Raw genomic sequence first — 1,081,275 nt, 5'->3', positions numbered from 1 at the left:
TTGTGTTGATGGAAGGAGGTTAGTTCAGGATCTTCTTATGTCGTTTCAGGCTTTCTAAACTGTTAAGTACTTTGCCTGTAACTAGTTAATGACCAGAGCTGGAGACCCCCTCCCACTCTTTCCCAATAGCTGGAAATGCATTAAACAATAGAAAATGGAAACCCTGAGTCTTGTATTGAATTTTCTTTGATACAGGATTAGCAGTCAAGAAGCCCTGAGTGAAACAAGTGAAAACCACACAGGCAACGACTGCGGGAGTTTTAGAAGGCAGTGAGGAAGTGGCTCTCCTGGTGCTAAGTGCTCGTATGATACATTAACCAGGGATAAACGCCCTGGCTGTCATCTGAGTCAGATAAGAACTGAACATTCAAGGCAATTGGTTGAGTACAAAGGAAATCTTTGGGTTGTCTGCCCAGTATACTGCCCTGATTTCACTTAGAAGTATCCAGCTGGCACAGCCCTGGCGGAAAGGAAGCAAGGCGTCTCCTTCTACCACGGAGTGACCGGAGCAGGAGATTTTTCTCTTTGAGGAATTTCTCATGAGGACACAGAGTCTAGATGAGACCCGAACAAAGGAACCAGTGAATCATGCTAATCTTGAGCTATTTTAACTCACTACATACTAACACAGAAGAATCCGGAAAGGGCAAGGAAGGCAGCGTGGCTCAGAGGGTGAGAGAGCTGTGACCACATGGTCCCTGAAACAGAGAAAAGGTAGCTGCTTTGCCCCGACCTGTTCCTTGTGATTTTACTCCAGCTGCACTTCACAGCTCCAGGTTCTCCGAGATTCCTTCTGTTCTCACAGCGAACTAACTTTTTGCTCAGGCTCCTGTGAGGGGTCCTCTCTTTCTTTACCATCTGAGACACTAGGGAAACCCAATGGAGCCTCTCTTTCTTAAAATTGAGATTTCTCACCCTGGACATTGACCCAATATGTCCCATGACAACATATTGATACTATTTAAACAAACAAGCAAACAAAACAAACTCCTTGAAAGCAACATTGTAGTTTAAGTTCATTGACCAAATGACTGGGTGATATTAGGCAAAATGTCCCTAATTCCGTAAAATTCCATTATGATGCCTGGAATAATGGGTCAGAAGTTAGGACAATGCTAAAGTGGCTTGAGAAAAGAGCAAACTGTGCATGATTCAAGGATGTTACTAAGCAGATCCTGGCTTGGAGGCATTGAGACGGTGCTGGCACCTTTAAATAGCTCACACAGCTTCTGAGGCCGGCTACTGACACAGCAGGGTTTATCCACTGGGAGGCTGTGACTCACTTATTCTCCCGATTCCCCTATGTAATCTGACACAGTGTATCCCCAAGACACTTCCTGCTGCTAATGCTTCTATTTCTATCTCGGAGTCTTTTAATTTGTATTTTCCCCAAATGGCTTATGTCTGCTTGTCAAGTGGGATTCTCACCTCACTTGGAACTCTGGCTCTTTGATAAGGAAGAGCAGGCTGGCAAGAAGAGCTGGCGTGCCACAGAAACCGTGTAAGCAATCAACAGCTTCTTTACGGCCAAGTGTGATTTTTCTGCAGCGCCAGCTGAAAGCAGCTCAGCATAGCTGTCTCCTGTTCCTATTGGATTCTCATACACAAAGTTTCTATTAGCGCCTTACCACCGTGTGGAAAGGTAGGAGTTTGGGTGCAACTAGCTGTTCTAACATAACTTCAGTGGATGCATTTCTTGAATCCTGTGTGTCTGATCCCTTAATGGGCACTTAAAACTCAAAACCATTGTAGGTCCTATTCACCTGCACCTAGATGAACAGTGATTATGAATCATGGTCTTGGAATCAAGAAGGATCTGAGTTTGAATCCCAATTTTGTCACAGATTTACTATGAGATATTGGAAAACTTATTTAACCACTCCAGACTTCAGATGATATGTTTAAAAAATGAAGAAAATGTTAGAACCCGCTTTTGGGTTAGATTTTCATATTTTGAAGAAGCAAATATTGTCCATAAGGAGCAGAAAAGTGCCAGGTGCATCACACATGCTCAAAATCGATTAGCTGTTATCCTCATCATCAAGTAAAGACTGCTTATTATTTAAAGCATGTATCCTGTTTTCTCCCATTTCTCTTAAGCACAACTAAATGTTGTTCAGTTCGTTAGGGGAAGTAAGATCATCCTCCTTCATCGCTTGAGGGAGAAAGAAAACACTTTGGGGAAGGTAAATTCTCACCATTGACATGAGGAACTCTGATCGTCATTGTGGACAAAGCACCGCTCTGAACTTCAAGACTTCTATTTGTGTGTGACTTTGGGCAAGTCGTTCACAGTTCTGAGCCTAAGTTTTCTCAACTGTGAAGGGAAAGCTCTGGCCCGGCTGTTACCTGGGGCTCTCTTGACTTGCTGTGCTCTGGGAGTTTCCTCTCCCCAGTGTGAACACTGAGTGAGCGCACCTTCACCGTGGGAGCGGTGCCGTGAGCCCCCAGCTGCGCCGTGAGCGGGGCTCGAGCCTGAGCGCTCAGTGTGCCCCAGACAGACTCGCGTTTTCATCAGTCGCTCAGTCATGTCTGACTCTTTGCAGCCCCATGGACTGCAGCATGCCACGTTTCCCCTTCTTTCACTATCTCCTAGAGTTTGTGCAGACTCATGATCATTGAGTCAGTGATGCCATCCAACCATTTCATCCTCTGTCCCCCCGCCCCGCTTCTCCTCCTCCCCTCAATCTTTCCCAGTATCAGAGTCTTTTCCAATGAGTTGGCTCTTTGCATCAGGTGGCCAAAGTATTGAAGTTTCAGCATCAGTCAATGTACTCAATTTAGGGACTTGTAAATAATAAAGAATTATGAAGATTTAGAACCATTGCATTGCACAGAAACAAAGGTCTATATTAGATCATTTTTATTTCATGCTTTGTTGGGAGGGGAGCTATATTAATCAGGATTAGGTAGGCTTTGCTATAATAACCAGGAATATTAGTTGCTTAATACAGTAAAGTTTTATATCTCTCTCCCATCAAGTCTGGTGCCTGTTGCCTGCTTTGCTTCTCATTTTTCTTTGTTACATTGGCTTTGCTTAAATTTTCGTCGGCTAGAGAGACATCTAGATAGTTCCTGATTAAATTAAATTTATAAGCATCAATTAAATATTGACTGAGAGCTATTCATTTCTGGCTATTTCCTGAGCAAAAAATTAATGAAGAGACATTAAGAGGGATTTAGGTCCTCAGTGAATAATAGCATTAGATGTGCCTTGAAGAAAGGACCACCCCTATGAATCCTACTCTATTTTATCCTTTATGTAGCTGTACTTATTATGTCTTTATCTTATACTTGTACACAGCTCTCTATAGCAACTGCCTGTCCCTTTTGTTCAACATTATTAGCAATAGGACAAATTTGTCCTTGTATACTTTTGATGCTCCTTTTATTTCACTGCCATCAACCACTTGGTGGAGGCTTTTATTTTCCTGCTATTTTTCTCCCTGTGGAGTACAGATGAGGTTAAGAGGATTATTCAGCAGCTGTGTCCAACCACCTGCTCTCAAATCCTTGGATTCTTGGTTTTCGAGCTCTTAAGAACACTGCTGGGGATACCTTAGGTCTTGTCATCACCAACACAGTTAATTCTGCATGTCCGTAAGATTTGGCATCCACCTAACTTTGAAGGCAGCTGTAATTATGGTTTGCCTTTAAAAGTTTCATTCTTCCAGCAAGGATCCAGTTAGCTTTCATCTCATCTCTAATCTCTTACTTCAAAGGTGGATTAAAAGGTATTATAGCTGCAGCCACATCTGTAGAGCACATTTAGTCATTGACCTTTGAGACAAGTGCCTGTCTCACTTCAAAACAGATCTCAATGGGGACAGTAGATTGCCCTGACTCTTCCATGCCCTGCCCTCAACAGACTCACTGGAGATATGTTAACATTCTCCTGTTGTGTGATATTTCATCCTATTCAGATAAAGTTGGTTATGTTTCCTTTCAATTTCCCTCCACTGATACTCCAAGTTTAAGCTTCTCAAATTTCTCTGGCTTGTTTCTGGTTGTTTGTTTCAATGTACTCAGTTCAGGATATTGGTCCATCAGCACTCCATCTGAGATATTCTTTCACTTTGTATTTGAATTTCTCCACTGGGATAATATTATCCAAGTCCATGTGCTTGCAAAGTCTGAAAACTATGCTAATAGTTTGCATGTAGTCCATCAATCCCCTGAAGTCTGGATTTTCTAATCGGTTCTCTGTACAATCTTTAGACAGACATAACTTTTTCCCTTCAAATTTATGTGCTTAAGCCAGAACTGACAGCAAATCTTTAGCTTTTGGGTAGTGTCTGTAAGTATATCTTTGACTTTGATGTCCAAATCCTAGGAGTGATTTGGACATGACTTTTACAGTAATTCAAAACAAAAAAAAAACCACAAAAAATGAAACAAATTTAACTCATTTTAGTGTGATTGTAAGGGAAATTACACTATGTTTTGGGTGATCTATGAAGTTTAAATTATTTTACTACACATGTAATTAGAAGGGTAATTCTGCACTAAATATACTAAATTCGAGACTTTGTTTTGAAATTTTGACAAGCTACCATATGTCTTATTTTAAACGTGACAAGCTAAAAATGTGCCATCATTCCTTTTTTCTATTTGATGAAATAGTAATGTATGCCACTTTGGAGGGCTCTTGAAAAAATATCTTACAGCAATAAACAAATATTTTATGTTAATGTTATCTCTTGAGACCTTTATGATAGTAAACCTAATTTTATTCAACCCATAGGCTTAAAAGGTCATGATGGTTCTTCACACAGTTACAAAATACCACAAACAAAGTGGACTTAAGATGTGATTTTTTTCCAGTAATATAGTTTAAAAATTTCACTAGAAGTAATTGAATAATTAAATGGTAGCATATTGAGAATGAAGTAGAGTCTTTTCAAAAAACTTGTCCCTGTTCTAAAATTGCTTATTATAGAGAAAAGAATCCATTTACTTAAGGGATTAAGTCCCAACTTCTTATCTTATAGATTGGGAAACTTAAATCCAACAATACTGAAAGATTTCTCTAACATCACCCTTTCTAACAGATGAGAGGTGATGCTAGAAAACATGGTAGACCTGGCTACTGCAAACCAGTGCCTACCTACAAATGCAAAGAAATAATGAATAAAATCATATGCATGGAGTAAACGGGACCAACCTACTACTTTTTGAAGCATCTGCCAGCACTGAAAGTGAAAGTGAAAGTCACTCAGTTGTGCCCAACTCTTTGTGACCCATGGACTATACAATCCATGGAATTCTCCAGGCCAGAATACTGGAGTGGGTAGCTTTTCCCTTCTCCAGGGGATCTTCCCAACCCAGGGGTTGAACCCAGGTCTCCCACATTGCAGGTGGATTCTTTACCAGCTGAGCCACAAGGGAAGCCCAAGAATACTGGAGTGGGTAGCCTATCCCTTCTCCAGGGGATCTTCCCAACCCAGGAATCAAACCAGTTCTCCTGCATTGCAGGTGGATCCATTACCAACTGAGCTATCACGGAAGCCCTGTGAGCCCTGGTAGTGGCATTTTGGAAAAAAATGAAATTGGCATATCAACAGTAATGAGAATGGACTAAAGTAATTAAAATTAGAGAGGAAGGGAGAAGTTCAAATTGTTACTACAGAAACATGAAAACTGATAAGAGACTACTCTGAATATTTATACACAAACAAACTGGACAGCTTAGAAGAGATGTATGAATTCCTTGAAATATGAAGTCTTCCAAGACAGAGTCATGAAAAAATAGAAAACGTGAGTGGACTGATTACTAGCAATGAGACTGAAACAGTAATAAAAGTTGCCCCAAAATAAAATCCTAGTCCCAGACAACTTTATTAGCAAATTCTACAAAACATTCAAGAAAGATTTAATATCTGTCCTCAAACTCTTCCAAAAAATTAAAGAGGGGAAAACCTTCCAAATGCATTTTATGAAGCCAGAGTTATGCTGATACCAAAACCAGACAAGGACACCATGAAAAAAGAGAAAATTACAGGTCAGTATTCTTGGTGAACATAAATGCAGAAATCCTCAATGAAGTATTATTATTAGGAGGCAAACACATTAAAAGCATGCTACAGCATGATCAAGTGTGATTTATTCCAGGGATGCAAGGATGACCTCCTTGAATCAATAAATGTGATATCACATAAATTAACAAGAAAGGATAAAAATCATATGATCATCTCAGTAGCTGTAGGAAAAGCATTTGACACAATTCAACAGCCATCTATCATAAAGATGCACAACAAGTGGGTATAGAGACAGTGTTCCTCAACATAGAAAAGTTGTATATGAAAAACCTACAGCCAACATCATTCTCAGTGGTGAAAAACTGAAAGTCTGCCTCTGTCATCAGACACAAAACAAGGATGCCCACTCTAATGCATTTATTCAATAAAGTATTGGAAATCTTAGCCATAGGGGAGGATGGAAATGTTGTCCTTTGGCTGAGAGGTATTTTTTGTGATGTCTAGCTCTTAAAATCAGAAGAGTTAATTTTTACAAGAGTTATTTTAATCCCTTAAAAACTTTTCGTAGTTTTACTAAAAATTCCAAGACTGTCAACACAATTAGATTTATGCAGACTATTTATTATTATTTATTATTACCACTTGATGTCTAGAGCAGTACTTTTGAATCTTAAAAAGTACATACAGATCACTCTGGAATTTTGTTAAAAATGCAATTTCTTTTCCAGTAAGCCAGGTTAGAGCCTGAAACTTCCATTTCTACCAAAATGCCTGGTTGATCTAGCCACGCTTTAAGTAACAAAGACATTAGGATATATACATTTTTACATTCACAGTTGGGGAATTTTTCAGAACATAAGAGAACATTATTTTAGACCTGAAAATAAGGACTTCCCTGGTAGCTCAGTTGGTAAAGAATCTGTCTGCAATGCAGGAGACCCTGGTTTGATTCCTGGGTTGGGAAGATCCGCTGGAGAAGGGAACAGCTGCCCACTCCAGTATTCTGGGCTGGAGAATTCCATGGACAGGGGAGCCTGGTAGGTCCATGAGGTCGCAAAATAACAAAATAAACCTCAGTGAAGTGAGATGACTTGCATAAGAATGCTCTGGCTTGTAGCAGTGCTATAATTAAAAACTAAATTCTATTGCTTCTAACACTTACAGTTTCAGGGATTCTCATTTATTATGTTGATTCCATGCTCTTTTGTTCACTTAGTAAAAGTGCTGCATTCATAGCCCTAATTCATTGTCACTGTCTGGCTTTCAGCTCAAACAGGTACTGGAAGCATAAACATATACACAGGAAGACAGATTTATCTGTTTATCAGCCAAGCTTTTTCAAAGCAAAGCCCAGGATGCAGAGAGACTGTTGATTGATACTAAAATTTTGACAGCTGGGAGTATATTTTCAGCAACAAGATGAGTAACTTGGGCTAAAGGGGACCAATGAGAATAAAGCTCAGATTTATTAAGGACCTTTCCAGTGTTGTGTCCTTTCTCAATGCAAAAATAAATAGTCTATAATTCCAATTATATGATTCTGTAGCATGTAGTTTGCCTTTGATTCACAGCTGTAAATAGCTATCATAATCTTAATCCTCTATGTATTTGGTATCATGCTTTAATTTCTGTAAATTAAAAATGCTGTGATACTCAATATATTTCTGAAAGAATGCAGTACAGAATATATCATATTTTACTTAGAGTTTTTAAAATAACTCCAGCGACTGTCTTTTGTGTAATAAAATGCATGATTTCTACACTTCACATTTGATTTATAAACCTACTGTGTAGCAGAATCAGTGGTTGGAAACATCTGTTTACCCCCTGCGAAGGTCTTTATTTAGTGGGGACGAGAGGAAGTCTGCTGTGGCAAATCTTTTCTTTATGTTTTTAAGAGTTTCTACTAGCTTTATCTTTGGATGAAAAAGATACACAAAAGGGTGCAGTATTTGTATCTGTTCAAAGTGGATATCACAGTCCACTTAGCAGTTTGAGTAATAATGTGATTTGGTTGATGTGTGACCTTGGGCAAGCTTACCATTTTGAACCTCAGTTTTTGCGTTTATGACATAAAGATAGTATTAATATCTACCTTCCAGGGTAATGTGGATAAAATGACAGCATGTTTAAAAGCACTTAAACAGCACTTGGCATATTAAGCTCTGAGGAAATATTCTTTCCTTATTTGCTGAAGCATTTGATATCTCTAGGAACAAGCTGTAGCAAAATGATGATTCTCTTTATTTACCTCATGCACCTAGAATGCTCTCAGGTAAGTGAAGTAAGTTTTAACTGTAATCATTGCTGGAGAGTTAAAGTGTAAACTTTAACTATGGGAAAAGTAAAGGAAGCGTGCTTTTCAGAACCAGTTAAAAATGATTTTTCATTATCTTTTTTATATGTCCCAAACCTTGCTTTACGTATTAGCATGTATAAATGAGAGTTAATGGTAAATAATAGCAGATCAAATCAGCACTAAAGTGCATGGTCTTTCCTCATCATGTATCTGTAATGATATTAGTAGTATCAGTTTCTTGGTTATATATAATGAACTGTTGTATTAGATTTTTTTTTAATTTTGTAAAAGTTATATTTTTATCCCTGTAGCATTACTTGATCAGTAAGAGTAGAAGTTCTTTTGAAACAAGAACATATGGTGAGTGAACAAATATGACCGGTGCAGACATGGGGTGTGTTCCAAAAGTGTGCATTTTTCTCTTTAACAATTCTACGAGCTTCTAAATTGAAGTATTTCTCCCCTTCTGCTTGTTGTTGTTAGATATTACTGGTGGGTTTATTTATGAATATGTCATATTTGCATCAATTCATTTAATTATTCTAGATCTTTTCACCCCATCCAAGTAAAATCATCATTTTCTCTGACTGAATTGTGATAAATATTTATTTCCAGGTGTTATTCAAATGACAGCCCTGTGACATAATGAAACAGTGACTTTATATGATTTGATACTACAGAGATACATCAGTCAGGTCTGCACCGTTTAATTAGCTGGATGTGAATTAACAGAGTGGACTCAGGTTTTTGATAGTTAGACTGATTGGTTGGAGTGGAGTGAATACAATGATCTAACTATTATGATGTATGCTGTACATTGTAATGCATTATGATGTATAATACCCCCATGTTCACCTCACAGCCCCTCTCTGGGATTGCTGAAATGTCTGTTTTTGTAAGAGCTTAGGTGCTACATTTCCCAAAAGAAGTTACACAAGCATCAAGGGAATTTTAATCACTGTGATACAAATTATCATCTGCTTAAGTCTGAGGCAAACCCAAACTATCATGTGCTTAACATAAATCATGTATAGTTCATTGCTCATTGACTCATCATTTGCTTGTTACACTGATATTTTGGAGACCCTCCCAAATTCTAAGTGCTGTGCAGTATAGCGATATATGCATGTCTTCTCTGAAGGGGTTTAACAGAGCAGAGTGATAACCAGGTGAGCAGATACAAACTCTACAGTGTGATAGACTTGTCTTTGGAGCACAGAGTTTGTGGAAAGCTTCACGGGAGAGTTGACGTTAGAACAAAACAGTGAAGAGCTGTACAAGATAAGACACAGGACCCTTCAAAGAGAGGGTCGTTTTGAGCAAGAATTCATGATTACTTTGTATTGCAGTTTTTAAAAAGATGTTTTACTCTTCAGGTCACTAATGTTTCTAGAGTAGATAGAAGCTTCTTTGTCTCCTCCTATCCTTCACTGATCTGAAAAGTCTGAAAAAATACAATTTCCAAGGATTTCAGTCTTTTATGGTTTCCAGGTGAATTATGAACACAGTCTTGCATAATGCTGGAAGTTGGTAATGCTGGACACTTAACTCTCCTAAAAGATCAGTGTGGAGTTTAGTTTTCCTTCTGGCATAATCGTAATCAGTCACAGCGCTGTGGTTGAGCATGTTCCCTGGGGCTCTGTGGTAGGTGTTGTTCAAGGTATTACTGCTTTTACTAAGCAATTCATAATGTTGATTAAGAAGTAACATGGCCGGGGCCCGGGTAAATTAGTGTGAGACAATACATAATGAAATGCCAAGTTCTTGGAAAACTAGAGACTCTTTTTTAAGCCTAACAGCATTTTGTGTGTGTGTGTGTGTGGTTTGTTCTTATATACCTGTATTGACACCACCAACCTAGTTTTGCACCTCATCAGAACAATTACTGTGTTTTAATACAGTTGCACTCTATCAGTGGTACTCAACCAGGGATAATTTTGTTCTCAGGGAAATAATTGGCCATGTCTAGAGATATTTTTAGTTGTTAACAACTGAGAAGTAGGTGCTATTGGAATCTGGTAGGTAGAGACCGGGAGGACTGCTAAATATCCTGCGTTGTACAAGATGGTCTCCTCAACCAAAAATCAGGTGGCCTAAATACCAGGACTATCATGACAGAGAAGCCCTGCTCTACACTGCTGTCTAAGGTGATTCTGTGACTTAGATGTTAGCTTCTATGTTTATGCCTCAGTATAAAAGGGAGATTAATTAACCAGTGAAGTGAGTGAAGTGAAAGTCACTCAGTCGTGTCCAACTCTTTGCGACCCCATGGACTATACTCTACAGTCCATGGAATTCTCCAGGCCAAAATACTGGAGTGGGTAGCCTTTCCCTTCTCCAGGGGAATCTTCCCAACCCAGGTCCCCCACATTGCAAGTGGGTTCTTTACCAGCTGAGCCGCCAGGGAAGCAATTAACCAGTGCGTGTCTGCAACTATATTGGAATAAGAGCTGAAAAATTAGCCTGGAAATTACATGCTCTGCTATGAAACAGAACTAAATATTTTCTTTTTTATCCTATTTTTTATAGAGTAAAAATATTTTCACATAAAACAGCTAAAGAAATAACTCCTTTATGCACATTGTGTGACTGCAGCATTAGTGACTTTGTGAGTGCACGCTGAAACCGGTGTTAACAGATTAGTGACTTTGTGAGTGCACACTGAAACCGGTGTTAACAGAGCAGGCATTGCTCTCATGAGGTCTGTGGTTGCATGGGCTCAAGCGAGATGCTAAACAAATAATTACAGAAATGCATATTGAATTAAAAATGTAGATGTATTTTATAATGTACAGGGTTATTTGAGAACTTCAGGAGAACCTGAGTTAGAAAGGTCTAAAAAAAGTTTCCTTTTAAGTAGAAAAAAGGAAGAGTGAGGGTTGACCAGGCCAAGGATGAACCCCAGACAGAGGTACCAGTACAGGCAGAGGAAGGTAGGAAAGATCTCAGTGCATTCAGTGACCTGTCAGGAGTCAAGGAGGACTAAGTCTGGCAGTTAAGCAGAGGGGCTTGAAAAGTAGGCAAGATTCAAATCGACCTAGATGCTGTGAGGGCATGTAAAGAATTTTTAACTTTATTCTAAAAATAAGATTCAACTTTTAAGACTTTCAAACAAGAGAGTGACTATGATAAGGTTCGCATTTAACACCTAATTAAGACACTTAGAGAACATTATTCTAAGTTTCTACAGGAGCTTATCTTATAATACTCTCGTGATGGAATGGCCGGGGGCGTCTGTATCTGAACCAGTCAGACTGGCTGTCTCTCTCATATACAGATGTCCAAGTCTCCCCAGTTCCATGCCTCTCCTTTAGTGAATCTGGTTTTCAACCTCTTCGTGGTAAAGCATGACTTATGTGATACCAAAAGAAGGAAGCGAGCATCTTTTAGATGCCTCCTATGTAACAGGGGAGGAAACTAACACTTGCTGGTTATTTACCAAGTGCCAGGACTCGGCTAAGCATGTCACAGCTATCCTTCCTCTAAAGCAAGTTCCATTTTATGGATAAAAACCAGAAAATCAGGTCTCAGATGTTAAAGGATCCGACTAGCTTGAGACCCTACAGCCAGTAACTGGCAAAGACGTACTCAGAGTTTCTCCCTCTGATTCCCAAAACTCTATTTTTTCCCCATACAGACTACAGGAGATAGATAATTGATGTCTTCTTTTTGAGCTTCACAATAACCACATGAGGTAGATATGATTTTACCTTTTTTTTTCCTTTTTGGAAGGGATAACTCTGTCCAGGGTGACTTCGTTAATAATTCCTTGGAGATGCAGTTCAGATCCACATTGGTCTGACTCCCAAACCCTATTTTCTTTTCACTGCATCTTTATGCTGTCACCAAAAATTACCAGAGTCTAACATCTTCCCTCTATCGACTTGTGTGGAGATGGAGAAAACTGGTCAGCATTCTCTTCAGAGTGGCTCTCTGTGTAATTTAAAGTCCTCCTCAAGGTGGTATTGACAGCAAGCTTCATAAAGCATGGAATATAATAATTCTGCCAAAGACTGAAACAATAAATAGTAAGGGAACACATAATCCATAGCCTTAATGTAGGTGATTTCCTACAAATAGAAAATAAATAATGTGTGGCATACTTCCAGTTATCCTTCTTAATGATCACTGAACAATGGAATATTTATAAAAGCCTCGGCAACTTTATGTTCCAGCCATCTCGGGACCAGAGCTTTGCTTGGATGGGGTGCTAATGCTGTTTCAGTGCCACTGCTTAACCTTATATGGTGTGAGCAACATGAAGGACTTCTGCTAAATTAAGTTAGGAATTCGGATAGTCCTGGTTTGCACTCTATTACTGCAACTACCTGGCAGTACAACTTTGAACTTGTTGATCCTCTGAGCTGTCTTCTGCAACATGATAATACTTCTCTCAAAGGAACTGTCAGGATATTTTTAAGGTGCCTAGTACAGTGTTGGATAGGAACCCAATAAACTGTCATCATATTCTATACTTAGACTGTCTTTATTCTCTTTTGTTGCTCTTCTTTCTGTTTCTAAGGACCACTTAGTGTTGGAATGTCAAAGGAGGAAGTGGTGTTACTACAATCTTTGAAAGTGATGAAAATAAAACATCTATTTTCCAAACTGTCAAATTTTAGCCTGAGTTATTAATAGATAGTTACAGTCATTCTGGATCTCTTAATCTAATTGAATCCCCAAATGATAGTTAGTTATATTATACAAGCCTTGCTTAAGAAGCAAATGATGTCAATGGAAAATGTATTGCATTTTGATTTGGAAGTTGCTAGGAAAAATTATACAAAAACAGTTTATGAATCTTGGTTTCCTGGTGATTGAAAGGACCTATTTAATGATTCCAACAAAGTTAAAAAAAAAATTGCTGCTATTTTGAAGACAGACAACTCCATGGTGAATCTAGGCCATTGCCATGACAATACAAAGCCCTACAATTTCTTTCTTCCTTTTTTTTCCCCCCTGTGTGTGTGTTTATGTGTGTGTGTGTGTTTTATTCTGCTTCAAATATACTATTTCATAGTCCACGAAATACTCTTAATAATGGTGCAATTTAACTTTGTATTGGAGACATTTTTCAAACCATTTATTTATCCACTGGAGATAAGGAGGTTACGGTAGCTTATATATTGTGTGTATTTCACCTGGTGACTTAAGCACATTTCTAAGCATCTGATATTGAGAGATTGCATAGTAGTTATTTGGTTCAATAATATCATGTTATGATGGAAGAAAAGGCTACAAAGGAATTTGGAACAGTTGTAATATGTCAGGTAATTATTTATCCAGCATTTCTTTTCTCCTCCTCAGGGCAGAGTGACCATATTGGGTTTAGTCTGACATCTTCTTTGGTCTGTACTTTCTGGTTTATTTCTAAAGATTCATCTTCCTGTGGGTCCTCATGTAGATAAAAATTCTCCCCTTTGTCTGTGCAATAGAGTCTCATCTTGGTGTTCACTGTTCCCCATGCTCTGTCCTAAATATACGGTTCTCATCGTGTTTTCCACTATGTCTCCAGCCTAATCACATTAATCTTAACCATATATAATTATGCTTAAACATGAGTTAGCCTTTTCAAATTCTACTGGTTAATAATGATGGAGCAAGAAAAGGAGGGGCTGGAAGGAGAGAAAAAGTGAAAAAGAGAGAGGTGGAAAGGTGTGGGCATTTCTTCCTTACCTTCCACTAGTGAAGATTTTTACCAAAGTGAGACTGAGATGAGATGCGATGAGATTCGGTTCTTCCCGTCCCCAGGCCCAGTGTGATTCTGCAGTGTAAATATTAATCATAGTTAGGCAGCATGCCCCCTACATGTCAGTCGGAAGTCAACTAGGTGTAGTGCTCTGTGAAGAGACAGTGATCTGTTCCAGTACCAGGGTAACATAAGCAAAAGAACAAAAATCAGTCCATGTTGGACCTATTGAGAGAAGGAAAATTACGTCCATCCCCAACAAGGCAATATAATGAATGAGGATAGTTTTGATCATATATTTTCAACCAATTCTTTGAACTTTTAACCCTCAACTCCACTTCATTGCTTTCTGTACCAAAGTCTCTCTATCTTTGCGAGGCCTCTTTCTTGTATCCTTTCCTGAGAAATGAATCTGTTTCCTCCAGGGAATCTTCCCAGCCCTGGGATAGAGCCCATGTCTCCTGCATTGCTGGTGGATTCTTTTACTGCTGAGTCACCAGCGAAGCTGCAAGTGAATCTATACATTTTCACATTTTGTAATTAAGTGAACATGCAGGAAATTATATTCATCAAGTTAAATTTGTCAGTTTGCATCTACATTAAGTTTATTTTTTTTAATAAGGGATCCGTAAGAGATTAAACTTTAGTACCTAAATTCTGGCCTTCTGACTTAAAATCCATACCTCTTTTCATTCTTGATATACTTATTTATATTGTAATTTCCCTCTGTAAAAAAATGAAAGGAAAGGGACAAAATCTACCTTGGTACAATTTGTGTACCTTTTTAAACCTTAAGAGCCATATTTTCCAGACTTTTATTGTCAGCAGCACCTTGTTTACTGTGTTTGCATAAATTCTTTAATGGCTAAAGAATGTAATAAGTTGTATCCAAACATGTTAAATTTAAAATACTCATGCTAAGCTGTAGTTTTTGGAAACCCCAAATAACAAGGATACATGCACTTTGTGTGATTGTCATTCAAATTTAATGTATATGACATCTTGGAACTGGCTATATGTAACTTTCTTTTTAAATAATGTTTAATTGACATCTTTGTATGTGTGTTTATGTAGGGGTATCCTGATGGAAAACCAAATAGTATTTAAGAAAAGAGTAATTTCTCTGCTGTTCTCGCCTTCTGAGACTGCCCACACTCTGTCTGTGGAGTGTTTCTCTCTAAATAAGTCTACTTTTTACCTAAAAAAAAATGTAATTTCTAGGAAAAAAAACCAAGAAATTAAAAAAAAATCATAGAAAATACACAGATCTGTAGAAGGAAAAAATATTGGGTTTCTAGATGTCATATAATATTATTCTTGGAGATAACCTCTTAGATGGCACATGTGAAATATACAAGTTGCTTTTCAGGATTTTATCATTAAAATAAGCAAAGGCACATTAAGCTATATTTGAAAGCTTAAGTTATCCTCTTGTCATATTTTTAAGATTATTTTCAAGGAGATAAAAACACAAATTATCCTTGAAAATTGTAACAGTCTTAATTATAGTTACAGTATATTGTGGTTAAGTGGGAATAGAATATCTTTCCACTGGTGGAAGAATCTCAGTTGGTTGGCTGAGTCTTTCCCTTTTTTAACATAGGCGTAAAACCCATTGAAACTTTTATCTCAAACTCCTAAAATTTGAGCCTTTCACCCTGTTGATTGTAATAAGCATCGTTAAATTCACCTCAGGATTCCTAAGTACTGTTATTTTTCTATAGAACCTATGTCCAGATTTATTTAAACAAGAACCTACTCAGTGATTCACTGGGGCTTTACATAATTCATTGTTTTAACAGTATGCTAATATATATAGTCACATCACCTCTCTCTTCCTTGTCTCTTATGTTGAGACTTCTTTCATCTATGTTTTCAGTTGGTCTGTAAACATTTGAGTTCATATGATCTGAACTCAAAGCCAGTTCTTCACCTGAACCACCCTTTCTCAAGTTAACTTCATCTCCAAGTTCCCCTATCATGTATTTTGACATACCACAAATTTATAGGTGCGAATGGGCAATTTGTTATTTCTAAGGCATTTTTGGACCTGTATGTTATCAAGCCTGTTCCCTAGCATGTATGAATTCTACTTATTATTGATAGTTGTTGTAGATATAAAATATGAATGGACTGGATTCTTCACATTTTCTTAAAAAGAGAAATAACTAATCAAACTAAAGTGCAAGACTTTACTATCTCTTAAAGGAAATCACTATTAACAGTATTGAAGTATAAGATTATGACTACGAGATAAAGGAACAGATTTTCTTCTCTGGTTAACTCACAGTCATACCTCAAATGTTATAAACATGTGAATAGGAAGATGCTGCTGTAAAAATGGTTGGTGAATTAAACTTTCCTCTGTGTGTTGAGCTAAACATCAGGGCAAAGTGTGGAAGTGTGTCGGTAAAAGCATTGATTCATAGATTTTAAAACTAGATGGTATGCCATTTCTTCTGAGTTTTGGAAAGCTAGCATTTTAAACCTCTATTCACAAAGCAGGTAAGAAGAAATTGACTTGCTCCTCTTGTTCTTCTAAGCATGCCATTGCTCTTTTTCTTGAGTTAATTTAAAAGAAAAACCAAAGCCATTATTATTTAGTGGTCTGTTTTCCCCTCTGAGTACCAAGTGGCAGATTCTGGCATGCAGAACAAGAAGTTCTGCACAGAACAAGAAGTTCAAAGTCCCTTTGAACAGGGACTAACACAAGATTGCAGCAATTAGAAAAGTTACCAGAAATCACAAAAGTTCTTAATTTTAGAGTATTATAATGACCTGTTTACACATAATGGCTTTATCATCACTCATACAGCAGAATTTAGAAACTGATGCTTCTTTTTTTCTTTCTTGGAAATTAGAAATATATTTACATTTTCAGAAAAGCACAGGTTCCTTTTATGAGGCAGAACCCTGTCTAGCATCTAATGGTGGAAACTACAATACTTGTCACAGAATTTTTTAAAAAGATAGAAAAAAATTACATTGATTTGGAGCTCACTTCCTTGCTTTTAACTACCATAATAGAGTAGTGGTTTAATAATTTCTTCTAAGTAAAATGTTTCCCTCTAGAGAACGTCTGGGTCTATTTATTCTGTGACCACTCCTTTGACGCAGAGTGCAGTTGTCCATTTTGGTAGTCTCTTTTCACACTTACATTTCCCATGGAGATGTGAATTCATTGAGACGGTAGCCACCTAGCACCAATATGCAGCCTTACTGGCAAAGTGCCCAGCCCTGTTTATAGACACTACCTTCAGTTCTAGAACCTAGGAATGAGATTTGGGGGCTTTTTTGTTTGTCTGTGGGTTTATTATATCTTTGCATTCTCTCTGTAATACACATAACTGAATTTACAGCCTGAAGCTAGTAAAGAGGTTAGTTACCCACAGCTAAGGACCTGTATGTTAGAAAATACATTTGTGATACTTAATATCTTTAAAAGCACTTAATACAGGACCAGTAGTATTCTGTGGTATGCTTAAATCCATTAAATTTTTTTTAAAAGCTCACTGATAATAGTATGTTGGTGAGAACTGTTTCATAACTCTGATGCTTTGTTTTGCCTGAAAGCATAAAATAGTCATGAAAAGGACTTACAGAAAACACTGGGTTAGAGTGAACCAGAGTCAAGTTTAATGACGTCCAAAAGAATGAAATGAGCACAGATAGAGGAGGGTGAGGTGACTGAGTGATGAAATGCCCCCTACTGCCTCTGTTCCTGTTTGATCTGACAACATTGGAAGGATAACTGGTTAATGAGACTATTTGATTCAAACCCATTTGCATATTTTTCATCAGAGAAAGTGGTTCTGTAGTTTACGGAATAGTTGTTTTATTTTGAGTATGGTGGTGATCTCAAAGACAGCTATCCTCTGACATTTTTTGTAAGTGAATGGATTGTCTGATCTATTGCTCATCAGTCGGTGTGCTTTTATCATAGATTCAAGGGGTTTAGCATCCTTAAGGTTTATCCCAGTGTTTCTTAACTGGGAGGTGGGAGTAGAGCCATTTTTCAGATTACATTCTGGGTGCCACATCCACCTCTTCCTGTTTGGAAGAAGATCAGGCAGACATTTGTGAAGACCCCATATCGCCAGTAGGAGTGATAAGCTTCACTCTCCTGAAAAGTGTGATTTGAAAGCAGCAGACCAAGGTATAGCAAAAGTTACTGCGTTTCTTGGGGATTTCAGGATTTCATATTTATATTGAGTGAGAATTCAAATCTAACTTCCCTATTTGTGTTTGCAAGAGATGGGAGTGGGAACCTTTGTAGAGTGGTTTCTCATCCCTTCCCTATTCTGGATGCCACAGTTGTAGACAGAATGACTGGCAACTGAGCATGTTCCTTAACTTCTTCCTCCTTTTGTTGCTCAGCAAATAATCTCACCATTCATTTTATCAAATGAGATGAAAATTTGAGCCATCCTTCATAACTCAAAATTTTCCATGTAGTTTACTTCCCACTGCACTTACTGTAACCACCACACACTTTTCATGTCTCACATATCTCTGCCTGTCTTTCCAGCCTCTGTTTTGTAGTATTCTTTCAAGGCACTTACTGCATTTTTAAGCCTCCTTATAGGTCACATCTCAATAATACTCATCTTCAACATGCTTTCTTTTCATACTTTTCATACTGTTCATGGTGATGGAATTCAAATTGAGCTATATTCAAAGCCTAAAAGATGGTGCTATGAAAGTGCTGCTCTCAATATGCCAGCAAATTTGGAACACTCAGCAGTGGCCACAGAACTGGAAAAGGTCAGTTTTCATTCCAATCCCTAAGAAAGGCAATGCCAAAGAATGCTCAAACTACTGCACAATTGCACTCACCTCACACGCTAGTAAAGTAATGCTCAAAATTCTCCAAGCCAGTCTTTAGCAGTATGTGAACCATGAACTTCCAAAAGGCAGAGGAACCAGAGATCAAATTGCCAATATCCGCTGGATCATCGAAAAAGTAAGAGAGTTCCAGAAAAACATCTATTTCTGCTTTATTGACTATGCCAAAGCCTTTGACTGTATGGATCACAATAAACTGTGGAAAATTCTGAAAGAGATGGAAATTCCAGACCACCTGACCTGCCTCTTGAAATACCTGTATGCAGGTGAGGAAGCAACAGTTAGAACTGGACATGGAACAACAGACTGGCTCCAAATAGGAAAAGGAGTACATCAAGGCTGCATATTGTCACCCTGCTTATCTCACTTACATGCAGAGTACATCATGAGAAACGCTGGGCTGGAAGAAGCACAAGCTGGAATCAAGATTGTGGGGAGAAATATCAATAACCTCAGGTATGCAGATGACACCACCCTTATGGCAGAAAGTGAAGAGGAACTGAAAAGCCTCTTGATGAAAGTTCAAGAGGAGAGTGAAAAAGTTGGCTTGAAACTCAACATTCAGAACACAAAGATCATGGTATCTGGTCCCATCACTTCATGGCAAATAGGTGGAGAAAGAGTGGAAACAGTGTCACAGTTTATTTTTTTGGGCTCCAAAATCACTGCAGATGGTGATTGCAGCCATGAAATTAAAAGACACTTACTCCTTGTGAGAAAAGTTATGACCAACCTAGACAGCATGTTAAAAAGCAGAGACATTACTTTGCCAACAAAGGTCCATCTAATCAAAACTATGGTTTTTCCAGTAGTCATGCATGGACATGAGAATTGGGCTATAAACAAAGCTGAGCGCCAAAGAATTGAACTGTGCTGTTGGAGAAGACTCTTGAGAGTCCCTTGGACTACAAGGATATCCAACCAGTCCATCCTAAAGGAGATCAGTCCTCAGTGTTCATTGGAAGGACTGATGCTGAAGCTGAAACTCCAATACTTTGGCCACCTCATGTGAAGAGCTGACTCATTGGAAAAGACCCTGATGTTGGGAGGGATTGGGGGCAGGAGGAGAAGGGGACGACAGAGGATGAGATGGCTGGATGGCATCACCAACTTGATGGACATGAGTTTGGGCAAACTCTGGGAGTTGGTGATGGACAGGGAGGCCTGGCGTGCTGCAGTTCATAGGGTCGCAAAGAGTTGGACACGACTGAGCAACTGAACTGACTGACTGAACATGTTTTCTCATGTTACAACCCTCAACTCCAATGGTTTGAATTCTCTTCACTCTTCTCCACTTTGATAGCATCTGTCTCTGCATCCTGGAAGATGCCTACAAAGAAGGCGTTAATTTTTGTCTGATCACTGATGTCACCCAAATATCTAGAATACTACCCTTCACATTGTAGGCTCTCATAAATACTTGTTGAATAAATGAATGAAGATTTTTGTTGGGTTTTGTCACATTATATTTTATGCTCCCCGAGTAGGCTAAGATGCATGAAAATAGGGAACACATTTATGTAGTTTGGTTTTGTGCTAAGGATTGTATTCTTAGTGCATTGCACATGGTAGTCATGTAATGTGTACTTTTAAATGAATGAATGAATTAACCAAAAAAAAAAAATTGGAAGAATTTTAATGCTCACATCTGTTAAATTTTCCCCTGAAGTCCTTAGAATGCTCAAAGCAAATACAATTCTGATTTCCATTAAATAATTTCCTTTGACAGGTGATGATTGGGAAACAGATTAAATAATCTAGTGTTTGTAGTTGTATATTTATAATACAGCAGTTGGCCAAATCCTCTAAGTATGCAAACATGTTTTGGTGGTGGAATTAAAACCAGGATAAATGCAGCGTCTGATTAGCTTGTGCCGTTTGGTTTAGAGAAGAACAATTTCATCTCACTAAAATAAACAGTCATGTTCTTTGCATAAACAATGATACAGTAATAAAAGTTTGTGTTTTCATCTAGAGTATGAAAGGTGCATAACATGACCACTCTCATTATAATCTTTGGTTAAACCCTTGGTCATATAATGACAAGTACTTGAAGCCTTATCTGTTTACCTTTATTGAGGACATATGCTTTAGAGGCTTAAAACTTACAAGACTGAAGCATAAATTATTTTTAATTCCTGCAGAGTGCACAAAAATATGATCCTTGTATGATGAGTTTTAAAAATAACGGTTTTGTGTGATTAATAAGATTAATAAGTTTGATTGATACGCCTTGTGCCTGGAAATATGCGGTTGGATACAGAACCTAGAGGACAGTAACAGGATAGCTAACTTGGACAGTCTTGCTTATTCATAAAAAATGTGACATATGCTGTGCTGATGGGTCCATGAAGGAAGTGTATCCGTCCTTCAAAAACTCGAAATGAGAGACATAGCTGAAATTGAACATCAGGTTCCAATCATTAATATCTTCTAAAAAAATGTATTTAGAAAGAAAAAAAAAAGTTTCTAAAGACAGTTCCGTTGTCTTTCAGGACTAGCTTGCTGGCATTTAGACTCCGACCAGAAAGTTTTTAGCTATTCATTTCTTGAAAAGGGCCATACAGGCAGAAGATGAAAGGAAGAACAGTTGGATGGGAGTCGAAAGATCTGGGGTCCAGTGTCGGGTAGGCTCTAATACATCCTTTGACCTTGGAAAAATCACTTTATTTCTAATCCTTCCCAACCCCCAATTTCTTAAGATAGGAAAGCACTGAGGTTAGAGGACTTAATCTCAAAGGTTCATCCAGTGATTACAGACACGGAAGCGATGTTGATCTTTAGGGAACAACAGACGAGCTGTGACTTAGGCCCTATATGGCTCAGGCAGAGTCTTATACCTTGAGGATATTTGCTGATGAAATAAAGACTTAGAGATGAACCAAATTTCTCTACATGAACCTATGTCCTCATCCCTAAAACAGAAGACTATTTTGTTCTTCCCAGGAATGCTGTAATTTCCAAGTGGATTAAAGTATGTAGACGTGTTTTATTAACACTGAAAACCAAAGTAAGAATTAGACAAGTGTATATGCCATATCTGCTAAACACTTCCAAAGAGATATACTGCTTAATATTTGCTTGGTATCTTGAAGCAAGTTCTGTATTTTGTTTACTCCACCCTTACTCCAAGAGCACAATTTTTAGCAGTTAGGCTAATTCTAAACTAGTATGAGCATGTATGAAAAATTTACATCTTTTAATTGGCATCTAAAACAAATATTAAGTTGTGATTTTAAAGCTTTTATATTTGGGCAGATAGCATGTGAATATAGTATATGCAGAAGTATTTTAAAGGATTTCAGTTCTAGAAAAGCTCTTTAAAGGTCACCCTAATTAAGGCAATGTTTTTGAACCACTATAAAGCAGATAGTATTATTGGAAATTCATTGCAATAGCCCAGAATGGCATTTTACTTACAGTTTAAAGTTTTTATGTTTAATTTGGAAAGCAAAAAATGATTTTTGGGGGGTTCCTGATCTCTGAATGAAATGACATTTTAATCAATAATAATGATTTCTTTGCTATGATTAGGAAGACTTTTGTTCTCTGGGCTGTGTGGCACGCATAATTAAGCAGCTCTATTTTAGAGCCCCTGAGGGAAAGGATACTTGTGTAGGGTAAATGTCTAATTCAGCAAAGGAAGATGGATTCCTGAGGTCGAAGGTGATACTCAGAGACTGTCATTTACAGCCTTCAGTCTATAGGTCACGAGGTAGATTGGCCTGGGAGGGACATCCAGGATTCCCATCCCTGGCTTCTAGACAGGGCTCGGCTGTGCAGAGAATGTCCCTCAGCGCCCTTAAAATCCTTATGCATGTAGCAAGGTTGGCTTCCATGCTTCTTGAGGCAGTTTAGCTCTAGAATTTAGAAAGGACTGCCCTGGTGACTCAGTGGTGAAGAAGCCGCCTGCCAATGCAGGAGACGTGGGTTCGATCACTGGGTTGAGAAGATCTGGAAAAGGAAATGGCAACACTCCAGCATTCTTGCCTGGGAAATCCCATAGACCGAGGAGCCTGGTGGGATATAGTCCGTGGGGTTGCAAAGAGTCGAACATGATGGAGCAACTGAACAACAACAATCTGGAAAGAAGAGTTGTTCTTTTCTCTTTTGATGTCATGTCAGTTATTGAGGTTAAAGAGTTTAACTCAAAAACGTTGCTAGTGAATAGTTAATTACCCAGTATTCCTTACAGAGTAGGTCCTGTGAAGCCTGTTGCACTGCCACATAACAAGAAGTCTCGTGCACTTGTCTCATATCTCTGTGTAAAGAAGGACATCACATATTCCTGATGGACCATTCTAAAGTGCCAAGGTTTCTTTGCAAAAAAAAAAAAAAAAAAAGCCTATGTTCCTAATGAGAGGTAATTACTAGAAGCAATAAAATATTTATGCTTTAATCATTAAACATGATTGACCATGAGGAAATTAAAAAGTCTGAATGCCCAAACTCTCATAAATACAGAAAATATAAATGAATGTTTCAATTTTTATCTAATGATGAAATAAAAGATCATATTCTTTGTGCTCCGATACTAATCAAGTGTCACCAGTTGAAATATTAATAAAATAAATGAGAAGACAAATAACTTGTCTAAAATACTAGACCTGTATATAAACATAGGGTAACACTTTATGCCAAGGCCTGTTGCTTATTTGAGCAAATTAAAAATATAGTGATTATGGTTAATGAAGTGATACATTTTAAAAAACGAAAATCCATCTGACAGTATACATAGAATGTGTTATCTTAAACAGTCATGGTGCAAATCTGTTCCAGTTATAAGAGGTTTAATGTGTCTGCATATTGTTTGAAACTAATCAACAAGCTGATGACAGTAGACAGTTTCTACTATTTCTAAATATATGGCATATTGTTGCCACAAAATAGAAATTGCTACCTGGAGGCATTATTTTTCTTACAGGGAATGCCTGTTAGACAAATGATTTATAAACAAGCTTAATCTTTGACTAACTGTCATGCTGTTTTTATTTTCCTTGGTATGTCAAAAAGCCGTCCTACCTTCCCTGTCTTCACGTCTTTGTTTTAGCTTTCTTTTTTCTTTCTTTACTATTTTTTTCTTTTTTGTCAAAACTGAATTAGATGGGTCATTTTGTAGATAAAATGTTTATCTCAGAGGCCTTATTTTCTTTACGGCTTTTCAGTACTCAGTAATATTACTGCTCAGGTTCTCTAGTGCAAAAGGCCACAGCAGTACATCAGTTAAGCCACAGATCCTTTTCCACTTTTTCTGGAGATAGAAAAAGCCCATGATTGGTAAAACACAAAAACTCCTGTCCAGGGCTGAAATGCGCTGTGGCTAGAGCAGAATTCAACTCATCTCCCCAGGGGCCTTCTCTGTTTGTAACATGTCCAAACAAAAACGATTCTTCTTTTTTTTTTCTTCTCCTTTATCAGTCTTCAATCACTGTTTTTATGTCATGAAGTGTCTCCAGGTTTATGTGCCTGTCCACATTTCATAAAGTTGAGAGGACACATGATAAAAATCTCAGAAGAGCCTCATAAATCATCCATGCCTGTGAATTGCTTGAAAATGTTAAACGCCCTGGTTTTGGTCCAGATGTTCAACTCGCCCCTTTTATACCAGCCTGACATACATCAATTGAAAAAGAAAGAAAAAGAACAGCTGGTTTTGCAAAACCTCTGCTGTTCACTTTCAGGTTAATACTGGGTGTCTTTTCCTTTTTCTTCTTACTTTGCTGTTTATTGAAGCATATAAGGGTACCCCACTTTCTACAAAAGCTATGTTCTACAACTCATGAAAGCTAAGAAAATGTGAGATAACCACTTGTTCTTCTGTTCCAGGGTGACAGGAAGTCTTGGACTCCCAGGACTGTGTTGAGGGGCTCCATTCTTAAGTTTGAAGATACTAATAATCCACGCATCAGATGGAAATTGATATCCTGTTTCACAGTATTCTTCTAACGGTTCCTATTGAACTATTTAATTCAAATAGAATAATTCTAATTGCACATTCTCTAGTCCAGATCAGAACATTTGCCTATTTTATGTTCCTAGTAATTATCCATTTCATGTTAATGATGATGATGAACACTTATGATTTATATTTTGATGAGAACCTAGAATTATAGGAGCACATGAAAGGCAGATTACCTTTCTTTTTTGGACAGGGAAAGACAGGAGCAAGTCAGGAAAGACTTCAAAGAGGTGGTGATATTTGAAGTGGGCTTTTAAGTGTAGGTACTTGTGTATCACTAGGCATTCTTTGAGATAAATAGGTCTTTGGGATGGATGAAGCACAGTCCACTCTGTGTCAACACAGAGTTGACACTGTTTTTAGGTCTTTTTACCTTGAGAATGGTAAAGAATCCTGGGGGCTCTGTGGTAAAGAATCAGCCTGCAATACAGGCAATGTGGGTTCGATCCCTGGGTTAGTCAGATTCCCTGGAAAAGGAAATGGGAACCAACTCCAATATTCTTGATGGGGAAGGCACATGGAGAGAGGACCCTGGTGGGCTATATAGTCCATGGGGTCACAAAGAATCGGACACAACTTAGTCACTAAACAGTAACAGCAACTTTGAGAATCCTTATTGCTCAGTTTTGTGTTTTCTAAGTTTGTATAAAGTTTTGTGGAAGGAGGCATTTGTATGTAAAAAAAAAAAAGATATATGGCTAACATTTATGTACTGTAACATTTCAGCTGCTAGTGTCTGCTTTCTGCTTCCACTTTGGTTGTATGCTGACCACGTGTTGACTTATTATCAGTCTATGGGTCTGAGATGGTGTTAAGGCACCTGCTGTATTAACACGGAAAAGGACCAACAACTCTTCTCATGTCAGTTTCAATATATAATATCCAATCTTCCTGTATTTTTTTTTTAACAGTAAGGCATTATTAGTGTTTCTGATACCTCCACTATCAGAGAGGATGCAAATGGCATGCCTGGCACACTGACTTGAATATAAACGCCACCTTGAACCGTGTTTTATTATACAGAGTATTAATAGAATGATGGGTCGTACCTGCAAGGCACACTCTTTCTCTTTATCTCCTTCACCCACACACAGGTTGTAAGTCACCGAGAGATGTGTTGTCCCTGTGCCCTGGTAAAGCTCTCCTCTCTGGAACGTAATACTTTCACAGGAAAGGTCAGGAAGGTTTCACTGTCTTTGTACACCAACACACCAATTTTAGGTTTGAGTTTATCTTTTTGAAGAAAGAGCTCCATTACAGCTAAGAGGAGCTTAAAACAGAAGCTCCCCAGAATTTTTATAATACATATATCTGCATAAAAATTAAAAAAAATTTTAATAAGCAAACAAAATGCCAACACAAAGGTCTTTTTCTAAAGGAAAGTATTAGTAGAAAAATGAGCTCCCACCAGCTATTGTGTTTCCCAGGTACCTCAGCAGTAAAGAATCTGCCTGCTAGTGCAAGAGATGCAAGTTCTATCCTTCAGTCAGGAAACCTGGAGAAGGAAATGGCAACCCACCATGGACAGAGGAGCCTGGTGCTCTACAGTCTATAGGGTCTCAAAGAGTCAGACTTGACTTGGCGATCAGACAGCAGCAACACAGCTTTTTGTGTCCCCTGTGCAAAAGGGAGCAGGTGCGAGCTCTTTTGTTATTTGTGTTTTGTTGTTGCAAACGTACACTGTGAAACCTAGATACCGCCCTGTGATATGGGGCCTGAATTCTGTGACTATACATTGCATTTCTTTAAACAGAATAAAGAGGTGCAACAAATGGACTCAAAATGCATTGACTCAATAACAGAGTTTTAGTTCTCAAGTTCATAGAAATCCAGGGTGGTTCCATGTCCAGTACTTGGAGAGATTGGTGGTCATCCTATCTACATAGTTGTTCAGGGATCGAGGCAGATGAGGACGCGGCCTCTTCCATATGTGCCTGCCTTTAGGATATTGCTGGGCCTCACATTTCCCGTCAGCAAGGTGAGGGAAAGGGCATCGAAAGCTAGCGAGAGGCTTTATGGTTCCATTCGTTCACCTTGTTTGGACTTCAGTCACATGGCCTTCTTTGGCTGTGTGTGGGAAGCTGAGAAATAGCATCTATTATAGTATCCTGGAAAAAAAGTTAAATGGATCTTGGTAGACAAGCAGCAATCTTTGCTACACTCATTTATTCTCACATTCAGAATGTTTTGGGAGCAACCTGTTTGCTAGGCATTGGGCAAGAGAGTACGCTTATCAGTTCATCTGCCCATTGGCCTTCTGCATGGTGCATCAGAGAAAACAGCTAATTTACGTCTTGTATAAGAGAAATGAGGCTAAAAATTCAGATAAGGAGGTGGAGACTTAAGAGTTGAGGCTCAGCCTCTTTTTCCTTTTTGGAAGTGAAGAATTACAAATAATTTTGGTAGTGGCATTATTTTTTCTTTTCCTGCCTCTTGTATCTATCTTAGTAAGAGGAGAATTTGCATTATTTTTATTGGTTTTCTGTAAGAATGCCACCCTTTGTTATTGATAGTAGGGGAAAGGAAATGTTACACTACAGTTCCATCAACTTTTCAATATAAGACACTTTATTCAATGACCATCACTCTGCACACATGAACAGTTTTTCTTTCCATTGGCATTATTAAATGAGGGCAGATGAATTGCTTGAGCTTCTTGTACTCACCCTCCATATGGGGCCAAGCATATTTTCTTATACAATAGAAGTATGATATATGATCATACAAATGGAATAATAATAATAATAGCCAAAGCAACATAAAAGATTCAGGCAGTTTTTTCTAATAATCAGATTATATAGCCCATTTTTGCCTTTTACTTCCCTTTCTTTCTTTCCTTTCCTTCTTTTCTACCCTCCTTTCTTCCCTCCTTCCCTCCCTCCCTTCCTTCCTTCTCTCCAAATGTTTTTTATTATAGGTTAAATTCTTCAAGAAACGGGCAGCTCTGCCTACTGTAGGGGGAAACATAGTAAGTTTACAAGCTCTGGGTTCTGTTGCCACTCTTGCTACTAACTTCTGATAGCACTTTGGATAGTTGAATTTTATTAATGTGGTTGACCTCAGCATCCTTATCTGAAAAAGGAGAGCACTGTAGCCAGAATGTGACAGGCCTCTTTTAGTTTTGTTACCTAATTACTGTGTTGGTGTAAATTGTTGGTTAAGGCCATGAGGCAGATGTTTATAAAGAGAAATATTGTGCAGGGTGTTGAGGCAGTCCAGGCACAGGTTGGGAAAGAATTTCCAAACACAGATTTTCAGAAGGCATTGAATTTACTAAGAAGCAAGAGCAGAGACAATGTGGACACTGTGAATGCAGTGAACTGACCTCCTAACAGACAAGGGAGAGTCGATGCTTTTTGTGGGTTAGTAGCAAATTTTTAGAGCCTGAAAAGAAAGCAGAATCCTGCTAGAAGGTTGTTTAGGTGTTTGGTTAGCATGCTATAGGGTGACTGCCAGGGGGAACACTTTTGCCTCATTTGGGGTCAGGAAGCCTGATCAGTGATGATCAAGGGGACTTTTGGCAATGATTTCAAAGGCACTTAGTCATCCTTAGGCGTGACCTTGGTTCTAAGCTCTGTTTCTGTAGTCTTGGTGCAAGGCCTTACACCTATGGCCTTGGGGTAGGTCTCAGCAGAGCTTGCATTTATTATTGCTTAAAATCTTACCTTTGAAATTAGACTGCTGGGATTTGAGTCTTTTGCCACCACTTGATTTAGCTTTATTGATTATGCCAAAGCCTTTGACTGTGTAGATCACAACAAACTGCGGTATGGGAATACCATACCACCTTACCTGCTTCCTGAGAAACCTGTATGCAGGTCAAGAAGCAATAGTTAGAACCGGACATGGAACAACAGACTGGTTCCAAATCAGGAAAGGAGTACATCAAGGCTGTATATTGTCACCCTACTTATTTAACTTCTATGCAGGGTACATCATGTGAAATTCCAGGCTGGATGAAGTACAAGGTGGAATCAGGATTGCCTGGAGAAATATCAACCATCTCAGATATGCAGATGACACCACCCTTATGGCAGAAAGCAAAGAACTGAAGAGCCTCTTGATGAAAATGAATGAGGAGAGTGATAAAGTTGGCTTAAAGCTCAACATTCAGAACACCAAGATCATGGCATCTGGTCCCATCACTTCATGGCAAATAGATGGAATGGAATGGAATAGCAATGAAAACAGTATCAGACTTTATTTTTTGGGGCTCCAAAATCACTGCAGATGGTGATTGCAGCCATGAAATTAAAAGATGCTTGCTCCTTGGAAGAAAATTTATGACCAACCTAGACAGCATATTAAAAAGCAAAGACATTACTTTGCCAACAAAGGTCCATCTAGTCAAAACTATGGTTTTTCCAGTGGTCATGTATGGATATGAGAGTTGGACTATAAAGAAAGCTGAGCACCGAAGAATTGGTGCTTTTGAACTGTGGTGTTGGAGAAGACTCTTGAGAGTCCCTTGGACTGCAAGGAGATCCAACCAGTCCATCCTAAGGGAGACCAGTCCTGGGTTTTCATTGGAAGGACTGGTGCTGAAGCTGAAACTCCCAACACTTAGGCCACCTGATGCAAAGAACTGACTTCTTGGTAAAGACCCTGATGCTGGGAAAGATTGAAGGCAGGAGGAGAAGGGGACAACAGAGGATGAGATGGTTGGATGGCGTCACCAACTTGATGGACATGAGTTTGAGCAAGCTCTGGGAGTTGGTGATGGACAGGGAAACCTGGCATGCTGCAGTCCATGAGGTCGCAGAGTCAGACTCAGCTGAGCAACTGAACTGAGCAGAACTTATTTAGCTACATGACCTTGGGAATAATGTATAACCTCTCTGAGGTAACGATTTTCTCGTTGGCTGGTAAATTATAAGAGTATCAGCTTCATGGGGTATAGTGAGGATTTAATGGCATTATCTGTCTCATAACATCAATTTAAATAAAAATATCATTCCCTTTCTTCAGTCTGTTGTGTTTTTATAGAAGCACGGAGTGAAGTAATTTGGACAGAGAAAGAGGAATATATCACTTATATGCAGAATGTAAAAAAAAAAGGTACAAATGAACTTTTCTCTAAAACAAAAACAGAGTTATAGATGTATCAATAGAAAACAAAATTTATGGTTACCAGCAGGTGAAGGTATAAATTGGGAGATTGGGGTTGACATATACATGTGACATTATATATATATAAAGTAGACAACAAATAAGGACCTGCTGTATGGTACAGGGAACTCTACTCAATATTCTGTAGTAGCCTATATGGGTAAAGATTCTAAAAAAGAGTGCATATATGTTTATGTATAAGTGTTTCACCTGCTGTATGGCAGAAACTGATACAACATTATAAATCAACTATACTCCAACAATTTTTTTTTTTTTTAAAGAATTAGATGAAAGAGGCAAAAAAATGTTAGGGAAAATAGAGTCAAATTATTCCAAAGCACCCCTTCACTTTTTTATGCGAAATTTGGATATTGCCTTATCTCAGCCTTGGTGATGACGTTAGGGGTTGCATTGGTGTTTGTCCCCTTCGGGGATCTATTTTTTCTCCTTTGATTCTTTAAGACATTTGGATAAAATATTAAAAAGCCCTAGGATCAGATGTTGAAGATTGGAGGTAGAAAACAGATAAAGAAAATGAAATGAGTCTATTTTACATTTATATAGCTTTGTGAACGGGTGAGATTTGATATTAATTTGAATAGTAATGATACTTACCTCTCTTGGAGCATCCGACATTTCAGAACAGTTTGCAAACTTTAATTAGTTTATTTGGGTATCACTTCTGTGAGCTAAGTAAATATTCTCACTTCACACCCGTGGACATCTAGTGAAATGTCCAGTCTGAGTCATTCCGTAATAGCATTGACTATTACCAAATTAAGCATACCCTGATTTCAGTACTGATCATGTGTGCTCTATGATTTCTTTTTTTTTTTTTTTCTTTTTATCCTATTCACGTTAGACTAAATAAATTACTCTGTAGAATGTAATAGCTCTATCTGAAAAATGGGAAAACCTGAAAGACAGAAGGCAGACTAGATAGACATTTCTTTGTAGCTTCAAATAATGTTAGCAATTTTGTCATTCTGGATCACTGATTTATAATGGACCTGGTTCCATGTCTTTTGTATGTGTCCCCTCTTTTTTCAATTCAATGCTGTTGTGTTCTAGTGTCATGTGTCACAGTTATTTCAGAATTTGTAAACTGTGGTCTTCTTTTTCCTTTTTAGGGAAAGAGGGTCCACAATATTTGACTTAGTATAGTATGTTTTTAGGCTCGACTTGGGATATCAGATCTGGTTGACAGTTTTCATTTAAGTCTCTTATGTAGGTCAGGGAAAATTGGGGTAACAACATAAACAATGTAAACATTTTGAAATTGCAAGAAAGGAATATGTTATGTAGCATTTCCCAGACTGATATGATCACAGATTGTAACTCACAGGATAATGGTTATCTTACCCAATTACCTATCCAGGCTGTGAATCCTTTTTTATAATACCCTGCTGTGTATTTGTTCAGCTCTGATTTAAGTATCTAGAGTAATGAGTAACCACTTAGAATGCTGATGATGAAATTGAAGAAAATGGTAAAGACAGTAGCTCCATAGTGCCTTCTCCCTGCTTTTTGTGCACTGTTTCCTATGGTAACTCTTAGTCCTTCCATCTCCATTCAAAGCAGATACTACTTATTTTCTCCACTTTGCACTCTGAGGTCTTTTGCTGTTGTTTAGTCACTAAGTCATATCTGACTCTTTTGTGACCCCATGGACTGTAGACTTCCAGGCTCCTCTGTCCATGGGATTTTCCCAGGCAAGAATACTGGAGTGGGTTGCCATTTCCTCCTCCAGGAGATCGTCCTGATTCAAGGATCAAACCCACATCTCCTGCATTAGCAGACAGAATCTTGACCACTCAACCATCAGGGAAACCCTGAAGTCAATAGAGATTAGGTAAATTGTCCCAGGTAGCACAGCAGAGAAGGAGCTGAATTTGAATTTTGCTCCTGCAAAATCTTGTCCCAAGCCCATTAATTTATTTTCTCTTTCTCTCCTTCCTCACTTCTCCCCCCTTCTCTTTCTCTCCCCTACTGCACACACACACACACACACACACATATGTATATACATACATACATATATTTATAGACATTTGGTACCTATGATTGACTGTAATAGCTTAATAATTAAAAATACATTGAAATCCTCATCTTACCACTTGGAAAAATTGTTTATCTTTCCTGAGGTATGATTTCTTTATCAGTAGAATAAGTTTATAGCCTACTTATTGGTTTCCTGAGTAGATCAAATAAGATAATGCATTGAGTTCATAGCATGGATCCTGGCATATGATAAGGGCTCAATATTCATTAGCCATTATCATTATTGTTAGCATTATTGTTGAACAAGATGGGCTTGAGCGTAGCTCTCAACCTCCATGTACTGATTGACTGTTAAGTAAGATCAGTTATTCTGACCAAGGGGAGGGTAAGCACTGTGAACCCAGAATTCAGTTGCTGTAGTCCAGTGGAAGTTTGCTTCCATCAAAGTTCTTTTCTTGCTTCTTCCAAGGTCATGTGCACATAAATCCATCCATCTATTAGATTACATAGCTGGAAAAGGGAATGGCTACCCACTTCAGTATTCTTGCCTGGAGAATTCCATGGACAAAGGAGCCTGTAGGCTACAATCCATGGGGTCGCAAAGAGTTGCGCATGACTGAGAGACTAACACTCACTTTTCAGATTATGTAGGGAGCATAAAGCAAGAGGAATTTTCCTACTGTTTATATATAATGTGAGAAAATGCCAAGGAGAGATTTATTGCTTATGCCTATTTTAATGTTTTGTTTTTTTTTTTTAAAACACAATAGCTTTGGAGATTGTAAGTTTGTTAAAACCAAACCGTAAATCAGAGTGAACTGAAAATGCCCAGATGAATCAGGATTTAAGGACAGTCCCTTTGTGAAGTCTTCCTTTCTGCTTTGAGACTCACATAGGATGCTGACATCTGCCAGGTTCTCAGCCCAGCATTTCAAGCAGCAGATTTGTCTTTGACTCCCACACTGAGAGGGACCCAACATGTTTATGTATGTGTGTGTCTGTCATCTCTACATTATTCATTTCTAAATGAAAGGACTATATTTTACTTAACATTTTATCTATTTTGAGGATGTTGTTTTTTTATTAACACATTGCCTTAAACAATATTTGAGAAGATAATAAAGATGAGCTCCCCACAACCTCTTCTATATTGCTCTAAGTCTGAAATCAATTTGACTTGAAACTCCTTGTTATGACCACCACTGAGATCCTCATTTTCTCTCTTTCCTGGCCTGTTCCTGTAGCTTCCAAACTGGTCTCTCTCCTCTGTTATTGCCCAGAGCAAATAGATTACCTTGCCATCAGAGAGACCTACTTAAAGTGTAAGCACATCACTATTTCCCTAACTTAAACTGTACTGTTGTTAAAAAAAAAAAAAAAGATTAACCCCAAACTCTTCATAAATACATAGAAGAGTTTTTATGGTCTGGTCCTGCTTTTCTCACCAGCCTCATCACCCCACTTTTTTCTATGCTAAGATCAAATCATTTCCAATGCTCCCAGCCAACAACACTCCTTCATAAGTTGTGTTTGCTTCATATTATTCTCATTGCCCATGACAACCTACCAGCTTCTTGAGTCTTTGTGATTTTCACTACTATTTCCTGAGTGATATTCTTTTTTGACATTCTTTTTTAAAAAAATATTGTTTTCCATTATGGTTTATCACAGTATATTGGATAGAGCTGCCTGTGCTGTACCTTAGGACCTTGTTGTTTATCCATTCTAAAGGTAATAATTTGCATCTACCCACCCCAAACTCCCAGTCCATCCCTCTCTTCCCACACCCCCTTGGCAACCATAGGTCTATTCTCTATGAATCTGTTTCTCTTCTGTAGGTAGGTTCATTTGTGCCCTATTTTAGGTTCTACATGTAAATGACATCATATGGTGTTTGTTTTTCTCTTTCTGACTTACTTTTCCTTACTGTGATAATCTCTAGTTGCATCTCCTGAGTAATATTCTTCATGTGTTGTCTGTAGTAGATGCTTGTATTTGTTTCCTAGAGCTGTTATAATAACCCCCTACACCCTGAGTTGAGTGCTTAAACAACAGAAATCTACTCTCTCACAGTTTGGAGGCTAGAATGCCAAAGTCAAGATGTCGACTGGACCAGGTCCCTTTTCAGACCTCTGGTAGGTGATCCATCCTTGGCTGTTGTGGTTTCTGGTGGCTCCAGGCATTCAATGACTTATGGGAGCAGAACTCCAATCAATCTCTGTATCCACTAGACCATATTCCCTCTGTATGTATGTCCTAATTTTCCTTTTCTCACAGTGGATTATGACTCACAATAATGACCTCATCTTAACCTGATTGTGTCTGTAAAGATCTTATTTCTAAATAGGTCAATCCATAGATACCAGAAGTTCAGACATTAACATCTCTTTGGGGAACACAGATTAAACCATGACAGTGCTCCATGAGTATTTGATTAAAGGATGAATAAATTCCCATGTGCTCAGCCACCACTTCTGAGAAACTTTCTCTTACATTCAAAAGAGAGGTAATCACCCCACTTCCATAACAGTAATTATGTATTGCTATACTTTGCACATGTTATTTCTTAATTGGCCTGTCACACTACATTTGTTCTTATATTTTTGCAATTATATGACCATGAATTACTCAAGGAAGGGCCTATGTACTATTCATATTCATATCTCACTTCCTAGCATGGTACCTGAAAGGAAAGAGCAAATGTTTATATAAATTTTTGCTTACATTCTAAGTGGATTATTTCCCTTATTTCCCCCCAAATTACTATGCTGTCTGCGTAATCTTTGTGTGGTAGCAGCGGAGTGGCCAGACGGTAACGCTGAGACATACAATCCAGTCTTTCTGTGTGGCTATCGTACTGTCATCACTTCAGACAGCAAAGAATGCTTTGACCATCGGTGGCCAGCTCACATGCCCAGTAATATCCCTGTAGGATACTCTGGTTTGTTGATATTAGATTAAATCATTGTTTGTGAAGTACATTTATGATGCATTTAAAATATTTATTGGAAAAGCTGTTTGCATTCTGGGCAATAATTTTTGGAAAACTTTATGTAAGAACATAAACATTTCACATGCTCGGAGCTGGAATGTTTCTAAGGAGATATATGAAAATTGCAAATATAGTTCTATTTATAACTTTTAGCTAGAAAAAGCCTGATAGCAAAGGGCTTGTTTTCCTCTTTAGAAACAAAATGGGAGCTTATCTTATTATTTGCAGTGGGATAGAATTAAGAACGTGAATAGGATAAAGATAAATTGATAATTTAAAAATGACTTTGAGCCTAGGTATTCTTGCCTGGAGCATTCCATGGACATGGGAGCCTGGTGGGCTATAGTCCATGGGGTTGTAAAGAGTTGGACATGGCAGAGCAACTAACACTTTCAGTTTCACTTTTGAGCATAGGCGTCATTACCACAAGAAACTGAGGTAAGCCACACCTACAGCTGAGCATTTAACTTAAGATTACTTATTTATAGGTGATTGGTAAAGGAGGAGGTTAAAATTTATAGAAGCCATAAATGTAGCAAATCCATAAATTTGCCTTTTGCTTTTATCTCCATCTCCTGGCTTTGGATCTTTATTTCAGGAAAGCTGTGTACAAGGGAGTGAATAGCATTTAGTTTTGAACTTGCTGACCCTATGTTATGAAGTGACTTCCACTGTCAGTTATTACATTCTGCTATGGTAACAAATAAATGTTCATTTTACATGTCATCTTGATTTATTCAAAGTTATAAAACCTGTCCTTATGTTAAATTAACATGAAGTGAACTAAATACTTAATAGGAATTATAATAAAAACTACTTAGTTGTGACCCAGTCCATTCTTTTGTTGTCTATTTAAAATGCTCTTGTTAATTCAAGGACTGTGGTTCTACCATTCAGTGAAAAAAATGTCTTTATACAACTTTTTGCAAATCATGTTTATAATGTGTTAACCTGATGAGTTATTTCTACTAGACAAATATTTATTAATAGTGAAAAAGAACGTTTAAAAATAAAGTTATCTAAGAGTTATGATGCTGCTGTGAACTTATTTTTTATTAAAGGAAATATAATTTTTGTGTTTTATTTTGACTACAATGTAAATAAAAATAAATAAATAAATAATAAAGTTACCCTCTTCCATTTTAAGTAGTTGCTTTATATTGAATAAAGGGCGCATTTCATGCAAAAATGGGCTCAATAAAGGACAGAAATGGTATGGACCTAACAGAAGCAGAAGATATTAAGAAGAGGTGGCAAGAATACACAGAAATTGTACAAAAAAGATCTTCACGACCCAGATAATCACAATGGTGTGATCATTCACCTAGAGCCAGACATCCTGGAACGTGAAGTCAAGTGGGCCTTAGAAAGCATCACTACAAACAAAGCTAGTGGATGTGATGGAATTCCAGTTGAGCTATTTCAAATCCTGAAAGATGATGCTGTGAAAGTGCTGCACTCAATATGCCAGCAAATTTGGAAAACTCAGCAGTGGCCACAGGACTGGAAAAGGTCCATTTTCATTCCAATCCCTAAGAAAGGCAATGCCAAAGAATGCTCAAACTACCGCATGATTGCACTCATCTCACACATTAGTAAAGTAATGCTCAAAATTCTCCAAGCTAGGCTTCAGCAATATGTGAACTGAGAACTTCCAGATGTTCAAGCTGGTTTTAGAAAAGGCAGAGGAGCCAGAGATCAAATTGCCAACATCCGCTGGATCATCGAAAAAGCAAGAGAGTTCCAGAAAAACATCTATTTCTGCTTTATTGACTACACCAAAGCTTTCGACTGTATGGATCACAATAAACTGTGGAAAATTCTGAAAGAGATGGGAATACCAGACCACCTGACCTGCCTCTTGAGATACCTGTATGCAGGTCAGGAAGCAATAGTTAGAACTGGACGTGGAACAAGAGACTGGCTCCAAATAGGAAAAGGAGTACATCAAGGCTGCATATTGTCACCCTGCTTGTTTAACTTATATGCAGAGTACATCATGAGAAATGCTGGGCTGGAAGAAGCACAAGCTGAAATCAAGATTGCGGGGAGAAATATCAATAACCTCAGGTATGCAGATGACATCACCCTTATGGCAGAAAGTGAAGAGGAACTGAAAAGCCTCTTGATGAAAGTTCAAGAGGAGAGTGAAAAAGTTGGCTTAAAGCTCAACATTCAGAAAACTAAGATCATGGTATCTGGTCCCATCACCTCATGGGAAATAGAGGGGGAGACAGTGGAAACAGTGTCAGACTTTTTTTTTTTAGGGGCTCCAAAATCACTGCAGATGGTGATTGCAGCCCTGAAATTAAAAGATGCTTGTTCCTTGGAAGGAAAGTGATGACCAACCTAGACAGCATATTAAAAAGCAGAGACATTACTTTGCCAACAAAGGTCCGTCTGGTCAAGGCTATGGTTTTTCCAGTGATCATGTATGGATGCGAGAGTTGGATTGTGAAGAAAGCTGAGCACCGAAGAACTGATGCTTTTGAACTGTGGTGTTGGAGAAGACACTTGAGCATCCCTTGGACTGCAAGGAGATCCAACCAGTCCATCCTAAAGGAGATCCGTCCTGGGTGTTCACTGGAAGGACTGAGGCTGAAGCTGAAACTCCATTACTTTGGCCACCTCATGTGAAGAGTTGACTCATTGGAAAAGACGCTGATGCTGGGAGGGATTGGGGGCAGGAGGAGACGGGGACAACAGAGGATCAGATGCCTGGATGGCATCACCAACTCAATGGGCATGAGTTTGAGTCAACTCTGGGTGTTTGTGATGGACAGGGAGGCTGGGCGTGCTGCGATTCATGGGGTCACAAAGAGTCAGACACGACTGAGCGAGTGAACTGAACTGAACTGATATTGAATGAGAATTTTAATTACATTATTATTTGATTAATAATGTGAAAGACTATTTAGAAGAAGAAACTGAAAATTATAAAAATTATAAGAAATTTAATTATTGTAAACCTAAATTAGCTACCTGAATGAATTTCACTTTTATTTTTATCTCTAAGCTCTTACCCAAAGAGCCAGTTTGCAGAACTTTTTCTTGTTTTGTTGTCTTTTCTGTAAGATATTAAGATATTCCTGAGATATTAATTTTAAGGGCTACTCATTACTTCTTATGTTCTACTCATTATACCTGAACTATGAGTATAATCAGAAGATGGAAAACAAAGAGCTCATCTTTCCAAGAACAGAGTGTGAACCAAATTGATTTCATGTTCTTTTTAATTTATTTATTTTTATTGAAGGACAATTGCTTTACAGAAGCAATTGTGGTGTTTTCTGTAAAACCTCAACATGAATCAGCCATGGGTGTACATATATCCCCTCCCTTTTGATCCTCCCTCCCATCTCCTGCTCCATCCACCCCTCTAGATTGATACAGAGCTCCTGTTTGAGTTTCCTGCACCATACAGCAAATTCCTGTTGGCCATCTGTTTTACATATGGCAATATAAGTTTCCATGTTACTCTTTCCATACACCTCACCCTGTCCTCCCATCTCCCCATGTCCAAAAGTCTGTTCTCTATGTCTGTTTCTCCATTGCTGCCCGTAAATAAGTTCTTCAGTACCATTTTTCTAGATTTTTTATATATGCATTAGAACTCAATGCTTATGTTTCTCTTTTTAACTCACTTCACTCTGTATAATAAGTTCTAGGTTCATCCACCTGATCAGAATTGACTCAAATGTAGTCCTTTTTGATGGCTGAGTAATATTCCATTGTGTATATTTACCACAATTTCTTTATCCATTCATTTGTCGATGGATATCTAGGTTGCTTCCATGTTCTAGCTATTGTAAATAGTGCTGCAGTGAACAATGGGATACATGTATCTCTTTCCAGTTTGGTTTCCTCAGGGTATATGCCTAGGAGTGGGATTGCTGGGTCATATGGTGGTTTTATTCTTAGTTTTTAAAAAAGTCTCCATACCATCTTCCATAGTGGCTGTATCAATTTACATTACCAGCAAGAGTGCAAAAGCATTCCCTTTTCTCCACATTCTCTCCAGCATTTATTGTTTGTAGACTTTTTGATGATGGCCATTCTGACCAGTGGCAGGTGATATTTCATTGTAGTTTTGATTTTCATTTCTCTAATAATGAGCGATATTGAGCATCTTTTCATGTTTGTTACCCATCTGTATGTCTTCTTTGGAGAAATGTCTGTTAGACCTTTTTCCTACTTTTTCTTTGGGTTGTTTATTTTTCTGACATTGAGTTGTATAAGCTGCTAGTATATTTTGGAAATTAATTCTTTGTCAGTTGTTTCATTTGCTATTATTTTTTCCTATTCTGAGAGTTGTCTTTTCACCTTGCTTATAGTTTCCTTTGCTGTACAAAAGTTTTAAGTCTAATCAGGTCCCACTTGTTTACTTTTGTTTTTATTTCCATTACTCTAGGAGGTGGGTCATAGAGGATCTTGCTTTGACTTATGTCATTGAGTGATCTGCCTATGTTATTCTCTAAGAGTTTTATAGTTTCTGGTCTTACATTTCGGTCTTTAATCCATTTTGAATCTATCTTTATGTATAGTGTTAGGAAGTGTTCTAATTTCATTCTTTTACATGTAACTGTCCAGTTTTCCCAGTACCATTTATTGAAGAGGCTATCTTTGCCCCATTGTATATTCTTGCCTCCTTTGTCAAAAATAAGGTACCCACAGGTACCTTTGCTGAGAGAGTTGCTAAACTCAAGCTTTTATTTGAATGCCTTTTAAACAGTACAGACTCTGAAACGGGATTTCCTTCTTCTAGAATATAGATTGTTCTTTAACTACATTTTTTAGGTTATAAAATAAAAGATGCAAAACAGAATTCATAATGGTTATTATCTGGCGTATAATTCTAATAGCAGGTGTTTCATACATATTCTGAATGGCAGGGCAATAACAGAGAAGCCAGGTTTATTTTGTAACGGCCTCAATATTGACCTTGCCCGCTGCACAACCTGTGGGCATCACGCTAACCTGACAAAATGGCTAGCATCCAAGGAGCACCTTTGTCGATGGGGTTGGATACCTTCCATATCTTCACATATAATAACCAGCATCCAATCCAAAACTACTGGAGCAGAAAAGTGAAACAGAGTACATAATAAGAGTATGTTAGAGTCATTTAGTGTGTGCTTATTTTAAGCTCATTTGACTCCTTGTTTCCTGATTAAATCCATGCTAGCTTCTTTTATGACCATTTTTACAATTGCGTTATCTCAGCCCTACATGGCTGAGAGTCATTATTAAATTCAATAGATGAAGCCATGACAAACTCTTTAAGAAAAGTGGAAAAGCTGTGGTGTTAGCTGAAGGATACAATGAAGTAACTGGACAGCATGAGAGAATAAGAGGAAAGCAAAAACAAGATAAACTCAATTTTCTAACCTCTGTTCCTTTTCTACACCTCAGAAATTACCAACAAGACCCCTCCAAAAATATGCATTTCAGAGAACATTGAGTCTTATTTTGGATACTATCATGCATAAATGAAGGTTGGAGCAGAGGACATTTGCATGTGATGCCTTCATATATTGATAAAGATAACTGGCCACACAACACTGTACGTGTTGGTCATCTGCATGACCTCAGCAAGGATTTTGAGCTTGGAACTGCTTCTCCCATAAACCAATAGTTGGAATCAAATATCAGTTCTGACCATACTTTACTGACCAGCTTTACTGGTTGCTTTTTTTATTGAGTTTGTGACCCATGAGAGCTTATTGTAAGAACTGGAATGACCCAACAGTTTTGGGAAAGTGGAGTAAAGCCTCTTAATGTAGGTGTTCTCAGTCTACTGGTTCAATGGATCAAGTAAAGACAACAGCATTAAGTAGTTGGAGTGAAGTTTTATTCAGCTTGTTTCAGTCAAGATGTTAGAGTCATTGTGGCTTTCTAATGGAGCTCAGAACAGAACTGAACCTCCTCCAAACTGCCAGGCTCAGCCAAGAAAAACACTGCTTCATGACCCTAGATCAGAATGCTAAATTGAATTTTACCGGACTGTTTCTCAGCCTTCCCAAATACATTTGGCTACCTTGTCAAAGGACAAGTTAGTGTCAAGGAAATAAAAACAGTTGTCACTTTGTCCCAGTGTGAGGATTTCTCTTCAGGAAATCCATGACCAGCTGTATCCTGGTAGAGATTTGGTGATTTCACATGGCTTAGCTCCTCCTCCTCCTTTTTTATAGCCTCCAACAACTCCTTTGGAAACCCTACTCTGCACCTTCATGTCCATCAGGTCCTAATCAGGAAGTATCTCTTGTTGATTTTCTAGTTAATGTGCCTATTATCATCAGATGATAAATAATATGCGAAGAATTCCTGACCTAGGAGACATGAGATGGATTCTCCCATAGGTTTTCATTCTGCAACTCTTAACTCGCCCATTGCATTCGTGTGCCAGCGCTGCTGTAACAAAGTGCTGCAAGCTGGGTGGCTTAAAACACAGAAATGTATTATCTCCTGCTTCTCAGGCCTAGAAAGCTTAGATCACGGTGCTGGCAGGGCTGGTCCTTCCTGAGGGCTGTGAGTGAACCTCTTTAGCATCATATTTCTGGTGATTGGCTGGTAGTCTGTGGAACTGTTGGGTGCAGATCTCTGCCTTTATTTTCACAATGACTTTCTTCATGTTTGTCTGTCTCTAAATATCCCCTTTTCACCAATCATATTAGATTAAGGCTCAGCCTAAAGAAATTATCTTTTTTTTTCCATTTATTTTATTAGTTGGAGGCTAATTACTTTACAATATTGTAGTGGGTTTTGTCATACATTGACATGAATCAGCCATGGATTTACATGTATTCCCCATCCCCATCCCCCCTCCCACCTCCCTCTCTACCAGCTCCCTCTGGGTCTTCCCAGTGCACCAGGCCCGAGCACTTTTCTCATGCATCCAACCTGGGCTGGTGATCTGTTTCACCTCAGAAATTACCAACAAGGCCCCCAACGTGTTTCGATGCTGTTCTCTCGAAACATCCCACCCTCGCCTTCTCCAACAGAGTCCTAAAGTCTGTTCTGTACATCTGTGTCTCTTTTTCTGTTTTGCATATAGGGTTATCATTACCATCTTTCTAAATTCCATATATATGCATTAGTACACTGTATTGGTCTTTATCCTTCTGGCTTACTTCACTCTGTATAATGGGCTCCAGTTTCATCCATCTCATTAGAACTGATTCAAATGAATTCTTTTTAATGGCTGAGTAATATTCCATGGTGTATATGTACCACAGCTTCCTTATCCATTCGTCTCCTGATGGGCATCTAGGTTGCTTCCATGTCCTGGCTATTATAAATAGTGCTGCGATGAACACTGGGGTGCATGTGTTTCTTTCAGATCTGGTTTCCTCGGTGTGTATGCCTAGAAGTGGGATTGCTGGGTCATATGGCAGTTCTATTTCCAGTTTTTAAAGAAATCTCCACACTGTTCTCCATAGTGGCTGTACTAGTTTGCATTCCCACCAACAGTGTAAGAGGGTTCCCTTTTCTCCACCCCCTCTCCAGCATTTATTGCCTGTAGACTTTTGGATAGCAGCCATCCTGACTGGTGTGTAATGGTACCTCACTGTGGTTTTGATTTGCATTTCTCTGATAATGAGTGATGTTGAGCATCTTTTCATGTTTGTTAGCCATCTGTATGTCTTCTTTGGAGAAATGTCTGTTTAGTTCTTTGGCCCATTTTTTGATTGGGTCATTTATTTTTCTGGAATTGAGCTGCAGGAGTTGCTTGTATATTTTTGAGATTAATCCTTTGTCTGTTGCTTCATTTGCTATTATTTTCTCCCAATCTGAGGGCTGTCTTTTCACCTTACTTATAGTTTCCTTTGTTGTGCAAAAGCTTTTAAGTTTCATTAGGTCCCATTTGTTTAGTTTTGCTTTTATTTCCAATATTCTGGGAGGTGGGTCATAGAGGATCCTGCTGTGATTTATGTCGGAGAGTGTTTTGCCTATGTTCTCCTCTGGGAGTTTTATAGTTTCTGGTCTTACATTTAGATCTTTAATCCATTTTGAGTTTATTTTTGTGTATGGTGTTAGAAAGTGTTCTAGTTTCATTCTTTTACAAGTGGTTGACCAGTTTTCCCAGCACCACTTGTTAAAGAGGTTGTCTTTTTTCCATTGTATATCCTTGCCTCCTTTGTCAAAGATAAGGTGTCCATAGGTTCGTCAAGTAATTACCTCTGAAACAACTTTGTATTCAAATAAGGCACATTTTGAGATTCTGAGAGTTAGGACTTCTGTAGATTAATTGGTGGAGGGTGGGCGGAGTTTGAGGGCACAATTCAACCCTATAACCTGTGTCATTTTCCCATAAACTGTTGAGGTTCTCTTTCATCTGGTGATAGTGTATGAAAAAATATGAATCAATCATTCATTTTGGCATACTTTTTTTCATAGAATTATATGGATTATACTTCTTTTTGTCTACTTCATTATACTTATATATGATATGATAGATAAATATAGTTATCTTCACTCTGTCTGCAAATATGCACCTAATAAAATAACAAGGACTTTTGTATATGGGTCTGACTTACTCTGTGAGATTATATCAGATGCAATAATATTGAACATTTCAAACTGCATTACCTTCTTTTTCTGTTATCTTTATAAATTGTAAATAATTGTTAAGTGTTATCATCATCATCTCTGAAACTTGTGGATAATAAATTATATGCTTGAAGAGATCAAGTAAAATATAGGGAAGAATCGCCATAAATCCACTTACTTACTTGAAAGAATTATCGGTGTGAATTGAGATTCCCTGTAGGTTGGGTAGTAGGTACCATAACTGCTGTTACTTCCTCAACACTGCTGCAATCAAAGGGTCCTGATACGTCATGTACCAATTGTTTATTTTAATCCTTATGATTCCCCTAAGAGAAAGCTATTATTTTCATTTTACAAATAAGAAAGAAAATCAAGATGTGAGGTTTGGTCATAGTTACCTTTGTCTGCATGCATGCTCAGTTTTGTCTGACTCTTTATGACACTGTGGGCTGTAATCTGCCAGGCTCCTCTGTCCATGAGATTTTTTTTTTTTCTAGGTAAGAATGCTGCAGTGGGTTGTCACTTCCTTCTCCAGGGGGTCTTTCTGACACAGGGATCCAACCCACAACTGAGCCACCCGGGGACCCTCGTAGTTGCCATTATGTTCAAATAATGGTCTTAGTTCAACCTCCATCAATGGAAGCTAAACTTATAGATATGTAAATGGGCAGAAGTTAAAAGGAGTGTCACTTTATAAACAAAGGAACTTATTTTTAAATATTGAGAATGAAAGAAATGACCAAAAGGCATAGCATCATCAAATTAGAATAAAAGGAGCACTATATAATTAGTATGTAGAGTTTAGGGTTTCCATGTTAACAGGAATAGTATCTTCTCACAGGGTCAGGGACTAGTTCTAGATAAATGAAAAGATGCATTTCATTAGATGCACTTTTCAGAGACAATTGAGACTTAGGCCTATGTGGAAAATCTCTTGTTGATCTATCACTAACTGGAAACCCAGTTTGTTCACAATTAGTGAAGATTGAACCTATTGCCAGTAAGCACATGAAAAAAAGTGCTCAACATCATAAATTGTTAGAAAAATGAGACCATATGGCCACCAAATACTCAATTAAATGGCTAAAATGAAGGAAATTGACAGCCACAAATATCAGTGAGGGTGAGGAACAACTAACACTTTGCTACATTCTAGATGAAAATGTGACATGAGGCAGCTATCTTGGGTATTTTGAACAGTTTCATAGAAAGTTAAAAGGAATATACTCTATGACCTAACAATTACATTTATATGGAAAGAAATGTAGTCAAGAGAAATGAAAACATGTCTACAAAGAGCCTAATATTAGAATGTTCATAGCAACTTTATTCATAATCATAAAAATAAACTGAGGACAGTCTAGGTGTCTGTCAATAGAAGAAGAAGTAGTATATTCAGAGAGTGGAGTACTACAGAGCAATAACATGTAGTAACATGAATGCCTCTGAAAACATGATGAGTGAAAGATTCCAGATACAACAAAATATTAATATATAGTGTACATTTCCATTTATGTAGAACATTTGAATAGGAAACATCTCTCGTGAAAGAAGTCAGTTCCTTTTGGGGCAGGATATTGACTGGAGAAAATATAAAGGAACTTCTGAAGTGATGAGAATATTCTGTATCTTCATAGGACTATGGATTGAACTGTACACTTCCAATTGATATAGTTTAATATATGTAAATTATACCTCTCTCTATATATTCTTTCAAATTATTAAGCCATACAGATTATGGGCTTCCCTGATAGCTCAGTTGGTAGAGAATCCACCTGCAATGCAGGAGACCCCAGGTTGATTCCTGGGTCAGGAAGATCTGCTGGAGAGGGATAGGCTACCCACTCCAGTATTCTTGGGCTTCCCTGGTGGTTCAGCTGGTAAAGAATGTGCTTACAATGCGGGAGACCTGAGTTCAATCCCTGGGTTAGGAAAGGCTGCCCAGTCCAGTTTTCTGGCCTGAAAACTTCCATGGACTATATGTATAGTCCATTGGGTGACAGTCAGACACAACTGAGCGCCTTTCACTTTCACAGATTATGGGTAACCCAGTCCAGGGTCAGTTTTCGGGTCTGAGGGATAATGAGAAAGAGGGTACATTTGAACCTGAAGTGTCTCCTCAGAAATCCTACTAAAGGTTACTTTTTAGGAATAACGAGTGAACTCCTCTCCTTTTTGGTCCAAAATGCCTCTCAAATTTAATTTACTACTTGCCCCCTCAACCCCCTGTGTCGCTTACTTTCCCCTGGACATTCTCACTAGACAGATGCTCATTTAAAATGATACTGTTATCCCCTTGAATTAATTGGCTGTGCTCAGAGAGGTAGAACTCCCATGATGCTATAACAAACTCAGCTTGTGCAAAGGCAGGAGTAGTTTTAAAAACTCAAGTGTTATGTCTGGGATTTTTTTTTTTTTTATTATTATTAACCTCTCCTAGAACTCTTCTCTGCTGTCATACATAAATCAGAGGATTATGAAAGAACTAGTCAAAGAGGCTGTTTCCTTCTAAGGCTGTAATTTGGCTCCATGAATTATTAATTATTAAACCGGTATGGCATCAGCTCCTCAGAACCTAATATAAATGTAAAAGGCTCACCTTATCAGTTATAATCTAAGGAGCTGCAGTAATGTAATTCTTTCCATTTAGTGCTCTGTGGTATGTTAAAGGGAGTTGGAATATTCAATCCACGAAACTTTCTGAAATAAAATACAAGGAAGCAAGGAAGAGGATTTTTTTTTTTTCTTTGCAAATAGATTTGAAATTCAGTATAAGGAAGCAGATGTGGATTGCTTCAAGGGTTTTGATTATCATGAAGGATGGAGTTGTTTCATAGATGCTGAAGCAAATAACAGGACATGTAAAAGACTGTGGTTGAAGAAAACTGTCTGAAAGCAAAGCTTTGGAACATCTTGCATCTCTGCTGCTGCTAAGGAGGAAATAAATAATGCACCAAGGATTGAAGTTGTGCTAAAGATAAGTTCAGTATTTGTTGAAAGCAGACATCTGATCTAGTAAGTACGTTGTTTTTCATATACGAATTATAGCTCTTCAAAGAAGCAAGAACTAAGAATGCGTGATCCTTTTTGTTTTTTTCTGGGATACTTAGCTTTAATACTTGATGAAGCCTCCCAGACTTCTTTGGTTATCTCTTTAATATGTAATGTTGTTTTATTTTTAAAAACCTCCTGAAGAAAAATATATGAGCTTAAGTCTGTTCTTTTTTTGCAAACATAAGATTAGTCTCATGTGCAGAGTTGTCTTTTTATCAGCAATTTCTGAATATTTCAGAACTGTGCTTTCCAAGTATACATACAACTGATTCTGTCAGATTCAGATGACAGCATTCTTACCTGATTTTACAAATGCCACAACTGTTCAACACCAAAATTTAAAGAAGGAAATTATACCAGTGCTCTGACCTAGCCAATGATTATAAGTTGGTGGCTTTATTAATATTTTAATAAGGTAGAAGTACATGTTATGGCTAGCTATCCTAAAATAAATGTGTTATGTTTCTGTAGCTTAGCCAGTCTAAGATAGTGTTTTAGAAATAATTGAATTAAATCTGTGCAAACTTTCATACTATTAATAGGAAATTTAGTAGCTTTAATATTTTGAGTACACTGCAGTGATGCTAGTCCTGTTTGACTTACATTAAAACAGATTACAGTTTTTAAAAATAATTTTATGAGGTTAAAGTTGGTACAGGAAAATAGAGAGTAAACTAATTCTATAAAAACAGCTAAATGTGAAGATGACCTATGAGATAAAAGCACCTTGATTGCACTGTTACTTTTGTATAGTCAATTTTTAACATAATGACAAGTTAACATTTTGTGTGGACCTCTATGACGTTAAAAGTATTAAAAATAGCGATGATTTTTCCTGGTTAGGCCAGAGAGGCCAGGCTGTGACATGTAGTACTTCAAAGATAAATAACAGTTCATTAAAAATTATGCAAATGCCTGTAATTTTAAGTATCCTTGAACAATAGCATACATTTCCACAGAGTTTTCTGAATGAAGGAAATGCCACGTAATTGTAGGACTCATTAAGATAATAACAAAAAATGACATTTCTCCTTTCAGGTGAAATAATCATTTTTTGTTTTAAATAAACTGTTTTGTGGATGCAAAATTAGGGGTAAATATGCGTCGGAATGACAATTACATGAAATCGTTTCATTAATAATACGGTACTACTAATATTGTACACAGTTTATACCCATTTCCACTACTAGCCAACAGGTAACATTTTTTTTTAGGTAATATTTTCCTGACTGTATTTTCTGTATGAGATGTTGCCCCATTAAATATATATTAGGGGAAAAATGATTAGATTTAAGTTTACTACTGGCAGTTTAGTATGATTCTACTGAGTAGACTGTGCTTTGGTTCAATATTAAAATAAGTCTCTTTATAACCAAAGCATTTCCAAGATCCAGTTTCTGGCTCATCACTGTTGGACAGCATATTTAGAGTTCCCTGAAACTCTTGGAAATGAAATTTGATCACTAATGATAGGTTCATTCTCCATTCCATTTTGCTAATCCAATTTGGTTCCCTACTTTTCATTGCCCAGAGATTTGGATTGTGTATTTGAGTTTTAATGAAACCATAGAGTATAAGATTCAGGCTGTTTCAGAGGTTGATTTGTTGGCTTAAGGTTAAATTGTAAAAATGCCCAGTGAAAGATGCTAAGTTAAAAATCCATAAGGACTTAGGAGTTAGGAAGCATTTGGGAAAAAAAAAAAATAATAATAATAAGCAAAGAGCACCCTCAGGCTTGAGCAGGTGTTATGCTAAGAAAGCCACTGAAGGTGGAAAGAAAGGTAAAACTTTGATGGGAGGCCCTTCTGTTTTTGCTCCATATCTGTGATCTCTTTCTGTTTTGAATTGCTTTTACCCTGGGTTAGTCTCTAGGCTTAGTCCTGATATTTCTCATTGCTGACCATGTTAACAAGCCAGGATAAGTATTAAAGCTTGTAACTCACTTGCTACACTCTGTCTGGTGTCTTCTTTTAATCTTTTATATACTCAGGTAAGGTTTGAGCCATGGTCACTTCTGTGACCGCAGTTTCAAGATTGTGTTCATATAGTGGACTTTTTTCATGATGTCTTAGGATCCAGCTTTGATTTCAGACAGGATTAGACTAGAGTTGTTTTTGAAAATGAGTGATGCTGCTTTCTAGCCTTTGCACACAGTATGATCTCTCTGAGGCTCTGTTTTCCCTATTGTAAATGAAGATAATAAAATTAATCTCACTCATTAGTTGATTGAGAGAATCCAATGAGAGAATGCATGTAAAAATACTTAGTTTTTGTCTTGCTTATGTTAAATGTTCAGTAAATCTATTACTACATTCACCTGTTATATCAGGTGAATGTTATATCAGGCTTTTGCTTTTCAAAAAAAAAAAAGAATCTCTACAATTAATTCTAGTTTTGGGTGGTAATGGGTTTGATCTGGTATATGGATTCTGAGTAGAGTAGCCATGAATCTTATTTAAATCTAAATTTATTTTTAATGAGAGTAAAAAATCAAATGGTTTCTGTCATTACCAACTCACCACATAATCATGCTGTGGTTGGAATCTTGAATCTTGTAAAGACTAACCTCCCCATTTTTCTTCAAATAGAATCAATATATGTGAGTGATTTTATTAGTTATGAAATATATCAAGGAGAAATGTAACTGTGTACATCAGTAATATAATTTAATGTGGTAGACAAACTGAGACTAATTATGGGGTTACTTTATTTATATAAGTGACTTCTATAGGTTGAAAATCAATCCTGTTATGATTTCCAGGTTTTCTGCCTTTGGTAAAGTGGAACCTTTTCTCCTTTAAGACCTATTTTCTTCATAGAACTTTCCTGATAAACACCACCATGAATTAATACTTTTCTTATTTTAAACACTTATACTGTAACAAAACCAGAAACCTCTCCCTGTATTATTTTTAAATTTTCTCTGCTTTCCCCCCATAATATCTTTTTTCCCCCTGAAATTTTATTCCAAAGTTTTGGAGTCATGTGCTTACATCAACCTTTTCTCTACCAGAAACACTGTGTTTCTGTGGATAAGTTGAGAAGTAGGTAATAGAGTTCAGCTTCTAAACACTAATTCAGCAAATCAATGAGATATAAAATGTAGGTTTATTAACAAATAGATATTTCACTGAAAAATTGATGCTTTTGAACTATGGTGTTGGAGAAGACTCTTGAGAGTCCCTTGGACTGCAAGGAGATCCAACCAGTCCATCCTAAAGGAGATCAGTCCTTGGTGTTCATTGGAAGGACTGATGCTGAAGCTGAAACTCCAGTACTTTGGCCACCTCATGCGAAGAGCTGACTCCTTGGAAAAGACCCTGATCCTGGTAGGGGTTGGGGCCAGGAGGAGAAGGGGACAGCAGAGGATGAGATGGCTGGATGGCATCACCGACTCGATGGATATGAGTTTGGATATAAGTTTGGAGATGGATATGAGTAATGGAAAGTTGGTGATGGGCAGGGAGGCCTGGCGTGCTGCGATCCATGGGGTCGCAAAAGTCGGACACGACTGAGTGACTGAACTGAAAATATCAGTAAAATATTAATATTTTTTATGTGAATATATAAATGATGGTACAAAAAAATCACACCTATTATATTTCTTAAAATAAAATATTTGGTGACATTTTCTGCCCATAAGCAAAGAAAATAACTTTCTGATGGCTTTTATTTCAGGTTTTCCAGCAACTACTTTGCATTAGTTTGGATTATGCTCTTCATAATAGGAGAAACACTACTTGATGCTCCAGTTCTCAGGTTCTGACTGAATAGATATACCACCTTTCCTTTTTCCTTCCCTGATTTAAAATTACCCCCTTGGGGGAGCAAACTTATAGTTCACTTATGGGATTCATAAAACACAGAGGTTAATGTATAGAGAAACTAGTATAGAACATGTAAGTGTGTTTGCTTAGCCTCTCAGTCGTGCCTGGCTTCTTGCGACCACATGGACTGTAGCCTGCAGGCTCCATAGTACATGCTAAATAATCATTTCATTGTAAGTTGTGCTACTCTTTCCTGCTTTAGAATATGTACCAAATAGTGAGATAAAGATGATCTTGCTATTCCCATGTTGATTGCCATTCCCATGTTGATAATTTAGAGTTATTCTCCAAATAGGCTAAAATCACAATCAAGAGTTACTTTTTAATAGGTTTTGGGGAGTTAGTTACATTATTTGGACCTCATAATGTTAGATTAGGACCTCGGAGATCATACAGCTCATTACTCAAATGGTAGCTTAGATCCCAAATGGCCTCTCAAGGTCGTAGAGCCTGTTAGTAGTGGAGTTACAGAGCCAGATAAAGAAATTGGGTCTCCTGACTTATTGTGTGATATCCGCTTTAGTGCACCTTATTTCCTCTGAGTCAGATCGATAAACTGTTCCCTGGTGACATTCAGACATCTCTCAGATATTTGTGGATAATGTAACACTGTGGCTATTTTGGAGTATCAATCCAGAAGTTAAGATAATACAAGATAGTTTGCACTTCAATATGCTTTCATGTGTAAATTATTTCACAACTTAGATCTTTTTTTCCTGTAAAATAGTAGCTTTCTGATATATTTTTTTAGTTTGGTTTCTCAAATGGGATGAGGGATAGAGATAATTCATGTAATTCAAGGGAAGGGAAGCAAACAAGAAAAAGAATTATTTCATTCTTATTCAGAAGGAACAGTACACCTATTTGATGTTTTCTTCAGAGATCCCAAATCCATTGTTTCTGTAGCTGGTAATAGTTTGCTCTTCAGAAAGGCCGCACACTTTGCAGAGGTTAAAGCTTGCACCACACAAGTGTAGCTGTTTGTTCACCACACTGAATTGCCAGGTGAACTTTAACTAAGAGCTCAAAAATTGAATAGTTTAATCCTACAGAAGCAATTTTGTTCACTGGCAAAAGGGTACCTCGATTTTGAGTATTTCTCAGAGGAGCTTGGCTGGGAATTTAAAATACCTTAGAGTTCCTCTTGGGACAAAGAACAGCTCCTGGATGGTAATCTAATAAAACAGAATCGAACAAAGATGCGGTCTGTGACATAAGCTCTGCTGAACTCCTCTCCAACAGCTCAAGCATTTTTGCGTTGACAGACTGATCAAGACAATGGACCTGTGGAGGTGGCCTCACCAGGGCAGCTAGAACCTTCCTGCAGCCTTCTGCCTACCACTCCTCTTGCATCCAAGTTTAATGGTATTTTATGGTGTCCTAAACATACAGTCAAAATGCTGAGCTTCTTGACCATTTTTGTCTGATAGTTTCTTCCATTTGAATTTAGGAGTAGGTATGAGCAATTGAGCCAAGTGAAAATTAAGTAAATGGCATAGAAAAAGGAGCTCTGGATTCAAACTTGAAAGTTTCTGATGCAAGCGTTTCCTCCATCATCTCTGATTTTAAGCAAGCTTCTCAAACTATCTTGCATTACATCCACTGGTTTCTTGTAAAGTATAATATGGTTTCCATCTTCTTTACGGCTCAAGATTTATTTTTTAAAAAGAATTAAATGGACTTAAGCTATTTGAAAGGGTTTTTTTTTTTTTTTTAAGTGACTCATACCCTTTGTTGGATCATTATAATTACAGTAATTCCTTTTGTATTTTCTCTTGAATAGAGGAGTGCATTCGATTACTCAGGCTTTCATAGTGAAATACTATGAACTGGGTAGCTTCAACAGCAGTAAAATTTGTTTCTCAGACCTGACGGTTAGAAGTCAGACCAAGGTTTGCAGGTTGGTTCCCTCTGAGTGCTATGAGGGAGAAGCCCTCTAGGCTTTCCTCTAATTGCTGGTGGTTTGCTACCAGTCTTCACTGTTCCTTGACATATAGAGGCGTCACCCTGATTTTAACTTTAATCTTCACATGGGGTTCTATTTATGTAGCTGTCTGTGTCCAAAGTTTTCTTTTAAAAAGATATTACTCATAAAGGATTAGGGGTCCAGCTGATTACGAACTCATCTTAACTAATTATATTTACAATGCCCATCTTTCCATATATGTCGTATCTTGAAGCACTGGGAGATAGTTGAACCTAACAATTGGGGGATGGGTCACAATTGAAACCCATAACAAGGAACATGGGCAATTTAAAAACTTCCTTAGCATTCTTTCTGTTGATTGCAGACTTTAGAATTACCATAATGTCATTTTGCATCCTGCTATTCGTTCCTCCATTCCTATTCTTTATTAACTATTAACAATAAACCACATCCTAACATATTAAACTTATAATCTCAAAGTAAAAGAATATTCAAAGAGAAGCATTATAGTAAGTAATTGTGAATCAATCTTAGTAAATTAACAGTCTGGACTAATCTGACCACTAACAATTATTTTAGTCAGTTTCTGGGAATCAGCAAATAGTGTACCCAACCCAATGAGAATTTATGTATTTTCAATTTTCAGAGAATTTTAATTTGTGTTATATAACCTAAGCCAATGTTAACTGATGCTGAAGCTGAAACTCCAATACTTTGGCCACCTGATGTGAAGAACTAACTCATTGGAAAAGACACTGATGCTGGGAAAGATTGAAGGCAGAAGGATAAGGGGACGACAGAGGATGAGATGGTTGGATGGCATCACTGACTCAATGGACATGAGTTTGAATAGGTTCCGGGAGTTGGTGATGGACATGGAAGCCTGACGTGCTGCAGTCTATGGGGTCACAAAGTGTTGGACATGACTGAGCGACTGAACTGATCTTAAGCCAATATAGCACAATATATACCCACATTAAAGACGAGAAAATTCAGTTTAAGAGATGATGAAATGTCAGAAGTTCCTTGACTAATGATTGAGTTAGACATGGCCTGGATTATATTTGATTTCCAGTCCAAATCTTGAATTCTTTCTGCTCTCATTATCGTGTTACTCTTTAGAAAATGATGAAGGTAGGTTTGTGACTCATATGGGTCTCAAATAGAGACTGATTGAATTATACAGTGGACCTTGTAAGTATAGATTGTCCTTATAATGCTTTCTCAGTTTCCTTAAATCAGATCTTTCTTATTCCCATTATCAGTCAACAGTAGTCATTATGTTTGAGGCTCTATAGATTGATATAGATTGAAAAGAATCATTTTATTGCTCCAAATCATTTTTTCCTCCTGAAACATGATATGTTTATTTCTATTGTTGTGCTAACAATTATCACACATTCAGTGACTTAAAATAATACCCATTCATTAGCTCACAGTTTTTCTGTGTCAGAAGTATCAGCACAGCATGAATCTCTGCGAAGGGTCTTGCAAGGTTGAAAGCAAGGAATCAAAATGTTTTTTTTAAATTTTGTTTTTCTTGAACTGTAGGGGAAAATGTTTTTCCAGGATCATTCAAACTGTTGGCAGGATTCAATTCCATGTGATTATAGACTTGCTCCCTGTTTCTTTGCTGTCTATTTGTCCTAGAGTCTTTCTGAGCTCCTAGAATCCACCTATTGATACGTACCCTGACTCACGGCCATGTTCAAAGCCAGAAATGGTGGGTCAAGTTCTTCTCACACCTTTCTTGACCCTCCCCTTCATCCTCATTTCTCAGCCCTCACTTTCTTATTCAGGCACATCAGATAGACTTTTCTGTCTCCTCCTTCTGCTCTGAGCTAATATTTATTACATTGGACCTAGGATAACCTCCCTATGTTAAAGTCAACTGTTAGGTAACCATGATTCCATTAGCAAAGTACCTTCAAAGCAGTACCTGGATTCATCTTTGATGGAATGACTAAGAAATGGAAATCTTGGAGGAACATACATAGATTTCTACCTATCATATCCTAGTAATTTTTTGTATTAAACATTTTTATATTGAGCAGCAATATGCCCACAAATCATGTGCTTTTGAGTATAAAAAGTACCTTCACATTTATTGTAATAGAATGTATTTTTGTAAAATCTGTAGGGGAGAGAGATATTCATCCTCATTTCATAGGTAAGGAAACACAAACACCGAACTTCATAGATTTTCTCAGATGCAGGACACCTGTAGTTTACAGTATATTAGAATTCTTCTCGATAAAGAGTATCTACTAGTCCTTAACTTAATAAAGAGAACCAACCCTTTATTGTATTCCTTCTGTTTTAATTTATTATTTATATAGTTGAGAGTATTATTTCCTTATCCCTTCCTGAAATGTGAATCCTACCAAATTAAAAACTAATTTCAAGACAGGGGAGATTATTAAGAGAGTGAAAACTCCTGGATTAAGTGCCCGACTCTTTGTCAGTACAATACATATGTTTTCAAGCTTTGTTTACTGAGAGAGTTTGGAAGCAATAACACTCTAGTAGCTATGAGCACACATAGAACTAAGATCTTGGTATTTAAATCCCATTGTCTACAGGCTCCTTGAAGAAGTGGCTGATTGTAGGGCTGGAGAGTATAAGAGAGAGTATGAGATGAGCTTGGAGTATCTTTAGCACCAAAAGCAAGAGAGTCCTCTATAAGGATGGGGTCATATCAAAAGACACAGGTCTTAACCTGAAAGGGCTCCCATTTACCAAAGCTGGAGAATTAGAACAACCCAATAAATAACTCTAAGGTTGAGTTTTAACCCATAGGATAAAATAAATAATTATAAGCCCATACTGAAATAGAGAGAAAGGAGGAGGGTGAGAGCAGATAGCAGAGAAGACACAGTTTCTCCTTATGGAAGAATTTCAGTTAGTAAATATAGAAGGAATAAAGAAGATGGAACAAAAAAGATGGAACATCATCATTAGAAAACCTCGGTAATAACTGTTTTAGGCAAGAACCTCTGATGGATGCTAAAACCAGTGGATAAAAGTTTGAGGAAAAGAAACTTTTTTATTTTTCTCAAAGTTCTTCTGAAAAATACATAACTACCATCTAATCATGAGAAAATACCAGACAAACCTAAATTGAGGCACACTGTACAAAACATTTTGACAGTATTATTTGCTGCATCATTAGATCATGGAAAAAGAAAAACACATTAGTGATAATGCTAGTAAAATCTGAGTAAAGTTTGTAGTTTGTTTCTTGTTTTGGTCATGGCACTATGTTTATGTAGGTAAGCAGTGGGGAGGATGGATGAAGAGTATATGGGAATTCTCTGTTCTGTTTTGGCCATTTTGTGGTCTAAAATATTTTTTTAAGTCTAGTTCTTCCATAGACTAGCTTTGTAGTGTTGAATTAACTCATGTAACCTCATTGAGCTTCACTTTACTTTTCTGTGAGATAGACTTACTAAGGAATGTTGTGGCTTTAAAGAGGTGTGTGTCCTAAACACACGTGTGAATGCTCAGTCATGTCTCACTCTTTGCAACCACTTGGACTGTAGCCTGCCAGGCTTCTCTGTCCATGGAATCTTCCAGGCAAAAAATACTGGAGCACATTGCTATTTCCTGCTCCAAGGAATCTTCCCTACCCAGAGATTGAAACTGTGTCCCTTTTATTGACAAACAGATTCTTTACCACTGCACCACCTGGGAAGCCCCTGATGCCAAGAGCCAACTCATTGGAAAAGACCCTGATGCTCGGGAAGATGGAAGGCAAAAGGAGGAAGGAGTGGCGGAGGATAGGATGTTTAGATAACATCACCAACTCAACGTGAATTTGAGCAAACCCTGGGGGATAGTAGAGGACAGAGGATCCTGGAGTGCTGGAGCCCATGGACTTAGTGACTGAACAGTAACAACAACAGAATAGGCTTAACAGTTCAGAGGCTGTCACAGATGAAGCATGAGAGATATAATTTAGACAGCATAATAATTAAAAGCAATGGCTTTGAAGTCATATAAATGTGGTATAAGTCTGATTCTGGTGAGACTGTGCACAACTACCTAAGTTCATTAAGACTTGGTTTCCCTGTTGTTAGTAATGCTAGACTTATTGTGGGTATTAAATAAGATACAGTCACTTATCAGAGACTTTGACATAGTATATACTCAAATTATATTTAACCTTTCAGTGATTGGATAGATTTTAATTATTATATATCTACTTCAATGAAACTAGGAAATGTGGTAAAATATATTCAACATAAAATTTGTCATCTTAACCATTCTTCTAGCGTCAATTACGTTCCTAGTGTTATAGAGCAGTCTCCAGTATTTATTTTCAAATGTCTTCCTTACCTCCCAAGGAAATCCCTAAAACCAGTAAGCAACAACTTTTTATTCCTTCTCATCCCCATCTCCTGGTAACCTGTGGTCTGTTTTGTATCTCTATGAATTACCCAATCCAGATATTTTTTATAAGTAGAATCATATAATATTTGTCCTTTTGCCTATTGTTTCTATTCACTGAAGCTTTTTACTTGAATCTCAGTTCAGCATCTATTTCTCCAAATGCTATTTTCTATACATGTATAAGCTGAATGGTCAGGTAAATATTTTCTTAATGTGCTAATAGAAAAGCAGAGGGACAAATATTTGTCAATCTTATTTAACAACTTAAAGAACTAAAGATTCTGCCAAGAAATTATGTGTGAAAATGTTCACCACAGTGTCATTAATTATAGCGAAAGAGTTACCTAAACATCCAATAACAGGCGAACAATTGAATGAAAAATGGTAGGGATTGTGAAAAAAAAAAGCTCCCTGGTGATTTCTGGATAGTGGAATAACAGATAAATTTTATTTTTTGTTTTATTTTGCATATTCATTGTTTTAAACATTTACTATTTTTATAAGAGAAATTTATATATAGTTTATGACAGTATTTAATATAAATGTTCATATTCCTACCCAGATTATTACTGGTGACACTTTGTGTCCATAATTTACTTATGAATGGCCAAATAAAGCTGTGAATGCTCATGCCAGGAGGTAAACCAAGAATGAGACAAGAGAAACAAGACATAGAGAACAGACTTATGGACATGGGGAGAGGGGAGGAGAGGGTGAGATGTGTGGAAAGAGTAACATGGAAACTTACATTACCGTATGTGAGATAGATAGCCAGCAGGAATTTGCTGTGTGGCTCCGGGAACTCAAACAGGGACTCTGTATCAGTCTAGAGGGGTGGGATGGGGCTTGAGATGGGAGGGGTGTTCAATAAGGAGGGGGTATGTGTATACCTATGGCTGATTCATGTTGAGTTTTGACAGAAAACAACAAAATTCTGTAAGTAATTATCCTTCAGTAAAAAAAAAAATTAAAAAAAAAGAATGAGGGAAAAAAATTGAATCCAGTGCTCTGGATTCCAATATATCACATTAGATGTTTTGCATAAACAGATACTAACAGCTAAGCATCTAAAATAATTTGTTTAGTTTGTAATAAATAGGTTTGAAGCTAAGAGTAATAAATAGGTTTGATTTATACAAGAACAGTCATAGTTTAATCTGGAGAGAAGGTCCATGAAAAAGGGAGTTATTTTTACTTGTAACTTGTTTAGTTTGAAACAAAGAGGAAAACATGAGATGAATCAGTTGTCAAGAAATACAAATATATCTAAAGAATCATGGTGAGATTTGACATACTTTTGGCATTTTCTTTATTATTTCTTTGCAAATCCATTTTACACAACATTTGATCTATGAATCAACCAAGATCTGATAGCTTTTCCAACATAACTGCCATGAATCTATCTTGCTATATGGAAGGATTCCTTTAAACAAACAAAAGGCATAAAATAAAATGAATATGAAGAACACTATAGTGGATTTTGGTGGTGCATCTGTATTTCAGGAGCTTCCCAGATGGCTCAGGGGTAAAGAATCCACCTGCCAATGCAGGATGCACAGGAGATGTGGGTTCAGTCCCTGGGTTGGGAAGATCTCCTGGAGGAGGAAATGGCAACCCGTACCAGTATTCTTGCCTGAAAAATCCCATGGACAGAGGAGCCTGCAGGGCTGCAGTCCATGGCTTTGCAGAGCTGGACATGGCTGAGCAGCTGAGCGTGCGCACACAGACACACAGACACACACACACACACACACAGTTTTTCTGTAATCTTAGCTTCATGTTCTATTTAGCCACATTTATTGGACCTACTTCATCTCTCATATGGGATGACACTCACCCTTTGGGTCATGAGAAGGTAAAAATAGGTGATATGCTGAAAATGATCATCGAAATCAGTCAAAACATCAAATTTGAGGTCTGATAAGGAAGGCAATGCCAAAGAATGCTTAAACTACCGCACAATTGCACTCATCTCACACGCTAGTAAAGTAATGCTCAAAATTCTCCAACCCAGGCTTTAACAATATGTGAACCATGAAGTTCCGGTTATTCAAGCTGGTTTTAGAAAAGACAGAGGAACCAGAGATCAAATTGCCAACATCCGCTGGATCATCGAAAAAGCAAGAGAGTCCCAGAAATACATCTATTTCTGCTTTATTGACTACGCCAAAGCCTTTGATTGTGTGGACCACAATAAACTGTGGAAAATTCTGAAGGAGATGGGAATTCCAGACCACCTGACCTGCCTCTTGAGAAACCTGTATGCAGGTCAGAAAGCAACAGTTAGAACTGGACATGGAACAACAGACTGGTTCCAAATAGGAAAAGGAGTACATCAAGACTGTATATTGTCACCCTGCTTATTTAACTTATATGCAGAGTACATCATGAGAAGGGCTGGGCTGGAAGAAGCACAAGCTGAAATCAAGATTGCCGGGAGAAATATCAGTAACCTCAATATGCAGATGACACCACCCTTATGGCAGAAAGTGAAGAGGAACTAAAAAGCCTCTTGATGAAAGTGAAAGAGGAGAGTGAAAAAGTTGGCTTAAAACTCAACATTCAGAAAACTAAGATCATGGCATCTGGTCCTATCACTTCATGGGAGATAGATGGGGAAAGAGTGGAAACAGTGTCAGACTTTAATTTTGGGGCTCCAAATCACTGCAGATGGTGATTGCAGTCATGAAATGAAAAGACACTTAATCTTTGGAAGGAAAGTTATGACCAACCTAGATAGCATATTAAAAGCAGAGACATTACTTTGCCAACAAAGGTCCATCTAGTCAAGGCTATGGTTTTTCCCGTGGTCATTTATGGATGTGGGAGTTGGACTGTGAAGAAAGCTGAGCACTGATGAATTGATGCTTTTGAACTGTGGTGTTGGAGAAGACTCTTGAGAATCCCTTGGACTGCAAGGAGATCCAACCAGTCCATCCTGAAGGAGATCAGTCCTGGGTGTTCATTGGAAGGACTAATGTTGAAGCTGTAACTCCAATACTTTGGCCACCCCATGCGAAGACCTGACTCATTGGAAAAGACCCTGATGCTGGGAGGGATTGGGGGCAGGAGGAGAAGGGGACGACAGAGGATGAGATGGCTGGATGGCATCACCGACTCGATGGACATGAGTTTGGGCAAACTCTGGGAGTTGGTGATGGACAGGGAGGCCTGGCGTGCTCTGATTCATGGGGTCGCAAAGACACGACTGAGTGACTGAACGGAACTGAACTGAAATATGTAGATAATAAATGCAGTCATGAAAAGTTGTTCCCATCTTTACAAAAGAATGTCTTGCTTCAGGAAAACCCAGTAGTTCAAAAATTGGTAATTTAAAGGATTAACCTTAACAAAATAATCCATTTGGGACGTGCCTAATTTTTTAACATCTAAATTGTTGACTACTCTGTTGACCATACCACTTAAAAATGTGTATATGTTATGTATATAATGTACACACACACACACACACATATATATATATCCCTGCACTTATATGTATGTGATAAACATCTGTGACATATTTGTTCAAAATTACTTTGTATATGAGCAGCATGGCAATTAAAGAAAAGGATTAGTTTGGTCATTTTCTTAAAATATGCTTTAAGGAGAAAATATCTGAAATCATGGAGCACTTATTTTTTGCTTTCTTCTCACTTTGATCATAAGCAGATGTCTTACACAAACTTTTTATCAGCAAATAAGTATTTTTTGTGCAACCTAAGAGGGAGTTTGGACTAGGGCATTTCCTTATTGATGTCCTCAGAGTTACGTGTCCCTTGAGACCAATTACAAAGGTTCAGAAGGTTGTTTTTATTTTGCTTTCTCTTGATGCCTTTTTAATGAGGCCTCCAAGTAAACAGCAAGCATGATACTTTCTTATTGGAGACCTGTCTGCCGCCTACAACCATTTATTACTGATACATCTGGGAAATGATTTATAAATTAAATATTAGGAAAGTGTGTTTTAGGGGAAAAAAAAGTAGTAAGAGGTACAGTTTATAATTCTCATTTAGGGAGTCAGGCCAGCTATTTGCTAATGGAAGGGCACTGTGAGAGCCACTCTTGGAAGCATGGTTGTGGTCTATGTATTAATATATGATAAATAGAGAGAGTGGGTGAAGAGAGTCTTGTGTGTGTTTTTGGATATGTGGTTCATTTTAATAAACTGTGAAAAGAGAAGATCCCAGTGCTTCCTTAAAAAGATCACTTGGAAAGTGGGAAATAATAAATTATAAAATTGACATACCATTTGTATTATAATTCCTCTGTAGGACAAAAATATGCTTATCAATAGTAAGTGAATATAACTTCATCACAGAATAGAGTGTGATAGTCAAAGTCTTCATGGAATTGAAGTGGAACGTATACTAGAGCTATTTTATTTTTAAACTTTTTAGTTGAAGTATAGTTGATTTACAGTGTTGTATTAGTTTCTGGTGTACAGAAAAGTAATTCAGTTAAATATGTATATATTTATGTGTGTGTGTATGTTTATATGTGTAGATATATATTTATATATATATATATACATATATATATATATACTTTGCAGATTCTTTTCCATTATAGTTTTTTACACAATATTGAATGCAGTTCCCTGTTCTATAGTGTAAGACTTTGTTGTTTATCTATTTTATATATAGTAGTCTGCATCTGCTAATCCCATACTCCAGACATCCCCCCTGCCCTTTCCCCTTTGGTAAATGTAAGTTTGCTTTCTCTGTCTGTAAGTCTGTTTCTGTTGTGTAAATAAGTTTATTTGTATCATTTTTTTTATATTCCACGTATAAGGAATGTTGTATGATATTTGTGTAGATGGCTTGCTTCACTTAGTATGATGATCTCTAGGTTCATCCATGTTGCTGCAAGTGACATTATTTAATTTTTTTATGGGTGAATAATATTCATACACGCACAAATCTTTATCCACTCCTCTGCTGATGAACATTTAGGTTGCTTTCATGTCTTGGCTGTTGTCAATAGCACTGCTTTTAACATTGGGGTAATTATATCTTTTGGGGTTAGAGTTTTCTCTACATGTATGTCTAGAAGTGAGATTGCTGGATCCTGTGATAGTTCTGTTTTTAACTTTTCTAAGGAATTGTTTTCCATAATGACTGCACCAATTTACATTCCCACCAACAGAGTAGAAGACTTGTGTTTTCTCCACACCCTCTAAAAGAGGCTATTTTAGAGCAATCTCGTCATTGCAGAGGGGGTGAAATTGAAGACACACCTACTGATGACTTACCCAAGGTCACATAACTTTTAAAATATTAAGCTTTGGAGGTTACTTGCAGGGCTTTGCAGTTTATTTTTGTACATATACAGTTGATTTTGTGTGGCAGAATTCTGCTCTTCATCTAATCAGTCAGATTAAGTCTGCATGTCAATAAGAATATCTTTCACATCTGTATCATTAAAAGAAAATGAACCATAGTTTTGTTTATATACCCAATACTTAAGAGGAACAAAATTACAGGTTTTGGATCATCTTCTAACATGTCATGAATCCTAGGGAATTAAAGCATGCTCATCTTAGAGGTTTTATTTAATAGAAACATTTGTACCTTTTATAACGTTCTTTTCAGTATTGCTCCAATGGCTGCATATAATAATGTCAAATATCTAAGAATCAATAATAATTGTATAGTCGTTTCTTTCCAGATCCCATTTCAATGTCTTTTGTTTCATTTCTATCAAAATGATTAGGCCCTATTTAATATGTGTTTCAAAAATACAATCAAGCATGTATGATGATATCTAGTCTCTATTTGAAAGAAACATGCACATAGATTATCTGTATATATATTATACATTGTACGTTTATACAGTTGACTCCTGAGCAGCATGGGGTAGAGGGCACCAGTACCCTCCCAACTGCTGTTGAAAATCATAGAACTTTTGATCCCCTTAAAACTTAACTACTAATAGAATGCTGTTGACTGGAAGCCTTACCAATAGCATAAACAGTTGATCAGCATATATATGCATGTTACAGTATATGTGTATCTATATCTGCTCTATGCTTTCCTGCCATACCTTTTTCTTAATCTTTTCAATATTTCTGGGCTACATGGTTTGTCAGTAATATTTTTCTGAGTATTGAAAATCTCAGAAATGTTTTCGGTATCTCTACTGAAAAATGGCATGTAATTCACACCCATGTTCAAGGTTCAACTGTATATTTAATAGAATTATATATATTTATGTTTATAGTATGTATTTTAAATTACTATTTTATAGTTTTACTTATTTTTGAAATATTTTAATCTAATTTTATATATATATATATATATTCATACATTCCTGTAGAGACATTATCTTTTTGCTGTTGTGACATCTGAACTGATAGTTTCTGCAGAAAGGAACTTACTAGTGTGGCTTTGTTGGTACGTAGTTGTCACCACACCATGAAGTGAATCCACTGGATCATTGATAAAGATTTAGTTATTTGGGAAGGTTAACTTTTCATAGTTTGGTCATTTTTAGCTCTATTTACTGCCATTCCTCTAACCCATGTTGGCTTATTAGGAAAAAATTCAGAAATCAATGATATACATTTAAACATTTCTCCTTCATCTAATTTAAAACAAGTTATTTAAAAACATATTTAGGTATAGGTACTTCCCTGGCAGTCCAGTGGCTAAGACTCCATGCTTGTAATGCAGGGGAATGGATTTGTTCCCTGTTCCAGGAAATAAGATCCCATGTGTCATGATACACAGCCAAAAAAAAGAAGTATAATTGACATGAATTGCATGTATGTGCTGTTGTGTCCGAATCTTTGCAGCCCCATGAACTGTAGCCCAGCAGGCTCCTCTGTCCGTGGAATTTCCCAGGCAAGAGTATTGGAGTAGGTTGCCATTTCCTTCCCAACCCAGGGATCTAATCTGCATCTCTTGTCTCTTGCACTGGCAGGAGGATTCTTTACCACTGTGTCACCTGAGAAGCCACAAAATTGACATGTAATGTTTTATTAGTTTCAGGCATACAGCATAATGATCTGGTATTTGTATATACTGAGAAATGATCACAATCAAGTTCTTTTGATAAGATGGTATCTTGGCAAGTATAAGAAGACAAAAAAACCTCAAATGAACTTTGTGAGGCAGACACGGAAAATCTGTGTTGACTACTTCTCTCTAATTCATCCTTCTGACAACATTTACAGTTAGAAGAGAACAGAGTATTCTCTAAGAGTCATAGTTTTTAGATAAAGACTGTTACAAAGGCATAATCATTCCAAAAGATTTCCATCTTCCAACAATCTCTTGAAATTAATGAATAAAGACAATGGCCTTTTATTCATCCAACTTTACCACATCAGGCAGTGGAAATAGAAAATGATTTAAAAATTAATCCTTTCTCTTGACAGTTGTACAATGGTAATCCTCCATTTTTATCCTCTCAAAAGATATTTGAAGATAACTTTTTTATTCTTCTATTTTTATATTCTGTCTCATCACCTCATGTATTATATAGTCAGTTTCATTGCTGGTGGCCAAAATAGAACCGCTCTTGAAAGTCAGGGCTAGGTTACTAGGGTTGTGAAGAATGTATTAGCAGTGAAAATCAAGACCAGGTATATTTTTAGTGTTACTGCATTAGAATATGAATCCTTTACTGAGATATCAGAAATGAAAGACTAGATTAGCTTTAATGTGAATAAGCTTAGGGATAAATCAGCTCCCTCTAACTTTTGTATTTTGGCTTCCCTGGTGTCTCAGCGCTAAAAAATCTGACTACCAATGCAGGAGATGCGGTTTTGATCCCTGAGTTGGGAAGTTCCCCTGGAGGAGGAAGTGGCAACCCACTGCAGTATTCTCACCTGGAAAAGCCCCTGTACAGAGGAGCCTGGCAGTGCAGTCCGTCGGGGTGTGAGTCTGACAGGACTGAGCACCTGAGCACAACCGCAGCAGTAGCGCGCAGTCAGCCTGACTCTGGTAACCTGGGCAAGCAAAGATGAGATAAATGTTATTTTTACTCATGTGTGATATTAGCAAAGTGTAAGAACTATTCCTTAAGCCCTTTGTTAGTTTTGCAGTGCTTTGGGATCCCACTTGTTCAGAGTGAGCACCAGCCCACCATAGTGCAATGTCTGTATTTCAACTGGACTTTCCATTTAAAATGACAATATTAGTGCAATGAATCTCTTCCTTGGTTTTACTCAGTCATCTTGAAAACTGGCATGCGTGCATGACACGTACTTGTTTCCTCGGAAGTATTGAGCTATTTATTCAGTAGAAACTGTAAAAGTGTTAAAAATCTGATAAATAGAATTCTAATTAAATACATTTGTTGAGGAGAAGGTAAACCCTTAACATGAAAAATTTGGAAATTGCGGCCTTAAATGATTGCCCTGTTTGGTTTTATGGAATGGCTTTTCAAAAGGAAGTTTTATTTTTCAAACTGGAAGTTCATTCACTGGACTATTACTCTCTTTCCTTTTTTCTTTATTCTCCTTCCCTGTCTCCCTCCTTTCCATCTGTCTCCTTCCTTTTTATTATGGAAAAATTAGTCCCTAGGAAAAGATACTGAATTCCTTATTCTTTATATGTCATATAAATTTCATTGTTTTATGCCTCTTTGCCTTTGATTCCATGGTTGTTGCATTTTGAAACATATTTTCCCCTTTTAAATTTAGATATGCTTCATTTAATGTAAGAATCTTAAATTTTAAGTGTACAGATCAATATAGATACCTGTAACCCTCACTCCTATCAAGACAGAGGATATTTTCATTACCTCGGAAGAATTCTCTCTTACCTCTTTACAGTCAGTGTCTCCCTACCTTGAAACAATTGGTCTTCTGACTTCTGTCACTATAGGCTAGGTTTGCCTGTTCTTGGACTTCATATACAGAGAATCAAGCTCTGTAACCTCTGAAAAAGGCGAGTACCTTGGCTTACGTTCATAAACTGTAAGTTTTAAGACACTGTTCATAGTGAACTGAGATGGGGGAGGTAGTGTTTCTCTGGCCTTTAACTTGAACTTTGACGTCAAAATAGTTCATCTGTTCAAGTACAGATGACATCTTGAAGTTTTTCCTGTATTCAAGTTTAGAGAGAGCATGAGCATTTACCAAATACTCGGTGCAGTTAATCAGAGACCCTTCGTAGACAGTCAGTGCTTTTATAACATCTGTGTTCATTTCCATACCTTAAAACACAGATAATCTTTTCATTATGTGCACGCATTGTTTCAACTTTAGATCTTTCTGTTCTCAGTCTTCTCTTTCGCATATTAATTTATGCATTTACCCTTATTTTAAATTTTCATATTACTATTTGCTTATTATATTTTTACTATTATACATTTTATTTATTTTATTGTAGGTAGGTTACTCATTTTTTTCTCTCTATGTATATGTGTATATACGTGTGTGTGTGTATGTATACTTGTGTGTGTGTGTGCATATATATATTTTTTTTCTTTCTTTTTTTAAGTGCCAAGAAATGAGACTCCAGTACTCCACTGTCTTGGGTCATAGGCCTTTTGTGTTTTAATGAGAACATTGGACTCTCTCATAGTATATAGCAATAGTTGATACAGTTTAACTGAGTTATTAAATAATTGATGATGCTTTTGATAATATGTTTTATTACATTTATGCATCATATGTATATACTCCTGTAACTTAAAACAAGGCAGAATTGCTGTTAAGATAGAAAGCTTTAAATTAAACTGCCTGAATTTGAGTCATAGATATACTGCTTGCTATTGTGTGACTTGAAGCAATTTACTTAAACTTATTGGATCTTTATTCATTTGTAAAAGCAATGGTGTTGGAACTTACCTCATAAAGTTGTTATGATGATTGAGCTAGACTATACCTTCAGAGTAGATAATAAGCACTTCCCATATGTTAGCTATTATTTCTACTATTCCAAGTAGGTAGGTCATTTTTATTTAAAAATATATATAGGATTCCATATGCTCTTATACACCTTCACATAGTATAAGTGTAGTATGTGAATTAACCTGTCAGCTATTTTCTGTAGCCAAAATTGGCAAAAGCTAAATATTTGAGTTCAGTTTTGTTCTTGTATCTCTACTTTAGGTGAATCAAAGTGAATGATAACAACCATAGAGAAATTGCTTCTTGACTACAAATAATGAGACACTCCAGTTTAAATTACTTCAACAATGCTCTTGATTGAATCATTCTCAACTGCATACTTTGAGAATCCAGACATTAGTTCTAAGAATAACAAAAGAAAATTCAAACCTCCCTTTTTGAATCACTAAGCCTTTTGATACTGGGAGACTGTTTTAGGTGTGTGGAAAAAAGATAAACATCAAACTTGTTGAACATAAAAGTATGTCATCCTAAATCATTTACCTTTGAAAATTAAATTTTAATGTTTCTCAATCTTTATGATTTCTGTGTAAAGCCTTGAGTATATAATATATGTTAAATGTCTTTGAGTACCTACTACTGGCGACTACAGTTGTGGATTTTTTCATCAAACATGTCACATTTTTGGTGCTAACAACTCGGTGCTTAGCCTAGTCTTGGCATTGACATCCAGAATCTGTATTGGTGGTTCTGATTGGGCAGCGAAGATGACAGAGACTTAAATCTCCCCCTCACTGTGGACAAAGGGGCTGGTGCCTCCAGCGTATGAATGATAGATGATAGCATACACATATGACTGAAAGATGGCAGAGGTTAGACTTTCCTGACCTGTGGAGTTTCAAATTTTTCTAATATTGTAAGATGGCTGGTGGCTTCCAAAGGTCCATGCCTTTGAGGTACCATAAATGCTTCTTATTTATGTAGTCATTTCATCCCACCAGTGTAGGGCTTTCCTGGTAGCTCAACTGGTAAAGGATCTGCCTGCAATTCAGGAGACCCTGGTTCAATTCCTGGGTCAGAAAGTTCCCCTGGAGAAGGGTTAGGCAACCCACTCCAGTATTCTTGGGCTTCTTTGGTGCCTCAGATGATAAAGAATCCACCTGCAATGTTGGAGACCTGGGTTTGATCCCTGAGTTGAGTAGATCCCCTGGAGGAGGGCATGTCAACCCACTCCAGTGTTCTTGCCTGGAGAATCCCCATGGACAGAGGAGCCTGGCAGGCTAGAGTCCATCGAGTTGCAGAATCAGACTGAGTGACTAAGCACAACACAGCACATGAGGATGTACCATCTTTGGGGAGCACATTGTAGGTGTTAATTTGTTTCTTTCTGTATCCCTTAGCATAAGGGCTTGCACTTATCCCTCACATAAATATTTCTAAGTAAATGAAACAAGCTTGTAAGATTTTCAAAGGACAGTGAAATACAAAGACTGCTTTAAAAGAATATGACAGCAAAAATGCATATATGTGTAAAATTATATAAAATAATTCTCACTGAAATATTAATGGGCAGTTATCTTTAGCTGGAAATTCAAGTGGTTAAAACATTTATTTATAATTATTTCATTTTTATAGTGATTATACTTTATTTATATAATCAGAAATAAAAGCATATACACATAGTAGATTCTAAAGAAAAGGGAACCCTCTTACACTGTTGGTGGGAATGCAAACTAGTACAGCCACTATGGAAAACAGTGTGGAGATTTCTTAAAAAACTGGAAATAGAACTGCCATACGACCCAGCAGTACCACTTCTGGGCATACACACTGAGGAAACCAGATCTGAAAGAGACACGTGCACCCCAGTGTTCATCGCAGCACTGTTTATAATAGCCAGGACATGGAAGCAACCTAGATGCCCATCAGCAGATGAATGGATAAGGAAGCTGCGCTACATATACACCATGGAATATTACTTAGCTGTTAAAAAGAATTCATTTGAATCAGTTCTAATGAGATGGATGAAGCTGGAGCCCATTATACAGAGTGAAGTAAGCCAGAAAGATAAAGAACATTACAGCATACTAACACATATATATGGAATTTAGAAAGATGGTAACGATAACCCTATATGCAAAACAGAAAAAGAGACACAGAAGTACAGAACAGACTTTTGAACTCTGTGGGAGAAGGTGAGGGTGGGATGTTTCAAAAGAACAGCATGTATACTATCTATGGTGAAACAGATCACCAGCCCAGGTGGGATGCATGAGACAAGTGCTCGGGCCTGGTGCACTGGGAAGACCCAGAGGAATCGGGTGGAGAGGGAGGTGGGAGGGGGGATCGGGATGGGGAATACGTGTAAATCTATGGCTGATTCATGTCAGTGTATGACAAAACCCACTGAAATGTTGTGAAGTAATTAGCCTCCAACTAATAATAAAAAAAAAAAATTAAAAAAAAAAAATAGAGAGGGGAGTTGTGAAAAAAAAAAAAAAAGAAAGAAAACCTGAGCGAACTATTAACTATAGAAGAAATCAGTGACATTTTCAACTACTTCTCAAGAAATTATCCTGCCTGCTCCTTCACAGGGCATATTTTTTAAATTTAATTTCTGTAAGCATATGGAGAAAGAAATTTTAAGAATTATTTTTACCAAGTCATTACATGAATGCAGACACCTGACAAAATTAACTCAACAAAAGAACACTTCAGATCAGGTAGACTTAGTAATATGAGTTCAACCATTGTATTTTTTTTTAATTTTTATTGTGGCAAAATATACATAACATAAAACTAACCATTGTAACCATTTTTGACTGTATAGTTCAATGTCATGAATTCCTTTCACATTGCTATGTAGACTTTAATTAACATCAGTTTTTTTTTAAGTGCATTAAGATGTAGTAAGGTGCATAAAGATGCATTTTATTGTTATTGCTATTGCTAGTAATATATTGATATAATGTAATAATATAGTAGTATACAAGTTAGAGAGAGGGTCTAAGCCTATTTTGCAAATGTTGTCAGTTGGAAATTGATAATATTTTTTATTATTTTAAATAATTAACTTTTTATTGAAACATAATTGCTTTGTAATGTGGTGGTCTCTTGTGCACATCACCATGAATCAGTCATAATTATATATATATATTCGCTCCCCGTGGAGCCTCCCTGCTGCCTCCCATCCCACTCCTAAGGTCTTCACAGAGCACTAGGCTGGGCTCCTGTACCATACAGCATCTTCCCACTAGTTATCTATTTTACCCCTGATAGTATATGTATGTCAATGCTACTTTCTAACAATTCTGTTTTAAAAGCAGCAGTAATTTTTTCATACATTAAAAGAAAAGCACATCAAGAGAGGAAGATAACAAATGCTGAGTGAATTTTGTTGGAAAACTCTTCCAGTATCTCAAAATCAGGAAGCAGTTTTCTCTTTATCTAAATCTTTGTGTCTAATATAGTAAATATAATGCAAGTGTAGGTTTAATTACTTTCTATGTTGATGACTCATTTAAAGGCATTTCTATTTTTATCTGGTGGATGAGGTATTCTAACTTCTCTTTTGACTTGAGTGCCACCTAGTCAACACCACAGTGTTAAATGCATTCATCCTAAGAGACTCTACTATCGTGTAGCCCTTATCTTTTCCCTTCTCAGCATGAATGACCATTCCAGCAGCAAGTGTATTTTGTAAAGTTATTGATGGTGTAGACTTGTAAAAGCCTCATCATGTTTTGCTTACATCAAACCTGCACTTTCTGAATGAGAGAACCATAATAGCCCAAGTCTCCTGGTAATCTATATGAATTTTATAGAATTGCAGTTTATGGGTCAGCTTTGTAATAGTACAGTGTTTCATTGGGCTTAACCAGGTGTGGGAAATTGTTTGGTGCTTTTATAAAGTTGTAACATTTTCAAGGACAGAAATGTGAGGGATCATTTCATAAGAGAGAAGAAATGAATTAAACACATCACATTATTTTTAGACCAATGTTAAGTGTAAGAAGGGAGGTTTGTTTTACTTACTATACTTTTCCATCTAATCAGCATTTTGCTTTGATGATCCGTACACTAAATTCCTTTGCATTTTACTTTTTCCATCATATTTTTTCTTTTATCCTGTGTTAATAGCATAATAAATTTATAAAACTCTTAAAACTCTGATACTTCATTCATTTGTTGCTGCTATTGCTGTTAGCCTTGCTTATTTTTACCTCTTCTTTAAATATTTTAAAAATTGATGTTGGTCTTGTCTCATTAGACCTCTAGATTTCACCACATTCTCCTCCTTCACTCCCAACTCTGGAAGCTTAACAACCCAACTTATAAGTTATGTTCATAATACTGTAATTTCCTTAACTACTGAGTGAATTTCAAATACAAGGTGATTTGGAAGTGAGAATTATTTAGTCAATCAACAGCTTTGTATAAGCATTAAGTTACATGTATAGTATCCTGTCCTTACAAAACGAATCTAGTGGATAGAGAAATTAAAAACTTATTTAGCAGATACTTATTTTATATAACAAAAGAGAGCTTTTCTGTAAGTTAGAATCTGATTCCCTCATAAGGTTATTCCATATCATGGACCACATGTATCCTCCAAAAAGAATAAAATCAGTAAGTTTCAGACTTTATAGGTGATGTTGCTTTATATTCTGACTCTGCTATGTACTGACTTCGTGACCCTAGAGAAATTTACTTCATTTAGCTTTGCCATCAGAGTTTGCATCTTTGAAATGATCATAGTAGGAATACAAGCCTTATATGGTATTTGTGAAATTACCTTTGTGCATAAATATACTTAATGATAGTTGGTAGCTAGTCCAGCCATCTCGTGTGCCCACAGTGGGGTTGGACTGCTCTCTGATACTCTTTACATTGGTGAAGCCTTTCATGCTTCCTTATTTGAGTTTCCAGTTACCACTGTTAATTCTGAAAAGTCCGTGTAACTTGTGTTATAAAAGAATCAAGGGTCTGTCTGGTGTCCTGACTTACTCCTGCATCAGATTTGCTTCTTTTTTCAGAAGCCTCACAGTTTGATGACCACCCTTCTCAACTGCGGGCTGGCAGACAGGTTATAATGGTTCCAGCTGCCTCCTAGGCACTCTGTTATGTTACCTCCTTCCCTGGGGTCTTTATCTGATCTGGAGCAGGCACAGGTCCATTTGGTTTCCATAAAACTGGCTCTCTATTTCTCCTCTTATCCTGTGTCATTTGTAGAGATGTGGATGGACTTAGAGTCTGTCATATGTAGTGAAATGAGTCAGGAGAAAAACAAGTACAGTATATTAATGCAAATATGTGGAATCTAAAAAAATGGTATAGATGAACCTATTTCCAGGGCAGGAATAGAGACACATGTAGAGAATGGACTTGTGGACTCTACGGGGGGTGATGGTGAGATGAATGGGAGATTGGGATTGACGTAGATGCACTATCATGTATAAAATAGATGGCTAGTGGGAAGCTGCTTTAAGGCACAGGGAGCTTAACTCGGTGCTTTGTGGTGACTTAGAGGGATGGGGTGGGGGGCGGTGGGAGGGCCACTCAGGGGTGAGAGGATGATGTATAGCTGATTCACTGCATTGTACAGCAGACACTAATACAGCATCGTAAAATAATTGCATTGCAGTTTTTTTTTTTTTTTTTTTAAGTGTACCAAATAAGCATGTTGTGGGTAAATAAAGCACAGATAAGTCTGTGCTTGGATGAGGATAAGCTCACTGGAAGGAATAGTGCATATGGGTGATCTTGTCAGAGCTGTTTCAGTCCATGAGTTATTTGGTCCCTGGTCAAGTAGACTAGGGACAGGGAGACCTGGTGTGCTGCAGTCCATGGGGTCCCCAAGAATCGGACACAACTGGATGACTGAACAACAAGTAGACAGTTGATGGCAACTTCAGAAGCAGAATCCAGTTTCTTCAGTAGAGTCCGCTGTCTACTGTATCGTGAAGCAACCAAGGACATTGACTATCACATTTTGAGCTGATTTCAAAAGCAGTAAGCTCAGTCCATGATCTGAATCAAGCTTCAAATTCAGAACTACTGAGTCTGCCGTGAACTATTTGATGCTCTACTGCGGGATTTTGAGCACAGCTCCTTTCCCATTCCTCATATTAATAACTTGCCAACAGACCCCTTGGGGAATGATTGTAAAAAAGAAAACTAACTAATAAAATGAGATTAGAGGAACCTCTTGAAAATAATATATAGAGGGCACTTACAAATGCAAACTAAGACAAGCAGTTTGCAACACAATACTGCTTATGACCCAGATACTAAAATTACTGCTAAACCATTAGCTACAATAGTATTACCTCCGGTAGCAAACGTTTACTTCCTGTCCTGTTATATGCTATTTAACATGATCCAGTGTCAGCATAAAGCTGTAATTTGGCAATTGCATTTGTGTGTTTAGTAATGTTGATAAAGCAGAAAATACAGACTGGGTGAAATGATTCCACTTTTGTAATACACATCCAGGGCTTAAGCGAGATGAAGTCATTCAGCATTTCTGATAAATAGAGGGCAGGATGTGCTTACTATATTAAGAAGAAATAGCACATAAAATGATGTCTGGGACACTGAATTGAGAAAAGTAATCAATGTCATTTTTAATCAGTGTTGGCTTGCATTGTGAAAGAAGGGAATGATTTACGGAGCATGATGTTTGTATCAGAGTTTAGAGGATCCCCAAAAATGAAAGAAGCCTTAGATCCATAGGGTGAAAAAAAGATGAACCTTACTGTAGGACAAGGACACTGAGGTTCGAAAAATATAGGGCTTTCTTAAGATTTTGTTTTGAAAGTAAATTTGTTTGCTCTAGGATTCAGGACTAGGATTAACAGGTAGAGGGTAAATTGACACATGGTTCAAGTTTCTAAAAGGATTTCTAAAACTGGATCTTCCCAACAATGGGGAAAAGAAGCTGCTTTGAATAGTAGTAAATAGTCCATTATTGCAGGTAGTTAATCATGTAATAAATAACCTTCTAACTTGAATTAGGTACCCCAGATTCCCATTGGCTGAAAAGGTTGATGTAAGTTATCATCTACATTTCAGTGTAATACAACTTTCTATACCTTAAGATTTTCAATTTTATTAAGATTTTATAAATTTTAGGGTGGTAGTGAAGTATATCCAGTGGCCATCATGTGCTCAGGGTGTGTCCAACGTTTATTTGTCCATATGTAGGAGACACAATGAACTGACCTCCGTAAGTCCCTGTCAGTTCAATGATTTCAAAAATGCTGGCATTTTAGTGAAATGTTCTGTGGATTACACAATATAACACAGTAAATAGAAAAATCTGCAACTAAAAGATAAAGCACTTATATGTCACATAACATTGTGTGAATAAATTTAAAATGATTTTGAACCAATTTTTAAAACTTCTACTAACAAGCATAATCAATTGTCATGCAGAAGATGATGAGGGGCAAAGGGTATGTTAAGGAAGTTTACAGATAACTAAATGCCGTCTTGTATTAAGTGCATTTCCCCATCTTTAAAGGAGTAATTGTGTGTATCCAAATGTGAGTAGTTCCTGGGATCTATCTGGTCCTCTGTCCCTCACACATATATACACAAATATAAGCATATACATCAGCTTAAATATTTATTTCCCTTACGGTCTCAGAACATTAAATGTTTGTCATCACTGCACTGCATGACTATAATTTTTAGTTACAGATTGATGTTGATTTTGCTGAAAATTGTGGTCACTGGGCATTGTGGTTTCTGGATGACACTCTCGCATGTAGAGTCTCAGGGCATTTGGGGGAGTCTGTTCCTGATTGCACCTGTGTGCGGTGGCGTAGTACAAGTAAATATTATTATTTCCTGTATCTGGTGCGGTCAGCATCCTGCTTGGATGCCTCAGACCTTTAACTGTGTTCCTGAAGACCTCCAGTCCCTATTACCTACAGCCCTTTTTCCTAAATTCTCTTTTCCTGAAACTGTGGGAAATTGCACTGCTCATAAGGTATGACTGAGCTGTAAATGCTGAGAATTACCATCCCTTGGAAGTGGCCCTCCACTGGTGACTGTTAATGCAGATGCAGTTTAAATACCCTTGCTCCCCTGCCCCTTACGCAGGACCACCCTGCAAGATGTGTTTTACACCACTTGGCCGAGTTTCTCTGGAGATTGCCCACTGTGTTAGTGGCTTTAGTAAAAATATTACTTGTTGGATTGTTTTCTCACTTTCTTCCTAGCATCACCTGTATTTCCTAAATAAACTCATTTTATCCTAATCCTTGTCTTACAGACAGCTTTTGGAAAAACACAGACTAAGACACATATTGTCCCCAGTTGACAAGAGCAGGCCATCTTGAAAGGGCTTATAGAACCCAGCCCTTATTTCACCATGCATTTCATATTCCAGTCTCAGCTCAGCCATCTCTCATGTTGACTTAAAAAAAAAAAAAATCATGACATGAGAGTTGTAGTCATGTTTTATTTGGGGCAAAATGAGGACTATAGCCTGGGAGACACAATCTTAGATCACTCTGAGAAACTGTTCCAAAGAGATAGGGAAGAAGGTCAGTATATATGTGATTTTGGTGAAGGGAGAGTATATATACATATATATACACACAGTCAAGCAAATATATTTTCCAAAAGATTTCTCCTAGTCATGAGGAGCAGTTGTCACCAGGAAGGATTTTAGTGCTTTTCTATATATGAGGATATTCAAGAACTGAACTCATAAAATCACCTCCTAAAAATATCTACCTATCTGAAGACCTGCTCTGCCAGTTTTTCCCAGAGCACAGGGTACCTCATTTCTGTTCTCAGCCCTGCACTCCTTTCAGGGGGTGTTGATAATTAGCAGCTACAGCAGCACCTAGTTTGATCCTTATAGATGGCAAGTGCCCATGGCAAGTGTCAATTTGTAGTTGACACCCATCACCCTAATAAATCAACATCCTATAATAATCAATGCCTTGTTATCTAGAAGCAGTAGGGAGTGAACTTTAGGGTGTGCGTAAGAGAGTTTCATATGCTGATCTTGATTTCCTTTCTCTGCTCTTCTGTAATGGGAAACATTAGACAGTCAGTGCTTGAAGCCCCTCTTCACATACTCATTCAGTATTCTCTTGAATGATGTGTGTCCTCACTGAAATTTAACATTTGTACATCAAAGATGGGACTGAAGCCAAACTCATTTACAATATAACTACTTAGTATGGAACTCGTACCTTAATAGGCAGAATGCTAAGCACTTTATAATCATTATTGACATTACAGTCATGGCCACCTTTTGAGATAGAACTCTTGTTCCCGTTTTACCAATAGAAACCTTAGTCACAGAGAGGAGATTATGTAATTTGCTTAACACACTAACAAGGGAGTCTGGCTAATTCCTAGCAAGGAACTTGCTAGGAAGGAACTTAAAGTTTCTAGCAAGGAAGAGACTGGAAGAGCATTTGTATTTTTAGACATTATTTATAATATTGGCATCTGTACACTGGTGTACTTGCCTGATTTTGTGTTATCTAGTCTGACATCTGTAACTAACTTGTGGATAACTTTGTTTCTGTTCTCTGACAATGCAATGAAAAAGCAGTCACTAGGAGGTTCTCACCTCAGATAAACAGTACACAGACTTGGGGAGGGGTGTTGCAGAGGAGGAAAGCTTTCTAGTGGAACAAAAAAGAAGGGAATACAGACCAGATTTTCATGCTAATTTGAGTTAGCCCTTGGCCTGGTTGCCCTTGATCCTGAGTGCCTAACCCTGTTCTATTTAGACACTTCCTTTTCCAAACTTCTCCATAGAAGAAAGTGATAACCCAGGGCCCTTGGTTTTAGTTCTGCTCATTCTGCAGCTTTTTACATAATGGGAGGGCGTCTGGATTTGATAGCAGCCAAGTTCCCTCTGTCACCCACACAGATGTGGTGTTCTTCAGTGTCCCTCAAAAAAAGACATCTTTTCAACAGCAAATTCTAAATGTATTGTGATAGTGATCACTATTTCGATTCCTGAGAGTCGGAAAAATAATCAAAGATTTGCATCAAGTGCTTGTAATATAAAGCCATTGTTCTTCAAGCTAGTTTCCACTACAAGGTCTTCCCTATAGATTGTTGATACTTCTGGTCTAAAATGGGGTACAGGAATTTATTTTAGCATTTTAGAAGCTTCTGTATAGCCTCAAAATAATTCACAACTTTGGAGGAATGACTTCATCTCATTGTCACAGTGTGGAGAGCTTTTGATGTCAAGGGATATCCATTAACATCCTGTTTTTTCTAGTGTCTGAAAGTGACATGGCTTCAAAGGGATTCTGTATCATTTGTAGAGATGGAAGGACCATCAGGTCATGAGATAGGAGGTTTCCTACGCTTCAGTGAGCGTTGTGTTGTCCAGGAGCTAACTTTGTTTTACCCCTTTCTGTTGCCTGTCCTGAATTTCTAGTTCTGAATCTGAATTTCCATGCCAAACTGGAAAAGTAGTGTTGCCCTCTTTTGCACATCAATTTTGGATTTCAGTATGGAAGGTGATGCCATTATTTTTAGTGAAATGAACTTTGAATGAACTCCAAAAGTAATAAACCAATAGCCAATACAACAAATAAGTGATTCATCTCAGAGCAGTCTGACTTCTAGAAGTGGTGTTCCTGGGAAGCTTGTGCGTAACTGCCCTCTAGAAAGCCTCACAACTTTTTGCCTTTCTTTATTTTTTTTTTTCCAAATGGACGATTTTTGACAAACAGACTCCAAAGGGCAGTCAAGTGTCAAATACAAAGTTATGGCTGGTGCAGCTGCCTTTGGGATCACACGCTCCATTTATTCATTATAGAAAGCTCAGATGCACAATCATGTGGTGCCATTTTGTGTACCTGTCAGTTTAGTTCATTTAATGAACATTGATCATGCTCATTCAGACAAATTTCTCCATGCTGCAGACAAGTCAGTCATTTCTAAAAGGTGTGGTAGGAACTTTGGTTTTTTTGCAGCCTGCCTCTGTGAAGTGCTTCTTGCCAAAAATAAACAAATTTGACTAAAATGTACCTTTAATTTTGCTACAAAAGAGAAAATATATTAATTAAAATTTACTCTGGTTTTGCTGATATAAATCCAGTATTTGTCTACTTAAAAATTGAAATTTTAATGATTTTGTCATTAGATTCCTCTATGAATGGTTCAAGTTTTGCAGTTTTATTTGTACCACATGTCACTTTTTTTCTTCTTTTTAAAACATTCTGTTATAAAATTTGCTACTGGGTAGTTCTATCACTCTTTGACTTGCATTGAGTACACTGTTCAATTGGTGCTAGATTTTATTGTCCTACATTAGCATGAGAAAAGTACATTATTTTTCTTACCATTTGATTTTTGCATCGTGTCAAAAGTCTCACAAAAGTAATAGTTTAGGTTCGTATGATTGGAATACATCATTTTTATGAATGATATTTTGTTATCCAGTTGTTATTGGACACAGATTTTTAAAATATGTTCAGTTAGTTTGCCTCATTTTGGGGTACACTGTATTTAGAAATGATTTACTCATAACTCCTGTGTCAGGAGATGATCCTAATCAGGTTTTGGAAAGAGCTAAGTACATTTACATTATTCTACATGTGTTGTTATTTCAACATGTGCATTTTGTTTGGCTGAGCTTTCTTCCATCACCCTGGGGTACAAAATAGCTGAACAAGACAGATGTGCTCAAATTATAATACAGACTCATCTAAGCAACTAGTGGGGTTTCCAAGTTGCTGATGAAAAGTAGAATTGAATCATGATACCAAGCACTTCATATATCCAACTTTTAGATTTTGATAATCCTGTGAAATAAATGGAGCATCCCATCCAGAATGTAGTATAACTTTAGAATAAATTTATTAACCTGACAACTTTTTTTTTTTTTGGTCTAAGACTCTATCATCCAAAAATGCTAAACAAGTGTATAATGAAATATATTATGGAGCATTCATTACAGCTTTGTCATATACGAAAATTGTAAATGATCTAAGTATCTATGAAAAGGGGAAGAGTCCTGAAAGTTATGGTCCACACCTACAGTGCAACAGTATAAACCTATAAAAATTATAGAGCAGGTCTGTATGGTATGAAGGAAAATGAAGGTCTATGAGAAAAGCAACATTAGAATAATATGCACATGAGGATGCTCTTTATTTAGCAAATAAAAAGAAAAGCGTGTCCATCTATGTGTATATGTATGTAGATGCAAAGAATAAGTTTTGAAAGAGAATTCTTTTCTTCTCTTTAGGAGAACAGGATGTGGAGAGTTAAAAAGGGAATTTTGGTACATGCATCTCTACTTTTCATTATTCTACAAAAATCATGCATGAGACCAATTTTTCTGTTATTGTCTATAATTGAGTTTTTAAAAGAAGAAAATCCATGAAACAAGTATGTGGAGTCATAATTATCCAGTTAATCTATGCAACAAATGTTAATGGTACTCATTCTATGTACAAGTTTCTACAGTTGCCAATAGTAATACAATGGAAAACAATGAGACACACTGATCCTGAGCTAAGGGATAGAGAAATTGATAAAAGAAATACAATAATGTACACATTTATTATTATCTAGGTAAAGTACAGGGAGTTAGAAAAGTGTATGATTATATGCTCAATGAAAGTTTCCTGAGAAAGGGATTTTTGCATCAATATCTGAAGCTTGAATCAGGCCTGACAAAGCAAGGAGGCTATTTATGACGTCAAAGCAGTATAAACAATAAAAGTCAGGTGAATAAAAAGGTATAGAATAAGTTATGTCTTAAGAAATAAGCCAGATAATCCAGTCTATCTGGTTGGCTGTGGTTAATCTGTAATACTTTGCAAATGGCAAACCATCCAGAAAAATCAAGTAAGTCTCACTGCACAAGCAATGAGCCAGGTTTTACTGAAGTTAGTACATCTTCATGTATTCATTTTTTATGTACTCAGGAGTCATAGTCCAATTGATCTTGAGCTCATTTTTTGGATGTTATTTGTATAACTGAATATCTATCATTGCCCAGGCAATACCCAGATGTCACTTAACTCTGTTTTCCTCTCTCCGTCTATATGCTCTTGCATTCTTGTATCCAATAAATATATATGGAGCAACCTGTATGTGCTGGATATCAGGGAAAACAAATATGATCCTTCCTCTATAAATTCCAATTATGTTGGAAGAAACAAACAAATTCTTAATCATAAGTCACAAATAGAGACTGATGTTGCGGATGAAATTAGTGGAGTAGACAGTGTCTACTTGATACATTCAGAGAAAGGCTTTCTGAAGAAGTGGCACTAAAATGAGACCCCAGTGTGAAGAGTCAGTTATGGAAGAGTAATGGGAGAGGCGTGTTTAAAAGTCTAAGCTAGGTAAAAATTTGGAGTGTTCCAGGGACTGAAACAACATGAAACTGAACAGATCTGAGCCCCAGGTGTGTGCATAACTTGGGAGAAAATACTACGCAGAAGTACTGAGAGCCCAGCCCTTCCTGAGACTGAAAGATAATGGTCTGTTTTGTAATTTCTAAGAATGGCATTCTTTATCTTGCAATCATTGAATCTTAGGGTGTGGCAGAAACTCTAAAGGTGACCTAATCAAATTATTTCCTAGCTGAATGCTATTTGTACTGGAGGTCTGAACAGCTCAAGGTGTCCATCAATAGCACAGGTTTATTTTTTCCTCTGAGCCAGTTTTGTGATTGACTCAATCCCTGTTACTGTTTTCTTCCAGAAAGGCGATCCTGAATTCATTTGCAGCACCATCCATCTTTCCACCTATATACTTCTGTATACTTTTAGTTTGTGCCATGGGTCTCCTGATAGAAAGTCCTCTCTACAGCCATGAAATCTCATTAGTTGGAAACATGAAAGCAGTCATTATTTTATGTGGAACTCTCTTAAATCCTGAACCAAAGGAGAATGACCCTCTCTTAAACCATCTCAAGGAAGGAGCTTTTCCAACAGTTAATTTTTCCTGGAATCTGTTATAGTGATGTCCAAAACACATGATGTGGAGAGTTAAGCCAATTATCTAAATGATTCAAATCAAAGAACTTAAGAGCAGAGTGAATCTCCTGAATTATCCCCATGGTTGTGTAGACTGCTAGACACCATTAATTTCATCAAGTAATTACCAATTCAGTGAAGTAAGTTATGAAAAATTATAGACAGATACACATCTACATGCTATCTGTAATAGAGACTGTCAGACTGCCTTTACTAGGGTTAGGTGCAACTGCAAAACACAGGAAATTATTCAAGTGACTATTTTCTCATTTCTCCCAAGAAGTATTGGTGCTTCCACTATTCTAGTTGTGTAGGAGAAAAGATCCTTTACTACTTGCAATAGATCTTTCTCTTTCAAGACCACCTAAGAAAAACTGGTAGGTTATTGAAAAGACTTATACATAAATATATGCTTATGTATAGTATATACATAATTTTAAAGGATGCATTTTATATCTGTTTACTCTTGTTTTCTTCCCACAAAACTTGGAGTTCTACTGTGATGTTCACCCCCTTTGCCATTAATTTCTGGTTGTAAAGCTAAACTGTGCCTTTATAGGCAAAGGAAAGCATTACGACAATTGAAGAGATAATGCAGGTCAAAAGACCATTTATATCTCTATTACAGGCAAAGGCTAGACCCTTCCTAAATGCCTGTTGAGTGAAGTTGAATTAAATTAGTTCGAATTGAATTGAATTGCCTTGAGAGAGCTGTAGCTGGAGCCAATTATTACTTCATCCTTTGGCCAGTGTTTTCAGTTGAATATTTCAACAATTATTCATTTGACCAATATTTTATTGAATGCTACCTATTATGAGGCAGGCTGAAATTCAGTTCAGGGCTGTGGATTCACAGGTTTAAAATAAACATGGTCTTTAGTTTGTAATTTCTCACAGTGTACAGAGGAAGAAATTGTGAAAAGTGCCCTCTGTGGTACAAGTAGAGAGATCCAGGAAGCTCTCACAGGGACAGGTAAATAAGATGGGAAGATTGGTGGGTGGGCTTGCAGGTGGCAACCTGGAGGAGATGACATCCTGCAAGTGCTTAACTATGATGGCATTTCTCATCAGACAAGACTGCCGGCAGCATTTCTGTGCAGCGGGCAACATGTCAGTTTAGTATTTACTCTTAAGCATTTTCTGAGCTTTTTATTACCTTATTGAATTTTTCTAGACTCATTTTCTATTGGCCTCCGGTGGTTGAATTTGGGCACATGGTATTGAAAAAGAATCAGACCTCAGAGCTCGGTGGTACTGATAACTGCAAACTACAGTGCCTTCAACTCCTGTGACGGAGCTGGGTATATAGCTCACACACATATGCTCAGTGTTGCTTTTCATATCCACTGTATAGTTTGGTGTATCATATGTGTATATATATATATATATATTTTAAACAGCTTCATGTATGTTTTCCATTTGGTTAACAGATATGGCTATAAATTGGCATTTTGTAAATAAACTGTGTTCATTAAACTGAGAGAGTTCTTTAGAACTATACTTTCTCACTGGAACTGGCTAAGTGATTTTTAAGATTGATATCTTTGAAGTATAAAATGATAGAGTTTACAGGTCTTGATGTTAAATTACATTTTCATCAAGAAAGAGAATAAAGTGTTGCTCAGTTTAATTTTCACCAACTTTAAACCTTAAATGGAAGAAAGTGATTCTATGTGAACCTTCGAATTGGGTTACGTAGAATGTTTACTTCTTGTGTAGATCTCTTGAGACACACGATGTTAAATATTTCTTCATCTTTAACTTTTTCTCTGATTTCTACCTCTTGTCATATGAATGGAACCTGTTAATTAGCAAAGTCCTCAGACATATTTAAGAGTGTTGCATTCCCCAGTCACAATTCTAGTGAGGAAAAGAGACTCTGATAATTAAATCTGTTTAATTGACAATTTCAAAGTTTTCTTCCTTTTGGAACTCATTTGAGTTTAAGAAAAACTGGATACAAATAAATAAATGCTGTACATTTTAGAAGGAAAAAATACTCTGTTAATGTTCCTGAAAATAAAATGCCATAAAATTAAATAATATCTATTAAAGATCTAATTACTTGAATTATTTTTTCACAACTTGGTGAATTAGTTTTTTGCTGCCTTCAGTGTATATTTTATGTAACACTCTTTGTATTGTAAAATTTAATACATATCATTGCTGACAATCACACCCCAAATTTCTGAATCCACTTACCCTTTTATTCTAGAGGTCTATCCACTTTAAAGCAATAAAAGAAAAGAAAGAAGGTCCTAACAGAGGAAGTTCTAAAAACAATATGTGTATGATCCTCTGTATTGGTTAAAAAGTAGATATTCTGGTTCACTCCCAAACATTCTGATTCTAAAACCCTGCCTTGCAATCTGAAACAATTTTTGAAAGATGGAAATCTGGAATGATTATGATGCAGGTGGCTTCTAGTACACACTTGGAGGAACTTTGAAGCATAAAGTTTAATCACTTCTATCTTTCAGATCTGGTTTCCTTGGTGTATATGCCCAGGAGTGGGATTGCTGGGTCATATGGCTGATTCATGTCAATGTATGGCAAAAACCACTACAATATTGTAAAGTAAATATTGTAAAGTAATTAGCCTCCAACTAATAAAAATAATTGGGAAAAAAGTAAAAAATTTAAAAAAAATTTAAAAAAATCACTTCTATCTTTGAAGATTTGTGAAAAATCTATTAGCCATGGAGAAGGTGATGGGGCGGGTTAGAGTCTAGTTAGTGTAAATATCTGGTGTTAATGGCATGCTTAATCTACTGGTGGCGCTCTGCATCCTGGTAATAAATCATCATACAATGAACTCTCTGAAGTCCTTATAGTCTCTTAAGTATTCAGAGTCCATTCCGAACATGAAAATTTCATGGGAAAATTCAGTGCAGTGGTTCTTCTTCTTCTTTATTTTTTAACTGGCTTACAATGTTTTGTTAATTTCTGCTGTACCGTGAAGTGAGTCAGCTATATGTGTGTGTGCGCACTTTCTTTTCTGGATTTCCTTCCCATTTAGGTCCCCACAGAGCATAACGTACAGTTCTCTGTGCTATACAGAAAGTTCTCACTAGTTATCTATTTTATACATATTAGTGTATATATGTCAAGTGGGGGTAGGATGAACTGGGAGTTCAAAGGTTCTTGAGCTGTGACCCCCCCATACCAGCATCACCCTCACCGTCTGACAACTTGTGAGAAGTGCAGCTCCCCAGACCCTACCATAGGCCTACTGAATGGGACACTGGGGAGGGGAGCAGTCAGTCTGTTTTGTAACCATCTGACTTTCCTTTGTTGAACGTTTTGGAGTATTAGTATGTGTGTGTGATATTCTAAAATGGGGGAAGATGACAAGTTTGAATTGCAGACCTAATGAAAAGGAGTGGATGAGATTATGCATAAGAGAAGAACAGTAAATCAGGGACTCATAGGGAAGCATGGTTCCTCTCAGAGGGCTTGGTTGTTTGGCTCCATCGCCAGTGCCTCAGGCACTCAACTCTGACGCAGGCACTGAGACCCTCAAGTTTACCTGCTCTTTAGCACAAGTCTGACTATTTTAAAAGAAGTTGCTTTTGAAGAAAATTCTTTAGAAGTAAATTTTTCAGCTTTAGCTTTCAGTAGTGTCAAAACTAGTGTTAGCAAAAGCCTCTGGCAATAAATAAATGAGATTAATAAACCAAACCTAAGAGCGCACAGAAATTTTCCAAATCAGAAAAGCAATCTTCTTTTCTTACCGCAAATGTTATATTTGCAGAGGCATACTTGGCATTGTCATATTTGTTGATGGTATGGCTCATTTTTTTAGTTTCCTCTTGGCAAATGTACTTGCTGCAGAATTAAGTCACACAGATCTCAGATACAGTAACTTATGCTACTTGCAATTGACTTAGGGGTCTTCAAATTCCAGTGCATGAGATTTTATGCCTTTGTGTACCATTGTTTAATTAAATACAATTTTGGTAAATACTGTGGATAGATCATTTGTGGATCACCATAATTCTCAAGAATTGTATATCCTGAGTTTACTTTTAATATGTCCAAGTAAGTCAGAGCCAGTGATGCTAAAGGAACCAAGTGATGCATGTATATGATTGTATTTGAATATGGAGTGTATCTTTGAATAATTAGGTATCAGTGTATGACAAAGCCAAACATTGTGAAATCTTTTCTTTTACTTCCTTTTTCCAATGAACAGATACAGCATGTGGTTAAGCAACTAGTTCAAAATCCTGTACTTGATTTAAGATTAATTCAGGATTGGAGCCAGTACCTTGTGCTATAGTGGGTCTTTTGTATATTCCAAGCAGCATTCACTTGTATGGTCTTCAATGCATTTATAAAGTGTTATTATTGAAGTCCAAATGAATTTTTATCCATTCAATAACTTAATAAATAATACATTTGAATAAATACAAGGAGTCCCACAAGAAGCCCATTATTGAGTAGAATATGATATCCACTAATAAGCATGTATGAATATAAGTGATTCAGAGGTAACACTTTCAGGAAGGAAAGGTGTCTTATTTAGTGTGTGATCTGATTGGCTTAGCATTGCTTACAGTAGGGCCCACGAGAAATAAAGCTCTGTTTCTAAATGAGTGTCCCTAATGGCACTCTTATTCCCAGAGAAATATTCTAACAAATTGAAGATAAAATATTATCTTTGGAGGCCTCTTCTTCCACGTATGCTATTCCTATGAGTAGCAGGTATTAAATAAAGTATTAGATTTTCAGTTTAAATTTATTTGAGTCCTGCAGTAGATTCAACTGTGGCATTCAAACATCGCTTTTGGAGGTATAGAGATAGTGAGTTATTTAGCAATGCTGCATGACTAATTGCTAGTAATTGCCTACAGGAAAGGAGTTGGAGAAGCTTATCTCTAGAACCTCCCCATCATATTTTGTGCAAGGGCCTTTGCAGCCCAGGACAGCAGCAGGGCGCAGGAGAGCCACTGGGAAATTATCAGCAAGCATGCAATATATAAAACATGTGGTTTCAGTTTTTAAAATAAGCTTTGTGTAAAGCGAACCTTTATACAAATAGAAAACTGTGAAAACACACTCTTTTAAATAATGCATTATTTTCATTCCTGATTAACCTTTATGTGCAATTGGCTCTTACAAATACAGTACTTTTGCATTTCAACTCTAGCTTCCTGCCACTTTCCAGTGATGAATGTGCTATGAACTAGTATTAAATATGACTTCTAAAGAAATATTAGGTGATTTGCCTACATATGAAAAGAAAAGTATGTTTACAGGGAAATTACATGTTGGAATAAGTTTTAAAAGATAGAAATTTGGTATATAGTTAAATCAGATCTTTCTGCAATCTTGTAAAAGTGTAGAGTTCATTTGTCATTTTTTTAAATTTACGGTTTTTATTGAAGGATAATTGTTTTAGAGAATTTTGTTTTCTGTCAAACCTCAACATGAATAAGCCATAGGTGTACATATATTCCCTCCATTTTGAACCTCCCTCCCATAACCCTCCCCATCCCACCCCTTTAGGATGATACAAAGCCCCTGTTTGAGTTTATTGAGCCATGTGGCAAATTCCCATTGGCTACATATTTTTCATATGGTAATAGAAGTTTTCATGTTACTCTTTCCATACATCTTACCCTGTCCTCCCCCCTCCCCAAGTCCATAAGTCCATTCTCTATGTCTGTTTCTCCATTGCTGCCCTGTAAATAAATTCTTCAGTACCATTTTTCTGTATTCTGTATATGTGCATTAGAATATAATATTTATGTTTCTCTTTCTGACTCACTTCACTCTGTATAATAGGTTCTAGGTTCATCCACCTCATCAGAACTGACTCAAATGCATTCCTTTTTATGGCTGAGTAATATTCCACTGTGTATATGTACCACAACTTCTTTATCCATTCATTTGTTGATGGACATCTAGGTTGCTTTCATGTTCTAGCTATTGTAAATAGTGCTGCAATGAACAATGGGATACATGTGTCTTTTTCAATTTTTGTTTCCTCAGGGTATATGCCTAGGAATGGGATTTTAAGGAATCTCCATACTGTCTTCCATAGTGGCTATATCAATTTACATTCCTACCAAGAGTGCAAGAGCATTCCCTTTTCTCCACACCCTCTCCAGCATTTGTTGTTTGTAGACTTTTTGATGATGGCCATTCTGACCGGTGTGACTGTGGTTTTGATTTTCATTTCTCTAATAATGTGTGATTTGAACATCTTTTCATATCTTTGTTAACCATCTGTAGGTCTTTGAAGAAATGTCTGTTTAGGTTTTTTTCCCACTTTTTGATTGGGTTGTTTGTTTTTCTGGCATTAAGTTGTATGAGCTGCTTGTATATTTTGGAAATTAATCCTGTATCAGTTGTTTCATTTGCTATTGTTTTCTTCCATTCTGAGGATTGTCTTTTCACCTTGCTTATAGTTTCCTTTGCTGTACAAAAGCTTTTAAGTCTAATCAGGTGCCACTTGTTTACTTTTGTTTTTATTTCTGATACTCTAGGAGGTGGGTCATAGAGGATCTTGCTTTGATTTATGTCATTGACTGTTCTGCCTGTGTTTTCCTCTAAGAGTTTTATAGTTTCTGGTCTTACATTTAGGTCTTTAATCCATTTTATTTTTGTGTATGGTGTTAGGAAGTGTTTAATTTCATTCTTTTACATGCAGCTGTCCAGTTTTCCCAATACCATTTACTCAGAGGCTGTTTTTGCCCCCATTGTATATTCTTGCCTCCTTTGTCAAAAATAAGGTACCCATAGGCGCATGGGTTTTTTCTGGGCTTTCTATCTTGTTCCATTGGTCTATATTTCTGTTTTTCTGCCAGTACCATACTGTCTTGATGACTGTAGCTTTGTAGTATAATCTGAAGTCAGGAAGGTTGATTCCTCCAACTCCATGCTTCTTTCTTAAGGCTGCTTTGACTATTCAGGCTCTTTTGTGTTTCCATCTGAATTGTGAAATTTTCTGTTCCAGTTCTGTGGAAAATGCCCTTGGTAATTTTTTAGGGATTGCATTGAATCCGTAAATTGCATTTGGTAGGATAGTCATTTTCACAGTATTGATTCTTCCTCCCCAGGGACATGGAATAGCTATCCATCTGTTTATGTTGTCTTTGATTTCTTTCATTAGTGTCTTACAATTTTCTGTGTACAGTTCTTTTATCATCTTAGGTAAGTTTATTCCTAGATATTTAATTCTTTTTGTTGCAGTGGTGAATGGGGGTGATTCCTTCATTTCTCTTTCTGATTTTTCATTGTTAGCATATAGAAATGTAAGTGATTTCTGTGTATCGATTTTGCATCCTGCAACTTTGCTTAATTCACTGATTAGCTCTAGTAATTTTCTGATACTATCTTTATGGTTTTCTATATATAGTATCATGTCATCTGCAAACAGGGAGAGCTTTACTTCTTCTTTTCCAGTCTGCATTCCTTTTATATCTTTTTCTTCTCTGATTGCTATAGCTAGGATTTCCAGAAATATGTTGAATAATAGTGGTGAAAGTGGACACCCTTGTCTTGTTCCTGATCTCAGGGGGAATGCTTTCCATTTTTCACCATTGAGAATAATGTTTGCTGTAAGCTTATCATATATGGCCTTTACTATGTTGAGGTAGGTTCCTTCTATGCCCATTTTTTGAAGAGCTTTAATCATAAAAGGGTATTGTTTTGTCAAAGGCTTTTTCTGCATCTATTGAGATTATCATATGGTTTTTATCTTTCAGTTTGTTAATATGATGTATCACATTGATTGATTTCCATATATTGAAGAATCCTTGCATCCCTGGAATAAACCGAACTTGATCATGGTGTATGAGCTTTTTGATGTATTGCTGAAGCCTGTTTGTTAAAATTTTGTTGAGGATTTTTGCATCTATGTTCATCAGTGCTATTGGCCTGTAGTTTTCTTTTATGTGTTATCTTTGGTTTTGGTTTCAGGGTGATGGTGGCCTCATTGGAAGGGTTCCTTCCTTTGCAATTTTTGGAAGGATTTTTGGAAGGATAGGCACTAGCTCTTCTCTAAATGTTTGATGAATTCTCCTGTGAAGCCATCTGTTCTTGGGCTTTTGTTTTTTGGAAGATTTTTGATCACAGCTTCAATTTCAGTGCTTGTAATTGGTTTGTTTATACTTTCTATTTCTTCCTGGTTCAGTCTTGGAGGATTGAACTTTTCTAAGAATCTGTCCATTTCATCCAGGTTATCCATTTTATTGCTATATCATTGTTTGTAATAATCTCTTATGATCATTTGTATTTCAGCTTTGTCTGTTGTAAACTCACCTTTTTCATTTCTAATTTTGTTGATGTGATTCCTTTCTCTTTTTTGCTTGATGCATCTGTTTAAAGGCTTGTCAATTTTGTTTATCTTCTCAAAGAACCAGCTTTTGATTTTGTTAATGTTTCCTATTGTTTCTTTCATTTCTTTTTCATTTATTTCTTCTCAGATTTTCATGATTTCTTTGCTTCTACTAATTTTGTTTTGTTTTGTTTTTTCTTTTTCCAGCTGTTTTAGGTGTAAAGTTAGGTTATCTATTCGATGTTTTTCTTATTTCCTGAGGTGGGATTGTATTGCTATAAACTTCCCTCTTAGGACTGCTTTTGCTTCATCCCATAGGTTTGGAGTTGTATTTTCATTGTCATTTGTTTCTGGAAATTTTTTGATTTCCCTTTTGATCTCTTCAGTAACCTGTTGGTTGTTTAGAAATGTGTTGTTTAATCTCCAGATGTCTGTGTTTCTTACAGATTTTTCTCATAATTGATATCTAGTCTAATAGCATTGTAGTCAGAGAAGATGCTTTTTCAATTGTCTTAAATTTAGTGATGTTTGATTATTGACCCAAAATGTGGTCTATCCTGGAGAATGTTCCATGTGCACTTGAGAAGAAGGGTGTATTCTTCTGCATTTGGATGGAATGTCCTGAAGATATCACTGAGGTCTATCTCATCTAATGTATCATTTAAGACTTGTGTTTCCTTATTAATATTCATCTGTCCATTGGTGTGAGTGGGGTGTTAAAGTCTCCTACTATTATTGTGCTACTGGCAATTTCTCCTTTTATGTCTGTTACTGTTTGTGTTATGTACTGAGCTGCTCCTGTGTTGGGTGCACAGATATTTACAATTGGTATGCCTTCCTCTTGGATTGATCCCTTGATCATTACGTAGTGTCCTTCCTTATCTCTTGTAATCTTCTTTATTGTAAGGTCTATTTTGTCTGATATGAGGATTGCTACTCCAGCTTTCTTTTACTTCCCCTTTGCAAGGAATATATTTTTTCATCCTCTCACTTGCAGTCTGTATGTGTCTTTAGATCTGAAGTGGGTTTCTTGTAGATAGTTTATATATGGGTCTTGTTTTTGTATCCATTCAGCCATTCTGTGTCTTTTGGTTGAAGCATTTAATCCATTTACATTTAAAGTAATTATTGATATATACGTTCCTATTGCCATTTTCTTAATTGTTTGGGGTTGATATTGTAGATCTTTTTCTTCTGTTTTATTTCTTGACTATGTAAGTACATTTAACATTTGTTGTTAAGCTGGTTTGGTGGCACTGAATTCTCTTTACTTTTGCTTGTCTGCCTGCGATGTGGGAGACCAGGGTTCGATCCCTGGTTCGGGAAGATCCCCTGGAAAAGGAAATGGCAACCCACTCCAGTATTCTTGCCTGGAGAATCCCATGGATAGAGGAGCCTAGTAGGCTATAGTCCACAGGGTCGCAAAGAGTCGGACACGACTGAGCGATTTCGCTTTCTTTCACTTTGCTTGTCTGAAGAGTTTTTTATTTCTCCATCAATTTTGAATGAGCTCCTTGCAAGGCACAGTAATCTTGGTTGTAAATTTTTCCTTTTCAGTACTTTAAATATATTCTGCCATTCCCTTCTGGCCTTCAGAGTTTCTGCTGAAAGATCCGCTGTCAAGCATATGGGGTTTCCGTTGTATATTACTTGGTGCTTCTTCCTTACTACTTTTAATATTCTTTCTTTGTGTTTAGCCTTTGTTAGTTTGATTAGTATGTGTCTTGGTGTGTTTCTCCTTGGGTTTATCCTGTGTGGGACTCTGTGCCTCTTGGACTTGATTGACAATTTCCTTTTCCATGTTGGGGAAATTTTCAACTATAATCTCTTCAAAAATTTTCTCATACCCTTTCTTTTTCTCTTCTTCTTCTGGGACCCCTATAATTTGAATGTTGGTGCATTTGATATTGTCCTAGAGGTCTCTGAGACTATCCTCAGTTCTTTTCATTTTTTTTTACTTCATTCTGCTTTTCCGAAGTTATTCCCACCATTTTATCTTCCAGCTCACTGATTCATTCTTCTGCTTCAGATATTCTGCTGTTGATTCCTTCCAGAGTATTTTTAACTTCAGTAATTGTCTTGTTTGTCTCTGTGTGTTTATTCTTTAATTCTTCTGAATTCTTTTCCAGGTAGTTTGCCTATTTCCTCTTCACTTATTTGTACTTCTGTGTTTCTAGTTTGTTCCTTCATTTGTGTAGTATTTCTCTGCCTTTTCTTTTCTTTCTTTCTTTTGTTTATTACTTACTGTGTTTGAGTTCTTCTCTTCCCAGGCTTGACAGTTGAATTCTTTCTTCCTTTTGGTTTCTGCCCTCCTGAGGTTGGTCCAGTGGTTTGTGTAAGCTTCGTATAGAGTGAGGTTTGTACTGAGTTTTTGTTTGTTTGTTTTTCCTCTGATGGGCAAGGCTGAGTGAGGTGGTAATCCTGTCTGCTCACGATTGGGTTTGTATTTTTGTTATGTTTGTTGTTTAGATGAGGTGTCCTGCACAGGTTGCTACTGGTGGTTGGGTGATGCCGGGTCTTGTATTCAAGTGGTTTTCTTTGTGTGAGTTTTCACTGTTTGATGCTCTCTAGTTAGTTCTCTGATTCTCTGATAGTCTAGGGTCTTGGAGTCAGTGTTCCCACTCCAAAGGCTCAGGGCTTGATCTCTGGTCAGGAGTGAAGATTCCACAAGTGGTTTGTTATGGCATTAAGTGAGATTAAACAAATATCCCAAAATGAGAGGCCAAAGATGAACCCCAGACAAACGGCAGTTACAAAACCAGGCAAATAATAATTAAGATAATGGAATATACACATGTATGTATATACCCGTAAGCAAAGTCAAAACAGCCCTACAAATATAAAGTACAGCAGCTTTACCCAGCAGTCAAAGGAAATAAAAAAATTATATTTACCAGTTAAGAACAAAACTACCTCAAGCACAAACTGGAAATCAAAAATAAAACAAGGTGCCAAGTGGGGAATAAAGCAATGAAAACAAAACTAACAAATATGTTGAGAGGAAAGGAAAGAAAACAAAGAAAGAAAGAAAAGGTATGCAAAGTTAAATAGAGGTAGATGAAGAACATTAAAGATTAACTCCAAAGGGTTAAGAGCAGTAGGAAAGGCAAACAAAGGAATAAATGTAGAAAATATATAATAGGTTTAAAAAAGTTAAAAGTATAAAAAAAGAAAAGAAAAAAAAAAGGAGAAAGAAAAATGAGAAAAAAAGGAAAACTTCAGAACTGCAAAAGCCCAACATACATGTGGAAGTTTATAACAACACTAAAAAGTGTGACTGAATATACAGATATACATATACACCAGATATACATATAAGCAAAATCATAACAGTCCATTAAAAATAAAGTATAATAGATTGACCCAATGAACAAAGGAAACCAAAAATTATGTCTACCAGAACAAAACTAACTAAAGCACAAACTGGAAAATAAAACTAAAGCAAGGTGCCAATTGGGGAATAAAGCAATTAATATAAAGGTAACATATATGTTGAAAGGAAAGGAAAGAATAGATAGGAAAAGTTAAATAGAGGTAGATGAAGATATACATATATTAAAGATTAACTGCAAGGGGAAAGGGACTGTAGAAAAAGCAGACAAAGGAATAAATGTAGAAAAAATAATGATAGGTTTAAAATATTAAAAATTAAAATTAAAAAAAAGAATAGAAAAAAAAGAAAAAGGGAAAGCTCCCCAGAACTGCAAAAGCCCAACATAGAGGCAGAGGTTTATAACAACAATGAAAAATGTGACTGAGAAAGAAAAGAAAAACTCAAAATCTTAATTAGATTTCATAGTGCCAATAAAATCAACAACTACAACAGAGGCGGGGGAAAGGAAAAAAGAAAGAAAAAAAATCCAAACGAATCTACAGAACAAATCAAAACTTAAGAATAATAAATGTCTTTGTTGAGTCACTGCTGTCAGAGTCCTTTCCCTCGCTGGGAGCCACAGTCCCCCTCACCTCCCAAGGATGCCCTCTGACACTGTGCTGATCTCTGGACCTGCTGTGGGGGCAGCTCAGATTCCCATCTGGCCCTCTTCCTGTGTGTTCTTGCCTCCAGTGTCCACAGCTATCAGAACTAGCGCGTTTTCTTTTGTGGGAGCTCTCAGTGATCTTCTATATATTCCATAGACACAGAGTCTGCCTAGTTGATCGTGTGGATTTAATCTGCAGCTTGTACAGCTGGTGGGAGGATTTGGGGTCTTCTTCCTTAGCCACACTGCCCTTGGGTTTCAGCTGTGGTTTTATTTCCACCTCTGCACGGGGGTCGTCCACTGGGGTTTGCCCCCGAGGCTGCCCTGGAGGACTTGGGTTTGCCCCTGCGAGGACCAAGGGTAGAGGTGGTACAGCTGCTTGGGACGCAGGGGTTCTGGCAGCACCAGGTTCTCAGGGGAGTTGGCAGCTAGTGCAGCAGGAAATATAGTGCTCTAGAAGGGTAACCAGTATTGGCCAATATGCTCCAGTATTCTTGCCTAGAGAACCCCTCTCCCTGACAGAGAAGCCTGGCAGGTCACAGTCCACAGGGTGCAAACATTTCCCACCACAGACATTTCCCACCACATTCTCCTCCCTCACATCCCCTCGATTTGTCTTTCTGCAGTCAACAAAGCGTTGACTGAGTCCAGCAAAGCGTTGGATACCACTGAAGTGACCCCGCGCGCATAGACACACGACCTTCATTACCTGTGGCAGCTCTGGCCCAGTGAGAGGTGAGCATGAAGGTGGCGCAGTTGCTTGGCTTGCGGGGACCCTGGCGGTGCCAAGTGTGCAAGGACACGGACTGCCTCCGCCGCAGGAGTTCTGGCCCTGTCAGTCTTTTTCCGAGCGTCTTGTAGCTGGCGATCAGAAGGCTTCTTTGGTCGGTCTTGCTCTGTAGCTCCGCCCGTTCGGACACTTAGAGGGCTCCCTTCCTGCGGCCCTTCTCTGTTGCTCAGCACATCAGGCACATAGAGGGGGCTCCCCTGGCTGGGGCCCTACACTGTAGATTGGCGAGTCAAGCACTTAAAGGGGCACCCTGGGCGGGGTCTTAGTCTGTAGTTTGGTGCATCAGTCACTAAAAAGAGCACCCTAGGTAGGGTCCTACTCTGTAGTACAGCACATCAGGCGCTTTTGATGGGCCAGCCTTTCTGTTGTTCAGCTGCCAATAATGGTGTGTGGGGGGAGAGAGGCTATGTTGATGGCTCCACCCCCCAACGCGTGACTCCGCAGTATTGCCTTGCTTCCATGGCTGCCCGGCTTTCCTCCCCAGGCATTTCCCACCACATTCTCCTCCCTCACATCGCCTCGATTTGCCTTTCTGCAGTCAACAGCAGCCCTTGCCCAGGGGTTGCGCCACAATCCCTGAACTCCAGCTCCCAGCTGCTGCATCATTGGGGGTCTGTGTGGCTGCGGCAAGGACTGTCTGATTCTCATTCCACTTAGGCAGCCACAGATCAGCTGTTTCACTCTCGGCCTTAAATGTTTCTCCTTTGACTCAGACAATTGCCCTGATGTGGGGATCGGACCTCTGCTTCAGTTTCCCCACCCGCCGAGGGCAGGTCCAGTCCTACTAACACTCCTGTTTCCCCCCCTAGTTCTTTCATCCTACCGAGTTTTGCGTGGGCCTATATATTCTTTTCCTCTGGTCAGGTACTCCTGTCTGCTCTCAACAGGTGTTCTGTAGACACTTCTGTGTCTGAAGGTGTCTTCCTGATGTATCCGTGGAGAGATATGTACCCCACATCCACCTACTCCTCCACCATCTTGTTTTTCCCCCTGTGTCATTTTTGATTATTATTAATTTGTTGATAATATTTGAATAATCAAATATTAAATATTTGATTATTATCATTGTTTTTGCCTTCTCTGTTATACTTTTGTTAAATCTAACTCAAGATCCACAATGGAATTCATCAAGTTCTTGCCTTTTTACAATCATCTGGAACTGAACCCTAACAACAATAACAAAAACAAAAATAGACAGTAGCTTATGGACCATAAAGATTTAAATAGATAAAACCCCAAAGCTAAAATGGATTGTTTCTGAGTATAAGATGAAGAAAATCCAAGTCTTACTCAAAACTGAGGATTGTCTTTCTATCTACAAAGTAACTTGCTCAATTTCAAGACATTTTTTGAACAGTAGCAGAATTTTAACCCTTATTTTTCTCTATTTCTTTTATCTCCTATCTCTTAAATATTGACGTACCATAAACTTGTCATTTAACTCCACTCAACACATATAGATAGTTTATTTTGGAAGCTTTGTGAATTAGACCCAAAAGAAAAGGCAGTTTAATTTAGGACCTTGATAATATCCAGCTTGGTTAGTTTTATTCTATTACGTGGACCTTAAACTAGTTGGGTGCTTTAAATAGTGCCATTTAAATAATGATTCATCCACTACTCCTATTTCTCTGATAGGTAAGATTTAGAAGCTTACTTCTAGTTGTATGTGTTAGGAGAAACAAAACCTGTAAGAAAAAAAAATATATATATATATACACACACACACTCACACACACGTACATACATACACACATACAGGGAGAGAGAGATTGATTCTGAAGGCTGAGAAGTCCCATGTTCTGTTCTCTGGAACCTGGGCTTGCAGGAAAGCCAGTGGTATTCTGCAGTTCAAGTTGGAAAGCCTGAGGACCAGAGGAGCTGATGGTTTAAATGTCAGTCCAAGGGCTGGAGGAGATGAGATGAAACAACCTCACTAAAGCGGTGAGACCAGGAGGAACCAAGAGTGTTGTCTTCCTCATTTTTCTTCCTTTTTTGTTCTATCCAGGCCTTTGAGAGAATGGATGAAGCTCACCCACAATGGTGAGGGAGATCTTCATTACTCAGTCTACCAGTTCAAATGTTAGTGTCTTCCACGAACACCCTCACAGACATACCGAGAAATAATGTTTTACCATCTACCTGGGCATGCTTTTTTCCAGTCAAATTTGTACCTCAAATTAACCATCACAGTGTGACTGACAAGATTCTTAAATTACCTTTTTTGAAATGGTTAGGGAGGGTGCCCTGTTTCTTTTTTTTTCAAGTTTAGTTCCCAACGAGATTTCTGCACTTTGAAGAAATGTACCCTAGAGGGGAGGAAACACTTCTGAGTCTTTTTAATAATATACTTAGGAGAAGTAATTTATACACTAGTAGGAGCTTACCTTTGGAAGAATAATTTACTTAGAATTCTCTAAGAGTGGAATGGTTTTAAAGGAAGATATTTCATCAGAAAGATGCTTCTGACAAGTATCTCTTCAGTAGAATTGATGAGTTGGTTCTTTTTGGTTCCTGGTGACACATGCAACGCCCCCTGCTGAATAGGAAGTATTGCAGAAAATGAATGGTTTGGACGCATTTGTCAGGCAGGGCCTCGAGTTTCTTGCAGGACACCTGAGTTTCTTTCCCTTCTTTTCTCATACTTCCCCATTCATCCTTTTCTCTGTTAGTGGTTTTCTTTCCCATTACATCACTTGGGTGACTGCCCTTCTGGTAGCATCTTGGCCTTCATTCTTAAAGGTTGGCAACCTCTTTTAAAACTTGTATTGGCCTTCTATAGCAAAGAAGACAAGTCATCAAAAATCACACTATTTCAGTGAGAGAGTAGTCCCATTATTCTGAGGTCATTCTGAAGGAATCTCGGACGTGTATCACTGAGCTCAGTTTTAAATCTGTGTTAAAGTGAAAGTGTTAGTCGCTCATTCATGTCCGACTCTTTGTGACCCCGTGGACTATAGCCCACCAGGCTCCTCTGTCCGTGGGATTCTCCAGGCAAGAATACTGGAGTGGGTAGCCATGCCCTTTTCCAGGGATCTTCCCGACCCAGGGGTAGGACCCGGGTCTCCTGCATCACAGGTGGTTTCTTTACCATCTAAGCCACCATGTTTACCTATTCAGCTCACTGAAACTGGATCTCTGATTTGCTGGAGGACCTGTGTTCTACTTAGAGACCAGCTTTCCAGACCAGTTCTGTAGAAGCGACAAAAAGCAGTGATCCTGGGTTGTGGTTTCATGTTGGTGGTGGTGTTTTTTTTTTTTTCCCTTCATTTAGTTAAGCAGTCAGTTTCATTTTCACTAACCAGTTTAATTTATGTATAAGTTGATTCATTTGTAGTTTATCTTATTTCCTTCTAGGTTTTCTGCAATGAAGGACCAAATCGATTTACATAATTTATCTGACAAACGTGTGATTAAGTTTGAGTATCGTTTCCTCAGGAAACTCTTTTTAGTCTCTTCCAGGATATCTCTAATCACCTTATTATATACTCCAGTAGAACCATTTATCTTTCCTACATGGCGTCGTAGTTTTATATGTATTTGTGTGTTCTTTTTTTAATCAAGTATTTTTCAAATGATTACAACAGGTACTGTTAAGTAAATATCCTCTGCGAATTAAATGGATAAAAATCAGTGCCTTATGAAGCTCATTTCTAGTAAGAAAGGCACAGACTTAATCAACATGTATTATTACGTTCAGTAATGAAAAATGCTATGAAGATAACATAAAGCAGGATAAAAATGGAGCATTACCTGGGAGGAGAGGTGGTGGCAAGATTGGGTTCTCTGATTAGGAAAGGCCTCTCTGAGCAGATGAGGCCAAGCCAAAGACTGACTAACAAGGAGCTGCCCATCCTGTGGAGGTCCAGGGAGGAGTTCTCCAGTCAGAAGGGGGAACCCTGAAGGGGGCTCAGCTGTTTTCCTGGAGAAAGAGAAAGAAGAGCAGTGACATTGAGTTTGGTGAATGAGGGAAAGTGGTAAAAATGGAGACCACAGAGCCTGGCAGGGAACAGATCACTTCCGTCTTGTTGGCTGACTGATGTTCATGTTTTGTTTTTTAAGTTCAGTGAAAAATCATGGTGGGTTTTTTACATCATATCTCATTTGATAGAACATGCCCTGCCATATGAGCACGGGATCTGCAATTACAATTTGAGCCCCTCCACCTAGCACTTAGTAAATATTGGGTGGATCCATGCATGCACGGTGAGACAAATGGATTGGTGGCCCTGCAGCCCTGCTGCTTGCTTGTGGGTTTTGCTCTGCCTTTCTGATCTCAGAGCTGTGCATGTGGGTAGTTGGTATTACTTTTGTTTTGTTTTACAGCTAGGTGAGTAGGACTCCCCATGCCGCATGCCTTGACAGTTATACCCATCTTCCTCTTCCTCTCCTTGGGTTAAGAAAACTGATTGGCTTGACATCTTGAATGTGACTGTCTACATTAACTTACTTGTACTTCCATCCAATAACTAATCCTGAAGGATAGTGTTAAGCCAGATTCCTCAGCTCAAAAGTCAGAGGATCAGACATGAACTCTCCTAAAACAATGGGATGGGACAGACAGAATGATCATAAGCTGGTTAATCCCCCTTCAGCAGGGCCCTGGAGTCCAGTAGGTACTTGTGGGCTTGGTGATAGCCTCTTTGCTGGACAGAGGAGACCTGTGCATCCTTGCAGATCCTCTCTAACACAGGGTCCCATCAAATCCAGGTGCTCCTACTTGGAAGTGTAAATATGACAGCCATTTGTGGTTTTTGATCAGTCTGGAAAAGAGTAAAATGAAGGACATATAAGAGTATAACTGTAAAAATCTTTGCTATGGTTGTCTATACCTGGAAAACTGAGATTTTAAAAAAGCGAAAAGTGTAGCTTCTAAGTTCCCAGAAATGTTGAATTAGTAACATTGACGTATCTTGAAAATATATGTGATTTAAAGACACTAAATTTAGATTTAAGAAATATGAGTTATGACCAAATTCTGTAATGGGTCCATATATATGCTAATATGCTGAAGCATAAAATAATATAGTTGTAAAACATAGCGCATTTTATTTAAATAACCCTTCTTTGAAGATTATTTTTTGTCAGAAGAAATCAGTGTTTTGATGCCTGAAGTGTTTCCTTTTATTATCTCAGTAGGAGGTGTATTCTTAAGTTTTATAACTGCCCTTACTCTTCTTGAATTACCTCTAAAAATCATCATAGGGTTTTCAAATGTAAGCTCAAAGAAAGGCTTGGAGATTGTGGATAGATTCTTCATGAATAATAGTAGTAGTAATAATAATAGACTAATTTTTATTTGCATTTATTTTTGAATGATTCAACACTTAAAATGATTCGACACTTAACTTCTGTTGCTTGATCCTTTTCATCTTAAAGCCAGCCCCCTTTTCCTGGTATTTTCTAGGCATGTATTTGAGTAGAGTTCTGAAATTCCATCGCTTTACCACTTCTTCTGTATTCACACTAAGGTCATGTTCCAGATAAATTTAAGGCTTTGCACAGAACTCAGGGTTACCCACATTGTTTGTGTGTCTCTCCCTTATCTGCTTGTGCAGTTCTTGAAGAAAGGGACTATATCTAGGTCCTTTTACTCTCTCCTTTAGAACCCAGCAGAGACCCTACTAGGACCTCCCAGGGACCCACTGATAAAGAATCTGCCTGTCAATGCTTGAGATGTGGGGTCAATCCCTGGGTCAGGAAGATCTCCTGGAATAGGAAATAAGAACACCTTCCAGTAATCTTGGCTGGAAAATTCCATGTACAGAGGAGCCTGGTGGGCTACAGTCCATGGGATCTCAAAGAGTCAGATATGATTGGGCACACACACACACACCCACACACCCTACTATGTAGAACATACTGAACTAGTAGCTCACTGACTAGACTGCCTAGATAGATAAATGAATGAAAATTCTACTCTCATTTTTATTTTGGTTGAGTTCTTAGATTGTATAATTCTCTAATTTTCCTGGAGATCTGGAGATTCAAATCTCAAAATGCCCTGTCACCTTGAAGAGACCATAGGGAAGGGTAGCGTAAGCCAGAGAAGAGGGAGATATTTTTTTCAGTAGACTCTTTTTTCCTGTGCATTTTCACCCCTTATGGGAAGAATAAGCCCCCTTTTCTGCTGCACACACTCCTGCTTTTATTAGCACACCAAGTTAGACTGCTCTATATTTGCTGCAGTGAGCCATGGCACACTGGTGTGAAGAGAAACGAATGTGATGTTAATATGACTTGAATGCAGAATCTGTTTTTCTCTCCCATAGCCTCCAGAGCTTTAGAGAATTTTTTGTCACCATCGCATTTAACTGGCATCTTTCTTAAAGGGCTGGCTTTATGCGTCCCAATTATTTTCTCATTCTCTCCCTGATTCCTTTCACTCAAATTCAATAAACTCTCCTTTTCCAGTACATCATTCTGCAGCTCATTCATACCTTCACCCTTGCTCCTTGAACTGAATCCAGAATCTGATTTGGGGCTTGTTTCTCTGAGTGTAAAACACCTCAGCTATAAATAAACACACTGAGTTTACTTAGGGTTGATACTTAGATGAGTCACATCAGCATATGTTTTGCTTCATGCTATCAGCATCTTATAGGTTCAGCTCTCATCATTTTTTGCTCTCAAATTGACAGTGCTAAATATGTCTTGAGGGGCTAAGGCAGGTTGAAGAAACTCATTGCAATGATGGGAGAGAGCTAAGTATAATGTAGCCCAGTGGTCTAATGGAAGAAGCATCATCTTTCTTTCATTATAATTTCCTTTACTTTTAAGGGTCGTAGATTAGTAAAGTGTTGCATCATAAGTAAGCAGAGAATAATCAAAGGGAGAACAGCATCACCAACAAAAGTGGTTGCATCCTCTTTTACAGATATGCAGCTGAACCTCAGAAAAGTGAATGACTTAACTGTCCTCACAAAGCAGACAAGGAATAGAATTGGGATTAGGATTCAGGCTCTCAGTCTCTGAGTCTAGAGCATCAGCCCTAGTGAGTCTCCATCATTTGACTTAAGATGGTCTAAGCTCTCCATTTACCCATAGTTTAGGCATGGATTGGATTCTCCAGGAATAAATCTGAAGAAAAGCCATTCTTAGCAATTTTGCTAACATTTGCAGATCCTTTCCTGGGGTGGGGGGAGAGCAAGTGGGCTTCATTCTTTGCAAGGTTTTCAAAAGTGATCTATCAACTAAATTTAAAATGTAAGATTTCTTTCTGTTGTTTCAAATCTGTTTCTGTTTTGTAAATAGGTTCTTTTGTATCATTTTTTTTTAAGATTCTACACCTAAGTGATATTGTATGTTATTTGTCTTTCTCTGACTCACTTCACTTAGAATGATTATTTCTCGATCTGTCCATGTTGCTGCAAATGATGTACATCCAATGCACATGGAAGCACCGTTTATAATAGCCAAGACATACAAGCAAGCTAAATTTCCATCAATAGATAAATGGATAAAGATGTGAGAAATATATGTGCCTTCATAGGCACATGCGCTCTCTCTCTCTCTCTCTCTCTCTCTCTCACACTGGAATACTACTCAGATGTATAAAAGAACAAAATACTATGTAGTTCTTATTAGAGGAATTTGTCTTTTCTCTTCTAACTGTATGTCTCTGGAAAGCAGAGACTTGGTCATATCAGAGATTGTTTTGATAGCCCTTACATCTCTAATTATTTTCAATGCTGTATCACCAAGCCTTTGTCAAGTACCCTGGAGAAAACTCTGTCATGAAAGAGACTCACCCCAAACCTAAAATCTTGACATGTTTCTTGCAAATAACAGGTTATCATATTATCTTCAACTTGCCTAAAATCACACAGGAAGCTATAATAGCAGCAGCAGCAGTAGTAATAACAAAGAAAATAGTAACATAATTATTTAGTGCTTAAATTATAATAAGAATTATTCTAAGATTTTATATATTCTCCTTCTCTCTTAATATATATGTATATTGTATATTTTAACATATTTATATGCACACTCAACATATAATTATCATATGTATACTATAAATACTTATAAACACTTATTTACTTTGATGAAAGAGAAAATTTAACAAGAAGTTTTGTTAACTTTCCCAGGATGACTCACTTCAGTAGGAGATGGAACTAGAATTCAAATTGAAGTTGTCTGGCTCAAGTCACCTAGAATCCTAGTGTATTTTTTTGCTACAGGAGCACTTACACATAATATGAGCAAGTTACTACTAGTATTTTCATTTGTAAGTACATGCATAAGATACCAAAAATTATGGCCAGTGTAGTTAAATGATTGCATGTGTTGATTAATCATGACCAGCTTCTACTGTAGCCAGAATGTTATTTTTACTTGCGAGGGCCAGTAACACTAAAAGAACACACGGCAGCTTTATTAAAATACATATGGGAATCTGGTAATCTATGAAAGAGTCATATGGCTTCCCTGATGTGCTCAATTCATAAAGAATCCACCTGCAATGCAGGAGACGCTGGTTCCATTCCTGGGTCAGGAAGATCCACTGGAGAAGGGATAGGCTATCCACTCTAGTATTCTGGCCTAGAGAATTCCATGGACTGTAGAGTCCATGGGGCCACAAAGTGTTGGACACGACTGAGCAACTTTCACTTTCATAAATAGTCAAACTACTGAAGAAGTACCACTGTCTTTCTGTGTATATTATGTGTCTGTTAGTCAGTGAGCAGGAGAAAATAACTACTGCTCTGAGAATCACGTATCTTTCTAAGTCAGGGCACAGGGCAATAATGTTTGAAAAACGGTGATTAGAACCATGCTACCTATTTGATGTATAGAAATATTTGTGTGTGTGTGTGTATTTTACCTGGGTATGTTTAAATACATTTGTGTGGTTATACACATTTATTTAAGGACATTAGGTACTTATACCTCTCAAAATAATTGTTTTATGTCATTTTATATTTCAATTTGTTACAGTGATGTATTTTTTAAAAATAAAAGCACTCTTTGTTGTTCACGTAAACCAACAATGTGAAAATCTTGTAAGCTTAAATTTGCAAAAATATTGTCCCTTGATTTTATTTTTCTGTATCACTACAATCACTGAGTTTCAGACTCTTGTCATTTATCTCCAGGATTTTTGTTGTCACCGCCTAATTATTCTTCCTGCCTTTAATCTCTTGCTTGTAAAGTTTATTTCCCATATCAAATCCTTTTTGTAACACAGACTGATTTTGTCCATAATTCTGGTTCATCGTGAAGCCCCAGTTTTGTACTTTTGATTATACAGTATAAAACAGGTCATAATTTAAGAAAATATTGGTGAGGGTTTGTATTCTTGTTGTGATTCTTTCCTTAATGGAAAGATTTCTATAAAAACGACTCTTCTCTTTTTCCCCAGTCATTATATTGCATGTTCCTCTACTTAACATTTATTTCCTTATTAGCTGTTCTTAGGTGTAACTTGCCTTTACAGTGCTTCCTCCCCATCCAAAGAGCCTGAGCAAATTGCCCTGAATATGCTAGATTCTAATCACATGCCTAGTGGGTTGAAATGTTGCTCACTAATCATAAAATTTGTCATTCTAATCATCTAGTCTCCTTAAGAGTTAGTGTTGTAATAAAAATATAATAATTATTTTTCTATCAATGATTTAGTCCAAATCAGTAGAGCGGAAGTTGTAACTCCTCAAATAGCCTAAAAATCAGTGTCTATGATTAACTTTTCATATTTAAATTTGTTGTATTTATATTAAGACATCCTTTTGTGTGCTTATTTATCTGTCTGTACTGTTATAGTGTCCACAATAACATTTTTGTTCTGTTTGTCTGTATCTCAAGACTCAGCAAAATATAGGAGATATACTTCACTGTCATATATATGGTAATTATATATATATGCATATGTATGTATATAGATGTCTCAAAATATAGATATATAGATATAGATATCTCAAAATATACACATCTATATCTGTATATCTATATCTTGAAATATATAAGATCTCTATCTTGAGATATATAATCATACACATATGATTATCATGTATACATAGTTTGTATACTCAATAAATACCTTTAAATTATTAAGCCTTATTATGTGTTTGGATTTATAATATGTACTTAAGATGATTTTTTTTTTTCAATCCCTCGAAATCCAAATTAAGGGTAGATAGTGCAGCAGCAGTATTATTATCTTAATTTTAAGAATGAAGAAATATAGGTTTGGTATAGGTAAGTGACTTATTGTTGGGTATTTAGCTCATAAAGGATAGAATCAATACCTAGGTCCAGGCCTATTTGAAACAAAAGCAAATGTGCTTCACCCCTGAAATATACTTCCTCTAAAATAATTGCCTGAAATAAAGCTTTGCATGAAAATGCAGGAAAAATTATGGGGCATGGGATCATGGGTACTAATAGTAAGATCATCAAGTGGACATATGGTCCTCTAGGAGGATGAGAGGATAGCCAAGCTCAGAGCAGCCAGCAGAGACTGCTGGTGAGAGAATAGTTCAGGGGCACGCAAGAGGAATTAGTTACAAGTGCAGTGCAGGTAATGTGGGGAACAACAGAAACATCACTAATCAAAGTTCAAATAACCAGAGAACCCTGAACCAGAGCATTGGGTAAATATATTCCTCTCTCAGGAGCAGGGAACAAATGAGTTGACAGGTAGAAGGGAAAATAACTCAGATCTTTAGGACATCATTCTTTCCCATTTGGAGTGATGAAGAGATGTGTGCAACAATAGGACTTTGCAGTTGCAGGTTATAGAAACACAGCTTGAATGCATTTGAGGATTACCCTTTTTCCCCTCCAGTATCTAAATTAAAGAACAAAAGATATCTGAAATTCTGAACAGGACATGGAGTGCTAGCAACTCTGGATCATATGCCAGAACTTGCACATTGATAATCTCTCCTCTCCCAGAGTCACTCTGAGATAGAAGAGAGAGCTCTCTGAGTGGACCTCAGGCAAACAGCATGCACAATTGTCTATTTACCGTAGTGATGGCAGCTGTATCACACCCACTTAGCAAATATTTCTCAGCACCAACTCTGACAGGATATAGAATATATTACCTCCTCTGTTAAGTCTGCTTTGGCTGTCCAACAGCCCAGATGTCCTCATCTGTTAAGTGACGATGATCAAATCTAATTTGTGTTGGTATGCAGATTAGATGAGCATGTATATGAGGGCATTATGTGAATGATGAAGTACCATGTAGCTATGAGCTGCTGTTTTATTAACACTTGCCTTTGTATTGCAAGATGATTTAAATTTTTGATCTAACTCAAATTAATGAGTTTTTTTTTTTTTCCCCAATTATCACTCTTATTTTCACTTCCAAACAAAAGATCACAGTTTTGAGAGAGCACATATTACCTATATAACTCTGGTCAAAGGGTCATGCTGAGAGCTAAGGAAAACCTTAAAGCTTTGCATGTTTTCCCAAGCTAGGGTGATATTTGGGACATGTTGGATTCAAAGATGGAAAAAATATGGAGCAAAACATTGTCACTTTCAGGATCATTATTTGAAAACGATTTTATTGGACAAGAAGACGCAAATCAGTCTATAGTGGGCAGCAGTCAGGGAATGAGCCTATGGGAATGGCTTGAGAGACCCCATCAGTAAGCCCAGAGACCAAGCAGATGGAAGAAAAATGTACCCTAAGACCTGTGATAAGTGATAAATTTATGATAATGATAAATAATAGGATATCAGAGAGAGAATAGATATGTTTGGGTGTTTTAAAGTTATGAAGGCAATGTTGATTCTTGTTATATGCATTATGGTGGTATTTTTCTGGCGAATGGAATATGGTAATTTCACAGTGAGATTTCTTGGAGGGGTGAAGGTCTTGTTAACCATGTCCTGCCTCCCGTCCCAGCTCTTCCCAGTTGAAAGAGAACCTAAGAGGCCAAGTACCCATCAAGGTTACAGTAATGGAGACTGAATCACTCCCAGTGTGCAGGCTCTTTGCTAAAATGGAATGAATGAATTTGGCCTGGACTGACGTCCTCCCTTTCCCAGCTTCGAATGAAAGATAACCTGTCCCAGGAAGAGTCTACCTCGACTCAGCTGAAACAGTCGCAGACACTGATATGGAAGCATAGAGAAGACCAAACTGAGTTCACATGTGGGAGACTGCCGTCTCTGCTAGTGGAAGGAGGCTGAAACCAAGCAGGGCCCGGCTTGTTCTCAGGTTGTTAGGGAACACAAGACAGAGATGACAGAGCCCTTGCTTTCTTGGGAGCAGCAAGTCAGGAAAGGTAGAGAGGAGCCAAGGTGGGGATTGTGTTCCCCAAAGTGAGAAGGATGTTCAGTCCCTTACAAGTGACCTAACAGAAGAATGTGAAGATAGATGAGAAGGGATTTGGTTTTCACATTCATGATTAATCAATTTTATTTATGAGACTAGAGAAGAAATGTCCTTAAATAAGGAAATAAGAATGACCTTGAAACCAAGTATATTGTTATTCATGTAGGAATATAGTCTGAATTTAATTTTTATTCATGTAGATAGTAGCTTACATGGGCCTTATTGCGACATTACTAGCACTGTAAAATTTAGTTAGATTTTTAGAGCTGTGTTAATGTCTTTTCTAGGATTATACAATCTGGGGCATCACCAGTAATCTTCATATGCTTTATTTTCATTATGATTTGAAGTAAGCAGAAATGAGGTATTTTGCATACTAAAACAGTTTGATTTTAGTATCTTTATTAAAAATTAAACCCCGAGGGTTAAAATCAGTATTTTTTAAATCCCAGGTTATTTATATTTATTATCAATCATATATATATATATATATATATGTATTATATACTAATTCCTGTTGTCCTTACTTTTACAATGTTAATTTCATCATAATTATTATTTGACTAAAACCATAATTGTATATATTCTGTAATGATTTTAAAGTAAGAATTTTATGCATACATTCTTTAGTGTACATATTTTCCTGAGCGTTTTTGTTAACGAAAGTTTCCATTTCTGGTCCTTTAATTATTGTATTCTGATTTTATATGTAGCATGCCTTCCCAGCTCCAGTAAATCCTTTAAATTAATAGAAAAATCTGTTCAGCATTTTTTACTGTCACCACGGCAATGTGCCAGATACTTTTGTGAATTTTAATCAGTTTATCTCCTTCTTTTACAGGCACGAAACAGGAATTCTGGACAAAAACTACAACTTTGTTTTATGTAAGACTTGCTTATAAAGGAAGAGACATACTATTGATTCTTAGCTGAGTTAACTTAGTTATCACGAGTCAGTTTCTTTATTTTAGGGCCCGCAAATCTGATACATTATTAGGAGACATGTATGAGATTGGGAAAGAACAACCTATCCAGCATTGACATGGAGCAGCAGGTTGTGGAGAGAGCAGAGAATGGGAGCCAGAAGCTTCTGTATAGGCTCTGCTGTGTGTTAGCTGTTCGCGCAGGACGAGTCATTTCACTTGCCCTGGCCTGAGTGTTCTTCTGTGTGAAATGAGCTGGTTGTGCAGATGTTCTCGGGGTCCCATTGATCTCTGGCATTGTACAAAGTGAACTGTTGTCGGAGAGCTCCTTACCCTGTGCGTGTGTCTTGTGAATTCACCAGGCTCTGAGCACCCACCTTCTGCTGGAATAGTTTTGTCCATGTGTGGCTTCTGGTGGCTTTCCATGGAGATTCTGTTTGGGAAAGGACTTTGTCTGGCATGGTTTAGCCTAGAAGTTACAAAGTACCAATGTGCCCTCATCTATAATTGCAGTGTGAGCTTATGATTCATTTTCCTCTAGCCCATAACATTTTTTTTTTTTTTAGGCAAAAAGGGGTTTAGACAGAGATCTTTAAACCTTCAAAGTATCAGTATTTCCATCTTATTTTGTTACCGAATTGGTATTTATCTTTTGTGAATGTCAGGCTTCTGTTCTTTCAGAATCAATCATGTGTGTTTATGCACTTGATGGAGTTGGGAGGGGGAAATGGTCCCGCATTGAGGAGTATATAAAAAGCGGTCTCGAATCAGTTTATTTCTTCCTCCTGTGAAACCCCAGCCTGTAAAAGGGGCATAACCCCGAATAAGTCTGTTTCCCTCTTTTCTAGGAGTTCTAAAACATTACCGTTGTGGTGGTGGTGTTATTCTTATACTGGCCTTGAGCACTGCAGATATTCATGATTGCACCATACAATAAATTTTAATTTTTTTCCTGATTACATCTTTGCAATTATTCACAATATTCATTTAAGGGATATAAAATGATATACACTGAAGTTAACAGATTGTAAGATTTGATATGTTTTGAAAAGAAATGGTAATGATAAATGACAGTGACCTAATTTGTGGAATCTTCTTGCATAAAATAATCTGCTAGTTTGTAATTATGTGATTAACTTGCCAAGAAAAGGAAAATGATTCAAGTTAGAAGTATCAAGTTATAGAATAAAAAAGATGTCTGGAACTTTCCAAATTAATTTGTTACCTATAGTGAACTTTGGTGTCAACTCTGAATACCTTTCAATTTAAAACTATATTGGGGAAAAGGTGTTCATTTATTTGCCACTAAAATTCAAAAGACTAATAAAAAATAGCAGAAATTTCAGTTTAAGTATTGATAGCTGCTTTTTGTTGGTTTTGGCGTTTATAAAGCACTTTCACATGTAAAGCCTCATTATAAAAGAAATAAATGAAGTAGTGAGGCAAAGTACAATCAATTACATTTTAAAGATGAGGAAATTGAGGTCCATTTTAAAGACCATTTCATGATCACATAGTTTTTTAGAGGCAGAGATAGGAAAAATTTTGTACATTTCATGTTCTTATCATTCTACTAATAAGAAAATAAGTGTAAAAAATCTAAGGCATGTGAATGGATTTTAGGACATTTGGTGGATTATGATTTGAACAAAGAAATAAATTCCGACTCATAATGCCTGAGAGAAATAGATAAGTATGTGTGACTTGAAGGTTAGTGTTGTGAAATAGCCAAACCTACAACAAAGGTGAATTGTAGTTTGGTTAATATGCAAAATCATTAGGATGATTTGACTTGGCAAGAAAATTATATGATAATATATTTATAAACCTAATTGAAATCTACAAGTTACTTGGAAAAAATCATATTTAATAGGCATGAATATATAAAATACAGAAAACATTTAAGTTATTTATGTGCATGCATTACTATATCCTATAACGTTGTGAGAAAGTCAATATCATAGCTCTTTTTGATAAACCTGAGGCTCAAAGAAGTTAATTTCTCTATTGTCACATGTCAAGTAAATAGCAGGAGCAGAGTTCAAATCTAGGTATTTTTGGTTTTTTTTGTTTTTTACCACAGTAAAAAAAAAAAAAAAAAAGCCTTCTCCCCTAAGTAAAAATAAAACTAACTACCCAAAGAGAAATAATCAAGTTGAGAATATTGTAACTGGACAGAAGGATCAACCTCTGATATCTTTGAAGTCACAAGGAAGTTTGGGAGATAATAGAGGCATGTGTATGTATGGCTAAATCCTTCACCGTTCACCTGAAAATACCACAACATTGTTAATCAGCTATACACCAATACAAAATAAAAAGTTTAAAAGAAGAAAGGTATGTCCTCAAAAGAATTGGCTTGTGATTTGACTACAGTTTTTTAAATTGAAATACAATTGCTTTGCAATGTTGTGTTACTTTCTGTTTTACAATGAAGAATCAGCTATATGTGTGTATACATTTAAAAGACATCACATATATATCCCCTCCCTTCCGCCCCACCCCACATCCCACCCCTCTAGGTCGTCACAGAGCGCTGAGCTGACCTCCCTGGGCTGTGCGGCAAGTTCCCACTAGATAGCTATTTTACACATGCTGGTGTATTTATGTCAAACCTAATCTCCCAGTTTTCCCCACCCCCACATCCGTACATCTCTTCTCTACATCTGTGTCTCTATTCCTGTCCTAGAAATAGATTCATCCGTACTATGTTTCTGGGTTCCACATAGGTGTTAATATATGATACTTGTTTTTCTCTTTCTAACATGCTTCACTTTATATGACAGACTCTAGGTCCATCCACGTCTCTACAAATGACCTAATTCCATTGCTTTTTATGGTTGAGTAATATTCCATTGTATGCATGTATCATGTCTTCTTTATCCATTCTTCTGTCAGTGGACATTAGGTTGCTTCCATGACCTGGCTATTGTAAACAGTGCTGCAATGAAATCGTTTTTTTTTTTTTTTTTTTAACATAGTCATTTCTAATTCCAAAGTCAATATATTTGTTTTCTACTCCTTTAATAATATTATCTCTACTCCATGTTAAATTTGATATTAATGTGTTATTCAGTAAGCATTTCATTGTTGAATGTGTGAACATTTTAAAAAAGTTTTTGGATCACCTTTATGCTAGAGTGAGTTCAAAATACAGCTCTTACTCTCAGGAGTGTGAGTGGTAGGCCAGTCATTAAGGGATGTCCTAAACTTTTCAAAAATAGAGAATAGAGGAGAGTCTTAAGTGTATTTAATGATGAATAACTAGAAGCAATGACTAACTCACTAAATACAAGTGTAATTTATCTTAGAAACAAAAATGAAACCAGTCAGTGTGGTGTGGCAGTAATTAATCGTGTCTGATTTGCTCAGAAGAGGATATACATGAGACCCACATAAAGATCAGGTGGATATGTAAGTTCGAGGAAAGGGGTGGAGTCGAATGCAGCAGGGGCTATGGCAGATGACTCTTCAGGAAGCAATAAGCAAGTGTAACATCAGTAAGGAAGTTTCATCAACCGTTATTCTTTATTTGGAGCTATTGATTGTTCTCTAGGCTAGGACAACAAGCGTAATGAACTGTTACAGCCACTCGGGGTCAATGTCAGCCCTGCAAGATGATCGCTATCCAAAGAAGGCAGTATAGATAGTTGGAATGCTGAAAGGACGTGCAAAGAAGAGAGGCAGAACAGTGAGCAATGGGACCATGATTCCTTCCTTGGTCTGTTTTTTAAGGAGAGAGACTCTTGCTTCCATTCTGTACTTTCCATAACCAGAAATCTCTTCAGTAATATTTAACTGCTCTGATAGTAGGAAACGAGAGGAGGGTGTTTTTACTGTTAAGGCTCTACTGTTTTGTCAGTGATGGAAGGAGGACACCTCCAAAAAGTATGGAAAATTAAGTTCAGTGATTTAATAAATTGTGTGCCTAGCCAGGTGTGTCTGTGTTTCTTGTCTCTTCAAATAGTCATTGTTGAAGGGTGTCCTTTCGGGTAAGTTTTGTATTACTGTGTGCCCCAGAGGGAGGACTGGAATCAAGTTTTGGGAAAGGGCCATTTGTGCGCAGGTCAGCGGGACTAACTGTTAACAGTGAATAGTTAATTAGTGACAACTTAGCCACTAGAGACTTCAGAGCTTCTAAACATGCCTCTCTTCTTTCTCTCCTACAATACACCTCACTCCAAATTCATTGTCAACTCAAATCTATGAAGTGCAGATTCCATTTGTCACTGGTAAGCACTTACTACATGCTGGCCATTCTACTGGACACAGTGTAGGTTACTTGAATGCACCCTGTGCACTGATCCCTTGAACACTTGCTTTCCTATTTTACAAAAAAGACCAAGTACCTTGTTGACTCTGTACAGCTGGTAGCAGATAGAGTTGAGAAATGAGCTTAAGTCCAGTAAGCCCATAGATCTTTGACTACATCAGACCTCCCTGAAATGGAATTGGTTACCTTATGAGAGAATGAGTTATCCATCCATAGAGGAAGAAGGGGAGGAGGAGGGGGAGAAGAAGTAATATATCAGCAGTTTACCTTGTTATTATTATGAATGTTATCTAAATATTTACCAAGGCAAAATTCACGTGACTTAGTATTACCATTTTTAATTGAACAATTTGCAGCATTTAATACATTTACAGTGTTGTATAATGGTTACCTCTAAATCATTCTAAAATATGTTCAAAATAAAGTACCCATTAAACAATTAATCCCCATTCTTTCCTCTTACCCACCCCTGCCCCTATCAATCTGTTTTCTGTCTCTTTGGATTTACCTGTTATGCATAAGCTATCTCACATATATGGAATCATACAATATATGATCATTTGTGTATGACTTCTTTCACTCAATGTCATGTTTTTGAGATTCATCCCTATTGTAGCTTGTAGTGGCACTTCATTCCTTTTTATGACTGAATAATATCCTGTTGACGACGACTTATTTGTCCATTCACCAGGTGATAGACATTTGGGATATTTCTACTTTTTGGCCACTGTGAATACTGCTGCTATGACTGCTCATGTACAAGTGTTTGAGTCACTGTTTTTGATTCTTTGTGAGCTTCATTCTTTGGAGCCTTTACTCTGTGCTAGTTGCTGATCTGAGTGTCTTGTATATAGATTTTCTCTGAATTCTCAGAACATTATGAGGTGAATACTATTATGATACCTGGCTTGTAGTTGAGGAAACTAAGTTACAGAGAGGTTAACGTGCCTTGCATTGATTACTAGTGCTGAAACTATACACTGTGTTTTTCTCTCTTGTTTCTTATCACCTTTAGACTTAACACCTACAACTGCTACAGGTGTTCCTTTCCCTAATACCACCCTTTCCTGTCTCCCCTGGTAATATCCCCTGGTTTGCCAAGTTTCCTCTTAAAATGAAAAATCCAATATTGGATAATAATATTACAGGGGTAATTTATTTTTACTGTTATCATCATCACTGTCGTTGTCTAGTTGCTAGGTCATGTCCAACTCTTTGCAACCCCATGGACTATAGCCCACCAGGCTTATCTGTCCATCTTGCCTGTCTTCTCAGGCAAGAATACTGGAGTGGGTTGCCATTTTCTTCTCCAGGGTATCTTCCTGACCTAGGGATCAAATTTGGGTTTCCTATATTGCAGCCAGATTCTTTACCACCGAACCACCCAGACAACTCATCATCATCACTGCCATTATTGATATTTTGGTTGTATTTGAAAGATTACTAGATGTTAGTCTTTAAACATCATTTTTATTAATTTTGTTCATTAATAATAAACATTGTATAATAAATAACATATTAAGAAACAAGCCCCAAGCTTCGTAGCACAGAATCACTCTTGCCATTAAGCAGTAAAGTCACAGTACATATGCATGTTGAAAATCCAAATAGTAAAGAAATATAAAATTTTTTATTATGACCTCTGTTCTGGATAAACATTGTATAAATTTCCAAATACTCATTCCAGGTATGTTCTGACAGTGTCAATTTCCAGAGTCTCATTATTTCCTCAGGGTTCTCTTATAGCTCATTTAGAGATGTATGCAAGAAACTACTCCTGAGTTTGGAGTGGACTAAACTCTGGGGCACTTTTCTTAGGATCTGTTGCCAAGTTAGAGCTTCCTTCTGCTGTGATGGTTTATGCAGTTGATTTTCTTAACCTAACAATAGAACTTTCCATATCTCTGTGTAATTAATTGAGCATGTTCTGGCCCGATGCCATTTTCTTAAGATAACTTTACAGTCCAAGTCTAATAACCAGTTTTTCGTACTCACTCTCAGTTTGGAAAATGAAAAAAAAAAAAAACTCAGCCACTTGCCTATCCTGAGAATTTTTCATTTATTTTATTGGCTGTATTTAACACTGTCAACTGGGAGATTTTCACCACCTAAGCTACAGAAGTACATCTGCTTTGCAGTTATTTCTGAAAGATTCCTACTCAAGCATCTCCCACTAGCCATAGTGTTATACAGGGTAACAAGGTTCCACTTGTAAAACCAGAGCTTCATTTGCAAAGATGCAACATGGAAAGGTGGAAAGACATTTATCAAATTTAATGGTAGCATTTGAAACCAGAGGTCCTATGCAATTCTCAGTTTGAGTATCGAATTGCACAGTCTCTTGCTCAGTATAATTTATTATCTGAGGGATGTGCCTACATTAATAGCATTTGACCACATTTTAATCTCACTAAGCTGCTATGAATTAAACCAAATGGTAAAGGTATAATGGATGGCTTCATTTTTATAACAGTATAAGTTAATATTATGAGATAAAAATTAAATGCTTTTAAAAAATGAAACATGTTTTGTCTAGCTCTGAGACATATGTCTTTCTTATGTATAACAGACCTATAGTGTAAGTCAAACTAAGCTTTATCTTTTTCAATAAACTTTGTATTAGAATAGAAATCCCTTATTATCAGGTGTATATACTTGAGTTTTGATGTCCTAAGACTAAAAGTACTAATTTAGGCATCATCTATTTATTCCCTCTTAGATGTTGATAGCAATCATTCTGTGGGTGGACATGATTTTTAAAACTATTAAAAAAAAAAACAACTATTCAATTTACTAATGAGCCTTTTTTTTTTTTTTTTATTAGTTGGAGGCTAATTACTTCACAACATTGCAGTGGGTTTTGTCATACATTGATATGAATCAGCCATAGATTTACACGTCTTCCCCATCCCGATCCCCCCTCCCACCTCCCTCTCCACCCGATTCCTCTGGGTCTTCCCAGTGCACCAGGCCCGAGCACTTGTCTCATGCATCCCACCTGGGCTGGTGATCTGTTTCACCATAGATAGTATACATGCTGTTCTTTTGAAATATCCCACCCTCACATTCTCCCACAGAGTTCAAAAGTCTGTTCTGTATTTCTGTGTCTCTTTTTCTGTTTTGCATATAGGGTTATCATTACCATCTTTCTAAATTCCATATATATGTGTTAGTATGCTGTAATGTTCCTTATCTTTCTGGCTTACTTCACTCTGTATAATGGGCTCCAGTTTCATCCATCTCATTAGGACTGGTTCAAATGAATTCTTTTTAATGGCTGAGTAATATTCCATGGTGTATATGTACCACAGCCTCCATTCATCTGCTGATGGGCATCTAGGTTGCTTCCATGTCCTGGCTATTATAAACAGTGCTGCGATGAACATTGGGGTGCACGTGTCTCTTTCAGATCTGGTTTCCTCAGTGTGTATGCCCAGAAGTGGGATTGCTGGGTCATATGGCAGTTCTATTTCCAGTTTTTTAAGAAATCTCCACACTGTTTTCCATAGCGGCTGTACTAGTTTTCATTCCCACCAGCAGTGTAAGAGGGTTCCCTTTTCTCCACACCCTCTCCAGCATTTATTGCTTGTAGACTTTTGGATAGCAGCCATCCTGACTGGCGTGTATCAATCAAAAAATGGGCCAAAGAACTAATGAGCTTTTAAAGAATGTTTTTTTGTTTCCCCCACTAAGTCACAGCCCATAAATATCTGTGATTTCTTTATATAGGGATAAAGGCAAGCCGAGTGAATGGTCTTCTTATTTTTATTATGATTATTTCATATAGGTAGGTACTCTTTTTGACTTCCTTTTTAAATGGACTTTGTGGTAGGAGGAAAATGCAAATGAAGTAACAGTAATCCTCATAAATTTCTGGTCTCGTGACTATAATGCAGGGTATTGGCCTTACTGTCAGACATTCCTAAGCACGTTTTCATTGTGTTACTGAGTTAGGTATATTATTGGATCTCTCATTCCATACTTTAGACTGTTTAACTCTTCCTTTCTACTTAGTGTGCCTCACATACAACCTTAAACATGCGTATGTATTAATATGTTTGTGTGTATACATGGCATTCATTCTCGGCTCAAGCTGAGAAGCATCAGCAGTCAGATTCCCTCTATACGTTTCAAATCTGATAAATGGATACCCTGTGGTTATGAAAATTACATATACTTAATACCTGTATTAATCTTGTAGTCTCAGCAAATGCCTAAATGATGATCTGCCACTTTGTTGATACCAAAAGCAGTGTTAACACTTTCCTAGGAGCAGTCATAGATGGACTGTTCCCTTGTATATTCGAATGTACTACTGTACTTTTCAACCTTTTTTTCCCCCACTAATTTTATGTTATATCCATTTTTAAAAAGAAACATTAATTTAGGATTATCCAGCTCTAGATATATGCCATGAGACCTCTGAAGATTTCAAAAGAACCAGAAACCAGGAAAAATGCACAGATGATATGGGAATTGCTTAAAGTTGCCTCTACTCTTTACACTGTGTTTGCCCTCCTGTCAGTATTCCATCTGCAATGCATCTCCAAAGCAAGATATATTTTGAGCAATTTTTCAGTGGTAGTTCAAATTAGACAATAAAATCTGCCAGATGCAGAGCTCCTCTCAAGGTTTGGCCAATCAGGCTTTTCATCCTGGTCTTGCCCTTTAAGATTACTTTGTGGATGCGGTGGCAGGGTGGCACGCAGAGAGAAAAGGAGTTGCCTTCCAGAGATGGTACTAAAAACAGCTCAGAGCTCTAAAAGCATAAGTCTTTGATTAGACCACTTTGGCTGCTAAAAAAGGCTAGCTGGGTTCCTGTCCTTTCTGGCTGAATAGCCCTAAATGTTAGGTTCAGAGGGCAACAGATGACTGTAAGGAGGTGATCGGATTTTTTTTTTTTTTTTTTTTTTTTTTAAGCTTGCTTCACTATCTGAGGCAAAAAAAAAAAAAAAAAAAGGTAGTTTTTTTTTATCACCTCTCTGCCCTGTATTTCTAGCAGTCATTGCTAATTTGCTATGGCATTCTGTCCTGCTAAACCCAGATATGGCTTCGTAACGTTTCTCAACATAGTCCATTAGAAAGCAGCTGTTACAGGTTTAGAGTTGTCCCGTGAGATGTAACTGGTCTGGCCATCCAGATCTATGCTGAGTATGGCCACATTTTTCTCTAATAGATTTTTAATAGGTCAAGTGCAGAGTCAAAGGTCTCTCACTGTTCCTAGTAGGTCAGTTACCCTGACAGTAGAAGTACCCTGGACTTCTTATCCACTGTAGAGCTTATTGCCAGTCACTCAGTAAGATCTTTTCCCAGCTCAACATTAACTCTCTCATTATTCCTCAAGTTTAATATCATCTTCTAAGAGATACTGTTCCAAAAATCATTTCCTGTGCTATTCTGTTAGTTGCCACTTTGAAAATCTCCCATCACTTCATGAGAGATGAATGCATGTGTTCTGAAACTCCTGGGCAGTGATATTTGGTTTGGTACCACTATCAGTAGAGTGAAATCTGCAACTTAGCTACGAATGCAACCCCTTTGTGACTCAACTATTAAGGAAGATCTTTGTTGCATGTGACCACTGAATTGTCTTCATTTTCTTGATGTTCCTTGGCATTGTCATTGGTGAAAATGATGGTTTTGCCCATTGTAAGTGAGGAAGAATCCATGGTTAGCTATGGGCTCTGAGATCAGATAGAGTTAACTAGCCTCTAGAGATTACAGATAAGGATAGTCCCCCTAAATAGGGGGACTTTTTCCCCCTAAATATGGGAAACCTTTTCCTATAGATTAGATTGCTCCACATGCTTAGTGTCTCTACCAGAGATTAAGGCAGGAGTGGGAACACTGGTTCTGAAATTGTTAATGCAAGTTTTTGTATCCAACATAGAATGAGGCCAAACGAACATTGGAGTTTGGAGCAGAGGAAGGTTTATGGCAAGGCCATACAAGGACACGGGTGGCTCATGCCCTAAAAAAGTCTCAAGCTCCCTGAAGTTTTGAAAAGCATTTTTTAAAAGAGAGATGAGGGTCTCAGGGTATGTGATCAGATGGTGCTCAGTTCTCTGATGGGCTGATGATGAGGGAACTGGGTGGTGTCACAGGGTTTAACTTTAATTAGCCCTTAGGCTCCGGGAGGCCTGTGACTATGTGCTCATGGTCATCAAGTAGTTAAACATCTTCCATTTGGTGGGGGGGGCGGGGGTTCATATCTACAAAACAACTCAGGAAATTTGCATCAAGCACTATTATTGAGGTATTCCAGAGAGGAGCAAAAGCAGAGGTATGGGGGAAGACCTGTCCCAGGGAAGGCCCCACAGAGTCTTGTGTGGTTACAAAATCATCGGTCAGTAAATATTACAGTGTGCATACTCTGTGTCTGACACGGTGCTAGTTACAGTGGTGGGAGAGAGGAAGAGAGCCTCTTTGTAACTTCCAGTTGTACAATAGGTAGGCATTAGGCTGATAATTCCCCTTCCTGGTTGTTATGGTCAGAGAATATCCTTGTCTAATTTAGTGAGCTGTGCCCTTCTAGGTGATGAGTGGAATTCATCTGTATGGTCTTGTGATGGTCTGTCCTAAAAGGATAGTAACCTACCTTAGACGTATACTGAGGACTCTCCCTATTCAAAGGTCATTATCACCTTAGACGTATTCTGAGGACTCTCCCTATTCAAAGGTCATTATCCCTTGCCTTTTGAAGTTTCCAGGTTAAATAGCTTCTGTCTTTATCCTAGGGCACTCTAGACACAGTAGAAACCAAAGTTATGTAAATACAGGTGAATTGGTCTCATTTTTCCTTTCTGAATACTCCAGGGAGACCACTCTTCCAAATTACTTCCCCTCACTTTTATAGTTACATGTACTTCAAAAACCAGAAAGACTAATAAGTGTAACCAGTAAGTGAAGTCTCTCAGTTGTGTCCGACTCTTTGCGACCCCATGGACTGTAGCCTACCAGGCTCCTCCATCCATGGGATTTTCCAGGCAAGGGTACTGGAGTGGGGTGCCATTTCCTTCTCCAGGGGATCTTCCCAAGATCCTGGATTGAACCCAGGTAATAAGTGTAACAGTCATTACCATATATTGAAGGTTTGTAGTATTATTGAATACTCTGCTAAGATTTGTTATCTACATCATCTCAGGTAATTCTCACCTGAATGCTGTGGGATTGGGGTTTTATTATCCAAGTTTCATGGACTGAGAGCACATTTAGGCATATTCAGTGGTCTTTCCCTGGTTGTGAGTCCAGGGCTCCTGTGCAGTCTGATTCTAGATCCTGAACTCTCAGCCACTGTACAGCTCTGTGCCACTAACCGCACTTGGCCTATCCTCTAGTTTATTCACAAGAACATTGAAACCCAGGTTGTTAAGTGACTTGTCAATGGACATACAATTTAGTGCAGATTTAAGACTGAATCTTGTGGCTTCATTTAAACATACTAATAATAACAACAACACAGCAACAGCAGCAACTAAATCTTTCTTCGGGCTTATTACGACATTGTAGGCACTCTCCTAATGCTTTATTTAGGCTCATTTGGGTAATTACCACAACTGCCTTGAGGAAAGTACTATTATTATCCTCATTTTACTCATCAGGAAACATGCATTCTGAGACTCACTTGATTGCTTAAGGTCACACTGCTGCAAAGGTAAGGAGCTGGGATTCTAACCCAGCTTGTCTGGTGCTGGAGTTCGTGGTGTAACCCAGTGGTTCTTGATGAAGAGAGGGTTCCCCTCCCTCTCTAGAGAGGCGTGCAGTGCCTGCGAGGTTGTCATAACCTGGAGGATGCTACTGGAATCTTGTGGGTAGAGGCCAGGGATGCTGGTGCACAAGACAGCCCCTCCCAACAGAGAATTATTATTTGCTCTGAAATATTGATAGTGTTATAATTGCTATTCTAGCTTCTAGACTAGACTGTCTCTTTGCCACCCACATGGTCTGCAAAGAAGCATACAATATAATGCCGCTGTTTATTCAGTCAGTTGTGTCCAGCTCTTTGCAACCCTGTGGATTGTAGCCTGCCAGGCACCTCTGCCCATGGGATTTCCCAGGCAAGAATTAAAGAGGGTTTTCACATTTCCTTCTTCTGGGGATCTTCCCTAACCTGTGTCTAAACCTCATCTCCTGCTTGACAGGTAGATTCTTTACCACTGAGGCACTTGGCAAGCCCATACAATATATAATATACCCTCCCAAATTAGGAAGGCAGGACATAGCTTGCAGTGTGCATGCTTAGGATGATGTGTCTGTTATCATGACCGAAATTATTGCAGTAGATTGGGTAACTCATAAGGATACAAAACGGCCTTGTGTTTAGTCAGGCTAATACAATTATTAACCTGTGGGGCAGGCTATCAATTATTACAATGGAAACACAAGTTGGTGTGTTTATTAAAGAATGGCAAAGCACTTGGAGAAGATGGTTAAAAAGCACTGTGATGACTAGTGGTGATTTTGGCTTTAGTAAAAATAGTAGCCACATTGTTACTCAATGTGTTATTTTGGAAAGGAAAAAAATATGATGTTTCAGACATTTTCCTTTCATTAAAACAGACCTATTTTTCAGATTTAGTATGCCTTTATTTAGTACTGCAGCTCAATTACAGTTTAGGTAACAAGTTTGGACAAAAATAAAAAGGAATAAAAATATTTTTATACCCACATTGTATATTTTTTAGAAGAGTTTCCAAGTGTAATTACCCATGAATTTAATCCAAAATCTTGAACTGTGCAAATTGTATATTTTGATGCTGGCTAATCAGGATTGGGCATAAGTCCAGTGTATAAGTTGTTTAAAGGGGCTGGGACATGCATTCCAAGCAAAAGGAAATTTCCTTATTATTCCTACTAAGGTTTTATTTTTTATTATCATCCAAGTAATCAAGCATAGAACTTCCTGCCTAACTTACCTGCCTCTCCACCCTCCCTCCTACCCACAACTCCTTTCATGTGTTTTCCTTCAACAGCTACTTTGGTCTATTTGCTATCTGCTAGCTTTTGTGGAAACTGCAAAAGAAATGAAACACAGTCTCTGCCTTCATGAAACTAAGTCAGATAGAATTAACATACCTGACACAAATGAAAATCCATGAACCCTTAGCCTGGTGTTACTGATTATAGAAATTTCAGAGAATGGTAGACTTCTGTGAACAAGAGCTGCATCTTTACAGATAAGGTAGATGCGTGCACACTAAGTTGCTTTAGTTGTGTCTGACTCTTTGCAACCCCATGGACTGTAGCCCGCCAGGCTCCTCTGTCCATGGGATTGTCCAAGCAAGAATACTGGAATGGATTGCTATGGCCTCCTCCCGACCCAGAAATCGAACTTCCATCTCTATGTCTCCTGCATTGGCAAGTGGGTTCTTTACCACTAGCGTCACCTGGGAAGCCCAAAATTATCTGTTAGATGGAGAGAACAGTATGCTCGAACCCAAAGGCATTATGTAGCAATAGCAGAAGTAGGCTTTGTTGATTGAGATTTTATTTTATAAGTAAGAGCCCAGGTACTAGAGTCAGACAGAACTGCATTTGACTCCTGGTTGTACCATATACAGCTGTTACTTAAGGGATATTATTTCATTTCTCAGCTTTCTCATTTGTAAAATGAGGATAATAGACTTGTTCTGATTATCAAATGGAAAATACTTAGCACATTTAGATATCAGCTGTTACCGCTGCTGTTGTCTCACAGTTTTGAGGCAATGCAGTATAGTTCTAAATTCACCCATGTGCATCTGTACTTAGCCAGACCCATGTTCTCTTACACATCTTTATTACTGTCTATAGCAGTGCTGGCCAATAGAGTTATAATACCACATATATAACATACCCAATTTTAAATACTGTAGTGACCACATTAGAAAACAAAAATAAGCAAGTGAAATTAATTTTAGTAATCTATTTTAACCTGTATATCCAAAAAGTATCATTTCAATTTGGAATCAGTGTAAAAATTATTAATGAGATATTTTACACTTTTCTCCCAGATTTAGTCTTTGAAATCTGGTTTGCACATAATTTGGCCACGTGATGTGAAGAGGCAACTCATTGGAAAAGACACTGATGCTGGGAAAGATTGAAGGCAAAAGGTGAAAGGGATGGCAGAGGACGAGATGGTTAGATAACATCACTGACTCAATAGACATGAGTTTGAACAAACTCCGGGAGATAGTGGAGGACAGGGGAGCCTAGTGTGCTGCAGTCCATGGACTCGCAAACAGTCAGATGTGACTTAGTGATTGAACAACATGCATCTTACACTTTATAGAACATCTCAGTTTGGATTAGCCACATCGTTGTTCTGAGACTCAGCTATGTTTGGAAAGCATTTCCTTACTGTCTACTCTTAAGAAATACAGTCGCTAGCCCCACTTGGTTTTGTAATCTTAATTGTAGTCAGAGATGATGATGAATAAAGCATTCTGTCCAAATATAAATGTGCATAGGCAGAAGACAAAGATAGAACTGGAGGAATAAAAGGTTATGTCTGTTAAACAGGATGACAGTTTTTTAGTAATGCTTGACTTTAAGGCAACTGATAAAACTTTAAAGTAAGACTGCAGGTGTGAAATGAAAACACATCATAGAAAATAAAACCCAGCTTCAGTTCTTGTGTGCTTTAGCTGAAATAAAAACTTGTGTAAGGACCTCCCAGTTTATATTATTAAAGTTAGAGGAATACAAACCATCCTTAGGGTACAGGATAATCTTTTAGCAGGTGGAACTACTTTTCTTTATATAAAATTATACTACTTGATTTATATGAAAGATACTTGTGAAATAGCAATTAACTGCTCTTTGATTAACCCTGCTTCTGGGTGTCTATACTAAGGTATGAGATGCTCTGCCCATGGGTAGGAGAGCAGACTTCCTTTACGTGTGAAGCTGACTTTTATAACCTAGAACAGGAGAAACACCTGTTAGGCTTCATTTTCCAAGCCTAATAATGGAATGTCTTGAGCTGCTCATTCTCCCATCCCATGTTCTATAAAACTGTGTTTGCACCCGTAACTGTAGGCTGTTGTTTTGTGTTTCTCAGACCGTTACACCAAGTTTGATTTCTACATGAAGTTAACCGTCTCTAGTTTATACTGTACCACTTATGACAGTTTCATCAGTGCTTTGCCCTAACCAGCCTATTGTGGTGTACTCACACTGTGGGTATGTCAGTTTCATATTGTCCTTTAGATCGTAAACTTGTTAACTGCCCCACTATATTGCTGTTTTTAAGAAATACCCTGTTATTTTTTAGAGCTCACATTCAGGAACCAACCCCCTGCTGTACACTCAGTGTAAATTTCCAAATGGTAAGCTGGACTGAGGACTCGGATAACCCATCTTCTGTAACTGGAAAAGGCACATATACTCTTTCTTGGCATTTAATAAATAGTGGGTTCTATTATATAGTCATAAATGAAATGGAAACCATCATTTTTTTCTTGCTTACCCAAAAGGTTAACCATCCAAGAAATAATACATTCAAGTTATAACCTTCTACAGGTGACCACATAAACTACTTTGCTGCTTCTGAAAGGGAAGCTCTTAGTTATTCCTGAAATAGCTTCTATAATTAAGTAACTTGTCTAATATGAGAAAGAAAATGAAAGATCTCCAGTGAGGGTCAAAACTAAAGGACGTGTTGTTCTATATGTTTTGTTTAGTTTTACTAACTTCAAACATTTTTATTAAATAAAGGCATTTTGTAATTGGAACTTTTATCTATTAATAAGATGCACATGCAAACACACACACACACACATATATATATAAATATATTGAAAAAATGAATTTGTGCAATATTTTTATCCATTCTTCCTCCTATAAGAGGCAGTTGTATACTACTAACATTCTTTTATAATATCCTTCAACTTTAAATGAAGTCAACATAGAAATAAAGCTTTAAAATTCCAAAGAAAAATATACATCTTTTATTAAAAATAAGAAATAAAGCAATTGAGTAAGCACTGTTTCTCTGGATTTGGGAAAATGAGCAGGTTTAGAATCAAGTGTGGCTGCTAACAGTAATGACTTGGTATTTGTGATTTTACAGTGGTTTCTGCCTTATTTTATCTTATGGCTGAGTTGGTTAAAGTGTGGTTCAAGTTATGGGCTTGAGTACCATTTAACAAGAAGTCTTGTCACAGATCTTAGTGCTTTTCTTTTTTCATCATCAAGTGTGATTTTTTTCCCCAAAGACTGCAAAAGATACATAGCACACAGCCTCCTGATAGCTTATAAGGAAAATGCAACATGAATTTTAGCAAGATCACAGGCAAAGGAGATTCTGATTGTGCATAAAAACATATATGGGATATTATAATATTCTGGAGGTACATTTCCTAATGAAAACTCTAAGGTTTCCAACCCATAGATTATTGGGACAATATAGCATAGTCATGAAGTTCTATACTTGATAATTTCAAAGTTTACTTTGAAATCAAAATCAAAAATCTTACTTCTCTGTGAACCTCATTCAGTTGATTATATATGAATTATACTAAACAGAACGCACCACTGGAGAAAACTGTTTAATATACATGCCATATTCTTTTCTGGTCAGGATTGTCAGCCTGGCAAGGAAGAGAATGCATAGCTACTTCTTTCTTTGATAAATTATTTCTAAATGTTATTGTGGGGACTTTTGCTGAGGAACTAGTCTTTTGGGTTTGTATTAAGACTGAAACTTTCTAGTAATTCCCCTTATTTGAACCACCGCCTCTCTCAGGAGAAAGGGACCTAAAGGAATGCTTGGGAATAAAGAGAAGACACAAAAAGGTATTGTGTGTGAGTGGAGGTAGTTGGAGGGAAGGGCAGAGGGAGAAAGAAAGGCTGATTAGAGAGAGAGTTACAGGCAGACAAGCAGAGTGTATCAAACTGTTCTGTGGATTGCAGTCTCCTGAGGACCAAGGAAAATAATAGTCTCTCGGGATTCTACATACATACATCACAAGGATGCTTTGAGTCACTGGGTCTCAAGTTGAAACTGGGAAACTGCATTTTATCGAGGCTCCCAGAACTGTGGTCTATCTTGAGAAACTCTTTTCTAGAGAAGAAGGAAGTATCCTGTGTTCCATTTGTGATTCCTTCTCAAGACAACAGAGAATCCCAAGACAGATGGCTGTTTTGTGGCAACTGCACTTACTCATTCTCTTTCCCTGGCATCTAAACCTCCTAGAAATGACTTCCCCATTGAAGTCCATGATAACCCATTGATAGTCCCCACTGATAACCATGTAAATCCTGTAATTTAGATTCTGGAGCAGATAAGGATGAAAGAATTTTTTTCTTACCTGTGTTCCTTAAAATATATATATATATACACTATATAATGGGCACAGAGTTTCTGTTTGGGATAATGAAAAATTCCCAGAAGTGAATCGTGGTGATGTTTGCACAAGAATGTGACTTACATGGCTCTGAATTTTCTGTTTAAGTTGGTTGAAAGGTACGTTTTATGTTACATATATTTTACCGCTATACCTATATATTACCACAAAAAGTTCATTTACTTACCAACTGCTACTCTGGGGATTATTTTAGTAATCTGTTGGCATGATTCTTAATGAGAACTTCAGTGCAAAGACATCCACAAAGATTCACTGTTCATTAGTTTAGAAAAAAAATAACTTTTTTGCAGTTTCTTTCCTTTCATTTTAGTGTGAGCAAAGAGGTGAAAAATATAAATGATGTTTGCTTTCGTTTCATAAAAATTAATAGGATAGCTGTGCAGGTTTTAAACTTCAGATGTCTTATTTCTTGAAACCTGAAGACTCAGTTTCTGGAATGGACCAGCGAGTGTCTGGGTTCTTCTCTGATGTAAAGTTCCATAAGTCTACAGTTTACTTACGTAATTTATTTAGCATTCTGTTATCAAGTATTTCACCTAAAATACTGAGTATGCAATTCGTAACGGGTAAGTTTGTGGAGGAGGACGTCATTGCTATTATTTGAAAGTGACTTGGTGCATGCGTTCAGACTGTGTTATGAGCAAGGTCAAAAGTATCAAGTGTGCAAGTACTTTGTAAAAGGCTGTCTGTGGGATATATACCAGGGAGTTCAATCTATTATGTGTGCTTCAGTGCACTAAACCCACACCATGTGAAGCCATCAGAGTATAGGACGGCCTCACTCATCTCACTGCGGTAATTACTGCAGGTGTATCCTGATCATTTAAGATGAACATCTATATTAGGACACATCATTCTGTAGAGATGTTAAGGCCATTAGAGAGAATTATAAGGGAATTTCACTTTGAATACTTGTAACAAAAGATAAAATGCTTGTGAAACACATAGATTCTGAAAATCACAAACACCTAAGGCTGTTTTCTTGGAACCAAAGTATGTACATGTGAAACCAAGCCTACAGGTTCTGTGCTGCTCTCTTGTATTTTTAGCTTTTACCGAGATCTGTGCATCTTATGTACCATGAAGAACCCTTCAAGGTGTTAAGTAATGAAATTGAGAATTCAAAATGAATGATGAAATTTCCGTGGAAGGGAGAGGATGGCAGTACTTTTTAAAGTAAAATTTTCGAATATCTACAATGATTCTTTCTTTCACCTAGTGATTCTGAGTCCTCTGCTATAGCAGAAAGGCTCTTGTTGCTATGGTATCTCTGAACACCACTTTTGACATTGCTGGTCACAACTGTAAATGATCGTTTTACACAGGCATTATACGTGCATTTTGCTTATTGTTTCCACATGAAAACTGGCTTGATTTGACATGCACTCTGTCTCAAAATTTATTATTTACTTAATGCAAGACTCTACCAAAAATAAGCGTATTATTTGAACAAAATGGTGCTTATATATTAATTGTTTTAATGGCAGGCAGGGTTAACTATTTTCATTCTAGCTATTATCTTCATCATGGGAGGAAGTAGAGGTCTCTGTTCTTTTCCCAAGGCCCTGACTCTTCACTTCTTGCTTAAAAAGTTCTTATTCCATTTCCAGCTGCCAAAGCTCTCAGTCACTAATCTAATTTTAATATTCACATATGGGTATATGCCAAGTTTACCTCATTTAAACAGTCTTAGAATATTACTAATACATATTTTCCATTGGATAGCTATTTTTTGAGCAAAAAAAATAGTGGTCAGACCCTGACTACCAGAAATATCAAGAGTATGAATACTGATAAAATGCTTAAATTGGCACTGTTTTAGTAATACATTTACCTCTGAATCCTAAATTTTGTTTCAGACTAACATCTACATGGGCCCAGCCCTTGCTTTAGCTTAGTCTGTCAGTGTGAGGCCTGGGAAACTGTGAATGTTAATTGTGTTTTCCACTGGACAATTACAACTTCACTCTCCAGACATCACCAGCATACTTTTTAGCTAGGTCCTAGTAAAACTGAGTTCTATTTGCAAGATGAATTTTCAGATTATATCAAGAGAATGATTTCCATTGTAGGACTGGGTTGTGTTTGAGATGTTGAGACATTGTCTCTGAGCCACTGTTTCCTCAGATGTGGGTTGTGATATATGATTGGTAATATATAATAATATATATAATAATATCTGTAAAGTTCTGGGTAGAATACCTGACAGTGAAGGTATTGCACCCTGGTCTATCTTTATTGTGATGACTTTCCACAAATCTTGATAAGTTAACCCAAGTTTTACCTTTTTTAAATCAAATAGAGAAATGCCTTGTCCTTCTTAAAACTCTTCCAGTGTGTAAAGTAATAACCATTTACTTAGCATCTTACTTATAGCAATTATTTCCAATATTCCACTTTTAAAGTTTGAACTAGTCTAATCAAGAAAACAGTGAGTGATTTTATGAAGTATTTATTGTTGTTCAGTTTCTCAGTCATGTGTCCGACTCTTTGTGACTCCATGGACTGCAGCATGCCTGTCCTTCACCGTCTCCCAGAGCTTGCTCAAACTCATGTTCATCAAGTCGGTGATGCCATCCAACCATCTCGTCCTCTGTTGTCCCCTTTTCCTCCTGCCCTCAATTTTTCCCAGCAACAGGGTCTTATTCTAATGAGTTGGCTATCCGCATCAGGTGGCCAAACTATCAGAGCTTCAACTTCAGCCTCAATCCTTCCAATGAATATTCAGGGTTGATTTCCTTTAAGATTGACTGGTTTGATCTCCTTGCAGTCCAAGGGACTCTCAAGACTCTTCTCCAACACCACAGTTCAAAAGCATCAGTTCTTTGGTGCTCAGGCTTCTTTATGGTCCAACTCTCAGACTCATACATGACTATTGGAGAAACCATAGCTTTGAGTATAAGGACCTTTGTCAGCAAAGTAATGTCTCTGCTTTTGCATATGCTGCCTAGGTTTGTCATAGCTTATCTTCCAAGGAACAAGTGTCTTTTAATTTCATGACTGCAGTGATTTTGGAGCCCAAGAGAATAAAGTCTGACACTGCTCCCATTGTTTCCCCATCTATTTGCCATGAAGTGATGGGACTGGATACCATGATCTTAGTTTTTTTAATGTTCACTTTTAAGCCAGCCTTTTCACTCTACTCTTTCACCTTTATCAAGAAGTATTGAGCATTTATTTATTTATTAACTGACATAGTCAGGGAAAGCCTGCAAGTGATTGTCTGATTTTCTGGCAGGTCCTCATTCTGTCCCATCTTAATTCTAATAGTGGTCATAACCAAACATGGTTTTAATTCTTATTCTTATCTAATCTACTCCCAATTGTATGGACTATGCATCTTTTATTTGCTGCTTCCCTGGTGCTTCATCAGTTTGCTTGTTGGCTCAGATGGTAAAGAATCTGCCAGCAATGCATGAGACCTGGGTTTGATCCCTGAGTTGGGAAGATCCCCTGGAGAAGGGAACAGTTACCCACTTCAGTATTCTGACCTGGAGAATTCCATGGACTGTATGGTCCATGGGGTCACAAGGGGTCGGACATGACTGAATGAGTTTCACTCACTCATGTTTTTTTTACAGTCTAACATTTTTTGAATAACTTTCCCTCGGTGGCTCAGACATTAAAGAATCTCCCTGCAATGCAGGTGACCCAGATTCTATCCCTGGTTTGGGAGGATCCCCTGGAGTAGGAAATGGCAACCCACTCCAGTAGTCTTGCCTGGAAAATTCCATGGACAGAGCAGCCTGGCCGGCTACAGTCCATGGGGTCACAAAGAGCCAGACATGACTAAGCAACTAACCCTTGAACAGGAAAAATACAGCAGATAATTCAAGTCTTTTGTTTTCTCATAGAGATCTGTCATACAGTTAGAGGGATCTTCTAACACTGGGTCAGGTTGAAACCTCGTTTGGGTAGAATTGTGTATTGTAATCAGAACATGCAATCTGTTGTTTGGATGTGATGCCTATTTTTCAACCAGTTAGTCAGTTGGTTTGTAGAACTTAGATATTTGCTTTGAGTAAATGCAGAAATAGACCTTTATTCTCCTGATCCATTGTTTCATATCTGTTGGCTTACCAAACCAGTGGAAAAGTCAAATGTTTAAATTCCTGGCCCATGGGAAAATCTTCATGTTTATGTCTTAGTGGAAAAATTAAATATGTTTTCAGTGTCTGAGTTTCTCTTCTTAAGCATGCTCACCCACCTAGTGGAACGAAATACAAGATGTATTTGTGTTTATATGTGACAAGACATTTTTGACTGAAAATTTTGAGAGCAATATTTCTATATAACTATTTACTAGCATGAATGTATTGCATGGGAGTGGCATTACTTTTCAAAGTACTTTGTAATTCCCTTTATGTTTAGTTATATATTGCTTATGTTTAAGAAATCATGATTATTGGGTAGTTTTTCACTTTCCAACATTGTATTTTGTCCATAAATAAAATTATACAGCTTATCGTTTTTTTGCTTCTTACTTCTTCTCTGAACTCTTGTTCATTCTGGAGTGGGCTGTAAATACCACTCTTAGCTTCACATCTCCTCTCATTTCTGATCCTGTCTTAATTTAATATTATGACTTCTTCCCAGCACACTTGTTCTGCTACAATGAAAGGCCAACAGACTTTGAAGCCCCATAACTTACTTCTCCTTGTCATGTTCTTTTGAAGGACTCTACACTAACAACTTTACCCATGGAGAAAAAAAAAGTGACTTATTGCCCACTTGATATTGGGTTATAAACAAACCTGTTATGGCTCTCTTCTTAGGAGTGTAGCACATTTAGAGTCCTGTCTGTTTATTTGTTCAGCCTCCCAAGTAAAACTGAAGAAAGTTTGGTGATAACCCATAAGCAAATCAATGCACAGGTATGTAGCAAGCATCTGATAAATGTAAGGTTTAGAGTTAGATGCTTTGCAAAAATGCATGGAAGATAAAATACAGTCTTTGCCCTTAAGGCACTGCCACTTTTGCGAGGGAAAGGATATATATGTTAGTTGCTCAGTTATGCCCGACTCTTTGTGACTCCATGGACGGTAGCCCACCAGGCTCCTCTGTCCATGGAATTCTCCAGGCAGGAATACTGAAGTAGGATGCTATGCCCTCCTCCTGGGTTTGGGATCTTCCCCACCCAGGGATCAAACCTGAGTCTCCTGCATAGCAGGCAGCTTCTTTACTGTCTGAGGCCCCAGGGATGCCCAGGGAAAGGGTAGCATGTGTACTTGAAAGTTAACTTGCCCTGTAGGACTCTCTGTGGAGTATTGGATGAATTATGTTTTGTTGTTGTTGTTTGTTTGTGTTTAATGAATGTGGCACCAGTATCTAGAGCAGTAAGTATTCATAAGAGGTGCAGACCATTGAATGCCAAAGACAAAAAAGACAAGGAATATTGAGGAGATTATCCAATCCCCTCATCTTATAAATAAATGAGGGAAATCTCCAACTCAGTCCCAGAGAGTGATCCTGGTTTTCAAAGAGCTACACTCTTGTTATTGACAGAACCAGGACTTGTTCCTAGAAACTACCCAGACTAGATGTATTCAGAAAGAAATGAAAGACAGTCCTAAATTGAGTCAGTGGGGCATGCGGAACATGAATGTGTTGATTAGCCAGATAATATTTGGAGAAAAATGCACATCAATCTATCATGAGAAAGGGAAGATGGCAAGTGGCTAGCTTTATGCTTCCCACTTCTCACTTTATATTCCCTAAAAGGATGGCATGCTCTAGAGCTATAGTAACTTTTCTTTTCATGGAAGTGGGTGGCATCTGTGTTCTCTCTTTTTAATGAGGAAAAATTAGCATTTCCCTTCTGAAATAGTTAATTCTAGGGATAATGCTCACTTCATCTTGTGATTGTCCTTCATAAATGCTCAACTTGTAAATCATCAGGCATTGTTGAATTAGAAGCCATCTGTCCCTCCAGAGGTGTGTTGGTTCACAGTATTCCAGAATGAGGTGATGATGGCATGTGCTAACATGACAAATTAAGAAATCTCTCATCTGAGTGTTCTAAGTATTAGCAGGACACAGTGTCAGAATTGTCTGCCAGTGAACTTTTCATTAACCTTACCTGCATCTTGTATTAGATGTTTGGAGTTTACCTTCTGAGAACATTTATAATGCCTCATTTTAGGCAAAACTGGATGCAATCAATTCATATTTGAAAGTCTACTTTAAAAGCTCAGATGTGGGACAGAATTTTGTTGAGTAATTTTGGTATGTTACAGATGTGAAGTATTTTTTTCAGTTTTTAAAATTTGAATAAGGAAAAGGAACCTGAATTTAAAATTTTATCCTCAGTATTCCAGCAGATAAATTAAGGGCAAGTTTTACTTTAATGGTAAACAAAATTATTTTGTAAATGGTAGAATGAAGAAAAGGTGGTTGTGATTAAAACTAAATTACCACTGAGAAAATGTTGAAAAAGAAAGGAAGTCAAAGACAATATAGGGCTTTGGCAGTGAAAGCAAATATAGAATTTGAAATGCAGATTAAAATGAATTTCTCCTATTGCAGAAGAAATGTTAAGATTTACCCAGAAATGCATTTGACATTAGAATCCTGTATTTCTAATATGAGCTTCCCTGATAGCTCAGATGGTAAAAAATCTGCCTGCAATGTTGGAGACCCCGGTTTAATTCCTGGGTCAGGAAGATCCACTGGAGAAGGGATAGTCTACCCACTCCAGTATTCTTGGGATTCCCTTGTGGATCAGCTGGTAAAGAATTCACTTGCAATGAGGGAGACTTGGGTTTGATCCCTGGATTTGGAAGATCCCCTGGAGAAGGGAAAGGCTACCCACTACAGTATTCTGACCTGGAGAATTCCATGGACTACTATATAGTCCATGGGGTTGCAAAGAGTTGAACATGGCTGAGCGACTTTGACTTTAAGTTTCGATTCTAATATAAGGAAGATAGTATGGAAAGAACTAAAGAATGGTTTAGGTTCAGTAAAAGTTGCCTCTTTTAATCTTTCCATGTTCCTTTCCGTGTTACCTTACAATATAGTTATTATGTTGTGCTTGTTAACAGTATTTATATTCTTCATACCAGCCGAAACATTTGTATGTGGGGTGAGGGATGGGCACCCAAAGTAAGTCCTCAGTAAGTGACTAAACTAAATTGAATTGAAAATTGCTTTGCTAAGGTTCTTGAGACAGAAATTTTTGTAATAGCGTGACAAATAAAAATAAGTAACTTTTTTTGAAAAATGTATTATATACTATTTAATTCATTCAAAAATGTTTAATGAGAACATCTTTAGGTACCTTGGATTCATCAGTGAACAAAGTAAATGAATATCCCTGACCTCTAGAAACATGAAAAATGACCCAGGCCTCTTGCTAAACCAGAAAACAAGGCAGCCATCAAAGGCAAATGGGATAATAACAGAGGACACAGGGTCAACTTGCAGGGCTCCCCAGTGGCCTAAAATGGGATAATTTGAGTATTAATAAGTAATGACTGTGATTGATTGAAAAAATATTAAATATGTAACAAAATATATTAGTCCATAAGTAGCATTGTAGATAGATCCTTGGATAGATAGTGTTCACAGTAATGTGATATGATGGATTCTGCTCATTCCCACTTACAGATGAGAAGGATGAGACTTTAAAAAGGTAGGCAGTTGGCCCAAGAGTGACCATCAATAAATGGTATAGTTGGGAATTCTAATTCTGGAGGGCTTCATTGAGAGAACTGTGATAGTTCTATTGTATATCCGTGTGCTTAATCAGTCATCTGGCTTGATATCCTGATGGTGGGGGCAGGGGGAAGGCATGGATTCCTTCATAGTTGCAGTGTCTATTACTGAAGGACTCATACTGAACAACTCCACTGAAGAGTTGTACGCCTTGGGAGGTCAAGTTAGAAAGATTCTATAAACAAAAAGTATTAACTATGCCACAGTCATTCTCACCTACATAGCTTTAAGAGCAGATCAATACTTCCTTGCGCACATCCGTGTGTGTGTATTTCCTACTTCCACAATTTCATTCCTAAAACTTGCTCTTTCAAGATAAATGATGAAGGATATGGATCAGATTGTATCTGAAAGTAGCCATCTCCTGAATACCTGGGACTCACAAGTGTCTGTGTAAAGATTGATTTGAGACAATTCTGTTTGATTTGAAATATGTTCTAATCAAAGTGGAAACTTTTATCACTACTTAAAGAAAACCAAGAAAGAATAAATACGGAATTTGATAAAAACATTGTCAGCAAAGGGAGACTTTGACAATAAAGTGTGCTTTGTAATTTCTCATTTCTGACTCTCTTTAAGATTTATTGTAGAACATGATGTTATTTATTGCTGCACATAAAAATGTCCTCTAGGACATATGTGTGTGTCTGTAGCTTAAGTGTATAATTCAGCATATCAGATTACCAACAAATGGAATACATAGAGCCCCATCCACAGTCAAAATGGAGATCAAGGGAAGAGACATGGCACATAATATTATTTTTTATTGACTGGTATTTTTGAAAACAAGTTGTCTTTGATACAAGTGTTTCATAAAAGGAAAAGTATCTTTAGAAATATAAACCTAAAATCAGGTAAAACAGATCTCATCAGCCATCTCCTGTGACCTTATCAAGGAATGAGCCCTAAGAAGTTAAGTGACTTGATGTGTAAGTCACTCACTTAGGAAGTAGCAAACTCAGGGTGCACTAATGGTAGAATTATGTCTTAACCTAGTGCATTTCCTAAATTCTACATCTCCACCAGTGGTACCACCATCTCCTCTGGTCAGGCTGGAACACAGTATCACTGTTGAGTGTTCCCTGTACCTTTCGGCTCACATGCAGTCAGTCTCAAGTCTGTCTGTCACATCTCCTGTCAAATTGTTGACTGTAGGTGTCTGGTTCATCCCTTTCATGATGCCTCCTTGGTATTTGTGGTTTATTGGTTCCAAGACCTGTCACAGGTACCAAATCCACAAATGCTCAAGTCCAGTTGTCAGACCTCAATATCTGCAGTCTGCATCAGCACATTGAACCAACAACAGGTTTTAAACACAGTATTGATACATCATCCATGGCTGGTTGAATTTGAGGATGCCAGACCCGCAAATACAGAGGGTCTATAGTGTATTGCTACCTTGTTAAAACTTCAGTATTTCTCTCCTAATTTACTATGATAGCATACTAATTGATCTCCTTGCCTTTAATCTGGCTTTTTCATTTTCAACGAACATGGTTCTGAAGTGCTGACTTGATTATGAAATCACTGCATTATTCTTGATCATAGGTTGCCATTACATAACAGAAATGATCCAGGAGACCAGACCTTTCAAAGCAGTGATGGGTTTTGGACATTGGTAGAAGAGAAATGAAAAATCCCAGCTGCGTATAATTCTAGGTAATACATAAACCCAAAAAACAAACAAAAAAACCATAAATAAAATGCCCTTCTTTCCCTCCCTTCCAGGTCCCACCATGAATCCCCACACTTTTGTGTGTTAAGTAGGTCAGCTTTGCTTGTGTCAGTATGCAGAATTCAGGGTGTTTGTTAATGGGAGGAGGGGAGCTGGGTATCTCTGTCTGTAAGTGTCTTGTCTGGGATCCATGGATGACTGCTTACACTCATGTATGTAGTTTCCCCTTACAGCATGGTTGTGATGGCACACCCCACAGAACACAGCACACACATCCCCACCTAGTCTAGACTCCGCCTGCCTTGCCTCCTTTCACCTCCCTCCCTCTTTCCTATCCTGTACCATTTGCCCTGGCCGTAGTGAACATATTTTAGTTACCTGAAAGCTATGCTCTCCAATAATATAGCTGCTGGCTACCTGTTACTATTCAAGTTAATTAAAAATCAAGTGAAATGAAAATTTCAGTGCCTGAATCACCCTACCCTTATTTCAGATGCCCGTTGGTCACCTGTGGCTGATAGCTACCATTCTGGACAGCACAGATTTTAAAACATTTACATCATCAGAAAAAGTTTAGTTGGATACCAGTGCTACAGAGATAAGTACCCTTCCTTGCCTTTGGTCTTTGTCACCAGCCTGCAGGTTACTGGCTAACCGAGCTTTCATTTTCTAAGCCCCACTTGGTTACTTAACTCCTCCTCCTGGTTTCATATGCTGAGGTTCCTTTCTCTGCGGCTTCAGTGCAGGGTATCTTCTCTCCCTTCCCAACTTGCCAGTATTGGTTAGGTTCCTTGTCTGTGTTGTACTCCATATCTAGGGCTTCCCTTAGCGTAATGCTTAATCACAGATACTGTAATTGTATGTGTGCTTGTCTCTACCCTTATCAGATTCTAAATCCATGGTTCTGGCTCAGTCTCACGTTCGGGCATGCCGTTGATGCCTAGCACTTTGCAAGAACTCCATCAACTTTTGATTTATAATGGATTCATTTGAATGTTTATTTTATTTGAAATAGGCACACTTATTAGAATAAATATATTTATGATTTTCCATGAATTGAAGCTTTTTAAATTTGACTGTTAATAAAAGTAGAAATTAATTTCCTTAGAGATTGGTCTCAAGAAACTTATCCTTAAGAATCTGTTACTTAATGTTAAACCCATTTAACCCTAAGCTGTGCAGTAATGATGCTGATGCTGATGTGGTTTTCATTATCATCATCATCATCATCATAGCGGCATATCTGAGGAAACATAACCATGAGCCTCACATCCACTGAAGGAGAAATAAACTACATTTAACACAAGTCTGCTTGTGCCAGCCCATGTGAGAAGCCCAGTATCTAATATAATTAGAACAAATCAACTATTTTCATTTTTCTGTGTTGCCTTCTAACACTTGACTACATGAATGCATAATTTGACAATTGCTTCCCTAGCTCAGATAGTTTCTGTTTTTAGCTTCAACATTAATATTTCACCATAGATATCCACCATGGACAGTATAATTATTTTTAATGGCTGCACTATACTCTATCCAATAATGACAACATAATTTACTTCCAAATTCACCCATTACTTTCTGGGTATTAGGTGGTTTTCAGTGTTTCCTATTTTACATAGCACTGAATATTTTTATGCAAGCAGATTTTCTTATTCAGAGAGATATTTTACCTTAGGCTAAATTGCTTAAGTGTAAAAATCTATAAAGTTAATGGGATTTGAAAGCTTTTGCCAAATATTTTCCTATGAGTTTGGGGATATTGTCATCATGTTTAATTCTTTTTTCTTTTTTTTTTAGTGTAGTAGGACAAAACGGATCAAAAAAGATTTTTTTAAAAAATGAATATATATGGGAAATAATTACTTTGTATTGAAAACTGTAGTGTTATTTTCTATCACCACCATTGTGTTGACAAAGAGGAAATTTCAGGAAAAACAAAAAAAGATGCCATTCATTTTAATCTGTTGTTTAAACTAAATCACTATTCTTTTGTACACTGTGGTTAATATCCCCTTTATAAATTTGAAGTATTCCTACTCAAGGGGTTAAATATATGACATTAATGTCCTGTCACTCCATGTGCAGTAGGATCTAGTGAGCTCAAGAACACAAGTGAAGTATGTAGTCACAGTTTAGCTTTGATGGAAGCAATTTACTTTTTTTTCCCCTCTCTTGGGACATTTTTACATTTCGTTTTACTTCAAAACATGACAAAGATATCCCACAGATGTGTATTAATACTATCTTTTGTATATACTTCCTTCCCCCAGTCTCCCATATCAGCTCTTTTTATATTAATACCTATTTTTGTTTATTTAACTGTCATGGTTACAGCTTTTTGTGGTTTAGGATATACTTCTCTGCTTCATAATAACAACAATAATATGAAATTAGCAAAAGTAAATAGTAAAAAGACCTAAATTTATTGACTATGTATTATGTGCTAAGTACCACTCTAAGTGCTTTGCAGGTATTAATGTATTTACTTCTCAAAGCAACACTATGATGTAGGTACTCCATTGCAAAGATTGGAAGACTGAGTCAAAACAGAGGTTAAGTAACATATCCAAACTTGTGCTAACATTTAAATCTACAGTCTGTTTATCTGGGTTTCCTGTCTTTAACTTGCTTGCTATGCAAAATGGAGTAAGTCTAGTTTTTAAAATGTTTCAAGTAGTTACCTGTGAAATTCTGAAACATTGACTGTTAAATGTCTTAAAGGTACTCTTTAAAACTGATTTGAGCTTTTGTCATTTGCAGCAACATGGACAAACTTGGAGGGCATTATGCCAAGTGAAATGAGTCAGAGGAAAACAAACACTGTATGATATCACTTACATGTGAAATCTGAAAAATGAAATGAACTAGTGAATGTAACAAAAAAGACTCACATGTATAGAGAACAAATGAGTAGTTACCAGTGGGGAGAGGGAAGAGGAGAGGGACAAGATAGGGTTAAGGGATTAAGATGTACTAACTATCATGTGTAAAATAAATAAACTATAAAGATACAGTGTACACCACAGGGAAGGTAGCCAATAGTTTATAAGAACTATAGATGGATTATAACCTTTAAATATTTCAAATAACCATGTTGCACACCTGAAACTGGTATAGTATTGCACATCAATTATACCTCAATAAAAAATAAGTAATTTATGATTGAATTTTTAGAATACTCCCCAAATCCTTTCAAAATCTCTGTTCAGAATGCACAGGTATTAAATGGCTTGAGAATCAGTCTGGATTTATTCCAAGTAAGACACACAAAATCAATCTCCCTTCTATTCATGACTGGTGTACTAAAGGACAGCTCTTGGTTGGGTCACCTGTCATTCAGATATGGGGCGTATCCTTGGGGAAAATGTGGATGATTATTTCTAGCTGATACTGCGAGCATGTGCTTTCTCAAATGCTTGATAATTCTCATGAAACTGGAGGCAGAGTAGTTTAAGTATATTGGAGTGGAGCCTGCCTGTCTGGCTTCAGATTTTGGCTTTTCCACAGCACACTTAGTCTTTGAGTAAATTTCTTAGTTTCTCCAAGCCTCAGGTAAGGATGCCGGTGTGTGGCATCTACCTCCTACAATTGCTGTAAGTGTTAAAATGGATTACTGTGTACAGTGTTCGCATGGTATATCCCTAAGATGGTATACTATTCAGCAATAAAAAGTTGCAGATTACTAATACATCCTACAACATGGACGAACCTCAAAAATATTATGCTAAGTGAAAGGATTCAGATGTATTTTGATTCAATTTAAATGGTCTGTGCAATAAAGGCCAATATAGGGAGATGGGAATTATACTGTTTGTTGCCTGGGACTGAAGGTGGACATGGACATAAAGGATGTCTTTGGGGTGATGGAAATTTTCTAAAAGTAACTTGTTGGTAATCATGCAGTTCTGTAAGTGTGCTAAAAATGGTTGAATTGTACACTTAAAGCAGGTAAATTTTATGTTTAAATTGTACTTCAATACATTGTTTTAAAAACCCTAAAAATAGCATTTAGCATAGCCAATGATTGTCAATGCCTTTTCATTATTAAATTGTTTTTTAATACTCTTTATTTTCCATCTTACCTAAAGTGAAAGATTCTGGGAATATTCCATAGGACCCTTTACTTGGCTGGGCTCCATCTATATTTTATCAACTGTTTTGGATGAAGACATGCTTTCACATTTGTGAATGACACAGCTAGGAGGGATAACTAATAGAATAGAAGCCAGAACCAAGATTTGGAATTGTTTTGACAGCCTGAAAAGCTGGGCTAGTACCAGTAAGATGAAATTTAACAAAAATAAATGTAAAGTCTGGCACAAGCTAGCTTCCTCAGGCAGTCAAAGAGATATAAGCAACTGGCTTCTAAAGTAGCTATTAGCCTTATAAAAATGTGTTTGCCTGTTAAGAGTCTCAGAAAATCTAGGAGAAGATTCAGGCCAAAAGGGAGACTTCAGATATAAATGGAACATTAGGTTTGTAGCAGAGTCCCATCTGGAGAATCCATGCTTTTTGTTCACATGATGATAATAATAATGATTATAGTAATGATTATATTTATAATGATATTATACAAAATGATAAAATCCAGTGCGTACAATGTCAGTAGCTTGTGTAAGGTGCTCTGTATGTATTATTCCGTTTAATACTTGTAACAACCCTACAGAGTATTTTTATCCCATTTGTATGTGCAGACCTGAGTCTCAGTGAGCCTAAGTTAGATTGTAAGTTATGAAGCAGTCCTAATTCAAGGCCCATGCTTTCAGCATTAAACTCTGCATGATCTGCCATTAGAATTCCTTATAAACAGAATATAGTTCTTGAACCCTATAAAGTAAAATGCAGAAGCAAAGAGATCCATAGCTTATGCCTTTTGGGAGGAATCACTGATGTTTTGTCCAGTAGTAGGACTGGTTTATTTTAGTTCTAATCCTTCGGGAGGGACTTATTTCCATCACTGTGTTCTGAACAGTGTTCCAGCTAATGAACTGTGTGAAAGGGCTGAGGTGTCACGGGCGATGGCCATTTCCAGAAAGAAGACAGTAAACTCAGTAGGAACAGCTGCTTAATAAAAAGCTATTAGCAGGCTAGAAAACAAACAGGAGATGTTGCTGAAACATAGACTCTATTTTTAAATTAGTTTAAAATCATTGCTTGGGCATGGATAGAGAAGAGGATGTTTTAATAGAAAGTACACTAACTGGCAAGTTTGCTTTCAGATATTGCTTCCTGGTTTATATTCAGTAATCTGAAGAGAGGGGGGAAGGAAGTCACTGTGTGTTTATGAAAAATATAAAAGATGAAGTGCTGACTTGAAACCCTTCTGTTATAAAGAAGAAGGAAATTGCATTGGCACAAAGCCAGAAAGGTACATACTTGGTGTTTTTTTTTTTATTTCAGAGTGAGATACACACAGGAGATCTCAGTCTGAGATGCCACATAGATCTGGAGATCAGAGGGTTAGAAGTCCGCCTTTCAGTTCTGTCACAGATGGTACACATGTGTTGCCAATGACTCTCAAATTGTTTTATTTTTTAAAAACTAATGAATTAAAAATTGAAGTTCACTGATATGCAGATGTCTCTTCTTATTTAGCACTTAATTCCACTTAATCATTCATTTTTACTAAATAAAATCATGATCACAGATTTTTCAAGGGGCTGTAATTTTTTCCCCTCCATACCACTAACAGAGAGTGGAAAATGAAAGTGAGCAGCACTCAGTCGTGTCCGACCCTGCCATCCCATGGACTATACAGTCCATGGAATTCTCCAGGCCAGCTCTTCCCTTCTCCAGGGGATCTTCCCAACCCAGGGATCAATCCCAGGTCTCCTGCATTGCAGACGGATTCCTTACCAGCTGAGCTACCAGGGAAGCCCCGCCAACAGAAGGTCACATTAACTATATAAGTTCTCCTTCAGTTTCCCTGACTTCCCAGCAAGAACTGAGTCCTTGGTCATTTTTCCATCTTCCTGTCAGTTTGGCAACAGACTGAGTAGAAAGTCCCAGCCATTTCAGCATATTTATTTTGTCTCTCCCTTTAAATGTCCAAAAGAGCATACATATCTATTTTTGTCTTGAAAAGGTTAAAGTTAGTATTCCAGTACTGTTGCCTATCATTGCCATTTCCTTTGCTTTGAAACAAGCTAGGTTTAAGCCTTCCCCACTTAATTTGATAAATTAACACTTTTAAAATTTCACATTGGCTGGTTCCTATTAACAGAGACTAAGTGTGGGTAAAACCCACCGTGAGCTTGCACACCAGATTTTAGCTTGCAGCACATGCTTGTAAAAATCCATTACTGTAAGAGTGTCTGCAGTTCTTTTTGAGTAACAAGCAACTAGTAATTTATATCTGCAATAATCTATCTCGTAATGGTTTGGGATAATTTGGATTTCGGAAAGTTTTCTTATTGTGTAATGGACATTAATAGAATGGGGAAATGGAATTTCTAAAAATCTCTCTTTTGTAGTATAACATTTGATGATGGCAGCTGTCCACATTCAGGTTCCTGCCTCTAAATTCTTAACCTATAAGAAGAGCATATTTGAAGTGACTGCTATCAAGACACTCGTATGACTATATAAAAAAATCCTTTTCCCTTTGACATTTTAATTTCATCTTCCATTACTCTAGCTCTGTTAACCTGCTAACCTGATATGATAATAAATACAAATACAAATAAATACTTCTATCACTAGATAGAAGTCTTTTGAGTACAAATAAGTTGTAGTTTATAAATTATGTCTGCATTAAGAGGAACTGTAAATGGCCTCTGGTACTAGATCGGCATGTAAATCTTTGTGTTCTCCTAGAATGCAGTGACTCTTGTTACAAGTTATCCCTTGTGGGGAGCCTGGGATCTATTCCCAGGGAATTGTTGAAAGAGATGCTGGCTCCAAGGGCTCACCCTCTAACTCAGTCGGTAAAGAATCTGCCTGCAACGCAGGAGACCTGGGTTCGATTCCTGGGTTGGGAAGATCCTCTGGAGAAGGAAATGGCAACCCACTCCAGTATTCTTACCTAGAGAATCCCATAAACTGTAGTGTAGGGTCACAAGAGTCGGACACAGCTTAGCGACTTAACCACCAACACCATGCTGGCTCCCAGGTGCCCCTAGTGTTGAAGAACCCCTCTTGCCAATGCAGGAGACATAAGAGATGCTGGTTCAATCCCTGGGTTGGGAAGAGGAGGAAATGGTAACCCACTCCAGTATTCTTGCCTGGAGAATCCTATGGACAGAGGAGCCTTGTGGGCTACAGTCCATAGGGTCACACAGAGTCAGACACTGAAGCACTTAGCGTGCACTCATGTGGTGCTTCTAGATCAGGACTACACATCCCTTGCTCAGTGTGATTCTTGCTTCCTTCAACTTAAAGCCATCTCTAGAGGACAGACAGCTCCCAGAAGCAACATGCGAACCACTGCAAGGGTGTTCACAGAAGGAAACTCTGCTGGCAGGCTGTGCTATGTGCAAGAAACTGGATGTAGCCTGTGATAGTCTGATGAGTCTTATGTTTAGTTGACTCTAGGAGGAACCTCTGGCAGATGTTAAACACCTGATGAGAACATTATTACCAAGTTAGGGAAATGTTTGGATTTTTTATTGATTTGATGCAATGGTAAAAAGCAGTTGCGTACTTCACTAATCAGAATCATTAATACATTAAGCATAGCACCTAATTTAATTCTTGTAGACAAATAAGATATATATTTAGGTCTCCAGTTTCACCCCCAGATCAATGTCAGATACTTAAAAAAAAAAATTATAAAGCACCAGAAACTCAACTTAAAAAAATGAAAATTTATATCTGTTAAATATTTGCTTTGTCTGAGTGCTAGTTTGCTTGATAGTTTTGTTGATGTTGTCCCAAGGTTTTTTTTTTTATTTTATTTTATATCATTCAGATACATCTATAAAGGAATGAATTAACTTTGATTTCTGATCATTGGTGAATTTTTGATCATTTAACCATCTTACCAGAATGGATAAAATTGGCCATTTGAAGGGTGGCTGAACCTAAAGTTAGGGCCCTTGTTTTTTCCAAACTATTCTCCAAGATTTTATAAAATAAAATTTTTAGATTGTTGTTTTTTCAATCAGGTTATGAGATCATTTCTTCTTATAAATTAGATAAAAATTTGTAGCCTTTTTGAAATGGTGGCTACCAAATATCTGCTATCTTCTTCCCACTTTCTTCTTTTTGGAAGTCCACCTGGTGATTTTTTTGTTGGTGAAGTTTCTATTTCTAAAAACAGTTTTAGTTTATATAAGCATATCATGTTTGAACTTAACTCCTTTCTCAGCTTGCTTGGAAGGATGTTTATCTGTACTCCAATGCACTGACTTTCAATGTACTGCCACTGTTTGGTGAGGTTCAGGGTAGGGTATTGTTTAAAGTTAACCTGAAAAAGTAACAAGGCAAGGCAACTTTTGTAAAGAAACTAACTTACTTCTTCTCCTCTTTCCATTATCCAACCAACCTACAAGAACCCATGCCTGCATCCACCCAACCATCCATCTACTCTACAACTATTTGTTGCCAGGGAATTTAGAGATGAAGATACAGAATCCTTGTCTTTAAGGAGCTCACAATCAAAATTATTGCCTCGGATATATCAGCATTTTCAGGTACTCTTTAGATGACTTCCTTCAAACTAAAATAAAATGTGTATCTGTGTGTAATTACAATGCAAATGCATATAATCACTCAAAAACTTTGCTAGCATTTGAGGAAAGGTTTCCCTCTTTTTTCATACAATGGATTCTGTGACTTCAAGAAAGTTTAAAAGCCTTTGGCTAGATGTTTCATTGATATTGATCTCTTTTCTCCTTTGTCTTTGTAATTTAAGAATATATGAGAAACTGGCTTTTATTCTTTCTTTTCAGTTTCTAATATGCTATGGGATTAACCACATACAGAGAGGTGGGAAGAAACAATATCAGCATTTGGCAGTAAATTAATTTTTGCAAAAGCAAATGTACCAGTAGCTTATATTTGTTCATGAACATAAATTTGTAAAGTTAAATTTTGACTCAGTACATTTTAAGACTGCACATTGAGAGAAGGTTTAGCATACCTGTGGGTCAGCATAGATAAAAGACACCTATGGTTTCTTTTTCCCTCCTTGTCTGTAGCTTACCAATTAACACCCCAAAGCAATTAAAATATCTATAATTATCCCTAATACAGATTTATTTTCTTGGGCATTAGCCAAACTGCACATTTTACAATCACTTACCCTCCAAGCACAACTATTGGTAATTATCTAAGATGTTTAGATGCAAACGCTTAGCAATTAACAATCTAAGTTCATATATGCTAGGAAAATGTGCAAAACAAGTCTGAACTTTCAGAGCTTGTGTAGACTTCTCCTTGCATTAGTGCATTGCCATTCCCTTTAGTTGAAATGGATGCTTACAAGTGAGAAAAGCAACTAACATAATGTTATTTAAATTGAATGTAGGCTCCATTTTTAATAATAGATAGTCTGGAATCATAGATAAAAAGGAATGATAAATAATACAATAGAATCCAAATCATTCATCTTTGCATAGCTCTGCAGAGACATGCTGATTTCCATCAAATATATTCCTGGCATCCAGCCTTGCTTTGTTTTTGCAGGTTTTTTTTCCAGTGAGTTTTTATTTTGAAATATTTTCCACATTAGCATGTATTGACTTATTTTCCTTTTTGGTGAAATACTGAAATATCTCAGTTTAACAGATCAGCTTGGAGCTTTTGCTAATCTTGGGAGGATAAGAAACTTGTTAGAAAATTATTTTTGCCCTCTCAACAAAAAGCATTAGATGTTTTGGCATTCTAGAATTAATACATTGAATCTAATGGAAGTCGTTGTAGAGATTACAGCTGTTCTCAAGCCCTACCAACAAAAGAGTGAAGTTGCATCATTTAGCTAGTTTCCTCACTTGGATGAAGTAGAGAAGGAGAGGACGTCTGAAGGAAGGAAGCCCCTCAGTTCAGTTCAGTTCAGTTCAGTCGCTCAGTCGTGTCCGACGCTTTGCAACCCCATGAACCACAGCACGCCAGGCCTCCCTATCCATCACCAACTCCCAGAGTTTACTCAGACTCATGCCTATCGAGTCGGTGATGCCATCCAGCCATCTCATCCTCTGTCGTCCCCTTCTCCTCCTGCCCCCAATCCCTCCCAGCATCAGGGTCTTTTCCAGTGAGTCAACTCTTCGCATCAGGTGACCAAAGTATTGGAGTTTCAGCTTCAGCATCAGTCCTTCCAATGAACAGCCAGGACTGATCTCCTTTAGGATGGACTGGTTGGATCTCCTTGCAGTCCAAGGGACTCTCAAGAGTCTTCTCCAACACCACAGTTCAAAAGCATCAATTCTTCAGCACTCAGCTTTCTTCACAGTCCAACTCTCACATCCATACATGACCACTGGAAAAACCATAGCCTTGACTAGATGAACCTTTACTCCCTGTTTATTTTCCCATCCTGGTAAGCTAAACCTTGTTTTGCCTGCCAGATGAAATTTCCCATTTCCCAGATGAGGAAACAATGGAAACAGTGACAGACTTTATTTTCTTGGGCTCCAAAATCACTGTGAATGGTGACTGCAGCCATGAAATTAAAAGATGCCTGCTCCTTGGAAAAAAAGCCATGACAAACCTGGGCAGTGTGTTCAAAAGCAGAGACATCACTTTGCTTACAAAGGTCCATATGGTCAAAGATATGGTTTTTCCAGTAATCATGTACGGATGCAAGAGTTGGACCATAGAGAAGGCTGAGTGCCGAAGAATTGATGCTTTCAGATTGTGGTGCTGGGAGAAGACTCTTGACAGTTCCATGGACAACAAGGAGATCAAACTAGTCATTTGGAAAGAAAATCAACCCTGAATAGTCTGGAAGGACTGATGCTGAAATTGAAGCTCCAGTACTTTGGCCACGAGATGCAAAGGGCGGACTCACTGGGAAAGACCTTGATGCTGGGAAAGATTGAGGGCGAGAGGAGAAGGGAACAACAGAGGATGAGATGGTTGGATGGCTTCATTGACTCAATGGACATGAATTTGAGCGAACTCTGAGAGATGGTGAAGGACAGGGAAGCCTGGTGTGTTGCAGTCTATGGGGCTGCAGAATTGGACAGGACTTAAGAGACTGAACAACAACAGCTGAAATGTACAGAAACAGAGAAGTTACTTTGTAGTTTCCAAAGTACCCTGTTCTGAGGAATCAAAGGAGTTTGAAGAGTAATTTCATATGTCCATTCTGTACTGATTTTAGAACCTCCACACTCTAAAATAATACTGGTTATATCAGTTACTCTGAAGAAGACCTTTTCTACATGTTGCTAAGTTTTAAAGCTATTTATATGGAGTATAATGTTTTTGCCTGGAATAAGCCACATACTCAGCTGTTTAGAAAATGATGAAATTTCATCTTTATTCCCCCCCCCCCTTTCTTTTCCTTTCTTCCAGCCTTCTACATTTGTTTTCTTCATTTTCTCTAAGAAATACTAGGAAAAGTTCTCTAAGGATCAAGGAATACTCTGAACAATATTGGTCCCACCCACCTTGCTCATTTGACCTTTGTTGTAAATAGAACACACACATGTGTGTATGTCTGTTAACTGCACAGACTGTCCTGCCATGTTGCTTGTGTCTCTAAATAGGAATAGGGAAAAAGTAATTAGGGGAACATGGAAGTCATAACTGATCATATAATATTTTCCTAGGCAAAGGTTGCTGAAGTAGCAGAGTTATTATTTCTTCACCAGGAGAGGAAAAAAAAAAAAATCCTTCAGCTAACAGCTGCTTAGACAAGAGCATTCTCCACAGAAAGGAAAGGCGGGGGTGGGGGGTAGGGGGGCGGGGGAGCCTTAACCGTCTGTACTAAGGACTTTTTCACTAGAAAGGTACAAATGCACCAGAGGGGGACTTTGTTCTTGGGGCACGATGGACTTCCTCCCCTGCACTTAACTGGTTGCAGGGCTGCTCACCCTAAGCCTTTTGCTTTCTGCTTTGTCTCAGCACAAGAAACCCTGATGCCCTATCTTATGGTTTCGTGTATTTTTCATTATCATCTAGGCAGTCTCTGATCATGCTCAGCTGCCTGCCTAGGTTGTTTAGGGTGGTTTCTGAGGGAGGTGCCATTAATCATCTTTGTTAATGTGTTGCTTATATACTTGCATAGGATTTCAGTGGTCTACATAAAATTCATTTTTCCCATAAGCCTTATTTTTAGTGCGTAATTTTACAAAGAGTGAGGTCTTTCCAAAACACCTCTGTTGTGGAGTGTGGAAATGCCTGCTTTATCTTCCTTCACCCTAACTCAGAACTTGTTTACAGTTTTGTATTTGTGTACCAGCAATATTGCTTACACAAATGTATAGAAAATAGCTTAAAACCTGGAATATGTTGCAGTTACAAGTCATTGTATCTAATTTGTGTGTATCTACTTTGTGTGTTTCGTTAGTGAAAATGGTATTTAGAAGGAAAAATCTCACATTAAAACATGGGCATGAATTAAGGATAGAATCAGCTTTCACCCCACTGATCTAGATACCAGGACATTACAACTTCCTTACTATATACACACTTCCTATTAAATGTTAATGACAAAAATGCAGTGCTTCTGGAAGAGTAGTATTTTACACATGAAAGTGAAAGTATTCGTTGTTCAGTCATGTCTGACTCTTTGCGGCCCCGTGGACTGTAACCTGCCAGGCTCCTCTGTCTATGGAATTCTCCAGGCAAGAATACGAGAGTGTGTTGCCATACCCCCTCCCTGAGGGAATCTTCCCGATCCAGGGATCGAACCCAGGTCTCCTGCACTGCAGGCAGATTCTTACACATGAAGCAAGATATAAGCTTTTTCAGAGCCTTGATCGATCGATTGCTAGTCAGTCAGTTGTTTCTGGAGAATCAATAAAGGAAGACAGGTAAGGATAGTGACTGTGTCCAGTACATCTCTTCTACCCTCAGTGCCTCCTGGTAAATGGCAGATAATCAGAAAAGATCCACAGGAAACAACTTACTGTGATAACAACAAATATATATCACGTGTGTCCATTACCATTACCAATAAAAATAAAGCTCGCTCTAAAAATTGAAGAACTCAATTAGAAAAGAAGTATCAGATTCCAAAATCTGAGGATTCCAAAATCCTCTGCCGGGTGCCTTACTGCCCAATGGGTCACCAGAAGAAAAGAAAGAAAAATATATGTGTGCACACACATGTGGTAAAATGCTAACTGTTGTTGGATCTAGATAGTGAGTATATTGGCAATTACTGTCCTTTTTAAAAATTTTGTCAATTTTGTAAGCACTTTCACAATAAAATATTGGGAGAAAGTGGATGCTGCTGCCTATATGTAGTAAGTGACAGACTATTATCTCATATTGTCATGGGCTTTCATAACCTATAACAATTTTTAAACTTTGCATCAAACATCATCTAGTTTGAAGTATCTCATACAACCTATCTTTTCCTGTGTGTTTAAAATCCCTCTGATTACAGTTTTAATATTTATGGCCTCTGATGTGGTGTGATGGAAATCCCTCAAAACACATACGTATTCCCCCGAATCCCAATCCTCTTGGTAGGACTGGAAATGTGCTCTGTCTTAAAGAATGAGGAGGTGACTCTTCCTACATGGAGCAGCCTGCCTGTCGTGGTTTTATTGCACTCCAGTGCTTTACACTGACTTCCTTTCTGTGATTATCTGCGAGCCTTTCCTGTGTTTTTGTTTGTCTCACAAATCTATGCTGTAAGCTTCTCAGACAGGGAGTGTTTTTGAGTTTGCAGTGCCCTGTTTCCTATCTGTGAATCAGAAAATTGTGGCAGTTTAGACTCTTTAACAGGTTGCTTTGGTTTTTATTGATTTAAACATAAATCGTTAGGCGTTCTTGTAATTTTACTCAACAACAACTTGATTGAAAGTTCCCTGAAGTCAGGGAATGTTGCCTTCTGGGTTTCTAGGATGGTGCCTTGTGTATAATAGATGCTTAATAAATGCTGTTTGACTCTGATGCAAGGCATGACCCATAAGCTTTGCATGTATTTTACACACTTTTGCAATTATAGTACCTCTTTTATAGTATCTTTGAGTCCTTTTGAATGCATCCCAAATCTCAGAGGTTGTAGGCTGAGATCGTGGGCCTGGTGGCTGTACTTGGATTCGAGTCTTATCTCCTGTGTTCAGAAGCAATCTGAAGACACAAGTGAGATGCCACACCCAGTTGAGAACAAGGAATCTTGTTCAGTGCTCCAACGTGGCAGAATTTGAGAGCAGTTACTTCTTCCAGGTATATTTGTTTCAAAGATTGTGGTGATGGGATTAGCCGTTCTCTTCTTTTCTACTTTGCCATATTTTATAGCTACATAGGTGACCATATTGCCCTTAATAGATATTTTCCCTCTTTGGTAATATAGTTAAAAGGAAGAATCTTATTCATTTAGCTTATTATTACATTTTCTATTTAGTTTTCTATTTAATTCATTTTCATGACACTCTGGGTTCTTCCATTTAAGAAACTGCAATAAATGAAGGAGAGGAATAAGGCAAATAAACTTGGATTAGCTGGCTTCCTTGATAAAGCTTAGAAAGAACCTCATGCTGGTACCCTAATTAACAAATCTGAAGTGTGGTGGCAGCTTGTAGTTCAAACAGTATTGTCTATACTCTTTTCAATCTATCATATTTTATAGGAAGATTGTACAAAGACTTGATGGTTATATTGTTACACAAGTTTAATTCTATCCACATAAAAAATAATTATCCTAGAGGCATTAAGAATTGTTTTTACTGATTGAATATTTTGCTTGCATAAATGGTAGTTCTTATAAACAGCTGCACATTTTGCTTAGTATCTTACAGTTCTTAAATTGTAAGCGTGAATGTTTCGTTTTAATTGTGAATTTCCAAGATCATATACAGGGTATTCTCTTGGTACCAAGATGATACATTTGCCATTCATGCTCAACGTCAAAGAAAACTTCCCTTGTTCTCTTCTCTTTCTTTTTCCTCCTTCTTTAAAAAAAAAAAAAAGATCACTGTAAAATAGTTGAGTGGGGCTAATAATTCAGTGGGACTATTCTAATAGCCTTATTTTGCTACTCTAATAGAATGTAAGCTGGACTATTCACAGATGTGCAAATAGTTTCCATATTAGAAACCACCATTCCTTTGGTAGTAAGGTAATGAGGTAACATTTTAGGTCTCCTAAAACCTCAGAACTGGAGGATATCTGAGAGAGATGCTAGTCTCTAGCCTGCCTCATTTTGTATATCAGGAGACGCAGACCACACAGGGATCTAACTGATGTCTTCTCATCACCAGGAAATCCCGTCTTCAGAAGCCTCATTCGTTGATTTCTGGCACTAAAGTTTTATTGTTGGTTCAAGTGTTTGGTGTTGGGACTTCCCCAGGGGTTCAGTGGTAAAGAATCCAACTGCAGTGTTTGAAACACGGGTCCAATCCCTGGGTCAGGAAGATCCTCTGGAATAGGAAATGGCAACCCACTCCAGTATTCTTGCCTGGAAAATCCCATGGACCGAGGAGCCTGGTCGGCTACAGTCGATGGGTTGCAAAAGAGCTGGACATGGCTTACCGTAACAACAATTATGGAAGAGATCTCTGATTGCCAGCCAATATCCATTCTTCCTTTGTTCTTTAGTAACAGAACAGCAATATTATTTAGAACATCAGTGTGCCCAGATGAAATATTGTAGTTTTTATTGCATGTTCCAAAATGTTGTCCAGTTATATACAAGCAGAAATATTTGGTAGGACTTCTGAGAGGTCTCTTTGAGAGGAAAGGTTTTAGCTTGAAATTCAGATTTCTTGTCCTGTATCCCACTTCTTTCATTCTAATGCTTGGAAAGCAAACTTGATGGTTAGAGCTCTAGTGGTTACCATGGACCAACTGGTGATCTTGACTAAAGTAATAAGCAAGAGTAGTGAAGGAAAATTAGAGAAGAAGCCTGTGTCCTTAGTTGATGACTTTGAGTGAGAAATTCCCTTCCATGAGAGCTATTATTATTTTGATTTTCCTCCCACGTGTAATTGCACCAATTTGGCTAGAGTGAAGTTTCAAATGAATGATGCTTAGAGAAGTGGAATTCCACAGAGTAGGGAGGTGTTTTAGTAAACACTGGCATAATCTCAGTAACTCCCAAAGAAATTCATAATATTGAAAGAGTTGCTTAATTTCTTCATGTTTTATTTTTCTTCTATGAAAAATAGAGGCAATGATAATAGTCCTTATTACTTCTTCATATTGTGGTAATGTAAAAGTTCTTGGGAAAGTGTAAAACGCTATTTATATGCATTCCATGAATAATATTCTCTCGACCTAAAGTAAGATTTCTTAACTGAAAGTCTGTGAATTCCTTGACGTTTTTATGGAAAATTGTAATTGTGGATGCATTTTTTTCTAGGGAGAAAGTACTTTAAATTCTCAACAGAGTCTAGATATCAGAGACAGCATCCAAAATGGGAAGATAATATTAATATTTATCTAGAGAAAGAGCAGTTTAAAAAGATCATTTGAAATTCTGCCTTCAGCATCATAGTCACCACTAAGTAATCATCTCCAAATGGCTAAAATTGACAGGTTCTTCAAGTTTTCATTTCTAACACCACTTCCTCCCCAAAGCATTTTGGAAATAAACTTTCTCTTTTCTAAAATCCTGTAGAACTGTAATAAACACTCTCTTAAAATGTGTATCTGTGGGTTTTATACTTCTCTACCGGGCTTCAAATTCCTGGAAAGCAACTTTTTTTTTTGAAAGCAACTATTAAGTGCAGTTGTTGTTGATGTTTAGTTTCTGAGTTGTTCCAACTCTTTGAGACCCCATGGACTGTAACCAGGCTCCTCTGTCCATGGGATTTCCCAGGCATCTGATGTGTTTATAGGAAATTTTGGTTTAAATCTACTCAGGTGGTTTTAATCATCTTACTTGATTTTTCCTGGGGTACTGGACATTCTTAGACATTCTAGGAAGAAAAGACCTGTTTTGTTTTGTTTTGAGGATTTTCGTAGGCTTAAGAATAATTCACTTTTCTTTATTTTTTTTTTTTAATTTGGCCACACCACGTGGCATTTGAGATCTTAGTTCCCAGGTGATAATGATGATTTAGTCGCTAAGTCATGTGTAACTCTTTTGCGACCCCTTGGACTGTAGTCCGCAAGGCTCCTCTGTCCATGGAATTTCCCAGGCAACAATACTGGAGTGGGTTGCCATTTCCTTCTCCAGAAATATTTCATTGTGTTCCTCTAATAGTGTTTCACATCATCATTTTCTTCCAACTAATTTTCAAAAAAACTTTAATAAACACTTGTCCCTGATTAAATCACATGTGAAATCCTTAACTTGACATACATAATCCCTGCGAACTGGACTCACAGTATCTAAAATCTGTACCCTAGTTTCCATCCCCCTAACGATTCAACTTCCAAATGACTTCGTTCCTTAGCTTATCTTTGGAAAATCCAGAAATTGATACATGTCATGTCCACGGTCAGTGATTTTGCCAGTGACACATGCAATGAACACTGTAATGCTCTTCGTCCATGAGTGCACACATGTAGGAACCTATGTCATTTTATTAAGAAGAGATTTGGGAGGTCGAGTGTAGTTATTCTCTCAAAACCTGGGTAAAGTTAGGCCAGCATTGTGGAATATAAAAATTTCATACATTCTCTATTAATGTTCCTTCTTAGTGATTACTGATCTTTTAAAATCTGATGAATACTGAAGAGCCAAAATTTGCTACTCTCTATCTTAGGACTCTTTTAAAAATTTTTTGCAGTGTTGTTAACAGAATCTCGTATTATTTAATTTACTTATTGATTGCTATGTGCTATCAGTCTTGCTCCCCAGGACATAAAAGTCCATAATTGTTACCATTCATTTGTGTGGCTCAGAGATAACCATTACATTGCTTGGCACCCAATGGATAATAAGTTGAGTGAATCATCTCACTTACTCACTTACTAAGTTACTTGTTCTCTCTCCCTCTCTTTATCCCACCAAAACACTTATTCTTTGAATCAGAAACAGACAAAATCATTTTGAATGTCCTGTTGGAATATAATAAGTTAATATTAGTAAAAAAAAAAATTTTATCATGAGATCCTAATATGTGGCCAGTTCACTGAATATTTACATCTTAATGTGTGTGCTCGGTTGCTTGGTCAAGTCTGGCTCTTTGTGGTCCCATGGACTGTAGCCCACAAGACTCCTCTCTCCATGGAATTTTTCCAGGCAAGAATATTGGAGTAGGTTGCCATTTCCTACTCCAGGGGATCTTCCCAACCCTGGGATTGAACCTTCACATCCTGTGTCTCCTACACTAGCGGGTGTATTCTTTACTGCTATGCCACTTGGGATGCCTGATTTCCATGTTATTTCTTTATATATATATATATATATATATAATCACAAATGCTTGTGAAGACTTATATCTATATCTATATTATCACAAATGCTTGTGAAGACCTATCCATGGAATTCTGTAGGTGCTTAAGTACATACTGATTGTATGGTTTTTGCAATGAAGTTTCAGTTTTATGCTTCTCCTGTCCCTGTCAGGCATTCAGCTTATTCTCTAGCCCCCAGAGATGCTTTCTTGCACAGTTTCAGGAAGTTCATTCACTTGAGAGCCTATGTGAACCACACCTGCAGATATGTAGCTGGACTCCCCAGCCAGCCCTTAGTGTTCATAGGCCCTCATTCATCAGCTTAACTGTCTATCTTGACATTTTATTTCTCTCAAGTTCAGCTATACTTCTACATGTGCATGCATGTAATTTTGTTACATTTCTTTTATTCTTTTAACTAGCATTTTTATGACTTTTAAAGGAAATGTTTTAGCTCACTGTGATTTTAGAACTTCACTTTAATTTTATATATTAAAAAAACAAACAAAAAAAACTTCCCAAAAAGTATCCTCAAGGCTTACTTGAAGATACTTGACTACTAAATTACCAAGTGAAGATAGAACCTTAGTGCCTGAATCAAATGCGAAGATTCTTTCATGAAGTTTAATAACCATGGTTTTGTTATTATTAATCCTGTCATTTTAGTACTCAAAACTGAATTGTCAAATTATACAAGTACCTGATGAAAACCAGATTGTTGCATGGCTTTGTAACTATACACATGTCCAAAAGTCATTCATTAATTCTTTAAGCTTTATTGAGTTACACCACTGAGCTAGATGTTAGGGTAGCAAAATTGACCAGGATGTCATAGCTGTTTTGAGGAGGTCCTATTCTAGTAGACAAATAGTTGCATAGCCAGGTAATTACAAGGCAGTGTGCCTGAGGATCATGTGAACTCAAAGACATCGGTGATGCTATCCTGGGGGTATGGAGATGATTGGTGTTGGAGAAGAAAGAATGTGTTTGAAATGCTTAATCTTAAAATAGTCCTTTTTGGATTAATGGAAGCATATTTTAGAGGGGTAAATAGATGTATAGTAATGTGATGAAGAAAATTGCTATAATTATCACCATTTTATAGAAAGTGAAGCACAGAGAAGTTAAGTAACTTGTTCAAGGTCACACAGTAAGATGGAGAACCTAGGCTACCAGGCTGCCCAACTCCAGAGTATGCTCCTTTGTACTTTGACAGTGAGAGCTACCTCTAAAATGTTGGACATATCTCCTGATGGATGGGTTTTGGGTTAAGAAGCATTATAAAGATAGGATATAGTTGCAATGGAGGGGAAGGGTAGCATGAAGTTTTCAAGGAAGGAAGAGGAAAAAATCCTGGTTGATAAATGGGATAGAAAGTACAAATCAGTGAGGGAGGGAGGTCCTTGGGGTGGTGACTGGATTTGAATTGGTGTTTAGATTTGATGTTTAGATTTGATAGGAACCTTTGAAGGATTATAAGCAGGAGGATAATGTTTAAATTTCTCTTTTGGAAATAGCATTCTGACTTCACTGTGGAGAATGGATTTCAACCAGGGCTTTTCATTTCTTATTCATTTCCAGGTGAAAAACGCTACAGCAAAACAGAACAGTTTAGAGATCAATAAATGGCACAATTTAAAACGTCTGAAAGGAGCTCTTTGGCTTCTTAATATAGAGTGCCTTCTGCAGAAGCTGAAAGTGACCCTAATCTGATAAGAGTAACATTGATATTTTTAGCATTTATAGATATGAAGAGGAATATCTCATTATTCAATTTAAGACATCACTTTGAGGAATTATAATAGGTTTATCCTGAAAAGTTCCCTCTTCCCCTGAAAAAAAATTGGTTAGTTTTATTTTTTAAATCTTTATTTTTTATTTGGCTGGGCCTGGTCATAGTTGCAGCATGCAGAATCTTTGATCTCTGTTGTGGCATGTGGGATCTTTCAGTTGCAGCACGTGGGATCTCATTCTCTGACAAGGGGCCAAACTTGGGCCCCTGCATTGGGAGTGCAGCGTCTTAGATATTGGACCACCAGTGAAGTCCCCCCAAATGGTTAATTTTATATTTTTCTTCCAAACTTTATATGTTCTGGGGCTGCTAACAAATTTTCATGAGGAGCTTGATGAGTTATCATTGGCCTCTGTTTCTGAGAAAACCGCAGAAACTTGGTGCTTCTGAATGGCATCCTTTGCCACCACTCTGACGTATGTGAGAGCATAGACTGAGTAGGTTTCGATCCTCTAAGACAAGAGATTGGCAAATTATTGAGATTGGAGAATCCAAATCTTCTGTAAGCATTATTACAAAAATTGATTCAGTGACAATTCTTCAAGGTTTGCCAAAATGAGTAGGTGAAAAACTTTTAGAGAAAATGACATAAAGTCTCAAAGTATTTTCCAAATGTTACTTACTAATTACAAAAGTAAAATGATACCTTTACATTTATAATAGAGGAATCTGGTGATCAAGCTTAACACCACCAGTAACAGGGTAAACTGACAATACCTCCCTCCAAATGCAGTGCACTGAGAAATCAGTATCACCTAGTTTCCCAGGTGGCTCAGTGGTAAAGGGTCTGCCTGCCAATGCAGGAGATGCAGGTTCGATCCCTGGGTTGGGAAGATCTCCTGGAGAAGAAGATGGCAGCCCACTCTGGTATTCTTACCTGGAAAATCCCCATGGACAGAGGAGCCTAGCATGGTACAGTCCAGGGGTCACAAAGAGTCAGACACAACTTAGCAACTGAACAACATGATATTATAAAAACATGATATTATATACATTAAATATTTTACATTTTTAAAGTTAACGATAATTCAGTAAAACTTAAAAAAATATTTGGTGATTTCTTAAAGTGGCATAAGGGCTAAGTTTTAGGATGTCTGCTACTTTCAAATGACTCAGAGAAAAATGAATATAACAGAGAGAAGGAAGAAGGGAAGGAGAGAGAAGAAAGAGTAAAAGCAGAAAGCAGTCATGAAAATGTTCACCTTAGTTCTAAGTCAAAAATATATGGGTATTCAATGTATCATTCTTTAAACTTTCTTCTAAGTCTGAAATTATTCAAAAAAAGGGGGAGGAGGAGAAGGAAGTCCAGATGATCAAGTTGAAATTAGTGCTCTATTATCTTATCAAAAGTTATTACAGGTTATGTGTTATTTTAGATCAACCCTACCCATCAATTTTAAGATTTAATACATTTCCTTTATTTTGTATAACTTGTTTTAAAATTTCAAACTTTAGAAACACTGGTTTATTGTAGGCAAACAAACTTAAGAACATTTTCCATTATGAACATGATTGGAAAAGGAAAAGAAATTGTCAACAGTGAAAAATAAATGTTCCGCAAAATAAAGTTTAAGAAAAACCCGTATCTGCCACTTGTGAGCCAGGGCTCTTGGACAGCTTACTCATGTCTCTGGTTCTCAGTGTCTTGATCTATGAAACAGGAATGGTAAAGACATCTAACTCATAGAGTTGTGATGAAGAGTAAACAATCCATGTAAATTGCATAGCAGTTTCTGACAAACACTCAAAATTATGATGGTCCATGGCAGAAAAATTAAAGTGTCTCTGGACAGAAGTCATCCTTCTACTATATTATTCAGTGCTCCAAATAAATCTCCCCTAAAAATATAAATTATAAACTGTCTTAAATTTGAAAAGTCTCAAATATACCACTTAGAACAGATGTGTACTTTAGAGTTATATATGATTATGTGACTATGTCATATAGATATATAAACTTTAGATTTCTAGAATTAAAGGTTGATTTCCCTACATTTGTCATTTGCTAGTAGTGTTTCTACATCATATAGATGCAGAGCGTAGGAGGGTATGAATTTAGACAGAAGTTTCTCTGAAAAGAGCTTTTAAAATTGCTCAAGAGAATCTTGATCTCTGCCTTAATCTTTGATCTACATGTATTCTAAAATTATCTGTTCCTCTCTATCTGGAATCAGTCCATTTTGGAAAAACAAATAAAAATTTAAATCCATCTTCTCAACACAGGTAGGAAGGAAACCAGGCATCGTATTCCTCTTTTTTGATCCATAAAATATAAGAAAATTTTAGCCCATTCTAAGCAGACACTCACTTCTTTCCTAAAGTAACACTGGTAATCTAACCATGTATAGGCTTTTCTGGATTTTGTTCTGTTTCTCTCAGTTTCCAACCTCTGGGTACCCTTTTCTCATCTTGTTCCATCTGCATCAGATCTAGGGGGAGACAGTTTCTGTTTAAGAAACAAAGGTGAGCTGTGACTCCCCTCATGTGAAAGCCTGAACAAGGCTTTTTGCAGTTGATAGAAGGGATGCCAAAGAGTGAAATGAAAAGCTCCTGCCATCTCCCTAGCGCCTACTCTCCCTGGAGCCGACCAAAGAGCTCAGCAGTAGATCTGGAGCCCACAGGGCACTACATTAGTGATAAAGCTGATTATAAATAATAATGACCTTAGTGGATGATGAGAAGTGCAATAAACTTTTTCTGAGCCAGCTGGGATGATGTAGGATACACACTATAAATACATGGAGTTTGTAAGGAAAGCAGATGCTGAGAGATACGATTTCTCTCTCCCATAATTCAAATGTACAGCGGATTTAATAGGTGCATAGTAAAGTGTTGTTGAATGAGTAAACAAAAGAGGTCTAACAACTGAATTCCTAAGGGAAGTCCATGCGTTGAAGCATATCTGCATTTAGTCCCAAATGAAATAATGTTTGTCGCTCAGTCGTGTCCAACTCTTGGCAACCCCCTTGGACTGTAGCCTGCGAGGCTTCTCTGTCCATGGGTTTTCCCAGGCAAGAATACTGGAGTGGATTGCATTTCCTCCTCTAGGGGATCTTCCCGACCCAGGGATCGAACCCAGGTCTTCTCACATTACAGGCAGATTCTTTACTGTCTGAGCCACCAGGGAAGACTTTTAATGCCAGCTGTCTTCTAAAACTGTATCTATCTCAGGAGTAAGACCACATTCTTGAAATGAGAACATACGAAAGGATATCCGTTTAGGGAGAGTTATAAAGATAAAATTATAAAGAAAAAGATACACATGGGGTTACATGGCCATCCACTTGCCTTTGACATGTGTTCATTGGTTTCCATGCTGGTGAACTGGGAGAAGGTACAGAGCTGGGCTGAGGTTCATTCTTCTCAGTTCTGTTTGGTTTTGAGAGAAGCAGGAGGAGGGAGCAGAGGGCCAGATTGGGTACTTGTTCTGACTTGACTTTTTTACTTAGTCATTCTGCCACCAGCCATTTGTTCTAAGGCCCACATTTGTTTGCACTAACAGGCTTGGAATTACAGTATTTTCTCAGCTTTTGGACTTACTTGGTGGACTGAATGTTGTAATTTTTGTGAAAGCATAATATAAAGTCTAAAGTAACTTTCAAGGCAAAACAGTCCATTTGCTACTGCAGCTATATTTAGACCACCACCAGTTAAACTTCGTCAGTTTTTAATCTTAGCTCTCAATTCCTAACTATGAGGACTTCATCAAGATTCCTTTGGGTCAGCATTTCACAGATGTGGCACTGTTGACAGATGGGGACGGAGAATTTTGAAGGAGGGACCGTCCTGTGCATTGCAGCCGAGTTAGCAGTATCCCTGGCCTCTGTCTGTCAGATCCCACTTGCACCTCACCGCACCCCCACCCCAAGGTGTGACGATCAAAAACTAATCTTTTAAAACTTCCTGTTTTTATTGGAAGAAAAATAGGAATCTTCTGAGGAAAAGAATTTTTGTTCTCGGATGGTAAGAAAATTGATATGTGTTCTTTGGCCAGTGTGATAAAGTCTGCCCTTAAATGAGAAATACCATTGGCAAAACCATTTGGATAAGAAACACCACTTGCAAAACCATTTGTCTACAATTTGTCTCTCTTCTTTTCCTTCTCTCTCTCTTCTCACACATGCAGACACACTGCACATGCATGCACACTTTAAATGATAGCTCCAAATTTCTGAGCAGTTAGTGGTAGATAAATATTGAGGCATACTGCTTTATATTTATCTAACTTGTAAGTGAACTTAATGTCATTGTGGCACAGTTTTAAAAATGGGCCATTTTTTCTGCAGATTGAAGTTTGTGATCCCAGTCTTGGCGTGTCCTTATTACAACAGTCTGATGACTTTCTGAAAAAATGAATATGGCCACACACTTTCCTGTGTGGATCCATACTTGGGGCTTGTTTCTTGATTAATTTCTTACTGGCTCCTTCACTTTCAGTTAGAAAAGAAAGTCCAGTCAAGCTGCTTAGATTGTCACTGCAGTGGGTGCCCTGGGCAGTGATTTCTGAACCATCCATTCCTTTGAAATTTTGTTCTCAGCTAGAGAAATGTTACAGTTATCTCAGCTTTTGGCTCTTACTTTTAGTGAAAGAGGCAAGGAAAAGAAGGTATGAATACTTTCTAAAAGAAGTGGCGAGTAGCTATATGCACATCAAGTGACTTACTGCTGAAGATTCCAAAGCATTACAAAATATTGATTAACCCTCAACTTGTTGGAAAATTACTGCCATAACTTTCATTTTTCCCCTAGATTTGCTGAAGCTCAGAACTGTATTTAACTAGCTGAATCTTGTGTTGAGGCCAGAAAGAGACCTCAGGAGCCCCATTCCCCAGATTCTCACTAGCCTTGCCAAGAGTGTTTAAAAAATGTAGATTGTTCATGGTTCCAAAAAGATGCACTTTTTAAATAGTTTCCACATAAATTGTAAAACCATCATCATATGTTTTTGGCTTCCAAAATATATTCTGAGTTAATATATCAGGTCCTACTGTATTTATGAAGACAGTCTCTTCTTTGGTCTCTCTTGGTCTTTTTCTCCTTCTATTGTTATATTTATTTTGCCATTAATGTTGGATTTGACCTTAAAAGAAAAAAAAAAAAGACATTACCCAGATTTAGGCTTTTACTATAAATCACTTCATATTTTGAATGATATGTCTCAGGGGAGAAATGTATGAAGAATTGATGGAAGTTAGAAATTTTTAGTTAGTAATTATCACCTACCATTAGAAACAAGTGCAAATCACATGATGTCAAAGTGAATCTATTGCATAACATAATCAAAGATGAATCAAAGTAATTACCAGGCAAAGAGGGACTGAATAGAACTTAAAACCAATTAAACTATTTATTTCGGCTGTACCACTGAATAAACATGTTTGTATTTTAATTTGCTCATCTTTTCATTTGCTTCAGCAATATGTTTGTTAATATAACTGAGATGCACAATTGCTATTTAATTAACCTACTTTTGTCAGCAGCTCACATGAGCTGCGTGAAGTAGATGTGCTAAAGTCTCAATAATAATGAGCCAGATAAAAATAACAAACATGAGATTTGTGCCAGTCATTTTACAAGTTATGCCAAATCGGCAAAAATACCCACGGAAATGTTTAAAAAAATAGTTATTTTAAAGAAACTGGATTGACAATAGTCACAAAAACAAACATATTGAACCAATATAAAACTACTCAAAAGTTTAGTGAACTTTCTTAAGTTTAATACTGTTTCATCATCCCTCACTGTGTATATTGTTACTATTAATTATTGATAGTATGTCTACTTGAGGCCTTGTATCTACTTTGGAATAAGTGAGTTGGAAACGGATATAGAAATATCTGGTAGATGCACCTTTTGCAAAATCATGTATTCTTTGGGTGAATTGCATGCGTGAGTACTCACTCAGTTGTATACAACTCTCTGCAATCCCATGGACTGTAGCCCACCAGGATCCTCTGTCCGTGGAATTCTCCAGGCAAGAATGCTGGAGTGGGTTGCCATTTCTTCCTCCAGGGAATCTTCCTGACCCAGGGATCAAACCGACTGCTCCTGTACCTCCTGCATTGGCAGGTGGATTCTTTCACCACTGAACCAGCTAGGAAACTCCTTAGGTGAGTTATTTTTCTAGTTATTCAGTAAAGCATCATGAAAGTGTAGATACATTTTTCTGTGGTTCCCTGATGCCAATATAAAAAACCCTAGGGCAGTTTGCATTGTCTTGACCTTGATGATACACATTTTTCCACATAGATGACATGACTGGCAACATGAAGAGAAGCTCTTTCTTTATTTACTTTGGATAGTAAGAATGTAAAAAAATAAGATGGCATAATCTCGTTTAAATCGAAGAAGTCGCTTTCCCCACAAATCAAAGTATCTAGTGATGAAAGAACATTTTGACCAGACTTTTGGCTCTTCCTCCAGATGTTTTACTCTCAGAAAGACAGAGTTTGTATAGAAATAGCCAAAACCATCTTCTGGACAACCTTTTATTTTTCCTTTTATACATTTATAATTTACTCACATTTACTGGTCAGTGATGCTGCCTCCAGTTCTTTAAACAGCTGCATATTAGCCATTTTCTCATGGAACCCTCAAAGGTAACAGAGACCTCCCAATTTAGGAGAGCTTTTAAAAAAAAAAAGCATAGCTGGGACTTCCCTGGGCATCCAGTGGTTTAGACTTCACACTTTCAATGAAGGGGGCATGGGTTCGATTCGTGGTGGGGGAACTAGGATCCCACTGAAGTGTAATGTGACCAAAAAAAAAAAAAGGGCATCGTACTTTTACATTCTTTTCCCATAACTCAGGTCGCTGCTATGAATTGTAAGCACTCTTCTAACAGAGACCTACTTTCTAGCTCTTAGGACAATAGTAGATTGTCTTATCTGTGAGAGTCGTCAGAGATCTGGACCAAGGCCTGTTGTAAACATAAGAAAAACAGGGCTCAGAGATGTATAGTAATATTGTAGATCATCTCATTTTTGTAGCACGGTGAGCATTAGAATTCAGATTTTCTTTCTGCCTAATTTCTGCCCTGCCTTTTATCACATAGGCTAATTTGTGTGTGTGTTGGAATTTTAAATTATAACATAGGTGCCTTAATCACAGCCTGTGATGAGTGACACAAGAACCAAGTCTCCTTTCTCTAAAAGAGAATATTTTACATCCCTAACCCACGCTTGCTTAAGTAAGGTCAAATTTACATAAGCAAATGTCTCCGGGGCCTGGCAGGTAGCGTATGTGAGCAAAAGCAGGAGCTGGCATCCTCTTGGTAAAGTGCAGAACACATGTTCTGTTTAAAAATGTTCACATTCAAATTCTAAAATCTCTCTCTTTCCAAACCAAGCATGTCCATAGGCTACTAGTTCGCAACTCCGAACTGCATCACCATGCAGAGAGAGTGAAGAAGCCTATTATTCCAGATACACAAGTGGAATCAGCATCACCACTTCCTTTTCGATTATTTGAGGTCCCAAGTTCTATGCCAGACCCTCTGCTTTGAATGCCCTGGACTTCCAGGCTTGAGAAGAAGCATGGATTTGCAGACAGAAAATGCCCTCAGACTATCTTTAGTCCAGTCAGTCTCCCCAAAGTCTAGATCTGCAAAGAACATACGCACACGTGTCCCATTAGATCCAGAGGGGAAATGCTGCGGTTTCCTGAGAATTGCAAAAAAGAAAACAAAACCCAAACAGACAAACTACATCACAGGGCAAACCCACCATATGTACCGAACAACCGGTGTCATTATATTCTATAGTTGAGGAATTACATAAATTGCCCATTGGGAAGGAAGCCTTAATCTCTGCTGCCCCTCCCTTGAAATCTATAAACAGCTGTGTGAGTCTCTGTGTATCTTCGAAAGGTTGAACACATTTGATCGGAGAACCAAGTTGATTTCCTAATCAGGTTCGATGTGAGCAGAGCCAGCTAGAGATGTGCGTGATTCTCCCAGTGTGCGTCTTTGATTCATGCGCTAATTATGTCGATCCTTTGGGGAACACAGCCACGAAGCTGGGTCCTCCTTGATTAATGCTGGCCGAGAGCCATGCAGCGCGCAGCGGAGAGCGGTTCAGCGTCTCTAGTCCCAGCTGAGAATATGGTCCCATTATCTCCCAGCTGCCTAAGCAATCCATAAGGCCCTGTTCTGCGTGGATGATCAGTGCAGTGGAAGCAGGGACTTGCTGAGAGCTGAAATCTCTGTTTGATTTGCTGTAACGTGTAAAGCGAAACTGGGACATTTTACTTTGCAGTCTGTAAGTACCAAGGTTTCCCCCCCCCTTCCTCCCTATAGCTCCATGTGAATGTGACTTTGCAAGCTGCATTTGATTTTCTGTTCCATTGCTCTTTGTTGAATCAAGCTGGTGAGGCAGAGTGTAATCTGTTTAGAGCTTGCTGTTTCTGTCAGATCTCTTTTGTAATTGATTCATACGAGGAAATAAGAGACCTTTCAGAATGCTTTCATAGAAGTTAAAAATTATTGGCTTTGTTTGGAATTAGGAAGCATGGGTATATTTTCTGTGGTGCTCAGGATGCTTCGAGCATATATTTATCTTCTTCTGTATCTCTGGCCATTGTGAGAAAAATGTAAGTAGAAGTCTTGTCTATATGTAAAGAGATCATCTTGCTTGGGTGTCTGTGTAAAAGAAGCATGTGTCTGTATTTCCAGAATTTATGTGAGATAGTTTATTTTCTGGCTCTCTGCTGCCACTAAGAAATGCAGAAACAGGAAAGTTTCTCTTGTTTTTCAGTTGCATGCTTTTTAGAAACTTTGCCAGAGATGGGAGTGATGAGTAGGAATATTTGCAAATATGAGCTATGTATCTCCATTTTTCATTCTAAGGGAAGGTATTTAAAAATAAGTCTGTCTAGCCCATTTTTGCTTCTAAATACACTACTTTTTATGAAGAGACGTGAATTTTAAAAAGCAAAAAGTACCAGTTCAGCTCCAGGTTTATTTATCCTTCATATGTCTCCAGATGCAGTCTATCAGATTAGTACTGCAAGATTGAATTGATCATAAAAATGATATTAGAAATTAATATTGTTAATAATATTTGCATGATGTCTTTCAGATGATCAATGGCTTAGTGAAATTAAAGATTGTTATCACTATGGAAAAGGATATATGGATTTCTTGTCTGGATTTCCCCTAACCTAAATATAAACCACATTCTTTTTCCTGGGTTCAAGGTAGAACAATCGAGCTGATTTAAGAATAGAATTTGAATATAAGAGGCTTTAACCACTTGAACCAATTGTCAGAGCTGAGGTGGACCAAAGTGAACTTCAAATCATTCCTACCTGCAAAGGGGAGTCGAAATGCCCTCATTGAGCTTGAGTCCACGCAGCCAGAGGTTCCCGCAGTTTCCGGAGCGCAAACACACTTTTTCTGAATAGGCAGTAAGTCTCAAAGTAGAGAGAAACCACAGGCTGTGAAGTATGAAAGTGTCTCACTGGTGAGGACAGAGGATGTTCTCATTAGATTTGGTTGAGGGGAATGATGCAAGGGGAGAGAAGACTCAACATAGCTGGTTGTGTACGTGAGCGCAGGCATTTTCAGAGCCTGAGGTTTGGAGAGGAAAAGGTAATAAACCAGTACTGAATACTTACCTTCTGGCAAGATGAAGCAGGAAGAGGAAAGCCTTGGTGCCTCTGGGTAGCCAGCAGTCCCAGGGTTGTGCTCAAGGAGAAGTCTGTTCTCTGGGAAGGGTCTGAAATACGGAAATCTGAAATAAAGGCAGTTGAATTTGATGGTTATATTTCTGCTAAACAAAAGATCAGCCTCATGCCTTCTTCCCAAACTGAACTGATGACTTCTGCAAGTGATGGTTGCTGAGGAAGCCTCAGCTATATTTTTAATAATAGTTTGTGTTACTCTAACTGGTGCAAGTACATGATCTTTTGAAGGTATGTACTTATTTAAAATGATGAAAGGCACAGAAATAGAGATAGTTAAAGTCCAGTGATTTTTATACAGTTGCTTGTTTAGCCTAAATAATTTAGTACATGTTTTCCTTTGAATTTTGGTTTTGTGTGTGTGACTCTTGAATTCTTATATGTGTATGTGTGTGTGTGAGCATGTGTGGTGTGTGTGTGTATACATACATATTAATATGTATGTATGTACATATGTATGGAACTTTTACCCTTGGTAGAGAAGTACTTTTCTGAAGTAGTGAAGTTTGACTTCTATTTTTCTACTCAAACATTTAGAAATTTCAACTCTTGTGATGTTAATTTTTTTTTTGGAGTCTGGTCACCTCAAAGAGCCAAGAGACATTTGCTAGATCTACAGTGTGCTCCTAATACTTTAGAAATATTTTTTACTATTTACTAAAAATCAGGACACCCCCAAGTTGTGCTTAATCTGTAGAAAAGGTGATTGGATGCTTCAGGGGTTAGTTGAGGGTCTGGTCATTTGACAGATGGGAAGACCAGATAGGTGTTACATATACGTTGTAAGAGGAACTTCTAAAGTCATGGTGATTTGATTGGCCTTCAATATAAATTTTAAGTGCTATAAAAGATAAATGTCTTGCATTTTGTACGTAAAAATAACATCTGTCTCTATGTGTTGCAAGCATGCATCCAGATCCAGCCAGTAAGCCCTGTAGACGGTTTCTGTGCTGCTCCCAGTTCAGTGCTCCCTCAGCCTCCAGAAGGTGCTGGGGTTGAACAAAGTAAAGAAGCCTGTGGGAAGGGGCACAGCATCAGGGAGAGAAGCCCCCTGGCATCTGTGCCTGGGGCCCTTGGCTCACTGTCATGTCTGTCCGGAGGCTGCTGGACTTAGCACACAGCATCCTCAGTAGCATTTGTCAGTAGGTCCTTTTGCACACAAGCTGCAGCCCAGCCCTGCTTGATGGATTGTGCCCAGAAATGTGAATTGGAGCAGGAAGTTCTATAAACTTTTCCCCTAGACTTTGAAAAGTGAATATGGTTGAATGGAAAAACTATGAATTTAAAAACCTAAAAATTTTGGTTCTGGAATTTGGGGTTTTGGATTTTTAATGTTAACCCTCAACTCTGCATTATCAGAGTGTCCGCTCTTTAGCGTATCACCTGGGCCAGTGGAAGCTTCTGTGAACCCTTTTTAAGTTGCTGTGCAAACTCTTTAACAAGCCACTTCACCTCTCTGTGACTCAGTATCCCCTGTAAAGTGGTCTGATTTTTTAGATACTTTCTAGATGAGAAAAATCTGTGATCTCATGACATCTCATCCTAGCCTCTTACTGACTCCTGATAGCTGTTCAGATTGCCTCAGGACCGGGCAAAATGCAATATAATTGTCATCCGAAACAAGTTGGATTCTTTTTTTCTTCTTCCTTTTCTCCCCTTCCTCTTCCTTTCTTCTTTTGTTCTTCCCTCCCTTCCTTCTTTCTTCCCTTCCTTCCTTCCTTCTTTTTACTATCTCTCTTTCTGCCCTATCCCTGGTTCCCTTTTTCCCTGCTTCCCTTTTTCCCTGCCTCCCTCCATTTTTTCATTAGTGAGTTATTCTAAAGTCAAATAGAAACAGAGTTAGGGTTGTCTGTTTTTTGTATAACCTGTTTGTCTGTCACCTTTTCTTATGAGAAGTCATTTAGATATAAATGATACACTGATACAGTTCTCTGTTGTATGTTGTGTTTATTTAGTCGTAGGCATGTGTGTGGAGAAAGCAAAGTGAAAGTTATGAGTATTCATATATGTGTGTGTAGATTGTCCTTGTTAAATTTTAAAGTGAGAGAATAGTTTATCTTACTTTCTAAATTGAAGGTAACTAAGCAGTATTCACCCTGATGTATTTAGCTGACAACATTTAATTTAAAAATAAAAACAAAATGTCACAACAGAGAATCAGCTTCAGGTTTGGAGGATATTAAAGAACTTGACTTTTTAAGAAGGAGAAGAAGTTCACCCAAGGATTTTCTTTTTCCATGGGACATGATAGTCTTGTTAAATAGTGCAGGAAATGAAAACCAGAAATGATTTTATTAAGAAATACATACTTGACAGCATCATCATGCAGGCAACTTTGTGACACCCAAGAGAGTTAAAAGAAAAAAACAGCATGGAAAAATTTTATTCATTCTATGTTTATTGTAATCTTAGACTATTCATTACTAGATAAGACTCTAAGTTAAAACTGACAAATGATGAATTTATTGAACCCACTACTAATGACTCTGGGACTGCTCGATGTACTCAAACCAAATTGTGAGTGAATTGTGTTTTAAGTATCTTCACTACATGTGCTGGAAGAAACAAAATTAATTTCAGAATTGATATTTATAATACAAGAATGGTAGTGCTTTTTGTTTCTGTCACTTTTAAGTGAAATAAGAATGCACATTGACTTATTAGCTGGAATGGCACAAAATAATTGGAGGCTAATATTCTACTTAACAGTTGACAGCATTTATATATATATTTAACATCCAGTGTGTATACTCTGAGATGGATGATAAGTGTCCATTTGATGACATTAATAGCCTAGATGGGCTTTGCTGCTTATGCCTGAGCAGGGTAGTGTTATGACAGCTTTGAAATGCAAGTTGGAATGTTAACTTTTAGGAAATCTGTCTATGTGGCTTACTTTGAATATTAATATTATTCCTTATTGAACTTGTAGACTGTGTTTGATGTGATCCATGCAGAATATAAAATTAATTTTCTAAATCTCATAAAATTGGATAGATATCCTGACTTTTTAAGCAGCAGGCCCTATAGTCAGTAGAATCAGTAATGTGGAATAATTCCTCAGTTTTATAGTTGCATCCTTCCATGATCAAAATGATTCTGTACTTCAGTACTATTTCTATGCAAAAACTATTATGGTGACAAATATGTCTGATAATTTGTGGCTCTGAAACCGTGATTATAAAGTTACCAGGCAGCTTCAGGGACACCACTTTGGGTTTTAAACCAGTGGATCTGATGACTTGAGATGTTCAATTCAATATCACTTAGTAGTAGCTCCAGTAGTTTATCAGACTGCTTTATGTAGTGTAGTTAAAAAGGTAAAGCTGTAAATCAGTCTCAGACGTGGTGGAATGTTTTTTTCATGGTTTCCCATATTTGTCTGTATCTCAGTATAGAAATGAGAGTCCTTCTGCATATTAGCATGAAATTTCTCAGTTGTTTCAAGGAAGGACCAGGATGATTTAATACTGAAAGGAGCTCATCAGAAGGAGCTGCACGGGAATAAAGTATTTCTATGGTTAGATATAAAATGCAGAGCTACAGATTCTGAGGTTATGACAGATTTTAAAGAAGAGGACTATGCCAGGCAATTGGCAAAAGGGACTCGAGGAGGCAGATTTAAGGTTCACCAGAAGGAAACTCTATATCAAAGGATAGAAATTTGAGTGCCCTGAAAAAAGAATAAAAGTAGACAAGTAAGTAGAGGAACAAAGGTATTGTGGTTGAAAGTGGTACAGCTTCATGCTACAAAAGGGAAACTGTATGAGTGAATGAAAAATACCAATTGTCCAGGGCACTGGAACTAATTCCAATAATTGTCACAGGTATTGCTTAGGAACTGTGAAAACAATGAAGAATTTAAATTAAGGAGGAGATACAGATAAAAAGGAATGCCTTTGGCTCTTCACTGCTCAAACAAATTATAAAAATGTAATTTTCTTAAATGAAGTGTGTATCTTCGCATCAGTGGTGGATTGTCTTATTTAGTGAGGACTTCTGGAATAGTGTATACGTGTATTATGTTTCCTGTGGTAGGTTTTGGTAGACGGGTGTTCATAAAAATTGTGTAACTGTCCATAAAGGCTACTAGTGGATTGTCTTCATACTTCTATTAATTTTTGAGTTTCTGATCCCCCAACACACATCCACATACCATTTGTCTATATTACTCCAGATAGTCCCAGGAGAGGCAACTAGGAGGGTCTCAGGATTTTTATTTTATTAAATCACTTCCATTCCTGAGAAGTAAATTTAAAGTTCTTATTGTGGGGTATGATGCACAAAGATTGAAGGCAGAAGGAGAAGGGGACAACAGAGGATGAGATGGTTGGATGGCGTCACCGACTCAATGGACATGAGTCTGAGTAAACTCTGGGAGTTTGTGATGGAGAGGGAGGCCTGGTGTGCTGCAGTTCATGGGGTCGCAAGGAGTTGGACACGACAGAGAGACTGAACTGAATCGATGCAAGGACTTCTAGAAATTATTTCACTTCACATTTTCTCTATGAAGCATCATATCCAGAGCAGTATGGTTAGGTCTCTGAAACAGTCAGATGAATGCCCTTGTCTATAGGACAGGAGCCTCTAAACGAGTTACGTCAGTAATTATACATGGTCACTTGCGAGAACTTTGCCTCCAAGCTGCTTAGAATTCAGTGCATTCGTGCACCTCTCAGGTTGGTAGAACTGCTCATACACAGTCATGATGCTCGACCCCAGGGTGGGGAACAAGCACCATCTCCCTGAAGAGAATAAATCATGTGTTCACACATGGTCTCTGGCATCTTTATGATGTGTGTGTTAACTGTGAATCAGGTAATTTAAGGTCGATTACTTTTCCTTCCATCCAACTGTCTGGTATGTGCTGAGAGCAAATAAAAAATAGCACATTTAGACTGACATAATCCTTCCCTGGTGTTCCCCCTCAGCTTTACCTTCAGGAATCCACCAGGGTATTCAGTTGATTGCTGTTGTTAACCTCCCTTGTAATATTATTTTTCTTATTGAAAGTACCTTTTTTGTGACATGCAAGTACATCTAAGAGATGTGAGAGCTTTAAAGATGACTTTTAACATCCTTATGTAAACTAATAGGAGAAAAACAGTTTCTCAGCTAAGTGATGTGTATGAATATGCCTGTGTGTGTACATGTATGTATATATATATATATAAGCTAAATATTTGCAAATCTTTTATGTTCAATAATGCTCATGACTGAATGATACATTGGTTACAGTGGCATTTTTATGAAATTGTTTTCATAACATGTGAATAATATTCAAGATATTCATGTAAAGTGGTGGACTAAAATATTTCCCTTGGAAAACATTCTTGAGTTTGTATTTGATGTTTTTTGATATCAAAATTATATGAAAGACAGTTAGTAACCTGTTTGAAAGTCTGGATAAAGCTCTGGTAATTCCTTTAAAATACCTATTTTAGAAAATTTTTGCTCCACAAGGGAATTTTTCCTAGAGTGTGAAGCAAGTACCACTAATGGAATGTTTGATAACTTTTAGGGTGCAGATAGATATCTCTGATGATTTGTTAAAGGAAAAAAAATAAGTGGTAAGTAAAATACATTATTTTACAGATATAACTGCTTAGGACAACACTACAGTGATAAACTGCTTTTCTAAAAAATATTTTTGATTAACAGTTATAGTGGAATTTGTTGTGGAGACATGCAGGTGACCCTATCATAGGTTATTTCCTATGATTTCAAGGATGGCCACCCTAGTAAATGGACAAACAGTCACATGAAATAAGGGAATATTAAGTTTGGAAATTATCTATATATTGTCTCATCTGACTTTCCTCCACTAGGGCTGGAGGCTTATTGAAAATTATAAGTAGTGTGATTTGGAATTGAGAATGGAATTTCCAGAACCCCGTGGTGCTCTTTCTCTGGTGAGAGAGTCACTCTTGAATTGCTCTCTAGATTCTGTGCTCATACCACAATACTAGAATACTACTGAGAGCCTGAAAACCCAACGAAAAGGTCTGTAGATACCAGCCTGAAAACATAAATGAGTGAGGTAGACCAGATGTCCCAAAATAGAGAATCCGCATAATTGATAGTAAGCAGAGTGTTGCTACATGTCACAAATATTAAATCTCTGTTTATTCACTGTTTCAAAGCTAGAGATGGATGTCAAATACATCAGTTCAATTCAGTGGCTCAGTTGTGTCCTACTCTTTCCAACTCCATGAACTGCAGCATGCCAGGCTTCACTACCATCGCCAACTCCCAGAGCTTACTCAAACTCATGACCATTGAGTTGGTGATGCCCTTCAACTGTCTCATCCTCTCCTCCTGCCTTTAATCTTCCCCTTCATCAGAATCTTTTCCAATGAGTCAGTTCTTTGCATCAGGTGGCCAAAGTATTGGAGTTTCAGCTTCAGCATCAGTCTTTCCAATGAATATTCAGGACTGATTTCCTTTAGAATGGACTGGTTTGATCTCCTTGCAATCCAAGGGACTCTCAAGAGTCTTCTCCAACACCACAGTTCCAAAGCATCAATTCTTTGGCCCTTTCTTTATAGTCCAACTCTCACATCCATACATGACTACTGGATAAACGAAAGCTTTGACTAGACGGACCTTTGTTGGCAAACTAATGGCTCTGCTTTTTAATATGCTGTCTAGGTTGGTCATAACTTTCCTTCCAAGGAGCAAGTGTCTTTTGCAGTCACCATCTGCACTTATTTTGGAGCCCCGAAAAATAAAGTCAGCCACTGTTTCCATTCTTTCCCGATCTATTTGCCATGAAGTGATGGGACCAGATGCCATGATCTTAAGTTTTCTGAATGCTGAGTTTTAAGCCAACATTTTCACTCTCCTCCCATTTTCATCAAGAGGCTCTTTAGTTCTTCTTCGTTTTCTGCCATAAGGGGGTATTGTCATCTGCATATCTGAGGTTATTGATACTTCTCCTGGCAATCTTGATTCCAGCCTGTGCTTCATCCAGTCCAGCATTTCTCATGATGTATTCTTCATGTAAGTTAAATAAGCAGGGTGACAATACACAGCCTTGACGTACTCCTTTCCTGATTTGGAACCAGTCTGTTGTTCCATGTCCAGTTCTAACTGTTGCTTCTTGACCTGCATACAGATTTCTCAGGAGGCAGATCAGGTGGTCTGATACTCCCGTATCTTGAAGAATTTCCCACAGTTTGTTGTGATCCACACAGTCAAAAACTTTGGCATAGTCAATAAAGCAGAAGTAGATATTTTTTAGGAGCTCTCTCGCTTTTTTGATGATCCAGTGGATGTTGGCAATTTGATCTCTGGTTCCTGTGCCTTTTCTAAATTCAGGTTGAACATCTGGAATTTCATGGTTCATGTACTGTTGAAGCCTCGCTTGTAGAATTTTGAGCATTACTTTGCTAGTGTGTGAGATGGGTGCAATTGTGCCGTAGTTTAAGCATTCTTTGCCATTGCCTTTCTTTGGCATTGGTTTGAAAATTGACCTTTTCCAGTCCTGTGACCACTGCTGAGCTTTCCAAATTTGCTGGCATATTTAGTGCAGCACTTTCACAGCATCATTTTTAGAATTTGAAATAGCTCAACTGGAATTCCATCACCTCCACTAGCTTTGTTCATAGTGATGCTTCCTAAGGCCCGCTTGATTTTGCATTCCAGGATGTCTGGCTCTAGGTGAGTGATCACACCATCGTGATTCTCTGGGTGATGAAGATCTTTTTTGTATATTTCTTCTGTGTATTCTTGCCACTTCCTAATATCTTCTGCTTCTGTTAGATCCATACCATTTCTGTCCTTTATTGTGCCCATCTTTGCATGAAATGTTCCCTTGGCGTCTCTGATTTTCTTGAAGGGATCTCTAGTCTTTCCCATTCTATTGTTTTCCTCTATTTCTTTGCACTGATCCCTGAGGAAGGCTTTCTTATCTCTCCTTGCTGTTCTTTGGAACTCTGTGTTCAAATTGATATATCTTTCCTTTTCTCCTTTGCTGTTTGTTTCTCTTCTTTTCTCAGCTATTTATAAGGCCTCCTCAGACAATCATTTTGCCTTTTTGCATTTCTTTTTCTTGAGGATGGTCTTGATCACTGCCTCCTGTACAATGTCACGATCCTCCATCCAATCTTCTTCAGGCATTCTATTAGATCTAATCCCTTGAATCTATTTGTCACTTCCACTGTATAATTGTAAGGGATTTGATTAGGTCATACCTGAATGGTCTCATGGTTTTCCCTACTTTATTCAATTTAAGCTGAATTTGGCAGTGAGTTCATGATCTGAGAACCCTATGAACAGTATGTAAAGGTCAGATAGATACTCATATAGTTCACATCCTCTGCTGGTGTTGCTACTTAGTTGCTCAGTCATGTCCGACTCTTTGTGACCTCATGGACTATATAGCTCACCAGGGTCCTCTGTCCATGGGATTTCCAGGCAGGAATACTGCAGTGTGGTTGACATTTCCTCCTCCAGGGGATCTTCCTGACCCAGGGACTGAACTCTTTACATCCTCAAGTATGTTATTTGAAGGACCTCTCACAGCTAGGAGAGAAAACATGGGTTTTCCACAATGAGTTGGCATATTTGTACCTAATGTTTGTGAAATGTACACAAACAATCTGTTGTATAGATTGTAGACAGGAGCTTAAGGGGAGACTAGAACAAAGCACATTTGGATTCCTGCAAAGCTTGTTGAGATCCTAATATGTCTCCAAATTGTTGTTTTGTAGGGGTTATATTTAAATACTCTTTGTTTTACAGATGCAACTATGATGTTATTAGTCACAGAGAATTCAATAAATAAATATGTCTGCTAGGGCTTCCCAGGTGGCTCAGATGACAAAGAATCTGCCCGCAGTTCAGAAGTCCCAGGCTTAACCTCTGGGTCGGGAAGATCCCCTAGAGAGGAGCATGGCATCCCACTCCAGTATTTTTGCCTGGAGAATCCCATGGTCAGAGGAGCCTGGTGGGCTATGGAACATGGGGTCACAAAGATTTGGATTCAACTGAGCAACCAGCACACACACGTATCTGAGCTATTCAGTTTTATGGACTAAAATTGTAGTTACTGGTTTTCCTAACATGTAACCTTTGCATTTAAACTTGGCAGTAAATTTGCTAAGTATGATTTATACAACTATTGAAAGGGATGCGTTGATTATTTCTTTTTTTAAAAATTTAACTTTCCTTAGACAGTCACAGAGGATGTATCTAGTCAGGCAGGTAGAGAACACCTGCAGATGCTTCTCTCACATCTGTAGGCGTGCCATATCACATCAGAAAAGATGGCCTAATTTCCAGTTGTTTTTCACCTCAAGGACATAGCCTATATGCTATTTAGTCTTACAGCAGACGTTTTACAAGTTGTATCTGATAAAGGAACACAGGGCTTTGATGTTTAGGCATTCACATTTTTCTTGCATGCCGTGCAGCTGACAGAATCAGCAGGTGGGCTCATCTTCGGGATTGCCAGCCTGTGTTCATTTATTCATTTTAAAATTATTTATTAAACATCTACTATTTACCTCATGCTGTTGTAGGGTGTAGGGATATGATGATGAATAAAACACGCAGAAAATCTCTGCTCTTACCAAATAATGCCCATTCTTATTGGGCAACATTTGTGAAGAAGGGGGAATCATAGGTTCCATAGGCTGTGCTGGGGACCTTGGTGGGTTTTCTGGAATCTTCACTGCCTCCTTTTGCTCTGTTGGCTCATTTCTCCAGCTAATAATACTTCTGTGGTTTTTAAATTGTTCCTATGCATGCCATATCAAATAAAGGAGCAATAGTTTCCCAGATGTTTTTGTGAACTCGAAATTATGTTGGCCTCAAATAGCTGAATCACTGAAGCAGACTTCTTGTTTGAGAGTAGCTTTTTGTAATTAGGCCACCTAATTACCAAAGGCAAGCCTCCACCTCTTTTCACTTATGGGAGGAGAGCTGGACTTCTGTCAGCCCAACTCATTTCTTAGGTGTTTTCCTTTCCACCTGCCTTAAACAATTGAGTTGATCAAATTGACTAGTTTTGAAACCTATTTTAATTGTATTTATACCCTTGGTACAGCCATCCCTCCCTGACATATGGTCTTAAGCAGAGTTGAATTGATATGTAGGGAAACATTTTGAGCTTTTTGGATCAAGATGGTTTTATAACTGTAAAGTGCTGTTAGTATTAAAGATAACAATTTGGAAGTAAATATTATACCAGCTAAGTGAACAGGGGCTCTTGGTGCACTATTCCATTTCAGTGCGTAAAATGAAAATAAGTACTAGAATGTATAGTGCCTGACTGCCTTATCAATTCTTTCCCCAAGGCTATTGACTTTTCTCTCCCTTATAACTTCCCTTTGGTAATCTGGGAGCTTACCTAAGTTTTGAAGTATCCAGTTAGAGGGGTTTACTGAGTAGGTGACAGCTTTGTCTTTAATTCTGAGGGCTGAGTACTCTGAAGTGATTAATTGTACTGGCATCCAATGTCATTTTTTTTCAGAGGCACAGAAGTACTGGTGCTTAAGTCACCTAGAAAGTTGGCTTTGAGCTTTGATAGAGTGGTCCTGACCTGTGTGACCCTAGAAAGTGATAAGAAGGGTGCCTGTTAGTGTTTAGAACCTACAGGCTCAATGGTTTTCCAACTCTGCTTCCTTAATTAAACACAGAGCACTCAAGGGTGTATTTCACCGTTACCAGGCAGGTAAATCCTCTGCTGACATAACAGAATTGGGTATGCACGTGGCCTGCCTAAGCAGTTATTATAAACGTGAAATCCATCACTGGCCAGTTCAAAGTGAATTACATTACCTGCCCTTCCTTTTCATCATCTAGAAATACCACCTTCTAAGGCAAAGATATTTGCATATGCATCAGCCTCAATTTGCCTCAGCATCAAACTGATGTCCTAAAGTTCTATACTCAGTTTTAGCAAGCTTGTTTCATTTTCACAGAGACTAACAAATGATTTAGTCTTAATTATCAGTTCCTTTGAATACCTCTTAACCTTCCATCAATATTGAGGCTTTAGTATGGCAATCACATGACAAATCTGCTGTTTTGAATTAATTTAACAATATGGTATGTATTGTATTACATTGTATTTCGTTTCTCACATTAGTATTACTTAATAGCTGTTACTAATGAGAAACAAATTATTTCAGTGGCTTGAGAGTCCAAACATTGGACAGTGACACTAGTGGAAAAGTGATATGGACAATGCTTATCAAACATTGTGTGAAAATGCAGATTCTGATTTAGCAGGACTGGAGTGAGACTTGAAATTCTGGATTTATAGATAGTTCCCGGCTAATGTCTTTGTTGTTGTGGGAGGGAGGTCTGCATTGCATTTGAGTAATAACAGTAAAGGCCAGTTTGAACTCCTTCTTCTGTCCACACTGAATTTTATATGTAAGGTATTCTTTCTTGGGCATCTTTTTCTCACTGTATTATTACTTGAAATCAGAAAAGAAAGTGTGTTAGATCAACAAGTCTATCAGCCTGTTGAGTTAAAAGCTTTTGCCTCATTCTATGTTACACTGCTTTACACCCTATATCTTTTCCTTCTGTCCTAAATTGATCTGGTACATCTTTCCCTGACACTCGAGTCTTGTGGTTAGTTATTTAAAGACATGTGAAGTGAAATATTTTGAATGTTTTGGCTAGGATAGATACTCTCTCCAGAATCACAGGAGTTGAGATATATATACTAGAGACAGTACAGATAGACTCCATATGGAATATTCTGAACTATTATAAATGGTACTATTGTTTGTTTCTCTTTAATCCTACAATTTAAGAAAGTGGAATGTGGGCTTTTCCAATATAGGCCTTCTCTAGATTCTTACACAGTGTTTATTTCCCCTTGGTAACATTGTATATTATGTTGCTGCTAGTGGTGACAACTGCTGGGGAAGCAAGAGGCCTTTCTTTTTTAAACTATTCTCCATTTGTGACATGGTGACAGCTGTCATGGGAATGGGGAAAGATAGAACAATTTTTCAGAGTCCGTCAAAGGAAGGGACGTTCATTGCTGCAACATAATGAAAGTTGTTTCACTGTGACATGTGTCAGAGTGTTTGTGATGCAAGTGTGGAAGGATCTTTTCTGAAAGATTTATGCCTCAGGACTGGATTTGAGCTGAAGGGACATGACCTTGGCTTTGAACTTACAAAAGGTTACCCCTGTAATAAAATCTAGAGTCATATGAAGAGGTTTTCAGATCAGGAAGGCAACAGAGTAAATAACAGCATGGGGATTGTTTCCAAGAGGTGCAAATGTCATGGCCAGTGTAGGTCTTCTAAGCCTTGTTTTACCCAGAATTTTCAGGAAGTAGGTGGATATTTAGGTAGTCATCTGAGTGCATAGATATCAATGTGAATAACTGACTTTTCAATTTTCATCAAAACTATTCTTGTTTTATAAATTTAAGAAAAAACCCAGTGAGTGTATGGCTTTGTTGAAAAGATTGTAAAACTTAAGAAAGGATAAATTCTTAGCCAGATATTTATTAAAGAGCTTTACTAAGTTATTAGATTATGATCCATATAATTAACACATTTTAGAAATATAATTCAGTGTTTCCTGTATATTCAAAGAGTTGTTCAGTGATCACCAGAATCTATGTTAGAATACAGTTGACCCATGGACAATGTGAGGGTCGGGATGCTAACTGTCCTGCAGGTCAAAATTTACCTATAACTTGTAGTTGGTTCTTTGCATACAAGAATGGATATCCGTGGGTTCAACCAGCAACATATGGTATAGCATTGTAGTATTACCATTGAAAAAAATCCAAGTGTAAGTGGACCCACACAGTTCAAACCCATCTTGCTTAAGGGTCAACTGTATATTCATCATTCCGTAAAGAAACTGCATACCTATTAGCAGTCATGCCTCATTTCTCCTAAACCCTCTCCAAGCCCTTGGAAAATACTTTATCTACTTTCTGTCTTTATGGATTTGCTTATCCTAGATATTTCATATGTAAGGAGTTACACAGTATGTAAATTTTTGGTGACCAACTTCTTTTACTTCTTTCACTTTGCATCATGATTTAAAGATTTATCCATGTTTTACCAATGTCAGCACTTCATTCTTTTTATTATCCAATGATATTCCATTGTGTAGATATACCATATCTTATTTATCCATGAAAGTGTCATTTTGGGGTTCAAACACAAGGTTTTTAACTAATGTGTTTAAGCTTCATCAAATCTGAAATATAGTGAATTTTTAAGGTAATATGTTAAAAGCTACATAGTAAAAATGTTTCTTAATGGATCGTTTTACTCATTAAAGTACATCTTCAATTTTTTACTCTCTAAAATATAAGTATCTCCTAAGCCTTCAGTCTTTCTCCACACTGAATAATGATGCCCCATCCAGTGGTGAAGGATTTGAATATAGGACAAGAAGTTAAATTGTCTGTAAAAAGCGAAACAAAGAGTGTGTCCTTTCCACTTATGAAGAGCAAAACACATGCAATTTGGGTATGAGATATTTACAAACAAGTTTAGTTAGTCTATCAGGGGACAAAAATCTTAACTGAATCCCAGATAAGCCTTTTGGAAACTTAAGATATTTGTATTGCAATGAAGAAAATTGTGGGTGGGTTTTGTCAACCAGTCTGTAAAATCCAAAAGCTGTAGATGCAAATGGGGTGTCAAGTTTGTATTTTCTCATCCCAGGAAGCTCCAGTCAAGACCGTAAAGCACGCACATGTGAAAGAGATCTCTCCTGTCTGTCATTGAAAATGACGAGCAGTATCTGAAAGGAGGCTGAATGAATGCACTGGGGAGAGTGATGTTGTTCATGCAGTGTGCACCTTGGAAGGCTGTTTGGATTGCATTTGATTACTACTCCTGTGTATTTGATGTTTTGCAAGTATTCTACTGGGACTGCTTTTGCTTTTTCCAATTGAAAATAGGTTAGAGGAAGGATATAAACATGCTAGCATTCTGAAAGGAAAAAAGAAAGATAAGATACTTCTACTGCCACAAAAATTGTCTTTGTTGACCTGAATCATGAAAAATGGCACCAAAAAAAAAAAAAAACTAAACACTGACTAAATAGTATTTAGTATCTTGAACATTCTCAGTAAATGTTTAATCAAAGACATTTTGAAATTTATATATGTCTGTAAAAGACATGGATGTGTGTCTTCATTCAATGTGGTCCAAAATCAAACATGTGAGTATTTTACTTAAAATACAAGTTACTTAAAATACAAGTATCTTTATTGTACATTATTTATTTAATGTTGTTTAACAGCAAGAACAAATATACAATGATTTGTATTTTGCCACTCTTGTCACTGATGTTTTATTTGCTTTTTATTGGGGGAGGTCAAGGTTTTCCATTTAGTAAGTATCATTACTAAGATGGACAGGAACGCCTGGCGTGCTGCAGTCCATGTGGTCGCAGAGTCAGACGTGACTGAGCGATTGAACTGAACTGAACTGAACTGAATCTTGGAACAGTATCAGCATAGAGTATCTACTTTTTAAAAGGATTGAAAAATATGTATTTAAAGTTCAGTATTATAGATATACTGAGTAAAGGAAATGATTTAGTGATATCATCCAGTTCTATTTTTAGCAGTGATAGAATATATGTAAATGTCCTGTGGAAATATAAATTAACATTATATCCCACCCAACATGGGATGTTGTTTTGCTACTCCAAGTAGTGGTCTTAAAACAGGTTTCTTATAATGTAACTTGCAAGTAAATTAAGCACATTAGTTAAGAATCAGAGCCAGCACAAGACAAAACTGTGCAGTATACATTGTTTATTTTAGTGAATTTTTCATTTATACTCTCACCCACACCTTTGACAATGTGGTTCTCTCTATTACTCAGCAGTCACGCCCTTTTCCCCTCCCAACACTCTCCTTTCTCTCCAACTTCTTCATTCTCTGTCAAAACACACTCTTAGACAGACTGAGAATACTCTGTTCCAGCAGTTCTTATCATTCTTAGAGTTTGGAGGAGTAAAAGAAGCTGGTATTTCTATAAGATGTCAAATAGTTTCTCGTGGGTCTTTTGGCAAGTTTAAAGGACACATCCTTTATATGGCTAAAATTTTCATACTTGGAAACATTATATCAAAGTCAAAGCCATTCCTAGTATCTTTATCCCTTAAAATTCAAAGTTGTCCCAAGTTTAGAAATTGACTATGAGAGGAAATATAGTTTTATTAAAGCAACTTATTTTAAAACTTCATGCCCTATCCATAGGTAACTGGGAAAAAAAGGAGTTCAAGCATAAGTGTGTTTCTTTCTTTAATAAATTTGATTTTCCAAAACCTAAGTGGAAGTCAGCATAATTTTTTATTACAAAACAATATGTGTTCACTTTACTAAAATAATAACAACAATGTACATATTCTTTCTGCATTATACTTATCAATTATACCTTTCTATTTTGATAGAGATAATTCATATCCTCCTGAAGTTTTTCTTCATAACTATCTACATAAACATGCATGTCCTCATAAGCAGGGAGGAGGACTATAGATAGAAAAAGTGACCATATTGCTCTGATAAAAAGGTGGGAGTTAGGATGTTAGAACCGTACTGAAGATACTAACAGGGCAGAATCTCTAAAGTCAGTGCAGTACTAAAGATCAATTGGTACAATTAATGATCAGTTTGTATAATCACTGTAACAAACCTTTTCCGCTGTTGACTTCCCTTGTAACTCAGGTCATGTGACATTAACTCTTCTGGACCTTGATTTCTTTCTCAGAAAACAGAGAAGTTTGAAAGACTTGAGAGCTGTGGCATTTCTTTGGAATGAGGTTGCTTGCAGCTCGTGGGTATACTAGGGTATGGTGCTTTTTCTAAGAAACTGTTGAACAGAGATCTTAGCATTGCTGATGTGAACTCTGGATTTCTTGTGGTCATTATAAGTCCCTTGGCACTGTTGTACAGCTGAGGGCCTTGACCTGAGAGCTTCAGCCTCATTTCAACATTTTTATCTAAATGTTCTCTAAAGTTTTAATTGGTTACAGTGGACTTCTTTTTCTCCTTGTCCTGTTACCTTGGAAATGTTTGTAAAGAGCTGCAGTTTGACTCTTTGGAACTGATACGAAGTGAGGAAAAATTTTGTTTTAATTATTTTGTTTGTTTCTTTTTTTTTGGTCTCCTTTTAGAAACTCATTTAAAGTTAATGGAAGTCAGATTAGATCATCATGTGGACAAGTGTATAAATAAAGTTTCAGGTATCTGAAATGAAAAGCAGTGTTGAGGACATAGGGATTCATACTTGACCTTATTCTATCTTTGCAAGTAATGTGAACTCCCTTTGCCCTATCTGTAAAATACCTTGTCTATATAAATAAAAAAGATTTGGGTTTTTCTTCTATCCTCTATGGCTCTTTCTGATACTTTTTTTTTTTTCCAAATAGGAATAACTGTCAAATTTACAAAAGTAGATTTTATTGATGCATCTTCTTAAGAACCGGTTGCCCAAAAGATGCTTTTACTTTTTGAAATTTAACACAAAAGAAGAGCTTTGCTAGAATTCCTAACGGCATATCTTCCCTTACAGTTGTACCCTGTGTCTTCCCCTTTGTATTCTGCCTCCAGTTCCTTATACAGCTCCTTCTCATGCAAGAAGCCTTGCTTTCCCTCTTCTTTGAAATGTGTCTCTTCCTGGTGTTTCCCCAGCTCCAAGTTTTCAGTTTTAACTTCTATTTGAATACAGACTTTTTTTGTGCTCTTTCTAATCAGTATATGCACTTTCAAGCCTCTCTTTTCTGTTTTCACTTATCATCTGTCAGGCCCACCTGCAAAAACCAGCTTGTCATCCATATTACGCTACATCGGTGGCCGCTTGCTCTGTGTGGGAGTTGCTCAGTCGTGATTGACTCTCTGCAACCCCGTGGGCTGTGGCCCGCCAGCTTCTCTGTCCTTGGATTTTCCAGGCAGAATACTGGAATACTTGCCATTTCCTCCTCCGGGAGATCTTTCCAACCCAGGGATCGAACTCACATCTCCTCATCGTCTTTACCACTGTACCTCCTGGCAAGCCCCCACTTGCTCCATCACCTATAAAACAAACTTACTGTACATTAAAGATCAAATCACTCCCATTAAAGCAAACATACAGACAGCCCTGATATCAATATAACAAGGCTATGACATGAGTATAATTCAGCCTCAGGAACCAAAACTGATTTGTGTGAATTTGTCATATCTTACTAACTTATTTCAAACATAATTTTCCCAAAACACTTCTTTGAGGACAGTAGTCTGGTGGATTATTGAAAAATCTAAGTGGTGGTGAAGTGACTGTGATACTTGGGTAAATATTGTCACCTCTCTGGTAGAGTTAAATATTGAATATTTAATATTGCAGTATTAACCTTTAAGAAAAAGTCTGAATCTATAGTTAACCTATAGTAAGTTATTCCTACCTTGAGTATAATAAGTTATTTATTGATTTGATATTTACAGAGAGCAGAAAATACATAATATAACTAGATTTTGTACTATAATAGATAGATTGCCTACTACATACAGTCAACAAGTACCATAAAATGACATAACCTTTCTTGCAAGTAATTAAAATGACAGGAGATATTTTAAACATTGGGTGGCTTAGATTGAGTGTGATTAGAACAGGGCATATCAGCTCAGTTTTTTGGTTTTCAAAACTTTGACTTGTAATAAAAAAAGTTTCATATGCTATTTTAATTTTCAATAGCAAACAAATGTGTGTCTTGAAGATCTTATTAAAATTAAGATTCATTAAAACAAAACAAAAAACAAAACACTTCCCAGGGTACACAGTGATAAAACATCACAGGTATATTAAGTACATAGAAAGACAGGAAAAAAGTCCCAGGGGCTGCAGTCATGGACCCTCTGTGCGGCAGGTTGCCAATCCCTCCCTCTAAGCTATTGTTTTCTCAGATATTCACCTCTCCCAGGCTATAAAAGACCTTAAGGGGACGTGCCCTCTTGCACGGGGTATGTTGATCATTGCATGAGCTAAACTGGTTGTACCCTACTGAACTGGATCAATTGTCTTGACTCTTGTTAGAGTAATTTGATGATGGTGACCACCCCATGAATGTCATGCCATGGGTCACCATGATGGATCATTGGCAAAATGCCATACCAAAATATCTTGATAGCCTAGTCTTTTAACAGCTCCTATTTTTATTTCAGTTAGGATGCTTCTTTCTTGGCCATATTACGGTGGAAGACCAGAAGACGAATTTACAGTTGGTAGATTTCCATCCGTGAACAGTGGAAAGTGGAGATGCTGTGCTTCAGATTTCCATTATGTCCTTCTCTGGCTGTGTCATGACGCTTCTTCCCTGCCAATGGAATCATTACCTTCTGCTACTACCAGGGTAGATTTTTAGAAAGCTTGTAGTAAATCCACTGGGAGAAGAGCAGCAGGGGTCTTTTAATCCAAGTTTGTTGCTGCTTCACCAACATTTTCATCACAATATGCATTGGCTTAGAATTCATCCAAAATAAGTAAATAAAATCCTATTCCATCACAGCCTGCCAAGTGTAATCCATTGTCAACGTACTTCGTCATTTCATTGACATATTCGGTTTCCTTTTTAAAACCACACTGATTGGGCCTGGGCTTCATTCTCATGATTTAGTTCTTATATATTGGCATTATCGTGTAGGTGCTATTTACATTTTTCTTTTGTTATTTAGAGATGAATATTTACGCAGACTTTTTCCCTTGAGAAAATATTCTTAAAATATTATATCCTGTGATCTGAGAAATGTGGTCTAGTCAAGGAGTTACTCCATACTTTACCTTCTGAAATAATTTGGGAATAATCCTGTATAAAATTTAGGAATAAGAGGAAATAAGCCATCCTGATGTTTTTAGTTGTATAGACCATGTGTTAGAGATTCCCTTGTTTTTTAAGCAGTGTTTTAGGTTATTTTAATATGGCAATTTACAAAACTGTATAATCCCCATGGATGACTCATATGGTGAAGGATTATCTTTACTAACAGAAGTGATCGGAGACATAGAGAAATGACTCATAAATCTAGGAAAATGAATTTTCCAAGGAGTGAAGATATGGTTAATAACATTAAACTGAAGGCTTTCATCTTTTAGTATCGGTACTTGTCAGCTGGGGACACCAGCAGGCTGGAGAATCTAGCCCTTCCTTTGTTGAAGTAAAGGGGGAAGATTGTTGCCCCCAATGTGTCCTCCAGTCACCTTGGGTCTTTCTGCACGACCAGAGTCAGAAAGCAAGAGGAAGAGCTCAAATGAGGAAGGGGGCATGAGCAACAGGCATGGTTTGCTAAGTTTTGCCTAGGAATAGTCAGGGATTCATTAGCAGCAACGTAGTCTAGAGGGGTGGAGGAACAAATGGGGCACATTCTCCACCTCCATTGTATCTCCATCCCTCCAATGTGGGAAGCAGTAAGTCCTTAGGGATCCAAGCTGTTACCCATAGTTTGTTTTCAGTTAACTATCACAATACCTAAATAATGTGATACCCTTTCTCTGTTTGCAGTCCCAAATGTGAGGGTAGAATAATGACTTACTGTTGAATGTGAGTCATTCAACATTCATTTATCCTTTCAGCCTCTAATGCGCTTATTCAATTAAAAAGAAAAAATTGACTCTTCCCTGACTCTTCTCCTGAGGTTTCTGACCTTATTTTATCCCTTTTGTATTATCTCTAGAAGTGAGAGTTCAATCTGATGAGTAGAATTATCTCCCCCATTATTAGTGGTCAGGAATGCCCTTGCAGGGATAGTACACACGATTTTACAAATTCAGACTCAAGTAAAAATCCGTCTTGATATTCCTAATGAGATTCATGTGATTTTCCTGACGTCTACCAGAAATAACCCATGGCAGTGTTTGCTCCCACACTTGATTTTGTAAGAGACAATCTCAGCTTTATGCAAGTTGAGGAATTAAAACTGAGCTAGCATTACAGTGCTAAGGATTGAAATTTTTTCAGTGCCCTGTTTCTGTATGCGCCAGAAGCCATGTTTTGAGAGTAATTGACTTGTTAACTCCCAGTGGACTTCTTTATATCTTCAGCTTCAACACCCTATGTTCTTGGTGCCAGTTTGATTACCCATACTGTGAATCACCCTACTGTTGGAAGATTGTATATTTATCATTAAGAGAAGTAAAAGAGGCTGCTGTCTCTCCATTTTGTCAGATAGTTTCACCTAGGTATTCTGTCAAGGTAAAGGAACAAGTTCTTTCATTTGTCCAAAATGTTCATACTAAGTAAAAATATAAGGTAGGAGACATTTTAGCCTCTGTATTTTTAAAATCAAAGCCATGAATTAGAAGTTGACTTATGGGGACGTCATTTCTGGTACAGTGGTTGAAACTCCATCTCCTGGTACAGAGGATATAGGTTCAATCCCTGGTCGGGGAACTGAGATCCCATATGCTGCAGGGTATGGCCAGAAACATAAAAGAATCTTGGCTGATGAAGGAAATGCAGTTTTATAAAAGTAACTACGATTGACCGTTGAGCAACACATACAAGGGTTTGGACACTGACCCTACATAGTTGAAAATCCATAACTATAACTTAGAGTCAGCCCTTCTGAGTTGGTTTCTCCATATTCACAGGTCTCTGCATTGTATCTGTAGATTCAAACAACCATGGATTATGTAGTGCTGTAGTATTTACTTTTGAGAAAAAAATCCATATATAAGTGGACCTGCCAAGTTCACACCAGTGTGATTCAAGGGTCAGCTGTAATTTTAAAACTTCTTGCTTTGTACTTAGGTAACTGGGAGAAAAGGAATCCAAGCATAAATATGGTTCACTTACATTATTTGGTTTACCTTAATGTGAGTAGAAATCAGAGCTATTATTCATTGTAGAATGGTTTGTTTACTTCTTTGAAAGAGTGGCTATGGTGGTCTTCAAACTCTCCTATTTTGCTATTTCTTTATATTTTGATAGAAAAAGTTTTATTTCACCATGAAGTTTGTTTTCTTTAATACTTGCATAACTATACATATGCACATCATCAGTTTGGGAGGACTATGGGAAAGGAGACGATATTGTTCTGAAAAGGAAGATGGATCTCAGTGACGCTGAAGGTACTAACTGGGCAGTATTTGTGAAATCAGTCCTGTAGTTGTACCAGTGATCATTTGGTCTGTATAATCACCATGACAGACCTGTGGGTTTTGAGACCTGTTTTCATTGTTGACTTCCTTGGTGACTTGAGCCATATGACAGTAACTCTTTTGGACAGGGCTTTGTTCTCAGAACATAAAGAATTTAGGATGACTGAAGATTGCCCGAGCTCTAGCATTCCTTTAGACTGAGATTGTTTCCAGCTGCAGGGTGGGTATACTAGAGATTGGTGATTTTTCTAAGAAACTGTTGAACAGAGATCTGGGCTGTGCATTGTTGGTGTGAACTCTGAATTCCTTGTGGTCATTACAAGTTGCTTCACACTGTTCTACAGCTGAGGGCCATGACCTGAAAGCCTCAGTCTCGTTTCAAATTTTTATCTAAATTTACTCTGAAATTTAGTTGGTTACAGTGGCCTCCTTTTTTGCTTCATGTCCTGTCACCTTAGAAATGTTTGTTTAAAGCTTCAATTTGACTCTTTGGGACTGATAGCAAATGAGGAAAAACTTCCGTTTTGTTTTCATTTGTTGTTGTTGTCTCCTTTGAGGAATAGGTTTAGAGTTGATGAGTGTAGGATTGGGTCATGGTGTAGATATGTGCAAGAATAAGGATTTAGGTATCTGAAATGAAAATCAGTGTTGGGGCATGGGAATCCATGCTTGAACCTGTTCTATCTTTGCAAGTAATGCAAATTCACCAGTCTTGCCTTGTCTGTAAAAATACCCTGTCTATATAGTGATAAGAATTTGATCTGGGTATTTCTTATGTCTTTTCCCACTCTTTACTTGAGGACTGCTTTAAATAAAAATACCTGCCCAGTTTTTTTAAAGATAACTGTGCGTTCCTAAGAGCCAGTTGATGCCTTTTCATTTGACTTCAATAAAAAAAAAAGAACTTTATTGATTTTCCTGATGGCATGTCTTCCTTTACAGTTGAATACTTTGTCTTCCCCTTTTGTATCTGTCTCCAGTGTTTTCCCAAACTATTAATATCTCTTTTTGATGGAAGGATTCCTGCTTTTCCTCTCTTCCAAATAGGTGTGTCTTTCTGTTAGCTCCTCTTATTTTTAGGTTTCGCGTTTGAACAATCTTTTATTTGATCTTAGGCTTTTTCTCTGCTCTTTCTAAAACCAGCTGTACACTTTCAAGTTTTCATTCTTCTCACCCATTTCTAAGAACACTTTCATGTAAAGTCAGGAACATCCCCTTGTCTCTCCAGATAGTTGCTTGCTACTTGTCCACAGTACTTAGTAATTAATCACATTTCAGTTCAGATGTTGATTAGACTGCCCCCTTTCACTCTAGGGACTACTATGTTCTCATCTGCCACTCAGTGCTATTATTAAGAAGAGTCCTAATTCTTTATTTTAGAATTAGAAAAAAGCCTCTAAGGTTTGATTATTTTATATTTTGATGTTATTTCTTCTTTTATGTTTCCAAACATTTAAATGAGACATGAAAATGTGTGTATGTCCATGTGTGGTCAAGAGACTCTTAAAATAGGTTGAATTAAAAATATGCCCTTTATTAACATATTTTAGCATTTACGATACTGATCTAAGAAAGGGCTAATCTAACCACTGCTGGACAGCCCAGTGACACAGATAGAAACCTTCCACTTTCTTGAAGCTGTATTTTTGAAGACTCTTCTTCAGAGAGCAAGCTCACTGTTCTACTCTTAGTGGCAAACAAGAACAATGAATAGACTTTCTGTGTCACAAGGGAAGGCCGGGGACGGAAGATGTGAGTGCCAGCAATTTGCACTTGAAACTTCATTTCCTTTAGAGAACTGTCTGGAGGACTCTCACATAGGCAGGGATTTAAGGGTGAAACAGATCAGACCTGCATCTACCACCGTATCACTCAAAGGTGACATTTATATATATCAGGGAATCTTTCAGAAACCATCTAGATCTATGGGTAAATTTCAAATCTACAAAAATATGACTGGTTGAAAGTTTACTCAGCTGTACTCCGTCATGCCTGCTTTTAAGCCTAATCCTATTGCTTTTAGGCTGACAGATTCGTAGAGCTAAAATCATTACTGTTCTTATCCGACGACTGGTCATGATATTTGATTTCATAAGCTGAGACCAATTTTTATTTAATTCACTGTTTTTAAAGAGCTTGACCTGAAAATCAATGTCCTATGCTGAAAATATTAAATTAGTGTTCTCAAATACATATCATGAAAGCAGTTGACCTCATAGAGGCAAGGCCACATCAAGGTGATACACTGAGTTTGATCATAGAAAAATTTTAAATGAATATATTTTTAAGATATAAAAGCCCAGCAATTTTTCTAGATCAGTGGAAATAGTTCTTTTCTTTCTCTATATCAGAAATGAAACATTTGATATCATGTAAGTAGATATTATAGAATATCATGTTGAAGAGCCAGGATTCTAGAATCCTACTACAAACTTCAAATCTTGGCTTCAGTGTGTGGACAATGTGACTGTGAGAAAGTTACTTAATCTGTCTCCCTTTGTGCATGCATGCATGCTAAGTCACTTCAGTCGTGTCTGACTCTTTGCGACCCTGTGAGCTCTAGCTCACCAGGCTCCTCTGTCCATGGCATTCTCCAGGGAAGAATACTGGAGTGGGTTGCCATGTCCTCCTCCAGGGGTCTTCCTGACCCAGGGATCAATCCCATGTCCCTCACATTCGCCTGCATTGGCAGGTGAGTTCTGTACCACTGGCACCACCTGGGAAGCCCATCTCCTGCTCAGTTGTCTCCTGTATAGAAATAAGTAAAAAGCAATGTTTACCATGTGGGAATTTTGTGTATATTAAGTAGAACAAAATGAAATCCCATCAGCCAACTGGAATCTGTAGTACATGCTACTCTCGTGTTTGTAAAGATGCCATGGATTTTTCAATTTGGGGGGAGAATTGTGTTTTACACACATGCATTCTGTAGGGGAAATTTAGGAAATGGTTCACTGTATATTTCCATGTAGTATGTTGGTAGTGATATCGAGGCTACATAGACAACAAGAATACTGTCAAAAAGACATATAATTGCTTGAGTCAGAGAGGTTTTGTGAATGCATTAGGATAAGAGATAATGACTAGAGTTGGTAGATCTGAGATACTAGGTAGGAAATCTAGAGAGCAATATCAGGATATAGAACTCAGAGTCCTCACACTTGTCTGTAATTAGACATTGATTGACCTATGTCTATACTTTCCCCATTGATGACTAGCATGCACATTTTTTTTTACTGCTTTTTAAATGGTAATTATTCAGATCTGCTTGTTCACCTCCATCTTGCCTCATATTTCTGTCTGAATATAAATGTTAGATCTGATGAGAAGTGTTTTCTGTACAAATTATTCAGCAAGGATGTTGGTTTGAAGCAGACTAAGACATGTTTCTAGGGTACTGTGATTTCTCATGACCCAAAATATTAGATTCATCCTTAACATTAGCCACCCCCTAAAAGTCCCTAGGTGTCAAGAACTAAGATCTTGAGAATGTTTAGAAAGATGAATTGTAATTACCTTCCATCCATCCACCTATTTATTTTTTAATCCATATATCCACCCATCATAAATACTATTGCATATAAATCACTTACAGAACTGGGTGGCACACGTTAAATATTCAGTAGCTATTAGCTATAATTACTGCCTATGGTACACATATATGTATGGTACATACATGTGTATGGTACACATATATATGTGTACCTATGGTACACATATCTTGCTTTCTAATTTAAAATTGTACAAATAATAAAAATAAAAATGTATAATCACAGGGATTACTACCACCCATATTAAACATAGTTAATATTTTGGCATTTATTTTACTACTTGGGATTTTTTTGCCTATTTGTTTCCATTCATTCATTCATTTATTCGTGTCATATTTTTACCTCTGAAGGAAAAACCCGAAGGACTTGAAAACAGGCAAATTGACAGAAGGAGTTTAAAACGGTGAGCTTAATGTTCTCTTCCTGAGTTCACTTTTTAGCTAAGGTATATCTCTTCCTACAGATGTGAAAAAGCAGAGAAAAAGGTCTTCCCATGGCAGCAGGATGGAAGTCCCTTTCTCCCCTTCCTTCTCAAGTGAAGGTTGCTCAGCCCCATCTGACTCTCTATGGACTATATAGTCTGTGGAATTCTCCAGACCAGAATACTGGAGTGGGTAGGCTTTCTCCAGAGGATCTTCCCAATCCAGGGATCGAAACCTGGTCTCTCCTACATGGCAGGCAGATTCTTTACCCGCTGAGCTAGAAGCCCCCTTCCTTCTCACTCCAGTAGTAAATGCTCAGGCTGATTTATGTCCCGTCAAAATTCGTATGTGGAACTTGTAACCCTGGATACATCAGGACGTGACTTTGTTTGAAAATAGGACTGTTGAGTCTGTAATTACTTAAGATGATGTCACACTGGAGTAGACTGGACCTGTATTCAAAGGGGAAATTTGGATGCAAATAGGCACACAAGGAGAATGCCATGTGAAATGGGGAGGGATCCTGCCACAGCCGAGGAAGCACCAGAAGCTCCAGGGGAGGCCTGAGCAGACCCTCCCTAGTGCCTTCAGAAGGCTTGTGGCCCTTTGATCGCAGACTTCTGGCATCTAGAGCTATGAGCCCACACTTTTTCTTTTCTTTTTTCTTAAGCAACTCAGTGTGATACTTTTTAAGGCAGTCCTAGCAAAGTATTACAGTAATGTATGAAATTAATCTCTCTCTCCGACATTGCATGTTTCTATTCTACATCTACTTGGCAATACATTTTAGATGTTTTTCTATGTCTGTAAGTATGTGTCTTTGTTATTTCTGATAGTTACAGTATATTAATACATATATTATTATATGTATTATATAATTTTATATATTATATAATGTATATGCTGTATTGCATTACAGTGTTAAATATAAAATATTTTAAAAATATTAATCAGTTCACAAAAATATAGTTTAGTGTAATAAGTTGTCTCTAGCTTACGTCAAAGTTTGAATTTTGCAGACTGACTTTATAACCTGGTTTAGGTTCGAGGCTAACTGTAACTTGTTAATTTTCATAACACCAGCTTATGTTATACTTAAATTCTCAACTAAGCTAGCTTTTAAAAACATGACTGAAAAATTTAACAAAAATTTAAATACAACCCCTAATGGCAGTTCTAATTTGTGTATTCATATCTAGTTTTTACCTATGTGCATATTTATTTTATATATTTCTAATTCTGGCATACATATATACAGTGTTCTATAATTTATTATTTAATGTGTTAAAACATATCCTATTTTCATATTACCTTCATGAAATATTTGAACTACCATATAATAATATATAAAATAAAATTTGTATATTCTAAGTATTATTGATAAACAATTCTCCATTACTGAACATATCTTTATAGCTTTAGGCTTTTGGAAGTAATGTTGCAGTACCCTTGACTATTCTGAATAAAGAAAAATATGTATTTGAAGAATAGATTAAAGGTTATGACATTTTGTTGATTTCCAGTAATTGTTTCCTTAAGGACTATTTATAAGCAAAATAGCAGTGAAATTGACTAATTTCGTATGGCAATTTAGTCTTAAAATTAGCATAAATCAGTAGGATAGAAAATAGAAATATAGGGATAAGATTCAATTCTATGCTAAATTTTAATCATAAGAGTTCTAATTTTCAGAATATATTGTGTACTTTGTCATTTGAATGCTTTAGCTGTTCATATGAGCCTCAGCTTGCCTTATGTCATTTGTCTGAATCCTTGTCAATTGGCACTAACTTCTTTTCAGATATGTGTCTTGAAAAAAAAGTACATTTTCCCTAGTTCAACAGCTTCATTATTTTTTACCTTAATCTCCACCTGAGATAATAATCTTAATAACAAAAATATTTGGATATGCCCTAGGTATAAATCCCAAAAGAAATTCAATATAAGAAGCCCATATTATTTACACTTAAAAAACAAACTTTGACTTTAGTCTTTTACCACATAAACCTAATGCAAAAATCAATAAAACGCCCTAGTTTCACAAATGTGATTTCTTTTTATCTTTGCAATAAAGAAAAACATGTTGAAATTAATGTTACAAGTAAACAGATTCCCAAGCTTTTCTCTCTGATGTTGAGCCTCTACATCAAAGATGATGTAGAATCTTTGAGATAAAGTAGTGTGGATTTTTTTTTCTTTCTGATAGCTGATAAGAGTGAATGGAAGCAGTTTGCATCAAGAAATGCTACTTTTGCATATATAAATTGCCACTGATCACTCATCACTTGCAGCTTAAAGCTAGGAGGGAACTTGGAGTTATTCTAAATTTTTTCCTTGTAGATCCAATAACTTTACTGAAGAAATGTCATTAAACAAACAGATCATCTACTACAATTAAAGTGGTAGAGGAAGAGATAATATGCCATAATCTGCATCATCAGCATGTGTATCAGTGAGTAAGTTTTGAGCTAACTAAGAGATGATTAGAAAAATTGAGAGCTGTAAGAGACATCCAAAGAAGCCAACGTAAATTATCAGCCAGTTTGTTGCCTCCTTTTGGAAATTTATTTTATGACTAGTAATAAACTAAGGGTAAAGGCAGGTATTTTTATTTAAAAAAATTATTGACATGTAGTTGCTTTAGGATGGTGTGTTAGTTTCTACTATACAGCAAAATGAATCAGCTCTGTGTATACATATAGCCCCTCTTTTTTGCATCTCTTTCCCATTTAGGGCACCCCAGAGCCCTGAGTAGAGTTCCCCGTACTGTACAGCAAGCTCGCGTTTATCTATTTTATACCTAGTATTAGCACTGTGTATCTGTCAATCCCGGTCTCCCAATTCATCCTCTCCCCCTCTCTTCCCCTTAAGATATCCATAGCTTTGTTCTCTACTTCCGTGTCTCTATTTCTGCTTTGTAAGTCGGTTGCATTTTAAAATGTGCCGTACGGAAGGCGGATTACCTGGAGTTGCATCATGTTGTTTGGTACCACTCATTCGGGTTACCAGTTAGCTTAGAAACACGTGTCTCATGGGTACTGAGTCTCAGTTCCTCTTGTAACAAAATAGAAAGCAGTCAACTGAGAGAGCAGAGGTGTGTGGTTGTAGAGAGAGAGGAGGACAGGATGCGAGGGGTAAAGCTGTATTTGTTGGGCTTCTGCTCCAGGTACTGGATGTCACAGGATCCTACTTACTGCTGTAAATGGTTTCACTGGTCTTGTTAAAATATGGCAGATGTTTCCGTATGATATGCCCACCGTCTGTAGAAATTCTAAATGGGAATATTTTTCAGACAAAATATAATAATATATTTACTACAGTAGCCAATTCTGTGAACATTATTGTTCAGTAAGGGATAGCAGGTCAAAAAATAGTCAAGGCCAATTATAAGAAAAAATAGAATTTTTTAACAATGTAGTTTATTGTTCTTAATCCAAGCTTTATATAAGTAATACAGACGCTATCGTTGTTGTTCAGTCACCCAGTCGTGTCCAACTCTTTGCAACTCCATGGACTGCAGCACACCAGTCCTTCTGTCCCTCACCATCTCCCGAATTTTGCCCAAGTTCATCTTTATTGCATTGGTGATGCCATCTAGTCATCTCATACTCTGATGCCCTCTATCCTTCTGCCCTCAATCTTTCCCAGCATCAGAGTCTATTCCAATGAGTCAGCTCTTTATATCAGGTGGCCAAAGTATTGGAGTTTCAGCTTCAACATCAGTCCTTCCAATGAACACCCAGGACGGATCTCCTTTAGGATGGACTGGTTGGATCTCCTTGCAGTCCAAGGGATTCTCAAGAGTCTTCTCCAACACCACATTTCAAAAGCATCAATTCTTCGGCACTCAGCTTTCTTTATAGTCCGACTGTCACATCCATACGTGACTACAGGAAAAACCATAGCCTTGACTAGATGGACTTTTGTTGGCAAAGTAATGTCTCTGCTTTTTAATATGCTGTCTAGGTTGGTCACAGTTTTTCTTCCAAGGAGTAAGCGTCTTTTAATTTCATGGCTGCAGTCACCATCTGCAGTGATTTTGGAGCCCAAAAAATAAAGTCAGCCACTGTTTCCACTGTTTCCCCATCTATTTGCCTTGAAATGATGGGACCGCATGCCATGATCTTAGTTTTCTGAATGTTGAGCTTTAAGCCAACTTTTTTACTCTCCTCTTTCACTTTCATCAAGAGGCTCTGTAATTCTTCTTCACTTTCTGCCATAAGGGTGGTGTCATCTGCATATCTGAGGTTATTGATTTTCTCCCGGCAATCTTGATTCCAGCTTGTGCTTCTTCCAGCCCTGTGTTTCTCCTGATGTACTCTGCATGTAAGTTAAATAAGCAGGGTGATAATATACAGCCTTGACGTACTCCTTTTCCTATTTGGAATCAGTCTGTTGTTCCATGTCCAGTTCTAACTGTTGCTTCCTGACCTACATACAGGTTTGTCAAGAGGCAGGTCAGCTGGTCTGGTATTCCCATCTCTTTCAGAATTTTCCATAGTTTATTGTGATCCACACAGTCGAAGGCTTTGGCATAGTCAATAAGCAGAAGTAGATGTTTTTCTGGAACTTTGTTGCTTTTTTGATAATCCAGCGGATGTTGGCAATTTGACCTCTGATTTCTCTGTCTTTTCTAAAACCAGCTTGAACATCTGGGAGTTCACAGTCACATATTGCTGAAGCCTGGCTTGGAGAATTTTGAGCATTACTTTACTAGCGTGTGAGATGAGTGCAATTGTGTGGTAGTTTGAGCATTCTTTGGCATTGCCTTTCTTTGGTATTGGAATGAAAACTGACCTTTCCAGTCCTGTGGCCACTGCTGAGTTTTCCAAATTTGCTGGCATATTGAGTACAGCACTTTCACAGCATCATCTTTTAGGATTTGAAATGGCTCAACTGAAATTCCATCACCTCCACTAGCTTTATTCGTAGTGATGCTTCCTAAGGCCCACTTGACTACACATTCCGGCATGTCTGGCTCTAGGTGAGTGGTCATACCATAGTGATTATCTGGGTTGTGAGGATCTTTTTATACATTAGCAGCTTGGATATAGATAAAAGGATAAAATGGAAAGAAGGGTTATAGATATCTTGTCAGTTAATGATTGTACTCATAATTTATTTGGGAGTTCAAAAGTATTCAAACCATAAATTAAGATTATGAAGCATCTAACATGCAAATGAGCAAATTGAGGCAAGATTTTTTTTTAAACTTGATCTCACATCTTTGTATTATCATATACTAGCCTTAGCTTTCTACAGCTATTTTCTGGGACTTTGCACCAGAGTCAAGGTGTTTGGCAAATTATTTGTATACTTAATTTTCTGCAGTGAAATTAGGGTATATCCTGTTAAACCACCCTGTCACTTATGTATGTATCACTTTTCTATGGCAACAAAACTTGTCAATGTAATATCATTATCCTCTTTTTGCAAACAAGTCAAAATAATTGCTTTCTTTCTATAAGAAGTAATTGGACACAGTAAGCAGGGTTGATATAGAATCCCCAAAGCACTTAGCATCACTTTCCTCTCCCTGAAAGAAGTCCAATAGAAGGTAAACTTTGGAAGTTTAAGACTAGTCAGTGTTCATGACGCTATTTATCCTACATATGTCACATGTAATTTTCTCGGGATACCTGATATTACTTCTCCCAGCCATTTGGTTTAAAATTAATTGGCAGTCAATGACAGAGGGTAGACTCGCTTAAACTTGCTGAAGCCAGCACACTAGCGTCTACCAGAGTACAGGGCAGGCTGTTCTCAGAATGCCAAGGGCAAAAATCTGGGCTGAGGGAGGCCGTGCGACTGCCACTGTGTTGCTGGCCTCCTTCAACTCTTAATTAGCCTGCAGTGAGCGGAGACATCCTCTTGATTGGCTGTCCACGATGCCATTAGGCAGGGTCTCTGACCTTGGCAACTCTAATATTTATCTCTGTAGAATTGAGTTGTTGACACAAAAGGGCACGGCACAGGTGTTTCCAAGTTTAAAAAAAAAAAAAAAAACAGAAATGTGGAGACCATAGGTATGCCATTAAAACTAACTATCAGTGTATATGGTGACCAGGGCAGGACACATTCCTTGTAGGGAGTAACCTACTTTGGGGTCAGTTGCACCATGCTCCCTGCCATCTACTACCACTTGAGCGACATCATTTGTTATTTTTAGCCTGCATATACCAGCAGGTTAAATGATGTGAGGAGTAGTTCTTTTTGATAAGATCAGCAAGGATGCTAGAAGTAGGCTGGGGAGAAATAGCAGCAGCTAACTGGCTTCTTGACCACCAGCCTTATCTCCTGGATGAGTAAGAAGCCTGCAATTACATTTAGAACCTCTAACAGTCAGATAAGCAAAACAGGCCTTTGCAGACCCAGGTTAAAAGATTTGGTTGTGAGATATGATTTAATAGTAAAGGCAGAGAGGTAGCAAAGGGAGACTAGTTCAGGAAGGGAGACAAAATCTCTGTAATGAATGAGCAACAGAAAATCTTCTGCAGAGGGAGAACGTAAACAAGAAATAATCTTCCAAGCACAGGACTTAAGCTTCTGCATTTTCTTTTTATTCCTAGCAATGTGCACAGTGACAGCTGATAGAGTACAAATTTCAGTGTACGTCAGATTGAGAGCTCCAGAAGGTTTATTTCTGCAGGAGATTAAGGTACAAATATTTCCAGATTAGTTTCAGGGTGGCAAGATCAACTCCCAGCATGAGGTCTCTGCCATCATAGAGATGCTTCATGACACTTTTTCTTCTCTCATAAATGAAGTGGCAAAATTGCTTCTTGAGGCAAATGGGAGAAGTCAAAAAAGCAGTCTTGTTAGATGTCCTGGGGAGTGAGCGGCATGTTTTCTGCACTGGATGGTCAGGATGCAAAGAGGATTCAGTGTTCTCTGTGAAACTGGACAATCAGAAAACAGCTGACTACACCCGGGTTCTACCAAGGATGGCCTCGGAAAGAAACATTCCCACCAGTCCTGTTATCACTGTAGTGAGTGTGCATTAAGAGAGCTGGAATGGAGATCGTTGTTACTAACACAGGTTGATTTTATGAAAGGTCACAGCCAGATTGTACATGTGAACATACTGTTGGACATGCCACGGTAAATCCGTACAATTCATTTTAGTCTCAATTGCTCTGGGAAACCTATTTTTGCCAGTTACAAAAAATATATGGTTCACTGACTACCATTAGTTTGAAAAATAAGGGAGGATATATTTTGACCTGAAAGAGGTAGAAGTTTGATCCTATTGAAGCTGTAAGGAGCTAAGTACCTAACCTGTTGTTGGGAAAGGGGCATGGTCTGAAGACAGCGAGCATTGTTCTCATAAAGTACACATATTCAGAAGCAACCTTTTAAAATAAAACCCAGTAGAGAACTATTTAATAAGCAAATAATAAGGGAGGCAGTCTGTGTGCAATCAAGTGTTTTCTTCTTAGTATTGGATTCCATTTAGTGGGGCCCTAGGTCACCTGGGATTTGGTTTCTGAGCGGGGATAACAAGAAGGGTTCAGCTTTGCACTTTACTATGTGGAGATATTAGAGGCCACTTGGCACTGATTGACTTAAGAGTTTTTATCGATTTGGCTATGGAAGGGATACTAGGAAGGCCGCATAATACAGTTCCATTGGTTAAACTGCATCTGTCTCTGTGAATTTAGGTATGTAGAAAGCTAACGGGGCAGACTAGGAGAAATCCTTTGCTGTGGTCACTCATGGTTTAGGTTGCTTTAAGAAACAGAATGGTGCTCTGTCCATTAATTAAAACTTCCTTTTTCTATAGAGAGGAAACTTTATGCAATGTTTTTATTTTTTAATTAATACATGTTGCTTTACCTGTGACATTAAGAAAGAAACATCTTATTGGTATATACACTGTGGACTTGTGTTTTTCTATTTTGATGAAAAGTCAGCTCGATATGGAGGTGGGAAAGGGACAAGCCTCTCTCTGCTAAGCATCCAGCCTTGCATATTTCTCATGCATATGTCCTGTTTTTCCTCTGAGGACACATAATAGAACTCTTATAGCTAATGTATTAAATTATAAATGCAGAATATTTTCTTCATATAGCAGTTATACATTTTTAACAAGTAAGATTCACGATTCATAAGCATAATATTATAATCCTAATATTAATGAATCAAATTAAATATAATCCTGAGACTCTGCATGCTGGGTTCATGAGTGCCCCATGGTCCTCTTTTTTAGAAGTATTTATACAGTGGACATGGGCTTCACAGGTGACACAGTGATATAGGATTTGCCTGCCAATGCAGGAGACACAAGAGATTCATTTTTGAACCCTGGGTTGGAAAGATCTCCTGGAGTAGGAAATGACAACCCACTCCAGTTTCTTGCCCAGAAAATCCCATGTGGACAGAGGAGCCTGGTGGACTACAGTCTATGGGGTTGAAAAGAGTTGGACATAACTGAGCACACACACAAAGAGTGGACTTAAGTATATTTGGTAAAAGGTGGGAACATATTATATTTTTCAGTGCCTTACTCTTCATTGGAGAGGTTGGAAAAAAGATTATTCTCATGCAGTCGTAAGTGGACTGATCATGGAAACATATTTTTATACAAGGTTGATCCCACCAAAAACAGTTGAACAGGATATTACCAGTCATCAAGGAATCAACAAAAGATTTTAAACATTTTTTAAAATATATGTTGCTAAACATTTGAGTGGGATACACAAAATATGAGCATATAGACCATCCCTCATGAAATCACAATATAACTGGGAAAAGAAAATAAATATGAGTGTGAGCAAAGCACCAATATAAGAGATGAATAACCATTCAGTTAAGTAGAGATGATGTCATGAAGCAACACTTGACTGAATGAATCATGAAAATAGTAAATAATCTTAGGAGACTAGAAGAAAGGAATGTGGCCATGTACCATCCTTGACCCCCAAAGTAAATAGAAGAAAATGAATTTGAGTAAAATTATAAAGTATTGTTAGGACTTAAACATTTAGTCCAAATTGCAAAAGGTATTATAAAGCGCATGAATGTGAAAGCAGGATTATTTTAATGATAATAGAAGTCAGCTTTTTATTGAATATTTAACAGCTTCCATATAATATTGATTAATCTTCATTACAACATATAAGATAAATTTAAGTCATGCAAATCAAAGGATTTAGTCATTGATTAGTTGTAGGTAATAGAGGTATAAGGAATGTGGAAGAAAAACATTGGGAGAAATCACAAAGAATGTGTAGCTTTAACTGAAATTGGTGTTTCTTGAAAGAGCTGGTTCATGGGAAAGAAAACACAAGTTGTTTACAAGGTGATTTTTAGTGAATTGAAATAAGATATTCCGAGGAGGATAATCCTCTAAGCAGTTAGAATTCCAGGAGACTGAATTAAAGAAACAGAATTAAGTGTTGTCTGCCCAGATGAGTAGCTGAAGTCACCAGAGTGGGATGACCACCACAGCCTAGGGCTGCAGACTTTCCTTAGAAATGTTTTACATCTGGAGGGCAGTGAAACAAAGTGGGATTTCATTCTTCTCAGGTAAAGATAACTTATTAGAAAACAAGTTTCTCATGCCACTGCTCAAAGGTCTGTAGATCCACCTGGTAGAAATTAATTTTCAACAGGGACATGCAGATTAAGGACACCTAGAAAAGACACACACAAAAAGTGAGTGTAAAAAGAGAGTGGTAGGTATAGAGCAAGCAAAATCGGAGAGCTTCGTTTTTATTCCACTGGACCACAGAGCATGTTATCAGGTTTTGTGTTGATGCCTTACAAAGCAGAGAAAGGCATCGCTTAATGGAGAGCTGTTAATCAAGTAATGTGGTTTTTGACCTCTGATATTGTATTTTTGTTAGAGAAGGACTTCAGCTGGAGAATACAAAATGTTTGTGGATGCCAAGAGAAGGAAAGTGTTTGACTCTATGTATATGTGTGTATGTGCTTGAGTGTGAAGACTCACACACACACAAACACACCCTGCAGTCTTCTTATTATCACACCAACATGGTAATGGAAAAGGAAAAGGAAAGCTTGTAATGGCCAAAAGTATATAAACCAATAGGTAACTTATGTTTGAACAAAAGTGGGAAAAAAGTATCTACATCACCAATATTACTTTGAGATAATCACAGTAACATTTAAAATGGAAAAGAACTAGTCATACTCTTCATTAGTAACATCAGGATGCATTCCATAGAATATGAACATGAGTTTATGAGGAACACGAGGGTTTCAAATAATGCAGGAAAGGAAATAAACTTCTTTCCTAGTAGAGATGTACAGATGTACTTGTTGATCATCAACTCTTCTGTAAACTAGCTCTCAGTTTCTCTTAGAGGGTTTTGTACAAGTATTGTAAGTAGCCAAGTTTAGCTGGAATCACTGGCACTTTAAATTTATTTTCTTCAATTATTAATAGAATACCATGTTTGCATCCTAAATATTGTCTTTGTTTTATTTAGAGAAACAGGAAAGCATCAAAGAGGAAATGAAAATGGGATAAAATGGATCATCAGAATTTTTTGCTACTTGATTCAGTACTTAAAACAAGATACCCTTCCCTCTGACTGAGAAGACAAAACTGTCTTTGCTGTCCACTCAGTGGACCAAGCCCCACTTAAGTGAATTCATGTATCTAAAGCCAGTGGATTAAAACTCATGAAACTGTTACAAACATAAAACAGGAAGTAAGCACTTTAAGGTGTTTTTGTGGAAACCACTTAGAATAGTATTTTAGGAAAGTTGACTCTCAGGGAGAATTCCAGAGTACTGATAGAACAATTCCAGTTGCCCTGACTTTTAAAAATATTTTAAGAATAAATTCTAGAAAATAAAGATGTCAGGTTTTGTTATTTTTGTTTTGTTTTATTTATTTGCTGTTGATGAGACAGGTTTATCTTCTCTTGTAAATTATTGAGCCTAAGTTCAGTACCTCAGGGTTCTGAGCCTGTGAAATCTTACCAAATTCTGGACTCTGTAACCTCAATGAACTTTCCATCCTAATAAAGGAATTAACATGCAATTATAATACCAGTTTGGATTTAATAAGCAGCACAGTAAAGATACAGAAAAGGTGCTTCAGTATTCAAAACAGAAATGATGACTTTGACCTGTGGGAATTTGGATGACTTACCTGTTTGGAAGGTGATAGTTGAAGGAATTTTATTTTACAGTGTGGAGGAATGGAGGAAACAGTGAAAGTATACAGCCTGTATAAGATGCAGCAAGCTCGTGCATGGAAAACCCGATTTGACTGAAGCACAGGTGTATGCCAGGGAGGTTAAGGCATATGGTTGAAAAAGCCAGTTTGACTTTGACTGGAGGTGGTCTTATAAGGAAGGGAACGTACTGTGATGCACCGGAGGAGCAGCGGGTGGGAGTCTGGGGACTAGCATTCCCGTCTATCTCTGCGACTCTCTTCACCAGTGTTCTTGTGAATCGTTTGACCTCCCAAGGGTGGGTGCTTCAGCCTGGCACTTATGGCACCTAGTTGGAAAGCAGCGTGTCATCTCACAGTGACTGTATACGGAGCAGTTTTACGGTAGGTTTGGGGTAGATGACTAAGTTAATGGTTGAATGCCAGATGAGACAGTTGGCTTGTGTTCAGGAACCATTTTTATAACGCTTTTGGATCCATAAATGGAAGAATTGTACTCACTCTGATGGAAGGCTCACAATATGAGAGAGAATTGTGAACTGAAAACTCCCATGACAATAGTGAATTGCATTGTAAATCCCAGTGAACACTCATGCTGGAATGTGTGCTGCTTACAATATTGTATCTCCGTACGTATGTTGTGTGGCTTTGCTTTTCTTCTTTTTCACAGCACATTTAGTTGAATTTATTTGTTATGTGTGATCAGCTTGGGCCTCTATCCCAAGAAGAATAGAAACATGGAAGCCAAAGTTCTTTACTTTGGAATCTAGTCAAAGGGCTGCCTTGAAATAACTATCAACACCTGTATATGTTAAGTGTTCTTGCCACAAGGGAAAAAAAAATGCCAACTTTGGCTTCTAAAATAAGCCTAAAGGCATTTAACAGTTTCTCCAGGGGAATCAGTTTCCAAATGTGATGGTTTTCAGCACTCAGGGAGAAAGAGAGAAGAGCCAAAACCCAGTGCAGTATCTGTCAGATGTTTTGGTAGAGATGGAGGTTGAGAGATAAGGAGAAAAGCAAATGAAAAATACAATTTCAGACTAATTCTGCTCAATTATAAAAATAGAGAAAACTTGTATTTCTGCAAATGTTTTTCTTTTAAGCTAATGACCAAACAGGTTGATTCTAACAATTTATAAACTAATGTTGAATGTGTTCTTAACCAGCTCAATATTTGACTTTAATCGTATGGATTAACAATGGAAGAAAAAAGAATCCTCATTACTATAAGAATTAAAGCTATGCATTTTCTTTAACTGCTAAATTGGAATTAAAAAATCAAATCATCTGAATATTCCATGTACTGCACATGAATTGATATTTCATTTAGATAAACTGTAGATCACAAACGTTGTTGAATTCTAGTCTTATGTGACCAAAATAAATCATTATAATGTATTTTAGGATTTGAGTGTGACTTCTTCAAATTATCAAATAAATGTTTAGCTGTCATTGGTAAAATTCCCAGTTTGTGTTTTAATAAATTATGTATCCATAAGATATTTTAGTGTATTTGTTTCAAACTTTTTTATGACAAATGTGTCTATATTTGTAAACGTTAATATGGTAGTTTAAGAATATGTATTGATTAGTTTCTAATTAAAATTTAAAGCAGAGAAACCAAAGATACTTTCCTTAGTTCGCCTTTCAATTTAGAAAATACTGCTGGTCAGTTCAGTGTTCAGGGAAAACGTGATGCTCTCCAGTTTTGTGGGTCATTTCATCCTGCATTTGCGCAACAGTTTTGTGTAACACATCAGCCGTGGATCCAGCTGATTGTAGTAAGTGCTAATTACACCCAGAGGATACTTTTATAGTGAAGCTTAAGAAAGAGCAAAATATTACTATAAATTCGGAATTAGCAAGCACTTTCTATAAATAACTAGGTATCAAGTACTTTTATTTTTTTAATTTCAAGGTCAAATGATTGTTGTCACAACTATACAGCCCTGCTATTATATCACAAAAACAACCTTATACATTTATGAGCAAGTCTGGCTTTGTTCCAATAAAAATATGTTTATAGAAACAAGAATTGGACTGGTAGCAACCTTAGATTATCAGTCATTGCTATAGATGACAGGCATATCCCAAAGTGAGTTCTGAGGAACTTTTGACCCATGAGATGTTCATAGATGAAAAGGAACTTCTGGTCAAGTAACTCTGGGCAGTGCCACTTGGAATGCCTCTTCCTTCTTTTATATAAATTCCATGTCGTCTTATTGAGGGTTATGAGATGTTGTGCAATAAAATGAGCTGTCCACTTTGATTAACTCACTTCTCTTAAACAGAACCTTGGAATTATCTTTATTGTATTAACTCTTAAACATATTTTAGAATCTATTATTTAGAAGCAAGTTTATAACCCTATAATTTAACTAATTATGCAGGTTATCATACACATATCTTTATTCAATTTTTTTTTTTTTAGATTCCCTGTCAACTCATAAACTCTTCTCCACAAAAGTATCCAGGCTAAAGTCCCATCTTAACTAGTTCTGAGTACTTTTCTGATTATTCTGTTTTTAGGCATATTACTTCCTGCTGGCAATTTGAGCTATTAGACTTATTCTGCCTTTTCCTACATAGTCAAATGCATTACAGTTTAAGTGGATTCAAGATATAGTTTCTTTGTGTTCACTTTCTCAATAAATGGATGCATGAGACAAACTTTGTCTCTCCCTTCTGGGTATTTATAATACCAAAGAAGTATAATGATGAAAGTTATAATACTATATGATAACAGCTCTAGTAAGAGAAATTCTGAATGTTGTCAAATCACAGATGAGAGGTCAGTTCAGTTCAGTTCAGTCACTCAGTTATGTCCAACTCCTTGCGACCCCATGGACTGCAGCAAGCCAGGCTTCACTGTCCATCACCAACTCCCGGAGCTTACTCAAACTCATATCTATCAAGTCAGTGATGCCATCCAACCATCACATCCTCTGTTGTCCCTTCTCCTCCCACCTTCAGTCTTTCCCAGCATCAGGGTCTTTTCAAATGAGTCAGCTCTTCGCATCAGGTGGCCAACGTATTGGAGTTTCATCTTGAACATCTGCCCCTGCACTGAATATTCAGGGCTGATTTCCTTTAGGATCAACTGGTTTGCTCTTGCAGTCAAGGGACTCTCAAGAGTCTTCTCCAACACCACAGTTCAAAAGCATCAATTTTTCGGTGCTCAGCTTTCTTTATAGTCCAACTCTCACATCTGTACATGACTACTGGAAAAATCATAGCTTTGACTATATGTACCTTTGTTGGCAAAGTAATGTCTCTGCTTTTTAACATGCTGTCTGGGTTGGTGATAGTTTTTCTTCCAAGGAGCAAGCATCTTTTAATTTCATGGTTGCAGTCACCATCTGCAGTGATTTTGGAGCACCCCAAAATAAATTCAGCCACTGTTTCCATTGTTTCCCAACTGTTTGCCATGAAGTGATGGGACCAGATGCCATGATTTTAGTTTTCTGAATGTTGAGCTTTAAGCCAACTTTTTCACTCTCCACTTTCACTTTCATCAAGAGGCTTTTCAGTTCCTCTTCACTCTCTGCCATAAGGGTGGTGTCATCTGCATATCTGGGGTTGCTGATATTTCTCCTGGCAATCTTGATTCCAGCCTGTGCTTCATCCATCCCAGCATTTCTCCTGATGTACTCTGCATGTAAGTTAAATAAGCAGGGTGACAATACACAGCCTTGACGTACTCCTTTCCCAATTTGGAATCAGTCTGTTGTTCCATGTCCGGTTCTAACTGTTGCTTCTTGACCTGCATACAGATTTCTCAGGAGGCAGGTCAAGTGGTCTGGTATTCCTGTCTCTTTAAGAATTTTTCAGTTTGTTGTGATCCACACAGTCAAAGGCTTTGATGTAGTCAATAAGCAGAAGTAGATGTTTTTTCTGGAACTCTCTTGCTTTTTCTGTGCTCCATCAGATGTTGGCAGTTTGATCTCTGGTTCCTCTGCCAGAGATGTCTAAATCCAGCTTGAACATCTAAAAGTTCACAGTTCACGTACTATTGAAGTGTGTCTTGGAAAATTTTGAGCATTACCTTGGTAGCTTGTGAGATGAATGCACTTGTGCAGTAGTTTGAACATGTTTTTGGCATTGTCTCTCTTTGTGATTGACTTGAAAACGGACCTTTTCCAGTCCTGTGGCCACTGCTGAGTTTTCCAAATTTGCTGGCATATTGAGTGCAGCACTTTCACAGCATCATCTTTAAGGATTTGAAATAGCTCAACTGGAATTCCATCACCTCTACTAGCTTTGTTCGTAATGCTGCTTGCTAAGGTCCACTTGACACTGCATTTCAGGATGTCTGGCTCTAGGTGAGTGATCACACCACTGTGATTATCTGGGTCGTGAAGATCTTTTTTGTACAGTTTTTCTGTGTATCCTTGCCACCTCTTCCTAATATCTTCTGCTTCTGTTAGGTTCATACCATTTCTGTCCTTTATTGTGCCCATCTTTGCATGAAATACTCTGTTGGTATCTCTAATTTTCTTGACGAGATCTCTTGTCTTTCCCATTCTGTTGTTTTCCTCTGTTTCTTTGCATTGATCCCTGAGGAAGGCTTTCTTATCTCTCCTAGCTACTCTTTGGAACTCTGCATTCAAATGAATATATCTTTCCTTTTCTCCTTTGCCTTTAGCTTCTCTTCTTTTCTCAGCTATATTTAAGGCCTCCTCAGACAGCCATTTTGCATATGAGAAGTACTAAATCATAATGAAGAGGTCAGAAAAGATGGAGAAGAAGCAGGAACAGAGATAAGGAAGCAAGATTGCCAGACCTATGGAGCTGACATTCAGTTTTAGATGTCTGCCTCAGAGATGTGTGGGGGTTTGAATTAAGCAGGTCTTTCCTGATTTTCTAGAGTTAGTGAAGATAAGTGGAAAGTTGGAGAGAGAGGCTTGATCATATTTGTACTCTAGTCATGTAGCTGTAGCTGAAATGAGGAGGATGGATCAGAGGGTGCTGGGCTGCTTAGTAATGGGACTCTTCTTCAGTTGCTCTATAATTTTCTCAGGGCATCTTCCATTGATGACCCATTACTCAGATTGTTCCTTGAGACAAGTAATAACATGCTCCCCAGCCTCTTATGTTCTGTTGAGAAACCAGGAATCAGGTAATATTTTTTTTCCCCTAAGACCATCTGCTTTAACGTTAAACTCTATTTGGAGATATTGAAAAATTCAAAAGAGTGAAAAATAAATATTTTTAGAAAATTCAAAGGAGACTTTACTACATATTTGCCTTTAAATGAAAGTTGACACCCTGAGGCCAGCCTGACTGCTGCACCCGAAGGAAATCATGGACTGTGAAGGCAAACCTGGGTTGTTTCCTCAGCAACAGCAATTAACCTGGAAGAGCCTTCCCTTAGGTCTGTTTTAAGACAACAGAACTGGTGGGCATATAAATATACACAGGTGTAATTACAGACCCTTCGTGTCCTTGTTCACCTGCACTGTTCATTTCCAAATGCGTGAGTTATTTCTGGAATATCCTTAATTAGAATGTAGCGTAATGTTGTATTTGCTGAATAACAGTGTATGAAATATGTATACTTAGCACAGTGAAGCACTTACAAAGATGTGAAGGGTTTTTTTAAATTCTTTTCTTCTATAGTACAAATTACTCTCTGTTGGCAGCTGGGCCCTGGAATATCATGTGTGTGTCTGTGTGTGTGTGTGAATATATATACACACATATGTGTATATATGTTTGTGTGTAGACATACATGTGTATATCACAATCTTATATACTCACAAAAATATGTATACACATTTATATGTATACATGTGATGGTTGATGGTGGTTTAATCTCTAAGTCATATCCGACTCTTTGTGACCCCGTGGACTGTAGCCCTCCAGGCACCTCTGTCCATGAGCTTTCCCAGGCAAGAATACTGGAGTGGGTTGCCATTTCCTCCTCCAGGGGATCTTCCCAACCCAGGGATCAAACCCGGGTCTCTTGCACTGCAGTCAGATTCTTTAATGGACTGAGCCACGGGGAAGCCATATATAATGCATATGATTTACATACTGTTTCTGTAATTTATTCTGACTAGTTAACATGCTGAGACATGTAACTTCTCATGTCAAAACTGAAGGGTATGTGGACTTCTGTGGTTGTGATAGAGGATCAGGTGTTAAAAGGCAGTGGGAACAAAGCCATGGGTTAAGCTTTTGGGGAATTGGATCAAAGAGGAGCTTCCTTGGAGCCCCTGTTAATATCAACAAAGCAGAAGCAATACCTTGCTTCTCTGAGCGTTTTCCTGGTTTCTCTGACCATGCTCATCATGGCTACCAGACACATTCCTCAGTTGTGTGAGTTCAGGAGAAAGCAGCATCTCTTGGAGGAATTGGTGCCAGAGCTTTGAAGTAGCACAAGTCTGTCACTAGAGTCTTAAGCATTTCTACTACCAATGTGACTGCCCCACTTGAAGGCTTATTATGAGCTAGAAATACAGTTAAAGAACATTAAAAAAAAATATTTCTGATGATGAGAAATCTGCCTTCATGCATTCAGCTAGGAATGAGGAAAACTATTTGGAATGATATTTCACTGTATTTATGCAGGTTATTCTTTTTTAAATTTATTTTTTAATTGGAGTAAAATTACTTTATGATGTTGTGTTAGTGTCTGCTGCACAAAAGTGAATCAGTTGTGTGTATACTTGTGTCCCTTAACTCTATGCAGGTTATTCTTTATCATCCATCAAGATTAGTGGTTCCCAAGTAGCTTTGGTTTTCCTCTAGTAGAGCTTCCATAAGGTAACTTGAGATACAGTCTGAGCCTAAAATGTGATGCTAGCAAGAGTCAGATGAGATCTTATGTATATTTACAGCTATATAAACATAGGCAGCAGGGGGACATATTTCATCATTTTTTTCCTACACTTGAAAATACTTTCCTGAAACTTGGAGCCAAGGTGTAGTAAGTGAGGGCTGTGAGGCAATAAAATAAAAACTTAAACTGTGAGTAGAAATATACTTTAACAGAAATCATGGAATTAAATCTTTTTGAAATAACTACAACTATTTAGATCTTTGTTCGGTTGGTTGCTGCATCTCTGAAGTAGCTTCAAAGTTTGTTATCACTTATTAGAGTTCTTTTATCAAAAATATTTCTGTAGGTAATTCAACTATTTCCTAGTTTCCTTAGATAGCTAGGCTTTCTACATTTTATTTTACCAATAGCAGGCCCAGACTGCTAATTTAGGGAGGAAATTTGATGTCATGAGAAAATATGATTATATAGTATTACATCTATTCCCACGTTCGTATTTTTCTGCTGTCTTACATAAGTCTCACTTTTTTTTTTTTTTTTTTGCAGAGAGCTCATGGTGATAATAAATGAGAAATTTAGGGAAAACCTGGGTGCTATATTTTTAGCATACAAGAAGTACAGAATTCTGGCTTTTTTTTTTCTTCATTAAGAAAAGCAGGCTAAACTTTTTTTTTTTTTTTCCCTATACCTTAACTTGTCTATTCAGCAATCTAATTTTAGTTAAGTTGGAGGAAAATAACTACACTGTCAATGTGGATTGCAGTCTGGACATCCAGACTGCATATACCTTTTTTTTTTTTCTTCATAATTTTTTCTCTGACCAGTGTGTCTCCTCAGAGCACACTTTCATGATCATTGAACTTTCCTGGAAACACTGTGGCATACCATAAATGTACATCTGCACTGGTATTACATGTGCACATATCTTTCAAGGAAGATAAACCCACTGTTGTTAAAACCAGAATAGGATTGTTTTTCAGTCTTACTCTCAGAATAGGAAGTAATTGATGCAGCATCAGCTTTATTTTGAAATAATTAAAGACTTACAGGAAGGTTACAAAAAAGGGTACAGAGTTCCCCTTCATGCCAGTTCTCCTAATGCTAACATCTTGTTGTTGTTGTTGCCTAGTCACTAAGTCGTATCTGACTCTTTGCTACCCCATGAACTGTAGCCCCAGGCTCCTCTATCCGTGGGATTTCCCAGGCAAGAGAACTTGAGTGAGTTGCCATTTCTTACTCCAGGGGATCTTCACTACCCAAGGATCAAACTCACGTCTCCTGCATTGGCAGGTGGCTTCTTTACCTCCGAACCACCAGGTAATCTATAGTGCATAGCCATAGTATAGTGATCAAAAGCAGGATGGTGATATTGGTGCCATTCAGTTAACTAAACAACAGGCCTGATTTAAAGTTCACCAGTATTCTGTTTTGTTTCGTTTTAAGCAAATGTCCTTTTTCTCTTGTAAGAGCTAATCCAGAAATCTCACCTTGTTTGTAATATTCATTTGTGCACACTATTCTTTAATTCATGATAGTCCCTTAGTCTTTCCTTGCCACTGATGATCTTAACATTTTTGAAGACTTCTGGTCAGTTATATTGCAGCATCTTACTCAACTGGTGGTTTCTCATGATCATCCTGAGCTTCGACATCACTGTCAAGTTGTCAGTTAGACCATACATGAATACTGTGTCCCCTCAGTGCTGCATGGCTGAGGGGGCTCCAGGCCAACATGACCTGCTGATGATGTCAGCCTTGACCACTTGGTTAAGAGGGGGTTGGCTAATTTTCCTCATGTAAAATTATTCTTTTCTCTACAGTCTTAGCTTTAGACAAAGACACATGTATTTCTTTTACATTTACTAAATATTGTATATTCACTATACTCTTTTATGACTCATTTTTTCTGCCTGAGAATTATAATACTGGAACCTTACCCTTATCCCAGTGTAAAGTTAATAACACTGTCCTTTGGAGGTTCGCAGATAAAGGACACTTTATAACTGGAAATGATCACTCTATTGCATTTTAAATAAGAACATAAATAGAATGGTTAAAAGTAGATTGGCAGCATGTGCTCATTCCACACCCAGAACTAGAGGGACATCTGTTATATATGTGACAGGCCAGGCCTGAAATCTGGTTCTCTGAGAACCAACTAGTGTTTGTTCAATTTGGCCTAAGTCAGCCTGATGAAACAAAGAGCAGGTCGGTCACATTCTGTCTATTTTGGCCATAGAACTAACCCATGAATAACCACCCATTGATCAGGGTAATAAAATACTTTTTAAAAACTGTCATATTTGAAATTTCTGCTGTTCTTGTAAGGGAGGAAAGCGTACCTTGGCATGCCAACGATTCTGAATCCTTATGCAATAATTCAGTTTCATCAGTTTGTATCTGATGATGAAGAATCCCCACCAATGCAGAGAAAGGCAACCTTTGCACAGAGGTTTATCAGCTTTCTCCTCTGTTTTCCTTTTGGAATGTCACTACTGTTGGGCCTGACACAATATGCTGAGGGGAAATTGGGCACTTACAGGTCTAGTAGGAAGCAGTGGAAGGAATACCAAAGAAGTATCTGACTTACTTGCCTCCCGAAGCTTCACTTTCTTGTTTGGCAAGTGAGAATAATCATATACTTATCTCCTTAAGTTATTGTGAGGATTAGATAGTTCATGTAACACCTTTGGATAGTAACAGACATAGGAAGTACTCAAGGAAAAAGAACAACAACAAAAAAATAACCTCGTTGTTTTCTTTGTCTACCTTTCTCTACCATCTTGCATACTGATTGATAGTACTCTGCTTAGTCACTCAGTCATGTCTGACTCTTTGTGACCCTATGAACTATAGCCTACCCAGGCTCCTATGTCCATGGGGATCTTCCAGGCAAGAATACTGGAATGGGTTACCATGCCCTTCTCCAGGAGATCTTCCCAACCCAGTGATAGAACCCAGTTCTCCCACATTGCAGGCTGATTCTTTACCATCTGAACCACCAGGGAAGCCCAAAATACAGATAGATCTGAGTGCAAAAAAAAAAAAAAAAAAAAAAAGTTTTTTTTAAGGAGGTGAGTACTTGCCTAAATAGTTTTATATAATATGCAGTGCATTTCTGGAAAACTCTTCTATGCCAAAGAAGAATTCAAAAGAGTTTGTCAAATCATCTGTAAATCTCCTATCATCTGCTTGCAGATCTGGTCTAAAAGACAATGATACTAAAGTATGTTTACAGGAATTTAGCTTTTTCTTCAAAAAAATGATCTCCATGGGCAAATAAACTGGAAAGTGGACTAGAAGGCACACTCCATGATGACAGGGTCTACTTTACTATGACATCCAGTGCCTAGCACACTGCCTGACATACTGTATTTATTCAACAAAGATTATTCAGATGAATATTGCTATATATTTCTATAAATTAATAGCACAGAATCTGGAATGTACAGTCTGTTTACCATTATATGAGATTGCAAGCGATGAATATAAATCCTGTTTTACCATTTCACTGAAACGTAGTTTCATGTCCCCACACTCTACTATAAGAAAGGAGACTTCTAAGATGGCACTTCTAAGTGAGGCAAAGTCCATGCTAAGATTTTATGGTGCTAACCATTTTAAGTGCATTAGTCCACATACTTCCCTATGGACTTCTAATATAGGCAGCAGTGTCTCTGTCATATAGATGAAAAAATTGGAACATCCCAATAGCTTTAACAAAACATTTTGTGCATTTGATACAGAAAACCAGTATTTGAACCTAGTCTGTTTGCAAAGGTCATATACAGTCCTGGTTCACACTAGCCCACTTTGCTGGCTGTCCACTGTTCCGAAACTCTAGAGCCCTTTACACAGCCAGTAGAATAAAACAAGCTCCATGAGGGCAGACTATACCTGTCTTATTCATTTCTGTATTATGTGGCATGTCAATTAGTAGAAATTTAGTTAATGACTTGGGAGTGAAGGACAGTGTGTAAATGATTTCAGCCTGTTTGTTTGCATAGCCTGTCATAATGTGTGCATGTGTGTTTGCCCTCTTATTTCTACTTCTGATTAAGTAGATACAGGCTCTCTTTTAGGCTCCCAGTTATCTGATTTGGCTGTCCAAGCAATTGGCAAGCTGTGCATAATGATGAATATACTGGTAGCTTTACTTCCCCACTAAGTGCATCCAAGTAAAAGCACTGAAAGTCGTACGATTCTTGCCACTTAAAATCTGACACCTAATGTATTAGGTATTAGAGTGTTTTGTGCTTACCTTTAGCTCTTCTTCGGTTTAGGTGATTAAAAAATGCCTGTTGCTGTCTGTATGTGCAACATGCTTCATTAACAGTGATTTATTTGGGAGTTTAAGCAGAATTGGCACTCTGCAGCACACCAGTGGGCAGAAGGAAAACAAACGTGAGATGGTTGCTAAAAACCCTTCTTTCCTGCTCTGTTGGTAGGAGCCTTAAGAAAGTTTGCAAAGTTTACTACCCAATACCCAGAAAGCAAAACTAAAACTGTAGTCTCTGGGCAATATCAGCTCCCCCAAGCCAATCAAGTTCCTCCATGCACTCTCCTCTGACGCTCAGGAGGGAATCTTACGGGTTACGAGTTGTTCCTCTTTGGCACAGTGAGCTGCCTGCATCCATGTCTCTCCTAAAGCCAGATTCCTCCACTGCTTGTCCATCTTCGTTTCCCAAAACGTTTGCCTCCTCAAAGTTATGCTCAGCTTTTTTAGTAGAATCCGGCTAGAGAGATTTTCTCTTACATTGCTTTCAATAACCCGGAATCATCACTGTTACTTTGCCGAGGAGAGTGTTTCAGTCGTTCAGTCATGTCTGGCTCTTTGTGACCCTGTGGACTGTGGCTCGCCAGGCTCCTCTGTCCATGGGATTTCCCAGGCAAGAATACTAGAGGGAGTAGTCATTCTCTTTTCCAGGGGATCTTTCCGAACCAGGGATCGAACCCCGGCCTCCTGCATTGGCAGGAGGATTCTTCTACTGAGTCACCAGGGAAGCCCACCGAGGAGAAAAGTAAGGCTAACCGAGGTTAAATGACTTGCCCAGGGTCAACAGCTAAATGGTAGATGTGGGATTTAAAACCTGGTTTGTGTAATTCTAAAGCTGATATTTTCAACCACCATAGGGAAAGCTAAGACATTTTTATATAATTTGCAAACCATGTTGATTTTGTCGTGTCTATTTGAAATGCTATCTGGGAACGATTCTGAGACTGCCCCTGGGCTAAGCTGGAGAAAGTGCCATGCTCATTTAGCATTGTCTTCCCCGGGACTGGGAGGTGAATCATGGTGGTGTCATGTCTTTTTCTGTCTTCTGTTATGATCTACTTCTGTTGCAGTTTTGTTGTACTGAGAGTATACATTCCAAAGCAGAAATGAAGTAACTGAGAAGCAGACTAAAGAAGAGGAAAGTGCCGTGCACCTTTTACATTGCAATTGCCTGTTTTTCTAATAAGCCTGTGTTATAACTTCAGTATTTAGGAGAATTTCAGTAGTGTGGATAAACATCCATATTATGAAGTTCAATTTTCAGGGTTGCTTTCTAGTATGATGCAAATATCCTATATCTTGTTGGTGGTAGGGGTGCTATGACTGCATCATTTTTTAAATATTTTTTAAAACCTTTGTTTATTTATTTGTCTGCACTGGGTCTTGACTGTAGCATGCAGAGTCTTTCATTGCAGCATGTGAAGGCTTAGTTCCCTGACCAGGGACTAAACCTGGGCCCCTGCATTAGGAGCATGGAGTCTTAACCGCTAACCACCAGGGAAGTTCCCATGACTGCATAAATTTTGGAAATCTCATTAACCTTTATGCTAAGATGAATACATACTAGTATATGTGAAATATACTTCAGTAAACTTGTGGGGAAAATACTCAGAGTTTATGTCCTGTCTCCATTACTTATCAGCTCTAACTAAGGACAGTGTACTTACCCCTTAAGTATAATATTGTTGTATCACTTAAAGGGTTGTTTTAAAGATTATATGAGTTAATACTTAGGAAGCAACTACTACATAGTATGTGCTTTGTGATGTCTATTTATCATTTCCTTAGTTATTTCATATTGCATTCTACCATGGCATTGCCTCCAGCATTAATAGCTTAATCACACATTCTTTTATGCTGCTTATTAATTACATATATTAAGCTGGAAACTTTTACAAATAGATCTTTCATATATGGATAATTGCATAGTATACATAATATATGTAATTGTATCTTTGAATACAAGGCTTTTCTATTTTCATCTAAATGATGCTAGAATACCACAAAGTATATTTGTTCGTTTTTCAGTTGAATTTTAAAAGTGTTCAGTATCTACATGTTTCTAAATAAATATTTATTCAAACCGAGGGATTGCAATGTGTGTTTGAACATAATCCAAACATTAGACATGGTAAGATGTTTAGGGTGAATATGAGATATATACTTAGAAAACTAAGCAAATAAATAGAAATTTCTGAAGTCTTTAAAAATTTAACTATTACAAAAAGGAAAATATTAGCATACTCTCTCTGGGCCTTAGTTGAAAAATCATTAACCAAATTAAGTTATGTAACTAAATTTGGACGAAAGTGGAACCAGGTATTTGTGTGCATGTTTATGTATGTGCAGCTCTCATTGAGAGTGATTATAAAAGGAAATTGGATTGTCATCATTTATAAAAGAAACTAATATATATATATAATATCCCCAAATTGAGAAATAGTGGTCTAAGCATTTTTATGATGATTGAGATACTTACCAGAAAGGCAACTTGTTTTCCTTGGGAAGAAGTTCTGTCAGGGAGTAGAAGTATTTAAGCTATGTTTATGAATTACTTTAATAAAAGTAAAATGTAAATACAACTTTGGAAAGTTGTATATTAAGTGATTACCTGGTGGAGACTATGAATAGTAGATATGTATTTATGGCTGGGGATTAAATTGCAGTAATGGAACCATACACAGAACCTAAAAGCAGTGTATCAGTATCTGAAACAGCTTTGACGTGTGAGAAGATGGGGTCATCTGAGAAATTGTGAGATGTCTAATTGGTTATGGCAAAGACATGGTGACCACTATTCATTTGACAGATTAAATCCTTTGAATGCACACCCTTTCTCTGATATATGATGCATCAGGGCTTCAGTGATTCTTAGAAGCAACCTGATCTAGATCTTTCTTTTATAGGTAAAGAAACTTGCCCAACAAGTAAATAACAGGACTGACCTAGGAACCAAGTTGTTCTGAATCTCAATCCTGTGATCTTTTGAAATGGCACTGTGATTATTGGAATTACTTTCATTTTTTTTGAGATGATCTCCTGAGGAGCAAAGTGTAAAGGTCTAAAATCAATGTAGAGTAAGGTTTTACAAGGAGAAAGTCAGAAATACAGAACAGACTTTTGAACTTTGTGGGAGAATGTGAGGGTGGGATATTTCAAAAGAACAGCATGTATACTATCTATGGTGAAACAGATCACCAGCCCAGGTGGGATGCACGAGACAAGTGCTCCGGCCTGGTGCACTGGGAAGACCCAGAGGAATCGGGTGGAGAGGGAGGTGGGAGGGGGGAATCGGGATTGGGAATACATGTAAATCCATGGCTGATTCATATCAATGTATGACAAAACCCACTGGAAAAAAAAAATAATAATAAAAAAAATAATAATAAAAAATAAAATAAAATAAAATATCAGGCTTATAAAAAAAAATAAATAAAACACATCCACAAATTCTTTAAAAAAAAAAAAAAAGCAATAGTGCATATATACTCTAAGAAACTTTAATACGAGATTTTTCAAAATCAGTGTGTAGAAATCTTTTGGCTCTCAAAATGTATAAAAGATGTTCTTTGATGACTGAATTGATAAGATGTTGACTCTCTGCTTTTATGCTGGAGTGAATATTAATATAATCATTATATTTCTGGTTAGAATTGCCATAAGTGGCAGACACCACACAGTCTAGAAAGCCTTTAAAAATAGGGGTAATTGTCTACCTTAGCTGACCCTCTGTAGTTCCTAAAAGTCCTCTGTAATATGATCTTATGATGGAAATAGAGTCCAAATCAGCTATTGAGTAGGTAAGTATCATCTATATAAGATGGTGCATCTCATGTGTGCCAACCTGTTGGTTAATTGATGCAGTTTTCCAAATGTCTTATCCAAACATTTTATATCTTCTTTACACTATTCTCTTCATATATTAAGATGCTTGGGACAAGCTATTCAAAGAGAAACCAAGCAAGACACATTTTCTCACCTTCCTGGCAGACTGCTTATTGCACTGTCCACTGAAGCAGGGACGATCTCAAAGAAATAGTTGTGGAAATATGTTTCCTGTAGAATATAGAGTAAAAATCTGTGCAAGGAGACAATGTATTAAGCTAATTTGATTGATATTAATTTTCATTGTCCAAGAAGAACCTGTAGACCAGATACCATAGGATACAAAGTATAGATTATCTGTACCACTAAGTTGGTATATAAACTAAGTTATATAATCAGTGATCTTTTCTACCCAACTGAGTTGTCATGCCCTTATGGACAGAGACCTTGACCTTGACTCTGCATTCTGCATATAGCCATGTGAATAATGAGCACTCAAATATATGTTGACTGATTGAATATTAAGATTTGACTACATACCATCTTTCCTTGAAATGATTGACAGCTGGCTTTCCGAGGAAGCTGAATTTCTCTCTTGCTTTTAGTTCTGCTCTCTGCTTTCTTGCCATTATGATTGACTGCACCCCTTATTAGTAATTTTAGAATTAGAAAATGCTCAGTTATACACGAAACTGTGGATGATCATTTTTAACAATCTTGCCTTAAGAATGACTGCATTCTAAATAGTAATTAGCCAGAAAATAATCACTCCTGTTGTTTTTACACTTAAAGGGAGAAAACCTTCATAGTTGTGCTCTTGACAAGAAGAATTCTGAGTTGACTCTAGTGAAATACAGTCTTCTAACAAAGTCTCAGCTCTGAAACCCATGCTCCACTTTATAATATGAATATTACACAGATCGCGTACCTCTCATCAGTGGTGCTGGCTTCTGTTTCTGCAGGACAGCATGAAAAGCAGAGTTAGAAAAGAGGCAGCACCAGAACTTTATGTCGTCATGTAAAAGACACATCACTTAACTTACATTTCTGTCGATGTGTTAGAAAAGAGAAGTATGCAGTAGGAAGACATAGATTTGAACACTGGCTCTGTTGATTTAGAGATGTTTGACCTTGAACAAGTTCCGTAGACTCTCATAGTCTAATTTCCAATATTATAGTTTTATAGAAGATAGTGACATCTGACCCTCCAGTGTTGCTATGAAGGTTAAATGAAAAGGGAATATCAAAGCTCGTGGTAGACACTTGAAAGATGTTAGCTAAGTTTATTCTTTCACTGACACTGTTTATTGATTGTCTGCTCTGTGCCATGAGCCTCTAAAATACTATCCCATGAGCCTCTTAAATACCAATGATTAAGACAAATATTCCTACCTTTATGAAGTTTACAATCTGAGAGGAGATTTGAACTTAATCTAAATAATAATAATAATGGAGATTTACTTTTAAAACATAGATTGGTTAAAGTTTACAACACGTGTGTGCAAAAGACAGGGTTCATGGTTTGAGTCCCAAACTGTAGACAAGCAAGTATGTTTACAAAGATTAAGTGACTTTCCCAAAATTGATAACTAGTGGCAAAACCTGGAAGAAAGGACTTAATTCCAATCTAGTGTTTTTATACATGAGGTTGTGAAAAATAACATACTTAGTATTTAGAGATGCAGATCCCGTGTTGACCAGAGGAGACAGGCAAAGGGCAGGACTAGATATTCTGTGCTTCTGGGAGTTGCATGTAAAGCAGATTCCCATACAGGGAAACCAGATAGATTCAGAACTTTCCCCTGTTTAAAAGCATCCCCATCCTCCTCCAAATCTTCAGATTCAACTCTTTTTTTTTTTTTTTTTTTTGGCCAGGGAGGGTGAGGGTGGGGAACTGCATAGGGTCTTAATTGTGGCACATGATCTGCTTGCAGGCGCCTGCTTGTCTGCCCAATTCTCCATAATCGTGGCATGTGGGCTCCAGAGCTCATGGGCTCAGTAGTTGTAGCGCATGTGCTTGTTTGCCCCATAGCATATGGAATCTTAGTTCCCCAACTAGGGATCAGACCTACCTCGCCTGCATTGAAAGGCAGATTCTTAACCAGTGGACCACTAGAGAATTCTCCAAACTCTTTAATATATAGTCAAGGTCCTTTGGGGATCAAGCCCGTGGCTTAGGTGGTGGTGTACTCTCTTTAACAAGGGTGATTGCTAAGTGTCAAGGTCCTGTCCTCGGTCCCTTCCACACTTTCTCTTTAGACTGCACAATAAGCCTGCATTAACCCACTCCAGTACTCTTGCCTGGAAAATCCCATGGATGGAGGAGCCTGGTGGGCTACAGTCCATGGGGTCGCAAAGAGTCGGACACGACTGAGCGACTTCACTTTCACTTTTCATGGGTATTTTGGACATGAACTTAAGCAAGCTCCAGGAGATAGTGGAGGACAGGGAGGCTTGCTGTGCTGCAGTCCATGGGTTTACAAAGAGTCGGACACCATTTAGCAACTGCACAGCCACATGGGTATTATTGTCATTACAGATGAGCTACCCTGCTGGGGAATGTAGATTCAAGCGTAGCGTCAGATGTGAGTCTGTCTACTTTGCTCCTTCCATTATCTTGCTTTGCAGTAACTTGAACACTTTCTAAATTTTCCCTTTCCTTGTCCATGTCACTTGACTTGGCATTTCCTTCCTCTCTCTTATTTATTCTTTAAGACTCAGTTCAAACTGTTAGCCCCTTTGGAGAGTTTTTTATTTTTTTGGTATTTGTTTGTTGTTTATTTGGCTGTGTTGGTTCTTAGTTGCATCATGCAGGAGCTTTCATTGCAGTGCGGGGACTCTAGTTGTGGCTCTGAAGCCTGTGGGTTTAGTTGCCCCAAGGTATGTAGGATCTTAGTTCCCCAACCAGGGATCGAACCCATGTCCTCTGCATTGCAAGGTGAATTTTTAACCACTAGTCCACCAGGGAAGTCCCTGGAGAGCATTCTTGAAGCCCCTGCCCTACCCCACCCCTTGGCTCAGTTAAATGATGTTCCTTTTCATCCTTAGCACCTTGTCCTTCATAGGTGTATTATGTGAATTGCACTGAAATACAATGATTGGTTTAAACGCCTTTCTTGCCAAGTTAACAGTGAGCTCCTCGAGGGCAGGGCTCTTACCTCTCTGCACATCCAACCCCTAGCCCTGCCTCTGTCCCCATTAGCACATCTGCTTATTCATTGAGCTGAAATAGAGCTATTTGGATAACGACAGATTTTTAATTTAGTACAGTGCTAAAACTAATCTTTATGTGATTAAGCCCTATATGTAGAACCAGGACATGTAAGGAAGAACTGAATCATGCTGTGTCTTGAACACTATATACTGAGTTCTTCAGCATGACTGTTGGAATAAGAATTGTTTGAAGAGTTGGAGGCTAGAGGAGTTTTGCTCTGTGGAGCTCTATGTACAGATACACTGTGGAATTCTCAATTATTCATCTCCTTCTGGCTCTGCCAGCGAAAGCTGTCCAGTCCTGTTTCACTGTGTGGTCTCCTCCCAAGGATTTACGAGTCTAATTCTTGGTCAAGGTCCCACCGTTAGTGCTGAGTACACTGCCTTTTGCTACAACCACCTTAGGATAAACCAGAGAGACTCTCAGCTGCAGGGGAGATCTATGACCGCCATAACTCTCGCCTCATCCCACAGCTTGCTTTCTGGTTCTGGCAGAAAACCGAAATTATAAAACTTTGTATCCTGCGCCATAGCCCCACATGAGGTTCATGAATCTTCACCTCCCTTCAGAAAACCCAGTTCTCTAGTTAAGACTGCCCACCAGACAAATTACTGTCAACTGGCCCATTATTTCTGATTAGTGAAGGTGAGCCTTACCTACTGAGAGGTAAATAAATGCCAATCAGGTTCTTGAAATCCTTCATCTCTAAAAATCTACAGCTCTTAACAGAACGTGCACTGTAAACAGCATCCTATCATGAATCAAATCTTTATGGTATAATTGGATACATTTTCTAAATTAATTTTAATTGCTTCAAGAAACTGCTTAACATTGTAGATCAATCCCCAGGTCTGAGATGACATTTCCCTCACAAAATTAATTATTAATACCCTGATCATTTGCTAAAAACATTAATAGTTTTCATTGATCAGCACATCCTGTTTATCTAAAATGGCCTAATCACCATGCATGTCAGAAGAGTATTTCAACATATCCAATTAGAGACACAGCCCGCTTTTCAGCCGCATCAGCAGATCAGAAGTTAAGAGTCCCTTTTGTCTTTACAACATATCTAGTCTGGTTTTATCAGAAACTGAGGTATTTAAGGGCACAAAGGACAGGAGAGTTCTCTAATGATGGTTCTTCACTTTCTATAAGCTTTCTGGTAAACATAAAGGCTTCTAAGTGATCACATGGTATCAATTAATGCTAAGAGCCCTTGATTAACGAGCTTGTGTCGGTCCGTGTTCTCATGTAAACCTGTGTTCCCTCAGTGTTTTTCCTGGTAAGTGGTAGTGAGATGAGAAGCCTCAGGTTATCATCAGCTTAAAAAAAAAAAAAAAATCTCAGGGCTACAATAGTAATCATATCTAGCATTTGTATGGTGCTGTGTGGTTTTCAATGAGGTTTCATTTACTTAACTAAGAAGAGTCTTTTGAAACAAGCTTGGGAGGGAGGCTGAGTGGAATATATACCCAGGACCCTGTAACTTGTTATAACCCAAGCTGTAAAGAGAATGTGTCTTATGGTGCCTTAAATTTCTCATTTATTTGATTAAATGATGAATAGGAAGAAGGATTCTGCTCATCTTTCAAATCCCAGTGGGAGCTCATCTCCTTTGTGAAGTCCAGAAGTGTCCCTCCTTCCTTCACAGTGGCATGACGTGTTGCGGTTTTATGAAAGTGTAGGCAGCTTGTACCCCGTTGGAGGAGGAGACCCCTAGAGCTAGAGCTGGGATCTCCGTTTTGGCAGGTCCCCTGCCTCACTAGTGTCTGGCACGCAAAAGGCACTCCACAGATGCATGAATCCGTGACTGGCTAGCAGGATGGACGGGAGAAGGGATGAGTGAAGGAGAACAAGCCAAGCGCAGTGTGAGTTCTGTTTTATTGAGGTCATGTTGCAAACCTTTCACACCTAAAGGCAGTTCAGCTTTGTTTGATCCCCCCGGCATTTTAAAAAATACTGTGAATTGATTTCCCACATTTAAAACTTGGGAGATTTTCAAAATAAATACCAGTTTTTTTCAACTGTTCTTTGATAAGTTGTAAATGCCCCTGCAACCGTGGGTCGGTACCCCTCATGTTAGCCATCAGCACGAGCTGAGGGGTCCCTGCCCCTTCAAAGAGAAGAAGCCTGTGCCCATCTGATGGCCCATGAGTGCCGCTTGCTTCACCCATCCACTTTCCTGCTATGTAGATTGTACACAGAACAAGTAGCCTCTCTTCACCATGGAGTTTTTCTGTTATGCCTGGCTAACAGAAGAATCACTGTTCTCATTCATGCCCTGGATTTGTCCAAAAGAACCTAGTAATTTGTCTGGAGGCACTGGAGCTGCACATTTCTGTTGCATTTTAGGGATGAAACATAGAGCATTGGGGGGGGGGGATATTTGAATTCATGGGGCGGTTATCATTTTTCACACATTTAACTCCATTCTAAAACTTCAAAATTTCTCCTTAAGGTCCATCAGGTCCTATTTTGTTCAGTGACATTTCTTCTGTATTCACTATTTTGGGTATATTATTAATTGGAAAATAAAAATAATAGCACCTGGAGATTAAGGGACTGGAAAAGAACTTATAAAACATAATTTAGTCCCCTGCCTTCGGGTTGGTTCTCATCTAATCAGAAGCTGTTCTTACCTTCACTCAGTAGCCACAGGGATCTGTCAGCTCCAGTCTCTACCCCAGTATCATTGGGAAGAAGAAAAAGAGGTTTATTTGCTTCATATTCAAAATTTAACATGCTTTCTCTTTTTCGGTAGTAGTTTTCCAAAAGTCACTTTTATTCATATTAAGTAAATTTGCAGAGACCACAAGGAGAAGTATTCCCAGATCTCATTGTCATGTCTCTTCTCCTTCACAGATTAAAGGTTGAACACAACTTAAAAGAAGCAGCTATTCTGTTCACTTGTTATTGGACTTGAAACTCCTTTGACCTCGGAAACTGAAGATGAGGTTGCCATGGGAACTGCTGGTACTGCAATCCTTCATGTTGTGCCTTGCAGGTAGAGTGTCATTTGAAAACTTTTTGATTTAAAAATGCCACTGTATTTCACACTAATTCAAAAGTGGGCCTTCACTTTAGATGGCAATGATAAAATAGTAAGAGTATGCACTACTATGACATAGCGTTCGCTGACACCACTGGATATACTCTCCTGATGGTCTTTTAGCGCCTCTTTTCATGGTGTTGTATCCAGAGCTAGACACTGATGTTTCGCCTGTCTGTCTAGTCCTTTTAGAGTTGTATGAGCTACTATTTGGTTTGAAAGTTGTGATTTTTGCTCATTCTAGCACTCAATTGCACAGAGATATTGGACAATAAAGCTGATTAGTCTCAAGTATTACCTACTTTGAGATCAGTGGATGGAACTTTATCTGGATGACTCTTTCAGTGTCTTTGTTGATATAACACCATCCTTTGATTCCTTTGTTTTCATTTGAATACACCTATAGGTTAGCAGGAGCCATAAGCATAGACATGAGGCTTTTACCATACTTTCATGGTCAGCTGCTAAACAAGGGCTTTGAAAAGTTCAAACATGCTGTTTATTCCTTTCTGGGCTTTCTGGAAGATGGGGGCCTACGAGCTGACATACACCACTCAGTGTTGATGTGGCCTGCGTCCAGTATGCACTGAGAGTTGGTTTCCAGGTTGAGATGGTGGGAGTCTTTCCATGTCTTTTTGAAATAAAACTAGTTGATCTGTTTTGTTATTCAGAGTGTCAAGTCCAAGACAGATACCTGGAATATATTTCTCTTTTTATACCATAAAACAAAAGTGACTTTTTTAGTCATCACTTAACTTGATTCATGCATTCATTCAGATAATGTTACTGAGTACCTTACAGGGAACCAGAACTGTGTTAACATCTGTGGATATGCTCCTATGCAAGAAAGACACAGAAGTCTATTAGCTGAGTTCTCGAGCCATACTGACTTGCAGCTAGGTACAGTAAATTACTGTGATTACTGCGTAATTAAAGGTAGTAATGGTAGTACTCCCGATATGGATCCCTTATGCATGCCAGACACTGCACGAAGCACTCAGTGTACTTCATTTCATTATCTCATGATCACTAAGAAGTGTTTACTCTTTATTTTTGTCACTGTTATTATTAATATTATTACTAAAGCATTAAGAATTTAAGAAACTCACCCAAGGTCACCATGCTAGGAGGTGGTAGAGCAAATAAGGTTCAGACTCAGAGCTGACTAACTCCAGATTCCATAGTTTTGACCAACATGTTATACAGTCTTGTAGCTTTCTCATTGATTTCTTCAGTGTATGATTGTAAATTACTCTTTAAATTTTGGCTTTCATTCTTCCTAGGTTTTTCTAAATGTGAACCGCCATCCACTTAGAAACTTTAGAAAACCCTAGCTTCAAAGCCTGCGCTTCTTGCCTTAGTTAGGTTTACAGCATCCTCACCATTCCCTGCTTAGGGTCCTGTTGGCATCTAGCTGTCTCTTTTAGAAATATTACTTCTCACCCTCATCTGGTCAGACGCTAAATGTCCGCAACTCAGCAGATGCCTCAGGCTCTGTGCCTCACATCCTTTCTCCAGTCTTTTCATGGGCCTTGACCCTCCTGAAAGTCCTCAGCTGGGACAATCTGTGTCTAATTTCTCCTGACTCTAAGATAAACATCTACTTTAAAGTACAAGATCATGAATCAATGTCTCAGTATTTGATCATAGCAATCTGTGGTCAAATTAACCCACTGTGCACAGTAGATATCAAGAAATCAAAGGGTTAAAAATCAGTGAAGCCATTAATCTCCTCAGTGGTGTTTTAGAAAAACTCAAAATTCTCACCCAAGATGTGTACCTATATCTTTTTTATGCAGTTAACCTTTTGCAGGAAATCATTATATTGATTTTTTGGGGTGAGTCTTTTTTGTGAACTGGTTTACATGGCATTAATATTCCGTTACCATATGCCTTTTTCAGTGTAGGTAAAGTCAAGCGTTAATTAATGTTTTTGTTTTCTTGCTATTTGTCTTGATTTCATTAATTTACATAGTACTCGACACTGAATTCTGAACAGATTTCTTTAACTGCTCTTTCTTTTCCTTTTCTATACTTTCTTAGTTGTGTATTTCTTGATTAGTTTTTGGCAAGGAAAATAGTTTGTCAATTATGTTTATCACAATTAGTGAATCTCAAATATGCTTTTTTTTTTTCCTGATCTTTTTTCCTAAACAAGATAGAAGATTCAAATAAATACACAGGTTTCTCTTACACGAGATGCGTCTTAAAAGGTCTGCTAATTATTTAAGGAATCGATTAGTAATTTATGGTACAATGACAGTGTTCTCTCTTACAAAACTAGACTCAGTCTCTCACAACAATTTAAAACAAAATGTGACTACTGATGCTAGTAGTCTGAAAATTCAGTCTCTACAAAATTGAGTTTTATTTTTCTCCCTCTTAATTTAAACAGGGAGCTCATAACCCTACTACTGAGAAGAACAAGGAAGCTAGTAAATGAATGAAGCATTCTTAAGGTCATACTGACTGCTGACAACAGGCAGTACAAGTGACTGTGGAAAACTGGACAAAACATGTCCTATTAACGTGCCAACTGGTGCCCCACTCTGCTCCTATATGCCAGGTCTCCCAGTTTTTAGCTTTTATGAATAAATCTCCTAATTATTGTTGCCAATCAACTCAAATTAATTTTAAAATAAAAATTAAAAGACTGTATGAGGACCGTCCTGGTGGTTCAGTGGTTAAGACTTCATCTTCCAATGAAGTGGGGTGCAGGTTCCATCCCTGGTTGGGGAGCTAAGATCCCACATGCCTTGTGGCCAAATACCAAAAAACGTAAAACAGAACCAAGATTGTAATAAATTCAATAAAGACTTTTAAGAAATTATCCACATTAAAAAAAAATCTTTAAATAAATAAAAGGCTCTATGAAGCAAATCAAAACGGACTTCCGGCAAGATGCTGTTTCTAGTTTATCAGGTTGCAAAGTCTGTTTCAAGCATTTAGTTTCTATTTGTTATGAGACACAGTACCAAATAAGTAGACCTTAGGGTCTTTATACTAATTCTTCCTTTACCCAGTAGTGCTCTTTGCTTGAATGTCCCCATCAGTTGCCCTCTGGCCTTCTTTGGATCTGTGCTCAAATGCCACCTAATCAGTAAGACTTTTCTTGACCACAGCAAATAAATAAAATTAAATTGAAATAGCAATAATTCCTTTCACCAGTATTTTATACCCCTCTTCTTTAGTTTTCTTCAGAGGTCTTATCACTATATGAATAGCTATGTGTTTTATTTGTCTTTATGCTAAATACCTTTCCCTACCAGATTGAAGCTGTGTTAAGGCAGGCATTTTGCATCTTTTTAGGTCATGGCTTTACGCCCAGCATCTTCAAACTGCATAGTACATAGTGCCAGTCACTGAATAAATAAGCATATGTCAAATGAACAAATCCTGCACACTGACCAGACATGAGCAAGAGAAAGCTGATCTCCAATTTCCAGCCGTGCACTGGATCCAAGGCGTGCCATCTTCTTCATGTTAAGGCAGTGAACCAGCCACCTCTAAGGCTGATTCATATAAATGTGTTTTTCTTTTTTTTCTTTTTCTTTTTTTTTTTTGGTGCACCGTTCCTGGAAGTACTGCAATACCAGGTCGATGAATGGAGTGGACGGAGCAAGCTCCTATTCCAACTCCCAGCTCCAAAAATCCATTTAATATATTGTCCTCGGATAGAGGACGTATCAGATATTAAACTGATAAGAACAGATACTACACTTGATCTTAGCCAAAAGGCCGAGAAGTGATAATAAATGTGTTTTTAAAATTACATTTAACATATGCAGTATTAAAATTTGTTGGTGGGCCTTGAACTCTATCTCTTGGTGTAGCAACCCCTTGTCAATTTCTGCTTTTAACCATAGCTGGGTGGACTGTTCCCACTCTGTATTTTTCTGCTTTGAGTCTTCCTCTAAAGTCACAAGCAAGAGGCACTTCAAGAAATTAACTCACTTCTTCAGCGTGGTCCACAAACCGTGGGGCATGAGAATCAGCAGATAAAAGCCTCAGGGCCTGTCATTCGGAAAGAGAAGCCTAGGCATGTTCCTCACAGTTCCTTTGAGGTCCCCAGCAAGACTGAAGCCCTGTTGCCCATAATACACTCCCTGTCTTCTCCTTTCACTGGACTTCCTGGAATCATCTTCCAAATAAACTGTTTTCAGGTCCTTCTTTCAGGCTCTGCTTCTGGGGGAATCCAGACCAAAAACACGCACACACCAATTAGTAGCAGACGAGAAGCCCATTATTGGTCACATCAGTAATTAGGACAAAACCATACAGAAAACATGATTTTGGCAGAGGTTATTGAAGTGTTGACTGTGATGTGGGTCTGTTTGCCTGTATGCATGTGAGTACCTGCATGCATCACCAACTCAATGGACGTTAAATTTGAGCAAACTCTGGGAGATAGTGGAGGACAGGGGAGCCTAGTGTGCTGCAGTCCATGGGGTCGCCAAGAGTTGGACTTGACTTAGGGACTGAATGACAACGATAACCTGCACGCATGCCTCTACATAGATATGCCTGGAAGTATTATCCAGGTCCTGCAAACAGGTAGTTTTAATTTTTTGTTTTACTATTTGCTAGTTTTATTATTAGCCAACTGATGGACAAGTCATTTTTGCCTCTCTGTGATTCAGTTTACACCTCTGTATGATGAGGATATTGAACAGATGCTCCCCTAGAGTCCTTTCTAACTCTAAGAATATTGTCTGCTGCCTGCTAAGTTGCTTCAATCATGTCTGACTCTTTGTGACCCCATGGACTATAGTCTACCAGGCTCTTCTGTCCATGGGATTTTCCAGGTAAGAATTCTGAAGTGGGTTGCCATGCCCTTCTCCAGGAGATCTTCCTGATTCAGGGATGAAACCCTCATCTCTTATGTCTCCTGCATTGGCAGGCAGGTTTTTTTTTTTGTTTTTGTTTTTTCCACTAGCACCATAGTTCTAACTAAACACATGATTTGAAAGGCAGATATATATGCTGAAGGGTCAGAGCTAAGCTTGAAACTTTTTTCATCTAATATGAAAATTTCACATAGGTCCTATGTGTTGTTGCTATGTGTTACTGATTCTGTTCACATTGGCAGATTTGATAAAAAGAGTAAAATGACTGCTTCATATGTTCATATGTAGGAAGAGGCATGAAGACATTTAAAAGTCCTCTGTAAATGGGTGAAAAAAAAAAATGTATGTTTGATGTATTCTCAGTTGGCCTTGGTTTGAGAGAGGCTAAATATATCCCCACCTCTATAATGTAGTTGACCAACTTCAGCAATGATTTCTTTTTGAGAAAGTGCATCCTCTGCAAATGCGAGTATTTTGTTGTCTGCTCACAAGCTGTCTGCTGCTGTTACCGCTGCATCTGGGACAGGCAGTGGAGAAAGGGTCCTGTTTATTTCAAGAGAGGCATAGTCTGGGATTAGCAAGCATTCTCGTAATTGGAGCAAGGAGGAGGCCCTGACTGAATACTTAATCACAGGGGTGTGGCTTGAATCTATGACAGAAAGAAATGCAAAAGTAAAGTCTCTCAGTCATGTCTGATGACTCTTTGCAACCCCACAGACTGTAGCCTGCTAGGCTCCTCCATCCATGGAATTTTCCAAGCTTGAATACTAGAGTGGGTTGCTATTTCCTTATCCAGGGGATCTTCCCAACCCAGGAATCGAACCCAGATTGCAGGCAGACTCTTTACCCTCTGAGCCACCAGGGAAACCCAAGAAACACAAACCAGGATGCAATCAGAGTATATGGAGACAATGTCCAGTGGTCCTCAGGAGGCATTTTAGGCTCAAGATGTGTCCTATATGTTAAAATGAAGTATACTATGGGTGTGTGTGTGTGTGTGTGTGTGTGTGTGTGTGTGTGTGTGTGTGTTAGTCACTAAGTCGTTTCCTACTCTTTGTGACCCATGAACTGTAGCCCTCCAGGCTCCTCTATCCATGGGATTTTCCAGGCAAGAATACTGGAGCTGGTAGCCATTCCCTTCTCCAGGGGATTCTGAACCAGGGACTGAACTTGGGTCTCCTGCATTGCAGGCAGATTCTTTACCATCTGAGCCACCACGGAAGCTCCTAGACTATGGATGCTTTTCTATTCTTCTAGGGTCTGAGAACATGTATGCACAGTAGGAACCCCCAGTATTTGTTGATGTTGGCAGTAGAACTCGGTAAGCACAATCTTATCAAGTTTTCCCTCAATCACACATTCCTGCAAAGCTCAGGATCAGCCCTGAAGATCCCGGCACCCCATCACTATCATGCCCATATAGCCCCACTAGGATGCAGAGTACACAGAAGTGAGTTTCAAAGTTGGCCTCACAACATAGCCAGCAGCAGTATTTCAGTTCTCAAACTCTTGTATTTTCCCCAGAGTAAACAGAAGAACAGACAACTTTCAAATAATTCCCAATTCTAGACAGATATTAAACCCAGTACTGCCTCTGTTTTTGCAAAAGTAAGAAGCGTTCAATTAAGATCAAAACAGAGTAAGTAAATGTCAGTTTTCATACAGCTACTGCAAAGCCTAGTTTTGCACTGAACTCTTAATTTATTGTTTCTCTTTCTAAGAAACTATCTGGCCAGTATAGCCAGCCATGCTGACTGCAGCCAAAGAATGGATTTCCTATTTCCTCTGTGCTGTCTCAGAACCATGGCCATGAAATGGAGCCAAGGTAGTAGAAAGATTTAGCAAGAAGAAAGTTAATAGCTAGATTAAAAAGCAGTGGCTCCAGTGAAGAAAATTTAGGAAAAGAATAGGGAGACGTATACTCAGAAAATAATAAACAGCAAACAGAAAACTCTTTTTGAATATCAATTTAAGTCCTTAAAAACATTCAATCAGTAATGAAGATGTTGAGGTAAATAGAGAAACTGGCAGCAATTTTATGTCCCCACCAGCATGGACAGATAGTAGCAGTGATACAAACCAAATATTATTAGAAATATTCAATTTAAGACCTCTCCTGAAGCAAAATCATTAATGGCTTCATTAGATATGCTCAGCTAGCCTGGATGACTTAACTATACATAAAACTCTCTTACTGATAGAGTCTAGGACATGTTGTATCTTAAAAAAAAAAAAGATCTGATGAATGAAACACATTAGGAAGAAGGGAGAAAAATAGACGGATGAAAAATCCAAATATTGCATGCATTTAATATCAGCTTGTGTGATGGTGCCTGGTTAAAATGTAGGATTCATGGTACTTTCTCAGAACTTGAGGACAGGTGAAGGAACAGCCGTGGAGTTTCCTATCGTGCCAGGAACACCACCCGAAAGCATGGGCTTTGAAATGAAAGAGATAGACCTGTCACTTGTCAGCTGTGTGGTCAAGCTATTTTATCTCCCCAAGACTTGGGTTGCTTTTTATTTTTTATAAAATAAAATAGACAGAATACATGTTTATTGGGTTGTCTGTGAGAGTTGAGGTCATGTATATGTTCTTTATACTTAGTGCAGTGTCTGATACAAGCAAGCACCAGTGAGTGTGAGCTGTCATTCACTGAGTCATTTAGCCTGTCTTTGAGGACCCACCAGTGCTAGGATTGTGGTGCTCTCTGAGAGTGTCGTTTAGCTCTAAGTGAAAGATTGGCCCTGTCCTCTTTACCCTGCTGCTGCTGCTGATGCCACCAGTACCAGCTTCTTAGCACACAAGTATCCCGCCCTTCTTCAGTGATTGAAGTTTGGATAGCAGAGTTTATAGGACATTTGTTGCCTCTCCCCCACCTTTTTGCAGTTTGACCTCATCTATAAAGTAGAAATATGATAAGCTTCTCTGAAAAATAAATACCTAGTTGATTAAACTCATATGTGTAGAGCACTTAGGAAGACATTTTGGCTTAGTAACATGTGTTAGGTGCTATTAACATCACTGTCATTATCATTACCAGCAGCAGCAAACCAGTGGGCATCCATATACGTGTTTAGCAGCCACACCTTTGAGGATCTGCCTCCTGGCAGCAAGGCCCCTGACAGCTGGAGCCATCTATCTGGGGTCTGGCACTGTGAATGCGCTGTGGAGATATCAATGACAGAACTCCTAGCAAGTTGCAGATAAAGGGTTCTAAAACAAGAAGGATCTGGTGGTTCAAAATGACAGAAAAAAAAATTTTTTTAATGAGTTTTAAAAACTAAGATAAATCAAGGAGCACATAGAAGTCCCTAATGCATGTGGTGAAATGGACTGGAATGGACTCCCTAGTGGACCACATCCTTCCATTCTTCTTTCCTCTGAAAAGCTCCCATTGGTGATGTCAACCAGGTATTTCACCTGTACAAAGAACAGAGTTTGTTAACAATGTAGCCCCATACCACCATAATAATCCCATTAATTTGTTTAGCACTTGTTAGTCTATAAAATATTTGCTAAACGATCTGTTTCACAAACTCATTGGAGGCTAGAGACCACTACAATGATAATGTCAGGAGTAAGTGTTTATTGAGCATTTCTGTGCCAGATGTAGTATGGCATTCTTGAGTACAGGATACCATTGAACCTCAGAACAACCTGTTCCTAGATGAGGGGCTATGTGCCATGCCCAAGCAATCAGAGCTCATACAGGTCCAAGGCAGTATTTGGGTCCATCAAGTTCAAAAGCCAGGACCTCTAACTGTTTTGCTGTAATATCCATTGACACATAGTACCTATTATCATGGGGCTTACCATCTTGTAAAGTATTATAAGCCAGTGGGCCTCAAAAATGTACTCTGTGGATGAGCAGCATCGGCAACTCCTGATAACTTATCAGAAATGCTGTTTCCTGGGCTCCAGGCCAGACCTATAGAATCATAACATCTGGAGGTGAGTTCATGTTCCTCCTCCAGGCAACTGTGATGCTCACAAAAGCCTGAGAGTCATAGTAAATGCTCTTGAGAGGCAAGTAGAGCAGCAATTGTCATTATTCCAGTTTTACATATGAGAATCTGAGTGGTCAGGGACCCGCTCAAGGTTATATGCCTGACATCAATGGCACAGCTGAAATCTAGACTTTCTGATTCATAATCTAGTGGTTTATTTCCCCCCCCTAGTGTATACGCTGCCTTTTTACTCAGGTCAGCCTAGCTTTCAGGGCAACTTATTGAATACTTGATGATACAAAGGAAGGGCTTTTTATGTTGAAGAGGTGTCCTGAGTATTGAGATCACTTAATTTTTCTGCTGGGCCTTTTTTCCTGGCCAGTGAACCACTAACAGTGTGGTATTGGTCTCTACTCTTTCTCTGTTATTTGATGTAATAAATGCAAAAAAAGATATTATTCCATAATCTTAAAGAAAGATAGAACTATGTTACACAACCTTTGGAGAGTAGAAAACAAAGGAGAATGTCTCCTGAGCCTACAGCTAGAGTACGATTACTGATCATTTTGGTAAACAATAAGGTACATGTTGTTAGGTGTGAGTTCTGTGCTTGGAGAGATAAAAGAAAAATAGCTTTCATATTTCGCAAAACCCCTAGTGGATTGCTGGGATGTTTTGTCTTCTCAGAGTAATCAAGGATTCTTTCCCTTAAGAAAAGTAACAGATTATTTTGTTAAGGAAAGAAATGATTCTAAGGCAGAGGGCCCACCCCCTCGGTTCTCAATTAAGACCTGTCTCAAAGGTTCTCATTTCTAAAGCAAAGTTTTGGAAAATGACCGCGGAGGACTTTTCCTCTAAAGGCTTTAAAATTACGTTCAAATTAGCCACATGTGGCTGTTACACACTTGAAATGTGACCAGTCCAAACTGAATTACCAGAATCTGTAATACTTTCCTAGGGCTGTTGTAACAGATTACTGCTAGCTCAAGTGGGTTAAAACAACAGAAATGTATTCTCTCACAATTCTTGGGCTAAAAGTCTGAAATCAAGATGTTGGCAGGGTTGTTCTCCCATAGAAGGCTCTAAGGAAGAATCATTCCTTGCTCCGTTCTACCTTCAGGCTGTGGCAGCAATCCTTGGTGACAGTTGTCTTGTAGACATATCAGTCTCATCTCTATGTCCATCTTCACGTCATCTTTTCTGCATCTGCAGGGCAGCCCTTGGATGTGGGAAATCTCCTGCAAAAAAAGGAAAATAGGGAATTCCCAGTAATGACATACTTGACATACTTGGCACTTGACATACTTTCCCTGACGTACTTGACACGTTCACTGCCAGAGCCCAGGTTCGATCTCCAGTCTGGGAGCTAACATCCTGCAAGCTGTGTGACACAGTAAAAACAAAAAGAATGAGTGTAAAATACCTCATTGGTTATTTTTATGTCAATTCTGTTGAAATGAATATATTGGGTTAGTTAAAACATATTCATTTTACCAGTTTGTTTTTACTTTCTCTTAATGTGGGTACTGGGCTTCCCAGGTGGCGCTAATGGTAAAGAATCCACCTGCCAATGCAGGAGACACAAGAGATGTGTGTTCAGTTCCTGGGGCAGGAAGATTCCCTGAAGAAGGAATTGTCAACCCACTCCAGTATTCTTGCCTGGGAAGTCCCATGGACAGAAGTGACTGGCAGCTATGGTCCGTAGGGTCACAAAAGAGTCAGACATGACTGAGCGCCCACCCACCCACCCACACACACACACACACACACACACACAGTGTAGGTACTAGAAAATTTTAATTACGTATGTGCCTCGTGTTATATTTCTATTAGAAAGCAGTGTCATAATAGATAAAGCAACTCACCTGCTAATTCTTAACCTATAAATGTAGCTGACAATAATCGCCTCCTTTTCTTTTCTTTGTAGCATTAGAAACTCTGGTTGGTAGACCTGAAGGGGAGTTGGTTCAGGAAAAGTGTAGATGGGAAAGGTACAAAATGTAAATTTGCAAAGTCCCCAACTCAAAGAATAGGGTGATTGAGTCCCCTTGAAGATTTTAAACTTTGTAAAGTTAGGGATAGTTGTTTTATTCACTAGTTTTAAGAGGCACATGGGATAGTACATGACACAGAGCAAGCAGTCAATAAATAGTAAGTAAATGAAAGAATAAATATGACATCTTTTGTGGCTCTGTTATATGCTTCTACATTCCCTTCTTCTTTAACCTTCTTAAAAACCCCAGGCATCACTAATCCTCTATGAAATTATAGTCTTGGAAATTAGACTATAATAGGCTATGGAATTCATTTAGAGTGAAATATCTAGTGATCAACAGAGCTAACATTGGCATCTACATCTTCATACTCCAAGTACTGTGCTCTTTTCTATCATAGGCCCTCTAAGATGCCTTCATAGACGAAACAGTTCATAATCTTACATCCAGCAAAAACAGTGAAACAGGGAAGACCAGGGGATTTTTTTTTTAAGTATTTCTGGAGAACTTTCAAATTGTATCATCCAAAACAGAAGTAATTTATACACATATATTCATAGCCTCAGCCTTTCTCGGTGTCTCAGTGGTTAAGAATCCACCTGACAATGTAAGAGACACAGGTAGGGATATTTGTTTTGATCCCTGATCCAGGAAGATCCCCTGGAGAAGGAAATGGCAACCCACTCCAGTAGTCTTGCCTTGAAACCTCCCATGGACAGAGGAGCCTGGCATGCTACAGTCTTGGAGTTGCAAAGAGTCAGACATGACTTAACGACTGAACAACAACAATATTCATAGCATTATTAGTCACAATAGCCAGAAATTGGGACAACCCAGATTCCCATGAATTGATGAAGAAGCAAACAAAATGCCTTGTGTGCATGTAGTAGAATACTATTCAGCCATAGAAAGGAATACTGATATCATAACATGGATAAATCTTGAAAACTTTGTATGAAGCTGCTCACAAAAAGCCACATACTAGATGAATCTATTTACACAAAATGTTCAAAATAGGTAAATCCATAGAGATAGAAAGTTTATTAGTGAACCATAACAGCACTTAGGAGGGTACAGGATGTGATTGCTCTTGGATGTGTGGTTTCTCTTAAAAATGATATTCTATAATTAATCTAATGATGGTTGGACAACCTTATGGATATATAATACTAAAACCCACTTATCTTAGTTTGTTCAGGCTGCTATAACAAAATATCATAGACTGGGTGGCTAATAAACAATAGAAATTTGTTGTTCACAGTTCTGGAGGCTGGAAGTTCAAGATCAAGATATCATGTCAGTGAGGTTCTGATCAGAGACCTCTCCCAAATGACAGACTGCACACTTCTCTCTGTGTCCTTATATGGAGGAAGAGGCAAGGGTCTCTGCAGTCTGTTCTGTGAAGGTGCTAATCCCATTCACGTGGGCTTGGCCCTCAGGACCGAATCACCTCCCAAAGACCCCACCTCCTGATACCAGCGCATCTTATCACACAGGGCATGCATTCTCAACACAGGAATTTAGAGGGACATGATCATTCAGACCAGTGCCTGCGTGCGTATGCAGTCATGTCCGACTCTTTATGACCTCATGGACTGTAGCCTGCCAGTCTCCTATGTCCATGGAATTCTCCATTCAGACCAGACCAACACTTCATGTTAAGAGGATGAGTTACATGCTGTATGAATTACATCTCAGCAAAAAATAAACCTTCTGAGAAGCAAAACTAAGACAGGCATTACTCCCTCCAGAGAGAGTCTGTCTTGCTGTCAGGAAGCCACGGGTACTAGAGCCAACTGCCCTCAGATGTGATTCACAGGATTGTAATCCTATCTGGGTGCTTTTATCAAGTTGACTGGGTTGACCAGTGACACTCAGAAAAATTGGTGGCATAATCTGAGTATAAGTTTCTCAGTGCACTCACTGCAGTCCCAGAATGTCTTCCACTTCAAAGGGCAGCTACTGTAATAAGTGGAAAAGAATGAGAGACAAACCTCCCTGGGAGCATGAACTCTCTGAGTTTAACTCACCCAAGGTGTCATACTGGATCCCTGGGGAAGTGAGAGAGGTGGAGGGAGAGCTCCGTGCTATGAGAGTGGTCCTGAGGAGTCAGGAAGTGCATTGACTTCACCAGTTTTCAGTTCTGTCTCAGGTGGATATCTGTAGGGAACAGACATCTTTTCATGATCTGTCTGTCTATACCAAACCCCTTGGTGGCCAGAACTAAGAACACACATTGGGACTTCCCTGGTAGTCCAGTGGCTACGGATCCACTTTGCAATGCAGGGAATGTGGGTTTGATCCCTGTTTGGGGAACTGAGACTCCCACATGCTGTAGAGTCCCTGAGCCTGTGCTCCCGAGCCCACACCACAACCAGAGTCCGTGTGCCACAACGGAAGTTCCCACGTAACAGCAAAGATCCAGTGTGCTGCGTCTGAGACCCAATGGAGTCAAAATGAATACATAAATATTTTAAAGATACGAATTGAATCTGTGATTAAACCCCACCTCCCCCCACATCAGAGGGTTATGTCCCAGTCTTAAAAGTCTTAAAAATACTTTTGATGCAAAGAGAAGGTGATGTCCTGGATAAAGAGTGCCTGAGGGAAGTGTGATGCCATGTGTATTATTGAAAAGATGTGAAAGCAGCAATGCATATGTTGCTTGAACTACTTAAGGAAAAGGAAGCAAAAATCAATATAAACTCCCTCATTTCAGCTATAGTGCTTCCTCATAGGTGACATCTACACCAGAAAGAAATTAATGCAGTTTGAGGCACAGTCTGCTTGTTGATGTAGAAACAAGCGTCCAGACAAGCAACTCGAGAAAGGAAAGAAAGTGTTACTCTCTTCTGAGGAACCTTGAAGACTAGGCCAGTGGTTAACGTATCAGTTCCGTGCAGGACGTAGTTACTTCCACAGTCAGAGAGTCACAGCTGTCAAAGCTGTGCTCTCATCCCGTCTCTCTCTCTTTGGGCAGATTTGAAAACCAATGAGCAAAAGGATGGGTTTGTTTGCCCGAGCTCCCATGGCTAGAGGCTTTCTGAGGAAGGATTAAATTGGGAAGGTTTCATTTCCTTTTCTCTCCGTAATAATAACCCTTCCTGATTTGGACTTCATAGTTGTTTTCTTATTACATGACAGCATGTCTTAGCTCTATTCATGTAAATGGATATTGAATTTTATTATTACGAGTGTTGAGGACAAAAGTTTTGATTGCCTTTGTCATCTGTTTTCCCACTGGAGATGAGTTTTAGTAAGTTGTAATAATCCCCTATAGACTTTTTATACAGTAGCAAAGCACTTAGGAGAGGAGATTACCTTTGTAAAGTTAGAACTTTTTTATTTCTTTGAAAATACTTAGCACACTTTTTATTAATTTATTCACTTATTTAGTTATTTACTAAGCATCTATTACATTCTACGTAGTGATAGATGTTGGGTATACATAGTTATTTGTCGTTTAGTCCAGGGATTTAAGAAATTTGTAATCTTGATTTTAGATCTTGAACTTAAATCCAGATTTAAGTGAGAAATATAGGCAAAATACAGTATTCTTCTCAATGAACCATAATGTTAAAATATCAAAAGCTATTTCCTTGGTACAGCCTACAGTGGAGAAGACCATGATCCTGGGGTGAGATAAGTTTGGGTTGAAAACCTTTCTCTCAGTGTACCTACTAAGTGTATGAATTTGAAGAAATTGCCTAATTCTCTGAGAAATTAGATATGAAATACTTAGCACAGTGACTGGCCTATAATTAGGATATAATAACAATGTCTATTGCATTTATTTATTGATAATAAAGATCATAACCTTCTCCGCATTTACCAGGGAGTCCCAGTGCAAGCAATATCCTTCCATCTACTTCATTGATGTCAGTGGCTTCTGAATGACATAGTAGGAATAAAGAGGGAAGAAAACAGTGAAAGAGAGAGAGAGGATAACATGCCCAAATCTGGTCTGTCGTGAACACTTCTGTGGAGGAAAGGTCAAAAACGATGATGTTTGAGTCCGTTGTGAAGTTGACTAAGAAGGGAGCAGGTCTTAACCTCCTTCATAGGTAGGAAAGGAAAAGAAGGCAAGATTGATGACTGTTTCTCTTATGTAATTTTATTAATCTGAGGACAACTTGTATCTTATCCATAGCTCAGTTGGCAAAGAATCCACCTACAATGCAGAAGATCCCAGTTCAATTCCTGGGTCAGGAAGATCTGCTGTAGAAGGGATAGGTTACCCACTCCAGTATTCTTGGGCTTCTCTAGTGGCTTAGCTGGTGAAGAATCCACCTGCAGTGCAGGGAGACCTGGGTTCAATCCCTGGGTTGAGATAATCCCCTGGAGAAGGGAACGGCTACCCACTTTAGTATTCTGGCCTGGAGAATTTCTTCATGGACTCTATCATCTATGGGGTCGCAAAGAGTCAGACATGACTGAGGGGCTTTCACTTTCACTCTATAGCTGTATAGATACAAATGTTTATAAGCATTTTATTACTGTATATTTACCCTGTATCTTGAGCCATATGCTAATATTTGAATTAGAGAATATTCAAAATAGGAACACTTTGTCATCCATCTAATATTTTATTACTGTTAATTACTATTTTACCTGATTTTTCACTTTTCTTACCATTGAAACATTACAGTCTTGGCCAAGGTATTCATTATTGATAATGATGATGATAATAACAATACTAATAACAATAACAATACAGCAGTAATTACTGTCTACCTCCATCTCATCTAAATGCTTAAATACATTATATAAATTATATCGGGTTCAGAGCAGCCTTAAGATGGCTAATATCATCACATCTGCATCATACGGGAAGGCAACTACATCACGGTGGGTGAAAGTCATGCCGGAATGGCTTCACCAACACCAGGTTCATTCTGCCTCTCTCACCTGGTTCACACCAGCCTCCGACTTTACCAGGGACCTTCCTGAGCAGCACTCTTATTTTTGTAGATCATCTCCTGAGCAGGACCTCAACCTTTCTGCCCTTCCCCAGTGCCTGTCAGCTTTACCCTTCATCATCTTCCTCCTTAGTTACTGGTTAACCCATTACTCTGGAGAAAATAAAATTAAACTGTGTAGATGTTATGTCCCAAAATAGCTTTGTTTTTTTTTTGTATGCAGTCACAGTGTAATGATCCTGCTTTCTCTCCAAGAGGATATCTTTCCCCTACTCCCAACATTTCATATCCCTTTGAATTGTCACTGTTTTCTTTCCACCCCCTGGGGTAATAGTCATTATCTCTTTCTCTGGCTTACTCCTGGTATGTTTTCTCCCTCCCTCCTGTTTTCCTTTGCTTTCTCAGTCTAATTATATCTTAGCTTAGAATACAGATGTAAAGCTAATGAAATTGTCTTTAAACACTCCTTCAAACTCCAACTGTTCACCTCCCTCTGAGTTAAAATGAGTCAAGTTTTAATTTATTTATTTAAAACTTACTGGGCTAATGTATTCATATATTCAAATACAGCATACACTTTGAGTGGGCTTCCCAGGTGGTGCACTTGGTAAAGAATCCACCTGCCAACACAGGAGACAGAAGAGACACCATTCCATCCCTGGGTCAGGAAGATCCCCTAGAAGAGGGTGTGGCAACACACTTCACTATTCTTGCCTGAAAAACACCGTGGACAGAGGAGCCTGGCCAGCTACAGTTCATAGGGTCGCAAAGAGTTGGACACAATTTACGGACTAAAACAACAATACACTTTGTACAAGATATCTTCTATGCTTCCTTTAAAGGAAAAGGTGAAATTCTCTAACAAAGTCTTGTCCATAGACTAAACTACTGCCTCCACTGTAGGAATTATGCTAATTCAAAGAACAAAGCAAAACCTAAATAAATTCCCATCTTTGAGCAGAAGAATAAATAATAAAAGCGCAGCAGTGTTTGTCTGGGTCAACATATTTTGCCAGAACTTGGTATGATACTCTCTGTAGGATTTCTTTGAAAAGTTATGAACTTCTGATAAGACTGGAAAGTAGGGGGTTACACACATGTGATCTTTGTAAACTAAAAATTGTCAAGTGAAAATGAATTTTCCCCTCTCCTATTTTTTCTCTTAGGCAGAGTTCTTGGATGCCCTCTTTGGGAATATTTGTCTCCCCAGTGGTGTGATATTTGCACAAAAACTTGGTTTTAATATAATATTTATCTGACTGGAAATAGAGTCAAGTTTGAAGTTGCTCTGGATTCCTTGTATGTCCCTTATGATTTCTTAGACTTGTTCTGTTCAGCTGCATTCAAGATGAGAAAAGGGAAAAAGAGATTATCAATCAGTTGCACTTCATAATTGTTTATGATTTCATATTATCTAAACAAATCCTCAATTTATTAAATAAATGTTTGGTTCAGTGATTTGGAATCACTTTTGAAAAAAAAATGCAACTATGTGTAGTAATGAATGAAAGTAATGACCACTTATTATGATAGTCATTTCATGGTATATACTTATATTAAATCATTATGTTTGATACCTTAAACTATGAATAATCCATGTTGTAGGTCAGCTATACTGCAGCAGACTGAGGGGAAAGCAAGCACTATTACTAACATCAAAAACTTGAAAAAAAAAAATAGACACTCACAGAAGAAATTACTCTTGAATTTTGTTCTTTACCTTTTTATTATGTTAATGTATTAGAAACCCGAGGAGTCTAGAACAATTTTTGCTACTTCGTAGTTTTGTAACTTTAAGTCAATCACTTGACCACTTAAGACCTGAGATACTGCATACGTGGATAATGGAATGGAACCAAAATGAGCTTTCTAGGCCAGTGTTACCCACAATTCAGTGATCATCTACTTCTGCTCAGTCTGTATACTCCTCATCTACAGAAGTATTATTATTTACTCCAAAATTTTTTAGCTGGCATTCTTTTTATTTATTTATTAACTTATTTATTTAAATTGAAGTATAGTTCATTGGCAATGTTGTGTTAGTTTCAGATGTACAGCAAAGAGATGTATATATATGTGTGTGTGTGTGTATATATATGTGTATGTATTCATATACATGCTTTCAGATTCTTTTCTATTATAGATCATTATAAAATATTTACTTCAGTTTTTATTAGCTCTATTTTTAGCAAAAGAACTTCATCATAGGAGTATCAAGTAAAAGCAAAATAGTCATAAAAGTAAATATTACAGCAACAAATGTATGAAATCCTGGCTTTCCTTACATAACTCTGATTCTGACTCCTGTTATTTCTCCACAAAACTAAAACTGTCAAATGTTAGGTTTTTATGACATCAGCTCAGACTTTCTTCTTAATCAGAACTCAAAGAGAATTAATTGAAGAAGGTATGAGTTTATTCTTGAGTGAATAATATTATTTAGTGCTGTGTCTCTGTACAATCTAAAAGTTATCTGTCATACCAGTGCTTGTGCAGCCCACAGTTTGGGAGATGCTAATATAGAAAGTTGATATTTTCTGGTCCCCAAATAGATGTAATATCTGAACATGATGTATCAGATACACTCTGGCAGAACTGATTCAGGTAAATCATATTTTTGTGTGAGATCCTGTTCTTATTATGAATTATTTTTCACATACGAAAGTAATTGTATTTTTGACCCCGTATACTATGCAAAAGTTAATATAAACCAATTATGATTAAGATAAGTAACAGTATTATTGTACTGGCTTTATAATTCTATTTCATGATATCCAAAGGCTTTGTAAATAAGAATAGAGCCCATCTTCTTACTTAACCTCTGCCTATGCAGAATATCAAACAATGAGTGACGAAGTGGAAGTCAAAGTCACTCAGTCCTGTCTGACTCTTTGCGACCCCGTGGACTATACAGTCCCTAAAATTCTCCAGGCCAGAATACTGGAGTGGGTAGCCTTTCCCTTCTCCAAAGGATCTTCCCGACCCATGAATCGAATTGGGGTCTCCTGCATTGCATGCAGATTCTTCACCAACTAAGCAATCAGGGAAGCCCGAGTGACATAACGGGGCCAGACTAACCTCTGATGGAGCCCTCCAACAGGCTACCTGGCACATGACAGTGTTATGACCAGAGGCCCTTTAAGCGCATGGTGTTCTTTTTTTTTTTTTTTTTTAAGATCTTAGTCTTTATTATTTTTTTTTATTATTATTATTTTTTTTCCAGTGGGTTTTGTCATACATTGATATGAATCACTTTCACAAATCATTGAACTGAAAGGCCCTTCAAAGAATGTTAAAAATAAGGCACTGAAACCAAAGAAACTCACAAGGCCTGTTTTTGAGAAGCAACTAGACTCCCTAAAACTTTTAAGAATGGTTTCCGTGTTAAATCTTGCACAACTGATGCCACAGCTACTCAGCACTCTGTCAGAACACCATGCGCCATACTCTGTCAGAACACCATGCGCCATACTCTGTCAGAACACCATGCGCCATACTCTGTCAGAACACCATGCGCCATACTGGCGCCATACTCTGTCAGAACACCATGCGCCATACTCTGTCAGAACACCATGCGCCATACTCTGTCAGAACACCATGCGCCATACTGGCGCCATACTCTGTCAGAACACCATGCGCCATACTCTGTCAGAACACCATGCGCCATACTCTGTCAGAACACCATGCGCCATACTGGCGCATGGTGTTCTGACAGAGTGCTGAGTAGTTGTGGCATCAGTTGTGCAAGATTTAACACGGAAACCATTCTTAAAAGTTTTAGGGAGTCTAGTTGCTTCTCAAAAACAGGCCTTGTGAGTTTCTTTGGTTTCAGTGCCTTACTTTTAACATTCTTTGAAGGGCCTTTCAGTTCAATGATCTGTGAAAGTGCAATCTTGTTTCCATTTTTAGCCATCCACTGCTGTTCTCATAATAGGCCCAATGTTTTAAACCTGTGTCTTCTGGTATAATTTCTCCCTAGGCAGGACTATCTAAGCCATTCATTCCCCCTGCCCCATTCCCACTAAGATAATAACTGTATAATGGATGCATTAGAAGAATGCTGGGCTCATTCTCAACTTACCTCTCTCACTTTTTAAAATGGCAATGAATAGTTACTGTCTCAAGCAAGTTTTCTTTTGATTTTGTTCCTGTCAGGAGTTGGGGAGCAGCTTAGCTGGGGGCTTCTGACTCGGGGTCCCTCGGGAAGTGGCAGTCAGATGTCACCTGGGGCTTCAGTTTCTAGATGCTTCACTGGGACTCGAGTTTCCACTTCCAGGTTGGCTCAGTCACATAGAGGCCTGGCGAGTTCATCCTGGCAGGTGGAGGGAGGCCTCCGTCCCTCCACTCAGAGCTCCTCCGTGGCTGCTATGCAGCCTCGTGGCGTAGCCCTTGGTATCCTCCAAGAGCAAACGGTGCAGAGAGAAAACAGAAGGAAGCCACAGTGCCTTGGTGTAGGACATTGTGGTAGAGGGCCTTTTCCTCCACATTCTGTATGTTCAAGTGAGTCGGTGTGTTCTGCCCAGACTAGAGGACAAGGCACTAGGCTCTCTTTCAGAAGGAAGAATGTCAAAGGATTTAAAACCACCACAATCCACTTTTCTTCATTTCTTGTGCCCCCATAACAACCCAGACTATTATCACTTCTTATTGAGGTGACACACACAATTCTAACTGGTCTTCTTATGCTCACTCTTTTTCAGCCCTTCTCCATTTCTAGTCTGTTATCCGTGTAGCAGCCATAGTGATCATTTAAAAACATAAATCTATCATCTCACAGTCCTTAACTTTGAGTGGCTTATTATTGCACCTGGAATAAAATACAGAACCCTTTTCACACTCTGTGATGAGCACAGGTCATAGCAAACACCCTCTTCCAACAACACAAGAGAAGACTACACAGGAACATCACCAGGTGGTCAATATGGAAATCAGATTGATTATATTCTTTGCAGCCAAAGATGGAGAAGCTCTATACAGTCAGCAGAAACAAGACTGGGAGCTGACTGTGGCTCAGATCATGAATTCCTTATTGCCAAATTCAGACTGGAATTTTTAAAAGTAGGGAAAACCACTAGACCATTCAGGTATGACCTAAATCAAATCCCTTATGATTACACAGTAGAAGTGAGAAATAGATTCACGCGGTTTAGATCTGATAGACAGACTGCCTGAAGAAGTATGGATGGAAGTTCATAACATTATACAGAAGGCAGTGATCAAGACCATACCCAAGAAAAAGAAATGCAAAAGTCAAAATGGTTGTCTGAGGAGGCCTTAGATATAGCTGAGAAAAGAAAAGACGTGAAAGGCAAAGGAGAAAAGGAAAGATATACCCATTTGAATGCAGAGTTCCAAAGAATAGCAAGGAGAGATATGAAGGCCTTCCTCAGTGATCAATGCAAAGAAATAGAGGAAAACAATGCAATGGGAAAGACTAGAGATCTCGTCAAGAAAATTAGAGATACCAAGGCAACATTTCATGCAAAGATGGGCACAATAAAGGACAGAAATGGTGTGGACCTATAGAAGCAGAAGATATTAAGAACAGGTGGCAGAAATACACAAAGGAGCTATACAAAAAGATCTTCATGACCCAGATAACCACGATGGTGTGATCACTCACCCAGAGCCAGACATCCTGGAATGTGAAGTCAGGTGTACCTTAGGAAGCAGCACTATGAACAAAGCTAGTGGAGGTGACGGAATTCCAGTTGAGCTATTTCAAATCCTAAAAGATGATGCTGTGAAAGTGCTGCACTCAATATGCCAGCAAATTTGGAAAACTCAGCAGTGGCCACAGGACTCGAAAAGGTCAGTTTTCACTCCAGTCCCAAAGAAAAGCAATGCCAAAGAATGCTCAAACTACTGCTCAAGAGCCCTCATCTCACGTGCTAGCAAAGTAATGCTCAAAATTCTCCAAGCCACACTTCAACAGTACATGAACCGTGAACTTCCAGATGTTCAAGCTGGGTTTAGAAAAGGCAGAGGAACCAAAGATCAAATTGCCAACATCTGTTGGGTCATGGCAAAAAGTTCCAGAGAACATCTACTTCTGCTTTATTGACTATGCCAAAGCCTTTGATTGTGTGGATCACAATAAACTGTGGAAAATTCTTCAAGAGATGGGAATACCAGACCACCTGATCTGCCTCCTGAGAAATTTGTATGCAGGTCAAGAAGCAACAGTTAGAACTGGACATGGAACAACACACTGGTTCCAAATTGGGAAAGGAGTATGTCAAAGCTATATATTGTCCCCCTGCTTTTTTAACTTATATGAAGAGTACATAAATGCTGGACTGGATGAAGCACAAGCTGTAATCAAGATTGCTGGGAGAAATATCAATAACATCAGATATGCAGATGACACCACCCTTATGGCAGAAAGCGAAGAAGACCTAAAGAGTCTCTTGATAAAAGTGAAAGAGGAGAGTGAAAAAACAACAAAAAAAGAGGAGAGTGAAAAAGTTGGCTTAAAACTCAACATTCAGAAAACTAAGATCATGGCATCTGGTCCCATCACTTCATGGCAAATAGATGGGGAGACAGTGGAAACAGTGTCAGACTTTATTTTTTTTGGGCTCCAAAATCACTGCAGATGGTGATTGCAGCCATGAAATTAAAAGACACTTACTCCTTGGAAGGCAAGTTATGACCAACCTAGACAGCATATTAAAAAGCAGAGACATTACTTTGCCAACAAAGGTCTGTCTAGTCAAAGCTATGGGTTTTCCGATGGTCATGTATGGATGTGAGAGTTGGACTATAAAGAAAGCTGAATGCCGAAGAATTGATACTTTTGAACTATGGTGTTGGAGAAGACTCTTGAGAGTCCCTTGGACAGCAAGGAGATCCACCCAGTCCATCCTAAAGAAGATCAGTCCTGAATATTCTTTGGAAGGACTGATGCTGAAGTTGAAACCAATACTTTGGCCACCTGATGCAAAGAGCTGACTCATTTGAAAAGACCCTGATGCTGGGAAAGATTGAAGGTGGGAGGAGAAGGGGATGACAGAGGATGAGATGGCTGGATGGCATCACTGACTCGATGGACATGAGTTTGAGTAAGCTCCAGGAGTTGGTGATGGACAGGGAAGCCTGGCGTGCTGCAGTCCATGGGGTCGCAAAGAGTCGGACACAACAAAGTGATTGAACTGAACTGAACTGATGTCCTACATATCCCCTCTTTTCATGCAGCTCTTCCCTGGTCTCGTGAGGAATTCTAACCTCCCCATGACTCAAACAAGTCAGTCTCTTCCTGATTCAGGGCCTTCACATTGGCTGCTCACTCTGTCTTGTTCTTTCCCCTTGATTTTCTGTGACTAGCTTTAGCCTTTGACTTTCCACTTAAATCATTCTCCACCTGAGAAACTTTCCCCTTTGAAACTAAAGAGATTTCCAGGATGAAATTTTCCTTAAAAAGAAAAGAAAAACTTTATTGAAGTATAATTGACATTTTACAAACTCACCATTTCAAAAATGTACAACTTCATACATTTTGACATGTGAACACAGCTGTAAAAGTATCATCACAAGTAAAATAATCAATATGTCTCCCCCAAATTTTCCTCATGACTTGTCATAAAGAGCACTTTTCACTGGGTCTTGAGTTAAAATGCTGGTTAATCATTCCAGTATGTATTGCCGTTTGCAATCAGTTTTGCCTTTATTTCAGTCTATAGTCACTTTGTCTCTACAATTACAAATCTTGAAAAAACTCAAATCTACAAAAAGGTGTAAGTTTCACATAAAGAGAAAATATATCTGTAGAGTTCAGTGCTGTATCTCCATGATCATATTGCCTTATACTTTGTAGACGTTGCATTTTTTTTCTTTTTTTAAAATTTATTTTTTAATTGAAGTATAATTGCTTTACAGCATTTTGTTGTTTTCTGTCAAACCTCGACATGAATCAGCCTTAGGTATACATGTATCCTCTCCCTTTTGGGTAATTTTTTGAATAAATGTTGGATTGTGCGTACTATTAACTGCCTTTTAAGAGACAGAGTTAAGTGTTCTGGTGCTAAGTCAGACAGCTGATAGTGTCATGGAGATGAAGATTCACTTAGGAATGTAGGAGTTAATGCTGTTATAGCTGCTCTTTGCATATGAGTAGTTTTGTGAGTTATAATAAATTAGGTGAAAGCCTTCTAAATATGAAAAAGAGAATGAGATGCTGCATATGCATTAAGAATAAACAACGAAAAACAAGACCCTGTTGGGCTGGCATGGAGGGTAAGTTAAGAAAAGTGAGCATTGAATGCCATCTGTTATTTCAGTACAGAAAGAGAAGGAATCATTGAAGTTTTTTAGCCTGACCCCAACTTTTCATCATCTTGGCTTTATTTAAGTGTAATTATAATGGCACCAGTAGATGAGAAAACACATGTGATTTTCTTTAAAATCTTTGCTTTATCTGTCTATACATGTTTTCCATCATTCTTAAGGAAGTGAAGTTAGGAAAATACAAATATCACTCAAAATATGTTTGAATTTCTCTTAAAGGGAAAATTGGTTTAACCATTTTCTGGAGTGGCCCATTCTGGGTTGGTAGCAAATTGTTTATTTTCAAGGTTTTTGAAGACTTAGAAATCTTTACACAGATGTTAGGAAATATATTTGTACATGACAAAATAGATGGTTTGTTCACATTTATTTTGGTACTCATTATATTATAGTGAGTTGTAATGAGGCCACTGTATATTAGGGAGAGAAGCAATGTCAGAATGAGGGGGTCTGAATTTGAATTTGGATATATTTAAGCAGATTTCTTTCCTCTACAATTCCTAATTTAAACATATATGGCAGTCATTCAGCATTTTCTGAACTCACACATTCCTACACAATTTTAACATGCACAGTAAGAAAAACAACAAATCTATGGGTTGTATTCTTTTTAAATACATTAAACATCAATTTGATAAACCAAGCACAACAGAATCTACAACTCTCTTTGGTTTAATTTTATGTTTTTGTGGTTGTTGACTAATAGCATAGAAAATTACGGCCGATAAATATGACAGTGCAATGCCATACACATTCAAATAGTTCTTGACTATATAACTTTCAGTAATCTATACTGTGAATTCATTCAGCACATACAGTATGACAAAACTTCAACTGAATGTATCTATCTGCATTGATCTTCATAGTTGCCCTGGTAGGTAGATATTCTGAGATCAACCCTACTTAACAAATAAGAAAACTGTGGCTTAGGTAGAACTTGCCCATAATACCATAGTTTGTAAGTTGTAGAATCGAATTGAAACTTGAATTTGTAGCCTCTGAAATCATCAGGCAATGGTTATTGATTTTTAAGTCTGTGTGATGACATATTTTATTTTACCCTAGAATCTAGATTGGTTATTTTTGATAGGAAAAAAATAAGTTATATTTTAGAAGGACAGATAAAGATTCCATAAGAATGTTCTGCCTTGGCTAAGATCTAGATGTGTTGAAGGTATCAAGACAACCTGTATGTGAATTGATGGATTTCTTTCATCTGCCTCTAAACTGAATGATTAAATCCAGTTTTGCCTTGTAGCTAACTGGTATATGATAAAAACTGAACCAGTTGCCATTAGGAAGAAAATACGTCAGCAGCAGCAGCAGCATCGCCCTCCGAGGTAGTCACTTATATTGATTATCTGTGATTTCCCAGTCAGTTCTGAATGGTTATGCTTGTATTTAAATAAAACCATATATTTAAATATATCCTGCAGTCTGGCAAGAATCACATTATTTTTACACAAATGGGTGTTTTCAGGCAATCTCATTATTTTTGTATTTCAGGAGTACTGTGCCTCAAAGACCTTGACTTATTTGGGAATGACATGCAAATTGGGCTGCCTGAAAATCTATTGGCACATATTCAAGATAAATTTTCAAAAGTGGGAGATGACTTTGGGAACATAATGCATCACTTTGCTTGCCTAGTGAATGGCTCTCAGTCAGGTATTTTATTGGAGAGCTACATTCTGTTGGAGTAATGTTGAATAGGACTCCTGAGAGTCTGTTTTCTTTTGAAAATCTGAAACATTACTGATCAAGATCTCTTAGGCCCATTCTGTGCACAAGATATTTACTTATCCATTGATTCCATGAAATATGCAAATTCTTTGCTCTTCTTAAGTAGATAATCTGGTAAAGGATGACTTCCCTGGTTGATCCTGCAATATAATAGGATAGAGCTTGGTGAGTTTGCTATTATAAATATCAGATCAAAAGAAAAGTGTGTGCGTAAGGGTCTATGTGTCTTTCTGTATAATTGTATATGTGTATTACATGTGTAGTTAGTTTTTTTCTTACTCTTTTTCAAAGATAAATGTGATGAATTTTGCATATTTCTTGCCTCTGATTTCAGCCTATTAGTGGAAACACCTCAAGATCTGACTATATTTGGAAAAATTGTAAACTTCTTGAAGAAGTAATATTTATCATACTAGACACAGTTTTGTATCATATTGTGTATGTGACCAATTTTTAACCAAGTAAACTACAGACTCTGACATATGATTTAAGTTCTACTTTAGAGAGAATAGTACATCCTTTGATAGTACTATACTTTGAAAGACTATACTTTCTTTGTTTGTCTTACAATTTCATGGCATATTTTTGTTAACTCCTTCAAAACACTGGCCAATATCACATCATTTACTAAGTATTTCTGTGATGCATTCTTTCTATTACTATCAAATGGCAATAAGTTTTATAGTAAAAAGATTTTTTTAGGACATTTTAAAGATGATATTGTTCATGTTTGCGACGGCAGGTCCCATTTAAGTCTACATCTCTAGAATAGATTTTAGGACATATTCCACAATGTCACACATCATGGACAAGAGAATGGGATTTATTAGGAAACACATAGGTCAGGAGTTAGCACAGAGAGAAGCCAGAAATCCCCTAATCCTCTATAGCCAACCAAAAGATAAGTCAGAACCTGACTTCCTTGAGCCTGCAGTGTGGGTCTGTGTTGCTGTCAAGAGCCTCTTTGCTCCAGTCATCTACCTTGTCAGTAAAGGATCAGGCTGCTTGGGCCCCCAGGCAGATGATTTGTAGGAGTTCTACCTGGGTCTGAGTTCTCAGAGACCTTCAAGCCCTGTGGATAGTGTAGTTTTCCCTTGCATGGAGCATGAGCTTGGGTGCAGCCTCTTCTGCTGGGAGAGAGCAGGGCATCCCCATCCTATTTGTCATGTTGCCTGTGAGCACCGAGTGAGCTTCTGTGTTTATTTTCAGACAGTCCTGCTCTTTCTAACCATATCAGTAGATTTACATGATCTTTAAGCACACAGGTATAACATTTTGTCAAGGCAGGTCACCTCCTAGAGTGTCATTCTTTAGTGGACGTTTCACTATAATAGCCATGAGAATTATTTATCATCCTCTGTCCTAGGTGGGTGGAATTGCACTAATACTGGCTAAAACAAATGAAGTTCTAATGTTTTTTCTCTTTTATGAGTTTATGAAATGACATCATTCTTAGAGTCTGAACTTTTAAAATAAAAATAGCACTAAAGTCTATGCCTTCACATGGAGTTTAATTAAAAACAATAAATGAACACCTATGTAGATATGTTAAACTTATTGATTATGTTTTAAAGGTCCTGTGATTTGAGTGTAGATAGTATTAAATGTTTATAATAGATTTCATAACCACCCTGATTTACCTATTTCTTTGGGGAGCAGCAGGTGAGAAGCATATTGAATTATGCACAATCCCTACATTGATTTACATGCAAATTAATTTACTAAACAAATTATAGTCTATCCATTGAGCATATTTATTTCATTTTAAGAGACTAATAAAATGGACATTTCTTGTCTTCCAAATTCTTCCTGTATTTTAATTTGGGTAAAAATGGTAATGTTGACAATGATAATCCTGATTTGATCCATAGTAAGAGCAATAAGCTGTGGGGTGTTTACTCTGGCAGTAATAAAGAACTGAGCCAAATATGTATTTACACACACATGTGTATATAGTTAATCTATGCACCAACCCTGGGAGGTATATTCTTTTATTAGGTCTATTTTTCAGATAGGGAGACATAATTAGACAAGTCCCATCATTTGCCTTTGATCTCTCTGCAAGCAGAAGCAGGATTTGAATCGAGGTGGTTTGACTTTAAGACCCCATGCTTGTTACCACTATTCAATGCTGCCTCCTGTCCACAAGTTGTAAGACCATCCTATAGATATAATTTTGATTCATGAATGTTATCTGCTGAGGTGTTTTTTTTTTTCTTTTAAGATTGGATATTGAATTTATTGAATTGGATAGTGAATTGGTTTCATATCTCATTACCGATCATACCTTTTTTGGTACTGTGTACAGGACATAGTTAAATATTAAAAGAAACATTCCTGATAATATCTTCTTTGAGGTTATCTGACTTTCACACATATTAATAGTAAATATGAACTCAGAAACTGATCATTTGGGGAGATCACTGAACAAAATGGCTTGAACTTTGAAGTAGGAAAGGGATAAGAGACCAGGTCACCAACAAGCATAGTTTGCAAATGCCTTGGCAATCACACTTGGCAGACACTATTTCCAAGGCATTTATAAAGCAACCTACATTCATTTGCAGCTACTGCTACTCTCCTCATCCCTTTTGCAGAGACTGTCATGAAAATTATAGCAAGGTCAGTCCTTTGTTGTAAATTTAATAAAGACCACAACATTGGACTGCAAAGGAAGGGACAGTGTGTGTGTATCAGTCACTCTGTTGTGTCCGACTCTGAGACCCCATGGACTGTAGACCACCAGGCTCCTCTGCCCATGGAATTGTCCAGGCAAGAATACTGGACTGGGTTGCCGTTTCCTTTCTCCAGGGGCTCTTCCTGACCCAGGGATCGAACTCAGGTCTCTCACATTGCAGCCAGATTCTTTACTGTCCAGGCCGCCAGGGAAGCCCCACAGGTACAGTGCCTCTTCTGAACTTGGTGTGTCTCTTCCAACTTCAGCATTAACATGTTAAATGAAGTTTTAAGAGCTTTCAAAGGTCTTTGGCAGGGGGTACCTTATACTTGAATGAGAGAGCCTGCACGAAAGTTCACGGAAATGCCAAGGCATGTCTGTCCTGACTTAGGGCCCTTGAATCTTAATTCTGAGCAACTTCGGCACAGAGCTGTAGCCACATGGTACATCTGGTGACTGACAGCACCCCAGCTGTTCCCCACAAACGTGCAAAAGAAATAACTGGCAGCCTGAAGCCATGAAAGGCAGCATCTGAGAAGCACTGCTGTGTCTGTGACAGCGCCAATGCAGAGGCGCGCAGGCTCCATCCAGACTTCCCCCACCCCCACCCCCACCTGCCACAGTGTAAAGATGCTCGTGCTTCAGGAGTCCACAGATGGGGAAATCAGACTATCAAGTCTGAGTTGTCAGAGATGATGTAATATTATTCACCAGTCCCTTAAAACAGTGTTTATCCCCCAACTAGTCCTGTGACTTGAAAGTACAAGAAAAGTACTGTGGAAGGTAAACACATTTGAACAACCTACCTGTAGGAAGAGGAGTTACACTTTGTCCGTTTTCTTCTCCCCCTCCCTATTGAACTATTTTGCATCCATCTATTCTAACCAGGCAGCTGCTCAAATTTTTGTTCATGCTTTGGTTGCCTCAGGAATTGATTTTTATAATTCTCTTTTATGACCTTCCCTTACCAGGCTATTTTGAGGTTGCAACATGTTCTGCATTCAGCAGGTGCTTCAAGCCTGGCAGCATCTTATTGCCTCTCTTCCGGCTCCCTTTAGTGACTCCCAGTATCAAACGTGATTGCTCCTTTGATTTTAATTTTTCCTTGCTGTGTCACCAAACAACCTTGTTAGTGCTATCACTGAGCCCAGTTGGCAGTGTGAGGAGGTCTGAGTGGTTCCACACTCTGTAAACTGCAGTGGTATTAGCAAGTACAGTTGCACCTTCTGAACCACCCAAACCGTATTGTGCAGGAAATCTTCGAGCTTATTTTGTGGGAGAAAATGCTTTAGAGAGAAAAGAGAGAAAAAAAAAAATCAAACTAAACCCGGTCTGCCTCTCAACATTCTAATCACCGATGATTGGAATTTTCAGGAACCAATTTCCATTTTATTCTAGTTAACAATGAATTTAGGGTGTGTGTGCATGCGTGTGTATGTATATTAATATATATATACACACACCTAAGTATTTTATTATGGTATTTGAGCTACAGTGAAACCAGCACTCTTTCCTTGATTTTGTATGTGTATCCCTTTAACTCTATAATTCAAAAATATCAAGAAACATATGTAGCTTTAATAGACATTCAGTGAAGTTAGACACTAAAGGAAAATAAATATAAATAGCTCCCAGCAGCTAAGGCCCTACAAATCAATTCAATTAGCTGATGTATTTATTTGTACATGTACAGCCATGACATTTGTAGAAATGTTGTCCCAACATATATACATAAATGGGGAGATAAAGATACAGTTCCTTGGCTTTGTAGCTGAACAAATTTCCTCAAGCTGTTACTAATGGTAATCACTTTTCCCATTTAAAGGGCATCTTCAAATGGGACCGCAAGGTTATTTTTTATCTCCTTGGCTTTCAAAGTAATTTTTAATCTAAAAATAATATACTTAGAAGCATACAACAGAATACATTATTAACAATAACAGCTGGTCTTTATTGAACATTTGCTGTGTATCCAGCATTATATTAAGGGTTTCACGTACAGTGTCCCATTTTCATTTTTAGTGGATTTGTCAGTGGCAATTGCAGATGTTCTCTTTGCTAAGGAATCAGTGATGGTAATCTAGATTAGTAATAGACTGAATTGTAGACTTATCTTGAGGATGAGTATCCATTTTAAGCACTTTATTTTACTTGGTGTATATATTTTGGATCAACATGAATTAACTTAAAGGTACCTTTAGTCACACTGCACATAAGACTAGGAAAATGTCTATCATTCGTTTCAGAGATTAAGAGGTATCCACATGTCGGGGTCATGGTTGTGGAGTCTTGGCCGAAGCCCTTCTACACCACTCCTTGGCATTGCTACCAGTTGTTATTGCTGTTGTTTACTTGTTAAGTCCTCTCCAACTCTTTGCCACCCCATGGACGGTAGCCCATCAGGCTCCTCTGTCCATGGGATTTGCCAGGCAAGAATACTGGAGTATTCAAGAATACTGAAGTAGGTTGTTATTTCCTTCTTCAGGTTATCTTCCTGAACCAGGAATCAAACCGTGTCTCCTGGTTTGGCAAGGGGATTCTTTACCACTGAGCCACCAGGGAAGCCCCTGATATAACTGCAGGTTCCACTTTATCCCAATTTTACAGCTGATGAAGCCAAGACATAAAGAATGTACATGCTTTTTCAGGATAGTAGTGCTGATCAGTGGTGGAGAACTAACTCAAAACTAGTCTTTCTGAACCCAGATCTCTGAGTAGTTAACCACTGTGCACTCTTGCCATGTTTAGTCCTCTGGTAATCTGCTTTCCTTAGGTCCTAGATTTGTGGACTTATTCTGATGCTATTTTCTCCATCCTTTTGGTTACTTTAAAATAAACTCTGTTTGTAACTGTGATGATGATGGTGAGTCACTAGCCCAATCGGGTCAGAAGACACTCAGAAACCCCATCTAATGACTCAACAGATTTGTTTGCAGCACTTTCTGTATTACTGCCATCTTCTGTAGCATGGTTCATAGCATTCATCAGACTTCTGTTGGTTAACAGTTTGTATCACCAGAGAATCCTTGACTCATCAGTCACAGAAAAATAATTCCTTGGAGGGAGTTACATCAGCATTATACATGATTGCATTAGAAAGTGTGGCCTGTCTCACTTCTCTAGCAGAGATCCTATTCCTGAGGGATTGAATGGAGAAAGAAGCATCAGGTATGAGTTGGATGAGGTTCTCATCGCCTGAGGCCCGAGTCGTTAGTAAGAGTCTAAAATATCTTCTTCAGTGAAATTTGGAGCACTTGTTTCTCAATTGCTAAAAAATTCAGAACCTTGATTTGGAGACTCTACCTATCCCTGTTTTAGTTATGGAATTAGTAATAGATAGCATGTCACCCACAGATTACAAGTGTTACGTGGCAGGAATATAACAGACAAGAGAAAAGACTACTGTACTTGTTACTTTCTTTATGAAGCACAAATTTGCCCTCTGAATGTGCTGTCCCACACTTTGGCTTTGAGGGAAAAGAAAGCTTAAGTAAATGGGGTTTCCGCTAGCACACATGGAAGTATGTCCTGTCGTATTAAGGCAACCTACTAAACTGAAAGTTTAAATCCTAGGGTGGTTTAGGTGACTGAGTGAATATGAGTGAATATGAGTATGGGGAAAAATTGTTTCTTCACTTCAGCCAATCAGTCAGTTCAGTCGCTCAGTCGTGTCCGACTCTTTGAGACCCCATGATTCGCAGCACGCCAGGCCTCCCTGTCCATCACCAACTCCCGGAGTTTACTCAAACCCATGCCCATCGAGTCAGTGATGCCATCCAGCCATCTCATCCTCTGTCGTCCCTTTTTCCTCCTGCCCCCAATGCCTCCCAGCATCAGGGTCTTTTCCAATGAGTCAGCTCTTCACATCAGGTGGCCAAAGTATTGGAGTTTCAGCTTCAGCATCAATCCTTGCAAGGAACACCCAGGACTGATCTCCTTCAGGATTGACTGGGTGGATCTCCTTGCAGTCCAAGAGTCTGCAAGGACTCTCAAGAGTCTTCTCCAACACCACAGTTCAAAAGCATCAGTTCTTTGATGCTCGGCTTTCTTTATAGTCCAACTCTCACATCCATACCTGACAACTGGAAAAATCATAGCCTTGACTAGATGGACCTTTGACGGCAAAGTAATGTCTCTGCTTTTCAATATGCTATCTAGGTTGGTCATAACTTTCCTTCCAAGAGGTAAGCGTCTTTTAATTCCTGACTCTAATTTGCTGTTTAAAATGCCTGCTAGAATTCTTGAGTCCCTTTCCACGATTTTATACCTCTCACTTCTCTACCCAATTATAATTGCCAGGAATTGTATTTTTCATTCACGATGGAACAAACTTTTTACTCCACATGACTAGGGAATAATATTTAGGGTTAATTAAATAGTAATTTACCTTTCCCTATATGCCAAACATTGGAGACTAATCAAATTATAAGCCTGGTGTCTTTTTTATGTGGAAAATATACAACATAAATGTCTATCTTTGATTGAGAAGGTACTTTGTTATCTTCTAAGGTGGAGAAATCTTTAGAAATTGTTGGTCTCTTATAATGTTATGCACGTGCCAGTTCATAGAGATTTTTCTGTGGTGCAAGAAGCAGATAATCAAATCTCTAAAGAAACAAAATCCTATGGAAAATAATTCTGGTGTTCTGCTGATATAAGTGTCTGAATAAAATGGATTAGGTAAACAGAAAAAATAAACATGTAAATAGTAGAGATAGTAGTTTCTAAATATTGAATTCAGAAACTTTTGATTAATGACTTATATTTCATGTCATATGGATAAAGACTTTTTTCTTTATTTCCTGTGCTTGAAAGCAAAATAAGTTGCATATGAGAGCTCCAGTCAAATAAAAATAGCTCTTTATGGGCACATGTATTATTCCTTCTTTAACAAAGCTCTACCTCTTATCACAGAGCAGTTTAGGAAGATAGTAACAAGATATGAATATGTATCCTACCTCTTTCATTTAGGAGTTGTGTGCATCATTTGAGATCAGCGACACAGTCTAGCTTGTGCCACAATAAAAAGATTTCACTGACACAGCACTGCAAATATGTGTATTTCACTCACACTATGTCTTCCACGGTGTTCCTCACCAAGGGGCCTCTACTATTAGTTTATTCAAGGACCTCGGCTGTTGGAGCATTCCTCTTAACACCTGTTTTAAAACGCCATCAGCAGGAGAAAGGGGAATGTAAATAATTGAGATTACTCACATTTCTACCTGGAAGTGACGCATAACTCTGTCACATTTCGTCTGCCAGTGCGCTTCACGTGGTCGAGGGCAAAGAAAATAGAATCCTACCATGTGCCCCGCAAGCTGTTACTCACGGCAACTATGCCATGTGATTCTGTATAAATCTTGGTACCTCTGAGCTTCATTGGTATGTTTTTAAAAAGTGTAGAGGATTTGCCTGATTTGACCACTGCTTCTGTGACCATCCTCTGACCTTGTATAACCTGGAGACCAGAATAAATCTTTTTTCCCCATCCATTTAGCTTTTTTTTTTTTTAATTCTTATGTGTCAGACAGTGGCTAAACTTTGGAGAAATCACAGAAAGCAGAAACAGACAAAATATTTGACCTCAGGGATCTTATATTCCAACAGAATTTATGTTACACAAGTAATGGTGTGGTACTTCAAGAGGTAGAAAGTTCTAGTAAGAAGAATAAAGCAGGGTTGATTTTTTCAAGGTAAACTTCTCTAATAGGAATAAACATGCAGACTCCAGAAACAGTCTCTGATTATCAGTAGGAGAAGCCTTCTGAAAAATGCGAAAAGTGAATACAGAGCCCTAAGACTGGATGCTCCTGTGGAAATTGGAGGACCAGACAGATCCTCGAGCATCTGGAGGGCAGTAAGGACCCTGGGAGGAAGTGGGAGACTTAATCAGAGACACAGCAGGGTGTCAGGTCTTGAAGGGCCCTGTACTCATAGTAAGAAATTTGAGCTTTATTCTGAGAGAAGATGAGGGATTGGAGCAGAGGGGTGTCATGGCATGACTTGACTTTCTCTGGCTTCTCTGTGGAGAAAATCCCATGGGGTAGCAATAAGGAAGCAAGGAGCATCACTGGGTACCCCCTGTAGTCATCCCTGTTAGATGATGTTGTCTTGTACCGGAATGGGAGTGATAGCATTGTTTTACCAACGGATTCTGGATGCGTTCGAATATGGAGCCTTCAAATTTGTTAATGGATTGTGTGGGGGGATGTGAGATGACTATGGTAGTTATTACTATGTAGATGCTGCAGATGTAGCTATGAAACTACTAGACAACCTGTGCAAGCTAGTACAGTTCCAAGATATGGGATTGCAGAGATTTAATTTTCATAGGGATTAATTCTAATCCAGGGACCCAAACAGTGAAGAAATTTGGAAGATTATTAGTGAGAAAACAGACAATAGTTAGTAGTAGAAGGAAAATTTGAAGATGAAACTTGAGTGACTTAAATAACTATGTTGGACACATGTCAGGCAAGCCTGGGAGAACTGAAACCTAAGCAAAGGGAAGGCAGACATCACAAGATTGGAGGAACAGGAGGGGAGCCCTCAAGCAGACATGTGGTGCGAGGATCCGTAGGCTTAGCCGGTGGTGGCAAGGTTATGGTCTCTGTAGTTTAAAGCTAAGGATGGGAAGAGGAAATGAAAAGAGAGAAGAAAACTGGACCAATGAAATTCTTTTAGTAGGATTTTTTTCTTTTAATTTTAAGAATAAAGGATGCTTTACACTTTAAAAAAGCACAAAGCTCAAGTGTGATCTCGAGTGGCCTCAGACTGCAATGGTTTGAGGAAGAGTTTTGGTTCCCAGCCAGGGGTTGAGGTCCTGCCGCGCTGGTGACAATGCCAGATCCGAGTCACTAGACCAGCGGCCAGTGACAAGGCCCTGCCCTTCACTTCGCAAAGAAGTATTCCCTCTGCTGTGCTTAGTCATGTCCAGTTTTCTGCAATTCCATGGACTGTAGCCTGCCAGGCTACTCTGTCCGTGGGGATTCTCCAGGCAAGAATACTGGAGTGGGTTGCCATGCCCTCCTCCAGGGGATGTTCCCAACCCAGGGATCGAATCCAGGTCTCCCGCGTTGCAGGCAGATTCTTTACCACCTGAGCCACCGGGAAAGCCCATGAGGACTGGAGTGGGTAGCCTGTCCCTTTTCCAAGGGATCTTCCCGACCCAGGAATTAAACCAGGGTCTCTTGCATTGCAGTTGGATTCTTTACCATCTGAGCTATGAGAGAAGCCCTCTATCCACATATACTGTACTCTTTTCCTCCTAATAAACATTTCACTTATTTCACTACTTTCCATCTTTGTGAGCTGGTAAAGAATCTGCCTGCAATGCAGGAGACCCTGCTTCGATTTCTGGGTTGGGAAGATCCCCTGATAAGGGATGGGCGGGACAGACAAACGGGCTCTGAGTGTTGCACCCTTGTGGCAGTTTAAACCACTTATATGGGGCACTTCTTCCAGGTTTCCTTTGGCCAGTCATTTTGATTTTCCTGGTTCTGAGTCTGTATTTAGTCTATCTCAGGATCCTCCCATGGTTGTATATGCATCTCTCAGCCAAGGTGGATTCCAGCAAAGAGGACTATGGGTAGCCTTGGCATCACTCCTCATTTCACCTCCAAGGAGTTTTCTAATCGGGAAGGTTTCCTTGATTCTGAGAATGAGAACTATGAGGTCTCTTATCTTTTATCTGGACAGGTCCCAGTCTCCTCTCACAGTTGTCCTGCTTTTTCTTCTTGGAATATCAGTATCCATAGGCAGGTAACAAACTCCAGGTATTTCTCCGGGGAGCGTGGAGGGCCATCTATCTCCTGCCTCAACTGAAGGGAGAGGGTGTTTCAGCATTGATAGGAAGCCCACAGAGGCCAGGTCACATCGGCTCTTATGCCAGGGTAAGAAGTCAGTCAGGTTTTCTCGATGGCTCAGTGGTAAATAATCTGCCTGCCATGCAGGAGACACAAGAGACATAGGTTAGATCCCTGGGTCGGGAAGATCCCCTAGAGGAGGAAATGGCAACCCACTCCAGTTTTCTTGCCTGGGAAACCCCATGGACAGAAGATCCTGGCAGGCTATATATAGTCCATGGGTCACAAAGAGTCAGATGTGACAAGCACACAAGCATGTCACGTCAAGGAATTTAGATTATCGTGATTCTGTAGCCATAAAAAGTCACTTTAAGCTTTCAAACTGAGTTTATGGCCCAATTTACCCTTTAAGTAAAAATTTACCCTGATTGCTGAAGAATGGACTTTAGACTTGAGACCATTTTAGAGCCTGTTGTTCTATGACCAATTTCACATTCTTTTCTTATCTTTGCACAACCAATTGCTGTACATTTTGTTTTTAAAGTGAAATAAATATTTGCCCCTCTAAGCGCATACCATTCAGCATTCTTAACAAATGAAATGATCCTTAGAAAGAGACTTCCTAAACAGCTATGGGTTGCCCTTTCTTTTTAAGCTGTGCATCTTTAACACATTGTGTTCCTTTTAAATGAAAGTTTTCCTGAATACTTTAACACTTATTTACCATTTTAAATGGAGGAGAGCAATACTCCACATCTTTTCCTCTGCCTCACCTGTGTTAATAGATGGATGAAAAGTGATGACCTCAGAGACTCTTCAGATCTCCAGACCAGGGAGTTGTATAGCTGTGTCCTCTGCTTTGTCCAGGGCTGCTGGCTGTTACTTATTGTGCTTCAGTTTTTTCGGCCCTCCTCAAGCTCCCTTAGCAAGCTTTTGTCAGTGATTTTAAGCTCCTCTCCGACTGCATGCTGCCTCTCTTGCTGAGGAAAGCATATGGACTTCGTTGAGTAAATTATATACCCTTCTAAGGACTGGTATTCATCTAAGAACTTGGTATCTGGCTCAACCTATTGCTTTTTTGCTAAAAACTGCCATGTGAGTGAGGAATAGAATACAAGTTGCTACATGTCTCTTGTAGAGGAATGTCCACTGAAGTTGGTTGTGGACATATGTACAATCCAGCAATGATGATTCTAGGTTTCTGCTTGGGAGGAACATGGACATGTACGTAAGAACACATGTATCCAGCGTTCATCATAGTGCTGTTTCAATAGTAAAGAGACAGAAGCAACCTAACTGTCCATCAGAAGGGGAATGAATAAATAATTTCTTAATTCACATAACAGATACTACATAGTAAATAACTAAATTAGAACTGATTATATCAATGAGAATACCTGCAAAAATGTAATATTGGGTGAAAATAGAAAATTTCAAAATAACAGAAATGCAGTGCTGTTTATAAACATTTAGAAATATAAAATTTTATTGTTGTCATTGTTCAGTCACTCGGTTGCGTCCAACTCTTTGAGACCAATGGACTGCAGCACGCCAGGCTTCTCTGTCCTTCACCATCTCCTGGAGCTTGCTCAAACTCATGTCGGTTGAGTCAGTGATGCCATTCAACCATCTTGTCCTCTGTTGTCCCCTTTTCCTCCTGCCTTCAATCTTTCCCGGCATCAGGCTCTTTTCCAGTGAGTCAGCTCTTCTCATCAGGTGGCTGAACCACTGGAGCTTCAGCTTTAGCATCAGTCCTTCCAATGAATATTCAGGGTTGATTTTCCTTAGGATTGACTGGTTTGATCTCCTTGTAGACCAAGGGACTCTCAAGAGTCTTCTCCAATAACACAGTTCAAAAGCATGAATTTATATGTGTGTATGTATGTAATTTTATATGTGTGTATATAAACAAATTTATACACATATCAATACATGACTAATAGAAGTATAAAAACATACATGGTAATGATTCAAACACATCTCAGAAAACTTCTGGGAATAAAAGCAGTTAGGGGAGATAAAAAAGGCCTTAGCTGAACCTGTCATTTTAAAAAGCCATGTTAAAAAAGAGGTGGATATATTTTAAACTAATCTATAAATGTTATCATGTCTTAAACCTAACTTTTGAGTTTATTGGTGTCAAAATAATTTGTGGCCATTACTATGAAATAGAAATCTTTAATAATTGAACATACTAAATCATAAAAAATTATCTTTTTAAAGTTACTTTTCTCACAAGCCATATCTTGATCACTTCGATATTTTTTTTTTTCTGTACTTTATACCATCCAAACACATAATAGAATCTTTTTTTGTGTGAGTGACTAAATCATTTTTAGATCGGAGGCTCTACTTTTAATGTTGAGGTTGATTCTTCAATACAATCACAGAGTTTATTGTAAAATCTAACCAGTTCAGTTCAGTTCAGTTCAGTCGCTCAGTCGTATCCAACTCTGTGACCCCATGGACTGCAGCACGCCAGGTTTCCTGTCCATCACCAATTCCTGGAGTTTACTCAAACTCATGTCCATTCGGTCAATGATGCCATACAACCGTCTCATCCTCTGTCATCCCCTTCTCCTCCTGCCTTCAGTCTTTCCCAGCATCAGGGTCTTTTCAGATGAGTCAGTTCTTCACGTCAGGTGGCCAAAATATTGGAGTTTCAGCTTCAGCATCAGTCCTTCCAATGAATATTCAGGACTGATTTCCTATAGGATGGACTGGTTGGATCTCCTTGCAGTCCAGGAGACTCTCAAGAGTCTTCTCCAACACCACAGTTCAAAAGCATCAATTCTTCAGTGCTCAGCTTTCTTTATAATCCAACTCTCACATCCATACATGACTACTGGAAAAACCATAGCCTTGACTAGATGGACCTTTGTTGGCAAAGTCATGTCTCTGCTTTTTAATATGCTGTCTAGGTTGGTTATACTTTCCTTCCAAGGAGTAAGTGTCTTTTAATTTTCATGGCTGCAGTCACCATCTGCAGTGATTTTGGAGGCCCCAAAAATAAAGTCAGCCACTTTTTCCGCTGTTTCTCCTTCTAACCAAGGGTTTGAAATAACTTGACTGTAGCAAAATGTTAGGTGTTGTTTCAGCTATTTAATAGCTACATGAGATGATGATGTAATTTTGATGTCAACATCAGGTGAGCATTTGTGCTGTGAGCTGGAGGAATTTCAGGCAGAGAAAAGGAGTTGAAGCATTTGCCCTAGCCCACCACATAAACCATATGGTTTGAGCCTTATTAATAATAGACTTTTAAAAAGACTCACTTGTTTGAGTGCGATGATTGACATGGAAGTAGTGGCTGGAACTCTCTGATTCCCCGTGGTTCCACCTTTGGGAAAATCTCTCTAGGCATGGGAGTGCCTGGGGATGCTGACATCCTATAAACAGTCTGGTCTTCCTTCCCTTTCATCATCTTCTGAGGTAAAATAATCAACAAGACAGGTTTAAGAAACCCTCTAATAACTTTGCTGCTGCTGCTGCTGCTAAGTCACTTCATTTAGCCAAGTCATATTGAACCATTCTATGGAAATCCTGATCCTTCTACTAGGCTTTCTTGGAAAATAAATATGTATGCTTCATGTGCTGACAGGTTAATACAGAATTCAAAACAATGAAACAGCTATTTGTATTTATAAAGTAGAGGTAGTTCTCAAGAGCAGTAAATTCAGTCGGATAACTCTCTAACTTATCTCTAAATAAGTTAATTAAAAATTAAGGATTACCAGACTTGTGGTTGCCACGGGGTTTAGGAGAAAGAAATGGACTGGGAATTTGGAGTAGGTAGATGCAAACTATTCCATTTAGAATGGATAAACAAGATCCTACTGTATAGCACAGGGAGCTATATTTAATCTCCTGTGAGAAACCCTAACGGAAAAGAATATAAAAAAGGAATGTATATGTGTGTATAACTGAGTCACTTTGCTGCATGGCACAGATTGGCCCAACATTATAAATCAACCGTACTTCAGTAAAAAAAAAAAAGAGGATGTGGAAAAAAATTAAGGATTACAATTGAGTTTCTTTACATTGTACTTTCTAAAGAAAGTAAATCTTTGGGGCTTGAAAATTAAATGCCAAATGTATTTCTTATATGCATATTTCTATATTATATACATGTTTGCATAACTGCCAAGGTGCATCAGTTGTGTCCAACTCTTTGTGACCCTACGGACTTAGTCCTCCAGGCTCCTCTGTCCATAGGATTCTCCAGGCAAGAATACTGGAGTGGGTTGTCATTTCCTCCTCCAGGGGATCTTTCTCACCCGGAGATCAAACCTGCATCTTCAGCATTGGTACACGGAATCTTTACTACTGCGCCACCTGGGAAGCCCCATATTATATAGTAGGTTTATATTGAAATAATATATTTTCTCTTTTAAAAACTCTTCTATTTTTTTCAGTTTTTAAATGCATTCTCTCCCTTACTAGAAATAAAATGGTATTTTTAGATTTGCATAGCCTTACATTTAGCATCATTTTGTTTCATTAAACAAATGTCAGCACTGGTTTCATATACCCCAAATTTATTTTCTTCACCTGAATTTTGAACATGTTCACCCAACCAAAAATATGTGCTTATCTTTGTCCTTTTTTATTTATAATTGATTTCTCTATCCCTAGACCTGCCCAGTGCCTGGCACATGTTAGATACTGAAGTGTCTAATTGACTGGGTAAAGCGACATCCATAGTATTAATATAAGTAAATATAGAAGACTCTGTCTGCCAAGTTACACTTGCTATATTGAGTGCCACTCCTATTCTCCGTTTTCTCTGTAGTCCTCACTAATATGTCTACGCCTTTACGTGTTGGCTTCTGTCTGTCTCTCTCCGTAGAAACATTCCATGTACGCCCTCCGAGAAGATGGGGATTTTATTGTCCCGACTGCTGTGCTCTTTACCTGTGTCACACAACAAATGTATTACAAATTGTTTATCAGAGAATAAATACTGGTTTGCAGTAACTCTAAAGTAGATTGTTAAAGGAAATGCAAAGAATATGAGTCCTCCTTTAATTTTCTTCTTCCAGGATTTTAATATGGAATTAAGCTTTTTGAGCATTTCCTATAAGAAAATTATGGATTCCCTTCATCTCTTCTTGTCAGGGATGCCATTTCCAAATGTAAAAGTGCATCATTTTGCTTCTACCAGACCTTTAGGAAATTGACTGCCTTTTGCATAATAACCTGGTGTCTAGCCCAGTTTTCTCGCTTCTACTCTTGTGATTGGAATCTTCTGTTCCTAAAGAAAAATATCTACAATGTTAAAGAGCATCTCTGGTACCTTAGTCCTTATTTGCATAATGAGATAATTTTATTTCTTGGGTTGCCATCCTAAAGGCATTTTTTTTCTAAGTCTTCAGAAACCTGTGACTATTTTTAAATTACTGTTGCTATACATGATAAAGTTTAAGACTGTGGCCTTCAGAGATGATTCAGTTAATTCATTCTAACATCTCTTTTCAGCAGCACAGCTTTTTATGCTTGTGTGTTTGCTCTCCTCACCTTTTTTGGCAACTGTTTCTACTGAGTCATGTTTCAACACTTGCAGAAACTCATGACAACTTGTCATCTAGCAAAACCTTCTACTTTGTGCATTGTGTTATTATGGGGGTGGGTCAATGTGCTGTAAGTGTACAAAATCTTGATGTAACGCAAACCCTAGGTGGAGAAGAAAACACAAAAGATATTTTTATTAGTTTGTTTTTCTAAGAAATTTAATGGTATAAGACTAATATCAGAGCATTTAAAAATCATAAACATGCAGCCAAGTGGAAGAACAACAGTTATGAACATTGTAGAGTGTTTTATCTGAGAATATGCTTGTGTTTTCCATTGCCAAAAATAAATTGACATTGTGTTCTGTTAATATCTTGGGGAAAATACATTTTCAAGTATATGATGCACGAAGTCATTTGACCTGGAATGGGTGGTTAAATTTGTTTTGGTTGTGTAAACATAACTGGATACTTTTTTTTCTCCAAATGGAGTTGTTCTCACCAAATTTGTTTATCTCTAACATTCTCTATATGTATTATCTCATTTATTCCATGTGATAATCTTTTTAGATATTGTTGTTATCCCTTTTTTACAGATCCTGTCAGCAAAGGTTAGAAATGTGTAGATGGGTCATTTTGATGGAATGTGATAGTTCATATGCTTAACCTCTTTTTACATCACTTATTGCACAATCCTATTCCACGCACTCTGTGTGCAGCTTTGCAGCTCATGCAGGAGAGGTTTAGAAGCAAAAGTCCTCCCAGCACCTAAGGTAAAGAATGGAACTTGTTAAAAATATGTCTATTACAGATAAGACCCTTTCAAGAATGGGGATAGCTGTGAGACAGAGGTGAATACAGGTAAAAGAGAGCAGCAGCCCATGAGCTTGGCAACACCTCCCCAGCTTCATCTCCAAGAGCTCAGAGAAGAGCCAGGTATCTGGGTTGTTGGCTTTTGCAGAAAAATGGGGCTCCTCTGAGAGGCATGGATGGATCTGACCCTACCCAGGTCCAGTAGTAAGAGGACCCCACGAGCACAATAGGAGACCCAAGTTTAGAGAGAGCCATGGTACAGTCTGTTTTTTCCTGTGCCCCTTCAATCATCACTATCCCTGATTCAGTATGTATTGCTGTGAATGTAATGTTACGAATGGAAATGTAACTAGCAAGGTAACTAGTTGTGAGCCTAAGGGACTGTTCTGAGTCTGGATTTTCCCATCTGCATGTGGGACAGCTGTTCATGAGTCCACTCTGTGGGTCCAAATAGGAAGATGACGTAGATACTTGCACAGTGCCTCAGTCTCATCTTTCCTGGGCCACCTGGTGCCCACCTGGCTTGGACTTCATTTTTAACACCCAATGAATGGATGGAATATAGAAGGAAAAGGATCCTAGAAACATTAAATTGACTTATATTTTTAAATGGAAAGAAGGTTCTCATGAAAGAAAGAATCTAGAGGCAGAAGGGAAGGGCAGATAGGGATGGGACAGAGGATGGAGGTGGGAGAACACATTTTTAAGAGGCCTTTTAAACACTTAGGACATACATCTGGGAGGGAGACTGGCTATGATGTTGGCTGTCTGTAGTGTAACAGACTGCTCCTGTGGCATCACTTATACAGATGACTCTAAAAATTTTAATAATATTTCTAATGTCAGGTGAGCTTTGCTTTTAAATGCACCAAACCTATAGTGATGGGTACTACTAGGTGGCCTGGTTTTATTCTGGATGCATAGGGACTGGATTATTCTAAAGCTGTGTCCACAAAGATTCTATTACATATGCCTATGCCTAGATAATAACATATTAATGGCTAGAAACACTGTAATGTTTTCCACTGGAAGTCTACTGTTCAACTTAATGTAACCAAAGCATATGTATGCTTTTGAAATTGGAGCACATGCAGGTGCTTTTGCAACAGTTTTGAAGTCAAGATATGACATATATTAATACTAGTTTCACACAGTAGAGAACGTTATTAGTGCAAAGAGAATATAGTTAGAAAGATGTGGCTTTCAGCCAGTGAGAGAATGCAGATAAAAGATATTTTCTGGGTTATTTGAATTGGGAAATTCATGTGATAAATTGCATTTCTTCTTTTAACTCTTTAAAGAAATCAACATGTACTTTATGATACCTGTATTACAGATAGAAACAGAAATATCTCAATATACAGGCATTTAATTTAGTCACATTCATCTATGCAAACTTAAAATGAAAGAAATATGGACGAAATAATTTAAATAGCACCAGCAGTTTTCACACTGTTTGATCCAAAGGGTACCAACCTGAGTGACCTTGAGATGGGAGAAGTGAATCTGCTTGTGACTCTGTAGATCTTATTTCATTTCATGAGGGACAACAGGAAGCATCTTAGGTTGCTGTCCATGAGCATGTCTTTACAGATACAGATTTAGGACAGGAGGAGAAGGGGGCAACAGAGGATGAGATGGTTGGATGGCATCACTGACTCAATGGACATGAGTTTGAGCAAACTCTGGGAAATAGTGAAGGACAGGGAAGCCTGGTGTGCTACAGTCCATGGGGTCACAGAGTTGGACAAGACTTAGTGACAACAAAAGTGTATTTTGCATATTACAACAGAAGCCAGAACCTGCAAATTGCTAGTGCAATGGCATAATGTGTTGTTTTTCTCCCCTGTTAATTTGCTCTATCATTCTGAGAATCACCACTTAGGTGCTCTTAAGGTTACTGCCATAGTTTGAAACTCTGTTAGAGATGCCAAGTCCAGTGGAAACAGTTCTGCTCTTCTCATATATTTTGTCAGTGATGACTCCTTTCCCCAGACACTCTCCCAGCCTGTTTCTCTTCATTTCTTGGCCAAAATTGTATCACACACCCAAACCTGGCAAGAAAAATGGTGCCAAAATGACTCATTAGATCAGCCATAATTCAACCTTAGGCCTGGGAATGGGCCTTATTCACTGATGCCTAGGCCCGGGCCAATCATAGGAAAATATTAGATTCTATTAGACAAGAGGAAAGGGAGTAATCAGCGGTCAGGTAGGCAGATAGGTTATACAATGTATTTATTCACTAATGTGTTGTAAAACACTGGTTCTAATTTGCATTTTTACATTCATAGTACTTTATAAGTGATATACCCAAGAATCCACTCCAGTATTCTTGCCTGGGAAATCCCATGGACAGAGGAGCCAGGCAGGCTACAGTCTATGGGGTTGCAAAAGAGTTGGACACAACTAAACAACAACAAAAATACCTAAGAATATGTATAGCATACTTCAGGGCAATAAAGAGGCATTTTGTGGGGATAATTGTGACTCAGATTTTTGCCTTAAGGTTGATGTTAATCTCATACATAAGGTGAGATTCGGTTTTAATATCAAAATCTGCTTAAGTTTCCCATTTATCCTTCCTGAGTATGTCATAAGTGTTCTCCTTAAAGGTAAATACAGAACCAAGTTTGCTGTTTGAAAAAAAATTAAAAAACGAAAAAAAAAAAAAAGTTTGGCCATCAGCTTAGGTGTTGGTTTGTCTTTCTGGAAAGAAAACCAGTGTAGAGTCACTCTGTATTGAATAAACCTCATCAAATCTATCCAGACATCTAGGTGTTCAGCAACAAGAAGGAAAGAATACTATACCATCTATATGCTTGCCACCATTCTAAGTATTGTGAGTAGAATACAGAACGAGACAGTTAAGGTTTCTGTTCATATAGAGTGTGCATTCAATTGTGGAAAACTAGAAAAAAAAGAAAAACAACATTAAGAAGTAAAATACTGAAAAGTACTCTGAAAACAAACAAATAGGAGGCTCTTCTAGGGTGTCAGGGAAGTCCTCTCTGAGGAAGTAACACTTAAGCTGAAATCTGATTGAAAATAAAATAAAAGTAAGGAGCCTGTGTGTGAAAGTCTGAGGATGTGCTGGCTAAATATTAGGAATAGCTCGTGCCGAGACCTCGCGGTGAAAATGCAGGGACCAAAAGGAAAGAGAGAGAGGAGGTCAGAGAGGTCCACAGGGACAAGATCACGGGGGATTGTGTAATCAAGTGTAAAAGGATAGGTATTTATTCCAGGCACTTTGAGAAGCCATTGCAAAGGTTCATGTTGAGAAGTGACAAGACTGCATACTGGACGGTATGGCATAGTATCATAGAGAGGCAAAGTACAGTTCGAGGATTAAAAGGTACAGACTATTATATATAAAATAAGCTAAAGGATATATTGTATAACACAGATAATATAGCCAATATTTTATAATAACTGTAAATGGAATAGAACCTTAATTGTGAATCACTATAGTGTTCATGTGTAACTTATATGATACTATACATCAACTACACTTGAACTTTGTAATGTTCAGTTGTTGCCCAGGTGATAGATGAGAGATGACAGTGGATAAGACCAACGTGTGTTGTGTTAGTCACTCACTGGTGTCTGATTCTTTGCGAACCCACAGGCTTCTCTGTCCTTGGAATTCTCTGGGCAAGAATACTGGAGTGGATTGCCATTCCCTTCTCCAAAGGAACTTCCCAACCCAGGGATTGAACCTTACAGGCAGATTCTTTACTATTTGAGCTACAGGGAAGTCTAAGACCAAGGTAGTAGTAGTGAAATGTGCAAAATATGTATAGGTTTCGGGTGTCATGGGACGTAGGGAAATGAGAGAAAGGATAACTCTCTAGATGTTTTGCTTAAGCTACAGAGTGGAGAGAGGAATTGTTTTCTACTGAGATGGGTAGGAAGTGGAATCTTTGGGGAAAGATGATGGTCAGAATCCAGCATTCTCTTTTGGGCCTGTTAAGTCAGAGGTGCCTGTTGCAATTCCCGGTAGAGATACCAAGTAAGCAGTTGGGTGCAATAGCCTGGAGTTCCAGGAAGAAACTAGGTCTGGAGATAGAGATTTGGGAGTCATCTGCATATAGAAAAGCAGAGAAGTGCCCACACAGTTATTTTAATTAATTCCACAATGCATTCCAAACTATAATTTGGACAACTAAAAATTGACGGGTACTTATTTATTGAAACACTTGTCTTGAAAATTTGTTGACAACACGATTTCTGAGAAATTAATTGATTGCTCATGACAAGCATTGATGGCTCATTTCGTCAAACTTTCCCAAAAAAGACAAAGGAAGTTTTATAGTATCAGCTTTCACTTGCTTTGAAAATGTTTTTTTTGTTTGTCACTGGAGTTAGCAATAAAATTCTCTGCTTTTGCTTCATAAATCAAACAAGGACACAATTGTTAAATAGTCTATATTGTATTAATTAAGCTCTGAAACAAGGCAAGCATTACAGCCATTTATAACAGGGTATTGCATAAGTTGCTAATCAATGAGAAAAGCAACTAATTAACAAGCCACTAGTCAGCGTTTTGAGCAGAAATTGGTGACTTTCAGCTTAATTAAACCTTGCAGGTGTCAGTGATGATATGAAAGAATCTGTAATCTGTTTGTGTCTAAATTCCCCCAGATCATTTTCACATCTGTACATCTTTAAGTCCTCTATCTATTTTGAAGGAGGTAAAGGGATTTGTGTCTTAAGTCACTTTGCATTTTTAAAAGCCTCTTTTAAAGCCAAATTATTGAGGTTTCTCTTGGATTAAGACAGCAGAATGAAGTTCCTGAACAACTTCACCCCAAACATAATATACTTAGAATTTGACTAAATTCCACTTACAAAAAATAATTTTTAAAAAAATCTGCTGAAAAAAATAAGTGAATCTGTAAAGTACCCTTTTTGAAGTGTGATTTACATACCATTAAATGCACTTTTTTAAGTGTAAATTTTATTTGCTAGTAAATGTACAGGGTGATGCAGTCATCACCAAAATACATTTAGAATAAATGAAATTTTAAACTTTGGACAAGTGTATCCATAGTGTGTTGAGTTTAGCTTGCAGGGAAAGCTGGGACACACCTAATCTTTAGGACTGACCTATTAGTATGCCTTTTTTTCTCATCTTAAAGTATTTCCATAAATTGGCTAAAACTAGCATTGGAAACAGGATTGTAGACAGAATGCATCAAGGATTGAGGTTAATTATTCCTTACATAGTATTTAAGTAACACAGATTTTTCTGTGATTACATTTTTTTGGCAAAAATTAAAATTCTTAGTTTTTCATGATGCCCTTATTTCTTTTTAGGCATCATTCTCTCATAGTTAATCCAAGTAATGCAAATGTTCTTTCATAATGATAATGTTCTTCTTTCTTCTCAGTTATAATCTCTTTGCTTAGATGATGTCATTTTCGAAGAGCTGCTTAGGAAACCTATGAACATCTATAATAAGAATTTAGATAAGTGTGCATATCAAAAATGTGTCATATAACACATTTACATGAAATTATTTGAAATTTTCAAGATATTGGTTGTGGTTTGCCAAATAATAGTAGCAAGTAAAAATCATGTTCCCAGCCATCACTTCCTGTGCTTCAGAAACTTTTTAAAGCTATAGATAGGTTTTTCTTCATCTAATATTTACAACAGCCTATGGAATAGGCCCTCATATTGGCCCCATTCCACAAACTAGGAAACTAAGGCACAGAGAAATTGAATCGTTTGCTCATTTGCTACTGGAAATTTCTATTATCACCATTGCTCATATATTATGGTTTCAATGGTTTGACACCAGTAAGACCTAACGAGGTTTCATCTGATAGTCCCAATCTAATAATAATTATTAGAGTTTTCTCTGGAACAGTTCTTTTAAAATTGGGAGATATTTTCAGACACTTTGGCCACCTAGTGTTGTATAAAGAATAGTAAACTTGAAATCTGTAGATGTGAGTTACAAATGATAATTCCTCTAACAGAATTGTGTGAACTTGGGAAATTATTTAGGTTCTTTGAGCTTATTGTCAGTAATATAGAGAAGGTGTTCCCTGGCTGTCCTGGTGCCTCTCTTTTAGGTCTTCATGATAGCCAAATGGTAGCCTCATCACATTGCCTGGGAGTGTCTATCCAGTTCACTGTCTTTCTGTAATGACAGCGACCTTAATGATAGGGACCACATCTTTTTATCTTTGTATCATCAGTAGCACTGAGGATATTGTCTGTCACCTCAGAAGTGCATATTCAATACGTGTAAAGTATAAAGAAAGAAATAATATTATATTTCCCCCAAAGAGCTGTCATCAAGATCAACTGTGATAATATAAGTGACATGCTATTCTTAGGCTCTTGCTCCCAGCTGTAGTTGACTAAAAAATACCAATATGGGGCTTCCCCTAGTAGCAATATAGATGGATTCATAGGTACAGATGCAACATAGGGACCACATGGGGTGCAAATATTTTTCAAACAAATATCTTGAAGAATAGAGAGAGAACATTCCACTCCGTACCTAGGGGAAAACTTGTGTGGCATCTGTGTCTACCTTAATTTTCTGTTTCTGTTCTCTCTTAACGTCTTTCAAACTGTTTGTCAGACACCAAGTGTGGTCATTGGGTCACAGCTGTAAAGTGACTGACGTTGGAAGAACCATTTGGTTTAGCAATGAGAAAGGGCAAGTCCCCCTGAATCTAGTTCTAAGGATCACACAGCTCATTTCAGGACTGTTTTTATATCCTTACAGAGAAGGCTTTTATGTGCTGATGAATAATATGAGGAAACAAGCACTTTTTCCTTGAAATGTGTTTTGTATTGATCAGACATGTTAATAACATAACATAGACAATCTACCAGGGCTGTGACTGCTTACAGCTTTTCTGGCCACAAGACGTACAGAGCATTTGTTATGCTTTCATTTTCTCAGAAGTACTCAGAGCTGATGGCTTTAACCCTTTCAGTTTTATAATCTCTTGTTCTTTGGTAGAAAATATGCTCCTGTCTCTGTACCTTGTGTTTTTGTTTTTTCTCTCTAGTATGAATGAGTATCTCCCCCCTAGTTTAAGAGCATCACTTCACTCCATTTGTGTTCTCAGGCAGTGACCTGGTTTTTTATTGTGGTAAAAGTCATATAATATAAAGCATATCATTTTAACCATAATTTATTGTATAGTTCAGTGGCACCCAGTACCTTTACATTATTATGCAATTCTCACCATCATCTGTCTCTCGTATTTTTCACCTTCCTAAATCAAAACTCTGCCCCCATTAAATACCAACTCCCATTGCCCCTCCCTTCGCCCCACAGCCCCTATCATCCACTGGTGTATTTTTTGACTCTATGAATTTGACTATTCTAGATACATCATATAAGTGGAATCAAACAGTATTTGTCTATACCTAATGTATTTGGAATGCATTTTTAAGGTTAACTTGATATATGTCCTAAAAATATATTTTCATCTACCCCCCTCCTTGTGCTATGCAGTAGGTTCTCGTTGGTTGTCTATTTTATGCATAGTAGAGCCCAGTCAGTGCTTCCCAGGTGGTGCAGTGGTAAAGAACCCTCCTACAATGCAGGAGACACAAATGATGGAGGTTTGATCCCTGAATCAAGACCCTCTAGAGTAGGATATGGCATCCAACTCTTGCCTTAAAAACTTCATGGACAGAGGAGCCTGGTGGGCTGCAGTCCATGGAGGGATGAAGACTGAGCAGGACTGAGCACTCATGCCCCCCACCAAAAAAATATAGAATCCAATCAGAAAATGGTCAGAAGACCTAAATAGACATTTTTCCAAAGAAGACAGACAGATGGGCAGTAAGCGCATGAAAAGATGTTCAACATCACTAATCACTAGAGAAATGCAAATCAAATTTACAATGAGGTGCCACCTCATACTGGTCAGAATGGCCGTCATCAAACAACCTACAAACCATAAATGCTGGAGAGGGTGTGGAGAAAAGGGAACACGTTTACACTGTTGATAGGAATGTAAACTGATATAGCCACTATGAAGAACAGTATGGAGGTTCCTTGAACAACTAAAAATAGAACTACCATATGACCCAGAAATCCCACTCCTGGGCATATACTTGGAGAAAGCATAATTTAAAACATATATATATATATATATATACATACATATATATATATATGTATGTATATATATGCATTCCAGTGTTCACTGCAACACTATTTACAGTAGCCAGGACTTGGAAGCAATGATTTATCATCCCCAGTCCCTGGAGAGCTTTGAGAATTGTCAGCTGGCCATTCATTTGGTTGTACTAAGACTGAGTAATTGAAAGCAGGGCAACACTGTACTATATAAAATCATATTTACTTTTTGCTTAATGCAGTTCTATCTGAGCTAATCTGGTGATGCAGAAAGTGGTTTTGAATTTAAGATATGTATTAATTTATCAAGAGTACATGAAAATCTAAGTTTATAGGACTTGTGGGATAAAATAATGACCCTATACCTTTATTTTCATAAAACAGTGAATGTCGCTACAAGTTGGATTTAATACTTTATAATTGCTTGGATTTAAGTGGAAAATCTGTTTAAAGAAGAATGTCCTTGTGCATAGGATTAATAAAATTTTAGGAAATCTGAAATGCTCACTTATGGACAAAATAGACATAACACTAGACTCTATAATAACATCCCTCCTTTGAATCAAGACACTCAAACTCTAAAACACCTCTGTGCATCGAAACATGTATATTATCTAGGGTGAAACAGATCACCAGCCCAGGTTGGATGCATGAGACAAATGCTCGGGCCTGGTGCACTGGGAAGACCCAGAGGAATCGGGTGGAGAGGGAGGTGGGAGGGGGGATCAGGATGGGGAATACATGTAAATCCATGGCTGATTCATGTCAATGTATGACAAAAACCACTACAGTATTGTAAAGTAATTAGCCTCCAACTAATAAAAATAAATGAAAAAAAAAAAAAAAGAAAAACAGCAACAAAAAAAAAGAATTGCTTGATTGAGCATGATTTTATCTTTTGGACCTCTTTCCTGGATGTTTAACAAAAGAAATCTCTATGTGTTATGAGAAATGAACCTAAACATAAAATAAGAAAGACTTAATATCTGGCTCTAGAAAGTATATATTTGAACTTTGGTCAGTACTGGACCTCTCTGAATCATAATTTCAGTCTTTACAAAATGAAATAATAAAAATTGTGTCTGCCATGAAAGAACTATAAGGGGGTGACAGAGGCTGAGATGGCTGGATGGTATCACTGACTCAATGGACATGAGTTTGAGCAAACTCTGGGAGATAATGAAGGACAGAGGATACTCATGTGCTACAGTCAATGGGGCCGCAGAGTCGGGCACAACTTAGCAACTGAGCAACAACAACATATAAGGTTGTTGGAAAGATTACATGAGAAAACTGTAAAAATCTTGGCATCTTATTGGACACATAGAACATTATCAGTAAATGTCAGCAGTGCCTATCTCTTCTACTCCTGCTCATCATCTTCAATGTATATAAAAGTACAACGTAAGGAATAGGGACTGGAGTGAGTCAGTCTAAGAACATTCTGGAAGGGAATATTATGTGCTGAATTTTGACCAGAATTTTGGTTGTAATTCTCAAATGTCTGTTAGTTACCCTATTTCAGTAATTATCTATGAAAGAATCTGGATTCTTCTTAACTTGTATTTTATTATAACACACAAAAAATTAAGTGGAAAAAGACTTAGTGAACCTCGTGGAATGAAAGCCAAACACAGTTTACATACATTTAGCTTGTATAGTTATAAGGAATTTTTTCACTGCATTATGATCCGTTTTCTTTCACAAAAATATCAGTGACAACCTTAAGCAGGTAAGGTCACAAAAATGAGCCCTGTTCCACTTCATTTTAGACTTCTCCAGAAGGGCAATGTCCTCTCTGGCTCCCTTTCTGTGCCCTGCATGGGACTTGTCCAGACCATTGCGTGCTGTCATGTCACATCTGAATTTCCAGGCTCCTGTCGTGTATAAAAATCACAGCCTCACTTGGCTGTTTAAGTGCATGGAATTAACATTAAGGGATCCTTTGTCAAAGAGAATGCTGAGGTGCTTTGTTTCATTTCTATAGTAAATGTTAAAAAATAGCCCCTTTCTCTGAGTCTGATCTTGCTCTGCATAGGTGCGTTTTGCTTTGCTGTTTTAACTTGCTGCCTTTTACCCTGTTTTCAGTTCTCACTGTGGCAAGAGGAAGGGATCTTGTATTTATAACCTTTTGATTAAAAAAAAGAGTAACTTCTAGGTAGGAACCTGAGCTGCTAATGTAGCCCTCATTAGACAGACGATAAGGACTTCACTTTGCCAGGGTGATACCAGGAGATGCTCAGCTGCAGTTAATGTGACGTTACCCTTTTAAAAATGTCACGCAAGTTACCAAACTAGCAGCACGTAAAGTATTAATAGTTGCTCAGTAAAGATTTGTTGAGGTGAATTCCCGAAACTAAGAGTCTTTGTGCAGATGTTGAGTGACCTGTCATGGGTATCACAGTGGGGTAATACTTTCAAAGACTTATCTTTTTTTGAAAAATGTTCAGTTAGTATAATTTATTATATTGAGAGTCATCGATTCTGATTCTGAAGTATAGATGTAAGACAAGTATGTTTTGCAGTAGAGGAGACTGCTGAAAAACCTGGAACATGCGAGCAACTATAAGGGATAATGATACTTAATATAATTTTTATTGTTTACTGAATGCTTTAATAGGTGGCAGAGCTTCCGAGAAATCCCTTATATACATTTTCTTAAGATAAGCTATTTCACAGTAACCATAAAACAGAGAGTGTTAATATATCCATTTATAGACGAAGTAACAGAAGCTCAGAGAGGTTGCTATCCCAGCCTAGATCACACAGCTGGAATGGAAAAGCTAGGATTTGAGCCCAGTATACTTGAACTCCAAAACCAGTCCTCTTAAGGATTGGATCTCCTAGATTGAAAAGTAGGTGACAGGAGGACAGTGGAGACACACATCTGTTTTGTTTTGTTTTTTTTTTCTTACACAAAATTGATTCTGTATTTATACGTAGTAAAGTAAATTTTCTATAGCTATTAAAGCATTACCTGCGCAGGAGTGGGTGAAATTAAAGATCCATGCTGTGTTTTGGAGGGCAGATTTTCTTTTCCCTTAAAAAATGATGCAAAGGCTGTAGAAAGATACTTTTCACCTCACCCAAATATGACAAAAATTCCTCATTCAAGGTTGATATTCTCATGAGTCTGTACATATTGAACATTAGCTTCTTGAAGGATCCTTTTTTGAGATTAATTCTCTTTTATTTTCATTTTTATTCTCATGTTTTCTTTCCTGATTTTCTACTCCGGTATTTTGCCCATTCATGGTCCATGTATTTTTGTCATTTTAACTCCTTATTTTGAAGCTCCACAGTCATTTCTGAGTTTTATGGATCACTGCCCAGATATTCGGCTGGAGTGTGCTATTAATCCTCTTCCACCATGTGACCATTTTACCAGGGCTTCGAGATGATACTTAGCTGTTACTGTGGAGCTTCCTGCTGAAATCTAGTCAGAAGAGGGGTGGGGAGGTCAGGGCGGGAGGTAAGCATAAATCAGGTTTGTACAAACAAGCATGATGAATGCTGGTTCCCAAAGTGGTCTGCCTTCTGTCAAACTCCTATATCAGCAGAGAAGGCTGTGTGGCGGGAATGATGAATCATGGAACCGCTCCCTGGTGAAAGAGCAAGCCTAGGAACTACAGCAGTAGCACAGTAGCTTGGATTCATCACAGGGCTTGGCGATACAGAGTGAAAAACAATCGTATCTGTATCAGCCTGAATGAAACAGTATAAAGAGGAGTGCACTGTCCCTGACTGGGAAAACCAGATCAGTCAAACCAGATCAAGCTAAGAGCTGTATCTTAGCTTGGAGAAGCAAGCTAAGATCTAGTACGCTGGGAGTTCTTGAGCAGCAGCCACAGATGGAAAAAACAAAGCCAAGCAAATCGAATTCTGTGTTCATTCACCTTTCACTGAAATACAGCATTTTACCTGAAGTTGTAAATGTGGCTGGTACTCATGTAATTATGATTAGTTACTGTACCTTCACCACCAGGAGAAATCACTGGTTTATTTATATTGTGTTAATGGTTATTGCAAATACCTCAAAATATCTTTATGATATTCACTACTTTGAAATTTTATGAATTTTATTTTACCCACCTCATATGATATCTTACCATATAATCAGCCAATATTCTATTTTTAAAAACAGTTTCAATAAATATTGGGGCATTTACTATTAAGTATATATAAGGGATAAAGAAAAAGGCTTCCCTGGTGACTCAGATAGTAAAGAATCTGCCTTCAATGCAGGAGACCCAGGCTTAATCCCCAGGTTGGCAAGATTCCTTGGGGAAGGGAATGGCAAGCCACTCCAGTATTCTTGCCTGGAGAATCCCGTGGACAGAGGAACCCGGCAAGTTACAGTCCATGGGGTTGCAAAGAGTTGGACAGGACTGAGTGACTAACACACACGTCATAAAGAATAGCAATATAAAAGAGTTATTGTAATACCAGAGTTATCATATTCACCTTAGAAATGTATTATCTTATCATACAAATTTAAAACATTTTAAACATCATTTTATTATAAGCAGTTGCCTCTGTAATTCTATATATACTTTTATGTCCAAAAAACATTATTTTAGGAAAGAATCCATAGTTTTCATCTAAGTATCAAAAGGGTCCGTAGCACATAAAAAAGCTATGAGTCCTCACAGTGAATATTGTTTTTAATGTTAGTTGAGATCTGACTTCTTAAGGATTTAATGTTTTTAAACATTTGATGAAGTGGAAGTTGTACTTTGGTATATTCAGTGTGATATGTGTTGCCAGGTCAGCATCTACTATGAGTGAAAAATAACTTGGGGTACTCCAAATTATCAAACCTTGCCACCTAGATGCTAACTCAGGAACATAGCATGATTTTCAGACTAACCAATAGCAATCCATCCCTGTATTAACCTTTATATCATTATATAAGTGCAGTTTGGGTTGTGATTACAGTCCTGGTTCTAGAATTGGAATTCCTAGATCTCAATTTTAGCTATACTTCCTTTTTAGATGTGTAGTGTTGACTAGATATTATTTTACTTTACTAAGCCTCAGTTTTCTAATCTGTAAAACTTGGACTAATAACACTACTTAAATTATAGGGTTGTGGTGAGGGATAAATGAAATTATGTACTTAGAGCACTTTAAACAGTTATAAATACATAGATAATGCTAAATATAAAATCACCAGTATTGGTTTTAATAATTTAATTATGTGCCTAATAAGAATTGCTACACACCACCATCTTCATCTTCCAGAAATTTAGTAGATCCTTCCTTAGAATCCATGCCCCTCAACTCCAGGATGCCACAGTAGACTTGGTGATTTGGAGAATTCCTGTACCTATCTCATAACTTATCATATAATAAGCCTATTTCTATCTTTAAAATTAGTTTCAGTAATATTAGGGCATTATACCAGAATCTTTATAAAGTATATATAATGTATAAAGAATAAGAAATATAACAAAACTAAAGACAATTTAAAGAAAACACCATTCCCATTATCTTTGAAATTCCAAGAATGATACAATATGATCCCAGTCTGTGTCCTCCTGACAGTTGTAACCAGTAGCCTGAAATATGTTTAATAGTCCATTGCTTGCTTTTATAGTTTTATCACATATATCTCCAAATAAATACAAACATGATGTGAAAGGCGTCATACTGAAATTTGTGACTTCATTTTTTCACTCACTTTGAGTTTTGAGATTCATCCATACTGTTACAATTAGCTGTAATTCTTACTTTATTGTCACTTTTCTTTTATTTCCCTCTGAATGGATGTACCGCCACTTTCTATCTATTACTGATAGCCTGTTTGTGGTGTTTTTTTTTCCTATATGTCTTCTGCTGTTCCTGATTCTAAGAATTATTGAATCATGAGTATCTTTACCTTCGAAGTAAAGATAATTTGCAAAATTCAGATAATTTGAAATTGTTTTCCAAAGGACTGTTCTATTTTAATTTGTACCAGCAGTGTCTAATTGTATTAGTTCCTTCAAAGTCTTGCCAACACTTGGTACCGTCAGACTTCTGAAATTTTAACAATCTTTTGAGCTTGAAATGGTATCACAATGTGATTTTAATTTACAGTTTTTATTTCTTTATTGACCATTTGTGTCTTTTGTGTGAGTTGCCAGTTTAAGTCATTGGACAGTTTTCTTCAGGATTAGTTGTATTCATAATTTGAAGAAGTTCTGGACACTACCCTTTGCCAGATATATGTATGTAAATAATGTGTCTTCTTCCAGTTTGTTGTTTGGGACTAGCCTTTCCTTACTTATTTGCAGCCTTTGAAGAACAGAAGTATATATTTTAGTAGGGATGAGCCAGTTAAGCTTTTTCTTTACAATTGTGCCTTTTGTCTTGTATAAAAAAATATTCACAATCTACTTTTCCTAAGAGTAAAGTGAATCAACTAAAACTATTTGTATCATTAAAAGGGTAATAGTAACTCAAGGCAAGAGGACAGAGTCGTTTTGTCTTAGAGTTGGTTCTCTTTACACTTTTTTCTTTAATTTTTAAAAATTTAACTGTAATTGATTTACAGCTTTTTACGTTTTTAATCTGTGTCTACATTGTACCTGAAAACCATAAATTTGCTTGAGATTATCCAGATTATTTAGACAGACTCTTTGGTTAATAAAACTTTAATGTTTCTGTGGCGTTCGCCTCTAATTCAGCTTACAGAGTCTAGATTACTCTTTTTTACTCAAAATTACCAGATGCTAGAGATGCAAAACTTGTTACAGGGAGGAAGCGGTGTGTCTGGGCTTCTGCATCTCAATAGCACTTCTCACATTTACCATGTCTTTGGAATGTGATTCAAGGATGATACATAGAATTACATCTGTGTTTCCTTTATAATCTTAGCATTTGATGTCTATATCCAGTTTAGACTTGGTCCTCACTCCCCACTCTGCTCGTCAGCTTAGTATAATTTGGTTTGTGCCTTCACTTCCTGCTAGTCTAAACTTAGACTTGTCGAGGTGGGATCTGACCATCCTACTTTGCAGGGTGTGAGGCGTTTCTTGGGATTCAGAACTCTCAGTACTAAACTCAAGCTCCCAGCAGCTGGGATGAGTTTCTCACCCTCCTTTGAGGACAAGAACTGTATATATTGCATCTTTTGATGTTGTACAACTCTCTTCACAGTGTTTCGACATAGTCAGTAGTTTAGAAAAATGTGTTTTGTATTAAACTAGGAAGGCACTCAGTTCTGATTTGATGCTACTCATTCTTTCTTGCAAGTCATGTTTATCTTCTAGCCTATAAGTTTATTAAGCTGGCATTTTTCTTATGTGTGTTTCATCTTTTTTCTTTAGTCTGGTGAACTTAGAGTCATCGTGAACTTTCCTTATTAGCAGGGTCTGCCTCAGTATGAATGATGTATCTATTAGCCAGCATGCATTTTTTTTTTTCCATTTTCACAAATACATCACAGGTTACTAATTATAATGAATTTACAGTGAATTATAATATTAATTAACAGTTGCATTAACATCTTCCAGACTTTAATTGAAGGCACTGATTTAGTTTTTGTTGTATCATTAAGCATCTCTCTTTAGAGTCATAAAAGTCATAGTCATCAAGTTTTTGCCACTGTTGAATTATCCTGATGGCAGAATTTTTGCGTACAGATTGATGAGGGATTTGCTTCATAGTGTAAGTTAGAGGTGGTTGAAATGGCTTCTGTAACTGGCAGTATCTCTAACACTGGCCTTGTGTGCACCTTAAACCCCACCAGTTTTCACGCACACGTTCATTAACCCTGGTTCCCTCCAGCACTCCCTGTTTAAACACCAATGCCGTGAGGAAGCTCAGCATAGTAAGGCAGTTGGATTAGGATCCCTCTTAGCAGAAATTAGTTTATCAGCTGCTTTCCCAAGTAACAGTATAGGGGAGAGAAAATTTAGACAAGACAGGAATTGTGAGGCAGCAGGTAAGAAGTAGTTGTCAAGAGCAGAGTAGCAGGCATGGAAGGCCGTGGCTGTGTGTTTGGGAATTGGAGTAGGACACCTTAAGGAAAGTAGCTCCCGAGACCCAATTTGCTATTCCACAATGCTCTGTTCTTAGCGCAAAAAGTGAAGTCTTTAAAAGGTTTGATTCATGAGAATATTTTCTACTCCAGATAGAATGCAATGGATATCTGATGTAGTTTTGTGCCAATCTAAGTGACTATTGAGGGAAGATTTCCAAATTTCTCTGATTGCCATCAGTAGGCAATGATGAAGTGGGATTTTTTTCCCTAGTTGCCTTTATCAGAGTCAGTGAAATGAGAATAGGGCTGTCTATCCTCTCAAATTGGAAAGAAATCAGATCTGAGTCTTGAAAAATCAGTTGAACATCCTTCAACCTGTCCATGTCTGATTTGTACAGGGCAGTAACTGCTTTATTAAAAGCCATCTAGTCGTGTTCCTGGTGATAATTGAGAACTGGACATACCAAAAATTGTGATAAAATGCTCACAAAATAATTTTTCTAAATGTGATGTTTTAAATCTGAACAAAACCAACAAGTTTTTCTTTTAACTCACAATATAATTTTTTCTGAAAAAAACTTGCCCAATTATGTGGCAAATAGAGTAGGATAATTGGTAGTATAATAATCCAACTACTGCTACTGTAGACTTTAGAATAATTTAACTTTGGTCAATGATCATTGGTTATAGGGAAATTATATCTTCAGAAAATGTATCCAAAATGGGCATGTCATACATTGGAATGCCTTACCCATAATGAAGCCCTAAATGCTAGTTTAAGTGTGTTTGGAGACAGGATCTTTATAGAAGTGTGCTTAGGTGCTCAGTCATGTCTGACTCTTCGTGACCCCATGGACTGTAGCCCTCCAGGCTCCTCTGTCCATAGGGGTTCTCCAGGCAAGAATACTGGAGTGGGTAGCCATGTCCTCCACTTTATAGAGGTGATTAAGGTTAAATGAAGTCATAAAGGTGGAGCCCTAATGCAGTAGGACTGGTGTCCTTATAAGGAGAGGAAGAGATGCCAGGGAGGAATGCCCAGAGGAATGACCATGTGTGGCCACAGAGAGAGGATGGCCAGCTACAAGCTAAGGAGAAACCAGCCCTGTCCATACCTTGATGTTGAACGTCCACCCTCCTGAACTGCAAGAAAATAAATTTCTATTGTTTAAGTCATGCAGTCTATGACATTTTGTTATGGCAGCCCCAGTAGACTAAAACAGCATCTAATTTTAAAGCAAAAATTTTAAAAATACTGCATTTTCCCAAGGCAAATGATCACTGTTTGACTTACAAATGAGATGATCTGTCTTCTAATAAAGACCTTTGACCTTAGGTTTTTCCATCCCAGATTCATAGACTAACTTCTGGTACTCATTGTGGGTACTCCAATCTTTTGGGCTGTTGACCAGATTTTGTAAGTTTAATAGGAAGTAGAGGGCCCATGCTAAAATGACTGCCTCATTGGTGATCTGACAGGGTGTTAGTCCCTCCTGTAGGACTCCAAGATTCCTGACACATGCATCCAGGTTTGTCATCCCTGAAATTGTTAGACTTTGTAACGATTGAACTGCTTCAATTCAAATGATGCCCGATGCTTGGTTGGTTGGTTTGTTTATTTTTCCTAAAGGGAAAACTTGTGGGTTGTTACAGAGGCCATGATACTCTGGGATGAAATTATACTACAAACTCCTATTTATCCACTATCATTCTCTACTTTCCCCAAAACTCAACTTGAAAATTTTCTGTATGTTTCTCTTTAATATAACTTTTATCCTCTGCTAAGTAATCATTTTTCTGTATCAGGGACTGGGCAAAATAGAGGTTTGGGCCAAATCTAGCCCTACAGGTATTTTTGTCAATAAAGTTTTATTGAGACAAAGCCACATTCATTGGCTTATATGTTAATCTAGGGCTGCTATGATGGTACAATAGCAGAATTAAGATGTTACAAAAAAGCAAAAGAAACCATAGGAACCTGAAATATTTGCTATCTTTACATCTCTGTACTACTAAAACATTCACTGTCTATATTTTTTTTTAAAGTTAAGGGAAAAAATTTGCAAATCCCTGACTATATACTGACATCTTTGCTTGATAGCCCCAATGTACTCCAGTCTCTAATTAGGATTCCCTGGTGACTCAGTGGTAAAGAATCCACTTGCAGTGCAAGAGACACGAAATTGATCCCTGGATTGGGAAGATCTCTTGGAGAAGGAAATGGCAACTTGCTCCAGTATTCTTGCCTGGAAAATTCCATGGACAGAGGGGCTTGGTGGCTACAGTCCATGGGGTCCCAGGAGTTGGACATGACCTAGCGACTAAAACACCAACTGCCACTTATTAGTATATAAAGCATAAATAATGCTGAGAAATGCTAACTTAATATTGTCAAATCTTTTCTTTGAAATTATAGAAAAATTTGAGAGAAATTATATGAAATATCTCTAAGATAATGTTTATATATGCTATGTGTTTAATAAAATCTTAACTCTAGAATTTATTGAATAACTTCCATTTTTAAAACAATGAATAATACTTAAAACCAAGTAAATATTCTCAGTACATAGTCTTATTAGCACAAAGATGTGCCTGGATAAACACAAAATCATTCTCTGCATGTGATCAAGTTCTGAAGTTCATTAAGAGATGGTATTGCTTTAATCCTATCATTTATTACCAGTTGACCAAGTAACAAAAGGTTTTTCTGTGTTTTCTCATCAAATCTCACCCATATTGGCTGATGTGAGAGTATTATCAAGCTAAGTTCTCCATCTCTTCTGCAGAAACTAATTAAGTGTTGATGGTGTTTCCTAAGAGTTATGGCTCCAAGGCAGTGTGTTATGGTTTATTTCTATATTCATCATTACTGACTGGTAGGAAACCTAGGTTACTAGGTCAGGAATCTAGCTTAAGGGGATGAACAAATGGCAAATAGTCACTCTAAGCTTAAAATCCATCCTGCGTAATGGGTTATTGCAATGATTACTATGTTTTGAGAGACTTCATTTATTATGTAACAGCAGAATGTGGTTAGCAGAATGCTTCTGTCAGTGAACCTTACAAAATTTTTTAGTAACCCCCAGAGATTAGCTGGATGTTCATATGTACTGTATGAAAGGAAGCAAATTTGACACTAAAAACTACATAATTCAGTGAAAAGATAATAGCCCTAGGATTTAGTATGTACTATAGAAAACCCATTGGTTGTCCAGAGCCCGATGTTGGTCAGTCACCTCCACCAGCTGGCTCTATGCAAGTTCTTGTGTCTTAACCATAGTTCTCACAATGTATCAGATCCTATGTTAAAGGATTAATTTATAAATAATTGGATTTTATTTTGTTTTATCTGAGAAGATTGAAATCAGGTCAACTAAGATGCATTAGGGTAAAATATGAAGGAAAGCCAGTGTAGAAGAATCCGATATTTGTGCTGTATTTAAAAATCATTTCTTTCTTGTTAAACTGCATTGTATTTACCATCTCTCCTAATCTATAACCCCACAAAAGACAGAGGCTGTGTTTTATTAATTGTTTAATTCCCCTAGTACTTATCAGGAGCATTTCCCACACAGTACAATATCTTGTTCAGAGCTTCATTTTTAGAAACAGTGCAGAGACAAAAATCACTTTTCAGAATGTTTTAGGAAAGGGCTGTATTGAAGATTGCTGCATTACCTCTCAGTAAATCCAGCACTTCTGAATTTACCCTTAACAGTTGAACAAATTCCTGTTAACCATTAGATGAAGTACTTTTTTATCCTCAGTGGCCATGTTGTATGTAAAATATGCTTCTTCATGCACTAAAATCATGCTCAATATGTTGTGAGAGGCATGAAGAGATCAAGACTTATTCAAAGAGTTTCAAGATTATGCCTCTCTTCTCATGCTCACTGTAGGGCACAGTCATGAAGAACATTCTGAGCAGGATCCCCTATGAGCTTCTTATCTCTCTCCTGGAAGTACTTTAGTTGTGTCCAATTCTTTGCAACCCCATGGACTGTACCCCACCATGCTCTTCTGTCCATGGGATTTTCCAGGCAAGAATTTTGTAGTGAGTTGCCATTTCCTCCTCCAGAGGATATTCCCAACCCAGGGATTGAAGCCACATCTCTTATGTCTCCTGCATTGGTGGGTGGGTTCTTTACCACTAGCACCATCTGGAAAGCACATAAGGTGTGATTGAATTCATGTAAAACAAATTTACCTATGATGCCAAAGCTGTTGTACACAAGTTTCTTTAACAGTTTTCTATGGACCAACCACATTGTATGCACTTTGCAGCAATAATTCTCACAACACCAAACAAGGTATATTTTATCATCTTTGTTTTAGGGGTGTTGAAGCTGAGGGATAGAAAAGTTCAATTGCCAGAGTTCAGTCTGCCAGTGAGTGCCAAAATCAACATTTAAATACCACAAATGCTCTTAACCAACTAAGATGCATGGCTTGAAATATTCTATTAGTATGTGTTGATATTGATGGAAAAACTGCAAGCAATGAAACATATTTTGAAATTAACACTGTACAGTAGCTACCTTTTATTTCAGTTTGCTTTCTAAAATTATTCTTCTGTATATTTGTTTCCATACTCCAAAGAGCAATGTAAAGTAGTAAATCATTAGCCATCTATACATAGGAATCTAGTCATGTGAGCCTTAGCTGTGGTCCACCTACCATATTGCACATGGTTTTTTTGTTTTTTGTTTTTTTTTGTGAACATCACCCTGACTTCACTGCAGAGTTGTGCAGAGTAATCAGTGCCCTGGGCCCACTCATTAGTCACTGGACTCATCAAAAGAATCTGCCTTGAAATAGAGATACAGAGGTAGAGAACAAACCTACAGATACCAAAGAGCAAAAGGGAGGGGACGTTGTGGTGAACTAGGAGATTGGGATTGACATATATTCATTATTGATACTCTGTATAAAATAGATAACTAATGGGAACCTACTACATAGAACAGGGAACTTTACTCAGTGTGGTGACCTAAGGAAATCCAAAGAAGAGGAGATAGAGGTAAACCTGTAGCTAATTCAATCGCAGTAGAAACTAACACAGCCTTGTAAAGCAACTCTAATAAAGATTAATTTTAGACACAGAGTTTAACTTTATCACACAAAACATGTCTTTCTCCCACTTAACTAGTTACATTTAATGTTGTGTCTCCAAATTCTGTTCCAGCACATATTTAATACACAGATCTCAACAAATATGACATATTTATTTTGTCCAACTTCAAGGGTGAAGATTGCAGCTTAGTAGACTTATAAAGTCATTGGTTTTTCTTGTTTGTAGAGAAAGCCAAAATTGATTTCAGACTTCAATCCTTTGTGAAAATTCAATGTAACTTTTTAATGGGGTGGGAGTTTTGCTAAAGACATCTTTTATCTCTGTCTTTTTGTTAATGATAATGTGATCATATAAACAGCCAAAGAAAAAGTGTCGTGCAAGCAGTCACAGTAGTCTGCAGCCTGTAAAGATCTTTTTGAAAGCAGAAGCACTATATTTATAACATTGCTGTCATGGGGATTAATACAGAAAGGTGCTTGGTTTTTAGCTCTTGACCTCAAAATCTACAATCCTGTAAGGAAGGAGAAGAAGAGGGATAAAAATATCTACTCTATCACTTGTCAGGAAATGAAAAGAAGAAATACGATACTCAGTCAATATAGTGAAAACACAAATTTTCTACACTAAGTGCCATTGCCTTCAGACGTTGTTGATATTGTAGATAAGGAAATGCTTGCCTACTCTGTACAAATGATATCTACCCCTTACAATCATTGCTTTTCATGAGCTGGGGAACATAGTGGTTGGAAACTGATTTAAATTGTTCCTCAGTTCTTTGGAGGATCTCATGTAAATTCATTAGTAACTCTGGAACCATCTACTATGCATTTAAGTAATGAAAAATGTATTAGTTTCACTACAAAAATGTATTAGCTACCACTCTGTAGTTAAATGAAAAATGTATTAGCCTCTATGTATAAATATATTAACATTCACTCTGTGGCATTTTCTCTTCGACGTTACTCCACTTGAACTAGTCTGTAATGCAAACACTGCTTAAAGTCTCAATGCTGAAGAATTGCACTTGGAAAAAAATTCTCTTAAGTAGGAAGAAGTATTTGTGTCTACAGTGGTATTTGTTTATTATAGAAAATAAGCATGCCTTCCTAAGAAAATGTTGTTTCAGAAAATATTCACTGCCGAGTTTGTGTAAAGAAGATATTATGATTTTTTTTAATCTGTAAATGATTACATACATTAATCATTCAGAATTTTTTTTTTTTTTAACTCTAGAATTGGGAGATAAAGATATTCTTTTTTTGTTTGTTTGTTTGTTTGTTTTATTTTTTTTATTAGTTGGAGGCTAATTACTTCACAACATTTCAGTGGGTTTTGTCATACATTGATATGAATCAGCCATGGATTTACACGTATTCCCCATCCCGATCCCCCCTCCCACCTCCCTCTCCACCCGATTCCTCTGGGTCTTCCCAGTGCATCAGGCCCGAGCACTTGTCTCATGCATCCCACCTGGGCTGGTGATCTGTTTCACCATAGATAATATACATGCTGTTCTTTAGAAACATCCCACCCTCGCCTTCTCCCACAGGGTTCAAAAGTCTGTTCTGTATTTCTGTGTCTCTTTTTCTGTTTTGCATATAGGGTTATCGTTACCATCTTTCTAAATTCCATATATATGTGTTAGTATGCTGTAATGTTCCTTATCTTTCTGGCTTACTTCACTCTGTATAATGGGCTCCAGTTTCATCCATCTCATTAGAACTGATTCAGATGAATTCTTTTTAACGGCTGAGTAATATTCCATGGTGTATATAAAGCATCAGAAGTTTTGAAGACTATTTTTTGCTTCATTCAGATACATTTTCTGCTGAACAATAAAACAGTATTAACTATCTCAAGGGCATTTACTTTAGAATTAACAATACTCCCACATAGACATCTCTCTGCCAGTTTTTAATTATTTGTAAATGCAGTGCGTAATTTCCATTTTCTTACATACACAAGGTTTTTTAAAAAGTTAGTAAGTTGATGTCCTCCTTTATCCTACTTCTAAGACAGGCAGAATACACACATTTTGGTTATTATTGAATTTGAAAGTCATACTTAGAACCACAAGTCTTTGTGTTTTTCATCTGTATGACCTTGAGTAAAGTTGCTTATCTGTAGTCCCAAAGAGTCAGACACAACTGAGCAAGCAAATTCTGCCTCTGCAACTGAGGTGATAAATGATGTCTATAATGAGTTATATGTATAAACTGTCGAGCACAATGCAACACATATTGTAGAAACTCAGCAAATGATAGCCGTTGTTTTCCTCAAGCACAACTTTTAACTTCTAACTCTTTAGATAAATTCCTGCATTTGTCTCTGCCTTAGCTCTCACTCGCATTTGACTTTACATTCATGGCTTCATGTAGATGCTGTTAACTGAAATAAACACAAACAAAGGGAGAGTTGTGAGTTTCACTTTTATTTAGGACCTTGCTGAGGACTGTAGCTTGAGAGACAGCCTCTCAGGTAGCTCCAAGGAACTGCTCCCAAGGGCAAGGCTGGGATGTCAGTATCTACTTTGAGAAAGGGAGTATGTACAACCAAGCACGCATCTCCGTAGAAGCTTGCTGCTAGTCACGAGGAACAGATAACATAGTTAATGGTTTTAGTGTTTTCTAAGTATGTTAAGATGCAAGAATTCAGGTTCATAAAATTTTCTTGTGGAAATATTAACATCTAACTATGTGAAGGCCTGTTCTGCCAGTTTTCCCGGAGTACAGAGTGCCTCAGCTCTCTACCCTGAACTCCTTTCAGAATATGTTAAAGGTTAGTGTTGGCTAATGACTAAATCCTTTTAGAGTCTGATGGCTAGTGACATGCTTCAACTGGCAGTGCTTAAAATCTCTCTATTGTGTCTTAGAATAAGAAATCCATATGTATGATTTTCATCCTCATTTTTGGCAGAGGGTTCCAAAAACCTTGGGAATTTTCTAAGTGCTAAGAATGATGAAGTTGTCTTAACATTTATAACATATCACCTTGAACCACACCTGTGGTCCTATCTACCTCCTTCCACCCTCATGGGTCTGTTCATCTTGTTCCACATACATTTTGAAATATATTTTGTCTGTTACCATACATTTTATCTTCTACATTTGCTTGTTGTATTTATCTCTTGCTAGAATGTAAGCTCTTCAAAGGCAGACATCTTTGTTTTTATCCACCGATGTATCACAAACATCCAGAACAGTGCCTAGCACAGAGCAGACACTCAGTACATTCTTACCGAATGAATACATGAACGAATGAGTGAGATTATCTGAAGTAAATTGATTTGGACAAGTTTAATGCATTAACGTTTTGTTGGGGGAGAAGGGAGGTTTGTTACTACTGCTATTTCTATGCGTGGTTGGAATACAGAAGGGAAAAGAAACTCTTACCAGTTATCTGCCTTTGTGCATATAAAACCAAATGACTGAATGGTAGACCAAAGTTGACTGCTTGTTTGGACATTGTTAAAAATAATAATGTAAGGAAAAAGTAAGCTATTTGATCTCTACCCATTCTCCCCTTGCTACAGCTAAAATTGTTAAAAAAGCACATAATACACACTTGTCTTTTTTTTTTTTAAAGAACTTAGTTAATTGAATTCAATGAACCAAAAATACTCACAGTGAAAACCACCAACATTTATATGTAAAACAAAATCTGTTTTTGTCTGACTTAAAGGGGATGTAGCTGGGGGCTAAAGGATTATAAACAAGTAAAGAGAATGATCTGACATTGCTTTTCTTGCCATGCGAAAGCTTTCTGAACTCTGAAATGACAGTATTTGGAAAATTCATTACATGATGGTAAAGTGTGACAGGTTGAAGAGTTTAAATTGAGTAACAGAAGCAAACCCTAACATATCATACATGAGATTACTGTGGAAACAGCAGAGTAAAAGCTGAATTCTGTAACAGAGCTGTACTTTTTAGGAAACAACATTTTCTGTCCTCAGAGACTTGGAAGGCTGTTTATAGATTGATTAGCATGGAAAGAATAAGTTTTTCACCAAAAGGTGATATGCAATTTTTGTATAGAAATATGTCTGACTGAGAATATATAATCAAGAAATGTGGGTTTGAAAAAGAATAGGATGCGAAGGAAGAAAAAAAGATATATATATATATATAGTAAAGAACCAGTGATTACCTGATAAAGTTCTGAAGGAATGTTGTCTTATGTCCAGTATTACCTGAGACTTCCCTGGTGGCTTAGCAGTAAAGAATCTGCCTGCAATGCAGAAGACCCTGGTTTGATCCCTGGGTCGGGAAGATCCCCTGGAAGAGGGCATGGCAACCCAGTCCAGTATTCTTGCCTAGAGAATCCTATGGACAGAGGAGCCTGGTGGGCTGCAGTCTGTAGAGTTGCATAGAGTCAGACACAACTGAAGCAACTAAGCAGCAATATTAACTTGGGAACGACTGCAAAACTGAACAGTGGCTGACCTGTTAATAGAATCCAGAGCAGCTCTTTGATGTCCAGGGGTAGCTGATATATGAGTGTGTGTACACATGTATATGAAAAACACACATACATACATATAACAAACGCAGTGTATGTGTATACAAAGAATACAAAGAAGATTCTTGATCAAAAGTACTAACATTGCTATTCAGCTCTTGGTATCAAATTTTCCGTTAGAGATTGCTGATTCCTTTTTTGCTGAATGACTTTGGAAGCAGAGGATCCTTTCTAATAATGGGGCTATTCCTGGGATTGTATGTCCTCCTAAGACACTCAATTACATATTGTAAGACCTCTTTTTAAATATGTTACCTTTGTCAGCTGATTTCCTTCTGTGACTGCAGGCAGCATTAAAGTGCTGGGCAGGGTATAAGAAAGGAAGAGAATGGAGTGATGGAAGGGAAAAAAGAAAAATTGAGGGGTGGTCAGGCAGACTTCTGTTGATTTTTTCAATTTTGCCTTTTCACAGATCAAAGAAGATTCTGCCAAATTGTTCAGTACAACTTAGTGTATTCATTATATATTTCTGATACATAACTCCAAGTATGTTTCAAAAGATGCATTTGTGTGCAACAAATGCATCACATTTTAATGACTGAGAAAATTAAATATTGTCAAATACTTGGTTGTTCCCAAATTATTCCATTAATTATGATAGGTATTTCTGCTGTGGCATGTGAGTGTTAGAAAACCTATTGAATTTGTCTATAAATAGATTTGAAATGATCTGTGTATGTTCTGTTGGTAATTCCCAGGGAGAACAAAGTATTCATGTATTTCAGAGATGTGAAAGGAAAAAAAAAAAACACTTTAATTGTCCAGAAATCATCCTTTGCATTAAAATATCTAGGTTGTTTTATTCCTCATGACTGCAGGAAATATCTGATGAAAACTTTGTTGACATAGGTCAGATAAATAAATGGAAATAAATTCTGTCATGGAGAATGTTAAAGTCATCAACTTTAGTCCCACACAGTTCTCAAGCTTACTGGGGTTTTGGTTTGTTTTAGTGGCTTATGGTCTTTTTTATTTTTTATTTTTAATTGAAGGATAACTGCTTTAAAATGTTGTGTTGGTTTTTGTCAAACAACAATGGGAACAGCCATAGGTATACATATATCTCCTCCCTCTTGACCATCCCTCCTACCTCCCAGCTGATTGCACCTCTCTAGGTCTTCACAGTGTCCTGGGCTGAGCTCCCTGTTCTATACAACAGCTTCTCGCTGGTTACCTATTTTATACTTGGTAGTGTATGCATGTCAATGCCACTCTTTCAGTTAGTCCCACCCTAGACTGGTCCCCATTTTATTTTCAATTGATATTTTTCTACTTCACCCTCAGGATGGCCCTAGTCTACATTTCTGTTACTCTAAATAGTCCTCCAGATTGTGGCAAGATTTGTAACACTGAATTACAGTGCAATTTGGTATCCGGTAGGTGAATTTTTAAAACTGTGTTCTTTGCTGGTTTGCCAGAGTTTATTTGACGCCAGCAAGGAAAATTGCTTAGAAGCTAGGATTACGTTATAGCCTGTTTCGACAGATGGAACTTTAAAAGCCAGTCAGATTGCAAGCCATATTTGTATTATGTTGAATAATATATTTAATTATATCAGTGCTTTTTCACACCTTAAATTTGGTGGATCCCAAAATATTTCATGAAAATGAGGAGAAAGAAGATACTCACTTTCCTCATATAAACCACATAAATTGTATAGAATGTGTTGGTTCTCTTCAGTACCAATGCCTTCAGCATCTAGGTGTGTATACTTAGAAGCAGGTATGTTTCATGCATCTTCTACGTAACATTTATGTCATGGCCAAATCTAATATGTTTAGCCTCCCTGTCTCTCACTCATCCTCTCCCCAGCTTCTTTCCTCCTGTTCAATGAGCACACATATGTGTACTTTGGCAGTTAGAAGAAAAAAACCTGATCTATTTTTGTTCTTCTGTCTTTGTCCCTGCTAGTCCTTTACTCATCTCTGTTTTTTAAAACTCTGCCTGTACTTCAAGACCCAAGAGGCATAATACATTCTGACTGCTTGGATCCCAATGCAAAATCCACCAACAGATGGGATTTGTGATTTGGAGCAAGTGACCTAACTGCTCTAAACTTGTGTCTGCTTCTGGAAAAGGTTGATGGTAATAGTACATACCTCCCTGGGCAGATGTGATTGTATTAAAATAATCCCTTTAAAGCACTGTGCACAATACCTGTCATGTAAGAAGTGCTTAAACAAAGCAAGCTGAGCTATATCATCTCCATGGAGCCGTTTTTATCCCTGTGTATTAATCTCTTCCCCTCAAGTGACCTCATAGGGCTCAACCACTGAAAAGCTCTTATCAAACTGTGTTCTCTCATCCGCTGTCTTGTATTCATGCCTATCTTTTGAGTTCTGAGCATTGTAGAGCTCCTACAATGCAGATGCTAGGTTAGATGCTGAGAAGGTGGGGAGTGAAAACATAGGCCAGGAACCCCTGCTTCCCTTCCACCTGGAGAAGACAGTTAATAAAGAAACTAATAATATAAATGGCATAAGTGAGACGGTGAAAAGAGTCAGGAAAGAAAGAAAGGAGATGATGTAGCTGTCACTGTTTTGGTTTATATGCTCAGAGCTCTAGAGGGAGACCAAGTCACTGCTTTGGAGTTTCTTTCAAAGGACCCCTGACTGCCCACATCTGAGGCCATAGACATCTTATAAAATTGGCTACAGCTCTCTGTTCTAGCAGAGAGAACCTCTCTTGGAGCTCCTTCCTACTTTCCATTCGAATTCATTTGCTCTTATCAGATTTAAACCGCTTTTCCTCTTGTACCTGATCACTCTGTTGTGTGTTTCATTCCACTTTAAGGCCACAGTCAGCCTGGTGTTGATTTCAAGTTCATCCCTTGAGACTATCATTAACTTGGCCCTCTCTTTATGATTCCATTTGCGATAGCCTATAAGCAGGCAGACAGAGCCAGGACATCTGTTCCTGTGCCCTGCTCCCCAATTGGTGTTTCTCCTTGCCAGGGACGGACGAGTAGATAGGAACCCCCTAAGGGTAAGTTCTAATTATCTCCCCAAAGAAAAGAACTTGGGCAGAGAGACACTCAACAACAGTACAAGCTGTCATTGCTGATTTTTGTTGTAGGATTGAAGAGGGCTCAGCGACACCTGTCCTCATAATACAATAGGAAAATAGTCTCCTTTGGACAAATCTCTCCACAGCCCTGTTTACCACCAGCTGCAGAGATTTTGGTTTCTAGTATGTTTACCATCTTATGAGCTCCTTTTTGAACCTCTCTTGATTCTTAGAGTTAAGGATGAATGCTGATGGCAAAGGAAAATTACACCCATCTTGCCATCCTCATTCTGTCCATCTGTCTCTTGTCCATCTGTCCATTCACTCTTCTGTCTACCACTCAATTCAAGAACATAACTATATTTGTTCACTGTTCTGCAAAACACCTGTGTCTAAACCTGAGCAGACAAGGCAAAGGTGAAATTGGATCTCCCAGATGAATCCATGAATTTAACTCACCATGGCCTCTGTGATTTGTCTGTGAGAGAGTCTCAGAAATGAGAACCTTTGAGCTCTTTGGTCAGCGTCATTGAAAATGGACCCAGCCTCAGTGGGGCAAACCCTTAAGAAAATTGGCCTGGTATTTCTGTTTGGGCTATTTGTCAATGCTACATGAAGGGACAGACACAGTGCCTCTTCCTGACGGAGAGAAAAACGGCCAATCCCTCATCTTGTATTTTGCAAACGTCTGGTATGACTCTGCTTGTTGCCAAGACACAGGCTTCGTGAATCAATGCCTCCTTTCCCAGTTAAGTATTCAAAAAGCATTTGCTTAAACTAAGTCGCAAAGAAACTACTTTTAAAGATAGGTGGTAGAGGTGTTCTATTGTATTGAAAGCATTTGATTAAATAGATTTGAGAGCCACCACTAAATTAACAAAAACTGGCACACTTCACCCAATTTTCTTTCTTATTTTTTGACATGAAAATTGCTCAGACTTCAAGTCTAGTCTGTGTGAAAGCATTAAGTGTTTCAGAAATCAACGTGTCTTGTCAATCTATTGTGCTCTGGGGGAAAAGTAAAGCCGACTTGTGACATTATTTCCTTGTGTTCTAGAAACCTGATAATACCTTATTGTACATCAGGAGTATAAGCAGGCAGCGTTGTAAAGAGATTCTTGTGACAAGATCTATGAAGAATATTGTGTTATTAAGTTGGACGTCTGCATTTACAATATAGCTTTTCCAAGACAATTTTTGTTGGGCTACAGGTGGTTATTTAAGACAATCAATTTACATAGAACAATTTATTCTTTTTTCATGCTGTTAAAGCAAATTGGTATGTAATTAGATTTATATACTGAATAATCTCATTTGCATATCCAATTAATTCTTCCTGTTTTAATTTGCCAGGGTTGAATTCACATTAGTAGTAAAAATAGCACTTAAATTATCAAGGACTCAAATTTTCCTTTACTGTGATTTGTTCAAGATGTTCCATTTAAAAATTGGTCCCCAGCATTCTTTTCATTGTCTACTGGGGATATATGAAAGACTTTAGTTACAAATACCCTTAGCCAAAAAAATCACAAAGTTGAGGTTTGCCTCTTGTTCACAGTGCACAGAGAACTGGATATGTATAAAACCAGTTCCTGCCTTAAAATACAATATTATTCAAAACCAAGAGCAGTCAGATCAGGAACAAAACAAATGTTTTGTTAGAGGATGTTTTCATCCTCTAACCTCTTTTCACATTCAGAGTGTGTTTAAACACAGAGACATATACATGCAAAAGCGACATCTCTTCCAAAAATGGTTTATACTTATTCTTCAGTTGTATCATTTCAACTCCTGTGGTGCATCTCTGTCGTAGAAGATGTATGACTCAGGGATTCAGACAAACCAGGGCCTAATATTTCTTTTCTGTTTTTGCCGACTTTGATATTAAGCAACTGACTTTATCGGAGAAGCAGTGCCCTCATCTGTAAAAAATAAGAGTATGATATGTAATATAGCTTCTAGAATTACAGTGATTTCATATGGTATAGCATATGAAGGTATCTGCTCGGATGGAACTGGCAATAGAAGATACTTTGTATGGACTCTCCTGGTGGTCCAGTAGTTAAGAATTTGCTTTCCAGTGGAGAGGATGCAGGTTCAACCCCAGTCTGTAAGATAAGATCCCATATGCCAAGGGTCCACTAAGCCCATGTGCTGCAACCAAAACCCTATGCAGCCAAATAAATAATTTTTTTTTTTAAAGATGCTTGTAAACAGTTGTGCTTGGTCTGTGAAAAGATACATGAACACTGTTAAAAAGAAAGTTCAATTTCTAGGACTCAGTAATATTTTTACTAAACTCAGTGAACATTTACTAATCATTTTTATTAATACAGCTAAATACTGGGTTCAAATATTTCCTGAGAATTTTGTGTAAGTCACTTTGCCTGGCTCGCTGCAGTTCACGGGGTCACAGAGAGCCGGACACAGCTTAGTGACTGAACAACAGCAATAGCTTTGTCTATGTTTCGGTTTCTCTGTTTGTCAGTTAGGAATAATAAAGAGCACCTACCTCATTCACTGGGAGTCAGAACGATAGGGGTCAGTACATGTTGAACCCTTGAGATATGCCCTAGCAAAAAGTAAGCACTCAGTAAAAGTTAACCATTGCTATCATCGTTACCCTCTTGAAAGAACACTTAGCAAAGTTTCTTCATCATTTTCTCTTACCGTGTGTATTTGTTTACAGGGGCTGCCATACCAAAGTACTACATACTGGGTGGTTTAAATAACAGAAATTTATTGTCCTGCGTTTTTGGAGGCTGAAAGTTCAAGATAAAGCTTAGGCTGGTTTGGTTTCTCCTGAAGCCTCTCTCCTTGACTTTCAAAGAGCTGCCTTCTTGCTATAGTTCCTCTGTGTGTGAGCAAAGGTACTCTCATTTTAAGGCTATCAGTCAGTTGGATTAGGGCCTCATTTTAATTTAATCACCTCTTTAAAGGCCCCGTCACCAAGTCAGTCACAATCTGTGGTTATGGGGGTTGTAGCTTCAATCTTGGGCTTCCCTGGTGGCTCAGATGGTAAAGAATCTGCTTACAATGCAGGAGACCCGGGTTTCTTCCCTGAGTTCGCGAAGATCCCCTGGAGAAGGGAGTGCCTACCCACTCCAGTATTCTTGCCTGGAGAATTAGCATCTGTAACTCATTGGACATGAATTTGAGCAAGCTCTAGAAGATGGTGAAGGATGGGGAAGCTGGTGTGCTGTAGTCCATGGGGTTGAAAAGAGTCAGACACGACTTAGTAGCTGAATAACAAAAGCTTCAATCCTATGAATTTGGGAGAAACATAATTCAGCCCATGACACTAAGATTGAACTTGACCTACATATGGCAGCTATCCTAATGCCCTGTCTTCAGGACTCATACCAGGAAAGGAGCATACCTTTTATCATCATGAATAACAGCATGTGTAATCTCTGCCTTATCTCAAAAGCTCGGTCCAGTTTCTGTGGTCTCAGTTATTCGTTCAGAGACACATGTTTTTTTTTCCCTCCTTTTATAATTAGCATGGGTGTCTGACTCATGCAATAGAAAGATGATAACATTTATGGTCCAGAGACCTGTTTTCACACCTCAGATTTTCATTATATGAATAAACTTATACAAATGTGGTGGTGGTTTAGTCGCTAAGTTGTATCCAACTCTGTGACCCCGTGGACTGTAGCCTGCCAGGCTCCTTTGTCCGTGGGGTTTCCCAGTTTCTATTCCTACTGGAGTAGGTTGCCATTTCCTTCTCCAGGGGATCTTCCTGACCCAGGAATCAAACCCGCATCTCCTGCGTTACAGTCAGATTCTTTACTGCTGAGCCACCAGGGAAGCGCTTAAACTCTCGCAAGTCATTTCACCTCTATGAGACCTACTTTTACTTATCTGTGAAAGGGAACACATATCCTCACGAAAAGATGTAAACTAAGCCAGGATAGGGAAAAGAACTTTCTGATTTCTAAATTGCTATACGGATACCAACTTTCTGCTTACTGAAAAAGTGATATTAATTCCACTTCCTATTTTACAATCTTTGTTACTTGACAGTTATTAATATTAAATGACTTTAATGGTCCCTTTAGGAAAGTCACTTACCTCATTGCCGAAACAGTAAGTTTACAATTAGATGCATGTTTCTTTCTAGATTTTAAGAAAACTGTAATTTGCAGTTGACATTTAAGCAAATTACTGTGTTCTGCCCTATACCCATTTTAAAATACAAATCCTTCCCAGTCATCATTGAGTATATATATAACAACTGCAAAACAAATGCATTACAGATTATTTTTTTCTGCAAAATACCACTTTGCCTTTGCAACCACCATCTATATGTAATTTTAATGTCATTTATTTTATTTTAATGTGTGAATCCTAAGTGTACTTTCAAATAGCCTACAGTAATTTAAGAAACTTTACCAGCTTCTTCATCATTTCAGTTTGGAAGATAAGCTATCTCTTACAAGTTAGACTATAAGGCTTGATCTTTTGTAGGCTGGAAGGATCTTGTAGAACAACTAACTCATTTGCAATCCTGTTACTAGACCATTCCAGTCTTTTCCTTTGTCATGTCTTCTAACCTGGCAGGATAAGGATCCAAGTCTAGGTCCCCACTGCAGTCTGTTTACCCGCCCCATCCTTTAACGACCCTCCCCTCTTTTTTTCCTCACCTCTTAGAGCCTCCTCTCTTACAAGGAGGGTATAGAGGGGAAATTTTTGTTTTTAACACTCTCTCATTCCTATGTTCTCTCTGTGACCACTTTGTAGCTTTAATCCGTGGATCTTTTTAATGCCTTTACTCCCTCCTTTTCTCTAAAATATGATTTTCTTCTCCAGAGCCACTTATGAGGATTGTCATTCAGTACTATTAGATTTGGATAGAACAACCCTTTTCACTTTGCTAAGAATGATGTCCTCTTAGCATAACTCTGGATATTAGGTTGAATGAAAACCTGTCTCTTCCTCTTGATTGAATAGTGTTGCCCAAATCTCCAAAGGGAAAAAACTTCACCATATCACACATTCACTCACAAAACACATATTGAATAAGTACCTATACTCGTGTCAACTGAAAAAATGCACAGCCTCAAAGTTGAGAATTGTTTTATTCGGCAGATAGACTGAGGACTTGAGTTCAGGAGGCAGGGTCTCAGATAGCTCTGAGGGACTGTTCCAAAGAGACAAGGGAGAAGCCAGGATATATAGCCATTTTTCCCAAGTGGCACTAGTGGTAAAGAACCCACCTGTCAATGCAGGAAATGTAAGAGACAGGAGTTTAATCCATGGGTTTAATCTCCTCCAAGATCCCCTGGAGGAGGGCATGGCAACCCACTCCAGTATTCTTGCCTGGAGAATCCTATGGACAAGAGGAGCCTGGCGGGCTACGGTCCATAGGGTTGCAAAGAGTCAGACAGGACCGAAGTGATTTAGCACACAGGGGCATGCAACAAAAATCAGGTAGTCAGACATCAAAGATTACTGTTCAAGAAAAATCAGATATCTCAAATTAATTAATTTATCTCTTTTCTGTGTATGTGAAGAAGCAAGAGTCTGAGCTGACTTAAAGTCATTCCTTTGATATGCAGCCTCAGCTATTTAGAGCTGAATCCTGTTTTTCTCCACTGAGTCCCCTCAGGGCACACAGTTGGACGATCAGCTGTTATGGCTGATAGCTAGGTGGCTGCAGCATCTTTTGTTTACTGATACAGCGGGGGACTTGCTTCATCCACACCAGTTACTGGCAATGTGTTCTAAAAAACCACACATTTCCCTCATGGATCTGCTAATCTGAACACAACACATTCCCCCTGAAATATAGTAACTGTTGGACAGAAAGTGAACACTGGCTATAAGGTAGCTACAGTGAAGCATTGCATCCAACCCAAATCCAATCCAACCTGCAGTTATTGGTGGGTTGTGAGATGGAGTAAAGAGATTTCCCGGATGGTATTCTATTATTTCTAGACCCAAGGGACTTAGCAAAGGGACCCAAGGGTTAGAGAGACTAGATCAACCATGGAAGGGAGGAAGCAGGAATACAGGTCCCGGTGGAATCCATTCCTTAGTAAGGAAAGTCATCATTAATAGGGCAGACTCAATCTCTCATGTGTGAATGTATTCTCCGTCCAAATAGTATGCTTCCTAAAGAAGTGAAGTGAAGTGAAAGTCGCTCAGTCGTGTCCGGCTCTTTGCGACCCATGGACTATACAGTCCATGGAATTCTCCAGGCCAGAATACTGGAGTGGCTAGCCTTTCCCTTCTTCAAGGGATTTCCCAACCCAGGGATCAAACCCAGGTCTCTTGAATTTCAGATGTATTCTTTACCAGCTGAGCCACAAGGGAAGCCCAAAGAATACTGGAGTGAGTAGTCTATCTCTTCTCCAGCAGATCTTCTCAACCCGGGAATCAAGCTGGGGTCCCCTGTATTGCAGGCAGATTATTTACCAACTGAGCTATGAGGGAAGGCCCATGTTTCCCAAATGATACACTTTATTATCACATTTCTGATATTACTTAAAACACTTATTATGGATCTTCTGTTTTTAAAATTTCTTTCTGTCATGTTTTATTTCTTTGAATATTTAAAACTGCTGGTAAATCCTTGTCCTTTGAAATCAGATTTCACTTTGTCAACAGCTACCTTTCTATTTTTAGAAATATATGAGAGCAAAGTCATGATAAACATTAGTATTCATGCTGGGTAACAGCATTTTTGGTCAAAAAATGTATTGTGACTGTAAATTAATGAAGCTCATTTTCTTCTGTAGCTTATACATCAGTTGTCCATGCAATTTCAAAGAGAAGGTTTAAAATTCACATGAGAAAATATATGTGAACGCTTTTAAAAGAAAACTGTGATTTATTCTACAAAAGGTCGTACTTTTTTATTTGTGTTATTAAACTGTAATTGAACACACTTTTAATACTCGATGCATATGTTTTAAAATGCCCTTTTTAAACTGCTAAATTAGCTTCTTTAAAAATTGCTACTTTGGCAGTATCAACCAAGTCAACCTGTAGCTTGAGCTCTTTTCTATATTTATATCTCAAACTCATAGGAACATCTTAAGAGAATTGTCAAATGAGGCAATTGAGGCTCAGAAAAGAGAAGTAAGTGTCTTACTTATTATCAAAAGGATAGTAACTGATAAACCAGAGAATATAATTCAAATTTCCTGACTTTAAGTCCACTGAATTTTGCTCCTTCTATTTTTGTAGGTCAAATGATTAAACCTAAAATATTCTTCTTTCTCTGTTCTCTCTCCAAAGCCACTGGCTCCAACCTTCATTAGTCAAAACCAAACTTCTTGTACAACTTCCAGCTATTTTAGGTTTTGAATAACAAGAAGAGTCTTCTTTCCTGTTTATTTCCTTTTTTCCCATCAGTTACTAGTTTAACTTGATGCACATGCATGTAATGGGCACTAGATAAATGAACTTTTGTTTGTAATTTTGTCTGCCTTAAAGACCAAGGGACCAGTTCCTCTGTGCCAGACCCAGGATTTGGTTTTGATTGAGTTATGAGTGGCTATCAAGGGGCAACTAGCAGTTGCAAAACAGTAAGGTTAAGAATATAGATACTTAGAGAAAAGCAGAGATTGTTTTGCTTTGGTCTCTGCCATTCTTTTGTTGTTGCTCTGTTTGCTTTTGTTTTATTGTCCTTGGTAGTTAAAACTAACCTGATAAGCAGAAGTAGGTTTGTTAATTTCCCTAAGGCCTTGCATTCCTTCCTGAAAGCAATTAATTGCTGAATTTCTGTTTAGGGGATGAACTTTTTCTACTCCCTCTGCCCCAAAGCTGAGCTACTAGAATTCAAGAGGGATCTGGAAAGACCATTGAAAAAATGAATTCATCATCTTAAAAAAAAAACCTCATCATTTTGACTATCTTTTTGTTGCCATTGCCAACCACTTTGTTGTTTGTTGAGAATATAGCCTATAAAACCCCCCTTAAAGTTGGAGGCCTCTTCAAAGTATACAGATTGCAAGGCCATAAAAGGAATTTTAAGACTTAAAATATTGTGCTACTTTCAGAGTTACATTGTTTGTAACCATAATGTTAGAATAACCTAAAATTTGGGATGTAAGTGTGTACTTTATGGCACATATATTAATGCTCAATTGAAAGTATCGTGAAGCACATTGTTTTACATTGTTTTAAGGGGACATGAGTTGGAGGGAGATGGCCATTTTCACACTGTTGTCATGTCCTGCAAATGTCTTTTTCCATCAATATATTTTAAATCCCAAAGTTGAATTTGTTGATGAAAAGGATAAACGTTCTGTTTGTAGGAATGGAAAAGAGTGTATACAAGGGCAGAATGTTTTGCTTGTGAGTTCTTAGTCTTCTCTTTTGTTTTTTAGTACTGGAGGGCAGCTAATCACCCAGCATAGATAAGGCTCTCAGTTCAGTTCAGTTCAGTCGCTCAGTCGTGTCCGACACTTTGCGACCCCATGAATCGCAGCACGCCAGGCCTCCCTGTCCATCACAAACTCCCGGAGTTTACTCAAACTCCTGCCCGTCGAGTCAGTGACGCCATCCAGCCATCTCATCCTCTGTCGTCCCCTTCTCCTCCTGCCCCCAATCCCTCTAAGCATCAGGGTCTTTTCCAATGAGTCAACTCTTCGCATGAGGTGGCCAGAGTATTGGAGTTTCAGCTTCAGCATCAGTCTTTCCAGTGATCACCCAGGACTTATCTCCTTCAGGATGGACTGGTTGGATCTCCTTGCAATCCAAGGGACTCTCCAGAGTCTTCTCCAACACCACAGTTCAAAAGCATCAATTTTTCGGCACTCAGCTTTCTTCACAGTCCAACTGTCACATTCATACATGACCACTGGAAAAACCATAGCCTTGACCAGACGGACCTTTGTTGACAAAGTAATGTCTCTGCTTTTTAATATGCTGTCTAGGTTCATCATAACTTTCCTTCCAAGGAGTAAGCGTCTTTTAATTTCATGGCTGCACTCACCATCTGCAATGATTTTGGAGCCCCAAAAAATAAAGTCTGACACTGTTTCCACTGTCTCCCCATCTATTTCCCATGAGGTGATGGGACCAGATGCCATGATCTTAGTTTTCTGAATGTTGAGCTTTAAGCCAACTTTTTCACTCTCCTCTTTCACTTTCATCAAGAAGCATTTTAGTTCCTCTTCACTTTCTGCCATAAGGGTGGTGTCATCTGCATATCTGAGGTTATTGATATTTCTCCTGACAATCTTGATTCCAGCTTGTGTTTCATCCAGCTCAGGGTTTCTCATGATATACTCTGCATATAAGTTAAATAAGCAGGGTGACAGTATACAGCCTTGACGTACTCCTTTTCCTATCTGGAACCAGTCTGTTGTTCCATGTCCAGTTCTAACTGTTGCTTCCTGACCTGCATACAGGTTTCTCAAGAGGCAGGTCAGGTGGTCTGGTATTCCCATCTCCTTCAGAATTTTCCACAGTTTATTGTGATCCACACAGTCGAAGGCTTTGGCGTAGTCAATAAAGCAGAAATAGATGTTTTTCTGGAACTCTCTTGCTTTTTCGATGATCCAGCAGATATTGGCAATTTGATCTCTGGTTCCTCTGCCTTTTCTAAAACCAGCTTGAACATCTGGAAGTTCTCGGTTCACGTATTGCTGAAGCCTGGCTTGGAGAATTTTGAGCATTACTTTACTAGTGTGTGAGATGAGTGCAATCATGCGGTAGTTTGAGCATTCTTTGGGATTGCCTTTCTTAGGGATTGGAATGAAAATGGACCTTTTCCAGTCCTGTGGCCACTGCTGAGTTTTCCAAATTTGCTGGCATATTGAGTGCAACACTTTCACAGCATCATCTTTCAGGATTTGAAATAGCTCAACTGGAATTCCATCACATCCACTAGCTCTACCAGTCTCATATTGTATTTGCAATCAGTTATCATGGGTTAATATGTCTGTGGTGCATAGGGAACTGGACATATTACTTCTGTTTAGAATTATGGAAACTTAATGTCTAATTTCAGACATAGCTTGAATATAGTTCTTTTTTTACCTAATCTTATAATAATTTCCATAAGTTTTTATGAAATGTATATAAATGGATTGCTAGGGACCCTTCCATTTGTGTCTTACTTGGTACTTGCATAAAGTTTGAAATTTTGAATTTAAAAGAAGTATATGCTTTAGAATTAGTAAATCATTATTCTTTTTTCACCCCCACCCTCATGCTTTTTTTTTTTTTTTAAAATGACTTGTATCTCCTTTTTCCAAAAGAATCCATGAGGCTAGCCTGAGGACATTAATTCTGAGAATGAGCAAAAATGGTGTTATTCTTTCTGAGAGCTTAGTCGTTACAAGCATTCAGCCTTTCCTTGCAGAATGTATTTGAAGAATGGGTTTGGGGGGAAGAAAAGGAATATTTGGAAAGAATTTGGTGGTTTTCTTGCAGGCTGCCTCATTTGTCACCTCCTCATCTCCCCCATCCTTCCTAACCCCAGTAAGTGCAGGTAGAAAACCTGGATTTAGGTTTGTAAAAAATAAGAATCCAACAGTCTTTTTTGGAAGGTCTGGTCATAACTTCTTTGTTTCTTCTCATTGTCGACTCCATGGTGCTGGATATCATACCCCAGTTAATGCCAGGGATGAATTTAACCTGTTGGATCTTACATGCAGCCTACATTCTAGAAATTGCAGGATTTTTGTGAATCAAGTTACTAGTATCTCACTCTAAAATGCAGACGGCTTTTAAAAAATTTCCTTAGATAATTAGTTCTGATGAAATTTGTAGTCTACCCAAAGCACAAAGCCACAGAAGGTGGCTCTCTTTCTCTAAAAATAGCCACAGCCTGTAAATGATACAAATCCTGAGGTTTGACGGAACTGAGAAAATCTTTTGTTTTAGTTTTCCTCCCTCCAGTGTGATACAGAATCTTAATGAGATGCTCACGTTGCCTTTTGAACCATTAACTCTGAAGAGAGTTCAGGGATGTTAGACTTGGGAGGTTCATAGCTGTAACTGCAGAGAGAAATCCTGCCTGTTAAAGAATGTGTGTGCACTATTGCATCACCCAGTTTGTGCCCCAGGCTTTCTATTTTTAACATTTTTAATGACAATCTGTCTCTTTGGTTCTATATGCCCTTCACCTTCTCAGAATGAGATTGATAGTGAAAGTTTCTCTACTGTTCTCATAAAAGTTGAATTAAGAGTCTTGAGTTTGGCTTAATGCACTGCAGCTTTATCTCATATTCATGCAGTGGTGTGCCTTCTGGTTCTGATTCCTGCTGCCCCATATTCTGACATGCAGGGCAGTTCACCTTGAAAAATTCAGCACCGTATTGAGATACCTAGCTTCTCTGTAAAGGAGTCTAAAGAGCTGAAACAAAGGGTTACATATTACCAGAGCAATTTGAAATGATGGAACGTGAATTTTTGGACATGTACAGTAGCCTCGTACCTCTTTGCTAAAAGGATGCTAATGAAATGAATTTGCAAATCACTGCAGTGTTATCAAGCTTCTTCTGACTCTGCCTTTGGGGTAATCCTACCTGGGTTATAAACTCTCAAAATTTAAAGAACTATGATATAGTAGAGGAGGCTAGCTTATTTGCAGTAGTCCCAGAACGTGGACAAATGCTAAAAACTGAAGACATGTTCTACCTCAGATTAGGATTTACTTTCTCATGATTTGTTATACATGAAAAATAGGATGGACTATGGACTTTCTGGAGTGGAGAAGAAGAGTGCTGTGTTGTTTTTTGTTTTGGGTTTTGTTCTTTTTTTTGTCATGGAGATGTCAGGATTGAGGCAAAAGTTATCCAAATTATCAGGCAAGAATATTGAAGAGTAGAACCAAGGGTCCTATGGAATAAAAGCTATTATAATAGATTATTTATAATTTGTTATAAGAAAGGGAAGATACAGTCTTATTTACCTGGATAATAATAGTTAAGAATATCCATCATATCTCAAGACAGGAAAATGTACTCAAAGTCCAGAAAATTGAAGAGAAATTCAAATGGATATAAAGTAAAACTGAGGATAGTCCTACTTCTGCCCATGGAAAAAGAAATTTGATCTCTTCCCAGGTTAAGTCACCCAGAAGCATCATCAGATCCCTGTGTGGTTCTGCCCTCAGAGCATGTTTCATAGTTATAAAGGAGGGTTTGCTATTATGACTGATTAATGTCCAGTTTCTCTGATGTGCTGTAAATTCCATGAAGAGAGCAGCTCTTTCTGGTTGTTCTCCATTTGAATCCCAAACGCTAGCAGAGTGCCTGGAATATAATGTGGGCTATGTTACTGTTTGCTGGATGAACTGGTGAATGAATACGTTTTGACAATTTTAATGGGACAATAAATTGAACAAGTCTCAAAGGGTTGGTCTAACTAATGAATGCTTGGATTTGTATGCATTGATAGCTTAGGGTAGCAAAATCTTTTTTCAGTGTGAATAGATAGTAGTAACTGGGACTCTCTGTGAATGTTTAGATGCAAATGTGGATAGGAATTCAAGTATTCTACTCATATCTTCCCATCTATCTTTCTTTTTTCTGGGACAGAAAGACTGCCAGTTTCATATAAGTGGCTTGCGTCACCATTCAGGAGAGTGGCTCATGGAGAGTTCTCATCAGATACTTGAAAATTCAAATGAAGAAGCTCTCTGAAAAATCTAGTATACATATAACAAAATAAGATTATAGTGGTGCTCTGGACCTCTTCACTTACTCCTCCTTGGCAAAGAAAATAAATTATATAATAGGACAACCAATGGTTATAGTTTGGAAAATGGTTAAAGGCTGAAAATAAATATATAGGTTAATGCCATGAGGTACTTGACTGGACAAGTGTATTTTTCCATTTCTGGGCGGAGAAAGTGTCTGTAAACATCCCTGCATGTCAGAAAACAAAGTGAAAATGACCTCTAGCTTTGAGGCACTTATTGAAAACCTATTTTAAATTGAATAGACAAGTCAAGATAATATAGGTTGTTTGATAAGAAACATTAGAGAAATCTATAACATGAGGCTTTTTATTATAGGTTTATTATATCAATCTCTGCAGTGGGTAATGGAACTTGTAAATATACTGTTATGTAGGAGTCCCCTTGCGGGCTTTTTATTCATGCTGAAGTAAGCACAGCAAACTTATTTGCTGTCAGGGTACATTGAATTTAAGATTAGTATTTATTTTGGTTCTAAGGAGGTTTTGCTTTTGTGAATTGAAAGTTGGATAAGCTGCATGAAAACAAGATGGGACTACAGGGAGCACAGGAAGTAAATTAGTTTTTTGTACATATGCATTCTGTAAACCTGCATATTTAGTTAGCAGAGGGCGTATATGGTGTTGGTTTCTCAGATGGGTGAGTCATGCATCAGATGTGTATGTTTATGGCTCTTTGATTTGGATAGAGAGATTCAAAATGGCATAGTTTTCCAATGCAAAGAGTTTGAGGGCCAAAAAAAATTTTCAGAAGGGAAATTTTTTAACCTCGTTGGAACTTGAGACTGTTTATTTCATGGGAAAATATGAATAAATATAAATAAAACCCTAAAATGTCATCAAGCTGCTCTGTGACATTGGCAATAGCATTAACAAATTGTTCCAGATTGACACTTGAATAGAGTTCTTCAGATATAACTGAATCCATCAGATTGGATGGATTTCCATGACTTGCCATGGAAATGATTGTGGGAGTAATCATAGTAAGTAGTGAGATCATCCTAATTGTATCCTAGGGGCCAGCAACTGTGGTAAGTGATCTGCAGTATCTCATTTGATATTGTGGTTAAATCAGAAGGCTATGAAAGGAGGTACCATAGATATTCCCATTTTACAGAGGAGGAGAATTAAAGCTCTGAGACATAGGACAACTTACTGAAGTGCACACAAATAAAGTCTGTTCCATCTATCTATCTTGTATTGTTACTTTGTTACCTCAGTTCATATTTGACCAGTATCATCCTTTCCATTTCCTTATGTACCCAGAATAAGCATTTGTACCATCCTTTTCTTCTTATAGACATTTTCATTCAATTATCAGTTAATTTAATTTGAGATGTGAATGGCATTATACTTATTTATCTAAGGGAACTGACAGTAAGAAAGGTGGAATGTCTTGCCCAGGGTGGTAACTTATTCTACATGTCAAGCCATTTATATAAGAAAGCAAAAACAAACAAGAAAAAAACAGATTCTCCAGTAGAGCATGTTCAGATTTCTACGATTTTGAACTCAGAAGAGGAGCATCTGAAAATCCTACATTCATGATTTTAAAGAACTGCTTGGTAATTTTATTTTTCTATTGAGTTTTGTGAACATGCACACAGATGTGTACATGCAGTTAACATGAATTGAATTTGGTTTTAAACGTAGTGGTAATAGAGAGAATGTCTTTATTAGAACAACACATACATTGTGTCATTAGACACAAAGTTGGTACTCCTGTCCAGTTCAGTTGCTCAGTTGTGTCCAATTCTTTGCGACCCCATGGACTGCAGCACGCCAGGCTTCCCTGTCTATCATCAACTCCCGGAGCTCACTCAAACTCAAATCCATCGAGTCAGGGATGCCATCCAACCATCTCATTCTCAGTCGTCCCCTTCTCCTGCCTTCAATCTTTTGGAGCATCAGGGTCTTTTCCAGTGAGTCAGTTCTTTGCATCAGGTGGCCAAAATATTGGAGTTTCAGCTCCACCATCAGTCCTTCCAATGAATATTCAGGACTTATTTCCTTTAGGATAGACTGGTTGGATCTCCTTGCTGTCCAAGGGACTCTCAAGAGTCTTCTCCAACACCGCAGTTCAAAAGCATCAGTTCTTTGGTGCGCAGCATTCTTTGTTATCCAACTCTCACATCCATACGTGACTACTGGAAAAACCATAGCTTTGACTAGATGGACCTTTGCTGGCAAAGTAATGTCTCTGCTTTTTAATATACTGTCTAGGTTGGTCATAAACTTTCCTTCCAAGGGCAAGTGTCTTTTGATTTCATGGGTGCAGTCACCATCTGCAGTGATTTTGGAGCCCCGAAAATTAAAGTCTGTCACTGTTTCTATTATGTCCCCATCTATTTGCCATGAGGTGATGGGACTAGATGCCATGATCTTAGTTTTCTGAATGTTGAGTTTTAAGCCAACTTTTTCACTCTCCTCTTTCACTTTCATCAAGAGAGGCTCTTTAGGTCTTCCCTTTCTGCCATAAGGGTGGCGTTATCCACATATCTGAGGTTATTGATATTTCTCCCGGCAGTCTTGATTCAAGTTTGTGCTTCATCCAGCCCTGCATTTCACATGATGTACTCTGCATATAAGTTAATAAGCAGGGTGACAGTATACAGCCTTGACCTACTGCTTTCCCAGGTTGGAACCAGTCTGTTGTTCCATGTCCTGTTCTAACTGTTGCTTCTTGACCTGCATACAGATTTCTCAAGAGGCAGCGAAGGTGGTCTGGTGTTCCCATCTCTTTAAGAATTTTCTATAGTTTGTTGTGATACATACAGTCAAAGGCTTTGGCATAGTCAGTAAAGCAGAAATAGATGTTTTTCTGGAACTCTCTTTCTGTTTTTGATGATCCAGCGGATGTTGGCAATTTGATCTCTAATTCCTCTGCCTTTCCTAAATCCAGCTTGAGCATCTGAAAGTTCACGGTTCATGTACTGTTGAAACCTGCCTGAGAGAATTTTGAGCATTAGTTTGGTAGAGTGTGAGATGAGTGCAATTGTGCGGTGGTTTAAGCATTCTTTAGCATTGCCTTTCTTTAGGAGTGAAATGAAAACTGACCTTTTCCAGTGCTGTGGCCACTGCTGAGTTTTCCAAAATATGCTGGCCTATTGAGTACAGAACTTTTACAGCATCATCTTTTAGGAACTTTTCCAGTCCTGTGGCCACTGCTGAGTTTTCCAAAATATGCTGGCCTATTGAGTGCAGCACTTTCACAGCATTATCTTTTAGTATTTGAAATAGCTCAGCTGGAATTCCATCACCTCCACTAGCTTTATTCGTACTAATGTTTCCTAAGGCCCATTTGACTTCACATTCCAGAATGTCTGGCTCTAGGTAAGTGGTCACCCCATCGTGGTTATCTGGGTCATGAAGATCTTTTTTGTATAGTTCTTCTGTGTATTCTTGCCACCTCTTCTTAATATCTTCTGCTTCTGTTAGATCCATACCATTTCTGTCCTTTATTGTGCCCATCTTTGCATGAAATTTTCCCTTGGTATCTCTAATTTTCTTCAAGACATCTCTAGTCTCTCCCATTCTATTGTTTTCCTCTATTTTTTTTTTTTTTTTTTTTGCATTGATCACTGAGGAAGGCTTTCTTATCTCTCCTTGGTATTCTTTGGAACTGTGCATTCAAATAGGTAGATCTTTCCTTTTCTCCTTTGCTTTTCATTTCTCTTCTTTTCACAGCTATTTGTAAGGCCTCCTCAGACAAGCATTTTGTCTTTTTGCATTTCTTTTTCCTGGGGATGGTCTTGATCACTGCCTCCTGTACCATCTCATGAACCTCTGTCCACAGTTCTTCAGGCACTCTGTCTATCAAATCTAATCTCTTGAATCTGTTTGTCACTTCCACTGTATAATCGTTAGGGATTTGATTTAGGTCATATCTGAATGGTCCAATGATTTTCCCCCACTTTCTTCAATTTAACTCTGAATTTGGCAATACAGTGTTCATGATCTGAGCCATAGTCAGCTCCTGGTCTTGTTTTTGCTGACTCTATACAACTTCGCCATCTTTTGCTACAAAGAATATAATCAATCTGATTTTGGTATTGACTTTCTGGTGATGTCCATTTGTAGAGTCTTCTCTTGTGTAGTTGGAAGAGGGTGTTTGCTCTGACCAGTGCGTTCTCTTGGCAAAACTTTGTTAGCCTTTGCCCTGTTTCATTCTGTACTCCGAGGCCAAATGTATCTGTTAATCCAGCTATCTCTTGACTTTCTACTTTTGCATTCCAGTCCCCTGTAATGAAAAGGATATCTTTTTGGGGGTGTTAGTTCTACAAGATCTTATAGGTCTTCAAAGAACCGTTCAGCTTTAGCTTCTTCAGAATTACTGGTTGGGGCATAGACTTGGATTACTGTGATATTGAATGGTTTACCTTGGAAACAAACAGAATTCATTCTGTTGTTTTTGAGATTGCATCCAAATGCTGCATTTCGGACTCTTTCGTTGACTATGATGGCAACTGCACTTCTTCTAACGGATTCTTGCCCACAACAGTATATATAATGGTCATCTGAGTTAAATTCACCCTTTCCAGTCCATTTTAGTCCACTGATTCCTAAAATGTCAACATTCACTCTTGCCATCTCCTGTTTGACCACTTCCAATTTGCCTTGATTCATGGACCTAACATTCCAGGTTCCTGTGCAATATTGTTCTTTACAGCGTCAGACTTTACCACCATCACAAGTCACATCCACAACTGGGTATTGTTTTTGTTTTGGCTCTGTCTCTTCATTCTTTCTGGAGTTACTTCTCCATTGATCTCCAGTAGCATATTTGGGCATCTACCAACCAGGGGAGTTCATCTTTCAGTGTCCTATTTTTTTGCCTTTTCACACTGTTCATGGGTTCTCAAGGCAAGAATACTGAGTGGTTTGCCATTCCCTTCTCCAGTGGACCACATTTTGTCAGAACTCTCTGCCATGACCCTTCCATATTTGGTGGCACTACATAGCATGGCTCATAGTTTCATTGAGTTAGACAAGGCTGTGGTCGATGTGATCAGTTTGATTAGTTTTCTGTGATTGTGGTTTTCATTCTGTCTGCCCTCTGATGGAGAAGGATAGAAGTTTATTGAGGCTTCCTGATGGGAGAGACTGACTGAGGGGAAAACTGGGTTTTGTTCTGATGGGCAGGGCCATGCTCAGTAAATCTTGAATCCACTTTTCTGTGGATGGCTGGGGCTGTGTTCCCTCCCTGTTGTTTGACCTGAGGCCTGACCGTGGTGGAGGTCCTGAAGCTAAGCGACCTCCTGCAGAGGTCCCCTGCGTGTGCTGAGCGACGCTGACTCTGCAGCAGGCCACTGCTGACCCGCGCCTCTGCCGAGACTCCTGGACACTCACGGGCAAGGCTGGGTCAGTCTCCTTTGGGGTCACTGCCCCTTTCTCCTGCCTCCTGATGCACACAAGGTTTTGTTTGTGCCCTTCAGCAATCTGTTTCCCCAGTTCTGTGTAAGTCCTGGTGGGTGTATGGTGGGGTTGATGGCGACCTCCTCTACGAGGGTTTGTGCCACACCCAGGTCTGTGGCACCCAGAGCCCCCGCCCCTGCGGCTCCCCACCGCTGACCCCTGCCTCTGCCCGGAACACTCGGACACGGTCCTGGCTCCGTCTCCGCGGGCTCTCTGGGGCCTGGTGTGCACAAGGTTGGTTTGAGCCGTCTGAGTGTCTCTGGAGGCTGTGGGTTTTGATTCTAAACATGACTTCGCCCCTCCTACCATCTTGCTGGGGCTCCTCCTTTGCCCTTAGACGTGGGGTATCTTTTTTGGGTGGGATCCAACATTCTCCTGTCGGTGGTTGTTCAGCAGTGAGTTGTAATTTCACAGTGCTCACAGGAGAAGATGAGCGCACGTCCTTCTACTCCACCATCTCGATTGCCCAATAAAAATAAATAATAAATAAAATTTCCATAAGAAACTCCTTAGAAATAGGAACAGAGGGTAAACCTGTACTGTCTTTATAATACCTTGCAGTCATCACTGTAACCTGACTTGAGGTTTCTCTGTCCCTCCTAATTATTAGTGAATTGTAACATCTTTTAATTTTCAAGCCGTTCCTTAGTTGTTATTGTTTACTTTTACAATCATTTGTCTTGGCTTCCTAAGATGGTCAGTCTGAGACTAAGGACAGGTCTTATTCTTTCTTTTTCATCCTATAAGACTTTTAATAGTATCTGGTGTATATTTGACATGCCCAAGTATTTATTTTATTGTTTTACTTTGACAGGGTGATGCTTTGAAGTCATCTTCAATGTATATAATCTTTTGAAATGTTATATTAAACCTGGCAAATTGTGAATTTCTTATAATGTTGCTTTTGTTCAGATATATGGAACTAGGAACCTCCTCAAGGATTATTGAACAGCTTCATTTTCTCAGCTATACTTTGTACGTAAAATCCTATTTGTGTTTGCTTTTACTGACTTTTAAAATAGCATGACAATTTGATGCAAAGTCACTGGCCGTTGGCAAATGTCTATTTCCTCCCGACCAGGGGAATTTACATTTCTTCCCAAGCTACTCTGACTGTGAACAATCTATCTGAGGAGTGACCTCAGTTCAGCTGAAAGCATCCTACATCCTGAAAACTGTAAAGCTACAGCACTTACTGATTTTCCAAGTGCTAAGAGATGGTGTATAAATGACAACAAAACTACAGTAGTGTACTCGAAACATTTTTTTTAAGGAAAGAAAACTCTAAGTCTACAAGGGCTTGCTTAAGAAAGATGTACTAATGTCGGAGGTGTTGGATTCAACCACACTGTTATATCAAACAAGTATTTCATGTGTGCGGAGATAAAGGCACAAACTATATAAAATAAACAGCATGTGTTCAGCTTAGATAGCTAGGACGTTTTCCCTTGAATACATTTGCTTCTTGCAAACTAGCACACTGCTTCTAAGGCTCCAAGACTGTGTTGTCTATGAGACAGTTTCTGTATTTGGTCTGCTTCAGATTGTCTCAGGTCTTCCCTGGTGGCTCAGACAATAAAGGATCTTCCTGCAATGCAGGAGACATGGATTCAGTCCCTGGGTTGATAAGGTCCCGTGGAGTAGGTCATAGCAACCCACTCCAGTATTCTTGCCCAGAGAATCCCCAGAGACAGAGGAGCCCGGTGGGCTCCAGTCCCTGGGTTTGCAAAGAGTCAGACATGACTGACGAAGCACAGACTGTCTCAACCCTGCAATCAGGTGGTGTGTGCCCAGACAATTAAAATTATAGTATCTAGCAAATTAAGAAGGTGAATTTAAATCCCCAAAGTCATTGGAAATTCCAAGGTCAAATTAAAATGACATTGAATTTTCTTCTTTAGGGGATTATCTCTGACTCTGTCTACACCAGTGATAATAATCTAGTCTTGATTGCTTTCTCTTAGCATCTTCAAAAGGGGAAAACACAAGAACATGATTTGCCCAAGGACAGAATGACAGATAACAGACTGAAGTTAAACAGTACTGAAGCCCAGCATGTCAAAGCAAGACTAGGAGTCTGGGGCAAATTTCATCCCACTCTTGGCTCTTGAAAGATACTCTAAAAAAAAAAAAAAGAAAGAAAGAAAGATATTCTGAAGCCCAGAGTGGTAAGTGGACTTGTCTAAGGTCACCATAAGGAGGCTCCCACCAATGTTTTTTCCTGTTATTAACTACAGTAAAGAACATTTATGGGCCAAGCACGCTTCTAAATGCTTTACATGTTTTGATGGTTATAGTTGAGGGCACTGAGGTATGGGCCAGCAAAATAAGTTTCCACTGGGTCATACTGACTCCCAAATAATTTTTCTGTGAGTGAATCAATAGCTACAGTACTTCCAGACCATTCTTAGCCAGACTCAGACAACAATGGAAATATGATTGGCAGGATTTAACTTATTCTGACGTCTTAGTTATTGCTTCTTATGTGCACTCAAGGCACAAAAATATCCCCAAGTTAGGCAACCCCAAGTGAAGAGAGCCTCTGGTGTGAATACTCCAGAAACTCTTCAGCCCTTGAATATTCAAATTGACTGTGTGATTTATGCATCCAAGACTGAAATAAAATGTTTCAGAGTTCTGTGCAAGATTTTGAAGTATTTATATTATTTGTCAAGGTCAGCTTTTTTTCCAAAATGTGTTCTGTGGCTCTCTCGCCTCTCAAGATGTTTTGTAAGGAGAGAAAAAGCCTGTGATCAAATAATTTTGGGAACAAACTGCATCATTTTGATGATGATCATTAGTATGTAGAAGTTTTGAAAAGGCCCGTGAGAAAGAAGCATGCTTTATTTTGTTTCATAGCGTTTCCCAAATTTAGAGAAACTCCGAAATCTTCCCCTCCACCCCCTTCACTTTTTGTTAAAAATTCTTTTTAACATTTCTGTAGAATAGACACAGGGAAAGATGTGTGAGAGGAATTGTAACTCATTCTACAAACACTCATACACACACATACACACTCACACAGATGTTATGGACAATGCTGGAAATGCCAGTCCACAACTGGCGCAGTGCACGAGCTACATGGGGAAGCAGAAAAACCTGTAGATTACAGTTATTTACAGTTTGGCAAGTAATGGGCTTCCCAGGTGACTCAGTAGGTGAAGAATCTGCCTACAGTGCAGGAGACTCCGGCTTGGTCCCTGGATGATTTCCTAGAGGGGGGTGTGGCAGTCCCCTCCAGTATTCTTGTCTGGAGAATCTCATGAATAGAGGAGCCTGGTGGGCTATACAGTCAACAGGGTCGGAGAGAGTTGGACACAACTGGAGTGACTGAGCGTGTATGCACAAGTTGTGTGGTGCACAAAAGGAGGCCTGTGGAGACAGAAATTTGAAAAGCCTTTTTGAGTGTCTATTCAAGAGTTGGATTATCCCTGCAATCTGAGGCTTTTCACATGAGAAATTAGGTTCTCACTTGTAATATTCAACGGAGCAGAGTGACAGGAATAGTTGTGGCTCATGTAGTCTTTCGGAGACCCGGGCTCATTCTTCAACATTGGACTTCCACGGTGTCGTTGGACATTAACATACAGTCACTTGACAGAGGAGAGAAAAAGAGAAAGAGAAACATTGTACATGACGCTTTTATGATCTTGGTCTGAAAGAACCCTTGTGCCAACACTGAAATTCATTCAAATGGCCATGTCTGACTGTGGGGCCATTATGGTCTAGCTTTGGGGGCAAGAAAGAAGAGAAAACTGTTTGCAAAGCAGCTAAACAGTCTCTGTCTCACCCAACAATGTGAAATTAGCAGCACAATAAGAGGAAAGGACATTCTAAGCAGAAAGAATAAAGTGCCTAGTGGCATAAAAGGAAGGCAGTCTGGTGTGACTGAAGAAGAGAACACCCATGAAGAGTCCTATGAGGTGAGTTAGAGGAATAGAGACACGACAAGACAGGATTTTGTGCTTCGCTGAGGAAGTTGGAATTTATTTTATTTTATTTATTGAAGTGGGTTATTAAAGAATCTAAAAATTTTTAACATTAGAATCTAAAAAACGGGAGTTAGAAGGTTAGGGCCATAGAATTAGGGATACATGATGAACTAACAAGTAATTAAACACATGGAATAGGGATGGATTCAAGAAATAGCAGCAGGTAAAATGTGTATGTGGAGATCCCCTGAGTGTGGAAAGGAGATAGTCCAGAAAATCTCCTGGATGATATCTGGCGAAGTTAGTTAGATATTGGGAAAAATAATAAATAGGAGGGAAAGATAATAAGTGGGGAAGAATCTATATGGGTCTGCAGTTCAGGAAAGAAGTCTTTTGAGCTTGTGATTTGAGGCTTGTCAACATGTAGGTTTCCTTGAAGTGTGTAGAGTCAATTAAATTGCAAAGAGAAAGAAAATACTAAAATACCAAATGAACTTTTTGGCCCATCCCCTACCCAAAAAAAAAAAAAAAAAAAGAATTTTATATTTAAAACAGGTGAACTATATGATATGTGGATTATATCTCAATAAAACTTTCATTTAAAAAAAGGAAGGGACCAATCTTTCTTTGGGTACAATAAATAGCATCATGTGTTCTAAGCAAACTTCTGGAAGTACAGTTCTGTGATCTCTAAACCAGTCATGTTTTGTTTGCTTGTTTTTATCTAGAAATAAATTTAAATTTTTGTGTAGAAAAGACTTCTGTTTTATTTGTAACTGGGCATATTCTCAAGACCCTGAGGTCATCACCCATGCTTTTTCCTTCTTAAATAAGTCTAGGTCGTCTGTAAATTAGCACTGAAATTTATGATAAGTAGGTTGGGGAAGTTTTGTTTATAATAAAAGACTTTTATTATAAAGATAATGTCAAATCTATCTTAGAAAATGCAGCAGTTACCTGTGAACATGTAGCCTCTTATTCTCCAGGGTTAGATAGGAGGTTAAAAACCATACCCTCAGCAGTGTCTAGATCCAGACTGAATCCAGCCAAACAGAGCAGAGAAAAACATTTGTCATTTTACATTTAAATTCTCCTCCAAGATATTCTCCAGGTTTTCCTGGAACAGCACAAATAACACAGTTATACATTATTTAAGAACCAGCTTTCTCTGCAAAGGTCAAGTCCATGTTATCCAAAACATGGTGCTTAGTAGGCAATAACCCAAACAAATTTGTTGTTTTAAAGTAATAGAATGTGATGAGTGTAATCAAGTTTCTCTGGAAGAAAGATGTCTCTTTTCCTCAGCATTTGATGTGTAAGTGGGTTTGACTTCATTAATATTTAACATCTTTTTAATTTGTATGTCAGTTTTTATTGCAGCCTGCTTCTGGGCAGGTTTTCCTTTGAAATACCAGTAACACCCATTCTTCATTCTAACATCAAAACAAGAGCTCTCTCAGGGGGAAAACTCGTTGTATTTCATCTCATGGGATATAATTATTTTGTGTTTTTCCATAATTCCTCAAGAGGCTGATGATGTAGGACACCCTTTTGCAGGCCTTTAGATTTCAAAAGAAGAATCTGATTTGTTAGTGTTTCAAATATTAATTCAGATGGTCTTGCATCATTCTTATGAATTGCCTGTTCTTAACCCAGCTTTGTGCAAGTTCTACTTTCTTATTGGTGTGGTACTCAGGTCTTTGAAGCTGTGTTAGTTGGTTTTTTTCAAGTTGTTTTCTTGTGCTTTAGTAGTTTAGGGAACAGAGTATCTTTTCTGTTGATGTGTTTGAAAGACTTAAATTCATTTTCAGACTCAGACTAAATCTTCAGAAAAGGGAATGGAATTATACACAACCCTCTTTGAATTTTTAACACGATCATATCTAGTAATAAAGCTACAAACAGAAATTCAGAGTCAGTATCTCCGGAGACTGGCATTGAGAAATGGAGCTTGGCATGTTTGCAGCAAAGCTTGAACCTCTTTTATGCAAGTTTGCAGTTTTTGTTTCCTGGTCACTTGGGAGAATCTGGGTGAAAAAATTAAAAGTCTTAGTTCTTGTTTCTTATAGAGGAAATCCTGATGATCAAAGCCTCAGCCTGATTTGATGACCCCTTCTGGATCTCTCTGGAGAGAATAGGAGGGTAGATATGGTGGTAGAGACTGAAACTGCCAGTGGGGCAGAAGGGAATAATTTCCTACTTTCTTCTCTAGCTAGATACTTGGCATGTGAGAATTAAAGATGGGTGTGAAGGACGTGTTTCTGTCCACATCCTATCATTGCAATATTGGGCTTATATAGATGGCATGTGGCTTCTAGTAGGATGGATGCTGTCATTGGCCTTTTCAGAAAGGTCGCTGTGGCGTTGCTTTGATTCTTTGAAGATTTCATCTCCCTCGTCAAGGATATTACTCATTTAGATAGGTGTACCTGAAAGTTAGACTATAACCTGTAAAAATGAGCAAGTGACAAGAACTGGCCCTCATAAAGGTCAGACCACTTTACCCTGCACTGGTAACACACCGTAGCTGACAACAGAACAGATCTCATGGTTTTTCCTGGAAGAGGAGTGATGGGTCGTCTTGTTATTCAGACCAGTTAATACTCTTCCTTTTTACATTTCCTTTTTACATTTCTCAATTCCGCTTACTAGCTATTTTTGGTATTAGGATAACTGTTCTCACGTCCTTGGGGTTTTAATTTATGTTAGAGTCTTGTTTTTGTAGAGTAGCTTAAGTCTTCAGAGCCATTGTTTATTATTCTGCCAATAGGTCATTATAAGTAAGACTGGTTTTTGAACTAGTGTTGAGAAAATGTACATTTAAAATGAAAAAACCCTAAATTTCAGAGAGCAACCATTTTTCTTTCTATATCATAGAGCTAGAGTAAGTGGATATTTTATGATCATTACTGATTTTTCCCAAAGTAAGTCATTTATGATTTATTTTATCTATGTTACCATTTCTTCTCTAAAAATATTCCTTGAGGTGATTTTTTTCCCTGGGAATAACAATCTTTAAATATGTAATTTTCTACTGCTCAAGACAGAAAATACCCTTAATTAGCTTTGTAACATTTAAATTCAGTAACAAATTTAGTAATAATTCTCAGTCCACCATGAACCAACCAGCTACTGGTTTAGGCCCTAAAGTGATGAAGATGTGGTCTTTACTTGTCCCAGAGAAGCTTTAATTCAGTGACCTGAAGAACATACAAATAGTAAGCTACAAAGCACTTTGATAACTGCAGTATTAGATCAGAAAATTACAATGGGAAATACAGACTCACTACCTTCCATAAACCTTTTGTACTTCTATTATGGTAAATATCATATTATCTTTCAGAGATTTTTTTAACCATTTTTTAAAATTGAGGTATAGTTAACTTACAATGTTAGGTTAATTTCAGGTATAGCAAAGTGATTATATTATATATAAATATATTTAATACATATAAGCATGTATTTATATATTTTATATAATATATATGTTATATTTCAGATTGTTTTCCATTATAGATTATTATAAGATATTGAATATAGTTCCCTGTGTTGTACAATAGGTCCTTGCACTTATCTATTTTATATATAGTAATTTATATCTATTAGTCACAAACTTCTAATTTGTCTCTTGCCTCTGCCTCTGCTCTCCCCTTTGGAAGCCATAAGTTTGTTTTCTATGTCTGTGAGTCTGTTTCTGTTTTATAAATAAGTTAATTTGTGTCAGTTTTTTTGAATTCCACATATAAGAAATATCACATGATATTTGTCTTTCTTTGATTTACTTCATTAAATATGATCATCTCCAGTTCCACCCATGTGGCTACAAATAGTCTTAGGTAATTCTTTTTATGACTAAGTATTATTCCACTCTATGTATACACCACATCTTCTTTATTCATTAATCTGTCAGAGGATGTTTAGGTTACTTCCATGCCTTGGCTTTTGTGAATAGTGCTGCTATAAACATTGGGTTTCATGTATCTTTTCAAATTAGAGTTTCCTCTGGATATATGCCCAGGAATGGGGTTGCAGGATTACTTGGTAACTCTACTTTCAGTTTTTTAAGGAACCTCTATACTGTTCTCCCTAGTGGCTGTATCAATTTGCATTCCCACCAACAATGCAAGAGGGTTCTCTTTTCTCCACGCCCTCTCTAGAATTTATTATTTGTAGACTTTTTAATGAAGTCCATTTTGACTATTGTGAAGTGTTACCTTATTATAGTTTTGAGTTACATTTCTCTCATAATTAATGATTTTGAGCATCTTTTGATGTTGGTCATCTGTGTGTCTTCTTTTCAAATATCATTTTTTTTTTCTCTCTTATCAGTATGTTACAGTGGGAAGCTGTGGAATGTTTTAATTGAGAATTCACACTCCCCGGTCAGACTACCTGAGTTTAAATACCTGGCTTCAATAACTCCATAACATTGGGAAGTCATTTAACCTGTTCACGCTTCATTCCAGAGACAGTAAACTAGGCATACACTAGAGCCCCATCAGGTGGTCATGTATACTATTTCTATGTTTGCTGAAACATCACACACAGGTCACAGTCACTATTATTCCTTACCTGAACCCAGTAGACCACTAATACTGAGATAAATTGCAGCCTATGCTCATGAATTCTTATCATCCAGATGGACTCACTCCTTTGCAATGTGACTTTTCTGCTCATCCCTTCAAGAGGTGGACGTTCATCTGGACTGGGCCTGATTAGTCTCTGACCTACTTTGGCCAGTAGAACCCAGCAGAAGAGACACTTTTGAGGCTGGGTTCTAAGAGGCCTTGCAGCTTTTACTTTCACCCTCTTGAAATATTCTTTTGTGACCATCTTGAGAAGAAGGTCGCTGTAACCTGCTGAAGGATGAATGACCATGTAGAAGAGAACTGACATGACCCAGCCAAAGCTCCCAGACATTGAGTGAAGCCACCTAGCTGGTACTCCAACAAAGTGTAGCCACAGATGAGAATCCTGAGAAATAGTATACATCATTATCGTTTTAACCTCTCAGTGTTGGAGCAGTTTGTTATTGTACATGGCAGTAGTTAACTTAAATATTTATCACATATACCTCATAATAGAAAAAGTACCCTTTTAAACAAAAACTGGTGTTGCAAGTCCAAATTCCTTAGCCCGTGTTTTAAAAAGGGTCCCATGTGTTCTGGCCCTGCCCACCTTTCTTCCCCTTATCTCCTTATCTTCTCTCTAACTCTGTATCCTAACCACATTCCCAGAACATGCCAAGACTTTTCAGACTGCCCTATCTTTGTTGTTCTTTAAAAATTTACGTATTTTTAATTGGAAGATAATTGCTTTACAGTACTGTGTTGATTTCTGCCATACATCAACACGAATCAGTCATAGGTATACATATGTTCCCTCCCTATTGGTGCTCCCTCCCACCCCCCACCCCATCCCATCCCTCTAGATTGTCAATGAGCACTGGATTTGAGCACCCTGCATCATACATGCAACAAATTCCCCCTGCCTATATATTTTACATGTGGTAGTGTATACGTTTCCATGACACTCTTTCCATTCATCCCACCCACTCCTTCCCCAACTGTGTCCACAAGTCTGTTCTCTATGTCTGTGTCTCCACTGCTGCCCTCCAAATAGGTCATCAGTACCATCTTTCTAGATTCCATATATATGCCGTTAACGTACAATATTTGTTTTTTCCTTTCTAGCTTACTTCACTCTATATAATAGGCTCTAGTTTCATCCACCTCATTAGAACTGACTCAAATGTGTCCCTTTTTATGACTGAGTAATATTCTGTTGTATATATCTACCACACTTTCTTTATCCATTCATCTGTCAGTGGACATCTAGGTTGCCTCTGTGTCCTAGCTATTGTAAACTACTGCACTGAACATTGGGATACATGTGTCTTTTTCAGTTATGGTTTTCTAAGGATATATGCCCAGTAGTGGGATTGTTGGGTCATATGGTGGTTTCATTCCTAGTTTTTTAAGGAATCTCCATGCTGCTCTCCATAGTAACTGCATCAATTTGCATTTCCACATCTTGCTTTTTTCCTTGAATTCTTTTTCCCAGACTTTCACATGCCTGACTCCTCCTCACATATCACTTCTCACCTAAATGTCACTATCTCAGAAAGTCCTCCTCTGACTCCCTAAAATAGCCCCATTCCCACAACTGGCCAAAAACTACTTAATCCCCCTATTTTTTTTTCCATCATAGAGCTTAGTACTGTCTCTCATTACCTTGTTTTTTTATGTCTACCTTATGGTCTATATCACCACCTTTCCAAGAAGGAAATCTCCATGAGGTCAGGAAATACTATGGATCCTGAGGTGTCCAGATCATAGAACAATATCTGGTGCATAGTCCCTGGTGAGTAAATATACGTTGAATGATTAGGTGAAGTAGTCATTATCAAGAATTATTCAGTTACAGATATGAAACCACCTAGAATAGGACCTGGGTCATGAGAACAGTCCTAAAAACTAAAATACTCACTCCCACTATTCTTCCTGCTTGTTAATATGTCTTGAATGCTTTCTTTGAATGAACTACTCTCTCCTAAGCATATTCATGATCTCATTCTGTTATTATCTTCTTTATTACCAAAAAAAAAAAAAAAAAACACCCTGAGTTTAAGAGAGATTAAAGAGCTTGGTAACTACCTGCATTGTTACTGAGATAAGATACACAGGGTTTAAATTCAGAAGTTTTAACCCTAGAGACTCATTCTTATATAATACATTGATCTATGATTTCCTATAAATAAATTATTGCTATGTTATTATCCTATCTTTATTCTTCTCTCCAAAGTGATGATAGTCTCTTATTCATGTTTGGAAGCTGAGCAACAGACACCCAAGGAAGAAAAATCGAAGATATAATTTATATAGTTTGGGAGAAGGGGGTGGCTTTATGGAGAAATCTCATTTGAGGTGCACTTTGAGGAGTGGATGAGCAAGATTTGGCCAGACAGAAAGCTGGAATTTCAGGGAAAGGAAACTGAATGTACAAAGAGGATTTGATAAGATGTTTTCAAAATTTGCAGTGTACAGAAGAAAATATTTTAGTAAGGACATCTTCCTCGATGATCTATACACAATTTTCATCCTCTCTGGAATCTTGATAAATGTATTTAAAAAGCCACAGTTAAAAATAGTGGAGAGAAAATGATTAGAGAGCAGATCTTTCAAAGACCTTAATTGGACAATATCCTTCAAGGGTATGTGGTGTTTGTCCTTAAATGGAAGATGTTCTTGTGGACCAGGGGGATCAAATTGACTTTTCAGTCATATGCACATAAACTTATCAGTCTGCAGTATTCTGTTTTTTAGACTAAGTGTGTATCAGAGGCATAGCCTTCACATTGAACAGCTTAAATCCAGTAACAAGTGATCACATTTCAGAAATTAACACATTGGATTCAACTGAGAGTTTTAAATACCTTCTGGACTGAGCAGAAATTGTCTGTGAAAAGTAAATTATTAAATCTCACACATTTAGCATCAATTTCATGAAAATAATAATATATATATAATTATGTATAATTATACATAGTAAACTTGTACATATATAAACATGCACACACATATATATATGTACATGGGCTTCTCAGGTGGCGCTGGTGGTGAACAGCCCACCTGCCAATGAGACAGGACTGGGTGACAGCACGCACACATATGACTGGTTTAATCTTAAAAGTAGCTCTTTAGGAGAACTGGGAAGTAATAGTCTTTATAAAGATGGGCCGAACATCATCCAACAGCGTGGTTCGTTGTGAGTTTTTTGTCTTAAGCATTTTAAGCAGTTGACTTCAAATTCCCAGCAGATGGTGGGTGGCAGCAGGCAGTCACTCTAGTCAATGAGAAATCAAAGTGAACTTTTAAAATAGCTGATTCGTAAACTTGGAACAAAAAGGAGTGAGTGTTAGAAAGAAACGTAATAGGTTTTCTACAATGCATCTTATTATGTGCAGATCAAAAAATTGAGAAACTGTAGAATTTGCAATAAGCACAACAATGTGTATTTTACATTATGGAAATGTAAAGCAGTTAATGAGTCTGTTAGCAGAGAACTTGAATATTAGCTGTCACCAAATCTCTTTTGTATGTGATAACCTAGGAAATGCAGAGCAATGTGTTTTTCTCTAACAAAGTTTACTACAAGTGTCTTCTAAAAGACTTTGAGTTTTCTATTAGTGATTTAAAGTGGAATAAAAATAAGGATACCTTTCTCTAAGTACCATTCTACAGCATGATGGTAATGATCTTACTATACTTGCTCTTCTTACTATAACAACTATGAATTTATTCTGGTACGATTTGGGGAAAAGAAGTGGTTGTTTATAGTTGATCTTTTAAACTACTTTAAGATTTTTGAGCATTTCAAAGTCTAGAATTCCATGAATTTATGAAGAAATTATTATTCCACCCTGGGTTAATACATTAGTGTGTGTGTCATTCTTATCTATCGTTGGTCACATTTATGCTTACTTTGACCTTAAGAATATTGATCATAACTTCTCTCTGCAGTGGAAATTTTACATGTTGTTCAACTTTATCTTACTCAATAGATGCTTAATAAAAACCAGACCAAGGTGATTTATGTCACTTCTTTTCTCTTTAGCTGTCTTTCTTGTTTGCCTGTTTGATCTCTCTTCTATGGTAGAGGAAACAGTGGATGTCAGAGGGGTGAGGGCTGGGGATTATATTTGAAGTAATCATAAGAAACATTCCTAGCACAGACAAGGCCATATTTGCAGATAACCTTTCTGGTTTTTTCACTCTGCAGTATCTTCTATTATCCGAGATTCCCCAGGCCATTTTTGCACGGTTGGTTTATCAGCATTAAATGGAATAGTTCAATATACAACTCAGCCCTTCCAAATGTCAGACACATGAGATGGCTAAGAAACTTCATCCAGTGCCAGTAATAGAAAAAGAACATGTTTATAATGCAAGCCTGTGTTAAATCTTTAGACTATATGGCTTTTCTCATGCCTTAGAAAGTCAACAAATGGGATAATTCCCCAACCAACTGGTTCCCTTTCCTTAGTTAAGTGATCAAGGGGGTAAAAGTGCAAATTATCATTTTAGCTGCAAAGGTACAATTTTACATTAAGCAGAAAAAGGGCACATGTGTTTTATTAAAGTGCCCTCCATATCTGTTTCAAATTTCAGTTCATTGAAATGCCCTGAAAATTAAGTAAACACACAACAGGGCTTGCTAACATCTTCAATGAGGTGCTTAATTCCCCATCTTAATCAGCCATTTTCCATCCCTTTCCTCCTTCCAGCCTATCTGTCAAACATTCCTTAATTAAGAATTATTCTTAATTACAAAGTTTATGTGTCATTTTATTTTAGAGGTAATTAATTAAATTTAACACTAATCGTTGAGGATATTGCCTTTTCTGCACACACATTGTTGCTTAATTATTGGAATACCTTGTATCCCCGGCTGAGAGTGGGGCGTATTGATTTGTTTTGTGTCTGGGATGTGGCCTCTCATACTGAATAGGACAGAGACTCAACCTGCTGGACAAAGAAGTAGGAAGCATTTTTTTTTTTTTTTCTCAGTTGATAAAGGACAGTGAACAAATGCACTTTGGTCACTCAGTGCCTTGTGTGTCGTCTCTAAAGGGCAAGGAAGTGTGATGATTGTCAGTGATTGTAGGTATAATTATATCCTAAAAACAATGGTCATAGTGAAGCTATTCTGTAAGGGTCCTCGGGTACTTGTAAGAATGGATTTGCCAATTTTTGTGTGTGGAAGATTATACTGAGGTCACCCTGGGCATGTTACCAGGTTAGAGGAAGGAAAGAACCAGTGAACAGATTAAGAAAGTAGACTTTGGGTCCTTCTCGCCATCATTTCCCCTCCCATGCTCTCAGATTTTATCTCTCATATCATTTTCTCAGAGAAACCTTCCACCACTAAATTATATGCCTTTCCTTGACACCACTCTTCCTTATTATAATTTTAATTTATCTGGTTGACTATTTGATTACCTGTCTCACCCAAAAAATAAAATATCTTCAAGGGCAGAGATAATTTCTACTCTTGCTTATCATTTATTTATCATTTGTTTCATATAATTGATACAGCGTATACACTAAATAATTTTTAACGAATAATCTATTAAATATTTTTCCAAGAAACTGGGCAAGATATTTGACATATTTTGAAAGTGTTAAGTGTCCATTATATTTGGTGTTACTGTATTTTGGGGGGGCCAAGCCACACAGCTTGCTGGATCTTAGTTCCCTGAGGGGATTGAACCCTGGGCTCAGGCAGTGGCAACACTGAGTCTTAACCATTGGGCCAGCAGGAAATTTCCAATGCTACTGTATTATTTGGTTCTGGGAGCAAGGAATAGACGTGTAAAAGTTAATCCTTGCCTTCAAAGATTTATAATATGGTAGAGGAACAACTCATACAATTAAATATCATATAACTCAAATTATAATACATGCTATAAAAGAGATACAAACACATCTCTATGAGAACACAGAGAAAGCAAATCTGCCAAGATGGACAAGGCTTTAAAAATGCAGAGACTATTTGAAATCTGCCTTGAAAATAGTTTTAGATAAATGAAGAACTAGGGAAAGGGCATGTTGGAAAGAGGTCAGAAGATGAGCAAAGATCAGATGCATATCTGAATGTGATGTTATCACATTGTCAGAGACTGGAAAACATGGTGGTGCTAAATCCTAGCAAGGATCCAGTAAGACAGGCATTCTCTGTGCTCTTGGCAGGGCTACAAAGACATAGACACTTTCTGGAAAGCCATTTGGCAATATGCATCAGAAGTCTCAATATTTCCTCTTCTAGGAATCTGTTTAATGATCAGAGATATGAGCAGTTCTTTATGTTGAGAATTTTTTATCATGGCATAATTAACAAATACTAACAGCCTAAACAAATAATTGAAGGTCCATGATTAAATTATGGAATTTCTGTATTGAAGAGCTATGCATCCATTAAAAAATAATGTTTTTAAAGAATATTTAATTACTTGGAAAGGTGATTGGAATGCAGTATGTATATAGTATAATGAAAATTTGAATGGAAGGTTGAACAGCAGTTTTGTAAAGGTGAAAATAGACCTCTGGGGGAAAAAGGGAATAACAGCAGTATGCTAATTTGCTATCATTAATTACCTTGGGGTGATGGGTTTATACAGACCTTCTATTTTCTTCTGCATATTCTATTTGTTTTCAGAGTTTCTACAGTGGTTATATTGCTTTTGTAACAAGGAAAACAGATATTTGAAATTATATATTCTAAAGGAAATAGGACATGATATGTTACGGCTAAACTATAAAATGTACAGAGAAGAGTTTTAGAAAATACTGCCATAGTTTTAAAGGTTATTTAGACCATAATGTGGCTAGAGCCTTGAATTAAGTATTCAAGGTGATAGGGAAAAGTGCATGATACGGCCCTCCACTCAAATTTTATAATCTGGTTTAGGGGAGAAAGACATGTGTGCGTGCATGCTTCGTCATCTCTGACTCTTTGCAACCCTTTGGACGGTAGCCCGCCAAGCTCCTGTGTCCCTGGGATTTCCCAAGCAAGAATACTGGAGTGGGTAGCCATTTCCTCCTCCAGGGGATCTTCTCGACGCAGAGATCAAAACTGCATCTCTGTGTCTCCTGCATTGCAGACAGATTCTTTACCTACTGAGCCATAAGGGAAGCAAGACATAAAGGAGTAAATTAGTAGCAATGCCAGGTAATAGTTCTGCCATACCATGGATCTGGATACTATAAATTTGCCAAAGTGTTATATATAAGTTATGACCTAGAAGTTCAGTTCAGAGATTAGCCTACTGAGTAATTACCTAGAATTTGTAAGTGCTTTTGCTCTACCCCAACCATGCTCTTTGAGGTGCGTGTGGTCCCACCGCCTGTGCAAGGACATGTGGGCTCCGCAGTTACCTGCCGCGGCCGTGGACTCAGAGGGTGCTGGATAAATGTGTGCGCTGACTGAAAAGTTGTGGAGGTTGAGGAGAAAGAGATCCCAGACTTCCTCCAACCAGGAGTCCAGAAACAAGTAGATATTCCTCCTCAGCCTTCCTTCCTCAAAATGTGTTTCTCCAAAGGACCCCATCCTAAATATCTTACTGTGTAAGTTGTACCTTGTCCCATTTATGATGAACATTAATTACACATACATACACACCTGTGTGTGTGTACCTGTGTATGTATTTTCTGTATATGCATATGTGTGCATTATGTATATAGTTTTTTTTCTTCCCATGAATCACTCAAAATCTATGGCAGGTGATTATATAAACTCATTTAAATGAATTTACTATTTCCATTCCTGTTGCCACCAGTTTTTTCCATCTTTAATTATTTTTTAAATTGTTAGAATGAATATGTATAATATTGTTATTGAAAAATGCCTTATGTTTTGGAAAAGAGCAAGAAAAAAAAAATTCTGGATTCCTAAAAGAACAAATAAATTCCCTTTTGAAAGTATCATAACAAAGTGAAAATATTAGGCAAATGGTGTATTTCTTAGATGTTTACTTAATATTATTGTATTTGTTCTTTTGATAGGAATTTTCATCCATTCACACATACTTATAAATCCTCCACTAGGTATAAAGCTATTGAGAAGTGTTGCAGAAATAAAAAGTACAAGTTAAGGAACATGAATCCCTACTGTCCACAAATGCTGAGATTCTAGAATATATAAACCACATCCCTTATACATGAAACATTTATGGTCTCTTAGAGGATTCAGGCCAATAAAGTGCTGACTTTGGACTCAAGAAAATCTTAACCATTAGCCTTGACCTGTGGGCTAAAGAAATCAAGGACATCTTTACAGAAAAGGTGACCCATGTTCTAGGTTCCTGGTTGCAGTCTCTTAACTTTTTTGGCAAGGATGTCAGAGATTTTTTTCATCATCTGAGGAATTTGATTGTTTCTCACCTTCAAAGTTTAGCTCTTCAAAGATTAAGATGGGCTCTGTGGCTTAGCTGGTCAAAGCGCCTGTCTAGTAAACAGGAGATCCTGGGTTCAAATCCCAGCGGGGCCTGTTGGAGTCCTATTTGGGCTTCCCTGGTGGCTCAGAGGTTAAAGCCTCCGCCTCCAATGCGGGAGACCTGGGTTCGATCCCTGGGTTCGATCCCTGGGTTGGGAAGATCCCCTGGAGAAGAAAATGGCAACCGACTCCAGTATTCTTGCCTGGAGAATCCCATGGACGGAGGAGCCTGGTAGGCTACAGTCCACGGGGTTGTAAAGAGTCAGACACGACTGAGCAACTTCACTTTCACTTTCACCTTCAAAGCTCACAAGTACATTGTAATTCAGTTTAACAAATCGACAGATTCTGTCAAAACCAGTTTATGTGTATTTAGCTTAGTGTTAGTTGCTCAGTTGTGTCCCACTCTATGTAACCCCATGGACTGTAACCCACAAGGCTCCTCTGTCCTTGGAACTGGAGTGGGTAGCCATTCCCCTCCCAAGGATCAAACCTGAGTCTCCCACTTTGCAGGCAAATTCTTTACCATCTGAGCCTCCAGAGAAGCTGATGCTTTCAAACCGCCACTTTAATGAGCACTTAGAATCTGATCATGCACCAGGCTGGAAGCAGGCAAAGTCAATTGTATGGAAGTAAATAAAAACACCAAGGTGAAAATTCATGGAGTGTATACAGAACATGAAGAGTAACTCTGAATACCTGGAGTTGGGTAATAGAAGATCTACATTGAAAGGTATGGGAGGGATGTCAAATCTCTAATTAGCGAAAATTGCACCCTGCTGCCATATTATACCATATTTTCAAGGACCTGCCTTTTTCCATTGTTTAACTCAATGTAATTCAACAAAAGTGCCCAGCCTTCCTAATTTCATTCTAGGGCTTTAGCAACAGTGCATTTTGCTCTTATCATTCATAAGATGGTTTTCGTTCTGCTGTCAGTGTCCAGGTGTGTGTTTGGCTTTCAGTGAAACCAAAGGAGAGATTGGACAGACTGTACCAAGCACTGACCCCATCTTTTGGAGTGATTGAGGTCTGTCTTGTCACTTTCCTGTGTGGGGATATTTTTTTCTCCTTAGATTCCCTGTAAATCAAAACAATCCACCATTATTGTGATAGCATGTCCATCTCTGAGAATGTCACAAGCTGTTTACAACAAGAAATGGAAAAGAAAGATGATGCTTTGCAGACTTTGGTACAGTTATTTTCAAACAAAAAGGGAAAATGACAAGAGACTGAGTAGAGTAATAGTAAAGATAAGGCTGCTAACTTGAAAAAACAGTAAAGACAAGATTCATAAACCCTGAACAAATACACATATCTCTCTCATGCCTGTGCGTGCATACACACACACACACACACACACACACACACACACACACACAGCCCTAGGCAGCAACTTCTATTAAGAGTTTTGTTGATGATGTGATTTTCCTGGTATTAACTTTTCATCATAGAAGTATAGTTATCTGCACATGCTTGAACAGAGTTCAGTTAGTCCCTCTAAACATACGTTGAGGATTAAGTGACTTAATACATGTAAACAGAGACCAGAGCCCAGCACATATGAATACACTTCAAGTGTTTTTTCATTATTATTGATGTTAATAGTGACATTGATGATGATGATGGTCAATAATGGTATAATGCTAGCTTGTTTATTCCTTAGAAAAACCCAGTAAAATAATGATTCTTCTGAACCCTTTAGCTATTTGAGCAAAGGTAACTGAGAGCTGCAACTAAGTGGCCTTTCTAGGTGGTGCCTTCTCAATCCTTGACTACGAATGTCCCAATTGCCTTTCAGGTATTTCATAGTACACTCTCAGGACCACCTGAGGTAAAATCTCTTGTATTGTTTGTTTAAATGGAGATTCTTGGGATCTCCCTTAAACCTAAATAGAATCTCTGGGCATGGGTCTCTGAGCCTGTCTTAAAACTGCAACCATTGTTCCAGCCAAACTCTGAGGACAACTCACATTTATATATAATTTATAAGATCTATCTTAAAGGTAGGCTTTAACTTGATGAGGACTAGTGGAGAATGCTGGTGCTAAAATGTCTTTACTTTTTCTGCAATTCACACTATTAAATATTTATCCTTTTGGTTTCTAGCTTACCTATAGGAGTTTCCATTTAAAATTTAAATACTTGAGGAAGCCATTAACATCCATTAGCACTCTGTGTGATTTAGGGATTTGAAAGTCAATCATTCAGCAAGGCTTCTAGGGGAGAGGAAGATGAATGAATCCCATTGAGAACAAAGGAGAGAGAAGGCAGGGAGCAGAATAGATCAGTAGAACCAAAGCATTGCAGCTGAGAATCCTGGACAGTTAGGGAATATGAAAATGATGGATTCTGTAGCCAAAGGCAAAACAGAGAAATTGTCAAAAGTTGTGTAACTGGCTTTAAAATATGCTGGTGGTAGATATGGATCCCGGGTGCCATTTTTTCCTATTTCCTTCTCAGCATGATCTAGAGTCTGATGTCTGACCCATGTATTTAAAATATAGTGCAGAGTTCAGACATCACAATATAGACCATGGGACAAAGCATGGACCCTGAACATGTCAGATACAATTAAATCTAGGTGTATCCAAACAATGTAATCACCTAATTTTGTTCCCGGAATAAAAGTTTTCAATTTTAAGTACTATTTCCCCAACCTGTTTTTTTAATTACTTGCAAAATTTCAACTTCTTTTTTCTTTTTAGTGGTCACAAAATAGTTTAACAAAAAGTCATATCCTTCTGACTTTTTTACTATTAATATCTGTGTGAACATATTGTTGTGCAGATTAAAATCATAAAACAAGGACTAGAAATGCTCAGACAAGATGAACTGGGAGGAGCTGGGGAGAAAATACATTTAGGAGTGTTATTGGGCAGACCATGGCCTTGTTCAGAAATCAGCAAGACAATTTGTACTTGCTAGAACTTGTGGACTAGGAAGATTAGCCTTAAGTCCCTGTGAAATGGAAACTACATTTATTTAGCGATTAGCCCTTTCCTTTATGTAGCAGTTAGCTTTGGTTATTTTAATTTACAGAAACGTTGGTGATGATAATCTGCCATTTCTCCCTTGTATGTACATTATCTACCATCTGGTCTTTAACCTGAAAATGTCTACACTATGAATCATCTTTGTTAGGTCAAGTAATGGGGATAAAAATGCACAGTAACTTACTGCAGAACTGAAGAAAGGCGTTCAAAGAGAGGTACCTTCAGCATCACACTTTGAGAAGTAGTGAGTGCGCAAATACTTTCGGTGTCCTAATCCCCGCGCCATCCCCTTTAACTTATACCAAAAATGTTAAAAATAATTTTTAAACAAGAATGCATATAAACCTCTGAAGAAACTAGAGGAAATAATTCAGTTCTTCCCCTATAGCATGTTTTCATGTAGCTTTATTTCACATTTGGAGGTGATATTACTCCATTAAACTTAGTAGCATTTGGTCTTATATTAAGACAAGATATAAAAGTAGAAGGGTCCTTCCAAAAATGTCACTGATTTGACAATTTTAGAAGTAGTTTTAAGGTTTAGAGTCTAAGAAGTAAGCTTCATAGAACAACATTGTGATTTAAAGAAGAAAACCTAACTACTTTCTGTGGGCTTGTTTATTTTGTTAAAGTAGGAGGTTTATCTATGTGTTCTTTACTAGATTAAAGCCTTGTTTTCCATCTGTTTGAGCCACTTGTTATTTAAATTGCATTTTAGAAGAAAGAGTAGATGGCGGTGGTTTTGCTTTACATCAGCTGATACTTCACAGTTGTATTTCTATTCCCATTTCTAACCTCAGTTGACAATATTATACCCTGTGATTTTGGACACGAGAAAACCCAAACCACAGAGTAACCTGAGTTTTGTTTGGAGAAAATGCACCAGCCAGTCCCTGACTACCCAAACTGTATTTTAATCCCAAAGTGCATGGAATTAAAATAATTTCAAGTGGGAGTACATATAAAGAGAATTACATCCTATACAGTGAAGTCAAGTGCGCCTTAAGAAGCACTGCCACCTGTAAAGCTAGTGGAGATGGTGGAATTCCAGCTGAGCTATTTAAAAACCTAAAAGATGATGCTGTGAAAGTGCTGCACTCAATATGTCAGCAAATTTGGAAAACTCAGCAGTGGCCACAGGACTGGAAAAGATCAGTTTTCATTCCATTCCCAAAGAAGAATAATGCCAAACTGTTCAAACTACCACCCAACTGCACTCATTTCATACGCTACAAGTTAATGCTCAGAATCCTTCAAGCTAGGCATCAGCAGTATATGAACCAAGAACTTCCAGATGTACAAGCTGGATTTAGAAAAGGCAGAGGAACCAGAGATCAAATTGCCAACACAGATTGGATTATAGAGAAAGCAGGAGAATTCCAGAAAAACATCTACTTCTGCTTCATTGACTATGCTAAAGTATTTGACTGTGTAGATTATAACAAATTCTGGAAAATCCTTAGAGAAATGGGAATACCAGTCTATCTTAGCTGCCTCCTGAGAAACCTGTATGCAGGTCAAGAAGCAGCAGTTAGTACTGGGCATAGAACAGCGGACTGGTTCAAAATTGGGAAAGGAATCTGTCAAGGCTGTATATTATCTCCCTGCTTATCTAACTTCTATCCAGAGTGCTGCTAAGTCACTTCAGTCATGTCCAACTCCATGTGACCTCATAGATGTCAGCCACCAGGCTCCCCCGTCCCTGGGATTCTCCAGACAAGAACACTGGAGTGGGTTGCCATTTCCTTCTCCAATGCATGAAAGTGAAAAGTGAAAATGAAGTCACTCAGTCATGTCCAACTCTTAGTGACCCCATGGACTGCAGCCTACCAGGGTTCCTCCATCCATGGGATTTTGCAGGCGAGAGTACTGGATTGGGGTGCCATTGCTTCTATCCAGAGTACATTATGCAAAATGCTCAGCTGGAGAAAGCAAAAGTTGGAATCAAGATTGCTGAGAGAAATATCAGTAACCTCAGATATGCAGATGATACCACCCTAATGGCAGAAAGTGAAGAATTAAAGACCTCCTGATGAAGGTTAAAAAGTTGGATTAAAATGTAGCATTCAAAAACCTGAGATCATGACATCCAGTCCCATCACCATGGCAAATAGATGGGGAAAAAGTAGAAACTGACAGATTTTATTTTCTTGGGCTCCAAGATCACTGTGGACAGTGACTGCAGCCATGAAACGAAAAGATGCTTGCTCCTTGGAAAAAAAGCTATGACAACCTAGACAGCATATTTAAAAGCAGATACCACTTTGCCGACAAAGGTCCGTATAGTCCAAGCTATGATTTCTTCAGTAGTTGTATACGGATATGAGAGTTGGACCATAAAGAAGGCTGAGCATCAGAGAATTCATGCTTTCAAATTCTGGCGCTAGAGAAGACTCTTGAGAGTCCCTTGGACAGCAAGGAAATCAAACCAGTCAATCCTAAAGGAAATCAGTCCTGAATATTCACTGGAAGGACTGACGCTGAAGCTCCAATACTCTGGCCACCTAATGTGAAGAGCTGATTCATTGGAAAAGACCCTGATTCTGGGAAAGATTGAAGGCAGGAGGAGAAGGGGTTGACAGAGGATGAGATGGCTGGATGACAGCAGCTACTCAATGGACATGAGTGTTAGCAAACTCCTGGAGATAGGGAAAGACAAGGGAGCTTGGTATGCTGCAGTCCATGGGGTCGCAAAGGGTTGGACACGACTTAGTGACTGAACAAAAACAGTAAACTAACTTCCCAGCCATTGGTACATGGGTGAAGATTCTTGTTCTGAGAGTTCTGTGATTCCTATCAATGAGCAGGGTCCTAAACATTTGTTAAAAGAGCAGATGAGTGCTGTTGGGGAAGTAGCAATATTCTTAACATCTGTAGCCTGAGAATGAGACCACTTTCTGGCAGGGTTTAACCCATACATCAATCCAGATCTACTTGTTGACCCAGGTTAGCTGCACCTTACATGCTGTGGGAGAAGACCAACTGTTTGTAAATTGGTGCTACTAAGATTTCGTGGCACCCAAGTGGAGATGCCTTGGAGGTTATTAAACATACGACCTGAGGTTTAAGAATGAGAGCCAAAGTAGAGATTTTACGTTTGGTAGTCCTTAGCCTAGACTTTAAGCATCTAGACTAACTGAAGCCAAGGTTGGTGTGACCTTATCTGGGAAGAAGATGGGCTTTTTTAAAATAAGGAACCTTGATTTTTCTTTAGCCTACCAGAGATCGTCCACAGAAAGTTTCAGTCATTTAAATATCAAATGATCTAACAGAAAAGTCAGGATTTTTGACCTCTCTCGATAATATGACAGCTTGCATTCCTGCGCAGCAGCTGTAGACTGGAGCTGACAAGTTGCCTTCTACAGACAGGTGGAGCCTGTGCTCCTTGGTTCCTCAAGGTTCCCACTACTTGCTCCAGGTCAGCTTCACCCATTTATATGCAAGCCTACCTCCTGTAGACGTTTGAATTTGTAATTTCTGATAGACAATTGTAAACACTTATCTCTTCTTTTGATTTCATTCTCTCATTCCCTAAATGAACAATTTTTTTTACAATTGAATGGGAGCTCAAAGTGTGGTTCTTTGGTAGGGTTGTTTGCATCATTAGAGAGATGCAACTATTAAATGTTACAGTAAGAGGAAGTCTTAACAGTTGTTTAAGTAGCCATTCATTGTGCAGATGAAGAATATAAGATCCAGAGAGGCAGGGGCAGAGGCTAGCTTAGAGCTGACAGTAAATTCACATCATGAGAAGGATGGGAAACATGGTCACATGGTTCCTAGAACTTGGAATCTTTAATTATTAACATATCCTGACGTATTTGTTCTTAATTGAGCAGAAAAGTCTGTATTTATATCTGGGTGGGAATTAAGGGACACCAAGAGTGAAGTTAAAAACTGTAACTAATTTGGTATCTTATTAAAATATGAATATATGGTATACTGAATTTGAAGGGATTATAAATTTGCTTATTGCAGTTGTGCTTTGAACAGTGCCTTTAAAAAAATAATCTGCTTATTTCTACCTATTGAGAGAAAAATAGCTATTTTCTCAGTATTTTCCTTTGGATCACATTGGGTTTTTTCCCAACACAGTTTGCAATGCAGCCAAATTAAAAGGCCCACAGGCACCACCTTCCACCCAAGATTCAAAGGGATCATTTGGTGTGAAAGGTATGAGTCATGCGGTCTCCACACCAGCCAATTACTGATTGCCCACGCTGTATTGTATCATCCTAAATACATGGAATTAAAATAATTGCAAGTGTGTGTACACACACAAAGAGAAATACATCATACGCACATAGCTCTCTGCTGTTGTTGGGAGGACAGGGTTATTTGCTCTGAGTGGTGTGTGATTTCTGTTTTGAGCAATATGCCTAACTTGAACCTGCATTTATTAAATAGCAGATGAGTGTAGGCAGCTTGATAATGAGGAGCCATCTAGCAAGGTTAACCCTTCAACAAGGTTAGAGGCATGAATAGTCCCATCCAGTTACCAGCTGCAATACACATTTACCCAGTAAAGTGTTTATTCAGCCTTATTCCCTCTGTAGGTCTTTGTAACTCTCACTGCATATGGAGCCATTACTTGAGTGCAGGCCAGTGAGCTGAGTCTGGGTGGGGAAGATTGCCTGGTGAAGGGAATGGCTACCCAGTCCAGTATTCTTGCCTGGAGAATTACATAGACAGAGGAGTCTAGTGGACTGCAGTCCATGGGGTTGCAAAGAGTCAGACTTGACTGAGTGACTAACTTTTGACTTTCACTTTCTATGAGCTAAGCATGACTGTGGCCTAGCCACTAGTCAGAGTTAAGCATTGAGAACATTGAAAAAGTTGACAGTCAAGGAACCATTAAACCAAGAAGCAAAGACTAGATGAGGAGATACAACACTTACTGAGTTTCATTATAGCACCTGTAGGAGAAGAAGCACTTTTCTCTATGGTTTTTTCTAACTAATCCAATAGTCAGTTTAGCAGAGGACAGGTAAACAAATGTAATTATATATGTACAACTTCCATAAGAATATCGGACAGGAGGGCAAGGTGGGCATTTGAGATTACATGCCACTCTGAGTTGAGGATAGGGATAGGAACCTGGGGATTCAAAGAGGAGAAGGTTAATTCTCAGGACAGTAAGTGGAGCAGATGTTTGGTAATTAGATGTTTATACTACCGTACAGATAGGTCATTCACATAAAAAGTTATCTCTGGTTTTAGCGCTCTTTCTGGGCCAGGCCCCTTATCTAAAACCCTTTTATTAGTCAAGAGAGAGGTAGAAGTTTTCCTTGGATCTGCTGGTTCTTGATTACCTTAAGTTCAAAATAGTTCACATGCCAAAATGGCACCTTTTGGGGTGGCTTATCCGAACCCCTTTACTAAATCATCCACAAGTGAAACTGAAAGTTTAACACAACATAGATTTCTGGAACTTGCAGACAAAAGCATGTAACAGTAAAGTGCAAGACTTCATTTCTTTATTTGCTTTAAAACAACTTATTTCTAGCTATGAAGCTCCATCCAGTCTTTGCCAGTTTGGTGAGAAAATTACATTTCCATTCTTACTGGAGCCAGTCCAGCCCCTGAAGTTGTACGAAGGAAATGGGGAAGGATATTTAAATACTGGTCTGCTAAAATTGCCACTGGCACTCTCTTCCTCAGAACCCAAGTGGTTCCTTGAAATGTGGCAGCTCTCAACTATTTGGCCTCTAGAATAAAGAATCTCAGCCAGAGTTATAACATCAGTACCGTGGACAGCAGCTTCATAGGCACATCTCAGATAATCCGATGGTAGAGGCAGGGTTGATTTGCCACAGATGCCCCACTCCCATAGAACTGCATCCCCTCCCCAGTCCAGATGGATCTCATCTTTCTTCTTGTTTATGACTCTTGCCCCAGCCCGTTTGTCTGCATCTTGCTGGAGACTGCTTTGTACAAGCTCTTTCCTACTCCTTTTAGGGAAGATGGAGAGAGATGGGGAGTAGGAGAAGAGGTGTACCCCCCCCCCTTCAGGAGACAGTTGTCTATATCTGCTGCTCAGCATCGTCCAAGGCACAGAGCAGTACCCATGCAACAAAGAATTATCCAGCCCTAAGTGTCAGGATTGCTGAGGTTGAGAAACCCTGCTCTATGCCTTATTTAATGGGATCAGGTTAGAGATATTTGGAGCCATTTCTTGGAGGAAAACATGAGGCAGGGGGATGGGCACCACTAGAGAGGATTAAATCTGTGGGATGGTGGTGATTCAGCAGGTCAGGATGGAGTGAACTCTCTGAAATCCACTCTGGGATTAGTGGTTGAGAGGCTGATGTAAGAAGTCTGTGTTTTTAATGCAATGCCCTGGCCCCAATTTCCTTCTCCTCCTCTCTTGTATACTCTGTTATGAAAATTCTTTGGTTTCTATAGAGACACTGAGCAATCCATACCTCCTTCACTTCTTCCAGCACATACAGAAAAGTTCTTATCAGTTCACTATATCATGTGTATTCTTTATGAAGCATCATGCATTCCCCAGGAGGGGTGCATGTGTGTGTGGGTGGGTGGGTGGGTGGGGGTATGTGTTTTGCCATTGAACTGGGATTACATGTCTTCTTACTACTTTCTGTTTCTGTTGCTCATGGAAAAACTAAACAATGAAACTTAGAAATGTAGTCATAACAGCCTGTGGCGTTCAGACTAGCTAATAATTTCCCTTTTTTTCTTTACAATCTCCAGTTTCTTTGGTGAGCTATTAGAGATATAGATTTTCCAAAATAACATTTCTATTCTGTCAGCAGGTAGTGTGTGTCCTATAGCTTGTGAATATTTTGCTACAACTCCCATTTCACTGAAATTACATTCTCTGGTACAGGTAATGAGAAACAGAATTGCTCTACTTCTGGTTACATGTGTCCTCTTCCAGTGACTGTGCTCACCAAGAGACAAAGTAGACTGGGGAAAGTGCCAAACATGTTCAATTCATTATTTCTCAGAGAAGCCAATTAGCATAGTGGAATACCCATTGGGAGGTCTTGGGTAGGTTTTCAACTTTCCAAGCTTTATTTTCTAATCTACAAGTGGGGTAATACTGCCAACATCACAATTTAGTTGAATAGTCAATTTTCAGTCCGTGAGAGGTACTTATGTTTTTAACCATCCTTAACAATATTTTCTTCATTTATCTAAGAAAAGATGTTAACCATCATTAAGTGATCCATTCCTGAGTTCCTCATCCTAGGGCAAGGGTCAGCAGATTATGGCCAATGGGGCAAATCCTGATAGTTGCCTATGTTTGTACAAGCCACAGGCTGAGGATAGTTTCACAATTTTGTAAATGGCTGAAAAAAAATAATACTAATATCTCATTATACATGAACATTGTGTAAAATTCAAATTTCAGTGCCCCTCAATAAAATTTTATCAGAACACAGCTACACTCATTCCTTCACATATTGCATGTGAATGTTTTCACACACTGGCTGCAAAGTGATAACAAAGACTCTTGTCCTCAAAACTTAAATATTTACAGTCTGGTCCTTTACAGAAAATGTTTGTCAACCTCTGCCCTGGAGAATATCATATAGGGGAGACTACATGAGAATTAGTTCCATCACAAATAATCACCTTTCCTCTTGCTATCTTTGATGTGGGTCTTGTATTCAAAATCTTTGTTTATTTCTTTATGGTATTCATACGTATGACTTGTCTCTATTGGCAATTATCCTGACTTACAGTTTCATCTCAATTTTGGTTCTTTGGGAGAATGTATGACCATTTCTTTGAGGCATTCCTCAAGAACTTCTCACAGTTGATTCCTTCTGTGCCTCACTGACCTTAACATTAAATCATATCACCCATACCATGTCCTCAAAGTTTGTTGAAAAACCACCCAACCCTTTTTACAATGGTCTAGAAACAAAGAGGCAGAAACATAATTGTATTTATAATCTATGATGTTTGTGGTAGTGATAAGGATGGAGGTAGGGGTGGTTGTGGTGGAGGAGGAGAGAGAAGAAGAAAAGAAGAAACATAGGATGATTCCGTTTTTCTCCCAGTGTGAAATGATAGCCCAAGGACTTTTATGTCAGCAGCTGGCTTGAGCATCACTTGATCTCATTTCCAAGCTGGGTGAAATCAAGGTAGGCATTCTCTCATCTGAGGTACTGAGAAAGAGGAAGTCACTGGAAAGTAATAGGAGCTATTAATTGCAGTGTCTAGTTCTTCCAAGATCATATTTCATCATGCTGTTTACCTGAAGCCACTGCCTCCGGGAAATATATTAATTAGCATAGCTATCAACAACAGTAGCACATATGCATACGTTAAAACATATGTACTTTGACTACCAAATTGTCTCACTAACAGAAGAGGGTTAGATGTACTTTCTTGGTACTGTGGAAATGTGCAAGTTAAACAATTATTAGAGCTTTTTTTTTCTTTTTTATTTCTGAGTAAGCTAACACTCAAGCTGTTTGCCATCGTAGACATATTTGTGACCTTCCTGACACACTGTTGTATGTCAACAAAATATATACATGGATACCTACCAGTTGGAGAGGATGGTGTTTGTTCTTCCTGCTTGGCAGAGTATCCAGGGGTGATGAGTGCCAGCATTCTGCACCCGTGTTATTGTTGAACAGCAGAATGTGATCCAGTTCATTTTCATGTAGTGCGTGGCATAAATTACATCTCAGATGCTTAAAGTTAAGTGGCACACTTGGACCCAAGAGAAGTATTAAGTTTTTCGCTAGGCAACTAGCACTTCTATCTGCTTATTCACAAATATTTGAAGATGCAATCGCTTGATTAAAAATTTCTGCAAATAGCAGGAGAAGTTGGCAAGAAGCAGCTTTGCTTCTAAGGAATTTGATGTTCCCCTTTTGGAAAAGTGATGAAAACCAGCAATGCTCAGTCCTTTCCCTCCACCACCTCTTTTCTCCCGGAAACAGTCCCAGTAATTTCCCTTTTTCTGCCAATCTGCTTTCTTCTTGATGTAGCTCTTTTTTTTTTTTTTTTTTTTTTTTAACGTGAATAGCAGAGCCTATGATTGTGGCAGGAGGGAGAGAACATTAGTTCCATTAGCGTTTTGAGCACTTGGATACCTTCTGTTTTTCCTTTTGCCTCTTTCTTAATATGACAGAAAATTTGAGGTTAAGCTTATCTCTCTGAGGTCTGTTGCTGTTTATTTCTTTGACTATAACATCCTGCCACCATATATCCTGAGAAGATTTTTTCCTTAATACTCTCATAGTTATTTTTGTCATAGACACACTGATACATACAAACACCATTTTACTTAATGATGTGATGACTGTCAAGAAAGGGAAATATTCTTATAGAAAAATTCTGAGTTAAAATGTGTAAAAATCAGTAAAAAAGCATTTCATTTGCATTTCTTAACCATAGGTTAGAATACTTTTTTAAAAATATGGTAGTCTGAAAAGACAAACTTGGTACTTCTATAAATGTCCATTTCTGATTTTAATTTTTTATTGAAAATCTTTCCGTCATCTTCTTATGAAAATTCTCAAACATGCATTAAATTGAAATTATATCACAGTGAATGCCAGTATCCCCACCAATGGAATTATGTCTTTAACATTTTACCCTCTTCATCCTTCTGTCTATTCATCTCCCTTTCATTCATTAGTTCCTTTTTCCAATGCATTTCAAAGTAAACTACATATATCTGTACACTTCTTCCTAACTACTTAGTCAAAATATATACACAGTGAAGCATGCAGATCTTAAGTAGACACTTCTTGGGATTTGACAAGGGCACATACCTGTGTAAAACAAACCCCAATCAAGATACAGACCAATATCTCAGAAAACTCATTCCTGTCCCTTCTAAGTCTGAGTTGAGTTTTAAATAAAATATCAAAAGGTTGATTTTGTAAGATTTTCTTTAAAATCTCTAGAACCAGGAGAAAACATCGGTGAATTTCACAGACTCATCCAAGATAGACTTGCTGACAACCTGAATTTATTAATGCCCTTGCCTTGGTTTTCTCTTTTGAATATTTTAGTGACATTAGGCACAGCCTGCTTAACTGTGATAGGAATTATTATCTTTGATTAGGGTCATACCAGTAGATTATTATCTTTGTTCTCATGGTCATCAAATGGATATATCCTCGTCATGTCACATTTTTGCAGTTTTTCTGACTCTTGTCTGAGAGTCTTTTAATGCTAACTGATCCTTAAATCTTAAGCAGTGGGTCATCTGGAGCTAATAGCATGCGTCTGCAACTATAATTACTCTGTGGAGAGATCCCTGATTCTATTCTTAGAATTCCCATATGAAGAACCAAAAATCCCAGACATGCACATGACTTTTCCCAAGATTGCATATCTCAGCAGTATCACAGCTAAACTTTGAGAATACACCTGTCTGGTTCTTTTTAAATGAATAAATGTTTCTTGTAGATTTGTTGTCAGTTCCACAAACCCTTCTCTTCAGTTTATTTTGAACCAGGTTCGTGAAAGGCATCTGATGGGAATGCTGTGGGAGGTGAGAGGATGTTGTAGGGAAGATGAATGGGGCATAAGCCCTGCTGTCTGAAACTATATTTGCAGCAGCAGGGGGACAATTATTTTGTCAGATTATTTCAACGTGATATTGCAGGTCATTTTAGCAATAAGCAAGGTGTACTGTGGGAGTACTCAGGAGGGTAATTTAATCCAATCTTGGTTTTAAGAAAGTGTATTTACAGGAATGTCGTTCGTGTTGAGTCTGAAACTATGACCAGGTGTTGCCTGGGAGGTGAAATGTAGGAAGTGAATCAACAGACGTTAAGGTATTGGAGGTTAAGAAATGAGTACAGCAGGGGCGTTGTGCAGACACTGTTGTTATTTTGAGGGATGAATTATGATAAAAAAAAAAAGAGGGCTCATGAGGTATGTACATGTGTGAAAATATATTTTGATTTTTTAATTGTCAAGCTTTGCTACATTCTCTTGTTGGAAATTAGAATTCCTTCACTATGGCCAAGGACTATGACCAATGTATTAGCTTTTCAAGGGGTCATAAAGAATCAGCACTGGTGGTCATAATTACCTGATCCTAATGACCAGAAATGTTGTAATAAATAGTTTCTGTGAAGCAGAATTTTATGTAGCGTGTATTGTAAAAAGGTATAGTTATGAATCAATAGTAAGTTGCTTCAAGGGCTTTAGCAATGAGGTTTGCCATTTGGGATTGATGCTTCTTTTACCTAAATAAAGTAGCAGATTTGACTATTGATATGTTATTGATACTTCAGAGGAAAGTTTTCATCTATTTCGGATGAACTGTGTCTTGGATTTTTGCATCCCAGCAACCAAACTTTATTTAATGCTTTCCAACTTAGGAAAGCCATTTAGGTAACTTAATTGCTATGAGTGGATTAGGTCATATCGTACAATATTTGTGAATATTTAGGAACAGAGGTTTGTGAATTTAAAAAAAAAATTGCTCTTTACTTGATCTTATATATCACTCATCTCAAAGCTCACTGTGCACAGTCTATGAATGGCGTTTGAGTTCATGCATTTAGATTTGTAATAAGAACAAGAGTTGAAAATTTAGAATTCAGAGTACTCATAACCAGAGGAAATATAGCTGTTAAGAAGTGGTCTTTTCCACAATGTTATCATTTACTTAAGGAGGTAAAGCAGGTGCTCATGTAAAGAGAGCCTGCAATATTAAGTGCTGGCTAAGTGCTCTGGACTGTGTATGGAGTGTTGGTAATATGCCTCCCCACTATCCACTTCCTCTGCTTTCGTGATAGCGTTTTCATTTTCCTTTGGGTAATTAGGCATCACCTATTTTTAGTCCATTGGGGTTCCTCTGACCATCTCCCTATACCGCAAATACCTAAGAGGCCCAGGCTTGACTGATTTAAGACTTCCTGGTTCCTCAAACTCTTCCTGTGTCTTTGTGGAAGGAGAGGTGCCTGCACATCATAATATGTGAGGTGGTAAAATGTAAGCCCAGGTGGCCAGTGACCATCTTTATCACTGCAAAGGGGAACCCACCTACAAATACAGACAGAAATAGACAGTAAAGCTTAGACTCGTTAGGATTCTCCAGAAGAGACCAGTGGAATATATGCACATACATTCGAAGAGAAAAATATTTACAGGCATCTCCCGCTTTTAGAAAGTTCAGTCTATGCCACTTCACTTTTACAAAAGACTCACTTAGTACCTATGTTTACTAACTGTAAGAAATCCAGAGAGGATATTTACTTTTTTGGGGGGTGCGGGGGGAAGAAACAGAAGCTCAGCATTTCTTATGCAGTGAGCCTATAGCTGCACTTGGTACCCAGAGTGGCCACCAAGCCCCTTCTCCATCAGCCCCACTGGGCATCTCAACACTGGGCTACCGTGACTTTGAGCTGTGTCTGTGAGCATCTGTGCTCTCTCTGATTTATTCTGTGCGTCCATTAGCACGATGCGCCCTGAGGTAACTGCTTCTTTGCTGTACACCATTTCGGCTTACAAACATCTTTACAGGAATACTCTACTTTTTAACAACCAGGAATCCCACATTTTGAGAAACAGGCTTATGCAGTTACAGGGACAAGCAAGTCTGAATTCTTCAGTCTGAGAGACTCGGGGAAGAATGGATGTTGCCATCTTGAGTCTGAAGGCAGTCTGGAGGGAGAATTCTTAGTCTCTTTTTCTCTAGGAGCCCCTTTCCATGATTGGGTGAGACCCATGCACATTTTGAAGAATAATCTACTTTAGTCAGAGCTCACTGATTTAAATGTCAATCCTTATAAAAATACTGATGAAAACTTTTTTTCACAAAAGTAGAACAAACACTTTAAAATTTTATGGTGGTTTAGTCACTAAGTTATATCTAACTCTTGCAACCCCATGAACTGTAGACCACCAGTCTCCTTTGACCATGGGATTCTCCAGGTAAGAATATGGAGTGGGTTTCCATTTCCTTCTCCAGGAGATCTTCCCAACCCAGAAATCGAACCTGTATCTCTCCAGCATTGTAGGCAGGTTCTTTGCCAACTGAGCTATGAGAGAAGCTAGTAAATTTTATTTGTAAATTTTAATTCATAAATAAAATGTTATTTTAAAATTTTATATGGAAATGAAAAAGATACAGAATAGAGAAAAAAATCTTAAGAAAGAAACACAGAGCTGAGGACTCACACTCCCTGACTTCCGTCTATACTGCAAAGCTACAGTCATCCAGACAATATTGTACTGGCACAAAAACAGACATGTAAATCAATGGAATGGGAGTGAGAGCTCAGAAATAAAGTCATGCCTTCTTTTTATATACTGAGCAACATGTATATGAGTATATGAGATGGAACTCTCATATACTGTTGGTGAGAATATAAATTGGTGCAGTCACTGTGGATAACAGTGTGGAAGTATCTCAGAAATAGTCAATGAACCTGTGACAAAATAGAGAAAGGATAGTCTGTTCAGTAAGGAGTGCTAGAAAAACTGGACAGCCACATGTAAAATAATGAAATTAGAACATTCTCTAATACCACATACAAAAGTAACTTCAAAATAGTTTAAAGACTTAAATGTAAGACTCAATAGTATAAAACTCATAGATGAAAACAGGCAGAACACTTTGACATATATTGCAGCAAGTTTTTTTTTAATTCATCTCCTAAAGGAAATAAAAGCTAAATTAAACAAATTGGGCCTAATTAAACTGAAAAGCTTTTCCCTAGCAAAGGAAACATAGATAAAATAGAAAGATAACCTACTCAATGGGAAAGATATTTACAAATGACATGACCGACAAAGGGTTATTATCCAACATATGTAAACAGCTCATACAACTCAACATCAAAAAAAACAAAATGGCCAGAACTGAATAGATTTTTCCAAAATGAAAATGCAGATCACCAACAGGCACATGAAAAGATTACTCAACATAGTGTATCTATCAGGGCAGTGCAAATCAAAACCACAATGAGATATCACCTCACACCTGTCAGAATGGCTGTCATCAAAAAGGACACAAAAAAACAAATGTTGGTGGGGATGTAAAGAAAAGGGAACTCTCATATACTGTTGTTGAGAATATAAATTGGTACCATCACTGTGTACAACAGTGTGGAAGTACCTCAAAAAACTGAAAATACAGCTACCATATGACTCAGCAAGTAGACTGTGAATGTGAATAAAAACACTAATTAAGAAAGATACATGCACCCCAATGTTCATTTAGCAGCACTATTCACAACAGCCAGGATATTGAAGCAACCTAAGTATCCATCAGTAGAAGAATGGATAGAGAAGGTGTGATGTATATACAATGGAATACAACCCAGACATAAAGAACAAAATTTTGCCATTTGTTGCAACATGGTTGAACTTAGGGGGCATTATGCTAAGTGAAATAAGGAAGACAAATACTGTGTGATATCAATTATTTGTGGAACTAGAAAATACAACAAACTGGTGACAATAGCAAAAGAGAAGGAGACTCACAGATATAGAGAAGAAACTAGGTTACCAGCAGGGAGGGGAAGGGATAAGAGCACATTAGGGGTGGGGGAGAAGAGGAACAAACTATTAGGTGTAAAATAAGCTACAAGGACATATTGTACAATGCAGGGAATATAGCCAACATTTTATTATAACTATAAATGAAGTATAACCTTTAAAAATTATGAATCACTGTATTATACACCTGTAACTTATATAACATTGTATAGCAACTGTACTTCAATATAAATAAAAATCTTAAATAATGTTAATGACATCTAAAAACTACCTCACAGCAACATCCATGTAGACTGATGTTTGAGTGAACAATTGGGCACTGCGGTTTTGCTAAGTCAACATATAAAATTAACCATCACACTTGTAAATAGAAAGACCATGACTTATTTAGACAGTAACTAGTACAGATGCCCAAATGTGATACAAGCCATCATGATAGAGACAGTCAGGAGAGGCTGCTAAGGGGTTAGTTATACTGCTTCACGGTAAATTAGAAAATTTGCACATTACTCTTTGTGTTTCTGAAGTGGGAATATATTTCATGACTGGAGACTTGCATATAAGGTCAGCACATAGGAGATACTTAATGTTCAATTTTCGCTCCCTTTTCCAAATTTCTCCTTTCTATATTTGGGGTTCTGAGTAAGCCTCTTGCTCAGCCTAAATATGGAAATTTGCAAACTGCTTGATATTGAGGGTTTCTGTCTTAGAGATTAACTGGTTTCCAGGCAGCATTCCAAGAGTCTAGAGTCAGAAGTGACCACAGACAGAGTATTTAACACTTTGTATTTTATAGATAGGAAGCTGTTCTCTGTGATGATGACTTTTTTAAAAAATGAAATTTGACTGTCATGTGCTTTTCCAATCAGATGTCTATATACATTTCCAAGTCAGCACAGCTTGAACACCTGTTTAAAATCATGTTGACAGAGTTGAAATTAGTTATTCATGGTTTCATATCTATGGATCATGGCATTGGAGCATTCCATTAAGATATTAAGGTAAGACATGTAGCAGGAGTCATTTATACATAATTTTAGGAGCCTGGAATCATTAGCATACTCTGGGGGAATGCTTAATGCTTGGGAGAATCTGATAATAATCCTTTAAAAATCTCAGTGAATCTAATCATCTAGTCCTAAAATATACCCTCTGTCTTATACCTTTAGTTACTAAGGTCTAAGATTTTTGAGGAAGGGTTTGGAGTGGTGATTTATTTACATCATTGTAAATTTGCAAGAAGATATCTCTGGTGTGTTTTTGCAATGGTTTCACACTGGCAGTCTGTCTGCTCTCCACTTAACTGTTCCTCACTCAGCTCCTCGCTGAATGTTGCACTCGGATTGTCAAATACCACTTCAGACCAGATCTGTGCTCCTGGAAGTCATGTAAAACTTCATAAAGGAATTCTACCTGACATTTTCACATGCAGCTCACTTGGACTCATAAAATTCAGGTGTAAATTGAGAATGGATTTCCACCCAAGCGTTTTTGCTTGATTTTGGTATTTATATGGAACTGATATTTGGAGGATAACTTAAATGCCCTTAGAATCGGTCCCCTTTTCACTCCAAAGTGGGGGATGTGGCTGCCCATGTCCACTTGGCTAGTCCAGTATGTTTCAGGTGAATTTCATACACTCTTATTTACTGGGTTCTGGCCAACTTGGAAAGGAAATTAGTAATGTGCAAATACAGTAATTTCACCGATATGGCTTCTTGGGTGGTTGCTGGACTCGGAATGAGTCACATTTTTTGCCTAACGATGCTAATGACTGTATGACTTGGCCTCGTGGGCCTGATTCTTCAACAGAAACATGTTGATTATTGGCATCTTAGACACTGTTGGGGTGATACAGCTGAATCTCTGAACAAATCTAGAGCATCCGCACAGACTGCTACCACTGGGTGAGGTGATGAAGCAGATGATGCCTCCTCCCATTATGTTGCACCAGACAGATGGAGTGGCAAGCTGTCTATGCCTCTGAGTGTCTCTGAGCTGTCCTTCTGCCTACCCCAGCCATCCCTCCTCCATCCCGTGTGCTGCTGGGCCACAGGGAGGTGACACAGTAAGACATGGATGGTGCCTTAAGCCAGTGCAACTCTTGAACTTGACATGTAGTGCCCATGTGAAATCCATCACATTGCACACCCCTGGTGAGATAAAATTAGAGATTTACAAACTACACAGACAAAATTAGAGATTAAAGAACTATAAAATCATTATATCCAGTTCTCTCTTCCTTGTTGTTGTTCAGTTGTGAAGTTGTGTCCAACTCTTTGTGGCCCCATGAACTGCAGCTTGCCAGGCTTCCCTGTCCTTCACTATATCCAGGAGTTTGTTCAAACTCATGTCCATTGAGTCAGTGATGCTATCCAACCTTCTCATCCTCTGTTTTCCCTCTCTTCTCCTGCCTTCAATCTTTCCCAGCATCAGAGTCTTTTTCCAAAGAGTCTGCTCTTTGCATCAAGTGGCCAAAGTATTAGAGCTTCAGCATCAGCCCTTCCAATGATTATTCAAGGCTGATTTCCTTTAGGATTGACTGATTTGATCTCCTTGTAGTCCAAGGGATTCTCAAGAGTCTTGTCTAACACCACAGTTCAAAAGCATCAATTCTTCTTCACCCCTAGAGATGATAAAGCTGAGATCCAGAAGGATGAAGGCCCTTTCTTAAAGTTACATAGAATGGGGCAAGAATTCTGTTCTGTGGAGTCACAGTGTTATTGTTGTAATAAAGAGGGGCCAATGAATGCATGATTTGGACCGCAAGCAAATGTTAAATCCAGCAGTGAAAACAAGTTGACTCTTAGAGGCTCTTTGACCTTTCACATTCCCAGAAGGAAGGACTCTTGATAGATTTCCACCTTGTAGAAATATTCATTTGTAGGTTGGTTTGAGACTATCCTGTCATCTGATTCACTGAAATAGAGTTCAAGTAAATTCTCTCAGCAAAAGAAAAAAAAAAAAGTGAGAAAGGATTTTATCATTTATATGGATAAACTCTAACAGTTCACTTCATTTTAGTTATTAGTTTTCCCTGTACTATGAGATGTCCAATTAAATTCCCCCTCAAATTGGCCATAAATTTTGGTGAAAATGACAGAAGCTTCATTTAGCAAACAATTTCTGTCGAAGAATCTAATAATGGAATGCAATAAGGATGATTTTCACCTGTGTACCGGAATAAAAATATTCGGTTTTTGTTCTGATTTGTCTTGTTGTTTTGATCTTTGTTTTTGTCCCAGTGTGGTACAACATGTCCAAAGTGGCTGGAATATAGGATCCAATGCAGTTGTTTACAGACGCAAAGGTGAATTTTATAGCGCTCTTTTCCCCACTGATTTGGGGGGTTTTGATACAGCTGTATAATACACTCTACCCACATCCTCCTCTTAAATAGAGTCATGTTTGATACTCATCCCTCCATTCTCACTGGAGCATAAGGAAACTGATCAGGGCATTTCCTTGGGGTTTTCCTTTCAGCTACATACACTCACTCAGTATCCATGGCACAGCCATAGTTAGGGAGAACTCATTCTGAAAAACTCCTGTGATGTTTATTGAGTAAGGACTGGTGATTGCCACTAATCTAGATCTTGCAAATGAGAAAGAAATCAGATAGGGATGGTACCTCAATGTAACTTATGCTCCAGTGCAGCCAGAAATAAGGGAAGACATAAGTCAGGAAACATGACGCAAAGTCATTAGCGTTGCTGAAGAAAATGCAGTGATGTTTACCTTCAGTTTGGAATATCACGGGTAAAATGGCGTTTGAGCTGTAATTCAAATATTTTGGAAATCCATTTTATCTGAGTTTTGTCACAAGCGACTATTGTGAATCATCTGCCCCTCAAGCCATGCGGGGAGATGGGGGATGAAGGGAAAGCATCTATAGTGGCCTGACAAATGGTCCTTCTGGCAACAATGCGTGAGAACATCCTAGGCCCACCCACTTTTTACAGATGAGGAAACTGGGGTTTAGCAAGCCTAACAACTTACCAGTAAATTATACACACTTGGATTTCAATCCTAATTTTGTGATTCCTCTTTCACAGTTGTGTCCTTGTAGAAATGAAACATCATTTTTTTTCAAAATTTCTTGATTAGTTAAAATACTAAGGGTACAAGTAAGAGAAGATGATTCTAGATATTGAAGCAGAAAAGGGGTTTATTGACAAGTTAGAAGATGTTCCCAGAAATGATGGAGATCTTCACCAGATTCAGAGAAGACCAGAACCAGAGTAGAGTGAAAGGTGTAGGTAACATCACAATCAGGTTTTCTCAAGGAAGATGTGGCCAGTGGAATCTAAACTTTGCTATATTTTTCTTCTCTCTAACTTATTGCTTAGGATCCAAAAACCTTAAAACAATATCTGATTGACTTAAAATGTGCCAGTGCTCACCCCTTTGTTGAGGGGGGGGCTGGCCATCTTGTTTATACACCACTGTGATGACAACTATAAGTTGTTGTGAAGAAACTGAGGCAGAGAGAATATTTAATAAATTGCTTCAGATCATCTCTTTTATAATGGTTTCCATACTCTTGACATGGCTGTTTTTTCACTAAACACTCCTTGAGGGCAGGATTAGTCTCTTATTCATATTTTTTATCATCAATACCTGATATGGGGCTTCCCAGGTGGCTCAGTGGTAAATAATCTGCCTGTCACTGCAGGAGACAGTAGATGTGGGTTTGATCCCTGGGTCAGGAAGATCCCCGGAGTAGGAAATGGCAACCCTCTCCAGTATTCTTGCCGGGTAAATCTCATGGACAGGGGAGCCTGGTGGGCTACAGTGCATGGGGTCACAAAGAGTTTGACATGACTGGGTGACTGAGCAGGCAGAGGCAGACATACCTGATATCGTAACATGGTACATAGCTAAGACTGAATAAATGGTTGAATAATTAAAAATATATGGTATAATATAAGAGTATATATTGCAATGTTTGTACAAATTAAGATATAATAGCTTTCATGAAATGGACAAAAATCCAGCATTTCCTAATTTGCTTACAGTTTTCTTATCCATTAGCTCATTTGATTTTTTTAAGAAATGCCTTCAGTTAAAGGGTATTATTATTTTATAGTAGTTTAGTTGGAAATAAAATCTGAAGGGTATGATTTGCCCATATTGATACAACTGTAACAAATAGTTCTTAATTACAAATAGTATACTCTGCAACAAAGAAATCTTTAGTAAACTCTGTTATCTAAAAAATCTAAACATTGTACAGTCTGCATTATCTTGACACAGAATCACGGGCTAAAGAGTTGCAAATAAAAGAAAAACAAGCCACAAAGTTATCATTAAATTTCGATATTAAATTAAAGTAGAAAACAAAATTGCAAGCATGGTTAGTTATAAACCAGTGATAATGGCAACACAATATATATAAATCAACAGAAAATGCATTTATTTACATGTGTTTGTTAGACCAAAAAATAAGTATGATAGAGTTATGTATTTTACTACAATTTTTTTTTTAATATGGAAAGAAATGTAAAGGAAACAGGAAGAAGGAAACTTGAGCTTGAAAAATATTCATGCAGTTATTGGGGAAGAGGAGACAAGATGGAAAAGAATGAACTAGCTATTTTGTCCAGGCTGAAGTTAACAGTAACACACTCCTTCTTACATATACTACTACTTTAAGACACCCTTTAAAGTAAATGAGAATAGGAAAGATAATGGGATAGAAAGTAGGATAACACTCTGAAACTAAGAGCAATTAAAAAAAAAAATAGAACCAAAGTGATCTCTAACACCTTATAAATGACCGAGAGTATGGCAAAAGTGAATAGAATTGGTTTACCAGTGCAGTGGCAAGACCGGTGTCCATTGCTGGAAGAACTTCATACCATACAGGCTAGATTAACGGTTCTCTTTAGGAAGCATCAGAATCACCTGCAAGACTTGGTTAAAACACAGCTTACTGTCCTCATTCCCACAACTTCGGTTCAGAACTTCTGAGGTGGGTCCTAAAATTTCTATTTCTAAGTTCCCAGAATGCTGCTACTGGTCTGAAAACCATACTCAGAACCACTGTGCTAGAATATTGGAGACCCTGTCTTTAGAGTTCACCCCCTAGAAGAGGGCTAGACCTCTCACTATTCAAGTGATGTCTGAGATTTGTTCTTTATTCTAGAGATGGGCATTATATACACCTAGGAAAAGCTATGAATAGCTAGCTTCCTGTTTGGATCTTAGATTGTGTCTGTGTGTATGTCCAAATGGCTGAAATATGGATCTACATACCATCAGAATGATGTTAAAATGCATTTTTATAAGGCAGGCACATGAAGAGAAAACAAAATGAGAGATCTTGAATAAAAGACTTTAATATGTACTATATTTTATTCAACTTGGCTGTAGATAATGATAGCTTCCCTGGTGGCTCAGACGGTAAAGAAAGTGACAGTGAAAGTCTCTCAGTCCTGTCGGACGCTTTGCGACACCATGGACTATGTAGTCCATGGAATTCTCTAGGCCAGAATACTGGAGTAGGTAGCCTTTTCTTTCTCCAGGGGATCTTCCCAAGCCAGGGATCGAACCCAGGTCTCCCACACTGTAGGTGGATTCTTTACCATCTGATCCCCAAGGAAAGCCCAAGAATACTGGAGTAGGTAGCCTATTCCGTCTCCAGGGGATCTTCCTGACCCACGACTTGAACCAGGGTCTCCTGCATTGCAGATGGATTTTTTACCAACTGAGTTATCAGGAAAACCCAGATGGTAAAGAATCTGCCTGCAAGGGTTTGATCCTTGGGTCAGGAAGACATTATGATAGCTGAAGTTTAAGCCTTAAGAAGACTATGTAGCTTTTCATTTCCTTAAACCATTTCAAGTCATATCCTAAAGACTGTATGAGTGATGATGGGATCAGAGATCACTGGAGCACTGGATTAGGCATATATTAAATCTAAGTTGTAAAGAAAGTCTCCAACTTCGGCAGTATATAGGCTGTACAAAGCATTAAGTGTAAACTTTTCATCTGCTTTGGTGGAGGTGTGCTCATTTGCTAGCTTCTGTCTGACCCCTGTCAGGCCCTTCTGCAACCCCAAGGACTGTAGTCCATCAGGCTCCTCTGTCCATGGGATTGCCCAGACAAGAACACTGGTATGAGTTGCCATTTTCTTCTCCACTGGTGGAGATGAGATGTCTGTTAATCTAGTAAAATAGCTAAATGACTATGGAAGTCCATTTTAAAAGTATGCTTTATGTAATAGGGAAACCCAGCGGGTGTCATTTTTTGCTAATAAATTCTCTGCTTTATGTTTGCTATTATGATCAGTGAAGTCTTGATATCTGTCACTGAGACAATACTCCATATTCATTGCTGAAAAAATAACAATGCGATTTCTTAGGAGAAATGATATTTGTAGATGTTTATTTAATTGATATGATTCTGTGAAATATAAGTCAGCCTGGTGAAGTGATTGTGTTGGTGTATAGTGTTGTTATTGTTTGACTCTGAAGTCAACATTTGCAGTTCATTTTACAAAGATGATGATCAGGCCTCATGTCTTCACATAAGACCTTGTGCCTCACCCACTTCCTGTAGAATTGGGGAGGTGGATGGGAAAATTTCATTGTACATGAAAATGCAGTTTACACTCAAGTGATCTACCTGTTATTCAATTTCATTTGCCATCACAAAAGAGAATTCGTATAGTCTAAGTGTGTATAGCCTATCCATGGGTAGATGGGTGTCCATGTACAATCTTTCAACTTCTCTGCATGTTTGAAATTTTTCATAAAATGTTGGGAGATGAAATGAAAGACCATATTGTCTCCAGAACCAAACTACCTAGATTCAAATCCCACCTCTCCTGATATTATTTTAGGCAAATCCATTAACCTCTTTGTACCTCAGTTTCCTCAACTGTGAAAAATAACTTACTAAGTTATAATAAAATTAAAATGAGTTAGTATTTCCAAAGTGCCTGAAAGAATTATTGAAATAGGGAAGGACTAGATTGTATATATATATGTGACTGAAACTAGTTATAAAAGAAGCTAAAACTTCACCTACTGTTTGATAAATGTTGTTTTCTTTTTCCTTAAGATCACAGAAAATTAAGCTCAGAAACTTTGCAGGGATAATGTAGTTCAGCCCTCTTAATTCCAAAGAGACACCACCAATAGACATGCAAGAATTCTCAACTAGTCAATAGCAGAACCAGGTCTGCCAGGACAGAACTGGGAATCAAGTTTCCCAGTTGAAAGACCCCTGTTATTACCATCACACCAGAAGCTTCTTCTTTGGCAGTGGTGGAAAAGAAAGTTTATAGATTTTTGTTACTATTTCCTTTTATAATTTAATATTGTTTAATGATTTTAGGTAAGTTACAATATAATATGTTTACATTTTCATAAATCTGACTGGATTTCATGTGCTCAAATGAAAATTAATTACCATAGGCATAATTTAAGCAAATAAGTATGGAAATAATTCAATAAATTTAATATTTTTATTTTACTTACTACATAGTCATTTTGAAATATGGTAGAAAAAGAAGGCCGTTTGTTTTATATAATGCCAGCCTATTCTCCTCTTGGTTCTTCTAGAAACTGAGGAAGCAAAATGAGAACTTAACAAATTGGTCTCAGGGTAGAGTGCTGATCAATGGATACATTATCCTTAAGATTGTCTTGTATTGTTTTATATTTCATAGTTGCAATGAGCTGGTCTCATAGTTACTTATAAATGAAAGCTAGTGACATGAAGTTGAAATATAGTCATTCTGGTCTTCATTACATACTATAAAAATTGAAATAATGATGATAAAATATCTTCATTTGCTGATAATATGATGGATCTTTCGAGAAGGAAAGGAGTTTCCAACAGAAGGTAATCATTTATGACCAAATGCCAAACCATTATAACAATTTAACCATTATAATACCAAATACCATTACTTACAAAGTAATCCATATTATTGATTTGGTCAAAAAGTTTATTCAGATGTTATGGAAAAATTCAAATGAACTTTTTAGCCAACCCAATTGAAGGCAAAAGGAGAAAGGGGCAGCAGAAGATGAGATGGTTAAATAGCATCACTGACTCAATGGACATGAACTTGAGCAAACTCCAGGAGACAGTATAGGGCAGGGAAGCCAGACATGGTGCAGTCTGTGGAGCCACAAAAAAGTCAGAGACGACTTAGCTACTGAACAACAACAATGTTTACCAGGAACGGTTGCAACTGTTGGAAAGGAGACATTAAAAGATTCCTTAGGAGACTCTGACCATTCTCGGAGAGGACAGACTCTCCAGATTTTTGACAATTACACTGTCTTCTGCTGCTGTGCTGAAGCACTAGCATGTGAGCAAGCACCATCAGTGACAGAAGTGGAAAATTTCAATAAAGGAACACGCAGGCATGAGTCCCAGATGCTAGGACCATGGCCTGAGTCCCATCCTGTGAATATGTACAAGCTGGGATCAGGACACCTTCATGTGCCTCCTAGAAGAGTCGTCTATTTCCTCATTTCCAGTCAGCGCACCCGTGTTTCATGAGGACAGCACGTGAACACACACACACCTGTGCATTCCAGGAGAAACACATAGGACTGTTTCCTAGTGTGAAAATCTTACCAAGTTGGGAAAATAAATATATTTGTTGGTGAGATATATCAGTTCAGTTCAGTTCAGTTGCTCAGTTGTGTCTGACTCTTTGCGACCCCATGAACTGTAGCACGCCAGGCCTCCCCGTCCGTCAGCAACTCCCGGAGTTTATTCAAACTCACGTCCATCGAGTCAGTGACGCCATCCAGCCATCTCATCCTCTGTCATCCCCTTCTCCTCTTGCCCCCCAATCCCTCCTAGCATCAGGGTCTTTTCCAAAGAGTCAACTCTTCGCATGAGGTGGCCAAAGTATTGGAGTTTCAGCTTCAGCATCAGTCCTTCCAATGAACACCCAGGACTTATCTCCTTCAGGATGGACTGGTTGGATCTCCTTGCAGTCCAAGGGACTCTCAAGAGTCATCTCCAACACCACAGTTCAAAAGCATCAACTTTTCGGTGCTCAGCTTTCTTCACAGTCCAACTCTCACATGACCACTGGAAAAACCATAGCCTTGACTAGACCTTTGTTGGCAAAGTAATGTCTCTACTTTTTAATATGCTATCTAGGTTGGTCATAACTTTCCTTCCGAGGAGTAAGTGTCTTTTAATTTCATGGCTGCAATCACCATCTGCAGTGATTTTGGAGCCCAAAAAGATAAAGTCTGACACTGTTGCCACTGTTTCTCCATCTATTTGCCATGAAGTGGTAGGACCAGATACCATGATCTTAGTTTTCTGAATGTTGAGCTTTAAGCTAGCTTTTTCACTCTCCTCTTTCACTTTCATCAAGAGGCTATTTAGTTCCTCTTCACTTTCTGCCATAAGGGTGGTGTCATCTGCATATCTGTGGTTATTGATATTTCTCCCGGCAATCTTGATTCCAGCTTGTGCTTCTTCCAGCCTTTCTCATGATGTACTCTGCATATAAGTTAAATAAGCAGGGTGACAATATACAGCCTTGATGTACTCCTTTTCCTATCTGGAACCAGTCTGTTGTTCCATGTCCAGTTCTAACTGTTGCTTCCTGACCTGCATACAGGTTTGTCAAGAGGCAGGTCAGGTGGTCTGGTATTCCTAGCTCTTTCAGAATTTTCCACAGTTTATTGTGGTCCACACAGTCAAAGGCTTTGGCTTAATCAACAAAGCAGAAGTAGATGATTTTCTGAAACTCTCTTGCTTTTTCGATGATCCAGCAAATATTGGCAATTTGATCTCTGGTTCCTCTGTCTTTTCTAAAACCAGCTTGGACATCTGGAAGTTCACGGTTCACGTATTGCTGAAGCCTGGCTTGGAGAATTTTGAGCATTACTTTACTAGCGTGTGAGATGAATGCAATCATGTGGTAGCTTGAGCATTCTTTGGCATTGCCTTTCTTTGGGACTGGAGTGAAAACTGACCTTTTCCAGTCCTGTGGCCACTGCTGAGTTTTCCAAATTTGCTGACGTATTGAGTGCAGCACTTTCACAGCATCATCTTTCAGGATTTGAAATAGCTCAACTGGAATTCCATCACCTCCACTAGCTTTGTTCGTAGTGACGCTTTCTAAGGCCCACTTGACTTCACATTCCGGGATGTCTGGCTCTAGGTGAGTGATCACACCATAGTGATTATCTTGGTCATGAAGATCTTTTTTGTACAGTTCTTCTGTGTATTCTTGCCACCTCTTATACACATATATATATATATAAAACCTCTTCATTCCCTCATGTAAAATGTTCTAATAAGACTTTAAATGTAAATCCAGTTGTGTATGGATGGCTTCATGCTCAATATTGCATTGCAGAAGTGTGTGTATGTATTCTTTTTTTTTTTTAATTTTGAGTTTTTATTTTGTATTGAAGTGTAGCCAATTAACCATGTTGTGATAGTTTCAGGTGGAGAGCAAAGGGTTTAAGCCATACATATACATGTATCCATTCTCCCCCAAACTCCCATCCCATCCAGGCTGCCACATATCATTGAGCAGAGTTCCATGTGCTATACAGTGGGTCTTTGCTTGTTATCCATTTTCAATATAGCAGTGTGTACATATCCATCCCAGACTCCATAACTATCCAATTGCTGTTATTACTGGCATCTTCAAAATAAAAGGTGGCGTATCTTTTACAGGTGTCTCATAGACCCCACCCCTCTACCCAGAGAATTTTGCTTTGCTTAGACCACAGGAACTGTGTTTTATGCCAAATCATCTCAAATATAGCCTTGACATTGGATGGCAATCCAGCAAAAATGCATATTTCATTTATAACAGACAAGCCTAATTTTATTGACAGAGATAACCATCCTTTCATAATACAAAATGCATCCATAGAGTTTCTGTTCATTTGTTTAACCTTAAAAGGGACCTGAATTTATAATAATTGTGGTGTGATTTTGCTACCTTGGCTACACACTGGCTTTAAAAAATAAATGCTGAATGTTGGGTCCTATCCCCATATAATGATTTGATTGGTTAAGTGCATCTTGTGAAGCAGGAATTTGTGAAGCTCTCCTGTTACTGTAATGTGCCGATGTGGATGGAACTGCTGAGGCTCAACCTAGGAAATTACAGCAAATGTATGTAGTTAGGCTAGAGACTTATACTAGATTTCCAGACTAGTCCACTTTCCAGTTCTATCAGATAAACAATTTCACATATTAAAAATATTTTCAAATATTTATTTAAATTCTACAATGCATGTTTCCCCAGTTATTGCCTACCCCCCTTTGTTAATATATTTCATCATCACTCTGTAGATATTGTTGGAGCTTCCCAGGTGGCACAGTGCTAAAAGAATTTGCCTGCCAATGCAGGAAACACAAGAGGTGCAGGTCTGATCCCTAGATTTGGGAAGGAAATGGTAACCCACTCCGGTATTCTTGCCTGGGAAATCCCGTGGAGAGAGGAGCCTGGTGGGCTCGAGTCTATGGGTTTGCAAAGCATCAAACATTGACTGAGCATAGCACATCAACATCACCCACTTGTAGATATTGTCACCTTTCTTCTGGAAAAATCATTGATAAAAATTGGTAGCTCCAGGTATAATATTTGACCCATGTTATAGTTAGAACCAAGTTAGTAAATTGTGTTACTAAACCACAGGTAGTAAAGTTACACTATTATTAAAAAAAATGCCTTGTATTTCAGTGAACCATAATCACGTATTTTACATCGGAGGGATTTGGGTTTCTGGTTCCTGTGTAGTCCTGTATAGAGTGATTTTGATTTGGGTACTTTGATTACTCATTCTGCAGATCTCAGAGAACTCCAGCTAATGCAGTATCTTTATGGCATGCATCTTGTAAGGGGCATGTGTAAAGCAGTTTCCAGATTGCTTCCCTTGGCCAGACACAAGTAGTAATTGGAAAGGGAAAAAAAGAAAAAGCAGTCAAGAATAATTTTAATTGTGCATTGTTGCGGCAGTTTTATTCTGGCTTTTGTTGTATTTTAAGTGACAGCTGTACCCTGAATTTGTTGTTTCCGTGACTAGTGCAATTTCCTTTTCCTTGAAAGCTCTGTGTAGTTGTAACCTGGTCTTTTGTTTTCCTGCTCTGACTAAGGAAATTAATTTTTTTGGTTACAAGATGGATAAAGGACAAATGTTAGAAAGTGTCAATTGTGTTCATTTTTTTAATATGGAGAAAGCATCCAATCCTGTGGTCTGTCTTCAACTAATTTTAAATATGATTTTTTTCTGGCCACCCGTGGGTTTGTCACAAATTAATTAAATGCTCCATTTCTTTTATCTAATTGAGGCCATTTCCACCTCTGATGAATAATTTCATAAAGTTTGTTACAAAGGAAAATGCTTTGTGAGTGACTATTTATGCAATAAACACATAGAACAGCTCTATTTTACCTTTTGCTTGTGGCAAAGGCCTTCTAGACAGTCTATTGAGAGGCACTCTCTCTCAAAAAGGTCAGCCTCTTCACTTTTTTACTTAAGAGTATGAAAATGTACTTGACCCTAAGCTTCAAAGCAGAGAAGTCAGCTTTACCAAGCAGGTACAGTGTGCGTTTAATCAATGAGATGGCAGAGTACGAAACCAGTGGAACTGAGATTGAATTCAAGGAAGGTCAGTCAGCCTGAAGTGATCTGATATTTTCTAAATGAACTGTTCGAAGCTCTGGCCTTCAAAGTCATTGTCAGTTTTTGATGATTTCCTTAGCCAAAGTAGTATTACACATAACACAGGGTCACAAGTCCAGATTCCTGTGTAGGCCACATAAGGGAATAAATGTGAGACTCACCAGGTAGATGGTAATAGGTGATCGTATAAGCTGTGGCCCAGACTTGGGAGAATACATGGCTACCCAAAGCAATCAACATCTGTTTTGTTCCAGCCAGTTTCTGCCTAAAAGGGATACTGGCCTAATGTGGTAAGAGATCCCAAATTTTTCTAAGGAGCTCTAAGTCTGAACTTTTACTTTAAATGTTGGAAATTAATTTGAAAGGAATTAAAATGCCACACAAGCACTGCAGTTGATATGTTTGACCCAGCTTCAGCAAGGGACATGAGGCTTCATATAGTCAAGAGTCCCCAACTTTTTTTGTAAGGCGGGGAGGAAGAGTATCTAGAACTGAAGGAAGTTGAGGATGATGACGAGGTTCCTGATTTTGCAGGAAGCAAAATCAGCACCCCTGTCCAGATTAGAGATGCTGACCACAGAGAGAATTAATATGACAGAAAGAAAACTGCTCACTTGGTATCACCTTCTCATCTGCCTGCCCTACCTCTTTACCAGGGGGATTCCCTTGTGGCTCAGACAGTGAAAAACCTGCCTGCAATATGGGAGACCTGGGTTTGATTCCTGGGTCAGGCAGGTGACCTAGGAAATGGTAACCCACTGCAGCATTCTTGCCTGGAGAATTCCATGGACAGAGGAGCCTGGCGGGCTACAGTCCATGGGGTCGCAAAGAACAGAACATGAGTGAGCAACTAACACACGCACTTTGTCTGCCAGGATACTGGTCCAGTCTAACTGCTGAGTGTTAGAGCTGGGACCATAATAAATGTATCATAATAAAATTATAAAACTGAGTAGAACCTTTGAAAGAATATAAATTCTGGCTCATTCTATAATAAAGGTCTCCAGACTACTAAAGATAATAAAGAACTTGCCCAAATTCTATCACTAGTTAGGGCCATTTAGAGCATAAGTGCATTGGGTACAAATATTTTCAAGCATCTAAGTACTAAACCAGTTTTGTTTTTTTTTTCTACTCTGCCTTCATTATATTAAGAACTTTAAAATATGTTATTCATAGCATAGTTCATTGGAGGGCTTCATGGTTGATCTGCTCTGGCTATTAATGACAGATGAATAATCACTCTGCATTTACTGAATTACACAACCATTTAGAATGCAGTTTATGGAGGCTCTGAAGAATGATGGAAAGTACTCATCATCAGAACAAAAGCTTGATGGAAAATTCCACATACATTGTGATTACAACTATTATCATAGTTGAATTACAAAATAACTGGAGCGAAGCTTACCAAAAGTAGCTACTTGAGGTGGATTTATATGTCATTTAAAAAACTTTAGTGTTTTGAATTGTTATGTCTATATATTTCCCTAAATTTTTATTTTATTGACATACAGTTGACTTACAATGTGTTAGCTTCTAGCTAACTACAATGTGTTAGTTAGCAAAGTGAAGTTACACACACACACATATACACATATATACACTCATATACACATTCTTTTTATTCCTCTCCATTACGGTTTGCTACAGAGTATCGAATATAGTTCCCTGTGCTATATGGTAGGACCTTGTTGTTTATCCATTCTGCATATAATAGTTTGCATCTGCTAATCCCAACTTCCCACTCCATCCCTCCCCCACCTCCCTATCCTTTGTCAACCACAAATGCATTCTCTATGTCTGTGAGTCTGTTTCTGTTTCATGGATAACTTCATTTGTGTCATATTTTAGAGTCTATGTTTAAGTGATATTGTGTGGTATTTGTCGTTCTCTTTCTGACTTAAATTCACTTAGCATGATAATCTCTAGGTCCATTCATGTTGCTACAAATGGCCTTTTTCCATTCTTTTTATGGCTGAATAGTATTCCATTGTGTATATGTATCACATCTTCTTTCTCCATTCACGTGTCAATGGAAATCCAGGTTGTTTCCATGTATCTCTATATACTTTTAATACAAGATAAATGTATAGCAACCAGAATCAATTATTTTTTGTATACCTACTGAGAGTCCAGCAATGCTGTAGTCTGCCATAGTGAAATAAAATTCTGTTAGACAGTCATACCACTGCGTATGAGGCAGAGTGCTCAGACTCTTACTTGATTGTTTTCTCAATTTCATGACAATTTTTTAAAAAATATGCAGCATTGATAATTTGCTTGGCTGCCATGTCATGCATGGGTTCTGCTTCCAGCGCTATGGAGGGTTGACTGTAAGAATACCCACAGATTTTGGTATTTGCCAGGACAGGCTGCTGCGGGGTGGAGAGTGGTCCTGGAACAACCCCCTAAGGACACCAAGGGATAAGTGTACTATTATTAAAAACAATATTATTGTATGTTACTATATATAATTTCATATTATTATATAATGTAGTATTATAATAATAATACTATTATACAGAAAGTGAGGCAGCTAGAGGAACTGAGATTTAAATCTAGACATTTATCATCCTAAAACTGAGTTCTTTCCACTGCTTTACAAACAAATCTATGTAGCCTTAGGAAAAGGCTAGGCTCTGTATAGTGAATGGCCAAGTAGGGAAGAGTCACGACTAGAGACATTTCATCACTAGTTCGACTGCCAGGGAATTAGATGCTATGCCACAAAGGAACTGAAAGCTTGAGTGGAACATAGCATCTTTTAAGCTGTAGCCATGGAGTAAGGCCATGTTGCCAAAGGCATGGGATCTATAGTCCAAAGACAAAGTCAAGTCAAAGAAGTATCCAGCCCCAAAGACAAAGTTATGATAGAGATCAGTCTTCATGGAGAGGGCAGACCAGAGTAATTTCAAAGAAGGCAGTGGGAGCTTTCTCAGCATCATGTTTAGTCCCGATGTTGAGGTCGGAAGTTTGATAGAGGCGATGAGGTGAAGTAGTATAAATACACAGAAGGAAAACACAATACTCAGATTATTGGGAGAAAAACATGTCCTTATATGAAATGTACTTCTTAAATGAAAAGATTAGAATGTATTATTAAGGTTGAGGAGACCTTTGACACGTGGAAATCTCTAAATTCACAAATACAGGTAGCAAGACTTCATTTGGAGTGGCATTTTCTTCTACAAAGAAATGAAGTTTAGTCTCAACATTCATTGTATTTATTCTGTGCATGACGAGATGCTAGAGTATCCCCATGGCAGTACCGATTAAGTGTTGAATCTGCTTACTGATCTCTCAAAGGTCCTAGTTAAAAATGGTGCCTCAGCAAAATCACATGATGTGAGGTAGAACCTCGGGATCACTCAGAAAAATCCAAATCTCAAACGTTCATCCTTTAACACAAAGATTCTGGTGTAATTATAGTGCTCATCAACTTTAGAGGGAAATCCTCATAGATTTCATAAAGGCTCTCCTACATATAGACAAAGCTTGTATGTTCAAATCAATAAAATATCATTAGAAAATGATCCCAAGTCAATATTCACCTAGCTTCATCATACTGTATATACATGTTATTTCTTCCATTTCTCTCTCGAGTTTTACCACCTTCTTGTAGCTACATCCCTGTGACATATTTAGCTTGTGTGTAGAGGAAAGTAGAGATAAAAATGCAGAAACAACACTGTGAATCTACCTGTTAATTTTCTTTTCTTTGACAATGGTAAATTGTTTAGTCATGAAGAAAATTGCTATAGTTCTGAGCAATTTTGACTTGTTCAATTTGTGACTGGTCAATTAGATCAAATTAGTACCACATAATAAAACAGCCTAAACGAAGTAATTATAAGACCCCTTACAGAGGAGATATGGCTCTTAAATTACACAATTGTGACCTCAGAGTAAAAGGAACAATTACAATAAAAATAAAATTCAGCTCAACATTTCTCAGGCCTCTTCAAAGAAGTTTGGCTTGGAAAGCCATGATTTTGCTTATACAGAATTCCGTTTAAGATAATCAGTGCTTTAGACCTCTGTTCATTGCTAAATGCTGACATTCATTGGATCTATATTTTGGATTTTCTGGAGTACTTTAAACATGTCATGTATAAAGCTGAAACATTCTGAATACAATACAATTTCAAATAAGGAAGGTCAGTCAAAGTTCCCTTTTGCCCAAGGGCATATATAGTATGAGTTTATTTTTAAGTTACTTCAAAGGTAACCTTGAAATTAAGGAAAGTAGAATACACACTCTTCTCATCTGCAAATGTATTTCATTACACTAGAATTTAGTAGAATATGAAAAGTGAGATTGATATATGGGGAGAGTGACGGGAGAGAGAAGGAAGAAGAGAGACAGAGAGAGCTATTTTTGTTGAATTATGGTGTGTGTGTGTGTATATATATATTTCTCAAGATATAATAATTTGGAAACTTCATTTTATTAGCTTTGTTGTTGTTGTTTAGTCACCAAGTCCTGTCCGACTCCCTGGACTATAGCCCACCAGGCTCCTCTGTCCATGGGATTTCCGAGACAAGAATACTGGCATAGGTTTTCATTTCCTTCTCCAGGGTATCATCCCGACCCAGAGATCAAAAGCACATCTCCTTTATTAGCTTGTGAACTTATAAATAGCGTTGGACACTGTAAATGTCTGTGGAATTTGTGAATCCATCTGCATCTGATTCTTTGGTGGTTCTTGGACAGCTTTCTGTCTACTCAGCGAACAGATCTAATTAGATTTTCTGTTTCTTCTAGAGTTAGTTTTGGACATGAATATTTCCCTCTAGATCGTCCATTTTTTCAGTACTGAGACAAATAATCTCTTTGGATGCTTTTTATTTTCTCTGCTTTATGTTTGTGACTTTTCATTTTTTATCTTTCTACTTGTATTCCTTTCTTATATAAGATGGTTTAACCATTTAAGTCTTTTACAGTTTCTTTAAATTAGATGCATTAAGCCATTCTATTCTCTGATTTTCACTTTTCTTTTCCCTTCATTTTTAGTTGTTTGTCTTTTACTTTGGCTTTTACTTATATACTTACATACTATTTACTTTTGCCCTTCCATTCATGTTTTGTTTTAATTTATTCAATATAATCTGTGCTGTTTTCTTTCTTTCTTTTTTTCATATATATTACACATCTTTGAATAGGGTGAGTTCTTTATGGTCTAGTCAATATTGTAAAAAGCTAGTACCACTTTACAGACAAGGAAGCAGTCTCCTTTTGACTCAGGTTTTATCTTTAAGTCATATTTTTTTTAGGTTTTTATATCGTTATAGTCAACAGAGAGCAATACCTATGGTGCTACTCAAAATGCAGAATCATTTCTGCTGCCCAAACATGACTTTTGGCATATATATGTTTTAGCATATATATATATATATGTTTTCTGTGTGATTTTATTTTCATTCTCACCTTGCCTGTTTTTTGAGATTTTCTGTACTACCAGTTCCAGGGTATCCTTAGTTTTGGTCCACAAAACCGTCTTTGTATTCCAAACAAGTTACTGTTGACTGGGTAGCTGGATTGGAGAGCTGTTCTCTGTTGCTTTGTCTGAGATCATCCGGTTCTTTCAGGACCTTTGTGAATTCCTAGTTGACTCCAGGAGGTTCAACAGCCCTCTGCTGCATTGAGGAGCTCAGGTTTGCACTATGCAGCTCAATTACACGCAGATATGTTTTAGCAGTAAATGCTATAGTGCTACGAAGTCTAGATTTTTCTGTTGTTTATTTTCTTCTTTATTTTATTTTTAATCGGAGGATGATTGCTTTGCCATGCTGTGTTGGCCTCTGCCTTACACCGACATGAATCAGCCACAAGTGCACATGTATCCCCTCCCTCCTAAACCTCCCCTCACGCCATCCCCGTGTCACCCCTCCAGGTCATCAGAGGACCGGGCTGAGCTCCTTGTGCGGGACAGCAGCTTCCCACCAGGCATCTAGACACACGGTAATGCACCTCTTTTAGTGCTAGCTCTGCCCTCTCCTCCCACAATCCACCTTGTGTCCACAACATGCTCTATTTGCTGAATCCACAGATGTGGAGGAGTCAGGTATGGAGGGCCACCTACGAGTTATACATGGATTAACTCCTCTGTTGTTCAAGGATCAACTGAATCATTTTCCACATATATTTCCTCTTTTTGTATGTGATAGGGCTTGTTCTTCCTCTTCACATTACCCTTGTTGCTTCGTAGCGATTTCCAATAAAAGAATGAAGCCCTGCCTTTTAGGTACCCAACTTGAAATTAGATGTTTCTGAAGGAAGTGGTTACTGAAAAGCAACACAATAAAGGAAAATAAAAGGTGGCAATACATACATAAAGGGGTAAATTATATATACAAAGGGGACCTTAAAACATGAGTCTGTTTTATATTATATATTCTGAGAATTTGAAAATCGCTTCACAGTATCATTATAGTTTGAGGGAGTGTACAGTATGATGGAATATGGATTGTTTGTATCAGATAACCTTTGTTTAAATCCTACCTTGCTACTTTAGCAAATTAATTTTCTTAAGATTTTCATGTAAAAAGGAAAGATCAATAGAATTTCTCACACTGGTTTGTTTTAAAGGTTAAGTGACATACTTTACATAAGGCACATTGCATGGTCCCTGCAAGTAGCAGTACTTGGTTTAAATAACACAGATTTATTTTCCCATAATTCTGAATTCTGGGAGTCTCATGGTCAAGGTACTGGCTGATTCAGTTTCTGGTGATGGCTTTCTTCCTAGCTTGCAGACAGCTGCCTTCTTGCTGTGTCTTCTCCGGGCAAAGAGAGAAAACAAACTCTGCCGTCGCCTCTCAAAAAGGCACTGATTCTATCAGCTCTGTCTTGTGACCTGTTAACCTTGGTAACGTCCTTACTCCAAATATAGCCACACTGGGAGTTATGGCTTCATATGAATTGTGGGGAACACAGTTTAATTCATAGCAGTCCTCTTTACATTTTTAACACACAAATTAATTTTAATATACCAAATAGATAATTGTTCAAATTTAACTCCAAGGTCTTCTCTTAACATCTCTAAGTTGTTTTTTTTTTTCAGTATGAGGTAGAATTCGCCACTTTAATAATCTTAAAGTATAAAACTTACACAACTGTCAACACAATTCTCTTGGGTATTGCACAGAAAAGAGGTAACGGGCCTGACTCTTGAGTTGGGAAGGATGGCTTAAGAGTTTTAACTGTTGACTAGCATCTGGGAGCTTGATTTTTTTATAGGTTTTGCCCTAACCTAACAGTGTTCTTGCCTGGAGAATCCCAGGGATGGGGGAGCCTGGTGGGCTGCCATCTATGGGGTCGCACAGAGTCGGACACGACTGAAGTGACTTAGCAGCAGCAACAGAAGAATGGCTCATTGCTCCTCAACTGCTTCTATAAGCAGTAGGTTTTGTGCTGAAAACCCACTTTGTTTCTAGGAATCTGACAATCTGATATGTGCCAAGAAGAGGTTGCTTTAAGTGGGGTTTCTCCAATGGTTCAGTGGATAAAGAGTCAGCCTGCAATGCAGTAGACACAGGAGACGTGGCTTTGATTACTGGGTCAGGAAGATCCCCTGGAAAAGGAAATGGCAACCCACTCCAATACTCTTGCCTGGGAAGTCCCAAGGACAGAGAAGCCTGGCGGGTTACAGGACGTGACTGAGCGACTGAGAACACACGCACGCACGGAGACTGCTTACATCAGCGGTGCCTTATAAAAGCTCTGGGGACTGAATCTGAAATGAATTTTCCTGACAGATAACATTTCACAGGTATATTCCAAATGAATTGCTTTTATGTGAGTCAACTCGGAAGAGGAATTTGGAAGCTTGCCCCTGGTTTCCCATTGTCTTTATTCTGTATGCCTTTTCTCTTTGCCGATTTTGCAAATTTTCCTCCACCTGTTTTTACACTGGATGTAAAGAATCATGTCTGTGATTTCTACTGTATGCTGAGTCCTGGTAAATCGTTGACCCTGAGGTGGCTTTGGAGACTTCTGATATAGATATACACCTAGGAGTGAAATCTCTGGGTCACTTAATTTTTGAGCAACTGCAAACTGTTTTACATAGCAGCCACACCATTTTACATTCCCACCATCATTATTTGAGGTTTCTGACATCCCTATATTTTTAAATTAAATTTTATTGGCATATAGTTGCTTTTCAATGTTGTTTTAGTTTCTACTTTACAGCAAAATGAATAAGCCACATGTACACATATCCTCTTCCTTTTTGACTTCCTTCACAGTCAGGTCACCTCTACATTTTTGTCAACACTTTTTTTTAAAAACTATGTATATACCTACTGGGTGTAAAGTGGTGCCTCATTTGGTATTTACTTCCCTAGTGTTGAGTGATGTTGAACATCTTTTTGTGTGCTTATCTGACACTGGTATGTCTTTTTTTTCTTTTTCTGAGAAGTGTCTATTCAGATCCTTTGACGTTTTTTTAAAAATTGGGTTCTCTTTTTACTGTTAAGTTACAAGAATTTTTATATGTATTCTGAATACCAGCCTCTTAGCAGATGTGTGATTTGCAAATATTTTCTGCTGTTCTGTGGCCCATGATATTTTAAGTGCTTCATAAAGGTTAGCTATAATTAATATGTTTTAATCATCCTATCTTCAAATCATCACTAGCCTTTTTTCAGTTTACCAAAATAGTCTCATTTATATTTTCTCCAAATGTATATATTTTCATGGTTATATTTTATGACCCTGTAGCTTTTGCTATATTGATAGCACACTGAATTCCCTATGTGTGTTGGCCAAGTATTTCACACATTTCAGTAATTATCTGTGGAAGGCTTATAAATAACCTCAGTTACATGCTGAAAATTTTGCCTAGAGTAGAAGCATTTCAGCTGTCAACTGCCAACTCCTGAATTGCCTTTGAGGAAATGTTAACAATTGCTCAAATCCGACTTCAGGATGCCTTTTGGGTCAAGATCCCAAAAGTTTGGTGAAGAATAGTTCCTTCTCATTTGACAGCAGTTATTACTCAGGCAAAATAGTTTTATTTCACTCAATCTTTTTCAGACCATTAGCTTCAAGCACTTTAACCAATAGTTCTCTGTTGATTTCTCAAGAGTAAAAAAGACTCAAAGGATAGTTGTAGTGTTTGAAATACATGTTCTTCTTAACTTTATTACTAAAAGAGAGCAAATTCTCCCTAATTATTGTTTCCTTTATCACTTAAAACATTTTATTTTCACTTTTGCTACTATCAATCCTCTGAAATAAACTCTAGAGACTTAGCCATAGTGAACATTTAATATTGAGGTTTTAACATGAGCTAAACATTTTTACTTTGTGGCTTTAAATGTGGACACACAAAGAGGTGTGAAATGATAGACCCAGAGTGGGTCAGGGATTTTAAATCCTGAATTCATGGATTGTCTTCAGGGAAGATTGTCCAATAACCCTAGAAATTTTGTGCAAAAGTTTGTGTAGATATCAATTCCTTTCCATCTTCTTTTCAATGTGTTCTGTGACTCAGAGAATGATAAGAACTACTTACTGGACTAGATGATGTCTTAGCCCTGTGTACATCAGATTTTTTGTTTTTGTTTTGTCAGTCTATTTTTTAAATTAAATTACAAGCATAAGCTTGTCAGTGAATAGATTTTTAATGACTTTAAGGGAGAAACTGTATTTGTCCTTGTTCATTATTGTATCTTCAGCATGTGGAACAGAGTACATTCTCAGAAAACATTGTGCCCTAACATTGGAAACAGGCTTTATATAGACACCATTTTAACATCAAATGAAAAGTCAATTTTCACAGAAAATTTAAAAGTTGACTTTCTTAATGGAATAAGCCTTATCTATTTCTCTCAAAAGATCTTCAAGAAGCAGCAGGTTCTGTTGTAAATAGTACTTGACCACCAATCAGGATGTTTAGTATTCCACACCGGTTCTCCTACATACCACTTACTAACTATTGCCGTGTTGTTTCCTTCTTTCACTAATTCATTCGTCAGAGATGGATTAGCTATCAACATTGTGCCAGAAAGAAAGATAAAGTCTGGGAAACAAAGACCACATCAACTCAAATTCCTGTCTTTGAAGAACTTACATGCAGTAGACAAAGGTGATAAAATATCATCATATTCTGGAAGTATTGTAGTATCCCAGAGGATTGGGGAGCAGAAGAATAGGCTGTTTCCATGAAGGACACGTTTTATTGCCTGCCAAAAATAGAGATATCTCCTATTTTTGTTCCACATCATAGTGCTTTTTTATGTCATTGGAATAGAAATGCCATGACATCAAAAGACAGAAACCAAAGGAATTCACATTTCTTTAATTCCTCTTAAATAGAGACATTGCTTATATTCTTTTTAGTCCTTTCTGAAGATGACCTTCTTTGATTTAAAAGTATCCTAAGTGTGACTGTTGACATCATTCATTCAGAAACCTAGGGAAACATTAAAGATGGGTTGTGTGCAGGTTATACTTGAGTGCTTATCGAATCATTCAGGCTACTAATTTTGGGAGGTGGGGGTGGGGGAATAAGAGAAGAAACATGTGCAGATCTACTTTATTATTTTTCTTGGGGCAAAAAATGTGTATCCTTGGCAATATATATTCAGAAAATTGCTATTGCATCTGTACTGCTAAGGAACATGTCTTCCTACCTACTAGAAGAACATTAAAAAGTAACTAGGATTGATTCTCTCCTTTGTATCTCCAACACCCTCCACCCCAAATCAGAGACTTTAAGTAGGAAATGTGTAGACATGTTGTGTTTCCTTCCTTGTGTAGGACTCATTAAGTGTCAGGCATTGTTCTTAGCACTTTAAAAATATTAAGGCATTTTGTACTCACAGATAACCCTATAACATATGCACTAGTATCTCACAAATGAGAAAGCAGAGACAGAGAATCCAAGCAACTTGCTCAAGGTCACCCACAGGCAGAGCTCAAATTTGAACCCAGGTACTGTTATCTGTGGGCTGCCCTGGTGACTCAGATGGCAGAGAATCTCCCCACAATGCAGTGTCCTGGAATTCTGTCCCTGGGTCAGGAAGGTCCCCTGGAGGAGGGCATGGCACCTCACTCCATTATTCTTGCCTGGAGAGTCCCAAGAACAGAGGAGCTTGGCGGGCTACAGTCCATGGGCTCACAAAGAGTCAATCACAACTGAAGCGACTTAGCCTGCCCACACTGTTATCTGAAGACCATGCATTTAATTCCTGTGCTATAAGTACTGTACAGACTTTGGCATGTTCTACATGAAGAGATTGGTCAAGAATGCAGTTTCCTAATTCCATGTGCATCTTTTGAGAGAGAAAAAGAAAGAAGCCTCATGGTAGTGCCAGGATGCCCCAGGCTCCCGAGTGGACTTTTTTTGTGTGTTTCAGTTTGTTAGTCTGTAAAATGAGGATATAATCTCACTTTGTTAGTCCATAAAATGAGCAATGATACCAACTTTCACTTACACAGTATTGGTTGGAGAATTGCCAGAAGTGTGGCAGAGGGAAGCTCTGATACTGTGGTATCGCTGCTGCCAGCCCTGCTCCCTCCACTCCTGGGCCCCAGGTACCCTGCGGGTATGTGTGAGGGATGTGGGAGCTGGGAACCAGAGTGGGGGAGAGAGAAAGTGGGAAAGTATTTATTACACTAAGCGCCTTCCCGCTGCCTTAGGAGTTTTGCAGTCACTCCTGCCTCAGCTTGCGATGTTTGTCTCCCAGATACCCTTCCTGGTTTGTTTCCTCACTTCCTCTACGTCTTGCATCACATATCATCTTCTCATAAAGGACCTCACTGGCAAGCCTGTTTAAAATGTCAGTACCCTGCCAGGACTCTGCGCCCTTCTTTTTTACTTCCCGACACTACTCACCTTTCAATATGCTATGTGAATTGCCTCCCCAGCCTAGAGCATGAGCTCTTTTAGGGCAGTGTGTTGATTTACTTCTCTCTATCCTCAACATGTTAACCGTCTACCTCATAGCTGTGACTCAAGAAATACTTGTGGAATGAATGAAAGATGTTAATCTGGTACCTCTTTGTCACTTGCTTCTGGTTAGTTGCTATATTACTTAAGCAAACAGGTATTTTTGGTTATACAGGTAGAGAAGGTCATGGTCACCCACCTCTCTGGTTACAGGTCTGTGGGAAGGAATTTGGGCATCAGTTGTCAGGGAAATGAAGCAGAGAGGTGGATGACTTATTCGAAGGGTCCAACAACTTAATGGACAAGCTTTTTACCTTGTCTTTGGAAAGCCAAAGAAGTGTTTTCCCCTTCTTTTGATAAGCCTGTGAATTCAAGTCAATGGCCTTTTTTACTTTCATTTATCCCTTTACAGAAAGAATTTTTGCTTTTGTGTTTGCCCAAATCAGCATGCATGCCACTTTACCTTATGACAGAATGACACAGAAAAGGCAGAATGGCCAATAATTAGATGTAAATTTTATGCTTGTCATTTTGAAAGGTTATGAATCCCCTCTTTTATTAAGTTTTCTATAGAGAATACTTTAGGACAAAATACCCTTTCTCTACATCAATATGTTGGTAATTCCCCCAAAGAACTACTTTATAATTTGAAAGAATTAGTAACAAGTACAGCATATGATGAATACACTTATCCTTTCTGTTCTCGACTAAAAGGAAATAGGCTTTCACTTATTTTCTCCTAAACCAAAGTTTCAAGACTTAAATATTGACAAAATAGATTCCTTCCTTCCCTAAGGGATGACTCTGTCATTTTTCTCCACTATATTTCTAGGTAAAAGCAGACTAATCCTGCTGTTATCTGAACAATAAATTGGAGGGAGCCTATGGTACTATGAAAAAAATTCCACTGATAATCAACAAATCAAGATTCTGGTTAGAACTCCATCACTGAGTATCTGTGTGACCACTGAACCTCTGAAAACTTTTGTTTCCTAGCCTCAAAAATAGAGTTGGATTAAAAATAGGAAACCACTCACATTTAATGACACCATTCTTATTTGACATATCAACATCCCCTTTGTTACTTGTTGCGGGTTAATACGCAGAGGGCAGTTCTACTTTATATCATGGTGCTACTGAGCACTGGCTTCTAAGAGGAAGAAACCAATGAACCCGTTTTGCAGCCTCTAATAAGGGTGGTTATCTCCAGGCATCTCTCTCTCCATCACCAAGTGAGGAGGAGGGTCAGACCTATCAGTAGGGTTGTTGTAGGGTAAGTGAGACAAGGCCCACTAAGTATTTTTGCTTTGCAACAGAGCCTGGCCTAATTATGTATTCAGTAATGGAGACTCATTTTCATTATTCTGTGTGTCTCTAAATAGGAGGCAGAGATATGACCTTTTGAGAAAGGGAAGGTAAAAGTTGACTCATGATTTCATAAGCATCTTTTTTTACAAAAACTCAGCTCATCTCTGCCTAAGTTGATTGTGGTTGTATTTATCCTTCTCTAGCAGGACTTCTGGAGAAGGCAATGGCAACCCACTCCAGTACTCTTGCCTGGAAAATCCCATGGACGGAGGAGCCTGGTAGGCTGCAGTCCATGGGGTCGCTAAGAGTCAGACACGACTGAGCGACTTCACTTTCACTTTTCACTTTCATGCATTGGAGAAGGAAATGGCAACCCACTCCAGTGCTCTTGCCTGGAGAATCCCAGGGATGGGGGAGCCTGGTGGGCTGTCGTCTATGGGGTCGCACAGAGTCAGACACGACTGAAGCGACTTAGCAGCAGCAGCAGCAGCAGGACTTCTGGATTCTGTCAGTGAGGGAGGTACAACATAAGTCTGATTTGGGTTTCCTTACCAACTTTCTATTAACATACCAATGTCCCATTGAGAAGACTCATGCCTGGAGCCCACTGCCTGCCATGAACTTAATCTTAATTTTTTTATTCTTCTCAGCTTCATCAGGAACACCATGACAGCCTTGTTTCCTAAGCAACAATATGAAAAATAGCTAAAGTACCTACACACCAGAAAGAGAAGCATACAAAATTCAAATTTAGTAGATCTTTCCTGTTAGAAATATGTTGTTCCAGTTTTGCTTGAACAGTTCTCAGATTACTCCCTTTCACACTCCCTGGTATATACCTCTATATAATGACACATTCACTATGTGCCAAATTAAAAACCTGAAACATTTAAGGAAGGACAGACATGGGGTACTTCAGCTGCCAAAGAGACAGGTGCAAAGGTTCATGAATATTCCTTGAAAAGCTGCGGTGCATGTAACATGAAAGTGCTGCCTGCAGGCGTTCCGTGTTCAAGCAATTTAATGTCAGGGAAGGTGGTGGGGAACTTGGGGTGTCATTGAGGGGATAATAACACCAGCAGTTCACCCCAGAAGGGCTTAAAGCAGATGGTCTCTAAGAAAGTGTGAAATTATGACTGAGTGCAGCAAAGACAGCCTCAACTTTTTGGCCATATATTTTTTGGTTTTTGTTTTTGTTTTTTTAGTTGAGAAGGAATGTGTTAGCTTCGGGACGCTTAGAACTGGGGAAAGTGCATTGTTTCTCCCAGCCACACAGAGGCTTAGACAGACCTGGATGACAGTAGTCTTAAGACATGATGAGGAAAGCATCAGGTGCCAAAACAGGTCTGATATAATCATTGACACCTCCCATTGCACACAAGGATTTATTCCCATTTGCTTGTAGGATGGGAGAAACTCTACTCACCCAAGACATACAAGAGAGGCAGTTCCAGCATTTGACCTGAGAATCATGCACCTTATCATTGTAGCAGCCACCTGGGGATTGAAGCAGCCTCCCGTCACTGCGGGCGTTCCTTCAGTTTTTCTTTTTCAAATGGTGACTCATGACTATAGACCTCATACAAGTGAATAATCTAAGATGCAGGATTCAAATGCGTATACCTGTGCCCCACTCCAAATCTATTCAGTCAGAATCTGGGGAGAAGAATGTAGTTCTGTATTCATTTTTAACTGGCCTCGGAGTATCTTTCTACACACAAAGAATACATGAAAGCACATTAGGAGTATTACCACTGTTTTAGGTTAATTACCTTTTCAAAAGGTCACCGTTAAAGTGTGTGAATTCTAGCTGGAAGCATAGAGCTTAGGAGATGATTACCATGCAGCTGTGTGTGTGTGTGTGTGTGTTTCCAATAAGAAATAGTGTCCTGTGATGGTGAAAGACATGGGAAAAACAAATTTTGATACCATTTGTTGTTCAGTTGCCCAGTCATGCCTGACTCTTTGTGACCCCGTGGATTGCAGGACACCAGGCCTCAGTGTCCCTCACCGTCTCCTGAAGTTTGCCCAAGTTCATGTCCATTGCATGGGTGATGCCATACAGTCATCTCATCCTCTGACTCCCTCTGCTCCTTCTGCCCTCTATCTTTCCCTGCATGAAGGTCTTTTCCTCTGAGTCAGCTGTTCGCATTAGGTGACCAAACTACTAGAGCTTCAGCTTCAGCATCAGTCCTTCCAGGGAGTATTCAGGGTTGATTTCCTTTAAGACTGACTGGTTTGATCTCCTTCCTGTCCAAGGGACTCTCAGGAGTCTTTTCCAACACCACAGTTCGAAGGCATCAGTTTTTCGGTGCTCTACCTTCTTTACAGTCCAGCTCTCACAACCATACGTGATCACTGGGAAGACCATAGCCTTGATCATGTGGACCTTTGTTGGCAGAATGATGTCTCTACTTTTCAATACACTGTGTAAATTTGTCATAATTTTCCTTCCAAGCTACCATATGTATCCAGAAATCAGAAAAGGCACAGTTCGAAGGAGGAGACCTCTAGGGAGCAGTTGATCATAGGAGTGACCAGGTGAAGGCTGAGGCATAAAGATAAACATTAGGTTCACAGAGAGAAGATTTCGTCTATCACATTGTTGAAGGGCCTGTTTGTGTGCATTTTTAGATACACGTGCATGTAGAGAATTGTCAAAAGAAAATAGAAGAGAAAGAAGACCAATGACAAGAATTAAACCACTGAATAAATTGATATGTACTGTCTATGAATACAGTTTCAATTAGGAGTCATTTAGCTGCAGATGATAAAATTCAGCTCAGATTGGCTTAAATAAAGGTAGTCATTTGCTCACATACCTGAGCATCTTAGGGATAAGCCTTGCTTTGGACAGAAGTGGCTTCAAAGCTCAAAGGATATCATTGAAGTTCTATCCTTTGGTTTTGTTTTAGCGTCATTGATTTCTTTATGCTTTCTATGTGGGAGCCTTTGGAAGTTCCAGGCATCTTCCCACCAAGCAATTCAAGACTATAGAGGTATTTTTGCCCTAGGGATATCTGAGATATTTAGAGCTATTTAGCCAAAATCTTATCAGTTATATTCATATGTAACTGATATGTAAATAGTGATATATTTGAACATTAAGAGTTAGCTATAGTGGAGCACAGAGGTTTCTAGGACAAAAACTATCTGTGATAATGTAATAGGGGAGACATCTTATATTACATTTCCCAAAATCCAAAGAATTTTATAACACAAAGAGTGGGCCCTATTGCATCATGAATTTTAGTTAATAGCACCATGAATTTTAGCCAATATCCATTGGCTTATTTGTTATAACACATGTGCCACATAGACCAAGATGTTAATAGTAGAAACTGTGAGCCAGGGAAAAAGGATATATGAAAACTTCATGTCCTTGCCTTTTTTGTTTTGGACTATAATTGGTTACCAATATTGTGTTGGTTTCTTCTATATAACAAAATGAATCAGCTGTGAGCTCAGTCACTCAGTCGTGGCTGACTCTTTGTGATCCCTTGGACTGTAGCCTGCTAGACTCCTCTGTCCATGGAATTTTCCAGGCAAGAATACTGGAGTGAGTTGCTATTTCCTTCTCTAGAATCAGCTACATATATACATATATCCCCTTCTTCTTGAGCCTACCTTCTACCCACCCCTCCCCATCCCACACATCTAGATCATCACAAAGCACCAAGCTGAGTGCAGCTCAATGTTTCTGTAATGCTAAACTTATTTTAGAAAACAGTCTATTAACTATGGAGAAGGGAATGGCAACCCACTCCAGCATTCTTGCCTGGAAAATTCCATGGACGGAGGAGCCTGGTAGGCTACAGTCCGTGGGGTTTCAAAGAGTTGAACAAGACTGAGCAACTTCACTTTCAGACTCCGCGAGAGGTGGTCAGTTCTCTAATCATTTGGAATGGTCAGTGCATCTCTATCCTGTTTAAACATGAGCAGTTAATTAATAGGGGGCGTCCCCCCATGGCTCAGAGGTAAAGAATCTGCCTGCTGTGCAGGAGATGCAAGAGCCAAGGGTTCAATCCCTAGGTTGGGAAGATCCCCTGGAGGAGAGCATCCTACCCCAGGATTCTTGCCTGGAGAATCCCATGGACAGGGGAGCCTGGCAGGCTATAGTCCACAGGGTCGCAAAGAGTCCCAACATGACTGAGCATCTGAGCACAACACAGCATAACATAGCACAGTAAATTATTAAGAGAGATTATTTTCTGAAGACAAAAGGAGGAGAAATGTCTCCTTTCCCTTCATCATAAAAGATAACTTGAACCTCTGTAGACCTGTCTGTGCCCACTCCCACGCCCACCCCAACTTTTAAAACTTGGGGCTTTGGTGAAAGCCTAGAAGCAAGGTCCAATGATCACAGTTCTTAGAAATGTGACCTTGGATGAGTCACTCCTTAAACCTCACTTTTCTCAGCTGATAGTGGAGACAGGTCTGCAATCACATAGTATTCTCTTGGAGACCCCTGACCCAGCAACCTGATCAATGATGACCCTAGGCCTCTGTTTAAAATTTTTTCTTAATCTGTTTTCTTTTTAGTCACTGACAGTATACTGTATTTCTGTGTTGATTTCTTTAAAACAGAAGTTAAACCCTGGAGATACCACATTCCCATCTCTGGTATAAGGCCTAAATTTGACAGGAGCCAGTTTAATGATTGAATTATTATTAGTCAACTGATAGCCATATTTAGAGGAATGAACAAGGCTGGGATAAATTCAAGGAATGGCAGTACGTATGGCTGGAAATTCTCATAGGCTCCAAAATCACTGAGGATTGCGGCTGTAGCCATGAAATGTAAAATATACTTGCTCCTTAGAAGAAAAGCTAAGACAAACCTAGACAGCATATTAGAAAGCAGAGACATCATGTTGCTGGCAAATGTCCATATAGTCAAAGCTATGGTTTTTCCAATATGGTTTTTCAACTCTCAGGATGTGAGAGTTGAACTACAAAGAAGGCTGAGCACCAAAGAACTGTTGCTTTCAAATTGTGGTGTTGGAAAAGGCTCTTGAGAGTTCCCTAGACTGCAAGGAGATCACGCCAGTCCATCCTAAAGAAAATCAGCCCTGAATACTCATTGGAAGGACTGATGCTGAAGCTGAAGCTCCAATACTTTGGCCACATGATGCAAAGAGCCTGACTCATTGGAAAAGACCCTGATGCTGGGAAAGATTGAGGACAAGAGAAGGGGGCAACAGAGGATGAGATGGTTGGATGGCATCACCAACTCGATGAAGATTAGTTTGAGCAAACTCTGGGAGACAGTGAAGGACAGGGAAGCCTGGTGTGCTGAAGTTCATGAGGTTGCAAAGAGTTGGACAGGACTTAGTGACCAAACAACAGCAGTGGTCGGAAGAGGAATAAATCTTGGAATGGACAAGTGCAAGTTTGACTGGAGAGTTGGGAGGTGTCCCTGGCTTCAGTCCATAACTGCCTGTGACCTCTCATTATTGCCTGACTCATTTTCATCCTGGTGGGGAGGCCCCAACCCAGGAGAGCTTTAGCTCCTAGTGACCTGATAGCTGAAGCTGGGCATCTTGGCTGCCCCTTTCCAGGCTCAAAAGCCCAAGAAACCCTCATCCTGATTGGGTAGAGGCCATCCACTTGCAAAGAAGCAGCAACAAGGAGCTCACGATACTAAATGACTGTAAATCAGTACCTGCTGGCCTCAGCCTGGCTGTCAAGTCCTCTGCTGACTACTTTTGTAGGAAAAGAGTGAGGCCAGAAAGCAACCAAGTGTTCATCTTTGTGTTGTGTTTATCCTACATCAAGGATGATGTGGGCCATTTGTGGGGTCAGGATTCGGACACTTGTCTGGAGATGCTGGGCCAGTGAAGCTGGGCAAAGCTTGGAACTGCGTGGGTCCTCAGTGGAAGGGGGAGGGGTGGCGAGGAACCAAAGGAAGGTGGAGAAACAAGATGATGCTGTCCTGAAATGCAGCCAAGAGAAACTGTGTAGGTGGGAAAAGCAGGCCAACAATGGAACATTTTCATAAAATGTGATGACATTTAAAAAAATAGTTTATTAATTAAAAATACAAAGTTAACTTTACTTATCTGATTATTGTTTATCTGTCCTTCTGGAACAAACCCTCCTTGAGGGTAGGATGGTGTCTTCTTTACACACTATATGTCCTCTACATGTAACCTTGAAAGTGACATATAGTATAGGCCCACGAATGCTAATCAGCAACTGTTTGGGTCAAAAATGTTTGATAATTAAGAATCCTTCTGATTTTAGAAAAGAAATGTGGTCCACATAACATGCCCAGTATTATATAACATCTCCAGCTGAACCTGGGTCAGCATTCCATAATTGAATACATTTGAATTCTGTAGCAAAAAATATGAATATTCATGCTAAGTTATATATAGCCTCTCATAAGTTCAGGTCATTTTTGCCTCCAGTTGAGTTACAGAATATTTGCATTTGTTGAAAAGTTATTTTTCTTTTCATTCCTGGGGCTTGACATCACAGTCACCCAATTAGTTTTTTTTTTTTAATTGAAGTATAGTTGATTTACAATGCTGTGCCAATATCTGCTATACATGGACAGCAAAGTGACTCAGTTTGACACACACATGCATTCTTTTTTTAATATTCTTCTCTGTTGTGGTTTGTGCCAGGAGATTGGATATACTTCCCTCTGCTGTAGAGTAGCACCTTGTTGCTTATCCATTCTAAGCATCTAGCAACCCCAAATTCCCAGGTTTTTTTTTTTTTTTTAAGGAGTAATGAATCCATTGTTCTTGTAATGGGTTAGAATGTGAGGTTAGGGTCAGAGTAGGATGTGTTGACTCCTACAAATCCTTCCTCCAGCAACGTGGAATTTTTCTAATCAGAGACCACTTTTATTTCTTCATGCTTGCCCACCTCCCCATCATTTCTTTTTTTTTTTCTCCCAATCATTTCTAAACTCTGGCGTGATGTACGATTAGGTCCTTGTTGTGTCTGACATAATATGTGGTAGCAGCAGCATTATTTTGTTAACCAGAGAACAAAGAAAAAGCAGGAGAGTTTACGTCTTGTTCAGATTTTCTTTTGCTTTCTGCTTTCAAACATATACCTTCTGTCAATAGACTTCTCTTCTCAGCTTTCTGCTGTTTAAAAATGCTGATTTGAGGGGGTTAAAATAAGGAAGATGAAAGCAATGACAAATGAAAGAAGCATCTTATCCTTTAAGCTGGAATTTCTGTCTCCTCTGATATCTGTTTTGCTTCGCCTCCGTTCAACTGAACCACCAAATAGAACCAAATGGAATAACTATTCAATAAAAATGCTGTGTGGCAGCTGATTTCACACACAGGCCCTTGTGTGGGGCCTTTGAACGTCCCCCACTATTTATTTAATAAAGACGAACAACACTAAATTGTATTTGTAATGATAGTTTGACAGCTGTCCCATCATCATTTCTACAATCAGTGATTCAATTTTAAAGGAATTCTCACACTCAGGAAAATCACTGTTACAATATTTCACTTGTTTCTGAATTTCCTTAGGTTACTGCCCAGACGTTTTGTGAGTAATTTGGACCCACAGAAATGCTGCTGAACTTAGAGTTTTAGCCATAATAATTTTCTGTGATCATTAGAAAGGCTGGATGGAGGAGATGGCGCACAGCCAACCAAACAGAGTGGGCCCTGTGTGTTCCCATGTGGAACAATTGGTTCTCCCCACTGGGCTTCCACCTTGAAAAAGAGAAATGGGACCATGGTTCTAGAGCATGCCCAACAAACTAGCTTAGCAGGACTACCTGTTCCTTGTCCCCAGTGGCATGGCTTTGATTTGCTCTTCAATCCAGTAAGACAGTGTGTTCCCCTTGATTACTTACACACACACACACACACACACACACACACAGACACACACACACAGCATTTACTCTCTGGATTGGTCAAGGGCTCTGGAGAAAGCAGAGTAAAAGACATAACACAGCAAAGCCACTGTGGTTTGCATCAGGATGCTTCTGAGCATGCATAATGCAACCATCTACGTGTCCTCCAGATGTGACCCAGATAAAACTCACTTCTAAGCCCATGGGCTCGTGTTCTGAGCTCATATTCAAGCACTTGTGTTCTACGTTAGGTCTCCTAGAGTTTGCTTCCCCAGTTGAGGTTGTTGCCAGTGAATTGTGTCTGCCCAAGACCAGGTGTTTAATCATACAGCCAGTTTGGTGTCAGAGGAAGACGGACTGTATATCATGGTCCTGGATTCTTGGCTTCTGTGAGGGTACTTTCTACCTGCCATGAGGATGAAGAGCCTCAACAACCCTCAGGGGCAACACCTGAGAATGCCACAGCAATTACAAGGAGAAATGAACCTGGTATTTTTAGTTTTGAGGATGAAATCATAGTACTGCTTGTTTGTCCTTTCCCAGCAGAGTTGTGTCACTGAGTTTGCAAAAGATGAAAAATATTTCAGAGAAAGAGAAGCACTTAGACCAAAGGGCTATGCTTGCAAAACACGACCTTTCACCCCGCCCCACATGGTTGCTACAGAGTGATCTAGTGCATGGAACAAAACTCTGCAGGGTTGTTTTTCCTCATTGGTGTCCTTAATTGGTCTCGGGCTGAAAGTCATCTGTGCTCAATTCATAATTGAAGGTACTAGTTTTCCAGCTGCAGAAGGCACAGTAATGAACAGAGGGTGCTGAGCTCTGATAATAAAAATCCAGTAGGTCTGACAGGGGCTCAAAAGTCTGCCTTTTATCAAGCACCCCCAGGTAAGATGATGCTGATACATGAGGTTACTAGGCCATGCTTTGAGGAATCATTATTTTAACGCTAGCTTGACTTTTTTTTTTTTTTTTTTTACTAAGTCATCTTCTATGAAATATTTACCCTGAATTCCTCCCTGCAGTCTGGTATGGCTAAGCCCCTTAATGACTTTCCTCCCCATCTCAGTTACCTGTTAGTACTGTTCACAGGTGCCCTATAAAAATATCTGTGTTTAGCATCAGTGGATCTTTCTAAGCTCCCCTTGCCTGCTCCTTTATGCATGTTATCTCGTGCTGACCTTTCACTTGGAATCGAATTTGCTTTACTCTTACTCCCAGGGACCTGATACTCAGGCCTCTGTCTTGCTTCCTGGCATCTCCCATCATTCTTGTCAGTCTCAGAAAACTTCAGACTGTTCCCATCCATTCCAGGTTCTTAGCCCAGTCTGGCTCCTGGTAGCCTGAAAGAGTAACATCCTTCTTCAAAGAGAGAATTTTAAGGACATCTGCAGACTTTGGGGACAGGAATGGGTCAAATTAATTCAAAGAAAATAAAATAAGTGCCATCTAGCTATTACTTTATCTGCAGCTTTGAGATATCAGTAATTTTACTCACATCTAATGGTAGAGTGTTGTTTTATTACTGTTGTGTTTTTATTTTTTATGTATGTATGTGGAAGTCACTCAGTCATATCCAACTCTTTGCAACCCCATGGTCTGTAGCCTGCTAGGCTCTTCTATCCACAGGATTTCCCAGGCAAGAACACTGGAGTGAGTTGCCATTCCCGTCTCTAGGGGATCTTCTGGACCCAGGGATCAAACCCAGGTCTCCTGTACTCCAGGCAGATTCTTTACTATCTGAGCTACCCTTAGAATATCATTTTATTTTTAGGTGAATATCATTTTTGTTTCCATTACAGATATAGTGCAGTTTTAGTCTGTGATCTGGAAAAATACATTTAATATTAAATAATCTCTTCTAATTTAAATTCTATGACTCTGCATCTCTTTCATTAGTCTAAAACTTTGAAGGGTAACCCTGGCACTACATTTGATTTCTGGGATGCTTGCAAGGAGGTTACAGGAAGAACCTGACTTACAAACATTGGTTTTGTCTACCCCCAAAAAATGGATTCTAAAAAGAAAAGAATAAAATGCAAAAAGGAGTTTGAGAATCACTGGCAGTGTTTTTTAGTAACTTTTAAATCTTTAGTGAGCAAAAAGGGAGAAAGATTAGGAGTTGCCTGATCTTGAACCTAAATAAGTTTTTGGTCATGAAATCTCTGGTGATTCAGATGGTGAAGAATCTGCCTTCAATGCAGGAGACCCAGGTTCTATCCCTGGATTGGGAAGATCCCCTGGAGGAGGAAATGGCAACCCACTCCAATATTCTTGCCTGGAAGAATCCCGATGGACAGAGGAACCTGGCGGGCTATAGTCCATGGGGTCACAGAGTCAGACATGACTGAGCGACTAACCCTTTCAACTTTCTTGAAGTCTTTACTCTTTACTGAAAATCCAGACATTCTCCTGTCTTTGTTGAGACATGAAAGGAGGGTTTCTTTAACATAGATCTTCTCTCTTTTGTGTAAAAATATCCCTTTTATTCTGAAACTGGTGCAGGACAGTTTCTGTGTAATAGACTTTGGGATCATGGGTGGTGTGCTAGAAGTAACCTAGTGACCAGTTAGCAATTAGTTGCCAAGGAGGGGAGAACCCAGAAAATCAGGATGTACAGGTATCTGCCTTTGCACTAAAATCCCCAAGCTGGGACTGAGATTAGCGATCTGGAAACTTTGAAGTTATATCCGAGCTTCTGGCCACCTGTCTGCTTCCCCTGTCCTCCTTTTTAACCTTGATTTTTGAGAATTCCTGGAAGCATGAAAGATCATTGCCTTCTGCTCCTCTGAGAGATCCCCAAAAACAGTGTCAGCCCATTTCTCTAACTTCTCTAAGGCAGCAGAGCACCAGTATAACTTTTCACCTATTTGTAATCCCAAAATGAAAACATCATTCCCAACAGGCTGTCATTTAAATAAGGTGAGATTCATTACATATAAAGCCATGAAATGAAAAGACACTTGCTGCTTGGAAGGAAAGCTAAGACAAAACCAGGCAGCATATTCAAAAGCAGAGATGTCACTTTGCCGACAAAGGTCCATATAGTCAAAGCTGTGGTTTATCCAGTAGTCATGTACAAATGTGAGAGTTGGACCATAAAAGAAGGCTGAGAACTGAGGAATTGATGGTTTCAAATTGTGGTGCTGAAGAATACTCTTAAGAGTCCTTTGGACAGCAAGGAGATCAAACCAGTCAATCCTAAAGGGAATCAGTCCTAAATATTCATTAGAAGGACTGATGCTTAAGCTGAAGCTCCAATTCTTTGGCCACCTGATGTGAAGAGCTGACTCACTGAAAACAACACTGGTGCTGGGAAATATTGAGGGCAGGAGGAGAAGGGGGAGACAGATTATGAGATGGTTGGACGGCATCACCAACTCAATGGACTTGAATTTGAGCAAACTCAGGGAGATAGTGAAGGACAGGGAAGCCTGGTGTGCTGCAGTCCATGGGGTCACAAAGAGTCAGACACAACTTAGTGACTGAACAACAACAACGATGGCAAGAATGTTGTGTGTATTTGTTGTGGATAAGGTTTTACTACAGTGTGGTGGATTAGTGGGTCTCCCCAAGGAAGCCTCTTCTTTGTCAATGTGGTGCAGCCCTGGCTGTTCCCACAGTTAGCTTCTTGAGTTCAACAATGAGTGTTCTCAGGAGGGGTTCTTTTATACAGCTTTAGTCCCTGACTTTGACAGATCCATCATTTTCTTTGTGTGGGTCCATTTTAGAGTTTTCTGTTCTTGGCTGCTTACCTCACAACCGTTAGTCATGTGCTAAAATTTCCTCTCTAAGTATTTCACGCAAGGTTTGGTTGGTTAGATTTTGCTCAAAAGAAAAAGTCTAGAGGTGAGTGCAAAGCCAGTGTTGGTTGATGTTCTGCTCTTATGAAATGGAGATCTAGGATCAGAAGGGTCTGAATTAGTAGTTCTCAGATTTTAGTGTACAAAAGAATCCCTTGGAAAACTAAGCTAAAAGATTCATAGATGCTGGATTTTTCAGGTGTAGTCAGTAAGTCTGAACTGGGGTTTTAAAAAATAAGCATGCCATGATTACAACACAGGTGGTCCAAAGTCTAACATTTAGGTGTATGGGCTTATTAATCTTTTCCTCAATTGTTTTCTGAGTTGCTCCTTTCCCTTGCTAGGCTGAAGATCATGGCCATTCGACTGCTTATTTGGAACAACTTACTGTGACAAATGAAAGGGTGAACTTGTCAGGTTTGAAATGGTGAATTCAGAGTCTTTTGGCGAATGCAGAGTCTTTTATATAATCCTTCAAGCCACTTGAAAGTCACTTTGTGACTACAACACACAGAACAAGCTTAGGGTCGTTTAACCCAGCACCTCAATGTTTGGGGAAAATAAAACAACTCTTTAACTTATTTTTTCCTCAAAATACTAGTAACCCTGATTTTAAAACTATTAAAGTTAGGATATCTGTTTTCTATACCTGGATTGCAACTTTCTAAAATTCCCCCTCCATCTTTGTGAAACCAAATAGTTCATGCCTAAGGCAGTGGATTTCTTTAGATGAGAACTGAAATGCCAGTCCCTTTATGCTAATGTTAATTTCTAGGCAGTGAGCTTGGTTAACCAAGAGAAAATAAAAACTTTAGATGAAATGTGTTATTTATAGGGAATGCAAAGCATCATTATTATCAATTCTTATTACAAAATACACGGAAAAAATATCCTTTTTGTTATTTAAATATGGCATGGATACATTGAGAAATAGTACAGATGTTAATCCACAGCCTCTCAGCTGCATCCTGGATAATCATTATTATGTTTTATTCTTATTTGAAATTACTAGTAATAGACTGTATTTCTATATGAAATTCAAATCAGGGAACACCAATGAATTGAGATGATTGATATTATATATAGATAGATATACACATAACTTTGGAATTGGGGCGACGATAGAAATATATCTCTCTCTTCGAAAATAATCTACCCAACTTGCTGCTGTGTTAGTGATCTTGATTAGTAATGTTTGTCACTTAACTAGGTATGCTAAGAATTCATATAATTCTTTGAGACTGAATTGTGCCAACCCTTGACCTGTGTCTAAATTTGTTTTGAAAATAACTACATCATTGTTGAAAATCTGAAATGTAAATATGTAGATTTTGAAATATCTGACTTTTAACCATGAGTGTTTAGAAAGATACATGTTTGCTTACTTTTATTCCATGCTTTTATTATGTGTTCTTTGAAAAATTCTATTTTCACTGTTTGAATCTCTCTCATTAGCATGAGATTTTATACATGGACTAAGGAGAGAGGATGGTGGTGGTGATATAATTCACGGCATCTTTGAATGCGGATGTCATGTGCATCTGCCTTTATGGGAAGATATTCATGACTTCTTCCTCATCCGAACTGGTGTAGAAGCACTGACTGAGTCCAGTGCTATTATTTTACAGATGAGGAGATTGAAGCATAGCGAGACTAGGTGATCCTCCCTAGTTCATAGAGTTAGCTGACAAAAGGCACTGAATCTCGTTTCCTAGTCTTTCTGCATCTGTATTCTGCTTGTTCTCTCAACAAGGTCAGAGGCTGTCCCTATTCCTCTAAAATAAAATACCATTCAGTTTGCTTTTCTTGAGTCCTTAATTTTTCTTCTACCCTAACCTCAACATGGGAAGTTTTAAAGCCTGGATTAAAAGCCTTAAAAGAAATCACCTTATTATATTTCACCTTGATCCCCAAATCTGCTTTCTTCTTTTTCCTCAGTCCTGGTTCACCTGAATGAATTCAGTCTCATCCTATCACCTATCAACAGAAGGCTGGTTATTAAGGTCTTCCAGGACCACAGTCGTAGTTCACATCCATCCAAATAATCACATATAAGGAGAAAATGGATTGCGAGCTACAGGGTGCTATTCAGTATCACTTTACATCATAGCCACTGGCCCTTCTGTCTCAAAATTTGTTAGGCAGTGCCTAAATCGGCTGGCTGTACATAAAAGTGAAAAATACCTCAAATAGAACAGTTCTTATGGACCATGTTTGATGTTTAAGCTAGTGTAGTTGGTACCACAAAGCAAGCAGAAATGGATAAGATACAGCCATGCTGTCCAGGAGCTTACAGCCCAAAGAAGGGGAAAAAAAGATCCAAATGCATGTAATAGACAAAGATGTGTCCACCAAGAGATAATTTATAAATCATGTGGTTAGAGGAAGACCTGGGGGTCTAGAAAAGCCTTCTAGGAAAAAAGAAATGAGATTGTAAAGAATGAAAGCCACTTTCCTGGTATGGGTAGTGTTGCTGAAACCCTGTTTATCAGTGCAGAATAGGAACATAGAGACTAAGTACACTGCTGCTTCTCGTTATTAATATATCTACAAAATTATTGTTTGCTTTCAACTATGATATCCCCTTACCAGAGCAGAGATGTTTTAACTTTGTGACATAGACAGGCTTTCAGGGTGACAGAGGCACAAAAGTCAGGTAGGAGGCACAAAATATGAGTTTTAATGTTTTGCCAGGCCAAAGCGGCCGCAACAGGCTAATGCCTTCAAAATTGTGTGACCCTCCCCACCCACCGGAGGGGTAGTGAGGAGTTTCATAGTGTTCAAGCAACAGGGTATGATCAACTCATGGACAGTCCTGGAACTGGTTGGCATCGAGGTGAAGTTTCAAGCATCATCAACTTTCTGATTTGGTCCCGTCTAGGGTCTTGTTTTTGTAGTTTTCATCTAGGAGGGGTCTGCTTCCTGTAAAAACAACTTGGAATGAATGTCAGGTCTTTATCTGTATCTTTAAGAAAACTGGAATTTCAGTGACTTTGTTGTGTAGCAGCTGTACAGTCTGGATTGTTACCAGTTCCCCAGACCAACAGCTGTTCTCTTTCTCTATCTTCATGTTTCTCAACCAGTAGCTGTTGAGTCATGTGTGTGCATGCATGCTAAGTCACTTCAGTTGTTTCTGATTCTTTACTACCCTATGAATTGTAAATGGCCAGGCTCCTCTGTCCATGGGATTTCCCAGGCAAGAATACTGGAGTGGGTTGCCATACCCTGCTTCAGGGGATCTTCCTGACCTAGGAATCGAACCCATGTCTGTTGCATCTCCCTCACTGGCAGGCAAAGGTGGTACTGGTGAATAAACAACTTGCCTTTCAAAGCAGCAAATGCAAGAGATGTGGGTTTGGTCCCTGGATTGGGAAGATCCCCTGGAAAAGGGAATGGCAACCCACTCCAGTGTTCTTGCCTGGGAAATCACATGGACAGAGGAGCCTGGCGGGCTACAGTCCATGGGCATGACTGAACATGAATGCACGCAGGCTCTTACTTCAAAAGATGAGGACACAAGGCCTTGTGCAAGGTTTCAGTGATGAGGTGTGTTTTGACCAATATTTATTTGGGTGTTTGCTTTAGAAGTTTATGCACACTACATTGTTGCTTCAAATCTTGTTTGTTGATTATTCCTTTCTTTGAACTTTGCAGCTCTATGACAATAAGTTTTGTGCATCTTGCTTCTGTTACGGAGAATTTGGAAATTCATACCTCATTTGTATTAATATACTCAAGCCTCCTTGAAGTTGAAATAGACTAATCTGACTGTAACTGAACTTGTGTACTGAGTCAGTCCCAGCTGTGTAATATGTACACAAGTGCCCCCATGTATTGGTTCATAACAGGTTAAAAAAAAAACTATTCATTTGCCAAGCATAATTTGAGCATCATGACTCTAGGTTATTCTTTATTTACCTACATATGCAATTTCTAAAAGTTTTATACATATTTTAGCAGTATACTGATGCTTCTTATTAATGTATTTACAAAATCACTATTGCTTACTTCCAACTATGTTATTCCATTACAGAGGAGAAACATTTTAACTTTGTGACATTAGACAGCCTTCCAGGATGACAGCCGCACAAAAGGCATGTAGGAGGCACAAAATGTGAACAAAATCAGAGGCTGGACTAAGGTCAGATAGAACAGTAAGAAGTGGAGAAGAGAAAAGGGAATGCCAAGCTGTTCTGGTTCTGGAATTTGTGGGAAAAATAAGTCATCAGTATGAAATACGAAAGTCCATATTACTGCTTCATAATTCACAAAGATTACTCTTCAATAGGAAATGTCATCCAGAGACTGGACTGAATCTGTTGTGCATTACTATTTTTTGTTTGTTTACCTCTTTTATTTTTATTTTGTTATTATTTCCTGCAATTCTCCCTATCAGGAATATGTTCATTTTGGGACATTTTCTTTTCTCGTTTCAGATGACTACACACTGCATGGTCCAATTTTCATTCAAGAACCAAGTCATGTAATGTTCCCTTTGGACTCTGAGGAGAAAAAAGTGAAGCTCAGTTGTGAAGTTAAAGGGAATCCGAAACCTCACATCAGGTTTGTTGACTTAAAAACATGTATTTCCATGCATACACTTTCTATTAGTAAAACCAGCAAATACTTATGGAGTGCTGATTATATAAAGAGCTTTTAGACGGACATCGTTGGATATCCTGAGATGCTAAAGAGACACTCATATTCATGAACAGTTTAGTACCCAACTTTGTTTCTGTCAATACTAGAAATTAAATATCCTGATAGACCGTTTCACTGAAAGCCTTAGCATCACTTAACATATTTTTTTAAAACACCTTTAAAAAATGCATCAATAAACTGGCAGGAAAGTAGGGAATGTTTAGTAATTGATTTGGAACCCAAAGAAGCAAACTGAACACTAAAATCATTTTTCATCTTGATGGACTATGTGAATAGCAGCTTTGGATTTTATAGTTTCACAGGGGACTAGGGTCACAAGACAAGGCCCAGCCTCAACCAACTGGAGAATCTAACATGAGAAAACCTTCCAGAATATACTTGGAATTCAAAGGATATAATCGTATGGTGAATGTAAAAGAAGTAGCCTTGCCTCCAAAAGGACTGAAAAGCAAAACGTAATCACCTATTTCAAACCTTGGTGCTACATGATTTTAGTAACAGATGAAGCACAGCTGAAAAGAGAATTAGTAACGTGCAAGACATATCTGAAGAAATTGTCTAGAAGCAGAAGATAAAGAGGAGCAAAATGTGACAGAGAAGAGATTAAGCGAAAACATTCACATATCTAATCAGAATTCCATAAGGAATGAAAAAAAATGAGGCAGAAGCATTATTTAAGGAGAAAACTAAGAATTTTCCAAAGCTAATTAAACATTCAAATCTACAGATTTAGTAAACCTAATGAATTTCAAGCAGTGCAAACAAAAATAAAGCCCTATATAGAGTTATCATGGTGAAGCAGAAAAACACTTAACTTGAAGATATGATCGTAAATGTAGGCCACAGTTGTAATACAGATAACTTTCAAAGAGATGACAGTTAAACCAGCAGCTGACTTCTCAATAGCAACAAAAAAAAGCAAAAGAGAAGACAGAATCTTCAATATGCTGAGAGAAATTAACTATAAAATTTTTGTATAACAGAAATACTTTTTATAAAGTAGAACAAAGTAAATGAGTTTTTAGGTAGATAGAAATTGAAGTTTGACTCCAGCAGACCCTGCCTAAAGAAAATTCTGAAAGATATACTTTATTTATTTATTTTTTCTTTCTTTTTTTTTTTTTATTAGTTGGAGGCCAATCACTTCACAACATTTCAGTGGGTTTTGTCATACATTGATATGAATCAGCCATGGATTTACACGTATTCCCCATCCCGATCCCCGCTTCCACCTCCCTCTCCACCCGATTCCTCTGGGTCTTCCCAGTGCACCAGGCCCGAGCACCTGTCTCATGCATCCCACCTGGGCTGGTGATCTGTTTCACCATAGATAGTATACATGCTGTTCTTTTGAAACATCCCACCCTCGCCTTCTCCCACAGAGTTCAAAAGTCTGTTCTGTATTTCTGTGTCTCTTTTTCTGTTTTGCATATAGGGTTATCGTTACCATCTTTCTAAATTCCATATATATGTGTTAGTATGCTGTAATGTTCTTTATCTTTCTGGCTTACTTCACTCTGTATAAGGGGCTCCAGCTTCATCCATCTCATTAGGACTGGTTCAAATGAATTCTTTTTAATGGCTGAGTAATATTCCATGGTGTATATGTACCACAGCTTCCTTATCCATTCGTCTGCTGATGGGCATCTAGGTTGCTTCCATGTCCTGGCTATTATAAACAGTGCTGCGATGAACATTGGGGTGCACGTGTCTCTTTCAGATCTGGTTTCCTCAGTGTGTATGCCCAGAAGTGGGATTGCTGGGTCATATGGCAGTTCTATTTCCAGTTTTTTAAGAAATCTCCACACTGTTTTCCATAGTGGCTGTACTAGTTTGCATTCCCACCAACAGTGTAATAGGGTTCTCTTTTCTCCACACCCTCTCCAGCATTTATTGCTTGTAGACTTTTGGATAGCAGCCATCCTGACTGGCGTGTAATGGTACCTCATTGTGGTTTTGATTTGCATTTCTCTAATAATGAGTGATGTTGAGCATCTTTTCATGTGTTTGTTAGCCATCTGTATGTCTTCTTTGGAGAAATGTCTGTTTAGTTCCTTGGCCCATTTTTTGACTGGGTCATTTATTTTTCTGGAATTGAGCTGCAGGATTTGCTTGTATATTTTTGAGATTAATCCTTTGTCTGTTTCTTCATTTGCTATTATTTTCTCCCAATCTGAGGGCTGTCTTTTCACCTTACTTATAGTTTCCTTTGTAGTGCAAAAGCTTTTAAGTTTCATTAGGTCCCATTTGTTTAGTTTTGCTTTTATTTCCAATATTCTGGGAGGTGGGTCATAGAGGATCTTGCTGTGATTTATGTCGGAGAGTGTTTTGCCTATGTTCTCTGCAATCCCTATCAAGCTACCAACGGTATTTTTCACAGAACTAGACCAAAGAATTTCACAATTTGTATGGAAATACAAAAAACCTCGAATAGCCAAAGTAATCTTGAGAAAGAAGAATGGAACTGGAGGAATCAACCTGCCTGACTTCAGACTCTACTACAAAGCCACAGTCATCAAGGCAGTATGGTACTGGCACAAAGACAGAAATATAGATCAATGGATCAGAATAGAAAGCCCAGAGGTAAATCCACGAACCTGTGGACAACTTATCTTTGACAAAGGAGGCAAGGATATACAATGGAAAAAAGACAACCTCTTTAACAAGTGGTGCTGGGAAAACTGGTCAACCACTTGTAAAAGAATGAAACTAGAACACTTTCTAACACCATACACAAAAATAAACTCAAAATGGATTAAAGATCTAAATGTAAGACCAGAAACTATAAAACTCCTAGAAGATATACTTTAAACAGAAAAAAAAATAATCCCAGGTAGACTGCCTTTAGATATAAGAGTGAATGATAAGTAAAGCAAATGGTAAAGGTTAGTATTTCCACATAAAAACCAATTGCACTAAACAACAAAAATAGCAAAAGCATACTATCTTGTGAAGATTAAAAGAGAAAATTTAAAAGTCATGACAATATTAGAAATAAATTGAAAACATATATACTACACAGTGGAATCTGTATGGTTAAAAAAATGAACTAAAGTTGGATCCCTACCTCACAGCATACACAAGGGTCAATTCCCAGTGAATAGAAGACCAACATGCGAAATTTGCAAAATGCTTCAAAGGAAATAGGCATGCATATTTAAGACTTTAGAGGGAAGAAAATAAAGAACCAAAAAGAATAAATGATAGAAGAAAATATTTAACTTCACTAATGTTAAAAATTGCTCTTCAGTAGAATATACTGGGATGAGTAAAATTATAAGCTTCCAACTGGGAGAAGATATTTGTGATACATATTATTTATAAAGTCTAAACTATTTAAAGAATTCCTAAAAATCAAAAGATAACAGACATGTAACCTAATTAAAACATTACCAAAAGACTTGATCAGGTACTTCCTAGAAAAGACTATTAAATATCCATTAAGCATTCAATAAGATTACCATTAGTAAATGTGCCCTGTGTGTGCTTAGTCAGTCATGTCCGACTCTTTGCGACCCCATGGAGTATAGCCCGCCAGACTCCTTGTCCATGGGGATTCTCTAAGCAAGAAGACTGGAGTGTGTTGCCATGCCCTCCTCCAAGGATCAAACCCAGGTCTCCTGCATTGCAAGTGGATTCTTTACCCTTTTTGTTTGAGCCACCAGGGAATAAATAGCCCCCATTAATAAATAGAAATGTATAAATTAAAACTAAAATGACAGACTCTTTCGAACTCATCAGATTGACAGAAATTTGCAAGAACAAATTTAGCGTAAGTAATATACTGAATGTAACTTGGCGTGTTCATAGAAAGTAACCCAATGAAGTAGTGAAAATGAATGAACTAGAACTACAACAACACTATCATAGGAACATAATGTTGAGTCAACAAAGCAAGTCACAGAAGAATACAGAGTATAATCCTGTATTTATTAAGTTCCAAAGCAGGTAAGATAGAGTAGTTGTTTAAGGATACTAGCATACGTGATAAAATCATAAAGAAAATCAAAAGAATGAAATAGCAAAATTCAGAGTTATCATGAACCGCTGAAAGGGAAATGATTGGAATGAAAATGGAAATAGGAAACTTCAAAAGTAATAATATTCTTTGTCTTAGAGGTCTTTCTAAATATCTTATAATTTTGTCTGTATTCACATTTAATGGTATAAACCTTACGCTAATAATCAATATATGTGGTAGTATGTGAAAACCAAAAGAATATGTGGAATGTGTATCACAATTTAGGGGAAGAAGAGATTGGAATCATCCAAGAGTTATCGAAGAAGTAGAATTTGAACTGAGGTAGATGGTTTTCAAATTGGAAGGATGGTGGCATTAACAGAGTAGGAATTATTTTACAATTTAGTTTGTGTGCCAATTCATTTATTCATCAAACAGCATTATTCATTGGACCACTCCCCTGATTTTTCAGACTGGAGTCTAGTCCATGGAGTTGACTCAGGAATGACCCTGGCTGAATTATGTAGGGTTTCCACACAAGATTCCTTCACAGTAGTTCTGCTTTGAACTAGGGTGTATATTAGGATTTTAAAAAACACATCCTTTAGGAAAGGTGTTTAAACCACCATATTAAGCAGCTGCAGTGTTCCAGTATCATGCTAGGTTTGAAGAATTCAAAGCTGAATAAACTACATGTTCAAGCAGTATACTTTGGTGGTGAGTGCCTAGGGAAGGAAGTACAAGGTTAAGTGTGAGAAAAGGATGTCCAGGTTCTAGGGTATCATGAGGAAAGAAGGTCTGCTTCACGGTAGAGAGGGAGGATATAAATAAGAAAAGTATCTCAGAAAAGGAGATACTTCACTGAATTTAGGGTAAATGATCTTTTGTCATAGGGATGGAAAAAGGAAGTATATTCTGGAAAGAAAAAAAAGCCCTCTCCAATAGACCATATAATTAGGATGAACAGGTATTTTATCATCCAAACCAGGACACTTATGAGAGCGAAAGGCCATTGTTAATAATTATCTAGGACAATAAGTGTATACCCAGAACTGTCCTGGACAAATCAGAATATGTAGTTATTCTCCCTATATTAAGTTGAATTCAAAGCTATATCAAATAGTTTTTTTAATGCTTTATATAGTAAAAATAAATAAATAAATAAATGCAAGAGGGAAAGGTTCCTACACACATAAATGATGATATAATGGCCCCCAGTTTTTAGTACATCGCCACGTGTAAGTTCAAATGTGAGCAATAAATGAAAACAAAATTTGCAGCAGAATCTGGCAAGTTGATGCTTTGTTTCTCCCCAAACTGTGACCTTTAATTAACACTGCCTTTGTAACATTGTGCTTCTAGATATAAGGGCTTGCTTTGTTATTTAAAACAATCAGAGGAACAGAAACCTATTATGTTTTTAAAGATTGCTGGGAAACACTAAGAAGAAAAGTTTTAATTACATGCACTAGGAATTGGTTACAGTGTACTTTCTTTTCCTTTATTATACTTCTAGCAGTTTCTCATGAAATAATAGCTCATTGGTACCTAGGAGCTAAAAAACTCCCTTTTGTGGAAGGAAAGAGCAAGAGAAAGAATGGCGAGATCAGATATTTTCAACATCTTTCTGGCTGAACTTTATCTGGGTTCAGGCTGACTTTGAGGGGGAGAAATTCATAGGAGAAATTCAAGGTGACTTCTCCATGGGGGTCTTCGCCATTAGGTTTTTCCCTCAAGCACCCAGATTGACCTCTCTTCTTTGTGTTTATTCCCTGAACAGAGCCTTGTCTTTTTACTGTTTCCTTCCCCTCAATTTTGAAAGGATTGACTCAGACCCAGAAAAACTTAAGAAGTTTTGACTTGTGCACACTTGCCTTGTATTAAAGTTCCCTGAGGACATGTGACATTACGTATGGCTCTCAGCCTCCCTTTCCCGTCAGAAAGGATGGTCAAGTACTCGATGGAAGTACTTTTACTGTGAAGTTAGTATTCAGCTTGGTTTGCAGACTACAGATTCCAGGTCAGAAAGGTCCTTCCCCTTCTTAGCTGCCAATTTGAAATAGTGAACAAAGAAAAAGGGATGTTTTGCTACAGTCCATCCCATAGATAGCTTCCCACTAAGGTCTGAAAAATGATACCTTCCAGAGCTTCATGGTATTTGGTTGTGCACAGCCCCCCCACCGCCCCCAAGAGGATGACGTTGTGTTTCCCCAAGTGATGCAGAAATTAGCTTATGAGACTCACCCATTTGCCCTGGCCCTTGGGAAAAATCTCTGTGTGCCAAATGAGCATACCTCTCCATGGCCAGTTCTTAAAAGACTTCTCAAACACTGAAAATAAATTGTGAATTTTTCAAGACTGTTTCAGTAAGGAATAAGATAAGGAATTCAATGCAGTCCACATTCAATTGGAATGAACAGTGACTGCATTGCAATAAAACTTGGTATAGGGCTTTGTAAAGGAAGCTCAGCTGCATTTCACAGCAAGTGCTTTATTTTCTAAATAATGCATTGTACGTAAAAGCGGGTAATAAAGTAGATTAATGGACTTTCTACAGAACATTTCAGTTGAGATGACAAGTGTAGACAGACCCGCAGAGGTGTTCTCATTATCCCTACAAAGACTTTTCTAAAAAGACTCACGTGGTCTCATTCCTGAGTTCCATACTCTGCTTGTGGCTCACATTATATTGCAATTTCCTCTTTGAGTTTTTAGATTTGTCATATTAAATTGCTCAACTATCATTTGAAGTGAGAGTTATGATAGAGATGTGACCAGCTGACTCAAAAAATATCTAGGGCAGGCAGCCAGCTCTGGAAATTCATGAGCATATAGACCTGCTAGGATATAACCTGGCTGTTCTCTTTTTATTGCTTATTACTTTCTTGTCTGTGTCAGAACACAGAATTACTGTCAAGCTTAAGAACAGTTTCAATTTCTAATACCCATCTTCTTATAAACAAACACATAGAGTTATGTCCCATTTCCCGATCAGGTCCACCTTCCCCACCCCTCATGTTTCTATATTTTCGCTTTTCAAAGACACAGACATGAAAAAACATACACCACCATGCTGTGGTAGGCTAGGATGCTTCATAAGTTGTGTGTGCACACAGCTAAAATATCCAGCCAAGAAGTAAAATATTTAGCGAAATACCACAAGCATTGATTGAGAACACTGAGTGTCAAGTTCTAAATGACTGACCAGAGAATACAGAAGTGATACAGGCAAGCTATCTAAAGTGAAGGCAGAATGCCCACCTAAACAAGTAAGGAAAATTCTGTAGGAGGTTGGGGGGAGCTGTGATTTATCTTGACCAAGGATATTGAGGAAGACATCATTAGAAAAAGTGTGGTTTAAGATTGCAGTGTGAGAGACATGTTGGTGGAAAAAAAGCACTCACCCTAATGGTTTTTGTTGAATACCACTATCCAAAATCTGAAAGTAACTGACCTTTCATTTTTTTCATTTAAATCCTTTTACACTATGCACGCCAGCCCTAGTGCCCCAGAATGTTATAAGAGGGTGCACAATGAGGATGTATGTATATGCACACATTTAAATATTGTGTTTTTTATTTGTTTGTTTGAAGGAAATAAAATGACTGTTTCTCACTCTTTAGTCTTGTTATTGTTTCTGATCAATTTTCTTTGTGCTCTAGTCTTGCTTTATTTTTGGTCCCCTAGTGTGAATGCTCCTAGGAAACTATTGATGATAATTCAGATGCTGACTATGCTGTTTTCATTACCTGATTTGGGTTTAACCAAAATGTTCATTCGGGCTCTTCTGTAAGATGTTATGGAAAAACCCAAATGAACTTTTCGGTCAAGCCAATATTTTATGTAGGATAGTGGGGAAGGAAGAGGAAAAAAAAACAAGATAGTCATTGTATTATATTAGTTTGAAAGTTTGTACGTATTAAAACAACTTACTGAAAGGCCCTTTGGTTAAAATAAGCTCTCTCTGGAATGTTATTGGCTGTTTAGAAAAAAAGAAAGGAAAAGAAAAGTAGATTTTGTTACTAACGTTTTGCTGTTTAAATGTGTGAGTCCCACTAAAACTAATTTATTGGGCCAGACCGTGTACTCAGATTCAGATGATCTGAGTAAACAAACAGGAAAACAGCAAAACCCTCTTTGTGTCTGTTACCTAATGGCCTGATCTGCAGTTCGTTGGGCTGGTTGGTTGATGTTTGAGTGCCAGTCGCTAAGGAGATCTTCAAAGTGATCCATGGTTAAGGCTAGTTTGGTTCCTAAGACAGCTCTAGATCAATAGAATGCCTCTGCTTTGTAGTCAGACATTTCAGTCATATTAAGGACCAAGTCAAAGCAAATCTGCTGCAGTTTCATCAAATACTCAGCCAACTACCCGAAAGTGGGGTATTCTGTTATCTCTATAGACCTTTTAAAGAATGACTGAAAACCAGAAAAAGAACTTTTACTGAGGAGTGCTATTTGAAGATGCTTATACAAGATGCTATAGGAAATTTCCAAAAAGAAAAAAAGAAAAATAGGAGTGAAGTGTCTGTAGCACTGTAAACAGTCATAAAAACAGGTGTTAAAATGTTAATATCAGTTTACCTAAAAAGGATGTGCTCATTTCATAAACATTTGGTTAACACCATTTCTATGTAGAGCTTTTCTAATTTTTTTTTTTACCATGGTTAAAAAAAAAAAGTCACAGATGATGTTTTATGCTATTTGTAGATTTTTATATATATATATTTTAGACAATTCAGAAATATTGTTTAATGTTACAAGGCTTTATCTACTGGCATTTTTATACTATAGGTGGAAGTTAAACGGAACAGATGTTGACATTGGTATGGATTTCCGCTACAGTGTTGTTGAAGGCAGCTTGTTGATCAATAACCCCAATAAAACCCAAGATGCTGGAATGTACCAGTGCATAGCAACAAACTCGTTTGGAACAATTGTTAGCAGAGAAGCAAAGCTTCAGTTTGCTTGTAAGTAGCAATTATATCATATTGCAAAAGTGACTTTGAATTTTTTGTGCCATTGTACCAATCAACCTTTAAAGCAGTTTATCTTAAAAAGTCAAAGAGATTTCAGTTTGTTATATTGGTCTTCTTTACCTTTTTAAATATTTGCACAACACCTTTTTTGTAGGATAAATGGTAAATCTGAATGGGAAGATGTTTTCATCTGAACTTACAAGGGTTGCAATAGTTTGACTATATGATAACTTGGTTATATGATACTCTATACACATAACTTCACATACACTCAAATTTATACACATAAAGTTTACATATACAACAGGTTATACACACACACATTTTAAGGAGAGTGTGTATAAGCAAGCAATGGAACTGCCAGTAACTGCCGGTACTGCAAAGTGCTTTAGCCATAAAGCTCACAGCTGGAAAAGAGAAAACCTTGGTAGTGTATTAATCCTGTAATTCTCTAGTTCTTCTTTCTTTGAAAGAAAAGGGACATTTTGAAATCCATTACATAAACAAAAAGTAGAGACAATCAAAGCTTTACCTTTTGTATTTCTGGTTTAGAACATTTAAAAAACAATTTGCTGTCTCTTAAGACCACCGCCTAATAAAAGTTTATGAGCATATGGAAAGATGGTGGAATTTAGAAATAGCAAGTTGAAAGTAAAATTCACGGGCAAGAGCAGTCAGTACACATTTTTAATAGACGCCTTAGAGGATGGCTGTTCAGCTGCATTTTAAAGCATTTGTGTATTTGCTTATGATTATATGTTTCCTTGTGTAAAATTCCAACTCATATAGCGGTGCATTAATGTCAAAGGTTTCCTAATTATGAAGTCTGTCGGCAATAACACTGTAGAATAGTCTCATTAATAAAATCCTCTCAGGAAACTCAACACCAAATATACCTAATATCCAGTGCTTAATCTATTATTGCCATTTGGTGGCATTTTTATTAATTGAGAAATGAGTTTTCTAAGTATTAGGTATATATGGGACTCCAGGATTATTTTATTTTTGAATTTCTTCTGAGGTAGTCTTCCAAATAATCTAAAGTGAGCAGAAAAAAAGGAGGGTATGTCTGATTGAGTGGTATAGAACCAAAGTGTTTATTTCTCTTGGTTTAACACAAATCTAATATCTATATTTATTTTTAACAAGGGGATTCTCTTGGATTCTTTTTAGAAAATGATCATAAACTCCCAGAGTAGGGAAATCTCCATATTAAATTTCTTTTATTTTTGGATTTCACGATGTGGGAAATTTTAAAAAACAGTAACAATAATAGCACCAGAAAAGAGGTTAACATACCAGGAGCAACTTTTCATTTTTCTAATTTATGACATTTAAAACATAACTTACTAACTCTTAAGACTCTCCTTTTGTAAAAGTCCATACATTTCTACTACCAAAAATATTGGAAAGACAGAATCTCATATTCAGCTACAGTCATTTAAACAGGGGCTTCCCAGGCAGCCCAGTAGAAAAGAATCCGCCTACCAATGCAGGATACACAAGAGACGTGGATTCCATCCCTGGATGGAGAAGATCCCCTGGAAGAGGAAATAGCAACCCATTCCAGTATCCTTGCCTGGAAAATTCCATGGACAGAGGAACCTGCTGGGCTACAGTCCATGGGGCCATAAAGAGTTGGATGCAACTGAGCATGTAGTCACACATTCACGTTTAAATAGGACAGTTCAGCCAAAGTAAAACTCTCCCACTCATTTTGCATTTGAGTGGCCTAAGTTTGACATCAGCCCTGCTTTCCTCACTCTTCATGTCTAATATCCTACAACCCTCAGAATCCTTGGTTGATAATCACTCAGTTTGAAAAATTCTGAAGATAGAGAGCTCATCTGTTCATTACAAAGCATCCTGAACCATAGTTGCTCTAGTTGTGGAAAAACACAAAAACAAGTTCAATATCTCTTCCTTGAAATTGAAATAGGTATTTAAATCTCTCATCTTCATTTCTGGTACTTACTCTATGATTTTGGTGAGGCTTCAAATCTGAAAATATGGTCATACTCCCTGTCCCATATTTATTTTCTTCTCTAGGTACTTAATCCACAACCAATTTCTTCACAACACAATTACACTCAATTATATATCAATTATATATCAGTGAGGTTCGTGACATTATACAGGAGACAGGGAGCAAGACCATCCCCATGGAAAAGAAATGCAAAAAAGCAAAACGATTGTCTGAGGAGGCCTTACAAATACCTGAGAAAAGAAGAGAAGCAAAAAGCAAAGGAGAAAAGGAAAGATATTCCCATTTGAATGCAGAGTTCCAAATAGCCAGGAGAGGTAAGAAAGCCTTCCTCAGGGATCAGTGCAAAGAAGTAGAGGAAAACAACAGAATGGGAAAGACTAGAGATCTCTTCAAGAAAATTGGAGATACCAAGGGAACATTTCATACAAAAATGGGCTCAATAAAGGACAGAAATGGTATGGACCTAACAGAAGCAGAAGATATTAAGAAGAGGTGGCAAAAATACACAGAAGAACTGTACAAAAAAGATCTTCACTATCCAGATAATCACAATGGTGTGATCACTCACCTAGAACCAGACATCCCGGAATGTGAAGTCAAGTGGGCCTTAGAAAGCATCACTACTAACAAAGCTAGTGGATGTGATGGAGTTCCAGTTGAGCTATTTCAAATCCTGAAAGATGATGCTGTGAAAGTGCTGCACTCAATATGTCAACAAATTTGGAAAACTCAGCAGTGGCCACAGGACTGGAAAAGGTCTGTTTTCATTCCAATCCCTAAGAAAGGCAATCCCAAAGAATGCTCAAACTACCACACAATCGCACTCTTCTCACATGCTAGTAAAGTAATGCTCAAAATTCTCCAAGTCAGGCTTCAGCAATATGTGAACTGAGAACTTCCAGATGTTCAAGCTGGTTTTAGAAAAGGCAGAGGAACCAGAGATCAAATTGCCAACATCCACTGGATCATCGAAAAAGCAAGAGAGTTCCAGAAAAACATCTATTTCTGCTTTATTGACTACGCCAAAGCCTTCGACTGTGTGGATCACAATAAACTGTGGAAAATTCTGAAGGAGATGGGAATACCAGACCACCTGCCTCTTGAGAAACCTGTATGCAGGTCAGGAAGCAACAGTTAGAACTGGACATGGAACAACAGACTGGTTCCAAATAGGAAAAGGAGTATGTCAAGGCTGTATATTATCACCCTGCTTATTTAACTTATATGCAGAGTACATCATTAGAAATGCTGGGCTGGAAGAAGCACAAGCTGGAATCAAGACTGCCGGGAGAAATATCAATAACCTCAGATATACAGATGACACCACCCTTATGGCAGAGAGTGAAGAGGAACTGAAAAGCCTCTTGATGAAAGTTCAAGAGGAGAGTGAAAAAGTTGGCTTAAAGCTCAACATTCAGAAAACTAAGATCATGGCATCTGGTCCCATCACCTCATGGGAAATAGATGGGGAGACAGTGGCAACAGTGTCAGACTTTATTTTGGGGGGCTCCAAAATCACTGCAGATGGTGACTGCAGCCATGAAATCAAAAGACGCTTACTCCTTGGAAGGAAAGTTATGACCAACTTAGACAGCATATTAAAAAGCAGAGACATTACTTTGCCAACAAAGGTCCGTCTGGTCAAGGCTATGGTTTTTCCAGTGGTCATGTATGGATGTGAGGGTTGGACTGTGAAGAAAGCTGAGCGCTGAAAAATTGATGCTTTTGAACTGTGGTGTTGGAGAAGACTCTTGAGAGTCCCTTGGACTGCAACGAGATCCAACCAGTCCATCCTAAAGCAGATCAGTCCTGGGTGTTCATTTGAAGGACTGATGCTGAAGCTGAAACTCCAATACTTTGGCCACCTCATGTGAAGAGTTGACTCATTGGAAGAGACCCTGATGCTGGGAGGGATTGGGGGCAGGAGGAGAAGGGGACAACAGAGGATGAGATGGCTGGATGGTATCACCGACTCAATGGGCATGAGTTTGAGTAAACTCCGGGAGGTTGTGATGGACAGGGAGGCCTGGCGTGCTGCGATTCATGGGGTTGCAAAGAGTCGGACACGACTAAGTGACTGAACTGACTGACTGACTGACTGATCCTTTAGAAATGTACTTAATTCTATGCATGTATCTTGACCTTTGCAGAGGACAGTGGGAACAGTAGTATCCTAGGAAATGAATGTCTCCTTTGGCAAATGGGACTGACAATGATACTCATTGTTTTTGTTTTTATTTTTAAAGCTCCAACCTCATATTTCAACTTTATTTCATGTAAAAACAGAGCATTGATTTTTCATGAATGGCTATTAATCTAGAGCTCCCCAATCATGTTATTTTTTTACCTAAATCCAGAATATTATATTTACTTCTATTATATTCACCTTCTGAGTAGTGACCCTTCATTCCATCACAGTTGAAATAGTTTTAAATCTTTTTTTTTTAATCTGACATATTGATTATCCTTCTCATTCAGTGTAGCAGAAAATGTGATAAGCATGTGTCCATTCAAATAATTGATAAAAAATGTTGACCTGGACAGGGCAGCCTGCCAGTAAGAATGTCCACTAAAATGAGATTAAATTTATAAATCAATATCCTTCACATCCTCTTGTTCGGTTAGCTACAAATTTACCCGAACATACTACACTTGAACCCCAGTTTCTCCTACTTGTTCTTAGAGTGGTGAGGACCTTTGCCTGGAGGAAATCGAGATGTACTGTTTCTACCCATCTGCTTATACCTGCTCTCTATGCATCTTCTCTAGCTCTTCCCTAACCATTCATCATAAAACAGCCAGAGTAATCTTTTAAACTTGTAAATGAGATCATTCCACTTTCCTGCATTACACCTTTTACTGCACTTAGAGTAAATCTCAAATTCATTACCATGGTCTTGTTTACATTTCTTGAAGATGACAAATGATCATTTGCACCAGGGCCTTGATACTTTCACTCTCCTTGCCTTATTTGCTTTTCTCCTGATCCTTCACATGCTCACTTCCTATGATTCTCTGTTCTCAAATGAGGTGTGACCTCCCAAGAGTAATTTTCCATATCACCATGTCTAACCTGGGCCTCCCAGGTGACGCTGATAGTAAAGAACCCGCCTGCTGGTACAGAAAATGCAGATTTAACCCCTGGGTTGGGAAGATCCCCTGGAGGAGGGCATGGCAACCCACTCCAGTATTCTTGCCTGGAGAATCCCATGGACAGAGGAGCCTAGCGAGCTACAGTCCATGGGGCCTCAAAAGAGTCGGACAAGACTGAAGCAATTTAGCACACACGCATGTCTAACCTAGACACAGTCTCTGAAAAAGCAGTTCCTAGCATTTCTTCTCCTGTCCTCTGTCTGTCTTCTTGTAGCCCTCTACTTTTCTACATAACAGTATCTTTTTCAATCATTAGGACTTACTATGACCTGGAACAATTTTGTGTATTTCTTTTTTCTCTCTATTTGACTTCCTTAATATAATCTAAGTTCTGAGAGAGCTAAGACTATCTTGTCCCCTCTGTATCTCCAGAGTCTGGAATGATTTATATATAGGAATAAAGGAATTCCTTTATTAATTACCTATTCAATGATACCACAAAGAAAATATATGTATAAAGTTATTTGGAGGATGATACATATTTTTTGTAAACTTGCACCCTTTTTCTAGAGTCTGTCACCTTGATTATTAATGTAGTTTGTAGATCTTTCTTTTCTATCCTTTTTAAGTTAAAAAAAAAATTAAAAAACATTGACTCTCTTCAAAAATTGTTTTTAATTGTTTAGAATAAAATATCTTTTTTTAAGTGATATGTGGTAAAGTATAACAATCACATCTTTTGAATGTTACTGAATGTCTGCTTTCTCCCCAAGCATTTTCATAATCACTGAGGGGGAAAAATGTTTTTTGACCATACTTACTGCACAGTAAGACACAAGTGAGACTATTTCTTCATTTTTAGTCAAATGATTTTGTATCTTTTGTATCAAAAGACTTGTATCTTTTTTAAAAAATTAAAGATTTGAAATAACTACATTACTGTTATTTACATAATTAATAAGTAAAAGCCAAAGAACAGCAGCTTCAGTTCCTAATCTGGGATATCTTGTCCTGTGTTTGCTTTAGACTCACTTTGATTTATAAGGAAAAAAACTCTTCATCTTTATCTAATATGTTCTACCTTCAAATCTCATTAATACACCTTCTATAATTTTATCTGTATGACACTCTTATAAGGTTGATATCATTTATGATTTATTTTAAAAATATTATCATGCTGCTTTTGTAACAGAATTTGGTAATCTGTTGTATTCAGCATTTAAAAAATGAGTTAATTCACATAAGCAAAAATTCTAGTTAATGGAGATGATGCCTCTAAGGACCTCCACTTTTCTTAGTTCAATATCTTTAGGACAGAAATCTTTCCTTGATTAAACAGACACAGCATAACTGATGAGGTGTGGACATTTTCATGAGCATGGAGTGTTGTAATTTGGAGCACATTTTGTTTTCCATCCCCTGCAATATTAAGCCAGGGGCAACCACTTCTCTGTCACCTAGCCTATTTCTAATGGTAGACTACCAATGCCCTTTCTACCATCTAGTCCTTGTGTTTCACCTTGGGCTAGCAAACTTGATTGATTAGCTGACCAGGGTCTACCCAGCACCTGGCATTTAGTAAACTTGCAATACCTGTTGAATAAATGATTAAGTTATAAGGATTGGATGTTAAAGTCATCAGGCCATGTGTGGGACATGAGTTGAACCACTCTGTTCAAGGACTTTCTGATGCTCCTTTGGTAGTGCTTTGGAGGTGGATGCAAATATTTCTACCTTAAGGTTGTATGGAAGTCAGTTGGTATCCTAATTCCAGATAAGGGTGTTTGGGGCTGGGAGGCCTTAGCCTAATAAAAAAGTTTATGCACTGAGCACATCAAAAATGCCATCAAAGTTGATTCGTATCCTGAAAAGCTGGCCTAAGATTATGCATAGTTTCAGTAAAGTGTTTAGCAACTTCCTTTCAGCTCTCCACCCTGCAAGGGGAAATGCAAGTTGAATGTTCTTTAATTCTTAGGTAGGCAACTGAATCACAAGATCAGGCCAGGAGTGGAAGGAATTTCAGTTCATTATTTTTCACTGCTTCATGGTGGGGATTTTTTCAGAGGCTGTATCTGTATAGAATGAAGTGCTCCAGCTCCACCATCCTCACTGCCCACTTCCCAACCAAGTGTGCATATGTGTTCAGTTGTGTGAGTAATGCCTAACTCCTTGCGACCCTATGGACTGTAGCCCACCAGGCTCCTCCGTCCGTGGGGATTCTTCAGGCAAGAATACTGGAGTGGGTTACCGTGATCACCTCCAGGGGATCTTCCCAGCCCAGGGATCGAACCCACATCTCTTATGTCTCCTGCATTGCCAGGTGGGTTCTTTATCACTAGCACCACCATACCTGCCCAAATCTGCTTGAGAATCACCTTGCACAGTTAGTCAACAGGGCAATTTTGTTCTCTGCCATATAGATATGGGTTTTTTAAGTAAGTTGTAATACACACTTACAGGCTTACAAAATATCCAAGTCACTATTTTAAAAATTGTGGATGTGGGCTTGAGAAACTGAGATGCTCTTTTGCCTAAGTTTAGATAGAGTGCAATGCTGTCCATCGCTCCCTTCCACTTTGTGTGTTGTATCCTGCTGCTAGAACGGAGACTTCTCATCTGAGCTGTGGGATGGCCATACTTCTTTTTTAGGATTGTTATGAAGATTAAATTTTAAGGCATAAGAATAATTCCTAGTAAAAGCACAGAATGATTCCTAACATGAGAAAATGATTAAATAGCTGCCTCTATATTTTTCATCTGTCTTTTCTTCTCTTTCTCCTATTTTCCACTTCTTTTCTGTCTTTTAAAAATAAGAATAGCAACTAACCTTTATTAAGAGATTAGGTATATGAGATAAGAACACAAGCCCTAAGGTCAGAGTTCCTGGCTTGCAATTGTTTATTCTATAACCCTGTGACCTGGGACAGGGTCCTTCCCTCTGCCTCAACTTCTTTATCCATAAAATGGAGTAAGATCATGACATCCAGCCCCATTACTTCATGGCAGATAGAAGGGGAAAAGGTGGACATGACGACAGATTTCCTCTTCTTGGGTTCTAAAAATCACTGCAGACCTGAAACCAGAAGACGATTGCTTCTTGGCAGGAAAGCTATGACAAACCTAGACAGCGTATTGAAAAGCAGAGACATTACTCTGCTGACAAAGGTCCATATAGTCAAGGCTATGGTCTTCCCAGTGGGCATGTAAGATTGTGAAAGCCAGACCACATAGAAGGCAGAGCACTAAAGAATCAATGCCTTCAAACTGTGGTCCTGGAGAAAACTCTTGAGAGTCCCTTGGACTGCAAGATCAAACCAGTCAATCTTAAGGGAAATCAACCCTGAATACTCTTTGGAAGGACTGATGCTGAAGCTGAAGCTCCAGTATGTGGGCCATCTGATGCAAACAGCCAACTCACTGGAGAAGTCCCTGATGCTGGGAAAGACTGAGGGCAGAAAGAGAAGAGAGCATCAGAGGATGAGATGGCTGGATGCAATAGACATGAACTTGGGCAAATTTCAGGAGATGGTGAGAGACAGGAACGCCTGGCGTCCTGCAGTTCATGGTGTTGCAAAGAGTCAGACATGACTGGGCAACTGAATAACAACAAAATACTCCTAGATTATTGTCTAGCACACATTAATAAATGTTAGCTGTTGTTATTTTTTATTATGATTTGATTACTCCAGGTCAGAGATTATGCTTAGCACTTTGGAAGCATCCATTTAGTTTTCAACATAACCCGAAGAAGTATAGGCATTATTTTTGTCACATAGATTAAGAATCTGCAGATTAGTGAAATGAGGTAACTTTAACCAAGGGTGCAGTGGAAGGGAGAGGACCCAGCACTGGAATCTGGCCACCTTACTTTTGGGCAGATGACAGGCGTAGTTCCCCCATGACAGCTAAAACTACTCTTTCTCATGGAATTGATGTTCAAATTATAGATGTGAGTGGTTAGTAAAATGTTTCTTTTGTAGACACAAACTTGATTTCTAGATGTGTTTACAACCTTTCATAGACTTCATTATTTTGTTTGTTTTTAGTTTTTTAATTATAGGCTTCCTTGATGTTGTCATAATGTTGATTTACCATTAATATCTAAAACCATGTGTATACCACAATTATGAATATATTTGTGACTCTAATTTTAATATAATTGGTTTCAGGTTCCATAATGAGAATAATTAATAACAATATTTCTTCTCTAAAAGTTAATATGCAAATTTCCAATTTATTGCTAGGTTGTAAAACATTCTGAATATTGATGTTTTATGATAAATAAGTGTGGGTTGGCAAACTTTATATCCCCAAGCAGTAAATGACATATTATTATAAGTTTTTTTTTCTTTTACTCCCATATTATTCCTCCCCCACATGAGGAAGAGATGTACTTTAAATGTAGATTATTATGAAGAGCTTCCAAGAGACTAATCCAATAACTCCAGATTTTAGCCTGTCAGACTGATTGCTTCATAAACATTGTTTGGGGCCTTGTTCCTGGAAGAGGTTCAGCTATTTTACAGCAGTTCAGCTCTTCAGAACAAAAGACTTATGCTACTCATCGTCACCTGCTGGGGATGACTATAATTCATACATAAGTACCTCCAAATTGCTGATGGTAAAGTTAAATCAGCAGCAAAAGTAAGTCCCCTGCCTGCTGTCTTGGCCATGGCAAGGTGGTGTTCTTTTGAAGGAAGCGATGGATACACTGAACTCAGTTGGTACCTCGCATGAAGTGGGAAAAGACACTAGGTTGGTACACTATTCAAACCCTGCCTATCTACCTCCTGAGCTTGTATTATGGGGAAGGAAAGAAAAGAAGGAAGGAAAGAAAAAAGGAAGGATGAAGATAATATATGAAAGAGAGTCTTAGGTGCAAAAGATACCCCATGTTCGACTTTTATGACCTCTCTCTATATATGTATAAGATACATCAATAAGGCAATCCATTCTGAGATTAATTTCAGTTAATTTATCAGTTATGTGGCAGTCAATGCTTTTTATGGTGAAAAGATCTCATTGATGAGAAGCAGATGATCAGAAAGCATCGTTGAAAAAGATTGTTCTTGTGGGTTCTATAGTGAGACTTGTCTGAGTTTTCCTTAACTTGAGTACCATCTGACAATTGTGGTAATGATGCTAATAAAGATTAATGTATTAAATTTAGAGTGTTGTACTGTACTTGGCTGGGGCTTTTTGCAACATGGTTTTTGAGCCTTGATCATTGTGTATTCACAGTAAATTTCAAATGTTCATTGCTTTTAATATCCAATAATTAGTTTATCTTTCATAGCCAAAGAATGAAATATGCAATCAGAACAATAACTGGGGTTTTGATAGATGGCCAAACCCAGGACTGACTTGACTGATTTTTAATTAGAAAGGCTGCTTAAATAGGCAAACTTTTGTTCTGAGCAATAAAATGTTGATGGATGACTGTTTGGATAAATAATTTGTAAATATTTAGGTCAATTAAAACTTAACTAAGAAATATTTGGATGGCAAAGCTGCTAACATATATCAATGAAGGGCTTTGATTCTCCATTAAAAAAAAATAACATTTTCCTATTTGAGTAATTAGAAGAATTCAACCCAAAATTTGCTGAGTTTCTGAAATATTGCTTTTAGTAGGTACTTTCTGCCACTTTATTGTTCAGCCACTGAGTCATGTCCAACTCTCTGTGACCCCATGGGTTGAGGCACACCAGGCTTCCCTGTCCTTCACCAACTCCCAGAATTTGTTCAAACTCAAGTCCATTAAGTCAGTGATGCCATCCAATCATCTCATCCTCTGTCACACCCTTCTCCTCCTGCCCTCAGACAGGAGGAGATCTGTCTCCTTCCCAGTGTCAAGGTCTTTACCAATGGTTCAGCTCTTCAGATTAGGTGACCAAAGTATTGGAATGTCAGCATCAGTCCTTCCAATGAATATTCGGAGTTGGTTTCCTTTAAGATTGATTGCCCCTTACTATAATACTGAAAAGACATTACTGGTGACAGTGGGTGTCTATTGAAAATTTCATAAGATAAACTTTATAACTAGTCAGTACATGGGTGTGCTATTGATTCGTAGTGATGTAGGCAGTTATGAATTTTGATATAAAAAATAATTGAAATTCACAAGTATGCAGCATTACTCTCATTTGCTTTCTTCTCTCTTCCATGATACTCAGTAATATATGCAAGTCAGGTGAAAGTGAAAGTCACTCAGTCGTGTCCGACTCTTTGAGACCCCATGGACTATATAGCGGAGAAGGCCATGGCACCCCATTCCAGTACTCTTGCCTGGAAAATCCCATAGACGGAGGAGCCTGGTAGGCTACACTCCATGGCGTCATGAAGAGTCGGACACGACTGAGCGACTTCACTTTCATTTTTCACTTTCATGTGCTGGAGAAGGAAATGGCAGCCCACTCCAGTATTCTTGCCTGGAGAATCCCAGGGAGGGGAGCCTGGTGGGCTGCCGTCTATGGGGTCGCACAGAGTTGGACACGACTGACGCGACTTAGCAGCAGCAGGACTGTACAGTCCATGGAATTCTCCAGGCCAGAATACTGGGGTAGGTAGCCTTTCCCTTCTCCAGGGGATCTTCCTGACCCAGGAATAGAACCGGGGTCTCCTGCATTGCAGGCAGATTCTTTCCTGAGCTATCAGGGAAGCCCTTCAGTAACATAGAGATACTAGTTAACCAAATTGGTTTATTATATATATATAATAACTTAGTCCAATTTGATGTGTGTTTGGGTGACAAAGAGTAGTACATGAGTAAATCAATGAATACAGAGTTCTTTGTTTTGTTTTTTTTTTATAATTCAGAAGCATTCTAAGAATGTTTGGTCAATCATCAATTAGGTGTTGCCAGATAGTTGAAAGTAGAAGCAGAATTGAATGGGAGGAGGTGTCAACATAGAGAATAATATCCCATCCTTTTTCAAGAGTTTGTATGTGACAGATTAAGATTCAAATTCAAAATCCAATGGATTTAAAATGGTAATTTACCAAAAGATAATTCATCTAGAACTTTCAATGTGAAGACTGTTAGCTAAAATTTGGAAAATTGCATTATACCAAGAGGCAACAAATGCTGAGTGAAAATGAGAATGCAGTTGTGGAACAAATTGGAAAGTGGGTCTTTTCAGATATACTTAAATTAAGGACCTAGAGATCATCCAGCATTAAGCGTTTGAACCTTAAATTCCATGGCAAGTTCCTTTTGAGAGACAAAAGAGAAGACACAGAGGAGAAGGCGCTGTGATCATGCAGGCAGAGACGAGAGAGAAGCTGCCTGGGGACACACAGGATTGCCAACAGCTGTCAGAGGCTGGAAGGGCCCAGGGACCATTCTCGTCTAGAACCTTCACAGTGATCACAGCCTGACCATACCTTCCTACGCTTAGTTGCTCAGTCGTGTCCAGCTTTTTGCGACCCTATGGTCGACCCTTTTGGAGCCCACCAGGCTCCTCTGTCCATGAAGATTCTCCAGGCAAGAATACTAGAGTGAGTTGCCATGCCCTCCTCCAGGGGATCTTCCCAACCCAGGGAGCGAACCCAAGTCTCCCACATTGTTAGGCAGATTCTTTACAGTCTGAGCCATCCAGGAAGCCCAAGAATACTGGAGTGGGTAGCCTATTCCCTTCGCCAGGGGATCTTCCGAACCCAGGAATCAAACCAGGGTCTCCTGCATTGCAGGAGGATTCTTTTACCAGCTGAGCTATCATGGAAGCTTACACCTTGGTTTCAGGCTAAAAGCCTTCAGAATGCGAGAGAATAAGTTTCTGTTATTGTAAGCCACCAAATTTGTGGTAACTTGATTATGGCCATACTAGGAAATTATAGTGACCAGGGTATGCCCAGATCTTTACCTTTTCTTTCCTGACCACATTTATCAAGGAAAAATTAAAACCACGTAGGGGTGACACTGAAGTCAGGTGCTTTTGTAACTCAGCTGTGTTAGGAAGCAAGGTATTGAGAGGGATAACCTTGATTAAACGTGGGATAATTGGGGCCAGTTTTGTGTCACGCTTTGTGTTTTCTTCTGGGGAGTGTAAAAGGGGATTTTAATCTGTACGTAGTATGAGTTGATGAAATACTGAAAAAATGTAGCTGCAGAAGCTCACAGAAGCCTTTTCTTTTCACCAGTGTATTTCTGCCTCTCTCCAGGAATAGCCTTATATAGGCCTTTTCTAAAATAGGCAGGAATGGCTCATTCTCCATAGAGTAAGGATTTGAAGAGTCTGAGTAGTTTTTCTGGCCCCTAGACCCTCTCTCTGGACTTCTTTTTTCTAGGTCATTTCCCCTGAATTTGACCTTTCTCGGGCATGCTAAAGTCCTCGAAACTGGCTGTTACCACGTTGAAAGTATGTGACCAACCTGTGTCTGTAATAGTTCCACTGTGGTCCCTCACGTATTGTTATGATTCGCGTTATGACATTTCTAACTGCAGAAGCCCCTGTGCGGTCAAGGGCTGATGCCACTGTCTTCCCGCTCAGCATCTTTCACTGAGTAGGCTCTAAATCGGAACAAACCCCTTGGCTTCTAGCTGACGTGTATTTTATGCACCATCCTGACTAGTTTTTACTTTACAGCTATACTATGTGACCCCTGTAGAGAACAAATGCCTTAGAGTTCAGAGGTTAAATCACAAATTCAAAGACATGATGAAAGGTGTATGTGTGTGTGTCTCCACGTATGCATGTCTGTGTTTTTCCAAGAATTAAATTATTCTGTTAGATATTTTACCAGAGATTAAATTCTGTGCTAACCAGGTCTTTAATTTATTCCTGATATATGTATTTAGTATGTACACTAATTACAAGTACAGCGTTAATCTGCTGCCAAATATTTGCATTTTTCTATATCATTAGCATTTCACATTTTTTGTTTGTTTTCCATGGCATTTCCTTATTCCCCACCCCAAATTCAATGTTATAATATGAGCAATCTATTAGCTTGACTTCGTAAAATTTGGTTTAATTATATCTTATAGACTATCTTTTAAGTAGCCAAATTTGTGAGGGCGAGTTACTATGAGAGAGTCAACAAATGGATTTTCTTACTTTTAATTCAACAGTTACTTTCTCCTACTGTATTCAAATGTTATCACCAAGAGACTAGGCATTTATGAATAAATAGGTACTGAATAAGTCCTTGTGAAATAAATTAAACTGAATGAATATATGAATCAGCCAGTGTAAGAACTTAAGAGAAACAGAAATGCTTTGGCCTTTGCCAGCCTATGAGGTACTGTTTTGTTCTAAAATAGTCTGTTTCCCTGAATTGAGTACTTTTTTATTGTTTGCTTCTAAAAAACATTCATTGAAGTGTTGCCTTTGACTTTTATTATCACTTTTCTTTTCTTTTTTTTTTCAGTGGGTTCTTTAATAACAGTTTTATTAACTTGTGTCACATACCATATAATTCAACAATTTAAAATATACGATTTACTTAATTTTTAGCATATTCACAAAGTTTATATAACCATCACCACGATCTAGTTTCAAAGCCATTTCATTATCTTAAAAAGAATCCCTATTCTCATTAACAGTCATTCCTCATTCCACCCACCCCTGACAACCACTGATTTACTTTCTGTTTCTATGAATGTTCCCATTCTGGACATTTCATGTAAGTGGAATTATGTAATATGTGGCCTTTGTGATTTTTTTTCATTTAGCATGATGTTAGCAAGGTTCATCTACCTTGTAGCATGTACTTCATTTCTTTTTATGGACAAGTAATAGGCCACTGTATGGAAATAATATCATTTTGTTTGTGCGTTCATCAGTTGTTGGACATTTGGGTTTTCACTTTTTGGCTGTTCTGAGTCATGTAATATAAATATTCATTTTCAGGTTTTTCAAGGTGGACACATGTTTTTATTTCTTTTGAGTATATTCCTAGGAGTGGAATTGTTAGGTCAAATGGTAATGCTATGTTAACATTTGAGCAACTGCCAAACTGTTTTGTAAATTGTCTCAATCATTTTATAATCTACTAAGAGTCTATGAGGGTTCTAATCTCTGTACATCCTTATCAACACTTCTAATTGTCTTTTTTTTAATTGTAGCTGTCATAGTGAGTGTGAATTAGTATCTTGCTATGGTTTTAATTTTCATTTCCCTGATGGCTGTTAATGTTGAACAACTTATTATGCATTATAACGTTGCTTTTGGAGATGTGCTTGCCTGCTAAGTCACTTCAGTCATGTCTGACACTTTGCAATGGACACCTATGGACTGTAGCTTGCCAGGCTCCTCTGTCTGTGGGATTCTCCAGGCAAGAATACTGGAGTGGAGTGGGTTTCCATGCTTTTCTCAAGGGGATCTTCCAGATCCAAGGATCAAACCTGAGTCTCCTGTGGCTCCTGCACTGCAGGTGAATTATTTACTGCTGATCCACCAGGGAAGCCCGGTTTTTGGAGATCTATATTTCAGTTCAGTTCAGTCGTTCAGTTGTGTCCTACTCTTTGCAACCCCATGGACTGCAGCATGCCAGGCTTCCCTGTCCATCACCAACTCCCAGAGCTTGTTCAAACCCATGTCCATCGAGTCGGTGATGCCATCCAACCATCTCAATCTTTGTCATCCCCTTCTCCTCCTGCCTTCAGTCTTTCCCAGCATCAGGGTCTTTCCAATGAGTCAGTTCTTCACATCAGGTGGCCAAAGTATTGGAGCTTCAGCTTCAGCATCAGTCCTTCTGATGAATATTCAGGACTGATTTCCTTTAGGATGGACTGGTTGGATCTCCTTGCAGTCCAAGGGACTCAAGAATCTTCTCCAACACCACAGTTCAAAAGCATCACTTCTCTGGCACTCAGCTTTCTTTATGGTCCAGCTCTCACATCCATACATGACTACTGGAAAAACCATAGCCTTGACTAGATGGACCTTTGTCAGCAAAGTGATGTCTTTGCTTTTTAATATGTTGTCTAGGTTTGTCATAGCTTTTCTTCCAAGGACCAAGTGTCTTTTAATTTCATGGCTGCAGTCACCATCTGCAGTGATTTTGGAGCCCAAGAAAATAAAGTCTGTCACTGTTTCCATTGTTTGCCCATCTATTTGCCATGAAGTGATGGGACCGGATGCCATGATCTTAGTTTTTTGAATGTCGAGTTTCAAGCCAGCTTTTTCACTTTCCTCTTTCACTTTCATCAAGAGGCTCTTTAGTTCTTCTTCACTTTCTGCCATAAGGGTGGTATCATCTGCATATCTGAGGTTATTGATATTTCTCACAGCGATCTTGATTCTAGCTTGTGCATCATCCAGCCCAACATTTCCCATGATGTACTCTGCATATAAGTTAAATTAGCAGGGTGACAATATACAACCTTGATGACTCCTTTCCCAATTTAGAACCAGTCTGTTTTTCCATGTTGGTTCTAACTATTGCTTCTTGACCTGCATACAGATTTCTCAGGAGGCAGGTAAGGTGGTCTGGTATTCCCATCTCTAAGAATTTTCCACAGTTTGCTGTGATCCACACAGTTTCGAATCTTATGCTCATTTTTAATTGGACTGTTTGGTATTCCATTGTTGTATTATAATATTACTTAATTCTGGATACAAATTCCTTATCAGATATATGATTTGCTGTCTTTCACTTTCTTGATGAGGTCATATGAACCACCAAAGTTTTCACTTTGATGAGGTCAGTTTATCTATTTTTGTTTTGTTCTTGGTGTTATGCTCTTGGGATCATATCTAAGAATCCAGAGTCACAAAAAATTAATCTTATGTTTTCTAATAAAAATCTTATAGTTTTAGCTCTTAAGTTTAGGACTATGACCCATTTTTTTTTTCTTAATTTTTGTTTTCAATTGTAGGATAATTGCTTTACAGTATTTTGTTGGTTTCTGCCCTACAAGAGCTTGAATCATCTATATGATCTATTTTAAGTTTTGGATATCTTGAAGTTGGGGTCCAACTTCATTCTTTTAAAATTTTTTTGAATAATTCTTCTGCATGTGGATATTCATTTGTCTGAAAATTTTTAATGAAAAGATGATTCTTTTCTGTCATGAGATCAAAGAAATATGATGCATATATTACATTAACTATAGACTCCATCCTGCTTTCCCTGTAAGCAAAGCATATTGTCTCTGGGAATGTCATGTAAAATTTAATATCGATAAATTCTAGGATATCTAATCTTAAATAACATCACATTGGAGCCTTGACCACTAATTTACTGGTTCTTTATTTATTTATTTATTTATTTAGGTTCTTTAAATTTAAGGAAGAACTCATTTTTTTCTTACTCCTCAGAGTCTCAATTCTGTTTTCCTCAAACAACCTCTCAAACAAGAATGCCTGCAATTTCTTAAGAGCAATCAGTGTTTTACAGGCCAGGCACACTCCAAATCCATAGAGAAATAATCTTCTCTAAGGCATTGAAGTCCTAGGATAACTATTAAATAAGCAATCAGACCATTTAACATTGGCCAGCACATCTCCACTTCTAACTCTTCCAAAAACTGTAAAGAGGTAATTGGTGTGTGTGTGCATATGTTAAAGGGCCCTTCGTGGTTTTTCTCAGAACAAATAAGACTCTTGACCCAGGGTTTATTTTGAAATGTCAGTTCTCCTATCTCCACTAGAGTACTTGTAATTTTTCATAAATTTTCTTGGACCTTTCAATCCCCTCATGGCTTTTGTAATATTCTCTGTATTTACCACCAACAGGCTGTGTGACCTTGAAAAGTTTCCACACTTTCTCAACCCCAGTGTCCTCATCTATAGAAGGTGCATAATGATAATGTTTAGCGTTGTGAGAATTAAATATGCCAGGGAAATGTACTTTATATGTTTATCAACATGCCTTCACCTGTTCATCTTCAAAATGTACATAAACACACCAATGCTATGCTTTCTTTTTAAAAAACTTTTCATGCATTTAAAAATATTTATTTATTTGGCTGCATTGAGTCTTAGCTGTGGCATGTGAGATCTTTTTTGCTTCACAGGCTCTCTAGTTGTGGCTTATGAGCTCCAGAGTGCATAGGCTTAGTAGTTGTAGTGTGTGGGCTTAGTCGCCCCTTGGCATGTGGGATCTTGGTTCCCAGACCAGTGATCGAACCCAGATCCCCTGCATTGCAGGACAAATTCTTAACCACTGGACCACCAGGGAAGTCCTTATCTCCTTTGTCTACTAGTACTCCAGTACTTTGTAAGTGCTCTGGTCCTAGTGTGGTTTTGTCTGGGTCTCTCACTGGTTATTGTACACTCTCAAAATCAGACTGAATTCATGATTTTACATTTTACTCAGCATTAAACTTGGTAGATTTTCCAAGGTTTCAACAACAGTTAGCAGTTGGTCTCAGATATTAAGCTTCATGGCCCTTGAACCAACCATTGATCAACCTTAGTGTAATTCAACCTTAGTAATCACAATCTAACATTTCTACTAAGTAATTATCTATACTGGTAGGAAATTGTTAATCCTCCTGCATATTTGAAAAATTAAGTACCTTTGGGAAATACTACCACATCCTCCAAGTACATGTGTTGTGAAAAACTGAGTTATCAATACTCAGTGTGGAGATTTCCTTTGTGTGTTTGTTTTTCTTCCTTCCCTTAAATATTTAATGAATACCAACTAAGTAGTAAGTGCTATGTTAGATGAGGCGGAACACATCAGTGAACTGGACAAATATGAAGCTTACATCCTACAAGGAAGACAAACATTGGGCAACTAACCACGGTGGGGTGTTAGGAAGGTCGAAGGTCTTGATTTCTAAGGAACATCAGACAGAATAAGCAGCAATGGAAAGAGAATGGAGAGATGACCTGAAAGTAGTGTTTGAAAACTGATCAAAGCAAGCATTTAGTGCCTATTTCTTAACAACACTGTACCCATACACAGAGAAACTGACATTGTTGGGTGTCAGAAAGGACAAACCACCAGTTGTAGAAAGAGAAAACATTTCATGAATTTAGGAATTTAGACAATGGGAAAGTAAGAGCCTCCCAGAATTTTATCTCCTGTCTGTAGCTTTTCCAAATGAATCCTACTCCCTGTCTCCCTCTCCTCACCCTCTATTCCCAGAAAATCATGTCTTATCACCACTTCTTCCAAATCAAAGTCAAAAGATACAATAAGGATTTGTGGGGCTTTGGTGCAGAATTCTAATATTAACTGCCTCTGCCACACTGGCTAAAGTGGTCTTCCTCAGTGCTGTCTTTTCAGTCCTATGTTGATTTCCTTTATGTGTCCCCTAGTAAGAGTCTATATCTATCAGTCTGTCTGTTGCTCATCACTCCCACCAGAAGCTTTACTGATGCCTTGCTTTCTTCAGTACATTTTTGTTGGATAAGCAGCCCAGTAAGTCATTCTACATGGAAGCAAGGATTCCAGAGAGATGCTTCTAGGAGTGGCAACCTTGAAAGCTTAACTTGTACAGCTCAACATGCAAATAAATTCAGAGACAAAAATAAATGTGCTTTCCTTTGAGAAGGGATGTTGCTCTGCAGGAGGAGAAAGGAGAGCTCCCAAAGACTGTTTACTCTGTTATCATGTGGCTGCTATGCACATAACTTTTTGATCAGAAGGATGTTTTGACCACGTCTGATGAACAGTGGTCATGTGCTTGGTTTTGAAAATAGACCCATCGTTGATATAGTCAAAAAATGTAGATTTATAGAAGTGCTGTTTATCACCTTTTGTAGTTATTTAAATATGCAGCTAGTTGTTTGAGTATTCATTTAGTGATCCTGTTGGCAGATAATAGAGATAATAATTAGTCTGTGGAATACTTCAGGGTGGAAAATGCAAGGCCCACTGGAAAACTGCTTCTACCATTGAGAGTACCAAACTAGAAAGCCCCAGATGCTGGGTTCTGATCCCCTGTCTTTCTCTGATTTGCTCTATGACCAACATCTTAATGGGTTTCCCTCATGGCTCAGCTGGTAAAGAATCCGCCTCCAATGTGGGAGACCTGTGTTCGATACCTGGGTTGGGAAGATCCCCTGGAGAGGGGAAAGGCTACCCACTCCAGTATTCTGGCCTGGAGAATTCCACAGATTATGCATACAGTCCATGGGATCGCAAAGAATCTTAATAATGACAAGGAGCAAAGTATTGAATGTGCGTTTACTTTGGCAGCTCTGTGACTTCCCAGGGGCTTCCCTGGTAGCTCAAATGGTAAGGAATCCACCTGCAATGTGGGAGGCCTGGGTTTGATCCCTGGGTTGGGAAGATTCCCTGGAGGAGGGCGTGGCAATCCACTCCAGTATTCTTGCCTGGAAAATCCCTGTGGACAGAGGAGCCTGGCGGGCTGTAGTTCATGAGGTGGCAAAGAGTCGGACTTGCCTGAGTGACTGAACACACAGCGCAGCTCTGTGACTTCCCTGTCCTGAGGGCCCGGCATGCAGCACCGTGCTCCCCAGGCAGCAGGCATTCAATAAAAGCTCTTAAATTAAATAGCTTACACTTAGTATTTTTGCTTTTTTTTTTCTCTAGCTGGTTAGAGGCAAGAAGAACTTAAAATATCATGCAGCAGTACATGTGTGATGTCATTTACGGTTTGCCAACCAAATGTTGAAGCTAGAAAACATTTGTGTATAAATGTTACATGAGTTGAGGTTTTTAAATTGATGAAATGTAAGTAATTTGGGCAAAGAGTGGCACTTAGAGATGAACGAATGTATTCCATCTGCAAAGCCTTCATGTTTATTACTTTGAGTGTCATTGCCATTTCCTGCTGGAAGTTAAGCATCACACATGTATCCTTCATTTGACCAAGTGGCCTTGATGCCTCTAAAATGAATTGTAAATCCGGGAATATAAATTACAATCACATCATAAGAATCTTCCTCTTAACCTTGGCGATGATGTGAAATAGTGCATTTTAAGCTGGTTTGGAAGGTTAAGAAGGAAATCTTGTTTTAGTTGATTAATATTTCATCAGAGTCAATGTTGCTACAGTTAGCAAGTAGGTGATTTGACTACTTGGCTCAATATTCAATCTGTTAACTACAAGTTGTCTTTTATTTGAAAGTGTGTTTATTAAAAAGAAGCAAAAAGGAAAATTGTTGAAGTATTTGCTGGTTTGCTGGCACAGTCTTGTTTAGGCAGCTGTAGAGAGTTAAGGAAATAAATATGGAGGAGCTTGTCCTCAAATTGCCTCCAAAACAATGCTAATGATTTCCCCTGTTTTTTCTTGGCACTGAGGACTGTAAAGCCAAGGAAACTGTCACTCTGTCTGCAGAGTATGTTTTGGTTCTTCCTGTCAGTGGCTTGCTCTACTTTCTCCCTGATAATCTAAGATACCACTGTGACGCCTTGGAAAAATAACTAATAGCTAAAATGCCTATACTGTTTAGAAAGCACTTTCACATCTGTCGTTAACTTTGGTCCTCACAAAGGCCCGTGAGGTATGATTTATCATCATTATCATCCCACCATACAGCTGTGGCATGGGTGCCTCAACATGAGAAGCTGCTTCCTCAGATTCCCACCACTAACGAGTGTCAGGTCTAGGGATCAAATTTCAGACTTGGGACTTCAAGTCCTAATGTCTTTCCACTATCCCACGGTGTTATTTTTAGTTAAAACGGGCTCCTTTCTTAAGTCAAATCAAGGGATCTTTGCTCATGAGGTGTCTGATGTCTGTCATTATTTTGTGAAGAAGATATTTGGGGGTGTACCTTCAAATCCATGTTCCCAGAACTAGTGTCTAGTGAGATTGTACCATATATATATATATATTTTTAAAGGCAGAATTCACACAATTTAAAGACAATTTTTTTTTCTCCTGACTTGATATCCTTCTTCTAATGTTTAATGTTAAGGAATTTTTTTCTTTTATAAATTGATGACAATAGAAGATGGTGGTGAGAGTGGTGGTTGTTTTAAACACCAATACTTAGAAACATCTGGGTTAGTTTAATACACCTCCCTTTTTACAAATAAATCTGTTGCCCCATTAAATCCAATAGACTATAAACTAGTGTTTTTAAAAACAACATGAGCTGATAGAATAAGTGGCAGGTAAACTGCTCCTTACTGGCAGTATCAACCCTTAGAAAACGTAAGTAGAGTCAACATCCGCAAGGAGCAGACTTGAAAGTACCAGCACGCTTTCTGTGGGCATCAATGCCTGCTTCTGTGGTGCTCCCTGGAGGCCATCTCTTGGGCCTTATCACCTGTATTATGTCTTATTTTCAGGGTTAGATTAATTATATCCTGTTACTGAAGAAGAAAGGGCTTCCCAGGTGATGCTACTGGTAAAGAACCCACCTGCCAATGCAGGAGATGTAAGACGTGTGGATTCAATCCCTGGGTTGCAAAGACTCCTGGAGGGGAGGGTATGGAAACCCACTCCAGTATTCTTACCTGGAGAATTCCATGTACAGAAGAGCCTGGCAGGCTACAGTCCGTAAAGTCACAAAGAGTCAAACACGACTGAAACGACTTAGCGAGCACTGAAAAAGGAAAGAGTACCTTCTCTTTATCTCTTCCCATTTAGTTTTGGAGGCAGCTATTGGAGCTTTACAACCGTTTAGAATGAGGCAGTGTCTTGCCTTTTGCACCTACGCACATCCCCATCCTTTAACCCAGGCAGCCAAAGAAGAACCCCTCACCAGTTAGGCTCCATAAAAGACAAGGACTCTTACAAGCTGCCAATGTTTGAAAATCATTATCTCCTTTTTATCCGACTTCTTTCTGCACAGCTATTACACACATGTCACTACACTAGCCCGAAGGAAGGTGGAAAATAAATGAATAGAAACAATCCAGAGATAACAGTCCAGTCATTAGACTGGACTCAGCAAAGGGATGTAAAATTCAAGTGTCATGTGGTTAAGAACTGCTATTTAAAAAGCTGATGTGGTGGGAATAGCAAGAGTTTAAAAGCAACACTCAGTGGATAGCAAGGCGTTCAGAGGGATTCTGTTACCATCTGAGGCACAGCTGAGGGACCCTGCTACTAGAAACAACAGATTACTTCAGAAGACACGGGCCATGCTGGTATAGACCACATGTTTTATTCTGATATCCTTGTTTTCTTTGGTCTGCTTTTCTATTAAAAATCCAGGGTGGGAAGCCCATATGATTGAAAAATACTGCTTCTCCTGCACCAGTAGTGTCTAGAAGTAGGCATGTTCTGGAATAGAGCATGAATGAGTCACACGGCTTCCGGGGATTTGTTTTCCAAGTCAGCACTGAAAGCAAAATATAAATGCATTATTCCAAATGACCCTCAAAATTCCCTGAAGTTTTGGGTCTAGATGCCCACATTGGAAACAAGCATGCTGTTCTTACTTTCACCAGGATGAGAACATACAAGTAACTGTTTCCTTGGCTTAGCGTCAGATGAAGAAGTTAGTTTAGGATTAAGTGAACCTGTTGAATGAAAGATAGATATATTTAAATATAGAAAAGATACTCCTTTTGTGTGAAGCTGCTGAAAATGGAACTAAGTAATAAAATAGATGTTTGTGCCCCATCTCTTTTTTGAAAATTTATTTGGCTGTGCTGGCTCTTAGTGGTAGCAGGCAGGATTTTTTTTTTTTTTTTTCTTTTTTAGTAGTGACATGCAGACTCTTTAGTTGCATGTAGGAATTTAGTTTCCTGACCAGGGATTGAACCCAGGTCCCCTGCATTGGGAGTGTGGAGTCTTAGCCACTGGACCACCGAGGAAATCCTATGAGTTTTCATAAAGATGGCTCTATCTTTAATGCAATACAGGATATTATCCAGTTGAGTTCATGGCAGGCAGAACTGCCCACGCTGTTTATACAGCTGTCTCTTCTGTCTAATATGTACCACCCCACAGTGCGGCCCCTGACAAGTTGTTCTGTGCCCGTTTCCTTCTCTTTAATGGGGATGATGTTAGTATCAATGACTGTTTTAGAAGATTCACTGAAACGAAGTATACGGGCATAGTTTCTTCCACTTTTAAAAGTATGACATGCCTTGTTAGAAAAAGACAATTATAAAAGATCTAAGAAGCAATGTCTGAAAGGAGTAAACATTACTGAGAGGAATCTTGCACTCTAATAGGAGAGAAAGGTATAAAGGTATTAATAAAGTATTAATTTCAGGAAGTTATGTTCTTGTTTAGTCAGCTAAGTTTTGTCTGACTCTTTGTGACCCCATGGACTGCATTACACCAAGCTCCTGTGTCTTCCACTATCTCCTAGAGTTTGGTCAAATTCATTTCCATTGAGTTGATGAAGGTATCTATCCATCTCATCCTCTGCCACCCACTTCTTCTTTTGCCTTCAATCTTTCCCAGCATCACGATCTTTTCTAATGAGTCGGTTCTGCTCATCAGGTGGCTGAAGTGTTGGAGCTTCAGCATCAGTCCTTCCGGTAAATATTCAGAATTGATTTCCTTTGGGATTGAATGGTTTGATCTCCTTGCTGTTCAAGGGACTCTCAAGAATCTTCTCTAGCATCTTAATTTGAAAGATCAATTCTTTGGTGCTCAGCCTTCTTTATGGTACAACTCACATCCGTACATGACTACTGAATAAACCATAGCTTCGACTGTATGGACTTTTGTCAGCAAAGGGATGTCTCTGCTCTTTAATACCCTGTCTAGATTTGTTGTAGCTTCCCTTCCAAGGAGCCAGGAGGCTATACCATGCATGAAAAGACTGCAGTGTGCATAGTATATTGTGGAAGTGTGGAGGGGCAGTATACAAACTATTCTGGGAGGGCCCAGAATGCCCCCAAGAGGGACAGTGACTGAGCCTCATATTGACAGATGGTTGACAGTTAAAGAGGCCCAGAATTGGCAGGATGTTTAATACAGCACAAGCTATAAAGGCAAGCAAGCCTGACTCTGCACTGATGGGCGGGGCGATGGAAACACTCCATACATCAGGGCTGTCAGGTATGAGCTGGGCAGTGGGAGGCCAGGAGAAAGGTGAGATGGAGAGGTAAGGGCCGGGTATGGGGCCACACTTGATGTAATGAACTTGAGTTAGTTTCTTTTGGAGAGGGATGATTTTGAAGGTAATTTTAAGCAGCAGAATGATATAATCAGGTTTCTGCATCTCAGGAATTTACTACGTGGCTTCATTTTGGAGTGTGCATTTAAGGGGTTGAAATGCCAGAGTCTAGAGAAACACTTAGGATGACTTTTGAATTCCAGGCAGGAAATGCTGAGAGTCTATCCTAAAGACACAAGCAGAAGATAATGAATGAGGTATCTTGTACAAAATATTTATGGGATAAAATCATTAGGGTTTGGTGGATGGTTTGAGTGTGTGTGAGGAGGGAGAGTGGAAGAGATAAAGTGACTTGTGAGTTTTGTCTTGCATGGTGGGGTGTCATTGAGTTTGGAAGCAGGTTAGGGTTGGAGATTAAGAAGGCAAATTTACTTTCAGACATACAAAGTCATGATTTATTATCTGAACTTGGGCATTTATGAATGTAAAAAATGCCATTATTAATAATTTTGCCAGGACAATACATGTAAACTGCAACTATCAAGGGAAACCTAGAAAGTAAAGTCACCTTATCCATAGGACATTCAAGAATGTATGAATGTCTATGCTAATCAGACTATTGAATATAAGAGGATAATACATCAACAGGATTGAAGATTTACACTAAGGATACATGCTCTTAAAGGTTAGAATTAAAATCATGAGAGTGAATAGGTTGCCTAAAAAAAGAACAGTGAGCCAAGGGCACCATAGGGAACACTAGTATTTAAAGGGAAGGGAAGTTTGAAAGAATCCACAAAGGAGATGAAGAAAGAAACAGCAGAGAGGTTTGGGAGATGGATGTGGGTATAGAGCAGACAATTTCAGAAAGAGATTGAAAATGTCCAGTGCAGCAAAAGCAATGAAATCAGTTAGGAAAATAACTAAAACATGCCTATTTGGTTTGGCAAGAAATAGATGATTTCGCCAGTGACTTCAGGTGGAGCTGAGGAGCATATCCCGATGAGGTGGGGTGAAGAGTGAGTGGAAAGTAAAGAAGTTAAGGAAGCACAGGTGCACCAAGAGAAGGAAAGAGAAAGAGAGAGAAATAGCCAGAAGGAATATAGAGTCAAAGGAAATTTTGCTTTATAGATTTTTCTAAGTTGGCATACATTTACATATTTAATAGACCATAAGGCAAGTTGGAAGATAGTTTTTTCCAATGTATTAGTACTGACTTAGTTCAAGTTTAAAGTTTGTAATGTTTTCATTCAATAGCAGTACTAGCTCACTTATGTTTTACTTTGTACTTAGCCTTATAACTACTGTTAAATAGAGACATGAATGAAATATGCTTATTGGGTATTTTCCATGCTATCCTGCTGCAGAATTATTGGGTTGGCCAAAAAGTTTTTTCTGGTTTCTCTGTTATGTCTTATGGAAAAACCTGAACCCTTATTTTGGCCAACCCAATATTTGCAAACACCTGGAAACTGAAGGAAGACCTCAGAAGGGTGATGCATGTATGATTCTGGGTGAAGATGAGACTGCTGCAGGGTTTTCTTAAAGCTAGAAGGTAGATACATTGGGGGAAAAAATGTTGCATTAAGATAAAGTCATAGCAGTGGGTTAAGTTAGTGAATGAGAAAAGCATGTTTTAAGAACTTTTTGCAGTAAGTCTCCACCACTGATTTCCTTATCTTTGGATGAAAAATGTGTCCTCCCTTCTGAGAAATCTGTAGATGGTGAGGTTTAGATGTTACCAACCTCTGTTAATGATGAAATGTTCACTTCAGCTCAGGAGGCTTTAAAAAAAAAAATCATGGGAATATAGTTGCTTTATAGCACTGTGTTCTTCTCTGCTATACAGCAGAATGAATCAGCCATATGTATGCCTGTATCTCCTCTTTTGTGGATTAGCTTCCCATCTGGGTCACCACAGAGCATTAAGTAGCTTCTGCTGTGCTCCACGGAACGTTCTCACTCGTTGTCTGTTTTATCCATAGTAGTGTATTGACGTCAAGCCCGGTCTCCCAATCCATCCCACCCCCACTTCCCCATCGTGGTGTCAGTACATTATTTCTCTACATCTGTGTCTCTATTTCTGCTTTGCACATAGGTTGGTCTATACCATTTTTCTAGATTGCACATATATGTGTTAATAGTAGACTTTTGACCAGAACGTATCCTAGTTCAGGACAGATATGTCAGTACCACCCGCCAGTCTCCATTTTCACTGCAAAGCTTGTTGCTTTCTCAGCAACATACCATTCCCACAGCAAATCCTTGTTTCTCTTCCACAGGACTCTGTATCTCCTTTCCGCAACCTTCAAAGTTAACGGATCACTCATTGTCTCCCTGTGCTCAAGTGAAGGAGAAACTCCTTTGCCCTACACACTGACTAAAATATGATGGTTACCGTTCACTCTGTTAGCTCTTGAGAACATTTAGACAGAAACTGATATTTTCTCTTTTTCGAGTTTTAAAAAGCCTTCAAGAGGTGCTGACCTTTGTTCTTGTGTGCTAGATATAAAAGGTGTGGAGGTTAAGGCAGCAAAAAAAAAAAAAAGGACATATGTGCTCTTTCAGACTAGTGAGTATCCTTTTGCTTTCATTTGTGAAGACTCTAAGAGAGATGACTGTTAGAGGACTTTAGGAATCAAGGTGTGACCATAGACTGTAAAGTAATGTCATATGGTTCAAGATGTTTATTGAATATGTTTTCTCATTTCCACTAACCATCTAGAATATGAAACAGATTCTTTGTGGGGGCAGTTTACAAAACAGCCTGTGGTTCTTGAAAGATTCCCAAGATCCTTATGTTGGTTTCCATAGAACCATGAACTGAACAGTCCTTATCCTTTGGAAGTAGAGATGGTTGTTTCAGCTTTGCAGAAGACTGGTTATGCTTGTCAAGTTCACCCAGCATCCTGCTGGCGCTCTTTATTGATCATGTGCTCTGTGGGGTAGTAATGACTTTCCAGCAGGCATAAGTGATGGTCTGCTTTTGCATCTTAAAAGCATTAATCATGTATGATATGATCCATATGCTCTGTACAGTTACTAGAACAATTAAGCGTTCACATGGACTCCTTTAGGGCACTGCTTTAACTTGTTTCAGAGTTCAAATAACTGCTTTGTGTTTTCATTCCCGACTAGTTCATACTTACAGTTCTGTTTTCAAGCCTCATTTCTTCAGTTCCTCTTTCACTAACATCACCCTCTTCCCCATGCAAAACTCTTTTATATGACAAGTTCCTGAAGAGGCACACTGTCTCTGACGACCCTCTACAAAGCCATTTCCTACCATTTAACTTCTATGCATGCATGCGTGCATGCTCAGTCACTAAGTGAAGTCTGACTCTTTGCGACCCCATGGACTGTTGTAGCCTACCAGGCTCCTCTGTCCGTGGGATTTCCCAGGCAAGAATATTGGAGTGGGGTTGCCATTTCTTTCTCCAAGGGATCTTCCCAATCCTAGGATTGCTTTACTCTGTATAACATTCAAAAATTTTTCACCATGGCAGTTATTATCGCACTCAGGGATCATCACCTTTTTATCTTATATACTAAATTATTGTCTGTTTCCTTCACTACAATATAAGCTCCATGAGAGCAAGAATCTTTTCTTTTGTATTCGCTGCTGTGATATCAATACCTGGCATTGTACTTTAACCATATAGGCAGTTGGCTTCCCAGCTGGTACAGTGGTAAATAATCCATCTGCCAATGCAGGAGATGTGGGTTTGATCTCCGGGTCAGCAAGATCCTCTGGAGAAGGACACTCCAATATTCTTGCCTAGGAAATCCCATGGACAGAGGAATCTGGCAGGCTGTAGTCCATGGGGTTGCAAAGAGTCAGACACGACTGAGCATCACATACATACACTAACAGGCAGTTAGCAGATATTTGCTGATTGAAATATAATTCTCTTTAGGTAAAGCTAGCCATTTTACTTTGTAACTTGCATTTTGTACATTCTTATTTCATAGCATATCTGTGGGACATGCCCTCTCCCTTTAGTAGACTTGATAGACTGAACTCTTTGCCAGAAGGGACTGTCTTCCTCATCTTTTTCCCTAGCACTCAAGCTTTGTACTGGAGAGTCAGTGCTCAATAAATATATGATGAATTACCTGTCAGGATCCACTGCATTACGTTTTATTTGAGAAGATTTTGCTGAGCCCATAGGTTTCTAATACCTAGGTTATGCATGTTTGCTAATTGGAAATAGATATAGCCCTTTCATTTGATCTTTTAGGGAAATGATGTAAAGACCAAATTTAGTCATGAGAGAACTGGAGATAGTGACTTGTGGTTACCATTGGAAACATCTTCAACTGATATTTCTAATGCTGTGTTTGGAGGTTTTGCCAGGGAGTGTAGCTGCTTATCAGTCTTTACCTGAGTAAAGGTGTGCTTTAACTAATGAACCTGGAGTAGATTACGCATCTGAAACCAGGCTAGGTGCTCCTGACCCACTCTGGCAGCAGCAAAGGTCAGGAAGAGCAATTGATAGCTAAGTTCAGGTTACTGAAGTTACTCTCAGCTTCCCCAGTTCCTATAAACTGATTCACCTCACAGGTAACCAAGAGCGTGGGCTCTACTGTTAACCAGTGCAGGCTTTCTGACATATCAGTGGGCAAACGGGAGTCATGAACTCTTGGTTTATTTGGGAGATATCTCACCCAAGAAATCTTCAGGCCGGCAGGTCTAATATATGTCCTTTTACACAACATAAACTCTTTGCAATATTACTAACACGTTTTTAAACATGCCTAGCTGTATAATTGTATCTTTTCTGTATGAAGCTCTTTTAAATAAACATTTCTCATTCAGTGACTTAACCCAGGGATCTCCAATCTCCGGGACCTAATGCCTGGTGATCTGAGGTGGAGCTGATGTAGTAATAATAGAAATAAAATACACAATAAATGTAATGTGCTTGAATTATCTCAAAACCATCCTTCCCTCAGTCTGTGGAAAAATTGTCCTCCATGAAACCAGTCCCTGGTGCCAAAAAGGTTGGGGACCACTGACCTATTACTCTGACTTTGTATCTTAATTCAGTAGTATTTTTTACTTCTGATCAATAGTACCTATCTTCTAGTTTTAAGAAAAATCTATCCCAGAAATACTTCCTATTATCTATATTCTGTGAATATGTAAGAGAAAACTATGATATAATTGTGCTAAATATTTTCAATCTGATGAATTGCTTAGGATTTCTCTAAGCCAAATACATTAAATTATATTCCAAAAATGTGAGCCACCAACTGATTTTTGAGAAGCCAATTTGTCATTGATAGATGCATGGATAAGAAAGACATAGTGTGTATGTATGTGTGTGTGTGTGTGTGTGTGTGTGTGTGTGTATGTACACACAATGGAATGTTACTCAGCTATCCAAGAATGAATTATTGTCATTTGCAACAACATGGATAGATCTAGAAGGTGTTATTGCAAAGTGAAATAAGTCAGATCGAGAAAGACAAATACCATATGATCTCGCTTACATGTGGACTCTAAAACACACACACACACACACAACAAGCAAAACAACAAAAACAGACTCATGAGTACAGAGAACAGATGAATAAGTGCCAGAGGAGAGTGGGGTAGGGAGTGGAGGAAGTGGGTGAAGGGAATTAAGCTGTACCTACCTCCAGTTATAAATAAGCCACAGGGATGTGATATTCAGCATAAGGAATATGGTCAATGATATTATAATTACTTTGCATGGGTCCAGAAGATAGTTCCTAGACATATGATGGTAGTCATTTCATAATGCATGCAAATATCAAATCACTGTGTAGTAAGTACACCTGAAAATAATATTGTAGGTCAATATTTCAATTTAAAAAAAAATTAAGCAAAGTCTGCCTGAAAATCTCCTATGCTCTCAGACGTAGACCACTCGGATTTCACTATTGTTTCTCCCTGTTTATAGCATATAGAATCCTTTAAAATCCCTATTGCTGTCACTCATATCCATTATAAGAATTTTAATTTACTCTAACCATAACTACATTTAATAAATGCTATTTCAGACAGGAAATGGAACTATTATAGTGATGAACTCCTTTCCCCTAGTTATTAAAGGAATCTCTTTTTATCATGCTGATTCTTTTCAACTTATTATAATGCATGGAATAACCAATAAAGTTGGGTTCAGTATAATGTGAGAGAGAGGGGAAGAAAACAGCCTACACATAATAGCTGACTTTTAATGAGAATTCTTGAGGGCTTTGACCAAGCAGATCCAAAATAATTTATCCGTGATAGTAGCAAAAGCAAATTACTCACAGATTATACTGTTAAGGACTGTTGCAATATTCCCAAGACTATAATTCTATCTCTCATAGATGTGCTAGAATAAACTTTATAACTTTTGTTATTAGTTGCTAAGAAACAAATTATAACTGCAACTCAGGTTCTCTACTGTGTCAGCCTCTTAATGCTCCATAGTGGCATTTATTTACTTCAGATGATTAAATGATCAACAAAGTAATTGTTTTAAATATAATTGACAACAAAACAACTTTCAGAAAGCAAGCCAGCCATGTTTATATGATATTTATTCGGGGGGTGGTGCTAGGAGTCAGGGAGTTAGAGTAATGATTTTATTGACATCAACATGTTGAAACAACTTGAAACTTTGACAGACATTTAATGGCTTTCTTTTCTGATGATTGGTTATTAATTAGAAATCAATTTTACTGTTTTTTTAAAAAACTAAGTATGTTGGAATAAAAGGGACATTTGTAAGAGTAGAATGAGACTGATGAGAGTTCACGTGATAGATTTCACTTAGCAGCTGTGGCTAACTCTGCATATATTATTCAATTTTCTCAAAACCTGTGTTCTATTCAGAAGGAAGAGTTTAATAATACATACCTTGCAATGGGGAATAAAGAGGATTATGTATTTTTCCAGTTTTATTGAGAAATAGCATATATCACTGTATATGTACAAGGAATACAGCATAACGGTTTGACTTACGTAATATTTTGGAATGATCACCAGAATAGTTACAGTTAACATCCGTTATCGGGTAGAGACATTGTATAAAAAAAAAAAAGAAAACTTCTTTTTTGATGTGAGGATCATTTGCTTAACAACTTTCCTGTTTTGCATATAACACCTGACATCCCTAGTACTTGTTTATCTTATATTGAAAGTTGGCATCATCTGACTACCTTCCTAGTTCACCTGAGTTTTCTTCTTGTTTCTGATTTGTAGTTTCATGCCATTTTGTTTAGAGACGATACTTGGTATGATTTCAGCATTCTTGAATTTGCTAAGACTTGTTCTGTGGCCTAACATATGGTCTATTCTATAAAATATTTCATGTATACTTGAGAAGGGTGTGTGTTCAGCTCTTGTTGGATAGAATGTTCTACATGTGTCTTTTAGGTCCAGGATTATGTGTTTGAAGAATCTAGAAGCCACGCAGCAAGTTATAGTAGTTATTTGTGTTCTTATTAACTCCTCAAATTAGGAGAGAAAATTCTTAAAATGTTTATAAAAGCCTTCAGAAGAATTAATGGCTAATAAGGTGATTTAGCAATGTATTACTTCAAGTTAGTCAGATGTGTACCCTTAATAGGCCATATAAAAATTAGTGACATGAGAAACTCATCAATTTATTCATTGATTTGAAGAGTTAGCTGAATATTATTATAAGATTAAACATCACTGATACCCTGGTTAAGAAATGAGGGCAGTCTTAGTCCCACCAACTGTAGTGGGCGCCATGTGACAGAAACAAAAGTAGTGTGTATGTCTGACTCATAGTCTGAGTATTGTATATGAGATTATTATACATGAGATCAAGAGAAAAATAATTGTCAAAAAAATACACATTGTCAGGGTCAAATGTTGATACAGAATGATTCTAAATATTTTCATTCAAGCACCTTGCCCTTGCCATTAACATCTTTTCTCATATTAGACATCTAGTGCCTGAGTACATGGATGTTTTCAGGGTAAGAGATCATTTATGCCTGTTAGCTTCTGTGAAATTGATTTCTCACACCTACTTTATTCCTCCAGTAAACACATCTATAGTATCCAAAGGGCCCTGGACCCTCCAACCCTCTGTATGTTCAATATGAGTGTGTTTTCTTTTATATGTTTTATATTTGGTGTTCTGCCTAAGAGTAAAGAACTCTGGGGTGTGTGTGTGTGTGTGTGTGTGTGTTAAGTTTTTTCTCTAGAAAGTAAGCAGGGTTTTAAGCTTCTCTTCCAGACATAGAATTTATAACAACCATGGCTGCTGTTGAGCTCCTCTTGATGAGACATGTTATTCCATCATCTTGATCTTCTATGTAATATGAAGTTAAACCCAACCTGTCTCACTCATTTAATATTTATTTTTACCCCTATATACAGGGGTGTTTGTAGCCTTTGTTCTGCTTTATATATTGTCTTGCTCTTAAAATCCTATTCTTACATTAAAAAAAAAAGTCCCACTGTCATGTATATTATAATACATTTTCATTTCCTGGGAAAGTGAATTATGGTGCTATTTATCATATAAAATTAAATAACCTTCTTGTGAGTTCCTGCATCATGAATTTTAGTCAATGTGAATTCCTTGCTGATTTTAATTCTCTCTCAAAATTCCAAGCCCAGGTTAAGTTAAAAAAAATTCTCATCTGTACTTAAATACCAGCTAAGCACGTGACACTGTACTAGGGGCTCTGGAAAACAAGAGGCACATTAAATATGATCCTGCCAAAATCTCAAATGAGTAGAAAAGTGAGAAATGAAAAGAAATGTACATGGAGTGCTTAGGTTCAGATGAAAAGAAAAGAAGCTAATATGCCATAAGGTCGACTGAAATAGAATATCTGCGAGAAACCTAAACAAGAAATAAAAGTGCTTTTAATCTTAATTCCAGTGAGTTCAAACTTGCTGAATTCGGTAAATACCATTTGTATTCTTTATTCTTCTAAAACCTTCATTTGAAACCTCCTTTTGAAACTAGGGAGAAAATACTCTTCTAAGTTTATCATCATTAACAAATCAAATATAAAACACTTTAAAAACTTCTTTTTTAATGGAAAAGAATAAGCTAATAATACTGTTCTCTGAATCAGATCCAAACTGTATCCTACAGATATATATGTGAAGTGGGCAAGATAGTGGGAACGCTGTGTTAACCCTTTTATTCTGCCTACCATGGAGCAACTTTCTACTAAACGATTTCTAGTAGCAGCAAATAGCTGATTTATAACTGATAACTGATTCCTACCTTATTTTTCTTTATTATTAAAAACTGTATTTATTTATTTTTTTTATTTTTGGCTGTGCTGGGTCTTTGCTTTATGTAGGCTTTCTCTAGTTTCAGAGAATGGGGACTTCTCTTCACTGAGGTATACGGGCCTCTCATTGCAATGGCTTCTCTTGTTGCACGGGCTCTAGGCTCATGGGCTTCAGTAGTTGCAACATGCTGGTTCAATAGTTGTAACATGCTGGTTCAGTAGTTGTGACTTGCTGACTCTAGGGCTCATGGACTTGAGTAGTTGCACAGGGGCTCATTAGTTGTGACTCATGGGCCCTAGAGCATTAAGGCTTCCCTAGTTGTGGTGTGTGGGCTCTAGAGCACGAATTCAGTGGTTGTGTCACATGGGCTGAGTTGCTCCACAGCATGTGGGATCTTATCAGACTAGGAACCAAGCCCATGCTTCCTGCATTGACAGGCAGATTCTAACCACAGAACCACCAGGGAATTCCTAATTCCTACCTTCTTATTGAATGATTTTTCATGGGAAGGAGTAGCCAGTTCATAAAGGGTTCTGCCTCCCTTACTAACAAAGAATTAGCTTAAGTCCCTGAAAGTTCTGGTCGTTTTTCTAAGAAGTCATGATACACCACTGGGCAGACAGGAGACCAGATGCCATGATTCAGTTTGGGGATTATAAGCCAAGAGCACTTTACTTTGAACATCTTTTTTAGTGTTCATTCCCTGTGGCTTCCAGCATAAACTACTACTTTACTTTATCTCTCTGTTCTTTAATGCATAATAAAAAAGAAGAAAAGCAAGGCATATATGCTAGAGCCCTGTGGTGAGGAAAAGCAACTTGACATGTATGAAATGCATTCAAAGGAGATCATAATCTTAGGGCTAAAAGGTGATCTGAAATCAGTTTTGTATTTCTGTTGAGTGTCCTGACCTGATCCATGTATTTACTTAGCTATGAAAGGAATCCCCGTTCGAGAACAGCTTGGGTCAAGAGCACTGACATAATTTCCTAATTGTAAAGGTTGAAAATGGTGGCACCTTAGAAATGCATATTGAAGAAAGCTTTCTGGTCACCCTTTGCCCATCATACCTGTGGTTTGCACATTGGTGTCCCCTCTTTTTCTCTAGAGGTAAAACATTTAGATTTTCATGGAAAGCTAAGGATCAGAAGGAGAAGTAGAAACCAAATGAAGTAGCTAGAAGATAATTGTGATTTTTCTCTGCAGTATTTAGATTTTTAAAACTTTTCTTTAGATGACTTGAAAATATCAATATTTTAGTGCTTAAACATTTGCAGTGCTTAGAAAAGCTGAAACCAATCTCATGTGTCCCATGTTATAAGACTGCCTTTGAACTCAAGACTAGAGAGGAGTTGTCGTTTAAATTTTTTTTCATTCCTTGTGTTTTGAATATAATTCATTCTGTGCTGGTTAACTACTGCAGTTCCTAATCCACCAGGTTGACATTTAATGAGTGTTCACAATGAATCTATTCTCTAGCTGATTGAACCCTGCAGTTTTCTTGCTTGTTTTTCATTTTACAGTGTTTGTTATAAAGGTGCCATGCATAATACTTCTGGAAAGGTCAATATGCTCTTTTATAAATCATAACCCTTTCTGGGTCTGTGGGTGTATATTTGCTGGAGAATAGACAATATTGTGCCATGATTTAAAATTTTAGATTAAACAGATTATCTGTATTCATCTCATCACCTGCTGAAATATTTACTTGTAAACATTTAGAAAATTGAAATAATAACAGCCAGCACTCTTTATCTGTCCCAGGAGTTAGAAACTCAGAGTCATGTACGATCCAGGGAGTAACATGAGTGGGTGGAGGAGTGGGATGGATATCAAAAGAGAGAGGTGAAAATTGTGCCAGACCAGAGTACATGTGTGAACTTTTTTTTATAATAGCATTCAGTATTTTCATAGCATCTTAATCTTCAGATTCAGCAGGCCCAGCACACCTCAATCTGATTCTCTCACCTTGCTATAGCTTAACATTTGATCTCCAAACATCGTGATGTAATTAGCCCCATTTTTTAGATGAGGAAACTGAATTTCAGTGCATTTAAGGTCTTTGCCTATATGAAGCTGTATGAAGTCACACAGCTAATGAGTGGTAGAAAAGATACTCAAACTCAACACAAACCATACTCTGATGCCTGAAAATCAGAAATGCCAAAAGGGAAAAAGATCATGTTACGAATGCAGTCCATTTGTGCTAAAAAAGGACATCAAGCTATTAACTAACTGATTTACATTTCAGGCCAAACTTTGCCCTTAACAAAGTGACTTTACACTGATACCAAAATATTTTGGTTTTCATTCTAGTGCGTTTATGGTTTTGTGTCCACAGAATCTCCCACACCAAAGTCTAGAAGCCATTTCTCAGATATCTTCTATCAGATGTATACTGTTACACCCACCGAGGCAGGAAAGATGATTTGCAATTTGGGCAATCTGTTTAACCTCTCAGCCAGGAAAGAAACACAGACCCTGCTGTCTTCTCTGATCTTTTTGTGTAGGTGAGAGTATAACCTTGGGAAGGGCACTTACCAGCCGGTACTTCATTCTCTCTGATCTACAAAATCAGAGGGTTCAATGGCTACATCATTTCTAAGATTCCTCCTAGGTGTGATATACCATTAATATGTGTGACATGATTAAAATATCTCACTGAAAGCTGAATCACACTGATACATGAGTCAGAACTGAGATGATAGCATGTTCAGGAAACATGACATGAACTCAGAGGAAACCCAGTAGTATTTTCACCAAAAGAATAGCTTTTAGGCAGAAGGAAGTAGCCTAGAAGCACTGCCATGGCCTAAAAGGAGCAGGGTTTTGCGGCAGACTTCGCTGACTTCAAATCCTGGCTCTGCTTGTGACTCCACAGCTATCTCACTTTGAGCCGCTTATTTAACCTCTCTGAGCTTCATCTCTGTACGAAAGGGTTATGACTCACCTTGCCAGGTGCTCTTACGAATTAAATGCCATGGCTCTCAGAAAGCGTTAAATAAGGACCACGTGCCTTTTCCTATAGACTTGAAAGGACTGATGATATAAATCTAGAGATTTTTACAAGGAGTCTGTTTTTTGAGTACCTGGATGATTAAACTTCAGTAGCTCCTGCTTGAATCAACCCTCATATTTTAATGTACTTGGCCCTGGACCCTCAAGCCCCTAGATTCTTTTTTTTTTTTTTTTTTTAATTAGAGGCTAATTACTTTACAGTATTGTAGTGGTTTTTGCCATACATTCACATGAATCAGCCATGGGTGTACATATGTTCCACATCCTGAAACCCTCCCACCTTCCTCCCCATCCCATCCCTCAGGGTTGTCCCAGTGCACCGGCCCTGAGCACTCTACCTCATGCATTGAACCTGGACTGGCGATCTGTTTCACATATGGTGATATACATGTTTCAGTGCTGTTCTATCACATCATCCCACCATCGCCTTCTCCCACAGAGTCCAAAAGTCTGTTCTTTACATCTGTGTCTCTTTTGCTGTCTTGCATATAGGGTCATCATTACCATCTTTCTAAATTCCATATGTATGTGTTATTATACTGTATTGGTGTTTTTCTTTCTGACTTACTTCACTGTGAATAATAGGCTCCAGTTTCATCCACCTCATTAGAACTGATTCAAATGCATTCTTTTTAATAGCTGAGTAATACTCCATTGTGTACATGTACCACCGCTTTCTTATCCATTCAACTGCCAGTGGACATCCAGGCCCTAGACTCTTAATTGTTTCTCCATCTAATTTAGAGATGGACACATCTATCTGATCTATAACAATTTATTGAAATCAGCTGTGTTCTCACAATGGTACAGCAGTGGATAAGGCACCTAAGTTCTCTGCTGTCTTGGAGTTTATTTCCTAGAATGAAGCCAAATGAAAAATGAGAGAATGCACAAATAAACAATATCATTTAATATAGCAGTTAAACTGTTATTAAAAAAACAACTGGATTGTGATAGAGGGGAACTAGAAGGAAACTTGGGAGTAGATGATCAGGAAAACCTCTCAGATGGCAGGGTTTTCTTGCATAATCTATGCCACCCTAAGTGTTGGCTCTACAGAGATGGCTGTTTGCGTTTAGACCTAAAAGACGAAACAACCCCCACCCATCGTCACCACCTCCTATTTGCCTGAAATAATGAATAATCTTGGTAACTATAAAAATTTTTCTCATCTCTTTTTCAAAAGTTATAATCATGTTCAGAAAAGAAAAATAGGTCCTAGGGAACTTTGAATGGCTTGGCCTCAAGAAAAAGCGCCCTTTTGCATATGATTACCTGTATTTAAAAATTATTGCCTCCATTTCTGTGAAGTGCATTTGAATTGTACAGTGAATACCATCCCAGATCAGCAAGGGCAGATTTCCAGGAGAACAAATTCTAGTGTCAATCTTGAGGCCAGAAATAAAATATTAACCTTACATGCAGTGAGTAGCCGTAGTAATTCACTCAAATGATTCTGTTTGTTACTTGAACTTTTTTTCTGAGACTCATGCATGCAGAAACTGTATCAGAATGGATGTAACAGTAGACACATGCTATAATACGAATGTGCAGTTTGACAGTTACGAGGAATAAGAAAACCTTGGCAGCATTTCAAGAAAAAAAATTTAATTTTTAATGTTAATAAGAATTATGAGAATGGTAGTGAAGTAATTAGCCTCCAACTAATAAAAAAAAATTTTTTAAAAAGTATATAACCAGGATTATTATATCTCTTGAAGAGTACATTGAGGAGACATATAGCAGTCATTATATATACAAGAATTATTGATATGAAGGCCATGGTGTTTATTGGATGAATGTCTGTACCCATCACAAGAGAACATAGAAAAGAAAAAAATCCTGTTATTTTGGAGTTGCAACTTCTGAATATCCCCAAATTCAAATGCCATTTCTGAACTGAACTGAACTGGTTCATTATTATAACAATTTTTTATTGTTGTTATAAAAGCAACTTCAATTTTTGTATTTAAAATTTAAATTAGGGACAATAAAGTATTCCCTGGCTGTTCAGTTCAGTCGCTCAGTCATGTCCAACTCTTTGCGACCCCATGGACTGTAGCATGTTAGGCTTCCCTGTCCATCACCAACTCCTGGAGCTTGCTCAAACTCATGTCCATCGAGTCGGTGATGCCATCCAATCATCTCATCTTCTGTCGTCCCCTTCTCCTCCTGCCTTCAATCTTTCCCAGCATCAGGATCTTTTCTAATGAGTCAGTTCTTTGCATCAAGTTGCCATAGTATCGGAGCTTCAGCTTCAGCATCAGGCCTTTCATGAATATTCAGAGTTAATTTCCTTTAGGATGGACTGGTTTGATCTCCTTGCAGTCCAAGGGATTCTCAAGAGTCTTCTCCAACACCACAGTTCAAAAACATCAATTTTTCAGCACTCAGCTTTCTTTATGGTCCAACTCTCACATTCATACATGACTACTGGAAAAACCATGGCTTTGACTAGACAGACCTTTGTTGGCAAAGTAATGTCTCTGTTTTTTAATATGCTGTCTAGGTTGGTCATAGCTTTTCTTCCAAGAAGCAAGTGTCTTTTAATTTCATGGCTGTAGTCACCATCTGCAGTGATTTTGGAGCCCAAGAAAATAAAATCTGTCACTGTTTCTATTGTTCCCCCATCTGTTTGCCATGAAGTGATGGGACCAGATGCCGTGGTCTTAGTGTTTTGAATGTTGAGTTTTAAACCAACTTTTTCCACTCTCCTCTTTCACTTTCATCAAGAGGCTCTTTATTTCCTCTTTGCTTTCTGCCATAAGGGTGGTGTCATCTGCATATCTGAGGTTATTGATATTTCTCACAGAAATCTTGATTCCAGCTTGTGCTTCATCCAGCCCAGAATTTTGCATGATGTACTCTGCATATAAGTTAAATAAACAGAGTGACAATATACAACCTTGACGTACTCCTTTCCTGATTTAGAACCAGTCTGTTGTTCTATGTCCAGTTCTAACTGTTGCTTCTTGACCTGCATACAAGTTTCTCAGGAGGGTCAGGTGGTCTAGTATTCCCATCTCTTGAAGAATTTTCTTCAGCTTATTGTGATCCAGACAGTCAAAGGCTTTGGCATAGTCAGTAAAGCAGAAGTAGATGTTTTTCTGGAACTCTCTTGCTTTTTCTGTGATCCAACGGATTTTAACTATTTGATCAATTCCCTGGCTGTGTCGTTTGCTAAGTACTGGTTAGTGTATGCACGGGTATGCACAAAAATTTCATCTTATTATTTTACTTGAAAGATTTTCTCCAATGATGGCATAAGGAAGATGCTCCCAGAACACTGAGTTCTCTGTTTATTCAACAGCTTCTTTCAGTTTCTTCTTATGCTTGGCACTGTCCCATGTGCCTCTCCAGTTGTTCTAGACCTGAAGTATGAACTCTGACATGTCTTCCTGGGAGTCTCTTTCCACTAGGTTTGTGAATCAGCATTTCTGTGTTCCCAGAAATCAGAACTGAGGGGAAGGAATCTAGGCTCTCAGTAAAATACATGTGACTGTTCCCTCAGCTGTTGAAGCAGCACTCACTGCAGAAATCAGTTATAATTCCTCGTGTTCTTGCTCTGTGCTCCCTACTCCAGAGGCTTGCTTCCTTCCATCTCGATGGCTTAATGATGCTCCAAGATGAAAGGCTCTTCTTCACCTGTTCTGTTTCTAATTCTAAACAGTCTTGGCATTTGAAATGTCTCCCACCATGGGGAAAGGTGAGGTGAGATTCTTCCTTCCAAAGGAGAGTAGCCAAAATCTCTAATGAATTTCACATCACTGGCAAGGAAACCAATTGGTGAAAGGGTAGCTAATATGTCTCTCTTCTCAGGGAAAGAGATGCAGTGGGCCAAACTGCGAAAGTGCCAGCAGGCACCTACTAGTGGAGAAATCATGGATGGCTCAAGAGACCAATTTCTGAATTGCAAATTGTCTTGTGTCTCTGGCCTCCCTTATTCCAGGCACCCATTCATTTCAGTGTATGATACAATTTGAAATTATGAAACCCAATGGAATATAAACGATGGATTATTCACCACCTCATAATATAAGGATAAAATGGAATGTCACAATATAAATAATTGATTTCTCAAATTGTACAGGTACCTATTTGCAGCATTATTATTAAGTTAAGATGTTCAAAATACACATATACAGAAGAAGAATCAGTGACAGGATAATTTTTAAAACACCATTATTTGGCTAATGATTCTCCTCCATCTTTTAGAGAATGTGCTATATCTTTCTAAATTCTTTTGCAATTAAATTGTAATCTTATACAAAGCTTCTATTCCAAAGGTCAAATTAGAAAGCATTCATCTTCAAAGTCTTTAAGAAAGAAGTCATTAGAATGTCAACCCTTAAATGGAAAAACCATTAAAGCTCAGTATCCAGAGGGCTTTTGTTAGAATCTAGGATCCCTTCAGTCAGCAGGGAAGCTGCCCAAATTCCCAGGGCCAGGAGAACAGAACCACTGTAGTCATTTAAGAAATTACAAAAAACTCTTCCCTTAAAAAAAAAAACTCTTAGAGACAAAAAGTGTCTGCAAAGTTCAGCATATCAGTTTTCTGAGAGATGTGATAAGAAAGGGGGGAAAAAAACGTTCTGATCCTGTCTGTCCACCACATGTATTTAGCTATTTATGCCTTTAAGATTTTCCTTGATGTATAATCAGGTAGATCTTCACTGTGCGTGATGTTGTGTCCATCTTGTCTTAATTATACTGACATAAGATCCCTCAGGATCTGCCTGATCATTTGAAGGAAGTCTCTCCAACCAGAGTACGTAGGATTCAATTTTGATTCCTCTTTGTATCTGTATGCTTCTGGGCAGGTCCCTTACTCTGAATCTGTTTCCTCATCTTTGAAATAATAATAATGATAATAATCACAGCAACTAACCCAGGGGACAGTTGCAAGGATAAAGATACAACATGTGTGAAGAGTCCTATCTTCACAAGTTATTATACCACTATCACTCTTAAAGCCACGTCTGAGAAGTCTTAGCATTGACCTGGTTACCCAGGTGGGTACAGCTCATAAGTTTCCTTCTGATATAAAACAGAGGGATCCCAAAGAATAGTGCAGAGATGTAAAAGGGGAAAGGAACAAACTCAGAGAGACTCAGGAAGGTATATATCTGGTTGAAAGATGAAGAGTAGATTTTTCACTTTGAACCTGACCTGTGATTCTGGCTATATCAGACTAGGGAAGTGTGTATGGTTTCCAGCCATTTGGTAGAATTTACAGTTGAAAAGGGCTTCCTTGGTGGCTCAGTAGTTAAGAATCCACCTGCTCATGCAAGAGATGTGAGTTTGATCCCTGGGCCAGAAAGATCCCCTGGAGAAGGGCATGGCAACTACTCCAGTAATCTTGCCTGGGAAATCCCATGGACAGAGGAGCCTGGCGGACTACAGTCCATGGGGTCACGAAAGAGTCAGAAATGATTTAAAGACTAAACACCAACAATACATGTGAGGAAGCTCTTTCTTTGTGAAGGCAGAATGAACAGCAATGATGAATATAATTGCCCTTTGGCACTTTACATTCACCAGATGCCAGGTTCCACAATTTACCAGCATAATCTCACTTTATATTTAGGGGGAAAATTCATTATCTCTTTTAAAAACAAGAAAGCCAAGGGCAGAGTTAGAATTGGAACCTGAGTTTATCAGATTCTTGTCTTCTAAATGTCGCCGCTTTGCTGGGTCACTCTTTGGAGTCCCAGACCATCTAAGGGATTTGTTGTGGCTGAGTAGACTAAACAGGGAGGCATGGAGCCATGCTAGATCTCAAGGGATCAGCTGGGCCCGTTTGCTGCCTCCGTCAGGTATATGACCCGCCATCCAGGACAGATGCTTGCTATTTTTTTTTCCCCCAAAAGATCTTCAGGGATAGTCACTTTACCATCTCCCCAGAAGGCAGAGGAGCAGGGCCGGTCAAGCGTGGCAGAGTGAGGGCCTATGTGGGCAGATGTGCTCCATGCTACTCAGGCTCCCAGCTGACAAGCTTGCTGTGAGGTGTTCTGCTTGAGGACTTTCTGTTTAAATGCCAGGCAAAGCAGCCTCCAAGTCTTAACTGCAGGAAAACCACTTTGCTTTCTGTAAGTATTGCATGGGTTTGTCCAGGGCCTTCAGTTGTAGCAGAGCGAGTTTGGTATTTATCACAGACCTGTCTACCTCCCAGAAAAGCAGTTCAGAGGATGACCAATGAGTTGTCTTTCCCTGCCAACCATCACATCTACATTTTCTTGACTGCCTTTCTTTCCAAAGAAAGTGGTCTTCTCTTTGATGCAAATTCTATACATGAAATAGATAAATACTTGGGGACAATCAGCATCTGTCAGCACCAATTTGCAGTTACAGCATGCGTGCTCAATTGCTTCAGCTGTGTCTGACTCTTTACTACCCAAATGCCATGGACTATAGCCTGCCAGGCTCTACTGTCCATGGGATTTCCCAGACAACAATACTGCAGTGGGTTTGCCATTCCCTTCTCCAGGGGATCTTCCTGACCCAGGGATTGAACCTGGGTCTCCTGCATTGCAGGCAGATACTTTACCCACTGAGCCACTTGGGAACTCTCATTTAATTATAAAATTCAAATGAGATTGGATTTAGTTGCTTATTTAATATTTGTCTTCCCTGCTAGACTCTGAATTCCATGTCACCAGAATAATCACAATCCCAGTGTCCTAAAATATTATATATATATTTTTTAACTTTTTATTTCATAATGGAGTGTAGCCGATTAACAATGTTGTGATAGTTTCAGGTGGACAGCAAAAGGACCAGACATACACATGTATCCATTCTCCCCCAAGCTCCCCTCCCATCCAAGCTGGCACATAGCATTGAGTAGAGTTCCCTGTGCTATATAGTAGGACCTTGTTAGTCACCCATTTTAAATACAGCGATGTATGTACGTGTTGATCCTAAATTTCCTAACCACCTCTTCACTGCATTCTTGCCCTCTGGTAACCATAAGTTCGTTCTCTTAAGTCTGTGAGTCTGTTTTTTAAATAAGTTCATTTGTATTATTTCTTTTTAGATCCCGCATATAAAGGATGCCATATGATGTTTCTCCTTCTCTAACTTACTTCATTCAGTATGACAATCTGTAGGTCCATCCATGTTGCTAAAAACTGCATTATTTCATTCTATTAAAACACATTATATATTGAATAACAAAGGGCAGAAAAGGAAGATCAAGTGTTGAGTTTCTGCAGACTCTCTGTTTCCACAAGGATGAGTCATTTGACTGCTCTGAGATTAGTGTTAAAATGAGTTTTATAACACAACAGGTAGGATACCTCTAAGGATCTAGGCACATGGTAATGATGAGGTTGTTATTTTTTATTATTACAATTTTCATCAGTTAGTTCAGAAACAACTTTTTAAAAGAGAAGATAACTGAAGCCTGTACAAATCTAGTAACTCTCCCGCCAAGTTCACAAAGCAGAAGGATGCACACCTGGTGTGTTCATTTCCTGGAGGTGCCATAGCACAGTTTCACCATGAAAGTTTGTTCTCCCAATTCTGGAGCCTGAAAGACCAAAACTTGGTAAGAATGTACTCCCTCTGGTGGCTCTAAGGGAGAATCTAACCCTTGCTTCTTCCAGCCCTGGTGACTGACTGCCCTGGCCTCCATGTGCTTGTGGTCACATCATCCCTTCTTCACATCGCCTTCTCCACTGTGTGTCTATCTCCCTTCTTCTCCCTCGCTGTTATTAAAGACACTCACCGCTTGATTTAAGTCCTACCCAGGTAATCCAGGGTAATCCTATCATCTGGAGATCCTTAACTACATTTGCCAACACTTTCCCCAAATTCACTGATTCTGGGGTTTAGGATGTGAACACATCCTTTTCTTGGAGCCATCATTCAGCTGGCTCTACCTGACCTCCATAGATGTAGATGGTCTCATGCTCTTTCAGTAGGGGTCCTAGCTGAACACTGTTTTGCAGTGAGAAATGTTGGACCGCTTTAGTCAAACAATAAAAATTTATGCTAACAGCTACTGTGGTGATCATGGCTGTTTTTAATATATATTTAACAGATAGGTTCATCTGAAGACTCCCAGTCCTCCTGGCTGAAAAAAATTAATATTAATTTGCTAGAATATTAATACTGCTCTTAGTTTTGATTGAGATGGTTTTAAAGTATCTAAACCCAACTTAACACATTAATCTTTTTGTTCATAGCTGAAAATATACTAATTATGGCTGTGAGCTTCCTAAGCAAAAATGCTAGAGATCCAGTGGAAGTAAACACTCTCAGATTTGGATAGCATCATTCAGCTAAATGTGGAAGTCCTTCACGAAGAATCAGCTACAGAAACTGTCTTGTTAAGAGACACCTGTCACAAGCAATTCCATTCACTTAGCGCTCACTTCTAATATTAAAGGGTGTTTTGTTTTAACTCAGTATCTCCCATCCCCAGAGAGAGAGGGGGAGAGTGAGAGGACTTTAGTTTAGGTTCTTAGTTTTTAAATGAATCCAATGACAATAAACCCCACAAAATTAATACAGGGCTATATTTAAGGGTGTATATACTGTGCAGTTTTATAACATAGATTCTGAAATACCGTGTTCGTGGAAACATTTCCCTGGTGAAAGATTTGCAAAGCAGAGCATAGCTTTCATAAAGGATAAGGCCATCTTTGTCACACCAGTGATGACCGGAGACTTGGAGCCTCCTTGGGGAAGTATTCTTGTTTTCATTATGGTTGCCAAGGAGCAGCAAATTCAGTTGCTGAATTATTTCCACATTACAGGCAATGAAGTAAAGAAAGCTAACCTTGTATAAAATGCTGTAAACAGGATGTTGGAATTCAAATAAAAAAAAAAAAAACTTCACTATTAGTTTCATCCTAAATGAAAGTAGGTTTACTTGCTGAGAACAGAGGTCAGGCATTTTACTCTCAGTTCCTATCACACTTCTTCATAGCTTTAGGACGGCTGGTTAATCATCTTATCTCTTCAGCCAGCCCATTAAGGTCTCTTACTAACCTACGAAATCTTGTCAGATGAGGTCAAAGAGTCAGCTTTGTCCTTGTCCTACTGTTAGTGTTGTGGCAAAGTCTTTCTAGCTTGTTCCCATAACCATTTGGCTTATTTCCATCTATAATGGAGAAAGGGATTTGGGGTTTTACTTTGAGATTCAGGATCCTTAATTATTGGTAACTGCCTTCATGAAAAATGGCATGATGTGGTTTAACCAAGTAGAGTTGCAGATATTGAGATCCTAAATGATTTTTCTTTTTGATTCTTGATCACTGCTATTTAAGGGACTTTTAAAAAGTATTATTTCTAATTTACAGTCCCCAAGAATGATTTATTTGTTTCAGCTGTCAGATTTCCAGACCTTTGTTGTAACCTTGTTTGTGGCTACCAGTATGGCATTAGCTCATTCCATGCAGCATGGGAAAAATAACAGGGTAAAACGGTAACCAGTTCTTCCCTTGATTGTGGTTTCTGATACCCTCATCAAGAGGTTCTTTATTTCCTCTTTACTTTCTGCCATAAGGGTGGTGTCATCTGCATATCTGAGGTTATTAATATTTCTCCTGGCAATCTTGATTCCACCTTGAGCTTCATCCAGCCCGGTATCTTGCATGATATACTCTGCATACAAGTTAAGTAAGCCAGGTGACAATATACAGCCTTGACGTATTCCTTTCCCAATTTGGAGCCAGTCCGTTGCTCCATGTCTGGTTCTGTTCTAGTTGGGAATACCAAATAAAAATATGCAGTGCCACACATCTTGTTGTTGTTGTCAATTTATGACACAAAGTTTACAGCATTGGAAAATGTAACATGTTGCAAATCCACCATCCTTTCAGATATATTATCCTGTCCATTCACCTCTTTTAGTAGTTTAGGACAAATAATGAAAAACATGTGCCGTATTTTACAGATTCTCATCCTCAAAGTTGATTATGTCATCAACAAGTATTTCAAGCTCTGCAAATAATGTCTGGAACCCTATACACTAGTGAAAAATGACCGTGATGCTCCACTTAGCTGTTTTCAGTGTATGCTGTGGAGGACACTGATTCAGGAGAGATCAGCTATGAGCCAGTTTACAGCATTCTTTTCTTCAGGACTTCTGAGAGCCTTTGATGCTGTGATGTGCATTGTATATCCTCAGGTAGGAGATATGGGAAATAGCAAATCCCGTACTCATTTGATAATAAAGCCCCTTTTGCTCACAGAAAAATCATTGCTCTCAGAAACAAACATTAATAATAATGCAAGAAACTTTAGCATTGTACAATGTCATCATGGAATGAAAAAGCAGGAAAAATGTCAACGTGGCTTTTAATCCCAGCTCTGTGACAAACAGGGCACTTGAAGCAAATCACATGACAGCTCTCAGCTTTTGCTTCCTTTAGGAGTGGTGATAAATGATCTCTTGAGTCCTTTGAAAACTTGGAATGCTGTCATTCTCTGCCCAAGGTTAAGTAGAGTCCCATGTGATACCCAGATTTCCATTTTGCAAGTTTGATGATGTTCTGCTGGTTTCAGGAAGAATTATTAAATCTAATCCACTGGATATTTAAATGACTAACCTGAGAAGGTTAATATTTTGAAAGTATCATCATCATGGATAAATAATCCTGATTCAGCAGGTTAAATATCAAAGTTGGAACTAGCAGGTGGACCCTTTAACCTTACACCCAAATAAAGAGCTGGCATAGGTTTGGGCATAGACCAAGGTTTAGGGGATAGTGAGTAGGTGAAGGACTCAGGCATCCATCCTCCTCCCCTCTCTCCAGGCTCTGGTACAAAGGGTGCATATGTGTTCTTTGCTTTTCTGTTCTCAAGAATGGAGAAGAACTTGTACGACTGGAATTTGGTGGAACCGCTTTACCTTTTTTCACCATAACTTAGGTGCCACTCCCACAAGGAATGGGACCCTCTATAATACATTATATTAAATAGATTTGAAACATAATTTTACTCATAACAGACTTATTTTCTAGTAATGGAAAGATACCTTTTGATTCAGACTTGTTTTTTATACAAAATAAGTATGTGTGATCAATGCAAAACTAATCAGATTTATGTAAAATTTGATTGTGGACAAAATAATCTTCTCATTGCACCTAATTCTTATGTGTTCATTACTGCAGAAAATTCAGACAACTCTTTCTCAGAATTCTGAAGATTACTTTTCTTACCCTTTCATTAATCACAGAAACAGCTGGAGGAAAGAACAGGATGTTTTGTTCTCACTATAGAATTGTTGTTTAGTGCTTTCTCGACACTTATATGTAGGAGTTAAATTTGTGTTTGTTTTTTCTTCTAAATTAAATCCAAGTGCATTTCAATTTCATTATGTACTTGGTTTTGGTTTTAGAAAAATAGGGACTTAAACAAGCTACACCGTAGCTTGAACAAACTGACCTTGGTAGCTCTTATCTTTCTTCTTCCTTGTCATTAGCACTAAAATGGAATTATTTTGAGATGTCCCTTTTAGAATTATATCTGCAAGTTTTCAAGAAACCAAAGTGTGGGAAGTTGAAAAACTCATCAGTATGGCTGACATGAACTTGAGTTTTCTTAAAGCCAATCAAGCAGAATCTTTTGGCATTCCCTGATCTAAAAATACGCTTGATTACATTCACTTTTCAGTATCCTTTTTTAATTCCATAACATGGTTTTAAATGTGCCCTTACTTCTCTGAGGGAAAAAATGGAAATGAAAAGCTGGAATCTAAAAATAAAATCCATACTTAATACACAAGCTAAATATACCCCCAAGTTTTCTCATTGCTACATTAATTCAATGAAATCTAATTTAGGCTAGTACCAGTGTTCTGAATAAAGATGAATAAGTATTACCAGTTTGCATTGTGTTTCAGCTTCTTTCTCTAAGACTTATCAGAAGAAATGTTAATTGCTTAAGTTCTTATGTAAGATTGTGTTCTTTAAAGTTCTCTGGAAAAGATTAAATGAAGGATGGCAAATACCTTTGCATTTATTTTTAGCTTCATCCTATTCTGTTGCAATACCCCCAAAGAATTCATCCTTAAGAGTTCAGACCATTCCTGGAGTTAACTTTTCAAAATCCTGATAACTATCAAGTTGTCCATAACAACCACCGCACCACACACTCAGATTCCTACTCTATCCCTTATTGTTTGTGGGGATGTTTCCCAAAATGCTGAACTCCTATAATATAGGATGCTAATAAAGACACCTCCAAAGTGTACAGGACTCAAATAAATTCAGGAAATAATGGATTGAATAAAGTTAAAAAAAAAAATCCCTTTACTTTGGATTTTTTTCGGCACTGTGAACAGTAAATCTCTAAGAGATCAATATACATTTTTACCTTTTGCAACTAACCACAAACCATTTTTAAAGCGTCTCTGTTTTATCAGATTACTCTGTGGGAAACAAAATACAATTCCAGGGTGATAACAGTGTCTGCGCTCTGACCTTTACCTACCTTTCTAACATCTTGCCTCTTATTTTCGTGTCAATGCCTCACTGCCATCAGTGACCACACTGAATGCTTTAATGCCTCTTGATCTTTGTGCAAGCTGTCCTTTACCCCAGCATTCTCTTTCTTCTTTTTTCTCCTTTTGAAATCTTAATTTTTTCTCCTCTTGAAATTTTAGTTTTTTCCAGCTCAAGACTGAATGTTATATACTGTGTTATTATATTTTTTTCTGCAGGAACAATAATTTGCTTTCTCCTTTGTAATCCCACAGCACTTTGTTTACACATCTGCTAAAGCTCTTGCCATCATCTGTTTTGAATCAGGTGATTGTCCACATTTCCCTACAAGATGAGGGACTCTTCAAGGGCAGCAATGTTATCTTAATTTATCTTTACATGTTTCATTTTTTAGCACTCCACCAGGAGTATAATAGGCAGTCATCCTGGTTGAACAGAATTGAGTTGAATAACCACAAAACCATAAGTCAAACCAGGTCAGTCTTCTCAGACACATGCTATGGCTTCCAGTTTCACTCAGAATAGGAGCCAAGGAGCTTACAGGCATCTACACGACCCCACAAGGTCATCCACCCTCTGGATAGTCCCGACTCCATCTCCTGACTGCTCCTCCCCTCACTCATTTCACTCCAGCCAGGCTGGCTCCCTAAAGTCCCTAAAACATGCCCAGGATTCTTCCTTTGAGAGCCTTTTCTTTTAGCTGGAATGGTTTCCCCTAAATACCACCTGATTAAATGCCTCACCGTTAATTATCAAAATTGAAACTCTTTGTTCCAATATTATCATGGTCTTGCTCAGAGTCACCCTGAGCCCATTAAAAAGTCCAGCCTTCCTCCATCCTCCCAGAGACCAGTCCCTGTTACCCTGTTGTGTTTTTTTGTTTTGTTTTGTTTTCTTTCTCCCACTGCATCACTACTTTCTAACCTACTCTATAATTTAAAATGTATTATGTTTATTATCATCCAGCTTCACCTGGCTTTGTTAGATGTAAATTCCACAGGCACAGGGATATTTGTCTAATTTCTTCATTTATGTGTCCCAAGGACTGTATTAAGCAATATACTGTGTGTGTGCTAAGTCACTTCAGTCGTGTCCAACTCTTTGCGACCCTATAGATTGTAGCCTGCCAGGCTCCTCTGTGCATGTGATTCTCCGGGCAAGAATGCTGGAGTGGGTTGCCATGCCCTCCTCTATTAACATATGTTAAAAGAATAAAGCAAATGAGCATGATTTTCATCCTGTTTTCTAGTACAGCAAGTGTGTGCTATTTGTCAAATATGTTCATGTAGAACTGAGTAAGATCAGGGTAGTTTTTGTTCGTTTTCATTATTGAAAAATTGTTCTCTTCACTTCAGCTCACTCAAGCTGTGAAAGCAGTAAAACATTATACCAATTAAAATATTCCAATTAACACTAATCAGGAGGAGCAATATTAATAACACAGTTGAACCGGATTATTGACTCTTCATAGCCTAACGTATCACTCTAGACACAATATGTCACTTTCTTCAGATAGTTTTTCTTCCTTCTAATGAATTTTGATAAAATAATGAAGACTTTCTTCAGGGGAGGAAAACAGAGCATTCAAAAAAGTGGATCCCTTGCATGAGACAAGTGCTTGGGCCTGGTGCACTGGGAAGACCCAGAGGAATCGGGTGGAGAGGGAGGTGGGAGGGGGGATCGGGATGGGGAATACGTGTAACTCTATGGCTGATTCATGTCAATGTATGACAAAACCCACTGAAAAAATAAATAAATTAATTAAAAAAAAAAAAAAGTGGATCCCTATTTTAAAATACCAAGGTTCTATCCTTTAATCCAATGCAACACTGCTGTTATCATCACCATAGTTAAGTACAGTATTTCATGGCATGTCTACACCATCAGAACACTGGGTTAAGTTTTTGGAACCTAACATGTGAGACGTTATTATTGTCCCCGGGGATCTTGCTGAGAGTCTCCCCTCAAAGTGTTTTGGATTCTAGTTTCAGATCATTTACTGATTTTTTTTCCAGCTTTACTGAGATGTAACTGATACATAACATCGTGTAAGTTTAAAGTGTACTACAGGTCGATATGATCCACTTATATGTTGCAAAATGATTGCTACCATATGGTTCGCTAATATTTCTATCACATCAGTCATATCACATAATTACATTTATTTCTGTAGTGAGAACATTTAAGATCTCAAAAACCTTCAAGATTATAATATAGTAACTGTTAATTATAGTCACCGTAGTCCAGTATGCCGTGTACAGGACACCATGCTGTATGTTAGATCCTCAGAACTAAGTCATCTTATAACTGGAAGTTTGTATACTTGTTTTACTTCTCTGAATATTTTTTATTTTTCATAGTTTATAGAATTCCATCCAGTGAATGAAATAGTGTTTATTTATATAACTCACTATTGTAGAACTTATGGTTTGTTTACAACTTACTATTGTTTTAATGCTATGGAGAATATCCTTGAACATAAGTCTTTAGGTACATATTGAATTTTTCCTTAAGATAATTTTTAGAAATGGAATCAATTGGTTAACACTTTTAAGGCTTTTGACACATAATGTAAATATTTCTCCAGAAGTATTTTGATGCATGTATCCAAATATTGACCAGCATCTCCCCAATTCTCCCACCTCCCAGCCCCTAGTCAGCTACATTCTACTCTCTGTTTCTATGAATTTGGCTTTTTAAGATTCCACAAATAAGTGATGCTGTACCAGTATTTGTCTTTCGCTGTCTGTCTTATTTCACTTAGCATGATGCTCCAAGGTCCATCCATTTTGTCACAAATGTCAGGGTTCCCTTTTTTTCTCATGTTGTTCATTCGCTAAGTCATGTCTGATTCTTTGCAACCCCATGGACTGCAGCATGCCAGGCTTTCCTGTCCTTCACTATCTCCTGGAGTTTGCTCAAACTCATGTCCATTGACTCAGTGATGGCATCTAACCATCTCATCCTCTGTCATCCCCCTCTGCTGCCTTCAGACCTTCCCAGCATCAGGATCTTTTCAGCGAATCTGCTCTTCGCATCAGTTGGTCAAGGTCTTGGAGCTTCAGCTTCAGCATCAGTCTTTCCATTGTCTATTTTATGTTAGTATAATATATATTTATGTATATGTTCCATATCTTCTTTATTCTTGAAGATGTTGAAAGATACTTAAATGAACACAGGATCTCAAAGAGATGTCTATACTCCTGTATTCATTGCAGCATAGGTCATAGTAGCCAAGATATGGAAACAACTGTATCGTACTTATTAGAGGCTTAACTTTGAGCAAGAATTTCAAATGTCTTCTGTATAGTATAGTTAATAATGCCATCTTTTGACCACATCAGAATGATGCTTTAATGATCAAATGAGTTTTTGTGAATAGAAGTGTTTTTTATTTACTTGTTAAAAATAAATACTATACAGATTTATAGAGACAAAAAGTAGAATGTTAGTTGCCACGGTCTAGGTGGAGGGGGAAGTAGGCAGTTATTGTTTAATGGGTATAAAACTTGAGCGTAACAAGGTGAAAAGAGCTCTGTAGATAGATGGTGATAGTGGTTGTACAACATTGTGAATGTATTTAATACCACTGAGCTATATACTTAAAAATATTTAAGAAGGGAAATTTTATGTTACATATATTGTAACACAGTTTTAAAAAAATTGGACCAAAAAAATTTGCACATCCCAGGAAGTCCTTTGTGAAGGACTATATTCATCTGAATATATGATTTCAGATGCCTTTCATAATTAAGGTGGTCCCAAATTCAGGAAAGCTCAACAAAAATAAAATAATTTTTTAAGAGTGCTATAAAAGTATGAGGAAGCATCATCATTGGTTTAGTTGCTGCTACTTTTACTATTGCTTCCCAGGTGGTATTGTAATATCTCATAGTTTTAATGTTATCTTTGTCATCATTGCTTAATTTTTGCTATCATTTTTATTATTATTATCATCACCAACGTCATCTTTATTATTATTATTTTATCTGAAACACAGCCTAAGAGAATAGAATTTCTTGTATTGCCCATATCTAAACTCTGTGTAAGATACTAAGTATTTAACTGTTATATTCATCAAATGCCTAAGAAGTATCCTTGGTCATTCAGATGGTAAAGAATCTGCCTTCAATGTGCAAGACCTGGTTCGATCCCTGGGTCAGGAAGATCCCCTGGAGAAGGGAATGACTACCCACTCCAGTAATCTTGCCTGTAGAATCCCATGAACAGAAGAGCCTGGTGGGCAACAGTCCATGGAATTGTAAAGAGTTGGACAGGACTGAATGACTAACACTAACACTTTCACTTACAGCTATCCAGCCCTGAAGTAGATGTCAGTATCCACATTGATGATTTGTGAAGTTTATCTGTAACCCCGAAATCAATACTCTCAATGCTCTCCTTGTCATTTATGGACATGTGCAGAGCAGAAAATACTTGAGTAATCCTACAAATTCTTTTTCCTGTTGAGGTTTAACGAAGTGTGATTTTTTGCCTTCTTGGTTCAACTCTCATATTATAAACAGGGTCCTTTTGGCACTCTGTTTAATGGTGTGCTTTTTTGCATTTTTGTGCTCTTTGTTGGTAATTTTACTGTTTGAAATAGCCCACAATATAGTATTTTAGTGCTGTCTAGTGTTCCTATGCACAAGAAGGCTGAGCTGCGTCTTACAGAGAAAATACCTGTGTTCAGTTCATTTCAGTTCAGTTGCTCAGTCGTGTCCGACTCTTTGCGACCCCATGAATCGCAGCACGCCAAGCCTCCCTGTCCATCACAAACTCCCAGAGTTTACTCAAACTCATGCCCATCGAGTCAGTGATGCCATCCAGCCATCTTATCCTCTGTCATGCCCTTCTCCTCCTGCCCCCAAACCCTCCCAGCATCAGGGTCTTTTCCAATGAGACAGCTCTTCGCATGAGGTGGCCAAAGTATTGGAGTTTCAGCTTCAGCACCAGTCCTTCCAATGAACACCCAGGACTTATCTCCTTCAGGATGGACTGGTTGGATCTCCTTGCAGTCCAAGGGACTCTCCAGAGTCTTCTCCAACACCATAGTTCAAAATCATCAATTTTTCGGTGCTCAGCTTTCTTCACAGTCCAACTCTCACATCCATACATGACCACTGGAAAAACCATAGCCTTGACCAGACGGACCTTTGTTGGCAAAGTAATGTCTCTGCTTTTTAATATGCTATCTAGGTTGGTCATAACTTTCTTTCCAAGGAGTAAGCGTCTTTTGATTTCATGGCTGCAGTCACCATCTGCAGTGATTTTGGAGCCCCCCAAAATAAAGTCTGACACTGTTTTCACTGTCTCCCCATCTATTTCCCATGAGGTGATGGGACCAGATGCCATGATCTTAGTTTTCTGAATGTTGAGCTTTAAGCCAACTTTTTCACTCTGCTCTTTCACTTTCATCAAGAGGCTTTTCAGTTCCTCTTCACTCTCTGCCATAAGGGTGGTGTCATCTGTATATCTGAGGTTATTGATATTTCTCTCCGCAATCTTAATTCCTGCTTGTGCTTCTTCCAGCCCAGTGTGTCTCATGATATACTCTGCATATAATTTAAATAAGCAGGGTGACAATATACAGCCTTGACGTACTCCTTTTCCTATTTGGAACCAGTCTGTTGTTCCATGTCCAGTTCTAACTGTTGCTTCCTGACCTGCATACAGGTTTCTCAAGAGGCAGGTCAGGTGGTCTGATATTCCCATCTCCTTCAGAATTTTCCACAGTTTATTGTGATCCACACAGTCGAAGGCTTTGGCATAGTCAATAAAGCAGAAATAGATGTTTTTTTTGGAACTCTCTTGCTTTATCGATGATACAGTGGATATTGGCAATTTGATCTCTGGTTCCTCTGCCTTTTCTAAACCCAGCTTGAACATCTGAAAGTTCTCGGTTCACTTATTGCTGAAGCCTGACTTGGAGAATTTTGAACGTTACTTGGCTAGCATGTGAGATGAGTGCAATTGTGCAGTAGTTTGAGCATTCTTTGGGATTGCCTTTCTTTCTTTTTTTTTTTTTTTATTAGTTGGAGGCCAATCACTTCACAACATTTCAGTGGGTTTTGTCATACATTGATATGAATCAGCCATGGATTTACACGCATTCCCCATCCCGATCCCTGCTCCCACCTCCCTCTCCACCCGATTCCCCCGAGTCCTCCCAGTGCACCAGGCTGGAGCACTTGTCTCATGCATCCCACCTGGGCTGGTGATCTGTTTCATCATAGATAGTATACATGCTGTTCTTTTGAAATATCCCACCCTCACATTCTCCCACAGAGTTCAAAAGTCTGTTCTGTATTTCTGTGTCTCTTTTTCTGTTGTGCATATAGGGTTATCGTTACCATCTTTCTAAATTCCATATATATGTGATAGTATGCTGTAATGTTCTTTATCTTTCTGGCTTACTTCACTCTGTATAAGGGGCTCCAGCTTCATCCATCTCATTAGGACTGGTTCAAATGAATTCTTTTTAACGGCTGAGTAATATTCCATGGTGTATATGTACCACAGCTTCCTTATCCATTCATCTGCTGATGGGCATCTAGGTTGCTTCCATGTCCTGGCTATTATAAACAGTGCTGCGATGAACATTGGGGTGCATGTGTCTCTTTCAGATCTGGTTTCCTCAGTGTGTATGCCTTTCTTAGGTAAATTTTATTCCAGCATGAGTTATAGAGCTGTTGGTGTTAATGAATTAACATTCTTTATTTTAAAAGGTGCGTTTGAATATAAACACACTTAAATAAAGTTATGTATTGAACAGTTGTTGAAACTGTTGAGCCCAAAGACTCTCAGAAACCTAACCCTGTATCTCCCCTTAGAACAGTGGTTCAGTATTCACTAAGTCAGTGTTTGCAGCAGTCGTGTAGAACATAACTCCGTCAGTGCTGAGAACTGCGTGTTGATAGTGCTGAGCACATGTGCTGTGATTGAGTGCAAGAACTTAAATGAAAGTAACAAAACTCTAATCATTTTAAAAACCATAACAACAGAGACTAACGTCATAGTCTTTATGACTTTCAGATAAAGTACAGTTTCTTATGGCAAGTAGATGGGGAAAATTAGGGAAATGTAAAATTTCGTTTTCCTGGACTCTAAAATCAGTGTGGATGGTGACTGCAGTCACGCAATTAAAAAGTGTGTACTCCTTGGAAGGACAGCTGTGACAAATCGAGTGTATTAAAAAGCAGAAACATCACTTTGCCAACAAAGGTTCCTCTAGTCAAAGCTGTGGTGTTTTCAGTAATCATGCATGGATGTGAGAGTTGGACCGTAAAGAAGGCTGAGCACCAAAGAATTGATGCTTTCCAACTGTGGTGCTGGAGAAGACTCTTGAGAGTCCCTTGGACTGCAAGGAGATCAAACCAGCCAGTCCTAAAGGAAATGAACCTTAAATATTCATTGGAAGGACTGATGCTGAAGCTTCAGTATTTTGGCCACCTGATGCAAAGAGCCAACTCATTGGTAAAGACCCTGATGCTGGGAAAGATTGAGGGCAAGAGGTGAAGGGGGTGACAGAGGATGAGATGGTTAGATGGCATCACTGAGTCAATGTACATGAATTTGAGCACTCAGGAAGATAGTGAAGGACAGGAAAGACGTGTGCTGCAGCTCATGGGGTCTCACAGATTTGGACATGACTCAGCAACTGAACAACAACAACAGTTTCTTAGGTAAGAAACTAAGAAATGTTCACCATACAGAAAAGAGTGATACTTCCAGAAGACTTCAATTCATCAAAAAGCACTAGAAAGAGAGTCAAGGAAGGAAGTCATAGAGCAGAAAGATAATTGTAAAAATATAACTGACAAACGCAAGGTTCCCAATATGTAAAGAACTGCAATGAATCGGTCAGAATAAGATACAAATCCACTGGATGACTAAGTAGATGACAGTAATTGGCATTTTTAAGATTGATGAAATGTGGGTGGCATGTAAACATGAAAAACAGCTTTATTAGTAACTGAAGAAAGTGCAAATTAGAAATAATGAATTGTCATTTAGGTACAGATTGACAAAAATTAAAATAGTAGGTGTTAGTGAGAAACAGCAGGGAGTCTCATTCAGGCTGACAAGATATTAAAACTTGCCCCAAACACTTTAGAAAACAGATTATATAAACCTCTTATGAACTAGTAAATCTAATTTTTTTTTTTTACTATACTCCTGGATAAATATTGTCTAGATTAGAGAAGCTCTTGAAGAAAATATTCCCAGGAAACATGTGTTCATAGCAATTTAGTTTATAATAGTAAATTAGTAGAAAAAAGAACTATCTGTAGACAGTTGAAAGGATATATATACTGTGGTAAATTCATACAGGAAGTATTAAATGAGATGAAGGAACTGTAGCTACATCATTGAGATTGACTCTCAGAGGAATAATGTTAAACAAAAACACTAAGTTTCAGAGGAATACCTAGTATTAGTACAATTCCATTTTTTTTTTATAAAATGCATGTTATATTCAAGGCTAAACAATAGATTGTTTAGGAATATGTATATGTATATATACATATATATACACACACATATATATATATATATATGATAAAACCATAAGAAAGTGGCAGAATGATGAAATCAGTAGTGGAGGAATAATCACAGAGGAATACACAGGGGATTTCAAAGTTCCTGGCAGTGCTCCATCTACAAATCTTGGTGTTAGGTTCACAGGTGTTCAGTTTATTATTCTTTAAGCTCTGCACAGTTCACTGTACATGGACTTTTATGAGCTTTACATATCATGCAAAAAAAAAAATTCTAAATAAGGAAAAGCATCAGGTTATCTGGAACCAGGCAAACCTAGGTTAGAATTCTTGCCTTATTATTTACTACCAGTGTGAACCTGAACGAATGATTTCACTTTCTGTGCCTCAATTTCCTCACAAATAAAAAGGACTACCATAGTACCTTTTTCATCGGTGTTGTTGAAAGGATTATATGAGTTCCTACCTGAAAAGTACTTAAAACAGTGCCTGGTACATAGTGAGCATTCAGTAAACCTTAGCTGCCACTACTGTGATTATTACTGCAATCCAGAGACATCTCTGAATTAGTACCACACTTCCAACTGAGCAAGAAGGATGTGAGCACTGCATCATGACTGAAGTCCCAGGTTGCCTCAGCAGCAATCTATAATGCCCTCACTAGCTCACTCAACTACACACACGCACACACGCTTCTGGGACACTTAAAAATGGGTTTATCACTTGGTATGCTGTGCAGCCCTCGATGGCATCACCAGCTCAATGAACATTAATTTGAGCAAGCTCCAGGAGTTGGTGATGGACAGGGAAGCCTGGCATGCTGCAGTCCATGGGGTTGCAAAGAGTTGGACATGACTGAGGGGCTGAACTGAACAGGACTGAACGCTGCGCAGCATCCTTATAACTACAGCTTCATCTACAGTCTTTAAAGACGTCTGTGGAAATCCAAGTGCCGCATGAGACTGAAGCTGTGGGACTGTGGTAGGATTTCTTGCAAATAACAATGGAAATGATGCTGAAATCTTCTGAAAACTCACGTCTTAAAGTTGTGAGGCAGAGACACACCCAGAGACATTCAACTAGAAAATGACCTCAGGAGTGACATTGTTAACATGGAAAGATGGCAGATTATGACTCTGAAGATAAGGCTTGAGCTGCATAATGAGCTTGTCTCCTTTGAAAACCAGAGCACTAGAAGTTTCAGTGGTCGACAGAGTCTAGGTCTGACAGGTTTGAGTAACCACCCCGAACACACTTAATATTACAGTTCTTATAAGAATCCAGTCACACGTTGCAGTAGAATGAGGAAGTGCTGTGTGCTGTCTGGGAGCTTTGACCTGTAGAGAGAAAGTGGGGAGAATCAGTAGGGCTGAGATAGAGACAGAAAGGAAGCAGGTCGTGGGTACTGACCTAAATTAAAACCCAGATCCAAGATACATGCACCTGGGTCCATCACCCTCACAAATGCATTGGTGACTGGATGAATCACCCCAGTAAAGTACTTCTTACCAACTCCCATAATGCTTTATTTCTATCACTCTACATCATTGACTTTTCCCTTTGTACCTTGTAATAGTGTTCTTTATATGCCTAAATAATCTAAATTGTAGACTTCTTGAGGTCAGGAATCACTTTGATTCACCATAGTATTCTCCACAACACCCACCAGACAAGACGAGGAAAAGAAAAGAAAGGAGGGCAAGGAGGGAGTTCAGATTGAAGAAAGAAGTGTTCATGTCCCCTCCCCAAATCCATATGTTGAAATTTTAACCCACCAAGTGATATTATAAGGAGGTGAAGCCTTTGGGAGGTAATTAGGTCATGAGGGTGGTGTTCTCATAAATGGATCAGTGCCCTTATAAGAAGAGACGTGGAGAGCTTTCTCTCTCTCTCTGCCTTCTACCATGTGAAGACATGGTGAGTGGGTGGGCATCTTCAAACCTGGAAGCAGTTTCTCACTAGACCCCAGATCTGCCTACACGTCTCAGTCTTAAGAACTGTGAGAAATAACTGTCTGTTGTTTCAGGTGCCTCATCTGTGGCATATTTGTTATAGCAGCTCAAACAGACTAAGACAAACATGAAGATCTTCCCACCTCTGAAATTCTCTGACTTTGTAGGATTTCTGAGGCAGAAAAGAGTAACTACATCTAAAGCAGAGCATAAATTATCACAATACTCGTTGGATAATTGTCTTCCTTTAGGGAATCAGTGTATATTTAGTATGCCTGCTCAGGTGTTTCTCCCACTTCTTCAGTTATCTAGAAGTTTGTTTTTGTTTTTGCCAAGCACTCTTTGAAACTTTTAGGTGGAAGATGAAAATACTTGTTTACTAGTTTCCTCAGGTGTTACCTGAACTAGGGCAACTTCAACTTCAGTTAGAAATAAGAAAGTACAAAACTAAATCAGGACAGCTTGGCACTTCTTTGAGCTGTTCTCTGTAGCCTCAGTGGGGGCCAAAAGCTGAGTCGGCAGAGGGGCAGTAATTTATTTCTCTGCATTTGGAAGCAGGATGGGAAGTAACAAGATCCTACTTTTCTAATATCTTCCTCTTTTATGGTTTTCATTGCCACTTCCTGATCCTGTTTCCCTAACTTATTTTTACAGCATATTTCACCTTCAAGGATGCTATGCATGATTTATTCTTATTTTGTTTATGGTCCTTTCACCTACTTTATCCATTACGGTGCACAGGCTTAGTTGCCCTGCAGAGTGCGGGATCTTAGTTCCCCAGCCAGGGATTGAACCCATGTCTCCAGCATTGCAAGGCACATACTTAACCACTGGACCACCAGGAAAGTCCCACACTTTACCTTCTTTGAGGAGACAGATTTGTTTTGTTTTTCAATGATGTAACCCCAGTGCCCAAAACCATGGCTGGCATGTATAGACACTCATCAGAGGCCTAGTGTAGATGCTGAATGAATCTGTTATCAATTCCCAGGGTGTATTTAAAAGCAAGGAGCTTCAGTGATGACATTTCCCAAAACTGGCAGGTTTATCACAGTGAAGCTTTATCTCTAATTACTCTCTGTGAAGAGAATGGTGAAACAGCCCCATAGCATAGTCTAAATAGATGATGAATAAACACATGGCTTGCATGTGTATTTGATGATGGCTTTATTTTCAAAACTGTAATTAAATGAGATAAAAATATATGGTTGGAGTTGCCGAAGCAACTTAAATTCAACATAAATAACAGCTGTTCTTCATCTGGGAATTTCATCTATATACAGCATTTTTTATGCCCTTAAACATTTTTAAGCAGTATACAGCTAATTCAGCATCCAGTATCCCAAGGAATGTTTTATACTCAGAGAAGGGGAAGGAAAATAGAAAAGAAATTGCCCTGTAAGAACCAGCGATTAAACAAAGCTGTTACTTACAAAAACTTTGATTTTTCCCCAAATAGTTGTATATCAAAGCATGTCCAATTTCTTAGGAGCAGTGAATTTAAGCATGACTGGCATTTTCGTTATGAGTCACCAATCCCTATTTAATTAGTTCAAAAGTCCAAAACTGAGTGAGGAGTCTTCTATTTGTTTTGAAAGCAAAACTCTCTGCCGAGCACGGGTGTCAGGAAGTACTGATAAAGTTTACCTCTCCCTTTTTTAATAGAGGAAGTTCCTCCCAGGCTGCTTGGGGAAAATGTCTATTTTTTGAATAGAATTAAGATACAATTTGGACTTCCCAGATGGCTCAGTGATAAAGAATCCGCCTGCTAATGCAGGGGGGGCACTGGAGATGCAGGTTCAATCCCTGGATCGGGAAGATCTCCTGAAAAAGGAAATGGCAACCCATTCCAATATTCTTGCCTAGGAAACCCATGGACAGAGGAGCCTGCCAGGCTAAGTCCATGGGGTCACTAGAGTCGGACACGACTGAGCAAGTGAGCATGCATGCAGGAGACAGTTTAACTGTGTGAGCATCTTCCTAGGTTTATTCATGATCAAGCAGTGAGACACTGCCTCTCTTCCTTCAGAGATTGTTATCCACTGCCATAAAGTGTTAGGCAAATTCAGTAGCCATCTCATTGATCAGGCTTGTACCTCTGAAAACTTAATAAAAGAAAATAAATGGAATGAAGAAGTCAGAGATGAAGCCATTTCTCTTCACTTTAAAGTGAGGTTCTTCATGATCGATAGTGTGGCTGGTAGAATTGTGGTCTCTGGATTTTTATCATGACCAGTGGCCTGTATATCTTCATCTAGTTCACCCCAAGGTTTCTCCTGTAGATTAGTGACTTTATGATGGCCTCTTGATACAGTGCCTTTTCAGCATTTCTTCTGAGAATATTTATTCTGTTACTTGGGCATATCTGACTTGCCCTCTGGGGTTGCTCGTTTATTAGGAAGACTGGGACAGTGAATTACAACTTGCTAATTTTAATTTTCAGAGGGGAGAATAAAAGCCCCTAAAGTAGAAGTTCAAAATGGAGATTCATGTTTCTTTATGCCAAAACTATAAAAAAAAAAAAAAAAAGAAAAGAAAAGAAACGGTAATGATGATAAGTCTGTCAAGTGAAAGCACTGTCACAGTAGATGAACAGATAATTGTAGGATATATCCCCAACCAGCTAATAACAGCCCTGATTACAAAGACCAACAGGCCCATGCGATTTGTATAATGTCCTTTCATGTTTTCCTCATCTCAAGTATTCCCTAGGGCAGGTGTCAGTGGGTGAGAGGGTGTTTTTTTTGGTCAAGCAGTGCATTTGTTTCATATGCTGATTGTATTCCTATCTTAGGGTGTCCCTAGGCTTTAATTTTAGGGCAGCGTAGGCGGCTTGGTGCCATTGATTAAAGACCTTTTCTCAAAGTTATCTTTAGAACATCCCTGGTCATTAAGCACAGAAGCCAGGATGTTGAGACAGAGTGTCATGTGGACAAATACAGGAAGATTCACCCAGCTCCAGCACATCTCCTGCATACCACCTCAGTGTGTGAAGCATGACAGAGAATGGTGCTCGACAGATACTAAATACCCCATGCGTGTCAGACATACTTCAGGCACTGTGCATATAGCACGTAGCCTGACAAAGACTGTAAAGAGCCCTGACATGATTGAGCCTTAATTTTTTGTGTGTGGGGGGCGGGGGAGAGGGGGTAGGCGGGACTGTAAACCAAATAGCATGTTAATGAACAAAGTAATTGCAGATGTTGGTGATGATTACTATGAAAGACAGAGTGAAGAGGTGATGTGATGGAGAGTGGGACAGGGTTGGAGAGCTGTGTCACATAAAACAGTCAGGGAAGGCTCCTCTGAGGAGGTGACATTTGAGTTGAGTCCTGGAGAATGAGCATGATAAGCCAAAAGATGGGTAGAGAGCATCCAAGACAATAGCAGCAAGTTCAAAGGCCCTGAAACAGGATTAGCCTTAAGGTGTTTGAAGAACAGAAAGCAAAACATGGTTATTACCATATAAATAAGTAAAGGGGAACATAGCAGAGGCTGAAACTGGGGGTCTGGATAGGGACCAGATCCCTAAAGGTCATTATAGAGTTCAATAAAGAGTCCGTATTTTGTTCTGAAATTTACTAGGCCAGATGCTGTTCTGGAAATTTTTGTTTCTCTTTGTGTTGTGTAAGTATGAAACCAAAGATAGAGAATGCAGCTGCCTAACCATTAACACTCCTGAGTCAGGATGATACGTGAAAAAGAGATGAGCTCCTGTAGAGAAAAATGCTGATAATAATAGCTTGTTTTTTAGGCACCTGTCTCTGAAGGGGAATAACAGTACTTACGATGCCAGGTTGTACTCATCACAGCAACCTCATGAGGTGGGTAGGTGCATATTCTATGGAACACACAGGGAAACTCAAATAGCTTAAATTGGGTTGTTCTTAGGCTTCTTAACTAGCATGGAAATCTAGATAAAATAGAGTGTGTCAAAGAAATGAGGAAAGAAAAACTCCAGAGGAAGAAATAAAAATAGCTATTAGGATAGTCACACACTTACAGAAAAAGGGGCAGCAAAACAACCTTTATTTTCTTGTAAAGTCAAGAAAATAATAGCAGAAGGGTGAAAAAGTTAAAAGTCTCAAATAGTTGGACTGTCAGCAAGTGTTGGCTTCATTCCTAGTATTCAATTCAATATGGAATAGAGAACTTGTGGGTCAAAGAAAACCTGGGTTCTAATCCATACTCTTCTTTATACTAGAACTGTAATCTTGCATGTAGATTTTATTTATTTGTATAAAGTGGATTACTAATAATATTTCCCTCATAGAGATGTTGTTAGGTTTTAATGAATGAATAAACAGCAAATGAGAAATTGTGCTCTTTACATAAGCTAGTTGAAACTGGACTTACATTTCTTCCTAAAGAGTTAATATTTACAAGTTGTATCAATTTTCAGATCAGCCCCCACAGAAGCCTCCTTAACACATAACATTGATTATGCTATTTTAAGGTCTTGCCTAGGTTTAGTTACTGGAAGGAAAAAGTGCTGTAGTGATGTGTTGCAAGAAGAGAAAGAGGAGAGTAACCTCCTGCTAAATGCAGAATTGCTGATCCCAGACGAATTTGTCTTTGCCAAACTGCACACATCTTTCCCATCCTGTATTTGTCCCCATTTTCCTTTTCAGCTCTTCTACAAAAAATAAAATAGGTAATATTGAGTGAGAAACTAGTATTGCTTATAGACAGTTGTGTTGATATGTAACTATTTCTTTTCAGTAAAAAGCACCTATGAAGAAAATAAAATTTAAGAGTATTTTTGAGTCTTTAATCCTTCCTTGAGGTTTCTCAGCCCTACTTTGCCTTCCCCAATATTTCTTAGATTATGTTTTCTTTGTTTCTCTTATGGTCAATCAAAACTCATATTCAAAGAATCCATACTGCTCTTATTTATTTAAGAGGAAGCAATCTTGATGAATTAATTCATTCTTCACTGTAAGTGACTAATAGCAAGGTAATACATTTGCAGTCATTTCTGGTTCTAAAATGGCATTTCTATAATCCCAAAGTAATCCCTAAATTATAGACTTTCATCTTATATGGCTAATGAGAGTGAGAATAAAATTCAGACATTTGGAGGGAGAACATTTTGAGGGTTGGAATCATCCCCTGAGAGAGCACCCTCTAGTTCTCATTTTTAACTTTGAAACAAGTGCTCTAAGGATTTTCATAGTGATGTCCATAGCAGTAGCCTTGGGCTATGAAAGAACCATCATGAGCTATGTCTATGGCTGAGTCATTTGTAAAATGAGTATACATTAACTTAGGAATATTAATAAGGTTCTTTGTTATCTATACAAAGGTCTCTCAGAAAGATATTTGCTTTTCTTCTCAATGTCAAACCACTACCCAGATTCAGATTTTGGTCCCTTACTTTAAGCTGCCAACAAATTAGCTTATTAATATCAAATCTTCAGCATATACTATACATATTTTTGACTGTTTTACTTACTTGTTGGAGAGATAAAATGGCTGACACCAATACTTGGAGCAAAAGAGGAACTCAAAAAATATTTGCTGAAGGTTGGCTGAACAAATAAAAAAATCAATGACATCAGGAGAAACGAGATACTGACAAGCATATCTGTCTGTCTATCTATTGATCTCTATTCAAGTTCCATTTTCATCCATCCTATTTTCAACTGGTGTGCAGTGTAAACTCCTAAAATTTTAAGCTCAATGAGTAAATTTATATGGCCAGCAAATAGCATAATGTGTCATCTTTTATTTCTGTTTTAAAATAACAATATTTTGTACCCTTTAAAAAGGTACACAGACATTAGTTTTTAGTGTTTTATGAAAATGATATTTCCATTTAACTTAACATTTCCATTTAACTTAACATGAAAAGATAACACTAGCTGTCTCGGAACGTATCATCACAGGAAGTTCTTTAAGGAAAATTATCTGAATTCAGTGTATGTGAGTATATCTTCATTGTAAGTCACATGAAGAATATAATCCATGTATTTGAAAAGATAAGGTATCTGGCTCACTTCAGCACCAGTCTAGAGTTGAAAACAGGCCAGCTAAAGAAGAGGTATTTTAAGTCTTAGCTTATTTTACACAGTGTGATTGAGCTACCTACTCTACTGTTACTTTATCTGGTGAAAGGTTGAATCACTCAGTTACCCGTGTGTTCCTCTCTGTAGACTTTCCTGTGATGCTGAGAAATGAGAGTGCTAGTGCTAACTTCTATAGACCACTGACTGTGGGCCAATTATTGTGTTAAGTGCATTACATTCATAATCTTAGTCTCTAAAGAGTCCTATGAGATAGGAATTATTGTCCTGATATTCAAAATGAAGAAACGAAGTTCAAGGAGATTAAGTTAACTCACCCACATCACAGAGCTAAAGAGTTGAGAGAGCCAAGTCTACCCTCAGGTCCTCCTAACTCCAGAGCCAGTGTGTTAAACCATTCAGTAATTCTTCCTCTTGCTAAATACACTCTCACAGGTAAACCAGGCCAACCATGCCAGTCTCACTAATGGTTTCTTCCTTCTTTTTGTGTGGAAAGAATGTCAAAAATGGGACTTTGCAATTCATAAGGTTTCTGTAAAGTTTGACTTAGTATCAGTCTTAGTCCCAATAATCCAGGAAGCCATGCAGATGTGTATCCACAGATGTAAAACATTCAAGGAGCAAATGACAGAGTCAAGACACAATTTCAAATATGCTTGCTACATGACAACTGGTTTTTAAAGTTATACCCCCAAAATATTTCATTTTAAAAGGCACAGTCATCATTATGGAAATTATATTCATAACAAATGTATCCCTTGACCATTTTCCCAAGTTGACATTGATTCTTTTTATTGATTGCTTCTTTCAAAATTGGGGGAAGCAATAATTATAATAATAATATAAGTATTATTAATAATAATAGTACAAAAACAACTGGTACTGACAATTTCTTGTTCTGAGGCCACTTTGTAAGATTTAATAGAATCCAGGTCTACCCAAGTCAGGAAAAAAAGTGAACTGGTGTGGTTTTTTTTTAGCTTGTAAATGATATATGCATTAAAAGTATGTACATTACTTACATGGTTCACTGTACCATTTTCCCACTTTACTTTTCTTCTGCCACTCTGTGCATTCTTGACAAACCATGATGTATGTTACTATCTCATTAACCTTTCCTGGTCATTTTAAAACTAAACTTACGCTCTTCTGTGGGTGGTCCTACCCTGTGGATGGCTTTAAGTCTTCCTGTTCATGTGGGTGATAGGCAGTCCCTTAATGATGTCTTTAAAAAGTTACTTTTCCTTATTTGTTGTTACTATTTCTCAAAAAATATCTTAGATCCTTGATTTTGTTTTCTTTAGACCTGTCCAGTGTTTTTTGTTTTATACATACTACTTCATCTGCTGCTCTAAATGTTTAATAACTTTCCAGACAGTAAGTATCTGGAGATATTGCCCCCTCACTCTCTGATTTACTTTGCAGCCTGAATTCTAAATGTTTTCAAATATTACGGCTTTTATTATTTATCTCATGTTGCAGCTACGAGACCTTTGTACACGTTTACTCCTCAAGGAATTTAGCTGTTAAAGCACTTCCTCTATGCTATCAATGAGCTACACATTTCAAGTACTATAATAGCATATTTTTTTAAAACCTCATGTAAAAATAAAGTGCTAATATTATATTCTACAGGAGAATAAAAGACAGTTGTTTTCACAGAAAAAAAATATGATAGGAAAACACAGATGCCATGAAATTATGTGTTTTTTAGCCTGTGATTTCTGGGAAAAAAATTTATATAAAATGGTGATGAATGAAATCAACATCTAAATGTATGGCCACTTCATTTTTTTTAAAGGTCTATAAGTCACTTGTCAAAGAACCATATTCAAAGCTGGAAAAAATTCTTATTTTCAGAAACCATGGTACATGGATATTAATTCTTTGTCATATGTATACATCATTTATTCAACCATATCTTCAGTAACTAGCGGCGCTTAGCTAAAAGGTCTATTACCCAAGTGTCATTGTTCAGCTACCTCCTTTAACATGTAGCAATCCTACTTTTTAATACAGTGGTTTCTGATTGTTTTCTCCTGTTCCACTTCATCCTTTACACCTGATGTTTAAAATCCCCTCATCAAGTGCTCATCCATAAGCAAAGCAAAGGAATAGAAATTGGAAATCAAATGTACCAACTCATTGCGTTGTGCATTGAAATGTGGATTTTCGTACATACTCCCTGAGGAGCAAAAATTCATTCATTCCATTGAACTTTTTTTTGTCCCTAGGATATCAGGTAAATAGTTTGAATGCTTGTTCTCACTGGCTTCACTCAGTCAGGGAGGAAGCTGGAAGTGATTGATTCTGGTAGTTGGTAGCAATGGCTTTGGAGAGAGGAAGATGAGTTTGTATTCTGGCCACTTTCTCAGTGTGTGAAGAAGGTTCTGAACTTCTCTGAACTACAGTTATAGCACCTTCAAATTAGGAATTAAATCTATAATGGAATTAAATGATATCTGTGTGAAAAGTTCTTAGCACATGTTATGACCTCAATACATTTTTGCAAGTAGATGCAATCATTGCTATTAGTGCTGCAGTCATGGTCATAGAACATTATAATGTATTCTAACTAACTTGGAATGCTTGTTGCTCTACCAAGTATTTATAGATAAAATGACACTCAGATAAAATATATGGGCATATTTCTGGGAAAGCCCTGGCCATGTCCAAGTTTCAAAAAACTGAGTATTCACAGACATAGTTCTTTAATTTGGAAAATTGTCATGCTGCTAGCAATTAGGATCTAAATGGATAGTTATAACTGAACAGAGCAATAATGAATAGGCAGCATTTTCTTAAACATGTGCATAAGTATGGTGGACTCTGAGTAGCCTCTTCAACTCTCACTGGAGTGCATTTGTTATTCAAAACCCGTTTTAGAAAATTATGTATTTAGTTTTTGCTGTGCTGGGTCTTCATTGCTGTGCCCTGGCTTTCTCTAGTTGCGGTGAGCAGGGGCTCATTGCGTTTCATCAGCTTCTCATTGCGGTGGCTTCTTGTTGTGGAGTGTGGACTCTAGAGCACAGGCTCAGTAGTTGTGGTGTTTAGGTTTTGTTGCTCCATGGCATGTGGAATCTTCCTGGACCAAGAATCAAACCCATGTCCCCTACATTGGCAGGCAGATTCTTAACCACTGGTCTACCAGGATTGTTCCAAAACCCTTTCTTAATGGAATAATCGAGGTATGATTTGCCACTGGATTACAATATTCTGAAGTGGACAGAACAAATAAATGGTAAGCCCCAGACTTGGAGCATGAAAGGCTTTGTGCTTTTCAAATATGATTAATACTCATTTAATCTTTTCCCATCATTCTTATTCTAAAATAAATCACATTTACTCTCATGTTATTTCTGGGAAAATTAAACCTTGCGTACTACATGGCAGAGGTGATTTTCAAACTCAGATCAGTCCAAATGCAATCTTTCCATTCATTGTATTTACCATCTGGAATCTATTTCAGTTAACTGCTAAGAATCTTATCTAAATATTTTCTCAAATACCATATTAATGCGATTTTTCTAACTGTCCAAATCCTGTGGAACTTCATGGATTCATAAACTATAAACGAAGAAGCAGGAATCCAGTTTTAGCTACAAGGGAAGTCCCTTTTAAGCTCAATAAGAACAATTTAAGGGCTTCCCTTGTGGCACAGTTGGTAAAGAATCTCCCTCAGTGAGGGAGATCTGGGTTCAATCCCTGGGGTGGGAAGATCCTCTGGAGAAGGAAAAGGCTACCCACTCCGGTATTCTGGCCTAGAGAATTCCATGGACTATATAGAGTCCATGCAAAGAGTTGGACTCAACTGAGCAACTTTCACTTCTCAAGAACAGTTTAAAAAAATCATCACATATATTTTTTATTTTCTTTCCCTCCCATTTCTTAATGTTCTTCCTCTAGTTAGAATCAAGGTGGATTTTGCCTGGATAAGATTTGATCTCTGTTACCCATCAGCTTTTAAGTTTTCGTTCAACTCTGGAGATTGGACAAGACGTCTGTGAAAAAACATAGATGACTTATTTTAAGAACCTGTATGCAGAAGCAACAATTTAGATGATTCAGTGCCATTTTTAGGGATAATGGTTTATAATATGAATGCCATAATGAAGTGTTTTTTTTTTAATCTGTGGTTTGATTTTGAAGGCTTCTCAAACCATTCCTTTAACGAAAAGGAAAAAAAAAAATCATGTCCTAGCCTCACCTAATAAAAAGAATTTTATTACATGAGAAATAACTTAAATTGGGGCTTCCCTAGTGGGTCAGATGGTAAAGAAATGTAGCTTAAATTGTGGTCATGTTTTGTTTTGCACTAAGCACATGTGTGTCCTCCAGGTGGCCCTCTGCACACAAGTTCAGCAGCCTTGGGGTCCCACAGTTAGATGTCATCTGTTAGGCCTGCCCACTAAACTCTTGAGTCCTCACAGGACAGAAGCGTTCTTCTCATAGCATCTGTTTCCTGAGCTGGCAACCAGATTTTTATATACTTAACTGATAAAAAAAAATAATATATGAGCATAAAATTTACCTAATAACAGAAGAAGCTGGTAATTAAGACATGCATGTGTATAAATTAATTTAACATTGTGAGCAATCCCTAAAACCAAGCCTGGAAACATCCCACTGTTAACTCCAGGAAGGTGATCCAGATTTACTTCCTAGCTCCTTTACTTCCTGATGTTGTACCTACCCTTTAAAAAGTGTCTGTACCTCTCTTTTCTAGTCTGTAAAATGGAAACATTAATCGTACTTAACTCATGTTCTTATTGTTAGGATCACTTGAGGTAATCACCATGAAATACTTGCCAAAATAGCCTGCATGGAGGAAATAGTCAATAAATATGACTGAAGTTTGATCTGCATGGATGCATGGCTTATAGCCCTACAGAACATCCTTGGTTTAGAATAATCCTCAAATCCAGAAACAGGTTACTACATGAAATGTTTTAGACCAAAAAAAGAAAAGAAAGGAAATAACACTTAAAACAATTGTTGTTGAGACGATTTATGTTTGAAAAGATGAAAGAAAAAACTATTTTTTTAACAATAGTGTCTCACTTTATTAGACATATTTCTTATATTAACTCATTTTTATTGGTAACTGTATTTACTGACTCTAGCTGAACTGTTTAGGTTTGAAATGTCTTATCTCTTTAACCAAAGTTTACCTTCTTGAGAAAGGGAAATTTTATTCCAAATAGAACCTTGGGCAGTGCCCAGTAAATATTTTAAAACACCCAGGAACATTAAAGCAACTGTAAATATGTATATAAATGTCTACTTACACATTGTATGTAGTGTGTGTATGTGTGTTGACACAGAGAGACATATTCTAGATACACGTAGAGTAAGAAATATAACTGCATACAATGAAATGGTTGTGAAGTAGCAACTGACTATCAGAAAATGCAAATTTGCATCCTGATTATGATATATTTAATTACAGATAGAAGCTCGGGAGGTCACTTAGCCCAGTTAAGCCTTGGTGTCTCCAGTCAGACGTGTACTACCCAGTGAAACTTTCAGCACTGATGTACGCGTTCTCTCTGCCTGCTGTCCAGTGTGGAAACCAGTGGCTGTGCGTGGCCCTTGAGCACTTAAGATGCAGCTAGTGTGACTAAGGAACTGAATTTATAAATTATATTTTATTTTAACTGTTTTTCATCTAAATAAGGACATATGCCAAGTGGCTACCTTACAGTCTAGCTATAAAATCTATAAAATCTAGGTGGATGGGACAATAACACAGAAAAAGTTTAAGTTGAATTTCCCTGATCTGGGTGCTGTAAACACTCTTACCTTCTTTTTGAAGTAATGCTATCTTCTCATAATGTGTTACATTTTAAACCTCTTTTTCTTTATTTCTCTCAACAGATCTTGAAAACTTTAAGCCAAGGACAAGAAGCACCGTGTCTGTCCGCCAGGGTCAGGGGATGGTCCTGCTCTGCGGCCCACCAGCCCATTCTGGAGGTAACTAAGTGCACCAACAAGTGCACGCTTCACTGGCTGCTATTTTGCTTGCTGATTGTTTCTCCTGTGAGCATCGGCTGGGGGGACAGTGTCATTTGTAGAGATTCCCAAAGTCCCTCTGTGTGGAAGAAGCATCGTTGGCAGTCCCTGCCACAATTAGGATAAGAAAATATCAGATTGTGCAAATGATCCATCCCGTTGATGTCTACCTGGCACAAGGGGAAAGACACCTGAGTCAATCAAATCAGAATCCTGTTGCTTGGTAAACCACATAGGTAAATCGCCAGCTCTGTGGCCAACTTGGTTGTATTAAAGGACAGCCTTGCTTCTTTTCATCTCATTGTGGGTCTGTGAAGGGATCAGACCCAGAACCAAAGTCCCTTGACCACAGAAACCAGGGTGACTTTGTGAGCACACATAATGACTAGATCAGTTAGGAATGCATTTGATTGCAAGTCCCTGAAAACAAAGCTAACACTGGCTTCCATGGACTTAGGTTTGTGCTGTCCTCACACACATAAGACTTCCAAAGTTACATAGTGTAAAGTTGGCACTACTTCTTAGGAGTACCTACCAGAACTCAAGCCCTTTCTCTGATTCTTCTCTGAAGTTTCTATGGGGGGAGGGGGTGGGGTGCATGGCTAAGGCACCGAATTTGCAATGCTCCAAGGTAGAAATGAGAAGAGACCAGGACAAATGTCAGGAGTCTCTCAACTGTAAATTGCTTTATATTATGGAATGTTTGCTTTGCCCAAGGACTTGTATGTGTATTTCATTGATCACCCCAGTGGCAGAAGAGAAAACTCAAATATTTTATATAGATGCAGGATGGCCCTAAAAATAATCATAATTTTGAATAAGGGAGAATATGGAGAAATGCTGTGTAGGCAACTTGCAGTGTCTACTAAAAGGACTAATGATGACTGAAAGGGGAATCTGACTGCACATAGAGTTCAGTAGTCTGGAAGCTTAAAAGTTAGTGATATTTATTAGGATTCCATGACAGTTTGTGTTGACAAGACTGATGAACTCCATTTGTGGTCTTTCTGGGTAAAGTTTGATATCTGCCCTCCTTGTTATTACCTTAATTTTCCATTTGGCATTACTTGTGATTGAAAAAGAAAATATTTTAAACTGAGAATTTGAAAACATCATTTTATTTTTGTCCTCTCTTCAAAAGTTTTAACTTTTCCTTCATGCCTAATGCCCTAGCTAACATTTTTAGCAGCAAATAACAATTATTTAATAGTGAAACAGCTGCAAGGCTTGCGTTTCAGGCCTGAAGAATACAAAAGCAGGTGGAAGAGGCGGGCACTCTTCCAAGTCTCAATGGAGGGTATAGAATTTTTAGGGTTTCTGGAAACTGGCAGAGAATCCAGATTAAATTTCAGGAGTTTGTGTTCTGAAGAAGTGGGTTTATTCTTTAGGACTTCCTTTTGCCTCCAAGTTAATATCAGAACCATTAAATGTGAAGTCCAGGCCATGAGTTCTGGTCCCGGCTCTGTTTCAGATCATTTTTAGACTGATATAGTAGTCATATTGGACTATTATGTTCAAATTATCTATGCAGCACTCATTAATCTTTACATGAAGAGATTAAAAGAAATCTCTCAGATCCTTTTTAGTTCTATCACTACATAATAATAGCTAAATAAAGACTAAATATGTCTATCAACTATATTTGCATTGCTGGAATCCTGTCCTTTATATGAGGAAAAGAGTTAACTGGACATATATTTAAAGTGATGTTCACTCACACTAACAGCTCTCTTAGTACAAAATCTGATCAAAATAAGAATGGAAGATTTTGCTAATTTCTTCTGCAGGCTACCTTCACAGTGTTAAGCTTTCACAACATGGCAGCAACTCTGAAAATTAATCATATAGCATATTGAGGAAAAAAAAAATACCTCACTACCTCCTGGTATACTGATATCTTTAGGAAAGGCAAAACACACGAAGTGCTGCTGTGCTTCTCCGCAATGAGGCACCTGAATACTTTCCCCTTCCCACTGAGAAATATATTAAAAATTCCTGTAGACATTCATTGAAATTTGCTTGTCTCTGCTGGCAGCAGTCAGCAGCTCTGAAATCCAGTTTCTTGAGCTGTGCTGACATTCCTGACAGTCTTGATGGTGAAAGACAAGGAAATAAATATTCTCATTATGGGCTCTGTTAGAAACTGTGAGCTCAGTCATACTGTGGGCAAAGCAGGCAAGGCAAGGGTATTTGCAAGACAACAACCAAGTGGGTCTTGAAGGTTATGTGAGACCATCGCAGACCCCCATCAGTTTGGGGCAGTGGAGTCAGTGATTATCTGATGAAATCTCCCCAATTACTCAAAACCCCCCAATGCAAACTGTCCAGCAGTGACTCTCTCAGTGCTTCTCTAGGCTGTGATCACCTCAAAGCTGGCAGCATCGCTAAGAGCCGCTGGCCATACTGAGCATTGTAAACCCAGCATATGGTATCCCAGTTTCTATTGTAACAGATCATGCAGAGGAAAGGAAATGAGTCAGCCTTTTATTATATCAGCGGGATACTGGGTAATGGCATGAAATCCATTGTAAAGGATGCTCTATGTCCTATTTCAAAAGCTGTGCAGTGTCAGACCTTCTTAGGGTACCAAAGAAATGAGCAGCAATTAATCTACTTTGAAAACCTATTCAGTCAGCAGGTATTTCCATCTCTTGGTTAATAGGTACAAATTCAGATGTGATGTCATTGCACAGACAGTCCTATTAAATCTTAACCCAAACACCAAAAAAAAGAAAAATAGAAATTGCTGTGGATGATGAGGTTGTCTGTGATGCTTCTTCACATTAGAAATAGAGTTTTAGGAGATTCAAAATTTTCACCTTGCTTTCCATCAACTCCCGGATCATTTGACAGCAGGAATTCATGATCTTTAACCAACTACTCATTAAACAGGAACAGAAATGAGGTGCTTTGAGATTCTTCTTCCTAACATACTAGAATTACCAGATTATTCACAGGTGAAATCCCCATGAGCTGTTCACCAAGGGAGGTTTTTGTTTCCACCTTCCTTTTATATGTCACCAAGATCCTTGCTCCTCAAAATGTGGTCCATAGGCCAGAAGTATCTTCCTTACCTGGAAATTTGTTAAAAAGGCAGTGTTGGGACCCACACAGGGCCTGTTGTCTCCAAAGTCACATTTTAACAAAATATCCAAGTGATTTACACGCACATTAAAGTTTGAGAATCCCTGAGCTATATCTGTGACTCCCCTACACTCCTCACTTCTGTCCAGGGATTGCAGGAAGCAGAAGCATCATCAGGGCAGCATATAAGAGCCACAGGTGACGAGCCCTTTCCCAAGGATATTCTGATTCCATAAACCTGGGGCAGGGTCCCTCAGAACCATTGTTCCAGTGGACTCTGAGGCAGCACCAGATTGAAGATCCACCCACTGTGATCCCTTTTCTGCAAAACCAGCCAAGGTTCACCCTGCTGAGGTGGAGTACTTTGATTTCCACATCAAACCCAAGCAGAAGGGCAGAACATCTCTTCTATCAAGTTCATATTTAAAAGAATTTAAGATAAAATATGATTACCTCAGGCTTTCCTCCAGTTTTGTCCTTGTTGTGAAGGGAAATGAACAACTAAGAAAGGACTGGCTTTTTCTTGAGTATTCACATGAAGAAGCAGCATTTTACACGTGGACGCTTCTTACTACATTATTGCTAGAGAAAGTATGCCTTCCAGGAGCACGTGATTCTAAGATTATTTTCACTGTTATGAGTTTTAGAGAAACTAGCTATTAATATAATTGTCATCTTTGAATGCTTTTATACAGAATGCATCCCCATTGAACTTAGATCTCATTCACACAGCATCAGACTCAAGGACCTTATAACAGTGTCTGTAGAGTTCCTTAGGGGGTTTATAATCTTTAGTTTACATTGCATTATCTTTGGACCCACATGGTAATCCTATAAGGAGTAAAGACATGTGTTTTCTAGAAAAGAAAATTGAAGCAAAGAGATTAAGTGAGGTCACACATTAATCAATGGCAGGTTCAGGAATTACCTTTGCCTAGAATATGCACCCCCCTTTTTTATTTATTATTTTTCTTTACAGTCAGGAGACAACTGTACACATAGTTATTGGATGCTGCATGCATTAATTCTTTGAGTTCCATCCCAGATCAATGCAGTCTGAATTTTTTGAGAGGGATTCCTCTGGTATCATTAATAATTTTGTTTTGTTTTGTTTTTTTATTTCTCTGCACTGGGTCCTAGTTGTGGCACATGGGATCTTTGATATTTGTTGCAACATGAGGATTCTTTTAGTTGGAGCAAATGGAATCTTTAGTTGCAGCATGCAAACTCTTAATTGTGGCATGTAGGATGTTTAGATGTAGCATGTGGGATCTACTCCCCTGACCAGGAATCGAACCCGAGCCCCCTGCATTGGGAATGCAGAGTCTCAGCCACTGCACCACCAGGGAAGTCCCACATTCATAGTTTTAATAGCACTCCAGTTGACTCTACCGTGCAGCCTGAGTGGAAAATGTGTGTCTCGGCCCTGAAAAATCAAATAGGTCTTGTCCCAGCAAGACCTTTCTATTTGCAAATATCTCCAGGGTCTCAGAAATTTGCGTGGATCTAGATATATCTTGATTATAGCCTGAAAAAAATCAATCATGCCTTTCTACAGCATGGTTATTTCAGCTGAATATTTTGTCTTTGCTGTAGGACAAAGGTAAAAGCATGAAACTAGGACACCCACATTCTAATCCTAGCACTGCCCTTAACTTACTTGAGTCAATTACATAATTGCTGCTCTGAACCCTCTTCTTTTTCTGTCTCCCCACACGTACTTGAGTTCCAGCGTCAAGATGTCACCTTCAGAATCCAGCTCACCCAGTTTCTTAATTAGTCCAAACTATGCTGACAGGTCACTGGGCCAGGACTAATCTTGCTCTGCTGAAATGAGCATCCTTTATGCCCAGAATAATCTTTAAGACATCTACATTCTAGTCAAGAATGTATAATGGATAAGGCAGGCAGTGCCTAATTCCCCTGTCCATGTCTTACTCCCCACTCCTGCCCCAGCTTGGCTCCCATGCTTACCAATATTATGTAACTTCAGCTAATACAGGTGCATCTGTATTAGCTCCTAATGACAACCCATTCCATTGCAATCCAGACAGTTTAGCTCTTGCTTTCATGTGTCACCCAACGGTACATGGAGATTCCATTTTCGCCCAGCTCCAAACCTCAAACCGTAACACACTATTTCTGATACTGTGACCTCCAGACAGTATAATTATCAAGCCCACTCATCATATCAGACCTTTTTGGATACTAACATCTTACTGGCTAGGTTCCAATTTTCTCTCTGTCTTGTTTGGGCAACTGGCCACCTTCCTTAGGAAGCAGTCCTTCCACTACTAGCTTATTCCTCTACTTTGTCTCACTGAGATTTCAGACTCTCTCCTACCCCACATCTTGGTTCCCAGCAGAACTCACAAATCCTTACACAATATTATGGCAACTAAATGGAATGTATCTTTGCCCTTTCAGTTCAGTTCAGTCTCTCAGTTGTGTCTGACTCTTTGCAACCCCATGGATTGCAGCACACCAGGCTTCCCTGTCCATCACCAGCTCCTGGAGCCTGCTCAAACTCATGTCCTTCAAGTCAGTGATGCCATCCAACCATCTAATCTTCTGCCATCCCCTTCTCCTCCTGCCGTCAATCTTTCCTAGCATCATGGTCTTTTTCAACGAGTCAGGTTTTCACGTCAGGTGATCAATTAAACCCCTTTGCCCTTTAAACCTCTCCAATGGGTTTTAAGGGTAAAAAGACATAATAGATGTGGTACCAGTTTGCACAATTCAAACATGCAGACATTCTTGATTTTATTAATTAGGCTTAGTTTGATTTTTTTATTTGCATAATCTTGAAATTAAGGTTAAATCAGAAATGTTGCTTGTCTTTGAAAACATGATTTATATTCATGTAGCAACTTTTAGGTAGGCAATTCAGATATCTCTTCCAAAAGATTCATCTGGAATATGCATCTATTATTAACATAAACTCATTATGCTCTGGTATTGTGGCTTTATTAAAATGCTGATTTAGCCATTCTCCTAACATCTGAAAATTGCTCTTAAAAATGCAACATGACAGTTGAGGTAAAGTCTCCCAATCATCTCTTCTTAGGCCAAGCCCTTTATAACTCTTTGCATTGTACATTAGTGTGTACAGTATATGTCTGGGGTTCATTCATTTTCTTAGAAGAAGCAAAGCATTAAGTGGACCTCAGAGGAGCTAAGGTTTTTAAAAGATTTCTGATAATTTTTTAAATAAACTAGGAAACATAGTCTTCAGCTTATTTTATATGGCAATTTGAAAAACAGTAAAGTCTGAAATTTCTAAATGGCTGTGAGATTAACAGTCACTCAATTGCCATGGAAAGCCATAAAAAGAATTTCATTCTATGCATTGTAATCATCTCCTTTTCTGGTTTTAGTGGGGATGTTGATGGCTGCACATATCAGGACAGAGAGTCGGCATTGCATTTCAGGTGTCTTGGGGGGTGTGTGTGGATTGAGAGAAGGTGCCCAAAAATAGGCTCAGTTTTTAAGATGTTTAAATAACAAGTGATGAATTATATTCTTAGGACCTTGAGTCTTTATTGTTTGTTCACCACTGAGGTAGCTGCTCTTTGATGTCCATTTCATGTCACCTGAAAAGTGACTTACCTGAGAAATGCCTTATGTCCTGCAAGTAAATTTTAGAACCACAGGTGCTCAGCAAGTTAAGACTGACCTTGTTGGAGACCAGTGATTCTGAAGAGGTTCTGTCGCGAAGGCAATATGTAGCTTTTTGACATCTGGACATGGAACCCTGGGAAATAATGTTTAACATGCCGGTTGGGACAGCATTGAAATAATACTGCTGTTCTAGCCTTCAAGAATATTATGTATCAAACTCAATGAAACCAACTTTTATGATTTTATTTCAAAGGAATATGCAATCCAAGTTCCACTTCTAAGTCCAAAGTATTATATATTCACTTGAGTAGATATCTGCTGAAATTCACTGAGGAAAGGTTAATATTTAGTTAGTGATAGGTTAATCAGCACCATAGTACTAGGTTTGTTTTTTTTTTTTTTTAATCTAGTATTAAATATTCTTAAGGCAGTCCTGTTAGATGCTCCTTGACTCTACCCTGTTCCTTTGAAAAATACAAACCTGGATTCTTTAATCTGAAACTTAATGAGCTGATTCCTCCCTTTTTTTTCTCTTCCCACTTTGTCAATCAGAGGAGGTTACAGCACCCGACTGATTTAATCAGCATAGAGAAATGTGAAACAGTTTGAAAGATGAGGTTTTTCTCCTTTCATTAAACCTCCTTTTTTCACCAGTTGAGAAAAAAAAAAAAAAGCTTTCTGGATCAGGGATGACTTGTTATAAACTTGTCTGACCTAAAGCGCCTGGTGGAGTGTTTCATGTTTGGGTGCAGAGGCCACTAGGATTATTTGTCCTAACCACAACAGATGCAGGCTCCATTTCTTTCAGCCATGAGATAATGTAGCTCAACTGTTTGATTCCACTTATATGAGATAGGTAGAATAGTCAAATTCATAGAGTCAGAAAGTATAGTGATATATGCCAGGGGCCTGGGGTTTGCGGTGGTGAGGAAGGAAAATGAGGAGTTAGTGTTTAATGGGGACACAGTTTCAGTTTAGGAAGGTGAAAAATTTGGGAGATGGATGATGGTTAAGTGTTGCACAACAATGTGATTGTACTTACTATACAGTTAAATATGTTTAAAATAATATATGTGACTTTTACCATAATTGTTTTTAAATGTTAAAAAAAAGAAGGAATCAATAAGGAAAGCAAAAGGGAGAAATTAGGCCCCACATTTTTAGAAGAATGGTAAGCTCTCCATCACTAGATGTGACAAGAAGAGTTGAGGTGAACATTTCTGATCTTGATTATTTCCAAAATCAGTTAAGCATATTCGGTGATGCTACTGATGTACTTTTTTGCCTTTGAACTGTCCTATCGATTCTTTAAAACAACTTGAATGTTTCATGACTATACTTTTGAATGCCAAATATCAATAACTGCATACTTTTGAGTTCAGAAAACTAGTTGTATAAATAGAAGCATTCCCTGATCTTAAAATAATTCTGAGTCCCCCCAGTTTCTTAAACTAACCTGTCATAGAGAGTTGCTGGTCTGTTTTCAAAGAAGATCACCCCGGGAATGGTAGCTGTACACTTTGTACTTTCATTCTCCTTTCAATTCTAGTAAGAGACATATTTAAACTGTCTTTGCACCTATAGCAAGTCCCAGGCCATAACACTTAGAAATAGACTCGGCTACTTAATAGCAGTCCAGTATTTCTGCCTGGAGAGTCCCATGGCCTGAGGAGCCTGGCAGGCTACAGTCCATAAGATCACAAACAGGTGGACATGGGTGAGCAGCTGAGGACACACACACTTAACAGCAATTAGTTAAATTTCTTTGGTAGCCTGAAGAAGATCGTTTAGTTCTTAAAAAAAAAAAAAAAAAAGCAAAACTAAATTTCATGATTTTTTAAATTCCTTTTCTTCCTTGCTTTTATACATGCATTTCCATGTTCTTTGTTTAGCCAAAATCAAAGATTTTATAGTTCATTATTGATGACCCTAATTACCCAGCTCCTCTCCTGATATGATAGTTACTCTGTACTTAATTTCATGATAGGCTCTATAGTTGTAGATAGATTTAACTTCAAATTGAGAATGTCTCTATTTTCTTTTCAAACATTAAAAAAAAAAAAAAAATCAAAGTGATTATCTCCAGGTTTGATCCTTAGAACTGGAGAACCATTCATCTGTCAGAGTGAGGGTCAAACACATTAGCACCGAAAGAAAATGGCATTTGGAAAGTGAGATTTGATCCATAAAAGCTGACTGTGATCATTCAACAAAGCTCACCTGCATGCAGAATTCCCTTTCAGAGGAATTCTGAAAAAGCAGTGAAGGATGTCCTGTGTGGAAACCTGTCCCCAAAAGCAGTGAAGGATGATACTGTGTGGAAACCTAGGTGCTAGGTGGGCTGTGAAGAGTCTGCAGATGTGAAAAGCACATTATATGCCCAGTAGAGTGCTACCAGCCAGAGCAGAACAAATGATCAACACTGATCCTCCAACAACATGAACCTGGCTGAGCATTTCATAAATAATCCGGTGGACAATCACCGAAGGATATATGGCAAGCACTCTTGTTTTAATGCCTGTTAGAAATATGAATCTTGTCTTTTCAGCTGAAGAAAGAAATGAGCGGCTGTTTCGATACATTTTCAGAAATGAATCAGTTTTGTCAGGTCAGTGCATCACGATTTTACATTGAATTAAGCAGGATAATGGTGCAGTACATAGAATGAGGAAATGCTGGCTGAGTCCTGGAAATTTGAAAATAGACTCTGGTTGGGAGATCAGAAATGGAAGTTTCAAGCAGAATATTTACCACTGTCAAGGATCCTGATCCTATGAATATGATCGTACAATCGTGAAGTTGGCCATTTTTCTGATATACTTTTTTATCTCATTTAGTTTAGTTATTAGACATTTAGAAAAGAAATACCTGGAGTTGGTCAAATCAAAGACCAGGCAACACTATGCATGTACACAAGTGAGCTCACTTTTACTGGCAAAAGAATAGATGGTAGCATTTTGTCTAAAGGTAGGATTATAGCTTCTGATTTAGAAGAAAATGACTCAGTGAAGTGGCTGTTTGTTTATCAAGGTCAAACTGTAAAGACAAAAAGCTTCTTTAACTCATCATGTTTATGTGAGTTAGCTATAGTCGCTAATAATTTTGGTATTTGAAACAGAGAATAAATACAAAATTTTGAATGAAGTAGTAATCCTTTTACAGAAGGAGCAACCCTGCCTACATTGTGAGCTGAAAAAAAAAGTCACAAATTTAATGCAGAAGCAGGTTGGGAGCCTGTTGATGATATTTTAGGTGGGTCCCGGCTGCTGATGAAGCAGTGGGCAGCCACGTTGTGCGGAGCAATAATGTTCGTTCCCATTTCTTACTGCAGTACACCCTGTTTTTCTCACATCGGCTGGTCGCAGGCTAACACATTATCACCATCCTCACCATCAAAATTAACCCCTGGAAAGGAGTTGTGTTATAAAAACACTCTGCAGGAATTCATAAATCCATATGGTAACACAGCTGGAAAGATAGCTGCAGTTGATAATGTAGTGACTCAAAAATATCCAAAGCATATCTACTTTGCGAAGTCATTTAGAATTTGTACACTTTCTCCTTCCCTCAGACTGACATACACACTAGGGAACACCTGGGAAATGCCAGAATGCTTCAGTTTTATAGATGCTTGAAGCCCCAGTTCTTATCATTTCACACAAACTCAGATTTGCCTTTCGAAAGAATAAATAGAATTTTCAAAATAAATAGTAGACGATTTAAGTACCCTATATTTCTTCCATTTTTGGTTCCTGATTACTGCAAAATGAGGCCAGATTGAGACATCTCTGAAATAAAAACCTGGGTATAACAAGGCATGTCTACACCTTGTCTGTGGGTTTTGCTACCTTCTCAGCTTGTTCACTGTATTGCCAGCTACCATTCCTTATCAGTGTTCAATTCCAGTTTACTTCAGTGAAGTTACTGTGATCAACAAAATTTATGATTGGGTCCCATTGGAGTACATAAATCAGGATATTGAGGTTGAAGAGAATAGATTTTTTTTTTTTTAAGTGAAAGCATCAAACTTTGGCAGAACTTCTCAGATGCCAGCAGTTATAGCAGACACAGAAATGAGCAAAAACAGAGTGGTTCCTCTTATCGTGGAATCTACAGGTCTGCTGGGGCGTGAGCGAGTAATCAGATAACCACACTGGGACGTGAACTCTCGGTTATGAGGTGGGAAAAGAACAGAGCTCAGTGATCTGACCCTGTAGAATAGGACATGTTGTAGTCTGGGAGAAGGCTTCCCTGAAGTCACAGCTCTAGACATAAGACATAGCTTAGATTTTTAAGGATGAAGGAGGACAAGGAAAGAAGGACTAGTAGATTAGACAGGACAACAGTGCATAGGTCTTGGGTGGGGAGATTGCCTGGCCATGAGAGAAAACTCAGTGTGGTGGGACCTCCAGAGCAGCAGGAAGAGTGGGACAGGTCTCAGTCTGGGATACAGGCAGACACTAGAGTCAGATGTGGTAGTAAAGATTTCGGTGTCTTTCCAAAGAGAAGTTAGAAATTGCTAAAGATTTCTTTTTTAAGTAGTATTGTGAAATAGGTTATAAGTTAGGATGGAACGCATTTTAAAATGGTTTCTTGGCAGCTAAGGCTGATTTATTATTACCCAGTTTTCTATGAAAAAAGAAAGAAACAAGGGTCCATATAGTCAAAGCTATGGTTTTTCCACTAGTCGTGTATGGATGTGAGAGTTGGAAGGCTGAGCACTGAAGAATTGATGCTTTCAAACTGTGTTGCGGAGGAAGATTCTTGAGAGTCATTTGGACAGCAAGGAGATCAAGCCAGTCAATCTTAAAGGGAATCAACTCTAAATATTCATTAGAAGGACTGATGCTGAAGGCTGAGGCTTCAATACTTTGGCCACCTGATGTGAAGAGCCAACTCATTGGGAAAGACTCCGATGCTGGGAAAGATTAAGGGCAGGAGGAGAAGGGGACGACAGAGGATGAGATGTTTGGATGACATCACTGACTCAATGGGCATCAGTCCAGGCGCTCAGTCATATCCGACTCTTTGTGACCCCATGGACTGCAGCATGCCAGGCCTCCCTGTCCATCACCAGCTCCTGGAGTTAAGCCTGGCATGCTGCAGTCCATGGGGTCTCAAAGAGTTGAACATGGCTGAGAAACTGAACAACAACAAAAATCAAACTAAAATCAGAGGATTACCATCAAAAATTTATTTGAAAAATTACTTATACACGTAGCACAGGTAAGTCAAATAGAGAAGTGACCATTCAATACGGTCTTAGTCCATCCAGGCTACTACAAAATACTACAGACTAGGTGGCTTATAAACAACAGATATTTATATCCACAGTTCGGAAGACTGGACGTCTGAAATCAGGGTGCCAGCAAGGTGAAGTCAGGACTTTCATCTTGGTTGATTGTGCTTCAGTCACTTCAGTCACTTCAGTCAGACTTTGTGTGACCCTATGGACCATAGCCTGCTAGACTTCTTGTCCATGGGATTCTCCAGGCAATAATATTGGAGTGGGTTGCAATTTCCTTCGTGACTCAGATGGTAAAGCCTCCGCCTACAATGCAGGAGACCTGGGTTCGATCCCTGGGTCGGGAAGATCCTCTGGAGAAGGAAATGGCAACCCACTCCAGTACTCTTGCCTGGAAAATCCCATGGACAGAGGAGCCTGGTAGGCTGCAGTCTATGGGGTCGCAAAGAGTCGGACATGGCTGAGCAACTTCACTTTCACTTTCTTTAGGGGATCTTCCTGATCCAGAGATGGAACCCACATCTCTTATGTCTCCTGCATTGGCAGGCAAGTACTTTATCCCTAGCACCACCTGAGAAGCCCCTTGGTTGATTGCCAGCCCATTTTTGCTGTATAGAAGGAACATGGCAGTTCTGTGGGATCTCTTTTATAGAAGCAATAATCTCATTTGTGAGGGCACTGCCCACAGGACCTAATCACCCCTGACATACCCCACCTACTAATACCATTGCCTTTATGATTTAGTATTTCAAAATATGAATTCTGAGGGAACACAAACAGTTACACTAGAGTAGATAATAACAACTAAAGAACAGAATTGTAACAAGAAAGACAGAAAAAATATCTTTTTTTTTCTATTGCCTCAAGCAATAGCCACTTTGTATTTCTCTATCAAATACACGTTAAATCTGGACACCTACTTTAAATATGGGCTTCCCTGGTGGCTAAGATGGTAAAGAATCTGACTGCAATACAGAAGACCCACGTTCATTCCCTGGATCAGGAAGATCCCCTGGAGAAGGGAATGACAATCCACTCCAGTATTCCTGACTGGAGAATTTCATGGACAGACCATGAGTCCAAATAGTTGGAAAGACTGAGCAACACTTTCTTTCAATATAAGTATATGATGCCTGCTTCCTTGTTATAAAACATTTTTTTAACAGAATCCAGAAGTAATGTTCTATCATACTTACCAGTATACATACACACTCACACACGTGTACACAAACCACCTCTCCCACTCCAAGAATTATTAGGAAATTAGCAATTCTAGCTAATACTTCATAGGGAAAGAGGCTGACATGGCATATTGGGTGTAGACATAAGAAAAGGGTGATCCCAGTTTACTCAGAAGGTGAAAACTAAAGCAATAGAAAGTTCTACCTCAGTTCCTCAGAATCTTATTTAATCAGTGATAGCCAGATACCACTGTTGGAATGGAAAAGTAGTTTTCCAATTGCCTTAAACTTAACTTCTGAGATAGGAATTATGGCACCACCTCCCCCCACCCTTAGTCAGTTTGAAAGAATAAAGAAATACACACGTTTTTGGTTAGTGAACCTCAGACATGGATAGAATTACAACCAATGTTAATAAACAAAGTTTAAAAAAAATAAAACTCCAGCATGGTGACTTAAAAAAATATTCAGTGATAAAAGAGGGGAGGGGGTGAAGGGGAGGTGTCAACCATTGCCTGAGGATGCAAAACAAAACAAACACTAAAAATACAGGTGAAAGAGATGCCTTAAAGAAATACAATAAAATTAAGAGATGCTTCTCTTGTGCTTTCAGTCAAGTACAAGAAAACACGGATTCTCTGAAACAATGCTCATGTAAAAAGAACTGACTCTGATACAAACCATAGTTTAAAAGGAGCTAACAAAAGTTAGAGACGAAAGAATTAAAATCTGCAAAGCAAACTGAGTAATAAGCCAAATAAACATTTTTAGAAAACTGAATCAGTGATAAGCGTGACTAACTAAAGTTTGTTTGTTTTTTTTTTTTTTTTTTGAAGCCTGCTGGGTTACAGTCTATAGGGTCCCAGAGTCGGACTCAACTGAGAGACTAAGCACTTACTTACTTAAAGGAAAGTATAATGATCAGGAAGCTTTGTAAACATAGCAGTTAGGGAATAAAGATCCAATTTTATATAATCAATATAATTGATAAAGATGCTTGATCATTATAGATATATATATATATATATATAGATATATATATATATATATATATATATATATATATATGAAGAGCTGACTCATTTGAAAAGACCCTGATGCTGGGAAAGATTGAGGGCAGGAGGAGACGGGGACGACAGAGGATGAGATGGTTGGATGGCATCACCAACACAATGGACATAGGTTTGGGTGGACTCCGGGAGTTGGTGATAGACAGGGAGTCTTGGCGTGCTGCATTTCATGGGGTCGCAAAGAGTCGGACACGACTGAGCGACTGAACTGGACTGGACTGGACACACATTATATATATATATATACATATATATATATGTGTATATATATATATAAAAACTTTTTTTTTATGTCACGGCACACTTAGCATTTCATATTGTACTTTTTCTACTTTGACAGGGAGCCAGAAGTTATTATGGTGTCCTTTATTTTAATAATTAAAGAAAATAGTGATCTAGGTAGGTATAAAAACAAAATGTATACCTTTCAAAGTTCAGTCAAAGAAACTATTCAATTAAAATGAAGCCCAAAAAGGAAAAATGAGAAAACAGCATAAATAAAAAATACACAAAAAGATGACAGATAAGAGTATATGACTTGTAACAGAAAATATAGAGGTATAATTTCTGTATTTAATGAGAACATACAATTGAATTAAAAATCTGATCTAGTCAAAATATGATGGCATCATTTCAAATAAAATATCTATTCTCCTCATAAAGTAAGCTTTATTAAAAAAAAAAAAAAAAAAAGAGGGTAGAATTATCAGTTTAGGACCATATTATTTATATGCTGCTGCTGTTAAATCACTTCAGTCGTGTCCAACTCTGTATGACCCCATAGATGTCAGCCCACCAGGCTCCCCTGTCCCTGGGATTCTCCAGGCAAGAACACTGGAGTGGGTTGCCATTTCCTTCTCCAGTGCATGAAAGTGAAAAGTGAAAGTGAAGTCGCTCCGTTGTATCCGATTCTTAGCGACCCCATGGACTGTAACCTACCAGGCTCCTCCGTCTATTGAATCCTCCAGGCAAGAGTACTGGAGTGGGTTGCCATTTCCTTCTCCATATTTACATGCAAAAACATTTAATTGGCAAAGGATACTTTTTTATTATTGAATACATAAATCTCAGTGAAGATATTCCAATTATATTAAATATCATAAAACATAAGGTCAAAATTTGTAGTACTCAACAATTGAAAATACAAGGAGAAATTACTCAAGCCCATTTGTTATGTAACTTGACTGTCTAAGAAATAGAAATAATAATATAACAACTTTGAATAATGTAATAATAAAATATATATGTGTACATTATTTTCTAGTGCCCATGTAATGCTTATTTTAATTTATTACATATTAAGCCAAGAAAAGAAAACCTTCAGCCTGTTAAAATTATACAAATCAGGCCTTAATTTCTGCTGCAATTTCTGCTGCTGTAGTTAAACCAGAGATTAGCTATAGGTTAATTTTATATTAATACAATGACAGTTGTGTTTAGTGATCTCTGAGGTTGCTTCCAGCTCAAATTTTAGATGATGCTCCATTGTTAACTAATTCTTTCTCTGTATAAGTATTTTTGTTCCAGCCTTTGGGGGAAGAAGATGTTGACATTGTTTGGAGGTATTTCTACAATATGTGGATATGTGGGTCTCTTGTTGTTTAATTACTAATTTATGTCTGACTCTTTGCGACCCCCTGGTCTGTAGCCTGCCAGACTCCTCTGTCCATGGACTTTTCCAGGCAAGAATACTGGAGTGGGTTGCCATTCCCATTTCTAGGGGATCTTCCCATCCCAGGGGTCAAACTTGCATACCCTGCACTGGCAGATGGATTCTTTACTGCTGAGCCACTTGGGAAGCCTTCCTGCAACCCATATAACTACTTTATTACTGATTTTCCTTTTGAAAATCACTCTGGTTCTTCAAGTTAAAATAACTGTCCTTGCTACCCTGCCTTGAGAGATGGTTATCACTAAAAATGCCTGGGTTGGCAGTAATCTGCTTTGTTTCTGCCTGGAGCTGTTTTGAGTCTCCAGCGGCAGACCTTCAGTGTGTTACTGGGGCAAGTGTGCGGTGATGTGCATTAGATCTGCACTGAGCAATGCTCAGATGATTTGACTTTCTTCAGGGAATGAAAAAAATATACATATAAACACCCCTATTCCCATGTGGCACTGTAACCTACTTAAGAGAATTGCTTGCGGGGGACTGCATTATGCTAAGAGGACTAGTTCATTTTCAGGTTAGAAAACTTTAAATTCAAGTTGACATAGCTTCTCTTTTCATTTCCATACTCATCTCAGCTGGGGAAATGCAGGGTTTGTCACTAAAAATCAACCAGTGAAATACTGCGGAGGTGGGAGTGTGGGGGGAGTGTAGGGGAGTTAGTGGTCCAAAGCCTGAGAGTGGCTGTGATCTGAAATATGTTGTGTTTTATTTTGTAGCAGACACCATACCAAATGTGCATTCCACTGGTAGACCTTTTATTTTCAACAAAATCCCGTGCACCAAGCAGCAATCTTTGACAGCAATGCAATCAACACAAATTATCTGGTGATGTACCAACATTCCAGACAGCTCATAAGCAATTGAGGATCAAGTCTGAATTAAATCCAGGGGTTCAGGGCTAAGTATATTAGGGTAATGCAGAGAATGCTATTCTGCCTGTTTTCTGACCATGATTGGCTTTCAGCAAACCTCACATTAGGCTCTCGCCTCTTAAGTACCACATGTGGCTTTTCCTGTTTTAATGTCAGGGTAGATCCATAAAGATTAGTGTGTAGCTGTTGTAGGGGAGGAGAACCTTTTGTCTCTTCCCTCTAGGTTCTTTGGCTAGCCTAGTAATTAAATTGGCCTAAGATCAACAGGAAAAAAACAAATTGGATTCTGTATATACAGGGGCCCATACAAATACGAGACTCAAAGTTTAAGTGACCAAAGTAGGTTGCTTTTATACTTTTTAGACAGACACGCAATATGCTTTTAAAGGATTGTCAAGACAAAGAAGTTTGGACTCTAGGTAGTACATGAGTGAAGAAGTAGCAAAGTTGGTTAAAACATCCTTGTGCTTAGTTGCTAAGTCGTGTCCGACTATTTGCAACCCTTTGGACCGTATACTTCCAGGTCCTCTCTCCATGGGATTTTTCAGGCAGGAAATACTGAAGTGGGTTATTGTGTCCTTCTTGGCCCTAAATTCCCTATCTTTGGTGATAAGGGATAATCACTCCTTTTGTACAAAGAGAGTATCTTTCACATGGGAGATTTAATTCCTGCTTTCAGGAGGACAAAGGAGGGTCAGTGTCTTACTTGCACTGACTATTTCTTAAGTAACTTTAATTCAAAATAATCAATATGCTAACATGGCACACTTTGGGGTGACACATTCTGTTCTCTTTCATTATACTGAAATTTTCAGATTGCGAATGAATGGCCTCATTAAAGGACAGACTGGCTAAGGCTAAAAGTAATCCCTGCTAATCCTAGCTTTAACAACCCTCATCTTTGCCATGTGCAAGCATCTTTAAAATGAGTTACGTGGACATGCTTTTCTAGACACCTTTCACCTACAGTTTCACCATACTCCCCTTCTAACAGAAACCGAGAAACAATTCAGGCCTAATTAATGGAAGGGTCCATTGTCTTTCATAGATAGAATGAGAAATATGCAATTTGTAAGGGTTTCTGTTGACAGACTAGTAGGATGTATTTGCCATTCAGACCCTACACCTTGTAAGAAAAAATTAAGAAGAATTTGGGGTGTTGACCCTGGGATATGTAATGCATGCATGGCTCTTATAAGCTGTTACCTCTTAATCACTCAGGAGCTGAGGCTCTTGAAGCAGACTAATGATCCCCTGCTGACTACCACGCTGCTTGCACTTCTGCCTTCAACACATCTGTCTGCGCTGCTTCCCAAGGGGACTCTCTTAAAGTTGGAAAGTCTGACATCGTACATTAACTACCCTGTGACTTTCTCCATTAATAATGGACTGGCCCACTGTAAGCTCTGTGTTTCCTCCCCAACACCGACTCCTTTTCCTTTTATGTGCCACTATGCCTGTCATCAGAGAGACGGCCAGAGAAAAGACAGCTGGCATCTGTAACTCATAGGGGGTTCATAAAAACTAAAGCAGGTAGATTGTTCTCTCAAATGAAGTTCTTGGAAGTACTGAATGATGAATGTCGTGCTCATGTTCTCCTTCCTCTAGTTTGGTGACAGCTAGTAACCAGTTTTTTAAAAAAGAAAAGCAACTCTATACCCTCAGTGACACACATACATATTCTAAATTTTATTTAAAAGATATACTTCTAATTGTTAGTTCGAATCCTTGGAGATACAGCCCAGTTATTTTGAAAACATTGTTTCTTTCCATATCTGCTAAGGAATTGTCCTAGGATATGACAGCTAAATATGTTGTCAAGACCCGTTTTCCAATTAGTTATTAAAAAAGAATTATCTGAAGTAAGTCAGAATACCTTTAAGATTTTGGCTGGCACATTTATTAATTTACCTTACATGCAGGTAGAACTAGGGACTGGAAAGAGAAAATTTGGAACCTACTGGGCCAGAATGGCAGATTTTTATGTTTCTCGAGCAAAGAAAAGAAAAGACAAACAAGTGATCAAAACAGAATTGTGTTAGATCCCTGTAGGTGAATGGTTTTTATTTCTCTAAAGCTCATAAATACTGAGAGTTCAGTGCTTCCCTTGACAGATTACTTGTCATGTGACTGTAGGAAGAAATTACCCCACCCAGAATCTAGAACTGGGCTGTAAAACTTTCAGGGGTCACACTGAAGCTGAGTTTGAGTGAACCAGATGTAAGAGAATGGGGAATGGTGAAGACACTGATTCGCTAGAGAACACACATTTCGTTCAAGGAGGGACACCTGGTTATGCCTACAGTTCACCCAAAGGCATGTTCATACTCTCAACTGGACTATCAAAGTGACATGATCACCGTGGGTCACACTCAGCAACTAACTCACTTAAGGACAGGACCCAGAGCTGCACCAGACCTTCTCTCCACAGGGAGTCCTGGGAGAGTCCAAATACACACCCACAGGGAGTTTAAAAAGAAAAATGTTTTTCTTTTTTTTCCGAGTGATATTTTAAGAGCCAAGAATGAAGATTCACTTAGTTAAGTGTGGCGCCTCCTGACTTGGAAGGTCCCTGTCTTAGAAAGATCACTTGTAACATTTCTGTTGGCAGATCTTCTAAAGATCCCCAGAGGACCAAGCCCAGTGGTGAAAGTCATCACATTCAGGGAAGCCCAACACCAGATGTGTACCAGTAGTTCGTTTACATTCCTCCCAGCCCAATGCACAGTGCCAGTCCTGGGTCATTTTTATCATAATACCACCACCTCGTCACACAACTGACATTTCACCTTCATCAGGTTTCTGGGGATAACAAGCCAGAAAGTTAATCCAAGATAAATTTGTCCATAAGGAAGAAGAAGAGGTTTCAACACCGTACCTTCTGCTAGTCTATGAGAATGTGAGTTCAGATCTTTCCTTTTCCTTTTCTCTTCTTCCTCTTCTGCCCCCTCCTCTTCAGTCTCCTTTCATCTTCTTTTAAAAACTCTAGACTTCTAGGCTTTTTAAATTCTAAATCTCCCATCTTTCAAGTGAGAATACTATAATAAGAGCCCTGAACTAGAAAATAAAAGAGCTGTGTTCTATTTGCTGTGTGAGCTACATCTGTAAAGTAAAAGTCCTGCCTAAAGGTCAAATGAAAAGCTATTTCTAATGATCCTGCTGTTTTCTAATTGATAAAGAGATGATATTTCCTGCTCATATGCTCGATCCTAGGGAGCCTGTTTCTCTTTCCTCAATTTTTCTATTCTGCTTTATCATGTGAAATCCAAGAGTGAGTGTAAAATAAAGGTCTTTTGAAACTCTCTCTGATTGATGCCAGTCTCACTGCTGGACAAGATTTTCAAACAGAAACCAGTTTATTTTCTTTTGTTTGGATCACCCAAAGAAACTAGGTTGAGAGTGTTAAATCTGAGTGGATTTTGACTTTTAGTCCAGTTTTTCAGAGTACTGATATGTTAATACACAGTGCAGAGATTACCAGTGTAAGTTGCTCAGTCGTGTCCAACTCGCTGCAACTCCATGGACTGTAGCTTGCTAGGCTCCTCTGTCCCTGAAATTCTCCAGGCAAGAATACTGGAGGGGGTTGCCATTCCCTTCTCCAGGGGATCTTTCTGACCCAGGGATTGAACCCAGGTCTCCTGCATTGCAGGCAGGATTCTTTACCATCTGAACCACCAGGAAAGCCCCCAAACCTTAAATGACCCAAAAACATGAGTGTGACTTCCAAGAAACTCTTGTAGATGCAACTGACTGGAAGTAGTTGTGCAAACAACCTTGAGACCCTGGGCCATGAACTTTGGGAACAGACATCTCATTTTAAAAGCAAGGAAGCTTCTGGGTGGATCCTTGTATCAAGCAGCTATAGCCCTAGTTGAAACAGCTTCATATTGTGATACTGTTATAAACTATAGTCACACAAAATATCTTTATTTTGCCAAATCTACCATCATCACCAAGAAAAGGTAGTGTGTTATGGAGTTTATTTCCAAACGGAAGAAATTAGGACTACTTTCATGTTTATATTCCTGCTACACTTTCATCAGCAGGCTTACTGAGACCAGATCAAGGATTCCATTTTCTAGCCAGAAATGAAGAAAGGAATTTATTGACTCCCAACCTGACTATGGTATCAGATCTCCATTTGGCCAGTAGCCTAGGGATTTGGTGTTTGCTCAATCCTTTTTGAAGAAATCTTTTCATTTTTTGTGGGTCAGAGGCTCTTTGTTACATGGGAAAAGTCAATCCATGAGGAACAGAAGGGACTAGATTGAAAGTGGCGATGCCTTACAGTTTTACAAGTGCTCTCACTCATGATAACACAGGCATTTGTAGGAATTTTATTTTCATCCATTGGCCACAATATTAAATATTTCACCAAGGAAATGTTCCATGGGAGATTGCATCTTAGGGACAGGATCTAATCTTTTATATCACAGTAAGAAGCCGATCAAAGTTCTTGAAAGCTAGCTATTAAAAGATTAAACTAGGTCACATTGAAATATATGATGTGAAAACAGAGGGACCTTTTTTTATTCAGTTGAAACATACAAAAAATTTACAGAGACTACCTCCCCCCATTTTTTTCAAGACCACTTTCATTAAGAAAAGATAGTGAGCTTTCATGCAACATTGAAAATATTTTTACTAAGGTTTGTTGAAGCCGTATGAAGAATTTTGTTCTGTAATGTAAGTGAAATGAAAAGTCATTGGGTTTTAGGTAATTAAAGTCTGAAAATATAACTGTTTTGCAGAGTTCAGGAATGGCTTGCAGCAGAGCAGGACGGTTGCCAGAGACAAAGAAAGTGGTAGTTGCATAACAGTCCAGTGCAGCGTGTTGGTTCTTTGTCCTAAGTAATGGCTGTAGCAATGGGTACTTTCTGCTCCCTCTTCAAACTCAAACACAAAATCTCTCTGGGTTCTTATTTAGGGTCACCTTTGTGCATTTGATTCTGTCCCCTCTTATTAACTCAAGGACTTTGCTCTCGCCTCTGTTTTCCTCCTCCTTTCTGCATTAGTATATTCTTCTTCCCTGGCACATCACCCCACCTGTATTTAGAAACTCCTTTGACCCCACTAGCCCGTTTCTATGCCGTCCTTTGCACCAAAACCGCACTGAGGCATTGTCTCTATTTTTTCTGTTTCACTGCCTCTTGCACCCACTCCCACAGAACTTTTCCCCAGAGTTGCACAAAAATAGTCTCTCTCTCTCTTTTTCTTTTTTGAACCTTCAGATTATGTATTTTATTTCTTCTTGAGCCCATTGATCAGTTGTGGTACAGAAATGCATCTCCTTCATTGAAGTTGACAAATGCAATGTCCTAAAATTGTTTATATTATTTTATTCTTTTTAATGTATTCAGGCTCTATAGTGTTATCCCTCTTTCTTTACAGTATTAGTAATTTTTGTTATCTGTATTTTTGTTGAATAGTTTACATAGAAGTTAATCATATTTATTCATCTTTTTGGAAAAAAAAATATGGTCTTTTATTTCATGAGTTTTTTTCCTGTTCTTTGTCCAATTTATAGTCCATTTATGTCTGATATCTTTGTTTCATAAAAATGTTTCATTTTTATTTTGTGTTTAATTTGTTTTTCTTTTCTAACTTGTTAAAGAGAAGTCTTTAGGCATTGTTCATATAAATGAATCTCATTTATTGGATGCATACAGATTTAGGATTTTGAAATCCTCTCAGAGAATTCATCATCCTAACATTATGATATGTCTTTCTTGTCCTGAGTTCTATCTGGTATTCATTTAGCTATGCACAAAAAATAGTCTTGTCAGTGATGTCCAGTGTACTGATGGCAGTGGCAAATTCTTAGTTGTCATCTATTCAACCAGTCAGCAGCACGCAGTGTAGCTGATCACTTTACACTTCTTGAAATACTTCCTTCCCTAAGCTTTTGGGTTGTAGCTCCCTTATGTGAAGTTGCTCAGTCATGTCTGACTCTTTGCAACCGCATAGACTGTAGCCTACCAGGGTCCTCTGTCCATGGGATTTTCCAGGCAAGAATACTGGAGTGAGTTGCCATTTCCTCCTCCAGGGGATCTTCCCAACCCAGGGATCGAACCCAGGTCTCCCGCCTTGCAGGCAGATGCTTTACCATCTGAGCCACCAGGGAAGCCCTTGTAACTCCTTTGGTACCCGCTTTATTTCACTGACTTATCATTTTGATCTCCCTTCCTGGTTTCATCTCATCTTCCCGTCATCTTCTCATCTTCCTAAAGTATAAGCATCCTCAGGCTCAGGACCCACTATATGTGCATACTTCCTAGTCACGTCATCCAGGTCATGGCTTCAAGTGGCATCTTTATGCTCACATTTTCCAACTGCCTGCAACACCTCTTCGTCCTACATCCTCGACTCAAATATCTATTGGCTGATCATCATCACAATTTGTTGCCTAATAGTCATCTCAAAAATGATATTACCAAACTGGAGCATTGATCATCTTTCTAAATCGAATCCTTCTAGAGTTTTCCCAGTCATAAGAAAGGACAACCTGTGACTCACAGCTGAAACTTTGGGACATGGTTCGTAATTTCATTTTCCCCTGTACTTCCGTCCAATCTGTTAACAAATCCTGGCCACGGTACCTTTGAAATTTACTCTGCATCTAACCACTCTCCCCACTTCCACCAATGCCACCCTCTTCCAGGCTCCCCTCGCACCCATCTTGGATGTTCATGACTGCCTCCTAGCTGGTCCCCCAACTCCTAATCCTGTCCCTCCCTAGCTGTCTCTTAGCATAGGAGACAGAATGATACCTTTGAGATGTAACCCATCTTGTGTTTCTTCCTTGCTTAGAACTCTCCAAAGGCTTTTACATCTCACTCAAGGAAGACAAAATAAAATAGAAAATCTTTATCTTGGCTAGTAGCCCCCCCTTCCTGGATACAACTCAATCATCCCCCATCTCACTGGATTCCAGTCATAAACCGTTTCGGTTCTCCAAAGTGCTAAACGTGCCCCTGCTTGTGATGGGGCCTCTGTGATTATTGTTCCCTTGCCTCAAAGTTTTGTTCCCCACATACATGCTTGACTGGCAGCCTTCTCTCCTTTCAGAGCCCTGCTCATTTTCACTTCTTCCCTGGTATGTCTAAAACAGTACCATGTCTTTCATTTTTTTTCCTAATAGTGTTTAGCACCATGTGACATATTACTCATTCCTGAGAATTATATTTATTAACAGATTTGAGGAATTTCATGGTTGTATTTTAAAATATTTTATGTTCAGTCCAGCATTGACATAGTTTGCCATGGCATTCTGAGGTAGAATATCTCTAACGTAAGCACCCTAGACTTGCAGGGAGGCTGCTTCAGGATTTGCCTCTTGGCGCCTCACAAGCGTCTGTTCATATTCTCCTCACGGAGGGATACATCAGTGGCAGAGTTTGAAGTTCTCTGTTTTGTATGGACTGGGCATTCATCGATACCATGCAATTGAAGGACACCTGAAACTTCCTTCTCCGTTTTCATCTATCATTGGCCTGCCATCATTTCTGTAAAGTCCCACCTTATTCTCCCCTACTGGTACCAACTGCAATTAAAAGTCAACCTCCAGTGCCTCTCTAGGAAGCCTGTGCAGAGACTTGGAGATAAACTGCATGGTCTAGGGAGCAAGAGTCCATTAAAGGGGCAGTAGAGTAGAATATGTCTTATTTTAAAGCACCGTCCCTTAACTATCTGGATGAGCAGATTCTCCTCAGTCTTCTGTCATGCACAGTGACTGTTCCCTGTGGCAAGCTGAAGGTCTGTGTCTGAAGGCTACTCTCAAGAAAGCCTGTCTTCCTCTTCTCCTTCCTGTTGGGTGTATACTGGCCGAGAATCAGTTGTTCTTAGCACTAAGTTTGTATATGCCTGTTGTACTTATAGCTATGTACGTTAAAGATTACATAAGTTAATGAAATATCACGAAAAGGAAAGAATTGCAATTTCCATAAAAACTGCATGAAATCTTTTGGGGTAAACCTCAGGAAGGTCAGTTAATAAAAAATGAAGATGCTATAGACAAGAAAATTATGAGTTTGGGGGAATCATTAAACTCTGATAGTACTCTGTACTCGTATAGTTTTACAAGTCTTTTTCTTAAGGAAATCAAGAGTGGAAGTGACAACTGGTGATACACGATGAGTATGATTTATATGAAAACAATAACAACATGCTCAGTCAACAGCCAGATTTAAAAAGTCAAAAAATGAAAGGACAAAGGGATGTATTGGTCCTATACAAAAGACTGACAAATAATCAGTTTAATTTCCCTCTAATGAGCAATTTTATTAATGAAAAATAACTATATATAACCTACATAAATAAATGAATAATATGTAAATATAATAGCATAAAATGTTTCAGATATAAATATGAATTTTTTATGGTTTCCCACTTCTACCAACATTTTTAATTAACCAACCAACTCTAAATTTTAGCAGTGTAGGAAAAAAGAGTTTTTACATTATTTGAAAACAACTTTCAAAAGTAGGGATTACCATGCCATTATAGACATATCAAGAATAACAAGGGAGGTAAAAAACCCAGAAAAATTCTCTGAGAAATGTAAATTGTTATTCCCATTTTCTGCATGACACTTTCAGTTCAGTTCAGTTCAGTTCATTCCCTCAGTCATGTCTGATTATTTGTGACCCCGTAGACTGCAGCACGCCAGGCTTTGTATCCATCACCAACTCCCGGAGCTTGCTCATAATCATGTCCATCAAGTCAGTGATGCCATCCAACCATCTCATCCTTTGTTGTCCCATTCTGCTCCCGCCTTCAATCTTTCCCAGCATCAGGGTCTTTTCCAATGAGTCAGTTCTTTGCATCAGGTGGCCAAAGTATTGGAGTTTCAGCTTCAGCATCAGTCCTTCCAATGAGTAGTCAGGACTGATTTCCTTTAGGATTAACTGGTTTTATCTCCTTGCAGTCCAAGGGGCTCTCAAGAGTCTTCTCCAACACCACAGTTCAAAAGCATCAATATTTGCTGCTTAGCTTTCTTCGTAGTCCAACTCTCACATCCATACATGACTACTGGAAAAACCATAGCTTTGACTAGACAGAAGTTTGTTGGCAACGTAATGTCTCTACTTTTTAATATGCTGTCTATGTTTGTCATAGCTTTTCTTCCAAGGAGCAAGTATTTTTTAATTTCAAGGCTGCAGTCACCAACTGCAGTGATTTTGGAGCGCAAAAAAATCAAGTCTCTCACTGTTTCCATTGTTTCCCCATCTATTTGCCATGAAGTGATGGGGCTGGATGACAATATCTTAGTTTTCTGAATGTTGAGTTTTAAGCCAACTATTTCACTCTCCTCTTTTACTTTCATCAAGAGGCTCTTTAGCTCTTCTTCACTTTGTGCCATAAGAGTAGTGTCATCTGCATATCTGGAGTGTTGATATTTCTCCCAACAATCTTGATTATAGCTTGTGCTTCATCCAGCCCAGTGTTTCTCATGATGTACTCTGCATATAAGTTAAATGAGCATAGTGATATTATACAGCCTTGACATACTCCTTTCCCTATCTGGAACCAGTCTGCTGTCCCATATCCAGTTCTAACTGTTGCTTCCTCACCTGCATACAGATTTCTCAGGAGGCAAGTCAGGTGGTCTGGTATTCCCATCTCCTTAAGAATTTTCCAGTTTTTTTGTGATCCACACAGTCAAAGGCTTTGGCATAGTCAATAAAGCAGAAGTAGGTGTTTTTCTGGAATTCTCTTGCTTTTTTGATGATCCAGCGGATGTTGGCAATTTGATCTCTGCTTCCTCTGCCTTTTCTAAAACCAGCTTGAACATCTGGAAGTTCACAGTTCATATACTGTTGAAGCCTGGCGTGGAGAATTTTAAGCATTGCTTTGCTAGCGTGTGAGATGAGTGCAATTGTACAGTAGTTTGAACATTCTTTGGCATTGCCTTTCATTGGGATTGGAATGAAAACTGACCTTTTCCAGTCCTGTGGCCACTGCTGAGTTTTCCAAATTTGCTGGCACATTGAGTGCAGCACTTTCACAGCATCATCTTTTAGGGTTTGAAATAGCACAACTGAAATTCCATCGCCTCTACTAGCTTTGTTCATAGTGATGCTTCCTAAGGCCCACTTGACCTCACATTCCAAGAAATCTGTCTCTAAGTGAGTGATCACACCATCATTGTTATCTGGGTCATGAAGTTCTTTTTTTATATAGTTCTTTTGTGAATTCTTGCCACCTCTTCTTAATATCTTCTGCTTCTGTTAGGTCCATACCATTTCTGTTCTTTATTGTGCCCATCTTTGCGTGAGCACAATATGATAATGTTCCCTTGGTATCTCTAATTTTCTTGATGAGATCTCTGTTATTTCCCATTCTATTGTTTTCCTCTATGTCTTTGCATTGATCACTGAGGAAGGCTTTCTTATCTCCTTGCTATTCTTTGGAACTCTGCATTCAGATGCTTATATCTTTCCTTTTTCTCTTTGCCTTTTGCTTCTCTTCTTTCTACAGGTATTTGTAAGGCCCCCTCAGACAACCATTTTGCCTTCCTGCATTTCTTTTTCTTGGTTATGTTCTTGATCACTGCCTCCTGTACAATGTCACGAAACTCCCTCCATAGTTAATCAGGCACTCTGTCTATCAGATATAATCTCTTGGCTCTGTTTGTCACTTCCACTGTATAATCGTAAGGGGTTTGATTTAGGTCATACCTGAATGGTCTAGTGGTTTTGCCTACTTTTTTCAATTTAAGTCTGAATTTTGCAATAAGGAGTTCATGATCTGAGCCACAGTCAGCTCCCGGTCTTGTTTTTGCTGACAGTATATAGCTTGTCCATCTTTGGCTGCAAAGAATATAATCAATCTGATTTCAGTATTGACTATCTGGTGATGTCCATGTGTAGAGTCTTCTCTTGTGTTGTTGGAAGAGGGTGGCTTCCAACCCTAAAGCATGAAGCTTCCAATCCTAAAGCATGAGGCTTTATGAGGATGAATAACTTAGAGCTGACCTTTGAGAACTAAGATCTACACTCAAGGATCGATCATGCTCTGCATTCTTAGACTTATTGCCTCTTCAAACCTCTCCTCCCACACTTTTTTTAGATCTTTTATAAAATGGCTTTTTCAAAACAGATGTCAGCTAAAGACTGCTGACCTAACTGTGTGTTTAATTAATGGCTTCTGAATCATTATTTATGTTATGACAGTAGAAATGCCATTTTTCCTCTCTACTGGTTTCCTTTAGAACCAACTCTTGTAACTTAAGAGGGTGTAGGGATATTCCCTGACTTACTAAATATTGCATATCGAATCTCTTGGGGCTTTTACAGTCCCAAGATTTGGGAAAGTCCTGTAATAAATAAATGGTATTTCCCAAACATTTTTGTCCACATGGTTTTATCATGCCTCTTTCACTTCAATTAAACCAGCACATTTAAAAAATGTTGAAAATTTTAACATTTTAAAGTGTCTATATGCTTTTTAGTACATATACTTACACTTTCTCTTCTGTGCAGCCCTACTCTTTCATACTCAGCCTGTTGACCATAGTTCTCTTGTCTGATTCTTTTTATTGCACCCTTGTTTTTCCCAGCTCTTTATCATAATCAGTAGAGAAACGGCAGATGTTTCCAAATACAGATTTGGCCATTTCTTCTGATAGCTGAACTGTGACCTTGACTACTATCCCCATAGATGTCAGTGAGGGCTTCATGAAACTGCCCACAAGCAGAGACAGAGCTAGACTGAAATCACCTCTTGCTTTAAAGATCCCACCCTCAAAGAGTTATTGCAGGATGGATGAAGTGAATACCATGAACCACAAGATCTGCTATCCTGGAAATATGATCAGGATTCAGAATATCTGCTCCCATAGAACTGTATCTTTGCTGTGTATGTCCCACTGTATCTGTGGTGCTTAGGAGAATGCCTGAACATAATAAGCACACATTTAATATTGTTGAAGGTGGCTAAGATGGTGAAGAATCTGCCTGCAATACAGAAGACCTGGGTTTGATCCCTGGATCAGGAAGATCCCCTGGAGAAGGGAAGGGCTACCCACTCTAGTATTCTTGCCTGGGAAATCCCATGGACAGAGGAGCCTGATGGGCTACAGTCTATGGGGTCATAAAGAGTCAGATATGACTGGGTGACTAAGCAAAGGATATAGAGTTTTAGTTTGGGGTGATAAAATTTTGGAGATAAATAATAGTGATAGTTGTATAACAGTTTTGAACATACTTAATAGCCCGGAACTGTATGCATAAAAGATGTTTAAATGGGGGCTTCCCTGGTGGTCCAGTGATTAAGAATCCACCTTGCAATATAAAGGACACTGGTTTGATCCCTAGTCCTAGAAGATCCCACATGCCTCGGAGCAGCTAGCCCACAAGTCTTAGCTAATGACTCCATGCTCTGGAGCCCATGAGCCTCAACCTAGAACATAAAAGCCATGTACCTAGAACCTATACTCCACAGCAAGAGAAGCCACTGCAGTGAGAAGCCCTCACACCGCAACTAGAGAGTAGTCCTTGCTTACCGCAACTAGAGAAAGCCCAAACACAGCAATGAAAACCCAGCACTGCCAGAAAAAAAAAAGTTGTTTAAATGGTACCTTTTATGTATATTTTACCACAATAGTTGTTTTGTTTTGTTTAAGGGGGGAAAACAAATAAACAAAAACAAACAGCCTTAGGTATTAAGAAAGGCGAGATTTTGCTGGGTTCTTCCACTGAAGCTTGCCCTAATCACTTGGTGGACATCCAGAGTCATTTGGCTTCCCTGGTGACTCAGACGGTAAAGCGTCTACCTACAATGTGGGGGACTCGGGTTCAACTCCTGGGTCGGGAAGATCCTCTGGAGAAGGAAATGGCAACCCATTCCAGTACTCTTGCCTGGAAAATCCCATAGACGGAGGAGCCTGGTAGGCTACAGTTCATGGGGTCGCAAAGATTCTGACACAACTCATTGTCTAAACTTCACTTCTTCAGAGTCATTTAGTCACCAGTGGGAGCAGAAGCAGTTATCCAGCACTGGCCCACCACAGTTGGGCACAGATAGTAGCTGCTCGCTTCACACATGAAGACCAAGAAAAACAAAGTGGTTAGGATTGATAGAAGTCAGGAAAGCTTGTTTTGTGATTGCATGTAATGTGTAGAAGCCACTCAGTCAAGATTTTGGAAACTCTCTGTCTTCAAACCCCAGGCAGTAAAAATATCAATGAACAAGATAATGTAGATCTAGCTACAATTCACGTGCCCCATTCAAACAGGCTGGCAACTACTCATCTCAAGCTAATTATCTTCTTGAAGAAATACAGGTTCAGTATTGCCTGGCCTTAGGGTTTTTCATGAGAAACCATAGTGTGGAATTCTATGAGAAATACTTCAATTTTTATCTGCTGGCAGTCAATTTATGCTTCCCTGGTAGCTCAGCTGGTAAAGAATCCAACTGTGATGCAGGAGACTCTTGTTCAATTCCTGGGTTGGGAAGATCCCCTGGAGCAGGGATAGGCCACCCACTCCAGTATTCTTGGGCTTCCCTGGTGGCTCAGATGGTAAAGAATCCACCTGCAACAGGGAAGACCTGGATTCAATCCCTGGGTTGGGACGATCTCCTGGATGAGAGTATGGCAACCCACTCCAATATTCTCACCCGGAAGACCCCCATGGACAGAGGAGCCTGGCGGGCTACAGCCCATGGGGTTGCAAAGAGTCAGACATGACTGAGAGATGAAGCACAGCACACGTACCATAAACGTGAAAAATACAGGCCAACTAATCTATAGATCTGGCTTCTGATCCAACAGCTTCAAATCAGTGATGTCACTGCTACTGTCTTTATATTTATTTTCAGTTTTCTCCAAAGGAGAAACTGTTACCATTTTCTCACAGATGATAGCAATAATCCCATGTATTTTGTACATTTTACAGTCTAGGCTGATGTGTGGTTAGAACAGATACCATCATCCATGTTTACTCTTGAAGCCACAGAGGCTTTAAGTGAAAAGGCCTTACACTGGTACCCAGCTTCTTGTGAAATAATGCTATGTATCACATGACCTCCAATGGTTGCTTCCAAAGCTCTCCCTTCAGTCCTTTAATTTATCATTTATCTAGATGAGTTCTTTCTCCTTATGTAGGAAACTGAGTTTCTTGGTGGTGGTTTAGTTGCTATGTTGTGGCCGCCAGGCTCCTCTGTTCTCTGAGTTTCTTAGTTCCCCACAATTCCTTCTGTGAGTCAGATGGGAGAAAATAAAAATCACTACCTAAGCAAACTATAGAAATAGGTTTGTATATTTAGCTCTAATAAATGCTATAACTAGGTAATTTAAATCATATAATATTTTCCATCTTTCCCAACTTGGATAGTTTTTTTTCCCCCCGAGGGAACCTTTAACTTAGGGATGTGTTTAAATCCCCCGTCATGTTAGAATAATCATTAATGTTTACAGTTGCTATGGCAACTAGAAATGCTGGCAATTGAGTAGGAAAGGAGCCTGAGAGAGGAAGATAAGCTGTGTCAATTATTGAACATCTGTCAAACATTTGACCAATTTAAAGTGACAGGCAAAAAGCTAGAAATTGAAAGTGAGCAAAATGTATTTTTACTAACATTCACTTATGAACATCAGGCTCGTATTGTTTTGCCACTCTTATGGAGGGGTAATTAACTTTTATTTTCATGCACATAAAGGAGGTATTTTCTATGGGTAAGATATAGCTGCATGTGTAATTTTTTATGCTGTAATAGTATTAATCCATCTCTACTGGATGTTGCTTTGCAGTTTCTTGGGCTCATTTGCATACATTATTTAATTTCGTTTTCACAATAACACTGAATTTGGCAATTTCCAGTGTATAGAATTTTACATTTTATGGGAACAGAGAGGTTAAGAAAACTATGCCTTAGAACATATGCCTCTTTGGGAATGCCCTGCCGATCCAGTGGTTGGGAATTGATACTTTCACTGCCAAAGACCAGGTTCAATCCTTGGTCGAGGAAGCAAGATCCTGCAAGTTTCTCAGTGTGGCCAAAAAAATTTAAAAGAAAAACTCATACACCTCTTTACTAAAGGCTTTCCTCTTCCCACCCTAGCCACTAGCCATTTATGCAGGGGCAGTACCCTAAATATTGTTGCATGCATCCCCATTCCCGCTCTTACACTATGGCCGCATCCCAGATTTATTATGACCCTCTTTTCCTCTGCGTACCAACCAGGCATCCTCAGAACCCTAACACAGCGTTCAGGTTGGCCAATACCAATCAGGCAGGGCTCCATAGTCAAGTTGAACTCTGTTCACTGTGACTGTGTGGTAATGATTTCTCACCTTGGCTTTGTGTGTTCTTGTTTACAAATCCTTTTCATATGAATGGTCTTACTTGGTCATCTAGCCTCTAAGGTAAGGGGTATCCTTTCTTTACATGTGAGAAAATTGAGGCTTAGAGAGAGTGAGTGATTTTGGCCAAGATCACAGAGTTAGATGGAGGACACCTCCTCCCCTCCCACCTCTCAACTACACTGTCAGTTCAGTTCAGTTCAGTCGCTCAGTCATGTCTAACTCTTTGTGACCCCATGGACTGCAGCCTGCCAGCCTTCCCTGTCCATCACCAACTCCTGAGTTTTACTCAAACTCATGTCCATTGAGTCGGTGATGCCATCCAACCATCTCATCCTCTGTTGTCCCCTTCTCCTCCCGCCTTCAATCTTTTCCAGCATCAGGGTCTTTTCCAGTGGGTCAGTTCTTTGCATCAGGTGGCCCAAGTATTGGAGTTTCAGCTTCAGCATCAGTCCTTCCAATGAATATTCAGGACTGATCTCCCTTAGGATGGACTGACTGGATCTCCTTGCTGTCCAAGGGACTCTCAAGGGTCTTCTCCAACACCACAGTTCAAAAGCATCATTCTTCGGTGCTCAGCTTTCTTTACGGTCCAACCCTCACATCCATACATGACTACTGGAAAAAGCATAATTTTGACTAGACAGACCTTTGTTGGCAAAGTAATGTCTCTGTGAACAGCATCGAAACATGTATGTTATCTAGGGTGAAACAGATCACCAGCCCAGGTTGGATGCATGAGACAAGTGCTCGGGCCTGGTGCACTGGGAAGACCCAGAGGGAGCGGGTAGAGAGGGAGGTGGGAGGGGGGATCGGGATGGGGAATACATGTAATCCATGGCTGATTCATGTCAGTGTATGACAAAACCCACTACAATATTGTAAAGTAATTAGCCTCCAACTAATAAAAATAAATGAAAAAAAAAAAAGTAATGTCTCTGCTTTATAATATGCCATGTAGGTTGACCATAACTTTTCTTCCAAGGAGCAAGCGTCTTTTAATTTAATGACTGCAGTCACAATCTGCAGTGATTCTCTAGAGTACTTCCAGCTAAAATCTGTAATACATGGGCTCTGATTTTAACTTGACTGCTAAATTTTCCAAATACACCCACACAGTTCTGTTTGTCATTGCTTTCCCAGCTTCTTCTCAGCTCTTAGTTTCTAGGAAGTGAGAGAACATACTAATTTTGAGTTATGATTTTTCTATTTCCACTTATTAGCATCAATATACAGTCAATGTGAGGAGGGAATGGCAACTGGTTCGGTACTCTTGCCTGGAGAATCCCATGGACAGAGGAGCCTGGAAGGCTACAGTCCATGGGTTCACCAAGAGTCAGACACAGCTGAAGCAACTGAGCACACATACACTGCTGCTGCCAAGTCACGTCAGTCGTGTCCGACTCTGTGCGACCCCATAGACGGCAGCCCACCAGGCTCCCCCATCCCTGGGGTTCTCCAGGCAAGAACACTGGAGTGAGTTGCCATTTCCTTCTCCAATGCATGAAAGTGAAAAGTGAAAGTGAAGTTGCTCAGTCGTGTCTGACTCTTAGCGACCCCATGGACTTCAGCCCACCAGGCTCCTCTATCCCCGAGATTTTCCAGACAAGAGGACTGGAGTGGGGTGCCATTGCCTTCTCCACACATGCACTAGCAGTGTACAAGTGGTCAGAAGATTTGATTTTCTGGCTGAGCTTTGTCTAATGCTAACATTTAATAATTCATTTTTCTCTCTGTTCCTCACTTTCCTTCCCTGGAATGTAGATAATACTTCCTAGATATGAATCAAATGAATAACAGAAGTGAAAATAATTTCAGGAAAAGAGAGAACTATACTAAGATATCAGTGCCGCTTAATCAACCATAAATCCTAATTTGATCTGTGACTATAAGTGGATGATTTAGAATGGGTCTTTAGAGTGAATTATACTGAATATATAATTTATCAGACCTACTCACTATCTTTGTTGTCATTGTTTAGTCACTAAGTCATACTGGACTCCTTTGTGACCCTATGGACTGTAGCCCGCCAGGCTCCTCTTGCCTGGGGTTTCCCAGGCAAGAATACTGGATTGGGTTGCCATTTCCTCTTCCAGGGGACCTTCCTAACCCAGGGATTAAACCTGAGTTTCCTGCATTTGCAGGTGAATTCTTTACCACTGAGCCACCAGGGAAGCCCATTTGCGATCTTTGCCTTATCCATAATAACAACTAACATTAGCTAACATTCATTGAGTTCTTGTATCTACTGGACATTGTGCTCATTAAAATTAAGCACATTCCTCACCATGTTACCCTTGATCCTCTCAAATATTTATAAAGTGTAAGTATCGTTATACTCATTTTTTAGATGAGAAAGCTGAGTCATAATTAAGTAACTTCCCATGGTCTGAAAGAAATGGCAAAGTGAAGTTTCAGGATCAGGTATGTCTAACTCCAAATACTAGGATATATGCTTGACCAGTTGTAGAAAATACTCCAAAACACCTGAGGTGAGAATATTCATTTAAAAAGATAAGAAAACACAGACTTGTTTAGATATCAGATAAAGGGCTGTGATCATCATGTGTTATTTTTCTCCTGAAGGTTTTTTTGAAGATGCTGTCTTTTCTTACAGGTCTTTGTTCCATTGCCTTAAAAGAGATAAATGAGTCATTGGTAAGAATCCACAGTTCCTAAGAGTCACTTATTTAAAGAACAATTTTAAGTGGCAGTGGTGGATGGTAGATTAGTAAACAAGTATTTTTCAAAGGACATTCTGAGGGAATTTATAAAGGATGGTAAATCTCTAAGTAGGGAAAGAGAGGACAAGAGTTAATATCAGCCAAGATACTTCTGATTGCAGGGGACAGAAACTCTTGGAAGGAAAATTATGACCAACCTAGATAGCATATTAAAAAGCAGAGACATTACTTTGCCAACGAAGGTCCGCCTGGTCAAGGCTATGGTTTTTCCAGTGGTCATGTATGGATGTGAGAGTTGGACTATAAAGAAAGCTGAGCACCAAAGAATTGATGCTTTTGAACTGTAGTGTTGGAGAAGACTCTTGAGAGTCCCTCGGACTGCAAGGAGATCCAACCAGTCCATCCTAAAGCAGATCTGTCCTGGGTGTTCATTGGAAGGACTGATGCTGAAGCTGAAACTCACTTTGGCCACCTGTTGCGAAGAGCTGACTCATTTGATAAGACCCTGATGCTGGGAAAGATTGAGGGCAGGAGGAGAAGGGGACAACAGAGGGTGAGATGGTTGGATGACATCACCGACTCAATGGATGTGGGTTTGGGTGGACTCCGGGAGTTGGTGATGGACAGGGAGGCCTGGCATACTGCAGTTCATGGGGTTGCACTGAACCAAAGTGAAACTCAGTACTCACTGGGGAATTTTTTTTTTTTATGAACAATTTATTGATTTTAAAGAATTAACAGATTACTTGAAGGGCAGGTATGTTTCCTCCAAATTGCTTTTTCTCAAAGACCTCAAACATGATGTGCTCTGACTTGCTCAACCTGGCAGCTCTGAGTCTTCTTTTCATCCTTTTACACCAGCTTGTCACAAGCACCTTAGACAGCAGCATGGGGCATTCTGCTCACAACCTCTGAGTCTTGGACCTTGACAGAAAAGCCCTTTGTGCTCAACTTGAATGGTATTAAATTCTTATTGGCTGACTTGTGTCATGTGACCTATACTGAACCAATCACTGTGCCTTGGGAGATACAGTAATATGATTGGTCTACTTCTTGACTCACCCTGATTCCTATAACCAGCCTTTGAGGAATGGTGATTAGATATCATGAGAACCAAGTGAAGAAGTATTGCTGAGAAGAAGGAAAGTACCTTTCATGGGAAACCAGACAATGAACTCTAACTCATGGATGATAAATCTTTCATTCAATCTGTCCATCACACCTCAAGGCAAAGCTTCACCACTGCAGTTAGTACCAAGTTTTTGTCTTTTTTTCTGAATGTCCAAGTTGAAACAGAAAATACTTCCCTTTGGGGAAAGGTGGATTTATTTATAATAGGTCACCAAGCCACATGCTTTGTTAGGGGTTTCACTTCAGCATTGACAAGATAAAGGGAAGAGACAAGAAAGATCATCTTGGATTGCAATGAAGACTGGTAATTTCTTGGTAAATTTGATTGATTTAAAATTACTGGCCGGCTACAGTCTATGGGGTCATAAGGAGTCAGACATGTACACACATATCCCCTCTTTTTTGGATTCATTCCCTTTTAGGGCATTACAGAGCACAAAGTAGAGTCCTCTGTGCCATACCATAGGTTTTCATTAGTTATCTGTTTTATACATAGTAAAAAACATTTAAAAATGCATAGTGCATATATATATATATGTCAATCCTAGTCTCCTAATTCATCCTAAACCTCCCTTCCCTCTTTGGTATCCATACATTTTTTCTCTATGACAGACTTCATTTTTCACAAATTGAAGGTTTGTGGCAACCCTATGTTGAGCAAGTTCTGTAGGTGTGGTTTTTCCAAAAGAATTGGCTCTTTATGTCTCTATGTTGTATTTTTGTAATCTTAACATTTCAAACTTTTACATTGCTATACTATTTATTATGGTGACCTGTGTTCAGTGATGTTTGATAGTACTTTGCAAAAAGATTACAACTCACTGAAGGCTCAGATGATGGTAAGCATTTTTTAGCAGTAAAGTACTTTTTTAGTTTTAAGGTAAGTACATTTTTTTTTCAATATAATGCTATTGCAAATTTAGTGGACTGCAGTATGATCTAAACATAACTTTTATATACACTGGAAGACCAAAACATTAATTTGCATTGCTTTGTTGTGGCGGTCAGGAACCAAACTCACAATGCTCTCTGAATTATGCCTACACTTATATGATGTATCCTTACTTAAAGTTCAATGCAAAAATGTGACTCACCGAACCCAGGGTTACCTTTCTTGTGCCTGTAAACACCCTAGTACAGGAATTACTACCAACTTTGAGTATCTGAAATCTGGCCAGGTCATACCAGTATCATCTGATAAATCAAGTAGTTTCTTCAGCATATGTCATTTAGCCTGTTAAGTTGTGTATGCCAACTTAATGCTTACATGCTTACCTCTCTGTTTTCACTTAGTCTTTCTCATTCTTGGATATTCAAAAGGCTGAGAATCAGTCATCTTTTCTTTATGCATTTTGCAAACTTAGTAAAACTGCATCAAGAAGTCAGAAAAAAAATGTTTCAGGGAAAGGCTTAAGCATTCTAATTGAAAACATATGGATTTTGATATTACAGATTTTAATTTGATACCAGTGATCTGATGAAAGTCTTGTAGCTCTTATTTTCAGTTAACATCTTTGTCACTAGCACTTTGGGCCTCGAGTTCAATCATGAAATTGTGGCTCCAGGAAACTTCTGACATTTCGAATTTCAGTTCAATTTAACTAATGTTTACATGAGTTGCTTCCAGAAAGTGAAGCCTACTATACCTGTATTCTTGGCACAGTAGCAATCAAGTTCAGTAGTCGGAGAGGAGAAAAGCAATTGATCCATTCTTATATGGAAAAAACAACATTTTAATATGTGACAGAATGTGTAGTTGCTATGAGGCAGAAAAGAAACACATGCTTATTTGGTTGTTGAAGAGAGACCACTTATATTTCCCAGTCAGGAAAATGGTGTTTTTGCAGAAGACAGTGGTTGAGATAAGCAGAGGTAAGAAGGGAATGCTGGGCAGACAGTGTGCTGGCCTCGGCTGGGGGACTCTCAGGGGAGCAGTGACTGTTTTCCCACGTTATTGTAAACAAACCTACTTAGCAATATGAACCTGTTTTTAATTTTTTTATTGCGGTAAAAGTCACATAATATATAACATACTATTTTTTCTTTATTTTTTCTTAATGTGGAAAAAGAGCACATTTAAAAAAAAATCTTTATTAAATTTGTTACAGTATTGTTTCTGTTGTATGCTTTGGTTTTTTGGCCACGAGGCATATGGGATGGCAAAAGGCAAAAACCTGACCAAGGATCAAACTGTCACCTCCTGCTTTGAAAGGCAAAGTCCCAATCACTGGGGCACCAGGGAAGTCCCAAAACATACTATTTTAACCATAGTTAACTGTACAGATCAGTGACATTATGTACATTTACATTTTTGTACAACGCTCACCATCATCCTTCTCCAGAATCTTTCACTTTCCTAAACTGAAACTCTGTTCCCATTAAATACTAAGTCCTCACTTCCTGTCCCCACCCTCCCTACCCCTTCATCCCCTTGCAGAAATTGCCACTGTACTTTGACTCTATGAGTTAGACTCTTCTAGGTACCCAGTATAAGTGGAATCAAACGGTATTTGTCTGCACCAAATGTATACTGGGATGTATACCTAGTGTATAATGTATATTAAGGTTAACTTAATACATGCCCTATAAATAAAAAATACAGTTTTGTTAAGAGATACAAATAACACAAAGAATTTGACACAGAGCTTTCTACTGAAAGCCCCATAGGGTGGGCAGAGCCTTCCTTTCCTGCCTCATCTTTGTATCACATGCTGATCCTTAAGGGAATGAGGATGTATTGTATGAATAAGTTAATCATGGCTGCCCCTTCTCAGCCTCCCTGGAATTTTGCAGAGTTCAACTTAGGGAATCCTCTCCCAAAATATAGATCCACATGGAAAGAAAAATGGAAAGCTAAGACTAGCTAACGTGGAGTACTGCTTTGGAAGGAGTGGAATATTAGCTTGATACCTTGTACTTAACTCTGAGAGACATGGAGGCTCACCAAGGGCTTGTGTGGAAAGGAGAGGCCTGATTGAGAGAGATGCCGTGAAAGGATTAATCTAGCAGTTGTGTGTGGGTTGCTGTGGGGTAGTGGTCAACCTGAAGTTGGCAGAATGAATGTTCATATACACGTGTGTGTGTGTGTGTGCATTTGGCTGTGTCGGGTTTAGTTGTGATGCTCGAGATCCTCGTTATGGCGTGTGGGCTCCAGGGCAAGTGGGCTCAGTAGTTGCAGCGCACATGTTTAGTTGCCCCAAGGTATGTGGGATCTCAGTTTCCCAACCAGGGGTATAATCCGCATTCTGTGCGTTAGAAGGGAGATTCTTAACCACTCACTGGACCTCCAGGGAAATCCCAAAATAATGTTCTTAAGCCAATAGAGAAGTAATGTTGAAACAAGCATAGAAACAAAGAAACAAACAAACGAAAAATGGGACTGGTGTGCTGGTTGGATTTGCCCTTCCACTTGCAATAGGAAATGTAATCATTCTAGAGAAATCTGAGATCTGGGAGAGGGCATTGTATGAAGAGGGCATAAATATTAAGCTGAAAGAATGCTGTCATCTGATGTTCTTCTCTTCTCCCACCACCCAAGGAAAAGTTGTATTCTCTCAAGAACTGGGCATCAGACTCTACCTTTTACATGGTTTTCACACATTTTATACTTGGCTGTTGAAGGGTATCTATGCTTCAGGGGATTAATATTTCTCAGATTTTGGCTATTGTTTGAGCTCTTCATAAAATATGGTGATACTTTAACTTCTTTAAATATTATGCTTAGTTGTTTAGTCACGTCCAACTCTGTAACCCTATGGACTACAGTCTGTCAGACTCCTCTGACCATGGGATTTTCCAGGCAAGAATACTGGAATGGGTTGCCATTCCCTAATCCCAGCTTTATATGCTATATATTTAACAAATAACTGAAATCAGTATCTTGTAATCCCCTATGAACGGTATTTTCATCTGCCCACAATAGTCCACTCATGCTGTGCTGGGTCCTTACTAGTTTGACCACACTCAGCAGGCGGGAGCATTCCTTGTCTTCCATCAAAATACTCAGATTGGCTAGTGTGTTTATGATCTCCAGTACCATTCTCATGCTAACAAGAGCATGCCACTAAGGGCCACTCCCCTGTCTTGATTTGTCTTTCCTTCTAGATACCAGAGCTGAGCTCCCAAGCTCAACTGCATGACTAATATGAGCCTGGGGAACAGTAGGGATTGACAGAGACAATGGCAAACTGGAGACCTCTTGCATTCTTTCTACTGGGAAGCTGGTACTCTGTTCTGCAAATATTTTTCCTGATGGAATGAGAGCCTAATGTATTCAAACCTTTTAAAAGAGTGTTTCTCCAAACCTTTTAAAGGAGTGTTTGTCTAAGTGACATCTCCAAACCAGCAGTGACAGCATCACCTAGGAGCAGAATCTTGATCCCCATCTCAACCTCCTAAAAAGAGACTCTGGGGGTGGGACCTAGCCATCTGTGTGATAACAAGCCCTTCTAATGATTCTGGAGCTCACTCCACCTGGGACCCACTGGAGGAGTATGTGAATCTCCCTGATTCCTCTTAAGCACTGAGAGTTGAGAACCGTGTTTGAGCTTCAAGAAAACCTCAGTATCTAAATGTGTATTTGATTTTCAACATTTCTAAAGCAGGTGATCAGGTATGATCTAAATCAAACCCCTTACGATTATACAGTGGAAGTGACAAATAGATTTAAGGGACTAGATCTGATAGACAGAGTGCCTGATGAACTATCAAAATTCTCCAAGCCAGGCTTCAGCAATGCGTGAACCATGAACGTCCAGATGTTCAAGTTGGTTTTCGAAAAGGCAGAGGAACCAGAGATCAAATTGCCAACATCCATTGGATCATTGAAAAACCAAGAGATTTCCAGAAAAACATCTACTTCTGCCTTAGACTTTTCCAAAGCCTTTGACTGTGTGGATCGCAATAAACTGTGGAAAATTCTGAAGGAGTTGGGAATGCCAGACCACCTGATCTTCCTCTTGAGAAACCTGTATGCAGGTCAGGAAGCAACAGTTAGAACTGAACATGGAACAACAGACTGGTCCCAAATAGGAAAAGGAATACATCAAAACTGTATATTTTCACCCTGCTTATTTAACTTAAATGCAGAGTACATCATGAGAAATGCTGGGCTGGATGAAGCACAAGTTGCAATCAAGATTGCCGGGAGAAATATCAATAACCTCACATGGTGCAGATGACACCACCCTTATGGCAGAAAGTAAAGAACTAAAGAGTCTCTTGATGAAAGTGAAAGAGGAGAGTGAAAAAGTTGGCTTAAAACTCAGCATTCAGAAAACTAAGATCATGGCATCCAGTCCCATGACTTCATGGCAAATAGATGGAGAAATAGTGGTTATTTTGGGGGTCTCCAGAATCACTTCAGATGGTGACTGCAGCCATGAAATTAAAAGTCGCATACTCTTTGGAAGGAAAGTTATGACCAACCTAGACAGCATATTAAAAAGCAGAGACATTACTTTGCCAACAAAGGTCCATCTAATCAAGGCTATGGTTTTTCCAGTAGTCAAGTGTGGATGTGAGAGTTGGACTATAAAGAAAACTGAGCACCAAAGAATTGATACTTTTGAACTGTGGTGTTAGAGAAGACTTGAGAGTCCCGTGGACTGCAAGGAGATCCAACCAGTCCATCCTAAGGGAGATCAATCCTGAGTGTTCTTTGGAAGGACTGATGTTGAAGCTGAAACTCCAATACTTTGGCCACCTGATGCAAAGAGCTGACTCATTTGAAAAGACCCTGATGCTGGGAAAAATTGAAGGCAGGAGGAGAAGGGGACGGACAGAAGATGAGATGGTTGGATGACATCACCGACTCTATGGACATGAATTTGGGTAAACTCTGGGAGTTGGTGATGGACAGGGAGGCCTGACATGCTGCTCTCCATGGGGTCGCAAAGAGTCAGACATGACTGAGCAACTGAACTGAACTGAAAGCAGGTGATGCCACAAAAGACATATGCACTTGTGTCAGCTAAATCCATCTCATGTGCCACCACTTTCCTGTCTCTACTCAAAAGTCTGAACATGCTAACAAAAAATGCTTCTCTGTCTAAAAATCCTAGGGCCTCTTCCCTTGAAGTATGCAAAGTTGCTGACTCCAGCCCTAGGCATTATTTTTCAAACTTTTTACTGATCCATTACTGAGAGCACAGGAGAGTTAGCATCTGCCTCTGGGTATGTGGGCACATACCCTAAAGCAATCCACTGCAAAGTACAAGATTTTGTCCAAACCTTTCCATTTACCTTTAAATTTGTATGATTTATACAAATACTCTTATACACTCATTTCTGGCTTTTTTTTTTTTTTTTGTCAAAACAATGTGTTAAATTGCCTTCGAGTTGCATTCCTAAATTTCCACTTATGAATATTTAAAGGAAATGTATAATCAGAAACATGCCCAATTTCCTAATAAAATAGAAATAAACAAGGAGTCACCCATAAAATGGACAGTATTATAAGCCATACGCAGCAATATCAATAGCTATACACATAACTGTGTGTGTAACTTTTTTTCCATTTTCCTTCCCACACCTCCACTGCTACATCTGAGCAAGCGAAGAGCATATTCTAAAAACATCATTGATTGCAGCAATTGGTCAGAAGGTTTAGTCAGGAGACTCATTTATAGAAATGCTTACCACAGGTTTGAACGAGTTTTAGCACTGGGTCTTACCTAATTCTTGCCTCACGTGGTCACCATTTCATTTCCCCTATATCACTTTTGCAAAGATAGTAAAAAGGTTTGACTTCATGTGCCAACACAAACTGATTGGAGGCAACAGCCTGAGCGCTCTGTGAACCTGTCTGGCATGGTCAATTCTCAGTGTCTGCCATGGGAGGAGGCATGGCAGGTGCTGGTCCAAGTGATAGATACATGCCATCCCTACTCTGCTCAGCCTAGTGAATAATGGAAACAGTGTCTGAACCTGGGAGGTCCCGCTTGATGATGAGCGCCTGTCTAAACCAAGTTCTCTGGGCCCCAGAGCATCTATCATGGGGGTCATTTTAGCCAGAGCCATGTCAGCACCCGAAGTTGTCAAGGGCTGTGGCCAGGGTAGGTATTCAGTTCAGTTCATTCTCTCACTTGTGTCTGACCCTTTGCAAACCCATGAACCGCAGCACACCAGGCCTCCCTGTCCATCACCAACTCCCAGAGTCCACCCAAAGCCATGTCCATCGAGTCAGTGATGCCATCCAACCATCTCATCCTCTCTCTGTCCCCTTCTCCTCCTGCCCTCAATCTTTCCCAGCATCAGGGTCTTTTCAAATGAGTCAGCTCTTTGCATCAGGTGGCCAAAGTATTGGAGTTTCAGCTTCAACATCAGTCCTTCCAGTGAACACCCAGGACTGATGTTTAGGATGGACTAGTTGGATCTCCTTGCAGTCCGAGGGACTCTCAAGAGTCTTCTCTAACACCACAGTTCAAAAGCATCAGTTCTTAGGAACTCAGCTTTCTTTATAGTCCAACTCTCACATCCATACATGACTATTGGAAAAACCATAGCCTTGACTAGATGGACCTTTGTTGACAAAGTAATGTCTCTGCTTTTTAATATACTGTCTAGGTTGGTCATAACTTTCCTTCCAAGGAGTAAGCGTCTTTTAATTTCATGGCTGCAGTCACCATTTGCAGTGATCTTGGAGCCCAAAAATACAAAGCCAGCCACTGGTTCCACTGTTTCCCCATCTATTTGCCATGAAATGATGGGACTGGATGCCATGATCTTAGTTTTCTGAATGTTGAGCTTTAAGCCAACTTTTTCACTCTCCTCTTTCACTTTCATTAAGAGGCTCTTTGGTCTTTTTCACTTTCTGCCATAAGGGTGGTGTCATCTGCATATCTGAGGTTATTGATATTTCTCCCAGCAGTCTTGATTCCAACTTGTGCTTGATCCAGCCCGGCATTTCTCATGATGTACTCTGCATATAAGTTAAATAAGCAGGATGAAAATATACAGCATTGACATACTCCTTTTCCTATTTGGAACCAGTCTGTCGTTCCATGTCCAGTTCTAACTGTTGCCTCCTGACCTGCATACAGGTTTCTCAGAGGCAGGTCAGGTGGTCTGGTATTCCCATCTCTTTCAGAATTTTCCACAGTTTATTGTGATCCACATAATCAAAGGCTCTGGCATAGTCAATAAAGCAGAAATAGATGTTTTTCTGGAACTCTCTTGGTGTTTCAATGATCCATCGGATGTTGGCAATTTGACCTCTGGTTCCTCTGCCTTTTCGAAAACCAGCTTGAACATCTGGAAGTTCATGGTTCACATATTGCTGAAGCCTGGCTTGGAGAATTTTGAGCATTACTTTACTAGCGTGTGAGATGAGTACAATTGTGCAGTAGTTTGAGCATTCTTTGGCATTGCCTTTCTCTGGGATTGGAATGAAAACGGACCTTTTCCAGTCCTGTGGCCACTGCTGAGTTTTCCAAATTTGCTGTCATATTGAGTGCAGCACTTTCACAGCATCATCTTTTAGGATTTGAAATAGCTCAACTGGAATTCCATTACCCCCACTCGCTTTGTTCGTAGTGATACTTCCTAAGGCCCACTTGACTTCACATTCCGGGATGTCTGGCTCTAGGTGAGTGATCACACCATTGTGATTATCTGGATCAAGATCTTTTTTGTATAGTTCTTCTGTGTATTTTTGCCACCTCTTCTTAATATCTTCTGCTTCTGTTAGGTCCCTTCAATTTCTGTCCTTTATTGAGCCCATTTTTGCATGAAATGTTCCCTTGGTATCTCTCATTTTCTTGACGAGATCTCTAGTGTTTCCCATTCTGTTGTTTTCCTCTATTTCTTTGCACTGATCACTGAGGAAGGCTTTCTTATCTCTCCTTGCTATTCTTTGGAACTCTGCATTCAAATGGATGTATCTTTCCTTTTCTCCTTTGCTTCAGGCTTCTCTTCTTTTTGCAGCTATTTGTAAGGTCTCCTCAGACAGCCATTTTGCCTTTTTTGCATTTCTTTTTCTTGGGGATGGTCTTGCTCCCTGTCTCCTGTACAATGTCACGAACCTCTGTGCATAGTTCATCAGGCTCTCTGTCTATCAGATCTAGTCCCTTAAATCTATGTCTCACTCCCACTGTATCATCATAAGGAGTTTGATTTAGGTCATACCTGAATGATCTAGTGGTTTTCCCCACTTTCTGCAATTTAAGTCTGAATTTTTCAATATGGATTTCATGATCTGAGCCACAGTCAGCTCCCAGTCTTGTTTTTGCTGACTGCATAGAGCTTCTCCATTTTGGCTGCAAAGCATATAATCAGTCTGATTTCGGTGTTGACCATCTAGTAATGTCCATGTGTAGAGTCTTCTCTTGTGTTGTTGGAAGAGAGTGTTCGCTATGACCAGTGCCTTCTCTTGGCAAAATTCTATTAGCCTTTGCCCTGCTTCATTCTGTACTCCAAGGCCAAATTTGCCTGTTACTCCAGGTGTTTCTTGACTTCCTACTTTTGCATTCCAGTCCCCTATAATAAAAAGGACATCCTTTTAGGGTGTTAGTTCTAAAAGGTCTTGTAGGTCTTCATAGAACCGTTTAACTTCAAACACCCATAAGTCCATGTTCTAATTAATAGAAATACCATATCTGTCCTGTCACATCCCTGTGATTTCAACTTCTCTTAGACATCTCCCCTCCTATCCTTTTTGCCAAAATGCCATTCAAATATACTTCTATTGATCTTTTAGTGTCTGAATGTTAGAGGATTCATCCAGAGGCTTCAGCTTTCAGAAGTCAGCATTCTGTCCACTCCTTGGGATATTGCTTCGATATTACAAAAACACATTCTTCTTCTGGACTCTTTCACTACCTGTCTCTGGAGCATAATCGTGCTGCTTTGTATTTAAGGTTCCTCACTGAGTTCTTATGTTTTTTTTCTGGAATGAATAAGATCACTCATAATTTATCATGTCTCCCTTCTCCTTAGGTCAGAGGAAGACAAATGACTTAGCAATCAGTTTATAAGCAAAAATAAACAGAACAAAACACCTTAGCAATATCCTTTTTTAAAAATTGACTTCAGTTGTTTTGCGAAAGAAGACATACAGATGGCTAACAAACACATGAAAAGATGCTCAACATCACTCATTATTAGAGAAATGCAAATCAAAACCACAATGAGGTACCATTACACGCCAGTCAGGATGGCTGCTATCCAAAAGTCTACAAGCAATAAATGCTGGAGAGGGTGTGGAGAAAAGGGAACCCTCTTACACTGTTGGTGGGAATGCAAACTAGTACAGCCGCTATGGAAAACAGTGTGGAGATTTCTTAAAAAACTGGACATAGAACTGCCATATGACCCAGCAATCCCACTTCTGGGCATACACACTGAGGAAACCAGATCTGAAAGAGACACGTGCACCCCAATGTTCATCGCAGCACTGTTTATAATAGCCAGGACATGGAAGCAACCTAGATGCCCATCAGCAGATGAATGGATAAGGAAGCTGTGGTACATATACACCATGGAATATTACTCAGCCATTAAAAAGAATTCATTTGAACCAGTCCTAATGAGATGGATGAAACTGGAGCCCCTTATACAGAGTGAAGTAAGCCAGAAAGATAAAGAACATTACAGCATACTGACACATGTATATGGAATTTAGAAAGGTGATAACGATAACCTTATATGCAGAACAGAAAAAGAGACACAGAAATACAGAACAGACTTTTGAACTTTGTGGGAGAATGTGAGGGTGGGATATTTCAAAAGAACAGCATGTATACTATCTATGGTGAAACAGATCCCCAGCCCAGGTGGGATGCACGAGACAAGTGCTCCGGCCTGGTGCACTGGGAAGACCCAGAGGAATCGGGTGGAGAGGGAGGTGGGAGGGGGGATCGGGATTGGGAATACATGTAAATCCATGGCTGATTCATATCAATGTATGACAAAACCCACTGGAAAAAAATAATAATAATAATAAAAATTAAAAAAAAAAAAAATAAAAATAAAAATTGACTTAACATGGTTGATGTCTACCTAGCAGGCAGGTGTTCTTTTTATATCCCCATTTTTCAGATAAGAAAACTGAGTTGTAGAAATGACTTTCTAGCTGGTGAGCACTGAAGCCAAGACGTGGTCTCTATGTTTCTTGACACCAAATCCAGGGGTCTTTCCATGGGTGATGCTCTCTGTCCCTTTACAGACTACTCTCAGATTTCAATCCCTGTCTTTCTAGCTCCTCGCCATTCTAGGCATGAACTCCATGCTTTTGTAAATGGTTAATGATGAGTGAATGTTTGGCCAGCCAATAAACCGATAGCTGCATTCCTCAAACATATTTCACTTGTAGAATCATTTAAAATAATATATTTTTTCATATCTACTTGCCTAGAATCATATCTCAGTTGAAATTCCACCTCACAAGACTGCAAAAAGTAGAATAGATGTGTATGAAAAAGAAAAAAGTGACAGAGTTAGTTGCTCAGTCGTGTCCAACTCTTTGCAACTCCGTGGACTGCCAGGCTCCTCTCTCCCTGGGATTCTACACGCAAGAATACTGGAATGGGTAGCCATTTTCTAACTCAGTAATTGAACCCAGGTCTCCCACAGTGCAGGCAGATTCTTTACCATCTCAGCCACCAGGGAAGCCTATAGGTGTATATAAAACTTTCCAAAGATCAGGAGGCTTGGGACTTCCTCGATCCTCCAGTGGTTAAGACTCTGCCTTCAAAGATAGGAGGTACATGCTCAATCCCTGGCTCTAGTTGGGGAATTAAGATCCCACATGTCACACAGTGCTGCTGGAAAAAAAAAAAAAAGATCAGAAGGTTCTCATGCTGCTGAAAAATTGATCAAAGTCCCAGTTGGTTGTGTTACACGGACTAGAATCCAGGTCTCCTGACTCTCAATTCTGTTATCTTTCTACACAATACCACTTAACTCAAATATAAGTGTGTATGCATGTGTCTGTATATGTGTATAAAAGTTCTGTTTCTTTATCTGTCAATAGACCACCTGTTTGAATCTTAGCAAGTTACTGGATCTCTTTGGATCCTGCTTTCTTCATTTGTTGACATAAGATGTTGGATTTGATGACATGCTTATAGAGTTATGGGATTTTAATGCTGGAAGAAACTTAGAGGTCATCCAGTTCTACTGTTTAAATGTTCAGATAAGAAAATTGATCTCTTCTAGCTCCAAATTAAATTCTGAGAGTAACATATAGCTGTCTAATGAACCAGCTCTTCTGAATATAGCAGCTACCCCATCATCCACTTTCTTCCCACTTACCAAACGTGTGACTGTGATCCAGGCATGTAATTTCTCTAGACTTCAGCTTCCTGATCTGTAAAATTGCAGGGATTGGTCTTAGGTCCCTTTCCAATTTAAAACTTTGAGGACTAAGAAAGGGATCTTTGAAAACTGACATTTTTGCTGCCCTTTGGGACATGACTCAGAATGTCGTGAAGTATAATACAGCTCTAGAAAGAAATTAGACAGCATCAAGAACAAGAGCATTCATCCTGAGGCCTCTGATCAGAGGCTTAATTTGCTCAATGAGTACCTGAATTTGAAAATTGTTTGATTGATGGTTTCTCTTAAAAATAATAGCCAAATACCCTTTGCTGTTGGCCCAAAGATAGAGAAAAGGAACCAATTAAGAGAGTGTTATTTCATAGTTAATTCCCCAAAGATTTAGATGCTACAAGTTAGAAAACCATCACTAGGTCCTTCTGCCTTAATAGCTATCACAGTCTAACCAGTCTCATTATTTTTCAGTTGAGCATCAGGAACTTTCCAATCTATTAAATATTATATTCCAAGTATCTGTTTACCCAGTTGATACAAATTACAAATGGGACAGGAACTGTCTGTCACTTCCAGAGCAATTAGTGTATGAAAACTTATCAAAAGAAATCTGTCAAGTTTGAATAAGGATAAATATTGCATGTAAGTCCCTAAGGAAATCACACTGAGTGGGATATATTTTTTGCAGCGTATAAGAGTTTATTTTGTTTTATTAACTTGGCTTTATTTTTTCAGAATGTGAATAGCATTTCATGCAACCCAATGAATTAATGTTTTGCTCTGATAAAAATAGACTTTAGTTCTTAGGGGAAAACTGCATCATTTGGTGAGTCATATAACACTAAGTCTTTACTTTCAAATTTCAAAAGCTCATACTGCTTCCAGGAGGGAGCACTGGAAGGAGAAGCTTCCTTGGTGGCTCAGATGATAAAGAATCCGCCCACCAATGCAGGAGACCAGGGTTCAGTCCCCAGGTCAGGAAGATGCCCTGGAGAAGGAGGTGGCAACCCACTCCAGTATTCTTGCCTGGAGAATTCCATGGACAGAGGAGCCTGGCGGGCTACAGTCCATGGGATCGCAGAGAGTTGGACTCAAATGAGCGGCTAAGTGACTGGAAGGGGACTGTAGCTGGAAGACCTAAGATACAGTGTGCTTTGCCATTTTCTGACTCTCCAGCCTCACCTTTTCTAGGCCTTAGAATTGTCGTATGTGTTGTTTGGGTGTTGGGTTTTTTTATTAATTAATTTATTTAATTTTTATTGGAGTGTTGTTGGATTGCAATGTTGTGTTTGTTTCTGCTGTATAGCAAACTGAATCAGCTGCACATACACATATATCCCCTCTTCTTTGGATCTCCTTCCCGTTTAGGTCACGCAGAGCACTGAGTTCCCTGTGGTGTACACTCGGTTCTCATTAGTCATCTATTTTATACACAGGAGTGTATATGTGTCAGCCCCAATCTCCCACTTCAGCCTGCTCCCCCTTTCCCTCTTGGTATCCATATGTTTGTTCTCTATGTCTGTGTCTTTCTTTATTCTTTATAAATAAGATCACCTATATCAATTTTTTTCAGGTGTTTTTTTTTCTTCCGATTCCAGGTTGTATGTATTAATATGCAATATTTCTTTCTTTTTTTCTTTCTGACTTACTTAAAGTCTGTAAAATGTCCATCAGCTGAGGAACAGATAAAGAAGTAATGGTACATATATACAATGGAATAGTATTCGGCCATAAAAAGGAATGAAATTGGTCATTTGTAGAGACATGGATAGTTGTTGATTTTTTTTTTTAAACAACATTTATGCTGTGGTTAAAATCATGAAAACCTACAGGCATATAGGTTAGAATTGAAAATATATTCTAAATGATAGCTATCTTTCTGTTGAGGTATTAGAATTTCTAGGGAATTTTAAGATTTTATAAGTTTATTTTTTTACCTTTTTAATGCTTATTTATCCTAGTCTATCAGCCTCTGCTGACAACTGCCAACCTGTTCTTCATACCCACAACTTGGTTTGTTAGTCTAATTTTTAGAGTCCACATATAAGTGAGATTATATGAGATTTGTCTTTCTTTGTCTTACTTATTTCACTCAGCATAATGCCCTCAAGGTCTATGCACATTGTTCCAAATGGCAAGATTCAATTATTTTTAATGGCTGAATAATATTCCATTCTCTGTGTGTGTATGTGTATGTATTGTTATATTTATATATGGTTTGTTTATCCTTTCATCCACCAATGGACACTTGGGTTGTTTCTGTATCTTGGCTATTTTAAATGATCCTGCAGTGAACATGAGGATGCAGATATTTCTTCAAGTTAGTGTTTTAGTTTTTTTCAGGTGAATACCCTGAAGTGGAATTGCTGGATGGTATGGAAGTTCCATTTTAATCTTTTGAAGAATTTCCACACTGTTTCCCTTAGTGGCTGTACTGATAAACATTCCCAGCAACAGTGCGCACGGTTTCTCTTTTCTCGGTGTCCTCACCATTGCTTGTTATTTCCTGTCTTTTTGATAATAACCAGTCTGACAGGTGTGAGATAATATCTCATTGTGGTTTTGATTTGCATCCCCCTGATAATTAGCTATATTGATATATGTCCTCTTTGGAAAAATGTCCATTCAGATCTTCTGCCCACATTTTTTAATCAGCTTTTCTTTTTTTTTTTTTATGCTGATAAGCTGTAGTAGTTCTTCATATTTTGAATATTAACACTATATCTTATATATGATTTGCAAATATTCGCTTCTGTTCAATAGGTTGCCTTTTCATTTTATTGATGGTTTCATTCACTGTGCAATTTTTTTGTTTGTTTATTTGTTTTTTAGTTTGATGTAGTCCCACCTGCTTATTTTAGTTTTTGGTGTCAGATTCAAAAAATCATCTCCAAGACCCATGTCAAGGACCTTATTACTGCCCATGTTTTGTGTGTGTAGGAGTTTATGGTTTCGGATATTAATGCAAATCTTTCATCTATTTTGAGTTAACTTTTGTGTATTGTACAAGGTAGCCATCCAGTTTCATTCTTTTGCATGTGGCTGTTTTCCCAGCACTACTTAGTCAATTATTGTCCTTTCCCTGTGGTATGTTCTTGGCACTTTTGCAGTAAGTTAACTGATCATATTTGTATAGGTTTGTATCTGGGTTCTTTATTCTATTTCATTGATATATGTGCCTGTTTCTATGCTAATGACAAACTGTTTTAATTACTGCAGCTTTGTAGTGTAGTTTGAAATTTTTGAGTGTGATACCTTCAGCTTTGTTCTTCTTTCATATCTTTAAAATGAAGAGATAAGTGTCTGTTGGGTAATTTTTATCCTTACTACACATTTTTTCCTACTTTGATGTCTGCATTATCATTACATTGTATTATTCAGGCCCCTTCCTAATTTTTATGGACAAATAAAGGTACAGTATTCCAGGTAGTGCTATTTGCTGTGAAGAAAAATAGATAAATAAAAATTAATTAATATCATGTTTAGAAATTTTCCCCCTTCAAGGGTCTCAGCATTTAGCTCAACATGATCTCAACAGGGAACCAGCTGAGATTCTTTGGTTGACCTTCACACTTTAGGACTCAACAGCATTTACAAATGTTGTATGTTGCACTGATGTTAGTTAGGATCCTTAGCACAATCCCCATTTGATACTTGTGTTTGGAACTATGGTTTCTTCCTTTATCCACAGCATTGAAAATGGTTACAGTGATATGTTACTATTACAATTTGGGAAACTTATTACCACTTTAATTCAACATTTTGTTGTTTTCTGTTGTTTAATGTAACTTAATGGCTTTCCTGAGAACAGAAGTAATAGAGCTCATAATTTTTATATTATACTTATTCTTGAGTTGAAATTGCATTAGTTCAACATTTCCCAGCCTCTATTTTGTGATGTATAGTAGATGTTTTAGAAAGAGTGTGTGGATGAAGGAGTTGGGAGGCACTTCTACATCAAGTAAGTTTGCATGACTTTAGTAGTCTCTAAGAAATTTGAGGCACATTGGCATGTTAAAAGTCTCTTGCAGGTCCTGAAAAGAGAAATTTTTTAATGTGTTAAACTTTATTTAATCCCATTCTTCTCAAAGTCTTCTGTCACATAAACTTTTAAAATTTGAGATAGGTAGGGGGTAGAGAACTTCTATTTTATTCTATTCTATTCCTGCAGAATATGTTCATGGTTGCTTGCATTTCCTGCTAAAGTAGTAACTCACAAAAGCAGTGAAACCAAAATTGTTATAATCAAACAACATGATAACTGTTGTTTGATATTTTTACTTTAAAAATGATTAACTTTCAATGATTCAGATGTGCTTATGACTCAGAGGACTTTCACATAACTTGAACCTCACTCCATGCCTATATCACATTTATGATTATCTCCATTTGCTGGATTAAGTTGAAACCAAGTAACAGTGTTTAAATGGCTTTCTTTATGGAATACAGTTTTGAATTTTGGTCTTCTGGTCTTTTTTTTTTTATTCCAATTAGGAAAATAACAAAGTGGATGTATTTTATCCTGGTATCCATGGTTCCTGCAACTTCCTAGTTACCGAACTGTGCATCTTCTACAAAATTCAGAAAGTTTTGTGGCACTAGCCAGAAGCAGAAGTTTTAAAAAATGTCTTCAGAAAAAAAATATATATGTATAGTTTATATATTTGTTATAACTCTCCTTGGAGAGATATGGGTTGATTAATATTTTGCTGGTAAATTACTTTCTAACTTATACCTTGTGACTTTGGATATGTTTATTTATTCCTAAAACTCCCTTATAATTAATTATGGGATAGGCAGTGTTCTCTTCACTGTTCATGTGACAATATTTTTGAGAGGCTTGGTGATTACTTGCTTTGCATGAAACTGACATGCCAAATTGAGAGAGGAGTACATTGCACTGTGGTATTTGTTGACTCTCCTGTTTTTGTGGCAAAATTGCTGCATTACATTGTATTTATTCACAACCTATTAGAGGGGCCTCTCCTCCCCCCAAATTGTAGTTTCTTGAGAAAGTAACTAGCTTGCTGGGAAGAGCTTGCTTATTTACAGTGAGTATCCTCTTGACATCAGCATGGGGTTACTTATAATTATATGCATATGCGTAAATAAAATGATTAGCTATTCTCATATAAACCTAATTGTATCTCTGTAAAATAATGCATGAAGAAATGTTATAATCTAGCCATAAAGGGAAAGCAATCTACATGACCCCCTCCTTTGTATGTAAACAGTGGATCATTAAGATGGAATATGTTCCCAGTCACACATTCAGTTATCGAGGTCAATTACAGCTGAGGACTCATTGAAGTATTAAACAACAAAGTGCCTTTTCCAATAATTAGCATTCTGTGTACAGAGCTGAAGTGACCTTTCTGCCATTTTCCAAGGACAATCCATGCATTTAAAATTTATCCCAGGATCATATTGAAGAGCAGCACACAAGAACTCAGTCAGCTAGTTCAGAAACCACAGGCTCCCTTTGCATCTAGTTGCTCCCCATCCTGCCTAAAATAACTTGAGAAAGTAAAACAGGGCATGTTGGCTAATCAGTGCCCATGGCTGCTATATCACTTCTCCAGCTTCGAACAAATCTGAAGATCACACTTTAAAGAGAGGAATCATGAAATGCCTGGAGCTAAAGAAGTTTGATTTCCTCAGAGCACAATAGTTCACTGCAGCAAATTGTTTAAACTCGCTGTCACTTAGGTTTCTTTTCTGAAATTGAAAGCATGGGTTAATGTGCTCATTCACAAAACATTCACCTAATTCTCCAGAAAAATGAGAATTTTCAAAGGAACATTTTAAGTATGACTGCCTATTACACTCCTCCCATTGGCATTGTGGGATGGATAAGTATTTGTGAAAAGGTTGCTCTTTGACGGCTACTTTATACAGATGTAATAATTTTTTCAGCTAATTTTTTTAACACATTACTGATCAGGGGATTGTTTCAGACTAATGCCTATGGCTGTAATACATTTCTAGTCAATAATGTGTTAGAAATGCAGATTTTCATTTATGGGACCATCCAACTAATCATTGTATTATATTTAATGAGTATTTGCTATATTATATTTAATGAGTATATTAACTCACCATCTCACTAAAATAATGGGAAAAGAGTTCAACATCACAAGTGAAAAAGGAGTAAGAATATGCATCAATAGTAAGAGGCACTGGGAAAAGACTGGATTGAGAATCAGGAATTATTCTGCCTCTGTCTCTAGCTGTGGCTGAGTTTGGATTAGACAGTCTGATCCTCTGTGTCAGAATTTCTCAGTTAATGGAAAACTATAAACTATACTGGAAACCATAAACTGCTGTGTAAGTATGTTGCACCATGATATACTATTATGATTATTGCCTATAAGATGAAAGTGATATAAGTAGTTTCCAGGGTATATCAAGATTGTGGACTCTGTGTGTCTGTAGTTTGAGCTTTAGCTCTGTAAGTATTATATGGTGCTTAGCCATGCTTATTCCTTGATTTAAAGAGATTGGACTTCTCCATCAGTGATCAGTGTACCTTCTAGTTCTATAGAAATAAAATCTTATTGACTGATGGTAGGAAGACTGGTAAAAATGCTTTAGGGGACTGTTATTACTTCCTGTTGATATTTAGCAGGCTGAAAAAGGATCACTGGGCAACAGTATGAATTTTTAACTTGACCAGTTCTTTCATGAACACAGTAAAGTTCTTATCAACGACATGTTTATAATGATGATTCCTTTTGCTTTCAGAGCTCAGCTATGCCTGGATTTTCAATGAATACCCCTCCTATCAGGATAATCGCCGCTTCGTTTCTCAAGAGACTGGGAATCTATATATTGCCAAAGTAGAAAAATCAGATGTTGGAAATTATACTTGTGTGGTTACAAATACAGTGACAAACCAAAAAGTCCTGGGACCACCCACACCACTGATATTGAGAAATGATGGTGAGTTTTCTAAGGGATTTTCAGAATTCTGTTTTTTGTGCTCATAGGTTGAGTTTGGGAAGTTATGTTATTGGCACACAAAGCTTGACTATCTCGGTTACATTTAAGAAAAGTTGAATGCTTCTACATTCACTACCTATATTTTCTACACTTGTGTAAGAAGTAAACCCATGAATCCATTTTGCAAGACTTACTAGAAATATAATTTCTAATTTCAGCCTCAGTGCAGTGTGAGTCTGTTTCTTCACACTTAATTGTGTACACAGACAAAATGAAGTAGAAGGTTGATCAATTAGCTTATCAGTCAACTCTGTGTAATTTAGTTTTCAGTGTCCAGAAAGAAGTTTTATGTTATCCAAATAATTTCTGGGTGTGTGGTATGGAAGATATAGTTCCAACCACAGTAAAATGCAGAAATGTCAAGTCCTACTGGATGTAGCTTTATGTTCCCACATTTTTGTGAGAATATTTCAAGAAAATAGATGAATTTCACCTTACTTACTCAGATGGATGACATGACAGTGTATGGTGATTCATCATGTGCTTTTTGAAGACAGTCTTACCAATTTGTATGCCAGACTTTAATAACATCATGCCTTTTCCCCACTGTGAGTCTTTTTATGTATTCTGTTCCCTCGGCTTGAAATACTCTTCATTCTCTTGGTCCCTTGACTAACGTACACTGATCCTTGCAGCTTCTTCAAACATATTGCTTTCTCCGGAAGATCGTCTCTGTCTCATCTGTTCCACCCAACTGTGCCATATCAGGTGCCTTCTCAAATCAACTCTGCAGAGAAAGTATGAGCATCCTTAAAGCATAGACCAAACTGTGGAATTTGGGGGCAAATCATACAGATTTCAGTCATTCAATTACTTCTTCATGTATTTAATATACATTTATTTAGCACTTGCTATGTGACAGCACTACTCTGGGAGCCAGTGAACAAAAACCAAAAACCCCTCCTCATGGCATTTAAATTCTGCAAAGGATTTAGGTAAAAACAAACAAATAAACCTAAACAAAATGCCAAATGCAGTTATTTTAGATAGCAATAAATAAAGGAGTATGCTGACACAGAGACTCTGTGGGGGCAGAATGATTAATTTAGATAGGGTTGTTATGCAAAACCTTCTGAGGGGGTGACATGAACTGATGCCCGAATGATAAGAAGTCGGTCCTGTGAAAGTCAGAGGGAGGAGCATTCCAGACTGAGTTAACATCATGTGCAAAGGCCCTGAGGCCTAGAAATTAAATTACTGGCATGTTTAGAGAGCAAAGAGAATATGATCCTCATGGAGCATAATGACCAGTGTAGAGGGTGGTTTAAGTTGATGTTGGAGACTGGATTTTATTTCAAGTGCAGTGAGAAGCCAATAGAGGATTTTATGTAACAAGAGTTATGTATTTTTTTTTTTTTTTAATGATTGCTTAGCTACTGTGTGGCAAGTGGACTTTTTAAAAAGCAATAGTCAAAACTGGAAGTCCACTTAAAGACTGTTGCTGTAATTCAGTCAGTCACCGATGGCAGCTTGAATTAGCGGGTGGCCATGGAGAGAAGAGAAGGTTATGGATACAGGACATCATTTGCAGGTAGAGCTGACAGGACTTGCTAACACCTGGGATGTGGGAGGTGGTGGAAGAGAAAATCAAGGATGACACATGGGTTTCTAGCATGGCAGCTGGGTGGATGGAAGTGCCATTTACTGAAATGGTTTTACTGAATAAGTTTACAAGGGAGCAATTCAGAATTACTTTAGTCTTTATTATTCTCCCCTGGCAAAAGAAAGAATTGTTCATTTGGTGCTTCTTAGTCTCTCTATCATAATATTCCATCTCTCTATCATAATATGCATCTGGTCTATTCATATTTACTTGTCAGCCTGCCTTCCCCCGCCCACCCAATGCCATGTGATCAAACTCACACCACAACTTTCATCTCGTTTGGTATAAGGGCCCAGCACAGTGCTTGCCACATGGCGAATATTAAATGGATATGTTGCATTAAGCTGAGTTATATTAAATAAAGCTGAAAAATCTCATCAGTTTAACAAGAAACATAGGCAAAGGATCTATTCTTTCAGAACCTATCAGTGCTGTCTCTCTGGACCTAAGGATAAAAATTCTGATTCAACATATGTGTTTCAGGGACATTTTGTGCAAAGTTATTTAAAAATACAGCCCCTCTGGCCTTTGCCCACAATACACTTGTGCCAAAATGTCTGTCCAGTCTGTTCAGTTCAGTTGGTATGTCAGGGAGACAATATAATCGAATATTGACTCTGATACACAAAGACACAGCCCCGGAGAAATATCACCCAGAGTCGCTGCTTCAGAAAGAAGGAACAGATGTTCAGGAATACAGGAAGTCCTCAGCCTGGCCAAACTCTGCCTTCTGCTTATCTTTTGGATTTACCTCGACTTGCCTAGTATATCTTCATAGAGGTGACAAATGTTTTTTTATGAGAATATTTTATCACAAAATTAGCAAGCTAAGGCTCTCATTCTTCAGCAATTAATGCCCATTCATTCCTAATTTCTGTGAGAGTTGTAGGTGAAAATTCATAATTTATCTTTCCCATTTAGGCAGCAGTACATAAAATGGATATTCAAACTGCATTACTAGACTCAAAATAGATTATTTCATCACCTCTTTGGTGGAGGTAAAAGGGAAAATATAAATCAAAAAAAGATTGCGAAATAAAGATGACATTCTTGTGAAAATGTATGCTGTGAGAGTAAAATCAATGAAATTATCATTCTGCGCATTCTGGTAGTTAGTGACTGTATATTAGACTGGTAAGCGCAAGATGAGTATGGAGTTTGCACAAGCATCTTAGTAATTGAAGCTCACTCAGAGTTTCATATCCTCCTCCGTCTCTGATATATGAATAAGCGAGGCAAGGGAGCTTGTTGCCTGCACTGCACTAATTGACGTGGCTGACATTTCCCTGAAGAAGTGCAGATGGAGACAAATGTGGCTTAAAGAACTGAAAAGTGGAAGTGAAGTCGCTCAGTCGTGTCCGACTCTTTGCGACCCCATGGACTGTAGCCCACCAGGCTCCTCTGTCCATGGGATTTTCCAGGCAAGAATACTGGAGTGAGTTGCCATTTCCTTCTCCAGGAGATCTTCCCATCCAGGGACTGAACCCAGGTCTCCCGCATTGCAGGCAGACGCTTCACCATCTGAGCCACCAGGGAAACTCACTGGGAAGTTCCCTGACAAAGTGCAGATGTAGACAAATGTAGCTTAAAGAACTAGATATCCTCAATATTCAAGTTTGTTTGTTTGTTTGTTTTTCCTGGAGTTTCAGTTAAGCAATCTAGACTAGAATTGTTTCCAGTCCCAAAGGTTACAGTAAGTCAGAAAAAAGTGAACAGCGGACGACTTCTGTCGACCCACGTTCCAGCTGGAAATCAAGGGCGATGTGTCCCATGTTGATCCCACTAACCCTCATTAGGTCCTAACCCCTAACACACTGAGGTTCTGCAAGGATTTTGTCCTTGCTGTTCCTTTTTCCTCAACTCTTCACATGCCGCACGCCTTCCTACACCTCAAATCAATGACTGAAATGTAGAGCAGAGTAGTGTGGAGGTAAGCCGGGTTCCCTGAGTGGAATCGAGCCCCACCATTTATCAGGGATATGACCTTGAACATCAGTTGAGCAACCTCACTATGCTGTGTTGTCATCAGTCAAATGAGGGTAGCGGTACCTACCCCAGAGCTCACTCTGTGTGCGAAATTACGTGCAAAGTGCTTTGAACAGTGACAAGACAGCAGGACAGCGTCAAGAACTTCCCTAAGACATGCTCCACAAATTATACTTTTAAAAAACAGATTATACAGAGTAATTGGATAACATTATCCTTGTTTTAAAAATGTTTGTGGATAATGATAGAGAAAACTGAAATCTAACTCTCCATTATGCTAACAGTCATAAACTTTAAAGCAGTCAACTTTCAGTAGTAAAATGTTCAGTTCTTAATTTTTTTCTTTCTGCTTCTCTGTGTTTCTCAGTTTTCTGCAATGATTAGAAACTTTTCAATTTTTTTAATGTTTGATAAAAGGGATAACTACAGTTTATTGGACCTACAAGGCACTTAGAGATCCCCCAATTTATTCTTATTCTTCCAGAAACAAGGAAACTGAGGATGAGAGAAATAAGTCAAAACAGCAGAGGGATCAAATTCTTGGCCCCCAGTCACCATACTATTTAATTGAGGTTCAGAAAAGCTTTTTGGCTCTCAGATGATTTTTGAAATTTTTATTTTGGGAATTCTAAATAACTGTATGTTATGTGTTGTGTTCATCTCCAGAAAGTAGTATAAAACTGAGAGCTAGACAAATGTGAGAAAATTTTATATCAGAGTTTTTATTTGTTTATCTAGATATTTTAAAATTTGCCTGAAACAATAATATAACCTATCATACAGGAGAGGGCACCTGTTGCTTGGGTACCATGAAAGAAAACATTTCATTGAGAAAAATAGATCGTTATTTTTACCTGAGATACTAAACTAGTCCATGGATCAATATTAGCCTAATTGCTAATTATTAATGACCATGAGTTTGCTCTGTCATGTGCTTCCTACACAGATTTCAAAGAATCGTACCTCTTATTTCCATAAACAAAGGTAATGGGCTACCGATACCAAAGCAGCATAACTATGAAAGAAATCATAGATTTATATCATAATCATAATAGCTATTTTTTTTCTGTCTTAAGTCATTACCCCAACTTGCTCTAAAATGGCTAAAGATGGGAAAAAAAAAAAACTAGCAGAGATTAGGATGTCTTGGGAAAATGAGATCATGTCTGCGAGGTTGTTTATGTTCTTTATATGCACAGGTACGTAACTGAGCATGAAAAATTACTGTATGGCCCTTGCCTTTTCTCTGTGTTTCCCTTGAGACTGGCTAGGGGTTGGTTTGGCAGTTCCTTAGTTTGCTTATTAGAACCAAGGCAAATGTTGAACAGTTTACACCCAGTGTGTATCTGATGGATCCTTGCTTTGCACATTGGTTGTTGAATGTTTTTGAATATTATCCCTAATTAGAACTCTCAATAGAAGAGCTTCTAGGGAATAGGAAACACTGGATTTTTCCTATCTTAGAATTTCAAGTTCACTCTCTGTGTCTCCTTCTTTCCCTTTTCCTTTCCCATATTTATATACATTGATAAACTTACACATGTAGGATATGTGTGTATAAATATACATGTGTTTATATACACAAAATATATTGTCTTTTGGAGTTAAAATTTAAGCCACTTTTTGAATGTTATTATACTTCACTGTAAATTTAAATTATTAAACATTTGTGTTTTCAATATAACCAAAATAGCTGACCATTTTTTCCCAAGCCCTGACCCATTTCCCCAAGCTTTACTTTATTTAGCCATAAAAACTTTGCATTCAAGGCAACGTTTTGAATGCTTCAGCACTGAAGCATTTATTGTTTTCAGTGTACATCAAATTTTAACCTAGTGGACAGGCGACCAGCTGATAACCCCAGCAGCCTAGAGTTTCAGAGCAGCCTAAGGTAGGACAGAAATAGATGTGCTGAACAGAGGATTAAGAGTGTCCATGATTGATGCCAACCAGCTTTGTCTTGTTTGTTGTGGTGTCACCTTGGATGCAGGAAAAGAAGTGTAGCACTAAAAATCAAGAAGGAAAAAAGCCATAAGATTCTGGGGTGTGGTCCCAGATCTGCCACTAACATGAGACAAAACCTGTCACTTCGTTTGTCCTCAATATTCTTAGCTATAAAAATGAGTGATTTGTAATAAGTTATGTCTAAAGGTTCTTCTGCATTGTCTTCTGAGATTCCAGTCACAACTTTCTACCTTACTTTATTCCAGTCTCAGCATTTGCATAGGCCACATGATATCAAACACAGCTCAACACACAGATGCTGTTCATTGGATTAGATTTCTTCCTAGCACTAACAATGAACCCTAGTGCAAAACTAGACCATCACGGACCTCAGTGACCATTAGATCTCCTAGTGGCTCAGAAGACTACATTTGCTTCAACTTGCCAAGTTTAAGATCAATGACTGAAAAGTGTAAAAAAGAAAACTAGAATATTCCGGAGTATTCTGGGTTATCTGTGTAGTATATTGTATTCTTCATTGTGATACTACCATCTGTTCATAGTAAACTTTCCTAATATTGCCCCAAATTGGTTTAGATCCTCAAGTGAACATTAACAGACATGATGTTGTCTTCTTGAATAGATCTACTTCAATTGTAGGCCATTTAATTAGCCTAGCTGTCAGACTAAAAAAAAACTAGTCATTAAGACGTTCATTTTTTTATTGTAGACTTGATCTACAACACTTTTTGATGACTTAAACTTTAGACTGAGAAGGACAAAACTTCTGCCTGGGGAACAAGCAGAGATGTGCTCTTGACTTGCACAAGATTTTTATATTACCTAAGATCTAAGGTTTATACTCAAACATATTTCTTTATTTAACTCTCATTTCTAATTATATCTTTTCTGTGGTTTTGTCACAGCAATCATATCTTGCATTTAATTTTCTGACAATACCACATTTGAGGATCTTTGGGTGTAAAACATGTTTTGTGAGAAAAACATCTAAATGACTAAAGGATGTGAGATATTTTGCTAAACTGCCACTGCTAATCTGATTTAATAGTGTCTTAATGGTTGGAATATTTTGAAGCCTTGACAAACTTAGGAGCTTGGAGTCAGCTCTAAACCTCAGGCGTACTCAGATTCATTACAGGTCCATGGGGCCAAAGCTTGTGAATCGTCACTTCACTAGTCAGTTAGAAAGCATCTGTTAAGTACCCATTGTGTGTTTGACACTATAAAATAAAAAGATGTGGTCAGAGCCCCTGGGAGTCTATAGTCTTAGACAACTATAAATTAATGAAAGGTCTGAAGTTTCATTCTTATTGGAATTATTGAATTGAGTTCCAGGAAACACATTTGTAGATAGGGATTTCAAATAAAACAGGACAAGAGAGATGCCCAGCCTATAATAAAGATGACCTGGGCATTCATTTGATGATGCCTTTGACCAAGAAACATTGACATTTTAGGAATCAGTGAACTAAAATGGACTGCAATGGGTGAATTTAACTCAGATGACCATTGTATCTACTACTGAGGGTAAGATCCTTTAGAAGAAATGGAGCAGCCCTGATAGTCAACAGAAGAATCTGAAATGCAGCACCTGGGTGCAATCTCAAAAGCGACAGAATGATCTCTGTTCATTTCCAAGGCAAACCATTCAATATCACAGTAATCCAAGTCTATGCCCCAACCAGTAATTCTGAAGAAGCTGAAGTCAAATGGTTCTATGAAGACCTATAAGACCTTCTAGAACTAACACCCAAAAAAGATGTCCTTTTCATTATAGGGGACTGGAATGCAAAAGTAGAAAATCAAGAGATACCTGGAGTAACAGGTATGTTTGGCCTTGGAGTACAAAATGAAGCAGGGCAAAGGCTAACAGAGTTTTGCCATGAGAACGCACTGGTCATAGCAAACACCCTCTTCCAACAACACAAGAGAAGGCTCTACACATGGACATCACCAGATGGTCGATACCAAAATCAGACTGATTATATTCTTTGCAGCCAAAGATTGAGAAGTTCTAAACAATCAAGACCAAGAGCTGACTGTGACTCAGATCATAACTCCTTATTGCCAAATTCAGACTTACATTGAAGAAAGTGGGGGAAAACCATTAGACTATTCAGATATGACCTAAATCAAATCCCTTATGATTATACAGTGGAAGTGACAAACAGATTCAAGACATTGGATCTGATAGACAGAGTGCCTGAAGAACTATGGACCGAGGTTCGTGCCATTGTACAGGAGGCAGTGATCAAGATCGTCTCCAAGAAAAAGAAATGCAAAAGGGCCAAATGGTTGTTTTTGAGGAGGCGTTACAAGTAGCTGAGAAGAGAAGAGAAGCTAAAGGCAAAGGAGAAAAGGAAAGATACGCCAATTTGAATGCAGAGATCCAAAAAATAGCAAGGAGAGATAACAAAGCCTTCCTCAGTGATCAGTGCAAAGAAATAGGGGAAAATAATAGAATGGGAAATTCTAGAGATCTAGTCAAGAAAATAAGAGATACCAAGGGAACATTTCATGCAGACATGGGCATTATAAAGGAAAGAAATGGTATGGACCTAACAGAAGCAGAAGATATTAAGAAGAGTGGCAAGAATGCACAGAAGAACTATATAAAAAAGATCCCCAGGTAACCACGGTGGTGTGATCACTCACCTAGAGCCATACTTCCTGGAATGGGAAGTCAAGTGGGCCTTGGGAAGCATCACTACAAACAAAGCTAATGGAGGTGATAGAATTCCAGTTGAACTACTTAAAACCCTAAAAAATGATGCTATAAAAGTGCTGCACTCAATATGCCAGCAAGTTTGGAAAACTCAACAGTGGCTACAGAGCTGAAAAAGGTCAGTTTTCATTTCAATCCCAAAGAAAGGCAGTGCCAAAGAATGTTCAAATTACCACACAATTGCACTCATCTCACATACTAGCAAAGTAATGCTCAAAATTCTCCAAGCCAGTCTTCAACAGTACATGATCCATGAAATTCCGATGTTCAAGCTGGTTTTAGAAAAGGTAGAGGAACCAGAGATCAAATTGCCAACATCTGTTAGGATCATCGAAAAAGCAAGAAAGTTCCAGAAAAACATCTACTTCTGCTTTATTGACTACACCAAAACCTTTGACTGTGTGAATCACAGCAAACTGTGGAAAATTCTTAAAGAGATGGGAATAACAGACCACCTGACCTGCCTCCTGAGAAATCTGTATGCAGGTCAAGAAGCAACATTTAGAACTGGACATGGAACAACAGACTGGTTCCAAATTGGGAATGGAGTATATCAAGGCTGTGTATTGTCACCCAGCTTATTTAACTTATATGCAGAGTGCATCATGAGAAATACCAGGCTGGATGAAGCACAAGCTGGAATCAAGATTTCTGGGAGAAATATCAATAACCTCAGATATGCAGGTGACATCACCCCTTTATGGCAGAAAGCAAAGAAGAACTAAAGAGCCTCTTGATGAAAGTGAAAGAGGAGAGTTTAAAAGTTAGCTTAAAACTTAAAAACTCAACATTCAGAGAAGTAAGATCATGGTATCTGGTCTAATCAATTCATGGTAAATGGATGGGGAAATGATGGAAACCGTGAGAGACTATTTTTGGGGGGCTCTGAAATCACTGCAGATGGTGATTGTAGCCATGAAATTAAAAGACGCTTGCTCCTTGGAAAAAATGCTATGACCAACCTAGACAGCATGTTAAAAAGCAGAGACATTACTTTGCCGACAAAGGTCCATCTGGTCAAAGATATGGTTTTTCCAGTAGTCCTGTATGGATGTGAGAGTTGGACTATAAAGAAAGCTTAGGGCCAAAGAATTGATGCTTTTGAACTGTGGTGTTGGAGAAGACTCTTGAGAGTCCCTTGGACTGCATGGAGATCTAACCAGTCCATCCTAAAGGAGATCAGTCCTGAATATTCATTGGAAGGATTGATGCTGAAGCTAAAACTCCAGTACTTTGGCCACCTGATGAGAAGAGCTGACTCATTTGAAAAGACCCTGATGCTGGGAAAGATTGAAGGTGGGAGAAGAAGGGGACGGCAGAGGATGAGATAGCTGGATGGCAGCACTGACTCGATGGACACGTGTTTGAGTAAGCTCTGGGAGTTCGTGATGGACAGGGAAGCCTGGCGTGCTACAGTCCATGGGGTCACAAAGAGTCGGACACGACTGCGCGACTGAACTGAACCGAACTTAACCAAGAAATTTTCATTGAGTGCCAGTTGTATGCTTGTCACTAGGGATGAAAAAGTCTTTCTATGTCCTCTTAGATGGTGGCCTGGCTTAGGAGCCTAATTATAGACTGAGGCAGGAATGGGGCCAGTTTAGCATAGATGGAAATTAAAGTAGGATTATTTAGGCTTCAGTTCTGATCAGAGCTGTCCGGGACCAGTGAAGGTATCATGAGATTATGCATACAATCAAGATCTGCATGTAAGGAAGCCTGGCCTGGTCTTGGAAATCAGCTGAAGCTTCCATCTAACAGGGAGGATAAGAATTCCAGGAAGTGGACACAGTATTTGCTTAAACCATGAGTTGGCAAACTTCCTCCTGTAGGCAGACCTTGCCCATGGCCTGCTATTGTAAATAAAGTTTAACATTTTTCTCCATAGAAATGTTAGGTATTTTTGCTTAACTCCTAAATTATCTGTAATTTGTGTTACCATTGTTAAAGATATCTTATTTTTAATCACATTCTCTATTTTACTTGTAAGTGAGCATGGCAAACTTGGTGAAATCTTGTTAGTTCTATAATTTGTTAATTCTGTCAACTCTCTCAAACTTTGCTATCTTCCACATTTCTTCTAAGTCCAGTGCCTAGCCAACCCTTAGTTCTTGGGCTACACACAACCTACCACCATTTTTGTAGATAAAATCTTACTGGAATGTAGCCATTCCTATTTGTTCACATATTGTCTATGGATACTTTCTAGCTACATGGCAGAGTTGAATCAGAGATTGCGTGTGTCACAAAACCTAAATAAAATCCTTGCCATCTCTTTGTACAAAATATTATTAATGTTGCTAATCTCTGACCACACGATAATATCTTTACTCAAAGACTGTCCATCAAGACTTGTTCTTTGTGGCTCCAAACACTTGAACTAGGACCACAGTATAAAAATTAGAGGGAGAGAGAGTTTAGCTCAAGTTTCTACTTGAACTTTTAGTAGTAAGAATATAAATGTACTTCATCACAAAAAGACCAAAGTTGACTTTCTTTCACCTAAAGGATGGTGGATTTATAATTAATTGCCCAAACTGGAAACTCTTAGCAAATTACTTCAGGACTTGTTACAAATCAGGACTGTCCCATCCAAGCACAGATACATAGCTACTCTGCTTTCAGAGGATCCAGCTTTCTGGAACCCAAGTATTGAACCCAGGTCTCCTGCATTGCAGGCAGATTCTTTACCATCTGAGCCACCAGGGAAGCCCCTTTGCTGGAATAGCTCAGATTATCTCTGCATTGTAACTGTCGAGGAGTAAGGAAAGAGATGCAGGTTTGAATTAGGTCAAAGAGTGGGATTTGTTTTCACCTCCCACAGGTTTCTCTTTTTAAAAAATATATATTTATTTGTTTATTTATTTATGGCTGTGTCTGGTCTTAGCTGCAGCTTGCAGGATCTTTAGTTGTAGCATGTGGGATCTAGTTTCCTGACCAGCTAGGTCCCCTGTATTGGGAGCATGGAGTCTTAGCCACTGGACCATGAGGGAAGTCCCTCTCACAGGTTTTTGAAGTCACATTAAAACCCCACATGTAACAAGTGATAGACAGCCTTCCAGTGTCTTATTCTTCTTTTCCTGCACTGGGGAAGTTCTTATTTGCACAATTGTTGACTCTAACTCAGGGGAATTCAGTGATCAGGGAAATGAGTAGTGATAGAGAGTCCTTGGACAGTCCCCTCGATCCTACAGTGTCTCCTTCAACCCAGGGCAAAACAAAGCTTTCCTGAAAGAATAACGTTCTGAACTCAGCCAAAGAAATTAGTATGCCTAATCAGATATTTCCAAATATTTTTAGAGAAATGGGTTTTATATCATGTGACTGTTCCTCAAGAACAGCTATGTGGGAGCTCTACATAAGACAGTCTTTTGCAGTTTTTCTTTAGTAGGAAGTCCCACTCTGTGGGAGCTGGTAAAAGTCCCTTCTGTGGTTTAGTTTACAAGCATAGATTCCAGCTAAGGCAGGTGTTGGCAAAATCTTATGGCACAAAATTCTGCAAACTGGCCTCCTTCTGCCAAGACAGCACTCTGCAAATTGTAGTTAAACAAGCGTGGTGTGTGGCTGATTTCTCTTTTATAGTCTGCAATTTGGTGGTTATTTTGTCACATTCTGGTTCTCACAGGCATCAGCGTCAGCATTAATAGTTTTTCCAGTTTTGAAAGGAGGACAGTCATTGCCACAAGGGTTGTCTGCAGAATCCAGGCTCATGATTGGCTTTGTCACTGGTGGGATGTGCTTACTTTTTATCTCCCAGTAACTAGTCCATGATGTCTGTTACCGTTTGGTCCAAAGCTTAACCCCTCATGGTTGCTACAGAAGTTCCCTGGAAGGCAGCATTAGCATCAGCCAGGAACTTGTGAGAAATGAACGTTCTCAGGCCCCGTGTAAGCTTACTAATTCAGACATTCACGTCCTCCAAGTGATGTAAAGTTTGAGAACACTGGTTTTGGAAAAAACACCTAGAAATTTGTAGCATGCCTTTCTTAGAAAATAAACATGGTTATTCCATAAACCATGGAAGGAGACCAAACCAGTCAATCCTAAAGGAAATCCTAAATATTCATTGGAAGGACTGATGCTGAAGCTGAAGCTCTAATACTTTGGCCACCTGATGTGAAGAACTGACTCATTAGAAGAGACCCTGATGCTGGGAAAGGCAGGAGGAGAAGAGGACGACAGAGGTTGAAATGGTTGATTGGCATCACTGACTCGATGGACATAAGGTTGAGCAAGCTCCTGGAGTGGTGATGGACAGGAAAGCCTGGCATGCTGCAATTCATGGGGCTGCAAAGAGTCGGGCACAACCAAGCGGCTGAAGTGACTGAACTGATTCCGTAAACTGTCTGAGCCAGGTGACGCTAGTGGTAAAGAACCCGGCTGTCAATGCAGGAGACATAAGAGATGTCTCTTGGGTTCCATCCCTGGGTCAGGACTATCCCCTAGAGGAGAAGGTGGCAACCCACGCCAGTAGTCTTGCCTAGAGAATTCCATGGACAGTGGAGCCTGGCAGGCTATATAATCCTTTGGGTCGCAAAGAATCAGACACAACTGAAGTGACAGCGTATACATGCACACACATTCCATAAACAATTAATTGTTGCCTGCATTTGCCACATTACTCTGCAAGGCTTTGGAAAAGGGTAACTACAAATGTCATGAAGATAATGATCAGGTCTGTGATATGCACATTGTGCCCCCGTGGTTATGGTTGGTGTTAAATGAATGTTTATTGAATTCATTAGAATGTAAATACAGCTAAGCCCCTAACTCCTAAAGGCTTCCATGTATCAAATTTCAAGGGACATAGCTTTCACTGTTGTGGTGGTGGCATAGTTCTTACTCCCATGAATAGAAAACATTGACAATGCACCTTAATAAATTAAAACTTTTTTCACCTTATGTTTAAGATTGTAGATGTAGATGCCTCTATTTAGAATTGAAAGCAAGAGTTTTCTCCAATGTATTGGATTGGCCAAAACATTTTTGGGTTTTTCTGTAAGATATTATGGGAAAAATCTGGACAATCCAATATGTATTTTCAGTCAGGAGAAAGGAAATATTGCTGAGATTATATGACCTGGCTGATCCTGACAACATTGTATGCACTTTAACTTCAGCTTTACCTTGGTTATGTAGATGCACCTAGACCTTTCTATCTTCCCACCTTTCCAGATAGTCTGAAGGTAGAAAAAGGAATCTGAAGCAGTTCCATCAATGGCTTCACTTTTTGCCTAATTATTCTATAAATCACCAGAGCAGCTGCAGGCCAATTAAGTTCAAAAATGTGCAGGTGGTCAGAGGAATGACTAGGAAAAAATGCACTCCTGTTTTAAGGGACTTTGTGTTTCTTAAAAGATATAAAAGGCAACAGCTTTTTAAATCGAGAGTAGCAAAGGGCCAAAATAGTTAAAATGAAAGAAATAGTCAAATAAAAATGTAACGTGTGCCAGATGTAAGCAAATTAAATGGAACACTACACAGGTGTTCCAAAAAATGTTCATAATATAGTTGAAGAGAATGGCTTCTTTCATTTTGTTATGACTTAAATACTAGGACACAGAAATACAGAACAGACTTTTGAACTTTGTGGGAGAATGTGAGGGTGGGATATTTCAAAAGAACAGCATGTATACTATCTATGGTGAAACAGATCACCAGCCCAGGTGGGATGCACGAGACAAGTGCTCCGGCCTGGTGCACTGGGAAGACCCAGAGGAATCGGGTGGAGAGGGAGGTGGGAGGGGGGATCGGGATGGGGAATACGTGTAAATCCATGGCTGATTCATATCAATGTATGACAAAACCCAGTGGAAAAAAAAATAATAATAATAAAAATTAAAAAAAAAATAATAAAAAAATAAAATGAAAAAAAAAGAAAAAAAAATACTAGGACAGTCTTTATATATAATGAAAACATTTTAAATAGCAGTGAATCCATGCCACTCCATCTCTGATCCCAACTTTGTGTCCTGCAACTACTGCTGTAAATGAAGTACAATCTTCATCATTACTGATAACACTGTTACTCAGTTCCTGTAGCCATAAATAGAGATCACTGTGTATTCACCCAGAAATCACTCCATGTGACCACATAAACAACCTGCACAGATTATGTTTACTCACATTTTAGAAAAACATAGTCTGAAGTGAGTGAACTTGACCAATAGCCATGGTAATGCTATTACCATGCCTGAGAAGACTTAAATGTTTGGCTTAACGACTACTATGTGTCCCAGTAAAAAAGGCCACATTGCCCCATCTTACTCCCTTTCACAAATCCCTACTTATAACAGTTTGTTCCCTGCCCCCCCCCCCATATGCCTTGTACTGAGCTGAGATTTGCGAGGAACAGAAAAAATCACAAGTACTTCCATTCCTCAAGGAAGTGAAAGTACAACAGAAGAAATGGCAAGTATATAAATAGCTATAAACATGATAGAAAACAGCAGTGCTATTTGAGAGTGCCCAGAAGTTTGTTTGTAAAATGTTTTATGTTGGCTTTCTTACTGAGCACTTATTAAGTGTGGAGACGAAGATAAAAGCTAGCATGAAAAAGACAGACATGTTACTTGATATCATGGGATTTACAATATGTATGGAAGACAGAACTAAACATGAGAAATACACATGATAATTAACATAAAGGAAAGAAGATATTCACAGAGAGTGACAGCAGGCACCTATTTTAGATAATGTGGTCAGAAACAGTTCTCAAAGGGGGAATCTTCTGAGCTGAGACTTGAAGCAAAAGTCATCCATGTAAAAGTCATGGGGAATGAAAGAAAAATGAAAACATATAAAAGTGTCCATAGAAACACTTGCATGTGAACGTTCATGGAAATATTATTCATTAAAAAGCAGTGAAAACCATGCCATTCCCAAGCCATGCCATAGCCAAAGCAGAAGCAACCTAAATGACCATCAACTGGTAACTTGGGTTGAATTATGTGCCCCCAAAAGATATTATATGTTGAAATCCTAACCTCCAGTTCCTAGGAATACAACCTTATCAGGAAATAAATTAGTTAGATGAGATCATATTGGAATTGGGTAAATCTTTAATCCAATATGACTGATGTCTTTGTAAGAAAACAGTGGGAAGACCCACAGAGAGAACATCATACATCAGAGGCTGGACTGACAGAGCTGCAACCCATGGAACACCCCGAATATTGATGACCATCACCACAAGCCAGGACGAGGCAAGGAAGGATACGCTTGTGGTCTCAAAGACAGCACAACCCTGTCAACCTCTAATCTTCAGAACTGTGAGAGAATAAATGTATTTTGCTTGAAGTCACTTAGTCTGTGTCTCTTTCTAAGGACATCCTTAGGAAACTAATACAGCTGGTGAACAGATGAGTAAAATATTTTTCTTCTGCACAGTGGAATACTACACAGGCATACAAAGAAAGGAATCACTGATACAAGCCACACCATGGGTGAACTTCAATAACATTATGCCAAGTAAAAGAAGCCAAATGCAAAAGACCATATGTTGTATGATTTCATGTATATGTAATGTCCAGAAAAGGCAAATCTGTAGACAAAAGCAGATTATTGGTTGCCTGGGGCTAGGACTGCTTCTGGAAATTAACTATAAACAGGCATGAGGTATATTATTTGGGTGATGGAAATGTTGTAAATTGAGTTATAGTGATGATTGCCCAACTCAGTCAATTTACTAAAAATCATTACATTCTATGCTTTTAAAAAGAAGTCATGGGCGACCATGAGAACTGAGGCAAAAGAGGTTTGATAGTTTCTGGTCATTTACAGACTGCTGTGGGCTAGAGCAGAGAGTGCTGAGGAAAGGGTACAGGATGCTGAAGCAGAGGACTTTGAGTCTAAGCCATAATGGGTGAGACTTTAGGATAAACAATTAATAGTTTAGGGGGCCTCACATACTAAGTGGTGATGTTTCAGTTGCTTAGGACAAAGGTGTATGAGATATTTTTTATCCTTGGTGTATCTTTCATAGCTGGATTATAGAAACCAGGTTTGTATGTAGTGTTTATAGAACAAGGGGACTGGAAAACCTGATCATTGGCTGACACAGCCTTGACCTCCATATTTTCACTTTATCATCTTATCTCCCTTCCATGCATGAGGCACTGCAGTGGAAGTTGTCTTGATATCCTGGGAGGACAAAAGACCTTTTCTCTTGGAGTTCCCTTGTGACACTCTAGATCGGAATCTGCCTGCCAGTGCAGGAGATACAGTTTCGATCCTTGGTCCAGAAAGATTCCACATGCCGTGGAGCAGCTAAGCCTGTGCACCACAACTACTTAACCCAAGCACTAGAGCCCACGGACCAAAACTACTGAGCCCATTGCTGCAACTGCTGAAGCCCATGCACCTAGAGTCCGTGTTCCACAGGAGAAGATGCCTCAGTGAGAATCACACACACCACAGCAAAGGTTAGCCCCAACTCACACAACTAGAGAAAGCCTGTGCAACCGAAAAATAGAGAGAGAGAGATGGAAAAAAAAAAAAAAAAAAAAAAAACCTTCCTCTCAAGGCAGTTGCTTTTTATTAACACTGCTCTTAGAGAACACAGTCACACACAGCACTCAAAGGTGTTAGCTTGTTCCTGCACTTGGAGTCATACTACTGATATTTATGGGATGATGAGTCACTTGTATGGGCTGTTTGTTAGCAGGTTCAGCAGAAGTGTGTGAATGCAGGTGTTAGTAAGCACTATCTCTTTATGGTCCAGCTGTGTGGCACATGCTCTAGGAAAGGCAAAAGGACTCAGAGACTGGCCACAAAGGGAGGAATGGTTTTGTACCTGAGTGTGTCACACATGGATTTAGTGTATTTGAATTTAGTTTGGGAGTGTTACTCCTGCAGTGGTGAGAGGCCATGGGAAAAGATTTAGACCAGAAATCAGGGACCAGGGTTGCAACCTTGAATGCTGGTCTGTTGTGAAACTAAAGACAAACTGTTGAACCCATTTGGGAATTACAGGCTTGCTTGTAAAAGACAGAGACAGACTAGAACTGTGATTTCCATTTTGGTGGAGGGTTTAAGGTTCTTTTTAGAACAGGTTGTTGCTAGGTATAGGTCCTTTCTGCAGAGAAGTGTACATCTATGAAAGCCAATATTAAGAATGCTGAACTGGGACTTCACTGGTGGTCCAGTGGTTAAGACTCCATGCTTCCAGTTCAAGGGGTACCGTTTCTATCCCTGGTCAGGGAACTAAAAATTCCACATGCTATGTGGCATGGCCAAAAAAAAAAATTTATTAAAAAAACTTGCTGAACCAAATTATCTGAGATGCCTTCCATAGCCAATCCTCTCTGTCAATCTATGAAAAGAAAATAACAAAATGACTATGTTCAGCTTTGCACTTCTGATGACATACGTCCCAACAAATCTAGCAAGACTATTAGATCATCTGACACTAGGGGTTGACTTTTTCTTTTTTGCACATTGAAGAAATTCCCTTGCTGCTTCTCAGGCTATGAAGTTGCAGATAAAGAGGGTCACCTCTGCAAAACGCATAGGATTGTTTCTCTGAGCCATTGTTCCTGTCCCCATCCATACCTTACTTTTAACCTTTTCATCTGAATCCTTCAATCTCTTTTTTCTCTAACTGTAGGAAACCTAAAGAAAAGATGAAATGGAGGATCCTATCATGTTTTAGTGAGCTAAATAATTTTAAACTTTATATTGCCACAGTTGAATCAGAGGCCATAGAAAATAACTAGAAATTGAACAGAAATGAATATATCAAAATAACTAGAGTAGTGGTAGACAGCATTAAGAATGATTGATGAGAAATGATTCATAAGCATTTAGTTATAAAACATGGACTTAATTTGTTAGGCTTTGCTACCTTGGCTATGATTGTACAGTAATTTTTTGAGATATCGGAAAGTGAGAAAATAGGACCTTCAGGGTAAAACTACCATTGGCAAGGTGGGTATCACTTACAGGCTATTTCCTATATTTACTTCCTATTATTCTTTTATCATTGTTTCAGAATATAATAAAAATATATTAATTTTGCATATACCAATTTATGACTCATTCAGATTGGCCTTCAAAAGTGAAAGATAATTTGTGGTTATAAACTGATTACTCAAAAATGTTCTTTATAGAGACACAGCTAAAGCATGCACATATTTTTTAACATATTTTAAATTTTCTGCAGTATATTTCCAAAAAAAAAATTTAATAATGTGGTATTAGTGGTGACTAGGACTTAACCACCCCCACTTTTTTTCTTCCATGACTACATTTTTAACAAAGTGTTTTTGAGAGGTAGAGTTGTCCGCATGGAGAATTTAATCCTAGGCAGATGGTGTGGTGCTGGAATACACATTTCCTCCAGCAGTAACTGGGAAAGAAGCCACGATTCACGGCTGTTGGAGATAGGAGCCTCTTTAAATGAAGGGATTAATTGCACACACAATGATGTATAGGAACATCCTGCATTAACACAAAAACACTTGTGTATGTCTTAAAAGACTCTCCAAGGCTTAGCTCCTTTGTTTATTCACAGGGGTGATGGGCGAATATGAACCAAAAATAGAAGTGCAGTTTCCAGAAATGGTCCCGACCGCAAAGGGAACAACGGTGAAGCTGGAATGCTTTGCATTAGGAAAGTAAGTTCTGGTTTCTCTCCTCCATTGTCCTCCCTCCGGTTTGGGCAAGTAAAGAAATGTCTTTGCACCATTCGCAGTAATGGTTTATGAGGTAACTGAAAAGCAAGCCAAGCCTGTCTCACTGTGATTCTGTGTGTGCATCTTTGATTCTGTCCTCTCACCATGGAGAAGGGATGTGGCGTGGCATGAGAGGAGTTAGCTGCCACTGTGGACATGGCCACAAAGCAGAGGAGAATGGGCAGTTCTGAAAGTGTTTCATTCTATTACGATAACCTGTAATGTGGAGAAGGCAATGGCACCCCACTCCAGTACTCTTGCCTGGAAAATCCCATGGATGGAGGAGCCTGGTGGGCTGCAGTCCATGGGGTCGCTAGGTGTCAGACACAAGTGAGCGATTTCACTTTCGCTTTTCACTTTCATGCATTGGAGAAGAAAATGGCAACCCACTCCGGTGTTCTTGCCTGGAGAATCCCAGGGACGGGGGAGCCTGGTGGGCTTCCGTCTGTGGGGTCGCACAGAGTCGGAAACAACTGAAGCGACTTAGCAGCAGCAGCAACCTGTAACGTACATGTTGTCTGACCCAGAATGACAGGAAAACAATGGCCTCATCTGAGGTACAGTGAAGTTGACTGTTTGGAAAAAGGTAGACTTTCACTTGGGTCCCAGCTTACAGAGTATGCATCAAACTTTTCTTGTTATTTCTTTTTAAAATGAAAGTCTCTTCTTTCTAGTTTTTTGTTAAAATTTATTTTACTGAAGTATAGTTGATTTACTATATTGTGTTAATTTTCGCCCTCTATCAGAGTGATTCATTGATACATACATATGTTCTTTTTCATGTTATTTTCCATTATGGTTTATCACTGGATATTGAATACAGTTCCCTGTGATATACAGTAGGACCTTGTTGTTTATCCATTCTCTCTATAATTGTTTGCATCTGCTAATCCTAAACTTTCAATCCACCCCTCCCCCAGCTCTCTCCCCCTTGTCAACCATAAGACTGTTTTCTATGTTTGTAAGTCTGTTTCTGTTTCACCAGTTCAGTTCAGTCACTCAGTCATGTCTGACTCTTTGCGACCCCATGGACTGCAGCACGCCAGGCTTCCCTGTCCATCACCAACTCCCGGAGCTTGCTCAAACTCATGTCCATCGAGTCGGTGATGCCGTCCAACCATCTCATCCTCTGTTGTCCCCTTCTCCTGCATTCAATCTCTCCCAGCATCAGGGTCTTTTCCAATGAGTCAGGTTTTGCATCAGGTAGCCAAGGTATTGGAGCTTCAGCTTCAGCATCAGTCCTTTCACTAATTATTCAGGACTGATTTCCTTTACAATTGACTGGTTTGATCTGCTTGTAGTCCAAGGGACTCTCAGATAAGTTCATTTGTGTCATATTTTATATTCCATATATAAGCAATAGCATCTTCTTTCTATTTTGGCTAGAGATTGGCAAGACCTAATATTCTCTAAGGAGTCTCTGTTTTACAGAGTCATCTGAAAATTATTCACAATTTTATTATTCAATCTGTGGAGTTTTCTCAGTTAAGCCTACTTGGGAACCAGTTAAATTTTCCCTAGAGTGTCTGTCAGAGGGCATAAAGAAAATGAAAAATAGATCAGTTAAGATTTTGCTGGTAACCCTGCAGAAAAGGTTTGGCATCAGTGATAAAAACTTTCACCTGAAATAAGAATTTTTAGTCATCAGTGCACTTTAATGATGCATGTGAGTCTCTGTGGCCAACCTCATTTATCCAGCTAATCCACTGCCAACTCCTCACCCTTTCCCTGGGCCCAGGTGGTGGCTAAGGCAGGGACACTAACTTTTGCTCAGCGTCTGTTTTAGCAAGTAATCTTTATTCATATCATTTTGTATTTCACAGCAACCATGCGAGAAAGTTGTTCCTTTTTTTCATTTTATTTTTAGTTCTATAGAAAGGATTCTTTTGGTTGTCCTGTTTTCAAGTCAGGGCAGTATACCCTACAGTAGTATCTTTACTTGGGGGCCAAAAAATACCATGCTCGTTCTTAGTGTTCTGAAAACTTACTCCATTAAATAAATTATGACATAGCTGTAGGATTGAACACTGTACTGACATTAAAAGTCAAGTTGTAAAACAACATGTAAGACCTGGAAAATGCCCATTATTTATCACTAACAGACTAAAAGTAGATTGCTAAACAGTCGAAGATGGTCCCATTTTTTATTTTATATATGCTCAGTTGCTTCAGTCATGTCTGACCCTTTGTGACCCCATGGATTATAGCCTGCCAGACTTCTCTGTCCATGGGATTCTTCAGGCAAGAACATGGGAGTGGGTTGCCATGCCCTCCTCCAGGAGATGTTCCAGACCCAGGGATTGAACCCACATCTGCTGCATCTCCTGCATTGCAGGAAGATTCTTTACCACTCAGCCACCGGGGGAGCCCATTTGTATATATATATATATATGTATTTTAGGAAACTTAATGCACAGAAAAGATAAAAGAACGTAACTGGATGGTATAGGAGGTATTTGGTGAGTTCTGCAAGGTGACACCTCGAAAAATCCATGGAGAAAGACAGCAAAATTTATGTTGTTCCCACTTTCAAAGGGAGTATGATTTAAACTCCATTCACACTACTTGAATGGCACTAGAATGAAAACAAAGGACCCAAATTGGGCTCCTCCAGTCTACACAGAAGTGTTTGGGTATACACATGCAGCTGCGGAAACACATCATCACGGCCCACTTAAGAGCAGAAAGACTGGTTATTTGTACTGGCACGTTTTAACTGTCTATCTCATCACATGTAAAGATACCCATAATGTACTTTTGATAGAGCCTTTTCTGTATCTTGAGTTAGTTTCTGCCTAATGAACTTAAATTCCTCTAAAACAAGTATAGTCGAGTTGATGGCTCTAATTTTTTAAATACCATCTCAGGTTTCCCAGAGAAGATTAGCAAATCTTTAGTCTAGTTTCTTGTCTGTGTGTGTCTTTGTGAAAAATAAGTAGGTAAATAATTGTATCCCCTGCTAGGAAGCCGCAACTCAAAAGCTGTGGTTAGCTCGCTAAACCATTGATCTGCAGATTCAGTGATACCCTTGCCATTTAAGATGCATTCTAACAGTTTCAGCTGCAGGATGATAGATGCCTTGAGAGTACTTAAAGTCCCCACAGGTTGCCTCTTTCCTTATCTCGCTATTTTAAGATAACTTTCCCCAAACCACGCTCCTAATGGACTGCTAGAAGCTGGTAGGGGCCCACAGAGGGTGTTCCAAGAGGCAAAAAAGTGAAGCTGCCAGTTTCTTATCCACTGAGCCTTGAAACTGACACCACATCACTTCTGTCTTATTTCAAGTCATAGTAGCCACCTGGTTCAAGCGGAAAGGGTTCTGGACCACATCTTAGTGGAAGGCATTTTTAATTCTCCACATTTGTACATGGACTTTTTAAATTTTTCGTATTTATGATTTTAAACAGATGCACTGGAAAAAATGTAACAAGCATATAAAAATCTGTTTTTATTTCATTGGTAATATTGTATATTATATGGAATCCCTTCTTTAAGGTTAAGAAAGGTTATTTGATTTTAAGGGCTTCCCTGGTGGCTCAGCTGGTAAAGAATCTGCCTGCAACGTGGGAGACCTGGGTTCAATCCCTAAAGAAAGCACAGAGTACATAATATTACTAGAGATGTATCACTGAAATCATAATAGTGATACATGAATAAATGACTTTTGGGGAACACTGTCTAGTGCCAGCTATATAATGTTTGGAGCCAAGAAGGAAGGGATTGTAACAAGCATAGATTCAAATAAAAGAAAGTTTCTCTAACATGATTCACTCCCTTTTTTTCTTGCCACCAGTCCAGTACCAACTATTATCTGGAGAAGAGCTGATGGAAAGCCGATAGCAACCAAAGCCAGAAAACACAAGTCAAATGGGATTCTTGAAATCCCCAATTTTCAGCAGGAGGATGCTGGCTTGTATGAATGTGTGGCTGAGAACTCAAGAGGGAAAAATGTAGCAAAAGGACAGTTGACTTTCTATGGTAAGGTAGTGATTCCAGTTTATCATTTGTTGACCTTCTTGGTATTAAAACCCATAACCTAGGAGATTTTCATTCAAGGTTCTTCAGAAGGATTGTTCAAAATACCACTGTGTAAAACCCTGTTTGCTGCCTAATTATCATCCCCTGGGTTGTTCTGGGTGGGGAAGGGGAGGGTGGGGGCAGTGGTGTGGAGACAGCAGAGGGGAAGATACAGGCTGATGTGTTGAGGGATAGATATTAGTGTGAACACACTCACAAAGGACCTATTTTTCCTGCTGCCATCAAGCTGCAAACCTGACAAGGGAAATGTTTTGTTATCCCTCCTCCTGATTTATTTATTTATTTCTAAAGCTCTCCGCTTTTCTTCATCAAATTTTGACTTGGAGCTCATGTTAATCCTTGGTAATTGCTCCTATTTGGTAGTGATTTAATGTGGTACCATGAACATTTCAAAATGCATGCTGTCCAAATTTAGTTCTTATCAGAGTGGAGCGTGACAAATCTGTCTCACCCCATAGACTCTTTCTGTGCAGCTGCTCCTATTTCAATCAAATCATCGGCATTGATCCAAACAGAACACAAATGTAAAGCCTCTAACACATGGTCATCCATTGAGCCTGTCTTGGAAACCCAGTTAGGGTATCAGTTTGGAATCAAGAAAGGGATTTCACTGGATAGGCATTTTGAAATCAAATTGAGTTCTCCCAAGTTGGAACATGCCTGAATCCCATGGAGTGTTGAAAATAAATATTATAGATTGATAATTATTTAAGAATGGCTTAGGTGAACAACAGTGTATATTAAAGGGATAAGAGCAGTTCTTTAGGGGCAAGTTGTAGCAAAGACTTTAAACCTTCTGATGTCTTACAACAACTGATACCACAAAAGTCTATTTATTTCATCAGATCTTCTTCCAGAGCATTTTGGATTTCAGATATGGGGAAAAGATTTTGTTCAGTAGTCATGTAAGATTTTTTAGAAGCATGATTAGAAATTGGATGGAGCTTTTGAATATCAGCTAGCCTTCAGCAACCTCCCCATCTGGCATTTTGGACTCATACCTGGCGTTGCCCAAGGGATAAAAGAATACACATGATGTTAGGCAGTCCTTCACATGATGACTTGAGTACCAGTTGTTTAAATAAATATGCACCTTTTAAAAATCACCCATCTTCCTTCAACAGTACTAAAAGACCAACTCTACTCATGCCAAATGGCAGACCTGATGCTTGATCTTTGCTCTTTCATAAACTATGATGGTTGACACCTTATTTGATTGGTTGAAAAACAGAAGACATCACAGTTCATTGCTAGAAAAACTTAAGACTGTAGGTTACAGATTTGTTCAGTGAGATGCAATCACTGTGTTTTTTAAGTGTTTAGGGTACATTTTTCTCGTTAGTGTAATAATCATTTCTCCTACATCAAGTAGGAACAACCTGAAAATGTTCAGGTAAATGGCCTGTGTTTTCCTTTTTCAATTAGTTAGATTGATTTTTCCATTCAGTAGTTGTGATCCCTAAATGTTAGTTGTGTTGCTCAGTTAATTGATTGAAGTAATTTTTCACTTTTATGGTTTTCTTTGAAGTGAAATACCTGTTTTTCAGTATATTAAAAATGTAGGAAATATTCTGTCACCAGGAGTTGGCATAGTGCTTTCTAGTAGGTCATAAGTTTCCTACACTGGAAACAGAAGATCCCAGAGTTAGTCTTCTGGAGAATCAACCTTATCAATAACCTTCTGGAGAAACAATGAAAGGTTTTCTGGGACCCAGCCTTGGAGATGAAAATCTGATGCTAACAGCGTTTCCCTTTTAAATGAAGTTATCTGCATTCATCCATGGGAAAAAAAGCCAAATGAAATGTACCTGTTTTCTGAAGATAACTCAGCTTTTTCCTCCGTTGTCAACCACCCTAGGTGGTTAGAAGCTTGTCAGATCAGTTGACTTCATGATGCTGGGCTGTTGCATCTTTTTTATCCTTTTGTTTTCCCTCAACTAGCATATCAGTGACACGGAAATTATCGAATTGTTTTCATTGTCACAGGAGAGCTTAATTATGCAAAAGTGCTTGGCTGTCATTTTTTTTTCTTTGTGGTCTCTGTTGGGTTTTCTCAATACAGTGTTCCCAATATCCAGCTGCCTAGATCTACAACTTAAATGAGTTTTTATAATTAAAATCACCATATATATTTCACAAAAGGAGAGAAAGTAGCCCCAGTTCCTTATCCATGAACAAGCTCTGTTTGTGGACAAGAGAATGTCTGACAACGTTAAGATGTGCTGTGCTTGGGGACAATAAACCTTGGGTTTCAGCTTAGAGACCTGCTTGTCCTTTTTGGTTCCAAGTTGCTGCATCCCATTCATCCACTCTTCACTTGGGAAACCAGACAGGTGTGCTCACTTCTGTTCTGGCCTGACAAAATGGCAATTTTCTGATCCCACACTGAAACCATTTAACCTTCCTCCAAAGGCCTGCTGAGCATGGTTTGTTGCCCCTACATTCCCTCTATAAGGGTCATGGGAGCCTGTGTTCCTGGCTGGTGTGTTTCCACTGTGATTGTGTCTTTAGTTTAGCATGTGCTACTCATGTTTGGGAAGAATTGAAGCTAGTTCAAACACGAACGTTTTTACCCATCTCCATCTTCCCGAGTTATTTGAGCCATGACCTGAACTTGTCTGTGTGGTTTAATCTGCTCTCTCAGGTATTTTTCAGTGTTAAAAAACTTACTAAAATAGATGTTATATTTTCAAGGATACTTTACTACAAATCTTTGTTGCTTAAAGGTTGACATTTTCCAAAATGATTTTAATATATTATTAATTTGTTCAAATTTTTTTTTTATTGCCTACCAGGTGGCAGAGCATTAGACACTTAGGACTATAAGACAAATCCCTGTCTTCAAGGAGCTTTTCTTTCACTAGGAGCAGACAGGCAATTCACTGTTATGCAAATAAATGAACTAGAAAATTTCATAAAGTGATAAGAGTTATGAAGAAGGTGGTTAGGATGATATGATAGCAAGTAACTAGGAGCAAAAGAAGGACTTCCCTGATAGCTCAGTTGGTAAAGAATCCGCCTGCAATGCAGGAGACCCCAGTTTGATTCCTGGATCAGGAAGACCCACTGGAGAAGGGATAGGCTACTTACTCCAGTATTCTTGGGTTTCCCTTGTGGCTCAGCTGGTTAAGAATCCGCCTGCAATGTGGGAGACCTGGGTTCGATCCCTGGGTTGGGAAGATCCCCTGGAGAAGGGGAAGGGCTACCCCCTCCAATATTCTGGCCTGGAGAATTCCATGGAGTCCATGGGGGTCGCAAAGAGCTGGACACAACTGAGCAACTTTCACTTTCACTTTTCAGGAACAGAAGAAAGACTTCATAAGAAAAGTCACTCAGGAAAGACTTGTCTGAGATTTGACTTCTGAACTGAAACCTAAAGGGTAAAAAAGAGCCATGCTTTCAAAGGGTAGTGCTTTCCAGGCAGAAAGGAAGGAAGTGCAGAGGCCCTGAGGCAGAAGACTACTTAACATGTGTGAGGTGCATCACGGAAGCCAGCGTGGCTAAGTCCTAGTGAGAAAGGATAAAGGGTTTGGAAACGGGGAGGGGTCGGGGGGGCGGCAGATTAGGCTGTACTTTGTAAGCCAGGCACTAAATTTGGGTTTTATTCTGATAATGGGAAACCACTGTGAGATTTTAAATGGGGAATGACTCGATTGTATTCATGCTTTTAAAAGATCACTTTGGTTGTTCTATGGTGATTAGATTATAGGGAACTAAGAGTAAAAGCAGGATAAGCAGTCAGAAAGCCAACCAGGTGAGAAACGATGATGGCTAGGAAGCAAAGAATAAAAATAAATGGAGATTTGACATGTATTTTGGACTTAGAACCAGTAAGACACTTTTTTGTCGTTTCTACACTTAGCCATTTTCTAGATAAGGAAACTGCTTTCCAAAGAGGTACTCATGTTACTGATTGAAGCTACATAGTAAGCAGAGTGAGTGGTAGTCGCTCAGTCGTGTCCGACTCTTTGTGACCCCGTGGACTGTAGCCTGCTAGGCTCCTCTGTCCATTGAATTATCCAGGCAAGAGTACTGAAGTGGGTTGCCATCTCCTTCTCCAGGGGATCTTACCGACTCAGGGATAGAACTCCGGTCTCCTGCATTGCAGGCAGATTCTTTACCATCTGAGCCACCAGGGAAGCCCATGGTAAGCAGAGCTAGATTCCAGATGCTATGCCTGTTCTTTCATGCTGGAAGTTCTCGGGCTTCAGAGTGCAGTTAGAATAATCTGAAAATTTTATTAAGGTACAGAATACTGGGTTCTACTCCCCAGAAGTTCTGATTTTGTTGGGCTGGCGTGGGAACCAAGAATTTGCATTCCCATGAAGTTTCCTGGTTGTGCTGATGCTGCCTGTTTGCGTCCACAGTGCAGAAGCCGTTGCTCTTGTGCTGGGTTGTTTCCAGGTGGTAGAGTGAACCCTAAGAATAAATTACTGCAGATAAAGGTGTTCCTGCTTCCCCTGGAAGCTCGCAGACTTCTGTCACATCAAGTGTTATGACCCGTCTACATAGACACAGTGGAAGGAGGATGCTACAGTAATTATCTCTGAAAAAAGGAGAGGGAGGTATAGAATGGATTTAATTCACTTGATAATTATTCATCTTTCCACCTCATTATGTCTGTAGAATTCCTTTTTGCACAAATAGACCAGTGGAATAACAGTCATCATTTAGAAAAATGAAGCATGAGCGAAATTTCCTGATATTTAATACCTTTGTACAATTTCTCCTAGATGTAACAAGTGTTAAGAGAGTAAAGTCATTTCCACCATGAGGAAATAGGGAATATAATATTCAAGCAGTGAACAAGACTATTTTTCAATGAATCTATAATGTTTGAGCTGGAAGGATCTGTTGGAGCCAGCTCTTTGATTTTTACAAAGTTAAAAATAAAGACCCTGAGACATAAAATAGCTTACCCAAGATGATAGAATGAGTGAGAATCAGAGATCTCATTAGACCTGTTCTGTGTTCTTTGTCTTGCCAGTAAGACATTTTCACTAAATAGGTAAAGAGGAAAAAAATCCATCAGTCATTCAGATACTTTATCTGCTTGTTTTCCACAACCAAAGTCATAAATGAAAACATCCAGGTGAACAATTGACTTTTTCACTTCCTCTTTCCTAAGGAAGTGACTTATAATCACCTGATTACTAAGCCAAAAAGAGCTCTTTTTATTTTCCTTTCCAATTTACATCTATGGCTGTATGTCGAGACCTTGTGGGCTATGGGCCTTTGGCTCTAAAGGCAAAACTGTGGGCTTCATGACCCTGCAAATGGTATGGGAGGATATCTAGTGTCAGAATATAGAAGCATCATGTAGTATGGTGTACTAATCTCCCCATAGATGTGCTATGTATGTGTGATCACTAGCTAATATTCAGTCTCACAAAGTGGCTTAAAGGATAGAATGACCAAAAGAATGAACACAGCAGATGAGATAATTTTGCACTTAAGCAAGACTCTGCCTGATTGTCCCAAACAGAACTGATACCAAGACCCTTAATATCCTTGAGTGTAGCTTAAGATAGATTCATCTTCTCTAAGACTGTGTAAGCAACCAGAAATAATTTTGAATGGCTGCAGGTAATCGTTCTAATAGCAACTTAAATTATTTTCCCCCATTTTATCTTTTCTTTTTTTCCCTAAGGGCTAAGGCTCTTGATGGCTTTTCTTTCTATTAGCAATTTCTGGTTTTGGACAGTCAGAGAGCCAGATACCTCTGAGAACTGTTGACCACTAAAGTCAAATTATATCTGTCTGCAATATAAATTGTTATTGGACAAGATGCTTGCATGATCCCAGTGGCTGGATTATGCATCGACTTAGGTCATTTCTGGCAGTTGTTGAACAAAAGATTGGAATGAAGAGCTTGTTCATTTATGCAAGAGACTAACAATGTCATAGAGTCAAGTAAAAACCCAGTCATTTAACCTTGTATTTGAATTTGTATCTTGAGAACAAGACTAAAGATTCGCTTTAGAGGAGAGATTCTTCTATTCAAACCTTGAAAGAATATAAATGGCCAAAACAGATGGTTCTGTTTTAATATGTGAATATGATAATTCTGTTTAGTATTTGGGATCTACATATATATAATGCCCAAAAAGCATTTAGACATAAACTTCTTTTTGAACTAATAGGGCTGAATTAACCTGTTCAAGCCTTCCATGGAGCTATTTTTTAAGACATGGTGTTTTCAAAAGAACCTAGATATTAAGTGATAAATACCACGGACCCACATACACTATCCAAAAAAAAGTTAAAGGAAACAATATTTTCTCTTATGCACTAAAGTGGACCATTTGTTATCCAAAGGCTTTGAACTCGGTGACCCAAAGAGATATGTAGATATATGAACAATTTCCATCAGGTACAAAACTATTCTATTACAAAAAAAACTCACTCACTTAGATAAGATTCATCCAGTCTAAGTGAGTGGCAGGAGAAACCTTTACTATGTGGGTTTTTGCCCTGTAGATCTGCAATTGGCATGTTAAAAGAAAGATTATCTCATCCTTTGCCATATATATAATACAGTATTCCATTCTCAATCCCTGTGGGCCCCTGTCCATATATTGACTTCAAGAGGAATGTGTTTATATCATTTCAAATTTAGCTCCTATGAATTCATTTTACTTCAGGAGGAGTAGATTTTTGTCCTTCAAATCTGGTTTCTGAGAATTAATTTTACTTTAAAAAAAAAAGGAAAGTATCTGATGATGTCTCACAAAGGCTGAATTTGCTGTTGATTTCACCTTGACCAGCACAAACCAGTACCATTGAACATTCTTGTTGAGAACCTTAACCTCTGTGACCCTTTTCGAAGAGACAGAATGAGCGCTCAGAAGGGTTTAATTAGTTAGAACTTTGCAAGGGCTTTTCAAAATCCTCTCAAGGCCCTCCCTTCCCTTCTCTTCTTCCTATCCTCTTTGAGATTGCAAGGTTGTGTTTCCAGCTTTCTGTGTTTTTGAAAGAAAGCCATGAATAAGCCCAAGAGTTACAGGAAATCTATGACATTGAAATCTCTGTCTCTGCATGTGGTTTTGATGTTTCCTTTTTGAACTTCAACTTGACATTACTTCATAAGTTACATTTGCCCTTCCATTTTTTTTTTCTTCCTCACTCTCTTTGAAAAGTTTGGCTTCGTTGTTAATATTCCACACAGATTTCTATAGTTTTTCTTGTTTGCTTTGTTTTCATAGACCCTGTGGGGGGTAAATATTCAGCAGGTTGCATGTGAAATCAGGCCCACAGCTGCCATTAGCCTCATCAGTGTTGCACATCAAATTCTCCAGACAGAGAACTGAAAAGGTACTATCTACCATCTGAGCTCCCTTTGCAAAGCAGCAGGAAGATAAAGAACAATGGCAGACTTGCAGCTCCTTCAAGGATAAAGGTTACAGCCCTGCGTTCAAGTTAATGCTTCTTGATGTTATAACTGGTTTTGAAAGCTGACCCTTTCAGCCTTTTGAAACAATGCATCATCCACATCAGTAGAAGATTTGTAAAATTGTGTTTTGCTCTTTGAAAAACATGAGATTTGCTTATAGATGGATAAAAGGAGAAAGTAACATTTATTCAGAGACCTAGGGACCTCTGATGGTTAAGTGAGTTGTTTTTCCAGTTTTTCTTTCTTTTTTTTTTTTTTTTTTTTATTGTTGAGAAGATAAGCTTGAGCACAGCACTAGTCATTTCCTTTTGAATTAAATTATGAATGATTGGTAACCTCATTGAATAAAGATACTGAGGCCAAGTCAGCTAAGAGATAAGTTAAGAATACTGAGTAGCATCTTCTAATTAAATACTAATACCAGTTCTAACTATTGGGTTCAAGTTGGTAGGCATTATCCTATGCAAGTGCACAGTGCAAAGATACATTCCAGAATGACTACACTTTGCTTCTTCACTTTGGGCTGAAGGTTTTCTGCCTAATTACGTGTGCCATTATAGTTTACCAATAGCATGAATTGTGCTTTAGGGAAGGCTTGATATATATGAAGACTTTTTAGGGAATGTGGGTTAGCATTGTCTTTATTTCCCTTAGGAACAAGGAGAGAAAATGGGACTTTATTTGAAGCATGAGAAATGAGGCACAATTTTGGTGGTAGAGGGGAGTGGTACAGCATTCCCCAGCCTCTTTGGCAACAGGGATGAGTTTCACGGAAGACAATTTTTTCACAGTCCAGGGGTGGGAGGATGGTTTCAGGATGATTTGAGTGCATCACACTTATCATGCACTTTATTTCTATTATTATATCATCTCCCCCTCAAATCATCAAGCATTAGATCCTGGAGAGTTGGGGACCCCTGGAGTATGGCATTGGGCAGTGTGGGCATTGAGTGCAGTCTTGAATTCCTGTGTTAGGCAGGGCAGGACTCAGTTCCTTAAGAAGGTTTGTGAAAACCAGGGCTCATTCAGAGATTTGGAATTGTAAGGCCATATGCTAACAGAAAATTTTCTATCAACATGAAAAAAAGGTAATAATAGAAAATGATGATAGTCTTGAAGGAAAAAGGAGTCACAAAAATTATTTATATGATGCGTGTGAGAGACACACAGAAATATAATGGCTTAAAGAAGAAGTTTCTTTCCTTCACACAAATCTCTCCAAAAATAGGCATGTGGGTCTGGGGTTGCTTTATTCCAGAAGATCATTCAAGATCAGCATCTTCATCCTTCATAGCTTCATCTGTGAGCCTAAGGCTATTTCACTTGTCATTTTCTAATCAGTGAGAAAGAAAAGTGAGAATCCAGGGCTGGTATCTTTAAGTCAGTAACCTGGAGGTTGCCCTGATCACTTCCACACACATACCACATATCATTGGTATGAACCTCATTCATACCAATTACCAATTACCTCTAGATGCAAACGAGTCTGGGAAGTACAGTGCGTAGCTAGGAAAACATGAGCCCAGCCTAAAGTAACAAGAGTGGTGGTGGGAGATTCCTTTCATTAAAAGGAAAAAACGAATAGATATTTGGGAGGAGGAGCAGTTAATTTTACCCTATGACTCATGATAGTTTTGCTCATTTTGCCTTTAGTGATGGAAAGAACAGCCAGATAGGCTGCAAAAACAGTACATTCAGAGTTGGACATGAGGTGGGGTATTTTATTCTAAAAGTACCCACTGAACTTCTCCCCAGCTTTTTAATTGGCATAACCTCTGAAAAATTAATTTTATCATAAACCCTTTTCTGTCCCTTGATTGCATATGACAAACATGAGTTGAACGTGCACTGAATGTACGTCTTTACTTTGTGAACTGCTGTAGCTCAACCGAGTTGGAGTCAAAAAATAAATGACATCCATGTGGCCATTGAAGAAAACGTCTTCTGGGAATGTAAAGCCAATGGAAGGCCCAAGCCTACATACAGGTGGCTGAAAAATGGCGAACCACTGTTAACTCGGGTAAGCAAATGAATGATAATTGTGTCTTAATATTGACTTCAATCTGGTGTGTGGTCTTGTTGCTATGGAAACAGAAAAATGACCAATTGTTTCCAAAATTATATGTAAAGAAATGCCATTAATAGTGGAACAAGTGAGTGTGGTTGATAGAAACTGTACATAAATCCAATTCTCCAGCGTTGCTCAGCCTTGTTAAACATCCATACCGGATCTTTGGTCTTCAGAGATTAGCGTCACTGGCTTTACAATTGGAGAGTTATGCTGAAGGTCTGGATCATGTAATTGTGCTAAGATACAAGTTTGCATGTACAGGTGAGTGTGTAAGACTCTCAGCATCCAGTTCTCCCCTTCAGTGTGGTTTTATATTGTCTTCTGTCTGGGAAGACTAGTGAACAGCACAGTCCAGTACATTGACCAGCAAAATGTTCACTGTGCCTCAGACATGTAGCAGTGGCACGTGCAAACTCGAGACTGACACCTCTTAAAGGAACAGAAGTGAAAGAACAACTAAAAGTGATGAGCAAAGTGGGAGGCACCAGTCTGTAGGCCCTGAAGCACGCAGTAGTAGCTGAAAGCTCAGATATTAAAAATCCTCTTTGGAGACCAGGTTGCAGTATCCCTGCAGCTAAGGCTTAAGTGAAAAAGCAGCCAAACTGCCGCCTGGCTTAACAGGACTCTGTGATGTGAGAGACGTAGACGGTACCAGGCTGCGCCTCCTACTGGCTCTGGGCAGGAACTGCAGTAGCCTCAGCATCCTCGCAGATCCCGGGACCTGAGAGAAGCCATGAGTCTGGTTATTTCTGGACCAGCAAGCCCAGGGAAGCGCTTCCCTGATAGCTCAGCTGGTAAAGAATCCATCTGCATTGAAGAAGACCCCAGTTTGATTCCTGGTTCAGGAAGATTCCCCTGGAGAAGGGATAGTGTACCCACTGCAGTATTCATGGACTTCCCTGGTGGCTCAGCTGGTAAAGAATCTGCCTGGAATGCAGGAGACCTGGGTTTGTTCCCTGGGTTGGGAAGATTCCCCTGGAGAAGATTCCCCTAGCAACCCACTCCAGTATTCTTGCCTGGAAAATCCCATGGACAGAGGAGCCTGGAGGATTGCAGTCCACAGGGTCACAAAGAGTTGGACATGACTAAGTAGCTAAGCACACAGCCCAGGAGATGAGGTGGAGGTGGCCACCCAGTCTGTTAAATGGGTGGAAAGACAGACAAAAATAACTCCTTTTCAGAGTACGCCTGCATGCCAATACTCCAAATCATATACAAAAAAAAAAAAAATTTTTTTTTTAGAAAGGTAACTGACCTGTAGAGCAGTCTAACAAAGAAATCTGAATAAGCTTGTCAAGAAGGCGCAAAGAGATAGGAATCATGCCTATAAAAATAAATGAGGTGGAGGGACCTTCGAATGAGGAACAATTGTGTCCAGTTTAATTTTCCTTATATATTTTCCCACTGAATTCAAATTTTTGCTGAAATATGACATTTTCCCCAGACCCCAATTTGAGAGCCAGTTTCTTGTGCTCTGGTTTCCTCCCCCATCAGCCCCCAGGCGAGAACAACCACTCTGAGCGCTGGCCAGGATATAGCCCTCACAGCCACAGAAACAGGCAGAAATAACAAGCTTAGTCCACACGGTGCTGCCCACACCTCCTCCTGTCACTGCATGGCTCCTGCTGGTCCCATGACTCTCTCATTTCTAAAGGCCAGCCTCAAATCACTTGAGTGTAGGTGCCCAGGTAACTGGCATTTTCCTTCCTCTATTTAAGGTGAGGGGTCATGGATGCCAGGCAGCTAAACCACAACCCTAGGGCAAACAGAAAATATTTTACTTTTTAAATGGCAGGTCTCTTGGAGAAGAGGAGGTCCTTTAGGGTACTTATAAAAATTGACGCCTCAAATTATGTAGCCTCAGACTGATGAATGAGGATGGTCTATTGTTCGATACACTCACTTTGCTATCTTCATATTGGCTACCAGTTGATGGTCCTAAGCTTAGATCATGCCACCAACAGAACATTAAATTATCAATACTTATTCTTTATTCTTAGTAAACTTCAACAACATTAAATATGTGTTTCTGCTTCGTCCAAGAAGAGTACAGTCCTTTTAACCCTCAAAGTGTTGCCTGCTCATAATTTGAGTGTTTTAACTACTCTAAACAGTAAATTTCCTTGTATTTACCACTCCTCACCCCCAGTTAGCACAAAGCCTTGGAGTAAAAAAAAAAAGCATTTTAAATTTAAAGTTCATCTGTTTAGAGGGGATATTAATCTGGGTGGTTTCACTATTAAATCAATGATAACTCAAGAGAGTCCTATAATTTAAATTCCATTTACCAACTGATGTATGGGTTGTTTCATTTAGCAACTGACCCGCCACAAGTTTAGTTGACAGATAAATAGCTCATGTTATGTAAATTGTTTATATGATGGCAATTTTCCTCCCATTAAGCCTCTTTGATATATAACATGTAGCAAAGATGCCTTAAGGTCTCAGTTGTAGAAGGTCATTGTTTTGTGTTCCTCTTTTCTTTCACAGGATAGAATTCATATCGAGCAAGGAACACTCAACATAACAATAGTGAACCTCTCAGATGCCGGCATGTATCAGTGTGTGGCAGAGAATAAACACGGAGTTATCTTTTCCAGCGCAGAGCTTAGTGTGATAGGTGAGTCGTTATACTGGAAAGAACAAAAAAGTAAAAGCTTTTGAAATCACTAAACTAACATGTGCTTTGCCAAGCATAAATATTCCATCCAAGAAAAAGAGGGTGAAGAAATCTTTAGACTGAAAATATCTCTTGAGAAAGAAGCAGTGCATTCTACAAGCAGTAAGAGGAGACCGCTTTCTAGATCAGCTTCTTCTGATGCTTGCAATGGGTGATGCAGTTCTCCTGGCATGCATTTTTGTTCTCTATCAACCCCTCTTCTAAACTGTGCAAAGTTTCTGAAATGTGTTGGTGTCTTTTGCTTTCTCTCTGGTTGGGTGTAAACTTGAGCTTGGAGAGAGGAAGAGCTGCCTTAGGTGGACAGGTTTGTTTGAATGTCAGGCAGAGTGCATTCTGTTTTTTCACATCTAAATTTTCCAGACGATACACTGTGGACTGCCCCTCCAGCTCCATCTTTCAACACGTGCCCCTTTCCTTCTGTTCTTCAGCAGTGCTGAGCTTTCTGAGCTGCTTGTTCACCACCTTCTCTTCCTCCACAGTCCACTGGTCCACACCGTTCCCTCTGCCTCAAATGCTTTTCTGTCCCCTCTTCATTGCATTTACTTCTTCCCAACTCAGAATTGATTACATTCTTTGCAGACAAAGATGGAGAAGCTCTATAGAGTCAGCAAAAATAAGGCCAGGAGCTGACTGTGGCTCAGATCATGAACTCCTTATTGCAAAATTCAGAATTAAACTGAACAGAGTAGAGAAAACCACTAGGCCATTCAGGTACGACCTAAATCAAATCCCTTACAGTGGAGGTGACAAATAGATCTGATAGAGTACCTGAAGATCTATGAACGGAGATCTGTGACATTGTACAGGAGACAGTGATCAAGACCATCCCCAAGAAAAAGAAATGCAAAGAGGCAAAATAGTTGTCTGAGAAGGCCTTCCAAATAGCTGAGAAAATAAGAGAAGCTAAAGGCAAAGGAGAAAAGTAAAGATATACCCATTTGAACGCAGAGTTCCAAAGAATAGCAGGGAGACATAAGAAACCCTTCCTCAGTGATCAGTGCAAAGCAATACAGGAAAACAATAGAATTGGAAAGACTAGAGATCTTGTCAAGAAAATTAGAGATACAGAGGAAACATTTCATGCAAAGATGGGCATAATAAAGGACAGAAATGGTATGGACCTAACAGAAGCAGAAGATATTAAGAAGAGGTGGCAAGAATGCACAGAAGAAGTATACAAAAAAGAGCTTCATGACCCAGATAACTGATAGTGTGATCACTCACATAGAGCCAGACATCCTAGAATGTGAACTCAAGTGGGCCATAGGAAGCATCATTACGAACAAAACTAGTGGAGGTGAACGAATTCCAGTTGTGCTATTTCAAATCCTAAAAGATGATGCTATGAAAGTGCTTCACTCAATATGCCAGAAAATTTGGAAAACTTAGAAGTGGCCACAGGGCTGGAAAAGGTTTCATTCCAATCCCAAAGTAAGGCAATGCCAAAGAATTTTCAAACTACCATACAATTGCACTCATCTCACACGCTAGTAAAGTGATGCTCAAAATTCTCCAAACCAGGCTTCAACAGTACATGAACTGTTAACCTCCAGATGTTCAAGCCAGATTTAGAAAAGGCAGAAGAACCAAAGACCAAACTGCCAACATCCATTGGATCGTTGAAAAACCAAGAGAGTTCCAGAAAAACATCTCCTTTATTTATTTATTTTTTTTATTAGTTGGAGGCTAATTACTTCACAACATTTCAGTGGGTTTTGTCATACATTGATATGAATCAGCCATGGATTTACACGTATTCCCCATCCCAATCCCCACTCCCACCTCCCTCTCCACCCGATTCCTCTGGGTCTTCCCAGTGCACCAGGCCGGAGCACTTGTCTCATGCATCCCACCTGGGCTGGTCATCTGTTTCACCACAGATAGTATACATGCTGTTCTTTTGAAATATCCCACCCTCACATTCTCCCACAGAGTTCAAAAGTCTGTTCTGTATTTCTGTGTCTCTTTTTCTGTTGTGCATATAGGGTTATCGTTACCATCTTTCTAAATTCCATATATATGTGTTAGTATGCTGTAATGTTCTTTATCTTTCTGGCTTACTTCACTCTGTATAAGGGGCTCCAGCTTCATCCATCTCATTAGGACTGGTTCAAATGAATTCTTTTTAATGGCTGAGTAATATTCCATGGTGTATATGTACCACAGCTTCCTTATCCATTCATCTGCTGATGGGCATCTAGGTTGCTTCCATGTCCTGGCTATTATAAACAGTGCTGCGATGAACATTGGGGTGCACGTATCTCTTTCAGATCTGGTTTCCTCAGTGTGTATGCCCAGAAGTGGGATTGCTGGGTCATATGGCAGTTCTATTTCCAGTTTTTTAAGAAATCTCCACACTGTTTTCCATAGTGGCTGTACTAGTTTGCATTCCCACCAACAGTGTAATAGGGTTCCCTTTTCTCCACACCCTCTCCAGCATTTATTGCTTGTAGACTTTTGGATAGCAGCCATCCTGACTGGCGTGTAATGGTACCTCATTGTGGTTTTGATTTGCATTTCTCTAATAATGAGTGATGTTGAGCATCTTTTCATGTGTTTGTTAGCCATCTGTATGTCTTCTTTGGAGAAATGTCTGTTTAGTTCTTTGGCAAAACTCCTAGAGGAGAACATAGGCAAAACACTCTCCGACATAAATCACAGCAAGATCCTCTATGACCCACCTCCCAGAATATTGGAAATAAAAGCAAAACTAAACAAATGGGACCTAATGAAACTTAAAAGCTTTTGCACTACAAAGGAAACTATAAGTAAGGTGAAAAGACAGCCCTCAGGTTGGGAGAAAATAATAGCAAATGAAGAAACAGACAAAGGATTAATCTCAAAAATATACAAGCAACTCCTGCAGCTCAATTCCAGAAAAATAAATGACCCAACGTCTCCTTTATTGACTACGCCAAAGCTTTTGACTGTGTGAATCACAACAAACTGTGGAAAATTCTTCCACAGATGGGAATACCAGAATACCAGACATGGAACAACTGACTGGTTCCAAATTGGGAAAGGAATACATCAAGGCTGTATATTGTCACCCTGCTTATTTAACTTATATGCAGAGTGCATCATGTGAAATGCCAGGCTGGATGAAGCACAAGCTGGAATCAAGATTGCTGGGAGAAATATCAATAACCTCAGATATGCAGATGACACTACCCCCTTTTGGCAGAAAGTGAAGAACTAAAGAGCATCTTGATGAAAGTGAAAGAGGAGAGTGAAAAAGTTGGCCTAAAGTTCAACATTCAGAAAACTAAGATCATGGCATCCAGTCCCATCACATCATGGAAAATACATGGGGAAACAGTGACAGACATCATTTTTGGGGGGCTCCAAAATCACAGTGGTTGACTGCGGTCGTGAAATTAAAAGATGCTTGCTCTTTGGAAGAAAAGTTATGATTAACCTAGACAGCATATTAAAAAGGAGAGACATTACTTTGCCAACAAAGGTCCGTCTAGTCAAAGCTATTGTTTTCCCGGTAATCATGTGTGGCTGTGAGAGTTGGACTATAAAGAAAGCTGAGCGCTGAAGAATTGATGCTTTTGAACTGTGGTGGTGGAGAGGACTCTTGAAAGTCCCTGGACTGCCAGGAGATCCAACCAGTCCATCCTAAAGGAAATCAGTCCTGAATATTCATTGGAAGGACTGATGCTGAAGCTGAAACTCTTAATACTTTGGCCACTTGATGGGATGAACTGAGTCATTGGAAAAGACCCTGCTGCTGGGACAGGTTTAGAGGCAGGAAGAGAAGGGAATGACAGAGGATGAGATAGTTGGATGGCATCACTGACTTGATGGTCATGAGTTTGAGCAAGCTTCAGGAGTTGGTGATGGACAGGGAAGCCTGGCATACTGCAGTCCATGTGGTCACAAAGAGTCAGACACGACGGAGTGACTGAACTAAACTGAACTGAACTGAGGCTGCCTCTCCCAACTCCATCTTGCCTTCCTCAGGAAGTCATGCCTGGCTCTATGCCCAGGTCAGCTCCTGCTGTTACAATTTTCATCCTGCCTTTTAATGCACCTTGATATCATGCTGCATTTGCACTTTACATTTGCTAATGTGATTTCTCTGTCTTTTTCTCTCACTGCGCTTCTAACTTCCCCATGATGTCCATGACCATACTTGGTTTCACTCATTTGATCGTCAGGACTTAATGCGATGTTGAAGCGCGTAGTATGCACTCAATCAATGTTGAATGAATGTAAGAATGAATGACTGCACTAAGTGATGAAGGAGTTGGAAGACTGTTTTAAAAAATGAATTAATGAGTGAAGTAAATCTTTGAAAACAGTGGTTAAGTGAATTAACAAAGCTCTAGGCATTAAAAAAAAAAAAACTCCAGACCATCAACTTGCATTTGTGTTATAGAAAAATCTTTACTCTCACTTCAGAATTTATCTTAAACTTCTAAGTAGCAGTTCTTCTTGGGGCATAATAGAAAAGTTATAAATAAGAGAAAAGCAACATGCAGCGAGAGCTGATTCCGTAAGTCCTGATAATTTTCCCAGATTCAGAGTCCTGACTTGCCCTTCTGCAGAGCACTTCTTGGTGCCTGGCTTGTGGATCTGAAATGGATTAAGTGGATGCTCCTGAGTTGAATGTTAGTCCACCCATGCAAGGTAAAAAAGAAAGGAGCTGCTTCCATAATTGTTGTCCTCACCAGCTTCTTTACCTGAACCAAGATTAGAATTTTTGAGGATTCATGAGGTTGCAGTCTTTTTCATAGAGGCCTCAGAGGATTCTGTGCTCTTGGAGTCAACATCAGTGTGGCTGCTGTAAGGATGACCCCCGCACACATACCTTCCCCACTATAAATGTTAATAATGATAATTCCAGCTTCCCAGGACAAGTACAATGGTCCCACCCTGGCCAAGTGGGCTCTGATTGTTGGTAGTTGGAGCTGACTATTGTGGAGCACAGATTGCGAAGGTAGATCACTAGAATGTTATGCAGAAAGAAGTGTATTATTTGTTAAACATAGTGTCTACTGGTTAGAAAACAGCTACAGTGGAGGGTGTGTGCCCTCAGGAATGAACCACATTGTCTTTAGACCCTCCAGGCGAAAGCTGTCCAGTTTAAAAGTCTGGGGATGCCATTATAATTATAAAAGATTTTGTAGGTCCTTTTGTTAAAATAAGAAAATTTGATGGCAACAAATCACAGGAAATCACGGGATGTAATCATGGAGTAAAGAGAGAGGTTGACTACAGTCCCAAAAGCAGAGCCTGAAGTGAGAAAGGCTATTAAATGATTTTTATCTAGAGCACTTACCCAGAGAGGAGCGTTAACAGTGTGGTTGCAAAGAGTTGGACACAACTGAGCAACTGAACGGCAACAACAATAAGATGTGTGTGTGTGTGTGTACATCCATCTCCAGATATCCGTATCTGTAGCCATGTGCACACTGAGTCACTTCAGTTGTGTCCAGCTCTTTGCGATCCTGTGGACTGTAGCCCACCAGGCTCCCCTGTCCATGGGATTCTCTAGGCAAGAATACTGGAGTGGGTTGCCATGCCTCCTCCAGGAGGTCTTCCTGACCCAGGGATCAAATCTGTGTCTTTTATGTCTCTTGCGTTGGCAGGCAGGTTCTTTATCACTAGCACCACCTGGGAAGGCCAATTTATATCTGTATCTATATATCTATCTGATAGATCCTCACCAGACCCTTTCTCTTCCCCATACTAAGGGTTCAAGGCCTTTGAGGTGATAATCACTGATTCAACGCTTACATTCAGGGGTTTATTTCAAGTCATTTTCAGTTAGAACTAATTCCATTTGAATTCTTGGTCTGAGTCCTTTCTTAATTCCCTTGAGATCAGTAAGCAAGATCAGTAAAGATGAAAATGCCTGAGAAGTTATTTAACCCCCGTCCCTAATCTCAGCTTTATTGAGTGTAAGAACTGTAAGGCATGCCAGTAAATGATTCAGTTCCAAACAAGTGGTACAAATAGTAAGTCTTCCAGAAATTCCAGAAAGAGAGTTTGACCGGTGGACTGAGGTAGTCAGGTGAACCTTGAAAAATAATTTATATTTATACAGGCAAAAGGAAAAAAAGAACCAGGAACAGTGCAGAGTGAAAAGACCTGAAGAAAAGTTATAAAACATAGAAAATCCTGACTGTTTCTCAGAAATTTTAATTCAAATACATAAAGTGTATCAGCGAAGTTTAAACTTGAAAGAGGAAGATGGAAAAATTAATTAAGGGCCAATTTTGGAAGATATTGAACAAGCTTAAAAAAGTTCTCTATTTAATATCCCATTTTTCCTGCCCCAGAAAATCACACTAATATATTCCAAGTGAATTAAAGGGCAGTTAAGTATTGAATGAGTAAATCCCTAGAGTTCTTATTAAATGAATGAAGGAGAAGACATTTGATTATTTAAGAATATACATATGTAAATATTGATTGAGTAAGCTTTAATACAGTTGTGTTTCACAAGTCACTTTGTTTCTTGCTGGGTGGTAATAGTTTGACTCTTATGGATCGAATAACAGATTAGTTGTTACCTGCATTAGACTCTTAGGGAGGTTGAATTGAACCAAGAAACAAAATGAAAACAAGATACTTCAGTATAAGGAAGAAAAGAAATATGCTGGTTGCAGCTATTGATCCATTATCAGCATCCTCCAATGCTAGAGAGGAGATTCCCTTTCATGCTAGGTAACAGCCTTAAGGTCATGAATAAGAGATGGTTAGGAAGCATATGTTTAATAGGCTTTTCCCTTAGTCTTATTTTATGTGTTCTGTCTGGGTATTTAATGTATATGTAACATATCTATATTTAATGGATTGAAACTGCTAAATAATTAACCTAGGTGCTGGGTGATTTACTCACCTTGTGGGCGAATGCCGTAGACTTTTACCTTGAGGTCAGTATATTAGAGTAGCCTGGTGATGAGTACTTTCAAATAGAAATAGTACATCCTTGTTTGTGACTGACCTATTACAGTTAATAGTTTATTACTCCTCAAGGCAGCTGTTTCCAGACTTTTTCTCCTATGCTAGCTTCTGTCATGAATGAGATTCACTTGTGTGATGTACACCCGTGGGCAGACCTGAGCGACCACACAATTCCCTGGGTCATAGAAAGGTGTGCTGGAATTGGAACAGCGAACCAAGTCTTATAATCTTAGGGAAATTTGAATCTTCTACGAAAAAATATAATTTAAAAAGCCAAATTAAGTATTTTATAAAGATTACTTCTCTAATGAAATATTTCTATTCATGTTTAATGTTTGTGTCTACTCAGGTAGATGATCATGTTGGCACTAGGGGATACTGATTGAACTGCCAAACTTGAAATTTTCTGTGTTGCTCCATACAGAATACCAATGTCATCAGTGGTGTCTCAGTGGTAAAGAATCCACCTGCAATGCAAGAGACGTGGGTTCAGTCCCTGGGTTGGGAAGATCCCTGGAGATGGAAATGGCAACCCACCCCAAGATTCTTGCCTGGGAAATCCCATGGACAGAGGAGCCTCGTGGGCTACAGTCCATGGGGTTACAAAAGAGTCCAACACGACTAAGTGACTCAACAACAGCAAAGATAGAGTATGCCGAAGACCTCAAAAGCTGAGACAGGGGTTTAGGTACCTGTGAGTCACTGGGGAGTGTCCTCTGAGCAAAACCTGTAAGAGAGAGCAGGCTTGGGAGGGGGATGGAGGGCAGGGAGCAGGGACATGGTCTCAGGTAAAGTCTAGCCTATATCGCATTCCAGAGGGTGATGTCTGGAGCATAATTGTATCTTAAAGCTATTCCCACCCAGGCAAGGAGGCTGACCTTTTTAAAAATCTCTTCATCAGTTGTTCATTGATCTGCCCCTCAAGTGGTGGTGCTAATGGCAGGGCATATGGAGCAAACCCTCACAGTGAACTTCCCAGAGAAGGGGACAGCTAGAGCTGGTAAGCAACCAATGCTCACAGCATCTGGGGCCAGAGAAAAGAATCCGTGTGAGGTACCAACAGCATCTACAGAAGACAAGTGATTGTGCTAGAGCAAGATGCTTGGGTACTGTGTCCAGTTGACCTGGATCATAACCAGCAGTGTCACTAGACTGTCTTTTTATTGGGTAGGAATATGGGAGATATTTGTTCCTTTTTTTTCTGCTTTCTTTTGTTGTCTAATGATCTACAATGAATCGAATTATTATCATAATTATTACTGTATCTTTTTCATTGGAGTATACTTGCTTTATCATGTTATGTTAGTCTCTGCTCTACAACGAAGTGAATCAGCCATATGTATGCATATATCCTCTCCCTCTTGGATCCTCCTCCCATCAGTCCCCCATCCCACCTCTCTAGTTTATCACAGAGCATCAAGTTGAGCTCCCTGTGATAAACAGCAGATTCCCACTAGCTGTCTGTTTTATACACACTAGAGTATCTTTGATTTTGAAATGGGATGAACTGTCCTTAAGAGCAACTGAGTATCTTCCCAGTGGTCTTGAATATGACCTGACTTTGCCAGGACTGTATAAGGGATAGAAGTAGCCTTGGCCCAAGGAGTTCCTGTCTGATGGTTCAGGACCGTGGGCATTCTCCTGGCCTCTGTGGTGGAGGACATCAGACCCTGGCAGAACACTCCAGTGCCATTAAGGAACTGATGGTCGATTAAAGTGAGGTGCAGGCTTGAGGCAGTTATATGGTTAATTTGCCATGAGTCCAAATGATTGGCCTACAAATTAGAAAAACATTAAGGCTAAACTCAAAGTTATTTCACAGGGATTTTCACAAGTGCTCATCTGCAACTAAGTCTGATTTCTCAACTGCCTCATTGAGCCAGATTACAATCAAATGTGCTGAGTGTGAACAGCATCCAATGAGAGGAGGGATGCCTTTCTTATCCAAATATTGTCTGAAAGGAGCTTTACTTAACTCATCAGGAAGAAGGAAAGCAATGCACGTGGATCTCAAACGCAAATTTTATATCTTTAACAAGTTACTAAGCCTTCACTAATCAATAAAATTAGGGTGTCACTGTCAAAACTAAAAGAGATCACATGTGAAAACTTCCTGCAAATCTGAAGTGTTTGTAGCAATACAAAGTTTGGGGTTTGTTTTGTTTTGTTTTGTTTCTGTCTTAAACTAGTATCCATACCAAAAGATCATAATACAGACAGCTGCATAATTACCAGTAAACTCTATTTCAGTGATTCTCAAATTTTGCTGCTTGTGAGTCACCAGGGGAACTCTTTAATGTCCCAGTACCATACAGTCGTCCCTCATATGAATCCCAGCCTTGTCTAATTCAAGGAAACTATGAGCCATGCTGTGTCGGACCACCCACATGGACAGGTCATAGTGGAGAGTTCTGACAAAACATGGTGCACTGGAGAAGGGAATGGAAAACCACTTCAGTATTCTTGCCTTGAGAACCCCATGAACAGTATGAAAAGGCAAAAAGATAGGATACTGAAAGATGAACTCCCCAGGTCAGTAGGTGCCTAATATGCTACTGGAGAAGAGTGGAGAAATAACTGCAGAAAGAATGAAGAGATGGAGCCAAAGTGAAAATAACACCCAGTTGTGGACGTGACTGGTGATGGAAGTACAGTCCGATGCTGTAAAGAACAGTATTGCTTAGGAACCTGGAATGTTAGGTCCATGAATCAAGGTAAATTGGAAGTGGTCAAACAGGAGATGGCAAGAGTAAACATATACATTTTAGGAATCAGTGAACTAAAATAGACTGGAATGGGTGAATTTAATTCAGATGACCACTATATCTACTACTGTGGGCAAAAATCCCTTCAAAGAATGGAGTAGCCTTTATAGTTAGTCAACAAAAGAGTCCAAAATGCAGTACTTGGGTACAATGTCAAAAACAACAGAATGATCTCTATTTGTTTCCAAGGCAAGCCATTCAGTATCACAGTAATCCAAGTCTATGCCACAACCACTAATGCCGAAGAAGCTGAAATTGAACAGTTCTATGAAGAACTACAAGACCTTCTAGAACTAACACCAAAAAATAGATGTCCTTTTTATCATAAGGGACTGGAATGCAAAAGTAGAAAGTCAAGAGATGCCTGGAGTAACGGGCAAGTTTGGGCTTGGAGTACACAATGAAGCAGAGCAAAGGCTAACAGAGATTTGCCAAGAGAATGCACTGGTCATAGCAAACACTCTCTACCAAAACATAAGAGACAACTCTATATATGGACATCACCAGATGGTCAATACCAAAATTGATTGATTATATTCTTTGCAGTCAAAGATGGAGAAACTCTATACATTCAGAGAAAACAAGATGAGGAGCTGACAGTGGCTTGGATCATGAACTCCTTATTGCCAAATTCAGACTTAAATTGAAAAAAGTAGGGAAAACCACTAGACTGTTCAGGTATGACCTAAATCAAATCCCATGTGGAAGTGAGAAATAGATTCAAGGAATTAGATCTGATAGAGTGCCTGGAGAACTATGGACGGAGGTTTGTGACATTGTACAGGAGGTGGTGATCAAGACCATCCCCAAGAAAAAGAAAAGCAAAGAGGCAAAATGGTTGTCTGAAGAGAAGAAGAGAAAAGAAGAGAAGCTAAAGGCAAAGAAATAAAGGAAAGACATACCCATCTGAATGCAGAGTTCCAAAGAATAGCAAGGAGAGATAAGAAAGCCTTCCTCAGTGACCCATGCAAAGAAATAGAGGAAAACAATAGAATGGGAAAGACTAGAGATCTTGTCAAGAAAATTAGAGATACCAAGCAAAAATTATGGTATTGTGCTCATGCAAAGATGGGTACAATAAAGGACAGAAATGGTTTGGACCTAACAGAAGCAGAAGATATTAAGAAGAGGTGGCAAGAATACACAGAACTATACAAAAAAGATCTTCATGACACAGATAACCCTGATTGTGTGATCATTCATCTAGAGCCAGACATCCTGGAATGTGAAGTCAACCGGGCCTCACGAACAAAGCTAATGGAGGTGATGGAATTCCAGTTGAGCTATTTCAAATCCAAAACGATGATACTGTAAAAGTGCTGCACTCAATATGTCAACAAATTTGGAAAACTCGGCAGTGGTCACAGGACTGGAAAAGGTCAGTTTTCATTCCAATCCCAAAGAAAGTCAATGCCAAAGAATGCTCAAACTACTGCACAATTGCACTCATCTCACACACTAGCGAAGTAATGCTTAAAATTCTCCAAGGGAGACTTCAACAGTACATGAACCAAGAACTTCCAAATGTTCAAGCTGGATTTAGAAAGAACAGAGGAACCAGAGACCAAATTGCCAACATCCACTGGATCACAGAAAAAGCAAGAGAGTTCCAGAACAACATCTATTTCTGCTTTATTGACTATGCCAAAGCCTTTGACTGTGTGGATCATAGCAAACTGTGGAAAATTCTTCAAGAGATGGGAGTGTCAGACCACCTGACCTGACTCCTGAGAAATCTGTATGCAGGTTAAGAAGCAACAGTTAGAACCAGACATGGGACAACAGACTGGTTCCAAATTGGGAAAGCAGTACGTCAAGGCTGTGTACTGTCACCCAGCTTATTTAACTTATATACAGAGTACATCATGTGAAATGCTGGGCTGGAAGAAGCACAAGCTGGAATCAAGATTGCCAGGAGAAATATCAATAACCTCAAATATACAGATGACACCATCCCCTTATGGCAGAAAGCAAAGAACTGAAGAGTCTCTTGATGAAAGTGAAAGAGGAGAGTGAGAAAGCCCGCTTAAAATTCAACATTCAAAAAACGAAGATCATGGCATCCAGTCCCATCACTTCATGGCAAATCGGTGGAGAAACAATGGAAACAGTGACAGAATTTATTTTCTTGGGCTACAAAATCACTGAAGATAGTGACTGCAGCCATAAAATTAAAAGACACTTGCTCCTTGGAAGAAAAGCTATGACCAACCTAGACAGCATATTAAAAAGCAGAGTGATTACTTTGCCAACAAAGTTCTGTCTAGTAAAGTCTATGGGTTTTCCAGTAATCATGTATGGATGTGAGAGCTGGACTATAAAGAAAGCTGAGCACCAAAGAATTGACGCTTTTGATCTGTGATGTTGGAAAATGCTCTTGAGTCCCTTGGACTACAAGGAGATCCAACCAGTCAATCCTAAAGGAAATCACTCCTGAATATTCACTGGAAGGACTGATGCTGAAGCTGAAGCTTCAATTCTTTGGCCACCTGATGTGAAGAACTGACTCACTGGAGAAGACCCTGGGAAAGATTGAAGGCAGGAGGAGAACGGACAACAGAGGATGAGATGGTTGGATGACATCACTGATATGATGGACATGTTTGAGCAAACTCCAGGAGTTGGTGAAGGACAGAGAGGCCTGGTGTGCATGGGTTCTTAAAGAGTCAGACACAACTGCGTGACTGAACTGAACTGACCTGATACCATCCTCCCTACCAACTAGTCCTTGTAGAGACTCCAGGACTCTTTATTCCTTAGTCACCCAGAAATGATTCCAATGGGTAGAAGTTCTATTGCTCTAATTGATCAGATCAGAAAGTAATTAGGCTTTTCTATGGTATTGATTCTCAGACTCTACCATGCATCAGAATCGTTTGGAAGACTCGTTAAAACACACAAAGCTGAGCCCTGCCTCCAGAGTTCCTGACATAGTAGTTCTCGAGTGGGGCCTGAGGGTTTGCACTTCAAACAAGTTGCCAGGTGACGCTGCTGCTGGTTCAATCCTACACTTGGAAAATCAGAAATTGGCAAGCTCGAAACCCAAGTTCTTTGGTGTTTTGTTTTGCTTGGAGAGTCAGTTGTAAACTATCTACCATCACACTGGTTCACGTGGTAAAAGAGTGCAGCCAGCACTCTACACCTGCCGGTTATGGAGGGCTGGCTGTATTCATTGCAGCCTGCTATTTAAATGAGGGACTTAAGCATCCATGGATTTTTATACCTGGAACCAGTCTCTTCATGGATATTGGATTTTAAGGGACAAGTGTACAGATAGCTTGAATTGTTTCTTGGATAATCCTGCTTCATTTGACTGAGGTCCAACTCCAGAGAGGATGGAGTGTCCTGTACATAGGCCATGAAGTTCAAGAAGTCACTGATATCCAGGCAAAGCATCATGAGAAAGGTATTTCCTGTCTTGAACTGAATTCCTTAGTTCTCCTACAACATACATTAATTCAGCATATATCAATTGAACATATACTTTGTGCAAGGACTGTGCTAGGTCCAAGATCCCTGATTCATAGTCTTTGCCTTCAAGGAACTGATGACCTAATAATTACTACTAATGGGTGTTACCATTTTGTAACCACTGGTATTCCAGAATTCTCACAGTTTAATGACTCTTCTGTCAATTAAGCAACTATTTTGATCTCATAACAAAGTTGCTCAATCAAATATAGCATTATACCACCACATACTACTTTCACAAATTTGTGTGAGTGTTCCGGACATTATGCCAAATAAAATGAAACATCACTAACTTGGACTAATGTAGGAAGTTCAAAGTGTTTACAGTTACAGATGCTTGCCATCTTATCTTCATACAGATAGAGCTGCTCAAGGAAGGTTAACAAGGGTTTAGCAGTTGAAGCTTTTAAAACACATAAGAATGATTTTCAATCAACATGTTAATTGTTGTGTAAGATATGATGTTCTAAAATGGCTTTAAAACATCTTTCCTTGAATAAGAGTCTACCCTTGTTTACCGAATGAGAGCTTGGCTTTCAAACCTTCATAACAAGAAAAAAGGGTTTTTAAAATTTTGTATTGGAGTATAGGTGATTAACAATATTGTGTTAGTTTCAAGTGTGCAGCAAAGTGGTTCAGTTATACATGTGTCTGTTCTTTTTCAAATATTTTCCCATTTAGGTTGTTATATAACATTGAACAGAGTTCCTGTACTGTACTGTAAGTCCTTGTTTATTGTCCATTGTTAATACAGCAGTGTGTACATGTCAATCCCCACACTAAAAAAAAGAAAAAGTATCACTTGTTGGCAGTGATACTGTTGAAAGATCTTGAAATGGTTTCTGTGCTTTAGAAGTATTCATCCATTATCATAGTGCCTGAAATGTCAACAGTGGAGATGAATTTCTCTTGCACACCCGCATGGTTGAGATATAACTACTCAGCAATAGAAAGGAATCACTGTTAATACATTCAGCATCCTGGGTGGATCTCAAGAGCATTATGCCAGCTGAAAAAAGAAATCTCTGAAAAAAAGCATAATGTATGATTTTATGGATACAAATGTATGATTTTTTTTTATATTCTCAAAATGACGAAACTGTAGAGTTGGAATACAGGTTGGTGGATTCTAGGCAAAGGGAATACAGAAGGGGGTTGAATGCACCTCTAAAACGGTAGCATGAGAGAGATCTTTGTAGTGATGGAAGAGTTCTGTATCTTTATTTCAGTGGTAGTTACAAGTCAAAGTACTTGATAAAGTAAGACAGAACTCTACACACCATATCCATGATTAGGTTCCTTGTAATGTTGTACTGGGGTCACAAATATTGTATATTAACGCATATATATGGAATCTGGGAAAACAGTACTGATGAACCTGTTTGCTGGGCAGGAATAGAGTCATAGACATAGAGAACAGATTGTAGACACAGTGGGGAAAGGAGGGAGTGGGACCAATTGGGAGAGTAGCCGTGAAACATACACGTTACCGCATGTAAAATAGATAGCTACTGGGAAGTTGCTATATAGCACAGGGATCTCAGCTCAGTGCTCTGCGATGACCTAGAGAGATGGGATGGGATTGGGGGGAAGTTCAAAAAGGAGTGGACATACATATAGTTATGGCTGATTCACGTTGTATGGCAGAAACCAACACGACATTGTAAAGCAATTATCCTCCAATTACTTTAAAAAAAAAATGTAACCATTGGGGAAACTGAGTGAAGGGTACACTGGACCTCTCTGAATTATCTTTGCAACTTCTTATGAATCTGTAATTATTTCAAAATAAAAAGGGTTTTTTGTTTTCAAACAAAAGTGTATTTCTTTTCAGCTTAAAATTCTCTAAAAGGTCTGGGTAGCTCATTTAAATCTGCCTGCAATGTGGGAGACCCAAGTTTGATCCCTCGGTGGGGAAGATCCCCTGGAGAAGGGTATGGCAACCCACTCCAGTATTGCTGCCTGGAGAATCCCATGGACAGAGGAGCCTGGTCCATGAGTCACAAGGAGTTGGGCACAACTGAGCAACTGACACGCACACACAAAATGAAAATAGTGGAAGTAGCCGAGGAGAGGAATAGGTATAAAGGATTTACTCTGGAAAAATACTGAAGTGCTTCTGTACAATACAGGTATTTTATTTAATCTTAAATCTTGTGACTGTAAATATTATTAGTTTGGTTTGATAATAACTTTCCCCAAAGAGCAAAAGCCCATAAACAAGAGCAACTGTGATAGGAGGAGCCAGGGGGGAACAGGAAATTCAGCAAATTAGACCAGAGCCACCAGGGGCATCCATTAGAGTCTTAGAAGGAGCATGTCATGGTAATCCTAGAATAGAAAACTCTGACTTCAGAGTTTGTTGAGTGTCTCCTTTTGAATGTCATCCCCAGTCAGAGAGACTGATTTTGCATCAGCCATTCTGAAATGATGGACCTAGAAAGAAGACTATCTCCACTGTAGCCAGTCTTCTAGCTATCTACCCAGCAAGGCAGGCGAAGTTTGGGGTTTTAATATCTGATCCCAGCATTATCTCCTCAGGGGTGGCCACTCTTGAATGAATGCATTTTCGAGCTTTATTTTCTACAGGATGATGAGGTCATAGTTAAAGACAATAGAAAAAGGTTAAAATAATATGAAATTCTGAACTTCTGAAAGGGCCAGCCTTAATAGTCCCTGTCAACTGGCAGTGATCCCAGTGGTGTTTCTGCAGATTTATAGACAAGACACACGTAATTATCCTTTCCTTTAATAACAGAGTGAAACATCACACCCATCTGTTTCCAAGGTGGGACGGCTACTGCACATTCCGTTAAACAGTTATCATTCTCACCAACTCCTAGGGCACAACTTCAGTTTTCAAGGGTTCTGTTGGCCACTTAAAATACCCTTGACATGTGACCAAGAGCCATTTAATTAAGTGAAAGCAAACAGTGGAGAATTACACAGAAGGTTTCTCTCAGCCGGATGCTTCTCCTAGGTAATGTAATATTAATATGTTAAAGATCATTGATAAATAATAAAAAGTCACACTGCCCACAGGGATGAGGTCCTGTAGTGTGACTTATTCCAACACTGGGAGTGCAGTGCCCCCTAGTAGTTCCTGTAAGAAACGTTGTCCTCAAAGTGCATTAGATTTAGCAAATGAGGAGCTCCCACAATTGGCACTACTCTCAAGCTCAAGTGGGTAATTTGACAATTGCTTTTATCTTTTCTGAACCATTAGGAACCCACTGAAGTTTCACATTGAATGTGCACTAATTTTTTCCAGTGCCAACAAAGGTTGGATTCTAACAATGCCCTAATGGGACCTTATCAATAACTCTTAAACATCTGATTCTCTGTGAATATCAAAATTTAACAGTCTCCTTTTGCTTTCCCTTCGAGCCTCTCCTGAGCTGACGGTTGAGATTTAGAATAAATATAGGGGACAGACACAGAAAGCATCACCCCACAAGCTTCAGGGCATCTCAGGGGTGAAAGATGGCCACAAAACAGCGGAGTGTTAAATCCGTTGATGGGTCAAGTATTCAAAAACAGACGAAGGTCTGACAATTTTGCCTGTGAAAACACTGCAGCTTATAGTGGCAACTGATAGATTTGTAGAGTTAGATAAAAACTAGAAGTAAATTTAAGCAAGTTGAATAAGCTAGGAGAACAGATATAAATTTATATTTCCTTTTTTTTTTTTTGTTAGTGAAAGCCATTCAAAGGCAGTGTTATCTCTAGGATATCCAAAAGATAATAGGCACATACATAGTATAGCACAAATGCTTTTGAAAGTGGACTGTGCATTTTCTGCCTTCTGTGTGGCCGATATCATGCTATTTCAAAGCCCGTAAAAGCAATATATAGTTTTTTGACAAATACACCCATGTGTTGTGCATGGTCTGATTTATGTAAACTCATTTCAGATGCAGTTGCAGAATTCCTCCTGAACAGATGAAAAATGTCTGCCTAAAGTGATAAAAATATGTGTGTGTAGAAAGATATAGTTTTAAGAAGGAATTTTTATATGTTAACAGATTTGTAACTCTATTTCACACAATACCCTTTAAAAAAAAGCTTCTAGAGACTTGTTTTTTTTTTTTTTTTTTCCACATTACTGTGTCAGTTCAGGTGTTTCCATAAGATGGAAGTGAGTCTATTCTACTATAAGAACCTTTGTGTGTTGAAAATTAGCATGTGTGGGAGTGGTGAATGGAGAAATGAGATCAATATAACAGATGCTTGCTTTGTCCATGCATTTCACTAGTTCCAGCAACCAAGAACAAAGCTCACTAACTCAGATCAACGCAAGGCTAGTCAAGGCAAATAGCATAGTGACTGTGTCTCATTTAGCCCATATTCTTCCTCTTGACTCAGTTTTGGCCATGTTTCAACATGACTGTGTTTAAGAGTGTGGCTCTCCTGAGCCTTTCTGCACTTTGTACTTGTTTTATAGATTACCATTCTCAGCTCTTCTCTTTCCCGGCTTCCTTGTTTCACCAAACTGTCTTCATATATACACACACACTGAAGTCCTATTTTGTTTTGTTTTGTTTTTGTAGTGTTTATCCATTAGGAATTTAAGCTATCTTTTTAATCATGCTGATATATTTACTAGAATGATTATTGTTTTTGTTAGTATTCTTGTTACATAAATATCGAGTAGATGTGTCCTGACCTTATATTTCTCAGAACCCTATAATTTTCATTATGCAATTTTGAAGATCATACAGGGAATGCATTTATCTCATTATAAGCACAAGCATTTGTACTTGCAGTCTCTTTATTAATTGCATTTATCATTATGGAATTACTCTTTGAATTATAGACTTCCCTCATGAATCCAAGGCATACCGACTGAGGTAGCAGTTGCCTACTAGATTCATTTATTTAGTTTAACCTTCACTGAGTAAAGCCAACCCCGTGTGTACATTACAACACCCCATTAAAAAGTAACCTTCCCATCTTTCTTTCTTTGTATACACTGAAAATATTTTCATAACAGAAGCACTTAATGAAGGTTTAACTTGCTTCTGCTGAAACCTTCTATTTTTTTAATCACTAACATATGGTTTGTGTACATTTAAAAAAGGATCCCCATCCTCCCCACCCACATACATACATACTCATTCCCTGTACTCTTGTAAGTAATTTGTGGCTAGTATTTGTGTTTAAATTTCACATTCAGCATAGTATGAAATTGTAAATTCCATCAAGTCAAGCTACAGTGAGTCAGGGATTTTTAATATGATAACAGCTTACAACAGACCCTAAAACATTAGCATAATTAATGCACAAGGAAATGAAAAATTTTCAGAAAGGCTTCTTTCATATTTTTTTAAGGATACAGAGGAATATCTTTTGTTTTAAGAAAGAAATTATTTAATGTTATTTCCATGTAACTACATATTTGGTGTCAACTTGAATGATTTTCTTAGAATATTGGTAGCAAGCATGGAATAGAGTTTTCTAAGAGCAAGTCACAATTTATCCTGCAAGAACCATGCATTGCATTAGGCAGTGATAGTGGAAAGCTGATCTAAGTCATTATTTTTAAGGAGGCGCTCACAGAGGGTGATGCTGTAGACATTTCAGCACATCCTCTTAGGGAGACCTGCTCAGAGTGCTGAGAGAACAAAGGCAGTAACTGTCAAGGAAGGGGTGGTTTCACTACACAATCAGAAAAGTGCCTTATGGGCTTTTTTTTCGTCTTTCCCTTTTGCTTCTGTAAAACTTAAAAAATTTTCTTCATCTGAACATAGAGTAGTTTTCATAAAGAATCCCTCACTATGTATAGTGTTGGAATAGCGTATATTTTGATCTTCCTGTTGGAGTTTTCCAAATTCATCAAGCTGTATACTTTCAATGGGTACATTTTACTGTATACAAACTATAGCTCAACTTTTCATAAATCCATCAAAACTTCCAGTGTTACTCCTGTACTTAAGAGAAAAAAAATGCAGCTTCTTCCCTTTGATATAAGTGCATTGCAGAAAGAAAAACTATAATGAATGATCAAGTGGATTTTTTCTCCCATAATAATTATTTCATTTCTGTATTCTCTTCCAGCTGTAGGTCCAGATTTTTCAAGAACCCTCTTAAAAAGGGTAACTCTTGTCAAAGTGGGAGGTGAAGTTGTCATTGAGTGTAAGCCAAAGGCTTCTCCGAAACCTATCTACACCTGGAAGAAAGGAAGGGACGTATTAAAAGAAAATGAAAGGTATTATCTTGAAATACTTTAAGTATGTGGTTAACCCATAATAATTTATAGGTCTGTTGTTAATAGTCCTAGAGGGAAGAATTTATGATCAGCTCTTCATGAACTAAATGCTAATCAAAGATCTGAAGCTTTGGAAAAGAGTGGTAAATGAGCAGGTCTTCATAATCCTTCTTGATATTAAGATTCTAGAAAGCCTTTCTTGCACAGGTAGATCGCATGATCCCTGCTGAAGGGTGTTGGAGCTGCCCAAAGATGTGCAACTGGAAATATCTTTTTTAATTTTAGGTTAAAATTTATTTGTAGGCTTGCCCATCTTTCTCCATTCTATTAATACCTCCTTTTTTTCCCCATATTCAAGTAATTCCAGTTCTTTTTTTGCTATGGCAACCCGTCAAATATTTGGCAGTGTCTAATATGTCTCTTGTTAATCTCTCCCTTTTTTTCAAACTGTCTCTAATTCCAGAACTCATTTTCAAATAACATGGCTTTTATTATTTTAATCATGTCTTTTTGAGAACTCTATTTCAAACTTATTTTTGAAAAGTTTTTTTTTCTTTCTGATATCTAAACTCTTCAAATGTGTGTTTCTTATTATACATGAATTATGTTTATAATGCATGTTCTTTTATGCAGTGTAATTATATGGGTTGTTTGGGGGTTTAGGTCATATTGTGACAAATGGCAGCTATCTCTTAAGACCTTTTCTTGGCTGTCACCGCTATAAAATATCTCCCACCCCTTTCTGTAATCTACTCAGATATGTTGGAAAATGGTGATTGTGCATGAATCCGTCATGCATAAGATAACATTTACCAGCTGTATACATAATGATTTTAATTGATGCTAAAGGTCAAGTACTCCACGATGTCATGGGGAAGCCTGTAAAAATGTGTGTGTATCGCCTTTAACACCTGTACACCTTTGGATTTATATATGCAAAGTAGATCATCACACTGATGATGTTGTCCTTATTAATGATTTTTGCAAACAAACCCGATACGGTTTATAGAGGGTGTATTCATACATAGTAAATGCATAATATGCGTCTCTTTCTGATTTCTGTTATATCAAGAAAGTGGTATAGTTTACTGATTACTGGCCTGACATTCAAATCTGGAGCCAAAGTTGGAACTTGAGAGCACAGTTTCTTATTTTGTGTACCACATACATTATTAGATTAAGGCTACATTTTAAAAGTTTTAATACAACATTGCTATGAAGAAAAATATTTTTAAGTAATATGAAAAATAGATATATGAATGAGTGAGGTTTGAGTAACATGGAAGATCAATCCAGGAGAGGTTAATAAAATTTGCTGCTGTCACAAGCAACCTACAGTGTCTTAAAACAAAAGGACATTTCTCATCCACACTGCATGCCCACCAGAGGTCTGCTGGGGGCTTTGCTGCTCTCTAAAGCCTAGGCTGGTAGAATAACACCCTCTGGAACATTTAAATTGCAGAAGGAAAAGAAGGTGCTGAACTTGTGAAGTGAAGCACTTCTTTTTTGCTCATGTTTTGGTGGCCAAAAGAAGTCACATGGCTCTTCCCAAATTCAGCCCAACAGGGAAATTCAGTCTTTCTGTGTGCCTAGAAGAAAAAGGACAGCCTAACTTTTTGAACAGTATTAATGACCACTCAACATGACTATAATTTAATCATTGCTATAGGTTGTTTAAATTAACTTTGGGAAAATGATATACCAAGAATTACTTTTAATAAGTAAATTTGACTTCTTATACCATTTGACTTACCACAAAGCTTATCTCTCCCCAATTTTTTAAATTTTTTCTTCTGATTTGATTGATAGGGTTCAGATATAGCCTCAATATTGCTATGGCACTAAGGGTATCTTTAAAGCAAGGAAACTCCCCATCATTACTCAGGTCCTGGTCTTTATCACCTCCACCTCCACCATCACCAGGCATGACCCAGACTGTCAGTGTTAGCACTTTTTATCCCCGTAGATGCTGTGTCCTCACTGTTCTCTTTCTTGGTTCTACCTCACTCACAGTGTGTTAAACAGATAGATTGATTTTCATCATGAAAATGAATTTAAAAGCTGATCAGGTATAATATATATATATATATTTTTTTTTTTAACAAAGCATGTATTTGTTTTTTACTTAACTAATTTATTTGGCTGTGCCCAGTCTTAGTTGGAGCACAAGGGATCTTTAATCTGTGTTGCGCATGCGGGATCTTTCAGTTGAAGCATGCAAGTTCTTAGTTGTGGCAAGTGGGATTTGTTTCCCTGACCAGGGATTGAACCCAGGCCCCCTGCATTGGGAGCTTGGAGTTTTAGCCACTGGACCACCAGGGAAATCCCTGGCTAGGTATAATTTAAAGGTGAATGTAGGGACTTAAGTGTGTGTCCCATCCATGGGAGACACTTTCCACTCAATTCTAGCATCTTATTGCCATCAAATGGAAATACAGGTCCAGTGCCTCCCCACCTTCTCATTTTTCAAGGGAAACTAGAAATATGGAATTTAAGTTGAGCTATCTTAAGTTTTAAATGTCACTAATTTTTTTTTAAAAGTTTTAATGTTAGAACAGTATGGGCAAAACATCCATGGACCAAGTTTACTCCATGGCCTACTGGAGTATGAGAAAGATAAACTCAATTGGACCTCCTGTAATTTCTGAAAAGGGTAAAAAATAAGGAAGCTATTACTGATATTTCCTTGTTGACAAAGAAGAAATTCTGCCATTTTCCTCTATGTCTTTTTGATAAAAGAGAAACATAAGTAAGTGAATAAATGTACAAAAGTGATCATATATAGGATTCATAAGTGAAAAGTTTAGAATTCCTATTTTAGAAAAGGATTGACATTACTAGAACAACACAAAAGGAAAAATTTTTGTTGAGTATGTACAGTGTTGAGTAATAGTTTCCAATATACGGACTTGTAATTTTCTTTTGAGATGTGGAATCCTAAGAATCAAAAGGCAAGCTGTTAACATTTGAATGATTTTTTAAAAAAATTTTATTGAAGTATTGGTGGTTTACAATATAACGTAACATGTTTGGTCACTCAGTCATACCCAACTCTTTGTGACCCCATGGGCTGTAGCCCGCCAAGCTCCTCTGTCTATGGGATTATCCAGGCAAGAATGTTGAACTGAGTAGCCTTTCCCTTGTCTTACAATGTTGCATTTATTTCTTCTCTATAGCAAAGTGATTTAGTTATACATACTCGTTTTCATATTCTTTTCCATTACAGCTTATCACAGGATATTATGGTTTATCACAGAATATAATTCCCTGTGCTATGCAGTAGGACCTTGTGTTTTATCTATCCTATATGTAATAGTTTATCTCTGCTAATCCCAAACCCCCATTCCTTCCGTTGGCTGCCCACTCTCCCCCTTAGCAACTGTAAGTGTGTTCTCTGTGAGTTTGCTTTTATTTCACAGATATGTTGAGGTATCAGATTTTAGATTCTACATATAAGTGATACCATGTTGTATCTGTCTTTCTCTTTCTGACTTACTTCACTTAGTATGATCATCTCTAGGTTCATCCATGTTGCTGCAAATGGCATTGTTTCATTCTTTTTGATGGTTGAGTAATATTCCATTGTGTGTGTGTGTGGGTGTATGTGTGTGTGTACCACATGTTTTGTTTTTTTTTAATATTTTATTTATTTATTTGACCAAGCTGGATCTTAGTTGTGGCATGTGGGATCTTCGATCTTCTGTGGTGGTGTGCACATTTTTTTTAGTTGCGGCATGCTAACTCTTAGTTGCAGCATATGTGATCTAGTTAGCTGGCCAGGGATTGAATCCAGGCTCCCTGCATTGGGAATGTAAAGACTTAGCCACCAGACCACCGGGGAAGTTCCCATATCATGTCTTCTTTTTACATTCTTCTGTCAATGAACACAGGTTGTTTCCATTACCTGGTTGTGGTAAGTAGTGCTACTAGTGAACATAGGGGTGCATGTATCTTTTTGAATTACAGTTTTGTCTGGGTATATGCCCAAGGGTTGAATTGCTGGAATATACCAAAGTCTATTTTCAGTTTTTTTTGAGGACCCTCCATACCGTTTTCTATAGTGGCTGCCCCAATTTATATTCTCACCAACAGAGTAGGAGGGCTGCCTTTTCTCCACACCCTCTCCAAAATTTGTTATCTGTAGACTTTTGAATGATGGCCTTTAACATTTGAATAAAAGATAATTAATCTCAATTACAGAGTATTGCTATAAACCAAGTTTCAGTGGAACAGAATTTATGATCAAGCACCACTTTTTATTAATGTTCTCCCTAGAGCTTATGGTTTGACTTAGCCAAACACTGCTTAAGTGATTTTTTATTTCAAATTTAGCTAATCAGCTGCCTGCAAATGAGATTACAGTAAAAGTATAAGAAGCAACATTTTTAAATGTTTACATTTTGATCTTATTCACATTGTGGTGTTATAGCTACCTCAATGGGTATGAATTCAGAAATACTAGTTTAATGTTAACATGTGAACAATTTTTAAAATACTTTTGTATGTGCTTATTTTGGTTTTTAAAGGGTTTAGGAATTTAAATCATATTTACACTGACCTTATATATATATATTAAACCAGTCATCTAAATGAAAGATTTAATCTTCAATTTTTATAACTTCACTATTGTGTAGGCAGCATATCCATAAGCATGAATTTTTTTTGTTTGTTTTCTTGTATATTTATCCAGCTATCAGAGTATAGGCAATATCAGGCCTTTAAAGTAGAGATGGTTTGTCACAAAGACCCAAGTACTTCAGTTCTCAGGAGAGGCCTCTACTCATCACCAAAGCAGTGGAATTATTTGGATTCATTGAGCAATTAAGCCATGTAACTGAAAAAGGTGTAATTTTGTTTACTGTTAGTTTCTGGACAGAAGGCATTTGAGGCAGATGAGATTGATCTATTACAAACAAAAACATCAGAATTTAGAATGACAGAATCGTTAATAAAAACCTAGGCACCTAGAATCATAAGGAGACATGAAACCAACTCACATGGACTCTTTTGGTTACAAGTGACAGAAACCCAACTCAGAACTGGCTTCAGTACCAAAAGCAGTGTATTGGCTCCGCTCCTGAGAACACCAGGGCCGGCTGTGGCTTGAGGTGTGCCTGGGTTCAGCAGCTGACACAGTGATGCCGGGACTGGCTGGCTTCCTCTCTCACTGGTGTCTTCCTCTGGTCTGGCTCCAGTTTCTGATAGGCTCTCCTCTCCTGTTGGCAGGATGGCTGCTGGTAGCACCATGCTTTCCCTCTTTTCTAACTTCTCACAGTTGCAGAATAGATGCTTATGGCATGGGATAAACCTGCCTTGGTCAGTGAGTTTCCCTGAACCAGTAACATTCAAGGGGATGTGATGCACTGATCAGAAGGACATGGTCATATGCCATCCTAAGAGGCACTTGAGAAAGCTCCACCTAAGACCTTGAGGACTGAGAATGTGACAGGGGTTTCCTCAAAGAAACAACATAGGGTCCTACAACCAGAAGAAGAGTAAGTGCACAGGCAACAGTGTCCTAGATAGGCAACAGTGTCCAATTCCTACCCTATTCATGGAACTCGGCTTCCATTCCCAGATAGGGAACCCCACAATGGGTGGACCTTCCCCATCCCTGGTTATGTCTAACATGAGGACCTGACTAATTTTTAGAGTATTTCCTCATAACCAATATCCTTGTAATTTCCACTCATTGTTTCTTGCTTTGCTTTCTGAAGTTATATTAAGAAAAAATCTAAAAAAAAAAAAAAAAAAAGAAAAAATCTAATTCTCTTCCACCATGCCTCTTCCCTTTATATACCGATACGCTATTCTCAAGTCGCCTTTCAATTATTTTCGAAGTCCAAATCCTGATGTTCTTCATGTCGTGTTATTTGACATCCTCTTACTGTCCTAAACGTTTCTTTCAATGTCTTTCTGAAAGCCAGAATTAAATCTGCCATTCAGAATTAAAACAATATTAATAAGGGAATAAGTATCTTGAACTCTGTAGCAAAGATTGATGATTATTATTACACTGTGTCCCTAAAGAGAAAAAAGCATCTTCAGCTAGCTTAGATTAGTAAGGCAAGGAAGGAAAAAGTGTACATCATAGAAAAACCACTCCCTCCCAATGATTATTTTAAACAATTAACTTAGTGCTTAAAGGGGTAAATCTAGTTATCTGGAAAATTCACTTAGAGAAAATATTTTATTTCTCATTAAAGCTGAAGAAATTAGTGAAATGTTACTTTAGTTAACCATGTGTAAATAAAGACTTCTTATTCTTACTCATGTTTAAGAATGTCTCTCCTTCCTTTTAAATGTTAGGCTAATACCTTATGTCAAGCTAATGGATAATAATTAAGTATAGATATATCACTGAATGTTTCTGGAAAGAATCTGAAACTTACAGCCTGCCTCTCACAGGCATGGTTTCAGAGCAGCAGCAGAACTATTCTGCGAAACTAGCCGACATAGATTTCGATCAATGAACAAAGCGTTCATTCTGTGCTTGCCATATGTTGAGCCCTTTGCCTGGCACTGACTAGAGAGATAAGGAGGAGACATAAACCCAGCCCTCAAGATGCTCTTAGATTAGTTGCACGGGCCCAGCAGCAAAATAACAATATGTTTTTCAATCATAGATGATACAGTTAGAAGGAACATTGGAAAATGTAGGCCAACAATAGATTGTGGAAGCCTTGAATTTGATGTCTGTAGAGTTCAGACTTGAACTCCCAGAGAAAATTGTAGGATTTTATGCAAGAGAGTGTACCGTCATATGCGTGCTGCAGAAGGATTGCTCTGCTTGCAACATGGACAGAGAATCAGAGTAGAACAAGATTAGAAACACAGAGAGACCAGTTGCAGGCAGGATGCTAAAATGAAAACCAAAAGGACTTCAGTGTCAGTCTCCTGATAGTATAGGAGGGAAGACAGATTATTTTTTTAAACTTAAATGACCTATTAAGCAGAGATATTTTAAAAAGAAGGAAGGAAAAAAAGAAAGTGACTTCTAAGATTCTAACTTGAGCAGCTGGTAGGTGGCAGAGCTATTGACCACAGTACTGAGAAGAGAGAACTAAGTTAGAGAGGGGAAGATAAAGAAATGAGTATTAACGTGTGAAATCTGAGGTGCCTTCAAGTGGTGACGTCACATTCAGATTGGAATCCCATTCAATATCACTTTCTCAGCAAAAATTTTTCCCTCAAACCTATTTCAAATTGTAAACACCGCCACCATCCCCTTCTCATGCTTTATAATTTTCATAGTTCTTACTACCTTCTAACATGCTGCATATTTGCCTTTTTTCCGTTATCTGTCTTCCCCCCTCTCCATTTAATCATAATGTAAATTTCGTGAAGACAGAGACTGGAAAGTGTGTGTGTGTGTGTGTGTGTGTGTGTGTGTGTGTGTGTGTATCTTAAACAATAAAAATTTAGCACCTTGTAGCCCTGGAGGTCATAAGTCAGAAATTATTCTCGAGTTAAAATAACACATTTCTTTCAATGTCTTTCTGAAAGCCAAAATTAAAGCTGCCATTTGGAATTAAAATAGTATTGATAAAGAAATAAATAGTCTTAATTATATCCTTAAGTAATTCATTCCTTCTGGAGGTTCTAGGGGAGAATCACTGTCTCGCTTTCTGGAAATCACCTGCATTCCTTGGCTCATAGCCCCCTCCTCCATCGTTGGAGCTAGCAAAGCAAGTCCAGTCCAGTAGGGTCCCTGCATCAGATCAGTTCACCCTCCTCTTCTACTTTGAGGTTACTTCATGGTTACAAGGGGCCCTTTGTGCTTTGTCTCTTTCTGTAATGCTAGCCCCTAGGATGGTGCCTGGTACAGACTAAGTGTTCAGTGAATGAGAATGTCCAACCGGAAATGTGGGTCTGAGTTCGGGAGAGTAAAGACAGAGACCCAGATGTCACCGGTTGATAAGAAGCTGTGGAGTGGATAAGCACACCCAGAGAGTTGTGTAGAATGAGAACACCTGTGAATCAAAGAAAGGAACCTTGAGAAATGGCCACATGCAAAAAGTGGGTGGAAGCAGAGCCCACTGGGAGGGGGATTCAGAGATGTGGGAGAACCTAGGAAACAGAAACCAAGGGAGTAGAAAGGGTCAAGAAGGAGCAAGTGCTTGCTGCTTCCAAGAGATGACAAAATAATGACTCAAAGATGACCACTGCATTGAGGAACCTTAACATCACCTCAGGGGAGCACTGTGAGGCCACTGTGGACATGTTTCAAAGACACAATAAAATGGTACAGTTGTCCATATTCTTAGGCACTTCTTCCCGGACTGAAATACATGTTTAGGTTTGTCTGATGCCCATAGTATAATCAGATCAAGTCTAACATTCTGTGAGACTGTTCATACCAAAGAGGAATAAAATTCCTGTGTCTTGACTAAACAACCCACAGTCTTCTGCCACAGTGGAATTAGATCATGGCTCTACTAATTTGCCTCTCCTCCCAGAAGTCTTTGAAAGAGTTGAAATTCACATAATACGTGGAAGAAACTCTACGCACAGGGCAGCCAAACTCTACGTTGCATATAAGGTGTGAAAGCCTGGTCTAAAGATACTGGCAATCTGGGGGGCAGAGCACATGTGATGGCAGGTATTTGCCCAGAAGGTTGATCGAATCCTTGTGTGGAAAAGAAAGTTTATTGCTTCAGGCATTCTGTTTCCCTTCTGGAGGCAGTGTCTATATATGTGCTCTTAATGAGAAACCCGCCCTCAGGATATCTCTTACAGTTGCTGCAGAGCCGTATAGCTCTGTTATTAGGAATTCTGCCCTGGGGAACAATTATGTTATTGCAATAATTAGAGGCAGTTCATCTCCATAATAATGGAAATCCTGCCTTGGAGGCAAAACAACATCAAAGCAACTCGAGCATCATTGCTCTAGATAGAATCTGTTGCCCCGCTTATTGGTAATACTATTTCATTTTAATTTTGCATGTATAGTCATGGAAATAGACTGAGCTTATCTTGCTCTCCAATTCAGACCTGGAACTTTTCTCCCTTTCCTTCTGTTTGTCTCTCCTAGAGCCATGCATAAAATAGTTAAGACTTTGAGCTCCCCTGAAGAGTCGTTGCAGAAGAGTTTAGAGACATTTGTTTTTTAAATGTGTGTAATGGTACACAGACCCTGTCCTGTGGAGACTCCGTAAATTTAGCTCTCAGTCACCAGTCTTTTCTGCCTCAGTATAGTTAGGTCTTGTTGTGTTACGATCAGGAATTAAAGTGATGTCCAGATTCAGGCAACCACCTGTTCTATTCATGTGCTCATGGTTATTGGTTATGCCTAAGGATATGCTGGCAAGAGAACTGAATTTTTATATGGAAGTATTTAAAATTAGGTTCTCAACCTAAAGACAACACCGGATGATAAAATCCTTCCAGGTTTCTTCCGCATTCATTCTTTCTTTGTCAGTCAGTCCGCTGCCCCTGTCCTACTTTCTGCCCTCATTATCTTGTGTATGGACTTTGCAACTGTTCAGCTAACCTCTTAACTGGTTTGTTTGGAACCAGCCTGTACTCAAATCTTTCATAAGATGAAACTTCCCATATCACAACCCTGGTTAATTAAATTCAATAAACATTTGTCACACACTTTCTTTGTACAGATTCATTTGAACTTTTGAACAACCTATATATGTATAAAACAACATATGGATATATATTTCCCAGGTGGCGCTAGTGGTAAAGAATCTGCCTTCAATGCAGGAGACCCTGGTTCAGTCCCTGAGTCTGGAAGATGCCCTGGAGGAGGAAATGACAACCCACTCCAGTATTCTTGCCTGTAGAATCCCATGGATAGAAGAGCCTAGTGGGCTCCAGTCCATAGGGGTCACAAAGAGTAGGACACGTCTGAGCATCTGAGCCACATGAACAACCTAATTTAAATCTGAGTTCTACAGGTGCCATTTAAAAAGGGACAGAATTTCTACAGTGGTTTAAAGGAAAGAGACTATTCATCTTTTAAAGGTTTGATTTTTTAACAGTATATAAAATATCATTCTGTAGTCTCAACACACGTATATATGTCCATATTTTGATAGACATGCAAATAATAAGCCTGGGAGAATCACCACTAAAATGTTAACAGTGATTTCCCTAGAAGTTGGGACTGTGGATTTCTTTCTTTCTCCTTCCTATTTTCCTTCCTTCCTCCCCTCCCTCCCTTCTTCCTTCCTTGTCTCCTTCCCTCCTTCCTCCCCTCCCTCCCTTCCTTATAAATTTTGTGTTTGTGAGTTTGATTATTTTATTAATGTTTATTTCCCATAATAGTCTGAAATGCCCATGAGTAAAGATGCCATGTATGTTTGAGCACAAGTGTCCCTGACTCCTGGTAGACCCCAAATTTGGGTATGCAGACTGCTGCTGAGCTGACTGCATTAGGATCAACAGAGCTACATTTAAAAATACAGAATCCCACTCTATCCCCAAAGATTCTTTCTAGGGAATTCTGAGATGAGACGCAGGAGTCTGAATTTGTTTTGAAGTCTCGCAGGTGATTTTAATGCAAAGTCAGGTGAGACACTGTATTAGTGGTTTCCCATTAGCCTCAGAGCAGACAGCCCATCACATAACAGCAAGACCAGACACTGGTCAGGTTCCTGCCGTCCTGTCCCCACTGTTCTTTCTTACTCTTCCCTCAACCTGACTTCTTGAGCTGTGTGGACCTCCTGTCAGTTCCTCAAATGCCCTTATTCTTCCTGATACAAAACTTTTCAGCATGCTGTTCTTTCTCCCCCAAACTCTCTTACCCAGGGCTTGACAACCTACAGCCCCTCAGCCACATCCAGCCAGCCCTCCATGTGTTTGAACACCCTGCAAGCTTGAGAATCACTTTACATTTTGAAATGGCAAGACAAAAATAAAAAAGGAAATGCATTTTACGACACATCAAGTTTAGATGAAATTCAAATTTCAGTGTCTACAAATAAAGTTTTATTGGACACAGCCCCATACTATTCTTGAACAAATTGTCTAGGCTGCTTTTGTGCTCCAGTGGGACAGGGTTGAGTAGTTGCAACAGAAACCACCTGGCCTGCAAAGCCTTGAATATTTACAATCTGACTCTTTGTAGGGGGAAAAAAAAAAAATCTGTGCCTCCATCCATCTCACAGCATGTTTTTGGCTCCTCTGTCCATGGAATTCTCCAGGCAAGAATACTGGAGTGGGTTGCCATTCCCTTCTCCAGGGGACCTTCCAGACCCAGGCATTGAACCCTGCATTGCAGGTGGACTCTTTAACATCTAAGTCACCAGGGAAAATGGTCACTTCTACGGAGTCCATGAAATGCAAATTGAAGAGGAAATAAATTAGGTTGGAAGTCTGAATGCTGTCCCTTCTGTTTCAGTGGCTCCCAAATTTCACTCAAGGGAACTTCTTTTCAGGCCCCCAAAGCTTTGTACTCCCTGGAGAAATCAGCGAGGGGAGCTTTCAAGGTGAAGACACAAAAGATGAGGGGCAATGAGAGTGAAGAGTATATATCTGATGCTCTTCCCCAGATTTCTAGAAAACAAGGAAAAGAATGAAGCAATGGGAGCTCTTCATCCCAGGTTGAGGATCTGTGGTTTTATACTGACTGTGGTTTTGCAAAGGGCTTTTTATTTTAACTTGGTGATTATAAAAATGACTTTTACAATAATAAATGGCCTTGTGCAGTTGAAAGAGGAGAGAGAAGATAGAAATCCCAAGACTCACTTCCTAAGTTTTCTAAAATTCAGCTATTATGACAGTATATACACACATGAAACAACTTGGAAACCACCAGTGAAGTACAAATTAACGTAACATCTTCCAAACAGAGTTAGGTGTCAGTGCTTAGGGAATACACAGAGGAGAGACTCTTAGAGTCAGGCAGGGTCTGCCAGAATTGGCTTCCAACAGGAAGTGAGTTTAAGCAGTTGTGAAAGAAAGTGGTCCACACAGGGCTGCAGAGGGGGAAGCAGGAGGTCTCTGTGGGGGGGCTCGTGTCTGATCAAGATGAAGGGACAGACATGAGCAAGTCAAGAGGGATCCAGCCAAGTGGGAAACTGGGTGTCAGTCGAGTGTAGATAGAAGAAATGGAAGAATAATTGGTAGGGAAATGCTTCAGACTTTCGAACAAGAGATGATTAACACTTTGAAATAATGTTGACAGATATAAAATAATAGTGACAGAAATGCTGTGAGTCAGCTTGGCTCTGAAGAAGCTCTGAAATCTCTAGTTATTAAGTTGAAATGAGACTTTGATCTCCCTTTATGTCACTAACACCTTCATGAATAAACCTTGAGCTTTGGGAATTGCTGGGGATTCAGGATACTGATTACCTTGGCTCTTTTCCTTTATTTCCTGGTTCTCTTGTGGCCATCACTTCTCTCCCGTTTTTGAATAATAATATTACTTAGCTAGTTTTCCGTCTTTACTGTGCCCTCTGCAAAACACTTTATATATGTTTTCTTTTAGTCTTCATAAAAACATTACGAGATCAGCCCTATTATGAACCCCATTCTTGGATAAGGAAACATGAGCTCAGAGAGGGTATTCACCCTACCTGAGGTTGCAGAATTTGGTAATATTAGGGCTGGTGTTCAAGTCCATGTCTCACTTATTCCAGAAACTCTGTCTGTACCAGCTTTGCCTGAGGAAGGAGTGAGCGTGAGGTGCTTCTCTCTTCTTTAAGAGAGCACGGAGTCTCATGGTAAGTCAATACGTGAAAGTGTTAGTCACTCAGTCGTGTCCAACTCTTTGCAACCCCATGGACTCCTCTGCCCATGGGGTTTTTCCAGGCAAGAATACTGGAGTGGGTTGCCATTTCCTTCTCCAGGGGATCTTCCCAACCCAGGGATCAAACCCAGGTCTCCCACATTGCAGGCAGATTCTTTACTATCTGAGCCACCAGGGAAGCTCAAGTCAATCATTAGTAAAATTAAAACTCTGCTTTCATTACCTCCCTTTTCAAACTGGAATACTGCTGACATCTTTAATACGGATAAGTTGGCCAGAATCAGCCTTTACTGTTAACTCATTTCATATTTTCAGTAATAAATTGGCAGCCTTCAGATCCATGGTTTTCTAGTTTCCTGGGGAAAGGAGGCATAATGGTCTGATTTCAGGGCTGGGTTAAAACCATCTAAGCCCCTTGGAGAAGAGGTAAATTAAGTCCTTGAACTACCTCAGCAGTGCCTTTGTTCAGAGAAAATAGCTCTGCATCATCAAATGGATTTAAGTGATCATGGAAACATTCAAACCAAAGTGGCATGTAATTAAGAGCAATTAGAACTGAAGTGATGTGACTGGATATTAAAACCAGAAAGGCAATGTTTGTGCCTTCCCAGTAGAGACAAGGCAGATAAATGTGGGTTCCTCCTGACTTTGTCATCTCTAGAAATAGAATCTGCTAGACTGTGCGGATGCTATGTAAATATTGAAGGTCTAGTATCATGTACTATGTTTGACCCTCTATTTCTGTTGTGGAGTTTTATCCTCATATTTCAGTTACAGATATGCCAGAGTTAATTAGATCTCTACTAGTAAATATCCATCATGGTGTTTCTAAATCCCTTTTGCCAAATGATCTAATTAGAGCAACACTTGGCTCTGTGTATAATTACAACATATGGCACCTAGAGGGTACATATAGTAGAATTATAGGTTGCCTGATGAGAAATCCAGGTGGTGGATAAAAGACTCTATTAAACAAAGTTGCTGTGTGTGTGCATGTGTGTCTGTGTTGTAATGTATACAATCCCTCCACCTCTCCCCAGAATAATAAATATGTTGTAATTCAACTATCCTGCCCACATGAGACATAATTATATCCTATTCAGGAGTTTTAAATTTTTATGTAAAACAAATCATTGATAGTATTATCATAAATTATTTAACCCTCCATACCTCTAAAAATTACTATATGTATTAGCTCAGCAATGCTAGAAGCAGCTCTATGTAAGAGGAGATATTTGATGGGATGTGTTCTTCCATCCAGGCAGGATAACCTGCTCAAATGGCTGCAAAATACGTAACAAAAATAGTACTGAATCCTTTGACCAATGATAAAAAGGGATTTTTAATATCTGCTTATTATCACTGCAAGTAGACTAACTGCTTGGGTAGATGGTGAGTTATTGTATTATTGTGTTGAATTTGAAAGGCTTCACATGCAGAAGTGTCCTGGACCCCATTTGGATGGGCTCCTAAGAGTTGGTGGGGCACATCTTTTCCTGGACCACATTCACTGATGTCATGTTGATGACATTGATCATGGTGGGGGTATTTACACCATGGAAAGTAGTATACATCGAGACATTCTTTTCCATAGAGGGCCAATTGTTAAACACTTATCAACATGTCATTACTTGCTGGGACATAACACAGTTCAGAGTTGGCAATGCTAGTTTGGGGTTCATGGGAGAGATTAAGAAATCATCTTCTTTGAAGTGATAAGAGTGAGTAAGTTTCATTGAGAAAAAAAAAATGAGAAAACAAAAGAGATCAGATCTGGATAGATTGTTCTGAACTGTGGCAAGTGTGTGAAAGAGAAAACAAAAATCATCAGAAAGCTAAGAGGAGAATCAGGAAACTGGGGTGTTGGTAAGAAAGTATGGGTGTTGTAAATGACAGCATTTGACGTTGTCAGGTATTACTGAGAGGTTTTAAAGCATGAGGACCTCCCTAACATAGCGCACTGGGAACTCTGCTCAATGTTATGTTGGAGCCTGGATGGGAAGGGAGTTTGGGGGAGAATGGATACATGTATATATCTGGCCAAGCTCCTTTGCTGTCTGCCAGAGACTGTCACAACATTGTTAATGGGTTATACTCCAATATAAAATAAAAAGTTAAAAAAAGAAGGAAGACCTCAAACTATATTTTGAGAGGAGATAATGAAGTCAAAAGTAACCTTGAAACAAACACTTTCAATAAAGGTTCTACTGGCTGGCTCTGCAGTTGGATGTAGAAACTGATTTTTGCAGGTGTCAAATAGTGAAAAGAGGAATATCAGATATACTGGAGAGGAGTGCCTTGTTTGTGGCAAGAATCTTATTAGGATGGAGGACACTGGGACATATTTATAGCCTGAGGGGCTCACACAAAGGTAGAGAAGGAGTTAACAGTGTAAGAGAGGGATATATTCTCAAGGAGACAGGAGGGTATTGGACCTGAAATCAATTACTCTGGGAAAGAAGGATGTACCTGTCTTCTCTGACTTTGGGGAGAAAGAGAGGGTGGGTGAGGGCACAGAGAAGGAAGTATAAAGAGGGAGTTGAGGAATTCCATATAATATGGCCTTGACCATGATCTTGATAAAATGAGAGTCAGAGTCATCTGTGAAAGCGTGAGCATGGTGGGAGGCGGGGATTGTATGCTTGAGAAAAAAGATGCCTGAACTGTCACCTATGGTCAATGTGACAGAAATTAGATAAGATTTGGATTGCGCTTTTGATATTTTTCAGTTGCTTCTGCACACATTGACTTTCCCATGTATTGATTTGCTCTAAAGGGTTTTATTCCAAAAGAGGTAGTTTGTTCCAAAGGATGCATAAAATTGTTTCAGAAAAAATGAAACTGCCTGCTCTTAACACCAAAAAAAATGTTTTTTAGGTGAATTCAATATGTTCTGACTCAGAAGAAAAAACAACACACTTTAAAATGATTATTCCCCCTTGTCATTTTCTCAAGGACTCACACACCTTCACTCACCCCTGCTCTTTCCTTCATCATCACACTCTCCCTCCTCTTTCACTTTCTGTTGGATCTTTCTGGTCAGTGCATCTTCATCTTTCTCATCCACTTTGCGCTCCCCTGCTTCCACCCTGTCCCAAGATAATCCCACCTCCTCCCATGGCTTTAAACTCACCATCTGTACTAAGAACTCCCAAATGTACATCTTCGGTGCAGGACTGAACGATTTGAGCTCAACATGCGTCAAACAGAACTCATTCCAGCCACCAACATGCACCCTAAGACCTGTTCTCCTACTTGCACCATCTACCTCTGGTCACTCCAGTCAGAAATCTAGAAATCATCTCTGATTTCCCTCTTCCAACATCACATGCATCCAGTGTATTACTACATGTTGGTGATTCTACTTCCAAAGAATATATGGAGTCTGCCTCCTTTCCATCTGCTTTTCCCGTGCCCTCACTCAAGCACCATCATCTCTTGTTGGACTATTCCAGTTGTTGTTGTTTAGTTGCTGAGTCATGTCTGACTCTTTACGACCCCGTGGACTGTAGCCCACCAGGCTCCTCTGTCCATGGGATTTCTCAGGCAAGAGTGCTGGAGTGAGTTGTCATTTCCTTCTCCAGAGGATCTTCTCAACCCAGGGATGGAACCCACTTTTCCTGCATTGACAGGTGGGTTCTTTACCACTGAGCCACCAACCCTTGACTATTCCTGTCTACATGTCAAAGATGGAGAAAGCGTGATAAAAGTTACAGATACTCGCAAGTTTTTCCTGACATATTTTTCCACAAGGGTGTTAGTCATTACAACTGAATAGCTAAATCAAAAGCAGACCAGCTATTTTTTTAATATGACATAAAGGCGTGAATGACTCTGGCCTACAATTAACCAAGGAAGAACAGTACTTTATTCCTGGTTCCTCTGATGTGAAGACACTGAAAGTTCAAGCGCAGTTCAGGAATACACAGCAGTTTCTTAGAGGCTTCATCATCTTCTTTGTTAATTTGACATCCAGCAGTGTATGTTGATTAGTAAATACTTGGTTATAAAGCATAGACATTATTCAGATCATTACATTATACAGTTTTAGAATGCTAGGTATTTGTATTGGCCACAAGTAGCTCCCTACCAATTGGCTCAAAAGTGTTTGCTTTGCCCAGAAGGAAGATGCACTTTGCCTACAGATATATGCATCTATATGTGTGACTGTATAACAGTGGAATTGTGGTTCCACTGTTGTATAAAAATCCACTGGTGAGTTATTCCTCAAAAGTTCTTAGTATTTAATTTCTGATCACCTCTACCTTTATCATTCAAGTATGCATAGTCACAAGGCAAGAACATGGCCTAAAGAAAAATGGATTTTGTTTTGCTTTGTTTTAGTTTTGACCCCACCTTCAAACACTCACGGGAACATCACATCTGCTTTGTTAAATTTTCTATTAACATCAGCATTTTGAGATAACTAGAAATTGTACTTTTCTATTTTATTATTGGGACCACTAGAGCACAGATTAAAAAATAAAATAGAATCTAAGTAGTAGAATTTTAGAGCTAAGAGTAATATCCAGTTGAGAACTCTTTAAACCAGCTCCTCTTCTATTATACTACATACATTTGCTTTCTAATAATTACTCAAAGCCAAGACCCATGATGTTGGTGATGGAGCATTTATCATTTCTGCCGTTTAATATTTAGTCCAAACCCTTCGGGACTTTGTCTCCTCTGAATTCTCTTTCTGTGTCTCCCACAGAAAATAAAAGTGGGAGGGAGGGTAGAAAGAAGAAAGGAAGGAAGGAAAGAAAGAAAGCAGGGAGGGAAAGCAAATCTTAAAAGACAATCCAGCTTTTGTACTGGACCAATAAGATCACCTTTTGGTCTAGTACCTGTGATTTTTTTAATGCAAACAATAAATATCTTTTCTGCTTTGAATTGCATGAAAAAAAGACACCTTTAGTTAGCCTACCATGGAACATGCCCCTTGCCCAGAAGGTGGATATATGGCAAGCCTAAAAAAGAAAGTTAAAGGAAAAAAAGCAACTTATTAATATTAACTAAAGAGGCTGAAAGACAAACTTTCATATCAAAAATATGTCAATTTCAGGGTTTTTTTCTTGTTTTGTTTTCTTATCTAAATGTCTCTTCTTGCTTTCAATAATTTTCTTATCAAAAAACTTACATTTGAATTCTTTTTTCTTTTATTTTGGTGAGTGAGTGTAAGTCGCTCAGTCGTGTCTGACTCTCTGCGGCCCGATGAACCATACAGTCCATGGAATTCTGTAGGCCAGAATACTGAAGTGGATAGCCTTTCCCTTCTCCAGGGGATCTTCCCAACCCAGAGATCAAACCCAGGTCTTCTGCATTGTAAGCAGATTCTTTACCAGCTGAACCACAAGGGAAGCCCCTTGATTTTGGTAGTGCTGGAAAATGAAGTCATGATTGGGAAAAAAAAAAAAAAAAATTGTTATGTGTACTCATAGTGATTTACCTTTTTTTTAACCTTAAATTTTTTTTATTTTAAACATCTTAAAAAAATCAACTTACTATAAAAACATGATTTTCATGCTTTGAAAATTGGAATTTTCAAAAGTGAGGTAGAAGATTTGAATGCTGGAACTCTTCTCTCCTACTTACATATGCAAGTAAGAATAAGAACTTTGTGTGGGGGGTCCAGAGATCTTCTCTGAAGGATGCATATCTTTTCATGTAACTAGTGTCATCTCTGATTATGAGACTTTTACAGTTAGATAAGTTTTAGCGATCAACAGGTCAGTGGTTTTTCAATTTGTTCCTACCCCCAGCATACCTGTGGACTGCAACATATTCCTATTGCTTGAAATGATTAATCACACCCTGTTTATAGGAGAAAGAGAGGATGGAAAGCAGTGGAGGGAGGGAGCCCAGGAGTGTATGATAAGACTCTCAGGGCGTGATTTGAAAAAATTCCCTCCAGAACATGCTGTCCTGCATGGCTTCCCAGCCTGTAGGGATCACTGGTTCCCCAGCACCAGCACATTTTTTCTATGTTTATGAGGAAACAGGGATTAGGTGACTCATAGCAGGTCTCACAACTAACTACCGGCAAGTTCATGGTCATGTAACTGTGTGTCCAAACTAAAGAAAACCCTTCCCATTCTTGGTTTGGGAATAAACATTTATAGCAAGAGTAGGGTTTAGAATCCCAGAAGGATACCATCAGAAGGTCTCCAAAATCATTAGCCAAGATTCACTGAACCTTGCTTTCAGGAAGGTTTTCTTTGGCAAACACATTATCCAATATTACGCTTATATTTTTTAATTAGATTCCAACCATTAAAATTAAAATTTGGAATATGTCATGTAAATCAGATTACTGATTATTTTTTAAAAATACCTAGATGATCTACAACAGCCAGCCTGCATTTTTATAAACTCAGCTTTCCAGCAGTGAGAAACAGTTACCCATTTAGCAAGGCCGTGAAACCTCCAGTTAACTTCACAACCCTTGTTCCCCATGTTAAGATGTACTGTCAGTCGGCCATTTATCACTGCTCTTGAATTATTGTTTTTCTTGCAGTAGAGTTTTAGTAAAAGTAACATATTGATGGTATCTATTTCTTTATAAAAAAATGAAAATAAAACTTGGCCCAAAGGCCCACACATTTCCAATAAAAATATAGTAAAATAGTGTTTTATTATGCTTATAATTAGAGTTCTTGCTTTCAAATATAAGCAGAGTGTATTGTGAAAACATATTCTCATACACTTGGTTTCTACAGATGACCCACCTAAACCCTGCAGGCCACAGCATCTGTAAATCTAGGTCTAGCTCTGGCCCTTTGTACCACTGAAAGTTTGGAAGAACAAGGTACGGATTTTTGAGACTAGCTGTGGAAACCTGGACAGCAATCTATTTCATGATATCTAGCACAGTGTTGCTTTTATTCTCCCACGAATGGTTAAATAATAGAATCTCTGAATTTTGTCTTCCCTGGTGGTTCTCCTAATCCCCTGACATTTCATCCTCCTCTTTTTGTTTTTGTTTCCTCTGTCATACTGATATGGATGACAGGTTGTAAATTATCCCTCTTTCCAGCTTGTATTAAAATTTGAACATGAAAGCTGCAGTCGGACCTCTCTTCTGTTATAAATAACATACGTCTAACAACACCCCAAGTGAGGGTCTAACAACACCCCAAGTGAGGGTTTTCCCAGCTGTTTTTCCTGAGCAGCTGATTGTTAGCCTGACTTAGTGCCTGATAAATAAAATTGAGGGTTAAACTTGCCTTTTAAACTAAGAAATTATTCTGTTCTAACATTATTGCTCATATTAAACTCCTGTGCCATTAAACCTGTCTCTTTTAAATGGATGGGCACTGGGTGCATTGTTTATTCAATTTAATTGCAGGGAGGAAAAAAAAGCCCTCATACAAAGGAAATGGTTGTTTGAACTGGTTTTTACCAGTCACAAGTCGTGTGAATGAGTGTCCAATTAAATAGTGGCTCACTAGGACTCGTCTAATAGTAACATCTGTTATCTTAATTAAACAAGTTACTATATAAAGGCGCTTTCATGGCTCACTTTGTTAGAGTGGGTTCTGACCTAGAAACTCTGGATAGGCTTGTTCTCTTTGGGGGATTTTATTGTCGGTGGTGCTCCCAGTTGGCCCCATTATATTGTAGACCTGACAGGCTCTGTGATCTGCAAACCTCCACATTTGTTCAAGCCTGCAGACCCTGGGGATGGGAAGGAACTGAAATTCATGACGCAAAGCGGAACCAATAGAATAGGAAGAATCCTGGGCAGGAGTGCTGTGTGTCACTCTGCTTTACTTGGGTATCCTGACTTGGAGGGAGGTTGCGGGGGTTGGGGGGAGGTGTAAGTGATGGAGAAGGGAAAGTCATCAAATGTGTGTTGACTGTCCATCGGTGCCAGGACCAAGGAACACCCTGCCTTCAGGAATGGACCCACCATCCTATATTTGTATCTTCGAAATCCAAAATGCTCTGAAAACTGAAGGGATACTTTTCTTTTCTTTTTCTTCATGCTAATTTCTTTGTTTATTTTTAGCAAATTTGTAGCTGACTCATCTGGTGGCAAAACCAAACTGCGGCTCCAGACTTTGTCTTTTTTTTTTAATCTCATGTTTAATTGCAGAAATAATCATATATTGATTAGATGGTTGTGATTGTGTGCTACGTCACTTCAGTCGAGTCTGATTCTTTGCAACCCTGTGGACCATACATAGCCCGCCAGATTCCTCTGTCTGTGGGATTTTCCAGGCAAGAATACTGGCGGGGGTTGCCATTCCTTTCTCCAGGGGATCTTCCCAACTCAGGGATTGAACCCACGTCTCTTATGTCTCCTGCATTGGCAGGCAGGTTCTTTACCACTAGCACCACCTGGGAGGATGGTTACGTGCCAATATTTGGGAAAATATAATCTAAAATAAACTATGTGCCATAGTATGTTTCTTAATATTATAAATTATAAATTATAAATTGCAATTTTGCCCTAGGAGTTTTGATGAGAGATTATAATATTAGATCATAATATTTCATCCTCTGTAAAGAGGATAAAATAAACTGAGGCTCAGTGATATTGAGCATCTTGCTCAAGGTACCCATGTACCTTGTTTTATTGCACTTGGCAGATACTGTGTTTTTTTGAACGGAAGGTTTGTGGCAACCCTTCATCAAGCAGATATGCTGGTGCTGTTTTCCAACAGCAGTTGCTCACTTCATGTCTCTGTCACATTTATATTTCAAACGTTTCCATTATATTTATGATGATGATCCGTGATCAGTGATCTTTGGTGTTGCTACTTGCTGAAAGGGTCAGGTGACGGTTCACATTTTCAGCAACAAATTGTCTTTGTATTTTGAGGGATGTACCTTTGCTAACTCTTTCAGTTAGTTCTAATCACACTGTATTTGTAGTTAATGAAAGACACTCAGCTCTTCTCTGCCTCAGGGCCTTTGCCCTTGCCTTTCCCTTGGATCAAAAAACACTTTGCCAGTCTTCAGTGTCTGGCTTCCTCTTGTCCTACATTGTGGCCGACATGTCACTTCTCCTGGATTCATAGATGAGATAATATCAGAAAGAATTTTGGATAGCATGGGGAAAAGTTTAATATCTTTTCAAAAAGTGCCTTTTTACATTTGTGCCAGCTACCTAAGCTTGTTGATCCTGGCACTCTGCCCTCTCACTGGATGGAGGTGTTGATGGACACAGCTGAACCAGCCAAGCCCTCTCCCTCTTCAGGAACTAGAACTTCCCTGTAGGCAGAATAGGGTTAGAGCAGAGTCCTTTGATGGCAGCTCCCTGGAAAGACCACCCCTTAGATTCTGTTCCCTACATCCCCAGAGATATTTATTGTTTTTTTTCCCCTCTGAGCTGTACAGTAGGTACTCATCAGTTATCTATTTTATAAACTTAATAGTATATATCCATCACTCCCAGTCTCTCAATTCTTCCCAACCCCTCTTACCCTCTGGGTGTCCATACATTTGTTCTCGGCATCTGTGTCTCTATTTTTGCTTTGCAAATAGGTTTATCTGTACTGTTTTTCTAGATTCTACACATATGCCATGAGTTTACTCAAACTCATGTCCATTCAGTCAGTGATGCCATACATCTCATCCTCTGTCATCCCCTTCTCCTCCTGCCTTCAATCTTTCCCAGCATCAGGGTCTTTTCAGATGAGTCAGTTCTTCACGTTGATACAGAATATTTGCTTTCTTTCTGACTCACTTCACTCTTTGTGACACTCAGTCCATCCATTTCTCTGCAAATAGCACAATTTTGTTCTTTTGATGGCTGAGTAGTATTCAATATTATATATGTAACATCTTCTTTATCCATTCTTCTGTTGATAGACATGTAGGTTGCAGAGCTACATTATGATTAATTTCTATGCTTTCCAGGCCATTTTTGTTCAGGATCTTACCTAGTTTGAGAGCTACTTAATATCCTTCCAAAAAGTTGCATAAGTTGACCAAAGTTTGTTTCAGTTACTTACAACCTCATAACTCTAACTGATATAAGCAAACAGGTGGATCATCTATAAGCAGCTTTTTTTTTTTTTTTTATTCAATTCAGTTCAGTTCAGTCACTTAGTCGTGTCCGACTCTGCAACCCCATGGACTGCAGCACGCCAGGCCTCCCTGTCCATCACCAGCTCCTGGAGTTTACTCAAACTCATGTCCATTCAGTCAGTGATGCCATACATCTCATCCTCTGTCATCCCCTTCTCCTCCTGCCTTCAATCTTTCCCAGCATCAGGGTCTTTCCAGATGAGTCAGTTCTTCACGTCAGGTGGCCAAAATATTGGAGTTTCAGCTTCAGCGTCAGTCCTTCCAATGAATATTCAGGACTGATTTCCTTTAGGATGGACTGGTTGGATCTCCTTGCAATCCAAGAGACTCTCAAGAGTCTTCTCCAACACCACAGTTCAAAAGCATCAATTCTTCAGCATGCAGCTTTCTTTATGGTCCAACTCTCACATCCATACATGACTACTGGGAAAACCATAGATTTAACTAGATGGACCTTTGTTGGCAAAGTAATGTCTCTGCTTTTTAATATGCTGTCTAGGTTGGTCATAACTGTTCTTCCAAGGAGTAAGTGTCTTTTTATTTCATGGCTGCAGTCACCATCTGCAGTGATTTTGGAGCCCAAAAAAATAAAGTCTGTCAGTGTTTCCACTGTTTCCCCATCTATTTTCCATGAAGTGATGGGACCAGATGCCATGATCTTAGTTTTCTGAATGTTGAGTTTTAAGCCAACATTTTCACTCTCCTCTTTCACTTTCTTTTTTTTTTTTTAATTTTTATTTTTTCATTTATTTTTATTAGTTGGGAGCTAATTACTTTACAGTATAGTAGTGGGTTTTGTCATACATTGACATGAATCAGCCATGGAGTTACACGTATTCCCCATCCTGATCCCCCCTCCCACCTCCCTGTCCACCTGATTCCTCTGGGTCTTCCCAGTGCACCAGGCCCAAGCACTTGTCTCATGCATCCAACCTGGGCTGGTGATCTGTTTCACTATAAATAATATACATGTTTCAATGCTGTTCTCTCGAAACATCCCACCCTCGCCTTCTCCCACAGAGTCCAAAAGTCTGTTCTGTACATCTGTGTCTCTTTTTCTGTTTTGCATATAGGGTTATCATTACCATCTTTCTAAATTCCATATATATGTGTTAGTATGCTGTAATGTTCTTTATCTTTCTGGCTTACTTCACTCTGTATAATGGGCTCCAGTTTCATCCATCTCATTAGAACTGATTCAAATGAATTCTTTTTAACAGCTGAGTAATATTCCATAGTGTATATGTCCTCTTTCACTTCCATCAAGAGGCTCTTTAGTTCTTCTTCACTTTCTGCCATAAGGGTGTTGTCATCTGCATATCTGAGGTTATTGATATTTCTCCCATCAATCTTGATTCCAGCTTGTGCTACATTCAGCCCAGCATTTCTCATGATGTACTCTGCATATAAGTTAAATAAGTAGGGTGACAATATACAGCCTTGACATACTCCTTTTCCTATTTGAAATCAGTCTGTTGTTCCATGTCCAGTTCTAACTGTTACTTCTTGACCTGCATACAGATTTCTCAAGAAGCAGGTCAGGTGGTCTAGTATTCCCATCTCCTTCAGAATTTTCCACAGTTTATTGTGATCCACACAGTCAAAGGCTTTGGCATAGTCAATAAAGCAGAAATAGATGTTGTTCTGGAACTCTCTTGCTTTTTCAATGATTCAGCAGATGTTGGCAATTTGATCTCTGGTTCTTCTGCCTTTTCGAAATCCAGCTTGAACATCTGGAAGCTCACAGTTCACATACTGTTGAAGCCTGGCTTGGAGAATTTTGAGCATTACTTTGGTAGCATGTGAGATGAGTGCAATTGTGTGGTAGTTTGAGCATTCTTTGACATTGCCTTTCTTTGGGATTAGAATGAAAACTGACCTTTTCCAGTCCTGTGGCCACTGCTGTGTTTTCCAAATTTGCTGGCATATTGAGTGCAGCACTTTCACAGCATCATCTTTTAGGATTGAAATAGCTCAACTGGAATTCCATCACCTCCACTAGCTTTGTTCATAGTGATGCTTCCCAAGAACCACTTGACTTCGCATTCCAGGATGTCTGGTTCTAGGTGAGGGATCACACCATCGTGATTATCTGGATCATGAAGATCTTTTTTGTATAGTTCTTCTGTGTATTCTTGCCACCTCTTCTTAATATTTTCTGCTTCTGTTAGGTTCAGACCATTTCTGTCCTTTATTTTGCCCATCTTTGCATGAAATGTTCGCTCAGTATCTCTAATTTTCTTGAAGAGATCTCTAGTTGTTTTTTTGTTTGTTTGTTTGTTTTTACTAAATCTGCCTTAGAAAAATTAGGAAAAAAAGTGAAAGTGTTAGTTGCTCAGTCATGTCCGACTCTTTGCCACCTGTTGCCTGCCACCAGGCTCCTCTATCCATGGAATTCTCCAGGCAAGAATACTGGAGTGGGTCGCCATTCCTTTCTCCAGGGGAGCTTCCCGACCCAGGGTTTGAACTCAGGCCTCCTGCATTGCAGGTGGATTTTTTTACCGTCTCACAATTAGAAGTAATCCTTTAATGACATTTAGGTATTGATCTTAGTTCTTAAACATAATTGCATCTTATCCCGTTTGAACTAGACAGTAGTTCAGTAAGTAGACAGTAAGGACAGCTTACTGTCTGGAGTATCTAAAACCTTTGAGGGGCACTTTGAAACATTTTGTTTCACAAAAGCATTTGCATTCAACATACCTAGTTACCCACCTGATTAGGTACCGTAGCTGGGACTAATGGCATTGTTGAGTATATCGAGTGGTAAGATTCCCTGGAACTAAAACAAATGCATGCCCTGCAGAGAGTTCTTTTCTTTAGAAGGAGAGCATGCCCTGGAGTCTGATGCTGCCACCCCTTCAGTGAGTGCTCGGTATTCTGGTTCTGATGCTGGTGTCTGTGAAGTTCTTTGGGAGGAACCTTTTGGCTGCCTTTGTGCAGACTCAGGTTGTCTGGCATCTGTGTCCTCCTAAACTGAGTCATTATACTTCCCTGCTTCATTGATTCTCACTGAAGGATATTTGGAAAATGAGGCTGAACGTGCCAGAGGAGTTTGGGAAGCCCCTAACGCATCAGTAGCTTGTTATATAAGCATCTTGTGCTCAGCAGTGAGACCTGTATATGATGATGAGCAGGTTCTCATCCCAGTGACATCCAGACAGGTTACTTTCCCCCTTCTGTGTATGACACTTGGGCCCAGAGAGGCTGAAATAGATCCTCTTTCAGCAAAACAAATGTCCTTTGCCCTGACAGCAGTGATGGCACTGGGGCAGAATATTGAAGGCAGCCTGGGACCTCTGACCTAGGCTGTCATTGAAACTCCCCTGAGAGTGTCTAGTGGGTGTGGAGAAAGAAAAGATACTCCAGTATTCTTGGGTGAATTGATTTCAACTCTGCATGGAGACCTTCCTGAATCCCAAGATGGTCTAATCTCTTTTCTCAGAGCTCATGCACTTTTCATTTGAAGTCACAATTTTTGGTTTAGAGTCCGACTCCTACACTAGACTATTAAGCCTCATGAGGACAAACTTGCCTGCCTTGCTCATTGTGGTATCTTGACCTTTTTAACATAGCATTTGGCATGTAATAGATACTGAATGGGGGCTTCCCTGGTGGCTCAGCAGTAAAGAATCCGCCTGCAACGCAGGAGCCTCAGGAGACACGGGTTCAATCCCTGGGTCAGGAAGATCCCCTGGAGGAGGGCACGGCAACCCACTCCATTATTATTGCCTGGAGAATCTCCATGAGCAGAGAAGCCTGGCGGGCCGCAGTCCATAGGATCTCAAAGAGTTGGGCATCACTGAAGCGACATAGCATGCATGCACGCACAGATACTAAATCAGTATTTATAACTTCCTACAATGAAAGTTTTATTCCTTCATGTGTATATGCCAGAACAGCAAATGTGGCTCATCTCTGTATGACAGTTCCTTTTTTTTTTTTTCTTTCATTGCAAATCCTTATTTGCAAGAGTCAAAATCGTCATATGTATGAATATATGCCTCTGGTGACTTCACCTTCTAAATACTATTTTCGAAAGCAGTTTGTTTTGGAATGCCAGAATTTTAACCCCTAAACAAGTCACATGTGTCACAGTTCCTTGTGCTGGAAGCACTTTGATGACTGAACGAACTAAACATCAGATTCAACATCATCAGATTTAGCATCAGCTAAAGTAACACCTGGGGGATTCCAACCCTTTCCTCAGATGCCTGGGGAGTTCTGGAAGTCACCCAACCCAAAAAGGCCAGGCTTCTACCCTTGGCCTGAAGCCTCAAATCCTGGAGAGAAATCCTGCTGCCTCTGTAATAAGGAGCTTCTTAAAGCAGAGGCAAAAGTCCTCACAAACAGAGAAGAAAAATAAAGAACATAAGAACTAGTTTTTCTCAGAACAGCCTTATCTAAAAGGCTTAGATGATTTTGCAGGTTTAGATGGACCCTCTCCCCTCTCTGAGCTCATAGCTTCCCATGAGTTTGGAACTCTTAGCCCCAGACACTCTCAGAACTTGAGGCTACTGCAGTGACATGATTTGATATGAAAAGAGCTTGATTTGGGGAACGGAATCCGTGGCCCATTTTTGCCATCTCTGTGAGCAAATCACTTAATTTCTTGTCTTTAAAATGCACTCAATAATAAATACCTCCAATGTTCCAGTGAAATTTCATCAGATGGCAAAGTGCTTTAGAAGTGGTAAAGCACTATAGAGGTTTTATTCTATAGATTTTAAATGTATACACATTTTTAAAAATATGGCACTCTCATACCTGTTTTAAAGCTTGACTTTTTAATTTAAAATTATATAGTAGATATCATTTCATAATGGAAGCCTAGAGCCTATTTTCATTTGTTGTCATTTTCATTTGTAACAGCTTGATCATATGTCATTATATGATTTTGTCAGTTCCCTAAAAGCATTTCAAATTTTAAACAACTCAGTATCTTATTGAGACATGCTATTTAACTCACTGCCGTTCACATTACCCACTTAAAATCTCTGGGATTCTGATGAGAATTTTAATAACAACTTTGGGAATTTCTGAGCAGCCATATCTAGGGCATCTCTACCAACATAATTACAATAATAGCTAGCATGTATCAAGTGCTTAATACGTGCTAGGTGTATGCTTTATGTGAATCTCTCCAGAACTTTCCAGCTCAATATGATTATGCTCTTACATACGTACATACAAACAACAACACTTGAAGGAACTAAAGCTGCTCAGCATTTACTAACTTACACATAGCCTTTCAGATGAGTAAGTGGCAAAACCATAGTTCATTTGTAGAGTTACCTGATTTCAAAATTACATACACACCATCGTATGAATATTCCACGTGATTGCAAGCTCACCACATCTAGATCCGATCTCACCATCTCACTCTTCCCTTAAATGTGTCTTCCCAATATACCCCATCTCTATGAAGGGTACCATCGCCTACCAGACTGCCCTCACCACAAGCCTTCCCCACACTGCCCTGAAACCACTCTTGTTAAGGTTAATGACCCTTCACAAGAGTATTAATGTCGAATCTAATGACTAGTATTTACTCTTCAACTTGGTCTCTCTCTGCAGCATTGAACATGGGTATGGGTCACTCCTCCTAGGATAAAACTCTTATTTTTCCCTGTATCCAGCACCCTGGCTTACTTTCTATATAGCAGTCACTCCTTCTAGTTAAGTAGGTTGTCTTCTCATATCTACAATCTCCAAACTGACCCAGGACTCAATGTTTAGGCCTTTTATCTGTCTGTTCCCTCTTCCTAGGTGTCTTGTCTTCATCTAGTTCACAGCCTTCTAAGCTTTCTAAATGCTGAAGTAGTCCAAGTTTTATTTCCAGCCAAGACTTCTATAAACTTTAGAGTAGTATATTCAGTAGCATATTCAACATCTACCTGATCTTTGCTATACATTCCAGCCTTGCAAATTTCTGACTGTAATACATGAACCGTCTTTTCCCCCAGTTAAAGGTAAGGGAAGCTGTCAAGCTTTGTTGGATCTACTGATTTAAATGACAGATCTCCAGACCACCTGGAGGAAATTAATTGGTTGATGGAGCTATTAATTCATCAGTCCATTCATTTAAATATTATTTAGCAACAATATCTACTCACTCCAGTATTCTTGCCTGGAAAATACCCATGGACAGAGGAGCCTGGTGGGCTGCAGTCCATGGGGTCACAAAGAGTTGGACACAACTGAACGACTCAGCACAGCGCAGCAGAATATTGGGTGCCAGCTACTATGCTGAGACTCCAGATAAAAACGTTGGAGCCACTTATCTAAGCAATAAGTAATCTCAGGTCAAATTGATACCTATAGAACCAGCTTTTAGCTTCCATAATACATGGTGAATGGAAGATTTCTGAATGTGAGAATCATTCCTTCTCACATTTCCTTTTCTAAAATATGCTTTAATTCTTTCCACAGTAAGGAAGTGGAGATTTATTTGTATGTCATACAAGACAATTGCAGACTTATACACCTGACCTGAGGGAGATTGAGTTTCCATTCAGAAATCTTACCTTGATTGCCTACACATCACCCAACCTCCTCTGGTCCCTCTGCTCGATGTCATCATATCAGCTTGTCTCCTAGAGAGAAAGAGGGAACTTCACTGAAATGAACAAGGTCTTTCACCTTCTCCCTTTGGGTTACATGAAGAAGCTATTTATGAGCATTGTCCCCCTGTGCCCAGTGGGAACTTGCAGAAGATCAATTACTACAGATGGACAGTATGTCTGGTCTTTCTCCCCTTTTCCACATATTAAATTGTCACTGTGTCAAATATCTTGTCATCGAATATGGTGCTGCAAGGAAATTGCAATTATATTTATCAGGTTTTTTTTGTTGTTGTTGTTCTGACCTTTGGATTTCATTCAGCCTACAGAGAATCCCTCTAGGTGGTTCAGAGAACATGTGTCATCCAAATCAATAGGGCCAACAATGCCTGACTCCTTCCTCCTCTTTTCACTGAGGGGGAGGGCTGTTCATGTATTAGAGTTAAAACTTTTCATGCCTCGGATGGATAGTGAAGACCTACAGCCTCGGTACATTTAATGTTGCTATGTAATAACTTCATAGGCATGCAATCTAGATCTAGTCAGTAATTACAACAATACCATATGGAGTTTTCCAGCACTTTTATCCTCTCTGCCTGGTACTAATTTTAAGCTTCTGTCTCTGGACAATTTTGTTTAGGTTTTTAAATCTTGGCTTTTGTTCTCTAATCTTTTTTCTCTCACCATAAGAAGTTCTATCATAAGAATTAAGTAGATTATAAAACTTATGTTTAACTATAGTCCCTCTCCCTCTTCCTATCACCTGGAATATTTTGATGGAACACGTGGCAGATAAGAGTGGGCTGATTCTGTAGCACTTCAACCTTATTTTAATATTGGCTAAAACAAAGCTAGTCATGAAGGTGAATCTGCCATGAAAAGTCTTATAAAACATTCCATAGTTTTAACAATCTTTAAAAAATAGCAGGCAAAGGAGACAGCCAGGTGCTCACCAAAATCCAAGATTTGAAAATTAAACATCACACGTTAAAAAAAAAAAAAAATCACACGTAGTGAGTGACATTAGATGCAAAATCACATTTAAAGATAAAATATTCCCTAGGACTGAAGTCTAATATAAATCTTATGTGTTAGCATGACTCTGCCAACATCATAGTAAATGGTATTTGCATGTGTCAATCAGGTAGAGTGTCTTGGGTCTTTTTTCTCATTGCAAGTCACAAAATAAACACAAGCTCAGCTCTTCTCTGATGACTCTTTTCCTCCTCTGGGCCAAAAAAAAAAAAAAAAAAAAATAGTTGTAGAAACTCCAGACCTCAAGTCTGCAGATACTTAATTCCAGAAGGAAAGAGTGAGAATCATTGTTCAGAAAATCCCAGAATAAGTCCCAGTGGAGATCATTGAGCTAGTTGGATCATGTGATCATCCCTAACCTATCACTGTGTCCAGAAGAAGTTAAATTCTCTGATAAGTATAAGCCTGGCTTCCATGTGTCACTCTGAGGTTTAGTGGTAAAAACCTGACAACATTATATTGCTGAGACTGGAAGAGGGGTGGCTTTTCAAATGACCTTTACTAGATACAGAACTAGTAGATGCTGGGCATGGCTATCTATACAAGAAGAAAGTGTCAAAATGGAAGATAGTGTGTATGGAAAACAGTGTGGAGGTTCGTTGTAAAACTAGGAATAAAACCACCATATGACCCAGCAATCACATTCCTAGGCATATACCCTGAGGAAACCAAAATTTGAAAGAGACATATGTATCCCATTGTTCATTGCATACTATTTACAATAGCTAGAACATGGAAGCAACCTAGATGTCCATTGATATTTGAATGGATAAGGAAGTTGTGGTACATATACACAATGGAATATTATTCAGCCATAAAAAGGAATGCATTTAAGTCAGTTCTAATGAAGTGAATGAACCTAGAACCTATTATACAGAGTGAAGTAAGTCAAAAAGAGAAAGAAAATTGTATTCTAATGCATATATATGAAATCTATAAAAATAGCATAGAAGAATTTATTTACAGGGCAGCAATGGAGAAACAGACATAGAGAATAGACTCATGGACATGGGGAGAGGGGAGGAGAGGGTGAGATGTATGGAAAGAAACTTACGTCACCATATGTAAAATAGACAGCCAGCGGGGATTTGCTGTGTGGCTCCGGAAACTCACACAGGGGCTCTGTGTCAGCCTGGAAGGTGGGATGGGAGGGAGACGGGAGGGAGGGTCAAAAGGGAGGGGACATATGTATACCTATGGCTGATAAAACAGCAAAAATCTGTAAAGCAATTATCCTTCAATTATAAATATATATTTTTTTAAAAACTTTAAAAAAAGATAGTGTGGGAAAGTGGAACCCTCATGCACTGTTGGTGGGAATATAGATTGATGCAACCACTGTGGGAAAGAATATGGAGATTTCTCAAGAGATTAAAAATAAAATTGCCATATGATACTTATAGGTATATCCTTAAAAGAAGTGAAAATAGGAACTTACAGATTAACCAAGAAAAAAGAGAGAATGAGAATGAAATATATGAAAAATTCTAATGAAAGATACTAATATGAGAGTGAAACAGGAGTATCACTACAGACCCCATGGATAGGAAAAGAGTAATTAATACCACGCTGCACTCAGCGCCCACAAATGTGATAAACTAAGTGAAGTGAGCCCCTTGCTTGAATACAGAGTCTTCAAAAATTCACACAAGAAGAAATCAACAATCTGAATAGGCCTATATCAGTTAAAGATACTGGATCAATAATTAATAACCTTCCAAAACAGAAAGCACATTGCCTAGATGCATTTACTGTTCAGTTCCACCAAAACATTTCAGGAAAAAATTATACCAGTAAACTTATAGTCTCTTTCAGAAGACAGAAATGGAGGAAATACTTCTTAATTCATTCTCTGAGGCCAGCATTACCCTAATACTGAAACCACACAAAGACATGTGAAAAGAAAGCACAGTTGATACTTGAACAACTTGGAATAGAACCTTGAGAGTCTACTTATGTGAATATTTTTTCAGTAACTACTACAGTATTACATAGTCAATGGTCCATCTGAGTATGCAGATTTAGAATCATGGATGTGAAGGACCAATAATGGGACCTGAGCATTTGTAGATTTTGGCATCTATGGATGGTCCTGGAACCAGTCTCCCGTGGATGCCATGGGATGACTGTACAGATCAGTATCTCATGGATATAGATGCAAAAATACTCTCCCCACTGGTGCATTATAGGGGTAGAAGATTAAGAGGTACAAACTATTATGTACAAAATAAGCTACAAGGATATGTTGTACAAGACAGTGAATATAGCCAATATTTCATTATGAATAAAAAACAAAACAAAAACTATCAAGGAAAGATGAGAAATACATATTACTAAGTGAAAGAAGCCAATCTGAAAAAGTACACATTGTATGATTCCAATTATATGACTTTCTAGAAAAGGCAAAACTATGTAGGCAGTACAAGGATCAATGGTTGCTAAGATATTGAAACATGGAAATTCGTCAGTGTAACTCAGACTGTTGAATTCACATGGCACCCAGCCTTGAATCTTCCCTGCTACCTCTGCAATGTGTTCCTTTTAAACATTAGCATAAACAATCTTTATTTTTGAATTATCTCTCTCATTACTCCCCCCAGTACAACTGTGGTGATAATGTGTACCTCAGGAAGCATTATGATATAATATAGAAAGCAAGAAGTCCCTTAAGAAGCAACAAAAGTGAGGGATGTAAGAATGCAAGGGAGGCAAAAAGAAACTCAGGATAGGAGAATCAGAGAAGTCTTCATAAAAGACAACACCTAAGAGGTACCTTGGGCTCCACAGGTGGCTTAGTGGTAAAGAATCCTCCCGCTAGTATAGGAGACGTGAGTTTGATCCCTGGGTCGAGAAGATTCCCTGGAGAAGGAAACGGTAACCCACTCCCATATTCTTGCCTGGGAAGTCCCGTGGACAGAGGAGCCTGGTGGGCTACAGTCCATGGGGTCACCAAAGAATCGGACACAACTTATCAACACAACAACAGCAATAAAGAGGTACCTCACATGATAAGGAAGCAGTGCTTTTGTGGAGAGGGTAAGAGAAGGTATTCCTTACACTCCATGAGTCAAGTGGTAAAACTAAAACTAGACTTCAGGAATTTAGATTTTATGAATTTCTAAATTCCTACATAACTCCAGAGCAACAGGCATAATGACAAAAAAGCCCTTGCATTGACTAGTTCTCTTGCCCAATTTGTTTAACAAAAGTTGTGCTCCTAGGAGACAGAAAAGTCAGCACTTTTGGGTATCCACATACCTACAGACAAAGACATACTCATAATTAGAACTACTGAGGCATTAATTGAAATCAAAGGTCTGAACATGTGTGCCAGAGCCTTCATCTGGATCATACTGAGTAAAATATATAAGCAGTTAACAAAGCTATAAACTATTTCTTCCTTCGCAGGAATAAATATCATTAAAGGAAACTATGGCGATATTTTGACATCGAGAAAAGAATATTACCCTTTGAAGTCCTTTTAGGTCAATGCAATTAGCTTCTAGGGGGAAATGTATTAAAAATAAGGAGTTGTGTGATATTTTCAGAGCAAGCTTTCAGAAGACAATATACTTTTTTTTATCCATAATGTGTATAGAGTTTCTGTGAAAAGCTCTTTAAAATTATAAATACCTAGTCATATTTCAGTGTGATGAAACCAGAAAGTCCTCAAGTCTATGTGAGGTGTTTATGAGTTCTTTAGATTGATTGTGACTTTCACAGCCCTTTTCACATTGATGATACCTCTCAACCTGTTATGTGAAAATCATTAAGGAAAATCATGAGGAGCTATCCCTGGTTTTAAAATTGATATAGACAGTCTAACTATTATTTTAATAAAAATCACTTTCTTACCATTAAATTAAATACATACCTAGCCCACTCTCCATTTAATTGGAAGAACTCAATGCAAAGACTCAGACACAACTGAGCATGCACACATTGCACATCCTTTATTTTCAGATTCATATTGATTTGTGACTGGTTGATCATAAATCTCCAGCTCATCAAAAATGATTTGGAATCTGTCAGAATCCTCTGGTGTCTTCTAGGGGTAAATTTCCCCAAAGGCTTTTAACACCTATTAATTCTTTGTCTCACCAACTTTGAGAGTTTGCTGTCAGTTCAGAGGAAATATATAAGAAAATGTTAAAACCAGCTTAAATAACTTTCTAGTTCTATTTAATGTTGGTACAACTTCAATGAAAATATTTCAAGTCAGCATTTCAAATTCCACTGCCAAGGCTCAGGTAATATTTCCTGGACTCAATCATACGGTCATGAAACACTGCTGCTACATCTTCAAAGTGCTTTGAAAACCGGTCTCATGATATCTTTAGAAGAAATATTCTAAAATGAAATGAAGAACTTCATTTTCAGATGATTTTCTTTACATCTGTCACCTTCTTGGGTGTGAGTTCGGAATTTTAAAGCACTTCTCTTTTTGAACCTGTAGAGATTGTCAGAGGCTGCATCCCTAGTGGAAATTGGTTTGAGGTAATTCCCAGAAAAACTTTTGTTGAGACACACTGCTGTCACTTTGGTTCATAGTAGAACTAGGAGAATGTAATATGTAACTAAAGCCCCTTTAAAAAATAAAGCTTTTCTCTCTTCTCTTGTCCACAGACATTTTAATATCTATAGACACTGAATGGACTTCACTTTTTGTCTATGTACAATCTCTCTGAAACAAACAAACAAAATCTTGAGGTAGCTTACAAGTTATATACAATAAGACTTTTGGAATAGAAGAGTTAGACCTTGTACAAGAAGGGAGAAGTATATATTAGTAGTGATTTGGATAAATAAATATGAATATTTTAAGCTTCCTAGTAACCTAGGGAGAGAAATCAGTGAGCTACAAATGTTCATTATCTGAAAAATGTTATTGAAAATAGTTTTCTCCCAATAGCCAATTATAAATAAATTTATTACTTTAATGCAGTAGCAGATTGATTGCAGCAGTTGTCCCCAGTTGTTTTATACTTGCCTATATTCATGCCTGTTGACAATTCATTCCCATTTTGACTCTGTCCTAGGCTATACTTTGGCCAGTAGAATGTTAGTAAAATTGATGCAAGCAACTGCTTTAAAAGTGGTTGCACATTACAGCTTTTCCCTTGCTTCTTGTCACTATCCTGCAAATAAAATAAGCACAGTCTTCTAGATGAGGAAAAGACACATAGCCCAGTCACCCCACCACTCCATCTAGCACTTAGCTGATCCACAAACCCATGAGAAATTGTTTTTTTAAGCAACTTGGTGTTTTAATCAACTGAATTTGGGTGCTACTTGTTATTCAGTGATAGCTAACTGATACAGAGCCTCATATGAGAGGTATTTAATAATACAATGAATAGTTCAACACCTATAGGAAAATCTTCATTATAAAAAATGACAACCATTTAGAGCATACCTTACATAAAAATATTTTTTTTTTTAATTTGTCTCAGCGCCTGCTACCTAAAATATTGTCACGTTCCCACTGAAGGTAACATGGCCACCTCGGAACCATCATTAGAAACCAGCCATCCTTTCCGTCCTGCACAACTACCCTGCATAATAGCTGGGAAAGCAAAGGCTATTCTCACTCTCTCAAATACGTGAGGTGTGGATTGGAGACAATGAAATTACCAGGCTGTGGTTTAGCTTTGATGTCATGTTTCAGAGGTGCACGGGATAACCTTTGAGTAATATTTTATACAGGGAAGTTGGTCTAGAAAGCATGCCCTAACTTTTTTAATCCATTAGACGCTTGAAATTTTTGTGTTTTTGTTTTTCGTTGTACTTCCTATAAAAATCCACGGTCTTTTTCTTCTCTATCAAAGTCTATTTAAACTTGGGAGCAATATGCTGGCAAAAAATATAACAAAAGGTTACAATGAAAAATATAATTTGTAAGACAGATATCATTTGAACCCTGAAAATTAGTGAATCTGAGGACCTTAAAAATCATTTCAACCATTCTATCTCATTCTTGAATTCCTTGTAAGAAAAACCTAACTTGTTTAACTCTCTTCTGTTGAAAATACCTTCACTAATAGAAATTGGTGACCTTTCATGAAGAATTGTACTCTTTAGGGGAATTTCATTTATTAAAATGTTTATTCATAAATAGAGTTTTTAATCATTGAGTTTTAAACCAGCTCCCTGCTATGGTGTGCAAGAAATCTAAGCTTCCTTTTCTTGAACAGTCCTCCAAATGTTGGAAGACAGCAGCTGTCCTGTCCCCAGGTTCACCCAAGTGTTTTGTTCACCACGGCTAAATGTGTCAGTGTTCTTTGGTTGCAATTAGCAAAAATAACTTAGCTAACTCAAGCAAGCAAGAATTTTTACTGGGAGGATATCAAGGACTTAGAAAATCCATGGAAGAAGAAGGTTTGAAACTAAGTTTGCCCAAGTTGGCTGTCTGGGCAAGAAATGCAGAAGTTGTTGCTTTATGGGGGTCATTTGATCAGGCTGAGTTTAATAAACCCCAACCGTCTTCAGGTTCTTTGCTCTGCTATTCTAGAGGAATGTAGCTGTGTGTGACCATTATAGCATCTGTCCCAAACCACAGGGGAAGAGAAAGCTCCTGACTACAGCCCCACCAGGTCAAACCCAATGGAAAAGTGTATGTGTGATTCAGTCATGACTGTGTGTTCAGTCATGTATGACTCTTTGTGGCCCCATGGACCTTAGCTCGTTAGGCTCCTCTGTCGATGGGATTTTTCCGAGCAAGAATACTGGAATGGGTTGTCATTTCCTCCTCCAGAGTATCTTCATGACCCAGGGATCGAACCTGCATCTCTTGCATCTCCCTCATTGGCAGGTGGATTCTTTACCACTGTACCACTTCCTCAAAAGAAAATGGAGGTGATATTATAAGCGAGTCCAGATGTTAGGTGTCAAGTTCAGTTCAGTTCAGTTCAGTCAGTCAGTTGTGTCCAACTCTTTGCAACCCCATGAACCGCAGCACACCAGGCCTCCCTGTCCATCACCAACTCCCAGAGTCCACCCAAACTCATGTCCATCGAGTCGGTGACACCATCCAACCATCTCATCCTCTGTTATCCCCTTCTCCTCCTGCCCTCAATCTTTCCCAACATCAGGGTCTTTTCAAATGAGTCAACTCTTCGAATCAGGTGGCCAAAGTATTGGAGTTTCAGCTTCAGCATCAGTCCTTCCAATGAACACCCAGGACTGATTTCCTTTAGGATGAACTGGTTGGATGTCCTTGCAGTCCAAGGGACTCTCAGGAGTCTTCTCCAACACCACAGTTCAAAAGCATCAATTCTTCAGCGCTCAGCTTTCTTTATAGTCCAACTCTTACATCCATACGTGCCACTGGAAAAACCATATCCTTGGCTAGATGGACCTTTGTTGGCAAAGTAATATCTCTGCTTTTTAATATGCTGTCTAGGTTGGTCATAACTTTCCTTCCAAGGAGTAAGTGTCTTTTAATTTCATTGCTGCAGTCACCATCTGCAGTGATTTTGGAGCCCAGAAAAATAAAGTCAGCCACTGTTTCCACTATTTCTCCATCTATTTGCCATGAAGTGATGGGACTGCATGCCATGATCTTAGTTTTCTGAATGTTAAGCTTTAAGCCAACTTTTTCACTCTCTTCTTTCACTTCCATCAAGAAGCTCTTTAAGTAACAACAAAGATGGTGAGCACCATTCTTTCATTTTCCTGTGAAGAGGTTTAGAGTTCCATCTCTCTTCTCCCCATGTATCATTGAATGTCCTAAACACAGTTACATTTTGTAAGGGCTGTTGAATGGTGGTACCTTAGCACCAGCTGCAGTCGATCAGCACAAAATAGTGGGTCCACCCACCTCCACATTCTGGATGTTGTGTATCTATCCATGCAACCCAAAATTATGTTCACAGTTTTGGCAGCTTCATTATTCTCTTGTATCAGACTGAGTTTAGGTCACCTGAAATTTAGTAATTAATTTTCTCACTGTTTTCTCTAATCTATGCCGTGATCATTTCTCTCCCCTCTATGTAGAATACACTCTCCTGCTTTCTGTTTTTGCCTAACTGACTCTTGCTTCAGATCTCAAAGGCATCATTACTTGCTTAGACTTAATCCCTCTTATCATTAACTCTTAAAATACTATGTACTTCTCCATTATAGCAGCTACTATGATATAATTTTTACATTTGTGAGTATGCTTATTTAGGTTCAAATTGGTTTAGAAATAAATTCTAAATTTCTTACTACATGGCCTGGCTCAAGCCTTAGCCACCAAACTCATGTCTTACCCCCTTCCTCCTTCCCACTAGTCTTTCTCTTCCTGAAACACACAAATCTATCAGTTTAATGTCTGTATTTTATTCTTGGCACATATTACTCAATGAAATTATAGCATTCATATGTTTGCTTTATTATTTCTTATCTCCCTCCTTTCGCTAAAATATCAGCTCCTGGAGAGCAGTGACAGCATTTGTCTTATTTACTGCTGTATATTCAGTACCCAGAAGAGAACAGGGCTAACAGTGGATGCTCAAGCAGTGTTTGTTAAATTAGTGAATTTAAGAATAGTTGTCAATAGGATAAATAGTCTCCTCCAAAAGAATTTAAGTTCCATGAGGACAGAGACCTCATCAGCATGACTCACCATTGCTTTCCCAGTACATGGCATGACACAGAGTGTGTTCTTTTTGCCTATATATTTAATGAATACAAGAATGTCATATTTGCATTTTTAATACTTTTTGAACCTTCATAGTTCAGTTCAGTTCAGTCACTTAGTTGTGTCTGACTCTTTTTGACCCCATGGACTGCAGCACGCCAGTCTTCCCTGTCCATCACCAACTACGGTGCTTGCTCAAAGTCATGTCCGTTGGGTCACTGATGCCATCCAACTGTCTCATCTTTGGTCATCCCCTTCTCCTCCTGCCTTCAATCTTTCCCAGCAACAGGGTCTTTTCTAAGGGGTCAGTTCTTTGCATCAGGTGGCCAAAATTGGAGCTTCAGCTTCAGTCCTTCCAATGAATATTCAAGACTTATTTCCTTTAGAATGGACTGGTTGGCTCTCCTTGCAGTAAAAGGGGCTCTCAAGAGTCTTCTCCAACACCACAGTTCAAAAGCATCAATCCTTTGGCACTCAGCTTTCTTTATAGCCCAACTCTCACATCCATACATGACTATTGGAAAAACCATAGCTTTGACTAGACGGACCTTTGTCAGCAAAGTAATATCTCTGCTTTTTAATATGCTGTCTAGGTTAGTCATAGCTTTTCTTCCAAGGAGCAAGCATCTTTTAATTTCATGAATGCAGTCACCATCTGTGTGATTTTGGAATTCAAGAAGGTAAAGTCTGTCACTGTTCACATGGTTTCCCCATCTAGTTGCCATGAAGTGATGAGACCGGATGTCATGATCTTAGTTTTATGAATGTTAAGTTTAAGCCAGCATTTTTCATTATCCTCATTCCCTTTCATCAAGAGGCTCTTTGGGTCTTTTACACTTTCTGCCATAAGGGTGGTGTCATCTGCATATCTGAAGTTATTGATATTTCTCCCAGCAATCTTGATTCCAGCTTGTGCTTCATCCAGCCCAGCATTTCTCATGATGTACTCTGTACAAGTTAACTCTGTACAAGTTAAATAAGCAGGGTGACAATATACAGCCTTGACGTACTCCTTTCCCAGTTTGGAACCAGTCTGTTGTTCCATGTCCAGTTCTAACTGTTGCTTCTTGACCTGTATACAGATTTCTCAGAAGGCAGGTCAGATGGTCTGGTATTCCCACCTCTTGAAGAATTTTTCACAGTTTGTTGTGATCCACACAGTCAAAGGCTTTGGCGTAATCAATAAAGCAGAAGTAGATGTTTTTCTGGAACTCTCATGCTTTTTCGATGATCCAACAGATTTTGACAATTTGATCTCTGGTCCTCTGCCTTTTCTAAATCCAGCTTCAATGTCTGGAAGTTCTCAGTTCACTATGAAACCTTCATAGAGACATTTGTAATTGTCGCTACTAAATGTCATTTATTATTGTTTTCAGCCTAGCATTCCAGATGATGGAGATCATTTAGGAGTTTAATTCTGCTATGCACAGTGTGGTTTCTGCCTTCTAATTGTACCCTGACTGATAAACAATATGGGAGCTCTCCTCCTTACCTTTGTGTCATCGGGAGAAGCAGTTAGTACATCTCCCCTGTCCTCATCCAAGTAATTAACAATCTCACTGGAGAAGTTTGGCCACTACCAAGATGGCATCTACCTAAGAAAATTATACTGTTGTCTAGTGATTTTCTAGGGCCCTCAATTATGAACATCCAATGTGAGTAAATCACACTTCAAATTAGATTCGTTTCCCACCAAATTGGCTTAGTAATTGTGTTGACTGTTCATTCACCATCTTATAAGATTTGGGAGACTTGAAATTGCCAAGTCTGCTAATAAGTAGTTCATTGTTTCTCTGACTTTAAGAAGCATGCAAAATATCTAGGAGTTTTATTAAAATAAAGATTCTGAATAGAACATCTAGGCTACAGACTTGAGATTCTGCATTACTTAGAAGCATTCAGATATAACAGTGTTGTTATTGTTGATCCACAACCAAACTTTGAATAAGGAATTAGATAAGCCTGGATAATGATAATAAACAATAATCTTCTGCAAGTGAAGGACTTCATAGTTTTCAAAGCAATGTTTTGTAAATTTTTTTTAATACTTGCAGTGACCCAATGCTTCATTTATAGAAGAGGAAACTATGATTTAGAAAACTTATAACTTATCTATGATTCAACATCTAATTCATAACAACTGGGAATTTAACCATGTTCCTCACTTCAGGAACTGTGATTATTCTACCTTAGACACTACTTCATGTCATGTCTGGGCCTCCTTAATCCATCCATTCACAGTGACTTTATTTATGCTTCTGAACACATCAGGCAGGATAGGGACTGAGGAGATCACAGTGAATGAGACAGAGGTCTCCCTGTGTTTCCTGATCTATAAACTGAATGGTGCCTCCCAATTCCAATGTTCATTGATTCTATTAAAGTACATCATGTTTATAAAATGTAGTTGTAGATTAAGGCATTATCTTAAGCATCATCTTCCACCTGCATGGTCATAATTAATAAGCCAAATACAGCAGGTCATCAATGCCATACAAAACATCTTCCTATATCCTTTGTCTCACCACAATCAATAGTGTCTGAATCTTTATTCACACTCTTTCTCAAGTGTGTGTGCTCAGTTGCTCAGTTTTGTCCAACTCTTTCGTGACCCCATGGACTCTAGCCCACCAGGTTCCTCAGTCTATGGGATTTCTCAGGCAAGAATACTAGAATGGATTGCCATCTCCTCGTGCAGATCTTCCCAGCCCAGGGATTGAACCCGCATCTCCCATGACTCCTGCATTGGTAGGCAGATTCTTTACCACCAGGGAAGCCCTGCTTTAACTCATATTCACCTCATATTATTTATTTAATTCTCCTAGGAAATATTCCCCCCATGCTGTTTTTGGTCATCCTGGCCACAGCTGCCTCGTTTAGAGCCTCTTCATCTCTGGTCTAGTTCAATACTGCCCAATAGGATTTTCTGTAATGATGGAGTTTTTCTGTATCTGCACTGTTCCAATATGTCAGCCACTCACCGCATGTGTCTACTGACCACTGTCAAGGTGGCTAAGGCAAATGAGGAGCTGGAATTTATATTTAATTGATTTAATTGTAAGCAACCACATAGGCTTAGCGGCTGTCTCTTGGGCAGCATACAGGAGCTCCTGTGTGCTCCTCCTCTTGCCGGAGCTTTCAGCCTGGTTTCGCTGGCTTCCATCTTGTACTCAGATTCATTCTCCTTACTCACTCACTCACATGGTCTTTGAAAAATGCAGATATAATGGTATCCCTCTCATGCTTCAAGCCCTTCTCCCCAAGAAAAAATCTTTGTTGCAAGGCTACATACAGGCTTTGTGACCTGGTCCCTTGCTGAGTCATCCAGCTCCCTTTCTGCCTCAGAGTTAATGCCTGACTATGAGGTTCTGTTATCGCATCCATGCTTTGCATGTATGTATTTAATTTCTACAGGCCCTTGAAAAATCAATTTATCACCATGAAAGAACTTTCTCAATTCCCTCTTAGGACTTCTGTCAAATGTTCTCAGTATATCCTTCAAATATATATATATATACCCCCTTCAAGAAAGAAACCACACTGTCTAATCTGTTATTTATGGATAGTGATGGTGATGAGATTTTTCTTTTCCCTAGCTTATGAGTTTCTTGAAGGCAGGGACTATTTCCTATTCACATTTATTGCCCAAGAACCTATTAGGATTAGTAATAACACATAGACAAGAAATGAATGTTAAGATAGAAAAGAGAGAGGGAATAAAGGAAAGAAGAAGTAGCCCAGGTAATATAAACATTTTTTTTTAATTGGCTCTTCATTATTTGGAAAGTGCAATTTTCCAGTTAACTTTATTTTCTTATCATTAACAGCTGGTGTAAATCCAAGTTGGACATGGTGTTTGAAAGGCTTTCCTGTAAACAAGTGATATTTTGAATTTAGTTTAAACCATGCAAAATAAAAGATTTTATGTTCTCTGCATAGGCAGATTGTTTCAATGAGCCAAGTCTCTTTTCACTAAGTGTCTGAATCTTCTGCAATATTGACTGGTGATACAGTTATGAACTTCCAAGCCAGAAAACACTAAATCCAACCCCAACGTTTTTCAGAAAAGGAAACTGTACAAATGCCCATGATTAGGCACTAAAAGAGTAGTGACTTCAGTCAAACTTTATATGTATGTCCTTATTGTGATTCAGTCGCTAAGTTGTATCTAAATCTGACTCATGGACTGTAGCATGCCAGGATTTCCTGTCTTTCACTATCTCCAGGAGTTTGCTTAATACATGTCCACTGAGTCAGTGATGCTCTCCAACGATCTCATCCTTTGGCACCCCCTCCTCCTCTTGCCTCAGTCTTTCCCAGCATCAAGGTATTTTCCAGTGAGTCGGCTTTTCCCACCAGGTGGCCAAATTATTGGAGCTTCAGCTTCAACATCAGTCTTTCCAATGAATATTCAGGGTTGATTTCCTTTAGAATTGACTGGTTTGATCTCCTTGCTGTCCAAGGGACTCTCTAGAGCCTTCTCCAGCACCACAATCAAATAGCATCAGTTCTTCAGCACTCAGCCTTCTTTATGTATGTACATGGACACGTTCTAAAAGTCTTAAGTCTGAAAGGAAAGGCATTTTGTTTTTACTTACCTGCTGCAGAGGAGTTTATGAAAAACCATGACAACAATTTTGATGAGATTTAACTTCAAATAAAAGTTACAGAGTATTGCCCCCTTTTAAGAGTGGGGTGGATCTTATGTCTTTGAACCATGCCCATTTTCAGTTGGGGAAGTCTGCCTTATCTCAAAAGTCCGTGCCTTTGGGCTTCTGCTCAGATGGTATCAGCCGGAACAAATAAGCTGAGATCTCATTTGCTGTTTTTCTGCACAGATCTCAAGAACAGTTCCAAAAATGGTTTGTCAGCAGCTGAACTGAGTACAGAATCTGTGGGCATGTACGTGTTTTTTTCTCACAAGAAAAATCACTTTTTAAGCTTCTTGAAAGTTGATTACAATATGTTTTCTTTCTCCTCCTTCCTCAAAAGTAAAATAAATATCTGAATCTATCATTTCATACTTTGGAATGTATTCCGCAACAGCTAAAGAACTGCTGAGAAAAATTGTGGAAGGGCCAACCTAAATGTATTGGGTATATAATCTCTCCAAAGAACCCTGTCCCCAGGAAGCCAAAGTAAGGTGAAAATTCTAACACTTATCCAGGGAATTTGTCCAATTGGGAGGATGAACTTGACAGGACCACACTTCTTTGTCTCAAATAATTTTTATCTGAATGTTCTGGAAAACAAACATAGCACTATTTACAAACCTTGATTTTTAAATAATTTTAGTGTTTTTAATTTTTGGCTGTGCTGGGTCTTCATTGCTGTGCAGACTTTTCTCTAGTTGTGGAGAGTGGGGGCTCTCTCTAGTTGCAGCGTGCAGGCTTCTCATTGTGGTAGCTCCTCTTGTTACATATAGCTCCCGGGCTCTAGGGCACAGACTAGTAGCTCTGGCACACAGGCTTAGTTGCTGCAGGACATGTGGGATTTTTCCCAGACCAGAGACTGAACCTGAGTCTCCTGCGTTGGCAGGCAGATTCTTTACCTCTGAGCCATGAGAGAAGCCCTGATTTTAAGTCAGAAAAACATTTGATCACATAGTAAAAGGTTCAAATACTTCCTCTTGTGTCTCATACAGTCAAGGTCATTTTGAATTCACAGTCTTTCCACGAGCCACTTCTCACAAGAAGAGTTCCCCAGCAGCTCCACCACTACCACCACCACCACGGAACAAACATGCTTATAACACCTCTGAGTCATCCCTGCTCTAGGTTTTGAACACAGAGAGAAAAAGGACTCTATTTCATGAGCGTAGAGTCTGGTGAAGAGGTAGATAAGGAACTGGACAGTTATAATCAGCGTAAGTATCCATACGGACCCCTTCTGGTGTTTCACCATCTGATGCATCATCTCTCAGCATACACATACTATTTCTTCTCTGTCCACCCTCTCGCCAGTAAGACTGTATCTGTCATGACTCCTGGGATTGCAGATAACAGAAACCCAACTCAACCTGGCATATAATGGATTTTTAAACAATTTTATGGAGGTATACTTAACAAACCATAAAATTCATCCATCTTAAGTGTCAAATTCAATGAGTTTTAATAAATATAGTAAGTTTTGCAACTATCACTGTAGTCCTGTCTTAGAAAATTTTCATCACCCTTCAAAGGGAAATCACTGGTTCATGTATCTGAAAATTCGAGTTTGGTCTGTGTGCTAGTGAAATATCATCAAGACTTGATTTCTCTCAGTTTTTTTCTCAGGCAGGCTATTCCCTGATAGGAATAACAGGTGACCCTTGCCAGATCATCTTCCAATTTATAACTCCAGTAGAAAATGCTTGCCTCTTTTCCAGTTGTTTTAGTAAGTATCTTAGAATGACACTTATTTACCCTGATTGGCCTAGAGTAGGTCACATGCCCACCCTTAAGGCAATGACCTTAACCAAGGGCATGGGATACTCTCATAGGCCATGCCTGATCACATGAACAACCTGGTGGTCAGAAGATGGTATTATATCCACCAAACTCTGTGGTCTGAGAATAGGGAGGCATGGCTTCCCAAAGGAAAACAGGGATTACTGTTAATACTAGGCAAACAGGAATGGATTCCAGGCAGGCAGGCGGATGTCTGCTCCACAGGAGAGCTTGATGGCCACAGCAGTGCTGCTGCTTTTCTTCTGAATCCCCTGTAGTGGTTATCACAGTGCCTTGTAACGTAGCAGTTACTCAGGAAGTGTCTGTGGCCTGATTATATTTAGACTAAAGCATAGAGCAGACCAAGAATGAAGGACCCTGAGTTTCTCTATTTTATTGTTCAAGCAGGCTACAAAAATTAGGATAATGACTAATATCTTTACAAGCTGATAATTTGGGATTTATTCTGAGAGGCTACATGGGCAAATGACAGAACAGCTGGGTGTATATAGGGACCCAAAAGCAGGTCCCAACCAGACTCTTCCCCTGTATAGAGAGTCCCCTGTATTTTACGTGCCATTATATGCCAGGCTGAATTGGGTTTCTGTATACACACACACACACACACACACACACACACACACACACAGTTGGCCTTTCTTAATGCCTTTTTCTCAGAAAAATGACCCTACTGGATGACCTGGAATCATTTCAGTGGTATAACATAACATATTCACTGCAGATGATGATTGCAGCTATGAAATTAAAAGACGCTTGCTCCTTGAAAGAAAAGCTATGACCAACCTAGACAGCATCTTAAAAAGCGGAGACATTACTTTGCCAACAAAGGTCTGTCTAGTCAAAGCTATGGTTTTTCCAGTAATCACGTATGGATATGAGAGTTGGACCATAAAGAAAGCTGAGTGCCAAAGAATTGATGCTTTTGAACTGTGGTGTTGGAGAAGACTCTTGAGAGTCTCTTGGATTGCAAGGAGATCCAACCAGTCCATTCTAAAGGAAATCAATCCTGAATATTCATTGGAAGGACTGATGCTAAAGCTGAAACTCCAGTGCTTTGGCCGCCTGATGCGAAGAACTGACTCCTTAGAAAAGACGCTGATGCTGGGAAAGATTGAAGGCAGGAGGAGAAGGGGATAACAGAGGATGAGGTGGTTGGATGGCATCAGCTACTCGATGGACATGAGTTTGGGTAAGTTTTGGGAGTTGGTGATAGACAGGGAAGCCTGGCGTGCTGCAGTCCATGGGGTCACAAAGAGTCAGACACGAATGAGCAACTGAACTGAACATAACATAAGCTGGCAAGGAGCCCAGCACATTGTAATTTGTATTCAGCAAACATTTTTCTTCCAAGCTATACAAATCTTTACCTGTAACATGAAAACAATGCAAAATTCCAGAATGTTTGGAATAAATAATTTAGCACAATAAATACCTTGGAGTATATCATCTGTAGAAAGAAATGAAGTTGAAAATTGCAAAGACACAATTTCAAAAAATACACTTTGAAAGTAAAATTTATGCTTAATTTATAAAAGGAAAATGTTTCCTAACTAATTTTAGCATCCATAGAAACTTTGTCTTCCAACGACTTTTAAAGTTTTATTTCTTGACAGGATCTTCAAAAATGGCAATCCTATTTCTTTCTTAACTGCAGTATGACTATTAAGATGCTGTAAAAACTTGCAAATTAGGTTGTAAACAGCAGCAATGGAAGCATTAACTCTTTTAACCAAATTTCCTAAAGTGCACTTTACATTATGCTAGAGATAGATTTTAAACATTAAGCCTGAGTGCTTGTATAAGAAGTCCGGTTTTCTATTTCCCAAGCACAGTGGTATAATTGTAGCTCTAATTTATGGCATACTTTGTAGGATCACTGATTAATTATACAGACCTCCTGATGTTTGGTACTCTTTTCAACTTTGTTTCCCTCTGCTATTTGACCACTACAAAGCGAATATCCCTAAATCACTTATTATTTAGGTTACCTCATTTTAAAAAATGAACTTACTATTCATATCCATTTTTCATGTATCATCCTAACTCATAAATGTTATTCATAATTCTTCTCCTTATTCTTGGACTGAGCTCATACATGTACACATACACACAAACACATACTGACTTATTCGCTCCCAGGCACGTAATCAAGGAAGAGCTTCTAGTAAATCTTTTATCTGAATTTTACCATCTCCCCAAGGCAAACATGTCTAACAGTTCTGTATCACTTCGCCTGAGATCTTGGACACACAGATAACACAAAAAACCATACTTTGTTGGGGTTAGCCTTAGCCAATCTAATTTTTTTCAATGATTAGAGATATCAATTTGAATAATTTGCTACTGTGAGTTCTTTGAAAATAATTATAGTACCCTTGGCTTGTTGCTTGAGATTATCAGTATTTTCAGGACTTCTGTATTCCTTTCATCATTAAAGTTTAACATTTATTCAAAAGCTTCCTTTACCAGATTTTCCAAGAATTATTGTGTGCTGATCATTAGAGGAAGATTCGTCAGAAAACCCTTTTGTACATATTCAGTTCAAATGTGTTCAGATATTATCCTGTCCTTCACTTTAAGTAGGTCAGATTCACAATGATCTGTTCTCCTCAGAACCTACCCCTGCAATATCCTTATCAAACTCCCGTTAACACTGCCATATCTAAATTATATCTTCTGTCGGTCCCCAAGACACCTTTAATTGTAGAGGCTTCCTGATCCTTTCTTAAGCTCTTCACTTTTTCTGTCATCAGCTTCCCCTTGGAATCAGGAAAAGGTCCTTGCAGATTTGGGCTATTAAGTAGAAGCAGACCCATATATCAATTCCTTAAATGTTCTGTCATCATGAGAATTATTTATTGGAACCCATTACCTGTGTGACGTTCCAGTTCTTTTTAGGTGGTTTGTCTGAAAAGAATAAAGACTCTTCCTTGAAAAGAAATAGCTTTCTTGTCCAGCCAGGGAGGAAAAAAATAGTACAACCTACCAGGTTCTTGTGTATATTTTTCACATGGCACTTGGTTGAGTATTGGTGAGAGAAAAGAAGATTTAGGCAAAGACTCAGGTTGCTCATGGAAGTTTGTCCATTCTAGACCTGAAAGTACAGAGGACATACAAATAATTCCCCTGGAAAGGAGAATACCAAAATATTAACTTTAGCACATAGAGTCCTTTTTTGGAGCTTTATAGAAAATGGTAATATAGCTCACATACTTTGATGACTAAAACTTTTATGGCATCTCTTTTTACTCCAGAACACTGACATGTCTAGTTTCATCACATGGAGGCCTGTGAACTTTCAAAAATTAAGTGTATATATTTGTATTTGTGGTGGGGTTCCCCTCCCCCACATGGGGAGAGAATGTTATATTTTGTTTCCAGTTCTTAAAGAGATCTCGGACTTCTACCCACCAGAAAAAGGTTAGACATCAAGGTTTTAATCCAAGGGGTTGTCCCTAGTGTCTAAAATTCTCAAGACTAAATGAATTTTAATCCAATTATCATTTGTTCTGTGTATCTCTTTGTACATAAAAGAGTGCATGAAATAATAAGCAGACAGAAAAAAGTATAAGACTTTGGGCCCTGCTTTCTAGAAATTCTTTGGATAGATGGGATGATGGGTTATTGAGGCAGTACATGACAAATGCCATATGTCTATCAAAAAGTCATGAATATGCAGTATTGGACCCGCCCCACACAGGTTGATGGCCAACTTGGTCAAACTATTGTAAAAGGAACTTGATCCTGGGAACCTGGTTGAAATAGATGTATGTTTCACCAAGTGTAAGACTCGCCCCTCTCCCAGGACTCTGCCTTAGATGTTACACAGTATGTGGACACTGAATGCCAATGAATCACATAGTTCTCTTTTACTCTTGAGTTCATCAAGGAGAAAGTCAGTCTGGTCCTATTGTGTCTGAACACTTGAAATCCTGGTTAATACCTCTTTTGCCAAAGAAGAAGCAGGCCATCAGCTCAGTATCCTGGCAGATAAGCAAACCCAGCTGGAATGTGATAACTTAGGTATTTTTTTATCACGTTTATTTTTATGGTTAACATCTATTGATGACAGTGATAGTGGCTTCTATTTATAGTAGTGATATAAAGTTTCCCTTATTTAATTACTTTCATTTTAAACTTTGAGCCATTTAAAGAAAATATTGTGACTATTAATTACATTAATGATACAAAGAATAATAGTAGTAAAAGTGATCATCGCAGCTAACATTTATTAGGTGTTTATGCTGCAACACCACAGTTATAAATGTTCCATGGTTATTTTTACATTTAGCCTTCTCACAAATCTTATAAAATGGAGATACAGTAATTGTTTTATTTTAATTTTTATTTATTATTTATTTGGCTACACCAGGTCTTAGTTGCAGCACATGGGAATCTTTACTTGCAACTTGCAAACTCTTACTTGCAGCATGTGGAATCTAGTTCCCTGACCAGGGATCAAACCCGGGCCCCTGCATTGGGAGCATGGAATCTTAGCCATTTGACCACCAGGAAAGTCCATGTTTATTATTATTTTAGAGATGGCAGACTGGAGCCCAGAGAAGCTAAGAGACTGTTCCAAGTCACGTGTCTAATATATATTGGGGCAAAGATTCAAGCCATCTGCTGGTACTCATGAAACTGGGAGCATGCCAGGGAGTTTGGGAAAGTGTGGATTATATGACCATGATGGTGGTACAGTTAGGAGCTGGTGTTCTTCTGCAGGAGGCGGAAATAGATGCCGCTGGTGTGCAGCTGGGAATTTTAGCTGGGCCCTGACAGTGGTGTTCTGTTGTGATTTTTGCAGGAACTAGGAAACTCCACTTTGATTTCTTCTCTTAGCAATATTACAGGGACCTGGGGTAGGGGTTTTAAACACATAAACCATGATCCTGCAACTCCAAAAGAGTTGAAAATTGGGCACATAATCAAATTAAAACATTTTTTTCCAGCATAGCCAATATAGCTCTTTGTGTTGTAAAAGCCTCCTCTCCTTACCAAATTTCAGAATCTATACCGTGACTCTCCCTTTCTAATTAATAATTAACATTGTCTTCCAGGCATTTTAGTCACTTCAAGGTAAAGGAACCTTCTGTGATTACAACTTCGTTATGCTTGTAAGTTTTCTTCTCTTTTGTTTCTGCATTAGGAGAATAATGTGAACACAAATTTCTCAATATTAGAAAAAGGAATTTCAGCAAGTAAAATCCAAAAAAAAAAATGTATGTAACTATAATCAAAGATCTAATGGCAAGTTTAAGGAAAACCCCTCCCATGGGGTAATGATGTTTTTTGTTCCTTATTTTGCGTCTTTCCTGAGCTCTCCAGCACCACAGGATGGCTTGGTAGAGTGCAGACTTTGAAATGAGACCTGAGGTAGAAAACCCACTCCTTCCTTTACTAATTACATTAACCTTGGACATTTAATTTACTTCTCTGGATTTTGTTTTTTCTCAACTGAAAAATTGGAATAATAATGCTTCTCAGAATTGTCATGCAGATTAAACGCGATGAGAAGCATTAATATAAGCATCCAACAGCACCCAACAGTATGTTGTAGGTGCTCTCTCCTCCTTGTCCTGCCCAACACTCAACTGAGTATGTATTTAAAGACATTCCTCTGGGTCTTTTGGTCCATTTCTACACATCTCTTCTCTTTTATTTCCAATTATTTCTAAAGACAGCTATACTTGGTTATTAAACTACTCTAATGTCCTAAGAGGTTGTTATATAAAACTTCCTGAGTGCCTTGTAGTTTAACAATACATTTTTCTCATTATAAAATTAATATTACTTATTATGATGCTTTGATAAAAATATATAGAAGTATAGAAAATAGAATATTATATTACCTTCCTGTCCCTACCTCTTTTATCTTCCTAGTACCTTATAGATTTATTTGAAAGTATCTCAGGTCATAGGAAAGTGGAAGAAAGGAATTCTAAGTATTATATTAATAGAGACACAGAGAAGTCCTGCCTCAAGTAAAGGTAGCAATTTAAGAAACAAATTTTCAACAAAACATGTCCTTTAATTTATTTCTTTCTTCACAAGACATGGTATTTTTAGTGCTATTTGTAATGTATAAAATTGCAAAGTTTTACCTGCTCAAGAAATATATTTCCCACGTTCATTCAAGCACCATGTCACAAAGAATAATCAAAATGAACTTTACGATATTAAATACTCATCTTGCCCTGGGCAGCAGTACCTTCCAGGTTATTTAATGAAGCTTTGAAAACTGTTGTTCAGAGAAAGTTAGATCCAGATCAAACCAGGTTAAACAAACATGATTTTATTTTCTCTTCCGAGCGCTGCTGCAGGCAAGGGCAACAGGCTCTGAACTGCTGGTTGTTCTGCAGGCAGAAATACACAGGTTGTTCAGGGGTTTATTAAACTCAAATCTGATGACAGAAAGCAAATTATCTCTAAGGGAACTTTATCACCACGGTGTCTGTTCAATAGCACAATGTCTATTGCTGTCTTGGACACTATACGGAAAGATCCATGACAGGTTGGCCTGAAATCACCCTTAGACTAAGTCTTCCCACTGACCTTCACTTAAATTTGTCATCCAAAATGTACTTCTTTCTTAAGATGGGAAGCAAAGCCATCTTCTACAGCTATCCACTGACTCTTTATAAGCCGTACATTACTGTGAAACAGTATTTATATAAATCAGGAGAATTCACTCTTCCCCAGTGGGCTGAGAATTTCTATGTATCTCTTGAAATTTATAATATCAAGCAAACTTCAGTTAAAGTTGTATTAGAGTTCTCCAGAAAAACAAAACTGAGACGGTATATAAGAGGTTTATTATAGGAATTGGTTCACACGTTTATGGAGATAGGAAATCCCATGATCTGCTGTTTGCAAGCTGGAGAACCAGGAGAGCTAGTGATGATGTGCAGAGTGAGTTCCAAGGTCTGGAGATGAGGGGAGTCAATGGTATAAATCACAGTCTGAGTCTTAAGATCCAAAAAGCAGGAGCGCTAATGTCTAAGGTCAGGAGAACAGGGGTGTCCAGCTTCACACAGAGAATCAATTCTGCCTTCCTCTGCCTTTTTGTTCCCTCAGCCCTCAGGGGATTGGATGATGGCCATCCATATGGGTGAAGGCAACCTTTATTCTGTCTGCTGACTCAGATTCTAATGTTTCCCAGAAACACCCGTCCAGACACACTCAGAAATAATGTTTTACCTGCCGTCTTAATATCCCTTACCCCAGTCAAACTGACACATAAAATTAACCATCACAAAAGTTAAAATACTTTTTGACTTTTATTAGATAGCCAGGTTCAAACTCACCAAGTCCTAATTTTTTTTTTTTCCTTCAAAACAAAGTTTTGGTATTTTTAGCTGATGTCTGCAGCACACCAATGCAAGTTAACCTGCCAGGCTTTTCCTGTTTCTCAGCTGGCACAAATTCAGGGACAGCTCTGAGCCCATATGTCTTCAGCTCTGTTGGTCACAGGCTGATTCTGCTGTTGATAGGTTGAATATAAAAATCTTTGTCGCTTCCTGGCCACCTCTCCACTCCTTCAAAGTTTTGACTACTTCATGAGTGTTGTATTTTAAAACTCTTTTGTACTGCTATTACCTCAAAGGCAAGTAAAGATAAGGCCTTTCTACAGAAATTCCAGTTCTATGCAGAACTACTTGGAAAGCCACAGGGCACCATTTTGGTAGAGATCTTCTCTACCTAATTTTGACCATAATTTTAATATCAAAATTAATATTAATTAATTGTCTAGACAACAAAGAAAGGATAGACTGGAAGAGCTACTTGATTCCAACAAATAAACCTGGTTAACTAAGGAAGAAATTGAAATTGCAGTTCAGTCTTAATTTTTGTTTTCCTGTTGGACTTTTACATATTATTCATTACCACATCAAACTGTCCTTCAGACTCCACTTTTGATTATCAGTTTACTGCCTTTGTTGTTGTGTTCGTTCGCTAAGTAGTGTCCAACTCTTTTCGACCCCAAGGCGTTTACCTTGTGAGTATTTAGGAAAGAGGGCTTCAGGCAGAGTCAGCAATCCACACAAGCGTTTAATATGTGACATGCTGAGTATTTCTAGAAACAGGAAAGTTAGCCTGGTTGGATACGGAAGAGTTATGGGGAAGTAGTAGGCGAGAGCCAAGAAGTAATGTGGAGATGGATGTAGCAGAAAATGAAGGCCATGTGTGTCGCTGAAAATATTTACTGCTCTTGCTTTGAATGCCCTCAGGGGAGCCATAGTGTGGTTTGATCAGAGAAGTGATGTAATCTGCCTTGTGTTTTTTTAAGGAGCTGGCTGGATGTTGTGTTGTGGATTGATTGTAGAGGTGCGGGTGACCAAGCAGAGGCCGAAGTAAGAAGTTAGTGCCCTAATCAGGGAAGGGATGTCGTTGGCTGACTCCAGGGTGGTAGCAGAGGTGATTGATGTTCAGTTGCTCTCATGTCCAACTCTTTGTGACCCCATGGACTGCAGCAGGCCAGGCTTCCCTGTTCTTCATTATCTCCCAGAGTTGGCTCAAACTCATGTCCATTGAGTCAGTGATGCCATCCAACCATCAACTAAAGAGCAATTATGTGATGGTTCTGTGCCCAGAAGAGCAAGTCCACTCCTCCACGTCACCCCTTCTTTCCATCCTCTGATGGCTGCAGGGTAGGCCCCGAGGCCGCTTGCTCCACCCAGACCAACAACTCCGGTGGGTTTCCGCTCTTGACACTGTCAGTTGAAGGATATCCCTTAAATTCATGTCTACCTGAAGTTAAAATGAAGTCATATGGGTTTAGGGTGGACCCTAATCCAGTGACTCATGTCCTTGTAAGAAGAAGGAAATTTGGGTACAGACACATGTGCAGAGAAAAGATGAGGTGAGGAGACACACAGGAAGAACCAGCCGTGCAGCGGAGTCAGAGACTTAGAGTGATGCCTCTGTAAGCCGAGGAGCGCCAGGGACTGTCACCAGAGACAAGAGAGGCAAGAAGGAGTCTCCCCCAAAGCCTCCGGAAACAACCCGCCCCCAGTAGCTTGATTTCAGACCTCTGCTCTCAGAACCACGGGAAAGTCAATCCTTCTGGTTTTAAGTCTCCTGATTCTTAATACTTTGCTATGGTAGTTCTAGGAAATGAACACAAAGCCCAGTTTCCCCTCATCCTCCCAGTGTTCTGTGTGGGATGTCTGGGGTGGAGAGAGGCCAAGAGGCAGAGAAGTGTGATCTTAAGCCTAAAGGCCGCCCCAAGACCTGTCCCATTGGCTCAGAACAGGGACACGGTTTAAAGTGTTCTCCAAAGGCCACAGGAGTGAGGGCGGGGCATGAATTAACTGTTCAAGCCAGTCATGGCGAGAGCCAGAAAGCCCACCAGCTACTTAAGTAGTGTCCTCTCCTTCCCTGTGGCCCGTTGGTGACCTGAGATGTGTTGCAGGACTCCCCGCATCTTCCCATTTGCCATAATGAGCCAGGAATGGGATTTTGTATGAAATCACCCAATTATTTGGTTTAAAAGAAAATGCTGTAAGTCTTATTTGTTTTTCTGCCTCAGGGTCTGTCCTACAGAATGAAGTAAGTCAGAGAAAAACAAATATCATATATTAATGCATATATGTGAAATCTAAAAAAAAAAGTGGTACAGATGGGCACAGTTGGAAAGCAGAAATAGAGACACAGATGCAGAGAACAAATGTGTGGACACCAAGGGGAGGAAGGGAGGGTAGGATGAATTGGAAAATTGGGATTGACATATACACACTGCAATATATAAAACAGATAACTGATGAGAACCTGCTGCATAGCATTGGGAACTGTAATTAATGCTACGTACGGACCTAGATGGGAAAGGAATTCAAAAAAGAGGGGGTGCATGTATATGTGTAGCTCATTGACTTTGCTGTACAGTAGAAACTAACATAACACTGTAAAACAATAATATTCCAATAAAAACTAAAAAAAGAAAGAGAAAATGCTGTGCTGACTGAAGCAAACAGATTTGTGGCTGGGTAGTTCTTGCTCATTCTAGGGCATCACTTGTGGTTCCTGGGATCAGCGGTCCTGTGATAGCTCCACCATCCTGTCAGTTTCCGTGAGCTAAGATGTACAATACTTCTATTAAAGTTTTATATTTCAGCCCCCTAGGAGTGTTCACTCCCCTTGTAATGTGTAAGCCTATTCTTTTGCTCTCGGGCTTTCAACTTCCAAACATGTTTTCTGGAACTCCTCATGTATAAAAGAAAGGAGAAGCCTGCTATGACCCTCTGAATTTTTTTTTTTTTAACTATGTGTGATTTTTAAGTGAGTTATGTCTAACAATATGAAAGATAATATTTAATTTAACTGAACAGTTTGATACTTCCTTTGTTGAAAGGAAATTATTAATTCATAATTCCTCTCTTTGCAGAAGAGGAGAATTTGTACTTTCACGGGATTGACTTTTAAGGGAAGTGTTTCCTTACGACTCAGGGGCAGGTGAGGACATGCTGCCTCTGTCAGCAACAGTCGGGCATACATGGAGAACTACCCAGAAAATCATAGGTTTACATTTTAGAATAACCCTCCTCTGTAGGGTGATAGAATATTGTGGAGTTGGCAGCTTTTGTCATCTGTTACCAGAGCCCCAAAAAAGAAAAGATCAGCATTTTTAAAGGTCCAGTGTCCCCAGACCAGTTTTGATTTATAGGACTGACAAGGTCAGCTCTTCAGTGGCTGTAACCCAGAGCCTCATATTGAGAAAGAGAGATTCAATTTGTCTCATAATTCCAGATATGCTCCCATACCCTATGGATCTGCAGTCTCCAAATGACACTGGGGGAATAACTGCTTCTCTATGCGATAGGTAATTTACCCTGTTGTGAATTAGATGACCTCGTCTCATGTAGAGAAAATTAAGTCCTGTCTCATACCTTTATTTTTTACTACTTGCTGCTTTATCATCTTTGACTTTTCTCTGATACTATCAATGTTTTAAAAAGAGCCTACAGGTCAGTCAAGGCTAAAGCTTCTGTTCTAAGCCAGAAGCAGATTTACATTTTCAATTTTTTTTTTTAATCTAACTCAATTACTATGCATGAGTATTAGGAAGAGTTCAAAGTTCAATCTCAAGCTAATAGCTACAGGTCAGTCAGTAGTCTGAAATGAGTGAATTAAAATGAAGTGGGAACTTTGAAACCTGTTCGAGAAACAAATGTAGAAATAAAACTGTTCTTAGACCAGAATGAGGCACTTTATTAATGGAACAAACATGAATGTAGAAATATTCACTGAAAAATTGGTTGGTATAGGATCCACGTGGAAGGGAAGCAAGTATCTAAATATTAGTTGTTGTTGTTCATTTTGCTAAGTTGTGTCTGATTCTTTGTGACCCCATGGACTGTAGCACACAAGGCTTCCTTGTCCTTCACTATCTCCCAAAGTTTGCTCAAACTCATGTCGATTGAGTCAGTGACATCATCCTGCCATCTCATCCTCTGCGGCCCCCTTCTCCTCCTGCCCTCAATCTTTCCCAGCATCAGGGTCTTTTCCACTGAGTCAGCACTTTGCATCAGGTGGCCACAGTATTGGAGCTTCATCTTCAACATCAGTCCTTCCAATGAATAGTCAGGGTTGATTTCCTTTAGGATTGACTGGCTTGATATCCTTGCAGTCAAGGGAGATCAAAGCAGTCAATTTCTAGCCATGTAATCATTATTTCTAGCTATATAGTCATCTAAAGTCCTCCTGATTGGACTTCCCTGGTGGTCCAGTGGTTAAATCTCTGTACTTCCAATATAGGGGGCACAGATTCGATCCCTGGCTGGGGGACCGAGATCCCATGTGACACATGGTGTAGCCAAAAAAATTTGTTTAAAGTCCTCCTGATCTGTAGAGGTTTTGGTATGCAGGAGGTTTATAATAGATATTTATGAGTCCAGTTTTTCATCCCCTTCCAGGACTGTTTGTTGTCACCTGTATCCTTCATTAAGCATAGTAGTGTGTTGGTGGACTTCAGAGGGGCAGAATGACTTGAGAGTAGTCTTAGCCTTAACAGAGTCCCATATTAATGTTTGAAACCATGGATCTCTAGGAGGGGACAGAGCTTTAGCTAATAGAACATTTGGCAAATGCATGCACTTATGTGGTGCATTTTATGTGCCATGTACTGTTCTGAGCATTGCATATCTTTATAGCAAACCATGAATATAGTTACTTTTATTATTCTGTTACCTCAAATAAAAAATTTAGGTTCAGAAGAACTAACTTACCCAGAGTCACACAGCTCATAACTGGTGCAAGCCTGATTTGAGTCTAGACAACTTAGTTCCAGAACATATGTTTTTATTCACTACACTGCATTGCTCACATAAGGAAATGGTTGAATTTCCCAAAAGAGCAGTTCTCCCAATTTCATATTGAACCTGCAATTGGATTATCCCTAGGAAGAATGAGCAGTCCCAGAAGTATGATGAGATTTAATGACAGGTACTAAAAATTACAAGTTCTACAAATTCCGCCCCCCCCCCGCCCCGACCTTCTCCATTGTCTGGAACTCTAGCATTAGAGGCTTAGGTTTCTACTCAACTCTTTGTGGAGAACAATGGAAAGATTAAAATTAAACTGGTGTCAGGAGATGAACTCTTAAAGACGGACAGTTCTTTGAAAAATTATTTTCTCATTTCATAAGCCTCCTAGAAAATTGGACAGGGATGTTTTGAGAATAAAGGGAAAGCAGAGCCTTGGGAGAGATGTGAAGAACTAGCAGGGTCCTGCAGCTGAGTAACAACTATATGTTAAATACCTTTTGTGCAATCAAAGTATCAAAATTAGGGATGTCAGGATGCAAGTGATGCTCAGAAAAACATTTGTACAGCTCTTTACAGTTAAAAGAAACTCACCTATCTGATCTATTGTAGCAGGTAACCATCATAATATCCTTTGTAAATAAAAAAATAAAAACTTATGGAGACCAGTGGCTCTTAGCTGGGGGTGGATGTGTCCAGAGAATATTTGGGAGATATTTTTGATTGTCATGATTCGAGAGGACAGGCATAGCCAATGAAGTACAGTGGGTAAGGGACAAGGATCCTCTTTGACAAAGACTTCTCCGGTCCAAAACATCAGTATTGCTGAGGTCGAGAAACCTTGTCTTGGAGCTTAAGTATTTTGGTCAGGTCATAGACCTAGCAAGTATCAGGGTCAAAGCTAGAATCCAGGTCATCTGATGACAAATCCTTTATTTTTTTCCTTATTTATATCCTTTGACATTGTGCAGTATGCAGTGCGATGCAAGCCTTTTAGATCTGGAGAATTTTAAAAGTATAAATTATTAGTAGCCCTTTAGTGCTTCCCAGGCAGTGGGGAGCCTGGTGGGCTGCCGTCTATGGGGTCACACAGAGTCGGACATGACTGAAGCGACGCAGCAGCGGCAGTGCTTCGGAAGAGTCAGATCACCCCTCAGAGTGTTTAATACACCCTAGGCCTATGGAGGAGAAGGGAGCGACAGAGGATGAGATGGCTGGAAGACATCACCAACTCAATGGACATGAGTTCACACAAACTCCAAGGAGATGGTGAAGAACGGGAAGCCTGGTATGCGGCAGCCCATGGGGTGGCAAAGAGCTGAACACAGCTTAGCAGCTGAACAACAGCAAAGGCCTGTGTTACTTCATGGAAGACGATTCCACATCCAAAACACAAATGTCACCTTCTTTATTGAGTTCTCGCATGCCCACATTTCACAATTTCCAGCCAGTTATTTTGTAAATGGGAACATGATTAATTCCTTTAATGCTATTTTTGTGATTGTCAAGGTAATTAGGATTTAATCACCACTCTATTTTTGTGAGTATTTACATCTGCTCTTTGGCTAATAGGGTATCATGTGTTTTTTATTGAGCAAACTGTTATGTGTGTATCTATGGTGTAAGTGAACAAAGGGCCTTCTTGTCTGTATCCTGTACATTGATTTGGGATGACCCAGGTCATGTGTACATTGACTTCAGATTGTCTGCTGTGACAGTGGGGTGCACGAAGCAGGCTGATTTAATTACTATTTTAAGTGTATTAAGATAACTGTGTTCCATTTTCCCCATCTGTACCAATTATTAAATAACAGAACAATTTTAAAGATAAAAGAGAATTACTTTTTTTATTATCCCTAATAAATACCAAGGATCTCTCTGACCCTCTTACATAATTTTCGCTGCCATCCTATAAGACTGGTATTATGAGCTCTATTTTATAGATGGGGATGCTAAAACTTAAAAAGTTAAGAAAATTGCTTCGCATCACACAGCCAAAATTGATGGATCTTGAATTTGAATAGCCATCCTCTGATGCCAGCATCCTTGGTAGAGTTCTCAAACCTTCACTCCATGTCCTCAGCCTGAAGCTTAGAACCTGGAATGGGTCATCAAGAAGGTGGTCACCTCTCCATTCCTAAGCACCTTCATGAAAAATGTACCACATTTGCAACCCAGTGTAACTAAATCTTCTCATGATTTTAAAATGTTTAGCCAAAAGTTCTGTTAAATAAAGCTGTGTTCATCCTAGTTCTTTTCTGAAGGACTCTGTTAAGGCTGGTACTAGTTCCAAGTGCTTTAGCCATTCTGAATTCCAATAACATAGTATTGATTTTTCTCTTTTTTTTTTTTTTTGCATTTTGTACACAAATGTTTGTTTCTCTGTTAAATATTCTCTTTAAACACAAGGAATGAATTCTAAATCATCATAAAGATGAATGAAAAATGAAAGCCCTCCAGTATAGTGTCCATAATCACTGAGTACTTGGTTACTGCTGGTGTTTACTGTTTAACACCAGAAACAAATACAGCTTATTTGAAAATCATGCTACTGGATTTTTAGCTCTTCCTCTGTGACCAGTTCACTTGATCACTTAAGAGATGCTTACAGGGCATCTATTATGTACTAGATCCAGGAGATTAAGTCCTAAAACAGAGTCCTTGCATTCAAGGAAGCTAATGTTCCATCTGATAGGAGAGTTAACAGGTAAAGAAAACTTCTAGATTGAATTGAATGGGAAGAAATAAAGTGGCTGCAGAAAAGAGATTAACAGGAAAAGGGAAATCCATTTTAGAAATGTCAGCCAGGGAAAGTCTATAAGGAACAACTATCCACAAGTCGAGGTCCCGAGAGAGTGTGAAGGTGACAGCTGCATCCTGATGTCGAGGCAGACAGAAGAGCAAATATTACAGAAAAGTCCTGAGGCAGGAAGGGGGTCAGGTACTTTAGGAACTTGCAGGAGACCTGTGTGTCTAGACCTCACTGAGGGGTAGAAAGATTAAGATGAAATGAGAAGGGCAAAGTCAGGAGAAGGGCAAAGGCCAGATTCCTCAGGCCAGATAGGTTCTGGGAAAGAATTTGTTCTGAGTGCAAAGTGGAGCTGAAGAAGGATCTGTAAGCCTGAGGGGTGACGTAATCTGTATTTTAAAAGATCACCTGGCCACTGACTGAAGGACGCACTTGAGAGGCAGGAGTAGAAATAGCCAGATCATTTAAGAGGCTGCTGTGGTAGGTTGGGTGAGAAAGCGGGAGCCAAGGAGATAGACAGGAGTGGGTAGATTTGAAAGATGCAGTAAATATTCAGCAGACATTTACCTGGAATAATCCATCTGTGTACATTTCTTATTTCTCCAACTATCGTCTAAGCCAGGCTGTATGTCTTGTTCATCTGCATACCCTTCCCTTCTGCTATAATCATGTTGAAAACAGGCCTCCCTCCAGTCCCCCTGTTCCAGTTTTGTGACTGTCAGTGGAAGTGCTTCCTTCCCACCTGGTGGTAGATATTTGTCCCTAATTGCGGGCCCTGAGATGCGCCATCCACATTTGCTATTCTGCCAAAGTCATACCATGTTGTGGAATATTTTAATTTTTTTGAGTTCAGCTCTTGCATCTCATTAAAATGTATTGTCTGACATATTTCGGGAAGAAATAAGCTTAATAATAACTCATTTAATTTAAGCCTCTCGAGAAGGAAGAAAACATTTTCAATGAAAATGCATAAAGTGGCCCATCAAGGATTTTTCTTTCTTATTCTTCAGCAGTTTAAAGATGAACGGTAATCTACAATAAGCTTTCCTTTTGGATAATGTGGTTATAGCTGCCAAAGAGAGAGAATGGTTACATCCTGTCTCGTATTTCTAGAAGTTATCCCAACAGAACGTTGAAACCATATTAGCAATTAAAGTAATGTAATTACTAAATAAATCACACATCCTAATTATATTTATCTGTATGTAGGTAAATATCATAAATAAAGATGAGGCTGTCAAGTGATGTAACCATGATTTAATAGTTTGAAAATGACAGGATGATAGAAATATTTCCCAGTTGGTCATATGGAGTAGACTTACCATTTGGGGTTTATCTGCTTTAATTTCAGAATTACCATTTCTGAAGATGGAAGCCTCAGAATCATCAATGTGACTAAATCAGATGCTGGAAGTTACACCTGCATAGCCACTAACCATTTTGGAACTGCGAGCAGTTCTGGGAACCTTGTAGTGAAAGGTAACGACTAACCCAGAGAACACATAGATTGATTTATGTGTCACCATTTCAAATAATGTAACTTATTCAAGTGGTATCCTTCATATTAATATGTACAGATATAACTGTGTTGCTAAATTAATCCATCAAGGCAAACGTGGTATGATTAACAATTCTTAGAAAACTGTCGGTCATGAATATGACAGAAAGGCTATCTTATTTCGGAATCATCCAATACAATTTTGAGAATCACTGCCATTGTATCTATTATAGTATTCTAACTAATGTTATCTTCAGTCCTTTAATTAAATTTCTTCAAGTCTCTATAGATTTGAAATTCATATCTAGGAACACCGTGCTAACAAATTAAAAACCCATGGCTCAAATACTATTTTTAGCTAACATTGTTTAAACAATGACATTGGAGATTTTTAAAAGAGCTGCCTTGGTTATTCAGAGGCGTGGATATGGATTATTGTACTCATAAAGGGCTTTGGCCACCTCTGTGCTTTGCTTAGTCACCCAGCCAACCCTGCCAGTTTTAAGGAAATAAAATTTTCCACATTCCTTCTCCTGGGTGCTTTATAGTAGATGACAGAACACCAGTTTGATGGGATGTGCTGAAAGTACCAAGTAAGAATTGTGAAGATGAGGTTTTAATTTACATTTCATTTGCATTTCTGTCACTTTATATCTGGCTGTCAAGTCAAAGAATTTTTGAATTGAAGGGATCTTGGCCATGATCTGACTGAGGAAGATAAAGCTCAGGTTGGTGAGTTTCTCAAGGTCACCAATAGCAGATGTGAACCCTGCAATCCTGATTTTGCACTTTCTGGTTCTTTCTACTGTGCCAGGAAATCTTACTCATTTTTCCTGTTTCTCCATAATAGATATAGACAGTGTATTTATTATTTCCCCCTTGCCCATTTGTAACTCCCTCTGTGAAATAAGATAACCTAAGGCAAAGAAAAATATCCCAGAAAGAATGTTTGCCTCTGTTTTAACAAAGAAAGCTAAAAATTATCTAATTACATATTTTGGAATCATTAGAAATTTGAAAAGTACTGCCATTTAGGGAAGCCTTTTTATCATAAACATACTTATCTATGTAGATAGAAAACTGTAAGACCAAGAGTCAGACAGAAATCTATGTTTATATTAACTCCAGCTATTTCAATCTATTAATTATTCACTCAGAGCAATAGCATGGGTATGTGATTGACTGTGTGTTCACCCTGTTTTATAGGGCAAAGAAAAAAAGTTTAGATAATACTGGCATAGCAAAATTTCAGCTAGCATCTTCATTAATGTATAGCTTTCTCAATTACAAAAGGAAAATTAGTGATGAACTAGAACCAGGAAGAACCCCAAGGTTTCAGAATTGATTAATAACATAGCTAAGACCTGATTAGCTATGAAGTAAGATAGCCTAAGGAAAAATAAAAATATCCCAGAAAGAATGTTTGCCTCTATTTTAATTTAAAGAAGAAAGCTAAAAATTACCCAATTACATATTTTGGAATCACTAGAAGTTTGAAAAGTACTGCCATTTAGAGAAGCCTGTTTATCATAAACATACTTGTTTGTGCAGATAGAAAACTGTGTAAGTCCAAGAGTCAGACATTAAGTCTATATTTACCTAAGCACAGGTGCCATATATATGCTCTATATATTGTTAAAACTGGGGTTTTTTCACATGTAGAAATAAGTTATGCCCTGCGTTTGGTTAGCATCCTTCCCATAAGCCTTGACTTCTTCAGCTCTCAAAATAGTTGGCAGAAGTTCCTCTCTTTCCCATCAGAGTTCATCTTCCAGCAGTACCGCCAGTCCCAAGTTAAAACCATTCACAGGCGTGCAGACTTCCCTGCTGCTCCGCTTATACTGAATTATGGTGCAAAGCTTAGCGATACACCAATCATATGCCATGATCACCTCCTTATTTGGGTGGATATAAATGTTGCTGAGTAGTAACTTCTACCTATGTTAAGAAACTTAACACTTCATTCCTTGCCTTCCAGTTAACATGTTAAACAGTGATTTCCCCATGTATGGTATAAAAGATCATTTTAGACAATTCAGAGTTAATTTTTTTTGTTTACTTTTACTAACTACATATATCTTTCCACGTGTATTAGGAAAATGTTAGTTTTTCATTAATGGCAATGATGTTTTAAAAACTCCTTTTAAAATATATTTATATTTCTAAAGAAATATTGTGTGTATTATTATGAAAGGATGTGCAGAAGGTTGTGAAGGTGGTACACAAAGATTGGAAGGTGTGATTAAACATAAGAGTTGTTTTTTTTTTTTTAAACATAAGAGTTTTAGTGGACTTAAAGGGAGAGGATTTAAAGGGCCGTGTGACAGGGTCAGTGCAGACCTGCCTGTCCTGGAGACATGTCATGCTGAGGCAGATGAGCACCGAGATCCTGTAACAGATGGGGAAGGAGCAAGGACGGGTCCAAAAGAACTCAGCGGCCTGTGGAAAGAGGAGAGCAGAGATCTGTAGGCAGAAAGTGTGCGGTCAAAGTAGTGTGTTCCCCACCTGATTGTGGGCGAATTCGTTTGTTTCAAAGCAGAATTCTTTCCGGGCTTGGCAGTGGGTATTCAACTATAGTCACTTTCTTCAGAGAAGCTGTCTGAGTTTTTGGTTTGTTTTGTTTTTTAAGTATTGTTTATTGATTTTTGGCTCTACCGGGTCTTGATTGCAGTGCAGGCTTTCTCCCGCTGCAGCGAGTGGGGGCTGTTCTTTTCCGCCGCACACTGGCTTCCCATTGCGGTGGCCTCTCTTGCCGTGGAGCACGGGCCCTAGGCACGTGAGCTCAGGAGGTGCAGCTGGAGGGCTCAGCAGTTGTGCTTCGTGGACTTAGTCGCTCCCAGGCATGTGGAATCTCCCTGGACCAGGGATCTAAGCCATGTCCCCCACATTGGCGGGAGGATCCTCAACCACTGTACCACCAGGGAAGTCCCCTCTGATTCTTATTATTTTCTCCCAGGTGAGATGGCGAAAAAAAGAAAATGAGCTTTATTTGGTTAATATGTTCACAGGAGTTAACCCTGTGGCTTGGGTAAGGTCAGATGTTTCAGAGTATATTTATTTCCTGTTGCTTGATTCTGAGCCCTATTTGCATTCATGGGAAGTATGCGTGCACGCGCGCGTGTGTGTGTGTGTGTGCGTGCTCACGCGCACGCAGAGGGTCACCCAGACTGCCAGGTTGCCGAGAAGGACATTAACATAAACGGAGAAATACAATTTAGAAATCTGCCTCATAAAGCACGATAAAGGCAGGGAAAACGTTCTGAACTCCACATGAACTGTGCCAGGTCTTGAATCGCACATCAAAATGCTTGAGCCCTACACCTTTAATGTAAATGTAGCAAAATAGCCAGAAATGTGATGGAGCGCTGTATCTTAATTCAATTTAGAGATCCACAAAGGGACTAATTTATCAGAGAAGTTATGCTGTAACCTTAAAATGTGCTTATATTCGTTTTGATCTCCTCCAGTGTCTGGGATTAAAACACTATGAAGGTCAGGCATCAGACAACATCTTCTCTAACCTTTTTGCAATATTTCTGTCATTAGCAATGCTTTTAAGGTCCAATTCTCTTCCATCCCCCTACACCAGGTTTTTTGAGAGAAGCTGAAGATACTGTCAAACATAGGGACAGTAAGTAAAGCCGGCAGGGGAGAGGGGGAAAAGAGAATAGATCCACTACAGAAGGTATAGCAGGTTTAAAATAAATCTCTAGCAGACGATCACAAAATGGATAAATAGTCAGATTATGCATGAGTGGGCTTCCAAACTGCAGAATTCTGACAGGTGCCCAGGGGGCTCTTGATTATCATCCCATCATCTGAATTTCTAAATTTGACTGATTTTTTTTTTTTAGCTAGTTACCGTCTATTTGGAATTTTGATTTGCTGTTTTATTTTAAGCAAGAACGGTTCTCAAGTCAGACCCCTGAATCTTAACAGAAAGCATCATATTTGACCTTTCATGGAAGGTGTGCTTTAGCGATTGTGAACATCATTAAGAACTAGATGGAAGGCAGGCTACATTTCCATACAGTACTGTACTTACTAATTCATTTTTATCTCTAGAGCAGAGTTAAAGGCATGTCATTTAACTCACAAGCATGAGGCAGTGTCTTTATTGTACAGGCTTCCTATGACAGGTATTTTTAAGTAGCAATCCTCAAGAAGAGTGACTTCTCTTTGTCTTGGATATAGTTCAGCAAGATAACTATGGTAATAGCTACCCTAGATCTTATTGATCACCTCCCAGGCTCAAAATGAAATGCAGGGCTGTAAGCTGTGCTGTTATCTAGCTGAACTACATCCAAAGTGACCTTGAGTAACTAACTCTCTGGCTGGTGGTTCCAGAGCACACTTTGAGGAGCCCTAAAAGTGAAAGAAAGTGAAAGTGTTAGTCACTTAGTCATGTCCAACTCTTTGTGACCCCATAGATTGTAGCTGCCAGGCTCCTCTTTCTATGGAGTTCTCAGGCAAGCTGCTGGAGTGGGTTGCCTTTCCCTTCACGGGGATGTTCCCAACCCAGGGATTGAAACCGGGTCTCCTGCATTACAGGCAGATTATTCACCATCTAAAGCTCTATCCTACATCAAAGAACTTTGAACATGCTACCAACTAAGTGAAAGGTCAGCGGAATGCTTAATAGAAATGCATGTCCCTACTGCCCCACCCCTAACCTAACAAATCTAAATCTTTGCGGATGAGATGTGAAAACCGTACATTTTTAATAAACACCCCGCTTGATCCTCATACACACCAGAGTCTGAAAAAGACTGAATTTTCAGTCACTGGCAAACTATGGCCTGTGGGCCAAATGGAGCTAGCCATCTATTTTTGTATAACCCAGTAGCTAAGAATGGCTTCCATGTGTTTTGCTGGTTGAAAAGAAATCAAAAGAATAATAATAGTTTCAGATATGTAGAAATTTTTATGAAGTGTGCATAAATCAGATTTTAGTGAGATACAGCCATGTCATTTGTTTACTTTATTGATGATGGTTGTGTCTGTACAACAGCAGAGTGGAATAGTCAAGACAGAGACCGTGTAATAGCCCACCAGACTCCTCTGTCCCTGGCATTCTCCAGGCAAGAATACTGGAGTGAGTTACTGTTCCCTTCTCCAGGGGATCTTCCTGATCCAGGGATCGGACTTGCCTCTATTGCATTGCAGGCAGATTCTTTACCATCTGAGCCACCAGGGAGACCATGTAATGTATAGCTCTCCTCAGGTTTGCCTCTTGACCAGCTAAGCCTAAAGTATCTGCTACTCAGCTTTTACAGAAAAAAAGAAACTTGCTAATCCCTTCTCTTTTTTTTTAACTTTTTATTTTATGTTAGAGTATAGCTGATTAACAATGTTGTGATGGTTTCCGGTGGACAGCCAAGGGACTCAGCAATACACAAGCATATATGTCTGGTCTCCGCCAAGCTCCTCTTCCATCCAGGCTGCTATATAACATTGAATAAAATTCCCTGTTATATGGTAGGACCTTATTGATTATCCATTTTAAATATAGCAGTGTATACATACTGATCCCACACTCCTTAACTGTCCCTTCCCCATCCTTCCACCCTGGCAACCATAAATTCATTAAGTCTGTGGGTCTGTTTTGTAAATAAGTTTATTTATATCATTTATTTTTAGATTTTGCATATAAGAGATGTCATATGATATTTCTCCTTCTGTGTCTGACTGACTTCACTCAGTATGACAGTCTCTAGGTCTGTCCACGTTGCTGCGAATTGCATTGTTTCATTCTTTTTAATGGTTGAGTAATATTCCATTATATATATTTATCACATCTTCTTTATCCAGTCCTCTGTCAGTGGATTGACAGAGATTGATTCCATGCCTTGACTATTGCAAACTGTGCTGCAATCAACATTGGGGTGCATGCATCTTTTGAGACCATGTTTTTCTCTAGATATATGCCCAGGAGAGGGGTTGCAGGGGCATATGGTAGCTCTATTTTTATAGTTGCTCTCTATACAAATTTTATACTGATTTCATATGGGTTTTAAAATGTTTCTTAGCAAATAAATTTCATTTAAATTTTTTAAAAATTTAATATGTAAATATATTTCTTTTATTTCAATTTTTATTCAGTGCACAGAATTACTTGTATTTTAAGAAAAAGTAAATTTGTACTTTATCTTTATTAGAAAAGGGGTCCTTTTTTCTTAAATTTATTTATTTTTATTTGGAGGATAATTCTTTTACAATATTGTGTTGATTTCTCCCATTTATCAACATGAATTGACCACAGGTATACATATGTCCCCTCCCTCTTGAACTTCCCTCCAACCTCCTACCCTATCCCACCCCTCTCAGTTGTCGGTGAAACATAAACATTACCATATGTAAAATTAGATATCCCTGGAAATTTGCCATATGTAGCAGGGAGCTCAGATCAGGTGCACTGTGAAAAAGGGTTCTTAGTAGTATTTAACTAAGACCACATATACTCCTAATACAAGATTATTTTGTGTCCTCATTCCCTAACCCTGCAAAGTAAAAGTGTTCTTTGGCTTCCTAAACATTTAATTATTTGTCCCCTTGCCAGAATTGGTGCTCATTGTCCATTCCATCAAGTGTTTGTTTATATTTAGAAGACAAGATGCTATCCAATAATATAGATTGCAGAAAAAAGGAATTTTCTTACCAATACCAAGGAGTTTCTACAACATTATTACAGTGCATTATTTAAAATTGTTTTTCTGTTTTAACTATAGGAAATTGAAAAATATCAACCTCTCGATGCATGGCATGACTGACACAATAATGTAGTCTTTTCAATTGGAACCTTTTTTGAAAATAAGTTTGAAGCTGCCCACATCTTCTATGTAAAATTATTCAAAGCTTTTTCCATATTTGACTGGGGATCAATCAGAAATCAGTAATCAGCAATGACATTTTGCTACTAACACATAACAAAAGCTCTTAATGTTGGGCCCTTATAACAGAATACATTTCTACCTAATTAGATGTCTTCCACTGGAACCAATTATTTAGAGGCAATAATTAAGAGTCTTTCTAAATAGGATTAGCACAAATTCTGACCCAAGGCATTTAGAGTAGGAAGGAAAAGTTTGTTGTTAGAAGTGCAGAATGCTAATTATGTTAGCTCCCCTGGTAGAACAGTGGTCAGAACATTTCAGTGCTAGATCCTGTTAGGTCTGAGAAGACCTACCACTCTAGTTTGCAGCAGCGAACTCAAATAGCGGGGCTTCCCTGATAGCTCAGTTCTAAAGAATCTGCCTGAAGTGCAGGAGACCCTAGTTCAATTCCTAGGTCAGGAAGATTCACTGGAGAAGGGATAGGCTATTCACTCCAGTATTCCTGGGCTTCCCTTGTACCTCAGCTGGTAAAGAATCTGCCTGCAATGCAGGAGACCTGGGTTCAATTCCTGGGTTGGAAAAATCCCCTGGAGAAGGGAAAGGCTACCATACCCACTCCAGTATTCTGGCCTGGAGAATTCCGTAGACTATACCCATGGGGTCACAAAGAGTCAGACATGACTGAGGGACTTTCACTCTGACTTCACAACTCAAATAGCAGAAGCCTAAAGAAAGGGTGGATGGTTGGGCCTCTTACGCTTCCTGTGTTCACTGACCATGACGTAACCTAGAACTCTTTTTCTGCCAAAACATGAAGCCAAGATTTTGATGAAAAGAGCATAATTACTTCCCCTGAGATTCTTGTGAGCCCTAATGAAGGCCACATAGAGTTAGCAAATAAAGTGCCTTTAGCAATATCAATCATGGATATGATCATTCTTTGTCTGATCCTCTCTGTAAAAGAGCTTTTCTCCTTTTATAATGCTGAGATTTAAATGTATTAAGACTGTGTGCCAGGGCAGTCTACCCTGACTCCATCCTGCCCATCATTTTTCCACTTTTGGTCTAGAGGGACGTTGTAATTCCTTAACTATTGTGCTTCTCTCTGCCAACCCTGCCCTTCCCTAAGAAGGCCTCTATGCTGAAGGCAGCTTTCATGTTCTTGCCTTTAATATAAAACACATAGTGTGGACTAACAAGATTTTGAAAAATTGTCGGCCTCATTAGTAATCAGGGCTTCCCGGATGGCTCAGCAGATAAAGAATCTGCCTGTAATTCAGGAGACACAGGAAACACAGGTTCGATCCCTGGGCCAGGAAGATCCCCTGGAGAAGGGAAGCCACTCCAATATTCTTGCCTGGAAAATTTCATGTACAGAGGAGCTGGCAGACTGCAGTCCAATGGGTCACAAAGAGTCAGACACCACTGAGCAACTAAGCATATTAGTAATCAGGGAAATGCAAATTAAAGTACCAGTGTGATACGACTTTACATGTAAGATTGGCAAAAACTAGACATCTAACCAAATAATTTGTTAGTAAGAATAGAAGGAAAATAGTACTCACATAGTTTGAATAGGAATGTGACCTGGGATAGACACTGATGTGAACAAGGAAAACTGGCCCAGCAATTCTATTTGAGATATTTACTCTAGAGGAAATTATAGGTATTCTGAGATGGACTTGCAAAAATGTTCATTATGTTGTTTGTACATTATGTTGACAAAAAATATGCAGGCAAATTAAAGAATAATACATATGGTAGTATTTCATATAATGTATTTTATATAATGTATATAGCATGATTTAATAGAGAATTAGTAATAAAAATAATCCCGTGAAATGTTTAAACATGAAAACACAATGCTCAGCATAAGTGCTAACTTGTGATTTTAATTTGTGAGGAAGGAGATCTGGAGTAAGGTTATATTAAAGGACTTTAGCTGTATTGATAAATTTTACTTGGGGGTAAATTCTTAATGTATATTTAGAGGGGAAAAATGCTAGATGTCTATGAGGAAAATGTTAAAGACTGTTAATTCTATAAATGGGAATATGAGTAATGGTAATCATTTTTTTATAGTTTTACATGAGTGATCTCTGTAATGAAATTAAAAAAAAAAAAAAAAAAGCCCTCAGGTCAGAATTCCTGTACATGGTCAGGTATTATAGTCAAAATCACCCAGAGAATGCATCTTATTTTCTCCTTCTCTCATCGACATTATAGAATAGAGAAAACCTTATTACTAGTGATATTTAACCCGCTTGATCCAAGTATTTTCTTTTAACGGAAGAAAAAAAAACCAACTGTAGAATGAAATGAATGGTTTATTTCCTAGTGAGTGCTTACCAATCAAAATAAACAAAACAAACAAACAAAAAATGCAAACAGAATATGACTCTTTGGCTTCATTAAATGTGAAGCACATAATTAATTTCTTTTCCAGCAATTCAAAGAGACTTGTGTTGTACTGATTCAGTTTAATTGAACTTATTACCAGAAGCAGATAATAAGAAGTATATTGAAGATATCCATCTGGCTTGCACCGAAAACCTCACATGTTTCATTCTTCACGGCTGTCACAGGCCATACTAATTGCCTCATTTCGGCTGTTTTACAATCAGTATGACTTAGCTATTAATGTGATAAAACCCTTACTTGAGAGGAGGTTGATATTAAAAAGCATAGATCTCTGACCTACCTCTGCCACCACTTCTGAACACATGCCCAGCATTATTAAAGTTGTATATTTTTCAAATACATAAATAAAAATCCCTCTCTTTCTCATGCACGTCTTTTAAAGTTACGTCTGTCCTCTTGTATCTTGCCACAGAGCTAGTCCCCTACTGAAGGAAAGAAATGGTTTATGTTGAGATTTTTTTAGCTATAAAATGTTGCAGGATCAATGTGGTTTGTTTTCAACTATACTGAGTTTTCTTTTTTATAATGTCCAGTGCTGAAATGGATTTAATGCTAAATGGATTAAGCAACTAATTGTGTTATAAATAAGAAGGAAAGTAAAATTAAGCACTTCTATTTTCTGTTCCTAAATATCAGAGCTTCCTGTGGGGTTTGAGGATGATGTTTTGTCATGCAGACTGGCTTTATATGGACATGATTCCCTCATAAGCAGAGGGTGTGTGTGTGTGTGTGTGTGTGTGTGTGTGTTTCAATTCATCCTTCTCCCATGGGGGAATCCAAGAGTTGGTTCCCAACTTTGAAAAGGAAAATTCTGTCTATTATAAACCCTGATCCAGAAAAGAGATATATCGGAGTAATTCATAAGTGACTCTCACCTACCTTCCTTTCTTGGCATCTGTTTTCTGTGCCAGAAGCAGGAGGAATAGTGCCCTCCCAAACATGTCACCTCACCAAACCATGATTGAATTTCTCTGGCTGTCATACGCAATCAAATCTAAGAAAGCCCTCCGAAAGACTGAGGGCCTTCAGGTTAAATACAGAACCTGACCAAGATGAAAGCAAGTTAATTAACATTTCCATCAGCTCTCTCTGATTTACTCTAGCAAGATCCATTTCTAAAAGGTTAAAATGGTTGTCTCTTTTATGCAGCCATTTGAAGAGCTGAAAGTAGGTTACTGGTTATGGGAGAAGAAATGTAAGCAGAGCCTTTAGAGCGGTGGGGGCTTCTTACATGGCCTTCTAGCAGTTCTGTAATCACTGTGCAAGATGTGTTATTAAGTGAAGATTAGCAACATCTGCTTTGAAAATTTCCTGAACTGGAAAACATGTCACCTATTATCATATTAACTCCCCCTCACCTTTCTCTCTTTTCAGTAGTAGAACTGCTTAGAAACATAAGTAAAGCTTGGCTGCCTGAACCAGTGGGATCCTAAGGGTGCAATCAGAAGTGCCTTCTCTTCCACATCTACTCTTATAAGCCTAGCCCACATCTCCTCTGATATAAACTGTATCTGCCTCCACTGCCTTTGCCCACAGCCGAAGCAAAACATCTGGTCACATGGTCACAATGCTGTTTGTACTAATACGTTTTGATGCTTAAGACAAAAGAAACAATTATAAAGACCAATATAGATGATATGGGAACACTGCTGCAGTCTGGATATGAGGAAATAGTCAAAAGATGTAAAAGATGTAGCCATCTCTCTCCTTGTAGGACACTGTGGGCCTTGGACCACAAGTAATAGAATTGCCTAGAGTTTTGTTTTTAATAAATGCACATAACTGGACCACTGTCCCGATGAACAAAACCCTCCAGGGGTGCAACTCAGAAATTTTCATTTTTAGTAAGTTCCCCAGAGAACGCCTACATACATCAAAGGTCAAAAACCTAGGAGCTCAAAGTCTAAGGGTGGATACTATTAATAAGAGCCAAGAAATAGACTGTGTTCGGACTGTGAAAGGAATAAAAAAGTAGAGTGAGTGACTAACTAGGGGAGTAAAGGTGATCACTGAACTGGGAATTAAAAAATGAATCAGAGTTAGAAAGGTTAAAAAATGAAGAGGTAATTTCAGGCAGAAAACACTTATCTAATGTATGAGAGGAATGGAAATCCTCTGCACATTCAGAAAAACTACATGTGGAAGGGGAGATGAGAGCACTTCCTGAGAGGCAGGCCCTGAAACACTATTGATCCCGTTTCAGCAACTCTGGACCGTAGAGAGAAAAATATTTTGATTTTTCTGTTTGAAAGCAAAGAAAACAGATTCTATCAATTGTACATAAATGATCTTGACACCAACTTCAGGGGAAATTTTGCATCTTCTAAGAAAATACAGAAAGAAAAGCGATTATCACCAACATAGGATTTTTTTAAAATTACCTTTAAAGTAGGTGATAATCCATGTTATTCATAGAAATATTAGGAAAAAGATAATCTCATTATTCAGAGAGAGCTGCATAAGTTTTTATGTCGTCTTCCAGAATTACATCCAGGCATACCTATATATATGTAATAGATGTATGCATATGTATGCATGTATATATATGTCTCTGTGTGTATGTTTATTTATTATTTATTTACTTGGCTGTGCTGGCTCTTAGTTGCAGCACATGGAGTCTTTAGATGTGGCATCCGGGATCTAGTTCACTGACGAGGGATTGAACCCAGGCCCGCTGCATTGGGAGCACAGAGGCTTAGCCACTATGCCACCAGGGAAGTCCCTGTGTGTGTTTGTCTTCAAATCTGTAAATAAATACCCTTGTTACCAAAAGGTTACACTATATATATTGTCTCATAACTTCTTTTGTCATTAATAACTTTCTGCCAGCATAGATTTTCAAATGATAAATAAGTACTAACATTTTTTTTCCTTATAAATATGTTTCTTTCTCCTGCTAGTCAAAATAGTATCAGAAAGACACCTTTAAAAAAACTCTCTTGTGTTACATATGCGGGCAAGATGGAGAGAGGAGACAGGATGATAATTTGGAGGACAGGTTTAAATGTCTCACCCAAAAATTTTGGTTAGGGCATTCATGTCAACCTGGAAGGGAGGTCCCGAACTATCCCTCTGCCCTCTTTCCTCAACCTTTCCCTATTGAACTTTCTTATCAGTTAAACATGACATTACTCATAATATGCTGAGTACATTTTCTGATCACATGAACCATGAGGGAATAGAAGAAATGACAGAACCGGTATTCAAAAGATAATCATGGGAACCAAATGTAACAGATTAATTTTAATACTGGCAACTGTAAAGGTTTGTACTTGGCTCCAAAAGTAAAGTTAAAAGAGTAAAAGTTTAGGGTCAGGGCTGTGTGTTAAAGGTCTTGTTGACTGTAAGATTACTGGTGAGTTAACAATATTCTGTGCTTTAGGAAAAAGCAAATTATATCTATAACTTAATGGAGAACCCAAAACAAGAGAGGAAACTAAAATTCTTAAAGTCTACAGTAGCCCCAGTGAAAATAAAACTTGAGGAGGACTGTGGGTTTTTTCAGACTGATATTAAAATTTAAAATCAGCCTAGAGGAAGACAACTGAGCAAATGATAGGAGATATAGCTGAAGAAAATGTTAAGCCAAAGCAGAGGAGTCAGGGAGGGTGGAAAAGAAGGGATAATCAATGTTTTCGAACATTTCAAGAACTGTCAAAGTCTGTGTGGTATCGAAAGGCAGTCCCTAAATGGGTAATAAATGTAACAGAGGATATTATTTGTGTTCAATAAAAGGAAAAAGTTTCAAATAATTAGACCATGAGGAAGATGAAGCAAATGATTTTTTTTTTTTTTACTTATCAATGATGTTCATTTCCAGACTGGACATCTACTCCAGAGTAACACTGCAGAAAGAATTCATGTGACAGATAGGAGTGTGTGGTCTCAGTGGCCTGCAAAAGGCATTTCCCAGTCATTTTAACATTTTTGTGACCTGCTTCAGTGACTTTGTAAACATTGATCTGTATGAACCTCCCAATTCTGAAATGTTATCAGTCTATGATTTTATAGTTTGAAAAATTTATTTCTGCCCTGTGTTTTTTCACCCTTGAGCAAAAATATTGCCGCTGGGTTGAATTCTGTCATGTTGACTTTATTTTCTTATGGCAAAGTCTTTCTGTTTTTGTTTTGTTTTTTTTTTTTCTCCCAGCATGAATTTATCCATAATCACGAATGCAGTATGGGTTGAAAAGGTTATTCTGCTAATTATGAATAGTTTATTCTTAAAAGAGTCCTATAAAAATTGATTTTCTCTTTACGTGTCAGAATTTGAGGCTGTTGCATAAACAATACCTGTGTTCATTGCTTGAGTTTTGAACCCTTCGAGAGGTAAGCCAAGGCAGTCAGGCAGATGGCAATCAGATGTCAGCTTTGTAACTCATACAACTGGAAGATAAGAAAGCAACTAGATATATAGCATTGGTGGGCTTCCTAAGACTGAACTGCAAACTGGGTAGACTTGTACCACGGCACCTCAAGTCTGCCATTATGAACCTTATAATGTGGAGGATCACTGTATGTGGCTGCAGGAGAAGGTAATGCAGAGCCAGGAATTCTTCATTGATTTTTCCCAGGTTCACCATTGGATGAGAAAGAGTGAGGTTAGGGGAGGAGAGAGGATAGGGCTCTTAAGAAATATTCAGTTCAGTTCCGTTCAGTTCAGTCGCTCAGTCATGTCCGATTCTTTGCGACCCCATGAATCACAGCACGCCAGGCCTCCCTGTCCATCACCAACTCCCGGAGTCTACTCAAACTCATGCCCATCGAGTCAGTGATGCCATCCAGCCATCTCATCCTCTGTCGTCCCCTTCTCCTCCTGCCCCCAATCCCTCCCAGCATCAGGGTCTTTTCCAATCAGTCAACTCTTCGCGTGAGGTGGCCAAAGTATCGGAGTTTCAGCCTCAGCATCAGTCCTTCCAATGAACACCCAGGACTGATCTCTTTTAGGATGGACTGGTTGGATTTCCTTGAAGTCCAAGGGATTCTCAAGAGTCTTCTCCAACACCATAGTTCAAAAGCATCATTCTTCAGTGCTCAGCTTTCTTTATAGTCCAGCTCTTACATCCATACGTGACCACTGGAAAAACCATAGCCTTGACCAGACGGACCTTTGTTGGCAAAGTTATGTCTCTGCTTTTTAATATGCTATCTAGGTTGGTCATAACTTGACTTCCAAGGAGTGTCTTTTAATTTCATGGCTGCAGTCACCATTCGCAGAGTCTTTAAACGTCAGCTATAGACCAGAATTTGCAAACTGGTAGCTCTCATGGCTAATTTTACTTGAATCCACACACTCAGTTTTCTTTGGTTGTGAGAGTATTTAAAACTTTTGAATTGGAATGCTTTTAGAGGGGAGGCATGTATTCTGTAAATTGCTCCCAGAACTCATTATCCCTCATTGTCTCATATCTCTAAATCACACAGTGGTGATATCGTCAGGACCTCTGTGAGCATTTGACATGCAGTACTAAGTGGGTCCATGACTCTGGGAGAAAGATCAGCCTTTTGATTATTCTCATCTGTTACATTAGTAAGTAGATACAAACTGACCATGATAGTGCTAAGAGAAAAAGATAGTTGGAAGAGGGAATGTTTCAAATCATTCTGTTTATAATTCTGTACATTATTCTACTCCACATCTGCATTTCACTCCCGTATCTCTACCAGGGGGTTATCAGTGGGAATAGAAACTTGGTTCTCTAAATGGACAGGTTCTTCTCAGGAGTGGCCAGTAGTTAATTGGGACAAGAAAACAGATTTCCTTGAGAAATCTGAAGCAAATTGAGGCAGGTTATCACCTCTCACTGGGAAACGAATTACTTCTGTCATTAAAAAGATTCTGCTTTCTGTAGCTGCTGGCTGGGGGTTTCTGTCTATTGTCAAAGAGATGGGGAGAATGTGGATTAATGGTAATAAAGTAGTGGTCATGAAATACCTACAAGTTCATATCCATGAATGATTATAATTGATTTGACTACTGTGTTTGAATGACAGAATTTGTGCTAGGCTTTAACTCCAGAAAATTGGGGTGCTGTCTTCCAGCCAAAATCTTGAATGTGCTGATCTGTTTGGGAAAGCTCTCTGTGTAAAGGCAAAGCCATAAATTATAGACAAAATAACTCTTTCCCTTGGCTAACTTGTCTTTGTGGAACCCCTGTCTGTCTGCGGGTTGGGGGGAGTGGAAATAGAGTTCAGCTTTACCGCCAAAAAAAAGAGAGAGAGGAGAAAAGAAGGAAACAGTAGACAGTATGGGGGCTTATAAAAGTTGTGAATAGTTAAAAAAAAAAAAAAAACTTGAAAAGGTATAACCAACTTTGTCTAAATTTTGTAAATATGGGAATGACTACCTTCCAGTAGAAAGAAGAGTGAGCGAGGTCCTGCCCACTTGGGTTCTGGGTCCAGTTCAGTTACCAGTCCCTTGTGTGACACCGTGTGGATCATACTGCCTCAGACTCTTTTCTCACCTGTAAAATGAAGAGCCCTGAATAGAGAGAGTTAAGGCCTCCTCCAGTTCTGAAGTTCTATCTATGATAAAGAACTGCTTAAGTTGGAATACAGAATGAAAGCCCTCTAATTTCCAATTTCTTTTTTACTCAACAACAAAAGAAAAATCTATCCAGAGGTACTGTCACTCAGGCTTTTGGAGAAGATGAGATGAAATCTTCCGTGAACAGGAGATTTGCATTGTATAAACATTTATTCTGTATTAATTCAGGTTATAATACCTGAAAGAAAGAGAAAAATTAGAAATTAAATGGTGTGGGCAGTTTTATCAACCATTCCATCCAGGAGTGGCCATGAGACTGGGATCTGAAAGAACCCTAGCCTCACAGTATCTTAGTCTTCATATACTTCTTAAAATATGATCATCTGGCCCCCCTGTAGGGGATTCTAGTGTCTGATGACATGTTGTCTTTATACATGATAGCCACCAAACACAAGCCAGCCATATATGCAAACTGGCTTATTTGCATAATGTATTGATTCCAAGCCTAGTGCCTTCCTGTGGGACTCTTAAGAGCATTGTTCAGTATATAAAAGTTTTGTTATATATACTGACTATGAAACTGAGCCCTGTTTAGATATATCAGAAAGCACTGCAAACTTGTATATGAATGTTCATAGCAGCATTATTTGCCATGACCAAAAGTGGAAACAATCCACATGTCAATCATGTGTGATCTATCCGGACAATGGTCTATGCAGACAATGGATAATTATTCATTAGATGATGAAATTCCAGCTGAGCTATTTCAAATCCTAAAAGATGATGCTGTGAAAGTGCTGCACTCAATATGCCAGCAAATTTCGAAAAAGCAGTGACCAAGGGACTGGAAAAGGTCAGTTTTCATTCCAATCCCAAAGAAAGGCAATGCCAAAGAATGCTCAAGCTACCACACAGTTGCAGTCATCTCACACGCTAGTAATGCTCAAAATTCTCCAAGCCAGGCTTGAACAGTACAGAAACTGTGAACTTCCAAATGTTCAAGCTGGATTTAGAAAAGGCCGAGGAACCAGAGATCAAATTGCTAACCTCCATTGGATCATCCAACAAGCAAGAGAGTTCCAGAAAAACATCTATTTCTGCTTTATTGACTATGCCAAAGCCTTCGACTGTGTGGGTCACAATAAACAGTGGAAAATTCTGAAAGAGATGGAAATACCAGACCACCTGACCTGCCTCTTGAGAAACCTGTATGCAGGTCAGGAAGCAACAGTTAGAACTGGACATGGAACAACAGACTGGTTCCAAATAGGAAAAGGAGTACATCAAAGCTGTATATTGTCACCCTACTTATTTAACTTATATGCAGAGTACATCATGAGAAAGACTGGGCTGGATGAAGCACAAGCTGGAATCAAGATTGCCAGGAAAAATATCAATGACCTCAGATATGCAGATGACACCACCCTTATGGCAGAAAGCGAAGAAGAACTAAAGAGCCTCGTGATGAAAGTGAAAGAAGAGAGTGAAAAAGTTGGCTTAAAGCTCAACATTCAGAAAACAAAGATCATGGCATCCGGTCCCATCACTTCATGGAAAATAGATGGTGAAACAGTGGAAAGAGTTGCAGACTTTATTTTTTTGGGCTCCAAAATCACTACAGATGAAATTAAAAGACACTCCTTAGAAGGAAAGTTATGACCAACCTAGATAGCATATTAAAAAGCAGAGACATAACTTTGCCAACAAAGGTCCGTCTGGTCAAGGCTATGGTTTTTCCAGTGGTCATGTATGTATGTGAGAGTTGGACTATAAAGAAAGCTGAGCACTGAAGAATTGATGCTTTTGAACTGTGGTGTTGGAGAAGACTCTTGAGAGTCCCTTGGACTGCAAGGAGATCCAACCAGTCCATCCTGAAGGAGTTAAGTCCTGGGTGTTCATTGGAAGGACTGATGCTGAGGCTGAAACTCCAGTACTTTGGCCACCTCATGCGAAGAGTTGACTCATTGGAAAAAATTGTGATGCTGGAAGGGATTGCCGGTAGGAGGAGAAGGGGACAACAGAGAATGAGATGGCTGGACAGCATCACCACCTTGATGGGCATGAGTTTGAGTAAACTTCAGGAGCTGGTGATGGACAGGGAGGCCTGGCGTGCTGCGATTCATGGGGTCGCAAAGAGTCGAACACGACTAAGCGAGTGAACTGAACTGAAGAAAGAGATGAGATACTGATACATGAGTTGGTCTTATAAACATGATGCTAAGTGAAAGAAGTGACCAAAAAATGGTTATATATTGTATGATGCCATTTCTATGAAATATCAAGAGCAAGCACATTCTTAGAAACCAAACATAGATTAGTTTTTGCCAGGAGATGGGCAGATGGGAGAATTGAGACTGACTCTTAATAGGATATTTTTTTGTTTTGTTCGTTGAGGTCATAGAAGTTTATGGAATTAGAAAGTAGTGATGATTACCCAAAAAGTAAATATCCAAAAACCACTGAATTGTGTACTTTAAAAGAAGAATTTTATGTGATGTGAATTATATCTTTATTTTAAAAGGAAAAAATAAGTTTTGATCTCTTTTGCACTCTGACAAAGAAAGAAAGAAAAAGAGAAAGGAACAATAAAATAAGTTTACCAGCTCTGATATCCAGGAATCATGTAATTCCTGGAGCTTGACACATTCTTAGAGACCAGCAGCTTTATGATTTTCAGCTACTTAGCTGCTTCTCCTGATCCTGTTCCTACTGTAATCACAGTCCTGAACTCTGCTCCTGAGGCCTTGGTTGGAGAGATACTCTCACCACGTCTTCCATACACTGTACTCTGGAGACTCTTGGCCATTTCCTCTCCATTCCTATGATGCCATGCTGAATATTAAAGGCAGCATAACTGGGTACAGAAGGTCTCTGGAATATCCAATATGGTCCACCTCTTTCCTTATCTGCTAATATATTATAGGGGGATGAATACATGCTTTGCAGGAAGACGGGTCAGGTTCAAATCCTAACATTATCACTTCCAAGCTGTTCAGGGTGAACTTGTGAAATGGGTATAACTGAGCCTACTACAAGGATTGTTGGGAAGACTAAATCAGATATCATATTTACATACATTAGCACACAATAGTGTTTAGATGTTTATTGCCTTCTCTATGACTGCGGTTCACAGTCCGCCGATTGAGAGCTCCCGCACCTGGCTGATCAGCTGTGTGCTGCAAATATCTTACGTATGCCTCATAGTTGGCTTCACAGATAAAGCGTTTCCGCCGTGTTAGCTCAATCTTTCCTCTCCCTGAGCTCTAGCACCCCCTCCTGAGTGCGCTGGTTCATCTGCTCACAGCCCCATCCATGGAGAGTTACCCTTATCACTACCTTGATCTCCTCCTATATTTCTCTGTGAACATCTGTCTTGTTTCACTTATCACATTTTTGCAGCAGTCTATTTACGACTCACACTTGATTACTGTTCATTTTTGAAGCTCTAATGCCAAGCATACTATTCAGTAAATTTTGATAAATCAACGAGAGGAGGATAGTTCATTTTTCAGTGAAAAAATAACTTCCAGCTAATTGACAGCTGATAATGATGGGCCTTTATTTCCCCTTGGATGTTTATCATTCTTCTTTAATTTTTTTATTATTATTGAATTAAAATAATTAATATCTGTAGGCCCATGATCAACTTAAGAGCTAGATGATTACCAGAAACTCAAATCTACTCATGTGCCCCTATCCTGATCCACCCCTCTGCCTTCCTTCCCAACAATTCTCCTTTTTTGAAGTTGAAACTTACATTTTCTTAATTCTAACTGGAGGATAATTTCTTTGCAATGTTGTCTGCTTCTACTGTATAGCAATGCAGATATCTTCTCCCTCTAGAGCCCCCCTCCCCCTCTCAGCCCTCCACATGCTCACGGAGCACCAAGCTGAGCTCCCTGTGCTAACAGGGGCTCCCCACGCCTATCTGTTTTACACGTGGTAGTGTGTGTGTGTCAACGCTACTCTCCGATGCATCTCACCCTGTCCTTACCCAGCTGTGCCCACAGGTCCAGAGCCTGTTATACAGAGTAAAGCAAGTCAGAAAGAGAAAAACAAATATAGTATACTAATGCACATATATGAAATCTAGAAAGATGGAACTGATGAACCTATCTGAAGGAATAGAGATGCAGATATAGAGAGTTCTGTTTTATTCGGCAGACATTCTTAGGACTTTAAGCGAGGGAGAGAACATCTCAAATAACTCTGAAACAACTGCTCTGAGGAAGGAAGGGGTCAACCATTATCCTTCATTAGCACTTTGGTTAACTTAATATCTCTTAGATCCATGCCCATTGAGTCCTGCAGACAAACTGTATTTATAGGCTTACTCAGTTTAGTTTGGGCTGTTTTCTGTCTCAATCACCATTAATATTTTACTCAAATAAACAAAGAGATGACTCAGTATCTACAGGAAATAATACTGGTCACTTCACTTAACACAGAATATATACCATCTTTATTGAGTGAGGCAAATGGAAACTAGTTTTATTTTCCCATTTTATAAGGAAACCAAGGTTCAGAAAGGTAATGTGGCATGTTTCAGATACCCAACTACTAAACAGCAATCTCAGGTCAGAATCCAATCTTAAAACAAGATGTCCAGTGTAGTTTCCAATATGCTGTACTATCTCTGAGACTGAGTCAGATAAGCATACAATGAAAATAAAAATATCATAAAGATATTAAGGAAAGTAAATGACAGTTCTTTCAAGTGCTCAATACAGTACCTGTCCATGTGGTAGACACAGAATAAATACTGAAAGTGAAAGTGTTAGTTGCTCAGTTGTGTCCAACTCATCGAGACCCCTTGGATGGTAGCCCACCAGGCTTCTCTGTCCATGGAATTTTCTAGGCAGGAATACTGGAGTGGGTTACCATTCCCTTCTCTGGGGATCTTCCCGACTCAGGGATTGAACCTGGGTCTCCTGCTTTGCAGGCTGATACTTTGCCATCTGAACCACCAGGGAAGCCCCATAATAAATATTAGGTGTCATTAATTATTGTCACTATGGTATAGATCAGCAATGTAAAGTGTCAAGCCTCTAGAAAAATCTCCCTTGAAACCCTCTAACCTAGCCTGGAGCCAGAGCTAGCATTTCTGGCTGTGTCACTGGGTTGAATTGATGACCTGAGGCCATCTTGGTGTTACACAGGGAGAAGAACTTGTGTGTTGAGCTCTGGACAATATAAATCCTACCAGTTATGATGACCAAGGCAAGCTTTAGTGCTATGGTGCATGTCTGCTCCCAGTGGGCTTAATTAAATAACCTTAACTTTAGTCCATTTAGTTTCTCAGCCTGGGTGAGAACTTCATCATCTCTCTGAGCTTCAATTTCCTCATCTAAAAAATGAGGTGCATCCATCTTACTTATGTATTTATGCGTGTTCTATTTTTTTTTTTTTTTTGCAGTGGGCTTTGATGATTGTCTGTCTTCCATGTAACCATTATAATAATATGAGATATTTGGATAATTTTTCTCTTCACCATAAAAATTATCCTCCTTCACCCTACTTCCTTACTCCATTTTGTGACTGATTCCTTGTCATCCCTTAGAGTTCAGATCTCCTTCAAGGATCTCTTCTAACCATCTTATCACAAGAAGTTTCTTCCTGTTATTCTCTATCATAGTACCATATTCATTTCTCTCACAATGCTTTCAACATCTAAACATATTTTTCACTTTTGCTTATATATCCATTATCTATCACCATAACTAGAATGCAAGCTTCCTGAGGATCAGGACTGCTAACCTTTATCCATAGTCTTTAGCACTCACCTGCACATAGTAGATGTTCTGTAACTATGAATGAATGAATAAGTGAGTGAATGAACAAATGAAGGAGCAGACCACATTAATTAAGGGTCTTTTTATAGCTTATTAGAATCATCATTTTTTCACAGTCTATTCATGAATTGGCCCATTTGGAAGAACCCTTTGAGAGCCTTGGAAGAGATGAGATCATCTCTTCTAGCCCCTTCTTTTTGCAGAGGAAACTAGAAAGGGGAAATTACGTATCCAAGATGACATCCAATAGTCTGTTCTTCCCTCTACTATCATGCTGCCTCTCCAAGGAGCTCAGTGAATTCTTGTTATTAAAACAATGGCTAAGGAAATTAATAAGCAACAGGCCAAAGGAAAAAATAGAGGTTGTCAATGGAGCATAGCAAAAGGAATAAGGGCTTTGGTATCTGACAGCCTGGTTTCATATACCAACTCCAACCTTTCTGAACAGGTCTCTGACCTAGAACAAATGAATCTTAAGGAGTGTTAGTCTCTTTTCTATAAAATGGAAAGTCCCTCTGTTGTAAGGAATCAAATTCTCTCTGTAAAGCATGAACCAGACCCTGAATTTAGTAGGGACTCACCTTTAAATGAGGCTTCCCTTGTAGCTCAGTCAGTAAAGAATCTGCCTGCAGTGCAGGAGACCCAGGTTCAATCCCTGGGTTGGGAAGATCCCCTGGAGAAGGAAATGGCAACCCACTCCAGTATCCTTGCCTGGAAAATATCATGGGCAGAGGAGCCTGGTGGGCTGCAATCCATGGGGTCACAAAGAGTCGGGCACAACTGAGTGACTAACACTTACTTACACCTTTAAATGACAGTCAGTAATATTGTGCTCATATTCCTTTCACTGCTGGCCCCCCATCACCTTCACTGTAGTGACTCGAGCAGTGTCTCAAGATGCTTAGCTTTGTGTCTTACTCAGGTTCCCTAAGACTGTGCCAAGAATCCAACAATGTTTTTGTAGCAGTGCTGAGGTCTGAGAGATTAGTTACTCTCTTCTCAGAAAAAGTACACCAGTACTTTATATCTACTTCTTATATTTATGTTGTTTACCATAGTGCATGTATTAATATTATAGAACCCACAAATCAATGCTCTCAGCAGGGAAAACTGTTCAAATGTGCAGAATATCTTGCTTTGTACTAGGTCTTGAACAAAGCAGTATCTGTCTGCCTTGAATTCTGTTTTCTGAGGGACAGTGTGGGTAGCAGGGGTCTGTGATTGATCTCTAAGTGATTTGTACTTTATCAGGGAGCAGGTATGATTTCTCATGTATCTGATTAACCTTCTCTGTAAGATTGCCATCATTTCTGTAAAGCCAGAGGATTATTCTGTGTTTGGAAAAATGGATATCAGCTCCTTTTTAATCAATACCTTCCACAGGTGTCACCTGGATCTGCCCCTGCTAATCTACAAGGGCTAACCAAAACTGTGCTGTCATTTGTTATATAACCCGGTTTAATTTAAAGCACCTCAGAACTAAAGTCAGCTTTATTTTATTTTTTAAACAGTATGTAGAACAATACGTTAGGTTAGGAAAATTCATGCTTGTGTTTTGGCTGATACCTGTTGGAAAGCAAGAATGCCAAAATACTGCCTTATCCATCTCCATTACAGAGGAGTGGCTTGGTAACATATATGTTGACATGGGAGCAAGAAAAGTGTAGGGGAAGCAATTGAATCAGTGCCAGCATACTGAAAGGAGAGTGATAATGAATTCCCAGTAGGTTATTATGTAGTTTTTCCTCCAAAGTAGGATGAACAAGGTGCTGTCAGTGGACTGGGACAACAGATAACCAGAACTGATCCTTGTAATGTTGGGTAACTGGAATGTTACCAACTGGGGTTGACAACGTGTCTGTGGTATACTCCTCCTGTGGATTCTTGGAGGAAAGTCCTTGAACCATAGATTAACCATCACTTACTGTTCAGCCATGGAGAGAATGTGTGTTTCTTCGTGTTTGAGATAATGACTCCTACTAGGAGCCGAGAGCTGTGAATTCTTGAGAAGGGTGATCTTACATCAAGTTTGGACAGTTTTCTGTCTGCATTAAGATCCTTTTCTGTTGTCAGTGTAGGAAAAATGCAAATGCATCACAAAATCTGTGTTTGAAGATGCAGTGAGTCAAGCAGAAAACTGCCATTCTCCTCAATGAACGTTCAGTGGCAGAATGAGAAATCTGTCAGGTAACGTTTTACGTGGCATGGATCCTCCAAAGAAAACAAACACATGAGTTGAATTTTTTGAGACTCAATAACAGCAGGCCAAAAAGCAGAGCTTACATTGAGAAGACTTTAAGAATCCTATGTAAAGATCGACAGTATCCCCAACTTATTCAATGTGATGAAGAGGATTAAAATACATGTGCTATAGACTCCTTATGGGCTTTGAAACCTGCCTTCAAATCCTGATCTTACTGCTTTCTTTTGAAGCTTCTGATTCTGCCTTTGTAAAATAGAAGTAATGCCTGCCACTCCAAGTTATTGTGAGCCTAAGTGAGGTACATTATACAGAGCACTTGGCCTATAGCCTGATGCATAAGAGACTGTCTGCAAAATGATGGGTCTCTTCCCTCCTGGAAGCAGCTAGGTATGCTGTCCTAGTTAAGAACAGCCACAGACGCAGGTTAAAATTTCCCCTTTGCTGCTTACGAATTGTGTGACTTTCTGAGCCTCAGTTTCCTCATCTTTGAAATAGGTGTAACAGTGTCCACCTGACAAAATTTTGTTTGATGTTTTAATTTTTTTCTCCAGGGTTATATATGGAGCATTAGTATGAAAAAGAACTGCATGATTTTGACAGCATGGTTTCTTTCTTTGCATAATCTACATCCCAAAGGTCAAGCCTTGTGGTTCCTAGTGTGTTAGCTGGCGCAGGACACCACCTCAGTGTTCACAACTGGGGAAGAACACTGAATTGTTGGGGACTATAGACCAAGTGTTGAGTTGACTGTGATTAATTGCCTTAAACACTGGGCCATGGCTAGTTTCCATGGAGCCAGGCAGAAAGCTTCCTCTTTTTCTGGAGACCAGCCTGTAGGACGTCTTAAACCAGTTTCCCTTTACCACTCAGTTACCATGGCTTAAATTTCTAGCAGCCCTCTTTTAGTCTCTGAATGTTCCTCATTTGTGATGTTGGTAGGGAATATGTCTGTGCATAAATTCAGTATCTCTTGTTTCTCTAAAAATGTCAATGACAGATTTTCTTCACTTGCCTTCAGCTTGGTCTTTTATGTTAGAAACTGTCCTCAGATGTCTAGTGATTCTCAGTTGTTGAGTCACATGGAAAACTGAGGCACTAAAATGTGAGGGTCCAGGAGCTTGAATCCAGGAACATGAGGGTCAATTTTATTGAGTGAGTTCAATGTGACTGAGCCATTTTGGGGAGAGAGAGCTCCTCCCCATATCAATATTTTTAGGCATTTCCTTTTAAATTGGTCACAGTCCCTAGAAACAGACATCTCTCTACCAGTGTTTGGGGAGCCATGTTGAGGAGGCGAGTTGAGAACCTCAACATTCATGATAGAGATATTCACAAAAATCCTTGCTACCCTCATTTGAACCTGGTATCCTCTGGCTTAGAAACCTTCCTCTGTTATCTGCTTAAAAAATAAAAATCTCAGCATCCTTCTGGGTAAGGAAGCTAATCACCTGGATGCAAGGGAAATTGTCTGGGGACTTAACTCATTCTAAGTAACAGTGATCCAGTGCTCCATCACCTGTACTTCCAGTGGCAGCTGAGGTCACCACTTCCTGGATCTTGGGGGGATATTCTAAAAGATAAGTCAGGGGACTTCCCTGGAAGCCCAGTGATTAAGACTCCATGATTCCAGTTCTGGCAGCATTGTTCGATCCCTGGTCAGGGAACTAACATCCTGCATGCTGCATAGTAAAGCCTAAAAAAATAATAATAATTAAAAAAACAACAGAAAATAAAAACCCATAAAATTAAAAAAAGTCAGTCTAGTCTTTCTATTTCCCCAGAGGCAGCTAAGGATCAGGCTTCATGTCTTTTCACCTTTCAGTGGTTTCCCAACATCCCCAGTTTCAATAGTTAAAACTCCCAACCTTTCTCGCTATCCTTATAGTTTATACCTTAAAGAGGTGTACTATTGTTGAAAGATATTTTAGCTAGGTGCCAGAATCCTAATAGAGTTACTATGAAGAGGAAAAGAGGTCATTTAGGGAGAGAAGCTAGCACAGTAAATGACACATAATCATAGGGATTATTTTTTGTTGCTTTTTCATTATTCTATTTTTATAAAATCATCCCAGTATATAAATTATTTCTGACCAGCTCTCTATAGTGAGATAGCATGGAAAAGGAAAGCCCTGTGAAATCAAGACCTATGTAATGTATCTGGTTTATTTAAGAACAGTAATCAGACCAGAGGCCAAGCCTTGTGGTTCCTAGTATGTAAGCTAGTGCAGGACGCCACCTCAGTGTTGACAGTAGGGGACAAACACTGAACTGTTAGGGAATAGAGGCCAAATGTTACCACTGTTCTTAGGTTGTCTGTATAACCATGATCATTTAGCCTGCGCTTTATAAAAGAAATAGGAATTTAGTGTATGTTACAGTCAGCCACTAACATGATGAAGATTCTAAATCTAAATTTAGCATCATGTAAGTCTATCTGGCTTTCCTGGTGGTTCAGATGGTAAAGAATCTGCCTATATGTTTTTGATCCCTGGTCAGAAAGATCACCTGGAGAAGGGAATGACTACCCACTCCAGTATTTTTGCCTGGAGAATTCCATTAACAGAGTAGCCTAGTGGACTACAGTCCATGGAATCACAGAGTTGGACATGAATGAGTAACTAACACTTCTCAAGTCTATCTCCAGGTTGGAATCCAGCTCTCTTAATTACTAGTCAAGTCTGTGACCCCTTTAGAAGAGTAGAATTCCCTCAGAAGTTCAGTCCCCTGTCTTCCCATGTGTATCACTTGTACAAAGTCAAGCAGTATGCCTTGGGTGTCCCCGTGAGGTGACCAGTCTTACAGTTTCTTTGGGAGTTTGTGCTGACGCTTTCAAAAGCAACCCTTTGTCCTTCTGTGATTTCTGGCCTCTGGAAAATTATAAAATAGAGGACAAGAGGGGGAAAAAGAGGTTTGTAAAGATTCTGTATTTAAAAGCTAAAGATACTACTCACATAAGCTTTGCTCAGACCTTTCCTGTCCCTCAATAAAGTATATTTTTTGCTGTGGTCCATAAATTACTCAAATAATCCATTAAGATAGCTGTAGAAATCAGCATAGCAAGCTATCAGTGAGCTAGTTTAGTTTATTCACCGGTTATTAATCTTCTCAGCTCAGGGTCATATTGTCCTGTCTTCAGCATTTTTCACAGTGTCTGATGATGTCCGGAGAGTTAATGGAGGTCCTGAAATGTGAATACAACAAGCATGAGAATCTCTTGACTTGATGTCATTCCGGGAAACGTCTTCAAACTTGGTGCGTTGCCCTGGCAAGTGAACAAGACAGCACCTGTGCTATTTATCTGGGTGTTTGTACACTGTTCTGGCAAAGAAATGTCTATGTACAACGATAATTTCCTTATGATACTTTCACTGGCAGCAAATTGTTTTGAGCATCTGTTATCATTTTTAGGTGCTGTCAATTTGTTTCCTCTTTTGCTTCCATGTAAAGTAGGAGCAGTTTTGTCAGGACTTAGAGACCCACAGCGTTGCTTTGGAGATTTATGACATGTTTCTCTCATGAAAGTTTTCTCTACCCCACCCTGATCTCTGCAGGTTAGAGAAGATGATTTTCCTGTGAAAGTTCTCACAGTTACATTACCTGGAACCCAGGTACAAATAAGCTCAGTGATGAAGGTGTTGATGATGAAGATAGATAGTTTGTATCACACACTTAGCTTGATTTAGTCATACTACATGCAGCCACAGGACTAGTGAAGTTAGGAAATTCACTAACTTACAAGTGATGTGACCTCCCCATAATCAGTCACCTAGTAAGTGGTAGAGCTAAAATTTGCATTTAGATATGTCTTATTCCATAGTTCAGTTTCTCTCTCTCTCTCTCTCTCTTTTTTCATGTTCTATATACTAGGTCTTTTTTGGTTGTGCTGTGCTTAGCTGCTCAGTCATTTCCAGCTCTTTGTTGACCCCATGGACTGTAGTCTGCCAGGCTGCTCAGTCCTTGGGGATTCTCTAGGCAAGAATACTAGAGTGGGTTGCCATACCCTCCTTCAGGGAATCTTCCCAACCCAGCGATCGAACCCAGATCTCCCTCACTGCAGTATGTACATGTCAGTTGGTTCTTCAGATTTCTGTCGTAAATGAAACTATCAGTTGAGGTGAGATAGGGCATTGCTGGCCAGTGCAAGGATTTCAGCATTTCAGGATGAAATATGGAGGCATCATTGTTTCTGCTAGACCCTTGGTAATAGTGAACAGTTATTATGTGGTAAGCTCAGTTTTCAAAACTTTATATTAATTTGCTCACTTAATCCTCAAAGTATGAGGTATATGTTCTTATTCCTATTAAATCTGAAGCAACTGAAGCTCTGAGAAATGAAATAATTTCCCTAGGATCAACACAGTAAGTAATTGAATTAGAATTAAAACTCAGGAAGTCTGGCTCCACTGTCCACATTTATAATCTGTAAACAAAATTGCCTTTTATTCAAGAGGTCCCATTTTTTTCAATATATGATAGGTGGAAATGATTTTTGTTAACTTAGAAATGTTTTATATCCACATATTTTTCCTTAAATAACCTAGATGACTACCTTTTGGAGCATTTGACAATACAGTATAATGATTCCTTTCTGGCTTTTCCAGTAGCTGATGCTTCTCATTCTTCTCTTGAATCCTTTTCTCACCTCATCACACTGGGGTCCGTTGGATTCTCCTTTCTTCGTCCTCCTCCTAGTGACTTGATTCCTGCAACTGTCTCTAGTTCCAACACATCATGTCACATTCTATCAGAAGAAAAAGAGAATGTGGCAAAGCTCATTTATACCTAAACACTGGCAGCCACCCAAACACCTCTTTCAAAATAAAATGAGCAGGAAGCTACAGTCATGTTGGAATGGAAATATAGCATACAGGGCTTTCCATTCAGCCAAACTCAGGGTCAGAATACCTGTTTTCTCCCTCTAACTATGTCTGTGTCCTTGGAAATATATGTAGCCTTTTTAAGCCTCAGGTTCATTGTCTAGTAAGTGGTGATAATAATGATACTTGTCATGAGAATATTGAGGTTTAACTGCTAGTGATTCATTCATTCTTGAGATATTTATTAAGCATGTGTTTTGTCATTAACCATGCTGTGTTTGGGGCTTCACAGGTGACTCAGTGGTAAAGAACCTGCCTTTATACAGGAGATGCAGGTTCCATCCCTGGGTCGGGAAGATCCCCTGGAGAAGGAAATGGCAACCCACTCCAGTATTCTTGCCTGGGAAATCCCATGGACTGAGAAGCCTGGCAGGCTACAGTCCATGTGGTCCCAAAAGAGCAGAACATGACTCTGCGATTAAACAACAACAAATGCTACATATAAGGCATCTATGCTGAACGAGAAAGGCATGTTCCCTGTCTTCACAATGCTTAAATTTTAATGAGGTCATAAATGCAGGTGTTCAGCACAGATCCTTGCAGATGGTAAATATAACCTTTGTAATTATGTAAATACCTTCCACAATATATGTAAGCTGAAATGATGTTAATGATAATGATGTTTAAGAATGGTGATATGGCCATCATAGTATCAGCACCTTTTCACCAAGAACCCGAAGTGATAATTCCAGTCAACAAGAACTAGGCATCAGAGTAAGTCTTCTTGTTTTTTTATCCTCATATAAATTATCTAACAGATTAAAAAAAAAAGGAAAATGTTTAATAAGCACATTACTTACCACCTGGATAAATGCAGTACTTAACCTTAACTTTTGGTTAGAGAATACAGGTAAATATTTTAACAATCTCTTTTAAACCACCGACTTTAAATCTTCCATTGACAGATTTCCAAAAATCATAAATGAGTGTAACATCTTCCAGAATCACGGAGGGTAGTCATCTTCATAAACAGCAAAGGTATCTCTCTTATCTCCCAAACTCTAGATCCTGCTTTTTTTCTATACATATTTTACTTCCTTTTCTAACCAGTAGTTTAGTGATTCTTGTGGAATTTGCCATCTTTCTCATCAGTTTCACAGTCTCTCCTCCTCCTGGGTAATTTTCCAGTGACCTTCTTTCTTTGGGGATGTACCTTTCTGCATTGCTCTGACTTGAGAGGTCAGGATATTGTTGGTGCATGAAGTGTCTTTGGTGTCTTCGGATTTAGCTGCTAGCTTGAAGCATCTGGCAGTTGAACATAAATGCCGGTACTTGAGCATTCATGCTTGAACCAGAAATTACTTTGTCATCTTCACCAGCTTTTATTAAGCAGCCAACAGCTGTCTTGGAACTATGACTTACAACAGTGAGCTCTTTACTTTAGAATGTTGTCCTCTTTTTATCCTCAATATAGCTCTCTCCTTTTCCTGTTTTTCCCAAGCAAATCTTCGGTGTCAATAAGTGAAAGTGAAGGTCTCTCAGTCGTGTCTGACTCTTTGCGACCCCATGGACTATACAGTCCATGGAATTCTCCAGGCCAGAATATTGGAGTGGGTAGCCTTTCCCTTCTCCAGGGGATCTTCCTGACCCAGGGATCGAGCCCAGGTCTCCCTCCTTGCAGGCGGATTCTTTACCAACTGAACTATGAGGGAAGCCCTCGGTGTCAATAGGAATGGTAATAATAGTATCTCACACTTGGGTAGCACTTTATGGTTTATAAAGCATGTGAAAATCCCATTAACCCAGTTTGAATTTCATAGTCATCCTGGGATGCCAAGTACCATCACTTCCAAATTATAGATGAGAAAACTATAGCTCAGATGTCAAATGACTTCTTGATGGTTACATCCCCAATGTGTGTCATATGGCCAAACCTGGAAACCAGGTTTTTAAAACAGTAAATAGAGACTTTTATACATTTCACCATGCTGATATTTTTAGCAAAATCCATGTCAATATTGTGACCCTATGGGCTGTAGTCCTCCAGGCTCCTCTGTCCATGGAATTTCCCAGGCACGATTTCTGGAGTGGGTTGCCATTTCCTTCTCCAGGGGATCTTCTTGACACAGAGATCAAACCCACATCTTCTGCATTGGCAGGCGGGTTCTTCATCACTGAGCCACAGAATCACCCAAAGAATGATATTTACTCTGTGAGAAATAGTCCCCAGCTGCCACTTCTGAGGCAAGCTCTGGGATTGGGCATATCTCCAGTGAACTGAGCATCCAGCTTGATTCTGGTCCTCCTGCTTTGTTTGGGGGCTTCGAGTCTGGGAGGAAATGGCAGGGTATTCTATTGGCTGCCATGTTGCACCAGGTAACACTGTTCGTGGTAGAAATGGTGCGCTCTAGAATTAAGCAAAGCAGTGGGTCCTGGTATAGTGGCCAAATGCAAGACGATCTCTCTGAGCTTGTTTGCTTTTCTACCTAATCCAGAAATAACTCCCCGTGGCGTCTAAGTTAAAGCCCGAGAGAGCTATGGAAATGGGTGAGAAACTGTTTGTAAACTGCAGAAATGATCTACGAACGCAAAGGGCATGTCCCTTGTATATCTTACTTGCTTGCATGAATGAATGAATTGATTTTTCATATTTATCTCACTGTGAGTTTTGGTCTATTTGATGCTGCAGCAATTTGCAAAACTCTGCTCGCTCTTTTGCACTGCAGCCCAGAAAGACACCCTCAGAACTTGGCATAAGTCATACAAATAGTGTGTTTGTATTTGTTATAACCTGTGCTCTGGTCTTGTCATACTATCTTCCCTACCAATAAGGAGCTGTTAGATTCTAATGGACATTCTAGGAAATGAACACATTTCTTGTAAAGTTTTAAAAAAGATTCCAGGAATGGACATTTGAACACATGCGTGCATACATCCGCACACATACACATGCTTCTAGGGAGTTTTGTTTGTTGGTTTCAATTCAAGTAGTTAACATGTTTCTGGAATGAGGAAGTTGTTAATTGTTTTTACTTTTTTTTTTACCAAAACCTAGCCAGAAAGCAAGTTCTCTATTTACCCTTAATAGGTCCCTTTCTAAAATATCTCACTAATTTTTAATGCTGATCAAAGCACACTATATTTAGATGGTATTAAAACTACAGTGCTTCATGTAATGATCATGACAATACCCAGTCGTCATTGTAGAGGACATTCAATGAAGATGTTGAAAATTTGGGACTTTGGTTCAAACTCGAACTCTGACTTAAATTCCAAGCACCTTTAGGTGGAAGTAGCAAGATGAACGGAGAAGGCAATGGCACCCCACTCCAGTGCTCTTGCCTGGAAAATCCCATGGGCAGGGGAGCCTGGTGGGCTGCAGTCCATGGGGTCGCGAAGAGTCGGACACGACTGAGCGACTTCACTTTCACTTTTCACTTTCATGCATTGGAGAAGGAAATGGCAGCCCACTCCAGTGTTCTTGCCTGGAGAATCCCAGGGAGGGGAGCCTGGTGGGCTGCCGTCTATGGGGTTGCACAGAGTCAGACACGACTGAAGCGACTTAGCAGCAGCAGCAGGAGCAGCAGCAAGATGAAGCTAGGGGAGGAAGACATTTTCCTCTGTGCTTTCACATTCTTTCAACTGGTCTAAGAATTAAATTGACATGAGACAGATTAACAGGAGAAAATCAAACAAAAATTTAACAACAAATATACACGGGAGCATACATGCTCAGTTAGTCACGTCTGACTTTTTGTGACCCCACGGAGCCTGCCAGGCTCCTCTTGTCCATGGAATTTTCCAGGCAAAAATACTGGAGTGGGTTGCCATTTCCTCCTCCAATATGTATGTGTAGGACAGACCCAGGAAAGCTGAATAATTCCCCCCACATGGTTAAGACCATCTTTAGGTAAGAACAAGAGAGGACATTGGCGGTACTAGTTTGGGACTCAAAGAAGGCCATGGACCCAGAAATGGAAAAGTAAATGTCTGGCACACAGATGTTTGCTAGGCTAGGCAGAAACTCTGGAACCCAGAGTGGACTCTGAGGTCTAGGCTGGGCCAAATTTCCCTCACCACAGCTAACCACATTCTTGGCACCGATCTCTAATTATGGCTCAATTCTGGAAACAGGCCCTTAATCTAAATTCTTTAGGCAGCGAAGGGAGAGGTAAAACAGAAATACTTTCTGAAACTTCCCTGGTGGTCCAATGGTTAAGAATCCCCACTTTCATTGCAGGGGGCACGGGTTAGATTCCTTATTGGGGAACTAAGATCCTGCATGCTGTAGCCACTAAAAGAATATAAGTTTAAGTAACCATCTTTAAAAAAAAAAAAAGAAAGATTTTCTGAATCTTCCATTTCTTAGAAAGAATCAGCCTAAATTAATCTTCATGTCAAAGAGACACATTTGGAGTAGGAGATTTTGCTCCCTTCCACAACTTCTCTGTAAATGACTATATTTACAAAGATGCAGCTTGCCCAACAAAGGTTTTCTATGTTGATAGCCTTAAAAACCACAGGATGGGATGTTTGTTGCTCCCCAAAAGACTGCTTTTTCACTTCTCAAAAATACCTTTGCCTCTGCCTGCCTTCCTCGCTGTCTGTGTTTTTTCTTCAACACAGGGCATTGTTGGTGTTTGTGGAGCAGGCAACTCTGCCGCTCTCTGCCTGTCTCTCTCTCGCTCTCTTTTTCTGTATTTTGATCTTTCATTCATCTCCTTGCCTTCCCATTCTTTTTCAACTCCCCTATCTTTTATAGATATTGGATATAAGTCTTAAATTGTTAGATGTACCTTTAGAGTTTTATAAACATTGGGTGACGTGGTAGTAAACAACCTGCCTGCCGCTGCAGGAGAGACCCACGTTAGAGACATGGGTTCAATCTCTGGATCAGAAAGATCCCCTGGAGAAATGAATGGCAGCCCACTCCAGTATTCTTGCTTGGAGAATTCCATGGACAGAGGAGTCTGGCAGGCTACAGTCCTTGGAGTCTGAAAGAATCGGACATGACTGAGTACACACGCACATTAGACTTTTATGTCCCCTGTACCTAACAGAAAAGGCATGAGAAGGTGTAACATCTCTCTGAAAATAAACTAAATTAAGTTGCTTTCTACTTCTCTGACCCTCAATTGATTTTCTTTTCATCTTTGGGTCAACAGCTCTCAATAGAAAGGAAAGTTTCTCTATCTCTGGTATGGAAGATTGAACTAAATGTGCAGTGACCCTCAAAATCTGCCCTGGAAATGAGTTCTTTCCAGCAAGTCTGTGTTTGCCAGCTACTTGCCTGTTTCTCCTCCAATGAAGAGCAGTAATAAAAATCTTCATTGAGGACTGCTTGTTTTCCGTCTTCTTTGTTTAAATTGCATTGACTGTGTGTACAGATCACACTTCAAAGCAGGCAGTGCAACAGGGAAAGGAATCTGTTAGCTCAGTTCAGGGTGTCTTACCTGCCAAGCACACAGGAGATCTGCGCAGTTGCAGAGACCTGGGAGCTACTGATACTTGTCCATCCTAAACGGTTTCAGAGAAAAGTTCACTTAGAATTATGGACAAACCTCCAAACAAGCTAGTCAGTAGTGACTCAGATTCTGGGGTGGGTGGACTGATTTGATTGTGTTTTGCAGAAAGCTTTATGCAATACACCCATCCTGTACCACCTAGAGGCTGGGGCTTAACCACGTCCCTAAGATAATCATACTCTCACTTTTAAGCATCACATGCTCTTCAGGGCTTCCCAAGTGGCAATGTGGTAAGGAGCCCATCTGCCAGTGAAGGAGACATAAGAGATGCAGGTTCAGTCCCTGAATGGGGAAGATCCTCTGGAGGAGGGCATGGCAACCCACTCCAGTATCGTTGCCTGGAGAATCTCATGGACAGAGGAGCGTGGTGAGCTACAGTCCATAGAGTTGCAGAGTCAGACACAACTGAAGTGACTTGGCATGCATGCACACGTCCTCTTCAGTGACCTGCTCTCACATCTGTAAGCAAAAAAAAAGAAATACCACTTTAGACCATGAGAATCATTGCCTCTTTTCCAAGATGCAGACTTTAAGCAGAGGAATTTGGAAACATATAGAAAATTGCTGACAGGAACAGGAGAGACAGAAAGCCGGGACTCTCTTTCCTTTTGCTGTGGTTACAGCACCACCTACTGACCAGATGGTAATCCTTCCCTGTGTAGCAAACTTCAGTACTGGGGCACTCATCATTTTGCATATAATGACAATGGAGGGCATTGTCTGTGGAATTCATTGCCCTTGCCTCAAGGTGTACATTTCATTTCTTTTGTAGTTCAGGTAAATATTCTTTTACCTTGTGTCAGTAGATACAGCCAGATGCCCATCAAGTGCAATAAAATTCCTTTAATCAGCAAAGACCTCATTACGCCCTTCTTATGCATGGCATGCGACTGGATTGACTTTATTTCACTGACGCCAATGGGATTTCTTTGGAACTTTTTGCCCAGTGACTCTTAAGTGAGAGTTACTCATGTGTAGTAGCTGCAAAACAGCAAGACTCTAATCCCTTCATCTCAAAAAGAAAAATTCGAGTTATTATATGATGAAAATATTCTCCAAGGTTAAAAGATACCTGTCATTTACCTGCCATTTATCATCCTTTTTCATCTTAAATCAGTCCCCAAAATACCATAGAATAATTTTAACTATATTGAAGATACAATTAATTTGTCAGTGAGAATACTTTTTCCCAATAGTCTGTTTAGATCACTTATTTTTGGCTGTACTTAGCTGCCCCATGGCACGTGGGCTCTTAGTTCCCTGACTAGGGATTGAATCTGTGTCCCCTGCGTTGGAAGGTGGATTCTTAACCACTGGAGCACCAGGGAAGTCTCTAGATAATTTCTTTTCAATCTTACAGAAAGCTTCACAAAGAAAACATTAGAGGGTAAATTTAGCATTTCCTGCTCTAACTCTGTAATAGCTTCTACTTTGCTTGTGGAGTATTATTCATAGTGGACGCTCACATGTGCAGAAAATTCTGTTTGGAAAGACATCTCAGCTGAGAATCCCTGCTTCTAAAACATGTCACAAATCCAAACCACAGGTTTGCTTGTCCGGATAGCAGGTTAAAAAAAAAAAACAAAAACAACCATGAATGTTTTTAAGAAAAATTAAACCTTGCTTATTTAAAACAAAAGAAAAACTCATTATTAAATTGTTGTAACTTACTTGAAAACCTGAATGGCAACCAGGAACATCTGGGTGTCATTAGAGCAGCCTGCATAATTAAGTAGGTGCTTTATGCTACACATTTTTACCAGGCAAGTCTAATAACTTTGATTATCATTTAGCTGATTATTTCCCAAGTACCTATACTTGGCCACCCTCAATTGGCTTGCGCATCACAGTTTCCGTTGGTGGCTGTCAAACTTATTAAACAGTCTGCTTTCTAGTCCTTGAAAACAGATCGGTAAGCTCTGGGGTGATTCGTAAATTCGTAAAGTTTACAGAAGACTCCAGTTTGTGCTCAGTCCGACTAGGGTCAGAATTTGCCTTATGTTTTCTTCTGATGTCATTTGTCAAGGTGCACAAGTTGTTCAAAGAACCAGGTCATGATACTGCATGGCAGTGCTGCTTGGCATGAATCGCTTAAAAACCTTGACTCGTTAGAAGGGGCCTGGGCTGTCACTGTGGTTTTTCTACCACCAGAAAAGGGAAGATTTTCTTGTCTTCAGCCATTGTTTGTTTTGTTGGTTTTCCAAACAAACCTGGTGCCCTTCACTTCTTCACACAATAAAATCAGATTTTAATTGTGTTAACAAAAAGAGAAGTAAGATAAACGAGGAGAAAATAGACTCCATTTGTTTCAAAAGTTTCTAAATCCTCAATTCACAGACCTAGCTGCTCAGTACAAAACAAATCTTAGTGAAAAGTAAATGTCTAAAATAAATCACGTGTCTAAAAGATTTCCAAAAGAGTAGTAATTTGTAACCAAAAGGGAGACTTGGAAACAAATATCAAATGCATAGATGCCTGATATTATCTAGATAAGTATATGGTTTTTCCAGTAGTCATGTATGGTTGTGAGAGTTGGACCATAAAAAAGTCTGAGCACTGAAGAATTGATGCTTTCAAACTATGGTACTTGAGAAGACTCTTGAGAGCCCCTTGGACAACAAGGAGATGAAACCAGTGAATTGTAAAGAAAATTAACCCTGAATATTCATTAGAAGGACTGGTGCTGAAGCTGAAACTCCACTTCTTTGGCCACCTGATGCAAAGAGCCAACTCATTGGAAAAGACCCTGATGCTGGGAAAGACTAAGGGCGGGAGGAAAAGAGGGAAACAGAGGATGATATGCTTGGATGGCATCACCGAGTTAATGGACATGAATTTGAGCAAGCTCCAGGAGTTGTGATGGACAAGGAAGTCTGGCATGCTGCAGTCCATGGGGCCACAAAGAGTTGAACGCAACTGAATAACTGAACAACAACAACAAATACACTGAATATATTGTATTCCATCAGTATATTTTGGCAGTTAAAGCTGCTATGCCTGAAGTCAACGCCTGAGTCTCAGTTCCCTGCCAGGAAATGTGTAGGAGTGGGGAAGAGAGAATTTGCAGATTTAAGAACTTTTAAAAGAGATTCATTTATGGTCAGACTGAGCAGCAAGACCACTTAAGAAAACAAAAGCCAAGCATGTGCAGTACAACGTGAAATGCCCTATATTTTTGCTACCCTATGAGATATAAGCCCCAAACCCTGCACATAACTTGTTTAGGGCTTTGCAACCACACATAGGGAGGAATGTTCATGAGGAGGGAAAAAAAAAAAAAAAACCTTTATAAGATGAACTTCCAAATCAAAATTAGAAAGACAGTGAGGAAATCTGCCACCATAAGAAATAGTTGGCAAATATAACTGTGGACTTTAAAAAAAAAAAATGTATTCACAGCCTCAAAGTTGAAAGTTGTGTTTTATTCAGTGAAAATTTTTAGGACTTAAGCCTGGAAGACAGCATCTCAAGCAACCCTGAGAGAAATCCTCTGAGGAGACAGTGGGGGTGGGGTAGCTTATAAAGAAGCTTTGCAACAAGGGGCAGGTCATAGGCACATCAAAAGATTATTGTTAATTAAGGAAAACCTGACATCTCAATTTAAGGAATTTAGTGCTTTTCTAAATATGGGAAGATGCAAGAGTCTGGGCTCACTGAAATCATTCCTTTGATATGCACCTCAGCTATCTGGGGCCAATGTGTTTTCACATCCTGAGTTTCCTTGGGGCTCACCATAGGGAGTGGCTGCAATCTGATGGCTGCTTGTTGGCAGATATTCTTTTCCTTCAGTTTCCTCAGGCTGACCAGCTCACCATATGTGGTGGCTACAATTGCTGATGACTGTGACATCATTGTTTACTGATAATGGCAGAAAATATTCCACTTCTCACAACAAAGAGAATGCATACCCTCAAAAGTAGCATTAATGGAACAATCTGAAAATAACTTTTAGCTAAGTAGTGTAGATTTCTCAAGGATATCTTTACCCACTCCATTCTTCCTTCCTTTTTTCCCTACCTGAGTCCCTAACAGAATGGATTGCTAAAAAGTAAGTCAGGAAAAGCAAACAAACAAACTGGAAGCTATGCTGCTGTTTGTTTTTATAGCTGCTTTCAAATGTAGACCCAAAACTACCTAACAGAGAAAAAAAATTAGAATACTAATCAGTTTTTTTCTATTTAATAATAAATTAGTTTTTAAAAGTTTAATTAATTTTAAGTAATGCCTTGTTTTGGTGATAGAAATTTTATAAATGTATTGACTCAGATTTTCACCATGGTGTGAAGAGCAGAACTCAGAGTGTTTCAGTTTTAGTAAAATGATAAACATTTTCTGTATTCATTTTTCTTCTAAAAAGTAGTGTAAAACTTTAATATTTAAATGGCATGTGCTCTAGAATTAGAGTTAGCCGACTTTTTAATTTATTTTTCTGTGGCATATTCACTTAAACATTTTTACATTTTGAATACTAAAGTGATCTAAGTCCTGTCTTCCCTTCCACTGCTTTCCTCTCTCTTCCTATGATCCTTTCTCTTCCCAACACAACAGGAGTCAGTAAGGCTGAGGATGTAGGGTGGTGACAAGGGTTGGAGAGGGATGTGGAGGCATGTTTCTATATGACCAGAATCCCTGGATGTGGGATAGTTGAGGGTAGGTGCAGAAGTGATGGGCAGAGGAGACAGTTGACAAAGTTTGGGGATTCATTACACCAAACAAAAAAGTTGATTAAGCAAATACATGTTTTGAGGATAAAATACAGAAACAGTTACAGATGTATAAGTTCATGTATTATACACATGTGTGTGTGCATGCTTAGGTCTTTGAATGAGAGGGACCAGAATCAATGAGCACAATAGTATCTACATCTTGGTTTCTCAAAACCATCTTCCACTGAAAAGAACCAATCCTCCATGGAGAAATTACCAATTTCATTCTAGAGCTATAGCACCATATAAGATGAGCCTGGAACTTCTTACTGGGCCAAAAAGTAAGGAAACAAATGATAACAAAATGTCCCAAGTGAATAGGAAGCCAGCCTAAAAGAACTGGCCAAATGTGGACAATTTGAGTGTCAAAAGAGATAACAATAGTAATGTATTACAAATCATTGAATACAATAGGAAGCCAAAAATAAATGAATGAATGAGAAAAGAAAGCTCTTTTTTAAAGTTGAATGTCATCTAATATATGTAGAAGAAGTGAGGAGATATAGACTTTTCATTTGGCAACATCAGAGAGCTGGTTGCTTCTGGCAGGAGTCTTCAATGGATCCTAAGGCTGGTGGATCGAGGTTTGATGAATATCAATTTTTGGTGTACTTTTGGAATGAAAGTGAAAGTGTTAGTTGTTCAGTCATGTCTGACTCTTTGCAACCCCCATGGACTGACAGTAGCCTACCAGGCTCCTCTGTTCATGCAATTTTCCAGGCTAGAATACTGGAGTGGTTTGCCATTTCCTTCTCCAGGGGATCTTTCCAACCCAGGGACTGAACCTGGGTCTCCCGCATTGCAGGTAGATTCTTTAGTATCTGAGCCAGCAGGGAAGTCCCAATTTTGGAATAATCTCCCCAGAAAATTCTGATCAGTTGCAAGTTGCTAAATACAAGGTAGAGAAGCCAGGCAGGCACCAGCATGACCTAGTGATTAGAATTAACATGGTCATTGGTCAGTGTTGAGATGAGTGCATATCACATCACGCAGCTCCTGGTTTGACTCACTTTGAAGGTACTGCATAACTCTTCAGTGTTGCTCCTGCCGAAAATGCAGACCTGAGTTAGATCATTAGGAAACATCAGATGAACCCTAGCTTGAGAGTCATCCTACAAAATGTAAGGTCCGTCCTCTTTAAAAATGTCAAGGATTTGAAAGACAGGGGAGAACAGAAGAAATGTCCTTACTTGACAGAGGCTAAGGAAGCTTGACGATGAAATGCAACATTTACTCCTGAATAAGATCCTGGATCAAAAGATAAAGAGACATTACTAAGAAAGTTAGCAAATTTTAAATGGGATCTGAATTGCATAGTGGTGATGTACCAGGGTTGATTACTTGGAAGTTGTGCAGGTTATTAGCAAAGTGTTCTTGTTTGGGGAAATACATACTGAAATGTTTTAGGGTGATGAGTTGTGACTGCTCTCAAAAGATTTAGAAAAAGACTAATGATAATAGGTAAATATAAATTATGGATATATATATATATCTATTACATATCTATTATATATGAGAGAAAGAACAGGAAATAAGCAAATGCAATAAAATATTAACAGTGTAGGTGTCTGTGTGAACATAAAGGAACTCTTTGTACTTTTCTGAAAACCTTTCTATAACTTTGAAATTATTTCTTTTTTATTTTATCTTTTTCCTTTTCAAAATTTTTTTTTAATTTTTCCAATTATTTTTATTAGTTAGAGGCTAATTACTTTACAATATTGTGGTGGTTTTTGCCATGCATTGACATGAATCAGCCATGGATTTACATGTGTTCCCCATCCCGATCCCCCCTCCCACCTCCCTCCCCATCCCATCCCTGGTCTTCCCAGTGCACCAGCCCTGAGCACTTGTCTCATGCATCCAACCTGGGCTGGTGATCTGTTTCACACTTGATAATATACATGTTTCGATGCTGTTCTCTCAGATTATCCCACCCTCGCCAAAATAAATTATTTTTAAATAAATTACTTTCTAAAAGAGAGAAAAAGTCCTAAACATGGCCTTAAAGGCAAAAATCCGCATGAGCACAGACAGAGGGTCAGAGTTTGCACAATGAGTGAGCAATTAGGTGGCTGATTTTTTCTGCTCTATAGTCAACTTGTGCTGTGCTGTGTAGTCACTCAGTTTTGCAAACCTGTGGACTGTAACCCACCAGGTTCCTCTGTCCATGGGGATTCTCCAGACAAGAATACTGGAGTGGGTAGCCTATCCCTTCTCCAGGGGATCTTCCTGACCAGGAATCAAACCTGGGTTTCCTGCATTGCACGTAGATTCTTCACCAGCTGAGCTACCAGGGAAGCCCATCGTCAGTTTAAGTCATGATAAAAAATAATAAATACAGCACAATAGCTTCCCAGTCTACATCACATCAAGGCTTATGTCCTTACTTTTGTTAGTAACCAACACTGCCTTTTGTGGATCATTACTCAATTAATCATTCACTAACTCTCATGAGTAGGGACAGAGCTGAGCACCAAGGATTTATGAAAGTGTAAGATGTAGTCCCCAACGCCCAGGAATCTGATTTGTTGTTGTTCAGTCACTCAGCCATGTCCGACTCTTTGTAACCCCATGGAGTGTAGCACGCAAGGCTTTCCTGTCCTTCACCATCTCCCAGAGTTTGCTCAAACTCATGTCCATTGAGTCGGTGATGGCATCCAACCATCTCATCCTCTGTTGTCCCCTTCTCCTCCCACTTTCAATCTTTCCCAGCATCAGGGTCTTTTCCCATGAATCAGTTGTTCACATCAGGTGGCCAAAGAAGTGGAGCTTCAGCTTCAACATCAGTCCTTCCAATGAATATTCTGAACTGATTTCCTTTAGGTTTGACTGGTTTGATCCCCTTTCTGTCCAACAGACTCTCAAGAGTCTTCTCCAACATCACAGTTCAATTCTTCAGCGCTCAGCCTTCTTAATGGTCCAAATCTCATTTTCATACATGACTACTGGAAAAACCATAGCTTTGAGTATATGGACCTTTGTCAGCAAAGTAATGTTTCTGCTTTTTAATATGCTGCCTAGGTTGGTCATAGCTATTCTTCCAAGAAGCAAGCATGTTTTAATTTCGTGGCTGCAGTCACCATCTGCAGTGATTTTGGAGCCCAACAAAATAAAGTCTGTCACTGTTTCTTTGTTTCCCCATCTATTTGTCATGAAGTGATGGGATCCGAAACCATGATCTTTGTTTTTCGAATGGAGTTTTAAGGCAACTTTTTCACTCTCCTCTTTCACCTTCATCAAGAGGTTCTTTAGTTCTTCTTCACGTTCTGCTATGAGAGTGGTGTCATCTGCATGTCTGAGGTTGTTGATATTTCTCCCATCAGTCTTGATTCCAGCTTGTGCTTCATCCAGCCCAGCATTTCGCATGATGTACTCTGCATATAAGTTAAATAAGCAGGGTGACAATATACAGCCTTGACATACTCCTTTCCCAATTTGGAACCAGGCCAGTGTTCTATATCCAGTTCTTCTTGACCTGCATACTTGACCTGTTTCTCAGGAGGCAAGTCAGGTGGTCTTGTATTCCCATCTCTTTAAGAATTTTCCACAATATATTGTGATCTACACAGTCAAAGGCTTTAGCATAGTCAATGTAACAGAATTAGAATCTGATGACAGGAAAGAAATGGGATAGTGATATTCCACAACAATGCTCAAGCGTTAACGCTGAAGAAGTAGAACAGACAGTTAATGCTGATAAGCTTTGAATAAGAAAAGGATCAGTCATGAGTAGAGTGGTCAGGAAGGCATTGGAAAGGTGGCTCTTTAGAGAGGTAATAGGGTTCATCTACCCTGGCTGGCTTCTGTGTAACCTGACAGAGCTGGATAGAGCCCACCCCCGTTTAAATACTTCTGGAAATGGTGATGCATATTCTCCGGAGGCAGCCCATTTTCCTGTTCATAAAATCAGATGATTTAGAAGGCTCTCCTTTTTACAGAGCCAAAGTATGCCTGTTTGTAGTTACCCTTTGCTTTCTACTTTGAGGCAACACAAAGTAACTCAATTCATCAGCTGCCTATAAACCCTTCACATATTTGCAGATGAGTTTCATGTCCCCTGTCATTTCTCCTTTTCCTGTCACACATTTTCATTTATTTTAACTGTTACAAGTTTATTAGCTCCTTCACTAACCTGGGTGCAATAATGTGTCAGTGAATCCAAAAGATGTTCCTAGTAAGCTGTGGTCTCATTAATGCAAAGTATAATGGGATTTTTACCTCTCTAAGATGAATATCACATGCTATTTAGTACAGCCTAAGATTGCATTAGCTTCTTTCACAGCTGCATAGACCATTTTGAGACTGAAACACTCAAGTTTTTTCCATGTGAACTGCCAACCCAGTTTTCCCCCAGCTGAACCTCTATAGCTTATTTTTAGAAGTAAAGCTTTTTTGCTTTGCAACTTTGCATGCGGTTTGTGCTCAGTCCTGCCCAACTCTTTGTGACCCCGTAGACTGTATCCCACCAGGCTCCTAAGACCATGGGATTTTCCAGACACAAATACTGGAATGAGTTGCCATTTCCTTCTCTACAGGATCTTTCCGACCCAGAGATAGAATCCACATCTCCACTGCGCCTCTTGGGTTTGCCTCTTTAGTTCATTCTGAAATAAAGAATTGGTCCAGTTTGAAATCGCTGGGAATTCTGAGTCTCCTCTCATGTTTAAGGATCCCTTTTTGATGTGTGTCTTATGCAAAATTAATGAAAAATAGTTCATCCAGCACTGGTTTTATTTTTATTGGAAAAAAAAAAAATAGGACCAACTAGAGAGACCTTAAATTCATCCGTAGAGATTCTTCCTCCAGGTTGATTGTGATCATTAATCAATTGTCTTTGCTGTGGCCTTTAATGACTACCAAAAATAGTTCTCTATCCTATCCCCCTTAGTGTCATTTGAGGTAGGTTGACTGTCAGCTCTTTGGCTCTTATTTTTTAAAGAATCCCATTTTTTAAAAAAAATATTTATTTTTAATTGACTAATGATTGCTTTACGATATTGGTTTGGTTTCTGTCATACATCAACATGAATTAACCATAGGTGTATATTTTCCCTCTCCCTCTTGACTCTCCCTCCTACTTCCCACTGAAAAAACCACTGTATAAGAAATCCCATTTTTAAAAATTTCCCTACAAAATTTAATATTAAAAAGAAGACATAATCTGACATTAGGCATCATCAAAACCATTACAGTCACAAACAATAAATGCTGGAGAGGGTGTGGAGGAAAGGGGACCCTCTTACAATGTTGGTGGGAATGCAAATTGGTTTAACCACTATGGAGAACAATATGGCGATTGCTTAAAAAACTAGGAATAAAACTACCATATGACCCAGCAATCCCACGACTGGGCATAATTGAAGCCATAATTGAAAAAGACATATGTACCCCAATGTTCATTGCAACACTATTTACAATAAGTAGTACATGGAAACAACCTAGATGTCCTTCAACAGATGAATGGATAAGGAAGTTGTGGTGCATATATACAGTAGAATATTACTCAGCTATCAAAAGGAGGCTTCCCTGGTGGCTCAGATGGTAAAGACTCTGCCTGCAATGTGGGAGATAAATAAACCTGAACAGGTTTGAGTCGGTTCTAATGAGATGGATGAACCTAGAGCCCAGGCAGAGCAAGTCAGAAAGAGAAAGAAAAATACCACATATTAATGCATACATATGGAATCTAGAAAGATAGTACTGACGATCTTATATGCAGGGCAACAAGGAAACACAGACACAGTGTTTTGAACACAATGGGGGAAGGAGAGGCAACACACTTTTGGACACAGTAGGGAAAGCAGAGAGTGGGGTGATTTGAAAGAAGAGCATTGGAACATGCATATTACCATATCTAAAATAGATAGCCAGTGGGAGTTCTCTGCATGATGCGGGGAACCCAAAGCCAGTGCTCTGTGACAACCTAGAGGGGTGGGAGGAGGAAGGAGGTGAGGGGGGGTACAAAAGGGAGGGTACATGTGTAAACCTACGACTAATTCATGTTGATGTGTGGCAAAAAAAAAAAGCATCACAATATTGCACAATAATTCTATAATTAAAAATAAAATAAATTTAAACATTATGATCAAGAAAGTCACTAAAACAGGAAGATGTATAGCTCCAAGGAAAGAAGATGACTAAAACACATGCTAAACACTTTCCTGAGAGGCGCCAAGTGAAGATCTTGGCACAGGGAGGGAAATGTAAAGAAATTATATACTGAAATGAAAGGGTAGATATGGTATAAGGCAAACAACATCAAAATGGAATTTTTATTCTATAAACTGCAGACACTTGTTTTTACAGATAATAAAATCCCTAAATCAGAAAACTTTTCTTCTAGTAAAGTCAGAATATAATATGACTTGGTTCAGTTCAGATCAATCACTCAGTCGTGTCCAACTCTTTGCGACCCCATAGACTGCAGCATGTCAGGCCTCCCTGTCCATCACCAACTCCTGGAATTTACTCAAGCTCATGCCAATTGAGTAAGTTATGCCATCCAAGCATCTCATCCTCTGTCATCCCCTTCTCCTCCCACCTTCAATCTTTCCCAGCATCAGTGTCTTTCCAAAAGAGTCAGCTCTTCACATCAGGTGGCCAAAGTATTGGAATTTCAGCTTCAACATCAGTCTTTCCAATGAATATTCAGGACTGATTTCCTTTAGGGTGGACTTTGGATCTCTTTGCAGTCCAAGGGACACTCAAGCATCTTCTCCAACACCAAAGTTCAAAAGCATCAATTCTTCGGCGTTCAACTTTCTTTCTAGTCCAACTATCACATCCATACATGACTGCTGGATAAACCATAGCTTTGACTAGACAAATCTTTGTTGGCAATGTCTCTGCTTTTTAATATGCTGTCAAGTTTGGTCATAACTTTGCTTCCAAGCAATAAGTGTCTTTTCATTTCATTGCTGCAGTCACCATCTGCAATGATTTTGGAGCCCAACAAAATAAACTCGGCCACTGTTTCCACTGTTTCCCCAACTAATTGCCATGAAGTGATGGGACCGGATGCCATGATCTTTGTTTTCTGAATGTTGAGCTTTAAGCCAACTTTTTCACTCTCACTTTTCACTTTCATCAAGAGGCTCTTTAGTTCTTCTTCACTTTCTGCCATAAGGGTGGTGCCATCTGCATATCTGAGATTATTGATATTTCTCCCAGCAATCTTGATTTCAACTTGTTCTTCATCAACTCCAGCATTTGTCATGATGTACTTTGCATGTAAGTTAAATAAGCAGGGTGACAATATATAGCCTTGACGTATGCCTTCTCCTATTTGGAACCAGTCTGTTGTTCCATGTCCAGTTATAACTGTTGCTTCCTGAGCTGCATACAGATTTCTCAGGAGACAGGTCAGGTGGTCTGGTATTCCCATCTTTTTCAGAATTTTTCACAGTTTTTATAGTGATCCACACAGTCAAAGAAAAATAAATGCAAGAAAAAGAAATGCAAAAAAGCAAAATGGCTGTCTGAGGAGGCCTTGCAAATAGCTGTGAAAAGAAGAGAAGTGAAAACCAAAGGAGAAAACGAAAGATATACCCATTTGAATGCAGAGTTCCAAAGAATAGCAAGGAGAGATAGAAAGCCTTCCTCAGCAAGCAATGCAAAGAAATACAGGAAAACAATAGAGTGGGAAAGACTAGAGAGCTCCTCAGGAAAATTAGACATACCAGGGGAACATTTCATGCAAAGATGGGCTCAATAAAGGACAGAAATGGGATGGACCTAACAGATGCAGAAGATATTAAGAAGAAGTGACAAGAATATACAGAAGAACTGTACAAAAAAGATCTTCACGACCCAGATAATCATGACAGTATGATCACGCACCTAGAGCCAAACATCCTGGAATGTGAAGTCAAGTGGGCCTTAGGAAGCATCACTACAAACAAAGCTAGTGGTGATGGAATTCCCATTGAGCTATTTCAAACCCTAAAAGATGATGCTGTGAAAGGGCTGCACTCAATATGCCAGCAAATTTGGAAAACTCAGCAGTGGCCACAGGACTGGAAACGGTCAGTTTTCATTCCAATCCCAAAGAAAGGCAATGACAGTTCTCAAAGGACTGCACAATTGCACTCATCTCACACGCTAGTAAAGTAATGCTCAAAATTCTCCAAGCCAGGCTTCAACAGTACGTGAACCTTGAACTTCCAGATGTTCAAGCTGGTTTTCAGAAAGGCAGAGGAACCAGAGATCAAATTACCAATATCCACTGAATCATCAAAAAAGCCAAGAGAGTTCCAGAAAAACATCTATTTCTGCTTTATTGACTATGCCAAAGCCTTTGAGTGTGTGGATCACAATAAACTGTCGAAAATTCTGAAACAGATGGGAATACCAGACTATCTGACTTGCCTCTAGAGAAACCTGTATGCAGGTCAGGAGGCAACAGTTAGAACTGGACATGGAACAACAGACTGGTTCCAAATAGGAAAAGGAGTACATCAAGGCTGTATATTGTCACCCTGCTTATTTAACTTATATGCAGAGTGCATCATGAAAAACGTTGGGCTGAAGGAAGCACAAGCTGGAATCAAGATTCCTGGGAGAAACATCAATGACCTCAGATATGCAGATGACCCCACCTTTATGGCAGAAAGTGAAGAAGAACTAAAGAGCCTCTTGATGAAAGTGAAAGAGGAGAGTGAAAAAGTAGGCTTAAGGCTCAACATTCAGAAAACTAAGATCATGGCATCAGGTCCCACCACTTCATGGCAAATAGATGGAGAAACAGTGGAAACAGTGGCTGACTATAATTTTTTGGGCTCCAAAATCACTGCAGATGGTGACTGCAGCCATGAAATTAAAAGACGCTTACTCCTTGGAAGGAAAGTTATGACCAACCTAGATAGCATATTAAAAAGCAGAGACATTACTTTGCCAACAAAGGTCCATCTAGTCAAAGCTGTGGTTTTTCCAGTAGTCATGTATGGACGTGAGAGTTGGACTATAAAGAAAGCTGAGCACCAAAGAATTGATGCTTTTGGAATGTGGTGTTGGAGAAGACTCTTGAGAGTCCCTTGGACTGCAAGGAGATCCAACCAGTCCATCCTAAAGGAGATCAGTCCTGGGTATTCATTGGAAGGACTGATGCTGAAGCTGAAACTCCAGTACTTTGGCCACCTGATGTGAAGACCTGACTCATTGGAAGAGACCCCGATGATGGGCAGGAGGAGAAGGGGACAGTGGAGGATGAGATGGTTGGATGGCATCACTGACTCCATGGACATGAGTTTGGGGAAACTCCAGGAGTTGGTGATGGACAGGTAGGCTTGGCGTGCTGTGGTTCATGGGGTCTCAAAGAGTCGGACATGACTAAGCAACTGAACTGAACTGACACAGTCAAAGGCTTTGGCATAGTCAATTAAGCAGAAACAGACGTTTTTCTGGAAGTCTCTTGTCACTTGTCACTTCTTGTGACAAGTCACTTCTTCTTAATATCTTCTGCATCTGTTAGGTCCATCCCATTTCTGTCCTTTATTGAGCCCATCTTTGCATGAAATGTTCCCCTGGTATGTCTAATTTTCCTGAGGAGCTCTCTAGTCTTTCCCACTCTATTGTTTTCCTGTATTTCTTTGCATTGCTTGCTGAGGAAGGCTTTCTATCTCTCCTTGCTATTCTTTGGAACTCTGCATTCAAATGGGTATATCTTTCGTTTTCTCCTTTGCTTTTCACTTCTCTTCTTTTCACAGCTATTTGTAAGGCCTCCTCAGACAGCCATTTTGGGTTTTTGCACTTCTTTTTCTTGGGTATGGTCTTTCCCCCTTTCTCCTGTACAATGTCATGGACTTCCATCTATAGTTCATCAGGCACTGTCTATCAGATCTAGTCCCTTAAATGTATTTCTCATTTCCACTGTATAATCGTTAGGAATTTGATTTAAGTCATACCTGAATGGTCTAGTGCCTTCCCCTACTTTCTTCAATTTAAGTTTTAATTTGGCAATTAGGATTTCATGATCTGAGCCACAGTCAGCTCCCCGTCTTGTTTTTGCTGACTGTATAGAGCTTCTCCAATTTTGGCTGCAAAGATTATAATCAGTCTGATTTCGGTGTTAACCATCTGGTGATGTCCATGTGTAGAGTCTTCTCTTGTGTTGTTGGAAGAGGGTGTTTGCTATGACCAGTGAGTTCTCTTGGCAAAACTCTTATTAGCCTTTGATGTGCTTCATTCTGTGCTCCATGGCCTAATTTGCCTGTTACTCCAGGTGTTTCTTGACTTCCTACTTTGCATTCCAGTCCCTTGTAATGAAAAAGACATCCTTTTTGGGTGTTAGTTCTAGGAGGTCTTGTAGGCTTCATAGAACCATTCAACTTCAGCTTCTTCAGCATTACTGGTCGGGGCGTAGACTTGGTTAATGTGTTATAGTTTATGCATCCAATTGTATTTATCATACTCCTCAGAACTGACCAATATTAGCATCTTGGAATATATGCAGTCAAAATTTTTTTAGAAAAATAATTGTTTCTGTAAAGTAATACATGTTCTCATTAAGCAATTGGAGCAAAGCAAAAAATAAAATGAGATTTAAAAGTTAAATTTAGCTAAAATTAATATGAAAAGAAAGTACAGTGAGGGCAAAGTGTTCTTCAACATGAAAGAGATATCGCTCAGTCATGTCCAACTCTTTGCAACCCCATGGATTTATACAGTCCATGGAATTCTCCAGGCCAGAATGCTGGAGTGCATAGCCTTTCCCTTCTCCAGGGGATCTTCCCAACCCACGGGTCAAACCCAGATCTCCTGCATTGCAGGTGGATTCTTTACCAGCTGAGCCACAAGGGAAGCCTAAGAATACTGGAGTGGATAGCCTACCCCTTCTCCAGAGGATCTTCCTGACCTAGGAATTGAACAGAGGTCTCCTGCATTGCAGATGGATTCTTTACCAACTGAGCTATCAGGGAAGCCCTATAAAAGAGATAATTTCCTTAAATAAAATACTCTAAGAGATTACAAAAGACATTAAATTGTTACAGATTACATTTTTATTACATGCTTTAAGTGAATGTTTTTTTTTTTACATTTTTATTTTTTTTACATTTTTATTGACATGTAGTTGATTTACAATGCTGTGCCAGTCTACTGTACAGTGAAGTGAATCAGTTATATACATATAGATAGATAGATATATACACACACACATATGCATTCTTTTCCATTATGATTTATTCCAAGAGACAGGATATGGTTCTCTGTGCTATGAAGTAGGAGTTCGTTGTTTCTCCATTGTAACTATAATAGTTTACGTCTACCAAACCCAATTCCCAGTTCTTCTCTCTCACTCCTTTCCTCCACTTGGCAATCACAAGTCTGTTCTCATGTCTATGAGTCTAATTCTGTTTTGTAGATCGGTTCATATGTTCCATTTTTTAGACTCTATGTATAAGTTAACTTATGATATTTTCTTTTTCTGACTGACTTCACTTAGTATGATAATCCCTAGTTATAAGCATGTTGTTGCAAGTAACAGTATTTCATTCTTTTTTATGGCTGAGCAATATTCCATTGTGTATATACACACAGAGAGAGACATACAACACATCTTCTTTATCCATTTATGTCAGTGGACATTTAGGCTGTTTTCACATGTTGCCTTTTGTAAATAGTGTTGCTACGAACATAAAGGTACATGTATCTTTTTGAATTACAGTTTTGTCTGGGTATATGTCCCAGAGTGGGATTGCTGGATCATATAGTAGTTCTATTTTTAGTTTTCTGGAGAACCTCCATCTCTTATATCTATATATACATATAGATACTAACATCTATATATACATATGGATACATACATAGATTGCAATCTTGTAAAATAGACAAAATAAGTCATACAGCTAGTAATATTAATAATATCATACTATAACAGAGACAGAAAGCATAAAAAATTTCAAAACAAAGAAATCAAAACAATGATTAGCATAACTAGTTGTAATCTGGTCACAATAAACCATCAAGTGCACAGGGGAGCCAGCTGAAGAAAAGCCAGATTTTGAAGGATCAAGTAGAGAGAAAAAGGTAAATATTTCATCTTTGTTTACAAAGGTATGCTTTATCATGTTGATACGTACTTTCTGATACCTACTTAAGTATATATCAACCCAAGAAGTTCCTTTTTCTTCACACCCTCTCCAGCATTTGTTATTTGTAGACTTTTTAATGATGGCCATTCAAGCTTGTGTGAGGTGGTACTCACTGTAGTTTTGATTTGAATTTCTTCAATAATTAGTGACATTGAGCATCTTTTCATGTGCCTACTGGCCACCTGTATGTCTTCTTTGGAGGAATATCTGTTAAGATCTTCTGACTACTTTTCAGTTAGGTTGTTTGTTTTTTTTTGTTGTTGTTGAGCTATATAAGCTATTTAGCATCATCGCATCAAATGTTTTCTTCCCTTCTGTAGGTTGTCTTTTCTGTGTTTTTGTTTGTATGGTTTCCTTTGTTGTGCAAAAGCTTGTAAGTTTTATTAGGTTCCATTTGTTTTTGTTTTTAGTTCTGTTGCCTTGGGAGACTGATCTAAGAAAACATTGGTATGATTTATGTCAAAGAATGTTTTGCCCATGCTGTCTTCTAGAAGTTTTATGGTGTCATGTCTTATGTTTAAGTCTTTAAGCCATTTTGAGTTTATTTTTATGCATGTTATAACGGTATGTTTTATCTTCATTGATTTACATTCATCTGTTCAACTTTCCCATCACCACTTGCTGATGATTGTCTTTTTTCCCATTTTATAGTTTTGCTTCCTTTGTCAAAGATTAATTGACCATAGATATGTGGTTTTATTTCTGAACTCTATTGTGTTCCATTGATCTGTATGTCTGTTTTTGTACCAATACCACACTATTTCGACTTGTGTGGTTTTGTCTTATTGTCTGAAGTCTGAGAGAGCCTCTTGCTTTTTTTCCCTCAGGATTGCTTTGGCAATTCTTGGTCTTCTGTGGTTGCATATTAATTTTTCGATTATTTATTCTAATTCTGTGCAAAATGTCAAGGGTAATTTCACAGGGATCACATTAAATCTGTAGATTGCTTTGGGTAGCATTACCATTTTAACAAAATTAATGCATCTGATTGAAGAACATGAGATATCTCTCCACTTAACTGAATCCTTTTCAGTTTCCTTTATAATGTTTTCTAGTTCTCAGCATATATAGTTCTTTTACCTCCTTGGTCAGGTTTATTCCTCTTAGGCATTTTATTTATTTTTTGATGTGATTTTAAAAGTATTGTTTTTTACTTTACCTTTCTGATATTTCATTGTTTGTGTGAAAGGAATTATGCATCTAATCATTGACTTAATCCTTAACACAGTGGTTAATAATTAAATCTCTCTCTCATGCTTGTTTTGATCTTTAGAATAAAGCACTTAGTTGACTTCTGTCCTCTCTATGTTATAGAAAACACTATAAAGCATAAAAGAATTTTTTTTTACTCTCTGATGGTTAAGCACTTGATAAATATATGTATATATTTTCAGCATCAGTCCTCTGGAGTTCTGAATTTATCATTTTCCATGTGGTGAACCAACCAGAAGCTGGAAAGTTTTGGGGTATTGTTGGCCCTATTTTATTGTTGCTATTTAATTACATCCAAATCCAGACATCAGTTCACATCTTGAGTTCTAATTGCCTTTGAGAGTTCTATGCACAGAACAATAGATGGAGTGACTCTTCAGAACACAAGTCGTAAATATAGGTTCTTCCTGATCTTGATGAATTAAAACCAAAGGAGGGGAGACAGTTTTGTTTTGAAGACACCATCTGCTTATTTGTGTACAGTGTTTGTATTCAAATTTAAATAAATTAATCACATAAAGAGCATCTGAATTCACAACACAGAAAACCAGAGTACTGAACAAGCATACAATTTGAGAAAACCAAGAAGCTAATGAGGTTTTGAACCTCTTTAGTTTAATCTTCTCTAGTCCCAGGGAGACCTCTCTGGTGTGTGTACAGTGCTTGACTTCCTTTGCATTGATTCTTGCTACTTCAGGGCTCAAATGTGAATCAGTGGCAAGTGCTAAGGTAATGAATTAGCATCTGGTCATCACAGTAGCTGTACCAGCATACTCCTTAATTTAGAGAACTTTGGTCCTTGGTTAACAGGCAGTTGAGTTCAGCAATAATAATAAAATCTGTCCCAGATCACTGAATGTGCATAAAAGGATGAACATTTCTTTAGGTGAAAAAAAAAAGATGTCAGTTAAAAATGTAACCAGAATTACAGGTGATTCTAGGCTTTCAGGTAGGTACCAACTCCCAGACATTTTTGAGGACTTTAGCCTTGACATCTGACTCTGCACTCATCAGTGTGATGTGTAAGCTTATAGGTAGAGCCAGCATTTGAGGTATAAAATCACCACTGCTTTTTACCTAAGACAGTAACTTCATCATCTTGCAGTAAAGCCCTCTGAAACCATCTTCACCCCACGGCCTTCTCTGAATTTCTTCTGCATTTAATGTCTTCGGCTGACTACACATAATCAAGAGTGTAGATTGCTGTATTATGCCCTCAGCCTTGTTCCCTGGATCATTTGTGAATGGATATATCATGTTTTTGGCTAAATGAAGGGAGACAGCTTAGCACAACAGATAGTTTCTTAACCACTCGTAAGCATCAGTTTCCCTCATTTGTTAAATAGGAATAATAGTATGTATTTGTTGAAAATAAATGAAACAATCCATGTCAAGCATATAACATGGTATCTAGAATGTGACCAGTTAGTTTTTTAGTTAGTTAGGCTCTGTTAGTTTAGTTTTTTAGTTAGAAGTTAGACACAGTTTTTGGTTTTTTGTTTTTCTTTGTTGATTTATTTGGGCTTCCCAGGTGGCGCTAGTGGTAAAGAATCTACCTGCCAATGCAGGAGACGCAAGAGATGCCGGTTCAATCCCTGGGTCGAGGCGATCCTCTCGGAGTAGGAGATGGCAACTTGCTCCGGTATTCTTGCCTGAAAACTTTGGATGGAGGAGCCAGGTCTCAGAGTCAGACAAGAATGAGTTACCAAGCACAAGCATTTATTTATTTGGCTGCTTTTGGTCCTAGTTGTGGCACATAGGATGTTTCATACTGGTGCATGGACTCTCTAGTTGTGTGTGGACTCCAGAGCACACAGGCTCAGTAGTTGCCTTGAGGCATGTGAGATCTCAGTTTTTAAACCAGAGATCAAACCTGCGTCCCCTGCATTATAAGGCCAATTCTTAACCACTGGACCGCCAGGGAAGCCCCTCAGTTAGTTTTTATGAAGAAGCTTTGTCATGGCTCTCTTGGTACTAGGACACTGTTATCCATATAACACATAAAGATTGCTTGGTAGATAGATCGACAAATGAATGAAGGTACATTAAAATGAAAATCTAAATTGCAAAATCAGTGGACAGCCATTTAAAATAGAATAAGATGACATCATGCCAAATACAAACCAGAGATGCATATAATTTTGTCCAGGAATTATGTGTTCCAATATTCATTTTATAGATGAATTTTTAAATTAAAAAATGATAAATGACACATTAAGTGAAATGGAGTTATTTCTAGATTTTCTGCTTAGCACTATTCAAAGGTGATTTATTCTTAACTCCTTCCGTCATAAAAAAAAAAATCTCTATCCGTACCTTTTCCTGTGGGTCAGTTAATCAATAGTAGATTTTGATTATGTGACTTGCAGAAGCCTCAGGTTTTGAAATAAGCAGTTGTCCTTCCCATTATCTCTTAGCTAGTGTGTGTTTTAGTCTCTCAGTTGCGTCCAACTCTTTGCAGCCCCCTGGACTGTAGCCCACCAGGCTCCTCTATCCATGGAATTCTCCAGGCAAAAAACTCTTAGCTAGAAGTACTTGTTTTTCCCTTCTGATTTCATGCACACCGTGAAATCACCAAGAGCACACCAATCCACTCGTCCTGAGCTTTACCTATTTTCAGAAAAGAGCAAAAGTATATTCCTCCACTAGATTAGAATCCATGTATGGATGCTGGGAAAGATTGAAGGCAGGAGGAGAAGGGGACAACAGAAGATGAGATAGTTGGATGGGATGGCATCACTGACTCGATGGACTTGAGTTTGGGCAAGCTCCGGGAGTTGGTGATGGACAGGGAAGCCTGGCATGCTGCAGTCCACGGAGTCACAAAGAGTTGGACACAACTGAACGAGTGAACTGAACTAACTCAGTTCAGATGGACACAGACTCCTTCTTTAACAACCTGAGATGTTTGCTTTCCAAAGTAGGATAAAAGGGTAGAAAGTACTATTTTGGATACTCTTTAAAGAGGAAATTTTAGTGAGTGGGTTGTTGATTACACAATTACAAAATTCCCCATTACAAAATTCTCAGCTGAGATTATAATCTAGGAGGTACATTCAGTAAATGTTTATGTGCTGCACAGCCTGTTAAACACAATCCTATGAATGTGGAAGGGGATTAGTCGTCATTCTTTTACCGTCTCTCTTTGCTTTTGATTTATCTTCTTTATTGTGGTGTGTTTGGTTGGTTTTGTTTAACTTTAAGGTTCAGTATAGAGAAATTTCAGGAATATGGCTGAATTCATAATTTCACTCTGTAGGCACTTATATGACCTTTCAATTTAATTCACATTGCTTTTCACCATTTTACTCTCTGACATCAGTTATGAAATCCTATGTCAGTGAGAAAGTAGAGACTATCTATGTGTGAAAGTAGTTTTAGGGTTCATAAACTATCTTGGCTGAGCAAGTCCGTTTCATTCCCAATTAAAACTACAATGTAAAGGGTGAATTTAAAAACAAATCAGTAGTTCTCATTTTTAAAAAGTGATACATGAGTGTAAGTAAAGTTACACAGAGAAAAACATCACTTATGCTTGGAATCTAAAAAAATCCTACAAATGAACTTATTTACAAAGCAGACCAGATGGTCAACACCAAAATCAGATTGATTATATTCTTTCCAGCCAAAGATGGAGAAGCCCTATACAGTCAGCAAAAATAAGACCGGGAGCTGACTGTGGTTCAGATCGTGAAATCCTTATTGCCAAATTCAGACTTAAATTAAAGAAAGTGGGGAAAACCACTAGACCATTCGGGTATGACCTAAATCAAATCCCTTATGACTATACAGTGGAAGTGAGAAATAGATTTAAGGGACTAGATCTGATAGACAGAGTGCCTGAGGAACTGTGGGCGGAGGTTCGTGACATTGTATAGGAGACAGGGAGCAAGACCATCCCTAAGAAAAATAAATGCAAAAAACCAAAATGGCTGTCTGAGTAGGCTGTGAAAAGAAGAGAAGCGAAAAGCAAAGGAGAAAAGGGAAGATATACCCATTTGAATGCAGAGTTCCAAAGAATAGCAGGGAGAGATAAGAAAGCCTTCCTCAGCGATCAATGCAAAGAAATACAGGAAAACAATAGAATGGGAAAGACTAGAGATCTCTTTAAGAAAATTAGAGGTACCAAGGGAACATTTCATGTAAAGATGAGCTCAATAAAGGACAGAAATGGGATGGACCTAACAGAAGCAGAATATTAAGAAGAGGTGGCAAGAATACACAGAGGAACTGTACAAAAAAGATCTTCACAACCCAGATAATCACGATGATGTTATCACTCACACTCACCTAGAGCCAGACATCCTGGAATGTGAAGTCAAGTGGGCCTTAGGAAGCATCACTATGAACAGAGCTATTTCACATCCTGAAAGATGATGCTGTGAAAGTGCTGCACTCAATATGTCAGCAAATTTGGAAGACTCAGCAGTGGCCATGGTACTGGAAAAGGTCAGTTTTCATTCCAACCCCAAAGAAAGGCAATGCCAGAGAATGCTCAAACTACCAAACAATTGCAGTCATCTCACACGCTAGTAAAGTAATGCTCAAAATTCTCCAAGCCAAGCTTCAGCAATACGTAAACCGTGAACTTCCAGATGTTCAAGCTGGAATTAGAAAAGGCGGAGGAAGCAGAGATCAAATTGCCAACATCTGTTGGATCACTGAAAAAGCAAGAGAGTTCCAGAAAAACATCTATTTCTGCTTTATTGACTATGCCAAAGCCTTTGAGTGTGTGGATCACAATAAACTGTCGAAAATTCTGAAACAGATGGGAATACCAGACCACCTGACCTGCCTCTTGAGAAACCTGTATGCAGGTCAGGAGGCACCAGTTAGAACTGGACATGGAACAACTGACTGGTTCCAAAGAGGAAGAGGAGTACGTCAAGGCTGTATATTGTCACCCTCCTTATTTAACTTATATGCAGAGTACACCATGAGAAACACTGGGCTGGAAGAAGCACAGGCTGGAATCAAGACTGCCTGGAGAAATATCAATAGCCTCAGATATGCACCACCCTTATGGCAGAAAGTGAAGAAGAACTGAAGATTCCCTTGATGAAAGTGAAAGAGGAGAGTGAAAAAGTTGGCTTAAAGCTCAACATTCAGAAAACAAAGATCATGGCATCCAGTCCCATCACTTCATGACAAACATATGAGGAAACAGTGGCTGACTTTATATTTTTGGACTCCAAAATCACTGCAGATGGTGACTGCAGCCATGAAATTAAAAGATGCTTACTCCTTGGAAGGAAAATTATGACCAACCTAGGCAGCATATGAAAAAGCAGAGACATTACTTTGTCAACAAAGGTCCATCTAGCCAAGGCTATGGTTTTTCCAGTGGTCATGTATGGATGTGAGAGTTGCACTAGAAAGAAAGCTGAGCACCAAAGAATTGATGTTTTTGAACTGTGGTGTTGAAGAAGACTCTTGAGAGTCCTTTGGACTGCAAGGAGATCCAACCAGTCTGTCCTAAAGGAGATCAGTACTGGGTGTTCATTGGAAGGACTGATCCTGAAGCTGAAACTCCAATACTCTGGCCAACTGATGCGAAGACCAGATTCATTGGAAAAGACCCTGATGCTGGGAAAGATTGAGGGCAGGAGGAGAAGGGAATGACAGAGGATGAGATGATTGGATGGCATCACCGACTCAATGGACATGGGATTGGTTAGACTCCTGGAGTTGTTGAGGGACAGGGAGGCCTGGCATGCTGCAGTTCATGGGGACGCAAAAAGTCAGACGTGACTGAGTGACTGAACTGAACAAAACAGAAAGACCTACAGACATAGAAAACAATCTTATCATTACCAAAGGGGAAGGGTGGAGAGGGATACCTTGGGAGTTTGGAAGGAACATATACACACTGCTGTATATAAAATAAACAACAGGGACTTACAGTATGGCACAGGGAGGTCTCTTCTGTATCTTGTAATAATAGTGGGAAAGAACCTGAGAAAGAATATATGTGTATAGCTGAATCACTTTGCTATATATTTGAAACTAACATTTCATTTGAAACAACATTGTAAATCAACTATTCTTGAATAAGAAATAAGCTATACATTAAAAAAATAAAAGAAATAAGCTATACATATCTATATATACCATTTTGTCAGAGATATTCATTATCGCATTATTTATAATAAATTTGCTAAAATATTTACTAGTTTCAAAATGGTTGAAACAATTAACGGCCTATCATGCAGGTTATAAAAATTTGTGGATAAAATATAAGCCTGTATTATATGTAAGTAGAGAAAAAAGAGGAGTATCATATATGTAGCATGTTTGCTATACTGCAAAACAAAACAACTGAAAAACTATGAATCCAAAAGACAGGGAGAAATTACTAAAATGAAAATAGGAATTTTATCTGAACACTAAGAAACTAAGCATAATTTTGTTTTGCTTTGGTTTCTTCTTTCAGCTTCCCTGAATTTTCTGAATTTCCTATACTAAACATGTATCACTTTTATAGTAGAAAAAAGAAAGCTTCCAATTAGCATGGATTTTCCTGCTTGCACTCAGCTTTCTAGTGAAACTAGGGAGACATGAAAACCTTTTGAAGAGGCAGTTTCAGAGCAGGCTACAGAAGTAGGCCCCTCCATAAGTGTCTTAAGAGATGTAACCTCAGTGCTCCCCAGCTGAGTTCAGTTGCTCTGTGAAGGTTCACATTATGAGTGTTTTCATCTTTTCATATTAAAAATGACCTCCTGGCTTGAATCTGAGCTTCCCAGATGACTAAGGCTTGCCGGGTATAGCCTAGGAAAAACAAAGCCAAACTCCTTAGTATTTCATCCTGCCCTTGAATTCTACATTTTATTTCTACTTATGCTCATAGGCTTTGTTGTTCTGTTCTGTTTTCACTCTCTAGATCCAACAAAGGTAATGGTACCTCCTTCTAGTATGGATGTCACTGTTGGAGAAAGTATTGTTCTGCCATGCCAGGTAACACACGATCACTCGCTCAACATCATATTCACTTGGTCATTTAATGGACGCCTGATAGACTTTGACAGAGATGGGGACCACTTTGAAAGAGTTGGAGGGGTAAGTATAAATATCAGATTATCCACAGTAAATGCAACGTGCCTCTAAAGTGAGTCAAACAACTTGTGTAGACTAACTTGAAAGGAAATATAAAGTTATTCTTTGATGATTTTGTTCAAACACCTTAAAAAACTCTTGGTTAATGTCTGCTCTTTTTTGCATAAGTGTGGCCCTGCTTATTGAGTCACTTGTTTGCCAGTCCTTTTCTTAACCCTCTTAATCCTTAACCCTACAGGTTAGCTATTCGTATCTGTATATGAATGAGAAAACTCAGGGTCATGGAAGATACATGGCTTGCCTTGGCCTGATTGCTAATAAACTGCAGGTCTCAGCTTGAAACTTCAAATCCCAAATTCCTCTGCCCCATGGTGAACCATATGCCATGGAACTGAATTAATAAAATAGCTCGAGGACAGTTTACTCGTATGCTTTTAGACTGCTGACTAAACTCCCTTTGGCTCTTGTAGAATACTCATCATTGTGAGGTTAGGGCTCTCTTTCTTGAATCTGAAAGTCTGATCAAATTGTTTATTATCTCCAAATAATTTGAATTCTAGTGATTGAATTTTCCAAAGGCCTTAATTATTTCCCATAAAAAATACATAGTACCATTGAACTCACACCAAGAAAACATTAGATTTGGAAACAATTTGAATCTATGACAATCATTTTCAAGAATAGTTTTTCTACCATAAGGTAGCCCTACTTTCCTGTTAGTAATGAAGATTCCAGGGGGAAGGAATATATTGGGAGATTGGGATTGCCATATACACACTACTATATAAAATATAATTACTATATGTAAAACACTACTATATATAAAATAGATAACTAATAAGGACCTACTATATAGAACAGGGAAGTCTGCTCAGTACTCTCTAATGGCTTATATGGGAAGAAAATCTAAAAAAGAGTGGATATATGCATGCATAGCTGATTCACTTTGCTGCAAGTAAACACAACCTTGTAAATCAACTCTACTCCAATCCAAATTTTAAAACAGATTCATTCCAGCTGCCGTTATCATGGAGGGGACTAATCAAAGACAGCAGAATATAAGCATGAGGCTGTATTGAAAACACTCCCTTCCTCCATGCTCCAAAAGGAATCTGATTTGCCCATCTCATCTTATCCCCGTCTCTTACATTGAGAATAAATGGACCAAAGCTTATAAATTATACATATGATATGTTGACCCTCAACATATTCTTCTCAAATATGATGCTATTCCTATTATTTACATTCTTTCTGCCTTTCCCAAACAATACATCTCTACCCAATTACCAAACACCCAAAATAATTTCTGTAACTATTTTCTCAAGCCTCCCAAGGATTGTATATGACTGGTACCATTTTAAATGGATGAGAGAGAAGTTATTTCATTAAGTCAATGGATGACTTGAGTCTATTGATTGTCCCTTGGGACTCTGGTTGAGAAAACTGGTTAGAATTGCCATTATTAACCACCCTGGACCACTTTGATATAGTTCAGCGTAATAACCTGGACCAAATAAAGAATGATATTAGCTATTTCACAACATCATTGAGGATACTAAATACCTTCAGGTCTGGAAACCTAAATAGCACAATGCCTACCACCAAAAATAGTATGTGAGGAATTTTAATGATTGTATTCACTGAAGGAAGAGTAATATTAGTTCTAATAACTTGAGAGTATACATTGAGAAAACCTTCACGGATTAAACAGAATATTTATTTTCATAGTAAAACCAGTGTCTTGGGCAGGAGAGATAATAAAAATATTCTCTCCGGATGGCATAGGCAACAACCAATCAGAACAGCTGCCTGGGCTATCAAAATATAAATTCTGCAGGTAAGACAGATGTGAACCTTATGCTGAAGCACAGAAAGGTGGGTAGAGACACCCCCGATGGAGTCGGGCACTGAGGACCACCTTTTGTAACGACCTCTGTCCATGGAATTGCTCTCAATGGCCTTTCGTATGGCAAGTGTTTGTCTCTTTTGTGACACTGGTACTAAGTGCCAATCAATCATTGCTAAAGAATTAAGTGCGAGATTTGGGACATCACTGCAAATTGTGAGAGCTAAGTGTGTTAGCCACCAGGATCATTAATGTCTGTGGAGTTAGTAGCTGGACCACAGAAGAGGTAAGGGAGCAATTCTGAAGTTAAGCCCATTTTGCAGTTTCTACTTGCCAGGTCAGTATGCTGCAAATGACATTTGGTAGAGCTAACCGACTGCAGTTTTTAGAAGAGTTATAATTTCATTGTCCTCTGGTCACCTCCAGTGGTTCTGTCAGGAGCAGAGCACAGCACTGTGTGGTTCTCTATGGTAAGAATGTGAATGTAGATCTCAGTAAATAGTGTGGTCTGAATGACTTCAAAGGGAAAGAGAAAGTTATTGTGGTCTCCTTCTGTGAGCCTCTTACCTCAATCCCGACTTTATATTTCTTTTCTTTGTTTCACTTTTACTTTAAAAACACACATAGGGAAAGTATACTCCAAACCACACAGTCACAAAATTCTGTTAATGGATACCTGTGCTCCAAAATCTCCAGGCTACCACTAGCTTCTTTGAGCTTCCAGCCCTTGGTGAATAAAACAAATTATTGATATAGTGTAGCTATTTATTTTAAACCACTGTGACTTTGTACCTTCACAACACACACTCCCTTATGAGGGATATTTTTTGTTTAAGTCTATGCTCAAAATCCTACTATGTGAAATGTCTTAGGTAAAGAGGTATTAATAGCCATGGTGATGATGATGCCTTATTACTTGCAAAATGTCTAATCATTTATCAAGCATTTTCATATGTATCAGCTCTTTAATCCTCAGAATCTCTGTGAAATATGGTAGCAATTATCCTATTTTACTAGCAATTATAAGACTTCATGAGTAAATAGTAGAATCTAAATGAGAATCCAAGTGTTATAAATTTAAAATAAAAGATTTCAGGTTTAAAAAGAAAAGCACAACTCTTCTTGAATTAGATTTAATATTTTTGACATAATTTTCCCCAAAGAATACTGTCCATGGCCACCCCGAATGCTAGTTTAAATTTACCCGTGCTTCAGTTTTCAGGATTTCACATACACGTACAGTCTCATCTGCTTCTCACAACTAGTGTCATAGGCAGTGCATCCGTCTCTCTTGGGTTAATAAACTCAGGCCCAGAGACACACAGCAAGGATCAGCCCCAGACAGCTGAGTCTCAAAGCTTCAGCTCTCTCTTGACAACATGCTTTTGCACTTCTTCTAACCCTATTTGTAACTACTGGCAGGTCTATCTCTTTCATTGCCCTGACTAAATATGTACTAAAATCAAAGATGAAACCAAGTACACATTAATTTAGAATAAGATATTTCCGGATGACAGCACAGCATTCTAGTAAAGGATAGGGATTGCAGCCTGACCATGTGAGCTCACAGCCCGGCTCTGCCACTGAGCAGCTAAGTGACTCCAGGAGTTTCCTCAACTGTACAGTAGAGATAACAAAAGTGCCTACCTCACAGGACATGTCAGTACTCAGTATAATACATGCCTGCCAGATATTAAATACCACCAAGAATTATCCAATGTTATTGTCATCTGAAAGAATAACAATAGGGCCAAAATAACCTATGTTACCTTGCCATCCTTCAAGATTTAGAAATAAGCATAGCTTCCTGACTCTGAACCCTAGGGTGTTCTCTTGCACAAGCAGCCATTCTCCAAACTTTTGGTTAACAGAGCTATGAAACTCTAAGGTGTAGCTGTGTTTTTCAGTTTAACTGCCAGCTTTGTGATGGCCTATAGCGGCATCTTCTCACATTTACTAAAAGTACTGTGCTGGTAAATGGCGTATAAATATTTCTAGGGCACCTCGATATCTATACCGGGCTGTAATGAGTGCTATTCATCTGCTGATCAAACACACATTTGGCATTGGAAAGCAAATTAGCCCCGTTCTACACTAGGGGATGCAAGATTTCCTTGGAGAGTCTGCTCCTCATAATTCTGTAATTCAAACTGAGGAGCAATCAGAATGCTGGCTGTAAGACAGGGTTGTGCAGTAAAATACAGGTGCCTCTGAACATGGACTTGCCTCCCCTTTCCATATAAAGAGTTCCCAAGTACTGCAGTGCCATCAAAAGCTGTAGGTTGAGGGCATATCTGAAGAAACCCGCGGGACTAAATCAGCAGGCACTTTACATACGTTTCAGTGCTTCCAAGGGAGCTCTCCTCAGTGTTGCGTGGCAGCCTGGGTGGGAGGGGAGTTTGAGGGCGAATGCATACTAAATCGCTTCAGTCATGCCTGACTCTTTGTGGGCCTATGGTCTGTAGCCCATCAGGCTCCTCTGTCCACGAGATTCTCCAGGCCGGAATCCTGGAGTGGGTTGTCATCCCTCCTCCAGGGGAGCTTCCCGGCGCAGGGATTTGAACCCAAGTCTCTTATGTCTGCGGCATTACCGGGCGGGTTCTTTACCACTAGCGCCACCTAGGGGAGAATGGATATATGTATATGTATGACAGTCTCTTCGCTGTTCTGAAACTATCGCAGCATTGTTAATGGGCTATACTCTAATATAAAATAAAAACATTTTAAAATAAATAAATGCATTTGAAAAAATAAACAGTTTAAGTGCTTCCAACGTGGGTGACAAACTGCTCCAGAGACGCAGAGGCCAGACGCCTGAGGTCTTATCCGAGGTGTGTCCTGAGTAGTTATTACCTAACAGGCAGGCTCACGCATTTTTAATAGGCCATGGCTTGCATCGCTAATGTTTTCATCAGCCAGTGTAAAATAAATCTATTAGTCACAGTGTCCTTCGTGTGATAATGATATTTAGAGCTCATTAAAAAGTAATTGTAGCCACTTTCCCCTACTTTATCAGCAGGATTCAGCTGGTGATTTGATGATCCGAAACATCCAGCTGAAGCATGCTGGGAAATATGTCTGCATGGTCCAAACAAGTGTCGACATGCTGTCTGCCGCTGCCGACCTGATCGTGAGAGGTATGGGAATTGGGAGTTTCATTCTTAAAATACTTTTGTGATATCTGCTCCTGTGCAGAGTTCTACAAGCCTCAGTGGTTTAGAATTACCAGGAAAGAGTCAATAGAAGGAAAACATTGTTAACGGTGTTAACAGTCTACAGAAGTTTTGTGTACATCTGTTTCTCTCATAGGGGATCAGAAAGTGCAGAGCAAATCCACTTACTCTCTACTGAAAAGAACTCCTCTGAAGGCCCCAAGTGCCATGATTTACAGTGTTGGTGTTGATAGGACCTTCGAGAAAAACTGTAGATTAAGAAAAGAAAATGGCTGAAAGAAGGATCACACTGTGCCTTTTGCTGTTCGTCTAGGCTGAACCAAATCGGTATCTTAGATCTCAGATCTAAGAGTGGCTTAAGTAAAATCGCCACCAATTTCCCCCAGGTTTTTCCCCCTTAAGTGATTAGTTCTGTCCAGTTTCTACAATATGGCTTTAGAAGGAAATACCTCCTGACTGCCTAGGTTGTAGTAAATCAGCAGGGAGTTGATGTCAGAACTGACATGTGTGAGATTCTCTTGCATCTGACGGACGAGACCTAACTTCAGCCTCATGGCTGTGAGTGATGTGGCTGACTGAGTCCTACCAAACCAACGTGTAAAGAGACAGTAAGTGAACTTTAAGAAATATTTTTAAATTAAAATTCAGTCTTTGTGAACCAGTGTATCTATCTATCTATCTATCTATCTCAGAATCAAACTGATGCTTGCTCAGAGGTTTGATGAAGTTAAATGCAAAGCCAAATCAGAACATCAAAATAATTTCTTAGCCAGTGTCTCCTTCACAAGTACAGTAAGCCCCCTACATACAAATGAGTTTAGTTCTGAGAGCATGTTTAAGTCCAGTTTGTTCATAAGTGCAACCAAGTTAACTTACTCAACTAACACAGTCGGCTATCTAGCACTGTACAGCACCAGGTTAATAATACTTTTCACATAAAACACAAACGCAAAAAATAAAGGAACCATTTTTAATCTTACAGTACATACCTTGAAAAGTACAGTAGTACAGTACAATAGTCGGCGTGTAGGGGCTGCAATGAATGAACAGGCAAGAGGAGTTATTGATTGGAGGAGGGAGAAGAGGTGGGGGATGGTGGAGCTGAAGGATCATCAGCAATAGGAGGGGAAGGGCATAACGTCATTCATCCCTGACGTTGATGGAACATATCTGCATCTATGAAAGTTTGCAACATGAAGGTCCGTGTGTAAGGGACTTACAGTACAGTAAGTGATTTGATGATCCAAAAGATCCAGCTGAACACTAATGCAAATGTTTAGGAATCTGGCCAGCAGAATTTTAAGTGTAAGAAAACAAAAATCCAGGTGATACCAGATTTGGAGGCGGGGTAAATCTGAGTGCACAGAGAACAAGATGTTACTGGAGGCAATAAAAAGTGTGGCTGTATCCTCTGCACGTAGCATGGGTGGGGGTGGGAGAGGTGCGGGAGTCAGCAATTCAAACTGATGTCAAGAGAGATTAAAGAAAGATATCTTTTCCATCGGGTCTACTTTGATTCTTCTTTAAATTGCCTTAAAAACCTTTCTGTAATGGTACGGATAAGGGCCAGATAAGAGAAAAAGCTTCCAATCTGGGTACAGCTACCCAGAGAATAACCGAGGGCACCGTGTTTATTTCCATTTTAAAATACACCAGAGCTGGTCTGCTCTTCCCTTGGGGGCGAAGGAATTCTGTGGCTGAAAATGTATCCTCTATTTAATTAGGATAATGTTCAGATCAGCAGTTTAAGCACCAATAAATTAGAGTCATAAAAATGTAAATCAGTAATAGTTGAATTTCTTAAGTGATATTGTATACTTCATTTCACAGAAAATAACATTAAACACCAAGAGGAATCTGCAAATGCTGTCTAAAAGAAAATCTAGCATAATCAGTGAATAAGGCCAATAAATTAATATGCCATTTTAAGCCATAATCTTCGGTTTTATCTCCTCCTGCCTCTGCCCTTGGCAGCTTTTCTGCACTTTGCAGTGGAGAGGCAGATATGTACTTCGTTGACCTGCCAGGGATTTTTGTATTTGAAGCTAAAAGCTTGAAGTCTTGCATTTGGCTTCGTTGTTTCTCTGTTATCTACTTTATTTAATCTAAAGCACATGGACAGCAGCTAGAAAGGCCAGTCTTCCCTGAGAAAGATGCAGGAACGCCTGCATCCCCCTGCTATTACCTGTGACACAAACTCGTGTGAGCCCCAGCCCATGTTAACACTCTGCTTAGAGGATAAACATATGCTCATGTTGTCATTTTGAAAGAGAGACCCAACTTCCCCAAAACAAATGGGTAAAAACATTCTGTGAGGTGTGAACGTATCTACCCTTGGGTGGGGCAGGTAGCAAAAACATAACAAACAGCAAACCCCACTGTGAAAGTACATCTTATCTCCAGCGGCCAAGTTCAGGCCTCCTCCCTCACGTGCTCCTGCTGGTTGCCGAGAGTGGGCTCAGCTCTTCCCCCGTCCACTGAATTCACTGAGGGATTTGGAGAGGAATGCTTTTCTCCTTTGTGGCACTTTGATCCTAAAGGCCATGGAAGGAACATCTGTTTTTAAAAAGGATGTTTTTAAATAAGAAAGCTGGTGAGGAAAAAGAAAATTATATTATTATCTTCTGGACTTTCTGTGGTTAATAAGAGTCCTGGAGACCAGAGGTTATGCCAGCTCTATCTAGGTGGCATTAGACTGACGTGCTGAAATGTCACTGTGGAAAATTAATCAGTGCCAGTGTGCAGACTTGCAGACCTTTCATTCAGGAGTAGGAGGGAGAAGATAAATTTAGTCTCACCTGTGGGTCTATAAAAAAGGCTTTTTAAAAAAGGAAAGAGAAATTTAGGGCATCACTGAAAGGGTGCAGAAGTGAATCCCAGAACAAAGTGTTACTTGCAGAAACTGCCATTAACTTTTCAGCACTCTGGGAAAGGTCTCTTTCTTCCCTGCCCCTGTGCCGTGGCCCCGGAGTATTTTGGCAGAACATCTGATCACTCTCCTGGGCCTCAGCACGTCCCTCTGCCCCCTAGGAAGATCTCCTTACTCCTATCTAACACACAGGAACTTTGTCGCTTTGTCTCCCTCCCTCGCATTCGATTTCTCTGCCAAGGTGGTCACTCATTAGAAATGCCTTTAACTGCCTGCTAAGAGCTTTTCATATTAGAATCTAGGACAGCTTTGGGTCTTTGATCCGGCTCTGTGTTATTTTGTGTTTGCCTGCCAACCGCTTTCCAGCTCTCTGTTTCTTTATGTTTTGCAAGCCTTCATTTAAAACTGATTTCCTCCCATTTCAGTGGTCTAAGCACAGTGCTCTGTGCACATCCAGAGCAGAAGTAGAAAAATACAGGTGTGACTTACAGAAATTGCAGATGTGGGTCCTCAGGCTCCAACCCAATTTTGAAATTTCTTTGAAGAAGCCACAGAGTTTGGTTTCTTGAACATGAGCCACTTTTCACAGCAGTTCCCTCGCACATGACTGTGTTTTGGCCTTTGATGTGGACATCCCAGTGCAGCTGGACTATGCAGAAAAACTCTGTGACCCCAAAGTTCTAAAGTCATTTTTGCTCACACCATCAGGGGTAGAAATGACCACTTCCAGAAGACTCAGATCTTCATTTATCACCACTGTATCCCCAGATATCAGTGTCCAGTTCATAGTAGGAACCTGTAAATATATGATGAGTGGATTAATGAACTTGGTCCCTGGTAGCACCCCAATATTCTCCTTTGGCATCTGGAAAAAAATATTCTATTGTAATTGTTGGGTACCTATTAGTTTTTCCTATTCTGTAGTAAACCCCTGTAGGGAGGAGCCCAGACCATGTTTCACTCGTCTATGTAGTTTCAGAACCTAGAAGGAAGACAGGCACCTCACAGGTATTCAGAAAGGAGTTGTCAAGTGTTGAACTTGGGGGTGGATGAATCAACAGTTGAATAGAATGTTGACCATTCAACCGAGTGGTCACTTCCTTGGACCTTTGAACACACTGCTCCACTTCTGAGGGTCTTGCTCTTTCTCAGGTCCTCCAGGGCCCCCAGAGGCCGTGACTATAGATGAAATTACAGACACCACGGCTCAGCTCTCCTGGAGACCTGGGCCTGACAACCACAGCCCTGTCACCATGTATGTCATTCAAGCCAGGACTCCGTTCTCCGTGGGCTGGCAAGCGGTCAACACAGGTACTGTATTGAATCTCTGATTCTGCTGTCTCCCTGGGGCTTCAGGAACTCAGCAGAATGGACACAGCTGTGTGGCAGAAGCTGAGGGGCCTCTTGTTTCCTGTTCAGACACATTGCTACAGATGAGACTTTTGGGCAGCGTTTCCCAGACCTCAGCCCACTATACCATCATTTATTTAATATTTTTCTTTCTACTGATTCACATTTGCTTGTTCTTTAATTTGTTCTAAGCCACAGTGTCTAAAATGATGTTAGGTCTTGGCGGTGGTGGTGGTTTAGTTGGTAAGTCATGTCAGACTCTTCCGACCTCTTGGACTGTAGCCTGCAAAGCTCCTCTGTCCATCGGGTTCTCCAGGTGAGAATACTGGAGTGGGTTGCCATTTCCTTCTCCAGAGGATCTTCCTGACCCGGGAATCAAACCCTGGTCTCCTGCATTACAAGCAGATTCTTTACCGACTGAGCTTTGAGACAAGCCGACAAGGTCTTCTGTTGGTTTTATTTCTTAAACATATTTTAAAATACATTTGTTATGAAAATAAAATGCATCATCTGTCTATGCATTACCTGAAATTGTCTGTGTACCTCTAGTGGTGCACTTTGAAAAGCAGTGGATTGTGTTACTCTGTAGTCACAGTCTTTGTAAAATTTGTACCTAGCATTCAAGAAACCTGTATCTAAAGACTGCATGGAGACTCTTGACTTGCTGTCATTTTTTTAGATGGATACATTTGAGTATGAAGAGGCATGAGGTTTTGTTAAAGAATACGTGAGTAGGCCTACCATTTCTGCTCCTATCTATACCTCTCAATTGACTGATTTTTTTATTTTATTTAGGTTTTGTTTGAGGGAAAAAATCAAACAAGTAGTTATTGTAAGCACGTTGCACACTCCTCTGGTTTTTCCATTTGAGCGTATCTGACCTCAGAAATGGGTTTCTGTGTTTCCAGCTGAATCACTGACTTTCTCCTGGGTCATGGGAGTGTTTTAGGAAGAAAGGAAAGGAAAATCTGGAAATTAAGGAGATATGACTTCTAATCCTGACTCCGCTAATCAGCAGATTTCTATACATCTTTATTTTCCTCTTCTGTTAAATGGGCAAAATAAGAACTGTTATGACCCTGTACAGAAGTGATTGTGAAACTTAAAAAAAAAAAATGTAAATCACTGCATAAATATGATGAAGGAAAGGAGGGAGATGAAGATATTGATATTAATAACAATGATAAGGCTAGTATACAAAAGAAAACAGCTACAGCTAGAATTGGTTGAGCCCTTATCTAAGCGCTTTTCTTGGGTCTGGTCAACTGCACTGTGAATAGATGTAATTAGTTTTACTTTACAGTGAGAAGACCAAGCCATGGAAAGGTTGAGCAACTTCCCTAAGGTTCTTTGGCTGCTAAGAGTGGATTCAGGATTAGAATCCAGGTTGTCTGACTCCAGAGCCCACACTTTTCACCTTTGGAGGGAAGGACTGTATACATGTGGTCCCCAGGAGGCTGGAAGTCACTGACGTCTGGTCAATGGGGCCTCAGCTTTGTTACGGGGACATCCCCTGGGCCCTTTGGGAAATCTTTATGGTAATCAGTTCAAAACCCAAAAGGTTGCACAGTGAGTGTAGAAGCCAAGTCCAGGGCTCAGTGGCTTGTGGCTTCAGGCAGTGAGCCCCGTCCTCTGTGAAGGAGGCCGTCCCCAAATCCTGCTGAATGAACACTGTCAAATGCTGCCTCTCTGATCCCACTTTTTGTGTTCTTCATGGACCGTCCATTCTACATTTGCAGCTTCTTTCTTTTGATGTGCTAATACAACTCATTGACAGTAGTTTGGATCTATAACATTATCACTCCTTTGTTATTATAATGGAGCTTGGGCCATGTGGTCAAAGATACAGATCTACTTGGGTGAGTCATTTGACCTTTGTATGGTACCTTTTCCTCATCTATAAACATGAAGAGAATAATCTTACGTTATTCCTAGGGTAGTTGTAAGAATTAAACAATGTGCCCAGTCCTATTCAGTAAATACCGAGAAACATGTGAGGTGAGCGAGAACAAGAGTGATTGCAGTCAGGTATCCTTGGGCCTTGGAGACTGTCTTTTGTGGCATCATCTACTGGTGTGAGATTTGAGTTGATTGGTCTGGCGCAGAGTCATCTGGGATAACCTCCATGTAAGGGCTGTTTGTGCAGCTGCCCTCAGACCTGTTGTGGTACCCTGGTTACAGTGACAGTGATGATGGTGATGAACTAAGTTCCAATCTTCCTAACGCAGAATACTATGAAACATCCTCACCTTTTTTTTAACCTTGTAATAACTAAAGTTGATGGCATATAATTTTGAATTCCTTTTAGTCAATATTTTTTTACATATAATTTTGAATCACAATCACCAATACTTTTTCTTAGGGACAAGTAGTAAAATCAACTATTTCACTTTCTTTCGATGTCTTTCAGTCCCAGAACTCATTGATGGGAAGACATTCACAGCCACTGTGGTGGGTCTGAACCCCTGGGTCGAGTATGAATTCCGCACAGTTGCAGCCAACGTGATTGGGATTGGGGAGCCCAGCCGGCCCTCTGAGAAGCGGAGGACAGAAGAGGCCCGTGAGTAGCACTCCGAATACAGCAACTCCTGCTCCTTAGGGAGAGGCTTTTAATCACCCTGTTCTTCAGCCCTAATGAGGCTCTGTGTTAACACATCCTTCCCTACAATGACTCTAGTCATCAGAAATGAGGCCAGTAGATGCTCAGCTTATTAACCAGCAGGGAGTATCTTTTCTATTGTTGTTTTTATTTATTTATTTTTGTTGAAGTACATTTGATGTACAATATTATACAAATTAGAGGTGTACAGTTTGGTGAGTCACAATTTTTTAAAGGTTACACTCCATTTATACTTATTATAAACTATTGGCTATATTCCCTATGTTTTATGATGTATCCTTTTACCTTATTTTGTACCTAATGATTTGGACCCCATACTTCCCTACCCTTAGAACATCCCTCCCCAACTCCTGTCCCCACTGGTAACCACTGGTTTGTTCTTTCTTTCTTTCCATGAGTCCCAGCACTGAGTTTCAATCTCGGGTTATATTCTCAGTCTTCACTGGGTTCCCTGGTCCAGGGAGAGACACTTGTCTTAGTTCCCTCAAATGCCATGTCTTTCTTCATTGGTTCCTTTGTCACCAAGACTGTCCCACCAGGATTATTATTTTTTTAAAGGCACAACCACACTTCAAATGCTATCAACTCACAGGAATCTCAAGTGACAAAGATTAAATTCTTCAGAAATGTCCAGTCAGATTATCTTAGGGCATTAACCCTTCCCAAAAGCTAAGGTTGGGAAATGAAAGTGTTAGTCACTCAGTTGTGCCCGACTCTGCAACCTTGTGGACTGCAGCCCGCCAGGTTCCTCTGGCCATCGGATTTTCCAGGCAAGGATACTGGAGTGGGTTGCCATTTCCTTCCTGCTAATTCAAGCAAGCCCAATCAACAGTTTAGTAGGAACTTCTGTAGACACAGCTTGGGTGAACACAGGGAGAGAATGGTATAAATTCATCAGCACTCCTTGTCTTTGTCTCACATGGTGTGGAAGGCCTAGGTGTGGGTGTCTGAGAAGGTCCCAACCGTGATGAGACCAGTGTTTGTCATTGTTGTTATCCAGTCGCTCAATCACATCTGACTCTTTGTGGTCCCGTGAACTGCCACACACCAGTCTTCCCTGTCCTTCACCGTCTCCCGGAGTTTGCTCAAACTCATGTCCCTTGAGTCAGTGATGCTATCTGACCATCTCATCCTCGGTGTTTGTTGAAGAAAGAGCAAAGCCCCAGAGCAAATGGGGCCTCTGACCCTACTCTTGGACACAAATCCACCTAGATTTGATTCATTGTCTTTATCCAAGGGGACATACCCAGGCACCACATCTCTACCCCAGCCAGACATTTTCAGATTCTGTCTGGAGTTGTTCACTTACATGATGATAAGCCAATAATCCCCATGCTTCCTTCCCCCACTATGAAATCATAATTTAATTAATTCCTCTCAGCAGTCCTAAGGAGAAAGCTAGCCAAATTTCCCCTCTTTTACAGAGAAAACTGGGGATCAAAGAGTTTAAGCACAGTGAGCCAGAGGTCAACCTCTGTCCACCACTTCCTTCAACACCCAGCTCACAGCTCACGTTGCTCCGAGAAGCCATTAGCCCAGCCCTGCTCTGAGCAGCCCGCGCTGCCGAAGGCCGCTGCACGCGTCCATTCTGTCTCTGCTGCACTATTGTGGTTGTCGCCATCGCTCTGTAATCATCCTGCATGTGCTCCTGCCTCCCAGCTAGACTGTAAACTCAGCGCGGGCAGAGTGTGTATTGTCTCTCCGTGTATTGCCATGTGGTTAATAAACGCCTACCCAAGCATTAGAACCAGAACCTCAGTCCTTTTCCCATCCCCCTGAACCTCGGCCTCTAGGGGTGGAGCTGAACCATTGTTCTGTCTTGTCAGATAACAGATGTGCCTTGTTGAATGGGAAATAAGTCACTATGGAATATCAGTTTCCTTGGTATATTTCATTTCTGTGAACTGATGCTTTAGACCCCCTTGATCATACCATTTCTGAACTCAGAAAACAAAGCCATGCACATCCAAGTATTTGTTAGACTGGGTCACCTCAGCCCAGCCACCCTCTTGGCCCTCCTGGTCTTTGTCACCTGACATGACTTGTTTTTGTCTCCTCAACAGTCCCCGAAGTCACCCCAGCTAACGTCAGTGGTGGTGGAGGCAGCAAATCTGAACTGGTTATCACGTGGGAGGTAAATGAATCATGAAACAACAGCAACACACATTAGTCCAGGCTATCTTATCATTTTATTCTGTGTTAAACATATCTAGGAAGTTTCCTCCTCTGTTTTTAACAACTAAAAGCCATTTGAGTGCAGACACTCCCTTTTACAATATTAATGGTCAGCAGGAAGAGGTGATGTTTGCCCATCGATTATGGAGTTAAGTTTTAATTCAGTTCATCACAGAAAAAACAATCATGAAAGGGAAGACAACACAAGAAAAAAAGTGTATGTAATATTATACATTAAAGAAATCTGGCTTAGAGAAAACCAGTTTTTTTCTTTTTTTCCTGAATTACTTCAAGGTCAATTGATCTAAAACCTCTGTGCTCATTAGACTGTGTGTGCCAACACAATTTCCTAGGGTGGACTTTGCTGCTGGAGCCCTCTTGTGTAAGGTTATTTTTTTAAAAAAACATAGAGGTTTATTAGTCACTCATTTATTGAAAATCGATTTTGAGAGAGGAGGTCAGAGCCTCAGCAAGAGTTCTAAATGTTTCTGAAGGATTCTAGACAACAAGCCTGGAAGTTCAAATCTGTCCATTTAACCAAAGCCCCAGCAGTGAGATAAACCACTCACCCTTTCCCGCTCAGCACTTCTGAGCTGAGAGGGAAGATTTGGGCTGAGCAACATGGTCCTCACTTCTTTGGTGAGAGCTGCTTCATTGAGTGTCTGTGTGACGCTGGAGGAAGAATCGTGTCGGATGGTACATGTTGGAAATGTTGGTTTTTAGATCAACTACCCAGTGTCTCCCACCGTCATTTCCAACACTTTCAGAGTTGGGTCTCCCACGTCAGGAAGCCGGGCTCTCCACTGCAGGGTTACAGTGATTTTTTTAAACTCCTGCTGCAGTCCCCTCTGAATATCAAAGCCAGACGGATGGCAAGTCCCAAACCGAAGACTCTCTACAAAACCCACGATGAGATAGGATGGAGGCAAGATGGGGGTGTGGGTGGTGGTGGAATAAAACAAGGTGGCACTTGAATCAAGCTGCTGCAGTCTCTGAAGACCACCTCCCTTCTTTCCCAGACGGTCCCTGAGGAGTTACAGAACGGCAGAGGCTTTGGTTATGTGGTGGCCTTCCGACCCTACGGCAAAATGATCTGGATGCTGACCGTGCTGGCCTCCGCGGACGCCTCCAGATACGTGTTCAGGAATGAGAGCGTGCGTCCCTTCTCTCCTTTTGAGGTTAAAGTGGGTGTCTTCAACAATAAAGGAGAGGGCCCTTTCAGTCCCACCACAGTGGTATATTCTGCAGAAGAAGGTACGATGCTTCTTTAATTCCAAGATGGTGATTTTATTTATTTGTTTATTTACTTATGGCTGCTCTGGGTCTTTGTGGCTGTGTGCGGTCTCTCTAGGTTCAGAGAATAGGGGCAACTCTCTAGATGTGGTGCACGGGCTTCTCACTGCAGGTGTGTGGGCTTCTCCTCTTGCAGAGTGTGGGCTCTAGGGTGCAAGGGCTTCGGTAGTTGCTGCTCCTAGCCTCAGTAACTGTGGCTGGTGGGCTCCAGAGCACAAACTCAGTAGTTATGGTGTGCCGGCTAAGCTGCCCCCCAACACACCCCACATGTAGGATGTTCCTGGACCAGGGATCAAACCAGTGTCCCCTGTATTGTAGCGGATTCCTAGCCACTGGACCACAGGGGAAGCCCTAGATATTGATTTCAGGATGTGCCGTCAATTTAGCACCCCACCCATAAATTGAAGGTGTATCCTGACTTGAGAAAAGTGTAGTATGAAAAATACATTTCACTGTCTTCCACCAATCTCTTAGAAAGACAGCAACTCCATGATATATAAAAACAAATGGATATCCATTATTAATTCCATTGCTAGAGACCAAAATCACAAGCACTGTAGAAGATCTTCCATTTATATATAGTATTACTTTCAACAGAATTATATTTTATACCTTTAGGTGAGTGCCAAAATATAATTTGCATTTCCTCTTACCACTTTTCGTATGTCACAGTATACTCAAAAATTATTCTGTTATTAAGTAGAGAGAGTCACGAAGCAATGTGATTGTTCTCATTGTCACCCCTGGTGTTATCACATTGAGGGGTTCTCATTTATTTTTACTGCCTCTGTGCTAGCATTGCTCTTAGAATGCCTTGCATAATGGTCTTCATTTCCATTGGAGTTCACCTTCATTGTTTCAAAGCTGATGTTTGGAATGAGACCATATTAAAACAGTTCCAAGTTGGGTCATTGATTTGGAGTAAATGAAGATGCAGTCCGTTCTGTGCAGAAAGAGAAATCAGCCCCTTAGACTCAGCAGTTCTCCATGATCTCACCCTCACCCCTCTTTTCTGCTTCACTTTCCTGCATGATCCATGCTCCAACCATAGCCAGAGGATTTGCAGTTATCCAAAGAAGCTTGAGCCCCTAGCATGTGCTTCAGCTTCTCTTAATGTTCTCTGCCTTGCCCACTTTGTGATTTCAGTTATCTTTCAAAATTCAACTTGAACAACTAAGGCCTCTCATTTCCCTAGGCCAGCTGACTGCGTTGCTTCTCTTTGTCCCTGTACCCTAACATTCCTCTGTTATAATTCTCATCTCAATGTATTATAAGTTTTGAATTATAGTTTTATATTCTCACTAAAGTGTATTTCCTGAGGGCAAGATATTAATTTTTTCACCTTTGTGTCACCAGTGTCTGTGTGTATGCCACACAGACCCCTAATAAATGCTGAGTGAATTAACACACCTACAGACTAATACATTATTATAAATAGACACAACATTAGTGGCCTCCACCTCCAGCATGTTCTGGAACATAATGTGGATTTCAGAGGGAGCACGCAAGTTACTGTTAATGGTTCTAGGTGAACCTTTAAAAATATCTGATAGTTATATATTGGTTTGAATTGCATCAGATAAAAAAATACAGCCATCAAATCAAAACCAGAATTTCATGAAGTTACAGCTCACAATATGCCTAAGATTTTCCTTAAGAAAGACCACTGAAATGGTACATAGCTCTGGCAGAAATCTGGCAAAAAGAACTGAAATGTGGGGGACAGACTTGGTCTCGACTCTCGTTTGCAGCTGAGGATACTGAGGCCCAGAAAGCGTAAATGACTTGTCCAAGACATACAGATGGCGGTGCAGAACTGAACTGTCACCCAGCCCTCCTGAAACTTAGTCAAGTCAGTTGATTCTCCTGTTTTCTGTCTCTCTCATTTTCATAACAGCGAGTGGAACTCTCACCTATGACAAATGCTAATTAAGAAGGATGTATATTAAATAAATTTCTGGCTAGGAGAACTTGGCTCTTAAACTTCAGCTTCCTGGTTTATTTCCCTTCCACTTAACCCTAAATTTAGAAGACAAAGACTTTGAACAGTTCTCTTCAGCACTGTCTCCATCACCACCCCCTCTCAGCCATTAATCCTGGGTCCTCTGTGAAGTGAATGTTTGGGTCATGATCAGTAAAGATTAGTCTATAGTCATGGATTCTTTGCACCTATGATGCCAGCATCCAGAAGGCTATTTTGATATAGCTGATAGAGTCGTAAATTTTTCCACACTCATCTGCAGAACCCACCAAACCACCAGCCAGCATCTTTGCCAGAAGTCTTTCTGCAACAGACATTGAAGTTTTCTGGGCCTCCCCCATGGAGAAGAATAGAGGTCGGATACAAGGGTATGAGGTAAGCAAGAGAGGGGTGCCTTGGTTCTGGGTAAGGGTCTCTACCCCTCAGTGAGAACTTTCCAAACACAGACGGATGGAAAAAAAGACCTCGAGTTCCATGTAAAGACATTTGTTTTAGAGAACAATGGCTTCTAGAGGAGCATGAATGAAAGCACTGAGCATTCTGCTGTCAGCTTACTCCTTTCTGAATTACAGAGATCTGTGTCTAAACACATGCAGGTCTAAGCATATATAAGGTGGCTGGCAAATTGAACTTTGATTTCTGATACACCCAGCATCACTTGGCCTCAAAACAAGGTGGGGGTCAGGGAGGGAGAAATAGCAACGATGGTTGTGCCAATGTACCGTCTCACTCTGAAGCTCAGAACAAAGAGGGGGCCTTTTTTTTATTGCCAATTATTTTTCAGTGCACACAAAGGTCTTGGTTCTGAACGCTCCGCTTATGACTTGCTGTACAGAAAATTAACACCATCCTAAGAATCTTGTATGAAAAAAAAAATCACATTGGCGATATCCCCAATAGGTATGACATCCAAGGTCTTCCTTTGTGTTTTCTCAGGTTAAATATTGGAGACATGATGACAAAGAAGAAAATGCTCGAAAAATACGAACAATAGGAAATCAGACGTCAACGAAAATCACCAACTTAAAAGGCAGTGCCCTGTATCATTTAGCTGTCAAGGCATATAATTCTGCTGGGACAGGCCCCTCCAGTGCAACGGTCAATGTGACAACCAGAAAGCCACGTAAGAATATTCTTGCTCAGAAATATTTCAGGGATTCATCAAACATATTCCAAGTTCATTGCCCATCCCTACCTCCCAGTGATCATTTGCATACTAATTGGTATCATTATGGAGATTCAGATTTACCTTAGCATTTTAACTGAACCTTCCCGAATACCATGCAAAATTCATTGCTCTGGAGGACAGAAAGATAAATGTTTTCTCCTCACTGGAAAGGGCTACTTCTTTTAGCTATAAATGTTAGGCGACCAACTGAATCTTTTTCCATTTGCAGCGCTGTATCTCGTCAGATTTTAGTGACCTTGAAGACACATATTAGTGCAATAGCCCGTTAAATTGCCTCCACTCTCAAATTCTAGGAAGGGGATATTCCTCAGAATCCATTGAGACTTAATAATCTGTGACTTCGTATATCTTAATTTTTTTTATAGCGCCAAGTCAACCCCCTGGAAACATCATATGGAATTCATCGGACTCCAAAATTATCCTCAATTGGGATCAAGTGAAGGCCCTGGATAATGAGTCAGAAGTAAAAGGATACAAAGTGGGTAATTTCTTTTTTTGCTAAGGCACCTATACTCCTGCTGTTAACCGGGGCACACTGTTCTCGTGAACCTTAGGATCACTGTCCTCACTTTCCCAGATGATGCTCTCACAGCCTCCTTTCTCCATCTCTGCTCCAGAGTGGTTTGGTCTGAGTTTTATAAATGGTCCCTGACAACTGGCCAGGGTTGAGAGAATCACCTAAACTTCAGTCTCAGGCACAGTCACCAGAAGCAGTTAAAGACCCTGTGTTTGGGTCTATAAAAAAATCATGAAGAACCACATTTTTAATATCTCCAAAGTCAGTTTTGTTTTGTTCTTGTCTTGATCACATTTTTAATCAACAGTAGTAACTTCTCAGTGTTACTAATGGTTAATTATTTTTGTTCATGTCCCTTTTGTTATGGAGATACTGTTGTTGTTTAGTCTTCAAATCATGTCCAACTCTTTGTGACCCTCTGGACTGTAGCCTGCCAGGTTCCTCTGTCCATGGGATTTCCCAGGCAACAATACTGGAGTGGGTTGCCATTTCCTTCTCCAGGGGATCTTCCTGACCCAGGGATTGAACCCTCATCTCCTGCTTGGCAGGTGGATTCTTTACCACTGAGCCACCAGGGAAGCCCATATATGTGCATGTGTATATGGATATGGATGTGCACATATACACAAGAATTTTTTAGGAAGTTAATTTACCTGATCCTATAAATGTTAGCCTGACTTTAAAAAACTAGAAAAGGAAATTGATTGCAGCTGTGGTGCCACAGTCATTAAAATTAAAAGGCATTTTAAGTATCCTGTTTTGTTTCACTTTTAAACAACATTTGGGGCAACTGCAGGCCAAACAGAACTAGTCAGCAGGATGTATCAAGCCGGCATGCTGCTATTTTGTGACATTTTCGGTAGGAGCTGAAGACAGCAGCACACTGACAGTGCTGGCAGGCGCTCGTTACAGTGTGTGAAGCCAGGGCTGGGAGTTGACACAGTTAGCCTTGAGTGATGTGATTAGAGGATTCGGAAACCTTCCCTTCTATGGACCGTTTTCCTTAGTCCACAAGGCACAGTGATTTGTATTCTGCAGCAGGGAAATGTTCCCTAAGAACTGATCTTTAGACCTTCCACTGGATCCCTTTTTAAAAGGAAACTTTCTAGAAGGGTCTTACAGAGTAGAGCAAAAAACAACCACATCTTGGTCGTCTAGTCAGTATGCGATTTCAAGTAAATCACGTAACCTCTCTGGGACTGCATTTCTCTTTTGCTAAAGGAGAAATCTGCCAGTGCCTTCATTTTCCCCGAGCCTTTATGGCTCTATTCCTTCTCCTTGGGACTGCCCCCTCTTAGATCCTCATCCTTAATCGGGTCTGAGATGAGAAGCCTTCCCTGATGGCCAGAGCTCTCACTATTTGTCAGATTTTTTAAGGTACTTTTTCCATCCTCTTGGGTAATTATAATTGGCTGATGACTTACTGTGGGCCTCAGACTGTGAATCCCCAGACTGTGGGCCTCAAGAGCACCTAGCCTGAATGGTCCCTGTAATTTCTCCAGCCAAGGATGCATTCTCTACAGTGGTATGAGAAGGGAGCCCTTATTTCCTGAACTCCTAAATCATTAGTCTCTTAGTGTGAAATAATTGCAAAGAGTTCATCTGACTAGTTTTATCCAACTTGAGAGAGGCATGGGGTTTGGGAGGCTGGAAGATGAAAGAGAGAGAAAGGAGTGAGACGACGCAAAGAAAGAAGTCAGGAGTGAAGACAGTTCTCACAGTTCTCTGACCCACGCTGACACTGCCGGGACTTTGAACACAGCACAAAAGAGATGCAGATGTGATTGGCCTGAATTAATTTAACCAAACCAAGGGAGAGAAGGAAAAAAATACAGGAGACAGAAAGTCTTCCTCCTGGCTTCCAGTGTCACCTAGTAGAACAGGAGAGAGGAAACACAATAAAAATCTGAAAGCTTTAGCAGTCCCTGAGGAGGGGCACGAGTTCCATGAAAGAAGCTTTTACTAGGTCTTAAAGCTCAGGTTGAAACTGGTGCTGAAATAAAATTGAATGGCAGGGAGCTGCCTAAAGAATTTCAGGGAACCAAGCAAAATGTTAGCTGGGCAGGAAACCCCGGAGATCATCCAGCCGAAGCCCTTCATTTTACAAATGTGAAAACCGAAGGCTGTTGAATAAAGGGACTTGGAGTGCCATCAGCTTCCACAGGGCAGGGATGCATACACAAGCTGAAGTTTGCTTCAGTGAGCTGGGTCTAAAGGATTATAGGCATTTTCAGAAGAATAATTGAAAAATGAGTATTATTTAGTTACTACATCTTTGTCTTCCCGCCCTCTCTCCGAAACTCGTATGAACTTGTCTTATTAGCATGTTTCCAAGGAGGCCCTTCATACATATACATACATACATATATATACATATATTTTTTTTTTTTTTAATTCAACAGACACTTTTACAGACATCTAGAAGATTCCCCTGTGCAGCACAGAATCAGGCAGGTATGCGGGAATCAAGCAGCACAAGGCTGACATGGAAGTAGTCACCTCCCAGAAAAGAACTGGCGCTTCCCACAGTATTTGGGGAACTTTTTACTCCTGTAGAACTAGAATAAAACATTGGAACAAATTACAGCTGGATAGCATGGAACTTTTGCAGATGTGAGCAGCAGATGAGATGATATAAATTATTTATTTATTTATTTATTTATTTTGATAGAAAGACCCAGTATGTATTTATTTCATATATTCATCACAAGGGTTCAACCACAGACTTAATTTAAAATAAAAAAAGACATTACAATTTAAGATACAGAGACCTATCCAGAAATCAAGGAAAGGACAATCTCAGGAAATAATAAAAAGACAGCACAGGGAGAACCATGGATTTAGGCCTCCCCCCACCCCCACCGCCGCCAATAATTTTTTGCATGTTGATTCACTGTGTCTTGTAGATCTAAATTACATCTATGAAACATCTAGTGGCACCTCCAGGGTGGGAATTTCATGCCTTAGGAAGCATCACTAATGGGTGGGTATGAAGTTTGAAATGCTGCATGTGCTGACTGAAGGAGTAACAAGGTGGGAAGATGCCTTTCTGACTTCTTCTTGACTTCCCATTCGATTCAGTTCCTTCCCTTCTCTTTAGAGCTGGGACTGGAGGAACCAGACTCCCCACACATCCTCATTTAGATCCCAAGGGATCTCAGCATACCTGGTTACAGATATTGAAATGCTACACACACAGTGTCAACATTCAGGATATATAGTTCTGTAAAAACTATACATACATGTCTGTGTGTGTTTTTGTTTTTCTATCTAAATTGTCTAGATCTGTGGGTTTTCTGCTTGGGTAAACAGTCCACAAAAGAACTCAACTTTAGGAAGTTTAAGGCCCCACATACTGTTTCAGCACAAATTGTCAAGCTACTTTATGACACGTGAACTAAAAAGAGAGTGTGTCTGGTTTCCGTATCACAAAGTAAACTGTCTACAGAGCCAGGCAGGTTATGTAAACGGATTAATGTGGCTTAATTCTTTCAACAAAATATCATCAATAAACGTGCCAAGTACAGGTCTAATTCTTTCTAACTTTATAATAACCCATGAAGCAGGTGCAGTTATTAGCCTCAGTTTTATAGATAAATAACTCATGGCACAGAGTTTAGTAACTTGCCTTCTTCATATAGCTAGTATTCTTTTTACTAATTTATTGAGACATGATTGACATATAATATTGTATAAGTTTAAGATATATACATGTTGATTTGATACATTTATATATTGCGATATGATCACCACCATAGCATATGCTAAGGCCTCCATCCCGTCACTTAATTACCATTTCTTGTTTGTGGTGAGAACATTGAGATCTACTCTCTTAGCACCACCCGAGTACATGATACAGTGTTATTAACACAGCTAGTATATTGACCTGAACTCGGAATACAGGCAGTATGGATCCAGAGTCCTGCCTTTTAGCCCCTCAATTATTTGCCTGCCAGAAGTAAACAAATAGATCAATAAAGTACTACCAAGAGAAATAACTCAGAGTAAGGGGAGTAGACAGTGGATAGATAGGAGAGATGTTATTTTAAATAAAGCCCAGGGAAAGCCTTTATCAAGGGGTGACATTTCAATTGGGTCATAAAAAGAGGAGGGAGTGAGATAAGCAGCCCTCTGAGAGTGTTCCAAGAATAGTGACCAGGATGTGCAAATGTCCTGAGGTAGATGCATAGCATCATGACATAATAGGGTGTGTTGGAGACCATGGTACCTATAGACTTTGTAATGGTCCAGAAAAGGCAGTAAGTTCTAAGGTCCAACCAGTTGTTTCCAGACAGGAATGTAGACCAATGTGGCTATATCTTCCAGTTTTTAATAGAACCCAAAATTTTATTATGTATAGTTTCTTGGTGTATAGTTTTAAAACTATGTATAGTTTTAAGTGGTGATGTCTAATTTAAAAAAAAAGTAAACCCACCGAGGGCCAAATAGTTAAGATGTGCAAGCCAAATGTGACCTATGGGCCATGAGCTTTCTACTCTCTAACCCCCTTTGTTTTGTGTTCATGGAAACAGAGACCAGAGAATGAAAGCAGTTTGTCCACAGTGGTGGCCAAGCTAGTCTTAGTTAAGAATGTAGGCTGTGAACCCACCCTGCCTGAGTTTGAATGCTGTGTCCCCCACTTACTGGCTATGAGATCCTGGGCACATTGCTGAACATCTCCAGGCCTCAGACTCCTCATCTTTAAAATCAGAATAGGGACTTCTGTGATGATCCAGGAGTTAAGACTCCACACTTCCAGTGCAGGGGGAGCAGGTACAATACCTGGTCAGGTAACTAAGATCCCACATGCAGCGTGGCCAAAAAAGAAAATCAGAATAATAACAGTGCCTATCTCAAGGTATATGATGTTGAAACTCATGATCAGCATTCAACAATGTTTGATCCTATTTTCATTGTTCCCACAAACTTACTCTTTCTCCTTGTCTTCCACAGTGGATTATAGGAAATGTAAGCACTGCCTTTAAGTCAATCAGTTGAACTAAGCTTGGACTAAGGTCAATCAGCAGATCTAAAGCTGAAATAAGCCTCATTGTGGTGTAAAGGCTTTATAGGCCTTTATTTAGCTCCCACTGCAGCCCCCAGGACTTCTCCAGTGGCCTGGTGGTAAAGGATCTGCCTGCAATGCATAAGCCACAGGAGACACAGGTTTGATCCCTGAGTTGGGAAGATCCCCTGGAGGCGGGCAGCCGACTCCAGTATTCTTGCCTGGAGAATCCCCATGGACGGAGGAGCCTGGTGGGCTGCCATCCATGGGGTTGCAAAGAGTTGGACATGACTGAAGCGACTTAGCACACATGCACGCAGCTGAGCCCCCAATGTTACATGACTAGTAAACAGTGCTGATAAAAGGGCTGTTTTTTCCTCTAAGTGTTTCTTTTGGATTTATATTTGAAACTAGTTGAATCCTCTGTGCTCTGGCAAGGACTAGAGGTAAATCAAAGAAGCAATTTATTCCTCAAAGCCAGATGTGCCCTTGCATCCCATCAGCCAGCCCATGTTCCTGAAGGGCTGTGATGAGATGCTCTGACAGTCCCGGATGCGCCTCAGGATTTATTTGAACCTGATCATTAGTGAGTGGATGCTGAGTTTGATACAACTGAAACTCCTGAGAAGGAAGGGGGATGCTTATGAATCTTTCCACCCTAAGGAAATTGTGTTTTCCACCTTGTATTAGAAAGACATAAATAAAGGTGATGAAATGTCAGGAAACAAATGGGATCTAAACCATTTTAAGGGAATTTGATGCATTTCTCTTGTGTTTGGTTTTCTAGCAATAGTAGAGTGACCCTATGTCTCTGACCCCAGCAAATCAGAATTCACAGTGGGTCTTAGGGGGCTTCCCAGGTGGCTCAGACGTAAAAAATCCACCTGTCAAGCAGGAGACCCGGGCTTGATCCCTGGGTCTGATCCCTTGTTCGGGAAGATCCCATGGAAAAGGAAATGGCAGCCCACTTCAGGATTCTTGCTTGGTAAAGCCCACGGCCAGAGGAGCCTGGTGGGCTCCAGCACACAGGTTTGTAAGTACTAACCAGTGGCAGCAGTGGGTCTGAGGGAGAGATGAGCTAGTCTTACTGTTCTCTAAGTGTGGTCCCTGGACCAGAAGCAATGGTTTTACCTGAGGACTTGTCAGAAATGCAGATTTTTCAAGTCCCAACTACGACCTGTGAAATCAGAAACTCAAGTGGGGCCCAATGATAGATGCTTTAAGAGGCCCTCCAGTCAACTCTGATACAAGCTTAGGTTTGAGAACCGTGATGTCATTCATGATTCCCTGAATGAACATCTGAAGATCTTTTTAAAAACATACCATGGCCTGGACCCTTCTTCTGTGGAGTCTGACATAGGAGGTCTGGGGAGTGGCTGGAGCGGGATTCCTCAGCCTTGTCACTGATGCCACTTCAAGTTGGATGATTCTCTGTTGTGGGGACTGCCCTCTGTATTATAGGGGGACCCAGGCACTCACAACACTAGCAGCAGCCATTATAACAACCAAAAATGTCTGCAGACATTTGCCAAATGCCCTCCTGGGGCACAAAATTGCTCTTCCACTCCCTCCACCCCAGTTGAGAACCGGTGGCCTATTAGCAGGGTTCCCCCACCTCATTTTCTAATGCCTGATGATCTGAAGTGGAGCTGATGTAATAATAATAGAAATAAAGTGCACAGTAAATATTAATACACTTGAATCATCCTGAAACTACCCCTCACCTCCACCCCTAATTTGTGGAAAAACTGTCTTCCATGAAACCAGTCCTGGTGCCAAAAAGATTGGAGATCACCAGACTAGAGAGAGCATTGGTATTTTTCCAGGTTCCCTAAGTGCTTCTACATACAACCAGGACCTGGAACCATTCATGTCACTAAGCCCTATCTTTTTCTTAATACCAAGAGAAATGATACAGTGGTTGAAGTTACAGTGGTTGAAGATCATGGGCTTGGAAACCCCCATCTAGTCGCTTACCGGCTCTGCAATATCCCTGGGCCTCAGTGTCCTCATCTGTGGGCACACATAATAGTGCCTGTCTTGTCAGATGCTGTCACCATTAAGCATAGCTGTGCCAATAGAGTGTCTGGCTCAGAGTAAAGAGAACATTTATGGGACAGTTCTCATCACAACTGTTACATCCAGAAAGGCAGGTACACCTCTCTGGACCTTTATCTTTAGTTCCTAATAGGGACTGTTGATGACCAGGGTAGGCAATGCCAGGTGGTGAGGGTATTTTCAAGGAAGCTAGTTAGCCATCTCATCCTGTGAACTACCAGCCTAGACTCTGGCCCAGCAGAAGCCAAAGTGGTCAACAAAGATGTGTAAGTGACACTGGAGGAGCTACAGACACTTCGAGAGTGACAGTAATGGTCCTATAACACCCTCCCTTTTCTATGTCGCTTTAAAAGGGTTCCCAGTGGGAGGGGGAGGAAAAGGGGTTTCTGCCCTTGCCTTTCAGAGATGCTCTTCCTGTGCTGAAATGTCCTCTTTCCAAAGGATTAATAATGATAGTTTATCATGCCTGATTTTTGCTTCTTACCTTTGCCAAGTTATCTTTGTATCTCTTGTTTCCTTTAATACTTCATAGATACCATGTCCTACATGCTTTCTTTGAGTCCTTTATTTTATTGAATCCTGTGCAATCTTGAAGACTTCCCAGGGAAGTCGGTATTATTGTCCCCGTTTTACCGATGAGGGCATTGAGGCTCAGAGTGGGAAAGTAAGTGGACCAAGGTCACACAGCAGCCAAATCTGTTCTGATGCCAAAGACCCTCATATGTCACTGAGCTCTGTATAGCCAGTTTTTCAAGTGTTTTAACTGAGCCTCCAGAAGTCATGTGAGGTCACAGAGCACGTTGTTAGGCTCATGCTAGCCACGCTTCCATGCCACACAAGCCTGTCAACTCTTTCCTTGTGATGAAATAAATGGTGGCTGCAGACATGCCCCTTGCTATAAATGAGCCTTCCGAATGCATGTGGGCAGCCTGACAACTTCAGCATCCCCACATTTCACTGGCGCCCAAAGGTAGAAACAAATGTCTGCTGCATCCTGGGGGGGCCTTTGTGAGGACAGCAGGTGACACCTGTTCTTCCCATGTTGGCAGGTCCTGTACAGATGGAGCCGACAGAGTAGCACATCTGTCATTGAAACAAACAAAACGTCGGTGGAGCTTTCTTTGCCTTTTGATGAAGATTATATAATAGAAATTAAGCCATTCAGTGACGGAGGAGATGGCAGCAGCAGTGAACAGATTCGAATTCCAAAGATATCAAGTGAGAACGTCTCTCTCTCTTTTTTTTTCCCCTCCCTTCTCCATGTCTGCCTTATTGCCTAAGCCTCCCAGTGAGCCAGGACTCAGATGAAATTAAACATGATAAAAAAAAAAGACATGATAAAAATGGACAATACCATCCTCCTTCCTTAGACAACTGATATTTGCTAATCGCAGGTAGTTTTCTGCAAAAAACAGTCTGACCCGTCTTGGCTGGTGTAATAAGGATTTAGTCACTTGACAATCAATAATGAGGTTAAAGCAGCCACAGATCAGTCACCAGGATCTTCCATGTCACCCAGGTGGTTGACAGCTATAGTAACCCCCACATTATAGGTTAGAAAGTTAAAAGTGTGACTTAGGAGGAACAAGCAGAAAAGAGTTCTTTAAATTGCTCTAGAAGCCTGTCTCTAGTGATACAATATAATTTAATGTCTTTGGCTGAAAATGTTTTGAGCTTGAAACTTTATTTTGAACTTGTGTATGTAACGTGTACATAAGCACACATGTCTACATATAGTCAAGAATATATTTGTTTTCAAAGACTGTTGAAGTGTATGTTCTTTTTTCACACAAATGCATTCAATCTATTTTTCAAATATTGTGTTTGCAACTATCTCAACAGCATATTATTTTTTGCTGTATGATTTTATTTGAACATTTTTTTTAAAAAAAGGCAAAATAGGAAAATCCATAGAGGCAGATTGGTGACTGAAAGTCACTGGCCACTGGTGTTCATTGTGGCTTAATGGGTACTAGGTTTCCATTTCAGATGGTGAAAAAGTTCTAGAACTAGATGTGGTCCTGGCTGCACAACATTGGAGTGAACTTAAGGCCACTGAGTTGTACACTTTAAAATAGTTAAAATGCTAACCTTTACATTATGTGTATCTTACCACAATAATAAAACAAATAAGATTGCCATTAGGTATCTAAGTGTAGATTTTCACTGGCTTTTGGATTTACTAGTCAAGAGGTAAGGGGTTCAGTGAAGGCTGGAGATAGGAACTTTCCAGTCATTGATGGACATTGGATATTTTAAATCATGGACAATCCTTACTACAGAGTCCTGGGCATCAGTCCCTTTGTTCAGTGTCCATTTGATTATTTGTCGGATGAGGAAAGACTCTGGTATCCTTGCTGTATCAAGTTACAATGAAGTATCCACTCAACTAGTTTTAACTGCATCTATCAAATTTGGATGCCTCAAAGCAGAAAAGAAAATGTTCACTGGTCACTTCACCCTTCTTCTGAATAAGCACTTATTACTGTTAGTGAATAGAACAGGACCTCTGGTGGGAAATGCAGGCTACTCCAAGAACATGCTCCAGATTCAGGAGTAATTTGTCATCTTCCAGATGAGGTTTATATTTACTACACCTCTTTTGCATGCAAATACTAACACAGTTTTTTCTTTGCAAACACTGGGGAGAATTGGTTTCCACATCTCCGAAGAGGCTCTAACTTCTGTTGAAAGGAACCAGATCTATGGTGAGATGTGGAAGTAATCTCCAGGCCACAAAAAACACAAGACTGGAGTTTGTTTTGGGGTTCATTTATCTCTCTTTCTTAAAATCTGACTTCATACTTGCTTATCATTTCAAGAACTGTTTTTTTTAAGATTGATAATTCTTGATTTAATTCATTACAAAAACATCTTTGAAGCAATTTTATTGTTATAATGATTAGATGATAAGGCTGTAGCTGTGAATAAAACATGGTCTCTTTCTCAAGAGGTTTTCCATTTTGGTGGTTAGAGATCTTACAATCTTGATAAAACTCAAATGACAGTTGATAATTTCTTACTGTGAAAACAATATAAGACATATAGGGAAAAGTTTTTAAAAGATTGAGCTTATTTTGTTGGGAAAAAATAGGTATATTTAGATATATATATATGTTGGAATCCCAATTCAGGTCTTTACTAAGTGGGTAATCTTAGACTTATCTCCTCTCTCTAGGCGCCAGTTTCCTTATCTGTTAAAATGTGTAATAACCATACCAGAGGTTCTCAGGGTTTTTGCAGGAATGTCATATGGCTGTGTGCCCAGCACAAAGCTTGAATTCGAAAGAGAACATCAATGTTTATTTTGCTGCATCATTGATATCCTAGTATTTATCTGTAGTGTTTGCAGTCATTTTGAAGTTTCTTCTCATGTTAGATGTGGACACCCTTCCTTAACAAATGCTTAAATAGAGGTCCAGAGATGTCCACCACCTGCTCCCAAGTTCATAGCTAGGGTGTCATAGAACAGAGGCTTAAAACGTCAACAAGAGTTGGGCTTGATGCAAGTGAACTTACTTACAAAACAGAAAGAGACTCGCAGACTTAGACAACAAGTTTATGGTTGCCTGTATACACGGCTGTATCTAAAATGGATAACCAGCAAGGTCCACTGTGTAGCGCAGGGATCAATGTTACCTGGCAGCCTGGATGGGAGGGGAGTGTGGGGGAGGATGGGTACATCTGTATGTATGGCTGAGTCCCTTCATTGTTCACCTGAAACTGTCACAATGTTGTTGATTGGCTTGTGCTTAGTCGCTTCAGTTGTTTCCCACTCTTTGTGAGTCCATAGACTGTAGCCCGCTAGGCTCCTCTGTCCATGGGATTCTCCAGGCAAGAATACTGGAGTGGGTTGCCATGCCCTCCTCCAGGGGATCTTCCTGACCCAGGGATCGAACCCATGTCTCTTACATCTCCTACATTGGCAGGCGACTTCTTTGCCACTAGTGCCACCTGGGAAGCCCATAACAGGCTATACCCCAATATAAAAAAAAAAAAGTTTAAAATTGGCTATACCTCAAAAAGAAAAAGGTTAAAAATTTTAAAAAAAAAAGAGAGAGAGAGAGAGAGATGGTCATTTCCAATAGACTTCAGACAGTTCTTCCCTTTCCAAGAGCCCTGGGCGCTGCCTCCCTTTGTTGCCAGGGTAAGTGGATGCTGAGTGAATGTCTTCTCTCCGCAGATGCCTATGCAAGAGGAGCCGGGCCGTCCACTTCAAATGCATGCACGCTGTCGGCCATCAGCACCATCATGATCTCCCTCACAGCAAGGTCCAGTTTATGACAACAGTTCTCCGAAGGACTTTCTCTTTATGATATAAGCAACATTTAGCTAGTTGTTTTGAAGACACCCAGTACTAAGTAATATTGTTGTTCAAGTACATCTTATTACTGGAAAAAAAAATGTTTTTTGCTTCTTTAGGAATGGCATTCTACAGTACTTCCTCAAAGCAAATCTAGCTTTGTCTGAAGTTTCTTTGGAAACTCTGCAATGCACTGAAGACATCTGTAATATGATGTTACCAAAGCAGTTTACATATGTCCTTATATGCATATTTTTTATTATATATTTAGTGTTTTATAGGATTTTTTAAAGTTAACATGAGATGTAGATATTAATTTTTTTCCTCTGCTGTAAAATGCTATGGGCAACACAATCATACGATTATTATTTGAAAATATTTCCTTTACAGACAGAGTTGGAAACTCACCTTGGTCAATACATTGCAGATTCCTTGTACAGTTCTACAAGGGTCTAGAGGCAGCGCAGCTGAAGGATTAGTCTGTAACTCAAGGCTGCCATGTAGGAATGTCTCATGGGATGACTGATGCACTCAATCAAGTCGTTTAGCCATTGTACAATATGTTTTCCAGCCCTGTTGTGAATTTTGTTGTTCCACACAACTTGAGATGATTTCAGGAATGGCCGCAATCTCAAAACCTAAACTAACTGCCCGAGAGGTACCTTGCGCAGTACTCCCACCCCTGAATTTAGCATCCTACGGTAAGACTTTCTTTTCCCTTGACTAAGTTAGCCTTGTCTTTGTAGTAGCATTATCTTAGCCATGACACTGGAAGTTACATATCCTGTAGTAACATAGACCAAAAGTTACTATAGTCAACCACGTCTTTCAAAGGATAAAGAATAATTTTCCTATCTTTAAATGTATCTGTTTTGAATGTACATTTAACAAAGAAAAGAGTAATTCTCTGTGGATGGATTCATAACTGCGTTACAAAATCTCTTATAGATAATATGTGTATCTCTTTAATGATAGAAGCCCTTCTTTTAAATCAGAATTATGTAAGGAGTCTGGCAGATTTCTCCTATTTCAGCAAATAGTTGCCACAAATAATTTTTTTCATGACTCTGTAAGAGATCTTTAGTAAAACTGTATGGTATCTCAATGATTCTCCTGTTTTGCAGTAGGTAGCCTTGTTGCTTTATAAGCTTTATCTTCTATGTCTTAAAATCACGCATTGGAAAATGACAATATCAACAAAACCGTATTCTTATGAAAAGAACTATTTGTTATAACGGGGGAGGTTTTGTAAGTTGACAGTAGTGGAACAGTGCAAATAAAATGCAATGAAATTTTCTATAAAAATTTTCACTTGTAAACACGCTGCACCTTTTCTTCTTTCTCAGAGAGCTCAAATTTGCTTGTAATTTGTCATTTTTGCTTACAAAGAGTATAAGTTAACTTTTCAACCTTCTAGCTATATTTATCCAATAAAGTCATAATCAGGATTCCACTTGTGTAAAAACTAGGGTGGTAACTGGGAAAAAATATATTGTCAGTATTTCAAGCTGTGTTCCTTTCTTAGTTTGATATGGTTACTTCTATGTTGAAATAAAACAAAATTTAAAATCACACACACAAAAAAATCAACAAAATAATAAAATGAATGAAAAAAAATAACACCCCAGGTAGTTCCCAACCCCAGTGTTAATGATATTTACCAGTGATCTAGCATATGTAATCTTTTTTTAAAGGTATTGTTAATAAATATTCTGTCATTTGTAAAGATACTTGTCTTTTGGGAGCATTTTTCCTGCCTGCCTGTCAGGGAATCTGTTCACTCACCCTTGTGCTAGTTATAATTTAAGATCCTAGAGGGACTCAAAAGTCTCTGGCTATGATCCCTACGTAGAAGACCCAGAGAAAACACCATTGCAGGTCCTCTTTGGAAGTAGAGAGGGTCAAAAATCCACAAATAAGTCTCCTGAAGATCAAACATGAGTAGATCCTCTGGATTAACTCAGTCTTTTCTACACTTAATCTAAGGACATCTGTTGTTTTAAGGTTTCCCCCAATCCCATTGCTAAAAGGATAAAATCTAAACCGGAGGCCCTTGTTAATCTAATTACAACTTAAGTCCATACCCAGCCACATAGAGCCCTCACTGGCCCCTGAACACCACTTGCTTTTGGTCTCACCTCTGTGCCTTTTGGGCATCTGGCTGCCCCTTCTTGAAATACCCCCACTCTTCTTTAATCCCCGATCTTGACTGTTCTAGGGTAGCTCCAGCCCCGGCTTGTCTGTGAAGCCTTCCAACCCTCGCTGACCTCCTTCCTCTGAATAAGCTGCAAGCCCTGTCAATACCCCTCACTTAGTAATTTAATCAGGTACTACTTTTGGAAGTCTCTTGTACTGTTATCTTGCATTTTAACTCAACTCCTGTATTGTTACTTAATTTTCCTTGTATGTATGCCTTGTCTTCCCAACTAGATTGTAAGCTCCTTGAGGGCAGGGACTTTGGTCTTATCTTCCATGTACTCTCCATAGTGCCTAGCACAGTGCCTTGCAATAAATAATCATTGATTAATTAATTGAAGGGGTCTTTGAAGTAGCATTTTGCATCAGTTGCCCGCCTGTGTGCCCCAGCAAACCTATCAGAAGAGACTGTCACTGTTTTGCAAGATGGCGGAAAGTGTCAGAAGACCTGGCTTCTGATTTGAAACCTTGGAAAAAGTCCTTGAATCTCTCAGCTTAATCATTTGGTAAATAAGGCCCTGGATTAGCTGAGTCTGACCAAGCTCAAGGTATTTTTTTAAAAGTGCCCCATAGGCAACTTCACCCAAACGTGTCTCATTTGTTGGTTTTCATGGTTGTTGCAGGTTAGGCTCACTGCTTGCAAGCAACAGAAACAACTCTGGCTTACCTGAGCAAACATAAAAGAATGACCCAGGTCAGATCATGTGAGCCATGGAGACACTGAATGCCCAAGCCTTGGTGAGACTAAGGAGCAGGCCACCCTGGGGGTGAACCTGCAGGAACTTTGCAGTCTTTTGGGGGAGCTGTTTTGGGGTGAATTAGCTCTGTTTCTGATTTCAAAGCCACTCTGTTCAATATCCAAATTCCTAGAAGAGTCTGATTGATTTATATTACCCACCAGAGCACCTCAATCATGTACTCATAGGGGAGAGAGAGTTTGTTAAAAGAGAAATGAGACGATGTTTCTAGAAGATGGGAAAATAAATGCTGGGTATGTCTAAACAGCACACTATCTATGCTTAGCCATCCATGCGAGATTCCTCAGGCCCTAGTCCCAATTAATATGTCAGGGAAATGCATTACTGCTTGGGGTTGTTGCACAATAACTATGAAGGAGAAGCACTAGAAAAAGGAATATTTGCTTTGGTTATTTCATCTTTTCCAGCACTTATTCTGATGCTCATTTTGTGTATGGGTGGTTCACCTGTGATTTAATGGTACAAAAGAAGATCCTATTTTGCCAGATAGTTGGATTCTCTCAGCATTCCAGAGTTTTTATAAAGCTCACAAAACCTGAGTATGAAACAGCAACTTTCCATGAGGGCAGAAGACGTGGATGATAAATTTCATCCTCAGGTGAGCTTGCATCTCTTCCAGCCTGTGAGGTGGGAGCTGCCTTAAGCTTTTATCTTAAGATAGAATGATTGAGTTATTCCTCCCATCAAATATTTGGTTATTTACCTCTGGGAAGCAATGGTCAATCCTGATGAATCTTTTCCCAGTCTCTCCCACCACCCATATCCTACAGCAAATATGCTCCAAAAATGTTGAATTCTAAAAAGTCCATAAATAGTAATAATTAGCTTTTAAAATGTCGTGTAATTTTTAAAGCAATGTAATGTAATCAACCACCAGGTGATTTTTGCAAACTATATTGGATTATCAATGATGCTGTTCACCTCCATTAGCATAGATAATCAAGAATTGGATATATTTCCTCTTTTAATTTTCATTTTATATCGGAGTATAGTTGATTAACAATGTGTTAGCTACAGGTGTATAGCAAAGTGATTCAGTTATATCTATCCAATTGTCTGTTCTTTTTCAAATTTTTTGTCCATGTATGTTATTACAGAATATTGAGCTGAGTTCCCTGTGCTAAACAGTAGGTCCTTGTTAGTTATCTATTTTAAATATAGCAGTATATGCATGTCAATCCCAAACTCAGTCTATCCCTCCCCCCACCCCCACACTTTTCCCCTGGTAACCATAAGCTGGTTCTCTAAGTCTGTGTTTCTGTTTTGTAAATAAGTTCATTTGTATCATTTTTCTAGATTCAGCATATAAGGGATATCATAAGATATTTGACTTTCTCTGACTTACTTCCCTTAGTATAATAATCTCCAGGTACATCCATGTTGCTGCAAATGGCCTTATATCATTCTTTTTAATGGATGAATAATATTGTGTATATATACCCCACACCTTCTTTTTCCAGTGCTCTGTTAATGGACATTTAAGTTGTCTCCATGTCTTGGCTATTGAAAACAGTGCTGTGATGAACATTGGGGTGTATGTATGCTTTCCAACAATGGTTTTCTCCAGATATATGCCCAGGAGTGGGATTGCTGGATCATATGATAGCTCTATTTTTAGTTTTTTTAAGGAAATACCCTGCTGTTCTCCATAGTAGTTATACCAGTTTACATTCCCATCAACAGTGTAGGAGGGTTCCTTTTTCTCCACATCCTCTCCAGCATTTATTGTTTGTAGACTTTTTGATGATGGTCATTTTGACTGGTGTGAGGTAGTATCTCATTGTAGTTTTAAGAGTTGGCTGTATTTTCCTTTATGACAATTAGAATTCTCTGGCCAACCATAATGATTTTGGGGAATCTCTGGATCTACATGTACAATCTAAAGTGTTCTATGACAAAATGACAGACACTGCGGCCTTACCTAGGCAGCCTACTACAGTGTCTAAGAGTATGAATTCTGGAGTCTGATTGCCAGGGATGCATTCAGATAATTGTCACTTATTTGACAGGATAACATTTGTAAAGTTCTAGAATCACAGCTCTCCAAACACTAGCAAATTGTTCTGTAAATAAGTATGTCATTGTTCTTTTTCCCAAGTCACTTGAGATAACAGACAAAGAATGTGGGTGCATTCCATAATCAAAGTGAGTGTTGAACTCATCTGAGATATACATTATCACTTTTTTCTTAAATATCTTCAACTCTTAGTATAAATTTTAATATTTAATAATTTTAATAATACATTAATAAAATAAAACTGTGTAATTATGTTAATAAAATAAGTCAGGCAGTAGAGTTCTCAGTCAGATACCAAGTTCTCCATAAGTCCTCCGTCAATTTCCCTCTCTGGCACTGACATCTCATTTCTCTGATTCCAGCACATCATGAGTACTCACACATGTGTATCAGTTCACTACATGGTATTACTTTTTCTTGAACCATTTTCAGCTTTTAGTTTTATTGTCAGCAGATCACACATACAAAAGTGACTTCAGAAACCCCCAAGCATATTATTGATCAAAATAGGGACACATGAGACTGCATGCAACACCTATAGGTTTGTATTCTAAGTATCTTTTTTTAATTAATTTTTATTGGCGTATAGTTGCTTTACAGTGTTATGTTAGATTGTACTGTACAGAAAAGTGAATCATCCGTATATATACATATATTCCCACTTTTGGGGAACTTCCTCCCATTTAGGTAATTACAGAGCATTGAGTAGAGTTCCCTATGCTATACAGTACATACTATGTGGTATTTAAATCATCAGAGCATATCTCAGGCTTAAAGTTTGGCTGTGATTCTTGACTGCTGTCCAAAAGCGCCAGGCCTTTACCCCCACCTACCCACCCACCCCCATCTCTGACCCTGACGAAGCTGGAGGGTGGAGAACCTAGGGCAGCATTTGGAGTGACTTCTCCAGGCTCTGCCCTCCTGATCACCATCCGTAGTCAGGCTGCTCATTCCAAAAGGAGCTCCCTTCCCCCTCATGCCGAATGGGCCATGCGATTAAATGTTCCAATTCCACAACCCAAGTGTAAACTACGACACTCAACAGGGCTCACAATTTAGACAAAATCAGCTCCTATCCTTTTATTCCCCAATCTCTGAAAATTGGACTTTTGCTATATATTCTTACCAATTGTTAGGAATCACACAAACCATTCCAGGAAATGTATGTATCTTAGGATTTTAACTAACAAAGTGTAATGACTTGAATTTGAATTTTTAAAAATAATTTTCAAAGTGCTCGTCACACTAAGAAGCAGGATATGCAGGTTTTATCCCTTTGCGCTTATGTAATGGAGGGAAAGAAGTGATATAAGTCCATGGTAACACAGACAATTCGAAAGTTGGGACAAGAATTTAGTACTCTCAGAACTTCTCTGGCGGTCCAGTGGTTGAGATTTTGTGCTGTCAGTGCAGGGGGCACTGGTTCAATTCCCGGTTGGAGAACTAAGAGCCCACATGCCATGCGGGATGGGCAAAAAGTAATAATAAAAAAAACAAAGGAATTTAGAACTCTTAATTCAGTGCATTTCAAAACCTTGAAATAAGGATTTACTCAGAGGAAAGACAAGAGAGGGTAAGAAGCTAGTCTGTTAAATTCAACCAAAAGGCAGTCAGGACACTGAGTTGGTGAGAAGACAGTGGCGAGGTGGGAGGGGAGATGCCTGAGATTGAGCTTGAGAGGTAGAGAGGTTCTTTACTCCGACCAGGCCCAGGACAGCCGTTCAGAGGAGCCTGTGCCCCCTAGGTACCAGGCCCTGTTCTAGGCACAGAGGAGTGGCAGGGAGTCAGGAAGACAGACCCCACAAGGGCCATGAAGGAGACAGAGACACTCTGAGGCTGGTGTTTGGAGTCAGACTGGGTGGGGAAGCCAGGGGACCAGTCACGGTGTTTTGTCACAATACCACAGAGAAATGCATTGGTAATTGTAACAGCTGACAACAATAATGCTTTAAGCACTTGCCAGTCTCTGTAGTTGCCATGTTTTATTCCTATTTGGTACAGGACGGAGCAAGGCTGAGAGGTTCATAGCTTTGTTCCAGGTCATAGAGCTGACTGGGGAGGCCAGGAATTCAGATGCTGGTCACTTATGACTCCAAGCCTTATTCTAAACCATTAGATACCAATAGGTTGACAGGTAGATAGCCAGATAGCTAGATAGATACAGATACTGCTTCCCAACAAGAAGGGTAGTGAGCTTCCTAGAAAGTTGTACACAGGTTGTTGAAAGGTGACCTGGGCACAGGAAGGGTTCAATTTGGTTTGTTTGTTCTGAGATGAATAGTTTTCTGTTCTGGCTTACACTTAAGAAACTGCCTTTCTTTTTCATTGTCTAAGTTCAATCAGTTCCTACCCTGCTGTTAAGAACACAGTGATAAACAGGGCCATGTTCTCAATCTCAGAGTTTTAACTTTAAATGAGACAGGAAAAGTTTAAATAATATAATAAGTGATAAAAGTAGCATCCAACAGAAAGTAACTGGGGAACATAGACTTCCTGGTGGCAAGAGCCAAGGCTTAGAAAATAAATTGTCAACAAGATGGGGGGATAAAGGAAAAGGCTTTTCCACTGGAGAAAGCTTCAGTGGCAGCCTAGGGCAGTGGCAGCTCAGATATGGTGAGTTTTCTGCTCCACGGGGGTCTCACTCCACTTCTTGGATTTCTTCAACTCCAAATGGGCTCTCTGCTGGTTTGTTTTACTTGGCTTCCAGTGTCTCAGAGTTGTTTTTGCAACATTTATTGGAAATTAAAAGTTAACAGGGCCTCTTCTTTTTTCTTGCTATATCTGGCAAGCTTATGCAGGGAAGTCACCTGCTTATTGAGGTAATTCATTCCTAGTGCAAAATTCCAGGGTCTTACTGAGTGTGATCAATTCTTTGAAGGGTGATGTTGCTGAGGGTGGAAGCACAAGCTTTGCTGTTTAAAGTTCTGTTGGTTTAAGTCCCTGACCCCTTAACCGAGGATACTATGTGTGTGTCCAAGGAGCTAGAGCTGCTGGCTCTCACAGCTGAAAAGGTTGAAGGATCCAGCTCTTAAAGAAGAATGTGGCCGACCTCTGAACTGTGACATCAGTGACTTAAGTGTTGATTTCTTTCCCACAGTTTTCCCCCAGGCTGATGCATTCATTCATTTTTATCACCTGGCAGGGACAAATCTTGGGTTTTTATTTTAATAAATGAAACAAAACTGATAACACATCTTTATGGGGAACATCGGCCATTAGAACGTTAAAATAAGGCACGTGGGTCACGTGAGCGGAAGGGGTGGTCCCGGCTCCCGGAAGTTCGAGTCTCAGCAGAGGCTGAGGCCGCCCGGGTGAAGGTTGGCCGGCGAGGTTGGGGCAGGCGTTCCTGAGGGTAGAGTGACGCCAACTGTGAGTTCCTGTTACTTCTTTTTTTCCGTTCCTTGGGTTGTTTTTATTTATTTTTGGCTTCGCTGGGTCTTTGTTGCTGCTGGCAATTTCTGTAGTTGCGGAGAGCGGGCCTCTCGTTGCGGTAGCTTCTCTGGTTGTGGGGCTCGAACCCTAGTGCCCCGGCTCAGTAGTTGCTCCAAGGCATGTAGAATATTCCCGAAGCAGGAATGGAACCTGTGTTGCTTGCATTGGCTGGAGGACTCTTAACCACTGGACCGCTAGGGAGGGCCTCTTATTACTTCTTTATTAAAATCTAGAGATGATTTAATTTCTCCCGTTCCCACGCAGCTTTAATAAAGTGAGTCTGGTGCTTCGAGTTTGGTTCGTTTGGCCTGAGGTGAATATAGTTTTCTTTTCTGGCTTACGCTTAAGAAACTACCTTTCTTTTTTCATTGTCTTAAGTTCTACCAGTTCCTACCCTGCTGTTAAGCACACGGTGATAAACAGGGGCGTGTTCTCAACCTCGGCATGTTTCGACTTTAAACGAGACAGGAGAAGTTTAAATAATACAAGCGATAAAAGTAGCATCCAACAGAATGTACCTGGGGAGCAGAGACTTCCTGGTGGCAAAGAGCCGAAACTTAGAAAATAAACTGTCAACAAGATGGGGGGGAAAATGGAAAAGGCTTTCCTGTCGGAGAAAGCTTTGGCGGACGCTCGGAGGTATTTGAGGGACATGGTGTTTGTGATAGAGGCGTGCGCCCTGGGGATGTGGGTGGAGAGATGACGGAGGTGCCAAGTCAGAGGGGGCTTTGTTTTAAAAGGAGCTTGAACTTGAAGGTGCTGGAGTTATTTAAGCGTTTTGGACAGGGGCCGAGCTCTGCAGACGCGCTTTTTGCTTAGATGCTTCAAAGAAAGGCAGTACAGGAGGCCAGGATTTTGAGAGGCCGCAGCGTTGATCCTAGCTCAGAGATAATGCAGACAAGGGTGAGAACACAGAATGCCAAGATTTGGGGGTGGAAGTGAGAGGTGCTCATGTTCAGTTTGCAGTCGGACAATTCACTATCAATTGTGTTAAAGGTTTCTCGTTCTGGACCGCGTTTACATTCACACCTGTTGCCTTAAAAAAAGGGATGCTGGCTGGAGAAACAAGGGTCAGTCTGTAAAAGGGAATGGTTTTCGACAAGTTTGTACTTTGGAACTTGGTTTGTCGTCGGTGGAAGCAGGAATACCTGCACAGGTGAAGACACTTGGGCTGACACGAAGTCCTGTTCTAATCAGGTTTTCACCTTCACTTGTGCCACCAAAGACTGTTTTCGGTTCTCTGTTCTCACTTCCACATATCGACTTTTTTCCTTAACAAATTAGCACCTAAGGTTTATTAATTCCACCAACAGGTGGTCCTGACGCATACAGGCCTCCCTGTGAAAACGTTTGGATTTTTAATCAGGGTGTTCTCTGCCCACACAGAGTTCCTCCCCAGGCTGCATCAACAGCATCAGGCCTTGAAGCATTTCAATAAGGCCCAGGTTGCCGAGCTGCTGGCAAACTGCCCTTCCCCCTCCAGTCTCCCCAGCGCATCCCAAATACTGAAGAGGTGGGGCTGAAATCCTTATTGGAAAGGCTGTCGTGCAGAGCCACTGTTTGTTCTGAGCCTGTGACTGTAAAGGCTCTTGGGAGGAAGGTTGCTGTCCACCCTCCTGGCAATTGACGGAAAGAGATGAGTGCCCACAGCTAATCCACCTGCTGATGAGGGTGTTTACTGTGAAGTGCTCACACTGTGATTTGCCATGACATGGTAGTGAAAACAGAACACACCACTCATAATCCAAGTCCTTTCTATGGCAACTTACACATTAAAACATAGCCACATCAGCAGCAGAGAGAGACCCAGGCAACCTCAGCCAGGTGGCCAGGCACACACAGGTCTCCTGGTTATTTCCAATCAGGTTCATATTAGACACCTGTCTCTTCTCCATGCTTTTATTTTACTCCTTGATGACCTCTGCCAAATATTATTTAGTTCCAGCTATTTGCAAGTATCTGTGCCGGGGTGGCAAGAGGGTTTAAAAGGATCCAGTAAACACTTACCCCTTCTAAGAGTCAGGGACTGTCCCAGACGCTGCAGATAAAAAATACATTTCATATGAGCCCCATCATCCTCGATAGTACATCCTACAGCAGGGGTTCGCAACCTCCGGGGTCTAATGCCTAATAATCTGAGGTGGCACTGATGTAATAATAATAGAAATAAAGTGCACAATAAATGTTATGCACTTAAATCATCCTAAAACCATCCCTCCCCATCCCCAGCCCCAATCTTTGGAAAAATTGTTCTTCCACAAAACCAGTCTCTGGTGCCAAAAAGCTTAAGGATCCCTGTCAATCACTCTAGAAGAGGCGCTGAGACCCAGAATGCGGCCCCAGAGACAGAATCAACCCAAATCTGCCTTTGAAGGCTTGGCAGGGGAAGAGGGGTACCAGTCCCCAAAGACTGAGTGTGACTTCCACAAGCTGGAGGAGGAAGGGTCAAACCCACTGGGGGCTAACTCACTACAGAGACACATGGTCTATTCTCTGCTACCCCAGACACTCATACCCCAATATCAGATAGGGATACAGGCTCAGTGCCTGGATGATGCTATTGCCGAGGTCAAGGGAGGCAGGTCTGAGACCAGCATCTCTCCAAACAGAGGACTAGCCACACTCGGGGAGGCTTTCTTCTCATCTAGCCTCTTAGACAGAGACAGTTTTCACAGTCCTAGGTGTCCAGCACACACACACACACACACACACACACACACACACCCCTCCTTGAAAGAGATCAGGCATCAAGAAATCAGTTGAAAAGGGGGTAGTTTGGGTCTGCCCACACCCCGCCCCAGTCTTTTCCACTCCTTCAGCTGTTGGTTTTCATTTCAGGTGTATGTGTTCATTTTTGCCACTCTGCATGCCAGCGTCCCCTGCATTGGTAACTTGGAGTCCCAACCACTGTACCACCAGGGATGTCCTTCATGTTTATTTTGTTATTTTATGGGGGGGGATGTCAGATATTGATATTCATCAGAATCACCCAGGGCAGTTGTTCTCAAACTGGGGCTTGGAAACCAGCATTGGCATCACCTGAGAGCTTATGAGAAACACAGATTCTCAGACGCCGCCCAGAACTGCTCAATCACAAACTGTGATTCACTTTAATAGCTCCTCTAGGTGATTCTGATATGCTTGTTTGAGAGTGCCTAACATAAGACTAGTACAGGTTCCTGAACACCATTCACAGAGATTCTAGATCAATCAGAATGATCAAATATTTTGCCCATCTTTGCAGCTTCTCCAAGGGTAATGCCCTTCTGGTCCCATCCAGGCTTCAGCTTGTTTCCTGACCATCCCCTCTACCTTATTGGGTTCACCTGGGCTTGTGGTCAACCTCTCAGTTGAGTTCAGTGACTCAGTCATGTCTGACTCTTTGTGACCCCAAGGACTGCAGCACGCCAGGCCTCGCTGTCCATCATGAACTCCTGGAGCTTACTCAAACTTATATCCATTGGGTCAGTGATACCATCCAGCCATCTCATCCTCCTTCGTCCCCTTCTCCTCCTGCTGTCAGTCTTTCCCAGTATCAGAGTCTTTTCAAATGAATCAGTTCTTCACATCAGGTGGCCAAAGTATTGGAGTTTCAGCTTCAGCATCAGTCCTTCCAATGAACACCCAGGACTGATTTCCTTTAGGATGGACTGGTTGGATCTCCTTGCTGTCCAAGGGACTCTCAAGAGTCTTCTCCAACACCACAGTTCAAAAGCATCAATTTTTTGACATTCAGCTTTCTTCACAGTCCAACTCTCACATCCATACATGACCTCTGGAAAAACCATAGCCTGACTAGACGGACCTTTATTGGCAAAGTAATGTCTTTGCTTTTTAGTATGCTGTCTAGGTTGGTCATAGCTTTTCTTCCAAGAAGCAAACGTGTTTTAATTTCATGACTGCAGTCACCATCTGCAGTGATTTTGGAGCCCAAAAAAATAAAGTCTCTCACTGTTTCCATTGTTTCCCCATCTATTGCCATGAAGTGATGGGACCAGAGGCCATGATCTTAGTTTTCTGAATGTTGAATTTCAAGCCAGCTTTTTCTCTCTCCTCTTTCACTTTCATTAAGAGGCTCTTTAGTTCTTCTTCACTTTTTTCCATAAGGGTGGTGTCATCTGCCTATCTGAGGTTATTGATATTTCTCCTGGCAGTCTTGACTCCAGCTTGTACTTCATCCAACCTGGCATTTTGCATGATGTACTCTGCATATAAGTTAAAAAAGCAGGGTGACAATATACAATCTTGACTTACTCCTTTCCCAGTTTGGAACCAGTCTGTTGTTCCATGTCCAGTTCTAACTGTTGCTTCTTGACCTGCATACAGTTTTCTCAGGAGGCAGGTAAGGTGGTCTGTTATTCCTGTCTCTCTAAGAATTTTCCACAGTTTATTGTGATCCACACAATCAAAGGCTTTGGTGTAGTCAGTAAAGCAGAAGTGGTTGTTTTTCTGCAACTCTTGTTTTTTCGATGATCCAGTGGATGTTGGCAATTTGATCTCTGATACCTCTCTGCCTTTTCTGAATCCACTTTGAACATCTGGAAGTTCACGGTTCACATACTGTTGAAGCCTGGCTTGGAGAAATTTGAGCATTACTTTGCTAGCGTGAGATGAGTGCAGTTGTGCAGTGGTTTGAACATTCTTTGACATTGCCTTTCATTGGGATTGGAATGAAAACTGACCTTTTCCAGTCCTGTGGCCACTGCTGAGTTTTCCAAATTTGCTGGCATATTGAGTGCAGCCCTTTGACAGCATCATCTTTTAGGATTTGAAGTAGCTGAACGGGAATTCTATCACCTCCACTAGCTTTGTTCATAGTGATGCCTCCTAAGGCCCAGTTGACTTCGCATTCCAGGATGTCTGGCTTTAGGTGAGTGATCACACCATTGTGATTATCTGGGTCGTGAAGATTTTTGTACAGTTCTTGTGTGTATCCCCCCCACCTCTTCCTATTATCTTCTGCTTCCATTAGGTCCATACCATTTCTGTCCTTTATTGTGCCCATCTTTGCATTAAATGTTCCCCTGGTATCTCTAATTTTCTTGAAGAGCTCTCTAGTCTTTCCCATTCTATTGTTTTCCTCTATTTCTTTGCATTGATTGCTGAGGAAGGCTTTCTTATCTCTCCTTGCTATTCTTTGGAACTCTGCATTCAAATGGGTGTATCTTTCCTTTTCTTCTTTGCCTTTAGTTTCTCTTCCTTTCCCAGCTATTTGTAAGGTCTCCTCAGACAATCATTTTGCTTTTTTACATTTCCTTTTCTTGGAGATGATCTTTGTCACTGCCCCCTGTACATTGTCACGGACCTCTGTCCATAGTTCTTCAGGCACTCTGTCTATCAGATCTGCCATTTCCTATCTAACATGCTCTCTGAGCCTCAGTGGTTGCATCTGTAAAATGGAAGCAATAATACTGACCACGTGGACTTCTCCGGGTTAGAGAGATGTATGCATAGCGTCTGGTGCAGCTCCTGACACCTGGCTCCCTTAACAAAGCACACAGTCTAGGGGCCTTGTAAACAACAGAAGTTTATTTATCACAGTTTTGGAGACTGGAAGTCCCAGATCATTGTGTCAACGTGCTGGGGTTCTGGTGAGAGTCTTCTTCCTGGCTGCAGAATGCCAACTTCTCATATCATCACATGGGGGAGAAATTCTTTGGAGTCCCCTTGTAGAGCAGGAATCCCATTCCTGAGCGTTCTAGCCACATCTTCCCCCAAAGCCCCACCTCCAAATGCCTTCGCAGTAGGGTGTAGAGTTTTAACATATGAATGGGGAGTGGGGCACATTTGTTCCCTAACACTTGGAAGTAGGCAGTAACTTTCAGCTGCCAGATCCCTATGCCTGTTGTCCTGGACCCAGTTTCCTGCCAGATGCAGTGGATGTTTATCAGGAAAACAGCCCCTGGAAGAATTTGGTAGTCAACCTTCCCCATTCTTGGATCGACCTGACTGACTAAATCAAGTATGACAAGCATGTAAAGAGTGGGCCCTGGCCCACTCAGAGGCTGTTCTGAGCCCTGTGACCTTTCCCAGTCCTAAGCTTCCTGCTCCAGGGCCCTGTGCAGTCAGCACTGTTTGGGTCCCTTCAATTTCCAGCTGCCCCTCCTGCCCCTCCTTTGCCCAGGATCTAGTTGCAAACAATATAGGAAGAGTCAAGCTTCCCTGGTGTCTCAGCGGTAGAGAATCCGCCTGCAGAGCAGGAGACCTGGGAAGAGCCCTTGGCAGCCCACTCCAGGATTCTTGCCTGGGAATCCCGTGGACAGAGGAGCCTGGCGGTCTACAGTCCAGGGGTCGCAAGGAGTCCGATAGAACTGAGTGACTAAACCACCAGCAGCACATGAGGGTGTCCGAGGCGGGATTCCTGCCTAGGTTGGGGTGTTTGGTGAGCACTGTGTAGGACCCACTCCAAAGCTCTGACGCTGGCGTTGATCCAGCCCTTCCTGACCAGATGCCCAGCAAGTTGCTCTGAAGTCTTTGTGAACAGACATCTCTTCAGAAAAGTCATTCTTAATAGGGTGATCCTCTTCCAACACAATTCCACCCAATGCCTTTCTCAATGTATTCCTGAAATATCAAGGCTGCCTTCGAGAATATAGTCTTCAAACAAAATCCTGTCCCTTCACTGGGTATAGATTGATTCGTTAGCTCCTTATGGTTTGAAATTAGTTTGTCTGCAGTGATGCTAACTTGATTGTTCCTCTCTCCCCCCATCCTCTCTCCCCCCATCCTCTCTCCCCCCATCCTCTCTCCCCCCATCCTCTCTCCCCTCTCTCTGTCTCCCTCTACCACACACACCCACACCCATACCCCCACACCCACACATTACTTGAAAAAGTATTCCTGAACTCAGAATAAAAGCACCATGGCTCCCACTTGCTGTAGGAAAGACAGCCTTGAATGCAAGTTCACTCTTCATTCCAGAATGGTACAAAATGCTTTCTTCCTGGTATTTTAGTTGGTTGTTACTATTGGTGGCTGACTGCCAGAGTAAACACAACCGACGTTAGTCTTAATAATGGTCTCTCTCACACAAAAACGTGTGCAGTGAGTAATGCAGATCAGGCGACTGAAGGGTGAGGAGGTGCTGCTGCCCATGCAGAGATCAGACCCGGCAGGATGGACGAATCAGTCACCCAGTGTGTGTTAGGAGATTGTGAGGAGGAATCCACACTTGTCAGGGATTTGTCTGGTTGCATCATCTTACAGCTAAATTGAGTGTCCTATAAAGTCCAAACTGCTCTTAGCTAGGAAACAGACTTTCCCATTGTCATCACTGAGGCTCGTGAGCATGAGCTGATTTTGAGAATGTTCCAGGGACAGTCAAAACACGGAGTCTTCCAGGGTCTCAAATCCAGCCTGCTCCACATAACTTATGACTTCAATTTCTGTTTCACTGGAACCAGTTTTCTGCAAAACAAAGCATCCTTCCTTAGATGTTTTCTAGAGAACTTTTCCATTCTTTGAATTTCTTTACAGTTGGCTTCAAGTCATTTTGCTCATTAAAAAAATAGTAAATGTTCACTGAAGAAAATATGAAAAATGAAGTAGGAAGAAGATCAAAAAACACCCATAAACTTACCTCCCAAGCACAGTCCACTGTCTCTTCAGCCCTTTTCTCTAGCTGTTGAGTTATCTTTACAGTTACATGAAGAGCTTTTAAGTTGATTGCTATTTGTGCAACATCATATCGTATTTTTAATTACGTACAGCCGGCCCTTTGTATCCATGGGTTTCACTCTTTTATATGAGGGACTCTAGCACCTGCAGAGGTTGGTACCCACAGAATCTCCTGGAACCATTCCCCCTGCAGATGCTGAAGCATGATTGTATGTTTTTTGGCTGTATCATTTTGAATAGCTTCATCGTACACTATTCACAGTTTACTATAGTCTTCCCCTAAATTGGGGTATTGTGTCCTATTTTGGCTATTATAAATAATGCTAATATTAATTATAAAATTCATGACAAAAATAAACCTCCTGTAAGAGATCATATTCCTCCACCTCCTTTACTCATCCAGTGTATTTTTTTCATATTTTTAACTGAAGTATATTTGATTTACAATGTAGTGGTAATTTCTGCTTCACAGCAAAGTGACTCAGTTATACAAATACATATGTTGTTTTTATATTGTTTTCCATTATGCTTATCACAGGATATTGAATACAGTTCCTTGTGCCATATGTTAGGGTCTTGTTTATCCATTCTAAATGTAACCGTTTGTATCTACCAACACCAGTCTCCCAGCCCATTCATCTCCCTCCTCTCCTCCCTCTCCCTAAAGTCTTTTCTCTATGTATATGAGACAGTTTCTGTCTTGTAGATAGGTTTATATGTGCCATATTCTAGATTCCACATGTAAGTAATGTCATGTGAGATTTCTCTGTTTCTTACTTCACTTAGTATGTTAATCTCTGGTTGCATCCATGTTGCTGCAAATGCCATTATTTCATTTTTTTTATGGCTGGATAGTATTCCATTGTATATATGTACCACATCTTCTTTATCCATTTATCTGTCGATGGGCATTTAGGTTGCTTCCATGTCTTGGCTATTGTAAATCATGCTGCTATGAACATAGGGGTGTGTGCATCATTTTGGATTAGAGTTTTGTCTGGATATATGCCCAGAAGTGAGATTGCTAGGTCATGTGGTAATTCTATGTTTAGTCTAAGGAACCTCCGTACTTCTTTTGACAGTGTCTGTACCAACCTACAAGTCCCACCAACAATGTAGAAGTCATTCAGCATGTTTTTAATACGTACTCTGCACTGGCAAAGGAGCCTGGTGGGCTGTGATCCATAGGGTCACAAAGAGTTGAGCACAACTGAGACGACTTAGCACGATGCTTCACTGGACACCATGTGATGCATTGAATATGCAGTGATGAACCAAGCAGCCATGCTGTCTGCCTTATGTACTTTGAGTGGTTTGTTATCTACTTAATCTTGGGAGGAACTCTCCCAGTTTCCAGTGTAGAAACAAAGAATGACTGGAAACCAGTCTTTAACAAATGGAAAGCTTAGAATAAGTTTTTTTTTCTTTTTTAAGTGAGACTTTTTTATTGTTCAACCAGCTCATCCCCCTCTTTTCTCCCTCCCTCTTCTTTCCTGAGTCTCTTGAGTGTAAAAAAATAATCTCTGACTCAGGCTTGGACAAGCAAAAGTGTATGTAATGGCCTCTCTAGGATGATAGCCATCCTCTGAATCCCAGGACTCTGGGTACCAGCATCAGGAGGAGCTAGCAGTGATGAAAAGCAGAGGGTTTCCTTTTCCATCAGCGGAAGGCTTCCTGGTGGTTTGTCAATAGCTCTAAAGGGCGCCCCCATCGTCATTGTAGCAGAGGCCCCCAAAGTGGATTGGTCAGGCCATGCTTTGGACAGAGGCTGTGATTGGACAGAGGCCGGGACGCCGCTGCCTGGGGCCCAGCCTGGGCAGCCCTGTACTGAGTCACTTGCTCCCCCAGGTGGAGGGTGTGGGCGGTAGGACTGGCCGCAGAAGGTGACACTTCATTTTCCCACTTCTCCCTGCTCCTCCCCGCAACCCCTCAGCCCTGCCCCATCCTCTTCCCCCACCCCCACTCACAGATCTGTTTTTCACCTGACCCACTGCAGTGTGGAGGAGGGAATGGCCACCCACTCCAGTATTCTTGCCTGGAAAATGGACAGAGGAGCCTGGTGGGCTGCAGCCCATGGGGTCACAAAGAGTCGGATACGACTTAGTGACGCGTACGTACACACACACACACTCTCTCTCTCTCACTCCACCACCCCAAATGTGAGAGGAGAGTGTATTGTCCAGAGGAGCGGCCTGGCAGTGATGGGCTCTGACATGAATCCTTTGCTTATTGTGAAACCAACCTGTCTACCTGGAGTTGTTCTTTATGCATACATGACTTGATTTTAATTAACAACAAACTTCAAGCATACACAATAAACTGCTAAGCCTGTTTCTTTTACCAACCTCAGAATATGCAAGGAAATTTTGGGGGTCCTGAAGGGAAATGAAATACCAGCATTAATATGTGCCATTAAGAGCCCAGGACAAACAACTGGAGTCTGCTGCTTAAACCACAGATGCTTTCCAGGCATGACTGTGCCAGAGTTAGAAGGGATCCACAGCACGAATTCACATGAAGCAACAACTTTCCCGGGGGGTGGGGGGGTGCACACTGGCCTTCCAGAAAAGCTGTGGGTTATCAAGAGCAAGCCAGAGGGTCCCCTGGTAAATGAGACCACAGGGGTGGGACTGAGCACAGGTGTGGGTCTTGGGCCAGCCTTGATCCTCCGCTTCGCTGGGTCAGTAACTGTCATTGGCTCAGTCACCCCAGATACCCAAACTGCTAACTGTAAAGGTCACTGCCTCCTGCAGTGATCCATTTTGGTGAGTGTCTGATCAACTCATCTTCCCCTACAGCTAGTCACCAGTTGACTTATCCAACCATGAGTCACTTTATCAAAGAGAAAACTAAATTTGTTAAGAAAACTCCTTGATGAGGGTCTGCAGTCTGCAGCCCATGGACTGAGTCTGGCTCACTGCCTGCTTTTGTAAATAAAGTTGTATTGTCCAGAGCTATTTGTATATTGTCTATGTTTGCTTTCACAGTATGATGACTGCATGATAAACATTTGGCCCTTAAACATATACTATCTGGCTCTTTATAGAGAGTCCCCAGGCCCCTAATGTAAATATCCATTCAGTTTAAGGACAGATTTGTCAAGCAACTGAACAGCACAAGACCTTGGTGATAGAAGTTAAAGAAAATCTAAATAAATAAGGTGAGATGTTTGCATTTACAGAATGAAAGACTCATTACTGGTAAAATGTTCCTTCTCTCCAAAATCACCTGATCAGGATCCCAGCAGCATTTTTTATTGAAATTGATACACTGTCTCTGAAGTTTGTGCTAAGTCACTTCATTCATGTCCAACTCTGTGTGACCCCGTGGACTGTAACCTGCCAGGCTCCTTTGTCCATTGGATTCTCCAGGCAAGAATATTGGAGTGTGCTGCCATGCCATATGAAAATAAAAAGGACTTGGAATAACCAAAACAACTTGTAACAGTCATGTTTGGAAGTTTTAAACTACCTGGTCTCCAGGTTTACAATAAAGCTTCAGTTTCGGGACGGTGTTGTATAGGGATACAGATAGACAGTCATTGAGAAATAGATATACACATGGACAGCTTATTTTCGGCAAAGAGACCAAGTCAATTCACTAGAGAAAGGATTACTTCTCCCACTTAATGCTAGAACAACTGAGCGCATGTTGATAAGTGAGTGAGTGATTACATCTAAGTGCTCTGAGTGCATAATGACACCTACAAAAATATATTTGGAGAACTCACTGGCCTGCTCTATGGTTCTTTATATTTAGAAACTAGGAAAAATTCCTCTGAAAAACTTAGGGGTAGTCAGGGGCAGAAACATGAATTCTTAAAACTTCAGAGTTAAACAGATCATTGGACGCATCTATGCCTGTTACTGTACAGAAAAGGAAGTCACATCTCCTGGGGTTGAAGGAATTGTCCAAGGCCAGTTAAAAGATGGCTGATAGAAAATAAAAATTCAGGTTTTCTGACTGGTGAGGACCCTCATAACTGAGTAGGGCCTTTGCAATATTCAGAGACTGTAATGAACATGTATTAAAACAGTTGAAGAGCTGAGTGACTAAAGCAGCGTGAAGACATCTGGCCTCCTGGGTAAGAGCCCTTTCCTGTAACATGGAAAACGAGTGACCCAGTGACAGGACCCGTTGGTCACTGGGCAGATGTGACATTAGAGAACCTTCAGTATTACCTCATTGTTGATGGTTACTAAGAAATCGTTAGCATTACTTTTTGGCACTGGAACAGGTGGAAACAACTTGGTCCATAAGTGGCATCTGAAACAGAGTAAAGGAGGGAGATAGATGAGCAAAAACAGCCTTTCTTGTGCTTTAATAGCTACTCTAAACATTGACCTGGTTAATCCCCAAACCTGCCAACTTGTAAATTCAAAATCTTCATTGACAGAGACTTCCAAGTACCTAATTTGTAATAATAGTTGAAGATCTAGGGGTACTGCAAGGCTTTGATGTGACTTCTGACCCAAGAAAGACAAAATGGCAGCTGCTTCATGTTGGTGCGTGTTATCAGACCTGACTTCTGACAGTGACGGGGTCCCAGGTCACCTGTGATGCCAATGTGCCCTTCCTCCCATGTGTTGGTTCTCGGTCTGCTTTTTTTTCTTTCCTGAACTGCCACCACCACCACCCCCCGGTATAGATGCCATCTTATATAACATTTAAAATAGTGAAGCTGTTTAATATAAGTCATTTTCGTTTGTAAGGGTTTTTGTTTTTGATGTGGACCAATTTTTTAAGTCTTTAACTTGTTACAATATTGCTGCTTTTTTTTTTTTAAAACAAAAATGTTTTAGTTTTCTGACTGTGAGGCATGTGGGATCTTAGCTCACTCATCAGGAATCAGACCCACACCCCCTGCACTGGAAGGCAAAGTCTTAACCACTGGACCTCCAGGGAAGTCCCCTAAAAGTCATTTTCTAAACTATGAAAAAGCTAAGATAGAACATGTTCTGCAGCCTCCTAAGTGGCACTTGACCTTCCTAGATGCCAGAAGGGTTGAGAAGTTCCTACGGGGGGTTGGCAGGCTCTAGGATTGGTTGCCAAATCTGTAAGATACTGTAGAATGTGGGAACGATCAGCTACTCTGGAGCCAGATAACAGGGGGCCAGGCCGGGAGTTGATACCTCATAATTGGGGATCATAACACAGGGGGCACTGTGGTGACTTCAGCATCCAGTGGGCTGCCTTCCATTCCCTGAGATGTAACGGACATGCCCTGTGGGCTCAACAGAAGCAACCAAGGGCTGAGTGGAAGACAGTCAAGGAAGCAAAAGAACACAGATGTAAAACCTTCACAGAAATTAGCGGACTGTTGGCAAATTCAGGAAGGGGACATCCAGTGACTGAAGCTATATTGAGCTCTGTCCAGTTTCTGTAAATCACGTTTCCCAGTTTTTTATTTAGTCCACACTCATCTTGGAAAGGCTGTCCAGGGAGACACAAAAACACTGTAGATTCTACCTGTTAACAAGAGCCCTCCATCCAGTGGATGCCTGGCAAGAATGTAATTCAATATTCAGATCCCAGTGAAAGCACCCAAAATCAAAAGAATACCTACATTCTGCAAATGAGTGAAAAAATTAACAAGATGAAGCAGATGGTCATCATAACTGCAATAAGGAACCACTCTCTCCAGGGCTTCTGATCATCCTTCCCTAATGAAAAAAAGAAAGGAAAATCACAGCTAGACGTAGCAGCAGGTAAAAGAAATGACTGCAGTAGGGCATCAGGAGGCCTGCGTCTGGGCTGCAGGTGCTGGGTGATGCTTAACTTTCCCGAATCTTAGATTTCTTATCTGTAAAATGGGGTGCAGGGTAACATTCATCTCACAGAGCTGGTATGAGAGTGAAATGAAACAATGGCAGTGAGACCATTTTTAATCTTAAAACATTATTTAATCACTGAACAGGTATTTATGGAATATATTCTAGATAATATTCCACCTGGATCTTGGAGTTTAGAGCTTTGGGTGAGTAGTAAGGATTTTAGATGAAAAAGCTATAAAAATGTAAGCCTAATCAGTAACCTAATTGCATTGCAAACAAAATATCTTACAAAGTTGGACTTTTAGAGGAAGTACAGTGTGGAATAATACTTGTAGGTAACAACAAAGGTATCAAACTCTGTTGAAAGTACTTTACAGTCTTGTTTAGTTGCCAAGTCATGTCCAACTGTCTGTGATCCCATGGACCACAGAGCACCAGGCTTCCCTGACCTCCACTATCTCCCAGAGTTTGCTCATATTCATGTCCATTGAGTTGGTGATGTTATCTAATGATAGCTTTGGGGGGGGGGGGTGTGTGTGTGTGTGATTTTTTTTTTCCCCCCATTTAAGGTACTGGAAATGTGTTCAAGAAAAACCAAATGATGTTTAGGGAATAATCTGCTTACTAAACTTCCTGATTCATTTTTAGAGAAGATGAAAATATTAAGTTATCTCTTGAATATACTGCCCTTTCTGGGTTTGTTTGTTCCTTTATTTACCCATCTAGTCAATATTTATTGAGCTCCTATTGTACATTGGACTCTATACACCTTGGCGGGAGACAGGGTTAAAAGAACCCATTTGAGACTTCTCTTCCTGCAGTTGAGGGAAGAACTCTCTCAGTAAATAAAGACAAAGGTAATTAAGTGACAACAGCTCTGAATACTGGGGTGAGACAGACACACTTCAGCAGGAGGTCCTAATCCTCACTTTGCCATTAACAGTTGCTTTAATAAAATGAGGGGTAAATATAAGTGCAATTTTCAAGTCCTTGTAAATATCTTAAGACTTGGGAAAAACCCCAAAATACATAAAACTCAAATCTTTCAAGGTGTCAGGATGGAGAGATGTCTTGAGGATTTAATGCTCGTGATTCCAGTGTTGCCTTGATCTCTTGCACTTTTTTTTTTTTTTTTTGCCTCCTGAGAACTCTTACTTGGGGTTGATCCTCTACCTCCCAAAAGCTTTAATCTCTCCTCCTTCATCTTTCCCCTTCTGCTTTCAAATATTCATAGAACCCTTTTTCTTGAATAAGCCATTACTTTGCTCCGCCATCTCTCTCAGTGATCATCAAATACCATCTTACTTTATTTCCTAGACTCACTTGTTGAATAAGAAACTCAGGCAGTTTCATTTTCCCATCTCAGAAACCACTTTTTAAAATCCCAGCTGACTTTTCTTCTGGTTGAAGCCAAAGAATGGTTGATTTCTTTTTGCAACTTTATCTTCCCTGACCTTCCTCTGAATTTCAGACTTGATGGTTATGCCCACCTGGAAACCAAGCCACTGAATCCTCTACCCAAATCTTCTTCTGCTTCAGTATAATTTCTGTCCCTCCTTCTTAATTTCAGCTGGCCCTCTCAGCTCAACCTTGATCTCTTGGTGTTTTTCCACTGTGGTCTGCTCTTTGAACTTTGAAAAGTTTGTTGAGCACAGCTTCATCTTTTAATTCTATGCCATCCTCTCCTGCATCTTTATTCCTGCCTATCTCTTGGTCTGTGTCTGAGATTGCCCATAGGTGGAACCCACTGTGATGTGCCTCAAAGCTGACAACATTCAAAATGAAACTCACATCCTTCTTCGCATCAAAGCAACTTCCCTCATGACCTCTCCGTTTTGGTCTTCACTCTTCCAAGTTCCCAAACTGGAATCCTTGGAAGTTACTTTGATTCTCCTCATTCAGTCTAGACCCCCGCCTCCTCTCCTCACTGGTTCAGTTTACATCAGTTCCTCTCACCCTACCGTAATTGTGAGAGAGGCAGGCTTTTGTTTATGGCTCAGTTTGCACCAGTGCATCACACGCAACCATAACTGTGAGAGAGGCAGGCTTTTGTCTTTGCCTTTGCCTGGTCTTGTGGTGAACGTGGCCATTCCGGCCCTCGGTTTCCTCATCTGTAAAAACAAGGGAGTTGAGATGGGACCCTTAAGAACACTCTCAATCCAGCACATTTTCCAGTACCCTGACTCAGTCCAGGGCACCGTCATTTTGTGTATCCTGATCTCTCACATAATTAATTTTGGTATATTTTCATTGGTGAAAGTAGAAGAGAACAAAAAAGAGAAGTCAGCAGTAACTGGCAGTCACCAGTAGGTTATTTTCTATACACATTTTTACATTCACTTTTTAGGTACCGGACACTCTGCAAGGGCTTCCTCTGTCATCTCAGTTGAATTCTCAAAGCAGCGCTTCAGGGTGGGCGCTGCCGTCCGCCTGACGGGTGGAGGATCCGGGGAGCCGGGGAGCCGGGGAGCCGGGGAGGAGCCAGGACGTGCTGAGCGCTGTGCTCTCAGCCAGGTGCGGCCCGACCCCCAGGCCCAGAAGGCTGCACGGCAGGCGCTTCGCAGAGCGCATCCTGAACGTTCCCCTGGGGCGGCAGCGTCCTCAGCGTCCTCTTCCCAGCCGGATGCCGCTTCCCTGCAGGGCAGCCCTCTTGTGGTGTCGCCTCTCAGTCGCCGGAGGTGGCTGTGTTTTCAGGCTGTGTCTCCAGGAGAAGGAGGCTGCCTTGCGTGCCCCTGCTCCTGCGGTCCCCTGGGCTTTAGTCGGGACCGAACCACTTGAAGCGACTCACTCTGACCATGGCATGTGAAAAGAGGTTTCATGTGTGTACAGCTATGTTATACACAGGCAGTAGCCACAGTTTGTAAAATGATGAAAACAGAGGCTCAGAAAGACACACCTTTTGTTTTCCCAAATACCACAGAGACTCCGTTGTTCTCGGATTAGTTTTCAGTTCTCAGGGTTGTCACCAAGTGTCCTGTTGAACCTAGTTTTTACTGCACGTGGCTAATATAAAGAGCAACTGGGATGAACTAGAATACCATCAAATCAAATAGTGTCTCACTGTATTTCCCACTCTGATTTCATGAATAAGGGACCCTGCCTGCCTCACTGCCCCATTTCTGAAGCTCACCGTTCCACACAGTGAGCTGTTATGCAGGTCCCCTGACAAGCACATTCAGAAATTCCACACTCGTCCACATGGGATATAAATTTAGCAAGGGTTATGTCAGGAGCAGACTTCCTCCTGTTGTCAGTGGGTTAGACAGGCGAAACTTGAGTCCTGCAGGAAGAATGAGCAGTGTTGTAAACATTATCAGGGCGGCACACTGGGTCCCATTGGCGTCTCAAATTGTGCAATTCGCTGCAAGCCGTGTGTCAGGGCCCGATAAGAGTGCCGTTTACTTGTGAATGTGGTTACACAAATCTTTTCAGTTAAACTACTCTCTTGCTGTTCACTTCAGTACTCGCATTGATAAGTGAAGATGCTCTATGAATTAGCAAAATTTAGAGAGACAACTGATTTTGTTTCTTTTGATTAAAAAAAAGTTGGTGATGCCTGCAAGGTGAGAAGCAGTCATGGTTCCTGCCTGGAAGAGGTGGCACTTGAGTCATTTCTCCCCTCCTGGCTTCCGCAGTGTCCCAGCTTTGTTTTAGAACCATTCCCTTACCACCACCTGAAGACAGAACTAACCCAGACAGCAGAGCTGAGGTCAGCTTTTCTTCAAAGAAAACCTAAACTGGCAGATAAATTTAGTGCAGGAAAAAGCGTTCACATATTCACTACCAAATGAAAACTACCTGGGGATTATCTAATGTTACATGATTTCTTCATGCAAAAATGAAGTTGAGAGTCAGTTATGTGACTAAATGAATTAAAGACAGCACCTACTCTGTCTTCTCTGGAAGTTGAGTAGGGGAACAGTCCCCACTCACAGTATAAATCCTTCGGGTCAAAATGAAGAATTTTACTTCTGTAAAAGTTCAGAGGCCCCTCAGTACATCATTCATTTGAATTTGGGGTCTCTGACATGGGAAATTTTCTGAGGAACAAGTATTTCCAGGTAACTTGAATCTTTTCTCTGACTCAAGAATGACTTTTGTGCTATTGAAACGGAAGCCACAGATGTTTCTTTTCAAGAAATTGATGAGCACTGTTTGGTTATGCAGAGGTGAGCTTTACAAAGAGGAAGTCACAAAGCCTGTCCTGCTCAGGAGGAGAAGCAGTTTAGGCTCTGCACCTTATTCTAGGATGTTCTCCCAGTATTGACAACTTGGAGCATTTGGGAGCTCAAGCTGTCTGGTGTCTTTAGTTTCTGACATCTCAGCCATTCAGCCTGGAGAATAAGGGAGCTAAAGAAATTTCTGCACCTGTTGTATGATCTGAGAGTGTATGGTGAGAAAGGGAGAGAGGGGGATAGATAGGACGGTGGTTGAAGAGACCCAGGCCCTGGACCCACAAGTCCCAGCTCTGCCTCTGGCTGCTCTCAGAGCTTTGTCAAATCTTCCCCCTGCTGGTGCTATAGCCCCACTTGTTCTTAAATTCTATAATCTTTATGGTTCAGACTGAGAACTCTTAGACAATCAGTTTGCTTTGGAGGCCTGTTCCACCCTTAAGCTCTTCCTATGAGCATGACTTTCAGGGATCCCATATTGATTTTGAATCTGATTTCAGTTTCAACCATAGTTTCAAAGGGAAAATACTCATTAGTAGATTGATGGGGCTCTTCCAGTGAAGCAGCCATAGTCGTTGTCTGTTAAGCCAACAGGCACTGGGAGGATGGGGCTGGATAACTGAGAGGATGCAGATTTGTTAGTGTACGAAGCCTCCTGTGCTTGCCGCTCATTGGAGGGGGAGACTGGCATTGTTTGTGAAGGGGCCCCCAAGAAGGGTCACAGACTTACAATGCAAACAGAAGTCAAGCATGCCTTTTAGGTGGATGAGCTTTCCAAGACAGTTGTCATGTGGATTTTGAGCTTCACCTGGTTTAGGGAGACTGAAAGAGGGAACCAGTCCAGACGTGGTGGACAGAATGTAGATAGTGCAGGACCCAGAGCAAAATGTAGAAAACTTGTACTGTGTTCATCTGGGGAAATGGGGCTCAGTGACCCAAAATATGGAAAGGACATGGAGATGCTTTGGGGTGTGTGTGTGAGTGCATGCGTGTGTGTGTGTGTGTGTGTGTGTGTGTTGTATGCACTCAGGATTCCCTAGAGGGATTGCTGCCAGACTGTTGGTCTGTGTTCATCTCTAGCAGGACTTGGTGGAGCTGAGTGGAAAACTCCTCTTTGCCATCTTCTTCTTCTTTGCAGACTTTTCCAAACAGCACCAAGGGCTGTGTGTCTTCTAGGGCCCCAGGCAACCCAGAACTTTCTTCCCTGCAAGGGGTTTGCAGGGCTTGTTCAGTCCACCTGCTAAAGCAGCTGAGAGCTGTCCTCACAGAGACTTAAGAAACGGGTGAAGCACTTTCCTCTGGCTTCTCGCGCTTGCAACGAGAGGTGTCCCTGAGCAGGGAGCCCTTGGGAGAATCCATCACCTGCTTTTGTTCAATAGGGATAAGAACTGACTGAGTTGATTCCTGTAAAGTGATCATCACGGTGCTAGTTCACAGTAGGTGTTCAATGAATCATAGTTGTTATAAATGTGATCAGGATTGAATACATTATGTTCAGCAGTAAGGCACCAAGATAATTTCCTTAAATAGTCAAAGCCAGACTAAAAATCAAGTCCTGTCAGAATCCTCAAAAGATTGAGACGTAAGCTCAGGCATGAAGGGAAAGAAGACACTGAATATTCAGGATCCTAGAGAGTAGGAGAGGGCTTCAGGCATGATGACTCTCACCCTCCGGAAGGTCTGTGTGAAAATGAACACCTTGGACAGCTCATAGGAGATATTTAGACTAGAGGAGCCTGAAGAGGTCAATGAAAATGTCCCCATTGCTTGGTCTGCATGGAGGCTGACCAGCTCACGCACTGACAGGGTGACCCTTTTACTGCCGCTAGCCCCCGTGCCCCCTCCCCCGCCTCCATCGCCGGTGCTGGCACTGTGGCCAGCATCACAAAAAAAGCAGGGCATGGACCCAGTCCTGTGGCTGCATTCCAGGTCCTAGTCCATCACTTCCTAGCTCTCACTTGGGTCAGTTCCTTAACCCCTCTGCATCTCCTTTCTCACCTCTAAATTAGGAAAACCCCATGTTTGTGAAGCTGCGTAAGATAAAGTAAGTGAAGGTGCCAGGCACAGTGCCTGCCCGAGAGCAGGGCCCACCTCCATCCTAACGGCTAGCAGGCGCATCATGAGACGGAGGTCATGCGTAGAAGGCTGGTGGGGCTGGACTTGAAAGCTCTGTGGGAACTCCCTGCTCCTGACATCTGGGGACAGTGAGAAAGCTCCCTACTGGCCCTCCTTCAGGCCACAGGGCTGAATTGTCTTGTCCCCGCACTGGGAACAAGTAAGCAGTGGGGCTGTTAGCCTGGAAACCACAGGAGCCTGGGTGAAAGGAAGCAGTGGCCCAAATCAGCCACCACATTTACCAACCCCAGATGCCCCATTTGCAAAGAAAAGCCTAAACTGCCACAAGTTATATCACCCGCAGGGAAGCCAGGGGGAGTTTTCATGTTACTGGGTCAACTTTTTATTCGTCTATCAGTTTTTGTCACTGTTGACCCAGAATCCCACCATTTCTTCATGAAAGCTTTGGAATTTACAAAATTCATTTCCTTTGGAAAGTGAGTCTGAGTCCCCTACAAGTGTCTCCCCATCACCTCTCTCCTTTTCCAGCACAGTGTGAGGATTTAAAGTAGGACTGCGGCAAAGAGACTGTGTCGTAGTTTTTTTCTTTTCTGAGTGCTGAGGATGGAGCTGGCGAAGTGTAAAGTGAGGGAGGTGGACTGGAGGGCCTGGGAGGGGACACCAAGCCCTCCAGCTTTTGATTTCATGTGCCCTGGGGCCACTGCCGGTTTCCTCCCTCTTTCACAGCCCAGGACTGTCAAGTCCAAGGAAAAAGGCACTAGAGTTTCCCTTTAAAAGCCTTGCTTCCATTACCCCACCACCACCACCAAATCTTACTTCCCTCCCTGATTTTCTGCTTCCACTATTTTCATGAAGTCCTTACAGTCCTATGAGTAATAGGTATTGTTGTAGAAGATGCCCGGAAAGACAGCTGCCATCCGTGTTTACCTTCACCGCACAGCTGAGCCATCTAAGAAGTGCAGTGAACTTTCCCCTACTCCCCTGGGTGCAAGTGCTACACGTCTCAGGCCTAAAGCAATATTTTTATTTTTAACTACATTTTAATTGGTACTTGATGCCTTCGTCTGATAGATCCTGGTTTTTAGATAGTGATTTCATCAAGGGCCCAGTTCGTTTGAGAGGCAGTGCCTGTGACCGTGGGAAAGGCCTGTCACTGATGTGCAGGACTCAGATCCGCTGAGCCTGACCAGCGGCATGGCGGGGTGGATGCACAGAACACTTCTCCATGGTAAAGGCATGACTGTAGGAAATTGTTTTCATTATTGCTTGTTTCATGCATGACATTTGAGCCTCTGAGAAGGGAGGGAGAAGATGATGGACTTTAGAAAAGGAAAAGCTTCACTCAGACCACGAACCCCTCAGAAGACACAGGGTTTTGGTAAACAGGAGATGGCAGAGATAATAAAGGAACAGAACAATCCGGAAGTTAAGAAAGTTACAAAAGGAGAAAGAAGTGTGAAAAGTGGGAAGTTAGCTCTTCAGATAAGGCAGAGTAGCCAGTTGAGGAAGGGCAGCTGATAACAAGGGCAGATAAAATGAAACTGCTTCTTCCATGTGAGGAATAAATGAAAAGTATTCCATGCCCTGGAAACCCCAGCATGGGAGGACAGAGTGTCAAGGCAGACGGAGAGTGCACAGAGGCTGGCAGACCCGTGACCACTGTGCCTGCTGCCTCGACTGTGCAGTGACCTTGCCAGCTGAGCCGGACAGCAGTCCTGACTCCTCCAGCCTCCCTTTTCCTCTGTCAAAATGCATTCACCTGGTGTCTCTCTCCATCAAGATCCTTGGGCTCTTGTGGGTTAGCTAGTCAATTGAATTTATTGCAATTTACTAATTGACTCATATGTCACCTGTTTGAGAAAATTATCCATTAATAGCCACTTCTTGGCTGTTTGATAACTACTGAATTATTAAATATCTCAGGGTCTCCATTTCCCTCAAATAAGGGAGATGGACTTGATAATACCTAACAGAGAGGTGGTATTTTAGTTGGGTCTTAGTGTGAAAATGGAAGGGGAGGGCTCCAAAGTGCCATTTATAAGATAAGGTAGGAGAGGATGAAGGAAGTCTGGAGGAAATGAATGGAGTGGGAACACTGCCTGGTGGGCTGCAAGCAGAGCATAATTATTGCTGCATCCTCGCAGGGTAAGGAAGAGCCGTGTGAAATGTCCCAGAGGAGCCTGGGCTTCCTATTAGTTTATTAATCATCTTGATGGCGATGGAGAGCCTGCATTGATTAAATTCACTAATGATCCTAAACTGAGCAGGGGAGTAAATTCCAGAAAGGATGGATTTATAAGGTTAGTGGTAATATTAATCAGTGCATCTTCATGACCAGGGTGGCAGTAAATGAAATAAGATTTGCCGTGATGATGGCGGGGAGGCATACCTGAGGGCAAAGGATAATGAACCCAGTTCCAAACCGGGAAGCTGTTGTTTAGAAAATAATAATGGGGTGCCAGCTCTAAAGTGCTGAGTGAATAATAAATTAAAAACAAGCTTAAAATAAACTCTCATTCTAGGTCAGGATCTCTCTCAGCACTTTGGTAGGGGGCTGTCACGGTGGGGGATAGGGGAACCGGGAAAGTGAAAGGCAGATTTGGAAAGAACTTAAAAAGGAGGAAGTTCACGTGTTATAGGCAGGAAGCTGAGACCTGGGAAGGTTGGGGATGACTGACTAGGTCACAGGGCAGCCCCTCTGTCCCCTGCAGGGGTGACAGTAGTTGGCCCTGCCTTCAGATGACCTAAAGTAATCTGTCTCTCCTTACAGTCTCTGATTACTTGGCTCATGAAATGTTATCTCTACGTCTCTAACTTCAATCAGAGAGTTAGACGCTGCCATAGCCACTACAAAAACCTAGATCTCCTGATTTGTCTCTCGCTTTCTTCCTCTCTAAGTTCTAAACTCTTCACAGTCAACACTGATGAGAATTCAGAACACAAACACTAAAACTTTAGAACTGGATCCACAGTCAAGGTACCCACCATGATCTCCAAGTTAGTTTGAGGTCCTCCAACAGCATTGAGAAAAAATAAAAATCTCTGAAACTGTGTGTACAGTAATGTTGGGAAGACCCCTGGAAATACCAGTACTTTGGGGCCAGTGATTTTTGTGCCTTTGGGGAATAACAAAGCATTAAGACAAAATTCCACCAAATGCAGGTAATCAAAATTAAGCTTTCACTATGGGCATTTGGTGAAATTCATAACCTTGTTGAAAATTCCCTGCCATGGGTTTGTGTTTCTTCTGTTGGGTCCCCTCTTGGGGAGCAGAGTGGATCTCGATTGTGCAGTTGAAGCAGAGTTGGCGGGGCGAGGGGCAGGGGTACTGTGTGCTGGGTCTGCTCTGTCAGGTTGGGGCCTCAACCTGGGAAGGAGGGTGTTGGGGGAGGGGAAAGACTGGCCTTGGCTGAACGATGAAGTAGGGGCGTTTGGCTTGTTTTCTCAGTTCCTTTTTTCCTTTCAGTTCCCTCTCCCAGGAAGGCTCTTGCTGCTCCTCTGAGTCCCAGTAGGGTCATATGGGGGCAGAGCTGCAAAGCTGTGCTGATCCTGTGGTGCAACTTTAGGGGCACCTTTCCCCTTGGGAAACTCAGCAACTCAGCAAGGCCTTGCAGACTCAGAACCGTGTTCCATTCCTCGGGCCTTTGCTTGTCTTCCCCAGCCTTCCTTGGAAATCTCCCTGCTGTGTCTTTGATCTGTACTGACATCCACATGGGCCAGTGGGCACTGCCCAGGAATGTCCTGCAGAGACACTTGGTAGACTAAGTGTCTCATTTCTAAATAGAAAATCATAGCATGTGCTGAAAGAAAGAAATCTCTCCTTTAGTACCTGTCATTAACTACCTCATAGGATGAGGTATGTGACATGCACGTGCTTGACAAGCCATAACCACACAGTTAGCTACCAAGATCTCTTAAATGAGTCTTTAATTTGTTCAGGGTTTTAGCTTGTAGCACCCCAGCCACGGTGCTGTAGGGCTGAGAGCTCAGGTGTTGGAGTCAGTTAGCCTGGGTTTGAATTCCTTCTCTGCCACTTACTGGCCATGCAGAATTAAGCAAACTGTCTAAATGGTTCAAAACTCTTTTTTCTTATGTACAAAACAGTTTTGTGGATAGGATTGGTGAAAGGGTACGTGTAAAGCCTTTGGCTCAGTGCTTAGTGGGGAGCAGGTAGTCAACAATAAATCTTATCTACTGACATTGTTGTTTCTATTTCGCAATAACCTGTGAGGCAGGAGAAGTGGATATTGTCTCCTTAGCTCTGGGAGCCCGTGGATGGGCAGAGGGAAGTGATGTATTCTAGGCTGAACAAGTAGTTAGCATGTGCCAGGCTAGCATGAAATCTGAGCTTGCTGTGGAAGACTCCAGAGTTCTGAGGAGCAGTAGTTGTTTTTCTTAACGGTCCTCTTCTCTCATGCGTTGCCCCCCTGCATGGCCAGGATACACACAGGTGACAGCAAACACAGGGCATGCATGTGCTAGCTTCATGGTGCAAGACTGCCTCTCCAGCTTAGAGAATTACCGTCTGACATAGAGGACGAATGGAAATTTGCCCCTTCATTCAGAGCCACGGTCATCACCCTTCTCCGATCCCACAGACAGATACAATGATCACCTTATTTGCCTAATAAGCTAGTCAGTTTAATCATAAACAAAAACATCTGCAGAACCAATATAGGAGTCCAGGCGGTGCCCATTCCTAGACATGGAACAACAGACTGGTTCCAAATCGGGAAAGGAATACGTCAAGGCTGTATATTATCACCCTGCTTATTTAACTTATATGCAGAGTACATCATGAGAAATGCCAGGCTGAATGAAGCACAAGCTGGAATCAAGATTGCCGGGAGAAATATCAATAACCTCAGATATGCATGACACTGCACTTAGGCAGAAAGTGAAGAAGACTAAAGAGCCTCTTGATAAAAGTGAAAGAGGAGAGTGAAAAAGTTGGCTTAAAACTCAACATTGAGAAAACTCAGATCATGGCATCCAGTCCCATCAGTTCATGACAAATAGATGGGGAAACAATGGAAACAGTGACAGACTATTTTGGAGGGGGGGGCTCCAAAATCACTGCAGATGGTGACTGCAGCCACGAAATTAAAAGACACTTACTCCTTGGAAGGAAAGTTATGACCAACCTAGACAGCATACTAAAAAGCAAAGACATTACTTTGCCAACAAAGGTCCGTCTAGTCAAGGCTATGGTTTTTCCCATAGTCAGGTATGGATGTGAGAGTTGGACTGTAAAGAAAGCTGAGCGCCAAAGAATTGATGCTTCTGAACTGTGGTGTTGGAGAAGACTCTTGAGAGTCCCTTGGATTGCAAGGAGATCCAACCATTCCATCCTAAAGGAGATCAGTCCTGCATATTCATTGGAAGGACTGATGCTGAAGCTGAAACTCCAATACTTTGGCCACCTGATGCGAAGAACTGAGTCATTTGAAAAGACCCTGATGCTGGGAAAGATTGAAGGTGGGAGAAGTGGATAACAGAGGATGAGATGGTTGGATAGCATCACTGAATCAATGGGCATGAGTTTGAGTAAGCTCCGGGAGTTGGTGATGGACAGCGAGGCCTGGCGTGCTGCAGTCCATGGGGTTGCAAAGAGTCGGACACAACTGAGCAACTGAACTGAATTGAGGTCTGTTTTGCTGAAGGCCCGGGTCTGAATCCAGATTTTGTGGACCCTGACCTTATTCAGTTTTGGAATCTTCTTTATGAAATGAAACAAAAAGAAGAATTCAAAATTAGGTATGGAAAAATTACAGAAATGGAGACCAGATTAGTAGTTGACCAGTGTTAGGAATGAAGGAGGAGAGAGATGAATATGCATATAAAAGGGCACAGAGGAATCCTTTTGGTAATAGATACATGAACGTATGCATGGAATAAAATTGCATAGAGCTAAATACACACACAAACGAGTACATATAGTATCAGTTAAATCTGAATAAGATTGATGGGTTGTATCCTTGCCACTTTTTTTGGGTAGCATATTGCAGTGCAGGTTTTTAAGAGGTTCCTCCTGAAAGAAACCAAATGAAGTCTACATGAGTTCTTTGAGCATGTTTCTTTGAAACTGCATATGAATTTATAATTATCTCAAAATTAAAAAAAAAAAAAACATTTGGAAAAATTGGATAGAAGTGGAATTAGGTAATCTGAAAAAACTAAATAGGCACCAGACTTTGGAAGAGCTTGTGCTCGTGAGAAGCTTGAATGTTTCAACTTCACTGTTCTTAAGGTAAATCCACCTCTGGTCAGAAAGGGAGCAAGCCAACTGATAGGATAAGGCATAGTAGAGACAATGAAGGCATTTCAAGACTCAGAAGTGAACATGTCCATTTTCCAGGAGGATCTGTTACAACCACGAGTAAGGCCACTTGCTTTAAAATAAACAAGAGGTACTCACCCACGTAAATAGGTTGACTCCACTCACTCCAGAGCCCCGTCGTTCTGCACACAGGGCTCACTGCTGCTCTCACTTGAATGTAATACTTAGAAACATCATCAATTATGGTGATGAGTGTATTGGTTGTCATTTTTTCTGTCTAAATGGAAAAAATAACATGATAAGACTCTTCAGAATATGGTATTTAAATTATGCCAGTGACTAGACCAGAAGGTCATCTGCAAGTGACTCAGTGTTCAGCAACCCGTTTAAAATCAACAAGACACACATCAATTAATGTCTTCTAGACCACTTCAGTATGGATGTGTTGGCAGTCATACTTCGATGGAAAGCTAGTAGCAACCAAAGTAAATAAAGTAGGCAATTGTAAGATTTCAATGATCCATCTGGGTCCAACTGATATTTCCAGAGTGAAAGACTGGAGTGGCCTATAGCAGGATCTGTAACTCCCTTCATCTTGTCCCAAGATATTCCGTAATCACCTAACAACATCCCATGGCTTCCATCATACTCAACAGGTGCCAGCAAAGTGCAGTCTATGACATACCTGGCCTGCTGCCTGTTTTTATAGAAACTGCAAGCTAAGAATGACATATATTTTTCAACAACTGAAAAATATAAAAAGAGTATTTTGTGACACACGAAAATTACATGAAATTGAAATTTCAGTATCCACAAACAGTTTTACTGGAATGCATTTATGTCTGTTTGCTTGTATCTTTGGCAGAGCTGAGTAATTTTGGCAAAAGCAGCATGGTCTGCAAAGCCTAAAATATCTCCTCTGTGACCTTTTACTGTAAAAGTTCTCTGATCCCTGTGTCAGTGCGTCACTCCCAGCCGGGGGTGGGGAGGAGAAGTGAGGTGTGGAGGGTGCGTAAGGAAGTAGAAAAGACCAGGGCCCTTGAATCTAGGAAAAGGGGGCTTGAATCCTAGCGCTAACCTCTAACTAAATGCAGGGCAAGTTGCTTGACCTCTCTAAGCCTCAGTTTTCTCATCTGTAAAATCAGAATAATACCATCAAACCAATGGATTATCAGATAAAGAAGCCCTAACTTTGTAAAGGCCAAGCTTAAAGATATTTTGGATTGAATCACATTAAAACTGCTAATATTCAGTTTTTGATCTGCAAAAACAACCACTTGGGGTATTTCAACCTAATAATATACACTCAGTAAATGCCAGTTTGTCATAGGCAACATAGACTAACATTGTATAGTGTTGAATTGAGGCTGTTTTCTCACAAAGCCTTCTATGTTCTCTACTGGTCAGGGTCTTCACCATGCAGTTAATTCCCTCTGCCCCAAACCAAGTTTATGTCCCTGGGGCCTCCATGTTACATACTCCTGGATATATTTCTCCCTTTCTTGTCTCTACTCCAAAAACACTGCTATTTTAGGTCTCATCAATTTTTTCTTAGACCATTGCATTAGCCTTGAGACTGCTATTTCTATCTCCACATGTTCCCCTCTACCCATACCCAGCTTTATGCTGCTACCAAAGTAATTAGGCATTTCTCAGATGTGTTCACATTTCTCTATGGAGTAAAACTCTCCAGTGCCTTCCATTGCTAATGGCCATGGTTTTAAAAAGAGAAACTACTTTTTCCAAGCAAAATCTTAGAGTCATTCTGGGAGAAGTCCTAATGTCAGAGCTAGAGTTATTATTTCAGTGTTGGTCTTATGTCCAGCTGACTGAAATACTGCCACTTGGCTGAAGGAACCATGTTCTCTCAAGTCTTGGTTACTCCTGCCTAGGGCCTTGACCACTCCAAGTGTATTGGAGGACTGGCCTGAGTGAGGGCTGTTTATTGTGGTCCTCAAGGAGGAAATATACAAATGGAAACAACAGTTTGGGAGCTTTTATGGCAATTTGACATTGCCATGGCATCTAAGCTCAGGATCACTGGGTTTGTCTTTGGCTATACTTGATTTTTCTAGCAAATCATACCAGTATATGGTGGGTTAGAAATTTTAAAAAGAAAGCCAGTTTTTGGCCACATTTACTTGGGCAAGTGCTGGCTAAAAAAGCCCTTCTCTGCTTCTCCCACTAGGCAGGTTTCTGTTCATCCGTCAAGATTCTGTTCAATTCCTCTCCTTTGGGTGGAGGCCCTGGCAGCCTGCTTTGTTGACCCCCTGCTTTGTATCCACGTGGCCTCTTGGTCAGGCAGCTCTGAGACTGGGTGAGTGCATCCTGCAGGCCAGGCCCCTTGAGAGCAGAAATGGCACCTGTTTGTCTGTCTCCCACTAAGAAGCCAGCTTGTAAAAATCTTTGTTAAACCAAATTGAGTTTGCAAGGCAGGAGTTTGAATCCTGACTTCTCCAATTTTTCACTTTGCTTTGTGATGCTGGGCAATTTACTTAATCTCTCTGTGCCTCACTGTCCTGTAAGATGGGAATGATCATTGTATAATTACATAATAGAGAAACTGTAAGTATAACAAGGGCCTTCCCTGATCGCTCAGTTGATAAAGAATCTGCCTGCAATACAGGAGACCTGATTTTCCATCCATGGGTCAGGAAGATCCCCTGGAGAAGGAAATAGCCACCCACTCCAGTATTCTTGCCTGGAAAATTCTATGGACAGAGGAGCCAGGTGGGCTATAGTCTGTGGGGTCAAAAGAGTCAGATATGACTGAGCAATTAAACCAAGTATTAACAAAGCTTAACTTATAGTTAATGCTTAATAAATATTGACTTTCAGCTCCTTTCCCCTTAAACTTTTTGTGCATTAGGGCAAATGAGGTGGCGTTTTTTTTTTTAAGTTGTGATAAAACACACATAACGAAACGTTACCATCTTAACCATTTGTAAGTGTGTGGTTCAGTAGTAAAAGTACATTCACATTGTGTACCCCATCTCCTGCTTTTGCCTGTTGTGAATAATACTGCTGTGAACACGGTTGTTCAAAGGTCTCTGAGACCCTGCTTTCAATTCTTTTGGATATCTACCCAGAAGTAGAATTGTTGGGTCATATGATAATTCTATTTTTAATTTTTGAGAAATCCCCGTACTGTTTTCCATAGCAGCTGCACCATTTCCCCAACAGTGCTAAGAACTTTTATCTGATCCTTCACATTATTTTCAACCCAAAATAGGTCCTTTCAAGACAAAAAACCAGTAAGGTTTGATTTATTTTTACAAACTGGGATAGATATGTTACCTTTGACTTTGTTAGTTCCAGGCTATAACCAGAGCTGTCAAATGGACAAGAATTTTTTTTTTTTTTTTTTAAGAAATCTGCCATAAAATAATGGAATGATTGGAATCATTACCTGAAAATATCCTTTCTTTGCATTGTAAATTTTCACCTCATAATCAAAGCAGTGGGTTGGAAAAGCAGACACTGGTTTTTCCCAGTGGATAGAGAGACACGTTCCTTTGATCTCTGCCGTGACGTTCGCTGGAGGATTTACTCGATCTGTGTTAGAGAACAAGAGCTCGGTGATCATGGTTGATAAGTCCAGTCCACCCACATTTCTCAAGGTATTTCTAAGCTACATGTTCTCAAGTATTTCCCTCCAGCGTTTAACCAACAAATCTGCAAGCTGCAGATCTCCGGCAGCGCGCATCTGACTCGCATCTTACAGCTACAAGAGAGATCGCTCCTGTAAACAAAAATTCCTACTTAAACAGTCTCAAATGGTTGAATGCCCTTTTCTTCAGCTTATTAAGACCTACCCCACCATCCATTTTTACTTCCCGAGTTGGGCCAACCTGAGGGTAAACCTGTTCCTGGAGAGGAGGTGTCCTGGAGACCCAACTGAGCCCTGTGCTATGGAACAGGTGTGTGGCTGGGCTGATCACTTCCCCTTTCTGGGCCTCAGTTTTTATTTCATTTTGGTTTGTGTATCTTGTTTTCGTTTGTTGTGAGAATTTGGTTTTTTCTTGCAGAAAAAGAATGGGTTGGGCTAAATTTGTCTTTGCTAATAACTCCATAGTTCTTTTCCCTGAGATCTCACTTGATTGTTTTATGGCCACTTGATATGGGTGGAAATTATTTCTAATTGAGTGGACTTATCTAAAGTTACGTGACTTGGATCTCACAATTACTGAATCATAGGGCCAAGCTAAAAATGGGGCCCACTGGCTCCAGGGCCTGCCATCCCCTAAGCCAAAACGTTTTTCACCAAGAGAAGATTTATTTCTTTTAGTAATGTGATGAATTGGTCTCAATAAAATGAAAATCATACAAGAAAATAAATGCCCGTAGTCTGTCCCAGGCTGTGTCCATTTTCATATTAATATCATTGTTTCATGGGTCTCTCTCAGTATTTTTTATTGCCTGTTTTCATGAAAATGACATTTTTAGGTCATTTAATATGACCTAAAATATGCTATTGAAGAGAATTGTATAACCTCTTCAGCAAGTACTCTGATCCTTTAAACAAAGTTATGCTCCACTCGATACACACATGGATGACAGAAAAGTAGAAACAGATACATATGTCACAAACCACATCCTTTAAATAATATTTTGCATATTTATTGGCTACTTAGGCCAGGCACCATTCTAAGCGCTTTATAATTATTAACATACTTAATTGTCACAAAGACCTTGTAGGAAGACCTGATTGCTCCACATAGGTGAAAAGGCTGAGGCACAGAGAAATGACCAGCTTGTCTAAGGTCACTCAGCGAGTGAGTGGAGAAGCCAGGATCCGTGACCAGGCAGCCTGGCTCCACGGTTCACACTCATAACGGAAGCCTTGAACATTAAGAACCAGAAATGCTATGTGAGGGGCTCCCGATGAATTTCATTAATACAAGTATTTAGGATGAGGGAGAAGATCTTCAGTTTTGAAAAGTGAACAAGCGAAAGCTTAGCTCATATGCTTCAGTCAGAGAATCACATGGTGAGAGAGATCTGCTAACTCAAGAACACCCAGAGGAGACAGTCCAGAGGGTAGAGGACTGTGAGAGGAATGCCTGAGAAGTTGGGGGCCGGTAGTTTGGGGAAGAGGCCAGTAGTTTTGGGAAGAGAGAGCTCTCTCTGGCTGCCTTTGGATAGCTGAGGGACCTTGTGGGGAAGGAATCAGACTTGTTTGGGGGTGATGCCAACCCATCACAGGATCCGTGGGCAGACATTTCACAAGACCAGCCAGAGCTGCTGAGTGGTGGTGGTCTGGGCTGCTTTCAGCAGTGAGCTCACTTTCCCTGGATTCTCAACTAGGGAAGATTATCCCCTAGGGGACATTTTGAAATGTCCAGGGAATTACTAGGACCAACAAGGACCTACTGTATAGCACACAGAAGTCTGTTCAATGTTATGTGGCAGCCTGCGTGGGAGAGGACTTTGGAGGAGAACAGATGCAGGCATACGTATGGCTGAGTCACTGCCGTGCCCTGAGATTATCACAGCATTGTTAATTGGCTCTACTCCAATATAAAATCAAAAGTTAAAAAAGAGAGGAGTACGTTTTAGAGATCTGCTGTTCAACATTGTCCCTGTAGTCACCAATGCTATATTGTGCTCCAAAGATTGGGAGGATACATCTCATGTTACCTCTTACCTCTCTTACCTCAATAAAACTAAAATTTTTAAAGCAATGATCGTTAGATATTGAGGTTAAAGAAAAGCCTGGGGACATTTTTATTGTCACAACTTGAGAACGGGAGTGGAGTGCTATTGGCGTCCAGCAGGCAGAGACCAGGGCTGCTCCTGAACAGCTTGTAAGGCGCAGACGGCCCCGCAGAGACTCCTGTGGCCAGTTAATACGAGTAGTGCCGAGGCTGAGAGACCTTGACCCTGTGGTTTTTAGGCAGGAGCCATGTGGTCGTTCAGTATTAGATAAGTAGCCAAACTAGGTGATATTTATAAACCCTCCCAGTGCTGAGATTCTGCAATTCAGTTATTCTGGTTTTCTGTCAGGCCTGTCTTACCAATGGCATGAAGGGCAAAGAGCTGATCGAAAGGCTTGATCGAAGCTTCCTTGCTGGAGCCGTTAACATACACTGCAAGGGAGTCTCGCCCTTTGCTGTTGATGAAAGTCCTGGGAAACCAGCAGGCAACATTTCTCTGCAGGACGTCTTTGCTGTATTCCTGGCATTCTTCAGTCCGAGAGCGATACCTATATTGGAACGAATGGATAAGGAAGCTGTGGTACATATACACAATGGACTATTACTCATAAGTTTTTAAGGCTGGAGGAAACAACCCATTCGCATAAGTGAAAATCGGTACTAACCTATAGTAGAGGAAATATTGTGTATCGTCAGGGGCGTCCTTGCCAACAAGCCAGGTGCAGTGAAGAGAAACTTGGTATGGTCCTAAGTGTGTGTAATTATCTGCCTTCGTGTTTGTGGTGCAAGTTAAATTCACAATCTCAGTTCCAGGAGACCCTAGATGGTCAAAAATTGGAAACAGAAAAAAATAGCAGATACACATGAATTGTTTCATATTTTGCTGTACAGTGGAAAGTAGCAAAACATTGTAAATTAGTTCTATTCCAACAAAAAAATTTTTTTTAAAAAGAACAAAGCATTGCCACAATAGCTTTTGATGGTTTTCTTTTAAACCCATAGGGATTGGGGACATCAAAAAGTAATTGTCATCACACAGTTATGGAAACCTTTTTGCAAAAGGGCAGCTTTCTGGGGGATGAACTAAAATGACTAAGCCCTACTTTCTGACTTCAGAAGTTTTGCAGCTTCTTTGCAGGAAGGGTTTATATGTGATAGATATCAGAGCTCAAGAGCAGTGTGAGAGATTGTCCTTCAGAGCTTGGTATACAGCAGCCTCAGGGTTCTGACTCTCCATTGTCAATAACTAGCTATGACTGAGAGAGCTAGTTAAGGAAGGTCTCCAGCGCCACTTGGCATCAGAGAATGAAGTGACTTGTTAGGTAGTATCCAAATGCTTCATGAGCAACAGAGATTGCTGCTCAAAAGGAAAGTAGTTTTGGCAACATCGCAAAAGAACACTGCCTCTTTAGAGACCCAGTACACACACTAGTGTATTAAAGTCTACTTTAGGTCACCATGGAATGTTGAGGAGAGCTCCCTGTGCTGCAGAATCTGTTGTCATTAGTTGTCTATTTTACACATAGTTGTGTATATATATCAATCCCAGTCTCCCAGTTCACCCTATTCCCTGTTCCCCTTTGGTATGTTTGTTCTCAAATCTGTGTCTCTGTTCTGCTTTGCAGATAAGTTCTTCTGTGCCATCTTTGTAGATTCCACATGTGTGGTGCTTAGTCACTCAGTTGTGTCCAACTCTTTGCGACCCCATGGACTTTAGCCCTCCATGATCCTCTGTCCATGGAATTCTCCAGGCAAGAATACTGAAGTGGGTTGCCATTTCCTTCTTAATATATGATACTTGTTTTTCTCTTTCTGACTTACTTCACTCTGTTTGACAGTAGGTCCATCCACATCATTGCAAGTGGCACAATTTGGCTCCTTTTTATGGCTGAGTAATATTCCATTGTATATATGTATCACATCTTCTTTATCCATTTCTCTATTGATGGACATTTAGGTGGCATCCATGCCCTGGCTATTGTAAATAGTGCTGCAGTGAACATTGGGTTGCATGTGTCTTTTTGAAATATGGTTTCCTCCAAGTATATGTTCAGGAATAGAACTGCTGGGTCATATGGTAAGTCTATTTTTAGTGTTTTGAGGAACCGCCATACTGTTCTCCATAGTGGTTATATTAATTTATATTCCCACTAGTAGAGTAGGAGGGTTCCCTTTTCTCCACATTCTCTCCAGCATTTATGTATATATTTTTTGATGATGACTATTATGGCCAGTGTGAGATGATACCTTGTTGTAGTTTTGATTTGCATTTCTCTTAATAATTAGTGATATTGAGCATCTTTTCATATGTTTGTTGGCCATCTGTAGGTCTTTGGAGAAATTTCTGTTTATGTCTTCTGCTTATTTTTTGATTGGGTTGTTTGTCGTTTTGATATTGAGCCTCATGAGCTGTTTGTACATTTTGGAGATTAATCCCTGTCACTTGCTGTGTGGCAGATATTTTCCCCATTGTGAGGATTGTCTTTTCGACTTGTTTCTGGTTTCCTTTGCTATGCAAAAGCTTTTAAGTTTCATTGGATCCCATTTGTTTACTTTTGTTTTTGTTTTCATTATTCTGGGAGGTGGGTTAAAAAAGATCTTGCTGCAGTTTATGTCAAAGAGTATTCTGCCCGTGTTCTGGTGTAAGAACTTTTCAGTGTCTGACTTTACCTTTAGGTCTTTAATCCACTCTGAATTTGTTTTGGGGCTGTGTGTGTGTGTGTGTGGCTGATTCCCTTTGCTGTGTAACAGTGTGTTTCTGCTGTACAGAAGTGTATGTGCGTGTGTGTAGATGTGCATATATATGATGTCTGTGCACACATACATGCACACACATGTGCTTGCATGCTTGATTGCTCAGTCGTGTCTGACTCTTTGTGACCCCCGTGGGTTATAGCCCGCCAGACTCCTCTGTCCATGGAATTTTTCAGGCAAGAATATACTGGGGTGGGTTGCCATGCCTTCCTCGAGGGGATCTTCCAGACCCAGTGATAGAACCCAAGTCTTCTGTGGCTCCTGCATCGGCAGGCAGATTCTTTACCACTGAGCCACCTGGGAAGCCCTTATATATGTATACATATGCATATATACACACACATACGCACATATTTTCATATGTATACACATATATATGTGTGTGTGTGTGTATATATGTGTTTGTGTATGTGTGTGTGTGTATGTGTATATATATATATAATTGTGTGTGTATGTGTATGTATATATATGTGCGTGTGTGTATATGTATGTGTGTGTGTATATATGTTTTGTGTATATATGTGTGTGTATGTGTGCGTATGTATATATATGTGTGTGTGTGTATGTGTGTGTGTATATATATAATTGTGTGTATGTGTGTGTGTGTGTATGTGTGTGTATATGTTTTGTGTATGTGTGTGTGTATGTGTGCGTATGTATATATGTGTGTGTGTGTGTATGTGTGTGTGTATATATATAATTGTGTGTATGTGTGTGTGTATGTGTGTGTATATGTTTTGTGTGTGTGTGTGTATATGTGTGTGTGTGTATATAAATATATGTGTGTGTGCATATGTGTGTATATATCCTCTCTCACGGCACTAAATGACCAGATAACCTGTGCCAAGTACAGTTGAGAGTTTCTGAGGTCTGCTCCTCTCCCAATTCCCTTCCAAGGAACGCTGTGGTGTGAATTCAGTCTGATTCAAGGCAGAAATAATGACGTTTCCGTTAGTGTCACCCCACATCAGTGTGCGCAGAGAGCAGTTGAGGTTGCAGAAGCGTAATTCTGAAAGGCTGTTATAGGCACACTCCAGTTACTCACTGCAGGGAGGTGGAAACGTGCTTTAGTGTACAGCAGATGACACTTGTATTTGTGGTCTTCTGTCTACCGTAGATTAGTCTCTGCCTGTGACATCGAGCCTCCTGTGAACTGGCTGCTCTGTGGTCCAGACATCATGTTCTACCGAGTGAACGGAAGATCTTCAGGACACTGCTCTCGGTCACACACGTGATGTGGGAGGCACGGCCTTTTCAGGCAATGATGTGATGAGGGGATAGTGTGACTATTAGCCATAGCCAGACTGGCCAAGGCCATTGTTGTTACGTGCACACATACACATCTCAAGACTTGGTGGCCTGTTCTCCCTTTGTCTTTTCTCTGTTCTGTGTGTGTGTGTTTTCAAGGTTTGAATCATAAGTGTTACTGGTTCTGAGTATTAGAAACCCTGGCTTTCCACAGAAGGACCATATAGACACAGTAAGTGTTAATCTCTTTCCTTGTGGCACTCAGGTTATCCAGTCTCATGGTTTCTAAGAACTGTCAGCACAGTTTTCTTCAATTTCATTTGAGATGTCATAGAGTTGTAAACAAATCCACCAGTGTAACAGGGACCACTGTCTGAAACACATGCTGTTTGTATGCTGTTGCAGGAAAGCAGGAGACTCTGCCCTGCCCACAGGGCAATCCAGCCCAGGATGGCAGGGTTGACATCTACTTATCGTGAAAGATAAAGAATATAATGTTGTATGTTGTACCACACGAGGAGCACAGCATCCCGGAATGAGTTCTGAAAGGAGCAGCATCCCTCCATGCATCCGGTGGAAAGAAGGAGGCTTCCCAGAGCAGGTACGATTTGATTTGGGCTTTGAAGTACAGGAAGAATTCAGAGAAGCAGGCAGAAGAGGTAAGCTCAGGGCAGTGAGGGCTGAGGCAGGACTGTGCTGGTGTGGAGGGGTCGTGGTTAGAAGTCATCTGAGAAGAGCAGAGGATTCTTGTAGGGAGGGAGTGGAAAGATGTCCTAGAACCCACTTATGAGAGAGCTCAGCTTTTGTTTACGACTCCCTGTCTTCTGAGCTGGGGAGGGAGAAGAATCCTCAGTGTTTGCAGGGAGCTGCTGGATGGGATTGACTGGGTTACACGCACTAAGAAGTGATCTCGGTCTTGGAGAGGACGTGGATGAGGTAAAAGAGTACCTCTTGTTAGGGACAAGTGACTAACTTAGAGAAAAGCAAGGTGTGTTCCTTTCCTGACTTTCCCGTGCTTACAACAGTCTGAAATTTAAAACCAGGCTCTCAGAGACCTGCCTTACCTGGTGGGGCTTTAAGTTCTGCAGAAACCCAGCTGCTGGCTTGTAGGGAGTGGTCGTTCCACGGCACTGTCTGCACACTTGCTGAAAAGCCTTTGTGAAGGATGGTTACGAGGCTGCTCTCAGTGTTCCTGGTTTCGTACTAAAAATAAAACCCACAAGTCATGATATGTAAAGGAGAAATGGCCTTCAGAGAACTAATCAAATAGAAGTTTGCTTCCACTTTTTAAATGACATGTAAACACAATGCGGTGCAGTCATTCTGCTAGAAAAAAAAATCAAACCCAGTGTTTCAAGGTTATGTTCTTATCCCTAAACTCATCAATCAAGTTGTACACATTAAATAGGTGCAGCTTTTTATCAAAAATAAAATGGTTTTAAAAATGAATAAACAAATTGCCTAGTTCTCGATTGGTACATGTTTTAAAAATACATAATGAAATATAGAAAATAATTATCCAAGGTTACCTGAATAACTGCTTCTTGTAAAAACAAATAAAATACTACAGTTCAGACTCCAGTTTCCTTTGGCGACCCATCTCTGGCTCCAATCTCCTCCCCAGAGGTAAATTTTTGCCGGAGAATTGTCTAGAATTCTGTGTTGACTGACACAGTACTGCTTCTCCCTTCGTTTGATTTATTGCACATCAGCCAGGTGCCTGGTGCTTTAATATAGCCCTGCAGTGAACTTGGGGCTCTGGAATTTTAAGTGACTGATGCAAGGTAGTAAAGTCAGGAAGTGGCTGAACTGGGATTTGAATTTGATCTCTTCCGTTAAGTACAACGGACCCTCTCCTCTTTTGCTTGGTTATTCTCTTCTGTTCTTTTGAATATTTTAGAGGCAACATAAAATCAATATCTAAACTATTGTAGCTCAGAAGTTACTAAACTTTCTTGTTAAGTGGAAGAGTTGGTCCCACAGTTAAAAATGTTCCGAGCCACTGTTTTAGTGCCCGTGTGGCACTAGTTCTCAACCATTTCAATAGAGACATTGCCCTAGGAATATAACAGAAAGCTCTGTAGTGCTTTTCTCTCTTTCTAGTTAAAATTTCCTTTAATAAGGAAAATTCAGTCTAGGTAAGGATTGCCATAAGAATAAACACTTACATCTTCTTCTTGTGGAGCATTTATTTTCACATGATATCCTAGCTGGACATTGCTTTGTTCTTGATCAGGATTTGGTTCCCAGTGTAAAAGAACTTGAGCTAAATTGATAGCTTTAATGGTGAAATTGACTGGTGGTAGAAGTAAAACTGTTGATCAAAAGAAAAAAGCCATGCAATGTTTAATTATATGGAACATTTTAAAATCATTAAATATTTTATTGTGTGCTGCTGTTGCTAAGTCGCTTCAGTCGTGTCCGACTCTGTGCAACCCCATAGATGGCAGCTACCAGACTCCTCCGTCCCTGGGATTCTCCAGGCAAGAATACCGGAGTGGGTTGCCATTTCCTTTTATTGTGTACTATAGTATTTTATTATGCTATCAGAATGTATAACACTGAAGTAGTCTTAGGAAAAGTTTCTTTAAACTGTTTTTAGCTCATTATCTTTTTTACTTTGCCCAGGTATTTACCTGTAACGCCTACAGGTGTTTTATTGAAATATGAATAGTTTGCTATATTATTATTAAGTATAATATTTTTCAAAGGGTCATTATCTATTAATGGGCTAAAATAATATGTTAGTTTATGGGTAGCAGTGTGTTTAATGACATGGAATAAAATTGAATAGCAAATATCAGGTGCATCAAACATAAGAATACTATTCATGAACCTCTTATTTCTGTTCCATAAATATAGTCACATATTTGTATACTGGTTCAGGATGTAAAGATTTGTTTCTTACTATGATTCAAGGTCCAAAAACATGTAAGCAAAACTACTCACTGAGCATTTATAAAAAGAAAATGTTTTTTCCGCCTTCATGAACCACTCTCTAACATTGTCTTCAAAATCAAAGCTTTCATTTAAATTACAAAATCAATGCCTGTTTTTAGAAATCTTGGGAAGCACAGATGATCAAAAAAATAAGGAAAAAAAAACAGCCACAGTTTTATCACTGAGTGGCATTAACATGTAATACATTTATTACCTTTTTTTTCTTGAGTGTACATTTATACAGCTTTTAAAATTTTTGCTGAAGTTGGGCTTCCCTGGTGGCTCAGATGGTAAAGAGTCTGCCTGCAGTGCAGAAGACCCAGGTTCAGTCCCTGGATCAGGAAGGTCCGCTGGAGAAGGAAATGGCAACCCACTCTGGTGTTCTTGTGTGGAAAATCCCATGGACGGAGGAACCTGGTCAGCTACAGTCCATGGGGTCGCAAAGAGTCAGATACGACTGAGTGAGTTCACTTCTTTTGCTTATAGAATTGTACAATTATGAAACCTTCTTTGATGAATTTACTAGTCAGCACATTTCCACTGACATTTAATATTTAATAGCTTTCCACGACTCTGCCTCCACACCTGGTACATACAGACTTCTGGGGCTCTGTCTGTACTTCACCGACCATTATGGTGGCCACTGGCCACGTGTGGCTATTTAAGTAAAATCAGAGTTCACTGTCTTAGCTACGTGAGCCGTATATCCAGTGCTCAGTAGTCAAGCATCATTGGACAGTGCGCATATGCGAATGGTCATTATGTAGCAGGTTCTCTTAGTGCTGCTCATGGGGGACTCATGTGATGGTTTTTTGTTTTTTTCCTTAAACCCACTGATCAACAAGTTTCTGAACCAGACATAGTGCAAGCTTCCTATTCTTTGGTTCTGAGAACTTTGAGAGGACTTTGTCTGGGAAGGTGTCCAAATACGGCCACCAGCTGCAGCTTTGTTCTGAGTGCCCGTTTACCCACACTTGGAATATGATTTCCCACCGCAACATAAAATATGCACTTCAGCCAACTTTGCTTTCTTAAAATATAGTATGTTTAAAGAACTGATATTCTGATAAGAATAAATGTTCCATCCCTTTTTTTAAAAATCATGATTTCCAAATTGAGTCTTATTTAGGAGAAAGTAATACTATCCTTTTCTGTAATGTACTTATTTTTTATTATTTAATTTAATAGTGGTGCTTACATTTTTTATCAGGAAGTAAGTCTGCTTGCAGTATTACTGCCACCCCCAAAAGAATCAGTAATTCAGGTGCCATGATGATCACATCCTACAGAAAACAGAAAGATAGAAATCCAAATGGCACCTGTTGCCATTTCCAAGAAAAGCTGGTAGCTCCTTTCTAAAGAAAAGTATAGTCATTTGGCCATTTAACAAACATTTGTGAACTTTATGTGTTAGAAATACAAATATGAACAAATCTCGGATTTTGTCTTGCCAACATGGGTCCATAATCTGAGAGACAGAATGAAGTGTAAATCAGTCATTATAACTCCAGCTTCAAAACTGCTCTAGTAAAGATGTATAAGGAGCAAAGAGACTTCTGAATTGAGTCCTAAAGGATATACTAGAGTTCTTACACACACACAAGTGAGGAAAGGCATCCATGGTGGCGCATGGAGCCATGCGAGGCCAGAAGAGAGGAAAGAAAATTGAAGAGGGTTGATATTCCGTGAGAGACCACAGCAGATGTTTGAACAGTAGAAGACAGTTAATAACATTGAATATAAATATAATTACCAGTTTCATTAATAAGAATTTACATATGAGCATGACATGTCCAGCATGACAAGGAACTTAAATCTAAAATAACCTTAACATGCGAAAAAGACGCTTTGTATCACAAACCTGGAATAAGTGTTCATTACTTCAGACTTCGGAGAGGCAGAATTTTTTGATGAACCCAGAAAGATATAGGCCATTAAAGGAAATGAAAACATAGTTATAAGCCTGAAGAAAATAAAACCGATATTTCTGTTTATTTGAAATAAAAGTCGACAATGAAAATGAATCTAGAGTAGAAATATTAGCATAACTCAAGTGTGGCTGTCTGAAAAGTAGTTAGATTGTTTCAGGAACTTTTTTTTTTTAACATGTGAAAGAAGATCTCTTGTTGAGAATTGTAGATTAGAAATCTTGACTGTTTCCTTTGAAAATTTCAGAAGGCATTTTTCATATGAACTTAACAAAAATAACATTCCGCCTGCTAAGTTTTGTCCTCCCCCCTACCAGATGATGAGGGTGTGTAGTTATCCAATTTACAATAGTGAAAAGATGGCTAAACAACATAGACCCAGTCTCAGATCTTCCAATCATAAAACTTATCTTCTAGACTTACTCAAGTGACACGATTTTTAATTTAAAATTTTATAGAGGTGATGTGATATTTTTCAAACATAATTCTGATAGAACCACAGAGGATAGGTGTTGGCTAAATGGATACATTCAGGAAGAACCAAAAACCACACTTTCTTCACTTTTACTACTTACTAACGAAATTAGTAAAATGTCACAACACAAAGACAGAAGCAGCCTACAAATCAATTAATTTCTTTTTCAGATAAACTCAAGTATTGCTAATCAGAGTTATGCCACTTTTTAAAAACTTTATATTTTGTATTGAGATATAGCCGATTAACAAAGTTGAGATAGTTTCTGGTGAACAGTGAAGGGACTCAGCCATACATATACATGTATCTGTTCTCCCCCAAACTCCCCTCCTATCCAAGCTACCACATAACATGGAGCAGAGCTCTCTCTGCAGGTCCTTGTTGGCTTTCCATTTTGGATATAGCAGTGTGTACATATCCATCCCAAACTCCCTAACTATCCCTTTCCCCCACCCTTCCCACCATCCTCGCATAACCATAAGTTGGTTCTGTTAAGTCTGTGAGTCGCTTTTTATTTTGTAAGTTCATTTGTATCATTTCTTTTTAGATTCCACATGTACGGGATGTCATACGACATTCCTCCTTGCATCCAGAGTTATGCCACTTTTGATAGGAGTCATCCTGTTTCTTTCTCTGATTTTACACCCTGTAGAAAAAGAATTTTTAAAACAACAGCAATGATAAAAGCAGCTGTTCTTAAGTTTTTAAAGGTTTCAGTAAGTGAGAATGTTAAGGATTTAAAGGCAAGTCTTGGTAATTCACCAAGCCTAAGAAGCAAAGATAAGAACTTCTTAGAGACTTCCCTGGTGGTACAGTGGTTAAGACACTGTGCTTCCACCGCAGGGGCCGGCGTGGGTTTGATCCCTGGCTGGGAATTAAGATCTCATGTGCTTAAAAAAAAGAGAAAAGTGAAAAAAATCCTTTGTTGCTGTTGACAACAGCAAAAATAGCTTCCTCTTCAAGGTTAGAAGGCGATGTCTTTGAAATTTCAGTGTTTCCGGAAATAATATCACACATGTTGTAAGTTTTCACTAATCATTATTACTAGGAGGAACGCTCAGTCAGAAAAAAATGCACAATTGATTTTCCCCAAGTGAGTTTTACTGACTGGCAAAGTTAGTAGTATGTTATAACAGTACTTGTAAAAATAATAAATTGCAATTAAATTGTTGAAGTAATAAACTATCACATGCCTCAATGTGGAGATAATTGAATATTTCAAATAACCAAGCAGTCTGCCCTAGAATTTTTTATGTGTTCTGATTTTATAGCTGATGAAAACAGAATTGTTTTTCAAATTTGACCAAAATTTGTGATGATCAATTTATCGGCCATAAAACCACCATGCACATTTTTTCACATTTTACTGTGATATTCTCTGTTAAAAAGGATGATAGCTTTGAATAAAAGAAGTTGTTGTGTTATAGACAACACAAAGTACTCAACTAGGAGTCCAAATATTACCAAGAATAACCATTTTTTTGTGAGCCAGATAAATTCAATAAAAGCCTGGGTATTACTGAACCTTCAGCAGGTAACCCTGTTTTTTTCTATAATTCTGTTTGCTCTGCTCATTCCCTGAAAGCACCTTCAGCCTTTGCTCATGTCTTCTTAATATTTCTGGTCCGTGGCAGAGCAGTCACTCCTGCTGGAAAACGAACTTGAATGTTTTTGGGTCTTCTCTTTAATCCAGTGATATACTGTCACATAGATGTCAGCTGGGTAATATTTTGTTGTACAGTAGGCTGTTTCACTACATAAAAAATTTATAGAAATAACTTGTTCACAATAACTTGTTATCCATTCTTCTCATGGATAATAATTAAAATCCAGCAGAAAACCATTAAATTTTTAAAGTAGATTCAAATTCAGAATGAAGCAAGCATGGGTTGCCTACCTATTAATACCATTATCAGAAATGCATGCTCAGTCTCTTAGACCATGGGCTGCCTGTTCTTGTCATATTTCACTGGGTTAATCCAAAATTCCTCAAGTGCTCGCTGAGAATTTGGCGTATGATAGGTGTTATATTCTTTGGTAGGTGTTATATTCTTTGAAATTTGGGAGTAAACAGGAGCACCATCGCTCACAGTACAGATGTTTCTAGAAAGCGGGGTAAAGTCCTGACAATTGTAGATGAATTTCCCCAGTGTTCCTGAGAATTGGTCAAATTCTACTGAAGTTCAGACTTATGTTTTCCCCACTCTCTTTCCAGATTATTTTGCTGCCCAGGATGTTTGTTTTATAACCTAAGTTGTATTTACCCTTTTTAAAGAAGTTTTTTGAGTCAGCTGTGGTAACAACTAACTAAAACTCAACTTCAGTGCCCAGAAATTGAAAAGCAACTGAGAGGATTCATGCTCTGTTAAACCCTTAAAAGTAGAGTTTACTTTTTACTTCCTTTTTTTTTTCCTGTACAGTGTAATCAGCAATAAAATGTATCTCTTGGGGGATGAAGAATAAATAAACCAAGGTATAAAATGCAAATGACATGTTTAGCTAGGTATGTTGCATTACCCCCAAGTGAAAAATTGTACATAGTTCAAAAAATATGAGTCATTAGGAGCATGTATAAGGCATGCGACCTTTTTTTCTGCCTTACTACAGGACTTCTGATTAATTTTCTGAAATAGTCCTTAAATGTAACTCAGCGATTCAAACTTGGCACAGTCATTGTTGGCCAAGGTGGAAATGGTGCTGCCACCCTGAGTATTTGGGAAATGCTGCAGAAAGAGTTTGCTGCAAATCTCCTAATGGTAAATGTCCTCCAGCTGATTGCACGGGGTGCCATGTCCGCCCACACCCACACGTCCCTGTCCCCAGGCATACCTGTCTCCTTCGGGCCGATCCTCTCGTTCCTGGTGACCAGCCGCGCTCAGTAGCCGACAGCCAGGACCACCTCCACGCTGTCAGCGCCCGTGGCTGCAGCCACAGCTCCAGGCCCGGGGCGGATGCTGCATGTGCCTGGCTCTACCCAAAATAAAGGCAAATTAATGCTCAGCCCTTAACAAGTCGAGCTCTGTAGGGAAAAACCTAGCAGAGGGACAAGTTAGATGAGAGCACGGCCGGTGGGAGCATGTAGCAAACCTGAGCTGTCTGGGGGAGATGTGACACTCTTGGCACCTTGCCTAAAAATTCCCCCGAGCAGCATTTCAAGTCATGAAAACAAATGAGGTGATTTGATTTCCCAAACTTTATTATGTTTGAAATGCAAACAGTTAACAAATAGCTACATACATTAACACATTTTTCAGTAACTGTGAAAGGAGGCACATACCCTTTTACAAGAAATATTAGAAATTGAACCGGGTAATTCAGTTTTTGACCTGATGATTCATTAAATTGGGTATCAAATACATTAATCGATATGGCTGTAAAAAGTCACTTTTCATGTGTTAATAAGTTGTAGGCTCATAGAGGGTTAAGAGAATCTGATTTTTCTTTCCATGTCTTCCTTTCTCTCTCTTTTTTTTCATTCCATCCATTGCTTCAGTATATATGGAAATATGTTTACACTGATTGGGGTGAATATTTAATAAAATAGTGAACCTGAAACCGAGTGAGATATTTCAGCAAGTTTTTGAGATTTTATATAAAATCAAACATTTTTTAAAAAAAATCCCAGAACCCTCAAAAGAAACAGAAAGCAGAATGCCTTCAGTTAGAGCCAGGGCAACCATCTCCTTTTTTGTTGTTGTTTCTGCATTTGTAACTTTTTTATTAATTCATACTTCCTCATCAAGTTATTTTATCCTGTGCCCTATTTTTTAAACTCATATATTTCCTCAGAAAGCTTAGCAGAATCTCTGTTCTCATTTTAATCTCAGAAGTATCTGCAGCAGCGGGTAACAAGCGTCTTAAACAAGAATCAGCAAAAAACGTAGGTTTTATTCCAGTGTGACTCACCTTCACACGGACTACACACCTCAGTTAGCCCAACACAAAGGAATAGAATATTACACCCAGAGTGGGCATGACTGGCCTGATAACACGTCTACAGTAACATTATTAGTTCCATTCCTGCTAATAATACAGTTCTAAGGGGTTTTGTTTTCCCCATTTCTTCATGTAAAAGTTTGCCATAATTTACAAGTCATTCTCTCACTTTTCCTATTCCCCACCTGCCCCCACCCCTGCCATGTAATGAAATTATTAGGAGGTGGAGCCCAGGGTGGTGTTAGAGAGAAAGTCAGATGAATCAGCTCTGGATCCCCACTTACTGAGAAGCGCAGGGCCTTGCCATCAGAAGCTGCCGCAGGGCACTGAAAATGCGCCTTATCTCTGGGTACACTTTTGACTTAGAGGCAGATCTTCTTCACTGCTTCATCATCGCAGCTGTAATGGTTACAAACTCAGAGCCAGTTCCCTTGACGATGGGAGGGCAGCAGGGCTCCTCTAAGCAAATACCAAGGAGCATTTGTGAGCAGGTAGTTCTGGACGAGCCTTAACCCTATAAGGAAACTCCTGAGGACTGAACTGCTGTTGAGTGAAGGCTGTCTCTGCTCCTGATAGCCGCTATCTGATAACTGTCTCATCTGCATTGTCACTGTCTTTCTAGATGCTTTGCTCTGTTCAGGAGTTGCAGTGAACCCTGGCTCCTGGTTGGCAAGGTGAGCAACTTTTCCCTGGGCACTTTGCAGAATTTCCCTTTTCTTCGTGTGCTTCGTTCAGCTGGAGCATTTTTTGTGCCACTGGCACATAGAGCCAGACACACGATTTGACAGAAAAATGGGGAATCTACCGCTCCCTAGAGGCTGAGCAGCAGTTTTCAGAGGTTCCTTAACCCTTCTCTGCTGTGTTAGCAGGTCCTGCGCCCTCAGACAGACGGGTGTGTGCCGGGGCGGGGCGGAGGACGCAGTTGTTGGTGTCACGAGTTGTGGCCTTGGCGAGGCTGGGCTCAGCCTGCACAGGGTGACGGCGGCCGTGCGTTTCCGTGCACACCCGAGACCTGCTGTCTCTGGTCTCCCGGCTCCCCGTGCAGCACCGCAGCTGGCCTCCTCAGCACCTCCAGGTTAAGGAAACCTAGCTGGGTGCTCCTGTCCCTTGTTCCGTTTCTGTCTAGGGAATTTCCAGGCGAGTGACTTGCAAGCCTGACTTTTAAAAATATGTTTCCCAGGGTTTGAATAGATGAAAATGTCACTTAGCCTTAGTAAGTGCCTGAGGCAGGTGGAAGTCTTTCCCTTTGAAAGGGTGTCTCCAGGCTTAGCCCACGGGGGTGAGTAACAGCAGCCCCTGAGAAGTGGGAACGGAGGGGCCCAGGTCCCCACAGAACTGATGCGAGAGAGGCAATGGCCAGGTAAGCTGAGGGGTTCAGTTTACAAGATGAAAAAGGACGGGCACCCCAGTGAGACTTCCTGCAAGTCAGTGAATGTCTTCTGCAAGGACAGTCACTAGGGCTCCGAAGGTAATCATTTTAACAGTTGCCGAAAAAGAGCCAGATCAGTTGTTATTAGATGATCTGAAAAAACATGATTTTCCTTGGGGAAAGGAAAAGTTGAACTGGGAACTGAGAGAGATCCATTGATTTGCTAAGATGGACCCAGAGAAGTTTAGATACAATATCAGCCATCTGACCTACTTTTTAGAGTCCTGCATCTAATTTTAGTTGCAGCATATTTGTCATCCTTGAAACCTTAAAACTAGTTACTAATTGTTGTGAGGGCAATAATGTCTGACCAGGAAGGCTGTTTTAACATTTTCTATGTTTCTTATATTCATTTATTCAAGAAATATTTATCAAATCCATCTGTGCAACATGCCAAAAGCTATTACACTTTATCAGCCATGCCAGTATTAAAAACCCAAAGAAATATGCTTGCATTTTGTTCCCATGCCCTGTTTCCAAATAAACCCAAGGAAAATAAGAGGTACAGCTTTGTGTAGTTTAGTTTTGGGGGCAAGAACAGTCTTCTTTAGAATAAACTGTAAATGTCCAAAGATAGTATAATGGAACATGTTGGAAGAATTCACATAAATGGGTTTTCAAAAAGTGAAACAAAAATTGGCCTGTATTTTTTTTGCTGCTTAGTTTTAATTGGAGGATAATTGCTTTACAATGTTGTGTTGGTTTCTGCCCTACAACAACATGAATCAGCCATAGATGTGCATATGTCCCTTCCTTCTTGACCTGCATTTCTTAAGAAGCAAAATAATCCAGGTTTAGCCAGAGTATAGTTGACAATGTGAATAGTAATGCCTTGGAAATTAGGATTATGCGGTTCTTCCTTGAACCCTTGTTAAAGGCACTTGCTAAAGATTTTACCTGTAGGAATCCATTCTGTGGGAAATGTGACATATAGACCAAGATTTATCTGAGAGAGAGGAAGAAAACACAATGCATTGTACTTTTACTTCAAATAGGAAAAGTAGTGTGGAAATGGTTAAGAGAAATATATAACTTTCTCAAGGTTGAAATAGGTTGATAATAAACAGAGTGTTTATCAAGAACTGTTAAACACAGGGTACTATGGGAAAATGCTAAATAAAAACAACAGGAGTGCAAATATATATACACACACACATATATATGTATGTATGTATGTGTACTTACTTTTTTTTCATAATCTCGTATTCTGTAAAAGACCAAAATGATAGGCGTGGTTATCTCTAAGTGGTAGGTGTTTTAGACAGCTATTGCTACAAAGCAACCAACCACAAACACCATAGTGGGAAACAGTGATAAGCATTTATTTCTTGCCCAAGCTTCAGAGTTTTGTGCAGGATCTGGCTAAACCTGGCTGGATTCCAGATCACAGAGTGGCTTCAGGTTTATTCCAAGCATCTGTTGTTCATTTGGAACCAGTGGATACACAAGGCATATTCTTTTCATGTGATCCCAAAAGTGCAAAAAAGTAAGACAAACTGGACATGGGCATTTGAAGTGTCTGCTTGTGTCACCTTCACTGACATCCCAAGAGTCAGGACAAATTGCATGGCCAAGCCCTGAGTCAAACGGCCCACACCCAGAATACACTCCCCGCCCCCCCACCTTGATAAGACAGGGTGTGCATGTGTATAACCACGAGAGAGGAGTGAGAATTGGGACCAGTAGCTTGTTCTACCACAGTGGGATTGATCTTTCCATTTCTTTTTCTAAAATATTTGTTGTTGGTTTAATTTATTTGGCTGTGCTGGATCTTTGCTGTGGCACTTAGAATCTTCAATATTGGAGAAGGAAATGGCAACCCACTCCAGTATTGCCTGGAAAAGTCCATGGACAGAGGAGTCTGGCGGGCTGAAGTCCATGGGATTACATGACAGCATGTGTGCATGAGGGTGAAGGGAAATGGGTTGGTAGCAATAAAGTGGTAGAACTAAAAAAAAAAAAAAAAGAATCTTCAATATTTAGTTGTGGCATGCAGAATCTTTTAGTTGAAGCCAGCAGGATCTTTACTTGGGTATACAAGTTCTTATATAGTTTTGATATGTAGGATCTAGTTCCTTGACCAGGGAACGAACACAGGCCTCCTGCATTGGGAGCTTGGAGTCTTAGCCACTGGACCACCAGGGAGGTCCTTTAATTTCTTCTTATGCTTCTATTTATGCAAATGTTTACACAAATTCAGGAATAGTTGTGTTTTTTTTTAAATATTAGAGAAATAGAGATCAATGGAATAGAACTGAGAGTCCAGAAATAAGCCCTCACATTTATGGTCAACTGACTTTTTGACACAGGGGCCAAGATAATTCAGTGGAGGAGAAAAAACCACTGTTCAATAAATAATGCAAAAACATATGCAAAAGAATTATATTCAACCCTTATACCTCACAGCATATACAAAAATTAACTCCACATGGATGGAAGTAGAGATTATCATACTAAATGAACTATGTCAGACAGAGAAAGACAATGTCATATATCACTTGTGTATGGAATCTAAAAAAATAATACAAATGATCTTGTTTACAAAACAGAAATAAAGACATAGAAAACAAACTTATGGCTACCGAAGAGGAAGGGAAGGAGGGATAAATGAAGAGTTTGGGATAAATAAACAGGAAGGTCCTACTATGTGGCACAGGGAACTATATTCAATATCTTGTAATAACCTATAATGGAAAAGAATTTGAGAAGGAATATATATGCTCACTTTACTGTATAGCAGAAACTAACATATATATATTTACACACACACACACACACACATATACACATATCCAAATCAAAGTAGATACCAAAAGCCAATATGTGCATGAAAACCTGCTTGACATCATTATCGCAAATTAAAACCACAATGAAATACCTCTTCACACCCACTGGGATGGCTAAAATAAAAAAGAAAGGCAGTAGTATTGGTGAGGATGTGGAGAAGTTGGAACCCTCAGAGACTGTTGGTGGGAACGTAAAATGGTGCAATCACTTTGAAGAACAGTCTAGTAGTTTCTCAAAAATGTTAAACACAGAGTTGCTATATGACCCAGCAATTCCAGTTTTTGACAAATACCCAAGAGAACTGAAAACAGACAGCCACACAGAAATGTCTACGTGACTGTTCATAGCAGTATTATTCATAACAGCCAAACAATGAAACAACAGAAGATGTCCATCAACGGATGAATGGATTGAGAATATGTGGTATATCTCTGTAATGGAATGTTATGAAACCTTAAAAAGGAATGAAGTGCTTACGCATGGTATAAAATGGATGAATCGTGAAAACATAAAGCTAAGTGAAAATAACCAATTCACAAAACTGGCTCTGTATAGTTCCCCTTACATTAAACATTTAGAATAGGCAAATCTATGGAAAAGAAAGTGGATTTGTGGTTTCCTAGGGCTGGATGGTGAGAATTTGGGCAAAATGGTAAGTGATCGCTAATGGGTTTGAGGTTTCTGTTTTATTTACCATTATTTTTGATCGGAGTATAGTTGTGTTACCCTGCTGTGTTGGTTTCTACCTTACAGCAAAATGAGTCAGTCATACGTGCACACACCCCCTCTCCCTTTTGGATCGCCTTCCCATCCATGCACGTCGCCACAGATGACTGAGTAGGCTTCCCTGAGCTGTACGGTGTGTGCTCATTCACTGTCTATGTCTACAGTCCCAGCAGCGTGTGTGTGTCAGTCCCACGCTCCCAGTTCCTCCCGCCTGCTTCCACTTGCCCCTGTTCCTGTGCTCTACTTCCGTCTGAGGGTTCTTTTGAGGTAATGAACGTGATGAAACGTTCTGATACTGATTATACTGATGGTTGCCAATTCAGTGACTATACTAAAAGCAGTAGGTATGTTTTATGACATGTGAATTATGTCTCAGTAAAGCTGCTATTTAAAAAAATAAATAAATGAACCAACAGGATTTAAATAGTATCCCAGGTATTAATTGAACAATCCCAATAAAAGATAAATCAATTTACAGTCTACGCTGCTGTGCGGAGTCGCTCAGTCGTGTCCGGCTCTTTGCGACCCCATGGACAGCAGCCTGCCAGGCTCCTCTGTCCATGGGGATTCTCCAGGCAAGACGACTGGAGTGGGTTGCCATGCCCTCCAGGGGATCTTGCCAACCCAGGGTTGGAACCCAGGTCTCCTTTATTGCAGGCAGATTCTTTACCAACTGAGCCACCAGGGAAGCCCCTTACTGTCTATAGCTAAAATTAAAATTGAAGGCATGTATTTATTCAGCAAGGAGTCTGAGTAACTTAGGCTTTTTCATTTCTTTACTCAGTAATCAGTTTTATTTCACTGTTTGCAGTTTTACTGAGATATAATTGACATATAACAGTGTATAAGTTGAAAGTAAACAATGCAATCATTTAGTGTAAGTATATAGTGCAAAAAGATTTTGCAGAGGCCAGTTCTTTGCTCTCAAAGCCAGATACAGGAAATTAGCTAGAGTGTAAAAAAACTAAGTAAAAGTTAAACTTACTTCAGGAATGTAAATCAGCGTTCCGTTTTAGCCTAGAAGGAACCTCCTTTGTGCTTGAAACTCTCAATTGCTTTATCTACATTGTCATACAGTATCCCATAAACTTATTTTATATGTGAGTAAACTGAGGCTTAAAGAACTTACTTAGCAGAGCTTCTTTATAATGTTTTCTAAAGCCATTTTTCCCAGGATGGCAGAACTTTATAACTGATAGTTATCTTAAAAGAAACAGTAAAATACATACTTAACTGGGGGTAAATACTTTATTGAATGTTGGCAGGCGGGGAAGGTATGAAGGGAAGACTTCCTTGAGAAACTTTTAATTATTTGAGGGTGTCTGAACTCCTATGGGAAAGCCTGTCTCTGATTCTACTCTAAGTGCTGCATTTACGTGCCGGTTTTATTTTTGTACAGAGTATTACATCTTTGTTTCTACGGCTAGATGCGCAGACAGGTCTTTATTTTATCTGGCTCGGTTTTATCAGAATCCATTAGGGTAAGCAGTGTTAAGGAAAGAAGAGGACGGGGTTGGTGTTATTACAGCAGGGAATTCCAGATGAATTCCTATGAAGATAAGAAATACAGTGGAGAATATCAAAAGGAACCTGGTTTAGATCCCTCTTGGTTCTCATCCGAGGCTACTGATAAGTCAGAATTTTGAAGGTGATTATTCTCAGTCTTTCAGGCTTCCCTGATAGCTCAGTTGGTAAAGAATCCGCCTGCAATGCGGGAGACCTGGGTTCGATCCCTGGAAACATCCCTTGGAGAAGGGAAAGGCTACCCACTCCAGTATTCTGGCCTAGAGAATTCCATGGACTGTATAGTCCATGGGGTGGCAAAGAGTCAGACACGACTGAGTGACTTTCACTTCACATTCTGTCTTTACCCTTGGGCCTCTGTTCTTTTAACTATTACCAAAGTCCCATCTTTTAAAATTAATGACCCAGTATGAAATTTCAGAACAGCTAAAATTGATTTGTCTATTTACTCACCTCTTTTAAATGTAAAATAAAATTGCGTTTGTGTGTAAAATCCCCCAGCACCAATGAAAATCGCAATTCTACATTTGCTGAGAAATATCTTTATTTGTCCTCTGGGAGATCTTAAACTTTAGTTGGCTTCTATTAAACTTTTACGAGAACAAAATGAGTGAATGACTTTTTCTTCAAGCAGATACTTTTTGTTGTTTCAAAGAAAGAACACACACTTGAAGCAGAACGTGTTCTTTTAAACAAATTACTCAAAACAAAAAAGTAAAAATATGAGGAAGAGGTTTGGGTAAGATAATCACTACCACCCCAAAGTTGCAGAATATTAAAATTTTGTCATAATTATGTTTTTATCTGACTTTGTCTAAATATTGCTTCAGATATCTCCCCAAGGGGGTCAAGTCTGCTATCATTATAAATTCAGATCTTTATGTGAATTCTAAGTCTCCCTTCTCTGTTCTAATATAAAATGCAAATGCTCCTGGGAGCTGTGATCTGTTTAGGAAGGCTTTTGCTAAAAGGTCCTGGCAGGGGAAATAACAGAACTGTGATCAGAAGGGTGTCACGGTGTCATTTAATAGTTTTGCCTCCATTCAACCTTGTGTTTTTACTTGACATCAAACCACCTGCCTAAAATCCAGAAAAGGGAAAAAAAAGAAAGAAAGGGGAATATATTCAGCATTGAGGTCCATGCAGTGAATGTCACATGCTGACCAGTCAGTTGTTTTGTGACATAATAACCCTTGGGTTTCCTGGTCCTCCCAGCCCCCAGTCACTAAAGCACACACGTGGCGTTGCAGTAGGCTGATACATGGTCCCCTGGAGATGTCCGCAGCCTAGGTCCCGGAGCCCATGAATGTACCACCTTACATAGCAGATATGAATAGGGTGAGTGTATTTTGATAGGAAGATGATGCTGGGCTATCCAGGGGGCCCAGTGTCATCACAGGGCTCTTGTACGGTGGCAGGCAGCTGAGCGAGGAAAGACTATATTATGTTGGTGTGCTGTAAAGATGGAGGGAAGGCACCACTATAAGTTGGAATTATTATTACTCCAGGGGTCTCCAGAAGGAATTTAGCCCTGTGCACCCATTTTATACTTCTGGCCTCCAGAACCATGAGATAATAAATGTATGCATCAGGCCCTTCCTGCCATTCTCCATGTTGCTGCAAGACCCATCACGTGAAAACACAAATGGGGCTATAAAAAGCCCTATGGAGAAAAGCCTTAATTTCTTTGTATTACCTTTAAAAAGAAATCCAAATGCCATCCTGTGAAGTACCCAGCCTTGTGCTGGACCTGGTCCCTGTCTGTCTCTCCAGGTTTATCAGAAGACAGTGGCAGTTTCCAAGTCAGATGTCTGGGTTTGCATTCTGCTTGTGCCACTTACCACCTGTGTGACCTTGAACAAATTAACCTGCCTGTGCTTCAGTGTCCTCATTGGCTGTTTGTGAAGGTGGATTTACAAATACAATGCCAAACACTGTCCTAAGAACAATATAAATAGTTAGATGAACTTATTATTGTGAGTATTCACACATGTCATTGGCTCATAGAAGACACTAAACAAACATTTGGTTGGATGGATGGATGGATGGATGGATGGATGGATGGATGAATGAAAGAAAATAGTATTACATTCACAACTGCTATTTTTTGTTGTTCAGTTGTGTCCAACTCTGCCACGCCATGGACTGCAGCATGTCAGACCTCCCTGTCCTTCACCATCTCTTGGCGCTTGCTCAATCTCATATCCATTGAGTCAGTGTTGGCCATCCAGCCATCTGTTCCTCTGTCATCCTCTTCTCCTCCTGCCTTCAATCTTTCCCAGCATCAGTACCTTCTCCAGTGAGTCCGCTCTTGGCATCAGGTGGCCAAACTATTGGAGCTTCAAATTCAGCATCAGTCCTTCCAATGAACACCCAGGACTGATCTCCTTTAGGATGGACTGGTTGGATCTCCTTGCTGTCCAAGGGACTCTCAAGAGTCTTCTCCAACACCACAGTTCAAAAGCATCAATTCTTTGGTGCTCAGCTTTCTTTATAGTCCAACTCTCACATCCACACATGACTACTGGAAAAACCATAGCTTTGACTGTATGGGCCTTTGTCAGCAAAGTAATGTCTCTGCTTTTTAATACACTATCTAGGTTTGTCATAGCTTTTCTTTGAAGGAGCAGGTGTCTTTTAATTTCATTGCTGCAGTCACCATCTGCAGTGATTTTAGAACCCAAGAAAATAAAGTCTGGCACTGTTGCCATTGTTTCCCCATCTATTTGCCATGAAGTGGTGGGACCAGATGCCATGATCTTTGCTTTTTGACTGTTGAGTTTTAAGCCAGCTTTTTCAGTCTCCTCTATCACCTTCATCAAGAGACTTTTTAGTTCCTCTTCACTTTCTGCTATGAGGGTGGTGTCATCTGCATATCTGAGGTTATTGATATTTCTCCCTGCAATCTTGATTGCAGCTTGAGCATCATCCAGCCCAGCGTTTCTCATGATGTACTCTGCATATAAGTTAAATAAGCAGGGTGACAATATACAGCCTTGACATACTCCTTTCCCAACAAATTCTCTTGCTTTTTCTATGATCCAGTGGATTGAGCTCTGCCTTTTCTAAATACAGCTTGAACATCTGCAAGTTCTCAGTTCACGTACTATTGAAGCCTGGCTTGGAGAATTTTGAGCATTACTTTGCTAGCGTGTGAGATGAGTGCAATTGTGCAGTCGTTTGAGCATTCTTTGGCATTGGAATGAATACTGACCTTTTCCAGTCCTGTGGCCACTGCTGAGTTTTCCAAATTTGCTGGCATATTGAGTGCAGCACTTTAACAACATCATCTTTCTGGATTTGAAATAACTCAGTTGGAATTCCATCACCTGCTATACATACGCAATTGCTTCTTTCTCTAGTTTGCAGAAATGAATCTGTTAAGTTTCAGAAGAACATAATCATAACTTAGATGAGTGAAGAGACAGCTACACACTTGGGAGCCAAATTTTGGCAACTGAAATATATAAACTGGATCAAAGATGTGATTTCTGGTGAAGAAAGATGGAAGCTGGCCACTTTTGAGGGAATCTTTAACCAACACTAAACTTATATTCTAACTAGCATTAGTGAGTTTTCAGATGAGAATTGATAACTGTTAAGACCTAATGTTGTTACATATGATAATTACTGATACATATTTGTTCTTATCTCATATTCTTAACATTTTTTTTAATAATATCTTGCCTACTCATGGATATGGTGCTTTTAGAAATATGATAGAAGCCTGCCCTCCTCTAACAATACTGTCTGTCCATAATATTTGCTTTCGGTTACATTGTGGCTTCTCTGGTGGCTCAGTGGTGAAGAATCCGCCTGCAGTGCAGGCAATATGGGAGATGCGAGTTCGATCCCTGGGTCGGGAGGATCCCTTGGAGAAGGTCCAGTATTCTTGCCTGTAAAATCTCATGCAGAGAGGAGCCTGGCAGGCTACAGTCCATAGGGTCGCAAAGAGTAGGACACGACGGAGCACACACAAACACGATTGCGCGATATACTCTACAGAGAGAACATTTCCCGTAGGATTGCAGGTGGGAAATGGCAGTTCCTGGGCAGGTGAGCTCTGATGTCCCTCAGGACCAGTTTATATTAAGAGATTATAGTCAACACACTGTGTGGAAGAGGAAGGACTTCTGTAGTGCTGTGGTCATCTTCACTATACTGAGGAGGGGCATTTTATGTATAAAGTTCGTCCCCTTTTAGTTTAATAGCCTCAAAACTCTTTCTTCTACCTTTACATGTAAATGCTTTAATAATTGAATTCATTTGAATAGGCATTCCTTGAGAGTCTTAAAATATATACTTAAAAAACTTCATGGTCTAGCTGTTTTTTGCTAATTTATAGAAAGAGAGTGTTTTGGTTGAGTTTATTAAGGTATAACTTACATACAGCAAAGTTTACCCTTTTTAGTGTACTGTTCTGAGTTTTGACGAAGACATAGGCATGCGATTGCCATCATTATCAAGATACAGAACCGTTCCATAACCTGCCCTCCCAGATTCTCTCATGCTCCTTTGTAGTAAACCCCTCCCTCTATCTGCTGACCTGTTTTCTGTCTCAATAGTGTTTGATCTTGTATTAATTTTTCTGTTTATTTTTTTAAAATTGTAGTATAGTTGAGTTACAGTGTTCTTTTCATTTGTACTGTACAGTGAAGTGACTCAGTTATACATAGCCATAAATCCACTCTTGTTAAAATTCTGTTCCTAGCAGGTTATTAAAGAGTATTGAGTAGAGTTCCCTGTGCTATACAGTAGGTTCTTATTGTTACAGCCACGCTTTCCGGGAAACAAACTCACTCAGAAGGACAATGCAGATAGTGGAGTGCAGTTTATTACGCCGGCGGGCCCAAGGCAGAGTCTTCTATTAGCCAAGGACCCCGTCCAGCATTTGTGAAAATCTTTTATACCCCATGCGTACGTGTCCAACCACCACCCCAATTCCCTTGAGACTTACATAAACAAAGGAAGGGTAAATACAACTACAATAACCCCATCATTCACATGTTATGTGTTCAAACAGTTAATTATCAATAAGCCCGCAGTTACATTCCAAACAGTTAAATAATCAATAAGCCTGTGGTCACGTTCAAACCAGTTCATAATCGATAAGCCTGTGATTACATCCTGATAGATACGGAAAAAATTTATGACCTGTCCGGAGACAGGGATGATTATGTTATGTTTCCTCTTAGGCAATGAGTAACCTGGATGTGATCTTTAAGATTCCCCTGCCCAGAGGGGGTCTTATCCTTCCATTGTCATTCCCACAGGCGCTAAGCACAGAGTTCAGAGTCCACTGGAGAGGTGGCTGAGCACGACCAGCACGGACAGGCCTGAGATGGAGTCCAGGCCCTATGAATTCCTTCTTCATTATTAGTTATCTATTTTAAATACAATTGTGTATATATGTTCATCCCAATTTCCCAGTTTATCGCAGCCCCTTTTCCCTTGGTAGCCTTAAATTGGTTATCTACATCTGTGACTCAATTTCTGCTTTGTAAATAGGTTCATTTGTACCTTTTTTTTTTTTTTTTTTTTACATTTCTCATATAAGTGATATCATATGGTGTTTGTCTCTCTGTGTCTGACTTACTTTACTCAGTATGACGGTCTCTAGGTCCATCTGTGTGCTGCATATGTCATTATTTCATTCTTTTTCTGGATGAGTAACATCCCATTGTATGTATGTAGCACAGCTTCATTATCCCCTCCTCCATCAGTGGGCATGTAGATGGCGCCCTTGCTTTGGCTGTTGTAAATAGAGCCGCAGTGAATATTGGGGTGCATGTACCCTTTTTTTTTTTGCATGTACCCTTTTGAACTGTGGTTTTCTCTGGATTTATACCCAGGAATGGGATTGCTGGATCAAATGGTAATTCTGTTTTTTGTTTTTTAAGGAACCTCTATACTGTTCACCATAGTGGCTGTACCAACTTATTAATACAGTCCCACCAACAGTGTAGGAGGGCTCCCTTTTCTCTACATCCTCTCCAGCATTTATTGTTTGCAGATGTTTTTGATGGTGGCCATTCTAACCAGTGTGAGGTGGCACCTCATCGTAGTTTTCATTTGCATTTCTTTAGTAATTAGTGATACTGAGCTCCCTTTCTTGTGCCTCTTGGCTGGCTGTCTGTATGTCTTTTTTGGAGAAAGGTCTATTAAGATCTTCCACCCATTTGATTTGATTTTTGTTGTTGTTCTTTGATCTTGAGCTGTGTGAATTGTTTGTATATTTTGGAGCCTAGTCCCTTGTCTGTTTTGTTTGCAAATATTTTCTCTCATTCTGTGGATTTTCTTTTTGTGTTTTTTTTTTTTGATGGTTTCCTTTGCTGTGCAAAAGCTTTTGAGTTTAATTAGGTCTCATTTGTTTACTTTTGTTTTTATTTTTATTACTCTAGAAGGTGGATCAAAAAAGATATTGCTGCTGTTTATGTCAAGGAGTGTTTTTCCTATGTTTTACTCTGAGTTTTATAGTATCTGGTCTAATGTTTAGGTCTTTAATACATTTAGAGTTTATTTTTGAGTAGTGGTGTTAGGGAGTGTTCTAATCTCACTAATTTACATGTAGCTGTTCAGTGTTCCCAGCACCAGTTATTAAATAGATTATCTTTTCTCCGTTGTATATCCTTGCCTTCTTTGTCATAGATTAGGTCACCATACATATGTGGATTTATCTCTTGACTTTATATCCTTTTTCCATTGATCTGTATTTCTGCTTTTGTGCCAGTACCATACTGTTTTGTAGTATAGTCTGAAGTCAGAGAGCCTGATTCCTCCAGTTGTGTTTTTATTTTTCAAGATGGTCTTGGCTATTTGGAGTCTTTTGTGTCTGTCACTATACTTTTGCTTCCTCCAGGGAGTCCCATAAGTAGAATCATTCTGTATATAGCCTGCTGAGTCTGGCTTTCTTGACTGGAGTTTTTGACATGTTGTTTGGATTAGCAGTTAATTCATTTATATTGCTGAGTAATATTTCTTTGTATGGACAGACCAGTTTATGAATCCATTTATTTTTGAAGTAAAGTTGACTTATTCCCAGACTTGAAGGATTATCAGTAAAGCTACTCTAACAATTCACATATATATATATAATTTTTTTTAAGTATGAATGTAAGTTTTTACTTCTCTCAAGTAAATATCTAGGAGTAGGGTTTCTGGGTTGTCTGGTGGATATATACAGAACTTTATCAGAAACCATCAAGTTGTTTTCCATAGTGGCTGCATCAGTTTGTATTTTCACCAGCAATGTATGAGAGCTCCAGCTGGTCTACATCCTCACCTGCATTTGATATTACTATGTTTTTTTTTTTTTAATTAAAATGTTCCCTAGGTATGTAATGACATCTCATTGTGGTTTTGCTTTGCATTTTCCTGATGTCTGTTGATGTTCAGTTCGTTTACATATGCTTGGTGGCCAGCCATATAGCTTCTGGCTGGCCATTTATTCAAATAAATGGCCATTCCATTTATTTCTGCCTTATACTGTGTTTGTTTGCATATACTTTAGCTATGCTTATATTTGAATTTATTATTTATTGTATAAATTCAAATCTATAACTATGTGCTTCTATATAAAAATGCAAGTAATTGTTACATATTAACCTTGAATCCTAAGACCTTGTCAGATTCACTTACTGGTTCTAATAGTTTTGTCAGTTCCTAAGATATCTGTGTAAACTACTATGTGATCTGAAAACAGTTTTGCTTCCTTCTCAATTCTACAACTTTTTAATGTTTTACATTAATGTGTATTGGAGTATAGTTGCTTTGTAACGTTGTGTTAGTTTCTGCTCTACAGCAGAGTGAATCAGTGGTATGTATACATATATCCCCTCTTTTTAAAATTTCCTTTCCATTTAAGTCACCACAGAGCATTGAGCAGAGCTCCCCGAGCTAAACAGAAGGTCCTCAGTAGTTACCTGTATTACACATAGTATCAGTACTGTATATTTGTCAATCCCAGTCTTCCCTTTCATCCCAGTACCCTCCCGCCTTGGTGTCCATACATCTGTTCTCTATGTCCTTGTCTCTCTCCCTCTGCTTTGCAAATAAGATTATCTATACTGCTATCCTAGATTCCACACATTTGCATTACTGTATGATATTTGTTATCTTCTTTCTGACTTATTTCACTCTGTATAACAGTCTCCACGTTTATTCACATCTCTACAAATGACACAATTGTATTCCTTTTTCTGGCTGAGGAATATTCCACAGTGGTCTTTCCCGGTGGGTCAGTGGTAAAGAATCTGCCTGCCAGTGCAGGAGGCACAGGTTTGATCCCTGGCTCAGGAAGATCCTCTGAAGAAGGAAATGGCAACCCACTCCAGTCTTCTTGCCGGGGAAATCCCATAGACAGAGGAGCATGGTGGGCTACAGTCCATGTGATCGGAGAGAATCAGACACAACTTAGCGACTAAACAACAATAATATTCCATTGGACATAAGTACCACATCTTTTTGAGCAAACTCTAGGAGATAGTGAAGGATCGGGAAGCCTGGTGTGCTGCAGTTCATGGGGCTGCATGAACTGTCAACAGCAAGAGTCAGACACAACTTAGTGACCGAACACCAGCAACCGCCACATCTTTGTCCCTCTGGCTGTTTGTGGGACAGTAAGGTTGCTTCCATGTCTGGCTGTTGTTAATAGTGCTCCATGAACATGGGTTTCATGTGTCTTTTGGAATTATGGTTTTCTCTCAGAGTATGTCCAGAGTGAAATTTCTAGGTCATATCATAGTTCTCTTTTTAGTGTTTCAAGAGACTTCTATACTGTTCTCCATCAGTTCAGTTCAGGTACTCAGTCATGTCTGACTCTTTGTGACCCCATGGACTGCAGCACGCCAGCCCTCCCTGTCCATCACCAACTCCCAGAGTTTACTCAAACTCATGTCCGTTGAGTTGGTGATGCCATCCAACCATCTCATCCTATGTCATTCCCTTCTCCTCCTGCCTTCAATCTTTCCTAACATCAGGGTCTTTTCAAATGAGTCAGTTCTTCGCATCAGGTGGCCAAAACATTGGAGTTTCAGCTTCAGCATCAGTCCTTCCAATGAATATTCAGGACTGATATCCTTTAGGATGGACTGGTTGGATCTCTCTGCAGTCCAAGGGACTCTCAAGAGTCTTCTCTGTTCGCCATAGTCATTATATCAGTTTGCATTTCCTCTGTCAGTGCAAGAGGGGTCCCTTTTCCCCACACCCTCTCCAGTGTTTATTGTCTGTGGATTTCTAAATAATGACCCTTCTGGTTTGTGTAAGGTGGTGCCTCACTGTGGTTTTGATCTGCATTTCTCTAGTAATTAGTGATGTAGAACATCTTAGACTTTTTGGCCATCTGCATGTCTTCATTGGAGAAATGTCTATGTACGTCTTCCACCTATTTTTTGATTGAGTTGTCTTCATAGAGCTGCATTCGCTGTTTGTATATTTTGGAGATTAATCCTTTGCCAGTTGCTTCATTTGCACATATTTCTCTCATTCTGAGGGTTGCTGTTTCATTTTTTTAATGGTTTCCTTTGTTGTGCAAAAGCTTTTAAGTTTCATTAGGTCCTATTTGTTTATTTTTGTTTTTATTTTCATTACTCTAGAAGGTGGCTGAGAAAAGAATCTTGCTGTGACTTATATCAGAGAATGTTGTTTCTATGATTTCCGCTTAAGAGTTTATGATTTCCTCTTAAGAGTTTCATAGTGTCTGGCCTTGCGTTCAAGTCTTTAATCCACTTTGAGTTTACTTTTGTGTACAATGTGAGGGAGTATTCTAGTTTCATTTGTTTACCATGTAGCTGTTCATTTTTCCCAGTACCACTTATTGAAGAGACTGTCTTTCCTCCATTGTATATTCTTGCCTCCTTTGTCATAGATTAGATGACCATATATGCATGGGTGTATCTCTGGGCTTTCTATAATATCTTTTACTTCTTTTCCTTGCCTTATGTTAACAGTTTGAACTGTGGTAAAATGTTGAAAAGAAATACTGAGAATGGGCATTCTTTTTGCTGATGTTAGCGGCAAAGTGGCCAATATTTTATCATTAAGTATGATATTACCGGCATATTTTTCATAGATGCTCTTTGCCAGATTGTAGAAGTTGTCCTACTAATTTTCAGAGTTTTTAATCATGAATATATGTTGAATTTCTAGTGCTTTTGATTCCGAAAATCCAGCCTCTGTGCCCCAGTGCTGAATTGGATGTTGAAGACAAGAGTTTTGGATGAAGTAGAAAAGAATAGCATCATTGCTTTGCCAGGCAAAGGGGGATACAGCAGTTTCATGCCTTCAAAACCGAGTGTCTCAAGCCAGAAGTGTCTCAGCCCTCACAGAATTTCTGTGAGGAGTTTTATATAGCAAAGGTGAAGATGCTGCAAGGGCCAGGGTGTGTGCGGGGCCTGTGCGCCTTCAATCTGGGCCTTAGGTGACCTTTTTTAATTTTAATTTTAATACAATTGCTTTACAGTACTGTGTTAGTTTCTGCTCTTCAGTGAAGTGAATCAGTCATATGCATGTATGTATCTCCTTCATCAGGCTTCCCTGGTGGCTCAGCTGGTAAAGAATCCACCTGCAATGTGGGAGACCTGGGTTCGATCCCTGGGTTGGGAAGATCCCCTAGAGGAGGGCATGGCAACCCACTCCAGTATTCTTTCCTGGAGAATCCCCATGGACAGAGGAGCCCGGCGGGCTTTAGTACACGGGGTTGCAAAGAGTCAGATATGACTGACTAAACGCAGCACAGCATCCCCTCTCTCTTGGAGCTCCCACCCGCTCCCATCCCACCTCTAGGTCTTCACAGGTCCCCGTCCTGCACTGCGGATTCCCACTAGCTGTCTGTTTGACACATGTAGTGTATATTGGTCAGTGCCAATCTCCCCCCAGTTTGTCACCCGCACCCGATGTCTGCAGGTCCATTCTTTAAGTCCGTGTCTCTATTCCTGCCTTAGAAATAGGTTCATCTATACTGTTGTTCTGCTTCCACGTGTATGCATTAATGTCCAGTATTTGTTTTTCTCCTTCTGACTTGACTTCAGTCTGTGTGGCAGACTCTACGTCCACCCGTGTTTCTACAAACGACCCTGTTCCGTTCCTTCTAGTGGCTGAGCAATATTCCATTGTGTGTATGTGGTACATCTTCTTTACCCATTCATCTGCTGTTAGACATTTAGGTTTTTTCCACGTCCTGGCTTTTGTAAATAGTGCTGCAGTGAACATTGGGGTACCTGTGTCCTGGATATATGTTCAGTAGTGGGATTGCTGAGTCATACGGTTTAATTTTTTAAGGAGCCTTCATACTGTTCACACAGTAGCTGTATCAATTTACAGTTCCACCAGCAGTGCAAGAGGGTTCCTCCATACCCTCTCCAGCATTTATTATTTATAGATTTTTTGAAATTACTATCCTTTAAAAATATTTATTTGTATTTTGATTATGCTGCATCCTCTTTGCTTTTGCCAGGCTTTCTCTAGTTGTGGCAGTGTGGGCCACTCTTGCACTGTGCATGCTTCTTCTTGTGGTGGCTTCTCTTGATGCAGAGCATGGGGTCAAGGCACTTGGGCTTCAGTAGTTGTGACTCACAGGCACTAGAGCTCAGGCTCAGTAGTTCTGTGAACAGGCTTAGTTGCTCCAAGGCACGTGGAATCTTCCCGGAACAAGGATTGAACCCACGTCCCGTGCATTGTGAGTTGGAGTCTTAACCACTGTACTACCAAGAAGTCCTGTTTATAGATTTTTTTACTGATGGCCATTCTGATTGGTGTGAGGTGATACCTCATTGTAGTTTTGATGTGCATTTCTTTAATGATGTTGAGCATCTTTTCATGTGCCTTTTGGCCATCTGTACATCTTCTTTGGAGAGGTGTCTACTTAGGTGTCCCAACCGTTTTCTGATTGGGTTTTTTTTTTTTTTTTTTTTAATACTGAGCTGCATGAGCTGTTTATATACTTTGAAGAGTGTTCCTTTGTTGCTTTGTTTGCAAATATTTTTTCCCATTCTGAGGGTTGTCTTATCTTATTTATGATTTCCTTTGCTTCAACGTTTACGTTTAGTTAGGTCCCATTTTTATTTTCAGTACTCTAGTTGGTAGGTCAAAAAAGATGCTGTGATTTAGATCAAAGTGTGTTTTCTCTAAGTTTTATAGTGTTTTACATTTATGTCTTTAATCCATTTTGAATTTATATCTGTGAGTTTTGCCATCAGAACACACTGGTCATAGCAAACACCCTCTTCCAACAACACAAGAGGCAACTCTGCACATGGACATCACCAGATAATCAATACCAAAATCAGATTGATTATATTCTTTGCAGCCAAAGTTGGAGAAGTTCTATACAGTCAGCAAAAACAAGACCTGGAGCTGACTGTGGCTCAGATCATGATTTCCTTACTAAAAGATTCAGGCTTAAATTGAAAAAAGTAGGGAAAACCACTAGAGCATTCAGGTATGATCTACAACAAATCTCTTATGATTATTCATCAGAAGTAAAGTCCAATGCTGTGAAGAACAAATATTGCATAGGAACCTGAAATGTTAGGTCCATGAATCAACGTAATTTGGACATTGTCAAACAGGAGATGGCAAGAGTGAACATCGACATTTTAGGAATCAGTGAACTATAATGGACTGGAACGGGCGAATTTAATTCGGATGACCACTATATCTACTACTGTGGGCAAGAATCCCTTAGAAGAAATGGAGTAGCCCTCATAGTCAACAGAAGAGTTCAAAATGCAGTACTTGGGTACAGTCTCAAAAATGACAAACTGATCTCCTTTTGTTTCCAAGGCAAACCATCCAGTATCACAGTAATCCAAGTCTGTGACCCAGCCACTAATGCTGAAGAAGCTGAAGTTGAACGGTTCTATGAGGACCTACAAGACCTTCTAGAACTAACACCAGAAAAGATGGCCTTTTCATCATAGGGGACTGGAATGCAAAAGTAGGAAGTCAAGAGATACCTGGAGTAACTGGCAAGTTTGGGCTTGGAGCACAAGATGAAGCAGGGAAAAGGCTAACAGAATTTTGCCAAAATAGTGCACTGGTCATAGGAAACACCCTCTTCGAACAACAACACAACAGATGACTCTACACATGGACATCACCAGATGGTCAATACAAAAATCAGATTGATTATATTCTTTACAGCCAATGATAGAGAAGCTCTATACAGTCAGCAAAATAAGACTGGGAGCTGACTGTGGCTCAGATCATGAACTCCTTATTGCAAAATTCAGACTTAAATTCAAGAAGGTAGGGAAAACCACTAGATCATTCAGGTATGACCTAAATCAAATCCCTTATGATTATACAGTAAAAGTGACAAAAAGATTCAAGGGATTAGATCTGATAGAGTGCCTGAAGAACTATGGACGGAGGTTTCTGACATTGTATAGGATGCAGTGATCAAAACCATTCCCAAGAAAAAAGAAATGCAAAAAGGCAAAATGGTTGAGGAGGCCTTACAGACAGCTGAGAAAAGAAGAGAAGCAAAAGGTAAATGAGAAAAGGAAAGATCCATCCATCTGAATGCAGAGTTCTAAAGAATAGCAAGGAGAGAGAAAGCCTTTCTAAGTGATCAATGCAAAGAAATAGAGGAAAATAAGAGAATGAGAAAGACTGGAGATCAAGGTTGCTGGGAGAAATATCAAGTTCAGATATGCAAATGATAACAAACTATTGGCAGAAAGCAAAGAGGAACTAAAGAGTCTCTTGATGAGAGTGAATGAGGGGAGTGAAAAGAAGGGTTTAAAACACAGCCTTCAAAAAACGAAGATTACAGCATCCAGTCCCATCACTTCATGGGAAATAAATGGGGGGAAAGTGGAAACAGAGACCTTTTATTTTCTTGGGCTCCAAAATCACTGCGGACAGTGAGTGCAGCCTTGAAATATAAAGACGCTTACTCCTTGGAAGGAAAGCTATGACAAACTTAGCATATTATAAAGCAGAGACATCACTTTGCCAACAAAGGTCCCTGTAGTCAAAGCTATGGTTTTTCCAGTAGTCATGTACGGATGTGAGAGTTGGACTATAAAGAAGGCTGAGGGTCAAAGAATTGATGCTTTTGAATTGTGTGCTGGGGAAGACTCTTGAGAATCCCTTGAATATCAGGGATATCAAACCAGTCACTCCTAAAGGAAATCAACCCTGAATATTCATTGGAAGGACTGGTACTGAAGCTGAAGCTTCAATATTTTGGCCACCTGTTGTGAAGAGCAGACTCATTGGAAAAGGCCCTAATACTGGAAAAGATTGAAGGCAGGAGAAGAAGGGAGCAACAGGATTAGATGGTTGGATTGCATCACCAACTCAATGGACATGAGTTTGAGCAAACTCTGGGTGATAGTGAAGGACAGGGAAACAGCTGGTGTGCTGCAGTTTATGGGGTCACGAAGAGTTGGATACAACTAAGCGACTGAACAGCATAGTGTTAGATATTGTTCTTATTTCATTCTTTTATATGTCACTGTCCAGCTTTTTCAGCACCTCTTATTGAAGTCTTTCTTGTCTCTATTGCATACCCTTGCCTCCTTTGTCATACATGAATTGCCCATAGATGGGTGGGTTTATCTGTGGGCTTTCTATCCTGGGCCATTGGTCTATATTTCTGGTATATTTCTGGTTTTATGGTAGTACCACACTTTCTTGATTACTGTGGTTTTGTAGTATACTTTGAAGTTGGGAGCCTGATTCCTCCAGCTCTGTTTTTCTTTCTCAAGATTGCGCTGGCTGTTTAGGATTCACATGTTCTCCCAAAGAGCTTCTCTGGTCCTTTAGTCTACAATGAAGAATGTTAACACCTTTAATTTGTTGGGGGTTTTATTTCTGTAAAAGAGCTCAAAGATACTGTTATTTGTATCCCTTGAGTTGGAACCAAGACCCTGTCCGAAGGCTACATTACTGTGTCTTGTCTGCTCCTCACTTGTCTCTGTATCCCCTCCCTTACCTGACTGACAACTGTTTGAAAGGTTTCTGTGCCCAGGAGCCCCAGAGGGTCCAGCTCTGTTTCACTTATTCTGCAACTATAGGGATCATACAGTTTTTCTTTATCAGCCTGTAATATGATAAGTAACACTGACTGTTTTTTACATGTTGAATCCACCTTGCATTCCTGAATAAACCCAACAGTATCCAACTTGATGGATTCAATTTGCTAATACTACATTAGAGATATTTGTTTTTGTGTTCATATGAATATTAATCTATAAATTCTTTTTGGGTAGTATCTATTTGAAGTTTGTTATCAGTGTATTCTGGCCTCAAATGAAAGGAAGACTGTTCCGTCTTCTAGTTGCTGAGCAAAAACTGTGCAAATTTGGTGTCATTTCTTCCTTAAGTGGTTGATAAATTTGACCACTGAAACCATGTGTGTCTGGAATTACCTTTGTAAGAAGTTTGTTGAACTAAACTCCATTTCTTTAATAGCAAAGGGCTATTCAGATGTTTAAGTGTCATCCTAGGTCAATTTTGGTAAGTTGTATTTTTCAAAGGATTTGTCTGTTTCATCTACACTGTCAAATTGGTTGCCACACCAATTAGGGTGTAGCATAGTAACGTGAGTCAAGTGCTAACCAGGGAGCAGGCAAGAATAACAAACAGTTACTGAGCACTTTCTCTTTACTAGGGGATAACATGACATTTAAGCCTGGCAATTCCCTGAGATAGGTTCTATTGATAGTCTCATTTTACAAAGGAAGTCGGTGTCGCTTGTCCAGGGTCACACAAGGTATGCAGTACAGATGGGTGTCTAACAACCCGAGGGCCAGAGAAAGGTGCGGTGAGGTTAGTTAAAATAAATGTACAGTCTCTGGTCCCTCGGATCTCCCCAGGAGCAAAACCTGGCTGTGCAGGACTGGGAAGAACTGAGGAACCTTGCTGAAGCAAGTGGCCGCCCGCAGCAAAGTGGGAGAGACAGGGAGAGCCTGGTAAGGTACCGCCCACTCCCTTCTGCGACCTCCCATTTGCTGCCGACCGGCGCGCGTTGATGACGTCACGGCGCCTGCCGCCGGGAAGTGTACGCGACGGCGACTGAGCGGTGGAGACGGTGAGAAGGCGTGCGGGGGACGTGCGGGTGCGCGCTGCTTGCGGGCGAGCAGCAGCGATGGCCAGACCCTGGGGCTGTCCCACTTGCTTGGTCTTGGGGAAGGCGGGTGCCGGGGCGGTGAGAGGCCTCTTCCGCCCTCGGGAATAGAGCCCACTGTCGAGGTCGTGGGATCGCGTTTCTGCTACATCTCACTGACCGCGGGCTGATTCATCGGGCTTCCCCTGGGCACTTTCCCTTCCTTGCGGCCGGGCCTCTGGTCTCCCTTTTAGGTCCAGCACCTGTTGTGGGGGACAGGACACGCCGTTTCAGGTCCTGGGTTCCCACCGGGTTTTCTGTGTTGAAGCGTGGAAGGAAGTGCAGTGTTTTTCCTCCCCAGTTCTTTGGATAAGGAGAACTCGCCCCCAGGTGGGAAACGCCGCTCTTTGAAACCTGCTTTCCAAGTAAAGGAATGGTTCTTCTCTGGGGTTTCTGTCGATTTCTGTTTGCGTTCTGTTGCTGCCTCCCAGAGGTCCACCCTACATGGAAAACGGAGCGTGATGATGATGGATGACAGATGGCAGAGTGTGAATGGTGGGATTCAGGAGACTTGATGGGATAGGCGGATGGTGAATGAGGAAGAAGCGGGCAGCAAGGACAGATGATAGAAAAATATCTTATTTTACAGTGCATAGGACATATCCTGGGGTCATGAGTCCCAGGTGTGTATGAGCAAGTATGCTGATGTACACACGACTGTGACATGTTCTGGAGGAGAGCAAGTGTCCCTGCAAGTGTTTGAGTTACGTTTTGTGAAACCACTGTTCATGGCAGCCTTGTACCCCTCAGGCTTTAACTGAGACTGGTCTCCCAGGAGAGCATCCCAACAGTAGAAAGCGGTATTGACATAGTAGCAAGTGCTTCAGGAGGACAAAACCGGGTAACTGCAGGGGTGGGATCCGGCTGTAATTCTCCCTCAGGTTGTCAGTTTTTTCCATTTTTCACGTGATCAGGAGACGACTCTGTCTCTGTGGATAGATGAAATTACTGCGCATCCCCTCATTGTCCTGCGCTTGTAAGTTTCATCGTGGTGTGTGCATGCTTATCTTGTAGATGCGAGGTGGTGACTTTCTCCCCAGATGCTGAGGTGCCTGGATCCCTGGCGCAGGCACTTACTGAGCGGCAGCTGGAGTAGACTGTGCCTTCTGAAGCACTCTCTGTTTACAATGAAGTTGCAGTCTCCAGAATTCCAGTCACTTTTCACAGAAGGATTGAAGAGTCTGACAGGTGAGAAGTCGGATGCCTCTTCTTGCTTTGGAAGCTTGTATAAATGGAGAGGCAGAGAGGTAACGGTTTTAAGCCAACATTCATAGTTTTTGTGTGATTGTTGAGCTAATGAAAGCAGGGTTTACTATGAATAATTCAAAACTATAGCCAAGTCATGAGAAGAGGCAAATAATGATTGCAGTAAAAAGCATGGCTTTTTTGTGTTACCCCCACGTACTTTATTAGATGCATCACAGAATTGGGCCTACCGACTTAAGGATTGGATACTTTGTCTCTTGTTGTATTGTTGAGGAAGCAGAGGCTTAGGAATGTGAAATTCCTTGGCGCCATTTTTATAACTAATAACTGGAGAGCTTGGATTTGAACTTTTGCAGTCTGATTTGAGAACCCAGCTTGTCACCACTAAGCTATATTTCTGGCTTATATCAGTGCTTTCTGAGAGAACCAGAGGCAGGAGTAAGTGGGCGTCATCTCCATTTGTCCAGATAAGACAAACCTTATCTGGAAGGGACACAGGAAGTGGCTTTCGCTCAGTGCCTGGTCACAGGAGCTTCATGTTGCTTGTCGCTGTTCTCAACTTGGTATCAGCTATTGCTATTGCAGTGCACACAGTTGCATTGCAGAGTTTATGGTCACGTCCGTTAGTCGTGTCTTTAGGAATACAATGTTATTGTTCAGTGGCTCAGTTGTGTCCAACTCTGGGACCCTATGAACTGCAGTACGCCAGACTTCCCTGTCCTTCACTATCTCCTGGAGTCTGCCCAAACTCATGTCCTTAGTTGATGATGCCGTCCAACCATCTCATCCTCTGTCGTCCCCTTCTCCTGCCCACAATCTTTCCCAGCATCAGGGTCTTTTCCAGTGAGTCGATTCTTCACATCAGGTGGCCAAACTATTGGAGCTTCAGTTTCAGCATCAGTCCTTCCAGTGAATATTCAGGGCTGATTTCCTTTAGCGTTGACTGAGTCCAAGGGACTCGCAAGAGCCTTCTCCAGCACCACAGTTCAAAAGCGTCAGTGCTTAGGCGCTCTGCCTTCTTTATGGTCCAACTCTCACATCCGTACATGACTACTGGAAAAGCTGTAGCTTTGACTAGATGGACCTTTGTCATCAAAGTGATGTCTCTGCTTTTTAATACACTGTTTAGATTTGTCATAGCTTTTCTTCCAGGGAGCAGGGGTCTTAATTTCATGGCTAGAGTCACCGTCCACAGTGATTTTGGAAGTATATTAAGGTGTATATATGTAGAAACGTGACCTTACATGTTGGTTTGTCCTTTAGATTCACCTGGGGAGCTTTTATAGCTTACAAATGCTAGGGTCCCACTCCTGCCCTACTGACTGGAATCTCTGAGGAGTATGGGCATTTATAAATTTTTATAAAAACTACTGCCTTAATTCTGATGCCCAGAAGGTGAAGGGGCCGTTGCTTTAAAATGACTGACCTTTTAGTAGCTAATTTTTTGTTTTAGTATGTATCTGGCTGCCTCAGTGTCTGTGGCATGCGGGATCTTCCCTGCAGCACACAGATGGCCTAGTTTTGGCGCATGGGCTCAGTAGGTACGGAGCACGGGCTTGGCTGCTCTGTGACGTGTGGGATCTTAGTTTTTCAACCAGGGTTTGTACCCATGTCTGCTGCATTGCAAGGTGGATTCTTGACCACTTGCCCACCGGGGATGTCCCTGTATTAGCTTATTGGCAAAGGTACTTTCCTGTTCTTGAAATAAGGTGATTTTTAGGTATATGTTAGAAATAAGTGGTCCAGAACTACTTGAGTTTTATAGTTTCATAGACCATAGTTTCATTTGGTCTTGAAGTGGGGGGCCTAAAGTAGGTACTTCACTTTGATTTCTAATTAGAGTTAAAAAGATAAATGGGTGAAATTAATAACTCTTTAGTACATCTCATTTAATTCAGTACATCTAAGATATGTCATTTTAAAGTCATATTTGTGTACAAATTACGAGTGACATATTTCCCACTCTTGCTTATCAATCTTTGAAATCTGGTGTTTAGTACAGACCAGCGTAATTCAGACTCGCCGCATTTCACGTGCTCAGGAGCCACATGTGGCTACTGTGTGTGCAGCTCAAACCTGTAGGTTCCGGCTTGCAGTTGAATTTGAGCTTCTCTCTTTATATGTCTCTCCCAGCTCCCACTGTTCCCATCTTCGCTGTAAGAGGTTTCTTGGAAGATAGGTGCCGAATGACTGGATGCAGAAAATCTGTTTATTTTGGCTGTGCTGGGTCTTCATTGCTGTGCCGTTTACCCCCCGCCCCCCAGTTGCGGCGAGTGGGGGCTTCTCGTTGCAGGTGCTTCTCTTGTGGCAGGGCATGGGCTATGTGGCACGAAGCCTTCAGCACTTGTGGTGTGTGAGCTCACTAATTAATGGTTCCCGGGCTCCAGAGCACAGGCTCCGTAGTTGAGGCACACGGGCTTAGTTGCTCCATAGCATGTGGGGTCTTCCCGGACCAGGGATTGCACCCACGTCTCCTGCATTGGCAGGTGGAATCTTTACTACTGAGCTCTCAAGGAAGCCGCTTCTGTGTTTTTCTTTTGGAATGAAGACCGTAGATACTGATTACTGTAGGTCCTTCAACAGTTTTTAACAGTTGCATTTGGCTTACTAAGCCTGACTTGAAGAGCTGAATGTTCTTCACCTCGAGAGGTGAAGTCCTAAGGAAGTGAGAACTGAACAGTAGGGTACAGAGAGGTAGTGCTGGGCCCACGGCCTTGTCCTTGAAAGAACCAACCCAGGCTTTCTAGGTTACAGTGGAAGTGGCAAGGATGTAATCTTTTAGTGCAGTGCCCAACAGTTAGAAAATCAAATAATTACTTCTATATGATCTGTTAGTTTCTAAAGACTTGAATTTCTTGCTGAAATACAGTGTTCTGTGTGAAAACAATGCACAAAAGCAACAAAGAGAAAAAAAGGTGGCTGTTGTCTGGTGCTGCTGTGCAGTTTAATACCATACCAGTTGTTACGTCATGATCGCTGTTTTGCCAGATGTAAAACTAGTTTCCAGTGTGCACGAATTTGGGAGGTTTAGGATAGTGCATGATGCGCGTATGGAATTTTATGTCCGTCTGTCTCATGTAATTTGTCTTGCTTTTGCTGAAGGACAGACAGCCCTATAATGCTGCTGCTGTTTAGTTGCTAGGCCATGGCTGACTCCTCGTGCCCCCATGGACTGTGTAGCCCATCAGGCTTCTCTGTCGATTTCCAGCCAAAAATGCTAAAGTGGGTTGCTATTTCCTCCTCCGAGGGATCTTCCTGACCCAGGGATCAAACCCACGTCTCCTGCTTTGGCAGGCCAATTCTTTACCACTGAGCCCCCTGGGAATCCCCTCCTTCATTCTATACATGAGGCTAAAGTTGCAAATGTAATAATTTTTGTGTAAGTTAAATGGTTATTGTTGTTGTACAGTCGCTCAGTCCTGTCTGACTCTTTGCGACCCCATGGGCTGCAGCACGCCAGGCCTCCCTGTCCTTCACCATCTCCCACACTTTGCTCTAGTTAATGTTCATCAGTCGGTGATGCCATCCAACCATCTCATCCTCTGTCGCCCCCTTCTCCTCCTGCCCTCAGTCTTTCCCAGGTTCAGGGTCTTCAGTGAGTTGGATCTTTGCATCACGTGGCCAAAGTATTGGAGCTTCAGCTTCAGCATCGGTCCTTCCAATGAATGTCTCCTTGCTGTCCAAGAGGCTCTCTGGAGTTTTCTCCATCACCATAGTTTGTGTGACCTGTTCGTGGGTCATAAAATCAACTTAGTGGTCATGACCAGTGTTAAAAAAAATAGAGGAAACGAGATAAAGAATAGAACAGGTTAGATTGCATGATATATATAGTAAGGGTGAGTACTATTTCATGAAACTCTTGTTTACCCTCCCTGTCTGAGTCTCATGAAAACTGCACTAACAGATAATTTTAATGTTTTATTTTAAGGAACCGTGGACCCTATATTAAGGAGTCACCGGGACTTGACTGGAAATGTGGGATTAGGGGAGTATGAGCACTCCCTCTGGGAGGGGCTCCCGAAAGTGGTTTCCGTGTGCAGGCGATTTTAGTCAAGCAGAGAGGCAGAGGGAGCAACTGTGGTTGTTTTTCAGCAGATGGTTCTAGGGCGTCTGCAGAGGTGTGGAGCTGGAGGTTTCAGAAGAACGGGTGGAGGACGAGGATGGCGGAGCTCAGAGGTTGGCATGGGGCTGCAGGGTGGCGTCTTGAGTTGTGATTGGGGTGAGCTCTGAGGCACCCTCCTGCCAAGGGACACCCCTCAGCGAGTCCAGGCAGAGTGCGGGTTGCTGACTGAGGAGAACCTTGAGGCCTCTGAGAAAAACCATTGTAGAAACGACTTTTTGTAGCATTTGGGCTTGTATCACATGATTTGGGGGCTTTGCTGTATGGATTAGGGTGTCAGGAAGCAGGGGTTAGTCTGATGGTCTTAATAATCCTTACCTGGAAGGTAGGAACACAGCTTGAGGATAAAACTGGAACCTGAGGCACAGTCACGTGTGTTAACTGTGAGCGGGTGCTGTCGGACAGTGTGTGTGCCCCGTCTTTATTCACACATGCACGCTGCTCACAGAGAGGCATGTCTAGTCTGGATGTTCTCTGACGTAATGCTGACAGGAGGATACCCAGGCCTCACGGGTGAGTCCAGCACGCAGCAGCAGCTCGGCTTGGGTGGGGAGTCGGGCCGGGCCCTGGTTCATCCTCGCTGGATTCCATGTGGGCCCCTCAGTCACGTGGGTGGTTATGGCGGGCTCAGCCGTGGCCTCCGCCTGCAGAGGAGTCAGCTCTGGGTCTCCTGGACTCAGTCCTCATGGTAGTTGGCGTGTGTGGCTTCTCTGGAGCAGAGCTGTGAGCTGGTTTTCTATGTGGGTTATTTCTGCAAGGATTCTTAGCTGCAGTGGTCACCGTACGTGGTGTGATAACATTTGATGGCTTCCTGCATCAACATGCTGTTGCTTCAACAGAGAACAGATGTACAGGAACACTTCACCTTTCTAGAGTATTCACTGTCCTTTTTGGTGGTGATTCAGATTTACATTGATGACCTTGAGGCATTTAGATATTCTGAATTAACCTAAGGAAAATTCTGCCAGTTCCCTGCTTCTCATGATGTTGAAGGAGTTCCGCTGTAGGCAGGCCCCTTCACTGCTGTGGGCTTTGTTCTCCCAATTTTCTTAAAACTTTACTTATTTTTAATTGGAGGATAATCAGTTTACAATGTTGTATTGGTTTCTGCCATACCACAATGTGAATCAGCCAAGAGTAGACCATGGCTCCCACCTCCCCCACAACCCACCCCGGTTCTCCCAGTTTTATGTAAAAAGGCTTGAGTTCAGTTATCTCTGCTGCGCCAAGTAGATGGGAGAACTTGTGCTTCTGTGATTCTTGAAAGAAACCCACTGAAATAAAAAGCATTCCTTTTTGTCTCAGAATTATTTGTCAAGGAAAACCATGAGTTGCGAATCGCAGGAGGAGCCGTGAGGGATCTGCTGAGTGGGGTGAAGCCGCAGGATGTGGACTTTGCCACCACGGCCACCCCAGCTCAGATGAAGGAGCTGTTCCAGTCGGTCGGCATCCGCATGATCAACAACAAAGGAGAAAAGCATGGGACCATCACTGCCAGGGTGAGTGAAGAGTGACAGGAGCGGTGTTGCCTTTTCTGAAAACTTAAACAATTTTATAGATGATTTCTAGTGTTTAAAAACCCAGTAGCAAAGAAGCCTCATTTAAAAAAAAGTCTCCTCTGCTCCTGGGAAATCCTGCGCCCTCCTTTGTTGCAGCCCCTTTCAGTTAATATTTATAGTCAGTGCCTTTTCCCTCCATGTTTCTAAAACAGACCTCTCTAATGCTTCAGTGTTTCATTTTCGTTTTACATTTCTAGTCTTAAGATATTGTTTATTGACTTCCTACAAGGAAGATGACTTAGCCTTCTCAGTACATCTATGCCATAATTGTGGGCTGAATGCATCCCTCCCTGCTGTTTACAGCTAGATGGTGTAATGTGCTTTGACTCCATTCCCTGCGTTTCATGCTTGGGGTTTTCCCTGCAGTTAGAAGTGTGTCTCTCTGACACGGCTCTTGCGCGCCGCTCATTCACTCCGTGCCCCGCCTGTGCGCTTCCTCTGGGGGCATCACCACAGCGGGTTTCAGTTCTTCTTCTGGAGCCAGCTCACCCGCTGCTGTCTGCCCCGTCCCACCCGTGCTCACCCTGGGATGTCCGTGCCTTAGATCCCAGGAGTGTCCGCGCCACTTCCCTTACAGACCTCCTGGCTCCTGATCCCATGTGCTGTTCTCTCTTGGTTTATGCCTTCATGTTAGTAGCCTGAGAGAGCTTGGTATGAGTGAAAACGCTGTTACTTTGCCTCCATTCACGCTGATCAGATAGCTTGGTTGGCCGTGGAATTCAAGGCTGGGAATCACTCTCAGGCAGAATTGTGTAAAGGCTTTGTTCTCTACCTCCCAGAGTTGCCACTGAGAATCCTGAACCTGTTCAGATTTCTCCCTTGTTTGAGAACGGGTTCCCCCGTCCCCGTTTTGAAAGCCTTTCTGATCACTCTATCTCTGGTGTTTTTAATTTGAAGAGGACGTACCTTGGCTTGGATTGGGCACTGCCTTGACGTAGGGCGCTGAGCAGGCCTTCTTGTGTTCATTCCTCTCCTGACTCCATCCCCTTTGGCAGAGGTCTTCTCTTGTGGAAACCTCTGCGAATGCTGGATGTTGGGCCACTAGGACTGATCCCCTAGTTTTATCTTTTGTCTCTTATATTTTCATTTAATTTCTGTAAGATTGCTTTAACTTGATCATCCAGTTTTTCTATTGGCAACTTTGCTGTCTTTTTTACATTTTCAAGAGGTCTTTTTTAGAATATGTTTGAAAGCTTCCTGTTCTTGTTTCAGATGTGGGATCATCTGATATTTCCCTGAGAGTATCAGTTCTAGGTACTCTGTTGTTCAGTCGCTATGTTGTGTCTGACTCTTTGCGACTCCGTGAACTGCAGCACGCCAGACTTCCCTGTCCTTCACCATCTCCTGGAGTTTGCCCAGGTCCAGATCCATTGCATCAGTGATGCCATCCAAGCATCTCATCTTCTCTTGCCCTCTTTTCCTTCTGCCTTCTATCTTTCCCAGCATCAGAGTCTTCTCCCGTGAGTCAGCTGTTTGCATCAGGTGGCCAAAGTATCAGAGCTTCAACATCAGTCCTTCAATGAGTATTCAGGGTTGATTTCCTTTAGGGTTGACTGGTTTGATCTCCTTGCAGTCCAAGGAACTCTCAACAGTCTTCTCCAGCACCACACTTCAAAAGCATCAATTCCTCAGGACTCTCCCTTCTTTATTGTCTAGCTTTCACAGCTGTACATGACTACTAGAAAGACCACAGCCTTGACTGTATGGACCTTTGTCACCAAAGTAATGTCTTTGCTTTTTAACACACTGTCTAGGTTTGTCACAATTTTCTTGCCAAGAGGCAATCGTCTTCTAATTTCATGGCTTCAGTCACCATCTGCAGTGATTTTAGAACCCACGAATAAGAAATCTGTCACTACTTCCACCTTTTCCCTCTGTTTGCCATGAAGTAGTGGGGCCAGATGCTATGATTTCAGTTTTTTAAATATTTGGTTTTAACCGGCCTTTTCACTGTCCTTCTTCACTCTCATCAAGAGATTGTTTAGTTCATCTTTGCTTTTGTCATTAGAGTGGTATAATTTGCATATCTGAGGTTGTTGATATTTCTCCTGGCAGTCTTGATTCCAGCTTATAATTCATCCAGCTCAGCATTTCTCATGATGTGTTCAGTGTAAAAGTTAAATCAACAAGGGGACAATAAACAGCCTTGTCATATTGTTTTCTCAATCCTGAACCAGTTGGTTGTTGCATACAAGGTTCTAACTGTTACTTCTTGATCTGCATACAGATTTCTGAGGAGGCAGGTAAGGTGGTCTGGTATTCCCATCTCTTTAAGAGTTTTCCGCAGTTTGTTACAATCCACACAGTCAAAGACTTTAGCATAGTCAATGAAACAGAGATAGATGTTTTTCTGAAATTCCTTTGCTTTCTTTATGATCCAACAAATGTTGACAATTTGATCTCTGGTTCCTCTGCCTTTTCTAAACCCAGCTTGAATATCTGGAAGTTCTTGGTTCATATACTGTTGTAGCCTAACTGGGAGGATATTGAGCGTAACATTACTAGCAGGGGAGATGAGTGCAATTGTCCAGTAGTTTGGACGTTCTTTAGTGCTGTCTAAAGTACTTGACCTTTTCCAGTTCTGTGACCACTGCTGGGTTTTCCAAATCTGCTGACATATAGAGTGAAGCCCTTTGATAACATCGTCTTTTAGGATTTTAAACAGCTCTGCTGGAATTCCGTCACCTCCACTAGCTTATCGACAGCAGTGCTTCCTAAGGCCCGCCTGACTTCACACCCCAGGGTGTCTGGCTCTGAGGGACTGACCACACCATCTTAGTAACCCGGTTCATTGAGATCTGTTTTGTACACTTCCCATCTCTTCTTGATCTCTTCTTCTGTTAGCTTCTGTCCTTTTTAACAGCCATCTTTGGATGAAATGTTCTTTGACATTTCCAGTTTTCTTGAAGAGGTCTCTAGTCTTAAACCCTTTCTGTTGTTTTCCTCTGTTTCTTTTCATTGTTCATGGAAGAAGTCCTTCTTGTCTCTGCTTGGTATTCTCTGGAACTGTACCTGTAGTTGGCTGCACCTTTCCCTTTCTCCCTTGCTCTTCTCTTCTCTCTCCAGCTGTTTGTGAAGCCTCTCAGACAACCACTTGGCCTTCTTGCTTTTCTTTCTCTTTGGGATGGTTTTGTTTGCTGCCTCCGGTAAAGTATTATGGACCTCTGTCCATAGTTCTTCAAGCATTCTGTTTACTGGATCTAATCCCTTCAAACTATTTGTCACCTCAGCTGTATATTCATAGGGATTTGATTTAAGTTGTACCTGGCTTGCCTAGTGGTTTTCCCTGCTTTAAGCCTGAATTTTTCTATGAGAAGCTGATGATCTGAGCCACAGTCAGCTCCAGGTCTTATTTTTGCTGACTGTATGTAGTGTCTCCATCTTCAGCTACAAAGAATGTAATCAATCTGATTTTGGTATTGACCATGTGGTAATGTCCATGTGTAAAGTTGTCTCTTACGTTGTTGAAAAAGGGTGTTTACTATGACCAATGCATAGTACTGGTATTCTGCATGGCAGAATTCAGTTATCTTTTGCCCTGCTTCATTTTGTACTCCAAGGCCAGACTTGCCTGTTCCTCCAGGTATCTCTTGACTTCCTACTTTTGCATTCCAGTCCCCAGTAATGAATAGGACGTCTTTTTTTGGTGTTAGTTTTAGGAAGTCTTGTAGGTCTTCACAGAATTGATCAGCTTTAGAACTTCTTCAGCATTACTGGTTGGGCATACTTGGATTACTTTGATGTTGAATGGTTTGCCTTGGAAACCAACCGAGATCATTCTTTCGTTTTTGAGGTTGCACCCAAGTACTGCATTTCAGACTCTTGCTATGAGGGCTACTCCATTTCTTCTGTTGGATTCTTGCCCGCAGTGGTAGATATAATGGTCATCTGAATTAAATTCACCCATCCCAGTCCATTTTAGTTCACTGATTTCTAAAATGTCGATGTTTACTCTTGCCATTCTCCTGCTTGACCACATCCAACTTACCTTGATTCATGGACCTGACATCTCAGGTTCCTATGCAGTACTCTTCTTTATAGCGTGGGATTTTACTTTCATCACCAGACACATCCACAACTGAGCGTCCTTTCCACTTAGGCCCAGCTGTTTCATTCTTTCTGGAGCTGCTCATAGTTGTCCTCTGCTCTTCCCTAGTGGCATATTGGAAACCTGACCTGGGGGTTCATCTTTCGTTGCCTTTTCATACAGTTCATGGGGTCCTCACGGCAAGTATATTGGAGTGGTTTGCCATTCCCTCCTCTAGTGGATCACGTTTTCTCAGGACTCTCCACTATGACCCGTCTGTCTTGGGTAGCTCTGCCCAGTATGGTTCATAGCTTCATTGAGTTATCCAAGCCCCTTCGCCACAACAGGACTGTGATCCATGAAGGGGCTGGGTACTTTGATGGTGTCTATTTCCTTTGAGCTTGTTCTGTCTTTGCTGTTGGCATTCCTTCAGTGTGGACACTTTTCAGTGTCTCTTTGTTGGAGCAATGCAGTGCATGCAGAATGCCTGAGGCAATTTACTGTAGTCTCGTGTGGAAAATGTCAGCCTTGTTAGTGATGGGACCCTGTCAGTATCAGGAGGGCTTTTCATCCAGGGACACCAGAGAAATCCTCTAGCATTACCCAGGTTGGAATAAGGCTGCTGATTAACATTTTGAAAACTGACTACAGAAAGGGATAGAGGTCATGTTGGGTTTTCTTCACAATCTTATTTTCATTTTCATTTCCCATGATCTTGTATATGGTGCCTCAAATTGTGATTATTTTGGAGTCATCCTTTCTAGTTAATCTCTGGTTCTCTGCTTGGGCAGGGGAGGCACTCTGGGGGGCTCATTGTTTTCTATAGATTGCAAATGTCTTAATATTTACACTGTTTTCCTTGAGTTAACTTGTGCCTCAAATTCCTACTTCTGGAATTCCTCAGTGAGAAGCAGTTTGTGGAAAACAATACATGGTTTGAGAGGAATTCCAGAACAGACTTTGTGTGTCAGTCGCTCAGTCGTGTCCGACCCTTTGCACCCCATGGACTGTACCCGCCAGCTCCTCTGTCCATGGGATCTTCCAGGCAAGATTACTGGAGTGGGTTGCCATTTCCTTCTCCAGAGGATCTTCCCAACCCAAGGATTGAACCCACGTCTCCTATGTCTCCTGCATTGCAGGCAGATTCTTTACCCACTGAGCCATCAGGGAAGCCAGAACAGACTTTACTGATCATTAATGGCTTTCAGTTCCTAATGAAAAGATCCCGAAGTCCTGCTTGGCATGTAAAACCTTTTGCTGTCTGCCTCTAAGTGTGGATGCCCTGTTCATGCTGTGAACCTGCTTTTGCACGCACCCCTCTTCCTCTGCACTGTGCCTTTGCTCATCATTTCTCTTCATTTGAGCTGTTCTTCTTCCCTCATCTGCATGTCCAGATCTCACTCACTTTTTAAGGCTAAGCTCACACATCACTGTAGTGAAGCAACTCCGCTTCTCCCAGCAGGGCGTCCTCTCTCTCCCCGGGATGCACAGGGCACTTTATTTTCCCCAACCGAGGAAAACCGCAACGGAGCTGCAGGACGTGCCGCCTGCGTTTCCTCCTCTGCTCAGTGGTTTATATTCTATGAATTGATATTCAGTTATTTGAAAATTGGAGCTATTAAAAAAATATTTCAAAGAATAGCCTGGTTTTGTATTGAAGAACCAGAATATTTTAAGGGATCTTACTTTCTACCACATAATTTGTCAGGCTTACCATTTTTTCTATGCAAACTTATCTTTTTTAATTAAGATGGGTTTATTATTTCTTATTTGATGGGTTTATTATTTCTTATTATTTCATTATTTCCTAAAAATGTTCTTTGGATGTATCTTTGAATACTGTGGGCGTCATTGTATTTCAAGGTATATGTGTACTAGTTGACTTAAAAAGGAAAGAAGATATACTTGTCAGGACTTACTTGTGTTTTTTTTTTTTTTTCAATCCAGTGATACTGAAAACTAATTTTTGAAAAACATATTTACTTCCAGCTTCATGAAGAAAATTTTGAAATTACTACACTGAGGATTGATGTAGCCACTGATGGAAGACACGCCGAGGTCGAATTCACGACTGACTGGCAAAAGGATGCCGAGCGCAGAGATCTCACCATAAATTCCATGTTTTTAGGTAATGCCTGGAGGTCAAGTTTTAATTCATTCAGTCCGAATGCTTTCTTTTCTCGTGAAACCTGTCTTCTGGCAGTGTTCTCCCACTTGAGGGCTTGTGTTAGTTTCTATGAAGAGACAGGCTGTTGGTTAAAGCTGACGGTGGAGCCAAGATCCCTGGGTTCCTCTGCCTCGGTCGCTCTCACTGTAGCGCGAGGCGGTGGATCCCAGCTTCTTTGCAGGGCTGTCGTGAGGATGAGAGGAGTCGGTCGTGGCGAGTCCCTGGTGTGTGTGCACGTTCAGTCAGTGGTTCCTTAGGAATCGCATCTAAAGATGTCAGGTTTCAGGTGAGAACCGTGTGCACACGCGCGGTGCCCCTTTTCCTGTCTTGGCGCACACCTCCCACCCCTGCTGGCGTCCGGGCGCACGTGGTCGGTGCTGCCCCTCCTCTGTTGCTCCGCGCGCCGAGCAGTGCCTCAGTCCCCGTGGCACCACGTCTTACGGACCGTCAGCTCTGCTCTGGCACGTGAGGAAACCTCTTGATCATCTCAGCGTGACGTTTTGCTCATGAAAGAAAGCAGTGAGGATCATAATGGGAGTCAGTGTGGATTAGGTTAGCGTTTTGGAGTGCAATTGAAACGTTGTTTTTTGTCCTTTACAATTTAGGCAAGTTCTTCAGGGTTAAGTCTTTGGATTAGAAAAGAGATGGGCATCCACTCTTAGTAAGCTGGTCTGTGGCACAGTAATAGTGAAGGGTGAGGCAGTGGTGCCCTCTTGGTGGGATGGAGAAGGGGCTGTAGGCGCAAGTGGGCTCACTTCGCTAATCACATTAATGCCCAGTAACACTTCTAGGGTGCCTCCCTGGCTTGAGGTGCATCAGTGCTCATTTAATGCCCCGTAAAACTCCATAAAGTAGGTGTTAAACTCATTCAACAGATGTGGAGGAGACTCAGAGATATTAACTAATTGAGCCCAAGTCTCGGAGAGCTTTGATTGGAGCCCAGGATTCCAGAGCCTGGGTGGTTTATGACCAAAGGGAGCCTAGTTGGAGGCATGCTTTCTCCCCTTTATGGGGTCGAACTCCAGGTGTTAATTTCTTCTTTTATCATTCTTACTTAGCGTTAAACTGGTCCAACTAGTGCAGTGTGTGAAAACCTTATAACTAACGTCTCATAACCAGACATAACTAAAAGAGAAACTAATATTCTTTTTCAAGATACTGTTTTATAAAAATAAGAGCTGTTCTTATCAGTGCAACTGTTTGCTGACATTTTCTGAGCCCTTATAAAATGTGCCAGTCATTGTTCCCAGCCCATCACAGAAATTGAATCTTCCCACCAACCCTATGAGGCAGACCTTGGTATGTAACTAAGGAAAATTTGCTCAAAGTCCTGCAGCCAGTAAACTGCTGAATTAGGATTCCAACTTAACAGTTTATTGACCAGAGACATATTAATACATCTTTCTTTACCTGAATGTTATTGACCAGTGTTTCAATATACATAGTTACCTTCTGCAAAAGTTTCCTGTCAGTAATGTGTTAAGCAGCCTGGTTCCAGAGCTTACGTCCTTAACCGCTGCATTGTGCTCAGCTCCTCAGCTTGATTTCTCCTTTCTACTCATCATTTTTTAACAGGATATTCAGATAAAAACAAAATGCACACAGATAATACTGAGCAATCTTTACCTTCAGTCCCTTTTCCCATCCAGATTTTCTTTAAACCTTATCAGACAAAGCATTCCTAGTTCTAGGGGTCATGGTCACTTCTTTCTCAAACTCTGACTTTCCCTTTTGTAACACTGTGTTTTTTCCCTGCAAATTTTGATCTTCCCTTTACTGAAAAAGATCTGGTTTCCACAGTCCCCAGGGAGTTGAGTCTATTCAGTAAGAGAAGTAACAGGAGATAGGTATACTGCATGTATGTTGTAATCATATATCTTTCTGAATCTGGAGCCTTATAAATTGGCTCTAAGTGTAAAAATGCCGAGAAGAGTTTGGCAGGAGTTAAGCACGAGCTTAGAGTATGGCTGCATTTGCCATAATCATGATAAGTGGTTACTTTCTTCCTTTCCTGCCTTCCTGTGAGGCCACCTGCTGAGGCTCCTGGAGCTCCCCATTTAGGTGGTTGAATGCACCTGTGTCTTTGCTCCAAGTGTTTCTGTTTTTCCATCTTAGTTCCCAGAGCAAACACTTGTCTCAGTTTGCCTGGACTGAGGTATCCCCAAGACAGGAGATTTTTAAATCAGGGAAGTCCTGGGATAGCTGGGAGAACTTGATCACTTCACACATACCTGAGGTTTTATGTGCCTTACATTAAAATTGTTTTGTTTTTTGTTTTGTTCAACAAGAGAGGATATTGTGGTAGAAATATGTTTATAACATATTGAACAGATGTTAGGTTCACATGGTTCAAAACTCACCAAGTTCAGAAGGCTGCACAGGGAGGTGTCCCGGTCAGATCTCACCGTCCCCCGGCTAACATGTAATTGGACTTAGGTCCTTGCTGAGCTGATGTAGGTCTGAAAAACGATTATCTCGTAAATGTGCACTTCTTACAACTAAAGTTGAAAATCTTCATTTTTAAAGCTTTTTATATTTCACACATGTTTTAGTTCATTTCTTTCCTCTCTTTAAAAAGTTTTTATTATAGTTGGCTTACAGTGTTGTTAGTTCCTACTGTTAGCAAAGTGAATCAGCTGTACCTTTTTTGACTTTCATTCCCATTTAGATCACACAGAGCACTGAGAACCATTCCCCAGGCTGTATACAGTCTGTTTTTACATAGTATCTGTTTTTACATAGTATCCAGTAGTGTTTATATGTGCGTCCCACCCCCTCCTCCCCCGCCTTGGTGTCCGGTGTGTTTTCTTCTCTACCTCTGGGTCTCTGCTTTGCAGGTAACATCATCTATATCATTTTTCTAGACTCCACATGTGTTAACAACAGGATGCTTTTCTTACTTCACTCTGTATGACAGTCCCTAGGTCCGTCTGCGTCTCTCTCAATGACCCAGTTTTGTTGTTACGGCCGAGTAATGTTCTGTTAGGGCTTCCCTGCTGGCTCAGACAGTAAAGCGTCTGCCTGCAGTGCAGGAGACCCAGGTTCAATCCCCAGGTCGGGAAGATCCCCTGGAGAAGGAAATGGCAACCCACTCCAGCACTCTTGCCTAGAACATTCCATGGATGGAGGAGCCTGGTGGGCTACAGCTCATGGGGTTGCAGAGTCAGACACAGCTGAGCGACTTCACTCTAATGTTCCCCTGTGTACACGTACCACATCATCTGCATCCGCTCCTCTGCTGATGGACGTTTAGGTCGCTCCCATGCCTGTTAGGAATAGGGCCAGAACACGGGTGCATGCGTCCTTTTGCGTTATGGTTTTTCCTGGGTATATGCCCAGGAGTGGGATTGCTGGGTCATGCATGGTAGTTCTGTATTTAGTTTTTAAGGAACCTCCATACTGTTCCCCACAGTGGCTGCACCAATTCAACATTTCCCCTAACTCAACTTTTCTATGTATGGTCTTTCTTATTTAGGAGGTTTTTGTAGATAGTAGAAAGCCATTTCTCTCTGTGATGCTGACTTTAAATGTTTTCCCCAGTATGTTACCTTATGCTTTGTATTGTGGCATTTACTTGCTATCCCGGAATGAATATCTGTTTCATGTAGTTGGATTTACTAATAATTTCTTTGAAGGCGCTGGTGTTGTGTTTTGGTTTCTTTTGGTAATCGTATTTTGAAAGGTCTTCCCTACGTTAGGATTATAAATTTTTTCCCTATGGTTTATTACAATTTCTACTACATTTTCCCACATAGTTTGGCTATCATTTCTTCTTTCCAGGTTATTTTGGCTGTTTTTATTTTCCATTATTAACTTGAAAATCAGCTTGTTTTATTGTTGCTACCCATTTCATACCGGCATACGTCTTATTTAGCGTGTTGTCTTTTAATTGCTGTTGTAGATGCAGCCTTTTATTCCATTATATGTCTATTTGGTACTGGATGCAGATGAATGTTACTCATATCAGTAGTTCAACTGTGTAGCTCTTTCCCTAATTTTTTTTTTTTTACTGTTTGTGATAGTTTTTAGTAGATTTTCTTAAGTTTTCCAGTTTTTTCTCTTTTTTAAATTGAGGTAATGAAATACAGCCTTACATTAGATTCAGTATACAGTATTGTTTGATATTTGTATATATCAAGAAATGATCACCACAGTAAGTCTAGTTAATATCTGACACCATAGTATCTGACAGAACTTTATTCCCCTTGTGATGAGAACGTTTAAGATCTACTATCTTATCAACTTCCGAATGTGTAATATAACATTGTTAACCATTGTGGGCTAGTCTCTGGGGTTGCAGAGTCGGACACAACTGAGTACACACACACACACAGGCTGTTAACTAGTTGCCATAGTATACACTACCCCCTCAGGACTTATTTTAGAGCTAGGAGTTTGTACCTTTTGAGCCTGTTAACTCATTGTACACACCCCACCCCTGGCCTTAGCCTCTGACAACCCCCAATCTGTTCTCTATCAGCTTGTTTTTTTTTGATTATATGTAAGAATGAGACCATATAGTATTTATCTTCCTCTGTCTGGCTTCTTAGCATCATGTCCTCAAGATCCATCATGTTGTTGCAAATGGCAAGATTTTTTTTTTTTTTTTAATGGCTGAATAATAATTATATATGCACCAATGTTTTCCAGTTCTTATTTGCTAATAGTCATTTTTCTTCCCTCTTTTAATGACTAGGTTTTGATGGTACTTTATTTGACTATTTTAATGGTTATGAAGATTTAAAAAATAAGAAAGTTAGATTTGTTGGACAAGCTAAACAGAGGATACAAGAAGATTATCTTCGGATTTTAAGGTATTTCAGGTAAGGATTTTTATGAATTGTAATAACACAGCTTTGAATATTATTACCACCAAAGTGCAGTTCTTTCTCGTCTTGTGAAATGCACAGCAGGTTCGTGTACACAATGGTGACATCTCTCATCTGTCTCCAAGAAACGGTCCTGTGACTTTGAGACACCTCATCTTTGCATCCTCCAAATCATTTATTCACTCCTTTCTATGGTGATCTTTTATATAATTCAGTTTTAAGTCTTTTCATTTCCTGCACCAATCATTAATTACACAGGTATTTGAGTGCTTATCACTGTCCTAGGTGCTTTGAACTTGGAGTAATGAGTGGCAGTATGCCTTCATGTGGCTTATAGTTCGAGGTGGTAATGGGACATGTGTTAGATGAATCTGGAAGGTATGTAATGCACCTGGATGGTTTTGTGGGTAGCAGTCTTCAACACTGAACTATGACACTTAAACTATTGGAACTGGCTACTTTGTATCTATTAATAGTTAATTTTTTCCAGCTTGGGATCATGCTCAGAATATTCTTTGACAGATTTTACATTTTGTCAATAACTGCTATTCCTTTAGACTTGTGTTTGCAAACAGTCTCTCTTTACAAATAACAGGACACAGACTAAGGTACAGTCAGTCATTTAATTAGATCACTATATAAATGCATTGTGAAGAAATGAGTGGTAAAAGCAGGTATACTTTAATGCTTCCAATAGAGTCCATGAAATACACTCCCATGTCTGCAATGAGATGTTTCATGTGAAACTCTTAATTGAAAGCATTGATGTGTACAGACGGGCAACCTTTGAGGAAGCAAGACTACTCCCCCAGACGATATCTTGGACCTGTGTTGGTGCCTGCCCAAGACTGCTCTGGTTATGCGCCCACTGTCAGTCCCAATCAGTAGGCCTTTACTGACGACGACTTTAACTTAACGCTTGTTGGAGGTCAGGTTTCCTGAGCTGAGAAAGAGAAGGTGGATGAGCAGATGATTTCTAAGGTCCCTCCCAGACTTCACTAGTAGCACCAGGAAAATGAAGAGCGCAGCTTTCTGGTGAGATCCCAGCAGGAAGGCAGTACTTTTGGACATGTTTGCTTTGTAGGTTTTACGGGAAAATTGTTGACACACCTGGTGACCACGATCCTGAGACTTTGGAAGCAATTGCAGAAAATGCAAAAGGCTTGGCAGGAATATCAGGAGAGAGGATCTGGGTGGAACTGAAAAAAATACTTACTGGTAACCACGTGAACCACCTGATTCATCTCATCTATGAGCTCGATGTGGCTCCTTACATAGGTGAGGCCAACTTGTAAAATGTTTGCACTTTCGGCAATGAAACACATCTGGTTTAAAATTTCATAAGGAAAAAAAGTTAATTTATTTAAACAATTCCAAAAGGAAAAATGGACTACTTTAAAATATGGTAGACTCTGAGCCAGGAGAAGCAGTTCTTCCCAGGCAGGGGACGCACAAGGACGCGTGTGCGGGTGGACACGTGGCCTCTGGAGCCGGCCCACTGTGGCTCTGACCACAGCGTCACCACCTTGTCAGCTTTGTGACGTGGGTTCTTTCCTGTTTGCGAATCTGTAGAAGGGGTGTGAAAATAACAGCATCTAATGGAAGAGCTGAGCGCTGCAGGGAGTTACACACGTAGAGCATGGAGAAGATGGGCCTTAGAGAGATGTGGGAGGGGAGCAACAGTGGGCAGTGGTTCACCTCTCAGACGGAGAACAGACCGGACCAGCAGTGAATCCTGGTACCAGGGCATTTCTGTATTTGAGAACAAAGCGTGCTTACGATGGGAGTTTTTAAAATGTATCTAAAAATGGGTGGAAAATGCTTTTGTCCCTACAGGCTTACCTGCTAATGCAAGTTTAGAAGAATTTAACAAAGTCAGTAAAAATGTGGAAGGTTTTTCACCAAAGCCAATGACTGTCTTGACCTCATTGTTCAAAGTACAGGATGATGTCACGAAATTGGATCTGAGGTTGAAGATTTCAAAAGAAGAGAAGAATCTTGGTTTATTTATTGTTAAAAATAGGAAGGATTTAATTAAGGCAGTAGATAGTTCAGAACCACTGAAACCCTATCAAGACTTCATTATAGACGTAAGTATATTCATGGCTCTGTCAGAGTATAGATCATCTCCACTAACTGCAACCAGTTCATTAATACTAGGACCCGCAGTGTATTATGTGAATTTCCTTTATTTTAAATGAAAATTTGCACATTGCATTTATTTAAATGTGAGCATAAGACCATCGCAAGTGTGGTGATGTTTGGTTTTGGCCCTCAGTCTAGAGAAGCTGATGCGACTGCTCGTGTGTGTGAGCTGCTCAAGTACCAAGGCGAGCACGGGCTTCTGAAGCAGATGCAGCAGTGGTCCATCCCCCCGTTTCCTGTGAGTGGCCATGACATCAGGAAAGTGGGCGTTTCCTCCGGGAAAGAAATTGGGGTGCTGTTACAGCAGTTGCGAGAACAGTGGAAGAAAAGTGGTTACCAGTTGGAAAAAGATGAACTACTGAGTTACATAAAGAAGACCTAAAGTTGATGAGAGCTGACTACTAGAAAGCAGGAAATTTTTGGTAAGGCTAGTTTTCTTCCCCCTCCCTCTTGGTGAGATTTAAAAGACTCCATCCAATATATAGCAGAATTCAAGCCAGCTTAGGGGATCTCTTCAGAAGAACAAAGGTCTTATTTTGTGAAAACTGTATTTCAGGCACTAAAGTAAAGTCTGCTTCCTCGTAATCTGATTTGTTATCACTGAAGCTTGTAATTCTTTTGGAATAGTTCTTACTGAGAAAAGGAGAGATGGCATCTCAGTCTGTCTAGGCTTTTTTTAAAGTGGATTTTTGGTTGCTTTTGTTGCGTACGACAGTGCCAGGATTGTTCCTGAGAAGTGCTAAGTGTCCTGAAAAACATGTTTCTTTGTATTTGCAATTGAAATAACTGGGTTAATTTTGTACAACGATTGTGTATGGTGTCAGTTTTTTTCTGAATTCCAGAATAAACTTGTGTTTGAATACAGCTGAAAAATTTGCATAAAATATATAAAATGTGAAGACTAGATGTGTCCCAAGTGGCTGTCGTTCAGGATATAGTTCACAGTTTTCTCTGTCAAAATGAAATTTCCCTCACTTCCTGGTAAGCTGGGAAAGCTTAGCTTAAGATTCTTGTGCCCATTCTTATTAAAACATTTCCTTCGGTATTGGAAGATAAATGTGGTATCTGACACGATGTATCAGGTGCCATATATGCTTACGGCAGTACTCCTGTCGCTTTAAGGTAAAAAAGGCTAACGGCCTACATATTTGCTCTTTATAAAGACTTGAGCCTTTGTGCTTTCATTAGGTGAAGAGGTAAACAGCACGAAGTATTCCTTATTTCAGCTGCTGTATTCTGACATTTTATAACTAACTTTTCTTTCTGTGTAGCCAGTCAGAGCATCTTTGTGCAGTATGGGCAAATAGCACTTTTGGACCTTGATAACACAAAAAAGCGTATTTCTGTTAAAACCCAGATAAGAGGAAGTGTGACAAACAGTGTAATGGGGGCTTTGCTGCAAGAAAGGGAGCCTCAGAAACATCTGCATCCAGGTCAGTAATCGAATGCTTATGAAGGAACACTCAAGATAGTTAAGTACTAGTAAGGTATGTATTGGACACAACATTTTACAATTTCTACTGTTCTATATAGGACGTGTGCAGGTTGAGCTATTAGAGGTCTGGTTTTGTTAGGTGAAAAGACCTTAGGTTTGTATTATATGCGTATTTTATATGCCAGAATATTTTATTTGCAAGTCAGTAAACAGTACAGAACATTCTGAGCTTACACTCTTCCAGGGGTAAAGTAAAAGCAGTGTTTCCTTACTACAGCTGGGTTGGATGTAGAGATGTGCCGTGCTACCGAAAAAAACACTCGGTGGAATCCCTTCAGAGGAAGTTTTGGTTCCGTGTAAGACTATATGAACGAACAGTAAAGTAGTAATAGTAAAGCCAGAAAAACCCAAGGTGGCTGTTAGTGGTAAAAAGGTAAAGAAAGGTTAGGCATATTTTAAAGAATCAACAGCGTTCTTCAGTTGCTTTTCGTTTACTCTCTTTACATAAATATGCAACATCATACTCAATTTAGGTTTCTAGTCTAGGCAATCAAAACCATTGCATTTTTGGCCACATACATTGTACCTAATTAGCTGAACTTTTCTCAGTGAATTAGGTAAAGCGGTGGAGGGGTATCAAAATTACACCGAAATGTGAAAGGCTCCAATAAACCCCTTGAATGTGTAAGCAAAGAGGTAGGTGGCAAATCTGTCTGTCTAGAACTTTATCTTAAAAATTATTTCTTACACCTAAAGTATCCGCATCTGAGTAGATATTTTACATTATTTAAACAAACATGTTTAGCTTTGCTTTTATACTTTACTTACAGAGTTTCTTCACTTTACATTGAACAAAATAGCCTATGAAATACATCATCACCTCTAGCCTCTAGGAAGGAGACGTGTTTTAGCATCTGTGCTCCACAGTAGTCTAAGTTCAGATTCAACAGAATAACCAAACACTGAGCAAATACACAAGATATTACTATTCACTAACAAACATGTTAAGAAAACTTTTATTTTGGGGCTCAAACTGCATATTATAACTCTTTATTTTCAAAATTTACAAATCAGTATCTCAGAAACTAAAGAAAAGGAACAAAGTCCTTTTAACATTATACACATTTCCTTGCCACTTTCAAAAAAGAACAGTACTAGAGCTTGGTTGGCACCCTACCTTCTGGAACGTCTGCCCTTTGGAGCACTGATGCAAACACGCCATTCTGTTCTGTGTATTAGGATCAAATAAATGATGAACTGCGTTAATTACAGCAATTTATAGGAATTTCAGATTTGTTTTGTGCAGAAAACATGCTCACCAGTTTCACAGATGTCTTCACGTCCTCTCAGTGATAACACTACCAGGCTTATCAAGAGTCCACAGGGTAACGGTCCCAAGCTCCTAAAGTTAGGTATTCCTGAAAACCAAGTGTTCTAGACTGCTTCTCATCCCCGTCAATAGAATATCTTAGTTTAAATCTTGAAATCCTTTCGTTCGACTAAGAAACTGCAGCCTTCCATGTAATGTTGCTTTTTACTTAGGTATGCATCAAAAGCAGTAATTTCCAAAGCAGATCTGGTGTTAGAATACCAATGTGTTAAGTAACCTTATCCCTACTGTATTTGTTTATAAGCAGAGTATTACTTTGTCAGGGCTTATGTCATCTTCCGTGTCTGGGATGGTGGGCAACAGAGCGGATCGAGTCAAACCCCAGAATTTCTGAGGTGACATGTCTTTTTTGGTGGCTGTGAATTTCCATCCAATATGGCTGGCACAGATCCTGCACTGGGCAATAGTCCACGCATACCTACGAGATTAAGGAAAGGTAAGTAAATCCGCTCAGGAAACGCATCTCTGTATCCCAGCCTATCACCTCAGAAACCTGTTAGAAAGACAGATCTTTTACTAGCCAAATTCTGAGGATGGGGAAGAGAAACTCAGAGCTTTGATTTATGCAGATTCCTGAAACAGACCTCACAAAAAGATTTTCTAATTTGTACCAAGTCATCATGGCAATACAGATTTCTTTAGACAAACTGCTGGTTGCCAGGAGCACAGTGCAAGTTGCAGCAGCATTTCTTAGTTGTTTTGCACTGCAGTCAAGTTAGGAAACAGCAATCACCTGTAGAAAACACACTACTTCTGAGAGTTAAAACTGGGGAAAGAGCTAAGTGTTTCTCTCACAAAAGATTGGCCAGTCCAGGTGGCATGGTTCTAGGTCCAGCATAGCAAATAGAGTCACTACGCCCTGCTCAGCTTGCCTCTTTCAAAATAAAAAGGCTGAGCCAGCATTATGGCTGAAGGGATCTCACAAGTGCTCTGGTGGTGCTGTAGGTCCCCCAGTCGTGCTTTGGAGGTCAGTAGCCTAAAGCCAAAAAAACCCGAAGCCTGCAAACTAGAAGAAAAGCTGCATTCTGCATGTTCTGGGTCTACCACTGTTTACTGATTTTACACATTATAAAATACAGATATACGGTGGACCCTTAACCAACACAGGGGGTTAATCCACCTATGATTTGTAGTTGGTCCTTGTATCTGCAGTTCATCTCTGCATCTAACAACTCAACCAACAGAGAAGCAGCCAGTATTTTACTACTGAAACATACCTGCATCTAAGTGGAAAGTGGAAGCGAGCAGTTCAAAACCATGCTGTTCAAGGGTCAACTCTAGTTCTACTGGATCATAAAACAGTTGGTATTTCATTTCCCTGTCAGCTCACTCTGAAGGGGTGTGGACCAACCGTAAAGTTGGTTTAAGACCTGCAGCTGCCACGTGACAGTACATGCAATGAGACTGTGCAAGAGTAGCTTTCCAGCCACTCGTGAACAACTCTCCTTAATACCCCTGAGTTTTACTGCCCCACTAAGGCACACACACAAACCGCACAAGGGGACGCCACTACCTTACCCAGGAAACCAGCTGTGGTCTGTGGAAGGCCGGCCGATCAGATTCAAGTTGCAGGCCTTGTAGACGGTGAGCGTCTCGTGCACGTATCCGTGAGGGTTCACGTAAGCTGCCATCGGCCCACATAAAGATAAACTAGAATAGAGAATCAGCGCAGAGGAGAGTCAAAATGGGGGGAAAAATGTAACAAGCATGTCCTATCTCTGACCCTATGTGGTGAAACTGATATTTGAGTGAAGCAAGCGCATAAAGCCGAGGCATTCCTGCTAGGTCCGTAAGTACTGAGAAAGATACAGTTGATAGATTTTTAACAAGGCTGGGGTGGTGGGGAGGTTTTCCCTCACCAGGCTCCCCCATTGCTGTGAATAACCCCGTCCACAACCACTGCTGTTCTGGTACTTACCTACCACTGAGGTAACTTCCCATATTTCATTTGCTGAGTATTTGTAATTTAATGGAGGGAAATATATGGAGAATAGAAATATAGTCTTGCCTGTTGTTCTGTTATGGCAGTTGGGAAAATGTACTCAGACGTGTACTAAAAATGCAATAAAAAGCTCACCTGAATATTTCATTTTTGGTTGTTATTTCTGTTTCTTGACACTGTTTACAGCAAAGTGACGTACACTAAAATATTTAAGAGAAAATTAGTGGGGGAAATGCTCCAAAGTGTTGATTCCTCTAACTGTAGTTTTAAAGATGGAACAGGGAAAACACAAGCTGACATAATCACTAATGACCCTCTAGGATACATAGAGGAATGCAAAACAATTTTTCTGTCTTATGATCTCAAATGTTTAAATATTCCCTTAAAACATTTGTAATGCAAACCACAATCACTTCTCTATTTCCATGACTAAACACCCTACCGCCAGCCTTGTTGGTCCCAACAGTGCAAACCCCACCCCCCCGACTGACAGAATGTGTACATCAGACAGACATTCTTTACTCACTTTATTCATAATGTCTAGTTCACAGCGAAGTCGTTGGATTGCACTACCAATTTTAAGGAGCTGAATTCGTAATACATCATCAATAGGAAGACAAGCAGCTACTCTGTAAGAAAAATCTTAAAGACAGGATAGGTTTTTCAAACTTTTAAACTTACGAAGCAGATACATATCAGATAACTTATGAATGCAATAACATCCTTTTCGAATAAATCCTTCCCAGAGATAAAGAAGTTATCCCAGAGATAAGAAGTCACTTATTTACTAAGAGACTAGAAAAATAGTTAACTTGTACCTAATTAACAGCTATGTAAATATAGTAGTAAGCCTTGGAACTAAGGTGACCTTTAAACGCACCCTGAAGACCAAGGAAAGGAGTATACCCAAATAGCATTTCCGGATGCGAGCCTGTTAGGAATACTCAGAATTTAAGACACTTGTTACAACTAACTAAAAAATACTCATTTTCTATAATTGATGAAAACAAATGTGTATGCTTTGCAGGGTAATAAAAAAAAATTTTTTTTTTTCGGTTTTGTTGGTTTCACTAAACAGAAAACTTACAAAACAATTTTAGTAAAACATCACAGGAAGAAAGCTAATTTTTCATACCTATTGGATTTGAAGGAAGAGAATCTTCTTTTAGATTTTCATCCCATTCGCGTAGCTGTTTTTTGATTCTATCCATTAAGGTTTCCTTGTTTGAAACGAGCCATAGTAAGGTTCACACACTTTTTACACTGTCAGCTTTTCAACTCAATAAATCTAACATATTAGTAACAAATGTAAGTAGTTACTATCTAGTACAGTTCCAGTATATGTGTGTCTGCTTTTTACACAGACCCTGCTTAGCCCAGCAAGAGGCTGGCTTTCCAGCCTCTCTTCCCTGGGTCTGGCATCTCAAGGGCCTCTCATCTTCCCTCTCTAGGAAACCTTTCTGTTGGTCCCTGTGAGCTGCACTAGCACATGCTACCTACATACCTTACCTGGTACCTGTTCACAACATCAGAGTGCTCACTATCTTTTCACAAGTGGATGTTAAATACTCTTGTCTATTACGTACTTGTAATGCCTCTTAAGCTGCTGAAGAGCAGCGTGAACTATCCTTTCCCTCAGTGCTGCCCATGTGCTAAGTACTCACCACCTACCAGTTCACTAAGCCCAGAGCTCCAGTTCTGGGGGCAGGCTGATGGAAGACCAAGAACCTCTAATGCATCCCGGGACAGTCAGGGCACCTTTACCCCCATTTTATACTCAGGTTCTGCCCCAAACCACAGAAAAATTAATAGAAATGAGGCCTTGAACGCAGGCTGTGTCTATGACCTACATTCTGTGAACTACCCACTAACAGTCTCTCACTCAATTTTTCAAGCTGTCATGATGCCTAGTATAAAAAATTTGAGCTGCAAAAGCACTGGTGTGTATATCAGTTAGTACACTAAAAGCAGGAAATAAGACGTGGGCATACTTGTTTACAAGAGGACTAAAACACTGTTAAGGATTCTGTATTTTTCTAAATGTAACTGTACCTCGACAACAAAATTTTAAATGCTTAATACACCCAAAGATGCCACAGTATCTTGTCCTGAAGTTATAAGCCACCACCCACTGACAGAAAACTAAAGATCTCTACGTTAGAAGTCAGGTCTGTCCAGCAGTATGATTCTGCCCTTTCCCCTGAAATGAATGGCACTAGTTCCAAAAATAAAATGCCACTTGTTTCGTCTAATGACCCTTATGACATGGCTTATCCTAGAAGCAAACCGTTCAACGCAGGTTACTTACAGCATCATATAAGGAATACAGCCAGCGAGGCCATGAAGTCAAATTTGCACAATGAAACTTTCTCTGAAAAGAAAACAAAAGTCACTTAAACACCATAGAATCAAGATCTTAAGGGTAGAAGGAACCAGATTTAAAAACTGATCTTGGCCCACGAGGACGTTCTAATTTCAAAAAGATGAAAAAGTCTGCAGAGAATCCCGCAAGAGATGATTATATTTGACAAAGATGTTTTTACTTAATTCCTGTAAAATTTCAGTAACTGATGGGGACACTCAATAATTAAGATATCAGTCCTCAGAGTATATATTCAATGTGATACCAATGAATTGGAATTCAGAAGCAGTTTAAAGCTCATCTGAAAGAACAGATGTGTAAAAACCACCAAGAAAATCTGGAAGGAGAACTGCTAGACAGGACACGGCCACACTGCAAGGACGCCCTGCAGCAGGGCTGTCAAGGGCAACAGGCGGGAACACCCACCCATCTCCCGGCAACCGTCCATACAAGGCGCTTCCACTAGAGAAGATTCTACACCCGACCGAAGAAAGTAGGGAACACGAGGGATGGTCACACTTTCTCCACGTGCAAAGCAAAGCCTGCACGTCTACAGACATGTTCGTTTTGTGCAGAAGGCCTTCACTGACACGTGAAACTGGGCGGGGAAGGGCTCCTGTACCTGCAAGCCCAAACGGTGGTTTACATACGACCCAGGCTGGTCACAGGTGTGAGGTCCTAGCGCCGTCAGCAGTGCAAATGATAAAAATGATTTCTCCAAGTAACTGAAACAGTACAAGTTTTTGTTTCCTTCATTTATCAAATCCTACTTGCTTCTAAGAACTGGAATGGAATGGTGAGCTTTTTCTAGATTCTGAGGCTTGTAAGCTCATAATGGAAGATACACAACTACAAGCGTACAATGTATGCTGGGAAACCATTCCCCTGCTTGAGGAAGCCTGCCTACACCACACAGAGCCTCCCACTTCACGACTCCCCTTCACACATAAACACTGCTGCTCTCGCTGTGACGCTCCTGACGACTCGGACAAGACAAGAACAGACTGCAATGTTCCTACGGATAAGGTAATAAGCGACAGTAGCCACACAAATCTTGAAAATCTTGTGATGGGGTTAGTGGTCATATTTTTACTTACAAAATTACAAACTGTCAACAGTTACATAACAGTATCCTGGTGGGGCATAAACAGACAGACTGATCACGGAGCAGAAGAAAAATAAAGTAAAACATGAATCTGGTCTGTAAGGCAGTACAGGTGTGCAGAGTGAACACAGGAGCCTTTCAGAAAATGGTGAAAGGACAGTGGGTCGCTACCTGGGACAGGTGCTGGAATCACACCGAGAGAAACTGCACATGGATGATCAAAGCTTCCATTCTGATGTCATTAAGAAAAAATGAAGTCAAAAGTAAAAAGTGACACATTTCATTGATGAATGACGATTCCTTCACAGAGGGAGGTATCTCTAGCTATGATTCAGAATACAGAAGTATTAAAAAAAAATTCAACTATATGACCACCACAATACAGTTAAAAATGAGAAACTAAAAAAGTGTTTGACACTAACTGCAGATGAAGGGATAAGCTGCCTTTACACACAGGTGAGTGTGTACAGAACTAGCAACAAACAGTGGGGGTGAAGACAGTTCCAATGAAAGGAAATATCACATGCTCTTAAACACAAATGTCACACATCATTCACATTCAGAGAAATTCAAGTTAAACCTTCAACAAGCTCCTATGTTTCACTTATCAGATCAGCTAAACTTAAGCTGGATACTGTACAGCCTCACTGAAACACTGAGAGTACAGATAGGAACAACCTCCTTAAGTAAGAAACTTGGAAAACACATGTCAACATTACAAATGCAGTTGCCCTGACATCCAGTCATCTCACTTCTCAAATACTGACCTGTATGAAAGGTCATCTGTGTATATCACTGAGTCTAGGGCCATCATTAATACAGAGAATACCGTGCGGCTTTCAAAACAAGAAAGAACTGCTCTGAAAACTAAAAACAGAAGAATCTCCTACACTCTTAAAATAGGGAGCAGGACAGCATGCATCCTCCTACATAAGAAAAAGGAGAGAAGTAAGAATGTTTATCTGTGTTTTCATAAAGAAACTCTGGAAGAAGACTGAGAAGCTAACCTGTGAGCTCCTGTTTGTGGGTCCCGCCCTTGAGTTACGCTCAGTTCTTCCCTGCTCTGTGTGAGAAGCAGGAGCTCGTAAATTTAGCAGAGACCAGAAAGATGAGCTTCACTCACTTTCTTGTTTCCACATTTGATTTTTTGTACTTCATACTCTTTCTCATTAACATGGAAGGGCTTTTTCAATGAGCAAATAGCGTGGGCAAGAAGGGAGTATCCTCAGAAACATATACACTGTATTCTAGGTAGGTTTAAACAACATTTTCCTTATTTTGAGAGAATTTCGCTACAGTAAACAGTGAAGAGAAAAAGACACTGTGAGAAGAGGGAGTAAAGAAATAGTTTTAAAGGTCGAATCACCGGATAAGAAAGGTTCCCAGAGAGAAGTGGGTTTAGAAGAGCATCACCTGATTAACTGGCCTAACTTCTCAACCCTCAGCGATACTTTCTCCAGTGTTCCCGGTCAGAATGGAAGATAACCGACGTGGAAATACTTTTGTCATTTCGATTGTTCTGTTTTCAATGGCAAATGTTGAGAGGTGATACACACAGTTTCAAGGCCAACTGAATACACTTCAGGAAGACTCCACTCCACTCCTAGATCCTCTAGTATCATTTTCTGGTGGAAAAGTGGGCGGCAACCCAATTAGAGTGAGTTATTTAAGAATCAACTAAGCTTCTCCCAGTTCTGGCCACGTGAACCGCTTCTCAGACACGAAGATGCACGAGACCCTGCTGGGGCCGTGGCAGGTACAACCATCAGGTGTGAATCAACTCCACAGAGGGCGGACCCGAGCCCCAGATCGGCCTGAAGACAAGCGCTGTGACAAGTCAGTGTCCACCGCAGGTGCAGCAGGACGAGCCCTGAGCCGGTCCGGGGCCCCTGGAATCCCCCCCAACCCTGTGCCATCCGCCAGCCCTTCCCTGCACCCACGCCAGGCTGGCATGCCAGCAGGACGGCTCCCACTGGGCTCTCAAGTGAGGCAGAGTCTGCAGGACGCCTGGAGTCCAAAATAGAGCAGCTAGTGTTTTTTCTTGGCCTAGTGATCTAGATCCACATTTCAGAACCTAAGACACTCTACCCAAAGTGTAAGCAACGGAACAATCAGAAAAAAACACAGACCAAGGCATTTGTCGCCCTGAACACCTTTTCTATCTCGCTCATTCCTAAGTACCTTCCATTTACTCCTTGGCAATTCTGAACATGAAGAAAAGTGAGGGAATGTTTGAGAATCCAGAATTACTGGAGAAATAAGACATCAGGGGATGCTCAGAGGATCTGGTTCCTAACACCTGACGGCCCAGCTACAGAGGCCTCTGTCTGAATTCAATGTGAACAAGCTGAGGTGCTTTGGCCACGAAACAGGAAGGAGTTAATCAGTAATTCACACAAAAGATTTTTACAAGTTCTGTTTGTCTAACCCAAGTGCAGGTTTAAGATGGCAAGATCCTGCAGAGAGAACACGGAACTAGTTGTCCAGAGCACTGAAGTCAGGAATGAACTCCACAGACTCTCACTCTATGCTCAGAATTGTGCCAAGAGGTAATGTAGGATTTTTAAATGGTTAAGAATTTTTAACAAAAAAATCTTGGTGTGGAAGAACTATTATATAAATAAAATACTTAATACCTCCTGGAAAAAATATCCAATGATTGAAACCCACAGCTATCTAAACCCTGAGAGGCTATGTAGGCAGTGCCCTGACACAGTGACCTCGCCACAGAGCATCTCGGCACCCCCCAGCGCCGACGCACTGCTGGGTACTAAAGACTCCACGCGTTCCAGAACACTCCACGGAGCCGCGGACAACAGTGCCATCCTCCACAAACTCACTTCAACGGTTAGGCTGAAGTGACTAACAGCAAATCTCCCACCTTGCTACTGGTCAAATAAACATGATTTAAAGTATGTGTAAAGCGTCTGTATTGGGGACATCCCTGGTGATCCAGAGTACAACTGTATTCCCAACGCAGGGGGCCCAGGTTCGATCCACTGTCGGGAAATTAGAACCCTCACGCTACAACTAAAGATTCTGCACATGGAAATGAAAGATCCTGCATGCCACGATTAAGACCCAGTACAGCTAAATAAAAAATTAAGATTAAAAAAATAAAGCATCTGTATCAAGTCTGAAAACAAAAGTATTGCACAGCTATACAAAAGCTACTGTGAATTTAAGCTGTTTGCTGTTTAGTGGCTAAGCCATGTCAGACTCTTTGTGACCCCCACAGACTGTACCCGCCAGGCTCCTCTCATGGGATTCTCCAGGCAAGACGAGTGGCGTGGGTTGCCATTTCCCCTCTCTAGGGGATCTCTCCAACCCAGGGTTTGAACCCTTATCCCCTGCATCTACTTCTGCTTTACTGACCACGACAAAGTCTTTGACTGTGTGGATCACAACAAACTGTGGAAAATTCTTCAAGAGAAGCGATACCTTACTTGCCTCCTGAGAAATCTGTAGGCAGGTCAAGAAGCAACAGTTAGAAATGGAACAACAGACTGGTTTCAAATTGGGAAAGGAGTACGTCAAGGCTGTGTATTGGCACCCTGCTTATCTAACTTATGTGCAGAGTACATCATGAGAAATGCCGGGCTGTGTGAAGCACAAGCTGGAATCAAGACTGCCAGGAGGAATATCAATAACCTCAAGACATGCAGATGACACCACCCTTATGGCAGAAAGCGAAGACGAACTGAAGATCTTGATCAAAGTGAAAATGGAGAGTGAAAAAGCTGGCTTGAAACTCAACATTCAAAAAACAAAGATCATGGCATCTGGTCCCATTACTTCATGGCAAATAGATGGGCAAACAATGGAAACAGTGTCAGACTTTATTTTTCTGGGCTCCAAAATCACTGCAGATGGTGACTGCAGTCACGAAATTAAAAGATGCTTACTCCTTGGAAGAAAAGCTATGACCAACCTAGATAGCATATTAAAAAGCAGAGACATTACTTTGCCAACAAAGATCCATCTAGTCAAGCTATAGTTCTTCCAGTGGTCATGTACGGATGTGAGAGGTGGACTATCCTAAAGAAAGCTGAGTGCCGAAGAACTGATGCTTTTGAACTGTAGTGTTGGAGAAGACTCTTGAGAGTCCCTTGGACTGCAAGGAGATCCAACCAGTCTATCCTAAAGGAAATCAATCCTGAATATCATTGGAAGGATTGATGCTAAAGTTGAAACTCCAATACTTTGGCCACCTGATGCAAAGAACTGACTCCTCAGAAAAGATCCTGATGCTGGGAAAGACTGAAGGCAGAAGGGGGAAGGGGACGACAGAGGATGAGATGATTGGATGGCATCACTCACTTGATGGACATGAGTTTGAGCAAGCTCCTCAAACTGGTGATGGACAGGGAGGCCTGGCGTGCTGCAGTCCATGTGGCTGCAAAGAGTTGGACACGACTGAGCGACTGAACTGAACTCCTGCACTGGCAGGCAGGTTCTTTGCCGCTGAGCTATTACCTCAAATGAGGACCCTAGGATAATTTACATAAAAATTGAAACCTTCGATACTCAACAAAGAGTAATGGATGATAAGTACAGGATTCTTCAGGTTACTATGGAAATTGTCTTTCCATATTTTTAAAAGACATATTTCAAAAAAGTAATTTTAAATTTAGACACTAGAAATCTTTCTCTTTTAGGGAGAAATCAGAAATATTAGGTATTTTATACTCAAAATTGATACATCTCACAGATAAGTACAAACAAGCTTCATTGATATTTTTCCTTCGATAACAATCTAGCCAAAAGGATATACACAGGAATTAATGCCCTAGAGACAGTACTTTTAAAGAGTGCCTTTAAAAGTCAAGCCAGTTTTGGTGATGTCCATACTGTTGCACAAAAACAGCTTCTTTTCAGAAGTCCACAAGGAGCAAAACAACCACCACTGGGTACTGTCCCAAACTCTTCCTCTGAATCTAGGTCTTTATCATTCAAGAGCCAAGCATCTCCTGTGATCACAGTCTAATAAGCGTTTCCTGCAGCATTTAGAACTACAGTGAAGTAATACCTGGATTAACATTTTACTTGGTTTTGCAAACCAAGTAAAAAGCTCTTACATCAACAGCTGCCTAAGAAATTTTTAGAAACTCCAGCTATGAACAAATGCAACTATAGTATTGCTCAGAAGATGTCTGCGGAAGGAATCATGAGAGTTGCTGGTGTTTCTTTCTTTAAACAGGAAAAAAGCAACCTGTCTTCGCTTTTTGAACATGCATAAAAAAATCAAGTTTCTCACCTTCTGGTATTTCTGCCACCATTTATATGAACACTGGTCTTCCCATGAGACAGGTTTTGAAGGAAATATCTGGCACTTATTGAGGGATTCTAATTGAACTGCAGACATGGTCGAAGGCAACACACACTCAGGAAGAATTTGCACTTTAGCTTGCTGGATTCTAAAATAAAGAGAACCAGGGATGATCTGAGAGAAGAGCATTGAAACATGTATATTATCAAGGGTGAAACAGATTGCCAGCCCAGGTTGGATGCATGAGACAAGCGCTCAGGGCTGGTGCACTGGGAAGACCCAGAGGGATGGGATTGGGAGGGAGGTGGGAGGGGGGATTGGGATGGGGAATACATGTAAATCCATGGCCGATTCATGTCAATGTATGGCAAAAACCACTACAATATTGTAAAGTAATTAGCCTCCAACTAATAAAAACAAATGAAAAAAAAATTTTTTTTAAGGAAAAAAAAAAAAAAGGAGAACCAGGCCCGGTGTTCATCTTTAGGACCAACTCACTCTAATAACTATGTTTCTAACCGTTATGGACAGCTTCAAGTGCTAAGATTTTCAAGGTTTTCTCTTTTAAACATATTCATCAAGTCCTGATATTAAGATACAAGAAATTTTCAAAAAATACTGTATTTCATAAATCATACCAAAGTTAAAACCAAAGGTAACCAAAGATTTTTCTATCTCACTGTGGAATGGAAAACACTATTTTTACATTTCAAGCAAAGCTTATAAATGAAATAAAGTTAAAAAAATCAATATACCACCAACCCCTGATGTGTTGATACTTCTATAAAAATTTCTCATTCTTGGACACTCCACCCCTCCCCTCACCCCACTTCTTTATGTTGCCCAACTCTTATATCAATCCCTTCTCATGAATCACCTATCCTAAGAAGTAGGTAGATAAAGGAAGAGAAAATCAAGAACCCTTTCACACGTATTAGACCAGAGAATTATATGTAGCCTTATTTCTGTGTGCGTTCCTTTTCTCATTCCTAACATTTACCCTGAATATGCAAAGAATCAAGATCCATATTATCTTTAAAAATTATTTCTACTCATATAGTGAAGACATCATTCAACAATGCTACTTGAGAATATCATAATTGCAAGTATCTTCTCATGAATTAATGCCAAAGAGGCTGTACCTCCAAGCCACTGTCTTATGAGGCACTAAAAGAATTATCTCCTATTGTAACTTTTCAAATGCAGATGCATAAAGTATCAACACATCCAAATGCTGGAACGAAAAACACTATCAGTAGGAAGAAGTCAAATATGTTACAAGTCTCTGCTTCACTATTATTCATGTTCAGGAATTCTAAAGTGGTCTTTCATTGTTACCACTGTCTCAATCCACAAAAACTTATGACACTTTAATACTTCTTCTGATTTATTAAATGAAAATAGCTAAACATGTCTGAAAATATGTAGGTTTACTGTCATGATAATATTAGACACACTCCACTCACTTCATCTCTTTCCTGCAAGCTCAAATTTAAGTCTACATGACTTTGGAAAATGGTAACATAAATCTGACTGTGTTCAAATATTCTTATATTATTAGAGCGCATTAAAAACAAAAATAACTAATCATGTTTTCCTCACCTAATTCACAAGTTTTTATTATGATACAAACGTTAATCCTACAGAAACATCAGCTTAGAGATCGTTTTAGTAATTAGTGTACACAGGCTGTCTAGATCACCTCAAAGGGGAAAGCGCTGCTCTCTGTTCCTCCGTGAAGCACCCCAGGGTCTGTGGCACGCATGGCTAGCTCTGCTCCCAGCACCTGAGTTTTGGTTTTAATGTAAACTAGTTTTGTTTCTTCCCAACCTGTCTTGGCAGTTGTTGTGCAATTATAGCTATATAATTTATATAAATATTTTCTGAAGTGGAAGGAGCTTTATAAAAAATTTTATTCAAGTATAATTAATTTAGTGTTGTGTTCATTTCTGCTAGACAGCAAAGTGATTCAGTTGTATATGTATATACGTCCCTTTTTATATTCTTTTCCATATGGTTTATGACAGACTATTGAATATAGTTCCCTGGGCTATACAGTAGGGCCCTGTTGTTTTGTAATTTATGTAACTACTATGGCAACCAGGAAATAAGTACAAAATTAAAACTGCTTTAATGAAACACTGGCTTGAGTCAAAAAAGTGCTTCTGAATTAGGTTCAGACAATTCTAACAGGGAGAAAAGTGCATGAATCTGGAAGGTTTCTGTGCGCAAAGCCCTTGTGAGTATCTTCGGAATCTCTAAAGAAAAACTACAGGTATGCACTGCAGATGGATGATGCAATGAAAGCAACTAATGCAAGAAAGACTTCTGTCAACTCTTTATCTGCAGACCCAATACAAAGACAGTAAGTACCCTGTCTTACCATCAAATGCGAAACGAATTAAGGGGCATTTACATATTTTAAGTTAAAATAAAATGTTTAGGATATATATGTATAAATTTATATATGTATATATTTTTATGAGTTCCAGTTTTAATCACCTTTTTGACTAAAAATTACTCACCTCAATTATGATAAGTACGAGGGCTTCTTTTGTAATTACAAATAGAGTATTAATCTCCTCTTCCTCTCTACATGTAAGAAATACTCAGGAATTTCTAAAATAGTCCTATAGAGATGCAGTGATACATTTCTACTTTTTAATTAATTTTTTGTTCAGAAGATGTCAAAGAAATACAGACACGACTTGGAAAGGTCAGAGGCAGCAGTATGCCTTGTACACATGGAGAGTCTTAATAAGACAGATCACTATCATCTGGTCCTGTACTACAGAGAAAAGGAAACTGGCCTGAGTTGCAAATGTGCGAGGGAGGGACTCTGGTTTGGTGGGAAGAGCACTGGTTTGGAAGTCGGGGGCCTAGAGCTCACCTCCGGCGCCCACGAGCTGGACAACTTTGGGCAAACCACTTATCTCCATCGCAGTCAGGTTCCTTTTCTGAAAGAAGAGCTTGCACTACATCCTCTCTAGTCTCTGCCCTCTCACCATTCCCTCTGAAGGTGGTTATAGGGCCAGAAGGGCTGTGGACCCACAGAATTCTCACTCCATGGAGGTCTTTTCAGACAGACATTTTTGTGAAAGCCATGGTGTTGGGTCTAAGGAACACTAGGCCCTTTCCCAGTCCTGTCCCGCCTGATCAGTTTGACGCTAATCTCTACTTGAGTCCAATGAACATCCGTTTACTTGCTTTCAGAGTCAAGACTCTATTGCCATCTTGTGTTCAAACTAATTTTTCCACAATCACAAGTCACTGATGTCGACAGTCTCAGAAATATACCTTTCCCCAAGTCAACTTGCTATTATGGTTTCTGGAATATAGTACTCACAAATATTCAAAATTTTATAAGCACAAAGGTAGGAAGTACTTTTACAATGGAACTGTCAGTAAAACCCACGGCACAAACAGCTTGCTGTCTCAACACAGGGCTCTCGGGGACGCTCACTCGTTCATGGAACACTGATGGTCCGAAGTGCAGAACGCACGGGCGTCGCATCGCCTGGCCTGAGCAGCCTGCATCCTGAGGGACACAGACGCACACCACACGGACAGCCCCTTGTTCAGCGCGGCGAGCTCCCGGAGCGAATGCTCTCGGGGAGCACCAGGCAGGGAGCACCGAACGCCCACGGGCTCTGGCACCCCATCCCTCCCCCTGCGCTTGCTCAGGCCCCAAAGGGTGGCTGAGTTCACTAATATTTATGAAAGCCCACTATGTGAAAACACAGGAAAGGTGTTGTCCTTGTGCAGTTCATATTCTTAAACCTTAAAAAAAAAAACAAACCCTCTGAATGTCCTTGATTTCACAAGACATCACCTGTCCAACACAGAGATCTGACAAGATTTTCAACTGTGACTACAGATAAGAGACCAATTCCCGAAGGCTGGGAGGACCCAGGAATTTGTATCTTTCTAAGACTTCTCTAGTGATTCACTGGTGATTCTTATGCGCCAGAGTTAAGAACCATTCCTATAAAAGGAAACACACTGCGATGAGGACAACTGCTCTATGGTTTTTTTGGAGGTCTGCAAAGTGAACTGCATTTTTTAAAATGAGGTATTCCTTAAGGAATACCTTAAGGAATGAGGTATTCCTTAAATTTGTGGGAAAAAAAACCATTGAGTCACACCAAAATGGAAGTGCTAAACAGAACACTCAGAGAATTTCTAAACTGTATAAGACACAGAGATGACAAGCACTTCCTGACCACTCAGTACACACGTGATCCACTGTGGGTGAGAGAACATCTGCGGTGGAGGTGGGCACGCAGGTACATGGTCTCCAACACCCAGACACAGCGGGTGGCGAGCCCGCAGCTCTCGACGCACCCGCTGTTGCACCCAGCTCCCCGAGCCCTGACTCCCACCCTCTCCAATCTGCAGAGAGGTCTTCAATCCCAAAGAAGCCCTGTCCCAAATGACACTGCCTGCTGGGGTTACATCACTGTTTCGAAACCTAGAGGGGCATCAGTCACCTGGACATCTGACAGATGGACACCTGGACAGAAAAGATGCCGTGGCCTCCTCCCCGACTGGTCCCTCTCTAGGGACGGGAGGAAGGGCGGGAACCCGAACGTCTGTAGTTTTACTGCCCTGGTCACTGTGATGCACAGCCAAGTTAGAAACCCCAGACTGCACTTTCAAAGGGAAAAGAACAACTGGTGAAAGGCTATGAAGTGTGGACATCAGCAAAACAGACAAAATGTAAGAAAACTACTTCATTTTATGATGTTTGAGGAGTTTTAAGATAGACAGTGTTTCTTACCCGTCTGACTGTGTTCTGATCTCAAGGACTTTGAATCTCTGTCTTCCGATTGCTTTCACTTTCACAACCTCGATTCCAAAATCCTGTTCTTCTCGGTAGGCATAGATCTCTGCTGTCGTTCCGAATTGTGCTTCCCTCTCCTGGACGTTACTTCCAAGGGAAATTTTAAAAAGGAAACAGTTTGAACATTTAATTTTCAAATATGCCAAGATGACAAAAGCAATACACATGGGAAAACAATTTATAGCAATCACTCTCACTGCAAAGCTATTTAATTTATTTTAGAATCACACAGGGAACTGAGATTTTATATAAAGAGGGCTTCAGGAAGTACACTTAGCGCCCACTAGCAGAAGAACAGATTTCTAGTCATTGAAAATAACCCACAGCTGAGAGGGGTTAAACTGTCATTTCCCAAACTAAACATTCTTTTATTCAGCAGATCATACTTTCTGCGGCTTATCTGCACTGGGGTGGGGGGTGGGAGGGAGTGGGGACTTCCTGTATCAATTTCCTGCCTCCACCACTGATTTCCTCTAGTTGTCATGGGACACTTGACATTTAGCTTCAAGTTACCACTCGTCTACAAGACAACAACTTGGGAATTTTGAGAGACAGAAAACAACTAGTCACTCCTTTGTAAAAACCATCCTTTACAAACAGTGTAAAAGCCCTCTTTTTCTTGAAGACAGCTCTTGAAAATAAGGTTCTAGAAATGTTCTTCATTACATATTAATGATTCTAAAGCTTTCACATACCAGAAAGTTAACTGTGTGTGAAACTTAAAGCTTGACTTAGATGGTAATGATCATAGCAAAATACTCCAACTTCCACTTCCAAGCTCTTTATGGAAGAGTCTTACTTCACAGCCTTGTCCCAACTTCTATGCAGGCAAAACAGTAGTCGGCTTTGCCTTTAAAGCAGCCTCTCCTGTGGGTGCACAAAGATTTACCTGTACGCAAGCACTGCGAAGGTCCTGTCCTTCTGAATCAGGTTCCGCACCATGCTGACCTCCTGCGGGCTGAAGAGCTGCAGCGGCAGGGTCTGCCCGGGGATGAGCACCATGGCCACCTGCGGCAGCACCGGGATGACCGGGCGGCTGTCGTCGTCGTGCAGAGTCCGCCCGTGGAACTCCTCCATGTCGGCGCCCAGGTACTGCGGAGGCACCGGGTCCAGTCGTTACGGACAGGCAACAGGGCGCACGCGCAACAGACTAACGCGCAGCTGACATAGAGACACAGACGTGGAAGGTACACATATTCAAATAATAAAGCTGCCGTATCAGCAGCCCACAGGAAAGTCCGTTTGTGACTCCTGGAAGTAGAATTCTCAATTCCTTGTGAAGAATCTCTCACATACACATTAAAAAGCATTTTTTAAGCTCAAAATATTTGATTTTGACTAAGCCCAACATCTCTATGCCTGAAAAGCATAAATGACAAGTATAAAATGCCAGTATGTTAAATAACACCCTGGAATCCTGCAGTACAGAGAATAACCAGCACTTTAATAGTTCTATTACTAGCCAAGATATAAGGAGGGTTCCAAGTGTGCAAAGAATTACTTGTAATAGACAAAGTACCAAACTGCTTAAAAATTACAGCTTAACACTATTTATCGGTTGGCAAGAAGCTCACATCCTCATCCACTATTTCAAGCATGATGTAACATCAGGTAATGTTGAAAGCAGTCATTCACTTTAAAGAACTTTCATCTACAGTTAAATGTACGCATCTCTCACACTAGACCTAACACAAAGTTACATACTGTGTGTGATGTCGGCAAACTAGTGTCAAAATTTATGATGTTTGGTTTCTTGGGTTCTTTGACATCCTGGTCTTCAACTTCCATTTCAATTTCATCTTCTTCCTCTTCCTCTGCTGTAAAAGTAGAGTATTATAAGCGAAAAACAAAAAACAGAGGCATGGAGACATAAAAGCCATGTTCCTGTTCAAATACATAACTCCTTCTTCGGGATTCCAGGCCTGTGGGAAGAGGAGCTCTTAAGAACACCATTCACACTTGGGAATCTCAACAGTACTGTGAAGAGGCAGCCAGAGAGCTGGGGTCTAGGCTGGGTCCGCCTCTAACTACTTTTCTTAAATCAATGTTTAAGTTTAGAATAGTTTAAGACTTACAGAAAAGCTGCAAAGATGGTAGAGAGTTCCTTCTACCCCACACCTGTTTCCCAATAGTTAACATCTTAATTAGTGTGGCATGCTTGCCGTAACCAAGCGATCAGTGATGGCATAGTACCGCTGACTAAACACATTTCATTTGGATTTCCTGAGCTGTTATCTAATTTGCTACTTCTGTCCCAGGACCCTGTCCACAACACCACACAACATTTAGTCATCGGGTCTCCTTAGCCTCCTATCGGCTGGGATGATCTCTCAGGCTTTCCTTGTTTTTGATGGCCTTCAGAGTTTTGAGGACTATTGGTCAGGCGCTTTGTAGAATGTCCCTCAAGTCGGAACTTTCTTGGGGAGGAAGCCCAGGGAGGTGAAGAGCCATGTTCATCATGTCTTATCAAGGGTGCACAATGCTGATGTGACTTAGAACTGCTGAAGCTGACCTGGGTCACCTGGCTGGGGGCGTGTCAGTCAGATTTCTCCACTGGAGGGCTCCTTTCCCCCTCTTTTCCACACTGTACTCTTTGGCAGCAAACCATGAGACACAACCCACATCTTAGGGGTAGGGACTGGTTCCACTTCCTTGAAGGGTGACTACCTGCATACATTATTTGAAATTCTTCTGCACAGGAGATGTATCTCTTCTCCCTCACTAGGAACCAATTCTGACACAATAGACAGTTCATCCCATGTGATGAAACCTTAGTTTCCTCATTTGAAAAATGACAGACATGAACAAGACAATCTATAAAGTTTTTTCAAACGTTTAAACAGTTTCTAGAGAAGCAGGAAGGAAGGAAAGAAGAAGGGGCTAAAAAGCAAGCAGGTTCCTAAATAAACTTCTAAATAGATAAAATGTCTTTACAAAAGTTACTTTCTGCTGTGCATATCATTATTTAAATCTAACCACCTCCAGCTAGGTTCCTGACAAGAAAATGTAAATGTTTTTCAATATGGCAACTGCTTTAGACTTTCTATTAATGCCTACAAAGTCCTTAGATATAAGCCTTTGTCAAAAAGAACAACCTAATTATTTCAACTTAAATTCAAATGTTCAGTGATTTAACACTGCATACAAAATTTTCCTAAGAAGAAAAAAAATTCGACAAGAGATCAGAGATAACGAAGAAAAATCTAAACCGATGACAAAAATATACTGCATCTACTTCCTTGCATTCACAATTCTGACAGCATGGCTTTCTTTATGCACTTTTGACACTTTACTGCTCTATTATGCACTCTATTATGCAAAGTTTTAAAGGTCAACTTTCAGCTCAAAGGCTAGAACTCTTTTTAAATTTATATTTTAAGTGTCACAACTTCATCTCAAAATGATTTCCTTTTATAAACTAGCCTTTCTCCTGTATATCGCTGAAACCCACTTCCTCCTACTTGGCTGTTTATCTATTATTATTATTTTTTTGGCTGGGACAGATTCTTCAAATCTTAAATATTAAGCAACTACTTAAGCACTTAGAGGAAATTACTCTTCCAAACAACTCATACTACATGTATGTATGGACAACTGAATGTTTCTAAAAATCAGTCATACATGATTTGCAGGAATATAACTATTATATTGACAACCTCTCTGAGCCCCTTGTGCTCTCAATTTTTTCCAACAAAACACACCGTTCAGAGCTGCCAGGGTGAAGTGTGATGACTCATCTCATGCAGGAGCACGGTGTGGATGCCAACAGAACGTCAGCATCTTCCCCGGCACACTGGATCTGGCATGGACAGAGCTGGGCTGATGTCTCTGAAAAAACAGCTCAGCTCTTTGATCAAATTCAATTCAGCTAGGTTGCTTCCAGATGGACCACTGACTTCTGATTCTAGTCTATTTTCATGGAAAAGCTCCTTTCCATACAGCGGGGGCATGCCTTCAGTCTTCCTCCTCTGGCCCACACCACCACTCCCAGTGGGCAAAGTCATCCTCCAAGCACAGCTTCCCTTAGGTCTGAAATCCACAAGTGCTTCTCTCCAATCCATGGAACAAACTCACGATCCCACTGGCAAGAGATGCGAGCTTTCCAACACTCCGACCCAACCTACCTTCCAGACCTTATCTTCTGCAAGTCTATCCTAAGTCATAATGCTTTGGGATGTCTGTAGTACACTTCACAGGGCTTTCCCCCAGTCCTTCTCAGCCATAATCAATCCCTGCCTCTGACGATTTACTTATCTGGCCTACATCAATGGCCTCCTGCTAGCTATATTTTCAGCAACCATATATACATGATAAACATCCTCAAGTATCAGACTGTGCATTATACCTCTTTTTACCTTCAGGATACATAACATACTTCCTGGCACACAGTAAGTGACTCCGCTAATAGTCTCAGTTTGGCTGATACGCCTCTTGCAAGGCAACTCTTTCCATGACAAAACTGTAAAATTATTCCAGACTTTTTTTCTGCCCACTATTCCAGCATAAGGCCAAGGTCTAAATTTTCACAAAACATAAAGGAAAGAGAATCCCGAGTTTAATATCCCAGTTCTAAGTATCTAAAATTAGGCGTATTCTACCAAGTACTTGAACTACATGCCTAGGAACAGACCAAACACACAGTGGCACTGACTGGTTAAGAGACGCCAGCCCTGCCGGCGGACAGATCTGAGTAGGACCCCCGGCTCCGCAACTGTGTGACCTTGGGCAAGTCACAGGGACCTGCCGGCTCATTTCTCACCCACCAAGTCAGTACTAGAACAGTGACGTGGGGAGGAGAAAATGGAAAAATGCATGCAAACGCCCAGGGCAGGGCCGGTGACACGGTAGCACTTAATAAATAAGCTGTCACTCTTATGGGGGGTGGGGGGGCGAAGTTCCATAAAAGTCTGGGATGCTGGGCGGCCCCAGTCTCCCTCTCTCCCCACTCAGTTTCACGCCGTTTCCTTGGAGCCAAGTTCTGGGCACACGGAGGATGGAGAGCACGAAGTCCCTGCCTTTGGGCGCTGCCTCCTCCCTCCCCAAACCCTCGTCCCCAGGCTAGGGAGGCCGAGCTGCAGCCAGAAACACCACGTCCCGGGCCCGCGGCCCCGTGCAGGCTCTGCACCGCCCGCCCGCCTCCCCGGCCCCGCCGCGCCACTGGCGCATCTGGCCTGGCCTCCTCCCGCTGCCGGGGACAGGCCCCAGACCGTTACCGGGAAGGAGCGGCAGGTGATTGCCCATGTTGTGCGCAGCGTCCTCCGGATCTCCCTCGCCGGCCATGTCTGTTTACCCGCAAAGGAGCCTGGGACAGGGCGGCGCCCGGCCGCCGGGGGAGGGCCGGTGCAGCGCCGCTGTGGCTGCGCCCCGGGCCACAGCTCCCCCTGGCGGCGCCCGCGGGGAGGACAGCGCACTGGGCTGCTGGGAAAGGCACCGCCGGCAGCAGGGCCGGCACCGGGACTCAGCGCTGTGTCCTGCGCTTCGGACAGAGCCCTCGCCTGTTCCCCTCCCCGGGAGGACATTTTACACACACAGGGAAACAGGCTCAGGTTCTTTAGTCTCCACCTTGCTCTTGACAAGGAAGATGGAAAGCAAACAGAAACCCATTTATACAGGCTTAGCTCCAATCCTTAAAATAAAAACGGTATACATGAAGACTGGGAAAATGCATCAGTTATTCCGAAGACGGCTGGGTTATACCTGAGTTGTCAAAAGTAGTTTTCATATATATTTTCCAAAATTAATAAGCATTGGTCTGAAACAAATACTAGAAATGATACGAGAACAGAGAAGGGCCTGTGATTGGCAAGTAAGATTGTCGATATAAAATAGCTTACTCGTTATCACTTCAACTAAAACGAGTCATTGTGTTACAAGGGAAATGAAAAATGGGGTTTTCCTAGTAACAAGCAAAGGGAAGAGTGAATGGCAAAACAGGCCTGTAAGAGTTAAGAATCCTAGTTTTACTTTAACTTTTACTATTCACAGTACAGGTATCGAGACGTGTCCTTCACAAAAGAATTCCACAACCACTCTCTGACTGTGTGAATCACATACTCCACCGAGTCACTTGGCCTTCTTCTTTTTTTTTTTTTAAATTGTAGTGTAGCTGCTTTACAATGTTGTGTTACTTTCTGCTGTACAAGGAAGTAAATTAGCTATATCTGCCCACACTCCCCTGTAGCATTCTTCATTTCAGAAAGGTCATAGGCAATAAACCAGAAGCCCACCAGACCCAGTTACCTAGCTGCCTGATGCCACTTGTGGCCATTTTGAAATTTTGCAGAAGAAGAACTGCAACACCTTTGCTTGGATCCTGCTCCCTTACCCCAGACCATGAGCCCTGCCTATAAGACTTCTCCCTATTCCTCAGGGAGGGGGGCACAGTTTCAGAGGAGCTGGCCTGTGGTGTTCCATCTCTGCCTGGCAAAGAAATAAAGCTACTTTTCCTTGTTCCTCCAAAACTCTTGTCAGCATTGGTGCACAGAGGGCTGTTTGGATGAGTGACAAAAGCTTTATTAGTGTCTTTTCACTCTTTTCAGTGAATCAAATAGAATACCTAAGCACGCTGGGGAGAAGGGTGAGAGGAAGAAACAGCATTGCTCTGAAGAAAATAATGAATCGAATAGTTTAAAAGACGTTTGTTCCAAAAGTTTGCTCGCTGAAAAGTTGAAAGCTGAAAATCTCCTTGGGAGAGAGGTTAATGGGTCCTTTCAGTGTCATTCTGCCTTCTGTCCCCGAACCACTACTCTGTGACCTTGATCAATTCTTTCATGGCTTCTGGCCTTAAAAGATGACCAGTTTATCCATTTGACAAACGAGAGTGGGCCAAGCAGTGTCTCAGGTTTGTTCTAGGTAATAATGGCTGCAGTATTGATGATGGCATTGCCTTTTATGATTATATATAACCACTTCAGGTTATAGATTAATAAGTTACATAGGATATACTATCATGATGGGTTATTGAAAGTAAGATGGTCACTCTAGAAAGGTGGAAGATGAGAGAAAGGAAAATGCAAGAGAGAATGATAGAACTGTGAGAGAAAGGTGTCTGTGTGGGTGGGTGGGTGTGAGGGGGGAGGAGGGGGGGGAGGGTGATTGCAAGTACACATATATGTACATTATCAGTCTTGGTTTATAGAATTTTATAATTCTATGGTCTACAGAATTGCAAAGAACTGTGCTTACCTCCAACAGAAGTTTCTTTACACAGCAAACATCTGGCTCCTAAACAAGGAAGCTCTGACCTTCCCGGGTCCTGCCCAGAGGTGGCACCAGAACTGTGCCCTGCACCCTGGGTCAACCAAGAATCCTGTGGGGAAGGGAGGACAGCTGTGAGCCTGGAGGGTCAGCAGACGCGGCTGGAAAAGCACTCGCGCCTCTTTCTTCTTTTGTGCTCGGCCCGGGTCAGCGGCGCTGCCATCTGTGCACCTTTCTCTCCCCATTTGCCTGCTTCCCCTCGCCTCCATGCACACTCACCATCTGCTCCTGCATTCATTTCATCCTTCCCTACCCCCACCGCCCCAAGTCTACCCAGCCATCCATAGCTATGTCTTTCAATAGGGGTAACAACAAATGACCACTGAACAAAAACATCTCAGCAAGCAGGTTTCTTGGATTAAGCCCTGGTTATTAAAACCAAAAAGGAAAACATGATCATTCACCATTTATTTTTAATTGGGTAACTTTATCCTGAAGCGAGCCATCACACAGAGTAGCTCACATTTCTTCTTGCTTCTGTGAAATGTGTTCATTGATAAGAAGCTCGGCAAACCAGTGGGAAAGGAAACTTATAGCTTTGTCTTATAAGATAAACTTATAAGATCTTTGTCTTGTAGTTCAAGAATTACCTTTAATAGGATAAAACTGAGGCTGATGTTAGATAAGAGAAAATACAAATCAAAAAAGTCCCCACTGTACTTTTAATTTCTGGTGTCTATACACTACATTAGTAGAAAGGGATATACAGACTTGGAAGACAACTTTTTTGGCTCCTTTCTGCCTTTTTTTTTTTTTTTTTTTTTGCATATACTGTATATTTTTAATATGTTAAAGACAGCTACTACCTTGGTCTAAGCAGTCAATTATCTGTCACCTGGATTACTACAGTAGCTTGAATAATGGTTTTTCGACCTTTACTATTGGTCTCCACAGTTCATCCTCAGCAAAGCAGCCGGAGAGAGCCCCTTCAAGCAGAGGTCAGACATGTGACACCCTGCTCGGAACCACACCTTCATTCCCCATCGCACCGTAAGCCGCTTCCGCCCAGTGACTCCGCGTCCTGCTCTGACCTCCCGTGACTCTCCAGGCTCTCCTCTGCTCTGGCCTCTGTGTTACAACCAAGCAGGGGGCCACTCCCATCACGGGGCCGTTGCTCTAGCCCTTCCCTTTTCCTGGAATGCTCTTTCCTCGTGGAGATCCACGACTTGCTCCCCTACATCCTCCAGATCTTTGATGAAATGTCCCTCTGTAGGGAGTCTTTCCCAGATCATCCAACATCTAACTGCACCCCACCTCCAGCCTCATTACCCTCTATCCTCCTCCTCTGTTTTATCTATTTTTTTTCCAGAGGGTTGATCAACTTCTAAAATACTGTGAAGCTTACTTTTTAAAAAGATCCTCCTCCCTGGGCTTCCCCGGTGGCTCAGTGGTAAAGACTCCACCTGCCAACGCAGGCCAGGTGGGGCACATCGCTCACCGAGAAGACCCCAGTGCCTCGGAGCAGAGGCTGTGCACCACGACCAGTGACCCTGTGCCCTAAAGCCCAGGCGCTATGGCTGCTGAAGCCCACATGCCCCAGAGCCCGTGCTCTGCAACAAGAGAAGTCACCTCAGTGAGAAGCCCGTGCCCTCACGCTAGAGAGTGGCCCCCACTCGCCACAACTAGAGAAAGCTCACACAGCAACGAAGACCCAGCGCAGCCAAAAATAAATGAGTACATAAAATTATTTTTAAAAAAATCCTCCTCACTGCAGGAGTGTAAACTCAGTGGGAGAGGTCAGAGATCTGTGCTTCTTTCGTTTACTCCTGTGTCCCCAAAGTCTGACACCTAGTAAGTGCTCAAAAAATGTTTACAGAGTGAATGAATGACTGGCACCTTTAATGGAAGACACTGTTGACTGATCCAGCACCAATCCTCTCTTCTTCCCGACTAAGAACCCTCCTGTGGTTTGGGGCGATGGTGTGGCCAGCCCCGTGGGGTCATGTCCCCTCCCCCATGATCTTCTGCAGCTCGTGGCAGCCAGGAGACACAACTCTGGCTGATGCAACGCAGAGAAAGTCGTCCTGGAAGCCAGGGAGAACGGTGAGAAGGGAAAGGTGTTCCTACATGATTAAAGAAAACTGTTTCATTCCTATACACTCCTGCAGGGATGAAGATTAAGGTCCATATTGGTTTGCCCAATAAAATGAGCCAAGTGAGTACAAACACCTAAGAGATTTTAAAGAGCATCATGAACTTCAGAAAAAGCACAGCTAGATTTACTTGTAGGCATATTCTGTTGTCATTTTTAACTGAAGGGATGAGGACGTCCCTGGTGGCCCAGTGGACAGGCATCTGCCTGCCAATGTAGGGAACACAGGTTCGATTCCTGGTGCAGGAAGATCCCGCGTGTCACGGGGCAACTAAGCCTATTAACCACAATGAGGAGTAGTCCCTGCTCACCGCTGTTAGAGAAACCCTGTGGTCAGCGACACAGACCTGGTACAACCAAAAAATTTCAAAAAATTAATAATTAAAAAAATTAAATTCACCAATAAATAAAAAAAATGTAGGGAGGAATCCATTACTTTTGGAACTGCGTAAATCTTCCAATTCTTTACCTTTTATGCAAAAGCACATGTAGAGTGACAGGTTCACCTCACCCCCAGAGCCTTTTGCATGTTCTCGTATGACAGTTCCCTCTCCCGTTCTTAAGACAGAGGTCAAAAACTGGTGAACCCCAAGTGAGGATTCTATGGATGTGTTTGGTCTTTGTGGTATTTGGAGCTTTTGAATGAATTGGCACATGCAGTTATTGATTTCCTTTGAAAAATGGGAAGATCTGGCAACTGTAGCTTAGATTCATGCACGGGAACAACTGTCTTAAACCAAAACCGGCAGCTGCCCCTTACCACGGGGTAGCCCATCTAAACCCAGGGAACACGGGTTCGATCCCTGGTCCAGGAAGACACCGCATGCTGCAGGGCAACTAAGAGACCCGGCAGACCCACCAGAGACCCCAGCCTGCCAGTATAGTGCCTGGCAGAGTCTGTCAGCACTGTGTTTGCAACCTGGTGTGTGAGCATCTACAGGGAGAGTGACCACACCCTGACCGGCCCAGGACAGCCGCGGTGGGAGTCCAGTGAACCAGGGCACCCACCGCCCCGTTCCACTCCCCAAAGTGTGCCAGTCTGTACAACGAATCAATGGTCCAGAGGAGCTTGGAGCATCGTGCTGGGTCTACACAGCCTTCAACAACCCATGTGGAGAATGCATATTCAAGTTTAGCTGCCTTTGACAAGAAAGGGCTGAAATTAGGGATCTTGAATCCTTTGTGGCTCTGTGATTCATTCTTAAAGGGCATCGTTTTCATGAGTTTTTGTTTTTTTATAAACTATTCTAGTTGTGCTGTGAGTAACTTAAGAAAAACAAAAAGTTTGGAATTAAAACCCTGGTAATTCTCATGTTCCTAATTTCCATTAACCACAAAGAGTTTGCAAAAGTGTCCAAGCAGAGAGATCTTTTTTCACTTGAGGAGGACTCTTGAGTATCAGGGAGAGAAATACTCAGTCCTGGGATGCAGCTCTTCCTTCCTTCTCTTTCGAGTGCTGGGTCTAGCAACCATGGTCACAGGGTGTGCAGTTGGGCATCTATTATCCTGTAAATCCCAGAGTTACCAGGGAATGAAAGATGGATCCTGTCTGCTTTATGCAGACCTAGAGGGGAGGGAGCGGGCATAAAATCAGATGGAGTAAGGATATTTCATGGCTCCTTCAAAATGTTGACAATTTTATTAACTACTCACTTTCTTATTTCAGTAATATGGTGAATAATTTGGGATTCAAAGAAACGCCTTTGTATACATCTTTCACTGCTATGGTAGTATTTCCAGGGACACCAGAGCCTATTCAAGTCCCAAGCATGTTGGATTATTCGCAAAAATGATTATGGGTGATGATAGTCGGAGCTGCATTCACTGAGACTGCCTTCCATCCCATCCATCTCTGACTTGACAGGCAAAGGAGGGGTGATTTTGCAAGACAGTAAAACGTGGGGCAATTTATGGTTTTAAACTTGTTTACTGTTTGCACGACTCATCCAGGAGCGTTCCCCACTGCAGCATGCTGTTTCCACCACAGTTAAAGGCACCTGGAGCATCGGGGGAGATGAACGCAAGCAAGGAGCACGGAGTCCTAGGTTCTGGTCATCGCCCTGTTTCCAGCTGCCAGCTAGGCTGGGCCATTTCAGCATCTTCTCCCTTGGCCTTCTATTCTTGGCCTTGCCTGTTGTAGGGGTAACGGCCAGAATGTGTGAAGTTTGGCCGTTCAAACAAAATCTCAGTGGTTTCACACAAGCGTGCTTCTGGCCCCAGTCAGGACTGTCCTGGGTTGGTGCTTCTCTGAGATGGACCCCCGGCCTGGTCTGCCTCTATCTTGTGGCCCCTCTTTCTCTTGTACAGGTCAACAAACCCTGACTGCCGTGGCAGAGAAAAACACTTGCAGAATTGAGCACTGCCTCTCAAATGCTCCTGCCTGCCAGTGACACCTGCCCCCGCCACACACAGTTCACTGGCAAAGTGAATCCACCTGTGACTTCAAAACACTCTGTCCTTTGGTTGCGTTAGGAACATCAGCCACACGATGGAACTAAATCAGAGTTTTTCATGTATGTCTGTAGATACGTGTATGCGTGTTTGTATGTGCTTTGTCATTGAGTCATGTCCTACTCTCTCCAGACCCATGAACGGTAGCCACCAGGCTTTTCTGTCCAAAGGATTTTCTAGGCAACAATACTGGCGCGGGTTGCCATTTCCTTTTCCAGGGGATCTTCCCAACCCAGGGATCGAACCTGAGTCTCCTGCGTCTCCTGCATTGGCAGGTGGATTCTTTACCAATGTCGTCACCTGGGAAGCCCGTGTATGCGTGTATGAATGTATATATGTTTACAAACACACAAACATACATACACATATTCAGAAATATACACATATATATGTTTCAGAATACTTTGCCCAGGTGCATAAATAAATAAATATAACAAATGAAAGCGGAACAGTTGAAGCTTATGCTTTTAGCTCTCATCATTCGTCTACACTTAAGGGGGACTGTGGTTTGACAATCCCTGGACAGTTCTAAAACACCGTGATGTGACCCAAGGCCAGGAATCAACTAACTCCATAAGCTACCAGCTCAAAAATAAGAGATCAGAACAATGACCAAAGCAGATGTAATGACAATAAAGTATCTCACAGCATCTGTACTATGTGAGAAAGTCAAGCAATACATGAGGTACATGAAAAGAGAGGAAAAACCAATCAAATGAGGATCTGGATAAATATGATTTCAACAGTGTGGAGGCGATCCAGGTCCCCAAATTCTAGTAAATAAATTCTTAGCTGCCACTGAATTCAGTTTATCATTCACATCAAAAAGCAGTGAAAAATTTGGGTTTTAATTGAGAAAGATGTCATATAAAGTTATTAATGGATGCACAAGAAATGTGAACTTCAATGAAAGAAAAATAGAATGGTGGATAAAAGAATCTAATAATGTTTTTGGTACAGAAACTTACTAAATAACTGGAAAGCCAAGTAGATAGAAAAAGGCTAAGATGATCTGCAAGCCAGGGCCAGAGCTGAGAACAGAACTTGAAAGTGTTCAGAGACTAGAAGCATTCTAAGACTCCAGACTCTGAATCACTTGTCTTTCTTCAAACTCAGATTAACAAACATTTTCACTGCATGTCTGCTGTGTGCAAGGTGATGTTACAGGAACCAGGGAAACTGACAGTAGAAGAAAACACACAGGAGTGCCTGTCCCCGGGGAGCTTAGTCCTACTAGGGGCAGAAGGATAATGAGCCACTTGAGAGACAAAAAGATGACTGCAATGTAACATCTGCTCTTGGCTGTGCTTTCGTTTGAAGGCCAAGGTGGGAGAACCGAGGACATAAACAGTCTGACAAAGTACCCAGTGCGGTGGCCACAGTACACATTCTTTTTCATGTAAACAATGATGGTTGTGGAAGGAGGGGACACATTTCAGCAAGCACTGAAGGGATGTATCACTCACTCACTGTCCTTCACAAAAATTACTTACGGGGGTGTCCCTGGGGGTACAGTGAATAGGAATCTGCCTGCCGATGCGGGAGACACGGGTTCAATCCCTGTTGGGGGAAGATCCCACATGCCTCGGAGCAACTAAGCCCAGAATCCGCAACGACTGAGCCCCTGATCTACAGTGACCGCAGCCTGTGTGCCCCAGAGCCTGCGCTCTGAGCAAGAGAAGCCTCTACAGTGAGGAGCCCGCGCGCTGTAGGGGAAGCCCAGACTCACCGCAGCTAGACAGAGTCCGCGCACAGCAATGAAGACCCAGCACAGCCATAACTGATAAATAAGTACATTTTTGAAAATTACTTATGGACTTAACACTAGCCATCCGAAAGCTTAATCAAAACTAAGGACCCAAGAAGAGGATGGAGTCATACACTGGGCTTGAGAATCCCTGCTATCCAAACAGAGACACACACAGCCCCTCTGAGTGGAGCAGAGCCTGGGTCCAGGACTGCACTCTTGAGACGGCTGATGCTTTGTTATGAGTTTCCTCTGCGCCTGGGCTTCCTGGCAGCCAGACAGAGCACGTCCTCTAAGTCAGAGGACCTAGTTCTCGTTCTTTCACTCGCTGACCAGAAAGCACATATTAAATGCTTATGCTGAGCCCAGCTGATACACATGCTTTGCACATATCCTTTCACTGAATTTACAGCAATCTTGAGAGGGAGGTGCTATCATCTCTATTTTTTATGATCACAAGTCACTTTCTCTCTGTGAAGGGGGAGGGTCAAGGCTGATTTCTGGGTCTTAATGAGCTTTCATTTTCTATCACTCTGTGAATTCAGATCTTAGTTCACAGTATGGACCTTCACCTTTGTCCTATCTTCCTGTCCTTCCACTGCCTGGATATACCTCCATTTCATATAGTTTAGAGCACTATTCGTGCTTCTTTAGACACTGCCCAGCTTCCCCGCAGGCAGATTCTTTACTGTCTGAGCCACGAGGGGAGCCCAAGACAGAGGACCTGGAGAAGCGCATCTAAGGGGGGAGGTGAGGCACGGGTACTGGTTTCTCGGGAGCAGTGCTTCTTAGGGTGTGGCCTTGAGTCCACTCTAGGCGGCAGGGGTTTTCCTGGACAGCTTGTACATGGATCCCAGGGTCAAAATCTTTTCTTTGGAGACAGCAGACACAAACCCATAGATTTTCATTTTGCCACCAACCAGGACTATTTATAAATACAGTTTAAAAATAAGGGTAACTAAAGCTAAAATACCAGGCCATTGTAGACTTTGCGCAAGGCTTTAACTTTCTATTCCATCAAGAAGTCTGGCAACCACCCAGTGCCTTGGCAGCATTGCAAAGCCTCTACTGAGAATGTGCGCGCAGGAGATGCAGGGGTTCCCAGGACTTTCCTGGGATGCAGTCCATGTTGCATGGACGGCATCTGTGCTGAGTCGGTCTTGGTCCTAGATTGTTGCTCCTACTGATGCATGAATTAATGCAGTTGAGGAATGATGTTGGGATTTGCCTTTACTGATCATTATGCTGGCTGACTGAAGCATTTTCAGTTTTAGCCATCGTGGGGTTCTTTTGTTCTAGAAGGCCTGAACACATAGGATGGACAGAGGTAGGACTTTTACACTGCTGTAAGGAGTCAAGATCTAAAAAGTCAGAAAGCCACTGATGTACAGTCCAGCCCGACATCTCTTGTGCTTTATCACACGGCTGTTATCCTGTGGGCAGGTGTCTCCTTGTGTTGGCCAAGACGCTTGGGCAGCAAAGTGATGGAGCTCCTTTAAATTTATGTCAGGTCTGTCTCTGGAAAAGCAGAGCATGTTGGGATTAGCCAGGCCCCCAGCAAAAGCTCTCGCTGTGCCAGGCTTGGGCTTAGAAGAAAGGAGTGGTGAAGCTCTTATTATTCTGAAACACTCAAGCATAAATTCTGCTGATGATGGTTTGGCCCAATGCCTTGGGAGGTGATGTAATCGATGAATACAAAAAGCAAAACTCTTTTCCTGTAACAGTATTTCCTACCTCACTCAGCTCAAGTGTCCCTAAATCAAAAAATCTTTCCTGATCTCGCCAAGCAACTATGGCATTTGCCACTTTATTTTGAAATTTTGTGCTTATTTGTCCCTTGGACTGTGGAGTGTCTGCTGAGGACAGGGACCATGCCTCACTCACATCTGTGGGCCCCGTGCTGGGATGGGGCTGATCAACAACTGCTGGGCTGGATTCAACTTGAAAAAGAACGTGACAGACAGAAAAGTCCAGCCTCTGTCTATCTAGTCATAGTCTATCCTGTAAGAGGGATGGCTCACAGAGAGACCCCAATGCAGTTTGCAGCAACGTGGATGGACCCAGAGATTATTATACTAAGTCAGGTAAGCCAGACAGAGAAACACCACGGGATTGTCACTTATATGTAGAATCTAAAAAGATGAGAATCAAATGAGGTTATTTACAAAACGGAAAGACTCACAGACACAGAAAACAAACTTATGGTTACATCAAAGGGGAAGGGGGAGAGGGACAAACTAGAGGAGTTCAGGATTAACATACATACACTAGTGTATAAAAACAGACAGCCAACAAGCAACTATTATACAACACAAGGGACTCCACTCAATACTCTGAATGACCTATATGGGAAAACAATCTGAAAAAACTGGATGTATCTGTATAGAGAGATATACACATACACACATATATATCAAAGTGTTCCTTGCTTAGTCGTATCCAACTCTCTGCAGCCCCACAGTCTGTAGCCCACCAGGCTCCTCTGTCCATGGAATTCTCCAGGCAAGAATGCTGGAGTGGGTAGCCATTCCCTTCTCCAGGGGATCTTCCTGACCCAGGGATCAAACCTGGGTCTCCTGCAGTGTAGGCAGATTCTTTACTGTCTGAGCCTCCAGCGAAGGTATGTGTGTGTGTGTGTGTGTGTGTGTGTGTGTGTGTACTCCTTAGAGGAGGAAATGGCAACCCACTCCAGTACTCTTGCCTGGAAAATTCCATGGACAGAGGAGCCTGGCAAGCCACGGTACATGGGACTTCAGAGAGTCAGATATGACTCAGCAACTAAACCACCACTATATATATCTGAATTACTTTGCTATACACCTGAAATTAATACAACAACTATCCTTCAATATTTTAAAAAGTAGTATAGGCCTCCAGACCCCAAGTCAGGACAAAGGAAAGGGGTAAACTCAAGTTTGGTTACAAAGCCTACACAGTATGGAAGTAGCAGAGTTGGAAATTCAAACCCAGGCCAGTTTGTTTTCAAAAAGAACTTAGTCACTACAGCTGAAGGCAGGGTGAGACATTATCTGCCCAAAGCTGAGGCGTGTCATGTGGGAGAACGGGCAGAGTAGAAAGGAGGCTAGTGTGGTGAAAGCCTTGGCAAATACAAGGGGCACTGAGTCCTGAGAAATAGGAGGAGAGCAAAGAGATTGAGCTGGGGATGGGGCATAGGCTGGGTACCATAATGGTCCTTCAAAGATGTCCACACCCAGTCTGTGGGACTTATGAGTATATTACATTATGTGGCAACAGAGACATTGCAGATGTCTTAAACTAAGAATCTTGAGATGGAGAATCACCTGAGCCTCTTTGGGGGACTCAATATGATCACTAAGGGTCCTCATAAGAGGGATGCAGGAGGGTCGGAATCAGAGGAGGAGATGTGATGTGCCAGCCAGTGAACTCAGGGGCTTCTAGAAGCTGCAAAAGGAAAGGAAACAGTCTCCCCAGGGCCTCCAGAAGGATCACAGCCCTTCCACCACCTTGCTTTTAGCTCACTGGGACTGATTTTGAATGTCTGACCTTCAGAAGAGTAAGGCGATAAATCTGTACCCTTGAAGGCACCGAGTTTGTGGCGGTCCATCGCAGTGAGGAGAGGAAACCAGTGCAGGGGGGACTGCTGACGAGTCAGACCTGAGGGCAGGCTGCACAGAGAGACACCGTGAGGACCAGGCTGAGAAGGTCCTCCTTCCCCAGCGCCAGCTGTCCTGCCATCAGGTTTTCCCGTGCCCCCAGCATCCGGCTGCCAGGGGAGGGTCAGGTGGCGTGGGGACGGGGGACCAGGAGACCTTGCTTAGGTGGCTGGGAGTGACTGCACAGCGCCTGAGAGTCAGAGGCTGCCCAGGGAGTCCTAGCTACCCCCTAATTCCACAAGACTGCGGCACAGGTTCATCTTTTAAAAGAAGTCAGATTTTTAGCACACCCTACACTCCGTCTCAGAATAAACAAACAAGTTCTCATAGTTTTTCCAAACCTAGAGCTGATCAGCATGTAGAGGCAGAGTCCGAGGTACAGAAAGTGCCCTCGCTTGGGCTACAGATACTTCAGCTGCATTCAAACAATCCTGAACAGCCAAGGAACAAGCCAGAGAGTTTTCCTATTGGTTATAGCCTTGGGAGCAGCTTGGGTCTAGGTTCCAAGTCTAGGAAAGACAAAGGAGGACTGTTGTCACCCAGTTACAGCCTGTGAAGGTACAGAAATCAAAGCACCAGTCAGTGAAAGTAATTTCAAACACATCAATAGAATGTGTGGTTTTTGACCACAGAGATAAGGATGCCTGAAAATACCAGCTAAAAAAAGATAAAGACTTTTAAAAAAAAAAGTAAAGAAGGAAAGATATTGATGCCATCTGCCATATTTTTATGAGCTAATATGACCAGAAAATATCGATGACTGTACAAGTTCCCTGAAGTCAGGACACCTGCTATTAATTTTCATGTCTCATTTACCATAATCCTGTATAGTTTTACAGTAAATCCCCTTTATTTTGGGATTTGAATATGAAGATAAAAATGAGTTAGATGGATCTGAATTACATACTTATTCTACTTGGCATCTCCTGGCTGTATGACCTTGGGCAGATGACTTCAACTCTCTTGCCTTTATGGTCTCACCTTTTCAGTGGGAGTAGTGAGAGTTCTCATCAAGGGGCTGTTGAGATGAGGTGTGAGGATCAGAACTGTCCTCTCTGTAACTAAATATCAGGCGGAAGGAAAACACCAAGGTCTCGCAGAGTAGCAGCTGTGATGTAGCACAGGTGACGCTTTCCCCAAGTGGGCATGCGGTAAGTACACTCTTAGGTCAGCTACTTGAACTCCTAAAGGCTAGCTGCTCTGAACTATTACACATCTCAAGCCTAGATCCAAGCCCCTTGTTGGTCGTACCTTTCACACTCTTTGCCTTCACGTTCTCTTGACAAGTATTAAGCTCCTTTAGGACTTCCTTGGTGACCCAGATGGTAAAGAACCTGCCTGCAATGTGGGAGACCTGGGTTCGATCCCTGGGTTGGGAAGATTCCCTGAAGAAGTGCATGGCTACCCACTCCAGTATTCTTGCCTAGAGAATCCCCATGGACAGAGGAGCCTGAGGGGTTGCAGTCCAAGGGGTCGCGAAGAGTCGGACACGACTGAGCAACCTTCTCCTTCTTAGCTCTGACCTCACTCTTTTCCCGTTTGGGATGATGGCGCCAGACAGGAAAACCCGGCTTGCTTGACAGCCGCCAATAGGGGGCGCTAGCGGGACCCTGCGGGGCTGGAAGAGGAGGTGTTACGCCTTCTGGCGGCTTCCAGTCCCCAAGGCAGGAAGCACTTCGTTGCAGCAGGGTGTCTGTTCTCACACCAGCAATCAGATCTAGTATGGAGCTTGCCCAGCACTCCCGAGAGCAGCCTTATCGCCCCTTCTCAGAGACCCAGCACCAGCTGGCTGCGTCTCCTCCTCAGAGACCCAAATTCCTGCTCAGCAGGCTGGGCGAAGGCCCCTTCTCTGGGCTTCTGAGTTTAATAGCGTCAACATTTCCCTTCTTCCCTCCAGTCCCTGGAGGCCTAACTGTTTCCTGCAGCTGCTACACCAGGAGGCCTTAGCGTTTTCTTTTGGCCTTATATTTAGTCACAGAGACGACAGTTCTGTATGTAGCTAGTAATTCTTTGTGTTAAACTCTCTCCTTCCTGGTCTATGTTTCCTGACCAGACCCCAAGAGAAGCACTCTGGTGGGGTCTTTTGTAAGAAATTGTTACTTTGAATATAATCCAACTTATCAAGGAACCTGCAAAAATTAAAAAAAAAAAAAAAAGTTCAAAAGAAAAATAAGCAAAATATTTGAACACGTACTTCACCAAAGCAAGCCCACCAAATTTGAGAATGTCTTCAACTTTCTTAGTAACTTAGGAAAATGCAAATTAAAACTCTAAGATACCTACTAGACTGATTAATATTAAGTATACTGAAAATAGCAAATCTTGATGAGGATATGGAACATGGGGACTCTCCAACACTACAGGTAGGGATTTAAGCTGGTTCCAGTCACTTTTGTAAACTGTTGGAAGGGCTTCCATAATGCTCACATGGGTGACCCAGCTGTTACGTCATAGCAACAGCCCTAGTAGAGATGCATGCCTAAGATTAAAGACCTAAATGTAGGACTGGACGCTATAAAACTCTTAGAAGAAAACATAGGAAAAACACTCTGATATAAATCACAGCAAGAACTTTTTTGATCCATCTCCTACAGTATTGACAATAAAAACAAAAACAAATGGGACCTAATTAAACTTAAAAGCAAAGGAAATCATAAACAAGATGAAAAGATAACCTTCAGAATAGGAGAAAGCATTTGCAAATGAATCAACAGATGAAGGATTAATCCCCAAAATACACAAACAGCTCACGAAGCTTAATTAAAAAAAATAAAACACACAAACAACCCAATCACAAAATGGGAAGAAGACCCAAACAGACATTTTTCCCAAGAAGCCATACAAATGGCCAAGAGGCACATGAAAGACGCTCAACATCACTAACTATTAGAGAAATGCAAATCCAAAGTACAATGAGGTATGACCTCACACCAGTCAGAATAGCCATCATCAAAAAATTTACAAACCACACATGCAGGAGAGGGTATGGAGAAAAGGAAACCCTCTTGCACTGCTGGTGGGAATGTAAGTGGTACAGCTGCTGTGAAAAACAATATGGAGATTACTTAAAAATCTAAACATAGAACTACATATGACCCAGCAATCCCACTACTGGACACAGACCCTAAGAAAATCATAATTCAAAAAGATACACCTACCCGAATGTTCCCTGCAGCACTATTTATAATAGCCTGAACATGGAAAAAACCTAAGGGTCCATCGACAGATGAGTGGATAAAGAAGACGTAATACATATATCAATGGACTGTAACCCAGCTATAAAAAGGACTGAAACTGGGTTATTTGTAGAGATGTGCGTGGACCTAAAGTCTGCCATACAGAGTGAAGTAAGTCAGAAAGAGAAAAACAAGTATCGAATGTTAATGCACGTATGTAGAATCAAGAAAAATGGTACAGATGAACCGAGTTCCAGGGCAGGAACAGAGATGCCAACAGAGAACGGACACATGGGCATAGCAGGGGAAGGGGAGGGTGGGATGAATCGGGAGGTTGGGTTTGACATAAATACACTGCCATGTGTAAAACAGTTATTTCAGATAGTGCAAACGTGCTTCGTAGTACAGCGCTCAGCCGATGACCTGGAGGGACGGGTGGTGGGGTATGAAGGAGGTCCAGCAGGCAGGGGATGTGTGTATACACATCGCTGACTCACCTCATTGAACAGCAAAAACTCACACAATACTGTAAAGCAATTACACTCCAATAAAAAAGGAATGTTCATAGAAATGTTTTTGGTGATAATTCCCATCTGAAATCAACAGAAATATCCTCCAACCATATAATGGATAAAGACACTCAGATCTGCTTATACAGGGTGATATCACACAGTAACAGATGATAAACTAGAGCTACAATACATAGAACATGAATAAATCCAATCCACTTCAATAAAAGATTAAAATATTTACAGCCTGAAGTTTCCTGTTTATACTGGATATTTATTTTGAAAAATCACCGGCTTATCCCTTACAACACTCTCCCTTGCTTTAGAGCCTCATCTCTAGATTGGGTTTCTTGGAATCCTCTGAAAATCTAGAAGGCAGAACATAGCTGTTATAACCATTGGTTATGGTGCCAGATATTGCCTACTATGAGAAAAACTATTTCAAGGCAAAGCTTTACTTGATTTTTGAATCTCCAGGACTGAGCACACTGTCTGACTCAAGCAAGCGCTCAGGAAATATCTCCTGAATGGATCCTGGGGGATTTTTGCCCAGAATGTCTAATTACTGTTTTCGCTACTCCAATATAGTACCTTGCATTGGGAAGGCATCCAAACATATTTACTGAGTGTCTAAACTGAATTTTAAAATGCAATTATATTTGTTAAAACCACATGATGCCTCACTGGAAAATTAATTTCAAATTTTTTTGAACTATTTGATGAATTGCCATCAATTTCCTAGGTAACGTATATCACTACCCAAATACCTTTTCTGCTTTGTAGTGCTTTTTCATTCCTGAAGTTTTTAGATACCCAAGAAGCTATTATTTGATTTTCTATTTTCTAGAAGTTGTGAGTTGATATTACAGAGGTGGTATGCTATGATAAAAATATTAGTGGCCCGTCCAGTTCAACCACAGACCAGCTGGTTGATTCTGGACAGTCCTGTGCATGCTGCTCGCCCTTAGGCTGAAAGTGAAAGTATTAGTAGCTCAGTCACATTCGACTCTTTGCAATCCCATGGACTGCAGCCCACCAGGCTCCTTTGTCCATGGGGATTCTCCAGGCAAGAATACCAGAATAGGTAGGCATTCCCTTCTCCAGGGGATCTACCTGACCCAGGGATCGAACTCAGGTCTCCTACATTGCAGGCAGATTCTTTATCATCTGAGCCAAAAATGAAGAGGCTGGAATTCTTAAGGACAGAAAATATGTGCTCTGCCAGTGACTCTTCTTTCTTCCCACCCATGGCAGACATTGCTAATCAATCACATTACACTTATCTATTGAGTCTAAGTAACGAAAAAATTCTTCTCAGCATGGCACTCCAGAGGCATACCAATGGACTCTAGTTGGCAACTATACAAAACTTAGTTATTAGCCGTCTACTGAATGACATAAAGTTCCATTGACTCCCAAACTTCTATAGTTCCATGATCTATAAAAAGTTATATTCTCTGCAGTGACTCCAAGGCACTGCATAATTTTAAAGTGATTCAGAACTATCACAGAAAGATTACATTTTATTACTCACAGTTTCCAAGTTAAGAGTATTTTACTACGTTATCAATCTTTGCAAATGGAGAATCCAGGTCCAGGCCTCACTGAACATGACTCTTCTCACATATGCATTGGATTTCTAGGATGAGATCCGAAACTGGCACAGGGACACCTATCAAGTATCAAAATAGAAAGCAGATATTCCAAATCTGAAACCCCCTGGTCCCTTAAGCATTAACAGTAAAGTGAATTCTCCTAAAATGGTAGCACTTGACAGGTAAGCAATTTGTGTGCCTCTTCATTAAAGCATGAATTTAGAGAAATCAGGAATAATGATCTCAGCAATCTGAGCAGAGGCCTGAGGTCTGAAGTGTTAGAATATTACCTTCCAATTAGGTTTCACATCAAATCCCAGGTTGCCTAATGGCTCTGGATGGATGTCTTTATCTATTGTTCAGCATATTAAGCTGAGTGTCGGGGTAACTGCTGGATAACAGTCCTGTCCGCTGAGAGGAGTATGAGGACTCTGTGGTTCCCCAAACACCGTGCTGATTAGAGCAAGAGACCACTGGCCAGTAATTACGCTTCTGCCCCCATCTCCCTCAAGAAGCTGTGTCCTCAGCTTCTTGGACATTCTAGAGGTGGAATGTCTTCTATTAATTCACCAAGGAGTTGGGATTACAAGTCTGGTTTTTTCCCCTCTAGCAGAGTACATGAATTCTGACCCTAAGAGGCACAGTTTTCAGGCCGACAGGGTAATACCTGGGCTGAAACTAAAAACACTTTTCATGATGCTTCAAGGGTCTTCACTCACAGGACAGCACCATAAGTTCCAGTGAGCACAGGGCATGAGCAAGTGCCTGGGGGTGGATGAATGGAGCTGAAATGCTGCCTCTGCCTCCAGGATGCAGCCCCTAACCTCCGGGGCCTATTTCCATTTATATGATTCTAGGGGTAAACTACCTCTAACATTCTCAATAGTGACCACCATGTTAAGGGATCAAACAAACTAGTGATGATATCCACATTTCCCAGATAGTTTAGGACAAAGTGTGCTGTAGACCACGTTTAAGCAGAGATGCTATTTATTATTTGGAGACGTGCTGGCCTGCTGTGTGCCAGTTCAGGTATGCCGTCTACCTTCCCTTCCATCGGTGCCTCCTCAAATTGGGGTCAGTTTCCCGTTTGGGAAGCCAGACCTCAGAAGCTGCTGCACCCGCTGATTTGCAAGTTACTTTAGTAACTGGTTTGCAAGTTCTGTAAGTCAGAAGTCCCACCCGGTCTGACTGGCTGAGATCGAGGCCAGAGGAACATCGGCAGGGCCGCAGTCCTCCCAGGCAATGCGGATTCTAAGATACCACGATGGAAGTTTACTTTTCAACCCTGCTTTCTTCTCAATGATGGGAACTTCTTTTTTCTTCTCAATGAGGACTTTCTCCTGTAGCAGAAAGGACTTCAGGTTTTGTTTGGGGACAGTTCCTGTTCCGTGGAGTGTCAGTTTAGTTACCTGCGGAATGAAGGCGGCGGCCTGGGAGATGGACAGTCCCCTCCTGCTCTGTGATTTCACGCCTATCTGGATGCTGCTTTTGATTCCAGGTTTCTCACACCAGATCAATTACCTTTCTGCTCCAGAGTTACACGACAGATGCTACTTGCCTCCGAAGGTTCTTTCACTATTTACACTGGGTATAAACCTGTGCAACTGGCTGAGCCTCAGTGGCATTTGTTAAGAACTACACAGTGTGTTTTTAAACCATCCAATAGTTTTCCTAAAGTTGCTGAAAAATTATTCTGGCTGAATATATGTGTGTATTTATATACATAAATAGGGCAGCTTAAATGGTACAAATGTATTACTTTACAGTTCTATAAGTCCTGCTCGGTCTGACTGGGCTGAAATCGAGGCCAGAGGAACATCGGCAGGGCCGCAGCCCTCCCTGGACACTTCAGAGAAGACTCTTTGGTCACCTCTCCCAGCTTGTGAAGGCAGCACATGCTCCCTGGCTGCTGGTCCCCTTCATCCATCTTCAAACCACTAATGACCTCTCTGACCCTCTTTCCATCATCACATCTCTCTCTGATCACAGTCAGGAAGGGTTCTCAGATTTTGAGGACCAATGAGTAGACCAAGCCCACCTACATGATCCCTGCTAACCTCCCCACCTCAAAGTCCTTAATCTAATAATATTTGCAAAATCCTTTTTATCCACATAAGGTAGCACATTCACAGGTTAGGGATCAAACACAAACATCTTTGGTGGGGGGCACTGTTCTGCCTCCCTCAATATATGTAAGGGAGGCCTTCAGGAAAGTCTTATTATTATTATTATTATTTTTGCTGTCAAGGATGAGGCATTGGGGTTGAGGGGTAAATCTAAACCCTCAAAGTGATTCTAAAAAACACATACAGCCTACAGGAGATCATTTGGTTAAATATCTCACTTTACTGACAAAGAAACTGGAGCCCAGACAGGGGTGTGACTTGCTCAAAGTCACAGGATTACAGAGGAGGGGCTGCCGGTGGGGTCCAGCCCTCCTGGGGTACAAAGCCAACCCTTTTTGTACCACTCCACGTGGCCCTTCTGGATTCACATTGCGAAGAAGCATTTTAAAATAAAAATAAAATCACTGATGAGAAGCTTTGTTCTACTTGGAAGAAGAGTTTTGAATGAGAAGAGGAATTTGTTAAAAAGTTTGTAATGAAATGTCAAGATGGTTTGCCATTTTACAAAAATATCATTTTTAATCCCAAGTGACAAAACTACTCTGTTGCTAAAGAGAGATGATATTTAAATAAAGGTCAAATAAAATCAGGGGGTGAATACAACACATGATGTATCAGAATATTTAGGATAAATTCAGAGAATCTGTGGGGACCTTGACAATTTTACCATTCTCTTTTCTACTCTTGTTCACCCTGTCTTCAGATTCCTGAATCTATGTAATCTTTCAGCATTCCATCCAGCATTCCACCCACCCATCATTCCCACCTACAAGCTGTCCATTGCATACCAACCATGGGAGAAAAAAGAGCCAACCAGAGCACATCCCCTCCCCTAAATACAACCAAGACTTCACTACTACGGTGGTTAATCCCTCTGCACCCCATTTTCCTTTGCAAGGTTCTTGATCTCTCAGTAAAGTGAACAATCCCCCTAGAAGAATCTCTGGGAACCCACAAGATTGCTGTCTAAATTGAATGAACTCAATTGCACATAAAATCTGCAGAGTGTCCACCTCAAACCCATGTGCAATTCAGTTATCTGTCGACCATTTCTTCTGCTGTCTGAGTAGGTTTTGCATGATTAGAATATGTGTCAGGAAACACTTGGCATTTGTCAGAAGTCAAAGTACAAACGTGGCACTGTGATTGAAATTGAATCCTAGTTGTTATGTGACTAAGTTCATGTCCAAGAAAGCAGAGGTGAGCACTTTGCTCCCAGTGCGCTGACATCAACAAGCTTGGCGACTTATGAAGCTCCCAGTGGTGGGGCCTACTTAAATCAGTTACATAAATGTCAATTCATAACCCAGAGGAGTCTGGCAAACATCAAAATGTGAATTTCTAAGTTGTTCTTTGAGTTGATTGGTGATTCTGAAAGGCACCTGTTTAGTCCTAAAGACCCCAGCCTAAATAAGGAGGCTTTTCAAAACTGATGTCACCCCACTGAAAAACGAATGCATGCTAGTGGTTTTACTGTCAGAAGCATGGCCTCAAAAACTGCAGTTTCTAAAACTACCAGAGATATATCCAAACCAGTTTGACTGAATTTTTTGAAAAAATGTTAGTCCACACCACTCAGAGAGATTACTCTAATTTTATTGTTCATATAACTGCTTTTAAATTTTTTTCACATATTATAAAGTATTTTAAATTCAATTAAATTCATTGGACAAATATTTATATTGAGTGTCTACTATACACATGGGGGACACCACGGGGAAAAACACAAAAGCAATCTCTACTCTTGTGAAAGTTACTTCATTTAAAAAGCAATGCTGGAGGAAAGAAGCAAATAAAATAACAAAAGGTTATTTTAAAAATCTGAAAAAAATAATTAGGAGCTGAAGTAGAGAAGGATAAGGATTTCGGGGAACCCCCTTCAGCGTGGGTATAAAATGAAACCCTTTACAACTGCCATCACAGACTTGGAAATTTCTCAAGCTTTGTTTATGAGTAAGAATCTGGTAAGAGTTTTCTATCTACTAAGTTTTAACTGCCCTTCATTTTATAACAAATATTCCACAACAAACATCTAGTTAATTTTTACTTTGAATCCTAGTTAATATTCACGGCATCAGAACTGGTATTTAATTTAATGACTGAAGGTGATGAGAAATCATGATATTGTTCTGTGCTTAGTCACTCAGTAGTGTCCGACTGTGAGACCCCAGGGACTGTAGCCCACCAGGCTCCTCTGTTCATGGGGATTCTCCAGGCAAGAATATTGGAGTGGGTTGCCATGCCCTCCTCCAGGGGATCTTCCCAACCCAGGGATCAAACCCAGGTCTCTTGCAAGGCAGGCGGATTCTTTACCATCTGAGCCACCAAGGAAGCCCAAGTATTTTTCAAATTTGATTTTCATTTTTCATTTTTTAAGCCAAGTGCACATATATCCAATCACCACCAGATGGTGTAGTTGATATTTACAGAGAGTGCATGGAGGGAAACTGGATCTCTCTCTCACACACTCACACAGCCTCTCTCTTTCTAATAATGAATAAAGAAACAAAAGCAGATGGGAAAAGAAGACATTAAAAATGCTCATCTAATTTTTTTTTAAATAAAAAAATGTCCCCTATCTTTGTGAAAATTAATAAGTGGGTTGGTAGCCCCTCTTCGGAGGAGGTCTAACTCTATATACTGATGCTAATAATTTGAATTCATCAGTTTCCAAAACATATTTACCACTAGAATAACCTTATTCCGTCTCACAAGAGAAAAAAAAAAGAATAGAGAAAATAAAAACCAAGAAAATATTCTCTTGGTTATTTTTAAAGCCCCACATTTTAATGTGTTAGACCATGGTGACAAATTTCTACATTTTTCTCCTGCTTCTTTGATGGATCTCCATTCCCCTCCTCGTCCTGCCCCACCTACATCTCTATACACATTCCTGTTTAAGTCATCATCATTTTCATCTTATGGGTTAAAGGAAAGGAAATCCTGCCCTTCATCTTCAGCAAGCTCTTGTATATTTTCATTCTTAGAAATAAATTTCAAGAACCCCTGGGTTGGCTTTATATTTCAGCATCTGGATTTTCACAATTATTCTCATAATAACCCCTCCCCTTTGTTCTGGCAGTTCCTCATTCCCCTCCACCTCCTCCAGCAACTGGCTTCATAAACCTCAGGTCCCCTATTGATTTTCTAATATTCTTATCTCTGCCTTCAAAGTATTTTTATTTCTATAGGACTATAATGATTTCTTACATCTACTCTTGCTTTGGACACACCTTGGATAAATTGCAGTTTCATTCTGCTCCGGCGTTAGAGCCAATAACTCGATCCTCGTGTTTTGCTAACTGATTCTCCTCACAGTGTGGAGCCTTAATGAAAATGAGAGCTGGTCAGATTCACCTTGTTTCAGTCAAGTTTCTTTGTTTTGGGTGAAAGCAGCTCATACTTTTTATGTGTCTCGGAGATGCTACCTGACTAGCATAAAATCAGGGGTCTGGGCTGCTAGTCCTTACTTCCACACATTAATCACGTGACCTTGTGTGTGACCTCTTTCCGCCTCAGAGTCCCCTGTAAAATGAGAGCCTTGGAAACATGCTCTCGCAGGCCTCTTCTGATTCTATCATTTTCTAATTCTGTAAATCAGTGGCTTGATACTTTACCAACCTCCTCCAAGGTGTTTGTTGACTTGTAACTAATACCCGCAAGCCTGCTCTGCTGCAGTGGGGATGGGGTAGTAAAAAGGAAAAGGGAATAAGGGGGCGTGGAGCAATGCTCTCCACTGCCCTTTCCTCCAATTCCTGTCTCCTCTGCACGAATATCCCAGTGATGATAAAACTGGACTAAAACCTCACCTACTTAAAAGGGGACTTAACTGGATTTCATAAGCCATCTTAAATCCTATGCAGTGCAGAGAATAACTATGACAAATACATGATGCCATTAAATCTGATAGAAATTTAACCTTTAAAAAACTTAAAGGCCTCTCTCCTTGACAAAGAGTAAAGAAGGGCTTCCCTGGTGGCTCAGTGGTAAAGAATCTGCCTGTCAATGCAGGAGACACGGGTTCGAGCCCTGATCCAGGAAGATCCCACATGCCACGGAGCAACTAAGCCTGTGTGCCCAAACTACTGAGCCTGTGCAGTCGAGCCTGGGAACGGCAGCTACCGAAGCCTCTGCATTGTAGAGCCTGTTCTCCGAAACAAGAGAAGCCACCACAATGAGAAGCCCGCACACCGCAAGTGGAGAGCAGCCCTTGTTCATTGCAACTAGAGAAGAGCCCATGCAGCAACGAAGACCCAGCGTAAGGGAAAATCAGAATAATAAAATTAGAGAAAACATACAGGAAAGGAAAGACAGCTGCTCCCAGGAGCACGAGCAGTGTGAGTCCGTTCCCCACATCATCCCCCAGGCGAGTGGTTCTCAAACTCCAGGGATGCTCAGGATCAGCCTAAGGGCCCATAAAATACTGACTGCTGAGCTCCACTTCCCTCAAGTGTCTGATTCTCCAAGTCTGAGGTGGGCTTAAGAACGTTCTTTTCTATCAAGTTCCTGGGTGCTGCTGACGCTCCAAGGCCAGGAAGCACACTCAGGGAACCACTGGTCCAAGCAGAGCAGACAGCTGCCGCACACTCACCGCTCAGGCTGCTTGCTACCTGCTTAGGACTGCGGGGCGGAATAACGGCCCCCAAACGTGTCTACAGGCCGATCCGCACAGCCTATCCATTCATTACCTTACACGGCAAAAAGAGACTTTGCAGGTGTAATTGGTTTAAGGATCTCAAGATGACAGGTTATCCAAGATTTATCTGGGGGGACTTTATCTAATCACAAGCATATTTCTAAGCGGAAGGCAAGAAGGTCAAAGGGAGAAAGAAAAAGAGATACGATAACAAAAGGAAAGGTTAAACCAATGTGCTTTAAAAATGGAGGAAAGAGGCCACAGGCCGAGGAAAGCAAGCAGAATGTAGGAGGAGGGAAAGGTGAGGAAACAGATTCTCCCATCTGGCTGTTCCCCTCTAGTCTTTATTATATCCTCTACAGTAAAGCAGTGAACTCTGTTCTTCTGAGTTACGTGAGCCATTCTAGCAAATTATCAACCAACGGGTTGCAGGAACCCAGATTTACAGCTGGTTGGTCAGCGCACAGGTGACAAGCTGAGACGTGCGGCTGACATGGGAAGCAGGGCAGTCATGGAGTTCCGGACATTTAACCCAGGGGAGCTGTCCCAAAGCCAGGTCGTCGGTGTCACAACGGGACTCAAGTGCAGGACACCCTGCGCGGTCAGAGAACTGGCTGGTGTGAGAAAAAGCTGACACACGAGGTCACAGAAGCGTTCTGCGGGAATAGTAGAGGAGAAACAGAGTTTTTCTATCTGACTGTCTCACTTTAATAGATTTGGGAAGTTCTACCGCCTTTGCAGAAATAGGGAAAAGGCCAGGCCTGGCATGAGAATGAACTTGGAGTCTGTCCTGCCTGTGGCCCCAGGCAGCTCCGAGTATCTGTTTTCAAAAAGACAGGCCAAACGTCTGCTCAGGGGCTAATTTGCAAGACTACCTGTCTTAAATACCATCCAGCGGTGTCTGATTTACAGAATCAGAAGCACTTAATATATATTTTCTAAATCATTCACTATTATATCCCTATCAGTGATGGACTTAAGAGGAAAAGCATTTGTATTTAGTGTCTCTTAAATCTTGTGCCTGTTTTAAGGACCAATGAGTGGGAAATTTCTATTAAATCCCTGATTCTTCAGAGTTCATGAAACACACATATTTATATTCTGTCGGAACAGAAAGCTTAAGGATTTCCCCTACTCCATTTTCAGGGCAAAGGAATCATCAGACATTTACAATTTAAGCTGGACTCTCTTCCGGATGTATCACAGTCATTCAAGTGCCAGGGTTCAATATTGAAACAAAATAAAATGAACTATCTGCAGCCAAACATGTACGCCCACCAAGCAGCAAATATATCTCCTAAATCAGACTGCATTTCCGGTCTGCCTTTCTTTCTTCCTTCCTGCAGAACCCTGTGCTTAGGGAGCTATAATTTTTCACTTTCCAATATGTACTGGAAACTGTATTTCACTAGTAGCCACTAGTCAAATACAGCTATTTAAATATGTTATTTAAAATTAAATAAAATTAAACATTCAACTCCTCAGTAGCACTAACGGTACTTAAAGTGCTCAGTAGCCACATGTGGCCAGTGGCTTCCATACTGGTCAGTGCGGATATAACTCGTGTCCATCACCACAGTAACTTCAACTGGACAGAGTTACTCTGTGGTACCAGGTGCAGACTGCTCACGGTAAATGGGAAGGATTCCTTCTTTCATATGATTTGATTCCAAGAATTTTAGGGCGAGAAGAAACACTGGAGTTGACCTAGTTCCTTAATGGCAATGTTGGCAATAGTTTAGTTTTATAGCATCTGGGACTGAGGTTGGTTGATAAATGTTTGCTGAGGCATTGCATGAAGGATTTAGAGTTTATGGTGTGTTCATTTACATGGCATCTCACTTGATCCTTACCAAAACTTAGGGATGCGCTAGGCTGCTGATTTCAGTTTCAAGATGAAGACATTGAAGACTATACAATTTGGCTGGTACCAAACCAGAAAAAAGAAAAGATCAATGGAAAACCATGTTTCTTAATCAAAATGTAGGAAGGGACCTGAGATGCAGAACAGACTGGTTCTGTTACATTTTCAAGCACACACAGCAGTTGATAACAGATCTAGGACTGAAATCTGAGTCTCCTGAAAGTGAGTCCGGTGTTTCTCTACTTTACCACAATACCACGTGCAACTTGAAAACATTATTTCTTTTTTCTCTATGCCAGAATTCTTCGTACTTAGTTCCCAGTCTCTTTGACACTGAATTTGTGTCTTTGGTAATAATTTTCCAGACAGTGTTCAAATTATTGGTACATTAACAATAACAGTGTTTATTACTGTATGTTACCATATGACAACCTCTAAACACTTTACATTAATAACTTCATTGAATCACTTTCAGAGCCCTATCAGGTAGATTCTGTTATTGTCCTGTTTCAAGGGTGGGTTAACTGAGACATGGCGATCTGGGTAATTTATTAGTGATGTAAACCCCTGTGATCTGATTCCAGAGACTAAGGAAGGGAACCTTACTGGATGAAGAGAAATATCCCTGTGGGGCAGGTGGAGGGTCCTAGAGCAGAATCACTGAGAAACATACAAAAGAACCCAACAGGGGGGAAAAAATGTGCCAAAAACAAAGAGATTTAACCATCCTCCGAGTGCAGAGGGTCATGATGCCAAATCATGGCAGCATCAGTCCCATGAGAATGAGCCCTTTTCACCTGCTTGTCACCACCTGGTCCTGGCCTGGAGTGTAAGCCAGCTGATGAGGACCAGGAGACCAAGAAGGAAAGCAGTGGGCTCCCACCATCTCCTCCAGCTTTAGCAAAACTAAAAGGCCATGGCAGTACTGAGCAAGGCCCTGAGACTCTTTACTATCAGATAAGAGTTTAGACTTTTAGATTCTTGTGCCAGAAAAATTTTAATTCCTTGATTTGAGATTGTTTTCAGAATTAAAAGTCATGGGGAGATTTTATAATTAGCTGAGCATGACCCTTGAATGCTCTAAGATTCCACCAAGATTTCATCCAAGTGGTGAATCTGAACATATAATGGGAGACAACGAAGTTATCTTCTGCCTGCATGATACTGAGCCCAGCTATGCAAGAAAAGGGTTACAGAAGTTAAAAGACTAAGTGTGCTACCATCCAGGCTTTAGGGCTTCCTAATTTTATCCATATCTCTACTCAGCTGAATTTACCAGCTCTCAGACTAGAGGCTGGGCTATTTTAAAAGCCTGAGGGAAAAATCTTGAACAATCTATGCTGCCCAACTTCCCCCAGGAATAGTAGTGAGGAAATGGACTTCTCCCAGTGAAAATGTAGGGAGAGGAGATCGCTGGTGCTCCAGTGATTAAGAATCCCCCTGCCAATGCGGGGCACGCGGGTTCAAATCCTGGTCCGAGAAGACCCCACACGCCAAGGAGCAACTTAGCCCACATGCCACAACTACTGAAATCTTCGTGCCGTAGAGCCCACGCTCCACAGCAAGAGAAGCTACCACAGAGAGGAGCCGATGCACAATGAGGGAACAGCCGCCACTCGCTGCAAGCAGAGAAAGTCTGTGAAGCAACGAAGACCCAGCACAGCCACAAATAAATAAACAAAATTTAAACAGAAAGAGAACGTGGGGGGAGAGCGCCTGAGGGCCTGGTGCCTTGGCCAGAGCCCGGTGAGACGCTGCTCTGCCAGGCGACGGCCGCCTTTCACAACGCACCAAACTCACGAGGCGCAGAAGAAGGGCTCTCCTGCTTCAGGTGTTTTGAGACCCGCTCCTGAAGCAGCAAGCTCATGTACCAAGTCACTGGGTGAGTGCATGTCCATCCGTAGGCTGAGAACAATACATTGTATCAGGTGTTAAAAGAAAGACAAGAGCTGTGGGCAACAGCAACGCCATTCACTGATGGTGGAAGTGCAGAGTGGTACCGCTTGGTGATTTCTTACAAAACCAAACGTAACTACAATCCAGCAGTCTCATTCCTTGTTATTTAGTCAAAGCAGCTGAAAATCCACGTGCACACAAGAACCTGCACCAGATGTGTATGAGAACATCTTTCTTCATAATTGCCAAACCTGGAAGGAACCAAGATGTCCTTTGGTAGGCGGATAGATAAATACTGGCATACTCAGGCCATGGAATGTCATTCAGCACTAAAAAATAAGCAGTCAAGCCATGAGAAGACACACAGGAAAGTTTAATCCTTATTACTAAGCTAAAGAAGCCAATCTGAGAAGGCAACATACTGATTCCAACCACTTGAGAAGGTAAAGATATGGAGAAGGTAAAAGGATCAGTGGTTGCCAGGGGCTGGGGGCACAGAGTGAAAACGTCATACAAGTGTCTAGACCCATAAAGTGAACACACCTGCACCAAGACTGACTAACGAAACCAGGGACTAATGATGAGTCAGTGTAGGCGAACTGACTGAAATAAATACGCTGTTCTGGTTTGCAGTGTTGACAGTGGGGAAGGCTGTGTGGGGACCGGGTGTAGGAGAACTCTGCACTTTCCACTCAATTCCACTGTGAACCTAAAACTGCTCTAAAAACCAAACTCTACAAAAACACATTTTTAAAAAGCCAAAAGAAGAGCAAGAGATAAAAGAGCAGCCCAGGATTTAACCTGCCTGTCTCCTCTCTACCTCTGGCCGTCTCTCTCTGGCTTTTGCGTCACTTGGTCATTATGGAGGACAGAAGCTGGTAACAGCTCCAAGTTGTTCAGTGTCTGCCTGTGTCCCCCACCAACCCCCAGAGTCTCTCTCCCACCATTCTGCTCCCATAGGGAGAGAATTCTCTCTCCTCTAGGGAGAGAAATGGACTAACTAAAAAAATGTAAAGCAGAGATGGAAAACTGGCAGCCTAAAAATAGGCCAAATTCTACCTGTAGATGTATTGTGTTGGCCAACATTTTCTTTTTTTTCTTAACCACTTGCTACAATTACATTAATTTCACATTAATGAGTTTCACATAACAAAGGTCCATGTTTGGCTTTTTCCTTAAAAAAAAAAGAAACACCAAAACTAGTAACAGAGTGCTCCGATTTTCACAAAGCAGTTCTCGGCTGAAGCTGAGCTGTTGCCCATACACCCATTCCTTCCCTGGCCTTAGAGGCAATGAGGTCTGAGATCCCTGCTATAAAGGGTTGCATCTATTTAAACAATTACCTAGGGGAAGATATGCATGTTTTAAACTATAAAATTCATTTAGGATATGAAAAGCATCAGTTCATTTCAGTCACTCAGTCATGTCCGGCTGTTTGCAACCCCATGAACCGCAGCACACCAGGTCTCCCTGTCCATCACCAACTCCTGGAGTTTACCCAAACTCATGTCCATTGAGTTGGTGATGCCATCCCACCATCTCATCCTCTGTTGTCCCCTTCTCCTCATGCCTCCAATCTTTCCCAGCATCAGGGTCTTTTCAAATGAGTCAGCTCTTCGCATCAGGTAGCCAAAGTATTGGAGTTTTTAGCTTCAACATCAATCCTTCCAATGAACACCCAGGACTGACCTCCTTTCAGATAGACTGGTTGGATCTCTTTGCAGTCCAAGGGACTCTCAAGAGTCTGTTCAAAAGGATCAATTCTTTGGTACTCAGCTTTCTTTATAGTCCAACTCTCACATCCATACATGACTACTGGAAAAACCATAGCTTTGGCTAGACGGACCTTTGTTGGTAAAGTAATGTCTCTGCTTTTTAATATGCTGTCTAGGTTGGTCATAACTTTCCTTCCAAGGAGTAAGCATAAACTAGGATATTATTGATTTTTGCTACCTACAGAAAAATTCTAGAATCTTATAAAAAGTAAGCATTTATAAATGAGTCAATATCAGATAAGCTTCTGCCAAACAAGCAGACAGTGAATGAATAAGAGGGAGTGGAAAGCTGTTCTGAGAAACTGGGAACCTGAGATTTTATTTCTAGTTTGGCCTTTGGTCAGCTGGACTACGATTCTAGTTTAACAACAGGTACTGGGATAGACAAAGTTCCCCAAAGAGTACTTCTTGGCACTCTGATCTCTTGAGTCTCTGTGAAAACAGGGTTCCATTTCCACATAGACTGGAAATGTTTTTATCCAGCTTTGGACAAAAATTCTTCAATATTACCACATCAGCGTGTTTCTATAGGAATAAAACTTGGATAACTTTGTTTAATCTAGCGCATTTTGCAAACTGACTTGACAAAAGACAGTGGTTTTTAACTGCCCAGAACTTGCCTCCAGTGGCTTGCATGTTGATGAATCAGCTGTATTGGGATTAACCCAGCCTATGTGTCTGATGGTCCCGGGAAGCTTTTAAAGCATAGGTTTAGAATTTGAGGGATGTGCACTTCAGGGTGTTTCTAATTCATTTGCATTTTATCCATTTTTTTTTTCTTGAGAGAACACTCTATTTTTCACCCTTGCTAAGATAACTGTGAAACAAATTAGCAATGGAAAGTATATTCTTTGCATTATCTGAATTTGATTTTCCAAGGTCTTCCTCACCCAGATATAACGGGTGTTCATCCCTTCCAAAGTGACCATTATGCTGCCACAATATTGAAGTCTGGCAAAAGCAGGGCTGTTGTGGAAACATTAAGAAAACACAATTATCGCACAATGGCACCACCTAATTTGCATATTGTTGAAATGCATCTTGATGGGAAAAGGAAACACTTTTCAGAAAATGTTTTCTGTGTCATGGTTTTCTATCCTCTTTGTTTCTCTTATCCACACGGGGTCGATCAGAATGCTTTACTACCTAAATTCGAAATAAATCAAGATTTTAAAAAAATCTACTTCCCATGAATGAGGCAAGCTTAATCTTTTATGGCACCTCAGGGGTGAGTTTGGGAGCCCCTGAAAAATACAGCTCCTTCTGGAGCACTAAATTCCCTGAAAGAGCTCATGGAAACGCCATTTCCTTCCAGACGACGTGATGCTCACACGCAGGCATGGGGGAGTGAGCCCGAGAGCTGGTGTGCCAGATATTAAGCAAACCATTCAGCGTTTCATGGATGAGTTTAGATTTATGTCTTTAAAACAGTCTGAATGGGAATGTTCAGTCTTCAAACAGAGCTCTGTTCATTTTTCCTCCGAAGGCAGAGGCTGCTGTAGGCATTCTTTTCAGTGTTGAACCTTAACTCTTCTTGTTTCCTTTTCTAGACCACTCCATGGCGAGGGGTTTGGGAATGACTGTGCCTAACTTCTTATAGTGTGCAAGTTCGCCTTTGGTGGACTAGAGGATTACTCTCTGCTTAGAAAGAAACCTGGAGCTGGCACCTAAAATAGAATTTTGAAGCGAAGAAACCACAAACCAAGGGCTGCCCTGGTGGCTCAGTAGTCAAGAATCTGCCAGTGCAGGAGACATGGGTTCGATCCCTGGTCCAGGAAGATCCCACATGCCACAGGGCAACCTAGCCCGTGAGCCACATGCACCCGGGAATTGCAACCACTGAGCCCGCCATGCCACCACTACCGAAGCCCCATGCCCTAGAGCCTGTGCTTCACAGCAAGAGACGCCACCGCCATGAGAAGCCCGTGCACCACAACTCGAGAACAGCCCCTGCTCACCACAGCTGGGGACAAAACCACACAGCAACAGAGAACCAGCACGGCCAAAAATAAGTAAATGATGATAAAATGAAGAAAAAAAGAGAAAAGAAACCACAGATCAAGAATCCAAACCATTAGGATAAATCTGATGGGAATGCACACATATCTACACAAATAGCTTTTTATTCAAGTTCAAAGAAGCAGGTTGCACAAACGCACAAAAAATCTCTGGACCAGAGACCTCCAGTTAACCATGTGCTCATCATGAGCTGGCAAGTTCTTAGGTTTCATTAACAAATGTAGGCTATTTAACACACATATAAGGTTACTATCCCACTACCTTCCAAACTGCTCGGTCCACATAAACACAACTGGTTTTGATCCCCAATGCCATGTTTCCTAGAATGATGATAAGCCATAGAGTACAGCTGTAAAGAACGTGCCTGTCAATGCAGGAGACATAAGAGACGTGGGTTCAATCTCTGGGTTGGGAAGATCCCCCGGGGCAGGGCATGGCAACCCACTCCAGTATTCTTGCCTGAAGAATCTCATGGACAGAGGAGCCTGGTGGGCTACAAGTTCATCGGATCACAAAGAGTCGGACACAACTGAAGTGACATAGCAGGCAGGCACAGAGTTATGTAGAAGAGACTCTTGGAAAGGTCGGGGAGAAGGGTTTGGAAACCCTGACAATTTGGAGACTGTGAACTTTCTAAGGCAGAGGTTGGGTCTTGGTCATCTTTATTCCCCAAGTAGCTGGTTGCTTGGAACAGCTGAGTGCACAATGGCCTACATGAAGAAAAGGCTTCATGCAGAAGTGACAGATGTAATGTGGAAGAAGCAGCTGGCTTTCTCTAGAAGAAAAAATGATAGGGCTGGTGGGTGCAGATTATCACTTTGTGATAGTGGAAAAAATTATGTTCCCTTCAGCCTACTGTCTGCCAAAGACCTGTGATGTTTCTCAAGGCAAAAGGACCATAAGTGGATTTTCATGAATTGATATACATTCACAGAATGGCTTCTGTGGTGTGTTTTCCCTTCAGGTTGCTTCAACTAAATGCTTTACAGTATCTCTGCTATTTTCTATAGTATTTCTCTCCTTCTCTCCCTGACAACTCCAATAATAAGCAAAATTTGGGTTGTCAAATCAGAAGGAGGTGAGTTCATCTGATATTATTAATCGAAGAAAACCCAACAACCCAACAGTGAGATAAGGCCCCTAATCAGAATCTCTACCCACATCCTTTTTGCTAACTAGCACGCTGTGGTAATTGAGGAAAACTGCAAATACAGCATTTCAGCTTAAAAATATTTGTGAAAGTTTTTCCTCCTCAATTGCACCTGAATTGGAATGCAGTATGATTCCTGTTCCATTGGAACTCCAAGATCCTTCTAAATAGTCTTCTACATTATTTTTAGGAAACCTTAAGTCCTGAAGGGTTCAGAGCCGTAAGAAAAATGGCAGTGGGCAGGCTGGTGTGTACATGGACACAGAAGTCCACAGCTGTGACATAAAAACCATAGAGTAGAAAGCTAAAAGTTCTAGAACTTGGAAACTAATACAGAATCATCCAATAATGTCAGGGTACTGATCTCTTAATACTGGAAATCTTCAAGCAAGGAGTCTGAAGGTCTAGCAAGAGCGGTGAGGAGTTTTATAATGTAAGAAGCACTGCACTAATGGACTGTTTCTGAGTTTCCTGTTATTCCAAATCACTAAATAGCGGTAATCAACAAAGCCACAGAAAGGGTAGATATCCTTCCAGCTGTTAGCCACACAGGAAGTCAGTTTTCCAGTCCATTCCCAATGGCTGGGTCCATTCTCTGTCCAAACCTGAGAGGACTATCTATGACCCAGAAAGTCCTAGGTCTGCTAAAGCAGGGACTCTCTACCCTCTAGGGAACAGAGTTTCTGGGAATAGAGAGCAAAAATGTTAGGGGGGGCAGGATGAAATTCAGCAAGCATTTATTGAGCTTTTACTTTGTACTAAGGACTATGCTAGATACTTGAGACTCTGATGTGAACACAGAGTCCTTTTCCTCCAGGACTTGACAGTCTAGTTGGGGAGACAGACAGACAGACAACAGAGATACGCACACAGACACACACACACAGACACACACACACACACAGACACACACACACACACGAAGCTCCATCTCTAATTCTTCATTCTCTCCTCATCCCTTTATGAAGGTAACTGCTAAAATCATAGAGTTGGCCCTTAGAGGTTATCTCTTCCGCCTCTTTGGCTGCTCCTCCTACATCGTGACTAGTTTAGACTCACACCTCTAGACTGATGCCTGTCTACTAAGCACCCTTCAAACCTCCAAACTCAGGACTTCTAACGCGTTAATGCTCTGCCACCATTAGTCGAATGATGTTATTTTCACTTTAAAAACTCCCCGACTCCCTACATCCTCCTCAAAACCCTAAGCTTGGCATTCAAGCCTTGCAGTTTTCTGCTCCAAATTATTTTCTGTCACTACCTATGGCTGCCTCTGTGATACACACGCAAGCACAACAACATCTAGGCCTTTTTCTGATCATGTTCTCTAGCTGGAATGTCATACTGCCAACCTCTAAATATTTAAATCTCACCATCCTTTGCAATCAACTCAAACTCCACCTCCTTGGAAGTAACCACTCCTTTGTCTTAAATGACCAATAGCATTTGATTGTCCTTATCTTTGTTTCCACACACTAGCTTGAAATATATTTATGTGTAAAAAGTAAAATTTTTTAAAAAGTTATTTTAACTAAAAAAAAAGGTATCAAGCAAATGATGATAAAAGAATGATAAATGATGTGTTTTAAATTTACATAGAGTAGATTATTTTACATGTCATTCCATTTAATGGTAATATGCCCTGGAAGGAACCCAAGATAGGAGATAAGAATAAACATTGGGTCCCAGGCCCTGTGGATTTGCTTTTAGTATATGCTGTAATACAAACATGTATTTTTTTAACTTTTTACTTTACATTGGGGTATAGCTGATTAACAATGTTGTGACAATTTCAGGTGAACGGCAAAGGGACTCAGTCATAAATACACATGTATCCATTCTCCCCCAAACGCCCCACTCATCCAGGCTGCCACATAACATTGAGCGGAGTTCCGTGTGCTGTACAGAAGGCCTTGTTGCTTATCATTTTAAATATAACGATGAGTGCATGTCCACCCTGAACTCTCTGACCATCCCTTCCCTTCACCCTTCCCCTCTGGCAACCGTAAGTTTGACAAATCTGTATTTTTGAACATTAGTCCCATACCGTTTACTAAGAGGTTCATATGGCAAACCTTGACTACAAGGTGGGCTCATGGTCTAGGTTAGACCAGATGCAGTTCCCAAGGCGGGGACAGCACTGAGGATCACTGCATTTGATTTGATTTTCCTCTTTCTGGGAAGTAAACTCCTCACTTTATTCAAAGGACTGATGATCTGTCCTACCTACGAGAAACACTGGCCCTCTGGGCTTATTGAGCAAGACATCTTGGTCCTCGACATGGCCCACACCATTCCATGGGTCTCATGCAGAATGCTGACTGTGGGTCTCTTGTGCTGGCTTTAGAAACTCCTTGTTAACTAGATGACTCTGATATGTGTCTTACCTCCCCAACTTGAACAGGACTCTGGAGCTTGGAAAGAGGATCATCATTGCAGAACAATGCTCAGGGCAGCTGTCTTATGAACGAGGGGATGAACAAACTCTCAGTTGTGAAGATGTCACACTGAGGAACAGCCCTTTAAATGTTTTCTTTAATTCTAGGAGTTTATCTTCAAACTGCCCCATACAGTCTCTGTCACAAACTCCACCTTGGACATTTACAGGATGATTATTCTAAGGCAAGGACCTCAGCTATGGCCACAAATAGGAGACTAGCTTCCTCCCTTTCCCCAACAGGGACACAACAAGGTATGTCTATTTCTTAAGAATACAATTTTAATGAAAGGGACAGAGACCCATTTTTCTTACAGACAAGTAGCAGACAGTACAAGTGCCAAAATACCCAGAGAAGTTAGTGGTGTACTCAAGATGGCCTCGCATCTCTGCCTTCCAGAGAGGCTCTTTGCTCTGCTCTGAGATATATGACACATCATGTAAAACTGATTCATGCTAACAATCGTGAATAGGGCATGGCTGACGGCTGTTTCCTTATTTACCAACCTGTAGATCAGCCATTCGTCATTCAGATGCACAAAGTGGGCTGTGTTGCAAATGAGATGATATCGCCGAAACCATATTTCAGTTCAGGATAAGAGACTGTCAACTCATTGAAAATGTGTGAAAATAAATCTATCTGATATATATATTTTTGATCAGTTCCAGCAGGACATGATAAAACTGTCTGTGGGTTAGGTTTTATTGCAGATGAAAAGAGGGTGACAGCCCCTGAGCAGGATTGCCGAGCACACCGCCCCTACGTGAGGTCTCCTCTCCACTGCCCGGCAGCTCTCCTGTTCTTCCTCCATCTTTTCCCCCTCAGATCTGTCCAACTGAGTCATAAACTGTCAGAGTTGGAAGGGGCCTGATAGATCATTTTTGAAGATTATGACCTGAAGCATATAAGCTTTGAAGGATGTTGAACCCATTAAATCTTTCTTGCATCTGGGCAATTTCTTTGTCCTTGACTTTTGTCAGACTTTCAAAGAAGCTCCCAAATAATCATATTCAAAGTTAATTTTGATGTCTTATATATATATAATGAGAGCAGACTCATGGATAGAGGGGCCACTGTTACTCTCTGTAAGCTAAAGGTACAGGACCACAGCTGGTCGCTGGTTCCTAAGTCACTGCACTTGTGGCCGGCCACAATGTTACCTCACAGAGAGGACCGTGGTTACCACTGTTCACTGTTCTCGCTTTTCCTGTTCTCCTTGGTAACAGAGGCCACAGAGCTGGGGCATGCCTTAGGACGGGCAAACATGGGTCTGCGACAGAGACCTGTGCCACAAGATAACCCGATTCATTCTGTTTCCGTCTTCGTGGGCACGTGGGAAAACTGCCATTTCCAGCCTGCTTTGCAATTAGGTGGGCTCCTGCTACTTGGCGGGATATGAATGAAAATCGTATTGACGTTTCCAGTGATGGCCCTTAAAGACATTCTTTATAAACGTTCAGCCTTCTTCCTGTGGCTCAAGACCTTGGAGGCCAGATGTATAGATCAAGGGTTACAGGAAGCAGGGAGTCTGGACCGCTGAGTTATCTGACGGAGGACCGCCCTATGGATGCACACTGGCATTTGTATGACTAGAAGTGAAGTCTGATCGGCAGACCCACGACGCTGTGGGGGATGCACCACAGGGCAGCCTGGGTACGTGCCCCACTCCCCGAGCACATCAACTGGCCCAAGGGAGGGCCCAGGACAAAAACGTGACCAAAGGGGCTCCGTGGCCCCTGCAGCTGTGCTTGGGTAACAACATCATCAATAGCTTGGTGCCTCAGAGCAGCAAGCATCTTTTCGTTCACATTACACCTCAGCAGATTAAGGCTGGGTTTGGGGCTCTTTCTATCTTGTCATTCTTGGACCCAGGCCAATGGGTGAGTCCCTGAGGGGGTACACCTGGTCTAATGACAGAGGAGAAAAGCAAGAGGGCTGGCAGAAACCCATGGTGCCTCCTGAACTTATGAAGCTTATGTTGGCATCTGACACACACTCTTTATTTTCATCCCAGTGACTAAAGCACGTCAGATGACCAGAACCAAAGCCAACGAGGACGGATGCATGCCTGTCCCATGGGAGGGCTGGTAAGTCACATGGCAACGGCCAGGGAGATGCAATCCTCTTACAGGGATGAGGCGGGGATGATTATTTTGAATAATAATGTAAAACGTCATGCCTTGGATTGGTATATAAATGTTGGGGGACGGAAGTCACATTCTCTCTGTACTCTATAGCTAAAACTGCTAATATCCATGTCTGACACCCTGTGGAAGAGGCCTGTCAAAGGTTCAGTTCAGTTCATGCGCAGTCATGGGAGACACCAGGTTCAACCCTCAAAAGAAGAAGACAAGAAGGGGATGCCAGGCGCAGAGCCAGCCTACCGACCCAGAACCCTCAGCTCAGGTCCTGAGACCCGGGCTCCGTGGCGCACTCTTTGGTTCTCCGAGGCACCTACCCACTAGCCGTCCCACCACCCCAATCGGCAGAGCCGACTACCCTCTGCTTTGCTTTCTATCTTCGCCTCAGCGTCTCTACAATTCCTGCCACTTGTAACTAAGAGAACCCCGGGTTATGTAACTTATTATATAGTACATATTGTCACGGGATACATATTTTGTAATGTATATCTGCCTTGTGGAATTCAAGCTGAGAGAATCAAATAAGGTTAGGGTCAAATCCACTCCGTACTTTTCTAGTTATACGATCTTGGGCAACTTCATGCCTCAGTTTCCCCATCTGTAAAATGGGGCAAAAATCTCTACCTCAGAAATGTAGGCTAACCTGCCCCTTTCTCAGCCCTTCCCATTTCAGCTCCATTGGTCCAGCTACTCCGGTAGAAAGTTCTGGAGAGTTTATTGGCTTTTCTTTCTTTCTTATTATACATGTTCCGCCTTCAGTGCATTGACAACCATACTGAGAACTCAACCACTTCTCGCCACTCTGACCACCACAGTCCAAGCCATCACCTCTTCAGACCCTTGCCTCCTCCGCTTTCTCTCCTGTGGTTTGTGACGCAACAGGAGGGGCGAATCTTGGGAAACACAGCTCACCTCATGGCTCTCTCCTGCTCAGTACCCCTCATCTCACTCCGGGAAATGCAAACCTCTAACCCCGACACATCACACACAGCCAGGCTGTTCCCCTCCTCGCTGCCTGCATCTCTACTGCTTCCTTGCCTCATTCCACGCTCAGCACACCTCCCCCCACGCTGATCCCGGGGAACAGTCAACACGCTTCTGCCTCAGGGCCTTTGCACTTCCGGCCCCTGGGCTTGTATCACTCTTTCCGGCATGTTTACTCCTTCCTTCCTTCCAATCTTTGCTCAAGAATGACCTCATCCTGCAGGCCTTCCCAGATACCTTTACATAAAACAACAGACTTCCCCTCTCCCTGTCTGGGCTTTCTTCATCTTCATCAGAGCACAGGTGTATTTATTGGTTTATTTATATTTATTAGTTTATTTCAGTAAGCTTTAGGAGAACAGAGACTTTGCTTTGTTAACTGTTTTATCTCCATACTTCAAAACATCATATGTGCTTTGTAAATGTCATGAATATACAAATGAATATAACTGATCTAGAGATTAACCTAAAGTACATAATACCTGTAAAGTGACAGTGTGAGAATGAGCATGGAGTAGGACATGAAACCATTTCTATGATCTCAAGGTATTCGTATGCTATGTTCACGGTCCTTGAAATAACAGAGGCAGATCTGGGAGAATTTGGGAGCAAGGCCCCTTTCGAAGCCCTTGACACCACACGTCGTGAACACGTCTCTGAAGCCGGCCAGACTGGCCTTGAGCTCCAAACTGCTGGCCTTCAGGGAGGAGAACCCTGGAGGGCCGCCCTCCCATCCCCAGTGACATCAGGCCTCCACCTTCCCTAGCAAGACCTCTCCGGCCACAAGTAATGGAAACCTCAGGCAGAGACACAGCAGGAAGAGGATTATTAAATTCTAACTGGATCGCCGAAAACAGGCAGAAATCGCCCAAGTCTCCTTGGTGGAGACAACAGGCAGAGCAGCTGCAGCATGTAAGTGAGGGAAGACTGGATTTGTGAGCAGGCATCATGGTGAGAATTACCACCAGGAATGCTGAGGCTGGCTGCACCCAGGAGGGAAGGGGAAGGGGTCATCAATCTAGAGCCCGCAGGCCTCAGAAAGACCAACTCTCTCCCCCCTCCATCCAGAACAACTGTGTAACTCCAGCGGCCCTAGTCTGCACACATTCTGAGATTCCACCAGAGCTGTGCACAGAAATAGCAAGGGGTCTAACCGGCAGCTTCATCAGAGAGTCTATTATATGTCCCCACACACAGAGCGCCTATTGCACATTCTCTGATGACCACACAGGGATTCTGTTAACACAGAGCAGCTTTATGCTAGCAGCGACCCCACGGAAGAGCTGGAGGAGCCATTTACGGGCTGGCAGCAGCCGCCACAGTGGTGAAACCGTGGTCACGTTCCTCTGATCCATGTTTCCCTCTCCCCAGCTCAGCCCTTCCTTCTGCACCCTCTGGGGTGGGGCGGTGGCTTCTTTCGTCTGTATCTGCGTTCTCACACTGCCTCATCTCTCTGACTTCCACCCTTCTCCCCTCACTTCACCTTTCCCTGTCTCTCTGCCTCATCAGCAGTGTCTCTGACACTCACTGGGCCCTGGGACTGTGACGAAGACGACCAGGACCTGCTTCCTCTGCTCACGGAGCATGTGGTCCACTGCCGAGTGTGTGTCTCCCAGGGAACAGAAGAGGGAGCAGGAGGGTTAAAGGGAGTCAGGAAGCTTTCTGCAAAGGCATGTGAAGGAAGGACTTGGACTTGAAGAGATGGGGTGCCATGTGACCCAGCAATCCCACTTCTGGGCATACACACTGAGGAAACCAGATCTGAAAGAGACACGTATACCCCAATGTTCATCGCAGCACTGTTTATAATAGCCAGGACATGGAAGCAACCTAGATGCCCATCAGCAGATGAATGGATAAGGAAGCTGTGGGACATATACACCATGGTATATTACTCAGCCATTAAAAAGAATTCATTTGAATCAGTTCTAATGAGTTGGATGAAACTGGAGCCCATTATACAGAGTGAAGTAAGCCAGAAAGATAAAGACCATTACAGTATACTAACGCACATATATGGAATTTAAAAAGATGGTAACGATAACCCTATATGCAAAACGAGACACAAATGTACAGAACAGACTTTTGGACTCTGTGGGAGACAGTGAGGGTGGGATATTCTGAGAGAATAGCATTGAAACAAGTATACTATCAAGGGTGAAGCAGATCACCAGCCCAGGCTGGATGCATGAGACAAGTGCTCGGGGCTGGTGCACTGGGAAGACCCAGAGGGATGTGATGAGGAGGGAGGCGGGAGGGGGGATCGGGATGGGGGACACATGTAAATCCATGGCTGATTCATGTCAATGTATGGCAAAACCCACTACAATACTGCAAAGTAATTAGCCTCCAACTAATAAAAATAAATGGGAAAAAAAAAAGAGATGGGGTGAGAAGAGCCTTTGAGCTGGACGGGCGGTCACCACTAGCAGCCAGAGAGATTTAGATTTATCTTTATCTAATAGCTAACATTTCTGGTATGCCTACCTTATGTCAAACACGACATTAAGTCCATGACATAGACTATTTCATTTAATCCTCATTTAAGCCTAAGAGGAATGAGCCCTTTTACAGAGAGAGACTGAGGCTAAGAGAAAGGGAGTAATCTCATTCAAAGCCCCATGGAGACAAATTCTAATTTCTAGAATTAGAAATTAAACCCAGACCCATACCCCTGGGTCTTAATACCTTCTGAGTGGAGTAGAAGGAAATCTGTTTAAAACACACACAAAAGCCAGATGGTGAAGGACCTTGGATGCCAGAAGGAGTTTCAAATTTCCGTGGACAGTAATGGTTAGGAGTGGGGAAGAGTCTGCAAAGGGTTGAAGAAAGCATTAATAAGCTCTCTCATTTAACCTTTGTCTTACAGCCCTGTGACTAGGCCAACAACACAAATTATTCTCCCTCATCACAGCTAACCATCTCCTCTTCACAGCTAACCATTTCTTAATTCTACAGATCACTCAAGATAAAGGTAATTTTTATCTCAGCTGTTTCATCTCTATTTCACCCTCCTTCCAAGTGTCTTTATACTGTTTGATATTATTGCATGGTATTTTAATACAGCTAGTTGCAACAGTATTCTAGAAATAAGTATTAAATCAGTGTTGGTCACAGCAGACCTTTTGGCAGTGGTTTTTTCCCTAGTGCATTACTTAGTAACAACAAAACTTTCTGGCCCAGAAATTGTGAGCTAATTATCATGAACATAGTTAAATGGTAAGCACATTCCCAAATTGGGATTTTAAACTTTTTCAGAAGAGTCCCCAGGAATTTCATTTTCTTTAAAAAGGTGCTTATTACTTATTCACTAAGCAGATTTTTCTTGCAGTAGATAATACAATCTCTCTAGTGTACGTTTCATTACCTTTCCTCAAGGTTAACAGATGAGGTCAGATATAAACATGCCAAAGAGCTTTTACCTCTCTTGTATGGCCATTACATGGATGGTTACTGACTTTAAAATATTCCACTAGAGCTTTGATTAGGGTCTTGACTTCTAAGTTCCTCACAGTAGCTCCCGAAGCAGAATGTTAAGTAAACGACCAGACTGTCTCTTGGGAATTGGGACCTGCTATCAACAGTTTCACACATTTTAGAAATTTCTTTACTTAAGACAGAAAAATAATAGCTGAGAAAGAAGAGAAGCTAAAAGCAAAGGAGAAAAGGAAAGATATACCCATTTGAATGCAGAGTTCCAAAGAATAGCAAGGATAAGAAAGCCAGCCTCAGTGATCAATGCAAAGAAATAGAGGAAAACAGTAGAATGGGAAAGACTAGAGATCTCTTCAAGAAATCAGTCCTGAATTGGAAGGACTGATGCTGAAGCTTAAACTCCAATACTTTGGCCACCTGATATGAAAAACTGACTCACTGGAAAAGACCCTGATGCTGGGAAAGATTGAAGGCAGGAGGAGAAGGGGACAACAGAGGATGAGATGGTTGGATGGCATCACCGACTCAATGGACTTGAGTTTGAGCAAACTCTGGGAGTTGGTGATGGACAGGGAAGCCTGGCATGCTGCAGTCCATGGGGTTCCAAAGAGTCAGACACGACTGAGCGACTGAGCTGAACTGTTTGAAGCGAAGAAGAGAAAAGAGGCATTAGCCTATGCTTAGTAAGGCAAACAGGCAAGAATATATGTGGAGAAAAGACAGTTTATTCAACAAGTGGTACTGAGCAAACGGAACAGCCACATGCACAAGAATGAGAGTGAACCCCTATCTTACACTGTACACAACAACTAAACCAAAATGGATTAAACATGTGAATGTAAAACCGGAAACTGTGAAACTTCTGGAACAAAAAATGGACAGAAAGCTCTCTGACCAGTCTTAGATCTGAATCCAAAGGCAATGGCTGGACTTTGCTGGTGGCACAGTGGATGAAAATCTGCCAGCCAACGCAGGGGGCATGGGTTCAATCCCTGATCCAGGAAGATCTCACAGGCCGTGGAGCAGCTAAGCCTGTGCGCCAAGACTACTGAAGTCTGTAAGCCTGGAGCCCACGCTCGGCAACAAGGTAAGCCACTTCAGGGAGAAGCCCGCACACTGCAACGAGGGGAAGCCCTTACTTTGTCTCAACTACAGAAAGCCTGCCTGCAGCAAGGAAGCCCAGTCCAGTCAAAAATAAAGAAAAATTTTCTAAAAAGGGCAATGACAACAAAAGCTAACATAAACAGACAAAACTACATGAAACTACAGAGCATTTGCACAACAAAGAAAACCATCAAGAAATGAAAAGTCAACCTATTGCACTGGAGAGGATATCTGTTAATTTTGTATCCAATAAGAAGTTAATCTCTGATATACAAATAACTTATGCAACTCCGTTAACTAAATGGAAAACAAAAACAAAGAGTCTAATTTTAAAATGGGCAGAGGATATGAATATACATTTCTCTAAAGAAGAAAAACATTTGATCAACAGGTATATGTAAAGATGCTCAATACCATTAACCACTGGTGATGGTTTAGTCACGATACTAAGTCATGTCTGACTCTTGTGACCCTATGGACTGTAGGCCACCAGGCTTCTCTGTCCATAGGATTCTCCAGGCAAGAACACTGGAGTGGGTTGCCATTTCCTTCTCCAGGGGATCTTTCTGACCCAGGGATTGAACCTGGGTCTCCTGCACTGCAGGCACATTTTTAACCAACTGAACTACCAGGGAAGCCCAAAACACTTGAGTATTAACAAACTAATTTCAACCTAAGTTTATAACCACTGGAAAAGGTCAGTTTTCATTCTAATCCCAAAGAAAGGCAATGCCAAAGAATGTTCAAACTACCGCACAATTGCACTCATCTCTCATGCTACCAAAGTAATGCTCAAAATTCTCCAAGCCAGGCTTCAACAGTACGTGAACCGTGAACTTCCAGATGTTCAAGCTAGATATAGAAAAGGCAGAGGAACCAGAGATCAAATTGCCACATCTGTTGGATCATCAAAAAAGCAAGAGAATACCAGAAAAACATCTACTTTTGCTTTACTGAATATGCCAAAGCCTTTGACTGTGTGGATCACAATAAACCGTGGAAAATTCTTAAAGAAATGGGAATACCAGACCACCTTACCTGCCTCCTGAGAAATCTGTATGCAGGTCAAGAAACAACAGTTAGAATCGGACATGGAACAACAGACTGGTTCCAAATTGGGAAAGGAGTATGTCAAGGCTGTATATTGTTACTCTGCTTATTTAACTTATATGCAGAGTACATCATGAGAAATGCCAGACCGGATAAAGTAGAAGCTGGAATCAAGATTTCCGGGAGAAATATCAATAACCTCAGATATGCAGATAACACCACCCTTACGGCAGAAAGCAAAGAGGAAATAAAGAGCCTCTTGATGAAAGTGAAAGAGGAGAGTGGAAAAAGTTGGCCTAAAACTCAACATTCAAAAAACTAAGACCACGGCATCTGGTCCCATCACTTCATGGCAAACAGATGGGGAAACAACAGAAACAGACTATTTTTAGGGGCTCCAAAATCACTGCAGATGGTGACTGCTGCTGTGAAATTAAAAGACATTTGCTCCTTGGGAGAAAAGCTATGACCAACCTAGACAGCATACTAAAAAGCAGAGACATTACTTTGCCAACAAAGGTCCATCTACTCAAAGCTATGGTTTTTTCAGAGGTCATGTATGGATGTGAGAGCTGGACTATAAAGAAAGCTGAGCGCCGAAGAATTGATGCTTTTGAACTGTGGTGTTGGAGAATTCATGAGAGTCCCTTGGACTGCAAGAAGATCCAACCAGTCCATCCTAAAGGAGATCAGTCCTGGGTGTTCATTGGAAGGACTGATGCTGAAGCTGAAACTCCAGTACTTTGGCCACCTCATGCGAAGAGTTGACTCATTGGAAAAGACCCTGATGCTGGGAGGGACTGGGGGCAGGAGGAGAAGGGGGCGACAGAGGATGAGATGGCTGGATGGCATCACTGACTCGATGGGCATGAGTCTGAGTAAACTCCGGGAGTTGGTGATGGACAGGGAGGCCTGGCGTGCTGCGGTTCATGGGGTCGCAGAGTCGGACACGACTGAGCAGCTGAACTGATCTGAACAGCCCTGTACTGTGTGTGGTATGGGTGTAACAAAGATGTCAAGACAGAGTTTCTGCCTAAAAGGTGTCTGAACCTCAGTGGGAACTGCAAAGCAAAATAACAATAAGATAGGCCTCACACCTCATAGACTCACTATCATGGCTATTAAAAGACAAGAGATAAGTAGGGTTAGCCAGGAAGCAAAGAAAAAAAAATAATATTTTTGCATGGTTGGTGGGACTTCAAACTGGTACAGCCAATATGGAAAACAGTAATGATGTTCCAAAAAAATTAAAAACAAAAACACCATACAATCTAAAAATTCCAGTTCTGGGCACTTATGTGAAGAAAACTGAAACACTAGTTAAAATAACAACAGGCACAGCAACATTCATCGTAGTAGTATTTACTCTAGTCAAGACATGGAAGCAACAAAAATGTCCATTATTGGATAGATAAAGGAAATATATGTATGACTCAGTCATGAAAAAGAATGAAATAAAGCTATTTCCAGCAACATGGAAGGACCTGGCAATGATCATACTAAGTGCATGGAATCACACAAAGACGTATCACTATATTACTTATGGGTAGAATCTATAAATCAAATAAGTATAAATGAGCTTATTTACAAAACAGAAACAGATGCACAAACTTACCAAAAAAAAAAAAAAAAAACTTGTTTCAACCAATAGGGAAGCCTGGGGTGGTGAGAGGAATAATTTAGGAGGTTTGGATTAGCATACTCACAGTACGTACACAAGAGATAATTAATGAGGACCTACAGTATACCACACAAAATAATCCTACTCAATGCTCTGTGATAACCTATCAGGGAAAAGAATCAGAAGAAGTATGTATGTGTGTGTGTATATATATATACACACGTATATGTATGTGTGTGTGTTTATGTGTATTTATATATACGTGTGTGTGTATACATACATGTATATGTGTGTGTGTGTATATATGTATGTGTATGTATATATCTATGTGTGTCTGTATATATACACATGTATATGTATGTGTGTATTTGTGTGTATATGTATATATGTGTGTGTCTGTATGTGTATATATATGTATGTGTGTATATATACACACACACACGTATATGTATGTTTGTGTGTGTATGTTTATATGTGTGTGTGCATATGTGTGTGTTATAAACACATGTATATATGTGTGTGTATATAAACACATGTATATGTGTGTATATGTGTGTGTGTATGTGTGTATAAACACATGTATATGTGTGTATGTGTATATATATGTTGTATGTATATATTATACACATGTATATGTGTGTATGTATATGTGTGTGTGTATATACACATGTATATATGTGTGTGTATGTGTATATATGTGTTTTTTATGTTTATGTGTGTGTATGTGTATATGTGTGTGTATACACATGCATATGTATGTGTGTTTGTGTGTATATGTATATATATGTCTGTATGTGTACGTATATGTATGTGTGTTTGTGTGTGTATGTATGTGTATGTGTATATATGTGTGTATAAACACATGTATATGTGTGTATGTGTATATATATGTTGTGCGTATATATTATACACATGTATATGTATGTGTGCATGTATACATATGTGTATATACACATGTATATGTATGTATGTGTTTGTGTGTATATATACACATGTATATGTATGTATGTGTTTGTGTATGTATATATACGCATGCATGTGTATGTGTATATATGTGTGTATATACACATGTATATGTATGTGTGTGTTTTTTTGTGTCTGTATATATATATGTGTGTGTCTGTGTGTGTGTGTGTGCGTGTATATATGTGTGTATCAAAATATGTGAATCAGGTGGCCATACACCTGAAAAAGAGGACAGTGAAATCAATGCTATTTCACTATAAAACAAGAATTAAGTTAAAAACAAGAAAGGAACTGCCAACGGTATTCCCCGCAGGCCTGGGTGACCTGGGCTGCTGTCGCCCTCCTGGAGCCCGTCTGGCCTGGGTCCGAAGGTTGGAGTACTATAGAGCTAGGCAAAATGTGAGGGTGAGTCAGCAAATGACTGCCCCCTTGAAATTGGAGTACCTGGTCCACTACGGATGGGACCCCAGTCTCCATGTCCAGGTGGTACCTCATAAATGTCAGACCCTAGGACACTCAAGAGACAATGCAGCCACTGGGCTAAAAATGTTCTGAAAAGTCACCAGGTCTCAACTTCTTCCAGAGGTGGGGTCCACACTGGACCCCTTGTTGTCCCCCACCTAAGTACAAGAGGATCATCAGCAACCCACTCTGGCCAGGGTTTGGGTTTTGTCTGCCCGATGCAGTGTAAGGGGGAAGAAGTAATGAGCCTGGCCCTGGCATATTCCATCTATCCTACAAGCCAGCAACAGGAGTTAACTCTGGGGCTCAGGCTGCTGAAGGGACTGGAGTAGGGCATAAGGCAGTGCTGCCGCCGTGTGGGCGTTCCCTGTAACTACAACTTGTAAATCACCACCTAGTGAAAGTCGCTGTTGTGCCCAACTCTGCGACCCCATGGACTATACAGTCCATGGAATTCTCCAGGCCAGAATACTGGGGTGGGTAGCCTTTCCCTTCTCCAGGGGATCTTCCCAACCCGCGGACAGAACCCAGGTCTCCTGCATTACAGGCGGGATTCTTTACCAGCTGAGCTGCAAGAGAAGCCCACCACCTAGGGGCGCTTCAAATTCACAAGACCTGAGGGGTTTTAAAGGTCACCTGCCCTCCAGCAATAAGAATCCCATGGAAAGAGGAGCCTGGCAGGCTACAGCCCACGGCGTCGCAAAGAGTCGGACACGACTGAAGACACTTAGCATACACACATGCACGATAAACAAAAGCAAGGAGGTTCCTTAAAACACTAAACATGGAACTACCACATGATCCAGTCATCTCATCTTAAACATGGATGCAGAGAGAAGCTACAACTTGAAAAGACACATGGATCCCAACGTTCACTGCATCACAGCTTACATGAGCCAAGACATGGAAGCAACCAAAATGTACGCTGTCAGATTGATGGATAAAGAAGATATGGTATATCTATACACACAATGGAGTATGACTCAGCCATAAAAATGAATGAAATAAAGCCTTTTGCAGCAACATGAATTCACCTGGCAAGGATAAAAGCATAAGGTCAGATAGACAAAGACATATAACCTATGCTATCACTGATGGGTAGAATTTATAAATCAAAATTCTATACATGAATTCCTTTACAAAACAGAAACAGACTCCCAAAAATAGAAAACAAACTTGCTTTTAAAAAAGGACAAGGTGAGACGGTGGGAGGAATAGTTTATGAGATTTGAATCAACAAACACAGTAGGCATATATAATACAGAGTCAATGAGGACCAACAGTATAGCATAAGGAGCTCTATACTCAATAGACTGTAATAAGCAATCCAGAAAAATAATCAAAAGAAAACTAGATAAATGCGTACGTATAACAGAATGAGGTGGCTGTATCCCCAAAACAAAGAGGACAGTGAAAATCAATGCCATTCCAGAATTTAACACAAATTAATTTTAAAAAGGAAGGAAGGAAATTCCAGCAGGATTCCCGCATGTGTAGGTGACCTGGGCGGCTGTCACAGGGCTGGTGCACGTGAAGCCGTGGGTCCCAAGGCTGGAGTGTGTGGAGCTAGGGAACTGGTCAGGGTGTGCCAGCAGAGGACAGGTCTCTGGACCCAAAGGGCCCGGGCGACTGTGGATGGGCCCCAATCTCTAGATCCAGGTGGCACCGCAAAGATGACAAGCAATCCGTGGGCACCGAAAAGAAGGTGGACCCTCTGGGATAAAAGCTTTGAGAAGTCACCTGGTCTCCTACTCTCCCAGTGGTGAGGTTCCCACCTGTTGTCTCCTTCCTCCATGTCACTCCAAGTAAGTACAAGAGCACCGTCAAAATCCCAGTTTAGCTAGGACTTGGAATTTGTCTCCCAACTTTAGTGTAATGGGTATAAAGTAATGAGCCTCCTCTGGCACATTCCATTTATTCTACAACCGAGGATCAAGACTTAAACTAGGGCTCCGGTTGCCAAAGGAACCGGAGCAGGGTATGAAGCAGTGCTGCCGCCCTGTGGACATTCTCTGTAACTACAAGTTGAAAACCACGACCTAGGGTGTTCATTGGAAAGACTGATGTTGAAGCTGAAACTCGAGTACTTTGGCCACCTGATATGAAGAGCTGACTCATTTGAAAAGACCCTGAGCTGGGAAAGACTGAGGGCAGGAGGAGAAGGGGATGACGGAGGATGAGATGGTTGGATGGCATCACCGACTGGATGGACATGGGTTTGGGTAAACTCAGGGAGTTGGTGATGGACAGGGAGGCCTGGCGTGCTGCTATTCATGGGGTCGCAAAGAGTCGGACACGACTGAGCGACTGAACTGAACTGAACTGAGGGGCACTTCAAATCGCCAAGACCTGAGGGGTTGTAAAGGACATCTGCCCTCCAGTGATGTCCTGGAGTAGGCAATGGAAAAGCAGTTTAAACCAGGGTGGATCTTGGAAAAAAACAATCTCAAAGTAGTTGAAAACGCACCGTTTCTAAGTGTCTCTCCGTTTCTCAGTCTTTTTTGGAAAGTTCATGAAAAGATACTCCACATCGCTAACTATTCGAGAATTGCAAATTAAAACTAACACTACAACCAGGGTTCACCTCACACCAGTCAGAATGGCCATCCTCAAAAAGCCTAGATGCTCTCAATGCAGGAGAGGGCATGAAGAAAAGGGAACCCTTCTGCAGTGTTTTGGGGAATATAAATTGATCACAGCCATGATGGAGCACACACGGGGGGTTCCTTGAAACACTGAAAACAGAGCTACCACATGATCTCGTCATCTCACTCATAAACCTCATTGCAGACAGAATCTGTAATTCGAAAAGACACATGCACCTCAGTGTTCTCTGCACCATGGTCTATGCTAGCCAAGACATAGAAGCAACCAAAACGTGCATCGTTAGATTGCTGGATAAAGAAGAGGTGATTCTCTACACACACAATGGAGTATGACTCAGCCCCCAAAAGTGATGAATAATGCCTTTTCCAGCAACATGGATGCACCTGGTGGGGATCACAGTAAGTGCATGAAGTCAGACAGATCAAGACATAAGACTTATGGTATCATATGGGTAGAATTTATAAATCAAATCGGTATAAATGAACTCACTGACAAAAGAAAAACAGACTCATAGACTTAGAAATCAAAGCTTTTTTTTTTTCTTAGTGAAAGGACAATGTGGGATGGTGGGAGGAATAGTTTAGAAGGTCTGGATTAACATATACACAGTATATACACACAATAATATGTAATCAAAGAGGACAGAATGTACAGTACATAGAATCCTACTCAACAATCTGTAATAGGCCATCTGGAAAAAGAATCTTAGAAAGAACTGATAAATGTGTATGTATAACTGAATCAGGTAGCTATATACCCAGAACAAAGAGGATAGTGAAAATCAATGCTATTCCAGTATAGAATAAAAATTAAATTTAAAAAGAAAGGAAAAGGAAAGAAATTCCCATGGCGTCCCCCACATGCCGAGGTGACCTGGGCAGCTGTCACAGGGCTGGTGCATGGGAAGCCGTGGGTCCCAAGGCTGGAGTGTGGGGAGCTAGGGAACCGGTGAGGGGGTGCCAGCAAAGGACGGGTCCTTGGACCTGGAGGACCCGGGCCACTGTGCATGGGCCCCAATCTCTAGGTGCAGGTGGCACTTCACAGATGACAGCTGATCCTCGGGCACTCAAAAGAAGGTGGACGCTCTGGGATAAAAGCTCTGAGAGTCACCTGGTCTCCTACGCTCCCAGTGGTGAGGTTCCCACCCATTGTCTCCTTCCTGCTTGTCACCCCAGCTAAGCACTATGGTACCGTCAGCATCCCAGTTTGTCCAGGGCTTGGGATTTGTCTTTGGGGTGCCGAGTAAGGGGGGAGAAGTAACTAGACACCAGCTCTGGCACATTCCACCTTAAGCTACAAGGCAGGAGCAGGACTTTGGGGCTCAGGTTGCCTGAGGAACCCGAGTGGGGCATAAAGCAGGGCTGCCGCCTCATGGACGTTTTCTGTAACACACCTTGAAAACCTCTGCAGAAGGGCATTTCAAATTCACAGGGAACTGGGGCTCTAGAGACACCTGCCCTCAAGCAATCTCCCAGGATAGGTGATCAAAAAGCCATTTAACCTGGGTGAATCTTCAAGAGTACAATCTCAGCAGACAGGCTCTTAGTCTCTTTCTCTCTCAATCCCTTTTTTTTGGAAAGCTTTTGAAAAGATGCTCCTCGTTTGTATTTATTCAAGAATCTCAAATGAAAACTACAATGAGATATCACCTAGACCATTCATAAGGGGCATCCTCAGAAACCCTACAAGCTGTAAATATGGGAGAGGGTTTGGAGAAAAGGGAACACCCCCCCCCCCCCTTTATGTTTCTGAGAATGTAAACTGGTAACAGCCAGTATGGAGGTTCCTTAATACACTAAAAATAGAGCTTTCACACAATCCACCCGTCTCATTCCTGAGTCTGGCTGTAGAGAGAAACCACAGGTCAAAACTACACATACACCCCAACATCCACTGTGGCCCCATTTACCCTCCCAAGACATGGAAATACCATAGTGTTCATCATCAGATGGATGGATAGATTGGTCATCGCTATCATGAGACTCTCTTTTGACTTCACTCATTAAAAATAAGCATGGAATGGCTTTAAAAAAGGTCAAAAGTTGAACTGCCCATACTTACCAAGCGTTTCTTTTAACTGAGACATCTAGATAAGAACATTTCCAGTTATTCTTTTTTATTTTCCTTTCTGTTCTTCCTATTTCTTTCTTCCTGAAAATATTTAGCACCTACTATGTGCAAGCATTATATCAGATGCTTGGGAAGCAATAATCAATAAGAAGCACCCCCTCCTTTCAAGTCATGGTCTACACTGGAAGCTAAACAAGAAGTCATTTATTTATACATTCTCCAAACCATTACCTACTGAGGGCCTGCTATGCATGCCCTGCCCAGCGATGGCCCTGAAACACTCAGTTACCCAGGGATGTAAGTGAATGCTGAGGTGACCTGGGTCAAAAATACAAGGATGGTGAATGGCTATGTTCTCAATTTCCTCTACCTGCATATTACATGTAAATAATGATAATAAGCTTTTGTAGACAGAGACAGAAAATGTGGTATATTTATATACATATACACACACACACACACACACAATGGAGTGTGACTCAGCCATATAGAAGAATGAAACAATGCCTTTTCCAGCAACACAGATGGCATGGTGATGATCACAGTGAGTGAGTGAAGTCAGACAGAGGAGGACAAATAGCCATGATATCACTTATGGGTTGAATCTAAAAATCAAATGGATACAAATGAGCTCATTTACAAAGCAGGAGCAGATTCATAGACATAGAAAACTAACTTCTGTTTACCAAATGGGAATGGTGGGGCAGGGTGGGAGGAGGGAGGGAGAAATTAGACCGTTGGGGAGTTGGACCATAAAGAAGGCTGGGCTCTGAAGAATTGATGCTTTCAAACTGTGGTGCTGGAGAAGACTCTTGAGAGTCTCTTGGACTGCAAGGAGATCAAATCAGTCAGTCCTAAAGGAAATCAATCCTGGATATTCATTGGAAGGATTGATACTGAAACGGAAGTGCCAATACTTTGGCTACCTGATGCGAAGAGCTGACTCATTGGAAAAGACCCTGAAGCTGGAAAAGATCGAGGGCAGAAGAAGAAGGGGGAAACAGGATGAGACGGTTGGATGCCATCATCAACTCAATGGACATGAGTTTGTGCAAAATCCAGGAGACAGTGAAGGACAGGGAAGCGTGGCATGCTGCAGTCTATGGGGTCACAAAGAGTTGGACATGACTTAGCGACTGACTAACATTAACACATACATGGTAATCCACACACAATGGATAATTGACAAGGACCTACTACATAGCACAGGTCACCCAACTCAACACTCTGTAATAACCTATACGGGGAAAGAATCCAAAGAAAAATAGATATGTGTACATGTACAATGGAATCAGTACATCCAAAAGAAATATATTGTCAACCATATTCCATCATATACATAATGGACTATAACTCAGCCATAACAAAGAGTTTAAGAATATACTCATATATTGAGTATAAGAATGAGTATAAGAATGAGTGAGTGTAAGAGTGAGTCTAAGAATGCACCTTTTTTTGCTAAGTATTTTGCTAAGTGAAATGTAGTATGTCAGACAGAGAAAGACATATACTGTACGGTTTCACTTTTATGCAGAATCTAAAAAAAACAAAACAAATGAACAAACAAAACAAAATTCATAGATGTGGAGAACGGAGGTGGCTGCCAGAGAGGAGAAGGGTTGGGGGGTGGGTGAGACGGGTAACGGGGATGAAGGTACACACTTCCAGTCCTGTAAAAAGTAAGTAATGGGGATGTAATCACAGACAACATGGTGACCATCAGTAACACTGTATTCTAAATTTGAAAGTAAAAATTTTCTAACTTCATATGGTGACTGATTGGTAACCAGACTTACTGTGGTAATACTTTTACTAAGTATACAAAAATCCAATGATTACATTGTATATCTTAATCTAAAATAACACTGTATGCCAATTATGGTTAAGAAAAAAGGTAAGCAAGCAAAAATTTCCATTTAGGTTGAAATCAGTTTAAGATAGCACAAGTCCTGCTTACAATCATATTATAAAAAGAGGAGGGGAGGAAGTAAAAAAAAAAAAAGTGTAAAGGAAGTAAAAAAGAAATTAAATCCAGGATGATCTGAAACATCCAGAGATACTTAGGCCTTCTCGTCCTCTTTTCATGTAAATTTCTGGTAGAAATCAAACTTGCCTGGAAAAGGAGTGGGGCTGGGCATAAAAAATCTAACAGTCACATATCCAGTATCCAAAAAAAACTTTTGGTTTTAAGATCTGTAGTATACATTTTCAAACACTGGTGGAGTATCTCCAGGGACAAGCTTCCTTGGTCCATAAATCATGCACCTACTTTTCCTCTGCATTGATTTTATGTGTTGATTCATACTTTTGATGCCCACAACATGAACACTGTGATGTTTAATTTTATTTGTCTACTTGACTGGGCCATAGGATGCCCCGATAGTTGGTTAAACACAATTTCCGTGTGTGTCTGTGAGGGCGTTCCCGGAGAGATTAGCATTTGAATTGATGTCCTGAGTAAACCATATGGCTTTCCCCACTGTCGGGGGCGGGGGCAGGGGGCAATCTGTTCAGGGACTGAACAGAACAAAAAGGCAGAAGAAGTTTGAATTAGCTCTGCCTGACTGCTTGATCTGTAACATTAATCTTCTCCTGCCCTTCATGCTCCCAATTCTCAAGTCTTCAGAGCTGGACTGGAAAATACACCACCAGTCCCCATCTCTCGGTCAACACCAGGCTTCCTGGGTCTCCACCTTACAGATGGCAGCCTCCATAATCACAGGAACTGCCTTATAATAAATCATATACATACACATAGACATATACATATAAGTATATACATATACGTAGTGGCGCTAGTGGTAAAGAACTCGCCTGCCAATGGATGAGACTTAAGAGCTGTGGGTTCAATCCCGGGGATGGGAGCATCCCCTGGAGGAGGGCACGGCAACCCACTCCAATATTCTTGCCTAGAGAATCCCATGGACAGAGGAGCCTGGAGGGCTGCAGTCCACAGGGTCACACAGAATCCGACACAACTGATGCGACTTAGCACACATGCATATGTACATGTATGTGTGTGTGTGTGTGTGTGTGTGTGTATATAGTAAAGATACTGCTTCTCTTGTGAACCGTAATACAAACTTTAAAAAATGTGGAACAATAGGTTACATCAGAGAGTGCCAACTCAAGTGTCGACAGGAGTCCTGGGGGAAACAGTTGAGGATAAGAAGGCTCCCTCCCATTTCCGCTGAGACATCCGGCCCTCTCTGCCTTTTTAATTCTCCCTCATTGTCTGGGGATGCAGATATATGAAGTAGTTCATCTCAGCTCCAATAGAAGAAAATACAAACACAAAACACAAACAGAATACAAATACAAAATAGAAATACAAATTTCTATCTCGTGCAAATACAAAACAGAAACTGACATTTTGACTTGACAGAGGCTACAGGACTTGACAGTACTCGGCACTCTGCAACCCAGGTGTTGTTACCAAGGCCAGTTGTTACCAAGCCTTGGCTGACCGGTGCAGATGGCAAAGCGATACTTCAAATCTGCCCTTTTTAAAAAGAGAAGCGAGACCTTTGGGTTTATGTAAACAATCCAGTTTTTGAAGCTGGCCACTAATACAAATCATTTTTTGAATGACACACATTTAGGGATATACACGTTTGGGCCACCTCTCGCTCATACATCACTAGCTGTAGACGCCCAGGCTAAATGGAGTGGGTGCGCTGGAAGTGGGGAGAAAAACCACCCTGTAAGAACATGGTAACGTCATCATCCTCAGAGGCAGGGAAAAGCAGATGCCTTCATGTGACTTCTTATGAGAAGACATGAGAACTTGTCAAATCAGGACCATATTCAATTCAAGGTAGATGAAAAGATTATCATAATGATGTAGTGGCAATATGAATTAAAATGCATAGTGATCCATCACAGATTACACTAAGTGAAGAAGAAAATAAAAATAAACACTGAGCTGGAATAGATTTTCAGGAGGAGCAGAGAAAGACTAACTCAGAGAAAGTGGTAGATAAGAAATCATTTCTATTCTCTTATCCATTTACTGAAAACATAAAGAGACTGAAAAAAATGGGAAAAATAGTTATTATTCTCACATGAACAAACAATTTCAAATTCAGAAGCAGCATCAAAGGGTCTTCAAAAGAGTGATCCTTTTGTCTGGAATTAATGCATTGGCCTATGGTAATTTTTCTGCTTTGTTAAAATGTTCTGTATAATTTGTCACCTTGGGACAGGTGACATTATCATTCAGTCTTATTTTCTTTATTTGAAAAAGGGTGTTGAACTTGATAGCTTCTGAAAGTTCTTTCAACTCTACTATTTTAGGAGATTCTATTACAAAAGGTGATAGCTGTCCAAGGATAATTGGTACTGTCAAAAGCTCATTCAAAATGAATGCAATTAAAATGTGAACCCAAAATCCACAGCCAATAGTGAAATATTTGATTGGAATGATATGGAAAATGAAATCAAAACTACAAAATTTTATTGCAGTGTTAACAACTTTTAAGTTATAAATGCAGCTATATATAAAATGTCAGGATGAACACAACTGGAGCCAAACATTGATTATTTGGGGGTGAGAGTAATTTTTTTCTGACCAATTTGAACAGTAGAGTGAAACAATACCTTTTATTCCATGTTTGACTTTCACAGTGTGATAATCAAGAGAGTCACTTCTGTAAAAGTGTTTGAAGGTTTCATCAGTCTTCCCAGGGGTCTTTCTTTATCTTTGATATTTAAATCTTTCTGTTCTGAGGCATTTATCTTGTAATCATTCTTGTCGATTTTCTCTTAATTGCAAGCTGTCTAACTCTCCTAGACCCTTATGTGTCAATGGCTTTGTGTTCAATTAGAAGAGCTTTCCTCCTCTTTCATAGTCTTTCTGAAATCTCACATTTTGGGGACAAGATATGTTGAACGTGCAACTTTATTTTGCAACTGCTTTACATTGCTGAAACACAGAATTGACAAATATTCAGTCAATAAGGTACCACCCAACATGGACAAATAGTCTGTGTTTGGGGATGGGACTAATTTTACAAAGGATTATTTATCAGTAAATATTTTTGTACTTACAAGGTTCCTCACCCTCAAGTAATTTTAGGATAAAAAGTGAGCAATTAAATATTCTTTCATTCTTTTCAAAAAATGAATTTATAGCCTTTTACATAATTCTCTTCCATTTTAGTGAATGAAACTAGTATTTTTCACTGAACACAGGATAATGTCATTATAGAAAAATTCTGATTTTTTATCTCCTCAGTGATAGAAATCATAAATGAACCAATTGTTATTTTCTGAAGTTTATGTTGAGGAGAAATAGACAAGAAAATGAGCTCATGTAATAAGTCTAAAAATCCAGTTTCTGGGTATGGATCAAGGTTGGTACAATTTCAGACCAGGCTCCTATGCATTCTTCAATAATAGAAACTGAGGTTTAGAATGCTAGCATGACACCTGTTTAATTGCATGCTGTGAATTATATGTCACTATAGATTTTAAAAAGTAAGATACAGATTTCAAATAAAAGGGTAAAAATTAGCTAAAAGATAAAAATTGTAGGAAAATCTGCAAAGAAATGGTCCAAACAGCCGAAATAAAAACTATCACACCTTCTTTGATCAGAACCACCCACCTGAGGTTCCTTTTTGAAGTTGAAACAATTAAAAAATAGTTAACAATGTTCTAACTAGCAAGTCTAAATATAACATGATCAGGGGCAAACTGCAGCTTACTCCGGGCCACCCTCTGAATTAACGGTTAAAATCAAGACACTTTATAATCAAATAATATGTTTGAAACAGGCAGAAAATTACAACCAAAGGTCAAGTCACCCAACAAGAATGGTCAACCATAAGGTGATACATCAACTTTATCGAACAGACCTTGAACTTCAGATCAGGTAAGTGGCAGAAGCCGAGTCACTTCCAGCACTTGCAGGCAGCATAGAGCAGGGTTTCTCCCCCTCACAATATGGGGAAACTTGTGGGGAGCACTCCTGTGCACTGTAGGATGGGGAGCACTCCCCGTGCACCACGGGGATGGGGAGCACTCCCGTGAGCCGCGGGATGGTGAGCAACATTCCTGGTCTCTCCCCACTAGATGCCAGATGCACAACACCCATCTCCATCCCCCAAACTGCAACAGCCAAATGTGTCCACACACGGCCAGATGCTCCCAGGGGCCACGACTGCTCTTGATGGAAAACCGCTGGAGCTGTGGCTCCTATTTGATGGTAGGACTCACCGTTTTTACAGTGACTTCTCTTGGGAAAAAAAAAAAAGTGAAAGTAAAAGTCGCTCAGTCGTGTCCGACTCTTTGCAACCCCATGGACTGCATAGTCCATGGAATTCTCCAGGTCAGAATACTGGAGTGGGTAGCCGTTCCCTTCTCCAGGGGATCTTCCCAACCCAGCGATCGAACCCAGTTTCTCTGGCATTGCAGGCAGATTCTTTACTGTCTGAGCCAGTACCGGGCAGATTCTTTATTCCCTGAGCCAATAGGAAAGCCCAGCTTCCCGTCTGGTGTCTCTATTGTATTTCACTGTATAATGTCTCAAATTTTGGTCTAGAATATGCCATGTAAAGAATTCTTTACAGATTGTTTACTCCATGAACCAACAGGGAAGCCCAGCTTCTTGTCTGGTGTCTCTACTGTATCTCACTAGATAATGTCTCAAATTTTGGCCCAGAATATACCACATTGATTGTTGTTGGGACCATTTTTGATCATTTTTAAGCCACCTGTACTGTTACTCAGTAATATTTCTTAAAGCTATTTTTTTCTTCGCACATAGAACCATTCTAGATGCGTAGGAGGGTAGTGAATTCATTTACTACATACAGTAGACACCTCTGTACACCGGAGCTTTTGATGCTTCCAGGAATCTCAGCTGAGAAAAGTTGAACCTAATGTAAACCCTGGCAGCCACCCCAGTCAGCTCCATCTCCCTCTCTCCTCCAATCAACTGTCCTCTCAACTCTATTTCTCACCCTGACTTCACATGGGCAGAGCCTCACACAAACAGAACTGAAGAAAGCTCTACTTCCCATTTTCCTGGTAGGAATCTCCTTCCTCCTCCTTCTATTTATTTATTTATAATTGACATACGACATATTACTTTTAGGTGAACACCTGAAAGCTATTTTTAATGGCAATGCATTTATAATAGAATACATTTATTTAAAAAGGAAACATGTATTCCACCCCCATAAACAGAAGTGCAGCGGTAACTAGAAATTAATTAAAAATACGTACTGAAAGCCAGAACAGTTATTAATCTCTAGCAAGATGGCACTGACAACAGGAATCTCATCAGCCTGAGGTCTGCCCTCTGGGGGATTAACAAGTGTTAGAGGAGTTGCGATGTGAACACCAGGCTGAGAGAGTCCTTCCTCCTGTGGTACAAAAAAAAGGGAAGTGAGTCATTTTCTTACTATGTTAATCAATGTTACCTGATGTCATGAACAACTTAAAATTATCTTCAAACAACCATCCCACACTCTGAGGAACACGTTCTTTGTCTATCTGTGGACTTATCTGAAGGAGGTGTTCCTGAGGATAGGGTGTAACACAAGGTCATTGCCATGGACTTCAAACCTGAATGACCTGCCTGGTGACCTAGAAACAGTGATAATTGTATCTCCTCATAAAGTTGTCATTTGAGGGTTCCATGAGCTAATTGACATAGAGTAGCCAGCATTCTTGGAACGTCGTTAGCACACAATGCTTTTGAAAAGTGCCAATTCTCAAAAACAAAGCCTGTCTTTGATGTTGAGTCTCCAGGGGCAGTCAGTATCTTCTGGAAGTGAAAACTCTTTCCCTCCCTCCCCGCCCCTCCTCTCTCTCAAATTATCGCTCTCTGAATTATCACAGTATAGAACAGTCACAGGAGATCTCTGCCCTCAACATTTCTAATTTCTTTTTGGACTCAGGAGCTTTGTGAAGTTCAGTCAGCGGCTTGCCTGCCTGATAGGCAAACAGTGCCTCTGGTAAGGTTCGACATCTCCTATCACCGTTGGCAAGCAACCCCTACATCTCCTGCATTGCAGATAGATTCATTATCTCTTGAGCCATTTGGCAGTCACGTGTAGAATCCTGCACCGAGGACGTTGGCCTCCACAGAGGGATGCCGCCAACCCTCATGCTGGGAGGCAGTGAGTGAATAAAACTAACAACAACTGAAGCTCTGTGCAGACCCTCCTTGCTTAATATTCGTAACTGTGAAGTTCCTACTATTCCCCCCAAAAGATGATGAATGAAAAGCTCAGTGAAGTTGCCCAAGCTGTGATGTTTAGTAATTGGTAGATTTGAATCCACATCTGATTCTAACGGGCATGTTATACCTCATCGGTAGCAAACAGGCCTCTGTGGAATACAAACAAATCTACTGAAAATGTTAACAGTCTGCATTTGTGGAGTATTTTAGACCTTTCAAAAGATTTTCACAGCTAGTATTTCATTTGTATTTACAAACCCCCATTTTGCAGAAAAGCAACTCATTGATTCCAGAGGGTGACTTACACCTTATACACAGATTCACAGATATTAAGCTCATCCAGTTAACTTACTTTGGCAATAGGGTGTCAATCCAATGTAAATGTGTGTTCTTTGGTCATCCCAAACTTGAAGCTGCAGTGCCAAGGCTGGGAGAGGTTTTTATTTGTATCACTGTGTTTCATTTAGTACTGATTTAATTCTCAAACTGAGACAAGCTCATACTTTTCTAGTCTCAAAATTCCACGAAAGCCAAATTTTTAAAAAAATGTAGATGTCTCCTAGGTACACAGGTTTCATCAAACATAATCTGTGATTTCCACCTGGTACTTTTCTCTTGGGCTGTGGGCTAGTAGATATTTTCATGACTATTTTAATATTGTAGAAAATAATGGGCTCTAATACTCCGATTCAAATTATTCAGACATGCTGAAAAGATTCCACAAGGCTTTAAAATCCATACCCTATCTTGATGTTCTACGTGACTGCCTGGTTTCTTTCTTTCCTCACCCACTGTTTTACTTTACCAAAACACTTGGTAACTGGGAGGCAACTTTGCTTTTAAGTTTTATTTGCCTATTGCCCAAACCTAGAGATAAAGCAATCTGATACTCCAAATCCTACCTGAAACGAACCATAAATGTATGGAAGGAAAGAGGTTGCCTATAACAGTAGCAGGGAGGTTTTGTGATGAGAAAAGAGAGGTGCTAGGAGACATGCCTAGATGGGTCAGTCTTCCTAAGAGCTCCCTAGACTGAGCCTGTCCTTTGAGGCCAATTCCTAGATTCCTAGTTTCTTTCTGCTTTTGATATCTGCTAACTGGCTACAGAAAAGCAAAATGGAAAGGTTTTCCTTTACTTAAAAAGTATTCCTTCTGGTACTTTCCTGGCAGTCCAAAGGATTCTGTGCTTTCACTGCAAGGAGGACGGGTTAGACCCCTGGTCAGGGAACTAAGATCCCAAAAGCTGTGTGTCCAGGCCAAAAAAATTGTATTCTTTTTATTTTTTTGAAAGTGTAAGTTTGAGAGAACTGCATCAGAGAGAGCTGTCTCAGAGGGAACAGTTCTATGCATAGCCTGTGTAACGTAGTTCACTGGTCCTGGGATTTCCACAGTAATTGTGAGTTCTTCCAGGAAACAGTCTGTCTTGGCCTCCAAGGCTCTCTGTCTAAGCCAAGTCAGGCTAAGTCACTGATGGTCAGATGCTCAGGCCTTCCCTACTCTTTTCTACGGGTCTTTGGCAGACTGTAAAGTGGGAGCTTATCTTAGCTGTGTTTCGATTCCTTCTCAGTGTCTATTACCCTCTTGGACCCTCCTCTGTCCTCATTTCTAAACTGAATTATTACAACAGCTGAGAATGTGACAGATGCTGGTATAAATTGATGAAACTCTTTTTTTCTTTTTCCTCTTGGGTATCAGCCAATATTTCCCTTTGAGCTTGCCAAGGAGGGCAGGCAGGTAAGTGTGATCTGGTCACTGGAAGGTGGGCAAAGGCAGGTCCTAATTCCAGATACATGATGATTGGGGGTTTAGTCACTGAGTCAGGTCTGACTCTTCTGTGACCCCCATGGACTGTAGCTTGCCAGGCTCCTGTGTCCATGGGATTCTCCAGGTAAGAATACTGGAGTGGGTTGCCATTTCCATCTCTAGGGAATCTTCCCGACCCAGGGATTGAACCCAGTCTCCTATGCTGCAGGCAGATTCTTTACTGACTGAGTTACCAGGGAAGTCTTGCTTCCCTGATTGACTGTTTCAAATTGGCAATGGGCTACTAGGAACTCGAGCCCCAGGTTTATTAGAACAGCACCAAAATTAAGAGAAAGAAGGCTCTGAGTTAGAATTCTCCAGTGAACGGAGTCCGTGAACTTTTAACATGTGGCTATTATGGCATATACTTGAAATTAACTTTGGGAGACTGAATAACGCCCCCTCCCACCAAAGATGTCCATATCCTAAACCACAGAACTCATGAACTGCCTTATATGGGAAAAGGGACTTTGCTAATGTGATTAAGAATCTTGAGATTATCTTGGATTGTCTGGGTGGGGCCAATGTAATCATAAGAGGGAGGCAGGAAGATAACTCGATCACAGAGGAGGAGTGTCAGTGTGAAACTTGACTAAGCATTATCCGTCAAGGAACGGAAGAAGGATCAGCCTAGAAGTCGGAAGGGACGAGGGATCAGATTCTCTCCTAGAGCTTCCAGAAGGAACGCAGGCCTGCTGGCACCTTGATCTGAACTCAGTGAGACTGATTTCAGGTTTCTGATCTCTAGAACTGTAAGTTAATTTATGCAGTTTTCTGCGTCTAGATCTGTGGCAATTTGTTACAGCAACAGTAGGGAAGGAATACACAGGCCTTTTGATTTTTTCCCTCTGGTTCTCTTTTATACTGTTTTTATTGCTATCTAGGCCACTTTGGGTAGATGAGACTGTCCTGTGAATGATAACAACAATAGATAGTATGTGCTGTGCCTTAACCATGGGCAAGTGATTATGCCTACCACTTTCCAGTTCTTGTATCATTTAATCTTCAAAACAAGTCCAGGAGAAAGATCAAATGATTAATTTCCTATCTCTGGAAATGAAGACAGTTTTTAGAGAGATGAAGTAATTTACCTACAGTCACAGAGTTTATTGCTGATACATGTAAGTGGTACAATACCACAGTTTATACTTTTAGCTGTGTAGAGTGTAGGAATGTAAGTATCTCCGTATGTGGGGTACACACACTCTAGAAACTCTGGGAAAACTTAATTTAAAAAACTGTTAGCATACATAATATGGTAGTAAAAACACCACTCTAAAACACTGCATTTAGAATATGTATTCACACTTTCCCAGGTAAAAAGGGCACATTTTATATTCATCTGTAGCTATGGCTTAAAGACTGACCAATAACTCAGGTCAGGTTGCAGCAGTTTTACCCAAGTGGCTCAGTTCCTGTCATCAGACTGCACTATGTCAAATAAGTGCAATAAAAATTAATTTAACTTTCCCTCATTGTATCATAATAGGTTATTATAATGAACTGAAATTATACACTTAATTTTTTGCATAGGATGTGTCAGGTCATATTCAATAATCTGACTTTATTCAGTGAACTGTTTGGACTTACTCAGCTCCAGAAAATCATTTAGATGGTGGAGAGATGCTAAAGGACCATGGCAATTCTTATCTTTCTAAAAGAGAGGTGCCCGCTGTGACGGTTCAGATTTTGTTGGGCACTTCACTCCTCCCAGTTTGAGTGTCCTCATCCATAAAATGAGGCATCTTCCTGTCTTATCTGTCCAGTGGGGTTGTTGTGAGGCTGAACTAGATCACATGTGTGAAAACACTTGGAAAACAGAAGCCCTACTGAAATAAAAAAGGATTCTCATTAAACTTTAATTCTAACAGGAAGTCCAAAACACTTAGCTATTAAAATCTCAATCTTTCAAACGAAGTTTTTAGGAAAAAGAAACAGATACTGAAAACTCCTTAATTTCATGAAGTTTCAGTTTAAGAAGATGGAGCTTCTCTTTGTGCTGCTGGAAGCCTGAGAAGGAGAAGCAGCATAAAGCTGCCTAAACTCTCCCTGGATCTTGAGTTCCACTGTCCGGCTGATGCTTGTCACATGCTAGATTTCCAGGCCATACCCAGGCTTTGAGATAAGGAAATGCCTGGATGATTATAAATACTTTAACACCCTCGCTATCTTCTCCCAAGATCAGTAGATACTCAAAGCATCTCACTGGCCCCTTCAGGTCTGAACTCAATCAGAGGACAGGCTTCTTCTTAGCTCCTCTGAGTCAATTTTCAGCATGTGCTGGTGGAGGGGTGGAGAGATGATGGAATGACATGTGGAGGAAGCTACTAGCACTGACATGAAGCACAGAATTCTCACTGTGCCCCCAGCACCTGCCATGAGACAAGACCTGGTAAGTGTCTATCAAATGTCAAAGGAAGGCAGAGCCACTGTCAAGGTAGGTGTAAAAAGCCAAACAGGGTGCAGGGTAATCATTGCAGTAGGAGGAAGAGAAAGAAGAGAAGAAAGGAGGAATTACTACTGTCTTACCCTTGGCATTTCTCATTCTTATGTAACTAGCCAGTAAAAAAAAAAAAAAAAATCCAGCAGAAGTACGCAATACCAAAGGTCATTCAAAGATCCATGACTCAACAAAGATGGAGGTTTACCAGAAAGATGACCTCTTAATCTAAACTTGACAGATTAAATCAGACTTTCTGAGTTCAAATCCTGACTCTAATACTTACAAACCGTGTGATTTTCATCAAATTCCTTATTTCCTTTGATTCAGTTTCTTTATTTGTAAGGTGAGATAATAAATCAATTCTACCTCAGAAGTTGTTGTAAATATAGAGTTAATATATACAAAAGCTTAGAACAGTAGTACCTAGAATTTATTATTGACTGTGGTAGGCTTATAATGGTTCCCAAAGGTATATCCACATGTGAATCCCTGTGTGAAATTAACAATTTTATGTGTCAACTTGGCTGGACCATGGTGCCCAATATCTGGTTAAACATTATTCCAGATTTTTCTAAGAAGTGTTTTTGGATGAGTTAACATTTAAATAAGTAGACTTTGAATAAAGCAGATTACATTCCATAATGTGGGTGAGTCTTATCCAGGCAAAATAAAGGTCTTAATTGACAAAGACTGACCTTCTCCAAGCAAGAAGGAATTCTGCCTGCAGACTACTTTTGGACTTGAACTACAACTTCTTCCTAAGTCTACAGCCTGTTGGCCCACCCTGCAGATTTTGGACTCACCAAGCATCCCACAGTAGCATCAGTCAATTGCTTAAAATAAATCTCTCAGTCAATCTCTCTCTCTATCTGTCTCTATATATAGACACATACACACACACATGCATATATCTATACATTGACATACCATAACTCATTTTATTACATTTTGCTTTACTGAGCTTCGCAAATACTGCTCTTCCCGCCCCCCCCCCCCCCCAAATTGAAGGTTGGAGGCAACTGTGCATCAAGCAAGTCTACTGGCACTATTTTTCCAGCAGCATTTGCTTATTTCCTGTGTCTGTGTCATGTTTTGGTAACCCTAACAATATTTCTAACATTTTCAATATTATTATATTTGTCATGGCAATCTGCTGTCAGTGATCTCTGATGTTACTACTACAGTTGACTGAAGGCTTCTCTTCTATGTGTCTGTGTGTGTGGGCATATGCATCTCTGCGTACACACACACCACACACACACACACACATCCTGTTGACTGTTTCTCACAAGTCAAGGGATGCTGACGAATGCCAAAAACTACCCAGAAAACTACAGAAGGCAAGACATGGGTTCTCCCCAGAGGAAATACAGTCCCAATGACACATTGATTTTGAACTTGGAGAACTGTGACAGATTATGTTCCCATTATTTTTTATTTATTTAGCTGCGCCTGTGGCTTGGCTGCAGCACATTCGGTATGCTCAGCTGTGGCATGTGGGATCTAGTTCTCTGTCTGGGGATAGAACCCAGGCCTCCTGCATTGGGTGTGCAGTGTCTCAGCCTCTGGACCACCAGAGAAGTCCCTGCTCCTATTATTCTAAACCACCATCTCTGTGGTCATGTGTTACAGCAGCACTTGGAAACTCATACATAAGACACTGTTGTCTATTAGTACTCAGTATCTCCTCACTCACTAGACAAAACATCAAGCAGTTTTAACAAAGTTCAAAACCAAGAAGAAAACAAGTAAACTTTCTGAGTATCTGTACCGATGTTTATCCATGAATATTTTCACATATCACTCCACAGATCCTCAATCAGAAGATCACTCTAAATGTTGTCACCTAGTGTTAATATTACAGATAGGTGTTGTTCAGTTGCTAAGTTGTTCCACCTCTTTGCAACCCCATGGACTACATCATACCAGGCTTCCCTGTCCTCCACGATCCCCCAGTGTTTGCTCAAGTTCATGTCCATTGATATCAAAAGATACCATTGCAAAAAAATTTCCCTCCTGTGGATCCACAGAAGACAGTACTCCCAAAGTGCCTTGATCCCCCACCAGAGTGGGTGGGGCAGCTCATCTTTGGGTCCCTCAATGAATCCCTCCCCGTCAGGTTCCGCAGCAGCAGTCCACGGAGCCATGCCTAGAATGAGAGGCCCCAAGGCACTATGCTGTTGGGAGAAGCATCATCAAGCCTTTCATGTTTGTGGGGCCCAGGGAGGAGCTGGAACTTGGATCCAAAGTTGGCAAACACAACCGGAACTCATCTTTATCTTGCACTAGTGCTGGCACAGGAAGTAGGATGTGCTGAGTGTTTTGGAAAAAGGAAAGTTTGCCTCGACCTAGAATCATGTCAATCTCTAGGGCAGTACATAAAATCAAGGACCCAACTGCACAAAAGGCTCCTTGTGAAACCATTCAGGCCAGTTGTGTCTCACCTACGCTCATTAAATCCTCTACTGTGAGCATTCTTGACCTCCAGTCACTAGTGTGCTAAGTCACTCAGTCATGTGTGCCTCTTTGGGACCCCATGGACTGTAGCCCACCAGGCACCCCTGTCCATGGATTCCCCAGGCCGGAATACTGGAGTGGGCTGCCATTTCCTTCTCCAGGGGTCATTAGTGTAGCCCTTCTGTATTTTTCAGTATCTCCGTGCCCCTTGTGGGGGCTTCCCCAGTGCTTCATCGATCCCTGGGTCAGGAAGATCCTCTAGAGAAGGAAACAGCAGCCCACTCCAGTACTCTTTCCTGGAGAATCCCATGGACAGCAGGAGCCTGGTGGGTTATACTCCATGGGGTCGCAAAGAGTCAGACACGACTCTTATTGAGCACACATGCACACACATAACTCCTGTACTTTCACTCTAAATAAACTCATCACTTCTACCACAGCCTCATCCTACATGATCCATAAATTCATGAGTTTGATGCAATATGATATGATAGTTGTGTTACTCAAATAGTCATCACAGACATATTTATCCCACTGAAAACTATCCTGGGTATCTTCAGTTGTCAGCTTATCACAGCGTATCACATGCACCCCGTGTAGCAAATGCTGCCATTACGTATATGTGGCCTGGGGCTCACTGGAGCCGTGGAGGCCTCCTCAGCAGGGGCTGAGGTGTCGGAAAGGGACCAGAAACTCCTTTCCTCTTTAGTGCTAACAATCTTAGCAAATGGTCAAGATAAAACACCAATACCCACCCATCTGCCTTAAACCACTCTCATTCCAACCTCTTTAGGGAAGAAAGAGGCTCTCTTCCAGCCACGAGAGCAGGGGAGGGCAGAGCTGTTCCCTGAGAGGACAGCGGTGGGGAAACAAGGTGGCCTTGAGATGGTGATGACTAGAAGTGTGCTGACCGGAGGGGATCTGTAGAGACGCTTGAGTCAGGGAGCCAAGGCATGACGCCTCGTCAGTTCAGTAAGGTGGGAATGGCACCAGGGAACAATATTCACACCTGGGGATCGAGGATTTAGGGCTCCATCAGAGGCGATGGTGGGAATGGAGTATCTGGGACGTCTGACAGCCCTGAGCAATGGCGAGGGGGTTCCTGGTAGATGACTCTGGGAAATAAACTCACCATTCATGGAAACTCAGCAGCTGGCTTATTCTAGTATAGGGCACAGCTCTTCTTTTCTCCTCAGTTTCTCCAGCTGGCTCCACATTCATGACCTAATCACGTTTCAGGTTTTTAAGCTGTTTTTTTCCACCTCCTATTACACAGTGAAACCCAAAGAACATTCCTCTCCAGGGTTCTACCTTACACTGATTTCATCTGCACTCTGTGCTGGGTCTTCTAGGCTGATGGTAGCAGAAAGCAGCAGAAAGGGGAAGCCCTCTGAAAGGGGGGCATTGCCTTGTCACGCCAGGACTCAGCAGCACCTTCCAGAATGAAGCAGCTGAGTTCCAGCCGCCCCGGTGTCTGGCAATGACAACCCGCTGGGTAACACCCACGTCTGTCCTCTCTGCTCATCCCCGTGCCTCAGTGCATCTCGATTTGCTTAGAAACCTCCTCCTAGGAAATTAACAACTGGCACTACTCTCTCTAGACATATGCTATTGCTCCTAACATCATCGGTCATGGAAAGATCTTTTAAAATGTTAATAACTTGGTTCATTTATACAAAAAGGTTAATATTTGAAAATGTCATCCCCCCGTGTCTCATCTACACCTTAACATAATATTCTATATTTGCAGTGTGCTCTCTGTGACACCGATGCAGGGAATAAATGAATATAGATTGAAATAATTATGGGAAAAAGGCAAAAATTATTCTGAAACTGATGCCAACTTTTGTCTTTCAGTCTATTTTTTGTTTGTTTAATAAGGCATCCGAAGCTAGAAATTAAAAAATAATGATATGATAATGTCAGTTTCTTTCTAGTGAATCAACAGTGGCTATAAATCTAAATTTAATTTTATATTTAATAAACCCCTCCACATTCCCTGCATTAGAGTCAGGAAACTGATTTGCTTCATCCCAATTGCTTTTCCTGCACATTAAGCTGAATATCGTATCTAATCATCCGCTTTGGTGCCTTCCAAACACATCCAACTTAAAACCTGCCTCAAAATCGGTTTGGTTGATAAAACTTGTTATCCTTTTTATATGATTTATGTTGATTCTACCTTTTTGAACATTATTCTTAATTATCTTTGCTGCCTTGCAATTTATAACTTTAGGCCACCTAAAATGTACAAGTTATTATTTGATTTAGCTTCGCTCTCACATCTTTGACAGAGCATACTTTAGCTTCTGAGAATGTCCACAGTTTGATTTCTATGCCTTGCCTCTGTATTTAATAGTTCTTTGAAGTAAAAACAACAAGATACTCTTAAAGCTTCTTTTGGTAAGTGTGAAAAAGAGAGCTGGGATAGGAATTTGAGTGGTGTGGAGGTAAGGGCGGGGGTGGAGGGCAGCAGCGGTGGCTGGAGCAGAGCTTTTAAACGAGTTTCTACCAATCATTTCGAAATAACGTTAACATATGTACACAGTTCAGATCGTGCAACCATGACTGTTCACATCACCTAAACTTGGAAGACTAGATACTCACTCAGACCAGATATACTCTTGATTAGTAGCTATGAGCTACTGAAGACATCATTTCATACGGACTGTATAAACTATAAACTTCTGTATTAGAGTGTGTTTTGATGAACTGTAGGTTGGCCTTTCTATAAATCGAAGTGGCTCAGTGGTGGCAGTTTCAATGGTTCAACCTAAAAGTGGGGAAACCTAAACTCTCTCTGTCCTCTAAGCAAAGATGGCAGTATTCTCAAAATCCCAATGATGGAGTCGCTAACCGAATTCGGTAAATCAAAGCTGCTGTTAGTGGAGTAGGGGCTGGGCCTCCGGGTCCACTCCTAGTGGTGGTGTGCTTGGCACAGAATGGGGAAAAGGTGTGGAGATTTAACCCAGCTCCAGATTAGCCCCTGTTTTTTGGATCATATGAACATTTGACAGGTTACTTCCAAATCTTGTCTGTCAGTCTGTAGCTACCCTGCATTTGCGGAAGGCTTAACTAAAGCATAAGTAGCTCACTTTTTCCATGATGTGATTATTCCTAAGGCTGCTGGTCTAATCCTTTTCCTATATCCTTTCCTCCCATATGAACATGCAAACATATTTTTCTATTTTAAATAGTGTATTTTTAAATGAAATATTTAAACAACTCAGATGTAAAATTTTCTTTCTTACCCTCAGTCATCAGACCTTCCAGATTTTCTATGCATATATATAAACATATACACCTTAAGTGAAAATAGGTCACACTATATTTCATATTCTATATTGTGTTTTGACCACATGACAGCACACTGAAGACATTTTCCAGTGTCACTACAGAAGGATCTGCCTCAATGATTAAAATCATTGAATAGCATTCCACTCTATCATCACATCATCATTGAAAAAGTCAATCCCTCTCCTCCAGATTGGACAGCCAAATGCAGAAAGATGAAACTAGACAACTACCTCACACCATACACAGGTGTTAACTCAAACTGGTTTAAAACTCGAATATAAGACCTGAAACCATAAAACTTCCAGAAGAAGACATAGTATGTTCTTTGGCATTGGTCTTGACAATATCTTTCTAGATATGTGTCTTCAGGCAAGGGAAAGTAAAGCAAATAAACAACTGGGATTACATCAAACTAAAAAACTTCTGCACAGCAAGGAAACCATCAATAAAGTGAAAAGACAATCTACTGAATGGCAGAGGATGTATCAGATAAGGAGTTAATACCCCAACTATATAAAGAGCTCATATAATTCAACAGCAACAAAATCAAACTAACCCAATGGGGAAAAAAATGAACAGATGAACTATATTTTTTTCCCAACAAATGCCCACAGATAGCCAAGAAGTACATGAAAAGAGGTTCAACATCACTGATGATGAGGGAAATGCAAATCAAAATCGCAATGAGATGTCACTTCATACCTAAGAGAAACGTTATTTAAAAAAACAAAAATGAAATAACAAATTTTAAAAAGGATGTAAAGAAAAGGGAACCCTTATGCACTGCAGGTGGGAATGTAAACCAGTGCAGCTACTATGAGAGACAATATGGAGATTCCTCAAAAAATAAGAATAGAACTATCATGTGACCCAGCTGTCCCACTACTGGGTCTTTATTCAAATCATATGAAAACACTAATCTGAAAAGGCATCTACAAAAGCCAAAATTTTGAAACAGCCTAAGTGCCCATCAAAGTATGTGCGGATAAAGATGTGATAAATATACATACATATTTAGATGCAATGGAGTAGTACTCAGCCATAAAAAGACAAAAGCCTGCCATCTGTGACAACTGGATGGACCTTAGAGGTATTAGGCTAAGTGAAATGAGTCGGATGGAGAAAGACAAACACTGCATTATCTCACTCATTTGTGGAAGTAAAGAGCTAATAGAGAAAACAAAATAAATAACTGATAAAAAACAAACCAAACCAAGTAGATACAGAGGACAGCGTAGTGGTTACCAAAGGCGAAGGGGCTGGGGGAGTGAGGAATCATTGTATGGTGGCTGGCAGAGAATAACTTTTTGGTGGTGAGCGTATTCTAGGGTATATAGCAGTAAAACTATAAGGGTGTATACATGAAACATATGTTACAAATCAAATGTTACCTCAAAAAAAAAAAAACCCCAAATAATGACATTTGGACTTATTCCAATTTTTGGCTATTAGGAGCAATTCTGCAATAAACATTCCCATACATACAATTTTGTAAGCTTATACAGTTACTTTCTCAGAATCCATTACTAGAGGAGGAATTGCTAGATTAAAAGGAAGGTACTTGTCACACACGCTGATACATATGTTAAGATGGCTTTTCAAGTTAGACCCCCACCATGACTTTATGAGCGTTCACCTCCTGTACCCTAACTAATCCCAAGTATCATTGTACCTTTTGGTCTTCTTTTCTGATATTAACCATTTCACTTCAATTTTTAAATTCTTAGGGTAATAAAGAACTTCACATATGTACAATGACACTTGAATTTCTTCTTTAGTCATTTCTATTTTTCAGGACTCTTGCAATTACAAGTTATCCATCTCAAATCCGTCTAAAACATGTCAATCAACAAGAAAGGGATGTACTGACTCTGGGACACTGGGAGAGACGCGGGAGTGCCTCAGAAAACTGGAGGAAGAATTGTAGGAACCTGCGCCTTACAGGCTGGATCAGGAAATTCGTGCTGCTAGGACTCCACGTCCTTTTTCTCCAGCTCTCTGCTCGGATCCAGATTGAAGGCAGGCTCTCTGTAAAGCCAGGAAAATAAATGGCTATTATTACCCTAGATTCACTTCCTTCCAGTTTAGAAACCTCACTGATAAGACAAGGTCTCTCTTAAATTTCTGTGTATCAGTCCCAGAGAAGTCCTCTAGCTGGTTCTGCTTGAGTCGTTAGTTGTGTCCAGGACAACCAAGTCCTGCAACTGATGATGGTGAAGTGCAGCACCTATCCTTGTGTCAAAAGTTAGATTCTGTTACCCCAGTAAGTTTGATGGAGGATAAATGTATCAGGTAACCCAAAATAATTGTCAAGTGTCCTTGCCCATTTGCCAATTTATTTCCTTGAGTTTTTTCTTTTCTTTAATTTATTGGGCTAAGTTGATTTACAATGCTGTGTTAGTTTCAGGTGTATATATAATGTTGCTGCCATCGTTGTTCAGTCGCTAAGTCGCGTCCGACTCTTTGCAGCTCCATGGACTGCAGCAGACCAGGCTTCCCTGTCCTTCAGTGTCTCCCAGAGTTTGCCCAAACTCATGCCCATTGATTCAGTGATGCTGTCTAACCATCTTCTTTCTCTGCTGCCCCCTTCTCCTTTTGCCTTCACTCTTTCCCAGCATCAGGGTCTTTTCCAGTAAGTCAGCTCTTCACATCAGGTGGTCAGAGTACTGGAGCTTCAGCTTCAGCATCAGTCTTTCCAGTGAATATTTAGGGCTGATTTTCTTTAGGATTGACTGGTTTGACTCTTCTCCAGCACACAATTCACAAGCATCAAATCTTCAATGCTCAGCCTTCTTTATGGTCCAACTCTCACATCTGTACATGACTGCTGGAAAAACCACAGCTTTGACTATGCAGACTTTTGTTGGCAAAGTGATATCTCTGCTTTTTCATACACTGTCTAGATTTTCCAATGTTTTCCTTTCAAGGAGCAAGCACCTTTTAATTTCATGTTATACATATATAGATATGTATAACACATATATAACATATCCACTTTTTTTTTGTTGTTTTTTGATTTCCCATATTGGCCATTATAGAGTATTGAGTAGAGTTCCCTATGCTTTATAGTAGGTACTTATTAATTACCCACTTTTTTATATAGTAGGGTATATGGGTTAATCCTAAAATTCTAATTTATTCCTCCTCTAATCCCTTACCCATCTAGTAACCGTAAGTTTCTTTTCTACATTGAATTCTTTCTGTTTCATAGAGAAATTCATTTGTAGCATTTTTTTAGATTCCACTATAAACAATATCATATGTTTATCTTTCTCTTACTTACTTCACTCAGTATGACAAACTCTAGGTTGCTGCAAATGGCATCGTTTCATCCTTTTTGACAGCACATCCTTTTTGACATACACATACCACATCTTCTTCCATCCCTCTGTTGATAGGACATTTTGGATGCCACGTCCTGGCTACTGTAAATAGTGCTGCAATGAACACTGAGGTATATGTATCCTTTCCAACTATGGTTTTCTCTAGATATATGCCCAGGAATGGGATTGCTGGATCATATGATAACTCCCTTTTTTGTCTGCTTTTTAAGCAACCTCAATACTGTTCTCCATAGGCTTCCATCATGGTTGAGTGGTAAAGAATTTGCCTGCCAGTGCAGAGATGTGTGTTCAGTCCCTGGGTCGGGAAGATCCCCTGGAGAAGGAAATGGCAACTCACTCAGTATTCTTGCCTGGGCAATCTCATGGAGCCTGGCAGCCTACTCCATGGGGTCACAAAGAATCTCAATGACTTAGCAGCTAAAAATCAGTATCAACAAATACTGTTCTCCATACTGACTGTTTACATTCCCATCAATAGTGTAGGAGGCTTCCCTCCCTTGAATTTTTACGACAGGTATAAACTATACCACACAAACCACAGCCCCTCCCACCAAACACTGCTTGTATTAACGTATGTTTATCCTCCTCACCTGGTCCTTGTGGTTGTCTAGATTCCTAAAGCCCTGGCCCAGAGTTCAGGCTGCACGTCTGTAATGCCACCATCCTCTCTTCCTCTGTGGGACTGGGAAGAAGGAGAGGTTAAATTCAGACAGTGTATTTCCTAGATGTTTAATTCAAGTCCCTTTTCCCTGAGGCCTTAATGCCAATCCTTCTGAGTTGCTATCTTCTTTTCTTTTGTGTCCTTCCCAGAACTCAGCAAAGACATCACCTTCTCCTAGACCCCCCAAATCTATACCACATGGTTATTTTCCTTCTGTTCTACTAAACCCCCGACCAGTCATCTCTCAAACTGCCAGGACTCTAGATGATCTGTATTCCTGTTGTTCACTTCCATTACACTGCAATCTGCTCAAGGGCTTGGGGATTGCGTACCCTCAGCACTGTGCATCAGGTAACAGATTCTCAGTAAACCTGCATGGAATAAAGAATTAGTTTACAAACTAAGGGAGTTAGATTGGGTGGTTTCAGAGCTTGCTGATGCTAGTATTATTTGGATATTAATAATTTTTTAATGTCTTAGCCAAGCCACATATACATATTAGAAATGACTAAGGAGTAAGACAAGTTCAGGTTTCGGTGGCAAGGTTGATATTCTTGGTCAGCTTAGTTTGATTTTGCTATTCTGCCATCACACCTACTCCTGAAAATAATGTAATCCACAGGAAAAAAGCCCTGCGGTTTCAGAATCAGAGAGTCCTGTGTTTAATTCTCTGATGGCTCAGCAGGTAAAGAATCCTCCTGCAAGGAGGGAAACATAGGAGATCTGGGTTTGATCCCTAGGTCTGGAAGATCCCTTGAAGAAGGAAATGGCAAGCCACTCCAGTATTCTTGCCTGGAAAATGGACAGAGGAGCTTATTAGCAGGCTACAGTCCTATGGGGTCTCAAAGAGTTGGACACAAAGGACATGCTTAATTCTGATTTCACTCCTTAATAAACATGTCATTTTGAGCAATATACTTAATCTCTTCATCATCTTTAAAATCATAATATAGTCAAAATGAAAAGATAAAACAACAAAACCAAGAATAACAATGATTGCATCTAGGAATGTTACAGAGGATTCAGTGAGATAATGGATGGAAAACATTAAGCCTAGTTCTGGCACATAGTAGGTGCTCAATAGAATACTGAATGAATGAAGCAAGTACATCTCCACTATACATCACTGACAAAAGATGTGCTGACTGGATATTCTGGACTAGATCCCAGAAGGTCAGTGGAACCAACGGAATTCAGACTCACATAATTAACTGAGCCCATACTGCACCCACCTTCTGTTGAAAGGTACTTAAAGCCACCGATCCTAATTTTTGCCCTGTGTAATGAAATAATGTAGAAATCCATTTGTTCTTCTGTAATGTGAGAATATGTACAGTGAAACTGACATTTTTCATTTTCTTTTTTTTTTTTTTTAAGCACCTTACTATATTGAGTTCTTAATTGGTCTGTGTTTCTTTATCAACTGCTGTAGTATTTTCCTGGGATTTACTTGGAGGAAGATCAGCTGGGTCTTTGTTCCTAGCTGGGTCTGCTGTGCAGTTCTCAGTGGAAATCATGTGCATGTGGGGTTCCAACGCAGTGCAGGCTTCAAGAGGACAGAAAGAGGCTTTGAACAGAAGGGAGAATGCAAGCAAGTGCTGCCTCTGAAATGCAAATTCAATTCAGTTCTCCTTTATAAAATCCAATACAGGTTACCGGGCTTGTAAAACATGTAGTAAACACCATCCAAAAGAAAGAGAAGAATGGAGGACTGCAAAGCCCAAATTTTAGAATCAGGCGGGTCTTTATTTACCTTCCTCTGACTCATCTCTTTGGGAGCAATGTTTCTCCTTTGAATGTGCTTTTATTTATTTTTTAAATGGAAAAATATGGCATCAAGAGGGGAAGTCCAACTTGATGAATTTTCTGTTGGACTTGGTCTTGCATGGGTTAAAAAGACAGATATTTGTATTAAAAATGGGGCCTCTGTTGTGAACTAAGGAAGGAATACTTGACCAGGTGTGAGGAGAGTGACTCAGGACGGTCACTCACCAGCTGTGTGACCCACAGCAAGTCACTTGACCTCTCTGGGCTGCAAATTCCTCCTTATATAATCATATCATTGGACCAGATCTGTAGTGTTCAAGTTATATACTGTTATTGTGAAACCACCACCAAGATCCAGACCCCCTACTCCCACTACATACACACAAATACAGTAAGCAACCAGAGCAGCTCTACATGTAGTTTGTTTTTTTTTTTTCATGTTTTTATCATTTTATTAGGAATAATTCCAAATGGGTTATGAAGAAAACTTATTCATTGAGTTTGATGAGTTTTCCAAAAACTCTTAATGAAGATATGTTCACCAATAAACAATAAAACATCAGCAGAACTATCATATACTGGGCAAAGAGTCAGGCTGATACCAAAAGCAACATGCAACATAAAAAAGATACAATATAAAGGAAGACAATCTGCTGAGGATTAAAAATCATCTCCATATGCACTCTTTGCATCTAGCACAGAACTAATTATCAAATCCAAACCACACCAAGGTAAGCTTGGCTGATGAAAGCCAGGAGTCAATAACAATGGGGGGAGAAATAGAAGTTCCTCAGTGCAAGATTTGAATAGTGTTTTGGAGCACTTCCCTGGCTGGTACAAGCAGTATTAAAAAATCTTTTTGGCAAGGGGGGGAAATAAATATAAATAGAATGCTACATTTTTTTAAATCAGCAGACTGTCCCAGGAATGATAAAGGTATCATTAAAGTAGCAAGGAGTAACTTTAAAACATTATTTCTTGTGGGCTCAAAAACAAAAAAAAACCAAACATTCAAAATGGATTTATTTAAAGGTGTCACATTAGCTAAGTCCAGGCATTTAGGCTTAAGGGAAGTAAAATTAAAAGAGGACACTTTTTTTTTTCCTCCCAAGTTAAGGAGAATCTCTTTAAAACCAAGCATATTGCTAAATGGCAACATTATACTTGGTAAACAATAATTGGCAACAAAATAAGTTTAAACGCAGTAATATTCTGCCCAAACCAGTCCCAGATACTGTTTAATAACCAAGATGCAAACTAATTTTGTTGTAACAAGCCTAGACCAATTCTATCAAACATGTCCTTGGTTAGATATCCAGCTTCATTTAATGTTTTGAAAGCTCATTTGACAGCCAGTCAAGTCCCTCATACAGACCGGTTCCTTGTGTAGCACAAGTGGCTTGAACATACCATGTTCTGTTACGAAGGGACTGAAGACCTAATTTATCTGTCATTTCACTAATGGCCATAGCATTCGGCAAGTCCTGTTTGTTTGCAAAAAGCAGCAACACTGCATCTTGCAACTCATCTTCCTGAAGCATTTTCTGCAGCTCTTCTCCTCCTTCCTGAATTCTTTCACGATCATTGCTATCTACCACAAAAATAAGACCCTGGGTATTTTGAAAGTAATGCCTCCAGAGAGGCCTAATTTTATCTTGACCACCAACATCCCATACTGTGAAACAAATGTTCTTATATTCTACTGTTTCCACATTAAAACCAATGGTAGGAATGGTGGTGACTATCTCCCCTAACTTCAGTTTATACAGAATGGTCGTCTTGCCAGCAGCATCCAATCCAACCATCAAAATGCGCATCTGCTTCTTGCCGAAGAGGTGGGAGAAGAGGGAGGAGATGGTGAGGCCCATGGCGGTAGTGGCACTTGCAATGGGCACGAGCAGAAGGGGTTTGGGGCGTCCCCGGGCCTTCTCCTTTTACGCTCCCAGAAAACTCAGCGAGGAAAGAGCTGCTGAGGAAGAAAGACGGCTGCGGGGACTGTTCGCTAGCCGGCGTGTCCGAAGAAGCTCCGGGACAGTGGGGTGAGGACCTGCTCCACGACTCCATGTAGTTGTTTTTTAAGGATTTCATTTTAAAAAATGACTGTGCAATGTAATGGTTATGAGACAACAGAAAGGGGACTCAATAGACAGGGTTTATTAATAGGGAAACACAAGCTTTAAATGATATACTGGACCAGTTGGACCTAACTGATACCTATCTACAGGGCATTTCACCCAAAAACAATAGATTTCACTTTTTTCTCAAGTGCACATGGAACATTCCCCAGGACAGATCACATTTTGGGCCCTGGTAAATAAAAAAAATAATAAATAAACCATTTCAAATATCTTTTCTGACCACAACACTGTAAGATTAGATATCAACTATAGGAAAAACAAAACAACTATGAAGAACACATACAAAAAGCAGACAGAGTTTCTTAGATTCCTTGACTTCAGAGGTGGCTTGTTTATACATGTATTTAAGCTTACTGAGGTAAAATTTACAAGCAGTAAAATGTTCTCTTTTTTGGTACACAACTCTATGAGTTTTGACAAACACATAACCATGGAATCACCACCACCATCACATGCAGTTCCATCACCCGCTTTGCCATCACTCTCCTCACCCGTCCAGTCCCTGGAAACCAGTTACTGTTTCCTGTCCCAATAGTTTTGTCTTTTCTAGAAAGTCATATAAATATAGTCACAGAGTATACATAGACTTGAGTCTGCTTTCTTTCACTCTGTTACATTTGAGAGTCATCCTTGCTATCGTCTGTATCCCTTTTTATTAGTGAGTTCACCCCTTTTGATTGCTGAGCATTCCATTATGAATTGTTTATCTACTAACCAGTGACGACTTATGAAGAAAAAAAAAACAGCAATAAATATTTGAGTGGATAAATGTTTAAGTATCTAGGAATAAGACTGCTGGGTCACATGGAAGATGTATTTTTAACTTTATTAGATACTGCCACATTTTGTTTCCAATCAAAACAATGTTTGTACTTATTTTGCAATCATCAGACATTTAGGAGAGTTCTGATTAGTTTACATATTAGTTTTCTATGGCTCTTATAACAAATTGCCACAACCTTGGTGGCTTTAACCTGCATGCATTTATAACTTTGTAGTTCTGGAGGTCAGATACACAAAACGTCTCACTGGGCTTAAACTCAGGTGTGTGACCAGCTGAGCTTCTTTCTGGAGCTCTAGGCAGGGTGAGGAAGTTCCCTGGCCTTCTCTAGCTCCTCTTGGCTGTCCGGCCCCTCCCATCTTCAATACAATAGCTGGTGGAGTTTTTCTAACTGTGCTTTAGTCTGACAAGCTTCACCTTCATCTTTCACATTTAAAGGATTCTTGTGACTACACTATCCAGTGTAGTCCAGGATAATAATCTCAGCTAGTCCAGGATAATAATCTCTTTAATTTAGAGTCAGGTGATTAACACTCTTATTTCTATTTGCAATTGAAATTGCCTGTCACCATGTGACATTGCATATCCACAAGCATGGGGAATTAGGACATGTACTTCTTTGGTTGTGGGGGTGAGGTATTATTCTGCCAATCATGGTCTGCAACCTCATAGGCACATACTACTGTCAATTCAAAAGTTAAGTCATTCTAATGGCTGTACAGTCATAGCTCATTATAGTTTTAAATCATATTTCCCTAATGACTAATAATGTTGAACATCTTTTCGTGTTTTTCTTTTTTTTTTGCCATTATATGCCTTCTTTTGTGAGATGTTTGTTTGAAATTTCCCCTATTTAAAAAATTGAGTTGTTTATTTTCTTCTTACTGTGTTTGAGAATTCTTTATATATTCTTGATAGTAGTCTTTAATCAGATAGGCATTTTGCAAACACTTTCCTTCAGCATATGGCTTTTATTTTCATTTTCTTTAGCAGTAGTTTTGAAAATAAGACTCAAATTTTAATGGTATCTAATTTATCACTGTTTTTCTTTTATGAAACAAGTTTTTTGTGTCCTAATAAATCTTTGCTTAACTCAAGATCACAAATGTTTTCTTCTACAAATTCTGTAGGTTTACATATTACATTTGAATCTATAATCCATTTTGTGCTAAGTTTGCATTTAACAAATCTGGGTTCAGGCTTATTTTTTTGAACATAGATAGCCAATTGTTCTAAAACTATTTCTTGAAAAGAAGAAATGCAATTTTTATCCTCATATATTTATTACTTAAAAGACCTTGAAGGAAAACTCTAGTTATTTTGATTTTTTTATCACTTCAGAACTTTTCAGCTGGTTTTGATTTTTCATTACCTAAGTAGTAATGACAACATACTCCTGAAACTGAAACATTTATTCATTACAGATCAGGTTAGACACATACCAAGATGGTCAATACACAGCACCAGATTTATGATGAATAATTGATTTCTCACTGTCATGAGTTGAGCCTATGTAATTTGATTATGTATTTAACTAGTAATGGAAACTCATTAGCAGAATTCTATTTCATGCTTGTTTGCACCTGCAAACAATTTCTTCTTGTTTAAGGGATTGTTCCATTTGGTCTGCCTGATATAATTTTGCTCAGTAACACTGCATTGATGATCACTACTGAAGCTCACCTAGAAAGTATGAAAAGATTTCACTAATTTCCTCCCACCTGTCTTGATTACTACTTCATATCACTCTGGTGACTTCCTGGCACAGAAACCTTGGAGTTCCATGTTTGGTTTTGAGAGCTGATTCTCAGTGACTTAGGGGAAGTTAGTTAAGCCAAGAATAAAGTATGGGAGACCTATAGAACAGCTTCTTAAAAATCACATCTGTGTGTTTGTAATACAATTCTGACATTTGTTTTTTACGATCACTCAAGTTCTGTGTGGAGTGGGTTGGAGGGAAGATTTCTAATGCCTACTAATTTGGAATCACTGGCTCCTTATGGTAAAGTGCAATATCCAATGACGATGCCTCAGACCCAAATATCACTGGCTGATACAGACCACAGATTTTTCTTCTGTTTTGAATATGAGTTCGCAAAACCTTCAAAATAGATTGAAGTTGAGTTTTTAGGGATGGCTGTGAACACTGACTTAGTCCATGTATTCGCAATTGGCTCTTCTTTCTTTCTTGTATTATTCACAGGTGTCACTTATCCATAGTCCTTCGGAGCAGACAGTAGCAAGGATGCAACAACCCAGTGTTAATGCTTTGAGATACTTCATCAACTACACGGAAGTGTTGTTTTTCAGTCACCCAGTCTTGTTCGACTCCTTGTGACTCCATTGACTGCAGCACGTCAGGCTTCCCTGTCTTTCACTATCTCCTGGAGTTTGCTCAAACTCATTCATGTCCATTGAGTTGATGATGCCATTATCATATGGAAGTAGCTCAGAGCCACACATCTTGAATTCCTGATATATTGAGTTGGCCAAAAAGTTTCTTTGGGTTTTCCCTAACATTTTACAGAAAAACCCAAACAAACTTTTTAACCAACCCAACAAAAAGCAGCAAGGAAGTAGCCTACGAAAACATGGTAAGTGGTGGGTAAGCTAGGCTTACTATCCATCCACCTTTAGGAGGCACTTTATATATGTCAATAACCCTAAGGAAGACCTTCACTGAAGAATCCTGTTTTATTCTGATAGTTGCCCAAACATGTTTGACCATAGAACACTTATGTCTGTAGGACACCACTTTGGATAATGTTGACCTGGAATGCTGAGAGCGGTAAGGGGTTCAGAGGTTATCCCATTTATGACCTCCTTTTTCTTATTCTCTGAGTGTTTTAGCTTTTTCTTCCACTCCCCTAATATCAATAAATTTCAGTTTTCTTCCATCCTGTTATAACGTTAATGTTTATTAATATTGGCTTGATGAGTTTTTTTTTCCAGTATCCATAAAGGAATGAAGTGAAAATTATGCCAGCACTCTCATAAAAAAAGAAGATAAAATATTGACTAGTCTTATTATTGGGAAACTCAAATTATTGCCCTTGGAAATCCTTAGTAAAATGTAGAAAAAGAGGATGATATTTAGCTATTTTGAATACTCTCTCTCTCTCTCTCTATATATATATATATATGTATATGGTCTCTAAGCTCAACTGGGGCCTAGGGCAAAAATACTTAAAAGCTGAAGTTTTTCTTTGGGTAAACATTGTCTCCAATTTCTGTGCCACTCAAGACTGAAACAGAACAGGACACAGTGGGGCTCTTGGGTGTAAAATTCTGCATCTCCCATTTCTTGATGACAGGAAGTAGGCTTCATTCAGCCTCCTCGACCTTCCCTGAGTTCCAACAGGCAGGTACAAACAATGGCTAATCCAGGAAGAGAGGGGAAGACAAGGGAGAAGGCAGCCTTGGGGCAGGCTCCTGGTTCCCCCTCAAGGGGTATACATAACAATGAGCTGTTCTGCAGATAGTGAAACCCCCATAAGCAACACAGACCTCAGATACGTTGAAACCAGAAAGTTGATGATGCTGACTCCTAATTACCTCACCATGAGCCAATCAGAAAAATTGTTCACAATTTGATCATACCTTCCCAACTGAACGATTACTAAGAAGCTCCTCACTACTCTCTCCAGGTCGGAACACACAGTTTTGAGGACATTGGCCCACTGTGGCCATCTTTCCCCGGCAAAGCAATAAAGCATTCTTTTCTACAATACTTCACCCAAGAGATTCTACTCAGAGATTCAACTTGGTACTGAGATACAAAAGCCAAATTTTGAAACAGGATCTCCCCTTTCCTGTTCTCTTGTCATGATGTCCTTTGTCCTCTGACTCAAGCCTGCTCTCAGGAAGGAATAAGACAGAGCTTATTTACATTTCAAAATGAATGTAGGAAGTTGTATTTCCAGTCCAAGGTGAAGTATGGAGGCAGTGTGTTTAGATGGGGCTCTCTCCTTTCTGCTTGTCACCAGCATCTAATGATGCTAAAAATCATTAGAATCCTCTCTAGAAATTCTCTGTGTCTCTGACAGGTGACGTGGGTCATCAGAGAGTACAATGCTCTTATCTGGGACAATCAGTGGCATAGTCAGTGATTCTATGATTTGAGGTGCATACTAAGTTGCTTCAGTTGTGTCTGACTCTTTGTGACCCCATGGACTGTAGCCCACCAGGCTCCTGACGTTATTTTCCAGGCAAAAATACTGGAGTGGGTTGCCATGCCCGCCTCCAGGGGATCTTCCAGACTCAGTGATTGAACCTGCATCTCTTATGTCTCCTGCATTGCAAGCAGGTTCTTTACCACTAGTGCCACCTGGAAGCCCCAGATGATTTGGGGAGAGGGGACAAGATTACAAGCTCCAGCCTTCAGCATTACTCAGAAATCATCTCCTCCTACTCCCAAAAGTTCTGACAACCATCTAGTTCTTCATTCAGTCAAACCCTGAGTGAAGACGCAGAATTCAGGCCTAGCTTTCAGGTATATAAATTTCCAGGGGTCGGGGGGGTGGGGGGCGGTCTTCAGTGTTTCCACACGGACATCTGGTCTCGGTCTTCTCTGTCTGAGATGGAATAGGGGAGGAGTAAAGTCTTCGCAAAGGCGGGTAAAGAAAGGAGAAGCCTGGAGACCTGCAACTTCTGTTCTTTGAGTGTCAAATTTGCAAAAGAAAAATAATCTCTGAGGAGCTCCACTTTGAACTGGATAATTTCAAGCATGACCTGAGAATCAGGCACACGAGCAATTAGCAATGAGTCATGGTCCAGAGTGAAATCCCCCTGGTGAGGGGGTGACTTTTCTCTTTTCCAGAGCACTTGGCACCTCAAACAAAGCTGCCTGCTGCCTCCTGGTGTGATAGGCTGAGTGCTTAAAAACAAGATTTAAAAAAATACAGCACCTCACTATGAGAAGAATGAAATCACATGAGTCGTCCTACTTGTTCAAGAAAATGTGACTAAAATATACTATTTGCAGTACTTTTGATAGTCTCTTCCTCTGGAGGGCAAACTTATTATCTTCCAGAGTTCCATCAGAGCATTCAAAGGAGTCAGATAAAACCTGTAGGCCAGGTTTTGTGGTCTTGTTTTTCATCACTTTTTTCCCCTTTACATAAACAAAAATTATCTTTATGGCTCTCTGCAGAGTGACTGACCTGTAGATAAGCTCTTTGGTTCAGTTTTCTTTTATAGCTTCAAGAAATGTTCTGAGAAATATTTTGACAGAACATCCCTCAAGTCAAAGGATTTTCAGCCACAGGGAACGGCAGCTGGGTTTTCATGCCGACACACTGGCGGCGGTAATTTAAGGGGCACTGCAGTAAGCTCCTACAGTGAACCAGAGCTCAAATTCTCCAGTTCTCCAAAAGTATGTGATTGGTTGGATGTCTGAGTCTTTAAGGCTGCGTTCTTGGGGCTGGAGCACTGGTGAGTTGCAGTGCTGCATCTAATGCAAAGCCGCCCTGTTTGGATCTCTACAGGAGTCATTAGCTTGAGGCTGATGTGGCAGCCGCCCGATTCCCTGTGCCTGGCAAAAGTTTCATGTGGAAAATCAACATCTGCATGATGCAGGCAAACCCAGGTACGCTGTTATCAGTCCTCCAAGATGTCCTGTTTTGCCTCTTCTTCTCTCGTTTCCCCACGGCGTGCAATGAGATGAGACCAAGGGATATGTAGGGGTTAGAGGCTTATTGCTTTGGCTCACAGTACTCAGAAAGTGCTAGAATAAGCATGCAAAAGGACAAACATTGCTCCTGAGATGTTCAATGCTATTTCATTAAATTCTCTCAGAAGTTCATGCTTAGAAAAATCCAGTACTCCCTTGGACAGCTGTAAGATTATGACAGCACAGGAGCATTTTGTATTTTCCCTTTTGCACTGGTTGCCAGGAAGCTCAGAAGTTGCTATGAGCTCTGTATTAGTTAGTTCCATTAACCTCCATTGTCTGCACAGTTTTTCTCTCCCAAGACATTTTTATTTCATTGATTTTTCTTTTTCTTCTCTGATTTTAGTCATTCTATTTGTGTCTTTCATTATAAGCAGTGAGAAATAAGTACACAGAAAACATTCATTTTAATGTTGGATGGATATTTCACCTCGTATATTTTTCTTCCTGATGCTCTTCAGAGTAATGGTTTTCATACAGGGGAATATTCTTTTTGAGAGTCCATTCTTAGGTATATTACCAGGGATAGTAATAAAGCGAATTCTTGGTATGTATGCTTCAATAGAAGTTCCTAAATTTTACATCAAGCTTCTCCACCCAGTTGTTGTTTATTCATGTCCAGCTCTTTTGTGACCCCATAGACTACAGCCTCTCAGGCTCCTCTGTCCATGAGATTTTCCAAGCAAGATTATTGGAATGGTTTGCGATTTTCTTCTCCAAGGGATCTTCTGGACCCAAGGATTGAACCCACAGCTTCTGCATTGGCAGGCAAACTCTTTACCACTGAGCCACCAGGGAAGCCCAGATTAAGAGCTATTGGGGAAGAGCAATATTTTTAAACTTCATTGTGATATGTTTTGATTGAATAGGTCTGTCATAGAACCCAGACATATGCAATTAAAATTTGTCTTAAAGGAATGATCACACAGGGGATTTAAAACACTGTTAGGAAGACTGTGAGAAGCAGTGATTAATCATAGTTTAAAAAAATGTGGGGTAAGGTGGAGATGAACTTCATTCTATAGGTCAAGGTCAAATGCCAATTTCATTCCCATAGAATATTATCTACCTCAATGAAATTGAAGGACACAGTCCCTGCTCTGCCTGGCATCTTGGGGACACTGAGGAGTCCATTTAAAGCCCACAGCTCCATCACATCATCTGTATAATAAATCAGAGAGCCTGTGATCAAAAGACCTCTTCCTGACCACAAAATGCAATGATTCTTCACCACCATCCAGGGAGATGGTGAATTTAGAAACAGGCGGAATTTTCATGCAACCAGATAAGCAATGTGCTGTAAGAATGATGGGAAAAACCTTTTCTGTAAAATGTCAATATGGCTTGGTTTCCTGCCAGAGAAGTGCCCAGCCACTTTTGTTCTCAACATCAGAAATGAGAAAAGTGAATTCACAAGTTCTGCAAAATGGCTGTTTCATCGACAGGAGTTGGAAGCCAAACACAATTGTTAAATATTCACAGTCAATAGTACAAATTTGCAAACTTCATTTCTCTTTGGAATAAGGAAACCTGGCTGAAAGAGATCCCTGGAAGGCACTGAGCAGCTGGTAGGGTGAATAGATGAACAAGCTCTGTCTCTTTCCCTCTATACTTGTCTCATCCAGGACAGCTATTTCCCCACCTCTGAAGATGAACATTCCTTTGTAGCAATGACCACTTGAAATTAATGAGTTCAAAATCCCGTGTCTCTCTTGGAAGCAGTTATGTCCGAGACTAATTACCTTAGGTGTAGAAAATACCTCTATTATTATTTTTTTTTTAAGTAACTTAAACTCCTTTCCCATTGCTGTATCTCAAAGTATAGCACGTTTTAAACAGAGGAGATGTAATTAAATTAGAAGTCGTGGCAGAAAGCTGTGGCAGCTGATAATAATTGCTTTTCAGAACCCACTATAATTGGTGTTCCAAGGATTTTATTTCAAAGTATCAAAGTCAATTTAGAAGGCTTGCTTTATCTGGACTGGAGCTGCTTTGATGAAGACACTATGTCTTCATGTCTCTAGGTTTTCTTAAATTTAACTAAACTGTTTTTTAATGATTATGTTAATAATTACAGTGCCACAATGCTATTTTATGGACACTGGAAGATAAAATTCAAATTCCCCTTCTGCCTATTAGTTAAAGTTGTAACCACGAAATGTACACAATTCTTGCTCATTAACTGATAAGCCCTTGAAATTCTACAACCAATAAAAATCTCTCTTTCATTTGGTACCTCCCATGTAGGATTTAATACATTAAATCAAGATATAAGAGGGAGTTCATAAACAAACACCCTGATATACCACTGTCCGCTTTTTAAAAATAATTTTATTTATTTATTTTGGGTGTGCTCGGTCTTAGTTGTCATGCACAGGCTTTCTCTAGTTGCAGTGCATGGGTTTCTCATTGTAGTGGCTTCTCTTGTTGCAGAGCATGAGTTCTAGAGCACGGGATCAGTAGTTGTAGCACACAGGCTTAGCTGCTTCGTGGCATGTGGGATCTTCCTGAACTAGGAATCGAATGCGTGTTTCCTGCATTGGCAGCTGGATTCCTTACCACTGAGCCACGAGGGGAGCACTATACCACTTGTTTTTCCTCTGCCTAGAACGTCTCCCTCCCTTTTTTTTTTTTTTAATGATTCAAGGAGCAAAATTCTACTTTATTTTTCAAGTTCCAGATTAAATGCCATCTATTATGGAATGAATGTTTGTGTCCCCCTGAAATTCATATGTTGAAACTCTAATACCCAATATGACGGTATGAGGAGGCAGGCCTAATTAGTAGGTAGGTGGGAGGTGGTCAGGTTGTGAGGGTGGAGCCCTCATGAATGGGATTAGTGCCTTCAATGAGAAAAGATGAGAGCATGTCTCCTCTCTCTTTGTTCTCTACCATGTGAGGACAGAATGAGAAAACAGACATCTGTAAACCAGGAGGAGGGCCTTCACCAAGAATTCAGCCATGTTGGCACCTGAGCTTTCCCTTTCAGCCTCCAGTGCTGTGAGATATAATGTTTGTTACTTGCACCACCCAGTCTGTGGTATCCTGTTTTAGCAGCCCAGACTCACTAGCTTCCACAAAGTCTTCCTTGATTGCATGAGAAGGGTGCATTATTCCAAATCTGAGATCCAGCAGCTTAAGTTTCCCTATCTATACTACAGTGATCACAGGGATGTACTGACCATAAACTGAGGTAACGTGTGGAATCTGAAAGGACATTGCTATCACTATCATGAAACTTTCTCTGCTTATCTCTTTAGATGCTTCCAGCTTAAAGCCATGGGACACAACACAAGTCAGTTAAGTACTAGACTCATCAGGGCACAATTTTTCACCTTTAAGCAGTGCATACTAATTAATTATCTGCAGAATGGTATTTTATATCTGAAAGAAGGCATTGGAATCTGAGGCAAACACATTTTCTTGCTGTGTGACCTTGGGAAAGTCACTTTACTGTTCTGGTTTTCAATTTTCTTTTGCACACAGTGAGTTTATCAAACTAAAATTTCATTAAGAATACTTTTGCCTCTAGTGCTCTATAATTACAGGTGGTGTAATCCTTAAAATTGTGTCCAAGATATTTATAGCATTAAAACTAATTAAATCTACCTAATCATGCCAACAGAGATCAAATTTCTATGCAATTACCATTTCTGGCTTCGTAAAGAAACAAAGTAATGCAAAAATTCATTATCTTACCACACCATGCAAAGTTGATCAGCTCTGTGAACTATGCCAGGTAATTAACAACAGGAGGTGAGATGCTCCATCTCATTGTTGTAGCATCATCTTGACAAAATTGCAGAGTCCCTCCCCTTGTGCAGAGAACATTTTGCAATGTTCACAGGCTCATGAAGAGTTAAAAAAAAAAAAAAAAGTAAACTCAATTATAGATCAAATAATGACTAACATTATTATTTATAATAATAGCAGTAGCAGTAAAATGTTCTTGTTTGTCGGGCAAATACTCTGTTCCGGGCACTATGCCATGTTCCATGTTGATTATATCATGTATACAATGCTGTGAGGTAGGTATTCTCATTATCTGTTTCTACCGAGGAAATGGAGGCTCAGAATGGACAAGTAACTCGCCCAGGACTACACAGCTGGTGTGTAGTAGAAATGGGATTCAAATGCAGTTTGAGCTGACTCCAGAGTCCTGGCCCTCAGCTAGAAGGTTAAAGTGACTCATACACAGAATAAACCAGTCAGAATTAGCATCCAGTCTGTAGAGGACTGGCCCTGGAAGGTGTCAACAGAGACCCTGATATTTAGCTGATATATACATGAAAGGCTAAAAATTATGTCACTCCATTCTTATTTGTCTGTGTATGTTTCACAGTTCTTGGACACCAGCTGGGTGGCTTATAATTCAATTCAGTTCTGACACAATCCACCTGGAGGCAGCATCGGATCCCACGGATTTGGGACTCAGTCCCGCGAGACCGCCCCTCCACCCTTAGGATGGCACTCACAATTCCAGGTTGCCACCTGGGCTTCTGACCAGTTGAGTAGTACACACTTGATGCTCCCATGCCTTCTTCCTTGGATTTAATTAATTTGCTAGAGTGACTCAGAACTCAGAAAAATATTTTGCTTCCTAGATTAGTAGTTTATTATATACTAAATGATATACATACTCAGACATAACTCAGAAAAGACAAAGGATATAACTCAGAAACAGCCAACTGGAAAACATGCACAGGGCAAGTAGGGCGAAAGGGCATGGAGCTGTCATGCCCTCGGAGCGCACTGCTCTTCTAGAATCTCCAACCTGGAAGCTCTCAGAACCCCATTCTATGGGTTTTTAATGGAGGCTTCATTACATCATTCACTATTGGTGATAGATTCAATCACCAGTCCCTTTCCCCTTCCCAGGAGGAAGAGGTTGGGAGGGGGCGGGACTGAAAGCTTGAACCTTCTAATCACAAGACTGGGTCCCCTACTGACCAGCCCCTCGTCTCAGGTGCTTTTCTAAACGCAACTCATGATAGAGAAAGAGACGCCTCTATTACTCCCAAACTTATGAAATTTGAAAGGCTTTAGGAACTGTGTGCCAGAAATGGAGATGAAAACCAAATATATATTTCTCATTATGAATCAGAATATCACCATGGCTCTACCAACATTTAAACTACAGAGACCATCCCACACGTGGGAAACTGTCACTGCCAAGTCCCCCGTGTGCCTGTCCCTCGGTCTTAGCTGCCAGGGCTCCTCCCTTGGGCCCCCCCTTACACTCTCTGCTTTGTGGTATCACCTCAAGACCTAGAAGCAATGGGTTGTAAATACTCGTCATGGGGGGCAGGCCTGAACCCTCCCCCAGGGTTAAGGCTAGCATAGAATTTGATTTGTTGCTGTCCTTGCCATCATGATTGTAAATTTAAAAAAACATATTACTCTTGGTCAATAGGATTATGTGTCAATGTATTATACATGTTGAGGGCTGAGGGACTGTGTCTTTATTTTCTAAGCGGATGGGATGGGAGACTGTATTAGTCTGTTTGGGCTGCTATAATGAAAGTACCATGGATTGAGTGGTTTAAACAACATTCATTTCTCAAGGCTCTGGAGTCTAGGAACTCCAAAGTCATGGCGCTGGAAGATTTTCTTTTCGGTGAAGGCCCTATTCCTGATTCACAGTTTTCTCATGTGTTTTCTCCTGGCAGGTGGGATGAGGGAGTACTTTATAAAAGTACTAACCTTATTCTAGAGGCCCCACCCTCATGAGTTAAGCACCTCCCAAAGACCCCACCTACTAATAACATCACAGTGGCATTAAGATTTCAATCTGTGAATTTTGAGGAAGACACAAACATTCAGAATGCAGTACCATCCAAAGACCGCACCTCCTATGACCATCAGACGGTGTGGGGTTAGGATTTCAACACATGAATTTGGAGGGACACTTTCAGTCTGTAACAGAGGCTTTCTGAAGCATTGACCTGTCCAATCAATGTTAAAAACAATGAGTTGGTGACACTTCGATAACACCATTTTAAATGTCATTCTCCAACAAAAGCAACTAAGGGCTCTGTGGTGAACTGACTGATTCTAGGGGACGGCAGCAGAAACAGATGAACCTGGAGCATTGTGGAGTGCAAGATAGTAAGGGAGGGCCCCCCAAAACAAAACCAAACCAGAGGATGTGGGCATATTGCAAGGGCACATACTGAAAGAGCTCTGAAAGGCTAAAGGTGGAACAACGTGAGCATCAAATAAATGACAGATTATAACCCAAAGAAGAAAATAAATACCCAGGAGCTCACAGTGATATAAATGAATGAACAGAAAAGTGAGGGAGAATCAATGACTCTTCTTTATGAAGAATTTCAACTAATAAATGTAAACAGAGTGAAATAGAAAATCATCTTAAGCACACCACAGTAACAAATGCCACTGGGAAGATGCATTAACGGATACTAACATGGATGGATGAAATTTTAAGTAGAAAGAGAGTATTTGGATAGTTTCGAAGGTTCTCCTTCAAATATTTAGTAATAACACACAGGGGGAAAAGTAACTTTATATTCAAGAAATCTGGAAAAGCATCTTAGGTAAGTGACCAAGTTAACATCACCCCGGATACTTAGCAATGATCATGCACCCCCTGATTTAACACACAGAGAAAAGTACATCACCTGTCTGGTATCCTTTTCCTGTGCATCCCCACTTGAACAGTGAAGAAACATCAGACAAATACAAAGGGAGGGACTGTCTTTAAAACAAAGGTCCAGTACTCTTCAAAAGTGACCAGGTCATGAAGACAAAGATAAAAAAGTTGTCATAGATAAGAGGAGACTAAGTAAATGTGACAATTAAATGCAATTTGGGATCCTAATTGGATCCTGGAACAGAAAAAAATAATCAATTGTAGAAAGCATTTGAGATCTGAAAAAGTTCCATAGTTTAGTTAAATAGTAATGTAGAAGGTTACTTTCTTAGATTTGATCATTGTTTTACGATATGTAAGGGGTTAGCCCAAGGGAAAGCTGGGAATGTGGGAACTCTGCATGATTTTTGTTACTTTTTTCTAAGTCTAAAATTATCTCAAAATAAAAGTTTTAAAAAATGAAGTTAGGAATCAAAGCCCAGTAAAGTTTTCTACATTATGGCATGTAAAGAAACCATTTTCCCCCTTTCATTAAACTTAATGGAATTGTGTATGGAATTTATCAAAGTAAACACAAAATTAAAAGAAAAATCAAACCACCAACATGTGCTAACTTAAAAACATTTATTCAACAAATCTTTATCGATCTCCTACTACAAGCAAGGTAACATGCTGTCACAAATATATATTTTTTTCTTTTATAAGTATAACCTTCACTTTAAAATCTGAGTTATGAAGTAGAATTTTCTAGACATAAGCCTATCTATTTTTTTCTGCAGAAACTGTTTCTGGTCAACTTTTGCCACCAAAAGATGCCCTAGGTGGCTGCTGGTGGTTCTATTTCCAAGTGTTATCCTGATGCCACTGGTTATGTGAGGGCTCAGGAAATTTTTGCTGTATTCTACTCTGGATCAATAAATTTTAGTGCCTGTATGTTCCCTCAGTAAATAAATGAGAACATGCTATCCCAATGCTCAGCTTGGGAAAGGTCAAGCTTAGCTGGTCTCTCACACCACAGGAGAGAAGAACCAGGAGCAGAATCTTGACAAGGTGCCATCAAAGTCTCTCTCCCACATCCTACCATGAATTAGGTCACTTCAATGTGATCTGACTTGATTTATGGATGCCAGACTATAGATTCAATTATGTACATAGGATGTGATGGGAAAATCAATCTAACCTGATAATTTTGCTCATGGATAATATCCCAAACGCACGATTTGATGAGAGGATTACAGCATCTTGCAGTGAGTAACAGGAACACGATTACGACATCTTACAGTGGCCACAGCTCACTCAGTTGACATGACATAGTTTCAACCTTTCTCTATCAAGTTCCTTTCCAGTGCTTCAGCTCAAGTGTTTACTTGCCTTGAACTTTGGACCACTGATGAGAAAAACTAAGGCCCACTTGACAGATTTGATGGCAGTGAGCTATGAAATAACAAAACAACCAAACAAAACCCCCAAGAGCCAAGAGAACAGGAAGAATGTAAGATCTTATAGGATTTGGAAATAACTGTGGATGCAACAATTATGATAATAATAAGGATTTTTTTTTTTAAAGCAGCTATATCTGTGAATCTACTTCTAATTTTTTTAAAATATTCACCAGTTAGTTGTATATTTAGAGGACCAACTAGTGGTTACCCTGTTGGGAGGAGGCAGAGTAGGGGCTGGGAATGGGAGGCAGAAACTACTGCTTAATGACAGGCTCAAGGGTGTATGATACAACACAGGGAATACAGACAATATTTTATAGTAACTGTATATGGAAAGTAACCCTTAAAATTGTATACAACTAAAAAAATTTTTAAATGACAACCTAAAAAGAAAAAGGCAGCTAGAATATATATATATATTTACGCACTGAAGGTGAATAGGTTAAATAGGGGAGAAAAATAACAGAAATAAAAGATATTCATTCTTGAGGAATGAATATGGATAAGACGATAATGAGGAGTCTAAATACATTTGTGGGCCTCACATGGTCTGGTATCCATGCAAAGGTGCACCCTAAGAAGCACAGTCTTGGGACTGTAGATTATTTAATGAAACTCCCCTCCTTACTTGTGCCTCCTGAGAACAGTAAAGGAACCCCATGCACACGGATCAGCAACACTTCTCCAAACCTCCTTCCTATATTATAGCAAATCACCAAACACTCTTAAGCCTAAGCTCAAGGGGTTTTCTTCCTCTATTCTTACTCCTTTTCCCCCAGTTCTTTATCTTGTAGGTCCATTCTATTAGCTGTCCTCTTGCCTCTGACCTGCTTCTTGTGATTTTCATGTTTCCCTGGAAGAAGATGAGCTCAGGGCCTTCACATGCTGCCATTTTGACCCTTCTGTTCGCCCCTACCCTGATCTTCTTCTTGCTTATGATTTTGTCTCATAAAAGATCAGGAAACTGGAGTCATTAAGACTCTCTAAGTGGGTATAGATGATGACAGAGGAAGCTGTGTGTGTACGTTTGGGGAGGGGGCACAGGGAACAATCCCATGTTCCTAAAACACCACAGAATCAAAGTGAAAGAATCCCTTTTTTCCATGAAGAGGTTTCTCCTTTCTCACCACACAGCAGCTTTGTTGCCATGCCCTCCATTACAGAAAGAGGGGTTCTCAGACTTAAAACTTGAGAAATGTAAGCAAGGAGCCAATTTGTAATTGTTAACCCACGGGTAATTCAGACACAGGGTCCCGTAGGTAACACCATTCTAGTTCCTGCTAAGCAGCTGCCTCTGCATCCAGCCCTCTTCCTCTCGAAAGTTTCATAAAAGCTTTTTATTACATAATTATACTTCTGTGTTCTGTAGTTGTGTGAGGTAACTCGCAATTAGCATACTTAATTAGGAAATTAGGTGTTATAATCACAATATGGAACAAAAATTTGTCATGAAGTTTTAACTCATAAACAAATGGATTTTTTTCTTTAAGGAGAAAAAAAAACCACAAAAATCAATGTTAACTTTCTGTTTTGGCAGATAGTGAGATTTAATTTATGTGCAGCTAAAAGGGAGCAGTCCATCTGTTTTCCAGATGGCTCCCGCCTTCCCCTGTCGTTGGGGATGAGTCACTCTGGTGTGTAGCTGTCCCTTCAGTCGCTACCTGGGTTCTGCTTGGTGTTCAGTCTAGTGTAGACCCTATGCCGATTTTCCCTGAGACATGCGATATAGAGGGTTGGTGCTCAACTGATCCAGTTGACTATATTCAAGATATGTTTAGTGTGCCCTACTGTGTGCTAGGGTCCTGAGGTGACAAAGATGGAGTTAATCAACTCTGATGGGAGACCAACTTATAAATACATTGGGCACTGATACAGGGATACAGAAAATTAACGGGAACACTGAAGAGAGAGTGCCTAATCATGAGAGCAAGACAGCCACCTTATATGGCATTTCCCAGGAATAAAAATCTATGTTTGAGCCAGATGCAAATAACCTGTTCAAATATACTATGTATCCCACACCATAGTTCTTTACATGAAGTTCACGGACCCCCAACAGATTTCATGAGTGGGCTTGATTTTCTACTGGGCCTGCCTTCATTCTATCTGAGAAAAGGTGATGAGTTTACCTATCTTGTGACATGGAAGATACGAAATTACAGGTAAAATGACATGAATCTGCATTTTTTTTTTCCTGGAGAAAACGCACATGACTAACTTTTCTCTTGAACTTTTAAAATTCTGTATTGGGGTATAGCTGTTTAACAATGTTTTGATAGTTTCAAGTGAACCATGTACATGACTTATATGATATATAAACAATGGTGTCTGTGACCCACAAAATACTAATATCTATATTATAAATATATACATGACATTAATTTCACAAATATTGCCTAGGTGACAGTGAAGGGACACAGCCCCTATTTTCAAGCTATCAAGGAAGACAAAGAACCAAAGAATGACATCGATGGTCAGTTAACCAAAGACACATGCTCCTTTTCCAAAGAGCAGCACTGCTGCTAGGGAGCAGCTGTCCTGTTAGCGATGTTTCACCACCCCTCTTGCTTCTTAGTGCAGCCTCATGATGAGTTTTTGCCAATAAAATGGAAATAATGTGATGTGTATCATTTTTAAGCTAAGTCAAGAAGTAGGTCCAAAAAATAAAAAAAAAGAAATAGGTCTTTTTTCTCTTCGGCAATAACTGAAAGATGGCAAAGCTACCAGACAGAAGGAGCCTGGGTTCCTGAATCCCCAGGAAAGGCTGCTTTGTTGAAACCGGCACTGTTAAGATTCAACAGAATGTGGTTTCAGTAAAAAGTAAACATATGTCCTAATGGCCACTGACATTTTTGTGTTTGTATATCACAGAAGGTAAGACTGACTTGTGACTTGTGATACAAAAGCCAAGGTCAACAGAGAAGTGTTAAATGGAATGAGATACTAGAAGAGGGGTAAGGAAGATTCAGGAAGCATCTCAATTGGGATAAAGCATCCAGAAACACCTCAGTGATGAGTGGATACCAAGGTGAAGGGACCATGGAAGGTGAAAGGGGCTGGCAGAAAGTGGGTGATGGAAGGTAAGCATTTCAAGCAGGAGGAGTGAGTGAGGAGGGACTGGCTGACAGTGGCCAGTTGTGACTAGAGTAGAGAATGAAATACAGGTGAAGTAAGAGATAACTGCAAGGTCTAGATCCTGAAGGAGTTTAAACTTGATTCAAAGGGCAAGATAATGGTAATAATCTGATTTGGATTTTTCAAAGATAATTCTGGTTGCTGTGTGAAGCATGAAGGGAGCAAGATGAAAACAGGGTGGTTAATGCATAGGCAATATTCTAATGCTGATATGCAAGGGACAGTCATCCAAACTGATGAAGAGGCAATGGGAACAGAGGGAAGTGACAGCATGAATGGTGACTAGATAAGAAGAAGAATACACAGAACCAGAGTCAGAGATCAATGTTGATATGATAGTGGAAGGGGCAGAGGACTTTGAATACATGATAATGTTGTCAACCCTGGTTTTGCTGCTAGGCTGGTGTGTGGTTTTTACCTATGCAGGTTTAATTTTACCTGTAAACTGGACGGTAAAAACTCAGATTGACATATATACACTACCATGTGTACAATAGATGGCTATGGCTACCTTCTATAAAACACAGGGAGCTCAGCTCTGTGCTCTGTGATGACCGAGAGGGGTGGGTGGGAAAGAGGGAGGTCCAGGAGGGAAGGGATGTATGTATATGTAAACCTGATTTACTTCTTTGTACAGCAGAGACTAACACAACATTGCAAAGCAATTATACTCTAAAATATTTTTAACAATGAAATAAAATTTGTTATCTATACAACAAAATAACGAGACCCTGACTGTGGAAGTATTTTATAATTCTACAGAGCTTTATAAAGGAAAGGGCTTCACCTACAGATAGAATCTACATAACCACAGTCCAATTTTCTTTGCCTCAGCAATCTAAGGATTGGAGTACTGTTAAGACCACTTACAGATGGAATTTTAGAGGGTCCACATGGAGAAGGATCACTTTCTACTCTGGTGGATCAACGTCACAAGGAATGTGCAATGGTGTCTCCCCCTATGAGCCCACCATTTCCCTCAAGGTTAGTTATAAATGTTTCATGTTGCCTCATCTTTCCTTCACCAAATGGCATTTGGAAACACTGCATGCCTTGATGTCTTTGAAGTTATCCTGTCTTCCAGCACAGCCCCTGGCTCCATGCATCTGTAGCTTCCTTGAACTCCTCTTCCATCTCAGTCTTCTGGTTACTAATAGCAGTAAGATGTTCTCCATGATGGAGACCCATGGAGATCAGTGTTCTGAAGTCTCATTTCCACCAAAGGCACCAAAGCCTCCACAGAGCTGGACAACAGAGAATGGCCTTTCCTTCCCTGAATTAATTTGTACAAGACCTCTTTGTGAGCACAGGGTGGAAACACACTTGGATCATAATAAACATTTGCTCTGTGGCTTCTACTATCATATAACATATGAATAATGCAGTTCTTTTCCTTTATTCCTGATACCAGCTGGGCTCACTGTACTATATTTGACAGTTAATGATCAAGACATTGAGTTCATTAAAAACAAAAGTAAAAACAGAACCACTTCTATATTTAACTAATACAACTTAGATGTTTAAGTCTGACTTGCAGAAATACTTGCCATTTTCCTACACATCTGGATCTTGGAAATAATTAAACAAAAACAAAAAACAAAAAACCTCTCTTCAACCAGATTGACAAAGAATTTTTGGGACTAAAAGAAACCCGATTCAAGCAATTATTCTTACATGTACTTTCTAAGCCATGGCCAATCTTGGTGGGTGGCAAGTCATTTATAGTACAATGAATCTTTGATTGAAGTACCTTTAGGTCAAAGATAAAAAGGAGCAGTTCATACAACACAGCAGCTGGTATGACAAACTCTTTGCATAAAACAACAATTTGCAGCAAGTATAGATGTATCATTAGTGCTTTTGGAACCATAAACCTCTCATCTGATTGCACCATTTAAAATGTTTGATAGAGTGTATTGTGACACCTAATTTAGTTGTACTCAGGCAGCAGCACAGATGACGCACCTCATTTGTGCTTGCAGTTCATCAAATGTCTGCCATTCCCCTGTGATGAGCGAGGATTTCCAAAGGGAAAGGGAGAATACAGGGTGAAATACCGTGGAGACGGGAGCTGCCACCTTGAATGTGCCACCTGTGGCAGGTAGATGGTCCTGGAGTCCAGGCTGGGCAGTCCTCTCAGATGGTGTTTCTGCCTCACTGTGCTCCACAGCTTAGCAGTAAAGCCTTCTACACATGATGGGCACTGCAGCGGGCGGTGGTTTCTATCTGCTCAGCATGTATTCCCACCTCCCTTCTGGTAACAGAACCCCCTTTTGAGAAACTCCTCCATCACCACAGGTGGTCATGTTGAGACTGTCAAGCATCATGCCCTATTCCTCAACACTGTGGACTGGACTGGGCACGAAGCTGGGCCAGACGGTACACTTCCCCTCTGGAAATGGTGACTGGCTCAGGAATAGGCCTGTGATCAAAGTCAGATGAGTCAGAGTTCATGTCCAAATGTGATCAAATTCGTCAGACAGACAGCATGCTCTCAGTTTTAGCACATAAGCTGTGAACACGCAGGCTAGGGCTCTCAGAGACACACGAGAGGCACGACACAGACAGTGTCAGCAAACATTCATACTCCACGTTCCTGAGGCCAGGAGCCAAACGCACACCTGGACTCCCCAGGTGCACATGTTAATATATCGCATTCCCTCCATTCCTTCAGGCAGCTCCTTTGGGTTGGGTTTCTGTCACATTACAGAGTTCTAATACAGTTGCTAAACAAATGCAATTTCAATGAAGGGGTCAATTAAACATCTCCATGTCTCACTTTACTGTGACCCACACCTAGGCATGACTCATGTTAGATTTCTGATTCCAGAGTATATAAAATGATTACTCCTAGCACACTTCCTTTTCTTTTTTTTTTTTTTGCAAGAGAGATAAAAATTACATTAGGGTGAAGTTAGCCAAGAGGCCATTTTTTTCTCTCTCATGTGTGGAAGGAGATTGTTTTTCAGTGTTAGAGCTAGGATGTCACCATCTATCACTGCCATAACAGACTCTGTGTATACAGCAATTTCCCCCTGGACAAAGGCAGAAAGAGGTGTCTTTAAAGGTGATGAGATGTCACGGAGAAAAATAATCCTTTTCTACACTTGTATCCCACCCTCCATTTCAAGTCTCCATTTCCTGTCACTTTTTTTTTTTTTTTAAAGTAATGGCTTTATTAAGATATGTATTCATATACTGTGCAATTCACAGAGTTTAAGTGTATAATCCAATGGTTTTTAGCATATTTACAGATTTGTGCAACCTTCACTACAATCAATTTTAGACTATTTTAATCACCCCCAAAAGACCCTTTAGCAGGTATTCTCCAGTTCTCCCCTCTCCTCAGCCCTAGGCACCCACTCATTTGCTTCCTGTCTATACGGATTTGCCTATTCTGAAATTTCATTTAAATGGAACCTACATTACATGATCTTTCGTGACTGACTTCTTTCACTTAGCATCATGTTTTCAAGGTTCATCCACTCAGGTATTCATTCCTTTCTATGGTAGAGTAATATTCTATTGTATAGATACACCATGTTCGTTTATTTATTCATTTGCTGATGGGCATCTGGGCTGTTTCCACCTTGGCGCTACTATGAATAAGCTGCTACAAACATTCATGTACAGTGTTTGTGTGGACATATGTTCTCGTTTTTCTAAGGTATGTTCCAAGGAATAGAAATGCTGGATCACATAGTAATTCTACTTTTAACTTTTTGAGGAGCTGTCATACTATTTCCAAAGTGGCTGCACCATTCTGCATTCCCATCAGCAGGGTGCAAAGCTTCCAATTTCCCCATATCCCTGCCAATATTTATGTCTCCTTTTGATTATTGCCATCCTAGTGGATGTGAAGTGGTATCTCCTTGTGATGTTGATTTGCATTTCCCTGATGGCTAATTAAGTTGAGTACCCTTTCATGTGTTTGGTGACCGTATTTTTCTCTTCTTCGGAGAAATGTCTATTCATATCATTAGCCCAATTTTAAAGTGAGTGGTATCACTTCAATAGCAGTGCCAAGAGCCCTTTGGTGAACAGAATGTGGCCTTGGGTTTTGGAGCAACACGTACTGCTGGGAAACGCACTCTGCATGATAAACGGTACCAGGAAGATAAATGGAAGGGGAGAGGGCAAGGAGAAATCAAGCATTTCCATCCTCATCCTGGAGTGGCGGGTGAGTTGGGTGGAGAGGGCAGGATTCAGTCTGCATATCACCTCCTTGGAGATGTCTTCCTTGATAGCTTTTAGAGAGAGATCCTGTGAACTGTTTCATATCAGACCTATTTTTGTTTTCTTCATAACACTCTTAGGGCATAATTATTTCACTACTCGCCTTTTACTTATTTACTTATTTATTCATAACTGCCTTTCAGCTCTTTGAGGGCAAAGTTCACATCTGTCTTATCACTGCTGTATTCTTAGCACCTACTTTGTTGCCTGACATAGTGTCTTTGCTCAAATACGTCTTTAAAGCAAAATAGCTCATATTCAAAGATAAAGTAGTTAGGTTAGTTTACCTTCCTCAAACATTGGGGGAAACTTCACAAAGTAGTCTCTACTAAATGACTTTCAGAGATACTCACTCGTATCTCTCTATTGTAACACTTAGAACAATCAACATGTATAAAGTGTTCCCAATATTCAACTCAGAAATCACGAAGAATACTGCACAGTCTGTCATGTTCTCCACCCAGAGAAAAGTTCAGGTGAAGACAGGCTTCACCCATGCCCATGGCCCATGATTTATGGACCAAAAGGATTTTATTAATACAGCCATGTTATCTATGTTATAATCCTACCATACCGAGCCCACCAGTGACGGAATTTAGACACCCAAAGCCTCCACCCTTTGATTCCATATTAAGCAAAAACCTCTTTTGGAATGAGACTAACACACCTCATCTTACAAAGGCACAAATTCTGAATTTCACTCTGCCACTGAAGCATAATTTTCAAGTCATTTCTTATATTAGTCATGTTTGTGTAGAATAAATGTTTGAAAAATAGTCAGAAAAAGTACATGACATCCCACACTGCATTATGAGGAATTTTCAAAATTATGAGTGATTTTTAGTGCCTGTTCATCTATTTACCATGTTGCAGAACTCCAGATAAATGGAAAGGCCTTTCTCTCTCTTCTCTTTAACCCTCCATCCTGAGCATTCAAATCAAGTTCCCTGCTGGTGGCTGACTGGATACTGAGGAAGAGGGAGTCTCTAGGTTCATTTTCAGGTGACCAGATGGGCATCAATGCTATCTTTAGAGACAGGGGAAAGAAGTATGCAAGATGGCACTGAGAGCCAGTCTTTCTGGGTTTGAATTCTGACACTGACACTACTCCCTATGTATCTTTGGGCACGTTACTCTCCATGTCTTTGCCTCCATTTCTTTACTTGTAAAATGAGGACAGTAAGAACACATTCCTCATAGAAATAATGTAAGGACTAAATGATTTACATAGCACTCAGAACTGCACTGGAAGAGAATGTTTATATTATTTGCTTTCTTCTTCTTTCCAGCTTCTCCTTCATCTTTGTTAATAACACCATCACCATATTTGATAACGTAGAAGAGCAAGAATTCAGGGCAAGTGAAGTCAACTGGAGACAAGTTCCACTTGGGCTATCTCCTCTGGGGCACCTGTGGGTCATCTAGTTAGGCATAAACAGAGAAACCGGCCAGGAGCTGCCTATGTTGTTCTGGGACCGTGCATGCAGGTGACAGATGACTGCGCAGCACTGGAGAAGAGTACACAGGCAGAGCAGGTGGAGTGAGAAGAGAAAGGGAATGATAGGCAGTGCCTTAAAAGGGAATACAAAAAGGGGAACCAGTAAGCACATGCTAAGTGGTCATAAATTAGGAAGATACTAAAGATAGTGCTGTGCTGCAAATGAATGGAGAAGGAAAAGGTTTAGTAAAGGGAGTAGCCCATAATACTAAGTGACCTAGGAAGTTCAAATAATATAAGCGATTAAGAAGTCTATTGATTGAGTAATTAGGAGGTCACCGGTAACATTTACTAGAACACAGAACAAAGAAATGGCTGAATTAAAGTTGGAGGCCATGACTTGGTCCATAAATTATATAATATCCTCTGATTTAAAAAAAGAAAGTAAACAATTGATGCTAAGAACTTGAGGAACTGAGTCCTGCCTCAGTACCTCTTTTCCACCAGGGTTGTTCAGGCAAGAGGCCTATATCCAAGGAAGAATAATTCACAGAATGGGGAATGAAGTATAACTTTAGTAGTCACTTGGCAAATACGGAATCCCAAGGGGTGGCCTCTTTGTAAAACACAAACTGGAGCATGAATCTGAACATCTGGCCTGGTCCTTGGACTTAAGCTTCTTATCTCTACTGTACAGAAGCAGACATTTAACCATCACAGTAAAGTAATAATCCTCCAATTAAAATAAACAAATTAATTAAAAAAACAAAATAAATAGGAAAAAAAAAAAGGTGATGGGCAGAATGTCCTCACACAACTGGGACAGGAATTCCTAAGGAAAGTGGAGAGTGGCTGCATTTCTGGCAAGGCACAGATATCTGCTGCTGTGGGCTGAATGTATTCTCTGAAATTCATCTGTTGAAGCCTAACTCCTTAGTGTGGTAGTTTTTGGAAAAGGGCCTATGGGAAATAATTTCGGTTAGATGAGGGTGGGGACCTTATCATTGGATTAATATCCTTATAAGAAAAGAGAAGACAGAATGTTTTATGTCAGGTATATTCAATTAAAAAAAAAAAAGAGTGGTTTCTTGTTCACATGGGAAAAAAGAGAAAAGAAAATAGAGAGTCTACTCTCTCTTTTGCACTCTGTCATGTGAGGGCACAGCAAGACAGACATCTGCCAGCCAGGACAGCTCTTACCAGGAGCTGCATCAGCTAGCACCTTGATCTTGGACCTCCCAGCCTCCAGAATTGGGGGAACATCAATCAATGCCTGCCATTCAGTTCAGTTGCTCATTCATGTCTGACTCTTTGCGACCCCATGAACCACAACACGCCAGGCCTCCCTGTCCATCACCAACTCCTGAAGTCCACCCAAACCCATGTCCATTGTGTCAGTGACGCCATCCAACCATCTCATCCTCTGCCGTCCCCTTCTCCTCCGGCCCTCAATCTTTCCCAGCATCAGGGTCTTTTCAAATGAGTCAGCTCTCTGCATCAGGTGGCCAAAGTATTGGAGTTTCAGCTTCAACATCAGTCCCTCCAATGAACACCCAGGACTGATCTCCTTTAGGATAGACTGGTTGGATCTCCTTGCAATCCAAGGGACTCTCAAGAGTCTTCTTCAATGCCACAAGCCTATGGTATTTTGTTACAGCAGCCCAAGCAGGCTAAGACAGCTGCTACTAATAAAAAACAGCTGCATGAACACCCCACATAAACGTTCCTCCCTTGCTGGCTTCCTCCTTTTAGCACTCCCTTATGATTTTGCCCTATGGATAACCTGGAAATGTAAGATGAGGGGCCAAGCTGTAGTGCTCCATCTTCTGGCTGTTTCACTGAGCTGATATTTGGGATTACCAGGCCATATATGTCCAAGGATGTGATTTCTGTATCTGCCATATGACCTACAAAAATAATACTTTCTTGAACTTTTAAAAAGCGCTCATAATGACTGAACACTTGGAGCTTATTATGTTCTTCATAGAACACCATGAAATACTGATACATTTATAATTCCAGGAACAACTTCACACAGAAAATATGACTGTATTGTATGTTACAATATAAAATCATAACCATAAACACACATCCATAAAAAACATGCTGTTGAATTAAGAGTGATTGGCTGTTTGCATTAATGTTTGCTTTCTACTTATTCATTTGATTTGATACCAGCTAGCACTCACCAGCAGATGAGCAGTAGCAGGTGCAGAAAGGCTGAAAAAGTTTACCAAAGAAAAGCTTAAAATTGAGAAAATTTTATCCAGTAAGTTATATTTTCTGAAAATTGCAAAAACCCAGCAATTATTCTAATTTAGTGATGGAACATATCCGTTTTGCAGAGACTGAAAACTCCTAAGTGTGAAAGTGAAAGTTGCTCAGTCATGTCCAACTCTTTGTGACTGCATGCACTGCAGACTGTTAGGCTACTCTGTCCATGAACATCTCCAGGCCAGAATACTGGAGTGGGTAGCTGTTCTCTTCTCCAGGGGGGATCTTCCCAACCCAAGGATTGAACCCAGGTCTCCTGCACTGCAGGTGGATTCTTCACCATCTGAGCCACCAGGAAAGCCCCCAAGCCCCTTCACTAGTTCTTAGTTTCATACTAAAATTGTCTTATATTATTACAAAGGGCATGACTTGTCTGTTAACAGACTTTTTCCTGTTTGTGTGGGTGTGCTAGGTGGGTAAAGGCTAAACTCGCCCTTAGTGCTCCCATACATACAACCCTGGACTTGAATAGACTTAATTGGCAAGAAGATTATCCATTTGCTCACCACCACTGATGTTAAGTTTGTCTCCAGACTGGAGCTAGAGAGAAAGGGCAAAGATTAACCATGAAGATGAGCCTGTGAACCAAACTTTGGATGAGAGCTGGTCTCAGAAGGCAGCCCAATATACGTCATCTGAATTGAAGGACACCTGTCACAGTAAGTGTCCCCAATTTACACCCAGAGGTTTCCAAATACCTAGCATGAAAGATGATCTGATCACTTCCAGGGGTTCCTGTGAAATCAGTATTTATTGAGCATGTTTTTATTTCATCTATAGATATTGGGCTTCCCCAAGTATACTTCCTCAGAGTCTGCTCCTTTTACCACTTTCAGCTATAAACTACTGTTTTTATATTGAGGCCCTGTTGGTGCGGTACTACATTAGGGAGAAGGGAGCATTATTTTTTTAATTAATTAATTAATTAATTTTAATTGGAGGTTAATTACTTTACAATATTGTGGTGGTTTTTGCCATACATTGACATGAATCAGCCACGGGTATACATGTATTCCCCCCATCCCAAACGCCATTCCCATCTCCCTCCCCATCTCATCCCTCAGGGTCATCCCAGTGCACCAGCTTTGAGTTCATGTTTCATGCACTGAACTTGGATGGTGATCTGTTTCACATATGGTAATATACATGTTTCAATGCTATTCTCTCAAAAGATCCCACCCTCGCCTTCTCCCACAGAGTCCAAAAGTCTGTTCTTTAAATCTGTATCTCTTTTGCTGTCTGGCATATAGGGTCATCGTTACCATCTTTCTAAATTCCATATATATGCCTTAATATACTGTATTGGTGTTTTTCTTTCTCACTTGCTGCTTGTATATTTTTGAGATTAATTCTTTGTCAGTTGCTTCATTTGCTATTATTTCCTCCCACTCTGAAGGCTGTCTTTTCACCTTGCTTACAGTTTCCTTCATTGTGCAAAAGCTTTTAAGTTTAATTAGGTCTCATTTGTTTATTTTTGCTTTCATTTCCATTACTCTGGGAGGTGGGTCATAGAGGATCTTGCTGTGATTTACATCAGAGAGTGTTTTGCCTATGTTTTCTTATAGAAGTTTTATAGTTTCTGGTCTTCAATTTAGAGCTCTAATCCATTTTGAGTTTATGTTTGTGTATGGTGTTAGAAAGTGTCATTCTTTTACAGGAGGTTGACCAGTTTTCCCAGCACCACTTGTTAAAGAGATTTTCTTTTCTCCACTGTATGTTTTTGCCTCCTTTGTCAAAGAAAAGGTGTCCATAGGTACATAAATTTATCTCTGGACTTCCTATTTTATTCCATTGATCTATATTTCTTTTTGCCAGTACCATACTTCTTTGATGACTGTAGCTTTGTAGTATAGTCTGAAGTCAGGCAGGTTGATTCTTCCAATCCCATTCTTCTTTATCAAGACTGCTTTGGCTATTAAAGATTGCCTGTATTTCCATACAAATTGTGAAATTATTTAGTTTTGTGAAAAATACTGTTGGTAGCATTGAATCTATAGATTGCTTTGGGTAGTATAACTCTTTGTCACTATATTGATTCTTCTGATCCATGAACATGGTATATTTATCCATCTATTTGTGTCATCTTTGATTTCTTTCATCAGTGTTTTATAGTTTTCTATATATAGGTCTTTTGTTTCTTTAGATAGATATTCCAAAGTATTTTATTCTTTTTGTTGCAATGGTGAATGGGATTGTTTCCTTAATTTCCCTTTTGTTTTCTCATTGTCAGTGTATAGGAATGCAAGGGATTTCTGTGTATTAATTTTATATCCAGAAACTTTACTATATTCATTGATTAGCTCTAGTAATTTTCTGGTGGTGTCTTTAGGGTTTTCTATATAGAGGATCATGTCATCCTCAAACAGTGAGGGTTTTACTTCTTCTTTTCCAATCTGGATTCCTTTTATTTCTTTTTCTTTCCTGATTGCTGTGGCTAGGACTTCCAAAACTATGCTGAATAGTAGTGGTGAAGAGTGGGCACCCTTGTCTTGTTCCTCACTTTAAGGGAAATGCTTTCAATTTTTCACCATTGAGGATAATGTTGTGGGTTTATCATATATGGCTTTTATTATGTTGAGGTATGTTCCTTCTATGCCTGCTTTCTGGAGAGTTTTTATCATAAATGGATGTTGGAATTTGTCAAAGGCTTTCTCTGCATCTGTTGAGATAATCACATGGTTTTATCTTTCAATTTGTTAATGTGGTATATCACACTGATTGATTTATGTATATTGAAGAAACCTTGCATCCCTGGGATAAAGCCCACTTGGTCATGATGTATGATCTTTTTAATATGTTGTTGGATTCTGTTTGCTAGAATTTTGTTGAGGATTTTTGCATCTGTGTTCATCAGTGATATTTGCCTGTAGTTTTCTTTTTTTGTGGCATCTCTGTCTGGTTTTGGTGTTAGGGTGATTGTGGACTCAGAATGAGTTTGGGAGTTTACCTTTCTCTGAAATTTTATGGAAGAGTTTGAGTAGGATAGGTGTTAGCTCTTCTCTAAATTTTTGGTAGAATTCACCTGTGAAGCCATCTTGTCCTGGGCTTTTGTTTGCTGGAAGATTTTTGACTACAGTTTCTATTTCCATGCTTGTGATGGGTCTGTTAAGATTTTCTACTTCTTCCTGGTTCAGTTTTGGAAGGTTATACTTTTCTAATAATTCATCCATTTCTTCCAAGTTGTCCATTTTATTGGCATATTTGCTGATAGTAGTCTCTTATGACCCTTTGTATTCTGTGTTGTCTGCTGTGATTTCTCCATTTTCATTTCTAATATAGTTGATTTGATTCTTCTCCTTTTTTTGTCTTGATAAGTCTGACTAATTGTTTGTCTATTTATCTTCTCAAAGAATCAGCTTTTAGTTTTGTTAATATTTGCTATCCTCTCCTTTGTTTTTTTTCATGTACTTCTGCCCTAATTTTTATGATTTTTTTTCCTTCTACTAACCCTGGGGTTCTTAATATCTTCTCTTTCTAGTTGCTTTAGGTGTAAAGTTAGATTATTCATTTGATTTTTCTCTTGTTTCTGGAGGTAAGCTTGTATTGCTATGAATCTTCCCCTTAGCACTGCTTTTACTGAATCCCAGGGTTTTTGAATGGTTGTGTTTTCATTTTCATTTGTTTCTATGCATATTTTGATCTCCTTTTTTATTTCTTCTGTGATTTGCTGGTTATTCAGAAGCATGTTGTTTAGTCTTTATTTATTTTTTTTTCTTTTTTTTTTTTTTTTCTTTTTTTTTCCAGTGGGTTTTGTCATATATTGATATGAATCAGCCATGGATTTACATGTATTCCCAATCCCGATCCCCCCTCCCACCTCCCTCTCCACCCGATTCCTCTGGGTCTTCCCAGTGCACCAGGCCGGAGCACTTAGTCTTTATTTTTATATAGTTTGCATTTTTAATAGTTTTTTTCCTGTAGTTGACATCTACTCTTACCACATTGTGGTCAGAAAAGATGCTTGAAGTGATTTCAATTTTTTTGAATTTACCAAGGCTACATTTATGAACCAGGATGTGATCTATCCTGGAGAATGTTCTGTGTGCACTTGAGAAAAAGGTGAAATTCATTGTTTTGGGGTGAAATGTCCTATAGATAGCAATTAGGTCTAACTGGTCCATTATATCACTTAATGTTTGTGCTTCCTTGCTAATTTTATGTTTAGTTGATCTATCCATAGGTGTGAGTGCAGTATTAAACCCTCCCACTATTATTGTGCTACTGTTAATTTCCTCTTTCATACTTGTTAGCATTTGCCTTACGTATTGAGGTGCTCCTATGTTAGGTGCACATATATTTATAATTGTTAAATCTTCTTCTTGGATTGATCCTTTGATCATTATGCAGTGTCCTTCTTTGTCTATTTTCATGGCCTTTATTTCAAAGTCTATTTTATCTGATATGAGTATTGCTACTCCTGCTTTCTTTTGGTCTGCATTTGCATGACATATCTTTTTCCAGCTCTTCACTTTCAGTCTGTATGTAGACAGCATATATAGGGGTCTACAGTCTTGTAGACAGCATATATAGGGGTCTTGTTTTTGTATCCATTCAGCCAATCTTTGACTTTTGGTTGGGGTATTCAACCCATTTACATTTGAGGTAATTATTAATAAGTATGATCCCACTACCATTTACTTTGTTGTTTTGGGTTCGAGTTTATAAACCTTTTCTGTGTTTCCTGTCTAGAGAAGATCCTTTAGCATTTGTTGAAGAGCTGGTTTGGTGGTGCTGAATTCTCTCAGCTTTTGTTTGTCTGTAAAACTTTTGATTTCACCTTCATATTTGAATGAAATCCTTGCTGGGTATAGTAATCTGGGTTGTAGGTTTTTCTCTTTCATCACTTAAATATATCCTGCCATTCCCTTCTAGCCTGAAGAGTTTCTATTGAAAGATCAGCTGTTAGAGAGGGGAGTATTACAATCTGATTAAACCGCAGTGTTTTAGAAGCCTGAAATTCAAGGCTTGTCACCTTCACTAGTTTCTCCAGGGGTATAAAGTTTTCTACCTGCTTCTTACTCCCTTCCTTGCCTATAGCATTTGCTATCAATTTCCTTGAAACCTTGACCTGTGGTCAATGTGCCCCTTGCTCCAGCCCCCACACTTCCCCAGAGGAGAGACAGGAAGGCTTGAGGGTCTGGAGGTAGAGGAATGTTTTTCCCCTATTGGGATAAGGCTCTGGCAAAATAGTTTTTCCTGGAGAGGAATTCTTTGTTACATACAAGTTCTGGGTGAATTTTACTGTGATTAATTTCCCCTGCTTCTTCCAGAGCCATGAGAGAATCTAGTGGGGTTCTTGGGGATTATGCTCATGAAAGAGTGGGTTCTCCAAAGCCTGTAGGTTCTTGGGAATAAAAGCCAAAGAAAATTAATTGATTTTCATTTTGCTGAGTTGCTTTTCTTATTTTAAGGATGAGAAGATGTCTCCCAGCTCTTTACATGTCAGAACTGAGACCCAAAGTCTCTGTGTCAAAAAATGAAGACATATTTATTTACTTACATAACAAATTCATGGGCAGGGTAGAGATAAAGCTTCCCTCAGGAGTAAACAGGACTGAGGCCTTGAATGTTTCCAAGACTAACTTGTTACTGTTGCTGATTGCTGATCTGTTTTCTCCATGGCTGCAGGCATCTATGGACTCACACCCTAATAGATGTTATCACACAAGCAAAGAATCTTCCTCTTCAGCTTCAATTAAAAAGAAAAATCTGCCAAAGGATTGTGATTGGCTAACATTGTTTCACATGCCCACACCTTGAACCAATCATTGTGGCTGTGGAGGGGAAGGACTGGAATTACTCCAGCCTGGACTATGTATACACCCTTGGGGCCATGTAAATGTGACCATTAGTAGAAAAGACAACAGAAATTCTTTAAAGGTATAAACACAAGCATTTCAGAATGGGGGATGTAGAATAAAGAGGAAAAATAATCCATGCCTAAGAATGGGAAGTAGGAAATAGCTCACTGAAAGCAAACTTAGCCACTTCACAATCTCATGTACTTAGGAACCCCGCCCCCCTTAGAAACTCTTTTTAGGAAACTCTCTTATACTGTTGCTGGCCACTATGGAAAACAAGATGGAGTTTCCTTAAGAAACTAAAAAAAGAACTACCATACAACTCAGCAATCCCACAACTGAAGATATACCCGAGAAAACCATAATTCAAAAAGACATACGTACCCCAATGTTCACAGCATCACTTTTACAATAACTAGGACATGGAAGCAACCTAAATATCCACCAACAGAGAAATTAATAAAGAACATGTGGTACATATATACAATGGAATATTACATGGTTATAAAAAGGAATTAAATTGGGTCATCTGTAGAGTTATGGATGGACCTAAAGAAAATGATAAGAGTGAAGTAAGTTGGAAAGAGAAAAACAAATATTATATATTAACACATATACATGTGGACTCTAGAAAAATGGTATAGATGACCTTATTTGTGAAGCAGAAATGGAGACACAGACATAGAGAACAAACATGGATATCAAAGGGGAAAGAGGTGGGGTGGGAGGAATTGGGAGATTGGCATTGACATATATACATTACTATGTATAAAACAGGTAACTAGTGAGAAACTACTGTATACCTCAGGGAACTCGACTTAATGCTCTGTGGTGACCTAACGCAGAGGGAAATCTGAAAGGGAGAGGGTATATGTATATGTATGACTCATCCATGCTACTATGCAGGAGAAACTAAAATAATATTGTAAAGCTACTATAATGTGATACAAATTATTAAAAGAAAGAAATGCTTTTTAATCCCTTTCCATGTTAATGAGAAGGGATGATGTCAAGCCTTGCCTTTTATGGTCCTTTGGTAAAGTGGATAACTAAGTCTATTAATATGACAATACATTTAAACTGAGTTATACTGACAAGGGACTTCCACTATCTATTTTATCTAGTTGCAAACTGTCAGAATGTATCTCATGGGGGGGAAGATCATAGCTGCTTTGTTTTATTTGCCAGTTTTATATTCCATGAATTCTTAGATTTGACAAGGTTTAATACACAACTCAGGGCAGAGCTACAAGGCAGTGATTTCCACTATAAGCTGCTATACCCCTAAACCCTATAAAAGTAAAAATGCCCTAAAATGACTTCCTCATAGTTCAATCTGAATGAGATTGTCATATATTGATTAATTTATGTTTGTTCATTCAAGTTTGACCTGAAATGGCCTTGTAAGTGCATGCATGCTCAATAGCTCAGTTGTGTCTGACTCTTTGGAACTCCATTGACTCCTCTAACCATGGTATTTTCAAGGCAAGAATACTGGTGTGGGCTTTCATCTCCTCCTGCATGGGATCTTCCTGACCCAGGGATCAAATGTGCATTTCTTGTGTCTCCTTCATTGGCAGGTGGGTTCATTATCACCATGCCACCTAGGAAGTTGGAAATGACCTTGAATGTACAAGAAAGACTTCAAAGAAGGAACCAAAGTTTCAATAAAACTTCCTGAAAAAAATAATTTTAAGGAGTGTAAGGTCTCTTTCTGTTAAACTCAACTTGAACTCATTTAAACCAAAAGGAAATTCATAGCCTCACATTAAAGAAAAAAACTCCATGGATAGGAGGAAGGGCATAATCTAGGGGTCTAAACATTGTCATCAGGACCTGCTCTTGCTCCATTTATTGGCTCTGCTCTTTGTAATGGACTCCAATCTAATATTTTTCCTTATGAGTTGATTTCCAGTGGAACAGAAAGCATGCTTCTCTCTCACAACCCCGCCAAATCTCAAGTTTACAGCTTGGGACTTCCCTGGTAGTGCAATGGATAAGAATTTTCCAGCCAGTGCAGAGGACACAGGTTCGATCCCTGATCCAGGAAGATCCCACATGCCCTGAAGCAACAAAGCCCATGCATCATAACTACTGAGCCCGCATGCCGTAACCACTGAAGTCCCCACACTTACAGCCTGTGCTCTGCAATAAGAGAAGCCATAACAACGAGAAGCCTGAGCATCACAATGAAGAGTAGCCCCCACTTGCCACAACTAGAGAAAGTTTGCAGGTAGCAATGAAGACTCAGCACAACCAAAAATAAATAAATAAATAACAGCTCCCCCCCCCCAAAAAAAAAAAAAAAATAAAGCTTTTAACTCCCTGGTTAGACTGAGTCACTTACTCAAACCTTATTGCATCACTGCGCCAGGTAATGACGACTCTTAACTGGAGAGGCAGGACTAAGGAGGGCGGAGCCAGCATTTGTAGACTATAAACTCAAGAACAGGAAGGGGTGGGTTCTTAGAAGACAATCAGGGTTTGCACCAAAATAGTATTAATAGTTATAGGTGTAACACAAGGATAATAGCAATAATAGACATTTACAGGGTGCTTAATATGTGCTCAGAACTCTTCTAGGCATTTTAAGTGTCTTAACTAATCTAATCCTCAGTATCACCTCATGAGAAGATAGGCTGAGTAACTTGCCCAAAGTTATATAGTTATACACTAACTACTAGTAGAACAAGGATTTGAATGTAGGCAATCTGGCTCCAGGGTTAGTGCTATTAACCACAGCTCCATACTGCTGCTTCAGAGACATGGGGCAATAAAAACCCAAGGGCCACCTAGAAGGCAGGATAGAAGAGTAGATGCTGGTCAGTACCCCTTCTCAGAAGTCAGTTCTTCATATGATCTTCAGCTGGCTGTAAACAGAAGCCTGATCCCAGACTGCCTAGCCCATTTAGAAAACAAACCCACATGGGATCAAAGGCTAAACATCTTGACTTGCAATTATATACACTATTTCAGTCCTATATGTCTACTCTCAGCTTTAATATATGGATTTCCATAAAAATGCTTTCCCTTTGAAGAGAACCTATGTTTATATATGAGTGCCTATATCTGCTTCATTCTGTTTCTCCCCTGAAGGAAAACATCTCCAGTTCACAAATACTGTAGAACTCAGGGTGCTCCTCCATTCCTTTTCTCCGCAGACCCAATGGGAAGCCCACTGAGTTGGACGTCTGGAAATTTATTTCACCCTCCATGGCTATGCAAACCATCTGTGGTGCCCTTTGACGGCAGATGAGTTTTAAGAAAATCCCAAAGAGAATTTTCACTGGCAAGGCAAAACATCTTGTTTCTATCCGATAGAGAAGCTTGTGGAGCTTACAGGAAAAATGGCTTAAGAAGATTTAAAATCAGAAGAGTGAGTGGAAGGAGAGAAAGAAAACATTTGGAAATTTGGAGTTAGGAATTCTGAATAACTTACTTGAAAAAAATTTTTGAATTCAGTGAAAAATATTGTATAAATATACTTGAAGAGTTTTATTTGGATTTAATTAGCTATTTTTTTCCCTAAAATGATTTATGCTGTGTAACAAACCATCTAAAACCTGAAGACATAAGACACCAGTCACATGTGGGTTGTCATCAGTCTGCAGGCTGACTGCGGTAGTCCTTTTAGGATGGCTGGGTTGGGGCTGGCTGTGCTGTCCATAATTATCATCTTCCTTCGGGAATCAGCAGGTCAAGTGGGTCATGACTTTCTCATGTTAACGGCAGAGATGGCAGAGAGGATGAGCCCAATTGTTTAAGAACCTTTCAAGCCTCTGTTTGCATTGTCAGCCCAGTTCCAAAGAAGACAGAGAGTTGGCCAGTAGGCATATGAAAAGATGCTCAACATCACTCATTATTAGAGAAATGCAAATCAAAACTACAATGAGGTACCACCTCACACAGGTCAGAAGGGCCATCATTAAAAAGTCTACAAATAACAAATGCTGGAGAGGGTGCAGAGAAAAGCAAACCCTCTTGCACTGCTGGAGGGAATGTAAACTGATGCAGCTACTATGGAGAACACTATACAGATGCCTCAAAAAACTAAAAACAGAATTACCATATGATTCAACAAGCCTAAACCTGGGAATATACCTGGACAAAAGTATAATTTAAAAGGAGATACATGCACCCCTATGTCCACAGCAGCACTCTTCACAGTAGCCAAAACAGAAATAACCTAAACATCCATCAACAGATGAATGGATAAAGATATGGTACCTATACACAATAAAATACCACCTAACCATAAAAAGAGAATGAAACAATGCCATTTGAGAATATCATATTACAGATGATCATACCAAATGAAGTAAGTCAAAAGGAGAAAGACAAATACCATATGGTATCACTTATATGTGAAATCTAAAATACGGCATGTATCCCTGAAACAGAAACAGGTTCACAGACATGGAGAACAGACTCGTGGTTGCTTAAGGGGAGGGGGAGAGGGATGGACTGAGAATTTGGGTTTAGTAAATGAAAACTATTACATTTAGAATGGATAGACAACAAGGTCCTAATGGATAGCATTGAGACTACATTCAGTAACTGTGATAAACCATAATGGAAAAGGGTGTTAAAAAAAAGAATGTATATGTATGGATAAGAGAGTCACTTTGCAGTGGCAGAGACTGGCACAACACTGTCAATCAAGTATACTTCAATTAAAAAATATGAGACATAAAAATAAAATAGAAAATACAGTGGAGAAAAAAAGAACTCTGCCCTCGTGTATAAGGGACAAAGACATCTTGAATACATGCTAAGTGAGTGTTTTCTTTATAAAATATGGTTTAGCTCCTGAGGTGGTTTCAAACTCTGAATGCCTGCCAACCCATAAGATTCTTCCTCAACCGACTCACAGATATTTCCTGCCCTTTTCAGTCCATAACCATTTTTATTACACAATAAATAAGATTTTAAAAACAATCTGTAAAAGGTGTGGGATCCTTTTCTGAGGGCATGTTTTGACCTGAGGGGCTAGGGAGGACACAGCTGAACTTTTCCATTCTTTGAGGTTGTCAGATTCTATAATCAAGACAGAAAGTGTGTGCACGGAGTGCATTCTGAAGGCAGAACTCAGATCTCTCACTACCTTACTGCGTGTGTGCTGAGTTGGTCTGAATCTTTGCAACCCTTTGGACTATAACCCACCTGGCTCCTCTGTCCATGGGATTTCCCAGGCAAGAATACTGGAGTGGGTTGCCATTTCCTCCTCCAGGGGATCTTCCTGACCCAGAGGTCAAACCCTTGCCTCCTGCATTGTAGGCAGATTCTGTACCATTGAGTCATCAGAGAAGTCAAAACTGACAGCAAATACACAGAAGCTTCCTAACTTTAGTTTCTGGAAGTATATCATCAACTTTCAATTTGCTGGACCAATGAGCCGGTGGAGCAAACCTGGATGATCGAAATCTAACCAACTCTCAGCAACTCTTCTACATGAAAGTCTTTTTAAAAGTGCTTCTGGAGCATCTGTGGTTTTTTCCTTCCCACTTGGAGCCAATAAACAGGAAAACAGGAAATGAAGGAAGGAAGAAACTCTTTAGAAGGCCCCAAATGTAATCAGCTTCAGAGCAATTAAGAATTGACTGTATTTTTATTATCATCTAAATCCCCACTGAGGTCGATGCTAAAAGCTAATTCGTTCTGGCTGTATCTTTAATGTATGGGATTTATTTTTTAAAAGTCATTTGCAGAAGAAAAGCAAAAGAAGCAAAGCTTCTATTTGGATTGACTATGATTTCTTAATTGCTTGACTGGGTCAAATTAAACAGAGTTAAGTTATTAACCCAGCCAAAAATGTCAAGAACTTTTTCGTTGATGTAGACACAGAATACACAATAGAGAATGAATGCAAGTAAATTTGACTCTCCCCCAGATTTTCACTTCTGTTTTACTTTCTGTAGAAACACCTCACAATTCAACCTTCCAGTCTCCAAAGGATTTATTTAACTTGAAGTGTGCTTTTCTACTTTTCTTTGACTAGATAAACCTTGAATAAAATATTCAGTATAGTATCTGCTAAAACACATCATTTATCCTGGAAAAAATATGATACAATAGAATTTATGAGTGCCTCTCTTTCTTGCTTTTTAAACACGGGTCACTCTGGAAGACAATGATGCTAACCACTGTACCATCAAGGAAGGCCTTGGTACATCAGTCGCTCTGCTTTATGTGATATTTGTGATTAGCAGATCTGGTTTAATGAAAACAGGATCTCATTGACACAGGAAGATTAGTAAGAGAAAATAAACAGTGCAGATCTTAGAATCCTTCTCTGTTGGGGAATCAGCACTTGTACTGACTAATTGTATTTTTGAGTGCTAAAAAATCTTAACTCTTGATTTCCCCAAAGCTGTAATGTGGTCTCAGTGGGTGGTCAGGAAGTGAAGAACAAAACATCAGTGAGTTGCTTCTCAGGGAGTCTCCCCTTTGATCAAGCTTGGAGCCCAGACAGGAAACAATATGCTCACTGCTTTATTGCCACTGCAGATCGTTCATTAGTTGTAATTATTTTCTAAGATCTAGAGGGAGCCATCAAAAAAAATTAATCACGAATGGAAGGCAAGGCAGCCTTCTGTGATTATAAAAACACATAAAGCATTGTGGATTATGGACTTTTTATGATTTACACTCAAACTTGAAAGCAAGGGGGCATATGGCACATCAGCATTTATTAACAAAGCATAGGGATTTATGATAAATCATAAGTTTTGTTGTAAAATAAGTTGCTTTTTTATTGCATTATTAAAGTTGATTTTGTGAGTATGTGTGGAGGAGTCCTTTCTTAATTTTGACCTTGCTAGAAATATAAATTGGAAAAAACAGCATCCCATCATTAAAGGGAGTTTAAAGATGAAGCCAGTTATGCAATGTTCGAGCTCTCACTAAGCAGGCCCACCAAATGCAGGGCGTTCTGTCCTCTGGAGAAGCTTCTTTCACTCTGGAAAGTTCAGGCATTTAGAACTTTTTCACTCCCTGACTTTACATACATGCTGACCATGCAGTTTCATAAAATAAGCCCAGTCTTTCTCCCATTGTATCCCTTCAAATAATGAAGCAGCTATTGGAATCCTTTGCAATTTTCTGAAAGGTTCAAGACTCCAGGCTCTGGAATTCAGCTGCTCAGGTTCCAGTCATGCTTCTACCACTTACCAGAAGCATCCTTGGGCAATTATTTAGACACTCTAAGTTTCAGTTGGGGTTCCCAGGTGACACAGTGGTAAAGAATCCAACTGTCAATGCAGAAGAAGCAGGAGATGCAGGTACAATCCCTGGTCAGGAAGATCCCCTGAAGAAGGAAATGGCAACCCACTCCAGTATTCTTGCCTGGGAAATCCCATGGACAGAGGAGCCTGGTGGGCTACAGTTCATGGGGTCATAAAGAGTTGGTCACAATTGAGAACATGGTACACATGCAAGCCTCATTTTCCTTCTTCTGAACAAGGTTGTGAAGATTAAAGTGAGAATACTCACCTAAGTGCTTAACAGAGAGCTTGAAAAGATAACAAGTGCTCAGTAGCTGCTAGTTATTACTACTGACATTATGACTATGATTCTGATGAAAAAAATTGCAATATGTCTTCATGTGACATGGTTTTGAGTCCCTTTATTATTAGGGTGACCAACTTATCCTGGTTTTAAAAGTTAAAGTCCACATCCTGGGAAGGTCTCTCAATGTCAGACAACCTGAGATGACTAGCCACTCTATTCCTCTATTGGTTTCTCACTTCAGGACTTCCCCTCCCCAGTTAAAGCACCTTTAAGATGCCCCTGGAAAGACTTGCCACATGAGAGAGTCCAGGTAAAAGCTCCCTGGATATCTATGTGTGTAACACAGTCACTTTGCTGCACAGCGGTAATTAGCGCAACATTGTAATTCAGCTATGCTTCAATAAAAGTAAATTAAAAAAAGACAAATTTAAAAGTTGTCTGGGGCCCCAAGAAATGTGTTTGGGTCTATTTTTTGACCAACTGTTTGACCAAACCTTGCTTCTTTTCTGGCAACTCTTGTACATTTGATGCTGCATCCTGGGTCTTTAGACTCGTGCTCCCTGTGAACTAGCTTGGAGTACCTCACGATGTCTCTTATTTGATTCCTCACTTGTAAAACTACCTATGCAAGATGCTGCCTCACATGTCACAGAACCAAACTAATGCTCATTTCTGCCTACCTGGTGTTGAGTTGGCATCTTTTCTGAGACAGCCTCCCTCCTGTCCTATGACACTGGATAAATCATCCTGTACAAAGTCACAAGCATGGGCTTGGAATGAGGGAAAGTCCGTTCATCTGCACCCGAATGTACTGGCTTTTCAACAACTTCATGAAGCACTCAATGTGTTCTATTCTCTAATGCAAGCTTTTTGGCTCTGTTTATATTTTTATTTTGATTTTGTGAGTATGTGTGGAGAAGGCAAAGGAGAAAAGCAAATATATACCCATTTGAATGTAGAGTTCCAAAGAATATCAAGGAGAGATACAAAAGCCTTCCTCAGCGATCAATGCAAAAAATAGAGGAAAACAATAGAATGGGAAAGACTAGAGATCTCTTCAAGAAAATTACAGATATCAAGGGAACATTGCATGCAAAGATGGGCACAGTAAAGGGCAGAAATGGTATGGACCTAACGGAAGCAGAAGAGATTAAGAAGTGGCAAGAATACACAGAAGAACTACACAAAAAAGATCTTCATGGCCCAGATAACCACGATGGTGTGATCATTCACCTAGAGCCAGACATCCTGAAATGCGAAGTCAAGTGGACCTTAGGAAGCATTACTACGAACAAAGCTAGTGGAAGTGATAGAATTCCAGTTGAGCTATCTCAAATCCTAAAAGGTGATGCTGTGAAAGTGGTGCACTCAATATGCCAGCAAATTTGGAAAACTCAGCAGTGGCCACAGGACTGGAAAAGGTCAGTTTTCATTCCAGTCCTAAAGAAAGGCAATGCCAAAGAATGCTCAAAGTACCACACTATTGCACTCATCTCACATGTTAGCAAAGTAGTGCTCAAAATTCTCCAAGCCAGGCTTCAATAGTACATGAACTGTGAACTTCCAGATGTTCAAGCTGGATTTAGAAAAGGCAGAGGAACCAGAGATCAAATTGCCAACATCCGCTGAATCATCAAAAAAGCAAGAGAGTTCCAGAGAAACATCTACTTCTGCTTTATTGACTTCACTAAAGCCTTTGACTGTGTGGATCACAACAAACTGTGGAACATTCTTAAAGAGATGGGAATACCAGACCACCTGACCTGCCTCCTGAGAAATCTGTATGCAGGTCAGGAAGCAACAGTTAGAACTGGACATGGAACAACAGACTGGTTCCAAATAGGAAAAGGAGTATGTCAAGGCTGTATATTGCTAATCTGCTTATTTAGCTTATATGTAGCATACACCATGAGAAATGCCGGGCTGGATGAAGCACAAGTTGGAATCAAGATTGCAGGGAGAAATATCAATAACCTCAGATATGCAAATGACACCACCCTATGGCAGAAAGTGAAGAGGAACTAAAGAGCCTCTTGATGAAAGTGAAAAAGGAGAGTGAAAAGGTTGGCTTAAAATTCAACATTCAGAAAACTAAGATCATGGCCTCTGGTCCCATCACTTCATGGCAAATAGACGGGGAAAGAATGGAAACAGTGGCTGACTTTATTTTTCGGGGCTCCAAAATCACTGCAGATAGTAACTGCAGCCATGAAATTAAAAGACATTTGCTCCTTGAAAGAAAAGCTATGACCAACCTAGACAGCATATTAAAAAGCAGAGACATTACTTTGCCAACAAAGGTCTGTCTAGTCAAGGCTATGGTCTTTCCAGTGGTCATGTATGGATGTGAGAGTTGGACTATAAAGAAAGCTGAGCGCCAAAGAATTGATGCTTTTGAACTGTGGTGTTGGAGAAGACTCCTGAGAGTCCCTTGGACTGCAAGAAGATCCAACCAGTCCATCCTAAAGGAAATCAGTCCTGAATATTCATTGGAAGGACTGATGTTGAAGCTGAAACTCCAATACTTTGGCTAGCTGATGCAAAGAACTGACTCACTGGAAAAGACCCTGATGTTGGGAAAGATTGAAGGTGGGAGGAGACGGGGACAACAGAGGATGAGATGGTTGGATGGCATCACCAACTCAATGGACATGAGTTTGAGTAGGCTCCAGGAGGTGGTGATGGACAGGTGATGGACAGTTATTCACATGATGAAATAACTAGTCAATGCTTTTCTAGAACTTCAATACAGTGCTTCGTCTATGTTTATTTATCTTCTCCTCTGGCAGCCCTTTAACAAAGGAGAATGAGTTTGGTCAGGCCTAGTGGTTGATTGCTGCGGTAACTCCTTCCATTTACAACAGCCCCAAAGCCATCTATGTGCTTGTTGCAATGGACATGATTCATGGAAAGACAGCAACAGACAGAGCAAAAGTTGCAAAGTTTCTTTCATTGTAAAGGATAACGACATTTATATACCCATTTTAAGGTGATGTTCAAAGTAGGAGGTAATGGACATGCTCTTGGCTTGCCAGGGGTCCCTGGATTCTTCACAGAAACTCCAGCTGCTATGTGATACATGCAGTGTTGCGTCCTTCACAAGCAAGAAGCCCTGAAAAATCTCATTTCTCAAAGGTTGTTATATCCTCCTTGCCTTCCAACTGCCCTTAAGATTTTGGCCATAAGCCACCTACTCACCAGGTGCAATTAATTAATACAAAACAAGTCCCAGTGCAGTTCAGAGTGTTCACTGCCAGATTTGGGTAAATCTAAGATAAATTTCTCAAGCATGGACTCCTTCTGCAGAGCAGGGTTTCAGACCTGCCTTAGCTTTCTTTTGATATTATGATCCACAAACTGCCTGAGACTATAATTACCACAATGGTCTGGGGTGCAGAGAAGGCACTTTTCTACTTCTCTTTCAAAATTCACAGCTAGATCTGCTCATCTTTGGGTTTTGAAAGAGGTTCCACATTGTTTATTCTCTTTTGAGACTTGTGATGTTTTGGATTCTCTTTCTCAAATGGAAGTTAGGGTGTGGACTCCAACTAGGACTTCTGGTGCATTGATAACACATTACAAATTCTAAGCAAGTTTTAAGGAGGACGGGGTGGCCTTTGGAAGTCTTCATCTTTATGAACTTGTGTAGAATGTGATTATGTGCTTTCTGTTATCCCATATACACTTAATCTTTTATTAGATTGTAAGCTCTCCAAGAATAACAGATATTTTTAAGGTATTTTTGTGTTCTACCAATGTTTAGAGCTACCCGGGTGGCTAAAGATTCTTCAGTAAAGAATCCGCCTGCAATGCAAGAGACCTGGGTTCGACCCATGGGTCAAGAAGATCCCCTGGAGAAGGAAATGGCAACCGACTGCAGTATTCTTGCCTGGAAAATTCCATGGACAGAGGAGCCTGGCAGGCTACAGTCCATGGGGGTCTCGAGAGTTGGACATGACTGAACAAGTAAACCACCACCACCACTGAATATTTAGCATGGGGTCTTACGTGCACTTGTTCGTGTGTGTGGAAGAACATCTTCTAAATACAGAAATTAATCACACATACCCCTCAAGGTAAAGAAGACATTTTGCTAGAATTACAAGCTATCTATAAATTGGAATTCATCATGACGATTAACAGATACCATTAAAGGGGGCTGTGTAGTAGAGTTTCACAAAACAGTGTGTGGCTCCATGGTCCTTGCCTTATCACCTGCACCTTCCAGGACGAACAACGTTAATGACAACAATTTCCATGTATAGGGTGGTTAATTGATCGCAAAGTCCATGCTTACTCTAATGTTCAGCTTTTGAAGCAGGTTATCAATAGCGCTATTTCACATTTGAGAAAACTAAGACTCAGTGGAAGTGACTTTACCATGGAAACAGAAGTACTAAGTGCAGAGCCAGGATGTAACTGAGCTATGTGGCTCTGTCACCCTTCCCAGTATGGACATCCACGTCCGTGTTGCTTTGCCTATACTTCCATGGCATGTGGGAAGCAAAGGCTATGTCAAGCAGCAACTCAAACCATAATACTCAGGAAGTAATCTCTCTTTCTCTCATCTCTCTGTCTCCAATCCATTAGCGGGACCTCTCAATTTTTCCTACCAAATTTGCATTGGATTTGTCTTTCTTGATCTACACAGTTGCCACCCAGGTCTAAGATAAACTACATTGTCCCTGCCTGGATGGCTGCAATCCTTCCCAAGGAGTCTTCCTCCTGTGGCTCTCACCTAAATACCAGGGGTTCTCAACCTGATTGCATGTCAGTGTCCTCTGGAGGGCTTATTAGAGCACAGACTTCAGGGTCCACCCCAGAGTTTTTGGAACAGGTCTGGGAATTTGCATCTGTAACAAGGGCTTAGGTACGCTGCTGCTGTTGGTCCAGGGACCACACTTTGAGAACCACTGCTATACATGATCTGGTTTTCCCGTAACAGCTGGAATGGTCTTTTCTATACTCAAGAAAAGAACCCATGGTCTTTTACACTCATTACAAAAACCTGATCCCTCACACTGGACTATGATGTCTTTTGGACACGGCTTCAGATGCGCTGACTGATTTCCTCCTGGTTCACAGAGCCTTCTTCCCACCTCAGAGTCTTTGACCAGAAATATTCTTCCCCAAATCTTTGAGGCTGTGGCTCCTCCTTGTCATTCAAATGTAGACTCAAGACTGGTCTCCCCAGAGTTCTTCCCTAACTTTCCTCTTAAGAACCACCCTCTCAGGGACTCTCATATTCGCTCATTCTGATTTTGCTATTTGTTTTATTTGATAATAGTCTCCCTTCTTCCACTAAAATGCAAGTTCAATGAGAACCAGGCTCTTGTCTACCTTATTTCCTTCCCTGAACTTGATGCCCCAAACCATGCCTGGTGCATAGTGTACTCAGAAATATTTGATAAATAAATGAAGGAGTCTCCAAGACACTCTTAGGAACAACAGTACCCTTCAAGTTTTAATAATCCAGCTAGAAAAAAAATAATAATCCAGCTGGGATTCTAGGTTTCAGGCTTTCTGACTCTGAGGATTAATTCCATGAACCCTATATCCTCCTTTCCCTTTGCACAACTACACAAGAGCAATGGAATCTTGCAGCTGTCCAGTTGGAAACAAACTGCATGTAAAGACTACCTTAACCAAGAGCCCCAGAACAGATTTTCCTCACTATTTGACTATAGGAGGAAAATAAATCCTTATGTGTCAGGAAGCATTTAACAAGAGGCTTCCTGTGTGCTGTTTTTTTTTTTTTTTTTTTTTTCATTTATTTTATTGGTTGGAGGCTAATTACAATATTGTAGTGGTTTTTGTCATACATTGACATGAATCAGCCATGGATTACATGTATTCCCCATCCCGATCCCCCCTCCCACCTCCCTCTCCACCCGATCCCTCTGGGTCTTCCCAGTACACCAGGCCCGAGCACTTGTCCCATGCATCCAGCCTGGGCTGGTGATCTGTTTCACCCTAGATAATATACATGTTTCAGTGCTGTTCTCTTGAAACATCCCACCCTCGCCTTCTCCCACAGAGTCCAAAAGTCTGTTCTGTACATCTGTGTCTCTTTTTCTGTTTTGCATATAGGGTTATCGTTACCATCTTTCTAAATTCCATATATATGTGTTAGTATACTGTAATGGTCTTTATCTTTCTGGCTTACTTCACTCTGTATAACGGGCTCCAGTTTCATCCATCTAATTAGAACTGATTCAAATGAATTCTTTTTAATGGCTGAGTAATATTCCATGGTGTATATGTACCACAGCTTCCTTATCCATTTGTCTGCTGATGGGCATCTAGGTTGCTTCTATGTCCTGGCTATTATAAACAGGAAATAGAACTGCCATATGACCCAGCAATCCCACTTCTGGGCATACACACCGAGGAAACCACATCTGAAAGAGACATGTGCACCCCAATGTTCATCACAGCACTGTCTGCTATTTTGGATCTGTCAGGAACCTTCTGGCCCTTATTGATTCCTGAATATTCAGGAATTAGGAGGAGAGGCACGCCTTTCCGGGGCTGAGGAATCCAAGCATTTCTCATTACAGTGATAAGTACCTTCTTCCTTCTTCGGAAAAGGTGATTGTCTGCAACTCTCTCTGAAAGGGATCGTCTTATGTTTTGTAAGTCTGGAATTTTAATCTTTATCTTTGCTGAGAATAACCACCTTATAAGACAGTATATATGCCCACGCCATGTTGATTAAAACACCTTTGCTCCATCAGAGCTTTGGTCCCCGTGTCTTTCCTTCTTTCTTTCTTTCTCTCTCTTACTCTCAGGACCACCAGGTTCCAGTCCATTAAAGGACCAACAAGCGCTATCAGCCTCTTTCTCTCTCTTACTTTCTTATCATCGACTCTGGACCACCAGGTTCCGGTCCATTAAAGGACCAACACTAAAGAATCTTGAGAGATGGGAAACTGACTCTAAGCACCATGCATAAATACCTTAGACTCTGCTACTGAATCCATGGATTGGATTAAGCTACAGTCAAGAACAAGTGTAGTAGCAATAGGAGTCTCTGTGTGTGTAAGTAAATCAATAAATAGACAAAACATCTGTGGTTTGTATACTGTCCCGTCTTCTGGGAAAGCCCCAATCTTTTCTTCTCGCATGCGTGGCTCTTGGCAGTGATTTCATATCTCCAGGGCTAGGACCCAAGTCTAGCCGATCAGATTACTCCATTCCTCTTTTTTGTGATTGGCCAAGAGATATGAAACTGCACCACGCTAGGTAATTGAGAGACTCCTCTATGAATCCTCCTGGTGGTACCAGGAAATCGCCTCCCTCAGCATTTATGGGGGCCTCCCTGGTGGCTCAGTGGTAGAGAATCCACCTGCCTATGCAGAAGAGTCAGGTTCGATCCCTGAGTCAGGAAGATCCCCTGGAGAAGGAACTGGCAACCCACTCCAGTATTCTTGCCTGGGAAACCCCATGAACAAAGGAGCCTGGCAGGCTCCAGTCCATGGGGTCGCAAAGAGTCAGACACTACTTAGCAATTAAATAACAAACGCAATCACGAGAAGGGTGTGAGCTTGGGGGCTTTGGTGACCACCTGGGCCCTGCAGAAAGAGAATCCATCTGAGAAGGAAGCAGAGTCTAGATATAGAGACACATGGTCTGGAGGACGTGGGTTTAGCCCACGGATCCAAGTATGAAGCTGACACTTGCATTTCTTACTTAAGCGTGTTTGAAACATACTCTCTCACAACTGAAAGGGCGCTGAGGGATCCGGCGTGTTCCACATTCCTTACGAGACTACTCCCCGAGTCTTCCCGCTGCGCCGCGTCATCTTTCTGTCAACACCTAACTCAGGGGCCGTGAGAACCACCCACAACACGGCACTGAAGCGACTGTGGATCTGAAGCCCACACACCACTGCACGCGCAGCACAGAAAATGTTATTAATAACAAGGCCTCCACTGCTATGGAGTTTTCTTTTCAAGATGCCAAAGAATTTGGCATATGTTTCTTTTCTCTTCACCCTGTTCCTATAAGGAGAAACGAAAACAGATAGTTCTCCCAAGCTGTGCGAACCCTAGGAAGTTATCCCACATCTCAGAGAAACCACTTTCCAAAGTGTTAAAACAGAGGGAGAAACGTGAGGCAGGAGTTTCAGATCTGACATTCAAGAGACTGGGAGGCATAATGTGAAATCATGAGTATCTTGACTGCACGGTTTTCCAAAAAAAATTGTTTTTGTTTATTTTTCCCCAAAATAAAATGTTGATATTGAATACCATTGTCTACAAATAGGGTGGGAGAAAATTCATTCTACTTCATATGAGAATCTTTCAATGTCACTTGACAAGCACAGAAAAATCACTTCATGCTTCTCAACAGATCCTTTATCAAAAAGGAGGAGAAGGTGAACTGAAACAGCATTAAGAGATCCGCATACTCATTTTATTGCTAACTTTTCTAGGGAAATGACACTGTAATTTTATCATAAACAGTGGGGCATAAGTCAGTATAATGTGCCCAGGAGTCAAGCTATGAACTGTAGACATCTTCCTGGTTTCCAAAAGTAAATCTGACTCTGCGAAAGATAAGTTTACATGAAAAAAATTCATCTCAATCCTTCCTTCTTAAAGGGTTGCAATTTGACTGATAATCTAAATTCTGCCACTTTATTCAAAGCCTTTCAGGCCAATGTAACTTAAACATGAACAAATTAGGAGGCACTGAACTGATGGGAATTTGTGTCATCATACGTGTGTGCCCTATTCATCAGCCCTTTGAACACTCAATGTCTGTGCAATTGGGAAATGTCCAAATTTATATTTATAGGACAGTTCTTGCTTCAAGTTGTAAAACAAGACATTGGAAGTCCATGGGAGACAAGAAAACTTTATAAGGAAACATTTAACTGTCTAATTGATAAAACAAAATAAAAATTGGAGAGAATAAGCTAGATGGAATTAACAAGAAAAAGCTTATTCGAAGAACTGAGCTTTACCATGAGATTTTCTAGAAGGTAGGGAATATGTCTGTATTTGGCAGTATTTGAAGAATTGCATGTTTTTTAGTAAGGATGGAAGGAGCCTGTTTATAAATGAGGGCCAGAAAAAAGTATTATGACACATGATTGAAGAATATATCATTTTACACCATCTAAAGTACCAGTGAAGTGATTAGAACACTCTCTTTAAGAATTGGTGCCTTACAAACAATAGCAGTAGTAGCTATTATTATTATTTTTTTTTAGTGAAAATACACTCAAATATTGCATGGAATGTAGTTACACTAAAAAATTATAATTTAGGGCACTGAAATTAAAATTCACCAGAGCACCCTGCATTTTCATTGACTGAATCTGGAAACTCTATTTAGAAGGATCTTAGTGGAAGCTTGCCGTTTAAAAAAAAAACAGAGATTACAATATTCCTGTCAACATCACATAGCACTTACAAGGCTCGATTTTAGACAAATGACACAATTTGACTGATCTAATTCTTACAAAACTTGAGGAAAGCTTTATTATTTTATCCTCTTTTTCTCAGAGGGAGAAATTAAGGCACAGAGAAGTTAAGTAATTGGCCCAAGCCACTAAGAGGCAGAACCAGCTCTGCACGACCATGCAATTGTGCCAGGTGAGGACTGTGGCCATGCGGTGACTAAGAAAAACACCTCATCATGCCTTTTTCAACATAGTGAATCCTAGTGCTTAACTGTTGGAGCAGCCCTTAAAACCAATGCACAGTTTCTGGGAAAGAGCACTTCTGATCTTGAAGAGAACCTCAGATCCCTGTCCCTGGAGTTGGACGCCACCTAGTAGAGCGGTCAATGGTCTCCTCACCTCCTCGCCCACCCCTGACTCCCCCAAATGCTACCACTGTCTCTCCCTGACCAGCTCATGACAGTCATGCTGTAGTGGAATCACACGACAAGAATGGCAGCGTTCCAGTTCCCCACTGCTCTCCTGGCACACAGCAGGTGGGAGCACCCCAAGGAAGCTGAGTAAGGGGACACGCCATCCACAGGCCTAATTTATTGCCGGGGATTCAAATACTCGCCAGGCTAAAAGCCCATTCCTTTTGCACTACTTTATAGCTGTCAAGGTTTGTCCTCAAGATCAGTAGGGAACTCTTGATATATTTTCAAATAGGAGCAAATACTCCAGAAATCCAACAGACCCAGTCCAAGAATCCCAGTGAGAAGAATCATATCTAACACTCTGGGTGATTTCCAAAGAACTGATGCTCTAATGTGTACACCATAAATGAAAGCAAATCATAAATATGCATTGTTAGCATATTTAGAAATGATTAGGTCCTCGTATTGACTTATTTGGGATTTTCATATTGTTCTATCAGGTTGGGGAGTGTTCAAGCATTTTACTTCTGGTGAGACTTTTTTTTTCAATAAAGTGATATAAAACCCTTCACCCATTCCTATTTAGAGCTAAGGAATAAACCTATTTGTAATGACGCTTACATGAGACTTGCGTTGAATATTTCTTTATTGTAATCTGACATTACATGAAATTAGAAACAATATGGGAGTGGAATCAATCATCCATGGCAGAGGGATTGAGATAAAAATGACTCATTTGACTGGGTTGATTTGAAAAATTAATAACAGCAGAGGTAATTAGTAACCTGGGAGAGCCAGACTCTTGATCATCCTTGAACACTATTCAACATGAAGTACACAGAAACTCATTACCGCGAGGCACAAGGCAATGTGCTGGAGTCAACAATCAACTGGCTCAAGTGGCTCAAAACTCACATCCACCAGATCACTGCTTCTCAACCCAAGGTGACTCTGTCCCCAAGGGGACATCTGACAGTGGCAGGGCACATTCTTGGTTGTCCCAGCTTGGGGCATGGATGTTACTGGCATCTAGCAGGTAGAAACCAGAGAAGCTGCCACATGGTGGTGTCTTCCAGCAGGCAGTCAGGTGGCTGTGTGATCTATGCCCCTGCCCTGGAGAGCACAAAGAGTGAGAAGAAAAATGAAGGGATTTGCCAAGTGCTTTGTGCAGAATAGAGACTTCAACCAAAGGAAACAGGAGATGGGCCATTTGTCTTGGACCTATCGTCGCTGCCTCTTTTCCGGTGCTCTCACGACCCTCCGTGTGAGCTCTGTGTCAGGGCAGTCGGTGACGCTGGGCAGCGCCTAGCGTCTACAACACACAGATGAGCCCCTAGGGCACAGAGGAAATGGCAACCCACTCCAGTCTTCTTGCCTGGAGAATCCAATGGACAAAGGAGCCTGGCAGGCTACAGTCCATGAGGTCGCACTGTGTGACTACCACTTCACTTTACTTCAGGACACAGAATTGCCCAGTGACAACACTGTCAAGGTTGAGAAACCCGGGCCCTAGGCGCTGCCCAGCGTCACTGACTGCCCTGACACAGAGCTCACACGGAGGGTCGTGAGAGCACCGGAAAAGAGGCAGCGACGATAGGTCCAAGACAAATGGCCCATCTCCTGTTTCCTTTGGTTGAAGTCTCTATTCTGCACAAAGCACTTGGCAAATCCCTTCATTTTTCTTCTCACTCTTTGTGCTCTCCAGGGCAGGGGCATAGATCACACAGCCACCTGACTGCCTGCTGGAAGACACCACCATGTGGACAGATAGCTCCATGCACCAGAGAAAGGGCCGCTCTGGACGCAATAGGCCAGAGAAGCTCAGTGGGGAAATCTAACCTGGCCCCTTCCTCTGAGTCCTCACCCCCTGGTTGTTTGGGGGTGCTTTGACCTTTACCATTGAAGACACTTACTGAGCTAGCTTCTGGCGGCAAATGGTACAGGTATATGAAAGAATGTGATCATTAAACAGACGTGCTAAAATTCATTGCATCAAATGCCCAAATATGGCTTGGTTATGCCTCAAGAAATCTGATGTACACTTTGTTTCATACTGTACAAAGTGGACAATGACCAGTTTGCTGGTAACCAAAACAGTAGAGCAAGCAAATTACCTACCAAACCCATCATCAGATTCCCAAGGTCTTGAAGCAATATGATTTTCCCTGCTACCTTAGTCCATCAGACAATGGCAGGCTTCGTTGGGAAGGATTTAGCATGCCTCAGATCACGCTATTTGCATGGCTTACTTACCTATTTGATTTTTTCAAAAATTAAGCAGCTGTTGCTACTCCTTTATCTCATATGATGCAGATACTATACTGTACTGTCCAGAGGAGTTAGTTATTTTCCGACATTCTTCCAGAGACGATATTTAATCTCAGACTGGATTTCCCAATGTGCACCTTTCCCAGCTTCTCAAATGTTACATGCTCATTTTATTAGAAGCAAGGGGTTTTCAGAGAGAACCAATCCTATCCTCCCATTTTGGGCTTCCCTGGCGGCTCAGCTGGTAAAGAATCTGCCTGCACTGAAGGATACCTGGGTTTGATCCTTGAGTTGGGAAGATCCCTACCAACTCCAGTATTCTGGCCTGGAAAATTCCATGGACTGTATAGTTCATGGGGTTGCAAAGAGTTGGACATGACTGAGATACTTCCACTTTTACTTTCATCCTCCCATTTTTACACGAGGAAGGTGAAGTCTAACACATTCCATAGTTACTTTTAGATTGTTACTCTTCAAGATATTTTTGCTGCAGCCTTCTGTACAACAGTTTTATTTCTTAACTCCTCTGCCATAGTATTTCACCATGTTACTGGTTTTGGCCAATGAAACATGAGTAGAAATGGTGTGTGCCACCTTCCAGCAGAAATTTGAAGAACTGGCAGGTGGTTCTATCATGTTCTATACCTCTTTCTATGAAGCAAATAGCATCCTGAACAGAAGCTGTTTATTCAGTTTAGGTTCCAGATTCAGGATGAAGCAAGGCAGAGCCACACCCAATTTGGAACAATGTAAACAAGAACTAAAGAGCCTCTTCATGAAAGTGAAAGAGGAGAGTGAAAAAGTTGGCTTAAAACTCAACATTCAGAAAACTAAGATCATGGCATCTGGTCCCATCACTTCATGGCAAATAGATATGGAAGCATTGGAAACAGTGAGAGACTTTATTCTTCTGGGCTCCAAAATCACTGCACATGGTGACTGCAGCCATGAAATTAAAAGATGCTTGCTCCTTGGAAGAAAAGCTATGACCAACCTAGACAGCATAGTAAAGACGTTACTTTGCTAACAAAGGTCCATGTAGTCAAAGCTATGGTTTCCCCAATAGCCACGTATGGATGTGAGAGTTGGACTATAAAGAAAGCTGAGTGCTGAAGAACTGATGCTTTTGAATTGTAGTGTTGGAGAAGACTCTTGAGAGTCCCTTGGACTGCAAGGAGATCCAACCAGTCCGTCCTAAAGGAAATCAGTCCTGAATATTCATTGGAAGGACTGATGTTGAAGCTGAAACTCCAATACTTTTGGACACCTGATGTGAAGAACTGACTCATTAGAAAAGACCCTGATGCTGGGAAAGACTGAAGGTGGGAGGAGAAGGGGACGACAGAAGATGAGATGGTTGGATGGCATCACCAACTCAATGGACTTGAGTTTGAGTAAATTCTGGGAGTTGGTGATGGACAGGGAGGCCTGGTGTGCTGCAGTCCATGGAGTTGCAAAGAGTTGGACACAACTGAGTGACTGAACTGAGACAAGAAATAAACCTTTGCTTTTGTAAGCTGACATGTGAGGTCCTTCATTAATGCAGCGTCATCAGCCTATACTGACTGATACAGTCACCCAGAAATTAAAAAATAGCTGATTTAAGCCTTAGTCCTTATTCAGAGAACAGTTTTTTTGGTACAAAATGAACAAAATATAATTCAGCTACACAAAAAATAACATCCAACATTTGGGCATAGAGGACTTGGTTTAAATATTTTGTGTTAGGTTCTATCCCAAAACTAATTGGAAAGGTTTTGCAGATTACCCCCACAACAGATCAGTTGCATTTGTGGGAATACTAAAAGGCAAAGTTCCTCAGCAAAGCCTAGACCCAAAGTTTAGACTTTTCATAAACATCTCTTTCAGACTATGCAGGAGTAAAATCATCTTACACAGTACCAAACATAATACGGTTTCAAAATCAAAGATAAAAGCAAAACACAACAAAAGTCCTGAAATGCACAAAGCAAACAAAATATAACAGAGAATGACAGAAAGAAAGGAAAAAGAAAGAAATTTCAGACATGGCACAGAACTATAAACATCATTAATGTGTACAAATTTACTGCATTATTTTCTAGTTAACGAGTTTTCAAATAAGCTAAGAACATTCTTTACTTAACACTATAATTTCACAAACTGTCAAGAATAAAGAACTCCACTGGGGTAAATGAAGATATGCTTGAATTTTCTTAATTGCCACCTTGCTAAGGCTTGGAGCTCACTGTTCAGCTGTGTGACAAATGATTCTAAGCACTGTCAGGCAGTCGCAGGGGAGCCTGGGTTGCTTGCTATACTATGTGCCGGACTCATTACCGTGCTGCTGACAGCCCAGGCTGAGAAAGGAAACAACACTTGTTTCAGGAGTGGAGATGCCGGGGCCGGTGTGGTGGTGACTGACAAAGCAGAGGAGCTTTTGCTATTATCACTGGAATGTTAACTCTCCCCACCATCCTCCTCAGGAGAAGGATAGGCATGCAGGCAAAGACTCAATGCCGTACAATGAGTCTCTGTATCAGCCCCTAACACAGGACCTAGCAAATGGCACATTCTCAATAAATGTTTGTTGGATAAATGAATGAATGAACACCTCTCCTATCCAAACTTATCTGCTCTGTCCTTTTTTCTCTCCTCTTGCCAGAAGAAAGACTGAATAAACTTAATGATACAGTGATAACAGAGTGTTCCAGTTTTTCACCTTGAGGTTTCAACCCACACTATTATCTCCCCCTCCACCTTCCTTCTCTCTTTTGTACCCATTTGCCTAGTCCCACCAGTTCTGAACTCCTCTGAGAGATGAGCCTGCAGCTGACTCAACTCTCAATTCTTCCCAGTGTTCAGCAAAGCATACTGCTCTTAGCAGGTGTCCTGTGTTTTAATTTTTAAAATGATGTTTTGTATTCCTAATATGTTGTGCCTTCAAAATGGCTGCTACTTAGAAAACAGACAGGATGAGAATAGAAAATGATGAATACAAAAGAATGAATTGATGAAGGAAGGATTTCAGATGGAAAGGTGGGGAAATATTTCTTGGAATCTTAACCTCCTATGAGACTGGATTTGAATCGTGGTTTACAGACTGGCTTTAGTATGTGGTATGCATTCTCAGAGGGAGTGATATTGTCCCCAAGAGGGTGAAAATTGGTTCTTGGGAGGCTGAAAATATTCTAAGATATTACAACGGTTGGTGACTCTCCCAAGGCCACCCATACATAAATATATAGTACATATGTTACATTAAAATTTCACGGGAGTTATGACTAGGAAAATATGTCTAAAAATATGCTAGGGGGGAATGGGAAAGAATGAAAAAGATTGAGAAATACTGGCTTATAAGGATGTTTTTCCCAGCCCAAAGCAAAATGGGTTGTGTATATTATTGTATATGTACATATACATGTCTATAGCATAGGGGAGACAGACAGATAATACATGCAATTTTGCTAATAGCACTTTTGGGGAAATACCTAGACTTTGAGACATTTCCTTTCTTTGCAAAGTAAACATTAAGTAATTCTGTTGATATCTGCATTATAAAAATGCTTCTGGTTATTTTATTTTATACAAAAACCTGTGAGTCACTGTTTTGAACAATGGACAACTCAATCCATGTGTAAAATGAGTCTTGTCAAATATTTAACAAAGAAAGTAGCTTTAAAGTCTGTGAAGAGAATTACTTAAGAGTCTGAAAGAGATCATATTTCCGTAAGACCCTGAAAAGGGGTTAAGTTAGTCATAGTCTTCAGCTCATAGTAAATGATTTCTGATTGTCTGGGCTGTTTCCTTGAATCATTAATTCATTCAATGCACCCATGCTTCCCTCCCTCAACATTTCAATGTTTAATGTGTATTCTATTTGCTACATTATTACAAAATGTGTTTGAATCTTCAATTTCTGTACATGGTAATGTTATATATCCTATAATTTCCTCCTCTATTTTTACTGTTTTAAAGATCTCTCCAGGTTGTTCTGTTGCTTCCTCTGCTGCAAAATCCTCCTGAATGTGTGTCCACAATGACTAATCCACCACTGTTCTAAAAACGCACACCCAGATTGTCTCCAAATCCTTAGGAACCCAAACATCCTGGCAATGCAGACCAGGGTTACCTGGGAAGAATCTCAGGTGGAGATTTTCCAGATTCATACTGAAGATGCATAAACCATTTAAAAAATGTTGGGGACATCATTGGTCATAATCATATGAGTTTTCCACTGTTTAGCAGTACTTTATATTTCTGAGATATATTCCAGTTTACTATGATATATATTTGTACACTGTTGAATTAAGTTAGTGTATTTTATACAAATTTTTATAAATAGAATGTGCCTATAATTACTATAACTTTTTCCCTGTTCTTCTCTTTATATTTGGAATTAAGACTACTCTAGCTCCACAAAATGATCTGCATAGCTTTTGCTCTTTTTTTTTCCTTGAACAACTTACATAACAAAGAATCAACATTTTCTTGAAAGTTTGGTAGAACTACCAGTGGAAACATCTGGACCTGCAATTGGTTCAGACTTTGATTACCATTTTAAAATAACTGAATTCATCAAGACATCCATTTCTTCTTCTAATTTTCTAGGAATTGATCCACTTCCATTTAACACACAAAACCAATACAAAATAGTTGTTGATAAGCCTATCAGTCTTTATAAATGTCTATTGTATCTATGGTTATTTCTTTTTATATCCTGTGTTTGTTAATAGCTTTACTGAGATAAAATTTAAATAGCATAAAATTCAGTTGCTTAAATACAGTAAAGTGTATGTCTAAGGATTTTGAGTAACTTTAGAGTTGTGAAATGATCACCACAATCCAGTATTAGAACATTATCATTACCCCCAAATGGTCCCACTTTGAGAGTGGGGAGCCATGTCTCACACGGCTTCGGGCAGCTACTAGTTCACATGCTATCTCTATAGATTAGCTTTTTCCAGACTGAAGTTTGTATTTGTTTTTATTTACATGAACCTTTTCAAAGAACCAACTTTTAATTTTGTTGATCTTCTCTACTTTTTTCCTTTCCTCCACTGATTGTGAAAGAGTTCTCAACCTGGCCCTCAGTGACAGTAACTACCGGAGCAGGACTGATGACACAGGCCCATTCTTTCCTTTAATGATCATTTAAGCTGTGCCTAAGCACAGTGTCTGCTGAGCCTTTTCTCTCTGTAGCCTGTGTGGTTTTCACATTTCCTGGGCAGGTTGCCCCAATCCTGGTTATCCTCAGACATCAGATGGCCAGGTCCTGTGAAGCCAGACCCTAAAACCACTGGAGGAGAGAAGGATGCTGAGCTTCCTAGTTTAGCCATCCAAGTTCCCAAACTTGTCTAGGATCCCTCAATTTTAATGTATACCATTGTGAGTCATTGCATGCTTAGGAAAAATAAAAGACAAAATATGAAGCGGCTAGTGAAGCCCTTTATGGCCGAAGGGCTTCTATGCTTGAGTTACAACAACCAACAGTTTCTGGTTGTTAAGGAACCAGAAGACTCCCAACAGTGCCCCTGAAATTAAAAACCAGAGTTGCATTTAAGGGACTAGAAAAAATTTTGGTGTCCTGTGTCTCTTGTCTTGCTTTGCAAACACGTGCCTACATCTACCCCCTTTCCCCCAACTCTACACACTAACTATAGGTTGGACCTTGTGGAAACTTTCAAAATCTTCTTTATGGATCTGCACCCTTACCAATGACTGGGAAAGAGCAGGAAGCAATATTGAGCACCTAAAGTTGGCCAGGCACTTCAAAGAATTTTCTTTTCGAAAAATGACAGTGATCCTTAAAGGTTGGCACCATTATCATTCCAGTTTTAGAAATGAGGCAACTGGGGGAGATCAGAGGGCCTGCCCAGACCCATGCTACCCCACTTAGTGACTTCCTAGGGTTACACAAGTGGAGTAAGTCAGAATGAAAGCTAAGACCCATCTCACTGCAAGTCTCAAGCTCCTTCTGGCAGGGATAAAGTAGGTTAATTAAATAGTTAGTTTAAAAATTCTACTAGGGATTAAATACAGAGAGAGAATTTTGAGCAAGTTTGAGAGACCATTCTAAGCTAATGACCACTCAAGAAAAGAAACCAGTAACCTAGCAACAATCCATACTACTTTGAAGGAAGACCAGGTACATTCAAGTGCCAGGCATGCTCAGCCACCGTTCTGATAGTTAAAACATAAGACAGTAGATACGGGGTATGAATCTTGTTATGTGAAGTCAAGGAGTCAACGGTCCTTGAAGAGTAGCATTTCTGCATGTAGCCAAGACAGGAATGTAAGTGAAAAGGGAAAAAACTAGGTGAAATAGGACATTTACCAAGTGAAAGAGAAAGTCGCTCAGTCATGTCTGACTCTTTGCAACCCCATGGACTACAGAATGCATGGAACTCTTTAGGCCAGAATACTGGAGTGGGTAGCCTTTCCCTTCTCCAGGGGATCTTCCCAACCCAGGGATTGAACCCAGGTCCCCCATATTGCAGACAGATTCTTTACCAGCTGAGCCACAGGGAAGCCCAAAAATACTGGAGTGGGTAGCCTATCTCTTCTCCAGAAGATCTTCCCAACCTAGGAATGCAACTGGGGACTCCCTGCATTGCAGGCAGATTCTGTACCAGCTGAGCTTTCAGGGAAGCCCACATTATACCAAAACCACAGGCAAAGGAGCACATCCCTGAGGGCAAAGAGGGCTACATTTTTATACCCACAAAAAAGTGAGGAGGGAAGAAAAGCACCTTCTTCCTCATTTTTGGGCAGACATCACAGCTTACATCATTAGTTCCTCCTTTGACTCTAGATGATCTAACCAGGACTGTCATGACACTGTTTAAATCATATGTATATTAGCAAAAGGGTGGTGACATATAATAAAACATCTATGTTTTAACAATATAAGACATGATGTCTGCCCAAAAATGAGGAGGAAGGTGGTCTTCTTCCCGCCTCACTTTTTTGCGTGTATAAAAATGTAGCCCTCTTTGCTCTCAGGGATGTGTTCCCCTGCGTGCCTGCTTATATCTCTCACAAGTCTCCTAAGCTAATATATTCACTCTGTGCCTATCATTTGCTTCACAATGAATTCTTTCTCCAACAACACAAAAGATCCTGAGTTTCATTAAGTTCTGACATCGGATGAGTGGTTTCAATTAAAAGACAGTAGGTGTTAGTCCCATCCCATGGGCTCAAGGCCCAGTCTAAGTTGTGACTAGGTCCAGGTCCCATCTGAGGAGTCTGACTTCACTTCCACCCCACTGTGCCCACTGTGCCTAAAAGGCTAGACTGGGAGAGACTTGGGCGTTCAAGTGAAGCTTTCTTTAAATCTCAATCATTTAAACTCCACCTTTACAAATTCTAACATATTCCTGTAACATCTAAACTGATATCACTTAATATTTTTATTTAAATTGATGCATAATTTGTACATAAAATATATTAACATGAAAAGAAAGCTTTCTGTTACTACCTAAACCGGGGGTATACACATGTTCACAATAACCTTGTTGCTAAACCTCGTCTAACTCGGTGGCTCACAATAAAATGAGTTTACCCTCACACGCGTGGGGCTGCAGAGGGGCTGCCGTCCGGCCGCTCTTGTCGGTTAAGCAAGTTACGTTGATCAGGCTCCTGGGTGCAGGTCCGCGCTGCATGTGCCATTCTGGGGCCCAGAACTAAGGGACAGAGGCTGCCTGAGGTTTGAAACTGGCACTGGACACTACTCACATTCCACTGGCCAAGGCAAGTCACACAACCAATCCCAGCACCGCTGGGGTGGGGAAAGAACCCTCCAGGCAGCGGAGAGGGAGGAAAGAGTGAGTACCTGATGAACAAGAATCTAACTTTCCACATGCAGAAAAGCAGTAGTCAGTATGATGAAAACCAAACAATCAAAACTTTCAGTTAGCCACCACTGCCTGCAGAAGTAGGGTTTCTGGATAAAATGAAACTGAGGATGCTCAGTTAAAGTTTGAATTTCAGATAAGTGACAAATCATTTAGCAGAAGTACACCCAAATACCGCATGGGGTACAGGATAATACATATTCTAAACAAGAATTCTTTTGTTTATTTGAGATTATTTGTATTTTCACTTGCTAAACTGTCCATTCTATGCAGACAGATTTTAGTTTAAGGCTACTTTTTTTTTTCCTTATAAAAAGAGGGAGAGGGATTAGCAAGTCTTACAGATATTTCAGCATTAACCTGAAACCTTCCCCTTAATGTAAGAATGACAAAAAAAACAACTGAATGTCTGTTGCAGATGAAGAGAGCAGTCCAGGGACCTGGGAGAAGCTCCCTCAACTGCATAGCCAGGGGCCAAGATCCTTCTCACCTTGGGATACTTGGTGAAACTCTGAATTCTCATCTTTGCAAAGATAGGCAGAGTCGGATGCCTTCTTCTCCTCAGGATATTTGTTTCTACTTTCCAGAATGCTCTAAAGGTCAGGATGTTTACTCTGATTTCAGGTTTAAGGTGTGTGTAATAAGATACGAGGTTTTCAGTAACTTCTGGCAGTCATAATTAACTTCTGATGGTTTAGTTGTATTTCAGTAACATGAAACTCTCTTTTCCCCCTACAACACACAGACAGGAAAAAAGCACAGTATCAGTGCAAACCTGAGAACATTAAAAGGACTTTCAATCCTTTAAAGTCTTTTACAACACAACTCTATGTTTGGGAGAAGGTCTTAACCACAGTTCTATAAGTAAAAGTATTCTACTTATTTTCTTCTCACCTACCAAGTCTTTGTTCAAAAAGTCCTGCTCACCTAGAAAACCCTCTGTGCTTGTTAAATATCTTTTGAGGCATGGACAATTCACTTTTCTTCTCCATGAAGTCTCCTCGGACCCACGAGTTTACATAAACTGTTCCCATTGTCTGGGATTTTCTTCTCTGTGATTAACTCTTTCTCATTTTTAAGATCTTAGCTTCAAAAGCACATTGTCAGAGAGGCTTCATCTGACCACCTCTTAGCAGAGCCACCCATCCCCATTCTGTATCTCAAATACTGGTCTTTTCCTCTCCCAACGCCATCATGAATTTTAACTCCTTCTCTATTTACATGTTGGCTTTTTATGTCAATAGTCTAGCACAGATCCTGACACATAGCAGGTTCTCAGCAAATATAGATTGAATGAATACACAAGAACTTCACCTCCTGAGTGACATTACCTGTACTTAAATCCCAGAACCTCACTTTCTAACCTTTCTCAGGCAATTTACATGGTAAGCTGTGTTTTTCTGTTTAAGCTATAAAATGAAAATAGCCTGCTTCATAATATTGTTATAACTATAAAATGAGAATTGCACATTTAAAATGCTTAGCAGAGTGCAGGGCACACAGGAAAAAGATGAGTAGCAATACCTATCTATCTATCATCCATCAATTACTATCATTATATATCTCTTGAATATATGAATTCATATCAGGGAAAATCCAACTAATGGTTTTAAATCTGTTCTTTGTCTTTGGATGTGTCATGCTCAAGACCTCTAATACTGCTTTACTCTATGAAAAATCAGAACAAACAACCCAAACTGTCAGGGATTTCTCACATTTTCAGTGTCTCATCCTCTAATTGCCCTTGGATTCTACGCATGGACAGTGCACCCGGCCCTGAGTGGGTCTTTCAGTGGTAAGACTAAATTCTGAGCCACTCCCTTTCCCATACATACTTTAAAAAACATAAGGAATATTATCAGTTAGTCAATACGGTGGATGCTGTTAGTCACATTTCATTATTATTTAAAAAAAAATCTCCCTCAGTTTTTAGCATTGGGATGTCTTCACCTAGCTTAAGTTTTATGCTAGTGAAAGTAAGATTGTCTTATTCAAGACTCCAGAAAGGTACAAGAAGTGAAGTGTTGCAGTTATCCAGTGGGTAGACTTGGACAGTGAATCTCCAAAAGGATGGATTGTTAATTACCGCTGGATGACGATTTCATTACACTCTCCACGCTTTCAGGGCAAACTGGAGTTTCCTGGACCTTAAATAATTATATGCATCAAACTAAAAGGTGGAGGGCGGGCAATATCAGAGTTTGATAAACACATGCATATGAGCATAACTCAGATCATGTTTGAAAATTCTTTTTTTCTTCCTTGCTTTCCAGGATACATATGATAGTGTACATTTTATTAGACCGTAACATTTCCCTGTTCCAAATCATTGGTCAAGAAGAATATATTGATGCCTTTTGAAAATTGCAGATATAAATAACAGATACTATGAATAGAATTTTAATATTAATGCCACACAGTACTATCTTAAAGTGGCTGTTTTGAATTGACATGGTCCTTTTTTCTTTGAAACGTTCGCTATGCTATGGTTTTCCAAACTTTCCATAGGTGGCAGCAATTGTGGTGCCAGGTTAAAACAATACTTTAAAGAAAAAAAATCCTAGTACCTTTTTGTGGCTGAATTTGTCCTTTTGTCTTGCTTAGACTTTACTATACACATACTGTATATACATCCTGAATGCAGGTGCTATATAGTGACATGTCTCTGGTCTTCACTGCCCCTAACACAATGTCTAGTACAAATGTCACTGAATTAGTAATATGTGAATAATAAATGTGTGACCAAATGAATATCAAGCAACAATATAGCTTTAACAGTTTTCTACTCAATGTAAGAATTATTACCCGATAATATGAATCTCTTAGGAGTGCTATCTCTTGAGTGCAGCAGAAATAGGCCTTCTCTTCCTTGAAATTTTCTGTTCGACAATCTTCACCTGAGAACTTAAGTGTGTTTGGAACGTGCAACTCCCTGGCTTCCTGTCAGTAATGAAACAGGGTTCTAGGTCTGATGTGAATCTACGTGTACCTGTGATTTTTGCTATCATTACCAGAGACCTATTTAGGGGTTTGCATTTTGCAAGACAAATAATGTGTTAGGCCACATCATGGTCCCCAAAGGTATGCAGTCCTAATCCCTTCCATCTATAAATCATACCTTACATGGAAAAGGGATTTTTGCAGATGTGATTATACGAAGGATCTCTAAGTGGGGAAATTATCCTGGATAATCAAGGTAGATCCTAAATGCAATCATTAATATCCTTATAAAGATGAGGCAGGGGAAATTTCAGACAAACAGAAGAGGAAGGCAATGTGACTGTGGATACAGAGAGTGGAATGACATGCCCTAGAGCCGTGAAAGGCTAGTAGCCACCAGAAGCTGGAAGAGGCAAGAACAAATCTTCCTCGAGAGCCTATGGAGGGAGCATGGCTTCATTTACGACAAATCCATGCCAATATAGTACTCAGTGGTAAAAAGCTGAAAGTCTTCCTGCTAAAATCTGGACTAAGACAAAGATGCCCACTCTCACCTTTCCATTCAACACAGTATTGGGAATCCTAACCACAGCAATCAGAGAAGAAAAAGAAATAAAAAGTACCCAGATTGGAAGGAAAAAGGTAAAATTATCATTATATACAGATGATATGATTCTATCTGTAGAAAACCCTAAAGACTCGACACAAAAGCTACTAGAACTGATAAACAAATTCAGTAAGGTAGCAGGATACAGATGAATAGACATAATGTGATTGTATTTCTTTACACAAACAATAAAATGTCAGAAAAGGAATGCCAAGAAACAACACTTTTCAAAATCACACCCTCTGATATAAAATACATAGAAATAAACCTGAAAAAGGAGGTGAAAGATTTATACTCTAAGGAGTATAAAACATTAATAAAGGAAGTTAAGTGTTATTCAAAGTAATGGAAAGATATCTCATGCTGTTGGATTAGAAGAATATTGTTAAGATGGTCATATTATCCAAGGAAATCTACAAACTCAAAGTGATTCCTATTAAATTACCCATGACATTTCTCACAGAGTTACAATAAATACTCCTAAAATTTATATGGAGCCATTAAAGTCTTCAAATTGCCAAAGCAATCCAGAAGAAAAGAACAAAGTAGGAACCATAACCATCCCAGATGTCTGACAACACTACAGATACAGTAATCAAAACAGCATGGTACTAGCACAAAAACAGACACATATGGATCCATGGAACAGAACAGAGAGCCCAGCAACAAACCCACATGCCTATGGTCAATTAGTCTTTCACAAAGGCGGCAAGAACATACAGTGATAAAAAGTCTCTTTAGCAAGCGGCATTAGGAAAGCTGCACAGCTACATATAAACCAAGAACACAACCTCTCACCATACATAAAAATAAACTCAAAGTGGCTTAAATACTTAAATATAAGACATGATAGCATAAACTCCTATAAGAGATCACAGGCTGAACATTCTGACATAAATTATACCAATGTTTTCTCAGGTCAGTCTCCCAAGGCAATATAAATAAAAGTAAAAATAAACAAATGGGACCTTAACAACCTTACAACTATTTGCACAGCAAAGGAAACCATCAAAAACTAGAAACAAAAAATGAAAAGACAAACAACCACATGGATGAAAAAAAACTTGAGCTGGCCAAACAGTTCATTTGCTTTTTCCATAACATTTTATAGAATGTTAAGGTAACATAATAATTTTTAAATGATGCAACTGACAACGGCTTAATTTACAAAGTATGCAAACATCTCATACAACTCAACAACAACAAAAAACATACAACCCAAACACACCTAAAGGACAGCAGACCTAATAGACATTTCTTGAAGAAATACGACCAGTAAGCACATGAAAAGTTACTCAACATTGCTAATTATTAGATAAATGCAAATCAAAACTACAAGGAGGCACCACCTTACACAGGTCAGAATGGCTATCTTTAAAAACTCTGTAAGTAACAAATGCGAAAGAGGATGTGAAGAAAAGGGAATCCTTTTCCCTACACTGCTGATGGGAGTGTAAGTTGGCACAGCCACATGGAAAACACTACGGTAAGTTCCACAAAAAACTAAAATTAGAATTACCATATGATCCAGCAATTCCACTCCTGAGCATCTATTAAGACAAAATTCTAATCCATAAAGCACTGTTCAAAGCAGGACTGTTCACAATAGCCAAGAAATGGCAACAACTTAAAAACCCACCAATAGATGAATGGATAAAGAAGATATTATATATATCCATAATGAAATATTACTCAGCTACAAAAAAGAACAAAACAATGTCATTTGAAACAACATGGATATAACTAGAGATTGCCATATAAGTGAAGTAGGTCAGAAAGTGAAAGAAAATTACCATATGATATCACTTACATATGGAATCTAAAATATGACACAAATGAACCTACCTATGAAACAGAAACAGACTCTCAGACACAGAGAACGACTTGTGGTTGACAAGGGGGGGGGTGGCTGGAGGAGTGGAAGAGTGGGAAGTTGGGGGAAGTAAATGGAAGCTATTATATATGGAATACATGAACAACAAGGTCCTACTGTGTAACACACAGAACCATATTCAGTATCCTATGAGAAACTATAACGTACAAGAATATAAAAAGAATGTGTATATATATAACTGAATCACTGCTGCACAACGTAAATTAATACAACACTGAAAATCAACTATACTTCAATTAAAAAAAATAAAGGAAGAATCTCAGGTTCTATCTCCAAAAAGAGAATTTGCAATTTACCAATATCAGAGGTAATTCATAAATACTTTCAAGTTAAGAGAATCACTGCTCTAAACAATCTAAAGGGCTTTAGCTTTTTGATGAGAAGCTGCTTCTCACTTGTCAGAAGGTGTGAGGTTCATTATTTGGTGGAGGACAAATGTTCCATAACAGGCCGGCATGTGCATGCATGCTCAATCGTGTCCAACTCTTTGTGACCCAATGGACTGTAGACCACCAGACTCCGCTGTCTATGGAATTCTCCAGGCAAGAATACTGGAGTGAGTTGCCCTTTCCTACACCAGGGATCTTCCTGACCCAGGAATCCAATCCATGTCTTTTGTGTTTCCTGCATTGGCAGGTGGATTCTTTACCACTGCACCACCTGAGAAGCCCAACAGGCTGGTGAGAACCCCATGAATGCCTGAGGGTGGGGCCATACTGCAGGTAAAAATCTTCTCTCAAACTAAAATCTCAACACATGTTAGAGAGGTGCAATGTATAAATGGCAACTATCTTGCAGCTGTATCAGGAGAACTTCAAGATTCTTTAAGGTGGTGCTCAAATACATAAAAGAGTTGAGATTGACATGACCAAATCAAAACATATTTCCTTTATTCTAACTATTACCAGAAAGAAATTTCTGAAAAGCAGAACCACCCCTAGACAAATGAGTTTCTTAGAGCATCACAGGTGACACATTAACAAGGATGTAGCAAGGATACAAGCTTTAAGTAAGACAAAGAATGACCAGGTAACCTTTACCATCCTTTTCAATGGAAAGCTTGTATTTCTATGATTCCTGAACATCACCAAAAGTCACATTTACACTTTTAACAACAGTTTTTAACAAAGCATGAGGGCTGAATTACAGCATCTACAGCCAAGGAAGGACTCATTAAATGGTTTGGATGAATTCCAAAAGCTGTGCAGTACTGTTTCCTGACCTATAGAAGAATCCAGCAGAGGAAATTTACCTGTCAACTCCTGCTTTAATAGGCAACAGCAAACTGCTGGAGTCAACAACACAAACTATAAATGTGGATGGCAGCTAATTTTTAATTGGCACTTTCTCTTGCACCTGCCATAGGAGTTTCACACATTTATCAACAAATTGAAAATGCTTACTTGGTATTTGCAATCCGGTTCCTTTCACACGCGATCAACACTACTCAAATCAGTGTCCCTCTGAATACTCACAGGTATTTGGAGTGAAGAAAAGATCATTTTACACTTGGCTAGTTGGAGAGGATTTCAGGGTCATAGTTCTAACTTTTACTCTACAAAGTAAAAGGGAAATTTTTTTTTGAATTTAGAATATTGATGGCAATGGTTCCTATTTCAACTCTCAATAGTGTTGGAAGTTTCTAGAATGATATGGAGTTTCTAGCAGATACATGAGATATGAGTGGAAACGTGGTGGGGGAGATGAAGAAGTTATCGCAAGAATATTTGGATTGAAGAGTGTCCCTCCAGATTTCAAGTCTACCTACAGCCCCAGAATGTGACTTATTTCCTTATTTGGAGATAGGACTTTCAATTAGTTAAGACGATATCATACTGGATTAGGGTTGACCCTACATTCAATAAGTGCTGTCCTTATAAGAAAGCCACACGGGGATACAGAGAGGAGAATACCATGTGAATACAGAAGCAGAAATTAGGAAAACTGAGCTACAAACCAAGGAAGCAAAGATTTCCAGCAACCAGCAGGAGCTAGGAAGAGGCAAGAAGGATTCTCCCCTTGAGTATTCAGAGTAAGCAATGCTCTGCCAACAACTTGATTTCGGACTTCTGGCCTCCAAAATAAATTTGGTGAGATAATAAATTTCTAATGTTTTAAGCCATTCAGTTTGTGGTAATTTGTTATGGTAGCCTTAGGAAACTAGTAACACCCATCCCAATTTGTCATGGACAATGATGGCAATGAGGCTGACATTTTATTTTTGTAAGAAGCTTATTATGAGCCAGGCACTATGGTAAATCCTTTACATACATGGATTGTTGCATTTAATTCCCATAATAATCTCAATCTCAGGTAGGTTTCATTATTATCTCCATTTTTACTCACTTGCCCAAGGAACCAGAGCAAGTGGCTGAGCCAGGATATGAATTTTTCTAATTTTGAGCAGGGCTCCTGCTCTTCACCACCACATTCAATGATAAAGTGATAATGACTGATGTTGCCTCCCAAATTCACTGCTCTTAGAGCCAAGTGTGCCCTCTCTCTTCTTCATTATCTCTTAACTACTCCTTGAGCGTGAATCTAGAACTTTCAGGCAAATGACCAAGTACTCAACAACTTCAACAGCAGAAAGCAAATAAAAACACTGGCAACAGGAAAGTCCTACCATTCACCATTAGGCCCCATGGTAAATACCTTCAATCCATGCCATCTTATTGTCCAAGACTCAATTGCTCTGACTGAATGGTCTTACTACTAGGAGAAGAGAGACAGACGGTACACGGGAAAAGTTATTCTTTTCCAGGTGGGGCATATTTAAAGGCCACCTTGAGGGAGCTGAGTCATATATTCAATTATATTTTCAATCTAATGGACTCATAGACATTGTGCAAATGAGGAAACAGAACAAGAAATGAGAAGGGTCTTATCCAATATTAGAGTCAAGTTAACTAAACATTTGGGGTTAGAACCCAGGTTTCCTGACCACTAGCTCAATATATACTATATGAAGCCTTTCAGGGCTTCCCTGGCAGCTCAGATGGTAAAGAATTCACTTGCAATGCAAGAGACCCAGGTTCAATCCCTGGGTCAGGAAGATCCCCTGGAAAAGGGAATGGCTAACCATTCCAGTATTCTTGGCTGAAGAATTCCATGCACAGAGAAGCCTGGCGGGCTGCAGTCCATGGGGAAGCAAAGAGTTGGACATGACTGAACGACTAACACTTTCACTTTTTTTTCCTCTTTGCTGGTGGCTCAGTTGGTAAAGTATTTGTCTGCAATTCAGGAGACCTGGATTGAATCCCTGAGTCGGGAAGATCCCCTGGAGAAGGGAATGGCAACCCATTCCAGTATTCTTGCCTAGAGAACCCCATGAACAGTATCAAAAGGCAGAAAGATATGACACTGGAAGATAGGGCCCCCAGGTCAGAAGGTGTCCAATATATTACTGGGGAAGAGCAGAGGGCAGTAACTAATAGCTCCAGAAAGAATGAAGTGGCTGGGCCAAAGTGGAAATGACACTCAGTTTTGGATGTGTCTGGTGGTGAAAGTAAAGTCCCATGCTATAAAGAACAATTCTGCATAGGAACCTGCAATGTTATGTCCATGAATCAAAGTGAAAGGATGTGGTTGATAAGTTGGCAAGACTGAACACTGACATCTTAGAAATCAGTGAACTAAAAAGGACAGACATGGGAGAATTTAACTCAGATAACCATTATATCTTTTACTGTGGCTAAGAATCCCTTAGAAGAAATGGAGTAGCCCTCACAGTCAACCATAGAGCCCAAATGCTGCACTTGGGTGCAATCTCAAAAACAAAAGAATGATCTTGGTTCATTCCCAAGGCAAACTGTTCAGCTTCACAGTAATCCAAGACTATGCCCGAACCACTGATGTCAAAGAAGCTGAAGTTGAACAGTTCTATGAAGACGTACAATACCATCTAGAGCTAATACCAAAAAAAAAAAAAAAAAAAAAAAAAGATGTCTTTTTCTTTCTAGGGGATTGGAATGCAAAAGTATAAAGCCAGGAGATACCCAGAATAACAGGAATGTTTGGTCTTGGAGTACAAAACGAAGCAGGGCAAAGGCTAACAGAGTTTTGTCAAGAGAACACTCTGGTCATAGCAAACACCCTTTTCCAACAACCCAAGAGATGACTCCACACACGGACATCACCAGGTGATCAACACCAAAATCAGACTGACTATATTCTTTGCAGCTGAAAATGGAGCTCTATACAGTTATTAAAACATTGGGCTTCCCTGATGGCTCAGCAGACAAAGAATCCACCTGCAATGCAGGAGACAAAGGAGGCACGGGTTCAATCCCTGGGTCAGGAAGATCCCCTGGGGGAGGAAATGGCAACCCACTCCAGTATTCTTGCCTAAAAAATCCCATGGATAGAGGAACCTGGCAGGCTACAGTCCAAAGGATTGCAAAAGAGTCAGAAAAGACTGAGTACACATGTGCTATCCACTATACAGTTAGTAAAAACAAGACCTGGAGCCTAATGTGGCTCAGATCATGAGCTCCTTATTGCAAAATTCAAACTTAAGCTGAAGAAAGCAGAGGAAATCACTAGGCCATTCAAGTATGATCTAAATCAAATCCCTATGATTATACAGTGGAGGTGATAAATAGATTCACGGGATTAGATCTAGTAGACAGAGTACCTAAAGAAATAAGGATGGAGAGGCATAACATTATACAGGATGCAGTGATCAAAATCAACCCAAAGCAAAACAAATGCAAGAAGGCAAAGTGGTTGAATGAGGAGGCTTGTCAAATAGCTGAGGAAAGAAGAGAAGTAAAAGAAGAAAGGGAAAGATCACACTCAATTCAATGTACAGTTTCAGAGAACAGCAAGGAGAGATAAGGCCTTTTTAAATAAACAATGCAAAGTTAATAAAGAAAAAACAATAGAATGGGAAAGACCAGAGATCTCTTCAAGAAAACTGGAGATACCAAGGGAATAGCTCATGCAAGAATGGGCGCAATAAAAGATAAAAATGATAAGAACCTAACAGAAGTAGAAGATATCAAGAAGAGGTGGTAAGAATTCATAGAACTATACAAGAAAGGTCTTAACGACTGGATAACCATGATGGTGTTATCTATACTATAACTATATACTATACTATACTATCTATACTCTACACTATAACTATATACTATGCACTATAACTATGATTATAGCTGGACATTCTGGACTGTGAAGTCAAGTGGGCCACAGGAAGCATTACTATGAACAAAGCTGGTGGAGGTGACAGAATTCCAGCTGAGCCACTTAAAATCCTAAAAGATGATGCTGTGACAGTGCTGCACTCTGCATTCAATATACCAGCAAATTTGGAAAACTCAGCAGTGGCCATGGGACTGGAAAAGGTCAGTTTTCATTCCAATTCCAAAGAAAATAAATGCCAAAGAATGTTCAAATCATGGTACAACTGCACTTACTTCACAAGCTAGTAAGGTAATACTCAAAATCCTTCAGCAGTATGTGAACCAAAAACTTCCAGATGTACAAACTGGGTTTTGAAGAGGCAGAGAAACCAGAGATCAAGTTGCCTATATCTGCTGGATCATAGAAAAGGCAAGAGAGTTCCAGGAAAACATCTAAACACTAATGCTTGGACCTGTGGACCTCAATAAACTGTGAAAAATTCTAAACAGATGAGAGTTACTAGACCACCTTACCTGTCTCCTGAGAAACCTGTATGCAGGTCAAGAAGCAACAGTTAGAACTGGACATGGAACAACAGATTGGTTCAAACCTGGGAAGGGAGTAGTGAAGGTTGCACATTGCCACTCTGCTTATTTAACTTCTATGCAGAGTACATCATGCAAAATGCCAGGCTGGATGAATTGCAAGCTGGAATCAAGAATGATGCAAGAAATATCAACAACCTCAGATATACAGATGATACCACTCTAATGGCAGAAAGTGAAGAGAAACTAAACAGCCTGTTGATGAGGGTGAAAGAGGAAAAATGAAAAAGCAAGCTTGAAACTCGACATTTCAAAAACTACGATCATGGCATCTGGTCCCATCACTTCATGTCAAACAGAAAGGCAAAAGGTGGAAGCAGCTATAGATATTTTCTTGGGCTCCAAAACCACTGTGGACAGTGACTGCAGCCATGAAATTAAAAGATGTTAGCTTCTTGGAAGGAAGTCTATGACAAACCTGCACAGTGTATTAAAAAGCAGACACATCTCTTTGTCTTCAAAGGTCAGTATAGTCAAAGCTATGGTTTTTCCAGTAGTCATGTATGGATGTGACAGGTGGACCACAGAGAAGGCTAAGCACTGAAGAATCGATGCTTTCAAACTGCAGTTCTGGAGAAGACTCTGGAGAAGACTCCTTGATCTTCAAGGAGATCAGACTAGTCAATCTTAAAGGAAATCAACCCTGAACATACATTGGAAGGACTGATGCTGAAGCTCTAATACTTTGGCCACATGATGCAAAGAGCTGACTCATTGGAAAAGACCCTGATGCTGGGAAAGACAGAAGCCAAAAGTATAAGCGGACAGCAGAGGATGACAGAACTTCCCTGTAGCTCAAACAGTAAAGAATCTGCCTGCAATGCAGGAGACCAGGGTTCAATCCCTGGGTCAGGAAGATCCTCTGGAGAAAAGAATGGCAATCCACTCCAGTATTCTTGCCTGGAGAATCCCATGGACAGAGAAGCCTGGTGGGCTACAGTCCGTGGGGTTGCAAAGAGTCAGAGAACTGAGTCACTAACACACAGAGGATGATATGGTTAGATAGCATCACTGACTTAATGGACATGAATTTGGACAATCTCTGGGAGATAGTGGAGGACAGAGGAGCCTGGTATGCTGCAGTCCTTGCGGTTGCAGAGTCGGGCATGACTGAGCGACTAGACAACCACAACAGATATCAGAGATACAAGATGGAATGGACACTATCTCTGTCCTCAAGAGTTTCATAACAGATGATATTCAAATATTTGCTTCACTATTTAAATCTTTCCAAAAATAAAGTGTCAGGAATACAAACATGAAGGTTAATCTGAGAGTGGGCTGGCTGTCAAAAACAGTTCCAATTGCAACATCTTTTTTAACTGACCTACAGCATCCACATCCCCCCTTTCCTTAGTTTTCTGAAATTAGGTGACCAGTTTCAGGAAAAAACATTTCTTGCTAAATCACTGAAAAAAGAATTAATATCATGGGCCCTGCATGATGTCATCATGGAACTAGTGTGTTTGTATGTGTGTGTGTGTGTGTGTGTGTTTGAAGTCGCTCAGTCATATCCAACTCTTTGCGACCCCATGGACTGTAGCCTACCAGGCTCCTCAGTCCATGCGATTTTCCAGACAAGAATACTGGAGTGGGTTGCCATTTCCTTCTCGTGTTTAGCCCATTAAGTTGTCATGCATGTGCACATGTATGCACTTTTAAATGGGGTCTCTAATACAATGAAAAACCATTGTTAAAGAGAAAACAAACTTCATCACAGGATTACATTCAGTGATGCAGTCATCTTCCATTGTTCTCTTCCTACTTGCTCCTAATTGTGCATGAATATTTTTGAATTGAATGTCAGCAGGGGAGAAGGGCTAAGAGCTTGACCTCTAGAAGTTAGATTGACTTGGAATTCAAGTCCTGCTTCATCTACTTAGCGTGGGTAAAATATGTAATGATTCTGTGCCTCAGCTTTCTTGATTGTAAAGAAGAATTGATGAAAGTACTAGGTACACAGTTGTAAATACAAAATGAGCTAATATATGTGAGTGCTTAAATCTTGGTAAGGTTATTAGAAGTCCCTCCTGCTCTAACATATGCTAATCTTATAATGTATTTTAGTCACCACAAAGGGAACACATTTGAGATACAAACCAGTGAGGACATCTGGTGTCTGAATATCTTTTGTGCATGATTTGGTTTGCACCTACACGTGCAGGGTGCCACTCAGCCATTTAGTGCCTCTGCCTGTCTGACACATTCCTCATGGCAGACACCACAAGAGTAGAAAAACCACTGAGAGAGCTCAGAAGACAGGGCTTTGAGCGGTGAATCTTCTGTTTTCTGCTTGTGGCAAGTTATTGACTCATTAAGCCAGAAGGGACTTGTACAGTGATCTGGTGTCAATATCTTCTCTACAGATGAAAACACTAAGATCCAAAGGGGCTCAGATGGATTCAAAGTCCCACAGCTGATTAGTGACAGAACTTATTCACTTTAACCTAAGTCTTCCTCCCCTAAACACAGACTGGGAATATTTCCCTCTTGGTTTCTAGACTCCTCTACTCTGAGGTCAGATTGTCCAGATTCAAAGCTCACCCTACCTCTCACTAGGCATGTAAGCCAGGGCAAGTGACTTATCTTTTATGTCTTTCAGTCCTGATGGGGAAACAATGGGGAAAACAATAATACCTATCTCACTGTGATTATGGAAAACTTCAATAATTTAACCCAAGGATAGTACTTTGCACACAACCTGGTACCATGTTATTACTATTGTTATAGGTTTAAATTATATCATCTGTCTTCAGTTGTGAGGATTTTGACAAAGGCAACTTGAGTACTTAATTTCAAAACAGATTACTGAATTAAAAATCTTAATTTAATTTATTCATTTCTCAAATATGTATTAAATGTCTATTATCTTCTAGGCACTGTTTTTGGTGTTGGGATACAGCAATAAAAAAACACACGGAGCTTCCTTAAATTTAGAGTAGGATGACAGGAACAATAAAAAAAAATAATAAGTAAATTACACATGTATCAGAAGGTGTTATGTGCTGTAGAGAAAAAAAAACAGAGGTAGGAGTACAATAGGAATGAAGGAGACTGAGCAAGAAAGCTGACATTTTAAATATGGAAGCCAAGGAAGGTAAAATTTAAGGGATATTTGAGGGAGGGGAGGGAGTTAGCCAGGGAGATATCTGGGTGAAGGGAATCCAAACAAAGAGAAGAGCAAGTGCAAAGGCCCTGAGGCAGTAGCATGCCTCACGTGTCAGAAGCCCAATACGGCTGGAACAGAGCGTACAGAAGAGAAGTAGGCAGTGAGACGAGGGAGGAAACAGGGGCCAGGCCAGGAAGGGCCTTATTAGTCATCATAGGAACCTTGGTTTTTCATCTTTCATGAGATATGAAGTCACTGGACAGTTTTAAGGAGAGAAGTACATACTCTGGCTTATAGTTTGACCATTTAACTGCTTCCGGGTTAAGAACAGACTACAGGAGTTAAGGGTGGGAACAGACACACCACTGAGGAGACAATGCAGTGTTATCTGTTGACCCAAACAACTTCTTTTTCCTCCCAGCACACACAAAGGTTACATTTTTCAGCCCCAGTGCATCTGGGTGGAGCCACATGCCTAGTTCTGGACCATAGAATATAAGTGAAAGAGATATAGGTACATTTATTCCATGCTTGGCTCCTGAAAAATCTCATGCTTTTAGATGCTCTCTCTTTCTATGTTCTGTGGGGCTGGAAGTTAACTCTTAAATAGTAGAGACATGATGGAAGCAGCAATGGACCCTCAAGGCATTGCTTAGAGGGGAGCTACCCAAATAATGAGATGACTGGAGAAATAAACTTCTGTTAGGCTAGGCCACTGCAAGTTGGGGGATGTTCATTACAGCATCTAGAGAGTTTCACCCTGACAAATACAGGAAGCTAATGTAATAAGTTAGGCAAGAGATTATAATGATTTGGATCTGGGATTGAGCAGTGGAAGTTGTCAAAAGAAGTTGAAACCTGGATATATTTTGAAGGTAGTTGGTATCAGATTTTCTGATAGACTTGAAAAGGCATGTGAGAAAAAGAGCAGGATTAACACCCAGGATTTTGGCCTGAAGAACTGGAAGGACAGAATGGTTAATCGAGACAGAGAAGACCACAGGAAAATGAGATACATAGGCAAGGAGGCTGTGAGGCAGAAAGAGACCAGGAGGTCAGCTTTGGTCATGTGAGGTTTGAGATAATTATCAGACATGTAAATAGAAATGCTGAGTAGTAAGTTAAACAACTCAACACAATGGCGCTAGAGCCAACAAGCTATGAAATCCAATTACAGAAACTCCAAGAGTTTTATTAACCAATTACTAAACTATTGGCAGCTTGAAATCAGCTGTGGTAGGAGTATTTACATTACATAAATTGGCAAATGCCCAAGTCAAGCCTTTTGTTTTTTCCCCACAAAGAGCTGGTTGTTAAATATTCACTAGCACCCCACAGGTTTCAGAGTTGACAGAAGAGGCCAAGTTTACAAATGGAATTATATATTTAAGATTTTCCCCCCACAAGTCATCTTAGAATCTACCTCAAGTGTCAGAAACATCTTTCATTTAGTGTTATTTTTGGCCATGTACTATTAGCCAATGCTTTTTTTTTTTAAGACAACTAGTCATACAAATAGACAACACCCACAATCCACTTACATGGTTCACTCTTGTGTTGACGGCTATTACATACTGAAAGTTAAGTTTTTTAATTCTATTGCTAGTGTATTTAAGCAACAAATAAACAATTAAATAATTTCAGTTTTAAATCCCAGAATGCACTTACATATCTTATCTGAAATTTCCCATATTCATAATACCTCAAATATTCCCATCTAAAAAAAGGAGTCCAACTGCCCCCCACCCGACACTGCAATGAACACAATAATTTCTTCTAACCTCAGATTAACCATATGTAAGATAACGATTGTATTTTCCCTGCCTACATCATCAGATAATTGTGAAGATCAAGTGAGATAATGTACATAAAAGTGCTTTGTCGACTGTAAACAAACAGAACAAATGTTTATAGATCTAAAATAAAATGAGTCTCTACATTGATTGTGGCCTTTGAAAGATTCATTAATGCATTTTGTGGATGGCTAGGTACAATCCAGAGCCAATCAGGTTGAAATGGTCCTATTCTTCTAGAACTTCAAAATACGTTGACACATAATGGAAATTGATCTGGAAGCACTCCATGCCAATTTATTCTGAACATATGCAAGAGAAATAGAAGAAAACACTTTCTTTTTTCTGTACTTCATTCCCTTCCTCATCCTGGACACATTATTCCTGGAAAGGAATCTGACTTTCTATCAGGGAAAAGATGATAGTAAGACTGAATCTCATTTTGTGATATCAATATTGTTTTTTCTTTTAGCTTTTAAACAACATTTATTGCAGAAGATGTTTTTCTCTATATTTTAATTCAAACAGTCAAGCTAAGAGGGGAAAAACAGTGGCATAAAGTAGTTATATATGTTTATGAGATGCAGTGAATAAAAGTATTTTTTTATCATTGGTTCTATTATAGATTGACTATACAGTTCCAACAAATGGGATCTCTAATAATATTTCAGGCTTTTAACTTTTTAATTAAGAATGGCAAATTAGAACATTAATAAACAAGAACTCTTATTTGAATACATCAATATAAATTAATTGGAATTGTCTATAAATGTAAAATATCATATGAGATTTTTAAATGTCTCTCAATGCATTTAGCCTTGTACGCACCTTGGTATTTTTGTTTCTGCTACTGAAGCTTTAAGAAAGAGGTTAGATAAAACATAAAGGATCTGTAGCATGCAAAGTGGGAATTAGTGTCTACTCAGTTTGCTGCTGTGTTTGCAGGAAACTTCTCTAGGCAACTTAAACTTCACAGTGTTGAAAGGCAAAGAGTGGATACATTTGACACAATAGATACACCAACTTTTGAGAGAATATCTAAATACTCTTGTAGCTTTCTGGCTGTTTCCTCCTATTAAAGCTGGTGCCGTGTGTATGTGGACTGTAACAGAGGACAAGAATGACTGCCGGCAATCTAGTCAGGACAGACTTCAAGGAAGGGAGGGATGACCACTGACACACCGAAACGTGATGCAGAACAATGAGGTAGAAGGGACTGCTGGTTCTTGTTTGTTTTTTTCAATATCTTGATGACCCAGATGGAATACCGATTGATTTGATTATGCCTGACAATGAGTATGTTAGCCGCAACAACTACACTGAATGATAAGACTCAATAAGACATCATGAAGTTGGAAAGAGGGACCAATTAATAAGAGGATATGTAATAGCTACACACACAAGTCCTGCTATAGGTTAAAAACGTCAACTACATGAGTGTAACACAACCTGTGGAGCACCTTGATAAATTCCTGGTTTTCTTACCTCACTGCTCTCCAGGTCTTGGTTACTTTTTCTGGCCTGCTGCTACTCAGGTAACCATCTTCAGGTGGACACAACTAATTTCACCTTCCTTCTTCCCTGCCTCATTTTTCTCATGCCTCCTCCTGAGAATCAGGCATCTGAGGATCTGCTCAGTGTGCATACAAGTAAAATTTGATCTTACCCATTGAAAACAGAAACTGACATGTGTTGAGCAATACACATCCTTTTGTCAGGAACTGACATGTGTTGAGCAATACACATCCTTTTGTCATGGTCCTAAGAAATAGGTGCTTACAGCTACTAATAGGTGTATTACAGCTTCTCAGAAGACACTGAACTGCAAAATCTATGTGACAGTCATGCTTGATCCCCCGCAGAGGCCAGTAGGACAATGTATTACTTTTTTGGCTCTTTTTCCTCTTGCCCTCCTGCCTTTTCCGCAGTACTGCTCCCCTCGTGGGATTCCACACTAGGATTACTCCTTATCTCTACCACTCTCATTTCACCTTCCCACCAACACCAACTTCGTAAGTACATGGAGAAGGAAATGGCAACCCACTCCAGTATTCTTGCCTAGAGAATCCTGTGGACAGAGGAGCCTGGTGGGCTGCTGTCCATAGGGTCGCGCAGAGTCAGACGTGACTGAAGCGACTTAGCAGCAGCAGTGTAGGTACATCATATAGGGGGCTTCCCTGATGGTTAAGTTAAAGAATCCACCTGCCAATGCAGGAGACACAAGGATTTTCCCTGGTCCAGGAAGATCCCACATGTCATGGAGCAACAAAGTCCTCCAACCACAACTACTGAGATGGTGCTCTAGAGCTTGGGAGCCACAGCTACTGAACTCGTGTGCTCTCGAGTCCATGCTCCGCAACAAGAGAAGCCACCTTAAAGAGAAGCTCCTGCACCACAACTAGAGAGGAGCTCCTGCTTGCTGCAACTACAGAAAAGCCTGCACAGAAACGAAGTCCCTGCACAGCCAAAAATACATAAATAAAAGTTTTTAAAAGTAAATAATATATATAACAAAGATCTGAGGTTTTGAATATAAGTTGAATATGAGAAACACTATAGTATAACTGCCCCTCAAGTCACAACTCAATGTCAGACTACCTTTATCAAAGAACTTTATAAAGACTACCTTTATCAAAGGAGAGGGCATCATGATTTGCTTAAAGTCCTGCAGTTGATAAGAAGAGATTATTATTGAACCCATCTTGTCTAATACCTATCTATGTCTATGTCTATACCATACGATCTGATTCTCGGATGCCCTGTGCTTTAGGGATGGGATTCAAATCCGTTTTGCAAAATAAATGGTAAAAATATGAAGAATATTCTGGAAAAATTCCTTTGGTGGGATATGAAAGTTGTCTTTAAACAAGTGAAGTGTTGTTATTTCTAAAATTTGAGCTTACTATGTAAAATTCCAGTGAGAAATATTAAGCTGAAGAAGCAGAGTAGCAGTAACACAACTACAACAAGAGAACCTCAAGAACGTGTATGTGTCAGTCACTGCACTGCTTTATCTTTTATAAACATTCTCATTTATGTTCCCAACATCCCTACACAATGTTTACTGCTCCCTCTTAGAGACTAGAAAAGTGAGATTTGGACAGATTGAGCAATTTGGTAAAGGGTCCATCAAGGAAGTGGTGAAGCTAAGACCAGAACCCCAGTGTTTAATCACTCAGCCACTTAATCACATCTTGCCACTTTGAAGGCACAGCATTCAGATCACTGCTAGGAAGAACATTTAACAATCAGAGCTTTGGAAGGCTGCCCTCATGGTGGTGAATCCCTCAACAGTGAAGATTTGCCAGCTGACATGCTAGGAGGCTGGTTCTCCTGAGAAGGGACAGAGCCAACACAGCATCCTAGTTCTCTTATCTTCCCCACACAGGTGGGGCTGGAGGGCAGGACACAGAGCAGGGTCCAGAGGAACCAAAGTGGGAATGTACAGCATCCAGGACTCATTCCACAGAAATGATAAAGGTTTACGCTGGGGTTGGGGTTGGAGTGAACTCAGAGTTTGGCAAGATGGAGCTCATCAGTGCAAACACTAAAGTCGGGATCCAAAGGTCTGATGGTTGAATGGGAAGAGCCACTATGCTTTATCAATGTGGATCTTCTCAGACCATAGGCATTTATCCCTTAATAAGGCTTCAGACAAAGGTCTGTCTAGTCAAAGCTATGGTTTTTCCAGAGTCATATATGGATGTTGACAGTTGGAGCACAAAGAAAGCTGAATGCTAAAGAACCGATGCTTTTGAACTGTGGTGCCAGAGAAGACTCTTGAGAGTCCCTTAGACTGCAAGGAGATCAAACTAGCCAATCCTAAAGGCCAAGTCCTGAATATTCATTGGAAGGACTGGTGCTGAAGCTGAAGTTTCAAATCTTTGGCCACCTGATGCAAAGAACTGACTCACTGGAAAAGATCCTGATGCTGGGAAAGATTTAAGGCAGGAGGAGAAGGGGACTACAGAAAATGGGAAGGTTGGATGGCATTACCAATTCAATGGAAATGAATTTGAGCAAGTTCCAGGAGATGGTGATGGACAGGGAAGCCTGGCATGCTGCAGTCCATGCAGTTGCAAAGAGTCAAATACGACTGAGCGATTGAACGGAACTGAACTGAAGGCCTCAGATAGAGTTGGCCAAACCTGGTTTCCGGAATGGCCCAGATGTTTACTTACAGAGCTATTAGACAGTGAAACATGCTTAGCCAAGAGCTGGGCTTCATGACCTTCAAAAGTCCTACAAATTCAGCAAATCCAACTAATTTAGGAAGCCTAGTAAGGACTGGACCACTGGGGGAGGCTCCTTTAAGACAGAACAGTTTTTGATGGACACCCAGGAAGTTGACAATACCCAAGTGGTTTAGTTAGCAGTTGATTATCAATGAAATACTTCCTAATACATTGCTAGTATACTTTGGGAGTAAAAGAAAAAATTGGTTCCTGTTTGAATCATACAAGACTTTTGAATTCTTTCAAATCATAATGAAAGCACTTAGGATAATCCCTTTAATTCCTCCCTCAGCGCTTCTCCAATCAGTGAACACATGGAACTGCCATTAATTATCCTGAACTATCGTTTATGCACAGAGACAGGGAAATCAGCCTGGAAGCACTGACAACGGTTTGCACAAACTGGCATAAGACCACGTGACTCATGAATAGCAGGCACAACTGGAAGGCAGAGAATCACACCAGCAGTCGTACAGTCACCAAGAACTCATCATTTCTTAAGGCAAGCTTCTCTTGTCTTTTCTCAATTATGCTTCCTGTGCACTTATCTCAAAATTTAATTGAACTGGTTCCTTCACAGATGGGCATGACAAATATTTTAGTTTCCAAGCACTGGAGATGGAAGAATGACTGGTACTGGTCCTCAAATTAGAAGCCATTAGGAAGGGGAAGGTTTTAGTGGGTTTGAAGACTTAACCACATTTGAGGGAAAGTGGTATGTTTCCTGAATATCAGGAAAATTTAGTCCTCAGTGGGGGGGAAGAGAAAGGGAGACTGAAGCTAGACTGTGGATCAGGTCTGTCTGCTGCTGAACAAAGCAGAGGTACTGCTCCTCTGTCAGGCTGGGGCTCGGTCCTGCTTGTGAGAGCTGCATGGGTGATGGAAGGAAGGAGGGCTCTTAGAGGGAGAAGCTCTGGAGGAAGATAGGAGGCTTCAGGGAAGACTGGAAACTGCAAAGAGGTAAAGCCAACTTGTTTCTTGCTGTACCATAACCCCCCTGGACTCACAGTGAATTGTGTTTAAATTAATACTCACTGCAATGCCAACCCAAACCCAGTCCCAACCCAAATACTAACTTAAAGGAAGATCAATTATCTAGGCGTGTAAATCCTGAAAGCCCTTAAATAACTGTCCTAAAAGATTTTAAAATCTGTATCAGCCTATGAAATTATGCTACTGTAATAATTGAGAAATGCTTTGCATTGGGCTAAATAATCTCTGGTGCTTACTTTATGCAGTTTTCACATGAGGTATTAAAATTATCCCCAATTTATGAATGAGGAGTCTGAGGCTTAGCAGGGTTACATGACGTACCCAAGGTCATACAGTTAGCTTCTGCAGGTGGACTGGGACTGAAATCTGACACTCCAATTCCAGAGCAGTGGGTGAGATGCGACAGATGGCCAGAAATGGGCTTTCAGTAATGGAGACTGGATGCTGAGCGCTTACCAGTATCCCAGGTGCTATGTTAAGAGTTCCACTGTCTCATTTAATCCTTGCAATAAAGTACGATTAGTCATGACTGGACTATCCTTATTTATCAATGAGTAAACCAACACATTTAGAGACAAAGTTAAACCAAGATTGTTAGAGACTCTGAAAGAGACCTTCTTTCAACATCAGGGTTGAGGCTGGCATTCAAATTCAGATCTGATGGACTCCAGAGCCCCACCTACTCAACTACACACAAAAACACTTTGATATTTCTGAAGAACCAGATGAGAATCAGGTGGGCCAGATGGAAGGTGACGACCACTCTTATTTCATAGTCCTACTTGCTGCATTGCAGGTAATCAACACGTATTTTAAAACCAATTGAGTCAAATGAGTCAAACCACAGACACAGAGACTTTGATTAGACATGAAGATAAACAGAAAACTGAACTGAACAGAAAACTGAACCTGTGGCCTGGGGAAGCAACTCTTCAAAAATAAGAATAATTGTCTCATCAGACATAGGAGTCTGGTGAACTAAAGCATTGGTTTTCTTTCTTTTTTTTTTTTTTTAAGCACTGGTTTTCAACAATGACCTTCTGTAAGGTTTGTTGTTGGGTCCGACTCTTTTGAGACCAGCCCATCAGGTTCCTCTGGTCCACGGGGTTTTCCAGGCAAGAATGCCAGAGTGGGCTGCCATTTCCTCTCCAAGGATCTTCCCGAGCCAGGGATCGAACCCGTGTCTCCATGCTTGGCAGGCAAATGCTTTGCCACTGAGCCATCTGGGAGGCCCTTTGCTAGGCTAGGGACACTTTAAAAAAAAGTGCTGATGTACTGGGCTTCACTCAAGATCAATTAAATCACAATCTCTGGGGATGAGGCCTAGATATTATATTTTTAAACCTCTTCTGGTGTCTCTAGTGTGCAGCCAGAATTAATAACTGCCGATCATCCCAGCAGAGGCCCCTTTCAACCCTGTGGTGCCTTCAGCACTTTTTGAAAAGCCTTAAATGTTTTTTTTTAAAACAGATATTTCTTTCCTAAAACCCAACATGAAGACTATGTAAGCCATATGTCCTTCTCCCTCCAACAAAGACACTGAAGAATGAAGCTGACATATCACTTTGTTAAATTCTAGCATGTGTCAGACTTACCTGGAGGACTTCTGAAAAGACCAATGTCTGGGCCCCACACCCAGAATTTTAGTTTTAGCAGGTGAAGGTGGGGCCTGAGAATCTGCATTTCTAGCAAGTGTCCAGATGACGCTGATACTACTTGTCTGAGGACCACACTTGAGAACCATTTTCAAGCAGAGTTTAAAGGAAAGTGATGAAAAAAAATATACTTACCTTCTGTCATCCTTATCAGTCTAACATATTCAAAGAAAGCTTTACAACTAGTGGTGGAATTTCTGCATCAAATGGCATCATTGAAGGCTCTCTTCTCATTTGATTGCCATTTACTACCATTTCTAACTCCTGCTTTTCAGAAGTTCAGTCAATCTGTTGCTGAACTAAAAAGATCTTGTCTAATTTGTCACTTAGACAAGTTTATTTTGGCACCCTAGAGAAATTTAGAAGTAGCAAAAATCAATCAGATTCTTTACTTTTCCAAACTCACTTGGCAAAGCCCTCATGCTTGGGTCTGGCCAGTATCTCAAGCCCACTGTTATGGCCAAAGTGAACTGTGTTTATGACCAGGAAACTGAGTAGCAGGGTGAGGAGGAGGAAAAGCCAACTCTGACCTGCGTTGCTATCCAGGAAGTCCACAGATGCCATCATGATTGATTTCAAGGCCAATCACAGCAGAGCATCAGGTCATACACAGCCAAGAAAACTTTAGGGGTGGTGACAGCATCTGTTGCTTACCTTAAGTGATTCTGTCTGATCTGCACACCCATCTCACTCTACTCTCCTAAATAATTGCATTTCCCTTTAAAGGGTCCACCTTGGTTTCTGATCAGCTTTCCTCAGGTATAATCTTCTGGTCAGACTGGGAATTAAAAGACTGGGCTCTTTTATTAGTAGATGGAGTTAATGTAAGTATTTAATTCCCAACTCACCAGCACCTAGATTAAGAATAAACGTTATTACTCAAACCCTAGAAGCCCACTTTCTATCTCCTTCCAGAGATTAAGCCTATCCACAAGTAAGCATATTTTAACTTCTAACACGGCAAATCAGTTTTATGTTTGAACTTTCTTTATAACACTGGAATTATGCAGTACATACTCATTTGTGACTGTCTTCTTTCACTCAATATTATGTTTGTGAAATTAATTCATAAAAACAAACAGGAGTTTGTTTTCAATGTTGTATAGTACTTCAATGTATAACTCATTTTTACCTCATCAGCTGCTGATAGTTGGGCGATTTCTGAAAGTGGAAATCACGTCCAACTCTTTGCGACCCCATGGACTATACAGTCCATTGTAATTCTTCAGGCCAGAATACTGGAGTGGGTAGCGTTTCCCTTCTCCAGGGGATCTTCCCAACCCAGGGATCAAACCCAGGTCTTTTGCATTGCAGGTGGATACTTTACCAGCTGAGCCACAAGGGAAGCCTAAGAATACTGGAGTGGGTAGCCCATCCCTTCTCCAGTGGATCTTCCCGACTCAGGAATTGAACCAGGGTCCCCTACATTGCAGGTGGATTCTTTACCAAGAATCTCTCCCCTGAGCTATCAGGGGAGCCCTGGGCAATTTATACCTGAGGGCTATTAATAAATAACATGGCTATAGCATTTGTTGTCAAGCGGGTTCAGTGGTGCTGAATTCTCTATGACTCTTGTGCAAGTACTCTGGTGACCATCACAGGCAATTCTGTTCAGTATATACACAGGAATTTTGGCCGGGAGTTGTTGATGGACAGGGAGGCCTGGCGTGCTGTGATTCATGGGGTCGCAAAGGGTTGGACAGGACTGAGCGACTGAACTGAACTGAACTGGGATGACTGGACTGAACTGAACTGAACTGGGATGTGCTTCTTTTTAGCTTTAATGGATACAGTCAGATGGTTTTAAAACAATGTATCAAGTTTTACTCTCACTAACAGTGCCTAACTGTTGTAGTTGTTTCACATTCAGGCTAATAGCTGGTGTTGACTTTCATTTAAACCATGCTAGTGTGTGTGTAATGGCATATATACCACTATGGCTTTGAATCGCAACAACTAATGATGAGGCTACCTATTTATTGCTGTTTGACAATCTCTCTTTGATACATCTAGTTCAAGTCTTCTCCCCATTTTTCAAATGGGTTCTCTGGCTTTTCCTATTGATTTTTAAGAACTGTTTATACTGAATATGAACTCTTTGTCAGATTATCCATCTATCTAATCTATCTGCCTAATATCTTCTAGACTGTGGCTTACTTTCCTTCTCTTTTAATGGTGTTTTTCACAAATGGTCTACATATTTCTAAAGGTATTTTTCTTCTATAATTCTGGCAAACATAGAAACACTTAATAGAAAATAACAACCTGAATGGTAGGACTTCTGACAGTCTTAGTAGTGAAATTAATACTTCTTAATTCACTGATCAGAAATCATGGCCACATTACTCTCCATTAATTTATACATTTGGACTTCTGGGCACTCATTTTTTATACGGAGCCTGTCCATTACAACCTCTGTACAACAGTCAACTGTCAGTGGACTATGGTAACATTGCATCGAATACAAAAAGATTTCTAGTTATTATTCAGTCATGTCCATCTCACTAGTTCACATAGGGGACAGAGGGAGAAGGAACAGGAGAAGGAGAATAGTCAAATATAAACAAAGCGACTTAAAAAGATAACTGGGGAAGCAGAGGAAAAAACCAGGCAAGGTTTTATTCAGCTGTAAATGAGGCTCTGAATGAAGTCTTTTGAGGAATTGGTTTAAGTGCCTTCAGAGGCCAGTTTCTTTTGCTCTCTTCCACAGAAGACAATTTACATATGTAGAAGCCCCATATCTGAAGTAACCATAGTAACCTTGCCCCTCCATCCTATTCAGTTCAGTTCAGTCGCTCAGTCGTGTCCGACTCTGAGACCCCATGAATCGCAGCACGCCAGGCCTCCCTGTCCATCACCAACTCCCGGAGTTTACTCAAACTCATGCCCATCGAGTCGGTGATGCCATCCAGCCATCTCATCCTCTGTCATCCCCTTCTCCTCCTGCCTCCGATCCCTCCCAGCATCAGGGTCTTTTCCAATGAGTCAACTCTTCACATGAGGGGGCCAAAGTATTGGAGTTTCAGCTTCAGCATCAGTCCTTCCAATGAACACCCAGGACTGATCTCCTTTAGGATGGACTCACTGGATCTCCTTGCAGTCCAAGGGACTCTCAAGAGTCTCCTCCAACATCATAGTTCAAAAGCATCAATTTTTCGGTGCTCAGCTTTCCTCACAGTCCAACTCTCACATCCATACATGACCACAGGAAAAACCATAGCCTTGACCAGACGGGCCTTTGTTGGCAAAGTAATGTCTCTGCTTTTTAATATGCTATCTAGGTTGGTCATAACTTTCCTTCCGAGGAGTACATCCTATTCAGGGTGTGCATTTTTCTCCATTTAGTGAAATCTCTCTGTGCATTTGATACATGAAACTTTCCATGTTGACGCAACATTAATAAATGGATCAGAGTTGGAGGAAATGTTGCAGGAACTGTCAAGAGGATTGGAGGGCGGAGGGTAGAGGAGACTGCCACCTGAGAAACCAAATCCATAGGGGATTTAGTGGAAATCACATCTGCCTGGACAATACAGACCTAGTCTGTGATTGCCAAGATGTATGATTTTTATTGCCTGGAATTATGTAAACTCAGAAAGAGGAGAAAATGTTAGAAAGGGAAGGGGCTCCCTTTAGCTGTGTTATAATTAGTCTCTTAAAAATCCAATAAACTGCATCCCAGCTCCAGCTTCTGGGAGTTGCTCTCTCTGGGCAATGAGAAGACCTACTAATCAGGGAGGTGAGCAGATGTAAGGCTGGCTTACCTAGCGCTTGTGGACTGAGACAGTGATTCACAGAGCTAACTTGCCCTCTGTGCCCAATGCAAATCCCTATGCTGCAACCCTCCTATCAGACCATCTGCAGATTTTTCTGGGTTTCATGAGTTATAAACTTAAAACTGAAGTACATACTGATGGCCTGTTCTGTGTTGAAAAATTAATGATCTCATTCCAATGACCAACACTGATAGCAACAATATTATTCATTGTTTTCCTACTCTGGTGCCCCCTCTGAAGTGGTTTTTGGTGTGACCGTGTGGCGAGGAGAGAATCTGTCCCAATGAATCTCTGAGAGAAAGGAAAACCAAAGACCACTCTAATACAGCTGACCTGGTCGATGCTTTGATTGGAAGTGTGTTGAAATCCCAAAGAGGGGAAAACATAATATTATCATATTTTGATTTGAAAGCCCATTAGCAATGCATTTATGACCTTGTGGAGAAAACACTTGGATGTTTTCATCAATAAATGAAGCCATGGAGCTTTTTTTTTCACTTCAGAGATGCTATTTCTGGGATTAATCAGCTCATGACTTGTGGCCAACTGGAGGATGCTGAGGAGCAGCCTTCTGACATAAGAGAACACTCATTTTTATACAAATACTGCCTAAAGTGGTCACTCATTCCAGTGTGGAGTAAGTATGGATTTTCTAGTATAAAGCAGTGTCTCAGCAAAAGACACTGTAAATAACAATTTTCAAGAAAGAAAGAGGACCAAATGCATAGTAAATACAATTCTCCAGAGTCACCACAACCATTCAATATATATTTAATGTCTGCTTATATTGAGGTTTATATATTCTGTTTCACAAACACAATCTCTCCCTATGCACCAAACTGCTTAGAGCATTGTTCCTTCTGTAAACGTTCCTTGCAGGCAAAAGCATATACTAAATCTGTATTCATGAACAAAATATGGCTTGTGGCAACTTTGAGGCTTTGCTTATTAGAAAAACCAGTTGCTTTTCCTGTTATTTTATAAGGAAATTTGGCTCCTAGCTAACATTTCTCCCTAATAGATGCCTACAGTAAAGTTTCAATTGTGAACACTTTCATTACAATTTTTCATGTATAATTCTGCAGTAAATTTTATCTCTGGGAAATAGACCTATTTCTTTCAGAGAAAATCTGCTTGTTATACACATTCTTTCCACCTTCCTTTCCTATAAAAAGGGAGGATAAATGTAAATGAGTCACCTTAAATGTGATAGGTGCTATATACATATGTATTTCTTAAACTATATTTGTATTACTCTAGCTATTTCATAAATATTTCAAAGGAACCAGAATTTGACTTTAACCCATACAAATTACTTTATAAGTAGTATTATCTAATTCAGTTCCAGAAACATTATAGTGATTCTGATGAATACATATAAAATACAAAGCAAAATCAGTTCAGACAACACCAAATCCTGCTTTAACTTGCTATTGAATGGCATACCAGAATATTAATAATCACTAAATTTAAGATCAGCAGTTCATGGTTTCCTCATGTCACATTGCTGTGAACATAGTAGGTGTTTAGTAAACATCTTTTGGCAGACTGATGATTATGTGAGGTTTAGGAGTTTAAAAATGAGGTGGGCTGTATTATTCACAACAGCTAAAACATGGGAGCAACTCAAGTATCCTTCAACAGATAAATGGATTAGCAAAATGTGTAGTATCATTCAGCCTTAGAAAGAAAAGACATTCTGACTTACACTACAACATAGACGAAACTTGAAGGAATGAAGTTAAAGGAACCGGTTACAAATGGTTCATTTATATGAGGTATTTAGAGTGGTTAAAATCATGGAGACAAAAAGTAGAATGGTGACTGCTAGGGGCTTGTGGGGAGACAAGGTTAGGGAGTTAGTGTTTAAGGTACACAGTTTCAGTTTTGTGAGATGATAAGTGTTTCAGAAATGAATGGAGGTGGTGGTTACACAACAATATAAATGTTTAACGTCACTGAACTATAAGCTTAAAAATGGTTAAGACAGTAAATTTTATCTTACATGCATTTTACCACATTTTTTAAAAATGGGAAAAAAGTACTAATGGCTATAATGCAAAATGATATATTTTATTAAAGAATTTTCTCAGATATTCTTATAAAAGTTGGTTTAAGATAGTGAATTTTCTGTTATGTGTATTTTACCATAATTTTAAAAATCAGGGAAAAAATGAGATGGGCTGATAAATCTTGATTTACGTAGCTTCCCAACAAAGAACAGAACCATTTGCCTCCTTAGAGCTTTCTGCATCCCTTCACTCCAGGACTTTAAGTCCTCTTTATATCCTGATGACCTGCAAGGTTTATCTCTCGGCCTGACTTCTATCAGGAGCTCCTGGATGAGTGCATCCTATCACTTGCTGGAGGTGCCCACCTGCAGGTCTCACAGGTTCCTCAGAGTTAACAGGACCTAAATCACACCCTTCTACACCCCTCCTCCTCCTATTTCTCCCTCGATCACTGCTGGCTCAGCAAATGACAGTATAATCAAGTCAACCTCTCAAGAGAGAAACCAAGTGTCACCTCCTCTCTTGCGCCCTGTATCCAGAGCACCAGCGGGCCCTGTTGGTTCAACCTCTAACCTGTGCCCCGAACATGCTCCTCCCCCACCCCCTCTACCCAGCCCACGGCCCTCCCACTTCCTTTCTACAACCCACTCCACCCAGACGTCAGAGAAGTCTGTTTAATAAATAAGATCATGTCATACTCTGTGCAACATGTGTTCTTGCTTTCCCTTTGCACTCTGAAGAAAATCTAAACTGTTTACTATGGCCTAGAGGACATGACCTTTGCAAATCCCCTTTGCCCTATCTTTTGCCCCCCACTCCCCATCCTGCTCCAGCCTCACAGCCTGAGTTCAGTGATGTCAACACGCTCCCCTCTTTCCTCCGTGAAGCCTTCGTTTGTGCCATTCATCCTGCCCAAAGCATTCCTTCCCTGTTCTTTGGAAGGGTGCCTCCTCTACAAGCTTCAGGTCTCAGTCTACACGTTAGCCCCTCAGGCCCTCCTGCACAGCCCTATCTAAAATATTTCAACTAGCTGTTTTCACTCTTCAAGTGATTTTTGCAATTCTAATTATATGCAAGTAAATAAAATTACATGAACAACTATGCATGTAATTATATATACAATTGCATAAAATATATAACTTCTAAATATATGTAAGTATATATTTGATATGTATATCTAATATCTTTGTGTTATTAGACTGTACACTTCCTAAAAACAAGGCTTAAATTATGTTCACTTTTGTTTCCCAATCTCTTAGCACACTGGACCAGACAGAGTGGAAACCAATGACCCATTTGTGGAATAAGAAAGTGAATGAATGTGTTGCATCTAAATGTTATTCAGGAAAAAACTGTAGGTCTTTTCAACATTAAGAGTTGACTGCATTTGGCATGATGATTTTCATTTCTTACTGAAGAAAATGGCTGATTTAGAACCGTAACAGTGTATAATTTTATAGCTAAAAGCGTCCTTTAAAGATAATTTTGTTCAAAGAACAAATTTTAGAACTGAAGAAACAGCCCAACTCATTACTTCAGGTGTCTCACTCCCATTGTTCATGTGACCTGTACCACCTGCATCCTTCTCACCTTGCTTGCCAATCTCTACCTCAGGTTCTGAGTGTTGCTGGAACATTCTACAATTGTATAAAACTCACTTATGAGGACAATTAGCTGATGGTCAAACTTGGCTTTTAAATACAAAGTTTTGCGCTACCGAGCATTGCTCTTTCATCTCAGGAACAGAGACTAGAAACAGAGCATTAAGAGATCACCTTCTCATGGCCCCTATTCCTAAATAATTGGTCAACAGTAAGCATCAAAACCATGGAAATCCCTCCTTCTCTGTGTCTCAGTAGTGCTTTGGATTACCAGATGGAGTAGGGAGAACTTAAAAACAAGGGAACATTTTCATCTCCTTTTACCCCAGAGCTGCTGATCTGTTAATTCAGGAATATGATCATATTTTCAACTTAATGGAAAATGAGAGATTTGTAATGGTTACATGTTGCGTCTTCTTAAACATCAAAGCATGTTGCAAATATCTCAGTCCTATGAGGTACTTTCATTTGTGTCTGAATAAATTTTTACAAATGGGAACATCAAGGTAAGCAGGCTATTCTGTTATCTACGTAACTTCTGCAGGAGTTGTCATGGGTATGTGGCATAGACATAATTACTCTTGTTAAAAGTGCAGGCATGTACTGCAATTTCACAGATCCTGTACAAAGAAAAACAAACAAACCTATGTGATATCATCCTGAAGTGGCTTCTATTTTATTCTCCCATTCTCCAGACTGCCTACTCTGTACATTGATTCAAGCATTAATGCAAAACACACATCAAACGCTATGGTTACGGTTCTAAAGTAGCAATATTTCGGTGGAGATGGCTAAGTTAATCAATGCCTGGACGGTGCTATGGGAGTTCAGACAAGAAGCATAATTCAGTCTCAGGAGTCACGGAAGGTCTCCTGGAAGTTTCTAGATTATGGGATGAAAAAGGCATTTCAACCAAAGGCAAGTGCACAGAGTTGAGGGTGACAGGAAAAGAAAACAATTCAGCTCATTCAATTCAGCTCCACTATGAAGTGGAGTTTAAAAAGAAACAGATAGCCTTTCTTGACAGTTTACGCTGGTAAATCTGGTCACTTGGAAGCACCGTTAAACTTAACCTGGTAATATTGGTCATAAGGAAGGGACACCTTCGGATGCCTTCACTTGTCTGGAAAACTAATTATATGAGTACTCCTGGTGAGTAGGTCAGGAAACAGATCTGCACAAAACCCAAGCGTTCCCTGAGGAGAGCCCTATTTGCTAAGATTTTCTCTTTTAAGTCATTGTTTTCCATTTCCTAAATCTTCCACACTCCAGAAGAAAGTCCTGTGTACTCTTTCATTTTGAGCAGTTTATTAAACTGTTCAAACAGATTTCAAGAGGAGCAGCTTTGGAATTTGACCTTTTTAACGAATTATCATTCTTAATGTTTGCAGCTCTCTATCCACCAGGAAAAGGGCAATGACTTCTGTGAACCAGATGGGGTCTTGGTAACAAATCTTGGTATCCTCCTGTTTTCATCTACCTCATGGGTTTGAAGTGACTCTCGGCAACATTTGACAGATACAAATTATACTGTGTTTTTGTATGCAAGCATAAAAAAATGCCAGTAAAAGGAGGGATAACTGCAAGACTCATATATGCATTTATCTTTGTATGAAACCTAGTAACTCCATACTATGTCACAAAGATAATAAAAAAGCAGATAGACTGAATTATGAGCATCTGTTTATCTATTGAAAATAACTCAGCTATTGAAAATAACACTGTTCATGATACTCACAGGGTGTGTGTTGTCTGTGGGGCAAACAGCAGGACTTAAACCAGAAAGCAGAATTTATGTTAGTAGGTTGACAGTTCCTTACATTAAATTTTTATAGAGTTTATTTGATCACTTGCTTTAAAGCTGTGTGACATGAGGGTTGGTCCACAGACAACAGGGGCTTTTCCCCCTCCCCGTAAGAAGAGTCATAACATTAAACTCTGTATTTCAGAAAAAATCGATCAAAAGCATCTATGCCTTCCCCTGAAACATTCTTCCTTTTTTATGTATGATTTCCTCATTATTATAGAGCTATGCGATGAAAGCCATAGGCAAGCTTGAGTTCACGTTAAAAAAAAAAGAAAAAGCTAGAAGTAATCTCAAACTTTCCTCCCACAAAACAACACTCTGGCCTGCAGGAAAATACTCTCTATTGTGACCTGAGGTGAGGGGAAGGGAACTTTCCTTCCTTAATGTGCTATTTTTTTCCATTAGAAACTTCCTATGATTAGTCACTATAAGGTAACTCTGACCTTTCTCTGTAAACTGTTAAATTAACCTCATCTACACAAGTCTGTATTAAAACATCTCAGCTTTAACAACATTTAACCATAAGAAGATAGTTTTTACTGTGAAACATATGAAGGATAAGGGGGGGGGGGGGGCGGGTAGCTGATTTTTTTTCTTTCTCCTATATCTTTTAAGTGTTATCAGTTACCCAAAGTTATAGCTTTTAATTAAATGTTCCTTTCTACTTGTGACTGCTAGTTGTGGCCTGGAATATCACTGACAAATATGGACTTTGCAAGATGTACACTAAATTCTGCTCAAGTGATTTTAGGCCTCAGGTCTGGGATTTCTTTAGGTGCTTCTAGGAGGTACATTTGCCAATGAAAGTTTTTTTCCTATAGCTAGAATAGTTCTAAGCACTGATATTCTGGAAAGGTTTTCCCCTTTCCCCATAATAATTCTTAAAATACCATTAAGCCTCATTGACATTAAAATACCACTTAAAATATGTTTTAAATAACAACAGCTATTTAAGTACAACTGAGCACTTTATAACCAAGGTAAATGTTCAAAAATGAAATTCTATATTCAAGATTCCTGGTGGTGTAAAGACTTGGCATTTGGCCGCACACACCAAATCTACTATCTCCACTTGCTCAACAGGGTGGCCTTCAGAGACCAGCATAGTGGTGCTGTTAGGGATTTAAAGTCATATGTGCAGACAGAAATGCCTGTGGGAGCCAGACAGGCAAAGGAGAGAAACAATCCCCACACCTCCTCCCCGCTGGCTCAGCCAGGTTACTCCGTATTGTAATCTCATTCAATGTCACCAGATCTTCAGATTGGCTTTTAGAAGAAGGGTAAAAAATGTAGGTTTTTATGTGAAATCTGTATGTTTTAGGCATTGGCATGTCATTAAAAACATTCACTTCTACACAGTGTGAATGAATACAGTGCTGACCAAAGATGACAAAAGGATGAATTACAATCCATGGATGGCCATTTGGGAAATTTCTTTTAAAAAGATTCACTGTTTTTTATTTTTGTTATCTAGAATAGAACCTACTCATTTTGTCTCCTTAAGTTTCTTCTACTTTACATTCAGCCTCCCCTCTGACTTAAGTCAGTTCTGCTGCTGCTGCTAAGTCACTTCAGTCGTGTCCGACTCTGTGTGACCCTGTAAACGGCAGCCCACCAGGCTCTTCTGTCCACGGGATTTCCCAGGCAAGAATAGTGGAGTGGGTTGCCATTTCCTTCTCCAAAGTCAGGTCTATTGAAGTGTAATTTACACACATCAAAAATCATCCTTTTTAAATGTATGGTTTGATGGGATTTGGCAAAAATGTATAGTCATGTAACCACCACTACAATTAAAATATAGAACATTTTCTTCACCCCAAGAAGTTCCCTGGTGCCCCTCTACAGACCCTCAGCTTCTGGAACACCTGATCTCCTTTTTTTTATCACCACAGTTCTGCCTTTTCCAGAATGTTGTTGAATGCTTTAACTTTTCCTTTTTTATTGCTTTATAATATTATGTTGTACAGATGCATCACAATTTATTAAACCATCTACTTGTTGATGGGCACTTATATTTTTTTTCTAATTTTTGGCAATAATGAAGAAAGCTGCTGTAAACACTAGTGTACGGGTTATTTGGTGGACATATACTTTCATTCCTCTTGGGCAAATACCAGGAGGAAAATTGTTGGGTCATATGTTGTATATATTTCACTTTATAAGAGGCAGCCAAACTCTTTTCCAAAGTGACTGCACCATCTTGCATTCCCACCTGCAACGTATGGTGTTCCAATCACTCTGTGTCATATACTGCTACCTCACTGTGGTTTTAATCTGCATCTCCGTAATGCAAATGATAGGTTCTTTTTGTCAGCTCATTTGCAACTCATACTTCTTTTGGACAAGTATTCATTCAAATCTGCTGACATTTTTATTGGGTTCCTTTTTTTTTTAAATTGAGACTAGGAATTCCGTATTTATTCCAGATACAATTTCTTTATCAAATATGTATCTTTTCAATATTTTCTATCAGTCTGTGGCTTATCTGTTCAATGTTCTAAGAGTGGAAGTTTTAAATTTTTTTAAGATTTATACTGTTAGCCTTAACTTTACAGAAAACTTTGCCTAACTGAAAGTTACAAAGATTTTTCTCCTGTTTTGTTCTTCTATATCTGCTATGGCTTTACTCTTTGCGACCCCATGGGCTGTAGTCTGCCGGGCTCCTCTGTCCATGGGATTCTCCAGGCAAGAATACTGGAGTGGGTTGCCATGCCCTCCTCCAGGGGATCTTCCCAGCCCAGGGACTGAATCCATGTCTCTTATGTCTCCTGGATTGGCAGGGGAGTTCTTTACCACTAGCGTCTCCTGGGAAGCCCCTTTATTTATTTATTTTTTTTTTGCTTCATGAAGTGTCCTTTATTTATTTATTTATTTTTTTACTTTTATTTATTTTTTTTTTCCAGTGGGTTTTGTCATACATTGATATGAATCAGCCATGGATTTACATGTATTCCCAATCCCGATCCCCCCTCCCACCTCCCTCTCCACCCGATTCCTCTGGGTCTTCCCAGTGCACTAGGCCCGAGCACTTGTCTCGTGCATCCCACCTGGGCTGGTGATCTGTTTCACCATAGATAGCATACATGCTGTTCTTTTGAAATATCCCACCCTCACATTCTCCCACAAAGTTCAAAAGTCTATTCTGTATTTCTGTGTCTCTTTTTCTGTTCTGCATATAGGGTTATCGTTATCACCTTTCTAAATTCCATATACATGTGTCAGTATGCTGTAATGTTCTTTATCTTTCTGGCTTACTTCACTCTGTATAATGGGCTCCAGCTTCATCCATCTCATTAGGACTGGTTCAAATGAATTCTTTTTAATGGCTGAGTAATATTCCATGGTGTATATGTACCACAGCTTCCTTATCCATTCATCTGCTGATGGGCATCTAGGTTGCTTCCATGTCCTGGCTATTATAAACAGTGCTGCGATGAACATTGGGGTGCACGTGTCTCTTTCAGATCTGGTTTCCTCAGTGTGTATGCCCAGAAGTGGGATTGCTGGGTCATATGGCAGTTCTATCTCCAGTTTTTTAAGAAATCTCCACACTGTTTTCCATAGCGGCTGTACTAGTTTGCATTCCCACCAACAGTGTAAGAGGGTTCCCTTTTCTCCACCCTCTCCAGCATTTATTGCTTGTAGACTTTTGGATAGCAGCCATCCTGACTGGCGTGTAATGGTACCTCATTGTGGTTTTGATTTGCATTTCTCTAATAATGAGTGATGTTGAGCATCTTTTCATGTGTTTGTTAGCCATCTGTATGTCTTCTTTGGAGAAATGTCTGTTTAGTTCTTTGGCCCATTTTTTGATTGGGTCATTTATTTTTCTGGAATTGAGCTGCAGGAGTTGCTTGTATATTTTTGAGATTAATCCTTTGTCTGTTGCTTCGTTTGCTATTATTTTCTCCCAATCTGAGGGCTGTCTTTTCACCTTACTTATAGTTTCCTTTGTAGTGCAAAAGCTTTTAAGTTTCATTAGGTCCCATTTGTTTAGTTTTGCTTTTATTTCCAATATTCTGGGAGGTGGGTCATAGAGGATCTTGCTTTGATTTATGTCGGAGAGTGTTTTGCCTATGTTCTCCTCTAGGAGTTTTATAGTTTCTGGTCTTACATTTAGATCTTTAATCCATTTTGAGTTTATTTTGGTGTATGGTGTTAGAAAGTGTTCTAGTTTCATTCTTTTACAAGTGGTTGACCAGTTTTCCCAGCACCACTTGTTAAAGAGGTTGTCTTTTTTCCATTGTATATCCTTGCCTCCTTTGTCAGAGATAAGGTGTCCATAGGTTCGTGGATTTATCTCTGGGCTTTCTATTCTGTTCCATTGATCTATATTTCTGTCTTTGTGCCAGTACCATACTGTCTTGATGACTGTGGCTTTGTAGTAGAGTCTGAAGTCAGGCAGATTGATTCCTCCAGCTCCATTCTTCTTTCTCAAGATTACTTTGGCTATTCGAGGTTTTTTGTATTTCCATACAAATTGTGAAATTCTTTGGTCTAGTTCTGTGAAAAATACCGTTGGTAGCTTGATAGGGATTGCATTGAATCTATAGACTGCTTTGGGTAGAATAGCCATTTTGACAATATTAATTCTTCCAATCCATGAACACGGTATGTTTCTCCATCTGTTTGTGTCCTCTTTGATTTCTTTCATCAGTGTTTTATAGTTTTCTATGTATAGGTCCTTTGTTTCTTTAGGTAGATATACTCCTAAGTATTTTATTCTTTTTGTTGCAATGGTGAATGGTATTGTTTCCTTAATTTCTCTGTCTGTTTTTTCATTGTTAGTATATAGGAATGCAAGGGATTTCTGTGTGTTAATTTTATATCCTGCAACTTTACTATATTCATTGATTAGCTCTAGTAATTTTCTGGTAGAGTCTTTAGGGTTTTCTATGTAGAGGATCATGTCATCTGCAAACAGTGAGAGTTTTACTTCTTCTTTTCCTATCTGGATTCCTTTTACTTCTTTTTCTGCTCTGATTGCTGTGGCCAGAACTTCCAACACTATGTTGAATAGTAGTGGTGAGAGTGGGCACCCTTGTCTTGTTCCTGATTTCAGGGGAAATGCCTTCAGTTTTTCACCATTGAGGGTGATGCTTGCTGTGGGTTTGTCATATATAGCTTTTATTATGTTGAGGTATGTTCCTTCTATTCCTGCTTTTTGGAGAGTTTTAATCATAAATGAGTGTTGAATTTTGTCAAAGGCTTTCTCTGCATCTATTGAGATAATCATATGGTTTTTATCTTTCAACTTGTTAATGTGGTGTATTACATTGATTGATTTGCGGATATTAAAGAATCCTTGCATTCCTGGGATAAAGCCCACTTGGTCGTGGTGTATGATTTTTTTAATATGTTGTTGGATTCTGTTTGCTAGAATTTTGTTAAGGAGTTTTGCATCTATGTTCATCAGTGATATTGGCCTGTAGTTTTCTTTTTTTGTGGCATCTTTGTCTGGTTTTGGAATTAGGGTGATGGTGGCCTCATAGAATGAGTTTGGAAGCTTACCTTCTTCTGCAATTTTCTGGAAGAGTTTGAGTAAGATAGGTGTTAGCTCTTCTCTAAATTTTTGGTAGAATTCAGCTGTGAAGCCATCTGGTCCTGGGCTTTTGTTTGCTGGAAGATTTTTGATGACAGTTTCGATTTCCTTGCTTGTGATGGGTCTGTTAAGATCTTCTGTTTCTTCCTGGTTCAGTTTTGGAAAGTTATACTTTTCTAAGAATTTGTCCATTTCTTCCAAGTTGTCCATTTTATTGGCATAGAGATGCTGGTAGTAGTCTCTTATGATCCTTTGTATTTCAGTGTTGTCTGTTGTGATCTCTCCATTTTCATTTCTAATTTTGTTAATTTGATTCTTCTCTCTTTGCTTCTTAATGAGTCTTGCAAATGGTTTGTCAATTTTGTTTATTTTTTCAAAAAACCAGCTTTTAGCTTTGTTGATTTTTGCTATGGTCTCTTTAGTTTCTTTTGCATTTATTTCTGCCCTGATTTTTAAGATTTCTTTCCTTCTGCTAACTCTGGGGTTCTTCATTTCTTCCTTCTCTAATTGCTTTAGGTGTAGAGTTAGGTTATTTAATTGGTTTTTTTCCTGTTTCTTGATGTAAGCCTGTAATGCTATGAACCTTCCCCTTAGCACTGGGAAGCCCCTTTAAATATTTTTAAGATTATTGTTAGTCTTAACAATAAAAAAGACTTTGCCTAACTGAAAGTTACAAAGATTTTTCCCCTATTTTGTTCTTTAAGATTTGCTATCGCTTTACCTTACATTTGGGTCTGTGATACAATTTTAAGTATTGTGTCTAACGCAGTGTGAGGTAAGAGTCAAGGTCTTCTTAGTTTAATTATTCCAAGACTCAGAATGCCGATATGGCAGCCAGCCATACATCAAATACTACCCTTTATGATGATTTCTCCAGGTCAGAGAAGGGTGTTTTTCAGTTCCACACCAACCTATGGCTGCCATATTCTCCCAGTTAAATTACTATTATTTTTCTCTAGTAGCATGTTTGACGTCATCTCGAGTCCTAACCTTTATGCTATTAAACTGCTGAACAATCACTATTTCTTTCCAATTTTAGTTTCAAGCTTCAGAAAAGCTTTGTGTATCTGTCCAAGGTAGTCACTTGATAGACGTGAAATTTTGGGTAAAAACTCTTTGTCTCCTCCTTTCTAAGCAGGCATTGAAATGCTGGTTATAGATAAAAGGGTGGGGGAGGGGCGCAATAGCTGAGTGGGATTAAGAGATACAAACTATTAGATGTAAAATAAATAAGTTACAAGGAAGTAATAGTCAACCACAAATTGGCACCTCCCATCTCTCTTTACGGGACTAAATCACGTGCTGCTGCAGCTGCTGATCTTCCACATCCCCCGAAGGAGCTCAGGGTGCAGAGCAGAAACGAATTTCTCCTGTGCTCCAGGAGAAATGGCAGGACAGATCTTCAGATAGTTAGATATTCTTAGGAGCTGACTTTATGAGCCCAATTCTTATATCTCCTCATACCTAGGAAAGCACTAAAATCCTTCATGGTGATGACTATTTCTCACTACTAGCAGAAGTTTCACAAGACCAGCAGAAAATTTCCAAAAAACAAACATGCCTGATTGCATGTATTTCCTGCCCTTCACCAAAATCACATATATCCTGACCTTCCCCCACTGCCTCCTCAGAGAAGTTTCTCAAAGAGAAATATATGAGGTACTGTCTCCAGGGCTGAAGTCCTCATATTGCCCTCAAAAACACTTAACTCACAGCTTTCACTTTGTGCATTTTTTTAAGTCAACATAATGTAAAGCACAGGAATACAGCTAATATATTATAATAACTTTATATGAAGAATAATCTACAAAAATACCAAATCACTGTTGTACACTGAAAAGTAATACAATTTCGTAAGTCAACTATAAGTCAATAAAAAATTTTAGCATAGTTGATTTTTTTGTACAGTTGATTTTTCTATTTCTTAGCTTTGCACAATTTCTTGATACATTGTAAAGCATTTAATGTAAATATTAAAGGTAGCAATGTTATTGAAAGAGCTTTGCCCTGAGTTTTTCTTCTGAGCATTTTAAATGCGCTGTGAATGTGACAGAACTCAGCCCAGCAGATCACAGCACACGCTGGAATTCAGATGCTGGGAGCCTGCCACATGGTCCACGATGCAGGCTCCTGGCATCAAGGCTCTTCCCTGCCTGCTTACTTCTCAGTAGTCAATAATTCAGCTACTTCAGCAACAGTGCCCTTCCTTACTCCTTCCAAGTTAATCTCAGAGAAGCTGTTGTGTCTTTCTAGCTCTCCCATCTTTGGAATATACTCGTCCCTCCTTCAGCACAGCTTTAACAAGCAAGACAGTGGGGATAACGGTTACAAAGCAGGAAGATGTCACTAGCAGTGCAAAGGCCTCAGAACTACACTTCTGTTGTTCTTCTCAATCAGGATAAAACTTCCCACCTTATGAAGTAACAAGAGGACAAATCACTCTCTCTGTCTTACAGCTTGGCTTTTCCACCTAAGGTAGAGCCTGATTTTTGTCAGAGTGTGCTTCTTAATAACCCCCTAGCAACATTTAGCAATCTTCCACTCTCAGAAACTTAAAACTTATTTTGATGGAAAGGTGGGGACACAAGCTTTAGTGAAATGGGTGCCAGAGAGAATTAAGAAGCCAGGAAGCAAAGATGGTGTGATAAAGAAGGCAGAGGGAAAGAAAGATAGGATGGTGTAAATAAGAAAGGAATAATGTAAATAATGATGGAAGATACTGGTTATAAAGAATAAAAGACTTCATTCAGTTGATTAGGAAACTCATCTTATGAATAGTGTTAGTGAGCAAGGTGGTAAACAGACTGCCACAAAATTCATAAAACACCTTCTGTCCCAGTTACTATTGGCTTGCACACGGGAAAGCCAATGGTCCATTCTCAGCCCCTGCTTACTCCACCTATGAGTGCATTGGAATGGCAGGGCATTCCTTCTTTCTTGAAAGGTTTTCTTCATTTGGCTTCTTGGACTCCACCCCATTTCCTTATTTTTACTCCTTCCTCTCTGCCTTCTTCTACTCAGTCTTCTTTGCTGGTTCCACCTTATCTCCCCAATCTCAGGCATCAAACTAGTTTTCTTTCTTATCCATACTCATGTGCTAGGGGATTTCATTCAATATTGACTTAGGTACCAATGTCTGGAGAAGGCAATGGCACCCCACTCCAGTACTCTTGCCTGGAAAATCCCATGGATGGAGGAGCCTGGTGGGCTGCAGTCCATGGGATCGTGAAGAGTCGGACATGACTGAGAGACTTCACTTTCACTTTTCACTTTCATGCATTAGAGAAGGAAATGGCAACCCACTCCAGTGTACTTGCCTGGAGAACCCCAGGAACAGTGGAGCCTGGTGGGCTGCCATCTATGGGGTCGCACGGAGTCGGACATGACTGAAGCAACTTAGCAGCAGCCGCAGCAGATACCGATGTCATAAGCAAAATAATGCACCAATCCCCGAGGATGTGCTCATTCAAATTCCTGGAGCCTATGACTAAGTTACCTTACCTAGCAAAAATGGAAGTAAGGTTGCAGATAGAATTAAGGTTACCAATCAGCTGTCCTTAAAATAGATTAGTCTGGTTTATCTTGAGGCTGCTCTCTTGGGTTTGCAGATGGTCACCTTCTCGTTCAGCCCTTACATGGTCTTTTCCATGTGTGTGTATCCCTGTTTAAAGGCCTGGTCTCCAAATACAGTCACATTGAGCATTGGGCTTCAAAATATGAATTTTGGGGAACACACTTCAGCCTGTAAGAGAACCTATTTCCTTTATGGGTGAATGTGTGTGCAAATTTACGTGTGTGTGTATGTGTGTAAAATCAAAGAGTATCAATAGAAATACAAATAATGTTCATCTGGGCATAGGCTTTCAGTACTTTTATTTCCTTATTGAACTTCTCTGGACTTCCTAACTTTTCATTAATAAACATCACTTTTATAATCAGAAAAAATATATAATGGTTATAAGAAAGTAGCACTACTGTTATTTCAGAGGAGAAAAAATTATGGCATTGGGCAGAAAGATACTCAAGACTGTGAATGCAGATGCCAGGTAAACCCTGTGGAGGGTCATGCGTAACAGGAAAAGAACACATCAACTTTCTTCTTCATCTTCCAGAGTCCCTGAGAGTGTTATCTAGACATGTTAAAGAGGTGACTTATAACAGTGTAAGTAAATGTGGGATATAATATTTATAATACACTTGTATCAATTTCTTTGGACACAAAGACTTCACTACTGTACTCCCAAAGTGTATTTGTAAAACACAGTCAATGGAGAATGTTAAAAGGTATTAAAGGAACAAGTTCTTTGGTGATCATAGCTGGGAAACTCAAAATTTCCCAATTTCTTTACTTTAAGGTTTTTCAAAATTTTATTACACATAATAGTATGTTATTCTTTTATATTATAATGCTATGACTCTCCATGAGGGAGACAAAATATATAGTATTTCTCAAACATAACTGGCCATGGAACCTCCCATCTTTTTTAGTGTTTTAAGTAGTATTTTACGAAAGACAAATTGAAAAGTGTTGTTGTATACAAACAACTCAAAAACTTCCTGACTTAAAACTGTATTACAAAGATACAGTATGATACTGGAGGGCTGGTACTGGCATAAAGACAGACATATAGGCCAACGGAACCAAACAAGAGATCTCAGAAATAAACCCATGCATATAAGGTCAAAGGATTGTACAAGGGTACCAAGAATATACAATGGGGAAAGGAGCATCTCTTCAGCAAACGGTGTTGGGAAAGTTATATATTCACATGAAAAAGGATGCAACTGGATCTCTGCCTTACATCATACAGAGAAATCAATTCAAATGGATTAAAGACAAGACCTGAAACTGTAAAACTCTCAGAAGAAAACATGGGGCGAGAGCTTTATGTTGATGATCTTGGTAATGATTTCATGGATATAACACCATAAGCAGAGGCAACAAAAGCAATAATTGACAATTGGGGCTACATCAAAGTAAAATGCTTTTGCACAGTAAAGAAAACAATCAGCAGAATGAGGTGGAAATCCACTGAACAGGAGAAAGTATCTGTAAACCATATAACACATAAGGGGTTAATTTCTAAAATACGTAAGGAACTACAACTCAAAAGCCAAAAACTCCCATACAACCCTGTTAAAAAAATGGACAAATGACTTGAATAGACACTCCTCCACAGAAGACATAAAAATGGCCAAAAGGTATATGAAAGGTGCTCAACATCACTAATCATCAGGGAAATGCAAATCAAAATGGTAATGAAATATTATCAAACACCAGTTAGGATGACTATTAGTACAGAAAAAAGAAAACAGACATCAGGTATTGGTGAGTCTATGTGGGAGCTGGAAACTTTCTACACTATTTGGTAGAACGTAAAATGGTGCGGCCACTCTGGAAAACAGTATGATGGTTCCTCAAAAAATTAAAAACAGAACTACCATATGATCCAGAAAATCCACTTCTATATGTACATCCAAAAGAAGTCAAATCAGTAGCTTGGAGAAATATTTGCCATTTCATGTTCATTGCAACATTGTTCACAGTAGCCAAGATATGGGGAAAAAACTTAGTGTCCATCAGTGGATGAATAAGTAAAGAAAATGTTATGCGCACACACAGGAATATTATTCAGCCTTAAAAAAGAAGGAAACCCTACCATATGCAGCAACATGGATGGGCCTCAAAATCCATTATAATAAATGAAATAAGCCAGTCACAGAAGGACAAATACTGTATAATTCAACTGACATGAGGTATATAAAATGGTCATACTTACAAAAACAGAAACTAAAATGCTGATTGCTACCAGATAGGAGGGGTGGAGAAATAAGAAGCTTTTCAATGGGTATAAAATTATACTTATGCAAGATGAATAAGTTCTAGAGATCTGCAGTACAACTGTAGAGATGTACAATTATAACAATGTATTGTACACTTGAAATTTTTTAGGAGGGTAGATGTTACATTAAGTATTCTTAGCTTCACGTGCACACACAAAATAAGGGGATACAAGAAAAGTTTTGGCTGTGACGGACGTTTCTGACCTTGATGGTGATTAATGGTATCATTAGAATAATATTCTTTAGTGCAAAAAGTGTTAGTTGCTCAGTCATGTCTGACTCTCTGCAACCCCAAGGACTGTACCTCACCAGGCTCCTCTATACATGGGAATTCTCCAGGCGAGAATACTGGAGGGGGTTGCCATTCCCTCCTCCAGGGGATCTTTCAGACTCGGGGATCGAATCCTGGTCTCCTGCATTGCAGGCAGATCCTTTACCAGCTCACAACACTTAATAACACAGAACAAGCAAAAATTAGTTAACTTTTGTACTCAAAATTGAGTTCTGGATCAACAGCTTCCTCAAATTTCCTTTTGTTATAGGCCACCAATGAAACTTGATCCTCTTAAAATGAATTATTCTCTACCCTAGCTGGGTATCAGAATCACCTTTGTTCTTTTAGAAATTGGACCCTCTCTAGCCTCACGGAGTTAGCAAGCTCATGGGGATGAGGCTGCTGCATTTCTGCTGAAAACAAACCCAGCCATCAATCTCCCTGCAGTTACTTTGATACACAGCCATGTTGGGGACCAATGGCTTAGCCATCTGAGCAATATTAAAATGTGACTATACCTGGAATAAACTAGGTAAATCCCACACACAGCGTGGATGGGAGGGAGATTTGGGGGGAGAATGCATACATGTATATGCACGGCTGAGTCCCTTCATTGTTCACCTAAAACTACCACAACATTATTAATTGGCTATACCCCAATACAAATAAATTTTTTTTTTTGAAGATAAGTGCCACCAAAAATTGTGCTAGTAATAATTGCTATCTCAGTATGAAACAGCCCAGAGAGCAGGTTTTGACTGAGGGAAGTTTAGAAATAGTTTGAAGGCTTTCAGAATGTCAATGGGAAGAGGGGAGGTTGCTGGGGATCTGACAGGGAAAAGTATAGGCTTTGTTTTGAGAAGGAACCAAGTTTGAATCCTGTCTCTGTCACTGCAACATAAGCTTGGCCAAGTTACTTAACCTCTGGTAGTCTCACTTTTTTCCTTCCTTATCTATGGAATTGAAAGATAGGAAATAGTGCCTACCTCTTAAAGATTCTATGGGGATTAAATCAAGTGAAATCATGAGTGGCAAGTATATAATTTTGCCTTAACAATGTTTCTGAAAATTTACAAGAAATATAATAGTATCTTTTAGGACAAACATAAAATACAACTCAAACATCCATACAAATAGTTATCTCACCAAGAAACAGCAGCTGGGCTTGCTAGTTTCGTAATGACACAACCATGAAATATTAAAATTGTCTATGATTGGAAATTGCCAGGAGGGACACAAAGAGAAAGCATCCTGGTAGGGAATAAAAATGGAATTTGAGGCAGCTACATTTGCTCTAGCGGTGTTAAGTAGCAAATAATTCCTGCATTTTAAATACCAAAAAATTATGCTGTGGCCATAAGTGACCCTGGAGTAGATGAAGAGTGACAAAACAGTGGCTTTCAACCTGAAAATCACAATGACACATGGATTTTTTTTTTTTTTTTTGAGATGCCTCATCTGAATTTTTGCAGGATGTCAGAATCTTTAGTTATGAATGTTTACTACTTCAGAAGTTAAATTCTTGTCCATTAAGCATCTAATATTACTATTTTTTTTTCCCCTGGCTGAAGGTTTTAGCTGCAAAGGTTTACTGCCACTGCCTTAACTCCTGAATGGGGAAGCCAGAGACGCCTCACCACAGATAATACAATAGGACAGCAAGGTCCTTCCTCCTTCCTCCCTTTCTTTCTTTCTGGCTGGACTTGGATGCTGCAGAATTGGCTTGCAAAGTCAGAACGCATCGCCAGAGATGGCAGGCTGGAGACGATTAAGTGGAGAGAGCTCATTTCCCTGGTTTTGATGTGGTCATATCATCTGTAAATTATAGCACTCAGCTGTTTTTCCATTTAGTCATTATTCTGCCATTTGTTTAGCTGCCAGTCCTACCCCTCCTCAACCATGTGCTGTTATAAACTCCAGAAGCAGCTGTTTCAGGAGTGAGCCAGTTCAGGGAAAAGACATATACAGAAAAACAAATGGTATAAAAGCAGATAAACTTTTATTTAAAATTATTTACATTATCTTTTCATCACCAGCTCCTAATTGGATCCTTAAATAAGTCCTGTCCTTATGTTGGCTTAGATTTGAATATGACTTGAATCTTTACTGTTAAACATATCAGAACTGGCCAAATACCCATTGTAATTACAATCTTAGGCTTTATTCACCGGCTGGAACTACCTTAACCTTAGTCCTGGTCCTTTCAGATTCATGATTCTGGAAGCCTTAGTGAGTTGTAGGAAAGAGTCAGTTTACATAAGCAAGATGCCTTCTAGCCATGCATTTTGCCATTTGAAAGCATTTAACACTTTTCTAAAAGAGTAAGTTAGATAACCTACTGAGAGGATGACTCCAGGGTGGATGTGACTGAGCTACCAGAGTCCTAAAGGAGGCTGATTTGTATTATCTCAAATCTGAGAGATGGTATTATCTGTGTCTAAATGGTTGTAGTAGGTTTCTGTTATCTTTGTCAACATCCATTTCCCCTTCTGGTAACAACAACAGGAAAACACTCTTCTAGTTTGGGGAAACAACTCTCTCCACCTTAGTCCATTTGACTTGAGTAGTGCTAGTTCCATCCCCTGAGAATGAGTTTGGGTTCATGACCTAAGCCTGGCTAATCATAGCACTCCACCTCCAGTACATTATTGGTTGAGGCAAGGGCATGTAAACCAAGGCAGGCCAATAAAATTCAGTTCTGGGACTTCTTCCTGGAACCACTGCGGTAAAATGCTATTTCCATTGTTTGACTTAATAAATTATAAGCTTAGAGTTGCTGATGGCTATACATTTGCTGGGCAGTAAAGATAATGAATAAGAAAAAAAAAGCCAAAATATGGACAAATCAAGAAACATGAGAAAGGGCAAGGAGGGAGGGGTAGGAGGGGAAAAGAAAGGAATGAATGAGACATCATTTGAGCTTCAGGATACATTTCTCAGTTACATGAGTCAAGGAATCCTCATCTTTGCACAAACCAATCTGAGTTGTGTTTACAGTTCCTTTCACCTAAGAGATCCCTGACTTCAAATCCCAAGATCAGGACACAGAAGATGCTGGGATTATTCTTTGTTTTTTCTTTTTTCTTATATGTGCAACTTTAGATGAATCACTGAATGTCTTAGCCTACCCTTTTATTTTTGTAGAACATGAAATAATGGATGAAACACTCAGCCCTATTTTTAGCACACACTGTGTTCAATAAACGATAGCTACTGTCATTATTATAATTTATAACAACAGCAGTCATGGCAGTAATAGGTACTTTCTTTTCCCTATTGGCAACTTTGACAAAAACATCTTAAGTTTGACAACATGACTTGCATACTATCAGCTGCCTTCAAAAAATCCCCCAAATATGATTATTTTCACCAACTGTATGAGAAAATAGACATCCTAATTTTCCGGAAAAGACAAAGAGTGGCTCACTTCACATGAATACACAGACACACACACACAAGCAGAGGGGAAGTCATCATGGTTGCTACCATTTAGCTGCCTATCTCCTAAAGCATTACAGAGTATATAACTTATATAAACTTTCCAAAACGCCACTTCTTAAAGATCATTCCTTGGAAATGAAATCAATACGCTTAAAAACTGCAGTGCCAAAGCACTAGGACAGTGCCTTATTTCACTGGATGCGAAAGGATGAAAGAGAGTCTTACCTATTGGCTAAAATCTAAGGTTCCAGTTATCAATAAGTATAGTAATTCAACAATAAATTGTAAAATTCTAACAGTGTTTGAGACATAAAATATGCTCATTCCCTCTTCTCTTGTCCATTCCTTCATTCATCCACCCATCTATTCATCCATCCACCATGAAATTCAGGCCCTATATGTGTCAATACAAACAAAGATGACTCAAACATATGTATCTTTAGACTTCCAGTGAAAAATAACTTAGCTAAATGTTGCCACTTCCCCAGTTGTGTGAAAGAGAAACACTGTATGTTGTACTTAATAGCATACCAAGTTAATATACATTAGTATTAATTATGAAATCTTTATATATCATAATTAACGCTAAGTTACACTACCATGTGACAATGAAGACAAAATTTGATAGATGAGGAAACAATGAAACAACAGTTACTGATGCCCAGGCAAGCCTTGTTTTCTAGCAAGAAGCCTTCCTTACCTAGTCTTGACAGATTAATTGAATGGGAATCCAAAGATGCTCCCTTTGTGTTTTATGTGCAAGGGAGACCTATTCTATTTAGAATATTATGAGAATTCCAAAATCAGCTTATGCGTGGTTCAGGAAGTAGAAGCTAAAGACCTAAAAAGATCTGTGATCGGCACTTGCTTCTACTAAAGTGGGGGGGAAAAAAGATACCCTCTATTTGAAGCAGAACTGAAGGGGCTCTTGATGTACAAAAGTCGCTTCAAATGTACTGAACAAAATAATTGATTTTCCCTTGAAAGAATAGGAAATAGTACTTCTGATGCAACTGTTCTGTCACAACAAAGTTTTGTAACTTTTCTTCTTTTTTCCTTACCTTTCCTTTTTTTTTTTTCCTTACCTTTTAAAACAAACCTTCTGAAAGTAACTCACGGTTTAAGAGGAAAAACTCTTACTTTGACTATGTCCTTTCAAGAAGGGGCAAAGTATTTCTATGTAGAAATAATTTATGGTGAAATTGAAAAGGTAATGGATGGTCTGCCTAGCCTTCCTCTCATTTCCAGAGGGTGGTGGAGGGGGCATGGGTTCTAGTCACAGAGACTTGAGTTGAAATCCTGGTTTTGCTCTTAAACGTCTACAAACTTGGGCAAGGGCACATTACTTAAACTGTTTGAACCTCCATTTCTATACTTACAAAAAGAGAGTTATTTAATCTACTTCAAAGGGCTGTAAGAATTATGGAAAGAAGTGTAAGCAAAGAACCCTGTGTTCTCACATAGTTATTTCTTAATATGCCTTTTTACCATGCCAAAGGAAATAGCCTGCGCTATAGATGAAATGTCCCTCTCTCTTTTCTCAATCAAAATTTACTTACGATGTAGTTCATTTTAAACTCAAGTGGGATTAAGTGTGGTCAGGGTGAAGGGTTGCCTGTCCGCTTCAGGATTCCAAACCCTCCTCCCCAGCCCTAGCCAACAACCTCCCTCCACCCTGGTAGAAGCTCAGCTCAACCCCTTTGTGATAAATGGCAGCTCTTTTCTTGCCTCTGATGATGGACTCAAATAAACAACAGTAGACAAGGCAGAAAACAAACAAACAAAAAACCAAACAAAAAACACTGAAAGTAGGAGGAAGAAGGGAGGGAAAAAATGAAAACAGGAGGAAGAAGACACTCGAAGAGATGCAGGATGGTATCCTGAAAGGAGCAGAAGAGCTAGTTACTCTGTCGCCCTGAGCTCCATAGCTGCTAGATCTTGAATGAGCCACCTGACTCCTCACACTCAGCTGGAGTCTCATTTACAAAATGGGAATAATTTTACCTCTCTCATAAGGCCTCTGTCATTCTATACAGGAAAACACTATAATAAATACTGAGTCACACCAATGTGGGAAATTGTCATCAACTAGTAGTTACTTTTAAGTGGACCAGTGTCATGAAAAGATGCTGAACATCACTCATTATCAGAGAAATGCAAATGAAAACCACAATGAGGTACCATTACACACCAGTCAGGATGGCTGCTATCCAAAAGTCTACAAGCAATAAATGCTGGAGAGGGTGTGGAGAAAAGGGAACCCTCTTACACTGTTGGTGGGAATGCAAACAAGTACAGCCGCTATGGAGAACAGTGTGGAGATTCCTTAAAAAACTGGAAATAGAACTGCCATATGACCCAGCAATCCCACTGCTGGGCATACACACCGAGGAAACCAGAACTGAAAGAGACACATGCACCCCAATGGTCATCGCAGCACTGTTTATAATAGCCAGGACATGGAAGCAACCTAGATGCCCATCAGCAGATGAATGGATAAGGAAGCTGTGGTACATATACACAATAGAATATTACTCAGCCATTAAAAAGAATTCATTTGAATCAGTTCTAATGAGATGGATGAAGCTGGAGCCCATTATACAGAGTGAAGTAAGCCAGAAAGATAAAGACCAATACAGCATACTAACACATATATATGGAATCTAGAAAGATGGTAACGATAACCCTATATGCAAAACAGAAAAAGAGACACAGATGTACAGAACAGACTTTGGGACTCTGGGAGAAGGCGAGGGTGGGATGTTCTCAGAGAATAGCATTGAAACAAGTATACTATCAAGGGTGAAACAGATCACCAGCCCAGGCTGGATGCATGAGACAAGTGCTCGGGGCCTGGTGCACTGGGAAGACCCAGAGGGATGGGATGGGGTGGGAGGTGGAAGGGGCATCGGGATGGGGAACACATGTAAATCCATGGCTGATTCATGTCAGTGTATGGCAAAAACCACTACAATACTGTAAAGTAATTAGCCTCCAACTAATTAAAATAAATGAAAAAAAAAAAAAAAAAGTGGACCAGTATCTTGGCCTGCTAAAAATACTCAAGAAAGCCCAATGAACGTAAAGTAGGTCTGTGGAGCAACAGAAAGAATCTAGTTCTTGAAGTCAGACTGACATAGAACCTTCTAATTCCATCTAATTTTTCCCACTGTGGCTGGGGACATGTTTCTTTATCTTTCCAATCTTCAATTTTCTCCCTTAAAAAAAGGCCTTGCAACTCATCTTGCAGATTTTGTGAAGATTAAATGTAACACATATGTAACACAACTAGCAGAGTGTCTGGTACAATTTTACTCAATAAAAACTGCCATTATAAAGGAAGGGTTTCAGACAAGATGTGTAATAGGTTTGGCAGTAGGATTTTGGAGTAATTCTTCTAACATAGGTTCCTGTTGCTTTTCTCATTCACATGGAAGTTCAGCTTTTTCTTAAAATGTCAGAGTTCTCACGGAAGCCCATATACAATGAGTCCTTTTGGATGACTGTCGAGATGACCTGGTAGAAGACAAGATAGTCCTTTACATAATCAGTTGAAAATAGGGTGACCCAAAGATCCCTTATAAGTCCTGATTTGGGGACAGAGACCATAAAGTGGGTTCCTTTTGCAGTTGCAACTAATAAGAACTAACACAAAAGGAATGAGATTACCTAAGTCTAGATGTATGCAGATGATTTGAGGAGCCTTCAGTGTCTCTGAAATCTAATCAAGATGCCAAAGGCGGATTATCAGGCTGTGCTGATTGGTTTTGAAGTGCCTCACAGAAAGCTGTGCTATACTCAGTTGCTGTAATGACTAACAGAGTTGAAATGTTTAAGATATTACTAAGCTCTGTCCGGAGGTAAAAGATAAGAGGATCATAGTAACTACAGAGGTTTTTCATGCCCCAGTGAAATATTCTTTCAGATCATTAACAAACACAAACTTTTTTTGCTTTTATCTCTGAAGGTTTTTGAAAAATAACTTAGTTTTCCTAATTAAGTTCATAAAGATAAGGGTATGCCATAGAGAGTAGAATACGATATTTTATTCATTGGGTATCTACTGTAAATTGGTTTACTAGCATTACAGTTCACAGATCAATCTTTAGTTTTCTGGTTAGCATCAATGCCTTCACTAAAACTTGAGACTTTTGAGTAAATTGTTAAGATAAAAGGATAAGAAATAGGCAAAAAAAGGAGAAGGGGGGAGCAGCCAAGAGAGAGCAAGACTGTGAATAATCTACTATTTCTGAACTTATTTGAACTTATTCAAGACATTTCTGAAATTATTAAAGTTTTATATTGGGTATTTACAACAGAATCCTTAGGAGAAAGGATTACAGAGGAGACAAAGTATGGTTGTTAGGATGAAATTTGGAAAAATGATGCAGCTTCTGTATAGCACATAGAATTCTGCTCAGGGTTATATGGCGGCCTGAATGGGAGGAGTGATTGGGGAGAATGGATACATGTATATGCATGGCTGAATCCCTTTGTTGTCCACCTGAAACCATCATGACATTGTTAACTGGCTATACTCCAACAGAAAATAAAAAGTTAAAAAAAAAAAAGATGCAGCCTCAAGATGAGAAACATATGATAGAAGTATGTGCTAAGTGAGCCCCCCCCCCCAATTTTGAAAATAGTTCCAGTTTATAAACACTTTAAAAGCCTAAGTATATAGTATATTTATTGTTAGTAAGAATGTTTAGAACAGTTATGTAGAATTAACAACAACTTAAGTGGAGGGCCGTTCCTGGTATGTGTATACAGTATAAGCAAGAGGCTCTTATAATCATTTTCTCCCCTATGGAAAGTCAACAAAGTACAGTGACTAAGACCCTGGGCCCTGGAGCCAAATGGGTCTTGGAGCCCGGGTTTGTATTAATACTTGGCTTGCTACTTCCTACAGTTATGGTTTTAGACAAGCTAATTTACCTCTCTGAGCTTCTGGTTTCCATTTCTGTAAAATATCATGTATCAGTTATTTGTTGTTGGTGGTGTTTAGTTGCAAAGTCGTGTCCGATTCTTTGTGACCCCATGGACTATAGCCAAGGACTGTAGTCCACCAGGCTCCTCTGTCCATGGGATTTCCCAGGCAAGAATACTAGAGCAGGTTGCCATTTCCTAACTCCAGGGGATCTTCCCAACCCAAGGATTGAACCCACATCTCCTGCATTGGCAAATGGATTCTTTACCACTGAGTCACAGGGAAATTCATTTGTTACTGAGTGCTACATAAAAATGATCACAAACCCTGGGGACTTAAAATAACAAATATGTATATTATCTTAGGCAGGTTCAGAGTCAGGAATTCTGGACCAGCTTAGCTGGGTCGTTCTGGCTCATGGTCTCTAATGAAGCTATAGTCAAAGGTGTAGACCAGGGGTGTGTTTGATAAGGGCTGAGGACCCATTACCACAATGGATGTTTCACATGGCTGTTGGCTAGAGACTTTGTTGTAGCCACGTGTTCCGGGAAATAAACTCACTCCGAAGGACAATGCAGATAGTGGAGTGCAGTTTATTACACCAGTGGGCCCAAGGCAAAGTCTCCTCTTAGCCAAGGACTCTGACCAGTTTTTATGAAAACCTTATAAAGCCTAAGTGTACGTGCTCAAACCCACCTCCCCAAATTCTCTGAAACTAGTCTGAACAAAGGAAAAGAAAGATACAATCAAAGTTAACCCATGATTTGTATGCCTTAAACCTGTGATTTGTATGCCTTAAGCCTACGTAGTTAACAGTGGACAATTATCAATAGGCCTGTGGTCATACCCCAATAAGCATAATAGAATTTATGATTCTATTCGCTTACACAGACAATTAGGGTATTCTTTTAGGCCATGGAGAGTCTAGGTATGAGCCCTGGGGCTCTTCCATCCAGGGGGGTCTGGTTTTCTAGTTGGTAAGTCATGTCCATAGATGATGGGCATAGAGCTCAAAGTCCACAATCTGGCCCAAAATGGTGTCCTGCTTTCAAGATGGAGCCTGTCCTGTCTGTTTCCTCCTTCAGCTTCAGGCCTTCAAACATGAGAACCGCTCCACTGGGCTTGCTTGAGCATCCTCACGACAGGCTTTCCCCAGACTAAGTGATCCCAGAAAGAACAAGGTGAAAGCCATAATGTCTTTTACGGTCTAGCTTTGGAAGTCATATACCATCATTTCTTTCACTTTCTATTGGTCATACAACCAATGCTAATACACTGTGAGAACAGACTATACAAGGAAATAAATACCCAAAGGTAGAAATCATTGTGAAGTCTTGGAGGCTGGCTAAAGTAACAGTTTATATTGTTGTTGTAATAAGATATTGCACACAAACAGCTTAGCTTAGACCCTGACACATGAAAGGATTTTTTAGTTAGTGGCTAAATGAGATCTTCATTTTTTTTTTTCATCATGAGAGCTTATGTGCCTAGCTATTATTACTGCCAATATTATTACTGCATGCCAAGTCGCTTTAGTCATGTCCAACTCCTTGCGACACTATGGACTGTAGCCCACCAGGCTCCTCTATCCATGGGATTCTCCAGGCAAGAATACTGGAGTGGATTGCCATGCCCTCCTCCAGGGGATCTACCCAACCCAGGGGATCAAACACGCATCTCTAATGTCTCCTGCATAGGCAGGTGGGTTCTTTACCACTAGCGCCACCTGGGAAGCCCAATATTATTACTCTCATTAATTTTACCAAAGACTTCAGCGCTGTAGTAACTGAACTAATAGCAAACAATTTATCCTTAGAGGAGATTAATCCCTACCTCCAAACATAAATACTACAAAAGACTCCTCTCTAAATCCTGCCCACTCTCTAAACCCTTCCTTAATTGAATCCAGGAAGTAATATATTTCTCTTTCTCCCTGCCAATGTATTTTGAATTGTTAACATAAGAAAGATAGCAAGAGAAATAATTAATTCCATCCTACTCTTCTATGATTGCTCTGAGGCAGATAGTATTAGTTTTATCTTCTTTCATATAGAAGGAAACAGACTCAAGGAAATGAAATGGTCTGTCCAAGTTTACCCAGCAAATTAGATGGAGAGCCACAGGTGAACCCAGGTCTTTTGCACAGAATGCTGTGTTTTCCTCTTTCTTATCTTTTACCTGGAAGCTAACTAGAGCCTGGTTTAATGGGGGTGCCTTGCTAGAGACCGTGCTCTGGTTTTCACTTTTTCCTAGCTACTACACTTGGAAGTCCCAGGGGTCCAGGTGAGCTTTTGCACTAAGTGCTGAGTTATGGGGCAATGTATGGTCTCGTTTTATTCTTGCAAACACAGCCCCTGAAGCCACAAAATAAACCTTGTGGAATTTCTCACCCTTGTCTGTAAATGAGGTTTAACAATTTCTAAGCCTGCAAACATTTTCTGCAAGCTAAATACATCGCTGTCTTCACCAAATAATTTCTTCCCTTTCAGATGGTGGAACGTGAAGGGGACACCTTATTTTATTGCAAAGTGAACAGTAAGTAAACAGAGAAATGTGATTAAATTCACGTGAGGGCAGGCAGGAATTAAGCCATCCCATACCCATCAGTTTGTTATCTGCCCTAAAGAGAGAAAAAGAAAAATTGTCACTGCAGCTCAGCTGGAAACTTGTTGGCACATCTTGTTACCCTCAACTCTCTCTCTCTCTTCATCCTCTATGCACTTGAAAGCACCATGTACGATACAATGTACTGCGATGCTCTGGGTGGAGCTAGGGGCTGCAGGTGAGGTTTGCCTGTTAACATGATTCCCTGGGGGCCTTTTTATACAATTACTGAGCTCAAAAGCTTAAAGTGACTACATCCTTTACCTTCTGAGCCTTTCAGAGCCACACATTAAAGGTGATTCAATACTCTTTAAACAAAAGACAGCAAAAACCCTAAAATCTTCAAGTTATATAGTTTCCATAGCAATTCTATATCCTGAGGAGGACTGTGTTTTAAAAAATGTAGCTCAGTTGCAATGTATCCTAATATCTCACCAGATATTAAGGTATTTCTCCTGAAACGGACCAGTAAATTATGTTTCATAGACTCAACATAGACTCAAGGGAGGCAATTGATAACTGGTTTAAGCCAAGGGCTGCACAGTCAGCAGATCTGGGTTTTAATTTAGTCTAGATCATTTCCCAGCTAGACAGCTAACCTAGGACGACTTATTTGAATTCTCTAAGCTTCAGTTTCCTCACTTGTAAAATGGGTTTAAAAATGAGAATGCTGACAGCTATGATGCCTATATGAGACATGGCACATAAAGTCTTAGTATGGGACCTGGCACGTAGTAGACACTCAAAAAAGTGCAAGTTGCAGAAAACAAAACAAAAAAGGATTCCTGCAGACATATATGCCTGCAAAGGGGAAGTAAATTATCCAAGGTTACACAGCTAAATAGTTGGGAGAATTTGTACTAGAAATCAGATCTGTTAATTCCTAGGGTATGGCTACTTCATTGTTCTGAAAGATGGAGGCTGGACATTACATGATGATACTCAAAAGATCTGTAAGCTCCTAAGAGTATGAGAAAGTACATTGTTCTACCCAGTGCACAGACTACTGAGTTGGAAGAAAATGCCAGTCAAAAGGACACTAGGGATATGCTCAAACCAATGAACAAAGTGACCAGCTTGGGTGAGCTTCACTTCAATGTAAAAAGAATTATCAGGTAGGTTATTATTATACTTCACTCCAGACCATGGGCTATACATCCATACATGCTTTTGACTTACAGTCACTGACGGACAACGGGGCTTTGTGTTTCCCATCTAAGTTGCCCGTAGAACTTAGTCAAGAGGCTAAAGTGAAATTACTAATCATCATATTACCTCAAATAACTTCCAAAGGCCTGGGATCAGATTATAGCATCCTTAGCGGGCAGGCTTATTTCAACACTTAGAAGAGTTCAAATAAAGTATAGATAGGCTTATAAGACCCAAAGTATTAACCATTTTGAGTTAAGAAGTCTGTGCATTTGGCATTTTATATAATTTGGGATTTTATGTAATTGTAGTGTTTAAGAGAGTTCGTCCTATTACGTTAGCTTTAAAATTCCACTGTAAAATGTTCAGTCCAGCAGTTGATGTAGAATTGGGATTTCAAGTTCAAATCATGCACATTTTTATACAGCACTGGGAACACTTCAGTTCAGTTACTCAGTCGTGTCTGACTCTCTGCAACCCCATGGACTGCAGCACGCCAGGCCTCCCTGTCCATCACCAACTCCCAGAGCTTACTCAAACTCATGTCCATTGAGTCGGTGATGCCATCCAACCATCTCATCCTCTGGCGTCCCCTTCTCCTCCCGCCTTCAATCTTTCCCAGCATCAGGGAACACATAAGATAACTTAAAGTTCACCACATTTGTCCACTGACTTTGCTAGATACATAAGGATAGTTTTAGTGCATGAGAAACAGATGACTGAGGAACCTCAAGGGCTCCACCCATACTGGCCTGGAAGAGGCCACAGCAGAGTAAACCTTACCAGACTCTCTTAGGAGAAGGACTATGATACTTACCTTTCTCAGCTATACTAAGTCCACACCAAGGGGCCCCAGAAGTAGACAGGAATCTGGCTGGGACACTTGTGGGGAATTCTCTGTAATAGGATCAAGGAGACCCTGCATTCAATAGTCCTTGCAAAAGTAGCTGCCTAAGCTGCTCCTTTGCCATGCTGGAGTCACGGCCAGATCACGGCAGTGGGGATGGGGGAGCTGTTTCACTGTCAAGGGGCTACGGGGCCATGACCAAGCAGAGAGAATGTGCCAGTCATCCAGTGCCAACAGCCTGGACAGCTGCGGGGACATGACCACAGAGAGCTGTAAGGGTAGAGGACCGTTTTTCATAAATCCTCAAGGTCAAGTACACCTCATTATCAGATACCATTTTAGAGAGAAGCAAAGAAGAGAGGACTCAGAGATTATAAAGGACTTTCTAATGTATTACACTGGACTACTTCTTAGATTGGGATAAAACATTAAGTGAACATGTGAGAAAGACAAATCAGTCATAGACAAAAATGAGGAAATATTTTCTTTGCACATTGTTCTGGTAGTGTGAGCAAACATGCCCTCTTTCAAATTTGGCTAGCTTTTACCTCATAGACTCACAGAAGGGAGAGTTGGAAGCCAACTCAGAAATCATCTATACCAACAACCTCGTTTTGCACACGGGGAAGGTAAGGCAAGAAAATATTAAGTGCCTTGGAGAGACAGAATAACAATGATCAGGAGCTAGACCTGGAATCAGACAGACCTCCACCCAAACTCTCCTGCTGCCATTTCCTGGGCTGCATGACCCATGGCAAAGTTACCCAACCTCTCTGAGCCTTAGTGTCCTTACTTCTACACTGGGAACACCGTAATAGCTACCTCAAAGGACTTTTGTGAGAATCAAAGGGCTAAGATACTTCAAACACAGCACAGCACCTGGCAGAGAGCAACGGCTCAGTAAACGGTAGTGAGGAGTGAATGCTGTCCACGATCACAATCATGGGGGAGACAGGACAGGAACTGCGGGCCGGATGCAGAGCCTCCTGTGTTGTCTGCACACAGCTCCTCTCCTGGCTTTTGTGATGTTGCATTCTTTCAGTTTCGCAGTGCCCCACTGGATGCTTCTTGCTATTCTCCTTAGTGTTGCTTCTCCTCTCTAAGACCCTAAATGTGGGAGCACCTCATGGTCTGCTCAGACTCCTCTGCCCACATTCTCAGTGTGGTTCAATTCTTCCTCATGGCTTCAAATATGTCTACATTATGGCCACTCCACACTTACATCCCTAATCCCAGACCTCCTTCCTGAGCTTCAGATCCTCATCGCCAATTGCTTAGACAGTACCTTTTCTGGGTGGTTTCCTGGCATCTTGTAGTCAGTCAGTCTCAAATGGAACTCTCGACTTGCAGCTTAACCTGTTCTCCTCACTCTCTTGCCTCACTTGTCTCAAGCATTTCGATAAATGTCATCATTGTCATTATCCACTCAATTGCTCATACTAGAAACCTATAGCAAGTCTAACTAGCACGGCCTCCAAAATGGATCCAAAGTCCATCTCCATGGCTTCCCCTCCAGCCCAACTGTATTTAAAGCACGATGAGGTAACGATTAATTAGATAAACTTTTTTTTTGGCGGGAGGGACAAGTCTCTTCTGAAACACTCAAATTACACCCATGCTGCATACATACACATTCAACACGTGGTCTGCAGACCAGCGGCATGAGCACAGCCTGGGAGCTTTTTGGAAATGCAGACTCATAGGCTTTGCTCAGATCTACTGAATTGGGACTTCCGAATTCTAGGAGAAGGGCTTAGGAATCTGTTTCATCGAGGTCTCTGGGTGCTGCTTATTCATGCTACCGTGGGAGAATGATGGGAAATACAATGCAGCCCATGCTCAGAGCATCACTGATGAGAAGTATAAGCTCTCTGCCCCAGGAGCCCTGGAACAATTGACAGCAATGGAGAGTGACTGTCCCAAGGGATCTTAGCCTGTGACCAGGCAATATTTCTCTACACCTGCAGAAGGCAGATTAATAAACTAAAACAGTGGACTGGGAATAAGAAAGAAAATTTAGAATAGGTATTATATTTTAATGAAGACATAATGTAAAAATGAAATTCAAACTGTACACAATACCTATAAGAATTTTCCACTTATTCCAAGTGTTCTTTCCTAGACCAAACAAATGTTTTATATTTCTCAGTTATTTCCTCCAGAAATCTTGTTTACATGTTTACATGTTTTTTCTTCTCTCCTGCTTTAGCAGAAAATAAATCATCTTATTCTTCTGTAACACTTTTTCCCTGAAAACTTGCTACTGACACATACAGAGATTCCCTGTTCTTTCTAATGGTTAATTTCACTGAGTTTTTTGTCTTACTTTAGTTTCTTTACTGTTGGTCATATAGATTGTTCCTGAGTTGTTGCTCTTACAAGCAATGCTAGAAAAATATGCTTATTGTTGTGTATGTGTGTGTCTATATCTGTGGGAAGATGTCTGCAAACGTATCTACCTCCACGTTTGTCTTGGTTTGTTCATCTGATTATTTCTGGGGACCACTGTAACTCTGTTAATGTTAGCTCTCTTCATAGAGTATCCTGTTTCAGAAACATTAAAACATGTAAACCTTTTCTGACTGAGAAAAGATCTCAGTTACAACATGCCAGCTTCTGCAGTGTGCTATGATATAACACAAAACACCAATCAGGGAAACAAGGGGTTTAAGAAGTTAGGGGAGGTAAACTGATGAGTATAAAATATCCCCAGCCATGGATGATCAATGTTTAAACAATTCTTCAACACTTTGCATCTGCTATTTACTTTTATATGACTACAAGGGGGGAAAAAAGCATTCATTTTCTTCTCCCCTGTGTTGTTGAACTCAAGGTATTTCTGAGAGTTCTGCATTTCCTCACATTTGCTTATGACATAAATAAACTATAACTTGGTGGTTTCTGTTTGTAGGAGTCTATTTTAATGTTAGTGTATGTTTTTTTTTTTAACCGAGAAGGGAACTCACAGCATTCACAGGATATGTACATACACAGACACATGCGCTGTTATACTCACTCACTGCCAGTAAGATTATGTGAGAAAATTCCACCGCAAGAGGGTTATGGACAAGATTTTCTTTGCTTCTTGGAAGATGGAAGACTCCCTGACAAGGATTTTATTTTCATTGTAGTGGGCTGTCAGCATAGTCATTTATCATAGCCTGAATTAATAAGGAAAGAACAGAAGAAAGACGGCTTGCTGCCAAACAGCCTGGGGACGCTCGGGGCTGCACAGATCAATCAGCTGGACACCCGGGCTATTGTCTGCTCATCAATTCATTTCCATTGAGTTTCAGAACAGATAATACCAGGCCTTTTTCTGAGGCATGAGCCTAAACTGACTGCCTATGCTTGCTTCCCATTCCACCCTTTTAATCCCACAGGACACTCATCAAGGTGGCATTTTGTGTTTAGTTTAAGCTCTTTCTCTCAAAATCAGCTCATGGCAGACCACTGCTCCTTTCCATTGCCCAAGTGCACAAGAGCCTTAAGAATTTTTTCAAAACTGATAGGCAAAAGAGATTAGCATCAAGCGCATCTGAAATGCAAAGTCAGACCTCTGACACTGTGACAGCATAATAAATTAAACAATAAAATGCTTTCTAAGGTAATGGGAGACCTGGAGGCCACAAAGGAAAACTACAACATTGATTTCCAGTGGGCTGCTCTAATGGACATTTTGTTGTTCTCTTTTATCTAGAATCTTCTAGAAAAATCGTTTTCTAGCACTTCTATGAAAAATAGCTCCCCGCCCCCAGCAAAACATATCCTCTGCCACTTTCAGCTCTTGTGTTTCTGGTTAAGCTCCACAGTCAAAGCACTTGACTGAGATGAGACGTATCACAACATCCCATTCTCCAGGTCACAGCGATCGGTTCACGAAGGGACCCACGACACAACAGGGCCTGTGAGACATAATTAGAATTCCAGGATACTTATATATATTCTGCTGGCCTCACGAGGGTAAGAATATAAATGGAGAGTCACCAAGGGCCACTACAGAGAAGTCAAGAACCTCTGCCAATACGGCAGAAAAGAGAAATGAGAGAGTGGAACCAGACCTGATGGCGTTATTTGAGCTGCTGGAAGAAACCTTTCTGAAGCTTTATCCCTTTGAATTAAAGAAACTAGTAGAATCTTCACAATAATAATTTTAAAAAACCAGTGAGAACTGAGTTTCTGCTGTAGTAAAAAAAAAGAATCTTAACTAATATAGCTGTAAAAATCTATTAATTGGGCTATTGACTTTAGTTCCCTAAATCCTAAAACTTTAGAATAGTTCCAAAAGCTTCTCTTTTCAGACAGAATCAAATAGCCTTTCTAACTTGGAGATCAGAAAACATGAATATAGCATGTTTTAGCTAAATAGCTAAAATATTTAAAATCTCTCTATGAAATTAGTCCTATTTTATAACTGTGAGACATCACCAGATGGTCAATACCAAAATCAGATTGATTATATTCTTTGCAGCCAAAGATGGAGAAGCTCTATACAGTCAGCAAAAAAAAAAAAAAGTCTGGAAGCTAACTGTGGCTCATATCATGAAGTCCTTACTGCAAAATTCAGACTTAAATTGAAGAAAGTAGGGAAAACCACTAGGCCATTCAGGTATGACCTAAATCAAATCCCTTACAATGAAGCAGTGGAAGTGACAAATAAATTCAAGGGATTAGATCTCACAGAATGTCTGGAGAACTATGAACGAAGGTTCATAACACTGTCCAGAAGAAAGGGGTCAAAACATTCCACAAGAAAAAGAAATGCAAGAAAGGCAAAATGGTTGTCTGAGGATGCCTTACAAATAGCTGAGAAAAGAAGAGAATCTAAGGCAAAGGAGAAAAGGAAATATACTCATCTGAATTCAGAGTTCCAAAGAATAGCAAGGAGAGATAAGAAAGACCACCTAAGTGATCAGTGCAAAGAAGCAGAAGAAAACAATAAAATAGGAAACACTAGCAATCTCAAGAAAATTAGAGATACCAAGGGAACATTTCATGCAAAGACAGACACAAAAAAAGGACAGACATGTTATGGACCTAATTAAGAAGCAGAAGATATTAAGAAGAGGTGGCAAGAATACACAGAAGAATTATACATAAAAGATCTTCATGACCAAGATAACCACAATGCTGTGATCACTCACCTAGAGCCAGATATCCTAGAGTGTGAAGTCAAGTGGGCCTTAGGAAACATCACTATGAACAAAGCTAGTGGAGGTGATGGAGTTCCAGTTGAGCTATTTCAAATCCTAAAAGATGATACTGTGAAAGTGCTACACTCAATATTCCAGCAAATTTGGAAAACTCAGCAGTGGTCACAGGACTGGAAAAGGTCAGTTTTCATTCCAGTCCCTAAGAAAGGCAATGCCAAAGAATGGCCAAACTACTGCACAATTGCACTCATTTCACACACTAGCAAAGTAACGCTCAAAATTCTTCAAGCTAGGCTTCAGCAGTATGTGAACCAAGAACTTCCAGATGTTCAAGCTGGATTTAGAAAAGGCAGAGAACCAGAGATCAAATTGCCAGCATCGATTGAATCACAGAAAAACAGAATTTGAGAAAAACATCTACTCCTGCTTCATTGACTACGCTAGAGCCTTTGACTGTGTGGATCACAACAAGCTGTGGGACACTGTGAAAGAGATGGGAATACTAGACCACCTTATATGCCTCCTGAGAAACCTGTATGCAGGTCAGGAAGCAATAGTTAGAACAGGACATGGAACAACGGACTGGTTCCAAATTGGGAAAGGAGTACATCAAGGCTGTGTATTGTCACCTTGCTTATTTAACTTATATGCAGAGTACATCATGAGAAACGCTGGGCTGGATGAAGCACAAGCTGAAATCAAGACTTCCGGAAGAAATATCAATAATCTCAGATATGCAGATGACACCACCCTGATGGAGAACTCGAAGAGGAATAAAACAGCCTCCTGATGAAAGTGAAAGAGGAGAGTGAAAAAGCTGACTTAAAACTCAACATTCAAAAAACAAAGATCACGGCATCTGGTCTCATCACTTCATGGCGAATAGATGGGGAAACAATGGAAACAGCGAGAGACTTTATTTTGGGGACTTCAAAATCACTGCAGATGGTGACTGCAGCCATGAAATTAAAAGATGCTTGCTCCTTGGAAGAAAAGTTATGATCAACCTAGACTGCATATTAAAAAGCAGAGACATTACTTTGCCAACAAAGGTCCATCTAGTCAAAACTGTGGTTTTTCCAGTAGTCATGTATGGATATGAGATTTGGACCATAAAAAAGCCTGAGAACCAAAGAATTCATGCTTCTGTACTGTGGTATGGGAGAAGGCTCGTGAGAGTCCCTTGGACTGCAAGGAGATCCAACCAGTCTATCCTAAAGGAGATCAGTCCTGAATATTAATTGGAAGGACTGATGTTGAAGATGAAACTCCAATACTTTGGCCACCTAATGCAAAGAGCTGACTCATTAGAAAAGACCCTGATGCTGGGAAAGATTGAAGGCAGGAGGAGAAGAGGATGACAGAGGATGAGAATCAAACAGAAATTCTAGAATTGGAAAAAAAAAACTAAAATTAAGAATTTATTGGAAACATTTAACAGATTCAGTTCAGTTCAGTTGCTCAGTCATGTCCGACTCTGAGACCCCATGAATCGCAGCATGCCAGGCCTCCCTGTCCATCACCAACTCCCAGAATTTACTCAAACTCATGTCCATCAACTCGGTGATGCCATCCAGCCATGTCATCCTCTGTCGTCCCCTTCTCCGCCTGCCCCCAATCCCTCCCAGCATCAAGGTCTTTTCCAATGAGTCAACTCTTTGCATGAGGTGGCCAAAGTACTGGAGTTTCAGCTTCAGCATCAGTCCTTCCAATGAACACCCAGGACTGATATCCTCTAGGATGGACTGGTTGGATCTCCTTGCAGTCTAAGGGACAGATTATACTCAGTTAAAAAGAGAATTCCAGTATTCCAGAATTCCACTACCCACTCCAGTATTCTTGCCTGAAAAATCCCATGGGCAGAGGAGGCTGGTAGGCTCCATGGAGTCGCAAAGAGTCAGACATAACTGAATGACTTCTCTCTCTCTTTCTCTCTCTAAAAAGAGAATTACTGTCTTTTTAGGAATAGAATTTGTAATTTTAATGTACTACAATCTTTCAACATTTTTCTCACTTTCTGTATCCTTACTGAAAAATAGTTCCCTTCTCTGAAGTCATAAAGATGGTCATCAACATTATGTTCTAAAATCTTTACTGTTTTACCTTTCATATTTGTATCAGCAATCCACTATAGTTATTTTTTGTTTATGGCATGGTGCAGAGGTCAAGGATTTCCCCCCTCTACACTATATCCATTTATCCTACCTCTACTATTGAAAAGAACACCTTCCCTCATTACTCTGCAGAGGAATTAGAAGATAATTTAAACAAATATCTTCATGACCTTGGAGAAAGAAACTATGAGAGTGGTAGAAGATATTTGTTAAGTATAGAACAGAAAGGGACTCATATACAGATTATATAAACATTCCCAATCATAAAATGATAGACAACCAAATAAAAAATATGCAAGATACTGGAACAGGCAAGCGGCAAAACAGGATACCTAAATGACCCTGAACATACGAAATGATTTGCAGCTCCACTAACAGTAAAATAAGTGTCAATTAAAACCACAATGAGCTACTACCTCACAATTCACCAGAATACCTAAAATAAAAAACTAAAAAATATGAATTGATAGAAACTCACATAGAACTTTGAATTGGGATGATCACTTTGGAAATGGTTTGGTGATATCAATCAAAGTTAAACATATACATATCAAGGACCTACCAGTCCCACTTCTAAGCACATATTCAACAGAAATTCATGCACACATGTAGTAAGAAAGAGACACAAAGACTCCTCATGGCAGCAATTTTTGTAACACGTCTTAACTATAAACAACTAATTAACAGAATAGTTGTATAGGTGACATGTTTCTATAATGAATATACAGCAAAGAAAATGAACAAAGTAGTTATAAGACAGATGACTGCCATGGATATGATTAAAATAAATCAGCAAACATATTACACACTATATGACCATTTATACAAAGTTCAAAAACAGGTAGACCCAATCTATAATGTTTAGTGGATTTAGTGGATTAAACCTTCATGGTAAAACCATTAAGAAAATTACTCCAAAAGTAATTTTCCAAAGAAATTACTTCCAAAAGTCAGGATGGTGATTATCTTTGCGGGAGAGCAAAAACAGGGAAACAAATAGCTTCTGGGCTGGTGAGAATGTTTCATTTCCTGATATGGGTAGTAGGTACATGAGTTTTCCCTGTATTATAACTCATTAAGGTCTATATTTTAATGTATTTTTGGTCTGTATTTCACGATAAAAAGGTTTAAAAATGTTAGTATTACTTAACTGATCTATACCACCTAATGCCATTGGTGCAAACCCAATAGCAACTCAAGGAGAAATCTCTGGAGTTAGACGCCTGAGTTTAAATTCCAGCTCTCTCCTAAGAAATGTGTGGCTATTTTGAGTAATTTAACCTGTGTAAGTCTCTATTTCTTTATGTGTCAGATGAGTATTGTGAAGTTGAGAGGATGAAATGAAATAAAGCATGTAAGTCACTCAGCGACTGCCTGGCACATCAGGTGAGTGCAATTTTACTTTAGTTATCCATCTACAAAAATGTTCCTAACGTGAGTCAATGTCATACCTCAGCAGAACTGGCTTTATTTTACACCATTCTCATGCCGATCCTTGCCTTTGAGTGTTAAAGTGTCTAAAGTGGTTAATGTTAGAAATGGAGACCATCAAAAGTATATCATCTCAGACTTGAGGTGTTTCACAAATTTTACAAAGAACTTTCTTTTGTATTTTCTAATCGAATGTTTCACGACAGCATGTGAAGTCAGGTTTATTTTTCCCATGGACACAAGTGGAGAAAAGGAGAAGTTTAACTGCTTCTGAGTGATATGCCAGAAGTCCCAGTAGCTAGTAAGTGGCAGAGTCAAAGTCTGAAAAACCCAGGTCTCTGTTTTGGACCCAGGACTCTGTGTTACGATGTACTTCATGAAACTATGAATGATTAGATGCTTGGTGGTGCCGATGGGGACCATAAAGTCTCCACTGTTCAGTTTCTAATGTTGATGTTTCCATCAAGGTATAAACCAAGAAGCTGAGGCAATGCTTCTTTCATTTACTCAGTGGAAGAGACAATCTACAACCATCTGTTCAGTACTTGGGAACCAAACTTTTAAATTTCATTCCCTTTACTCCATGGTAATAAGAAACTCATTTCCTTCTGCTCTCTGATCTTTTTTTTTTTTAATCATTTTTTCCCATATGCTCTTTTGTTCTCTTCCTTAAAACTCCACCTCAACATTTGCCATTATGCTACAGTTATGGTCCTGGATGACAGTGACAAATCTGGGACACAGAAGCACAATCTACGCTGATATTCTGTCAAATACTTTGAGTTTGTTGCTCAATTCAGTTTTTTTTTTTTTAAATTTTCACTTGGGGTATAGATGATTTGCAATATATAATAGTTTGATGTATATAGGAAAATAATTCAGTCATATATTATTTTTCAGATTCTTTTTCCAGTATAGGTTATTACAAAATGCTGAATATAGTTCTGTGTGCTATACAGTATCAGCTCAGGGTTAATAAGCAGTTCAGACTTTGGAATATTTACTCCCAACACTGACCTTTATGCAGGCGTGAGTTCATTGAATTGAATGCCCTCCTTGAACTCCAAGTGTTAAGAAATACTCAGAGTCTTACAAAATCATCCTTTCTCATGCCAACACTGGCACATACACTTTTAGTCCTAACTATTGCATCATTGATGTGGGAAGCCACTAAAATAAAGACTGGAAACAAACTCAGCTTAAAAAGCTGTCATAGAAGACAAAGGGAGTATTACAGTTTTGTTTACCTTTATTAAAAAAAGATTTCAGGAAAAGTCTTTAGAGAATCGAAATTGATTTTTGTTTGTTTCACAATTGGCTTCTTTCTGCCATCTTACTTTGGTAAGAATTAGTATGCTGTATAGGGAAAGAAAGTTAGAATCTGAAGTCTAAATATTAATCAATTTAAGAAAATTTTATTGGGCTCCTACTGTTTTCCAAACATTGTGCTAGAGACAAAGATAAAGTGATAAACAAAATAAATGAAGTCCTGGCCCTCATAGAACTTATAGGCTATTCAATTGTAAGCACAGGCTAGTTACTTCCTCATTTAGTTACTTATCATTTTTCTTCCCTCTCAAATGGGGATGATAATTCCTGTTCTATTTATCAGGGCTATAAGGATAAATATGAGATATACTTATGACGAGTAGGATGAGGCTATGGTGGAAATTTAAGTTCATTAAAAATGTCAGGTGAATTCCAGTCCAAGTTGGCAACATAAAAGTCTTCTAAATCCACCTCCTCCCATGGACACAATGAAATTATAGTTATACATGGAGCAACTCCCTCTCAAAGAAATCCAGAAAACTAGCTAATCAACTCCTTCCCATCAGGCAAAGGAGAAAATACCTTTATCACCCACACTTGAAGCAGGCAGGGAAGGCACAGTTACATCCTTTCCATAAACCACATCCTTGACACAGTGCCATGTAATCAGGTGGAACTCCCAATTCCAAGCTTCTCTCTGAGAAATGAAGGGTCCGGACACCAGATCTAGCATCCCTAATTTTAAGACACTCATCTGAGGGATGGGCTCCCCAAATACCTAGCTCTGAAAGGGAACAGGACAAAAATGCATATCTTCCAATCTTTTCCTGAAAGATGCCTATTTGCACACTTTAAAAGTTACTGCCTGATGGTCTGGCTTCTAATTTAGCAGGTGTCCAGGGGCTGACCATAATCCTTCCCTGAGACATGGAGAGGCAGCAGACGCTACCTCCACATTCTCATTTGAGCCTGCTGCCAATGTCTCCCTGGAAAGAGCTTGTACACATGCCTGACACCTCAGCTTTTCAGCTGCTGCCCAAGGGATGGGTCCCTAGATCACCTAACTTGATAGACAATGGGGCTTGAACTCAGTAGTCTCACAGGACTGCAGCAAACAGAGAAGTTATTAATAGGTGCAGGGGCACCCTTGCAGTTATATACCCAGGTCCAGTGCAGAGGGGCGAGAACAAAAGTCCATCTCCTTGGAAGTGCTGTAACTATCACTACATACTTTCCCAGCTGTGGCATGAAGATCCAACCTCCCACCAGCCTACATTCAGGCATTAACTGAAAAATCTATTATTAATCTGATGGGAGTTCCCGTGCATGTAACAAATTGCTTTTCCCTTGCTCCTTTTAATAATCTCTCTTTGTCTTTAATGGTTGACATTTTGATTAAAACATGTCTTGGCGGGGGTGTCTCGTAAGGTTCATCTTGTTTGGAATTCTGTAAACTTCCTGGATCTGGATGTCCTTACCTAGGTTACAGAAGTACTCAACCACAATTTCTTCAAGTGAGATTTCTGCCCTTTCCTTTCTCTTTTCCTACTGTGAGTTAATAGAATGAAGGAAATATAAATTTTAGAGTAGAAATAAATAAAATAGAAACCAAGACAAAAAATAGAAAGAAAATTAGTAAAACAAAGTGTTGATTTTTTTGAAAAATAAACAATAAACAAATAGTTTGCTTGACTCACCAAGAAAAAGAGAGGACTCAAACTAAGAAATAAGAGGATAAATTAGAGCTGATAAAGAAATTTAAAGGATCATAAGAGGCCACTATTAAAAACAACAAATCAGACAACCTGAAAAAAATGGATAAATTCCTAGAAGCATACCACCTCAGAAGGGTGAATCATGAGTAAACAGGAAATCTGAACAAGCCAATTACCAGTAAGGAGGTGGTATCAGTAATCAATTATCTCCCAACAAATAAATGTCCCAGACCAGGCAGTTTTACTGATTAATTCAACCACACATTTAAGGAATAATTAATACCAATTCTTCTCAAGTGCTTCTAAAACATAGAAGTACAGAAAACACTTCCAAATTCCTTTCTTAAGGCCAACATTACCCTGATACCAAAACCAGACAAGGGCACCCCAAGAAAAGAAAAACATAGGTACTAAATCCTCAATAAAACATTAGCAAAGAAAATTCAACTGTATGTTAAAAGGATTACACACCATGATCAAATGGATTTTATTCCAAGGATACAAGGATGGGTCAATAAACACAAATTGCTCAATATGATACACTACATTAACAAAATGAAGGATAAAAAGTACATGATAATCTCTATAATAGATGTAGAAAAATGTGGCAAAATTCAACATTCATAATTAAACTATTGACAAAGTGGGTACAGATGGAACATACCTCAACATAATAAAGGTTATCTATGACAAATCCAAAGCTAATATCATAATCAAGATAAAAATGTGAAAGCTTTTTCCCTAAGATCAGGAACAAGACTACATTGCCCACTACCAACACACTTATTCAACTCCTACTGGTAGTCCCAATCAGAGCTGTTAAGCAAGAAAAAGCCATAATGGTCACCCTAATTAGAAAATAAGTAAAACTGCTGCTATTTGCAGATGACACAAGACTGTATGTAGGAAATCCCAAAGACTACAAAAAAAATTGTTAGAGCCTTACAGATAAACAAATTCACTTAAATTGTAGGATACAAAACCAATATACAAAAGTTAGCTGCTTTTCTATAATTAATAATGATTATCAGAAAGAGAAATAAAGAAAATAATCTGCTAAAATCTGTATCCAAAAGAATAAAATACTTAGGAATAAGTTTAACCAAGGATGTAAAAGTTTTGCATAATGAAAACAGTAAGACACTGATGAAAGGATGTGAAGACATAAATAAATGGAAAGATTTTTCACACTCATGTGTTTGAACAATCAAAATTGTTAAAATGTCCATAGAAACCAAAGCAATCAATTCAATGCAATGACTATCAAAATTTCATTGGGATATTTTGAAAAAATGGAGAAAGAATCTAAAATTTGTTTGAAACTACAAAGACCTCAAATAGCCAAAGAAATTTTGAGCAAGAACAAAGCTATAGGAATCAAACATCCTGATTTAAAACTATATCACAAAACTACAGTAGTTAAAACAATATGATATTTGTACAAAAACAGACACACAAATCAGTGGAGCAGAATAGAAAGCCCAGAAATAAATCCATGTATACACAGATAATTAATTTACAACAAAGCAGCCAAGACTGTATTACTGGAAAATGGCAGTCTCATCAGTAAACAGCGCTGGCAATACTGGACAGCACGTACAAAAGATGCAACTATGTATCTTACACCACACAGAAAAATAAACTCAAAATGGATGAGAGACATAAATTTCAGACCTGAAATTACAAAACTCTATAAGGAAACACAGATGGTAAGCTTCCTGACATAGCTCTTGATAATGACCTTCTGAATTTGACACCAAACGGGAAGGCCACAAAAGGAAAAATAAGTAAGTGGAACTATTTTAAAAAGTTTCTGCACAGCAAAGAAAGCCATCAACACAATGAAGAGGTAATCTACAGAATGGGTGAAAATATTTGCAAATTATAGATCTTTTTTTTTTGGCAAATTATAGCCATGATAAGAAGCTAATATCCAGAATACATATAGATCTCAATAGCAAAAAGCAGAAACAAAAATTACAGAAAAGCAACAAATCCAAAACAAAAAAATCCAGTTTAAAAATGGGAAGAAGATGTGAATAAACATTTTTCCAAAGGAGAGATACAGATGCTAACAGGTACAGGAAAAGTTGCTCAACATCACTAGTCATCAGGGAAATGTGAATGAAAATCACAATGAGATATCACCTCACACCTGTCACAAAGAGTACCATCAAAAAGACAAGAAATAATAACTACTGGCAAGCATATGGAGAAAAGGGAAACCTTGTGTACACATGGGAATACAAATTCCTGTACCCAGTATGGAAAACAGTATGGAGATTCCTCAAAAATTCAAATAAGAACTACCATATGATCCAGCAACTTCACTTCTGGGTATAATACATCCAATAAAAATGAAAACAAGATCTTAAGAGAAAGCTGCACTTCCATGTTCATTGCATTATCACTCATAAGGGACAAGACATGGAAACAACCTAAGTTGGTCAATGGGTGAATAGATAAGGAATTAGGCATATATGTGCACAAATATATGTGATATTTACAGATATGTATGTGATGTCTCTATTTACACACAGCATTATGTGTAATAATATTCTTCTCATGGAATAATACTCAGCCATGAGAAGCAGGAAATCCTGCCATTCATGGCAACATGGATGACCTTGAGGGTACTATGCTAAGTGCAATAAACTGGACAGAGGACGAACAGAGCATGGCTATGATTTATAACTGGAATCTAAAAAGAAAAAAAAGCTAAACTCAAAGAGTGGGAAAGTAGTTGGTAGGGGCTAGTAGGTGGGAATACAGAGGTTGGTAAAAGGTTACCAACTTTCACCTAAAATATGAATACAATCTGAGGATCTAACGTATAACACCATGACTATAGTTGATAACATTATTACACAACTGACATTTATTAAAAGATGACAACCTGTATGTTCTCACCAAAAAAAAAAAAGAAAAAGAAAAAGAGAGAGATAAATACATGAGGTCACATATATACTGTTCAACTAGATTGGAGGACTCCTTTCACAATGTATACCTATATCAAATCATCACAATATACACTTCAAATATCTTACAATTCTATTAGTCACTTATACCTCACTAAAGGTAGACATTTAAAAATATTAGGTAATACTGTACTATTCTTCATGAGATAGTCATATTTACACTCCTTATGGTTAAAATATGCTTCCAGATTACAGGGATTGAGCCTCCTTGGATCATTTTTAAAAGCAATGAAGTTTCATAGCTCTCATGATGTGAATTATTTAGATTTACGAGAAGCCAAGACACTCATCCTGAACCCAGACAGTGGCATTTATCTCTTGAATGGACTAAGCACACTCCTCAGGGTCCAGGCAAACCTCAGAGACACCGGAGGTTTGTTTCTATACCACCACAATCAAGTGAGTATCTCAATAAGGTCAGTCATGAAGATGTTGGTTTCTAAATGCATATAAAAATTATATTTATCTGTTGTTGTGTAGTTGCTAAGTCATGTACAACTCTTTTGTGAATCCATGGAATGCAGCCCGCCAGGCTTCTCTGTCCATGGGATTTCCCAAGAAGAATACTGGAGTGGGTGGCCGTTTTCTTCTCCAGGGGATCTTCACAACCCAGGGATGAAACCCACATCTCCTGTTCTGGCAGACAGGTTCTTCACACTGAGCCTTCTATACTCTAGTCTATTAAGTGTGCACTGCATTATATCTAAAAAAACAATGCACATGCCTTAATTAAAAAGTACTTTATTGCTAAAAAATGCTGTCGCTTGACAATGCAGGGTTGTCACAAACCTTCAACTTGTATTTAAAAAAAAAAGAAAACCACACTATTTGAGAAGCAGTGTAAAGAAAAGCTCAATAAATCAAGGTGTTCCTGTATGTGGGAATGTGCCTGTGAGTAAACAGAGACCTTATATCATGGAAATTTGCCACAGCTTGAAAACTAAAACAGACACACACTGTAGGTTGAGTATAAAGCTCAGATTATTTTTTTAGAAATAAAAAAATTTAAAAAAGATGTTTCAAACCTGTTACAAAACTGTAAACTAGGTCTCCAGAACTGTGAGGGGGTCATCAATCAATTGAACTTTTCTGTTCTTACAGTTTGTTTGGTGAAAAAGTTTGAGGTAGATCAAATAAATGATCAAAAGCAGCAATTCTACATGGTACAGATTAAATCAGAAACCCAGGAAGGTTTTCCTCCATGAACTCAATATTGTGGTTCTCCTGTTGAGTTGACTGTTCGCTTTCTGGTGTTTCAATATTGGAAACAGTGGTGCCCTGATGGGGGATTGCTCCCAGCCAGCTGTTCTGGCCGTTTGAGACAATACCCATGGGACAAAGCAATAGCTTCTCAGTAATGAGATGGCAAGATGGCTAATGCGCCCCTGGATTCAGATTAACCTCTGGATAATGGTTTATCTGTTACCATTCCATGCTGCCATTTACAGAGCACAATCATGACGAGCTTAATGTTTGAAGAATGGAAATCTTGCCTTTCAAACTTGATGAGGAGCTCCTTGATAGACCAAATGCCTTGAATCCTCCATATGGCCTAGAATAGTGTTGGGCAGAAATAAAGTTTACCTCTCTAACCAAGCAGCTAGACCCATCTTATTTCCGAAAGTATTTGAGGTGGCTCCAGGCAGTGTAGACACTCCATAAATAAGACCAATTTTAACCAGACTCTGCTCTCAAATAAGGTATTACCTAGGTCTTTTATTACTAAAATTTTGGCCAAGGCCTGAAAACCAAGTTCAATCAGAAACAAGCACACAATTCTTGGTAGTGCCCTGTGAGATACTAACAAAACAGAGCAAAACAAGTCTGATGACCGTCACCACAAGTTGGAAAAAAGAAGGCAAGAGACTGAAGGTAGAGGTTCTTTGAAATAAATTTATGTGAGCAGGAAAGAGGAGATGGAGGAACTTGTTGTCTTTTCTGTAGTATTTGGAGTACTTGTGAGAAGGGCACCTTATTCACTGGCTGGCACAGCCCATTATAATCTTGCTAGCAGGTGAAATGAGAGCAATCATATGATAGTTTGGACATTCTTTGGTATTGCCTTTCTTTGGGACTGGAATGAAAACTGACCTTCTCCAGTCCCCTGGTCACTACGGAGTTTTCCAAATATGCTGACATGTTGAGTGCAGCACTTTGACAGCATTATCATTTAAGTTTTAAATAGCTCAGCTGGAATTCCATCACCTCCACTAACTTTTTTCATAATAATGCTTCCTAAGGCCACTTGACTTCACACTCCAGGATGTCTGGCTCTGGTGAGTGAGCACACCATTGCAGCCCATTATATCAGGCAGAAGAAAGGGGCCAGCAGGCTTATTTCCATGGTTTAGAGGGGCAAAAATCTATGACTTCTTGAGAACCAAGTGAATCCCACCTTGTTGCTCACCAAAATGAGGGGACCTCATAGAATTAAAACTGTGAGTGTATCACAGGAGGGGATGTTTCAAAAGGTCAGCTGCAGAATACAGCACCTGGATCAGAAGTCATTGGAATCTCTAAAGAACACAGTTATATACCCCACAAGAAAATCCAAGGTTTACCAAGACAGAATCTGACAAACAAGAGAGAACTATAAACACAATTGACTAAAAACTCTTATTTTTTTTTCCCTTCCATCATTTGTTCACTCTTTGTCTTTTCCTTTCTCTTACCCAAATACTCCAGTAAACCAACCACTAAGATTCAGGGCCAGAGACGGAGTGAGCTGAGGGGCAAGAAACATGAAAGAACAGAGAGTGTCCTTCTCCTTCCAATTCTATCTCTGAGCAGAGGAGTTAAGCTATGCTGGCAGAAGAGAGAGGCTTTAACTGATGGAGAGATTGAAGTTTTGATTTAAACTGGCCCAGGTTTTTTTTTAACATCTCTGTGTGGAAAAAAAAGGAGGGGGGGATATAAGAGTGGGAAAGAAAGATTCAACTACTGAAGGCAATAATGGAGAAGTTAAAGATGTTCCCTGATTATATCCTACTAAACTGAACTGACTCAACACATGAGTGATAGTTAATTGCTATAAAATGTTACAGTTCTGTGATGACTTTCCAATTAAATGACCAGAGAAATACTTAATTCCTCTCAGAACCCAGTATCAGAGGACTGGACCTTCTTCTAACCAGGGAGCAAAAGCTCAGTATATATTATAGACGACAAACGGCAGTACCCAGAATGCTGAGAGACTTTTATGGGCCAAAAAAAAAAAAAAGATTTTTTTTTCTCCTCTGTTGTCAGAAAATACATAGGAATAAAATTCATACTGACTTCAGAGAAAGGCTAAAAGAGGAGTTTTCACTATTTGTAACTACCCAAATGCCTACAAAGGGAATGGGTCTACAAACTGTGGTATAGACACATTATGGCATTAAAACATACCACTTATCCTAACACTGTGTGCAACAATATGGATGAATGTCTCAAGTGCAATATTTAGTGAAGGATGTCAGACACGAGCGTGCATACCATGTGATTCAATTTAGGTAAAGTTCAAAAATAGGAAAAACCAAGTGCAACTGGTAGACGTCAGGAAAGGGGTAACCCTCAGTGGGGAGCAGAGCTTGCTAAGGGTGTGAAAGGGTCTCTGAGAGGCAACATTTTATTTCTTGACTTGGATTTGTAGGAATGTTCAATTTCTGAAAATGTGAATCATGTCTTCATTTTCATACTTTATATAACTACTTAACCATTCAATAAAATGTTCAAAAATGTTTTCCTACTCCTGTCCCCCCAAAAAGTAGATTAACTACTAGAAGTTCAGACAGGGGTTAATCTTACGGCTGGGGACGGTGACTAGAAGGTGAGCTGAGAGATTTCCTGAGTTTCTGTGGATATGTTCCCTTTGTGAACAGTCACTGAGCTGTACATATGTGTGTGTGTGAGTGTGTGTGTGTGTGTGTAAAACTGCATAGACACATACATGTAGTTCAATAAATTTTACACCAAAATATAGGAATACTTAATTTTGAAATTTTGAACTTTATGTCCTGAATAATACCCTACAAAAATGCAACCTATCAGACCTTTTACCTTTTTTAACTTTATTATACAATAAAATATTCCCCAGTTAGTCTCCTTCTGCTATGCTAAAACATTATCAGTGATAATCAATTATTTACTGATCAGATATCTTTTTTAGACCTATGAAACTCTTCTTTGGTTCTCCTATTGTGTTTTTCTATCAGCCTGCTAGCATATTAAAATGACTCTTTTGCTTGGGTTGGCAAATACATGGCAAATATATCCCATCTTGCATGCATTTAAAACACCTGTAGTCTGTACATGTGACATATCTACATGGCTCACTATCCCTCTGTATGTCTAACAAATACATCAAATTGGAATCTCAAGCACAGCATCTCTGGGAAGACTCTCACTTATGCAGGTGAATTGTGATAGCTCACTTCACAGCTCTGAAAAACCAGGCAAACACCTGGAACAACAGATGCTCCATCAATATGACAATCGGGGCAGATTTAATTTTCTGAGATTAAAGAGTCCAGGCCTTAATCTGCTAACTACGTAGAAACAAGGAGAGCAGTTAGAGTCATTTTACCAGATAACTAATAAGATTTAGTAAATAGAATCATTTTATCAACTAAGTACATGTAAGATTTCAGCTGGCAACAGATTTATCTGTTGTGATTGGGTAGCTATCATTTTAATTATACTATCTTTTTAATGAAGAAGGTTGGGAAATTATGCCATTCAGAATACAGACAGGCTTTAGCAAACATTCAAAGAGCAGATAAATACTGCATGTACCTTATTAACTTTTCTACCAGCAAAGTTAAATCTATTTAATGTGTCCCATTTGAAATCAGAAATCACCAAATGCACATGAAAAATGCTGAATCATAGGCCCTATTTCATTCACAATTACATTAAAACAACCACAGAAAGGCAAAATAGCACACTGTACAACAGAAATGGTGCTCTTAATCACTGAGCAGTAAATAAGAAGGAATCATGGAAGGAATAAGTAAAGAGTAGGAAAATTATTTTGGTGTCTGCCTTAAGCCAAACATGCTTGGCAGCTTGAGATGTTTGATGCCAACCATGGTACCAAAATGATCTCAGTAAAACGGAGGCAAATAAGCAAATAGGAATGTTACTCCCACCATAGTGATATTGAATCTTTCTTTTTAAATAAAATTGTTATAGTTGGTCGTATCTCATAAAAAGACAATCCTTAGAAGTTTGCTTTTAAGTTTTGATGGGTAGAAAATTAACTGACTCTCAAAAGCGTATGATTAGAGGAAGCATTTTATTATGCTGGGTAAATAAATAAATAAATAAAACAATGAGAAACAACATGTCTTGCTGAGCTTTTGGAGCTTCACAGTTCCAAGGCAGCGACAGCTCAAGTAGTTCCCATGTCTATTACCAGGGAAGCCAGTGAGACATGAAACAAGGATGAACCCCATTTGCCTGGGCAAAGAGCCCAGGGAGGAAGTAATTGCTAGTTGGGGCACAGCTGCAGATAGAGGTTGATCAAATTCAAAAATCAAATGCTTATTTCATTCTGATAAAAATCATTAAATCATGAATCAACTTACTCCAGGCTCCTGTATAACCAGGAAATGACTATGTATACCATCTGCACATAACTGTCCCTTGATAACACTGAAATAGTGACAGCAGCTTTTATCATGAAATCCCTAAGTATAAACAATTTATCAAAGTGCAAGCAGTCATCATTCACATCTTATTGGGCCACCAGAATGAGACTCCACATATGAACTTGGTATAGGAAATTTAAAACAAACAAACAAACACCTCTAAATTTGGGAAAAGAAAAACTCCATAAGGAGAATTTTGCTTCTAAGTTTTTTAGTATAGTTTTTCTCATTTGGCTGATCTTTATTCACATTTTATGACTATATAGAGAAAATGTGAGAGGTTATTACAAATTGCATAATATAAATAGAATGGTAAAGTTTCTTACTATGTCCAAACTTGTACTGTTGCCACACAAAAGGAAAATAAATTGAGAGATGAGTTGTTGGGACAAGTAATATGGACTTTATTTGGAAAGCAAGCTGACTGAGGAGATGGTGGACTAGGGGCCTTAAGAACCATCTTATCTGAGTTAGAATTCAGGCTTCTTTTATACTAAAAGGGAAGGCGGTGTGGTTTGTTGTTCCTATAAACCTCTAATAAGACAAAACTTCTTCATAGAACTTCACAGCTCTCATTTTACATCTACTTGTGCCATTATTTGATTTGTATTTGACTTTACATTGGCAACCCACTTTAGTATTCTTGTCTGGAGAATTCCATGGACAGAGGAGCCTGGCAGGCTACAGCCCACAGGGTCACAAAGAGTTAGACACAACTGAGCAACTAACACCTTCACTTTACTATTATATAGGCATGATCTCTTCAACAGACACATACAATAAATATTTGTTGAATACATGGAATAAATGAATTGTGCTATAGTTAAGTCTGTGGTAAATACCAAGCTGAAGCTGATATCTGCATTTGGTCTCTGCAGCTGCCATGAAAATGTGCCCCTTGACTATGGTCCTGTGCTAAATAAGTCGCTTCAATGTCTGACTCTTTGCAGAACTAATGGACTATAGCTCACCAGGCTCCTCTGCCCATGGGATTCTTCAGGCAAGAATACTGGAGTGGGTTGCCAGGCCCTCCTGCAGAGGATCTTCCCATCTCAGAGAGAAAATCAGCATCTCTTACATCTCCTGCATTGGCAGGCAGGTTATTTACCACTAGTGCCACCTGGGAAGCCCTTGACTATGGGCATAATTGATGGAAAGCCCTAACTGCTGGGCTCTGAAACCCTTCACTGTGTTTGCACCCAGGTCATGCCTCTTCCAGGGGTTCTGAACCAATGGATGATCATGACAGGGATACTAAGGCAGCTCTTTCCAGGAGATTCAGGAATTTCTGACGGGAGCAGTGACTGGAGAACTCCCCATGGTTCTTGCCAAACTCTACCATACCATCTTCCTTCCCTCTGCCCTTCACAAGGGCCAGACCTAAATCATCATCTTCTGTCTCTCCTGGTGTATTTCTCCATTTTCCCTCCCAGATGTTTCCCTAGTAAATATCTTGCATATCGAATTGTATTATGATATATATTTCTCACACAACTGAGATTAACACAGTTTGACAAAGACTGTGTGCTTGACGGGTGCAAATGTGCTATCATCATATACAAAATGAAATGCTGAGGCATTGTGCCTTTGCTCTAGTTTATGTTTCTGAAAATAATGACTTGTATCTTTTCAATATTTTATATATTTTTGCTGTGTGATATTGAATTATACATCATCACCTTTGCACCTCAAGCAGAACATGCTCAGTACTGTGCAATTAAATGAGATCCTTAACATGAAAATCTTTGCAAAATACCCAGCACATAATAAAAGCACAATAAAGGTGAATATCACCAGAATTACCATCATCACTGTCACTCTTCTCCTCTCCGACAGGTTCTGCCCTCCCTCAAAGGGTGGAGTTAGGTGTGCAAACGGGCTTTACCTATTTAATCACCTAGTATCCAGAAACAAGTCTATGATTGTTTCTGAACAGAACTTTACTAAATACCAACCAATGTTAAGTAATCTGTTCATTTTTTGAGGAACAGTCTTCTTGTTTCATTCTACAGTTGATTAAATACAAGTTCAACCAAGCCAATTTTCTTCCTACTTTTTGCCAACCTTAGCTGATTAAAATTTATAGCTCTATTAAGCAGATAATAGCAGTTTGGATACAGGAGATGAAGTCTTGATACTTCAGTACCGAACGGTTTTCCTGTGGTTTGACCCTGACTTCTGAGAATCACACACTGCTTTTGGAACCCATAGTCACTGTGGAATATTTTCAAAAGTATCTTTCTGGCTGTGCAGAAACATTGTTCAACAGGCTTAGGCTTAGTTACTAAAACTTGCTTCTCATTTTGTAATCTATTTTAGTAATGTCAAAAGAGATTTCAGAGCTTGGATAAAAATGTCAAAATGACCATTATTGCAAGTGAAAAAAACACAGTGAAAACATTTCAGTCCTTTAATATTTTCCTGATCTGCCTCTCTGTACTCCGAACTCTTCTTTCCAAAGGCTCAGTGAAGTTGACACAGGCCATGGGGCTGCTGATCAAAAAGAAAAGACTTGCTTTTTTACCATTGCCTGTACCTGGTGGCTCAGATGGTAAAGAATCCGCCTGCAATGTGGGAGGCCTGGGTTCGATCCCTGGGTTGGGAGGATCCCCTGGAGGAGAGCATGCAACCCACTCCAGTATTCTTGCCTGGAGAATCCCCATGGACAGAGGAGCCTGGCAGTCTACAGTCCATGGGGTCACAAAGAGTCGGACATGACTGAGCAACTAAAAACAGTACAGCATACAATATGAAGACATTAATTTAATCTCATCTTCTTAAAGTCCCAGGAAAAACATTTACAGTAATTTATTTTGCTAGTTGAAAATATGATCACTGTAAGCATTCAGCAGGAAAAAGATAACTGGATTTAAAAATACAAAGAGAAAATGACTTTTGAAGATTTTCCTCTTCATTAGGAATATTATGCATATTATATTAATTAAATCTTTAAAATGTCAAAATTACTATCTCTGGGTAGTAGAAAAATGGAAATTTTTTTTCTTCCAATTTTCTGTGTTTTAACATACTACTGTGGGAGTTAGCAGTCTAGGATTAAGTGAGGAGAATTGGTAATGGGTCTAGAAATTAGAAATTAATAGGATTCAAGGGGTCAGATTAATTTTCTATATTTTGAGAGCTCTGGAGGGATAAAGCTGATGTCAAGGCAGACTTTCTGTAGCAATTGTCCAAAGTTCTGCTAACTACAATCTGTGGACTTGCCCTGTGGCCAACGATATGTGGTTTGTTGGGGATTATTTTTTGCTTCCTTCTCCCTCAAATGCCTTAGAATTATAAACTGTATTATCATTAAAATGTAAAACTGAGATTCTGAAGAGAAACAGGTAACTGATATGCATGAGTTTCAACTCAGGATATGTTGCTCAGCTGGTGAAACTCTGTTCACATCAAGCATTTTGCTAGCAATTTATTGTAGCTGAGAATATACCAACAAGTGAAATAATCATGGAACTCATTCCAGAAGATCTTCCACTGGATTTGAACAGACTGAATAAAATTATGGTTAAGAATGGTTTATCATTATGGCTAAACAAATATATGATTTTAAAGTATATAAAAAGTTTGTTTCCTTGATATAAAATTCCCTTCTATAAACATATTTTCTTATAATAGTTATTCTTATGGTAGAATTTTTTCATCAGAAGTGTAAATCACATTCTGTATATCTATTATCTAAAATTCTAAACTTTGGGGATCCTATATGTATAGTTTTACTATGCAGATAAATGAGATATGTGACTAGAACATTCTCCACAACAATGTGCTTACCATATGTCCCTATCCTAATCTTGGCAGTGAGCTTGGCTTCTACCTCCATCCAAGATTAATCAAGAGATGAATAAAAAATGACTGCCTGTTATAATCCACTCTTTAGTCACACCCTCAGGGTCTCATTTTAAGTTGGCCTCAATCTGTATGTCCAAACTGTACCTGTTACTTGGCTTTCCAGAATTATTTACAAAATGTCCTCCAAACTAAATAATTATACTGCTAAACTTTGTGTGTGTGTGTGTGTGTGTTTAGGATCAATATACAAAAAGCTACTGAAGAGATTAGATTATGTCATTCAAATTAGTAGTTTTATAATAAAGACTACAAGGTGCAAAAGCCTGAAGTGATACGTCCAAGATCACTCAGTTAGACCTGGTGTGAATAAGGTGTCCTGACTCCTAATCCAGTGGTCTTCCTCCTATAGCATGCTACCCTCTTCCATCCGTGTAGAATCAGGTGGTGTATCTATTTATCATGATCCAGTTCCCTTTTCTGTGTAATCTTCTCAGGGGCATTTCTTACACATTGCACTTTTTCTGTGGATGTGGAATTCTCTTCTAATTTTTTAATTACTCTATACAAAATATAATTACTCTCTCATTTTCCTTTTCTATATTTGTCCAAAATCTGAACGGATAGTTACAGGTGTAGATCAGAAAGCTCAATGACAAGAGCACAAATCATTTTCCCTAATATCTTCACACTTGTGGGCAGATTTGTAATGTTGCTCAGAGTTCATTACATAAACTAAGTAGTTCTGTGATCTAGAAAATCCTAGATAAATATCTTTATAACTAGGAAAATGCCAAGTTATGAAGGCGGGGGATCCCCATAGTTGAAATGTTTCTCTTCTTATTGCTTAATAAGCAATTAGCAAAACTATTTATTGACTTGAAGTTTTAACTACATAGGGCATATTTCACAATACAGATATTTTACTATATGTATATTTAATAATATGCATTAAAATAATGAAAAACAATGAGGTCCCAAAGAAATTCTAGAGCTGACATTCTTTCCCACACTTTGATTCCTATCTGTCACAGTTAAGTTTTGAATATAAATATGAGAAGCAGTTTTAGAGAATCATTTTCTGTTTAAAATTCTGTTTAAGTATTTTCAGAATCAACAAAGTAGACAGTCGAGGGTTATTCCTAAAAACTGCACTAAGTAAAAAGTTTGTTCCACCAATGAAATATTTTTTTCTATGTCCAATTCTGTATTCTTTATTTCTGTATGATTATGACAAGCCCAAATATCTTGGGAAGAAAAGAAAAAAGCAAACAAATGCAACTATGCATGAGTTGTTAAACTAAAATTTCAGTGCTATTACAAGAACCTAGATTGTTTTCTGCACACTTAACTAGTTTGGTAGATTTATATACATACTCAACTCTCTAGAGATGGAAAGTTAAACACAGCAAATTACTCACTAATAAGGGTATAACACTGACGATATTAGGTAGTGTTAACACGCTCAATCCCCCATCTTGTTTCCTCCTGTCATTCAAGAAAATTAGCACCACTTCGGAGAATTAGAGATTTTGAAAAGAAGCAATACCTTTAAAATGTTAAACTTTATTTTCCCCCTAAAGTCAGAAGGGAAGGGGATGAATGAGCCCACGTGTATAATTCATATAACTACATCTGGTCTCTGACATACACATTCTTTCTCCTGAGTTTCCCTCTCATCTACAATGATTGGCAGAAAGCAAATAAAGCAGTGAGGATTGGGATTGAAAGGTACGAGGTACAAAGAACTAATGAATGATTATAACACATAATTCACATGACTATGAATAACCAACATATGACTATAAAGCATGAGAAAAACTACAGAACTTTCTGTATGCAAACATTAATGTACCTCAACATCTCATATACCTGGAAGACTATTTTAATGTTAACTCACATTCATGAATGCCTTCTCCCCAGAAATACACACAGCACTGTTTCTGCATAATGAATGACTCAAAGCCTGTTTTCTGCGCTCTCACTGGCCCAAGAAAGCAGCTGGGGTGAAAGGGAAAGGAGTAAAAATTTTTTCTGCTCTAGATATTTTGAGGTAATAGCAGGGGATCCAAGCTGTGAGAGAAAACTATCTACTCCCAGAACATTATGGAGAGTTGCCTTCTCCATTAGTCATAAGATTATTCCTTAGCCAATAGATATTGGATGGTGAGTACTTCATTTCCAGAGGCTAAGGTTGGGATGATGTCTTTGCTCTCTAGTCTTTTCTATGATGTGTTAAGGAGAAGAGAAAGAAATAAATGTAGGGCAGTGCCAATGACAGACTGTGGTACACAAAAGCATCACTGACATATGCTTATTAAAATGTAGATTCCCAGGCCCTACATCAAGTGTAATGGTTACCATGGCTACATAAACTCTCACAAAATTTAGTGGCTTAAAACAACTATTTTTATTTTGCTTACTGTTTTGTGCATTAGGAATTTAGCAAGGGCTCAGATAGGACGTTCTCATTTGGAGTATCTCACATGGTTAGAATCAAGTGTTGGCTGAAACTACGCTCACCTGAAGGCTCAACTGGACAAGACTTTTCGATACGGCTCACACACATAGATATCAGGTAATGCTGACTGTTGGAAGGAACTTAGTCTTTGCCAGCATAATGGTATCAGAGTAGTCAGACTTCTTATATGACAACTAGCTTCTCCCACGGTGAGTGTCCCGACAGAACCAAGGGGGAGCAAGAAGCCTTTTTTGGCTTAGCTGTGTCATTTCTACTATAATCTGTTGGCTCATGTAGTCACAAATCTGCCCAGACTCAAGAGGAGGAGAAAAAGAGCCTACTACTCAATAGAATTATCAAAGAATCTAAGGCTATTTAAAAAATAATAATCTTCCCTCTCAGATTACCAATTATATACATCCTCTCACTTGCAAACTATACTTGTGTCTTCAATTAGACTTCCAAAGTTTCCTCTTATTATGACATCATCTTAAATTCTAGGATCCTGTCATCTAAGTCAGGTCTACTGTGGGTTAGGGTCCTTAGGTATGATTCCTTGATTATGGGTTGTCTTGATCAAAGAACCTACCAATTAAAGAAATAAGTTATTTGCCCAACTCTCTTTACATACAACTGTAGACACGCATAGGATAACTGCTATATATAATCCTGCTTTAAAAAGGGGGAAAAGAGTAGATGAAAACAGTCTCTGGCCCACAACAATTGTGAAATCCAATCAGGTACATATTTCTAGTTCCTTGAATTAGACTCAGCTATTTTTCACAGATCTTTACTCTGCTCATGGATTTTTTATCCATGTTCCTAACAATCCTTCTCTTTTTACTATAAATGGCCTGTGTTTACACAAGCCATTATAACGACTTTAAAAGTATGATGGCCCTCCTGCCGATGCATGAATAAACCATTCCATTTAACAAAAGCCACGGTCACAAATCTCTTTGAAGTAAGCATTTCTCTCTACTGCTTCCCTTTGGGCCTGCCATGAACAAACACAATTAATATTTTTAGAAGCCCTATTGTCTGCAGAAAGGGTTTTTGAGGTTTTTTCTTAAAATCCATAGGAAGTTGCATTTAAAAGAATCTATGAGATAACAACTTAAACCTTTCAATTTTCTTAAGAAGTTGTTTTAATCACACATTTTATTTTTACTGAAACATTTTACTGAAAGTTCTCTGGCTTTGATATTTGCCCCACAGCCCTTTTTTATTTTCTTTGTGGAAGATTTTAACTATCACCCAAACCACTGTCAACTTAAAATTTAAAAACATGTACAATGTGAGAATTGCAAGTTAAATTTTATCTGGGGCAATATGAGGACTGTAGCCAGGGAGACAGTACCTCAAATAGCTCTGAGAAACTGCTCCAAAGAGGTAGCAGGGGGAAGGACAGTATATATGTGATTTTAGTAAAGGGGAAATATATGCAATCAAGCACATACATTTATTTATTTATTTTTTGGTAGACAGTTACTGCTGGTCTTGTGAAGCTTCTGCTAGTCACCAGAAATGATCATCACCATGAAGGATTTTAGTGATCAATGGATATGAGTTTGAGCAACCTCCAGGAGACAGTGAAGGACAGGGAAGCCTGGCGCGCTGCAGTCCACTCCATGCTGGTTGCAAGGACTCAGACACAACTTAGCGACTGAATGACAACAGGTATGAGGAGATAAAAGAATTGGGCTCATAAAATCAGCTCCTAATAATATCTAACTATCTGAAGGCCTGTGCTGTCAGTTTCTCTGGAGCACAGTGTGCTTCATTTCTGCTCTCCATCCGAGCTCCTTCAGAGAGGGTTGGAGATCAGCAGCTGCAGCAGCACATGATCTAATCCTTGTAGAGGTAGACGGCAAGCACCCACGGCAAGTGCTAATTTGTGGCTGCCAGCCTCAAATATCTTAACCTCTTTCCATGTACACCGTTCAACATTTATTCAAAAACAGCGGTAAAGACTTGTTTATGAACAGTGAGAACTATAAAACAGAGCCAAATAAAAATCCCACAACTAAAAATACAAAAATTAAGAACTCAAAGTATGGGTTTACGAGCAGATTAGACACAGAAGAATCAGGATTAATGAAGGTAGGTAAGGAGAAAACGCCTAGGATGAAGCACAGTGGGAATAAAGGATAGAAAATGTAGTAAAAGCATAATATGTGTGTGTGATATATATGTGTGTGTGATATATGTGTGTGTGATATATATGTGTGTGTGATATATGTGTATGTGTGTGTATGTGTGTGTATGTGTGTGTGTGTGTGTGTGTGTGTAGCACGCCAGGCTTCCCTGTCCATCACCAACTTCTGGAGCTTGCTCAAACTCATTTCCATCGAGTCAGTGATGCCATCCAACCATCTCATCCTCTGTGTGTGCGTGTATATATATAAATGGAACACAATAAGAAGATTTATTATGTGTCTTTAGAGTTCTAACAGAAAATAAGAGGGGCTCTGCTGGTGGCTCAGATAGTAAAGAATTTGTCTATAATCTGGGAGACCCAGGTTTGATCCCTGGGTCGGGAAGATTCCCTCGAGAAGGGAATGGCTACCCATTCCAGTATTCTTGCCTGGAGAATTCCATGGACAGAAGAGTCTGGCAGGCTATAGTCCATGGGGTCACAGTGTTGGACACTACTGAGTGACTAACACTTTCATGAAATAAGACAGAAACAACATTAAAAAAGGATAACGACTGAAAAGTTTTTGAAATAGAAAAAAATACACTATTAGAACTATCTAGTCATAGTGTAGTAAAACTGCTAAACCAAAGAGCAAGACAGAACCTTAACACTGAAAGAAAAACAAAAAACAATCTGAAAAGAAGGAAAAATAAGACAGACTGATAATTGACTTCTCAACAGAAACAACAGAAGTGAGAAGACTACAGATTGACATTTTCAAAATGCTGAAATAAAAGAACTCTCAACATAAAACCCTATACCCCAAAATCAAAGTGAAATAAAGAGACATTTTCAGACAAACAAGACTTGAAAGTATTTGTCACTATCATGCCTTCAATAAAAGAAATACTAAGTGGAGTTCTTCAAAACAGAAGGAAAATCATCTCAGACTGAAGTACAAAGATACAGGAGGGAATGAGAAGAAACAGGAAGGATAAATACACAGGCAGATAGACTGTATAATAAAATACAAGCACAGTTTTTATGGGATTTAGAATACTTCTAGAAGTAAGTCCATGAAAACAACAGTATAAATGTTTAAGAGGGTAAAAGGCCCTTGTCTGTATATGGCAAACTTCCAATCTATATTTGACTCTAAGTCAAAATAAGTATGGCAGTATGGTAATATTTTTGGTACAGTCTCTAAAAGGAGAATAATATGATGTATGTATCAGTAGTTACATTAAAGGTAAATTTTTTTTTAAAAGCACTATTTTAGAGACAAGATTGTCAAATGGAGTTTTTACAAGTACAATTCTATGTAGCTTACAAGAGCATGCCTAAATATCAAGATATAAAAAGGGTGAAAGTAAAAGAATGGCAAAAAAGCTATCATGAAGTTTAGAAAGAGCTATACCTAACCATAAGCCTAACAATGCTGCTGATGACAAAACAGTCTTTAAGGGAAGAAGCTCTAGTGGAAATTAAAAGGGGCGTTTCATAATCATAAGAGAGTCTATCCACTAGGAAATTACAGGAATTCTAAATTTTTAGGTACCTAATGAAACAGCCTCATAGTAAAGAAAACTGACAGAAAAGAGGAATTTAAAAAATCCACAATCATGGTGAGAGACTAACACATCTCTATCAGTATATAACAGGACAATCCCCAAATGAGTAAAGTATAAAATATTTAATTAACACAACTACAAATAGATCTAACTATCATGTAGAGAATGTTTCTCCAAAAACTGCAGAATATGCATTATTTTAAAGCATGTGCAAAGCACACCAAAATGAACATATGCTGGGCTATAAAGCAAGAATCAACACATTTCAAAGGACTGAAACCTATAGCATATTTTCCCTGACTGAAGCAGAATTAAACCAGAAGTCAATAAAAAAGATAATGAGGAATTCCCAAAATGTTTGGAAAGCAAGCTTTAAACTGTACCAATGAGTAAAACAAGGAATCATATAAATTAGGAACTATTTTGATTTGAATAAAATATAAAATTTTTGAGATGCAGTTAAAATCATGAGTAACAGGGAAATGTATACCCTGAACTATTAACATTAGAAGAGAAGGAAAATCATAAGAAAAGGAACAACTATCAACAGTCTTCAAAAATAAGGAAAGGAAGGAAATCATAAATCATAATTGTATTAATATAATTGTTAGAATGAAACACAAAAGGTGGTTCTTTGGAAAGACTTAATAAAATTGACAGTGCTAGCAAACTGATGGTCAGTCAACAAAGGACTAATATCCATAAAATATAAGAAACTCTAACAAATATTTAAGAAAAAGATAGATAATTCAATTTAAAATACACAAAATACATGATGACCAATAAGCAAATAACAGAGTGCTCAATTTCAATAGTCAATGAAAAATGCAAATAAAATCACAATAACTATCTCTCTAGATCCACTAGCATAAACTTCAAAAAGAAAACAAGTGACCAAGAATGCCACCTGACTATATCAAATGTTGACGAGGATATGGAGCAACTGTCTATTTTAGGTGGGAATAAAAATTGGGACAATCACTTGGGAAACCACTTGCAGAACATGGAACATGTGCAAAATCTCTAATCTACGTATTTCACTTCAAACTATATACACAAAAGAGATGTGTGCATATGTGCACTGAAAGAAGCATACTGAAATATCCATTGTAACATCATTTAAAACAGCTCTAAGGTGGAAACATCACAAATGGTCATCAACAGTAGAAAAGATTTTGCTAAATGTGGCCTATTTGTGCAACTGGGTTCTAACGAACAGCTAAAAACAATGAATTACTATCAAGCAAAACAACATGGATGAGTCTCACAAATACCGAAACAGAGAAAGACAACAGTAGTATATCCTTAGTGATTCTATTTATATAAAGTTCAAAAACAGACTAAACTCAGAAACTCAAGATCTAAAATTTTACCCTCCTTGCTAGCTGGAAAACTAGCCTGCTGTGGTTCATGGATGCGGGCAGATATGAGAACTCTGGATCAGAGACAAAGCAACTTTAACACTGGTGACAGTCAGCACCTCAGTTGGTTTTGCATCAGTTTCCTTTGCCCTTGCCCCCAAAAAGCACAGGGGTAACACAAGGCAGCCTAGGTAGATACTGTTCACAAAGGGGATTTGCAGCCCAGCTGAAGATCCGCATATTTAGGAAACTCCAATTTTTTAAAATGGGGTGCAAGCAAACCTGTTTGATCTCTGCATAGGAAGGACAAATATTTATTATCATACAGTGTAATAAACAGTAACTGAATCTGCCTTCTGCTCCAGAGGGAAATATTATCTCTACCTTCCAGGGTTGTCCAAACATTCTTGATAAGACAGTCTAGAACAAAGCTGTCAGTGCCTTTGTTTACAATTCATCCAGAAAGAGAGACCCATGGAGAACTGTCTCTCAATAAAACAACAACAAAACAGACTAAACTAATCTATGATGGCAGAAATCAGGACAGGGTTCATCACTGGGGAAGGGCCACAAGGCAGACTTTGGAAAACAGGTAATGTTCTACTTTTTTGATTTAGGTGGACTTAGGGTTACACTTCAGAGAAGGCAATGGCACCCCACTCCAGTACTCTTGCCAAGAAAATCCCATGGACGGAAGAGCCTGGTGGGCTGCAGTCCATGGGGTCGCTAGGACTCGGACACAACTGAGCGACTTCACTTTCACTTTTCACTTTCATGCACTGGAGAAGGAAATGGCAACCCACTCCAGTGTTCTTGCCTGGAGACTCCCAGGGATGGGGGAGCCTGGTGGGCTGCCGTCTATGGGGTCACACAGAGTCGGACATTACTGAAGTGACTTAGCAGCAGGGTTACACTTATAGATATGTATACAAATATAAACATTTATTGTAAAAACAAATAAAATACGGGCACTCCTCACCTTGTGCTATGTGCAGGAATGTAAAAATGAACAGCACAAACAAATTGTTTGCTCAGTCTCACAAAAAGAACAAACTTTTAAAAAGGGATTTCTAATCATTTATTTTCATTTAATTTTACATATACTAAAATGATGATAAGATTCAACATAGCAGTATTTGCTAACAGTTTTTTATTAAGTATCAATTGTGGGTCTGGCATTTTGCTGGGTAATTAAGAATCAGAAATCAAGGAGACAATCATTTGTGTCTTTCCTCAGGAAGCTTACATATTTGGGAGTGGGAATAGGTGTGTTAAGCTCAGATATGCAGATATACCCTTATGGCAGAAAGCGAAGAAGAACTAAAAAGCCTCTTGATGAAAGTGAAAGAGGAGAGTGAAAAAGTTGGCTTAAAGCTCAACATTCAGAAAACTAAGATCTTGGCATCCGGTCCCATCACTTCATGGCAAATAGATGGGGAAACAGTGGAAACAGTGGCTGACTTTATTTTTCTGGGCTCCAAAATCACTGCAGATGGTGATTGCAGCCATGAAATTAAAAGACGCTTATTCCTTGAAAGGAAAGTTATGACCAACCTAGATAGCATATTAAAAAGTAGAGACAATACTTTGTCAACAAAGGTCTGTCTAGTCAAGGCTATGGTTTTTCCAGTGGTCATGTATGGATGTGAGAGTTGGACTGTGAAGAAAGCTGAGCACCAAAGAATTGATGCTTTTGAACTGTGGTGTTGGAGAAGACTCTTGAGAGTCCCCCGGACTGTAAGGACAGCCAACCAGTCCATCCTAAAGGAGATCAGCCCTGGGTGTTCATTGGAAGGACTGATGTTGAAGCTGAAACTCCAATACTTTGGCCACCTGATGTGAAGAGCTGACTCATTTGAAAAGACCCTGATGCTGGGAAAGATTGAGGGCAGGAGAAGTGGATGACAGAGGATGAGATGGCTGGATGGTATCACCAACACAATGGACATAGGTTTGGGTAGACTCCAGGAATTGGTGATGGACAGGGAGGCCTGGCTTGCTGCGGTTCATGGGATCACAGAGAGTCGGACATGACTGAGCGACTGAACTGAACTGACAGGTGTGTTACCTTGGGCTACAGAATGAAGGCTGCTGACCTTTGCCTCTCTTCACTATAAACATTCATGTCACCCATGCTGTGCCCTCTTAAGAAAATGAGCCATAAATTCAGTCCCTGCTGAGTTTCTATGGCAGGAAGCATGAGGTGGTTCTCAAGATTCACAGCAACATTTGCAGAATGTAAAGGTGTTACTCATTTAAACCCTTGATCCCACAGTGCTCTTCACTCACAATTTCTACAGCGTCATGTCCATCTAATCAAGTGAAATACAGAATCTTATTCCATAGAGTTCACCCTGATGTTCCAGTCCAGATCAAGAATTCCCTTAGATGTTCTTATAGTACCATACACCTCTCCTTCTAGCACTTCAAAATGTGCAATTACATATCATTTGTGGGAAGATCTGATTAATGTCTCTCTCCCCTAAACAGAGCTCAGCTCCATAAGTCCACAGTACCTGGCACACAGAGTAGGCACTCGACAAATACAGCTGAATAAGGGAACTTGGCTGGGGGTAAGCCAGGTTTCAGCCATAAGAATGTGATAAAAGAGAAACTGTTCTTTGACTTTTAAATTTCCTTTCTGATCATTGCCATTTAGCCAGAGTAGAACTGGTGTCTGAAGAGGTTTTGTCATTACATCATTTCTGGCTTTCATCCCATGACCTTATTTCTTCCCCTCTGTTCAGGAGAACATATTGTAGAAGGTCAGTAAGATGGATCTGGAGCCCCAGTACAATGTCTTCTCTTGCCAAAAAGACTGCTTCTGCTCTGGGGCACACACCTGCTTCTTCTTTCTCTGCCAGCTTGGTGAGGTGAGGTGAATTGGAAATGCTCTTCTTTTAGGGGCTGGTGGGAAGAAAGCCTCCAGCTCACTCTCTGCTCTCCATCAAACGGCAAGTATTCAATAGGCACTTATACTGAATGCAAGTATTCTGCCCAAGTATTCTCCACAGTGCAAGACCTAACACAACAATCGATGCAGGTACACAACAATGAACCTGGCACCTACGTTGACCCTCCCATACCCAGTCAACAAATCCTGTTGAATGAAGTTCCCAAATGTCTTTCCCATCAACACACTTCTGTCTTCATCACCACCACCCAGTATCAAGTTACCATCTTCCTCTACCTTTGTCTCCTAAATGGTATCTCCACCTTTACTCTGGCCCTCTCTAGCTATTCTCTCCACTGGAGGAGAAGTGCTAAGTTTAAGTGGTAAATCAGATCCTTTTGCCTCTCTTTACTGACCCCTACCCCTGTGTTTGTTCAAAGTCCAACCATGTTAAATCTTCTGCAATCATTCTTGGGATAAAAGACATCCACATGGTACCACTCAGCATGTCCTGGCCCTTACCTACTCTTTTAGTTTTACTTTATGCCACTCTCATACTTACTTGCTATACTCCAATCAATGTGACCTTCTTTAGGTTTCCTGAAGGAGCTATGCTTCCACTCACCTCAGGGCCTTTGCACATCCTGATCCTTTCATTACTGATGTCTCCCAAACTTCTGTTCAGTCAATTCCTCCCTCACTTTCAGTTACCAGCTCAAATATTACTAATAAATACAACAGTTGGGTTTTCAATACAGGTCTGTTTATCTCTAAAAGATGGTACTTCTCCCACCACATGTTGTTTCCTCCCAGGAAAGAGACAGAACTGATGGGCGAAATACATAGGCTATGTGCTAGTTCAAAGGCTATGACTGAACAGGCATTGTTTTTCAAAGAAGACAAACCTAATGACAACAGATACATGAGAAGTTGCTCAACATCATTAATCAGGGGAAGGCTAACCAAAACTATTACAAGATACCACACCTGTTAGGATGGCTTTTATTAAAAAAAGGAAAAAAAACGAGATAACAACATTGGCAAGGATGTAAAGAAAAGGGAACCTCATACACTGCTGGCAGGAATGTAAAGTGGTACAGCTATTACCAACTGGAGAGCAGTATGGCGGCTCCTGTTTGTGAGATTCTCTGTTCCCACATCATCTTGTTTATCTAACCTTTTAAAATTTTGAAGGCTTTTTTTTTTTCCCTATCAGAAACCAGGGAAATAAGAATAAACAATACATATAAGACAAAAGGTGTATTTCAATAAATTTGAGGGAAAAAAATTCTCTTTTCTTCATTAAACTCTTAGCATGACGTTAGGGATTCTGTGTGTTCTGTGTCCTTGCATCTCCAAGACCTAGTACAGTGAATGCCATATAATGTCGTGTATCAGGGGCTGTCTTGCTTCTTCTCTGACAGATGTTGAAATTGAAACGAAGTAGGTCTGACTTCAGACACATTCATTCATTTAAACCGCCGTATTTTCCTTCTGAGAAAAAGTATCATGTAGATATGTTTCTTCTCTTGTTTTGGCTACTGGGTCTCCTAAATACCTCCCCTCAGGAGCATGCTCATCTCCCTCACCCCAGCTCCCCCTACAAAATCTCAGGTGACATTATTTTCCTCTTAGAAAATCTCCTACCAATTTCCGTGTGCCTCAATTTTCCCCCAGAAAAAAAATTGTTCAGTTAACTCTTTATACACAGTCCGTGTTCTTAAGGAACTCAAACTCCAGTTAGAAGATAAGATATGAGTCAGTACCAAACACGGTGAGTTACTGCCAGACGTGGTTCAAAGTCCTTACACAGCTGGAGGCCAGGCGATACAAATGAGAAAAGGAGCTGCATGGGACAGACGGAGCCTGCAGAGTCCTGCCTCTGCTGAGTTGGCAGGGGCTGGGGAGCAACCAGTCTCCCCACTGGATCTGGGTGGGATACAGATCCAGTGTTGCAGATCCACCTTTTCACAGTGGCGAGAAGCAGGATATTGGTATCTAACTGAGAAATCCTTCAATGGGGATCCACTGAATAATTTTAAAACAAAGTGTAGGAAAATGAACACATTCACTAAGTAAATCTGGCCCATGGATATAAAAGTATCTGCGGAATAAATGACACCATTTAACCACCATGCAGTGCTTTATGTAGACTTCATGTATTGGAAAAGTTGAGAAGAATAATGAATGATTTTGTCAGAGAAAGTTTGAGAGAAGAGGTTAGTACTAAAGATGCTCTTGACACATGAGTATCTTTAGATAAGCAGAAGGAAACGGGGTCTTTGTGGTGAAAGGAAAGATGTGTGGGACAAAGCTCTAACTAGTAGGAATGAGCAGGACATCTTACAAGTGATGAAAGAGAGGTGATGGATGGATCAAGTTGGGAAAAATAAAGGACAACAGTATCACTGCAGCCTGTAGAAAATCATCTTTGGAACTTACAGTCTGTTAAACACCACATGTGGGCTAAGCTCTATGGGATGCAGGGTGAGGCACGGCTGAAGCAGATGGAGATGCTAAATGGAGAGAAGATGGTGTTGTGCCAGAGCAGGGGAGCAGGAAGTAGGTTCTGCTGGAAGGAAAGCCTCCTCCACTCCAGACGCTCAGCCAATATTTGTCAAACAGAATTTAACCCCTGGGCAGTGGGGCACAGAAGACAAATTGTCCCCTGGAATCACTTAATAACCTACTTCAAAGTGTGTCAGTCAAGTGTTTTAGTAGCATGAACAATGGGAAAGGAGATCAGGACCTCTGAGAGTAAAGATGGAAAGTAAGACTGATGTGGGTGGACCACAGGGAAGATGGAGCAACAAGGGACTGTAGCAATAAAGAAAACAGGAAAAGAGTGGAGCAAGTTAAGGTAGAACTTTCGGTGATGAGCATAAAGAACTCAAGGTGGGATAGAAAAGGGCAATTTGAAAAAAAAAAAAAAAGAAGGGCAATTTGACTTTTTAATACTTGCACACAAAGACATGGGTTAAATCTAATGATTTAAATGATTTAAGACATGGATTAAATCCAGTAATTGCTCTGTGTGTGTGTCCAAGATAATAGAGGGGGAGAGGAGGAGGAGCATAGTGAAGACAAAGAAGGACAAGAAAGAGGAGGACAAGAGAGAAGAGATGATGGTGAGATGGAGCCAGGAAAAGGGGGAGGAGAGAGCGGGAAGAGAGAGGTCAGTCAGGTAATTCCACGGCATGAGCAAGTGTCCTAGGTGAGCATGAGGGTGAAGCATCCACAGGCTGGCACCACAGATGAGTTTCATTTCCTCTTCCTTCTTTTGCAGTGTGAGTTTCTTACTATCCTAGGTACAATTTTACATGATGGCTACTAATTAAAAAATAATAATTCCTCTTGTGTTCAAATGAAGAAATAGCAATCTGTTTCAACCCTGGAGGAAAATACGGTTGTGTTGGACCTATTGAGAGTGCTATGTGGTCTCCAACGTGAGATTTACAGAGTTTGGTTTGACTCTAAGTGGTACTTGTTCTTCATGTGAGGACTGAGAACACAATTTCTTGATAGAAGGCAGCTCTGCTGAGGAACAGAATGTGCATCTTGGTAGCACCAGCTACGGACGCATGCTGTACTGTGAGCAGCCACATGCTGGCAGCAGCTGGCCCAAAGTGGCACTGGCACTTTCTGAAGAAACTGAGTCTGCAGGGAAATAAGAAAGGCTAAGCAGAAATGAAGAAAGGAGAGAATACAGCTGAGGCCTGGCCAGCAGAGGCAAGAGCTTTAACCCCAGCAAAGCTAAGAGGAGCCAGTGGTAGGTTTCCGAGAACCCCACATGCCAGAAGAGATTTGGGAGGGGCCGAGAAGGGATGCTAGAGGGGTGAGTTCACCCATCACTTAGGGTAATAACTGTCCAGGCTGAGCACCTAGGAGAGGAAGAAGAGTCATTTCCAGGGAGAGGAAAGTGTGCTCTTTGAAGAAGGGAAAATATCAAGAGGAGATTTTGCTTTTTAAAGGGAGTAATGCAT

General features: G+C 39.5%; 5 protein-coding genes and 2 non-coding genes across 12 annotated transcripts; 3 read left to right on the top strand and 4 right to left on the bottom strand.

Moving 5' to 3' along the window:
- Positions 1–220,856: 220,856 nt before the first annotated feature.
- Positions 220,857–732,382, top strand: CNTN4 (contactin 4). The gene is made up of 22 exons (XM_061129161.1): positions 220,857–220,900; positions 387,573–387,699; positions 396,551–396,726; positions 468,799–468,894; positions 523,810–524,007; positions 542,860–542,962; positions 546,813–546,997; positions 556,334–556,470; positions 559,012–559,141; positions 578,416–578,566; positions 640,341–640,468; positions 699,456–699,631; positions 704,491–704,611; positions 708,669–708,827; positions 711,277–711,426; positions 713,550–713,620; positions 714,681–714,915; positions 717,198–717,310; positions 717,872–718,058; positions 718,490–718,602; positions 726,754–726,922; positions 729,888–732,382. Exons 1-22 carry the CDS (start codon positions 220,885–220,887, stop codon positions 729,986–729,988), a joined length of 3,042 nt encoding a protein of 1,013 aa, XP_060985144.1. The 5' UTR covers positions 220,857–220,884; the 3' UTR covers positions 729,989–732,382.
- On the bottom strand, positions 224,505–224,695 carry LOC133046339 (U2 spliceosomal RNA). Its single transcript, XR_009690476.1, has one exon. It is a non-coding gene; the product is annotated as a U2 spliceosomal RNA (small nuclear RNA).
- Positions 327,170–327,243, top strand: TRNAT-AGU (transfer RNA threonine (anticodon AGU)). Its single transcript has one exon. It is a non-coding gene; the product is annotated as a tRNA-Thr (tRNA).
- Positions 732,383–745,224: 12,842 nt separating the features above from the next.
- IL5RA (interleukin 5 receptor subunit alpha) lies at positions 745,225–806,803 on the bottom strand. The gene is made up of 15 exons (XM_061127768.1): positions 806,797–806,803; positions 806,051–806,287; positions 805,670–805,908; positions 804,675–804,782; positions 782,161–782,301; positions 778,127–778,211; positions 776,157–776,302; positions 775,053–775,191; positions 770,652–770,805; positions 770,347–770,534; positions 767,739–767,884; positions 764,468–764,606; positions 751,594–751,690; positions 750,209–750,293; positions 745,225–745,817 (listed from the first exon to the last, which is right to left on the bottom strand). The coding sequence occupies exons 1-15, from the start codon at positions 806,801–806,803 to the stop codon at positions 745,731–745,733; spliced, it is 1,998 nt and encodes a 665-aa protein (XP_060983751.1). The 3' UTR covers positions 745,225–745,730.
- On the top strand, positions 805,722–826,764 carry TRNT1 (tRNA nucleotidyl transferase 1). Of its 5 annotated transcripts, none has more exons than XM_061128054.1 (8): positions 805,722–805,772; positions 806,862–807,035; positions 812,479–812,672; positions 818,749–818,887; positions 823,623–823,749; positions 824,840–825,033; positions 825,592–825,845; positions 826,034–826,764. In XM_061128054.1, exons 2-8 carry the CDS (start codon positions 806,888–806,890, stop codon positions 826,280–826,282), a joined length of 1,305 nt encoding a protein of 434 aa, XP_060984037.1. In that variant the 5' UTR covers positions 805,722–805,772; positions 806,862–806,887; the 3' UTR covers positions 826,283–826,764. The 5 variants fall into 5 exon arrangements, with proteins under 5 accessions (XP_060984037.1, XP_060984039.1, XP_060984038.1 ...); XM_061128056.1 differs by having other exon boundaries at positions 805,730–805,772; positions 806,888–807,035; XM_061128055.1 differs by lacking the exon at positions 805,722–805,772 and adding an exon at positions 805,779–806,177 and having other exon boundaries at positions 806,888–807,035.
- A 1,573-nt stretch (positions 826,765–828,337) lies between these two features.
- CRBN (cereblon) lies at positions 828,338–849,557 on the bottom strand. Of its 2 annotated transcripts, XR_009690329.1 has the most exons (12): positions 849,460–849,540; positions 845,951–846,063; positions 845,136–845,338; positions 844,184–844,333; positions 839,392–839,551; positions 832,976–833,038; positions 831,803–831,887; positions 831,194–831,309; positions 830,803–830,867; positions 830,244–830,375; positions 828,655–829,143; positions 828,338–828,563 (listed from the first exon to the last, which is right to left on the bottom strand). XR_009690329.1 is itself a non-coding variant. In XM_061128052.1 (11 exons), the coding sequence occupies exons 1-11, from the start codon at positions 849,524–849,526 to the stop codon at positions 828,963–828,965; spliced, it is 1,335 nt and encodes a 444-aa protein (XP_060984035.1). In that variant the 5' UTR covers positions 849,527–849,557; the 3' UTR covers positions 828,338–828,962. The 2 variants fall into 2 exon arrangements, 1 of the variants encoding a protein (XP_060984035.1); XM_061128052.1 differs by having other exon boundaries at positions 828,338–829,143; positions 849,460–849,557.
- A 75,881-nt stretch (positions 849,558–925,438) lies between these two features.
- LOC133045739 (ADP-ribosylation factor 4-like) lies at positions 925,439–927,072 on the bottom strand. The gene has a single exon (XM_061128051.1). It carries the CDS (start codon positions 926,884–926,886, stop codon positions 926,344–926,346), a length of 543 nt encoding a protein of 180 aa, XP_060984034.1. The 5' UTR covers positions 926,887–927,072; the 3' UTR covers positions 925,439–926,343.
- Positions 927,073–1,081,275: the final 154,203 nt, after the last annotated feature.

Source organism: Dama dama, chromosome 24, assembly GCF_033118175.1.
Source record: "Dama dama isolate Ldn47 chromosome 24, ASM3311817v1, whole genome shotgun sequence".
NCBI classification, from domain to species: Eukaryota; Metazoa; Chordata; class Mammalia; order Artiodactyla; family Cervidae; genus Dama; species Dama dama.
Note: the sequence above shows the minus strand (reverse complement) of the source record. Positions and strands in the feature narration are given on the sequence as shown.

What these genes read in the sequence shown, in the direction of transcription:
- TRNT1 (XM_061128054.1), top strand. Translation starts at nt 806,888, where the DNA reads ATGCTGAGGTGCCTGGATCCCTGGCGCAGGCACTTACTGAGCGGCAGC. An exon ending in AGGATTGAAGAGTCTGACAG is followed by an intron (nt 807,036 to 812,478) that starts GTGAGAAGTCGG and finishes TTTTTGTCTCAG; the next exon opens with AATTATTTGTCAAGGAAAAC. An exon ending in CGATGTGGCTCCTTACATAG is followed by an intron (nt 825,034 to 825,591) that starts GTGAGGCCAACT and finishes TTGTCCCTACAG; the next exon opens with GCTTACCTGCTAATGCAAGT.
- CNTN4 (XM_061129161.1), top strand. An exon ending in AATCCGAAACCTCACATCAG is followed by an intron (nt 387,700 to 396,550) that starts GTTTGTTGACTT and finishes TTTATACTATAG; the next exon opens with GTGGAAGTTAAACGGAACAG. An exon ending in TGGGAACCTTGTAGTGAAAG is followed by an intron (nt 640,469 to 699,455) that starts GTAACGACTAAC and finishes TTCACTCTCTAG; the next exon opens with ATCCAACAAAGGTAATGGTA.
- CRBN (XM_061128052.1), bottom strand. Translation starts at nt 849,526, where the DNA reads ATGGCCGGCGAGGGAGATCCGGAGGACGCTGCGCACAACATGGGCAAT. An exon ending in GTTTGCCGACATCACACACA is followed by an intron (nt 845,339 to 845,950) that starts GTATGTAACTTT and finishes GTGCCTCCGCAG; the next exon opens with TACCTGGGCGCCGACATGGA. An exon ending in GGTGGCAGAAATACCAGAAG is followed by an intron (nt 833,039 to 839,391) that starts GTGAGAAACTTG and finishes TTTTCTTTTCAG; the next exon opens with AGAAAGTTTCATTGTGCAAA.
- LOC133045739 (XM_061128051.1), bottom strand. Translation starts at nt 926,886, where the DNA reads ATGGGCCTCACCATCTCCTCCCTCTTCTCCCACCTCTTCGGCAAGAAG.
- IL5RA (XM_061127768.1), bottom strand. An exon ending in CTTACTTCCTGATAAAAAAT is followed by an intron (nt 776,303 to 778,126) that starts GTAAGCACCACT and finishes TTTGATCAACAG; the next exon opens with TTTTACTTCTACCACCAGTC. An exon ending in AGAACTTAAAGCCCCACCAG is followed by an intron (nt 770,806 to 775,052) that starts GTAAGGCAGGTC and finishes TTGACCATCTAG; the next exon opens with GGTCTCCTGGAACTGAGATT.